Below are 1,153,433 nucleotides of genomic sequence, written 5' to 3'. Positions count from 1 at the left end.
TCGCTTGCTGTGCACAGTTTATCGGGTAGATCACACAGCATTAGCCCTTTCAAACTGGCATATGTTTTCATTCTACCTACTGGATTCCCTGAACAAGATTGGGTCCAAACACGATGGCGCTGCAATCCCCATCAACTTCTGGCCTGCTGTTTAACAGGGTCCTCTCCCTGTTATGAACATATAATTTCCTTTCATTTTTCCCAAATATGAAAGCAAATAGGGTTTGTGGTTGGAATTATATTCATTGATTTTGATCCTCTCCAGAGGATCACTAATATTTGGGTGTGGATTATTTTGCACATCATCTTGGAAGTCGGTTCCTTGCTGCTTAAGGATCGTCAACACTATGGAGGACACTTTCTTCAGATACAACCTAGCAGGTGAGATGCAACAGGACATAATAGGCTTATGCCAACTTGTTTAGAGAGCGGATGCCATAAATAATAGATGACAAAAAAGGGAGAATGGTACCAAGGAAAACAGGTCAAATTTTTTGGTCAAATAATACAGAGAGAAAGTTGTCAAAGAAGACAATTTAGGCACAGTGTATTAGAGGAGATAAAAATAAGAACTACTTGGCGTGAGTGCTGGAGTATAACACAAACACGACCAGAGCCAAAAGTGAACCAATGCAACATGATACATTACTGAAGTTGTAGCAGGCATATCTCCATACACTGATGTGATGAAATGAATAGTTGTATTCTCCATGTGAAATCGGCTCAGTGCTGAAGGTAAGCTATGTCTTTACACTTGAAGATGCAGATAATCTAATTATAGGCAAGATAATGATGAGACCTTTCCCGTCCACTTGTGGCTCATAATGAATGGCTTTATAGTCAGGGTCTGTGAAATGAACCATGGGGGCAGCTGTGTTAAAACTGCTGAGATAAGCTGCTTTTCAGAACTCCAATTCATCCAATTACCTGGGTATCAGTTACAGGAAGCTCCCATCATCAAAGCCCCCAGGATTTATGCACTTTTCAGTTAACTAAACTCCCTGGCTCAGACCACACTAATTACTGACAATCTGCATTGTCTGATTACTGATTCCGACTGGGGAAGCTCAGTGCTCTGGCAGCATAACCGTGCAGTGCAGCACTGGAATCACCCTATAGATCAAAGATACTTGTTGTTATCAGAAACCATCAGGCTCCTGAACCAGCGTGGATGACTTCACTCACCTGAATGCTGGACTGATCCCACTTTCAAGGACTCTAAAACATATGCTGTCAGTATTATTTATTTACTATTTTCATTATTTGCACAAATTGTCTTCTCTTGCATGTTGACAATCATTGCTTATGTATAGTTTTTCATATTAATTAAATTAAAGTCTGTCACAAGTTTTTCATATTTTCTATTGTATTTCTTTATTTTCTTGTAAACGTCTGCAGGAAAATGAATCTCAAGATAGTACGTGGTGACGTGTACGTGCCTTGATAATAAATTTACTTTTGAACTTTGAATTCTATTAATATAATATGAGCTCTTAATTATCCTTTTATTGCATACAATTATGTTATATGACAAGATGAAGCACATAGAGTTGAAATTAATGTGGAACATCTCTGTCCAAAAGGCCAATTCCTCTGCTGCAAGTTTGTCGTCACCAATAATAAAATAAAATAATTGGATCCAGAACCCACGCACTCTTATGACTCAACCACACTCTATTTTATTTGTGCACAAGGAGAACAATGTGGTCCCTGTCTGATGTCTGAACAGAATAATATTGTTTTTATACAGAATTGGCTTATCAATTATGGATATTGGCCTTTTGGTAAAATGTGTACGTTTGAATTGCTTATTTGCAAGATTGATTGCCATTTGCAATAGAAGGATCAAAAGTCAATCGAAACTTCAAGCTGACAACCAATGACACTTTGAAGTTAGTAAAGCAATTGTCCTTTAGTTGTTAGATGTGCTTCATATCCTTCCATTATTCCTATCTCGTCTGATTCTGGCACCCCCTATTGTGGAAAAGGAGGCTATGTTCTATGAAGATCTTTCTAGAAAAGGCTCACTTCAAACGCCTCACTCGGCTAGCTTGAGTACAACCCCCCCCCCCCCACCCCCGGCCTATCTCATCTGTAGTAAGCAAGTGTATCTCTGGCAGTCTCATCTCAAAGGTCTCCCTTGTCACCTGCCGTCATCCTCACCTGGACGTTGTCGTTAAACCTTGCCTTACCACAACTCCCACAGGTTCTCTGCAATTGTGTGTATCTATTGCTACTGATCCCTGTCTCCCTTTCTCATTTTGTCCAAGGGAGGGCCTTGTTTTCAGACCTCTGTCACAAGATTAGTAAAGAGAAATAATCATGATTCCAGATCACCAAAGTGTATTTGTAGAATTATTCACAGTATTCCCAGCATTATGCATGGAAACAGGCCCTTCGGTCCAACTTGTCCATGCTAGCCAATATGCCTTTCTGAGTTAATCCCATTTACCACCATTGGGCGCATGTCCTTCTAAACCTTTTCTATCCATGAACCTGTGTAAATGATAACTGTACCCAACTCTATCACATCCTCATTTCCTATATTCACCACCCGCTCTGTGAAAAACCTGTGAATAATGGTTCTCGCTTGTTCTGCTGCTTCCTTGCAAACTCCAAACTCATTGTTCAAATGTCCACGGATCAGTAAGATCAATTCCTGTAATTCCTGTAACTCACAGAAATTACTGCCGGAGTGGATGGAGGAGCTTTGAAGAAATTTTCAGCTGATTATTTTGTGATTCTTTCCTTTGAAGTGGCTAATGTATGCCTTTACTGTTAAAATATGATGACTGAAGGATATTCACAATTTGCAGTCAGGAAATAGTGTGTTGGTATAGAAATAGATGCTATGAATCATAATTAGTTGTGTGGATGATAGCCCACTGGAAAAACAATAAAAAAGATAAAGAGTAAAAATTATCTTTGTATGTCGCATGCACATTGAAACATGGAGTGAAATGTGTTGTTTGCATCTGATCAAATCGGTGAGGATTGTGCTGGGCAGTCCACAGGTGTCACCATGCCGCTGGTGCCAGTATAGCATGCCCACAACTCACTAATCCTGACACTAACCTTATGCCTTAGGAATGTGGGAGGAAACAGGGGTACCCAGAGGAAACCCACACGATCATGGGGATCAAACAGGTAGCAAAGGGAATTGAACCTCGACTGGTGATCGCTGTCCGGCGCTGTAAAGCGATGTGCTAACCACTACGCCACTATGCTGCCTGCATGCCCACAGGATTTAAAGCCCTCCCTTTCTAGCTGCTCATTGAGATCACTTGACAGTAGTCAGTGACATAAACAAACTTTGACTTGTTGTCTCTTGTTTTTTTTTAGCCTGTCCCCAAGGTACCTACGGGATGGACTGCAATAACATCTGCAAGTGCCAGAATGGAGGATCATGTGATGCAGTCACAGGGACATGTCGTTGCCCGCCTGGAATTGGAGGAGAGTTTTGTGAAAATGGTTGGTATCCTTCTTGCTTTAATAATATGTTTAACTTGGACAGAGCCTTTACAATATAATGTATCTCATTTCCAGTGTCTCCTATACTGCCAATTCATGGATCTTATTCTTTACTTTTATTTACTTATGTCTCTGGGATATAGTTTTCTTAATATGTACATACTGTATTCCCAGAATGCAGTGCATGTAGGCAAATTGGACAGAAAGGAGGAAGCTCACTTGAATTGCTCTATGTCGTTTGCAAAGCCCAAGTGATCAAATGTAATCGAGGTCAATACTGGAAAAGCTACCCTTCAGCAATACATCTTTATTCCCTTCTCCCAATTCATTCTGTTCCTATCCTTGTTCCAGCTCGGAATGTGTTTTGTATCCCTCTCTCTGTCCAGGACAATATTCCCTTCTAAGTCTTATTGCACTATTTCTTTAGAGGAAGTTAGCACCAATCAGATCATATGAGGCAGACTACTCACTATGTCCTGCCTTAAAATAAAAGACCAATATTTTCCTTATTATTCTAATAATTGTGGCTTTGCGTTTCATAGTGGTATATGTAGTATACTAGTAGTATGTATGTAGTATACATAGTAGTATATGTAGTTTCATAGTAGTAATTTCTGAAAAGAAACATTGTATTAATGAAAATCAGGGCATCTTGCTTGAAGAGTAAATCAATGACTTTATTTCCACATATATGATGCCCTAACACAAGCAGGTACCATTTCATCCAATGCCTACTTGGATGCCATTTCTATCAGAGGTTACAGCAGGCCATTGATAGGATGCAAAACTGGGCTGAGAAGTGGCAGATGGAGATCAACCCAGATAAGTATGAAGTGGTTCATTTTGGTAGGTCAAATATGATGGCAGAATACGGTATTAATGGTAAGATTCTTGGCAGTGTGGAGGATCGGAGGGATCTTGGGGTCCGAGTCTATAGGGCGCTCAAAACAGCTGCGCAGGTTGACTTTGTGGTTAAGAAGGCATACGGTGTATTGGCCTTCATCAATTGTGGAATTGAATTTAGGAGCCGAGAGGTAATGTTGCAGCTATATAGGACCCTGGTCAGACCCCACTTGGAGTACTGTGCTCAGTTCTGGTTGCCTCACTACAGGAAGGACGTGGAAACCATAGAAAGGGTGCAGAGGAGATTTACAAAGATGTTACCTGGATTGGGGAGCATGCCTTATGAGAGTAGGTTGAGTGAACTTGGCCTTTTCTCCTTGGAGTGACAGAGGATGAACGCTGACCTGATAGAGGTGTATAAGATGATGAAAGGCCATTGATCTTGTGGATAATCAAAGGCTTTTTCCCAGGGCTGAAATGGTTGCCACAAGAGGACACAGGTTTAAAGTGCTGGGGAGTAGGTATAGAGTAGATGTCAGGGGTAAGTTTTGTACTCAGAGAGTGGTGAGTGCATGAAATGGGCTGCCGACGACAGTGGTGGAGGTGGATACGATAGGGTCTTTTAAGAAACTTTTGGATAGGTACATGGAGCTTATAAAATAGAGGGCTATGGATAAGCCTAGTAACTTCTAAGGTAGGGACATATTCAGCTCAACTTTGTGGGCCAAAGGGCCTGTATTGTACTGTAGCTTTTCTATAACATTTGACAGGTCCAACAATGCCTGCTTCATTGATTAATAGAGACCTTCCGGGTGTAGGAACCTTCTTCAAATAGGCTCCCTTCAACTTTTAACTTTTCTTAATTTATGTGGTTACCCATCCAGACCCTGTTTATCCCAAGAACCACCACAATGTTAACATTCTCATTGGATTGGATTGGGAAAAGCTATGGTTCCAGCACGGATGTAACAAATCCATTTTGAGAGTTTAAATTGGACACCTTGAAACTCCATGTTATTGGAATCAGGTTGAATGAACGGGTGTATGTAGCATCATCAGTGCCATACACTGGGGAAACTCTTTGTGATTCTCTTTGTTTTCAGGCTGTCCAAAAGGATTCTTTGGAAAAAACTGCAACAGGCGGTGTAACTGTGCTGGCAATGGCTATTGTCACCGTTCCTACGGAGCTTGTTTGTGTGACCCTGGCCTGTATGGACGTTTCTGCCATTTACGTATGTATACATTAATTTACGTATAGGACTGTCACTGCTCATGAACGGTAGTTGCTTGGATTTCGTCACAATTGCTTAGCGTGTTTTATTGTTGGGGAGAGGTGTTCAGACAAGGAAGTGTCAGCACGGAGCAATTAGAGTTTAAGTGCAGCATACACAAGATCTAAAAGCCATTGTCTTTGCCCTCCTTGTTTGATCAGAATTTCCTCCAGATTTCTGCACTCCTCACATTGATGGATTGGAATTCCATGCTATGGACCTTTGCTTCTTTTAACAGGCAATAGACAAAAGTCTCATACTTGTGTAGGGTAGCACTTCTATTGCCTCTTTAAGCATTCTATCCTTGTGCCATTCTGACCAAAGTCGTAAGTATTTCAGAGGCATTGGAGAGCTGAACAGCCAGTTCTGCTGCACTTAATGAAGGGTCTTAGCTCAAAACTTGACTCTTTATCTCCTTCCATAGATACTCCCCGACATGTTGAATTTTTCCAGCATTTTGTGTGTGTTGCTTGATATTTTACTTCCCCTGCTTTCAAGGGCAGAGTGCAGTACTTCTTGCACCCACCAGATGGAGGAGCACCTTCACCTCTAAGTTCAAAGTAAATTTATTGTCAAAGTACATGTATGTCACCATCTACAACCCTGAGATTCATTTTCTTGCAGGCATACTCAGGAAATCTAAGAAACATAATAGAATCATTGAAAGACTCCAACCAACAGGAAAAACAACCAATGTGCAAAAGACAGCAAACTACAATACAAAAGATAAATAAATAAATAAATAAATAAAATGAGCAATAAGTATCCAATATAGTAATCTTGCCCTTAGGTCTTCAGTTTTGCTCTCCAGCGACTCTACATTTGCTAACAAGATGCTGAGTAGAGGGAGTCTCATCCCTCTACATTTCAGCTTGGTTTGGGCTCCTCCCCTCCACTCTCTCTTGTGGTAATGGTGATGTATCTTCCTCCACTTAGAGCTGCCATACCTGCATGCTTGAGAGTTAAATCCGCCAAGTCCTTCAGAAGATTGTGAAATCACTATTTCATTAAGATGGTTTCGAAGTATATTGCTTAAAAGGAATTTCCAGGGCTGCAGATTGCAGTGAGAGTAATTCAAAAGAGGTATATTTAGAAGTTCTGTAAGCAGCCTGCAGCACGTCACCATGGTTTGCTGGCACCACTTTACTATCTCTTCTTTGTCCAACAAGAAAGGGAATTCAAATGACAGACTCTTCCTCCAGGTTTTATTTATTTATCTATTTGTTTATTGAGGTAGAACACAGAACAGGCCTTCCCAGCCCGTCATGCTTCGTCACCCCGCAACCCTCGATTTAACCCGTGGCTAATCACAGGACAATTTACAATGACCAATTAACCTACCAACCGGTACATCTTTGGACTGTGGGAGGAAACCAAAGTACCCGAAGGAAACCCACCCAGTCACAGGGAGAATGTGCAAACTCCTTACAGACAGCAGTGGGAATTGGAACCATGTCGCTGGTACTGTAAAGCATTGTGCAAACCACTATGTGACTGTGCCACCCTGTTAGCTGTGACCCTTCGGGGGCATCTCATGTGCCTTTCCTGGATGAGTTTCCTGCTTTATAAAGAAGGTTCACCTCGGATCAAGGTGACTAAGAATTGTTGGAACACCCTGAAAACTGGCAAGCCACTGTAAGTGACCTCTTAGCCAGCAATTCCTTACCGTTGCTTCACTCTATGAATAAATCAGCCTTAACTACGGGCTCTTAATTCCCTTTTTATCATCACTATCCCAAGCTTCTCAACAGCTGAGCCCCACAATACTGCAGAATTCACAGTACTGTGCTCTCTGCAGTGCTCTTTCCCTTTCGTCAGTGTGCCTTCATACTCCCCAGATTCAGAATCACGTTTGTTATCACTGACATCGGTCATGAAATTGCAGCAGTAGAGTTCAATATGTAAACTATTACTATAAATAAATAAATAAGTTATGTAAAAAGAGTGCAAAATAGTGAAGTAGCGTTCATGGACTATTCAGTAATCTAATGGTGGAGGGGACAAAGCTGTTAATAAAACATTGAGTGTGCATCTTCAGGCTCCTGTACCTCCTCCCTGATGCTGGTAATGAAAAGAGGGATGGTGAGGAACCTTCATGATGGATGCAGCCTCTTGAGATGTCATCATATGGAAAGATGTCCTCAATGCTCGGGAGGCTAGTGCCCGTGATGGAGCTGGCTGAACCTGCAACCCTTGGTAGTTTTATTTTTATCCGATGCATTGGAGCCTCCTTGTCAAGCAGTGAATGCTCTCCACATTGCATCTGTAGAAATCTGCTAGTGTCTTGTATGAATCTCCTCAAACTCATAATGAAATGTAACTGCAGCATGCCTTTTTCATGATTGCATCAATATTTTGGTCATGGGATAGATCCTCTAGGATATTGATGCCCAGGAAGTTGAAGCTGCTCGCCCTTTCAACTGCTGACCCCTTGATGAATATTGGGGTGCTTCCTTTCAGCTTCCCCTTCCTGAAGTTCACAATCAATTCCTTGGTCTCACTGATGTTGAGTGCAAGTTTATTGTTGTGACACCACTCAAAAAGACCATTTATCTTACACCTCCTCATCACCCTCTGGAATTCTGTCAACAATAGTTGTGTTATCAGCGATTTGTAAATTGCATTTGAAGTCAAAGACCCAGCTGTAGACGGAGGGAGAGAAGCCCATGTTTTGAATGGTATTGCAGAAGCATTTCTGGAACAAGTGGAAGTGCTTGCCAGTTGGAAGTGAAGCAGCGCTGAAACCCTCTTAACGGCACAGCATTTTTTGCATCAGTCCTGTCAAACACTTGTACCTGCTGAGGAGTTAAGACACTTTTGATTCAGCCCATTAGCTTTGTGCAGGTGATGACTGATATATGTAGAGCAGTCCCATTCATATGAATGGGGTCAACAGTCTGGAGGCAATGAAAACTGGTTGGTTTCTTTAATATTAATATTTTCAATTAACTTAAATCAGTAATCATGCTTTTTTTTAAATAGTTTCTACAAATCTTTCTGACCTGCTTTAAAATATCCAATTATCACATGTATTTAGAAATAGTACACAAAGCCACCTGTAGCCATCAGAGTAATACAAAGAGGCCTCGAGATCTGCTGCCTGAGACCTAATTATAGCTTGCAAATTGCATCAGTTTAAGGGGTATCCATAGCAACCTGGCCTTTGGCTCAATCAAACTCATAGGACCTCCAAAGCTTAGTGCAACTGTGGAGATCTCAGTGCAGAAGGATTGGTTTAAAGTGTGACTTCTGATACTTTCATTTCATTCCCTTACTACAGTGGTGTCCTCATGAATGACATTCATACTTACCTCTTTCTGCTTTCAAACAACAGAGGATAGGATAAGTGGTGGCCTGACAGGACACTGCCAATCACCGCAATAGGTCAGCAGCAGACACAATTTCAATAGCACTTCACACAGCCTTAGGCCACCTGGACAGTACAAACACCTCTGTCAGGATGCTTCAACTATAGCTCAGCATTTTAACACCATCATTTCCCCAATCCTGATTCAGAAGTTACAGAACCTGGGCCTCTGTACCTCTCTCTGCAATTGGATCCTCGACCTCCTAACAGGAAGGCCACAATATGTGCGAACTGGTGACGATATCTCCTCCTCGCTAATGATCAACACTGGTGCACCTCAGGGTGTGTGCTGAGTCCACTACTCTACTCTCTCTGTACCCATGACTGTGTGGTTAGGCATAGCTCAAATACCATCTATAAATTTGCTGATGATACAACCATTGTTGGTAGAACTTTAGATGGAGACAATAGGGCGTACAGGAGCGAGATACTGTATGTCAACTAGTGGAGTGGTGTCGTAGCAACAACCTGGCACTCAACGTCAATAAGACAAAAGAGCTGATTGCGGACTTCAGGAAGAGTAAGACGAAGGAACACACACCAATCCTCATAGAGCAATCAGAAATAGAATGAGAACTTCAAATTCCTGGATGTCAAGATCTCTGAGGATCTAACCTGGTCCCAACATATCGACGCAGTTATAAAGAAGGCAAGACAGTGACTACACTTCATTAGGAGTTTGAAGAGATTTGGTATGTCAACAAAAACATTCAAAAACTTCTGTAGATGTACCGTAGAGAGCATTCTGACAGGTTGCATCATTATCTGGTATGGGGAGGGGGGAGGGGGTCTACCACACAGGACCGTAAAGCACTGCAGAGGGTCATAAATTTAGTCAGCTCTGTATTTTGGTATTAACCTACAAAAGTACCCAGGATGTCTTCCAGGAACAGTGTCTCAGAAAGGCAGTGTCCATTAGTAAGGATCCCCAGCACCCAGGGCATGCCCTTTTCTCCCTATTTACATCAGGTAGGAGGTACAGAAGCCCGAAGGCACACACTCAACGATTCAGGAACAGCTTCTTCCCCTCTGCCATCCGATTCCCAAGTGGACATTGAACCCGTGAGCACTACCTCACTTTTTTAATATATATTATCTTGGTTTATTATATTGATTTTTTAATTGATTCAATATATGTATACTATAATTGATTGACTAATCTATCTATTTATTTATTTATTTATTTATTTATTTATCGTTCATTCAGTCTTCTATATTATGTATTGCATTGAGCAGCTGCTGCTGTTAACAAATTCCACAACACGACAGTGTTAATAAACCTGATTCTGATTTTGATTCTGTTATAATTATTTTTTCTCAATGTTGCTAAGAAGTTGACAAGTAATATGCATTTCTGTTTGTTCACAGCGTGTCCCAAATGGGCATTTGGACTGGGCTGTTCCATGGAATGTCAATGTGTGCAGGCACATGCAACTGGCTGTGACCCCAAAAATGGCGCCTGTATTTGCAAACCAGGTTTCCAGGGTCTTGGATGTGCAGAAGGTATGTCAGAGTTAAAGTCACGTTTATTGTCACATGCATGGAAAAGCACAGTGAAAGTCTTACTTGTAGCAGCATCATCGGCACAGAACATCAGATAAGCAGCAGTCACAAGAAAAACATAAAATAAGCATGAATTATGCACAATTTTTACAAGAAAGTACAAAACTTGAACTAAAAAAAGCATCATAGTGCAAAGTGATCATGGTGTTGAACTAGTGGGTCAGTGAATAGAGTTGTGCAGGTTGGTTCAAAAACCAAATGTTTGGAAGGCAGTACAGTAGCTGTTTTGGAACCTGTTGGTGTGGAACCTCAAGCTTCTGTGTCTTCTGTCCAGTTGAAACTGTGAGATGCCATGGCCCAGTTAGTGGGGAACTTGGATGATAGATGTTACCGTCTTGAAGCAGCACCTCATAGAAACATAGAAAACCTGCAGCACAATACAGGCCCTTCGGCCCACAATGTTGTGCCGAACATGTACTTACTTTAGAAATTACCTATGGTTACACATAGCCCTCTATTTTTCTGAGCTCCATGTACCTGTCCAGGAGTCTCTTTAAAGACCCTATTGTATTCACCTCCACCACCATCGCTGGCAGCCCATTCCACGCACTCACCATTCTCTGTGTAAAAAACTTACCCCTGGCATCTCCTCTGTACCTACTTCCAAGTGCCTTAAAACTGTGCCCTCTTATGTTAGCCATTTTGGCCCTGGGAAAAAGCCTCTGACTATCCACACGATCAATGCCTCTCATCATCTTATACACCTCCGTCAGGTCACCTCTCATCCTCCTTCACTCCAAGGAGAAAAGGCCAAGTTCACTCAACTTATTCTTATAAGGCATACTCCCCAATCCAGGCAATATCCTTGTAAATCTCCTCTGCACTCTTTCTATAGTTTCCATATTCTTCCTGTAGTGAGGTGACCAGAACTGAGTACAATACTCCAAGTAGGGTCTGTCCAGGGTCCTATATAGCTGTAACATTACCTCTCAGCTCTTGAACTCAATCTCACAGTTATGCCTTCTTAACCACAGTCAACCTACATAGCAGCTTTGAGTGTCTTATGGACTCGGACCCCAAGATTCCTCTGATCCTCCACACTGCCAAGAGTCTTACCATTAATACTATATTCTGCCATCATATTTGACATACCAAAATGAACCACTTCACACTTATCTGGGTTGAACTCCATCTACCACTTCTCAGCCCAGTTTTGCATCTTATCAATGTCCTGCTGTAACCTCCAACAGCCCTCCACACTATCCACAACACTCCCAACCTTTGTGTCATCAGGAAATTTACTAACCCATCCCTCCACTTCCCTATCTAGGTCATTTATAAAAATCATAAAGAGAAGGGGTCCCAGAACAGATCCCTGAGGCACACCACTGGTCACCAGCCTCCATGCAGAATATGCCCCATCTACAACCACTCTTTGCCTTCTGGGGGGCAAGTCAATTCTGGATCCACAAAGCAATGTCCCCTTGGATCCCATGCCTCCTTACTTTCTCAATAAGCCTTGCATGGGGTACCTTATCAAATGCCTTGCTGAAATCCATATACACTACATCTACTGCTCTACCTTCATCAATGTGAGTCACATCCTCATGTAGCTGACCATGTGAGTGTGATGAGCAGCTCTTGACCACACAGGATGTGAAAGGAAACTGCAGGACCCAGCAGAAACCTACACAAGTTCACATAGGAATGTGCAAAACTCTAGTAAGAACAGCCAAGGTCAGGATTGAAGCTGGCTGTCTGATTGTTCCAGTTATTTATTTAGAGATACAGAGTGGTAACAGGCCCTTCCAGCCCAACAAGCCCACACTGCTCAATTACACCATGTGTGCAATTAACCTACCAACCCTTAGTGGAATGTAGGAGGAAACTGGAACACTCCAAGTGAATCCATATTGTCATGGGGAGAATGTATAATCTCCTTACGGACACTGGTGTAATTGGACTTGGGTCGCTGGTGCTTTTACAGTGTTACACTAACTACTACATTACCGTGCCATCGTCTGCTTATTTTTCAATGCTTCACAATATCTCCCATCAGTGATACCAATGTGCCACACTCTGCCTATTAATCAGTGCTTCACAATGTCAATGCATCTGGAATTACCTTTCTCCAGCTATTATTACGAGTTGAATGCATCTTCAGCAGAGACACTGCATTGCCCCCTCTGCAGCCCTTCCCTGTGTGTCTAACTCTGCTCCGTACATCTCCTAGCATAGAGTCCACAGCAGGATATAGGCCCATTGATCCAACAAGTCCATGTCAACCGTGTTGTCCATCTAGCTAGCCCCAATGTCCTGCATTTGGCTCGCATCCCTCCAGGCTCCTCCCCGTCACGTACCTATGCAAGTGCTTCTTAAAATACACCATTGTACCTGCCTCAGCCATCTCTTCTGGCAGCTCATTTCAGATACTCATAGAAGCATTAGCCCATACAGAGATCAAACCGGCATCTTTAATCACACTTTAACCAAATGAACTAAGTTGTCCCACTAGCAGAGACTACAAAGTAAGTCACTTAAATATCATCTCATTCTGCTGGAATGTTACATGGGGAGAAGGGAAAAGTGACATTTGAGAAAATCAATTTATTTTTAGTAACAATTACTTGTGTTTAATATTGATCACAGTAAGCAGATTGTTTGGAGACATTTTTGCCTTATTTTTATTAGCAGCAATTAGATATTGTTGCTTTGATTTCAAAACTTTTCACTGAAGTAATGTATAAGCCAGTGTAAGTTCAAGCACCATGGCACATGGGTTTACTGTGTTGTAACTCTGTGCTCTTGATATAGAGGAAGCACATTGAGGTTGTATCATCCCGGAGTCACACATTCCCTAAGTGCCATGGCCTAAGCTCAAGCTGAATGACCATGTAAAAGACACAAATATTAAATGTGAAGCAAGAAAGGAAATTCCAGCCTCTATTGCCCATATGATTCAGGAATTGGAATAATGGTATGGATTGAAAATCAGAAAACATTACTCTGTTTTTGAAAACATTTATTCCTGTTTCTTCCAGATTGTGACTCTGGTTTCTATGGTGCTGGTTGTAAATTCCAGTGTGACTGTACAGTTGGTGTGCCATGTGACAAAGAGACTGGCAAGTGTCAACACCAGTGTCCACCAGGGTTCCAAGGAGAAGGATGTCTGTTGAGTAGGTATTTGAGTTCATGAAGTATAACAAAGACATACAATTTGCCAAGACTTCCAAATTATTATTCCATTGGCCATTCAGCCCATTTAGTCAGTGCAGGCTTCTTGTAGAGCCATTCCCCACTCCCCCACCTTATCACCCTGATATTGCATTTTCTCTCTCTCTCACTTTCTCTCTCTATCTCTCTTTCTCTCTATCTCTCTTGATCTCTTGCTCTCTATCTCTTTATCTCTGTCTCTCTATCTCTCTCACTCTCTCTCGTGCTCTCTTGCTCTCTTGTACTCTATCTCTCTCGCTCTCTGTTGTGCTCTCTCACTATCTCTCTCTCTTGCTCTCTCTCTGTCTCTATCTCTCTTGCTCGCTCATGCTCGTGATCTCTCACACTCCCTCTATCTCTCTTGCTCTCACAGTATCTCTCTATCTCTCTCTCTATCTATTCCACTCTCTCTTGCGCTCTATCTCTCTTGCTTTCTCGCTCTCACTCTCTCTCACTCTATCTCACTCTCCCACGCCCTCTATTTCACTCTCTCTCTCATAATCTCGCTTCGTTCAATCTCACTCTTTCACACTCTCTCTTTCACTCTTGCATTTCTCACGGACCCATAAATCTCTTGGATATTGAAATTGGTTTATTATTTTCATGTGTGCTGTGATACACTGTTCATTGAGATCAGATCATTATCAGACAGAGTAAGGGTAAGCAGTGATACTGACAGGAAAGAGATGCCGAAGAGGAGAGGAAGTGGAGGAGTAAAATAATGCTTAACTTTTAAATTTAAGTTATCTTGCTTTGTCATAGATTTATTCAGCACAGAAACCGATCTTCTGCCACCATATCTAATGTGAACCTTTTGCCTATCTATCTATCTATCTATCTATCTATCTAACTAACTATCTATCTATCTATCTATCTATCTAACTATCTATCTGCATACAGTCTGTGTCCTTCAATGGTTTGCTTGTACAAGTGTCTTTCTAAATGTTTCTTAAATGATGTGAGTGGCCACTGTCACTAGCATTTCCAAATGTCAGCCACCCTGTGCTTTTGAAAGTAGATCTTTTCCCTCAAATCTGCTTTAAAACTTCTTCACCTCAACTTAAACTACACCCTCATATTTTTGAGAAGTATTCTGACTACTCACACTACTTAATTTATAAAAATTATCCCCCAGTCTCCTTTGCCCCAGTGAAAGCAAATCCGGTCTATCTAATCCCTCTCCATAATTAAAAGTGCTCTAATGCAGGCAAAGTCCTGGTGAATCTCCTCTGCACTCTCTCCAGTGCAACCAAATTCTTCTTACAGTGTGGCAACTAGAATTTAACACAATAGGTACCTCAACTGTACCCTAATCTGGGGTTTATAAAGTTGCATAGGTACCATATTTTGTATTCTGTGCTCTAACCTACGAAAGCAAGCATGCTATGTGCACAATAACATTTCAAAAGCAAAATACTGCAGATGCTGGAGATCTGAGATTTAAATCAGAAAATGCTGGAATACTCAGTAGTTGATGCAGCAGCAGCAGAGAAAGAAATAGTCGAAGTCACAGCTTAAAGTCAGGTTGAAATTTCATTCTATTTCTTTCACATATCTACTCCATTTTTTACCAATGCACCCTCTTTGAAGGAGATGAATCCAAAAGGTTTATTTGTGGCTAACCTTATCTCCATACAGAGTGCTTGGGAATTATTTTTGATTTGTTATTGAAAAACTCTATATTCTTGTTTACTCTTTTTGTTACCAGCTTGTGACTCTGGAAGATTTGGGAATAATTGCAGAGAGAATTGTGACTGTGGAGGGGCCCCTTGCAACTCAAGAACTGGGCAGTGCATCTGCCCTGCTGGTAAAATGGGACTGAGGTGTGAAACAGGTAAGGCTATTCAAAGTCATGACCGGTTACTTTAGTGCAGAGTTCCCAAAGTGTGCTATGTAAAGTATCTCTGAGAGATATTGTGTTGAGCGAGTTGGTCAGGGTCAGCATGCTTGGGGGGAGGGGGAGAGGGAAGGGGGGATGCGGCGGAAGGATAAAAATGGTTGTGGAGAAGATTGGGAGGGTGGCTAGGGAAAGAGTACCAGTGGGAAAATCAGAGAAAAAAGTATTTTAAAGATTAGCTTTTATTTATCACATGTGCAATAAAACATCAAGTCATACAGTGAAATGTGTCATTATTGAGTCATGGACCAACACAGTCCCAGGATTATGCCAGGGCAGTCCACAAGTGTCACCACACTTCCAGTACCAATATAGCCCACAACTCACTTGCTCTAACCTGTACATCTTTGGAGTGTGCGAGGCAACAGGAGCACCCAGAGAAAATCCACAATGTCATGGGGAGAACGTACAAACTTCTTCCAGACAGTGGTGGGCACTAAGTCCATTAGGTGATTGCCTGCACTCCTGAGGCATGCTGTGGAAAATAAAGCTGAAAAAATGCTGGAGAAATGGATGGTGTTTTGAACCAAACTGTAACTGTTCGACAGTTTCTGCCTGACTGATTACCTTGCCCATCATTTTCTATTTTCATTTCAAAGTAACGGCGGGGATTGGGCAGATGATTGAGGAAGGAAGTGGGGTTCATGATTCCTCACACATAGTTATGATTAACCCAGTCATTGGATATAATGAAGCAATGCACTTCCTTCACTGATGATAAAGAAAAGGATTTAGACCTGTTTTAGGGATCACTTGACAAGGGGAATAAGAAGGATTCATAACTGGCATTTAAGGCATTAAAATTCCCCCAGGCTGTAAGACTAATGAACTCCCTGCCACAACCTAGGTCTCATCATGATTGAAGTGCCGGTAGCATTATACTGTTTGCTTTTTAACCTGTATTTGCACGTTATTATTCACTAATTTACTTGTGGTGATATTACTTTATGTGTTATGTGTGTGAGTTATATGTACTGTGTTTTGCATCTTGCTCGGGAATAACGTTGGCTTGTTTGGAGATAAACAGGTGAATGACAATAAACTTGAACTTGAACTTAAGGCAATCAAACATAATTCTGGAGTTGTTCCTGGCTCTGAATTTATGCTCCCCCAACCTTATATAATTCTAATTGGTCAACACAGATTCTGAGTTTCTCACATGGGGAAAATCCTGTCTGGACACACATCAATACAATCATAAAGGAAGCACATCAGTCTCTTTACTTTCTTAGGAGCTTAGGGATATTCAGCTTATCCAACAAACTTCTACTGGTTGCATTATGGTCTGGCAACCCAATTCGAATGCACAGGACTGTAAGAAGCTGCAGAGAGTACTGGACACTTCCCAATACATCATGGGCACAACTACTGCAGTTTAGCAATAGTATGAAAACTTTGACCACTTTGGACTACAATAAGCTTTTTAAAACTCTAATTGTATACTTCCTTGTAAAAATTGTGTATGATTCATGTTACATTTATGCTTTTGTTGTGAATGCTGCTTATATGAGCCTATGTGCCTGTAATGCTGCTGTAAATAAGTTTTTTAATGCTGTTAACACCTAGCCTTTCATGTACCTGTGCATATCACAATAAACTCAAGGTTGACTTTGTTGTTGGTTCTGTCCCATCTACCTCAATGTAATTATCTGTGTGGTCAATCTTTTGCTTTATGTGTTTCTTTGAGGCTTATTAAATAGCGACTTTATTTGGAGTGTGGGAGGTAAGTATGCAGTTTTCAGATAAGCCATGCGTTGTGTGGACTTTTTTGGAATAATTGTAAACAGTAAAAATGAGAAGATAATTCCTAGTTTTTGATGAAACGTTAATTACTTCTGTTCCCTGTGCACTGTAGCCTCAGTTTCTCCAATTTCAATGTCTGGATCAAGCCAAAACAAGACTATGTCTCGTCAGTCTGCTGGAGGAACTCAGCCAGTCCAGAGAAGATGTGGTTCAGGTTCTAATGCAGGATCTAGACCTGAAATGCCATCTCTTCCCTTCTCTCCACAGATGCCGCCTGCTGTGCTGAGTTCCTCCTGTGGATTGCTTGTTGCTCTAGGGTCCAGCTTCTGTTGTCCCTTGTGTTTTTGATGTAGCATTTGTGTGAGGCACTGCACTGCCAGATCCAGCTCAAATCATATCGTTAGGTTCGCTGATGATCCAACAGTGGCTGGCTTCATCAGCAACAATGATGAGTTTGCATACAGAGAGAAGTTAGGTAGGCTTGTCAAAGAGTGTGAGAATAACAGCTTGAGTCTCAGCATGGACATGGACCAGCAGGAAGGAGCTTAAGAAAGAAATTAGGAGAGCCAGAAGGAGCCTTGTGAATGGCTTGGTGGACAGGATTAAGGAAAACCCCAAGGCATTCTACAAGTATGTGAAGAGCAAGAGGATAAGACGTGAGAGAATAGGACCAATCAAGTGTGAGAATGGAAAAGTGTGTATGGAACCGGAGGAGATAACAGAGGTACTTAATGGGTACATTGCTTCAGTATTCACTGCGGAAAAGGATCTTGGCAATTGTAGGGATGACCTACAGCGGACTGAAAAGCTTGAGCATAGAGACATTAAGAAAGAGGATGTACTGGAGCTTTTGGAAAGCATCAAGTTGGATGTCACCGGGACTGGATGAAATGTACCCCAGGCTACTATGGGAGGCAAGGGAGGAGATTGCTGACCCTTTGGAGATGATCTTTGCATCATCAATGGGGACGGGAGAGGTTCCGGAGGATTGGAGGGTTGCGAATGTTTAACCCCTTATTCAAGAAAGGGAGTAGAGATAGCCCAGGAAATTATAGACCAGTGAGTCTTACTTCAGTGGTTGGTAAGTTGTTGGAGAAGATCCTGAGAGGCAGGATTTATGAACATTTGGAGAGGCATAATATGATTAGGAATAGTCAGCATGGCTTTGTGAAAGGCAGGTCATGCCTTCTGAGACTGATTGAATTTTTTGAGGATATGACTAAACACATTGATGAAGGTAGAGCCGTAGATGTAGTGTATATGGATTTCAGCAAAGCATTTGACAAGTTACCCCATGCAAGGCTTATTGAGAAAGTAAGGAGGCGGGGGATCCAGTGGTGTGCTTCAGGGACCTGTTTTGGGGCCTCTTCTCTTCGTGATATTTATAAATGACCTGGATGAGGACGTGGAGGGATGGGTTAGTAAATTTGCTGATGACACAAAGGTTGGGAGTGTTATGGATAGTGTGGAGGGCTGTCAGAGGTTACAACGGGACATTGATAGAATGCAAAATTGGGCTGAGAAGTGACAGATGGGGTTCAACCCAGGTGAGTGTGAGGTGGTTCATTTTGGTAGGTTAAATATGATGGCAGAATATAGTATTAATGGTAAGACTCTTGGCAGTGTGGAGGATCAGAGGGATCTTGGGGTCCGAGTCCATCGGACACTCAAAGCTGCTGTGCAAGTTGACTGTGTGGTTAAGAAAGCATACAGTGCATTGGCCTTCATCCATCGTGAGATTGAGTTTAGGAGCTGAGAAGTAATGTTTCAGCTATATAGGACCCTGGTCAGACCCCACTTGGAGTACTGTGTTCAGTTCTGGTCGCCTCACTACAGGAAGGACATGGAAATCATAGAAAGGGTGCAGAGGAGATTTACAAGGATGTGGCCTGGATTGGGGAGCATGCCTTATGAAAACAGGTTGAATGAACTTGACCTTTTATCCTTGGAGTGACGGAGGATGAGAGGTGACCTGATTGAAGTGTATAAGATGATGAGAGGCATTGATCATGTGGATAGTCAGAGGCTTTTTCCCAGGGCTGAAATGGCTAACACAAGAGAGCACAGTTTTAAAGTGCTTGGAAGTAGGTACAGAGGAGATGTCAGGGGTAAGTTTTTTACACAGAGAGTGGTGAATGCATGGAATGGGCTGCCGGCAACGGTGGTGGAGGTGGATATGATGGGGTCTTTTAAGAGACTTTTGGGCAGGTACATGGAGCTCAGGAAAATAGAGGGCTATGGATAACCCTAGGTAATTTCTAAGGTAAAGACATGTTTGGTACAACTTTGTGGGCCAAAGGGCCTGTATTGTGCTGTAGGTTTTCTATGTTTCTAAATGATTGTGAACTTCAGGAAGGCACAGGTCAACTGCTCTCCATGCAGATCAATGGCTCTGCTGTGGAGAGAGTGAAGAACACAAAGTTTGTAGGTGTGTTCATGATAGTCGATCTAACCTGCATCCACAACACCACCTCATTAGTCATGATGGCACCCGTAGCGCCTACACTTTCTGAGGATTTTGAGGCATGCAATGCTCCCAGTCGTAACAACTTTCTACAGGAGCACTCTCGAGAATGCCCTGTCCGGCTGCATCATTATGTGCTACAGAAGCTGCAAGGCATCGGACCGCAAGACCCTACAGAGGATAGTGAAAACGACAGAGAGGGTCACTGGGGTCTTGCTCTCCCCATTGGTGACACTTACTGGGAGCATCGTACACAAAGGGTCTGAAGCTTTGTTGAGGATCCCTACCAGCCATTGGATCGATCACCATCAGGAAGGAGTTCCAGGAGTGTCAGATCTCGGATTGCCAGATTGGGTATCAATTTCTTCCCTCAGGCTGTGAGACTCATGAATACCCTGCCACCACCGAGGTCTCATCACCAGGACAGTGAGTTGTTTACCTGTGCTGTGCCCTACGTCCACTTTGAATTATACCCTACTAACTTATTTGTGGTAATGTCTTGTTTTATGTGCTGGGTGTGTGATATTTGTGGGTGCATCATGGTCTGGAAGAACTAGGTTGTATGTACGTACAGTCAGATGACAATAAACTTGAACTTAACCTTGAAATGAAATGCTGTTAGGAAGGTGTACAAGGTTCATTTAAACTATGATTAACATTCCTCCTCTAACGTATTCTTAGGGAATATTGCAACATCCATGAACCCAGCATACCTGCCACAAGCACAAAACACAATAATGCAACATATGCATCACTCACTTCTGTACATTGGGTATATAAAGCATGTCTAGTGGAAGGTAACTTTTTCAACTTGCAACCCTCTCCTTCTCTGGCAAATATCAACGGAAAAACTGACAATTTCCAGTTCAAAGTAAATTTATTAGTTAATTACATATACAGTGGTCACCATATATGACCTTGAGATTTGTTTACTTGCAGGCATTTACAGGAAAAAGAAATAGAATAGTTTATGACAAACTATACTTAACAATGACTAACAAAACTTCGATGTAGAAAAGAGAACAAATCATGACAATAATAAATAAAATTTTAAATAAATAATATTGAGAACATGAGTCGCAGAGTCATTGAAGTCAATAGTTTGTGGAACCAGTTTAGTGTTGAGGTGAGTGAAGGCATCCTTGCTGGTTCAGGAGCCTGATGGTTGAAGGGTAATAATAATTCCTGAACCTAGTGATGTGGGATCTCAGGCTGCTCTACCTCCTGTCCGATGGTAGTACCATGTAACCAATTTTTCCATTGGTTTTTGTCCCTCCCTGGAGAGCTACCATGGTGCGACTGAATACTAAGCATATCAGATACAAGTTATTATAATGAACGCCTTGACAATATTTATAGCATGAATATAAAATATGCTTTTACTTTTGATTACCTCAGAATGCCCAACTGGCTACTGGGGCCTGAACTGCCAGTTCCCCTGTCAAGTCTGTGAAAATGGAGGTGTTTGCAACAAGGAGTCGGGGACCTGTGACTGTCCAGCGGGATTCACTGGAGCAATGTGCCAGGATGGTGGGTGTCAGCATACGGTATCTCTGCGATTTGTTTGTTCAGTTGAGATGCTTTGGTTCATTAATACTGTTTTTAAACCAGTAATCTGTGTAACATGGACACATCTAGTTGTACTCCCCATTTTTTTTGAATTAATATTGGCCTTTCCATTGAGCAGTTCTCTCTAACTTAAAATAGTCAACAATGAACTCTGTTAAGCTGGCTTGAAATTTTGATGGTGCCAGGTGAATGGGTTTTTTGGGTAATTGGCTGTTACTCCCATAAATAAATCAAAACATTTTAAATTCACTTTTTTCAGATGTTACACAGTAGAACGGTAAAGTTTCCACTGAATCCAGTGAAGTTTAAAGGGAGTGAGAGAAACAAGGTCCCTGTTACTTTTAAAATGGGCCAAGGTTAATAGAAAGGAGTATCAGGGAATGGTCAGAGACAGAACTGGTGTGTGAAAGTGACCTTGGATCTGCGAACCCAGAATGTGCATGTGTGTATGAGCATAGTAGCCGTATGTGTCAGGGAGTGTGGGATTTGGGGCCTGTATGTGTGTGTATTTTTGTCAGGGAGTGTGGGATTTGGGGTCTTGGTGTGTGTGTGTTGTCAGGGAGTGTGGGATTTAGTGCCTTGGTGTTTGTGTATGTATGAGGAAGTGTAGGATTTGGGGCCTCAGAGTGTGTGTGTGCATTTGTGTGTGTGTGTGTGTGTGTGTGTGTGTGCGTGAGTCTGGTAGGGGTTGGGGGTGGGGTTTACGGCCTTGGTGTGTGTGTGAGAGTGAATGTGGGATTTGGGACCTTGGTGTGTGTCTGTGAGAGGGAGTGTGGGATTTGTGGCCTCGGGGTGTGTGTGTGTGTGTGTGTGTGTGTGTGTGTGTCTATGTGTGAGGGGGTGTAATTTTGGGGCATTGCGGTGTGTGTGTGAGAGGGAGTGTGGGATTTGAAGGCTCTGGGTGTGTGTGTGTGTGTGTGTGTGTGTGTGTGTGTGTGTCTATGTGTGAGGGGGTGTAATTTTGGGGCTTCGCAGTGTGTGTGTGAGAGGGAGTGTGGGATTTGAAGGCTCTGGGTGTGTGTGTGTGTATGTGTGTGAGAGAGAGAGGGAGTGTGTGATTTGGGGCTTTGGTGTGCATGTGAGAGAGAATATGAGATTTGGGGCCTCAGTGTGTGCATCAGGGAGAGCACAGGAATCAGCATCCAGTGAGCCAATTGTCAAACTATCTGAATTCCTGAACAATCATAGTCTTCCTTTTCATTCTGCAATATTGGTTCATGGGTTCTCGCAGCTTTTTGTTGACTCAGATGGTGAGATTTGCTTCACAAATTCCCTTAAGGCAACCATCACATTTGAGGTGCAGTTGAAACTCCTCAGCCAGCCATGGTCATCCCCCTTATAGCTGGAAGTGTGCAGGGACAGGCACTGATTTGGTTTCACTTCTTCCCTGACCCAAAGAGGCTGAAGTCAAATCTCATGCACCAACTATTGGTGCAACTGCAACTAGCCAGCTCATTCCAATTCTGCTGCTATCTGTGGCTGGGTACTTCAGCTACTCATCGGCTGTTATCCACCTTTGCATCCAAAATGGGTTAATTAGCTCTCTCAGATCAGCGGGAGTACTCCTTTTACTGAGTTGGGAGAATATGGGTTCAGATATTCTTCCAGAAAGTTAAACAGCATAAACTAACCCAGCACTGGTAGCATAGTGGTTAGCACAACATCTTACAGTACCAGCGAAATGGATTCAATTCCCACCACTGTCTGTAAGGAGCTTGTACATTCTCCACATGGCTACATGGGTTTTCTCCGGGTGCTCCAGTTCCGTCCCACAGATGTACCAGTTGGTAGGCTAATTGGTTGTTGTAAATTGTCCTGCGATTAGGCACGGGTTAAATCGGGGGCTGCTGGGCAGTGCGGCTCGAAGGGCTGGAAAGGCCAATTTTGTACTTTATCTCAATAAATAAAAACCTGGAGGGAATGCTGCAGTCTCCTTCTGATAGGATCTTAAACCCAGGACCTGCCTGCACTCTCAAGCAGACACCAAAGAAGGACCATTCAAAGAAGAAGAAAAGATTAGCTTTATCCATCACATGTACAGTATATCGGAACATTGAAACATGCAGTGCAATTTGATTTTGCGAGTCAATGACCAACACGGTCCAAGGATTGTGCTGGGAGCAGCCCTCAACCGTCGCAATGCTTCCAGTGTCAGTGTAGCATGTCCACAACTTCCATCCTTAACTGCACATCTGTAGAATATGGAGGAAATCGAAAAATGCTGAGAAAACCCACGCAGTCATGAGGAGAACGTACAAACTCCTCACAAGCAGCACTGGGAATCAAACTCCAATTGGTGATCACTGGTGCTAAAATACATTATGTTACATGCCACATTACGCCCTGGAATAATCCCAAAATCCCAGGCAATCTGCATCCATGAACACACTTCCCACTTTACAACATTGACTAGTTAACAGGGAGCTTAGGATTGTGAAAGATGATGTATTTTTGCCACATTGCTTAAAATCATAAGAGACAAGAATTAACTTAACCTTGCGAAATAATGGATATCATTAGAACTCTGGAAATAGCACACTACTGGCATAAAACAATGAATGTGTGAATGTGCTACAGCCGATGGGTTTCCCAGAAGTTCTCAAATTTTACAATCTAGTCTTGTCTTGGTTTACTCCCAGCTTGCTCTTCTGGTTATTATGGACCGGCCTGCCAGTATCACTGCCACTGTGAAAATGGCGTCCTGTGTAACAGTGTAACTGGCGACTGTATCTGTGGTCCTGGGTGGATGGGGCCTGACTGCAAAGCAGGTATGTTACACTTCTGAAGTTACCGACTCCACTCTCCAACAGATAATGTAAAAGCCTGTTTGAAGCCTGTTAAGGGAGCTAGGGCTTTACTCTTTGGAGAGAAGGAGGATGAGAGGAGACATGATAGGAGTATACAAGATATTAAGAGGAATAGATAGAGTGTATAGCCAGTGCCTCTTCCCCAGGGCACCACTGCTCAATACAAGAGGACATGGCTTTAAGGTAAGGGGTGGGAAGTTCAAGGGGGATACAAGAGGAAGGTTTTTTACTCAGAGAGTGGTTGGTGTGTGGAATGCACTGCCTGAGTCAGTGGTGGAGGCAGATACACTCGTGAAGTTTAAGAGACTACTAGACAGGTATATGGAGGAATTTAAGGTGGGGGGTTATATGGGAGGCCTAGGGTTTGAGGGTCGCCACAACATTGTGGGCTGAAGGGCCTGTGATGTGCTATACTATTCTATGTTCCATGTTTAAGTCTCACCTGCATGAGTGTCATTATGGAGCTGAAATTAACGTTCGTTAGGAGGGATAAATTGACAGCGGCTGTTCGTGGGACTGTTACACATATGGAAACTATATAATTGGGTGCACAATCTCTTTACTTTGTTATATAGTGGCTGACGTTTCATTTCATCCTTTGGAAGAATGAATGCTGCATGAAATGCATCATTAGATTTTAGGAAGGCCCATTAGATGTCACTTGTATTTGTGCCAAACGCTGAATTCAGAGGCTCATAACAGAAACACATTAGATTTTTCAAAAAGATGAAAATCTCCTCAGGGCTTTCTTGTGTCCCTGCTGATGTGGGCTGTGGGTGTTAACTGTGAAATAATGATATCAGATATTGAAGTTGTTATTACTGGAAGAGCCTTGGATATTTGATGAGGCCCCTATTCCAAGCTGCAATTTGCTGACTGGCAATTTTAAACAGTGTGAGCCCAGTACTCTCCGTAAGGATAACACGAGGGCTGGGGAGGGGGCTGTCTGTGTGCATGTGCGTGCACACATGTATTTTTAATGTGTGTTTGAATTAGCCAAGGGGGGGGAAGGGTAAGGAGCAATGTTCTAAAATATCTGCTGTAAAATATTTCCTTCAGGCTACGACAACATGCTTCATTCTAACTGATTGTCCTTGTGTATTATGGCTAATACAAAGGGACATGATCTTAAGGTGCTTGGAGGAAAGTATAGTGGGGACGTCAGGGGTAAGTCTTTTACACAGGGAGTGGTAGGTTCATGGAACGTATTGCCGAAGTGGTGGTAGAGATAGATACATTAAGGATCTCTTAGATAGGCAATAGCTGAAAGGAAAATGGGGGGCAATGTGGGAGGGAAGGGTTAGATTGATCTCGGATTAGGTTAAAGGGTTAGTACAACAATTCCACGTATATAGGAGATTATATAAAAATAAAAGCAAGCATGGGAAAGTTAAACTACAACAAAATAACAATTTTACACCCTAATACAACCGACTCCAAACCTCGAATGAACAGACTCTTAAACACCTTCTGAAGTGGCCTAGCAAGCCAGTCAGCTCATAGACAATTGGGATTGGACCAGTGCTTGTTGCCTTGCCAGTGATGAGCAGATCTCCAAAATAAAAGAATGAAAGTGATCAAAAGCTTATAAAAGACTAATAGGGTCAAGTTTGAATCATGGGGAGCCTGGATTTTCCTTTGGCAATGCCCTCCCTAGAACACTGGATGACGAATGTGCATGTCACTATGCTGGGGCCTGAGGCTGCCTTCTGACAGCCAGTGCAATGCTGCTGGGCCCTCTGTCATACATGGCCACTTTTTCACCATAAATTCTTTCTCCTCCACAGCTTGTGACGTGGGCCGATGGGGCCAAGACTGCAAGAATCTGTGTGACTGTAACAGCACTGATGGGAGCTGTAATCCTGTGACTGGCCACTGTCTGTGTGAGGCAGGTTATAAAGGGGACCGCTGTGAATACAGTAAGCTTCAGGTGTTTGTGTGGACCTCAATCTCGGCTGTCTCTGAGAAACTACAAGTCACCAGAGCACAAATCCAGAAAATACATTCAGAATGCTCATTTTAATATGTATAAGACAAAATATTTATTAATCCAGTGTATTTTAGTAGTCGATGATTAAAGGGTAAGGACAGATCCTTTCCCTGGCATTATGCTGAGGACCAATGGTGGTTGGATGAAATTAGCCTTGAAGGAAATGGCGTATCAAAGCCTCCCATGTGTTCAGTGTGCCTTGGTATTGGTGTTAGTTTATTATTGTCACATGTACCAAGAAAAAGTGAAAAGCTTGTCTCACATACTGTTCATACAGATCAAATCATTACTAGGTGACAGGGGGCTTGACCCAAATGCAAAGCAGCAGAGATGATTTAGTGGTGAGTGATAAGTTTAATAATAAACGGCAAAATAACAAGCCACGAGGAGTTATAAGCAAGAGAAAACGGATACTTAACATGACGAGGCAACAAAGTAACTGAAGGCTGGGAGCAACTGGGTCACATACTGTGGATCAGAGATGGGTTTAAATAGGCTGCAGGTGATGAGTTGGAAACGAGTGGAGGTGACTCCTAAACAACAGGAATTCTGCAGATGCTGGAAATTTAAGCAACACACATAAAAGTTGCTGGTGAACGCAGCAGGCGAGGCAGCATCTCTAGGAAGAGGTGCAGTTGACATTTCAGGCCGAGACCCTTCGTCAGGAGGTGACTCCTGTTAGTTGGAGGAGCCTTGCAGTTGGGTGCAGGACTCCTTGTTCCGGGCACACACCTCACATTTCTGTACGTACTGCTGAATCTCTTTCATCATAAACTCGAGGGTCCTAGCGATCCCTGGGTGAATGGTCATTCTTGACAAATGTCTCCATTGGAGTGCCTGGAACTGGACAGAACTTAGGATGAACAGCTGACCTGAAGGACCGTTCTTAGGAATCTCCCCTTGAACTTGGGACTTGCGGACAAGAGCATTGGTTCCCCGACAAATTGGTGCTACCCTTGGCTTGGGGCAAAATGGTGGCAGGCTGCTCCTCTCATATGGATTCATCAAACTTTTGGGACAAAGGGTTTGGTTTCTGTTTTTTATTGTCACTGGTCAGTAGGTCAGGATGAAGTTAAAGCAGGTAAAGAACAAAGACCACCTGGCCACTCTGGAATTCAATCTCTTGTCCTTCTGAATATAAGCCAGGTACTTGTAGTCTGTCCAAATGATAAAAGGGTTCTTGGCTCCCTGTAGCCAGTGACGCCAATCTTCCAAAGCTAGCTTAACCACAAGAAGCTCTCAGTTCTCGATGTCGTAGTTTTTCCCTGCCGGGGATAGCCGCCTGGAGAAGAATGCACACGGGTACAGTTTACTGTCGAAAGGGGATCGTTGAGACAACACTGCACCCATTCCGATGTTCGAGGCATCCACCTCCAAGATGAAGGGAAGGTCAGGGTTAGGTGAAGCCAAGATGGGAGCTGATGTGAACCACTGTTTAAACTCTGAAAAAGCAGTCGCCACTTTGGTAGTCCAGATAAAAGGGCCCGTGGATTTCTTAGTTAGCACTTTCAGTGGAGCTGCCACCGAGCTGAAGTTCCTGGTGAACTTCTAGTAAAAGCTTACAAACCACAGGAATCATTGGACTTGTTTGACATTGGATGGTTGTGGCTAGTCTCTGACTGCCTGGGCCTTGATAGGGTCCATTTTGAGTTTGCCATCAGAGATGATGAAACCCAAAAATGAAATGGTCATCATATGAAATTCAGACTTCTCCAGCTTGACATAAATTCCATGGTCTAGAAGCCTCTTCAAAATGTCCCTGACGTGAATGACGTACTCCTCCGAGAGGATTAGGCTATTAACTAAGTAGACAAAAGCATGCTTATGGAGAGTATCCCAGAGAACGTCATTTATTAAGGCCTGAAAAACTGCTGGAGCGTTCACAAGACCGAAGAGCATAACCAGGTACTCATAGTGCTCCATTGGTGTATTGAATGTGGTCTTCCACTTATTGCCTTTCCTTATACGGACCAGATTGTATGCACTCTGCAGGTCCAGCTTTGTGAATGGCCTTGCCTGTTCAAGCATCTCGAAAGCCGTATTCATGAGTGGAAAGGGAAAACAACTCTTGGCCATTATGTGCTTAAACCCCCTATAATCAATGTATGGCCGCAGGCTCCCATCTTTCTTTTTTATGAAGAAGACGGCACCAGCTGGTGAGGTGAAGAACCAAATGAAGCCCATGGCAAGAGCCTCCTCTATATAACCCTCCATTGTGCTTCTTTCTGGGCCTGCGAGTGTGTACAATTGACCCTGCAGGGTACAAGTACCAGGCAGCAAGTCTGTAGCACAGTCGTAGAGATGGTGCAGTGAAAGTCGAGGTCTCTCCCTTGCTGAAGACCACTTCCAAGTCCTTGTAGATGGAAGGGATTTCGACTGGTTTGATTGTTGGAATCTCCTCCGGACCTTTCTTTGAGGACAACTCCTTAGGTTTCTTAGGTGGCTGGGGTGATTGGCAAGCCTCAGGGTCCCTTCCCTAGATTCACAAAACTCATTCATAGAAACGGTAGCCAACTCAGAATCCATATCCCCGTCTGTATCCTCAGGAGTAACAGATGGTCCTTGCCCCCCCCCCAACCCCCGGAATAGGCTTTGAGAATCGGCGTAAATGCTGGAGTATCCAAGACTAGGATTGAGACACGGAATAAAACTGGATTGAGGACTGAGCACAAAACAAAACGCCAGGTGATATCTCTGGTTGGGCTTACGACTGAGCACTGAAGCTCCGTCCAGATGTTCTTCAAACACTCAATTCTTGGTGGCCAAAAACATGATTGCTTATTAGCGTGATGGTCCTGAACTCTTAAAGGGGTCACACCAGCTATCCATATTCCAGAGAGTTAGGGCGTCTTAACCCCGGAGGCTGGCGTGGTTGGGTGCATCTGGTAACACTGACACTTGGATTGAGTGCTGCGTATATTTGAGACCCTGTGTTGCTCCTCTCCAAGGGGTCTGATATAGGTAGGAAGCGAATGTGAGGCAACTGAAAATATGTTAAACATCAACAGCTTGTCAGTGATAGGCATAGTCATGCTTAAAGTATCTTAAATCCCAGCAGAGGTGAGTGATGATGCTGAAATTAGTCAGGTCTTTGGGGATTTCCTGTTGTTATTGGACTAATGCCCTGCTCAGCTGCTTTACAATTTCAATTCAGTCCTCTTCCAGCTCAGTCAGCCCTCACCGTGCTGTCTCTGCCAGCTCACGACGGTTTGTGTTGTTAGAAGCAACCGCCTGCACGGTGTGATGTAGATGCTGTTGAAAGCAAGGTAACAGATTGTCATAGGTTAGAGAAATTGCTGAGGGCATTAACCCTTGGCTAACAACCAGCTGTAAATGTGTGACATTGATTGACCTTTACACCAACTTCACACGTTCTGCTCCACAATCTCTTTTACCAAGCAGGCTCAAGGAAAGACCATCATTCCCATGTTGTCCATTATACCGGACTTGGAAATACATGACTTGTCCTATATTATTGTTGGATCCAACTCGCAGGACTCCCCAACCAGTTGTGCTCTGGGAGTTTCTTCATTAGAAGGACTATAGCAGTTTAATAAGTTCGTTTGCCACTACCTTCTCAAAGACATTTTAGCTATGGGCAGTAAAGACTGGCATTTCCAATGATGCCCAGGCAGTGGAAAATGGAAAAAAAGGAAATGTTTATGTACAATGGGTTGCCAGAGGTAGATTTTTTTTAACACAGAGAATGGTAAGTGCATGGAACACCCTGTCGGGATAGTGGTAGAGGTGGATATATTAACAGCGTTAGAGACATGGACAAAAGAAAAATGGAGGGTTATGGGATGGAAAGATTAAATTGATCTTGGACTAGGTTAATATTTTGGCATATCATCTATGGCCGGCAGGTCTCTATTGTGCTGCACTTGTCTCAGAGTCATAGAATGCATGAAAAAGTCTCCTTGGCCCATCTAGTCCATGCTGAACTATTAATCTGCCTCGTGTCACCACCTGCACCCAGACTATTGCCCTCCATACCCCTTCCATCCATGTACCTATGCCAATTTCTCTTAAATGTTGAAATTGACCCTGCTTCTTCCACACTCTCACTACCCTCTGAGTGAAGAAGTTCCCCCTCACGTTCCTCTTAAGCATTTTACCTTTCACCCTTAACCCATGACCTATAGTTCTAGACTCACCCAACTCAGTGAAAAAAGCTTGCTTATATTTACCCTGTCTGTTCTACTCATAGTTTTGTACACTGCTATCAAATCTCCCCTCAATCTTCTATGCTCTAGGGAATGAAGTCGTAACCTGTTCAACCTTTCCCTGTAACTCATGTCCTCATGTCCCAGCAACATCCACATAAATTTTCTCTGCACTCGTTCATCTGATTTACATCTTTTCTACAGGTAGGTGACCAAAATTGTGCACAATACTCCAAATTAGGCCTCACCAACAATTCAACAATTTCAACATAACACCCCATCTTCTGTACTCAGTACAATGATTTATGAAGGCCAATGTGCCAAGAGCTTTCTTCATGATTCTATTTATTTGTGATGTCACTTTCAAGGAATTATGGATCTATATTCCCAGATCCCTTTGTTCTACTACACTCCTACCCTGGCTGGTCCTACCAATTTTCAACACCTTGCACTCGTCTACATTAAATTCCATCTGCCGTTTTTCAGCCCATTTCACCAGCTGGTTCCAAATTCCACTGCAGGCTTTGATAATCTTCTTCACTGCCCATACACCCCCAGTCTTGGTGTCATTCGCACATTTACTATATTAACACGCACAACACGCTGGAGGAACTCAGCAGGTCGGGCAACATCCTTGGAAATGAACAGTCAACGGTTTTTTGTCAGCTATAGTTGACTATAAAAAAAACCCTCCAAAAAACATTGACTGTTCGTTTCCACGGATGCTGCCCGACCTGCTGAGTTCCTCTAGTATGTTGTGCATGTTGCTTTGACCCCAGCATCTGCAGAGTATTTTGAGCTTACTATATTATCATCCAGATGGCTGATATAGATGACACAGAACAATATAAACCCAGCACTGATCCTTGTGACACACTACTAGCCACAGGCCTCCAGACAGAAAGGCAACCATCTGCAACCTCTGACAACCACTGCCTATGTTCTAAAATACAATTAAGAGACGCAATAGACCACCAATGCTCGAGTCTGGAGCAAAATACAGAGTGCTTGTAATGAGCTCTTTGTGCCTGTGTGGAGAGCCGGACAGCATTGGGCTCCAAGGTTTTTAAGCGCACTAGGTTAATTGTTCTTTCATGAGAATGTTACGTGCTTAGAGTTCCTTGTGTTTTTTCTTGAGCGATTCGCTCTTTGTAAAGCAGTCTCCTCCTGCTTTGTGTTTAAGCTTTTAAGTTTATTTTGATAGGCTCAGGGATTCTGTATTACTTGTATTGTTTAAGTGTTCGCCCGATTATCGTTAAGCGTGGGCACCTAGTTTTGAGAGTGTTATGTCCCACAGTGTCGCTTGGCTGTGTCACCGAAGTGCTGTTGGAATCCTTGTGAATAAACTGGTCACCGTCTCTACATCGGAGTCTGTCTTTCCTTCACATTTGGGTTCTGACATTGCCAGCGCATATTGTGACAGCGCTGGATGAACTCTGTAGGTCAGGCAGCATCTGTGGAAGGAAAACTTGCTTTGTCCCTTCTCGTTCCCTTTTATACTGTCTATCACCCTTATCCCTTTCAGTCCCGATGAAGAGTCTCATTCCAAAAAATTGACTGCCTGACCTGCTGAGTCCTTCCAGCATTTTGCTCATTGCTTCAATCAAAAGTCTGTGAAATTGAATGTTTTGAGGTGACTATAGCTGACAGCAGAGAAAAAGAGATTCTCCCCACCCCTACCTCCCCCAATGCCATGGAGCTTTCCAAAGAGTTGGTGAACTTGTCACGAACGCTTTTGGGGACATTAAATGGACTATTGCGGGAATATTAATTGAGAGTTTGCTGAAAGATGTTTATGTGGGTGGAGTTCAGTGACTGATTGTGGTAGAGCAGCTCATTGGTCTGTGTAACAGCAGTAGAATCGGTCCTCATGCTCTTGTCCCTGTGTGCAGAGTGCCCTGTTGGAAGCTACGGTCCACAATGTGGATCCATCTGCCGGTGTGAAAATGGAGCAACTTGCGATCACATCAGCGGGGCATGCACCTGCACAGCTGGTTGGATGGGAACCTTCTGTGAAAGACGTAAGCTGTGACTTTTTACTTTTCACTTTCTTTTTACTTAAGTGTCCCTGTTGTACTGCGAATGATGTGGGAATTAACACCCCCCTTAAGGCAGTGAGGAACAAGGATGGAGAGCAGTGGAGCCCCTGCTCAGACCTACAACTGTTACCTCCATTGTTGACGCTAATGACAGTACTTCTTTGATTGGAATTTGGCCCAGACTTGGCTGAGTGGATATCCCATTAGTTCCCCTTCTACCCCGTTCACATCCTAAGTCTGAACTTCCTGCTGGAGGGAATCCCAGACCTGAATGTTCACAACATACAAAAGCATTCAAGACCATTAAAAATGAATAAAAGAACAAAAAAGATCAAGATGATTTACAAACAATTGAAAAGAGTCTTGAAAACATATAAGCAATTAAAAACACTACAGCAAGTTCAGACGGATCAGAATTAGGTTTATTGTAACAAAGATAATCCGAAATTTGTTGTTTTGTGTCAGCAGTGCAGTGCAATACATTAAAAATTACTATATTACAATAAGAAATATATAAAAAATAAATCATCATCCTCATTATGTGCCGTGTCATATGATGTAGGTGATCATGGTCTTTCACCATGATTGTCCTTGGCAACTTTTTCTAAGAAGTGATTTGCTATTGCCTTATCTGAGCAGAGTCTTCACAAGATGGGTGACCCCACCTGTTGTCAGTGTCCTTCAGAGACTGTCTGCCTGGCGTCAGTGGTGGCATAACCAGGACTTGTGATCTGCACCGAGTGCCCACTCGACCATCCACCACCCGCTGCCACGGCTTCACGTGACCCTGGTCGGGTGGGGGGAGGGGTTGCTGAGCAGGTATTACACCTTGTCCAAGGATGACCTGCAGGCCAGCCGAGCGAAGGAGTGCCTTACACCTCCTTTGGTAGAGACATATCTCCAACCACCAGGTGTAAAATAAACAGGTAGTGCAAAAAGAAAGTAAAATAGTGAGGTAGTGTTCATCGACTGTTCTGAAATCTGACGGCGGAGTGGAAGAAGCTGGTCTAAGACGTAGAGTGCATGTCTTCAGACCTTTGTACCCACCTCCCTGATGGTGGCAATGAGAAGAGGGCATGTCCTGGGTGGGGGGTGTCCATAATGACGGGCACTGCCTACCTGAGGCATCTCCTTTAGAAGATGCCCTTGATGCTGGGGAGGCTAGTGCCCGTAACGGAGCTGGCCGAGTTCACAACCCTCTGTAGCCTTCATTGATCCTGTGTGTTGGTGCTTTCATATCAGACGGTGATCTGACAAGTTAGAATCCTCTCCATGGTACACCTGTAGAAATTTGCAAGGATTCTTTGGTGACATGCCAAGTCTCCTCAAACGCCTAATGAAATATAGCTATTGGTGTGCCTAACATTGCATTTGCCTTCCTCACCACCGACTCAATCTGCAAGTTAACCTTTAGGGTGTTCTGCACAAGGACTTCCAAGTCCCTTTGCATCTCAGATTTTTGGATTTTTTCCCCATTTAGAAAATAGTCTGCACATCTATTTCTACTACCACAGTGCATGACCATGCATTTTCCAACATTATATCTCATTTGCCACTTCCTTGCGCTTTCTCCTAATCTGTCTAAGTCCTTCTGCAGCCTACTTGTTTCTTCAACACTACCTGTCCCTCCACCGATCTTCGTATCATCGGCAAACTTGACAATAAAGCCATCTATTTCATCATCTAAATCATCTATATACAGCACAAAAAGAAGTGGTCCCAAAACCGACCCCTGCGGAACACCACTAGTCACTGGCAACCAGCCAGACAAGGATCCTTTTATTCCCATTCACTGCCTTCTTCCAATCAGCCAGTACGCTAACCATGTTAGTAACTTACCTGTAATACTGTAGGCTCTTAACTTGTTAAGTAGCCTCATGTGTCACACTTCATCAAAGGCCTTCTGAAAGTCCAAATATACAACATCCACTATATCCCCTTTATCTATCCTACTTGTAATCTCCTCAAAGAATTCCAACAGATTTGGCAGGCAGGATTTTCTCTTAAGGAAACCATGCTGACTTGTCCTGTGTCACCAAGTACTCCATCACCTGGTCCTTAACAATTGACTCCAACATCTTCCCAACTACTGAGGTCAGGCTAACAGGTCCATAATTTCCCTTCTGTTGCCTTCCCCCTTTCTTAAAGAGTGGAGTGACATTTGCAATTTTCCAGTCCTCTGGCACCATGTTAGTGTGCATTGACTTTTGAAAGATCATTTCTAATGCTGCCACAATCTCTAACGCTACCTCTTTCAGAACCCTAGGGTGCAGTTCATCTGGTCCGGGTGACTTGTACTTTTATTTCTTTCAGCTTTTTGAGCACCTTCTCTCTTGTAACAGTAACTGCACCCACTTCTCTTCCTTCACACACTACAATATCAGGCATAATGCTAGTGTCTCCCATAGTGAAGACTGACGCAAAATATTGATGTAGTTCATCTGCCATCTCCTTGTCCCCATTATCCACTCTCATCTCTCTTTTATTTTTACATAATTGAAAAAACTTTTACTATCCACTTTGATATTATTTTCTAGCTTGCTTACATATTTCATCTTTTCCCATCTAATGATTCTTCTAGTTGCTCTCTGTAGGTTTTTAAAAACTTCCCAATCCTCTATCTTCCCACTAATTTTTGCTTTGTTGTATGCCCCCTCTTTTGTTTTTACATTAGCTTTGACTTCCCTTGTCAACCACAGTTGTACTATTTTTCCATTTGAGTATTTCTTCATTTTTGGAATACACGTGTCCTGCACCTTCTACATTTTTCCCAGAAACATATGCCATTGCTCCTCTGCTGACATCCCTGCCAGCAGCTCCTTCCAATTTACTTCGGTCAACTCCTCTCTCATATCACTGTGATTTCCCTTACTGCACTGAAATACTCCTACATCAGACTTAATTTCTTCCTATCAAATTTCAAGTTGAACTCAATCATATTGTGATCACTGGTTCCTGAGGTTTCTTTTACCTTAAGCTCCACAATAACTTCCGGTTCATTACATAACACAGTATAGCTGATCCCCTAGTAGGCTCATTGACAAACTGCTCTAAAAAGCTATCTCTTAGATATTCAACAAACTCACTCTGTTGAGATCCATTACCAACCTAATTTTCCCAATCGCATGTCAAAATCTCCCATGACTATCATAATATTCCCCTTTTGACTGCCTTTTCCATTTCCTGTTGTAACCTGTGGTCCACCTCCCAGCCACTGTTGGGAAGCCTGTATGTAACTGCCATCAACGTCCTTTTACACTTGCAGTTTCTTAACTCATCCCACAGGGATTCAACATCTTATGATTCTATGTCACATCTTTCTACTGATTTGATGCCATTCTTTACCAGTAGAGCCACGACTCCCTCTCTGCTTAACTTCCTATCCCTCTGATACAACATGTAACCTTGGACATTCAGCTCCCGACTACAACCAGCCACGGCTCGGTGATTCACCATGGTACTGCTGGCATTTCCCACCGAGTCTCAGGCTTTGGCCCATTTTGTCTTCAGGCTCCTACAGAAGGCCAGGAAGGTACTGAGTATTGGAGGTAAAAGGCTGGGTTTAACTAGAAGTTTACAACAAGGAATTCACTCAAACAAGAGAAGTGCTGCAGAATCAGAGGAGCTGTGATTTGGGAAAGTGGTTGTGGCATTAGACAATACTTTACAGCTGGGAAGTAATGGTGAGGGATATACTATTTGCACTCATTTATCTGGGTGCCATTCAGCCAGCCTTGTATATGGCACTTGAAGGGGAAGTGGGGTATCCTCTGATCTTAAAATCTCAGTCCATCAGTTGGCTAATTTGCCTGACCCTGATGTAGACCACACTTTAGAGTTCCTTCTGTAGGATAGATCCTGTTTCAGGGGCATTATTATCTAGTGGATAGCACCATCACTGCCTCACAACTCCAGTGATCCACGTCAACCATGACCTCTGCTTCTGTCTGTGTGGAGTTTGCCCCTTCTCCCTGTAACACACACAAAAGTTGCAGGTGAATGCAGCATCTCTAGGATGAGGTACGGTCGACGTTTCGGGCCGAGACCCTTCGTCAGGACTAACTGAAAGAAGAGCTAGTAAGAGATCGAAGGGTCTCGGCCTGAAACGTCGACCGTACCTCTTCCTAGAGATGCTACCTGGCCTGCTGCGTTCACCAGCAACTTTGATGTGTGTTGCTTGAATTTCCAGCATCTGTAGATTTCCTCATGTTTGCGAGCAAAAATAGTGAGATAGTTCATGGATACAAGAGAGTCAACACTGTCCTTTGTAGTTGTTCCTGGTTAGCTTGATGTAAAAGAATAGTAAAGTTGCCTATAAAGTACCTGTTAGTAACTAATTATGAACAGCTTACCCTGCTGAATTTGACTGCCTGCAAAGTAACCTGAACTTGGATAAAATCTCCTAGTTTGGCCGGTTTTCATCTTGCTGCTCACCTGGGTAGAGTCTGCAATCTGCTTATGATTTAGTCCTTTGCCTCATCTGGAGTCTCTCGAGAGAGATCCATTTCCATGATACAGATCTACCCTTCCAGGTTCATGTTGACTTGTCAATTGTCAACACGTGTTCAGGAATGCTGGGGAATGTGTTTGTCTCGGTTACAGGTTACAGTTACAGCTCTGCTGTAGAATTGCCCGTCTGTAATATTCCCCAGTTCAATGTTGCAACATTCCACACCTCGAGATCAGGGTGAGTTGGAGTTGTGACGCAGGGCTTTGAATCTTCTGCTGGTGCATTGTAAACTGAAATTCCGCAGTACTATTGACAAGTGCTGTGTTCTTAGAGCTGCAATCTTTGGGATGAAATGGAAGACTATGACTATATCTATCCTCCTATGCAGATGTAAAATGTGCCACAACCCTATACAGTGAAGAGTAGTTTCACTCTTCCTCCACCAGCCTTGCTTACACTTGTATTGTGTGGTTTGTGGTATCTTGCAGTGGGGAAAATATCTGGTTTGCTTTTAACAAGGCAACTGTGATGAAAGTTCAAATTAACTTTATTAACAAAGTACGAATATGTCGCTACATACTACGATGAGATTCATTTGCTTGTGGGCATTTACAGGAAAATAAAGAAATAGAATAGAATTTTATGAAAAACAAAGATTGACAAAACAACCAATGTGCAAAAGAAGACGAATAATAAACAAAAGTAATTAAATAATACTGTCAACGTGAGTTGTAGAGTCCTTGAAAGTCAGTCCATGGGTTGTGGAAATTAGTTCAGTGTTGAGGTGAAAGGTGTTATCCGCACTAATTCAGGAGCCCGATGGCGGTAGTGAGGAGGGAGCATGGGTTGAATGGGGGTCCTTGATGATGGATGCTGCTTTCTTGTAGCAGTGCTTCTTGTAAATGTGCTCAATGGTAATCATGTCTTTGCCTGTGAGAGACTAATAGCTGATGTAATTGACTGTAAAGTGTTTAAGAATATTAGATTAGATTCAGGAGATGAATCACAAGATTCATACTTTGATAATGTACTTTGAACTTTGTTATAACTCCAAGCATATTCTAATAGGTTATAGTGGCTCTAAATTGTCCAGGTTGCTCAAGATATCCATATGAACATAACTGGACCATTTTGAATTGCCCAGTTGCCAGAAGTGAATATGACAATTGTGGATGGAAAACCAGATAGGATTTCTCTGAGCACTGATATATTTCCTCCTGGTTTTAGAGGTGAGAAATAACCCGTGTCGCTGTGATGCTTTGTTTAAGAACAGTGGTAAATAGCGCCCTCCTGTGCTCACTGAGTGCAAGTGTGCAGTATAATGCGCCAAGTTTATGAATACATGGACACAATTGAGGAGTTATCATCTGCCAAATTTGGAACAGAATTTTATATTTGAAATGGAAATTTCATTGAAGATCTGGGAAATACTTAGATGTGTACTCAGTTGAGCTGAGCAGGATGTATTTATTTTCGGAAAATATTTTCAGTATTTCAGGAATTGCATTTATTCACCAGTGATTTTTAACATTTGTTCAGAATCAACTCAGGGGATTTGAGTATCAACCAGCTATAACATGACAGTTTCCTAAAATGGTGTTTCCAAAACACACTTGAGTTCCACAATACACAGAGTCATAGGGCTCCCAAATTTACAAAGTTACAGGTCATACATTAGGCTTTGTATTCAGTTCTGCTGTCCATTTTATCATGTTCTTTCCTTCCTCAAAGAGTTTGTTTCATTCCAATAATATACTTTTATTCCTAACTGGTCCCATTAAACCTTTTATTCTGATAAGTGACAATATACTGTAATTAATTCTCAAGTATCTCATTCCAAAATTCTTAGTCCTACTGACATAAGCTTTGCTTTATCCTAACGATGTACAGTATATATAAACTGTGTATGTGTTAGTTTGTTCCTGTTTCACTGGTTATTACTTTCGAAGTATATGAAATATCACAGTTATCACTTCTCAACCATTAGGCTCCTGAATCAGTGTGATAATTTCACTCACCTCAACACTGAACTTACCCCACAAACTACAGACTCACTTACAAGTACGCTGTTGTATTATTTATTTATTTTTTATTATTTGCATAGTTTTGTCATTTGCACATTTGTTATTTGTCACTTTATTTTTGTGTTGTATTTTATTGATTCTATTGTATTTCTATTTTCTATATACGTACTTTGATAACAAATTTACTTCGAACTTTGAAATGCCCTGGAAAATGTTCTTCTATTACTGAAAAGTGTGAACTATTGTGTTTCCCGTGTCTTTTTAGGTGATTAATATTCCAAATCATATAACAATATACTGAACAAATGTTAAGCAATCATCAAACATGTTTCTGTCATGTTTCTATATGGAGGATATTTCAGAAGGTTGGAAAGTGCTGGATTTTCTTCACGGCCTCCTTGGGGGAAGAGTTGTGCCCTGACTGGCTGGTAACATAAAGCAGAATTAAGGACATTTATGTAGTCCCTTTAACATGGCAAAATGTTCCACAAAAAAAGAGAGGTAGGGTATAGGCCACCTGACTTCCCAAGTTTGCCTGCCATTCAATGTGACCATGCCTAAATTGCCCTGGCTTCACATTCTCTTCCGTTCCCTAAACTGTCAACTCTCCAGTCTTCTAAAACTGGTCTTCCTCCTCTTTCACTACCTCCCATGAGGCAATTGCCACAACACTCTGAGAATTCCAGACATTTACCACAATTTGTGAGGAGAAATTATCATCTGCTTAGGTTTTCAATGACTTTCCCCTCATCTTGTAACTATATCCCTGTTGTCCAAGACTCTCCCAGTCACAGAAGCATCTCAACGTCTATCCTGTCAGCCTCGTCAGGATCCTTTACGTTTCGACGCGATCAAATCTCGATCTTCTAAGCTCCATAAAAAAACAGAGGTATCCTTTTCTAATCATGCATGATAGGACAACTCTCACATCCAAGGAGTTAACTAATGCATCTCTGGAGCATCAACTAATAAACTATGACTTTCAAAAATCAGAGTCAGAATCGGAATCAGGTTTACTATCACCGGCATGTGTCGTGAAATTTGTTAATTTAGCAGCAGCAGTTCAGTGGAATACATAATATAGAAGAAAAAAAACAAAACAAAATAATAATAGTACTAAATAAATAAATCAATTACAGTATACATATATTGAATAGATTAAAAATTGTACAAAAACAGAAATAATATATATTTAAAAAGTGAGGTGTCCAAAGTTTCAATGTTCCATTTAGGAATCGGATGGCAGAGGGGAAGAAGCTGTTCCTGAATCGCTGAGTGTGTGCCTTCAGGCTTCTGTACCTCCTACCTGATGGTAACAGTGGGAAAAGGGCATGCCCTGGGTGCTGGAGATCCTTAATAATGGATGCTGCCTTTCTGAGACACCGCTCCTTGAAGATGTCCTAGGTACACTGTAGGCTAGTACCCAAGGTGGAGCCAACTAAATTTACAATCCTCTACAGCTTCTTTCAGTTCTGTGCAGTAGCCCCTCCATACCAGACAGTGATGCAGCCTGTCAGAATGCTCTCCACGGCACACCTATAGAAGTTTCTGAGTGTATTTGTTGACATACCAAATTTCCTCAAACTCCTAATGAAGTATAGCTACTGCCTTGCCTTCTTTATAACTACGTTATTATGTTGGGGCCAAATTAGATCCTCAGAGAACTTGACACCTAGGAATTTGAAACTGCTCACTCTCTCCACCTGATCCCTCTATGAGGATTGGTATGTGTTCCTTCGTCTTATCCTTCCTGAAGTCCGCAATCAGCTCTTTCATCTTACTGACATTGAGTGCCAGATTGTTGCTGTGACACCACTCCACTAGTTGGCATATCTCACACCTGTATGCCCTCTCGTCACCACCTGAGATTCTACCAACAATGATTGTATCATCAGGAAATTTATAGATGGTATTTGAGCTATGCCTAGCCACACAGTCATGGGTATAGAGAGTAGAGAAGTGGGTTAAGCACACACCCCTGAGGTGCACCAATGTTGATCGTCAGCGAGGAGATGTTATCACCAATCCGCACAGATTCTGGTCTTCCAGTTAGGAAGCTGAGGATCCAATTGCAGAGGGAGATACAGAGGCCCAGGTTCTGCAATTTCTCAATCAGGATTGTGGGAATGATGGTATTAAATACTGAGCTATAGTAAATGAACAGCATCCTGACATAGCTGTTTGTGTTGTCCAGGTGGTCTAAAGTCATGTGAAGAGCCACTGAGATTGCATCTGCTGTTGACCTATTGTGACAATAGACAAATTGCTGTGGGTCCAGGTCCTTGCTGAGGCAGGAGTTCAGTCTAGTTATGAACAACCTCTCAAAGCATTTTATCACTGTCGATATGTGTGCTACTGGGTGATAGTCATTAAGGCATCTCACATTATTCTTCTTAGGCGCTGGTATAATTATTGCCTTTTTGAAGCAAGTGGGAACTTCTACCCGTAGCAGTGAGAGGTTGAAAATGTCCTTGAATACTCCCACCAGCTGGTTGGCACAGGTTTTCAGAGCCTGACCAGGTACTCCATCGGGACCTTCTGCCTTGCAAGGGTTCACTCTCTTTAAAGACAGTCTAACATCGGCCTCTGTGACAGAGATCATTCATGATAGGACAATCCCCTCAACCCAAGAGTTAACTAATGCTTTACTGGAGCATGATCTAATAAACCATGACTTTTTTTAACCATTTATGACAGGACAATCCCTCAACCCAAGAGTTAACTAGTGCTTCACTGGAGCATCAACTAAAAATCCATGACTTGGAGCCACATTGAAGGGGTTGAAGTGGGTGGTCAGAAGCTCAGTGAAATCAGTGGAAAGTGGACATGCATTTAAGTTTAAGGATGCAGGGCCTTTGGGACAAATAATATTATGATGGGTGGCACAGTTGCATAGTGGTTAGCATAATGCTTTACAGTGCTAACTGTATGATTGGGGTTCAATTCTCATCGATGTCTGTAAGGAGTTTGTATGTTCTCCCAGTGACCACATGGTTAACTCCAGGTGCTCTGGTTTCCTCCCACATTCCAAAGATGTAGGAGTTAAGGTTAGTTTATTTGTCATGGGCGTGCTGTGTTGGTGCTGGAAGCAGAGTGACAGCTGTGGGCTGCCTCAGGCACGTCTCGGACTGCATTGGTCATTGACACAAACATACATGTGTCAAGTAAAGCTGAACTTAAAAATTGGGGGTGAGGGAGAGAGACCACAGCTGGAGAAAGCGAGCTCGGCTTTCTTGTATATGAACAAGGCAGGGAAGGTCATAGAAATTCATAATGACAAGATTGTGGATGGGTTTGAAAACAAGGATGAGAATTAGAAGCCTGAGGATTTGTTTCACTGTAGGGCAACATGTACAGATGGCTGGGTGAATGAGATGAGGTGAGAACTAAGAGAGGGTCAGTAGAAGTTTTGAGTGGCATTAACTTAACGGAAAGTGGAAGCAGAAAGGCTGACGAGGAGTGCTTTAAGGCTGGCAGTCTTTGGGTTTATTAGCCTGCGACCCAGCAGCCACAGGAGAGCTGTTATTTTCCAGCGAATTTCTGCAATTGTAAGGTGTCTTGTTCGCCTGTGCACTGCCAGCTAGAATACACATAGAACCAATGCATTCCCAGTCAGCCGCTCTCCTTTCACTTTCCGTTAAGATGATGTCACACCATATTCGACCGTCCATCTCCCAATATGGTACTCACTGGGAGCATTGCATGTTACACAGTACTGCGCCAATCACATCCCCTTCCCAGCGGTGCTGTCAGATTCACAGATCTTTAATTTACCTCTGCTATTGTCACTCTAACACTTCATTGTGCACCTCTCAGTTTACACAACTATACTTCGCACCATTCCATTCGTGCTCTTGGCTGTATTTATCGTCATCATGTACGCTATGAGCTTTACTTTGCAAGGAATGTCATGCCACCCTGGTGTGTATGGATTTAAATCTAAATCTAAAACTGACTGAATAAACCTGTATTTATTTTGTTCTTTTACTTGTTACGTACCCCGTAACTGGGTTGTCAAACCAACAGATATGGAACACTCATTGGAGTCTGTGATTACTAGGAACTAATAAAGTGTTATTAAAGAAATCAGTAATACAGTACACTAATCGTAAGGATATAAATGTGACAGGTTAGCCCAAGCTCTATCGCAGTCTAGGGGTAAAATGTTCAGTCTTAAGGTGAAGCAGAGTTCAGTTCAGTCTAGTGTAGTTCGAAGTAATCGCTGTTGTTGTACCATTGGAGAGTGAGAGATACAGTTGGTTTCAGGCAAACCTTTCAATGCCTTCTGATCCTGCTGTGGTCACTGACTGTGACCCCTCCGTTCCGGATGCGATCGTTCTTCCGTGGTGAACCTGGCACCCAGGCAAGGGCGGACACAGACCAGGTTCCCACCGGTCGTACCTTTACACCCTGTGAGCCTCTGACCGATTCCAGTGAATTGGTCCTCCAAGCTCCCACCAACTTGTGGGGCACAATTCTCTTTCCAGGGTCTCGTGGCGTGTGTCCTGTGCCTTAGCAAACCCGCTATTTTTATCCCCCTGATGGGGTATCACCTGTCCATCAAACTTCACACTTCCTATTGTCTCAGCAGGATTTGTTAGTGAACAGTTCAGGTTCAAAGCAAACTGTCTGTGGCAGACGCCAACATACTGAATTATGTGTGTCTCTCTCGTTAATCTCTCTTTTCTCTCTTATTAGCATTTTGAATGGCTCTCTGTTGTCTCTCGTTATCTCTCTCATTAGCATCATCCGTTCTGCAGCTCTGCTTGGCTTCACACCTGACATACTATACCACCACCTCCTGTTTCTGCAGCAGTCAGGGTTTGTGGCCTACTTTGTACCTTGGGGTATGTTATTGGTGTTTGCCCCCTCCATCCCCTAACATGCATCCCCCTTCTCCTTTGCAGCTTGCCCTGATGGATTTCATGGCCTTGACTGTCAGCGGATGTGTAACTGCAGAAATGGTGCCAGATGTGACCCTGTGACTGGAATGTGCCACTGTCCCCCTGGCTGGCTGGGACCCCAGTGCAAGCAACGTAAGCTTACCTGGATGGGAGGGGGGATTTTGGCAGGGCGATGGGTAAGTGGTGCACGGTGAAGGCAATTCTGGAAACAATTGTTGGCACCCTGTTATGTCGCATATTAAATGCCTACCTTAGGATGCAGTAGAACTTTGAAGCATCTGTGTTAAATTTTATCTCTGTCCTTTTCACTGTTCTACACAAGGCTTCCTTGAGTCTGTTACCATCGTCTTCACTGGTTGATTTATTTCTGAGTGTTAATATTCTGGCAAGCTTTGAAAATGCCTCAGCAGTCACAAAACGATCACCAAATGTCTGACACTCTACTTTGTACAAAAGTAAACGTTTGCTAATTCTGGAAATCAAAGCAACGTACTGGAAATATTCTGCAGGCCGTTCAGCATCTGTGAAGAGAGAAACAGCATTAACATTCTAGGTCAATGACCTTCCCTCTTCATGCGTGAAGTTGCTCATCCCCCACACCATTCTAGTAAATCCCACTGAGATACATTTTTATACATCAGACTGCAATTGTAATACTGAGGTTGGGTGGGATTACAACTAGAGGTCATGGGTTAAGGATGGAAAGTGAAAACTTTAAGGGGAACATGAGGGGAGAGTGTGGAATGAGCTGCCAACACGTGGTGCATACAAGCTCAATTTCAACACTTAAAAGAAGTTTGGATACGTAGATGGAGGGTAGGAGTGTGGAGGGATATGGTCCTGGTGCAGGTTGATGAGAGTAGGCAGTTTAAATGGTTCATCATGGACTAGATGGGCAGAAAGGCCTGCACTTTTCTCTGACTCTATGACTTGACCCTGGCTTCCCTCTAATCTGGAAAACAACAGTTCACTAATACAGTGTTTTGCAACCTAGAATATCGACCTTTTATTTCCACCTGAATCCCTGTCGATTTAACTTCATGGTCTATTATGTGATACATTATTAAAATATCTTTGAAAGTTCACTTTCACTAACCACTGAGCCACCCTGTTTTGAGTATGTTCAGCAGTCTCTTTAATTTCAGATTTCTAGCAAACAGTCGTTTGTCGGCTGTTCATTCTTCACTCCTCTGTCTCACTCATCTCTTTCTATTTATCTATATCTCCTCCACACAGATCAGATGTGATGAACACTTGCTGGGTGCCCTCTCACAACTGATGACAAACCCACATTTAGTCTCTCTGGGGATGTAGCTTCTTGCCGAAATTTCCTCTGCTCCTCCATTCCCTCCTCTCTTCCATTCCCTTGCCTTTCTCTACAACTTAAAGCACGCTTACTGTATATCCTAACATTTCCCAACTACGCTTCAGGTCCAGGACGTAACACTGCTTCCCTGCCTACGGACACTGCTGCTGAGTATTTTCAGCTTTTTTTCTGTTTTTATTTAAGATTTGCAGTGTACTTTTGGTTTTAGTTAACTCACCCATTCTCTCCAGAATATATTCATAGAATTCAGATGGAAATATCTCATACAATGGGATGTTGTTATTATTAAAACATCCATTACAATGGAACTGCCAACCATTTATCAGCAGGATAACCACTTATCAGATTGTTATGTTTTGCATTTGTTTCTGCTGCAAAACAACTTTGTGCTGTTCGGCTGACACTTGGTGCTGAACAACTGAATGCTGCACTGTATTCTGGTCGTCTCTTTCCGCAGCCTGTCCTGACCAGCGATATGGAGAGGGCTGCAGCCAGCACTGTGATTGCTACAATGGTGCGGCATGTGATCATGTGACTGGCCAGTGTCTCTGTGCTCCTGGATGGATAGGAACCATGTGCCAGCAGCGTAAGTAACTATAAACAAGACAGGGTAAGGGGAAGTTGGCTTTTGGACCAATTGACGATATAGAGTGCCCACATTGACCTGATTGTGGGTATTGTGACCAGTATATCAAAGACTAAATGTTTCTGTCTCATTAGCAATCCATAACTACTTTCATAGCAGAAGGCATTCAAAGATTCAAAGGTGTGTCGCTCTGAAAACCATACCCCAACTAACCCTCTACACCTAAAATTAATGCCACACACATAAAAATTGCTGGTGAACGCAGCAGGCCAGGCAGCATCTCTAGGAAGAGGTACAGTCGACGTTTCGGGCTGAGTCCCTGCGATCACCAGCAACTTTGATGTGTGTGGCTTGAATTTCCAGCATCTGCAGAATTCCTCGTGTTTACCTAAAATTAATGTCTGGTGGGTGTGAATGGTTTTGCAATTTGTAGACCGGTAGTGATAAGACCACAAGACCTTAAGACGTAGGAGCAGAATTAGGCCGTTCAGCCCATCGAGTCTGCTCTGCCATCCCATCATGGCTGATCCCAAATCCCACTCATCCCTGCCTTCTCACCATATCCTTTGATGCCCTGACCAATCAGGAATCTATCAACTTCTGCCTTAAATACACCCACGGGCTTGACCTCCACCGCAGTCTGTGACAGAGCATTCCACAGATTCACTGATCTCTGGCTAAAAAATTTCTCCTTACCTCAGTTCTAAAAGGTCACCCCTCAATTTTGAGGCTGTGTCCTCTAGTTCTGGATGCCTGCACCAGAAGAATCATCCTCTCCACTTCCACCCTATCTAGTCCTTTCAGAATTCGGTAGGTTTCAATTAGATCCCCCTGCATTCTTCTAAATTTCAGTGAGTACAGGCCCAAAGCTGCCAAATGCTCCCCTTCATTCCTGGAATCATCCTTGTGAACCTCCTCTGGACTCTCTCCAATGACAACACATCCTTTCTGAGATATGGGGTCCAAAACTGTTGATAATACTCCAAGTGTGGCCTGACTAGTGACTTATAAAACCTTGGCATTATCTCCTTGCTTTTATATTCTATTCCCCTTGAAATAAGTGGCAACATTGCATTTACCTTCTTTACCACAGACTCAACCTGTAAATTAACCGTCTAGGAGTCTTGCACGAGGACTCCTAAGTCCCTCCGTACCTCTGATGTTTGAACCTTCTCCCCATTTGGATAATAGTTCACATGATTGTTCTTTTACCAAAATGCATTATCATACATTTCCCAATACTGTATTCCATCTGCCACTTTTTTGCCCTTTTGTCCAATTTGTCTAAGTCCTGCTGCAATTGCATTGTTTCCTCAGCACTACCTACTCCTCCACATACCTTCGTATTTTCCACAAACTTTGCCACAAAGCCATCAATTCCATTATCTAAATCATTGACAGACAATGTGAAAAGTAGCAGTTCCAATACTGACCCCTGAGGAACACCACTAGTCACTGGCAGCTAACCAGAAAAGGCCCCTTTTACTCCCACTCACTGCCTCCTGCTTGTCAGCCATTCCTCCATCCATGCAGTATCTTTCCTGTAACGCCATAGGATTTTACCTTGTTAAGCAGCCTCATGTGTGGCACCTTATCAAACACCTTCTGAAAATCCAAGTAAATGACATCCACCCTGCATGTTCCTTCCTCGAAGAACTCTAACAGATTAGTCAGGCAAGATTTCCTTTTACAAAAACCATGCTGACTTTGACTTACTTTATCATTAGTCTCAAGTACCCCGAAATCTCATCCTTAATGAAAGACTCCAACACTTTCCCAACCACTGCGGTTAGGCTAACTAGCCTATAATTTCCTGTCTTTTTTGTCATACAGGGGCACTGGGAGCGGATCCAAATGCAAGACACAGACACTGAAGTACTGGGAACTGGACTGGACACTGACTAGGAGCTAGGACAGGAAAACAGACTTGGGTTAGGAAAGCAGGACCAGGACGAGGAACTGGGAACTAGGAGCCTGGGCTTGGACTCCGAGCCAGAGACTGGACAAGGACCACAGAACCTGGGTCTTGATTCGGGCTCGGACCCCGGAACTAGGCGAGGACATGACGAGGCTAGGGTTCTTTGAGGCTCGGCTTGGTTAGGCCCTTGAGTATGGAGCCAGGACTCCTTCTTATAGCACAGGGCCTGGACCGTTTCTAGGATGCAGGGCCGGGATGCTGACTAGGATACAGGACCGGGATGACTGCCGAGGAAACTGTCAGGGATTCAGATGGAGAGGGGCAGGGAACAGTCCAGCCTCAGGGTAATGGCAAAAATGGCCTGGCTTACCCAACAGAGGTGGGGACAGGAAAGGACAGATCGAACCGCAGGGTAATGGCAAGCACAGCCTGACGTACCCCACTGAGGCGAGGACAGGAAGGGAGCTCAAACCAGGGTGGTTCCGAGTCTCGGGGCAGCCAGCAGCCTTGGTTGGCTACGGAAACAGCCAAATCCATATCCAGCTCGGAGTGGCAGACGGCCACTCAGCTGGCCCCAGAAACGGCCGTATCCATACCATGATGACTGCTCCGACTAGAGACAACAAGGCTCCATGAAGCAGTGGTCCTCCAACCAGGCCTAGAGATCAGGAATGGCTGCTGTAGCCTTCCACCGGCGGGTTGCTCCAAGGGGATACTGACGAGACGAACCAGCCCCCACACTCGATCCCAGGGCCACTTATATTCCCAGCCCCAAGATGAGCATCAGGTGCCTATGATTAAGCCCAAGTGAAACAAGGGACAGCTGGAAGACCCGGAGTCCAGAATTCATGGACCGGACCGTGAACTGGAGCGCAGACTTCACGGACCGGATCATGACACTTTTGCCTTCCTCCCTTCTTAAAGAGCGGAGTGACATTTGCAATCTTCCAGTCCTCTGACCATGCCAGAATCAAGTGATTCTTGAAAGATCATGACCAATGCGTCCGTTATTTCTTCAGCAATCTCTCTCAGGTCTCTGGGATGTAGTCTATCTGGTCCAGGTGATTTATCCCTCTTAAGACCATTGAGTTTGCTTATCTTGTCCTTTGTAATAACAAAGGCACTCTCTCCTGCTCCCTGACACTCATGGATCTCTAGCACACTGCTGGTGTCTTCGACAGTGAAGACAGATGCAAAGTACCTGTTACGTTCTTCTGCCAGTTTTTTGTCCCCCATTATTACCTCACCAGCATCATTTTTCAGTGGTCCAATATCAATTCTCACCTCCTTTTACTCTTCATATAACTGAAAAAAAACTTTTAGAATCCTGTTTTATATAATTGGCTAGCTTGCCCTCATATTTCATCTTATAGCATTTTTAGTTGTCTGTTGTTGGATTTTAAAGCTTCCCAATCATCCAACTTCCCACTCACTTTGCTACCTTTTACGCCCTTTCCTTGATGAGGAAGGGGAAATATGACAGTGCTGTTAAGTTGCTTTTCACTTATATTGGTTTTAGTTTATCATTGTCACATATACTAAAATACAGAGAAAAGCTTTTGTCACATTCTGTCCATTCAGATCAAATTATTACATGATGCATTGAGGAAGAACAAGCTAAAACAATAACAATGAAGGAAAAGTGTGTAACCGTTACAGAGAGAGTGCAGTGCAGATAAACAATAAGATGCAGGATCATAATGAGGTAGATTGTAAGGTCAAGACTCCAACTTTTCATACTAGAGAAATGTTTTCAGCATCATTAACAATAAAAAAAGCATCTACTGCTTTTCCAGCATATACTGCCATATTCTTCAGAGTTTGTCATCAAAATATCGGTTATAATCGATACCTGTACCCGACTTGAAGCCCAAGAAGAGTTTATTCATCATAGATAATAGTTTAATAAGCAATTGGAGTTCTGAACAACACCACCTTCAAACTAGATTTATCTTATAAGGCTACCTAAATAGGTCTAATTTCGTTTAAACAATCTGACCTTCTCCAGCCTTGTGGCTCCGTTGTAAAATCAACCATATAAGCAATTGGCAGTTTTGCAGTTTTAATTCATGTTCACTGCACAAAAATCAAGATTGTCTCAGACTCACCTAGATTCAGGCAGCTCCATCATGGGTTTTAGTCACCTCACCAAACGGCAATACCTCAGCAGCGCCAGTGACCCGGGTTCATTTCCCACAGTAATCTGCAAGGAGTTTGTACATTCTCCCCTTGACCACGTGTTTCCTCCCACATTTTAAAGATGTACAGGGCAGTAGGTTAACTAGTAACATGGACGCAATTGGGCAGTGCAGGTTTACTGAACCTGTTACTGTGCTGTATCTCTAACTATTAATAATAATAATAATTAATGTAAGCTATGTCAGTGATTTTGATAACAGCTTAATGGATCTGAGGGGAGTCTTCTTCCTTTTGTTGTACTATATTTGCGTTGTCTCTGCTCCAACATTACCCAGATAATTGATTTAAAAAGAGGAATGTTGCAGAAGATTTCCACCTTACCAAATTTTGTACTTACTCATTTTTCACTGCTGACAGGATGCCCTACTGGGTTCTATGGAAAGAACTGCCTGCAGCCATGTGTCTGCAGGGACTCAGCCCAGTGTGACCCTGTGAGCGGAATATGCACCTGCCCCAAAGGGTGGACCGGAATCGCTTGTGAGCTGGGTGAGTGTGTGATCATAAGTGAACCTGGAGTGAAAGCAATGGAGAAGTATTGTTCGTTGTGAGGGTCTGTGTACCAATCCAGCATTGTGCTTGCTATCCAGAGTGTGAAGAAGGACGGTTTGGTGAAGACTGTCAGCAACAGTGTAGCTGCAGGAACGGGGGAACCTGTGACCGACACTCTGGAAAATGCACTTGCAGACCCGGCTGGATCGGAGAAAAATGTCAAACTCGTAAGTAAAAGTTGTGGTTTCTTATTGTTATACCAGACCAGGGACGAAAGCAAATGCCATCCATCGAGAGATTCATGGTGGATTCCTATCAAGGTTAGTTTGTAACTGGACTTGCTTATTTTTCTTTTAAATTTCTCTTCCTGATCTCCCGCTGGTTTCTGGACTGTTGGTGATTGTGAAAGGACCATGAAGGCATCACCTACTAGTGCAACTATGTGAATTGTTTTTGAATTTATCAGAGGGTTGCATTAAATAAAGAAGCTTTCATTAGTTTTGCTAGCTCTAGAGTGAACTCCTCTGTTGTGTAGATGGTAAAGATTCCAAAGCACTTGCTTGAAGAAGAAAAAAGAGTTTTGCTGATGTACACTCTGCTCACACATAACTGCACGGCCAAACACTCAAGGAATCCCATCATCATGTTTGACAATGACACGACAGTGGAGAGATTCATCACCAACGACAATGAGATGGCGAGGGTAAAGAGCTTGAGGCCTGGTGCCAGGCAAATATCCTCTTCCTTATGTTGACAAGACAAAGGAGGTGGTTATCAACTTCAGGGGAACTCACACTCCTCTTTACATTGATGGCACAGCTATGGAAACTGCAGCAGTTTCAAACCCCTGGGAATCACAGTCAACAAAATGCTGGAGGAACTCAGCAGGCCAGGTAGCATCTATGCAAAATAGTACAGTTGACATTTCGGGCCGAGACCCTTCGCCAGGACTCATCACTTTCAGTGTCCCAGACCACATCCTGTACAGTCAAGAAAATTCTCCAATGCATCTATTTTCTGAGGAGACTGAAGAGAGGTGAGTTTTGCACACCCATACTGATGCCGTGCTACAGGTGCACAGTAGAGCATCCTAACAAGATGCATTGCTGCTTGGTATGGAAGTTGCACTGCGGCGGACAGGAAGACTACAGCAGGCAGTCAAAACTGCCCAGTACATCACTGGCACCAGCTCTCCCTCCATCAAGGAGGATATATATCCTGCAGGGTGCTGGAAAAGAGCCAGTAACATTATGAAGGATCTCACCCACCCTGCTCGTGGACTGTGTGCCCTACTACCACCAGGGAGGTAGCACCCACACCAGGACCACCAGACTCAAAAACAGTTACTTTCCCCAAACAGTGAGGCTGACCAACACCTCCACCCACTAACTCCACCACTACTTTATTATTTCCCGTCAGTCACCTTATATACATCCTAGCCTCACTTTATGGACGCACAGTCAACCTATGCCCATAAGCTATCTCGTGTATTCACATTTATTGTCTGTGTTTTTTGCTGTTATTGTGTTCTTTATCTTTCTTTTTGTGCTGCATCAGATCCAGAGTAACAATTACTTTGTTCTCCTTAAAGCTGTGTACAAGAAGTGATATTAAGCAATCTTGAATCTTGAGCTGGCTGAATTAAAGGCTCAATTGCACAACTGGTAACCAGTAGTGTAATGGACCCATGCAGCTCTCCTTCAAATCCTGCTTCTCTGCAGCTTTGTCACACTAACTGGCAGTTTCCTCAGCAAAATGTCCGACTTCTTATCAAGTTCTCAATAACACCAATTTCAGTCACTCCTAACAATCTCCCTTAAGTTTGTGTACTATGCTGATTCCCTTAATCTAACTCCACACACTCAGAGGTCTTTAACTGAGCAGTTCTTTATTTCTGTGCTCCTAGATCTTTCTGGCGCACACAATACTTGGTAAGTGGTTTATTACTGACACATATATCGGGAGACTGTGAAAAGCTTCTATCTGCTTGCCATCCAGTGGATTATTCCATACATAAGTACCTCGAGGCAGCACAAAAGGAAAAAACAGAATGCAGAATGCACTGATACAGTTACAGAGAAAGTGCGGTGCAGCTCGGCAAATAAAGTACAAGGACCACAAAGGGGTAGACTGAGAGATCAGAAGTTTATCTTTAAGTACATGAGGTTCATTGAAAAGTCTGATAACAATGGTGTCAAGGCAGTGTTTGGGTCTGGTGACTCATGATCCCAGGCTGTTATATCTTCTCTCCGATGGGAGAAGGGGGAAGAAATAATCATTGGGGTGGGAAGGGTTCTTTGATTATGTTAATTACTTTTCCAAGACAGCAGGAAATGTAAAGAGAGTCAATGAAGGAGAGGTTGGTTCCCATCAGTGTCCATTTCCTGTACTAGAGAAACTTGTATTCATCTCACTCACTAACTCTTTGACCACCTGTGATGGGATTAACTCTATGATTGACTCTTCCCCAGCCACCTTGCCCTTTTCATGTGCTGGAAATACTTAGGCCACCCCGACAGACACAATAAAAGCCAGCTGTAGATTTAGGTGTGTCAGCCTGCCTGACAACTGGTGATACTGAGTGATATCAACAAGCAACACACATAGAAGTTGCTGGTGAACGCAGCAGGCCAGGCAGCATCTCTAGGAAGAGGTATAGTCGACGTTTCGGGCCGAGACCCTTCGTCAGGACTAACTGAAGGAAGAGCTAGTAAGAAATTTGAAAGTGGGAGGGGGAGGGGGAGATCCAAAAGGATAGGAGAAGACAGGAGGGGGAGGGATGGAGCCAAGAGCTGGACAGTTGATTGGCAAAAGGGATATGAGAGGATCATGGGACAGGAGGCCCAGGGAGATAGAAAAGGGGGAGGGGAGGAGTGACATCATTGGCAGTTCTGGTTGTGCGTCTGTTTCTAATGGCCCTTTACAACACATGCCAGGCTTCATTCAGTTTAGGGTTCAGTTTTTCCATCAGGCTTCCTCGGGACTTGGACTCTTCATTTCCTTTGATGTTATAGCTCAGCCTAGCAGTCAATAGCAGACTGACACACGTGAATTGAGCAGCTTGTATAAAATTTTACATGGTCCAGGCTACATTCACTTCTCACTGCTGCCACCTGGCAGGAGGTATAAGAGCCTTGGGTCTCATACCACCAGGTTCAAGAGCACTGTATAGGGAGTACGTACTGTGGGTAGTATCACCAGTACAACACGTTGTTCCTGTGCTCAAGATGGAGTTAGTCTCTGGTGTATTGTGGTGCTAATATTGAAACTGCTTTGTCTCCACTGTTCGATGAACCACTGTCTGGCTTGGCCTTCCAGCTTGCCCGGCAGGATATCACGGTGAACTCTGTGAGGAAAGATGCGAGTGTGAAAATGCCATTTCCTGTCATCACGAGACAGCAGTCTGCCAGTGCACCCAAGGGTGGCGGGGGAAGAGATGCGACAAACGTAAGTAACGACCTTGGGTTTTCGCAGAGTGTGAGACCCAGTTACCAAATTACAGGGCAACATTCAAAATAAGGCAATGTTTGTCTAGGCCACAGCGAGTGTGGCTGGATATGCAGTCATATTATGGTGGTTAGAACTACCAGGGTATGGTTTACAACAACTGCTCTTGGTAATATTAGCCTGTTGGTGAAGAAGTACAAAATCAGAACACCAGGATGTTAGTGAACACAATCTAAGATGCTGGCAAATTAGCTGACATTACCATGTCATATGCAGTATAGGGCTGGATTTTATCACTGTGATGCTATTGGCTTTTCCTACCATTGCACAATGGAGCTGGCACCACCTTTGGGATTTTTGTGCCTGCGTAGTTGAATGTGGAAATGTTGAGGTTTCAGTCGATAGTTCAGTGCTTCTCCATGGGCTATCCAATTCCATAACTTTCTCCAAAGCTGACAAGAGAACATAGAACAGTACAGAGCCTTTGGCCATTTTTCTTTCTTTCATGTATCTATCTAAGAGTCTCTTAAATCTCCCTAATATGTCTACCTCTACCACCACGCTAGCAGTGTGCTCCATGCACTTAAACACCTGTCTCTGACGTCCTTACATGCTGTCATCAAACATCTTAAAATTATGCCCGTCATGTATTAGCATTGCTGCATGGAAAAAGGCACTGGTTGTCCACTCTATTTATGCCTCTCATCATCAGGCGATCAGTAAACTGATTGAAGGTTATATGTTCATAAACTATTGTCACTAGATTTCATCCAGAAATGAATTTTTTTTCTGTGTAGTTTAAGTTTCTATTGGACAAGCTAGAATTAACATGTGGCAAATTCTCTGGCCCTGTGTCCATCATAGCTTTGTTAAACAATTATCTTGAAATATAAAGGTGTTTTAAGACACCAGCATATCATTTCAATCATGTTAGTGAAATTTCATGCTTTTATTTTAATCATACCTGTCTGAAGTTGAGTTTATTGTCATATGCACAAGAACATGTATACACAGGTGCAACGAAAAACTTCCTTGCAGCAGCATCACAGTTGGCCAAGATCTGAATGGTTGAAGGGAAATAGTTGTTCTTGAACGTAGTCGTGTGGGAATTCAGATTTCTGTACCTCCTGACTAACGGTAGCTTCAAAAAGATAGTGGGGATTTTTGATAATAGATGTGTTGCCTCCCTGAGTAGTGCTCCTGTATATGATACCCAGGGAGAGAAGTTCCCTTGATCTGTTGGGCAGAGTCACTATTCTTTGCAGCTTCTTACATTCCTGTGCATTCCGTAAGATCATAAGACATAAGAGCAGAATTGGCCCATTGAGTTTGCTCTGCCATTTGACCATGGCTGACTTATTATCCCTCTCAACCCCATTTTCCTGCCTTCTGTCCATAATCTTTGATGCCATTACTAATCAAGAAGCAATCAAATTCTGTTTAAAATGTACCCGGTGACTTGGCATCCATAGCCAATTGTGGAATGAATTCCACAGATTCACCACCCTCTAGTTAAAAGAAATCCTCCTCATCGCTGTTCCAAAGAGACATCCTACAATCCTGAGGCTGTGCCTCTAGTCTTAAACTCTTCCAATACTGGAAACATTCTCTCTATGTCCACTCTGTTTGGGTCTTTCAATATTTGGTAGGTTTCAATGGAAATCCCCCTCACTCTTCTAAGCTCCAGTGAGTACAGGCCCAGGGCTCCTCATATTCAAATTAGCAACCCAGACCATAATGCAGCCAATTGGAATACTTTCAACAGTACATCTGTCGATGTTTGTTAGAGTGTTCAGTGTCAAGCTGAACCTCTGTGACCTCCTCGGAAAGTAAGGACACTGGTGAGTTTTCCTTATGATTACATTTGTGTGCTGGCCCAAGACAGGTCATCTTATCTATTAATACCAGGAATTTAAAGCTGCTGATTTTATCTCTGAGTGAAGACTGCTGCATGCTCGCCTCCTTCCCCTTCCTGAGGTTAACAATCAGCTCTCTAGTTTTGCTGACAATGAGTGAGAAGTTGCAATTGTTTACTGATACTTCATAACATACTGATAATACTAACTAGAACTTGGAATTTTTACTCCCCGTTTTGGTGTCATTTGCTGGAAAGCAGGTATCCTTTCATACTGAGGCCTGGCCACTGACATTAGTGAGGGGGGTAGGGGAGGAACGGGTGTCCATAGTTTTCTGTGGTATGCCCATTTACAATGCAAAAAGAAAAAAATCCAGCAGGGAGTGATTTTTCATGAGGACCCCTGATCTTTAAAGGAAGGTACACTGTATTCCTCATCTATCCGTGCTTTTAAAAGCCTAAAAGTCCTGATGATTAGTGGCTTGAAATGAATTTACTTCATTTTGCAGCTGTCATATCAGTAGCTACAAACCTTTTGAAGTTACTTACTAAAGGACAAAAGTTTCTGATTCAGTAGCGATCCTCTAACACATGTTTTATGTCTCCTGCAGCCTGCTTGCCTGGTTACTATGGAGAGGACTGTGACCAGAGATGTGACTGCCCGTCTGGCATTGCCTGTAACCATGTGACCGGAGAGTGTGGTTGCCCTGTCGGATTCACAGGCAATGGTTGTGAAGAAAGTAAGGATTTAATCCAATCAGCAGAAAGCCGAATTTTTCACTCCTCAGTCCAGATGAGGAAATTGTAAACTTTGTAGAAAATATACGGGAAAAAAAAATCAAAGGCCATTTGGCCCATTTTCTTATGCTAGTTGGAAAAGGAATACCCAATCAAATTCATATTCCATCACGAGTTCTGTAACCCTGCAGATCACAGTACTCATCCAAGTATGTCCAAATGTGATGAGTGATTTAGCCTTTCCCACCCTATGGACCATGAGTTCAAGAGTTTCTAAATAAAAAGGTATTTCCTTATCTCCTCTCTAATCTTTTTAATTAATGTAATTCTGTTTTGCCTATTTTGAATTCCTCTGCAAAGGGAAATAGATCTTCCCTCTTTATTACACGCCACAATCCCTCATAACTTTATACCCCATCGTATTGAATTATATAAGATCACAAGAGGCCAACGTAGTGTAAACTACTAAAACAATCTGAGGTGATCCAATCATTCTCAGTTGAATCCTGGCAATATTTTCATATACCTCCACAACTTCTCCAGTCCAATTACATCTTCCATGTAATGTGGCACTCAGAGCCAACCCAGTACCCAAAGTGTCATAGATAGGGGCATTCCCTGAATTCTATGTCAGTGAAAATGCCTGGATAGAGGCATTTCCTGAATTCTGTGTAAGTGAAAATGCCTTAGACTCTCTCTTCATTCCTCCCCCACTCAACTGGCAGAGTAATTAAACAAATTCACAAATAAATTCCCAGAAATACCGGGGGACAAGGAGTCAAATGAAAAGGAGGATTTGAAGAAAGGAGTATTAAACAAATTGTATTGGAGAAGTTAACTGGTTCTCTGAGTGAGGCATAGGCTCTTTGAGGTTATTTTGAGAAGCTGAGTGACTGAACAAATACTTGGCCAATACAGTGTAATATGGATATCAACGTCAGGCGCAAAAACTGAAAAGCAAAATATTATTTAAACAATGATGGATTGGAAAATGATATTCAATGGTTTGCATGCCCTTGTGTATCCGTCACTGAAAGCACTTATCCAAATGCAGCAAGCAGTTAAAACAGCAGATAGCATGTTGACCTTCATTGCAAAAACTTTCAGTACCGAAGTAAAGATTCCTTACTACAAGTCAAAGTCAAGTTCATTGTCATATTTAACACAGTAACAGGCTCTTCCAGCCCAATGAGCCCATACTGTGGAATTACACCATGTGACCAATTAACTACTAACCGATATGTCTGTTTGGAATGTGGGAAGAAACTAGAGCTCCCAGAGGAAACATGCACAGTCACAGGGAGAATGTACAAATTCCTTACAGAGGAACAAGTATATGTATACACATACAGAGAAAGTGCAGTGCAGGAAGACAATAAGGTGCAAGACTATGATAAGGTAGATTGTGAGGTCCAGAGTCTAACTTATCCTACAAGAGGTCTGTTCAGTAGTCTCATAACAGCAGTCTAGTGGCTGTCATTGAGTTTGGTTATATGTGCTTTCAGGATTTTATATCTTCTGCCCAATGGGAGAGGAGAGGAGAGAGAATGTCTGGTGTGATGGGTGGGAGGAGCAGGGGTTGCTGTTCTTTGATTATGCTGGCTACTTTACTAAGGCAGCGAGAGGTGGAGACAGAGTACACAGAGGGGAGGCTGGTTTCTGTGATGTCCACAACTCTCTTCAGTTTCTTGTGATCTCCCGAGAGCAGCTGCCGTACCAATTCATGATGAATCCAGATAGGATGTTTCCTATGGTGCATCAATAAAAACTGGTGAGGGTCAAATGGGACATCCCAAATGTATTTTTTTCCGCTGAGGAAGTAGAGTCTTGTGTGATGTTCTTATTTACTTGCAAATTAAAGATATACCAGCCCTAGAGGTTCTTCAGACTGATTCCTGGGATGGCTGGATTCTCATTTGAAGAGAAATTAGATCACGAATGAGAGGGAATCTCACTGAAATGTAAAAAAAAATTCTTACGGTGCTAAATAAACAGGATTAGATGTTTTCCCTAGCTGGTGATCTCTAGAATGAGGGGGTCACACCCTGAGGATCTGTATGACAGAAATGAAGAGAAATGTTGTCACTCAGAGGGCGGGGAGCTTGTAGAACTCTTTACCACAGAATGTGGTGGAGTTCAGGTCACTGAACATATTTAAAAAGAAGGGAGATAGGTTGCTAGACACAGAAGACATCAAGGGATAAAGGGAGTGCATGGGAATGGGGTATTGAAATAAAGGATCAGGACTGATCAATTTGAATGGTGGAAGAAGCTTAAAGGGCTTTCTTCCATATATGTACGTTGAACCTTTATCTGTCTCTTCCTAATAGTAAAATCTACACTAATTGTCCCTCTAACATTAGGCAGTAGTTGACATTTTGCCCCGAACTTGCAGTCAATGACTAGCCACCAAAACTGTGGAGCAGTGTAAAATCCACTTAAGACTGTGCAGCTCACCCCCTAATTAGACAATTCTCAACTTATTGCCACATCTGGCTGCAACCTAATGCATTTGGTGAGTAATACTGACCATCATCTACCTCATCTTTCCCATCTGATGTGCACTCAGTTTTCAGAGAATGGTGACTCTGGGTGCTTTCTATTTGGGCACTATGACTCCTTTTTGTTACAAGGACACAAGCTATTGCAGTAGGCTCCCAAGCTCTTCGATCTTACTCTGCCTTTTAATATGATTATGACTGACCCTCTGCTGGCCAATCTCTTACTAATGCTGATGTTTTATAAAGAACGTGGGAACATTTCCAACAGTCCATCACAGGCAAAGCCCTCCACACCATTTGGCACATCTCCAAAGAGCACTGCCACGGAAAGCAGCATCCATTATCACGGACCCCCACTCTCCAGGCCATGCTCTCTTCCTGCTGCTGCCATCAGGAAGGAGGTACAGGAGCCTTAGGTCCCACACCTCCAGGTTCAGGAACAGTTATTACCGTACAACCATCAGGCTCCTGAATCAGAGTGAATAACTTCACGCACCTCAATTCTGCACTGGTTCCACAACCAATGGGCTAGTTCACAAGGACTCTACAATTCCTGTTCTCGGTATTTATTTACTTATTTTTATTATTATTGTTGTTTTTATTTGCACAGTTTGTCTTCTTTTGTGCAATAGTTGTTTTTTGTTTATTTGTAGTTTATTGTTGATTCTATTGTATGTCTTTGTTCTACTGTGAGTGCCTGTGAGGAATGAATCACAGGGTAGAGTTTGGTGACATATATGTACTTTGATAATAAATTTACTTTGAACTTTGAACTCCCTCTGGATTGACTTCCAGGTTGTCCTCCAGGCACCTATGGGCAGGACTGCAACCAGGTGTGCCAGTGCTCAGGAGTGAATGAGGAGTGCCACCCTGTCACTGGCCGCTGCATCTGCCTTCCTGGCTACCATGGGGCCCAGTGTGATCTCCGTATGTACTCAATCTATTTGCAGAATTCATCGCTGCTTTGTGGGAATCTGTCAGTTTCTGCATCCTCTGGTCTTGCTTTAGTTTGTAAACATCAGCTTGCAAAATCATTAAAATGAAGGCACTAAGTGTTCATTCTTATAATAATTCACCCCAAAGAGAATTTTCATTCATATATATTGCTCTAGTATTATATAAATTACATTTTAAGAAAATATTAACTTAAAGTAAACAGACCATTTTAAATAGTTAATATAGTTATTAAGTCTGTGTGTTAACACTCTCATTATTAAATTTGTATTTGTGAAACTCATTTGAACAGACTCCTAATGATTGGCTGTATTACGTCTACCTGTGGCAGGGCAGCATTCATTATAAACCAGTCACTATAGAAGCCTTTCCTTTAATGTCTTTTAGATATTTTTATTGGGTAAAAAGTTCTCAGGCCAATACAAACATTTGAGTATGCGTTAGGGGCAAACTAATTTGTGATATTAATGTGATCAGGTAAAGATCCATAATCTGTACAGCTAATGTATTTGAGCCGTAATTCCACATCCAGTTTGAGATATTAGAGTCATCATTATTGAAGATAAGTTAGTGACTCACAAAATAGCCAGCAGGAGCAGGATTTATTTATTGAAAACACAAGAAATTCTACAGATGCTGGAAATCCATAACAATATACATAAAATGCTGGGAGAACTCAACAGGTCAGGCAGCATCTATGGAAGTGAACAAGTATTCAACATTTTGGGCTGGTGTTCAGCTCACTGGTCATAAGGTTTACTTGCCTCTACGCTGAACTGAGGCGATGGCCTGCACCTAGTAGGCTCCTGGACCGGCTGCGGCAATGTACTGGGTTTGTGGCCATGATCTTCAGTTGTGAATGTTATTTCTCATTATTATTGTTTGTAAAATTTGTTTTTATTTTTCTACGCCTTGGGTGCCTGGCGGTCTTTCTTGACTGGGCTCTATATGGTTTCTTTGCTGCCCATAAGGAAGTGAATCTCAAGGTTGTATCCAGTATACATAATTTGATAATAAATGTACTTTGGACTTTGACCTTTTGAACTTTGAGACCCTTCTTCAGCACCCTCAGTCCGAAATGTCAACTGTTTGTTCATTTCCATGGATGCTGCCTGACCTGCTGCGTTCCTCCAGCATCTTGTGTGTGCTGCATTCATTTATTGAATGTGTCCATGTAAAGGGAAATGAAACCTTTTGCCCTTCAGAATGTCCAGAGGGAACCTATGGCCCATACTGCCGAGAGAGATGCAAATGTCAGAATGAAGGCTGGTGTGACACTGTAACTGGAACCTGCAGCTGCCCCCCTGGACTTATTGGAGCTGATTGCACGATTGGTGAGTTATGCAAGTCCTAAACATCAATGAAAAATCACTTAGGAGAATAACAAGTGGCTGAAATTAAACCAGAACTTCGTTTTTTTTTGGTAAATAATTGTGCTGTAGTGAAAACATTCCACTGATGTATTGATTGAGCCAAGATATGTTTATTTAACATCAAACATTCTGACATCTCATGTCACATATTTTACATAACTTGTGAAGCTGTCTCTGTGCTGATGCCCTTAGGCAGTTCAAATCAAATATAATATTGACTGGACCCAGGGTAAATTTTCCTCTGTGTAATGTCCAGTGAGCTTTTTGGCCAGAGTTCATTGGAAAAGAACACTGGCAGAGATGATGGCAAGTAGCAACAGCTGGAATTTCTGGAAGCAATTTGGAAGGCACAGGACAGATACATCCCAAAGAGGAAGAAATGTTCTAAAGCAAAGATGAAACAATCGTGGATGACAAGGGAAGTCAAAGGCAGAGGCAAAAAATAATAGGAAGTTAAAGGATTGGGAAGCTATTAAAAACTAACAGAAAACAACTAAAAAAGTCATTAAGAAGGCAGAGATGGAATACAAGAGTAAACTAACTAATAATATTAAAGAGGATACCAAAAAGTTTCTTCAAATACATAAAGTGTAAAAGAGAAGTGAAAGTGGATATTGGACCGCTGGAAAATGATGCTGGAGAGTTAGTAATGAAGGACAACAAAATGGTAGAAGAACTGAATAAGTATTTTGCATTAGTTTTCACTGTGGAAGACACTAGCAGTATGATAGAAGTTCCAGTTGTCAGGGGTCATGAGATGTGTGAGGTTACCATGACCAGAAAGAAGGTTCTTGGGAAACTGAAAGATCTGAAGGTAGATGAGTCACCTGGATCAGATAGTGTACACCCCAGGGTTCTGAAAGAGATGGCTGAAGAGATTGTGGAGGCACTAGTAATAACCTTTCAAGAATCACTAGATTCTGAAATGGTTTCAGAAGACTGGAAAATTGCAAATGTCATTCCATTCTTCAAGAAGTGAAAGTTATAGGCCAGTTAGTCTAACTTCAGTGGTTAGGAAGATGTTGCAGTTGATTATTAAGGATGACATCTCAGGGTAATTGGACCACATGATAAAGTAGGCCGTAGTCAGCCTGGTTTCCTCAAGGAAAAATCTTCTCTGACAAATCTGCTGGATTTCTCTGAAGAAATAACAAGCAGGATAATAATGGAGAATTGGTTGATGTTATGTATTTGGATCTTCAGAAGGTCTTTCACAAGGTGCAACACATGAAGCTGCTTAACAAGCTACGAGCCCAGGGTATTATAGGGAAAATTTTAGCATGGATAAAGCAGTGGTTGATTGGCAGGTGACAAAGAGTGGGAATAAAGGGAGCCTTTTCTGATTGGCTGCCAGTGACTAGTAGTGTTCCACGGGGGTCTGTGTTGGGACTAATTCTTTTTATGTCATATGTCAATGATGTGGATGATGGAATTGATGGCTTTGTTGCAAAGTTTGCAGACAATATAAAGATAGGTGAAGGGGCAGGTGGTTTTGAGGAAGTAGAGAGCCTACAGAGGACTTAAGCAGATTAGGAGTATGGGCAACAAGATGGTTGATGGAAAACAGTGCCGGGAAATGATGGTCATGCACTTTGATAAAAGAAATGAAAGGGTTAACTATTTCCTAAATGGAGAGAAAATACGAAAAACTGAGGTTCAAAGGGACTTGGGAGTCCTCGTGCAGAATTTCGTAAAGGTTAATTTGCAGGTTGAGTCTGTGGCGAGGAAGGCAAATGCAATGTTAGCATTCATTTCTAGAGGACTAGAATATATGTATAAGCAAGGATGTAATGTTGAGACTTTATAAAGTACTGGTGAGGCCTCACTTAGAATATTGTGACAGTTTTGGGCCCCTGTCTTAGAAAGGATGTGCTGAAATTGGAGAGGGTTCAAAGGAGATTCACAAAAACATGATTCCAGGATTGAATGGCTTGTCACATGAAGAACGTTTGATAGCTTTCGGCCTGTATTCACTGGAATTCAGAGGAATGAGGTGTGACCTAACTGATACCTATCGAATGGTGAAAGCTCTCGATAGAGTGGATGTGGAGTGGATGTTTCCTATGGTGGGAGAGTCTAAGACCAGAGGACACAGCCTCAGAAAAGAGGGGTGTCCTTTTAGAATGGAGATGAGGAGGAATTTCTTTAGCCAGAGAGTGGTGAATCTGTGGAATTCATTGTCACAGGCAGCTGTGGAGGCCAAGTCTTTATGTATATTTAAGGCAGAGGCTGATAGATTCTTGATTGGCCAGGGCATGAAGGGATACAGGGAGAAGAGCAGGAGATTGGAGCTGTGAGGAAAATAGGATCAGCCATGATGAAATGGTGGAGCAGTCTTGATGGGCCAAATGTTCCTATATCTTATGGTCTTTCATTTCAGAAAGCAGGTCTGATCATAGCAACAGGACATCATTTGAATTGTTTTGTAAAAGATTCAGTGATGTCTTTGTCCACTACCACTTTTTGAGACACGATCATAAGATATAGGAGCAGAATTAGGCCATTTGGTCTGCTCTGCCATTTCATCATGGCTGATCCATTTGCAACTCAGCACTTACCTCCTGCCTTCTCCCCACATCCCTTCATGCCCTGACTAATTAAAGATCTATAAACCTCTGCCTTAAGTATACCCAAAGACTTGCCCTCTACAGCCGCCTGTGGCAATGAATTCCACAGTGTCACCTACTCTATCTAAAGAAATTCCTCCTCATCTCCATCCTAAAAGAACAATCCTCTATTCTGAAGCTGTGCCCTCTGATCTTAGACTCCCCAGAACACAGCAATACTGCAAGTAAAGGAGAGAGGATGAAGAATTATGAGTATATGATTGAATAGGTTGACATGCATTGCATTACTTACGGCATATAGACTTGGGAGCATTGAGACCAAGGAGTAAGAATCTTCTCAGGTGATGATATTAGCTGTACATTAGTCCTCTGGAATATGGTTCTATGAAACACAATAGAACTGATGTACAAAAGCAAAGTTCGATCTTCAGCATTGCTGCATTTTATATTTAGTGCCCGCGACTGCTCACAAAATTCCACCTCCATAGCTCATTCCAGCCTCAAGCAGATATGTGTTCACCACATAGATCAACGTAGACTCTGAGTTCTCTATTTTGGAGTTACTATTTTATGAAGTCTTTCTAAGTTAATGAGATGCAACACTGACTTCCACCTAGAGTGATCTAGAAAACCCAAAACTCAGAAACTTAGCTCTCTTTTCAGCAAAGGCTAGCCACAGCAATAACGTGGGGAATGGGTAGAAGTATGAGAGATGGTTGATGCAGAAGAAGTCACAACTGCTCACCAGTGAAACCATAACCCCTTACCACTCACAACCGTCAAGATTGTCAGCAACTTCGAACAAGTTTGACTTTCAAAACCAATCAGAAACCAATAAAACTTATTTTAAAAAGTGGAAGCTAAAATACATGTACTATAACAACATTTATAGAGTCATAGAACACTATAGCACAGAAACTGTCCCTTCAACTCGTACAGTCCTTGCCAAACTATTAATCTGCCTAGTTCCAATGACCTACATTTGGATCATAACTCTCCATACCTCTCCCATCCATGTACCCATCCAAATTTCTCTACAATGTTGAAATCAAACTCGCATCAACCATCCACCATGAAAATGCTCCAGCAGTTTAAAATACAATGGAATTTAATTCCCACAATACCTGGCTGCTATATCCCTTGCTTAGAGTAAAAGGGATTATCTTCCCTTCTCCAGGTCTAATTCTATATGGCAGTGATGTTGATGGTGAATAGTGGAGAATAACTGTACGTTTGTACTCCTTGTTCAATCTGATCTGGGAATCGTGCTGGGAAAACAGAATGCAGAAGATGACAACAATGTTAGGTTCTTTACATCTGCATAAATATCTGAAAGTTGGTCACAACTATATGAGAAACTCTCCCCAATTATGTGGGGGTATGAAGATATTTCCTTGCAAAATCTGAGTTGATATATTAAATTCATTATTAGATATGATATTCTGTGTCCAAAAATAGTACAGTGTAATAATCTGTCTGCTCAGGGTTATCTGCTAGACTCCTATTAATAAAACCTTTACAGTTATCATGTGTTAGAGAATTCCAATCTAGCATCATGAGGTGAATTCTACCCAGCTGCTGAAGTACCCGTGGCCTGGAGTTAGCATTACATTACTTAACAATTTGCTTAACACTGAGTCAGGGTAAAAGCTGTCTGCAATGGTGAAGTTACTGGAGCATTGATTGTCCCATATTTGGACTTGACTTTGAATTTGGTGCCATCTTCAGGACATTCAGCACAGTAGCAGCATCAAACTGATAGATCAGTCTGTTCACCTGAAAAATAAGTAAACATAAAAGCTGAATTTCTAACAATGATTAAGAATGTGTTCAAATTATGTTGCTGAAAAGAATATAAAGATAGCTGCCTTGTAGGGGTCCCTTGGAGTGCGAATGACTTGCTTCCATTTCCAGTTCTCAGAGTTTGGAGGTGAGAACACAAGACAAAGGAACCGCATTAAGCTATTCAGACCACATAAAGGGTTAAAGTTTATAATTAAATCACTGAATCTGTGTGGATTGCCCCTGGAAAAATTGCAACAGTACATCTTGTAGAGAGCCATGGGTTCACTGAATAGAAGTCTCCGTGTCTGGACATGAGTCTCAAGATGATTTCATCTTCCTTTGGTCCTCTAACTATGTGCTGCCTAAGGTGCCTTTGACCACTTGAATCTCCCGGACAAGATGTAAAATTGTGCCAATGATCTGGTAACAACAGCGGCATGCGATTTGCACATCGAACCATGCAGTAAAATGGTACCTGTGTGCTCCCCACTAAGAGACACACGGGCAGTTCCCAACTACCATGCCGTTGCTGTGTTCGTCACAGGGAAGTGCTTTGGAGATATTGGTACGATCTCCCCAAGGTGGCTACAACATAGCTGCAGAAAAGGTCATCGCGGAATGAGGGAAAATGTGCAGTAGGTGGGAAAGACACTCTGCTCTCTGTCTGACTTTCCACTATGCAGTGGTCTGACCTAGGTGACCTCCTTGTTGCAGGCTGCTTGAGGGGCTGGTTGTTGCAGAAGACACCTCAGAATTGACTTTAAAAAAGGCATTGTAATCAGTAAAGGGAGCACCACTGGAGCATCGTTTATATTTAACCAATTGGACAATGAGTTGGACAACCCACATCAGGGTTGTGTAAAAAGTGCTACTTTTGAATCAGGAAGGTGATCGAGATTTTAAAGGCAGAGTTTCACCGCAGTTACTCTTGGTTGAAGTGAAACCAATCAGCAAGGGGCAGTGTGTGAAAAGAGCAGCCTTTCAGTCAGGTCTGCGCTCAAGATTTAAAAAACAGAGCTTCAAGCCACTTTTCTCAGAGTTGGACATTCCACATCAGGGATGGTAATTGAATTTTTAAAGGCAGAGTTTTGCAGCAGTTTCTCTGAGTTGAGCAGCGACCGATCAGGAAGAGGGATTCATTAGAAAGGGCCAATAAAAATAATTCAAGTGCAAGTGGAGTGGCCATTCTTTAGAGTGGCTTTGGCTCATCAGGTTTAGGTGACATCAGACTTGGGTGAGGTAAGTTGTCTTGGAAGTTACTCATTTTCTGAACCTGTTTGTTCATTCCTCATCAATTAGTAGTTCACTGAGAATGGCTCCAGGAGTACTATTTTGTACTCTGTGTGGGATGTGGGAAGTCTGGGAGATCTCCTGTCTCCCAAATAAACACATCTGCACCAGGTGTACAGAGTTGCAGCTCCTGAGAGAAGATATTAAGGAACTGTAGCTGCAGCTTGATGAATCTCAACTCATATGGGATAGATATGAGCTACTGGGTGGTAGTTACCCCTAGGTTGCAGGAGACAGGTAACTGGGTGACTGTCAGGAGAAGGAGAGGAAATGCACAGCCAGTGCAGAGTACACCTGAGGCTGTTCCCCTCAACAAACAACTTTAGATACAATTGAGGGGAATGACCTAGCAGGGGGAGCCACAGTGACTGGAGCTCTGGCACTGAGTCTGTTGCTGTGGCTCAGAAGAGCAGAGAGATGAAGAGGCCTGCAGTGTCGTTAGGAGATTCCTTATTCAGAGAAACATAGACGAGGTTCTATGGGTGTGATAGAGATACCCTGATGGTATGTTGCCTCCGTGGTTCCAGGATCAGGGATGTCTCGGATCAGATCCATGGCATTCTCAAGGGCGAGGGTGAGCAACCAGAGTCTTGGTGCACATTGACATCAATGACATAGGTAGACAAGGTGAGGAAGTCCTGAATAGAGGTTTTAGGCAGTGAGGTAGAAAGCTGAGAAACAGCACTTCCAGGGTAGTAATCTCTGGATTGCTGCCTGTGCCACTTGCCAGTGAGAGTAAGACCAGGATGATTTCGCAGGTGAATATGTGACTGAGGAACTGGTGCAGGGCGTAGGGTTTCAGACTTATTGATGATGATATCTTCCGGGGAAGGTACGACCTGTACCAGAGGGATGGGTTACACCTGAACCCAAGGGGGACCAATATCCTATGGGCAGGTTGGCTAGAGTTTTTTGGGTGGATTTAAACTAATTTGGCAAGGGGATGGGAACCAGTGATAATGCTGAAGAAGAGGTAGTCGGTTTACAAACAAAGGCGATGTGTAGTGAGACTCCCAGCAAGGTGAGACTGATGGTAGGGCAAAATTGCAGTCAATGGGATGAGTTGCAAGGTAAAAGGTGAATACAAGACTGAAGGTTTTATGGTTGAACGCACACAGTGTTTGGAGTAAGGTCGATGAACTTGTAGCACAGTTACTGATTGGCATGTATGATGTTGGTATGATGTTGTAGGCATTACTGAATTATGGTTGAAAGAAGATTATAGCTGGGAGATTAAAGTCCAAGAATATCAAAAGGAAAGACAGGTAGGCAGAGCGGGTGGTGTGGCTTTGTTGGTAAAAAATGAATTAAATCATTAGAAAGGGGTGACACAGGGTCAGAAGGTATTGAATCATTGTGGGTAGAGCTAAGGTACTGCCAGAGTAAAAAGACCCCGATGGGAGATATATGCAGAACCCCAAACAGTGGTAAGGATGCGGTCTAGAAGTTACAATGGGAGATAGAAAATGTATGCCTAAAGGGCAATGTTACAATAGTCATGGGGGACTTCAATATGCAGGTAGATTGGGAAAATCAGAATTTCTAGACTGTCTACAAGATGGCTTTTTGGACCAGAGGACGCAGCCTCAGAATAGAGAGGTGTCCTTTTAGAATGGGGCTGAGGAGGAATTTCTTTAGCCAGAGTATGGTGAATCTGTGGAATTCATTGCTGCAGGCAGCTGTGGAGGCCAGAAGGTTGGGTGTATTTAAGGCAGAGATTGATAGGTTCTTGATTGGACATGGCATCAAAGGTTACGGGGAGAAGGGCGGGAACTGGGGAAAAAAGGATCAGCCATGATTGAATGGCAGAACAGCCTCGATGGGCAGATGGCCTAATTCTGCTCCTATGTCTTATGGTCTTATATTGAAGGCAGAGGTTGATAGATTCTTGATTGGTCAGGCATGAAAGGATATGGTGGGTGGAGGGAGGGAAGAGATTGGGGCTGAGAGGAAAAATGGATCAGCCATGATGAAATGGCAGAGTAGACACAAAGAGCCAAATGGCCTAATTCAGCTCCTGTACCTTATGGTCTTATGGTCTAATTGAAATTGAGTCCTGTGTGCAAGACTCAGTGTGCATCTTATTGCCATCTTGTTTCTAATCGCTCTGTAATACGCTGCTAGACTTCACAAAGTTTCTATGACTGGAAGGAATCCGTGCTGTGTGACTTAAAATGAATTTCAGTGCATGACTGACACGTGAACACCTGAACCAGTTTCCCTTTCACAAACTCCATCTTTTACAAATGAAACTGCTTTTCTAAGAAAATTACGCACAAATAGGTCAAATTTCTGGAAATGGAGGTTATCAGTTGTATGCAGTTACGGCCGAGAGTTTTGATGGTTTGGCTGTCATTACAACCACAGATTCCTGGCTGTTTCATAACTGAGCAAAACTTCAAGTTAATTTAGAGCAGGACTTCCCAACGTTGTTTTATGCCATGGAGACTTACCATTGACTGACAGGTCCGTGGACCCCAGGTTAGGAACCACTGATCTGGAGTGACACACTTTCACAGCTTCAGTGAACTGGGTTTAGTCCTGACTTCTGATAGTGTCTTTGTGGTGTTTGTGTTTTCCCTGTAACAGTGTGTTTTCCAGGTGCTCAGTTTTCCACATCTGTCTCAAAACCACGAGGGTTCGTAGGTTAATTTGCCTCTATTTGTGAGTGGTAGAGTCTGGAGGGATTTTTTGTGGAGAATAAAATGAGTCTGGGCAGGATTAGTGTAAACGCATGTGCTTGGTGGTCCCTGCTGGCACTAGGCTGATCTATTTCTGCGTTGTAGTGCTTCATAATTCAATGTTTATTCATTAAGTGAAGTGTAAGCTGCAATCCAGAGCAGCATTTCTTTCTCATCCCTCATTTCTCTCTGCCCTTGTGCAGGTGTTGATGAGGTATCTCCTTGAACTGCAACAGTCCTTCCAGTGAATGCTCTTGGGTAGTGTTGTCCAGCATGTATACCCAGTCGTCGTTGTGGCTATCCCTCGAGGTCAAGGATGATGGTCTTCATTCGGTCGATCTAATTATGGGCTCTCAAGTGGCTTCTGAGTCCAATCTTGACTTTGAAAGTTCTTCCGCATTCAGGACAGGTAGTTCCAGATGGCAGATCAGGCTTTGGCTGTTGCTGTTTCTCTTTCCATTTTCTTCACTTTTCATCTAATTCTGCACAGCACATCTGTTGGCTTCGAAAGTTGCTGTTCCTTCTCGGATGATGGCTTGCCAGAGTTTCTTGTCCTTGGCATTGGTTTCCCAATTGTTGATGTTGATGTTACATTTCTTCATGTTGGCTTTTAAGACGTCTTTGAATCTCTTCTGTTGTCCACCTCTTTTATGTTTGCCTTCTTTAAGCTGATGGTTTACCCAGTGATGGTTTATGAATGGTGATGTACAGTATTTTAAAGTTAGGACATTATTGGCCTTGGAGGGGAACCTGCTGGTTGTGGTGTTCCCAAGCACAGGCTGTCCTTGTCCTTTTGAAGTAGGAAAGATCAATTTGTAAATGAAAAATTACTTGTGGATTACTTCAAAACTTTCTGTGGCAACTTTTGTTCAGTTCTGCACAATGGAACAAAATATCCATCAAAGGGCTTTCTTTCTCCCTTTCTCAGCTGCTAATCAATAGTGAGCAGAGCTGTAGTATAGCAAGTACAGTTGCTGTCCCACAAATTTAAGCTCAATCCTCCCACGTGCTGTGTAGAATTTGTATATTGTGCCTGTGACCACATGGATTCCCTTCGGGTGCTCCGGAATCCACCCACAACCCAAACTTTGCTTCCCCGATAAGTTAGCTATTTTTGATAACTACATCCATCTTCTATCTTCCATAAAACATAGGAGCAGAATTAGGCCATTCTGCTGATTGAGTCTGCTCCACCATTCAATCATGGCTGATTTATAATTCCTCTCAACCTACTTTTACAGCTCAGAACATCAGAGTTCAATTCCAACGTTCCTTCGCGTATGTGTGTCAGTTTCCTCTGGGTGCTCCAGTTTATTCCCACAATCCAAAGATGTACTGGTAGTAGGTTAATTGGTCATTGTAAATTGTCCCATGATCAGGCCGAGGATAAATCAGTGGGTTGCTGGGCAACACAGCTTGAAGGGCGAGAAGGGCCTGTTCCACCCTGTATCACCAAATATATACACTTTGACATCCTTACTAATCAAATGGTGCCTTAAATATACCCAATCAATTGGCCTCCATAGCAGTCTGTGGCAATTTGTATTCCACAGATTTGCTACCCTCTGGCTAGAGAAATTTCTCCTCATGTCCATTCTAAAGGGATGTCCTGCTGTTCTGAGGCTATGTCCTCTGGTCTTTGTTTCCTACCATATTGGAACCTCTCTCTCTACATCCACTCTATCTAGACCTTTCAATATTTGATAGGTTTTAATTAGATCCCCTGTGATTCTCCTAAACTCCAGTGAGTACAATCCCAAAGCCATCAATGCTCCTCATATGTTAACCCTTTCATTCTCAAGATCACTCTTGTGAACCTCCTCTGCACCCTCAATAATGCCTGCACATCAATTCCTAGCCCAAAACTGCTCACAATACTGTAAGTGTTGTCTGGCCAATGTCTTATAAAGCCCCAACATTACATCTTTGCTTTTAAATACTAGTCCTCTCAATATGAATGCGTCTCTACTTTCTTAGGAGTTTACAAAGATTCTGCATGTCATCTAAAACATTGACAAACTTCTATAGATGTGCAGTGGCAAGAAAATTAACTGACTGCATCACAACCTGGTAGGGGAACACGATTGCCTTGACTGGAAAAGCCTACAAAAAGTAGTGGATACAGCCCACTAGTATCTACTACTAATAAAGCCCCCCCCCACCCCACAATTGAGCACATTTACATGGAGTGTTGCCACAGGAATACAGCATCCATCATCAAGGACCCCAACCATCCAGGCTATGCTTTCTTCTCATTGCTGCCATCAGGAAGAATGTACAGCAGCCCCAAGATGCAGAGGAACTAGGTTTAGGAACAATTATTACCCTTCAACCATCAGGCTCTTGAACCAGAGAGGTTAACTTAACTCACCCCATCACCGAACTGTTCCCAATACCTATGAACTCACTTTCATAGACTCTTCATTTCATGTTCTCGATATTTATTGCTCATTTATTATTACTATTATTTATTTTTCCTCTTTCCTTTTTTGTATTTGCACAGTTTGTTGGCTTTTGCACATTAGTTGTTTGTCAATCCTGTTGGGTGCAGTCGATCACTGATCCTATTGTGTTTCTTGTATTCATTATGAATGCCCACGAGAGAGTGTACCTCAGAGGTGTATATGATGACATATGTACTTTGAACTTTGAACATTGCATTTGCCTTTCTTACTACCAACTCAACCTGCAAGTTAATCTTTAGGGAACCCTGCACGTAGACTCCCAAGTTTCTTTGCACCTCTTAATTATGAGTTTTCTCCCTGTTTAGAAAATGGTCCACGCCTTTACTCCTTCTATGTGCATGACCATACACTTCCCTACTCGGTGTCTTCCAAAACACCTACTATCATCTCACCTGTTCTCCTTGTCAGTTTTGGCTCAGTTGTAGCATTCTTCATCAGGATGAAAGCTCCCTCAAGAGTTGTGCAGAGATTCTGTCCTGACATCTCACTGGGAGGGTGCCAGACTGTCAGTTAAGTTATTTATTTACTATTTGTTTCCTGCCCTCTCAGCTGGCCATTACAAAGAGTGGGCAGTGAGCTTACTTGTTCTCCTAATCAATATTTACTGCTTAACCAGACTCATTATAACAAATTGTCTGATCATTTATCTCCTTACCATTTGTGAAGCCTGGTTGTATCCAAACTGGATCCTGTCATTGCCCAGATTAAACCATTATTTATGAGATTAAGAGTGCTTCACTGGCGGTGAGACACATTTCTGAGGTGCTAATGAGCTATTTAAAAAAAAGCTGAGAGAACTGAAATAGGTTAATTGGTTGTACAGATTTAAGGAAATATTTTGAAGATTGGCTGCTGGCACCTTGCTGGAAAGTGATGCATCTCATGAATATTCCATTTGTGACCCACCCAGTGACTTTAGTCTGGGAGTAGAGAGAATAGGATCAATCCAGTGTGACAATGGAAAAGTGTGTATGGAACCAGAGGACATAGCAGAGGTACTTAATAAATACTTTGGTTCAGTATTCACTACGGAAAAGGATCTTGGTGATTGTAGGGATGACTTACAGTGGACTGAAAAGCTTGAGCATGTAGATATTAAGGAAGAGGATGTGCTGGAGTTTTTGGAAAGCATCAAGTGGGATAAGTCACTGGGACCGGACGAGATATACTCCAGGCTCTAGTGGGAGGTGAGGGAGGAGATTGCTGAGACTCTGGCAATGATCTCTGCAATGGGGACAAGAGAGGTTCCAGAGGATTAGAGGGTTGCAGATGTTGTTCCCTTATTCAAAACAGGGAGTAGAGATAACCCAGGAAATTATAGACCAGTGTAAAGACAGGAAAGAAAGGAGAGAAGAACAAAGAAAAGAGAAAACAAAGAAAAAGAAGAGTAGGCATCCAGCTCTGAGTCAGTTTAAAATACAAATTAAAGAAACTAGCTTATAATAAGGGATATATTAGTTTAAAAAAAATAAAATAAATAAATTAAACAATCTGGGCATTTAAGTAATCCAAATATGGTTGCCAAATCTCAATGAACATAGTGTATCCATTCCCAAGGGTATAAGTAATCTTCTCAAGGGGTATACAACTTTGCATTTCTTTATTCCGATGATCATTATGTACAAGGGAATCGGATTTCCATGTTACCGCTATGCATTTCCTGGCCACTGACAACACAATTTTAATAAGTTTGGATTTATTCCTGGGGAGGTTAACTTTCAAACCTGCTAAGTTCCCCAGAAGAAACAATTCTGGGTCTAGAGGGAAATCCATCCCCAGAATCTTTCCCAGTACCTCCCCCAGATCTGTCCAAAAAGATCTCAGTTTCGTGCATAGCCAGGTGGAATGCAAAAAGGTACCAACGTCTATGCCACACCTGAAACACTTGTCAGAAATTTCTGGTTTATTTTTATGTATTTTTTTCAGGTGTGAGATACAACTGATGTAAAAAAAATTAAAATGTACCATTCTGTATCTAGAGTTGATAACAGAGGTAACGCTATCCAAACATAGATGTGACCAACATTGATGATCAATTACAATGCCCAAATCCGACTCCCACCTCTCCCTCGATCTGTATATACCAAGCTTTGGGCATTGGTCCTGGAATAAAGAATACATTTTAGAAATAAATTTAGTTGTATTCCCCTTTCGAATTAGAATCTCCATGTCTAAGCACCTTGGCAGGGCCAGTGATGGACCCAAACAGTCCCTCAAAAAAGATCGTAATTGGAGATAGCAGAAGAATGTGTTATTAGATAAATTATATTTATTTTTAAGTGCCTCAAAAGACATAAATTGCTCCTACTGATTGTAACGATCTTCAATGCGCCTGATACAGTGTTGATACCAGGTGACTAGAAATTTATTACCCAGAGTCATGGGTATTAATCTGTTCTGAGATAGAGGTATCCTTGAGGATATTCCTTTTTTAAGACCCATAAATTGTTTAATTTTTTCCCAGATGTAAATTACATGTCTCAGTAGAGGATTGCTTGTTTTCTTTTTAATTAGAGTCCCATTTATATATAAATTCTTCTGCCATCTTTTCTCCTACCATATGTAAGCCAATTGTAACCCAAGAAGCAATTGTTGTCTCATCAAAAAAAAGAAGCAATAAAACATGCTTGTGCAGCTAAATAATATTTTTTAAAATCTGGTAATTTTAACCCTCCCAATTTATAGTCCCAGGCTCGAGGAATTCAGCAGATGCTACAAATTCAAGCAACACACATTAAAGTTGCTGGTGAACGCAGCAGGCCTGGCAGTATCTCTAGGAAGAGGTACAGTCGACGTTTCGGGCCGAGACCCTTCATCAGACCCTTCGTCCTGACGAAGGGTCTCGGCCCCGAAACATCAACTGTACCTCTTCCTAGAGATACTGCCTGGCCTGCTGCATTCACCAGCAACTTTGATGTGTGTTGCTTATAGTTCCAGGTCAATTTTTCCATGGAAATTCTAGATATTTTACCCAACCATAAAAATAAACGAATATGTCCTTTGAGAATCTTAAAAAAATTATTGGGTGATGGGACAGGTAAAGACTGAAAAAAGTACTGAAGTCTTGGCATTATCTTCATTTGTATACAGTTTACCTTGCCCATCAGAGTGATGGGAAGGTTTAACCACCTACGTAGTTCCTCCTCGACATTCCGCAGCAAGGGGAGATAATTAACTTTATAAAGATCATCCAAATTACAATTAAACTTAATCCCCAGGTATTTCATGTTGAATTTAACCCATCTAAACTGAGTGCCATATTGATATTGGGCATAGTCTCCTCTACCTAAAGGTAAAATTTCACTTTTATTGGTTGTTCGTCCATCGTTGACATCGATAAGGACCTCGACACCATTATGATGGTGTCAAGACTAGTGCGTGATTTGGATTTAAGTGAGGGAGAGTTGCGCAGCGTCAGCCTCACTCTCTCTTCCCAATTCCCATCTGGATCCAGTGGCAAAACAGAGTCGAGACGGCTGGAGATGGGACTAGGCGCAGTGGATGACCGGGACGTCTTCTGTGTCTTGTCCTGCTCTACACGTTCCACGACGCTTGCAGAGACCGCCTTCTTGACCGTTGGACCTTCCACTGGTCTCGTCCGCTCAATCCGCCGGAGTCTGTCTTCACATGCTGGGATAGACAACTCCCTATCTCACCGAGGGTTTGAGACCCGTCGGCTACCCTCACCTGGTTTAACCGGCTTGTCGAAGCCGTTGCCCGGGGTGTGGCCGCTGTCGCATGCAAACAGCTACGGGGAGCCACAGATGAGAGCTGAGTGCCAGGTGGGGACCAAAGGTGGACTAACCGCCCTGAAAAGGACGCGACATGTTCCCCACCAGAGGTGCTACCCCTCCCTGACACCCCATACTTTTATTACAATTTATTTTATATCCCAGGACTATACCATAATTGTCCAGCAAGGCCCTAAGTCTTACCAAAGAGCCGGCCAGGTCAGCCAAATACACTAAAATGTCATCAGCAAATAAATTAATTTTATATTCTTCCTGGGCCACTTTAAACCCCTTTATGTCTGGACCCATCTAACAGCCTCAGCCAATGGCTCTATTACCAGAACAAATAGAGCTGGAGATAGTGGGCAACCTTGTCTACTGGATCTATGTAGAGAGAAAACTGGTGAAATCTGCCCGTTCGTAATTATTTTGGCCTTAGACTGATGGTAAAGTGCTTTTATCCAATTTATTAATATTTGGCCTAGACTAAATTTTTCCATTGTTTTAAATAAAAAATCCCATTTCAGTCTATCAAAGGCCTTTTCAGCATCTAACGCCACTGCTACAGTCGGGTCCACCTTTGTCCTAGCTAAATGTAATATAGTCAATAGTCTGCCAATATTATCAGATAATTGTCTATTTTTAATAAATCCTGTTTGATCGGATTTAATCAATTTTGGCAGATATCGAGCTACTCTATTAGCGAGTGCCTTTGCTATAATTTTATAGTCCGCATTTGAAAGTGAGATAGGCCTATAAGATGCTGGTTTTAGCGGATCCTTATCCTTCTTAAGAATTAAGGTAATAATTGCTGTTGAAAGGGAATCCGGTAGAGTATTGGTCTCCTCAGCCTGAGTCATAACCCTCATAAAAAGGGGCATTAGTTGATCCTTAAATTCTCTATAAAATTCAGGAGGAAAACCATCATCTCCCAGCGATTTATTAGCCTGTAATAAGCCTAGGGCTCTTTCAATTTCATCCCTAGAAAAAGGGGCATTCAATTCTTCCTGACCTTGTTGACTCAATTTGGGAAGTTGTAGATTAGAAAAGAAATCATCAATTTTCAGTGAGTCACCCACTGATTCTGATTTATATAGTTCCGAATAGAACTGCTTAAAAGTATCATTTATTTCTTTTGGCTTATAAAAACTTGCCTTCCTCTGTTTGAGTCGCATTTATTGTCCTGGAGGTTTCTTCCACCCTCAATTGCCAAGATAGTACTTTATGGGTTCTCTCTCCTAATTCATAATATTATTTTGATTTTAGTATCATTTTTTCTATTCTATAGGTTTGTTTTGTGTTATACTCTAATTTTTTATTTATTAATTTTTTTATAATTTTCCTCAAATTCTGACAATCTTTTTCTAATTATGTTATTTCTTTCTCCAATTCATTTAATTCTGTTACATATTTATTTTTTATACCCTTAACATATCCAATTATCTGTCCTCTTAAGTATGCTTTTAATGTGTCCCATAATAAGAAATTATTGGCAATAGAGGGTGAGTTCGTCTCACAGAACAATTCTATTTGAACTCTAATAAAACTGCAAAACTCTGGTCTTTTCAACAGCAAAGGATTAAAACACCATCTATATAATGTTTTTTTGTTAATCAGACATTTCAATTGATAAAATTAAAGGTGAATGGTCTGATAGTAGTCTAGCAGCATATTCTGTTTGAATGATCATACTTTCTAATTTAGCTGATATTAAAAATAAGTCAATTCTAGAGTAGGAATCATATTGTTTTGAATAGAAAGAGTAGGTTTTTTTCCCCTTGGATGCTGCCATCTCCAAACATCTGCTGTATTCAAGTACTTCATGAAAGCCAGGGTGGTTTTTGCTGCCTTGACCTTCACAACTTTTTTAACTGATCTATCTAAAATTGGATCCAGACAAAAATTGAAATCCCCTCCAATTAAGATATTTTCATAACCTTGAGCAACTTCCAAAAAAATATTTTGGATAAATTTCTCATCGTCATAATTGGGGGCATATAAATTCACAAGTGTCCAGGATTCTGAATATATTTGACAACTGACCATAACAAATCTCCCGGCCGGATCTACGATAGTTCCCCCACCCCGCTTCACTGGCAAATTCTTCCCTATCAATATTGCCACTCCTCTGGCTTCAGAATTAAAGGAGGACACTATTACTTGACCAACCCATCCTCTCTTTAATTTGTTATGTTCTGTCACTGTAAGATGAGTTTCTTGAAGGAAGGTAATATCAATATGATTTTTTTAAGATATGCCAGGACCTTTTTCCTTTTTATCGGTCTATTTATCCCACTAACATTACGACCTAAAAATTTAATTGCTGTATTCATAAGTTATCAGATTTCATTAGTTGATAAATCCTGCCCACAAAAAAAGTATAAATTAATCCCACTTCTTTGAGTGACTCTGAGATACTTGGTGCCATTCTCAATAGAGTATAGAAAATAGAAAGGAAACCAAAGAGGAAAGAAAGTAAAAGAAAAAAAAAAGTTAATAAGAAAAAGAAAGGGAGAAAAACCCTCCCAACTGGCGCTCCAAGTCCATGGCGCCTTAACCCCTCTTACTGTGGGGTCCGATAAAACATCGCACTAAAGATGGACATTCTTTAGCATATAACATAATTAATCTTTTTTTGAAAAAAAGAGACAAAAAAATTATCCATTCCCCCAATAACTCCTTAATTAAACATCTGTAAAATAAATTATATTCCACACCTGTTATTACTAAATATCTAACATAATCTATAATATTGAAAGTAAATATTAATATAGCAATATATCCGAATAAAGAATAGAATTCAAAGAAACTTACTAAATATAACCCTAAATACTGTAACTTAATACATATCCAACATAATAAAAATTAAATGAATCAAAAGATGACATCTATGTAATCAAAATTATTCATACTAGTTGTAACAAAATTAGATGAACTATATAGTTCCTAAGTAGTAATTCAAAAAGACCATGCATAATCAATATTTTAAATCATAATAGTCTTCATCCATAATCATATAGATTCAAAGTTCAAGATTATAATGTTGTTATAATTAATCTATATTAATAAAGAAAATCAAATAATTTTCTTCATATATTTTGTCCAAGATACATCTTTCTAGGCCTCTTGTTCCAAAAGAATATTCTGAATCACGATGTCTCAGATATTTTTTGAATAAAGTTTATCACCTCCTGGGGGTTAGTAAAACATTTCCTCCCTCCATCCAACGGAATAATTCTCAGCTTTGCTGGATATAATAAAGAATATTGAAGACCTTTTTTCTTTAATAACCTCCTTGTTAAGTCAAAGTTTTTCCTTTTTCTTAAGAAGGCCACACTAATATCTGGAAAGAAGAATATCTTTCCCCCTTCAATCTCTAGTAGGCCATTTCTCTGTCTGGCCTCTATTGCTGCAGCTCGTATTACTTTTTGTTTATCTTAATACTTCAAAAAGTGTATAAATATAGAGCGTGGCCTGTGCTCTGGAGGTGGTCGGGGGATTAAAGTCCTGTGGGCCCTTTCTATAATTAATTCTTTGTCAAAATGCTTTTTCCCCAGGACTTTGGGGATCCATTCTTGAAAGAAAGTTACTGCGTCTCTTCCTTCTAATCCCTCTTTTAAACCCACTATTTTGATATTATTTCTTCTGCTATAGTTTTCAAGGGAGTCCAGTTTGTCCATTATTTTTACTTTCTCAGTCCTCCAGGAATCTTTTGCTTTTTCCAGGCTTTGTAATCTATTCACAACTTCCCTCATACTATTTTCTAAATCCTGAGTTCACAAATTTAAAGATTCCAAAGTCTGCTTCATTTCCTTAGATTCTTGCATGATAAGGTCTAAATGACTCTTGAATTTGTCCATCCTACCGGTTAAAGTCTGGACTGCATTGGCCAACACATGAATCCTGGCGGTGAGGCCGCCGCGCTGCCACTGGCCTTGGACCTTCCGCAGGCTCAGAGGAACCATCCGCCGAGCAGGCCTCCTCACCACTGCTCCCACGTCCCTCAATTCCAGACGCTCCCCGGAGTGCAGGGCCAGCAGTGATAGCGCCAGTAGGGTTTCCACGATTTTTCCTTTTAACCATTGCTTTTATTGAGGTTATATGAGAGCCTGATAAACAGGTTGTGAAGAAGTTTTTGTAGGAGTTATTCAGTGAAGCGCCCGATCAATGGCACAACATCACGTGACCCCCCCCCCACCCACCCCCATGAGAATAGGTTGAGTGAACTTGGCCTTTTCTCCTTGGAGTGACAGAGGATGAGAAGTGACCTGATAGAGGTGTACAAGATGATGAGAGGCATTGATTGTGTGGATAGTCAGAGGCTTTTTCCCAGGGTTGAAATGGCTAACACAAGAGGGCACAGTTTTAAGGTGCTTGGAAGTAGGTACAGAGGTGATGTCAGGGGTAAGTTTTTTACGCAGAGAGTGGTAAGTGTGTGGAATGGGCTGTCGGCGATGTTGTTGGAGGCGGATACGAAAGGGTCTTTTAAGAGACTCCTGGTTAGGTACATGGAGCTTAGAAAAATAGAGAGATATGGGTAACTCTAAGTAATTTCTAAAGTAAGGACATGTTCAGCATAGCATTGTGGGCCAAAGAACCTGTATTGTGCTGTAGGTTTTCTATGTTTCTATGTTTAGAGTCTTCAGCAAAGTTTGATTGGGTTGATCAAAGACATAACACTGATCACTCTGAACTAATATGCTGAATATGCTGACATTATTGCACACATGCATATATTAATGGCTAAATTTCGTAATGTATATTTTCCCTGACAATGTTGTTTTCCCATACAGTTTGTCCAGAAGGTTACTATGGGAAGGACTGTATGAATCTCTGTCAATGTGGTAATGAACGTCGCTGTGACCCTGTGACAGGAAAATGCTTGTGTCAGTCTGGTGCACTGGACCCCACTTGTCACCAAGGTACCATGAGGCTTAAAATAAGTCGTAAATTACTAATGTGCAATATGATTTGAATTTTTGCATCATCTTAATTGGGAAAATGTTTCAAAGCTTAATCTAATATGATACATGAGTAATTTATTTATTTTGACATGATACTTCCTCTAAAAGTAGGCAGCACTCTAATTTTTAAAGGTCTGTCTTATATTGTCGATAGTTAGTTGGTTTCTGTGTGCTTGATTGTTATCCTTGAATTTTTCTGTATACTCGCCCATGAGTTTGTTTAATCAATGAGGTTGCCTTGTATTTGAGCCCATTTAAATGCCTTTAAAATCCAGGAAAACATGAGGGAGATCCTATGCTGAAAAATATAAGGGCGGCTTTACATTGAACACGAAGCTTGATATTCAGATACTTCAAGTGTTCATGACTGAATGCTTCAGAGTTAAAGTAAACAAAATGCTGGAAATCCTCAGCAGGTTAGGTACGGAGATTGGAAAGTTATTCTCTGCATGTGTGGGTGTGTGCTCCCCCACAGTTTCTGTCTGACCAGCTAAGTATTTTCAGCATCTTCCTGTTTATATTTCAAATTTCTGCCCCCTGTGGTGGGTTGTTTTGTAATATTATCTTTGCTATTGACCTTGTGCAGTTTGCCCAAAGGGGCGTTTCGGACAAAGCTGTTTGTATATATGTGCCTGTCAGAATGGCGGAGTCTGTAACCCAGAAGATGGAACATGTTCCTGTGGACTGGGATGGACTGGTACCGATTGTGAAAAAGGTATACTCAGTGATTACAGGAGTTACATAGCATTCCGGATTCATGAATATCATGGGGGGGGAGGGGGCTGATGGAAGAGGCTGGGAGTTGAGAGTGGAACAGGTAAACAGCTGAAGAAGGAGGAATGGACAGTGGACCATGGGAGAAGTGGAAGGAGGTTCACTAGAGGGAGATGATGGGCAGAGGAGAAGGGGTAAGAAGGAAGCCAAAATGGGGAAGGGAAAAAGAGAATGGGGGGGGGGAGGCTAATTATTGGAAATTAAGGAAATCGATGTTCATGCCATCGAGTTGGAATACAACTTGTTGCTTCTCCAACCTGAGTGTGGCTCCATCGTGGGAGCAGAGGAGGCCATGGTTTGATATATCGGAACGGGAATAGGCAGTGGAATTGAAATAGCTGGCCACTAGGAAATCCCACCTCTTGTGGTGATGCTCAACAAAGTGGTCTGTCAATCTCTGTCAAATCTCATCGATGCAGAGGCCACACTGAGTACACCAGATACCACAGATGACCCCCAATAGACTTGAGGGTGAAGTGTCACTTCACCAGTAAGAACTGTTTGAGGCTGTGAATGTTGGTGATCTCTGATTAAACTGGAACCATCTGAACGATTTGAGGGAGAGGGTGTAGGAGCAGGTATATTTAGCACTTGCCCTGCATGCAGCGATAAGTACCAGGAGGGGAATTAGTAGGAAGAAACATGTGGACAAAGGAGTTACTTGGAAACTGATGATCAATGTTCTATTAAAGAATGTTGTGCGAGTTTCAGAGAATAGTACAGTGTGGAGGGAAGAAAAGTGTATCAAGTTCATAGTTTAGGGGTGATGTGTCTGCACTGAAACATGCAAGGTTCATCTGCAGGGTCTGAATTATGTGAGGTATGGAGCATTGATGAAAGGATTTGCACTTTAAAGAGCTTTGCCAAGAATATTATGCCAGGCTGGAAAAGATGGGACCTTTTGGGAATGATGGGCAGTCCTGGGAACATTGAGCGATGTTGAGAAAGAGCAGTTCTGAATAAGTCTGGTGTTCCAAGGATGGTGGGTGATAAAGGAAGCAACCCTGAAAGCATAGCTGGGGCTTTATATGATAGGAGGCAGGGGCTCAACAAAGATATTGAAAGACTGTTTAGTAAAGAATCTTTTTTATGTGTGTGACAGAATGCCCTGCTGGGAAATACGGAGCTAACTGCCAGCTGGAATGTTTGTGCTTGAATAACGGAACCTGTGATAGGTTCACAGGCAGCTGTCGGTGTCTGGAAGGTTTCTATGGTCCTCTGTGTGAACACAGTGAGTAGACTCACCTTTTATATCATTTACACCAGCAGCCAGTGTACATTATGTCAAAAGAGTAGTTTACAAAAGATTCCTTTGACAAAGTGTTCTGATGTACGATAAAGTCTGTCGGAGCCTGCAAGGTGATGTAGAAATGGTTAGCTTATGACCTGTGCCATAAAAATCATAAGAACTTGTTCTTTTAGGTTTCATATCAGAATCATAATGTGAAATGGAATTGGCAGTTAGATGCATTTAAAACTATTTTCTATAATACAGGTTTAGCACTTGTTCATCTTTATAACATTGATCATCAAAGTAAACTTTGTCTGATCCAAACAGCTTGCTGTGATCATGACTTCAATTCAATTGTAAAAAGGAACCTGGCAAGCAATTGCACAATGGTTTGTCCTAAGTTGGACAAACTAGGATTTGTTCGTTATGTGCTGTGTTGATGATGTGTACTGTCAGGTTCTTTCCAGGACCATGACTGTTCTTGGCAAAAATTTCGACAGAAGTGGTTTGCCATTGCCTTCTTTTGGGCAGTGTCTTTACAAGGCAGGTGACCCCAGGCATTATCACTACTCTTCAGAGATTGTCACCTGGCCTCAGTGGTTGCATAACTAGGACTTGTGATATGCATCATGCAACCATCCACTATCTGCTCCCGTGGCTTCACATGACCCTGACCGAGGGGCTAAGCAGGTGTTACACCTTGCCCAAGGGGGACCTGCAGGTTAGCAGAGGGAAGAAGCCCCTTACATCTCCTTTGGTAGAGGCATATCTCCACCCAGCCACCCATGCTAAAATGCTGAGTTTATGAAGCTATTCACATTATTTCTTCATGCATCATAGTAGACTGAGGATGGAAAAAGGTTCAGTAAAGGTCGAGAATAATCTTGAACTTTGCATTCCTTTGGTTTATTTTTTCCTAGGTTGTCCTCTGGGCTTTTATGGCTTGTTCTGTGATCAGACCTGTGACTGTAAAAATGGTGCTCCCTGTGAACCTATCACAGGCCATTGCATCTGCCCCCCTGGTTACCAAGGTGACTTCTGTGAAAAAGGTAATGGCTCTTATGACTCTTCTCTCTCACCATGACAGATCAGATATTGAGATGAACCTCTCATGTCATGGGGAACAGGGTTTAAATAGGGCAATACGTCCAATAATAACATGAGGGAAGGTTAGAGAGAGCAATTTCACCAAGGGATTTGGTTTATTTTTTTCTGCCTTATGATCCCGAGGATACCTGGAGAATGAGATACAGCTTCGTTTTACTATACAATTCTAACAATTGATATTTATGGTTGGTTCTTGTACGATCATAGCAGCATAAGTCATAGGAGCAGAATTTGGCCATCTGGCCCATTGAGTGTGCTTGGCCATTCAATTATAGCTGGTCCTTTATTTTTTCTTCTCCTCAACCCCAGTTTCTGGCCTTCTCCCTGTAACTTTTGATGCCATGTCTAATCAAGAACCTGTCAATTTCTGCCTTAAATACACCCAACGACCCAGACTCCGCAGCTGCATGTGGCAATGAATTCCACAAATACACCACCCTTTGGCTTAAGAAATTTCTCTGCATCTCTGTTTTGAAAGGGAGCCCCTCTATCCTGAGGTTGTACCCTCGTGTCCTAGACTTTCCCACCATGGGAAACATCCTTTCCACATCTGCACTATCCAGGCCTTTCAACATTTGAAAGGTTTCAATGAGATCACCCCTCATCATTCTGAATTCCAGCAAGTACAGACCCAGAGCCATCAAACGTTCCTCATATGATAACCCTTTCGTTCCTGGAATCATCCTTGTGAACCTCCTCTGGAACTTTTCCAATGCTGACACATCTTTTTTAAGATGACAGGCTCAAAACTGTTCACAATACTCAAGGTGAGGCCTCACCAGTGCCTTATAAAGTCTCAGCATCACATCTTGCTCTGGTATTCTAGACCTCTTGAAATGAATGCTAACATGGCATTTGCCTTCCTCACCACCGACTCAACCTGAAAGTTAACCTTCAGGGTGTTCTGCACAAGGTCTCCCAAGTCCCTCTGCATCTCAGATTCCAGGATTTTCTCCCCGTTTGGAAAATAGTCCACACATTTATTTTTAATACCAAAGTGCATGTCCATGAATTTTCCAACATTATATTATCTGTCAGTACCCGAGCAGGGAAGAATAAATATTCCTAATTTATGCATCCATTTTCTCATTCCTTTGATTTCAATGCAAGCTCTGTTAGAGCTGTCCCACAGTCTGACTATGAAGAACAAATTTACCCCTTAACTGGGAGTGGTATATTGGTTTGCAGAATGGATTTGGATGAATTGTAGATTAACAATCTATTTTTAATGATCTTTAGTATCTTTTAAATCATTTATCACTTGCTTACTTCCTTGCTTGTTTCCTTGCTTTGCGTTTGGCACAGAGTTGTAGAGAAGCATAGCACAAAAACAGGTCCTTCGGCCTATCTAATCCATGCTGAATGATTCAAATGGTTTAATTTAATATCAGAGAATGTATACAACCTGAAATTCTTACTCTTTGCAGATTCCACAAAACAAGAAACCCCAAAGAATGAACCATCAGAACCCCAAAGCCCACCTCCTCCCTTCCATGTACAAACATCCACTTGCACCACCAGAAGTACTGACCCTCCCCACCATGCAAACAATAGCAAAATCCCCCCCCCAAATAGACCTTGATCTGGAATCCATCAAAAACTACAGATCATAACCCAGCACTTTGGTATCTCGAACAGGTTCTCTCTCTCCACTGAGGGAAAGCGAGTTCGCTCTCCTGCAACAACGAGAGCGGACCAGCAACTCGCTGCTCCATTGTTACAGTCATCCACATCGCTTCCCCAAGACCCCGATTCGGGGACTGGCAGGCTCTCACCCTTCATCGAGAGAGAGAGAGGGGGATTGCTCGAGTACAGAGGCCTTCTTCCAAAGCAGCATAGCCCGCCTGCTGTCCCGGTGTTTCAGTCTCCGACGACACTTAAGTTGGCAAAATCAATGAGGGATCAGGTCATCTACAGGACCACTCCCTGAAGCTTCATGACTTCCTGGCCGCCCCTGGAGATAATGAAACTCCAGGTTGTACATTGCGGAGAACCACAGTTCGAACTGTCGATCACGGGCTCCAGCAGAGCCCCAACCACAAGAAAAGAAAGACATGAGTTAAGAAGAATAAGCTGTTTCATGGACGAACTGGAAGAAGGATCTCGTGCTTTCCCGGCGTACTGTATATGATGAATAAGCTCTTCTCAGGCTTCCAGCCAGATACAGGTATCAATTTTAACCAATGTTTCAATGACAAACCCTGCCATCTTCATCAGGGATGAAACCGGAGGAGATCCCTGATAAAGATGGCAGAGTTTGTTATCGAAATGTCAGTTAAAATCAATATCTGTACCCGATTGGAAGAAGTTATTAAAATGGAAGAAGTCACCGGTGTCTGCATAAGCCTTTGGCACCATATTTCCTCGCTCCTCCATTTCATGTTTTTACAGATCCCCAATCTCAATCACACCCATCCTCTCTCCTTCTTTCGATATGAACACATACAGACAAAACAATCTCACAAAATACAGAAGACAGCAGCAAAGTCAAAAACAAGCTGGTCTTTGATAGTATTTTATGCTTAGGGCTGTGCTTTTTTAAAGGGAGAAAGTTTCCTTCATGTGCTTTTAAAACTTCAAACAGTATGCCGTTAAATGTCTGATGGGAGAGTGGCGAGGGCAGAGGTGGTTTCATGAACATGCTATGTACTACTGTGTAACCATTACTTTGTTCGTAGTCTGTGACACTGGATACTTTGGGGACAGATGTCAGAGGACCTGTGACTGTGAAGGCATCACATCTTGTCATCCTATAACAGGGAAGTGCTTCTGCCCACCAGGGAGAACTGGAGATCGATGTGATACAGGTGATGTTGATTCTGTTTACTCATTTTTTTCCTGCATTTTATCTAAATAATAGACAAGATTATACCACTCATTTCTCTGTAGTTCACCAGTGTACAGGGAGATTTAGTATTCAACACTTTGGAAGTAGTACAGCATGTTCTTGAAAAGATTTTCAATGGCCCAATGGATGGGAATGAACCCTTTTTCAAAATGCTCATTAGCTTTCATGGTAGATATTTGCTCCTGTGACAGGGAACCTGAACTGCTTTCTGCAGAGACTCAGTGTTGAAATGCTCAAATGTTAGACTGCCCTTCTGGAATGGTCAAGTGGTAGAAGGCAGAAAATTTCAATTAGCAGACAAACAGAAGAAGATTAGTATACATCTATAAGTAAAAAGATTGAATTTTTTTGGAAAATTCCAGCTATTCATATTATCTAATGGGCTATGGCTTAAATCCAAACTGTGTCCACTTGAACTGAACTATATTGGCAATAATCTAATGAGTTGCCATACTGCAAGATCATCATTGAATCTCAGGCTCAATTCAACACTGGGAAGATAAAAGTGTAATTGAATCTCCATGTAGTGTTTTGGCTTCATTTGCATTGCTGTGTGAGTTAGTTTTCTCTTGTTTTTGGCTAGCCACTAATCTGTCAGGAATTGAGGAAAAAAAAATTCCACCCCCTCGCAGCTGGGCTGCCTAAAAGATGAAGGAAGGTAAAAACCATTCTCACATATTAAAGGTACTGGGAAGGAAACTTAAAGTTGTAATATATAGTGTTAATGGATTACAGATGTGAGAGTAACCCAAATATCCATTTTGGGCTAGAATGGACAAAATTATCTGAATAGCTTCCTCCAGGTATTAGGATTTTTGAATCATAAAGCAAGTTTGGAAAGGTTCATTTTGCACTCAAGGAGCACCAGCACTTTTCCACAAAATTATTCTTTGTTATCTGTAACACTGACATGTTGAACAACTTTCTTCTGAATACCATCAGCAGTCTAGTTGTTGAAATGTAAAAGAAATTGGACCTTTTGTATCAATAAATATTTACAAACACTTTTTAAAAGAAATATATATATATATAACGTAGAAAACCTACAGCACAAAACAGGCCCTTCGGCCCACAAAGCTAACGCAAATATGTCCTTACCTTAGAAATTACCTAGGGTTACCCAGAGCCTTCTATTTTTCGAAGCTCCATGTACCTATCCAGGAGTCTCTTAAAAGACCCTATCGTTTCCGCCTCCACCACCGTCGCCGGCAGCCCATTCCATGCACTCAGCACTCTGCGTTTTTTAAAAAAAAAACTTACTCCTGACATCTCCTCTGTACCTACTCCCCAGCACCTGAAAACTATGCCCTCTTGTGCTAGCTACTTCAGCCCTGGGAAAAGGCCTCTGGCTATCCACACGATCAATGCCTCTCATCATCTTGTACACCTCTATCAGGTCACCTCTCATCCTCCGTCACTCTAAGGAGAAAAAGCCAAGTTCACTCAACCTATTCTCATAAGGCATGCTCCCCAATCCAGGCAACATCCTTGTAAATCTCCTCTGATCACTTTCTATCATTTCCACATCCTTCCTGTAGTGAGGCGACCAGAATTAAGCACAGTACCCCAAGTGGGGTCTGACCAGGGTCCTATATAGCTGCAACATTACCTCTCGGCTCTTAAACTCAATCCTACGATTGATGAAGGCCAATCCACCATATGCCTTCTTAACCACAGAGTCAACCTGCACAGCTTGAGTATCCTATGGACTCAGACCCCAAGATCCCTCTGATCCTCCACACTTCCAAGAGCCTTACCATTTATGCTATACTCTGCCATCATATTTGACCAACCAAAATGAACCACCTCACACTTATCTGGGTTGAATTCCATCTGCCACTTCTCAGCCCAGGTTTGCATCCTATTAATGTCCCGCTGTAACCTCCAACAACCCTCCACACCATCCATGACACCCCCAACCTTTATAATATATATTTATTTTGTTTCCTTCCAGAATGTCAAATGAATAGATATGGACCTAACTGCTCCTTGGTGTGCCACTGTGCAAACAAAGCTCACTGTAACTCTCGTAATGGGAATTGTGCATGTCCTTTCCAATGGATGGGGCCAACGTGTGAAGAAGGTACAGTCAAAGTCAGGTGTAATGTGACAGTAGCTTGATCAATCTCAAAGGAAACAGATGGAATCGCTTTCATCTAATCATAACTCATAATTCTGCGCCTACGTCTTCTATCTTACAATGGTTCACAAATACAGTGGATTCTGGCTAATTGAGCCATCAGTTAATTGGGCAGCCACTTATTTGGGACAAACCTTAAAGAACAAAAACTAATTGAGAAACCAGCTTGGATTCCCTTTGTTTATTTGGGACGCTATGCTGCTTAATTGGGTCAGGGGACTGTTGCTGAACAGTCTCTAACTAGCATCACACACATGTATTTGCGTGGCTGTTAGACACTACACTGTGCTTAGAGCAGTGGTCCCCAACCACCGGGCCACGGACCGGTACCGGGCTGTGAGGAAACTATATGATTTGGTGACATGAAACAATATGAGTCAGCTGCACCTTTCCTCATTCCCTGTCACGCACTGTTGAACTTGAAATAGCCTACCAAATCATACCAAATAACACAAAACCTAAAATAACACTAACATATAGTAAAAGCAAGAATGATATGATAAATACACGGCCTATATAAAGTAGAAAATAATGTATGTACAGTGTAGTTTCACTTAACAGAATCAGGAAGATTAAGCCAAAACTGATTTGTAGAAAAAAAATCGGCACGTACACGCATGCGCACGTCATGTATGCACATGTCACACATGCGCACACAGGTGCCCACGCAAGACTTCATGGTCATGGTAGTCTTTCTCGAGGTAAACACAAGTGTCCCGTATTTGACTGCTACTTTAGTCCCTTATTTGGGAGTGAGAAAATTGGCACCCCTACCTGAACACCCCACCCCCGTCGGCCAGTCCGCGAGAATATTGTCAATATTAAATTGGTCCGCGGTGCAAAAAAGGTTGGGGACCCCTGGCTTAGAGTGTACAGTTTTTACAATGGCATCAGATGCATGTGCTTGTACTCAGAAGTAGTGACTTTGGTCACTGATAGTTGGTGAGAAATAAGCAGTAAGACGATTCAGAACTGTTTTTCTCACTGCAGTTTCAAGCATTCAGGCTTGAAGGTGTCAGAAACAACCAGGAGTAAAATCTTCGGAACTGCGAAGAATTTAAAAGTATCAACAATCATCTTGAAAGTCACAATGAAAATGAAAATTTGGAGGATGCAGTCTGTGAAAGCATTATATGAAGGCAGTCCATTATCTGCACTAGATATCTGTGCTGATCTTGCTCATTTATAGTCAATCATAATAACATGCCAGCGTACACTGGAAAAATTCCTTGAATGATAACTATTAGGAACTATTACACAGTTTTAAAGTACTGTAGTAGTATAGGTAGTGTTCTTGTATGTTAAATACATAATTTGTCTCTCAGCTAAATGGTAGTTTGACTTTTTTATACCTTTTTAACTATTTCCATGATACTTCTCCTAATTGAAGCAGCTATTTAGGTGGGCCAAAATGTATTGGTCCTGATGTGTCCCAATTATGCGGGATCCACTGTACATTAGCATTCTTTGAGATAATAATGAGCAGGTTTATAGAGAGGAACCGAAATATAGTTTGAGTTCAACCTGGAAAAATGGGAAGTGATTCACAATGGAAGGTCAAATTTGAAGGCAGAATACTGGGTTAATGGCAGGATCTTAGCAGTGTGGAGGAACAGAGCAATCTCGGACTTCACCCTATCTGTGCAAGTTGATAGGGTTAAGAAGGTGCCTGGTAATATTCCCTTCATTAGTTGGGAGATTGAGTTCAAGAGCCACGAGGTAATGTTGCAGCTCTATAAAGCCCGGGTTAGACCATACCTGGAATATTGTGTTCAGTTATGGGAAGGATGTCGAAACTTTGGAGAGGGTGCAAAGGAGATTTATCACAGCGCTGCCTGGAGTAGAGAGCATATCTTGTGCGGGTAGGTTGAGCAGGTTAGGACTTTATTCCTTGGAGCAAGGGATTGATAGGTAACTTAATAGAGGTGTACTAAATGATAAGAAGGATAGATCAAGTGGATAGTCAGAGACTTTTTCCCAGGGTGGAAATGGCTAATAGAGGGCATAATTTTCAGGTGATCAAAGGAAAGTATAGGTAGTTTTTTTTTTACACAGAGAATGGTGAATGCTTGGAACACCCTGCTAGGGGTGGTGGTAAAGCTACATGCATTAGGGACATTTAAAAGACTCTTAGATAGGCACATGGATGAGAGAAGAGTGGAGATTACTTGGGAGGGAAGGGCTTGATTGATCTTAGAGTAGAGTTAGCACAACATCATGGCCTGAAGGGCCTGTACCGTGCTCTACTGTTCTATGCGATACCAGCCAGATATTAGGAAACCAAGACAAATAAATGTGATTTCTTATGTTGTGATTGAATTTCCAGAAGGTGTTTGATAACATACTGCATAAAGGACATATCCATAAGATAACAATGCATGAAGTTGGTAGGAATATTTTAATATGGATAGAGGATTGGTTAACCAAAGGAAGGCAAAGATTTGAAGTAAATAGGTGTTTCTCCAGCTAACAATAAGTGGTGAACAGAATGCTGCAGGGGTTGGTGCTGGGTTCACAATTGTCCACAAACCTTCACAATTTGGAAGAGAGGACCGAGTGTAGTACATCTAAGTTTGCTGATGAAACAAAATGCATTACCACCAACTCCATACATCAATATTATATGGATAGGTCTTTTATGTGACACGTTATTGAATACAGCCTGGAAATCAAAGTACACACCTTCTCCCTGATCCCCTCTATCTATGTCATATCCTCAAAGAACTCTAGTGATCTGCCCTTCCTGACCCCATGCTATATCTGCTTGACGGAACCATTGCTATTCAGATGTATCATTATTTCTTCCTTAATGATAGCTTCAAGCATTTCCAAACTACAGATGTTAAGCTAACTGGCCTATAGTTGCCTGCCATTTTAAAAACGCAAACAAGAGGAACTCTGCAGATGCTGGAAATTCAAGCAACACACATCAAAGTTGCTGGTGAACGCAGCAGGCCAGGCAGCATCTCTAGGAAGAGGGATCTGGGATAGGGACACCAAATACCTCCTCATGGCGGAGAGGGTCGCCTTCAGAGCTTGACGGGAGAAGCAACCAGAGGCAGAGTCAATAAAATGTGAGTACCTGGGATCCTCAGGTCCAAATTGAGAGGCTCGGAAACGAATCCTCAAGCCAACTGGAGTAACGAAGGGTCTCGGCCTGAAATGTCGACTGTACCTCTTCCTAGAGTTGCTGCCTGGCCTGCTGCATTCACCAGCAACTTTGATGTGTGTTGCCTGCCATTTGCCTGCATTTTCCTTTAAACAGTCGCGTGACATTTGCTGTCTTTCAATCCACTAGGACTTGCCCAGAGTCCAGAGAATTTTGATAAATTATCACAAATTGTTCTGCTATAATTTCCATGTTTTCTGGGATGCATTCCATCGGGATCAGGGGACTTGTTTATCATTTGGCCCAGTAGTTTGCTCAGTACTATCTCTTTAGTGATAATGATTGTATCAAGGACCTCACCTCCCATTGCATCCATAACATCTCTCTTTGCCATGTTAGCCATGTCCTCTACTGTGAAGACCAGCACAAAATGCTTGCTTAAATTTCTGGCCATTTTCCCGTTGCCCAGTATTACTTCACCCAGATGATGAGGCTTTTGTTTCAGGAGATTCAATCAGTCCCAGGAAATTTCGTTCCAACCTTGAGAACTGTTCCTCAGCCAGAAATGGGAAAATAAAGCAGTGTGTGTGAGAGGGTCACAGAGAGTGACAGGAGACAGGAGAGTGAGCAGGTGCAAGAGGAGTGGCTGTAAATTGGCCTCTTGACTCACTGAGTGACCGTTTGAGTCTGCTCAGCACTCTCAGCTCCGCTTGGCTCAACTCAGCCCAGCCCCAGATTGCTACAGCTTGGTGGCAAGGTGGGGGAGGCACGTGTGTGAGTAGAGAAGGCATGTGAAAGTGTTCTGTTCCCACCTGGCAGAAGATGCCTGCAGCCTTGCAGCAGTTGGCATGTTCATCCGCATCCATCCCACTGATCTCTCATCACGGGTTGTCCATAAGTCAGGTGGTAGTGGTGGAGCTGTAGCCACAGATCTGAAATCTAAACCTTTGCTGCCTTTCCAGGTGGTCCTCCTCGGCCAGTGAAATCCTATCAGAGAGTATGGTCACGCGTGCGCCATCTGCAGAGAGGTGTCCGTCGCTCTTAGCTTACTCCAGGATTTTGTCTTCGAACCAGGCTGAATTTAATTATATCAGAAGACTTACTCAAAGCATCAGGAAATGTTATAAACTATGGAGTAACAGACCTGAATTCATCTTCACATCTGTTGAAGAGACTCTCACAGGAGAACCAAAGGGTACTCATGTTGGGTTGTATGATATCTCGCAGTGATTCTGATTGTAATCTGGAGCAACTTGGTCCTGCAAGGAATTCTGTGGGAAGATACTGTACATGTGGAGAGCTGGTTAGCCTCTGGTGCTTTCAAATACCTCTGTAATTAGCTACACTAGAAATAACACGTAAAAAGACATTACAGTGATTAATCATGAGGATTAGATTATCTAGATAATTGGACAAAACAATTCTAAATTAATACAACATATCTAGTTAATTATATGTGCCATTTTTCTGTCCAATCCCTGTACCTCAACCACTTTGCAATCATGGCAAAAATTTGTTTAATCCTGATCTATTAGGTCCTTTTCAGATGTTTTAAGAATTTCACCAAGAATCTTCATGTCTCATCTTGAGTCTTGGTGTCTTGGCCAAATATCCTAAGCCTGTTAATGTCAGCAGACTGGCAAAAGCTGGTGTGTTTTGTGGCTGAGGGCTTGGTCAGGTTATGGAGGGGGGTCACTCAGTTTCAAAGAATAAAAAGGCATAGTTTCACTTTGCAGCAAGTTTTATACTGAGTGATGGAGAGAAGGTATTATTCTGCAATTAAATCCCACCTACCAGTGGGATTTTGTAAATTACCTCAGTTTCATTGTTTGCAACGTTCAAAGTTCAAAATTCAAAATAAATTTATTATCTAAGTACATATACAGTATGTCACCATATACAACCCTGAGATTTATTTTCTTGTGGGTACTCACAGTAAATACAAGAAACACAGTAGAATTAATGAAAGATTGCACCCAACAGGAGGGACAAACAACCAATATGCAAAAGACAACAAGCTGTGCAAATACAAAAAGAAAGAAAGAAAAAATAAATAATAATAATAAACAAATAATAAGTATCGAGAGCATGAGATGAAGAGTCCTTGAAAATGAGTCCATAATTTGTGGGAACAGTTCAGAAGAGGGGTGAGTGAACCTGGTGGTGTGGATCCTGAGGCTCCTGTACCTCCTTTCCAATGGCAGCACCAACGAGAGAGCATCGTCTGCATGGTGGGGTCCTTCATGATGGACTCTGCCATCCTATGACAGTGCTCCATGTAGATGTGCTCAATAGTGGGGCAAGATTTGCCTATAATGGACTGTCTGCAACCACTACTCTCTGTAGGCCTTTCTGTTCAAGGGCATTAATGTTTGCATACGAGGCTTTGATGCAACCAGTCGGTATACTCTTCACCGCACATCTGTAGAAGTTTGTCAAAGATCTCGATGGCATACAGAATCCACGCATACATATAAGAAAGTAGAGGTGCTGACAGGGTTTCTTTATAATGGTATTTGCATGGTGGACCCAGGACAAATCCTCTGTGATTATAGTGCTGAGAAATTTAAAGTTGCTGACCCTCTCTATCTCTGATTTCCACCCCCACCTCTCCCCTGAGGACTGGCACGATGACTTTTGGTTTCTTTGTCCTGAAGTCAATAATACTTGGTCTTGCTGACATTGAGTGAGAGGTTGTTGTTGCTACACCGCTCAGCCAGATTTTCAATCTCCATTCTACATGCTGATTCATCACCACCTTTGATTTGGTCTATGAATGAGGTATCATTAGCAAACTTAAATATGGCATTGGAGCTATGCTTGGACACAGTCACAGGTGTAGAGCAGAGGCTAAGCACACAGCTTTGTGGTGCACCTGTGATGATGGAGATTGTGGAGGAGATGTTTTTGTCAATCTGAACTTACTGAAGTCTGCAACTGAGGAAGTCGAGGATCCAATTGCACAAAGAGGCATTGAGGCTTAGTTCTTGAAGCTTATTGATTAGTTTTGAGAGAATGATAGTATTGAACGTCGAACTGTAGTCAATGAAGAGCATTCTGATGTAGGCATCTTCACTGTCCAGATGTTCCAAGGTCGAATGAAGAGGCAATGAAATGGCATCTACTATTGCCTTCTTGTGACGGTAGGCAAATTGGAGCAGATCCAACTTGCATTTCAGGCTGTTGATAAGTTTCATCACCAGCCAGATGTAAGTGCTACTGGACAATAGTCACCGAGGCAGGTTGCCAATTTCTTTTCATGCTCCAGTATAATTGAAGCTCATGGGTACCTCGTACTGCTGAAGCAAGAGGTTAAAGGTGTTGGTAAACATTCTAGCCAGATAATCAGCACATATTTTTAGTACTTGGCCAGGAACCCTGTCTGGGCTGTCTGCTTTGCGTGGGTTCACACACCTGAAGAATGCTCTCATGTCCACCCCAGAAACTGAAATCACAGGGTTATCGGGAGTGCGAGTTTCTGAAGGTGCCTCTATGATGGTCAATGTAAGCATAAAAGTCATTGAACTCATTTGGGAGTGAAACCTTTCTCCAAGCTATAAAACTTGTTTTCACTTTGTAGAAGGTGATGGCATTCAAGCCCAGCCACAACTGTTGAGCATCCTTCGGTGTTACAAGTTGGGTCCATGAGATGGTTTCCCGAGATTGTACCTAGACCACTTGTATTTTAGTTGCTTGTTAGACCTGAATGCTACTGCTCAGACTCTCAGCAGATTGTGGATCTGATGGTTCATCCAGGGCTCCTGGTTAGGGAAGACTCTGAATTATTCTGTAGAGACACATTCGTCTATGACTCTATTTATAAGGTCCGTGACAACTGTGGTGTATTTGTCAGATCCTCTGATGAGTCCTTAAACACTGCCCAATCCACCGACTTGCAGCAATCCCATAGCTGCCTCTCTGCCTCCTGAGGCCACCCATTTGACGTCCTTACTTCTGGAGCCTGATTTTAAGCCTCTGCCCCTATGCAGGTAGGAGAAGGACAGCCGGATGATCAGATTTCCCAAAATGCAGTCTAGAGATGGAATGGTAGGCATTCTTAATTGCAATATGGCAGTTGCTGAGTGTGTTAGTCATAGTCATACTTTATTGATCCCGGGGGAAATTGGTTTTCATTACAGTTGCACCATAAATAAATATTAATAAAACCATAAATAGTTAAATAGTAATATGTAAATTATGCCAGGAAATAAGTCCAGGACCGGCCTATTGGCTCAGGGTGTCTGACCCTCCAAGGGAGGAGTTGTAAAGTTTGATGGCCACAGGCAGGAATGACTTCCTATGATGCTCTGTGTTGCATCTCGGTGGAATGAGTCTCTGGATGAATGTACTCCTGTGCCCAACCGGTACATTATGTAGTGGATGGGAGACATTGTCCAAGATGGCATGCAACTTGGACAGCATCCTCTTTTCAGACACCACCGTCAGAGAGTCCAGTTCCATCCCCACCACATCACTGGCCTTATGAATGAGTTTGTTGATTCTGTTGGTGTCTGCTACCCTCAGCCTGCTGCCCCAGCACACAACAGCAAACATGATAGCACTGGCCACCACAGACTCGTAGAACATCCTCAGCATTGTCCAGCAGATGTTAAAGGACCTCAGTCTCCTCAGGAAATAGAGACGGCTCTGGCCCTTCTTGTAGACAGCCTCTGTGTTCTTTGACCAGTCCAGTTTATTGTCAATTCGTATCCCCAGGTATTTGTAATCCTCCTTCATGTCCACACTGACCCCCTGGATGGAAACAGGGGTCACCGGTACCTTAGCTCTCCTCAGGTCTACCACCAGCTCCTTAGTCTCTTTCACATTAAGCTGCAGATAATTCTGCTCACACCATGTGACAAAGTTTCCTACCGTAGCCCTGTACTCAGCCTCATCTCCCTTGCTGATGCATCCAACTATGGCAGAGTCATCAGAAGATTTCTGAAGACCCTTCTGTTGAGACCCCTGGTGGTGCAGGTGATACGTTGATGATAATTGGACAGATTATCAAGCCTGACTGAAGTTCCTGACAATGATTTAAATGCATCAGGGTAGGCTATTGTGTTGTTTGCTGATGGTGGCACTCAGTACCATGGAGTAGAACTTTATTGGTCAACAGAACAGTCCGAACTTAATCATTAGATATTCCATGTCAGGGAATGAGATTGAGACAAGACCGCTGCTTCCGAGCAGCACAAAGAGGTTATCATAAAGCACAAACACCCACCTTATGTCTTCTCTGAATCAGCAGTCCAGTCCATCACGTGTATTGAGAAGCCCTCTGGTCTGATCACCAAATCTGTTGTGTCTGGATTGAGCCATGTCTCCATGAAACTCAGAATGTGGCAATTTCTAATTTCTCTCTGACACAGCAATCTTACCCTTAGGGCCTCAGCTTGTCCTCCTGCGCCTGTACATTTGCTAACAAAATACTAGGTAGAGGAAGTTTCATAACCCTTTGTTTTAATCAGGCTTGTCTCACTCCACTCCACTCCGCTTACTCCCCTTCTCCCTCTCTTTCAGCCATGGCAATATACTGTACCTTAAATTCTTAATTTAAGAAGGTTTAACTTCTCCAGGTCACAGAGAATCCACATTCCTCACTGTAATGAAGAATACCATTGGTGAGCTTTTCCTTTTTATCGCTCTTAGAAACACAAAATGATTGTCTCATCTAACAATTATTAAGAAAAACAGGTAAAAACAGGTATTGTCATAAATATTTTGCTTATTTGTTTAATCATTTCTGACATAGGGAAAAATACTTGGGGATACAGATACACATTCTCATTACTAACACTGGGCTTTTAATCTATTCTTTGAATTTCAAGAAGGTATAATATTTTGAGTTGGAGTACGTCAGTCCTATGAGAAGGATTTTCCGTGGAGCATCTCTGGCGATGGCCAATGAGCCGTCACCCTTTCATAAGTGGAGAATGTTATTGGACCTGCTTGTTTCACTGCACTGTGACTAATTAGCACACAATCTATACATCAGAAGTTTAAGAGGATCTAGCAAATATTAGACTTTCTGTAACAGAGCAGGTACAGTTGCAAGTCATTGCCACAGATGACTATGAAGGTCAAGTCATTTGGATATATTTCATGCGGAGGTTGGTAGGTTCTTCGTTAGTAAGGACATTAAAGGTTACAGGGAGAAAACAGGAGAGTGACGTTGAGAGAGAAATAAATCAGCTGTGATCGAATGGAGGAACAGACTCAATGGGCTGAACAGCCTAACTCTGCTCCTGTGCCTTATGACCTTATGGTATGTGTCGGAAGAAAGCAAGGTGAAATCTGCTCCATCAGCCTTTTCCTACTTGTGACTTCTGAATTTTATTAAAGACTGTTCGATGATTTTGAGCCCAATTTATTGTCTGAATGTGGAGACACAAGAGACCGCAGATGCTAGAATCTGGAGTGACAGGCAATCTGCCGGCAGTGTAGGGAGGTAGAGTCAGGAAATACTGGCAGGCTAGTGATGGAAGGAGGCAGACATGATAGATGTTGGGCTGGGCGTCTGGGGGGTAGGACGTTTCACAGAGACAGCGTGATGATTGGAGGTAGTTATGATAACCAGGAATACAAAGAGCTACCAGTGCTGGGCGAGAATCTGATAAGTAAGTGGAGTGAGACAAAAGGTGAACTGAGTGTAGTGGGAGGGTGGGTGGAAGTTGAAGGAAAGGGGACAAAAATGGGAGGACTGGATGGGAATGGGGTTGGAAGGTGAAGGTGAGGGAGGAGGTTCAAGGACAAATGTTGCCTCTCCTACATTTGCAGGGATGGATAGGCAGAGAAGGATGAATGACAAGGGAGTTATGGAGAGAGTGGATCCCATAGAAAGTAGAAAGGGGTGAAGGGGTGACTCAGGAAGCAGAAAGTGGGGATCTTGTTGCAATGGCAAAAAAAAGATGGAGGATGATAAGCTTGAATCAAAGGCTCATAAGGTGAAAGGAAAGGACTAGGGAATATGCTTCTCACGTTTTCCCTTTCATTTTCTGCCTCTGTCTATCATCCACCCAATACTGTCTCCTAACTCCATATCTACTCTTCCTCCCCTATACAGTGAAACCTGCCCATCATCTGACACCCCTTCTCAGTCGACCAATCGCCTCCGAACCCTGTCTCACTGCTCCCCTTCTCTTTATAGTGGCCATCTCACCACTTTGCTCTCAGTACTCATGCAGGGCTTCAACCTGTAACATTAACAATTTCCTTCCTCTCACAGATGCTGCTTGACTTGCAGCAGTTCCTCCAACAGTCTGCTTTTTTGTCTGAATGCATTGCTATCAGGAAATTGAAAGACTATGTGAAGTTCCGGTTCGAAATTTAGAATACATTTCTCAGAATTTCTTTTGTATTTTTGGTTTATTTCTCCCATTTAACCATCAGCATTTGCAAATAACTGCTTCATCAGGAAAGCACAACAGTGCCTCTACTTCCAAGTTAGGAGTTTGTGAAGATTTGGCATGACATCTTAAACTTTGACAAACTTCTATAGATGTGTGGTTGAGAATATATTGACTGGCTGCATCACTACCTGGTATGGAAACACCAATGCCCTCGAATGGAAAATCCTACGAAAAGTAATAGTTACAGCCCAGTCTATCTGCATGAAACTTTGTTGCAGGAAAGCTGCATCCATCATCATGGATCTCTACCACCCAGGACTCTTCATCTCATGTTCTCAATATTTATTGCTTATTTGTTTATTATTATTATTTCTTTCTTTTTGTACTAACACAGTTTGTTGTCTTTTGTACACCGATTGAATGCCCAAGTTGTTGCTCTCTTTCATTGATTCTGTTATGGTTATTATTCTATAGATTTATTGAGCATGTCAACAGGAAAATGAATCTCAGTGTTAGATATGGTGACATATATCTACTTTGAACCCCTGTGGGATAGCTGGCTGCTTTCAAATGGAGAGTTTACCCAAACCTTGCTATCTTTACTACTTTTAAATCCATCTTTTTCAGAAAGCTAAGTTTGCTAATATTCACTGTCTGCATCCGAGGTAAGCGTACCAAGCAATGTTGATTGTTGGTGTTACTTTTACAACAGTGTTATCAGAGAAGCAGGAAATGAAATGAAATTGACAAAATGCTGTCTCTGTTGATGAAGGAAAGTGGTATCTGAAATCCTGATAAGTACATTGAGAGCAGACATTAACATGCTCAGCTCATGTTTATAGTGTGCTGCTACAGGGCTCGACATTTAAAACAATATGTGAGTTGATGTTCTGCATAAGGTGTCTTTAGTAGGATCTTGTAAATGTTACACCTTTTACTTATTTTGGTAGTGACATTTTCACCAATATTACATTAATTTTCGTCGATATAATAGCAACAGAAATCATGAAAAATGAGCAGTGGGAGGCGAGAAAGGAGTGTGTGCGGTTACAAATGCAAATATGGAGTTTGATTGGAACGGCTACTGGAATCTTAACTAAGATGCAATGTTACACCATCTTAGGACACCAAACTTTAGCCTTCCTGATCAGTTCTACTGTCCACTAAGTTTACTGCAGTTGCTGTGGTTGTACCACAAACCAAACCCTGGATAAATCAGTGTGGCTTGTAACAGCACGGATGTACAAATTTTACCAAAGCCCAGGTTATAATAATGTTTATAAAGTGGGATACTGACTCTGACCTGTGCAGCAGTGAATGTTGACCCTTTACATCATAAGCAAAAGTTGAGTTGAGGAAGTAATGGTGGCTTTGCAAATCTCCGATTCTAACTGGGGCTCCTTACAAGGTTTGGAGAAACCTGGGTATCAAATGGATGCAGTCGGACTCTGTTTCCCATTAGGTCTGCAGTCTGATGTATAAAGGAGGTTCATGCTCCTCTACTGGTATTGGACATTATTTCCACATTATTTCTGACCTATCATGACCTGTCTTTTGAAATGAATTTTGCTTTTTACTGTCAGGTATAATTTGTACTGAACTTGGTGCTATTTTTTATAAACTATAAATAAAATGATGACATGTTTACAAAAAGATAAATATGCTTAACTTTGTTTAACTGAAACAAATCTCCCCTCCCCCAACTTCTTCTATTCCCCACTCTGGCCTCTCACTCTTCTCACCTGCCCATCACCTTTCCTCTGGTGCCATGCCTTCTCTTTCTCCTAAGGTCCACTCCCACCTCCTATCAGATTCTTTTCTCTTCAGCCCTTTATCTTTGCTAACCACCTGGCTTCACCTATCCCCTTCTAGCTATCCACCTTCCCTTCTCCCCCACCCCCCCCACCCCCAGCTATTTATTCTGGTGTCTTCACTCTTCCATTCCAGTCCTTAAGAGGAGTCTCAGCTTAAAACGTTGACTGTTTATTCATTTCCATGGATGCTGCCTAGCCTGCTGAGTTCCTCTAGCATTTTGTGTGTATTGCTTTGGATTTCCAGCATCTACAGAATTTCTTTTGAATATGTTAAACTCTGTGTTTCTCCAAAATAGAAGATACCAAATACATATTGCCTTCGCAACGTATTAAATGTGATTTAAAAGAAGGTTTGCATTTATACTATTCTATTCATAAGATTAAGATTTGCTTTAGTTGTCATCAAGACATGGAGTCAAAAGTGTTGTTTGCATCAATGGCTAACACAGTCTAAGGATTGTGTTGGGGAAGTGTTGCAGTGCTTCTGGTGCCAACATAACTGACCCATATGTCTTTGGAATGAGTGAGGAAACCAGGTCACTTGGAGGAAACCAACATGGTCATGGGGTGAAGCGTGACAATTGAACAGGGCCGCACATTTGCACCGCACAAGCTCCTTCAGAAAGAAGTGGGACGAATGAGTTGTTTTGCCCAATGTTAGCGATGTGATTGTGTACCACTGGGTTGAGGATGCCTTGCTTTGTGGATTCTGAGGTGATCAATGAGGGTTCGTGTAGGTAACCACGATCAGAGGTGGGGGAGAAGGCAGCTGATGGGACGGGGTGGGTAGTTTGTGGGACGATGCACTCCTCCCAACCACTGGAGGAACTCGGCAGACTGCTCAGCGTCAGCGGGGGTGGGCAACCAGGAGAAGAGAAACTATTGACAATCTGAATCGAGGTCCTTCATCATCTCAGGGCTTCGATTTGCTCCTGCTATTTTGATTCAGTTCTGAAAACCATCACAATGCTCCTTACTTCAAGCTGTCATGGTTCCCTGTTTCTCTAAAGTCAATGAGACTGAATCTTTCCCTCTGTCCATCTGATAATACCTTCCTTCAGCACTGAGTGTTTTGGGAGACTGTACTGGGCACCTGAAAGACGTGGACTGGACAACTTAGCTAAGTCCCTACCATTGAGGACATCTTCAAGAGGTGATACCTCAAGAAGGCAGCATCCACTATCAAGGACCCTCACCATCTGAGACATGCTCTCTTCTCATTACTACCATCAGGGAAGAGGTACCAGAGTCTGAGGACCTAGCGCAAAGCTTTAGAAAGTTTCTTCCCCTCTGCGGTCTTCTTATTGAGCCACCCATGAACTACTCATGAACAGATACCTCTTTTATTTAGTTATTTTATTTTTGATTGTGACTTAAAGTAGTTTTAAAATATCTGCAAACAACAGGAATTCTGCAGATGCTGGAAATTCAAGCAACATACATCAAAGTTGCTGGTGAACGCAGCAGGCCAGGCAGCATCTATAGGAAGAGGCGCAGTCGACGTTTCAGGCCGAGACCCTTCGTCAGGACTAACTGAAGGAAGAGTGAGTAAGGGATTTGAAAGCTGGAGGGGGAGGGGGAGATGCAAAATGATAGGAGAAGACAGGAGGGGGAGGGATGGAGCCGAGAGCTGGACAGGTGATAGGCAGAAGGGGATACGAGAGGATCATGGGACAGGAGGTCCGGGAAGAAAGACGGGGCCGCAGGGATTGCTCCCTACACAACTCCCTTGTCCATTCGTCCCCCCCATCCCTCCCCACTGATCTCCCTCCTGTCACTTATCCGTGTAAGTGGAACAAGTGCTACACATGCCCTTACACTTCCTCCCTTACCACCATTCAGGGCCCCAAACAGTCCTTCCAAGTGAGGCATCACTTCACCTGTGAGTCGACTGGGGTGATATACTGCGTCCGGTGCTCCCGATGTGGCCTTTTATATATTGGTGAGACCCGACGCAGACTGGGAGACTGCTTTGCTGAACATCTACGCTCTGTCCGCCAGAGAAAGCAGGATCTCCCAGTGGCCACACATTTTAATTCCACATCCCATTCCCATTCTGACATGTCTATGCACGGCCTCCTCTACTGTAAAGATGAAGCCACACTCAGGTTGGAGGAACAACACCTTATATTCCGTATGGGTAGCCTCCAACCTGATGGCATGAACATTGACTTCTCTAACTTCCGCTAGGCCCCACCTCCCCCTCGTACCCCATCTGTTACTCTTTTTAATGCACACATTCTTTCTCTCACTCTCCTTTTTCTCCCTCTGTCCCTCTGAATATACCTCTTGCCCATCCTCTGGGTCACCCCCCCCCCGTCTTTCTTCCCGGACCTCCTGTCCCATGATCCTCTCGTATCCCCTTCTGCCTATCACCTGTCCAGCTCTCGGCTCTATCCCTCCCCCTCCTGTCTTCTCCTATCATTTTGCATCTCCCCCTCCCCCTCCAGCTTTCAAATCCCTTACTCACTCTTCCTTCAGTTAGTCCTGACGAAGGGTCTCGGCCTGAAACGTCGACTGCGCCTCTTCCTACAGATGCTGCCTGGCCTGCTGCGTTCACCAGCAACTTTAAAATATCTGCACAGTATTGCTGCCGTAAACCAGCAAATTTCATGACATAGGTCAGTGATAATAAATCTGATTCAGATTCTGAACTGAGTGTAGTGTCTCAATAGTGGGGGCATTATTGGATTCCTTATCCCTCTGCTGAAGTGGTTAATACTTTCAGACTAGCGGTCAAAAACTGTGGAGAAACACTGTATGTTTGCAATGCAGGATGTACTGTGTTAGTCAGACAGCAGCGTAAGTACAATTTGAAAATAATATTTACAAATCCCTATTTATTCCTGCAACAAACAGCACATCAACCATAAATGAGGAGTTGAATTACCATAAGACCATAAGATATAGACCCAATGTGTCTGCTCTGCCATTTCATCATGGCTGATCCAATTTTCCTCTCAGCCCCAGTCTCTCCTGTCTTCTCCCCATATCCCTTTATGCCCTGACCAGTCAAGAATTTATCAACCTCTGCCTTAAATATACATGGAGACTTGGCTTCCACAGCTGATGGCGGTAAAGAATTCCACAGATACACTGTCCTCTGGCTGAAGTAATTCCTCTTCATCTCTGTCTTATAAGGATACCCCTCTATTCTGAAGCTGTGTCCTCTGGTCTTGGACTCTCGCACCAGAGAAAACATCCTCTCCACATCCACTCTGTCAAGGCCTTTCACCATTTAATAGGTTTCAATGAGGTCACCCCTCATTTTTCTGAATTTGAGTGAATACAAACCCAGAGCCATCAAACACTCTTCATATGACAAGCCATTCAATACTGGAATCATCTTCATGAACCTCCTTTGAACCCTCTCCAGTTTCAGCACATCCTTTCCAAGATAAGGGGCCCCAACCTGTTCACAATACTCCAAGTGAGGCCTTACCAGTGCTTTATAAATTTTCAACATTACATCCTTGCATTTATATTCTAGTCCTCTTGAAATGAATGCTAACATTGCGTTTGCCTCCTACACCACAAACTCACCATCTGCAAATTAACCTTTACAGAATCCTACTCAAGGACTCCCGTCCCTTAGCACCCCCAATTTTTGTATTTTCTCTCCATTTAGAAAATAATCATGCCTTTCATTTATTCTACTAAAATTGCATGACTGTACACTTCCCAACATTGTATTCCATCTGCCATTTATTTGCCTATTCTCCTAACCTGTCTAACTCATTTTGTAGTCTGTCTACTTCCTCAATACTACTTGCCCCTCTACCTATCTTCATATCGTCTGCAAACTTTGTTACAAGGCCATCAATTCCATCATCCAAATCATTGACCTATAATGTAAAGAGAATCAGACCCAACTCAGACCCCTGTGGAACACCACTAGTTACCAGCAGCCAGCCAGAAAAGGCTCCCTTCATTCCCACCCTTCCCCTCCCGTCAATCAGCCACTGCTTTATCCATGCTAAGTCTTCCTGTAATACCAAGTACTCATAGCTTGTTAAGCAGCCTCATGTGTGACAACTTGTCAAAGGCCTTCTGAAAATCCAAGTATACAACTTCAAACAATTCTCCTTTGTCTATCCTTGCTATTTCTTCGAAGAATTTCAAGAGATTTGTCAGACAAGGTTTTCCCTTGAGGAAACCATGTTGACTACAGCTTATTTTATCATGTGCCTCCAAGTGTTCTGAAAACTCATCCTTAATAACTGACTCCAATGTCTTCCCAACCTCTGAGGTCAGACGAACCAGCCTATAGTTTCCTTTCTTCTGCCCCTCTCCCTTCTTGAAGAGTGGAGTGACATTTGCAACTTTCTAGTCTCCCAGAATCATTGCAGGTTCTTGTGATTTTTGAAAATTCATTATTAATGCCTCCACAATCTCTTCAGCCACCCTTTTCAGAACCCTGGGTTGTACACCATCTGGTCCAGGTGATTTATCTACCGTCAGACCTGTCAGTTCCCCAAGCACCTTCTCAGCAGCAACAACCTGGCACTCAACGTCAGTAAGACTAAAGAGCTGATTGTGGACTTCAGGAAGGGTAAGACGAAGGAACACATACCAATCCTCATAGAGGGATCAGAAGTGGAGAGAGTGAGCAGCTTCAAGTTCCTGGCTGTCAAGATCTCTGAGGAGCTAACCTGGTCCCAGCATATCGATGTAGTCATAACGAAGGCAAGACAGCGACTATTCTTTATTAGAAGTTTGTAGAGATTTGGCATGTCAACAAATACACTCAACAACTTCTATAGTTGTACTGTGGAGACCATTCTGACAGGCTGCATCACTGTCTGGTGTGGAGGGGCTACTGTACAGGACCGAAAGAAGTTGCAGAAGGTTATAAGTCTAGTCAGCTCCATCTTGGGCATTAGCCTACAATGTACCCAGGACATCTTTAGGGAGCGGTGTTTCAGAAAGGCAGCGTCCATTATTAAGGACCTCCAGCACCCAGGGCATGCCCTTTCCTCACTGCTACCATCAGGTAGGAGATACAGAAGCCTGAAGGCACAGATTCAGGAACAGCTTCTTCCCCTCTGCCATCCGATTCCTAAATGAACATTGAAGTTTTGGACACTACCTCACTTTTTAAAATATACAGTATTTCTGTTTTTGCACATTTTTTAACTCTATTCAATATATGCAATTTGATTTACTTGTTTGTTTGTTATTATGTTTTATTTTATTTATTTATTTTTTCTCTCTCTGCTTGATTATGTATTGCATTGAACTGCTGCTAAGTTAACAAATTTTACATCACATGCCGGTGATAATAAACCTGATTCAGATTTTGATTCTAGTTATGGCAACTTCGCAGGCCTCATGGTCCTTAGACCTGGAACCTGCACCATATTGCTCGTGTCTTCCACAGTGAAGATTGATGCAAAAATGGTTCACAGTGTCAACCGAGGCCCTCAGTTTGTCACAGTTGATCATTGATATTGCATCCCAGCTGTCTACACAATTCGCAAGGCCCGAACAGTACAATATGGAGAGCAAGCTGTTGATCATGCAGCATTCTTCCCCTCTCCATGTAACTGATAAATCCAAAGGAAGTGCAGAAACCAATACAGCTTGGCACCAGCGGCATGTAGAAGTTGCCAGTCAGCGTTGAGCTCAACGTAGGACTGCCTTAGGGACAGCAGCATCAGATTTTTCTTCTCAAGGTTTATTCCTGAAGCCTTCCCCACGAGTGGCTATAGCAGCAAGTCAGCAGAGGTTTGAGACCAGTTTTTCTCCTAGATGACTTGCCAACCACAAATGACAAGCCCCATCTACCTGAAGCAACTGGTTTACTAAGGCAAGTGTAACTCGCATTTGCCCCTTCTCCTGTGGTTCTGCTGGGCCTTGTAACTAAGCTCCATGTGAAGGCCAGGAGCTGCACTTCATCAGAGGCTATTTGAGACACACACCATTGTGAGCATTTAGTAGGCAGTGTGAGCTTATCCCCACTATCACTCCCACCCTGTCTATAACCATCTTAAGGAACCAAGCGGCATTTATTCAAAACTCGTGGGTTGCAGATTTCCCGAGACAGCAATGACAACGGTGCGAGAGAGAGAGCTCACATCCTAAACAGTAGCAATACAGAGGATTTATTTTATGCCAGTGATTCACACTGACACAGTAACTTGCTATCGATCTTTAAACACAAGAATGATACGAGTTGCCCTGATACTTTGACAATATTTTGCCACAGCCTTGTATTCTACATCAAGACTTGTTATGAGAATATGGAAATGGAGGAAAAAATAAAACACAGAGAATGCAAAACGAAAACTGGATGACATTTCACAGCCAAGCAGAAACACGACCAAGTCTGAACAACAGGAATTCTGCAGATGCTGGAAATTCAAGCAACATACATCAAAGTTGCTGGTGAATGCAGCAGGCCAGGCAGCATCTATAGGAAGAGGCGCAGTCGACGTTTCAGGCCGAGACCCTTCGTCAGGACTAACTGAAGGAAGAGTGAGTAAGGGATTTGAAAGCTGGAGGGGGAGGGGGAGATGCAAAATGATAGGAGAAGACAGGAGGGGGAGGGATGGAGCCGAGAGCTGGACAGGTGATAGGCAGAAGGGGATACGAGAGGATCATGGGACAGGAGGTCCGGGAAGAAAGACGGGGGGGGGGTGACCCAGAGGATGGGCAAGAGGTATATTCAGAGGGACAGAGGGAGAAAAAGGAGAGTGAGAGAAAGAATGTGTGCATAAAAAAGAGTAACAGATGGGGTACGAGGGGGAGGTGGGGCCTAGCGGAAGTTAGAGAAGTCAATGTTCATGCCATCAGGTTGGAGGCTACCCATACGGAATATAAGGTGTTGTTCCTCCAACCTGAGTGTGGCTTCATCTTTACAGTAGAGGAGGCCGTGGATAGACATGTCAGAATGGGAATGGGATGTGGAATTAAAATGTGTGGCCACTGGGAGATCCTGCTTTCTCTGGCGGACAGAGCGTAGATGTTCAGCAAAGCGGTCTCCCAGTCTGCGTCGGGTCTCACCAATATATAAAAGGCCACATCGGGAGCACCGGACGCAGTATATCACCCCAGTCGACTCACAGGTGAAGTGTTGCCTCACCTGGAAGGACTGTTTGGGGCCCTGAATGGTGGTAAGGGAGGAAGTGTAAGGGCATGTGTAGCACTTGTTCCACTTACACGGATAAGTGCCAGGAGGGAGATCAGTGGGGAGGGATGGGGGGGACGAATGGACAAGGGAGTTGTGTAGGGAGCGATCCCTGCGGAATGCAGAGAGAGGGGGGGAGGGAAAGATATGCTTAGTGGTGGGATCCCGTTGGAGGTGGCGGAAGTTACGGAGAATAATATGTTGGACCCGGAGGCTGGTGGGGTGCTAGGTGAGGACCAGGGGAACCCTATTCCTAGTGGGGTGGTGGGAGGATGGAGTGAGAGCAGATGTACGTGAAATGGGGGAGATGCGTTTAAGAGCAGAGTTGATAGTGGAGGAAGGGAAGCCCCTTTCTTTAAAAATTGAAGACATCTCCCTCGTCCTAGAATGAAAAGCCTCATCCTGAGAGCAGATGCGGCGGAGACGGAGGAATTGCGAGAAGGGGATGGCGTTTTTGCAAGAGACAGAGTGAGAAGAGGAATAGTCCAGATAGCTGTGAGAGTCAGTAGGCTTATAGTAGACATCAGTGGATAAACTGTCTCCAGAGACAGAGACAGAAAGATCTAGAAAGGGGAGGGAGGTGTCGGAAATGGACCAGGTAAACTTGAGGGCAGGGTGAAAGTTGGAGGCAAAGTTAATAAAGTCAACGAGTTCTGCATGCGTGCAGGAAGCAGCGCCAATGCAGTCGTCGATGTAGCGAAGGAAAAGTGGGGGACAGATACCAGAATAGGCACGGAACATAGATTGTTCCACAAACCCAACAAAAAGGCAGGCATAGCTAGGACCCATACGGGTGCCCATAGCTACACCTTTAGTTTGGAGGAAATGGGAGGAGCAAAAGGAGAAATTATTAAGAGTAAGGACTAATTCTGCTAGACGGAGCAGAGTGGTGGTAGAGGGGAACTGATTAGGTCTGGAATCCAAAAAGAAGCGTAGAGCTTTGAGACCTTCCTGATGGGGGATGGAAGTATATAGGGACTGGACATCCAAGGTGAAAATAAAGCGGTGGGGGCCAGGGAACTTAAAATCATCGAAAAGTTTAAGAGCGTGAGAAGTGTCACGAACATAGGTCGGAAGGGATTGAACAAGGGGTGATAAAACGGTGTCGAGGTATGCAGAAACGAGTTCGGTGGGGCAGGAGCAAGCTGAGACAATAGGTCGGCCAGGACAGGCAGGTTTGTGGATCTTGGGTAGGAGGTAGAAACGGGAAGTGCGGGGTGTGGGAACTATAAGGTTGGTAGCAGTGGATGGGAGATCCCCTGAGCGGATAAAGTCGTTGATAGTGTGGGAGACAATGGCCTGGTGCTCCTTAGTGGGGTCACGATCGAGGGGTAAATAAGAGGAGGTATCCGCGAGTTGTCGCTGTGCCTCGGCAAGGTAGAGGTCAGTACGCCAGACTACAACAGCACCCCCTTTATCAGCGGGTTTAATAATAATGTTAGGATTAGTGCGGAGGGAGTGGAGAGCAGAGCGTTCCGAAGGAGTGAGCTTGGAATGGGGACAAGGTGCGGTGAAGTCTGAACAAAATATTTGGATAATGTCTCCACCTTGTGAGCATCCATGGAACTGCAACCACAACTGTCCTTTTCCCTCACGCTCACACGCAGCCAGTTAAATAGTTAGAATTGTACAGCGTGGCTAGAGACCATTCAGTACAAGCTGACCAGAGGGCACCGTGTTGTATTATCTCCATGGTCCAGCACTTGATCTATGGTCCTCTATGTATAGGCAATTCAAGTGCTCAGCGAGATATTTCTTAATGCAGTCAGTGATCCTGCTTCTACCACTCTGTCAGGCAATATATTCTGGGTTCTTGTGACTTCCTTGGTGAAGAAGTTTCCCTCATATCCAGCCTAAATCTTTTCCCCCTTACCCTAAATCTATGTCCTCTAGTTTTAATTACCTCTGAAAGGTTTCCTGCCTATAAGTATAGGCAGTCTATCCAACCATACCCCTATATAATTTTATACACCTCAGTCATGTCTCCTCTTAACTACCTCTGTCCAAGCAGAACAGACCTAACTCTTCCAATCTTTCCTCCTAACTGAACAGCTCCATCCAAGGCAACATCCTGGTGTATCTCCCCCGCACTCTCTTCAGCGCTATCACATCCTTCCGATGGTATGTTGACCAGAACTGCTTTCAGGACTGCAGATGAGACCTGACTAAGTTCTTGGAAAATTGGAGCATAGTTTCCTTACTTCTGAATTAGATTTTATGGCTAATAATACCAGTATCCCTCATGCTTTTCAAATGCTCATGCTTGCCACTTGTACACCACAACCGCTCTGTTTCTCAGTATTCACTAAGACCCTACCATTCATGGCTTATGATTAATCTCAGTAGTGCTCCCACAGCACATCACCTGACATTTGTCTGGATTAGATTCCATCTGCCAGCTTTCAGCCTATTCGAACAACACATCAACCCCCTCCACAGCCCGACTGCTTTCCACGCTGTCAACAACTCCGCCAATTTTCACGACATCAGCAAATGAGGATGCCTCCCACAGCCATGTCCAAGGCGTTCATGTATGTTACTAACAGCAACGATGTCACCCCTGATCTCTGTGTGATGTCACTAATCACAGGCATCCATTCACAAAAAAAAAGAACTTCTACCATAACTCTCTGTCCTTTCTCTCCCTTTCGTCAACTGGTAACTCATCTGTGCCCACCAAAGTTCTAACAATCTCAGCCAAAGCCCTCACAGTTGTTCCCCTTCCCTCCCATAAAAGCCGAGGATAAATCCCCTTCTGGAACTGTGGATTTATGCACTTAAGGCATCAAGAAACTCCTCTTTATTGATGGAAACCTGTGCTAGACCTTCACCTATTTCCTTAGTTGTCATTTTCTCTTTGATATACTTAGAGAATGCTATCAGATTTAACCTCAAATCTGTCTGCCAGTGATTTTTCATGACCCTTTGTAGCCTTCCTAACTTCCTCTCTCAGCATTTTACAGGGCAATTCCTTCCCTACACCTGTCACATGTTTCCTCTCTTTTCCCTATTTATCTAACTTTCAATATGAATGTTTCCCATCGTGCCGATGTAGACTCATCCTCAAGTAAGTACTCCCACTTTACCTTGCCCTGGTCATGTTTAATATTGATGAAATTGGCTTTCCCAGTGTGAAACCTTTATTACTCGTCCACACCTCTCCTTTTCCATAACAACCTTACAAATATACAAAGCTATCGTCACCATCTCCTAAGTGATCCCCACTCACACTCCCTCCCTTTGACTAGCTTGAATTCCTCAGATAAGGTCCTTTCATTAATGGTCTACCTACATTGGGTGGCGGAGTGGAGATACGTCTCTACCAAAGGAGGTGTAAGGCCCCCCGTTCCTCTGCTAACAGCCGGTCACCTTTGGGCAAGGTGTAGCACCTGCTTAGACACCCCCCGCCCCCCACCGTTCAGAGTCACGTGAAGCCATGGGAGCATGTGGCGGATGGTCATATGAGCAGCTGGTGCATAATCACAAGTCCTGGATATGTGACAATTGACACCATGCAGACAATCTCTGAAGAGTATTGATAACTGCTGGGGTCACCCATCTTTTGCAGACACTGCCCAGAAGAAGACAATGGCAAACCACTTCTGTAGAAAAATTTGCCAAGAACAATCATGGTCCTCGAAAGTCTGTGATCACCCACGTCATATGACACGGCACATAACAAATTAATGACATACTGTGTCAAAGACAATTCTGGTTAATATTTGGGAAATTGAACCCCTCCCCCAGTCCTATATCCCTATTTTTCTTTCATTTCTTTGATATCTGTTCTTCCTTCTCATGTTGAGTGTTGGTGGAGGGGAAGTGGGGGTATCTGTAGTACACCCTCAGGAAAGTGACAACACCTTTTTGTGCCTTATGTCAACCCATATGTCCTCATTTGAGGAAGCAGCTAGGATATCCCCCACTTCAGTACTGAAGTAATGCGTCCTTTGACGAAAGTGCAATACCTCCTCCACTTTAAGTGCCCCCCCAGCTGAAATTTCCATATCCTGAGCTGCAGTTCTGCCTGTCTTTTAATCATGGCTCAGTGGTGGCAGCAATATTGTTGTCCCCCAAATCAAATAATCCTTTCTGTTCAGCTGCCTTACCAGTCATAGACATTACATTAAAATAGATGCAATTTTCTCTCAAAGTTCAAAGTACCTTTATTATAAAAGTATGCATTCTATATAGAGCCTTGAGATTCATCTTCTTACAGGCAGCTAAAAAAACAAAGAAACCCAATAATACTCATTAAAGGAAAACTATTAAATATCCAATGTGCAGGGGGATAAAAAATAAATTGTACAAACAATAAGAGTAAGTAAGTAACATTCAGAACTGAAGTTCACAGAAGTCAGTCCACAGCCAGGAAACCAGTCACAGCCGATCCAGAAGCCCGTTCGTTGCAGGCCACAGCCTCAGTTCAGCACAGAGACGAGTAAACTTCACTGAGCAGTGAGCTGAACACTGGCCCATCCCTTGCCTCCGACCCCCACACCCTGACCTTTTCAATCTGGCCTGGTGCTTAAATCAGCTGAACTCTCTCAGACCTGAGCCCTGCTGTTTTGATACACTCTTGGGCCTGGCACTCGCTGCCTGGATTCAGTCCATACCTGACCTTTCCAATTCGGCTCAGCGCTTAAATAGGTCAGACCTCGGCTTGTTCCTGCTGTCTTGACCCTGCCTCGCCTCAGTTCTGCAGCTTCAAATCACTTCCAAGTCTGCTCCAGCAGCCAAACTAAATTCCCTCCATGTGCAGTTGTTTGTACTGACCAACTATTTCAGTCATAGAGAACTTATTTCATGTAACTGAATCAGTTATTGCAACGATCTACAATATATGATTGACAGAGATGGCCTTGGTAGATAACCAAACTGACAGTTTATCAAATGGGGGCTACAAGTCTGCACTGCTCTTCAGTAAGATTATGGTCGGAATGATAGAACTGCACTGATCTTGGAAGTCCGGGTCAGTGATATGATGGATGGTACTGCAGTTATGATGCATGAAATCTCCATGGTCCCCTGAATCTTAACTGCAGTGCTCATCTGAATACTACCAAACTGCCCACTTTCACCATCCTCTCCAGCACTATCCCTATGGTCTGGAAGAAAAAAAGTCTTCCTCCAAATCATTCACGCTAAACCTGTACCTTTCTCTTATATTTCTTGAAAGCTTATTATTTTCTTCATCCTTATCAGTCTTCGACCATCCAGTGTTTTTTTTATAACATTTTCCCAATTAATTAGCCCGCTATTCTCTTTGACAGCATTCTTAAGCCCTTTTAAAGAAATAGTAAGTGCCAAAGTGAAGTTATGCTACTGGATTAGAATTCCTGAAAGCTGGCCTACTGATCTGATGCCTAGGGAATAGTTTATTGTAGTTAATAACCTGGAATAAAAATCTGGAATTAAGGCTATAAGAAGCTACTGATTGGCATAGACCATAAGACATAGGAGCAGAATTAGGCCATCTGGCCCATCGAGTCTGCTCGGCCATTCAATCATGGCTGATCCTGTTTTTCTATCTCCTCCTCAACCCTAGTTCCCGGCCTTCTTCCCTTAACCTTTGATGCCATGTCCGATCAAGAACCTATCAATCTCTGCCTTAAATACACCCAACGACCTGGTTTCCACAGCTGCATGTGGCAACAAATTCCACAAATTCACCACCCTTTGGCTAAAGAAATTCCTCTGCATCTCTGTTTTGAAAGGGCGCCCCTCTATCCCAAGGCTGAGCCCTCTTGTCCTAGGCTCTCCCACCATGGGAAACATCCTTTCCACATCTACTCTGTGTAGGCCTTTCAACATTCGAAAGGTTTCAATGAGATCCCCTCTCATCCTTCTGAATTCCAGCAAGTACAGACCCAGAGCCATCAAAGGTTCCTCGTATGGTAACACTTTCATTCCTGGAATCATCCTTGTGAACCTCCTCTGGACCCTCTCCGATGCCAGCACATCTTTTCTAAGATGAGAGGCCCAAAACTGTTCACAATATTCAAGGTGAGTCCTCACCAGTGCCTTATAAAGCCTCACACCACATGCTTGCTCTTGTATTCTAGACCTCTTGAAAGAATGCTTACATGGTTTTTGTCTTCCTCACCACTAACTCAATCTGCAAGCTTACCTTCAGAGTGTTCTGCACAAGGTCTCCCAAGTCCCTCTGCATCTCAGATTCCTGGATTTTCTCACCATTTAGAAAATGGTCCATACATTTATTTCTACTACCAAAGTGCAAGACCATGCATTTTTCAACATTGTAATTCATTTGCCAGTTTCTTGCCCATTTTCCTAATCTGTTTAAGTTCTTCTGCATCCTACCTGTTTCCTCATCGCTACCTACCACTCCACCAATCTTCATATCAAGTGCAAACTTGGCAACAAAGCTATCTATTCCATCATCTAAATCATTGATATACATCATAAAAAGAAGCGGTCCCAACACTGACCCCTGCGGAACACCACTAGTCACTGGCAGCTAACCAGAAAAGGATCCCTTTATTCCCACTTGCTGCCTCCTACCAATCAGCCAGTGCTCTAAACATGTTAGTAACTTTCCTGTAATACCATGGGGTCTTAACTTGGTAGGCAGTCTCATGTGTGGCACCTTGTCAAAGGCCTGCTGAAAGTCCAAATGTACAACATCCACTACATCTCCTTTATCTATCCTACTTGTAATCTCCTCAATGAATTCCAACAAGTTCATCAGCCAGGATTTACTCTGAAGGAAACCATGCTGACTTTTTACTATCTTGTTCTGTGTCACCAAATACTCCATCACCTCATCCTTAACAATTGACTCCAACATCTTACCAACCACTGAAGTCAGACTAACTGGTTTAATTTCCTTTCTGCTGCCTTCCTCTAGCAATTCCTCTTGCAATTTTCCAGTCATCTAGCACCATGCCAGAATCCAATGATTTTTGGAAGATTGTTTCTAATGCCGCCACAATCTCTAACGCTACCTCTTTCAGAATCCAAGGGTGCAGTTCCTCTGGTCCAAGTGACTTATGTATCTTTAGGTCTTTCAGCTTTTTGAGCACCTTCTCTTCTGTAACAGTAACTGCACCCACTTCTCTTCCTTCACACACTACAATATCAGGCACACTGCTAGTGTCTTCTACAGTGAAGACTGACATAAAATACTCATTTAGTTCATCAGCCATTTCCTTGTCCCCTGTTATTATTTCTCCTGCCTCATTTTCTAGTGGTCCTATAACCACTCTCATTTCTCTTTTATTTTTAACATACTTGAAAAAAATTTTACTATCCACTTTGATATTATTTGCTAGCTCGCTTTCATGTTTCATCTTTTCCCTTCTAATGATTTTTAGTAGGTTTTTTAAAACTTCCCAATCCTCTATCTTCCCACTAATATTTGCTTTGTTGTATGCCCTTTCTTTTGCCTTTACAATAGCTTTGATTTCCCTTGTCAGCCATGGTTGTACTATTTTACCGTTTGAGTACTTCTTCATTTTTGGAATACAGACGTCCTGCACCTTCCTCATTTTTCCCAGAAATACACCCCATCACTGCTCTGCTGACATCCCTGCCAGCAGCTCCTTCCAATTTACTTTGGCCAACTCCTCTCTCACACCACTGTAACTTCCCTCACTCCACTGAAATACTGCTACATCAGACTTTACTTTCTCCCTATCAAATTTCAAGTTGAACACAATCATATTGTGATCACTGGTTCCTAAGAGTTCTTTTGCCTTAAGCTCCCTAATCACCTCCAGTTCATTACATAACACCCAATCCAGTATAGTTGATCCCCTAGTAGGCTCAATGACAAACTGCTCTAAAAAGCTACCTCTTAGGCGTTCAACAAATTCACTCTCTTGAGGTCCATTTCCAACCTGATTTTCCTAGTTGCATGTTACAATCTCCCATGACTACCATAATATTATCCTTTTGACTCACCTTTTCTATTTCCTGTTGTAACCTGTGGTCCACCTCCCAGCCAGTGTTGGGAGCCTGTAAATAACTGCCATCAACGTCCTTTTACCCTTGCAGTTTCTGAACTCAACCCACAAGGACTCAACATCTTCTAATCCTATGTCACATCTTTCTACTGCTTTGATGCCATTCTTTACCAGTAGAACCACACCACTCCCTCTGCCTACCTTCCTATCCCTCCGATATAACGTGTAACCTTGGAATTCAGCTCCCAACTACAACCATCCTTCAGCCACAATTCAGTGATGGCCACAATATCATACCAGGCAATCTCTAATATTGCAACAAGATCATCCACCTTATTTCTTATACTATGCACATTTAGATACAACACCCTCAGTACCATATTTGCTATCCTTTCCAACTCTGCATCCCTAAAGATTTGATATTCAGCCTGTTGGCTGCAACTATGTCCCATCACCTGCCTGCCCTTCCTGACAACTTGAGTGCATGCTATTGTTACGTTTTTACCATCCATCCTTTCCTGAGTCCTTTCACTCCGGTTCCCACACCCCTGCCAAATTAGTTTAAACTCTCCACAACAGCTCTAGCAAACCCGCCAGCAAAAATATTGGTCCCCTTTGCGTTCAGGTGCAAACCTTCACTTTTGTACAGGTCATAACTCCCCCAGAAGAGATCCCGATTATTCAAGAACCTGAAGCCCTGCCCCCTGCACCAGCTTCTCAGCCACATAGTTATCTGCCAGATTATGCTGTTTTTGCCCTCACTAGTGCGTGGCAGAGGCAGCAATCCAGAAATTACTACCCTGGAGGTCCTGCTTCTCAGCTTTCTACCTAGCTCTCTAAGTTCTCTTTTCAGGACCTCATTGCTTTTCCTTCCTATTCATTGGTCCCAATATGTACCAAGACATCTGGCTGCTCCCCATCCCTCTCCAAAATGTTGTGGATGCGATCCAAGATAGCCCTGACCCTGGCACTGGGAGGTAACATACCATCCGGGTGTCCGGTTCACGTCCACGGAATCTCCTGTCTGTTTCCCTCACTGTTGAGTCTCCTATCACTACAGCTCCGTTCTTCTCTCTCTTTCCCTTCTACACCACGGACCCATGCTCAGTGCCTGTTACCCGGTCGCCATGGCTTTCTCCCGGGAGGTCATCCCCCACAAAAGTATCCAAAGCAGTATACTTATTTTTGAGGGAAATGGCCACAGGGGTGCTCAGCTCTAACTGCCTATTTCCATTTCTCCTGACAGTCACCCAGCTACTCGCCTCCTACAACTTCGGGGTGACTACTTCCCTGTAACTCTGATCAATTATCTCCTCGCTCTCCCGTACAAGCCAAATGTCATCCAGTTATTGCTCCAGATCCCTAACACGGTCTTCAAGGAGCTGCAGCCAGATGCACTTCACACAGATGTAGTTCCCCGGGAGACTCTTGATCTCCCAGGACTTCAACATCCGGTATGAAGAGTACACCACAGCTATTTATATGGTATAGTAAGAGAGGACAAACAAAACAAACAGAAAACCTTAACAGACGCTTTACACAGAGCTGGTGCCTCTTCCTAGCTGAAGCCTCCTTTGAGCCAAAGCCTGTCGCTTCTACTCTCACTGCTGGCCTACTCCCAACAATGGCCACTCTGCTTATCTCTTCTGTACTTTTGTTTAGTTCGTAGAGCTCTGTTGACACCACTGATAGGCCACGTACAATGGACAAACACTCTCGAAGCTCCCTTTTTAAATAACTGCCGCCGACTTGCAAGAAATCCCTCTTGGTAGAGTCCTGTTAACTCCATGATAGGCCCTGTACAATGGACAAACACTCTCAAAGCTCCCTTTTTAAATAACTGCTGCTGACCTGCGAGAAATCCCTCTTGGTAGAGTCCTGTTGATACCACTGATAGGCTGCATACAAAACATGAGTGATTCGGCACATGCTGGAAATCCTGAATAACATGCAGAAAATGCCGGAGGAACTCAACAAGTCAGGCAGCATCTCTGGAGGGGAATAAACAGCCGATGCTTCAGACCATGACCCATCGTCAGAGATTGACATATAACTCATTTGATTTAGTCATATTGTTCAGGATAGGAAACCTGCCATCCTCTTCAAGTCCAGTCTATATATTATTCTAGATCCAAAACAGCTGACTATTAAGTGCTGACTCTGAACAGTACTCTCTCTTCATGGACAATTAACAACAGACAGTAAGTGCTTTTCTTGCCAGTGAACATATGTGCTTGTGAATGAATAAAATATTTTGCCATTCAGTCACGTTCCCTTTGGAGTTTTTATTCCTCACGGTATGTACATTTGTTGATAATTGGGACTTTGTTCCTTTAGAATTTCACCACTGCTTATCTATTGGAAGTATCCATCAGTGTGGGTGCATCTCACGCTTCCCAATTTACAGCCTAATACGCATTGACTGTTACAAACAAGCACTCACATAAAAGAGTTGGAAATGTCTTCTGAGCTGCCACAACCTCTGACTGGACAAATGGAATCCATTAACTGACAAACAGAGGCTGCCACAGTTGTCAGGAGTGCCAAATGAGAGTGAAAGTGTAGGCTAACTGTTCATGCAGTTAAAAAAAAAACACGACCGGGCCACAGCTCTATTGCTTTCTCTCCAGGCTTTCAAACTTGCAATTCAGGTACTGACACGAGGCGAGAAGAACACAAGGTTATGGCTGTCTGCATCTGTTAATGATGCTTGTCAGCAGCTATCTGGACTCTGCATTCCATCAATCTGTCAAAGCAGGCCACAGACCTGCAGCCTGCTGATCTCCCACTCCTTGCAAAACATTGACTTTTTCAGTGCTCTCTACAGATAAATCATGTGTGACTTGAATGAGTGGGCACAGCCAACTGTGGCACAAAGAAGTTTGCTGATTTTTTTTTATTCAAAATATTAAAAAATGCCCTGTACAGAGAAAGGAAGATTTAAAACAACACAGAGACAGACTAAAGCAAATTCTATGTTTGACAATAAGAATCTCAGTAGAGGTGCATTGATTTAATTAAACATTGCTTAGAATAACACAGAGACACAAGGCTATCTAAGTAACTCTGAGCACTTTTTAAAGAACTGAACTAACACTCTGGTCTGCCCTCTGTTTCACTAAGACAAGACAGGAGCGGTCCGTAGTCCTTGTCCGTCTGACATCATTGCACACAAGCTGATGGACATTTCCCTGCACCAAATCTATCCTCCAGAGAGAAGGGTGAAAGAGGTACTGCAAGTTTTCGCAAGGGGAAGTCCTGCTGCTATCTTTTTGGGAGGAGTTAAGTACACAACCATTTGAAAAGTACAGCATGTTTCTCATTACAGCACAGCCGTAAAGTTCAATAACGCTTGAAAAATTCACTGAAAGTTTTTGATTGAGTGTCCATAGTGAGGCTTTTCTAATTCCACAACTGTAAAACTGGGATGCTTTCATCCCCCAGCAGGTTAGTGGTCTCCGAAAAATATAAATCAGAAATAATTGCATTATCCAGGTATGTGGAGCAACCAATCTGAATGTTAGCAAGGATGTTGAAGCCCTTTGAACTTTGAAGTACAGAATGTCTAATCCACACTTTTAAAGGAGATGACACTCATCTCTGTTATGACTATAATTAACTTATACTAGTACAGCACAGGAACAGGCCATTCATCCCATGATGTTGTACTGAATAAAGCTAATAGCACCTAATTAAACTAACTCTTTCTGCCTGTGCATGGCCTATATCACTCCATTCTCTGCATATTCATGTGCCCATCAAGAAGCTTCTTAAACACCTCTCACATGTCTACCTCAACAATCACTCCTAGTAGCACATTCTGGGCCCTCACTGTATAAAAGCCTTGTCCCACACACCTCCTTTGGACTTACCCTCTTTCATCTTGAATACATGCCCTCTAGCGTTAGAGATTTTGACTCTGGGAGAAAGATACTGGCTCTCTATCCCTCTCTTCATTTCCTATCAGGTCTCCCCTCAGTCTCCATCACTCTGGAGAAAACAGTGCTAGCTCTTCCAGCCTCTCTTTATATCACATGCCTCTAATCTAGACAGTATCCTTTTAAACTTCTTCTCCAAAACCCCCACCTTCTGTCTACAATGTGGTGACCAGAACTGAATGCAACAGATGAAGCCTAAACAGCATTTTATAAAGCTGCAACATAACTTCCCAACTCTTGAACTCAGTGCCTCAACTAATAAGGGCAAGTGTGACACGTTCCCTCCTTACCATCCAGTCAACTTGTCAGCTATATTCAGGGAGCTGTGGACTTGCAGCACAAGATCTTTCTGTAGATTAAGTGGAAGAGAAGCCTTTGATGTTTTAAGAATTCTGATTTCTCCCACTAGTGGCATGTTGAATGCCAGGGTATTATTGCACAGTGAATGGTTTCCCATCCAGTTTTAGGATAGAGCCAATGTGCAAATAAAAGAGGGAATAGTGCTTACACAATTCCATGAGTGCCACTTCTGCGTTGTTCAAAGCTTTGAAGGGTGGATTTTTCCAAAAATGTAGTGTCCGGGAAGAGTAAGACTTTCAGGTTGTATACGGTATACATGATATTAAATTAAACCACTGATGGTCCATTGGATCAACGAAGAGAACTGGGGAAGACAGGAAAATGGATGCTTGGACAATGCTTCTCGCCCTGTGCATGCCACCTTGGCTGAACAGAGGAGCACATTTAGTAATAGACTAAGCCAACTGTGCTGCTCCAAAGAGCACTATATGAGGTCATTCTTAACCTTGGCCATTAAATGAGTCAAACTATAGCCAGGGAAGTGATGACCCCTTCCTATTAGACTGTTTAAGCTGATTTAATTTTTATTCTTTCTTACTTCTCTTCTTCAGGCGGGAGGAGAAGATGGCAGCGCGATGCAGTGCGCGTAGCCTCTCCGGTGAAATGATATTGTATCTGTTAAATAGGGGCCATGCACAATTCTGATTTGATGGAGACAGACGTGAGGGCACAGAGGAACATCTGGAGAAACTTCTGAAATGCCCGGTTCGCTGCTACTGCTACTGTGCGATCAAGAATCTCCAGAGGAAAGGCCCCAAATCCTCGGCTTTGCCTGCTGCTGGGGTCGAAGCGTTCAGTGGAGATGGTGCTCGGTGCTCAGTGTCGGAGGGCTGGTCGGAGCTCAAAGTTTTCGGACGACTCAGAGTCGGACTGTGGTCGGGTATGGCAGGGAGAGTTTTCTTCCTTCTCCCGTCTGCGTGAGATGTGGGACTTTCGAGAAACTTTGAACTTTTTACTGTGCTCATGGCCTGTTCTTCATTAAGTTACGGTATTGCTTGCACTGTTGTAACTATATGTTATAATTATGTGGTTTTTGTCAGTTTTTCAGTCTTGGTCTGTCCTGTGTTTCTGTGATATCACACCGGAAGAATATTGTATCATTTCTTAATGCATGCATTACTAAATGACAATAAAAGTGGACTGCGTGTCCTCATAATCTAATCTAATCTAATCTAATATTTGTATATCTGCACTTGCAATGCCATTGTGGAACTGAATTTTCCTGTGGGATCAATGGAGCATCTATCTATCTATCTCTATCTATTTATTCAAAGTCAAAGTCAGCATTAAGTTTATTGTCATATTCACAAGTGCGTGTGTACAAGATGTACTTGTAGCTGCATCACAGGCATGTGGCATCATATATGCAGCATCCACAAAACCAATGTAAACATCAATCATACACAAATGTTAAAGAGAAAACAGAGCTAAAATGAAAAAGGAAGTTGTGCCAGTGGTTGAAGAAACAAATGATTGGTAATTATGACAGTATTAGAGTGAATATTTGATGATTATCTTAAAAAATGATAGGAAGTGTGTATAGAGCACTATGATACAGAGGAAGCGGAAAGTGGATATTTTTGACTTACAGAGAAATTGGTTAAGGGGAACTCTTATATAACCAGGGAACTACCTTCAGAAGATGAATACAGCTCCAACAACACTGAAGAATTTCCACATCTTGCAGGACAAGGAGTCCTGCTTGACTTGCATGTAATCCACCAATTGAACATTTGCTCTTTCACTGACGCACAGCACTACCCAGAAGATTCATTGGAGTAATAACCACCCTCCCACCCTGACATGACTTGGTCATTCTTCCAGACCCATTTCTATGAGTCACACACACCCAGCCTTGGAAATATTTCATCACTTTTTTCATTAGCTCAGGGTCAAAAAGGAACTTTTTATTTTCCCATCAACATGATGGGAGTACTTTCAACTGATGAATTGCAGCAACTTACCCCTGTCATTTCAGTGGAAAATGGGAACGGGAAAATAAATGGGAACACAGCCATACTTCATTAGGAGTTTGAAGAGATTTGGCATGTCAACAAATACACTCAAAAACCTCTATAGTTGTGCCATGGAGAGCATTCTGACAGGCTGCATCACTCTCTGGTATGGGCGGGAGGCTACTGCATTGGACCGAAAGAACCTGCAGAGGGTTGTAAATCTAGTCAGCTCCATCCTGGGTACTAGCCTACAAAGTGCCCAGAACATCTTCAAGGAGCGATGTCTCAGAAAGGCTGTGTCCGTTATTAAGGACCTCCAGCACCCAGGGCATGCCTTTTTCTCACTGTTACCATCAAGTAGGGGGTACACACTCAGCGATTCAGGAACAGCTTCCTCCCTTCTGCCATCCAATTCCTAAATGGACATTGAATCCTTGGACACTACCTCACTTTTTTAATATACAGTATTTCTGTTTTTGCACATTTTTTAGAAATCTATGCAATATAAGTATACTGTAATTAACACTTTATTTATTATTATTATTTTTATTTTACCTCTAATTATTTTTTTCTCTTCTAAATTATGTATTGCATTGAACCGCTGCTGCTAAGTTAACAAATTTCATGTCACATGCCGGTGATAATAAACCTGATTCTGATTCTGATCCTGAAATGCTGGCTTTGCCAGTAACAGCCTCATCTAATGAATGGATTAAAACACTGCATGTCCAAGGTATGGACTTAAGAGGCTATTATCCACTGAGTGTAGCCTGTCATGGGTGAATAATAAAAAATATATATATTTGTTTACAGACAACAGGAATTCTGCAGATGCTGGAAATTCAAGCAACACACATCAAAGTTGCTGGTGAACGCAGCAGGCCAGGCAGCATCTCTAGGAAGAGGTACAGTCGACGTTTCAGGCCGAGACCCTTCGTCAGGACTAACTGAAGGTAGTTAGTAAGAGATTTGAAAGAGACTTTAAGAGACTTTCAAATCTCTTACGAACCTCCTTCAGTTAGTCCTGACGAAGGGTCTCGGCCTGAAACGTCGACTGTACCTCTTCCTAGAGATGCTGCCTGGCCTGCTGCATTCACCAGCAATTTTGATGTGTATTGCCTATATATTTCTTTGAAACTTCTCTTCCTGCTCTGACAAGTGAATGTGCAAGGCCATGGGAGACTATGACAGTGTTGCTTAAGATTAAAGAATAAATTACCTTTCTTACTTTCATAATCCTTCATGTTCCTAACGTGCAAACTGCTATTTAATATTATTATTATATTAACTTATTTGTGGTAATATTTTGTTTTATGTGCTGTGTGTGATATATGTTTTGCGGGTGCACCATGGTTCAGAGGAATGTTATTTTGTTTAATTGTATATATGTACAGTCCGATGACCATAAACTTGAACTTGATATTCATTTGCAACAGCAAGTTCAGGTGTCACTATTGTGACACTGGCTGGGAGCAATTGTTGTGACACACCATGCTTTTTCAGATGTGAGAACTGTATTTACTGCAGGAAGGTTGTGCAGTGTGGGTTATAAGATCTAAGAGCGTAATTGGGCCATTTGAACCATCAAGTTTGCTCCACCGTTTCATCTTGGCTGATTTATTGTCTCTCTCAACCCAATTCTCCTGCATACTCCCCATAACCTTTGACAACCTTACTAATCAAGAAGCTATCAACCTCCTCTTTAAATATACCCAATGACTTAGCCTTCACAGTTGTCTGTGGCAATGAATTCCACATATTTGCCACCCCCTTGCTAAAGAAGTTCCTTATTTAAACACATCCAATGGATACTTGCTACCTTTAAATCTTATTTACGTGCATGTAATTCCACTATGCATCCAGCATCTCTCTTTGACTTGATTTTTTACGATCCAACCTCATATGAAGCTCTAGCAACAATTAGCAACAGCCATTTCCAGGCAGGCAAGGCATGAAGCTCAGAGTTAAAGCGGAAACAGAACTGAACTACTTGGATTCTGCGAGGCGGATAGTCATTAAACAAAATGTTAGAAAAAAAGTTATACCTTAGTTCATTTCAACATTCATAAACAATTGTTGAAAATTTATAATGTAAGATAGAATATTGAGTGCTGTAATGTCAAGGTTTCATTTCATAAGTGTACAGTAGTAAATTTCTAGAGGTGCAGCCAACTCTCTAAATTAGGGTTGAGTGTGAGTGGTTACAGGAAATGGATTATGCTTTGCAGCATGTCCGTTCTGCTCAATAAGCTTTCAATAGACAATGAAGTTAAATCTTCAATAAATACAAAAGTTCTTGGCAATTAGCTGTCCTGTCGTCAGAGGCATGGATTTGGAAACAGAACGATTATTATCACTCCATTCTCCCACGTAGATTTTTTTTAGGTTTATTTGTACAGTATTTTGCTGGGATCACTATCATTGTCTTCAGTGATTGTGGAGTCTTTTTTTAATTTACTACACCACTACAATTTTGTTCCTAAACAGAGATCCAAATTTAAGATAGTGCTACCAGAAGGGAAGCAGTTGAACTGATTCAGCACAGTTACACTGAAAAAAGCTTCCTAGAACAATCAGATTTCCCACTTGCCTAGGTAACCAAAGTATCTGGACTGTGAATGGGTGTTTGTGCACACGGTTCCAATCTGTGTCAAAATTCAAAGTAAATTTATTATCAAAGTGCATACACGTCACCACGTACTATCCTGAGATTCATTTTCTTGCAGGCATTCATAGTAGAACAAAGAAGTACAATAGAATCAATGAAAAACTGCACACAGACTGACAAACAACCAGTGTGCAAAAGCAGACAAGCTGTGCAAATACAAAAAAAATACGAACAATAACTCATAAATAAATAAATAATACTGAGAGCATGAGCTGTAGAGCAGCTGAAAATGAGTGCTTAGGTTTTGGGATCAGTTCAGTATTGAGGTGAGTGAAATTATCCATGACGATTCATGAGCCTGATGATTAAAGGGTAATAACTGTTCCTGAATCTGATGGTGTGGGATCTAAAGCTTCTGCACCTCCTTCCTGATGACAGTAGTGAGAAGAGACTATGACTCTATTTATTGCTTTGTATAGTAGTGTGGGACCTGAAGCTCCTGCATCTCCTGTCTGATGGTATTAACAAGATGGGAGCATGGCCAAGTTGATGTGGGTCCTTGATGGATGCTGCTTTCTTGTAGCAGTGATCCTTGTACATATGCTCAACATATGACACTCTTGCCCTAACCATTTGTTTTAAAAGGGGTTACAGGAACACTCCTCATTTGTAAGACTATAAGACCATAAGACAAAGGAGCAGAATTCGGCCGTTCGGCCCATCGAGTCTGCTCCACCATTTTATCATGAGCTGATCCATTCTTCCATTTAGTCCCACTCCCCCGCCTTCTCACTATAACCTTTGATGCCCTGGCTAATCAGATACCTATCAATCTCTGCCTTAAATACACCCAATGACTTGACCTCCACTGCCGCCCGTGGCAACAAATTCCACAGATTCACCACCCTCTGGCAAAAAAAATTTCTTTGCATCTCTGTTCTGAATGGGTGCCCTTCAATCCTTAAGTCATGCCCTCTCGTACTAGACTTTTCCCACCATGGGAAACAACTTTGCCACATCCACTCTGTCCATAACTTTCAACACTCGAAATGTTTCTATAAGGTCCCCCCTCATTCTTCTAAACTCCAAGGAGTAGAGTACAGTCCAAGAGCAGTCAAACATTCCTCATATGTTAACCCTCTCATTCTCAGAATCATACTAGTGAATCTTCTCTGAACCCTCTCCAACGTCAGCACATCCTTTCTTAAATAAGGAGCCCAAAACTGCACACAGTACTCCAAGTGTGGTCTTACCAGTGCCTTATAGAGCCTCAACATCACATCTCTGCTCCTATACTCTATTCCTATAGAAATGAATGCCAACTTTGCATTCAACTTCTTCACCACCGACTCAACCTGGAGGTTAACCTTAAGGGTATCCTGCACGAGGACTCCCAAGTCCCATTGCATCTCAGAACTTTGAATTCTGTCCCCATTTAAATAATAGTCTGCCCGTTTATTTCTTCTACTAAAATGCATAACCATACACTTTCCAACATTGTATTTCATTTGCCACTTTGCCCATTCTCCCAATCTATCCAAGTCTCTCTGCAGACTCTCTGTTTCCTCAGCACTACTGACCCCTCCACCTATCCTTATATCATCAGCACACTTAGTCACAAAGCCACCTATTCCATAATCCAAATCATTGATGTACAAATTAAAAAGATGCGGCCCCAACACGGACCCCTGTGGAACACCACTGGTAACCGGCAGCCAACCAGAATAGGATCCCTTTATTTCCACTCTCTATTTCCTGCCAATCAGCCAACTCTCTATCCACGTATGTAACTTTCCTGTAATTCCATGGGCTCTTATCTTGTTTAGCAGCCTCATGTGTGGCACCTTGTCAAAGGCCTTCTGAAAATCCAAATATACAACATCCACTACATCTCCCTTGTCTAGCCTACTTGTAATTTCCTCAAAAAATTGCAATAGGTTTGTCAGGCAGGATTTTCCTTTAAGGAAACCATGCTGACTTCTGCCTATCTTGTCATATGCCTCCAGGTACTCCGTAACCTCATCCTTGACAATCGACTCCAACAACTTCCCAACCACCGATGTCAAGCTAACAGGTCTATAATTTCCTTTTTGCTTCTTTGCCCCCTTCTTAAATAGCAGAGTGACATTTGCAATCTTCCAGTCCTCCAGAACCATGTCAGAATCTATTGACTTTTGATCTATTGATCCGCAATCTCCACAGCTACTTCCTTCAGAACACAAGGGTGCGTTCCATCTGGTCCGGGAGATTTATCTACCCTTAGACTATTCAGATTCCTGAGTACTTTCTCTGCCGTAATTGTAACCTGAATCATTTCTGAGGTGGTTTTAGTGGAACAGCTCTACAGTCACAGCCCTTAGCTGGGCCTTCTCTTCCTTCAATCCCGGCCTTAGTGTTAGCTTATCCAAGCTTGTCTTCATGAAACATGCTTCCTGTCAGCACTCATATTGTAAACCTTTTTCATGTTGCACTTGATAAATCACAAACCAGGTCAGAAAATATAAATAGTCCAGGACAGGGCAGATAAATTAATTGCGTGTATTATATCTGCTCAGTTTCACAGTTTACTAGCATACTCTGATCTATGTGCTACTGTATTCAATCTGGGTAATATAGTCGATTGTTGTGGGTATTCAAGACTTTGCCTGGGCATGTCTGTGCTCTCTGATCATGGTTTAAGACTGGCATTAAATGGGCAATCTTATTAATCTGTAACCTGAAGTTTATATAAAACACAAATGCTTTTAATCCATTTTAAAGCAAGTTAATAAAATAGCAACTCTTGCCTACTGTTTTTAGTAAAGCTGTCCAGAGCATATTTCCCTTCAATACTGATAATGCCAGACTTACACAGTGTCGAACTGGCTAGCTTCAAATCCACTGATTTTTTTTTATTAGTTCAAGGGTTTTTTAGGAAAAGGTATTTCCAAATTACATAAATATATTTCTGAAACTATTGACTAGTGTTTGAATTTTTCAGTCAATTCAAACTAGGTTGAAGGATCAACCTGCACCTATATTGCTGGTGCCTATAATTTGACATGGGTAGCTTGGCATAGCAACTTCCAAGCTGATGGAAATCACCTGTATTTGAACAGTCCCTAAACAGGAAAGGTTCTGTTAATGTGAAACAAGTTAATACTAGGCACAGTGATGATATGTGTGAAAATGCGCTCCCCCCCCCCCCCCCGCCCCAGCAGATAAAACAGAGCATGTTTCTAGATCTATATTAACTGTTCAAGCTGTGGAGAGATTCTCCCCCTCCCCAGCTCATTTTCCATTCCTCATTCTGGCTCCGTCTTACCCCTTCTCATCTCCTCGTTTGCCTATTATGTCCCTTTGTTCCCTTCCACCTTCCCTTTCTCCCATGGTCCGCTCTCCTCTCCCGTCAGATTCCTTCCTCTTCAGCCCATTCACCTATCACCTTCATGCTTCTCATTTTGTCCTCCCTCCTTGGCTCACCTACCCCCCCCATCTGCCTTCACCTGTCACCTTCCAGCATATCCGCCCCCCCCACCCCACCCAGCGTTCTTATTCTGGATTCTTCCCCCTCCCTTTCCAGTCCTGATAAGGGGTCTCAGCCTGAAGTGTTGACTCTTTATTCCTCTACATAGATGCTTCCTGACCTGCTGAGCTCCTCCAGCATTTTGTGTGTGTTACTGTGAATTGTTTGTATCAGCGAGTCTTTCTCAGCCACCCAGGGATACTCAAAACCACCAAAACTAATTGTAACAGCATTGAATAGGAGAGTACCTGATAGTATTGATGGTAGCTTTGATGACAGAAGAGACCTTAACAAACTTTTTCCAACACGCAGTGTGTTTCATTCACTGTTTTTATGCAGGTGTGGTTAAATTTCCCTGTGTTTTATGGAGCCTCTTGTCACCTTAGTTATGGAGTTAAACATCCCGGACGTCTACATCTGCGCCAAGTGCATCGAGATGCAGCTCCTAAGGGACCGCATTACGGAACTGGAGTTGCAGCTCGATGACCTTCATCTGGTCAGGGAGAGTGAGGAGGTGATAGAGAGGAGTTGCAGGCAGGTGGTCACACCGGGGCCACGGGAGGCAGACAAGTGGGTCACGGTTAGGAGGGGGAAGGGTAAGTCAGGTAATAGGGAGTACCCCGGTGGCTGTGCCCCTTAACAACAGGTACTCCTGTTTGAGTACTGTTGGGGGGGACAGCTTACCTGGGGGAAGCGACAGTGGCCGTGCCTCCGGCACAGAGTCTGGCCCTGTAGCTCAGAAGGGTAGGGCAAGGAAGACGAGGGCAGTTGTGATAGGGGACTCGATAGTAAGGGGGTCAGATAGGTGATTCTGTGGACGCAGTCCAGAGACCCGGATGGTAGTTTGCCTCCCTGGTGCCAGGGTCCGGGATATTTCTGATCGTGTCCAAGATATCCTGAAGTGGGAGGGTGAGGAGCCAGAGGTCGTGGTACATATAGGTACCAATGACATAGGTAGGAAAAGGGATGAGGTCCTGAAAGGAGAATATAGGGAGCTAGGAAGGGAGTTGAGAAAAAGGACCGCAAAGGTAGTAATCTCGGGATTACTGCCTGTGCCATGCGACAGTGAGAGTAGGAATGCGATGAGGTGGAGGATAAATGCGTGGCTGAGGGATTGGAGCAGGGGGCAGGGATTCAAGTTTTTGGATCATTGGGACCTCTTTTGGCGCAGGCGTGACCTGTACAAAAAGGACGGGTTACACTTGAATCCTAGGGGGACCAATATCCTGGCAGGGAGATTAGCGGGAGCTACTGAGGTGACTTTAAACTAGAATGGTTGGGGGGGTGGGAATCAAATTAAAGAGGCTAGGCGTGAGGAGGTTAGTTCACAACAGGGGGTTGGGAACTAGTGCAGAGAGACAGAGGGGTGTAAAATGAGGGTAGAAGCAAAAAGTACTAAGGAGAAAAGTAAAAGTGGCAGGCCGACAAATCCAGGGCAAACATTAAAAAGGGCCACTTTTCAGCATAATTGTATAAGGGCTAAGAGAGTTGTAAAAGAGCGCCTGAAGGCTTTGTGTGTCAATGCAAGGAGCATTCGTAATAAGGTGGATGAATTGAAAGTGCAGATTGTTATTAATGATTATGATATAGTTGGGATCACAGAGACATGGCTCCAGGGTGACCAGGGATGGGAGCTCAACGTTCAGGGATAGAAACATAGAAAACATAGAAAATAGGTGCAGGAGTAGGCCATTCGGCCCTTCGAGCCTGCACCGCCATTTATTATGATCATGGCTGATCATCCAACTCAGAACCCAGCCTTCCCTCCATACCCCCTGACCCCTGTAGCCACAAGGGCCATATCTAACTTCCTTTTAAACATAGCTAATGAACTGGCCTCAACAGTTTGCTGTGGCAGAGAATTCCACAGATTCACCACTCTCTGTGTGAAGAAGTTTTTCCTAACCTCGGTCCTAAAAGGCTTCCCCTCTATCCTCAAACTGTGACCCCTCGTTCTAGACCTCCCCAACATCGGGAACAATCTTCCCGCATCTAGCCTGTCCAATCCCTTTAGGATCTTATACGTTTCAATCAGATCCCCCCTCAATCTTCTAAATTCCAACGAGTACAAGCCCAGTTCATCCAGTCTTTCTTCATATGAAAGACCTGCCATCCCAGGAATCAATCTGGTGAACCTTCTTTGTACTCCCTCTATGGCAAAGATGTCTTTCCTCAGATTAGGGGACCAAAACTGCACACAATACTCCAGGTGTGGTCTCACCAAGGCCTTGTACAACTGCAGTAGTACCTCCCTGCTCCTGTACTCGAATCCTCTCGCTATAAATGCCAGCATACCGTTCGCCTTTTTCACCGCCTGCTGTACCTGCATGCCCACTTTCAATGACTGGTGTATAATGACACCTAGGTCTCGTTGCACCTCCCCTTTTCCTAATTGGCCACCATTCAGATAATAATCTGTTTTCCTATTTTTGCCACCAAAGTGGATAACTTCACATTTATCCACATTAAATTGCATCTGCCATGAGTTTGCCCACTCACCCAACCTATCCAAGTCACCCTGCATCCTCTTAGCATCCTCCTCACTGCTAACACTGCCACCCAGCTTCGTGTCATCCGCAAACTTGGAGATGCTGCATTTAATTCCCTCATCCAAGTCATTAATATATATTGTAAACAACTGGGGTCCCAGCACTGAGCCTTGCGGTACCCCACTAGTCACCGCCTGCCATTCTGAAAAGGTCCCGTTTATTCCCACTCTTTGCTTCCTGTCTGCTAACCAATTCTCCACCCACACCAATACCTTACCCCCAATACCGTGTGCTTTAAGTTTGCACACTAATCTCCTATGTGGGACCTTGTCAAAAGCCTTTTGAAAATCCAAATATACCACATCCACTGGTTCTCCCCTATCCACTCTACTAGTTACATCCTCAAAAAATTCTATGAGATTCGTCAGACATGATTTTCCTTTCACAAATCCATGCTGACTTTGTCCGATCATTTCACTCCTTTCCAAATGTGCTGTTATCACATCCTTGATAACTGACTCCAGCAGTTTCCCCACCACCGACGTTAGGCTAACCGGCCTATAATTTCCCGGTTTCTCTCTCCCTCCTTTTTTAAAAAGTGGGGTTACATTAGCCACCCTCCAATCCTCAGGAACTAGTCCAGAATCTAACGAGTTTTGAAAAATTATCACTAATGCATCCACTATTTCTTGGGCCACTTCCTTAAGCACTCTAGGATGCAGACCATCTGGCCCTGGGGATTTATCTGCCTTCAATCCCTTCAATTTACCTAACACCACTTCCCTACTAACATGTATTTCGCTCAGTTCCTCCATCTCACTGGACCCTCTGTCCCTTACTATTTCTGGAAGATTATTTATGTCCTCCTTAGTGAAGACAGAACCAAAGTAATTATTCAATTGGTCTGCCATGTCCTTGCTCCCCATAATCAATTCACCTGTTTCTGTTTGCAGGGGACCTACATTTGTCTTTATCAGTCTTTTCCTTTTTACATATCTATAAAAGCTTTTACAGTCCGTTTTTATGTTCTCTGCCAGTTTTCTCTCATAATCTTTTTTCCCCTTCCTAATTAAGCCCTTTGTCCTCCTCTGCTGAACTCTGAATTTCTCCCAGTCCTCAGGTGAGCCACTTTCTCTGGCTAATTTGTATGCTACTTCTTTGGAATTGATACTATCCCTAATTTCTCTTGTCAGCCACGGGTGCACTACCTTCCTTGATTTATTCTTTTGCCAAACTGGGATGAACAATTGTTGTAGTTCATCCATGCAACCTTTAAATGCCTGCCATTGCATATCCACCGTCAATCCTTGAAGTGTCATTTGCCAGTCTATCTTAGCTAATTCATGTCTCATACCTTCAAAGTTACCCCTCTTTAAGTTCAGAACCTTTGTTTCTGAATTAACTACGTCACTCTCCATGTTAATGAAGAATTCCACCATATTATGGTCACTCTTACCCAAGGGGCCTCTCACGACAAGATCGCTAATTAACCCTTCCTCATTGCTCAAAACCCAGTCCAGAATAGCCTGCTCTCTCGTCGGTTCCTCGACATGTTGGTTCAAAAAACCATCCCGCATACATTCCAAGAAATCCTCTTCCTCAGCACCTTTACCAATTTGGTTCACCCAGTCTACATGTAGATTGAAGTCACCCATTATAACTGCTGTTCCTTTATTGCACACATTTCTAATTTCCTGTTTAATACCATCTCCGACCTCACTACTACTGTTAGGTGGCCTGTACACAACTCCCACCAGCGTCTTCTGCCCCTTAGTGTTACGCAGCTCTACCCATATCGATTCCACATCTTCCCGGCTTATGTCCTTCCTTTCTATTGCGTTAATCTCTTTTTTAACCAGCAACGCCACCCCACCTCCCCTTCCTTCGTGTCTATCCCTCCTGAATATTGAATATCCCTGAACGTTGAGCTCCCATCCCTGGTCACCCTGGAGCCATGTCTCTGTGATCCCAACTATATCATAATCATTAATAACAATCTGCACTTTCAATTCATCCACCTTATTACGAATGCTCCTTGCATTGACACATAAAGCCTTCAGGCGCTCTTTTACAACTCTCTTAGCCCTTTTTAATGCTTGCCCTGGATTTGTCGGCCTGCCACTTTTACTTTTCCCCTTTGTACTTTTTGCTTCTACGCTCACTTTACACCCCTCTGTCTCTCTGCACTGGTTCCCATCCCTCTGTTGTGAACTAACCTCCTCACACCTAGCCGCTTTAATTTGATTCCCACCCCCCAACCATTCTAGTTTAAAGTCACCTCAGTAGCCCCCGCTAATCTCCCTGCCAGGATATTGGTCCCCCTAGGATTTAAGTGTAACCCGTCCTTTTTGTACAGGTCACACTGCGGGATATTCAATATTCAGGAGGGATAGACATGAAGGAAGGGGAGGTGGGGTGGCGTTGCTGGTTAAAGGAGAGATTAACGCAATAGAAAGGAAGGACATAAGCCGGGAAGATGTGGAATCGATATGGGTAGAGCTGTGTAACACTAAGGGGCAGAAGACGCTGGTGGGAGTTGTGTACAGGCCACCTAACAGTAGTAGTGAGGTCGAAGATGGTATTAAACAGGAAATTAGAAATGTGTGCAATAAAGGAACAGCAGTTATAATGGGTGACTTCAATCTACATGTAGATTGGGTGAACCAAATTGGTAAAGGTGCTGAGGAAGAGGATTTCTTGGAATGTATGCGGGATGGTTTTTTGAACCAACATGTCAAGGAACCAACTAGAGAGCAGGCTATTCTGGACTGGGTTTTGAGCAATGAGGAAGGGTTAATTAGCGATCTTGTCGTGAGAGGCCCCTTGGGTAAGAGTGACCATAATATGGTGGAATTCTTCATTAACATGGAGAGTGACGTAGTTAATTCAGAAACAAAGGTTCTGAACTTAAAGAGGGGTAACTTTGAAGGTATGAGACATGAATTAGCTAAGATAGACTGGCAAATGACACTTCAAGGATTGACGGTGGATATGCAATGGCAGGCATTTAAAGGTTGCATGGATGAACTACAACAATTGTTCATCCCAGTTTGGCAAAAGAATAAATCAAGGAAGGTAGTGCACCCGTGGCTGACAAGAGAAATTAGGGATAGTATCAATTCCAAAGAAGAAACATACAAATTAGCCAGAGAAAGTGGCTCACCTGAGGACTGGGAGAAATTCAGAGTTCAGCAGAGGAGGACAAAGGGCTTAATTAGGAAGGGGAAAAAAGATTATGAGAGAAAACTGGCAGGGAACATAAAAACGGACTGTAAAAGCTTTTATAGATATGTAAAAAGGAAAAGACTGGTAAAGGCAAATGTAGGTCCCCTGCAGACAGAAACAGGTGAATTGATTATGGGGAGCAAGGACATGGCAGACCAATTGAATAATTACTTTGGTTCTGTCTTCACTAAGGAGGACATAAATAATCTTCCAGAAATAGTAGGGGACAGAGGGTCCAGTGGGATGGAGGAACTGAGCGAAATACATGTTAGTAGGGAAGTGGTGTTAGATAAATTGAAGGGATTGAAGGCAGATAAACCCCCAGGGCCAGATGGTCTGCATCCTAGAGTGCTTAAGGAAGTGGCCCAAGAAATAGTGGATGCATTAGTGATAATTTTTCAAAACTCATTAGATTCTGGACTAGTTCCTGAGAATTGGAGGGTGGCTAATGTAACTCCACTTTTTAAAAAAGGAGGGAGAGAGAAACCGGGGAAATTATAGACCGGTTAGCCTAACGTCGGTGGTGGGGAAACTGCTGGAGTCAGTTATCAAGGATGTGATAACAGCACATTTGGAAAGCGGTAAAATCATCGGACAAAGTCAGCATGGATTTGTGAAAGGAAAATCATGTCTGACGAATCTCATAGAATTTTTTGAGGATGTAACTAGTAGAGTGGATAGGGGAGAACCAGTGGATGTGGTATATTTGGATTTTCAAAAGGCTTTTGACAAGGTCCCACACAGGAGATTAGTGTGCAAACTTAAAGCACACGGTATTGGGGGTAAGGTATTGGTGTGGGTGGAGAATTGGTTAGCAGACAGGAAGCAAAGAGTGGGAATAAACAGGACCTTTACAGAATGGCAGGCAGTGACTAGTGGGGTACCGCAAGGCTCAGTGCTGGGACCCCAGTTGTTTACAATATATATTAATGACTTGGATGAGGGAATTAAATGCAGCATCTCCAAGTTTGCGGATGACACGAAGCTGGGTGGCAGTGTTAGCTGTGAGGAGGATGCTAAGAGGATGCAGGGTGACTTGGATAGGTTTGGTGAGTGGGCAAATTCATGGCAGATGCAATTTAATGTGGATAAATGTGAAGTTATCCACTTTGGTGGCAAAAATAGGAAAACAGATTATTATCTGAATGGTGGCCGATTAGGAAAAGGGGAGGTGCAACGAGACCTGGGTGACATTATACACCAGTCATTGAAAGTGGGCATGCAGGTATAGCAGGCAGTGAAAAAGGCGAACGGTATGCTGGCATTTATAGCGGGAGTATTCGAGTACAGGAGCAGGGAGGTACTACTGCAGTTGTACAAGGCCTTGGTGAGACCATACCTGGAGTATTGTGTGCAGTTTTGGTCCCCTAATCTGAGGAAAGACATCCTTGCCATAGCGGGAGTACAAAGAAGGTTCACCAGATTGATTCCTGGGATGGCAGGACTTTCATATGAAGAAAGACTGGATGAACTGGGCTTGTACTCGCCGGAATTTAGAAGATTGAGGGGGGATCTGATTGAAACGTATAAGATCCTAAAGGGATTGGACAGGCTAGATGCAGGAAGATTGTTCCCGATGTTGGGGAAGTCCAGAACGAGGGGTCACAGTTTGAGGATAAAGGGGAAGCCTTTTAGGACCGAGATTAGGAAAAACTTCTTCACACAGAGAGTGGTGAATCTGTGGAATTCTCTGCCACAGGAAACAGTTGAGGCCAGTTCATTGGCTATATTTAAGAGGGAATTAGATATGGCCCTTGTGGCTACGGGGGTCAGGGGGTATGGAGGGAAGGCTGGGGCGGAGTTCTGAGTTGGAGGATCAGCCATGATCATAATAAATGGCAGTGCAGGCTCGAAGGGCCAAATGGCCTACTCCTGCACCTATTTTCTATGTTTCTATGTTTCTAAACATTTAAAGAAACTTAATGTTTATAAATTGTTACATGTTTCTGCATGAGTTACATGTTTCTTCTCAGATTTACTCTGGGTGGAATAGAAGAAGAAATTATATGTAGCAGTCCAATGATTTGCATTTATCAATCCCTTGTGAGGTTCATCTCAGTGAGGAATAAAGTATTCTGTGCCATTATTTTCCAGTGTACTGCATGACAAACCACTTATTTCTTTTCAAAAGCATACATTGTGTTTTTCTGTGAAATTGGGTGGCATTCAAAAAGTGCTGTTTCTGATCATTTATTAATTCATTGTGAAATAGCTCAAAGTGTACAAAATGTTTACATATTTTCAGCTAATGCCAAAATAAATTGAGCAGGACATTCAAGTGCTAAACATGGGAGTGAAATATGTTATATTGTATGCAAAGCAATGATTTTTCTTTCAAAAGCTGCATAATAAGACCGTAAGACATAGGAGCAGAATTAGGCCATTTGGCCCATTCATCATAGCTGATCATTTTCCCCTCCTCAGCTCTACTCCTCGGCCTTCTTTTGATGATGTGTCCAGTCAAGAACCTATCAATCTCTGCCTTAAATACACCCAATGACCTGACTTCCACATCAGCCTGTGGTAACAAATTCCACAAATTCACCACCCTCTGGCTGAAGAAGTTTCTCTGCCCTCTTGTCCTAGACTCCCCCTCCATGGGAAATATGCTTTCCACATCTACTCTGTCTAGGCCTTTTAAAATCCAAAAAGTGTCAATGAGATTCCCCCCCCCCCCCCGCCCCATCCATCTATATTCCAGTGAGTACAGACCCAGAGCCATCAAATGTTCCTCATATGATAACCATTTCATTCCTGGAATCATCCTTGTAAACCTCCTCTGAACCCTTTCCAATGCCAGCTCATCTTTTCTTAGAAGAGGAATCAATTTATTTTTGCATTAGCTAAAATTATGTATGCATTTTGTACCCTTTGAGGCATTTCAAAATGAATTAATAAATGTTCAAAAATAGCATGAATGGCAACGATGCTTCACTACCAGATGAACTCAACACCTTCTATGCACGCTTTGAAAGGGAGAACACAACTACGGCTGTGAAGATCCCTGCTGCACCTGATGACCCAGTGATCTCTGTCTCAGAGGCCAATGTTAGGCTGTCTTTAAAGAGAGTGAATCCTCGCAAGGCGGATGGTCCCGATGGAGTACCTGGTAAGGTTCTGAAAACCTGTGCCAACCAACTAGTGGGAGTATTCAAGGACATTTTCAACCTCTCACTGCTACGGGTGGAAGTTCCCACTTGCTTCAAAAAGGCAACAATTATTCCAGTGGCTAAGAAGAATAATGTGGGCTGCCTTAATGGCTATCACCCAGAGGCACTCACATCGACAGTGATGAAATGCTTTGAGAGATTAGTCATGACTAGACTGATCTCCTGCTCATCAAGGACCTGGACCCATTGCAATTTGCCTCTCCCCACAATAGGTCAATGACAGATGCAGTCTGAATGGCTCTCCACACGGCTTTAGACCACCTGAACAACACAAACACCTATGTCAGGATGCTGTTCATCAACTACAGCTCAGCATTTAATACCATCATTCCCACAATTCTGATTGAGAAGTTGCAGAGCCTGGGCCTCTGTACCTCCCTCTGCAATTAGATCCGCAACTTCCTAACCTGAAGACGATAATCTGTGCGGATTGGTGCCTACATATCCTCCTCACTGTCGATCAACAGTGGTGCACCTCGGGGTGTGTGCTTAGCCCATTGCTCTACTCTCTGTATATCCATGACTGTGTGACTAGGCATAGCTCAAATACCATCTATAAATTTGCTAATGACGTAATCATTGTTTGTTGAATCGCAAGTGGTGATGAAAGGGCATACATGAGTGAGATATGCCAGCTAGTGGAATGGAGCCGCAGCAACAACCTGGCACTCAATGTCAGTAAGATGAAAGAGCTGATTGTGGACTTCAGGAAAAGTAAGATGAAGGAACACATACCAATCCTCATAGATGGATCACAAGTAGAGAGAGTGAGCAGTTTCAAGCTCTTGGGTGTCAAGATCTCTGAGGATCTAACCTGGTCCCAACGTACTGATGTAGTTATAAAGAAGGCAAGACAGCGGCTAAACTTTATTAGGAGTTTGAAGCCACTTGGCATGTCAACAAATACACTCAAGAACTTCTGTAGTTGTATCGTGGAGAGCATTCTGAGAGGCTGCATCACTGTCTGGTATGGAGGGGCTACTGCGCAGGACTGAAAGAAGCTGCAGAAGGTTGTAAATCTAGTCAGCTCTATCTTGGGTACTAGCCTACAAAGTACCCAGGATATCTTCAGGGAGCGGTGTCTCAGAAAGGCAGCCTCCAGCACCCAGGGCATGCCCTTTTCTCACTGTTAACGTCAGACAGGAGGTACAGAAGCCTGAAGGCACTCACTCAGAGATTCAGGGACAGCTTCTTCCCCTCTGACATCTGATTCCTAAATGGACAATAATTCTTTGGACACTACCTCACTTTTTAAAAAATATACAGTATTCCTGTTTTTGCACATTTTTAAAATCTATTCAATATATGTAACTGATTTACTTGTTTATTTATTATTATTTTTATTTTTTTTTTCTCTGCTAGATTATGTATTGCATTGAACTGCTGCTGCTAAGTTAACAAATCGTACGGCATATGCCGGTGGTAATAAACCTGATTCTGATTCTGATTCTGAAAAGGAGCCCAAAACTGTTCATAATACTCAAAGTGAGGTCTCACCAATGCCTTATAAAGGCTGATTTATACTTGTGCGTCACATGTATGCCGTACGTACCACGTACCCTACGCCGTAGGGTGACGTGCACCTCCCCAAAAATGTAACTCACGTGTTGCGGTGACGCAGACCGCAACAACTGTAATTGGTCCGCTTGGTAGCGTTGCATTTCCTTATAGGCATTTCCAGTTGCTTTTCTCCGTCATGCCAAGTACACTGATGGAACATAACTGGTTGGAGACAATGAACCAAATCGTCAAATCTACCTATTGACATCCGAAGATATTGGAAATGCATTTCCTCATCTATGTCTCTCACGAAGAAACTTAACACAGTGGCATCGAAACCTCACCGCCAACTAGCGTTTTGGCGGTGAATTGCAGAGCGACACAGACACAACTACGCATGCTCACTACAGCATAGGGCTACGCAAAAGTATAAATCCGGCCTACGGCGTAGCCCGTACGCACAAGTATAAATCAGCCTTAAGGCCTCGGGATCACATCCCTGCTCTTGTATTCAAGACCTCTTGAAATGAATGCTAACATTGCAATTGCCTTCCTCACCTCCGACTCAAACCTGCAAGTTAACCGTTAAAGTGTTCTGCACAAGGACTCCGAAGTCCCTTTGCATCTCAGATTTCTGGATTTTCTCCCCTTTAGAAAATTGTCTGCACATTTATTTCTACTAATAAAGTGAATAACCATGCATTGTCCAACATTGTGTTTCATTTGCCACTTTCATTTGCCAGATTTTCTAATCTGTCTAAGTCTTTCTGCAGCCTTCCTGTTTCCTCAACACTACCTGCCCCTTCATCTGCAAACTTGGCAACAAGACCATCTATTCCATCATCTAATTTATTGCTATACAGCATAAAATGAAGAGGTCCTATCACCAAACCCTGAGAAACACCACTAGTCACTGGCGGCCAACCAGAAAAGGATCCTTGTATTTCCACTCACCGCCCCCTATCGATTAGCCAATGTTCTAACCATGCCAGTAACTTTCCTGTAATACAATGGGTGTTTAACTTGGTAATCAGCCTCATGTGTCTCACCTTGTCAAAGGCCTTCTGAAAGTCTGAATATACAACATCCACTACATCCCCTTTATCTGTTCTACTTGTAATCTCCTCAAAGAATTCCAACAGGTTCGTCAGGCAGGATTTTCCCTTAAGGGAACCATGCTGGCTTTGTCCAATCTTGTTCTGTGTCACTAAGTACTCCATAACCTCATCCTTAAAAATTAACTCCAACATTTTCCCAGACACTGAGGTCAGGCTAACTGGTCTATAATTTCATTTCTTCTGCCTTCCTCCTTTTTTAAAGGGTGGAGTGACATTTGCAATCTTACAGTCCTCTGGCACCATGCCAGAGTGCAATGATTTTTGAAAGATCATTACTAATGTCTCCACAATCTCCTACCACTACTTCTTTCTGAAACTCAGGGTGCAGTTCACCTGGTCCAGGTGACTTATGTACCCTGAACTCTTTCAGCTTTTTGAGCACCTTCTCTCTTGTAATAGTAACTGCACTCACTTCTGTTTCCTCACACCCTTCAACATCTGGCAGACTGCTAGTGTCTTCCACAGAGAAGACTGATGCAAAATACCCTTTTAGTTTATCTGGCATCTCCTTGACCCCATTATTATTTCTCCGGCCTCATTTTCTATCGGTCCTATATCCACTCTTGTCTCTCTTTAATTTTTTACATACTTGAACAAGCTTTTATGGTCCACTTCGTTAATGTTTGCGAGATTGCTTTCATGTTTCATCTTTTCCCTCCTAATGATTCTTTTAGTTACTCTCTGTAGGTTTTTAAATGCTTCCCAATCCTCTCTCTTCCAGCTAACTTTTGCTTTGTTGTATGCCCTCTTTTTCGCTTTTACATTAGCTTTGACAACCTTGTCAGCCACGGTTGTGCTATTTTGTTATTTGAGTATTTCTTCATTTTTAGAATACATCTATCCCGTACCTTCCTCACTTTTCTCAGAAACTTACACCATTGCTGCTCTGCTGTCATCCCTGCCAGTATCTCCCTGCGATTTACTTTGGCCAACTCCTCTCTCATACCACTGTAATTTCCTTTTCTCCGCTGAAATACTGCTACGTCAGACTTTATTTTCTCCCTATCAAGTTTCAAGTTGAACTCAATCATATTGTGATCACTGCCTCCTGAGGGGTCTTTTACCTTAAGGGTGGGTTATGAGGCCGATACAAATAGTTCCTTAGAATTAAGCTTTCTAATCCAATAAAATACTACAACTCCGCCAGAAGATACTTCAATGAAATGAAATGACATTCATTCAGCATTAAAGATGTGATCACAAGATATGGATAACACTGTAAATGCCAGCGTTTCATCTCCAGCCCCAATGCCTGTTGAATTTTCTAGGTTCATAGGCAATTTCAGAGAATGAGTAAGAATTAAATGAATCACAATCAAAGTAAGTGCAACATATTTTCTTCCCTGAAAAATACTAATAAACCAGTTGGACTTTTAGAACAATTCAGTAACTTTATGGCATCACCATCATTCATAGTAATATATTCCAGAATATTTTTTCTAAATTACTAGAATTAAGTTGCTCCTGCTTTGGTGGGATTTGAACAAATGCTGCTGGATGTACAATCTAGGCTCCTGATTACTGATCCAGTCACTTAACACCTGTGCTGCAATATTCCTGCATGACATGGGATTTTCTATCCATCAGAATGCTAATGTAGTCCTGTTGCCCTGGCCTCCATGCACATCCGAGTCATTAATGATGTTTATTCTCAATGCAAGAAGTAAATAAAAGCAGAGCTACATGGTTCAAGAGTAGACAACTCTCCCTCAGGGCCATCCTTACCTAGCTCTGAAACAGTGTCTGTGAACAATTGACTCCGTAACTTTCATTCCTTACTCTCTACGGGGATGTCTGCACAGGACAGGTGATGGCACATGACAAAACAACTTTGTAAACCAGATTTCTCCAGTGCAAACTGTAGTGTCAATATTTTTGTGGCAACATTGTATGGACTAGTACCAGTACAGCAAAGTAGGATCACATTATTCACATTTCATTCCTGCCATTCTCTCCCACATCTGATAAAGAGCACAGATAGGAAAGCAAAAAGTCAATGGCACAGCACAGTGCGTGCTCTCCCAAACACAATGCATTTCCCAATGTAGGGATATTTCAATCAAATAATGCCAGGAACTCTACAGAGAGGAGGAAATTTTGATATGGGGCAGGACTTGGGCATGAGTACTGAAGGGCCTTGTCTATTAGGCTATTATAAGGAAGAAAAAGCTTCTAATTTAGTAGTTCACCACTTTTGCCAACAGAGGTACACTGGAAAAGCACAAAAATAAGAACCAACACACATAAAAGTTGCTGGTGAACGCAGCAGGCCAGGCAGCATCTCTAGGAAGTGGTACAGTCGACGTTTCAGGCCGAGACCCTTCGTCAGGACTAATTGAAGGAAGAGTGAGTAAGGGATTTGGAGGAGGAGGCGGAGATCCAAAATGATAGGAGAAGACAGGAGGGGGAGGGATGGAGCCAAGAGCTGGACAGGTGATTGGCAAAGGAGATACGAGAGGATCATGGGACAGGAGGTCCGGGAAGAAAGACAAGGGGGGGGGGGACCCAGAGGATGGGCAAGGGGTATATTCAGAGGACAGAGGGAGAAAAAGGAGAGAGAGAGAGAAAGAATGTGTGTATAAAAATAAGTGACAGATGGGGTATGAGGGGAAGGTGGGGCATTAGCGGAAGTTAGAGAAGTCGATGTTCATGCCATCAGGTTGGAGGCTACCCAGACGGAATATAAGGTGTTGTTCCTCCAACCTGAGTGTGGCTCTTCCCGGACCTCCTGTCCCATGATCCTCTCATATCCCTTTTGCCTATCACCTGTCCAGCTCTTGGCTCCATCCCTCCCCCTCCTGTCTTCTCCTATCATTTTGGATCTCCCCCTCCCCCTCCAACTTTCAAATCCCTTACTCACTCTCCCTTCAGTTAGTCCTGACGAAGGGTCTCGGCCTGAAACGTCGACTGTACCTCTTCCTAGAGATGCTGCCCGGCCTGCTGCGTTCACCAGCAACTTTTATGTGTGTTGCTTGAATTTCCAGCATCTGCAGAATTCCTGTTGTTTGCGAAAATAAGAACCACATGCCTTTATATTCCAGTAAATCAAAGAGAAGCAGCCAGAATAGATCCTGTGGTAATTAGTGCCCTTTAGCTCTCCTCACCCTCCAGTAAAACCTCCAATATACTTCCAACTGCTGGAAACCCTAGGCTGTAATATCTTAGATCATCCATTGTGTAGATGCTAAAAGGATACAGGTATTCATGATACAATAGGTAGGTAAGTTTTTCTATTGTATCTGTACCTCATCGTACCTGTGCACATGACATTAAACTTGATTTGGACTTCATCCTGACAGTGGGTATTGGGAAGGAGTTCACGGTTATTGGATCATCACCTCCTACCTAGCACATAAGTGTTTGTTTGGCAGAGTAAATGGCTGGTTTTTGATCATGTTTGATTTGCATCAGATACCAATGGTTGTCATCTTGGCCTGCTTCTGTGTTCAATGACATTTTAACCAATTACTCTTGTCATACATTTGATGGGTTTAATTTCAGTGCAGCTGAGTTTAGTGAGCTGTTGGCTACAACATATCAGAGATTCAACTCACTCTGTACAATTTACCCTGCTGTTGAAAGCGGTTTTTCATTTGCTTGCCTCACCGCCTCTTGACCAACACACACAAAGTGCTGAACAAACTCAACATGTCAGGCAACATTATGGAGGGAATAAACAGTTGTCGTTTCAGACTGAGGCCCTTCAGCCAGAATGGAAAGGAAGGGGAGAGAAGCCGGAACCCATTTGCTCTCTCCCAAAAGAAGCTGCAGAGGTATGTAAATTTAATCGGTTCCATCTTAGGTCCTAGTCAGGACATCTTTAAGGAGCGGTGTCTCAGAACGGCAGTGTCCATTATTAAGGACCTCCAGCTCCCAGGCCATGCCCTTTTCTCACTGCTACCATCAGGCAGGAGGTACAGAAGCCTGAAGGCACACACTCATCAATGCAGGAACAGATTCTTCCCCTCTGCCATCTGATTCCTAAATGGACATTGAAACCATGAGCACTACCTCACTTTTTAATTATATATATTATTTCTGGTTTTGCATGATTTTTAATTTTTTTCTTCTTCTACATTATGTATTGCATTGAACTGCTGCTGCTAAGTTAACAAATGTCATGAAACATGCCAGTGATAATAAACCTGATTTGATTCTGATTCTCGTTCTCATTCTGCTTATGGTTTGCCTCTTGACTACTTCATTACCCTATTCAGAAGACCATTCCAGTAACCTGTCTCTTTCAGTTTAGGAGTACTTGCTGCACTTCCAAGTTGGTCTTCATTGATAAGCTTAATATAAATGTGCTTGTAAAGGTTAATTCTATCTCAAAGTTCAAAGTAAATTTATTATCAAAGTATGTATATGTCACCATATGCTAGCCTGAGATTCATTTCCTTACCGACATTCACACTAGGACAAAGAAATGCAATAGAATCAGTGAAAAAGACTGCATACAAAGACTGACAAACAACCAATGTACAAAAAAAAGACAAACTGTGTAAATACAAAACACAATAAATAAATAAACAAACAAACAAACAAGCAGGCAAATAAACAAATAAATAAATACTGAGATCATGAGTTGTGAGTCCTTGAAAATGAGTTCATAGATTGTGAAGTCAATTCAGTGTTGAGATGAGTAAAGTTATCCGCACTGGTTGAGGAGCCTGATGGTTGAAGAGTAATAACTGTTGCTGAACCTGGTGGTGTGGGACCTAAAGCTCCTGTACCTCCTTCCTGATGGCAACAGCAAGTAGAGAGCATGGCTCTATTCATTGCTTTGTATGATTCATTTTTATTTTCCCCTTCAAGATTAAGTAATTTACACTCAATGTAGCAAATAAACCTTACGAGTCTTCTTTGATCTTGTACCTTCAAGGTTTTGAAAGTTCTATTTTAGCATTATACAACCATAACTCTACAATGCTTGTCAACTGGCTTTTGGTTTTTTCAATGTTAGGTCATTTCTGGATGTACTTCAGTCATTTTTCTAGTTAGTTCAACAGTCCTTATTTTAAAAGAACAGCCTGTCTTTCCTTCCAATGTGCTAAAACTCAGATGGATTTCATCAGTCAAGGTTCATCCTATGTATATGATTTCTGGGAGTTTTGTTTGTGCTTTCGTCCATGAAGACTGATAGAAAATGCATGTGTAATTTCTCTGCCATTTTATCATTCCCCAATAGAATGTCTAACTTGGATTTATTTATTACATCTACATCAAAACATACCATGTAATGTGTTGTTTGTTTTAACAATGAACACACCTATGGATATCCTGTGTGCAGCCTGCAAGTGTCCACACATTCTGGGGCAAAAATAGCATGTCCACAATGTTCAACAGAACTACGCAAGCAGCAATAACAACAACCTCTGCCTCATTCTGTAAGCAAGCCACATTAACTTTAGCTAATCTATTTTTATATAACTTTTAAAGTTTTTACAATTTTTGCTAGACTTCTCTTGTGTACATAGTAACACAGTAGTCCTTCTCGGCTGAATCCCAAAATGTGCAGGCCTACTGTGATCGCTTGACAGCTTAATAAACTACTGACTTAATCACTGAATCGCTGATTTAACTTCTCCAAATAGCAGTAGCCAAACATTGGTTAGATTTTTTTTGCCTTAAAAAGGATATATTATAAATAATGTAGGTATAAATTCTGTAACTGTTAACCTTGGCTTGTTTAATGCTGTGTTTTAGTCATTTTCAAAGCCATCGCAGCTAACTGATGCTCCATGATATTATGGTTTGCTTTAGTCAGTAAGGGACCCAAAATTACCAGATCATCTGTTAACTTCTTCTTGTTGTTCCGTATTAGATCTACAAAAGCCTGTTCCCTCATTACTTCCTCAACATACTGACCTAGTAAATCATTCCTCTTACACTCTTTGAATTCACCCTGGTGGGTGGTTGGGGTAGGGAATGCGGACATTTGAAGGTTAAAAACAACCATCCCAGAATGGGAGAGTAAGCAGTGCTTTCAGTCTGATGATGGTCTCTGAGAACATCAAGAAAAAATAAGCAAAGAGATTGATGACAATTTAATTGATGGATTGAATTTCCAGAAATGATAAATCATAGGATGAACTAGTGCAGCATGAGATAACAGACAATACAATTCAAGTTTAATTGTCATTCAACCATACATGAATATAGCCAAATGAAACATGTACCTCCAGGGCTAAGTTGCAAACACGTTACCAACAGCACACAGCACACTGCATATAGCACAAATAGCACATATGATTATGATTTCAGAAAAACATAGTCACAAGGCACAAAAAAGTATCATAACCCACGACTGACTGACATGGCATGGAGGGGTGTCCTGGTCCAGCTTATTCTTCCACTGAGCAAACACTGGCGTGAAGTACTGACAGGAGAATCTAGTCCCTAACCAGAATGGATTCCAGAATGTGCACAGAGGCCTCTCCCACATCGACTTGACGTCTCTTCCCCTGGCAGACTGCTACAGGTGACCCCATGGCCTAGGCCTAGTCCTGGCCAAAACCAAGGCTACGCGAGTCCCTGTCATTGGTCTCGCCAATGACCAGTGAACTGGACTAAGTAACGCTCCCTTATGTTCACTGAACAGCAGCAATGAATTGGGAAGTTAGCTCGCCTTACCTATTCTTAAGGTCTAACACACCAAATTAATGGGGAAGTAGCTATGTTTTTGTAGTGACAAAAGAAACAATGTGTTCGCTCTTAAGACCAATCTAAATGCACTGAAAGGCTCAAAGGCACTCAGAAAAGCAAACCGTTATGATGGTAATAAGAGCTACCTGGTGGCCTAGGTTAAGACAGTGAAATACATGAGGTGAGGCTTGGCTATGGGACACGTTGGGAGTGAATTCCTTCTACAAGTTGACAGGCGCAATCAATTCCACGCTCTTCTGTACCAGATTGGCTCTATATCAATAACTAGAATGCTACACAATTGAAGTGGAAAATGGAAATGATAACACAGCAATCTGCAGTCCAGCTGCTGCATCATCAGGAGTTGTGTGGATGAATGTATGCCTTCAAGAGTATACTGGGCATGTCCAAACTAAAACCTATGGGTGATGCAGGAGATTCATAGTCTGCCGAGGATCAGATCTGTGCCATTCAAGATTGATGATCCAGAATTATATAAGAAATCCAGGTAAGACATAAGGAAGGCATTTTTAAGAATGAAAAAAATAATTCTGATTGAAGTTAGATGTGGAACCGGATGCACGTTAGCTCTGGCAATGCTTTGCAGGCCATTATTTCCTACAAGGTAAAACCTAACATCATGAATGTTTGTGATGCTTCACTCACGGGTGAGATCAGTGCCTTCCATGTACGTAGAATAAAACTACACCCATATGAATCCCGGCAACATCCGGTGACCATGATCTTTGTCTCAGAGGACCGACGTCAGAACACTTTTCAAGAGGATGAATCCTCGTAAGGTGTCAGACATTGATGGTGTACCTGGTAGGGCACTGAAAACCTGTGCCAACCAACTGCCGGGAGTGTTCAAGGACATCTTCAATCTCTCACTGCTACAGTTGGAGTTTCCCAGGGCAACAATCATACCAGACCTCAAGAAGAGCAGTGAGAGCTGCTTCAAACACTGTTGCCCAGTTGCACTCACATCTATTGTGATTTTTTTTAAGTGTGTCGTACCGGACATTCAGCCATTCTTGTCTGGCACGTGGTGTCAGGATTAACTGGGTCACGACTCGACCCTTGTATTTTTTACGAGGCCAAGTGGCTAGCTCGACACTCAACCCAGCATGGATGGAAAGTGTGCTCGGGGGTGGCCCGACCTGGATCCGAACTTGGGAACCTTCACTCTGGAGTCCGGCGCTGATCGCACTGCGCCACCAGCTGGCCATCTATTGTGATGAAGTGCTTTGAGAGCTTGGTCATGGCCAGAATCAACACTTGCCTAAGCAAGGACCAGGACAAGCTGCAATTTGCCCTTTGCCACAATAGGTCTCCAGCGGATACAACCTCACTGGCTCTGCATCCGGGCTTAGATCACCTGGATAAAAACAATACCTATGTCAGGCTGCTGCTTATTGATGCTCTGGTAGGGTTTGTGTTCTATGGGGGATGCTCAGCATTCAACACAATCATACTCTCTGTTACAATCAACAAGCTCCAGAACATGGGCCTCTGTACCTCCCTCTGCAACTGGATCCTTGACTTTCTCATTGGGAGACACAGTCAGTGCGGATTGGAAGTAACATCTCCTCCTCACTGACAATCAATACTGGTGCACCTCAAGGATGTATGCTTAGTCCACCGTTCTACTCTTTGTGCACCCATGAGTGTGTGGCTAGGCACAGCTCAAATGCCATCTATAAATTTGCCAACAACATAAATAATGTTACCAGAATTTTAGATTGTGCGAGGAGTACAGGAGCAAGGTAGGTCAGCTGGTTGAGTGCTGTTGCAACAACAACCTTGGGCTCAATGTTAGTAAGACCAAGGTGGACTTCAGAAAGCAAGAATTGAGGGAGCACACATCAGCCTCATTGAGGGATCAACAGTGGAAAGGGTGAGCAGTTTCAAATTCCTGGGTGTCAACATCTCTGAAGATCTTTCTGGGGCTCAACATTTTGATGCAATTACAAAGAAGGCACAACAGCAGCTATATTTCATTAGGATTCTGAGGAGATTTGGTATGTTACCAAAGACTCGCAAATTTCTACAAGGCGTTGCCTCAAAAAGCTAGCATCCATCATTGAGGACCCCATCACCCTGGACATGTCTTCTTCTCATTGCTACTATCAAGGAGGAGGTACAGGACCCTGAAGACACACACTCCACATTTCAAGAACAGCTTCTTCCCCTCCGCCTTCAGATTTCTGAATAGACAATGAACCCAAAAATCTATTTTTTTTGCTCTCTTTTTGCATTACTTATTTAATTTAATTTATATGTATATTTCTTCTTGTAATCTATAGTTTAAAAAATATTATTATGTATTGCAATGTACTGCTGCCGCCAAACAAAAAAAACTCATGACACACAGTACAGTGCAAAAGTCATAGGAACATATACAGTTGGCCCTCCGTATCCCGGGGGTGTGGTTCCGGGACTCCCTGCGGATACCAAATTCCACGGATGCTCAAATCCCATATATAAAATGGCGTAGTATTTGCATATAACCTACACACATCCTCCTGTATACTTTAAATCATCTCTAGATTACTTATAATACCTAATACAATGTAAATGCTATGTAAGTAGTTGTTATACTGTGTTGTTTAGGGAATAATGACGAAAAAAAGTCTGTACATGTTCAGTACAGACGCAACCATCGTAGCTCTTCTGGGAACGCTAATGCTGCCTCGGCATCAGCCGATGCTGATTCTCCCGTGATCTTTAAGTTCTTGAGGCTGTAGCACTTTACATAGCCAGCCAGCCATCCCTTACTAGCCTTAAACTCCTTCCTCTCACTCACAACACAATTAGCGAACGAACGAGACGTGAGGCAAACAATGCTCAAACAATGAGTGCTGGAGATAAAACTTCCGGGGGGCTTTTTCAATCCCGATCTGCAAAATCCGCAGATACGGAGGGCCAACTGTATGTATAGCTAGGGTGCCTAAGACTTTTGCACACTACAGTATATTGGTTAAAGTAGGAGGGTGGCTGGGGAACAGAAATAAGAGTTAGCTTTGTAGTAGCTCAGTGGTATGAAGTGTTATTTGGTAACTGGGAAGATATACTATACAGTACTGTGCAAAAGTCTTAGGTGCTCCAGCTATATATATATGTGTCTAAGATGTTTGCATAGTACTGTATTCCAATGATATTAAACTTAATTCTGATTCTGATTCTGGCAAGTCAAAGCTCCAAAACCTATGCCTTTGTACCTCCCTCTGCAACTGGATGCTTGCCTTCCTCACCGAATACCACAGTCTGTGCAGATCGAAACTAACATCTCCACCTTGCTGATAATCAACACTGGCGCGCGTCAAGGATATTTGCTTGGTCCACTGTTCTACCCTTTCTACACCCATGACCGTGTGGCTCGGCACAGCTCAAATGCCATCTATAAATTTGCTGATGATGCAACTAATGTTGGCAGAGTTTCAGATGATGACGAGGAGATATACAGGAATGAGATATATCAGATAGTTGAGTGATGTTGCAGCAACAAACTTACACTCAAGGTCAGTAAGATTAAAGAACTGATTGTGGACTTCAGAAAGGGTGAGGTGAAGGAAAACACACCAGTCCTCATAGAGGGATGAGGGATCAGAAGTGGAAAGGGTGAGCTATTTCAAGCTCCTGGGTGTGAACGTCTTTGAGGATCTATGCTGTACCCAACATATCGACGCAGTTACTAAGAAGGCACCACAGCAGCAATATTTCATTAGGAGTTTGAGGAGATTTGGTATGTCATCAAAGAGACTCACTGATTTCTACAGATGTACTGTGGAGAGCATCCTGACTGGTGATATCTCCATCTGGTATGGTGGGGGATGGGAGCTGCTACTGCACAGGATCGAAAGAAACTGCAGAAGGTTGTGAACTTAGATCCATCATGGACAATTGCCTCTGTAGCATCCAGGACATCTTCAAAGAGTCATGCCTCAAAAAGGCAGTGTCCATAATTATGGACCCCCATCAAACAGGACATACCCTCTTCTCATTGCTACCATCAGGAAGGAGGTACAGGAGCCTGGAGACATACACTCACCATTTCAGGAACGGCTCCTTTCCCTCTGCCATCAGATTTCTGAATGGATATTGAATCCATGAACACTACCTCACTACTTACTTAATTTAACTATTTTATGTAATTCACAATTTTTATTATTCTGTATTGCATTGTACTGCTGCCACAAAAATAACACATTTCATGACATATGGCAATGATATTAAAAATGATTCTCATTCTGATTCTGAAATGAGTCAAATTTGGATTGGCTTTTTGATGTGTTACCATCCCATTTCTGAAGAACAGAAGGAATTGGATTTAACTTCTACCCCTAGAACAGCGTGAGTACATAGGATTAGAGAGACTCTAGGACCAATAGTGGCAAATGACCTAAGTCTGGAACTCGGAGAATAAAGAAAAGCCACAAGTCTGATAAATCTTAGCACCTCAGGTCTTGACTGTACACATTGTGAGTGCTTGTATTTTGCCTTTGCAATTAACAGTTTGGATAATTTTTCACCAGTTATCAGGGGTATGACTCTAACAATCTTTCACTGATGATTTGGCTTGACCACTTACATGTAAATTAAATGCTGATTATTCTCTTACCTAATAATTCGTGTTCTTGGTATTATTATCTTTTACTGCTCAGTTTGTCTTCTTTTGCACTTTGGTTCTTTGTTAGTCTTTGTGTGCAGTTTCTCAGTTACATTTCTTTGTTCAACTGTGAATGCCTGCAAGAAAATGAATCCCATATGGTGGCATATATGTACTTTGATAAGAAGTTTACTTTAAACTTTGGACAGTAGAACACCTCTGATTTCCTAATTAATATTATCCCCTCCATTACCACACCTATGTACAACTCACACCAATGCTTCCTTCCTCTTGCTGGTTCCTTGATCCTCCTAAATGGACTTTAACTCTGGATCTTCTCTGTTCAGATTCTTCCTCCCTACTGCCTTTGACTCATCCTTTAAAATCTAACTCTATTTCTAGTGGCAAAGCAAATCTACACTGTCTCCTTTCCTGTTGCTTCATGTCCTGCAGTATTTAATTCCTAACCTTGGTCAGGAAAGCAGCATCCATCCTCAAGGATCCCCATCACCCAGGCTATGCTCTCTTCTTGCCGCTGCCATCAGGAAGAAGCTACTGGAGCCTAAGGACTTGCACCATCAGGTTCAGGAACATTTACTACTCCTCAATCATCAGGCTCTTAAACCAAGGGGGATATCTTCACTCAACTTCACTTCCTCCGTCATCGAGGTGTTCGCTCAACCAATGGACTCACTTTCAATGACTCTTCATCATATCTTCCTGACACTTATTGCCTATTTATTATTATTATTATTATTATTATTATTATTATTATTATTTCTTTCTTTTTTACTTTTACAGTTTGTTGTCTTTTGCACATTGGTTGAATGCTCAAGTTTGTGCAGTCTTTCATTGATTCCATTATGATTATTATTCGGTAGATTTATTGAGTATGTCCACTAGAAATTGAATCTCAGCGTTGTATATGGTGACATGTATCTACTTAGATAATAAAATTACTTTGAACTTTGGACTTGTAACCTTTTAACTTGTAATAGATTGTATATGTGTGCCATTAATTTGCACTTCTCCATTATGAATGTTGCATGTATTCAGATAAAGAACCTTTAATTTGAGTTTCTTTCTCTGCTGACTATCATTGGACATATATGTTTTGTATGTACTATCCTTTCTAGTTATTACCACCCATATCTTGCACAATCACCCTATCTTTTCTCTTTCACTCTGAATTTCTCTTAACCAGAACTCTTTCAGCCCTCTGACTCTCCAGTCTGAGCAGGTGCACTGGGGTTGTTCAGGTGATCCACATCCATCTTAAGTTTCCTCCTTTCCTCCCTCGCTTTTCCCAGCAGGAAGTGCATTGGCAGTTCTTACTCTCCCCACGGCACAACTGTAATCTGGAATTAATGAGAGGGGACTAGCAGGGGCTGGCTGGTTTCCGACCTCGCCTGTGACATGTTCCATGATGTGTTGCACTGTCAGACTGCAACTTAAATCGATTTCAGAAGAATGTCGCTTTGGCAAGGGTCACTAACAGCAACCTCATGACAAAAACTAAGTTGCTTAACAGTCATGGAGGACAACTTGCCCTTGCAAACACCCATCCCTCTCGCATTCACTGATTTAATTACCAGTTGGACCTTGGCTACAAAGGCTTTATCAACTGAGGTTTTGAAGAGGAAGGCTGCGTCTTTCTGTCTGAAAGGATTTCTTTCATCACCTAAGTTGCTGTAAGTGTTCTGCAGAGCTCTAATGTTCTCCAGCTACTTCGAGGTGGTGAGAGGCTGAGTTAATATTGTGATGAAAGACTAATCTCCTTATAAGGACTGAAGCTGCACATTTTAACTCTCGTTTGAAACCGATGACCATATGGCAATACAGGAAGGCTTCCGTTTACGCGAAGTATTCCCTGCATTTCAACAGTTTTTCTTAGTGTTAAGTGTGTCACTGGAGTGTGCTTGTTACATGACTCCTGGTTTGCCTTGGGCATTCATCAGCTGTCGAGCAAAACTCAATCACCATGTTATGTAATACATTAATCTCCATTAATGCCCTTTAATTGCATTCTGAGATTTTTGACTTAATCCTTTGACTGACAGGTAAAGGGATTTGATCCATCTCACAGGGTGTTAGAGTGGAAATTAGTCTCTAGTTTGGCCTCAGACTCCAAGGAATGCAATTAAAAAGCACAAGAGGGGTTTCTCATCACCAAGCAATGGAAATAAAGAGGAAAAATACCAAAAAAAATAAACTCAATTTATATCAGATCAGATTCAATTCTTGGAAAAGTAGCTGCACGCTTTCAGATTCCATTTTAAATCTTGGGTTTTAGCATTCTTAAAGCTCCTTATTACATTGCCAAACATAAAACTTGGCTGAGCAAATGTCATTGGAGCATATTTTAACTCTTATTAAGTTGAATGGTTTAAACTAGCATCAGAACATAGGTAGAGTACTACACCTATAATGGTTGCTCTAAGATTTCTTAAACAGAACTGAGTGCAAAAAGAAAACCTGGGACATGGTGGCTGAAGTAAATGGGAAAGCAATGCAAGGAGGCTGCACTCTCAGCTGTCATTTTGTTAGGTATGGAGGTGGAACTTCTGCTGTTGCCCATTCCCTTCAAGGTTTAAGGTGTTATGCATTCGGAGATGCTCTTCTGCACACCACTGTTGTAACGTGTGATTATTTGAGTTACTGTCACCTTCCTATTGGCTTAAAACAGTTTGGTCATTCTCCTCTGATCTCGCTCATGTTTTCACCCACAGAACACTGAATGTTTTTATGTTTTCAGAAGTTCAAAGTAAATTTATTATCAAAGTACACAGATCCATTTTCTTGCAGGCATGCTTAATAACTCCATAGCAGAATAATAATCACAATAAAAATAAAGGAAAAACCACACCATATTGTGTGTTCAACCAGAGAGCAAAATACAACAAATTGCAAATACAAAGAGAAATAAATAAATAATAAATATTGAGAACATGAGATGAAGAGTCTTTGAAAGTGAGTCCAGAGGCTGTGGGAACATTTCAATGGTGGGGCAAATGAAGTTGAGTGGTTTTCCCCTTTGATTCAAGAGCCTGATGGTTGAGGAATTCATGAACCTGGTGGTGTGAGACCTGAGTTTCCAGTACCTTCTTCCCGATGGCAGCAGTCAGAAGAACACATGTCCTGGGTGGCAGGAGTCCCTGACAATGGATCCCACTTTCCTATGCCAATGCTTTGTGTAGATGTTCTCAGTGGTGAGGAGGGCTTTACCTGTGATGGGCTGGGCCATATCCATAACTTTTTGTAGAATTTTCTGTTCAAGGGCATTTCTGATTCCATACCAGGCTGTGATGTATCTAGTCAATATACTCTCCACTGTGCATCTAAAGAAATTTGTCAAAGATTTAGATGTCATGCCAAATCTTCATAAACGCGTAAGGAAGTAGAGGCACTGCCATGCATTCTGCATAATTGTCTTTACATACTGGGCCCAGGACAGATCCTCTGAAGTGATAACATCAAGGAATTTAGAGCTCCTGACCTTCTCCACCTCTGATCCTCTGATGAGGTTTGGCTCATGGTTTCCTCCCCCCAAAGTCAATAATCACACCGTTCTTTGTTAGCTCTAGAGACTGTTGTGCATGAAAATCGAAGGAGATCTGTAGTTTTCGTGATACTCAAACAACCCTGCCTGGCACCAACAATCATTCCACGGTCAAAGTCAGTTAGATCACATTTGTTCTCCATTCTGACGTTTGGTCTGAGCAACAACTGAACCTCTTGACCGTGTCTGCATGCTGTTTAATACATTGAATTGCTGCCACATGATTGGCTGATTAGGTACTTGCATTAGCGTGCAGGTGGTACACCTGTACCTAATAAAGTGGCGTCTCTCTCCCTGGCACTCTAAACAACTTTTATGCATGCTCTGAGGCATGCAGCACAATGCTGGCCATGAAAGCTACCCTCCTCCCAGGTGAGCAGCCACTATCTGTAACAGCAGGAGACAGGAGAAGGACTCAGCAGAGAGTTTATCCTCATAAAGGCAGCTGGGCCAGACATCATCCCAGGCTGAGTACTTAGGGAGTTTGCACTGATGACTTCACAGATATCTTCAACACTTTATTCATCCAGACTGCTGTCCCCACATGCCTCAAATCAGCCACCATCATCCCTGTACCAAAGAACTCTGAACCCTCAGAACTAAATGACTATAGTCTGATGGCCAATCATCATGAAGTGCTTTGAACGGCTGGTAATGGTATACATCGAAAACTCCATTGGACACTCACCGATATGCTTACAGAACCACCGGGTGATGTCATAGGATCTGTCATGCACCTGGCTCTGATACACCTAGAAAACAAGGGCACTTATGTCAGATTGCTGTTTCTGGATTTCATTTTGGCATTCAATACTGTTGTCCCACAGATCTTGATGAACAAACTCCTACTCCTCGATCTAAATACACCAGAGTGCAACTAGGTGTTGGACTTCCTATCTGACAGGCCTCAGATAGTCAGGACACACAAATACTCCTCTCTCCCCCTCATCCTCAACACAGATGCCCCACAGGGCTGTGTGCTGAGCCCACTGCTGTACACTGTGTTTCTTCCTTCAGTTAGTCCTGACGAAGGGTCTCGGCCTGAAACGTCGACTGTACCTCTTCCTAGAGATGCTGCCTGGCCTGCTGCGTTCACCAGCAACTTTGATGTGTGTTGCTTGAATTTCCAGCAGCTGCAGAATTCCTGTTGTTTCCACTGCTGTACATTTTGCTTGCACATGACTACACGGCCAAACACCAGAGTAATCACATTGTCAAGATTGTTGATGACAGAGATGGGGCTCATCACCAACAACGATGAGATGGCCTACAGAGAGAAGGTGGAAGAGCTTGAATTCATCGGGTACATAATCTTTTCCTCAATGTCAACCATTCAAAGGAGATGATTATCGATTTCACAAGAACTTGGACCACTCACACTCCGCTTTACATTGGCGCAACAGCAGTGGAAACCGTGAGCAGTTTCAAACTCCTGGGAGTGCACATCTTGCACAAACTCTCCTGGTCCCAGAACACATCTTACACAATCAGGAAAGCTCACCAATGCGTCTCGTTTCCGAGGAGGATGAAGAGAGCTGGACTACGCACATCAATACTCACATCATCTTACAGACATGCAGTCGAGAGCATCCTAACAAGCTGTATGATGTGGAAACTGCACTGTGGCAAACAGGAAAGAAGACTCCATAACAGGTGGTCAAAACTGCCCAATGCATCACTGGCACTAGATTAATCACTATCAAAGACATACCGTATATAGAGAAAGGTGCTGGAATAACGTCATGAAGGGTCCCACTCATCCTGTTCATGGACTGATAGTCCCACTCCCATCAGGGAGGAGGCTACATAGTATCCACACCAGCACCACCCAGGCTTAAAAACAATTAATTTCCTCAAGCAGTAAGGCTGATCAACAGTTCCACTCACTAACCCACTCCTCCACACACCAACCACTACTACTTTGTCATTTCCTGTCAGTTAATTTATTTACTGACATCTCTGTGCCAAGCGTCACTTTATGGACATACAATCAACCTATGTGTATAAGCTATCTTATGTATTTATACTTATTGTGTTTTTTATTATTGTGTTCTTTGTCTTACTCTGTTTTTTTGGTGCTGCATTGGATTCCGAGGAGTAATTATTTCATTCTCCTTTACACTCGGGTACTGGAAATGATATTAAACAATCTTGAATCTTAAAACCTATAACTTTTGTCATAATGAACTGTGGCAATTGTAGTCTACATATATTAAAGATTGAACACGCATTTCACTACCTCATTGAATGGATTCATTGCTTCCTCCTGTAAGCCTCTGCTCATGCTCAGTCTCTACAGGTTTCTTAAAAGGGAAATATGCTCTTTGTTCTCAAAAAGGATAAATTAACAGCATAACATGCCACATTTAGTTGCTCTGGTATCCTAATATCTGGCTGATATTCTTGTGCACAAAGGCGGACCCATCTTCGTTTAAAAGATGTTTGCAAGAGAGACATGAAATCACTGAAAATGAACGTTAAGAGGTGGGAGGACGTCGCAAGTGATCGCTCTCACTGGAGGCTGGAACTACGCAGAGGTCTAAAAAGAGAAGAGAAGCTGAGGCTTGCTGCTGAAGAAAAGCGCACTTGTCGGAAAAACAGCACCAAGACAACACTGGAGGACAGCGCCTTCAAGAGCAGTCACTACAGCCGAGACTGTCACTCCCGTGTGGGACTCTACAGCCACAACAGACGCTGCTGTAACACAGACTGAAGCAAGACTTTCCAGGCGCAGATCCATGGACTTGCGAGACTAACGGGTGCACCACCACCACCATTCTTGTGAAATGCTATGGGTGCTATATATATAGAAACATAGAAACATAGAAAATAGGTGCAGGAGTAGGCCATTCGGCCCTTCGAGCCTGCACCGCCGTTTATTATGATCATGGCTGATCATCCAACTCAGAACCCCGCCCCAGCCTTCCCTCCATACCCCCCGACCCCCGTAGCCACAAGGGCCATCCATTTTCTAAAATGTAAATATTTTTGCAAAGTCTTTTCATAATATAACTCAGTTTGTAGGTTTAATGGAATCATAGAGGAAAAGACCCTTAAACCCAATTTGTCCACACCAACCAAGAAACCCTCATTTGATGCACATCCCTCTGAAGCTTTCCTATCCACATACTTGTCCAAAAGTTTTTAAAAATGTTATTTTCCCTGCCTCAGCCACTTCCTCTGGTAGCTCATTCGACATACATACCAACCTCTGTGTGGAAAAAGTTGCCCATAGGGTCCGTATTTAATCTTTTCCCTCTCATCCTTAACCTATGCTCTCTAATTCTTGATTCCCAACCTTGGGGAAAAAAAGACTGTGTGTGTTCTCTCTATTTCTGCCTTTTCTGATAATAATAACTAGCTCCATAACAAACATGATAAGAAGCCTTCCTGGACAGTGCTTCTGGGAACTGATGAGGAATGGTGCTCAGGAATCCTACCCATTGGGGGATTGCTGAGCGGTGTGGTCAAATGGCTGGAAGGGCCTATTCTGCACTGTGAACATAGGTCGGTAGGTGAGTAAGCAACTATTCAGCAGCCCTTACTGAAATGTGTGCTTTAATTGCTCTACAGGCAATGATCGACATGGTGTTTAGCAGCTGCTTTTCTTCAACCACATAAGTCGTTCTGCTCCTCTCTCACTTTAACTCCTTTATTTAGTTATTCAGATGGTTCCAGTGCAAGCAGGCCAAATGATCTGTTCAAACACCAATGGACCCTGCTGCCACATTCACAATTATATATTTCCTTGGAGGATACAAACTTGCAGATAGACATTCCTTAAGGTAATATTCTGATATGATGTAAAATGTATGAACAACTTTAGAGCTGTCTGCCTAACTTACACTTTTTCTATTTCATATAACTACTTCCTTTATGATCCTAGGGAATATAGTGTAATTTTAACTAAATATTACACACTGCTTTCCTTTATCTGTTTATCTCTAAAAGAAAGTTCAAAGCAATTATGCATCCAAATTATGCAATCAAGAGAAGGCAATGCATTATCAGTGCCAACGTGTTTCTAATTTACTCCAAGAGTGTGAAATTGAAGAGATTAAATTAGTTTTCTTTTGTTTATAAATATCTCCAGCAAAATATTTGGTATAATCAATATACTATGCATATTTAATTTGACTTAGATATAGAACTTCTATTTATCATTTCCCTCCAAATGGAAATGGTAAAACAATCTTCCACAATTTCCTGCTCTTACATTTTTTTCCCTGTTGATTACATTTATATGTATGTTATATACATATGTATGTTTGTTGATGTGACTATGCTTTTTCCTTGTTATTTTGAATGTGCTGTGTATTTTTTTAATTTAATTTTTTATTTTACTGAAAAACAGTACAGAATAGGCCCTTCTGGCCCTTTGATCTGTGCCACCCAGCAATCCCCTGATGTAATCTGAGCCTAATCACAGGTCAATTTACAACTAGCAATTAACCTACCGGCGGTACGTCTTTGAACCACGGAAGGAAACCAGATCACCCAGAGAAGACCCACACAGTCAAGCGGAGAATGTACAAACTCTTTACAGGCAGTGTCAGGAATTGAACTGGGGTCGCTGGTACAGTAAAGTTGCATCTTTGCCCCAGAGGGATGATGTTTTGTTTGGCTGTATTTGCGTACGGCTGGATGATAATTAAGCTTGAATTTGATTTGATTTGATTTGATTTGATTGATTTGTGATTTTACATGTCTTCTGATATGCAGTATGTGGCAGGAAACGTAGGATTTCAGCCCACTTAACAAGACCAGATGGTACTTTGGAAGATGAACTGATATTTTCTGGCAAGCCTGTACTCCAAGGCACCACTCTCCCACCAATTCTGAGAATAAACAAGCTAATTTAAGAATTACAACAAAATGCATAGATTGAATAGGTTCTGCGCCAAAGAATACCACTGCTCCTTCATTGTATTAAGTTAAACTTTTGAGGGGAAAACGGATACATATTTCTCTTAAAAATGATTAAATAAACAACAGCAAATTGTTCAAAAAGTTTCATTATGCATTTCATTTCCCCTTTATGGGGTGAGTGTAGAAAAGGAAAACCACCTGGCAGTTTCTGTTTATCTCCCTCTTTTCCACCAATGTGAATGTTAATTTTCACCATTGTTGCTCTAAACAACGCTGCAAATATCTAGAATGGATAATATACAATTAAGATTACAAATATTTCTCAGCAAAAAAAAATAGAGTTTTGTTTAAGAATGGAAGGAAATCCTGATATTGTAAGAGAATGAATGAGTGGGAGATGGGGGTGGGGGATTGGGGGGTTGGTGGGAATTGGAGGGACCTAAGCTTTGATAAACCTTCTATAAAAACGCTTCTCTGTAAGTAAAAGCTCGTTTGTGAAATATTTTTCCACCTTCATTACCCAAAAATTCAATGTAAGTTGTAACAAAAATGTTGTATGACTGATCACTCAACCCAAGGTGTTAATATATCAACAGGCCTGCATCCAAAAAACGAGTTACTTAGCCATTACAATTTACATCACAAAGTTCTACTGGGTAGGGTAATGGTTCATTGTAAATTTCCCCGTGATTAGGTGAGGGTTAAGTCGGGGTTGTCAGGGGTTGCTGTGCAGTGCGGCTCAAAGAGCCAATTTCGTGCTGTATCTCTAAATAAATAAACTAAATTAAATCAGGTGAATTTATTCTTAAAGGGAAATACCTCTCCTTGAATAAAATAGATCTTTTCCCCAAAGTTTTTTTTTGTAAATTAATCAGAACCAGCAGGTGACGTACATTCTCTGATGCACACCAGTCTTTCTGCCACTGGCCTATGGAATATGTGAAGCCTCACCTGGGGGTCCTAACTAGAACAGTAGACAGATGAGAGGAATCTCACTATGTATAGCAGGGAAAGCACAGTTGACATTGGCAGCTGCTGTGCTGGGAATCACTGAGGAAAAGTCCACCCTTCGTTGAAACCATTTGGTTCAATGAAACAAAATTGATTCTTCTATTTCTCTCCTCTGTCACCTGCACTGCCCTCCCTCAACCACCGTGATGTGTTAGAATTCAAACAAGAAAATTAAAGTTTTGAGTCCCAAAGAAATCAATGGCTTGAAATACGAAACAGAGCATATTAGCAGGAGTAGGACACTGGAAGAACTCGATAATAAGACAGCAACAGTGGAGGGAAAAGATGTAAGTTGATGTTTTGACCCGAAGCCTTGCATTAGGACCAAGGTGTTAAAATGAACTTTGCGTTGAAATGTAGGTATCTCCATCAACAACTACCTCCATCAATCCACTCCTTCTCTGGAGGTGGTGCAGTGCAGGGTAAGGAGCAGGATTCCACAGGTGTTCCACCCTCTGAGTGAAGAAAGAGCTGGTCATTGTCTTCAGAAAGTGGGGTGGAGCACGTGCCTCTGTATGTACCAATGGTGCTTTGGAAGACATAGTTGAGAACTTTAAGTTCCTAGCTATGAGAATCACTAATAGCTTGTCTTGGCCCAACCATGTAGATGCTATGGCCAAGAAAGCACACCAGTGCTTCTGTTTCCTAAGGAAAGTAGCTAAGGATATTTGGCATGTTCTCATTAACCCTTGCCAAGTTTTACAGCTGCACAATAGAAAGCCCACTTGGGGTACTGTGATTAGTTCTGATCACTTCACTGCAGGAAGGATGTGGAAACTTTAGAAAGGGTGCAGAGAAGATTTACAAGGATGTTGCCTGGATTGGGGAGTATGCCTTGTGAGAATAGATTGAGTGAACTTGGCCTTTTCTCCTTGGAGTGACAGAGGATGCGAGGTGACCTGATAGAGGTGTATAAGATGATGAGAGGCATTGGTCATGTAGATAGTCAGAGGCTTTTTCCCAGGGCTGAAATGGCTAACATGAAAGGGCACAGCTTTAAGGTGCTTGGAACTAAGTACAGAGGAGTTTTGTAGGGTAAGTGTTTTGCGCAGAGAGTGGTGAGTGCGTGGAATGGGTTGCTGGCAACGGTGGTGGAGGCAGATAGAATAGAGTCTTTTAAGAGACTCATGGATAGGTACACGGAGCTTAGAAAAATAGAGGGCTATGGGTAACCTGAGGTAATTTCTAAAGTAAGTGCAAGTTCAGCACAGCATTGTGGGCCGAAGGGCCTGTATGGTGCTGAAGGTTTTCTATGTTTCTAAAGCATCCTATCTGGATGCAATTGCTCTGTCCAAGACCGCAAGAAATTGCAGAGTTCTGGACACAACTAAGTCCAACACAAAACCTGTCACCCCTCCATAGACTCCATCTACACTTCTTTCTGCCTCAGGAAAGCAGCCAGCATAATTGAAAACCTCTATCCCCATTCCAGACATCCTCTCTGTTCCTCTTTTCCATCAGGCAAAAAGATGAAAGGTTTTTCCTTGTGTTTCAGTAAGAGTGATAATAATAAACCAATTCCCAGCTCCTTTATTTTATTCCCAGTATCTTGACCTTGTGGCCTTCATTCTGAACCGACCCCCACCCAACCACCACTCAGGCAGGGGAATTATTCTCCCCACATCCAGTCTCACTGGACTATTTGAATATTGTCTCTTTCAATAAGGTCCCCTTCGATTCTCTTCGAATGTAGCTATCGCAGGCCTAGTTGATGAAATTATTCCTCATACAACAGTCACAAGCATCAATCTAGGAAACCTTTGCAACACATTATCCTTCCTTTGATGAACAAATGTATTTAAGAGTTGTAACCTCTCATGTTTTTGTTAGTAGTAGGCTTGCACATCAGAAATAGCTATAAGCCCATTTACCTTTCTTGAAAATGAGTCATTTACTTAACTGCGGTGAATGAAGGAATTAATGACAAGGAAACATTTACAGAAACAAAGTATTATGGCCCCCACTAGATGGCACCACATGTGCCTAGCTCCCCAACTGAAATGCTGGTCACCACTTAATCCCAGGGATGCACATTCCCTGAACTGTATCAGACTCCAGAGGTCAATTTTCCCAAGCCGTAGTCCTCACCAACTGCCTATTTTTTCATCTTGTCTAACTAGTGCTTTAACTTAAAGAACTCATTCTACTTGAAGTACAAAGCTCCTAACTTCCTACACTCAATAGCAATATCAATGATTCTGCTGCCCCAAGATTGACATGATTCACACAAAGAAATCTGCACGACTGAAAATTTGGTCAGAGAGGAATATTTCAAGGAACATCTTTGGGGAGAGATATTGAGGCCCTGGATAAGAAGAACAAAGAGGTGTATTACAGGTATTGGCAGGAAGGAACAAATAGGGGAATTAAGGACTATAAGAAATATAAGGTATTCAATATTTGAGTCATCTTATATATATATATATATTGCTTAATTAATCATTCTTAGTCATTTAAGTAATTCATTACGGGTTATATGTATAAATACATGAATTGCATACATCAACATGCTACCAAGTGATACATGCATGCCTCGCTTGAAGTAAACACTGTTAGCAAAATTTCAAACTCCCCAGTCTGCCTTTTAATTAATTTAACATTTTGAAGTTACAAAACATAACACTGGCAACGAAGTCCTGATGAAGGGTCTCGGCCTGAAACGTCGACTGCGCCTCTTCCTATAGATGCTGCTTGGCCTGCTGCGTTCACCAGCAACTTTGATGTATGTTGTTACACTGGCAACGAGGTGTTTTTAAAACAAGCCAGAGACAACTATCAACCTGTTGAACTGCAGTGAGACATACAAAAAAATGCAGCAAGGAACAGTGAGTGAAAAATGCAGCCCAGCATGTGCAGAGCCCATTGAGTAAACAAAAGGCAGAAAACAGAATAGTTCACAGCATCATAAAGAGTGAGTATCGGGTGATAATAATAATATTAAAAAGAGCAGATATGGCAGGTTACATTGGAAAGATAGACAAGTTTGATCATACAACAGATAACTGGATTTTATATACTGATCAAATTGAACTGTATTTTGAAGCAAATGTAATAACTAATGAGAAACAAGTACCAATTTTTCTGAGTGCATTGAGTTAAAAGGCATACAGTTTATTTTGAAGTTTAACTGGTCCAACAAAATCAGCATAAATTAGCTTTGCTGGTATTGTCAAAATAATTCAGGAACATTTAGAGTTGAAGAAATTATTGATTGCAGACCACTTTAGGTTTCATATTGGAATCAAAACAAAGGGACATCCATTTCAGCATAGGTGGGTGAATTGAAGAGATTGTCTGAGCATTGTCATATTGGTAATGGGCTTAATGATGCACTGAGAGATCATTTAGTTTTTGGAATCTTACAAGAGCATTCAAAAATGGCTCCAAACTGAAACACAACATACATTTAAAAAAGCAGTTGAAATCACAGTTTTAATGGAAACCACAACTGGAGATGTAATTGAGTTGCAGTCAGGAATGAAAGTGAGTATGAACAAAATTGCTGTGTCTTAACAGAAACCAGCCTGGCCGAACAAATTGTGTTACCATTGTGGCAGGGGCTCACATACACCAGACCAATGCAGGTTTAGAGGTGAAACTTCTAGAAAATGTAATGAAGTAGGACACATACAAAAAACATGTAGGGCAGACAAAATTGAATGGAATGCACAGGGAAGAGAAAAAGCTAAAAAGTCAAGTTCCAGTTTCAAAAAGAACACTAATTTGCATGCTGTTGATGGAAAATCTTTTTACGCACTCGTATCTGTAAATGTCCCGAATAGTGGGAAGTTCACATCCACTAAAGTGCTGGGCTGTCCACACCACTCTCTGCAGAGTCCTGAGATTGAGGGAAGTACAGTTCCCATACCAGGCAGTGATGCAGCCAGTCAGGATGATCTCAATTGTGCCCTTGTAGAAAGTCCTTAGGATTTGGAGACTCATGCCAAATTTCTTCAACATCTGAGGTGAAAGAGGTGCTGATGTGCTTTTTTCACCACAGAGCCAGTATGTACAGAGCAAATGAGATCCTCGGTGATGTGTATGCCAAGGAACTTAAATCTGTATACCCCCTCAACCCCAGATCCATTGACGTCAATAGAAGTTAGGCGTCTCCATTCCTCCTGTAGTCCACAACCAGCTCCTTTGTTTTTGCAACATTAAAGGAGAGGTTGTTCTCTTGACACCACTAAGTCAGGATGGTGACTTCCTCTCTGTAGGCTGCCTCGTTATTATTTGAGATAAGGCCAATCAATGTAGTATTGTCAGCAAATTTAATTAGCAGATTGGATCTGTGGGTTCTGACACAGTCATGGGTATACAGAGAGTAAAGGAGGGGGCTTAGAACACAGCCCTGAGGGGCTCCTTTGTTGAGGGTCAGAGGGGTAGAGGTGAGGGAGCCCACTCTTACCATCTGCTAGCGATCTGACCGGAACTCCAGGATCCAACTGCACAAGGCAGGGTGAATTCTGAGGTCTCTGAGTTTCTTGTCAAGCCTGGAGGGAATTATGGTGTTGAATGCTGAACTGTAGTCCAAGTATAGCATTCTCACATAACCATCCTTCTTCTCCAGATGTAAGGAGGGTGTGTAGAACTGTGGCTATTGCGTCATCTGTTGATCGGTTGTGTCAGTAGGCGAATTGTAGGGGATCCAGTGTGGGTGATAGCAAGCTGCAGGTGTAGTCCTTGACCAGCCTCTCAAAGCGTTTGCTTATTATTGAAGTGATTGCGACAGGACACCAATCTTTCAGACATGTTACCTTGATCTTTTTAGGTACAGGAACAACGGTGGATGTTTTGAAGAGGCGGGCACTCTACACTGGGAGAGGGAGAGATAAGAGTGTAAAAAAGATTTAGCTCATCTGGGGGAGAGGCAGGGATCTTTATAGTACCACTGCGCTTAGGTTTGAAGTCTGCAATGGTGTGCAGACCTTGCCATAAGCTGCACATGTTGTTCGTAGAGAGTTGTGCCTGGATCTTGTCCCCGTGTTGTCGTTTTGCTGCCTTGATGACTTTGCGTAGATCCTTTACAATAAAGTCAACAGAAAATGAATTAAGAAAAGTACCGGATGATGCACTGACTGTCTCCCTATAAAACACTATGAACTGTTGCCTAATGGAGATGACATTGCCAACCTCTGTCTCTCTGGTTGGAAAGCATTTTGGACCAAGGAAGGACCATGCTGCTCAGAGGAAGCATGAAGGTGACAAAAGCAGTGACTACAGCAGATTTTGTTGGCAACATATTGGAGAAAACTTCTGATATGCTAACCAGGCAGTTACTTGTGAAATGTGGCTGAGTTTTAAGCTGGAAGAGACTTCAAGGAGCTGTAGGAAAAGTTGCAAGCATTCAGCTTTTGTGAGTATAAAGAATCAGAACCTACTCTGTGTTTATTAAGGTTATTGCACGAACTTCAAATGGGAGACAAAAAGCTGCTTGTAAAAGTAGATGGAAAAGACCAAAGCCCAGCTAGATGAATGGGAGGGCAAAAAGAGAGGAGTCAATGGAGATACAAAAACAGGATTTATCAGATGATGTTGTGGGTGAGGAAACCAAGAGGAAAGATCAGATCGTAAAGGGAGCAATAGAAGGATTGATAAGAAAATACTCTAGTGAACTAAATGCACCTTCCCAAGATCAAGATGCATGAACTAGAAGAAGAAAAAGAAAGGAGAAGAAAGATCTCCAGAGCTGTCAGAACCACTTCCTTCAGTCTCAGAGTCAACTCCTACAACCACCACAGAGGAAGCCCTACAGCCTGAAATTGTTTTCACAGCCGGAAGTCTCACCTGCCGAGCAGAGTGATCTTCCTTGTCAGGAAAGTCATCACCCCACAAGAGTAAGAGATCTTGCACAATAAATAAATCTTTAGAGCTGAATGGAACAATTTAAAACTTACAACGTTGCGGATGTCTGTATACAGTAGTTGTATTATATAATATTCTGTGTATATGGTTGAGATGTATTCTCTATTGAGGAAGTTTATAGCAAAGCTGTTGTGTATTTAATATTGCAATAATATTTGAGTAAGCTTGTATATGTACTATTTCATTAAGCATTCTTGTTCACTTTAATAATTCATTATGGGTTATATGTATAAATATGTTAATTGCATGCACCATCACGGTACCACATGAAATATTTGCACCTCACTAAAAGTAAACACGAAGTTAGACTCAAAATTTTGGACTACCCTGTCTTCCTTGCAATTAGATTAATGTTTTGAAGTTACAAAGCATAACAAATAGAACACTTAAGAAGGAGTCGGAGGACATAAAAGGTATGAGGTTACTTGAGCTGATAAAGTGAAGGTTTCCAGCGATACAGTGGTATGCAAAAGTTTGGGCGCCCCTGGTCAAAACTTCTGTTACTGTGAATAGTTAAGTGAATAGAAGATAAACTGATTTCCAAAAGTCATAAAGTTAAAGATGAATCATTCTTTTCCACATTTTAAGCAAGATTAGTGTATTATTTTTGTTTTGTACAATTTTAGAGTGAAAAAAAAGGAAAGGAGCACCATACAAAAGTTTGGGCACCCCAAGGGATTTGAGCTCTCAGATAACTTTTACCAAGGTCTCAGACCTTAATTAGCCTGTTAGGGCTTTGGCTTGGTCACAGTCATTGTTAGAAAAAGGCCAGGTGATGCAAATTTCAAAGCTTTATAAATACCCTGACTCCTCAAACCTTGTCCCAACAATCAGCAGCCATGGGCTCCTCTAAACAGCTGCCTAGCACTCTGAAAATTAAAATAAATGATGCACACAAAGCAGGAAAAGGCTATAAGAAGATAGCAAAGTGTTTTCAGGTAGCCATTTCCTCAGTTCATAATGTAATTAAGAAATGGCAGTTAACAGGAATGGTGAAAGTCAAGTTGAGGTCTGGAAGACCAAGAAAACTTTCTGAGAGAACTGCTGATAGGATTGCTAGAAAGATAAACCAAAACCCCCGTTTGACTACAAAAGACCTTCAGGAAGATTTAGCAGACTCTGGAGTAGTGGTGGACTGTTCTACTGTGCAGCGACACCTGCACAAATATGACCTTCATGGAAGAGTCGTCAGAAGAAAACCTTTCCTGCATCCTCACCACAAAATTCAGCGTCAGACGTTTGCAAAGGAACATCTAAACAAACCTGATGCGTTTTGTTAACAAGTCCTGTGGACTGATGAAGTTAAAATAGAACTTTTTGGCTGCAATGAGCAAAGTTATGTTTGGAGAAAAAAGGGTGCAGAATTGCATGAAAAGAACACCTCTTCAACTGTTAAGCACAGGGGTGGATCGATCATGCTTTGGGCTTGAATTGCAGCCAGTGGCATGGGGAACATTTCACTGAGTAGAGGGAAGAATGAATTCAATTAAATACCAGCAAAGTCTGGAAGCAAACATCACACCGTCTGTAAAAAAGCTGAAGATGAAGAGAGGATGGCTTCTACAACAGGATAATGATCCTAAACATACCTCAAAATCCACAATGGACTACCTCAAGAGATGCAAGCTGAAGGTTTTGCCATGGCCCTCACAGTCCCCTGACCTAAACATCATTGAAAATCTGTGGATAGACCTCAAAAGAGCAGTACATGCAAGACGGCCCAAGAATCTCACAGAACTAGAAGCCTTTTGCAAGGAAGAATGGGTGAAAATCCCCCAAACAAGTATTGAAAGACTCTTAGCTGGCTACAGAAAACGCTTATAAGCTGTGATACTTTCCAAAGGGGGTGTTACTAAGTACTGACCATGCAGGATGCCCAAACTTTTGCTTCTGGCCCTTTTCTTTTTTTGTTATTTTGAAACTGTAAAATATGGAAATAAAAAAGTAATCTTGCTTAAAATATTAAAGAAATGTGTAATCTTTAACTTTATGCCTTTTGGAAATCAGGCCATCTTTTACTCGCCTAGTTATTCACAGTAACAGAAATTTTGACCAAACTTTTGCATGCCACTGTATATTGAAAGTGAAAAGATAGCAAGGGACAAATCTTGAAGATCAGCATGATGATCTATGCATGGAGTTCAAAGAGATGAGGGAGATCCTAAGTGGATTTCTTGCATTTGTATTTATTTGGGAGGTAGACACAGAGTCTATAGAAATGGGGCAAAGCAGCTGTGAGGTCCTGGACCATATGCAGTTTACAAGGAAGGAGGGACTTGCTATCAAGGCCAATTAAAGTGGATAAGTCCGCAGGACCTGACAAGGTGTTCCCTTGGACCTTGTGGGAGGCTCGTGCAGAAACTGGACGGGCCCAAGAAGAGGTTTTTTAAGTGTTCCTTGCCATGGGTGAGGTGCCAGATGAGAGCTAAGATGTTTCTGCTGTTTAAGAAAGGCTCTAAGAAGAAGCTGGGAGATTATAGACTGGTTAGCCTGATGTGACTAGTGGGTAAGTTATTGGAAGGTATTCTAAAGGACTGGCTATGTAAGTATTTAGAATGAGAAGGACTGATTAGAGGACATCAACATGGCTTTGTGTGTGGTAGGTTGTGTCCAGCCAACCTTATAGAGTTTTTCAAGGAAATCATTAGAAAGTTTGATGAAGGAAAGGCAGTGGATATTGTCTACATGGATTTAAGCATGGAATTTAAGGCAGACAAATGTGATGTCTTGCACTTTCAAAGAACAAATCAGGGTAGGGCTTATACAATGAGTGGTAGGGCCCTGAGCAACGCGGTAGCTCAGAGGCATTTGGGAATATAGATTCCATAAGACCATAAGATACAGGAGCAAAATTAGGCCATTTGGCCCATCAAGTCTACTCCACCATTCAATCACGGCTGATCCATTTTTTCCTTCTCCTCAACCTCATTTCCCGGCCTTCTCCCCACAACCTTTGATGCCATGTCCAATCAAGAACCTATCAATCTCTGCCTTAAATATACCCAACGACCTGGCCTCCATAGCTGCATGTGGCAACAAATTGCACAGATTCACCACCCTCTGGCTAAAAAAATTTCTCTGCATCTCTGTTTTGAATGGACGCCTCTCTATCCTGAGGCTATGTCCTCTTGTCCTAGACTCTCCCACCATGCAAAACATCCTTTCCGCATCTACTATGTCTAGTCCTTTGAACATTTGAAAGGTTTCAATGAGATCCCCCCTCATCTTTCTAAATTTCATTGAGTACAGACCCAGAGCCATCAAAAGTTCCTTGTATGATAACCCTTTCAATCCTGGAATCCTCTTTGTGAACTTCCTCTGGACCTCTCCAATGCCAGCACATCTCTGCTAAGAAGAGGAGCCCAAAACTGTACATGATACTCAAGGTGAGGCCTCACCAGTGCCTTATAAAGCCTCAGCATCATATCCCTTCTTTTGTACTCTAGACCTCTTGAAATGAATGCTAACATTGCATTTGCCTTCCTCACCACTGACTCCACCTGCAAGTTAACTTTGAGGGTGTTCTGCACGAGGACTCTCAAGTCCCTTTGCATCTCAGATTTTTGGATTTTCTCCTGTTTAGAAATTGCCTGCACATTTATTTCTACTACCAAAGTGCATGACCATGCATTTTCCAAGCCATCCCATGGATGAAATTCTGGAATAAACTTGAATCAACGAAGGATGCTTATGAAGTTAAATGCAGAAACATGGGTGACAACAGGACTTCACTTCCTGATGAACTCAATGCCTTCAATGCTCATTTTGACCATCAAAACATGGAGGAACCATCATGAACACCGACCGTCCTCAATGTTTTGAGAGGCTGGTGATGAATCATATCCTGCCACAGAGGTGAATTGGATATGCTCCAATTTGCTTACAGGAAGAACAGGTTTACATCAGATGCCATCTCATTGGCTTTTCACTCAACCCTGGAACATCTAGACAGCAAAGATACACACAACAGGATGCACCTTATCTACTACTGCTCAGCGTTCAATACCATTATCCCTTCAAAACTAATCAATAAGATTCAAGACCTTGGCTTCAGTAACTCCTTGTGCAATTGGATCCTCGATTTCCGCAGTTGCAGACAACAGTCAGCATGTTCTCAGCAGACTCCATCAGTACAGGTGCACCACAAGGCTGTGTGCTTGGCCCCCTGCTCTACTCACTTTACACTTACGACTGTGTGACAAAGCACAGCTCCAATGCCATATTCAAGTTTGCTGATGACACCACTATTGTAGGCTGAATCAAACATGGTGACAAATCAATAGGGGTGGGGCGATTGAAAATCTGGCTGAGTGTTGCCATAACAATAACCTCTTACCCAATGTCAGCAATACCAAGGAGCTGATTATTGACTTCAGGAGGAGGAAACCAGAGGTCCTTAAGCCTCATTGTAGGATCAGAGGTGGAGAAGGTCAGCAACTTTAAATTCCTTGGTGTTATTATTTTAGAGGATCTGTCCTGGGCCAGCATTTAAGTTCAATTGCGAGGAAAGCACGGCAGTGTCTCTACTTCTGTAGGAGTTTGCGAAGATTCAACATGACATCTAAAACTTTGACAGACTTTGGTTGGTGTGTAGTGCAGTGTTTATTGAATGGCTGCGTCACAGCCTGGCATGGAAACACCAATGCCCTTCAATGGAAAGCCCTATGAAATGTAGTGGATACAGCCCAGTCCATCATGGGTAAAGCCCTCTCATTACTGAGCACATCTACATGACCGTTTTCACAGGAAAGCAGCATCAAGCATCAGGGACACACACCATCCAGGACATGCTCTCTTCTCACTGCAGCTGTCAGGAAGAAAGTACAGAAGCTTCAGGACTCACACCGATAGGTTCAGAAGCAGTAATTACCATCAGGCTCTTGAACCAAAGGTGATAACCACTCCTCTACATTTGCCCCATCATTGAGATGTTCACACAACCTATGAAATTATTTTCAGGAACTCTTCTTCTCATGTTCTTGATATTTATTGCTTAATTATTGATTACAATTATTATTGCTTTCTTTTTGCATTTGCACAGTTTTTTGTCTTTTGCACACTGGTTGAACACCCAACTTAGTGTGGTCTTCCATTGATTCTATTATGGTTATTAGTTTATTTTGGATTTATTGAGTGTGCCTGCAAGAAAATGATTTTCAGGGTTGTACAGTGATGCTAAAAAGTTTGTGAACCCTGTAGAATGTTCTTTATTTCTGATTAAATATGATCTAAAATGAAATCAGATCTTCACTTAAGTCCTAAAACTAGATAGAGAGAACCCAATTAAATAAATAACACAAAAAGCAATATACTTGTTCATTTATTTATTGAGAAAAATGATCCAATATTACATGTAGTTGTTGGAAAAAGCATGTGAACCTTTGCTTTCAGTAAATGATGTGACCACCTTGTATAGCAATAACATCAACCAAACATTTCCGGTAACCGTTGATCAGTCCTGCTCATCGACTTGGAAGAATTTTAGGCCATTCCTCCTTACAAAACTGCTTCAACTCTGGGATGTTGGTCAGCTTACTTCACGTCCTTCCACTACATTTTTATAGGATTAAGTTCAAGATTTTGACTCGGCCATTCAAAAACACAAATTTTCTTCTTTTTAAACCATTCAGTTGTTGAATTACTCTTGTCTTTTGGATCATTGTCTTGTTGCATTATCCAACTTCTATTAAACTTCCTGTAACAGACTGCTACCCTGATACTCTCCTGTAAAATGTCTTGATACAATTTTGAATTCACTGTTCCCTCAACGATTTCAAGCTGTCCAGGCCTTGAGGCAGCAAAGCAGCCCCAAACCATAATGCTCCTTCCACCATGCTTCACAGATTGGATGAGGTTCTAGTATTGGTGTACAGTGTCCTTTTTTTCTCCAAACATAGCATCATGCATTCCTGCCAAAAAGTTAAACTTTCGTCTCATCTATCCTCAGAACATTGTTTCAGTAGTGTTGGAGAACATCCAGGTTGTCTTTTGCAAACTTGAGACGTGTAGCAATGATTTTTGTTCTGGAGAGCAGTGGTTTCTTCTGTGGTGTCCTTCCATGAACACAATTCTTGTTCAGTGTTTTTCTTACAGTGGACATATGCACAGAGACTTTAGCAAGTTCTAGAGAATTCTTCAGATCTTTTGCTTTTACCCTTGGATTCTTTTTCACCTCCTTCAGCACTGCATGTTATGCTTTAGGTGTGATCTTTGCACAATGCCTATCGCTTGAGAGAGTAGCAACAGTACTGAGTTTCCTCCATTTGTAGACAACTTCTCTTACTCTGGACTGATCAACACTCAGGTCTTTAGAAATGCTTTTGTAGCTTTGTCCAGCTTCATGTATCTCTACAATTCTTTTCTAAGGTCCTCTGAAAGTTGTTTTGATTGGGATACGGTGTACGTAAATAGATCTTTCTTGGGAAGAGCAGGTTCTGTCAGTAACCTGACTTTGTGTGCCTTTTTCATAGGGCAGGGCACCTCTACAACCCACACTTCCAACTTCATCTCATTGATTGGAACACCTGACTCTAAATAGCTTTTGTAGAAGGCATTGCCCCAGAGGTACACATGTTTTTTCCAATGAATACATGTTATATTGGATAATGATTTTTCAATAAATGAATGAACAAGAATAATTAATCCTGCTTGCCATGGCCTTCTCATGGCCCCTTCTAGCATTCCTAATTTCATTCTTGAGCTCCTTCCTGACACCCTTGTAATTTTGTAGAGCTCTAGCAGTACCTAGTCTCCTGAACCTTTCGTAAGCTTTTCTTTCCTCCTTAACTAGATTTTCTACATTCTTTGTATACCATGGTTCTTTTACCCTACCATCCTTTCCCTGCCTCAATGGAACATACCTATGCAGAACTTCATGCAAATGTTCCCTGAACATTTGCCACATTTCCAGTATGCATTCCCTGAGAATATCTGCTCCCAGTTTATGTTCCCAATTTCATGCTTAATAGCATCTTATTTGCTCCTACACCAATTAAATGTTTTCCCAAATTCTCTGCTCCTATTCTTCTCCAGCACTATGGTAAAGGAGATAGAGTTGTGATCATTACCTCCAAAACGCTCTCCCACCAAGAAATCTGACACTTGACCAGGTTCATTTCCCAATACCAGATCAAGTACAGCCTCTCCTGTAGTTGGCTTATCTACATATTGCATCAAGAAATCTTCCTGAACACACTTAGTAAACCCCACCCCATCTAAACCCCTTGCTCTAAGGAGATGCCAGTCAATATTAGGAAAGTTAAAACCTCCCATTACAACAGCCCTGTTATTATTGCACCGTTCCAGAATCTGCCTCCCTATCTGCTCCTAGATGTCCCTGTTAATATTGGGGTTCTATAAAAACACTCAGTAGAGTTCTTGACCCCTTCCTGTTTCTGACTTCCACCCACAATGACTCAATAGACAATCCCTCCATGGCTTCCTCCTTTTCTGCAGCTGTGACACCATCCCCAATTAGAAGTAGCACTGCCCCACCTCTTTTGCTTCCCTCCCCGTCCTTTTTGAAACATCTAAAGCCCAGCACACTCAGCAGCCATTCCTGCCCCTGAGACATCCAAGTCTCTGCAATGGCCACAACATCATACTTCCATGTATTGATCCGTGCTCTAGGTTCATCTACCTTGCTCATGTTTCTCCTTGCATTAAAATAGGACACATCTCAAACCACTGGCTATAGACGAGTGAGCCTTACTGCAGAGGTGGGCAGGTTGTTGGAGAAGATCTCGAGAGACAGGATTTATGAGCATCTGGAGAGACATAATCTGATTAGGGGTAATCAGCATGGCTTTTTCAAGGGCAGGTCATGCCTTATGAACATGGTTGAATACTTTAAGGATGTAACAAAACACATTGATGAAGGTAGAGCAGTGGATGTAATGTGCATGAATTTCAGTAAGGAATTTGATAAGGCTCCCCATGTGAGGCTCCTTCAGAAAGGAATGGGGCATGGGATCCAAGGCTTGACCAGAACTGGCTTAACCACAGAAGGCAAAGAGTGGTTGGAGATGATTCATAGTGTGCATGGAAAACAGTGACCAGTGGTGTTCCGCAGTGATCTGTTCTGGGACCCCTCCTCTTTGTGACTTTTATAAATGACCTGGATGAGGAAGTAGAAGGGTGGGTTAGAAAGTTTGCTGATGGCACAAAAGTTGGAGGTGTTGTGGATAGTCTGGAGGGTTGTCAAAGGTTACAGCGGGACGGCGATAGGATGCAGAACTGGGCTAAGAAGTGGCAGATGGAGTTCAACCCAGATAAGTGTGAAGTGGTTCATTTCAGTAGGTCAAATTTGAAGACAAAATATAATATTAATTCTAAGACTCTTGGCAGTGTGGATGATCAGCAAGATCTTGGGGTCCATGTCCATAGGACACTCAAAGCAGGTTGACAGTGTTGCTAAGAAAATATATGGTGCGTTGGGCTTCATCAACCGTGAGATAGAGTTCAAGAGCCATGAGGTAATGTTGCAGTTGTATAAGACCTTAGTTAGACCCTACTTGGAGTACCATGTTTATTTCTGGTCACCTCATTATGCGAAGGATGTAAATTCAAAACTGATTGTCCCTGAGGCAGTGTGTACCTTTCATTGCAATGAAATCATTTTTTCATCCTTTACAATCTAGTGTTCCAGCAAGTCAGGAGGCCAAAGCTAGTCCAATGAGGAATGCAGAAGAGATTGCCACCACCATTAAATATGAGAGCACAAATCTATAAAGTAATTTGCTTTAAGACTTAACAGTGCAGTGTTTTAATATTCCATCTCTCATAGGCTTTTGCTTCTTTTTACTCTCCATTTTCTTAGCAATCCACTTTGGGTTGGTCGACTATAACCTATGTCAAATTGACTAGATTGCTACAGTTGATCTGTTTGCTAGCAAATTAATTATAGAAACAAATGCGGCTGGTATCTGATGAACCAGATGAACTGTTTGTAATGCAGGGTGCTGGGATGTTAATGTAACAGGGGTGGCCAGTGGACATTACACTGGTTCCATAGGCACTGGCATTTGCCATTTCACAGTGAATAAAACTGGTTCAGCTGACAGAGGTGATCCTGTAAACTAGATAACTAAGCACAATTAATCTGGTTAAGACTGAAGTACCAGCAATTAACCAAATATAGGCTGTATGAGAAAATAGTCAAGAGAAGGCTAAAATTCAGATCTGCGTCAGATCAAAGTCAGGAACTGGAAGCCTGGATTCCACCTTGTTTATTATCAATAAAGTCTACACTATCCCATGACAAGAGGGTGTCTCAGGTAAGTTCCTTAATTCCTTTCGAATACCTCAAATGAATTCACTTTGGCTAACGTCACCAGCTTAATTGCACTTTAAAATATCTGAGCATAATACTTGACTTGACAATCGCAAGATTAAGAAATGGAAGAATCAGCTCAAGGAAAAGTTGCTTTAAAAGTCTTGTGATTGCATAAGACCAATAAACATTTCATTAGATGTATTACAGCCAGATATTACAGGCTACACTGCAGTAAATAGTTGATGATGATTAATGTCAAGCAGTCATCAATGCATCAAGCTAATTGACAGATTACGAGAAGTGATATGCCCAGGTCGACAAACCCTTTAATGTTTTCTTGTGAAAGTAATTATCAGTTTATGTATGGTCATGCTGGCAGAATTGAAATACACCATATACCACATTCATTACTCATGATGATTATGAAGGATTATCCCTTTTGAATATAATAATGGTGATTAAGCTGTAAAGGTATAACTAGATGTTATCGAGTATATAGGGCAAATTAATATTGATAAAGCTCTGTCAAAAGAATTTGGGCTAGGATGCAAAAGCCAGTGAACAGCAGTAGATGGTATTTAACATATCAGTAAAGTAAGTGTCAACATATTTATTATCGATAGTCCATTGTTTTAATAAATGTTGATTTATATAAACTGATCAATTATTTTAATGATCTTAAAGAAACAATAAAGTCTGTCCTTTCAAATGGATATCCAGATCACTGGTAGCAGCCAGTTCGAGATGCCTCATAATATTTCTGTCAATGAATAACAAAATAATATAAGTGCCGGTTGGTTACTAATATGTAAGTACCTCATTTATTAGAGGAGAAGAACAAGATGAATTTTCATCATTACAAATTTATTGAATAGTAAAGACTTTATAGAATAGTCACACCTCCTAACTCCCTGAAGACTTTTCATCATCAACAAGACACAATTATGGGCTATTGAATACTCCTCACTTGTCTGGATGATCACAGCTGCAACAATAATCAAGAAGTTTGGCATTATCCATGAAAACGACACTCTGCTTAACTGGAATTCAATCCACTAAAGTTCATTCTGGTCAGTACTGGCTCACCAGCACTGCAGTTTGTATCATTCATCAAATATACCAGGAGCTCTGTAACTTAGGGGTTAGAGCTTGTAAACCAGGAATTATGAATTGATGTCTCTTTGGGGCCTGAGCTTCCCACTGCTATCTGTAAGGAGTTTGTACGATTTCCCCGTGACCGCATGGGTTTCGTCTGGGTGCTCCAGTTTCCTCCCACAGTCCATTCACAGTCCAACCCAACATTGTCCTAATTGCATATGGACCATTATCAACACCGCAAATCGCCTGCAATGGTTCCAGTTCATTGGGCACATTCATCCCTGTCAGCAGCTCAAGTTCAGAATCAATCTCTGGCAAATGGACATATTTCAGGTGAGTCCATCCCTGGAAATCCCTCTGTCGTGGAATGCTCCCCCTGTTGGCAGGCATACTTTCCTGTGTATAGACATTAAGTAGTTCAGAATAATTTTCATCACCTAAGCCAACCACTTCCAATCCTGAAATAATATAGCTATAGCTATTCACAGCTTCTCTTGACTCACAGTGAATAAGAGAATGTGTGTCCTATTTCCTGTGAGGTTGAGAGCTTGTTCATTAGGCCCGCTGTGCAGGACACTGCTGTACTCCTTTTTCTAAGAAAGCTGAATAACTATTGCCTTGTTACCCTTCTTAGACTTCACTTGAACTGGAGCCATGAGAAATTTACAATCATGATCGCCAGCCCTTGTGAGGCTATTACAGAGAAGGGAACTACTCACTGCTGTGTCTGATCTTTCATGGCTTGTTCTGACTCTGCTTCCCTCTGAGTAGATATGAAGAATGCTGGGATGCTTAACACTACATACCTTGCATGAAAAACACTTCCTACAATCTTTGCTGATGTGTCCTCTACACAAAGAGCTAAAGCAGACACCATTTTCCTTTAGGAAAACAATCTTCTCAAGATGAACCCTTTAAACCAGCTGAGGTCACAAATCCAATGTGTGTGTCTATGCTCAAAGAACAGACAAACCCTTTTGGCTGATAAGACCATTTCCCTTCCTTTAGTTCCAGGTTCAGTTTTAGCTTTACTTCCCACAGTGATTCCCAGTAGTGGCAAAGCTGCTGCCTTTAGATATAGAATGAAGCTGTGACTTAGCTATGTTTGCACCTTTGCTCATAGTCGGTGATGGAACATCCTGTATATTCCCAGTCACCGGGTCTGTTGCAATCTTTACTTGTCTTTTAATAAAATTGGCAATGTCAATGAAAGTAGCCCTATGGTTGTGCCTTTCTTGCAGTGTATGTACCACCATTCTCCATCTATCCTAATGCTTAGAGGGCAGTTTCTTTATAATAGTCAACAGATTGGCAGCATATCTGTCTCGCACAGGTACTGAACTTCTTCCATGGCATTGCAACAGCCTCTAAGAAAAAGAATGTAATCTTGAAGAACTTTCACATCCTCAGATTTGATGGATACTCATGAAAGGGCCTTTTCCATGTAGGCATTTGCAATTTTCTGTTCCATACCAAAATGTTCCTGTAGTAAAGCCTTAGCCTTGCCAAATCCTCTCTTAGGATCATCTTCTAACAAATTTCCTAGGGTGACCCCTAGTGTTCTGTTCAAGAAAATGGAGGCAGTCACTATAGCTGTCAGTCATGCTTTCAACACTATTTTCAAAAGCCTTCATGAATGCATGATACTGCAATGGATCACCATTGAAGGTTTGGATCTCTTTTCTCGGCAAAGGTGAAAGACGTTGTGCCGATAAGGTTATTATTTCATTTTGCTTCCTCATAATATCATAAAGACAGTCTGGATCTCTATCATCTGAAACAAGAGTGTTTCCGTACTCTAAGTGAATGTCCTCATGGGCACCTTGTTGCATGTGACATTGGTTCAGATTATGTCAATAGTACAGGCTGAGAATAAGAACCCTGAACTAACTCTTGGGAGGTTTTGTTCATATTTCACAGACACAAGGAATGAATAAATCGGCATTGACATCGGATGTTTTTGTTTTTCTTTGTGCCATTCCAATTTCGGAATTGGACTGCCCTGCTGGAGCACTTTTAGCACTCAACAACCTTGACGCCCTAAGCACACTAACTTCAGCTACACGTGCGGCAACTTCTTCCTCCAACTTAAGCTGTTCCCTCCTTTTCTTGTAGCTGTTACTCTTGCTCTTCCAGCATGTGTTTGTCCTTCAATAATCATTAATGTGCCATTAATGCAGCTAAATCAGCCTCTTTTAATGTGTAGAGAGGAGGCAGTTGATACAGAAGTTTCTTTTCCTGCTGCAGAACGCGATAAGCTCCTCCATCTGCTTTTAGCATTTGACACACTTTCACTTGGTTTTACATCATTATGTAGGTCATCTGTTACATCTAGAGTCATAACGTGCACTGGAACTTGAGAAACATTATCTTTTGGAAGTTGAGGCATGTTTTTTTGTTGACAAAATGTAGTGAATACTTGAAAACAAGTTAAAAGTCGCCAAGAGGATAAGTGAGGGACTATTGCACTGTATGACATTGAAGGGTAATGTAATAGGTGGAAACATACACTGTGCATAATTCTTAACCATTGACATTGAGTTGGGATTCACTTTAAGAGGTTGGTCTGACATGAGGACATACTTTATACTTTATACTTTATTGTCGCCAAACAATTGATACTAGAACGTACAATCATCACAGCGATATTTGATTCTGCGCTTTGCGCTCCCTGGAGTACAAATCGATAGTAAACACTAAAAATTTAAATTATAAATCATAAATAGAAGATGGAAAGTAAGGTAGTGCAAAAAAAACAAGAGGCAGGTCCAGATATTTGGAGGGTACGACCCAGATCCGGGTCAGGATAAGTACATGAAGTGTTTTTACTGCGCTTTATGTTCTGTGTTTGGAGGACAATACGGGAATTGCTCTCTTAAACTTAAAATGCCTCTGCCATTTTATTTATGAGAATTGATGAACCTGATGGACAAGGAAGATTCCAGAGGTATTCAACATGTCAGCCATTGCAATCTCTTTGAAACCGCTAGAGTTTTGGGAACAAAATGCTTTTGCTTAGTTTGTACAAGCCAAGGCCTAATTTGCGCTGCAAGGAATCTCAGCAGATGACACCAGATATTACCATGTAGTAGTTCCATGGCAGTGAGAGTGATGAGTCTGCTTGAACATCTGCTTGAATACAATAAATATTGATGCTGAAAACTCATTTTTACGGTCTTTTGGACTATCAGAATCTGAGCACGTCAAACAGTTGCTGTCCTTGCCTAGCCAGGGGGATGCTAGGCCATCAGAGCTAATGGACCACATCCTGTCTCTCCTGGAAAATCACCATTCTTGTTTTATTTTTAAAGAACCCTTCATGCAGCAAATGCCTGATCAAGTTTGCATAGCCCCCGTTAATGCTCCTGTAATGGGCTATAGGGAGCTTGCTAAAATGAGTGTGTTGCCAGCATCACCTATTGATCAGAAGACAAAGAGCAATGAAACATCGCTGGAGGCTGCCAATGGCAGCAAGATCCAGACTAACGGGACATGATGGGTGATCCTCTGGTTCAGTGGGCGACGTTAGACATAGGACTTTGTCCTGGCTAAAGTGGCAGAACCTCTGCTTGGCACAAATTTTCTGTGTTCCCAAGGACTGTTAGTTGATCTTAAGAACTGTCGGCTTGTGGATATTAAGGATGGTGTGTTGTTACCCTATTCTTCCAGTAAGTTCCCCATGACAACTCTGTCAAGGGCACGCACTACAGCATGTGATGGGTAAATTCCCAAAAGCTGGGCAAATTCCCAAACCTCACCAAGCCCACATTCTCAACTACAGTCACAAAACATGGGGACAAACACCACATTGCCACTGCTGGCCCGCCGGTCCATGCCCTGAAAAGCTGGCAACCGTAAAGGCGGAGTTTGCCAACGTGGAAAGGCTTGGCATTGTACGCAGTTTGAATATCCCCTGAGCTTCACCCCTCTCTATGTCCGATGGTGGTTGCCACCCATGTGATGATTACTGATGCTTTAATGAGCTCACCACCTCCGATATTTTACCCTGTCCCACACATCCAAGACTTTTTGGCATGTTTAGCAGGAAGGTTAGTTTTTTTCTAAAGTTAATTTAGCTAAGGGCTATCATCAAGTGCCTGCATGCTCAGAGGACATTCCCAAAATGGCTGTGATAACCCAGATTGGACTCTCTGAGTTTCTGCGCATGCCACTTTGGCTGAAAAATGCAGCACAGACTTTCCAGTGGCTGATAGGCTCTGTATTAAAAGTCTTAGATTTTCTTTTTGTTTACATGGATGACATACTTGTTGCCACTGCACCCAAATCTCAACACTTATCTCATTTCTGCACTCGTTTCGAGTGCTTAAGCCAACATGCGTTGACTATAAATGATGCTAAGTGCCAGTCTGGGTTGTCAACCATTAACTTTCTCATCTATCACATCTTTGTAGAAGGTGTGAAACCCCTCCCATCAAAAGTAGTCACTATTATGGATACTAAAAAACTACAGGAGTTTTTAGACATGGTGAATTTCTATCACCACTTCATTCTGTGAGCTGCTGAACTTACACTCCCCCTATATGATGCTCTTAAAGGCAATACCCCTAATCACGTGCTTGACTGATCAGCAGACATGGTCAGACATTTGATGACACCAAACTAGCTCTTTCCAATGCAACTCTACCAGAGCACCTGCTCCCCAATTAATACCGATGCTTCAGACTACACTGTGGGTGCTGTGCACGAACAGTTGGCCGGAGGCGTATGGCAGCCACTCACCTTCTTCACCTGGCAACTCTGTGCCCCCAAAAGGAAGTACAGCACATTTGACTGTGAGCTTCTCGGTCTCCTTCTGGTTGTCCGCCAGTTTTGATTTCTTCTAGAGAGTCGCCATGTCACGGCATTCGTTGACCACAAACCGCTTATGCACACGATGGACAAAATATCAAACCCTTGGTCTGTATGGCAGCAATGTCATCTGGCCTACATATCAGGCTTCATGACTGACATACAACGCATCGAGGGGAAAATAAATGCCATGGGGCTGATTGCCTCTCATGGCCAGCCATTGAGGCCATACACAGAGGGGTTGACTATGCTGGCATGGCAGCAACCAAGTTACTAGACCAAAGGTCCGGGCTTACTGAACAGCAGTCATGGGCCTGCGGTTGGCTGACATTAAGTTAGGGGAAGCTGGGGTTTCTCTCCTGTACCATGTCTCAAGCATTGCCAGAAGTCATCCCTCTAGCATTGATGGTGGTGACAGACGTGGCTTGGGGGTTCATCAGCACCTGGGTTGCTCTGTTTAGCACTTCATCTGATATTTCCTCTGACCCCGGTCCCAAATTCCTTTCAGACCTCTAGGCTGCAATGGCCCAGGGTCTTGGCATTAGGTTACATCACAACACACCGTATGACCCGCAGTCCACTGGCCAATCCAAGTGGCTTCACCAATCCTTAAAGGCTGCTCTGAGAGCTTCCCTAGTGGATGGGTGTTGGCATGATCGACTCCTGTGAGTCCCGCTGGAGCTCAGAACACCTCCACAAGTGAACCTGCAGTCGTTTGTGGCTGAGTTGGTATACGGACAGCTTTTACGAGTGTTCGGCCTCTCAACAGCATTCCACCCTCCTCAGTAAATTCATCTCCTTTGCACATATTTCTATCTCCGACCATGACGTACAGCATTGGTTTCCTGTTGTCTTACATTCCGCCTCGTTTATTTTTGTCCACCATAATGCACATCAATGTCCCCTTAGGTCCCCTTACAATGGGCCGTTCCGTGTTTTGGAATGGAGAGGAAAGACTTTTATCATAGATGGGGAGGGTAAACCTGAATTTATTTTGATAGATTGCTTTAAACCGGCTGACGAAAATTTGGAGCTTTTCAACGTGTCAACACATCGCTGGACGAACTGGAGTCCCCTGCTGTTACTCCACCCATGGAACATAGGACCCGAGCTGGGCTGCTTACCTGAGCTCCGGGCAGACTCATGATGCCGGTGTTAGTGAATTTTGGGGGAGGCATGGGGAGGCGGTCAGTGTAGGGAGATGCAGTGGGTGGAAACAAGCAGAATTCACAACCACTGACATTGAGTTAGGGTTCGCGTTAAGAGGCTGGTCTGACGAGGACGTAATGTTGTGAAGTTGTTTTTATTGCTCCTTATTTTCTGTGTGGGGTTGACCATAAAGGAATTGTTACGGTTTCCCATAAACTTAAAACATCTCTGCCATTTTATTTTTGAAAACCTATAGCACGGTTCCAACTAACCGAATTTCAAGCCAAAAAATGTGTTTAATTCTTTATTACAAACCAACATTAAATTGTCTGACTCTTCCATAATTCATGTAAAACAAAGACAAGCGAGACAAGTGTGATGACCATAATTAGATGAACCTTAAACGAGAATAAGCAGTCAACAAAAGATATGCACTCCCTACTCGTTTCCTCTCTATACCTACTTGGAGGTGAAGAGGCGACTATATTTGTTTATTTTAACCACCACCCATACCGTGCGCTGCTCGCTAACCACCACCTAAACCCACGTGAAAAACTCCCTTAACTCAGAGTGAGGATGTGAAACAGAAATACAATACAGGCAGACAGTACATGGAACTGGCCCCAACTGCTTTATTTTCACCATGGATGTCCAGTCCCTATATACTTCTATCCCCCATCAGGAAGGTCTCAAAGTTCTCCGCTTCTCTTTAGATTCCAGACCTAACCAGTTCCCCTCTACCACCACTCTGCTCTGTCTAGCGGAATTAGTCCTTACTCTTAATAATTTCTCCTTTGGCTCCTTCCACTTCCCCCCAAACTAAAGGTGTAGCTATGAGCACCCGTATGGGTCCTAGCTATGCCTGCCTTTTTGTTGGCTTTGTGGAACAATCTATGTTCCAAACCTATTCTGGTATCTGTCCCCCACTTTTCCTTCGCTACATTGATGACTGCATTGGCGCTGCTTCCTACACGCATGCTGAACTCGTTGACCTCACTAACTTTGCCTCCAACTTTCACCCTGCCCTCAAGTTTACCTGGTCCATTTCCGACACCTCCCTCCCCTTTCTAGATCTTTCTGTCTCTATCTCTGGAGACAGCATATCTACTGATGTCTCCTATAATCCTACTGACTCTCACAGCTATCTGGACTATTCCTCTTCTCACCCTGTCTCTTGCAAAAATGCCATCCCCTTCTCGCAATTCCTCCGTCTCCGCTGCATCTGCTCTCAGGATGAGGCTTTTCATTCCAGGACGAAGGAGATGTCCTTTTTTAAAGAAAGGAGCTTCTCTTCCTCCACTATCAACTCTGCTTTCAAACGCAACTCCCCCATTTCACGCACATCTGCAGTCACTCCATCCTCCCACCACCCCACTAGGAATAGGGTTCCCCTTGTCCTCACCTACCACCCCACCAGTCTCCGAGTTCAACATGTAATTCTCCATAACTTCCGCCACCTCCAACGGGATCCCCCCACTAAGCACATCTTTCCCTCCCCCTCTCTCTCTCTCTGCTTTCTGCAGGGATCGCTCCCTATGCAACACCCTTGTCCATTCGTCCCCCCGCCATCCCTCCCCACTGATCTCCCTCCTGGCACTTATCCTTGTAAGCGGAACTAGTGCTACATATGCCCTTACACTTCCTCCCTCACTACCATTCAGGGCCCCAGAGAGTCCTTCCAGGTGAGGTGACACTTCACCTGTCAGTCAGCTGGGGTGATATACTGCGTCCGGTTCTCCCGATGTGGCCTTCTATATATTGGCGAGACCCGACGCAGACTGGGAGATCATTTCGCTGAACACCTACGCTCTGTCCGCCAGAGAAATCAGGATCTTCCAGTGGCCACACATTTTAATTCCACGTCCCATTCCCATTCTGATATGTCTATCCATGGCCTCCTCTATTGTAAAGATGAAGCAACACTCAGGTTGGAGGAACAACACCTTATATTCCGTCTGGGTAGCCTCCAACCTGATGGCATGAACATCAATTTCTCAAACTTCCGCTAATGCCACACCTCCCCCTCGTACCCCATCCGTTATTTATTTATATACATACATTCGTTTCTCTCTCTCCTTTTTCTCCCTCTGTCCCCCTCACTATACCCCTTGCCCATCCTCTGGTTTCTCCCCCTCCCCCTTTCTCCCGAGGCCTCCTGTCCCATGATCCTCTCATATCCCTTTTGCCAATCACCTGTCCAGCTCTTGGCTCCATCCCTCCCCCTCCTGTCTTCTCCTATCATTTTGGATCTCCCCCTCCCCCTCCCACTTTCAAATCTCTTACTCACTCTTCCTTCAGTTAGTCCTGACGAAGGGTCTTGGCCTGAAACGTCGACTGTACCTCTTCCTAGAGATGCTGCCTGGCCTGCTGCATTCACCAGTAACTTTTATGTGTGTTGCTTGATTAGTCAGGGTGTCAAAAGCTATTGTTGAAAGGCAGAAGAATGGGGTTGAGAGGGAAAATGGATCAGCCATGGTGAAATGGCAGAGAAGACTCAATTGGCCGAATGGCCTAACTCCGCTCCTGTCTCTAATGGTCTTTTGGTCTTATAAAACGTTAGATAATACTGATGACATGGGTGTATAATCCTTGAGAGTAAGTCTATAAGTTGTGGAAGCAATGTTGGGTGAGTGAAGTTATCCACTCTGGTTCAAGAGCTTGATGGTTGAAGGGTAATAGCTGTAGCTGAAGCTGGTGATGTGGGACCTAATGTTCCTGTACTGCCTGAGTGAAGGCAGCAGCATGAAGAGAGAATAGCTTAGTTCATGGGGGTCCTTGGTGATGGATGCTGCTTTCTTTTGGCAGCGCTTTTTACATTCCTGGGCACTGGTGTTTCCATACCAGGACCGTGATACAACCAGTCAGGATCATCTCCACTATGCATCTATAGAAGAATTATCCGAAATTTGGACAGCTCAAAATAGGCTTGCCTTGATGGCAACGATAGGAAGGAGGACTGGAGAGCCCAGCGACTCCGCATTTTCCAACACAACCGTTTAGCGTTTAGCTCCTTGTTGTTTTGTCATTCACAGTTGGATTACTGGGGAATGCATCCTCTGCCTCCTAGCACCCTCAAAGGAAAATTCAAAATGCCACCGCGATTTCTGTAAATTACTAGATTGAACGTTAACGAGGAGGTGAATTGGAAGTCATTTTGTTTTTGTGTTCTATATCAATTTTCATGCTTGTTGCAAAAGTTCAGTTTTACGGGAGTGAATAGGAAGTTGTTTGCGTTCTTGAAACTCAAGGCTTAATTAGAACATATTCACAGTCAGCTGTTAAAATTCTGAATTAAAGTACTTGAAATTTTGACCTAAAGCTTTTAGCAAAATCCATGCTGGACAGCTTCTGCTTTAACTTCTGTGTGGTCCCCTAGATTGTTCTGTTTTATGTGTTTGATATTAAACAGAATATCACATTGTGACATGGCCTGTTGTTCATCAGTGTCCTTTATTCCCTGTCACAATCAAGCTTCTGTCCTGCTATTATGAGAAGCCCAGGTTTAACAGGATAACACAGTTTATCTCATTCCAAAATACCCAAACCACAAATGAACTGATTGGTGTTGGAGAGTGACCTGGGAGATATCATATTCCCTGTGCGTTCATAACAGCTGCCTTTTGTTTCCAGCCCTTTGTGATCTGATCCTGTAGCTGTCATGAGTAGAATGGATAGATTTCAGCAGGACCTGGTCACTGTCATTGTAGAGTGACATGAAACACTGTTAGGCATCGACTCTGTTGCCATAACAACTTGCAAAATTCTACGATAGGGCTAATATTTTTAGGGTTTAATTCTATTTTGTTTCTTGACCTGCCATTAAAGTAAATGAAAGTATTTGCACCAGACACACATTTTATCAGGTCAGAAGTAAATCAGCACGTTACTATTGGCAGGCTAGAGGTTTACATGAAAAACAATTTGGAAGACTCAATTTACACTGACCAAGAGTGTTTCTGTATGCTTGTGGTCTTGGGCCACAGCAGCCCATTCACTTTGAGGTTCAGAGATGCTCTTCTGCACACTACTGTTGTAACATGTGGTTATTTAAGTTGCTGTCGCCTTCCTGTTGGCTTGAACCAGTCTGACCATTCTCCTTTGACCATACTCATTAGCAAGGCATTTTTGCCCACAGAACTGCTGCTCACTGGACTGGACGTTTTTTGGTTTTCACACCATTCACTATAAACTGTAAGTGCTGGGTGTGAAAATTGCAGGAGATCAGCAGTTTCTGAGATACTCAAATCACTCTGTCTGGCACCAACAATCAATACATGGTCAAAGTCATTTAGATCAAATTTCTTCCCCATTTTGTTGTTTAATCTGAAGAACAACTGAGCCTTGTGACCATGCCCGCATGCTTTTATGGATTGAGTTGATAGCACAAGATAAGATGATTAGGTATTTGCATTAACAAACAGGTGTACCTAATAAAGTGGCCACTGGGTGTAGTTTCCTTAAGCAAGAACATGCAACTTCTTTCAGAATAAAAAAAGAAGAATATGTCTTGTATTATTAGCTCCAATCTCAGTGTCTCCTTCCCGATGTAATTTCACTTTGCCATGTGCATGCTGCAAGTTTCTGAACTTAATAGCAGTGAGGGACCTAATGGGTTAAATTATCTTCCCTCATTAGTCTACCTGGTACATCCTTGAACTTAAAGATCTCCCAAGCTCCAATAGTACTTTAAATAGCTATTCCTAGTTGTGTTAGTACAGTAAATGGATCTACATCAAACAGTGCACCCACAGCCTTATCCAAAATGGTAAGAGTCATGGTGCTTTGGGGGCTTAATTTAAGCTACTGTTGTGTTCTTCAGCAGACCACATTTTGCTTCTTCTCTGAGGGCTGCTCTTGTTGACATGAGAACTCAGCATGCTTGAAGAACATAGATACACCCACCAAAGGAAGAAATACAGCCTTCGACTATTTATGTATGTCTTGCTTCAGTAGTCAAAGGTACCCTCCTGTTTCAAGTACGCTTCAATTATAACCAGTGCCTAAGAAGAACTTGGTAATCTGCCTCAATGACTATTGTTCAGTAGCACTTGCAATCACAGTGATGAAATGTTTTGAGAGGGTGATAATGGAACATATCAACTCCCGCCTGAGAAGCAACTTGGATCTGCTCCACTTTGCCTATGAGAGCAACAGAACCACAGCAAAAACCTTCTCATTGGCTCTTCACTCAACCATGGAACATCTGGACAGTAAAGGTGCATATGTAACAATACTCTTTATCAACTACAGCTCAGCATTCTATACGATCATCCCCTCAAATCTAATCAATAAGCTTCAAGACCTTCACCCCAATACCTCCTCGTTCAGTTAGATACTCGATTTCCTCACTTGCAGAACCTAATCATCTCCTCCAATCACCATCAGCACAGTTGCACCACAAGGTAGCGTGCTTAGCCCCCTGCTCTACTCGTTTTACACATACAACTGTGTGGCTAAGCACAGCTTAAGTGGTACGTTCAAGTTTGCTGACAATGCCACAGTTGCCAGCAGAAGCAAAGGTGGTGAGGGAGACTGAAAATCTGTCTGAGTGGTGCCATAACAACCACCTCTTACTCAGTGTCAGCATGACCAAGAGGAACATCGAGGGGACCAAGGAGAAGGAAACCCGAGGTCCACGAGCCAGTCCTCATTGGAGAATCAGAGTTAGAGTGGGGTCAGCAATTCCAAATTCCTCAGTGTTTCGAAGGACCTGTTCTGGGCTCAGTGCGTAAGTGCAATTACGAAGAAAGAACAGCAGTGCCTCTACTTTCTTAGAGATTTGTGAAGATTTGGCATGACATCTAAAGTTTTGACAAACTACTAAAGATTGAGAGTATATTAACTGGCTGCATCACTACCTGGTATAGAAACACCAATGCCCTTGAGTTATGGGTGGTGGGGTGGAGATACAACACTACCAAAGGAGCTTAAAGGGGCTCCTTGTCTCTGCTTGCCTGCAGTTCACCCTTGGCTAAGGATTGATAGAATAGGCCCACAAAAGATGAATCTCAGGTTTGTGTCTCAGGTGATATATATGTACTTTGATAATAAATCTACTTTGTCTTTGACTTTGTTACTATGATATTTTGTAATGACAGACATTATTTCCAAAAATATGTAGGGCTAAGGAGAAGCTGGTTTTTTTTCTCAAATAAATACATTTTCGAATAAACTCTTCTTGGGCTTCCAGCAGGTTGCAAGTATTGATTATAACACACATTTCAATAACAAGCTCTGTCATCTTCTTCAGGAATGGTGCATGGGTATGTCTAGACCAGTGGTATTTATACCCCCATAGTCCGATCCTCCTGATTGGTTAGTCCTCATCCAATCAGGTTTTCACTCTCCCATCTTGTTTACAATTAAATTCCAGTTCTTACTTAGAGCAAGACCATCGTCTTTGTTAAAATTCTTTTCTTTCAGTTTCAATAAAAAAATACAATTAAAATTTTAAAAAATTAAAATCGGCAGAGTGAAGGAAAATCTGTCAGCTATCTCATTTAATAAAGAAAATAATGAGGAAAGGGAAGTGGACACAACATTAGAGTCAATAACAACATTTAATGGATCAACACTGCAATATACCGTCATGGAGTCAAACAGCACAGAACATGGCCTTTCGGCCCACTGAGTCCATGCCGACCATTTACATTAACCTTTCATTGGTTCCAATTAATTGTCCTCAGCTTCCCCCTCACCCCAACTCATCTACACAGACAGGGCAATCTATAGGTGATGTGGAAGCAAACTTATGCACTCTCCACGAGCAGCTGTGGTCAGGTTCGAACCCAGGCTGCTGCAGCTGTGATGCAGCAACTCTACTGGTTGCACTACTGTACAACCATAAAAAGAATAACAAATAATAAACATTGCTGCAAATGGCATTGACAATGAAAGTGAACAGAGGACTGCTCTAATTAATGTGGAGACTGCCCCTACATATGGTTTAGTAGAAAAGCTGCTGGGCCCAGAGAAAGGCAGTAATAAAAATAAACTGAAGAATTGTTGGATTTGTTGCAGGATCACTTTAACCTAAAGCCAAGTGAGATGGCGAAATGCTTTAGATGTGATTCATGTTTAAGGAAACATAGAGTTTGAGATTGTAGCTGAATAGAGAAAGTTATCACAAGAATATAATTATGCCAGCATGCTCCCACAGGTGCTAAGATGCAGGTTAGTGTGTGGAATCAAGGATTTTCAGATTCAGAGGTGAACTTGACCTTTGAGAACACACTGAAAATTGCTCAGCCTACAGAATTGGCAAGGAAAAACATGCAAGACTAGCAAGTGAAACCAGCTGTTTCATGTAATATTGAGACTGGTGGAGAAGAGGGAAACCATATAATTCAAAGCAAACGGAACAGTATTTTTAAAAAGTCAACAAAGGCTGTTACCACTATCGAGGGAAATAGAGAAATACATGTGTCTCAATAATGGTTGAGGTGTGAAAACTGCCTATATGATTTAAAAAGCCACATCACAAGACCGTGTAAGACTAAACACAAAATAAGGTTGAATGAACTATACAAAATTAAGAACTTAAAAGTAGATTTGTCCACTATTTTACCCACATAAGGAAAGCAAATGAAGAGGGAGTGCTCGTGATGCCTAATGAAAAATGGGCTGGCTTAACACAAGTAGAACCTCTGTTCGTTGTCATGAATATGAATGACAGAGTTATGATGTTTTAATTTGACATTAGGTGCTATATTTCTCTGATGAATCACATTGAATATTCAATTGGTTAGGAAACTCTTAAAATAACACAGCAAATTCTGAAAGCTTATGAAGGTAAAAGCATTGAAGTAGTTGCACCAAAGATGTGTTAAAAGCTTAACACTAGCCTTTATTGAAGGATCTGAACTAAACCTGCTGGGAAGATATTTACTAAACAAAATTCTCCTGGATTTAGAGGAAAATTCATCACATTGTGATGAGTAGGACTGGAATACACCAGTCCTGACTGTAATGGAGAGCTGAAAAGGCCTTCAGAAATCATCCAGGCATGTTGTAAAGCAGCCAAGCCAAAATTCACGTTGATCCTAAATCTGCACTCTAGTTCTTCGAGACAAGGTCAGTACCTTATGCAAGAAACGAACATTTGAGGAGAAGAATGACAGGAGTTTATAGAGAAAATAACTAAATCTATTAAGTACTCTGAATGGACAGCACCAATTGACATAAATTTCGTCACTGGATCAGTAACCTGTTCCTAAAATAGAAGAACCATATCCATTTGTTTGGAAGTTGAAATACAATAAATTGGATATGAGAAAATGTTAGAGAAACAATCTAATAAGTTATTGATGATCAATGAGGTCTTGTTCATTATTTCATTAGGAGTTTGAGGAGATTTGGTGTGTCACCCAAAACACACACAATTTCTACACATATACCGTGGAGAACATTATAACTGGCTGCATCACCATCTAGTATTGTGGGGGAGGCTACTGCACAGGATTAAAGAATGCTGCAGAGAATTATAAAACTAGTTGGCACCATCATGTGCACTAGCCTCCATAGCATCCAGAACACCTTCAAGGAGCGATGCTTCAAAAAGGCGGCATTCAATATTAAGGACCCCCATCACCTGGATCATGCCTTGTTCTCATTGCTACCATCAAGTAGGAGGTACAGAAGTGCGAAGACACACACTCAGTGATTCAGGAACAGATTCTTCCCCTCTGCCATCTGATTTCTGAATGGACATTGAACCCATGAACACTATCTCACTACTTTTTTACTTCTATTTTTGCATTATTTATTTAATTTAACTATTTTTATATATATATATATATATATACACACACACTCATACTGTAATTTAGATTTTTCACTTATGTATTATGTAACTGTAGCATAGTAGTTAGCGCAACATATTGATGTGCATTGTACTGCTACTGCAAACTTAACAAATTTCACGACATATGTCAATTATTTTAAACCTGATCCCAATGTCACAGTCCCGACCGTTAATTCCCCATTTTCTCCCAATTCCCTTTGAATGCGGCACACCTGGTTTTCATCAAGATCTGCAGCATAAGGAGCCTGGTTTTACACCCACTAGTTGCCAGATCGTTGGTTTTGCCAGTGTGGTAGTTAATGCTTCCTGGCCGCTTAGGGTTGTGCGTCCTAAGTTTTGCTCTAGTACCAAGATTTATCTGTGAAACTCAGTCTGTCCTCAGTCTGTCCGTGTCAAGATCAGTTTTCTAAGTTCTACCCCAGTTCCGAGGTTGACCTGTGAAACCCACTCTCCGTGTCAAGATAAATTCTGCCTGTCTCCTGCCTTCCTGCTCTCCCTCCTGTTTGCCATTCAATGCTCACACCCGCGTCTACATCCTAACTAAATCTCTGTGCCTGTGTCCTGCGCTTGGGTTCACCTCATTCGTTGCAACACCTGATTCTTATTCTGATATACAGTATAACTGCAGTTCAGTGAAATTTCAGCTCCATCTGCTGCCTTGTAGACACCATGGAAGGGTACTGCATGGCATTCCCAGGGCTGCTATTCACTGTGATAATATCTTGATTAAGGAAGCCCTAGGAGACAAATACCTACAGAATCTGGCAGAAACATTGAGCGAACTAGGAAAAAAAGGCCAACATAAAGAAAAGTAAATGTGCGTTTTTGACAAAAGAAGTGCAGTTCTTCTAGCATGGTTTGGATGCTACACATACAGTTCAGGAAGGTAAAAGTTATTACCAATGTTCCTCTTTCAAATCACAGAACATAGAACCCAGGTAGAAGAGTGCATACAATACAGTGCAGTCTCTTCGGACCATGATGATATGCCAATCTTTAACCTATTCCAAAATCTATCTAACCTTCCTCACCCACGCAGCCTATATTTAGCTTTCATCTATGTACCTATTTTAGAGTCTCATAAATGTCTCTAATGTATCCGCTTCTACCACTACCCCTGGCAGCTCATTCCAGAGACACACCACTTGCTGTATTTTTTAAAAAACACTACTTCTGGCAACCCTCCTATACTTTCCTCCAATAATTTTAAAACTATGCCCTCTCATTTCGGCCATTTCCATCCTCAGAAAAAGGTGCTTGCTGTCCACTCTATCTATGCCCCTTATCATCTTATACACCACTATCAAGTCGCCACTCATCCCCCTTCACTCCAAAGCAGGAAAGTCGTAGCTCACTCAACCTTCTCTCATAAGACATGCTTTCTAATCCAGGCAGCAAATTGGCAAATCTCCACTGTACCCATTCTAAAGCTTCTACCTTTTTCCCATAATAAGGCAATCAGAACTGAACAGAATTCTTAATGTAAATGTAGCACAGTGCATTGTAGTACCAGTGACCCTGGTTCAATTCCAGCTGCTGTCTGTAAGGATTTTGTATGTTCTCCCCGTGACTGTGCGGGTTCCATCCCACAGTCCAAAGACATACCAGTTGGTAGGTTAATTGGTCATTGTAAATTGTCCCAGGATTTGGCTAGGATGAAATTGGGAGATTGCTGGGCAGCATGGCTCGGAAAAGGTGGAAGGGCCTATTCCACACTATATGTCAATAAGAAAATTTATAAAACTCAGCTGAAGACATGTATGGGATTGATGATGTTTTACAATAAATTCTTGCTATATTTAGCTCTTAGCTTTATTTGCACCAATTGCTACAAGTATGTGAACTGTAGGTGTATGAAGTTCTAAAACTGTTTTGTACATTTCAAAGAATTGCTATGGAGTGCTGATATGTTAGTCCACTAAATAGAGAGAGAGTTAGGCTCATCTACTATTACATCTTCATATTGTGTTGGTGGTGTGTTGACCCATTAGATAGGAGAAAGTTTGAAAGGCTGATAGGATCTTATGCTCAAAGGACTGACAGCCGCACTCACACACACAAACTAGTCTCAAATGGATAAAGAAGATTTAGCCATCATGTTTGAGTACAGTGATTCTATAAGCACATTTATGGATAGTGTTTATTCAAATTGCAAACCCCTGATTTCCTGTTTTCATAAACTGAAGCCAGTGTCTCAAATAGTTTCCCTATGAGTTCAAAGATGGGCTGTAATCATGACAGCACATGAATGTACTATATTTTCCAAGCCAGAAATAGCAAGAAAATGCAATGTTTTCAGACATATTCCAGTGTCAGATTCAATTATTAATGATAGATTATCTAGACACTATGCCTATGAGTTGTGCACAAAAGATTGTGTACTGTCCCAAATGTCGATCGAAAGCTTTCTGGCCTGTTCGAAAGATTTTTGTGAAATGTTGAAATACCTTAATGGTGAGGGGTGAGAGTGAAATATAGTAAAATGTATAATTTAATATATATAGTTGATAGTTGTTCTCCTTTAAGCCAGCAAAGTTCATGATGCTTTAGGGTTTATCATGTATCGTTGTGTTGACATTTGGAAGACACAATTTCTAATTCTTCCCTTTAAAGGGTGTGTATGCAGAGATAGTCATGGAATCAAAGAGTTACATAGCATGACACCAGGCCTTTGGCACAAATGTTTGATGCTAACCAAGTAGCATAATTGAGCTACCCTCATTTGCCTGTGCTTGGTTCATATGCCTTTAAACCTTCCTTATCCATGACTGTACCTATCCAAATGCCTTTTAAACATTGTAATCATACCTGACTCTACCACTTCTGCCAGCAGCTTGATCCACCTACCCTCCTCCTCCTGTGTGAAAAGGTTGCCTCACAGGTTCCCTTTAAAGTTTCCCCTCTCACTTTAAACCTAGGCCCTCAACTTTCAGACCCCTAGCCTAGGAAGAAGATTCTGATTTTTTGCCTTATCTATGTTAATCATCTCTTATCCTCCTGTGCTCTGGGGAAAGAAAAGCCCTGGTTACTCAAGTCAGTCCTTATAACTGAAGCTTTCCAGTCCCAGTAACGTCCATGTGAATCTTTTTGGCTTAATTACATTTTACTTGCGTGCTTTCAGACTTGAATAACATGTATAACTTGCTAAAAGACAAAACGTAGCCTTTATCTTTTTTTTTGTTTTTATTTGCTTCTCAATTAAACATTGTTGATTGTGGTTAAATTAAGCTTTTTGGGCCTCGAAGTATCGTCTTGTGATGGTTTGGGCTGGTGATTGCAATAGGATATATCGCATTCAACAGACATATGCTTTACATAAATGTTAATAAACAAGAATTCAGCAATTAGGAGTATTCTTTAATTGTCACAATTAATTTGGCCATAAGTTACATGAAGATGTATGGTAATATTCCTATTTTTATCTGGAAGAACATGATGTGAAGGCATTGAGGTAATGTGGTACTCACATGAGCAATAGTTAGAATATTGTACACAGTATTGCTGTCCCATTATGAAAATTATAATAGAAAGTGTGCAAGTGAAGGATTAAAGATGAAGTGTAAGTGTCTAAGGTGATGAGTTAAAGTTACATAAAAAATTCAGAAGTTTGCACTTAGACCACTAAAGTTCAGAAGACTAATGAGACTCAATAGATGTTCAATATAAAGACAGATTATGAGAAGGAAAATATTTTTGTAGTAGTGATGCAGAGATATTGAGAGAGACCATACCTGCTAGTTAGATAATATTATGAAGGTAGGAAAGTTAGGCAAAGTCAAAATTGAGCTTATTGTCAAATTCACAAGTTCATGTATGCACAGGCGCAATGAAAAACTTATCTGCAGCAACATCACAAAGCAGCAAATAAGTAGCGTCTACAAGAAGAACAAATCTGGAGGAAAAGGAAAGTAATGATCATGTACAGCTGCTGGAATGAGATATGCAGGAATACACCATACTACCAGTGATGAATTCTGATAAATAAAGGAAGAGAGAATGGGAACCATTAAGGGAGAGATGAACAACAGTTGAAACCAGATTGGGGCAGGAGTGGGGAAAGCTTGAAATAGGAACCAGGAGGGGTAGTGGATGAAGATGGCAGAAGCGGGGCTGTGGTGAGTGGGATTGGGGAACAAAAATGCAAAGACCAGAGGATCAGAAGGTGGAGGGGAAGGGGTTGGCTAAAAAACTAAAAAACTCAGTCGTCATGCTATTGGGGTGTAGACTACCTAGGTGGAATGTAAGGTGCTGTTCTTCCTGGATAGACTGGGTGTGTGCAGTATTTCTACTGTGCATCTGGAGCTAGGGGACAGGGCTTAAAATTAAAGCCAGGTCCTTCCTGTAAAGCACCTGTGAACAAAAGCAAGTTGAAGTTTTGAATGTTTTTCCACAAGAAATGATGTCGATCAGTTGTGGTTGATAATTTTTATTGTCCAATGATACTAAAAACTATGGAAGAAAATTAATATTTCAGTTCGAGATTGGTAATGATCTCAGTGAGTGGAGAGGCAGACTTGATTAGTTAAAGGTCTGCTCCTGTTCTTGTTTTTTTTATGATTCTGGTTCACTGGAACACTCTGAGCGTAAATGTGTTACAGTAGACATTTGCATTTCAACTGATTAACAATGGCCACATCTCCATATGGGTACAAGCTACCAATCCAGCAGTCTGATAAATCATGAAATTGCATAAGGCTTTACTATTTAGCTGGTGCTCTCTTAGGAGCTCTAGGAAAATGAATGAACCTGCTTGTCTCCAGAACACAACATCAATCATACTTTGACTGTCGGTGGACATTGCCTTCTGACTCATGCCAATTGAATTGCCCCTGGTGCCATAACAAAGACATTTACAGCTGTTATCAATTTAACAGCTATAGACAAGAGCAGATGGAATCACTGAGGACCCCTCATTCTGCTCAGATCAGATCTGATCTTGCTGATTTCTTTAGATCCTGCTTTTCTAACAGATGTTCGATAATTTATCTTGGTCTGTGAACCCTTTCCCAAGGTAAGCTGTGAGTAGAAACTTTCCTCTTGTTAGCAGAGTACCATATCATTCACCTTGCAGATCCCCCATTTCATTCATCTTACTCAATTTACTAAGCATCGGTAACGTGAGAGGTGTTAGTTTTATTTTCAATAACAGAATATAGACTAGGATATAAATTGATAGGATCTCCTTTATAATTGGCTTCACTTGTGGTTTTGACCCACTAATGAAAACCAGAAACCATCCATCACCAAATTGAACCCTTGTTAATTGTAACATATGTTATCATTCTATATTAACTCTAGAAGTAGGCCAATTGATTTGCACCATTTCACTCCACTTCTAATGATGTCTTAAAGGATATGCAGATCCAAAAAAGGAACGTGAGCAACCCCCTGCCCCACTTCCCCAGCTGAAAAAGATGAGCGATAAGAAAAAAATATTGAGCAATATGTGTGAAAATTCAAGAGTACAGAATTGAAGTCTTTCAAGCATTAGATGCCGACAAGTACAATAAATCAGAAAGTGGATAACTGGTAAACAGCTCATGTGATCTTAGTTGTTATAAAAATAGGTGCAATGCAATCAAGAATTATAGATCGATTCATCCAAGATAGCAGAGGAATAAAAGTCTTCTCAAGTATAATTAAGAAGGTGCTTATAGATGTTTCAAAAATATATACACCACTGTGCAAAAGCTTTAAGCACACACAACTAGGGTGTCTAAAACGTTTTCACAGTACTGTGTTTTTCAATGTGGAGCAAGTTTGTAAATCTAGTGGGAGCAAAGGATGTTAGGAATGGCGAGGGGTGTAGGACAGGTTGTAGAGAGGGAGTACCAGAGGTGGGAGGTGGAGCAGGTGCAGACACACCCAACCCCTGGAATACCAGGCAGGGTAATTTGATTCCAAACGATTGGTTTATTGATCATTACAAAATGCATCTCTGGTGCTTCCCACTCCCTTCCCCTTTTCCCAACCATGATTCCCCTTTTCTTCCCCCCTTCCCACTCTCAGTAGAAAAGAGTGATCCATATCAGAAACAGGTTTATCATCACTTACATATGTCATGATTTTTTTTTTGCAGCAGAGCAGTGCAATACATAAAACCAATACAGTACTGTGCAAAAGACTTAGGCACCCTAGCTACATATACGTACCTCCGACCTTCGTACAGTAATGCCGTGGCAGAGTGTGAAAGGTATACATCATATCCAGTGGAATTATTTAAATGAAACCTACTGAATGTTGAAAGGGCTAGGTAGGGTGGATGTGGAGAGGATGTTTCCTATGGTGCGGATACCCAGAACTAGAAGGCACAGCCTCAAAGTTGAGGGGAGCAGCGACTCATTTGAGGTAAGAATGTTTTTTTCAGTCAGGGAGTAGTAAATCTGCGGAATGCTCTGCCACAGGCTGTGGTGGAGGCCAAGTCCGTGGGCATATTTAAGGCGGAAGTTGATAGTTTCTTGATCGGTCAGGGCGTTCAACGATATGGTGAGAAGGCAAGTGTATGGGATTGAGTGGCATCCGGGATCAACCATGATAGAATGGCGGAGCAGACTCGACGGGCTGAATGGCCAAATGCAGCACCTATCTCTCATGGTCTTATAGTCTTATAATGTGATTACTAATGGATAATCAGCAGATAAAATAAGCATGTGATAAAGATTCAAAGTTTGAGACTATTGGTTAAGATATATGTGTATGGAATTAATGAAAAATTAGCCAGCTGGATTGAAAATTGGTCAGGTAATGAAAAGCAGAAAACAGTGATAAATAGATGTGAATCTGACTGGAGGGCAGTGATTGGCGGAGTTTTCCCAGGAGTGCGTTTTGGTCCCTCTCCTATTTGTTCTATTCATAAATGATGTGGAAAGGGCATAGGGAACAATATCAACTATGATGATAACACTGAGCTGTGTGACCAGGTAATGCATAGGAAAAGATGGATAACATTTAGGGCATCAAGATAAATTATGAAACTGGATTAAGTACTGGCAGATGGGAAATGAAATAGACGCATTTCTATAATGCATGCTAATGTAGCAAATATAAAACATATGTCCACAGTTGCTGGACATTTTGTTTGCAAAGATAAAATAAGAAAAAAATACTTTGTAGTCATTATTGTCTATTTACTTAAATTGTCCAGTAAGTCTGAGGCCATTTGTAAGAAAGATAATCAAAACCTGGGAAGCATCATGAGGGCTTGCAAACGTAGATCAAAACAATTGGAATACCGAGTGAAAATAGGCCAGTCTAATTTTGAAATTCAATGAAGAACAATGAGGTGTAGCTGCATTAAAAGTATTGCAATGTGTATCTAATTGTGCAGTAATTATAAGGCAAAGCTGAAAAGGAGTAATTGGTATTGTAGAAAACTGATAATGTTATGTAATTCTCCTCCTCTTCAAAGACCACTGTAGTTTAATGATAAGGCCCATGTGAGAAGCTATAAATTGTGAGGTGATGCACTATTTTTGCCACCTACCTGGGACGTCTGCGATTTGTTCTTCTTCTTCTGACTTCAAATGCCAGGTGGCAGTCCAACTCAAAAGTGCCCTTGAGATTTTCACTACTATCCTGAATATTTACCCTCTACTTTATTTGGCTATGGGTTGGAGTTTTCCAACAATCAGAGGGAAGTTGCACTTTTTTCAACCAAGTTCTGAGCACATCCTTGAAGCGTTTTCTCCCCATGGTAACCTCCCCCCTACCACAAATATCATGTTTCAAGCGCCTGGTTTTGAGCATGCAAACAACGTAGTCGCCCCAACAAATTGACTGAGATTAGCTAGGGATTAAATGCTTGAGAAGGATGCTGACAGTGGTTTGTTTTGCATTCCAGTGAATTTGAAGCATTTTACAGACAACGTATTGGTGGTATTTTCCAAATCTTCAGATTCCTCTGGGGCTGTGTGAAGTCCATGTCTCAAATCATATGGAAGGCATGATAGATATTAAAGCTTCTGCAGGCCTGAGGTCTTGACATTTAAATACTCTTTTCCTCAATCAATCATAGACACTACTGGTGTACTGAAAGTGACAGTGAATTTCATCACTGGTGTCTGTCTTTAATGTGAGGTGGTTCCAGAGATATGGGATACTGTAAATGTTGTACCAAGTCTTTTTAAGAACTTTAATTGTTGGTGGACAGTATGGCACTGTGGGCACAGGCCGGTTAGGGTTTGGTCTACACTTTGGTCTTGTGGATGTTGAATGTAACACTCACCTTCTCATAAGCTTCAGTGAATGAGTTAACAATATCTTAAAGCTTAGCCCCTGAGCAAGCCAAAAACATTGGTGTCATCTGTATTTGGTAGCCTGACAACTGAGATATGGACTATATTGTATCTATAGTGCAACTGGTCATTTGTAAGATATCTTAGATTGAACTGTGCCCTGTCAGTTCTGAAATTAGCTCCAATCCCACAGGAAATGTGTTGAAGTGAGGATGCAATATTGCACATCTAATGTGGAACAAAGAGCCTTGTTTAATAATGATTTTCTTTGAGATTGGTTCTGCTGTAGACCTGTTCGTTACTATTATGGCTTGCAACCCTTGTGGAGCAAGATTACAATGGGTCCGGACGACGCTCACAAGAATGAACCTGAAACTGAAAGGGATAACATATAAGGAGTGGTTGATTGCTCAGGGCCTATACTTTCCAGAGTTTAGAAAAATTTGGGTCGAGAGAAAAACCTCATTGAAATCAAACAAATATTGAATGGCCTAGATAAGGTGATGGAGTGCACGTGGACAGGGTGTTTCCCCATAGGATCAGAGGGCACAGCCTCAGAATTTCAGGATGTCCCTTTAGAACAGAGATGAGGAGGAATTTCTTTAGTCAGGTCAAGTCACTTTTTATTGTCATTTTGACCATAACTGCTGGTACAGTACACAGTAAAAATGAGACAACTTTTTTCAGGACTATGGTGCTACATGATTCTGGCGCTACAATAGCCAGTGGCTGGTGGCTCTGTGGCATGCATTGCTACAGATGGCTGTGGAGGCCAAGTCATTTGAGTATATTTAAAGTAGAGTTTGCTAGGTTCATAATAAGAAGGGTGTCAAAGGGGAGAAGCAGGATAATGGGGTTGATGGGTAAATAAATCAGCTATGATGGGATACCAAGGCAGCATCAATGGGCCAAATGGCCCTTATATCTGATGGTCTTATGGAAATGAATACTAAGGTCAACCAAAGTTGAGAAGGCTATCTCACAATGCCTTCTGATTTGTGTAGTGAGAAGTTTTAGTGAGGTTGAACAAGGCCATGCAGGTGCTGCTCCCTGCATTTCACTCAGATGTAACCTGGTGGAGATTATAATACGTAAGTAATGAATTGTGATCTATTCATCCTTCTGGCCTATCCTCAAGAGAATTAGGCTGAAGAAGTGAAAATAGCCTTTTCTGTCTCATCCATATTTCACTCTCAACCTGCATCTACTGAGGGGGTGGCGCAATGGCATCAGCGCCAGACTCCGGAATGAAGGCTCCCGAGTTCAAATCCAAGTTGGGCCACCCCCCCCAGCACACTTTCCATCTGTGCTGGGTTGAGCGTCGAGCTAGCCACTCGGCCTCGTTTTAAAAAAAAGGGTTGAGTCAGGAACGTTCATAACTTGACCCAGTTAATCCAAAAGGAGACCAATCCTGACACCACTCGCCAGACAAGAATGGCTGACTGTCTGGTGTGACACGCTAAAAAAAATCTATTGATACTATCAATATGAATGTATAATACAATAATCTCTCCGAAGTTTATGGGTAAACTGACCTCGTTGGGTGTCTACACCTCTCTCTGTAACTAGACTTTGGACTTCTTGACAGGGAGGTCATACACAGTCATTCCGTGTTGGCAGCCCCATCATGCCAAGTACCAACACCCCCCAGTGCTACATGTAAAGCACTAACGCATGACTGTGCGGCTGGATCCAACTCAAACTGGATCAAGTTCACTGATGACACAACAGTCATTGGCCTCATCAACAACGACGGCGTGACACCGTACAGAGAGGAGGTAGGGCGGCTTGTATAATAGAGCGAGAACAACTTGAATCTCAATGTGGACCGAACTAGAGGGATGATTGTGGACTTTGGGAAGGTGCAGGCTGACCACTCCACATTGCACATAAATGGCTTTTTCATGGAGCGAGTTAGAAGCCCATAGTTTCCAGGAGTACACATAATGGACAATCTCTACTGCTCCCTCAACGCCACCTCTTCAGTTAAGAAAGCACAGCAGTCTCCATTTCCTGAGGGGATTGAGGTGAGTGAGGCTCCAACCCCAAACCATCCCCCCACTCTTCCATCTAACCAATTGAGCACCATTGAAAGTGCCCTAACCAGTTGCATCACTGTCTGCAAGGCATCTGACTGCAAGACCCTAGAACGGATTGCAAGGACTGCTAAGAGGATCATCATGGTCTCCCTTCCACCCATCTGAGATATTTACCACGAGTGATTTGCATTGTCAAGGATCCCTCCCATTCGTCCCACAATCTCTTTGATTCCCCTACTATCAGGAAGGAGGTACCGTAGCATTAGAATAACGTCTGTTAGGATGGGAAACATTTTCTTACCCAGGCCATGAGACTTCTGAACTCCCTGCCACCACCCGTGTATGAAGTGTCAATAGCATTATAATGTTTAATTTTTAACTTGCGTGTAAAAGCACCTTATGCTAAATGTCAATCTTCTGGAATATATTTTACTCTTTGTTAATTTATTTGTGGTAATTGTGCAACTTGTTCCGGGGAACAATGTTTTGTCTGAAATAAACCTGAACATGAACTTGAGGCAAGGACATCTATTCCCTTTTAATATTCACACCATGAAGCATGAGGAAGAAGGGCATTTTTATGCACATCTTTGAGATTTATTTTGTAGCAATTGGATTCATGTACAGTGGGTGGTGGTGATTGCTCTAACTAAATCATGCAATTTCAACCAGCAGATATGTTTCAGTCCTAGAGTTAAAGTTGTGAGATCATTAAATGAGGAGTATAACAGTTACTGATTTTTCTCTTGGCTAAAATCGTAGGAATTTCTGAATGGCCTGAAGGGGTCCTTGCTCTAGACTCACAAAAGGATGAGATTGGAAAAGAGAATATGAATTTAAACGGATTCCGTCATCTATTGGGGCAATCCCATAGGTTGAGTGAACTCGGACTTTTCTCCTCGGAGCGACGGAGGATGAGAGGTGACCTGATAGAGGTGTACAAGATAATAAGAGGAATTGATCATATGAATAGTCAGAGGCTTTTTCCCAGGGCTGAAATGGCTAGCACGAGAGATCATAGTTTTAAGGTGCTTGGAAGCAGGTACAGAGGAGATGTCAGGGGTATGTTTTTTACGCAGAGAGTAATGAGTGCGTGGAATGGGCTGCCGGTGGCGGTGGTGGAGGTGGAAACAATAGGATCTTTTAAGAGACTCCTGGATGGATATATGGAGCTTAGAAAAATAGGGGGCTATGGGTAAGCCAAGGTAGTTCTAAGGTAAGGACATGTTCGGCACAACTTTGTGGGCCGAAGGGCCTGCATTGTGCTATAAGTTTTCTATGTTTCTAATCCCAGAAAAAAAAATAGCAGAGAAGATTGCAAATGTTGAAATATATGTAATAGAAATTCATAAGCTACATAGGTCAAAACAGTACCTATCACAAACCCAAGGTTAGCCTGGTGTATTTGAAGCCAGTTTGAATTCTGATGCTTAGAAAAGTGAAGTTGTGTCTGCAAGGGGTCAGTACTAGACTCTTGCCCCATTCTGGACCCTTACTCTGAACATGTATCCAATCACTTAATCCATTACTTTAGCATCTATTTGCTAGAGCATTCCACAAGCAAACCTACCACTCTTCCTTCAACACTATTTTTCACTTCTGTATTTGCACTTTTTTTAGAACATAGAAAAGTAGAAAAGCTACAGGACAATACAGCCCCTGTGGCCCACAATGCTGTGCCGAACATGTACTTACTTTAGAAATTACCTCAGGTTACCCATAGCCCTCTATTTTTCTAAGCTCCTTATACCTATCCAGGAGCCTCTTAAAAGACCCTATTGTATCCACCTCCACCACCATTGCCAGCAGCCCATTCCACGCACTCACCACTCCCTGTGTAAAAATACTTACCCCTGACATTTCCTCTGCACCTGCTTCCAACCACCTTAAAATTGTGTCCTCTCGTGTTAGCCATTTCAGCCCTGGGAAAAAGCCTCCGACTATCCACACAATCAATACCTCTCATCATCTTATACACTTCTTATTTGATTTTATTTGATTTGATCTTATTTGATTTCTATTTTCTGTTAAAATTACAATAACATCTGCTGTATACTTTATTGTCACCAAACAATTGATACCGGAATGTACAATCATCACAGCGATATTGGATTCTGCGCTTCACGCTGTAGTTATCCAGGCCATGACATCTCATACTCTGGCATTCCTTGCTTAAAGAAATTCCTCATAACTTTTCATAGAACACGGAACATAGATTATTACATCATAATATAGGCCCTTCAGCCCACGATGTTGTGCCGACCTTTTAACCTACTCTAAGATCAATCTAACCCTTCCCTCTTACGAAACCTCTTCTATTAGCCATTTCTGCCCTCGGAAAAATTCTCTGGCTATCCACTTTGTCTATGCCTCTTAACGTCTTGTCCACCTCTATCAAATCACCTCTCATCCTTCTTCACTCCAAAGAGAGAAGTCCTAGCTTGCTAAACCTATATCAATTTATCAATAAGACATCCTGGTAAGCCTCCTCTGTACATCCTTCCTGTAATGAGGTGAATAAAACTGAACAGAATTTTTCAAGTGTGGTCTAAACAGAGGTTTACTGATCTGTAACATTGCCATGTGGCCTCTCAAACTCAATCCCCCAACAAATAAAGGCCAACACATCATACACATTCTATAAACTTGCATGGCAACTTTGAAGGTTCTATGAACATGGACCTCAAAATCGCTCTGTTCCTCAACATTACTAAGAACCTGTATTCTATCTTCAAATTTGACCTTCTAAAATGAATCACTTCATACTTTTCCAGTTGACCTTCATCTGCCACTTCTTAGCCCAGCTTTGCATCCTGTCAATGCCCTATTGTAATCAACAACAACCTTCCACACTATCCACAACCCCACCAACATTTAGGTCATCTATAAACTTACTAACCCACCCTTCCTCTTCATCATCTAAGTCACTTATATAAAAAAAGCACAAAGATCAGGGGTTCCAGAAGAGATCCCTGTGGAACACCAGAGGGTACGGACCTCCAGGCAGAATACTCTTCATCTACTATCACCCTTTGCCTTCTATAGGCAAGCCAGTTCTCTATCCATACAGCCAACTTTCCCTGGATCCCATGTCTGTTGACTTTCTGAATAAATTTCTATGACTTTCTTTGAGTTTCGTCACAGAAGATGATTCCCCCAGTGGGTTGATCTAAAGTTAGAGGACATAATTTCAGATATTGGTGTTTCCCATTTAAGAGAGATATGAGGATGATTTCTGCCTCTCAAAGGGTTGTAAATCTTTATATTTTCCACCCAAGAGAATTGTAGAGATAGAACATAGAACACAGAAAGGTACAGCACTATGCAGTTGCTTCCGCCCATTATGTTGTGCTGAATGATTAGCCTACTCTAAGAACAATCTAAACTTCCCTCCCACATAGCCCTCCATTTTTCCTTCATTCCTTCATCCATGTGCCTATCTAAGAGTTCTTAAATGTCCCTATTGTATCTGCCTCTACCACCTTACCTGGTAGCGCATTTCATACACCTACCACTCTATTGTAAAAAAAACCTACCTCTGACATCCTTTTAGTCAAAGGTTCAAATTTTCAAAGGTTCATTTATTATCAAAGCATGTATGCATATACAAGTCTAAAATTCATCTTCTCCAGATAGCCACAAAACAAAGAAGGAACATGAAAGCCTTTCAGAGAGAAACACCAAACCTACCTCCCCCTGCACAAAAACAAACGGCATCCTGATCATCAACCCCCAGAAACCCACCTCCCCTGCACAAAACGGAACGAGAACATTGACCCTAAAAACAACTTGTCCCCCCCCACACAAAAAAAGCTCACAATGCAACAGAACGTCAACCCCCAAATATCACCTGTTACACAACAGAACAGTAAAGGAACTGGTGATTATAAAAACCATAAGTCTGAGAAAAGTCCACAGTCCATAAACGCATTAACCACAATACCACCTTATGATATCACGGATAGTCAACAAAAGAGAGGGATACCACATGAGGCAGAGAGGCCTACCCACCTGCCACAGCAATAGGCCATCCACAAGTTCCTTCTCTGGCAACGATCAAAAGGAAAGCAGTCAGTGCTGAACTCTCACCCACCGTTCACATTCGTCTTGATGTCTCAATGTCTTTCCTCCAATCACCTTAAGTCTCTGGCTGTCCACTTTATCTATGATTCTGATTCTGATCTTGAGCACCTCTATCAAGTCACCAATCATCCTCCTTTACTCCAGAAAAAAAAGCTCTAGCTCACTCAACCTATCCTCATAAGATGTGTTCTCTAATCCAGGCGGTATCCAGGCGTAACCCTCAGGCTTGTCCAGCTCGTGTTCATCTAGGGGAAACAGCCTTTGGCCCCGCCAAACTGGGAAATCAGATTTGTGTGGATGCTGTGTAATGTACCGCCCAATTACAAACCCACAATGCAAAATATCAGACAATGATTGAACTTTATGAATCTTAATCTGAATATAGGGTTACTAATGAAAATTAAAAAGGGCCAAATTCAAGGAAAAGTCAAAAGTTCACGTTGGAGCTCACTCAGTAGTCATTCTTCCTCCATTGGTCTCCTCTGAGTGTTGCCGACCTTCGAACCCTCAGATCACAGTCCACTCTGTCCAGTGGTCTACCAGCTCTCTCCACACGCATCTTCCCTCTTCATCTCTCCTCGACAAAAGACCGCAAAAAAAAATCCTTCCTGATACACAAGGCAGGGCAACAATCTCTAATTGGCTAACATGCATACTACAGTCCTGTTATCTCCAGCCATAACCCAAACATTGCTGCTACAGAGAAACTGTTACCTCAGCAGTGAACATTACAAAGAAGCCATTACATTAGCAGTGAATCCTTACAGCACGTTAATCTTCTTTGCAATATCCATGTTGCCATATTTTCTCTTATTTGTCTTTTTTTTTCTGACAACCATTATGAGAAATGTTATCAAGTGCCTTCTGAAACTCCCAGAGCATAACATCTACTGCATTTGTTTTATCTTTCCAACAACTTATTAGTTCAACATTATTGAATCTCCATTTCATTACTCTTCTCTGCAAATAAAGAATGCAGCATGCCCCTTGGTTACACAATTTATATGTTCCATTTACATAGGAACAGCTGCTAAAGAGCTTAGGATACAGCAAGAAATTACACATTACAGTTTGCCAGGTGCATTGTTCAAATATGCCTGGCACCCAGCATTTCTTACTAACCTGTTCCATATTTATTTTCAGCTCATTTCACTTCCATAAATGTCAAAGGATTTTATCGCTTACTTTTGTAATGGATACATAAAACCATTGTCTCTTTGTGATTTACAGTAAAATATTGATCCCCATACCTAGGATGTCTCCTGTCAATGATTCTACTTCAATGTGGTGGCATTGGGCAGTCTTTGATCCTTATTTACATTGGAAATTAGGTTTAAATCTCTTCAACCAAGTATTGTATTAGAACTCATTTTACTCTGTTGTCTTGTTTTGGACTTCGTCTTTTCATTGATTTCATTTAGACATATTTCTTTCTTTCTGTTTTGTTTCTTTTTGTTCCTCCTCACAAGATCAATCAATTTTTGTCTTCTAGCTCTCAATTTCTTTAATTCTTCTCAACACAATTTTGGAATTTTTTTTCCCAGATGTTCTTCCAGTTTTCCATGCAAACGCCTTTCCATTTTACTACTTCTATAATCTGATCTTGTTTAGTAAAGGTGTCAAAGATTACAGTGAGAAGGGGTTGGTCAGGGTTGAGAGAGGAAATAAATCAGCCTTGATGGAATCGAGGGAGCAGACTCGATGGGTCAAATAGCTTAATTCTGCTCCTATGGCTTGTGGTCTTATGGTCTTTTACCATTTTTCTGATGACACTATGCCTCATTTTCTCCATGGTAACCACTTGCACATTCCCTGTCATATTCTGTATTCCTTCTTGAGGTTCTTCAGTGTCACTTTGTATGACAATGCTGGATAAGCACCCTTCAGTTCTTCTGATACTTGCCTGACGCACACATCAAGTGAGATGATTTATTTCATATTAGCCTATTGATTTGTCACTTGGGTGCTACATTGCTAAACTAGTTTCAAAGGCTGGGTTGTGTAAAAAGTCTTAACTTTTCCCATTTCAGTTCTTCTGCTCATAATATTGTCCTGGAAACTCTTCAGGCAAAATTTTGCAGTGAATTAGGAAACAATGTGAGACTAACTTAAGTTTTATGTAAACATTAATGTGCTATTAAGGATGGATGTTAATGTGTTTGTAGCAGTTCAGAGAAAGTTTATTAACTAATGGGAATCAGAGTGATAAGTCAGAAAATGGGGCAGTTGGCCTACAGTAGATTCAACGTACAGGGAGATTATGAGGAAGAATCTATAGTTGATGGGGCAAAATTGCAGCCAGTGGGATAGATTGAAGTGTGTCTTTTTAATGCAATAAGTATCAGAAACAAGGGTGATAAACTTTGAGCAACATGGAACTATGTCATTGTGGCCATTAGTGAGACTTGGCTGTCACAAGGGCAGGAATGGCTGCTGGGGTTTAGATGTTTCAAAGGGGACAGGGAAGGAGATAAAAGAGGTGGGGGAGTAGCATTGCTAATCAGGGATCGAATCACAGCTGAAGAAATAGAAGTTTTCATGGAGGGGTTGTCTATGGAAGTCAGAAACTGGGAGGGGAGCAAACACTCCATTGGGAGTATTCTATAGAAACCTCCAGTAACAATAGAGACGCCAAGGGATAGATCGTGAGGCAGGTTTTGGAAAGGTCCAAAAGTAACAGGGTTGTCGTCATGGGTGACTTCAACTTCACTAATAATGATTGATATTTCCTTAGTATGGAAGGGTTTAGATGGGGCAATATTTGTTAGGTGAATCCAGAATGGATTCCTGACACAATATGTAGGCAGGCTCACTAGAGGAGTGGCCATACTGGATATGGTGTTAGGCAATGAACCAGGTCAGGTGTCAGATCACTCGATGGGTGAGCATTTCGGAGAGAATAACCACAACTTCCTGACCTTTACCAAAGCCTTGGAGAAGGATAAGAGTATAGGAGCTGATGGTATGGGAAAGTATTTAATTGGAGAAGGGAGAGATTATGATGCTATTAGGGAGGAACTTCTGAGTATATATAGTGGATTTTGGTTAATTGGGATACATCAGCACTACACATTTTGGCCCAGTTAGCTGAAGTTTTATGAAAATAATTTTAAAAGTGTAAAAAAAAGACAAACTACCATTTAAAAGAGTGACAAATTATGTAGTTAAATGAAATACAGAACAATTTAAACACTATCAATGCTACTAATAGGGACCATAAAACTGTGTATTAGTTCCTAATAGTTATCGACTGAGGATTTCATCCAGTGTATATGTTCTTTAGATTGACCGTAAATGAACAAAATCAGCACAGACAACTGGTGTAGATAATGGATTGTTATTACAACACAACTGACAATTACATCCTTCAAATCTTCATTATCAATACAATGTCAGTACAATGCTATTGACAATTGCATCCTTCAAATCTTCATTTTCATTGTAACATTCAAGATGTTTGTCGATACCTTCAAATTCTTCATATTTCCTAACTCGTTGAAGCAGTGAAATTATTTCATTTTCACTCCTGACCATTTTTGGCAGCTCCAAGCCTGTATGCTTGAAACCATAGAGAGCAAATTAGTTCCGATTTGCCTTGCTGCCTATTTTTCTCCAACTATCGGTGACAAAGATCACAGCCTTTTGAACAAAAGTGCATGTCTCTGTCACTATTTAAGAATTGTTCGCTCTAAACAGATGTAGTGTCTAAAAGCCACACACATCTGACACTTGTTAGAAACTGTTCAAAAGCAGTCTCCTGTCACAATTAAGGGACATAGTGTCCCAAATAAACAAAGGGAATCACAGCTATTTATTTGACGAATTTTAGTTCTTCAAGACTTGTCACAAACAAGTGGCTGGCCAATTAACCAATGGACCAATCCACTAGATTTAGAATGGATGTACTCAGGCAAATGCACAGTGTAAATGTGGAGGCAAACAACAGGAATTCTGCAGATGCTGGAAATTCAAGCATCATACATCAAAGTTGCTGGTGAACGCAGCAGGCCAAGCAGCATCTATAGTCTTGGTCTCGGCCTGAAACGTCGACTGCGCCTCTTCCTATAGATGCTGCTTGGCCTGCTGCGTTCACCAGCAACTTTGATGTATGTTGTGTAAATGTGGAGGTTGTTTAGGGTATTCTTGATGGGGATTCTGGATATGTATGTCCCAATGAGGCAGTGAAAGGATGCTAGGGTAAAGGAACCATGAGTGACAAGAGATGTGGAACATCTAGTCAGGAGGAAGAAGGAAACTTACTTAAAGTTTAGGAAACAATGATCAGAGAAGGTTCTAGAGAATAACAGGGATTTAGCTGAAGAATAGACTTAGGTGAGCTAGAAAATGGTTGAATTTAATAACAGAGAATGTATACAGTATACAACCTGAAATTCTTCTTCTTTGCAGACATCCACAAAACAAGAAACCCCATAGAATGAATGATAGAAACATCAGCACTCTGAAGCCCCATTTCTCTCTCCCATCACACAAGCAGCAGCAGAAGCATTAACTCTCCCCCCACTTGCACCAGCAGAAACACCAGCCGCCCCCCCCCCAACCCGCCCACCATGCAAATGGTAGCCATAGCCCTCAGAGACCTTGATCTAGAGTCCATCAAAAGCTGCAATCCATAACTCAGCACATCATTATCTCAGGCAGGCTCTCTCTGCATTGGAGGAAAGTGAGGTCACTCTCCTGCAACAATGAGAGTGGAGACCCGCAACTCGCTGTTCCAATGTTACAATCATCCACGTCACTTCTCCAAGGACTGATAGGCTCTCTCCATCAAAAGAGAGAGAAAAACATGGCTCGAGAACAGAAACCTTCTTCCAATGCAACACACGCCGCCTACTGTCTCGATGTTTCAGACTCCCATGACACTTCAGTCAGTGAAATCTGTGAAGAGCTGGGTTGTCTATGGGGCTGCTCCCCAAAGGCCTGGAGATAGCGTAGTACCAGGTCGTACAGCTGGTCCAAAAACCCACCGCTTGTGAAGAACTATAGTTTACAGACTCCCATAGAACATAGAATAGGAGGCAGGAGAATGTCTTGGTGATCAGGATTAAGGCATTCGACACATCAGTGAAGAGCAGGAGGATGACCTGACTGACAGTAGGAACAATCAGGGATAGAAGAAAAAACCATTGGAAGAGTTAGGTTATGTCCTTAAAGAATATTTTGCTTCAGTATTAACCAGTGAGAAGAAACGTAACCTTTGTGAGCACACAATAAAGCAGGCTGACATGTCGATGTTAAGAAATGAGATGTGCTGGAACTTTTGAAAAAGAATGCGATAGATAATGCCTTGTGGCCAGATGGGATATGTACCAGGTTATTATGGGAAGCGAGGGAAAAAATTGTTTTGCCTTTGGTGATGATCTTTGCATCCCATTGGCTATGAAAGTAATACTAGATGATTGGAACATGGTGAATGTTATTCCTCCGTTCAAGAAAGGGATAATAAGTAATGTTTTTCAGGTATATAAAGTGTAAGAGAGAGATGAGAGTGGATATCGATCGCTGGAAAATGATGCTGGAGAGGTAGCAATGGGGGACAAGGAAATGGCGGATGAACTGAATAAGTATTTTGCAGCAGTCTTCACTGTTGAAGACACTAGCAGTGTGGCAGAAGTTTTGGGTGTCAGGGTCATGAAGTGTGTGTGAAGTTCCCATAACTAGAGAGAAGGTTCTTGGGAAAATGAAAGGTCTGAAGGTAGATAAGTCACCTGGGTCAGATGATGTACACGCTAGAGTTCTGAAAGGGGTGGCTGAAGAGATTGTGGAAGCATTAGTAATGACCTTACAAGAATCACTAGATTCTGCAATGATTCTGGAAGACTGTAAAGTTGCAAATGTGATTCCACTATTCAAAAAGGGAGAGAAGTAGTTGAAAGGAAACTATAGGCCAGTTAGTCTGACCTCAGTGGTTGGAAAGATGTTGGAGTTGATTATTAAGGATGAGGCCTCAGTGTGCTTGGATGCACATAATAAAATAGGCCATAGTTGGCATGGGTTCTTCAAGGGAAAATCTTGCCTGACAAATCTTTTGGAATTATTTGAAGAAATAACAAACAGTGTAGACAAAGGAGAATTAGTTGATATTGTGAACTTGGATTTTCAGAAGACCTTTGACAAGGTGCCACATATGAGGCTGCTTAACAAGTTACAAGCCTATGGTATTACTGGAAAGATCCTAATATGGATACAGCAGTGGCAGATTGCCAGGGGGGAAAGAATGGGAATAAAGGGAGCTTTTCTGGCTGGTTCCTGGTGACTAGTGGTGTTCCACAGGGGTCTGTGTTGGGACTGATTTTTTTTTATGTAATATGTCAATGGTTTGATGATGAAATTGATGGTTTTGTCATAAAGTTTGTGGATACTATGAAAATAGGTGGAGGGGCAGGTAGTTTAGAGGAAAGAGAGACTGATTAGGAGAATGGGCAAGTAAGTGGCAGCTGAAATATAGTGTTGGGAAGTGTATAGCCATGCACTTTGTTAAAAGAAATGAAAAGGTAGACTGTTTTCTAAATGAAGAGAAAATACAAAAAAAACTGATGTCCAAAGGGACTTGGGAGTCCTTGTGCAGGATTCCCTACAGGTTAGTTTGCAGGTAAAGTCAGTGGTGAGGAAGGCAAATGCAATATTAGCATTCATTTCATGAGGACTAGAATATAAAAGCAACGGTGTAATGTTGAGACTTTATAAAGCACTGGTGAGGCCTCACTTGGAGTATTGTAAGCAGTTAGGGCCACTTATTTTGGAAAGGATTTGCTGAAACTGGAGAGGGTTCAAAGGACATTCACAAAAATGGTTCCAGGATTGAATGGCTTGCCATATGAAGAGTATTTGATAGCTCTGGGTCTATATTTACTAGAATTCAGAAGAATGAGTGGTGACATAATTGAAACCTGTCAAATAGTGAAAGGCCTTGTTAGAGTGGATGTGGGGAGGATGTTTTATATGGTGGGAGAGTCTGAGACCAGAGGACATAGCCTCAGAATAAAGGGGCGTCCTTTTACAACAGAGATGAGGAGGAATTTCTTTAACCAGAGAGTGTTGAATTTGTGGAATTCTTTGCATCAGGCTGCTGTGGAGTCCAAGTCTTTATGTATACTGTACTTGATAGATTCTTGATTGGTCAGAGCATGAAGGGATATGACGAGAAGGCAGGAGATTGGGGCTGAGAGAAAAATTGGATCAGCTCTGATGAAAATGGTGGAGCAGACTCGATTGTCCAAATGGCCTTATTCTGCTTCTATATCTTATGGTCTTCTGAGGCCTCACCAATGCCTTATAAACCCTCAGCATTACATGCTTGCTTTAAATTCTAGTCCTCTCAACATGATTGCTAACACTGCATTTGCCTTCCTCACCACCAATTCAACGTGCAAGTTAACCTATAGGGAATCCGACGTGTGGACCCAAGTCCTTTTACAACTTGGATTTTTGAGTTTTCTATCTGTTTCAAAAATAGTCCGTGCTTTTGTTCCTTCTACCAAATTGCATGACCATAGACTTCCTGACACTGTATTCCATCTGCCATTTCTTGCCCATTTTCCTAATCATTCTAAGCCCTTCTGCAGCTTCCCTGCTTCCTCAACATTATCTGTCCCTCCACCTATCCTCGTATGGTCCGCAAACTTAATATCAAAGCCATCAAGTAGAGGATCCAAATTAATGACATATAACGTAAAAGTAAGTGGTCGCAGCACTGACCCCTGCAGAACACTGCCAGTCATCGGCAGCCAACAAGAAAATGCTCCATTTATTCTCACTCTTTGCCTCCTGCCAATTAGCTAATTCTCTTTCCATGCCAGTATCTTTCCTGCAATACCATGGACTCCTATCTTGTTAAACAACCTCATGTCATAGGCCTTCTGAAAATTCATGTGCCAGAGACTGGTTTAACTCACCACTATGAACTCCCTGTAAAATGATCAATGTTTTAAGGACTCCACAAAGCTGGCCGTTCTGAGGCAATTCCTTGCAAACAACCTGTCAAATGCCACAGTGATAGTGTCCTTACCAGACTGAGAATCAGCCCCTGTCACAATGAGCCTGCCTTCCTCTTACTCAGTGGCACACAGACCCTTCCAAACAAAGAACTATTGATTCTCCTTAACAACAGGAACAACACCTTATATTCCCTCTGGATGGATGAACAACACCTTATATTCTGTCTGGGTAGCCTCCAACCTGATGGCATGAACATTGACTTCTCTAACTTCCGCTAATGCCCCACTCCCCCTCGTACCCCATCCGTTGTTTATTTATATACACACATTCTTTCTCTCTCTCTCCTTTTTCTCCCTCTGTCCCTCTGACTATACCCCTTGCCCATTCTCTGGGTTTCCTCCCCTCCCCCTTTTCCTTCTCCCCGGACCTCCTGTCCCATGATCCTCTCAAATCCCCTTTGCCAATCACCTGTCCAGCTCTTGGCTCCATCCCTCCCCCTCCTGTCTTCTCCTATCATTTCGGATCTCCCCCTCCCCCTCCCACTTTCAAATCTCTTACTCACTCTTCCTTCAGTTAGTCCTGATGAAGGGTCTCGGCCCGAAACGTCGACTGTACCTCTTCCTAGAGATGCTGTGTTCACCAGCAACTTTGATGTGTGTTTATTGATTCCCCTTAGTCTGTTGTGCCTGCATTTCAGACTGAGCCTTCATTTGAAGACAACGGTATTAAAAATGTAACGTTGTTTTTGCAGTGAAATTTTGATTTGAGCAATTCTGGCTGGAGTAAATCTCATTCATCCATTAAAACTCATAAACACTGGGAAGTGTTTGTTTAAGAAGGGAATTGTAATACTTAATGGAGGTCTTTCCAATAAAATTGTCAACTACAATACTAAAGAACGAATAATTTGCACAGCTAAGAATTGATTACAGCTAATTTCAAGACAGCTTTTTTAAAATTAATTAATTAAATGTATCAATCGCAAACATAATTAGCCAAACAATTTCCCCAGTTTTATGGACAAGGGCAGGAGATTCATACAAATGCTGGAAGAAATGCTGAGAAGTATTTGTAAATTATTAGATTAGTACGAAGTGATTATAAAACAATGAATCTAACATGAACGAGCCGAGGGGTGAGATGGAACTGGAAGCCTTACTTTAAAACTCTGATTTATTTGTGATAGGATGACTGCACTCAGGAACAGAGTGCATGTGTTGTGAAGATTCCCTCTGGCACTATGTCTCACATAAGTAATTAAAGGCACACTTTCCAATTGTTATGGCCAGTGGCAAAGGAGGGGAACAAGGGTGTTTGGAAAACTTGGCTCTGCCTGGGAGAGACAGATCTGCATTTTGTTGCCAAGCACAACGTTCCAGCAGGCTTCTTGAACCAAGCTTATAGGGTTTTCTGCAAAATGGATGCCATGCTTCGCTTAGAGGTTACAATGGACTTAAATAAAAACAGCCATCAGCGCCAATATCCAGAAAAGGCTGGTAATCAGTGGAGAGCTTTGAAGATTCAAAGCCCTTAACCTTTTACAATATATTTCTGCAAGGAACTTTTGTTTATTCTTTTCAATACAAGAATCAAGAATTATATTTTTATGTTTTTCTTCTTATGATAATACAAAGAACAGGAGCAGGCTTGTTGGCATGTAACGAGATCATGGCTAATTTAACTGTAAGCTCAAATCTGCATACTTGTCTACCCACAGCTACCTTATAGCCCTTGCTTTCTAAGTATCCATTTACCTCTGTTTTTTAAAAAAAAACTTTAAAGACTCTGCCTCCATTGATTTTAGGTGTTCCCTCATAGTTCTCTCAAAGTTATTCTTATATTATCTAAAAGGATAATCCCTTTCTTTTTAAGCAGTAACCCTTGACACTAATTTTTTCATGAGAGGAAGCATTCTCTCCAAAACTCTTGTCAAACTCCTGTCAAAACTTTTCAGATTTCAGTCAACACACACAAAATACTGGAGGAACTCAGCAGGCCAGGCAGCATCTATAGAAAAGAATACAGTTAACATTTCGGACAGACACCCTTCATCAGGACTCTCCTCCATAGATGCTTCCTGGCCTGCTGAGTTCCTCCAGCATTTTGTGTGTGTGTTGCTGGGATTGCCAGCATCTGCAGATTTTCTCTCGTTTCAGATTTCAGTCAAGTCACTTCTCATTCTTCTTAACTTCACCCAGTGTTCCACAAGTCTGTGTCTTCAGTTGTCTTCTCTGCTCCTTACGCACTCACGACTATGTGGCCAGATTAACTCCATCGACAAGTTTGTAGATGATACTGCCATTGATAGGCCACGTCTCGAATAAGGATGAGTCGGAGTACAGGAAGGAGTAGAGAGCTTAGTAAAAAGGTGTCATGAAAACAACCTTTTGATCAATGACAGTAAAACAAAAAAGATGGTTTGTGGCTTCAGGACGGGGAGAGAAATGCACGTTCTGCTGCCTACACAAAAGATATTGAAGTTGAGAGATTGAAGAGAACTTCAGAATGCTTGGAGTGGACATCACTAATAGTCTGATCTGGTTCAAGCAGGTAGATGCCACAGCCAAGGAAACACACTAATACCTCTAAACACAAAATACTCTGCAGATGCTGGGGTCAAAGCAACACGCTGGAGGAACTCAGCAGGTGGGCCAGCATCCGTGGAAACGAACGGTCAATGTTTCAGTCCTGACGAAGGGTCTCAGCCCGAAACGTTGACTGTTCGTTTCTACGGATACTGCCCGACCTGCTGAGTTCCTCCAGCATGTTGTGCGTGTTACACCAATACCTCTAATTCCTTGGGAGGCTATAGAAATTTGGCACAACATCCTCAACCCTTACCAATGTTTATTGATACACCATAGAAACCATCCTATCCAGATGCATCATGGCTTGGTATGGTAACTGGTCTGCCTGAGATTAAAAGCAACTACAGACAGTTGTGGACACAGCTCAACACATCACAGGATCCAACCTCCCCTCTATGGACTCTGTCTATAATTTTCATTGCCTCAGTAAAGCAGCAAACATAATCAAAGACCACAAGCACCCCCAATATTCTCTCTTCTCCCCACTTCCATTGAGCAGAAGACTAAAATAAAGCCTGAAAGCACGATTCACCAGGCAAAAGGATAGCTTCTACCTGGCTGTTCTATAACTGCAGAATGGTTCTAATGATAAGGTAGACTCTTGACCTCACAATCTTCCTTGTTATGATCTTGCACCTTATTGTCTACCTGCATTGCACTTTCTCTGTAGTTGTTGCACTTATTCTCCATTCTGTTTTTGTTTTACCTTGTTTTTTGCTCAATGCTTTTCACTGTATCTCAGTACATGTGACAATAATCAACCAATTCCAGATACAGGTCCTAGTCTGTCCTTGTATGTGTTACCACGTAGAACAGAGAGCATAAGACACCAATGCAGGTATTATGTAAAGGGACATAGAATACTACAGCACAATACAGGCCAATCAGCACAAAATCATTGGGCTGAACTTTTAACATACTCTCAGATCAATCTTACCCATCCCTCCTACATATCCCTCTGTCTTCCTATCATCCACATGCCTATCGAAGAGTTTCTTAAATGTCCCTAATGTGTCTGTCCTTACCACCACCTCTGGCAGGGCATTCAACACACCCCCACACTCACTGTAAAATATCTCATCCACCCTATACTTTCCTCCAACCAGCTTAAAATTATGCCTCCTCACATTAGTATTTCCACACAGGGAAAAGTCTCTGGCTATCAACTTGGTCTATGCCTCTCACGATCTTGTATACCTCAATCAAGTGGCTTCTCGTCTTGTTTCATTCCAAAGTGAAAAACCCGAGCTCACATAATCTATCCTCATAAGACATACGCTTCAATTTGAGTATAGGCAATGTTACGATAGTCAAGGAGGATTTCAATATGCAAGTAGATCAGGAAAATCAGGTTGGTGCTGGATTCCAAAAAAGAGAATTTATAAAATGTCTATTGGATGACTTTTTAGAGCAGCCTGTGGTTCAGCCCACGAAGGGATAGGCTATTCTGGATTGGGTGAACCAAATTTGATTAAGGAGCTTAAGGTAAAGGAATCCTTGGGAATCAGTGATGATAATAAGATGGATTTCACCCGGCAATTTGAGAGGGAAAAGCTAAAGTCAGGTGTATCAGTATTACAGTGGGAGTAAACAGGGACACGCAGGGGAAAACCCACCTGGTCTCAAAGGGAACGTACAAACAGCACCAGAGGTTTGAATTGAACCCAGATCAGTGGAGCTGTGAGGCAGCAGCTCTACCATTACCTTGGATTATTTTACCTTCATCCACAATTGTAACAATTCATTTGTAAAATGGCACATCCTATAGCATAGTAACAGTACAGTGCTAAAATTTCATTATGTTTTGGAAGAGTGGTTTGAACACATCATCCTTTGACTCAGATACACATTGGTCAAATTTTCCATTATCTTCTTTGTAAGATTAGTGGTAACATATAGAAGTTGGCAGCATATGCTGAGCTTTCACATCAGCAGTGATTAGAATGCCATATTCATGCTTGCAATGTCGCCCTCTGCTCTTTGGGTCAAAGGACTATCAGCTGCCTTTCCTGGTGGGGCATCTGTGTATTCTATGCCACTTCATGAACCCATGCCTCTTATCTTTGGTGTTTGTTCTAATTATTCTTGTGTTCCATTGGTCTGGAAATCCCAATGAGTTGACAACGGAGCAAGGCTCTCAAAATACTGATATGTGCAACCAGATCGAACCAGAAATGAAGAAATAAAAGTGGAAATAAATCTGAGTTAACTGAGATTTAGAAGTGCAATTAGTAGTATATACAGTGGCATGCAAAAGTTTGGGCACCCCTGGTCAAAATTTCTGGTACTGTAAATAGCTAAGCGAGTAAAAGGTGAACTGATTTCCAAGAGGCATAAAGTTAAAGATGACACGTTTCTTTAATATTTTAAGCAAGAAAATTTTTTTAAATTAAAAACGCAAACATGAGGAAATCTGCGGATGCTGGAAATTCAAGCAACACACACAAAAAATGCTGGTGATCTTTTACTCAAAAGAGCAGTGCATGCAAGGCGGCCCAAGAATCTCACAGAACTAGAAGCCTTTTGCAAGGAAGAAAGGGCGAAAATCCCCCAAACAAGAATTGAAAGACTCTTAGCTGGCTACAAGAAGCATTTACAAGCTGTGATAATTGCCAAAGGGGGTGTTACTAAGTACTGCAATGCAGGGTGCCCAAACTTTTGCTTTGGGCCCTTTTCCTTTTTTGTGATTTTGAAACTGTAAAAGATGGAAATAAAAAAGTTTTCCTGTTTAAAATATTAAAGAAGTATGTCATCTTTAACTTCATGCCTTTTGGAAATCAGTTCATCTTTTACTCGTTTAGCTATTCACATTAACAGAAATTTTGACCAGGAGTGCCCAAACTTTTGCATGCTACTACACAGTGTTTCTGAACCACAATTTAGATCCATCTGCTCTAAATCATCATCACTTGTGGCCCCAGAGAGTTTATGGCTTAGTGACATTGGATCATAAAATGATTTTTGAAGGAAAACACATCTTAGGAACCAGCACATAAATTCAGATTGGTGAAATCGATTGAGTTGACTTTCTTCCAGAGTGCCATTGACAGGAAGCAGAACTGTGGAAAAAGACAGGCCACAAAGATGACTGTGCCTCAGCCTGGATACTTGCTTCAGCAAGCAACACTGCTGCTGCTGGTGTCTCAATTCCATAGCCACTGCAGGAAAATCTTCGAGGTGGAGTGAAGGCTTGCTGATCTTGTTATCATCAATGATGTCGCAGCTGCTCAAGCTGGTCAGAAGCAGGGTTGCAGTACGTCTGAGACAGCAGCGAATAACCAGATGATGCCCATTTTGGAGGGAAAGTAACCAGTTATTGGTCACCTCTCCTTGCTCTGAGAATTAAAAACCTTAGTTGTGCTTTAACTCAGTTGAAGATCTAAATGACTTTCCAATTCAGGTGTCATGGACCTGTTTAAGCAGGTTACGATTTTAAATATTGAGCGCATGTGTATATGTGCTTGTACTACATTTGTCTCTGTGTGTCTATGCTCTTCATCTGCCTATGTGCGTATAAATGTATTGTATATTTACCTTTTTGTGTATGTGTGTTACATTTTCCTCTGCAGGTGTGTACATTCCATATCTGCCTGCTCTTCAGTAGCGTGGTGCAGGATAGGTGGCAGCTGAGCATTCACCATGCCAGTCAGGAAATCATTAAATGAAATCCTTATTCTCTTTAGCTACCTCTATGGAAAACAACTTATTTTTAAAATGCCCATTATCCCAGTCATATCAGCTTTATTACATTCACATAAAAAATGCCACTCAATCTTGGCCTGGTACTCCTGGCAGCAGTTACATAGAAACACAGAAAACCTACAGCACAATACAGGCCCTTCGGCCCACAAAGCTGTGCCGAACATGTCCCTACCTTAGACCTACCTAGGCTTTACCCATAGCTCTCTATTTTTCTAAGCTCCATGTAGCCATCCAGGAGTCTCTTAAAAGACCCTATCGTTTCCGCCTCCATCACCGCTGCCGGCAGCTCATTCCACACACTTGCCAGTCTCTGCATAAAAGACTTACCCCTGACATCTCCTCTGTACCTGCCTCCAAGCACCTTAAAACTATGCCCTCTCCTGCTAGTCATTTCAGCCCTGGGGAAAAGCCTCTGACTATCCACACGATCAATGCCTCTCATTATCTTGTACACCTCTATCAGGTCACCTCTCATCCTCCGTCACTCCAAGGAGAAAAGGCCAAGTTCACTCAACCTATTCTCATAAGGCATGCTCCTCAATCCAGGCAATATCCTTGTAGATCTCCTCTGCACCCTTTCTATAGTTCCACGTCCTTCCTGTAGTGAGGTGACCAGAATTGAGCACAGTATTCCAAGTGGGGTCTGACCAGGGTCCTACATAACTGCAACATTACCTCTTGGCTGTTTAACTCAATCCCACGATTGATGAAGGCCAATACACCCGTATGCCTTCTTAATCACAGAGTCAACTGCTCAGCAGCTTTGAGTGTCCTATGGACTCAGACCCAAGATCCCTTTGATCCTCCACACTGCCAAGAGTCTTACCATTAATACTATATTCTGCCATCATATTTGACCTACTAAAATGAACCACCTCACACTTACCTGGGTTGAACTCCATCTGCCACCTCTCAGCCCAGTTTTGCATCCTATCAATGTCCCGTTGTAACCTCTGACAGCACTCCACAACACCCCCAACCTTTGTGTCATCAGCAAATTTACTAACCCTAGTTGTATTTTGTATTTTGCCATCCCCATCTTTGGCTCAGGAAATGGCTGAGCATCCACAGTTGGCAGACTGGGAAAGCTGGGCTGATGCTTTGCTCACATTGCATACTTTCCCCCATTTCCAGCACTGCTAAACCCAGAGCAACAAATGCAAAATGCTCCACGACTCAACGGGTCAGGCAGCATCGACAGAGGGGATTAAACAGTCAATGTTTCGGGCCAAGACCCTTCATCAGGACTGGAAAGGAGGGGGGATAGAAGCCAGCCTATTGGGGGAGGGGAAGGAGTACAAGCTGGCAAATGACAGGTGAAAGAAGGTCAGGGTTGGAAGGTGGGTGGGGGAGGGAGGAATGAAGTAAGAAACTGGGAGGTGATAGGTAGAAGAGGTAACGGGCTGAAGAAGAGGGAATCTGATAGGAGAGGAGGGTGGGCCATGGGAGAAAGGGAAGGAGGATGGGTGGCAGAAGGAGGTGATGGGCGGGTGAGAGGAAGAGAAATGGTAAGTGGGGGGGCCAAAAGGGGGAATAGAATGAAGGAAGAAGATGGAGAGACAGAGACCACTCATTCAAGATCTTGGTGTCTGAACATATATGCACAAGCAGACCTTGGGTTTGCTTTTATTTTTATTAGCTGTTCCTCTCATTATATTTTTATTTAAATGCATAACAGATACATTGTACAAAGCATTTAGAGAAAGTACCTCAGTTTGCTGGCTATTCAAAATCAGATATAAACAAAAAAAAGACGAATCTGCTCGCCATGAACGGCGAAATATAAGAAATACAATCTGTTTTTTTGTTTTTTTTTCAAACATAAGTTTGGCACATTTATACCTTAACTGCTGCCACTGAATAGGATTACTGGAACAAAACACCACACAAGCAGACAAATAGCTTAAAATATCAGGTACAGGTCTAATTAGGAGAATCATGCTGTAATGAAGGAGTCATAACTGTTCATACAATCGAATCAGCTCATTGTATTAAACAAAACAAACTAAGTAAAGTCTATTCATTAGGCAGATTCATTAAAACGCATAAGATTGATTTTTTTTGTGTTTTTTTTTCCCCCAACACTATTTGGCACTCATGTATATCCGCTGCCTTATCCCTCCCCTCCCTATCCCCACCCTCACCCTCCCTGCCCCAGACTTGGGATCAAAGATCTCCCCCTGTGATACGAAGCAGCTGTCAGTATGTGTGTATGCTTGTGTGTGGACTGAACAGTGTGATATTGCTAAGTAACCAAATAAATAGCACAGTGCCACACACACATCGTTAACAAAAATTACACAAATGATTGTCTAAAATTAAAGTTAATTTGGAAATTTTCCAGGGGGCGGGGGAAGAAACTTTTTTTTTGAATGCAGATTGGAGATCTTCAGTGTTGTCTTTGTTTTATGAAACAGAGCTTGATTACACAACAATAAAAGTCATCTTGATTTGTGCTTAAAAGAACTGAAAAATAATGCAAATAATAGTTTTGTACAGGAAGAGACAATGTTGCCCAAACTCCCCATTAAAATGAATTTTATACAAATGATTTAGTTTTCAATAAACCGAGTTCTCAGATACATTGAAAATGGTCAAACCCTCTCCCAGTGAGTACAATGGAAGACGCTCTCCTGGGCCACTGAGATGTGAGCACCCAGTTCCTAGTTGAACTACTTTGAGTTGCATTGATCCTCACAACGCAGCTACCTTCGCTGTGCAAAACAAAATACTAGGAGAATAAATACAATTCATTTTTTTTAAAACTGTCAGTTTAAGGTCACAAAATTCCGATTGGGGTGACCCAGCAGATTTCTAAGGCTTTCTGCTCAGGAGTCTCTCTCTATAAATAGACACGAAAGGAAAGGGTAAAAATAAAAGAATCAAAAATTCCAAAGGTCATGCTATGTACGACGCTGGACTTGGTCCCATCTGGTTATTGCGAAGTGTCATACATGGCTAATGGATTGCAGGGTGCTGGGCTCCGTTGCAGCTCTCGGCAGACTGTGCCACATGTTGGGGCCACTGTGCGATGTGGAGTGGATGGGTTCCTTGTCGGACAGAGAGAGCATCATGGCATATGCCTAGCAAGGAAAGCAAGAGAAGGGTTAAGACACAAGAAGAAAAATTACATTATGTGCTCCAGCAGGCTTTTAATTTTGCTATTATTCCCGTCCAATCAGCAAGCATCTTCCTTCCGATCAAGGGTGCACGGTAGTGTAGTGGTCAGCACCGCACTTTATAGTACCAGCGACATGGATTCAATTCCCGCCGCTGTCTGCAAAGAGTTTGTATGTTCTCCCCATGACCACATAGGTTTCCTCCAGGTGCTCCGGTTTCCTCCCCCAGTCCAAAGATGTACCAGTTGTTAAGATAATTGGTCATTGTAAATTGTCCCTTGATTAAATCAGTTAAATCAAGAACTGCTGGGCAATGCGGCTGGAAGGCCTGGATAGCACTATTCCACTCTGTATCTCAATAAATAAACAGGTCTCTGCTGATTCAAGAGCTAGAGCATCCTCCTATCGGCCAGGTTGTGTGTACACAACAATAAAAAAAAATGGGCTTATGGAAAACAAAGTGGGAAACATCCCAAGCCATGTCATAGAACCAACAGCTACAAATCTAAGTAATATATCTATAAGAAGTTGCATTGTTGGACAAAGAGATTAGATCTCAGAAAACCATATTGGAAACCCTCTTTCTAAATCTAATTAACATGACACTTTGGAAGGAACCTTATGGTACAGGCTTCTTGTGGGTTGCCGAATGGGAAATACTAACTCAGCTGGAAAATTAGCTTCCCCAGGGACCCGCTGTTTGTTATTTTTTATTTATTTGTACTTTGTGGGTGTTGTCAGGAGAGGCCATTCCTAATCATTCTTGAGAAGAACATTACACCCTCTGCCTTAAATCACTGCAATCCGTGTGCTCAGGGCACTTCCATACTGTTATGGCAGGGTTGTCCAGGATCTTGATCCACTGATACATTACACAAAGAAGGATTGTTGGAGACGATGACCACTCACACCCCCCTGTAGATAACCAAATGTGATACCAGGCTGGTAGCTGAATAGATCGAACTTAGTCTATTTTTTTTGTGTGTGGATAGGATATTCTATCAATTTTCCACAATGTCAGGTAAATGCCAATGTTTCAGCTATACTTGGTTGGAAACGTTGGTTGCTGGAGCCCTACAAACAGGATTTTGTTAGAATCTATATCAAAGAACAGCTAAGCACACTTGATATCATGAAGAAAGGATCATTATCGGCTGGAAAATGTTTTTTTTTTGTGTGATGGATGAGACCTCTGGTGGAGGCCATAATGGATTATTCACTTGGCATTGGTACAAATGATTCATCTTCTTATTTGGCATTTAGTTTCCCCATTGTTGGTGCTGGAGTTGTTTGTGCAACCTTTATTGCTTGTTTGTTACTTAGTACCTTACCATCATTTACAATTGGATGCTGTAGCGCTGCCAAGATTTCATCTAACCTACCGGATACAAAATTGCCAAGTTCTGCTTATGGGACAGTTCCTTCAGCTATTTAGCATGATATCATCTAAAAATGACTTTGGCAAAGCGATATTTCATCTTGTGTGTGTGTACCTCAATGTACCTGTGTTATCCAGTATCCTGCAGATTCTAATAGATGAGTATAGGACTTATGCTGAAAGGTACTGATCTGGTGAGTATGCCTGAACTGTGAGACAGCCCTCCTAATTCAGGTGCAAGTCCAAGATGTTAATGTGCAAGACTGTGAGGCTGATTAGTTTGGATGTGCCTTTGCAGAATCTGATAGCAAAGTTGATAGTGGGTTTGATTTTAATCTACATATTTTCCATAATAACTTGGGAGAACTTTGCCTTTTCATCAGGCTAAGGGTTAAGTGGTAACTACATTACAGATTGCTGGAAATCACATGAAGACCAAAGTGATAAGAGCAGAATTCTTTCCTGAAAGGGCAGTAATGACGAGGTGGATATCATCATTACTAATACCAGCTTTTTTTGCATTACACATATATGTATTCTAAAACAGAATTTAAATTTCCCAGCTGTTTAACAGGAATTTAAACTAATGTCTCTGGATTAATAATCCATATTTCCGTGGAATATTATTTCAGTGAATATGACTACTAAACTCTGTTACCCATATCATTTGGTGACGAACTACATCACACATAACCCATTCACAAACAAGAGAAAATCTGCAGATGCTGGAAATCCAGGCAACACACACAAAATGCTAGAGGAGCTCAGCAAAATTTCAGGCCAAAACATCAACTGCACTTTCTTCTATAGATGCTACCTGGCCTGTTGAGTTCCACCGTCATTTTGTGGATGTCATACATGACCGATGATCTTCTCCAACGTAACTTGGAGGGTGTGATGAGGTGATGCTGAGATGGTTGGTGGTCAGGGACATTGTTATTTGCTTACCTTGGTGAGCACGTGAGTGCGGTCAGCTCAAGTTGCTCTGCTAATTGCCAAACCATAATTCTTACTGAAATTGCCTCATGCGGGACGGCAGTTGATGGCACCATCATCCTTGCCATGGGATATTTATTGTGGTTGAACACCAAGCCAAGACTCTCCTACTCTGGAGACATGTTGTTTGTACAGCTCCTCAGTACAGGGAAGGAGGATATTTTCCAGTTTGGTTTTGGACACAAAGACACAAACTGGTGAAAAAGCTCCAAGGGCTAATTCCGGTTCATTTCATTGTTAGTGTTCTTTCCAGTATACCTGGTCGGCACCAGACTTGATTAATTCCGTTGCCTGATAAGCTTGCTGTGGGAACACTATGACTGTAGGGCAGTGTGGGTGATGCAGGTGAAGCCACTGCCTCACAATGCCAGAGACAAAGGTTCAGTCCTGTGGATTTTGCACATTCTCCCTGTTACTACGTGAGCTTTCCCTACACCCCAAAGACATGCAGGTCTTTAGGTTAATCAGCAAGTGGACCTTGCTGTATAGGAGAGTGATATAAACTGGTTTTGAAGGCTGGGAGAATGGGATTAATATTAGATTAGCGTAAATTGATGATTAATTTCAGACTTGGTGGGCCAAAGTGTGTGTTCCCATGCTGTATCTCTATGACTCAATGATGCACGTCAATAGACAGGATGAACACTATACTGCTCTTTACCTAGTTCACCTCGTGTCATAAAGTGAACACCATCCTCTCACATGTCTCACCTGTGACTTTGATTTCCTGTATAAGGGCTGCTTCAGATCCTCTGACAGATGGGTAGTGCTGTATGTGTTCAGATCGGCCTCAACGAATTGGCTGTTCTCAGCTTTCCTTGCGTTGAGGCTGTCTGTGAAGTGCCGGATATGTTCTAGGGCGGAAAGACTGCTCTTGTTTTCAAGTCTCACATCATCTGCTTTATAACTTCAAAGAAGAACAGATTGTTTGTACGATGTGTATATGCAAACAATAGCAAGCATCTCTGGCACAATCATTGCAGTCCATATTTTCTCCAGAACGAAACAAACTGAGTTGTTTGTTAGACATTATATTAAAGCCCGATGTTTCCAAGGAAAACTGCAAACTGCTTAATGGGATGTGGAGTGAGGGGGCTCCTTCCAAGCCACAGGATAGAGAACAAAGTCTACATGACCTGTTCATAGCCTCCAGTCTATGGACACAAATCAGAATGGACTGGAATTTCTTTGAGTTTACACTTTGCCCACCCTCATGTTCAACTAACGTCAATGGGGAATGAAATCACTCTAGCTGGGTGTAAAGTCAGATAGACAGTAAGGGATGTAGATTAAAATCCATCCAATCTCTTCATAATATTTCTATATATAACATGATTACTTGGTTTACAAGATTCAAAAATTAAATTTGTTATGTGTTTCTGAAGCTGACACCTCTCCACGCATTCTGGAGCCAATGCATTAAGTTAGTGCACTCTCTAAGTAGCTGTATGAATGGGGACTAAAGATCAACAGCCAAGTATGATATTTAATTACAAGAGCTTTAAACTACAGTTTATTTTTCTTCTGTATCTAAGTATGGGCCTGTTTGTCCTTACCTAGTTTTCAACTAATAGATGCCAAGGAACTACTTAAACTTTACTCCCTGTATGCCCATGACTGTGTCGCCACCCACAGCTCCCATCTGCTAATTAAATTTGCCGATGACACTACATTGATTGGCCTTATCTCAAACAATAACGAGGTGGCCTACAGGGAAGAAGTCATCTCTCTGACACAGTGGTGTCAAGAAAACAACCTCTCCCTCAATGTCACAGAAACAAAGGAGCTGGTTGTGGATTACGGGAGGAATGGAGATGGGCTAACTCCTATTGACATCAATGGATCTGGGGTTGAGAGGGTGAACAGCTTCAAGTTCCTCGGCATCATCATCACTGAGGACCTCATGTGGTCTGTACACACCAGCTGTGTGGTGAAAAAGGCAGAATAGCACCTCTTTCACCTCAGATGGTTAAGGAAGTTTCCAAATCCTAAGAACTGACTGGCTGCATCACAGCCTGGTATGGGAACTGTACCTCCCTTAATCGCAGGACTCTTGCAGAGAGTGGTGCGATGGTTGTGAACTTTCCATGATTTAGGACACTTACAAGGACAGGTGTGTAAAGAAGGCCTGCAGGATCATTGGGGACCCAAGCCATCCCAACTACAATCTATTTAAGCTGCTACCATCCAGGAAGCGGTATCACAGCATCAAAACCAGGACCAACAAGCTCCAGGACAGCTTCTTCCACCAGGCCATCAGACTGATGAACTCAGACTGAGTGTATTCTATATTACATTGACTGTTCTATTTATTTTAAATTATTGTAAATTACTATGATTGCACAATGCACATTTAGATTTTTACTCATGTATGTGAAGGATTTAAGAAATAAAATCAATTCAATTCAATATCGAGACTTAATGTATGTATGCAGGACTTTAAAGGTGATTGTGCTAGTTGTTATTATACTCTTAATGCTACTTGTGGTATAGACCAACCTGCTAGGAGATTCCTTGCAGTCTTGCTCTGTCTCCCTTGCCTCAAATTCAGAACTATCTTGATTTCCTCCATCCATCTTACAAACGACTGGATCATTGGTTAGTTTTCTTATTGGGTTACACACTCCTTCCTCTTCCTCCAGCTCCACATCATCTTCTCCATCATCGTCGTCATCGTCCAGTTCACGAATCTTCTGACTGGTCACAAGACTTTTCTCCTCATAATGACTCCCATTGATTCTAAAGAGTGAGAACAGCAATAGGTGAGAGGCCTCGTTCTGAACTTCGAGGATTGGTAACAATTAATACAGGCAACCATGCCCAAGGACTGATGGTGAGAGTTCTGTGAACTGAAGGGGTTACTTTTAACAAACATTGTGTGCTTCTTTTTTGATTTTGATCATTAGAACATCTCACTGAGGATATTAGTCAATGGGAAGGTATACAAAAATATAGAAGCCATTGATAAAATACAAAAATAGAAATGTCTTACAATGATTAAGATGCATGAGAATGGAAAGAGGAGTAGTTACTGGAGAGGAAGTCGAGAGTAAGAGCAAAAAATGCACTACTTGGGCAAATGTCAGAAGGTGGTACATCCCAGGACTCAGTTTTGGGATCTGCTTTGTCCATTGAGGTAACTGATTTGAGGATAGAGACAGAACAACTAGGAGTTGCCAGTGTTACCAAGTTAAAGATCATGGTAAATGAGGTGGCATGAAAATATATTTGATATTAATGGTTTATGGGAATGGGTAGGTGTGTTGAAAATTCAGAGAAATATAGGGGAAAATATATAGAGAGATCTTTCATAGTGAGATTGTCAGTAGATTAAAAGTTCAGCAGTTGGGATACTTGTTTTATATGTAATAGTCTTTAAAATGTACTGTAGTGTTGACTCTGATCAAGACATTTTAGGTCATATTGCATGATTAAAACAGTGTGTTTTATAGTTCTTGCTAAACAAAATATTGGTGTTCATGAAAAAGATAGGTTTCCTGGAAATTATATCATGGGTTGTGATGAGAGAGTTGGAAAGAATAACATCATATTACTTGTGAATAAATGTGCAAAAGCATTTTTAAAATGATCAAAAAATGAAAGACCATGTCTATTGGACAATTAATTAGTAAAAAGGATTGAGGAGTAAAATATTAAAAAAAGGAAACTGTGCTAAATATTTTTATGTAAAAACTAAAAGGACGATTAAATCCACCACCACAATTGATTCCTGAAATCATCAATGTAGTACAAATGATTTCTTGAAGAACAGAATTTTGAAAAATGATTAAGCCTAGAGTGCGTAGTCAGACAGTGAGATAAGAGCAACACTGATATGCGGTGGTGAATCATCTGAGGCATCTAAGTCAGCCTCAGTCTACTTCCCTGGTGGCTTAGCAGGTTGAAAAGCAAAAATTGCAATGCTGGAAAAGTAAAAACAAAAATTGCTAAGAACGCCCAGCAGGTCAGGCAGCCTGTACAGAGAGAGAAACAATTAATATTTCAGGTCTGAAACCCTGATTAGTTCACTGTTTCTCTTTTCAGATATGCTGCCTTAGCTGCTGATTCTTTCCAGTGTTTTGCATAGCATATCAGGTGGGCTGGAGCATACACTTCCATTCCATAGAAGATAATATTATGGTCAACTAACTAATAAAGTTACGATAGCACCAAAGCTATGAATTGAAACTTCAGCTCATGTCTCTATAATGTTCTCTTTACGTGGCAAATACACAATGTATATGTGTCCTTTCTTAATAGTAAGCCAAATATTTCTTCTGTTGAAGGTAAATGAGATGACCACATTTCGGTTTCACATTTCTGCCCATTTGAAGCCAGGTGATAACCTATGTTCCTGTTCTTAAGAAACAGAATGGGAAATAAAATATCCAGCCCATCACACCTGCTCTGCCATTCAGTAGTATCACGAATAATCTTTTACCTTACAGCCACTTTCCTGAACTCAGCCCATATGCTTTAGTTCCCATAATATTCCGATAATCTATTAAATTCTGATTTGAATATATTTGGTGTCAAAACCTTCACAGAAATCTTTAATCTAGTGGTTTATCACATGCCTTTGATTCAATTCATCCCTTGCACTTGTTCCTGCTGAAAACTGGCATCAACAGTTAAAAAAGCTTAATTGCAAAAGTTGATATTTCTTCAAGCCTTATTGTGATCCTACTAGTTAACAATCAGCTATTTAAATGTCACTAGCTATGCTAAACAACTATCATTAGGTGAGCGTTTTCAGCAATTGGTTGGTTAAAACAGAATGAAAATATTTTTGTTTATTACCTCAGGGAAATTGTGTTAATCAAATCAAAATAAAATCGCAAGATATATTCCAATAATCCTTTTAAGTTTACACATTGATTTTCACATTGTTCCAATTTTTTAGAGCCTATACCTTCGCTGGTGGCGTAGTGGCATGAGCGCCGGACTCCCGAGTTCAAACCCAGCCGGCTCCCCAGGCACGCTTTCCATCCGTGCTGGGTTGAGCATTGAGCTAGCAACTCGACCTCGTAAAAAAGAAATTGCCCGCTACAGAAACATCAACAGCAAAAAGTTGATGGCCTATGCTCTCTCGTGAGTTTAAAAGGTAATTTCCTTTTCCTTCTTATACCTTAAATATTGATTTCCCTTTTTTGGCTTCCTAAAGTTGACATTTCTGCTGTTTTGTTTAATAACTCTAATCTTTCTGAAGAACTTCCAATCCACCAGACCGATTGAGCAATGTGATTTACGAAAGTGTTATGTGACTAATTTAGATAGGCATCTTGGTCAGCATGGATGACTTGGACCAAAAAAACTGTGTGTTGTACAACTCTTATTACTCTAATAAATATCTGCCTGGTGCCCTTTGAGGGATGCTTTTGGGCTGCATTATTTTGCAATGGGAAATATGAGGAGCAATTACTGAGATGAGTGAATGAATGGACCAGTGACATGTTGTAAAAAGGAACACAGAATCGTAGAATTGTTTAATCCACGAAGATGGTCAATTTGTCACCTTGTGTCTTTCTGAAAGCACTGATTGATTCTATTTCTATCTCATCTACAGACAGTGAATTCCAAATTTAAATTACTCTCTGAGTAAACAAAAGTTTTTTTTCCTTGTGTTTCCCTTGCAGTATTTGTACAATTTTTTAAAACTGTTGTCACTTGATCCTTGAATCAGCTTGCAATGGAACAGCTTTACTCTGATTACTCCGTCTAAACCAGTCATGGTCTTCCATTAAATTTCCTCTCAACATTTTGTGCTCTATGAACAACACCGGCTTTTCCAGCCCACCTTTATAATTAAAACACTCATCCTTTTCATAGAAAAGGTGCAAATTAAATTACTTTTCATATATATTTATTATAAATAACTGCAGATATTATATTGATAAGACATCGTGTTCGGGTATCTGTGTGGTTTTCTGCAGGTTGAAACTGCAGTACCTGTGCAGTGAGCCTTTGTAAAATTGTAATTTGAAGTCATGTGACGTCCCAGTTTCATGTGCTTCTGTCCCTTGACTCCTCCGTTCCTTTCTGATAGCTATTGTATTCTTTCAACTATATAAATGTAAGTTCCTGCCACATTTATTTACCAGCTGAAGTATCTATCAAGGTACTAACTCCATGATTTGTTATTCATTTACCAGCTATCATTCTGTAGCTGGGTTTACAAAAAAAAATCACAAATAGATAAAACAGTTTCAATATGATTGCAGGCACATGTTTGGATCTTACTCAAGAAATCATTACACCAACTCTCATTTAAGAGAATACAAAGGATCCAATATACTTAAGAGAATTTATGCTCCAGCTGAGTGTTCCGAGGATTCATTAAAATCACACTAACTGTTACCAGGTGCAGGTACAATAATAGAGAATGAGACAAACGTTCTCACTTTCACTTGCACAGGCATCCACACACAAAACCAAAGCATGCATTGTACATAAACAAAAGCATGCATTCACAATTGCACAGATATTGCAATTTAAAACTGCAGTTCACCTTTAGGGCAAACACATGTTCATGGGCAGCAATACCTTCCAATTTACATTCTTCAGCCAATATAATTGCTGCAGTAAATTATTTTAAAATGTATGAAATATAAATAGATCAGATTTATACCTCTACATATATCTAAACAAGTCATTCTGTCACTTAGCAAAGGTTGATATTTGCTTTAAATAACACAGATGTTAATTCAGAGTACATATACATACTCAGATGTATACAAAAGCAGATATGATATAATTAACATATTTGCACATAACAGTGTACAGGCAGAAAATCATGTTAAGCTTTGAAGATGCACAATGCATTAATTTTTTTAGCATTATATTCAAATGTAATTATGAGAACTAGTAACATTTAGGTATACATACAAACTACGAAAATGTTCTCAACTACCTTGGGACCTCTGGAGTTTAATCATTCACATGCAATTGAACAGCAGACCTATATACAAGCCTCAAATGCAGGAATTACTAAGTGATAGATGTCACTGATGAGATCCCAGTAACTGAGTAAATGGGCCTCCCGCATTACGATGGGTCCTAGCTCCAAACCTAACCCTATAATAGGTTTAGAAAAATATTGATTTTAACAAGGTTTTTCAGCCTATGGAAGAGATTTTTAATGGCCTTTTTAATGCTGGTGATTCCTAGGTATTGTAATATGCTCTTAATGAATGCCAAGGCATTTTAAACCTCTGAAAAGACTCAGAGCTTTAACAGGAGACAAAGCTCTACCAGCAGTTTTGGTTCCTGTTAAAGCCAGTCAGGAACGATCTGGGGATGAAGCCTTGGGAACCGACATCAGAAGGGGCTAATGTTCCAATCTTCAGCCTGGGTTCAGAGAGCAGGGGAAATGCTCTTTGCTTCCAGCTGAAGTGAATGGGGCTGTGAGCTGTGTATTGGGTCTAGGAAGATATAGCCCTCAGTAGGTTATGCAAATCCACACACACGCACAATTAACCAGTTGATTCACATTGTGATTTATTGGGCACCTACATCTCCCAGTTTGGGTGGAATTCCAGAATCTGTTGAGTAAACAAAGAGCTGATTATTAATCCAGAAACTGATTAGCATTCAGGACAGTCGGCCACATGGAATACTATAACCCATTTTAGTTGCAATAATGTTAATTCTTTTTATATTAAGTTTACCTATTCATAAAGCATGGCTTGTTAGACAACAATCTCAGTGGTAATTCTGTTTCCCTGGTGGACTGCTGTGATTCCATGGATCCCAATACTGGCTAAAGACAAATGTCAGGGCAAACATCTTAATTCATGGTGATATCATAAAAATCAACTGTTTAAAATATGTCTGTACAATAGTGCAGAACAGATTGCTTGCACTCAACTTCAGGGATCCTAGGCCAATTTTTCTACAGCATAGGTGGCAGGAAAGGAAATTGTGGTTAGTAGAAACTCAGCAGAATGGTAATAATTAAGGAGAAACAAAAAGCCATTTCTTTTCTGCTTAATATATGTTGTGATGCAATGTTCAGGCTTCGATTTAGACATGGGCCTCCCGTAAGAACAACGGCAGTTTGCAAAATAAATCATTTGAGTATGACTCCCCTGGGACCTTAACAGTAACATAAAAGCTCCTTATTACGGCTTTTAGAGAATCAAGTTATTTGCAATAGCCTTAAATAGGCTTCTTAGTTCCACTGTGAACACCGGGATTATGCCCCTGCCAAGAGATCATGCCTTTGCTTATTTTCTGGTCAGTAGATTCATCCCTTCTGACCTGAATTCCGTGCAATGTCGAGTGCAGTAATCAGCATCTATTTTCTTGACTCTCCCTACCACGATCGGATTACTTACATACTGGTGTTGTCAAATCAGAAAGCATGGGTTGCTAATTAACAATCACTCTGATGATTCTGTTATAAGAGTACAAAGGTGTACTCCTACAACAGAATGGGAAAATGGAGGATTCTTGATGAAATGTATACATCATACATACCTTGCTGGCTTGTATGTATTGGGAACATTGTAAAATAACATGATAAGAACAGCACTGGGACTCTCTGACACCTTCTCAGATCTCACTATCACTGTGCCATTGAACTTCGGGCCTTTCTATCCCTGATCTCGTTTCCTCTGGAGACTTTTCCTCCAGATTTTCAACTATGATTTATCCATTCCTAGCCCCTCCCCAAAATCTGCAAATAGGATTGTTCTAGTGAACCCATCATTTCAACCTGTCCTTGTCCCACAGTATGTATTTCTTCTACCCTGACTGTATTCTTTCTTCCTTGGTCCAATCTCTTTCCATGTATGCCTGTGAACCTCTCTACCATTTTGACAGTGTCGTTTTTTCTGGGTGCAAGTGGTTCTCTTTCACTGGGAATCTTCACTCCCTCTATACTTACACCCCACACCAGAATCTTCTATGCTCAATTCTTCCTTGAACAGAAATTCAACTAGCCCCTTCTACTACCTCCCTCCCTTCCCTGGCTGAATTCATTTTTACATTGAAGAACTTCCCTTTCAGCTCTTCTTGATATTTTCCAGATTGTAGCTATTGAAAGTTATATGAGCCCCAGCTAATCCAGTCTCTTGGTGGGACACATGAAGCTGTACTTGTTTGAGTTCAAGTCAGGACCCAAGATCTTCTCTTCCTTTGATATATCCATGACTGCGGTGTTGGTTCATTCTCTCAACAGACTTGGAAGGTACATCAGCTTTGCTTCAGATTTTTATCCAGCCCTTTGTCTATTTCTGCTCAACTTCTCTACCTTCTTCCCAGAGAACAAAGTAGTTACCAATATCCAGTATAAGCCCACAGACTCTCATGGCTATCCCAGCACTTCTTTCCATCTCAAGACCAGAAGACCATAAGATGTAAAAGCAGAATTAGACCAGTTGGCCCATCAAGTCTGCTCCAGCATTTCATCATGGCTGATCCATTTTCCTTCTCAGTCCCAGACTCCTGCCTTCTCCCCGTATCCCTTCATGTACTGACTGATCAAGAACCTATACATAAAGACTTGGTCTCCACAGCTGCCTGTGGCAACAAATTCCACAGATTCACCACTCTCTGGTTAAAGAAACTCCTCACCAGCTCCATTCTAAATGGATGTCCATCTATTCTGGGGTGGAGTCCTGTGGTCTTAGACTCCCTTGCTACAGGAAACATGAATCTTGTTTCAAATTTTGGTTCCATTTCATTTGTTAGTTTCCCAAGCTTCATCCTATGTGTTCAGTTGAAGTCACGGTCAATTTATAAGATGTATTTGTTTTTCTTAATTGAAGCTTTCACTCCATCACCATGAAATGAGCAGTCACCTGAATTTATTTCCCACAGTTCTGCCCTCAACCCCACATCTCTCACTTACAGTAACGTCAGAATTCACCTTGTCCTCATCTTCCACCCTCCCGGCCTTCGCTGTCAATAAGTCATTCTTTATAATGTCTGCCTACCTTCAACATAATTCAACAACCCCCTTCCCTTCCCCTTTCAACATTTGGTCTCCGTCTGCAGAAATGCCCAACTCCTGTTCTCACAGCATTTTCCCATGCAACTGCAGAAGGTGCCATACCTGCGTTTTTACCTCTTCCTTTCCCACTAGCTGGAGTCCCAAACTCCTTCCAGGTGAGGCAGAGATTCACGTGTAATTCTTCCAATTTCTGGAATTGTATTCAGTACTCATGAGGTGGTCTCCTCTCCACTAGGAAAACCAAATGCAGATTGGGTGACGACTATGCACAACACCTCTGCTCAGCCCACAAATGTGATTCTGAGCTTCCAGTTTCCTGTTATTCTCGATTCAAATCCTACTATGACTTCTTCTTCAGCCCTTTACATTGTCCCAAAGAAGCATGACATAGACTCAAGGAACTTCCATCTCATCTTCCAGTTGGACACATTACAGTCCCATAGCCTCAGCACTGAATTCAAGAATTTCAGAAAACAAGTTTGTGTCAGGGCTGACCATGACTGATGAAAGGTCATCAATCTGCATTCTTAAATCAGTTTTTTTTTCTCTCTTCACTGAAGCTGACTGACCTACTAGGCATTCTCTTTTATTTCAGATTTTCAATAAATATAGCGATTTGCCTTATTTTGAGCCATCTCCTATCTATAGGTCCCAGATATTCAGCATTATGCCCAAGATGCTAAATCATTGAATACTTTTGAGGCTGGTCAAATTAAGGGCAGTCAAATGTTGTGGGGAATATGGCAGGAAAACAGAGTTGAGCCCACAACCTTGTGGGGACAGGTTTGAAGGACTATATAGCCTATTTCTGTCTTATATTCTTATTCAACTTGAACAATCAGGTTTAATATCATTGGCATATGCAGTGAAATTTGTTGTTATTGGGCAGCTGAACATTGAAATACATGATAATAAAAACTATAAATTACAATAAGTATATATAACAAAATTAAATTAAGTAAGTCGTGCAAAAAGAGAGGGGAAAAATACTGAGGTAGTATTCATGGGTTCTTTGTCCATTCAGAAATCTGATACCAGAGGAGAAGAAGCTGTTGCTGAAATGTTGAAAGTATGCCTTCAGGTTCTTGCACCCCTTCCTTGATGGCAGCAAGTAGAAGAGGGCATCGCTTTTGAAGACGTTCTGGATGCTGAGGAGCCCAATGCCCATGATGGAGCTGGCTGAGTTACAACTTCCTGCGGCTTTTTCTCGATGCTGTGTAGCGGCTCCTCCTTACCAGATGATGATGCAACCAGGTAGAATGCTCTTTATGCTACATTTGTAGAAATAACTATTCAGGATACTGAAAAAAGATTTAAAAGGGTATAGAATTGTGAAAGCATACTTTGGAATAATGGCTGAGGTTTGTCATGTGGTCAGTATGTACTGATGGTCAGAGGTGAACAGCTGGGTTGTAGTGGAGTTCTGAAATCCTATTTCTATTGCATTTGAGACATTATAGTGACAGTTCATCACCAGTTGTAATACACTTTGAAAATATCCAAGACTAAAAATGGAATGTTATAAATATTTTCTTTCACCCCATATTTCCTATTTTGTGTTGAATGAACTGCAGCCATAAAGAGGATGTTGGTCCATTCTTCCCAGAAAGGATATTGGAAGACAACCATCTTATGAAAAATGACATAACTGTAGTGCCAGGAAGTTGCTTGCATGTCCGAATGGGAGAAGGCTTCATTTTGTTCGGAAGCACAAAGTTAAAGAGGGAACAAGAACATTTAGCTTGCTTAAATAGCCTTTTTAATTTCTAAAAACCCTTACATCCTTACAAAGAAAGCAAGCAGGCTGAAACTAACAAAGTCAAGATCTTGCAATGCACAAGCAAATATCTGGAATACCTTCATTTTTATAATAGAAAGGCGAATGCTGGGAAGCAATGGGGAAATTCCATTGACCATTTATAGTCAGATATAAATACATTTTCTGGTGAGATCTAACCTAAATAGCCCAGGGCAACAGGCCAGCAGAATGTGGTGTAGCTTGCAGAAATCACAATGACATCAGCCGTTATCAGTTCTGCAGGAAAAGCATTATTTGGTAAATCGTCTGAAACCGTAAGGACAAATGATTCACTGATTGCAATCCAAGACGTGTTTTATGTCAGTCTTGTAACACCAGTTGAGCCCTGAATCTCCATAACATCAGTCTTTCTCTCCCAACCACAGAAACAATTACAATAATTGGTTTACAGATTAGGCCTGGTACAAAAGACAGGAAATGATCTTTTTGCAAAAATAATAAAAATAAATGATTTATCCAACAATTTGTGAAGGCAAAATTAAAGTAATGCAGTAGAATGGAGAAGATTAATTACTGGAGTCAGCCTGTGTGAATATGGAGACCAGGCATTTGGCCTAATGCCTGTCTGTTATGATACAAGCCGTGTGCAACATGTGTACTCTGTATGATAAAGCTCGGGATAATTGTTGACTTTATGCACAGGTTAGAATTGTTTCCAGCAGCAATTCTAATATTGACAAGATCATCCAATTCATGATAATTAATCTCACGGGTTCATTGTTTAAATATTCTCCAAGAACTGAAGGATTTGTTTTATTTTGTTTTACATACAGATTATATTCTACAGATTTTTTTTTCTCCAAATTTCTACAGATTCTGGAAATTTCTACAGATGTGCCTTGGAGAGCATTCTAACTGGTTGCATCAACATCTGGTATGGAGGGGCCTCAGCACAGGAAATAAACCCTGTAAACTCAGTCAGCTCCATCATGTGCAATAACCTCCTCTGCATCAAGGACATCTTAACAAACGGATGCCTCAAACAGTGGCATCCATCATTAAAGACCTCCACCACACAGGGTATAACCTCTTCTCGTTGCTTTCAGGGAGGAGATACAGGAGCCTGAAGACACACTACACTTAGTGTTTTTGAAACAACTTCTTCCCATCTACCATCAGGTTTCTAAATGGACAATGAACCCATGAACACTACCTCACTAATTTTCTTCGCTTTTTGCACTACTGATATCATTTAATATACTGTATATAAATGTACGTGTGTGTATGTGTATATTACTGCAAACAACAAATTACATGACGTATGTTAGTGATATTAATTCTAATTCTGACTCTGACATTCATTCACTGAGGATGATCAACAAGCTTAAAAACAGAGATGCATTTTATTTGTAATATTGGTGATTTATTCCAAAATGCTTCTTCATTCATTGTTTTACTGGAAGAAGGAAAGGATTGTTTTCGTTCTGGAGAGAATTTTTGTATTTTACAAGGTGGAAAAGTTTGTAATGAAGGTACACTTAGATTATCTTAGCATTTAGCAGTATGAGCCAAAATTTAATGTAAGTTATTGAACAAATTAAGAGCAAGCTGCATTGTGTTCAAGTTAAACTAATAACCTTGTCAATGAGCTGCCCTTCTGAAATGGGACAAGAGGGTCAGTTACTGTGGATTTCTAAACCTAAAATATTTGATGTTGTATGAAAGATAGGCAAAAGAAGCCAAACTCACTGCTTAGTTTGAGAATTATATACCGCCATTGGAAATGTCACCCTAACTCTTCCAAAGAAGACTAATTATAAATATGATTGGTTCCTGGCAAAGAACTAGCAAGGAAGCCATCTTGACTAATTTACATATGGAAACATATCACTGGTGATAGAGCTGGAGATGAGTCTCTTGTTCCCCAATAATTTTTGTAATTAAGTTATGCTGCTCTTCTGCGAGTCCTCACCCTAACTCAATATTGATTTCGCTAATTATACTCAGACAGCCAATATAATTGAGGGAGCTCTACTCTCTTCTAATGGAGAAAGGTTCTCCATATTATTTCTTTTCTGCAAACGAGTTGCACAATTATACTGAAATCAATCTGACTTGTAAGACCTTAACGATAAGAAACTGTGTGCTACTGCAATAATCCTTAAAAGGTCTTAACATTTGATAATAATGTCGGAGCAGATTATGGAAATGGGAAATTGTGAATAAACTGGCAATTTTGAGGATGTCACTGTAAAAGAAGAATTTTTAGGTTCAGTAGCAGTACCATTCTCTTACACTCAAGAAAATACTTCATATATGGAATATTTTGTTTGTATGAGCTTCACTTGCTTGTTGTTGTTGAGTGCTGTCAAGTCGTCGTCAACACATGGCGACCCTATGGATAGTATAGATGTCCACAGGGTTTTCGTGGCAAGATACAGAAGTAGATTGCCAAGCTTTTCTTCCACACAGATACAGCTGCTGCCCAGACTGGGACCTGGCCAGATTCGAACTCAGGACCATTTACCTTGAAGTCTAGTGCTGATGCCACTACACCACCATACACTCGCTATGGGGTACATTTTCTGTTACCATATATATGTTCAAACTTGCACCCTGCCTTCATATCTACATGTTCTCAAGGTTAAAACCTACAATTTCCAAAGATTATTCACTATGTACTCTCCATATTATTCATTTTTCCTTGCTTATCTTTCTCATTATTGCCTTTGTTTCACTTTATGTAACTGCTCTCTATTGTATTTCCTGTCTGTTCAGTATCTCCTTCAATAATCAGGCTGCAACGATATCAAATGGAAGTCAGTGAGGCAGTAACTTTAACAAGAATAGGAAAGTGGGGAAAGAAAAATTCCTTGTTATTTATTTTTGCATTAGATCTGCTGAGAAAATAATGCTGTATTTAGTCTCTCCTTATCAATGTATGACAATAATGAGAATTGGACAGACATGAAGGGGGTGAGATTGAGCACAGTTCAAGCTGCCAGCTTGCAGGTCTGTCATAAACGATGTAGAACTGGCTCTAAACCAAAAGTATAAGGCTAGATGATTAAGAAAACAAAATCACTAATTACACTTTCAAATGCAGCAATTTGCAGAGGATAAAATATCCATCAAAAGCAGCTGAAAGTGCAGGAGTTGGAAAGGAAACATTATATGACCTTCTGACCTTAACTTTCTTTACCAACTTCCTGCATTGTTACATGTTGAGGCCAGATGTTGACAAAAAAAAGCTTGATCACCAAGAAGTCTTAATGTGCATTTAATGTTAATTTAATCAAATTTCATCTTGCATATTTCAGCTTTGATATTTCTATCATTCCTGTTACCATTACAAAGAGGGGGAAAGGCTGAAGTGACCTGGGAAGATTTTTATCTCTGTAATCTCTGTGATGTTTAAAAATGTTATGCAAAATTAACAAAAACAAAAAATAAATGTGTACCTAATCTTAGATTTAAACATTGCTCTGGAGGTTAATGAAACTGAGTTAAAAAAAACTAAAAAAAAAATTCCTTTCAAGAAAAGTAATGGAAAACAATTTAAGAGGAACAAAAAGGTTCAGTATCAAATCTTAAGACCATGGAGTAATCCATCATCAAACTGTATGGTTCAATAACGTGTTACTTGACATAGCTGAAGAACTTAGTCTGCAAATTGCTAAGCATCTTGGTGAATGCAATTCTGGTTGGGCAGAGCACCCAACATGTGCCAGCACAAGTCTCCATTGTATCCAAGACATCTTCAAAGAGCAATGCCTCAGAAAGGCAGTATCCGTCATTAAGGAACCCCGCCACTCTGTATACACCATGTTCTTATTGTTACCACCGGGGAACAAGGCATGAAGGCAAACTCAGTAACAGTCTCTTCCCCTCTGCCATCTGATTTCTGAATGGACATTAAACCTTTGAACACCACCTCAGTAGTTTTTTATTTCCTATTTTTTTGCACTACTTATTTAATTTAACTATTTGATATGTATACTTACTATAATTTACAGTTTTTTCTATATTTATCATGTACTGCATTGTACTGCTACCACAAAGTCAACAAATTTCACAGCATATGCTGGTGATGTTAAACCTGATTCTGACCTTAGTTGGGAGAGTTCACTCTGAATTTCCATTATTAAATCTGATTTTTGTTTGAAATCAATATTCAGAACAGAACATTAGCAGATATATTCACACACTGCCTTTTACTTGCAGTGATGGGAGCCTCAAGTATCATAAACAATGATTTGAAATGGTACACCTAGGAAGCCTTCCCACCTCTGAATCAGAGCTTGTGGGTCGAAGCCCAAAGAATTTAAGTAGCATTGTCGAAAGTAACACTTCATTGCCGTACTGAGGAAGCACTGGATAATTCAAAGACAAATTCCAGATGAGATATCAAATCCAGGCCTATTTTGCATGTTCAGATGGACTTTAAAAAAAAAGAAACCTATTCATATTATGTGAAGAGTGTTGACCAAGTGCTTGTAACTGGAATTAGTACTTGATGGATGGCATGCTGGGCGAGGGGTCTATGGTGTAGGACTCTGTGAAGAACATGGCTTTCTGCTACTCTGTTGAACAATAGTGGCCTGTAATGTATAAAAATGCATCAATTCTGCATTTACTTTATTTCTCCTCATGGGACTTCATCAGCTTCAAACTGAAACCCATGTATTTACAAATGTTTTCACTTCAAAAGTAAAAGTTACTTATGTCCCAAAGAATTATACAGCCAATACGTCAAGGTGAAAGGTGCCATACAAATGAAATGTTGCTCTTTCACTTCAAGTGAACCATAAACTTGATTAGGGTCTGAATACCACAAGAGAAGTGAACATAAATGCCATGACATCAGTGAGTGAATACACTTTTTCCACATACAGAGTATACAAAATTATGAGGGGTATAGACAGGGTTAATGTAAGCAGGCTTTTATTCCACTGAGGTTGGGTGAGACTAGAACTAGAGGTCATAAGTTCAGGGTGAAAGGTGAAAGTTTTAAGTGGAACCTGAGGAAGAACATCTTCACTCAGAGGGTAGTGCACCTGTGGAACAAGATGCCAGTGGATATAGATTTGATTGCGACACTTAAAGGAAGTTTAGATCTATACATAAATGGGAAGGGTAGAGAGGGCTATGGCTCAGATGCAGGTCAATAGAACTAAACAGGGATTATACTGCAGAACCACACAACCCCCATAGCCACTGAGACATTGAGAAATAAATATTTGGGCAGATTTGGGAAAGGTGTAAAATCAATAAGTTTGTTGTTGCGGGTGACTTAAATTTCCCTAACATAAACTGGGATCTCTTTAGTGCAAGAGGTTTAGATGGGGCAGAATTTCTTAGATGCATCCAGCAGAGTTTCTTAAATCAATATGTGGATAGTCCAACGAGCATTTCAGGATGTATATTGTACACATTTCTCTGGCATTAAATGTACCTTTGAAACCTTGAAATCTTTGAAAGAGGAGAGACCATACTGGATCTGGTGTTAGGCAGTGAGCCTGGCCAGGTTGCTGACCTTTCAGAGGGAAGAATAATTAGCGAGAAGTGATCATAACTCCCTAAATTTTAAGATTGCTATAGATAAAGGATAAGTAAGATCTTGCAGATGAGTATTAAATTGGAGCAGGGAAAATTATGAGATTATTAAGCAGGAACTATGGAGAGTTAACTGGAAATTGCTGTGTTTGGGCAAGTCATCTGACATTTGAAGGTTGTTTAACGCGCACATATACAAAGTTCAGGACATGTGGGTTCCAGTAAGAATGAAGGACCTGGAATCCTGGATATCAAGAGAGGTGGTGAATTGAGTCAGGAAGTAAAGGAAAATTACATAAGGCTTAGAAAGCTGAAGTCAAACCGTGCCCTTGAGGATTATAAAGAAATCAGAAATGAACTCAAGAAAGGAATTATGAAAGCCAGGAGGGGCCTTGAAAAATACTTGGCAAGTAGGGTAAAGAGAATCCCTAGGCATTGCACTCCTACGTCAAGAGCAAGAGGATAGCTGGGTAGGACACTCCAAGATAAATGAGGAAATATGCTTGAAAGTGGGGAATGTGGATGAGGTTCTAAGTGAGTACTTTGCATCATTATTTATCAAAGAAAAGGGTGTAGAGTATAGGGAGATCAGTGTGGAGTATACTAATATGTTGGGAGATCTCAAGTTGGTTCCCCACATGATGTAAGTTTAATGCCGAATCCCTTGAGGTCCAGAATAATGTCTAGGTCGTGAACAGCACTGGAATTATAACTTTCAAAAGGTAAAGTTGTTAGAAATTTTACAATATTTTTTTCAAAAATAATGAAGAGCACAATCGAAAGAGAAGAAATTAACAAGTTTGCAGTTCTGTTCATAATCTCAGCAACCTCCAGTCCTTTCTTTGTCATACTGATCCTCATGACCTTATTCAATAACCCGACCACTGCTGAGAAAAGTGTATAATTCTTCACTAAAATAAATAACAAAGGACTAATTACTTTGAATGCCAATACAGCTATCTGTTTGTGTAACAGTCTTGTATTCATTTGCTATCTTTGCACCTGTACGGTTTTGTCTGTGTTTAAAACTACTTAACCTATCATCGCTTACATTATTTTCAATGAAAACCAATTTCCAATTGTTCACTTTTGGTAACGTCTGATGACAGTCATACGCGATTGATGTCACAGACTTTTCTTTTTAAGGAGTAAAGGTTGTCCTGGCACTTGCCCGAGAATGCTCAGTCACATAACTAGGATAGCTAACTGCTATCTATATTGACTTTGCTTTACTTTCCACTTAACATTATGTTAATATTATTAAAACTCCCTTGCAATCTTTGACACTTCAGGCTGGAAATTACTGATCTAAATTATTAATACCATTCAATAATTTAAAATTGAACTAAGATCTCAATGAATCAATTACTTCTGTCTAAAAATAAACTCTAACCCTGTAATATTCTGTTCACAGTTCAGAGCTTTAAATAAATTTCTGAACACTCTCAGGTGTGTGTGTGTGTGTGTGTGTGTGTGTGTGTGTGTGTCCGCGTCCTTTGAAGGATAGAAAGTTATAGGGGGCTTCAGTGAGTGGAAGAATATAGATTTAAAGGGGAAGATCAAACCTGTTGTGAAGGATGGAATTGCTTAGAAATTTCTCGCTGGTCAGAAATGTCTCCCTTATATTGGCAGTGCATTGAACTCTTTCTCTGCCTTTCAACAGACACCAGCAGAACAAATCTGAAAGGCGCAGTAAAAGTGCTATTGCCTCTATTTTGTGAACTGCCAGTTAGGGAAGAGTTTCTGCACCGCAGAGCATAATGCTAATAAAGCAACCTTGAACAAAATCAAAGCCAAAAGTGATAAAATTAAAGGAATTATATCTAAATGTGCACAATATTCAAAATAATCAGGAAGAGTTAATGTCACTTGGAGCTAAAGAGATTTGATTCAAAATTCATCAGAGATTTCTACAGATGTACTGTGAAGAGCATTCTAACTGGTTGCATCACCGTCTGGTATTTTATATATATCTTGTAATTCACAGTTTTTAAAAAATATTATGTACTGTAATGAAGTGCTGCTGCCACGAAGCAACAAATTTCATGGGACGGGGCAAGGGGTGGTGCTGCTGTGGACACTTACTGCTGCCTCTGTGCCCAGATGTGGAAGGGTGGGTAGGATCAGTGGGCGATATTAAATCTGATATATTCTGATTCAATATATTTCAAATATCAAGAGTTGTAGAATGTATATTTTAAAGGATTTATGAGATATTATCGTAGAGCTTCTGCAGCAACTTCATAAATGTGAATGTGGGTGGAGCTGGTGACAAGGTGAAAGCAGGGGGAGTGGTCAAACCTTCCACTGATTGGTGGGCATGGTGGGTAGTCTAAACCCAAAGACACTCTCCTTCTTGTACTGCATCTCTGTGGGAAGGCAGTTTCATGCCTAGTGTGGCAAGCTCCATGCCCAGAATACCTATTCTGGACTGGAAAGGATCAAGGACAGTGCAGACTTTAAATTAAAATCAATTGATCATATTTAACCTGGCTCAGCAGGTAGATTTCCAAATACTAAGTGTAGGAAAATCTGAGGAAATGTTAATCATTGGACACCCCTGAAGTACTCTGAGACCTGTATTTGGCTGAGTGGACTTCAGCAAATGTTTGTGAATCCCAAGCTTTGCCAATACAGGTTAGTAAAAATCTGATAGTCTACTGCTCTAAATGAAGGATTAGGGTAAATACATTTTGATGACATGTCCTGAGGAATTTTGCTATTTTGTTTTAGTCAAAGTCATCTATGTGTAGCTTTAACTCATTTTGTATTTATACTTATGGAAGTGATAAGATCTGTAAATATGAAGCACCCAGAAACACGAACCAGCCTTGTGCCTAATTTCTTTACTTGCTTCCACAAAGCATGTTACAACATTACTTGGTTCTTTCCAAGAATCCCTATGGTCTTTTAATTCTTGCAATTCTTCTTAACATGCTTCACCAATATGTAAAACAGATGTATATTTCTGGGACAACTTGGCCAGAAATGAAACCTATGAAAAATGATATGAAGCTTGCAGCCCAACACCATTACCATTACAGTCTTCTAGACGACGATTTTGGAAAAACTCAAATGATATTGGGCTTTGCTGATCATAAAATGATCCAAAAAGATTCAATGTATCCACTGATCTGTGAACAACTGCAGTACAATCAGTTTTTGTATGGTAGCAATATGTGGCCTTGGAGTCCTACACAGATAGTGCATGGAAAAGACCCTGAGTTGACACTAACAACTGACTACCCTTTTAAATAGTCTTATATTAATCCAATGGTTATACAAATCATGGAATCATAGAGTCACATAAATGGGCCCATTACCTATCATGTCCATGTGAACCTTTACGCACCTACAATACAAACTTTCTTGCTATCAACAGTACACTAACGTTTGTAGCCCTACCACCTACTTCACTGAGTATGTAAACTTTTTAATCATTGCTTGCTTGGTATTTTTGTTAATATGTAGTATCTGTAACTTAATAAAATTAATGGTTGAAATTACATTATTCACCATTTACGTTGTGCCACTTAAGAATTGTAAGTTTGCGTACTCTTGGGTAGATTTAGAATCATAATATGGATGTACTTAGTTCTCATTGGAAACTGTTTTCAAAAACGAAAAACTAAAAAGCTAAGTTAACCTTCTTAATGACATTTAAGCACACATTACATACAAGTGACTATAGATTTGATTCTCTTACATGTTGCATCGTGGAAGCCAATAAATTAAAATAACAAAGATTTTGTTGTTACAATGGTGCCAAAATTATTCTTTTGATTTTGGTTTTCTTAATGAGTTACAGGTGTAGATGATTAAAAAGGGAGTATCCTTTTCAGTGCCTGTTCTCAGTTCTGTAACTCAATAGCCAGACAGCACGTCACATCTGCAAAACAGAGGCCAGGCCACAGATTTATTAAAATTGCTGTTTGACTGCTGCAAGCTAATTGTGTGTTGAGTGACTAAGGACTGAAGTAATCCCCACAGGAAAAGGGCAAATCTTTTTGCTGGATGAACTTTGTAGCAAAGCCAAGGTGACCTACAGAGAATGCACAGGGTCCAAATTTTGTTCAAATATAGGTATTATTTTCTCTCCAAAGGATTGCAGGCTACCTTTACCCAATTTTCCTTCTTGTCCCCTCATCTTTGTGAGCACCAGAATACACATTTCCTTTATTCAGAACAATGCAGGACTGTTTTGCTTTTTGGATATTGCTTGCAAGTAAGTCCAGCCCAATTTTTGGCAGATGCGCAGTTTCAGTTCAAACTCTGCACTATTCCAAATAAACTTGACTGAACCTTGCTGGCAAATGCTGGCTGTTCTGCAGTGAACTGCTCGCATTTATTGCAAGAATGGGACTTCAGTGCTTCTGAGGAAGTCATCAGCTTGTGGATCTGTTCCACTTGGTGAATTGGTCAGTATGCTCTGCTGCTTGGCGCTGCTTGGAAGTCCAAAGACAGAGCACAAACTAGGGAAAGTTCCCCAGTACTTACAATGGCAGTTCTGCTCACTGACCCAGAATTCACAAGACCTTTTAACTTTATAGCTGTGAGGGATGGTAATTTTCTTTGCTTTTCATTACCTGCATGCAGTACCCTTATTCTTTTCAAAAGTGGATTTATTTTGATTTTTATGAAAACTCCTATTAAACTCTTGTTTGTTTTGTTTTTATATCGATTTTGCATATTTGAAAATATCAGAAGCAGTACAACACATTGGTAAGTTTGACTGATGCTAGACATTGCTGTTGGTGAAAAGGATTTCTCAGCAGTATTATGGGTGGGTTTATTCTATCCCACCAATATAACCCGATTACTAATGTGGTGGCGTTTGTTGCCAGCTTATTGCTCATTGGGTGAAGGGGCGGTCTTGACCAGAAAATTATAGTCTAAACTGGGTAAGTAAGGACAGTAGGAAATCCAGATGGCAAACATTACTCAGGCCAATGCATCTACTGCACCTTGAGATTCACAATGCTTTTATTTTCCAAAATTAATTACATTCACAGATCTCAGTCTCCTAAGGCATCAGAAACCCTTCAAAAGTCCTTAGAATCATAGGATTGTTAAAGACAGCATGAAGCCCACTATGTGTACTTTGGCTTCCAGTACAGTAATACCATCAAGTCCCAATCTCCAGCTTTCAAGTACCTATCCAATTCTCCTCTGCAGGTACTGACTAATATTGTTTCCACCACTCATAGATGCAATGAATTCCACATCCCAACTACTCTCCAAGTGAAAAAGGATCTCCTTACATTCACATTCTGTCTTTTTGTCCTGGTTTTTGGATATGGGAACAGTCCTGTTCATCCATTCTAAAGAAGTCATTATCTTATACACATCTAACAAATCTCCTCTCAACCTTCTTTGGTTGAAGCATAATAATTAATTCATTTTGTCACTTTGGTATTTTAACTGACTTGAAGTGATGGCAAAATTTATACAAAAAAATCAATAAAACTTTTACTTCTTTATCAAGAAGAAGACATGCATGGCGCATCACTCACCTCTCCTCTATGTGCCCTGGGGAACATTCAGTGTGGTTACTGTTTCCAATGAAATTCCGAATTTCAGTAAAGTAGGCATCTTCCTTGTCATCCAGAATGGCACTGCTACTGTCTATTTCTGAATGAGGTGAAGATGTTGCAGTTCCTGGAAAAAATAATTGGTAACATACAGTGTTATGACTAAAGGCTGGGGAACTGGACAAAAGAAATGTGAAAAACGTGCATTCGGTTACTTCTTGGGGATCAGCCAGAATCCATGCCCATTCATAATTGACTTTTTGAGGTGGTTGTAGCAGAAACAGTTTGATTTCTTGGCAAATTATTCTTTTTATTTATTGATTTTTCAGGGATGTAGGCATTCCTGGCAAAACTAACGTTTATTGCCCAATCCTTCTTGCCTATGAGAAAGGTGGCGATCTACCATCTTAAAACAATGCAGTTATTCAATGTTGATGCACTCCCATAATGTTGCTTGGAAGAGTATTCCATGATTTGAACCTAGCTTTGATGAACGACTGCCAAATGATGTGTCATTGGATGGTGTTGTTCGCATGCATTTGCTGTCTTTGCTCGTTGAGGTCAGACATTTGGGAGATGATGTCGAAGTAGCCTGGGCGAGTCCCTAAAATATATTTGTACATACTGTAATCACAATGTGCCAGTGATGCAAGGAACGAACATCCAGTATGATTGTGGGACTGCCTATCAAGTGAGGGAGTTTCTGAATTTCTCACAAAAAGAAACGGTTGGTAGATTTACCATCTCAATTAAATTATCAAATCAAATATTTGATGCTGTTAAAATCTGGAAATTAATTTTGGCAAGTTATGTCTATCATTTACAACATTACTAAAACAAGGAGATAAAGGCAAAATAAGGTCATCACCTCAGGTCAAGGGTTCTTTCATTTTTGTTGGAGAAATGTCTTGATGGTTATGAGCTTTTAGTGCTCTGGATCCTCGGTGGCCTCATATGTGGATGGAAAGATTTTTGGACACTATGGCGATAATGAAACATGGTGATTGTGCAGGGAAGTGTGTTTTAGGGATGGGATCAGAGAATGAGCTACAGTGGGGTAGTCAACTCAAAGCTGCTACAGACAGGTAGCTGGGTGACTGTCAGGAAAGGAAAGGGGTGTAGGCAGTCAGTGCAGAGTACCCCTGTAGCCATTCCCCTCAATAATAACTATACCACTTTAGATATTCTTGGGAGGGAACAACCTAGCAGGAGAAGTGCAAAGACCAGGTCTTCGGGGCTGAATTTGCCTCTGTGGATCAGGAGGGGAGAGGAGGAGTGCAGTTGAAATATGGGATTCCAAAGTTAGAGGATTTTGAATGAAACTTTTGTTGTTATGTTCCTAAAACAAGATTTCAGATTATGTTTGCATGTATGAAACATAATAGACATATGAAACCCACGTTAGAATGAAGCCTGACCTTATAATATATAACCATATAACAATTACAGCACAGAAACAGGCCATCTCGACCCCTCTAGTCTGTGCCGAACTCTTACTCTCACCTAGTCCCACTGACCTGCACTCAGCCCATAACCCTCCATTTCTTTCCTGTCCATATATCTATCCAATTTAACTTTAAATGACAACATCGAACCTGCCTCAACCACTTCTGCTGGAAGCTCATTCCACACAGCTACCACTCTGTAAGTAAAGTTCCTCCTCATGTTACCCCTAAACTTTTGCCCTTTAACTCTCAACTCATGTCCTCTTGTTTGAATCTCCTCCATTCTCAATGGAAAAAGCCTATCCATGTCAACTCTATCAATCCCCCTCATAATTTTAAACACCTCTATCAAGTCCCCCCTCAACCTTCTACGCTCGAAAGAATGAAGACCCAACTTGTTCAACCTTTCTCTGTAACTTAGGAGATGAAACCCAGACAACATTTTAGTAAACCTCTTCTGTACTCTCTCAATCTTATTGACATCTTTCCTAAAATTCAGTGACCAGAACTGTACACAATACTTGAAATTTGGCCTTACCAATGCCTTTTACAATTTCAACATTACATCCCAACTCCTATACTTAATGCTCTGATTAATTAGGCCAGCATACCAAAAGCTTTCTTCAGCACCCTATCCACATGAGATTCCACCTTCAGGGAACTATGCACCATTATTCCTAGATCCCTCTGTTCTACAGCATTCTTCAGTGCCCTACCATTTACCATGTATGTCCTGTTTTGATTAGTCCTACCAAAATGTAGCACCTCACATTTTTCAGCATTAAACTCCATCTGCCATCTTGCAGCCCACTCTTCTAACTGGCCTAAATCTCTCTGCAAGCTTTGAAAACCTACTTCATTATCCACAACGCCACCTATCTTAGTGTCATCTGCATACTTACTCATCCAATTTACCACCCCATCATCCAGATCATTAATATATATGACAAACAACATTGGAGCCAGTACAGATCCCTGAGGCACACCGCTACACACCGTCCTCCAATCTGACACACAGTTATCCACCACTACTCTCTGGCGTCTCCCATCCAGCCACTGTTGAATCCATTTTACTACTTCGATATTAATGCCTAACGATTGAACCTTCCTAACTAACCTTCTGTGTGGAAAAGTATGATCCAATGTGTTGCTTTTAACAAGAAAACACTTCAAAAAAGGAATAAAGCATTTTTATGTGTCATGTGCTCATAAAAACGAGGCAAAATACCAATGATGCTGAAATATAAGAGTTCTGAAGTCAGAAAGAGGGGCCTGATTCTTAACCATAATCACTCAAAATAAGACTCTCCATTATTTTTGGAAAGAGGCATAAATTTATATATTGTAAGTGAGGTAACATCTTGGGTGACATAATGTGCTTGGATGAGAATAACACCTATACCCTCAGGACATTGAGTCTACTAATTGCTAATTACAAATTAAAACATAGACTCCAAAGTTCTGTTAAAACAGGAACTCAGTTCTGTGCTTACAGGCAGCGTACTGTACAGTGGTTCAATCAGGTATGCTATTAAATCTCAGCAAATTAAAATTATAGCTAAAAATTAAGCTGAAGAAAATACATTAGAACAAAAAAAATTGCGATAACTTGAAGCCTCTAATTACACTTTTGGATGAGACAGTTCTTGTCTGTTCCAAGAATAGAATATGCCTCAAATCTTTGATATGGTAACAACAAGTCCTCTAGGACTTCATCAGCATTAAACCACAGCCTTGTCAGAGTCCAATTTACTGTTCATTTCCCTGGTAGTTGGACTTTCATCATAAGTATTGCTTCACTGACAAGTATTTCCCTTGTTTATCATTATTAAGAGCCAGAAAGGACAGGAAAAAAAAAATCACAACTAAAAACACTAGCTGATAGTTTACTTGTACAACACCTAGTTAACTAAACCAGATTGTCTGAGGTCCAGCTATCCCTCTTGTGAAATACATTGCTTTCAGAAAATGTGGTCTGTAAAGACATTCCGCCAAAATAAACTGCAAAGGTCTTCTTTATTCTTGGTTCAACAGGCCTTGTTCACACACACACACACAAGGAACACTCCTCTTGCTGTATCTTGAAAACAAAAGCTGCGTTTTGATCTGCCATTTACTGGTGTGTGATGATGTGGCCATAATTGTTATGTGCCAAGTCTTTGATATTTTTCAGTAAAACGCCAAGCCAACTTGACAGTCACATTGCGCTACGCTGACTTGTTCTGCTGAGTCCACAAATCAAGGATTTAGAAATATTGAGAGGAAAGGATCTGGAGTTTGAACAAAGGGTAGCAAGACCTGAAGACCATTTGGCCTCCCTGTCTCATTCTGTAGCAGTACGATGATCACCACCATAACTACTCACTGCATTTAGTGGCTGATGTTGCCACTTAATATAGGCAGGAAGCACCTCAATGTATCCTAATCCAGAGTGATACCGAATGGATCTTAACTCGAAATAAATCCTTTATGTGCCAGGCAATGACACTTTAGGAACCCTTGGAGGTCTAAGGTGCAGTCATTGGCAAGTGCATGGGGTGAGGAGTGACTCTCTGTAAAAAATGTCGTTAGTCCTACATTCCTGGTAACTCTCATTCCCTTCCACAAAACCTTTCTGGAGCTTCCAATGCACAGATGAGTGGGCCATCTGATCTGCAAAGGGCCACAGGTTCTGTAAGTCCACATTATCAGCTCGGCCACGCTCAACTGTGAATATTTTAATGCACACTGAGCCACCTTCCATTAATGTACGCATCTCCAATTGCTGGTCCACTTGTTGACCACCCACAGACCTCAACTTCCAAATGTAAGATTCTTTTCCCAATGTTTAATTGCCTGACACAGGACCTCACTCAAGAACTCCTTTAGTCATAAATCCTTATTTGGACCTTCTCTAATACTGTTCTATATCAGAACATTTTCCCAATTTTCAAAACACCTTTTCAAATTTCTCAAAGCAAAGGATTAAAAGATTGCACCTCAGTGATTTTCATTGCAACATATTCCACGTGATGGAATCATTATGACACTTGAGAAAGTTATTTTGTCATCTCATAGGCAAGCAACCTAACCAGTCGCAACACTCAACAATTTCCCCACAACCTTATAAATTATTCTCTATCAAGAGCTCAAGCAATTCCCTTTTGAAAGCACTGATTGACTTTTTCCCATATACAGTGAGTTTCAGGTTTAATGACTCTGAACCTCCTAATATCCAATGTTCAAAATTTTGAAATGATCATTCCCAGTCCATGGATATTCCACCAAATAGAGCAGATTTCCTACAGCTAACTCACCTAAATCCAGTCACGATGACATACATCTCCATCAAATTCCTTTGAAACCTTCTTTGCTCCAAGAAGAACAACCTTATTTCTTCCAATCTAACCTTGTAGCTGCAATCACTTCCACTACGTATCCAAATAAGTGTTTCTATTGTTATTGAAAGCAATTGTTTTCCCTTTTTTGGAATGTCCAATAGCAACATACAACTTCTTCATTAAAAAGGACAGGGATGTTCTGTCAATCAGTTTCCATGTTCCAGCTTGAGCTACTCAACCTGGAAGTAAAGGGTAACTTGTGCCTTACTTTTCCATTTCCTGGCTTGTGTGGAAAATGATCAGCTTCATATTGGGATTTCTTGATTAATGTGGAAGCAGGAGTTTAATCTATAAAGCTATCTTAAGACAGAGCAGGAATGTTACTGTCTAAAAGTTCAAAGTCATATCTTAACCCCAGCCGGGCTGCTTACCTGACATGTTTCCATTCTCATGCTTCTTCAGATGTCTGTCCAGATTGGTTTGCTGACCAAAGCACCTGTCACAGAGGTGGCACTTGAATGGTTTTTCCTTGTTGTGAATGTTGCGTACATGCCGTTGCAAATTGGAGGAGATACTGAATGAGCGGTCACAGTATTTACACCTTTTGGGGGGAAACATAGATATCAAAGATTATACTTTTCCTGCTTTTAAACCCTTGGTACATATTCTATTTTGACTTTTAAAGAAGTATATTGTGTTCTCTTTTTGCACTTATTTAATTTATATATATATATATCTTATTGTAATTAACAGTATAATTTATGTATTGCATTGTACTACTGCCGCAAAACATATTTCACAACGTAGAGTACATCTGTAATATTAAACCTGATTCTGATTCTGAAATATCAGAGGTGACTCACTGGTATTATTTTTGAGAAGTTAAATGTGCTTAAAGTATGTTAAAGGAAATCGTTTTAATTATTGGATTAATGATCTGACCCATATACTGTATAACAAAAGAATTTCCAACGAAACAAGTGTATTTTTATCCTTCTCTCAAATGCACCTGGTCTTTCTTAAACTTTTGATAATTATGTCTCTAATGATTTGAACACAAATTGTGGGAAAGCTGTTTATTTATTTTCCAACATTCCTTCCACTTCTGGGAGGGGTGCCTTGCTGAGCACATGAGTAGTTCCCAACTATGACATGCTGTACCTACATGAAGAATCAACATGATTTTGTTACTACCTCTGGGTGATTTTTTCATTCTGGGCGGCCTGCAAATAATGAACACTGAACTGAATGGAATTGAAATATGGCTTTTGATCTTAGGTTTTATATTCTGTGTTTTCATTCATTTTTTCTGTTGAAGTTTGCATTTTTTTTTGTCCATGGGGAGGAGTGGGGTTTGATGTTGATGTTATTTTTGAATGGGTTGGTTCTTATTTGTTTTGTGACTGCTTGTTGGAAGGACAAATTTCAGGGTTACATACTCTATACATACTTTGATAATAAATGTACTTTAAATCTTTTGAATCCCTCCCTTTTTCACTGTAATCCAAGAGAAGGAACAAGATGATGAAATAGTCAAGTCAAGGTTATTGTTATTTAACTATATATATATATATATATATATATATGTGTGTGTGTGTGTGTGTGTGTGTGTGTGTGTGCGTGTGTGTGTATATGTATGTGTGTGTGTATATATATATATATAAAACCTATAGAAATGAGACAATGTTTCTCTGAACCAGGGTGAAGAACACAGTAGTACACAAAACACACGACAACTTATGAAGGTAAGAATAAAATCTACAGATGAATCACACATAAATAACAAACTAACATGCATTAATATTAAATATTGTAAGGTACAGGTGAGATATTGTAAGGCACAGTGATACTTTGAATACAATGTGGCAGAGAATTCAGAAGCCTAATGGCCCGGGGGAAGAAGCTGTTTCTTATCCTAATGATTTTTGTTTTTATACATCGTAGTTTCCTGCCTGATGGTAGAAAATCAAAGAGGATGCTGGATAGATAGGTGGGATCCTTAATAATACTAGGGGCCCTGCATAGGCAGCACTCCTGATAAGTGTCCTCTATGGATGGCAGGGAGACCCCTGTGATCCTCTCAGCTGTTCTCACAGTTTTTTGTAAGGACTTCTGGTCCGATGCTAGACTGCTTCCATACACGATGGAAATGCAACTTGTCAGGACGTTCTCAATGGTGCTCCTGTAAAATGCAGTTAAGATGGGAGAGTCTTGCTTGCCTCAATCTTCTTAGGAAGTAGAAGCGCTGCTGTGACTTCTTGTTCAGGTCGGTGATATTAAGGGACCAGATGTGGTCACCTGTGATGTGAACTCCCAGTAATGTGGTCCACTTAACTCTCTCTACAGAGGAGCCATCAATTCACAGAGGGGGAAGGTTCACATGCACCTTCCCGAAATCCACAAGCCTTCTCCACATTCAGGCTTAGGTTGCTCTTCTCCACCAGTCACTCCACTTCCTCTCTGTACTCTTTCTTGTCGTCGTTCTTGATAAGGCCAACCACTGTCGTGTCATCCACAAACTTGACACAATAGCTGATTTGTGTTGGGTTTTGCCAGTGGTTTCAAACAGAACCATCATGGAACAGCCCTCAGTGTCATACCTCCACCTAAGTGCTGAGAAATGCAGATGTCAGAACTCAGCAAATAATTCAGAGGGCAAATCTGTTAGTTTGATCAATACTGCACTCCACATGGAACCCAGTCCTGGTGAGGGGATCCTCGATCCCACTTATTTCAACAGAGATTGTAATCATGTGGAGTAAGAAGCAAAGGCAATATAACTTTAAAATATTTAAAGAAAAATAATTTACGTAATCATTTATGTGTTTAGTTACTTCAATTTTAATAGTTCTTAATTCCTTCTGAATGGCAGAGTTGCTTAGTGCTGGACCTGAAATCACAGACCTTGAGCAATGGACCCAGTCAGGTCATAGCTCAAAACAAAGGGGCTTTGTAAGATTATCTTAGATGAAGTAGAGTTTAAGTGGATCATAAACACTGGTATTGACCAGATGGACCAAATGGCCATATATTGTGCTGAGTATTCTATGGCACTTTGTGATTAAAGCCTCTGAACAAGGCACTGAGTCCTACAGTTGTACCCTATCCTGACATGTAACTTGCTCCATTTTCTGCAGCATGGAAGTTATGCAGATTGGGACAATTGGCCCACATCTACATATTCCTTCTCTTTTACACGTTTGCATACGTAGGCCGTCTATGGTTCAATGCCTTTGGCAACGAGACACACGTATTAAGTTCTTTGCTTGCTCTATCCCATGTGTTGCAGCTTCTAAAGAATGACAAACTTGGCCAAGATTTTTCATGCAAAATTATGTCCAGTGATTACATCTTTTCTTCTTCCACGATTAGCCTACTCAATTGCCAGTCCCAAAGGAAGCTCTGTTATCTTCCAAGAAAGATTACAATAAACAAAGCAAATGTTTAATACTGTGCCAATGTGAGCAGTTTAGTCTATCAAGCTGGTAGGACAGGCATCAGCTTTCATACCCTGTAGTCATTTAAAATCCCTTGGGCCTTGGTTGTATTTCTCCATACACGGTTTTACAGACATAAAATAATTATTCTGACTGCTGTTTATGGCAAATGATGATAGTCTTCATCACCCTTATTTTTTTATCTTGCTTCCCTTCAATGACTTCAGAAAACATACATCTGTCACATAATGATGTTTGGCAATTTTTCAATGTGAAAATTATTTAATATGATACTAATTGTTTCAGTCTCTTAAAGCAGTAGAAACCATACAATCTGCATTATGCTTACAGTGACATATAAATCATGGATGCTACAGTCTAGCCACACACACTCAGGAACAGCAGGGGCTTGGGGGAATGCCATGTAGAATGTCCCAAATTATTTTGCCCTGTCTTTATCACTGACAATCTTTTGTTTGCTGATTGCACAGCCTATAATTTGGATTGCACCCTATTTTAGCGTCTTTCTACTGTTACAAAAATCTCTACAGTCATTACCCTTGGGCTGTCCTTGGCTGGACTTCTCATAAGCAATCTTCACTATTACATTACATGTACAGATATGGGTACCGCCAAACCCTGCTGTACTTTCGAAGACTGGGTGAGGATATGGAAGTTTGAAGCAGAAAACGATTAGAGATCTATGTGTTCTGCACTGGTTAAATATTTCATACACTGAGAAATAAGTGGCAGATTTTCAGCTATAAACCAACATTGCAGATTTTACAGATGATTTCCATCGAAATCAGAGGAATTGAAAACCAGGCTGTTTCTGTTTTATTTGCTGATGTACAAATGGTAGTGTGATGCCGGGGGTCATGTTGAAACCATACCTCAATTTGTTTGTTGCATTTACACTTGTGTTCCTGGTTATGCTGTTCACTGAAACGTATAGGATTAAACTTCTTTTGGGAAGATAAGTGGGTTAACAGATAACACCTGGTCTATGTAGTCTGCTGGTCTGGTTTTGCTCAGCTGAAGGGATCAGACAGAGATATCTGGGAATATTTTTGCCTCCTTGTTCAGAGTCGCTCTGGATTTTTATGTCTTTCGAGGTATTAAATAGTAGTTTTGAAGTGGCAGGTGGAGAACGCTGACAGTGTTAAGAAGTGTCTGTTCTTGGAGTAACATGCCCTAGCTACAGAGACTGATCTTTTGCTGTCCATCGACTTCAAATGTATCTAAAACACTGCACATCTTTGAAGATTACATTCAATATGTATTGTAACTATGTGGTATTATACTTGGTTTTGGACTAAGAACTGGGAAGTGTGCTTAGACTAAATATGCACTTTTTGACCAAGATAGATCTGATGAGCTGAACATGCTCATTTCATGGAATAAGAAGCTTTGCTTCTTTTTATATAATCTAGGCGTTTCTAAGGACATGAGGGAAAAAATTACTGAACAAAATGCAGTTAAATTAGTTGAGATTATTCTCTGGATTGCAAACTCCAATTTATTGCATTTATGAAAAGAACAGAGCTGTGTTCTGCGACACACCTATCAATAAGCTGAGTTACCGGCTTCATGTGTAAAAGTTGGGCTGTTCGCATTTCAACACTTGGTGCTCCATTTATTGGAATGAGAGATTGTTTTCTGAGAGCCACAGGTTTGCTTTAAGCACCTTTGAGAGTATTTGGGTTCTGGTCCAATTAGTGGTGATCATTGCAGAGTGCTTCAAAGAGGTGAAAACCATCCACACAACTTGTCAGAAAGTGCAAAACCAAATGGTCCTGACCACCAGATATGATTTAGGGAAGCATTCCTAAATTCCATTTGGGGCATGAGGACCCAATAAGAAAGAGAGTTGTGATCTACAAGTAAAGGCATAAGGTAACCTTCAGACAGTGAGTACGTTTTATAACATTTTTGCGTACAAAATTACTTTACAACATCGGATTTCATACTGCCTTTTAAAATGTGTATTTATGATGGGATTAATAATTGAGAAGCTCTATTTTTTATTAAATATACCAAGGTATAAAATCTCCTTGAAAGCTTAACATGTAAACAATCCACCTACTTCTGAGTATGTTCTGCGAAATAGACTATAAAAATCAGATGTATTTACATAGACTTTACTTTTCAGGGGGTGAGTTCCTTTCAAGTGAAACATTTTGCCAGAGCAGCAACTTCAACACAGGTATGACTTATGGGCAGGGTATTTTCCATTAATACGGCTTTCTCTAACCTGTAAGGTTGCTCTCCAGTGTGTGTCCGAAGGTGCCGGGTCAGGTTTGCAGATCTTGGAAAAATCTTGCCGCAGTATCTATTGAGAGAAGAGAAACAAGGTCAGATGGATTGCTACAAGGAGCAGTCATGGAACTCATACTGAAATGCTTCGTTTTGGTGCACAGGGAATAGGAAAAGATTTTTTTAATGGCATTTGTTATAAATAATGATTCGAATGGTTAATTTCATCTTGAAAGGAAACCTCTTTTTCTAATTAAAGCAATCTGAACATTACACAGGAAACAGAAAAGAGCCTTTCCTGGCAGCTATGTAGTTTGGCTGTCATCTTCTGAAATCAGGAGCAAAAGGGATTTTTTTTTTAGCAGTGCCAAGGCTCCTTGTTTATTAGGAGCACATAGTGGTCACCTTCAACTGTTAAAGTTTTCTGCTGAAATATCTCTTTATCTCAGGCTGCTTAGTTTGAACTCTCTGGCCTTCTTGGCCACCTTCCATCCGTATCATCTCTGGATTAAATGGTGATCTTCTCCAGATCTCTAATTGTTCCCTTGTATATTTAAGAATGATCTGGGTGTTCCTCTGTTTGATTTTCCCTTCCTCTCTTTGGAGAGACATTGGGTTCAGCTCAGCACTTTGTCTTGACTGCAAAGCGGAGAGTGGTAACTTGCTGTATACACAACTCATTTTATCACTGTGACAGAGCTGTCAGTTCTCTGATGCCTTTGTGCTCCCCTTGTGAATCACATATGGAGAATATTTGTGTTCCAAAATGATATAATCAACTATAGACACAACAAACCCAAAATTACTTTTGATTTTTATCCAAGTACACAGTACGCAAATGATAAAATTAGCCATGAACAAATAAGCCAGACCGAATAGTTTCCCAACATTCACTGGCTATAGTACCAGACAAGCAGAGTGAATACTGGCCAGGTTGGAAAATCTCCAATTGTAAACTATTGGTCAGACTTGAGAGCCTCTATCCAGTGCTGGATTTTCTTGATCAGAGTATTTTCATTAAGCACAGAACCAGTCAGACTGAGATCTCCACTGAGTACAGCACTACCCAGAATGGAGTATCTCCAATGATACAGCGTTACTCAGAATGGATTACACTGACAACAAAGATATTGCTTCCTGAACAACCTGGATTTTGGGCTGCTGGTCATGAAAATCACCATGAAAATTCCCCATCATGCACTATTTTTTTGAAATCACCTCTATTTATTATTTCAATTCATAATTCATCAGTATAACTGATGCCAAGATTAAGGAAGGCATTTTGGTTGGTCCACAAATCCAATAAGTCATCGATTACAGGCAATTTGAATAATTTTTAGTGGGACTGCAGAAAATTGTATGGAAGGCATTCAAAGATATTGTTGAAAATTTTCTTGGCAACGACAGAGCAACAAACTACGCGCAAATAGTTCGCAACATGCTTCAAGCATACAAAACCATGAAATGCAACATGTTACTAAAGATTCATTTTCCATTTAGAATTCTTCTCTGAACATCTTGGCACTGTCAGTGATGAGCATGGTGAAAGGTTTCACCAGAACATTGTGGTCAAGGAGAAACAGTAACAGGGCAATTGGAATCCATTAATACTGGCAGATTATTGTTGGACACTTAAGCGAGAAGCCTCAGGCACTGAGTACAAATGAAAATCATCAACAAAACATTTTTAACTTAGTTGAACTATTGCAAAACAGCCACATTATTACGCAATTAAATGCATTATATTCAATAAAAGTTAATTTCTTGTTTCTCCAAGTTCCTAATGGATATAAGAATGAAATTATATTTGTGTTCAGCTTCAAATGGTCTATCATAAACAACGAAAAATGCTGAGGAAGTGACACTTTTGAAAAAATGTGCTGTCCAGTGTTCTCTTCAGTTTCACTACTAGCGAGACTGGAGTGCCACCTAGAATAGATTATGTCCATGGTTCAGTACTACACGGAATGGGTTGTCTCCAATAGTTCAGTATCTGTCAGATTGAAGTATCTTTCCAGAGAGTTGTATGGTCAAGTCAGATAATTTCATCAAGTATTGGAGTTTTTGGTTTGGATTACATCCATTGAGTACAGTCTTGACCATATTGAAACATCTCAATGCCAAGTTGGAGCATCTCTATTATGTATGTATTCCAAAGATTAGAATATCTCCATTGTGTTTAGGTCTTCAAGTATCTCCACTGAGTATAGCAACAGTCAGATTGACTACCTTAATTAGTGTTGGCCAGGTGGAATATCTCTGTAGCAGCTAGACTGAAGCTTCTCCAGTAGCAGTTTGATTGGTTTATCTCCAATTATTATTAGTCAGATCAAAGTATCTCCATTGGTACCTACTGCACATTATGAAAGGTACCGATCATATTGGTGTGTCACTGCTAGTACTGACATGGCTGGAGTAGGTGCAGTAGGTGCCACACTGGAATATCTCCAATGATACAGTATGCTTAAGTGGAAAGACTTCAACGATTCCAATGTTCAGTAGAACACAGTAATGTAAGCAACTTATAACTTGTATTTACATCCTGAAACTTACTGTAGTAGTCTGATTAGAAGTATCTGAAGACTGAAGATTTTATTAAAGTAAGTGAAATAGCTCATTGAGGTTGAGGCCAGTTTGAAGTTGGGGTCGGCAGAGATACTCCTCTCTGCTTCTAGCATCAATCTTATCATTATCACCATACTGCTAGGCTGTCCAACCAACCTCAAATCCGAAGAAGCTATAATCTTTTGCAACTAGACGCTGAAAAGACCACAGCAGTATTCCCACCATTAAACGGGGACCTTCCCCTAAGTTCCATCTCATTGCTTGGATCTCTGTTTAAGTTTACCCTGGCTGTCCACAGATTCAAGCCCCACTTGACTCTCAGATGAATTTTGAGGTCCTTAATCAGTTCATCGCCATGGCTGCCTTCTTTGAATTCCAAAACAGTTTGCCTCTGAAATATTAACTCTCACTTGCTCTTTTTTATTCTGCATAACCCAATCATACAGATTACAGTGATATAGGGTTTTGAACCAAAATGTTGCTTGTACTTTTATTCACGTACAATCTCATGAAAGGTCTTGGCCTGAGACATCAACTGTTTATTTCCTTCCAAAATACCTCCTGCATTGTTGAGTTCCTCCAGCATTTTGTGTGTGTGTGTTGCCTTTAATCCCAGAGATGCTGCTTCAATGTTCAATTGTTCCAATAGTCCACTCCCTTTGACCCTTACATCTCTTTCCAACTCTAGTTCTCTGCAAAATCTTCTTCTTGAGAATACACCCCATTTTATTAACTATTAAAAGTGGTGCAAATAATGATCAATGTAATCTGCTCCAAAGTTATTGCCCAAGTGAAAAATCATATACCCACTCAAACCAAAGAATTGCAATTTGTCTAATACATAAGCAAACCATAGATTGCACAAGGAAACTATTCTATTTTAGTTCAAATCATGGATCATTATGGTGAAATAATAGACTAATTAGCCAATAAGTTCAACAGCTGAACAATCCTACCAGTACCATTCATTCTCCAAGTCAAGATGAAGATAGGGTTGTATTAGATGATAAGTGTTAAAATGAGTAATACAGATTCCCGATTGATATCTGGAATCAAAATAACTCCCATTAAGCCATTAGAACAAGCTCATTTACTAGATAGTAGCTACTGTAAACAGGCATACGGCAAATGGCTGCCATGCAGTGAAGCTGGTGGAATCAGGCTTGATCTGAGAGTAAACAACAGGAATTCTGCAGATGCTGGAAATTCAAGCAACATACATCAAAGTTGCTGGTGAACGCAGCAGGCCAAGCAGCATCTATAGGAAGAGGCGCAGTCGACGTTTCAGGCCGAGACCCTTCATCAGGACTAACTGAAGGAAGAGTGAGTAAGGGATTTGAAAGCTGGAGGGGGAGGGGGAGATGCAAAATGATAGGAGAAGACAGGAGGGGGAGGAATAGAGCCGAGAGCTGGACAGGTGATAGGCAAAAGGGGATACGAGAGGATCATGGGACAGGAGGTCCGGGAAGAAAGACAAGGGCGGGGGGGGTGACCCAGAGGATGGGCAAGAGGTATATTCAGAGGGACAGAGGGAGAAAAAGGAGAGTGAGAGAAAGAATGTGTGCATAAAAATGAGTAACAGATGGGGTACGAGGGGGAGGTGGGGCCTTAGCGGAAGTTAGAGAAGTCAGTGTTCATGCCATCAGGTTGGAGGCTACCCAGACGGAATATAAGGTGTTGTTCCTCCAACCTGAGTGTGGCTTCATCCACGGAGGCCGTGGATAGACATGTCAGAATGGGAATGGGATGTGGAATTAAAATGTGTGGCCACTGGGAGATCCTGCTTTCTCTGGCGGACAGAGCGTAGATGTTCAGCAAAGCGGTCTCCCAGTCTGCGTCGGGTCTCACCAATATATAAAAGGCCACATCGGGAGCACCGGACGCAGTATATCACCCCAGCCGACTCTCAGGTGAAGTGATGCCTCACCTGGAAGGACTGTTTGGGGCCCTGAATGGTGGTAAGGGAGGAAGTGTAAGATCTGAGAGTAGAAGCATTCTCCTTAAATGGGGCACGAGAGAAGTCAGGAAGTTTTCCACAAAAAAAGTAACCAACTGTCAATCAAATCTAGCAGATAAGACTCAAGCTCCAGTTCATTGTTGAGTGATCCAATTTGGTTTCCTATAATTCAACATAATTTTAGCGAGAGTTTACTGAGGTCTGGCTTCGAATAGCTGAGAATCATTCTGAATCTCAATTGTATTATATTTTCCCGAGGTATGAGGAAAAATGGCTGCCATTCTCTTTATTTCATAATGGCAATTTGCAGAAGTAAATGCAGTGAAAATCTAGCATGATTCTCGATTTGAGGGAAATGTAATTACCTGCAGGTGTACCGCTCCTTGCCCTTTCGCAGCAGGCTTTCTGGAATGACGGACGGGGGTGCCCTAAAATCAAACATTGAGGGGACAGACCGGAGGAGGTCATTGGCTTCTGGCTTCAATGAACTGAAACCTTCCAGCTTCTCTGCCATGTTCTCAATCGCTGACATCTGACGTGCAGGGAAAGAAATGGAGGGGAGAGAGAAAAGAAATTACATTTCATCATGAGTTACACCTAAGTGGAATACACAAGTATTTGCTCTCACATCTTGGTTAATTATATTGAGGCTTGCAAAACAAAATACATACTGACAAAATACAATCTTCGAAATATTTAAACATAAAAAGTAACTTTATTGTTCGTAAGTAAACCTCAACAGCTTTGTCTATTCTTTCACTGCACGTGGGGAAGTTGTCTTCTTTGTTGGGGATTTATCAGTGATGTTTCTTTTAAATTCTGCTCCACTTTCTGTCAGGGAGTAGCTGATCTAGTTATTCTCCCCCCAATTAATTGTTTGCATTTAAAGTAAATACCGTTATTCTATAACCTGCCAACTGATCCAGCCGCCCACTCTCTTCTTTCACACTATATGTCTCGGCCCTAGCTACAAATTGCATTGTACAAGGCACCTCTGCCAATTTGCAAAATGTCTTTCATCAAACATTTGAAAATCTCTAAGGAAAGTCTAGATGCATTTACTTGTCACACAGCAAATATGAAAGCACTGGAAGGCACTGGGGTCTGCCTGTGCTCAAGCTTTATTCATAATCATTCATAGCTGCTAAAACATTCCCTGCACAATGCAACTGGACAGCACATTTGTCAATATGAATGATACTGACATCACAGATCAAAGGGCAGACATAGGTAATAATGATGCTGCTGTGTGCTACAAGGGAATTCTTCCCACCACCAGCCAATCTTTTATCAATCTGTACAGATACATACACAGTATAAGCAAATATATATATTTGTGCTGTGTGTAATTTTAAATAAAATATTGCTCTCTAGGTTCTGTGCAAACCATGTTTTAACAAAAATACACTTCCACTAAAATCAAGATGACTGATTAGAGATTAAGAAATGAGATGAAGCTTTTAAGTTATGATACCTAGTTATGGGAGAAAGGTGGAAAGGTCTTACACTTACTAGTTAAGTGAAAGGATAATGAATACACAGGAAGTTATTTTATTATTAATTCATCATCAGAAGCAGCTTCAGGAAAATGGTTTTGAAATAAATGATACTAAGAACCAGAACAGTTTTTTTTCACCTAAATAAGATAGGTTGTTACTATGCCTACCCATTTTAGCAGGGTAATATCCATCGACCGAGAAGGGGATTTAACTTTAATACAATTGCTTGGGTTCAGGAGAAGGTTGATGGGAGGCAGATATTTAGGCAGCAGGTATTACATCATGTGAGAAACTGGGATCTGTTCGATAAGCCTTGTTGGAAATGTCTGTGAAGTCTCTTAATTTAACCAATATTCTGCAGTTATTACTACTTTAAAAGTGCTTTAAATTTGATGCAGTATTTCTATCATCATTTGTTCCATAAATTAAAAATCAACCGATTGCTATTATAGTCAAAACCAATCAAAGTAATAGAAGAAATAATTTAGTAACTACTGCGAGGTCCAAATAGAATTAGAAAACACTGTTACACTTCAAAAAGATAAAGTATTTGGGCAAAATTACATTTAATATTTACCATCTGTGTGTGCCTGCAGTTCTCACTGCAGCTTTATGTGCTATGGTTACTATTTGGAAAATTAGTGATAATAATTTTAAAGGTGATCATAACAAATGTTCACCCCAAAATAATGTGACCATTTTTTAACTATCAGGTATTGCAGGAGGAAGGAATATTCTGGTCACTCAGTATGGCAAAACTTGTAAACACATTCTTTCTGCTTTGTGTATAGAATAAACATAATAACACTACCATTCAATCAATAGTCCATGAGTAGAAAGAATGTTTTACGCTTTAGCAGGGGGAAGATAAGCTCAAACAGTTCTGGAAAAGGATAAGGACTATTCTCGGTATCTGGGTGAAGCTGGACTGACCTAACTGCTATACTTCCAAGATCATTCATCTCATTACAGGACCTTGGATTATTTCACTGACCAGCACAAAACTGGAAAATGAAGCATTCCCACCAGCCTTGTCTCATCTAGATCACTGCAGATGAAGAATAATCTAGGACCCTTTGTATTTGTAAATATAAAGTGATTGATTATATCAATCAATATGATATGATCAGGCTTTAATTGCTTATCAAATTCCTAAAATAAATGTATTTACATTAGAAGAAAATATTATCTTTCTAAAGTATTAATTTGATAAAAACAACTGGTACAAAAAAGCTTAATTTTCTTTTAAAGGGAACAAACTCTCAGCAGTTACAAAGCTATATAGATGTAAGACATACTTAATATCAGTAAATGGCAGTATTACTTAGCAGCTAAATAATTTGTGATTTACTTTCTCACAATCACTGATCTTATCTCCAGCCAGATGTCTGAATAAGGAAATAATGCCACTCCCTCCTAATCCCATTGAGGCTGGTAACCTTGTACTGATGCAATCCAGTATTTAACTCTATTCCCAGCACAAATCAAGTATGCAGACGACGCCATTATTGGACAAAAGCAAATATTTATAAACTTTTTTGTGAAAGCAAAGATATGATCAACAATAGACTAAGCAATTATCACAGACTCTGCTATTCACTGGCTCTAATCTATAGGTGACAGAAATAAATACAAGTGGGTTTTGAGAGGTCCTGATATCAGTTCAGTTACCAGATGGAGTGATTTAGAACTCAGTCTACTGTGTGAATTACTTAAATACTGCTTGTGATTATGGTAATGCAATCTGATCCTGAAGTAAAATGGCAAGCATTTACACTTTTATTTAGAGGAGGGGAAGGAAGAGAAGGGAGTGTGGGAGATTTTAAATCATCCTGAGTTATGCACCAATTAATAAACCTTTCATTTTGATCCTTATGAATTATGGTTTGGAATTATAAGCAGAGGAACTTACCCAAATTCTTTGATCTGGCAAGCGGAACTAGGGAGTAGGACCAAAATACAAAAATAAATTACAATCCACAAATTGTGACTCTTTCAGCTGCCATAATTGTTTACAAATGACAAATGATATTGTTTGCATTGGCCTCTGATGAGACTTTCTTTCCCCAAAAGCATAAATACCAGTTATTAAGTGGTCTCAAATCAATTCTTTACAATGTGCTCTAGATTTTAGATTAGGAGTCCAAGTTTGTACCTTTCCTCCCAACATGAGCCGAGGTGCAATGTCAAATAAATAACGTTCAGGATAGCTAGATTCTGAAGCATCACCATTTCTGTTTAGTTTGGTGATCTGAGCCCCCTTGCTCTGATGGCTTAACTGGAATCCAGATATCAGTCAGGAATCTGTATTACTCTTTTTTTAATATTTATCCTCTAACATAACCCTATACTGTTGATGCTTGAAATATTAACTAACCTTATCAGACTTATCTACTGTATATTTTTGAAGTCACTGTTGCTAATATTTACTGAACTTACTGAGTAAGGCTCAGGTATCGTTCCAAACAGAAAATATAAACACGGTGGTGCAGCTAGCAGAGCTACTGTCTCACAACTGCAGTGACCCTGGCTTGATCCTGGCCTCTGGTGTTATTGGTGTTGACTTTGCACATTCTCCCTGTGACCCTGCAGGTTTTCTCCAGATGTGTCTGTTTCCTCCCACATCCCAAAGACTTGCTGGTTGCTAGGCTACATGACATCTGCCCCAAGTAAGGTCTGGGAGGGGGAGAAACTGATGAAAATGTTCAGAGAATAAAATGGGGTTAGTATAATGTTAATGTAAGTATTTGCATGATGATTAGCAGGGGCTGTTTCCTTACTGTGTAACTTTAGTGCACTACGCTTCTATGAACATTGAAATTTTTCCACACAGTGGATTAAGAACAGAAAATATTGTGTTTAACATGCCCATCAGCATCTGTGAAAAGAGAAACAATTCAAGTTTCAGTACTGAGACCTTTCAATTGACAAATGTTCTCAGACCTGAAACTTTACCTAATCTGCTTAGTACTTCCAGCATTTTCCATTTTGTTTTTATTTCCGAGATCTAGTGACCGCATTTTTTTTAATTTTCATTGACTCTGTAGATCCCCTCCCATTATCAAACTTCTGGATTATCAATACTTAGAGCTCCTGAGAGTTATAAGGTAACCAGGAAGGTTCTTAAGAAGGGACTTAAGAAAGTTAGAATGGGAGATCAGAAGACCTGCTGAGTAGGATTCCCACAAACCTCAAGTGTTCTACATTTCTGTGAAGAACAGGAGGATGACTAGAGTGAGTGATAAAGGGGTAATACGTTTGGAGGCAGGGGAGGTATGGGAGTCTTTAAAAAAATACTTTTCTTTGTTGTTTACCAAGGAGAGGGATTTTGACGAATGTGAAGTCAGCTTAGTACAGGCTAATATGATGGGGCTTGTCAACATTATGAAAGAGGATACGGTGAACTTTTGAAAAACATTTAGATAGATAAGTCCCCAGGACCATATGGGATATTTCCAGGTTACAACGGGAAGTGAGAGAAGAAAATGCTGCATTTTGGGTGATGATCTTTGCATCCTCACTAGAAGTAGTAGCAGATGATTGGATGGCAGCAAATGTTATTCCTTTGTTCAAGAAAGGTATAGGGAATTATAGACCAGTAGGTCATACATCAGTGGTGGGCAAAGTCATGGACAGGATTCTTAGGGATAGGATTTATGAGCATTTGGAGAAGCATAGTCATATTAGGAATAGTGAGCATGGCTTTGTGAAGCACAGGGTGTGCTCCGTGACCCTGACTGAATTTCTGGAGGAGGGGTCAAAACAAATTGATGAAGGTAGACCAGTGGATGTTACATATGTGGATTTTGGTAAGTGTTTGACAAGCTTCCCCATGATAGGCTTTTTCAGGAAGTCATGAAGCTTGGGGTCTGGAGAAGCTTGGCCGCATGGATTTAGAATATGTTTGCCCACAGAAGTGGGGGGTGGGGGGGAGTAGATGGAGCATATTCTGCCTGGAGGTCAATGCTAGTGACTAGTGATGTTCCACAGGAAACTGTTCTGTGACCTCCAATCTTAGTGATTTTTATAAATGACTTGGATGAGGAGTTGGAAGAGTGGATTAGTAAATCTGCAGATGATATGTAGGTTGTTAGTGTTGTGGATAATGAAGAAAATTGTCATAGATTACTACAGGACAGAGATAGGATACAGAGCTGGGCAGAGAAGTGGCAGATAAAGTTCAATCTGGAAAAGTATACAGTGATACACTTTGGAAAATTAAACTTGAAGGTAGAGTAGAAGGCAGGATTCTTAGCAGTGTGGAGGAACAGAGAGATCTTAGGTTCCAAGTACATAGATCCCTCAAAGTTACTGTACAAGTTGATAGGATGGTTAAGAAGGCATATGTCATAAACACAAAATAATCTGCAGATGCTGGGGTCAAAGCAACACTCACAACACACTGGAGGAACTCAGCAGGTCGGGCAGCATCCGTGGAAAAGATCGGTTCTGGCCCGAAACGTCGAGCGATCTTTTCCACGGATGCTGCCCGATCTGCTGAGTTCCTCCAGCGTGTTGTGAGTAAGGCATATGTCGTGTTGGCCCTCATTAACTGTGTGATTGAATTCAAGAGCTGTGAGATAATGTTGCAGCATCAGAAATCTCTAATTTGACCACGCTTGGAGTATTGTGTTCAGTTCTGGTTGCCTCATTGTGGAGTAAAAATGTGGAAGCTTTGGAGAGGGTGCAGAAGAGATTGGAGTAGAGGGCATGTCCTGTGAAGATAGGCGGAGTGAATTAGGGCTTTCCCTTTGGAGTGATGGAGAATGAGAGTTGATTTGATAGAGGCATAGACAGAGTGGTCTGCAACCATCTTTTACTCAGGGAAGCAAAGGCCAATACCAGAGGACATCCATTTAAGGTGAACGGTGGAAAGTTTAGGGGAGTAGGGGAGTTGTCAGAGTAGGATTTTTTTTTTACACAGAAAGGGGTGGGTGCTTGGAATGTACTCATGAGGGTGGCAATAGAATCTGATGCAATATGGAAATTTAGGGCATCCTTTGATAGGCACATGAATGTGAGAAAAAAGGAGGGTTCTGGGCTATGGAGGGAAGGACTAGATTAATCTTGGATGAGGTTTATATTGGTTGGCACACCATTGTGAGCCAAAAGGCATGTACTGTGTAGTTGTGTTCTATATTCTATGTTTAAATTACTAATAATAGATCCCTTGTTAAGGTATCCAATATCATTAAGCTGTATAAATGAAGAACAGTGACAGCAATAAACATGAATATTTTGATTTTAAAATTAAATCATAAATTAATTTAACCTTGAAAATTCTGACATGAGAAGTATTAACTTTGTGAAGGCTTAATTAGAATTAAAGCGACAGCATAAATCCAAGTTTTCCTATTTTACAACATTTGCTCTCCCTTTCAATGAACTGCCCAGCCTAATTCATGAGTTTAATGAATGTTAAATATACAGTTACAACATCAGAGCAGGAGTCAAGTTAAATTTTATAACTGTCGGGTTGGGCTCAATATTTCAGATAATGTATCATTTCTTAATGCATGCATTACTAAATGACAATAAAAGAGGACTACGTGTCTTCATAATCATAATTAAAAGTTATCAATTAGATATGGATTGTTTAGAATATGTCTTCTTTTGTCAAGTAATAAAGTGGCAAAATTTGCTTTCTTAAATTTATTTTAAAATGCATTAGAAACTTATGGGTCCAATATAAGTGACCTGGAATAAGAAATTTTTAATACTGAGTGTTTTTTAAATGGTATCTTGCTATTAATTAGTATTCTTGTAAAAGTAGCAAGAATTGATGATTAAAGAAAAAACTTGGTTCTATAAACAACCAAGAAAACTGATGAATTAGTGGAACAAGTATCATCCTGAAAGGTGATGTAAGTGATATCTCATCAAAATGCTGCAGGAAAATCTATTGATCTTCTCTTTCTTTTACTGTGTTTAAAGAAGAGGGGAGGTAATGAACAACTCTGCTGAAGCTGAGACCCCACTCGTAAAGATGAGGCTACATAAATCCAGCCCAGTTTCAGTGGTGCTGATTCATAGAGGAGCTAGCAATGTAATTTCTACCAGCCAACTACATTACTTACAGGTGAGTGTTAAAGCATAATTAATGCCATATAAAACATGCGATTGACACTGACAATGGGATTTCGAGGAAGTAAATCTAACAATTGTGATTTTTACCTTATTCCACAAAACTGATAAGAACCCAGTATATCTTTAATCATTATAGATTAGTGTCTGTACCAAATAAAACTGTGTATTAGGCTAATGTTCAACAAAAAGTTCCAATGATTCTAAAATAGTACATAAAGAAATTTAATAACAATGTATGCAGCAAAACTGACTGGGCATCTGGACATTTAACTAAGGTGGAACTTATCAGCCTTTACCAAACAATGACATAGCATTTGTCTATTTTCATTTATGGCAGCTTAAACCCTGCATCATTATATATAAAAAGAAGTTTCCATAGCTCTTATATTCACATTCTAATTATGGTTAGCAATTTGATTAATAATGATTATATCCATGTTAAATATCACAATTTTTGCCAGTGACCTTTAATCTTAAACACATGATCAGTGAAACATGTTAGTCAAAACTGAACGAGCTGTCACACCAGATGTTTTAGGAACCTAAATAACAATATTACTTTGGCTCTAAATTATTCCACATAAATCAGAAAGAATTTCAATACCCATTCTTTCAATTCACAGAAGTGTCTAAAGAACGACAAGGCTGCAATCCAGTGGTCATTTTGCAATCAATAGAAAGCACCACTTCATTTATTCCCACTCCATTTATGTTGAGCTGTGAAAAGGAATTAACATGAAATTTACCCAGCTCAAAATTCCTCCACAGCTCTAGCAATTCTTTTTGCCAGCTGGTGATCAATCTGTTTGGACAAATGTGCAGTGGTAAAATACCATGAACATTTCAAGTGTCGGGGCTGCAGTAGGATTAACTATTTCAGACTCAGGAACCTGGATCTGCATGCTGAAACTGGGGGGGGGGGGGGAGATCAATGACAGAGAGCGAATGTATTCAATAAGTAAATGTAATCTAACCTGCCTTGCTGTGAATTTGGGCCATTTACTGGGCCTGAACTGTTAGTTAATTGTCTAAATTGCAAAATATGAAAGACGTGACTGGTCTTGGCACTGATCAGCTGGAATAGGCATTTTTTTGACCTCCCAACAAATGGGGATGGATGAATGCAAAAGGGCTAGTTTTATTTAGACCACACAGTTACAGGCAAACTCATAATAATATCAAACCAGAAAAGATGTCTGCTTCAAGTCAACACAGCTCCATATTCCATTTTACATTAAAGTGTGGGAAATCTTGTTGTATGTCACTGCTTTAGAAGGACGATAGTTGCTTCTGGTTGTAACTTAGGCTCATTTTCTGGTGACCCCATTGGCAGCACAGAATGAAGGGGCTACAAATATTCCCAGCTCCTATCCAATACATTAGAGGGAAAAAGAAGGATCAGAAATTGGAGGGTATAGTTGAACTTTAATGCAGCAAGTTCATTTACTGTCTATGAATTCAGGCAAATGAAGGTTTATCTAATTTCTTTTAGCATTTTGTACTTGAAATAAAATGGGGATATATGTAGAAAAACCCAGTGTTGGTTTACATCATAAATGAACCCCAGTAATAAACCCTGAATTGGATAACTGGATATTGTGCAGTATGGATATGTGTTCAAACATAAGATATTCAGCCAATTTTGGGAGTGACCAGTGTTGGTTACACACAAAATGCAATCTAAATCCTGCCTAAGTGTGAAAATAAAAGGAAAGTGAGGGGTGAAGTCTAATGATTCAAAATTCTAGAAGTATCGAGAGAGAAATAGATGCAATTAGATGGGGTGATTTCATTTGGAAGGCTGGAACAAACATGGTCTCAATTGCTCTGGTCTCAATTCCTTCTTTAATTTAAGAAGGAATTGTGTTTCTTAATTGTCAGTGGTCTGAGTAGCTGAAACAGTCATTGCAAACCGTATTAAGGCAGCAAAGTGGTTTCCTCGATCACTGACCCTCACCACTGGTTGAGGAAGGCACTACTACCAGTTAAATAGCTGTGAACAGTGATTTCAAAACAATTGGATCTGCACAGGCTTATGCATTACAGATGTCTTAAAGTGGAACCAGTTGTCATGGAACTTGTCCTGGAACATACTGTAAATATTACAGGTCCTACTGCACTGGGGCTGGAAAGCAATACTGAAGCAACTTGCAGGAAGCAGACCGGCAGCATTGCAGTATAAATGCATGACTTGGAATTATATGGTTTATTAGATATCACCAGTTCAAATTCTCCTAAATGACTGAATGCAAAGAACTTTTATTTCAAACGTGATCTAAACACCAGGGATTTAATCCTTTCCTATCATTAGTAGTTTCTCTCTCCATTTAATGTCTGCAAGTAACTATTTCTCATCTGTTTCTTATTGCTATAGTTAGAATACTCTTACACTGTAATGTGAACAAATGCATTTACCATGGTATATTTTGTTTCTAGTTAGGGTCTTTGAGTAAGTGATATCAAAGCAGGCTACCCTAATGAAATGGTCAACATCTGAGGAACAGAAATAGTATCATTATAGTCTTGCATTCTTATACATGAGATAGGGGAATCGTGAATCTCCGTTTTGACATTTCTTACCCTCAAAACACTTTTTAAAAAGACATTTAAAACTTGATTTTATTACCATTTCTGTTTCTTCCTCTACTGCTAGGAGAAAGCATGAAAATGCCTTTCCTGGATTGCCTGCAGACACTCATTATCTGGTTAGCTAACAGGTCTAATGGCTGGTCCAGTGAAAACAGCCAAATAGTGAGCAAAATGAACTAGATTTGTTGGAACATAGGTTCATGGGACCAAAGATCAATATTTTACTTTTGTTTCAGATGTTTTTTTCTGAGCATCAGTCTTGACAAAGTAGGCATTATTGAAATGGCTGACATGGGCATCTCATTCTAAGTCATCCTGACAAGAGGTGTCTTCTTAATCAGCAGAAGTGTGTATTGTGCTCCCAAATATCTTGAGATATTTTATCACATCAAAAGCACAATATGAATATAAATTGCTCTTCTTCCTTGATAATATAGTAAAATTCTACTTTATGGCTTGAAGGAAATAATTGAGAGAGGAAACCATAGATAGGGGACATACTCATATCTGGAAGACCTTCCTACGTGGCACACTAGATGGAGAACTATCATGCAGCATAATGTTCTTCAAGAACTGAGCTTCAACAGAAGTGAACAAGAGTTGTTCAATCATGCTGTAGAGATGGGTTCAGGTGGGAAGAGGGTTTGGGCAGGATGGTGATACAGCCAATCGTGCTGATGCCTCACAGCTGTTTTGATCTATGTTCAGTCCTGACCTTTGGAGCTGATGCAGGGATTTCACATGTTCTCCCTGTGACCACATGGGCTTTCTCTGAATGTTCCAGTTTACTCCCACTTCCCAATCACGTGGAAGTTGGTAGACTAATTGTCCCTCGTGCATTGGTGAACAGAAGAACCTGAGTAGAGTTGAAGGAAATGTGGAGAGAATAAGGTGGGATAGATGTGGGTAGGTGCTTTATGATTGGAGTGGACGATAGACTTGTTTCCATACCTTATATTAATACTGTAATTATGTGGAAGAGAGCCTTTTTAGTTAAATACAGCTAAAGCCATTCAGTTCTGTCCAATTGGCAAAAAAAAACATGGTTGTCAAGTCAGGAAAAAGCAAGATTCTGTGCCTATTTAAAAGGATTATAGGAATAAAATGTACCATAATATGAGAGGATTACAAGTTGTAAATTTGTAATGGAAATGGAATTGTGGCCACTTTTGTGTAGAAGGTTGATCAAAAATATATCATTTTGGAAATTTGCCCTATTTTTCTGCACACCAATTCCCTGATTTTGAGGAAGTAACTGCCCATAAGAGATACAAATTTCAGCTGAAACTGGCTGTAATTGTAGTTAAGACTTCATGATTACTGGTCCAGTGACATATGGTACTGCACCATGACAATTGAATTCAGATCAGTTCAATTCAGTTGTTATGACAGCTGTGCAAATTCAAAATGCTATGGCAGACATTTACAATTTGGCTTCTAGGATAATTAAATTAGTATTATTCTATCAGAGGAGTATTGGTGCAGAGTGGGCACGTCACTGGCTGTATAATATCAAATTATCATGAAAGCTTACATGGATCAGAAGTATCCTTCAAGGAAGGAAATTTTCTGCCTTTACCGTGTCTGACTTAGATGTGACTCCCAACTCGGATTCTCTTAACCCCTTACAGAATGGAAACAGGCCCTTCTGCCCAACTTTTCCATGACAGCCAGAAATACCCATCCAAGGTAATCCCATTTGACGGTGCATGGTCCATATCCTTCTAAACCTTTCCCATCCATGGATCTGCCCCACTGTCTTTCAAAAGTTTTATTGCTCCTGTCTCAAGCACCTCCTCTGGCCCCTCATTCCACATACATTCTACCCTCTGGGTTAAAAAGCTACCCTTTGAAAGGATCTAATAAACTACTTCATTGTCAGATGCTTCCCAGGTCAGAAACATCCTTGGAGGAAGGTAAAAGTGCTGCCCTAAAAGTGTTGTCAAAGATCTACCTCAATACTTTTAGTCAGGATAATAAACTAAAATTATATCCAGCACCACTCTAATAACCTTAAAAATTATGGGAACGTCATGAGCTTCCTTCCCAACTTGATGCCAACTGAGTAAACAGTAAAGCCACACGTGGATTAAACCGAGAGACAAGTTTGAATGTTACTAATGATCCACAACATGAGCGTGATACAGTTGCTAGTGTCAGAATTTGGGGGGGGGGGGTAGTGATGGTGGGGATATCCAACTACATAATTACATTGTTATGCAAAGCACCTAATTCTTGACTGATACCTGTTTCCAACAGAACAAAGTGAAGGGAGAACCTACTTCATACTTTAAGCTGCCATTGTCAATGATGCAGTTTAATATACAGGCATGGAAATATAATATCTGTTTATGATAGTTTAGGTATGGTAAATTCTAATGGATCATGCTAATGGATCTAGTAAATAATATACTGTTGGAAATATTATGCCTACATGGAATAGACAATGTGCTGTTCTAATGGTTCCAATAAAAACATACAGGTCTAATGTGCTCGATACTCCTGTATGAAAAAGACAGTAAATTGAAGCGTAGCTTGTTATAAACCATGTGTATTTAATTAGAAATGCACTCATTACAGGTTTCATATTTCTACAATTAAAATTAATTAGCTCATGGAGTTTAAAATTTATATATAAAACACAGTAATCCAAATGACCTACCTGGTTTGAGTTCCTATGTAATTGTACAAAAGCTACACTGTGCAACTGGAACACAGTATTTCAGGCGCATAATAAATAAAACAACTTGGTCTGATCCCAATACGAATAACAAACATATTGTGCTGCTGAGGATATAGCACTGTTATGTGAATTAATGACACACTGTATTACTTAACATTTTTACATGCTGCAAATGAAAATACACTGTTACTTCAATCTGATAAAACACTATTAACATTTCTGAAATGATGCCAATGAACAGGGAAATCGAGTTACCTGTGGATGGAATAGGAAATTTGGAGTAGGCTTCATATACTTTTCCTTCAGTCCTTCAACTGGGTCAGAAAGTTTCCTCTTTTCCACTCTACTTTGACAAAATATGAACAAAATTGACAATATTAATCTTGGTTGGAATAAAGTAATGAGGAAACTAAATAGAGGATGGATTTCAATTTATGGCCTGAACTAACTAGTTAGTATCAGACAAAATGAAGCTTTATTCCTCCTGGGATCACTCCTGGGTCTGTAATTTTCTGTCAGTCTTGGCTTCAGATACAGTTAGTTGGAACAAGTGATAAATCTGTCATTGTGAGAGCATAAGGAGAAAGATTACAGCGGGTGAAATTTTGCTATGATCCAATTGGTTAATTCAGAGTTGTATTGGCAGAAGCAGGTAACAAGTTGCTTGTCCTTCTCTGCGATAAACTATTATCAACGTAAGTATGTAAGTATGGGAAAGACCACTATTTTGAAATAGGGAAGAAAAAGAAATTAAAATAAAGCTACTCAGTCATAAACCAGCATATCTTTAAAGATGCTTTTGGCAAGAGGAAGGCAAGATGACTGGATAGCTTAACAATGTAACTGTGAGAGGAGAAATTAACATGTACTATTACTTTAAATGATGGCAATAACATAATTTATCAAGTCCTGCTACATCCTATTGCCGTTTACAGCACTTATTAAAGGATAACATGGCAAGGAACTGTTTCACTGGGATAATTTTGTAAACAAGGAATAAGCATGAACAACTTGTATGTATCCAGGACAAAGAAGTGGACAGGGGTAAAAAAAAACATTGCAGACACGACCCACCCAGGAAACTGCCTTTTCCAAAAGCTCTCTTCCAGAAAGCATTATAGGGCTATGAAAACCAAAACTCCATGCCATTCTAATAGTTTCTTCCTCCAAGCAGTTCTGATCAACCATTCTAGTTAGGCTCCCCTCCACCCTCCACTGTGTATTACCACATTCACTGCAAACACTTTAAATCATATTTTATAATGCTGTTTGCAAGGTTAATACATGCTGGTACCTATGTGTTTATACACATTTTATTCCTATCTATACATTAAACTCTAAGTTTGTTATTATAAAGTTCTTTATTCTTTATAATTGTTGAATATTTTTGCTTTTTGTTGCACGTCCAACACACCACAGTGAAAATAAAACCATTTTGCTACTTCAACAAGTTGGGAATATAAAGAATTTGAAAATATTGACAATTATAATGAAAATGAAGATTTGAAGGATGCATTCATTGTCAGCACTGTATGAAGGCAGCTCATTATCTACACTAGGTGTCTGCACTGGTTTTGCTCATTTACAGTCAATCAAAAGAATGCGCCAGCCTACACTGGATGAATTCCTCCGGTGATAACTATAAGGAACAGATACACATTTTTATATTCCATTTTAGTAGTATTTGTAGTGTTCTAATTTGTTCTGTTATTTATTTAAATGCATAAGTTGTTACTCAATTAAATTGTAGTTTATCTTTTGTGTACCATTTTAACTATTTCCATGAAATTTCAGCAAATAGGGGCAACTGCTTAATTGGGCCAAAATGTACTGGTGACAATGTGTCTCGATTATCCAGAATCCACTGTACATGTAAGTGTATTTGGTGAATAAAGTTGATCCTTGAAAAGGTGTGAATACTGTCAAGTTGGGTAGCGTGTAGTTTCGAAGAACACATTACATTACGGAAACATATTCTGAGGTCCGTTGCAAGAATCATGTGTACACGTGCCCTTAGCTCTAGATAAAATGCCAAGACAGAAGCAACATGTTGTCTTACCTGTATATTGGATCCATGAAGAAAGGTGTTGGTTTGGCATGCTGCAGAGAATGATCTGAGCTTTTGGCTTGTTCAATACTGGAGAGCCTCCGCTCCCCAAACACGTGATTCTTTCGGGGCTCTACCACAGTGCTTGCATTGGCCCGACTCCTGCTGCTCATGCTCAGGTCCAGAGGCTGCTCTTCACTTGCATAATGAGGACTCAGTGGCTTTAAGGTCACGGGTGGAATTGGCTTCTCCTCCTTGCGTTTGGTGGTGAGATCAAAGGGTGATTCGGAATTTGCATTCCTCAGCTTCTTCAGCTCACTGGGTGACTGGGGTTCTATTTTTAAGGGTACACCGCTTAAGTCTCTTTCTGGAAATGGATACATTGGTTGAGAAAAGGCAGGGAAAAATTGGAAAGGGAACATGGAAGGGTATGGCAGGGGCCCTACTTTTTTGTCTTGCATGCCTACAAGTCCAGTAGAACCAAAGTACTTCTCAGCGATAGAAGCAATAGCCTTAATAGAGTCATTAACAGCTCCTGTCACTGCAATCTGTTCATCCAGTGGAGGAGATAAAAGTGAGTGGTTGGAAAATTCTCTCTTATTGTTGTTTGTGGGGATTGCTTTCTGAGGGCTATTTGCACTCTCTGCTGTAGTTTTGCCATTTTCTTTGTTTTTCTCTTTGTCACTTTCAATGTCACTTTCCAGATCAGATCCAGAGGTCGTCTCTAAGTCACTGCCACTGGGTGTACTGACATCATCGAGGTCACTGCTTTCTGATTGGTCACTGGTTTTACCCCGTGGCTTCTCCTGAGAAGTCTTCTCAGATGGGACCCCCAGGGGTCGAACTTCATCTGAAGGAGACTGCCGACTTGCTGCTTTCAAAGCGTCCGGTGTGTTAGGCAGCATCTGGGATGATGGCAACAACTGGCTTTGGTGTTTGGTGTTGTGCTCATTGCTTGACAGCCCTTTTACTGGTGAGCTTGCAGGTATCAACTGAGGCCTGTGGTAAAGCCCTGAGGGAAACAGACCAGGAAAGCTAAATGGAAAGCCAGGGGCTGCTGGGAAAGTTAGTCCAGCCGGGTGCCTATTTGCACCAAAATAGTCAGCAAGGCCAGGATTGCTATGATTTAAGTTCACCAAACTGGACTTCTCCAAATTTGGAGCATTTGCAAGGGTAATGCCTTGACCAAATAAGCCCCCTGTGGTGAAATGGTTCTTCCCCTCACAAAATCGTCTATGCTTGTTTAATGACGAGGTCGTGCTGAACATCTGACCACAGTCCTTGCACTTGATCTGTGTTCTGCAATCCGCATGCATTCTTTTATGGCGGCACAGGTTAGAGAACTGTGTGTATGATTTGTGACAAACTTCACCTGCAGATGAAAAAAAAATGGAAACATGTTAATCACCACACAACTCTACAGCTGTAGCAGTGAGAACATTGAAATGTTTAGAGCATCCCCTCCACAAAGATTATCTGCTACAGATGTGAGCAATTCAGTGAAATATACATAGTGGTATCCCAACAACTTTACTTGCTAGCCTGATGGTCCACCATATCCTATACATCCTGAAAAATTCCTGATAAAATATCACATTTATAACTTAAACATGTTGTTTCATTGTAACTAGGAAACCCAAGATTTGCTCCTTTTGTAAACCCTGATAAAAATACTGTTCCATTTTAATATTGGATGGGTGATGGATTTAGGTAGAATAACCAAGATAAATATAGCATTAATGACTGAATTCTATGAGAAGTTGTAAGTGGAAAATGAAACACTTTAATTTCAAATTCACTGCCGGCATCAAATGGCAGAGTCAAATGCAGAGTACACTTCCTCAGCAATCCACTTGACATTTAATGGCTTCTAAAAAGCATGAGTATTTAAATTTAGATTGATTCATGTTAAAGCTGGTTTTCATGCTCTCCATTCCCACTGGGAACTGAACCAAAATGACAAGTTTATTTTAGGTATAATTGAGAGAACCTCCAAGAAGACTACAACCTTGTCATTGGGTTTGAAGGCTTGTGTGCATCAATGACCCGGAGAGTGGTGTTGGCTGGAGTCAGGGCTTTATGTTTTGGCTGTTGGTAGGGTCACCCATGCCAAACAGATCAAAGGGTAGAGGACAGATTAAGAGTGTTCCACCACTCCTCCAGGTTTGGGGGTTCAGCTCAAGGCTAACAAACCTGACTGATAAAACAAAATTGTAACGGTAACAGCAATGAAGAATCCTTCTACTCTGAGTGTGAAGGTATTCCTGAATCTCCACCCTGAACCTGCATGACTGATAGTGGTAAAAACCGAGAGGAAGCTACTGACATGATGAAGGAAGCCCTGAATACCGCCAGACACGGAGGACCTTCATTGCTGCCCTAAACACCAGCGCCATTACAGGCAGTGAGTAAGTAACTGAGAGGAATCAAAAATATCTAGTACCACTGGGTTTAAAAAAAATCAACACTTGCACTTTGTTAAACAGCCTCAGATCAACCCAGAGCACCTTACAGCTGATACGGTTTTTTTGATGAGTAGACAGTATGGTAATATAGAAATTCAGCAGCTACTTTGAACTGAGCAGATTCAAATCAGAAGAAGTGTGATATTGTCTATGTAATCTTCTGTGAAGGTAATGCCAGAGATATATACATTGGCTAAGAAACCAGGGACAACTCTCTTTCTCTTCAATGCTTCAATACTTTTCACATCATTCTCAGATAGGGGTTCCAATGCAGGGTCCACAGATCCCACGATTAATGGTAGGGGTCATAGAACATAGAATAGTACAGCACAGTACAGGCCCCTCAGCCCACAATGTTGTGCCGACCCTCAAACCCTGCCTCCCATATAAGCCCCCACCTTAAATTCCTCCATATACCTGTCTAGTAGTCTCTTAAACTTCACTAGTGTATCTGCCTCCACCACTGACTCAGGCAGTGCATTCCACACACCAACCACTCTCTGAGTAAAAAACCTTCCTCTAATATCCCCCTTGAACTTCCCACCCTTTACCTTAAAGCCATGTCCTCTTGTATTGAGCAGTGGTGCCCTGGGGAAGAGGCGCTGGCTATCCACTCTATCTATTCCTCTTATTATCTTGTACACCTCTATCGTGTCTCCTCTCATCCTCCTTCTCTCCAAAGAGTAAAGCCCTAGCTCCCTTAATCTCACTTATTCCATGGAATAAAAACGGTTGGGAACCTCTGGTCCAAGAGGACAAACAGAACAATGGCTTGATACTTCACCTAAAGTATAATGCCATGGCTGCAATGTACCGTATTGGACCCAAGTCCCTGAGTTGGTAGATTTCATCCAGTTCACCACCCAATTCCTAGCAGCTCTAAACGTGAGATTTTAACCCATTTCTGGTATGCATTTTTAAAAGTCATTTTCTCTATTTGGGTGGAATGAAACTCCCATTCTACTCAGTATATGCCTGTATCCGTATATACCAGCAGTTACTGTAGTGGTGAATTACATGGTTTAGCCTGTTTGAATCATTTGATGGTGTTCTTGTGCAGGCTTTGTTTGATTTGAGCAGATCAGCTTGGAGGTCATTAAGTCTAATTGTATGGCCAAGATTTCAACTAATGCTGTTGCCTAAGGAAAGTTATATATAAGGCAATGACTTTTCCCTTCTATGCATGTGAAACTGGCTAATTGGAACAGTTACAGCAGTACTTTGCTCTGAATTCCCATTATGCAGTAAAGTACAGTTTTTGAATGGAACCAGATGTTATTCTTCTAAGAACACTGGAGCCTCAGATGGTATCTTGGGATCTGCACTTGTTAATAATGAATTGTTGCTGTAGTCATACTCATCCTTTGCACATCAAAGCAGGAAAACAATGGGTATTGAGTGCTCTGAATGACTTGTCAACAACTTTTTTTAACATTTGTAAAAGACTGACAAAGTATCACAATGCAATGATCCCATCGCTATTTTAAGCAGAAAAGAAGGAAGCTCAATTGAATGTATCCCATCCTGCACTCCAAGTTCCCATGGTCCTACAATCACGTCCTCTACTTCCCCTCTTACTGTTCCTGATGGTAGCCTTCCTGCATTTGAATGTTTCTCTAACCTTAGCCATTCACATTAAACATTACAAGATAAATAGAAAGCACTGAAGTGTTTCAATAATGCCAATGATACACTGAAGTGGGTTGCGAAATGTTATGTACCTTCCATTAAAGCATTACTTCCTATCTTCTGATGACCATTACAGAGCAAACTATTAATAAACTTCACAGTTACATAACATTGCTTCCCTTTGCCTGATTGTTCAAGCTAAATATCTGCACTTTGCAAAAGATTGTCAACAACATGAAAGTTAAGTTATTAATCAATGATACTGAACTAAGTTGATTCATGTAACTGCTGGTATATATGGAAACAGCCATATACTGGGTGGAATTGGAGTTTGAACTCAACCATTATTGACAGATTGACCTTTGATAACAGACTTCTGAAATGAGTTAAAATATTGTGTAAGATGATAAAAGCCTGGAACACGTGGCTTGTAATGTGTGAAAGCAACCCACTGGGTGCATACTGAGTCTCCGTATAATAAGTGTAGATACCTTTCCTGGTTTTAATAGTTCCTGCATAAAAGCCAAAAACATTTCATCACAATGCTATTGAAACAATTTTTAAAGTAATGGAGCATAACCCAAACACATAATGATTCTGTTCTATAGTGTATAGTACTGGTGCAATTTTGGAACAAATTTTACTCCTCATTTCCTTTCCATATGCAAGGAGTGCATGTAAAGCTGGTTAGCATCTGGACTGGGAACATCCTACTTAACTTGAGTGTGAAGAAAGGAGTTTAGACATTACATTTACCATTTAAATTTTAATGGTTAATATTAAATGTGGTGGAAATTGCAAAAGGTGACCAATTAAATGCAGAGGCTGGTGGAACAGAAGATGTTTAATGGACAGTAAACTGATACTTCTCTCACAGTAAAATGTGAAATTACCTGGTTGACTCTGGCCTCACGCTATAAGAGATACTCCCTTTATCCTATCTATCACTCTCCACCCTCTATTACAACTTATAGCTAACTTGTTTTCTCTTCCAGATCTGAGAAAGGATCTGATATTTCACTGTATCTTTCCACAAATGCTGCCCAAATTGCTAAATGGTTCTAGTGGCTTCTATGATTAGAACCATAGAACATTACAGCACAGAAACAGGCCTTTTGGCCCTTCTTGGCTGTGCTGAACCATTTTTCTGCTTAGTCTCACTGACTTGCACACCGACCATATCCCTCCATACACCTATCATCCATGTTCCTGTCCAAGTTTTTCTTAAATGTTAAAAGTGAGCCCACATTTACCACTTCATCTGGCAGCACATTCTTCACTCCCACCACTCTCTGTGTGAAGAAGCCCCCCCAATGTTCCCTTTAAACTTTTCCCCCTTCACCCTTAACCCATGTCCTCTGGTTTTTTTCTCCCCTTGCCTCAGTGAAAAAAGCCTGCTTGCATTCACTCTATCTATACCCATCATAATTTTATGTACCTCTATCAAATCTCCCCTCATTCTTCTACGCTCCAGGGAATAAGGTCCTAACCTATTCAAACTTTCTCTGTAACTCAGTTTCTCAAGTTCCAGCAACATCCTTGTAAACCTTCTCTGCACTCTTTCAACTTTATTAATATCCTTCCTGTAATTTGGTGACCAAAACTGTACACAGCACTCCAAATTCGACCTCACCAATGCCTTATACAACCTCACCATAAATTCCAACTCTTATACTCAATACTTTGATTTATAAAGGCCAATGTACTAAAAGCTCTTTACGACCCTATCTACCTGTAACGCCACTTTTAGGGAACTTTGTATCTGTATTCTCAGATCCCTCTGTTCTACTGCACTCCTCAGTGCCCTACCATTTACCTTGTATGTTCTACCTTGGTTTGTCCTTCCAAAGTGCAATACCTCATACTTGTCTGTATTAAACTCCATCTGCCATTTTTATTATTAATATTAATATTATTCTTTCTTGATTCCAAATTGATACTCTGAAATTTAGGAAACAGAGGTAATGCTTGTGAAATACACAACATTAACCATTGATCATTAACTTAAAATTCTAAAGTTCAATACTGTAAAACAAAAGCTCTTGATTAATTAAATTAATTGGCATTAAAATGAAAGCTTGGCCAGAGAAAACTTATGTCTTTTCCCAATGTACTTGCCTATTTTCTTATACATCCAGTCACAGAGATTTTAAAAATAAAGACTACAATTAAAAAGTGAATATATTCCTGTTTTAGACATGTTTTAGTCCTTTAGGAAAAGTGTCATTAGTCTAGTAACTATGAAAACATAAGAAACAGCAGGGTAGATCAGTTGGTCTCTCATCTTACTCCACCATTCTACAAGACTTTTTAAATCCAGTGTTACATTTCTGTATTGACTCCATCTTGATATGCTGAAATCTACTGCTCTCTTTCCTCAATAAAACCAGCAACTGGGCCTTCATAGCCCTTTTTGGTTCCAAAGATTCTCTACTCTCTGGGAAAAGAAATATCTTCTCATTTCAATCATGTTCTGAATACCTCATCCAAGGGAATTATCACGATTATATCTGCTGAACTAATTATCCAACCTCTACCATCGCTTGCTAAGTGTCAGCTGTTTAGCACCTTCATCCTTACTTTTGCTTCTGAAGATCATGAATTGAATCTCTATGCTATACACCTGAGGTAGTACTGCACCATCTGAGGTGCCAAATTTTTGGAGGAGATCCTACACTTAAGGTTCTTCTACTATTGCTGTCAAACAGAAAGGATGTAGTGGCACTGTTTGATCATCAGCACCAAAAAATGATTGATTACAGCTGGTGGATTTGTAGAAGCTGAAGGCCATGTTTGTCTCAAAAGCAATTATGTTTACATTTTGGATACATTGCAAAGTGGTTTGAGATACTCTGGTAACATGCAAGTTATAAACCTGTTAGGAAGAAAGGTCTGCCTCAGCAATCTGGCCTCAGTGAATGAACCTACAATGAATATAAGGCAGGAAGTCACTGTAAATGTCGTAGTTTCAGTGAACAGGTGGTCGACAGTTAATATCCACTGAATCTTTACAGGATGTGAACAAAAGAAATATAATGATTAAAAGTGCAATAAAATTGAATGCATGCAAGATTCCAAACACTATCTCTGAACTAGATTCACCAATGAAAGGTTACTTGCCCTTTGATCACATGGTAACCATTCGTCTTTTACAACCAGAAACAAGGCCAACCGCATGAGTAGATGGGCCAAATGGCCTGTTCCTGTTTCGTAATTCTCCAACACTTACTTATACAGAGGGATCAATACTTGTGGGTGGCTTTCATTCATGGCAAACCACTTTCTATGTTAAGGGAGATGCTCGATCAGAAACATTGCATGCAGTAATCAATTTAAAATATAACTTAACTAACATAAAAGAAAAACCTACGTTTGTAGGGAAATTTTTATAACCTCAGGATGCCACTTAATATCTTTCAACCATGTAACACTGTTTCATTTGGCTGTACTCACGTATAGTTGAATGACAAGTAAACTTGAACTTGAACTTGATGGTCATTTATTTGTCTGATCACTGTCATAAACTAGGCAAATAATGCAAATAGTCCACACACAGTTACTGTAGATTCCGCAAACAGGCTCCTGATAATTTATTTCAGCAGTGTTATTTACGAAATGTTCATGGCTCAGGATGTGAAGGAAATCCCCAAACCTTTCAAACAGTGCCAGGGGACGTCACACACCCATGTGAAGAGCCAAAAATCTCATCCAAATGATGGAAATATTTACGAGATATGAAAATGCCCTACAATTATTATAATTTTATGAATCTTGACCTTCCTAAATGAATAGCAGCAAACTGGGGTAAGCAATATATGGGTTCGGTGTTCAGAACCAGATCAGGGTGGGAGAATCTCTAGAATTCTTTAACCCAGGTAATTGTAGAGGGTAGATCATCGGAAGTATTGAAGATTAGGTCAATACACTTGAAACATCAAAAGGGAATTTAGAGCTTTATTGGAGTTAAGGCTTGTGGTAGATCAGCTACGGTCAAATTGAATGGGAGGGCAGGCTTAAAGATCCAGCTGATCTGCTGCTCCTCCTATTTTCTTGATTTTTTGTGAGAACGCAAGACATTAAACTAGCTGAAGTTAACCTCCATGGGCTTCTGCACTCCCCGATTCTATTAATCACGTGGAGTAGGACTGGATTCACATACTGTGCAGATTGGGTAAGGGTGGTGCAGGGCTTCAGTGAACCATTGGGTTTTCACCAGTCTATCTCCTCTTGACAGTCACAAAATAAGCAGATATAGTCAATACAGTTCCACAACTTGCCACCTCTCTCTTCTGTCAAGCCAACACCATAGGAACTATAATTCCGCAAGCTTACCTTGCAATAAAGTAATAAGCATTTTGGTCAAATATATAAGAATTGATTGCACTGATACAAGTGAGCCCAACTTTCTACTTGGATCAGTAATAATTTGTCAAGGTTCTTGAAGAACGAAGTCTTCAGGCAATGTGTAGCACAAACAGAATCAGCCAAGATTGTATTGTATGGTAGAGCGATCCAATACCATGTGACCTGCTCCTACGTATACATCCTGTGTTCTTTTGTCCCTTCACAGTGGTGTCACTATTACAATCACTGCTTCACAGTGACAGAGACTTGGGTTCCTTCCACATCCCAAAGAATCTATGCATCGGTAGGTTAATTTGCCATTGCAATTTACCACTACTGTGGAGCTTAATGATGGAATATGGGGGGGGGGGAAATAAACTGGGCCTGATAAAAATATAGGGAGAATTAAAAAATGGGATTATTGTATAATTAATTTAAATGGTTAGTTAATGATCAGTGTGGACAATGGGCTGAAAGGCATGTTTCTGTGCTGTATGTTTTCATGACTATATCCTAGCACAATAAGAGCAAGTATTCCATTAACTCCTGAATATAAATAGGTATATATGGTTTGTCATTAGTAATTGGAATTAAAATATAGTAACGTAGCCAGGAATGATCATTCTAATGCTCTAATAGATTATATCAAAAACCCCTTCTGCTTCAATACCTTTTGTCAGTATTGGCAAGCTAGGAATTTGGTACGACCACAGTAGGTATTCATACATACAATAACGTCAACAGAAGTTAACTCCTTTCTTATCTCTCCTGCATTAGAAGTATGACGCTTTAATAAAATTCCTTTGTTTATCAAATGATGCATCTAAAACGTTCAGCACAATTAATTAAAATAAATCATTGCAAGGTTAATGTGCTGATCAACACTTAATGGAAAATGTTTGTACAGCAGTGATTTACCTCATTTACATTAACTCAAGAGTTCAAATGTAATTTTATAACCCAGAACTGGAATTCCAGACCTTTCAACTTCTCTGCCCATTATGTATGTACCTAGACAATTAAAGCTTGAATGGTTATGCAGGTCTATTTCTTTTTAAATACTATTATAAATTTCTGTTTCTCAAAATTGATGGCAAAAACATCACTATGATTCGGGCTAAAAACTATTAAAATGGGCAAATTAAAGGCGGCACGGTAGTGCAGTGGTTAGCACAAAGCCTTATAGTACCAGCGATCTGGGTTCAATTCCCACAGCTGTATGTTCTTCCTGTGACTGCATCGTTTCCTCCGGGTGCTCTGCTTTCCTCCCACAGTCCAAGGATGTACTGGTTGGTACATTAATTGGTCCTGTGATTAGGCTAAGATTAAACTGGGGGATTGCTGGGTGGCGTAGCTCGAAGGGCCAGAAGGCCTACTCCGTGCTGTCAATAAATAATAATTAATAAATAACTGAAAAATATACACTCAGTAGCCTCCAAAACCTAAGAAAGTAGCCACTGATTGTGGGTTCATGGACATCTGCTGCTGTAGGCCCACCCACTTCAAAGTCCAGCATGCTGTGCATTCCGAGATGCTCCTCTGTACACCACTGTTGTGATGTGTGGTTATTTGAGTTACTGTCACCTTCCTGTCAGCTAAAACCAGTATGGCCATCTTCATCTGAGGTCTTTCACTAACAAGGCATTTTTGCCCACAGAACTTCCGCTCACTGGATTTTTTTGTGTTTTTTACACCATTCTCTGTGAATGCTAGAGACAGTTGTATGAATAAGCAGTTTCTGAGATACTCAAACTACTCAGTCTAGTACTGACAATCATTCCACAGTCAAAGTCACTTAAATCCCATTTATTCACCATTCTTATGTTTGGTATGAACAGCAAAGGAACCTCTTGACATACTTCCACATACTTTTATGCATTAAGTTGCTGTCACGTGTTTGGCTGATTGGATATTTTCATTATCAAGCAGGTGTACCAAATAAAGTGGCTACTGAGTGTATTGCTCAGAGTAGTTATGAACGTCGGTTATCAGCCAGATACACCACAGAGTAATCATTTAAAAGTAGTATTTGGACAGACTCTGGGGTACAAAACAAAGTGGTTACAATCAACACCCAATCTTTATTATTCCTGTATTACTCCTCACCTGCATGAATGTCGTTAATATAAAGCTCACCTGCATCTCTCAATTTCTGCCCCCACTATCCCCAGGAGATACAATGGGCAAAGAGGCATAATGACACTACTTAAAGGATAGTATTCATACACACCCACAATGTGGAAATACTCTGTGCCCAAATTGGCTGTTGAATTTCTTACATTTACAACAATGTCTGCATTTCAGATTCCTTAAGTTTGTTATAGCCAGATATGATAGTGGGGATAAACTCTCATGACCTAGTAAATGTTTCCAATGGCATGCGTCTTAAATAGCCTCTGACAACCAAGAACAGCTCCAGCCCCTGTGTGGCTTAGCTACTAAGCCCAGTGGAACCATTTCTACTGACAGGAAAACTGTGAGAGATAGGTTTCTGGCACCTTAAAACCAGCTGCTTCGGGCAGATGGGGACTCACCGGCTGTAGTTGGCAGCTCATCTAGAAGGAAAACTCTGATCTCAAACCTCCGCTGCCTTGCAGCTCTACCCACTCATGGGAGTAAACCCTGAGGAAAAATCCAGAGCTGTGGTCACTAAGGAAGTTCAATGCTGACTGGTGATGCTGGTGGTGCCAAACTGTATCAGTCTCTGCCATTCCTTTGCATTCATCAGCTGCGTGGAGAGGGGAAGCCTGCTACGTGGGCAGCAGCTTGCTCTCCTTATCATACTGCCCTGGCCTGGATATCACTTGGGCAGCTGGGAGGCAACATCCATGGTGAGACCTGACCAACGGAGGGCCTCAGATTTCAGCACTGCTCCTTTGGCTGGGAAATGCTTTTGGGCGTTCTGAGTCCATGAGTTTATTTCTTTCCCAAAAGTCCTTAATAAGCCAATATTAATTTCAAATAAAGGAGAAATTTTGAGAGTGCAGAGTTTGTTTGTTCCTGTCAGGATTAAAGGCAAATTGAATAGGAATAAGGAACCTTGGTTCTCAAGGGATATTGCAACTCTGATAAAGAAGAAGAGGGAGTTGTATGAAATGTATAGGAAACAGGGGGTAAATCAGGTGCTTGAGGAGTATGAGAAGTGCAAGAAAATACTTAAGAAAGAAATCAGGAGGGCAAAAAGAAGACATGAGGTTGCCTTGGCAGTCAAAGTGAAAGATAATCCAAAGAGCTTTTACAAGTATATTAAAAGCAAAAGGATTGTAAGGGATAAAATTGGTCCTCTTGAAGATCAGAGTGGTCGGCTTTGTGCGGAACCAAAGGAAATGGGGGAGATCTTAAATAGGTTTTTTGCGTCTGTATTTACTAAGGAAGCTGGCATGAAATCTATGGAATTGAGGGAATCAAGTAGTGAGGCCATGGAAACTGTACAGATTGAAAAGGAGGAGGTGCTTGCTGTCTTGAAGAAAATTAAAGTGGATAAATCCCCGGGACCTGGCAGAGTGTTCCCTCGGACCTTGAAGGAGACTAGTGTTGAAATTGCGGGGGCCCTAACAGAAATATTTAAAATGTCACTGTCTACGGGTGAAGTGCCGAAGGATTGGAGAGTGGCTCATGTTGTTCCGTTGTTTAAAAAAGGATCGAAAAGTAATCTGGGAAATTATAGGCCGGTGAGTTTAACATCAGTAGTAGGTAAGTTATTGGAGGGAGTACTAAGAGACAGAATCTACAAGCATTTGGATAGACAGGGGCTTATTAGGGAGAGTCAACATGGCTTTGTGCGTGGTAGGTCATGTTTGACCAACCTGTTGGTGTTTTTCGAGGAGGTTACCAGGAAAGTGGATGAAGGGAAGGCAGTGGATATTGTCTACATGGACTTCAGTAAGGCCTTTGATAAGGTCCCGCATGGGAGGTTAGTTAGGAAAATTCAGTCACTAGGTATACATGGAGAGGTGGTAAATTGGATTAGACATTGGCTCGATGGAAGAAGCCAGAGAGTGGTGGTAGAGAATTGCTTCTCTGAGTGGAGGCCTGTGACTAGTGGTGTGCCACAGGGATCAGTGCTGGGTCCATTGTTATTTGTCATCTATATCAATGATCTGGATGATAATGTGGTAAATTGGATCAGCAAGTATGCTGATGATACAAAGATTGGAGGTGTAGTAGACAGTGAGGAAGGTTTTCAGAGCCTGCGGAGGGACTTGGACCAGCTGGAAAAAGGGGCTGAAAAATGGCAGATGGAGTTTAATACTGACAAGTGTGAGGTATTGCACGTTGGAAGGACAAACTAACATAGAACATACAGGGTTAATGGTAAGGCACTGAGGAGTGCAGTGGAACAGAGGGATCTGGGAATACAAATACAAAGTTCCCTAAAAGTGTCGTCACAGGTAGATAGGGTCGTAAAGAGAGCTTTTGGTACATTGGCCTTTATTAATCGAAGTATTGAGTATAAGAGCTGGAATGTTATGATGAGGTTGTATAAGGCATTGGTGAGGCCGAATCTGGAGTATTGTGTTCAGTTTTGGTCACCAAATTACAGGAAGGATATAAATAAGGTTGAAAGAGTGCAGAGAAGGTTTACAAGGATGTTGCCGGGACTTGAGAAACTCAGTTACAGAGAAAGGTTGAATAGGTTAGGACTTGATTCCCTGGAGCGTAGAAGAATGAGGGGAGATTTGATAGAGGTATATAAAATTATGATGGGTATAGATAGAATGAATGCAAGCAGGCTTTTTCCACTGAGGCAAGGGGAGAAAAAAACCAGAGGACATGGGTTAAGGGTGAGGGGGGAAAAGTTTAAAGGGAACATTAGTGGGGGGGCTTCTTCACATAGAGAGTAGTGGGAGTATGGAATGAGCTGCCAGATGAGGTGGTAAATGCGGGTTCTTTTTTAACATTTAAGAATAAATTGGACAGATACATGAGTGGGAGGTATATGGAGGGATATGGTCCGTGTGCAGGTCAGTGGGACTAGGCAGAAAATGGTTCGGCACAGCCAAGAAGGGCCAAAGGGCCTGTTTCTGTGCTGTAGTTTCTATGGTTCTATGGTTCTATTAATAGGAACCTTGCTAAAATAATAGGTTTCAAAGATTTTTTTTCTCTCTGGAGTGAAGCTTAAGCATTGTGAAGGGTCGGCGTTCTGAAACCGACATCTGTTTTTCTTTCTGCAGATGCTGACTGCCCGACTGAGAGCCTCCAGCAATTTCTGTTTTTATTTCTAACTCAGCACTCCCGAGAGGCAGAGTGGCACAGCAAGTGGAGCTGCAGCCTCACAATTCCAGTGACCTGGGTTCATTTCTGACTTCAGGTACTGACCAGGTGGAGTTTGCACATTTGCCCTGTGAGACATGAGTTTCATCCGGCTAATGTGGTTTACTAATTGGCTACCATTGATTGGTGAGATAAACATAGTGCCTAGGCAGAGAAAATAAAATGGATGAGGGTAGGCTTAGTGTATATCGATGACTGATAGTCTGCACAGAATTAGTGGGCTGGAGAGCCAATATCTGTGCAGCATCTCCCCATGACTCTACGTTAATCGAACTGATAGTGACACCAGTATCATCCATTTAATTATGTGAGGGTCAATTGGAAGATGGCAGCACAGAAAAAGGGCAGCTTACAGTTTACGAGCAGTAAAGCTTGCCTGCTTTATTTAATGGAGTCCTATTAATTATCATATAGTCAATAATAAACATCTCTATAAAAAATTAGGAACTCATATCAATTCTAAAAACAATTTTCCTTTCTTCTGATTTAGCAATTCAGATATTTAAGAGTCTGTCAAATTCCCCAGTGTTCAGGCAATGTGTGGTTTGCCAGAGTCACATGTGGGGATAATATGAGAAAGCTCACAGCACTCAGCTCTGTGTAGTCTTTCAGTTTCACACTTCACTGTTTCAGTCAAACTGCTCCCCATTTACACCCCCCCTAATTTCTAAATGTTCCAGGCATTACCACCTGACAAGCTTTTCATCACTTTCAAATGCTGTGAGCATACCGCAAACCACAAACCACTTTGTAGTATCAGGTCCATCTGATGCCAGTGTGCTTTGTGAAGTAATTTTCTGAGAACATAGTAATTAGGCAGTACTCAGGGGCTGCATATTTGTTGCTTATTAAAACAAATTAAGTTCTATTTTGAATTCGTTTGGCCTATACATCCATGTGGTTTCCATTCAGTGGCTTGACTTTTTTTTGAACAAGCTAATAATTACTTTTTTTGTTTTATTATAGTTAAGGATTTTTTTCTGTTTAGCTAAGGCAGGATGCAGTAATAAGAGACAGTTGCTGAAAACAGGCCTAGCAGGAGGATAAACTGAGTGTGCGTGTGTGGGCCTTTTAAACAAATGACTATGGATGAAGTCGAGGAGAGCAGGTAATACAATACAATGCATGAACAATATAGCTCCACTCGGTACAGCTGGATTACCAAACAATTTGTAAGATCATTACCTGGCAGTGAACAAAGAAAAATCAATTGCAATATCATTTGATAGCTTTACGATGCAAAAAGAAAAGAGATTAACACAGGTTTAATCTCTCAAAAGTGCAGAAAAAGGATCAAATATTGTAAAAGGTGTAATAATTTGTTGACAACATTCCTATTTCTGTATTTAGCAAACTCAAATAATTAATCGGCAATAAGATCGGAGAGTGAATGGTGCTCAAGCTTGCTTAGTATCCATTTCTGAGCCCTTAAGCTGGGATCGCCCAAGCCTTGTTGCAGATCATTAGAAAAACTTTTTAGCTAGATTAGCTGATTTTAACCGAGAGATTAACAAAAAAAATACTACATCGGCTATCACTGAATCTTTGTTATCGAGGGGAGAGGGAAAAAAGTTCAAAATTATACTGGAAGGCACATATGCAGATATCAGGTGAAGGTAGGACCTGATTATGGCATTCTCCACAATCAAAAAGCCTTGTAACACTCACAAGATGGCCTCAAGCATGACTAGTTACTTAGGTAGGGACAGTAAAAAATTATGCCTAAGTATGAGCCCATAGTCCAGAGGAGAAAGGTTGCATATTGCAGAGAAGATTATATATAAAATAAAAACTGTTCAACTTGCACAAGTTTCACTAAGAGAAATCCCCATGAGACTGATTTGGTCTACCAGCTGCTGAGTTGGTTCATCTTGATCTCCACATTATTCCTTGATATGAAACCACCAATCTGATTACAATTGCTTCAATCTACTATCCAGGTTCACACAGTCCTCTCCATCTATCCTGTGGCTAGATATAGGCGTACAGTAAAAAGGTTCTCTTTAATTCATAGGATGTTGTGCCGGGTTTGAGCAATCCAGTGTGCACACTGCGTTCCACAGGCACCTGACCATAATTCTGCCTCATGTGGTTCTACCAGTAACTTGATCACATAACCCGTGCCCAGTAGGCATTCTGATGACCTTGTTGATGACATTGTTGTTATGTCATAAGTTGTACTGACAACAGAAGCATGGGTTTGCACGTGTGCATTGACAATTCATAAGTCTTAGTGAGGGGACATGTGATTGTTTGTTTTTCCAGACCTCTGCCACAGCAGGAGCACTGGGAACTGCTCACATTTGTAACTGCCTTCGACACAAGAAGAACTTCCTGCACTACTTCACAGGGACCTATGGGAAGAATGCAGGTTAGGAGCAGTGGCCAAATGCTTGGTCATAGAGCATGCCTTTAAAAAGAACGTGAAGGAGCAGAGACAGAAGGAAAAGCAAAAATATTTGGAGAAATTCCACTGTTGCTGTAGACATGGGCACTAACAGTGGAAAAGATTGGGGAGGGGAAGAGGAGAGGTGCAAACACGGGTTTCTAGGGCCGGAGGAAGAGTTAGAAAAGGATTCAAATGGATTGGGAATATTGTGGAAATGAAGGCTATGGAAAGCATAAAATTAGTAAAGGTACTGGTAGGTCAACAAGAACTAGCATGAGGGAAGGTATTATTATGTCTGGAACAGGAAACAGAGTTTTTGCAAAGTAATGTTAATGGCAAGTGCAATGTAGAATGCCAGCTAGAATGTCTTGGAATAATTGAGAGCCTAATACTGGATGATATATAAATGGCTGATGTTATAGATCTGATATTATAGAACAGTCTTCCAGAGGCTAGCTGAGGACAAATAGAAACACAGAAAACCTGCAGCACAATACCGCCCTTCTGCCCACAAAGTAGTGCTGAACATGTCCCTACCTTAGAAATTACCAGGCTTACCCATAGCCCTCTATTTTTCTAGGCTCTATGTACCTATCCAAAAGTCTAAAAGACCCTATTGTATCTGCCTCCACCACCATTGCCGGCAGCCCATTCCACGCACTCACCACTCTCTGCATAAAAAACTTACCACTGACATCTCCTCTGTACCTACTCCCCAGCACCTTAAGCCTGAGTCCTCTTGTGTCAATCATTTCAGCCCTGGGAAAAAGCCTCTGACTATCCACAGGATCAATGTCTCTCAACATTTTATACACCAAATGTTTAGTTCTCAGTAAAAAAAGACGTGGTGAATCAGTTTTGTTCAGCCCCAGACTATGGCTAAGCAAAGGGACTTAACTGATAGTTATGAAAATCTGCGGTGGAGCCTTAGACAGAATGCAAGCAGCAGTAACAGGGGCAAGTCCTACAGCCCTTGTAACGTGCACTAACATGTGACAAGATCAAGCCTGAACTTCGTCCTCACGATCTCCTCCGTCCACACCCCTCACTTCCACTGTATTCCAAAGATTTACCTCAGCATTAAATATATGCAACAGCCTTCTTAGGTAGAGAATCCCAAAGATTTACTATTTTCTGAATGGAGAACGTTCTACCTGACCTCAGTGTTGTACATCTGACATCATATTCTGATACTGTACCCCCTCCACTGGATTCCACCAAAAACAATCTCAACATCTCCAACATCTTATATTTCAGTGAGATATACCTCATTCTTCAAAACCTCAGATCATATGGGCTTATTCTACCTAATATTTCCCTCTATGTTAGTCCTCTTTTCCCAGGAACCCATTCAATAAACCATAACTGTACTGTGTCCATGGCAAATACTTCATTTTTTTCATACATAGAGACGAATATGGCACATATTACCCCAGGTGTAGTGTCCCCAATACTTATACAACTGCAGCGAGGCTTTGTATACTTGAAGCTTCTGGCTTATTAACATCTAATGGAGGATCTCAAATGGTTCATCCCAGAGAAGTGGAGGGTGGATTAAAACAGGGTATAGCAGCATTTACTCTCTCAGAGAGCACCCTTAGTCTTCTCCTGAGAAGTTTCTTTTAGATCCATGTGCACAAAAGAATACTAAATCTTAGCCGCGTCTAAAACTTCAGAACTCAAAGAACCTCCATTGTTGACTTCATTGCCGTCAACCCCGGCTACCACAGATGGAAGAAGCACTGTAAATGAGACGCCTTTGCTGACCCACCGAGCTGTTGGGTTTTCAGAGTATTAGCAGCAACATTTCAGCCAAATGAACAAAAGAACACGAACAGGTCCACGTGCATCCTCCTGTCCGTCCTCTCTGTGGTGAAGGTCACAGCTACCCTAGCTAAAGGTGAGAGCAAACAGGACGACTCACAGATGAAAGGCTTGACACTGCTGTGGATGTGCTTGTGTTGCTTGAGACCTGAGGAAGTGGCGAATGTCTTTCCACATTCCGGACAGGCATGCGCTCGAGCACCGACATGCTGTGAGCGAATGTGTCTCTGAAGATTGCTGGGGTCTGTAAAAACCTGCTGGGAAACAGTAAAGAAATCTGATGCAGGGAGATGAAATACAGAGATCAAGGTACAGTTTTTCAATCACACACAGAAGCTAGTTTCTATAAGGAATGCTTTATTTTACCATTAACTTGACTTAATCTTCAAACTTTATTTAGTTTTCCTGTCTATTGTTTGACCTACTGTATACTATGGCTCCAAGAATGTTTATCTCAGTAACTAATCACAGATGGACAGATCATTTTATATAAGGTTTTATCTAAATAATGCACAAAGGAATTGGGTTCAAAGCATAAAACTTTAAAAATAACTGGATTTTATATACTGTACCATCCAGTCTATCTTCACCTGAGAGTTGATTCCAAACTAACAGCACATAAAGCTACAAGCCCCATCTTTGATTTTCGACGATGCACTAGACACTGCCTCCTACTGGGAGAACAGGATTTTTTTTTGGTGGTCCTCATTGATCCAAAAGCCCCTGCAACTAAGGAAAATGGTATGATCCAGGGAATCTTGTGGTATGAGTCCCAGTTTTCCCGTGTCCAGCCCTTTCTCCATAGCGGCAAAAGTGTACGTGCCACATGGCCTAAATGGCCACCAGCTCAGCTCAGTAGAAATGAAAAGGAATGATGGCATATTCCAAAAGAAAAGAACAATCATTATAGGGATGGAATATAACTGATCAAAGCTAAATTTTATGCCAAATAAAACACACTTAGAAAGATTGGAATTGGTGACTGTGAATCAGCCAGTATGTGACATCTCTGTCTGCCTCTCTCCCTCCCTCCCCCTCTCTCTCCACCTTTCTCCCCCCTTCATCCCCCTCTCTTCAAAGCTCAAAATAAATAATTTTATTTTCAAAGTACACACATATTACCCTATACTACCTTGAGATTTATTTTCTTGCAGGCATTTATAGGAAATTAAAACAATAGAATTTCATGACAAACTACACATAATCAAAGACGGAGAAATAACCAATATGCAAAAGAAGTCAAACTGTGCAAATAAGATATAATACTGAGAACAGGAGTTGTAAAGAGTCCCTGACAGTGAGTCTGTAGGATATAGAATCAGTTCACAGTAGTAGTGATTGAAACCTTATGGTTGTAGGGTAATAACTTCCTGAACCTGGTGGTGTGGCACCAAAGTCTTCTGTACCTTCTATCTGATGGTAATAGTGAGATGCATGCTTGGATTAGGAATTCCCAATGTGGAGTTCACAGACCCCTCAGTTAATGGTAGGGGTCCATGTCATAAAAAGGGTTGGGACCCCCTGTCCAGGACAGTGGAGGTCTTTGAAGATGGATGCTGCTTTCTTGTGGCAGCACTCCATGAAATGTTCGCACTGGTGAGCAGGGCTTTGCCTCTGAAGGACTAAACTCTATCCATCACTTTCTATAACCTTTTCCACTCCTGGTCATTCATTCATGTTTCAAAACAAAGGAGATATAAATTGGGTTGCTGTCTCCCACAAAAACTTACAGTGAGCACCACTACTCTTTTGTTGGCTGGGTGCTAAAATTTGCTCTTCATTTTAGGGTTGAGACAAAGTGTGCTGGAATTGGGAAAATGAAATGATTTTTACTTCCAACTTTTTGAAAATAAATTAACAATTATAAATCGATTCTGAAAAGTCATGTTTTTATAAATCTTCCGGTCCTCCTTTTCTCTGCCCAGTTATGAGGAAATGGAACCCTTCACCATACCTTGGCGCAGTTTTCACATTCATAGTGCTTGCCACTGTCGTGTGACATCTGGTGACGAATGAGATTCGACTTCCAGTTGAAGGCTTTAGGGCACTGGTCGCACTTATATTCTCTCTCCTCCGTATGTGTCAGCAGATGTCTGTCCAGGCTGCTGAGTCAGTAAGAGAGAGCCCATTATTCCCATTCTCTCTAGGACAGCCTGTGCCTTACTTGGACCGATGCTATGAGTTCATTATCATTCCCAGTCTAAAATGGGTAAAGCGCCAACTTTAAAAAAAAAATCAGCTGGGGCTGCAGTGTTCTACAAGTAATATTTTCCTCAATTCCATGCCCTTCTTCAAGATTGTTGGCTTATAATAGGGTTCTGACACCCTGCCAGCTTAAAGCACAATGCCAAAGCACCCTTTCATGGTTCATAAGATCAGTTGTGATGCATGGTGGGAAACTCAGTTGCCAAGTCTGATCTTGTCTAACCCAATTTTGTACCTGGAGATTTCCTGGCAGGAGACACTAATGAAAGTTATGGGTGGATCCTGGCTAATCCAATGCAAGGCCGGTTGTAGCATGTCCCAGTAGTTTTATTTCTGGTCAATGTATGGTAACATCAGGCCACATATTGCTGAACATGCATGCATTCTGCAAATGCACGGACATCTCACAAGGACATGTATATTTCACATCTTCACATAGTCACTATAAGTTTCAATCAAGTATCAATTTGACAGATAGAAAGTTGACCGGGTTGTGGGCTGCCTAAACTAATTGAGTGATAACGTCCCTTCACCAGTTAGACACAGCTTTTCCAAGTGGTTGTATTTATGGCAATCTCAGACAACCTCATGGATTCTCCAATATTCTGTCTTTCCCTGAGAGTTCTCCTCAGAAATCTGAGTGCATCCAACTGGATGCCTGCACAGTGACATGCCAATGAGCCTTTGGCCGCCAACCCTCTTAGAAAACTTTGTCAGTCGTCAGAGTTAGGAGAACAGGAGGGTGCCTCTTATTATTAAAACCACAAGTGTGTTGCCTTCTGAAGTGATAGTCTTTCTGAAAGACAGGATCTGGAGAGTCAGAAACAGTTGAGGCTTGTGTATAGAGGAGCGGGATGGACATCGGAGAATGGAATGCCAGGAGCATGGCGAAGGGGAAGTGGATCAGGAAACTGTCATTTTCATTGGAGTGAAGAGTTTGAGGGGAGTTGTACGGTTAAGCAAGATTTAATTTCATAAGAATCTGGCTTTAGGGTGCACCTTTTCGAATGAGTTCTACTAAATATTAAAGAAAGAAACATATTTCAACCATTCCCAGGGGATGAATTCCAATTAAGGTATTAGCATAAATTAAGAGCTGTCAGTCAACATTGTCACTATGGCCAGGCCCCTCCTGCCTTCCTATCAGTGGAAACTGAGCCTGGTCCATGCCCACACTGTGACTGACAAGTTAAAAGGTGAAACAACTTACTCAACATTCCTGTGGCTCAAAAGCGAGCAGGCAGAACTGAAAATGGATTGCTGTGGCTAAGGGGCAATAGACAAAGGCTCAAAATGAAAATAAGGAAAGGCCGAGTCTGAATTTAATGTTGAGCGGTCGAAAGCACCGGACTTTTTGCAAAATTGGGTGTGACATTACAGATCAGAATATTTCATCCACACATTTTACCAGCGATCAATGATGTGATTGAAAAAAAAGACGGCTTTCAAATTAGTTAACTTATTAGACTAGACTAATAATTAACTTAATAATTAGACTAGAAGCAGTAATGAATCAGACGGAACCTTTACTGTTGATAATTGAGGCTTATAATTTATCTGGTTCATCATTCTATTGTACTTTCATCCTGTTTCACGCACACACACTGTCAGCATATGAAATAATCCTAAAGTACAATGTTTGTTTGAAGGTTGAAAATTCCAAAGCTCTCTTTTCCTGCACATTTTACTATCAACACCTGCAACGAGACAGGACTTAGTGGCTTTTTTTTTTGCCACACATTTTGGAGAGACAATAACATTTGCTGGGGCCACTCAGGGGGCAAAGCTTAATTACAGCAACATTTTCCCTTCAGCTTATTGGCATTAGGAAGTACAGTACGTTACAAAACAGAACCTGCATTGAGTAGGCAGCACCTACCTCTGAGCGTCTGGGTAGACTCCATCACACTCCTTACACTCATGAAGTTCATCTTCACCATTCAGCTTCGGTTTGAAGTCTTCATCTACCATAGAGAATGCAGTGGGAGAACCACTGCAAGTGAACTTCTGGTGGTCCAGCAGCTCTGCTTTGCACTCAAAGAGCTTATTGCACTCATCGCAACGATACTCACGCTCCTCTGCAGCAATGAAACACCACTTCATAATCTTGAAACCAGATTCAACTGAACTTTAAGACTTAATAACTCTAATTATTTATTATCAGCGCTAAATATGTTAAAGTCCATTTTGCTTTTAGGAGAGCTAATAACATCACATGATACAGATTTTATATGTCATTAGTCAATAATCAATTACAGATAGTCTATGAATAATAATGGGTATCAGAATTGCATAGTTCATGGTCTACCCAACCAGTTCTCCCAAGTTCAGGTTATCATCAACAGTATACATGTGACTTTTCCTTTTCACACATTAAAGTGGACAGACATTCATCTTAGAGTTTCTAATACCTGGTCTGGTGCAAAATGAATGAGAAGTATTTATGTCTTCTCCTTTTTTAGGGGAGTTTGTTCTATAATCAAGTTACTCTTTCAGTATGCATCAGCTGGTTCCTTCATATGGTTTAAATGTAACTTTGCCTAAATGAGCAGCAGCAGAAAAACAGCCACAAGGCAGATATGTGCAATTCAAGAAGAAATACAGTACTGAAGTGCTTCAAGGGGCCAGTGTTCTCACGCTTACGTATAGCAAACATAGTCAAAGGCATAGGAAACACTTCAAAATGCCCCAATAGAGTTTGTGAATGCATTAAAACACGCCAGAGGACCAATAACATTACTGAAGGCTTACTGTCTCTCTGCTCAACCTGTTCATGCTCTCCAACCATAAATTGCAGGTAAATTTATCACACACTAAATGTGCTGGACTCTCTCGACAATTCCTGCATCTTCTCCTCAAAAGATGTTAAGCTCAAATTGGAATTTTTACTTTCAGTGACCCTGCTCAATCCACTCATTAAACATCTGCAGGTTTCTTTCTAAACTCCTGGAAGCCACGGAAGGTTCTGCTGGCCAGCTGTATCAGGCAAATTGGATTTCTCCACTGGAAATGGCCGACTCTCTTTACAATTCAAATTTAAGTCTAATGTCAGAGCTTGTTTCTCTTTGATCCTTGCATTCCTAAAAACAAGAGGACATTAAAAAAAACTGAAGGAGTGGACTATATGGACTCTCGAGCCCATTCCATCCTGCAATATAATCATGGCTGATCATTCAGCTGAACACTTTGCCACTCTTTGGTCCTCATTTCCTTCAATTCCTTAAGAGCCCATAAATCTCAGTATCGTACATGCTCAGTTACAGAACATACAGAGCCTTGGATGTAGAAAATTCCTAAGATTTAAAACATCTACGCAAAGGATTTTCTCCTTGTCTCAGTACTAAATGGTCATTCCATTATTCATTATATCTCCCTGGTTCAGATGCAAACATCTCACCAGGGAAGAGAGCCAATTATTCTGAGCAACATCTCAGCAAATTGTGCCACCCATCCATTGACTTACCGAAATAGACTGCTGACATTTTCTTTGTAAAGATGCGATTATAAACAGATTTGGGGGTTGAGGGTATACTATACGTCGTTACAATAAGTGTATTTTCTGCAGAGGTTTTGTTTGTTCCTTCATGGCCAATGTGCTTTTCCTTTCAAAGTCATATTCCAAAGACATTTTCTTACACAATAAGAAGTTAATTTGACCCGCTTCAAAAAAAAGCACATCTAATAAGAAAACATAGACTTCATATGCTAACAATGGGAAGGAAATCAATTTATTATACACAGTGACTTACAAAACAGGCATTCATTACCAGGATCAATGGCTCATGGTCCTTTAATATCTTCAAGAATGTTTCTTATGAAGAAGAGAATAGACCAACTGAGTGCATTGTGTCAGTAATGTGCACAAACTGCCAAATACTTGATAATTAATCGTCTGTTTTCATCCATGGTGCACAAGGTATTTAAAATGCAACTTCAGGCTCAAGAGTAATATTTTAATCCAACCACATGCAACTTCAAAAGGGGCAGGCATTCCTAGCTACTGGGAGAACAAAGAAGGAAAGTAGCTACAACTGGCAGCAGCATTGTGTGCTCTTTCCACACAATCAAGATCATGCTACTGAGGACAAGATGTTCTGCCATAGCTACGACAAGAGCTGAAGTGTTCACACCCTTTTGCGTCAGAGTGGGTGAGTAACTTGATGTCAACTCTGACAGTGTTTCCTCTTCCTTTCGTTAATGCCAACTCTTCCAGACCACTAGAACTTTTCTGCATCTCATAAGATTGCAATAAATTCTGTTATTTTGCTCGCAAGATATTTTTAACCGGTACTGGCACAAAGAAAGCACAAATAAAAGCAGACACGATAGCCAGTTACTCTGGAACTGTACCAAAATCCATTAAAGTAAACAGACAATAACAAAGAAGCATTTAGCTTCAATCTACCTCAAAGTTCCCAAAATTACCAAGGAAGAACTGAAGAAAATCACTCACACAGGGGATAATGCATTAATAAAACTTGGATACAAGAACGGGAGCCGAATATTCCAAATTCATCACAGCCACAATGTTGCTGCAATCAGCAATGTTGTCAAATTTACTGTGTTCTAAAGTCATGAAATTAATATAATTTGTAAACCACTTCTCTGTTTTTTTTAATTGTACAATAATAGTTCCTCTCCATGACCAACATTTCTGACGGGACCAGGGAAGAACACCCAACAAGCCAGGAAACGTTAAACTATAACCACACTGGCAGCAGGTGCAGGAATTCAATTGATGCAATAGTTACTCACCAAGTATCTCTGGAGCCATCGTTTCTTGAGGATAGCCTCCACTCTTCATCAACACCAAGAGCTCCTCTCCTGGGCTAATGTCTCGTATAATTCTGTAAAAAATCTGGAGAACAAAAAAGACAGGTTGCAGTAAGTATGAAGAACAGTATTATGTGGCTGTCTGGAGGAGATAATGATGCCAGTCTGCCGCTGCTCTCCTCTGCTTCTCGTTGTCTTTTACCTAGCCTGGGACACTGATGGTCAGATGCCAAGTACTTTTTGTTGATATGCTGCCTATTATCAAAAACTGATTCCTCACCAGCACCACACCACTCCTGCCCACAGATTGTCAGTTCTGATATCAGGCCCTTATCTTTAGTTGCTTCTAAGGAGGCAGATTTACAATGTCAGATTTGCATCTGAATAGCAGGTTCCACAAAAGTCTATTCCACAATGCCTCATGGCACATCCAAAACAAGAATTCAAATGCAGAATATCGCAATGTAACATCTAGGAGGATGGAGCAGGGATGCTGACCTGGCATTAGAATCAGTGATGGATGAGCTCAGAAAGGTGATTTCTGCTGTGCCGAATCAGCACAATCTTCTCACCAGCACGATAATGGTATAAGGCTGTTTCATGCGATGAGTTCCTTTGGAACTGAAGCATACATTGAACTTAGCATAGCAGGTTAGAGGATGAATCACAAGAGGTCTTAACTCTATGGAAGAATGGGATGAGATAAATGGAAGTTTTATTCATCAGCACAAGATTCCTGTGAAAAATGTTTGTTTATTTATTTAATTATTGGGATACAACCCTTCCAGCCCTTTGAGCCACACTGCCCACCATTCCCCCAATTTAATCCTAACCTAATGGCGGGACAGTTTACAACGGTCAATTAACCTACCAACTGGTACGTCTTTAGACTGTGAGAGGAAACCGGAGCACCCAGAGGAAACCCACGTGATCATGGGGAGAAGGTACAAACTCCTTACAGGCAGCTGAGGGAATTGAACCTGGATCGCCTGAACTGTAAAGTGTTGGGCTAATCACCATGCTACCATGCTGCGAGTGGAATAAACCTCTTCACTTGGAGAATCATGAGGTTCTGGAATCCATTTAAAGGGTTAATGGTTAGACCCGAAACTTTATCACCCTATCGAGATCAGACAGGATAGGTGGATGTAGGAAAATAAGTCGAAGAGAACTGGGAACAGCATGTGTAGATGTGATTAGAAATGTTTGCTCACAATGACATGGTCTGGTTAATTCAAATGGGAAGTTTTCGTGCTGAAATGTATCTGAAATATCATTGAAAGTAAATGCTTATTTGGCAGACACCAGTCTTTTAACATATTATGGACACGCTAGAGTGACGGTTAGCTTTGTTGCTCAGTAAGTGTAGATGCCACACCTACATGCCAGTCCTCTGCCAGCCTAGTAACAGATCATTCAAAGGTCAGAAGGTCATTCCTGAATGGCCCCAAGAACCCAATGGAAAAGCAGATGAATTAGGTTGATTTGTGAGATGAGGGAAGTGTGGGGCTCCCCTAGCTAGAAGTTGCTGCACTCTGGTAGAAGTTATTGACAGGAATGCACATGGATGCTGCCTAAATTTGCTGATATATTAAGATATAATGGTGTCATCTGCTTTTACCAAGTGCAGATGTGAGGAGGGAAGAAAGCAGGCTGTTTTTTTTCCCTAATGTCTTATCATTGTAAGGGTGCCCCAGAATTAGCTGCTACTCCTGGCTGTCCTCCTCATTCAAATGAACTTCCTCTCAGACAATACAACAGACTCGAGTGTCCACTAACTCCCCACACCATCCCTGCAACCACTTTCAAATGCTCCCTCCCACAAACAATGATCTGCAGTGTTGCAAACATCTAATATGAACTGAGCAGTTCATTTCCAGTTATGATAAAAGAACTTATGATATTCACCCAAATCTTGTTTTGGTAAATAGTTTAGCTACAAGTTTCAAATGAAGCCAATTTTACACAAAACTCTATTCTATTACTTTTGCTCCTACATTGTAAAGTGAAGCTGCTTTTATGAAATGTGTTATAAGGAAAAAGGGAAAAAAAATATTTCAGCAATCAAAGCACACAGATCTAGGGCAATCTGAACATTTTGTACTCGAGGATACACTGCAGATCTGATTCACTCTGAAACTGCTGACCAGGAAGAATTTGCATTCTTAAAGGATTATAATCACCGGGGAGTTGCCAGCCGCACACTAATTTATTTTACTGGGTTTAACAAATAAACACATGGACAGAAATAACAGCAGTGATATGATCATATCTTTACTCCATGATGTGTTAATTTCTGTGGAGCAGCAACCAACTCCCCAACACCCTGAGTAACCCCCAACCCAGGATTAATTTGGAAAGTTTGAAATAAAATTGAGAAGTGGCATTACAGCGGTACCAAATAGAGTGTCCATTGTAAATCTGTGTCATGAGAGAGAGGGAAGCTTTGGAGCAGCACTTGTTCAAAGATTATTAAACAGAAACAGTCTGACTTTTGCCCCATTTGAATGGGAACTTTATAGATAGCTTCCTCCAGTCATGGTGGGAATGAAAAAGTGAAGTTAGTGTATTTTACCACCAGGTGGCTCCTGATACCCAGGGATCACTCAGCATCCACTGAGTGGCTGCTGATTTAAACCAAGAGCTACAAAACTTTTAATAGGCTCCTTTCCTTATCGTAAGACAGATGCAGATTTGATTTAGCTACTTTATCTGAGAACAGCTAAGAAAACACCCTTTCTTTCCCCATCTACATCTCTATGGAAAACTATTTCTAATAGGGTTGAGAAAGCTGCACTTCCATTTAATAGGAGCTCAATGGACTCCTTTGTCTAGTTCGAACACTCGGTAAATCTAGTCTCTTTTTCAGACACAGATTTTCCTCTCCAGTGTTGTGTTAATGCTTAAACTGAAATATGTAATAAATCTGCACTGACATGGAAATGAAATTAGGACTGGAGTTGTGCAAACAAAGTCACATCTCAAAAGGTAAAGCTCCTGAGGAAGGATCAAAAAAAATTCTCTTGTGCAATTTCCCAAGTTATTCTACTGATAAAGAAATGGACAATAATTTGATTTCCCTTTTGACAGAACTCCTTTAGTTTACTTTCCTCTACCTCGATCCCACAATCATTTAGCCAGAGAGCGGTGAATCTGTGGAATTCATTGCCACAGATAGTTATGGAGGCCAAGTCAGTGGGTATACTTAAAGCAGACATTGTTTGATTCTTCATTAGTAAGGGTGTCAAAGGTTACAGGGAGAAGGCAGGAGAATGGGCTTGAGAGAGTTAATAAATTAGCCATGATGGAATAGCGGAGCAGACTTGATGGGCCAAATGGCCTAATTCTACTCATATGTCTTATCATCATTTTCTCATCAATTTCTCTTTCCTCTCAGTATTATAAATACAGCAACTGGGGCTTTCAAAAGGTTAAAATGTTACATATTGTTTAACGACACATAGACTCATGCAGCACGGAAAATGGCCTGTCAGTTCAGTCTATGGCAAATATCAAGCACCCAATTACACTAATCTCACTTCATTCTCTCCACATCCTCATCAACCCCCTCTAGCTTCTACCACTCACTAGGGTCAATTAACCAACCAACCCAAACAATGTTTGGAATGTGGGAAGAAACCACAGCAGGTTGAGGAAACCCACAAGGTCCCAGAGAGCATGTATAAAGTCCACACAGACAGCACCAGCGGTCAGAATTGAACCAGTTTCACCGGAACTGTGAAGTAGCTGCTCTACTGACTGCCCATCTGTGCTGCTACACTGCCTCATACAAATTTGCCCATTTTGCCATCACTACATATGAAATGAGAGTCATTTGCAGACAGAGTAGAAACTAGGATTAGCAATGGAATATGATGTGTGCTATATTTGATCAATGCCCATGGTGGGACTGTTGAGCACTGTTAAGAATCTACATGAAGGTCTTTTTTCCACAGTTCACTGTGCTATTTTCTCTGCATCTCCTGTCGAAGCTCTGAATGTCTTTGTTTTGTGCAGTGGACAGGTGACGTTGGACTGTGCAATGCAGTGCGACAAGAGGAGCAAAACAAAAATAATGTTCTTCTTAATGAGGCACTAAACCCTGAAAATGGAAAGCATCTCTCAGTGCTCTGAAAGCTTTTAAATGAATTAATACAACAATGTAATTTCAGTGTTACTAGAACTGCAAGACAAAGGTTTGGAGTAATAATCCAGAAATCAAGAGTTCAACTCCCATCTTGCTGGCTTGAAAATTTGAATATAGTTTGATAAAACCTAGAAATTAAAAGCTGGTATCATTCAAAGTAGTAATAAAGTTACTAAATTATAATAAAACCATTGGCTTCAAAGGAAGGAACTTGCTATCCTGACCTGATCAAGCCTTTATGCAACTCCAATCATTGGTCGTGGATCTGCCTTTCACACGCCCTTCAAGCGGCCATGTTACAGGGATGGGATACAAATGTTGGGATTGGACATGACGTAGTTATCCTGATGATGAGCTTTTAATAGTTTCCCCACACCCAGAATTAACTAGATAATTTTTATCTAATATATGATTTCTGTGTTTGGAAATGTCAGTGACCAGCTCTACAAATCAATGTGGCTGAGCTCATGTGCTGACATATGTAATGAAAAACTGCAGACCTTTCAACTTTCCAGGAAGTTAGCTGGGATAATACGAACGGAACCCGAGATCTATTGTTCCTAATGATTACTAATCGGGTCACTTCACTCACAGAGTCCTGAAGCTTTACTCAGCTGTTGCCTTGCTGAGGGCACCAAACATCTTCTTTTTCACATGGGTGACACCAGTGACCCGACTGCTTACATCCCTTCCACTTCTCGTACCCATCTCACATCTGCCCAGGACACCTAACAAACATGATGATACTCAACTCTTCATTAAAGCACCTGTTTCCTTGCCTAAACATTGTTCCAAATCCAAAAAAAAAATCCCCTTAGACTTGTCCAATATGAAATTTCTTTCATCTTTGTATCCCAAGTGAAATGAAAGATGGGATGTAACACAATATTTGGCCTCTTGTTCAATCAGAATCTGCTTCATTAAGTGACACAATATATTCAGTGGTCTATGGATTTCATTAGAGGCATTCACTGGAATGAGGAGTGTATCTGATGCTGCACTGGGTTTTGAGTGGTTACTCAATGCTGGAAAGCCAGGCTTGAGTTTATTCTATAAATAAACTCAAGTTTGACCTTGTGGTTTGCTCTCTTGCAGACTCTCAATAGCTTGTCTGGCTGTGGAATCAAATATATAAATATGAATAGGAGTAGATGACATTGTTCCCCATGTTTGTAATCCCAATCAATAAGAAAGTAGCTGACCTTCTTCAACTCCATGTAACGTCTCCCATATCCACTATCCCCAAACTCCCATACACTGCCCGCAACTCAAATGATCTCCATCTTCAATTGCTCAGAGATGGAGCAGACATGACAGCAATAGAGCTTTTTAACAATTTAAAGTGTGGATGTTTATTATACAATTGTACTTGTTGCAACTTCCATCACTGGTGATGACCAAATTCGAGGGGTGATTGATAAGTCTGTGGCCTAAGGTAGAAGGAGTCAAACCTAGCACATTTATTTTTCAACATAGTCCCCTCCTACATTTACATACTTTGTCCAGCGGTCGTGGAGCATATGGATCTTGGACCTCCAGGAAATATCCACAGCAGGGGTAAATGATATGCTTGTGGCCTAAGGTTATACAGCCCTTGTTACATGCACATGTAGGGCAACTCTTTGAGTGACTATGCAGAAAGTTTGTTAATAACTCATCTCCTTCTACCTTAGGCCACAAACTTATCAATCACCCCTGCTGAGGACACTTACTGGGGGTCTAAGATCCGTATTCTCCATGACCGCTGGACTAAGTGTGTAAATGCAGGAGGGGACTATGTTGAAAAATAAATGTGCTAGGTTTGACTCCTTCTACCTTAGGCCACGAACTTAATAATCACCCCTTGTATATGCTCTTCCCACTTACACAAATAAACAACAACAACAGTCTCCTTGGGAGGTGTTGGGCGCTCAGAAAACCAAGAGCAATTGTAATTCTAGAGGCAGGAAGTGCCTTTACAGCAGCTGCAGATACTAGGTAGTTTATTATTTTCCAATATACAATGTCATCCTTAAGCCATAAAAATGTAGTCAGAGGGTGTGAGAAGACAAACATTGTACTGTGTCGTACATTGGAAAAAACTCTGTACACCTAGCAGAGGGCCACAGGATACTATTCAATGTATAATAAGAACAGAAATTCATGCGGAGTAGCTTGAAGAATGGAGAAGTTTCTGAAAATGTAGAGCAACACACCCAAAATTCTGGAGGAACTCAGCAGGTCAAGCAGCATCTATGGAGGGAAATGAGCAATAAACATTTAAGGCCCTTCTTCAGGACTCAGGATTGTTGAAGGGCAGTCCTGATGAAGGGTCCCATCCCAAAATATTGACTGTTTATTCCTCTCTGTACATACAGCTTGACCTGCTGAGTTCCTCCAGCATTATGTGTGTTGCTTGTTCCAGCATCTTCATATTTTCTCTTATTTGTGGGCCTATTGCCATGCTATACCTCTAATCAGAAAAATAAATAAAACCCACTTTGTACATGAGGAACCATACACCATTCCTCCAACTATTCTCACAGAGACTCTGCATCAGAAACACCCAACACAATAAAAGTTTCTTACAAACTTCAAAGTCATTGGCAATGTAGAGAGACAAATATCTCCATCACTTCAATTAGTGAAGTTTACGAAAGCCTGAATACATTGATATGTGCATGGAGTAATTAAGGTTTTCTAAAATTGACTCCTTCTACCTTAGGTCATGAACTTGTCAATCACCCCTCGTACTTGGTCATCACCAGTGACAGAAGTTGCAACAAGTAGAATTCTATAATAAACATCATTCTATAATTACAAAAGCCTGAATATATTGATATGTGCATGGAGTTGTTAAGGCAGACTTAGGTATCTAGCTGTAGGTGCAGAAATTTACAGACTTAAACATCTGAGTAAATCACAAATCATTACAGCCTCCAATTTAAAGTCACAAGACAGGTTTGCAGACGGGTGGCCTGACTGCTTAAATAACAAGCAACTTTGACACATATTGTGTTACGCGGCCAGTTTGCCAATTGTGAAACCGTGGCAACAAGCCAGTGGGCAACTGTTGCATTTAATTCAATGAGCACGATTACCACTCAAAACTAGTGAAACAAAATGTCTCTCAGGTGTTATGGTTAGCTGGCAATAGTGCAAATAAATAGCCAAGCTAATCATATTGTAAACGTGCCAACAAGTCTTCGTCAGAAATGGCAGCATTTTGATTAGTGCCAGCAGTTTAGGAGTCCAAAGCTCACCTCCTCCAGTGGACATTGCCATGTAAAATCAGAGACTGGCCTGAGTCAGCGATTGGTCAGAGCAATGTAATAATGTTAATTTCCTACTTTCCCTGTCTTAAATACTGAAAATAAACTGGGAACGGGGAGATGGTGAGAAGCACAAGACATTGCTGACTTTGTGGGCTGTGCAGAACTCTAGGATCGTTTGCTTCTGGAACAGCTCTTTAATTACAAAGTCTCGGACACTATTTGGGATAACATGATCGTTGGAGGGCTGGGAATGAAGAAAGCATGGCAGTGCCTCTTCTTTTTAAGAAGATTGAGGAGATGAGTCATGTCATCTGAAACTTTGATAAGTTTCCATAGATGTGTGGTGGAGAGTATATTGAATGGTTGTATCATGGCGTGGTATGGAAACACCAATGGCATTTGAAGGAAAATCCTACAGAAACTAGTGGATATGGCCCATTCCATTACAGGTAAAGCCCTCCCTACCTTTCAGCATATCTACATGGAGTGTTGTCGCAGGAAAGCAGCATCCATCATCAAGGACTCCCACCACCCAGCCATGCTCATTTCTCACTGTTGCCATCAGGAAGAAGGTACTGGAGCTTCAAGACCCACACCAGCAGGTTCAGGAACAATTATTACTTCTCAACCATCAAGTTCTTGAACCAGTGAGGATAACTTCACTCAACTTCACTTGTCCCATCACTGACCTGTTCTCACAACCTATGTACTCACTTTCAATAACTCTTCATCTCATGTTCTCAATATTTATTGCTTACTTATTTATGTTTTTTATTGTCTTTTGTAATTACACAGTCTGTTGGCTTTTACACATTGGTTGCTATCTGTCCTGTTGGGCGCGGTCTTTTGTTAATTCTAATGTGTTATTTGCATTTACTGTGTATACCTGCAAGAAAATGAATCTCAGGGTTGTACATGGTGACATATACAGTATATACTTTGATAATAAATTAACATTGAATCTCATAGTTCAGCACAAGATACACTGTATCTGAATCAGACATCATGTGACTTGGGTCAAGCCCATGGTATGGAGTGTTGGTGCAGAGGCATTAAGACCAGTGAGGCAGGCAATATTCTCGCCCCAGTAATCTACAAAAAGCAGAGGCAGATATGAACACTGGCCTAGTAAATGAGATTTTATACACAAGTGACAAAAGGCATGAAATTCCTGATGAGAATCTTGCTAAAGGTTTTCAAATATGGAAGTGAACAACTCTGCATGGGATTCATCTCACTTACAGAGAGATCACAATGTAAACCCTCAATGCAAATGCACATATGATAATCTACATACATTCTGTATAAAAGCATGTTCACATACACGTATTTGTGAGAAGGCATGCATGTGTCTTAGGGACAAGGAACAGGTTGTAGGAAGAGGTGGCGTCCATGGAAAAGGACAGGAGGGAAAGGAATTACAGTGTAAGACAGTGTTCTTCAGAACTAGTATTTGCATATGGTTCAGTTGGTAGTTCAACCAAGGTCAGATAATGTCTGCTTACAGCAGTTAACAGCCCATATTTGAGTTGGCCACAAAAGCATTGACAGATAAAAAGGCTAGTAGTACACTGCACATATGTGATCAAAGCTATAGAAAAAGTTTTGAAGTCCAGTGTAAGGACTTCCTCATATTCCAATAAGGAAGTCCTATATTGGGTGGACGTGCAATATCCACACAATATGCCAACAAAGAAAAAAATCTGTATCAAAGTGCAATATATAATTTGCAAATTCAATTGTATGAAATAGATATATACATAAAATGGACAGTATATTCAGTAAACTACAGTACAAAATAAAAAATACAATGTAAAGTAAGCATACATGAACAAACACATTAAATAGACAAGAGCATAAAATACAGTGCAATCATAGTTGATATACACACAAATAATTTGCACACTCAAAGGATATGCACCAATGTCCAGACACATATTCACTACGAAAATAATTTTATCCTAGGTTGCCTAGCAGATAAAATTCAGCAGGATTGCAAAAAAATACATTGTGCACAATTCTACTAGTTTCTCAGGACACAAACTAGGTAAAAGCTGACTCCAATGTTCTCCAGACCCAGCCTAAATATGCTAACGTTAAAACAAAAAAATCGGAAAATGTAAATATCTCATTTTAAAGGGAAATGCCTTTTAATGTGTATACCCAATTATCAAAACTAAAATCGGTAGTTGTTGATTGACTGAAGTGAACAAGGCTTTGTACAGAATCTCAATGTCACTTATTTCTACGCTGGAATCCGTTTTCCAATATTGTTGTGTCGTGAATGAATATTTATTGAATTTTTAATGACGTTCATCCTTTGGGCCTGTATTCATTCGAATTAAGAAGAATGAGGGGTGACCTCATTGAAACCTATCGAACGGTGAAAGGCCTTGATAGAGCGGATGTGGAGAGGATGTTTCCTATGGTGGGACAGTCTAAGACCAAAGGACACAGCCTCACAATAGATGAGTGTCCTTTTAGAAAAGAACTGAGGAGGAATTTCTTTAGTCAGAAAGTGGTGAATCTGTGGAATTCATTGCCACAAGCAGTTGTGGAGGCCAAGTCTTTATGGATATTTAAGGCAGAGGTTGATAGATTCTTGATTGGTCAGGGCATGAAGGGATATGGAGAGAAGGCAAGAGGTTGGGGCTGAGAGGAAAACTGGATCAGCCATGATGAAATGGCAGAGCAGACCCGATGGGCCAAATGGCCCAATTCTGCTCCTATATCTTATGGTCTTATGGTCTTAATAATCACACTTAGTCTAGGAATAATGCTCCTTCACAGGAAGATCTTCTGATTTCATTTTCAGTTTGCTTTACATTGAATGAAACTAAAATGAGGCACATTTTAGGTTTTTCACTAGAAATCTAATCTCAATGCTTAACTGGACTTTTGGCCTTATGCCTGGATTCCAATAATAGAAATCATGTGGAGCCCACTTACTCAGTATGATATAGTTATGTACAATTGTTGAGCATATTATATGTCTGAATTGGTCTTTGCATAAAAAACTGTTTATTAAAGATGCATCCCTACAGAGTAGATTAACTTCTAACATGCATCTTTTTGCTAATTATATAGGTATAATATTATCAAATGTTATTACAGAGGCAATTGTTAAAAATCTGACTTCATTGCCCTGCTAGCAACAGGACGTATTTTGAGCAGGGTTATGTGCAGACAACATGGATAACAATCACAGCACTGTATGTGTAAGATATAGGACACATGTTGCTTGTGATCTGCTTGTACTGGAATGTTACCAGATTTTCAGCATTAGTCTCCGCCAGGTAAACTCAGGACTACTCCATCACAGAATCAGTCCTCTACTCAGCTTCAAGTGCTCAGGCTCAGTGCCCAGTCCATTGCAAAATATGTTTGCTGCTGTCGGATTTTCCTCTCAGCTCTCTACCTGAACATCAGCAATATGAAATACTGCATACAGCTAGTTAGAGTCTGAATGATCAACCCAAATTGTGTTCCCAAAACCAGGCACTGGAGAGATTAAGTTTGGTATTGATGAAATTTAAAAAAAAAGAGATTGACAACTTTGAAAAGGTGGTGTTCAGATTTTGCAATGAAATGTTTTGCTTGGATTCAGAATTCCATACAATGGGAGTGTATGGGATGTGGTTTGCTCCACTGGAATTTTATACTTGGATACAATTATCCTTGAATCAGCTATAGGTTTATCTTAAGTCAGCTAGATCCTAAAAACAGACTGGGCTTTTGCTTATAGTGGCTGTGAGGGGAGATTCTCAACATTGTTTCTATGAATAATCAGTGTTTATAATTACCATATCATAAAATGGGAAAAGGGCTGTGGGATTATCATGCATTCATTATTATTTGATGAATTGCGTATTGTTTGATCATGACATCCTTAATCGGAGTGCTTTTCCTAGAGCGAGAGACAATGTAACAATTGTCATAAAACTGTCAGCAGGCCAAACAATTGCTTCCCAAAGGAAGGAGACAGAAATGTGAAAGGTCTGATTCAGACCAGGTGGCAATGGAGACACCAAAACCAAAGGAGGCATTTTGAAACCTATAGAAAATGGTTTCTTAAAAAAAACATTAGAAGTTATGGAAGTCTCTATTGTAAACAGGACTATGTCACATCACAATAGTGATTAATGCGGGCAGTGGTCAGTGTGCTTGCCATTTAGTGGGACATTTCAATAGTTACAGACTCCAGCCAGCAGAACAATGCAGTGACTGCAGATTCCGGTCAATAGAACTATTCAGTGACTGCAAGTTCAGGGATGTGAAACAATGAGTGACAGGGAAGTCACCGCTTCCAACCACCATCTCAGGTTAGACTATAGAATGGGTCCCAATTATAGCACTGACTCTAATTCTCACAGTTAAGGACTACGCTGTAAGCATGCCTGGTGCTGGAAAGTGCCATCAGTCAGACTGCGAATCGCGACATTTAACTTACACATCCCTCCCCCCACAACCCATCCCCAATTTGGTCGGGGTAGGGGAGATTTAAAAATTGAACTTCTGCTGCAGGGGAAAAATTCTAAATGGCCATTTTAACATCAGCAATGCTGAAAAGGGAAAATATTGGATTGGCTACCTCTTCTATATTTCTCCAAAATATAACTCTCCATTAACTACATAGTTACTAACAAGGAACATTATATGCTGTCAAATTAGAACTGTATTAACATGGCAACCACTGTATCCCAGCATGTGACATTAAAGCTATGCAAGAACTACCATTAAACAAAGCTGCAGCTATTGCTTTGTAATCATGGAAAAAGTAGTTAATGACACCACAATTGATATGGTGTTGTACAGTAGATGATTGCCCGAATTTTGGATTATGTTCTTGTTTCTGCAGGGGAAAAATTCCTTACACTTGCTGCCTGACACGCTGAGCATTTTCTGCCTTTATTTCTTGTTTCCATAGCTGTACTTCTGTTATATTGCTGAGATAATTGCAACCAAAAAGATAACAAAAATCATAACTGAATTGATTTTAATTTAAAGAATCTGAAAGTGTTCACCAAATGCAAACAAAATACCAAGCAATTTTCACGGAAAAGAAAAAAAGACAGCACTGTTTGCATTGAATGAAGGTTGCTAGGCTTCCAGTCAGAACTAAAACTTCTTTGATTCTATTTTTCTTTAAAACTGGAGGTGTGAAAGGTAAGTAAGGGGACCAGTGTTTATTCTGGAATACAAAAGGGTCCTATTCTGGCTTTGTCCTACATTCATAAGAAAGATTTTTTTCTCCTGGATCAGGGAGAGATTGCTCCTTTTCAAAAGCAAGACATAGGTGACTAAGATCAGATTGAAAGCTAACGTCCAATCCGAGCCTCACACAAGGTGCCATCGCTTGCTTTTATCACCTCACAGCTGCAAAGAAATAATACAGCTCTACACTATCCTCAGATAACTATCAAATATTTCCAAGCGTTATCTGAAGACCTCCTACTTGCAGCTGTCTGTGTGTGTGAGTGCATACTCCTGGCCTTCATCCAGCAGGATACAGTACTTGGTAACATAAATCTATGCTAGGCTCAACCTTACCAAGAGTCCTCACAAGCAGCCGCACCCCTCTACTTTAAGACACGAATGCATGGTGTTGAATTTAACAGGCGAGCTCATGTAATTATAATTAAAAGCTAACAATCACCACTGATCGAGTGTCTCTGTTTCGGTCTTGATACTGAAAGACTGCCCTCACACAAAGGAGTCGTTCAGTGGGTAACGAGTGGTGCTCATTCATTTCTTTGCCATTTCTTTGCCCCAGATGGAAGAGGCAGAGAAAAGGAAACTGCCAGGGGCACTTGAGTCAGTTCCTCGGCAGTGGGCACTTCAGAAAACTCCCTCCAGTCAAAAACGATCAGTGTTCACTCTGCTATAGTCAACTATTAAATATTCCATTCCTGGCTTTCTTTCAGCATTCCTCCTGTATCTCTTGGCATCAGACATTATAATTACTCTGCAACTCTCACATATAGTTCATTATTCTGCCCGAGTTCATGTTTCCCACAGTGTTTACAGCTTTGGTATCACCTGTACATCAACAATAAAGAGACACAATTCTACAACCCTTTCCTCAGAGATCCACAATTCTCCTACAACTGTGATCTTTTACACAAGAAATACAAGGAAATAAACTTTTAAGGGCAAATGACAGTTGAGAGAGCAGAGGGTTGAGCATTATAAAAATCAGTGCAGTTTGCCCACTCTATCACACAAGCCCAAATCAACAAGGGGCCATTCATATTTTAGCAACTCACCCCAGAAGCACCTATTCTGTGATTTGGATCAGGTCTGTGGACCTGATGGGCAACACAAATTAGATGAGATTTTCATCTGAATTGGTTTGACATCTTATATGATCATTGTACCGCAAAACTATTTTACAAATGAGCTGTCAAGTTTCCTAATCCTCCCACAAAGTTCACTGTGAGGGACACTTCCTCTTAGCACTGCACCCTGAAATAAACAAAGATCATAGAAGTGAAGCACAGCATTCAGGATGATTCCTTAATACTGTCGCACAGTGGTTATAATGGAGATAAGTTGGCAATTTTCCACACTGGAATGCCTGATATTAGTACTATTGATTAGCTCTCAATTACTCTAATTTTTCTTCGATAAATATTTGAAATAAGTAATGACACCAAAGAGAACCTCCATTAAATAAAAAGGAAATGTGTCCAAGGGCTCCATTCAGACATAGACATGTAATTACGACACGGTATGGTGTCTTACATGATGCATCCAAGAAGGTATGCCCCTTTCTCCTTTCCACCATCAGGGAAGAGATACCAGAGCCTGAAGACCCACACTGAATGATTCAGAAACAACTTCTTCCACTCTGCCATCAGAATTCTGAATGGTCCATGAATCCATGAACGACTTTGCTATTTCTTTTGATTGTGCAATTTATGTATTTTGTGATTAATCATATTTTATGAATTTGCATTGTACTGTTGCTGCTAAACAACACATTTCATATCATCCAGTTTAGTGACAATAAATCTGATTCCGATTCTGATATTAGCTAATTTACTTCCATGCTATAAACTGTTCCCTCTTCAAATATACTTTTCTAACTTTATGAAGTAATGAAAATATTTTTTAAATTTCAGCAGCAGATACCTTCCTTTCAGCACTCTCTCGTGGATCGATTAAATGCCCTGAGTGAGTTCATTCATAACATCACTGCTATACTGAGACCAATCAGAATTTGGCAATGCACAATTTTAAGCACTGGGCATCCCAGTTGAAATATGCTTTTAAATGAACTAGTTATCAATTAGTGTGGGTTGGTCTTCATTCATAGTTTTTAAAAGCAAATATAATCAGTTCAGATTTTTCACTAAGACCAGCTTGTTTATAGAATCTTCGTCTTTTGCCACCAGTTTTTACGTTCCCTTCAACTAACAAACAATCCTGATTTAGAAATGCATCTCAAGCCCTTCAGTATTGCTAGGTATAAATCCTGAAACTGTCCACCATCAAGATGAGCCCTAAAGCAGGCGTCGCATACACGAGAAAGTCTGCAGTTGCTGGAAATCCAAAGCAACACAGACAACACGCTGGAGGAACTCAGGAGGTCAGGCAGCATCAGGAATGGCGGAGGGACTTGTCCCGAAATGTCAACTGGTTACTCTTTTCTATGTATTCTGCCTGGCCTGCTGAGTTTCTCCAGCATTTTGTGTGTGTTGCTAAAGCAGACATATCAAATTGGGTTGAGTGATTGTTTCTATGTCCATGTCAAATGTAATTCTCTGAATACTTGGCTCTATCTATTATCAACACACCATCTCTGAAGCTGCTGACAGAGGAATTCAGTGTGTAAAACAGACTAGCCAACTCATGTCCATAAACTATACTATAACTGCTTAAAACAGACACATTTAAATGTAAAATAATAGTCAAAACTTTATTTGTCTTTAGCCTGCATAATCTTCAAAGGCGCTGTAAGAATCTTATGGTGCGGATGTTTCCAATGTTTATTTTAATTACTGTAGATGTCCCAATAATCAATATTGTACAAAGCTGCATACTTTAACATGGAATTAAAATGGTCTGGCAATTGCTGATCAAGATAATTAACAGGACTAGATTACATTCATTTCCCTGCTCCAGTGTTCAATGTGTGCATTATTAATCATTTATAACGAGGATGTTATTTATTAAGTTCTCTTGTTTTGTTCTGGAATGCAAAAGTGATGAAAATTATTCTGACTTGACTATGTATTGCTGTGAATGTCAATACTGTCCAGCAATGCAGACTGATATAATGCATCCCAAACCAGACTCTCTATTGCAACCTAAGTCACAGAAGACACAGCATTCAGCCAACAGTAAGTTAACAAAGTTAACAAATCTCCTCTTTTAGTAGTAAGGTTTTTCCTTAAGTGCATGGCTTGTCATGCCATTTGGAAGATACTTTTGTTATTTTATAATATCTTACACATCAACAAGTGCAGAAAATAAATACAAAACATAATTAAAGGAATAAGGATACTGAGAGAAATGAAGGTTTGTTTCAATTTCAACCAAAATTAGGTGATCTAATAGTAAAATTCAATATGATAGAATGTCTTGTTATGATAAATCAACCAATCAAATGTTATAAATTTAATATCACCACTGAAAAACTGAAGGAACATGCTAAGTTTTTGTAAATATCCTTTGGGCTGTTAGGATATGACAAACTGGATGAGGTGTGTAAAAAAACACATCTGCTTTTATTGCATATACTGTAGATCATGCAGTAAAATAATGTTACACGTAACTTTGGTTGTTCTGATTTCTGGTGCAATTCCTGTCTACTGGACTAGATCACAAACTTCTAGTTGTGACTCATGACCAAGGGTGCTACTTCTCCACCATATATCATACACAATCTTGACCTATGTACAGAAACTGCATCAAACATTCATGACCTCTGACCGATGTGGTTCACTCACAGTAAATTTTGGAATATATCACACAAAATAAACGAATGGTGGGACGGTGGTTTGTATTTTTGCTGGCTCACCCACATTGACAGTAGGTGTATTCTGTGGCACCAACGATAACTGTGACTAGGGCTCGGATGCAGTGCAGTATCCACATTACCTCAAACTGTCTTGTTTATCTCTAACCAGCCTCCATTTCTTTCCACCACTCTTTATTCTCTACCCTCTCTCACTGCGGTGATCGCATTTTCCCTTTTCATCATGGCTATCTGGGTGGGTGCTCTTTAACATTACTGAACGCTCACCTTAACTTGAAATTTTTTTCAAAAGTGCCAAAAAAAAAATTTCTTAAAGGGACAACATTGAACTTCACTTCTTTTTAATGTTAGTCACACCATTTATCACACAGAAAATGGATTATGTTTCATTGCTGGCAACGGTGGCAGAAGGAAAATTCATAATAAATGTTAAAAAGAGAAGTGGATGAGTGCTTGAAAAATTAAGATTAGCTTTAGCTTTGTCACATGTACATCGAAACATACAGTGAAATACAAACTCTACTGTCAAGATGAAGCCACACTCAGGTTGGAGGAACAACACCTTATATTCCATCTGGGTATTTATTTATTTATTTTTATTTCCCCTTTTTTTCACTTTTTCCTCCCTCTGTCCCTCTCACTATAACTCCTTGCCCATCCTCTGGGCTTCTCCCCCCTCACCCCTCCCCCTTTCTTTCTCCCTAGGCCTCCCATCCCATGATCCTCTCCCTTCTCCAGCCTCGTATCCCTTTTGCCAATCAACTTTCCAGCTCTTAGCTCCATCCCTCCCCCTCCTGTCTTCTCCTATCATTTCAGATCTCCCCCTCCCCCTCCCACTTTCAAATCTCTTACTATCTGTTCTCTCAGTTAGTCCTGACGAAGGGTCTCAGCCCGAAACGTCAACTGTACCTCTTCCTATAGATGCTGCCTGGCCTGCTGTGTTCACCAGCATTTTCTATGTGTGATACAGTGAAATGCGTGGTTTTGCATCAAATCAAATCAGTGAGGATTGTGCTGGGGGCAGTGAACAATCATTGCCACATTTCCAGTGCCAGCAGAGTTTGCCCACAGTTAACTAACCCATATGCCTTTGGAAGGTGGGAGGAGATTGGAGTACTTGAAGGAAACCCATGAGGTCCCGGGGAGAGAGGACTGACTCCTTACACACAGTAGCAGTGAGAATTGAACCCTGATCAGTGATTACAACTGCTGTAAAAGTGATTGAACTAACTGCTGCTTTACTGTGGTGCCCATTTTACTTTAATTAGAACTTCAGATTCCCCTGCTGCAGGTAAACAAAAATAAATTGAATGGGATTAAGGTGATGGCTCTAATTATCAATGCAAGAAGAGTTACTGTTTGGCTGCTATAAATCAACCAACACAACCTAAGAGTGTACTGGAGGTGGCCACAGTGTAGCCACGCATTCCAGCGCCAAAATAGCATGCCTACCCAGTTCGCTTAACAACACAAGCATTAAAGTATGCTCTGAAATACATTACGATTTTGTCACTGAAGCACTGAAACAAGCCCAATAAAAAATTGACATTTTTATTTAAATAAACGAAACAAATTTTAAGTCAGGTGAAAGAAATCTATTTGGAACCTTGAGGAGATCATTTCTGGTGTGAATATTCTTACAGAAATTTAACCTAAGATACATGCAAACAAATAGTTTTACTAGAGCTACCACTTTAGCATCCTGATAACCATGTCCAAAAATTGTAGTCAGATCTATTATGTTAATAGCCTGTCCAACCAAAGACATTAATAACATGGTGTACTTTGTAGATAAACCTTTTGACAACTAATGCTCATATGTCCAGAGATATTATCTAGTTCAATGTTACAATATTTGATTTGTGTCATGAGTCATGTAGCAATGTGACAGAACAGCCAAAGGTTTCCTAACTCCACCCCTCCCCACCAACCTCTCCACCATGCCAAACTGCATTGTAAAGTAAAATTATCCTGTGTTGGTGTTGTGAAGTGCCACCCACTATTATAAACATTGTGGGCAGACTATCCCAGCTGAGCTAATCAATTATCTTCATAGTTGAGTTTTTACTTATTAATTTAACTAACTGTTTGAATGCTAAGCGACAACCAATCACAGTATTACTTGAAGAGTTAGGAGAAGTTGCACAGCTTAAAATTTGAAGGGTAAATTACACCTGGTGTCCCAAAACAATACTTGGGTGTGAAAACAAGGATATTAAACACTTTAGACTAGCATCTAGTAATCTGCCAAGATATATGTATAACATTTTGACAAGACAATGATTTTATTTTGATTCACTGGGCATACTTTTAGAAAAATGAGGTTTACCTTGCCTACTTTCTGACCATGTCTTGGTGATAAAATCAACAATTTTCGTATTCAGATTTATTTCAAAGTTCAAAGTAAATTTATTATCAAAGTACATATATGTCACCATATACAACCCTGAGATTCATTTCCTGTGGGCATAGTCAATAACTTCAATAACCTTAATAGAATCAATGAAAGACAGCACCCAACAGTGCAGACAAACAGTGTGCAAATACAACAAACTGTGCAAACACAAAAGAAAAATAAATAAATAAATAAACAATAAATATCAAGAACATGATACGAGCAGTCCTTGAAAGTGAGTCCATAGGTTGTGAGAACAGTTCAGTGATAGGGCAAGTGAAGTTGAATGAAGTTATCCACTCTGGCTCAAGAGCCTGATCGTTGAGGGGTAATAAATGTTCCTGAATCTGGTGGTGTGAGTCCTCAGGCTCTTGTACCTTCTTCCTGATGGGAGCAGCAAGAAGAGTGCATGACCTGGGTGGTGGTGGGGCCCTGACGATAGATGCTGCTTTCCCACGACAATGCTCCATGTCGATCTACTCAAAGGTGGGGAGGGCTTTATCCATAATGACTGGACCGTATCCGCTACGTTTTGTAGGATTTTCCTTTCAAGGCCATTGGTGTTTCCATACCAGGCTGTGATGCAACCAGTCAATATACAGCACCATCCACAACACATCAATAGCAATTTATCAAAGTTTATCACATGTACATCAAAACATACAGTGAAATGTGCTGTTTGCATTTAACAACCAACACAATCTAAATGTGTGCTAAGGGCAAGCCGACAAGTGTCACCACACACTGCAGCACCAACAGAGCATGTCCAGCATGTCCACAGGACAACAGCAACAAAACAACAACGGCAAAACAAGCCCCGGTGCTCCCTCCCAACACAGACATGCAGTCAGCAAGATAGTCCTCACACTGTATTCTTCATGCTAAAGCATAACAGACATTTTTTTTAAATCGGAAGCGACTTCGATACAGGAAAGAGGTAAAGGAATTTGGAGGAGAACAAGATTGGAAGGGTGATTGAAGTCAATATCTTAAATGATATGCAGAAATGTGAAGGTGTTGTGAAAGCGCATTTGAGTGAAGGTGTTTCAAGGGTAACCTTTGACTGTTGAGAACAGTGGACCAAAAACAAGCCTCCCTTAAGACACGAAGAAAAAGAATTTAGAATCCCCCACCCCACCGCCACACTGTAAGTGAAATTGAGATAGGAGTTTGAAAATGTGGACCCCAAGGTCTAAAAGAGATTGATTGGCTAAGTACAATAAAAATATAGTCGAATAAACACATGCACAATTAATGTGCTTAGTTGTGGGCAAGGGGAATCAGTTCAAGGATTCTGGATTGTCTCAATGGTGCTGGCGGTCAGGATGATATAGAAAGGAGATCACAATTCACTGGGACAAGGCAAAGGAATGGTGGAAGCATAAGTGAGCAATTGTTCACATATTCAAAGGGCAAATTTTAAAATTGACTCATTGTTGAAATCCAACCTTGGGACTAAAAGGAAAAACAAAGTTATAGGTTAGTAATTAGTCCAGAAGTAGCAGGACATCTGAAGGCACATTCCCAATTGGGAAACTGCATTTGTTGATATTTTACCTTACTAAGTACAGTAGCCGGTGCGTAGGTCTTTGACTCATCTGGGACATGATCAGTCAGGTCTAACTTCAAAAATAGTTACGGGTGGAAACAGTTGAGTCAAACAAAGTATGACCCACCATCATTATTCCAGCCAATACAATGATTATATTTCACTTTACCATCCAAAAAGATTGGACAAACAACATTTGAAGAATAAGAAATTTATATTGTCTTTGACTAGTAGTGTGAACTAATGTAAAATTAAACTAGGGGTTTTGGCTACTTTGTGCTTTTCCAATGATGAAGCAGTGAAAGATGACTACTTGGACATCACCAGAGTCATTTTATCATGCCAGTAATTCACTGGAATATTTCATTAGCAGAATGTCAGAGGTGTGAATAAGCATTGCTGTCTAGAGGATAGTCTGGTTCGATTCAGTGGTGTGTTTGTGTCAATTAAAACAATAGTCCACAAGTGTGTGCAATTGGCACCATTCAAAGATCAGTTTATAAAGTATGAAAATAGTTATGAATAAACTCTTCTCAGGCTTCCAGCTGGGTAAAGGTATTGATTATAACTGACACTTAGATAACAAACTCTGCCATCTTCACCAGGGAAGATCCTGGGTATGTCTAGTCCGGTGGTATTTATACCCCAGTAGTCCGTCCATTCTGATTGGTTAGTCCTTATCCAATCAGGTTTCCATTCTCCCACCTTGTTTACAATCGAATTCCAGTTCTCACTTAGAGCGACACCTTCGTCTTTGGTAAATACAGGAGAGCCGGACGGCGGGGGGGGTGGGGTATAAATACCACCAGAGTAGACATACCCAGGCATCATCTCCAAAGAGGATGGCAGAGGTTATCATTAAAATACCAGTTATAATTACTATCTTATCCTAGCTGGAAGCCCGAGAAGAGTTTATTCATCATATATGCTGGGAAAGCACTAGATCCTTTTTTTAGATGAAAATAGTTGTCTGACTGAGTGACAATCAACTATAAATAGTGAGGAGCAGAAAAAGGGGACATTCCTATTTGGGAAAGTGGTAAAAACTATCACTTTATGGGTGACTCTAAAAATTCATAACTCTTCAACTTCTCCTTTCTAGGATGCATTAAGGAAATATAAAAAGACAAAATTGTTGGATATACATGTGGACATTTATAGTGTATTTATGCAATGCCCCTCATAGGATTATTTAACACACTATTTCAATCTTTGACTCTTTGTATCAAAGATTTTAACCTCTACTCAAAAAGTGAATAAAGAATGTAAGTGAACTAACTTCTTTCATAACCAATTATGAACAAACTCGGTGATGAAGTGAGCTAGATTCATGATGATTCATAGTGATTGGTTATTTCTTCCATATTCTTCAGGTTATGGAGTTTCTGCAACTGGCGTTTTTATCTACAAGAAGTGTTGCTGCAGGAAAGCACAATCCATCATCAACAACCCTTGCCATTCAGATCAAGCTTTCTTCTTGCTGCTGGTATAGGAGTCTATGGATCCACACCATCAGACTCAGGAACAGATATTACCCCTCAACTGTCAGGCTCTTGAACCAGAGGGGATAACTTCATCACTGAACTATTCCTACAACCTATGAAGTCATCTTCAAGGACTCTTCATCTCATGTTCTCACTACGTATTGCTTATATATTATTATTATTTTGGGTCTTTTTTGGTATTTGCACTGCTTGTTGTCTTTTGCACATTGGGTGATTGTCTGTCTTGCGGTGTGCAATTTTTAATTGATTCTATTGTGTTTCCTTATATTTATTGTGAATGCCCTAACAACATGAATCTCAGGGTAGTACAAGGTATATTTTGATAAATTTGCTTTGAACTTTGATGGTCCCAGAAATATCTGCATTCATGATCAAGCTAAGTTTGGATTCATTTTCCCTCAAAGTTCCAGAAAGTAATTTACATATCGCTAAATATTATATCAATGAAGAACCAGGATAATTCACCAATAATATACTTTTAGATGATTTTGCTTAAAGTGAATTCTTCACATATTTATGATTTTGATTAATTTTCCTGAAAATAGGTTCAACAAAAACAAGGAAATGTTTTTAAATGAGATTGTCTCTTTCACTGTCTGCAAGTAACCTGGTTTCAAGTAACTGAAAAGATCATAAAACCTACACATTTGCTGGTTATAGTGGCCCATTTCTTGGTAAATTATAGGTAAATTATGTGTTCAAAAGCTCTCAAAACATGCTTTTTTATTGTCCTTACCCCCACAAAAGAAGCTTCATTTTAAGATCGTTCTGGAAGAGCCACGAATAGGCACAAGTAGCATCTACTTGCTGTGATGAATAACCTGGTTCAATAATTTGCCCACTTTTATAGGCAGAGCCACATTCCACCATGGTCTTTACTTTGAAATTGGGATAGATTATTGCAGAAACTGGATTTGAACTAAAAAAAATGTGCTTAAAATTGTGCAATCTTTTGCAATACAGTGACTTATTTTAATGCTTCGAGAACACATTCAACCTACTGGAAACCCTGGAAAGCCCTGGGCCTAAGCATGTGTTTTGTGCTTGTATGTGTGCGAGATCTCTGGCCTTGAAATACATTGTGCAAATATTAGCATAAGAATGCTTAAGGGATTCATATGAAATTCCCTTGACTGCTATTTAGATAACCCACTTAGAATTAATAGATTAACATTTTCATTAGAATATGAAACAGTAAAATACAATACCAACAAATTAACTATTCTTATGCTACTATTTATACATGGTAATTTCAAAGCCTCTGTTTATTAATAAACTTTTGAAGATAAAGACTCGTTGTGAGGATTAATCGGAATCATTGCAAAATTTCATCTTTTAAAAGAGACCTGATGTCGAGACTCCCTCTTTAAAGGGTGAAACCATACTGTGCTATATTAACATACAAATGCATGAGGACTTTTGAATGAAATTCCTTTGTCCACTCCCTTAATGTAATAGCTTGCCTCTGCAATAATCATATGATGCAATCTCACCCCTTACCTAATTCACATACATTGAATGTGGTAACCATATTCCACTACTTAACAAAACAAATGTTAAAAAAAAAGTCCGATTGATAAAAGAAATTTATTATCCACATCCGAAAAAAAAACATAATTAGCAAATCCACGCTGAGCCTTGCAGCATTATTAATGCCTACCCTCAGATCCTGCCCCTTTCTCTAGTGATCAATTTCAGGTCACTTTCATTCATTCATCTATCAGGACAACCATCACTCTGTCCTTAGCCTGATTTACCAACAAAGCCATCAGTAATTACATTACTGCAATAAAATAGAATCAACATTTTTGAACGAAAACTAATCAGAACAAGAATAAGCAGATCTCATGATGAATAAATATACATTTTAAGGGGGTGGGGGGAAGATTTCTGATCCCAGTTTTCAATGTCATTCCCACCTAGTGTACAATATAAAAGATTCTAATAGATCTATGGCTTCCTGGACATGGTCTTGACAATGATTAAATATTTGAAGCTGAAATGCAGCCACTTATTTGCCATACCTACAAAATGCATTGTTTATTTTGCCCGCAGCATTTTGTATTATTCATTATTTTGTTATTTTCTTCCAGTTGTACCATTCCTGATCTTCTTCACAACCTGCTAGAGCATCTAGTTTGCCTATCTTCTATGACATATGGACCTCTTCAACCCTACCTTAATTACAGGATCAATCGATTACACTCAAATCTGCACCCACTTAATTGCCAGCCCAATTTTGCTGCCAGGTCCTCTCCTTAAGTAATAATTCTGAATGTTGCAGCAAGTCAGGCCACATCAGAAGTAGGAGTTTCTGATTTTACCTTAGATTTCCAGTGTCTACAGCAGCAGTATATCTTGGACTCAGGAAGTGGTCCTTTCTCTTAGCTACAATCTCTTTTCAAAGGTATCTTTATGGTAATGCTGACTGGAGGATGTCCCTTTAAGGGACGTTGTGATTATTTTGTTAACTGTTTCTGTTGGCTGAATAACACAACCAAACTGACCTTACACATCGTGAAATCTGATGAACTGTGATTATCTATAATCAATCTTTGTAGACAATGAACAGCGTTGTTATGACAACCATTATCACATTTTTCTTCCAAATTCCAATCTCCACCCATCTCCCCCAGCAAAACTGAAATGTCGACTCTGTTTCTCTCTGCACAGATGCTGCCTGAATGGACAAGTATTTCTAGAGTGTTCTTCTTTTGCTTCAGGATTTTGGTCTGCAATATTTTAGTTTCCTATTATATCAGACTGTTTTCCTTCGTACATCCAAATCTGTCTTCCCAAAACAATGACGATCAGATTTTTAAACCACAAGAAGGTGGGGAAAAATCTCAGATGATGTTTTATGGACCTAGGACTAAGGTGCCTTATTTCACTTGGGAGGGACCTGTCTCAATTGCTTTGACTTTTACCATCAGTTACACACAGATTCACTGTACTGGTAACTTTATTTCCCACCTCTGTGCTATTCCTAGGTTTTTGACTTCCACTCCTCTATCCAACCTATGTGCATCCCTTTGGAGTCACCATTACAAGAAAAGGAGATCTGTTTGAATATGAGAGCAGCTCAAACTCTATTTAACATTGGCCTCTCAATCGTTTCACTGGTCTATGCACTCAGGTTGATTTCCCTCAATTCTAGCATTTCCTCCAGTTAAGTCTTATCTTCACCAACTGCATCCCTATCACTACCTCAAGCGGAAACAAACTGTCACTATTTCAGTTACAATTACCTCACAAGCTTTTGTACCCATATCCACGCTCACAAATGCCACCCAATTCCACATCCAAGTCCACCCATAACTTAGTCACTTGGCACTTAAATTCTCACTCATGAACTTGAAACCTCTTGACTCAAATACAGCAACACTTTCCACCCATTCATCCTTTCTGAAATGCAATTCATTCAAGATTTCAGTACATCTGCCTTCAAAGTTCAAAGTAAGTTTATTATCAAATTACGTATATGACACCAAATACTATTCTGGATTCATTTTCTTGTGGGCATTCACAGTAGAACAAAGAAACGCAATAGAATCAATGAAAAACTGCACACAAACCAGTATTCACAAGCAACCGGTGCAAAAGAAGACAAACTCCCAAATATAAAAAAAACAAGTAAGTAAATAATATTGAAAACATGAGGTACAGACTCCTTGTAAGTGAGTCTGTCGGTTGTGAAATCAGTTCAGTGTTGAGGTGAGTGAAGTTATCCACACTGGTTTAGGAGCCTGATGGTTGTAGGGTAATAACTATTCCTGAACCTGGAGGTGTGGGACCCAAGTCTCCTGTACCTCCTTTCTGATGGCAGCAGTGGAAAGGACGCATGGCCTGGATAATGAGGGTACTTGATGATAGACGCTGCTTTGCTGCGATGACACTCCACGTAGATGTGCTCAATGGTGGAGAGGCTTTTCCTTGTGCTGGATTGGGCTCTATTCACTACTGTGTCTCACTCTCTCATCACTCCTATTGTTGCTAACAGTCATTGAATCCTAATCTGTCACTTACACAGATTCAAAAAAAAATATTGTCTTTCAAAGATCTGTGTACAAATTCCTTGCAGTGACTTTACACATTGAGAAGAAACTTCAGTCCTGGTGCCACTGGGTGTGAACTTCACAAAGTCACCTTTTGATAACAAGTAACTGATTAACATATCTAAACATAAAATATGTGAACTCTACGATTACTCAGTAGCAAGAAGTGATCTATTCTCCTTTATTTGCAGATGAGAAAGGCAATTAAAATCAATAAAAATTCCTTACGATGCAGTCTTTATATTTATCCCATTTTCTACTGGTACTATATTCTATCTGCATCACCAACGTAACTATACTCATGTAGCTTAAATAATTGGACAGTGTATAAAGCATATTTTTAAAGCTATGTCATTTTAGCTCCAATTAAAAGGTGAGGTTCTGTTACTTAGCGTTGGCAACTGAGTTCTTTGCTAATATCTTTTGTTTCCTTCCACTAGCAATGTACATGTGATTGGGTCTGAACAGTTTCTGTGGAAGGGAGGCAGTCAAAATGGTTTGTATGTTTTCATAAAAATCATAAAAGAACAAACAGACAGGAGATGACAACACTGGACAACAACAACAAAAATAATTGCCAGTCTGTGCGAAGAAACGCATGTAATCTGTGCTTCCCATCTGCCTTATGGCACTTAACACAAGAGCAAACAGGACATGAGGATCTACAGTAGCTTTGCTATCAGTTTCTAATCCTATGCTCTCCTCAAAGCTTTGCAATAGCCTTTGAAACCCCAAGTGATAAAGCCAAACAAGTATTTTCAACATACCTGATCATTTATCTGGCATGCAACTAGGTTGTGATCATAGCTTCGTCCAAACCTGATGTACTTGAGCCAGCTCCCTATATCAGGCTGACTGGCATCGATGCAGAACTTCACATTGCCTAACTCATCCAAAACCTGAAAGAAAAATGTTGAGATAAGATCAGTATAGATTGAGTCACAATGGAATCTAGAAATAAACTATGTGCCTCACACATCGTTACTTCAATAAGTGGCTCTCTCATACATGTGCACATAAAGGCATACATGTTGTTACAGTAAGCATACTTAACAGGGAACATAACATTAATCCCTTTAACCGAATATTGTTTTGGAGTTAAGGCAGCATTTTCTACACATTTCCTGATTAGAGGGGAGTGGAAAAGGAATCATAATTCACCTCTTTCCCTTAGGGTGGAATATAACCCTGACTTTTACTCTCTAAAGGTTAGGACCTCACTCCCCTTCATTTCCCCCCAAGAAGTCAATGTCTATGATGCAGAGGTTTCATCTCTATGCAACAACCATTTATAACTACTATGTCATTGTTGTTATGATTTTTAAAAATACTTTCAGCAAAAGATTAACTTCGGCACTAATTTCACATGAACAGATGTTTGATTGCCTGAACATCCACTGAAAAATATGCTGTTCATTGAAAACACAGTGATAATAGTGGGTTTGCACAAACAATTTATTGCTATGTCTATCCGTAGATTTACATAAGAGGTTGCTGTTGTGCCAACAGCTTCCATCACCATGATTACATTAATTAGATTAAGTAACAATGAACAAATCTATTGTTTATGGGGTTAAAGCAGAAACACAAACCAATAATAAAACATTAAAAGAAAGAAGAGTTTTTTTCTTGTATTTGACAATAATTGCATATGGGAAGAACTGAACTTGATACTAACAGTAATGTAATGACACTTGTTTGTCATTTACACATTCGATCTTTGTGCATACATTAGTCACTGGGCACCGAAGCACACCTACAGATTTACTGTCGCTCTTCTCAGTATAAAAAAAGTACAAAATTTATACCTACATGTGTAAATATACACAGTTGCACTTCCACCCACCCAGTGAGCAACATTTTATTATATACCGCTCACAGCTACTCCTTACACATTCAACGGAAACAGCTATTGAACAAAATCGCTTTATAATGTGTAACCTTCAAAACTTTCACTATCTAACTATGAATCAGGCTTGAGATTCTGTAAATATCAAGAGGTGGGTAAGCACAAACAATGAACGTTGTGTGTCTGAATTATGAAAATTATTCTTTATCATGAAAACACCCACACATTTTAATAAAAACTGGGAAGAACGGAATGACAAATGCCAAAGTAATTGTCAAGTAAGTTTAATGGGTTGACAGACAATAACCCCAACTATCATATTTTCATTGAAATTTGGAAGACTACGACAACAAAGTACAGTTTCAAACTACAAATTAGAAGACACTTGAGGAGGAGGAGTAATTATTAAAACTGAGAATAGAGACAACTGAAAATGAAAGTATCCTGCGCCCATCAATGATTAAGCGATCCAATTAGTTGAGATAATTACTTTATTTAAAATATCTCCTTCCCCAGAAATATTATTTTCATAAAATCTATTTGCATTTCGTTGGAGGTACTGGCTTTATCTAGTAACGACTGAAGGTTAAGAGGCTAGTCTCTGTTTACATAACCTTCAAGTACTATAACTAGCAAATCAGACAGCCTCTACGGGAGCTGCTCCAGGTCATTAACTTGCAATAACTTTCAGGGACGCACTACTGTACTGTAAGGTGCTGTTAGATTCATCTTAGCGGGGTAAACGGCCTCCTCTTTTCTCAATTGCGCCCAGTTACTTCACCGTTAATGAAATTATATACAACGAGGGCAAATGTAGAAGACCAGAAACTGCAGCCGTTCAGTCAGTTTGTAGATAAAATAATCGCGGCCTGTAGCACTCTCGGCGTGCGGAGGAGCTGAGTGAGCTCACCTTACTTTCCCGATATACAGATGGTAGGGAAAGCTGTCGCCGACCGCAGGGGTTTTGAGTCGCGCCTTTTCCAAATATTTAAATATATATTAATTTTAAGCATGTATATTTCAAACCATATATAAAAATTATACACCCTCTGTGTTTCTAAAACATTATAAATTTCTGATGATCACGCATGGAAGGAAAACAAACAATATTTTGTTTAACCTACATCTCATGGTCATTTTCGGTAAACAGCTGAAGTGAGAATCGGCACATCTGTACCGGCTCGCAGCTCGGTACAGTAATTAGGAAGAAGGAATGAAAATACAAAGGTTTTGTCCTGCTGACGATCGTGCTTATACACTCTTGTCAAGAATTAGATATAATTAGCAAAGAGAAAGAAGTAGAAACCGGCTACCCAAATGCACTCCGACTGGGCCAGCCGGTGCCATTCAAAACTTCCTCTGTCACCATTTCTGGGGAGCACTCTCAGTCAAAGTGCGGCACGTTCTGCAGGTGCCGTTTTAAGACCAATTACTGGAAGGACCTCGATTAGAAAGCCATTTAAAATAAAGTATATGCCTATTCCGGCGGCATATCTGCGTCTGGTTTCATAAAGAGCGAAATCCCATTACAGGTCCGGTGCCCCGTTTTCAGGGCGAGTGGAGAAAGGCAGCCAAATGTTCCGGTAAAGATGCAAGAACTCGCGGGAATTATGCATTGATGCACTTTATTTCTGCATTGATGCGATGAACGTTTTGTTTGAAGGGGAGCAGGGTGGTGGTTGCTGTTACAGGGGTCCCAGGCTTCAGGGAGTTTGCGGTGTTTGAAGGCTTCAGGTCGCCGATTGCGAGTGCCCCGTACTGCCGGAATCTTTTCCACGGCCTGGGCCACGGTGATACCGGGAGGAGTGTGTGTGTGTGTGTGTGTGTGTGTGTGTGTGTGTGTCTTTAGTGAGAGAGCGTGGTGTTATAACACTGGATAGGCGACGATACTTAAAGTTTGAGCAGTAAACTTAAAGGAAGAGCAACTTTCTCCGAGTTCATCGGCTGGTTAACAGTGAACGAGACGGGTAACCCAGTCATTTACCTGCAAGGGGCACAGAGAGGGAGAGAGAGAGAGAAGGGGAGTGAGAGAAAGGGGTTGAAGGGAGCCAGCAGTGGAGCGAGGGCAGAGGCTGCAGCCCACAGCCAGCCGGGCGTGGGGGGAACTCGCTTACCTTCAGGACGGGACGGGACGGGACAGGACGGTCACCCGCTGCAAACAGCCACCACCCTGCTTCAACTGCCGTTAAAAACAAATCCAAATCCAGTTGGTGCGGCCGGCCGGGGGCTTTACTCCCGGCTGATCTCTCCCCCCAACCCTCAGCAGGCCCTCACTCCTAGTTACAGGGGCAGAGCCCAGTCTCTCTGTCTCTCTGTCTGTCTGTCTGTCTCTCTCTCTCTCTCTCTCTCTCTCTCTCTCTCTCTCTCTCTCTCTCTCTCTCTCTCTCGTTCTCTCTCTCTAACACTCCGGGTTAGTTTATTTGCCCAGCTCGGTCAAGGCCATCAAGTTGTGAAGAATCACAGGGGGAGGGTAGCAACTCCTGTGGGGGTGGTCGATCCCCTTACTGACCCGCTCGGGTGGGGTAAGGGGGGTGGTGGTTGAAATGTTGGGGGGGGCAGGGCGGCGAGTACAGAACCGCTGCTCAGCCTCTAGGACCTGCTCCCGGGTGAGTAAAGGAACCGATCCACGCAAACACGCGGCTTTCCCTGGACCTAAAGCGCCCTTTCCCTTTCCCTTCCCTGTCTCTCTGTCTGTCTCTTCCTTTCTTCTCCCTCTGATGAAGTGTCAGATGCGTCCTCGATCGCCGAGGTCAGCGAAAGGTCGTTATTGGAGAGAGATCTCCTGGAGAGCTCATTAAAAAGACAGTAACCCGGTGACCGGCTAACATGGGCTGGATTTAAAGAGACAGCGTCCTCTCTCTCTCTCTCTCTCTCTCTCTCTCTCTCTCTCTCTCTCTCTCTCTCTCTCTCTCTCTCTCTCTCTCTCTCTTTCCCTCTCTCTCTCTCTTTCTCTCTCTTTTTCTCTTTCACAATCTCTCGCTCGCTCTCTCGCTCGCTTGCATTCCCCCTCTCTCGCTTGCTCGTACTCCCCCCCTCGCACTTTCACTCTCTCTCTCTCTCTCTCTCTCTCGATTGCAATACCTTCGGCTAGAAGTAAGTATGTAGTGAAAGCTCCGATTTAATAACGCGCCCATCAGTAACCAACATTAGCTCGGACTGGCGAACTCGACGCTGCTGTCGCCACACTCTACCGGTGAAGCATTATTGAGTTAACTACTCGGAACCTTCTGTTAACACAATGAAGATCAATAACTAATCAGAAAAAAAATACAGGCCCAATTTGAACAATTTACTAGCCTATTTACAATACAGAACGGTTACACTTGGGATTAAAGTTTGCTTTAAAACGAAAGTACACACTAAAATTTCTTTTAAAACGTTTATATTTAATAGCGACAGTCAGATACACATTTTATAAGCCAAATATTCGTGTGGTGGCGTCGACAATAATTTCGCGGAGATGTACTATAATTTGTTTTACGATTATTTTCTCCCGCTCCCGAAACCAGCTCTACAAGACTCGTGTTTACATAAATCACTTGCTGAAATCGGATCTATGCCCACACAGGGCCATCTCGATTCCCACTTTTACTTAAAGATCTCATCATGTGAAGAGGTCTTTCTCCGGGAGATAACAATTCAGTTGCCCGAAGGTGGATTGCACTGAATATTAATCGGCAGTGCTGCCATTACCCCCTCTGCACATTTCGACGCGTTTTTATTCAGTAATAAATGGGATCCGTTCCCACTGATGTAACTTTGACGCTGTCTTGGAAAACTCCCGAACGAAAGCTGCCAGAGCGAATAGGATAGGACAGGCTGGGGGCCATTTTCCTTTTGCCCCCGGGAACACATCACCAGCACATAGACGCAAAATACTTTTGTAAACTTTTCGCTATAAGAGTGCCAAGCGATTGAGACAGATAATTTTCGGTTGAAAATATTCTAATTGTTAAAAAGCGACAAATACGTGTACAGTAATTGAACATGACGTGATCTGTTCTAAAAAATTGATTACAGTTGCACTGAATATTATTTATCCATACATATTAAATATTATATGTACATACCCTTGAACGAGGATTGTTAAATTAACTTCAACGAGCACTCACAAAATACAAACATTCGGGTACAGATCGATGCATGCACTCGAGAGAGTTACATACAGAGCCACACACTCAGTGATTCACAGATGCAAGCTCGTATAAAGGTTTCTCCTCAGAAAATAAACTAATTTCAGGACGAGCAGGAAGAATAGATCAGAGATCGCAAATAGGAAAAAGGATTTCCCATGATCAGTCGGTGTCTGCGGCATTCCTGTCCGCCCTCACCCCGTTTATCCGCACTGAAGATATTCCAATGTCTTCAATATGATAGCCCCGGGGGAGAGAGCCCAACTATCTACTAATTGAGTTGCTCAACATTTAACAAGGCTTTGCCCTTCCCTGTTCTCTCCAATCCAAACTCCCTCCATCACTCTGCTGCCTCAAGTCCTCAGATCATCTTTCTGATGCAGACTCCCGGGAGGCATTTACAAAATTGCCTTCATGTCATTTAGTAAAATAAAAGATTCCTTTTTTTATTGCTATTGTTTAAAAGGGTTCTTTCCGCAGTGGCTACAACGAGTTTCCAAACCTTTTTCGGATTCATGTTAAACACTTAATGAGAGATAGTCTGTTGGTGATGCCATAAAGAGAGTTCTGGGCACTTTCCAAAACACTCTCAAAATCTCAAAGACACAATTACGGACTTATTTTACGTTCATTCATAATGTGAATGTAGGAGATGCTTCCAGCATCTACTACTGCTGCTGCACCTTGTGTGGTGGTACTAATTACCTCAAGCTTAGTAAGTTTTCTGCCGAGAGAATCCTCATACCAGGACAATATAAACCGTGCCAAAATAACCCAAAGAACCCCGCCGAATTACTTTTATTTACTTTTATTAATTTAACGAAGTCGCTGCCTCTGACAGGGCGAAAGATGCAGCGAGCGTCTGCTGTGCATACGGAAAACTGTACTTTATGATATTTTCATGTTGTGTTTTGTTGTGTGTGAATATTACTGACGTGCGGCTTGTACTGCGACGCCAGGTACCACCGGATAAACTCCGGGACTCCTTTGTAAATAGCACCAAAACCTGGCTGGAGATTCCCATAGTCTCGCAGCTCTGAGAACCTTCACTAAACCCCGGTTGCTGACCGCCAGTTTCCTGTCGTTCCTCAAGATGTCCATTGTTGGAGCTTTTTAATTTAGCAATAAATTGGGCAAGCTGGGCCTATGAGCTGTTCTATTTTCTTCCTGTCAGGATGAGGGATTTGTTTTATGATGCATTGTGTGTTAAATAGAAGCAGCAGTGAGCTGGGAAACTGATTACTATTCTGTGGAGTTGTTCTGCTTTTCTGATATAGAGCTGTTTTTTTTAAAGAGCGCAGTTCTCTGAAAAGCAGGAAATGTTTCTGAGTAAACAAAAGCGTCGAGTATCAGGAGCACGTCCTGGGCAAATTAGCTTTATATTGATAAGGCTGAGACTGGGAGCTGGACTGGGTTTCATGGCGGGTCAATGTCAGAAACCAACCAGCAGATGGCAATCGCAATCGGTAGTAAAATGACATTAGTTTTCGTTTCAGCCAATATATGGTTTGTTTCGCACATAGCCAATCTGCTCATCCCGCATAACTCTAAATTGTTGTCGCTTTAACTGCTGACGTTGGGGAAAATATCTTAGCTTTCGGACACTTCTCATTTAAATTCCTGGGTCTGGAGTCCGCTTTTCAATGCTGTTATCCAGAAATCGGTTCTACTCAATTGAACCCAAAAATAGTCATAACAATACCAGCGTTACTTGACGTTAAAGGCTAGTAGTCATGGGGTTACTGGACAAGCGACTGTAACATCATGCACTTAGCGGAAAAGTCAGAGGAAACCAGGAAATGACTTATACCATGCAGTAATATTAATGAAAATATCTCGGTCTGGCGGTAACTTTTAAAGGGAAAGTGGTCTGGAAGATTTAAATGGACAATGATTAATCACAAATGAAGGTTTCGTCCCGAAGGATAATTGTCGGTGTTACATTATTACATTTGCACTTCGCCAAAAAGGCGCACACGCATTTATATAAAGTAATTTACACAAACACACACGCGCTCAGATGCGTGGACATATTCGGCTGGAGAGAAACACGCCCACAAACATGTAGAGGAAAACTCATACACAGACTGAGAAAGTAATACAATCCCAAAGGAGACATCCGTTCGCTTTCTGTGGCAATGGCCTACTGGATGAGGACGTTGCCCTGTATAGCAATGTGCCCTATTCTCAAATTCGGCACCACATTTTACCTCGCGGTCTCTAACTTGGGGATGGAGAGTTCCGAAGCCTTGTTATTACTTAGTGGTATCTCTTAATGGAAAGTATGCTTGTGCCAAAACTGGGCAAGGAAGTTTGATGCATAGCGTGGCGATCTCTGCAGTAAGCAGGCGGTTGACACCTATTCTCGAAGCTCGTATGACTAGGTGGAGTAAATTAGTGAAACTGCACTCTTTAGGATTCAAGGGTGGGATGAGCACGACAGTGGGAATCAGTATTACTTGTACGGCAGAGAACTGGCAGTCAAGTTTACACTTGATTTAATTTTCTTTTCCACTTCTTTCTATTGAACAGGAATGAATTTGCTGAAACAGACTACCAATTTCCTGTGGCAATGCTGCCTTACTGCCCAAGTCCTTTTTCGACTCCCTGCGGATTTAGGAAACAGTGAAGAAAAACTACTGAACCGGGGAGAAATACAGACACAAACAGAAACATACAAACACAGACGTTTTCATAATGACAAGGGCACTTTATTACACTCATCTGGAACAGTTGCGCTGGCTCGGGGGCAGTTAATACAGTACACTGCAGGATATACCACCTCAATGATTGTACCCAGCTATTGACTCAGTACTGGATACCTTTAAATAGCAGCCACACACACAAAAAAAAAATTTCTAGGATTCAAACGCACAAAACTAAATTGGCAACGCGTACCAATATCCATAGGGCCTATTTGAGATGTTCTTTATATCAATCAATTTGTGTATCTCATATCACCTCGTGCCTCTTAAACTGCCGACTGCACTTAAACGTCTGAAATAGCTTCACAGTAAGGGACAGAACAAGGGTGTAGAAGAATACTTAGACACGTACAGTACAAACACATAAGAAACAAAATATATAACGATAAATACAATTCACTGAGTAGTCGTTCTCTCTCGTGCTTAGACATGCACAGCGTAAGTACACAGGTATTCACTCTTACTGAAGTAAACTCCAAAATGCTCCCAGACACAAGCAACGCATAAAATATACCAAACACCCTCCAAAACAGACAAGTATGTAAATTCCAACACATAAGTAATTAGTATTTAAACCTTGCGCACAGACTGGCAATAATAGATGTTTGTAGAGATATGCAGTACATATTCAAAATATAATGAAATGCACGCTTAAAAATGACTGCTTTGGCCTTTTGATCCCGCTATGCAAATAATATAAATAATTTTTAAGTAATCTCTTTTGTACAAAATGTCATATTGACACGTGTGCTCTCCCGTTTAAAAATTTACTAGGACTTTTTTTAAATAAGAGCTTTCCTTTTTAAACAACCCCTTGGCAGACATTGCCTGAAAATATGCAAGAATACCAGAGAAATTTGGAACAGGAAAAGGCCAGTAGTCCTGAATACCATTTTTTGTTGTTGGAGAGTGATAATCATAAATATAGTAGTTTTAAGGTAGACAATGTCCCGAGAGACTTGACGGGGCTGAAATAAATAAATCGATATTGAGCCACAGGTCAATGGGGAATTGATGGGCACGTTACAAAGGCGCGGCGAAATGGTGAAAGCGGCAATAGGACGCAAGGATGGTTCACCTTGGTGCTGGCATGAGCCAGATGGGCCAAATCGCCACCTTCTGTGTTTCATTGTATGGTATACTAAAAGTTGAAAGGGGCGATTAGGACGAGCAACAGAAGGCATGGCTTAAAGATGATTTTTTTTAGAAAATTCTAAAAGATATAGTGAATGGTCAAGAGGGGCTGTCCCGGGGGAACTGCGCTGAAGCAGTTGATGAAGTCTACAACAAATGGTAAGTTAATTATCTGACTAAGAGGAATTACTGGCATGAGAGGAGATGTAAAGTTGAAGAAGGGGCTATTATTATGTGGGAGGAGAGGGGTGGAAGTAACAACGGTGACTATCACCTTCTCTCCATTGGTCAATTATTTCCTTATCCTCTTTTCATTCTCCGCATCACTGCTCTTCCTTAATAACATTCCTTGAATCTATTATGCCTTGGGTAAAAATGCCCAATTTCTCAGCTTCCTTCGCCATTCCTAATTTTGCTCATTTGAGCCCATCTTTCTGTGAGATTTTCCTTGCCGCTGTCTTCAATTTGGGTCGTTGGAATTCTTTTTTCAAACACCTTCACCTGCTCCATCGCCCCTCTTTAATTAAATCGCCATTCAGGCACAAACATTGCTGGAGACACATAAAAGTGACAGATTTCCTTCCTTGAATTGGTGGCAGTACTATATATATATATATATATATATATATATATATATACACACACACCAATCCGACAATGGTCACCACGAATAATACGGAATACGGAATTTCTTGAACTGTGGTTTTACTTGGCTACTAAAACGCGGATCTCGTGCGGGTAGATGGATGACTGCCGCCATTGGTAAAACGGTCGGCATGGAAGCGACGGGCCGAAGGGCCCGTTTCCATGCTGTACAACTCCATGGCTCTGCGACTAAACTTGAATTTCAGTTTCCAAGCTGTCATGGTGGGATTCCAACGTATGGGGTAGGCGAATGGTCTGAGAATCTGGACCATTTCGAAGATCTGGCACCTTCCATTTTTACTCCCAATCTCGTTACAGTCCTGTTCGATGAATGCTATTCTCTGAATCTTTATTAAGCATCTTGACTTATATTCGTTGGAACTGTATTCCCAGATGTAATTCTAACACTCCTCTGGTATTCCCATTCTTTACATCGGTGCAGATTTTACTTGACAATTATTTTTCTCCATAATCTTCACGACCACAAAAATGCACTCATCTCTTCTCATCGACAATACACCAAAGCCTACAATAAACCCTCTCCTCACACCCTAGGGGAAAAGGTCCTGAAAAAAATAATTTTAATCCGAATAGTTGTCAGATCCTGTATCAGGGACCGTCTGATTTCTGGGAAACAGGGTTCTGAGTTGGTCTCCCTTTTGCTCAACCCCATTAACTCCACCTGTTCTTTTCCATTTCCCGTGCATCACCCACAGTAAATACCAGGAGGTAACTGATGGGTGCCGGCTCACCAGAATCGGACTAAATGAGTACCAGTAGAATAATAAACCTTTCTGTTCTCTCAAAGGTAACAATATCCTTCCAATAACCAGTCTCCCAGAGCCACACAGCGCAGTGAAAGTGAAACGCTGGAGAGGTGAAGTGATTTTAAATGGCCACGGCAGAAAACCTGCGTTCATTTCCTTTCGACTTAAAAAACAGACGTCGTCAACAAACTACACATTCTGAACCATAACCAACCGGCCAGCAGTGTAGCAGAGGGACTGGGACTGCCGCTACAGCAATGTGCATCTTGCTAAAGACATAGTATTTGATCAGATTCATTTATTCACTCATTAAATTAAAACAATTATGTAAATTACAATTCACGTTGGGTTTCGAACTGTTTAGTGATCTGTTGTCTATCTTGAAGCATGGCTTTCTGCAATTATAGCCTGTGATTTATATAGCTCCACGCCACATGTCCACACTTCAGTAGTAGTGTATATACCTGCCTACATTCTTTGAGTTTTTGAGTCCAACTTTGTATGTATCTGTCGTGTATCTTTGAATAACGCTTAGATGTGCTTACGATATGGACGCTAGGACGTTGACCTTTCACTTGTAGTTTGAAGCATTACATTCTGAATTCCAGCCCCGTCATTTCGACTTTGATATTTGCGCCGGATTTGATAAACTCTGACACCAGCACTCACCTGAGGCATGGACCAGGATGAGTGGGTCTAGCGATTCAGACATGTAATAAGACACAACGATGACCTCGAGAGGCCGATCTTGTCTCCTCATCGCCACTTTCAGCAAACGGAGTTTCCATATTCGTTTCATGCTTCTCCAAACGGCTATTTGTAGAAGATGAATGATTTGCCACGATCCCATTCTACCATTTCTTCATACAACTTCGCCGCAAGAGGACATTTTTTTCATTCCCTATGCAAGGAGGTAATTTGTTAATCAGAGTCGGGGAAGGCAAGCAACAACCTGCTGAGAACCGTCCAGTGCCAACTGACCAGACCGGGCATTTTATTACACTCGCTGACTCGGTGCCTTAGAAACGTGCCTATGAAAAAAAAGCTTCTTGAAATTATATAAACAAACCTGCCGTTCCTTACAATGCAAGGTTTTACAAGAAGATAACAGTGATAATGGATGAACGTAAATGTTGATTCAGGACTGCTGGCCACTGGGCATTCATTCAGACTGCCGCCTCCAGTCTGAAGTTGATGGTATTCTCTGGCCATAGTCATTACATCCAATGAAGTTGGTTGATGACATAGATGAAAAATCTTGAGAGGTCAATAATATTCGCTTAACGTGAAAGCATCCATCAATAAATTAAAGTTGAAATATGATTAATTTTTTTTCATTAATGAACTTAAAGATAAAATAATATTTACTTTGTCAGGGTTAGAATAAGGCCGATATTTGAATCGTTCTCCTTTTTAAATGAAATTATTAATAATAAATAATATGCATGTGGATTTTGTGAGGCTGCAGACACCGAAATGCTGACATTACATAGAAGAACATATGCGTCATTATATCAGCATATGTGTAAATAATGTGGACTCTATTATATGATGACCGTTTTAAAAATTCTAATCCAGCTGGACACGGACGGGAGGTCCATAGTGCTCATCGGGGAATCAAAGGTGGAGAGGGTCAGCGACTTTAAATTCCTCGGTGTTATCATTTCAGCGGTCTGCCCTGGTTCCAGCAAGTGAGTGCTATTATGAAGAGAGCACGGCAGTGCCTCTACTTCCTTAGAAGTTTGCGAATATTCGACATGACATCTAAAACATTGCCAAACTTCTGTGGATGTGTGGCGGAGGGTGTATTGACTGGCTGTATCACGGCCTGGTATGGAAATAACATTGCCCTTGTACGGAAAATCCTACATAAAATAATGGATACGGCCCAGTCCATCACGGGTGAAGCCCTCCCCATCATTGAGCACATCTCCACAGTGCGCTGTCGTAGGAAAGCAGCATCTGCCACCAAGGCCGCGCTCTCTTCTCGCTGCTGCCATCAGGAAGAAGGCACGGGAGCCTTAAGACCCACACCACGAGGTTCATGAACAGTTATTGACCCTCAGACATCAGGGACTTGAACCAGAGGGGATAACTTCACTCAAGGTCACTCGCCCCATTGTTGAACTGTTCCTACAACCTCTGCGCTCACTTTCAAGGACCTTTATCTCATGTTCTCGATATGTATTGCTTATTTATTATTATTATTATTATTATTTTCTTTTGTATTTGCACAATCTTTTTAAACTTTCGCACATCGATTGTTTGTCTTGTTGGGCGCGGCCTTCCATTGAATCTATTGCGTTTCTTTAATTTACTGTGTATGCCCGCAAGAAAATGAATCTCAGGTTTACGTATAGTGACAGATATGTACTTTGGTGCCAGGCGTACAACAGTCGCTGGGAATTTGCTGCTTTGGATGATAAACTTACTGTACGGAGAGTTTTCCTGAATCCAAAAGCGTACTGCCGGGAGAGTTACGTTTTCTTTCTATCTAGTTGATTTAATTTATCAAACATGTTGAATCTCACTCGAATCCCGGAGCTCCAGTTACGAGGAAGCGAACACCAATTCGCGAGGGCTGCTGGAGGGAATTCCAAGCGCAGGATCTACTTTTAATTGCTCACTCGCGTGTTCCATGGTGAATAATGCGAGTTTATTGTGTGAGAAATAAATTTGAATAGAACTATGAATCTCTCTCTCAAAATATTAATCAAATTATTCACAGAGGAAAAGATTGTTAATTAGATTGTAGCTTTGAATAATTACCTCTAAGATAAACAACTTCGCAAAGTTAACTGCCTACATCTCTCTAAATTCTCTTCGCTTCCACTGAACGGCTTGTTTATCCAATTGGATAAGAATGTGGATACAAGGGGGGAAATTCTTAACAGGGTTACACATTCTCTCCTTTGCATTCGCAGCGTTTCGATTTGTGGTTGTTTAAAAACTAGGTTATATTAAATCAATTAAATGCAGAAAGTGCTCCATTTGTCTGGATCCATGTTTACATGCTGTCAATATTGTGACATTATTCCTTCAGTTACTGCGGCAGCTTCTTCAGTGTTTGCTTGTCCCCCACCCCCCCGCGATTCTTTTCCAAGATATTTGTTGGCCTCGCTTGTTGTGTCGGTGTGATTTGATTGCCATTAATCATTCTCACGATTACCAGAGCTCTCCACCGTTATACTTCATCAACTTTCTTCGTTCGCTTCATTAAAACGACACCTTCTCCGATTAAGCAGGAAGCACCGATCCTAGGAACTGGGAACGATCGTTGTGTTCAATGGGAAACCAAATGGAAAACCGAACAAGTCTTTTCCGGGACCTTTATTCAAGCATTTCACTCATTATTTAAATCTAGATTTTTAAAAAAAATTTTAAAGGCTTTCTTTCCCTTTTTTTCTCTTTGTTGACCCCTAATCCCTGCCGTGATTTCGGTTTTACTTCCCCCGAAGTGTCAAACGCACAGAGGGACAAATTTCGCTAATCGCTTGTTCTGACTTCAAAAGGGTTGTGGACTTGAAGGAGGCCGTCGAGAGGTTGGTATCAGTGATATGTTTATTGCTCTAGGCGGGGAATCCTTTTATATAGAGAGATATTATATATTGCTAATCATCGTCAAACACTCGTTGCGGGTTTCACTCCCTGATTCAGTATTTTACTTGTTCAGACATTTAGTTGGTTCGGATATCGATTTAAATTCACCGATGAAGTCCGGGAACTTCTCATTCGGCGCTTTTGGATTGGATGAAAGACTGGCTTCGACAAATCCAACGTTCCAATGCACATTTTGCGACGGGGGCGGTTATAACAAGTTAAATCATTGAGATATTATATAATTATCATTAAAGAAACTGTAAAGTGCTGGATCACTTTGCTGTTTTATCTCTGAGCTGAAAAAATAATAAAAAGCCAGTTTTAAGCCAAATTACAATTCAAGGCCATGAGAGATTTAAAACGAAAACTGCTGTTTAACCGTGGCCAATGGGAAATACATGGGGAGAGATAGCCAGACTTCACTGTAAATTTCCAAAATGATGTGTGCGACATCAGTTTTTTACGCCAGTTTTCTCCATTGATACCCTTTACCAACTGGACTCAATCAACATACAACGCATAACAAAGGACAACTGCCACTTCGAGTAAACGACGTTACTTTGTGTATCGTGTTCCTAGAAAATATTAAAGAGGAAACAACATTTTCCTTTTCAAAGTTATTCAGAGAGTGACGACCAGATGTTAAAAAAAGGGATGTTCAACATTAAGGGAAGATTGGATACGTTGAAGTTTTTCCTTGAAACAAGACCTAATGTAGTCTAATTATTTAAATTAGATGTAACTGAGATTTGCTATTGCAAATGATGTTGTTAGGTATCCGTCGTATTATGTATTAATTGAATGGTTTCTGCAAAAACGCCCGCCTAATCTAAAATCTGTCCCTGGGATTAACAACAACCCTAATTGTGATATCCAGGTGCTGCATCACATCCTTTCTAATGGAAATCGTTATACACAATCCTGCGATGTGATGGTTTAAAAACTATAATCAAATTTCTTTACAGAAATGGGTTTTAAAACTTTCACACTCGTCAAATTGACTGCTCAATTTAATTACAGTGATTGGTTTCTAGAGACCGAAATAATCGGATGTAAACGCTGCAGTTCGCTTTAGTTCGCCTGTCTCCTAGAACAAAAACTGGCTAACCCTCCATCACACGATGATTACGAAAATATATTTCATAAAGTTAAGGCATTACACTTCGATTTCAGCTGTTGAATGTATAATTTAACTTAAACATTTGATTCTAATTGTGCTGGACTATTTTTATTTGCGACAATTTAGCCCAAGTACAACCAAAGGTATTCCATTTCTGGGCTCTGCCTCTTAAAGCTTCATCGTTTCGGGTGGAGATTACGCTTTCAGTAGTTGACATCTTTTTTTCTCTTTCAAGAAACCCTTCCTTCCGATTATCTTCAAGATGCAGCAAGAATAGCGAATCAGTGTCTTATATCTTCTGATTTCCCATCCCTTCGCCTGCTTTGCGTTGAATAGATGAATTTTAACGATTAATACTATTTGACATTACAAGAAGATATTAATTATCCGGACAGTCCACAGTATCAATTCTGCAGATCAGTTAAAAAATTTAGACACCCCCCAACAGAGAAACCGCATTTGTGTCCAACGTTACACAACATGAAGTTCATATAAACAATCGCTGGTTCTGAATTGAATGATTGGGACCAATTTACAAAGCCCCAGCCTGTTAACACCTGCAAAACGCGGGATCTGGTATTTACACTTCGCACATTAGACGAACTAGTTAAAACGATTTTCCCCCCATCAAAAAAAGCCTTGCAGGCCGTTCAGAATTGGAAACAGTGGCTGCATTTTAACCATTGTATTCAAGAACACTACTTGTTTGATATTGAAATAGCAACATTTCAGGACGTGTGACAGATTCAATCCCAGGGTTTTACCCAAAGGCTTTTAAGGTAAATAATAATTTCTCGTTCAAACTGTAACTTAAGTTGCAGTTAAGAAAAACACAAGATCCCTCCTCCTTTCCCTATTCCCCAGCCTCGAACACAGTTCTACAACAGCCCCGCTAAAATATATTAAAATACAGACACACGCTACCACCCACCTCCCCAAGAAATAAACTGGAAATAAAAATATTCATAAATTTAGAAGGAGTTGTTATATTGGTAATGGAAGCTGGATGTGATGTGATAGCTGACTGTTCTGGACAACGGAAACACAAATCAGCATGTGTGCCGACTTTTACAACAGTCCATCCAAGGACGCGTCTTACACAGCGATTTAACAGAAAGCGTCAGCAGTGTTTCCTCAACATCGTGTTCTTCAGCTCGTAACTTTTTGACTGCAGCCAAATGAAAGATGTGTTTATCTTCTTTTTTTTTAAAAAAAAAGGCCAATCTTGTACTCGAGTATGACGGAGTTAGTATTATGGTAAGATAGATATTCCCTCAAGGATGTAAATGGACACCTTTTTAAGGGTTACTTTCACAGTCTAACCAGGAGTAAAACAGAAGGTCTTGTGGTGGTCAAAATCCTCTCACATGTGCTGTGCTAATGGCTTCCCCGTGCCCAGGGTGCATTCCAACACATCATTAAGAACTTGTTTTATTTCGTATATATTATCAGTCGTGATTCACCGCGGCATACATTCTGCAGTGATCCAGGGGTTCCTCTGGAAGGGGCGATTGACTGGAATTCATCAACCGCTTACAACTACTGTGCTGAACGGACAGTTGCCCTTTCATCTAATAAACAATATACATGTTTCTCTTGTAGTAGGACTATCACTTCACAGCCTGTTTTATTTGATTTAGTTACTCTACACAGGTTCCTACGTGCTTTGTATTACCGCCAATTTGCCTCATCGTGAAAATAATAGAACACTTCAGGGAGGAGTTTCGAAACTCTGGTCCAAATCGTCGGCTAGTTGAAACACAATCAATTATTTCTCTAAAAAAAACCGTTTCAAGTGGTAATTAGTCAAATATTGCCAAAATCCATTTTCTCTCATTTAGATTTCCTTTAATATTAATTTCTACGCGAGGAGTCACAAGAGCCAATGAAATAAATCCGGAATGTGATGGGAAGAGACAAACTCCCACTGCACTACGGTAGCAAGTTGAAACGAATTAATAGTTTTAGAGATGTCTGCCAGGCATTCTAAACGAATTAGGTTTGAAAGGACTATTGAATAATATTGCTAGTTAAGAGATTGATTTTGTAGGAAATATCATTTCACGAGCACGTGCTTGGAAGGCTTAAACCCTTTTGTTAGAAGATGATATGGATATGTCAGTCCACTTCCGAGTGATATTTAAATTGCTTTTAATATTTCCCTTGTCGAAGTAGTCCATTTACTCCCCCCCCCCGCCCCAAAATTACATTGCAGCTTGCCAGGTAGAGTTATATAGAATGGCTCGCAGCTCTTTCCTGGATACAGGCACATAACTGAGAGACTGCTACATTCCGCCACAGTAAAACAGTTTTCTTGAAAAAGACAGAAGCCTTGCCGCAATGCCCTGCACTTCATAAATCACATCTTTATATGGACAAGGTCAGGGCACCTAACAGCTCAGACATAGGTCTTTGCAGAGTTTCTGCACACTAAGGCATGTTTATTCTCCAGCACAGATCTCTGAGGAGCAGTCCAGCACGCCTCTAATTACTTTTGATTATTTTCATTTGTTGGGGGTCAGCTCTGCTTGCCAATGTTGCTGCAGGGCTGATTTACTACAAATTCCATGCCTTTGAGGGACTGAATGGTGTGTTTTTTAGAATTAGCACCGATTATTCTGCCTCCTTCTTGTGGTATACTGTAAACAGGAAACCAGGACGGGAGACTGTCCTTTAGCAGACGCATAGTAGTCCCTCTCTTCTCCTTTAATGAAGCAGAAAGCTTTATTATTTTACACCGGAGACGCACTAATAGAATATTGTGTTGTGCAGCGAGAGAGATCACTTAAAAACTCCAGAGAACAACCCCTCCAGTGTCAGCACACTAGAGCCTGACAGATTTTTAATGTCATTAGCAACGGTTAGATTGTCAGGTCATCTTATTTATATTTGATGTGGGTTTGCACATTAACTTCCTTTCCCCTCCCGTTTCGTTAACTAATGAATATTTTACATTTGTCATTAGATTGTTCAAGGCAAGCACTTGAACAAGGGATGGAAGGACTGAGGGCCGAACACACAAACCATACTCTATTTTACTTTCTCCATCTACAGCTTGGTGATTTAATGAGCCGTTGGCGATTCATACACTTTTAATTCTAGGGACGAGCACACGTTCTGAAAACAATACTGCAAGTAAACCAATCATTCGGAGATATTATTCTCCCGCGGTCGGCTGGACTCATGTTGTTACTCACTCGTTTATCTTTTTTTTCCAAAATTAATTCATTGGAAGCCTCACTTTTATGTAAAAAAAACCCACCTGAGACGTCTCCCAGCATTGTTTTCGGTCTATGTCACGTGAAGAAAATAATCTGGAGAAGGTTGCCTCCCGCACAGCCCCGCGGGTGGTGCCTTTATACTTGGGTAATTTGGTTCGATATTTGCAACCCGCTGCGGGGTTAGAATAGGGTTCAACCCAGCCCAGACTGGGAGAACCCGGTCTCCCCGCTCAGAGTTACTCCTGGAACGTAGTCACATACCGGCATTGTTGCATCAACAAGCTGAAACCCTAAGTCTGAAGCTCAAAGGTGTTGAGGTCCATTTTAAAGATTGAATAGAATTACACAGACCACAGAGCAGCACGGTACTTTGGCCTACAATGTTTTGCCGAATTTATAAACTATTCTAAGATTCATCTAATCCTTCCCTGCAACATAGCCTTTCATTTTTTCTATTATCCATGTGCCTATCTAAGAGCTTCTAATGTCTTTAATGTTTCTACCTCTACCTCCACTCCTGGCAAGGTGTTCCATGCCCCCATCACTCTGTGTTAAAAACTAACATCAGACATCTTCCCAAACTTTTAATCAATTACTTTAAAATTATACCCTTTCCATTTCCACCCTCAGAAAATGTCTCTGGCTATCCACTCAGTCTATGCCTCTTATCATCTTGTACCCCCCTATCAAGTCATCTCTCATTCTTCTTCGTTCCAAAGAGAAAGCCCTAGCTCACTCAACCTTTTTTCATAACTCAATGCTCTTTAATCCAGGTGAATCTCCTCAGCAGCCTCTCTAAAGTGCCCGCATCCTTCCTCTAATGAACCAACCAGAAATGAATATTCTGAGTGTGCGCCTGCATTTCAAAAGAGGCCATTCATGCAATTACTGTCAAGAGAAAATCTTCAGATGCTGGAAATCCGAGCAACACACACAGCTCAGGCTGAAGGGGTTCGGCCCGAAAGGTCGACTGTACTCTTCTCCTAAATGCTGCCTGGCTAGCTGAGTTCCTCCAGCATTTTGTGTGTGTTGCATGCAATTACTGTCCCTTCCAGTTTAGGTGTGGGGGTGAGATGGGAAAAAGAATTTTAAGATGTATATTGTATACATTTCTCTGACATTAAATATACCTATTGAAATTTTCCTACTTTATTTTACTTCCCAATTTATATCACACTCACTGCTATTGAACTCCAGATGTCCATATATTCAGGGTGAAATATCTGTGTCTGTGCAGCAGTTATGGCCACATAGTCACATATTTCACAAGACCATTGTCTCCCACCCGCCATTTTCAGCCCATTGATTCTGAGAAAGATTATTAGTTTTTACCAGCATCCCAACCTTCACTCTCCTTCAATAGAAGACCCACACAAATTGGTACTGAGCTCATTCATTGTAATTCCCTACCATATACTGTTGGCCATACAGCTTTAAAATCCATCCCAGTATCCCACTTAGCATCTGCCTCCTACCATAACTGCAGAAGCCCCCATCTGTGTCCCTGAACATAGAAAATGAAGAATCATATTAGGTTCTCTGAAAATCCATATAATACCAGTCTCCCAATATGGCTTTGTTAACTATTCTTTGACTTGTTTAATGTGTTAACCACAAGAATGTGATAACGAAGCCCCTGAGGGGCTCATTTTTTCCATAATGAATCGTGTCAATAAAAGATTTGTCAAATCAATTGATTCTGATCAGTAATTCATATTATATCGGGTCAAAGAACATCTCTTGTCTTCCTCAGCAAAGATTATTTTGGCTAAAGAGGCCCTGATGAACTGGGATCTTTGCAATAAGCACTTGAACAAGTAAGAGAGTGATGTATTCTAAAACACAATCTTTACCTTAGTAATTCTGGTATATATCAAATTAATTTGGCATCAAGAAGGACATTATGGTTGGCAAGCAATATTGAAATATTTAACCAAGTATTTTCCATAGTGGGATTCAGTTTATACATTCATCGTTAACATGAAAATTTTAACTATTCTATTGACAATGTAAAGAGAGGTTTGGTCGGGAATTAGCATTTGCTTTGATAAGTAGAATTGGGGAGGTGAGATACCTTCATTCCCTCTTGCTAGGTGGCCAGATCCCATTATTTTGCCTTCACTACGGTATATTTCTGGCTTGATTAGCTGGGCATTTCTTAAGCTTACTTTTTCAGCATCTCAAGACGAACCACCAATGTAGCTGAGCATAACACATGCACAGACCTCCATGTGGGTGGCCTTCCTAGAATTCACAGTTGGCAGTGTAATTCAAGTCAGTACTGCACATAATAAATTTGGGTAATATTATAATTTATTTGCTTGTACCCTATTGTGTATTAGCTAATACTACTGAAAATACACAGTTCCTTTCTTTAGAGAAGGCATTCCATTTTTACCTTCCAAACATCAAATCTAAGTATAATATTCATTTATAATATCAGTTGTGGTATATGATTAATAGACTTTAATTTTGTTGCTAAGGAATTTTCCACAGCAAACTGAATATCAAATTGTTAAAGGTGATATGATTTTATAAACTTTGAACATCTAAAAATCAACTACAGAAATGCACCTATCAGAAAAGTGATCCCCTTCACTATCCTCATTATGTTAGTACTGTATGCACAGACAAGCAAACAATACCTGACATATATTAATAACCAAACAACAAAATGCTCATGCAGCACACACAAAATGCTGGAGGAACTCAGCAGGTCTGGCAGCAACCATGGAAATTAATAAACAGCCAACATTTCGGGCCAAGACCCTTCATCAGGACTGGAAAGGAAGGGGAAAGATGCCAGAATAAAAAGGTTGGGGGAGGAGATGGAGGATAGCGAGAAGGTGATAGGTGGCTAGAAAAAGTAAAGGGCTGGAGAGGAAGGAATCTGATAGGAGAGGGGAGTGGACCATTGGAGCACTAAAAGAAAATTAGGCACCATGGGGAGGTGGTAGGCAGGTGAGAACGGACAGTAGGAGAAGATGGGAGGGGGAGTACTTTTTTTGACAGGAAGGAGAAATCAATATTCACGCCATCAGTTTGGTGGCTACCCAGACGGAATATACGGTGCTGCTCCTCCATGCTGAGGATGACCACATCACGCCACAAGGGGAGGCCATGAACTAACATGTCGGAACGGGAATGGGAATTGGAATTCAAATATTGGGCCATCAGGAATTTCTATTTTAGACCGGTGGAGTGGAGGTGCTCGACGAAGCAATCCCTCAATTTATGACGTGTCTCACTGTTGTAGGGGAGACCACATCGGGTGCACCGGATACAATAGATGACCTCAGCAGATTTGCAGGTGAAGTATTTGTTAATGCAGTCTTGAAAGAACAATGTAAATGTTCCAGTTCAAATAAGGCACTGATGATGAGGATAACAAAGTGAGTCCCAGTTGCATTATTAACATGGAAAATGTGCAGGTTTTGCTGTGAGTGTTAAGTATTGTCCTGGATTTTGTAGTACCAGGAAATAATTTTGCCATTAACTATTCATACCATGGGCATGTTTAGTTTAAGTGTTTTTGTGAGGCAAAGTTTTGAAAATGCTATCTGACCATGATACAATGAGGAAAACTGTGCGTCTGAGATTCACCAGAAGAACAGGCAACTGTGTCTGCCATTAACCTCTTGCCTGAAGGATTGTGAATTTAACAGTGCAAGGACAGAGAAGGAAATTTAAAGTAGACTGAACAGTTTCATGTCTGAATCAGGTGCAGAAAGACAAATAAAGGGAATGCAATAAAACTATTTAATGAGAGAAAGAGAGAGAAAAAAAGGCAAAAGTAGATTTTAAGTGTCAAAAAAATAAAATTAACTTTTTTTTAAATCTCCAGAAACAAGTAAAACCTAAAGGGATAATATGCACCAGTTGTAATAACTAATCTTTGGCATTGCTATTTGGGAACAATAAACACCTTGCAGGCCATTGAAAGGATGCACAAGTGAAAATAAAAAAGAGTTAATTTCCTGTGTTAAGTTTGGTTTATGCTTACATTGGAAACACCACAATATCATACCATTCGATGTGGAATACAGCAAGGAGTAGACAGTAGGATAGCATTCTGATGAAATTGGTGGTGGAGTGGTTCAGGAGAACTATTTTAATTCCACTGCCATTCCCATTCCAACATGTTTGGTCCATGGCCCCCTGAACTGCCATGATGAGGCTACTTTCAGATTGGAGGAGGAACACCTCATATTCTGTCTGGGTAGCATCCATTTCTTGAACTTCTGGTAACTTCTTTCCCCTCCCCATCCACACTTTTTCCATTTACCACTATGGCTCCCCTCTTACCCCTTATCTTCTCACCTGCCTATCACCCCCCCCCCCTGATACACTCACTACACACTGGAGGAACTCAGCAGGTTGGGCAGCATCCGTGGAAACGATGAGTCGATATTTCAGGCCGGAACCCTCTGTCAGGACAAAGTGAGTCTTTGGGTTCCAGCCCGAAACGTCGACTCATCGTTTCCACAGATGCTGCCCGACCTGCTGAGTTCCTCCAGCATGTTGTGAGTGTTGCTTTGACCCCAGCATCTGCAGATTATTTTGTGTCTACCCCACTCTGATAGCCCTCCTCCTTCCATTTCTCCCACAGTCCACTCTCCTCTCTTATCAGATTCCTTCTTCCTCAGCCTTTTCCATGTAGCGCATCGCAGCTTCTCACTTCATCCCCCTCCCCACCCACCCACTTTCCCCCTCAACTGATTTCACCTATTATCTTCTAGTTTGTATTCTTTCCCCTCCCCACACCTTCTCCTTGTGACTTCTTCCACCTTCCTTTCCAGTCCTGATGGAGGGTCCCAGTCCAAAGTTTACAATCAAAGGGCATGCATGTTAGCATATATTAACTTGAGATTCATTTTCTTGCTGACATTTACAGAGAAAACAGAAATGCAATGGAAGTTTGTGAAAGACTAGACATAAACAAAGACTGACAATCAATCAATGTGCAAAAGGAGACAAACTGTCCAAATAAAAATCATACTGAGAACTAGTTCAGTTTAGCTGTGCATCTGCTCCTGGTGTAATGCTGTGTTATATTAATTGACAACAATTACCAACAGGCTTCACCAATACTTGATAAAAAGCATTGGCTCACTATTTCCTTTACAGTGCATTTGAATTCTCTATATTAAAAAAACACACATTTTGTACACATAAACCCTTTAACTCTATAATATTACACCAGGACATCCTTTAGCACAACAATTCACGTAAATGAACCTATACACTATGGGTAAAAGTGAAAATCTAGAGTGATAGAATAGAACTACCTATGAATACAGCAAAACACCAAATACATAAACAAATTCTATGTAGAGAAGAAAAGGGCAGCATTGTAGAAACTGCTGAATATCATTGTTCCAAGAAAAGGTTAATTTATACCTGTACACACACATACACACACACACACACACACACACACACACACACACACACACACACACACACATATTTTATCCATTATATTCCAGTTAATTAGTCCATTGGTTAAACAAGGCAGCCACTCATTTAGGACAATTTAGGACAACTCTTGAAGAACAAAAGCTAATGGAGAAAATAGCCAGGATTCCCTCCTTCATTTTTCTAGGACACCATGCGACTTAATTGCAACAGGAGACTGTCGCTGAACAGTTTCGAACAAGTGTCAGTCATGTGCACTTGTGTGACTGTGCTTAGGCTGAACAATTTAAAAATAGCATCAACTACATATATTTGTTCTAAAAGCAGTGATTTTTGTCAATGATAGTTGGTGAGAAGTAAGCAGTAAGATGATTTAGAATTGTCTGGCTCTCTGCGGTTTCAAGTATTCAAGCTTAGATATGCCAGAAACAGACGGGAGTGAAAATGAAATGACTTTACTCTCCAACAAGTTGAATTTGAGGTATTAACAATTAACTTGAATGTTATAATGAAAATGAAGATTTGGAGAATGCAATTATTGAAAGCATTGTATGAAGGCAGTCCATTATTTTCACTAGATGTCTGCACTAATTTTGTTCATTTACAGTAGTTAATCAAAAGGACATGGCAGCATGTTGGTTATCCGTTGTGTCTGTCAATGACATTAATACTTGTGTGGGACTGTTGTTAAAGTGGAATGACCATCACACTGGGACAGCTCCACTCTCTTGACCTTGGAAATCCAGGTCCAGTGGGATGAGTAGTCATCGCAAACTGGTGTCTTCCTTGGTTGCAGTGGGTGACCATGACTTCTTCTGTGCCTTGTCATGCCCTTTGCTCTCCCCGAAATGTTGCAGAACTGCCTTCTTGACCGTTGAATCTCTCTGTTGATCTCATATGCCCAGTCCACTGGAGATGATTTCATATGCTAGGACAAAAAATGTCCCTGTCTCACTGGGGCATGAGGCCCACCGGCTACCTGGTCTAGCCTGCCTGTCAAAGCAGTGTAATGGGGGGTGGTTGCTGTGGCAGGCAAACAGCTACTTGGAGCAGCAGGTGAGAGCTGAGTGTCCAGTGGGGACAAAAGTTGTGTGAGCTGCTCAGAATGGACTCAACAAGCCCCTTCAGCAGAGGTGCTTCCCCTACCTGGACACCCCATACACAGCAGCATACACTAGGTAAATTCATCTGTCAATACTGTAGTAACATACGTTGTGTTCTAATTTGTTCTGCATTTAATTTAAATTCATCATTTGTTATTCAGTTAAATGGTAGTTTGTCCATTTTATACCTTTTTAACTATTTCTCCCACCCTGTAAGAATCCCAGAGCTACAGAAATGCCAACAGATGCTCCAAAGAGCTCATCGCTGGAAGAGGAAGGATATTCAAAGACGGGTTACACCTGGGGACAACTTGAAAGACTGGTTCAGGACAGGGTACTCTGGCAAGATGCTGTTGGGAGCCTAAGCCCCAGTAGGGCAGAAGGGCTTAAGCTAAGCCACTGTAGAGTTATATAAATTATATATATACATATATCTACAGTATGCATGTGTTTATGTGTGTGTGTTGCCGAATTTTATTAGTTATATATAATTTTGTATTATGTTATACAATTACAAATATTTCTTATATAAATTCATGTACACACACATATATATATGTCCCTACTAAAACTGCTGATGCAAGTTATAGATGCAAGGAAGGAAATCAGTCAGTATATTCAGTCTGGCCCGATGAATGAATCTCAGTCTAACTTCCCCTGAACTGATGGTCAATCCGTCAGATCAGGGGCAGTTGGGGATTCACAATAACTTTTGTCATTTTCAGTGATATCCATTTCCCATAAACAAATTGAAACATATTTTTAAAAATCCACTTTCATCCTCCAAACTTCACTCAGGTGGCTGTTTTTCCTATGAGTGCTGAGTGTATGAGTGTCAGCAGAAATTTTCAGTTTTAAGTATATAATATATAGAAGATAAAAGAGAGATGAGAGTGAAGACAGGACTGCAAGAAAATGAGGCCAGAGAAATAATAATAGGGGACAAGGAGATGGCAGATGAACTAAATGAGTATTTTGCATCAGTCTTCACTGTGAAAGAAACTAGCAATGTGTCAGATGTTGAAGGGCGTGAGGGAAGAGAAGTGAGTGCAGATACTATCACAAGGGAAAAGGTGCTCAAAAAGCTGAAAGACCTAAGGGTACATAAATCACCCAGACAAGATGAACTGCACTCTAGGGTTCTGAAAGAGGTAGAGGTAGAGATTGCAGAGGCATTAGTAATGATCTTTGAAGAATCATTGGACTCTGGCATGGTTCTGGAGGACTGGAAAATTCCAAATGTCACTCCACTCTTTAAGAACGGAGGGAGGCAGCAGAAACAAAATTATAGACCAGTTAGCCTGACCTCGGGCAGGTCGTGTTGAGGAAACAGGAAGGCTGCTGAAGGACTTAGACAGATTAGGAGAATGGGCAAGAAAATGGCAAATAAAATACCATGTTCGAAAATGCACTTTGGTAGAAGAAATAAATGTGCAGACTATTTTCTAAACAGGGATAAAAACCAAAAATATGAGACGCAAAGGAACTTGGGAGTCCTTGTGCAGAACATCCTGAAGGTTAACTTGCAGGTTGAGTCGGTGGTGAGGAAGGCAAATGCCACGTCAGCATTCATTTCAAGAGGTCCAGAATACGGGGATGTGATACTGATCCTCATTGAATACTGAGTAAAATTCAATGAGGAAGATCAATGGCCAGACTTCAGCCAGATCTCTCTCCAAATTACTTTGTTACCTAAGGATGCCAATCAATCACAGATAGATCTTTATAATAAGAATGTAACCTGAGGTGTACCTCTACCTCTCTGATTAGATGTTATGACTACAGCAGTTAGCAATGGTAATGTAAACTCAAAGACAACTTAAGACTTCAAAGGAGAAGATTCAAAACAATGAGTGATAGACCTTTATGGCATTGGAAGCCATTTGTGTTTGTGCCCATAATCGGTCTTGTGGACCAACCTTACTGTCTTGCTATTGATCACCAATGCCTCCCTTTACCATAGATCTCCAGCACCAACTCCCTACCTCACATCAGCCCCCACTTCACAATTATCCATTTTCATCTATTTCAATAAATTATCTTACTTGTAAATTATATATCCAAAAGCATTTGAGATTCACATTTTAAAGGGGACCACAAGATCCACTATTCTGTAAATACATTACACCTTTATAAATTACAATTGTGAGTAAACTGGAGAATTTTACTCAGTTTATACATTAGAAACAATGTTAATACTTTAGATTTACCGGAATGGCAGCAAGACTGAGGGATTCCAGTGATGTGGAAAGAGTATAGATGTTGGGATATTTCTCCAAGACACAGCAGGTAAGGGATATTTAGTGGAGCTATTCAAAATTCAGGAATTTTATAGGGTAAATAGGGAGAACATTTCTGCCATCACCTTAAATTTGTATCCCTTGGTTACTCATTACCCTGTCAATCTATAAGGTGATTCTAAACTAAACAGGAGATGAAAAGAAATGAACTGGGAGGTTTTATGACCTGGAATCCATTGCTTGAAAATACTGGTGAAACTATTTTCATAAGGGAATTGAATAAGTTCTGGGAGGGGGTGGGGGTGAAAGGCTCTGGGATAGAGCAGGGGAGTGGGGGAATAACTGGGTTGGGTGTAGAAATTATTATTTAAATTGGGTTCTACGCAGCTTGAGGGTAGAGTTAGAGAAATAAATGTTTAAGCATGTGTTTAAGCTTGCAGTAGATTTTTAATGATGTCCATAAAATTCACCCATGTTTTTGGAACACATCGGAGATTGAATTTTACTTGGAGGCAACTATGCAAATAACCTACTGAATTTTACTCTTTGATTCTGCTTGCTGGAGCTGTTCTTGGAAGAATCTCTAAGAAGCGAATAAGAAACTTTACAGATATCTACTATCAATCATGTCTACATATCCAGAATTGAAATGGAAAAATTGGATATAAGATATTTAACCAAAAAATCTTTAAAATTAATGTGAAATGTGATTGCGTATAATAAGAATCTTAATCTATAAACATTGCACGTACATCTCCTTTAGTATATACTGTAGATACAGTGAAGCTAATGGTATACATTCTCATTTTAGACAATTTCTGTATTCATTATTTAGTGATACTTTTATACAAGCAACTAGAAGAGGAAATCTTCATTACTTGTGGAATTCTTCTAATGTAATTGTTTATTCCAATTAAATTTTATTTACATCTCAGTTCAAATAATTGTTTTATTCCAGCATTAACTCATCTCTGCTCTTCCCTTTCTGCCATGTTCAGCTTCTTGTCCAAGACATTTAATAGGTGACTTCTGCCACACCAGACTTATTGTGATAAAATGGCAACATGGCCAACCAGCTTGTCCAAAACCAATCATGTACTGAAGAGGTGAAGCATATTATACTGAGTTTCATCTACTTTTTTTCAGTTATATACTCCTGAACAGCATTTTAATATGAGTTGTAGACACAGATTAGTACAGCACAGAAGCCATCCTCCCATCCATGTACTCCATCTATATTTTTCAGTACATCAGTTAGCAGCCAATATAATCAAAGACACCACCCCCACCCCCCACCATCCACCCTGGGCATTCTCTCTTTTCCCTTTCCGTTGGGCAGAATATACAAAACCTGAAAGCACCTACCAGCAAACTCAAGCACAGCTTCTACCCCACTGTTATCAAGCTATAAAGGGTTTCCTAGTATAAGATTAACTCTTGACCTCACAATCTATCCCTTTATGATCTTGCACTTTATTGTTTACCTGCACTGCACCTTCTCTGCAAATGCTACACTTTATTCTGCACTCTGCTATTGTTTTAACTTTTACTACCTCAATGCACAGTGTAATGATTTGATCTGTATGAACAGCATACAAAGCAAGCTTTTATAATAAAGCAATTCCAACACCAATTTTACAGCATTTATGAAATTAGAAAATACAGTGGATTTTTTTTTGTCTTTGGAATTGAAGTGATAAGAACAAGGTATTTCCTTTCCTTGTGCTCACCATTACCTCACCACCTGACTCTCCACTGATTCCAAATAGATTTTCAACTTTATGATATTTGTAACTGCAGACGAAGAAGTGTATTATCTTCATGTTCTTTCTTATCTTTACATGCTTACCCTGCAAGTATTTTCTCATTCTGTGGGTAGAGTAGCGGTACTTAGCCATTAAAAAACTCCAAGCACTACTCAGTGCAGACTTATTCACAACTTGTACTTTCTCACATAGTTATTTGTGGTATTAGAAAATGCTCAATAAATTTCAACACACAAATGCAACTTACAAACTTGAAACCATTTACAAGATTTCATGCACTGATTGCCTAAAATATATATAATGATTTATAATTCTAGCAGCTATTACAATATTTGTGTTGAGGAAATCATTACTTTGAATTGTTAGTAGGAAGTATTTTATGTTATTCTTTAAGTAAGTCAGATTTTAACCTTAAATTTAGAAAACACTAGACATTTAGCAAGTCAGTCGCAGATGAGTGCTAAAATTCCTCCAAAGCAACATACAGGACTGATCAATGGTTACTGGAATTGTTTGGTTGAAGTTATTTCTGTACAAGGGGGTTACACCAGTTACTGAAAGCAAAGGTTCATATACTGGTTCCAACAAATACTTGTAATATTGGATCATTTTTCTCAATAAATAAATTAAAAAGTATAATTTTTTTGTGTTATTTATTGAATTGGGTTCTCTTTATCTAGTTTTAGGACAGATAAAGATCTGATCATATTTTAGGTTATATTTATGCAGAAATAGAGAAAATGCTAAAGGGTTCATAATCTTTCTAGCAACACTGTAAAACTTTGATAAACTTCTATAGATGTACAGTGGATAGCATACTGACTGGTTGCATCAAGGCCTGGTATGGAAACACCAATGCCCTTGAACTGAAAAGCTTACAAAAAGTGGTAGATGCAGTCCAGTCCATGACAGATAAGGCCCTCCCACTATTGAACATAGTTGCAGGAAATCAGCATCTATTATCAAGGGCCTCCACTGTCCAGGCCATGCTTTCTTCTCACCGCTGCCATCATGAAGGAGGTAGAGGAGCCTCAGAACTGATACCACCAAGTTCAAGATCAGTTATTACCCGTCAACAATGAGGCTCTTGAACCAGAGGGGATAACTTGGCTCAGCTTCACTCACCTTGATGCTGAATTGCTTCCATAACCAATGGATTCACTTTCAAGGACTCTTCATCTCATGTTTTTGATAGTTATTTTTTATCTATCTGTCTATCTATCTATTTATTTATTATTATTTCTTTTTTTTTCTTTTTGTATTTGTACATTATTGTCTTTTTGTCACTGGTTGTTTGTCTGGCGGGTGCAGCATTTCATAGATTCTATGTTGTTTCTTTGTATTTACTGAGAATGCCTCCAAGAAAATGAATCTCAGGGTTGTATATGGTGACGATAAATTTACTTTGAACTTTGACTATTTGTTTCTCACCTACCGACTGTACACATATTTTATATTTGCCCTGCCATCTTGGCTCATTTCTTTTTGTACTTCTCAATAATTTTGCATGAATTAACCACATGTGTAGTAAATTTCAATACTGATGACACTGTCTTTAGTCACTGTAGCAAACTTGGTTCTAGAGCCACCTCCACCTCCCTACCTGGCTTCTGTCTGATTGAACCTACTCTACATTGGTATCATACTTAACTCTAAGACAAACTTAGGACTATGTGCTTGCACCATCATTAAGGCCGTACCTTTGCAGTTTTGTGAAAATACTTGACTCTACGCCCATTAAGTGAATCTCCTGTTCAAGATCTCACCTCTGCCAAAATTACTTCCGAGCGTAACTATACCAACACACTTCTAACCATCCTCTCTCATTTTGCTGTCTATAAACTTGAAATGGTTTCATCTTTGAATATAATGACTCATTCTGTACAGAATCCTAGTTAGAGATTCCCATATTTCACGAATCTCTGATGAAAGAAATTCCTTTTCATATTGATCTCAATAAGACATATTTTTTTAATCCTCAAACTCTGTCAAGTTCCTGCAAGATTTTAAACATCCTTCAGAAAGATCGCTTTCTAAACTTTGAAGTGTACAAACCCAGTCTGCCTAATCTTGAATCATTAGGTAATACCTTCCTACCTGAGATCAATTTTGTGAATCTTCTCTTCACTTTCCATAAGGGAAGCATGACCTTCTTTAAATAAGGGGACCAAGACCTTGCAACACATTCCAAGTGAGGTCTGACTCATGAAACATAAATTTGCAGTCAAACGTCCTTACTTATATACCACATTCCCCTTGAAATAAAGGTAAGAACAGTTAAATCACTTTCAACGTAAAATAAAGCTAAAATTAGTGGAAACAGATGTACAATTTTCAGCTGCTTATGATAACATTGCTGCAACCAGTTGGAGTGGAGATGATTGGATGGTTCCCCTGTCAATTATTGCTGTAAGTGACTGAGATTGATTTAATAAGCATAATTTATGTTACGGTCTTTTCATTGTCTTTCCCTGTGTAAGTCACTTTACTTGTATGAGAAAAAATGTATTGCAATTTCTATTACATTTCACCCCACCCCTGCTTTAAAAATACAGTGTTGAATATTGGCAATATAGCCTATATTTGTTAATATAGACTATAGACAGTCTACAGTCTATATTGGCAAACTATAGACTGTTTGCTGTGAATCACAAGCCCACCCACATCCAACTCATTGATTGATTCAAAGTATGCGGAATATGCGCAGCACTGCAAACTTTTAGTTAGGCTTAGACTAGATGACAAGAAATAATTATTTTTGTACACTGCCAAGATATGTGGGAAAAAAATGGACAAGTTTCGAAGAGAAGATGGCATTTCTGCATTGAGGGGAATCAGCTGGTTATAAACTTAGATCGCAATTGATGGTAAGCTACTAGACGTTGCTTAGCTTCTTCCAGATGCCAGAGAGAAGTTTATGAAAGAGTTCCTGAAACTGTTTTAATTTTGTTTTTTGCTATACTCAGAAGATGGTCTTGCCTGTGTGCAAGGTTAGTTTTGACTGGGGTAGAATGGCCTTACTGCATTTAATTTAATTTTTTGTGGTGGTGTGTTTGAATATAGTAATGGATTTTTTTTTCTTATTTTCTTAGGTAACTTTCAAAGAAGGAAGAAGAACTTATTTAAAAATCCTTAAATAGCAACAGGCAACAAGTAAAACAGGCATTAATGCAGCTGAGGGGAAAATTGCTGAGTGAAAAGGAATGTAGTGGATAGAAATATGTCTTTAATGGGTAGTGCTAAATGGGTGCACAGGATGCCTGTTGCACATCCCTCCAGATACTAACATCAATAGAAATGAATAGGCTGAAACTTGCTGGCTGTGGCCAGCAGTTCTGGCATTCAGCCATTCAAACTGAAGTACATCCCAGACTTAGACACTTGCACTGTTAGTTTTGATCTTGTTGACAGATTTGGAATGCTGGGAAATTGCTGGGGAATTGTCTCTTGGATCCTTTGCCAGATCAGAGCTGGCCTGGGATCAGAAACTCCACTGATTTCAGTAGGGATTCTAATCTTCCAGGTTAGAAGAAATTAAAGAGTACAATGACTTTTAAATTATGTTTTGTAATTATCTCGTTACTTATTATTTAATTTTTTGTCTTTTGTGATTTTAATTAACTTCATTTTTTAAATTTAAATCTTAAATAATTTTTCTTTGTGTACAATTTTAGTAGCTTCTAACTGTCACAGAATATTGGAAATATTTTTAAAAATTGTTAACAGACTTGACAGAACCAAAACTCTTCCTTTAGCTTTACCTTTTGTTTAGGGTGCTTGAGAAGAGAGTTTACACCCACTGCTGGCTATCACCCACACTTCACCTCTGGACTCCAGAATGCAGCAGGCCTCTGAGTCAGACCCTCTATGACCAACAGGTAAATGTGGGCAGACTTATTCCAGCATACTCTGGTTTATTATTGGCAATGGATTATAATGTGTTTAAAGCTGTGGGCCAAAGATACATTTCGTAACTCTTTATTTAAATAACCATTCAAAATACTTACAGCAGCCAAACTTTAAAGAAATATCCCATGATGAATTAGTGTTGTTTTTGAGCCCTGAATATAAATCACGACAAGGAATGTACCAGGAATGCATACCAGTGAAAGGAAATTTTTTCAAAGGGTAATCAAGGGAGTGGCAGATGTTATACACCATACAAAGAGCTTAGGTAGCACTATGGGGTTCACATATATGTGCATATATATATATATAATTCTGACTGGCTGCATCACTGTCTAGTGGGGAGGAGTGAGCTACAGTACAGGATCGAATTTGCCGAAGGTTGTAAAATTAGTCGGTGTCTCAGACGGACTCCCATCGCCCAGGACATACCCTCTTCTCTTTGTTACAATCAGGAAGGAGGTACTGGAGTCTGAAAGCACACACAGGGATTCTGGAACAGCTTCTTCCCCTCTGCCATTAGTTCTCTAAATGGAGATTGAACCCATGAACACTACCACGGAACTTTTTTTAAATTTCTGTTTTTGCACAACTTATTTCAACGTAACTATTTAAAATATATATATATGTATATATAATTAATGTAATTCAGTTTAAAAAAATATTTATAATGTATTGCATTGCACTGCTGCCGCAAAGTTAATACATCTCACAACATCTGCTGGTGATATTAAACCTGATTCTGATATATAATATGGACCCAATGTATCACACACAGAGATGATGGTTCAAGAGCTGCATTGAACAAGGGAGGTCAAATGAAAACAAATCAGGGGCATCATGAAATTGAATACTTATGTGAAGGACATACGTTTGGTTCTCCAGTTATTACAATGGGAAAACAGCTGGGACAGCTAACCTGAACTCTAGATACCAATGAGGTGCCCTTGATATCCCCACCCTCTGCATTCTATGAGAAAGATCTAAAGCACTCATTCAGAAAGTAATTATCAACATTTTGTGGACCATGTTCACAACGGTACTGACAAAATGTATTTGGTCAGCTAACAAAGGGCATTTCGTTCTGGTGGGGGGGCACACAATACAAATCCATGGAGAGGATAAACTGCTTTACAGATGGATGTAAGTATCACCTTGAAGAGAACATGCTATAATTAATGAGGTCGTACGGTTATGGTTTGTAAGGATAGGGTTCACAATCATTATATTCATTGAATTTGACTAATAATTAACTTGTGGCAAACTGCAGCAATGTGTGACGAGGCTCAGGATTTTTCAAAAGCGTAAAACATCAGAGCTGGCCTTTATACTTTGGAGACTAGAACATAACAAAAAACGACTTTTCAATTCTTAAGTATCAAGTATAAAAGTCTGACTTCTAATTGAATGTTTGAGACAATAGATAGCTGCACTGGATTATAAATAGATTTGTCAAATTCTGAACATAAGTGTTGTTGAAAATGCAATGCTCTGACACCATGTAAGTTTCTGCTTTTACCAATGGAACATCACTGATACCCTTCCTTGACTGGGAGTGAAGTGGGTCAAACGTGCGTTTCCAAACTCTGGCACATGTAGAGTGAATTATTTTTCATGGATCAGCGTGTTCAGTCATAAAAATAAAGCACAAATCAATCTGGTCTTCTTCTGCTTAATTTGAACTTTGTGAATGTGGGGCAAGCAGTGGGCATATTGGGCCTGAATGTAAGAATGAGGCTAACAACAGAAATTTAACTGTAATTACCAGGTTAGTGTGTATTCAATCTTAAGTATGACAATCTGGAAGGTGTTATTTTTTGCTACTCCACTTACAAAAATATTGAAATAATCATACTAAAATGATTTCAACATTTAAGAGAAGTTTGGATAGGTACATGAATGGGAGGGGTATGGGGGGTTATGGACCAGGAGCAGGTAGATGGGTGATGGTAGTTTAAATGAACTAGATAGACAGAGTGGCTCATTTCTGTGCTGTACTTTTCTATGACTGCAAAAATATCATATTATCATTTGGATCAAAATTCAATTGACTGAATGACACAAAAATCTGAAAATGACATTGCAAGCATAATGTAAACTTGCCACAGAGGTAGTGTCTATCAATTCCAGTCTAATACATTCTTAGCAGAGTTCCTCATCAAAATTTCTGTCAAATGATATATGTCAATAAAAGCTAAAATTTTCTTACAGATTGGGAATATTTAGAAAGATTTAGTTTTAAAAAATATTTTTGCATTTATCTCTTTCTTATCCAAAATGTTCTTTCCCTCTCTGTACCATATTTGACATAGATTTAATTCTTCTTGGTTTGGACTCAGTGCTGCTCCTTAATGATTCTGCAGTCTAATTGGTTGCAGAGATACACAAGTCCTGTCACCCTGTATCGGATGCTGCGTGGTTTTGATTGCTGGGTCAAACCCCTGAGTAAGTTGCGCTTCTTCTAAAGACAAAAAGTTGTGCTGAGGTGAACTAGTTTTAAAATGGTTGAAAAAAAATATTCTTTAATGTACTGAAGCCCTTGGTCTTCCATAAAATCATGGTGTTGTTTATAACAAGTGATTTGCAATACTGGTCAGGTCTGTTAAAGGGTTTGTAACGCACTGAGGTTTTTCAAGTTATGAAAATGTGACCGATGATACGTCCTGCATTCAAACATTGAAATAAACTGTAGCCCAAAGCATTTCATAAATTATACATTTTCTTGAAGTGTGCATTAAATCTGGTTAAGTTAGTGCATTTATACATAAAACATAGCAGCACCTCTGCTTCCTTAGGAGTTTGCAAAGATTCAGCGTGACAATCTTCTATAGATGTGTGGTGGAGAGTATATTGACTGGTTACTTCACAGCTTGGCATGGAAACACCAATGCCCTTGAATGGAAAATCCTACAAAAAGTAATGGATATGGCCCAGTCCATCATCGGTAAAGCCCTCCCCCACCACTGAGCACATTTGCACGTAGTGCTGTCACAAGAAAGCATCATCCATCATCAAGGACGCCCACCATCTGGTCCATGCTCTCTCCTTACTGCCGCCATCGCCTCAGGACTAACATCACCAGGCTCAGGAACAGTTATTACCCCTCAACTGTCAGGATCAGTTTCAAGGACAGTTCATCTCAACTTCATGATACTTATTGCTTATTTATTTATTATTAGTATTTCTAGTTTTATTTTGTGTTTGCACAGTTTGCTTATATTTTGCACAGTTTGTCCACCCTGTTGGGTGCGGTCCTCCATTAATTTTATTATGATTCTTGGATTTACTGAGTATGCCTGCAAGAAAACAAATCTTAGGGTGTACATGGTGACATATATATATACTTCGATAAGAAATCCATTTGAACTTTGCATGTAAAACCCCTTTGCACATGAAGGAATCTCACAGCCAATAAGGAGTTATTTCTGATTGTTTTGGAGATTTCTTGCGTCACCTGAAGCAGTCGGCACCATGTACACAAGTGAAACTTGAGCTCACAGCTTTACTGAAGGGGTTAGCAATATACATGCTTGAGTTGTTACATCAAAGTTCCATTTTTAACATATTATCATTTTCTGTCCTTTCCCACTTCTTTCTGTTTTTTTTTCCTTCCTTTCATGTTCTGCAACTTCCTCAGAGCATGTTTGTGAATTTTATCAGTGAGACGGAACTGAAATATATTACCGCCAAATCAAAGATGTTAAATTAATTTTTTGGAGATTTTTCAAAAGAAAAAAAAAGTCACCATTCTTCTTTCTGTTAATAAATTGGGAATATGCATGAAGGGCTAGATCCAGGAGCTGTCTCACCAGCCAACTATTTCATGTTCAGTTGAGCAGTTGTTTCTCACTACAAGGTCTTGGCTCTCAAGAAATTGCACTTTACTCAGCAATGTGGAAGGCTGACATTTCATTTCCCAGATTGTATACAACTTCCTTTTATAAAGAATTATTGGAAACATTTCTCAGTAAATAGTTTACTGAAAGAAAAGCTGTTATACCCTGGAGTAGGAGCTATCTGACCTACTTATTATCCTGTATTTACAACAAAGAGAACTGTATAGATCAAAGGTTTTATTCACTCTAAAGGCATGGAAATTACTTGCTCGACTTTAGTAGAGATAATTTACCTCAAATAAATAAATACATTGATCAGTTCATTTGAATTTTCTATACAGACTTATAATAATTGAACATATCAGAAGTGACCAAAGATACATTAAACCTTCAATAAAAGTTAGAAATATGGAAATAAAGGAAGATGTGCAAAGTAACACCTGACTTTGAAACATCTCTATTTACTGAAGATGCTTTGTCATATTTGAGGTGGATCCTGAGTGAGTAGTTGGTACAAAGAATGTACAACTATCCTGGTCATTCACCAAAAGCTCTCCTTTGTCCTTTAGTTATGGGATGAACATCAAACAAAGCAATCACTTTTAGATCTTCGAACTGCTTCTGCATCCTTTCGTGTTACCAGTTTCATGACTTTGTGAGCATAGTTTATATCCATTGCAATATGATGCAGACTGGGATGCTGCAATATAGTGTACTCCGGGCTACAACTCCCCACTCTATGTCTAATTAGCTGACCAATATCAAAACACAATCAAGAAATTACTATTTATTGTATTGCCTTGTTTTAATGGTTTGAGAAAACAAAAGCATCCAAAGCTCATGCAGGTAGAGTGCAGGAGCATAATGATTAGTGCAATGCTTTAATGCATCAACAATCTCCAATCTGGGTTCAATTCCTGCTGTTATCTGAAATGAGTTTGTATGTTCACCCTGTGACCATGTGGGTTTCCTCTGGGTGCTCTGGTTTGCTCCCATATTCCAAAGAAGTATGGTTAGGGTTAGAGCTAGTGAATTGAGGGTGTGCAATGTTGCTGTCAGGAGGGTAGCAGCAAAATCCTCAGGCTGTGTGTTGGTTATTGATGCAAGCAATGGGATCAACATGCATGAAACAGCGCACCCTAACGCCTTCACCATCGTTTTGGAAGATTTTAACAAGGCCAGTCTGAAAAAATCACTAAGCAATTATCATCAACAGATCACTCGCAATACCAGAGGAAACAACACACTGGACCATTGCTACACCACCATCAAGAATGCCTACCATACTATTCCACGCCCTCACTTTGGGAAGTCTGATCATCTAGCTGTACTTCTACTCCCTGAGTATAAGCAGAGACTGAAGACCGTAGCACCAGCAGTGAGGACCAAGAAGGTTTGGACAAGCAAAGTACAGGAGCGCCTACAGGACTGCTTTGAATCAGTGGACAGGACTGTATTCGTAGATTCATATTTGAATCTGGATGAGTATGCTGCATTTGTTACCAACTTCATTAAAACCCGTGTGGACGAGTGTGTGCCTACGAAGCCTTACTGTACATTCCCAAACCAAAAGCCGTGGATGAACCAGGAGATACATAGAACGTAGAATATTATAGCACAGTAGAGGCCCTTCGGCCCACAATGTTGTGCCGACCCTCAAATCCTGCCTCCCATATAAGCCCCCACCTTAGATTCCTCCATATACCTGCCTAGTAGTCTCTTAAACTTCACTAATGTATCTGCCTCCACCACTGACTCAGGCAGTGCATTCCACGCACCAACCACTCTCTGAGTAAAAAACCTTCCTCTAGTATCCCCCTTGAACTTCCCACCCCTTACCTTAAAGCCATATCCTCTTGTACGTCTTCTGCTGAAGGCTAGATCTATGGTATTCAAATCTGGCAACCCAGGCCTGTACCAGAAAAACAGGTATGATTTGCGGTGGACTATTTCAAGGGTGAAAAGACAATTTTGAACGAGTTTGGAGGTAATATCAGATGCACGGCAACTCTGGCAGGGTCTGCAACATTACTTCGTACAAAGTGAGACCCAATAGCATGTATGGCAGCTTCACTACTAGATAAACTCATCGCCTTCTATGCACGCTTTAAAAGGGAGAACACAACTACAGCTGTGCTCCTGCTGTATCTGATGACCCTGTGATCTCTGTCTCAGAGGCCGATGTTAGACTGTCTTTAAAGAGAGTGAACCCTTGCAAGGCAGAAGGTCCCGATGGAGTACCTGGTAAGGCTCTGAAAACCTGTGGTGACCAACTAGTGGGAGTATTCAAGGACATTTTCAACCTCTCACTGCTATGGGCAGATTCCCACTTGCTTTAAAAAGGCAGCAATTATACCAGTGCCTAAGAATAATGTCAACTGCCTTAATGACTAGCGCCCAGTAGCACTCACATCAACAGTGATGAAATGCTTTGAGAGGTTGGTTATGACTAGACTGAACTCCTGCCTCAGCAAGGACCTGGACCCATTGCAATTTGCCTATCGCCACAATAGGTCAAAGGCAGATGTAATCTCAATGGCTCTCCACACGGCTTTAGACAACCTAGACAACGCAAACACCTACATCAGGATGCTGTTCATTGACTATAGCTCAGCATTTAATACCATCATTCCCACAATCCTGATTGAGAAGTTGCAGAACCCGGGCCTCTGTACCTCCCTCTGCAATTGGATCCTGAACTTCCTAACCAGAAGATCACATTCTGTGTGGATTGGTGATAACATATCCTCCTCACTGTTTATCAACACTGGCGCACCTCAGGGGTGTGTGCTTAGCCCACTACTCTACTCTCTGTATACATATGACTGTGTGGCTAGACATAGCTCAAATACCATCTACAAATTTGCTGACAATACAACCATTGTTGTTAGTATCTCAGATGGTGATGAGAGGGCATACAGGAGTGAGATATGCCAACTAGTGGAATGGTGCCACAGCAACAACCTGGCACCCAATGTCAGTAAGATGAAAGAGCTGGTTGTGGACTTCAGGAAGGGTGAGACGAAGGAACACATACCAATCCTCATAGAGGGATCAGAAGTGGAGAGAGTGAGCAGTTCCAAGATCCTCGGTGTCAAGATCTATGAGGATCTAACCTGGTCCCAACATACTGATGTAGTTATAAAGAAGGCAAGTCAGTGGCTATACTTTATTTGGAGTTTGAAGAGGTTTGGCATGTCAACAAATACACTCAAAAGCTTCTATAGTTGTACTGTGGAGAGCATTCTGACAGGCTGCATCATTGTCTGGTGTGGAGAGGCTACTGGACAGGACCGAAAGAAGCTGCAGAAGGTTGTAAATCTAGTCAGCTCCATCTTGGGCACTAGCTTACAAAGTACCCAGGACATCTTTAGGGAGCGGTGTCTCAGAAAGGCAGCGTCCATTATTAAGGACCTCCAGCACCCAGGGCATGCCCTTTTCTCACTGTTACCATCAGGTAGGAGATACAGAAGCTTGAAGGCACACACTCAGCGATTCAGGAACAGCTTCTTCCCCTCTGCTATCTGATTCCTAAATGGATATTGAAGCTTTGGACACTAGCTCACTTTTTTCAATATACAGTATTTTTGTTCTTGCACATTTAAAAAAAATCAATTCAATATATGTAATTGATTTACTTGTTTATTTACTATTTTTTATTTTATTTATTATTTTCTCTCTCTCTCTCTCTCTCTCTCTCTCTCTCTGCTAGATTATGTATTGCATTGAACTGCTGTTGCTAAGTTAACAAATTTCACGTCACATGCCGGTGATAATAAACCTGATTCTGATTCTGATGTGCATGTGAACAATAAAGCTAATCACCTGAGAGATTTTGGACATACCCTACTGCAACTAACTGGATCTATTTTCACACAAAGAACATAGAAATCTACAGCACAGTACAGGCCCTTCAGCCCACAATGTTGTGCCGACCATGTAACCTACTCCAGAACCTGCTTAGAATTACTCTACCGCATGGCTTTCTATTTTTCTAAGCTTCATGTACCTATCTAAGAGTTTGTCTATCTAAGAGTCCAAGAGTCTTTTAAAAGAAAATTAGTGGAATCATACAAACTATAGCTGGACATCACCATTGGCCTTCAAGAGAGAACGGAATAAGATGAAGGAAGATTTATCTTATTGCAGCTTATAGTAACATTTATTAAGGTGTGTATTTGAAAACAACATGGTTTTAATGCTAAGATAACAGAATAGTGCTTTCATAAAATAAGCCAAACTCATGGTTGAAGCCATCATTGTGATGTAATTGCTGAAGACCTTTGGTAGAGCTTACCTTTACTAAATTTGTGATCAAAATTATGAAAACTGAGTGGAGGAATATTTTCACAGAGGCAAATCAGAACCAATAAGGGAGTATTCACTGATTATGGCTGATGAAATAGAACAATTGTAATGACTGACCAAAAGATTAATTAAACATTTAGTTAAGAATTCAATATTTTCTACAGCAAGTTGAGGTATGTGGTGACATATTTGTTATTACAAATTTATACTTGGAACACCTGCTTGTATCACTTGCAAATGGTAAAGGAATATTAAACTGGAGCATATAACTTAAATTATTAACACTGAATTTGTGAATGACAGATCATTAATTTGAAACACTAACTGAGTTTCCTTCCCCACAGACGCTATTGACCAATACAGTATTTCCAGCATTTTCTGATTTAGTTTCTGAGGAGACAACTATCAGGAGACAAGAAGGATGGTGTTGTGAAGTTTTACATAAAAAGTAAATTTTACAAGGATCTAATTAAGAGTATAGATCTGTAAGCTGGTGAATAAATCTAATGTTATTATGTTACAACTGCAGGAAAAACAAACCAGCGTTCCAGTTAACTCAGCCATTTTAAACTTAGGCAGAGGGAGCTGGAATTGTGTTTGGCTTTCTTCTCACCGATCTACTTTCAAGTCCAGCAAGACTATGCTAATATAGTTTTCTCCCTTTTGTCATTCAGGCACTTAAAGAGGAAGGAATTTTGGAAAATTTCTTTCCTAGTCCTCTGTTAAGCGAATGTATTGCACAAGCTGAGTTTAACTTGACCCTGAATTGCATTTTATTCACAGATAATAAGGAAGCATTTGAAATGAATACATCATATTTGAAGGTGAATTTCTTAAGCCCTGAGTTAACTATGCTTAGGGGCAGTTAACTGAGAGTTTTACTCTATAGATTCAATCAACAAAATATATCTGCTCGGTTCCAAGTTGAATCAAAATGAAGAAACCCTCTAGCAGCAGTACCCTTACCTTTGTGAGCAAATTAAATTTTTAATAAAAAACATTAACTTTAGTTTAAAATATGAACAAAATTTAGATTTACACATCTAAAATAAGATTAGGAAATATGAATTTAAATGCATTCTTTTTTGTTTAGCATGAGGGGTAGTAATGCATCCTTAATTGACTATGTTAAGCAGTGAGTATATGTTAAAATCTACATCAGAATTTTGGATTGCTTTAACTAATAAGCAAAACTGTATTTCTAAAACAGAGAAAATTGCTTGTGTGTTACTTTATCACATGGCTGGCAAGTAATCAAGAAAAAAATTACCTCTATGTATTGAATCTAACTTCAATTGGATTAATTGCAGAAAGGTATAACTTTACAAATTAAACTATTGTCCCTTTGGATCATTGACGTAAACCTGTTATGTTCAGATGGTTTTTGGATCTGCTACATTTCCAGAGATTTCTGAACAGCTGAGAAACGGTAGGAATGATTCAATTTCTGTGTAATCACGAATGGGAAATTTATAATTTATTCTTGTTTCTTTTGGATAGAATTAATAAAGAAAATATCCACAGCACTCAGGCATGTCTTATATTAGGAATGTTAGGCCCAACTTTTTTCAAACATGCCAAGTACTTGCCAGCATCATATGGGAGGTCCCTTCCTCTCCGGCATTCCCCTGTTTGATGTAATCAGAGAGTATTGGACAAGATGCAGCCACTCTGTCACTGCCTTCAGGACAGTTTCATCTGAGACAGAAGACAAGATAAGCCCAGACTTGTTCCTGGACTAGACCCAGACTAGAACTCACTGGAACCCCTTGCAATTATAAAAAGACATATTGGACGGTCAGAGAAGGTTCATTTATGGAGGCAAACAGCTCACAATATGTTGTAGTGAGCATTACAGAGCTCTCTGCCCCTCTCCTCCATCTTCCTACTGAAAATAATCATGGGATATCAGATTTAAAGAACCTCCATCTTCTGCCAAAGCCTTGTGGGAAGGTAGGCAGATTTTCTATGGACAAATCTTGAAATGGAAAAATGGAACAGGGATACCTTACGCCAATTTGGCCTATGTCATTTCATCAGCTCAAGTGACTCTGTGGTGTCAATGTAAATGTGCAAAGCTGAGGTGGTAAATTGCAGTGTTGCCTTGTGGAACACCTATATTCAGATTGCAAGGGTGATGCAGAATTTCTAATACCTCATTACTTTAATTTTCCTTACCTCTCCACTTTGATCAATGTCTTTGATTTCCTACTCTGATCTTCCTTAGTACAAGCTCAAGAAAAAGCACCTCACCTTTGTTCTGAGCAACTTTGAGGTCTTGAGACTTAATATGGAATTAAACAATTACAGGGAATTGCGGGATTACAGGTCAAACAATATATGTTGCTAAATACTTTTCATTTCAATGCATTCTTTTCTCTTTCATACACCTAATAGCTATCTTTACAACATTAGTCTGTATTCTATCACAATTTTTCCCTTTTCTACAACTTAAAGTTCATTTGCTTTCTCACTTTGAGTTCTGATGGAGGTCTCTTGATCTGAAAGACCGACCATTTCCTTTCCATGGATACAATCTGACCTACTGACAGCTTCTGCATTTTCTGTATTTATTTTTTTCTGTTGCAAATGAGGAACAGTTTGACTTAAAAAGTCACACTAGAAAAAGCACTTATTTTTTAAAATTCTCTTACTATCACACATCTAAGCATTTGGTTAGGCAGCAGCAATCCTGAGAAGATTGAGGTGCATGAGGCTCCCTGCCTTTCATTTTAACCAATTCTTACAGGAGCATCAATTGTATCCTGGGCAGCTGCATCTCTAGGACAGAATTTTTTTTTAGATTATGAAGACACACAGTCCTCTTTTATTGTCATTTAGTAATGCATACATTAAGAAATGATACAATATTTTCTCCGGTGTGATATCACAAAACACAGGACAGACCACAACTGAAAAAACTGACAAAACCACATAATTATAACGTATAGTTACAACAGTGCAACAATACCATAACTTGATGAAGAACAGTCCATGAGTACAGTAAAAAGTTCAAAGTCTCTTAAATGTCCCACATCTCACGCAGACAGGAGAAGGAAGAAAAACTCTCCCTGCCATGCCCGACCACAGTCCGACTCTGAGTCATCTGAAAACTTCAAGCCTCCGATCAGCTCTCCAACACCGAGTACCAAGCACAATTTCTGTCCGAGCGATTCAACCTCAATCTCGGTCACCAACAGCAGGCAAAGCTGGGGATTTTGAGGCCTTCCCTCCGGAAGATTCACGATCGCGCAGTAACGACAGCAGCGAACGGGCGTTTCAGAAATTTCTCCAGATGTTGCTTTGTGCTTTCACGTCTGTCTCCATCAAATCAGAATTGTCCACGGCCCCTATTTAATGGACACGATATCATTTTTCACCCGAGGGTTGCGCACGCGCGGTGCGTTGCACTCTCTCCTCCCGCCGATTGCAAGGCATCTGACCACAAGTCCTTACAAAGGATTGCGAGGTCTGCTGAGAAGAACATCAGGGTCTCACCTCCTCCTATTAGTGATATTTGTCAGGAGCTTTGCATACACAGGGCCCTTAGCATTGTCAATGATCCTTCACATCTGTCAAACAATCTCTTTGACTCCCTACCATCGGGCAGGAGGTATCGTAGCATTAGGACAAGAACTGTTAGAATGGGAAACAGCTTCTTACCCAGGTTGAAAGACTACTGAACTTCCTGCCACCATCCAGGTCTCATCATGTATGAAGCGCCAGTAGCATTATACAATTTACTTTTTAACGTGTCATAAAGGCACCTTATTATTTGTTAATTTATTTCTGGTAATATTACTTTATGTGTTCTGTGTGTGAACTATATGTACTGTGTTGTGCACCTTGGTCTAGAGGAGTGTTGTTTCATTTGGTGATATACGAGTGTATGGTTGAATGACCCTAAACTGAACTTGAACTTGTTTGCTCATACTGCCTTAGTAAATGGATATTCTGCCTTAGTATATTCTATCACCTTTGTATCTGGATTTTGTTTTGTTTTGCTTAAATACCAGACCATTTACTATGTCTTGTGACATGCATACAATCTCACAACATGGTTTCATTGCCTCCAGGAAGACTTCCCAAATCAAACAACAAAAGTCAAAATATCTTGAAGGCATAGATAAAGGAGGAGGCTTTGTCAATTCAGGAAGGCGTTACAGGCTTTTTAAAAAAATCATTACTGTGACCACTTATTGGAAATTATCTCCCATGTGTCCAAGTTTGCCTATTCCCAAAAATTAATTAAGGTACAAGCACCTTACCATCCTGACAGACACAGACAGACAGACAGACAGACAGACACACACACACACACACACACACACACACACACACACACATACACACCCACCCACCCACACCCTAAGGAGAATAGATTTGCAATTTAGAATTAAAGGATGCTTTTTATAGATTTTACGTTGTGATTATTGCTATATTCCAGAAGTCTCGGGTAGTTTATCAAAATCAGAATCAGGTTTAGTATCACTGGCATGTGTCATGAAATTTATTAATTTAGCAGCAGCAGTTCAATGCAATACATAATATAGACGAAAAAAATAAAAAAGATTGATAATAATAAATAAATTACAGTATATGTTTAATGAATAAATTAAAAACTGTGCAAAACAGAAATCATATTATTTTTTAAAGTGAGGTAGTGTTCATGGGATCAATGTCCATTTAGGAATCAGATGGCAGAGGGGAAGAAGAGGGTCCTGAATCGCTGAGAGTGTGCCTTCAAGCTTCCACTTTCACCTCCACGCACCACGCAAGCTTATTTTTTTTAAGTTACTCATCCATTTCAGGTCTTTCCCATGCCTCAGAATGGATATTATTGTCAAGGAAACGATGACAACATCACACTGCATATTCCAGGTTCTGCAACAAGTCACATTGGGGGTTCTTCACCTAACAAGGAAGAAGCTTGACAACCCATTAGGTAAAGCTGATAAAGAGCAATTGACCCATATGTGAGAATCTAACTACAGAAATTATAATATTCCCCACTGCAGTAACATAGTGCATTTTGTAAAATATACATTCATAGTTTTAAACCAATATCATTGCTAACTTAAACCTAAAAATGAAATCGCTAAACACGTGGTAAGAGGCTACAAAAAATAGGGCCTTCAGTCACAGACCTTGATTACAAAGTGCTTCTTCCCCATTGGCTTCCTCCTACCCTCCTACCCAGTACAGGTGATAAAAGGACAATTATCATCAGGAATGGTTCAGTACAAAATCCGTACCTTGATGGTAAGATTGACTTTACTTTATGGACTTCCAAATCACTTATAGCAACAAGTTCAACTGTACGTTTGAACACACAAAATAGTATTGGTCTGTGTGTCAAAAGTCATAACATACATTCACAGGCCACTTTATTGGGTACATCTGTACTCCTACCTGTTAATGTCAATATATAACCAGCCAATCATGTGGCAGCAACTCGATGCATAAAAGCATGCAGACACGGTCAAGAGGTTCAGCTTTTACTCAGATCAAACATCAGAATGGGGAAGAAATATGATCAAAGTGGCTTTGACCTTGGAATGATTGCTGGTGCTAGATGGGGTGATTCAAGTATCATAGAAACTGCTGATTTCCTGGGATTTTGATGCACTACAGCCTCTAGAGATTATAGGGAATGGTGTGGAAACAAAAAAAAAATTCCAGTGAGCAGCAGTTCTGTGGGTGATAACACCTTGTCAATGAGGAGGTCAGAGGAGAATGGACAGACTGGTTCAAACTGACAGGAAAGGAACAGTAACTCAAATAACCACACAATACAACAGATGCAGAAGAGACCTCTGAAGGCACAACACCTCAAACCATGAAGCGGATATGGGACAGCAGAAGACCATGAACATAAACTCAGTAGCCACTTTATTAGGTTCAGGAAGTACTGAATAAAGAGGCCACTGTGTGTATAGTACTCATGTTATTATCCTCAGAACTTACTTGGCATTGTAGCTTAAAATGTACCATTGGAAGTTTGTCTATAAATAGCAAAAATCTTCAAGCAGAACATGATAATTTAATTAGCCAGGTGGTATTAATTCCAAATCAGTTTCTATTACATATTCTCCACTCGCATTCTTGTTATCCCACTCTACTTATCACAGCCCACATTCTGCAGTCTGCTTTCTATATTTCAACAATATGGATATAGTTTCCAATTCAATTGGCTGATAGTTTTGTTGACATTTTATTTCATTAAGTTATAGCTTGGGATAGGTCTTTCTGTCCCTTTGAACCGCACCACCCAGCAAACCCCGATTTAACACTCGTCTATCCACGGGACAATTTACGAAGACCAATTAACCTACTAATCGTACATCTTTGCCTCTTAGTAAATTTGACAATGGCAGCATTTCAGGTATTTAACTTTAGATAGCAACATGCAAGTTGTTACTTGACAAGCGCATCAAAGTGAGGGGACAATGGAAGCGACAGTCCTTACTAATTTTGTAATTATTCACTTTTGTGGGCAATAATTCACTATGACCTCAGATATGTTATGGCCAGGTGTGCCATTTGGCTCCCATTGACAAATACCCAGTATCTCCAACAGACAACCGTCTACCTCCCAGCCCACACACGAACTACAATTGAAGACTGAGAAGTCCCTATCAAGTGGAGCATTTAAAAAAGCCATATGAACAAAACAGAATCGGCAGTGACCTCTAGAGTCAGCCTGTGATATATCTTTACTGTAAATCTGAATTCTGCAGGACCAAGGCAAGTTAATAAACATGAGCAGAATAACAGGGAGGCGCTGTGTTAGAGTCACACCGTCAGATACCTGACTTGACACGTGCATCCGGTGAAGAGAATACTCAAAAATTAGCTGGAAACTTGGTCTCAAGTTATAATATTTCTAAAATTAAGTGTATAGTAAATACTTACATTGTTCAAGTGCATACAAAGTCTAAGAACAGTCAATGCATGACTCCGAAAAACTAATTTCATTAACACTGAACACAAACCTATAGCAATCTGAACAAGTTCATGCGATCGCATGTGATTTCAGAGACATCATATTCAGGTAAAATGAGATTAATTAAGGTTGTTTAATCTGTTTCCCAATTCAAAAGAACATAATCATATCATCATACTTCCTTTTGTTAAAAACACTTGACAAATACATCAAAGTGAAGGGACGACAGCGAGGCAAAGCAGGCATACTGCCATTATAGAGGTGAGTGCAACTGAGATTGAGCATAGGATTCAAATCCAGAAACACACAGATCAGGGGACTGGATTTTGGGGAACTCTGGAGTTGTATCACCCGTTGTGCCAATGGTAGAACAGGAAGCCTAGGAATATTCGGTAAAATTACTTGATTCGAATAATAGAGCCCAAAGCACAGGTCATCTGTTGTGCCATGGAAGGCTGCTTTAAATGATCATCCAAAAGGTATTGGTTGGTCTCCTATAATAATAAATTAACAAGAAAACATTATCCTGGGGATAAATAAGTCCTCGACTGCAGGCACTAAAGAAAAGTGATGCGGAAATCACCATATGTCAATTCCGTTTCTCAAATTTAAAGAAAATGGAATCAAATTTTGGAAGTAAAATTAACCCTCTAGCATTGCAAAGGTTCCTTGTATCTGGGTGAAGAGATTTCTTCTCATCATATTACTAAAACACCAGATTCAGAATCATTCATTCATTTATCACATCCATGTTTGTCCATCATCGTTGTTGATAAAGACCTTGACACCATTGATGGTGTCAAGACTAGCGCATGATTTGGATTTAAGTGAGGGAGAGTTGCGCAGCGTCAGCCTCACTCTCTCTTCCCAATTCCCATCTGGATCCAGTGGCAAGACAGAGACGAGACGGCTGGCGATGGGACTAGGCGCACATATATTGTACATTAAGGCATAACTACATCCCTTATTCCTTTGTTTTGGGGTGGTACGACTTACTGCAAACAGTTCAGCCAGGGGAAACACCATAGCTGTGTGTACTCCATCAATCTCCGGAAGAATCAAATAGATATCAATGAGATCACTTCTGAATTTTCCAAACTCACTTGAGTATAGCCCCAGTCTCCTTAACCAGTCCTCACAGAAGTCAATCTGCTGAAACCTTTGCAATTGCCATTTATCCTTCCTTAGGCAGGGATAAACAGGAAGCCAACATTGGAGAGGCACAGAGATCTTGGAAGTGAAGAAGAGTTCACAGAAGCTGGATGGACAAACTGGATTGAAAATTTGAAAAATCGACTGAGAATTTTAAAACAGATCAGCTATGACCTTACTGAATGGTGTAGCAGGCTTGAAGGACCAATTGGCCTAATCTTGCTCTTGTTTCTTATGTTCTTATAAAGGTGTTGAATAAAAGGGAGGCAATATTGGTCAGTAAATACAAGGGAGATGATGAGGAAGAACCAATGCATGTTCATGCCCAGGCAGAAGAACTAGATAATCTCGAGTTTATTAACAGTTTTTTAATGAGAGTTTGAGCAGGAGATATCATTGAAAGTCTTAGAGATGAGCATTAATACAAAACTGCAAATGATGTTCCAAATAGACCTAAAGTTTTTCTCAGGGGCAAGTATGACATCAATGCCAAGCTTGGTTCATTTTTAGGACAAATGCCAGGCAGGGGATGGAGTCAGTGGCTCTGAAACTAAGTTTGTGATAAGGACTAAATATAATGGCTTCTTGTCCACTGGGAATTTAACGGGAAGACATTTTCGCTCATCGAAGATTGGATGGTAGTCCAGCAGTGTGGGGGAATGCGGGCCAGTTGGAATTGAGCATTTTGAGTGTATGTGTTGATGAAAGGGATTTTAGAAAAATCAAATGTGAGAAAAGCCTGACTGAAAGCAGAGGCACAAGCAGGTGTAAACTAATCTTCCCTCACAATTCCTTATGAGTGAATAGCTTTTCCAATTCTGGAGGCTGGATCAAATTGAAGTTGAGGAAAGGAAGGTTCAAAACCTCCCCCTAGCTCAGGATTATGTCCTCATATCTCTTTCGCTCTTTTTATTGCAACTCAGTCATTCCATTTCACATGAACATTAGTTGGATTGCTGAAGTGTACACACTGATTTAAACTTCCTTTGTCTGCTGAAAATTCAATGTGCATTTTTTATTATAATCAAATTGATAGACTTATCCCTGATACTCCAACCTATTACATTTTCCCCCATTACTGCCTGAGGCATTGGTCGGACTTGATTTTAAAATACATGTTAAATTGGTGAAGCACAGACATGAGTGTCATTGATGCACTGGGACCCTCTTGCCTCACTGCTGCCAGTTAAGTAGCCTATTCAGTAAAATCACCATTGGTAGGTTTATGCTCAAGAGATTTCATTGGTTAAGAAGCAGGGAACAGAAGGCAACAGAAAATTGTTCCTGTTTAGGGACTGGGTTGCATCACAAAAATAATAAAAACTTCATTGCAGGCATGTGTACTGACCTGTTGAGCAGTCCCATTTCTAGGCCTCCCATTGTATTTCCTGAATGATCACCTGCACATACCGCTGGATGTCTTTTCAAATGGTAACAATCACACTGATTGGCCCTCTTTTTCCCATGTGACCATACAAGCAGCCTCACTGATATGTTTTTTTCCTGAAAGTTCTCATTCTATAAACTTTGCACCCTATCGTAGACCACAAGACCAAAAGAAATAGGAGCAGAAGTAGGCCATTTGTCCCACCGAGTTTTCTTTGCCATTTCATCATGGCTGATACACTATCCCTCTCAACCCCATTCTCCTGTCTTCTCCCTGTAACCTTTGATGCCCTTACTAATCAAGAACCTATCAGCCTCCACTTTAAATATACCCAGTAACGTAGCCTCCACAACTGTCTGTAGCAATGAGTTCCAAAGAGTCACCATCCTCTGGTGAAGGATATTTCTCCTCATCTCTATTCTAAAGGGACAGTCTGGTATTCTGAGACTATGCCCTCCAGTCCTAGACTCTCCCACTTTGGGAAACACCCTCTCCACATCCACTCCATCTAGGCCTTTCAATATTGAATTGAATTGAACATTCTTCTAAACTCCAGTGAGAATTTGCTTACCCCAGTACTGATACAGAACAAAGAATATCTCTGTCCCATCAGTCAATCGGTAACCATTACCCCGCAGAAATGTGCCTTCTCTGTAGAAGCAGAAATAGGGCCAAATAGAATTATACACTTTGGACTGTAGCTAGCTGAGTGATTGTAACAAAATCTCTCGTACAATACTGTATATACATTGTACTTTAATAATTCAACTAATTATTTCCATTGAAACTTCTGTTTCAGCCTTTAATATTCAGATTACAATCATTGATTGGACATGGCAAGGCAAAATGGAATGGTCAAAGGAGATATAATAGCAGAACCACTATTAGCAGTTACTGTCTGAAAATTAAAAAAAAAGAGGGCAGTGGTAATGGCCTGAAACCATTGAGCTCACTGTTTGGGCAAGAGCTGCTCTTTAGGTTTTCAAGAGCTTCATTAGGAGACTGGGGACAGAGAGATCAGAGTGGTATTGGGGTGATTAATTCAAAGCCACAGAGAGTAGTCGTGAGCTCAACCCGGTATATCCTGGGCACATCCCTTCCCACCATAGAAAGTATCCACAAGAGACACTGCCTCAAGAAGGCAATATCTATCATAAAAAATTGCCACCATCCAAGCCATGCCATCTTCTTGCAACTACCATTGGGCAGGAGGTACAGAAGCCTGATGTCCCACAGTACCAGGTTTAAGAACAACCACTTCCTTTCAACCATTCGCTTCTTGAATCAACTTGCACAACCCTAATAGCAACACTTTGATCACTTTTGCACTACAATGGACTTTTCCGTTCTAATTAAGTTTTTCATAATTTAAGTAAATGTATATTTTTCATGTGAGCGCTATGTCTCTGTTGCCGTGTGTCTGAGTTGCTGTTTCAGGTAGGTTTTTCATTGTTCCTGTACTTACATACACTTGTGCATATGACAATAAATTTGACTTTGACTTTGATCAAAAAGCTAATTTGCACTTTTGTCTGCCCTCTTAGTTGAATGAAAGAGAGCCTATACACAAGAGCTTAGTACAAAGAAAAGTGAGTGAGTTCCTTTAATATTCTGGCCAACAACTCCAAAAGAACCTTATTGTTATCTACTGCCACTTATGAGATGTTAACACATACAAATTGACTGCAGCATTTTTCTGTAATTAATTGACCTAGACAGATTTTTATAGGTTTTGTAGGGAAAGGCTATATACTAATGCAAGTCGTTCTTAACCTAAGAAATAAAAACAGAAGCTACATGCTCATTATCTACAGGATAAGATGTAAATAAGGTTCTGATATTAACCCTTAAAAACGCTGATTTTTTTAAAAACGCATAACACTTAATTGTCAACTGAATCTTCTGACTCTGACTTTACCCTCAAGTTTTATTATACCTAGCAGATTGGTACACTGATTTGAACATTTCAAATGAAAAGAAATCTCGTTTTCTATTAACTGAAACCACAACCAGTTATTCTAATTGGCCTAACAACTACAGTATGGGCCTCAGGGGGAACCATTCCACAAATGTCGTCTCCCATTAGTGTCAACAGTTGCACCAATCTGATTACATTCACATCAAGGAGGAGCAATTCTCATTTTTCTCTAATGATTACTTACCTCATTTAATCATTGGTAAAAATAAACAATTTAAATGTCGAAGTTAAACACTGGAGAAGATTCTAATCAACAAGATATTCACAAAGACTTCTTTGTCGCTATTTTCAATCCCATGAGTTTCAAATAAAAAGTGCAGAATTTGACTGAAAATTATTTTAAACCAGAGAGCTTAAAGCTTTTACTTCAACAATTTTTTTTACAAATGAGTGCAATGTCAAAACTGTAGCTAAGTTTTATTCACTTACATCCTGATGAACCAGCTGTGCCTTTATAGCATTTTCTACATTTTTACATTTTCTTATATAATTTAAATTTAACAGCATCTGGCAATAGCAAGCAGGAGAACAATTATTAATCCACTTCCAAGGTGATAACTTTAAAGATTGGACATGATCCAGTCAGATATCTAAGCCAAACTAATTAAACTTCTTGGGTGTTTGCTTCAATATCAATTAATCTAAACACAGTAATAACCACTTACCAAAATATGTGGAGTGATTCTATGATCAAACTTTACAGATTTTAAGCAATTCCATACCAAACAGATCAAAACACATCACCTTCATGTTTTGAAAGGCATCTCAACACAAAATAACTCCAAAGTCACCAACAGTTTAACATTAAAGGTTTCTGAACACGCCAGCTTCTCTTGCATCTAACATATTTATATCGCACTATTATAAATTCACCAACTATTTCTCATTAAAGAAATCCAAAGACAGCATTAATTAATTATGCATATATCCACTCAGACTTGGTGATAATTCATGTTAAACACCACCGAGCACAACGTCCAAATAAGAACTACTGTGGAAAGATATAGAATCTTTGTTCTAAAACATTTCACAGGCAATTAATCTTGAAGAGTAGTCACTGTTAATAGGCAGATATTTGCACACAGCAAGTTCCTACATACAATAAAATGAAAATCCTGTTCTTGTGGGTTTTTTTTATGTGGGTTGAGAGGCGAATTCAGAACTGACAGAGAGTTTGTAATCATTTAACATGGAAAAGAGAATGGATTTTGTCAAGGAAATATGAAATTAGCAGAAAGTTTGAAGTTACTGTCTTTATGATTCTAAAATGATAAGACAACAATTCTAAATTGAACTATCAATTCAAAGCACTCCAAAAATGATTTACAAGTCCACATTTCATCATCCTCGATAAAAAAAATGCCAAAACCATTTACACTGGTGTATTAATTCCATACTCAACTATAAGTAAATCAGCACAATAAGCTCAACAATCCATTTCAATTATACACCACTTATTCCATAGTTATGATGAATTGCACAACATAAGATTCTAAAACGCACATTCAGTTCTGAGTTAATTCAACATCCAAAAATAACACCTATTATCCCAGGTGAATGAATGCACTTCCACATCATGTGATTTCAAATCAAAAATGAAATCAAATTCTAATTCAGATAAATATGGAAATAATTATTTCAAATTTATTGTTTATTCTTGCCTTTGGTAAATATTAAATTACATCCAATTTGTTGATATTTCCATTTTTTTTATTCGTCCAGATCAAACCATTGAAATTTGTCTGTGCGTTATATTTTACTGATAATTCCAAATGATTCTAAAATACAGGGCAGATAATGAATAAACTAATAACATTTACAAAGAATTGTGTCTCATACCTGACTTGCTTAACATTTCCAAATAGAACAATTGCTGTTTATCTAATTGGTCAGACAATTCAGCTTTAAATTGCTATAACTGATATTCAGGTAATATATTGAATTTTATCAATTTATTTTTAATTACTTCTGTATTTAACATGGTAAACAATTGTGCTTAAGGCTCTCCCAACTTTCTAAGATATTTCATTGTTAATAATTCCACATCCCATATCTAACAGAATAAGCTCCTGTTAGATTATTCTCAACTCTTTCCTTTCAACTTATTTTGAAATAATAAATAAATAATAATAAAGTTTCAGTTGAATTTATTAGTAAATCATTCTGGTGTAAATTTATTAACAGGTTCTAAGATTTCTGGAACCTAAAGGGAAGATATTTTGGAACAGGATTATTAATACAGATATATTCAAATATCCATTGAATTAAAATATATTCTGATTTACTTTCATGTATAGCAAATAATTCCATGTTCAAATAGATACAACTAATTTACTAATTTTGAACATCGGTTCTAAACAAATTACATTTGCTTTTAATCCTTTGAAACAATTTCAGTCAAATCATGTTAGATTATATATATTAGATCATCCTAAATACTCTGCATTAATCCATTTGAAATCTTTGCACTGGTCTAACAATTCCTTTGTAATCTCTTAAGACTATTTCTTCAAAAATTATTTTGAATGTTTCCTCTTTAAGAAAACACTAACAAACTTATGAAAAACTCTTTATAATGTGTTGGATTATCATCTAATCTAAGTAAAGGAATATCAAATTATTCTAACTTATTTCCTATCAAAGAATTCTAAAATACACAATTAATTAAATTACCCAACCACTCCAAACTAGTTCAAATATTTGTGGAGCATATAATTCCCTAGGAATGTACCTAATCATATTAAATTATACCAAATTGACAAAGAAAATTGAGCAAATGCATAACATAATTTGTTCATTGAACAACTCTAAACAAACTCAGATCTTAGCAAACAACAACACCACCCTCCCATCAATATTCTATTTCTCGGCTGCCTATTACACAGTCCTATATCTGATAATTTATCTTCCAAACAAATCTTTGCAAAATATTCCACATAAGCACCAAAGGAACCAACTCATCAGCTTGTAGAATAATTATCTGTAAAAGATCTAAACAATTATCTAGAAATATAATTTCATGTGAAATTATTCAACATCAAATGTTTTGAATGGATCTATTCTGGCATATTAAACAGCTTTTTGTAATTGTTTACAAACGATTCCCAATTAAACAATTTCACATCAACCTTATTTCAGCAGTTCCCAATTCAAACATTTCCTCATCAAACTATTCTATAATTAACAATCAAACACTGAAATAATCCCCTATTAAAGAATTCTTTGGCAATTTCTTCTCATGTAATTCTCTGCGCAATAACTCCAGATCAACAATTTTAACTGTTCCACTGCAGACACAGTGTTTGAATAATTCCCTTCAGAAAATAATTCTCCAACAAACATTTCATGATGAAGCATTCAGATAAATTAGATTTAAAAAAAACAATATAATTCCCACTGAGCAAATTTCAAGTAATTTGCCATTTCTTATTAAAATAGTTCCTTGTAAACAACTCCCTACTTTAGAATAATTTAATTACAAAACAATTTATTGTCAAAAATATATATTTAGGACATCTGTGAGAGTTTCTGATCAAGTAATTTCTTATTAATTCATTCCATATTTAATTTCTAAATCATTGAAAAGAATACCTGCTGACATTTTCCAGACTTTCCAATAATTTAGTGTATGTTTCTATCAAGTACTTCTTATAACAATAATGAAAGAGTTCAAATAAATCTTATACAAATACTTCAATTATTTTCTAAGAAACTTTTCTACTGATGTGAACTTTTCTACTGATTAAACAATAATTCTGAACCTGAACTATAATTTAATCCAGCTATTCTGTAACAAGATTCAATCAATTAGCAGCAGAACATTTGCTGTCAAAGTAAGCCATATAAAACTATTTCAAATCAAATAATCTCATATTTTCTGCAGAATAAAGTATTACTCAATCAGCTCTCCATGAAACCATACAATGAATTATATATATATTTAAAATACTTGTATCAGTATATTCAAACAAATACATAAAAGGTATTAAATTCCCTATCAGTATTTTCCCATTTCCAAACTACTTGAAACAATTCCCAGATATACTAAATAATTCCATATGAAACTACTCCGCATCAGAACATTGCATGTATTAATTTTCAGTGATTGTCCTGTAAACTTACGAGTAGTTTCCTACTTGCTTCCAAGTTATTAAACTATTCTACAACAATTGCAGATTGTTACTGCAAATAATTACTCTGTTACTGCACATAAATTATTATTAAAGTTATTCTAAACTTTATTAAACTAATATACAGTATATTAATTGGAATATTTTATCAGCCCATCTTAACCACTTCCTCATTATACATCCTAAATAATATATCTCCAGCAGTTCCTTATTACATTGTACTAAATACCTCTGACCTGATTGTCAACTTAAAACCTCACCAGCAGAATTCTAACAATTTGGTTGTAAATATTGAGACCGTTTAATTGTAAATTGTTTACATGTTGATAGACAGCGATTTCATCCATGATGTATTTAATATAATGACACAGACAAAAGTTTGCCAATTTTTCATAATTCACTAATACAAATCTTTTGACAATCTGTGTCAAATTACAGGAAAAAGAAACAAAACAGTACCACTGTATATGAGTTGAAATTCAATTACTAGTTCGAGCTTCTAAGTTACAGGGAGCTGGTGTAAATCAGAGTTATTTATGTGACTCAGTTAATGACAAAGTTGGATAAGCACAAGTTGAAACATTTGGCTGTGGAGTATAAAATGTATTGTGAGATAAGATACTTCCTTGACATAGGAGAATCATCACATTCTTTACCATTCCTGGCCATTCCTAATTTCTCAGGAAATTCTGTCTCAGAATGCCACAACAGAAGTCTTTTTCCAGGGTCCAGACTCAGGAGAATTACAGATACAGGAAACAATATTTAGTATTAGCAGAAAACAACTGAACTTGAAGAAGAAAAATACTGCACAATTTAGGAAGCTAATACAAAACTTGGGACAGTACTGAACCGCATGTTTTTGGTACAAAACTTGGGTCAGTACCGAATGAATGACCACTGTCTCTGCTTCGATCTTTTGCCTGTGCTGGCTTAGCTAACCACAGCTGGAGCCAGGGCTTGGCTGTGGATTGCTAACAGTAGCCTCAGCTTCCCTGAGTGGGGAAGCGAAAAAGGAAGAAATGCTGTTGAAGGTTATGCATTTGATCTAATCCATTCCAAGCCCATTGTTTATGTAAAAGTTTTGTCCTCAATGTTCCTTAACTTAATAACAAAATGTGACATGTCAGGAAAAGGAGTTTTCAGTTTAATGCTGATACTTTGCTACAATCTCAGATATAATATTAACTGGTCCTATTGTCCCCTACTGAACCACTGGGAGACTTATAGACCCTAGAAAGTTTCACAAGGTGATAGAATAGATGATTACTAATCTCAAGTGTGATATCAAAACAAAATATCAATTTTTTCATGTATTAGAATTAAGACTGTTATTTTAAGACATTTTCTAATCAATGGTAAAGATAGCTCTTGTGTTAACATTTCTCTTTAGAAATAATGCAATAAAACTAACAAAAGACAATTCCTATCAAGTTCCTTGGTCAAACTATCTCCTTTATCATAGTCTCAGATAGGCATTTCTACAGAGCAGATGGTAATTCTCTTCCATTTGGGTAATTGTGTTGGGACACACAGATTACAAGTTCCACCATGTTACTACAAGCAAACAAAAAAGTAAAGGAGAGGAGTGGAACAGCAATGTTCAATGTTGTAAATTGCTAATGAAATGTAAACAGATAAGGACAGGGAAAGGGTGGGATTGCAGTTAAAATTCTGATATTTTCAGCTGACAATGAAAAATTATTCAATGTCCTAAAGTGCATTGTTCCTATAACAAAAGAGACCAACTCAAGCTTTTGTGGCCCAGCATAGGTTTGAGAGACTTCCAAAAGCTGTACTATCCAGTGTGAAGCTAAGGACATGGCAATCCCATCTCTCACACTGAGTTCTCTCTGGCACAGAGTGAGATATTATATTGCACAGGCCTTTAAAGCATTCTGTTGAATGTGATGTGGGCACCTTTGGTAACCATCAATGCAATGTAAAAAGAATCTAATTTGGGATGTTTTTAAAGCAGGGTTAGTCTTTTAAAATCTGAGTTCCATCATGCTAACAGAAACAACTATTGGTAAATGGACCTTCTGCTATCACACTGAAACTGATAGAAGTGTTCTAAAGAGCTTTGTCTTTGCAGGGAAGTTAGCAAGTTAGTATTTGGTAATTGTTCATATTGGAGTTCATCATCAGTAAGTGACTTTTTTATATGAAGCGAGTATGATTTTGTTGAAGCTTACTATTAATATATTACAATTTTGCAGGGCAAGGATGAAAACCAAATAATATCATTATTGTCCTCTGATTAGACTTATGTTCCAAGGAAGAGTGTAACAGTGAAACTTTGCATAGGTTTGAGATAAATATAACTGGATTAAAGTTTACTTTTATAAAAATTTGTACGATATCTGGTAATAACAAAATATTTGACCAAAATAATGATGTCTTGCGTAGATTCAAATTGATTATCCAAAATAAGTGATTTTTGTAACTCATTATCAACAGGACAAATTATTCTGCCTTACAGAGAAAGGAACCCCAAAGGGGACAACAACCATATCGTGGTTTGGAGGCTTGCATTCCTCAATGACCTAGAGAGCTATGCTGGTTGGAGTCAGGGCTTTTTGCTTTGACTCTTGTTAGGGTCACCAATGCCAAACAGGTCAAAGGATAAAGGTCAGAGTGGTCTACAGGTCCTCCAGGTTCAGGGGTTTTGCTCAGAGCTAACAACCCTGACTTGGAAAACAAAATTGTTAAGGAAACAGCAATGAAGAATCCTCTACAACTGAATTTGATGGTATTACTGAGTCTCTACCCAAGACTTACATGACTGACAGCAGTGAAATCCAAGAGGAAGCTACTGACACGATGAAGGAAGCCATGAACACTTGCCAGGGATGGAGGACCTTCATTGCTGCCCTAAATGCCAGTGGCATAATGGGCAGTAAGGACAGAAAAAGGAACAAACCACTTAGCCCATGCTCGCTCCACCACTCACTTAGGCCAGCCATGAGTGATCTATGACCTATATTTTTATTTAGCTCAGTGTCCTTTATTACCTTGAATTACCAAAAGGCTAATTGATTTCAGATAAAATAAATCAGCCATTTTCAAATGGTGATTGCAAAAACCAGTCCTAAGCTTCCACCGCCCTCTGTCTGCAGAAATATTTCTTTGCCTCGCTTCTCAAGGGCTTGGATTGAACAGGATCCCAGACACTCCAATCAGCAGAAATAGTGTGTTTCTGTGTATCCTATCCATTTGTCTTAGTACTTCTGAAACTGCAATTAATTCATCCTCATGCTTTTACATTCTGGAAAATACAAACCTTGAAGTATAATTGTATAATTTAACCCTTGAAGTCTCTTTGTTAACCCATAAAATATATCCTGCATGCCCTGAAAGAGCACTGTGTTTTCCTAACGTGTGATGTTTTCAAATGCTCAGTCTATTCAGGGATGTGATGCTGCAGAATTACAATACCCCGTATCCTCTCATCCTCTGAATTTCAGTTTTCATTCCACTGGCCTTCCAGATTATCTTCTGTACCTCTGGGCAACACTTCAATAGTACAAACGTAATTAGTACATGGATCCCCAAACCACCCATGCCACAGTTCTTCCTGATTCTTCAATATTTAGAAAGCCCATGGTTTCAGTTCTTTTTCTCCAAAGTGGATGACCTTACCTTTGTCTACAGTAAAATTCTCTTATTATAGTTCTGTTAGGACAATCAGCAGTTGTCCATTTGTCTACTCATCTAGTCCTTTAGTGTATTTTATGAGCTTGATGTCAAGTTTGACCTTGAGAAGTACTTTGCACCACATACCCTTCTGTTTACATGTTAGGATGTAAGACTGTAAGATATAGGAACAGAATTAAACCATTTTGCACATTGAGACTGCCTTGCCATTTAATCATGGCTGATTTATTTTCCCTCTCAATCCCTTTTTCCTGCCTTCTCCCCATAGCATTTGATGCCCTTACCAATTAAGTATCTATCAACCTCCACTTTAACTATGCTGTAACATAGTCTCACCTCAGCTCATCCTTGCCCTTCCTTCCTCTAGGCATAACTTTTCCAAAACACACTGGATTGGCCTCCTCTTTTCTAGAGTTTCTGTAAAATGCCATCTACTGAATCTCTATTTTCTTTCTCTTATGTCACAACCATTTCTCCATCTTTGCATCAAGGGTTGTTTGATAACATTCCTGAGACTTGTCTAGGGACATGAAATCATCTGTGTAAGAGAGCACAGACACCAGAGATACTGCAGATGCTGGAAATCTAGATCAATGCACACAATGTGCTGGAGGAGCTCAGCTAGTCAGGCAGCATCAATAGGTGGGAATTAACAGTTGACAGTTCGGGCTGGGACCCTTCATCAGGCCCAATATGTCGACTGTTTATTCGCAAATATAAAAGCTGACTAAACAGCTGAACTCCTCTAACACATTGTCTGTAAATAAGTATTGTTGTTGGACAGAGCAATGCAGAACTAGGTGGGAGATAAGTATCCTTAATACTGCAGCTTATCATGATCTGGGCGCATTGCCTGGTTGGATGATGAAAATAGTCAGTATTGAATTTTCTGAGGAGAATTGGATACTTATATCAAAAATAATATTTTGAAGAGTTGTTGGGAAAGAAGGATATTGGACAAATAGTAATGCTCTTTGAAGAATCTAAAATGAACACAACTATCTGAATGGTATCCTTCCACACACACCCATCCAGAATAACATAAAATTTAGCTTTATAAATTTTATGCTATTTAATGCTAAATTCAGAATGTCACTTTGTAAAATGTACTCCAGAATTTACACCCATAATTCAGTCTCCCTTAATTTAATACTTCAAAACAAAATAAATGAAAGATTCTCACATTGTTAGAAATAACATTTTTTCAGAAAATTTTCTTCCAGTGATGTCAAAATATTCTACTGCACTGCTCAGATAAAGCAGGGGTCATCTCCTTATGTTGGACAATATGTATCCTTCAAATTACCCAACAGCAAAATCTGGTCAACTGGACATTTATTTCTTTGCTGTTTGTGTGACCTTGTGCGAACATACATCAAGAAGAATTCTTCTCTGTCTTTCACTTTGGGATGTAAAAGGTGCATGCAAATACACTTTTTGCTCTTTTGTCTGATTTTCTAAACACCTTAATAAGAATGGAAATAACTGGTATGATACTCATAGAGCAAAAGATTTTCTTCTGAGACTGAAGGAGAATACCTCAGGCAAATGGAGCAGCAGCAGTTTTATCCTATTTGGAATCATGCTACATTTTCCTGAGAAAACATCAGGATGTCATCTGGCCTCTAAAATGGAAGCTCTTCCTTCCCCAAGTTCCATCTCTGGCATGAAGAGTTCAAAAGAATCCACACAAAAGAAATCTTTCGTTTGCTTTTTTCATCAGTCATTCCTGTCAGTTTTGTTTTAAGGAAACACTGCTGCTGGGGTGGTGAATTATTCTCGATTTGTCTCGTAAAGAACAAACATTTCAGTGCACTGGCTAACCAGCTGCACACTGGTCTATTGGACAGGGAGAGAATTGATTGTAAAATTCTATGGACAGGAAAGTTTCTTGGACTAGGAGAAATTTCATCAAAGATAATTTAAATTTTAACTAGCTGGTTTGTGGGATAAATTGCACCATAATTTGCACATACCTGGTGATTTTTTTCAAAAAACTTCATATTATTTTTGAATTTTATTGTTTGTGGTCTCAGGTATGTTTTTGTCTGGTATGGGGTGATTGCAATAAGCTACAGAAAGTTGTAAAGTTAGCCTTCATAGTATCCAAGATACCTTTAAGGAGTGTTGCTTCAGAAAGGCAGAGTCCATTTACTAAGGACCCTCATCATCCAGTGCATGACCTCTTTTCATTTTTACCATCAGGATGGAGGTAAGGAAACCTGTAGGGACACTCTTAGCAATTCAGGAACAGTTTCTTCCCCTCTGCCATCCAGTTTCTAAATGGGCATTGAACCCATGAATACTACCTCACATTTTTATTCAACTATTTGATATACGTACATATACTTACTGTAATTTGATTAATTTTTTTTATCTATTTATCATGTATTGCATTATACTGCTAGTGCTAAGTTAACAAATTTCATGATATATGCCGATGATTTTATACCTGATTTTGATTCTCTATCTTGAATGACAACAGATTTCAAATCAATCCTTCCCATTTAAACTTAGTGCAACCTTCCAGTTCTCACTATATAATTTAAAATGATCTGCACTATAAACTGAGAAACATCAGGCTCTCAGATGGTGCTGAAAAGTAGAAAAGGCTACAGGCTAGCTATTGTGAGTGCTCATCTCTACACAAGATAGCTCAATTTACTCGCAAGACTGAACGACATCCAGTCAACACAACAGTATTGCAGAGGGCTCTTTCAAAGCAGGTGCTGCTGATTAGGGGCTTATTTGAACAGGCAGCTAAACTGTTACGCAGCACTCTGATGGGAAACCAGTCTGAGCCACTTTCTTACTCCTGCTAATTCATCTCTTGCCCTATATCTGCATTTGTGGGCCAAAGTTTCAATCACATTAAACAACATCACTCAGGAGTTGTCAAACAACAACCAAATATGCAAATTCCACCCCCCCCCCCAGTTCGATGTTTTGAAATTTGTTCCTCAGAAAATGTTTTTAAAATTTTTTAATCAATTTCTGAATCGCGCTGGCTGTCTTACTTCCTTTCGAAAGCCTTTTGGTCTACACTGTTGCACAGGAGTCCACTTAGCGGAGTGCACATTGGGCATAGCAAATTGTACTTCAGGATGCTGGCGCACTGTAAATCAAGTGAAGGAGAATGTGTGGGGTGGGCACATGAAAAGAGAGAACGCGAGAGGGAAAGCAACATTCAAAGAGGCAAAGCAAAGCAGGAAGACAGAGGAGAGGAAAAGAAGAGCATGAGGAGGAAGAAGGTATTTGAAGGGCTAGAGAAAAGGAAGAGGGAGGGAAGCCAAATTTGAAATAGGAGAGACAGATAAAAAGGAGGGAGGTGAGGACTTGAAAGAAGAGATATGAATGTGAGATAAAGAGGCATCATTTGACATTGAACGTGAATGAAGAAAGGGGATAGCTGTCTAAAATAGGTTTTACACTGAGCAGTGACCATTAGTAGTATTGAACTAGTTTTTGGTGTAGGGCCTCTATTAAAGATTTCTGGTGGATTACTGTTGCTAAATGGCAACTCCTAGTCCTAGCTTCGTGCACATTGCTGGGACTAGGAATATGCTCACTCACATCCACCGATGACATGACAGGCATGTTTGGGGGATAGGAGGCAGGCAATCAACAGGGTCTTCAAAAAAGAGCCTAAAGGTCTGTATCATTCTCGTGTCATTTGAGCCAATGAAAATAAAATGTAAATATTTCCATGACTGCGCGTAAGCTGCCTCCCCCTGTGTTCTTGATGGCCTGTTATAACCTGTTCATTTCCTAAGTCAAAGAACTTGGGCATACGAGTTACATACTCCATCTGCTCAGACCTGGATTTGTAGTTCAGCCTCTTATAATAATTGGGGGAAGTATATTTTCCTACTGAAACTGCTTTATATCTGGTTCAGCTGAAGGGAAGAGCACTCATTCACCCATTCTGCCTGGTCATTCCATTTTTAGCAATGCGTGGCTATCATTATGGTTTGTAACTCTAAAACATTAACCTAATTTAAAGGAAAAGATGGAGAGTTCGAAATATGAGTCTAGCTTCAGTTTTTACTATAAGCGAGGCGCGCGCGTATCACATAGTAGTGTCATGAATATGCAATTTACATATTTTTACATATAACCATAATGAATTATATAAACAATAAAGAATGCTGTAATCAAACAATATATTTAGACAATTACTTAAATATTGCTGAAATATTAAATACACAACAGCTTTGAGATGAAGTTCCCTTCTGTATATTTTTGACTTCTTGTGGATATAATGTTAAGCCTTGGAACTAAATCTCCAACCAAACGTTCACTCTGTTTATGGACCACTGATTATTGGGTTCATGAGAAGACATTATATAAATGTAGTTTGTTGTTGGTGCTGCTCTCTGAGGCCAAACAATGTCCTCACTTAAAACATTCCTCACTGGCAAGAAACCTGCATGATGGTTTAAGCCTGAAAATTCAATTTTTTTCCCTCCCTTCACAGCTTAGCCTTTCCTTAAAGGGATGAATCTGCAAGTAATTTCACCATTCACATCAGATTGTTTATAGAGAGTGAAGCCTCTCAAACTTCATGCCTCAAGAGTGTGTACATAAAATGGACAGTCTGATAGAGCAGATTGTATTAGATTTCAAATTGTTTGACAGGAATCCTCTGCCTCTTTCAGTCATACAGGAAGCAGTCAATTTATTAATGCATAGGTTAAGACCTAGCTGATGTTACTGCCCATGCTCTTAAGAGCTGAGGTAAAAATGCATATAAACGAATTGGCTAACTTGGGCATTTGTGTAACTTTACTATTCATAACAAATCTTGAGTTGAGACAGTAAGTACGAAATAAAATAAATCAAGGATAAGAACACGCAGAGTGCTCTGTTAAATAAGAACAAATTTGTCAGCTAAGTGGTGGAATTCTCTGAGTGCAACACTCATACATCTTAGGCTCAGTTTCATGCTCTAAGACGCAAACTTTTTAATTTTGAAGTACTCATTAACCCTGTTAGGTGTACGTCACATCAACATGTGGATCGTAACACTTAAGGGAGCACCATCACTGAATGCACCATTTTTGGTACTAATTACTTGACAGTTATGTATTTGCAACGGCAAAATTCTTTTTGTATCTGATGTTCCAAAGAAATGATGTTAGAAAATGTTACTGTTAGGTGAAACGTTGTCAGTCACTGTAATAAAGGTATAATCCTAGAACTTAGACTTGGAGTCAGTGAAAGGACAGTGGTATATTTTCAAGTTCGGATGATGTGCCTTAGAATATCTGTTACTTGTTATATGCTGAGCTGTTTAGTGATTGCATATTCCATGTGGTTCAGTAGTGACACGGCAAAGGAGCGGTTAGCACAGTGCTTTGCGGTACCGGCAACCCAGGTTCAATTCCCACCGCTGCCTGTAAGGAGTTTGTATGTTCTCCCTGTGAGTGCTCGGATTTCCTCTGGGTGCTGCAGTTTCCTCTCACAGTCCAAAGACATGCCGGTTGATAGGTTAATTGGTCATTGTAAATTGTCTCGTGACTAGGCAGAGTTTAAATTGGGAGGACTGCTGGGCTGTGTGGCTCGAAGGGCCAGAAGGGCCTATTCTGCACTGTATCTCAATAAATAAATTAATTAATTGTAATGATTTTTATTAAATAAGAAGAAAAAAAATTACAATAATATGCATACAGTGACTGCAAAGAGTGGAGATGATTGGCTAACTCCCCTGAAAATCAAGCTTAGAATCCACACTGCTGTATGTGACTGAGAGAGATTTCTTTGCATTTAACTTACTATCTTTGAAAAAATAACTTGCATTTATTGGGAGAACGTGTTTTAGTTACTATTTCCTCCAATTCTTTTAATAGACACTGAATTGGAATAGATAGATTCTGGCCCACTCCTTGCAGTGGCCACTCAGAATCATAGAAGTCACCTTGTCCGTGTCATACCCATCTACACTAATTCAGTTTGGAAGCAGGTGCTCCGAAGTCTAGGCAACCCATTCTTGACTGGAATGACTGGGGCTGATCTTGATGGGTCAGCTAAGGCTGCCACCATGCTAAGACATCAGGTATGAAGTCCACCTGGTCACATAGCTCAGTAAACTATGGAACAACCTCCACTCAGGAATGAGTTGAAGGTCAGAACAGGAGGTAAGACCATTCAGTGCAGTCCTTCCTTCTTTGCTGCAGTGGAAGTCAAGAATACATTACCGTGTATTTTGCAGCAAGTATCAGTGCTTTCAAACCCTTTGATTCCAAGTCTATTGGCTTTGTTTGCTTTATGAAAGGTTGTTTGTGGTGCCCCTCCTCCAACTCACTGGTAGACAGTGTGATGTCAATAAAAGTTACTGTACAAAATTCAAGCTATTGATACCATCCATATCCATAACTTGTTACAGACATTCTTGATCAGAGACCTTCATATTGAAATCAAATAGAAAGTTCTAGTATTTTGGATGAAGGTACATGGTCTTCAGTACAGGATATGGTGCCATGATTGTCCACACGTTTATTCCCTGACTTTTGCCGGGGGCCGTTCAGAGAAATGCTGAACCAAACTAGAATGGTGCCTCCTCTACAGGGGGTGAGGGGGAATTCGAGTCAGCATCTGACAAGATATGGTTAACAAGCTAACAATGGGTTGCAGAGAACTGCGAGCGTGATGAGGTGCCTGTGTGTGGTGCAGGGAGAGGGGCAATTTAAAAAGAAGAGGAAATGAAAATTGGAAGAGATGTCCTGCTGGCTTCTAAGTATACAGAAAAGTAACAGGCCTGTCACAGGCTGAGCACAGCCAGGTGTGAGTGAGCACATCTTACAGAGAAACTCAATGACAAGTCTTCAAATCAACTTTCTGTGATCTCTGGGCACATATTCACTCTTATCTTGGTCTGCACATCCTCAATTATATGGGAAAAAAGCAGTGACATACTTTTAGTGATAATATAATAATCAATATCCCAGCTTTGTGGCAAATATCTGATAAAGGATGTAGGAAATGTCAAACAGGATTTACTCATTCTAGGATTACAGACCAGATCATTCTGAGTAGAACAAAGAGTTTGGTAAACATCTTGGATATATTTACCTAAGTGAATAATTTGTGCCTGTGTATACACCACTTTCATCAGCACTTGTGCTATGTGGTTCTGCTAAACTGTATACATTACAATGTATATGAACTCTTAAGTGTATGAACTTTGCCTTTACACTGTATTAAGCTTTGGTTATTGCAGCATATAGATCATCAGTAATGCATTGTCATTCAAACTCATTCCATCCTTCTGCAGAGTAAGAAACACTCTGAAAAATGATCTATGCTCTCAAAATAGTTTTCTTTTGAGTGTAACAGCTTTAGTTGACTTTATATGTCCTCTGCAGCTTATGACTGCCCAACTTATTGATAGCCTGTACATATGAACGATCATTTGGAAGACTGATAAGAGGGATCTGCTGGCTACTGCAGGGCTTCAGGCATCTTTCTTGCCAGAATTCAGTTTGTGGCCACATTTCCTACCTGTAAAGTGTTCAGGCTTGCATAACCTGAGGAGGACCCATATAGGTGCAAAGTCCAAAATGCAGAAGCAATGAATAATAAATTTAAAAAAAACATTCTGAGACTAAATGTTTAAAATACATTTCCATCTGCAGAGCTACAATTTGTACAAATGCATTTATTTATTTTTGTGGACGTACCACCCAGAAACATGTACATTTGTTTGCTACTGTTCTCAAAGCATGTGGCTGTAGGATACATAATAGCCATGTTGGTTGCAGTGCCTCATGATTTTCTTTCCTTTCCCCACTGGCTTCTTTCTCCCATTCACACAGACACAGAGACCTCTGCGTGTGATCAAGGTAGAACCCTAAGCAAAAATCCACACTTCCATTTGTTTCTTGGTGGACTCACTAGACAGCCAGGTCTATAGTATAATCTCCTGTTAAGAATATATTAATTTGATGACAGGTATTAATGCTTTGTTTATGCATACACTTAAGAGGTTATCACTGAAGAGTAATATCCTACACAGGCATCATGTCTCAGTGTTTTTAAAGGCTTTCAAGCTCTTGATGGTACTTTTTTTTTGCTGACCCTTAAGGTGTTTGGAGGCAAAGTTAAAGAGAAGCATTTCAGCCTAAGGGATGATTGAATAGAAAGAAAATGGGGGAGGGGGGCATAGTCCTCTTGATAGACCAATTTCCCAGTGCTACATCGGCAGTAAGATTGATTGATGAATCTCTGCTCTGTCGTGAGCTGCCCCTTCAGAGCTGATCACATAAATACTCATTCAGCTCAAATTTTGCTTCACAAGACTCAGACAGCTTTGTTCTGTCACAGATATCATTGGAGAGAAAATGCTCCATTACTCACCCTTAATTAACTTTACCAGGCTCTGCTGGAACCAATATGGGCCGAGACTAAATCCCTGGATTTAACTAGGATTCCCCGCTTGGAAAAAAACAAGCTGAACTTAGTGGGCTTTCTTACTTCCTGCTCACCCAATTGTCTTAAATCAGATTTGTCTTCACATTTTATATTTTTCTGATAGAAGCAAATCAGAAATAAGTCACCTTTCTTTCTCTCCCAATCTCTCTCTGTTTATTCATTTGAATGTCTCTCTCTTCCCCTCTCCTCACCTCCCTCCACCCACCCCCACTAAAGCCACAATATTTTTTACTGAAAGAATAAATTTTACATTTTAAGGAAAACAATCATTGAAAGGACACACAAATTTCAATCAGAATATAGTTAAAGGCCATTTCTCCTGAGGTTGAACTGCTACCCTGAGGCCAATCAAATCAGTGAACTCTTTGCTTTGCCGTGATTGTGGAGCAGTACACACCACAAGTTCTGCTCAAAAGTAAGATTTAAAAAAGAATATTCCTTTTGATGAAGGATGAGGGCAAAGGGACTTCACAACATTGCCCTTGAATCGCTTGATGTGATAGCCTTGTTAGAATTACGCTTTGTGGAGAGAGAGCAGAGTGAAAAAGGGCTCACTTAGGCATCAGCCCACTCTACAGCAGACGTTTGTTATTTTTCCCTGGTAGAAGTCTCTCTTTGTTATGTTTTACACAGGCCTTGGACTCTGGCCTGCTTAATCAACACTACTGTTGACTGCTGAGCTGGTAAGATGGAAATAGAAGTGACCACTTCAAGCTGTTCACCATTAGGAGACAGCTGGTCCATTTCAGAGACTCTGGCACATTGACATCTTAACAAATCCTTCCTGTAAATCCTGCGATATGGGATTCATTAAGATGCTGCTTAGGGTTATCTGGGAAAGGTGTAATAAGCTTTCAGGCCAGCGACAAATACTCTTAACCCTATAAATGCCAAACTCTTCTGCAGCAATCAACCACCATTGACACAGATCAGAATATTGGCTGTGAAAAAAAGCTATTTTAAAATTTGGAACCATTTCCAGATAAAGAAGATATTAGATATCACAAGAAAAGATGTGTTATGTCAGCCGTTGACCACATTACAGTGTAACTTAAGAGAAACAGTTCACGGGAAATCTAAAGATATGTTTGACCTGGCATCACATTTCATATATCCAAAGCTGTTTCCAACTACCTAAATCTCTTGGATTAAATAGATAATCTAATTTTGACGAGATTAATTATATTGGAATTAAAAAAAAGTAACTGAGTTAAGCCATTTTCATGGTTGCGTACATATGGGCTCCATATTAACCAATGTCAGCTTGCTCCCAGGGCAACTGAACTCCAGTCAGGATGTAACACGGGCTTTACTGATTCGAAGAGTCAATCAAACTTCAGCTTCAGGTTAACTCGCAAAATGAATGCATTATGCTAGTGCATTCTTCTATTTCTGTTACTAACTTAGCCAAAGTTCAAAAACAATCCTTGCAACAACGAGAGAGGAATGTCTCTTGATAAATGCTCCAGCTATAAAGCCATCAATTAGTGACTCACTTTCATAAGGAATCATTAGATCAAGCATGATCGACATCTGATATTGATTAAATATAAGCCTTCACATCTGCCAAATGGTTACTCTGTGTCCCCATTTTTGAAGTGGTATGGTGACTCTGTGGCCTAGGGTTTGAGGTTAAGGCTATTAGCCTTCAGCAATATTAAGGAGTAAATTAAACATCACCTTTCAATGTCCTCACACGGAGTTAAACATGGAAACCACTAAGTCATTTTCCAAATTGACTTATTGTATACAGATTTTGTTACACTAGTATCTCACTGAGATTTGTGGAATTCAGTCAATTGAAACACTGGAGAAGATTGGCCAGTTAAAAAAAACGTAGCCTGTATGATTAGCAACCTATCCACCAACTGAAATGTTCATTCCTCCACAGGCAGTGGCTGGGGTGTTTACCATCAATAAAAAGCACTACACCTACTCTCCAAGGCAACCCCCATCAGCACCTTCTAAATCCACAACCTCCAAGGACATCAGAATCACCGGCATGTGTCATGAAATTTGTTAACGTAACAGCTGCAGTTCAATGCAATACATAATATAGAAAAAAACAAAATAAAATAATAATAATAATAATAAAGTAAATCAATTACAGTATGTGTATATTGAATAGATTAAAAATTGTGCAGAAACAGAAATACTATATATTAAAAAAGTGAGGTAGTGTCCAAAGGTTCAATGTTCCATTTAGGAATTGGATGGCAGAGGGGAAGAAGCTGTTCCTGAATCACTGAGTGGGTGCCTTCAGGCTTCTGTACCTCCTACCTGATGGTAACAGTGAGAAAAGGGCATGCTCTGGGTGCTGGAGGTCCTTAATAATGGACGCTGCCTTTCTGAGACACCGCTGCTTGAAGATGTCCTGGGTACTTTGTAGGCTAGTACCCAAGATGGATCTGACTAGATTTACAACCTTCTGCAGCTTCTTTCAGTCCTGTGCAGTAGCCCCACCACCACCCCACACCCATACCAGACAATGATGCAGCCTGTCAGAATGCTCTCCATAGTACATCTATAGAAGTTTTCGAGTGTTTTTATTGCCATATCAAATCTTTTCAAACTCCTAACGAGGTATAACCGCTGTCATGCCTTCTTTATAACTGTATCGACCACGTTAGATCCTCAGAGGTCTTGTTGGGACCAGGTTAGATCCTCAGAGATCTTGACACCCAGGAACTTGAAACTGCTCACTCTCTCCACTTCTGATCCGTCTATGAGGATTAGCATGTGTTCCTTCGTCTTACCCTTCCTGAAGTCCACAATCAGCTCTTTCGTCTCACTGACGTGGAGTGCCAGGTTGTTGCTGCGGCACCACTCCACTAGTTGGCGTATCTCACTCCTGTACGCCTGTTCATGAGGATGCCATCTCCAGCCCCTCCATATCATGTACAATCCTCAAACTCCTTACTCAATCAGCAGTCCAAGAAGCTGTTTCGTCACCATCTTCTCATGAATAATTTGGGACGGACAAGGAACAACGGCTTTTCCTGGAAAGCCCACATCCTGAAAAATAAACGAAGGGCAACACTGTGGCCCAGCTACTGGAGCCACAGCTTCACAGGGCCAGAAACCCAGGTTCAGTCCTGATCTTGGGTGCTGTGTGCGTGGAGTTTGCACATTCTCCCTAGGTCAGCGTGGGTTTCACATGATTTAGTGAGTGATATAGTGCAGAGTAGGCCCTTTGGGCCCTTTGAGCCATGCCGCCCTGGCAACCCCTGACAACCCCAATTAACCATAACTAATCACGGGACAATTTACAAATACCAATAACCTACCCTGTACATCTTTGGACTGTGGGGGGAAACCGTAGCACCTGGGGAAAACCCACATTTTCCATGGGGAGGATGTACAGTGACTCCCTATAGACGGCGCTGGAAATGAACTCTGAACTCCGACACCCTGAGCTGTAGTGGTGTCATACTATCCATGTGTCTGAATCGGTTGGTTAATGACCACACATTGGTTCAGCTTGTAGAGCAGCTGCATTATCGTGCACTATGATCTTGGGTATTTCCCACGTGGAGTTTGCACATTCTTCACGTGATTGTGTGGAATATCTCCAGGAGCTTTGGTATCCTTCCACACCGAAAATGTTAGATTAATTGACGACTGTAAATTGCTGAGCGGTAGGAGTTGGGTTTAGTTGTTGAGAATGTGGGAGAATTTAGGAAAAGGGTGAAGGTAGGATTAGTTTAACTGAATGGTAGATGATTGATATTGACTTACTGGTCTGATGGACCGGTTTCTGTGCTGCATCTCTCTGTGACTCAATAAAGGCATAAAGTTGAGGTCATTACCACAGGGCACATTGGAAGTCCTAGAGCTTCAACATTCAAGTGTAAATGATTTTTTAAATAATGTGACACATACAACTTATTCCCAATTAGCTACTGCAACACTGGAATTTTAATTTTTCATGTGCAGAGTTGCACACTTCTTAACTGTAGTCCTTGGAGATGTTTCATCTCCCTTCTTAATCCCAATTATTTGTCAACCCTCTGTGTATGTGATTGATATTGAATTGACCATGGTGATCTTTATTTCCTGGCTTAGACTCTGCAACAAGGCTTCTTCAATCAATTGGATGAGAAGCCATGTTGCTAGTGCCTTGATCACAAAGATTCATGAGCCCTCAAAGTGGATATCACACTGGAACCAGTGTTAAAGCTACACCAAAGGTTTCTGGGCAAATGCAAGTTTAGAGGCATTTGTTTGCTGTGAACCTTTTTTTATGCCATGGACCAACAGCATTAAGCAAAGGGTCCATGGACCCTGGGTTGGGAACCTCTGGCTGTGGACTATACTGATGATTATGAAATTTTACAGACACTGCACACCCAGAAAACTGCCCCTTCCAAAATTTCCCTTCTGGAAAGCACTAAAGGGTGATTTTTAAAAAATCTTCACGTCATCTTGCAAGTCTTCCCCCCAGGCAGTTAATCTGATCAACCACTCTAGTTAGCTTCCCCACCCCTCTATCTATTCCCCACCATCACTACACTGTATTGCAAACACTTTAAACCACTTTTTATAATGCATTTACATTGTAAGTACATGCTGGCATTTATGTATTTATGCACATTTGATTCCATATCTGTACTTAGATCTTTAAGTCTGTATTTTGTATAATTCTCTATTCTTCATAATTGTTGAATGTTGCTGTTTTTTTGTTGCATGTTGTGTCAACATTCAAGCAAATTCCCAGTACATGTAAATGTATACTGCAAATAGAATTGATCCTTGATTTGTTTGGTAAGGCATACAGTAAGATGAAGGAGTGAGGAAGGTACAACTTTGACATGAGATGGGAAGGATTTCAGTGTCAAGAAGAAACTGCAGATTTACTGCTTTTTTATTGGAATTTGTTAAAAATTAGGCAACAAGTTATCTCGCTCATAGTGAAATATGATCCCTTAGACATAACACGCGATACTTAACTCCACTGCATCAAATCACTGCAAAGTTCAAGTTTGCAGTCTTTGTTCTGACTTCAGATACTTTGACCGAATCTGAAGAATGGGCAGAGTGGAATTAGAGAATCGCTGTTGAAGTTTCAGAATTATGGTAGCAACATAATGTGTTGGTATTTGGGGGCAATGCGTGATGAAGTGTTAATTGGAGCAAGGGTTAATTGCCAATCTCAACCAAATCTCTATGCAAAGGTGTTAAATGAGATCCAGGTGCTTCCCCAGAAACAAGGGAACAAACTTTGTAAATCCACCAGCTAGAATGCCACTGAAAAACACCCTCATCCCTGCCTATTGCCTCCTTTCCTGTAATTGTTCCCAGGAAAATGAAATAAATTTGAAGGCTATTACATTTAATAAATATAAGATTTATTACAAATATTATACTATATGAATACTTGGTACAGTTCTTCCAATTCCTCTTCACCCTATATTAGCAGAGGTTACTTAAAAAAAGGTGTCTGATGTTTTATTTCAATAGCAGAGAGAAATGTGGCATGTTGTTAAAAGTTATGTAGATTGGTTGGTGAATTGACAACTGCAAATTGCTCCCCCCACCCCCACCCTTCCTTTCTAATTCTGATGAAGAGTCTCAGCCTGGAAAATCAACTGTTTATTCCTTTTCATAGGTGGGGCTTGACCTGATTTCTTCCAGCATTTTGTATGTGTTGCCTTAAATTATTTCTAGCACTTAGGCAAGTTGTGGAAATGGGGAAATTGATGGGAAAGTGGGGAGAATAAAATGGGGATCAATGTAGGATTAATATAAAAGGATGCTGAATATTCAGTGTGATCTCAGTGGGTTGAATAGCCTGCTGCTGAACAGACACACAATATGCTGGAGGAACTCAGCAGGTCGTTCCAGGCGAGGGGGATTTAGGGTGGAGAAGTGGTATGAAGTAAGCAGCTGGGAGGTGATAGGTGGAAGTGGTAAATGGCGGAAGAAGGAGGAATCAAATAGGAGAAGACAGTGAACCATAGGAGAAAGGGAGGGGGGAGGGGGACCAGTACGAGGAGATGACTGTGTGAGAAGAAGAGAAGGGAAGAGAGGGTAACCTTAATGGGGAATGGGAAAGGAGAGAAGGGGGAAGTGGGGAGTGATTACCGGAAGTTGGAGAAATTGTTTTTCGTGCCTTTACATTGGAGGCTACCCACACAGAATATGAGGAATGGCTCCTCCATCCTGAGATTAGCAGCAGAGGTGGCCATGGGCAGACATATTAGAATGGGAAGTTGAATTGAAATGGGTAGCTACTGGGAGATCTTGCCTTTTACAGTGAACAGAATGACAAAGTTGTCCCCCAGTCTGTGTTGGGTCTCACCTATGTCGAGGAGCTGCACTAGATACAGTAAATAACCCCAGAAGACTTGCATATGAAGTGTCTGTTTGAGACTGTAAATGGTGGTGGTGTAGGGGCATGCGTAGCACTAGTTCTGCTTGCAGGGTGAAGTGTCAGGATGGAGATTAGTAAGAAGGGACAAGTGGACAAGGAAGTCTTGTAGAGTGATTTCCATGGAAAGTGGAGGTAGGGCGGAGGGAAAGATGTGCTTGGTGGTAGGATCTTGCTTGAGCTGGTAGAAGCTATGGAGAATGATATACTCGATCTGGAGGCTCACGGATGGCAGGTAACGACGAGGGGAACACTATCCCTATTATGATATCAGGAGAAAGGATGAGAACAGAAGAGCAGGAAGAGATACCAGGCCAAGAAAGAGATACCAGGATGAAGTGTTGCCTCTCAGGTGGTAGAGTCCAGGATGTCTCGGAGCGGCTGCAGAATAATCTCTAGGAGGAGGGTGAGCATCCAGGGGGCGTAGTGCACACTGGCACTAATGACATAGGTAGAAAGAGGGGAGAGGTCCTGTGCAGTGAGTATAGTGAGTTAGGAAAGAGGCTGAAGAACAGGACCTCCAAGGTAATAACCTCTGGATTACTCCTGGTGCCACATGCTGGTCATGACAGGAACAAGATAATAGTAAGGGTGAATGAATGGTTGAGGAACTGCTTCAAGATTCAAGATGGTTTAATGTTATTTCCAATACACAGTGTAAAGGAGAACAAATTAATTGTTACTCCAGAGCTGATGCAGCAGAGAAAAGAAAACACAAAAATCTAAAGAACACAGTTATAAAAAAACACAATAAATATAAATACATAAGATACTGCAGCTTATATACATAAGCTGATTTGTGATTCCATAAAGTGACACTAGGCACAAGAGCGTCTGTAATCAGGCGACTGACAGGAAATAATAACGTACTGGTGGTCGGGGGACTGGAGGTGTTAATCAGCCTTATTGCTTGGGGAAAGTAACTGTTTTTGAGCCTGGTGGTCCAGTCATGGATGCTACGTAGCCTCCTCCCTGATGGGAGTTGGACACACCATCCATGAGCATGGTAGGTGGGTTCCTTCATGATGTCACTGGCCCTTTTCTGGCACCGTTCTGTGTCTATGTCCTTGGTGCCGATGATTTGCATTGGGCAGTTTTGAGCCTTCCTGTCTGCTGCAGTGCAGTTTCTGTAACATGCAGAGACTCAGCTTGTTAAGATTCTCTCTACTGTACATCTATAGGATGGTGTGAGTACAGATGTGCATAGTCCAGCTCTCTTCAGCCTTCTCAGAAAGCAGAGGCATTGGTGAGCTTTCCTGATTGTGTCCGATGTGTTCTGGGACTATGAGAGGTTGTGTGAGATGTGCACTCCCAGGAATTTGAAATTCCTCACAATTTCCACTGCTCTGCCACCAGTATAAATAGGGGTGTGAGTGGTGTGAGTTCACCTGAGGCCGATAACCATCTACTTTGCCTTGTTGACATTGAGGAAGAGGTTAGTTGCCTGGCACCAGGCTTCAAGCTCTTCCAACTCCTCTCTGTAGGCCGTCTCATCATTGTTGGTGATGAGTCCCACCACTCTCGTGAACTTGACAATGTGATTACTTGGGCTCAGCACACAGCCCGGGGATGGGGGTGGGGGGGGGGCGGGCGAGGGTGATGGGAAGGGAGGACCATTTGTGTGTCCTGACTATTTGATATCTGTTGGCTAGAAGACCCAACACCCAGTTGCACAGTGGTGTATTTATACTGAGGGGTAGGTGTTCACCAAAGTTTGTGGGACAGTAGTGCTGAATGCCGAACTGTAATCCAGAAAGAGATTCTGAGATAAGTATCTTTGTTTTCTAGGTGTGTCAGGGGTGGGTGCATGACATCTGTCCGAGAGTGTTTCTGTCGGTTAGCATATTGGAGAGTGTCCAGTGTTGCAGGAATGGAGTTTTTGATATGTGTCATTACCAGCTGTTCAAGGTGTTTCATGATGATTGGCATCAGTGCCAATGGGCAGTAGTCATTTAGCTCGGAGGGTGTAGAGTTCTTTGGTACAGGGAATTTGGTGCTAATTAGTAGCCTGTGGGGAGAGCAAGCTGAACGAGTGAAGTGTTGAAGATGTCCATGAAGATGTCAGTGAGCAGGGGGCAGGGTTTCAGGTTCTTGGATCATTGGGACCTCTTCTGGGGCAGGGTGACTTGTATGAGGGGTACAGGTTGAACCTAAACTGGAGGGGAACCAATAGTTTGCTAGTGCTACTCAGGAGTGTTTAAACTAGATTAGCAGGGGGATAGCAACCAGAGGAACAAGTCAGAAAGTGGAGGGATAGAGAGGAAGTTCAATGTCAGGGCTAGTAAAAAAAGAATGAAGCAAAGTAATAGGTATGACGGGATGGATAGTTTGAAGTGTGTGTATTTAATGCTAGGGGTATTATGGGTAAAGATGTTGAATTTGGACTACGTGGATCAGTACATGGAACTATGATGTTCTGGTCATTACAGAAACTTGGTTGAGAGAGGGATAGGAACGGATGCTTAATGTCCCAGGATTTTGATATTTTAGAAAAAAAATAGAGAGGAAGGTAAAAGAGTTGGTGGGGGTGGGGGAAGAGTTACACCACTAAGGAGAAACAATATCAGCTGCACTCAGAGGGAACATAATGGAAGGATTATCCACTGAGTCCATATGGGTAGAGTTCAAACATAGGAAGGGTTCAGTCATTCTTATGGGATTGTATTACAAACCCCCCAGTAGATATCAGGACATTGAGGAACAGATATGCAGGCAAATGTGTAAAAACAACAGGGTTGTGATAATGGGGGGGACTTCAGCTTCCCTTATATAAACTGGGACCTTTGTAGTGAAAGCAGTTTAGATGGTTCAGAATTTGTTAGGTGCATCTAGGAGGGCTTCTTAAATCAATATGTGGATAGCCCAACAAAAGGAAGGGCTGTACTTGATCTGGCATTGGGTAATGAGCTGGTCAGGTGACCGGCCTTTCAGTGGATGAGCAATTAGGGAACAGTGGCCACAATTCCCTAAGTGTTAAGATAGCTATAGATAAGGGTAAGTATGGGCCTTGCGGGAGAGTATTAAATGCCTGCAGGGCAAATTAGGAGTGCATTGGGCAGGAATGAGATAGAGAGATAAAAATATAAATAATTGGGAACATCCAAAATGTGGAAGGCGTTTAAAGACCAACTGCACAGAGTACAGGACAGAATGGAGAAGCTGCCCAAAATCAGGTTGGAGGAACAACCTCTTGCATTCTTCTTACTTTTTCATCTCCCACTCACCCACCCACATTTCCCCCCCCCCCCACCACCTGTCATCTGGGAGCTTCCCCTCCTTCCACCTTCTTATTCTGGCTTCTACTCCCTTACTTTCAAGTCTTGATAATCATACTTGGCCCAAAATGGGAATTGTTTATTTCCCTGCATGGGTGCTGCCTGATTTGTTGAGTTCTTCCAGCATTTTGTGTGTGTGTTGCTCAAGCATTCCAACATCCACAGAATCTCATATTTATGAAGCGCCTGTATCTGTGTTGTATGACCCTGCGACTAAAAGTTCAAAGTAAATCTATTGTCAAAATGCATATAACCCTGAGATTCATCTTTTGCGGGCATTTACAGGGAAAAAGAAATAGAATAGAATTTACAAACAACTATACATAATCAGACAAAGACAGACAATCAATGTGCAAAGGAAGACAAAATGTGCAATTAAAAAAACACTGAGAATGTATAGAGTCCTTGAAGGTAAGTCTGCAGAATTATGCAGTTATTGGTCTGTGTGATGTGAAGCTTCTAAGCACATAGTTTGAGTCATAGTATGTTAAATGATGTCAACCATTACTTTGACTTACAAGTGGACATTCATGCCTCATGTAAATTCTGCTTTCTGTTAAATCTTTATCAGTCACACGTTACAAGGCAGATAATTTCACTGTATTCATGGGGATTTTACAGCATTAATAGAGTGTGTTAGCATAGAACCAGGCCCTTCAGCCCACCTAGTCTGTGCAGAACTGCTATTCTGCCTAGTTTTATTGACTTGTACCTGAACCGTTGCCCTCCATACCCCTTTCTTCCATGTACTTATCCAAACCTCCCTTGCTTGTTGCACTTAAACTCTTATTCACCTCTCCCGCTGGCAGCTCACTCCACAAACTCACAACCCCCTGAGTGAAGAGGTTTCTCCTCAGGTTCCCCTTAAATATTTCAACTTTCACCCTTAACCTCTGACCTCTAGTTCTAGTCTTATCCCAACCTCTAGTCTTAACCAAGCTGCTTACGTTTACCCTATCTATACATCTCATAATTTTGAATACCAAATCTCCCCTCATTCTCCTACGCTCCAGGGAATAAAGTCCAACCCTGTTCAGTCTTTCCCTACAAACGCAGGTCCTCAAGTCCCAGCAACATCCTTGTAAATTTTCTCCGTATTCTTCCAATCTTATTATTACTTTTCCTGTAGGTAGGTGACCAGAATTGAGCACAATGTGAATTGACTATCATGCATTACAACAAAGACTTAATTTTAAAGGATCATTGTTGTGTGTGAAGTGCTTTTGGATGTCTCCTAAGTGATGAAAAGTAATGGATTACTGGTTAATTTCTTGCTTGTGGTGTGGGTTTACACACTGCACACCTAGATATCAAGGTCTGCATCCTGACCCAGTCCTTTGATTTGTATTGGCTTAGCTGATGTAAGTACTGCTGAGGCAATGGCTGTTGAAGGTAAAAAACAACCAAGATTCAAGACCTGATTGCTAATTCATGACTGCTGCTGCACTCAGTGTGCACTTGTAATTATGTTTGCCAGCATAATGTACTGAGTATGCACACGTAATTGAAAAAACTATTTACTGTACTTAAGTACTTGTAATTGCGAGGGCTACTTAGCTGCCATGCCTAACGTGCACTTGTAATTAGCAGTGTTAATTATGCACCATGTATTTAGGTTGTGATTGACCAATGTGGGGGATTAATCTCATTTAAAATCATATTGTTTCTAATGCCAGGACAGGAACAAATTCTTGTGACACCCATTTGCAATGAAGGTGTAGTGTCTCAGTATTTACTGACTAGTTCATGTGCAAAAAATTACACCTGGAACAGATCCTGGAACATGTACAGCACTGGTGGGTTTCAACTGAGCATCAGCAATTGCCAGTTTAAAAAGAAAAGGAACAACTAGATCTGGCAGCAACTGTGGAGAAACCAAAGATGGTCAGGCCAATGCTTCAGACCCTTCTTTGGTGTTGGGTATTTGAATTGAAATATTGACCAATTGACTTGTATTTCTCCATGGACGCTGGCTGACCAACTGAGTATTGCTAGTATTTTTTCCGTACTGTTTTATTTTTGACACAGACATTTTGTCTCAGTACAGCAACCCATAGAAGTAGTAAAAGTTTCAGCAGCAACAACAACAACCATGTTTATGATCATAGATTAGACAACAAGTTTGATTCAATGTATGTGATTTACATAGTCACAACCTCTTGTCAGTAGTAAGGTGGACCACCTGTCTGAACAAGCACACTGAACTTTCACCTTATAAAATTTCATCGCTAATCCACTCAAAAAAGCATTCTATAAAGCAAACTAACTACTATAACACAACAAAAGCAACAAGCATTTGTCTAAGGTAGATTTCCTTCATTCACAATGGCCAATTATTTATATAGTGTGTACACCGGCTGCCAAATGCGAGTAGAAAGGAAAGCATGCTATGAAAGCAGCCTAACTAATTACAAGTGTATGATACAATTTGCGAGAATCTTTATTGATTACTGGAACATAAATGCAATGTGTAATCAATCACATGAAGTACAAGTGTGCAGCTTGCAAAGAATGAATTTGGATTAAAAAAATGAAAGCATGCATGTCAAAATCATCTCAATTAAAAGTCCTAAAACTGCATGAGAGTCATGCTTTGGAATGTTTATCCATTGAAAGTAGAGATGGAGGCAACTGCAAATGTGCAGTCAATTATGTAGAAAGTATAAACAAGTGCATTCATCTGAGCTATTAGTATTAAATCCTGTTAATTACAGGAATGTGATCCTTAAAATTGATAGTATTATCAACTTTGCTTATGGCAAGTAGATGATAACGATCTCATCAATTCAATTACTCTGAAAATAGCAACTTGTGTTAGTTGTATGTATAATGAATTATGATCATTATAAGCAAAAAAAATAAACTGTCAATTAAAATGTTATAACAAGATGCATTATACCAAGAATGTATTTACTAATTACTGTCCATTACAAATCATCAATCAAAACAAGTCATTATGATGTCTATCAATTACAAGAACAAAATCAGGCAACTGCTGTCAGTGACAACTACGAGGGGTGATTGATAAGTTTGTGGCCTAAGGTAGAAGGAGTCAAGTTTAGAAAACCTAGCACATTTATTTTTCAACATAGTCCCCTCCTACATGTACACACTTAGTCCAGCGGTCGTGGAGCATACGGATCCCTTCTTTGTAGAAGTGGTCCACAGCAGGGATGATTGATAAGTTTGTGGCCTAAGGTAGAAAGAGATGAGTTATTAACTTCAAACTTTCTGCATTATCACTCAAAGAGTTGAACTGCACGTGCATGTATCGAGAGCGTCTTGGACCTCCAGGTGGTCCATAGCAGGGGCGATTGATAAGTTTGTGGCCTGAGGTAGAAGGAGATGAGTTATACCACTCTCATTATATGGACGTGCAGTTCAACTCTGAGTGAAAATGCAGGAAGTTTGAAGTTAATAACTTATCTCTTTCTACCTTGGGCCATGAACTCATCAATCACCCCTGCTGTGGACCACTTTCTGGAGGTCCAAGATGCCAACCTTTACAAAGAGGTGATCCTTATGCTCCATGGTCACTGGACTAAGTGTGTAAATGTAGGAACAATAAATATGCTAGGTTTTCTAAAATTGACTCCGTCTACCTTAGGACACGAACTTATCAATCACCCCTCGTACAGAGTAATGGGGGTGGCCAACTTCAAGCACTTAATGTCTATTGAATATTACATGAAACAAGTCTTCCAAACCATAAGTATAGTGTCAGTTACATGCACCAAGTTATGAGAACTCTAAAGTAAATATGAAAAAGCAACAAACTTTGTCAATATTATATGGATGGGAAGTAAAATATTCAGTCAGATACAAGTACACAATGACAAACCTTTCCATTACAATTATGTAGGATCCATTGAGTCTCTCACTCAAAGCATGTAATGGGCTTTGTCAATTATATTGGTATAACAGGTAACTCAAATGGCTCAAAACTATGAAGCCCAATGAAATTCACAACTAATTTAAGAAATTCACTCAGTACTTACAAATGCTCACATTGTTTGAAACTTCTGTATTTTGAAATATTTAGTCCATAATGTAATCTCACTTACAACTGTAATCGCTACATATACAATCACTACTTACAACATAGTGTTTGGTTCCATCAATTTATGATGCAGAATAAATAACATATCTGTTAATTGCATATGAAAAACAATTTCTGAGCCCAACCAAACTTAAGCACGTAGTCCATCTATCAATTATATATCGCTCTAGGGATGATAGTAACCAGTGTACCACTCAGAAAATGGTCAAGCAACTAACCAGGGTTGCCTTTGCATTCCTGATGATTTTTAACTTTAAAATTCCTTTTCTTAGTCAGGATGCCACCAAGACTAAACTGCTTTGTATGCACTGGAATGGCTACAGAAAGAGGTACTGGAAGTAGTGGCATTTGGAGTGAGAGCTGTGGTTTTTCACTTGCTTGGGCTTCTTGAAATGGAGCCCAAAATTAACTTTTCAAGCTTGGATGGAGACACACCACAACTGTTACTCTGTCTGTCTACAATTCCTAGCTGTGTAGGCCCTATTCATGAGATTTGCCTGAATTGGAACTCCTCATTCAAAGGTGAGAGTGCGCCCACCAAATCAAACATTGACTCTAGGCATTGATCAAAACACAATCAATAGTTAGCTACAGCAGGGTAAACACATATACCTCGAAGAGACCTCGCAGTGGAGCAGCAGATCAGCTCTTTCCAGTCCTGATATAGAATCTTGGCCCAAAAAGTTGACCCTCCATGAATGCTATCTGATTTGCAGAGTTCCTCCACTGTGTGTTGTTGAAGATTTCCAACATCTGTGAAACCTCTTATGACTTACTGCTCCACTGTGCAGTCTCATCAAGACATGCTAACCCTGAAGAAGTATGAATCTGCTCTTCAATGGGAGTTCACTGAGAACTATCTTCCCTCACTGCTCCTCCTCTGATCTCTGTTGCTCTCTGGTTTTCTATCCTCCCCAGGTTTCCAGTAGCTTCGCCCACCCCCCAGATTCAACCACTTTCACTAGGAGAAAGTTATAGTGGCCAATCCATGTGATCTGGGTGTGGAAGGGAACTGGAGCACCTGGAGAAAATCTCTCAAAATCACAAGAGGAACTTACAAAGTCAGCACCTGAAGACAGGAAAACAACCTGTATTCCTGGCACTGTTCTTTTGTACAGACATATTCTTAATTTATTTATTATGTCAATTGCAAATACTCAGTGATGACATAAATCTGTTACTTCAAAGTTAAGTACAACCACAAGTAAGAAATGCATTTAAAGCATTGTTAATTGATCATATCTCTCAATCTTGACCTTGATGAAGTGTGTATACCATTCATTCATTATGTGCTGTGTCGTATGACATGGGCAGTTACGGTCTTTCCATGACCATGACAGTTCTTGGCAAAATTTTCTGTGGAAGTGGTTTGCCATTGCCTTTTTCAGGGCTGTGTCTTTACAAGACGGGTGACTCCAGCTATTATCAATAATTTTCGGAGATTGTCTGCCTGGCATCAGCGGTCGCATAACCAGGATGTGTGATTATGCACCAGCTGCTCATACGACCATCCACCACCTGCTCCCATGGCTTCACGTGACCCTGATCGAGGGGGCTAAGCAGGCACTGCATATTGCCCAAGGGAGACCAGCAGGCTAGCGGAGGGAAAAAGGGCCTTACACCTCCTATGGCAGAATCGTATCTCCACCCTGCCACTCAGTAGGTATACCGTGCTATTCTTATTGAATGTCTTTGTCTTGTTCCATAGCTACAGTTGCGTAGCACATAAGAAGTTGCATAATTATCTTACAAGTTGAATAATATTATCTTATTTAACATATACACATCAAGTGATATTTTGATTGCATGCACTGAATAATTGAATAGGCCGGTCAGCTGTACCGTTACAGTATGTAATGATTCCCTGTATGGGGAGTGGTGCAGTCACTGGAGGCGCTGGTTCACAACAGCAAATACCTAGGCTCAGGCTTGACCTCGGGTGCCGTCTATGCAAGTTTCCATGTTCTTTTTGTTATTGCATAGGTTTCCTCCAGTTTCCTTCCTCGTCCCAGCCATGATGAGATTGGAGGAATAACTAGTCTCAGTAAAGTGTTCCAGGTGTATAGGTGAAGGCCAAGTGGGGAGATTGAGCAAGGAGTTAATGAGAATGTGGAGAGAATCAAAATGGGATTTGGGTGAGGTAAGTGTACATGGTCATGATCAGCAGAGACTCTGTTTCTGCGTTGCATTTCTCTGTGACCCTCTATCAGAACGAAGATGAGAAGGAATTTCTTTAGCCAAAGGGAGTGAATCTGGGGAACTCATTGCCATAGACAGATGTGGAGGCCAAGTCATTGGGTATATCTAAAGCAGGTGTTGATAGGTTATTCATTAACAAGGGCATTAAAGGGAGAAGGCAGCAGAAAGGGTTGAGGGAGAAAATAAATCAGCCATAACTGAATGTAGCACTGACTCGATGGGGTGAATGGCCTTATCCTGCTCCTATGTCTTATGGTCTATTTCTTTCTCATTTCAGTCAAACAGACCCACGCATAATCCATACAGTCATTTACTAGATAATAATGAAAAAAACTTGGTGTTAGAAATCTGTAATAAAAACACAAACTACTGGAAGCACGTAGCTGGTCAGGAGCTTCTGTGGAAAAATAAGCTGATAGAATTTCAGGTCATTGGGTATATCTAAAGCAGGTGTTGATAGGTTATTCATTAACAAGGGCATTAACAAGGGCAAGTGGTTGGGAGACCACTTCACCGATCACCTTCACTCCATCCGCCACAAAAAGCAGGATCTCCTGCTGGCCACCGATTTCAGTTCTACTTCCCATCCCCATTCCGACATGTCAGCCCGTGGCCTCCTCCACAGCCACGATGAGGCCACACTCAGGTTGGAGGATCAACAACTTGTATTCTGAATAGCCTCCAAACTGATGGCATGAACATTGATTTCTTGAACTTCTGGTAATTGCCAACTCCTCCAACCCCTCCCCCTTCTCCTTCTCCTTCAACGTTTCCCATTCCTGTTTCCCTCAGTCACCTTATCGCCTTACTTGCCATCACCTCCCTCTCGTGCTCCTCCCCTTTCCCTTTCTTCCATAGTCTTCTATCCTCCCCAATCAGATCCCTCCTTTTCTCCAGCCCTTTATCTCTTTCATCAATCAACTTCCTGGATCTTTACTTCACCCCCTCCTCCCCTCCTGGTTTCACCTATCACCTGCCACCCTGTACTTCTTCCTCCCCTCCCCCCACCATCTTGGTCTGACTTCTCCTCTTCCATTCCAGTCCTGAAGAAGAGTCTTGGCCCGAAATGTTGAGATTGTTTACTCTTTCTATAGATGCTCCTTGACCTACTGAGTTCCTCCAGCATTTTGCGTGTGTTTCTTGGATTTCCAGCATCTGCAGATTTTCTCTTGTTTGTCAGAAGCAAGGGCAAGAATGGCAAAGTAAGGGATTGTTAGTGTACTTGGGTGGGTTGTTAAATTTGCAGATGATACGAATGTTGGTGGCGTTGTAGATAGCGTAAAAAACTGGCAAAGAATGCAGAGGCATATAGATCATTTGCAGATATGGGTAGAGAAATGGCAGATGGAGTTTAACCCAGACAAGTGTGAACTTTTGTGTCTTGGTAGGTCAAATGTAAAAAGAAAGTACACTGTTAAGGGCAAGATTATGAGCAGTGGGATCTTGGGGTCTAAGTTCATAGCTCCCTGAAAGTGACTGCACAGATTGGCAGGGTGGTTAAGAAGGTATATGGTATGTTTGTCCTTTTTAATTGAGGGATTAAATTCAAAAGTTAGGAAGTTGAATTGCAGCTTTATAAAACTCTGGTTAGGCTGCATCTGGAGTATTACATACAGTTCTGGTCACACCATTATAGAAAAGATGGCAAGGCTTTGGGGAGGGTGCAGAAGAGGATTACCAGGATGCTGTCTGGGTGATGAGGCATGTGCTATAATTAGAAGTTGGACAAATCTGGGTTGTTTTCTCTGAACTGGTGGAGGCTGAGGGAAGATCTGATAGAGGTTCTTAAGAGTGCGAGAAGCATTGTATAGATAGAGTAGACAGACAGTATCTTTTTCCCAGAGTTGAAATGTCCTAATACCAGAACATATACATTTAAGGTGAGAGGGGGTAATTATAAAGGAGATGTGAGAGGCAAGTTTTTTTTTACACAGAGATTGGTGATTACCTGTAATATGCTGCCTGGTATGGTTGCAGATGAAGGAGGGCAACATCGGCTCAGACCATGAGAGGCCTGCGTCGGGCATTTTCCTGCCTTACAAGGCACAGATTGGAAGTTTGTGTGGGGCACCACTCCTCGCACAGACACTAGAGCAATGTGTGGTTAAGTGCCTTACTCAAGGACACAAACACACTGCCACAGCTGAGGCTCGAACTAGCGACCTTCAGATCACCGGACAAACGCCTTAACCACTTGGCCACATGCCCAACAGATGAAGGTTTATTAAAAGCTTTTAAGAGACACTGAGATAGATACTTAAATTTAGGAAAATGCAAGGATAGGGGTATTATGTAGGCAGAGGGGTTCAATTAGTTTGCTGATTCAATTACTAATTTAGATGAAGCAGCACAACTTTGTGAGCCAAAGGGCCTGTTCCTGTGCTGTTCTGTTCTATGTTCTAATGAAGCAAATGTGACAGACAGAGAAGTGGTCAATAGAATGGAGCTCTTCTGTTAATATATCATGCACCTTAATCTATTATCTTCAGCCCTTTAACATTTCATGCTGACACAGATCCTTTAGGGGACAAGCTGTCCTTTCGGGCCTGGGTGTCAACTCAAGAATGCACTCGTGCACAAAAATTAAAACTTTAATATTACAGGAATAGAGCTAAGATTGGTGGACTGTTATTCAAACCTTTTAAAGGTAGGACAAAAGATTAAAATAGGAGCTTACATACAAAAATAGAACAGTTTAATACTGCAAATATCACCTTCCACTCTTGCTAATTTTCTCTTTCATATAGATAAGAATATAATGTTTGTTTTTTTAATCATTTTATTATCAAGCCCTGAAAGAACAACTACCTTAATTCTTCCTCCTCCTCCTGGATACAATCTCCCATCTTTGGTGATTCAAAGAAGTTTTGAAGTAGCTGAGCTCTCATTGCCTTTCTTTTAGCCTTGAGGTGAAATTTAGATTGATGTTCTGATGTCTAGTCTTTAAAGCCTAAAATCCATGAAACCTGAAGAGGTTCCAGTTACAGAGAGCCCTAGAGCCTGCTTAATGCACCAACAAGGATCAAGAGTAAAAAATGGACTACATCTTTTTGGGCTCAGCTCAGAGTAAGCAAATCTCCTTGTGCAGTCTAACAGCATTACCTATGTGAATAATAGCATGCTGCACCAAGGAATGAAGGAAGCACATTTATGGCCATGATTTCCTTCAGGTCAAATTTCCATCTGCAGCTGGCCCTTCTCAAATTGGGGAGTTTGCCGCTTAGCATAGGTGAGGAAAAGTAAACAACTGAACTGGGGAAAGAGAAGAAATTTGAACTTGGGAAGACAACAGGTTCCAAGGTTCAACAGCTGACATTTATTCTAACATTTAATATCTTGCACTTAAATGTTTAATGTTAATTGGAGACCATTACTGAGCTCGGGCATAATGAAGGCTTGTGCAACTTTTGGTTTCCCCCTATAATTATACTGTAAAAGTCAAAATCATATACTGTACTTTCACATTTTTGCCAGCTAGGCCACGAGATTTAAAAACGCATGCATTAAAGTCTGATAATGACAGAATCCTACTAAAAGCAGCTGTCTTACTTTGTCAGGAGTAAAACTATGTCAGATCTGAGATAAATCTTTGCAGCTAAGTCTGCCCATCACATCTGGTGTAGTATAAATGTCCATTCCACACAAGCAGGACTTGTTTCTCAAATACTAATTTCCTTTTTTCCCTTCTTCACTTGCTTAGATGGAAGTAAACACAAAATGTGTTTTTTTTTGCTTCTGCCTGGGAAACACATCATCTCAGGTAAAAGGACTGGCACATTCTCTTCCTGAAAGGCTGGTTTTTATCATCCACATGTGGCTTAAAAAGGATTGATGATTTGTGGAACAGTTTTTAGGTGACAGGTCATTCTGTTTGCAACCCAGTATCACATTATCATTTGTCTCATAGAGTTTAATAAGTGTGCAGAGGTTAGCTTTCTGTCAAAAATAAATGGACATATCCTGATGGATGTTCACTCATCATCTGTATTATTGGAATACAAGGACTGGATTCTATCTGTTCATTAATTTAAAGGTTTATTTTCTATTTCTTTTCATGAAACATTAGGCAATTCAAAGGAAATTTCAGTTAGTTCTCTCTGCTACGTTAGTCATTTAACATTGCAAAGCCCTTCACTCACGTTATTTATTTTTTTCCTTTTTGTCACACACAAAAAGAAATTCCAAATTGCAAAGCCGTCACTTACTGAATCATTCCTGGCATATTCCAGAGCTAAATAGGATTGATAGATCGAATTCTCTATTTTTTTAAATGTAGAAAACTACTCCTAGGAATACTAACTAAGTTCAGAATATAATTGTGAGCAATTATTCTGCTAAATATTATGACCCCAGCACTAACACTATGCAATTGACCAACACATGGGGTATTGCATGTGATCAATATATTGTTTAATCTAGCAATGCAATTAAGAGTACACAAAACAAACTTTAAATCCACCACCATCCCTTGTCTCTCAATAGTTCCATCCATCTGTCTTGTTATCTGTTTGAACTGAGGAGGGAAAGGTTTATTTACACACAGGACTTGTTGTAGGGGCTCCCTGCAGGCTGTTTGTCCAGTGACATGTGGACACTCAGCACTTTTATTGTCTGATATGGGGAGAGGGATAGGAGCTCTGCTTTTATGTAGCTTAATTGTTTATTGACAATTAAGGGATAATTGGTGTTTTAACTGCCTCGCTACTTCCACTAATTTATTTTGCCACCAACTTTCCCTCATTAAATGGCAATACACATTAGTGACTGGATGCCCTTGGGTACAGAGATAAGGCAGAGGAGAGTGAATGTAATGTAAAGAGCATTCATAGCCTTTTCGGCTAAACTTCCATGATCTGACAGATCTTGTTATTCTTAGACTCTGCTTGCAACTGCAAGAGTTTTCATAGTTTGTCAGCCCTTTTGCCCAACTGATCCATGGTGATCAAGATTCCCATCTATGCTGGTCTCATTTGCTTATATTTGGCCCATATCTCTCATGGCCTTTCCTATCCACGTACCAGTCCTAGTACTTTGCATATGTTATTAATGTACCCGTCTCAACCACACTGGCAACTTTGTCGCATAAATTAGAGTGGCTGAAAAATTCACAGACAAGAGAACATCTGTAGATGCTGGAAATCCAAGCAACACACACAAAATGCTGGAGGGACTCGGCAGGCCAGGCAGCATCTGTGGAAAAAAGTACAGTCAACGTTTTGGGTCGAAACCCGTTGGCAGGAGTGGAGAAAAAAGCTGAGGAGTAGATTTGAAAGATGGGGGGGGCGGGGGGAGAGAGAAGCACCAGGAGATGGGTGAAACTTGGAGGGGGGAGGGATGAAGCAAAGAGCAAGAAGTTGGTGAGTGAAAGAGACAGAAGGCCATGGAAGAAAGAAGAAAAGGGGTGGGAGGGGCACCAGAGAGAGGCAATGGGAGGAAAAGGAGATTACCCCTCCACTGTCGGGATAGGTCGGAGGAGCAACACTTTATATCCCGTTTGGGTAGCCTCCAATCTGATGGCATCAGCACTGATTTCTCAAACTTCTAGTAATGCCTCCACCCACCCTCCCTTCACCATTTCCCATCCCTTTTCCCTCTCTCGTTATCTCCTTGCCCACCCATCATCTCCCTCTGGTGTCCTCCTCACCACCCCCACCCCTTTTCTTCTTTCTTCCATGGCTTTCTGTCTCTTTCACCAATCAACCGCCTCGGTCTTTGTTTCATCCCTCCCCCCTCCAAGTTTCACCTATCACCTGGCGTTTCTCTCTCCCTTCCCCCCACCTTTCAAATCCACTCCTCCAGTTTTTTTTCTCCAGTCCTGCTGAAGAGTTTCAGCCCGAAATGTCGACTATACTTTTTTCCGTAGACGCTGCTTGGTCTGAGAGCTCCTCCAACGTTTTGTGTGTTGGCTGAAAAATTCCATGGTTTGTCCCACTTCTTTGGATAATGAGAATCAGGTTTATAATCATTGTCTTATATGAAGTGAAATTTGTTGTTTTACAGTGGCAGTACAGTGCAAAGACATAATTTTGCTATAAATTACAAAATAAATAAATAGTGCAATATAGGACTACATAGGAGAATATCAAAGTGTCTAATCCTCTGAATGAGATGAAAATTAGCACAAAGGTCTCATTACACAATTAAAACCAGGGCATCTAGGCTGACTCAGGGAAACCACAGGGAGCACTGAGTGGTCTAAAGTTGGGTGAGGTAGAGAACAAGGGTGATATTGACTTGGCCTGCAGTGTAATGGACACCAGGGACCTGGCAGCTATTATCTGGCAGACAGGATTATGCTGAGAGACAGGATTAATGATCACTTGGAATGACAGCGTCTAATCAGAGACAGGCAGCATGTCTTTGTCAGGGGCAGATCCTGTCTGACCATTCTGACTGAATTTTATTTTGAAGAGGTAATGAATGGTATGGTAGAGCCAAAATATGGTTTACATGGACCTCAGTAAGGCTTTTGATAAGTCCAAAAGGTTAGAACCCATGGGATCCAGAACAACTAAATCCAAATTGTCTCACAATAGGACACAAAAGGTAATGTTAGAGGGTTATTTTAGTGATTGGATGATTTTACTAGTGATTGGTTTTGATGCAAGGACTTCTGCTGTTTGTAAATCACACAATTGATTTCAAAGTGGATGTAAAAACCATAATCAATAAATTTGCAGTTGATGTGAAGGTTGGTAGAGCCATGGATGGTGTGCAGTATAGTCTTAGGCTACAAAGTGTTCTTGATGAGTTGGTGAAAGGGGCTAAAATGACTGCTAGAATTCATCCAGATAAAAGTGAGGTGATGCATTTTGGGAGTACTGCTGAGGCCTGGACATACACCGTGAATGGTAGCATCATGGAGAGTAGAAGTGAACAGAAGGACCGTGAAAGATCAGTACAGAGATCCCTGAAGGCAGCGGTACAAATAGCTAACCTGGTTAGGAAGGCAAATGGGATTCCGGCCTTCATTAAATGAGGCATTGAATACAAAAGCAGGGAGATTATGCTCCAATTTTGTAAAACTTTGGTTAGGTCTCTACTCGAGCACTGGCTCTATGTGCCACACTACAGGAAGAAGGAGATGGTGCTGGAGAGACTACAGAGCTGTTGCCTGGGATAGAACATTGGAGTTATGAGGAGTGACTGGAGAAACAAAGTCTGTTCTCCCTGGAGCAGTGACTGTCAAGAAGGGCCATGATTGAGGACTATAAAATTCTGAAGGTTATAGATGCGGTGTACTGTAGGGATCTTTGACTCCATATTCAATGTAGATAACGTGAAAAGAGCGAGACAGAGAATCTGATGGGACATGAGGGGAGCTTTTTATCTGAAGTGTGGTGAGTACCTGGAATGAGCTGTCTTTGAGAGTGGATGAATGTGGATGACTGGCATCATTTAAGAAGTTGCTGGATGAGCACTTAAATTGATTTAGCCAAATATTGAGAGGCCACTGGTCAGCATGGACATGTTGGGCCAAATGGTCTGTTTCCATGAATATTTCTTTGAAGCACCGTCCAACATTCTCTTCCATTAAAGAAACAAAACACTTGCATTAGGACATTAGCACATTTCAAAATGTTGCAATGTAGGAAAGACTCTGAAGGCAAACCAGGCAAAATATAAAAGGCTTTCAATAATATTGTGCCCCTGTCCACTGTGATTTTTAACCCTAAGTTTAATCAAACTGGTGCTGATTATTTCCTCATTAATGCCATGCAATTATAAAGCATTAATTATTTCTCTTCATTTTCTTATTATGGCGTTACATCAAATCAACAGAAGTTGAGAAAAGCATTGATCAGCTAGTACAAATGTTCTTGTCGCTATGTGGTGACCTTCTGCTTGTATAATTTTCCCATATAAATGAAAACATAAGTTAGCTTAGCTGTGATGCCAAATGTAATTGACTAACTGCTAACACTCACTGGTCAGGAACACTTATGAACAGTGCAGGTTTGGGTGAGGTATTGGAAATCAATTTGGCAGCTTCATAATAGGACTTTTCCACTTAAGATGGAGCCGGTCTGTTTCTAGATGAGATAGTCCACAGTACATCCATTGCTTATGGAAAGATGGAGCAGTTTAACAGCTCAATCAGTAAATTCCTTCTGTCTTCCTTCAAAGGCTGTCTAACCACAAGAATTTAACTTTTGTTTTAGTAGTTAACAATAGTGCTTAAGTTCACAACAAAACAAGTGAAGCGAAAATGTATGCTGAGCATTTTAAGGAGAAGAGCAAGAGGAGGTCAATATCCACACCTCTGGAAATCTGCTACTTTTTTCCTGCGGTTATTAGGACACTAATGCCATAAGTCGTTCACTGCATTTTAACATTACCTTTTCCACTGTTCGATAAGGTACCAGTAACCCTCGTGGTTCTTTTTTCTTAAAGTACATATTTCCATTATTGAACTCAGCAGATTGCATCTAAGGAAACTTATGAATTGCTAACAGTATATATACCTTGTTTATAGTGGAACTTCGAGGTGTAATAGAGAAGTAATTTTTAAATTCATCAAAACCACAAGATTGGAGATTGTAGTTCATATTGATGGATGGATGCAGAAAATACCTGTATATGTTTAGTAGGTAGAACTATTTCTTACATATTGATAAATGAATATTGTTTTGTGGTCATATTACGAATAAGAATTCCTGAATAGGAAGAAAAACAATGCCATGATACCCTTTATCGTCGGTAGATAATCTCTATATAAATAATAGACTAACCAAAGTTCTTGCATTTATATTTTGCCTTTCATAACCATAGGATGATTTAAATTGCTGTACAGCCAATTGATTTTTTTCTTAAGGTGTGGTTACTCATGCAACATAGCAAAGTGTTGGTAGGTAATCTCAATGAATTGGTTTAATTTCCCTCTTGCTGCATTGAGTTATTCGGGCTCAGCAAGGGCAAGCTGGAGGACAATCAGGATGGCAATACACGCTACTGGACTAGATATCCGTATGAGTAAGAATGGCATCTTTCGGTGTTTCCTGAGTGTTGAGTCTGGAGTGCCCATTATGTTACCCCTGATCCATTTGGCATTGCTGTTGTGTCTGCTGTTTGAAAACTTGTACGTTGGACTTAGAGGTACCTTTTATTTAGGCTGGGTGGCAACAGTGGCGTGTAACCAGACTGTAGAATTAAATTTATTAGCTTTCGATCCTAGCAATGTTTGATGTTTTATACTATAGGTTCCAGTGTCAAATCTGGATATTTTTGGTTAATCAAGCAACACACATCAAAGTTGCTGGTGAACGCAGCAGGCCAGGCAGCATCTCTAGGAAGAGGTACAGTCGACGTTTCAGGCCGAGACCCTTCGTCAGGACTAACTGAAGGAAGAGTTAGTAAGAGATTTGAAAATGGGAGGGGGAGAGGGAGATCCAAAATGATAGGAGAAGACAGGAGGGGGAGGGATGGAGCCAAGAACTGGACAGGTGATTGGCAAAAGGGATATGAGAGGATCATGGGACAGGAGGCCCAGGGAGAAAGACAAAGGGTGGGGAGAACCCAGAGGATGGGCAAGGGGTATAGTTAGAGGGACAGGGAGAGAAAAAGGAGAGAGAGAGAAAGAATGTGTGTATATAAATAAATAACGGATGGGGTACGAGGGGAAGGTGGGAGTAGAAGTTAGAGAAGTCAATGTTCATATCATCAGGTTGGAGGTTACCCAGACAGAATATAAGGTGTTGTTCCTCCAACCTGAGTGTGGCTTCATCTTTACAGTAGAGGAGACCATGGATAGACATGTCAGAATGGGAAAGGGATGTGGAATTAAAATGTGTGGCCACTGGGAGATCCTGCTTTCTCTGGCGGACAGAGCGTAGGTGTTCAGCAAAACGATCTCCCAGTCTGCGTCGGGTCTCGCCAATATATAAGGCCACACCGGGAGCACCGGACACAGTATATCACCCCAGCCGACTCGCAGGTGAAGTGTCGCCTCACCTGGAAGGACTGTCTGGGGCCCTGAATGGTGGTGAGGGAGGAAGTGTAAGGGCATGTGTAGCACTTGTTCTGCTTACAAGGATAAGTGCCAGGAGGGAGATCAGTGGGGAGGGATGGCGGGGACGAATGGACAAGGGAGTCACGTAGGGAGTGATCCCTGCGGATAGCAGAGAGAGTGGGGGAGGGAAAGATGTGCTTAGTGGTGGGATCCCGTTGGAGGTGGCGGAAGTTACGGAGAATAATAACTTTGATGTGTGTTGCTTGAATTGCCAGCATCTGCAGAATTCCTCGTGTTTGCATTTTTGGTTAATATACAGTTTTAAAGTTTGACCCAATTTTTTGTGTTCTCATGAACCATATCATCCCATAAATAAAGGCAAACAAAACTACCAAAATATAAAGGACAATATGATATATAAAAATCAATCTCATCTAATGGAGAATTAATAATGCCCTCTAAAAGACCTTTTGTACCACAGAAAAACCTGTAAAACCTGTAAAACCAAAAACCTGTACCGCAGTAAAACCTAATTTATTAATTGGATGAAATTATGCAGAAAGTAGTATCATAACACGGAAAAAAATGGATATCAGAGCAACATTATACACCTAGAAACAAGAATGTAAAATACAATAGTCTGGACTAGCTAGCAGGCCATGTCATTGATTCAGAGATGTGCGTTCGAAACCCACCATCATAATAGAGGAATGAATCTGGATTTTCTTTTACAAAGCTGTTCACACCAATGATGACCATGAAAAGGCTTACATGATAGATTAATGTCCAGCTGAAAAGTAAATCTGTAAAGCTTATCAAGTCTAATTTGGATGTGACTTCAGACTCATCAGTGGCTTTCACATCTACAAAATGAATAAATTAAAAACAATACCATTTGGTCAGAGTGGCTTTACCAACCCTAAGAACAGGCCATCATCACGCCAGTGCTCCCCAAGAGGATCACCCCAATAGTAATGCAGACTCAAGCAGCCCTCACACAATATGAATACACCCCATTACGAAATACTGATGATTAGGACAGACTGCGAAATGGCAATGTAGTATTTCCTATACAATCTAATAAGAATAAAAATACTCAGCTCTTACTCTCTCTAAGAGGGTTCAGACAACCCCAGAGAATAAGCTGCTTAAAGCAATCCTGCAGAAAAGTGACAAATCTCATTCACAATATATCACCTATTTCTGTAAGAACATAAGTTTATGGAATCTCAGACATTATTCCTCTACCTCACAATACTCTCAGTGCTATATTTTACCTTTTAGTCACTCAGAAGTAGCATTTGTACGGATATCCCAGTGATCGAAAAGCAAAAGAAAAACAGTGAAGATGCTGGAAATGTGAAATGAAAGGAGAACATACTGGAGATAACCTGCAAGTCAGGCAGCATCAATGGAGAGAGAAGCATATTAATGCTTCTGGTTGATGAACTGTCATCTATGAAGTTAGAAATTGCACATGTTTTAGTTTGCAGAGAACACCAGATAAATGGAGAAAACTGGGTTCGTATCTGTGACAGGCTGGAGGGACTAAAGGACACAAAAGGTGACAATGCAGGTTGACAGAAGGTGGACAAGATGATACGTTAGATGTAATTGTTTGGAAGAGATCTAAATAGAAGTAGATGGCTGAGAAAAAGAGAGAGTAAAAATCAGGAGCCATGACTTACAGAACACTGCAGTTAATGGAAACCTGGAATAAAATGGAAGGCCAGAACAACTGGAATAATTCAATATGTCAAATAGTACCTGCGGAGATAGAAAAAAACTGAGTTGGTGTTGTGGGTCTATGGCCTTTTGCAAGACTGGTTAGTTCTGATTTAAATTGGCCACAAGCCCTCACAGTTACTGTGACGCACTCCCTCAGTCACAGAATTCTTATTCATCTTATTGTCTACACTCAACAGTGAAATAGGCCTCCAATTCCTGATGTCCTCCCATTTCCCCTTGACGAGGGTAATGAAAGCCTTCCTCATGGAGTCTGTCATGCTGGCAGCCAGAAGCATAATATTATACATTTCCATCAGGTCAGGGTGCATCCAGTCCCACAGAGCTGAGTGCTACTCTGTTGGAAGCCATAACTTCCAGGAATGGATGGAGCCAGTCTAACTGGCAAATGCACAGGGATCACTGAATACCACAGTGTTGTCCAATTGCCTGACTGAGCAATGGGAACTCTGATGGAAGTAGGTTCAATTTAAGATAAGTAATTACACAGTTCTCCTCCCATTCCTCTCCCACTTTTCATTAAATTGTGCAGGTTCCTTACAGTACTTTGCTTTTTAAATAACAGCCATTGAGCGATATCAAATGAGAGCACAGGAGGAATTGTGCATATGATGTGATATGGAATATGTTTCAATGCATGATGTGATGACAGATACTGTCTATTATGTGACCTGTATTCCAATTTGGCCAATTTCAAATTAGAATTAAGTTAAATTTAATCTAAATATTCTGCAATCCATTACAGAAGAACGACACTCTGCAATTCAGTTTAAGTAGCCATCCAATCTGGCGCACAGAAAAATATTTTCATATTAAGTCTGATGTGAAGACGGGTAAATCCTGCTACATCTGTTCAATTTGAGAAGTAGAAATGTTTCAATCTCACATCACTTCACACAAGGTAAGGAGCATGGCCATTGGGTTGAGGCTCCCTTTCATCAATAGGGAAATAAAATTGGAATAATGAACAATCTTGGTTCCTTATCATCTTCAATGTGTACACACACACTCACACACAAACATGCTCAGAGCCCTGGGAGCTTCCTGACAGTCGGTTCAGCAGTGAGAAAGAAAGTTATGAGGGAGTCACTCATCCATCTTCTGAACAAGACACTAGACAAGCAGACATTATTGTGTGTAATCCTTGGGGATCATGGGGGAGGAACTTTGAGCTCAACATACTGGAATGAGGAAAAAAAACTTAGTGAGAGATAGCATGTCATTTGTTTTAAAAGATGTCTGTTTCAATGAAAGAAATTGACCAATTTTTGCTGTCCAAATGCAGGAGGCCTAATGATATTCACCATTATGTTTGTCCAAATATTGTAGATACCTTAGGTGAGATGGAGAATTTTCCTAACTCAACTAAGAAAATTGTGCTATTTCATCACTGATTTTGAGCAAATGATAGTTTGTAATTTGTGTCACCACTGAATGGCATTGAACAGTGACGATTGCTGTCTGTTTGCTGTAAACTGAACTATCATAAATATTTAGGGTGAGTAATTATACATTTTAAGTATCTTAATCAAAATATTAACTGGTATAACTATGGAGTCTTGTATATTCACACCAGAAATCGCTATGGAAAATTTTAAAAGGGGTATCAGTTTTCTCCTTAGCTATGTTATCTTCTGTCTCTTTCCATAAGACCAGCAGAATCAGACCATTTGACCCATCTACTCTGCTCTGTCACTTGATCATGGCTGATTTACTTTCTCTCTCAACCCATTCTCCTGCCTTTTCCCTGTAACCTTTCTCCTCTTTTGTAAAGCCAGATATACTTAATTTGGTCTTTCTTTCTGCTTCTCCACCCGATTTAACATTGAGTTGACTTTTTAATTCTCCTTTCTTTTCCAGTTTCTCTGCAGTTCTCTTTCCAGTTCATAAATGGCCTTGGTTAAGGAGATATCCTGTTGGATTCCCCATTAGCTTTGGTCTAGGATGCTGAATCTCTTGCCGTGCATGTTCAGCAACTATGCATTCTAATTTTTTTTTTGTTGAGCAGTAAGGTACAGGAGCAAGTCTAACTGACACCAAACACAATTGGATGCCATTCTGCGCAATTAAACTTGGCTCCAGTTTCCTTCTAAATTCGCACTTGGATTCACTTGCGCACACATTTTTAATTACAAACTGCATCAAGGAATTGATTTTCAAAGTCTGATTGGACCGATTGTTATTTCTGATTACGTAGTGCCCACTGGCTTCTCTGTTTCCATGGCCTGGCATCATTAGTGCCATCAGTTGTGTAGCAATCATTTCGGTGTGGATAACCATGCAATCTAGACCTTGGTTTATCAGTTATCAAAAAACAGCATCAAACCCCCCAGTAGATTGACAAAGAGATATGAACTTAAAGATCACCAAAGTGACATTGATATTTATCTTGGAATCTGTTGGACTAATTTTTTATTACACAGTACAGACACCAAAAAATCTCTGTGTGTTTCCGTGATGATAACAACCTTTCTATTGCACCTGCACAAGATATTACAATGTCTTTTGAGCTCATCAGCAAGGACCAACAGGATTTTGTCATTTACCTATGACAGAGAAGGATGCCATTTCAAAGTTCAAGGTATAGTTATTATCAAAGTGCCTATATGTCACCATATACAATCCTGAGAGCCATTTGGGCCAATCAAATCATATCTCAGGATAAAACCTTTCCTCCCACTTAGTTCTCTGTAATCTATTCTCTCGCATGTACCCATTAATTCCACCCCCCCAGTTCTTTCACCAGCTGCTTGTTTTTGAGGTGTGGGAAGAAATTGAGGCACCCGGGCAATATCCATGCAGTCTCAGTGAGAATGTGCAAGAAACACAGAGTGCCAGAAGTCAGAACTGAACCCAGGTTTCCAGAGCTGTGATACGGTTGCACTCCCCACGCCATCACTCCATTGGGCTGCGCGAGCTTTACCCAGACACTAGAGATTGTTTGCTGCCCTTACCGCATTTTCCCTTACCTCCATGCCAGGCCATTTCTTGAGTTTTTCAGTGACCACCACAGAGTTCGGTTTTATAAAGGCTGACATCCGAGTGGCCAACGCTGCAAAATTACTACACCTGTGAGCTCTGACTGCAATCGCCTTGGTAAATTTTAAAGACAGGAATTTGGGTGAATATCATGTCTTTTTATTTGTAATGTGCTGAATTTCACCAAAATCACTTTTTTTTTGTAGGTCACCTGGCTGCTCTTTAGCACTTTCTGCACATGAATCAGAATCGGTGTTATTATCACTGATTCTAAAATGTTTTGTTTCGCTGCAGCAGTACAGTGCAACAGATAAAAAATAATACAAATTGCTATAAGAAATATATAAAAAATAACTAATTTGTGCACAAAAAGAACACAAGGGGAAGTAATATTCATGGTCTGCAAAGAGATCTGACAGTGGAGGGGAAGAAGTTGTTCTTAAAATGTTAAGCGTGTGTCTTTAGCCTTCTGTATTTTCTCCCTGATGGTAGCAACGAGAAGGGAGCATGCCCTGAGTGGTGGGTGTCCTTAATGATGGATACTGCTTTCTCAAGGAATTACCTATTGAAGGTGCCTCCCCACCACCGAGGACTATTGCCCATGATGGAGAGGGCTGAGTACAACTCTCTGCAGCTTTTTCTGATCCTGTGCAGTGGCCTCTCCATACCAGATGGTGATACAACCAGTCAAAATGCTCTCCACATCACACCTACAGACATTTGCTAGAGCTTTGGAGACAAACCAGATCTGTTCAAATTGCCTTTATGTTGTTTGCATTCAGCAAACAGCTCAAATTTAGTTTCTAATTTTAAAATCTGATTTCTAGTCACATATTTTCACCTTGACGCTGATGGATCCTTTGTTGTTTATTATGGGCACAGTAGGATATGCCTTTCCTCCTTGACAGCCATAAACACAATCCGTCCTGCCTGCTAACCACAGGATGCGCAGGTGCTGCTGAAGACAGACAGCACGTAATAGTTTCCATCTCAAATGTTGAGATAATCTTTTCCTTTTTATAATAAAGGCCATGATTCTATGGTAAACAATAAACAATGAAAAATGTACGGAAAAGTGGGTCAAAAATAAAATACAGATGTCTTCTGCAGCCTATAAATATGGCATGATCGTCACTTTGGTATGTTCACTGAATCCATGCTTTCCAATTCTGCAGCTGGAAGGGAACTAGCTCTCAATTTAGACCCATGTAAGGAGTTTCTTCCAACATCTCTGGTTGATCCTTCCTGGTCTGAACAATAGCCTCAATACCATCTGCTCATCTGCAACTGACACACATTCTATCGGGATTACTCAGTCGACAGTATAATTGTCTGCGTGTGGAACACAAGACGCTCTATCACCATTGTTTCCGGTAATCAGGAGCAGAATATTTTGGGATTCCCTGCCCAAAATAGAGAGCTTTGTTATGATTTGTTTTCCCATGTGAATGATGATTGCACCTTCTGATTTCAAAGCTGATTTGTTAACCAGTTCTTTTAAAATTAAAATTTGAAGCAGGTACTGTATGTCAACCACTGGATTGAAAGAAGCTGGGTGAATGCTTTTCCTTTATCTTAAATAGTTTAACAATTAAAAGCAGGACAAAACGCACCACTGACCAAGCCTGTTCCTGAATTCAAGAAGATGCTCCAGCTCAGGTCAATTTTAACACCCAAAAGAATTTCAAATTTTCAATTTTGTGTGTGAAGAACTTTCTTATCATGTTAATCTTAGATGGCTCACATTTTTATCTGATGTTCTAAGCCCTATCCTTTACAGCTTCTTACATGCAACATGCACAAAATGCTGGAGGAACTCAGCAGGTCAGGCAGCATCAATGGAAATGAATAAAGAGTCGATATTTTGGGCTGAGACCCTTCATCAGGACTGGAAAGGAGGGGGGAAGGTGCCAAAATAAGGGGTGGGGAAGGAAAATGGCTAGGTGGGTAGGAAAAGTGAATGGCTGGAGAGGAAGGAATCTGGTGGGAGAGGAGGGTGGAACCATAGTTGAAAGTGGAGGAAGAGGGGACCCAGGTAGAGGTGTTAGGCAGGTGAAAAGAGGTAAGAGGCCAGCATGGGGAATAGAGGGAGAGGGAATTTATTTTTTACTGGATTGAGAAATTGATATTCATGCCATTAGGTTGGAGGCTACCCAGAGGGAATATAAAACGTTGCCCTTCCACCCTGCGGGTGGCCTCATCGTGGCACAAGAAGAGGTCATGGACCAACATGTCGGAATGGGAGTCGGATTTAAAATGATTGGCCTCTGGGAAGTTCCACTTTTGGCAGATGGAGCGGAGAAGCTCGATGAAGAGGCCCCTCAATTTACGATGGTCCCACCAATGTAGAGGAGGCTACATTGGGAGCACCAGACAAAATAGATGATCCAGCCGATTTGCAGGTGAAGTGTTGCTTCACCTGGAAGGACTGTTTTGGTCCCTGAATGGAGGTGAGGGAGGGGGTGAAAGGGTCGGTGTAGTACTTTGGCCGCTTAAAAGGATAAGTGCTGGGATGGAGATTTGTGGGGAGAGATGAAAGGACAAGGGAATCATGGAGGGAGCGATCCCTATTGAAGGTGGACAGAGGGGGCGGTAAAGATATGTTTGGTGGTAGGATCCCTTTGGAGGTGGCAGAACTTGCAGAGAATCATGTGTTGGATGTGGTGGCTAATGTGGTGATAGGTAAGGACAAGAGGAACTCTATCACTGTTAAGGCAGCAGGAAGGTGGGGTGAGAGCGGATGTTAGGGAAATAGAGGAGATGTGGGTGAAGGCAGCATCAATGGTGGTGGAAGAGCAATCCCTCCCTTTGAAAAAGGAGGACGTCTCTAATGTCCTGTAAAGGAAATGGGCATCCTAGGAACATTCTTAAATTCTATCCTGCTAATTGCTCTCAGAATATTATATGTCTCAATTATATGTGATCGCTTTCTATTCTTCCACATGCCACTGGGTATCATAGAAACATAGAAAACCTACAGCACAATACAGGCCCTTCGGCCCACAAAGCTGTGCCAAACATGTCCTTGATTTAGAAATTACCTAGGGTTACCCATAGCCCTCTATTTTTCTAAGCTCCATGTACCTATCCAGGAGTTTCTTAAAAGACCCTGTCGTATCCGCCTCCACCACCGTCTCCAGCAATGTCACCAATTTCTCCCCAAATCACAGCCTAGTACAGGCAGTACAGAGACCATGCAGGAGCAACTCTGTAGATTAAGCAGAATCTGGGGTGTGGGGGAGGGGTGAAGGAATTATTGACATCTCAGGTCAAAACCCTGCACCAGTCCAGCCCTGATGTTAACAATTCCTTTCCCTCCACACATACTGCTCAAGCACTGAGTTCTTCCAGCAGGTTGTTTTACCACTCACGTTCCAGCATCTGCAGTGTCTCCATGAATCAGTGATATTTTTCCAATCAACTATGTGCCCTTACTAACTGTTGAAAGCCTCTTGACTTGTGGTAAATAGTAATCCCTTAATCCCTTGATATGGTGGAAGTCATACTTGAGAATATAGTTTGCAAATTAAAAACCGGGTGCAATACTGTGAAACTGATTCAAAAATGAGAAATAAATTGGCTAAGAACATTCAGGTTAAGATTATTTTAAGATATATTGATCTGCCCACTTCAGTCCCATCTCTTCTGAAATTGATCAGATCAATCTTCCAGGCCATTTGGACTCCTTCTGTGTCACCCAATCATCCCTTCCTCCTTCAGGGGGAAAACACCCACTTAGAAAGAGTTACTGCTCCGTTACTTTTGGAACGCAAGCAATAAGATCAAGTTGAGCTAATTTAGAAGGCAGAGAACTGTCAGCAGGGTGACATTAGCCACGCCACAGCCACATCTCAGGTTGCAATTGTGGTTAAGTCTGTTGATGCCAATGTATTGGTACCACAAGCCACAAGAATGTTATGAATCAGAAAACAGTAAATGTACTAAAGGAATCAAAAAATTTCGCTTTACTGGAGCCAATTCAAAATAATTTACCGCAGACCTCACCCCGCTCAAAGGAATCCTGCAATTAGTTTTGAAATGTTATTGTGCACTTCCATGAAGCTGCTAGCCAATCAAACAAGCGTTTGATTTTTAAAGCTCCATTTTAGTCAAGGTTTTCAATCGTGTCCCATTCCTTAACGTCTGATCTTCTGCCCTGCCACATGATATTTTATATCTGCACACTGGCACTAAAATAGCCTGTTAGATTTACAGCACCATTAACCTTCCCTGAAGTTTAGCATGTTGTGACAGAAGCCTGTGAATGCTGTTGAGTTGCAGAGTTTTGGGGGTAACCTGTATGTCAAAGCAGGATGACAGGGGTCAGTGTGGTGTAATCCTTCATTCTGCCCCGCAGCTGTCAGCTTCTCTTGAACGTCTCACACATTGATATACATTTCCATTATTCAGTGCAAAAAGGAGAGAGGAAGCCAAGTACATAGCTTGCCAATCAAATTTCACATGGTGCGTGGTTAATGTTTGTGAAGTATTTGAGAGGAGAACATGAAATTCTTTTTATGAGTTTTGTAATGGGCCTTTATCATCTCAATGTGTTCAAAGTGGATACAGTATGGAATAAACTATGTAATACTGATTAGCCGGTAAATAAATTGTGTTAAAATGGAAAAGGAATGTGGGGAAAGGACAAGAGACAGGAGCGATGTAGAGGAGTTTCAGAAACTGGATACTGTAGTGTGTATAAATAACTCTGAGGAAAACTGGCATTGTGCATGCAGTCTAGAGGAATGCATTCTGCAAGCTGCCTGGACATTTTTCTATTAGGAAATCAAACCTGGTATGAAGTGCGGAACTTGATAACAGCAGCAAACTCCTGTTTTCCTTGTCCTTCAGCTAAAATACTGGAGGGAAGGACACTTGGAGCTAAGAGACCATGGCTCCTGAGGACTACTGGCTCAGCTACTTAACGCTCGTTTCAACTGCAAATTGGGGGAAAAAAAGTATAATTGGGATCCATCGGTCAGTGGAACACTATGGTTTCCATGTTTAAACAACCTCCTTCCAGCTACCACCTTGATGTACGTGTATACTGTATGGAATGATCTGTTTGGATGACATACAAACAGTTTTTTCAATGCATATCAGTAAATGTAACAATAATAAACCAATTACTAAATACCATTCTGCACTACCCTGCCCAGGATGATTGGCTAATGTCAATGGCTTGGGAACCAGCTCCCTACTCCTGCACCACAGCCTCTCATCTTGTCTTGTCCATATTGCACCAACCGCCGCCGCTGGGCTATAAACGTGCAGGAGCAATGTGTGGTTAAGTGCCTTGCTCAAGGACACAACACGCTGCCTCGGCTGAGGCTTGAACTCGCGACCTTCAGATCACTAGTCCAATGCCTTAACCACTTGGCCACATGCCATTTCCTGTCACATGAACTTTCATTGCTGCTGGCCCAGCTTTCAGATGGAAAGCCACCAACTAGTTCCCTGTACTTGCGAAGGAATAGCGGGAGGGGGTGGGTGGGCAGGAGAGTCAATTATTAGGAGACTGACCATGATTCACCCACAATGGCTCAAGCAAGGAACTCTGAGTTTAATTTGAATGCTGAACAGGAGGAAGAGCAAGATATCTGGCAGCTCCTAGGTGGAGCAGAGCTGGGAGTGAGTTTTTGAGAGATCATTGGGGGAGGGAGTGGAATCCTGGGGTGTTTGGCTACAGTAGCTCACTGTCTCTGTGAGGCAAGGATGTTTCTCTTCTCACCTCGAGCCAAACATCACAGCTTTTCTGAATGGCCTTTGCAAACAGTCCTTTTGGCTTGGCTGCTTTGCCTTCCAGTTCTGCTGGATGCATTGAGCATACAGCTGCAGTGAGTAAGGATCCCATCTGATGAGCTAGGCATATTTGCTGCTCATTTTGAGGATTGCTTGGACATCTTTGGACAACTGTTGGAAGAACGTTGGCAGTAAGTCCTTTTAATTTTTTTAAAAGTTAAATATTTTCCTCTACCATTCTGCTTCAAAAGACTGAGGTAACTATATTTGATTGATTCTGTTACACTTAAGATATCTATCACCCTAACAATTCCTGGAAATCCACTATTTTTTGATGAGTATCCAATAGATTATCACTTATGTAGTGTGAAGATTATCACCTTTTGCTGTACCACAGCCCTTGACAATCGTATACAGACTAACCTCGATATAGAAATTGAAGCCCTTGTTGTGAATTATTCTTGGGTCAGGAATCATTGTACATCAATTTGTCTTGATTTCAGAAGTATAAGAACTTAGATATTGATTTTAAGTTTATATAATGGCTGAACTTGTAGGGCCAAGAGGACAGAAACTAATCCAAATTTCATTCAAAGAGATGGAATTGATATGATGGATCAAACGGTTTCTTTTCCCCCATTCAATGCTACAATGATTACTTATACTCTTACTGCCACTTTAGTTTCAAGCATTGAAGGCTGTTGCAGCTGAGACAGATGAAATAGGATGAGGAAGATATTCAGAAGCCCTTGTAGAAATAAGGTAGTGCTCTACACAGGAGGTCTCAACATTTCTTGAAGGCTTGTTTTTCTTGATATCACAAAGCATCCAGGATCAGTGAAAGCCTCTCTATGACCCTTTGGACCCCAAGTATACTCGCTACTAGATTATTAGGCCACCAGGATATCTAACAAATGCCTCCTGTTAAAATTGCATTTTTGACAAGAGTCCTTCTTGGCTGGTTAGAAAATTGGAACTATTGGGGATTCATGTAGCTAGATCTTTAACTCACTTTAATCATCTACTGACCAGTTTCCCACAGGAATTTCTGTTGTGTGTATATATGTTAAAATAATGAATATCAGTCTGGGATTTTCACATACCATTCTTCTGAAGACCCTCACAAATTTTACTCTCACCTCTCATGATGCCCTTTTAGCTTTTAGATAAGATTATTATGTTCTTCTCTAGAAATACTCCATATATTTTCCATTTTACTGTGAATTTGATTTATTGTTTCTATCTATGTAACACAAAGAGCCTCTGTTATTTGGACGTATAAACCAAAAACAGTGTTACTCCTATAATTAAAATTTAAAAGGAATGGAATCATATGCAGTTATACTTCACACTATGGAGAATTAAGATTTTCCTCTTGAATCTCTTATCAGTGCCTTAGCGTGGCTAGTATCAAATAAAGTCAATACATTCCTTTCAATATGTGAATGAAACTGCCTTCAAAGCTTTGTAGCTAAAGGAAAAGTTGATTTTTGTTGGTTTAGTACTGGGAGGCGCAGGTGTGTAAATCACTGAATCTTTTTTCAGTCAACCACCCTTTCCCTGTTAATTGGATCTTACTTTGGTGAGGAATTTGTTTGGTGCAAGGTTTAATTCATTGTGTGAAACAAAATATAATGATCTGTGCAGGCCTGTGTTGTATTTTAGCACATGCATGGATGCTAGCACTGAATGGACATGAATAAGGCTAATCATGAGCACAAAAGTCAGTGCCAAACACACGCCAAAGGATGAGCCCATTATCTCCATACCATCTCTACCATGTCCACATCACAGATGTCCAGCTTTCATCATTCTTTCCCTGCTTGCTGCTCAACAGAGAGAGAATAAATCTTCCAGTTGTTATCTTGAAATGAATCATGATTATTTGGACTTTGAACAAAATAGTCTTTTTGCTTTTGGTGTTTTGAAGGTTTCTAAGGAATAATGATAACAAAAGGACGTGTTGAAATTACACTTATCCAGCTTTGAATGATGTGCAGCCAAAATATGGGAAATGCTTCCAGCTGTGTCCTGTATGCATTCAACATAACTTCTCGTTATAGTGCTTCCCTCAATGTCACAAGACTTCTTTTTCTCTCAATCTCTTCACATCTGTCTCTCTATTTTCTAAGATGAAATGCTTGAATAGATCACAGAGAGTCTGAATAAGATCTTTGGTATGATCAGTTCAATTGCTCACAGTTATTATATTTATTCCCATCCCAATGCCATTCTATTGGCTTCATCAGACTTTTGAAGTAAAAGGTATTTCTGACACCACAGCAACATGACGCTATTGAAAAGCAGTTTATCTCAGATATTTAAGGGATGATGTAAAATCTTCTCGAGTTTTGCTTGAATTACTTTCTAGCTAGTGGATTGTGAATTTATCATTGGGGTGATGGAAATGCCAAATTGCAATTTCTGAAATTATTTGCAGCATTATAAAAACATATGAATACAGATTTATGTGAGGTTAATTTCAACGGAAAGGTAATATGTGGAGAGTGGAGGCAGCCTCTGAGGATTGTGTTTATCAGATCTATTCAATGCTGTCAGTTAGTTACATTCATTTCAATGGGTGGGGCTGCTGAAAAGCACTCTGATGTTGACATCAATCACACCCCAGCTCCTGTTTATTTCAGCTTTTCTTTTGTGAAGGTTAGGCTCTAGACACAGGCTCTGTACACTCAAGTGGCCCTACTGAAAACCAACCCTCAGATTTTGTAAAGTACATGGAGTCATACACAGAAACAGGTCCTTTGGCCCATCTAGTCTGTGCTAAACTGTTAATCTGCCTAGTCCCATCAACCTGCACCCGAACCATAGCCTCCATATCCTTCCAATCCATGTACTTATCCAATTTTCTCTTAAATGTTGAAATCAAAGCTGCATCCACCACTTGCTCTGGCAGCTCATTCCACACTCTCAACAGCCTCTGCGTGAAGAAGTTCCCCTCATGTTCCCCCTTAAGCATTTCACCTTTCACCCTAAACCCATGACCTTTAGTTCTAGTTTAATCTAACCTCAGTGGAAAAAGCCTGCTTGCACTTACCCTGTCTATACCCCTTATTATTTTGTATACCTCCACCAAATCTCCCCTCATTTTCCTATGTTCCAGAGAATAAAGTCTAATCTATCCAACTTCCCACTATAACTCAGGTCCTCAAGTCCCAGCAATACTCTTGTAAATTTTCTCTGCATTCTTTCAATCTTATTGATATCAAGTGACCATGCCTGCAAACAGTACTCCAAATTTGGCCTCACAACTTCAAGATAACATCCCAACTATCCACATAGTTGCTCTCCACATGGTGCAATAAAGGCTGAAACAGTGCTTCCTTACTCTTACTTATGATCTACCGATGTGTCTACTGGGAAGACTCGAGATACTGCAGATGCTGGAACCTTGAGGAACAAACAACCTGCTGGAGGAACTCAGCAGATCGATCAGCAACTATGGAAGGAATGGAAATGTCAACATTTCAAGTCAAAACTCTGTATCAGGACTTGCCTCTGCACTTTCAGTCCTGATGTCCGGTTCCAACCTGAAACATCAATAATTCATTTCCTTCCACAGGTGCTGCTGGACCTGCTGGGTTCCTCCATTAGATTGTATGTTATGTCAACTGGAAAATTCATTCAAATAACCCATTCAGTTTTGAAATTAATTGGAAACTATCACACCTGTTTTACTTAATTCTCGATTCTCAGTTTAGTTGCTTGAGAAATGATGCTTCAATGTTGGAATTTGCCAGCCGAAATTCCCAGAGGATCCAGAACTTGAAAGGCTTTGATAGTTTAATGCAAGGGTTCCCAACCTTTTTTGTGTCATGCATCCCTACCATTAACTGAAGAGTAGACATTGGGTTAGGAACCCTTGGCCCAATGGATAACTTCTGCCTCTCTTTGAAAGTCCAGATAGTTTCCCTGAATTTTTTGGGGATTTTTAGTTCTGTTTCATGGTCCATATTTCCATAAGAACTCAAAGGACACTTTATCCCATTGGATATGTGGACAACAACCCTATTCCCCTATCTATTTTTTCACTACTTATTCTCTTCAATTTCCCAACAACTTCCCCTTCCTTCAAGGTTCTAGCATTCACCTATCCTTGGCAATTTAGAGTGGCTAATTAACCTACCAGCCTGCTTGCCTTTTGGATATGGGAGAATAATGGAGCATCAGATCAACTCATATAGTCACAGGGAGAAGGAGCAAACTCCCCACATTCAACACTCACAACATGCTGGAGGAACTCAGCAGGTTGGGCAGCATCCGTGGAAACGATCAGTCGACGTTTCGGGCTGGAACCCTTCATCACATTCAACATTGGAGGTCAGGACCGAACCTGGGTCACTGGAGTTATTTACTTATTGTAAACTCTACTCACAAAAAAGTGTTTTCAAAATATGAAAAATGATGAAGCTGTGAAAATATACTGGAAACATTTAGGATCCAGGAATTAAATTTAATCAGTAGATCTGCATAAGGTAGTCTTCCTGCATTTTAGCAGTGAGAGTTGATGACTTTCAAATGTTGAAAGCCCTAGATAGAGTAGATGTGGAAAGGATATTTTCCATTGTGGAGGAGTCTAGGACAAGAGGGCACTACCTCAGGATTGAGGGCCGTCTATTTAAAACAGACGTGGAGAAATTTCTTTAGCCAGAAGGTGGTGTATTTGTTATCACAAGTGGCTGTGGAGGCCAGGTCGTTGGGTGTATTTAAGGCAGAAATTGATAGGTTCTTGATTGACCTTGGCATCAAAGGTTATGGGGAAAAGCCAGGGAGCGGGGCTGAGGATGGGTGATAAAATAAAGGATCAGCCATGATTGAATGGCAGAGCAGACTCGTTGGACCAGATGGCCTAAATCTGCTCCTGTGTCTTATGATCTTATCATTATCAACAGGTTCTGTCCCAGCAACTACCTTTCCAAAGTAACAAAATAAATGCTAATTTTTTTTCTTTCCTAAGATGCTATGAGGAATTTGATGAATCAGGTCATCCACAATTCACACCTTATCTTGTATCTACCTCCTGTGTGATCACTGTATTCCCACTAGGGTTTTGAAGCCAAATGTCCTCAATAAACCAGCTATTCTGCAAGGTGGAGTGAACCATCAGTGCCAAACAGTCTTCAGGTGATGCAAACTGGAATTCTGCCCACAGGCATTCTGATAGCCCATAGACAACCAGGATTTTCTCCTGTTTGTCATACAGTGAAATGCATCATTCTGTGTCAATGGCTAACACAGTCCGACTATGTGCCCTCAAGTGTTGCCAACATAGAATACCCACAATTTACTAATCCTAACCTGTGTGTCTGTGGAGTATGGGGTGAAACTGGAGAACTCGGAGGAAACCTATGTGGTCACAGGGAGAACGTACAAATTGCTTACAAATAGTGGTAGGAACTAAACCCCAGTCTTTTAGCTGGTTAACTGCAACACTACCATGCCATGTATTCCACAGTGTTCCAAGTAACATCAGTCTAAGTGGCTGATCCTTTGTCTTAAAATGCCACTCTTTTTTTTCTGGATTCCTCCACCAGGAGACACAATCAGAAGCAGATTTAATATCCCTTGCACATGTTGTGAAATTAGTGGTTTAGTTGCAGAAGTATAATGCAATAAATAACAGAAAATGAAGAATAACAATAAGAAAATATATACAATGGATTCTGGTTAATTGGGCCATTGGTTAATCGAGGCAGCCACTTACTTGGGACAACTCTTAAAGAACAAAAACACATTGAGAAAATAGCCGGGATTCCCTTCTTTTATTTGGGATATTATGCAGCTTAATTGGGCAGGATACTGTTGCCGAACAGTCTCTATCTACGTCAGACATGCACTTGGGTGGCTGTTGTACACTGTGCTGTACTTAGAGTGAACAGTTTTTAAATAATGTCAGTTGCATGTGCTTGTGTTCAAAAGCAGTTATTTTTATCACTGATAGTTGACAAGAAATAAGCAGTAAGACAGTTCATAGCTGTTTTTCTCCCTGTAGTTTCAAGCAATCAGGCGTGGAGATGCCAGAAACAGCCGGGAGTGAAATTGAAATGATTTCACTACTTCAAGTTAGGAACTACAAAGGATTTGAAGGTCTCAACAACCATCTTGAATGTTACAATAAAAGTGAAGATTTGGAGGAGGTAATCATTGATAGCACTGTATGAAGGCAGTTCATTATCTATTCTAGGTGTCAGCACCAATTTGTTCATTTACAGTCAATCAAATGTTCAAGGCAGGATACAATCAATGAATTCCTCCATTGGTAACTATTAGGAACCAATACACTGTTTATAGTACTGCAGTAGTATTGGTAATCTTTTAATTTCATTTGAGTACCTAACTTGTTACTCAATTAAACAGTAGTTAATCTTTTTATACCTTTTAATTATTTCCATGAAACTTTGGCTAATTGGGGCAACCTTTTCAATGGACCAAAATGTACTGGTCCAGACCTGTCCCAATTAACCAGAATCCATGGTATACATGGGTTCATTGTCCATTCAGAAATTGGATGGCAGAGGGAAAAAAGCTGTTCCTAAAATGTTGACTGTGTCTTCAGGCTCCTGTATCTCCTCTTTGATGGTAGCAATGAGAAAAGGGCATGGCCTAGGTGATGGGGGTCCTTAATGATTGTTTCAGCTTTTTAGAGGCATTGCCTTCTGAAGATGCCTTCAATGCTGGGGAGGCTAGTGCCCATGATAGAACTGGCTGTCTTTGCAACTATCTGCAGCTTTTTCCGAACCTGTGCAGTGGCCCCTCTGTACCAGACGGTGATGCAACCTTGTTTCCTACCAAACCCTTTCAAAACTAGTCTGCTTACATTCAGCCTGGCCCTAGTAATCAATTAACTTGGAGCACAGTCTTTTAAGCTCACAGAATTTGATGTATGTTCTGCAACATTATCCAATAACTTTACTAATTCATTGCTATTACTCACACCTTAGGGAAAGAAGGTAGTGAGAGCAGTACCAACTCCATAACTTAGAGTGACACCTTAGTACAATAGGGAGAAGGAGAGAGTGCAGTAATATTGAATGTGCTTCTTTTCTCATGATTGAGATAATAGAGTATCTATCTGTTTTATTGATGTCTATAAGTCTTTCTAAATCTCTCAGTGAAATTTATTAACTATTCTAACATTAAAACAATAAATATCAAAATAAACTCAAAAATATATAAATTAACTGTGTCAATTAAAATAGAACAACAAACAACTGGCTTCACTAAGGAAGGAAACTGAAAAAGAAATTTTTGAATTCAGAAAGAAATGTGGTATGTCCACATCTACCCTTACCAAATATTTATTGATGCATTGTAGAAAGCATCCCTGCTGGTTCCATCAGGGGTTGGTGTGGTAACTGCTCTGCCCGTGACTGAAAGAAGCTGCAGAGTTATGGACACAGCTTAGCATGTCATGGAAACCGACCTCTGCTCCAAGAGCCCTGTCTATACCTCTCACTTCCACAGTAAAGCAGCCAATATAATCAGACTCCACCCATTCCCTCTTCTATGCTCTCCTATCGGGCAGAAGATACCGAAGCCTCATAGCACATATCACCAGACTCAAAACAGCTTCTACCCCGCTGTTATAAAACTATTGGATGTTCCCTAGTATGATAAAGTGTATTCTTGACCTCACCATCTATCTTGTTATGATCTTGCGCCTTACTCTTGACTTGCATTGTACTTTCTGTGTAGACATTACACTTTATTCTGCTTTATGTTATTGCTTTACCTCGTTCGACCTCAATGCACTGTGTAATGATTTGATCTGTGCCAACAGTGTGCAAGACAAGCTTTTCACTGTACAGTATCTGGGTTCATGCGACTATAGTAAACCAATCCCAATTCCTTACCTTTTTCTGAAAAGGTCATCAACTCAATTGGATCAAGTGGAGTTGCTCTTCGACACAGGAATCTGACCTCTTGTATGTTCCATTCTTCCCCACAGCAGACTGCACTTACGTGGACTCTGCATTTGGCTGACGATTCCCTACAGAATCACTGGCCAGCCAACAATGTGATCCACTTCTATATTACACTGGAGGAGCCATTAGAGAAAACAGAACGGAGTTACACAGCGATACAGCTGGTAGAGCTTCTGCCTCACAGTGCCAGAGACCCAGGTTCAGTCCTGGCCTTGGGTGCTGTCTGTTGAAAATTCTGCAATAATTATGAGTAACTTTAACTTGTACTTAGATTATACAAGTCAAATTGGCAAAGGTAGATTTGAGGATGAATGATATTTTCATCCTGACAACTGAATAACAAAAAAAGGAGAAAGTCTGAGGAGTTCCCTAGACCTGATGGCCCATGTCCTGCTATTTTAAAAACAGTGGTTACAAAGATAATGGATGCAGTTCTTAAACTCTACAATGGTCATAAAATGGGAAAACTACTAATATAAACAACTCTACTCAAGAAAAGATGGAGGCAGAGAGCCATTGTGATGTCTGATATTGGAAAAATGTTGGAATCTTTCATCCAGGACAAGGTAGTAAAACATAAAAAAAACATCAGGAGGGGAGCTAAATCAGAGTTATCATGGTTTAAATGAAAAGACTGTAACATTTAACAATTGTAAAGGTTCATGGAGATTATAATAGTGAACACAGAGGAAGGATCTGAAAGATATAGCATTTTTGTATTTCCTTACTAAATTTAATAAGGAGATACATGATAAAGGCAATGACAATGCAAGAACTCGTGGTTCTGGGTGTAAGTAATGGATGCTTCTCAAGTTGGCAAGCTGTGGCTAGTGGGATATCACAAAAACTGATGCTTGAGTGCCAGTTATTAACAATCTGTATTAATGGTTTTACTAAATAAAGTAAGTGTCATATTGAAATGTTGATGATGATATACTAATTTACATATATAATTTACATTTAAAAAGTAGTGTAAAGAGAACAAAAGATAGTGAGTTAGTATTCATGGATTAACTGTCAAATCAGAAATCTACTCTAAAAATATGTTTTTTTTAAATAACAAGGGGTTGGGTAGTATTGATATTCAAAAGAATCTAAATCTGCTGATATGAGTTATTGAAAGCTAACAGATACAACAGCTGATTAGGAAGACTAATGTTATTTAGCCTTTATTGCAAAAGGAATTAAATGGAGAAGTAAGAAAGTTTTACTATAATCTTTTGGTGTCTCAGTGCCTGGAGTACTGTACAGTTTTAGACTGCTTGTCAAAGAGGAAGTGCAACAAAGATTCACTAAACTGATTCCAGAGACGGAGTTCTGAAGTGCGGGAGAGATTGAGTGGACTAGATCTATATTCCCTAGAGTTTAAAATAAGGAGATTTCTTTTAAAATTATAACATTCTTAAATACTTTCTGATTGCAGGGGGAGAAGTCCTTTCCAGGACAGAGTCTAGAATCAAAGGTCAGCGTCACAGAATTGAAGTGAGCAAAAATTTCTTCGCTTGGAATGTGATAAATCCATGGAATTCTTTTTACTGCAGAGGACATTGGAGGCTCGGTCACTGAGTTCAATCAAACATTGATTCATGGATTTCTGGACTTCAGGTGAATGGGGATAGTAGAGGAATGTGGCATCAAAGTAGCAGATCAACTATAATCTTAGTGAATAGTGGAACAGGCTCCAGGGCTGCAGGGCTGTCAGCTGCTTCTGTTTCTTATGTTCAAGTGCCTTTGTATTTGATAGAGATGGAAGATTGTTTAAATAAAATAATAGAGTCATTCTTCGGTTGGCAAGTTGTAAGCTTTTTTTCCTCAAAGGGGAATCTAGAACTGTGGGTGGGGTAAAGCGCAGAAAAAAAGGATTATTCATTTAAGATGGAGATGAGAAGAACCTTTCTCTGAGAGTAATGGATCTTTGGGATCTCCTTCGCCAGGCAGCTGAATCATTGAATGTTTTCAAGACAGGTGAGAATTTTTAGGCCACTGGAGAATCACGGGCTATGGGTAAGAAACGGGCAATTAGAGATGAGTCCAAGATCAGCTGAGCCGAGATCTAACAGAATAGACTTGAGGATCTGTAGGCCCCCTCTTGCTTCATTTTCACTGGTTGTTACTGGAATCGCAGTAGTAAAAGATTGGGTGACAACAGTAAAGATATATGTCCAAACTCTAGGTGATACCAAGTTTAATTTAATTTTATAACACAGAGAAAAGGATGAAAATTTAAGTATATATTTTGGGGTTTACAGTGGCACACACAAACTTTAAGGGCAGAATGTAATTGTTTTATGAACAACCTTGAAGTGACAATATTATTTGGTAATTTTTCTACTTGTAAATATTGAGAATACTTGAAAACCAAACATTGCTAAGTAAGCTATTGCTTACAAATGTTTGGCAGCTGATATCCTGAGGACTGAACTACTGCTTGTGACAAAGACCTTTGGGCATATTGGATCATGGGACATAATGGTCCAGTCACACAAGGACAGCTTTTTCTGCTGACTTGCAGGAGATTGCGATGACACTGCTTCACAGCAATTCTGCACTACCACTTAATCAAACAGACAGTGGCTCTAATTAATTGCAACCTTTCAAAATAAATCTTAAAATTTGCTCCAAATCACCAGACGTCCAAGAAAAAAAAACACCCACACATTGTATTCCCAAATTACTTCCTTAATACATTTATCAAGCTTGTGATATCACTGTTACTACACCCAAGAGCAAGGCCATGATGCCATTCCTTTCTCACTATTGTGTTTGAACAAATCCTGTCATATTTTTAGCAAATCAGCTCTTTTGTTACAATGGACCTGCACGCATAGTGTTTCTCTTCCAGCCCCCCACTGAACACAGACAAAGACGAAGACAGACACAACATACATAAACAAGGGTCAATTTTAAACCAACACATTTGTTATAAATTAATGGGATAGGGTGCAGAGCAGTGGATCACCCCACCTGATTTGGCCCTCCTTTGATGTCAAGAGTATTAGCATGGTCTAGCTTTAGTCCTGTGGAGTTAGATACCTTCTGAGGGGAAATAGAACGAAATGCAATTGCGTATACATAGTCTGCTCAGGACGTGCATCCAGGAAACTGTGAAAATAAACAACACTGGATTTTTTAGTTCCATTTTGTAAGAGATGACAGAAGCTGTGTGCCTCCATCTTTCCATCCATCACCACCTTGTCAGAATAATCTGTGGTAGATAAGATTCTTAAATAACTAATGATTGATATGTCCACTATCTTCATTTGCACAATTAAAACCATTTTGGGGCAATTTGTTTCTTTTGCTTCCGTCTTTCAGCTGGACCTTTCCAAATTAAATGCAGGAGACGCAGGATTCTGAAACGCAATTAGGAACAATCACAAGTTCTGTAAATGGGTCAGCTTGAAACAATGGGATTTGATAATTCTCCTTTTAACATGAATAGAAGTTGTAAAGTTTAAAAAAAACAAAAATAAATGGCTCTCAGTCAACCCAGGTGTCTGCATATACTGGAGCATTCTGGGTCAGATTGCACTTTGCCAAAAAAAGAAGGCCTTTGTTCTCGCTACGATGTTATCTACATGTACTTTTTTTATGGAGTTGTGTGCTATTTTCATATCAATCAGCACTCCATGAAGAAGTTTTAAAAAATGATTAAATACAAGCCTATAAAACAAGCTCGGGCAGTATTTTCTTTCAATGTGCTTCTGAATCTCATTAGATAATATTAAATTTATAACATTGCAAGGCTTCCAGCACATTGGATATTCACAAAAAAATGACTCTGAAAGCCAGAAAATAACCAGATGCTAAATTCCTAATGAAGTATTTTGGCAGCTGGCCTAAAGAGCCATATTATTATAATGAGCCAGATTGTGCTAGAGCAAGGATTCTCGTGATGTGCCTTGTTAGGCTTGATTGTGCATTTTTAACTATTTTGCCCATAAAATTGCTGATCGTGCTTGATGGATAATGTTGAGGGAGAAATTTGGGAGTTTGGAACATTGGTGTTCACTGGGGTAAGAGTTGTACATCTTCTTAATCAGTGAAATGAACAGACCAACCGTAAACAGAAGAAGGACTGAGAAAGTGAATTAGAGTAGGCACAGAAGGAGAAATAAAATGATGATATGAAAGTTTGGACTAAGAAGGAGAACAAAAAGAAACCCTATGAAAAACCTTTAAAAACAGACATTCGAAAAACCTTTAAAAATAATATGCAGCTTGAAGGAATGAGAATCCCTAATTTAAAATTATTCACATAATTCTAAAGAAGTTGATTGGCAGCCATTAGAAAGTGCCAAAAATAAGTTGTAATATAATTATTTACTGGAATTGAATTTCTCTGGTGAGTTTAATAGGAGGTAATATGTAAACCTGGCAACTTTATGGAAATTATCCTGAAACTAAGGATGATTTATCATTTCCATGAATCTAACAGATGAGCACCAGTAATTGGCTCCCAGCTTTTGGTTATTTGCAATTTGTAGGGATAACTATTCCAAAACGTAATTTGTGTCCAGTCTCTTATTTGTACATGGGTTTGGTTCATATTTCTGGATATTCTGGTCCATTAACACTTTTACTGTTTGCATAAGAGATGTCCAATTCTATGTTCAATGATCAAATGTTAAGATCCAAACATTTAAAGAATTCAGAGGAATTCCTGAATTCCTGCTGCTTATTTTAGAGAAGCTCAGATCACAATGCCAGGCACAGTATTATATTTGGTGGAAGAAAAATCACACTGTACTGGAAATACACTAACATTTCAGATCTTAAAGTTTAATGAACTAGATTGATAATAATATCATTGTTTCCCTCCAACCATGATGTTGGAGTAATAAAGTATTGCTAATTTTCAAAGCCATTGCCATGATGGAAGGGAGACAGAGGAGATCATTTAGCCACAGTGAAATTTACTAGAAGGTTCTCTATTTAATTATAGAAGCTGAGAGTTCTGCATACTGTTCAGCTAGCTGCTTTCAGTCTATACTCTCAGACTTTCTCTTTAATTTTCAAAGGTCAGTTGTGATACTTAGCTGTAGAACTTTTGAAGGTGCAACAAGATGTTTCTTAAATGAGTTTGAGCATCAAGAGGGCATGCTTGTATGTTAAATATTGGTTTCTGATTCTAGTTTTACAATTGAGAATTGCACATAAATTACCTCTGCACTGCAAGTTCCCACTCAGGAGGAGACCAAGTATAGCAATGAGGGATCTGTCTGTTTATTATTGCACTACTCAAACATGGATCAAATCAGATGCTGTGTAGTGCTCATGATGTATATGTCCTTCATTCACTCTGCTTTATCTAGGTTGAGAACAACAGTGTAGATAGATAGTGGACAATGTTAAAGAAATAAATAGAATTTGTTTAAAACAAAGCCAACAGAAGAACTTGATGACTTTAAGATTCAAACTTCCTGACCCTGAATACAAATCTTTTCTTAATAAAGCAAGTGTCAGGCTTGGCATGAAGATAAATCATTTGATGTGTAGGAAAGCAGAATCCTCAGAGTTAAATTGTCCAGAAGCTTCTTTGAATTTTGCTTGTTCAGTGATTCCTTGAAATTATAGATTTATAAATCTCAGCTTTGTGTTTAAAAGCTTTGTTCCTTTCAGATGGTCCACAGGACCAAGTTTTAAATATAAATGATCAGGCTCCAATACAGCAGTAGATGGATGAAAGGAGTTTGTATATTGGGGGAAATAGACTAAGCATTTGGAACCTCCAGTTTAGGATATTTTTTCTAAAATCTTTTTCCAAATCATTTGAGGAATCAGCAATTAAAAATAAAAGCATTTTTGTCCTTCTGACTAAGTATTAATTAATGCAAAATAGCAGGTAGTTCACTGCTTATTTTTGTGTATATTGCCTGTCTTATATCTCCATCAGTTGACTGATCTCCCCATAACAGTCATATAATGCTGAAATGTACTGCTGGTCTAATTTTACACTGCTCTATAAAGAGGAGGTTTTCAGAGGAAGTTCACGAGAATGATTTGGGAATGAAAGGGTAATGAATGAGGAGCATTAAATGGCCCTGTGCCTACACTCACAAGGGTGCTGAAGACCGAAGGGGGATCTCATTGAAAGCTATCGAATATTGAATGTAGTAAATAGTGGATATGGAGAGGATGTTTCCTATAGTGGGGGAGCCTAGGACCAGAGGGAACAGCCTCAATAGTGGGACACCTCTTTATAACATAGGTGAGAACAAAATTCTTTAGCCTGAAGGTGGTGAATATATGGAATTTATTGCTGCAGGTGACTGTGAAGCCTAAGTCATTGGGTATATTTAAAGCAGAGGTTGATAGGATCTTGATTAGTAAGGGTGACACAGGTTACAGGAAGGAGGTAGGAGAATGGGGATGAGAGGGTTAATAAATCAGCCATGATGGAAGGGCAGAGCAGACTCGATAGGTCAAATGGCCTAATTCTGCTCCTCTGTCTCATGATCTTATAGTCTCTGAGATATATGGCCATGCACTCAACCATTCAGAATCTTTAATACATTTCTGTTGGATTTTCAACATTTTCACTAGCCATCATTGCTGATCATCCACCTATAAGAGAAACAGCCCAACGTGGTCAATCTGCAACACCAGTTTTTATTCAGGCAGCAAATTGAAATTTTACCCCTATTACCAACCAGTTCCAGACAATCTCGGTAATCATGTCATGCCAGACCATGCCAGCACCCAGAGGAGCAATGGCATCTGTCCGATTCCCAATCTCCTCAATTCTTCGCACCCTGTAAATTATCCTTTCCGCCACATGCTAGGAAACTCCTCATGATTCTTTTTTGCCATTAATCCAAACTAAGAGATAGACTAAAAACAATCAGGCTGTTGAACCAATGGAGATAACTTCACTCAACTTCACTTGCCCCATCACTGAAATATTCCCACGACCTATGGACTCGCTCTTAAGGATTCTTCATCTCATCTCTTGATACTTATTGCTTATTTATTATTATTATTATTTGTTTCTTTTTGTACTTGCACAGTTGTTGTCTTTTCGGGGATGAACGCCCAAGTTGTGGTCTTTCATTGATTCTATTATTGTTATTATTATTAAGGATTTATTGAGTATGCCCAGAAGAAAATGAATCTCAGTGTTGTATATGGTGACATATATGTACTTTGATAATAAATTTGCTTCAAACTTTGAATATACAGTAGGCAATAACCCTACGAGCACATCTAAGGAATGTGAGATGGACTGTAGTGTGCAGGGGAACATGCAAACTCTACACATCTGAGTATAGGACTGAACACTTGTTGCAGGGACAGTATTTGGAAATTCCTGCAACAATTCACCTAATAGACTCCCACTAGGTGGGTGCTTGCAATGACAAGAACAAAATGACCCACAAAGGTAAAGGCCAAAAAAGAGTTGTAGAATAAAGCAAGTTTTAATCTGTTCAGATCTAAGCTCAGCACCATGGAACACATTCCTTTACATGTTTCAAGAAAAGATAATTGTAAATATTTGCTGAACTAAATAGAGCTACAAACAAAAGGCAATTTATGGTATATGTGGAAGAACATTAATCTTGTTTCCATTCTAAATAGGTAAACTAGTTCATTATTGTCATGTGCTGAAGTACAAAGAAAACTTGTCTTGCATACCATTCATATAGGTCAAATCATTACAAGGTGGAACAATAAGAGTGCAGAATAAAGTGTTACAGCTGGAAAGAAAGTGCAGTGCAGGTAAACACTTTATTGTGTAGATTGTGAGGTCAAGAGTCCATCTTATCATACCAGGGAACCATTCAGTAGTCAAGCTTTTTATCTTCTACCCGATGGGAGGGAGGAGAAAAACTGTCCAGGGTGGGTGGGATCTTGAATTATGCTGGCTGATTTACTGAGGAAGGAAGAAGTGTAGACAGAGCCTATGAAGGAGAGGCTGCTTTCTGTGGTACACTGAAATATGTCCACCACTGTGTAGTTTCTATGGTCTCAGGCAGAGCAGTTGCCATGCCAAGCTGTGATGCCTCTGGATAGGATGCTTTTTATGGTGCATTGATAAAAATGGTGAGGATCAAAGGGGACATCATACATTCCTTTAGTCTCCTGAGGAAGAAGAGGCATCCTGGTGGACTTTCTTGGTTGTTTATGGAACTGTGAGGCTGTAGTGTCATTGCACCACCCTTGAGCAAAAAGTATTGGGTCTTGATAGTGGGATGTAAGAAGAGGCAGGAGGTGGGGTTCAGGTTAATCGGAAGTTCATGTTTCAAGTGCTGAGAATTATTCTCCCAAGAACAAGTGCAATACATTGAAAATTGAATTCAACGCTGTATTAACTTTAAACAGGATGTTTTAAATAGAGTATTTCTAAAGAGGCAAACCTTAAAAAAAAAACTTGGCTGTTACATGTAAAATGAGCTGCCAAGGAACAGTATTTTATGATTTAGAAATATTAATCACTTTCACAGTAAGTACATATGGGGACAAGGAGGTGAGATATCATATTGTGGAGATTCTTCCTCCTGGGAAGTATCAGTGGGCAAGAAAACTCTGCAATCAGTTGGCCACCTTCCTGAAGCTTATCGCAGGGACTGTATTTGGAAACGCCTGAAACAATTTGCCCACTAGACTCTCAGCTAGGTGGTGTGGGCAATGACAGGAACAAAATAACCCACAAAGAAAAAAGGCCAAAAACAATCGTAGAACAAAGCAGGAACAAATTTGTTCAAATCTAAACTCAGCACCATGCTTAAACGAACATATTCCTTTGCAGTTCTTTCAAGAAGACCTACTTGTAAATATTTGCTAACATTAAATAGAGTTGCAAATAAAAAGTAATTCATGGGGTATATGGAAGAACATTAATCTTGTTTCCATTGTCAACCATCTTGTTCATTGTCATTGTATGCCTCCGAAAATCTGCCTGACCCTTTGGCTTGACCTTGCTTGGCCCAGAGTGATGAAAGGCTGATGGGAGTGTGACTTCAGGCTCTCGATCACCTCAGAGCTCTCAGCTGTTCAGTCCTGCAACAGGCTGACCACAGCCCCTGGCAGTCGGAAACATTCTCGATTTCCGCGCATCATTTATCAGTCTGACTACTGCAGGCCAAGGCCATTTTCATTCAAAAGTTCTTTCATGCATCACTCAGTGGAGCCTTTTTCCATCCCCATGCCTCTGGGAACAGGGGACAATACAGAAGTGAGGAGACAGACACTAGAGGCAAGCACCACCAGAGCTTTCTGATTCCATTAGCCAGTTTATTTGAATGATACCCCTATGTGTTGTGCAGGACTATTTGCCCAAATGTCTTCAATGCATCTTCAGGCACATATCACAAAGTAAATGCATGGGGGTGAGTGCAGTACAATAGCTCCAAAATAGTTTTGAGGAAAGCGATGTGAAATTAGACCCCTCCACTCTATTGTTCGCATTGCACGCCTGTCAGCTTTATGCTGCTCATTACAAGGGTAACACACTCAAAACGCTAGAGGAGCTCAGCAGGATCTATGAAAATGAATGAACAACTCCCCCGACCCTGACACCACTCTCTCCTTTTTATTCTGGCATCCTTCCCCTTCCTTTCCAGTCCCGATGAAGGGTCTCGGCCTGAAACTGAAACGTCAACTGTATACTCATTTTAATAGATGTTGCCTGACCTGCTGAGTTCCTCTAGCATTTTATGTGTGCTAATCTGGATTTCCGCCATCTGCAGAAGTGCCTGTGTTTATCACTACAGGGGTTTCTGTAGGAAGCCAACATGCACTACACTGTGAGCTGGTGGTATACCTCATTAGGGATCCAGTGTTATAAATGGGGAAGCACCAATTAAATTAAACCTGCACTTCTTAAGCAGGAGACAAAGGAGACTGCAGATGGTGGAATCTGGAGCTCAATAAAAAAACTGCTGATTGTGAACTGATTGTGGACTTCAGGAAGGGGGAGTCATGAGAACACATACCAGTCCTCATCGAGGGATTGGCCATGCCAAGGGTGAGCAGTTTGAAGTTCCAGGGTGTCAACATCTCTGAAGTTCTACCTTGGGCCCAACATATTGATGCAATTACTAAGATGGCATGTCTGCAGCTACATTTCATTAGGAGTTTGAGGAGATTTGGTTTGTCACCAAAGACTTTAACAAGTTTCTACAGATGTATCATGGAGAGCATTCTAACCGGATGCATCGCCATCTGGTATGGAGGAGCCACTGCCTGGGATCAGAAAAAGCTGCAGAGGGTTGAAAGCGAGCCAGTTCCATCATGGGCTCTATCCTTCCCCAGTAATGAGGACATAGAACATATAAAAGTACAGAACAGGCACGGGCCTATTGTGCTGAACCAATAAAATTAGTAATCAAATGGCCAATGAAACTAACCCCTTATGTTTACATAATGTCCATATCCCTCCTTGCCTGAGTTCACGTAGTAGTAGTAGTATATCCCTCCATTTCCCTCTCATTTATTTGTCTATGTAAATGTCTTTTTAAAAAGTCCCTAATTTACACTACCTGCCTCTACCATCACCCCTGGCAGTGCCACCCCTTTATATATATATAAAAAAACTTACCCCTCACATCTCATTTGAAATTACCCTCTCTCACCTTAAATGCAAACCCTCTGGTAGTAAACATTTCAATCACGTGAAAAAGATACAATCCGCCTACTCTATCTGTAATCATAATTTTATAATCTTACCAACTATATCAGATCTCTCCTCAGCCACTCTGAAGAAAACAAGCCAAGTTTGTCCAGACTGTCATTATAGTATATGCCCTCTAATCCAGGAAGCATCCTGTAAACCTCTTCTGCATCCTCTTCAAATCCTTGACATCCTTTCTACAATGGAGTGACTAGTTTGGTACGCAATATTTCAGATGCAGCCTAACTAGTTTTATAAAACTGCAACATAACTTTCTGACCTTTGAAATCAGTGCCTCAACTAATAAAGGCAAGCATACAATTTGCCTTCTAAACCATTCTATCACTGGTGTAGCCACATTAAAGGAGCTATGAACTTGGATCCCTGCCATGTACATACATCTATTGATGCTTCTGGACACATCTTCAGTGATGTTCCTGGAATCATCGGGTGTTTCGGGTCTTTCAACATCATACAACCTCCTCCAGGTGATCCAGCCGGGGCTGATCAGACCCCAGCTTGTGTTCAGATGGCTAGCTACTTATGACTCCATGGCTCCCCTCTTTTGAGCCACAGCCATCTTGAGGCCCTCTCTGCCGCATCGGTGGTACTGTGGATGGCTCTCCTCTTCCTCTTTCCCTCGATGCCCAAAATGCTGAAGGCTCTAACTAAAGAACGGGCTACGAATCCCCGACAACCAACCTCCACTGGGAGACACCTCGCTCTCCATGCAGCCTGCTGACAGTTGCTGACCAGTCCTGCGTACTTGGAGAGCTTCTTTTGAAAGGCCTCTTCCAAGCTATCTTCCCATGGGACTGTCAGCTCCAGCAGCCCCACTTGCTTAGTAGACCAAGATCCCCCTGTTCCTCAGTGCTGTTAAGGGTCTTGAATTTAACAGTGTAGTCTCTTTACATTTGAACTATGAAGATGCACATTTAACATTTGGCTGGGTTAAACTCATAGTCATAGTCATACTTTATTGATCCCGGGGGAAATCGGTTTTCGTTACAGTTGCATCATAAATAATAAATAGTAATAAAACCATGAATAGTTAAATAGTAATATGTAAATTATGCCAGGAAATAAATCCAGGACCAGCCTATTGGCTCAGGGTGTCTGACCCTCCAAGGGAGGAGTTCTAAAGTTTGATGACCACAGGCAGGAATGACTTCCTATGATGCTCTGTGTTGCATCTCGGTGGAATGAGTCTCTGGCTGAATGTACTCCTGTGCCCAACCAGTACATTATGTAGTGGATGGGAGACATTGTCCAAGATGGCATGCAACTTGGACAGCATCCTCTTTTCAGACACCACCGTCAGAGAGTCCAGTTCCATCCCCACAACATCATTGGCCTTACGAATGAGTTTGTTGATTCTGTTGGTGTCTGCTACCCTCAGCTTGCTGACCCAGCACACAACAGCAAACATGATAGCACTGGCCACCACAGACTCGTAGAACATTTCTCTGCCCATATCTGCAACTGATCTATATCCCTCTGCATTCTTTGTCAGTGTACTACACCAGCCACAACACCAATAATATTCATATCATCTGCAGATTTACTAACTCGTCCATCTACATTTTCATCCAGGTCATTGATGTACATCACAACCAGCAGAGGACCCTGTACAGATCCCTGTGGAGCACTGCTAATCACAGACCTCCAGCTAGAATGAGTGCATTCGACCGTTAGTTTTCTGTGGGCAAGGCTGTTCTGAATCCAAATGGGCAATTCACCATGGATCCCATGCACCTTAATAGTCCTGGCATTAAAAATACATATACTTCAAACTACCCGTCCCATTATATCTATCACTGTGTTCCTGTCTGTTTTCACTGGCCCTGATATCTAACATCCTCTCCATCCCACCACTTTCTGACTTGCAGTACTAGTTCCCATCCCCTTGCCAAACTAGTTTAAGTCTTCCTGAGTAGCACGAACAAATCTCTCAGCCAATTAAGCGGTCCCCTCCAATATAGGTGCAATCCATCCCTCTTGTACAGGTCACCCCCCCCCCCCACCCCAGAAGAGAATCTGGAGCACCTCTTGAAGATATATTCAAAAGATGATGCCTCAAAAAGGTGACATCCATAATTGAGGACCCCTATCACCCAGAATGTGCCCTCTTCTCATTGCTACCATCAGGGAGAAGGCACAGGAGCTCAAAGACACACGTTCAATGCTTTAGAAACTGCACCTTCCTCCTTGCCATCAGACCTCAATGGGCAATGAACCAACTCATGAACACAATCTCACTATTTTTTGTTTGCTCTCTTTTACAATAAGAAATATATTCAGTATATATTTGTAATTTATAGCTTTTTAACGTTTTGCACTGTTCTGCTGCTGCAAAACAACACATTTCATGACAAACAGCCTGTCAGTGATAATAAACCTGGAGAATTTATGGAAAATGGAAAAATTCAAAGCGTCAAACAGCATCCATAGAGGATAAGCAATGTTGGATATACTTTGGTTGGGATCCTGAATGAGGACAGAGAGTGAAGAGAGAATATAATCAATATAAAGAAGTGAGAGGCAGAGGCTGGAATTTGATATATATATACTACCACATGAGTGGTGTGATGATGGGCAGGACAGAGCCATTTGGGGGAATGGAGGAAGAGGGGGAGTGTTGAGACAGAGGCTGCTGGCTAAAAGTGTCAGGTGGAACCAGGATACAGGAGGGATGACGGGCAGATGGATCCAGGTGGGAAAGAGTAATTCATCTTGGTAATGGAGCAGGAAGATTGATGGAAAAGCTGAACAAGGTGAAAGAGAAGCTAGGTAAACTGGTAGGAGTGGGAAAGGAATATGGTAGTGTGGGACAGCAAGAAACTGGATTTTTTTTGTGTTCATACCATTGCGTTGTAGGCTACCCAAACAAAACGTGAAGTGTTGTTGTTCTTCTAGTTTGTGCCTTAGCAGGAGATATTTTGTGGTTGGTCAGTACATGTGTGTGTGTGGGGGCGGGGGCGTGGAGGGGGAGAATCCACCCTCACGGACAACACAACATGGGAGAGAGCTGGATCCAAGGCATTCAAGATTCTGGTGGAGGAGTTGGTGTAAAATACAGCAATGGTCTGCATTCAGAGTGTGCCATGATGCCCTTGCAGACATTTGTGCTGAAGGTCATGGAAGGTGATAAGCATAGAGTCAAGACTCAGGAACCTGGATGGAGTGTTAGTATGGGTATGAATTGGGTGCAGGTACCAATGCGGAAGAGAAAGAGTGCTCAGTTCTCCAACAGAGTATGACAATTGCCAAAGCGTCACCTTGGGGAGAATATCCACTGAGCCTGAACTTGTTTGGTTATAATATTTTCACCAATACAATGTCTTTTGTGAATTATGCACACACAGAGTTGAGTGGAATTTCTTACATAGTGGCATCAGTAATGCCCAACCACATGCACATTTGATTCATACACTTTTCACACCTCACTCGATATAATTTGAGATACCACATGTATAGGGAATAGATTTGTTGCATTTAAAAATGACTGATGTCAGAAATGGATTGACTTATCCACTTTTGTACCACCTGTAGCTTATTTTCATTTTTCATTTTCCCCCTTCTCCCAAAAATATTACTTAGTTTGAATGGATCATTAAAAGTATGTTGCCCAAGGAGTAATGTTTCGTAAAACTTTGAATGTTGAGTTATTCTGTAGCAGATTTGTAGGCAGGTGAAGATACTTAACATTTATTTGGAAATCTTAGGTGTAGGCTTGGAAGGAGCATTACTAGACTGATAGTACAAATGAGGGCTTTAGTTCAGCAGACAAAATTGGGAATCTTTCTCAAAATGTTAACCTGTTCAAAGAAACTTTTCTACCTTAGCAAAACAGGCTCAGTTTTTCCATTCTTTGTTGGAAAATTGTGAGAGGCTAGGCAAGGAGACATTATTTTTCCTGACTGGGGGGTTGATAAAGAGATTGCATAGTTTAATAGCAATAAATGTGAGATTTTTTTTTAAACAAGAGAAAATCTGCAGACGCTGGAATTCCAAGTAACACATACCAAATGCTGGAGGAACTCAGCAGGCCAGGCAGTATCTGTAGAAAAGAGTACAGTCGACATTTCAAGACGAGACCCTTCAGCAGGACTGGAGAAAAAAGGATAAGGAGTCAGAGTTAGAAGGTGGGGGGAGGGGAGGAAGAAACACAAAGTGATAGGTGAAACTGAGAGCGGGTGGGGAGCGGAGGGGAGTAGTGAAGTAAGTGCTGGGAAGTTGATCGGTAAAAGAGATATAAGGCTGGAAAAGGGGGAATCTGATAGAAGAAGACAGTAGGCCATGGAAGAAAGATAAGGAGGAGGAGCTCCAAAGGGAGGTGAGGGGCAGATAAGGAGATAAGGTGAGAGAGGGCAAAGGGAATGGGGAGTAGTAAAAAGGGGTGGGGGCCTGACTGGAAGTTCAAAAAATTGATGTTCTTGCATCCAGGCTGGAGGCTACCCAGATGAAGGATACAGTGTAGATCTTTTTTAATGTAGAAACTTATTGTGTTCATGTGTTGCTTGAAGGGATGATAGCAACAAATTCAATAGGAACTTTTATAAATGGCAGGCAATGGGGAAATAAAGATCTTGGATAATTCTTCTGGATGGCCCCCAAAATGATGAGTGGCCAAATATTTTGCTTCTGGGTTATTACAACATCTTGTTATCAAAGGGTGAAGTGAATGAATACAAGAACACAACGTTACTCTTTCAATTATTTTGTTTCACTTCATAAACCTAATGTGTGATGAAATATACGATATGATACAGAAGTCAAACAAGATCCAAAAGTTGAAAAGAATGCTGAAATTATTTTGGGAATTTCAATTTTTGATGCCTAGTTTACACTTTCAATGCCAGGTAATCTTGGGGAGAACAATGAATTTCCTAGTAACTTTGAATTAATAAATGGGGCAGTGGGGAGAGGAGAAATGCTGAAATAGAAAAAATCTGGAGGTAAGGAATTGACCTCTTAGAAAGCAATTTTTTTCTTAAATTCCATTGAATAAATTACACCGTGTTAGATTAATTTTCTCACAGATAGAACCAGGTCAAAACCCATCTCTTACATTACTTTAATATTTATTGTGAGGAAGGGAAATCCGGGTGTAAAAGATGTAACCTTTACAGTAGCTTGGTATGTTAGGAGATGTGGGAGTCCTATATGAGGTCATAGAACATTAAGAAAAGTTGAAAATGACTTTTGATGAAGAAATACTTAAGGTGGAATTATCAAATGAGGCAATATTTCTTGGTTTTATTCAGAGCTATGTACAAGGAAGTGGCATGGTTTGACAGTGGGATTGGCCCAGTAGCAGTAATTGTAATGCATGCTAATAACTTGTATCCGTACAAAGGATGCTTTGTCTGTCCCACTGAAAGTAGTCAAATTAAATTCTCTGCGTGCTTCTGGACTGATGAAGATCTTCAAAGGAATGAAATCAAGAACCTGACTGCTATTTGAATAGCGAAGGTAAACTGTAGATATGCTAGCCACCTTGCTCACTGTAGCATGTAATCTAAACAGAACTAGTCAACTAGCAGAATCATTAGTAATAGAGAATGAAGAGGTTGAATGAATAGTGGAGGAAGAGATACAGAAACATAATTAGAGAGGGTGAGAAACCACCCAGTTACAGTGGATAAAGCATGCACTCAGAAGTGCTGGTTGAGAAGAATTCTGCCAGTGATGTTCCCACAGGCAGACTATAAGGAGATCCTCTGGAGTTACTGGAATCAAACTTTTCTCCTTCTTGAAGAGGAAAGATGGATACTATAAGTGGAGTTCTCAAAGTACCTTGGCATATTCTCCTTTGTCAAGATTTGCGAGATTACACTGTGCTCTTTGATTGAACTTCCTTTTCACCAATTCTAGGACTTCAGTGGGGAGACTGAACATAGCGCCTCGTTCTTTTACAAATGTAGTATTTTGTTTTTTTTTCAGTCTGGAGTGGAAGAGACACTTTATCAGATAATCAGCTGTGGAAATGAGGACACTTGCAGCAGAAAGAGTTTTTATTAAGCAGTTCTGAAACATACTCATTTCAGTGGGCACTGATAGCCTTTCTCTGTTGTTTTGGATTGCAGATCTTTATATTTTTGAGATGTGGATCACCTTGACAGCGCTGAAGGATCCACATGATACCGGACTTCCTCTGAACTTCCCACCCTCTGCACCCCTTCATTAGGTCAGTGCATTTTTGTTGGACCTCGGCCTTCAGGTGCTGCAGAGCTATTTTTCTCCATTGAAGCATGGAGTTTCTGACCTACAATGTCTCGATTTGTAATTAATTAGGTTCAGGATCTTCTGTTCCCGCTCACAAAAACGCTCTGTAATACGTTTCTACACAGGTGCTAATTAAGATGGACTTCCAGGGGGTCTAGACGCTGTTGATAACTGCTTGCTCTTATTGGTTGAAAGTCATCAGGTTGTCTCTGACAAGGAAGATCAATCCATGAGACTTCCAACATTGAATTTCTTGTGGCAACTTTAATTGCCTCTATTATTTCTGTTCCAAGCTAACGGAATGACAAGAGAGCATATGGACTCTCTTGTAAGGAATCTACAACTCATGTTCTCACTGTCATTTATCTATCTATCTATTTATTTAGCTATCAACATATTTTTATCTGTCATTTTATTTTTTTATTTATCCACCTATTTATTTATTTATTAAGGTTGTTTTCTGTTTTTTGCGCCGTTCGATGTATTTTGCACATCGGTTGTTTGTCTGTCCCTGTCTGCAGTTTTTCATTGATTTTATTGCTTTTCTTTGTCTTTACTGTGATTCCTCAAGAAAGTGAATTTCAAGGTAATAATTGGTGACATACTGTATATGTACTTCGATAATAAATTTAATTTGAAACTTTGATGCACAGAATATACATTTTCTATTGGCTTTGATCTCACTCTGACAACAAGGAAAGAGGCCTTTTCATCGTGGTCAGATATAATTCTGGGTTTGATAGGAATAAAAACTGCATTTTGCATAATCTTGTATCAACTTAACTAATTTTCCAGGTAGGGCTTCTTTAGGAGAAGTAGATTATATGAACAAATACATGGAAGTATTGGAAATGTATAAAATAAATTTACTTTGAAGATTGAACAATGAAAATAGCTGTCCATTTTAGGTTCATCAAAATTATATGCCTATTGATAACAATTAAGTGCTCAATTGCATTGCTCCATCACCATCACAATTACACTCAGTGGCCACTTCATTACACCTGCTCAGTAATGCAAATATTTAATCAGCTAATCATGCGGCAGCAACAATATACGAAAGCATGCAGATATGGTCAAGGTGTCAATTATTTTTCAGACTGAACTCAGAAAGGAGAAGGAATGTGATCTAAGTGATTTGACTGTGGAATGATTGTTGGTGCAAGAGGTGGTGGTTTGAGTATTTCAGAAACTGCTGATCTCCTGAGATTTTCATGCACAACTGTCTCTAAAGTTTACAAAGAATGGTGCAAAAAGCAAAAAAAAAATCCAGTGAGCGGCAGATCTGTGAGGAAAAATGTCTTATCATAAGAAAGGTAAGAAGAGAATGGCAAGACTGTTTCAAGCAGACAGTTAGGTGACAGTAACTCAAATAACCTTGGGTTACAACAGCAGTGTGCTGAAGAATGCACAAGACATTGAAGTTGAAGTGGATGGGTTACAACAGCTGAAGACCTCAAGTATACACTCATTGAGTGTATAAAATGGACAAAAAGTACTCTGGAGATTTATACAGTGTCTATAAAAATATTCATCCCCATTGGAAGTTTTCATGTCTTATTGTTTTACAACATTGAATCATTGTAGATTTAATTTAGCTTTTTTGACACTGATCAATAAAAAAACTCTTTCACGTCAAAGTAAAAACAGATCTCTACAAAGAGATCTAAATTAATTACAAATATAAAACACAAAATATTTGATTGCATAAGTATTTACCCCACTTAATATGACACACCAAATCATCACTGGTACTGCCAATTGGTTCTAGAGTCATATAATTAATTAAATGGAGATCACCATGTGCAGTCAAGGTGTTTCAATTGATTGTAGTAAAAATACAACTGTATCTGGAAGGTACAACTGCTGGTGAGTCAGTACCCTGGCAAAAACTACACCATGGAGACAAAAGGACACTACAAGCAACTCCACAAAAAGATTATTGGAAAGCACAAGTCAGGAGATGTACAGTTGGAGTAGAGTTAAGTCAATCATCAAGAAATGGAAAGAATATGGCACAGCTGTAAATCTGCCTAGAGCAGGCCATCTTCAAAAACTGAGTAACCATGCAAGAAGGGGACTAGTGAGGGAGGCCACCAAGAGACCTATGATAACTCTGAAGGAGTTACAAGCTTCAGTGGCTGAGGTGGGACAGACTGCACATACAACAACTGTTGCCTGGGTGCTTCATCAGTTACAGCTTTATGGGAGAGAGGCAAAGAGAAAACTACTGTTGAAAAAAGCTCACATGAAATCTCAGCTAGAGTTTATCAGTAGGCATGTGAGAGACTCCGAAGTCAACTGGAAGTTAACAGGTTCTATGGTCTGATGAATCCAAAATTGAGCTTTTTGACCATCAGACCAATCACTATGTTTGGCATAAACCAAACACTGCACATCACCAAAAACACACCATCCCTACCATGAAGCATGGTGGTGGCTTCACTGTAGCATGCCCTGGAAGGCTTGTGAAGGTGGAGAGTAAAATGAATGCAGCAAGATACAGGGAAATCGTGGAGGAAAATCTGATGCAATCTCCAAGAGAACTGCGGCTTGGGAGATAACTTATTTTCCAGCAAGACAATGACCCCAAGCATAAAGCCAAAGCTACACAGGAATGGCTTAAAAACAACAAAGTTAATATCCTGAAGTGGCCAAGTCAGAGCCCAGACCTCAATCCAATTGAGAATTTGTGGCTGGACTGAAAAAGGGGTGTTCACTTATGATGCCTGTGCAATCTGACAGAGCTTGAGCAGTTTTATAAAGAAGAATGGGGAAAAATTACAGTGTCCAGATACGCAAAGCTGACAGAGACCTATCCACATGTACTCAAGGCTATAATTGCGGCCAAAGGTGCATCTACTAAATGCTGACTTGAAGGGGGTGAGCAATTAATCAATCAATTTTCTTGTGTTTAATAATCATAATAAATTTCGATAAATTTGTAGAAACTTGTTTCCACTTTGACACAAAATAGTCTTTTCTGTTGATCAGTGTCAAAAATGCCAAATTAAGTAATTCAATCCACTGTGATTGAATGCTATAAAACAACAAAACATAAAAATTTCTTGGGAGGGGGGTGAATACTTTTTATAGGCACTGTATGTACAGAAATGCACATTGATGTTTTTTTCATTTTCTATAAGAGCTTGATTCAAAATAGTGGAAGGAGCAGAGTTATTTTGTAAAAGGTGAACTTTACACTTTTTCTGGTCATTGTCCTTTCTGATCGGGGTGTGTATCTGTATCCTTACAATAAGTCTATCAAATAGAAATGCTCCATCCTTGCAATGTCTCAGTTTAATAGGCACATAAGTACACAAAAAGTAGATAAGCAACTAATACTTCACATTGGGTAGTTTTAGATAACATTATGCATGTAACCTGCAAATAAATAGCTAAGTTTCACTTTGACACTCAATTCTATTGCTCACAGCTTTCTTATCTCAGGTGGGAACCTGGACAGGATGGTGTGGTGGCGTTTTTATCTTTGCTGAATAACCCGCAGTATGTGGCAAACAGCTTCAGTCCAAGGAGCTTGTAATTCATAAGATTGTGGAGAATGTGTAACTTCAACCTGTAAGACATAACGTACAGTAGGTGGACACTAAAAATACCTGAGCTAATCAAGCTTGCAATCAAAATAAATTGTACAATTACTGAAAAGTAGATAGTAGGAATAATTTCAAGATTGTTCTTGCACCTGCTGGTCAGACGACATTTGCAAAGCACCACAGCTTCTATTTTGAGTCTTACAAAGTTCCAAAAACTCATGATCCTCTGATAGAAACATTTCGTTTCATCTGTCTTTTTCTTTCAGTGAACTCTTGTTTTTAAACAATGTCCTTAGTTGTAGATTTTCCCACTAGAGGAAAGATTTTCTCCACATCCACCCTGTCAATTGGTAATTAGTAGCTACTTTATTATTGTCACATGTACTGAGACACAACACTTAAAATGCCAGAGGAACGCAGCAGGTGGGGCGGCATCTATGGAAAGGAATAAAGAATTGATGTTTTGGGCTGAGACCTTTCATATTCCTTTTCATAGATGCTGACTGAACTGCTGAGTTCCTCCAGCATTTTGTGTACGTTACTCTAGAATTCCAACATCTGCAGAATCTCTTGTAGAGAGCTGAGGTGAGAAACCTTGTTTGCTATCCAGGTAGATCATCCATAAATAGCTATATTGAGTAGTACGAAAGGGAAAAAAAACTAACAGAATGCAGAAACAAGAGAAAATCTGCAGATGCTGGAAATCTGAGCAACACACACAAAATGCTGGAGGAACTCAACAGGTAAAACACCATTTTGTGTGTGTTTAACAGAATGCAGAATTTAGTGCTACAGTTACAGAAAAAGTGCAGTGTAGATGATCAAGTGGGTTGCAATGACTATGACAAGGTAGAGTGTGAGATCAAGAGTTCTTGACCACAGTCCATTTAAAAGTCTTTTAACAACAGGATGGAAGCTGTCCTTGAGCCTAATGACACACATTCTCAAGATCTTGTATCTGCTATCAAATGGAAGAAAGCAGGGTAGGAGGTTACATAGAAGAGAAAATGACTGGGGTGGGAAGGGTCGTTTATTATGTTGGCTGCTTTCTCATGGCAACAGAAAAAAATAGACAGAATCAGTGTAGGGAAGACTGATTTTCTTGACAGGCTGAGCTGTGTCCACAACTTTCAGCAATTTCTTGTAGTCCTGGGCAATTGCTATACCACGCTGCGGTGCTCCGGATAGGATGGTCTTTATGGACCAAAACACCTCAGGATGTTATTTTTTCTATCAGTTTATTCTCCGCACTCCTCAGAATTGCTACAGATACAAACCATCTTTCCTCTTGTGGCAACCTGACTATTCCAGGTAAACCTTCTTTGAAATAATTCTAATGCATTTGCAGCCTTCCTTAATTAAAGAGCCCAATACTATTCACAGTACTCCATACGTGGTCTCACCATGTCCTGTATAACTGTCCTACTTTTCCAGATTCAAGATTGTTTAATGTCATTTCCAGTACACAAGTGTAAAGGACAATGAAATAATTGTTACTCTGGGTCTGATTCAGCACAATAAGATAAAGAACACACTAATAATAAAAGAAAGACAATAAATATAAGTATATAAGATAGCTTATATACAGTACTGTGCAAAAGTCTTAGGTACATATATATAGTTAGGTTGCCTAAAACTTTTGAACAGTACTGTATTTGTCAACATGGAGCAGAGAGCCACACTACTGTTGTGTCATTGGTGAACTTGACAATATGATAACTTGGGTGTTTGACTGTGTAGTCATGTGTGAGCAGAGTGTACAGCAATGGACTCAGTACACAGCCCTGTTGGATACTTGTATTGAGGCTGATGGGGAGAGAAGAACAGTTGTGTATCCTGACGATCTGAGGGCTGTTGGTTTGGAAGTCCAACACGCGGTAGAATAGTGATGAATTTTGTATTCAACACCCTAGGTAATAAACGATAACATTTTGTTAGTTATATAACAGTATAACACAGCAACAAGCACTTTGGACAATGTTCTGAACCAAATAAATGAGGAATCAAATGGTCTTAAGCTAATTCATTCTGCCTACACAACCTCCATATCCCTCCATTTCCTTCACATTCATGTGCCAATGTTGACATCTCCTGAAAGTCTCCAATGTATCTGCTTCTACCACCACCAAAGACAGTACGTTCCAGATTGCCATCACTCTCTGTTTAAAAAAACTTGCTCCTCACATCTCCGTTGAAGTTCTCACCTTAAATGCGTGTCCTCTGGTTTTAGACATTTCAACCCTGAGAAAAAAATACTGTCTGTCTACTCTATCTATGTCACTCATCATTTTATAAACTCTATCAGATCTCCCCCCAGACTCCGCCGCTCCAAAGTAAACAACTCAAGTTTGACCATCCTCTTGTTATAGTGTACAGCCTCTAATCCAAGCAGCATCCTGGTAAACCTCTTCTGCATCCTCTCGAAAGCCTCAGCATCCTTCCTATAATGGGACAACAGCTGAACTAGAGGTTTAGAAAACTATAGCATAACTTGCTGACTTTTGAATTCAATGCCACAACGAATAAAGGCAGGCATGCCATATGCCTTTATAACTACCCTATCAACCTGTGCAGTCACTTTCAGGGAGCTCAAGTCAATAAGATGAAAGAGCTGATTGTGGACTTCAGGAAGGGTTAAGACGAAGGAACACATACCAATCTTTATATATAGCTCAGAACTGGAGAGAGTGAGCAGCTTCAAGTTCCTGGGTGTCAAGATCTCTGAGGATCTAACCTGGTCCTAACATAGCGATGTAGTTATAAAGAAGGCAAGACAGCAGCTATACTTTATTAGGAGTCTGAAGAGATTTGTTATGTCAACAAACACACTCAAAAACTTCTATAGTTGTACCGTGGAGAGCATTCTGACAGGCTGCATCACTGTCTGGTATGGAGGGACTACTGCACAGGACTGAAAGAAGTTGCAGAAGGTTGTAAATCTAGTCAGCTCCATCTTGGGCACTAGCCTACAAAGTACCTAGGACATCTTTAGGGAGCTGTGTCTCAGAAAGGCAGCATCCATTATTAAGGGCCTCCAGCACCTGGGGATGCCCTTTTCTCACTGTTAACATCAGGCACACACTCAGTGATTCAGGAACAGCTTCTTCCCCTCTGCCATCCGATTCCTAAATGGACATTGAATCTTTGGACACTACCTCACTTTTTTTTTAATATACAGTATTTCTGCTTTTGCATGTTTTTAAATCTATTCAATATATGTAATTGATTTACTTGTTTATTTATTATTATTATGTTTTATTTCATTTATTATTATTACTATTATTATATGCATTGCACGGAACTGCTGCTGTTAAGTTAACAAATTTCACGTCACAAGCTGGTGATAATAAACCTGATTCTGATTCTGATTCTGATTCTATGAACTTGGATCCCAAAATCTTCCGGTCCTCAACACACTTAAGGGTCTTGCCCTGAGCAGTGTACTGTCTCTTTATGTTTGACCTATCAAGGCATAACACTTCACATTTGAAAAGGTTAAACTCCGTCTGCCATTTCTCTGCTCATATCTGCAACTGATCTATATCCTGCTGTATACAGTATTTTACCAGTCATCTGCACTATCTACAACACCACCAATCTTTGTATCATCTGAAAACACTAACCCACTCATCTACATTTTCATCCAGATCATTTATATACATCACAAATAGAAGAGATCCCAGTTCAGATCCCTGCAGAACTTCACTAATCACAGACCTCCAGCTAGAAAGATCCTTTCAATCACTACCCTCTGTCTTCTACAGCAAACCATTTCTGAATCCAAGCAGTCAATTCACCATTGAACACATGTATCTTAATCTTTTGGATGAGCCTCCACTGATGGACCTTGTCAAATGCCCTACCAAAATATATGTAGACAAAATCCGTAGCTCTACCTTCATTAATCACCCTTGTTACCGCATCCTAAAACTCAATCAATTTAGTAATACAAGACTTGCTTGGCACAAAGCCATGCAGGCTCTCCCTCACTAGGCCATGGTTTACCAAATGCTCATAAATCCTATCCCTCTGAAATTTCTCCAATAACTTTTCTACCAGTGATGTGATATCACCGGTCTATTATCCCAGGTTCCCTTCTTGAACAATGGAACAATATTAGCTACTTGCCATTCCTCCATGACCTTGCCTGTGGCTAGAGAGGACACAAAGTTATTGGTAAGGCCTCAGCAAACTCTTTACTTGCATCTCTCAATAACCTGGGGTATACCCCATCAGGTCCTGGTGATGTATTCATCTTAGCGCCCTTTAAGAGACCCAACACTAATCTCTCTTTTACTTTGAAATGCCTTAGCATATAAACTCTCAGCACTGATCTCCCTATCCTCCATGTCCTTCTCCTTGGTAAAGTACTCATTAAGCGCTTCACCCCCATCCTCTGCATCCAAGCAAATGTCCCCTCCCTCTTTTATCCTTGAGTGGTCCTACCCAATCATTCACTGTGCCTGAATACTAGTTTTTGCAAATCTTGCACTAGGAAAACCAGATCTCTCTACTCCTCAGAGCTCCACAACCTTTCACTACTTAAATAATGCCACGTAAAACAATCCCTCCAAAATAGGCCATTTCACTTGTCACCCCTGATTCTTCATTTGCCATATCTTTGTCCAATCACTTAACCTAGCTACGTATATCCCTTTGTTACCTCCTTATGTACCCTTCCTGCTTACTTTCCTACCTATTTTAGTATCTTCACTAATTTAGTAACCAGGCCTTTGTTGCCTTTAAGCAAGTCATTTATATCAATTGTAAAGAGTACTGTACCATTCTATGTTCTATGTAAAAATATTAGGCCTCAGCACTAATTCCTGTGGCTCTCTCTCAGTACATCTTGCCAATAAAAATTAGACCTACTTTAGAAGCAGCAACACACATAAAATGCTGGAGGAGCTCAGCTGGTCAAGCTGCATCTATGGAAATTAACAAACATTTGATGTTTCATGCCCTTCATCGGGACTGGAAAGGAAGGTGGAAGAGGCCAGAATAAGAAGGTGGGGGAGGGGAAGGCATACGAGCTCAAAGGTGTTAGGTGAAGCTAGATGAGTCAACCTATTTCTGTTTACTCTTGGATTTCTGTCAATCAGCCAATCTTTTATCTACACCATTACACTGCTTCCCACACCATGAGGTTTTCTGCAACAACAGGAAGACGTGGCACCTTATCAAATGCCTTCTGGAAATCTAGGTGCAATATATCCACCTGCTCCTCCTTACCCACAGCACATTTAATTTCCTCAAAGAACTTTAATAAATTTGTCAACATGGTTTCCCCTTAACAAAATCTTCACTCAATTACCATCAATATTTTTAGTTTTGCAATGCTGTCTCATAATAACTTCCAACATTGCCAACAGACCTACAATTTTCCAATTTCAGGTTTACTTTATGCATAAAGAAGTTATTTTGCTATGTTCCAGTTAAATGAAACTTCCCTGTACCAAGGGATTCTGAAAAATTAAAAAATAATGGATATCTACTATTTCACTAAATAAGACCTAAGACCTGAGGGTGGAGTCCATCAAGATCCTGGGTTGTTAGCCGGTATGTTCTACAATTGCTCAGTACCACAACCTCTGTGATTGCCATTTCCCCGAGATGTCACATCCTTTGTATAAGGTATCTGCTGGAATATGTCAACTTGGCTCAGTTGGAAGCAGATTTCCCTATGATTCATAACCAACTCTCATTGCCAAGTACAAGATATACCTTTCTTTCCAATGTACTAGCAAAAGAGACCTGCAGTTAAAAAATTGGAACAGAAAGTCCTGAATGATCCTTAGGGTTGGGTGTTCTAGATGTGTATTGACCAACATTCCTCCCTAGAGCACTAATTCATCACCGTGCTATTGTGTGGTTTGTTTTGTAAAAATCAATTGCTTACCAGCATAATGTTGACAGGACTTCTAAGTTACTAGTTACTATATATGAAGTGCTTGTAATAGAGGATCAAATCAGCAGAATTCATCCCTTAATTGTAGCCTGCAATTTACAGTACTGTACAAAAGTTTATGTACATATATATATAACTTGGGGTGCACAGTACCATAGTAATTTTATATTTTGGACTGTACTACTGCTGCAAAAAAGCTAATTTCATGACATTTGTGAATAAAGTAAGATAAGATAAAACTTTATTTATCCCGAGGTAATTATTGTTGCAAGTTTGTTCAGTCAGAAATATATTCTTTAAAATACAAAATGTAAACTTTGAGGTATGAAGAAGAATACAAACTGTGTATTAAAAAATAATAGTGCAAAATACAGATGTGCAATGGACCCATATACTGATATAGTAAAGGAGGAGAAGTTGTAGAGTCATATAGCCACAGGGAGAGAGGATCTCCTGTGGGGTTCAGTGGTGCACCTTGGTGGAATCAATCTGTTATGAAAGTTGCTCCTCTTTTTCTCCAGTATGTCATGGAGGGGATGGGAGGGATTGTTCTTAATGCTCGGCAGCTTCTGCAGCATCCTCCTCTCAGAAACAACCACCAGGGAATCCAGTTCCACCCCCCCAGAACAGAACCAACCTTTCTGACAAACTAATCGATCTTTTTGGCGTCAGCTGTTCTCACTCTACTGCCCCAGCAGACTACAGTGCAGAATGGAACGCTGGCCACCACCACTGAGTTGTAGAACATCTGAAGATAAACCCGATTGTGATATAGGTGCCTATTGTGGACTGAGAGTGGGAAGGGGACAGGGAGAGGGGAGTCATGGTTGGGAAAGGGGGAACAGAGTGGAGATGGAGCAGTAACACCAGAGAGATATTCTGTAATGATCAATAAGCCAATTGTTTGGAATCAAATGACCTTGCCTGGTGTCTGCACTCACACCAACCCACCCCGCCCCTGCCCTTGGCACTCCTTCTCTGCCACTTGTCCCACACCCCTCCCATTCCTATCACCCTTTCCTTCCTCCAGGTTTACAAACTCGCTCTCTGCTCCACATTGACAAATACAGTACTGTGTAAAAGTCTTAGGCACCCTGGCTATATATATGTGCTGAAGACTTTGCTAAGGCCAAATGGTTCACCTGGTCTTTCTTCCTTGCTTGCCTTCGCCCACTCTACTCAGTTTAGCCGATCGTCATACAACTATGCGCAGTAGAATTAGTCAACAGCTTTCTGTTATTCTCTAATTTTTCAGAATAGGATTACTTGGACTGTGTTCTTAGTCTTTCTTCTATAGAAATACACTCTTCTTTTCCACCACCTGACTGAGCTGCTGAAAGAGGATGTTTACTTATGTTTAAGTACTTCACCAAGGTTACCTAATGAATTGCAGGTCCACCTATTTTGCAATAGGGCTCAGATACTGTATGTGCATGTGGGATAGTGAGTAATTACATTTTTTTCTGTGTTCATGTTCTTGAATGTAAAGAGCTGTTGTCTACTGACTGTCTGTTGTAAGGAAACATCGACAACAGCACAGGATGTTCTGACCACTTCGTAAGCTTTTTACCGGTTACCTAGTTACCCTGGAGTTCTGAGTGCAAATAACGGCAGCCATTTCTGAGTCAGCTAACATGGATGTGAGGCATATTACAGCTTAAGATTCAAAAGCTGTTTGGAATTAGCACTAAAAAGGGTAAAGCAACGCTTCCCTCCTGTGCCTATATCTGAATGCTTTTATTGCAGTCAATGAATCACTGGTTTCAGTGTAACAAGATGCCATTTGTCTCAAATCAGTCTGGACTACTGTTACTTGTTAACGTTGTTGCCTCTGTAAGGCTATGGGGTGATTTAACTATTTATGGCCACCATGGCTTTGACAATGAACTGAAGGATATTCAGGCTCCTGATTTTAGTCAGAGAGAAAACAACAGGACTAATCATTTCAAAGCAACACACACAACATGCTAGAAGAACTCAGCAGGTCAGGCAGCATCTATGGAGATGAATAAACAGAGTCCTACTGAAGGGTTTTGGCTCAAAACGTCGACGGTACTTTTTTCCATAGTTGCTCCCTGGCCTGCCGAGTTTCTCCAGCATTTTGTGTGTGTTGCTTGGATTTCCAGCATCTGCAGATTTTCTCTTGTGTGACATTTCAAAGGCAGGTTAAAAGGCAGGTATTGGGCAAGATCAAGGAGACAGCGACCGGGCTGGTGGCGTAGTGGCATCAGTGCCGGACTTCAGGACGAAAGGTCCTGAGTTTGAATCCAGCTTGCTCCCCTGCACGCTTTCCATCGTTGCTGGGTTACGAGCTGGTGATCTCTTTGGAAACTCACCCGGCAGAAGGCAATGGCAAACCACTGCTGTAACTTGCGTCATATGCGGTTCCCCACTACGTCAGAGAGGCGTGGAGGGAAATCGTCCGCTGACCGGAGAAACTCCGGATGCAATGTACCTTTCCTTTTTCAAGGTGACAGCAAGAAAGTCCACATGGAAAGTGTTGACTCATTTTTTTGATACTATATCTGCTCAGCTAAACATAAATGTCCAAGATAACCTGAAGATCAAATGCCAGCACATTGAACCTTTAGTTCATAATAGTTCCTCTTGTGCTGGAGAGAGACTGGACACACTTTGTACCTGGTCCCTTTGCTTTATGCCAAGGATGAAAGGCATTCATTTGAAAGAAGTTGCCACCTCAATGAAAACATATACTGTACATGTAAGAAATTTTCAATATTTTAAAAATAATTTGTATTATATGGAGCTTTTAGGCTCAAAGGGCTGGAAGGGCCAATCCTACGCTTTATCATAATAAATAAACAAAAGCTACATGTGTGTTTGGCTCTTAGTGTCTATGCCTTGATGATTTAGTCTTTTAAATACAAATACGTATGTCTATTTAAATAGCTATTAAATGTGCTTGCTATCACAGACATATTCAAAGAATTCAATTGACTGACAAGCTAGGGGGGCATCGCCAATAACTGCCAGGGTGGGTCCTCACTGGGGCACTGCCTGTAGCCTCATCGCTGCTTTGAGCCTACCCTGCCTCACTGCATGCTTCCTGGGTTTGCAGTTCGAATTACTTTGTTCAGTCTTCCCCCTCTGGAATGAGTAAGTGTGAGCAGTTGGGCACCATAGGCATCAGGCCAAGTCCTGGTCAGTCTGTCCCATATAAACATTTGTATGGCAGGAGTACTGCCCTTCCACCATAAAATAAGAAGCATCCTCTTGATGGGGTGTGAATTGCACAAAGCCAGGAAAGAATTCCAGTTGCAGCGTTGTTCCAGTTCCAATTTTGACTTTGCTGTGCCTTAATTCTATAATTGTGATATATATGTGATAATTCTAGCCGGATATTGTTCAGGCAAAAATGGAAAAATTCTTTATATTTGACAAAACAATTTTTCACTGATTTTCAAAACTAGTAATACTGCAAAAATTCCTTTCATTTACTGACAACAACCAGAACTTTTAGACAATTGCAAACAAACTGATGAGATACAGGCTGAACAGAGAAAGCTATAATTTGTTGGTCTATAAATATTTTGAATTTATTCCACACAGAGAATTCAATAGGCACCCAAAATCCTTGTTATATATGGAGTTACAGTATCAATTCACCAAACAATTGCAAGATTAGGATTTATCAGGTTAGGTAAAATGAGTAGACAGTGTTTGGAGGTAGGGTGGGGGGGTTGATGTGGTAAAGTTGGATTTGGAAGTGGATCTAGCTTGTATGTACTGTATGCGCACCTTGGTTGGCATGGACGTGTGAGGCCAAAGGAATTATTTCTGTGCTGTTTCATACTATGAGTCTGTTGAGGGGAAAGAAGGGTTAGGAATATATATGGGAGATTAATGGGCAATAAACTCCACGATGGATGGCCCCAAGCTCAGCTGAGAATGAAGGAAGATTAGGAATGGGGCTAGCAACCCCATTCTGTAAAAATCCAGTGCTCCAGAAATGCCAACAGGAGCTCCAAAGACCTCTTCCCTGGAAGAGTATGGAGAAGATGGGCTACTCCTGGGATAACTTGAAAATCTGGGCCCGGGCAGAGAACTCTGGCAAGCTGCTGTTGGTGGCTTATGCCCCAGTAGGGGTGACGGGCTTGTAAGTAAGTAATGTTCAATAAAATCTGGAAGGCTTTTGCACTGAACCACTCACACTAGAAAAACACACTTAATAGAGTAGCTCATAGAACTTTGTTAAAGGGAGTAAAAGTTCCTTTAAAAACTCCTTTAGTGAAGCTAGCAAGGATGGCTTTCAATGATCAAGAAACTGGATTTGAGTTTGCATTATTCTGACAATGGTTCTGGATGAGTCCATGTATTCACATTTGACTTGTTCTTGGTCTAGCTTGTATTATCTTTAAATGAAAAGCAAAACGGTGACCATTTGTCATTTTTGTTGGTATTGTGTGGTGCCCCTGTTTCTTCTCCAATTTCCAAGCCCTTGCTGCACTTCAAAGTTTTGCAGGTGTGTGTTTCTTTAATGACAGCCTTTAAAAGGGTTGGAATATTAACAGTGCAACTGCTGTGTCTTGCCGCCAGTCTGTTTTGCATTAACAACCCAACAAATCGAATTCCTCTCCACCAGCACCCAAGGCTGGATCTCAGCTATCATGCAGCAATAATTATGTGCTGGGCGGGAATCCATTCAAAAAATTACAAGACACACTGTGTGACAAGCATGTAACTGAATAAGCTTTCACTCTTTTTTTTTGCAGGAGGGAGTCACTTGGTTTCTATTTAGGACGAAAGGGAAACTATGGGTTATTAAGGTTGCAAGGGCGAGTAGCTGTGCGAAATGGAGAGCCCCCTAGGTAGAACACAGGGCACGATAACAAGAAACAGATCAGGGAGTAGGCCTAGGAACTGAATGGGATGGATTTTGAGCTGTATCTACTGTATGGCAAAATGCACTTCAGCTACTTACTCTGATTGGACCCAGTAACACGTTAACTTTTATTTCCCCCGACTGCTGTAACAAAATATTAAAACGGTGACTGCCATATTTAGAATAAAATGATTCTGAAGTGAACTTTCTTTTGGCTGTACTCGAGTTCCTTCTGGCACACAGGCATAAATCCAGTGTCGTATCAGGTGTTGTTTTGGGTAGGGGGGGGAATAAGTGGGGGTCCAAAGCAGTTACCGCTAGACGTGCATGTGTGGAACATTCTGAAGGAAAAGCAAAGGCTGTCAGTGTGGGATACACCAGATAATTTTGGGTACATTTTAAGAAGCACATTTTATTTTCAGGAGGTGGGTGGTGTTCTTTTAAAAGAGTTTACTGCATTTTGACAGTTTAAGGTTTTTGAAAGAATTGATAACAACTTACATCCTTGAAACTAAAACATTTATTTGTTTAGCTTTTAGATTTAGAAAAAAAGCATTCTTGCTGCAAAGTGAAATAGGATAATACATCTGGTGAGGAAGTAACTTGCTGACAAGTAGCAAGATTAGGGATCCCTCATTATTTTGAGGAACTTTGCGCCTGTCCTGGGACAGGAACATGGATTATGAGCAGTGGTGATTAGTGGATGCTGTTCAGGAAATTCCAACAGTCCAATGGGCTGTTAGCACACAGCCTACTGATTCATATGTCATCTGCTAGCTATAAACTCCAAATTTGCTGTAAACCCATTATTTAAACACACTTGAAATAAGACATTGAACAAGTTAATTAGCTGGGTAATTAGAAACCAACCACACTATTAGGAACACATTCCATTTGTGATACTGGTGCATGCACGTTGGAGAAACAAAAAAAAAATGCATTTCAGCATTTAAGAAAGAGTTGGAAATGCTGGCAAACCACAACCGCTTTCTGCATCAGTTTGTGAATAGGTTACCTTTCAACACACTTAAAACAAGGATGATTTAATAGATTGCTTTGTCCTTAATGAAAAATGCCCCAGCCTCAACCCAAACAAAGTATCTAATGTGCGGTTGGCTTTTTTTTCCTTCGGCAAGGCAGCTCTGTACTGATAAGACCATTGCCTGCTATTCTCCAAGGACTGAAGCTGCTGGAGGACTGCAGCGGACCCCATCCCCTGTTACTTCTGATGCGGGTGATCTTCCGACTCCACGGCGCCAACCACTACATGTTACCCACCGTGAGAGAGCAGGACGCAGGCACTGGTAGTCAGGAGTTATCGTCTATCATACTGATTGACGAAACCAAGAGTGAGTAGAAAAAATAAACATGAACAGAGACTGCAGTGTTTAGGGTAGTCAGCTGGGAGTTTCAGTATTTGGCCTTAGTGATCCCAGTCTCATGGTGGGTTATCTTTCCCTTCTGCTATCATTTATCATAACTCTAAGGCCAGTGAGAAACAAAACTCGGAGCATCCTATTGGTTGCATTCATTATGCTTTCTCCTTCCTCTAACACGTCTTCCTTTTAATAAACCCCATCACTTTCCTCCCCCACCCCCTCATGCTCTATCCCTTCGCATCCCAATCCCTGAGGCACAATGAAATCCAACACTGAGGCAAGATCCTATTTAAGTAATTAATCTATGTTATTTTATTGATTCAGAAGTTTACGCACATTCATGCCAGCACAGGCGAAATGGGTTAAATATTTAACCAACGCACAGGCTGAACAGTATTAAAATAAATTGCTTTCTGATAGCTCACTGCTTCTTCCCCTGTTCTTATCACACTTTACCAGAGATATTGATTGCAGAATTTATTTAAAATTTAGAAGATTCAAAGTTCAGTTCCAGTCATGATGATAGTGTCTAATTACTTTAAATCAAGCTGATATTAAATAAAGTTCATATCGGGCCCTTGTGCACTCAGGTATGGCTCATTCTTTTTTAAAGTTGTTTCTATTCAGGTGCTCCAACTTCCTTCAGCCACTTGTGCACACAGGGTCCAGATTATTGATTGATTACCTGCGTTGCCTGCACCAAAAGGGTATTCAGTGCAGCTCATTCACTCAGCCGCATACCCGGAAGATGCTTAGATATGGCTGACTTCACTTCAATAAGTTTTACCTAGTCCGTTCTCAGATAAGGCTCACTCAGTTCAACTACAAGCAGCCAGCAGGAACTCAAAACCAACTCGTTGCCATCTCCGGAATTTCAAGGGGAGCCAAGGATGTTTTACCTGCTTCAGGCATGGATGCAGGGAGATCCTAATGCTCTCTGTTTCAGTCGCTCATTGTCAAGAATAAGCCCACATTCGTTGCCTAAATTAACTGTTTTGATTGTGATTGAAGTCACTGGAGAGTCACTGAATATGGGGATATAGAAGTCTTTATTCACCACAATAAGCAGGCATCATTCTGGAGACACTCTTGGTAGAGGCTCACAAACCCAAAGGTGCATCACACTTTTATACCCTTAAGGCCAAAGTTAACAAAAGGTGATTCAATACAATTTCAATAGTCACAATGACATTGTTTACTTCAATACTTTGGGTTGACAATGGTTCCTTTAAGGTACATATTTACATTGAAAGTACATTGTAATTCATAAAACACCTCAAAATGTTCAAGTGCCTTTGTTCGGAGAAAATATTTAGAACAGATATTCTCAAAACTTCTGCAACAGCGAGCTAGACTCACAAAATTAATGTTGTCAGGGCTGTCCCTGAGTACAAAAATATCCTGAGTACACAAAAATCTATTGATTGCCTATACCCGTGACCACGTTTGATATGCTAAGTGACAACATCTGTTTGATCTGCCAGTTTGAACTCAAGTTACAATGGTGAAAATAATTTAGGCACGTTGCCTGGTTTGATGCAAGCCAATTAGCATAACCCTGAGTGTTTTAGCATTTGACTCATGCATATGCAAATATCTCAAGGTTGCCATTTTGAAAATCATATATCTTAGTATGTGGGCTTTTAACTGCTTGCAATTTATAATTAAAAAATGGAAGATTAATTGCAAGCTTCCTTAGCTACCACTAAGAACTGAAGACTGGTTCTTGTTGGAATTCAAGCCTCCTATATTTGCATGACACCAGAATTCTCCCAAACGTACTCTACTCTTGGCCACTGGACAGAAATCTGTCCCAGGATGCTCAAACTTTAAGGAGGATCTAATTAAGTATGACAGCAAAAATGCCCGTCACTTCAGATCCCTTCTCCAATTAATAACCTACCATGTCCTTAAGTATCTGCAGCTACACTATCTGTCATCTCTAAGTGGCTATCTACAAGACTAAGCAGAGATGGCAATAAAAAGTTCCAGAAATTTGATCATATCCTCTTCTTGGATACTTTGTCTTCTCAATTTCAACAGTTTTTAAAATGCAGCTTTGTCATTCGTGCTTGTTGTCTCCTTTCCTGCTGGCCAATTGCACTTTAATCAGATCTTCATTTTCGCCCCTAACAGAAGCCATCAGACATTGCTGTCAGTAGTTACTCTGTGGGCAGGGGGCACCAGCAAAGTAACCTTGTTTCAACTTCACAGGCAACAGTTCACACTCCATCATAACTGAAGACTATCAGAATAATCTAACAACAAGCCTCCCAGTCCCTTTGATCGACCTACAAGAGGGTTTGGGGTGGTCTCTACTTGAATAACTGCAAGGACCTCACCCTGATGGCACCCTCTCCTGGCCCAGTCAATGAAAGGGCCCAGCTCATTTGTGTTCCCTCCCCATTCAGGCTGCGTGAATGCCTTCAGATGCTGTGTGCAATTCCTTTTTCTCAGTCTGCCTTGCTATCGAGGTTGCAGAATGAACGTGGGTGGAATCTGATGTCTCTGCCATAGCTCGGACACATCCCACCTATTTTCCCACCTATATTCTGATCTATACAACCGATCATCTGCTGTACCTCCCAGCACTAGCCTTCATTAGAAAGTTCAGTTACCATTATTCTTTAACATGCTTTCACGTGGCTTCTGCATTCACATCAGAAACATCGAAACATAGAAAACCTACAGCACAATACAGGCCCTTCGGCCCACAAAGTTGTGCCAAACATGCCCCTACCTTAGAAATTACTAGGCTTACCTATAGCCCTCTATTTTACTAAGCTCCATGTACCTATCCAAAAGTCTCTTAAAAGACCCAATCGTATCCGCCTCCACCAAAGTTGCCGGCAGCCCATTCCACCACTCTCTGAGTAAAAAACTTACCCCTGACATCTCCTCTGTACCTACTCCCCAGCACCTTAAACCTGTGTCCTCTTGAGGATACCATGTCAGCCCTGGGAAAAAGCCTCTGACTATCCACATGATCAATGCCTCTCATCATCTTATACACCTCTAACAGGTCACCTCTCATCCTCTGTTGCTCCAAGGAGAAAAGGCCGAGTTCACTCAACCTATTCTCATAAGGCATGCTCCCCAATCCAGGCAACATCATTGTAAATCTCCTCTGCACCCTTTCTATGGCTTCCACATCCTTCCTGTGGTGAGGCGACCAGAACTGAGCACAGTACTCCATGTGGGGTCTGTCCAGGGTCCTATATAGCTGCAACATTACCTCTCAGCTCCTAATTTCAATTCCATGATTGATGAAGGCCAATACACCGTATGCCATCTTAACCACAGAATCAACCTGCGCAGCTTCTTTGAGCGTCCTAGAGACTTGGACCACAAGATCCCTCTGATCCTCCACACTGCCAAAAGCCTTACCATTAATACTATATTCTGCCATCATATTCGACCTACCAAAATGAACCACTTCACACTTATCTGGGTTGAACTCCATCTGCCACTTCTCAGCCCAGTTTTGCATCCTATCAATGTCCCACTGTAACCTCTAACAGCCCTCCACACTACCCACAACACCTCCAACTTTTGTGTCATCATCAAACTTACTAACCCATCCCTCCACTTCCTCATCCAGGTCATTTATGAAAATCACGAAGAGTAAGGGTCCCAGAACAGATCCCTGAGGCACACCACTGGTGACCGACCTCCTTGCAGTATATGACCCGCCTACAACCACTCTTTACCTTCTGTGGGCAAGCCAGTTCTGGACCCACAAAGCAATGTTCCCTTGGATCCTATGCCTCCTTACTTTCTCAAAAAAGCCTTGCATGGGGTACCTTATCAAATGCCTTGCTGAAATCCATATACACTGCATCTACCGCTCTTCCTTCATCAATGTGTTTCGTCACATCCTCGAAAAAATCAATCAGGTTCGTAAGGCATGACATGCCCTTGACAAAGCCATGCTGACTATTCCTAATCATATTATACCTCTGTGTTGGCACGTGGCCAAGTGGTTAAGGCGTTCGTCTAGTGATTTGAAGGTTGCTAGTTCGAGCCTTGGCTGAGGCAGTGTGTGTATCCTTGAGCAAGGCACTTAACCACACATTGCTCTGCGACGACACCAGTGCCAAGCTGTATTGGTCTTAATGCCCTTCTCTTGGGCAACATCGGTGGTGTGGAGAGGAGAGACTTGCAGCATGGGCAACTGCTGGTCTTCCATATAACCTTGCCCAGGCCTGCGTCCTGGAAACCTTCCAAGGCACAAATCCATGGTCTCATGAGACTAACGGATGCCTGTTTGGATTATACCTCTCCAAATGTTCATAAATCCTGCCTCTCAGGATCTTCTCCATCAACTTACCAACCACTGAGGTAAGACTCACTGATCTATAATTTCCTGGGCTATATCTACTCCCTTTCTTGAATAAAGGAACAACACCCGCAACCCTCCAATCCTCCGGACCCTCTCCCGTCCCCATGGATGATGCAAAGATCATCGCCAGAGGCTCAGCAGTCTCCCCCCTCACCTCCCACAGTAGCCTGGGGTACATCTCATCTGGTCCCGGCGACTTATCTAACATGATGCTTTCCAAAAGCTCCAGCACATCCTCTTCCTTAATATCTATATGCTCAAGCTTTCCAGTCTGCTGCAAATCATCACTACAATCACCAAGATCCTTTTCCACAGTGAATACTGAAGCAAGGTATTCATTAAGTACCTCTGCTACTTCCTCTGGTTCCATACACACTTTCCGACTATCATACTTGATATTCTTATTCTTTCACGTCTTATCCTCTTGCTCTTCACATACTTGTAGAATGCCTTGGGGCTTTCCTTAATCCTGCCCGCCAAGGCCTTCTCATGGCCCCTTCTGGCTCTCCTAATTTCCTTCTTAAACTCCTTCCTATTAGCCTTATAATCTTATAGATTTCTAACATTACCTATCTCTCTGAATGTTTTGTAAGCTTTTCTTTTCTTCTTGACTAGATTTATTACAGCCTTTGTACACCACGGTTCCTGTATCCTACCATAACTTCCTTGTCTCACTGGAACGTACCTATGCAGAACTCCACACAAATATCCCCTAAACATTTGCCACATTTCTTCTGTACTTTTCCTTGAGAACATCTGTTTCCAATTTAAGGTTCCAATTTCTTGCCTGATAGCCTCATAATTACCCTTACTCCAATTAAACACTTTTCTAACTTGTCTGCTCCTATCTCTCTTCAACGCTATTGTAAAGGAGATAGAATTATGATCACTATCTCCAAAATGCTCTCCCACTAAGAGATCTGACATCTGACCAGGTTCACTTCCCGATACCAAATCAAATATCGCCGCTCCTCTTGTAGGCTTATCTGCATATTGTGTCAAGAAACCTTCCTGAAGACACCTAACAAACTCCACCCCATCTAAACCCCTTGTTCTAGGGAGATGCCAATTAATATTTGGGGAATTTAAAATCTCCCATCACGACAACTCTGTTATTATTACCCCTTTCCAGGATCTGTTTCCCTATCTGCTCCTTGATATCCCTGTTACTATTGAGCGGACTATACAAAACACCCAGTAAAGTTATTGACTCCTTCCTGACCGAACCTCCACCCACAGCGACTCCGTAGACAATCCCTCCATGTTGTCCACCTTTCCTGCAGCCGTGACACTATCTCTGATCAACAGTGCCATGCCCCCACCTCTTTTGCCTCCCTCCCTCCCTGTTCTTTCTGAAACACCTAAAACCCAGCTCTTGAAGTAACCATTTCTGTCCCTGAGCCATCTAAGTCTCTGTAATGACCACCACTTCATATCTCCAAGTACTGATCCACGCTCTAAGCTCATGCCCTTTGTTCACAACACTCCTTGCGTTAAAATAGACACATTTCAAACCGTCCATCTGAGAACATCCCTTCTCTATCACCTGCCTATCCTCCCTCTCACACTGTCTACAAGCTTTCTTTATTTGTGAGCCAACCTCCTCTTCCCCAGTCTCTTCAGTTTGGTTCCCACCCCCCCAACAGTTCTAGTTTAAACTCTTCGCAGTAGCCTTAGCAAACTTCCCCTCCAGGATGTTGGTCCCCCTGGGATTCAAGTGCGACCTGTCCTTTTTGTACAGGTCACACCTGCCCCAAAAGAGGTCCCAATGATCCAGAAATCTGAATTCCCACCCCCTGCTCCAATCCCTCAGCCACGCATTTATCCTCCACCTCATTCTATTGCTATTCTCACTGTCGCGTAGCACAGGCAGTAATCCCGAGATTACTACCTTTGCGGTCTTGCCTCTCAACTTCCTTCCTAACTCCCTGTACTCTTTTTTCAGGACCTCTTCCCTTTTCCTACCTATGTCATTGGTACCAATATGTACCACAACCTCTGGCTGTTCTTCCTCCCACTACAAGGTATCTTGGATGCAAAATTAAACATCCTGGACCCTGGCACCTGGGAGGCAAACTACCATCCGAGTTTCTTTCCTGCGTCCACAGAATCACCTGTCTGATGCCCTAAATATGGAGTCCCCTATCACTACTGATTTCCTCTTCCTTTCCCTACCCTTCTGAGCCACAGGGTCAGGCACTGTGCCAGAGGCACGGCCACTGTCGCTTCCCCCAGGTAGGCTGTCCCCGCCCCCCCAACAGTACTCAAACAGGAGTACTTATTGTTAAGGGGGACAGCCACAGGGGTACTCTCTAGTATCTGACTCTTCCCCTTCTCCGTCCTGACTGTTACCCACTTGTCTGTCTCCCGTGGCCCCAGTGTGACCACCTGCCTATAACTCCCTTCTATCATCTCCTCGCTCTCCCTGACCAGGTGAAGGTCATCAAGCTGCAGCTCCAGTTCCCTAACTCAGTCCTTTAGGAGCTGCAGCTCGACACACCTGGTGCAGGTATGGCCGCCCGGGAGGCTGGGAGACTCCAGGACCTCCCACATTTGACACCGAGCACAGAAAACTGGCCTCACGCACATACGTCCTCCTTTCCGCAAATTACACATGTAAACCTACCTCGCCTCGTCCCGCTACTGCCTAAGCCCGTTGAGCCAAAGCCCTATCACTCTGCTGCCTGCTGGATATGGTGGCATTCTCATTACTTTCATCCACAGATCTGCTTCCATCAGGAGTGGCCCAATGTGATACTGCAGGCCGGAGTTTATCACTCAAATTCTCTGTACTGACACTGTCATTGGGTAGACATGGTCCCAGGTACTGCCTGTGAGGGTGACAACAAGTTGAGTCATACAGTTTGGCCTGAGTCCAGCATTTCCACTGGCTGCCTCATCGGGTCTGCACACAAACACAGGTGTCATTTGTTCAGAGTACCACCTGTGGTCCTATTCACCTGGGAGTGAACCTTGCCTTTTCAGGTGGCTTCCTGGACATGACGTGGTCAACTGGCTGTGGGAGTACTGTCTTCTCTCCTTCAGGCTCTTTCTGGTCAGTAATTTGTTGATGCAGTTTTGCTCGGCTCCTCAACACCTTAAGCTGGTTACAATGGTCCTTTGTATCTCCATCTAATCTTACTAAATTGTCATTTGCAGTTTCTTTCGCTACATGTTCAATTTTTGTCATCTCTGTTGCTCTCTTTGCCCCTTGATGTGCACACTCATTCCCTTTTTACTCATTACTCTCCCACTTTCTGGTTTGTTTTTTACTTCAACTGCTGCTACCTCTACGGGCAGCTACACTGCTCCTACACTTGTTGTCTATGTTTGGCCCCTACCCTTGGAACTTCCTGACACAATTCTCACACATAGTCCAGTCTCCTGTCCCCTGCCTGGGGCTGCTGTCTCTCTGTGGGCCATGTTGTCTGCTCTGGGGATCACACATGTTTGCTGTCCCTGTCTTGTCCATGTTACTTCTCCCTTTCTTGAGTCTATGATAGCACCTGGCTTACTTAGTGTGTCTGTCTCCAGGACAGTTCCCTCATTGTTTGGGCGCACCCAGGAATCTACAGGAAGCTGCACTGTCTCAATCCCAATTACCTGATGCTGACCTCTCACCCCCAGCACTGGCAATGTAAATCGCCTCTCCAGCCATAGGCAAAGGCAGACCAGTTATTGATACAGTACTGACAACCCTGTGTCCACTAACATATCATATTGCTGTCTCCCTAATAAACAACTTGTATAGATCCATCTGTAACCACTACTGGCAATGGATGCTGCCATCAGCTGTTTGTCTAACCTGGATGCTGCCTTCTCCACCTCTACACTTTGGTCAGCTGTCAGATTGGACAGAGAGGGCAGTGCTCTGTTTCTATCTGTTTTGGTGAGTGGTTCAGAATCAGAATCAGGTTTATTATCACTGGCATGTGACGTGAAATTTCTCACACCTTCCTCCCTTATTAGGAGATTGCCTCCAACTATGGCCTGATAGACCACAGCAGCAACAAATCATCTCCTTTCTACTTCCATTATCCTTGCTAAGTGCCCTGTTTACTGGCACACACAGTAAGTCATCTGTGTCTTCATAGCAGCTACATTCACTACAGATGCTCTGTAACTTCTCTTCCACCTTCTCTAGTCTGTCTCCCCAGCACATGATACTATCACTGGGTAGGTTGATCCCACTGCAATCCCATGTCCAAAGCTTCCTGGTGAGCTGAGCTCAGGCCTTTGTTTAGCATTTTCAGGAAGACTGGATTATCCCTCCCTGGATTGTCCAACCTTAAATATTCCTCATATGCTTGATACTTATGCTCTGCAGGGTCCATGGCTGGTTCAACAACTCTCTGAACCACTGACATTATCATTCCGCAGTTATTCTCACCTCCTCCAGTCTCTTCTTCACTTCCCCCTTAAAGAAGCAATATCTCTCCTCATTACCAGTGTTGCTGGAAGTTGCCCCTGTACCATTCCGCACTCCCTGAGCCGTACAGTCCAACATATTCCCTAGCCATTTCAGTTTAACCAACATGTGTATATCTTTTCATGAATTTCAATCATTTTTTCAAGCTTACGCCAGAATTCTGAACCCCACAAGTGAATTTAATTGAGGGCAGCTCTGAGAAAGTGCTCTGCTTTTCCCCGGGTCTGAAGACAGCAATCAGAGCCAAGAGCTGGCTTGGATCTTCAGGATTCTCGATTTGCAGATGTCTGACTTTGATATGTGCCATCCCAACCATCCCAACTAATATACCTGGACATAATTTCACTTTCAAATATCACCTAACTAATTCCCATAACATGCAAAATACAAGGGATGGGTAAAAATTAAACAATACATTTTTAAAACCACAAGAGTATGTACTCTGCAATCATTCAATTCCGTGCTGCTTGCTGAACTCATGATGCCTGTTGTATCCCTTTCTTTTAAAACTCTTCTATCAAAGTTTGAAACACTATTCGTAAAACACACAAACACACTCACAAACAAGTAGGCTACTATACAGTTCCCCAAACGAGTCAACATGCACCTCTCTGGCAACCCAAATGTAACCACCATTTGCAACTGGTGATGCTGTCTCACCAAACTACCCAAAAAAATGCCTGGTCCTTTACACACACATACACACACACACGCACACACACGCACACACACACACACACACACACACACACACACCCTTGATCTGAACAGATTTAAGCTCCCTTCAATTTACTCATCCCCTTAATCTGCTTAAATTGCTGACCGCACAGTGAGTCACAAATATATCACAGACAAGCCCCCCGCCCACCCCACTGAATAAAGTCACTGGACAAACAGTGTAACTGGAGATACAGAAGCTGTTATTCATCACAATACTCTAATAGGGGCTCACAAACTCAAAAATTCATCGCATTTTTATGCCCATAAGATCAAAGTGTTGGCACGTGGCCAAGTGGTTAAGGCGTTCGTCTAGTGATTTGAATGTCGCTAGTTCAAGCCTTGGCTGAGGCAGCGTGTGTGTCCTTGAGCAAGGCACTTAACCACACATTGCTCTGCGACGACACCGGTGCCAAGCTGTATGGGTCCTAATGCCCTTCCCTTGGACAACATCGGTGGCATGGAGAGGGGAGACTTGCAGCATGGGCAACTGCTGGTCTTCCATACAACCTTGCCCAGGCCTGCGCCCTGGAAACCTACCAAGGTGCAAATCCATGGTCTCATGAGTCTAACGGATGCCTATATATATATAAGATCAAAGTTAACAGTAGGTGATTCAATTCAAATTTAATAGTTACAATGAAACTGTTTACTTCAATACTTTGGGTTGGCAGATGGTTCATCGAAGTACATATTTATAGTGGAAGTACACTGTAATTGATAAGACCCCTCTGAAGGTTCAAACGCCTTTGTTGGGAGAAAATAGTTAGCACAGGTATTCTAAAAACTTCTGACGACAGAGAGTCAGACTCCAAAATGAATGTTGTCGGGGCAGTCTCTGAGTATACAAGAACTATTGATTGCCTAAACCCGTGACCATGTTTGATATGCTAAGTGACAACACCTGTCTGGACTGCCAGCTTGAATTCAAGTCACAATAGTGCAAATAACTTATAATGTTGCCTGATTTGATGCAGGCCAATTCACACAATCCCATTGTTTTAGCATTTGACTCATGCATATGTAAACATCTTATGGTCATAATTCTGCAAACCATATCTGTTAGTCTGTAGTCTGTGGGCTTTCAACTTCAGTTTACTCTTTGAAATTCACAATAAAAACTGAAGGCTGATTTGCAAGCTTCCAGAACATATAGTGGCATGCAGATGTTTGGGCACCCCGGTCAAAATTTCTGTTACTGTGAATAAATAAGCAAGTAAAAGAAGACAACAGGAATTCTGCAGATGCTGGAAATTCAAGCAAGGGTCTCGGCCTGAAACGTCGACTGCACCTCTTCCTACAGATGCTGCCTGGCCTGCTGCGTTCACCAGCAACTTTCATGTAAGTAAAAGAAGACGTGATTTTCAAAAGTCATAAAGTTAAAGATGACACATATTTTTCATATTTTGAGCAAGATTACTTTTTTTATTTTCATCTTTTACAGTTTCAAAATTACAAAAAAGGAAAAGGGCCCAAAGCAAAAGTTTGTGCGCCCTGCATGATCAGTACTTAGCTTGTAAACGCTTTCTATAGCCAACTAAGAGTCCTTCAATTTTTGTTTGGGGGATTTTCGCTCATTCTTCCTTGAAAAAAGGCTTCTAGTTCTGTGAGATTCTTGGGCCATCTTGCATGCACTGCTCTTTTGAGGTCTATCCACAGATTTTCGATGATGTTTAGGTCAGGGGACTGTGAGGGTTATGGCAAACCTTCAGCTTACGCCTCTTGAGGTAGTCCATTGTGGATTTTGAGTTGTGTTTAGGATCATTATCCTGTTGTAGAAGCCATCCTCTTTTCATCTTCAGCTTTTTTACAGACAGTGTGATGTTTGCTTCCAGAATTTGCTGATATTTAATTGAATTCATTCTTCCCTCTACCAGTGAAATGTTCCCCGTGCCACTGGCCCAAAGCATGATCGATCCACCCCCAAGCTTAACAGTTGGAGAGGTGTTCTTTTCATGCAATTCTGCACCCTTTTTTCTCCAAACATACCTTTGCTCATCGCAGCCAAAAAATTCCATTTTAACTTTATCAGTCCACAGGACTTGTTTCCAAAATGCATCAGGCTTGATTAGATAGCAAACATGAGGAAATCTGCAGATGCTGGAAATTCAAGCAACACACCCAAAATGCGGGTGGAATGCAGCAGGCCAGGCAGCATCCATTGGAAGAGGTACAGTCGACGTTTCAGGCTGAGACCCTTCGTCAGGACTAACTGAAAGAAGAGATAGTAAGAGATTTTTTTCTTACTAAATCTCTTACTATTTCTTCTTTCAGTTAGTCCTGACGAAGGGTCTGTGCCTGAAGCTTCAAATGTACCTCTTCTGATAGATCTGCCTGGCCTGCTGCATTCCACCAGTATTTTTGGGTGTGAGGCTTGTTTAGATGTTCCTTTGCAAACTTCTGACGCTGAATTTTGTGGTGAGGATGCAGGAAAGGTTTTCTTCTGATGATTCTTCCATGAAGGTCATATTTGTGCAGGTGTTGCTGCACAGTAGAACAGTGCACCACCACTCCAGAAATCTTCCTGAACGTCTTTTGCAGTCGAACGGGGGTTTTGATTTGCCTTTCTAGCAATCCTACCAGCAGTTCTCTAGGAAAGTTTTCTTGGTCTTCCAGACCTCAGCTTGACTTCCACCCTTCCTGTTAAATGTCATTTCTTAATTACATTATGAACTGAGGAAACTGCTACCTGAAAACACTTTGCTATGTTCTTATAGCCTTCTCCTGCTTTGTGGGCATCATTTATTTTAATTTTCAGGGTTCTAGGCAGCTGCTTAGAGGAGCCCATGGCTGCTGATTGTTGGGACGAGGTTTGAGGAGTCAGGGTATTTATAAAGCTTTGAAATTTGCATCACCTGGCCTTTCCTAATGACGACTGTGAACAAGCCATAGCCCTAACAGACTAATTAAGGTCTGAGACCTTGGTAAAAGTTACCTGAGAGCTCAAGTCTCTTGGAGTGCCCAAACTGTTGCATGGTGCTCCGTTCCTTTTTTTCACTTTAAAGTTGTACAAAAAAAAAATAATACACTAACCTTGCTTAAAATGTTGAAAAGAATGTTTCATCTTTGACTTCATGACTTCTAGAGATCAGTTCATCTTTTACTCACTTAACTATTCACAGTAATAGAAATTTTGACCAGGGGTGCCCAAACTTTTGCATGCCACTGTATTTACAATTATAATAAACATTGAAGTCTGGTTCTTGCTTGAATTTAGATCTGCTATATTCACATAACTCCAGAATATGCCCTAACATTAATGCTATCCTGATGTATGCTCTCTCCTTCATATGGGCTTTTGAAGGAATGGCATTAAATACAGCTTATTGATTTACCACTGGGTATGGGAATCCTTGCACAATGTAGTTGCTTGTAAATGGAAGTAAGGACTCTGTTCATGCATGATTTTATAGTTCAGTGCACCCATGCCTCTTACACAAGAGAACCTTTACTAAAAGATCAAAGTTTGCTGTATTCAACATTGCTGCACACTTTATCTGCTCATCAGTAAGGAGACATTTGCATCAATTAAATAAAGTGGAAAAAGAGGTATGGCACTGGCTCAGCCTTCATTCCCAGGTAGGTAAAAAAGTGGCCTAATACTGCACCTCTAATGCTAGGCGTAATCAACACTGATTTTGCAGCCTTAACCAGGAGTGAAAGTAACTTCATTTTTTTAAAGTACAGCCATGGTATTTCTTACCAGTATGGTTGTATCTCAAAGCTTGCATTGGCCACTCTCCTAATAGTGCACTTACTTTTGGCTCTTATCACTGAAAACAAATTGTTAAGGCTATTTCCAGGAGTGTTAACAAAAAAAAATGATGCTCGTCCACATGAAGAGGTACCAAGAGAAATAACAAAAGGCTTGATTTCAAGGTGAATATTTAGAGGACTAAGTAGATTACAGGCGGAAGATTTAGAACTATATTCTGGGGACTTGGCAAGTGAAGGAGAGTGACCACTTAACCCAGGGATAGCCCAACACAGTATTGAGGGAGCGCAGGTGGAAAGTAATTGCAGAAACAGAGCTGAAGCCAAGGGAGGAAATGGAAAACAAGGAATAAAAACTCAAGTTAGCAAACAGGGATTTACACAACCAGAGAAAGAAGGAATGACTTCATTTGCACAGTGTCTGTCACAACTGTAAAATGTCCCAAACTGTTTTACAGCTCATAGAATATTTTTTTCTGTTTGATATCTCTGCAGTGTAACAGACATGTCAGCCAATTTGTTCCCAGCAAGCTCCCTGAAACAAAAACATGATAATGGCCAGATATTCAATGAGGTAATGTTGGTTTCAAGATAAAAGTTCAACAGGTCACTGAAGAGAAGAATACCAGTTCTTCTTCAGAAGAGCTTCGTTTGATCTCTCCTGTCAGCCTGAGAGGGTTAACAGCATTTAACATCTCACTTAAAAGATGGCACCTCAGAGATAAATATGTCATATGGCTGAGATTAAATGTGTACATTAATAGAGTCAATGAACAGCATTTAAAAAGTAAAAGGAAATTAATAACGGCTGTTATTGTGTCTCTAGAGAGCCTCTCTCTTTTGTTATATTACACTATTGGCTCATAACTGGAATATGGAAAGATAAGTCAGCATTCTGGCCTGTATTACAGACACTCATCCCTGCAGAAAGAAGTCCTGCACCTGTGTTTGCATGTCTATTCTCATGGCAGCCATTTATTAACATGAGCAGGACTGCCATGTTCTCAGAGCATTCAAAAGGCTCTGTTGTAACTTTATAGAGCAAGCTGGGGACTGACCATTGGTTGCACATGTTCCCTTTGAATCACAACTTCATACCACTGTCAATACACACCAAACAAATTGGTTTCCTTGAGGACATCTCTAATTGTTTCTTTTAAAATGAGTAAATATCAAAGAATTTTTTTTGATAGGCATTGACAATTAAGAAATGTCTCTGTGGTGTTGGAAAGGAGATGTAACTCTGCTAGAAAGAGACCCTAATAGTGACTAATGGTGGTCTGTTGGGTCTGTATTTTTCACATTATGTGTTGATGATCTGGATGATAGATGGCTTGGTGGATGATGCAAAGATCAATAGAGGGGCAGTTACTGTTGAGGAAGCAGAAATTTGCAGAAGAACTTATAAGGATCGATTTGGTGAACGGACAAAGAAATGGCAGATAGAATACAGCACAGGGAAGTGCACTTTGGTTGAAGGAATAAGGGAGTAGACTACTTTCTAAATGAGAAATGAATTCAGAAATTGGAGGTACAATGGGACATTGGAATCCCAATACAGGATTCCCTGAAGGTTAACTTACAGGTTGAGTCAGTGTTGTGTTACAAGGGGAGATTAAGAACAGTACTTGGCTCATTTCAATAATGATAAGTGCCTGGATCAAGAATGGAATCTCCCAATATTCTGTGTTTTGCACAATGATGGCAAATGATTTTACTTTGGAAAGGAAGCAATATCTAAATATTTAAAAATTATATCAGAAACTTAGAAAGTTACAGTCCTCGTGAGGCCTGCCACTCAAAATGCAACTAGTGATGTCTTAATTGGTTTAGCAGCTCATCTCTGAGGGCAAGGGCTTGAAGAAAAAACATGTGATTGCTCAGGGTTGAAGACAGGAGACAAGTGATTGTTGTCCTTTACATGCTTCCATTCTGGCAAGATTCACTTCTAAAATCTTTATCCATAGTTCCAATTAACCACTGTAGTAACAAGTAACCTGTGGAGGAACTCAGCAGGTTGAGCAGCATTTGTGGTAGGAAGGGAAATGTTGATGTTCCAGGTCAAATCCTGAATCAGGATGCTTCAAGGAATTATAAAAAAATGTTAGGACACAGGCAGACGTTATGTGGACCTTTGAGTTATTCTTGCTTCTAGAAGAGTAATCTAGTCAATCATATGCACCCCCACTCCTGCCCCCCCCCAAAGCCTTGTAAACTATTTTCAATCAGAAGCCTATCTAAAGAGCTTCTGAAAGCCTTGATTGATTCAATTTTGCACCATCCCTGCAGAGTCCGAGTTCCAGATTATATTTGCTCTTCACGTAAGATTCAATATTCCTCAAATCTTTCCTCAAGATATTCAATCTGCCTGCCCCCTTGGAGACCTGAATCATTCATGAAGAGAAACAGCTCCTCTCTAATTTTCCTATCTGAACTAATAATAGATTATATACATCTTACAAATTTCCTCTCATCCATTTTTGCTTGAAGAAGAAAAATCCTTTTTACTGCTTGAATTCAAATTCCCCAATTGCTGTGGTGGGATTAGAATTCAAAATTCTTATTCAATATTCCAGGCTTCTTGATGCTAAGCCAGTAACTTAACCACCAGGCTACCAACCCCCAGATGTCTATTCCCTGATTTTTTCCTGATTTGCATCACTCCACCATAGGCAGACACAACTTTCCACTGCCTTAAATAAAGTTAGAAATTCCCTCACTTAAGCCCCTCATCTCCACTAGTCTCTCCTCCTTTAAGATGCTCTTTGAAACCAACATGATTGAATAAGCTTTTTGGTTACCTCTTTTAATACCTTCAGTTTCAATGCCTGTTAAGTATTTGGGATATTTTATTACATTAAAGACTCTATGTAAATGTTGGTTGTTATTGCTATTGATGCTAATTAAATTGCATAAAGTTAAATTTAATAAGGCTGCCAATCCTCCACGAAAATATAATAAATCTAGCACATTATAAAAATATTCTCATGAGATTATCAGTAACCCTAAAAGATTTATTATTTTGCATTTACTGCCTTCTGTCATGCCAACCCCATTTCTTTACTTTTAAGGTGTAATTGTAAGGGGCTTCCTTAATTTATAGGAAGGTTGGAAATCCCAGCCAATCAGAAGTCAAGAAAGTTATTTCGATGTAATCATGCCATAATTCATGCCCACTGCCTACAGCAGAATATTGATACATTACCCTCTCAAATAACAATACTGTCTCCCACAGCAGAGCTGCATGCAGAGACAGACACGGGAGAAAGAAGGTGATTGACTTTTGCAGACAGAAAACGTGTTATATATTAGCCTTGTCAGCCATCATAAAGTATTCCCCTAAGTATGGGTAAATGTGCAATCTGTGCAGTTCCTTGCACAGTCCCCCATCCTCCCAGCAGCACTGCCATTCTAACGCAACAGCATCCAGCGCTTAACAGCTGCTTAAAGCTGATACAAGCACTTCTATCTCTCAGCAGGCAATTCTTACATAACCATTTATTTTTCCAGATTTTTTTAAAAAAGCCTGCAGGATTTAATTATGTATACAGACACTCCTATAAACTCTATTCTGAGAGCTTTATTGACTTTTCACTGTGCCTGCATATTCCTACAATTAAACCAAATAAAACTTTCCATTTCTGCCAAGCCCCTACTCAGGTTTTTGTTTGCTGTAATAACACTACCCACCGCAAATAGATAATAGTTATCAGGAACAGCTGGACTTTTACTGCACCTTAATCTTACAGGTAATCAATTGGACCCTCCGTCTCAGAACCGAGGAAGAATTCTGCCTAGTTTCTTGGACCTTTAAAGTGACAGGGGCAGTGACAAAGGGTAAAGGGAAATGACCCGCCTCATTGCTGTAGTGAAAGGCCGTGCAAGGTGTGATTGGTCTGCATTTTCAGATGGCTCCTGTCTAAGCTGGACCAGGTCAGTGCCATGCTTTCACTTTCCTGTTCAATAACAGTTACCAAGCATTAGCAAAGGCTGTCCGGCTGACTGATGACCAGTTATGCCGGGTTTTCCGAGAAGGGGAGCTGGAGGCAGAGAGGGGGAGGGAGAGATAGCTGTTGCCTTTGTCTACTTTCCCCAGTGTGATTCTGTGGTATTTACAAGACTTCTGCTACTCCCCATTCAATACAGCGTGTGACATTTCTTACACAGCGGGCAGTCACAGGCACACCAGGCCCGTCTGTGGAAACCTACCTCTTTTTTTCATCCATCTCCAGCAGAATTATGCACCTCTACTACTCTCTTAAACTATTCTAATTTCCCTTCCCCTCTTTAAGCTGCCCTGTGAGCCATGAGTATGCATTAAAATCTCCCTAAAACAGTTACCCAGAGGCAATGTAATTCCAAAACAAGCACCTAACACTTCACAGCTAAGAAATAATGGATTAATTTGAACCTAATGTCGCCCCAGTTTACTGCTCCAAATGTTCTGCTGCAGACATAGCCCGGAGGCATAGCGCTGTGGCATGAGCAGAACTGCTGGAACCGCAGCTACAGTTGGCTTAACATCTGTGCTTCACATTTACTATGTGCCTCATTATCCTGTGCCCCACTGAGCCTACCTGTCCCAATCAACCTTCTCAGCCACAGGCTATCCAATTTTTTCCCAACTAAGAATCTTTGTTCTCTTTCTCACTTACTAAATTTCTGAGAGACCTCTGCACCCTTAGCAGTAGGGGTTTCTGTCCAGGCATACCTTATGTGTTCTGGAGACTCTGAACATTTCTTTAATAAACAGGGGGGGGGGGGGAGAAAGTGAAACATAAAATGCTCCAACCTGTCACTAAATAAATCTCTGCCTCTTTTTCCGCTGGTTCCAGTACGGGGCCTGAACACATCAGAAAGTTGTTTGTTTGACTTTATAGGCCTGATTTATTTTGAGAGTGTGAAGTGTGAACACTGGGATCAGCAAGCACACATTTCGGAGTCGAGGAAACCAGAGAAATGATTAGTAACTACTTTTCAAATGAAAATATTTTTTCTGAATAGTAAATGTTTTTACTGGGCACCACCTGATTTAACTTGAAGCGCTCGTTTGCAGCGAGGCCGTGAATTTTAAAATATTTGTCACTAAAGCCAATTAAAATATAAAAATGAATTAAAGAGTCACAAATATGCACTAAAGTACCAGTTTTACATGTGTGATATAATAGATACATTGTTGAAGTGTTGTAATTACAGCATGAGGTTTGGGTTCTGGAGGTTAGCTCCACACATGGATCTAGATCCAAGGTTACGCTGTATAATGTTTATACAAGATGTATGGAATTAATCAAGTGACATTAATTTGATGATATCATTATGGCAGGACATTGAATAATTATCCTTACTTGGAAAACTTTAAATAGCATTTCCAGTGCTGATGTTAGAGCATGATAAAAACTTACAAATAATTTTTCTTCTGCATCTATAGTCTTGGCACTCCCAAGATGGTGACCGTTATGACTTCTTTTTTCAGGTGGTTGTAAAAAAAACTAGCCTCCATCTGGTTTACATCAGCAGTGGAGCAAAGGTATTCTCCTGCGTCAGGTTCCGTTTATCACCAACCTACCCTGTGTACCAGGCACACGTATTTCTGTCTCTTTTACGTATTCACTTAACAAAATGATCCTAGCAATTGCTTAAGGCTCTTTCACCTCAAAACCAACTTAAACCCAGTTCATTGAATGGTGTAGGTATTAATCCGTTCATCGTCTTTCTTGTTAGTTCTCCTTCTGTGTATACCCATGGCTCAAACCAACAGAGTGACTTACAGAGGAGACTTTATTAAGGACATTAGCTTGACAGGGTTTGGTGTTATTTTTGTTGAGTAACACACACCAATAAGCAAAATGAACAAGAGGGGCAATTCTTTCTGTGGAAGCCACATGACTCCTGAAAAAAGGGGAATCCCTTTCATTTGATGTAGCTATTGTAAAAAACAACCAACATTTTTACAAAACAGAAACAAGATTAATCTTGCTGCACAACTGAATGTCTCTTCCTCCTGTTTACTAATGAATAGTTTCTCCATGGTTACTTACTTTTATTAGACAGAAGGCTTCTTGCAATCTATTCCTCCAGTTCCATTTTCATCCTTCATCAAGGGTAAAAGTGAAATGACTTCACCCCACTCAACTTTCCATTCAGCTCCTAAAAATTTAATTAAAGGTGGCAGCCTCTTCACATGTGCAACAGTCAAGTTACTCAGTTAACTGAATATTTAAAGAACAGAGGAAATAAACTACATTATCATCTTCTGCCTACTAAAGCAAGGTGATTTCCTTCAGAAAATTGCAGTTAGTGATGGATAGTTACATAGAGATTGTTTAAAACAATTCATGAACCACCACAGCAGTGTGATAATTAAAACTGATTGATAATGGCCTTCTCTAGTCATCGTCACTCTATCACTACGTAAAGTCTATTTAAGAATGAGTTTATTCCTAAATTGTAGGTCAAAGGTATATGAAACAACTGATTCTTTGTGCTAAGATTATTTTTGTTTCTTTAAGTGAAACTCACAAAGTCTGTATTCTTAAATAGGACCTACCATTAAATATAGTAAATATTCTTAATATAGAAAAAGAACAAATACATCTACATGAAACATTGCCATAGAAAAGAGAATCCATCATCAAAGATCCTCACCACCCAAGCCAGGTTCCTTTCTCACTGCTGCCATCAGGTAGAAGATACAACTGCCTCAGGACTTGGTCCAGCAGGTTCAAGAACAGTTACTACCCATCAACTATCAGGCTCTTGAACAAAAGGGGATAAATACACTCATTCAATCTCTGTATTGCCACAACCAATGGTCCCAAGTTAAGGGCTCTTTATCTTGTTACTTCATGCTCATTATTTATTGCTATTTATTTCTATTTGCATTTGCACAGTTTGTTGTTCATTGATCCTGTTTACAGTTACTGTTCTATAGATTTGCTAAGTATGCCCACAGGAAAAAGAATCTCAGGGTTGTATGTGGTGACATGTATGTACTCTGATGATAAATTTTACTTTGAAGTTTGAAATGCAACAATTTTATTCTAAATCTTTTTTCAATTGTATTAGTTCAGAATCAGAATCCAATTTATTGTCATTGATACTTGACTTGAAATTTGTTGTTTCGAGGTAGCAGTAATGCAGGAAATAAAAATGATCACAAATTACAAAAACAGATGAATAGTTTAAATGAAGGAATAACAAGGTAGTATTCTGTGGTTCATCAATTAATACACTGTACAGTATACAGTGTGTGTGGTTTTGACAGAGAATCTGACCAAAGCTTCATTTGACAGTTGTTGTAATTTGATGTGTAACTTGTACAGATCACTAAGTTTTACCAAAGTGAAAAATCTACGCTATTACCTGTGAGTGGAATCTTGTATTGTGCAGTTTGGCTCCATTCCCTCACACAGTTAAAGTGCAATGCAAAGCAGGTATCACTTAAGGGACTAGCAGACCATTCCTGATGGTTGAATAATCCACTATACAGCACTACAACAGTGAATACAATGGGTGGGTAAGAGCTAAAGAAACCTAAACTCTTTTGGTAAAGGAGGCAATAAAGATTTAGAATGCAATAGGTTTTTTTATTTACTAAATTATCTTTAGGGTTGGATAAACTGGGAGGAGATGATAACATTTCTTGCCTGTTCCCAATACTTCCGATGCAGTAAATGGTTGTAATGAATAACATTAGATCAACTTAAAGCAGAAGCAATCGTCTGTTCACCAGGGTAACTGGAATTACTGAGGGGAAGCACATTCTGCTGTCTTCTCCACTATGCTTGAAGAAGAGTTATGAAAATGTCTCCTTGTTGCAGCATAAGCTATTGCTACTTGGAGAAAAAGACTTTGAAACTAGCTCTTTAATGGAGCTCTATCTGTGGGGACTCTACTAACCACCAGAAGTCACTATTTCCTGGTTGTTATATTTACAAAGCATTAGCCACCATCAGAATATTTTTTTAATCAATGACTCAGTCACAAAAAACACACATTACAGCCAATTTATGGAAAACTTCATCTTTCAAAGTATCAAACTCAGACGAGTAGGAAAGGAACAGGAAACATAATTTGCTTGTTTACAAACACAGATTGTATTTGTAGGCTGATCAGTTAACATGATGGTATTGCACAAGTTCATTTTTATTAGAAAACGTTTGAAATGTGATAATTCTGCCAACAGTTGCTTCCTGTAAACATTGTATTCAGTAATTTTGAAAAATTTCGAATACTGCAAGATGCAAGATACACTCCTTCAATTTAATTCGTGTAAAAATCACTGAAAAGATCAGTACCACAACATTGTGAGTGTATATTTTAGTTCACAAATTCATGGGAAGATTGTGAAGCTACAAAACAACAATTTTTCTGAAAATGATTAATCAATTAAAAATGACATTGACTAGTGTTCACACCAGCTCAGTGTGCTTAATGACTGTTGATTGCACATGTCTAATGATCTCACTGCCCAATGACTGCACTCTCAATGAAGTAGTTGATTAATGCTCACATTAAACTTGATGCTTATGCTGACCAGTGATCACACCAGTTCGATTATTTTGGGTAACAAGTGACTAATAATCTCACTGTGACACTTCTTTCCTAATTTGCTGCCATTTCAATTGTCACCTATACATCTGTTACCTCCGAACTTGACTTTCTAATGTACTCCTGGCTGACTTCGCTGGTTTTACTCTCTGGAAATTTGAAGTTACTGTCTATGTTAAACTTAACAGAATCAGAACTAAGTTTGATATCACTGGCATATAGCATCAAATTTGTAGGATTGTGGTAGCAGTACATTGTAATATATATTAATAAAAATTATAAATTACAATAAGTATCTGTGAAAACTAAATTAAATAAATAGTGCAAAAAGAGAGAAAAAAAGAAAATAGTGAGGCAGTGTTCATGAATCCATTGTCCACTCAGAGAATGGATGGTGAAGAGGAGGACATTGTTCCAGAATTGTTCAGTCTGTGTCTGCAGGCTCCTGTACCTCCTCCTTGATGGTAGCAATGAGAAGAGGGTATGTTCTGAGTGATGGGGGTCCTTAATAATGGATGCTGCTTTTTTGAGGCATCACCTTTTGGGGATGTCTGTGATGCTGGGGGGGGGTGGGGGGCTGAAACCCATGATGGGGTAGGCTGAGTTTACATCTTTCTGCAGCTTTTTATGATCCTGTGCAGTGGCCACTCCATATCAGACAGTGATACAACCAGTTAGAATGCTCTCCATGCACAGCTCTGGTGACATACAAATTTCTTCAAACTCCTAATGAAATATAACCGCTGTGGTGCTATAATTGTCGTTCTTTGTAATTGCATCAATATGTTGGGCCCAGGGTAGATCTTCAGAGATAATGCCACCCAGGAACATGAAACGGCTCACCCTTTCCATTTCTGACCCCTCAATGAGTACTGGTGGGTGTTCTCTCAATTTCCTCTTCCTGAAGTTACAGTCAATTGCTTGACCTTACTGACGTTGAGTGCAAAATCGTTGTTTCGGTACAACTCAACCAGCTGATCTGGTTTGCTCTTGCACGGCCCCTCATAACCGACATCAGCTTCTGTTCTATGCGCTGATCTCCACTGACTCCTAGATAAGGATGCTGCTATTTTAAATGTTCACCCTTGTTTACAAATCCCTTCATGATCTCTGTCCTTAAACTTCCTCTGATCCAATAACTCCCAGAAATGATAATAATAATAATAGTAATAATAATTGTTACTTATTTATAAAGCACTTTTCATACAAATTATATAGTTTAAAGTGCTTTATAGGGGATAAATTGCAAGCATGAAAATAAAAGAGAAAATTATGTTAGTTTAAAGCAAGGTTAAGTAAATGGATTTTGAGCTGGAGTTTAGAAGTGTCAGCTGAGTCTGCATCCCTTATAGTTTGAGGTTTTGAGTTCCACAGTTAAGGAGCGTAGTTAAAATAAAAGCTGACCTACCAATTTTCTTTGAAGGAGATCGTTTAAATTTAACAGACTGACAGAAGAAGATCTGAAAGCTCGAGCAGGATTATAAAACCAAAGCAGTTCTATAATATAATACAGTCCCAGACCATTGAGAGCTTTATAAACCAGTAAGAGAACTTTAAAGTCAACTCTGAAAGATACAGAAAACGAATGACAGCATTCTTCCAACTTTAGACTGTTGATTATCCCCAAACTTAAGGGTTCCATCACATTTGTCTCTACTTTCATTGTTCAAGGCCCTCGGTGCTGAAATTCCAACCCTTAAACAACTTGGATGGCATGGCTGAGTTGGGCTGTGCTGTATGATTTGGAATGAATTTCTCAAGAGAAAATATTTTGCTTGCGGTCTTTAAATCATTCATTTCTGGCACAACAACAAATTGAGCTGAGGATGCAGAGAAATATAGATAGATTAAGTGAGTGGACAAGGGTTGGCAGATGGAGTACAATGTTGGTAAGTGTGAGGTCATTCATTTTGGAAGGAAAAATAGAAGATCAGATTCCTATCATGGGGAAAGATTCCAGTATGCTGTTAGGCGGAGGGATGTAGGAGTGCTTGTGCATGTATCGCATAAGGTTGATTTGCAAATACAACGGGCTATTGGGTAGACAAATGGAAAGTTGGTCTTCACTACTATAGGGACTGAATTTAAGAACAGGGAGGTTATGCTGTAACTATACAGGGTACAGGTGAGGCCGCACCTGGAGAACTGTGTGCATTTCCGGTCTCCTTACTTGAAGAATGACATATTGACTTTGGAAGTTGGGCAGTGGAGATTCACCAGGTTGATTCTGGAGATGAGTAGGTTAACCTACGAGAAGCAATTGAATTGTCTGAGACTATACTCACTGGAGTGCAGAAGAATGAAAGGGGATCATATAGAAATATATAAAATTATTAGCGGGATAGATAAGATAGAGGCAGGAAAATTGTTTTCACTGGTAAGTGAGACTAGAACTAGAGAATGTAGCCTCAATATTTGGGGGAATAGATTTAGGACAGAGGTGAGGAGAAACTGCACTTCCAAGAGAGCAGTGAATCTATGGAATTCGCTGTCCAGGGAAACAGTAGAAGCTACCTCATTAAGTATATTTAAGACAGATAGGTATTTGCACGGCAGGGGAAGTTAAAGGTTATGGGGAAAAGGAAGGTAATGTGGACCTGAGTCGAAGGCCAGATCAACCATAATCTTACTGAATAGCTGCATAAGATTGATGGGCCAAATGGCCAACTCCGGCTCCTGTTTCTTATGTTTCTTTTTTGTGCCATTCTATCTCCTTCTCCTTCTTTAAGAAGTTCTTTAAAATAAAATTTCATAGTCTGCTCTAATAGTTCCTTAGCACACAACTGCAGATGCTGGAAAATGAACAAAACCCAACAAAAATCTCAAGATATTTAGTTGGCCAGAGCAATACACACAAGATGCTGGAGGAACTCGGTAGGTCAGGCGGCATCTATGAAAAAGAGTAAATAGTCGACGTTTTGGGCCGAGACCCTTCATCAGGACTCAGCTCAAAACATCGATTGTTTTCTCCTTTCCATAGATGTTGACCTACTGAATTCCTCCAGCCTTTTGTGTGTGTTGCTTTGGATTTCCAGCATCTACAGATTTTCTCATGTTTGTTGGCATGAGTTTAATTGGCCAGGCAGCTTTTTATGGAGAGAGAAATAGAAGTTAACATTTCATGGTGATGGACTTTCATCATCAACATGAATTTTTTAGACAATGACTGATACTATGAGCTTTTGTAAAAGTTTCTGTTTTCATTTTCCACGTATATATTTGGCGTTGTATTAGATAACAGTTGCATGAAGCAACTTGGAACATTCTGCTATGTTAGACATACAAATACAGGTTGTTGTTACTGCAGTATTAATATATTTTAATACACGGAAAGCAAGTTCTGCAGGAACATAGTTTAAAAAATAAAAGAGGAATAAAATTGTCAGTTGGAGGTAAATTCATCTTTGTATTTTTGTTTATTTATGAGGTAAAATGGGCAGTGGAACCCTGAATTATCCTTAAGCAACACACATAAAAGTTGCTGGTGTTTGTGCCCTGAATTATCCTGTCAGTTTGAATCAAAGTACTTACTCAACCAATGTGGCAATACGCAGGATTTGAAGAAGTTGCAGAGGGTTGTAAACTCAGCCAGCTCCATCATAAGGACTAGCCATCCCACCAAGGAGGACATCTTCAAAAGGCAGTGCCTGAAGAAGGCAGCATCCATCATTCAAGATCCTCACGATATATAGAACCTACCCTCTTCTCATTACTACCGTCGTGGAGGGGTCACTGGAACCTGAAGACACTAGCTCAACGTTTTAGCAACAGCTTCTTCCCCTTTGCCATTAAATTTCTTATTTCATACTTATTTATTTGTTTAGTGATATAGCGCATAGCAGGCCCTTTCGCCCCTTCGAGCCACACCACTGCAGCAACCCCCAACAAACCCAATTAACCCTCAGCTAATCACGGGACAATCTTCAATGTCTACTAAACAAGCCGGTATGTTTTTGGACGGTGGGAGGAAACTGAAGCATCAAGGAAACCCGTACGACCCACGGCGAGGACACACAGACTACCTACAGGTAGTGCCAGGCTTGAACTCGAAACTCCAGAATGCTAGGAGATGTAATAGAGTCATGCTAATGGCTGTGCTATTGTAGCACCCCACAGGATAAGTGCAGCTTCACTATTTCGGTCTCTTCTTGAGCAATTCCTAAAATTTTTATATATTTCTTATTGTAACTGATAGTAATATATATTTTAAATTATAATGTATTGTCCTGTACTGCTGCCACAAAACAACAAATTTTACAATGTATGGCAGTGATAATAAACCTGATTCTGATTCTGAATTGCAAAACTGAAAATCATTATTGCAATGGAAGCACTGCGTAGAACTCCCTCAACATAATTAAGACCATGCTGCAGGGATACACAAAAATGTCAGGAAAGAGTCTTCATCATCTATTCAAAGCAAATATTTGCCACTATAATTGCAATACATTCCATAAAACATGCTCTTACCCAGTAGTGTCCTTGGAAGTGACAGTGAGGATTGTTCCCACACATACTCGTTTTATATGCCTGGAAAATTTCACCTTGGAATTCTCTTTCTTTTCCTTACTTATTAAAACCAATGCTCTAATTCAGGAGCAAGGAGTACAGGCCATCCTTTGTTTAGTAGTATGACGGGGAAAGAGAGTATTCAGTCAGCTTCAGCAAGCCGCAATCCCTGCCACCTCCCCATAGACCTGCTAATTCTTCTCCTTTGGATATTTAACAAACTCCCTTCAGAGTTCAGCAATTGAATCTGCCTCCTCTGTTTGTCCTTGGCAGTATATTCCATGCCCTAACTAGCATTTCTATGAGTGGGATAGTTTCGAACATGTGGACAAGTTTTGAAAAAGATAAAGAGAAGTCACTTAAAACAAAGAAATTAATTCTCACAGAACAGTGGCGAATCTCTGGAATTCTCTATCATGGGAGGTTGTGGTAGTTAGATCACTAGAGTTATTTACTGTGGAGATAGATGATGTTTTTGAAAGATCATGGAATTAAGAACTGTTGGGGACTGGCACAGAAGAGATGAGATATACAATATCTGCAAAGAAAAGATGGGTAGATCAGCATGCAAGTGACGAAGTGTATCAGCATGGAAGAGATGTGGCAGATCAGCCATAGTCATGTTGAATGGCAAGGTGACTTATGGGGTCAGGTGGCCCCCTTTTGCTCCTATTTTCCTTTTCATCTTATACTTTAAATTGTTTCCACATAAAAGAATAATCTTTGTGTCATTTTTGGTTCTTTTATCAGTCACTTTGCTGATGGGAAGAACATGAATCTGTCTTCATGAATTTATATATCTTCTATGAGATCATCTATTCCAAGAACAACCTCAACTTCTCAGTCTATAATATCAGTAATGTCCTTCATCCCTAGAACCAATCTGGCAAATTTCTTCTGCACTTTCTCCAAAAGTATGGCATACAGAACTGGACACAATTCTTCAGTTATTGACAAACTTATGTTCAATAAAGGTTCATCATGAAGTAAAAACAAAAAATTCTGCGAACACGCCTCAGGTTAGGCAGCATCTGTGGAAAGAATTAATACATTGTGTCAAAGACCCTTCTTCATCAATATGTTAAATGTTTGGGGCATTTTCTGTTTTTATTTCAGGATATTCAGCAGTTGCAATTTCTTTTCTGCTTTTCATCATGACCTCATTGCTCTTGTAATCCATGTCTCTGGTTATAAAATACAAGGTTCAGTTTGCTTTCTCAACATCTCTTGCACTTTCAATACTGTTGCCTATGCATATATACCTCAGGCCTCCCTGTTCTTGTACAGTTTTTAAAATTGTGCCCTCTTGCTTATGCTGCCAGATATGGTTAAGAATATTGAGTGAAAAGAATAAAGACAATCTTTGTTTAAGCAGAACACAAGTCTATTGAAAAGCAAGCTCTTAACTGCATCCACATTAAATGGACAATAGCTTCAGATACATCACTTGACGTGTCAACTGCTGTTACTTTAAGTTTGTGCTATCAGTTCCCCTTTTGTTGCTGCTAATGCAAACTAAATAGCAGCATTGTCATTGATGTACTTTTTAAAAACAGAACACACTTTACTCTGTGAGTCACTGCAGCATCTTACTCGATGGGAACTCATCAGATATTCTATAAGCGCACTTTCCAGACACTTGTTTCCACTTTTGAGTTTTTCCATTAAATTTCTGTGGTACTTTGTGCAGTACTGTCTAGCTGTTTGAAAGACGTTATGTCACTATAATGTTTATTGGAGTGCTGGCCTTAAGCCTTGCTTCATGCCTGGGCCAGATCTATTCACCACTGGCAGTATGCCTGGGTGATCTTTTGGGTTTTAAACTAGGAATAGATTTAAGGATTTGAACTAAATCCTGCGTGAGACAGAAAGAGCCCACAGTTAGCACGAGGAGGAATGGAGCAGACAGAGGAAGTTAGGCTTTTTAAATTTCACCAGTTTCATTGTCTCCCTGCAAAACTGAGATATAAATTGGTTCATAGAAGTGTGGCATTTTCCATCAACAACAGCCAAACAAAACTGGCCTCAGTGACGGACTGTTCTTGTTTTCTTAGCACTGTTTTTCACGTGAGTGAATATCAGGAAATTATACTGGATCACAGCCCTACCCTTCTCTTGTACCTCAAAATGTATATTTTTGGAAGGTCAATGTGGCCTTTCAGCCTTACGTTGCAAAAGTATAATAATTAAATTCTACTTTTTGCAATTGAAATTCACTTGGTAAAAACACCACAAGTGTTACTGGTGAGAAAAAGTGGCCAACTTTAATTAGCCAGTCACATTCCAGCAAGGTGACATTTATCACCCAATTCCTTCAATGTTCTTTGCTTGGCATTGGTAGTCACTCTGTCAACATTGAAATAAACAAAATAAAACAGGAAGTGCTGGGAATACTTAAAAGCTCATGAAGGGTACATAGAAAGAGAAGGTAATGTTTCAAGGTGATGACCTTCCATTAGACTTGTCAGAATTCAGACAGGAACCAGGATTGAAGATGCAGAGAAAATGGCTAGGATGGGAGGTGGGGAAGAGAGCAGAAGGGAAGGTTTGTGAAGAGGGCCGAAGAGAATAAGTGACTAAAAGGAGTGGTAGTGCATAGTGAAAAAGGATGGTAAAGGGATAAAGGGATTAGCGAAGAACAAACTTTGGACTTGATACGGTGTAAACATATGTGAAGCAGAATAATTATCTGAAACTACCATGAAAGAAACTGAACTTTCACCAGACGCCTTGCCCTCCCTTTCTTTTCCAGCATGTTTGGTTTTATTTAAGAATCCAGAAATTGCAGTTATTGTTTTCTTCAATAACACACAGATAACAGCAATAGATTAAACAATGGATGTGGATAACCGTGGTTTGAACGTTCGACATTCAAAGTTAATTTATTATCAAAGTACAGTGGTATTCAAAGGTTTGGGCACCCCTGGTCAAAATTTCTGTTACTGTGAATAGCTAAGTGAGTAGAAGATGAACTGATCTCCAAAAGTCATAAAGTTAAAGTTGAAACATTCTTTTCAACATTTTAAGCAAGATTAGTGTATTATTTTTGTTTTGTACAATTTTAGAATGAAAAAAAGGAAAGGAGCACCATGCAAAAGTTTGGGCACCCCAAGAGATTTGAGCTCTCAGATAACTTTTACCAAGGTCTCAGACCTTTTAGATTGTTAGGGCTATGGCTTGTTTACAATCATCATTAGGAAAGGCCAGGTGATGAAAATTTCAAAGCTTTATAAATACCCTGACTCCTCAAACCTTGTCCCAACAATCAGCAGCCATGGGCTTCTCTAAGCAGCTGCTGAAAACTCTGAAAATTAAAATAAATGATGCCCACAAAGCAGGAGAAAGCTATAAGAACATAGCAAAGCATTTTCAGGTAGCCGTTTCCTCAGTTCTTAATGTAATTAAGAAATGGCAGTTAACAGGAAAGGTGGAAGTCAAGTTGAGGTCTGGAAGACCAAGAAAACTTTCCAAGAGAACTGCTTGTAGGATTGCTAGAAAGGCAAATCAAAACCCCTGTTTGACTGCAAAAGACCTTCAAGGAAGATTTAGCAGACTCTGGAGTGGTGGTGCACTGTTCTATTGTGCAGTGACACGTGCACAAATATGACCTTCATGGAAGAGTCATCAGAAGAAAACCTTTCCTGCATCCTCACCACAAAAGTCAGCGTCAGGAGTTTGCAAAGGAACATCTAAACAAGCCTGATGCATTTTGGAAACAAGTCCTGTGGACTGTTGAAGTTAAAATAGAACTTTTTGGCCTGAATAAGCAAAGTTATGTTTGGAGAAAAAAGGGTGCAGCATTGCATGAAAAGAACACCTCTCCAACTGTTAAGCACAGGGGTGGATCGATCATGCTTTGGGCTTGTGTTGCAGCCAGTGGCACGGGGAACATTTCACTGAGTAGAGGGAAGAATGAATTCGATTAAGTACCAGCAAATTCTGGAAGCAAACATCACACCGTCTGTAAAAAAGCTGAAGATGAAAAGAGGATGGCTTCTACAACAGGATAATGATCCTAAACACACCTCAAAATCCAAATGGACTACCTCAAGAGGCGCAAGCTGAAGGTTTTGCCATGGCCCTCACAGTCCCCCGACCTAAACATCATCGAAAATCTGTGGATAGACCTCAAAAGAGCAGTACATGCAAGACGGCCCAGGAATCTCACAGAACTAGAAGCCTTTTGCAAGGAAGAATGGGGGGAAATCCCCCACACAAGAATTGAAAGTCTCTTAGCTGGCTACAGAAAGTGTTCACAAGTTGTGATACTTGCCAAAGGGGGTGTTACTAAGTACTGATCATGCAGGGTGCCCAAACATTTGCTTGGGGCCCTTTTCCTTTTTTGTTATTTTGAAACTGTAAAAGATGGAAATAAATAAGTAATTTTGCTCAAAATATGAAAGAAATGTGTCATCTTTAAATTTATGCCTTTGGAAATCAGGTCATCTTTTACTCACTTAGCTATTCACAGTAACAGAAATTTTGACCGGGGTGCCCAAACTTCTGCATGTCACTGTACATATACAACTCCAACATTCATTTTCATGCAGACATACTTAATAGTATAACAACCATAACAGCATCAATGAAAGGCTGCACCAAATGGGCGTTGAAGTTGTGCAAATGCAAAAAGAAAAAAAAAATAAATAATCAATAACTATTGAGAATATGAGATGATTTGATATTCTTCTTTTGGGAGGTTTCTTTTAACAGAATTTTCCAGCTTGAAGTTTTTCAACTACATCAGGATAAATCCATCCCATCAGCTGAAATGGTCCATGTGCATACATAGCTCATGCAGCAATGCCTTACGCCTCCTGGTTAGGTCCGCAACATCAGCGACTGAGTGCACACTTTTTGTTTGTGAAACCAGCATTTTCAGTCTCAAGATGACTAATGAGATGGAGCTAAAGTAATTATTATTTTGGGTATTTTTGCAATGCTGAACTCAGGTTTGCAAAAATATGTCCCTGATGTCCCAACACAGGAGAATGTGAACTGAAATAAAATCATGTGAAGAAACGTGCAAAAACTCATATCTGTGCCACTTGGCATGTTGCATAGGGGTGCTTGCATGTAGGGAACTCTGAGCTGTTTTATACAGGACTGTGCAAATAGGACAGATTGTGTTATCAACAGCACCCAATGCTGAGTTAACAACATACTGCTGATCTTACAGAAATCATTGATTACTGACAGATTTGTTGTCAATTTTTGCTGATTAATCACTGATATTTATAAATGATTGGTTCCTCCAGAACTTCATGATTTCAGGTAGGCATGTGTCTGGAATTCAATTGTTTGTGTAGACTTTGACACTGATTAAGACACAATTATTCCCACACAAGGAATTTTAGTTGCTATTCCTTGTGCAAGAAAGATCGGAAAAGGCACATAAGGGCAAAACAAGAAGAAGGTGGTTGAACAGAAGGTAGGGAAATGGCCACTTCCATCAATGGTCTTCTGGGGGAATTCTCCTCTCTCTATCTCAGTTGGTGACAATGTCTGATGAGCCAGAAGTTCACACTGGAGAAGGTCCACAGAGAAATATGCCATATATTCCAACCACATATGCCAATGGACATCAGGAGCTTGGTGACCATGACCTTCCAAACAGTGATCTCTACCCAAACTGCAGTTGGGGATACCTATGTCATAACCCCTGAGCAAGATTGTACACTACACCAAGAGGTTAATTATTCCAAGAGAGCTGAAAGCATGTAATTCTACCATGCCACTATGGTAATGGATTGAGGCTTTGCCTAGACTGCATCATTTTCAATAATGCAATTGGGTTATTCCAAAAGTTCTTCATGTCATCCTGGAGGTGTATGTGCATGCTCAATATGAAGCTGGTATGTGAACGTACAGTGCATCATGTAGGACAGTACCTGATAACAAGGCAACATTCATGATAAATTCATTGGTGTCATAGACACTTCTTATTCTGCTCAATTCCAATGAGTCACTTTAAGCAGCTATCCATTGTCCCATCAGTCGATGGACCACCTTAACAAGCTAAAGGCATGGCCACGAAGCCACAAGGACTTAAGTGCAAGTCTTCAGACTGTCTGGTGTATCTTTACATTACACTAAATGTGTCATCATTATCCCCAAAAAAAACACTTCAAAGGAAACCAATTAGTTTCTCCCGTGTTCTTTCCCCAGAGCCCTAATATATGGGTTAGGGATAGTAAGGTGTGTGGATGCTATGTTGGCATCAGGAGTATGGCAATACTTGTGGCTGTCTCCAGCACAGCTCGGACTGTGTTGGTTGTTGAAGCAAAACAATGCATTTCACTGTATGTTTCAATGTAGATATAACAAATAAAACCATTCCATCAATCTATCAGTTTTCCTCTTTTAAGATATACACTCAGTGGCCACTTAATTAGGTAGAGCTGTACACCTGCTCGTTAATACAAATATCTAATCAGCCAATCGTGCATCTGCAACTCAAAGCATCAAAGCATGCACACATGGTCAAAAGGTTCAGCTGGTGTTCAGACCAAACATCAGAATGGGGATGAAATGTGATCTCAGTGACTTTGACCATCTAATGACTGTCTGTGCCAGATGGGATGGTTTGAGTATCTCAGAAACTGCTGATCTCCTGGGCTTCCATGCACAAGGATTCTTAGAGGTTAGAGAGAATGGTGCGACAAACAAAAAAACATTCAGTGAGTGGCAGTTCTGTGGGTGAAAATGCTTTATTAATGATAGAGGTCAGAGGAGAATGGCTAGACTGCTTCAAGTTGACAGGAAGGTGACAGTACTCAAATAAGCATGTATTATGATAGTAGTGCGCAGAAAAGCATCACTGAATACACAACTCTTCAGACATGGAACCGGATGGCTTGTCGCAGCAGAAGACCTTCCCTATGCCTAATAAAGTGGCCACTGAATGCATAACCACTTACACACATTTTCATCTCTGTTGCTCCAGTTATGGCTTTCACAAGTTCTATCTCAAAAATAAGGAACAGATGTTTAGTGTGTTGGCATTGGTGCAATTTTGGCTGGCATCATCGGACAGCAGAATTTCAAGTTGGCTTGCTCCACTTGGCCTGGATTTCCAATGCAGCTCTAGTATGAACATGTTCTGGCATTCAGTATAGCATCACATAAGCTAGCTACTCCAAGAATATTACAGCACATTCTGTTGATAACAAGGATGAACCGTCAAGCCAAGTATCCCTCAAGATATTCTGCCTCTAGACATTAAACTTGTAAAACTGATATTGAAAATAAGATGATGGAAAAAATAACAAATTAATTTACTGGAAAGTCCGCCTTTATTTACATTTCTGGTTTAGAGCTGTTAACTCAACTGGCACAACACACAGTTTCACAATCTGCCGATGTACTGAAGCATAACGAAAATGGGAATAAGGAGGTGCCATCTCATCTAGCCTATCCTTTAAACCAGGGGTCCACAGATCCTCAATCAATGGCAGGGGTCCATGGCATAAGAAAGGTTGAGAGTCTCCCTGCTTTAAATTAATATCCAAACATGTATAAGTTTGTTTACCATTTGCCCTGCACCTGCCCACCCTTCCCCACCATCTGTAAGGAAATAAATTCCCATATTGACAAGAGCAGAAGGTAGGAGTAGGTTGGGTGGGATATTGCCACTCAAAACAACCACTGGTTTACTTAACTATGACATTATACTCAAATTTCACTTGCCAAGTGCAGAGTCATATCTAAAGCCCAAATAGTAAATGTGATTGACTTCTCACTGCAGGTGTTGTACCATGCTGTGACACGATGTACAGTATGCTTTATCCTTAACAAGTACAAAATACTTTTGCATGTTCAATGCCGCAGACGTCACAGCTGAAACTTGCCTAAGCTGGAACGGTTTTGAGGTCTGCTTCATCGTTAGGTTAAAGGGCACCAAAGCTCACTATTGTAAAGAGTCTTTAAAGTACCCCTCTTTTTGGTATTATTTGGCTCCCAACCAACATCTCCTCAACCTCTTGCCATTTGTATCCCCAAGGCTTCCATGCATAGCCAGTGGACCACTCTCCCAACTTCCCACCTGAACCCCCTGAGCCCTGGTATTTTCTTTCACCAATGGTGTATACGACAGAGGCTCCAAGATCTCTGGCCCCAATTCTCCCTATCACAGTCTCTACAGAACTTTACCAATGGTTTCATCCACAACCTTGCCCACTCTCCCTTGTGATTTATGAACTACTAGGTATTCTCAGTAACACACATCAAAGTTGCTGGTGAACGTAGCAGGCCAGCCAGCATCTCTAGGAAGAGGTGCAGTCGACGTTTTGGGCCGAGACCCTTCGTCAGGACTAACTGAAGGAAGAGCTAGTAAGAGATTTGAAAGTGGGAGGGGGAGGGGGAGATCCAAAATGATAGGAGAAGACAGGAGAGGGAGGGATGGAGCCATGAGCCGGACAGGTGATTGGCAAAGGGGATATGAGAGGATCATGGGACAGGAGGCCCCGGGAGAAAAACAAGGTGGGGGGAACCAGAGAATGGGCAAGGGGTATAGTCAGAGGGACAGAGGGAGAAAAAGGAGAGTGAGAGAAAGAATGTGTGTATAAAATTGGGAAAGCAGAGGAGGAACTGAATGTGATGAAACAATAAATTAGTCAAAGAGAAGTTCCTCGTCTGGATACTGCTCATCTTACTTGGGCCTCGTACACAATAGGATTTAATTGCCAGGGAGTAGCATGCAAAATTAGTGTAAACCCCTCCACTGGCAAACTCATCATGCTTTCCAGATCACAGATCAACTTTACGATCAAGGTTCAACTTTATTTGCCATATACAGTACATATACATGTATTAAGAAATTGCCGTGGTGTGTTGCAAAATAAACAGCAATATTCACCATTTACACAAAATAAAGAATTATAAATTAAAGTTAGAAGTGCAGAAATATGCATAATTACATATACCAGCATGTATTTACAATGAAAACAACATTATGAAAAGTGGTTTAAAGAGTTTACTGTGACAGAGGTAATAGATAGAGGGGATGGGAGGGGGCTTACTGGAGTGGTTGATCAGCTTAACTATCTGGAGGAAGAAACTTCCAAAAAGACATGAAGTTTTTGTTTTAATAACCCTATAGCGCTTTTCAGAAGTGAGATTTTGGAAAAGCATTTTCCAGAGTAGGTAGTGTCTGCAATCATTTTTTCTGACCATTACTTTGCCCTGGAGACATACAAGTCCTGCAGTGATGGTGGATGGCAGCCAATGACTTTTTCTAGATGCTGCAGAAGACATCTATATTTGTCTACTTTCCTTTCCTTGTTTACACCGTACCACTAATTGTACAGCAAGAAAAGATGATCAGCCCAAACATCTATCAATGTTAACCTGTATGTGTTCACTAGAAAGTTTGAACAGTAGTTTCTGGACAACTATCAGATTTTTTCCAACTACCTTTGGTGAAATTCCAATGAGACTTAATTGCTGCCTAATGGTCAATGCAACAGATCCTGCATACGTGGCAAATGAATTTGATGAAACAATAAATAAGTCGGAGAGAATTTCCTCATCTGGATACTCATCTTATGCATGCTTCAACCAGGGCTCACCAATAAAATCTAGTCTCTCCTGGTCTTGTGTTTGCTGAAAATTCATGAGGGAAATTAACTGTGTATAATATATTTTCCCAATAAATTTATTTCAGTATGTTTCTATATTTGCCTGTGTTAAAAAAAATTGGTAACATACCTCTGTTCACATAAGTCATTAAAATTTATGGAAGAATAGGCAGCAACTCTTGAGAGTTTTGGTAGTCATATTTGTACAAGATGATATCACTGATTTGAATTAAGAGAAAATAAAAACCAGGAGCAAAATAACAGGCTGTCTCTTCAATATAGCCTATTCCATACAATGGCACAGAGAAAATCACCCTTCTGAAATCAGAAGATATTGTGCTAGGCGTTGAGATAAGAGTATTTCTATTTTTAAAGATTCTGTAGTTATGCTTTGTAGTCTCACACAAAAGATTGCTCTAATAAAACCCTGGCATGGTGCCCCAGCTGTTGCTAGTTTGTGCAGCTCAGAACTGTTGTCCTATTTGAAATAAAATGTGCTGACCACTCACACACAGTGACCTTTAAAACTGGACTAGCATATTCCACTTCCATTCAACCAGCTCACTTATGACCTGGGATGAGAGGGAAAATATCCTTTCACAAAGCTAACCTAACTCACAGGAAATTTTGAATAAGTTTGGATTTTTAAACATTTCGTTGATTATTTCACTTTAAAATAGTAAAGGGACTGTGACAAAACTCCACGGCAATTTTCGCCTGAGCTTGAGTATAATACAGTCTCAGTAAGAAAAAGGCCTATCTGTTATCAATCTTCCAAGTGCTGGAGGAAATGGAGGATGCTGACCTGAAGCCCACTCCCTTGGGTCAGTGCATGCTGGGAAGGAAAACAGACCACAGAGCAGACAATTTTCAGCTTGGCTGCATTCACTTTCTCTACTAGGCCCCATGAAAACAAACTGACATAACAAAGGACACAAAATTAATGACCCGTAGTCTTTGTCAATTGACTTCTGGTACCAGCAGCCAATTCACCTTAATTTTTTTTTCACTTTTGTAAACTTTCAACATGTCCTCTGGCATCTGGTTGAGACTCTTGGCATTAAACTCTTCAAAGAGTTCAGTTGTTGCCTCTTTTTGTAATTTGTTAATCTAAGTGTAATTATGCCTCTAAAACAACAAACAAACCAACAGTTTTGGATCAGCGTTAAGCTATTAGCTGAAACATTTAAGATAGGAGTTAATTAAAATCACCTCCCCAGTGTAGTCTTGTATTTCATAGAGAGGACTAATCAATAACAACTGTCAAGATATTCTTTCAGTTTAAAGACTCACATGCAGAATATGTCTCACTACTTCAAGTCACATCAAAGGAAGATTTAATCAAATTCTCAAGTTGAATTGTTCATAGTAAAATAATTTCAAAACTCCAAACCTTAAACCAGTACATGCTCTTTAATTTGTTCTGCCTACAGGAGACGTCATCCTAAATTTCCTGGAATAAACCCACAAGTATCCAATACTCTCTGGTGGAACATAGCAAAAGGAAAGAGAACCCACAATTGAGAAGAATGTGAGTGAGAGAGATAAAAGGAACAACTGTCTAACCTGAATGAGAAATAAATAAGAACGATTAATAAAAAAAAACAATAATAGAATACAGTTCCAGTACTTGGGGAATCAGTGTCAACATTTCGTAAGAAAATGGGATGTTGACAGAAATGGGGTCCTCTGACACTCTGGGTTAAAGCAACAAGACTACATTGCCACAACATTGTCATATTGCTGCTAACTCAATCTGAAATAAGAATTTAATGAACTTGTTGATCCCTGAATTGAGGTTATATACAAATAAGACACTATCTTATTTAGCAGAGGAGCAATATTGAGGGACTAGGGTGCAACCAATTATTTGTCTGTTCATTCATTTATATACAAGTTCTATATTCACTATCAAATAGTCTCAGATTGATATTTACTTGCATGGAGTTGCTGTGGGAAATGGACACTCATTATCTCAGTGAGCTGTGCACCTCTGGTAGAAAAAGTGCAATCTAAAAGCTGTTTGTGGGCACAGCTGTGAAAATATATTGCATTGGACACATGGTAACTCTCCATCACGGATTTTTACTAGGTACAGCAATTTTAAGTAACAGAGAAACAGAATGTATATGTCTCAAAGCATTAATGCTGGGAAATCTGCTCATGGATCCAGTGTCAGGTTAGGCCACTGGAACTTGTAAGGGCACAGAGATGAAAAGAAAGAGAAAACAATACACTCTTCTTTTGAAAAAAATGCATTTTGATTTTAATAACGTAGAAGCGCTTTCAATTACCTTTTAGCATTCCTGATGGCTTCAAAGTCACATTTAGATGTGCCAACCTTTCAAATGAAGATCCTCTGTTTCTAAACTCAGGCAGTACTTCGCCTTGTTTAGAACCTCAGGATTTTACAGTTATGATCTGAAGAGATATTATTCCCATATTTCATAATATTATTTTTAACTTATCGGTGGAATAATTAAGTTACAAGCTGTATGCAAGGAAATGTTAAGATTCTTGTACAAGATAACTAGAACATGTCTGAAAATTTCAAATTAATTCCTACGGAAATATTTCATTTTGAAATAAACAGCTCGTGCCAAATTGAACCTCCTATAACTATTGTGACTATATAGTAGCTTTCAGTTTGTATAGAAATGATCTCATTGTATTGTTATGGATATAACTCATGGATTCAGAATCATTACTGAAAAGTGAATATTTACAAGTAACAACAATGTCACTTAAATGTAAAATAGTTTATGTTTATTTTTATTTTTCATTTTCCTCAGTTACTAAAGCCTCTACAGGAAGCTAATCACCCTTTGATTCTTGGCTACAAGTTCAACTCCTGATTTTGTATCTTCAACTTAATGGCACTGATGACTAAAGTCCCAGTTGCTTATGAAGTCGCCTGCTACATAGCATCGATTTGGCTCAGTTAGCTGCTACTAAGTAATGGGTTCAAAGTTGATCTATAAAACTAAGTTCGTAATCTATGTTGGCACTTAGGTGAAGTGGTGGAGGAACACTATATTGCCAGATCTGCCTTCTTTAGCTGTGGCATTAAGCTGAGATCCATTTATTATTTCAGCTGAAGACTGGAAGTCAAAGGCATACCCTGGAAAGAGCCCTCCTGGTTTCAGAGGACCACAACAATTCAGATTAGATTTAAAGATAAAGGGTAGCTTTATTACTTGTCACACGTATATCGAAACAATACAGTGAAATGTACCAGTCGCATCAAATCAAATCACCGAGGGTTGTTCTGGCCAGTTTGTAGGTGTCACTGCTTTTCTGGTGTCAACATTCCATACCCAAAACTCGCTAACCCTATCAGTACGTCTTTGGAATGTGGGAGGAATTTGGAGCACCCGGAGGAAACCCATGCAGTCATGGAGGAAATATATACATTTCTTACAGGCAGTGGTGGGAATTGAACTTTGCTCAGTGATTGCTTGCGACGTATAGTGATGCACCAAGCATTATGCTACCATGTTGCCCACCACTACTCGTACCAACTTCTCATTGCAGGGTAATGGGAGATGGGCAACAACTATTAGCCTTTGTGGGGCATACAAATTTCAAAAAGCTAATAAAATACCATGCAGGCAGCAGAGAGTTTCAGCCCATAGAGCTGCTACCCCACTATTCCAGAGAATTAAGTTTGATCCTGACCTGCTCCCTGTGTGTGGACAACACGTTCTTCCTTTGACCACAAGGGGGTTTTCCAGTCTCCTCCCACATTCAAAGGTGGTTGTTCATTTACTTGGCTGCTTTAAACTGTATCTAGCTTGTGGGTGAGTGGTAGAATTTGTGGGTCATTAATTAGAATGGGGGAGAATGAAATGAAATTTGCATAAGGTTAGTGTAAATGGATAGTCAGCACAGTTCCAATGGGCTGAAGAGCCTTCTTCTGTGGTGAATCAATCTGTGATCATTCGCTTTAATCCTTGCTGGCCATGTCTTCTATTGTGCGAGCCCCAAGCTATGGAATCCTCTCCCCAAACCAGGCCTTTTTATTCCTCTCTCCTTTGCTTCTTTAAATCCTATGAAGCATTTGGCCATTTCCTATTTTATTTCTGACTGCTTTCCTGTAAAGCTCTTTGAAATGGTTTGCTGTGTTAATATATCTTATTAACTGAGATTCTATTGACTGCATTACTACAGTACTGCAGCCTGTTGAGAACAGGGCTATAGGATCTATATGAATAAAAAAAATTAAAATACAGAGGATTCCGGTTAATAATGACACATTGGGACCTGTAGATCTTGGCCTAGTTAGTGATGTTTCATAGAAATAGTTAAAAAGTTATAAAAAAGAAAACTACCATTTAACTGTGCAACAAATTATATACTTAAATAAAATACAGAGCAAGTTAGAACACTCCAATACTCCTGGTGATTGTCCATCATATCCGATGATGACAGGAAACCAGTGCAAGAGAGTTTTTAAAGTGGAAAAGCAATAGCACGGGGTTAGTTCCATTCTCTCAACCTCGGAAGTCCAGGTCCAGTGTGATAAGTACTGCCACTGTAACCAGGGAACTGGGAATTTCCCTGGTTGTAGTGGATGACACTGGGCCTTGTCATGCCAGTTGCTCTCTGCATACTGCTGCAGAACCGCCTTCCTGGCCATTGGATCTCACTGTAGATCTTATCCAGCCAGTCCGCTGGAGCTGACTTCATATGCTAGGACAGGCATGTTCCTATCTCAACGGGGCATGAGACCTGCTGGCTACCCTGACCTGGGGTTTAGCCCTCCTGTCGAAGTGGTGTACTGGGGTGTGGGCACTGTCACATGCAAACATCTACTTAGGGCCACAGGGGAGAGCTGAGAGTCCGGTGGAGACCAAAAGTAACATTCAAGATTATTTTCGATATCTTCAAATTCTTTGCAGTTCCTAACTTGTTGAAGTAGTGAAATCATTCCATTTTCACTCCTGGCTTGAATTGTCTTACTGTTTCTTTCTTGCCAACTATCAGTGACAAAAATCACTGCTTTTTGAACACAATCACATGCAACTGATGATACTTAAAAACTGTTCGCTTTAAGTGTCAAACGGCCACATGGTGTGCACGTGACTGATGTTAGTTAGAAAATGTCCGGCAGCAGTCTTCTGCCCCAATTAAGCAGCATAGTGTCCCAAATAAATGAAGGGAATCCCAGATATTTTCTCAATTTGTTTTGTTCTTTAAGAGTTGTCCCAAATAAGGGGCTGGCCCCAATTAACTGATGAGCCAATTAACCGGAATCCACAGTACTTATTATACTTAAAGAATATTAGTAAGATATTGGTTACCTGCAAATCTTTAAAAGGCTTCGTGTTAAGAATTCAAGCCAGAGATTTACTTTAACTAGTCTTTCAGATGTCAATGCTTCTCACAACAAATCATACATCTTTATTTCTGTTGGTTTTATTAATTTCACTTGAGCAATGACAAGCTGTTCTTATTGTTCGAGCTAATCCGCTAGAGGAAATATGTTGGCAAGCTGGCAGATATCCTTGGCTCCCCTAAATTGTTTGCAAATAGTTTCATTGTTCGTGTTTAAGTCTGTGGAAACAGCAGCAACTCACTCGAGGCTGCCCAGTGAGCCTGCATCTACCCACATGGTTCAAGCTGCAGTAAGCCCATCTATTATTGTTTCTTGCTATCTTCCACTTATTTTGTGTAAATGCATTGGGACATAAAAGCCATCTACTCTTATCACTAAATTGAGTTTTTCTTCCCCCGTTCCTTTTCCCCCCACCATGATACTCAATTATGTGTAATGAAGTATCACATAGGTTAATCATTATTGCAGATCAATCTGCATCGTACGTAGCACTGCCTCTCGTGATCACATTACATTGCCTTACAATCCAAACAGCACAACCTTTAAGAGGACAACAGAAGGGCGATAAAGAAATAATTACTTATGAACGATGCTTTAGGACTAGTTTATAATTTTTCTTATTGATCTTTGGTTTAGGGCATGACCTTTACAGAAGAAGGCATACTTTCACTTAATATGTTTTATGTTTTGAAAGTGGTTCATAAAAATCAATGATTTATCTTGTTTTCTTTTGGAAGCAGCCAGCTTACAGTTTCCAAATCATATGGACTGCCTCCACTCCAAGAATTTATTCAAAAATAATATATATTTTTAAAATTAGAATTCAGTACACAGAGATTGTTCGGCTCCCTTTTATGACCCCTTTCATGTTGAAATGGGGAAGGCAGGGCTCTTTTCAAGGCAGGTCATTAAATTTCAGTGATCTGGTGATATAATCAATACACCTATATGCAGACTGGGCTTGAGTCTGCTTCCAGTTCACACAGGCAGAATACACCATGACGTGATGCTATAGTGTAAAAGGAAAACAGTTCAAATCTTTTCTGAGATCTTTACTGGTAAATGGAAATAAGAGTCAGGAAAATATATCTTTGTTACTTCACAGTTCCCAGGTTGAGGAATTCAATAGCGTGGCACGTGTTTTTTTTATACAGTACATGCTTTAATGGAGATATAAAATGATAGCAGGATGTAATTTGGGTCCTTTTAAACATGCATGGTTTGACTTTGAACCATGTGCTTATGTGCCTGTCATGGACTTCTGCACGCAAGATACCGGGTAGGAAGCAGTGACATAGCTTGGTAGGCAAAGCACATTCGACTTTGAGACTGAAACGTTGTAGGTTGGAAGCATGAAGGAGCTAAGTGGGCTATGAACGTGAAAGCAAGCCCTACTAGAAGGAAGCACTGCTTGAGTGCCTCTTAAAGAGCAAGCCTTCCTTACATTGCTACAGGGGAATCTGTTGCAGATGATATTTGATGGACCAATGAAGGGACAGATTTCTGAACTATCTTCAAGTGAGAACTACATTCTTTTCTCTAGGGATCCCCTCCCCACCACTCAATTCTCCAACCACCACTCCCTCCCCACCGCCCTCTGGATTCTTCATGTTCCCCAACCCAGACGCTCACGGTCAGGTTTGCCATGGCATTCTTATGATGAGGCCACATCATGTTAGTCCAGTATTTCCAGCGGTAAATTCAATGGAAATCTTCCATTGACAATGGACCAACCATATCTCCACAACACACAGGTTATAATGCAACCAATATACAGCTGCTGAATTTATATGGGATTATTGTCATACAGAAGGTAATGAACGTACAGCACACAAACCTCTTGTCCTGTGATTTTGTATGAGCAGAAATCACTCCACGGTGGCCATACATCAAGATATCATGGGGCTTCCACAGGCCACCATTTTAATTTTTATTTTATGCATTTTGGCCTTCAGTCTATAACCCCAAGAAAATATTCTCTTCTTTCTCTCTGGTCCAGTGAGGATGGGCTTTGCCACATTGAACCCCATCTGCCACTCTTCTGCTGAATTATTAAATCTATGTTCAATAAGACCACAAGACTTAGGAGCAGGATTAGGCCATTCAGTCAATTGACCTTCACAACTTCTTGCATTCATTCATTCTGTGTCTCCAAACTTAGTGCTTATCTGGAAAAGTTGGATATTATAATATAAATTAATGATTATTCATTTTAAATAAATATCTAAGAGTCCACTATAAATCTCAGGAGACCCTGCTCACTACATTCCGGCAACCAAAGGTTGTCTCCTTTATCCCTATCTCCTACCTTCCAATCAATTGTTCACTCACCTCACAAAGTTAGCTTCAACCCCAAGCATTTTCATTTCTTAAATAGAATCTTATCATATGCCTGTTGATAAGCCATTACTCACCCATCAACCGCAGTAAAGACCTCCAGAAAGACTAGACCAGGTCGGTCATTCCTAACTTTGCACGTTTCCATTTAGGTACTTTCAGTCTATTTTTCACTTGCCTGAGCACTTGGTCACTCTGTCTCCAGTTTGCATAACTTCAAAGGTTTTGAGAATGTAGGCACGCTCAGAATATGTTACATTCATTATGAGGGACTGGAGTTCTGCTCCGCGCACAGAATTATAGTTAGGGTCATAAACAAGGCACTTCTGAGCTGGAACTGATTCCGTGGCTACTGGTCTTAACCCAGTAACTACTAAGTAAGCAGTCTTCCAGGGTTCCTTGCTGAGCCATGCTCATGTAGGCAGTGATTCAGAATCACTTTGATGAAAGTGTTAGTTGCACTGTCCATATACTTCTCATGCTCCTGGAACCCATCATCGACAATATCCACACTACCTTCCTTTAAAAATAGACTTATATTGTAGTTGTTTATCTGCTAAACATGTACATTCCCATGTATGCAGGCACACTTTTTGACTGTTGATTATCAGCAGTGAAAACCTACTTGTTTCTTCTTCAGATTCACACACAGCGTTTGATTGGTGTCCACTGTTTTGCAATAAGTATAAAAACAAACAGCAGTCACTGCAAGCAGTTATGTTACTAACTGAAAGGAAAAACTTTTAACATTTCAAAATCTATACAAGGACTAGAGCGAACATTAGGTTTGATTCTTCCTACGACACAAGTTCATCTGGCATGTGCAAATCTGACTCCATCATTAATTGGAGTTAACCCGAAAGGGTTCTGGAAACTGAGGGTCACATTGAAGTCCCTTTGGAAATCTGAACAAACTCCTTTACCTGACTGTAAGAAGGAATATCAGGCATTTATTAATGGCCATGCATGCAATACCAGATACCAGCAGATGGCAGTTGTAGCCAGTTTCCAAATATCTACATAATTGAAACCAGGACTCATTCTCAATGTGATTGCAAACCGAATAAATGTAAACCCCATTATCTCTCAGGCACTAGATATCTAAATCACATTTTCATATCTAGGTGGGAGTTAATGACTTAATCAAAAACAAAGATTTCTGGCATGAAATCATCAGCAAGGTCTTGGCACTAATCGTGAGGACATTTTGATCATGTGCAAGAGAGCTTAGTGTGTATGAGTGTCTATTTTAACTTCTTATATGGATTATGATCGTGCCATGTCAAATTAATATATACTGCTCTATACTTTCAAAAGTGCTGGGATTCAGTGCCAAACTGCAGTTTCAAGGCTGCTCCACATAAGTATGAGAGGTCCTTCAAAAAGAGACATCTCTAGTTCATAATTCAACCTTCTGGCAAGTATCAGGTAAGTTTGGGTGTAACATGCACTCATAAGCACAAAGAACTCTCAACTTGAGACTCCAGAGTCAAATAGAGTTCATTATCTCTGCTTGTTTAATGTTTAACCAACACCAAACTTTTGTAAAGTGTTATCTAGAATACTATTTCTGCATAGGCCAGTATCTTTGTCTTCTTTTGACATAAGATATCTTTTGCTCACAAATACTATTGAATAGCTGTTTGACAAGCCCTCCTGGAGTGACAGAGCAAACAAGTCAAAAGCATTCTTTGCAACTTTTATATCAGGCTTTTAAAAGACGGCAGTCTCCTTCCTTAACGTGCTGGAGGTCAAAAACAAGTGAAAATGACGGGATAAACTAATCATTTCTGTAAGAAAGCCATGATACTCGTACTGAGGAAAAACAAAGAACTAGCCAGAGAGAAGCTAGAAACTAAGGAAAAGCAATGAACAAACCTGTTGCACAAAGCAAACAGATTCTTTTGACTGTTAATTCTAAAACACTTGCTTCAAAGTGAATCAGAGCAGATTTATATACCCAGGGCCAATTTGTCAGCTCCATTTCGGAATAGTTGCTGCCAATTTTAGAACATTACATAGGAATGTCTGTCTCGAGGAAAGCAGTTTTGTGTTTTGCTTTGCTAACCTGGCAGCCATGTTCTTGCTGACACCAGTCAATGTTCTTTACTGATTGATTGGGATATAAAAACGCTGATTAGAATCACCAATCGATTCTCCGGCCAATCTTAATGCTCCAGGATTAAATTGGAGTCTGATGAGCAAGGTTTGTGTTTTTTTTACAAAATATAAATTTAAATTCAGGTTGGTGCTGACAGCTTTCTTGTTAAATTACCACTAAAATATCTTGCAAGTTTCCATTTCAAATGCAGCATTTGAATGGAGAACAGAGCAGCTTACCTAATTAATTTAGTTTGCCATCAATATAAATATTGCGTTTGCTCTCAACCCATCTTGAAACCAGAATTAAAATAATAATAACTATAGCTGAACTGCTGAAGTATAAGGATATGGCTGGGAAAAGCAAAACCATGCCAGACCTGTGAAATAATCTGTCAGTTCCCTGCCTGACCTCTGTGGCAGTAAAGCAACCCCCTAACATTAGGCATCCAATACACTGTCCCACGAACCCAAAGCCATTAGATTTCACCAGACCATGGTGCCAGATGGTTTTGGAGTTATTGAACGCCTGTGGTATCACTCTGAAGGAGGTCATATGGGGGACACTAACATATGAATAAGAACATTTTTATTGGGAAGAACAAACAGATTTTCAGATTGATGAAGTTGTTCTCGGGTGTGTTTAACAAGCTTTCAGTTATTAATTCTATAGGAAAATTGAAATATATTGCCCATTATTTGAATGCCTTTCTGTTATAATAGTAATTTTCTATTCTCTTTACAAATAATTGTTGTTCTGTCGGTGTTCCTGACTCGCATAATATGAGTGACTAAATTTTATTTGTTTTGGCCTACAGGTTATAGAGAAACTAGTGCATGTGAAATGTGCAGCACATACACCTAAGTATCGTGAAAAAGTATCTCTGTCACTGACTAAAGGGAATGATTGCTTTTAATAAATTTCACAGCATATGCTGGTGATATTAAATCTGATCTGATCTGATCTGAATAGGCACTGCACCCTTGTTAAGATATCACACAGCAAAATTCTTGTACCACCTGATCAACATCACCACATCAGTCAAACAGTGCACTGTATCACAAAACTTATCTCCTGTTAGAGAACTGCTTACTTCAAAGATAAATACCAAAATGCGACCAGATTAAAAGTGGAAGCTTTGGACAATGATTAAGTGTAACTGCAGTGTTTAAACAGAAAATTCCCGAAACAGTATTTCCCTTAGAAGAGGAATGCTTTTGGAAAATATTATTCAAATGTTAAAGGGAAACATTTAAAAAGGCTCTCAAAATTCATGTCCAGTCAGAAAGACTTATTGAAGCACTTACATGCTGCACTTCACCTTCAATATTCACTCCATTGCTTTTGGATATTTAAAAGCACTCTGTAGTTGATAACAGACTTCTTGTGGCATTGCACATGGCTAGTCAGACAACATACTGTTTGATCTGACAGAATGTTTCTGACCACGTAGGATGCAGTATAATGATGCCATTGTCGTTCCTTTACAAATAGTACATACTTGAAATTTAGTCTTTATACGGCAGTTGTGGGAGTCAAGTTCATTGAATGTCAATTTTTCTATGAAATCTCTAAATTATTGTCCTCAATTATTATTCTAAAGGTAATACTCTCAAAAATTAACATTCAGCATTTAGCTTTTAATTTGTATGCAGCCAAATATGGCAGTATGATTTTGAAAATCAAGGTATCCATGTCAATATTGACACTCAATGATTTTAGCAGTACAGGTTAGATAACTCATATTCGTATAAACATGAAGGACCGCATGCACAATGGACAATCTCACTTTTCCCTCTTCCATCGGACAAGAGAAGCCATAGCCTGAAAGCAAGTACCACCAAGCTCAAGGACAGCTTCTATCCTTCCATTGAATGGCTCCACAGTACAATAAAATAGACCATGGTTAATACTTCAGATCATACAATTTTTATATGAGCTTTGCTCATACAATCAACCATTTCTAGGGTCGTTATTATTTTACCTTCCTTCCATGATCTTCCAAGATGGACTCGACTTCACAATTTACCTTGTCATGAACTTTCACCTTACTACTAACCGGCACTGCACTTTTACTGTAGCTGTTATACTTTATTCTGCATACTACCTCGATGCAATGTGTAATGATTTGATCTGTATGAATAGTATGCAAGACAAGCTTTTCACTGTGTCTTAGTGCTTTCGACAATAATAAAACAATAATATTCCGAGGAAACTCGTACTCTCTAATAACACTCTCTAAGCTGCTGAATGCCTCCTTGAGAAGAAAATCTGGCTATGGTTCAAACTCCAAAACAACACATCCAACTTGCAGCCTCTTTCATGCTTAATTCCTGCAGGAAGCCTTGAACATTTATGAGTTAAATTGTTTTCCTTGGCTTTATAAAGAGCGGCTGAATTCCTGAATTTGATTAATGTTATGCCAATCTAAAACCACGCATCAGCTATACAAATGATGAGGTTTCAAATGGGAGTAACTTTGTTGACATTGTCTCCTTGAAGTAATAATATTTCTTCACCCAGTAGAGAAGAAGGATACAAGTTCACACCTGAGAGAGATCAACATGTCACACTGTGTACACAGATAAGTCCTTTAACTTTGCAACTCTGCAAAGTCATTATGAACCATAATCAACTATGGAGACAGTGGACTTTAAGATCAATAGATCAAATATTTGTCTGAACTATTAATATATTTAAACTATTATGTTGAATGCTTGCCCTTCTGTGAGCAGATAGGTTCTTCTGACATGAGTTGCCAAGGTTACATTAGGTATGTTCAACACATTGTGTATTTCTGCCATGCAATCAATCATATCTCCTGACAAATAATTTTCTGGAAACAATTTCTTTTCATTTATAATCTATATTAGCAAGGTGAAAGTGCAAATTACCTTAGAAAGTGTGATAGTGAATATCATGAAGAATCATAATGAGAGATCCTGACAAAGCGAGGCTTGAATGTAACATAATAAGCTAGATATAACTGAATGCTCTTAGGAATGCTGGATAATGTTAGGCAAAGGACTATTCTGTGTAATGGATGATGTTATAATGGATGACTTATAATCATGTACATAGTTGAGGTATGTGATCACATCAAGCTGCCAGATTAAAAATGCGTCCCTAAATTTTAGTCAGCTTCTCTTTAAATGCATCTTCTTTATTCTGCATATACTTGTTGCAATTACTTCAGCCTTCTAATCTATGCTCTTGTAAGGAGCATGACAAATAATTATTAGATTCAAGGTTAAAGATTCAAGGTTGTTTAATGTCATTTCCAGTGCACAAGTGAAAAGGAAAATGCAATAACTGTTACTCCAGATCTGATGTAGGACAAAAAAAACTAATGAGATAAGGAACACAAGATTAAAAAAACTCAATAAATATAACCATATAAGATAACATATATATACAGTTTGACTGTATGTACATACGCTAGGTACAGGAGTGCCTGACATAAGGTAACTCTGGCAGGAGATGATAAAGAGTGGGAAACTCTATCAGAAAATATTAATGAAGGTAGTGTATTGTACTGTGTATTAGACTGCTCTGTATTGGTGCTTATATCAGACAATAGTGAAAACAATGTACTGTATATGATCAGGAAGCCACTGCAAAAAGAAATAGGAGTGGTCATAGTAACAGAATATTGTATTGATGATTTGCGGTCAGTTTTGTTCTCTGCAAGTTCCCAAAATGTGCCAACATACTGGTTCATCTCTAGAGAAAAAAAGGATGAAAATATCAGCAGGTAGATTGGGGGATGGCGGACATTAATGGAGAGAAGAAGGCCATTCTGCCCATTTCATTTCTTTGATCCATCTTATCCCGATGCCCCTCCCTTTTTCCATGAAACTTCAGATGTTTCCTTTTCAAGTATTTAATCAATTTTCCTTTGAAAAATTATCATTGATCTTGTTCCACTACCCTTGCTGGCACCACATTTTGGATCTCAATACCTCAATGAGTAAAGAATGTTGATCCTGAATCTTTCACCAATCACTTTACACCAGCGTACTTTAGTTGCCACTTCCTTTGATACAAGAATCCCATCATGGTTATGAATAATTTTATCTTAGATTTCTCAATCTTCTTACTCCAAGGCAAATAGACATTTTCCAGTCTCCACAGAAATTGAATCTATTTATCCCTGGGTGATATTCTAATTAATTTCTTCTCTGTCTACTCTAAGTATTTGATGTACTTCAGAAAGTGTTAAGTGACAGTACTTCAGCTGGGCTTGAGTTTTTGTCTTTTGTCAGTGCACATTTCCACTCTTATACCCATCACTCCCAATAGCCCAGCATGCTCCAGCACAAGAGGGCTGAAACTAGCATTGATTGAACTCATCCTGTAAATCTCCCCTGTATCAGCCTAAATTTGTGAACCCAGACATAATACTCCATCTGAGATGTAATGAGTGTTTTAGAAGTTTTTAGCAGGGTTTCTTTGCTTTTCATTTCAAAGACCCTATCCTGCACCCAGCACATATGTGAAATTAGAAAGAAAGCATGGCAGCCCCTCTACTTCCTTAGAAGTTTGCGAAGATTCAACATGACATCTAAAACTTTGACAAACTTCGATAGATGTGTTGTGTAGAATAAATTGACTAGCTGCATCATAGCGTGGTATGGAAACACCTATGCCCTTCAATGGAAAATCCTGCAAAAAGTAGCGTATGTGGCCCAGTCCATCATGGGCAAGGCCTTCCCCACTATTGAGCACATCTACATAGAGTGCTGTCACAGGAAAGCAGCATCCATCATCAAGGATCCCTACCATCCAGGTCATGCTCTCCTCTCGCTGCTGCCTTGAGGAAGAAGGTATGGGAGACTCAGAACTCACACCAGCAGGTCCAGGAGCAGTTAATACCCCTCAGCCATTGGGCTCTTAGACCACAGGGGATACCTTTACTTGCCCCTTCACTGAACTCCTCTCAACTATGGATTCACTTTCAAGGACTCCATCTCATGTTCTTGATATTTATTGCTTATTTAATATTATAATTATTCTTTCTTCTTTTGCATTTGCACATTTTGTTGTCATTTTCACACTGGTTGTCTGCCCTGTTGGATGTTGTCTTTCATTGATTCTATTCTGGTTATTGGATTTTTTGAGAATGCCCAAAAGAAAACAAACCTCCAGATTGTATATGATGATGTATATGTAGTTTGATAATAAGTTGACTTTGAAATTTGTACTTTTTTGATGTGTACCACTATTAAAAATTACAAATCTTCCAGCTTTGATGATGCATACACATTCACCCATCTCCCTCTATGCCTCTAGAATGTAAATCTGAGGCTTTATGAGGCACAGGACCGACCCCATTTGGAGTATTGTGGGTAGTTTTGGCTCCTTACCTAAGAAAGGATGAGCTGGTACTGTGGAGGTTCCAGAGGAAGTACATGAGAATGATCCTGGGAATAAAAGGGTAAACATATGAGGAGCATTTGATAACTCGCTAAGAGTTTAGAAGAATGAGGGGGATCTCATTGAAACCTATTGAATATTGAAAGGGCTAAATAGAGTGGATGAGGAGAGGATGTTTCCTATAGTGGGGGAGTCTAGGACCAGAGGGCACAGCCTCAGAATAAAAAGACATCTATTTAGAACAGAGGCGAAGAGGAATTTCTTTAGTCTGAGGGTGGTGCATCTGTAGAATTCATTGCAACACATGCAAAATGCTGGAGAAACTCAGCAGGTCAGGCAGCATCAATGGAAATGAGTAAGCAATTGAGGTTTCAGGCCGAGACCCTTCTTCAGGACTGGAAAAGAATGGGGAGGATGCCAGAATGTGGAATTCATTGCCTGTGGAGGCCAAGCCATTGGGTATATTTAAAGCAGAGGTTGACAGGGTCTTGATTAGTCAGGGCATCAAAGGTTACAGGGGATATGTAAAAGAATGGGCTTAAGAGGGATAATAAACCAGCCACAATCAAATGGCGGAGCACTCGATGGGCCAAATAGCCTAATTCTGCTCCTATGTTTTATGGTCTTCATCTCTCATCTCCTCCACCCACTTTATTTTCACAATATTGGGGTGAAGACAAGGAGCGGAAACAGATCATTGACATCATATAGACAAAGAAGCCCTCACAAGGGGCTGGCATGACTGGCTCTCTATAGCCCATCCATTTGATAGCAGCTTTTCATGATCTGCCTCTGCACTGCTCTGCCCTGAGTCCATTGCTGGTTTCTCTCTGAGTGGAAATCTCCAGTTCATAGGAAAATAGGAGTGTCAGCTGCCATTTTTGTTTTGCTGCCTTGAATTTGTGCATTCATTATCAATGGCAATGACAAATTCAACAGAGCAAAACTTGAGAGCTTTTAACGTTCTCACTTGTATCAAGTAGCTGGCAGGAATCCAGGTTCACATTATCACAAAGTATTTAATAGAATTGTTTCAGTCTTTAATGGTCTTAGCAACAGAAATAGGTAGAAGCAGGAGGAAGGAAGAGACTGAATGGAGGTAGCACCATAATGTATTTGTCACTGTCTTATCAGTGCAATTAGATTGCCGAAACATGCAGAGAAAAATCGATTGAGAATTTATAGCACATCAAAGTGTTTTTTGTCCTTAATGTTGACAATTGAATTAATTTGTCATTGTTCAAAGTATCTTAATGTATCAATTTTTCTGGGGGTTGCCAATTCATTTTGATGTTTTTCCCCCAAAAGGCCCACCAAGACCCAGCGGTGTGCAAACTGCAGTCAGTGTTTAATTTACAGGTTTAGCTCATTTACTACCATCCTTACTGATCATTCACAGCAAAGGGTGACTATAATCATCAGGAAAGTCCATGAGAAGAGATAAAATTTGCTGACAAAAGGGACCGATGAACATGATGCAGATGTGTGGCAATGGTACCCATATAGGAATGGGAACACTGGACTGGAGAATTAGAAATCAGCTATTTCAGCATCTTTATAAACAGTGCAAAAGGGCAGCGAATTTGACCTGCAGAAAAGAATGACAGCATTTGATGCTGAATATTCTGTTTTGATCAATTCTACATGCTACCCATTAGTTCCAGGTTTGACCGGCACCGAAAAAATTGTAGTTAACAGTCAGAGAATGTTTTTAAATGTAGAGATGGAACCAAAGAAGATTTATCCCTGGGAAGAAAAGGGAATTGGAATATACACATTGATAGGGTGCTTAAGAAGGCTTATGCTATGCTGGCCTTCATTAGGTGAGAATCAAACATCAAGAGACTCAAGGTAATGTTGTAGCTCTGTAAAACTCTGTAATTAGACCACACATGAAATATTGTATTCATTTCTAGTCACCTCATTACATAGGAAGGATGTGGAAGCTTTAGAGATGGTGGAGAAGAAATTTACTAGGTTGCTGCTTGGATTAGAGAGCATGTCTTATGAGGATAGATTGAGCAAGCTAGGGTTTTGCTCTTCAGAATGAAGGAGGGTTAGAGTTGACTTGATGGAGGTGTACAAGATGATAAGAGGGATAGATCAAGTGGCTAGCCAGAGGCTTTTTCTCAGGATAGAAATGGCTAATATGACATGGCATAATTTTATGATGATTGGTGGAAAGTATGGGGGGTGGGGGTATCTCATAGATAAGTTTTTTTACACAACAGGTGGTGGATGTGTAGAATGCCCTCCCAGGGGTGGTGGTAGAGGCAGAAACATTAGAGACACTTAAGAAACATTTAGGCACATGGATGAGAGAAAAAATGAGGACTATGTGGATGCAAGTTTATTGATTAAGAAAGGGTGCAATACAGGAATGTAAAATTCAAGTTACAATTGGATGATTCATAATCCTATCTACTGGCAGAACTCGCTCGAGGCACTGAGTGATCCCCTCTTGCTCCTGATTCATTTATTTGTATTCTTAGCTGAGACTGGAAACTCAACAAAGCTTAACAATTGATCTGAGATCTTCATAGAGATTGTCACTGTGTTTTATCTCTTCATTTGAACCAACAAGAGAGCTTTTCTATTATTATCCCATTTGTGGCTCTCTTGCGCCATTGCTCAGAAATAAACCACTGAAATTGGTGTCATCGAGAGTTTCTCAGAGTCACAGTAAATTTAGTATCGAAGTATGTAGATTGGTGGTGTTGTGCATAGTACAGATGAATGGCAAAGAATACAGTGGGATATAGACTACTTGCAGACATGGACAGATAATTATTAGATAGAGTATAACTTGGCCAAATGTGAAGTGTTGCACCTTGCTAGATCAAAGGTAAAGAGGTAGTATAGTGTTAAGGGCAAGTCTGTTAACAGTGTTGATGAGCAGAGGGATCTTGGGGTCCAAATTCATTGCTCTCTGAAAGTGGCTATGCATGTTGATAGGGTGGTTAAAAAGACATATGGCATGCTTGCCTTTATCAGTGAAGGCATTATGTTCAAAAGTCAGGAAGTTATGTTGCTGTTTTATAAAACTTCTATTAGGCCATTTTTAGAGTATTGCATACAGCTCTGATCACTCATTAAAGGTAGGCTGTCGAGATTTCAGAGAGGGTGCAGAAGATGTTTACCAGGATGCTGCCTGTTTTAGAGGGTATAAGCCATAATGAGAGGCTGGACAAGCTTGCATTGTTTTCTCTGGAGCGGTGGAGACTGAGTGGAGATCAGACAGAGGTTGATAAGATTATGAAAGGCATAGATAGAGTAGACCAGAGGTCCCTAACCACCGGGCCGCAGACCAGTACCGGGCCACAAAGCATGTGCTACCTGGCCGCGAGGAAATAATATGAGTCAGCTACACCTTTCCTCATTCCCTGTCGCACACTGTTGAACTTGAACAAAGGGTTGCCAACTGTCCCGTATTTGCCGGGACATCCCGTATATTGGGCTAAGTTGGTTTGTCCCATACGCCAGCGGTCCCCAACCACCGGGCCGCGGACCGGTGCCGGGCCACAAAGCATGAGCTACCGGGCCGCGAGGAAACGATATAATTTGGCAATATGCGTCAGCTGCACCTTTCCTCATCCCCTGTCATATGCACTATTGAGCTTGAACGCACGCGAGGTCATTACGCACGCGTCATCCATGTCAGCGCGGGAAGATCAACTCCTCGAGCTTGCAAATGACGGCCGGCTGAGAAGTATGTTTGACATAACATCTCTGCCGGCATTCTGGATCAAAGTCAAGGCTAAATATCCTGAGATAGCCACGAAAGCACTGAAAACATTGCTTTCATTTCCAACATTTTTCTGCGAAGCGGAGTTTTCTGCATTGAATGCAACGAAAACTAAATCGCGGAATAGACTGGACATAAGGAACCCCCGTTCGAGTATCGCTGTCTCCCATCACCCCTCGATAGGGCCGCCTTGTTGCAGGGAAACAAGCCCAGGGCTCCCACTGATTCAGCGATATTGGTGTGTTGCAATGATTTTATATGTTCATATGGAGAAAATATGTGCTGTGTTTAATATCCAAACGTTACTTAAAATGTTATGATTTTATTAACTTACTTATATAACCATATAATAATTACAGCACGGAAACAGGCCATCTCTGCCCTTCTAGTCCGTGCCGAACACGACTCTCACCTGGTCCCACCGACCTGCAGTCAGCCCATAACCCTTCATTCCTTTCCTGTCCATATACCTATCCAATTTTTCTTTAAATGATAATATCGAACCTGCTTGTGCCACTTCTACTGGAAGTTCGTTCAACACTTACTTGAAGCTTCCCTGTCCTGTCCTCCCCTGATAATTGACTTATCACTATATTCATGCGTGGAAAATATGCGCTGTGTGTTTAATATTAAATTCGTTAGATAAACCCTTCTAGAAACGAAATTGAGTGTATTAGCCATTTATCACCTATATTCCGGTCGAGATTAACACCTCCCTCCCGAACAGAATGGCCGAAAACGATTTGTAGAAGGAGGGAGGGAAGGGGGAAAGGGAAAAAAAATAAATCGTTAGGTGACGCATGCGCACTGCTTCCCGCGCAAGGCTTCATGGTTATTGTAGTCTTACTGGGGTAAACTGAACGTATTTGTCTGCTCCTCTTGTCCGTTGGCAACCACACCACCCCCCCCCCCCCCCGCCCGCGGGTCGGCCGGTCCGCAAGAATATTATCAATATTCAACCGGTCCGCAGTGCGAAAAAGGTTGGGGACCCCTGCCATACGGGACCACCCTTGTCCCATATTTCCCCCGCTGAGGTAGAGCGTTCCTATGAAACCTTTCGTGCGGAAGTGGCGTGAAGCGAAGAAGCAATTACCATTAATTTATATGGGAAAAAATTCTGAGCGTTCCCAGACTCGAAAAATAACCTACCAAAGCATACCAAATAACACATAAAACCTAAAATAACACTAACATATAGTAAAAGCAGGAATGATATGATAAATACACAGCCTATATAATGTAGAAGTAATCTATGTACAGTACAGTCAGGAAGATTAAGCCAAAACCAATTTGTGTAAAAGAATCAGCATGTACGCGCATTGGCACGTCACATATGCCTATGTCACTCACGCATGTGCACACAGGTTCCCACGCAAGGCTTCATGGTCATGGTAGTCTTTCCTGAGGTAGACACAAGTGTCCCGGGATTTGACTGCTACTTTTGTCCCTTATTTGGAAGTCAGAAAGTTGGCAACCCTAACTGCAAAAGACATGTTGAGGTGAGTTTAACCCTACTTGAACATTCGCCCCCCCCCTCCCCCAGATCGGCCGGTCCGCAAGAATATTGTCAACAATAGTAAACCGGTCCGCGGTGCAAAAAAGAGTTTGGGGACCCCTGGAGTAGACAGTCAGAATCATCCCCCCCGCCCCACCGCCACCGAATTGAAATGTCTAATGCCACAGGGCATGCATTTAAGATGAGAGGGGTAATTTCAACGAGGTTTTCACACAGAGTGGTGGGTGCCTGGAATGCTCTGCCTGGGGTACTGGTAGAGGTAGACACATTAGAGCCTTTTAAGAGACATTTAGATAGGAAAACGGAAGGATGTAAACATTGTGTAGGAATAAGGGATTAGGTTAGTTGGTCACTTGATCACTAATTTATTTGGTTCAGCACAACATTGTAGGCTGAAGGGCCTGTTTCTGTGCTGTGTTCTATGTAAGTGTCACCACAGAGTATCCTGAGATTTATTTTCTTCCAGGCATTTACAGGAAAATAAATAAATGAGATCGAATATATTAAGAAATATACATAAGCAAAGACTGACAACAACCAATATGCAAAAGAGGACAAACAGCACAAATAAAAATACAAACATAATAATGAGAAAATGAATTATAGAGTCCTTGAGAATGAGTCTGTACTTGTCAAGTCCTTGAAAGTCAGTCTGAATGTGAACCTTCCAATCACTTCTTAAGAGAATTATACCAGACAAGAGCCTGAAGCTTGTGGTAGGTTGTAAGGATCTGCTGCACTCTGTGGCAAAGAATAAGGGCTTAACACCTGATAAACTACTGATGTTAAATATTCTGGATGAGTGCATTTTGAGAGCTGTTGCACAGATTCCACTATGTGTAAATGTCTGTGGTTGCTTCTGCCATTCACACAGCCAGTTCTGATGACTTTTGTTCGGTTTTGCCAGAAAATCAGCTGAAAGCCTAGGACGCATGTAGTTTCTAGATTAGCAACAATGCCAACTTGGCAATCATGCCTTTCCAGTTTGACTGCTGTAATATCAGACTCCACAGTGCATACGCGATATAAACTTGCAATGTGTCTGAGTAAGGATATTTTCAAAAAGATTAGAGCTCCAGCATTTTCAGGGTTAAGATCATCATTTTGACTGCTCTTTGTAAAGGAACAAATGCCAACTGTGTTATAATGACCATCAGTTACATCTCCAAAGCATACACAACCTGAATAATTTAGAGAACAGAAACTGTTTTTATACATGATCATTTCTTCATTCAAAACAGAGGTGGGATGACTGTTAGTGTGACAAAAAAAATTCTTTTACCTTAAGGCTTTAAGTTTTGTTTTGTAAAAATCAATTTTCTTAAATGCTCTTGTTGCCCCAAGTTATGTTAAATATATTCATATTTTCAAAATATGAAAAAATATTTTCAGGGCCAATTAAAGAATAACTATGCATCATCAACTTTGAAACATAACCTTAGCATTATTTTCATTTTCGTTGTTAGCAATGAGTTGAAAGAAATACTGAAGAAAAATTCCTGCTGTATAATTCTGCATGATTCATGGGCCATCTGGTTAAACAATCAGGTTATGCTTAATGTTGCCCTCACCACCCCCCCCCCCGCATCCTCATCCTCCAAGTAAATGAGAGTAAATCTTCACAGCTCTTGTCCACAATTTACACTAAATGTTCAATCTCAACAAATAGGCTCCAGTTTCTATGGGCTGCCTGATGTTGGAAAGTATCACATTTCCCTCCTCCACTTGATCCTTCCAACATCTCTTTCATGCTTGGTTGCTTTTACAAGGCATAGTTTTGCTGTGGCAACAGAGATTACAGAGAATCAAACAGGTAAAGGCCCCAGGCAATGTGGAAACAGAGCAGGTCTAAATTGGAGGCACGGGGTTGTGGCTTTATCCCCATTCACATCCTGAACCTCCAACCACAACAGTTGCAAAAATTGCCTTGTAGTCTATTGCTCTGACAGGCATGGCTATCCTGAGGCCATATGTGATACACACCAAAATAGCGTATTATACATTGAACGATATTAACCTCAGTAATTAAACTGTAAACATGATTGATAACCTTGATTTCATTCCAAATTTTCAAGATATTTATTTTATAATAAAGCAGATGGAGAGAATTTCCTGTGGAAGGTTTGCTTTGAAAATTAAAGAAAAACACTCTATTCTCTGATTTTTTGATTATACAAACAATGCCTGTGCATTCATTATGTACTTTTCAATCTCTAAACATTATCTTGATTCTGACTCACTAATTTCTGCATATTTTAGGTCTATTTGCTTCACTATTCCCTTTATTTTTAAAATAGCTTGATAACTGAGAGGGTGAGTGAAGCACAAACCACTCTGACAACAACTCTCTGTTACTGACAAAACACAATCATCAGGACATGTTGAAAAATCCACTGATTTCCCCACTCCCAAAGCCGAGAAACAATTTTACTTCACCGTTTTCTCAGTCAGAATTCAATCTGGAAACAATACGTCTTTGGGAGACTAATTGGATGCCAGAGCACAAGGACTACTATTAAAGGATAGGACGTACAAGATTCTTATCACGTAACACCTTATGTGACTAAAAATGGACTTACCATCTATAATAACAAACATTTCCATGACATTTAATATCCCTCTGGAAATTCATCAGAGGTGTTTCTGATTATTTCTACACATGACTCAAATCAATTAATGCTGCCCTTGTGAGGCATGTTAAGGAAATTAGACTATGTTGTTCTGGAAGTGTTTATTGTTGAGCATTCATCAGATAAATCCATCTTTGCAGTGTAGCATAAAAACAGGATGCCATTAATGCAAACGTTTTATCTTTCATGCACCAGGCCTCCAGCTACTACTCATTAATCCATTCATTGCCTTTCTCCACATGCCCCCAAGACTTGACCATGCCTCACCTTCTGATTCTTTCACAAAGCCTTGAACCCGAACCTCCTCCCAATTCCTGATGTTTGAAGTAGCTGGCCAATGATCTGAACCATGATTGGTAATCCATGGCCACAGTGATCCAGCACAAGTGGACTAAAAATTATGAGTAATGGCTCACCAAGTTTAAATGATAAAGAATTGTGAAGGCTTGGAAAGAATGAAAGGAAATGTAGGGGCAAAGGATAAGAATGTATAACTGTCCAACTTGCTTGCATGATCAAAACTACAACCGAAATCGAAATTATTGAATGGACAAAGGACAAAGAAATGGATAACTGTCCATCATTCACCTTGTTTGCAGAAGCAGTGTATTGTTCAAATTACTGAGTGGAAATTGTACGACTCTTGCTCCAGTTTTGCAATGGTTTCCCCAAAACATTTTTGGGTAGAGATAGGGACCGATACAGAGTGTGGGGTTTGAATTTCATTGGCACCTTTCACATTCTCAGGGGACCTTGTGGCATCTTACAGCAGCTGAATATTGCACTAAGGGAGAAATTAAAATATCTGGTAGGTCTCTCTGACAAATGTAAAATGTCTCATAGTGCTGTATAAAGAAGAAAAGACATCACCGTAAGTCAATATTTATCCCACCCCAGCATTACATACAACAGGTTATCTTGTCGTTATTCTAATAGAAAAATGCTGTGCACAGAGTGATTAAAAAGACTTCATTAACTGTAAAATCCTTTAGGAAGTTCCAAGAGCATGAGATCCTGAAGGACATTGCATTTAGCACGGCAACACAAGGTGTCCTGATGAAGGGTCTCGCCCTGAAATTACTTAAACCCATCACCCCTACTGGGCACAGGCAGTTGACAGCAGCTCACCAGAGTTCTCTGGACTGGGCCAGTCTTTCAAGTTGTCCGCAGGTGTAGCCCGTCTTCTGGGTGAAGATCCTTCCTATCTCTGTGATTAGGTGTTTGAAATTTTGTTGGCATTTCTGTAGCTCTAGGTTTTTACAGGATTGGGTTGTAAGGCCAATGCCCAAACCTCCTCCTTTCGCAGCCAGGCTTGGAACCATCTGTGTCAGAGTTTTGGTCTGAAATGTTGGCTCTTCATTTTTCTACGTAGATGCTGCCTGACCCGCTGAGTTCCTCCAGAACATTGTTTGTTACTCTGGATTTCCAGCATCTGCAGAATCTCTTGTGTTCAGGAGTATAAAATTAGATGAATCAATTAGCTTTCATTGGCTGGTTATAATCCCAGCATAACTCTTCAAATCTTCCCCAGATAGTTCAGTGGAACTTTGACATTTACATGAAGGAGAAAGCAATCCTGCAGTTTAACCCATGTGCTAAAACTTAGAAACCCTTGGCAATGTGTCACCTCCCTCAATACCTCACTGTGTCAGTTTTGGATTAAGAACTCAAGTGCTTGCAGTGAGCTTGAACCCATGATCTTTTGATTCAAAGCCAAGAGTGCTAGTTGACTCAAATGAAATGAAGAGAAGAGTGAGGAGTGAAGTGTCCTTGTGAAAGTTTAGACATCAGTCTCACAGTAGCTTTTTATCATAAACCTTTGGGATATTTACCACTGGTTGACAAACGAATGGTGTAGCCACAATGGATTATTCAAGGTAAATCTGGTTTCTAAGAATGTTTTTAAGAACAGTCTCTAACTCCTTTCTTTATTGCAGTAAGCCTCATTGAAAACTTATTCAGACAATCCTGGCGTGAAAGACCATGAGTGTTATAAGGCTGGTTTGTTTTTTTATGTACTAATTAATCAATGCTGACACTGAGCCACATCCTGCCTCCTCCTTCATTAGTTTAATTACCTATTTATATGGATGAGGCTCTTTGCTCCATGCATCTCATTATTGTATTAACATGCTTGCATAACAAACAGTTTTGCCATTGTTAATGTTGCACCAGGAGTTTGTATTCAGAAGCTTGTGATGTATGACAGCTTCAATTGTCATCAGTTTGAATTATCCTGTTTCGTCTGTTACATTTACATTTTATTTATCAGAGCCCCAACAACTCCCTAGCTGATGTGAAACTCTGTCTCATACTCCTTTGTAGATGATATAAAGCTAAGTGAGTAGAGAAATGAGGATTATTTTATAACATGGTGTCACTTAAAGTCCACGCAGACTTTTAGATCAGCATATGCTACTGCTTAGATACAAAGTTTCCAACATAAATCTGAAAAGTACGCCATATTAAGATATAAGCATAGAATTACACTTTAAGGAGGTGTTTCATCCAGATGTCAATCTAGGAGAAGATTATGTACTCTATTTTTTGGAAATTGATTCATACAATAAACCACTGTCACATCTTCGAAAATCCTCTCACCTCCATGTATTATCATAGGATATTAGTCTTCAGTTTTGTTTATTTTTTCCTGAGTTTCCTCCCCTGAACAAGATAGTCCAAAAGATACAGTTTGCGCCACAATGTCTCCCTGCTCTTCCTGAGGAGATGCTTTTCCCTATCAACCTGTGGTATAACCGAGGTTAAACTCCTACTGGAAACACAAGATCCGTACTGAGATATTCACCCTGCCCATTCCTCATCACCAGGCGATCTTGTCTGTGTGTTACAACTTTACCCCATTATCAAATTTATCTGTGTCACAGATTTGCCCGGAATGAAAATGGCAACTAATTCACATGTACGTGGTAGATTTCCACTTTCATGCAATTTGGCCCTAACATCAGTTTCCCATTTTAACAGTATTTTTGTTGGATTACAGTTCTCTTGTTAGTTTGTGATTCCCATTTGAATTAAGAAATAAAACATTGTATCTTCCAGAAAACACTCAAGAGGAATCAGTTATTTAGGTTCTTCCTAGTGGAATGAAATCCTGTACTGGTCAAAGATAAAAGTGTAAAGTTAAGTTTCCACAAGGCAGTGAAATTCTGAAGAATATGATATCCAAGTAAAATGACTCAATTACTGAACAGCGGCATGACTAGTAAATCAAACGATATGGCTTTACAATGAAATACAACAGGTGGAGGTTAATCTTAGCCTTTCACTAAGTATATCCCTTCTGATCTGGGATGTAACTTTCTTCCAACCAACTATAAAGAGACTTTAGTTGGTCAATAGGAGATGATAGATCAAAATGAGGAAATTAACAGAAACCCTTGCTATGGCATTTAACCTACAAAACATGACACAGCCCCTATTGTGATTTCTCACAATGTGGAATGTGAAAGAATAAACAGTACGACTACACAGCATGTTTTTGAAGCCCCAGGCAAGCAGTAGCAACAGACAATGCAAACGCTTTTAATGTTTTTACAGAAATTTGAACTCAATTTCCCTCTTCCTGGACAAAAGTAACTAATGACTTTCCTCCCCAAATAATTTAAAAGCTGGACATACTGTAACACCATGGAGCATACTTACACTTGATTACAGACATAATGCACAAGCAACAGTACACACAGTCAAACAACAGGAATTCTGCAGATGCTGGAAATTCAAGCAACACACATCAAAGTTGCTGGTGAACGCAGCAGGCCAGGCAGCATCGGTAGGAAGAGGTGCAGTCGATGTTTTAGGCCGAGACCCTTCGTCAGGACTAACTGAAGGAAGAGTGAGTAAGGGATTTCCAACTTTCAAATCCCTTACTCACTCTTCCTTCAGTTAGTCCTGACGAAGGGTCTCAGCCTGAAACGTTGACTGCACCTCTTCCTACAGATGCTGCCTGGCCTGCTGCGTTCACCAGCAACTTTTATGTGTGGTACACAGAGTCAGTTTAACATCCTAGCTATGTCTGTGCAAATGAAAGGGGCTTACAACAGATCACTTATGGGTTAAGTTAGCCAATTCTATAAATGATCTGAGTCCCTTATCTTCATAGAAATTGAATTTTATTTGTGTTATTATCTGGGAATAGTCCAAAATTCCTTTCTGTATTGGAAAGACCTATTATTACAACATATCTGAAGGTGGAATTAATTAACATGAAGTAAAGCAAAACTTAATACAAGTCATTAGGCAGTTTTATTTCACAGTAAGGTAATCATATTCACTGACAGCTATTATGACCTTCTCTTTCCTATGTCAGTATAAACACTGCAGTCTACAGATTCAATATAAACTACATACTACTCTCCTAAGATCAATAAATCATCTTATTGACTTGTGACCTTCAGCTGGAACTTCTACTCTCCTCAGTTCAGAGATACCCAGTTTTCCCCTTCAGAAGATTTTACTCCAAGCACGTGAACCCCTATTCCTCCTCCTTTCTGTCCTCATAGGAAATTGGGTCACCTCCTCTTCAGTGGACAGGTACATGGGCAGGAAAGATTTAGTGGAATTTGGGACAAATAGCTGCAAAAGGACGGACATCTTGATTGGCATTGACCATTTGGGCTGAAAGACCTGCGTACATGCTGCATGATTCTGCAGTTGCACTGATCAAAGGGGTTTTAGTCTCCATCCCACCAAATACCACTCCTAACTCCAACCCACTCTGAATCAAACTATGTAATATCTAGAAGCTCATGCTTGATTCCTATGGTGTGCATCATTGTTGGGAGCTCCTCATTTAAAACAACATCTCCAATACTCCCAGTTGTATCAATGTATAGACTGAATAAATGTACTGCAATTTTTAACACTTATGGCCTCCCTTTATGTTCCTGAGTTTACACCCACTGTTTAAAACCAAACCATTTTTCTTCAACTCCTTTCTGGAAAAATAGTCAAAAGGATCCTGAACTATACTATCCAGAAACCCTAGTCTTCAACGTCTGCTTTGAGAGGTACAACACTTTCTTGGATTTAATAGTCTCATGATTATGACAGGGGTTATCAATTAGTGCTTCTAGTAAGATCAGCACGAGAGGGTTTGTGAATAAGATGTATTAGCATGTCAAGGCTTGACTAGAGTTCTCAAACCTACTTGCAAGCATGTGGAATGTGGGAATTACAGACATATAGAATACGTGGATTATGTCCAAATTAGCAATGGCTTTGTTGCAAAATAGATAAACAGACTAAATGATTGGTAGTGGAAGTCTCTTTTACAAAAAAAATGGTTAGATAGACCTGACGCAGACTGGGAGACCGCTTTGCTGAACACCTTCGCTTTGTCCGCCAGAGAAAGCAGGATCTCCCAGTAGCCACAAATTTTAATTCCACATCCCATTCCCATTCTGACATGTCTATCCACGGCCTCCTCTACTGTAAAGATGAAGCCACACTCAGGTTGGAGGAACAACACCTTATATTCGTCTGGGTAGCCTCCAACCTGGTGGCATGAACATTGACTTCTCTAACTTCCGCTAATGCCCCACCTCCCCCTCGTACCCCATCCATTATTTATTTTTATACACACATTCTTTCTCTCACTCTCCTTTTTCTCCCTCTGTCCCTCTGACTATACTCCTTGCCCATCCTCTGGGTTCCCCCCCACTTTGTCTTTCTCCCCGGACCTCCTGTCCCATGATCCTCTCATATCCCCTTTGCCAATCAACTGTCCAGCTCTTGGCTTCATCCCTCCCCCTCCTGTCTTCTCCTATCATTTTGGATCTCCCCCTCCCCTTCCCACTTTAAAATCTCTTACTAACTCTTCCTTCAGTTAGTCCTGACGAAGGGTCTCAGCCTGAAATGTCGACTGTACCTCTTCCTAGAGATGCTGCCTGGCCTGCTGCATTCACCAGCAACTTTGATGTGTGTTGCTTGAATTTCCAGCATCTGCAGAATTCCTGTTGTTTGAGCTTGACTAGTGAAGCTTTATGAGTAGAAATGAGACCTAAGAAAGCTATGATGACATTAACCGGATTATATTATGGACCACCCAACAGCATGCAGGATCTAGAGGAGCACATTTTGTAAAGAGATCACAGAAAGTTGCAAGAAACTTAAGGTTGTGAAAGTAGGTAATTTTAACTTTCCACATTTTGATTGGGTCTCCCATACAGTAGAAGGGCTGGATTGGAATGAATATGTCAAAATTATGTACAGGAAAGTTTCCTTAATCAGTACATAGAAGTCCTAACTGGAGAGACTGTGATGCTAGATCTCCTATTAGGGAATGAGACAGGGCAGGTGACAAAAGTTTTGTGTAGGGATAGTCAACATGGTTTTGTGCTTGGTAGCTTATGTCTAACCAATCTTACAGAGTTTTGCGAGGAAGTTACCATAAAAGTGGATGAAGGTAAGGCAGTGAATGTTGTCTCCATGGACTTTATCAAGGCTTTTGACAAGGTCCCATGTGGGAAGTTGGTCAAGGAGGTTCAGTCTCTTGGCATTGAAGATGAGGTAGTTAACTGGATTATACATTGGCTTGGCAGAAAAAACCTGAGGGTGGTTGTAGATGGCTACCTCTCTGATTGGAGGCCTTTGGTTACTGGTGAGCTGTAGGGTCAGATGTTGGATCTGTTGCTGTTTGTTATGTATCTCAACAATCTGCATGATAGTGTGGTCAACTGGATCAGCAAATTTGCAGAAGACACCAAGATTGGAGGTGTAGTGGACAACAAGCAAGACTATCAAAGTTTGCAGCAGAATCTGGACCAGCAAGAGAAATGGGTTGAAAAATGGCAGATAGAATTTAATGCCGACTGGTGTGAGGTGTTGTACTTTGAGGGGATCAACCAGGTTAGTTCTTACACAGTGAGTGGTAGGGCACTGAGGAATGTGGCAAAACAGAGGGATCTGGAAATACAGATCCATAATTCCTTGAAAGTGGTGTCACAGGTAGATAGGTTTGTAAAGAAGGCTTTTGGCACATTGGCCTTCATAAATCAATGTATTGAGTACTGGAATTAGGAGTTCATGTCAAAATTGTATTAGACATTGGTAAAACCTAATTTAGAGTACTGTGTCCAGTTTTGGTCACCTACCTACAGAAAAGATGCAAATAAAATTGAAAGAGTCCAGAGAAAACTTACGTGGATATTACAGGCACTTGAAGACCTGAGTTATACGGAAAGGTTGAATTGGTTTGGACTTTATTCCCTCGAACATGGATGAATGAGGAGAGATTTGATAGAGGTATACAAAATTATGAGGGATATAGACAGGGTAAATGCAAGCAGGCATTTTCCAATGAGGTTGGGTAGGACTAGAGCTAGGGATGATGGGTTAAAGTTGAAAGGGTGCAATGTTTAAGGGGAATGTCTGTACTCAGAGGTTGGTGAGAGTGTGGAACAAGCTGCCAGTGCAAGTGGTGGATGCGGAGTTGATTTCAGCAGTTAAGAGAAATTTGGATAAGTACCTGGATGGGAAGGGTGTGGAGGACTATGGTCCAGGTGCAGGTCGATAGGATTAGGCATATTAATGGTTTGACATGGACTAGGTGGGCCAAATGGCCCGATTCTGTACTGTAGTATACTATGAGTCTGTGTAGGCATTTGCTAACGTGAACGGGAAATCGAAGTAGTGTTATCCTCACTCTCTCCCTTCGCATGTGTCCTGTGTTCTTTCCTTACACTTAAATGAAGTGTTCGACATTTAAAATTCTGTCCTTTGTGTGAAGTGGTAGTAGAGGTAGAGTTCATAACTTGATATAATCTTGAATAGATAATATACCTTAAATATTATCCTAGCAAACCATGAAAACATTATTTGTGTGTTGCAATAAGTGAGTAATACTCATGTGGGTTAACATTATCAGTACATTCTGGTGCAGTGATCTTCGCTTGATTATCAGACTTTAGCTCGCTGGTATAAAGGTGTGTGCAAATGTGAGAAAATTTTAATTTATCGCTCTTTCGTCTGTGAGCTGTAAATTCATCCCACCTTGACAAACATGATGTACATTAAGAAAAGTTTGATTGATATGAAGGAATTAAACCACAGATAATAAAGATCAGAGCGGGTGCAACTCTGTAAAACGTATAAATACAAACAAAAGATTACCTACTGGCACCCAGCCGGAATCTAAATACCATGCTTTATCACTCCTTAATATCCTCCTCTGTGTGACTAGTTTAGTATTGATACTGCTACTGTGATCCCAAGCAGAACGCTGCCTTTGTTATTATTAAGAAAGACCTCGTGATTTTATTCTCGACAATCATTAACTAAGCACAGTGCATACTACATTTACTGATTTGATTAGCTATGATGTCACTTGAAGCCACAGCTATAAAACAATCTTTAGTGACATTTAAATGACTTAGGAGCAGCTCATTCCCTTTGTGGATTGGACAATGAAAGGGCAGAGCAGACAGAGCATGGGGAAATGAGATGATCAGCAAAGCACAGAACCCATTTACTTAACCAGAATTGTTTCCTATCCTTTCAATATTAAACAATCACTAAGTAGCAAATGAATCCCTAAATCAGTTGCAGCTTTTAATCCTGCAACTGGATTCTTCATGCTGAAGCGTAATCATTTCTGATTACAGAATTGTGGGAATGATGGTTTATACTGTTGTGACATCTACTGAGGAACAGACTCTCGCTATACTAAGGAGATTTCTGGTGTTCAAACAAGCAAATGCTGACAGGGTGGCGATTTGATGGCACTGTATGATGCTGGATTAAATCGCAATGGCCCACCGGGCAGCAGAAAGTGTGCTCCCCCGTGTGGTTGGCTCACGAAGTCGAACTGTCTGAGGTGTCTGTACTGTGTCGAAGGAATAATCTCCCTCCCTATCAGTGGATGGTAATGGGTGAGTTTGGAGTGGTGAGATCAGGAGGGCAGTCCTGCACATTTTCTGGAAGCAAGTTCTAAAATGGTGTCAATGAGCGGTAATAATAAGATATTCTTCTAGTTCAGCTGAGACGCAGGGCACCTGCAGAAGAGGAGGTGGGAAGGAAGTATGGCATTTATGAGGTTTCACACTGAGATTTATCAATTTATCAAATCACAACTGAGTTTGTGGATCAGAAATCATGCAATGTTTTCCTCAAGGGTGAGACTACAAGCAACCAGATTCCATCACTTTTTGTGTACTTACAAAGTAAACACTTCTCTTTCCTCCAGTAAGCAACTCCTAAAATGTATTGTAGGAAACTTCAGCATTTGGTGGTTAACACTTTTGTATCTTATTCCTACATCGACCATTTTAACCAAGATATTTAAAATGATCAGGGAAATTTTCCTATCAAAAACACAGACAGGGAATCAGAATTAGAATAACACAATTACAACACATTAAATATTAGTAATGCAGCAAAAATAGCTTCAATGCAAAGAAAACTTTTTTTAAATCATTCCACTGCCTAAATTCCATGGCATGGCAGCATAGTTGAGCGGCGCATTAGTGTGGTGGTTAGCACAACATTTACGGTACCAGTGGCCGGGTTGAATTCCTGCCGCTGCCTGTAGGTTGTTCGTGCGTTTTCGTCATGACCGCGTGGGTTTCCTCTGGGTGCTCCAGTTTCCTCCCACATTCCAACGTTCAGGGATATTCAATATTCAGGAGGGATAGACATGAAGGAAGGGGAGGTAGGGTGGCGTTGCTGGTTAAAGAAGAGATTAACGCAATAGAAAGGAAGGACATAAGCCGGGAAGATGTGGAATCGATATGGGTAGAGCTGCGTAACACTAAGGGGCAGAAGACGCTGGTGGGAGTTGTGTACAGGCCACCTAACAGTAGTAGTGAGGTCGGAGATGGTATTAAACAGGAAATTAGAAATGTGTGCAATAAAGGAACAGCAGTTATAATGGGTGACTTCAATCTACATGTAGATTGGGTGAACCAAATTGGTAAAGGTGCTGAGGAAGAGGATTTCTTGGAATGTATGTGGGATGGTTTTTTGAACCAACATGTGGAGGAACCAACTAGAGAGCAGGCTATTCTGGACTGGGTTTTGAGCAATGAGGAAGGGTTAATTAGCGATCTTGTCGTGAGAGGCCCCTTGGGTAAGAGTGACCATAATATGGTGGAATTCTTCATTAATATGGAGAGTGACATAGTTAATTCAGAAACAAAGGTTCTGGACTTAAAGAGGGGTAACTTTGAAGGTATGAGACGTGAATTAGCTAAGATAGACTGGCAAATGACACTTAAAGGATTGACGGTGGATATGCAATGGCAAGCATTTAAAGGTTGCATGGATGAACTACAACAATTGTTCATCCCAGTTTGGCAAAAGAATAAATCAAGGAAGGTAGTGCACCCGTGGCTGACAAGAGAAATTAGGGATAGTATCAATTCCAAAGAAGTAGCATACAAATTAGCCAGAGAAAATGGCTCACCTGAGGACTGGGAGAAATTCAGAGTTCAGCAGAGGAGGACAAAGGGCTTAATTAGGAAGGGGAAAAAAGATTATGAGAGAAAACTGGTGGGGAACATAAAAACGGACTGTAAAAGCTTTTATAGATATGTAAAAAGGAAAAGACTGGTAAAGACAAATGTAGGTCCCCTGCAGACAGAAACAGGTGAATTGATTATGGGGAGCAAGGACATGGCAGTCCAATTGAATAATTACTTTGGTTCTGTCTTCACTAAGGAGGACATAAATAATCTTCCAGAAATAGTAAGGGACAGAGGGTCCAGTGAGATGGAGGAATTGAGTGAAATACATGTTAGTAGGGAAGTGGTGTTAGGTAAATTGAAGGGATTGAAGGCAGATAAATCCCCAGGGCCAGATGGTCTGCATCCTAGAGTGCTTAAGGAAGTAGCCCAAGAAATAGTGGATGCATTAGTGATAATCTTTCAAAACTCGTTAGATTCTGGACTAGTTCCTGAGGATTGGAGGGTGGCTAATGTAACCCCACTTTTTAAAAAAGGAGGGAGAGAGAAACCGGGGAATTATAGACCGGTTAGCCTAACGTCGGTGGTGGGGAAACTGCTGGAGTCAGTTATCAAGGATGTGATAACAGCACATTTGGAAAGCGGTGAAATGATCGGACAAAGTCAGCATGGATTTGTGAAAGGAAAATCATGTCTGACGAATCTCATAGAATTTTTTGAGGATGTAACTAGTAGAGTGGATAGGGGAGAACCAGTGGATGTGGTATATTTGGATTTTCAAAAGGCTTTTGACAAGGTCCCACACAGGAGATTAGTGTGCAAACTTAAAACACACGGTATTGGGGGTAAGGTATTGGTGTGGGTGGAGAATTGGTTAGCAGACAGGAAGCAACGAGTGGGAATAAACGGGACCTTTTCAGAATGGCAGGCGGTGACTGGTGGGGTACCGCAAGGCTCAGTGCTGGGACCCCAGTTGTTTACAATATATATTAATGACTTGGATGAGGGAATTAAATGCAGCATGTCCAAGTTTGCGGGTGACACGAAGCTGGGCGGCAGTGTTAGCTGTGAGGAGGATGCTAAGAGGATGCAGAGTGACTTGGATAGGTTGGGTGAGTGGGCAAATTCATGGCAGATGCAATTTAATGTGGATAAATGTGAGGTTATCCACTTTGGTGGCAAAAATAGGAAAACAGATTATTATCTGAATGGTGGCCGATTAGGAAAAGGGGAGGTGCAACGAGACCTGGGTGTCATTATACACCAGTCATTGAAAGTGGGCATGCAGGTACAGCAGGCGGTGAAAAAGGTGAATGGTATGCTGGCATTTATAGCGAGAGGATTCGAGTACAGGAGCAGGGAGGTACTACTGCAGTTGTACAAGGCCTTGGTGAGACCACACCTGGAGTATTGTGTGCAGTTTTGGTCCCCTAATCTGAGGAAAGACATCTTTGCCATAGAGGGAGTACAAAGAAGGTTCACCAGATTGATTCCTGGGATGGCAGGACTTTCATATGAAGAAAGACTGGATGAACTGGGCTTGTACTCGTTGGAATTTAGAAGATTGAGGGGGGATCTGATTGAAACGTATAAGATCCTAAAGGGATTGGACAGGCTAGATGTAGGAAGATTGTTCCCGATGTTGGGGAAGTCCAGAACGAGGGGTCACAGTTTGAGGATAGAGGGGAAGCCTTTTAGGACCGAGATTAGGAAAAACTTCTTCACACAGAGAGTGGTGAATCTGTGGAATTCTCTGCCACAGGAAACTGTTGAGGCCAGTTCATTGGCTATGTTTAAGAGGGAGTTAGATATGGCCCTTGTGGCTACAGGGGTCAGGGGGTATGGAGGGAAGGCTGGGGTGGGGTTCTGAGTTGGATGATCAGCCATGATCATAATAAATGGCGGTGCAGGCTCGAAGGGCCGAATGGCCTACTCCTGCACCTATTTTCTATGTTTTCTATGTTTTTTATTCCAAGAACATACCGGTTGGTGGGTTAATGGGTCATTGTAAATTACCCCATAATTAGGCTAGGATTAAATCGGGGGATTGTTGGGCGGCAGGGCTCGAAGTGCCTAATCCATGCTGTATCTCAAATAAGTAAATAAAATAAGTTAAATCACAAAGGGTAAAAATCCTAATATTTAAGAAAATTTATTGCTGCTCTATAGGCACTTTCTCAGTGGTTGATGTACTATCGCGTATATAATGTAAATTTACCTACTTGCAGACACGCATTAAGAAATAAATTATGTTCAAACTAGCTGAATATCCAGATTTAACTTATAGTCATGGGAGGGGCTTGATTAGCCCAACTGGAATGCAGAATCACAGGAAATAAAAACTGGAATGGGTTTTTATTTTAGAATTAATTTAATTTAATATGTCACATTTTGTGATATTTGCTCTTATCTGTATTGTTCTTCCTGGATGTCACAAGAAGAAATACAAGCCTGGGAAACGGGTCTTCAGGAATTGGCAAAACCTGGCAAAACTGTATACAATCGCAACTTCTGAGGGAAAAGTGAACAGATGTTTCAAGCATATAAAGGCACAGAGCTATGATCAGAGTCAATGCATAGTTTCAGACTGTACATGTAAAGGGTCAGAACAAAAACGATTGGATATTGCTGAGGGATATTGTAGGACTGTGAAGGCATTCCATTATCTCAAAGCTGGAATGTTTTTATCTATTAGCCTTCCAATCTCTACTTTTCTCCTCTTTTCTGATGATTCCTTTTCAACTCTGCCCTCTTTTGACTTCTCTATTTCCATTTAAGCTATTAACCAGGGTCCACTGTATGTCCACTGATCTCCACCTTGATTGTATTTCATTTTTGCTTAAGGTTTCCATTCTCTCAGTTTCTCCATCTTTATTACTTCTGCTCCCACAATGCTATTTTCCATGCCAATATTTCTGTTATGTCTTCTTTCCTCTCTGTCAGATATTCTCCTCCATTACAGAGGAGAGGGCTGCCGAGGCTGGATGGGCTCACTCCCAGAATTAGGATAGGGGTCCTTTTGACCATCCAATTTACTGGCCTCCATAATCCATGGATTATTTTTGCTGCTTCTATCATTTCTAATGTATTGCAGTAAACAAACACATATTTCCCTCAGATACAATTATAAAAGATAGACAATAACACCTCCGGTTGACCCTGTAGAAGCTGCTGTGATAGAACGTGCCACCATCTTACCGGAAACCGTAAACTGTATTATGTTTGACTGCAGATTGTTGCAACATTCATAAACACACAGTCTTGGACTATAAACAAGAGAAAATCTTCAGATGCTGGAAATCCAAGCAACACACAAAATGCTGGAGGAACTCAGCAGGCTACGCAACATCTATGGAAAAGAGCACAGTTGACGTTTCGGGCCAGGACCCTTTGGCAGGGCTGGAGAAAAAAGCTGAGGAGTAGATTTAAAAGGTGGGGGTAGGTGAGAGAGAAACACAAGATGATTGGTGAAACCTGAAGGGGGAGTGATGAAGTAAAGAGCTGGGAAGTTGATTGTTTCTCCAGTGTCTCGGCCCGAAACATCGACCGTACTCTCTTCTGTAGAAGCTGCCTGGCCTTATGAGTTCCTCCAGCATTTTGTGTGTCCTGGACTACATCTTTTTTGTCATTTTACTGACATGTTATACGGTATGTGCTTGCTCGCTGATATGTGCCTTGTGCTGTGTGCGACTGTTGGTACTGTGTTTTGCACCTTGGACCCGGAGTAAAGCTGTTTCATTTGGCTGTACTCATGGGTATTCATGTGCTGTTGAATGACAATCAAACTTGAACTTGAACTCAGATTTAGTTTCAATGTTCCAAAGAAATTTAAATTAAGTAGAGTCAACTCTCCCTGAGTCTCTTTTAGCTCTCTTTGTGAATTACTTTCGCTGTCTCCAGCAGCCGAATCAAGATCTCCCATTCTGAGTGCTCATTCTCATGCAGACAGAGAACAGCTAACATCTCTCCCTTTGCTTCCAATAGTACTTGTAAGCTACCCTTTGCTCCAAATATTACGTGCAAGTAAGGCAATAATTCCCTTGCACTTCCTTCAGTTTAGCATGCTGAATTTGTTTCTGTGTTCTCTAAACTGGAAAATATATTATAATCTGAACTTTGAGATTGAGTGATCACTTTCCAGAAAACCCCATCCATTTTGTTTTGAGCACCTTCCGCATGTGTATCTGAATTTTTCTGTCCTTGGCACTCTATGCCTTCCAATGAAGTTCAAATAAGTTAGAAGAACAGCAGCTGACTGGAGACTTTTCAGCTGTTTGAACTCAAAATCATATTAACAATGTTAATATGATCGTATTTTTGGTCTCAATTCTTTAAGATAATAGCTATAGGTAATGACTTTGTCATTCCTAGTTACGCATCTCTTTTACAGTAAATGTTTTCTTCTTTCTTTGCCTCTTTACCATCACCTTTGGCTCCACACCATTATCCGTTTAATCATGTCATTTTTCTGCTTCCCCTTTTGTTGTTCTTTCCTCCTTTCCCACTTTTATTGGCTCTTAAAATCTGTCATATTTTCAATATTTTTCCTGATGGAAGGCTATTAACCCAAAACCCTTAACTGTGCATTACTGCACAAAGCAGCCTGACCTGCTGAGTATATTCAGTATTCACTGTGTGCTCCAGTAATGATTGTGTACATTGGTCACCATTACTGTAATGGCTTTGTACTCCATGTAGTGTCTCGATACTGGAGGGGTATATTACTAGCTTCTTTCACCTAATGGACTTCATTTGATTACCTGCAACATATTAAACCATCCCATGACTAACATTACAACATCAAAATATTGTTTCCAGTATGTTATACACACAAGAGATTCTGCTGATGCTGGGAATCCAGAGTAACAAAAGGCTAAAGGAACTTAGCAGATCAGGCAACATCTATGAAGAGGAGTAAAGAGTCGACGTTTCAGGCCTGATGAAGGGTCTCGGCTTAAAACTTTGAGTCTTTATTCCTCTCCGGAGATGCCACCTGACCTACCGAGTTTCTCCAGCATTTTGTGTGTATTGATTCCAACATTTTTTTTAGCTTTATTTCAAATTTATAGCACCTGCAGTTTTTTGATTTCCAAGAATATCAGTGGGTCTATCACACTCCAGTGCAATTGCACGGGAGAAACAGAGAGACCCAGGGCTAGGAATTCCTCTCCAACCCTTGACAGCAATTAAGCAAGATCGAGGAAACTACGACTAATATTGATAATTACAACCAACTCTTCACAATATGAGATGTCTCTCAGCCACAAAGATACTTCTGCTTGTGTGCACCTGTTTCTATTCACTCCAACTCGTCACATATGAGAGGATTACACTTTATTTCGTAAAGGACAGTCCCCCTGTGAAGACAATCACTACTATCAAAATCTGTTTCCCAACTCAATGTGACTGACTGTCAAAAAGAGAATGCTTCATTGTTGACTGCTGAAATGAAAGAGAGGTGGTATTCCAGCCATGTGGATTAAATACTTAAGATAAGCACAATAACTTTGCTCATAAAGAAAAGGCAAGATTTACAAATTTGGCACTCAAACTTAAAAGTTTCATTTTTTAAAATAGCAAAATGGGAATTGTGAAAATGTTAATTTGAGTCCATTTTCAGCAAAGGCAGTGTCCCTTGACACAAAAGCAAAATAGCCTGGAAAAAAAATGTGTATATTATTCTTGGCTCTGACCCCTGATTAGTCCAGACATTGCAATGGAATCATTGCTATGAAAGGTCCTCTGATAGATGGTCACCTGTACCCCCTGACTGCTCTGCATTGTGGAGAATTTGTTGAGCCTCCACTTGCTGGATGCCACAATCCCACATCTTGTATCTGATTTATGTTTCCTTTTGCGATCCCAAACGGAAGCAGTGTGAGGCTCCCTGGCTGTCATGCAAAGCAGCCAAGAACAAGTAAACTGGTTTTTCTTTGAATGGATCTGGCTAAGAAAAAACCACAGCAGCACAAACATTCAACCCCAGCACTGAATAGTGCTCAGGCAGGAGTTATCAGCCTTAGCAATTCTGCAGACACCAAAACCTTGCCAATAAATTTAAGAAAATATTAGATAAGCAGAACTGGCCATTTACATTAGCAGCTAATTTACATTCTGTTTCCACAACCTACTATTACTTCATCTATCCATTCTACATTTTTAAATTAGATTTCTTCTGCCATAAAGAATAAAAGGTTACATCACTGCTTTACTAGGAATTCCCAAACCTAAGGCAAGGTTTCAAAATTCTTTTGAAAGGCTAAGTGATAGTTGTGTGAAAGAGAGAATATTAATGGATCAAACAGGAGAGTGGATTAGGCCAGGTTATTCATATGTGGACAAACACTAACACGTATTTGATGGGCTAAGTGGTTTGACACAGTACGTTCTGGAATACAGCACAAAAATATTTTCCAGAGTGAAATCAGTGAATTTTTGAAAAAGGATCTAGTGCTTTTTCTAGTAATCTAGGATCTAGTGATGTTTTATCAAACTGTGACGTGTCAGCCTTGGTTCACTGGTGAAAATGTTGTTTCTGGGGCTGTTGATTCAAATACCCCTCCTCCCATGATATGAACAAGTTATCCAGGCTGACATTGGTGCACAGTAAGGAGAGAGTGCTGCTCTGCTGGAGTTGCCCTGTTTTGGATGAACTGAGAAACTTAGACTCTTTCTAATCTCTCTCTGGTGGTTGTAAAGAAAAACTGCAATTTCACTGAAAAGAAGATTGGTGGGGGATGGGAAGGGATTCCTTGCATTATTACTATATTTTTCTATGTGACTGCTCTGCAGGGGCATTGCATTGGCCATGAAGTGCTCCCGACATCCTGAAAATACAAATGGCATCTACAAATGTAAGCTATTTCTTTCTGCCACACGTTGTGGTCAGAATGTAAGTCGCAGCATCATTTCTGTAAGTTTGTTTACACTGAACGCTAGCTTTAGGACTTACACTAAACAAGCAAAATTGTTTGACATGGGAACAAAGATTAATCTGGAATTTAAAAATAACACCTGGCAAATGAAGGTGCTTGCTAACAAACTGAAGCTTTCAGAACAATGCTTAATCTGTCTGAAAGTTAGAAATTCCTCCTTTTTCTAGTACGAACAATTGATTACTAGAGTAAGGAATGTGCATTGAGCTCTTCTTTTGAAATTTGATGCACTGACTTGAACTGCATGCAACAGAGGACAAATTGCTACCTGAGTATGATACAAAAGGAGAATATTTTTAAATGTATTTATTCATGGGCTGCGGCTGTTGTTGGCAAGACTAGCATTTTGTGCCAAGCACTAATTGCCCTTGAACCACGTCAGTTACTTGAAGGTCACTTTAGATGACGTTTAAAGATTCAGCCACATTATGGAGTCCAAACCACTCTTAAAGCTGAGCAGCAGTAAGGGTGGCAGTGTTCCTTCCCTCAAGGGCAGTAGTGAACCACTTGAGCTTTTATGACATTCAAGTAATTCACCTTTACTGCTACTAGCTTCTCAATTCCAGTCCTGGAAATGGAAGTAGAGTGATTAAATTGCAGGACTAGCAAAGATTAAAGATCCAGATATATATATGATCGTATCCTACTGCAGGAGAGGAGGAATCCAAGAGCAATTAATTAAATAACTATGAAATTACAAACGCGAGATGGTCATTGTTATTTTCTTCCCAGTAATTGTTAAGTTCTTTAGCACGTTTACTGCAATTAATTTTATTTTTATTTAGAGATGCAGCATGGTAACAGGCCCTTCCAGTGCAACAACCCCACGGCGCCCAGTTACTGCCATGTGACCAATTAACCTGCTGGCCCGTAAGCCTTTGGAATGTGCAAACAAAACAGAGAACTTGAGGAAACCCACGTGGTCGTGGGGAGAACGTATAAACTCCTTACAGGCAGCAATGGGAATTTACCGGGGTCTCTGACGCTGTGTAGTGTTATGCTAACCACTACGCTACCGTACATTGCCTGACTTCACCACTTATGTAAATGGACAGCAGCAAATCGGGTGTCCATCATACAAGTAAACAGAAGATTAAAGTTGTGCAAGACCGTACGTGCAAAGATCTGCTACCACCAACAATGTATACATGCCAATGGCAAAATGTTCTCCCATTCTGTCTCTGCCCTGCAGGTGAGTGTCTTTTCTCCCCATGCTCCTCATTGCCTCTACAAGAGTGGAACCTCTTCAATTGTTTTCAAGTTCTGAAGTTCTGGTGTATGACCTTATCTGGTAAACATATACGTCTGTAAAATCACCTGCAAAGGCAAACAAAAAAAAAGTGCAGGTACAAAGTGCTGCTTTTCACTATCCTAGCATCTCCCAGAGGATTTTACAGCAAATGAATACTTGAAATTGTGAGATGTAGGAAGTGCATCAAGCAAATGACATTCATCAAGGGCCAACAAGCAATACTGAAATAATGGCCAGGTTGTTTTCTTTCAGTGATGGAAGTCAGAATTGGAGTTTAAAGGAACACACATCAAAGTTGCTAGTGAACGCAGCAGGCCAGGCAGCATCTGTAGGAAGTGGTGCAGTCGACGTTTCAGGCCGAGACCCTTCGTCAGGACTAACTGAAGGAACTCACTCTTCCTTCAGTTAGTCCTGACGAAGGGTCTCGGCCTGAAACGTCGACTGCACCTCTTCCTACAGATGCTGCCTGGCCTGCTGCGTTCACTAGCAACTTTGATGTGTGTTGCTTGAATTTCCAGCATCTGCAGAATTCCTGTTGTTGGAGTTTAAAGGAGACTGGTGGAGATGGGGGAGAAAACCTCTGCTCTACTTCAAGTAAGTGCAGTGGGATTTTTTTCTTAATCCACTTGAGAAGAAACGTGGACCTTTAATTCTTCATCTCTTCTGAAAGATAACGCCACAGAACTTTGTCCTTGTTTTACGTGTCAAGTGCATTCTATGAAAGTGTGAGTGGATGCACTCTGTTTCAGTAAATTAGTGAAAATTGAATTAATGGAACTGATTTTGGAAATGTAGTCATAGAGTCATAGAGCACTTCATCACAGAAGCAAGTTCTTCGGTCCATCTAGTCTATGCTGAATCAACTATTATTCTGCCTCATCCCCCTGACCTGCACCTGCACCTGAACCATACCCCTCCATACCCCTCCCATCCAAACTTCTCTTCAATGATAAAATTGAACGCACAGCCACAGCTTCCGCTTCCAGCACATTCTACACTCTAATTACCCTCTGTGTGAAGATGTTCCGCCCCACCCCATGTTCCCCTTAAAATTTCACGTTTTACCCTTAACCCATGACCTCTGGTTATAGTCCCACCCAAACTCAGTGGAAAAGTCCTATTTGCATTGACCCTATCTATACCCCTTATAATTTTGCATACCTCTATCAAATCTCCCCTCATTCTTCAACAATCCAGGGAATAAACCCCTAACCTATTCAGCCTTTCCTCATACCTTAGGTCCTCAAGTCCCTTGTAAATTTTCTCACAGTACTTTTTCAAAGTACTGCAGCGATTCTTCACTTACCAGATGAACTCAATGCCTTCTATGTCCGCTTTGAACAGGAGAACACAACTACAGCTGCGTTCCTGCTGCACCTGATGACCCTGTGATCCCAGTCTCAGAGGCTGATGTTAGACTTTCTTTAAAGAGAGTGAACCCTCGCAAGGTGTAAAGTCCTGATGGAGTACCTGGTAAGGCTCTGAAAACCTGTGCCAACCAACTACCGGAATTATTCAAGAACATTTTCAACCTCTCACTGCTACGGTGGAAGTTCCCACTTGCTTCATAAAGGCAATAATTATACTAGTGCCTAAGAAGAATAACGTGAGCTGTCTTAATGACAATCGCCAGGTAGCACTCACATTGAATTGAATTGACTTTATTTCTTATATCCTTCACATACATGAGGAGTAAAAATCTTTATGTTATGTCTCCATCTAAATGTGCCATGTGCAATCATAGTAATTTATAATAAATAGAAAAGTCAATAGAATATAGAGGATACTCAAATCAGTATGAGTTCATCAGTCTGATGGCCTGGTGGAAGAAGCTGACCCGGAGCCTGTTCGTCCTGGCTTTTATGCTGCGGTACTGTTTCTCAGATGGTAGCAACTGGAATAGATTGTGGCTGGGATGACTCGGGTCCACAATGATCCTACGGGCCCTCTTTACACACCTGTCCTTGTAAATGTCCTGAATCATGGGAAGTTTACATCTACAGATGTGCTGGGCTGTCCGCACCACTCTCTGCAGAGTCCTGAGATTAAGGGAGATACAGTTCCCATACCAGGCAGCGATGTAGCCAGTCAGGATACTCTCAGTTGTGCCCCTATAGAAAGTTCTTAGGATATGGGGGCCCACACCAAACTTCCTCAACCATCTGAGGTGGAAGAGGCGCTGTTGTGCCTTTTTCACCACACAGCTGGTGTGTACAGACCACGTGACGTCACATCGACAGTGATGAAATGCTTTGAGAGGTTGGTCATGACTAGACTGAACTCCTGCCTCAGCAAGGACCTGGACCCATTGCAATTTGCCTATTGCCACAACAGATCAACCGCAGACGCAATCTCAATGGCTCTCCACACAGCTTTAGACCACCTGGACAACACAAACAACTACGTCAGGATGCTGTTCATCGACTATAGCTCAGCATTTAACACCATCATTCCCACAATCCTGATTGAGAAGTTGCAGAACCTGGGCCTCTGTACTCCCCTCTGCAATTGGATCCTTGACTTCCTATCCAGAAGACCATAATCTGTGCAGATTGATGATAACATGTCCTCCTTGCTGACGATCAACACTGGTGCACCTCAGGGGCGTGTGCTTAGCCCACTGCTCTGCTCTCTATATACACAAGACTGTGTGGCTAGGTGTACCATCTATAAATTTGCTGACGATACAACCATTGTTGATAGAATCTCAGATGGTGACGAGAGAGCGTACAGGAGTGCAGCTTGCTGACTAGTGGAATGGTTGCCGCAGCAACAACCTGAAACTCAACGTCAGTAAGACGAAAGAGCTGATTGTGGACTTCAGGAAGGGTAAGATGGAGGACCACATACCAATCCTTGTAGTGGGATCAAAAGTGGAGAAAGTGAGCAGCTTCAAGTTTCTGCGTGTCAAGATCTCTGAGGAACCAACCTGGTCCCAACATATCGAAGTAGTTATAAAGAAGGCAAAACAGCAGCTATACTTCATTAGGATTTTGAAGAAATTTGGTATGTTAGCAAATACACTCAAAAACTTCTATAGATGTACCATGGAGAGCATTCTGACAGGCTGCATCACTGTCTGTTATGGTGGGGGGCGGGGGGGGCTACTGCGCAGGATCAAAAGAAGCTGCAGAGGATTGTAAATCTAGTCAGCTCCATCTTGGGTACTAGCCTACAGAACACCCAGAAAGGCAGCATCCATTATTCAGGGCCTCCAGAACCCAAGGCATGCCTTTCTCTCACTATTACCATCAGGTAGGAGGTACAGAAGCCTGAAGGCACTCACTCAGCAATTCAGGAACAGCTTCTTCCCCTCTGCTATCTGATTCCTAAAAGGACATTGAACTCTTGGACACTACCTCACTTTTTTTTATTTAGTAATTCTGTTTTTCGCACTTTTTAAAATCTATTCAATATATGTATGCTTTAATTGATCTATTTATTATTATTGTTTGTTCTCTTCTATATTATGTATTGAATTGAACTGCTGCTGCTAAGTTAACAAATTTCATGTCACATGCTGGTGATAATAAACCTGATTCTGATTTTGAACTTATTAATATCTTTCCTGTAGGTAGGTAAGAACCACACACTCAATACCCCAAATTTGCCAACGTCTGAAGCAACTTCAACATCCCAGCTTTTGTACTCAATACTTTGATTTAGGAAGGTCAAAAGGCAGTGCCACTCTAAAAAAGGCTTTCAACCGAGGATGAATCTACTCTGGCATTTCTGCCAGTTTTACAGTTATCTTGCTACTTGCTTTATTATTGTTAACGTGGAGTGTGATGGAAGCGAATTCAGTCCACAGTCTTTTGATTGAAGGTAAAGAGTTTGGAAGTATATTAAATTGCAGATAAACACTAATACACCTCATAAGCGGTACAATTTTTCCTTGGTTGTAGGCAATCATGGGGACTCCAAAAAGTTAAATGGGGTTATTTACAGTAAGAGTTCCCTGCCAAAATGAGGATGAAATTCCCTATCTAAAATGAAAAGGTCCTGACATAGCATTTGTTGTGTGTGGACAGTGAGACACCATAGCTCATATGAACACACAGCACTCCTTGATGGTCATGTTCAAGGTAATCCAGTGCCTTTTTCAGTCAATCACACTGAAGATATTTCAGCACTTTTTTTTTTACTTTGTATTGACATCAGATGAAAATGCTGTGCATATTTGACAATCCTTGTTGTTCGAACTTGTGACAATTTACTTGGCTAGTACTGAAGTTCCCACATACAACATGTCCTTGAAGCACCAATCTACTATGTAAAGAGAGGACAGGGTGGATCAAGCTGGTTTTAATATAGCTAAGGGGTTTCCTCATGTTGTTCTGACTTCAGTATTTTAAATGATGTAATATGGACTGAGATCTGTGGTACAGGATACCAAAAAGTGGAACTTGTGCTAGAATTGGATCATATTATTTTCCCTGTAACATAATCCACATGGGTGAAACAAGAATCCCCAGGCAGCTGCTCTACAGTGAGCTTGAGCATGGCAGTTGCAATCAGGACCGCCCCAAAAAAAGATTCAAAGACAATCTGAAATCATACATCAAATGGGCAGACCTCCAGCCTCGAGAACTTGAGGAGTCCACAGCCGACAGAGCTGTGTGGTGTGCCCTGACCAGAAAGGCTGCGTCTGACTTTGAGGATGACCGAAATCAGCACCTTGCAGCAGCACGAGACCAACGCCACAAAGCTGTGTATGCACCTGTTCGAACAACCGTTATTCCATGTCTAACCTGCAACCACGTGTGCTTTGACCTTCGGCCTCCGAAGCCACATGCGTATCCACAGATGACTGCACAATGTTTAGTCTTCCTGGGACCCCGAGAGACAACCACCACCACCATATTAAAGCATTTATAGAATTGTCAATCATATATTAAACATAATAATAGAACACTGATTGAACGGTCTTCTCATGCTCACAACCTTAGGCATTACCTCCTCAGTTACTGCTTAAAATTCTCAGTATGATACTTAATCTGGAGGAACTCAGCAGACCAGGCAGCATCTATGGATAAGAGTAAACAGTTGATATTTCGGGTTGAGAACCTTAATCAGGACTCCTCTTGTAGATGCAGTAAATTGTGTGCAGTTTTGGTCCCCTCATCTGAGGAAAGACATCCTTGCCATAGAGGGAGTACAAAGAAGGTTCACCAGATTGATTCCTGGGATGGCAGGACTTTCATGTGATGAAAGACTGGATCGACTAGGCTTATACTCATTGGAATTTAGAAGATTGAGGGGGGATCTTATTGAAACATATAAAATCCTAAAGGGATTGGACAGGCTAGATGTAGGAAGATTGTTCCCGATGTTGGGGAAGTCCAGAACGAGGGGTCACAGTTTGAGGATAAAGGGGAAGCCTTTTAGGACTGAGATGAGGAAAAACTTCTTCACACAGAGAGTGGTTAATCTGTGGAATTCTCTGCCACAGGAAACAGTTGAGGCCAGTTCATTGGCTATATTTAAGAGGGAGTTAGATATGGCCCTTGTGGCTACGGGGATCAGGGGGTATGGAGGGAAGGCTGGTACAGGGTTCTGAGTTGGATGATCAGCCATGATCATACTGAATGGCGGTGCAGGGTCGAAGGGCTGAATGGCCTACTCCTGCACCTATTTTCTATGTTTCTATGTAGCTCCGCCTGCTGAGTTCCTCCAGCATTTTGTGTGTGTTGTTTTAGATTTCCAGCATCTGCAGATTTTCTCAGGTTTGTGACACTTAATCTGTCTCAGGTGATATTCTTGACTGAAATCGCAGTCTTTTCATGCAGAGAACTATTCAGTGATCTGGAAATATCAACTTCTGCCATACAACAGACCCACATCCAACTGCACTGTAAAATGTGGACCTAGATTCACAAGTAAGGTGAAACTTTCAAAGGACTTCTCCTTGTGTCAAAAGGCCTGTCATGCACTATATAACATTGTTCTGTCAGATAGATGCCTTATATCATTGCCTGGGGAGGTTAAAATGTTTGTCAGGCAAGTGATGAATGAGTTTTGCATCATGTTACGATGAACCAAAACCACTAATTTGCACAAAGTGCACAGATCAAGGGCTCTTCAATAAAGAAGTCATTAAGATAGTCTGCAAATCTCCATTTACCAAAGCAGGAACAGAATGAACCAGTATTACTGACAGCAACCTGACAGAATGTATCAGGGAGAACGCCATTCTGTTGAGTGCCAGACTTACTTTCCATAATTCTGACATACCTATCTGGCAAGCAGATTTAAGAAAGAACAGTTACACTGTAAATGTCATTTTTAATTACAGGACGTGATCATGAAAATTTTTCCTCAATTACATTCTCAGCTTTTAAAATGATTTATAGCCCATAGGTGATAATTATTTTTTTCTTTAACTGTCGGATTAAAAACAATAATTGTTCAAAAAGGGAGATTTGTAATTCAGGATCCTTAATAATGAAACATAGCATTTCACACATTTGTTTTTTTGTGTGGGTGCCCTATTCATTTCACAAATTCCACTGAACATTTAAGGATAAAACAGAACTGGCATTCTAAAGCATGAACACTGCAGCATGATGTTGGTCCGATCTATTTGTCTTTATTTTCTGAAGTTTTAGGCTGGTGTTTGTCTGTATTGGTGGCAGCTAATGGCTGTAATTGGCATTTGTGTTGGTCCAGGTCTCCAGGCAATTTCACAGCACACAATTAGCTTTTACCATGGTTCTATTAAAGGCAACTTTCATCTTTCAAATATTGATTGATCCATGGTGCACTTCTAACAGCTACTATTTTGAGTTGACAGAGGTATATTTATTTCCCAGCTTCGATGATTTTTGGACTGGCAGCTTGGCTTGCCAACCATCAGTCTTGATGTTCCAAGAATTAAGGATTATTCTCAAAGAAAAATCTTTATGCGATCTACACTTTGTGCGATCTAGGAAATATAAAACAGTTTTTAGATTTCTTTTTGCCTGGTTATGAAAACACCTGAAATGAGACTAAGGTGATTTATAACTGAATCCCCTATTTCAGGGGTTCCCAACCTGGAATCCACTGACACCTCACTTAATGGTAGATGTCCATGTCATAAAAGTAGGATTGGTAACCCCAGCTCTATTCAGTTAAAAAGAGATTCCATTCATTCTTCAATTGGTTGAGAGGTGATAATGGTAAGGACCTGTTCTGTGGCCAACAGTGATTTATAGGGATAGAGACCAGCTGTCATGTGATAATAGTTCTTGGGAAGTACCAGAATTCCAGACTTTTTGTATTATGGGTTTAAGCTTTTGCTCCAGTCGGAAATCCAAAGGCGATGGTCATGGTACAGAACTCACCAAAAATCTGATTCTCTCTGCAACTGATTGAATGCACCATTACTTATAATGATTTGTTCAAACTCTTTGAGATTGCAATTTGAGTATGGGGGGGCGGTGTTTGTTGGGCAGGAGCACAGGAGGGGCCACAGAGCTACAACAACCAAGCATCCCACTGAAGCTTGGACTTCACTCTTTGAGAGTCCAGTTTCCAGTGCTGTAACTACTGGGCAGGCTTGAAAGCTAAGTAAATAATGACGTGTGCAGCATTTGGCAGAGCGCGGAAGAAACCACAGAGCAACATATTGCTTCTGTGAGTTCAATTTGGCCAAATCCCAGTTGCAATTAAACACCAGGTTCACAAGAACTATGTGTGAGAACAATGTACTTTAAATTGGAGGAAAGAAAGATTGTGTATGGTTTGCTTTGTCTTTAAGAGGAATTATAAACCTGTGACCAGTTCAGAGGCGATTTGATCAAGTGCAGACCATTTACACATCTGTTAATGATCACCTTCATCTAATGCAGGTGGTTATATTTAAATGTATGGAACATTGAACTTGTATGAAACGAGGTACAATAGAAGGTTCTGATATTCCCTATATAATTAGCTCATCTGGATTTTTTATTTATTAATCTTTTACCTAATACGTTTTATAATTTCAAAACATACATTATCTGTGCTGTTAGAATTCATATGTGATTACAAATAAAGTAATACAACATAGATAAAGGCCCTTTGGCCCAACGAGTCCATGCTGAACATGTTGCCCACCTAACCAGTCCCAGATTCCTGTCTGGCCCATATCTTTCTGAGCTCCACCCCTCCATGTACCTATCTAAGTGCTTCTTAAATGATACTGTTATACTTGCCTCAATTACTGCTTCTGGCAGCTTGTTCCATATACTCACCACCTTCTGTGTGAAAAAGTTGGCCCTCAGGTCCCTTTAAAATTTTTCCCCTTTTCCCTCATGTAATATCAATATGCCCTGTAGTTTTGGACTCCCCTCTCCTGTGGAAAACACTTGCCATCCACCTTATCTATACTTTTATAATTATAAACACTTCTGTAAAATCACCACTCATTCTCCAACATCCCAAAGAATAAAGATTTAGCTTGGCTAACCTCTCCACATAATCCATGCCTTCTAATCCTGGCAACATTCTCATAAATCTTTCCTGCTTTATTTCCACTTTAACCATGTCTTTCCTTTAACAAGGTGACCAAAACTGTAAACAGTACTCCATGTGTGACCTCACCAATGATTTACACATCTGCAATGCTCAATTCATTACAGTTCATATGTTCGGTGCCCTGAGTGATGAAGGCCAGTATGTTAAACACCTTTTTCATCATCTTGTGATGCTGCTTTCAATGGACCCAATGTCCTTCTGCCACTTGTATCTTAGGTGGCTCTGTTCCATTACACTCCTTAGTGCCCTACCATTCCTAGTACAAATGCTACGTAGGCTTGACTTTGCAAAATGTATCACCTCACACTAAGCTGCATTGAAATCCATTTGCCACCTCTTAGCCCACTTCCCTAACTGACGAAGTAATCAACGATAACCATCTGCACTATCAACAACAGCCCTAACTTCACGACATCCGCAGTCTTGCAATCAAACCTTGTGCATTTTCATCCAAATAATTTATAGAACTAACAAATAACAATGATTCCAACACTGACCCCTGGTGCACACTGGCCTCCATTTTGAGAAACCACCACACTCTCCTTCATATTTCCAAACGAAGTTGAATCCATTCTTCCTGGATTTTATGGGACCTAACCTTCCAGACCAGACTATCATACAGGAGCTTGCCAAAGGCTTTGCTGTAGTCTAAGTAGACAACATAATCTGCCCTACCATCATTGACTTTTTAAATTAACTCTTCAAAAATGTTTAAAAGATTTGACAAACATGACTTCCCACACACAAAACCATGCCGACTTCCTCCTAATCAGACTCTGTAGATCTTGCCCCTCAGAATCCTCTCCAGTAACTTCCCCATTACTGGTGTTACACTGACCAGTTTGTAGTCACCTGGCTTGTCCTTGCTACCCTTTTTAAATAATGGAACAATATTAGCCACCTTCTGGTCTTCATGAACTTCATGATTGGCTAACAATGAAACAAATATCTCTATAAGGATGTCCATAATTTTCTTTCTAACCTCTCACAAAGTCTGAGGATGCACACTGTAAGGCATTGGGGATTTATCTTCTGTAATGCACTGTAAGGCTGCTAATACCTCATTCTCAGTAATCTGAAAGTCCCCTGGAGCAGAAGGCACCGAATCCTCGGCTTTGCTTGTTGCAGTGGCCGGGGCGAGGTCGAAGGTGCTTGGCAGAGGATGGCGCTCGGGAGGCTGTAACGGAGGGGTTGGTCGGAGGCTCGAAGTTTTCGGACAGATGGACTCAGTGACGGCTGTGGTCGGCTGCTTCCAAGGCATCGGCAAGTTGATGGTGCCTGGAGGTTTATGGCAGGGAGTTTCTCCCTTTTGCCACCTGCTATCGGGGACTCGGGAGTCGATCGACTTGGGGACTTTGAGACTTCTTTTTACCATGCCCATGGTTTGTTCTTCATCAAATTATGGTATTGCTTTGCACTGCTGTAACTATATGTTATGTGGTTCTGTCAGTGTTAGTCTTTGGTTTGTCCTGTTTTCTGTGATATCACTCTGGAGAAACATTATATCATTTCTTAATGCATGTATGCATTTCTAAATGACAATAAAAGAGGACTAAGTATTCTCATAATCTAGAAAAAATATATCTCCAGCTGTTTTCTTTGTAACTTGAGCAACCATGAGTTTTCCCCTCAGAAATATGGAGGAAAAATAATCATACCTCCTGTGGCTCAAGACATATGTGTCCCTGTTGATCTCTAAGAGACATAAAGTACACTCTCCCTAGATGCCCTTTTACTCTTAATATAGCTATAGAACCTCCTGGAATTTTCCTTAACCTCATCTGCCAAACTGATCTTATATCCTCTCTTTGACCTCGTGATTTGCCTCTTAAAAATATTCCTAACCTTCTTATAGTCATCAAGGGACTTGCTTGATCCTGACTTCCTGAACCCGGTGTATGCTTTCTTCTTTTTGATGATAACATTTAAGTTTACTGACAATACCTCTGTTGTAGGCTGAATCAAAGGTGTTGATGAATCAGATTTAGGAAGGAGGTTGAAAATCTGGCTGAGTGATTCCTCAACGACACACCTCTCACTCAATGTCAGCAAGACCAAGGAGCTGATTATTGACTTCAGGAAGAGGAATCCAGAAGTCCATGAGCCAGTCTTCATTGGGGGATCAGAGCTGGAGAGGGTTAGCAACTTTAAATTCCTCGGTGTTATCAATTCAGATGGCCTGTCCTGGGTCAGCCATTACAAAGAAAGCGTAACAGTGCCTGTATTTCCTGAATCTTGCGAAGATTCTTATAGATATGTGATGGAGAGTATATTGACTGGTTGCATCACAGACTGGTATGGAAATACCAGTGCCCTTGAATGGAAAAACCTAGAAAAAGTAGTGGATATGGCCCTGTCCATCATGGGTAAAGCCCTCCCCACCAGTGAGCACATCTGCATGGAGTGTTGTTGCAGGAAAGCAGCATCAATCATCAGGGATCCCCTCCACCCTGGCCATGCTCTCTTCTCACTGCTGCCATCAGGATGAAAGTAAGGGAGCCTCAGCACTCATACCACCCGTTTCAGGAACAATTGTTACCCCCAACCATCACACCCTTGAAGCAAAGGGGATAACTTCACTCAGCTTCACTCGCCCCATCACTGAAATGTTTCCACAAACTATGGACTCATTTTCAAGGACTAGTTACCTCATGTTCTCGATATTTATTATTATATTTTTTCTTTCTTATTGTCTTTTGTACACCGGTTATCCAACCTGTTGGTGCAGTCTTTCATTGACTCTATTATGGTTATTGGATTTATAGTATATGCCCGCAAGAAAATGAATTTCAGGGCTGAATATGGCGACATATATGTACTTTGATAATAAATTTACATTGAACTTTGAGCCTCAATAACTCTCATCAGTGAAAGTTCCCTGGACTTGCCAGGTTTACCTTTCACTCTAACAGGAACAGGCTGCTCCTAGACACTTGATATCAGACTCTCAAAAGCCTTTCATTTGCTAATCGTTCCTTTCCCTTCAAATAGGCTCATCCAATAAACGTCTGCCAAATTGTAATTCCCCTGCTGAAGTCTAGAAGCCAAACCTGTGGACTCGACCTTTCCTTTTCCCTCATTATCGTAAAACTAATAGAATTATGGTCACTAGAGTTAATAAAGTAAATCAATAAATAAGCAATAAATTTTGAGAACATGAGATGAAGAATCCTTGAAAGTGAGTCCATAGGTTGCGGTAATAGTTCAGTGACGGGGTAAGTGTAGGAGGTGTAGTTATCCCCTGTGGTTCAATCAAAGTTATATGTGTCATGTCAAATCTTGGTAAACTCCTAAGGAAGTAGAGACGCTGATCTACTTACTTTGTAATTGCAATTACATGCTGGGCCCAGGACAGGATAACACCGGAGAATTTAAAGTTGCTGACCCACTCCACTTCTGATCCCTGATGAGTATTGGCATATGCACCTCTGGTTTACTCCTTCCGAAGTCAATAATCAGCTCCTTGGTCTTGCTGACATTGAGTGAGAGGTTGTTGCTGCTTCACCACTCAGCCAGGTTTTCAATCTTCCTTCTATATGCTGATTCATCACCACCTTTGATTCGGCCTATGGCATTGGTATCATCTGCAAACTTATATATGGATTGGAGCTGGGTAGGGAGCTAACCACACAGACCTGTGGTGCACCTGTGCTATTAGAGATTCTTAAGAAGATGTTTTTGCCAATTCGAACTGACTGGACCAATTCCACAAGGAGACATTGAAACCAAGGTCTTGAAGCTTATTGATTAGTTTTGAGGGAATGATAATATTAAGTGCTGATAAAGAGAAATTGATAAAGAGCATCATGATGTATGCACCTTTGCTGTCCAGATGTTCCAGGGTTGAGTGAAGAGCCAATGAGATGGCAGCTGCTTTGGACCTGTTGCTCTGGTAGGAAAACTGAGGCGGATCCAAGTCACTTCTCAGGAAGGAGTTGATACGTTTCACCATCAGCTTCTCAAAACACTTCATCACTGTGGATGTAAGTGCTACTGGATGATAGTACTCTCTTCAATTACTTGCCTTGCCTCTTTCCCAAGAAAGTGTTCCAGAATTGTACCCCCCGAGTAAGGTGCTCTATATATTGACTCGGGAAACTTTCCTGGACATAGAACCATAGAAACCATAGAAAAACTACAGCACAGAAACAGGCCTTTTGGCCCTTCTTGGCTGTGCCGAACCATTTTCTGCCTAGTCCCACTGACCTGCACATGGACCATATCCCTCCATACACCGCCCATCCATGTATCTGTCCAATTTATTCTTAAATGTTAAAAAAGAACCCGCATTTACCACCTCATCTGGCAGCTCATTCCATACTCCCACCACTCTCTGTGTGAAGAAGCCCCCCCTAATGTTCTCTTTAAACTTTTCCCCCCTCACCCTTAACCCATGTCCTCTGGTTTTTTTCTCCCCTTGCCTCAGTGGAAAAAGCCTGCTTGCATTCACTCTATCTATACCCATCATAATTTTATATACCTCTATCAAATCTCCCCTCATGCTTCTACATTCACAAATTCCACCACCTTCGGGCTCTTAGCACTCTGTATGGCTCATTCAATACCAGCAAAATTAAAATCTCCCACTAATACAACCCGATTATTCTTACAAATCTGCTTCTCAAGTTCACACTATGGGTCTATAATACAACCTCCACTGGAATTACCCTCCTCTTCTGTTTCTAAATTCTACCCGTATGGATGATTACCCCCAAAGCGTCACCTCTAAGTACTGAAGTCCTCGTTATCAAAATGTTATGCCCCTTCCTCACTTACCTGTATTTATGTCATGCCTGCAGCATTTGTATCATGGAATATTGAGCTACCCTTCTCTTCTGGCTATAACATACTGTATAATTCCTCAAAGCTACTCCATGCTCTGAGTTTGTCTACCTGAAATAAATGCAGTTTAAATGAATATTTGTTTCCCTTGCCTTTACTGTCTCTCTAGTTATCCTGATTACTGTACTTGCTCTCACTGGTTACTGCTTTATCCCATGACTTACACCTGCTCAGAGTCCCCACCACCCCACCAGCCTAGTTTAAACCCTCCCACTACCAAATTTCCCTTAAAGGATATAGATCCCATCTAGTTCAAGTACTATCCATCCCTCTTGTACAGGTTGCTTCTACCCCAGAAAGGATCTCAATGGTCCAGGAACCTGAATCCCTGCCTCCTGCACCAGCTCCTCAGTCACAAATTCAGATGGCCTAATCTTCTATTTCTGATCTTGCTAGCACATAGCAGTAGGAATAATCTAGAGATCACTATTCTCCAGGTCCTCCTCCTTCCACAAGGAATACTGCATAAACCTGATAATTTAGTCCTTTAACTGGTACTGTCATTCAATGACATCATACCAAATCTATAACCTACTGCAATTGCCAGATCTTGCCCCATGTGTCTTAACACCTAAAGCAAATAAAGAAATTATCAATAAGGATTTTGAAATTACCAATCGGCCAAGGATCAATTAGTAGAATAGAGTTCAAAATTATAACCATAATAAGCATGCATAGGTATTTCCTATTATCCTGAAAGGCATAGCTCTGATTTGTTAACTATGACCTTTCATCTTAAACTGCAAGTGGAAATTGTTTTTGATCATCCACTCTATCATTTCTACGTAACATTTTTCAAAGTTCAAAGAAGTTATCTCTATCCTCCTACTTTCCAAGAAAGACAACTCTTTTTCATGTAAGATTAATCTGTGCAATTTTGCCCTTCAAATTAAGATGTTATTCTGATACACCTGTGCCTTCTTGAACTCATATTTCCTGAGATGATGTATTTGGAACTGCTTACTTTAGGTGTGGTATAACTACAACAACTTTGTTTGTAAATTCTGTTTGCTTGTTCTTCAGTCCATAGACAGACATTCCATTAGACTTTCTTATTATTCTTTTGTGGCGCCAACAATATTTTAATATACATGGGCTTTCCAAGTTTTTTGTTGCTTCAAGGATTTTACCATTTAAAAACAAATATTCCATTATACACAGCTATATACATAAATATTGTATACAAATACATAAATAGATAAAAATCTCATACCCTGGTGAAATAGGGAAATGCCTGTCCTAACATGAGAAGGAAGCTCAAGGAGACTGGGCAGATGAGATCTACAGTGAGATCTAATGGCTAGGAAGGCAATACTGCAGCACTCCATGGATAGCGATGGGAATAACAAGGCACAAAAGGCGCCATGGTTATCCACTGCAACCAAGGAAGATCCCAGTTTGTGATGCTTGTTCGTACTACTGGACCCGGACTTTTGAAATCAAGAGAGTAGAACTTTCCCAGTGCAAATGGTTTTTCACTTTAAAAACTCTCCTGCACAGGTATCTGGTCAACATTGAACACGACAGACAACCACGATACATAAGTATATTCTATTGATGATTGTTGTTAGAAAATATTTTGGAAGAAAGTAGACAGGATGCATCACATAAAGAGAAATAGAGTATAATATATCATTTGAATGTGTTCCATAAAGAATTATAGATACTTCAATCTTATGAGGAAGGGTAGAACACTCATAGACTGTGAGATCACTAGCTTGTGTAAAGTTTAAGTAATGCATCAATATTTACCATTCAAATTTTATCACTTATCCTTAATATATTACTACTACTACTAATAATAATAATAAATACTTTATGGGATCCCGTGGGAAATTCTTTCGTTACAGCAACATTTAAAAACACACTTAATAGTGTGCACATAATGAATAATAAAGTACAGAATAAGAATATACACAATAATAATTTACCAATGTGCAATAATGTGCAATAATATTTTATGAAATAATTAAGCAGAAACTATTACATTATGATGTGTGTTCTCCTGTCACATACAGATAAACTGTTCTACTAGCTTATTGCATTTGGTAGGAAAGATTTTCTGTAACGACCCTTGTGACCGTGGAGCTGAATGAGTCTGTTCGAAAAGTTGCTCCGCTACTTATTTAGCAGATTGTCCATAATGCATAACAGTTTCTTTAGTGACCTCCTCAGCACCAGTAACTCAAAAGAGTTCAGGTTGCAGCCAAGGACAGATCCAGTCTTTTTGATGAGTTTATTTAGTCCTTTTGCGTCACCAGCACTGATGCTGCTCCCCTAACATGAAGTTGCAAAGAAGACTGCACTCACTGCAACAGACTGGTAAAAGATCTCCAGCACTCTGCTGCACATGTTGAAGGATCTCAGCTTCCTTAGAAAATAGAATCTGCTCATCCCCTGCTTGTAAATAGCCTTGGTGTTGGTTTTCCTGTCAAGACTGTTGTCGACGTGAACACCCAAGTATTTGTACTCCTCCACCACCACAACTTCTTCCCCCAGAATGAATACAGGATTCGTCAGTCCTCTTCCTCATAAAATCCATCACCATATCCCTGGTTTTGGCCACTTTCTGGAGCAGGTGATTCCTCTCACACCACTCCACAAACTTGTCCACCAATCCTCTGTACTCCGACTCCTGCCCATCTCTGATACACCCATCCACCGCAGAGTGGTCAGAGAACTCCTGCAAGTGACAAGACTCTGATTTATATTGAAAGTCTCAGGTGTGCAGTGTGAACCGAAATAGAGACACGGTCCCTTGTGGTGCTCCAGTGCCACTCACCACCATCTCAGATAGAGAACTACTCAGCTGTACAAACTGGGATCTATCTGTCGGGTAGCCAGTAATCCAGGAGATAGTGGATTTGTCTACATCCATCCTTTTCATCTTCTTGCTCAGAAGAAATGGCTGGATAGCAATGCAATCTAAATTGTTACTAGATTTTTGAAGTTATGGAAAACCTATAAACATAAATTATATAGGCACTATATGTCCAAAAATGAAGTGACATGAACTTTTTACTTTTATAGCATTCTGAACTATTAGACATTGTATTTGTTAGAAACTTTTATCAGACCTTGACACCTGTACTGCTAATAATTTTCATTTGCTCGAATATCTGAGATATGGAGTACAAATAAATTGATGGATTGCTTATGAGACTTAAAACTAAATATTATAATACAGAATGTATAATGAGCTTATCAATCATTGCTGAGATTTTCTATTATCATACAGATAGACAATTAAAATCAGAATATACAATTCACCAATGCTGATAGAAACAGCAGTACTGAAACCTAGTGTACAGTTTGGAGGGCTATATGAAATGTCTCTCTGGATGGCCAGAAGTCCTGAATTAATACTTTTTTGTTATTATAGAATAAATGGGAGCGAGAAACTGGGTTGAAATGGAAAAAAAATTGGTGCAAATCAGGATTAATACCATGTCTCAAGCTACTTGAAAGGAAAAATTTTCGTATTTTACCCTTATCACTAACATCTCTTATTGGCCATATTTTCACTTTTTCCATATCCACATGTAGTGCAAAATGAGGTAGGTAACAGCAGGAAACAGATTTCTTACCTTTACTCTCTTTAACCTACTACTAGACTGAAATCTTCAGTTAAAAAAAAACTTTTCATTAATTTGAACATCAAAAAACTTTTGGAGATAGACTAATTGAGGCCTAATTTGTCTCAATTGTAACAATCCTGTGAATGTACTTAATTAAAATTAATTTCCTCAAAGAATTCCAACAGATTTGTCAGGCAATTTTTTTTAAAGGAAACCATGCTAACTTCGGCCTACTTTATCATGTGCTTCCAAGTGCCGTGAAACCTCATACTTAATAATGGACACGAACATCTTCACAACTACTCAAGTCAGGCTAACTGGCCTATTCTCTTCTTAAAGAGTGGAGTGACCTTTGCAACTTTCCTGTCCTTCAGAACCATTCCAGAATCTGGTGATTCTTGGAAGATCATAAGTAATGCCTCCACAATCACTTCACATACCTCTTTCAGAACAATAGGGTGTGGGCCACCAGGTGCAGGTGACTTATCTACCTTCAGAACCTTCAGTTTCCCAATCACCTTCTTCTTAGTTATAGCAACTGTCCCCAACACTCTTGAATTTCTGGCATACTGCTAGTGTCTTCCACAGTGAAGACTGACACAAATTACTTATTAAGTTCATCCACCATTTCTTTCTCCCCCATTACTACTTATCCAGTTTCATTTTCCAGCAGTCCAATATCCACTTGTGCCTCTTTATGTACCTGAAAAAATTTCTGGTATTCTCTTTTATATTATTGGCTAGCTTACTTTCAGATTTCATCTTTTCTCTCCTTATGGCCATTCTGGTTGCCTGCTGACGGCTTTTAAAAGTTTCCGAATCCTCTAATTATTTACCACTATTTTTTTGCTATGTTTTATGCTCTCTCTTTTGCTTTTTATGCTGTCTTTGACTTGCCTTGTCAGCCACAGTTGCATCATCCTTCGAGAATACTTATTCCTCTTTGGGATGTATCTATCCTGCACCTTCCGGATTGCTCCCAGAAATTCCAGCCATTGATGTTCTGCCATCATCCCTGCTAGTGTTCCCTTCCAATCAACTTTTGCCACCTTCTCTCTTATGCCTCTGTAATTCTCTTTATATCACTTTAACACAGATACATATTACTTCAGTTTCTCCCTCTCAAGCTGCAGGATGAATTCTATCTTATTATGATCATTGTCTCTGAAGTGTTCATTTACCTTAAGCTCCCTAATCAAATCTGGTTCATTGCACAATACCCAGTACACAATTGTATTTCTCCTCTAAAAAAGCACATCTTATAGGTATTCTACAAATTCTATTTCTTGGGATCCAGCACCAACCTGATTTACCCATTCAGCTGCATATTGAAATCCCCCATGACTATCGTAACATTGCCCTTTTTACATGCCTTTTCTATCTCCCATTGTAATTTGTACCCCACATACTGACTACTGTTTGGAGGCTTGTATATAACTGCCATCAAGGTCCTTTTAACTTTGCAGTTTCTTAACCCTACCCACAAGGATTTGTTTGCCAAATCATCTTCTTCTTACCCTCACTGGTGTGTGGCACAGGCAAGAATCCAGGGAATACTACCCTTGAAGTCCTGCTTTCCAGCTTTCTACCTTACTCCCTATATTCTCTCTCCAGGACATCCTCCTTTTTCCTACCTATGTTGTTAGTATCAATATATACCACAGCTTCTGGCTGCTCTCTTTCCCCCTTTAAAATGCTGTGCACCTGATCCAAAACACCCAGGTCCTTAGCACTGGGGAGGCAACATACCATCCAGAAGTCTCCTTCACATACACAGAATCTCCTGTCTTTTCCTGTAACTGTGGAATCCCCTATCTCTATCACACTCCTCTGCTCCTCCCTATCTCTCTGAGCCACAGAGCCTGACTCAGAGCCAGACAACTGGCTGCTGTGGCTTTCTCTGGTAGGTCATCCTCCCAGCCCCTAACAGTATCCTAAGTGATATACCTGTTGCAGAGGGGAAGAGCCACAGGTATACACTGCACTGGCTGCTTATCTTCTCTCCTGACCCATCCTAATGGTCACCGAGTTATCTGTGTTTTGCACCTTGAGTGTAGCTGCCTTCCTGTATGTCCTGTCAATCAACCCCTCTGCCTCCTGAATGATCCAAATTCATTTCCAGTTCCAGTTCCAGTTCCTTAACATGGTCTGAAGGAAGCCACAGCTGGATGCACTTCTTGCAGATTTAATTGGCAAGGATGCTGAAGATCTCCCTGCCTTCCTAAATCCCGCAGGAGGAGCATTCCACTGTCCTGCCTGGTATCCCCACTGCTCTAACTGTGCAATAAGAAAAAGAAAATTTAACCAAAAAAAAAAATCTACCTACAGCCTCTGTCTTTTCTTGCCGAAGCCTCTATGAGCCAAAGCCTGAGATAACCCACTCACACGATGGTTGTTCCCACAATGTAACTTCAAAGTAACTTCTTTTTATTGGCCCTTGCCAAGTGCCTAATTATGCACAATTCAACTTCTCCTTGGAAACTGGGGTTCATACCATGTCTCCATGCCCCTGCTTGCTTCCTTTTTGAATTCTCTCTCTTGCTACATGATCAAACATCTCCTCGAAAACTGTGGCGCGCAGCATGTCCCGAATACCCCACGAACTCATCCACCCGCATAGAGGCTGGGATCTAAATATCCTTCCTTTGTTTTTCAGTTGGTAGGATTACCAACATTTCATAGTCAGGATAATGGATCAGATGTGGAAAGGATGAATTTTGGGTGTGACCTGCTGTAGGCAATAATGTCATTTCTCATGACAAACTTGTAGTAAAAGAAACTTTTTTTAAAAAAGCAACAGAAAGAAAAGAAAACAAGCATACTTTGAAAGGAAGAAGCAAAGATGTGTAATATTTTCTTTTAATGTTGGGGGTTTTGGATGATAAACTACACATATTAGGGAATTTATCATATTCACCCTATTCATGGTGAGTGGGTCGACCAAGAATTAAGAATCAGAGCAAAGGAGGCTTTAAACTTACAGGTTCTCCATGGGCAAAGTACTGAGGTTAAGAAAAGGGTGAAACATGACTGATGCATTTATTGGCACTGATGTATGTCAATGTGCGAGGTCATAATCATGATCTTCCATTAAGGCTTCTGGGTGGAGTTGAATTATATTGGAACACTTTGAACTTTGGAATACATGATACTGGTTTTATGGGATCTGCTAATCTTTATAACGGAAGCTAAAACCTCATACGACACCATCCTTGTTGGGCTAATACTGTGGTCTCGGGTTTCTCAGGAGAGAGCGGACTTTTTGAACTGAATTTATTTACAGATGTCCTGACCAGGGAAATTTCAAATTATATCCAGCACAAATTGAGTTAGTGATTTTTTACAGTACTTTAAAAAGCCATTAAACTTCATGACAGCCCAGTCCACAAAATTGGTCATACCTTTACACATAAAAACACACAGCGCCCACAATAAACTACTCACAAATTAAATGATGAAATTGCTCCATATTGACTTTAAAAATTATTTTTAGTTGCTTTACATTGTATTCTCCTATGCTTGTTGATTAGGTGCTCTGTTTGAAGGTGTGTTTTTTGTGATAAACTCCATTTTAGCTATATCAACACATTCTATGCATAATTTGAAAGGGAGAATAATACTAAACCTGTTTGAATCTCCACAGTATTTGTGGACTTCGTGATCTCTGTTTTGAGACTAATGCCAGAACATCCTTCAAGAGGGTGAACTCTTGCAAGACATCAGGCCCTGATTGTGTACCTGGTAGGGCACTGTAAACCTGTGCCAACCAACTGTCAGGAGTGTTCAAGGACATCTTCAATCTCTCACTGTTGCAATCAAAGTTTCCCATTGCTTCTAAAGGATGACAATCTACCTCAACGATCCAATTGCACTCATATCTATTGTGATGAAGTGCTTTGAGAGGTTGGTTGTGGCCAGAATCACCCCCTGCCTAAGCAAGGAACTAGACTCACTGCAGTTTGCAAATTGCCACAATAGGTCTACAGTGGATTCAATCTCACTGGCTCCCCACTCACCTGGACAACATCAGGCTGCTGTTTAATGATTACAGGTCAGTGTTCCAAACTATCGTACCTTCAGTACTAATCAACAATCTCCAAGACTTGGGCCTCTGTACCTTGCTCTGCAACTGGATCCTTGACTTCCTCATCAGGAGACTGCCATCAGTGCAGATCAGAATTACATCTCCTCCTTGCTGACAATCAACACTGGTGCCCCTCAAGGTTGCATGCTGAGCCCACTCTTCTCTCCACACCCTGAACTGCATGGCTAGGCACAGCACAATTGCCATCTATAAATCTGCCAATGACTGATCTATTGTTGGCAGAATTTCAGGTGGTAAAGCAGAGGCATGCAGGACCGAGATAGATCAGCTGGTTTCATGCATCGCAACAACCACCTTCAACTCAGCATCAGCCAGTTCAAGGAATTGATAGTGGACTTCAGGAAAGGAAAGTTTAGGGAAGACATACCAGTCCTCATTAAGGGATCGGCAGTGGAAATAGTGAGCAGTTTCAAGTTCCTGGACATCAACGTCTCCAAGGATGTATCCTGGGCCCAACATATTGATATAATTAAGAAGTAGGCACAACAGTGGTTATGTTTCATTAAGAGTTTGAGGGGACTAGATATGTCACCAAAGACTATAGTGAATTTATAGAGATGGACCGTGGAGAGCATTCTAACTGGTTGTATCACGATCTGGTACGGTGTGGCCACTGCACAGGATTGGAACAAGCTGCAGAAAGTTGCAAACTCAGCCAGCTCCATCATAGGCACTAGCCTCCTCAGCTTCAAGCACATCTTCAAAAGGCAATTCCCCAAAAAGGTTGTATCCATCATTAAGGACCCCCATCACCCAGGGCGTGCCCTCTTGTCATTGCCAACATCATAGGAGGAGGTACATGAGCCTGAAGACACACACACAATGTTTTGGGAACAGATTCTTCCCCTCCAACATCAGATTTCTGAATGGACAATGAACCCATGTACACTACCTCACTATTTTTTTTTTGGTTTTTTGCTCTTTTTGCACTATATGATATTCTTATGTAATCTGTAGGTTTTTTTATTATTATGTATAGCACTATACTGCTGCATCAAAACAACAAATTTCATGACATATACTAGTGACACTAAAGCTGATTAGCACTTACATCTATAAAATATTTCAAGAGGTTGATTATGGCTAGGATTAGCTGCCTGAGCAAGGACCTGGATTCACTGCAATTCACCTACCGCCACAACAAGTCAACATTGGGTACAATATCATTTGCTTAACACTCTGCTTTGGAACGTCAGTGTCAATCACTAAACTTTTAAACCTAAGCCTCTCTGCCTCCCTCTGCATCTGGTCCTCAACTTCCTTATTGGGAGTCCACAATCAGCATAGACTGATGATAACAGTTCTTCCTCGCTGACAGTGAATATTGGTGCACCTCAAGGATGTGCACCTAGCAATGTTCCCACTAATATGTAATGACCAATGTGCACAAAAATCTTGTGCTGTGCAATTTTTTTGCCCAGTGACAACGGCATGTGTGCACTGAATTTTATATATAGAGGTATTCATTTTAACAGCTAGCAAAACAATATCAATAAGAACTTTAATCTCTTCTGAGTTTGATCGTTTTCGCTTTCGTTCATCTGCACTCTCACAAAACATACATAGCAGACCTATAGCCAATAAAGAAGGATTTTCTCCCCGGAGCTTTTGCGCATCGTCCATATGCGATTTGCTTGCTAAATGACACTTTAAAAAGTCAAGTTTCCAAATATCACTCCACTTCTTCCCACTTGCAAATTCTTCAGTAACTTTTGCATCATGATAATGCACACAGGTGAAACCAATTTCTGTAGTGTACATAAACGTAGCTGCACGTTCCTGACCTCATGAGCTTTCAGTGTCGAAGTTTCTACTGTTCCATTAAGCTATTCCACTTTAGGTGAACTAGCAGTTCTCTTGCACATCACACCCTTTGCTTCTTCGGAATTCGACACAGTAAATCAATAATTTCTTCTATTAAAATAGTATAAATAAGCCAGTTCTAAAACCGGCAGACAAATCATCACAAAATCCACATTGTCAACACCGTCTGCATCAGAAACCAGAAAAGGAAATGTGATTAGATCAGATTATGAGGACACTCAGTCCTCCTTTATTGTCATTTAGAAATGCATGCATTAAGAAATGATACAATGTTCCTCCAGTATGATATCACAGAAATACAGGACAGACCAAGACTAAAACTGACATAAATCAAATAATTATAACATATAGTTACAACAGTGCAAAGCAATACCGTAATTTGATAAAGAGCAGACCATGGGCACGGTAAAAAAAAGTCTCAAAGTCCCGATAGCCCATCATCTCACGCAGACGGTAGAAGGGAGAAACTCTCCCTGCTATGAACCTCCAGCGCTGCAAACTTGCCGATGCAGCACCCTGGAAGCACCCGACCACAGCAGACTCTGAGTCCGTCCAACAACTTCGAGCCTTCGACACCGAGCACCGAGCACCATCCCTGCTGAGCGCTTTGACCCCGCCCCGGCCGCCGAGCAACAAGCAAATCCGAGGACTCGGGGCCTTCCACTCCGGAGATTCTGGATCACACAGTAGTAGCAGCAGCAAAACAGGCATTTCAGAAGTTTCAACAGATGTTCCTCCGTGCTCTCACGTCTGCCTCCATCAAATCAGGATTGTGCACGGCACCCTTACTTGACAGGTAACAGATATTCATCACCGGAGTGGCCACTGCGCGCTGCATCGTGCCACCATCTTCTCCTCTGGGTACGATTGTGGAATACACTTAAAGAAGCCATTGAGGTAGAGGGTGACCACCTTTTGGGTGAGGTTTAAACTCTTTTGTGTGCTCGTGGCAAAAGATGTGTGCGTGCACACCTACATGCACCTTAAAGAGAACATTGGTGCCAAGGCCACTGTTCTGTTCTCTCTACACACACGGCTGTGTGGCTAAGCCTAGCTCAGTAGTGCCATCTATTATTTCACAGTTGACACTGCTGTTGTTAGTCTATTTTTATAAGGCGACAAGAAGGCATGCAGGAGTGAGATAGATGGTTGAATGTTCTCAAAGCACCAACCTTACATTCAGTATCAGCAAGACTAAGGAATTAATTGCAGACTTTAGGAATGGAGATCGGAAGGACGTGCACCAATCCTCATTGAAGGGTCAGTGTGGTATGGAAGCACAGTCTGGTATTGAGGCTCCAATGAACGGGATTGGAAGAGACTGTGGAGATTTGTAGATTCAGCCCGCTGCATCATGGGCAAAACCCTTTACGTCATCGAGGGCACCTTCAAGACGGAATGCATCAAGAAGGCAGCATCCATCATGAAGGCCCTCACCATCTGAGCCACGCACTCTTCTCATCACTCTTCTCATCAGTGGCAAGGCAGAGGAGCGGATGATGCACATACGATTCAGAAACAGTTTTCTCCCATCTCCACTGGATTTCTGAATGATCTATGAACCCATGAATACTACCTCTTCCTTGCTTTTGTTCCTTTGTTTTTGCACTTTTGTTTGTAATTTATAGCAATGTTATGTCTTTAAACTGTACTGCTTCTGACAAATTACAAATTTTACGTCATATGTCCGTGATAATAAATCTGATTCTGATATTATTAGTCAAATATCACCAGGCGTACAGGCATGAGATAGGCCAACTAGTGAAGTGGTGTCGCAGCAACAGCCTGGCACTCAATGTCAGTAAGACAAAAGAGCTGATTGTGGACTTCAGGAATGGTAAGACGAAGGAACACATAGAGGGATCAGAAGTGAAGAGAGTGAGCAATTTCAAGTTCCTGGGTGTCAAGATCTCTTGGGATCTAACCTGGTCCCAGCATATCGATGCAGTTATAAAGAAGGCAAGACAGCGACTATACTTCATTAGGAGTTTGAAGAGATTTAGTATGTCAACAAATACACTCAAAACTTTAATAGATGTACCATGGAGAGCATTCTGACAGGCTGCATCACTGTATGGTATGGCGGGGGGGGGGGGGGGCGGGGTCGCTGCTGCACTGGACCAAAAGAAGCCGCAGAAGGTTGTAAATCTAGTCAGCTCCATCTTGTGTACTAGCCTACAAAGCATCCAGGACATCTTCAAGGAGCGGTGTCTCAGAAAGGCAGCATTCATTATTAAGGATCTCCAGCACCCAAGGCATGCCCTTTTCTCACTGTTACCATCAGGTAGGAGGTACAGAAGCCTGAAGGCACACACACAGCGATTCAGGAACAGCTTCTTCCCCTCTGCCATCCGATTCCTAAATGGACATTGAACGCTTGAACACTACATCACTTTTTTAATATATATTATTTCTGTTTTTGCACGATTTAAATCTATTCAATATACATATACTGTAATTGATTTACTTATTTATTATTATTATATTTTTTCTTCTATACAGGTGTCTCCCGCTTTTCGAACGTTCGCTTTACGAAAGCTCACTGTTACGAAAGACCTACATTAGTTCCCTGTTTTCGCGAACAGAACGTGTTTTCACTGTTATGAAAACAGCAGCGTGCAAAAAAAGCAGCGCGTGAGAAAAATCAGTGCGCGATAAAAAAAGGCAGCACGTGCCCCGAGCAGCCGCTATCCCCCGGATTCGGAACGGCATTCTCGCCGGCATTGCTTTAACACATGCCTGTGAGCAGCCATTTACAAGATGAGTTCTAAGGTATCGGAAAAGCCTAAAGGAGCTCGTAAAGGTGTTACACTTAGCGTAAAACTAGACATAATTAAGCATTTTGATCGTGGTGAACGAAGTAAGGACAAAGTGAGTTTGGCTCGTGGAAGTTGACGAAGATGATGTTGAAGAGGTTTTGGCATCCCATGACCAAGAACTGATAGATGAAGAGCTGATGCAATTGGAAGAGGAAAGGATTACAATCGAAACCGAATGAGTAATGATAAAGTACGACTTTAATTTTGAAAGGGTACGTCGGTTTGGGCATATTTGCAAGTTAGTTTTAGTCCTTACAAAGAACTGTATGATAGAAAAGTGCGCGAGGCTAAGAAGTCAAACAAGCCTTCCACATCAGCCACAGCAGACGACGAACCTCAACCTTTGACATCGAGGCAGGCAGAGATAGGAAAAGATGACCTGCCTGCACTGATAGATGATGAGATGACACCCCAGTGTCCCACCACCCCAACCCCCAGGCCACAGACAGATACTGATTCACGGAGAATACAGCGGTAGCCGGGAGGCACACCGCACATCTCTAGAAAAAAGCTGAAATAAACATGCTAATTAATTAGGTGCCACCCGGCACGTAATTAATTAGCATGTTTATTTTGGCTTTTTTCTTAAAGATGTGCTGGATGCGTCCCGGCTACCACTGTAGACCTGCATGCTTCGCGGATCGGTATCGGTTCGCTGCCCGGAGGGTGGGAGCCACTGCACCACCCCAACCTGCGATGACTCAGCCTAACACACCAGCAGTGTGCTCGATGTCTTCCCGATTCCCGTGATACTACACTGTACATACATTATTTCTACTTTATATTGGCTGCGTATTTTTATGTGTTATTTGGTATGATTTGGCAGCTTCATAGCTTAAAGGTTACTGGAGATCGCTTGCGCTGTGTTTTTGCCGATGGCACTTGCATGAGATTTTCGCTATGGAGAACAGTTCAGGCAATGATTGTGGAAAAGTATTTCTACTTTATATAGGCTGCTTTTACTATATGTTACTGTTATTTTAGGTTTTATATGTTATCAGACGGCGGGAGGAGAGAGAGCAGCACGCCGTGCGTTCGCAGCCCTCTGATGAAAAATGATATCGTATCTGTTAAATAGGGGCCGTGGACAATTCTGATTTGATGGAGACGGACATGAAAGCACAGAGGAACATCTGGAAAAATTTCTGAAACGCTCGTTCGCTGCTGTCATTACTGCGCGGTCAGGAATCTTTCAAAGGGAAGGCCTCAAAATCCCCGGCTTTGCCTGCTTTTGGTGACCAAGAAGGAGGTCAATTCGTTCAGATAGTGATGGCGCTCAGTACTCGGTGTGGGAGAGCTGATCAGAGCTCGAAGTTTTCGGGGACACAGAGTCGGACCGTGGTCAGGTATGGCAAGTAGAGTTTTTCTTCCTTCTCTCCGTCTGCATGAGATGTGGGACATTTGAGAGACTTTGAACTTTTACTATGCTCATGGACTTCTTCAGCAAGTTATGGTATTGTTGTACTGTTGTAACTATATGTTATAATTATGTGGTTTTGTTAGTTTTTTTCAGTCTTGGTCTGTCCTGTGTTTTGTGATATCACACCGGAGGAAATATTGTATCATTTCTTAATGCATGCCTTACTAAATGACAATAAAAGAGGACTGCGTGTCTTCAATAATCTAATCTTCATAATCTAATTTGGCATGATTTGGTAGGTTATTTTTGGGTCTGCGAACACTCACAAAATTTTCCCATATAAATAAATGGTAATTGCTTCTTCGCTTTACTACATTCCGGCTTACGAACCGTTTCATAAGAACGCTCTACCTTCGGATGGCGGGGGAAACCTGTATTATGCATTGCATTGAATTGCTGCTGTTAAGTTAACAAATTCCACGTCACATGCCGGTGATAATAAACCTGATTCTGATTCTGATTCTGTAATTACTCCAGATCACTCCCTAGTTGCAAAAATCATTCTAGTATAATTCATTTTTTAAACAAATTGGTCACGCTGCCTCTTTGCACTATTTTAGAGTAAGCTTCACATTCTGTAATATTTAAATGTTGCGAGTGGAAACTTTAGGGAAAAATTGCCTGGAAAGTTGTCCAGATTTGGGCACACTTTATGCTGTGGCTTGGACTTCCGTGATGCTCAAGTCCTGTTGGACTGTACGGGAACGGCAAATTGGAATTACCAATTGCAAGTCTTGTGGAAGAATTCAAATGCACCAAAGCAAGATTGGTCATGACCCTCAATGAATCTGAAGATACAGTTATTCAAACAGTGGCCCCCGTGTGGCAACGGGGAGGAAGTGTCCCCCATCTGAAGCCATTCAGAGTGCTAAGTCTGCTCTTCGCATCAGGGATGTGGTTGGCCAAGTCCAACATGGGAGAGCCGGGCTCAGGCTCATCCCAAAAGCTCCTCAGTGGCACAAGACAACATCAGCGTAGAAGAGACTGCTTTTGGTGGAGGAGTTGAGAAGACAGGAGGAGGCAGAGCGACCACCAAGGCCATCTCAATGGCCAAGCAGGACCAATGGACTAATTGGGAGAGCCTGGAAAAGAGAAAACTTAGCTGGCGTGACATCTGGGAGATGGAGGGATCTCAGCTAAGTTTTGTCATCAGAGCCACTTATGACCTCCTACCCACACCCCAGAACCTGAACCGGTGGTGGGGAGAAGACCTCGCTTGCTCTCTTTGTCAAGCACCTGGATCACTAAGGCACATTTTAACAGGATGCACCACGAGCCTCACCCAGGGGCGGTACATTTGGCGGCATAACCAAGTTCTCAGACAGCTGGCATCAATCTTGGAACAGAAGCGAATCACCACAAATGCTCTCCCGCAAACATCGGCAGGAAATGTCCACGTCACACAGTTTGTACCAGCAGGCCAACCTCCAGAGCACCATATAACATCAAAAGAGGTAAGCATTCTCCAGGTTGCTCGGGATTGGAAAATGGACGTGGACTTGGAAAAAAAGCTTGTATTTCCCCCAGACATTGCGGCTACAACACTCCGGTCAGACATGGTCCTGTGGTCCACAACAGCCTAACTGGCATATGTTGTGGAATTGACAATACCATGGGAAATTGATGTCGAAGAAGCTTATGAGAGGAAAAAGGCCAAGTACTCTGAACTGGCAAATGAAACTGCCCAGAATGGCTGGAAGACCAAGATTTTTCCTGTAGAAGTGGGATGCAGGCATTCATTGCTACGTCTACGACCAGTCTATTGAGGAAGATGGGGGTGGGGGGGGGTCACTCCTTCCAACAAGCAGTCAAGTCTTTGTCAAATGCATCAGAAGAAAGCAGCAATTGGATCTGGATTAGAAGGAAAGACAACAAATGGGCTGCAAGATGAAGACAGGAGGGTATGGAACTGAGTGGGGTGTATCTGGGACGCCAGGTAGCATCGTTGCGCCCTCTGGAGACGGCTTGGGCTTATCAATGAAACGTCAAAGGAGGGTGCCCACCTGATGACCCCGATGACGTACCTACCCTCCCTCCTTGTCACCACTCCAAGCCCACTGCCAACATCGGGAGTGCTGACTTACCATAGTGATTGAAACATCAAGTCCTTGTAGCTCTACTGTGATCATCAAAAGCTGGAAGCTTTCCTGTCATTTATGAGTCAGACATTTACCACGGAGCTGACACTGATACAATTATAATATTGGATGTGAAAGAAAATCATTGGCACAAAAAATGAAGTTTATGCTATTTTATTGGAATGTAATAAACACCAGTAGCACCTACTGCTGTTTCTGAGCTGAGTTGCACTGGACCTTATAATTTATGATCCTTCCAGATATTAATCTGCACATGCAGCATTGTTTTTGAAATTGTTGATGCTTCCTTTTGTGGGATTTCCTTCTTAATTTTTTTCAATCATTTGGAAATTCCTCATCAACTAAAATAACTGTTCTGATATAACATATTTAGAATGGTTATGTTGTTTGTGAAGTGTATCAATGTTGGGGAAACACATTGCCAATTCAGCAGTAATTAATTCTGAATTACAAGCCTTTTGTGCTTCAGATTTCTAAATGCTTATAAAACTTGGCTGAATCTGGCCAACAGCTAACAAAAAATCACTTTCAGCTCATTAGTCTGAAGTGAATTCAACTTAGTTTCAAGTGTTATTCAAGTGTTATAAAGGAAATGTTCCAACTCACTACCACTCTCTAACTGATTTCTCCAAGCAAGACAACCATGAGAATATTCCTTGACAATTGTGCATCATTTGCAAATTTCCTTTTAATTTGGTATGTTATGTAGGAGTAGATGTTAATATCCCTTATTTGCACTCCTGAGACATGCTGCCTAGACTCTGTGGGGCGGCCAAGTGAATGGTGGCATCTTCTGGGTTATCAAGTGGGCGCCCTCTTTCCTCAGTGTTTCGCTGATAGGCTCACAACGCCTCCGGAGGGTTCAGCAGTGAATCCCGGCATCCCGGGCTCGCCCCCAGATGCCTTTCACTCACTTGGGGGCCCAGATGGAATCCTTTCTCTTCATCCTGAGCCACTGACTACCCTTTTCAGCAGCTCTGGAGAAGTCCTTGACTGCTTATTGGTGTGTCTTCCCTTGCACTCCCAATTCCCGGAGTAACCTGGATGTTGATGTGGCTACAAATCCTCTGCAGCCTACTTTGACTGGTCCGACCCTTGCTTTCCAGCCACGTTGCTGTAAGCTCATTGACTGTAAGCTCAGCATACCTCAGCTTCTTGAGCTGGTAGGCTTCCCCCACTGCATCCTCCCAGGGTACTGTAAGCTCGATGATGTAAACGAGATGGAGTGAGGCCGACCATAGCACAAGGTCTGGAGGTTAAATGTTAATAATAGCTTTCCTTGAACTTAATTTGTTGCTTTTATGACACCATCCCATCATCTCACCTTGATATTTCCCAATAAACCATGCTGTTCCATTTATGAAGAAAATCTGGATTCCTTACTCTGTAATTAAAACATAACATGATTTCCATTTGCTCATTCCAGCAATATGACAATAGGATAGCCACTGAGTGAACATTGCTGGCCGTGGTGTAGTGGCACCCACACCGGATTTCAAGGCAAGTGCTCCCGGGTTTGAATCCAGCCAGCTACCTGCACGCTTTGTGGACTGGGCATCGAGCTGCCAACTCGACCTTGTAAAAAACAGACAAGTGCTAGAGAAATGGCACAGTTGCCGCTTGCTACGCCACAAGGCGTGGAAAGGAACAACAACAAGCATGAGCATTACAGATATAAAATCACTATGGTAAATGTGATCCATTTTAAAGTTGCACAAACCTGGAAGTTAACATCATCAAGGACAAATATGTTTAATTGGCACCATATCAACCACCAAAAGTGTTCATTTCTCCCACCATCACACAAAGCCTGCAGAGTACATTACCCATTGAATCAGGGGTTCCCAACCTTTTTATTGCTATGGACACCTACCACTGGAATTCTTGGGCCCCAGGTTGGGAACCCCTGCTATAGAATGTCATTCACCAAGGCTACTCTGATCTACAACTGTTCCCACCAATTCTGACAAGGATAGCAGACCAATACCTGCATGTTCTCCTCCAAGCCACACACCATTTTGATTTGGAAATACATTGCCTGTCATTCATTATCCACAGTTTAACTCACTGCCTTGTTGGACTGTTAACTCAGAGCATTGTGGGAATACTTCCACAAGAAGGATTGCAGTGGTTTGAGAAGGCAGCTCAACATGACCTTCTCAAGGGCCTTTAGCAATGACAAACAAATGCTGATCTTGTTAATAATTCCCAGATCCTGAAAACTGAAAAATAATTTTTGTTTCTATTGCTCGTCTAGTTTAATGTGGTAAGTATTACTGACTACAGTTTGAAATAAACTAGCTCCTCAGTAATGCTAAAGGAGCACTATCAGATGCACACGTCATGTGGAGATGATGGACAAAACATTATTCCTTCAGTGGCATAGGAATACGGCAATGAATTTTAATGGGTATTAAATGGCTGATAGTGCCAAGATAATAAATGACAGGCACAGTATAACCCTGAGGATAATACACAAGTAGCAGCGAGTTACACAGATAATAATAAACAGCCAGTACTGAATTATACTGATGAATGCAGATAACTGCCTTTGAGTTACTTACAGGATAATAGACAGCTGTCAGCGAGTTACCTATAGGATGATAAAGACTGTGTCCAGTGAATTGTGATCAGAGACATTCACTGAGTGCTCTAATGGGTTAGTTAGGAAGAATAAACAGCTTCTGGTGAGCTGGATGTAGATAAATGATGTCAGTTCCAGTGAGTTCAACACAGTCTATACTGTTGCAGTCATCTACATATCCTCTGAATGTCCAGATTCCAAATAATCAAATATCAATTTTTTCTCAGTTTCAAAATTAAGAAGTTTTGAGCTGCAGTGATGGCTCACACCTATAAAAAACCTGGGGTCATTTGGCAGCTCTTCTTTGGGGGAGGGGGTAACATTAATTCCACTCTTTCAAATACATCTTGAAAGATTGCGGTGATTTCACTCTGGCATTGTTTGAAGAGCTTAAAAAAAAGAGTTAGATGGGGTGATTTGGCCTTAGGGTTCCTCTCCCTTCCTCTGGGGAACCCCCACTCCACCACTTTGCCCTCACATTCCAGATTCTTCCATGATTGTCTAATCAGCAGAGGCTCTTTGTTCTGAGGACCTCAGGTGCAAAGGTTCCCCCTTTGCATCTCCATATCAGCTGCACAAACCTAAATATTATTAAAATAAAAGAGAGTGAAAACAGCGCCATCATTATAAACTAAAAAGCTGCATCTGATACGATGTGCCTTGCAGTACCCCTGCATATATAGACGGTGAAGCATCCATCAGTGTGCTCCACACACACATAACTGCACTGTGTGGTGATGGGCACTGTAAATTCAGAACATCCCAGACAAATTTTTGATTTGCAAATTATTCCAAATGCAATGGCTCTGATATTACTCATAAGGCAGAATTCACCCCACGTTTAGAGAGCAACAAGTTTAACTGTCCGGATGTGGCTACTTCTCAGAGGAGGATGAGTCCGAGGCCCACTGAGCATTGTCAATTCTCCATGATGAATGATCACATCACAGGGTGAAAAGTTCAGCCTCCTCCACAACCTATTGCACCCAGACATTTTCCCATGCCACGATCAGAGTAATCAGTGAGAGGGAACAAGAGGTGAATAGAAAAGTAATGAACTCACATGAGATCACCAGTGCATATTATCTCTTTCTGCCGTTCTACCTCTGGACGTCCAACTGTCAAAACGCAAGGCTGCGACCTTCCAGTCCTATCCAAACACAGAACCCACTGAAGCTCAGCCTCTCAGTGTTACAGAGTAAATAGCCCCCAATCTTTCCAAAAGCAGCTGCTAATCACTACAGCAGCAGCATCACTGCATTGGGGTCTGCACATTGACTACTGTGTCAGCTGATGGCATATGAAAGTTGACAAAAAAGTTGTGTGTTACATTGGATGACGTACATTGAAAATGTAGTCACTTTAAAATCTCCATGCGGTAAGCTGCAGTAAACGGTGCGATAATAGGGTAGGTTGGTCTTCAGTCATATGCACACAAAACATGCACGTATGGTGACAAATCTCATCATTCTGGAATTCCATAGTGTCTTCTGTGTGGGTGGAGCACAGGTAAATTTATTTACTTGTTCCACTTAGAAATAGTGTCACAGGACCCCTATGACCTCCAAATAGAGTACAGAGGATCTTAGATTAATGCTCCTTTTCGTAAGATGTCACCTCTGGCTGTGACATACTTCATTGTCGTTATTGAGGGGCACCGGTACAGTTTGTTATGCTCAAGCCTCTGTAGTGGGAGAATATTTCATAATTAAGCCAAGAAGAGAGACGAAAATACAGTCTTCACAGAGGAATTAAAATTGGTTCTTTCTCTCCAGTTCTCAGTCCTGCGGTATGGAGCACACCTTCTGCGTTATCCAGAAATTTGACTGGAATAGCCACAAAAATACTTTGGCTGTGAGTGTGGCCAGAGGCTGGTTACCTTGTGGTGAATGACTCACCCTCTGTCACTCCAGAGCACTTCCACCATCAATATGGCACAAACTAGCAGAGTGACACATCTTGCCCCACTTGCTTGGATGTATGCAGCTCCAGCTGTGCAGAGGAACCTGGAACAAACCAAACTGTTTTAGTGACCCCCCCCCCCCAATCAACCTCTCCAAATATTTGCACTCTCTATTGCTGTCCCAGTAAGGCTGCAGCATGCTGCTCTCACTGGCCCAGACTATACAGACAGCACCTCCCAAGCCCATGATCTCTACCATTAAGAAGGACGAGGTCAGCAGGCGCACTGGAACACTGCCACCTACAGGCTCTTTACCAAATCACTCCTCAGCCTAACTTAAAAATATACCACTGCTGGTCAGCTGAAATTCTATATCTATCTAATAATGTTCTTTTAATATCTTAATACTTTAAGATACTGAAAAATAGTTCATGGTTAACAGACTACCTCTGAAACCCTATGCACATCTTTTGGAAGCACGGAGACATGACACAATCTCTGCTCATTCGTTCACATGACACAATGAATAAAGGGGTGTTAATATTAAAACAACGTTATTATGCACAAAACAATTTTACTTATATCACAAATATTACATTTTTTCTTTCAATATCTTAGGAAAACCAGAAAAGACAAAACATTCAAAAGGTTTCCAGTTTCTGCATGCTTTACTTTGCATAAAGCTATATAGATGTAGGAGTCAATGGATAGTCCTGTCCAACTCTTTATGTTGTATACCTGCTTCTCCCAGAAGCATTCTCCACTAGGTCTTTAGTTCTTTGTGGAGGGGTGTAAGAGTAATGATCTTTGTGTGTGAGATGTGTATATATCTCCAACCCACTTTTCTGAGTCATCTTCCAGAATTGTCAGCACTTTGTTATCTTCAAATTATCACAACACAACTGTATTTTCCTTGATGTCTTTGGCAGCACGCCCACGATTATCCAAGCAGCCACCATTCCACATGCTTGTTGGTCAACGGTCTGAGTAGACCACAGGTCTCATTCAGTTCTTCAGATAGTTAATGAACCCCAGAAAGTATTGTACTCCTGCTGACCCAGGGCTTGGCACCTCCTCCACTTCTTTGATTTGCTGGACCTTGCTTCAGACCACATCCTGCCCACAGGATTTTTAAAATATTTTTGTTCAAGAGATGTGTATGTAGCTGGCAAGGCACTGTTTATTATCCATTCTGGAGTGACTTGCTAGACCAATTCAGGAGACTGTTAAAGCTTAGTTGGTTTTAGGGTTTGTAAAGCAACTCAAGAGCCATACTGGTTAAAGGTGGCAGATATCCTTCCTCGAAGACCATTGATAAACCAAAATTTCCAAGTTCAAAGTAAGTTCATTATCCAATTACAACCTGAGTGATTTGCTTACAGGCATACACAGTAGATCAAAGAAACTCAATAGAATCAATGATAGACCACAGCCAACAGAACAGACAAACAGCCAATGTGCAAAAGACAACAAGCTGTGCAAATACATAGCTTGTGGGAACAATTCCATGATGGAACGAGTGAAGGTGAGGGAAGTTATCCCCTCTGGTTCGAGTCTGATGGTTGAGGGATAATAACTGTTCCTAAACCTGGTGGTGTGGGGCCTGAGGCTCCTGTACCACCTTCCTGATGGCAGCAGTGAGAAGAGAGCATGACCTGTATGGTAGGGGTACTTGATAATGGATGCTGACTTGCTGTGACAGAGCTCCGTGCAGAAGTTCTCAGTGGTGGAGAAGGCTTTACCCAGGATGGACTGGGCCATATCCATTTCTTTTTGTAGGATTTTCTACCACACATCCATAGAAGTTTGTCAAAGTGTTAGATGTCATGCCAAATCTTTGCGAACTTCTAATAAAGTAGAGGATCAGTCATGCTTTCATTGTAATGGCATTTATATGCTGGACCCAGGAGAGATCCAACAAAATAATAACACTAAGGAATTTAAAGTTGCTGACCCTCTCCATCTCTGATCCACTGATAAGGACTGCTTCATGGACCTCCCATTTCCTCCACATGAAGTCAATAATCAGCTCCTTGGTCTTGCTGACATTTAGTGAGAGGTCACTGTCACAGCAGCGCACAGCTAGGTTTTTAATCTCCCTCCTATATTCTGATTTGTCACCAACTTTGATGTGGCAAATGACAGTAGTGTTGAGAGCAAACTTAAATACAGCATTGGAGCTGAACTTTGCTTCACAGTCATAAGTATAAAGCACGTAGAGCAGGGGGCTAAGCACACAGTCTTGTGGTGCACCTATGCTGATGGAGATTGTGGAAGGGATTTTCTTGCAAATCTGAACAGACTGAAGTGAGGAAATCAAAGATACAATAACTCAAAAAGGTATTGAGGCCAAGGTCCTGAAGCTTATCAATTAGTTTTGAGGGGATAATAGTATTGAATGCTGAGCTGCAGTTGATGGTGTGCATCCTGATGTATGCACCTTCATTATCCAGATGTTCCAGGGTTGGGTGAAGAGCCAATGAAATGGCATCTGTTGTGGACTTGTTGCTCTGGTAGGCAAATTGGAATGGATCCAAGTTTCTTCTCAGGCAGGAGTTGATGTTTCATCACCGGCCTCTCAAAGCATTCGTCACAGTGGACTTAAGAGCTACTGGTCAGTTGTCACTGAGGCAGGTTACCACTTTGTTCTTAGGCATGGGTATAATTGAAGCCTTCTTGAAGCAGCTGTGTGCCTCAGACTCCTGCCAGTCAATCAGCACAGGTCTTTGTATACAGCTGAGTAATCCATTCTGGGCCAGATGCTTTCCATGGGTTCACCCTCTTGAATGACGCTCTTAAATCAGCCTCAGAGAATGAGACCATAGGGTCAGCGGGAGCTTTGGGAGTTTGTGATGGTTCCTCAATCCTTTGATGGTGAACGCAAGCATAGATGGCATTGAACACATGTGAGAGTGAAGCCTCGCTGTCACCTATGCTGCTTGCTTTCACTTTGTAAGAGATAATAGCATTCCAGCCCTACCACAGCTGTTGAGCATCCTTTAGTGGTTTAAGTTTGGTCTGGAATTGCCACTTAGCTTTACAGAGATCGTATCCGGACCTCTTGTACCTTATTTGGGTGCCAGACATGAATGGCAATGACCTGGTCGTCAGCAGATTGTAGATCTCATTGTTCATTCAAGGCTTCTGTTAGGGGAAGACTGAATGATTTTGTGGAGACACACTCTTCTACAACTGTTTTTTATAAAGTCCCTGACAACCATGATGTATTTGTTCAGATCCTCTGATAAATCCCTGATCATGGGCCAGTCTATTGACTTGAAGCAATCCTGTAGCTGTTCTTCTGCCTTGTCTAACGACCTTTTTGCTGTCCTTATCTCTGGAGTCTTGTTCTTTAGCCTTTGTCTGTATGTAGGTAGAAGGAAACAGCTAAGTGATCAAATTTCCTGAAATGCAGTCTAGGGACGGAAAAGTAGGCATTCCTAATTGTAGTAAAGCAGTAGTAGTGTGTGTTGGGACCCCTAGTGCTGCAGGTTATATGTTGATGATAATGGTGCAGAGATTTCTTTAAACAAACCAGATTGAAGTCCCTGACAATGATTTGGAAGGCATCAGGGTAGGCTGTTTCTTGTTTGCTGATGGCAGCATTCAATACTTTGAGTGCCTGTTTAGCATCTCTCTTTGATAATATGTAAACTGCCGTCAGGATCACGGAACAGAACTCTTGGTAAGCAAAACAGTTGCAACTTAATCGTTCGATGTTCCAGGTCGGAGGAACAAGAGTGCAACAAGACTGCTGTTTCTATGCATCACAAAGAATTTATCATGAAACACAGACCCCAAACTTTTGCCTTCTCAGTCCAATCCATCCTGTGCTTTGAGAAAGCCCCAAGCCTTAATGACATATACTACATGTCCAGAGTGAGCCACATCTCTGTGAAATGCAGAACACAGCAATTTCTGATTTCCCTTCATGAAGCCCAGAATACAACACTTTTAGAATACTCCATCGCCATTAATGCGAATGATTTTAATTCCAGGTTTTTACCTATGTGAATAAAATTTTTCATTTGTCATGCTGGAATTTGAAACATCTTCAGGGTCCTACAAGCCTCCAAATATAAGACAAATAACTGGATATGGCCCAAGTGCGAAGTGAGAGACACTGAAGCAGGTTGATAGTTCACAAATTTTAGTGTGAACAGTGTCAAAGGGAAAATAAACAATAAATGCTAGGCCTAGTAGGGCCATTAATTAAAACTCTGAAATGGGAAACGAAGCCTACACTGCGGCTGAAAAGAAAATATAAACATTAAACGAATACCGCTAGTCTTCAGAGTCAGTTGACTTGAAAGTCCAATTTCTCAGGGAAGGCTGAAAGCAAACAGGCAGCGAAGTGTTGCTGTGCTCTGTCCAAGTCTCGACAAGCACCACCACGACAAGTATGGAGTTAAATACTATCACAATTAAATAATAATTAGCTGACACATGTAAATTCACAAGCACAATTGCTACATCTACTGTGCTGCCGAATCCGTTCTTGTGACGCAAACTCTCCACATCTACCCTATCTAGGCCTTTCAATAATCGATAGGTTTCAATTAGATCTACCCTCGTTCTTCTAAACTCCAGCAAGTACAGGCCCAGAGATATCAAACGCTCCTCATATGTTAACCCTTTCATTCCCAAAATCATTCTCATGAACCTCCTCTGGACCCTCTCCAATGCCAGCACATCTTTTCTTAGATAAGGGGCTCAAAACTGCTCACAATATTCCATGTGGTCTGACCCATGCCTCATAATGCCTCAGCATTACATACATGTCCCCTTGAAATGAGTGTTAACACTGCATTGGCCTTCTTTACCAAGTACTCAATGCCCAAGTTAACATTGCACCTCTGATTTTTGAATTTTTGCCCTGGTTAGAAAATAGTCTATGCCTTTATTGCTTCTACAAAGTACATGACTAAACACTTCCCGATACTATATTCCATCTGCCACATCTTTGCCCATTCTCCCAATATGTATAAGTCCTTTTGCAGATTTCATACTTCCTCAACGCTACCTGTCCCTAAATCTATCTTTGTATCATCCATAAACTTGGCCACAAAGTCATCAATTCCATTATCCTAATCATAGACATATAACATGAAAAGAAGTGGTCCCAACATCGACCACTGCGGAACTCTGGTCACCAGCAGCCAACCAGAAAAGGTCGGCTTTATTCCCACTCTTTGCCTCCTGCCAGTCAGCCAACCTTGGATCCATGCTAGCATCTTCCCTGTAATATTATGTGCTCATACGTATCTTGCTAAGCAGCCTTATGTGCAGCACCTTGTCAAAGGCCTTCTGAAAATCCAAATAACCAACATCCACTGACTCACCTTTGTCTATCCTGTCTGTTATTTCCTCAAAGAATTCCAACAGATTTATCAGGCAAAATTTCACCTAAAGTGAACTATGTTGATTTCTGCCTATTTTATTATGTGCCTTCAAGTATTCTGAAACCACATCCTTAATAATGGACTCCAACATCTTCCCTACCACAGAAGTCAGGCTAACTAGCCTACAATTTCCTTTCTTCAACCTCCCTCCCTTCTTAGAGAGTGGAGTGACATTTGCAATTTTCCAGTACTCTGGAATTTTGGTTTCAGGCTAGGCCAATTCCCATGGGATAAAATGAATATTTCTCCAAATTCATCATGAAATTATAATGGAATTAATCTTGTAAGAGTCTAAACGTTCAAATCGCACAAAACAGGGTGGGTTCAAATTCAATAAATTAATGAAAAATATTTAAAGCAAGTCTGTATTGTAAGTGCATTATAGAAAAGTCGATGTTCTCAATTTGTGAATCTCTTATCCTGGATTAATGCTTTCTAGCTGTGAATCTAACACAACAGTGCAAGTTTGTATTCTGTGCAGTTCTCATATTCACAGTGAGCTTTGATGTGCTTTATCCATGCTATTTTCCCCAGTTACGCTTCTCTACTTCAGACTTATCCAGGTTTACATACCTCTCTGTATGCCTATCTGTATCCTTTCTCATACCAAGCCAGTTCAGCCATCACCCTGACTTCTCTGATCCACAGTGACTCCCAGTCCAGCTACACCTTTGTTTTAATATTGTCACCCTTGTTTTCAAACCCTCAATGGTCTCATACCTCCTTATCTCTATATCATTGCTAAAACTTTCTTCTTTAAGGAGACATACTTTAAGGAGGCAGATGTTAAAATCTCGAGCCAAACACATAATACTGAAGGAACTTAGTGGATCAGGCAGCACCTATGGAAGAAAATGTACAACTGAGCCTTTAGAAACAAGAGAAATCTGCAGATGCTGGAAATCCAGGCAACACACACAAAATGCTGGAGGCTAGGCAGCATCTGTGGAAATGAATAAACAGTTGACATTTCATGCCAAGACCCTTTAGCAGGACTGGAGAAAAAAAGATGAGGAGTAGTTTGACGCTTCAGGTTGAGATGTTTCAGTCCGCATGAAGGATCTGACCTAAAGCATTGACTGTCCATTTTCCTCCAGAGATGCCATTCCTCCAGCATCTTGTATGTTGTAGCATCTGATTAAAGACCTTCCCATTCAATGGTCACTTGTTTTGCTGTCTACTTCACTCCAGCAGTGATCATCATCCATCTGGCTACCTAGTCCCTATGTCTGGGCATTCCTTTGCAGACCCTTTGACTTGTTACCACTATGTGGTTACTTAAAACCTTTTATTTATGACTAAGTTTTGGTAGTCTCTTCTAATATTTCTCCACATGTGACTGATCATAAAACATTGTCTGACAACAGTCCTGTGAAATGGTTATATTAAAGATGCCATATAAATGCAAGCTGTTAGTTTACGAATTCCATTAAAGAGGTATGTATTAATGCTGTGTGAATCTGTTATCTGAGTTCTCAATGTACAAAGCTGCTACAAGAATTACAGCTCTCAATGTGTGAAGTTCCTGGTGTAAGACTCAGTTTGGAAGCCTATACGTTTGCGTTAGGTATCAGGTTCCTCATTTCACAGAGTTGTTTAAATTGTTATTGATGGGATCGGTTTCACATACACGCCAACACAGGTCAGGTCACAGATGAGAAGGGACAGTTATTGATCCTACTGATACCCTTCCCAGCACCAATGCAATCTAATTTATTTCCACAAGACATTCATGCTGTATATTTTTATATGTATAAATAAGAACTTCTATGAATTGCAGACACAAATCACTGGTTTTCCAAAGGCCAACTTAATTACACAGCTACAGTCAAAGACTGAAGACAAGCAGATATTGTCCAGACCAGCAGATGTGGGCTAACATGGCAGTGTCTCCAGCAACATTTGGCAACTGATTGAGTGAGGCTGGACACTAAATAAAGGATAATTAGGGAATATTTTACACTTAAACCAGGAGTTTGCACTTAATTGTTATGTAAGGATTGGGAATTCTGTACAGAGAGAATGAACAGGAAGTGTCTGCTCCATTGAAATGCTACTCTGGGGGCAAAGCAGTAGTTTTCTGGGTTCTGCCAATTTTGAAAGGAATCATGTTTAAAACAATATTTCAAGTTGTGCCTGTAATACATCAATATTTAAAGTACTAGGTAAAACTTGTTGAAAACACTAGTCTGACACATTAATGGACCAACAAGAGGACTTTCTCATTTTAAACAATTGTTAATTAATTATAAGCCACTTGTTAGAAACATCTGTATTCCCTGAACACTGGAAGATAATGGGATTGAGGAGAAGAGCTGGAAAAAGCTGAGGCAATCAGTGAACTTAATGACATGAGCCTGGGGCCAGGAAGCAACTTTAATGACCCCAGTAGCTGAGCCCCAGTCTGAGGTCAGAGACACGAATCTTTAGATACATCCATCACAAGGCCAGGGCACTTAGCCTCCATTCCCAAGGTCAGCTAGAGTAGGGAAGCTGGAGGTGGGGTCAGGGGGTAAAAGTGAAAGGTCATGCTATACTTCACCCAGATGATGCTGCCTATTTGTTTTGAAAACATTAACATGGAAACTTCTCAAATGCATAAATAAAACAATCTTATGAGCTGGGAGATGATGTTCTAGCCTCATTGAAGACTGCGGCCACGTTTCTTACATTCAGATCTAAAGTGAGACATTTGTTAAATTTAAAGATATTGGCAGTAAATAAGTTTTATTTGTGGCCTCTCTTGTTTTGTTGGGTAACAATTCATATGAAAAGTTGATGGATTCCTCATTGCACTGGGGAATATAGGAAATGCAATTAGCCTGTATGTAACTTCAAACACTGTAATTGTACTCCATGGGTTAATGTGTTAGCAACAGGAAATCAGCTCTAAGTAGAGGTTAAAGCTAGCATGATCTCAGGGGTACTAGAATGGTTGCTTATCTTATTAACAGCATGTTCAGAATGAACATTTTCTATATACACATAATAATGGGTAGTTTAAATACATTTTTAAAACCTAATATTGCAATATTAATGAGGAACACTAAGGAATTTTTGATAGTCGTTAACTCTGGTTTAATAAATTCATGTTACTTCCAAATATTAAAGCCTAAAATAAAGAACATTCTGAAAAAGGTGCTAGTGGGCAAAATGTGCCACTTAAGATCAGAGGTGATCTTCCTCAGTGCAATTTTCTAGAACTATATCTATATTCCTTAATTTCTCTTAAATGCACAAATCTACTGAGTTCAGTTTTAAATGAACCTACTGACTGAATGCACAGCTCTCTGGGCTATAGAACTCCAAAGATTCAGTGAGTGAAGAAACAGAAGAGAAGCTGCAAATGCGGGAAATCTTGAGCAACACACACAGAATGCTGGGGGAACTCGACAAGTCAGGTAACATCGATATAGAGGAACAGTCAACTTTTTGGGCTGGGACCCTTCATTAGACCTGGAAAGGGACAGAAGCTGGAATAAGGTGACAGAGGGGAGGGGAAGGATCACAAGCTGACAGGTGACAGGTGAGAACAAGTGAAGGGGAAGGTGGCTGGCTGAGTCGAAGTGGGAGGGGTTGAAGTTAGAAACCGGGAGGTGATAGGTGGAAAGGTAAAGGTCTGAAGAAGAAGGAATCTAATATGAGATTCCAGTAGAATGAATTTTTGCTTCACTCCCTTAAGAGATTAAGAGACCAAAGCCAAACACAATGCACGGTGTTCAGTCTCACCACGACCCTATACAATTGTAGTCAGACATCTTTTCTATGTTCAACCCTGAATGCAATAAAGGCCAACATTCAGTTCACCTCTCCAACCATTGTTACTCCTATATGTTGGCTGCTGTGGTAGTGTAGCAGTTAGCATGATGCTATTACAGCTCAGGGCATTCTGGAGTTCGGAGTTTAATTCTGGTGTCGTTCTGTGGAATGCCTGGGGTTTTTTCTGGGTCGTCCGGTTTCCTCCACAGTCCAAAGAGATGCCTAGCAGGTTAATTGGTCATTGCAAGTTGTCCTATGATGAGGTTAGGCCTAATCAGGGTTGCGGGGATGCTAGGGCAGCATGGCTTGAAGGACCAGAATTCGATTAGATTATGAGGACACTCAGTCCTCGTTTATTGTCATTTAGAAATGCATGCATGCATTAAGAAATGATACAATGTTCCTCCAGAGTGATATCGCAAAACAAAACAGGACAAACCAAAGACTGACACTGACGAGACCACATAATTATAACATATAGTTACAGCAGTGCAAAGCAATGGCCTACACTGTGCTAAATATGTAAACAAATGCTGGCTTTTAGTGATGCGTATAACAACCTCTGTACAAGTCGTAGTTATGCATTCTACAAAGACCAAGAAGAATACATTCAACTATTCTGAATGTAAGTAACTTCTGGGCCTCTCTTTCCTCACTATAGCCCCTTACTGTGCTTCCTATGCACACACACATTTGTGGCCAAATTCTGCTCTAGCTCCACTAGGGGTTTTCAAATGACACCATTGTTGTGGGCCAGATCTCAAACAATGCCGAGGTGGACAGCGAAGCATAAAGCCTGGTCATTGGCTTCAGGAAGTCCAGTGGTGTGCGTACTCCTGTAAGTGTTAAGTAGTACTGAGGTGGAGATGGTTGATTGAGAGCTTCAAGTTCCTTGGTGTAAATATCACCAACAATTTGTCCTGATCCAGCCACACTGATGCTACAGTCAACAAAGTACACCAGCACCTCTACTTCCTCAAGACTAAGGAAATTCAATGTGTCCTCAATGACTCTTATAATTTGTTTTAACAGATGCGCCATAGGAAACATCCTATTAAAATGTATCATAGTTTGGTATTGCAGACAGTTGTGAACACAGCTCAGTCCATCATGCAAATCAGCTTCCATCTATTGATTTCATGCACACCTCATTTTGCCTTGGGGAAAGCAACCAGCAGAGTTAAGGACCCCTCCCATCTCGCCAATCCCAGTCATTCTCTCTCCTCTCCTCTCCTGTCAGGCAAAAGCTCTGAAAACGCACATCACCAGACTCGAAGGCAGCTTCTACCCTACTGTTATCGGGCTCTTGAATGGACCTTTCATTCACTAACGATGAACTCTTGATCTCCTGATCTACCTTTATTTGTGTACCTGCACTGTGCTTTTTATGTAGATGTAACATTATAGTCTGCATTTCTGTTTTTACTGTTTACTTCCCTCACATTCCTCTGTAGGGCATAACCAGCCTGGATGTCACGCAGACAAAAGCTTTCCACTGTATCCTTTGTACTTGTGCCAATAGTAAACCAATACCAATATTCTGATTACTGCTTAAATGGGAGTTATTCTTTTTATTTATGCATTTGAGCTGGATTCTATGTCATTACCAAGGTTAGTGCTTCAGATCATATGGTTTTTATACAAGCTTTGTCCATGCAATCCATCATTTCTAGAGATGTGATACTTATTTTAACCTGATCTCACAAGTTACTTCATTATGACCTAGCATCTTACTATTTACCTGAACTGCACTTTCTCGGTAACTGTACCACTTTGTAACTTTTCAAGTCTACTGCTCAGCCTTTTTTCTCCAGTCCTGCCAAAGGATTTTGGCCCCGAATGTCGACTGTACTCTTTTCCATAGGTGCTGCCTGGCCTGCTGTTCCTCCAGCATTTTGCGTATATTGCTCAGATTTCCAGCATCTGAAGACTTCCTCGTTTGACACTTTGTATTCTGTTGTTGACTTAACTTGTGTTTCCTCAATGCAATGTTGCAATGAATTGATCTACATCAACAGCAAGCAAGACAAATTGTTTCCCTGCACATCAATACATGTGGCAAGGATAAACCGATTTATCTAGTTTCCAGTTTTCTTGCTTCTGTCTGCCATAAAAGTGTATGAATGCAGGTACAGATCATGCCGCAAAATTTTCACGTGTAAACAGGTGCTTTACATAACCTTAACCATGCCAGTCTGACACTTGTTCCAACCATTATGAATTACCCAAAGGTGAGTGGTTGGGCAAACAACAGGAATTCTGCAGATGCTGGAAATTCAAGCAACACACATAAAAGTTGCTGGTGAACGCAGCAGGCCAGGCAGCATCTCTAGGAAGAGGCGCAGTCGACGTTTCAGGCCGAGACCCTTCGTCAGGACTAACTGAAGGAAGAGTGAGTAAGGGATTTGAAAGTTGGAGGGGGAGGGAGAGAACCAAAATGATAGGAGTCTGAGTCAAAGTGTGGTCGAAAAGTTGAAGAACCGAAGAAATTACAGATGGGGAGCAGTGAGAGATGGCTACACCGAAGAAGTTTAGATCCTCTCTTCGACGGAAGTTCAGTGAAACCATGTCTCACTGCTCCCCATCTGTAATTTCTTCGGCTCTTCAACTTTTCGACCACACTTTGACTCAGACTCCTATCATTTTGGATCTCCCCCTCCCCCTCCAACTTTCAAATCCCTTACTCACTCTTCCTTCAGTTAGTCCTGACGAAGGGTCTCGGCCTGAAACATCGACTGCACCTCTTCCTAGAGATGCCGCCTGGCCTGCTGCATTCACCAGCAACTTTTATGTGAGTGGTTGTGAATGTTTTTAAATTTCAGGAAATACAAGGTGGGTGAATGCTAAGTTGATTGGAAGAAAATTTGTTGGGGTGACTGGAATGGAATTGCTCAAGGGAAGATACATTCAGTGGCCACTTTATTAGGCATTTCCTGAGTATATGTTCATAGTCTTCTGCTGCTGTAGCCCATTCACTTCAAAGTTTAACATATTGCGCATTCAGAGATACTCTTCGATAATAAGACAGGATAGCAGAATTCGATATTTTGCCCATTGAGACTGCTCTACCATTCCATCATGGCTGATATGTTATCCCTCTCAACACTATTCTTCTGCCTTCTCCCCGTAACCTTTGATGCCCTCATTAATTAAGAACCTATCAACCTCCACCTAAAATATACCCAGTGAACTGGCCTCCACAGCTGTTTGTGGCAATGAATTCCACAGATTCACCACCCTCTGGCTAAAGAACTTTTTCCTCATCTCTGTTTTTAAATGGATGCCCCTCTATTCTGAAGCTGTGACCTCTGGTCCCAGACTCACCGACCATAGGAAACATCCTCTCCACATCACCCTATCTAGGCCTTTCCATATTCAATCGTTTTCAATGAGATTCCCCTTCATTCTTCTAAACTCCAGTGAGTACAGGGTCAGAGCCATCAAACTCTCCTCATACATTAACCCTTCCTTTCCTGGGATTATTCTTGTGAAATTCCTCTGGGCCCTCCCCATTGCCAGCACACCTCTTCTTAGATAAGGGGTCCAAAACAGCTCACAATACTCCATTCATGGTCTTACCTATGTCTTATAAACCCTTAACATCACATCCTTGCTTTTGTATTCTAGTCCTCTCAAAATGAATGCTACATCGCATTTGCCTTCCTTACAACTGACTCAGCCTGCAAGTTAACTCTTCAGGACTCCTGCACAAGGACTCCCACGTGCCATTGCGCCTCTGATTTTTGCATTTTCTCACCATTTGGAAAACAGTTCACACCTTAATTCCTTCTGCTAAAGGCAAGACCTTGCATTTCCCCACACTATATTTAATCTCCCACTTCTTTGACCATTCCCCAATCTGTCTAAATCCTTCTGTAGACACCCTGCTTCCCCAACACAACCTGCCCGTCCACCTATTGCATATCAGCCAGAAAGCCATCAGTTCCTTCATCCAAATCATTGAGATATATGAAAAGAAGCGGTCCCAAAACTGATTCCTGCAGCACACCATGGATCTATGGCAGCCAAGCAGAAAAGGCCCCTTTTATTTCCACTCGTTGCCTGCTGCCGGTCAGCCAATCTCCTTCTATGCATACTAGTACCTTTCCTATAATACCTTAGGCTCTTATCTTGTTGAGCAGTCTCAAGTGCGGCGCCTTATCGAAGGCCTTCTGAAAATCCACCTAAACAACATGTATTGACTCTCATTTATCTATCCTGTCTATTGTTTCCTCAAGAATTCCAATAGATTTGTCAGGAAAGAGTTTCCCATGGAAAAAAATAACATGCTGACTTCAGCCTATTTTATCATGTGCCTCCAAATACCTCAAAACCACATGCTTAATCATAGAATCCAACATTTTTCCAACTATTGAAGTCTCGGTGACTGGCCAATAATTTCTTTGCTTCGGCCTCCCTCCATCCTTGAAGAATGGAGTGACATTTGTAATTTCCTAGTCCTCTGGAACCAGTACAGAATCTAGTGATCCTTGAAAGATCATTATTAATTCCTCCCCAATCTCTTCAGCTACCTCTTTCAGAACCCTGGGGTGTAGTCCATCTGGTCCAAATGACTTATTTACCTTCAGACTTTCCAGCTTCACAAGCACCTTCACCTTAGTAATATCAATGACACTCACTTCTGCCCACTGACACTCTTCAATTTCTGGCATACAACTAGAGTCTTCCACAGTGAAGAGCAATGCCAAACACTTATTAGGGTCATCCATCATTTCTTTGTCCCCCATTACTTCCTCTCCATCTTCATTTTCCAGTGGTCTGATATCCACTTTTGCCTCTTTATGTATCTGGCACCAACAATCATTCCACAGTCAAAGTCACTTAGATCACATTTCTTTCCAATTCTGATGTTTGGTTGAAATGACAACTGAACCTCTTGACCACATCTGCATGCTTTTATATATTGAGTTGTTGCCACAATTGGTTGATTAGATACTTGGATTCGCAAGCAGGTGTACAAATGCACCTAATTAACTGACCACCGAGTATCTTCCCTATATATTTCTTCTGTGATGAATGTATATCTAGACGGGTGCTAACAGTCAAACAACAGTGAAAACTTACAAGAGAGCACCAAAGTTGTCATTAAAAATAACACAGGCTAAAAGCAAGGCTTAGGGCATCATTTTCCTATTTTAAAAACAGCAATAATAATAACTATAACAACTTGTATTTGCACAGCATCTTTCTTATTGAAAGATGCCCTGGGGCAGGCACATTACATTCCATTTCACTCCTGTGTTGGTCTTTTGAAGGTCAGGTTAGCGCACACGAGTTGTCCGAATGCACCAATCACATCTATTCACTGTTCTTGAGGTCTTGCTGTGCAAACACTGGCTGTTGTATTTGCCCATGTAATGGCAGCTCCACTTCTAAACTGTTTTCTCTGAAGTGTTTTGAGTTGTTTCCAGTTCAGATTCTTTCAATATCTACCGTTACTATGTTGCCTAAGGGTCAAAGAATAGGTAATGATGGTGAAATCTTTTAAGGTTTACTTGGTGGCATGCCAATTTTTCAACTGTTACACAAACACACACGGCCTTCTTCATGTTGAATGCAACTTTTGCCTCAGTGTTAATATCAGGTTCCCCACAGCTCTCTTTTCTCTTTATATTCCTTATCTCTTTCAGGCATTCTAAGTGTTGAATGCTAGGAAGTTATGACAGTTCCTGCACTTTCAATGACCCCTCTGAACCATGTGAGTCTGGCTGGCTAATACTGCTTCCACTTCACTACATCGTCAAAAGGCTCTAAATCTTTTCCCCAGAATCCTTTTGTTGTCTTGTAGCACTTTCCCAGCCCCACCCCCTGAATTGCACTCTGTTACTGGGGTGATAGTTTTCACCTGTCTCTGTTGACATTGTCTAATGGGCTCAGAATAATCTTTTATTGCTTTTGAACACACCAATTAGCCACATACCACGCTGGCAATCCAGACCAGTAATACAACACCACAGACCTCAGTATTAAAGAACCACACAACTTCTAAACCCTGTAATCAACTGTGGTATCGGAGAAACCACCCACCAGAATTGCCCGAAACCCATCTGAATGGGCAGCGTTCAGACTGCTGCTGCTGACTGTAGAAAATGTCCAATTTCACATTCAGTTTTATGCATATGTCGCACTACTTCAGCATATGTCTTTGGAATTGTGTTTACCTCTGGGTTAATCCCTGCTTTGTTTTTTTTTGCATCTCATCCAGCCTTCATTTATTAATCTCACTTCTTCTAGCCTTAGCCGATAATGTTCACAGTCCCAGGTAAACACACACATATCTAATGTCAGGGCTGACTGGATCGGAGTCAGTTCATGTGACTGTCACAGGGACGTGTGAGGAAAACCTGTTTTTTACACACCAGGCATAGTTAGGGTCTGGGATACACAGCTAGTAAGATTGGAGAAAACAGGGTTTTGTGAAGTGAGTTGGATAGGCACATAAGAGTTCACACTTTGAAGGTCCACTGGGAAAGTGATATGTGCACATACAGCATCAAACTACCCAGAAATACCAAACTCATCTCACTTCTTTTGCGAGATTTTGCTATCCGTGCAGCTTTGTCATGAAAGCTGGCAAAGACTTGATGGCCAAACGATCTCCTCTGTTGCGATCACAATTCCATGATTCTATGAGACGAAAATTTAAGATCACCAGAAAAAAAACAAAAAACATTGGGAAATGCTAATGTATAATACTGATGGGACATGGGAAGGAGACATCACACTCTGTAATACCTTTATTTAAGCATTAAAACAGCCTTTGAAAGTGCAAGATGGCAGCTGGAACATGTGCATTAGACACCACATTGGTGAGGCCATCATAGACACATGTGATTCTCCAAATGCTGGAAATAGCAACTTACCCAAAATGCTGGAGGAACTCACACCTTGTTATTCTGGCTTCTGCACCATTCCTTTCCAGTCCTGATGAAGGCTTTTGGGCAGAACCATCAACTGCTCATTTCCCTGATCTGCTAAGTTCTTTCAGCATTTTGTGTGTGGTGACGCCATCAACTAGTCCACAAGGAAGGTCTACTGAAAGTATGCAGGGCAGACACACCTTGATGGCAATCAGTGTACAATACCATTTGTCATCACCAAAGCCATTTCAGGGCTCAGTGTTACAGGTAGCAGCCTTTTTGTTGCACATAGCTGAAGAGGCACTGTGCTCACTACTTAAGGAAACCATCCCTTGCTTACAAGTTAATTGCTCGTTCATAGGATGTAGTTGCTTTTGGCAAGGGCAGCATTTCTTGCCCACCCCTAATTTTTCCTGAACAAAGTAGTTCTCTGGTACCAGACCATTTTAAAGGCTGGTGAGAGATGGTGTGGGTGGAACTGGAGTTGCATATGGACCAGACCAACAAAAGAAGTTCTCCCTGTGACTGTTATGGATTTCTTTTGGGGGAACCTGCTTCCTCCAAAATGCCAAAGATGTATGAGTTGTTAAATTGGTCACTGTAACTTGCCTCTGGTGTGCAGGTGAATGATAAAATCTGGGGAAGTTAATGAGAATAAAATTGTACTGAAATAGGGTTAACAGGATTGGCAGGGACTTGATGGACCAAAGGGATTGTTTCCTCTATCTGCCCTGTAACTCTGAAAATAACTATTGAAGCATATGGGCATTTCTGACAATGCAGTAGTTTCACCATTACTATTACAGTGTTTAATTCCAGATTCATTGAATTTAAATTCCACAGCTGACACAGTGGCTTGTCATTGTTACAATGCTACAAGCACTGAGTATTTTTGAAAGTCTGTTCTTTTCACAGAAAATTAGCCTATTGTGTTCAAACTGCACAACTGACATATTTTGTCATAAAACTTATAAGTCTGTGCTACATGCTGGACTGTCCTGAGTAGATGGTCCTTGCCAGCAACCATATGGGAAACAGCAGAGGATCATGAGCAGAAGAAAGAGTAAAAGGAATTGGTGGATAAGGAAAGGAAAAAGAGGGTGGAGTGGTAGCATAGTGGTCAGTATAACACTATTAAAGCACCAGCAATCTGGTTTCAATTCCCATCGCTGTCTGGAAGGAGTTTGTCCGTTCTCCCCGTAACTGCGTGGCTTTCCTCCTGGTGCTCTGGTTTCCTCCCACGTTCCAAAGACATGTGGGTCAGTAAGTTAATTGGTCACATGGTATCATTTGGCAGTGTGGACTCATTGGGCTGGAAGTGCTTTCACTGTGCTGTATCTCCAAATTAAATAAATAAGGAGGTAAACTGGGCAGCTCCTTGCTGATTGCCAGTATGAAAGCAGTAAAAGCAGACAATTCATTGCCTTTCCTCTGTATGACATTGTATAGTATTCCAACAAATTAGGGAATGATATTTTGCCAGACTGCACACAAATAATGATCCTTATTCACACCCTCATTCCCTGTCTTCTATGTGCCTTTGCATATATGAATACACCTACACAACTCTTAATGGCTCCAGCAAGTTTAGAGGAAGGTTGCTGGTTTTCAGTGGTGGGGACCGCACCTGAATTTAGAGGATGGCATAGAGGACTACTTGACCTTGAAGGCTTTGTTACAGCTTAGACCATAAGACCTTAAGATAGAGAAGTAGAATTAGGCCATTCAGCCCATTGAGAATGCTCCATCATTCAAACATGACAGACTTTTTTCCCAACCTTATTCTCCTTCCTTCTCCCCATAACTCTTATCCCTGTTAGCAGTCAAGAGCCTATCAATCTCTGCCTTAAATACACCCAATAACTTGTCCTCCACAGCGCACTGTGGCAACAAATTCCATAGATTCAGCATCCTCTGGCTGAAGAAATTGCTTCTCATCTCAGTTAAGGGGAGTCCCTTTACTTTAAGGCTGTGTCATCTGGGCACTGATGAAAGCAGAATGGCTGCTAGCTGAAAGACAAAGCGAGGGCATGGGTGAAGAGGCAAGGAGGAGATTGGAAGGTGAATGCGAACATGTTAAAAGAGGGCAGCAGGTTCTTGTTCCACTTTCTCTCCCTCAGGGAGATGCCTAATCCATTTTTGCACCTTTCTAACCAGCAAGCCCATCTGCATGTTATAATGCATTCGCGTCTGAAAATCCAGAGCAGCACCCAATGGTTGGGTAGCAACTGTCTCTGATGTAATGGAATGTGTCACATTGGGCATAGGCTGCTGCATCATTAATGAGTCCACAACTGTGTGAATGGAGTTGGAGGCCATTTCTACACTGACTGAATGAACTCCAATCTCTGTTCAAAGTCCTGACACAAGCAGTTGCTCGATTCCACCATGTCTGAGTTAATTCTCTGAAAGAGAATTCATTTCACTTGATTCCATTACCTGTTTTTAACCAATCCATTGTTAAAAATTACCTTTTCACTTTTTAAACATATGTGCACCGCTAAATCACAGCCATGTGAGAACAGAAGTAAATTTATAGTGTCTATCTGATAGGGGAGGCACGGTAGCATAGTGGTTAGCACAACGCTTTACAGTACCAGTGACCCGGGTTCAATTCCCGCCACTGTCTGTAAGGAGTTTGTGCGTTCCCTCCATGACTGCGTGGGTTAGTTTCCTCCCACGGTCCAATCACACACAGGTTGGTAGGTTAATTGGTCATTGTAAATTGCCCCATGATTAGGCTAGGGTTATATGGGGTGTCAGGGAGGGGTAGCACCTCTGGTGGGGGAACATGTCACGTCCTTTTCAGGGCGGTTAGTCCACCTTTGGTCCCCACCTGGCACTCAGCTCTCACCTGTGGCTCCCCGTAGCTGTTTGCATGTGACAGCTAGCTGTTTGCATGTGACAGCAGCCACAGAATCTCCTGCCCATCCTCCTAGCTATCGAGTCGCTATCAGCGGCCACACCCCGGGCAACGGCTTCGACAAGCCGGCTAAACCAGGTGAGGGTAGCCGACGGGTCTCAAACCCTCGGTGAGATAGGGGGTTGTCTATCCCAGCATGTGAAGACAGACTCCGGCAGACTGAGCGGACGAGACCAATGGAAGGTCCAACGGTCAAGAAAGCGGTCTCTGCAAGCGTCGTGGAATGTGTAGAGCAGGACAAGACACAGAAGATGTCCTGGTCATCCACTGTGCCTAGTCCCATCTCCAGCCGTCTCGACTCTGTCTTGCCGCTGGATCCAGATGGGAATTGGGAAGAGACAGTAAGGCTGAAGCTGGGCAACTCTCCCTCACTTAAATCCAAATCACGCGCTAGTCTCGACACCATCATTATGGTGTCGAGGTCCTCTTCGACGTCAATGATGGACGAACAACAGGCTAGGGTTAAATTAGGGGTTTCTGGGCAGTGTGGCTCAAAGGGGCGCAAGTGTATCCTTAGTGCTGTATCTAAATAAATAGGTAGATAGATAGATAGATAGTAGCAGGACATTTGGCAAAATCCTACAAGATAGATTGATTAAGAATGTAAAAGCGATGAGGAAAATGGCAAGTTAGGTTCAAAGCTGACTCAGTGGAAGAGATATATATGAGTATAGTGGGTGTGTATTTAAATTAATTAGTAGACAGAGTAGAGGACGACATTTTTCACTCAACAGTTGGTGGGGGTCTGGAATTCTCTACCCAAAGTGGTGGCAGAGATGGTCCATCAGTGCACAGCAGCAGCCGCAAGGCCTTTGGCCCTGTGGCTGGCCGAGGCTCAGCAGGGAAGGGTAAAGTCAGGCAGAGTGATCGTGGTAGGAGACTCGATAGCTAGGAGGATGGACAGGAGATTCTGTGGCAGTGGAAGAGAAGCCAGGGTGGTGTGTTGCCTCCCAGGCGTTAGGGTCCAGGATGTTACAGAGTGACTGTAGAAGATTCTCAAGAGGGAGGGTGAGTAGCCAGACGTCCTGGTGCACGTTGGCACCAATGACATTGGTAGAAAGGGGGAAGAGGTCCTGCACAGTGAGTATACAGAGTCAGGGGAGTGGCTGAAGAATAGGACCTCCAAGGTAGTTCTCTCTGGATTACTTCCAGTGCCACATGCTAGTCAGGGTAGGAATAGGATGGTGTGCAGTTGATTGCGTGACTGAGGAAGAGGTACAAGGGACACGGTTTCAGATTTCTGGATCATTAGAGTCTCTTCTGGGGAAGAATCGACCTGTACTGAAAGGAAGGATTACACCTGAGCTCGTGGGAGACCAATATCCTCATGGGCAGGTTTGCCAGAGCTGTAGGGGAGGGCTGGAGAATGGAATCTGGAGTGATAGGGTTGATGATGGTGCAGTTGGTGTACAGGTAGGTGGAGTGTGCAATGAGACTACGAGGAAGGACAGGCAGATGACAGAGCAAAATTGCAATCAGGGGATGAGTTGAAGTGGAACATTGGAGCAAAATCAAAACAAAAAGTGATGAATACAGGACTACAGGTGCTTTATTTGAATGTATGCAGTATACAGAATAAGGTAAATGGATCCTGTAGTGCAGTTAGAGGTTGGCAAGTATGATGTTGTGAGCATCACTGAGTCCTGGCTGAAAGAAATCATAGCTGGGAGCTTAATACACATTATATCAAAAGGACAGGCAGGTAGACAGGTGCAGTGGGGTGGCTCTGTTGGTAATAAATGAAGTCAAATCCTTAGAAAGAGGTGACATCAATTAGGAAGATGTAGAATCCCTGTGGGTAGAGTTATAAACTGCATGGGTAAAAAGACCCTGATGGGAATTATATACAGGCCCCTGAACTGTAGCAGGATGTTGGATATAAATTTCAACAGGAATAGAAAAGACACATTATAAGGGCAATGTCATGATAGTCATGAGGCATTTCAATATGCAGGTCGATTGGGATAACTAGGTTTGTGCCGTATCCCAGGAGATGGAATTTGTAGAATACTTAGTAGATGGCTTTGGAGAGCAGCTTGTGGTCGAGCCCACTACGGGAAAAGCAATTCTGGATTTTGTGTTGTGAAATGAACTAGATTTCATTAAGGAGCTTAAGGTAAAGGACCCATTAGGAGTCAGTGATCATCATATCATAGAATTCACCCTGTCATTTGAGAGGAAGAAGATAAAGTCAAATGTACCAGTTTTACAATGGAGTGAAGAGCTGTCCAAAGTTGATTGGAAGGGGACTCTGGCAAGAATGATGGTAGAATAGCAATGGCTGGAAAATCTGGAGGCAATTCAGAAGGCACGGGATAGAAACATCCCAAAGATTAAGTAGTATTCTAAAGGCAGGATGAGGCAACCATGGGTGACAAAGGAAGTCAAAGACAGCATAAAAGCAAAAGAGGGAGTATATAATGGAGCAAAAATTAATGGGAAGTCAGGACTGGGAAGATTTTAAAAGCCAACAGAGGCAACTAAAAATACCATAAGGAGAGAAAAGATGAAATATGTAGATAAGCTAGCCAAAAATTTTGAAGAGGATACTAAAAGCTTTTTTTCAGACATATAAAGAGTAAAACAGAGGTGAGACTGGATATAGGACTGTTGGTAAATGATGCTGGAGAGATAGAAATGGGGAACAATGAAATGGCAGATGAACTTAATAAGTATTTTGCATTAATCTTCATAGAGGAAGACACCAGCAGTATACCAGAAATCTGAGTGCAGGGGGCAGAAGTGAGTGCAGTTGCTATTACTAAGGAGAAAATGGTTGGGAAGCTGAAAGGTCTGAAGGTAGATACGTCACCTGGACAAGACAGACTACACCCCAGGGTTCTGAAAGTGGTAGCTGAAGAGGTTCTAGAGGCATTACAGATTCTTGATCTTTCAAGAATCACTATATTCTGTAATGGTTCCTGAGGACTGGAAAATTGCAAGTGCCACTCCACTCTTTAAGGGAGTGAGGAAGAAGAAAGGAAATGAAAGAACAGTTACCCTGACTTCAGAAATTGGGAAAATCGAGTCCATTGTTAAGGATGAGGTTTTTGGATACTTGGAGGTGCATCTCAGAAAGGCACAATCTCAGAACAGTGGGATGTGCATTTAGAACAGTTACGAGAAGGAATTTCCTTAGCCTGATGAACCTGTGGAATTTATTGCCATGGGCAGCTGTGAATGCCAAGTCGTTTAGTATATTTAAAGCAGAGGTTAATAGGTTCTTGGTTAGGCTGGGTGTCAAAGGTTATGGGGAGAAGGCAGGAAAATGGGATTGAGGGGGATCATGGATCAGCCATGATGGAATGGGAGAGCAGACTCGATGGGCCAGGTGACCTAATTTTGCTCCTATGTCATATAGTCCTGTGGCTCAACAATTCTGCCATGCTTTCTGATTCCGTGCTGGAAATCTATTCAGGACTGAAACTTTCAAGGCAGTGCTGTTTTTGTTCAGTCAAGAGATCTCAATCAAAGCTGTTCAAGTATGGAAAGAAAATAACCATCAGATCCAAGGGAAAGTGGCTAATTTGATTGGCTTAGTGTGACATGATTGATAGATATGGGCTATGAATTTGGGTTAATTAATACAGGAAACAGAGGGAAGTGGAGGAAAACACCTTTTATTCAGAATAGTAAGAGTCTGGAAATTACTGCTCAATGGGATGGTGAAAACAGAAACCTTCATCCCAATTAATATGTACCTGTTTGAGCATTGCGGATCTGTAACCTACAAGATTACAGACCAGGAGAGGAGAGGTGGAAGATAGCTCCATTTGTAACAGCTATGTATGCCATCTGTTTCTAGAATTGTATGTTTTTGCCAAGATCATTACATGGTAGAATGGGCTTAAGGAGTTAATGGGCTGCTGATGTCTACCGGGTTTCAATGTTTCTTCATCCGATTCTAACAAGGAAATTAAACTGAAAATTCAGAATGTCATGAACAGCTTTCCAACCAGTGAATTACTTTGAGCTAAAAAGGCAGTCAATTAGTACACAGCAAATTCCAACTTCCAGCAACAAGGCAAAGGGTCAATCTCTTGCTGCTTTTTGGGAGACAGTGGTCGATGAACTAATGTTGGCTAGAACACCAACACCTGATCTTTCCTCAAAAATGTACCATGTTCTCTGAAAAATGCAGAGGGTTTGGCATGGATTGTGCAATTAATTTTGTGATTCAATTGTTTTGAATCTTTTAAAAGGTCTGCACAACATTGTGGGTCCAAAGGCCGATACCAGGGGTTCCTCAGTTAATGGTAGGGGTCCATGGCATAAATATGGCTGGGAATCCCTGACCTGTACTGAGCTGTAATGTTCAGTGCTTATGCTAATTCACCATCATCATAAACAGTGAGAAGTTTGTAACCATAGCTTGAACACGTCAAAAGCAATGTTGCTGCCATTTTCCTGAGTCGTCCCTTCAGCTTAGAAATAATTGGACTGATGACCTGCCGGTAGCATGATTCAGGATTTAAGGGGCCCGCCAGTATTCACACAAATCCACACACAACTGCTCTAATTGTTTTCCAATATGCAGTCACCTTCAATGTTTATATAAATATAAATAGATGATCTTTAAGTTTATATTGTTGACTTAAAATTATCAATTTAGGAAGATTTAACGGATAAAGCAAGTTTGCAAACAAAAAGTGTATGTTCAGTGTTATACAAGGCAAAATTAGCGAAAGTAAGGATTTGGTACCACTGGGAAAAAATGACTGAAGCTTTTGGTTTTATATGAGAGTCATAATTAAACTGCCTGTTTGAGTCTTCTTCTGTGGATTACCAAATGGACAACCTCTTAACATTCACATCTATTCGAAAATGAAATATTTCGTCAGATGCATCACCATTAATGATCAAAACAATGGTTTTAACTTTGGTAGAGAAATGAACCACCACTAATGCATACAACAGGAATTCTGCAGATGCTGGAAATTCAAGCAACACACATCAAAGTTGCTGGTGAACGGAATACTGCATTCGGTGCTCCCGATGTGGCCTTCTATATATTGGCGAGACCCGACGCAGACTGGGAGACCGCTTTGCTGAACACCTACGCTCTGTCCGCCAGAGAAAGCAGGATCTCCCAGTGGCCACACATTTTAATTCCACATCCCATTCCCATTCTGACATGTCTATCCACGGCCTCCTCTACTGTAAAGATGAAGCCACACTCAGATTGGAGGAACAACACCTTATATTCCATCTGGGTAGCCTCCAACCTGATGGCATGAACATTGACTTCTCTAACTTCCGCTAATGCCCCATCTCCCCCTTGTACCCCATCCGTTATTTATTTTTATACACGCATTCTTTCTCTCACTCTCCTTTTTCTCCCTCTGTCCCTCTGACTATACCCCTTGCCCATCTCTGGCTCCCCTCCCCCTTGTCTTTCTCCCCGGGCCTCCTGTCCCATGATCCTCTCATATCCCCTTTGCCAATCACCTGTCCAGCTCTTGGCTCCATCCCTCCCCCTCCTGTCTTCTCCTATCATTTTGGATATCCCCCTCCCCCTCCCACTTTCAAATCTCTTACTAGCTCTTCTTTCAGTTAGTCCTGACGAAGGGTCTCGGCCTGAAACGTTGACTGTACCTCTTCCTAGAGATGCTGCCTGACCTGCTGCGTTCACCAGCAACTTTGATGTGTGTTGCACCACTAATGCATAACAGGACTTTCACTGCATTCAGCTGCATTCTTTTGCCCCCTGTATGATGCTCCTTTAAAACTACACCTTTCACTAACCACAAATATCACCTTGTATGGATTGGTGTCAAATTTTGTTTGATGATGTTTCTGTGAATTGGGATGGGACATCTAACAATGATAAAGGGTTTATATAAGCACCCTGTCTTTGTTTTGGCAGGACAATATTGACAGCATCATTTCTCAGCTTGTATTTTTTGGGGTTGAATTAATCTGTTTTTTCTGCCCTTGGGAAGCTTGTAGGATTGGAATTAGTCTCAATGTTTCTATTTCACATTGCATGATTGAAAAAAATATATAACGGCAAGACAATACCACCATCTCTCTGTCCATGCTGAGGCAAATTTTATTGATTGGAACATGCAAACACAGGACAAAGAGAAAGTCCCAGAACATCAAAAGACAAAGACAATAGCAATAAAAACAGATGCTTGCAGACTAATCTGCAGTTAGATTCACTTTGTTAAAATAACGCAATAAACAGACATCTGTGCTTCAGCCATTAAGAATTCAAAGGTGTTTTCAGGAAAAAGAAATATTCCAACAAAAATTCCATTTTTATTCATTTCATATCCTCCTTGGAAAACTATTTGATTTTAAAAAAGGGCTTGCTTGTAATTGGTCTTTATCCTTAAACAGTGGCACACACCAACTTGGGGTTCACACAGATAATTAATCAACTTCTGCCACCATCTGTGGGAATCATTCTTGCTACTGACAGAGTCTTGTTGCTGCAGCCGTTTGGGGATCACATATTCAATGTACAGCACCCACTGTGTGAGCAGTTGCCCCAAGCTGCAGGCATGCACACCACCTGAGCATCTTCAGGTTCAAGCAATCATCTCAGTGAAACTATAGGCCACCAGCTAAGACTCCATTCATGATCCATGTCAACATTAAGTTAATAGGAGCAGAAACATTCATTCAGCCTGTCTTCATAATCCACTACAAAATAATAAATCAGCAGTGATAGATGGGTAGAATACAGATTTATTGTTGCTGTTTCCAACTGAAAAGAGGTTTCATTGGACCCGAGTGATTCTAGAATATGCGCTCCGAGTAGGAGAGGGAATGGAGGAAGATGGGGCAACAAGAAGATTGCTTTGATCTACTCTTAAGTTCCATTTGGCCTGCTACCTAAGCGACTCTGCAAACCAGTGGTCCTATTTGAGAGATATAGGGCAATAATGAAGGTATAGATAGGATAATGCAAGCAGGCCTTTCCCACTGAGTCCCCAGCAATAGAGGCCACAGGTTAAGGGTGAAAGGTGAAATATTTAAGGGGACTTCTTCATTCAGAGGGTGTTGCGAGTCTGGAGCAAGCAGAAGTGGTGGATGTGGGTTTGAGTGCAATACATGGGTGGGAGGAGAATGGAGTGCAATGGTCCATGTGCTGGTTGATGGGACTAAGCAGAATAACAGTTCGGTGTGGACTGAAAGGGCCTGTTTCTGTGTGGAGTGTTCTATGACTATGTTTCAGATCTGGGATTTCTTTTTCATTGAGTAGTTACAATAGAGCAGCAGATGTTGTTTTGTAGAACAACACTGCAAACACACTCAACACTGCTGTGTCACCATCCAGAAAATAGGAAAAGAAAATTTTCTAAACATAATGATTAATTATCACTTTGGGTGTCCTAAGTGTGTGGTTTGAAGTTGCGCAAGACAGCAATTAAAGGTTGAATACTCAGTATAAAGAATACCTCTCCATTGAGTAATGATACGATCTGTTCTAGCTTTGTTTTGGATTATAATCATGGTGACAAATAGTGTTTGTTCATCTAACATCTTAAGCCTTGATAATGTAGTATAATTTTACAAAACATTTATATAATTTTTTGATTTCTCCAACAACCTTTATTAAAAGAAAATAAATCCTGCACGAACATCTCATTGGGAGTTGGGTATCTGTAGTATCTGGTTACTTTGCCAATGTTGATACAGGAAAACATTAGCAGTATTGAGGGTCACAAGGTACCAGTATACCACAAATCCAATTCCATAGCAAACAATCGTTGTTATCACCTGTAGGATGTAGACATTTTTAGTAAGGGCAGAAATAAATGCTTGTGCTTAAACACCTTGACGAGGTGATAGTGAGCCACCTTTTTGAACTTCAGAGCAGTTTGAAATAACTTAGCTGATTGTTCAGCAATTTCAAATGGTAACTAGGGTACACCCACCCATGGATCTGGGGTCACATTTAGATGGCAGATTTCTCTCTGCAAAGGACACTAATGGATCAACTCTTTTACTGCAATGCGGTAATTTAATAGTTATCATTACAGATGTGTGTTTAATCCCAGGTTTATTTAAGTAGCTGAAATTACATTCCTTAGCTGACATTGTGGGATTTAGTTCAAGTCTTCAGATTACAAGTTCAAGTCTCTGGGCTATTAGCCCAAGTCAGTGATGCTTGGTGATAGTGACAGAGTTTATTCTGCAATGTTCAAAATAATAGTTTTTTAAAAATTGATTTCAGATCTTAGGAAGAACTGGAGTCTCATGTTGGCTAAAACCATTGCATATAAGCTTACTTTAACTGTCCATTCCCCTCCATCGATGCCTGACCTGCTGACTTCCTCCAGCTTTATGTGTGTTGCTCCAGATTCCAGCATCTCAAACATGATCATAGCATGGGTCTCCCTGAATCAAGTTCCTTCGCATGTGAAATTAAATACAGTACAACGTTGCAGTATATAACATTCCCAGCACATGTCACAAAAATGATCAATATCAGCAAAGGAAATTCTGATGAACAGTCAGACAAATGAAATATTAATTCTGCTTCTCTCTCCACAGATGCTACCTTATCATTTGAATATCGCCACACTTCTTGATTTTATTTATAGTGGAATTTCCTCTGTGGTCCAGTGGGAAGTTATCTTCAGAAAGTCATAAATAAGTCACATAATGGAGACAGTCCAGGGAGAACTTTAGTCTGCATTTAATCTTCCTGTGAAGTATTTCCTTCTCACACAATTGGAAAATATATCTCTATATCAGCTTAAATGACTTTCCTCTCAATTAACACAATAAAGGATCCTGACAGAAGAAGCAGATTTATATTAAAAGTTTCGCTGATAGAGTAAGATTTAATTTTTCTATTTTGAGATTGGAACAGTTGCAAGGTGTGAAAGTGCCAAAGTAAAATGTGAGAAAACCTTGAATTTTCTGGTAAAATTGAAGTGCCTCTTGACTGGGCAGTAGCCACTTTGTTCTGTAGTGAGTCCAGTGGACATAGTCTGATCTACATGAAATCCCAAGTACGCGGACAGTACAAATCTCAAGTGTGAATGATTGATAGAAGTTCATCTGTAGCAACTATTTACATTTCAGTTGGAGTCATCTTCCTGCCATTGCTTGTTTTTTGCCTCCCCCTTTGTCATGGCATCCTTCACTTTGTGGTTTACTCACCAACCCAAGATCATGGATCTTCTACAGCCTTCTAAAATCCATTCTCCCTTTGTGTGAAAATGTCAAATTCTAGTTTCTTCCAGTAGTATGTGCAAAGTTATTGACAGGAACCAATAACTCAATGGGGCCAAGATTGTCTTTGGAGGTTGGGAGATTGTCATAATCACCTCTTACCACTGACCTCACTGGAGACATACTGTACATGGTGAGTATGTAGAAGTGAACAATTTTCTCACATTTGTTTAGTGCCTTTGACAAAAGACAAACTTCTTCACCAGAATCCCCCTCCAAAGAAGCTACCTGATCATCAGAACATTCCTGCCATTTTCCATTTTATCTTTTGACTGTTTGCTCTTTCCCAGTAGCACTCTGCATTCTGTATTAAAACAAAGTGCCTTTGTGTTATTATGTAGGTTTAGTTTAAGTAGCAGTCAGCAATGAGTGGTCCTCTCTAAAAGCTCGTCTTCAGTATTGGTTGTCATGGAAAGCTTCATTTGGAGCAGTCCATCTCTTACAGAACAAAAATTCTGTGGTACTTAAAATAAATGATCTCTTTCATCGCCATGGAATCTTGGCCTAAAATAGTAAACTGGTGACAACAAGCACAATCTGACAATCTGGAATGTATCAACATCAGCATTGCCTAATCATGTAATGGCTCTTTCCTCTTGTTTACCAACCTGCTGAACTTTATTGGAAGATGTTCTGTCAGAAGAGAGCATTCCTTTAGCTGTGATGATGCAGTTGGGGATTGTCCTGGAGCCATGCAGGAAGTCCAGTGCTACAGGAAATACATTGTTTCATGGACAGGTGTGTGTCCTCTTATTGTTTCCAATAGAGAAATGGGAATCACATGTGTTATGTTGAGAAATCAATGATAAATATTTGTACGAATATAGTCATCACCAAAGTTGCTCAAGGAAAATAGTTGTTGGATTAACTATTAAAGTAACTGTAGATATTTGATTCAGGAAACTGACTGAATATCTTTCATGTATTGCAGTGTATTCATTAATTCCATTAAGTTGTAGAGCGATTGAGGTGGGGGTCACATGGGTACCACCTAACTCTAGACTAATATAAAAGCAGAATCTCCAGCAGTAAACGGTCCAAGTGAACAGCGATATTACAGAAACTGCAGAACCCAGAAATGAAGCCTCAAGTACAATGGTTGTGACTGAGTCATCCGTGTCAAGGTCAAGTTCTGTGGTATTCACTGTCTTGCATACCACTGGCCCAGCTCGCCAAATAAAAAGGAGGGACAAAGAAAGAGGGAGATAGCAAGAGAGTGAGAGAGAGAGAGAGAGAGAGACAGAGCAAGAGAGTGAGAGAGGGGTAGCAAGGGAGTGAACGAGAGAGATATAGTGTGTAAGAGAGAGAGAAAGAGTGAAAGAAAGAGATGTAGAGAGATAGCAGGGTGGTGAAAGAGAGAAATATAGAGAGAGAGAGGGATAGCAAGAGAGAGAGATAGTGAGAGAGATAACATGAGAGAGGGATGCAAGGAGAGGGATAGTGAGAGAGAAAGATAGCAAGAAAGAGAGATAGCAAGAGAGGGAGAGAGGACAGCAAGATAGATAGAGAGAGAGAGCTCTCATAAGAGGGAGTGATAGCTAAAAAGTGGGAGAGAGAGGTAGTGAGATAAAGAGTGAAAGAGACAGAGAGCTAGTGAAGGAGGGAGAAAGAAATTTTGAGAGGGGAGAGAAAGATAGCGAGATAGAGAGAGAAAGATACAGACAGCTAGCAAGAGGGGGAGAGAGAAATAGCAAGAGAGGGAGAGAGATAGAGATACTGAGATATTGAGAGAGGGGGAGATTATGATGGAGGACAGCTGCTAAAACATGAAGGAGAAAGGCATGCGGGGGTCAGCATATGCAGGCCATGAATTAGTGCTCAGGGATCAGTGACCATCAGAGAATGGGAAATAGGGTGACAGTGATGTTTCAGAGAGTCGATTAAGGTGCTTGAGGTGCAGTCAGTAAGTAGCTTCAGGGACTGGATGCCACCAAATGATGTATCTTCACTTTCCCCAGTCAAAGTAAGTTAGAGAGTGATGCACCTGCAAGCACCCACCCTGGGAGCATGATAGTTGATGACTGAGTAACAATATTAGTAGGTTTTCAACAGGAGCTACAAGACAATGCTAATATTAGCAGGTATGAAATATTATATATAAGTATTTCTGCTGTTCAAACTGTCATTCATAAATTTTGTAGGTACTGCTATTTATAAAATGTCAATTATTTGTGTCAAATATTACTTTTCAATGGTAGATTTTTTTCTGAAATGCATCTCACAACTTGTGATAGTCCCCTGTCTGAAGTCACATCTTTTGGGTTGAAAGAAAATACTTTGAACCTCAAAACCAAAACCTGCAGCCATTCCAAAAGTGACACATCTCTCAAAACAATAATTTCTCCTCTCCAACGATGTCGTTAATTTCAAAATCCTCATTCAGTGAAAAATTTTTTCTTTCATTTAGACTAACATTAACCTAACCCAACAGAATTATGCTCTGGTTGCTTAGAATTAGCTTTCAGTAAGGACTGGCAATTCTTAAAGAGCATGGAACAAGCTGCTTGCAGAATTGATAGATGCTGGTTCAATTTCAATTTAAGAGAAGTTTGGATAAGCATATGGATGGGATGGGTACAGAGGACTATGATCCAGGTGCAGGTTGATAGGACTAAGTAGAATAAAAGTTTGGCATGGACTAGATGGGCTGAAGGGCCTGTTTCAGTGCTGTAGTACCATATAACTCTAAACTGTAACTATAAATGAGACACTCAGACCATTAATCCTTTAAAGTAAAAGACATTATTATTTGGGTATCAGCACTAACACGCAGGGAACATATCTCCCTTGTTGAAGATAAATTATTCTAATGTTGTGAGCTTATTATGGACCTTCCAAAAATCCTTATTTTGGGTAATTCCTTTTTAATTTAAATTGGAGTTCAAGTTGATCTTTATTTCCTTGTTTCATTGCTTCCTTCATTTTTAATGCACATGCCACGCACAACATTTTCAAAAAATGTTGTTCCTCACAGAAAGGGTGGTGAAAGTAAAACTGAATTCCAGAACAGCCAGCAGCCAGGACAAGTAGTTGCTGGTTTCATGTGCTGTGGCTATTCTGCTCCTGCCACTGACTTAGCAGTTAGTGTTTCTGTAATAAGACTGCGACATTAAAAGCAAACATATTGAAAAACGTGGTTCTCAAACTTTTGATGCCATCAAAATAAATCTACTTAGCCCATTTATCGTTATAATATTCTCCACACATGCAGTTGTTAATGCTGATATATTTTGCCTCAGCCCTTTCAGAATATGTGTTTTGGAGACAAAGGCATCAGTTTATACTGGCAGCCTCAGAGAGGGTTAATTACTATGGTTCTGTATCTTCTGATTTGAAGTTTAGGTATAACTCTTACCAACTTATTATGGAGTAATATATCAATCCAGTTGCAATAAATTTTCTATACAACCTTGTTCTTGAGAAATAGTGCTACTGAAATGTATAATATCGACAGCAGGTAGGTTATGGAAGGACATCAGGCTGAGCACATTACAGTATTTTATGAATGAAACGGTGCTCTGAGTGTCAAGGTGTGAAACAAATCTGTGTGCAAAAAAGCCAATGAATTATTTTTCTCAATAAAGCATGATAGCTTTAGCAGTATGCCCAGGAATTTCTCAGTGGAAACACACATGTCTAAGTTAAAAGGTCTGAGGGTTCAAGTCCTACCAAAAGAGCTGATCTCAGGTTTGGGCTGACATCGTATACCATAAAAGGAGACAGGCAATCTTGTGAGTGAACAACAGGAATTCTGCAGATGTTGGAAATTCAAGCAACACACATCAAAGTCGCTGGTGAACGCAGCATCTCTAGGAAGAGGTACAGTCGACGTTTCAGGCCGAGACCCTTCGTCAGGACTAACTGAAGGAAGAGTTAGTAAGAGATTTGAAAGTGGGAGGGGGAGGGGGAGATCCAAAATGGTAGGAGAAGACAGGAGGGGGAGGGATGGAGCCAAGAGCTGGACAGGTGATTGGCAAAGGGGATATGAGAGGATCATGGGACAGGAGGTCCGGGGAGAAAGACAAGTTGGGGGGGGGGGAAGAAAAACCAGAGGATGGGCAAGGGGTATAGTCAGAGGGACAGAGGGAGAAAAAGGAGAGTGAGAGAAAGAATGTGTGTATAAAAATAAATAACGGATGGGGTACGAGGGGGAGGTGAGGCATTAGCAGAAGTCAGAGAGGTCAATGTTCATGCCATCAGGTTGGAGGCTACCCAGACGGAATATAAGGTGTTGTTCCTCCAACCTGAGCGTGGCTTCATCTTTACAGTAGAGGAGGCCGTGGATAGACATGTCAGAATGGGAATGGGATGTGGAATTAAAATGTGTGGCCACTGGGAGATCCTGCTTTCTCTGGCGGACAGAGCGTAGGTGTTCAACGAAACGGTCTCCCAGTCTGCGTCAGGTCTCGCCAATATATAGAAGGCCACATCGGGAGCACCGGACGCAGTATATCACCCCAGCCGACTTGCAGGTGAAGTGTCGCCTCACCTGTAAGGACTGTTTGGGGCCCTGAGTGGTGGTAAGGGAGGAAGTGTAAGGGCATGTGTAGCACTTGTTCCGCTTACAAGGATAAGTGCCAGGAGGGAGATCAGTGGGGAGGGTTGGGGGGGACGAATGGACTAGAGAGTCGCGTAAGGAGCGATCCCTGCGGAAAGCGGGGGGGGGGGGAGGGAAAGATGTGCTTAGTGGTGGGATCCCGTTGGAGGTGGCGGAAGTTACGGAGAATAATATGTTGGACCCGGAGACTGGTGGGGTGGTAGGTGAGGACCAGGGGAACCCTATTCCTGGTGGGGTGGTGGGAGGATGGAGTGAGAGCAGATGTACGTGAAATGGGGGAGATGCATTTTTTTTCCCTCTGGTTCCCCCCACCCCTGCTTGTCTTTCTCCCCGGACCTCCTGTCCCATGATCCTCTCATATCCCCTTTGCCAATCACCTGTCCAGCTCTCGGCTCTATCCCTCCCCCTCCTGTCTTCTCCTATCATTTTGGATCTCCCCCTCCCCCTCCCACTTTCAAATCTCTTACTAGCTCTTCCTTCAGTTAGTCCTGACGAAGGGTCTCGGCCTGAAACATCGACTGTACCTCTTCCTAGTGATACTGCCTGGCCTGCTGCGTTCACCACCAACTTTGATGTGTGAATCTTGTGAGTGATATTTCTATTCTCACCTGCATTTGGAATTATTACTTGGTCATGATTAATAGGATAAACCTAATTAGATTTACAGCACAGAGGGCCACTTTTGCAGAATGGCTAACTCATCACCAACACCATCAACAAAATTCTCATCGCTGTTCTGGGAGATAGGTTGCAAACGGGGTAAACCTGATCGAAGTTAGAATATAGCAGACTCCATTTTCAGAGTACTTCATTGGTTCTAAGTTGTTCTGAACTGCCCAATGATTGAAGAAGGTGTTATACAAATTCAAGTCTTTCAGATATTTTGGGCACGCTGCAGTTTTTTGCAGACTGTTTTTTGTCCATGTAGTCTGAGCCATGGTGTTAACTGCTCACTGGAATGACACGTAGAAGTACAGATATTGGCTGAGGTGTTTTGTGCTCTTTAGTATAACAGTGGCTGCCAAAATTGCATTTCTTATATACTAATTAGACAAGTCTTGACCAAATGTTATCCAGTCCTCCCTGCTTCAAACATTACCGGTTTCTATAAAAAGAAATAAATGTAGTTGTTTTTGGAAGAGCACTTTAGCTAAAGAGCTAATGATACAAAATTTTATTATCTGATTCAGGAAGAAAAGGAGCTCCTGGAATAAGTTAAAGACTGTAAGAATGTTGATTAGCCGGCATCATTTGGCAAACCTATCACTCAGATATCTGAGCAGTGGGCACTGCAGATTTTTTTAACAACTAATTGCCTTTAGGTGGTGTCCACCCAATGCTCTATGAATGTGTTATGAAGCCACATCTATTATGAAATCTCCTCCGTCCATGCTCACCTTCTACTCCCTACCACTGCTGATTATTTCTTTAACTGCTGAATACATCATAATCATAAATGAATCAAGCTGTCTGAGAGAGAAGACTTTGGCTGCAATACTGTCAGTATCTAATCATAAATAACAATGACATCATAGATGAAGGCCTATCTGCAGGTTGCTGCTCCTGATCGATAGCATCACTCCAGTAGTGTAAATAGCTTCTAATTCCCCATCTTCCTCCTTCAAATAGGTTCTCATTATTTATTATGGCCGTTAGGTTACAAGGCTGAGGTACTAGTTGGATTTATTTCTTCTTGCTGCTGAGAGTTCCAAGCTGGATCAGATGTTGCTCCGTGGAAACACTGCCCGGTGTTTCAGGCTGTGGATAACCATGAGAGAACCTGTCGAGCTTCCCTTTCATTGCAAATGATGCACAATGTGGTGTACATGGCTAATTATAAAGCTCAAACAATTCTCTGATTCATCGTACTTTAAAGTGGTAATACTACACCATTTTAATTAACCGATATGTTTACATTTCAATTTGTCTGCTTCTTGGGTGACAGGGGTACACTCTCATTCTCAGATAAAAGCCTCTTTGCTCTTGAAAGCAACAATTAGTATTTGGAATACATGGGAGCAGGGAATGCTACTTAGCCTGTCAAACATATTCTATTATTAATAAGACGACGGTTTTCCTGACTACATTATTCTCCATATCATTAATACTTTGGATTAACCAATATCTGCCGACTTCAGACTGACCTGATTTCAACTGAGGTTTGTAGAGGTGAATCCCAAATTTCTATTGGTGTCCACCTGTAGAGCTGCTCACTGTGTTCACTCCTAAATAGTCTAGAAATCCTCATTCAGCCATGCTCCTTAAGAATCCTGAGTGTACACAGACATGGCTAATAAGGTGTCAACTTAGCTCAAGAGCTAGTCACAGGTTTAAACCTTCTTTCTGGTTCTGAGCTCCTAATCTATGCTGACATTTCATTACAGGACTGACAGTGTAGCAAAGTAAAAGAGGATGTTCCTTTGATGAGATATTAAAGCATGTGTCTGTTCTGACAGTTATTATAGACTGAACACATATAGAACGACAGATGACTGCAATGCTAGTGCCTACCGGGGCACAGAAAAGAGAAAAATCACAAACATGAGAAAGTCCACATATGCTGGAAATCCAAAGCAACACAAACAAAATGCTGGGAGAACTCAGCAGGTCAGACAGCATCTACGGAAAAGGGTAAATTATCGACATTTCAGGTCGACACCCTTCTTCAGGACTGAAATGGAAGGGGGAAGGTGGCAGAATAAAAAGGTGGGGGAGGGGAAGGAGGCTAGCTAGAAGGTGAAAGGTGAAGCCAGCTGGGTGGGAAAGGTCAAGGAATGGAGAAGGAAGAATCTGATAGGAGTGGAGAGGGAGCCATAGGAGAAAGGGAAGGAGGAGGGGACTCGGAGGGAAGTTATAGGCAGGTGAGAAGAAGAGAAAGGTCAGAGTGAGGAACAGAGGAAAAGAGGAAGGGAAATTTGTTCACCGAAAGAAGAAATCGCTATCCATGCCATCAGATTGGAGGGTACCTGGACAGAATATAAGGAGATATCACTGGAATATCATCAAAAACGAAGGAGTTGATTGTGGATTACAGGAGGAATGGAGACAGGATAGTCCCGATTGACATTAATAGGCTGTAGTTGAGAAGGTGAGTAGTTTCAAGTTCCTCGGTATACACATCACTGAGAATCTCACCTGGACTGTGTGGTGAAAGAAACACAACAGCGCCTCTTTCACCTCAGACGGCTGAAGAAGTTTGGCATGAGTCTCCAAATCTTCAGGACTTTCTACAGGGGCACCATCAAAAGCATCCTGGCTGGCTGTGTCATCGCCTGGTACGGGAACTGTACTACCTTCAATCACAGGGCACTGCAGAGAGTGGTGTGGACAGCCCAGCACATCTGTGGATGTGAGCTGCCCTCTGTCAGGACATTTACAGCAGCAGGTGTGTAAAAAGGGCCCAGAGGGTCAACAGGGACTCCAATCATCCCAACCAAAAACTGTTTCAGCCGTTTCCATCTGCCAAATGATACCACAGCATTAAGGCCAGGACCAATAGGCTCTGGACAGCTTCTTTCACCAGGCCATCAGATTGATCAATACACATTGATCTGATTGCATATCTGACTGTACATACATGTATACAAAACAATTATGTATTCAATCTTACTGTTCGGGCAGTATCGTCCCACATTTCCCTTCCTTACTGCTTATACATTGCGATGGAGACGCAACATATAGATTTTTACTCCCTCATGTTGTGAAATGGATGTAAGAAATAAAATTCTAATTCTAATTCATTTATATTATCTTATCTCAGTTGTTCCTGTTTCCCCCACATTTGTCATTTTCAATGCCTATCTCACTATTTTCGGAACTTTTCCATTCAACAAATGTAAAACAAAATGAAGGTTGGGTTGTGGACACTTCTGTCACTTTTTTAGGTCTTTCCCAGTAGTGTTGGGAAGGTGCTGTTGCTGATTAGAGGCTCACTAGAACATATCAAAGGAGGTTTGAATAAACTGGAGCGATAAACCAGGAAAGGATGGCAGATTCTTTCCCTTTGTAGGGTTTTGAGAATTACCTGACAGCTTCACATAAGGGAACACTAGCTGAATGCAGGAAATAGGAGCCTCCAGGCCCTTCAAGTCTGCCTCATCATTCAAAGTGAACATAGTCGATCTCGGTCACTTTTAATAGACTCTTTTATATTTTCACATTTTGCTTTAATTAACTTGAAGTTCTCAATTTGCTGCAGTGTAATTGTAATGACATTATGAATACAGGGCCACTAAATTACTGATCCTTTAATGGACCCGCCTCTCCTCTCTCACCTTCATTAAGCATACTGCTTAATAATGTTTAGCTTTTTAACACAAGAACACTTACCCTGCAGCAAGACAAGTGCCACACCTGCCCCTATTCTCCTCTCTCACTACCATTCAGGGCCCCAAACCGTCCATCCAGATGAGATGACACTTACCCTGTGAGTCTGTTGGGATCATCAGCTATGTCTGGTGCAGCCTGTGAAGCCTTCTCTACGTCGGTGACACCGACTGCATTTGGAGCGACTGATTTGTTGAGCACCTTCACTCTATCAGCCACAAAAGGTGGGACTTCCCAGTGGCCACCTATTTCAATTCACCTTTCCATTCCCATTCTGACCTGTCAGTTCATGGCCTCCTCCACTGCCTTGATGAGGCCTCTCTTAGGTCAAAGGATCAACACCTCATATTCCGTCTGGGCAGCCTCCAGTCTGAAGGCACGTATATCGATTTCTCTAATTGCTCCTCAGTCCTCCTCCTCTCTTTTCCCATTCCCAATTCTGGTTACCCTCTCATCCCTTTTCTCCTCCTCACCTGCAAATCACCTCCTTCTGGTTTCCCTTCTTCTTCCCTTTCTTCCATGGTCCACCCTCCCCTCATATCAGATAAATTCTTCTCCAGCCCTTTATATTTTCCATCTATCACATCCCAGCTCTTTACTTCACCTTCACCACCCCACCCCACCCCACCTAATTGGCTTCAACTATCACCCTCTAGCTTGTACTCCTTCCCCTCTCCTTACCTTTTTATTCTGGCATCTTCCCCCATCTTTTCCAGTCCTGATGAAGTGTCTCGGCCCGAAACATTGACCGTTTATTCCTCTCTATAGATGCTGCCTGGCCTGCTGGGTTCCTCCAGCATTTTGTGTGTGTTGGTCAACTGTTAAGATATTACTTGGGCCACAACTAGGCACTGTTTACAGTTTTTTCACCACGCTACAGGAAGGATGTGTTAGCACTAGAAAGGGTCAAGAGGAGATTCATGAGGATGTTCCCAGGCTGGAGAATTTTAGCTATGTGGCCATTCACGCTGGATTATTTTCTTTGGAACAAATAAAGCTGAAAGGAGATTTAGCTGAGGAGATATAACTAGTGCATGATCTTGACAAGGTTTACGGCAAGGCCAGATTTTATTTCTGTTCCTATTCACATCAATACACTTATTTCCTACCATCTTGGCAAACAAAATACTCATTATTCAATGTGCCAATAACACTAAATACTGTATTAATTGCTATTTAATACAAAATATTTCAACAAATCAGAAGTATGCCTGGAGGATATTGAACCAAAAATGTTGCAACTACTGTACCTTTAAATCAGGGGGTTCCAACCTAGTGTCCATGGACCCCTCAGTTAATGGTAGGGGTCCATGGCATAATATCAGTTGTGAACCCCTCCTTTAAAGGAACTAATATCCACTGAGGAAGTGCCAGGTTTATGCAAACTATTCTATATAACATTTACGACAGTGGACAATTTGGGAACTCAAGCTATAATGGTCCAAGAAAATACAGCAAATAACATGATTCTCTGTGGTTTCAACATCTTTCTCCTTGGTCTACATGATGACTCAGACTTTCATCAACCACTATTCCAGAGGTAGAAGTAAAAGAATATGAAGGTGGCAACTTTACTATTCACTGGATCTGAAAGTACTGATTGAGACTCAAACCTATCTTTAAAAGAATTCACTGTGGAATGCAGACCTCCAATTATCCTTTAATGAAGCAGAGTGGAAAGACATAGAAGCTCCCTGATGGGACAATTCAATTTAACACACAACAATGATTCATGTTTAAAGCTAAATTGTGGTCAGGGAGTCATGAGCTCACAGTCATAAATTCATACAGCACTAAAAAAGGCCATTCAGCCCACATATTCATGCTGATCATCAAAGAATCGTCTATATTAATGCCGTTTACCAGCAGTTGGTCTGTAGCTTTCCTTGCCTTGATAATTCAAGTACTTGTTTCAATGCTCGTTAAATATTATGAGAGTCTCCAACACCCACCAGATCCCTATCTTCACTCTTCACCCACTTTTATGCAATGTGTTCCAGATTCCATCTACCACCTGGGTATAAAGTTTCCCTCTAAATGTCTTATCTCTCACCCTAAAGCTATGTCCTCTAGACCTGGCTTTGAATTGTTTCTGAGAGGTAAGGTTAAGGCTTTATTTTTTCTTTGCTGTCTATTTCTATGATTTCTACATCTTCTGTTGCAATTTCTACATAAAACATATTCCAATCTATTATATACATGGAGCGGACTGCAAGTTTGTAAATCTGGCAGGAGCGAAGGAAGTTGGGAATGGCGAGGGTGGAGCGCCATGGGAGGGGTGGTAGAGAAGAAGTGCCAGGGGTGGGGGGGGGGGTGTGGGTGCAGACACACCTAACCCTGAGACACCAAGCAAGGTCATTTGATTCCAAGCAATTGGTTTATTGATCATTACAGAATGTCTCTCTGATGATTCCCACTCCTTCCCCTCTCCCTTCCCCTCTTCCCAACCATGATTCCCCTCTCCCTGTCCCCTTCCTACTCTCAGTCCACAATAGAGACCCATATCAGAATCAGGTTTATCATCACTCACATATGTCATGAAATTTGTTTTTTTCACAGCAGCAGTACGGTGCAGTACATAAAATTACTACAGTACTGTGCAAAATTCTTAGATGCCCTGGCTATATATATATATATATGTGCCCAAGACTTTTACACAATACTGTATATTATATCTATATATAGATTTAAGTATAGATATATTGATATACTGTATAAGATATATACTGGAAACGGTCTATCAGGCAGTGGAAATCTATATATACACCAGAAATTTCTTTTTCACTTTTGAGAATGCAGAGTTATTACTAAACCACATTAATCTGCTCCTTGTTTATTCACAAACACCTCTCTTGAAAGACAACACTTAATAGCAATTTCTTTCATTGGCACAGTCTCATGTGGAAGGACTAGGGACATTTAGTCAAATGGCATCACTTGCTGATGAAAATAGTACTATTGATCTCTTAAACATTTAGTGTCCTCATACAGAAAATGGGAAGCATGCACTTTGAGAACATGCGTCAACTCTGACAGGCTGCATCACGGTCGGTTATGTGGGGGGGGGGGCTGGGGAAGCTACTGCACAGGATCAAAAGAAGCTACAGAAAGTTGTACAATTAGTCCGCTCCATCTTGGGTACTAGCCTCTGTAGTATCCAAGACTTCTTCAAGGAACAGTGCTTCAGATAGACAGTGCCCATCATTAAGGACCCACACCACCCAGGACATGCCCTCTTCTCATTGTTACCATCAGGAAGGAGTATAGAAGCCTTAAGGCACACACTCAGTGGTTCAGGAACAGTTTCTTCCCCTCTGCCATCCAATTCCTAAATGAACATTGAACCCATGAACACTTCACTTTTAATATTTCTGTTTTTGCACTATTTTTTAATGTCACACACACACACACACACACACACACCCCATAATTCACTTACTTATTTTTTTCCCATATTATCATGCATTGCATTGTACTGCTGCTGCTAAGTTAACGAATTTCACGACATATGCTGACGGTATTAAATCTGATTCTGATTCTAAAAAGGAAAATTAATGTGAGTTTAGTATAAACTTTAAAGGAGAATTGTAACTTGGTAATTTGTAGGATAATCAGTATACAACACTGCAATTCCTGCTTATAGAATTTGAACTGGATTTATTTTGCAGTAATAAAATCACATTTATCAAAATTGGTATAAATTATACCTATGTATTTTCCCCTCTTCCCTTCTTGCAGCTGAATTATATTTGATGGCTCTCTTTAAAATTCAGCTGAAGTATAGTGAGCTTGTGTTGATTGAGAACCCCGTATACTTGTGCTCTGCTGTTCCATTTCTCTCAGCTCCTGGTTTGCATGCGTTTCTTAAGTGTAAGGTAAGTGATTGTAGGGAGTCCGACCTCAGCAATGCTTTGTGGGGTATTAGCCGATGCACTACGAGGAAGACAATTAACTCTGAAAAGGTGCTGACAAACATCTTCAATAAAAGAAGCTTTTATTTCTGAGATATGCAGGGACATAATGGAATTTCCACAAAGTAACCTATATTTAAAATAAATCATGCTAAAAGGCAATATTGCTGCTTGAGTGTATCCTTCAACGTTATTCTCATTTTTAAACCCTTGCTGCAATTAAGATCAGGGATCCATCAAGGTGGACAAACAAATACTCTCCGGACTTAAGTGGTTCACTAGTTGTATCCAAGCATTGTCTCCCTGCCACTTTCAGTAAACATTTTCACTGTCACTTCAACCTTAATTACTTACTAACCTTCCATGACACATTGTGCATTCTTTCAGCATCGAACGCTTTTGCAATCTTGCACTTCAATAGACCACAAACAAGTGGGGCTGCCATGCATCTGTTCACAAACCTTGATAGAATATAGAACATTTCAGCACAGTACAAGCCCTTCAGCCCACAATGTTGTGCCCATCTTTTCAAAGTTCAATGTACATTTAGTATTGAAGTATGTAAATTATATACAACATTGAAATTTGTCTTCTTACAGGCAGCCACAAAGACAAAGAAACCCAATGGAACCTATTAAAAAAGACCGTCAAACGGCCATTGTGTGAAGAAACAAACAAATTGAGCAAACAATAAAAAGTAAATAAATAACACTCAGAACTAAAGTTCACAAATATGAGTCTACAACCACTAACCTACTCCAAGTCCAATTTATCCCTTCCCTCCTACACAAGCCTCCATTTTTCTATCATCTGTGCGTCCATGTGCCAGGTCATTCCATGCACCCACCATTCTCTGTGTGAAGAACTTACCTCTGACAACGGCCCCCCCCCATACTACCTCCAATCACCTTATAATTATGCCAAATGGTACGTAATCAAGGCAAGTATGGAATACAGTGAGGGAATAGCACTTATAGCAATCATGTTTATACAAACTGTTCATGTTAGGACCAACAGGGTATTGTGCAATGTGTATTCAAATGAACTTATGGAGGTCTGACTACTGACCAGATACAGAGCCGTTGAGAACGGCCAAGGTGAAATAAACTGCCCGAGTTCTACTTCATTTTAAAGTTCAGAGTTTTAAGAAGTTTGGTCTGCATCATCTGCGGAATATATCATGCTGATGTAATAATGCCACAAGTCCTGAGGGCAGGGAAGTTATTTTTCACTGTGGACACAAAGTGCTGATGCAGCTAAAGAGAACACTGTGCAAAATATAGAAATGCAAACTGATAGTGTTAAGACAACTGATTGGAGCTATACAAGGGTTGTTGGTTCCTCTTATGGAAGAATGCATCTCCCTGCTTCTGCCCTTCACTCTAACAACCTGCTACCCTCACTTCATCCCCCTTCTGTATTTCAACAACATCAAGAATGCAGCATTTAGGTTTTAGAAGAACCACTGCATCAATGGGTGATTTGAGAGTGAAATATAAATGCCGAATTGTTTTGCAGATTTGTTTGAAAAGAGAAAACTGGACATTTACAGAAAAGGGACGTGTTTAAAGGCAGGGGAGGAAGAAGATTGCCAAGTATATCATCCATGCCTTTCCATACAAAAGCACAGTAACTTTGTTTTTTAGAATGTGATGAAGAGCTGCTAAATCCTGACTGTGAATCTGTCATGATTGTTGACCTTATATGCTTCAAAGAGCCGGTCCTTCATCAACAGTATCAATTGCGGTCCTGACCAGGGCAATGACTGTGGCTGGACTCTAGCTAGCATCTTGCTTTTTCACTCTTCCCCACCTCTTGATTTGCGTGAAGGAAAAAAGAAAGCAGGAGCCACTAACTGACAGTTCAGCGCCAGAAATTGAGGCTGTTGTAAACCCATCTGAGCATCAATAGGTCTTCATTTGTCAAAAGCTAGCTTCAAAGTAAACTGTTAATGAACCAGTCCTTCAGAACTATTAATTATCATTTGATGAGTAAATCATATTACTTTCAGAACAGTACAATTAGGCAGTGCAGGAGGCCAATCAGCCCATCAGTTTTTGTCAGAGCTTTCTAATCACGTCCATTTTCTTTTGGCAATGCGTTTACCTTCAATAGCCTACTTAAAAGTTACAATTGAATCCGGCTTCATCTTTCTTTCAGGCAGGATCTGCCAGGTGGCAACATGTTGTGAACAATAAAACCCTCCCAGATTATATTTTCGTTCTTTTTCAGGTCCCTTATATCTGTGTCCACTGGTTATCATAATTTAGAGTCATAGAGTTAAAAGCATGGAAGCAGGCCTCTTAGCCCAACTTGATCATGCCATGTTGCTCAGTCAGCTGGTCCCATCTGTCCTCATTTGACCCATAGCTCTCCGTACCTCTCCTGTCCATGTTCTTATCTGAACAGCTTTTAAACTTCCCAATTTTTCCTGCCTCAACCACTACTTATGCTATCTTATTCCAAATATGCAACACATTTCAAATGATGAAACTGTCCTTTATGACCGGTGCCTCCCTCCGACCTTAGACATGTCCTCCTGTTTTTAGCACATCCTCCCTGAGAAAAAGAGTATGCGATATTTTATACCTCTATCGGATCACCTCTTAGTCTTCTGTGTTTCAGTCAATAATGTCCCAGTCTACCCAACCTCTCCTTGTAACATTGGTCCCAAAGTCCAGGTAACATCCTGGTAAATCTTTTCTGCCAATGGAACCAAGGATGGCACGGTAGCTTAGCAGGGAGGGACGGTAGCAGAGCTGTTAGCTAAATGCTACTATAGCGCCAGCAGCCAGGTTCAGTTCTGCCTCTGTCTGTGAGGAGTTTGTTACGTTCTCAGCATGACTGTGTGGGCTTCCTCAAGGTGCTTCAGTTTTCTCCCACGTTCCAAAGTTGTACAGATTACTAGGTTAATTCATCACATGGGTGTGATTGTGTGGCATGGGCTCATTGGCCCTGTTATCATGTTGTATCTTTAAAAAAAACCTCCACATCTTCTCCATAAAAAAAAACCTGAGTATGAACACCTCCATCAAATTTCTTCTGAACATTGAGGGACACACTCTACAGAAACTGGAAGTTTGAATTAAAACTGGTTATACTTGAATTCCCAGAAGAAGGTATAAATGGTGTTCTGAGATCGGGCCTGATTCTGATCCATAGACATTTAGAAAGGGCCTATATAGTGTTTCATAAAGGTTCGGCAACGCTGCCTTCCTTTTCTGTTCTGAGTCTTCATCATTCAAGTCTTTGTTTTTTTATATGTAAATCAAAAGTGTTCCTATTTCCTTCAAATGTTTGCCTCTCTGTTCTGACATCTGCTTTAAAAACTGTCAAATGTAGTTTATACTGTTCTGTTTTTACCATGTTTATTTTTGTGATACACTGACAATTTAGAATTTCCTGAACTTCACCAAAGGAGAGCTGAGGCAGATTAGTGTCAGAGGTCTGAATTCTGGAAACAGTTCTGTGTTTTGATGCTTCTATGTGGCACAACTGCAGGTGATTTTCTCTGCGAGTTTTGTTATTTATCAGTACCAATAATTAGGGGTTTTGCATGGAATTCTGAAAAGGGGGTAGAATTTTTTTCAAAAAACCTTATTTAATGTTTTGACAGTGCACTCCCTGAGTGACAGGGGCAACTTCATCCCATTCGTTTTGCTGTATTGATCGGTGTTTACACTTTCCAGTGGGATTCGGGCGATAACCATTTTTATCTCATTTGCATCCATCATATCCTCAGTGTGCAATGTATCAATGTCATCACATATGGGAGAACACATACTGTTGTAAATAATAGATACATTTTTATTTTAAGCAGTGTAATATTATTTACTCTCTTATTACCGTTGAGTACTTGGTTTATATTCCTTGTATTCTCAAATGAGGCCAGGGTTCGCCAAATTCCATTTGACTATTGGATAGACTGGTTGAGGTTACTCCGTAGGACAGTGACTGATTCTGTTAGTGTACAGGCTTCCACTAGAATCTGTGTAATCAAATTTTCTATCTGGCTTGGATCACCTATATGTCAGGATACGTGGCTACATGTCTCATGGCCACCCATGTCTAGGCTGTGCACAGGATGGTTAGTGCACTCAACTGCACAGTTGTAAGCCCCTTGCCAAAAATTTCAATAGTGCCCAGGATTGTTGTTTTTGTCCAAGGTCAAGTGGGGGGTGGTGGTGGGATTGGATTCAGATGTGTGTGTGTGTGTGTGTGTGTGTGTGTGTGTGTGAGAGAGAGAGAGAGAGAGAGAGAGAGAGAGAGAGAGAGAGAGAGAGAATGTGTGAGAATATGAGTGTGTGAGTGTGAGCGTGAAGGGGAGAGAGAGGGGGAGGTGGAGAGGGGGGGAAGAAGACGGAAGGAGGAGAGAGGGCGAGAGGAGGAGGGGAGGGAGTGAGAGAGATAGGGATAGATATATATATATATATAGAGAGAGAGAGCGAGAGAGAGAGAGAGACAGAGAGAGACAGAGAGAGAGACAGAAGCCAGTGGCAGTGGAACTGGGCTGGGAGTGCATTTGTGGATCAGCTTGTGGTTGTGGAGTGGCACTTGCAAGAAGAAATTACTTAAAGGGGCTAGCATCTGACTAAAAGAAGAGTTAGACCTGGAGTCAGTTGAAATGTTCAAGAAAGGCCACACACTGAGAAAGAACCCGAGAGAAGGAGAGACCACCTGGTCACGTTCTCTATCCAGTGACAGTCCCAGCAATATGTTAGTGATCTAGAACTGAACCAACAGTTTGAGCCTGTCTGTCTCTGAAGATTGCCAGAGACAAGTCTATTGAAGTTTGCTGTCAGTAAGTCTTATTGGATGTTATTCTTATGTTATGTTTACAATTTTGATGAAGTTCAAAATAGACATAAAACAGACATAAAGTGTGTGTGCGCGCACATGAGCACGCATTCATGTGTGACAGGAGCAGGTTGTTTGGACTCTTTTTGCCATTCTGTCAATCAACCTTAATTACTGCCAATCAAAACAAAGATTGTAACATAAAATGGGCTATTATAATTACAAATTGGCTGCTTTAGCTGTTACTTTGTTTAGTATGCTATTTTGCAGAATCCTCAGGATTAATACATCTAATAGATGCCTTCACAGAAAAAGTCATCAGCTGTCAGTGAGAGAAGAGGACATCTGGACTAGATTTATTTATTTATTTGTTTTATTTAGTGATAGAGCACAGAGTAGGCCCTTCTGTCCCTTTGAGCCATGCTGCCCCGGCAACCCATGACAACCCCAATTTAACTCTTACCTAATCACGGGAAAATTTACAATGTCCAGTTAACATTGTACATCGTTGGACTGTGGGAGGAAACTGGAAACTCACACATTCCACAGGGAGGGCATACAGAGGCTCCTTACAGAGGATACTGGAACTGAAGTCGGAACTCCCAAGCCCCAAGCTAACTGCTATACTACTGCGTAGTACCGTTTTACTCAAATAAACCATTGACACAGCATAATCAGAGTGAATGGGGCACTTCTGCTGATGACTACACACCCATAGAGACATCAGGTTGTGTAGCACCGAAATGACCCTTCAGCCCATCACATCCATACTGACCTTTCTGCCCATCCACCCTAATCCCATCTCCACATTATGTCCATGTGTGTCTACGTTTCACCTACTTAAGTGCCTGTCTAAACGGCTCTTAAACAGAACAGTTTTTTCTGATTCTACCAACTCCTCTGCCAGTGAATTGCAGATATTAACCACTCTCTGTGTCAAAACATAACTATCAACTCCCTTTTAAAATGACTTCCTCTCACTGTGGCCTCTTGCTTTTCATCTCCCCACCATGGCAAAATATTCTGACTATCTAACTTATCTATGCTTCTTATAAGTCACCCCCTAGACTCCTTCACTTCAGGGAAAACAAGCCCAAACTACTCAATCCCACCACAGATCTAGAGTCCTCCAATCCAGGCAATACCCCAGTGAATCTCCTATGCACCCTCTTTAGCACAGCAGCGTGCCTCATATACTATTATGACCAGAACTGCACATAGTAATAAAAGGTCGATCAAATCAGTGTGTTGTAAGGTTGCAATGTTACGCTTCAGTTTTATATTTGTGCCCAATATACGAAAGCATTGGATCGGGTTGGAAGTTTGTTATTTTTTTCTTGTGGCTTAAATTTCTTATGCTTGTTTGTATGTATATATAATCACCTGTATACATGTGAATATTTCTTTTCCTGCTCTTCCCTTTGTCTGTTTTCTCCCTCTTTTTTCTCTGCCTCTCACCATTCTACTTCTGTTCTAGTCTTCGGTCTTGTAACACTTAATAAACAATCGTGAACAACAGGCTCCATGACTCATTCTTAACTTCCGAAGAACCATCGGATCACAAAAACCTCAGGATCCAACAAAGGTAAGCATGCCATGTGCTGTATTCATCATCTTTATCTACCCCAGTTACCACTTTCAGGGATGCAGAGGGGGATCACAAAGCCGAGGAAAGAGGACCGGGTCGAGACAACAGAGACTTATGGAGAAGAGGAGTTCGGTGGGTAATACGGTTCCGGCTGACCGGAAGTGCACTGAGAGTGGTAAGTGTAAAGGAGTTGGGTGTTTACTGTTCTGGCTAACAATGGATTGTGCAATCCGGGGCATATTACGATCGAGGAATGTGTTTGCAGACTGGATATTGAACTTTTTACTGTTGGACTTCGGCCACATTCCACCATGATACAACACTGGGCGGCACGGGAGGTTATTCCTGCCTGTGGCCATCGAACGTGCAGCTCCTCCCGTGGAGAGTCAGACACCCTGAGCCAAATAGACTGGTCCTGGACTTATTTTCCATCTGGCATAGTTTGCATTTTGTTGTTTGATTGTTGGGGGTTTTTTGTATTGCTATATTTACGCTCTATTCTTGGTTGGTGCGGCTGTAATGAAACCAAATTTCCCTCGGGATTAATAAAGTATATCTATCTTTCTATCTTATGGACTCGAAACCCAAGATCTCTGTTCACCAACATCCATAAACACTCTCCCACTTATGGTATATGTTACCCAATTTGACTTTCCAAAATGCATGACGTAATCAGGATTAAATTCCATCCGTAAATGCTCTTCCTAACATTCCATCTGAGCTACATCTTGCTTTAGCCTTCGATAATCTTCCTTGCTATCCACAATACCACTAACCTTAAAATAAAGGATGCAAATTGATGCCAAGATCCATATTTTTTTGTATAGCTGGAGCAAGAATAGATTTCTCTTTCCTTTGTTTACAGGATGTGGACAAGGCAGGCATTTATTGCACATTCTCAGTATTTCTGAGCTGATGACATTTCTACTGTGTGGAGTCACGTATGGTTCAGTCTAATTAAGGATGGCAATTTTCATTCCCTAAACAACATGAGTGAACCCAATGTCATCTTACAGCAATCTGTTTGCGTCATTGTCAGGACCGCTGATACTAACTGTTTTATTCTTGCTTGCTTTCAAATTTAATTTCCCTGGCTGCCACGTGGCATGGGGGCAGAGGAGGTAGTACTGCTGTTGCACAGATCTAGCAAACGAGACTCGTACCTAAACTCAGATGTTGTCGGAGTTCATTCCCCGGTTTTTCCCATATTTCAAATATGTGTTGGTGAGTTACATAGCTGCTGCAAGTTGCCCATAGTGAGTGAGAGTTTTAGGAGAATCAGAAAAGAGACTGAGAGAAAATTGTTTACAGGAAAAATAATGGGAGGGATGTGGATGGGACTGATGGGAATGATTGGAGGGGGGGCACTGCTGATGGCCAAAATGGCCTCCTTCTGTGCCATAAAATAATACAAATACGCTGGGATTCAAACTCATTTTCCTGGGTCATGAATTCAAGCCTCTGGATACTAGACCAGTAACTTAAGCTCCATGCTAACATATACATTATCCAGCTAGAATAAACTGATATTTACAATTGGGAGTCATTTATTTTTACGCTCGACCTAATTTTGCATATCCCTGAGTGTTGTTTCAAAGTATAAAAAATGCGTCCAAGCGTTTACAGAGACCGAGATGGCATTTTAACATGACTCCTGCTGCATAGAAAATGGTGTGAACCTCAGACATCTGAATAGAAATCGAACTACCTAAATCTCAGGGCTATCAATTAATTTCCATCAGATTTAAATGCAGTTTTCTACGTGAAAGTACTCCATCTGGCACAGTGCAAAATGATGAAAGACATTTCAAAAGGACGCAGCCAGATTCTTGCTCCCAAACAACAAGAATGAATGCTTTTAGAAAGTTTGCATTGATTTGTTCCACATTTATAATGTAGAAAAATCTAATGATAATATTAAATTGCTTTTAGAAGAAGATAATGGACATCAATACAGGTGATGTCTAGCAGAAGTCTGTGTTTTAATCCAAACTGTGTTCACAAGCAATTTATATGGAGAAATGGACAAAAAGAAATTGTTTCTAAGTACTCATTCTGCATTACACTATATTAGAAAATACAGCAGATTTTATCAGATGCGATTTTCTTACAAATCAAATAAGCCATCATATTCATTAACTGTATCCGTGTTTGGCATTTCGTTTGCATGTTTGGAATTTCATGGTGGGATTATTTTCACTGGGAAATACTATATTTTTGATGCCATGTTCTATTTATGTGCTGTGGATATTCTGTGAAACTGAGTGTGAATCCAGTGAAATCTCCCCCTTCACACATTATTACTTCACGTGAAAATGTGTCTCACTTGAGCCTCACAATTCCCTTTTAATATTTGCAACTTCTCATTTACATGCATTCTTGGCACACGCTCTCTCTTTTCTCTCAATCCCAGGGTCTTTTATTCGCTTCCCTCTCCCACTGCTCTTATACCAGACTATTATCTCTCACAAGCCACCTTCCTTTCTTGTCCCCTGGTTTGATTACTTTTTGATCTCTATCATCTCATCCCTTCCCAACCCCTTGGACACTTAAACCATAAAGAGGCTGCCCGGTCCTGACAATGCCTGTTTTGTCATGCACACAAACGCAGACGATGGTAGCCACTCAGGAAGTAGGGATCAGCCACGGCCAGCTGATGCCAGGGGGGGATGATTTATTGCTTAGTGTCCTCTGTGGCACTTGGACTCCTTCCCGCTGTCACTCACTGGCTGCAAAGATTCTGTCCTAAATCAGGAGGTTCCCCTCCGTCCTTTAGCGATTACAATGCCTGTCATAAAGTGTCTTTGAGCGAAGGGAAATGGGTATGAGAACAGAGGAAGAAAGGGAACAATCAGAAGAGGGGAGAAGATGGATGTTCTGTAACCTTTTCTCAGAGACCCGTTTCTTGCACTTTTTCTCCTGTCTTTAGTAGGTTTTTGTTTTGACTGATGATAATGTAATAGCCTGATAAATTGATTTTGCGAGTTCCTTTCTCATCTCTTGAGAAGACGCTAAGTTGTTAGGACTTCAGAGGGCTCCGGGAGGCAGGAGACAACAATTAGTTTGTTCGACATGTCAGAAAGGAGGCGCAAAGTTTTTGCCAGGAGAAATCCTTTCTGACAGATTGGTGCTGACAAGGTTGGCAGCTGCTTTTGGAGAACTGAGCCTTGCTACTCCCTCAGAATCTTGAGAATACAGAGCCAGCTACATTAACTCTTAAAATATGTACAGTGGAGCAGCTCAGAATCAGAAAGTATCCTCTGCCCCAATAAAAAACAGAGACTGCCTAAGGAGCTGATTAGACTATTTGAAAATGTCTCAAAAATATAAATAATTGTACTGCTGCACCTACAACACAGTATGACCCAAATAGAAAAGGAAATATATTTAACCCTTTCATTTTAAATGCTGCAAGAACTATTACTATCCAGGCTTATAGAACGCTGTGAGACTGAGAATAAGCTTTCTCAGGATTATGTGTTGAAAGCATGTTTCATGATCTGTGAAAAAGAGATGTCAGACTGAATGTCCTTTCCAATGTGTCATGTGAAACTACTGTTCATTTTATGTGATAAAACTCCTTTGATGCAGAAAGCAGAGCATTTCTAACAACACATGGCTCCAAATAAAGCTACACTTAGAAACTGCTGGTGCCTACAAAATCAATGATGTGTGCCTTTTTTCCATTCACTAAATGAGCACCTACAGTATGTTTCTGATATAGTCAACAGGAAGCACTTGTTCAGAGTCTTATATTGGTATTGACAAAAATGGGAGGGTGAAAATGGGACCCAGTTGTTCACTTTAAGGTTCAAAGCGACACCTGTGACTCGCATGCATATCATGGACACAAGCCACTTAAAACATCATGATGGTTAGAGTATTACTGTATGTACTATGATAGACCTCTCTGGTTTGATATCAACACTGTTATTTGAAGCTGAACGCTCCAGCTAAAAACCCCCTTTCTTAAACAAACACATCTAAACAGTAACTAATAGAAGCTACCACTAGATTATCCAATGACCTTTCGGCTCTTAGGTTAGATTGGAGTAGCTGGGGTTGTTCTCCTTCACACAAAGAAAGCTGAAAGGAGATTTTAAATTTTAGCCAAAAGATACAAGAGTGATAAGAAGAATTTTTAATGTTAGAACTGTTAATGATCTATCATTTAGACCACACGACTATAAGACACAGGATCAGAATTACACCGTTTAGCCCGTTGAGTCTTTTCCACCATTCGATCATGACTAATTCATTATTCCTCTCAACTCCACCCTCCTGCATTCTCCCTATAATCCTTGACACCTGGACAAATCAAGAACCCTTACTATTAACCTTCCCTTTAAATATACCCAACAACTTGGTGACCAGGACTGTTTACTGCCTGTTGTGGTGATAAAAGTAGAATCAATGTTTTGCTGGAAATTGGAATAGGATAGGTTTAATGGAGGATAAATTAAATGGCTCAAGGCAAAGAATGTGCAAATAGCAGTGATGAGGTTCTCTAACTAAGAGATGGTGTGGAGTCGATGGGCTGAATGGCCTCCTGTGCCAGAACATTTCTATGGTTGACTGAATTCCTCCCACAGTTGCTGCGAGTCCGGGGCTCTTAAAGATGGTCCAAACTGCATAATTTTACTGACAGTGTATGGCAGATGCCAAGATTCTTACTTCTACCTTACTTCTCTTACTTCTGCAAAAGCCAGTTATTCTCAGACCTGCAAACAGGAGAAAATCTGCGGATGCTGGAAATTCAAGCAACATACACAAATTGCTGGTGAACGCAGCAGGCCAGGCAGCATCTCTAGGAAGAAGTACAGTCGACGTTTCGGGCCGAGACCCTTCGTCAGGACTAACGGAAAAAAGAGATAGTAAGAGATTTGAAAGTGGGTGGGGGAGGGGAGAGGGGAGACCCGAAATGATAGGAGAAGACAGGAGGGGGAGGGATGAAGCCAAGAGCTGGGAAATTGATTGGCAAAAGGGATACAAGGCTAGAGAAGGGGGAGTATCATGGGACAGAAGGCCTTGCAAGAAAAAAGGAGGGGGGAGCACCGGAGGAAGATGAAGAATAGGCAAGGAGTAATTGTGAGAGGGAAAGAGAAAGAATAAATAAATAGATAAACAGATAAACAAACAAACAAACAAGCAAACAAATAAATAAAGGATGGGGTACGAGGGGGAGGTGGGGCATTAACAGAAGTTAGAGAAATCAATGTTCATGCCATCAGGTTGGAGGCTACCCAGACGGAATATAAGGTGTTGTTCCTCTAACCTGAGTGTGGCTTCATCTCGACAGCAGAGGAGGCTATGGATTGACATATCAGAATAGGAATGGGACATGGAATTAAAATGTGTGGCCACTGGGAGATCCTGCTTTCTCTGGCGGACAGAGCGTAGGTGTTCAGCAAAGCGGTCTCCCAGTCTGCGTCGGGTCTCGCCAATATATAGAAGGCCACATCGGGAGCACCGGATGCAGTATATCACCCCAGCCGACTCACAGGTGAAGTGTCGCCTCACCTGGAAGGACTGCCTGGGGCCTTGAATGGCGGTGAGGGAGGAAGTATAAGGGCATGTGTAGCACTTGTTCCGCTTACAAGGATAAGTGCCAGGAGGGGGATCGGTGGGAAGGGATGGTGGGGACGAATGGACAAGGGAGTCGTGTAGGGAGCGATCCCTGCGGAAAGCAGAGGGGGGGGAGGGAAAGATGGGCTTGGTGGTGGGATCCCGTTGGAGGTGGTGGAAGTTATGGAGAGTTATATGTTGGACACGGAGGCTGGTGGGGTGGTAGGTGAGGACAAGAGGAACCCTATCCCTAGTGGGGTGGTGGGAGGATGGGGTGAGAGCAGATGTGTGTGAAATCGGAGAGATACGTTTGAGGGCAGAGTTGATGGTGGAGGAAGGGAAGCCCCTTTCTTTAAAAAAGAAGATATCTCCTTCCTCCTGGAATGAAAAGCCTCATTCTGACAGCAGATGCGGCGAAGACAGAGGAATTGAGAGAATGAGCTCGTTGACTTCCTCAACTTTGCCTCCAACTTCCACCCTCCCCTCAAATTTACCTGGTCCATTTCCGACACCTCCCTCCCCTTCCTTGATTTCTTGGCCTCTATCTCTGCAGACAGCTTATCTACTGATGTCTACTATAAGTCCACGGACTCTCACAGCTACCTGGACTATTCCTCTTCCCACTCTGTTACTTGTAAAAATGCCATCCCCTTCTCTCAATTTTACTCCTTGCCTGTTCTCCAACTTCCTCTGGTGCTCCCCTCCCCCTTTCTTTTTTCCAAGGCCTTCCATCCCATGACACTCCCCCTTCTCCAGCCTTGTATCCCTTTTGCCAATCAACTTCCCAGCTCTTGGCTTCATCGCTCCCCCTCCTGTCTTCTCCTATCATTTCGGGTCTCCCCCCTACCACCCCCCCTCCCACTTTCAAATGTCTTACTATATGTTTTTTTCTGTTAGTCCTGACGAAGGGTCTCGGCCTGAAACGTCAACTGTACTTCTTCCTATAGATGCTGCCTGACCTGCTGCGTTCACCAGCAATTTTGTGTGTGTTGCTATTCTCAGACATGGTACAGTTATGGGCCTCCATTGCAGTATGATACAGCTGGGAGATCAAGCAGACTCAGATGAATTTATTTATTACATGTACACCTAAGCATACAGTGAAATATGTTGTTTGCTTTAACAACCAGCACAACCTAAGGATGTTGGGGGGGGGGGGGGAGGAGGCAGCCTGCAAGGGTTGCCACACATTCCAATGCCAACAAAGCCTTGCCACCACTTTCACACAACAACACAAGTAACAAAACTGAAGACACACAGAGAGCATTGGACGGCTGCTAGACAAGCAGGAAGGTTCTCAGAAGGGGCCTTCAGTAGCCCATAATGTTCATGGAGGATCTCTAAACCTGAATTTCAGTGAGGAACAACATGCGAGGTGTTTCTGTCACTTGTCACAACCGCAAAAGCAAGCTCAGAGCAGGGCAAGTACTGAACTGCCTTTAGCTATGAAGGTGACTGGAAAATGTTTGTTTAAATAGTTTCTTCCAGGTGGGTGCTGGAGATATTTCCCAACATCTCTAAGCTTGACATCAACTACAGATTAAGAGGGCATAGAAACTCTGACATCTTCTATTCTATAGGCAAAGAAGGCTTATCTTTGTAAGTAATGCCTCCCTTTCTGAAAGGCTGAATGCCTCCTACGCACGATGCGATGCATTGAATGATGTGACGTTGAGGAAAGCCCCCTCTCCACCTGAGGAAGAAGGACCCTGTCTGGCTGCAGCAGAGGTGAGGGGGGATCCTAGCAGGGTAAAAGAAACAAAGCTGAGGGCCTGGACAACATAACTGGTTAGGTGCTGAGAGACTGTGGTAACAGCCAACAGAGGCCTTATCAGGAATCTTTAACTCTTTGAAGCAGTCCACTGTACCTGTAGGCTTCAAGGCAGCCACTATCATTCTGGTGCCCAGGAAAGCAACGGTGACTGGCCTAAACAATTGCCACCCGGTGGCACTGACTTCAGCAATCATGAAGTGCTTTAGCAGTTGGCGATGCATCATATAAAATGCCATCTTCTAGCTACACTGGACCCATTCCCGTTTGCCTACCACTCAGACTGGTGCATTGATGATGCCATACCATCGGCCCTCCACTCTGTCCTGTCCCACCTAGAAAATGTTGCCTCATATACCAGGACGTTGTTCATCGACTTCAGCTCGGCATTTGACATGATCATCCCTCAGAGGCAGGGTGAACTGTCCTTGTTGCAACTGAGCACCGCTCCCCTGTAGCTGGATCTTGAACTTCTTAACAGAAAGACTCCTGTTGGCCCGAGCAGGCAGCAACAACTCAAGCCCCACCGCGCTGAGCACCGCACTGCTCCCGCCGCCACCACCCAGGGCTGTGTGCTCAGCCCGCTGCAGTTCACACCGCTGACTCACGAACGCACTGCCAGATTCACCTCAAACCACACCATCGTTTAGTGATGACGCAACAGTACTTGGCCTCATCAGCAACAATGATGAGTCAGCATGCAGACAGAGGGTAGAGAGGCTTGTCAAATAGTGTAAGAATAACAACTTGAGTCTTAAACATGAACAAAACAGAAGAGGTGTTTGTGGACTTCAGGAATGTGCAGGTTGCCCACTCTCCATTGTATATCAATGGCTTTCCTGTGGAGAGAGTAAGGAGCACAAAGTTCCGTGGTGTGTACATATTGGACAACCTAACCTGGACCCACAGTGCTTCCTCACTCGTAATGAAGGCACAGCAGCGAATACACTTTCTGAGCAGATTGAGGTATGCTAGGCTCTCTATCCCCATTCAAACGACTTTCTACAGGAGCAACACTGAGAATGTCCTGTCTGGTTACATCATTGTGTAGTACGGATTCTGCAAGACATCTGGCCGCAAGACCCCACAGAGGATACTTAATACTGCCGAGAGGATTGCCAGGGTCTTCCTCCTGTTCCTTCCTATTTGTGGCATTTACCAGGAGCGTTGCAGATGAAGGGCCCAAATCATTGTTGAGGATCCCCACCTCCCATCCCACTATCAGGAAGCAGATGCAGAAGCATCAGGACTAGCGCTGCCAGACTGTGTAACAGCTTCTTCCCTCAGGCTGTGAGACTAATGAATGCCCTGCCACCACCGAGGTCTTGTCAGCGGGACAGTGAGCTGTTTACTGTATACTCTATTGTTTACTGTTTACCTGTGCTGCATGCATTTTGAGTTATATTTTATTAATATATTTATACTAATATTTTGGCTTATGTGCTGTGTGTGTTACATGTTTTGTGGGTGCACCTTGTTTTGGGGGAACATTGTTTCGTTTGTTTATATATGTACAGACAGATGATAATAAACTTGAAATTGATTGCAGGTTTCTAAGTGCTGCAGGTACCAAATCATCTTGAAGTTGCTACTTGCTACTCTTTGAATGGCCACATGCTGTGTGACCAAAAGCAGCAGACTATGCTTTTTAGGTTTCCAACATATTGGCTATAACTAACTTCATTCTGCAGTAATCTACTTAGTCAGACACATGTGCACATCCACAGAGGACCAAAGGCTGACCTGTGAGTGACATGCACTATTTGCTCAGGCCTGACCACAATGCACTTAAGAATGGAATTTCATTGAGAAAGCCTCTTCTCTCTGGGCAGTTCCTGAAAACTAGGGATACCACTGGCTTACTTTTCATTCTTTCCATCAGACTATTTGTAGATTTCCAGAAGGCACTTACTCCAGCCACAATATGGCTCCCCTCTAACCCCATGCAGGCTGGCTTTAAATGCTGCTAGTGATTCATTACCCTGACCTCCTGCTAGACTGACCAGCCATCTAACAGTTAATGCTGGCTGGATTCCACATGCTCTAGTTCACAGCCAGCATGGAGTCTTATGTATTATCTGGAATTCCTTGAACAATATGGGTTAATTGTATATTGCAATTCCAGCACCTATTTGAGAACTATTAATTTGATCTCCTTAGTTTTCACGTCCTAAACTGGAAGCAAGCATTAGGAATTTACATATGCAAGTGTAAAGGCTGATTTATACTTGTGTGTACTAGCTTACGCCGTAGTCTACGCAAGTGGGCTACGCTGTTGTAAGCATTTATACTTGTGCGTTGGTGTGTCCGTGTCTCTCTGCAATTCACCACCAAAACGCTAGTTGGCGGTGGGGTTTCTATGCCACTGTGATGAGTTTCTTTGTGTTGAAACTCAACTCGAAGAAACTCAAACTTCAAACAAAGAGGGTGAATTTTCTGTGCTTGTCCGGCCACTGAGAGACATAGACGAGGAAATGCATTTCAAATATTTTTGGATGTCGGCAGGTAGACTTGACGATTTGGTTCGTCGTCTCCAACCATTTATTTTGCATCAGGGTACGCACAGTATACTCAGAGACTGGCAATCACGATTTGAGTTTTAGCTTCGGGTGGAAGTCAACAGGCTGTAGCAGCTAGCTACAAACTGGCATCAAGCATAGGGTCCTCCATAATTTCGGAGGTCTGTAAAGCTTTACGGAAAGCATTGCAGCCAGAGTTCCTTCCCTGCCCTTCAGTCGCCCAATGGGGAGCTATTGCAGCGTAGGAGGAAATGCGATGCTACCAAGCAGACCATTCACAGTTGTTCGGTCTGCATCGCCGTGACGCGTAGTTACATTTTGGGAGAGGTGCGCGTAGGGTTCGGAGTAGAGTACAGCGTAGGATATGTGGCTACGCCGTACGTTTGATGCACAAGTATAAATCAGCCTTAAGCCTTCACATCTGTTTGAGGCCTTCTTTGCAGCAGTATCCCACCTTGAATGCAGACTTTTTGTTGCAAACCAGAGAATTACATTTGGTGAATGTATAATGTTCCCTCAAAGAAAGGTGGTTTCTCCTCCTTGCTGACAATCAATACTGGCAAACCTGAAGGATGCGTACTTAGCACACTGCTCTACTCTCTTTACACCCGTGATTGTGTGGCTAGGCACAGTTCGAACATCATCTATAAACTTGCCAATGACACAACTATCGATGGCAGAATTTCAGATGGTGATGAGGAGGTATACAGCAGCTGAGAGGCATCAGCTGCTTGAGTAGTGTCACACCAATAACCTTGCACTCAACATCAGCCAGACCAAGGAATTGATTGTGGACTTCATGAAGTGGAATTCAAGGGAGCACACACCAGTCCTTATTGAGGGATCAGCAGTGAAAAGGGTGAGCAGTTTCACCTCCTTGGGTATCAAGATCTCTGAGGATCTATCCTGGGCCCAATGTGTTGATGCAATTACAAAGAAGGCATGGCAGTGGCTATATTTCATTAGGAATTTGAGGAGAGTTGGTATGTCACTAAAGACACTTGCAAATTTCTAGACATGTATCGTGAAGTGCTTTCTAACTGGTTGCATCACCATCTGGTATGGAGGGGCCACTGCACAAGATTGAAAAAAGCTGCAGAAAGTCGTAAACTCAGCCAGCTCCATCATGAGCACTCACCTCCCCAGCATCAAGGGACCTTCAAAACGTAATGCCTCAGAAAGGCGGCATCCATCATTCAGGACACCCATCACCCAGGACGTGTCAGTACAGGAGCCCGGAGACACATACTCAATGTTTCAGAAACAGCTTCTTCCCTTTCCTCATCAGATTTTTGAATGGACAATGAATCCATGATCACTACCTCACTTTTTTATCTTCCTCGCTTTTTGCACTACTCATTTAATTTAACTATATTATATATATATTTCTTATTGTAATGTATATGTGTGTGTGTATATATATATATATATATATATATATATATATATATCTTATTGTAATGTGTAGTTTTTATTATGTATTGCACTGTACTGCTGTCACGTAACAACAATTTTCTCAACATATGCCAGGATATTAAACCTGATACTGATTTTTACCCTTGTAAAAAAAAAAGCATTTTCATTTGATTATTCTGTGATAGAATTTGATTTATTGCTAATCCACAAGCAAGCATTCCACAAGACTTTCACTTCATGGATTTTATTATCTGTCTGTCATTTAATATACTTATGTTTTACATTTGTGTGGAGTTTTGAGAGGCGGAGAAGTGATCAAATATTGTCATGTACAGGGGCTGCCAAGTGTTGCTAACTCAGAGGCCCAAGAATTCCTCATGTGACCCCGCATTGAAGGTTCACTTCACTTAGTCCGATGTCAAAGGTCACAGGAGCCAGCCACAATGTGTAACCTCCATTGTTTAAATATGAAATGAAAGGTAAAAGGAACACTGCAGCTTTAGCTCCGAAAAGTTGTGCAGTAATACCACGAATGACAAATTAGACTATGAACAATAAGAGAGGGGGAAAAAAAGGGATTACTTCAAGTTCACTTCTGTAAGCTCTTCATCTTAATATTCTTGTTGTCATAGGCTGATGCTTCTCACACGGAATCCATGCAAGTAGGAAAGCTGATGGGAATTTTTCATAATGGTTGATCAGCATCAGCAGAACAGCTTCAGTTATGCTAATTGCCATCCATTTTAAGTGACACAGTTTAGTAGGGTGCTGCAAAAGGTGAGGGTTTCATTTAAATGTTAGATTGAGGATGTGACTGACTGGGAGGGTTACTCTGTAGGGTGTACTCGCTTTAGAGATGGCCGCAGAATGGACACAGGTATATGTTTTAGATTCTGCTGGCCACAGGATTCCATGAGTCTTCGCGTCAATCTCTTCCAATACTAGCATTGTTAACAGGAATTTTCCAACACGAGATGTCTTGCCGGTCAAGAGGGTACGTCAGGCAGATGAGTTGAATTCCATGTTCAAAATGTGTGTGGTCACAGGGCAACTTTGACAAATGATTAATGTACTTTGGAGTTCTTCTTCCCAATGGGCAATAATGCAACAGACTTACTGGCACAACACTGGCATTTGGTCTTGGAAGCACTTCTGTCATGTGCGTTCAGTGTCTCTAAATTAAATCGCATGCCTGGGTGATGAACAACAATCAAGTCTTGATTGACTACACCAGCCAAAAAGCCATGGCATAGGGCTTGCCAACAATCTATCTGCCAATAAGCATAATGAACCTACTTCACACGAAGAACTGGACTCAGAGCTTACAGTCTGCTTTCAAGTATACTTGCTGTTGGCACATCCGATCACAGGGTTCCAAGTCACTTCTAGTTGCTTTGCTAGCCTCGTGGGACTGGTATTATGAAGCGACAGTGAGAGAAACTTCCTAAGTAACTGTCCCATTGCTTGATCACTTCAGTATCATAAATAATCAGTTAAGTACAAGGCTGCTTGATACTCAACACCTGACCCTCTGGTCCCCTTTCCCCTGTCCTGATTTAGTCCCCTTCTTCTTCAGCCTAATAGTTCAGGTTTCTTCTGAGTCATTCAAATATTTTAAAAAAGCACACCAATGCTTCTTAATTTGCTCATTCCTATAAATTTCACTTTGAACATTTTTTTGCTCCTTAATAGCTACAAGTTTGGAATTTGAAACTGTGGAAAAAAAGAATTGAAATTTTCACTTAGTTTAGGTGGAATTGGACAGAATTTGGAAAATTGGATGCATCCAGGAAACTTCCCTTTGTGTCAGACTACCACATTTCAGAGAAAATTGCCCCAAATCAGAAAATGCCTTTAATTTAAAATAAAATGAAGGTATGTCAGAGTGATCCACTGACATTGTGGTAATGTCTCTCATGAGCTCCAGAGCAGGCATTTTCTCCCCATTACCTCCCTCTTCAACAGATAATATGATTTTGCTAGTACTGGTTGAGGAATGAAAGTCAGCCAAGCCATTTCTGCTATTGCTCTTCAAATTGTGTTCTTTCAAATCCTGCGAAGAACTCTGTTGATGTGTCCATAACATCTCATTCAAAAGGAATACTGCTAGTATTGCAGCAATAAAACATTAGTTAATATATTAGGAAAAGGGAAATTTGTGGATGAAACATGAGTTATTAAGGTTTCCCTTTTATAATTTTGCCTCGACTGTATGAAAGATAACTTCATATTAAGGTATGCAAAGTGATAAACCCCAAAACACTATTCCCTCTCACACACGTTTACTTTCCTACCTTTTATTTCAGTAAATGAAATATGGTCGTACACTTCTTATGTCCTCTTCTGGACGTGCAAATCATTCCATAAAAATGATTTATGGTCATGCACTTTGGTCGTAGAAATAAATGTGCAGACTATTTTCTAAACGGGGAGAAAATCCAAAAATCTGAGGTGCAAAAGGACTTGGGAGTCCTTGGGCGGAACACCCTAAAAGTTAACTTGCAGGTTGAGTCAGTGGAGAGGAGACAAATGCCATGTTAGCATTCATTTCAAGAGATCTAGAATACAAGAGTGGGGATGTGATGTTGAGGATTTATAAGGCACTAGTGAGGCCTCTCCTTGAATAGTGTGAACAGTTTGGAGCCCCTCATCTTAGAAAGATGTGCTGTCATTGGAGAGGGACCAGAGGAGGTTCACAAGGATGATTCCAGGAATGAAAGGGTTATCATGCGAGGAACATTTGATGGCTCTGTGTCTGTACTCACTGGCGTTCAGAAGGATGAGAGGGGATCTCATTGAAACCTTTCAAATGTTGAAAAGCCTAGACAGAGTAGATGTGGAAAGGATGTTTCCCATAGTGGGAGAATCTAGGACAAGAAGGCAGAGCCTCAGGATAGATGGGCACCCTTTCTAAACAGAGATGTGGAGACATGTGGTAAATTTGTGGAATTTGTTGTCATATGCAGCTGTGGAGGCCAGGTCATTGAGTGCATTTAAGGCAGAGATTGATAGGTGCTTGATTGGACATGGCACCAAAGGTTACGGGCAGAAGAAGGAGATAGAAAAAAAGGATCAGCCATGATTGAATGGCGGAGCAGACTCGATGGGCCAGATGGCCTAATTCAGCTCCTATGTCTTATGGTCTTATGGTCTAAACATTACAGTTAAATCCTATGTGACTTCATGCGATGATCCAGCACAGGGCATTTGGTATGAGATTATCTGAACTGAATTGTCTTGGAAAAATACAATTAGTAGAGAAGACAAACTTTTATTTATTGGATTTAAACATTTTAATTAGGGATTGTAGGATAGTATTCTCAATAATTTCTTTATTGGTCTTTTGATCTTTTGTTTGTTTGTGGCCATAGAACACATGAGAAAATGATAGGCTGTATATTCTGTTAATACCCATCTTGGATTTTAGTCTTGAATCCAATATAGGCCAATGGAATTAATGTCTACCCTCAAATCTAATGAATAGAAAAGATGAGAATATTCACACGCTATCCTTTCTCACCTGGAGTCTGAATTTGAATCCAGAAGGCCTCATCTCTCTGATGGCTGCAAGTGTTGAAAGTGAAATGTATTCGATCAAGCACCAAATGGGCCTTCTCACAAACAGTGGAGCTGCCCAGAAACTGGCACTAAAGATAGACTGACACAGTCAGCAGGGTGTTACAGGGAACTAACACACCAAGCTGCTGAGATGATGTAATAGCCCACGAGAACAAAGCTCGAACATTTTATCAATGTCATCTCAACCTCAAGATCTGCTGCTGACTTCTGGCACATTCCAGATGTATATAAACCTAATGATCATTTGCTCATATTTTTATAAATACAGTAGCCAATGGGCCTATCATGCCGACAGCAGATGCTATCACATACAAATCTTGATAATCACGGGTTTCACAATTCATTCAAAATAACAGCATAGAAGGTCATATTTTGCATATTTAGCTTGGTGAAAGTCAGGTAAAGGTACAATGCTGATGAAATTTCTGAGTTAGTCTCAAAAGCCATTTGGGATCAATGCTTTAGCAATCTGTTGCTTATTACCTTCATGCAAAGTTCCTCAGCACATTATTTAGATAAAACCCATAAGAGTGCATATTTAATTTCTACTCATAAAAGCAGACTTTTTTGCAGTAAAGTACTAATGAACTGTATTACTCATCAGGATCATCTGTGTTTGACGTCAGACTACCTTGATGCTGACACAATGACAGAAGAGATGGAAAAACAGTGTATTTTTCATCACTGATAGATCTTATTTTGATCAGCACAAAATAGGCCCTTTTTGGCAGAAAGCATATATTAGAATACAACTGAGGGGCAAATAATCATAGATAAACGTGCAAGAAAGCTTTACTGATGAACAATGGGAACATGATTAAACAGAGAAAATACACAAGTCCTCAGGCAGTATGACATTCACATCTTCTCAAGGAGAGAAGCCACCTCTGAGATTAAATGACCTGAAAAATAAACTGTACTGTTCCAAACGTCATCACCCTTCACTGAACCCTAAAAACAGAAAATAATTCTGAACCACTTGCTTGTTTGAATCATCCATCTGTTCTATGAGGTGAATGCATGTCAATTCTTTAATTCAGCAGGATGGATAAGGATCAAAGCATGCTCAGCTTTACTGATCAAGACTTACACTTCAATGACTGCACACGAAGATGTGTTTCACAAAAAAAAACCCCAAAAAACAGAAATTCACACATGGAGTTACAACCCTATGGTAGCTGGTAGTTCAGCTCACTTGCATTGGGAATTCTTCTGCCAGTTTTTTTTGAATTAGTAAATATGCTGAAAAGTCTTACACACAACTGTTGCAGATTCCTCAAGTTTGAGGAGATTGTGGAGGTATCAGCAGTGCTGGCATCCTGGAAAACTCTCTGTAAAACAGCAGGGCTCCATCTTGGTGCTTTTGGACCTCACTGATAGCCCAGCACCAGACATCATGATGTGCATGCTTTGATATACCTGCTTAGGAATAGGTGGACTGATTAGGATGATTTGCTCATTACAGTGCCATAAAAGTGGTACAGGGATGCACCAGTAGCTTTAGTAGGCATAGTGGGCAACAATGAAATTCATAAATCAATAGTAATGATGCTACAGAATGCAAGCGTACATGCTCAGAACCTGCTGATTCCATGTGCTACATTATGGTTTATAATTCAACATTCCTTTTCTAGCTTTTGAGCGTATGTCTTCTTCAGTGTTAGAGCAGTAAGTACACATGTTTCCCATATATGCATTTATGATAAAATTGTAGGGACAAACATGTAAATGAAGCCAAGACAGAATTCTGAATCAAAGCTGGAACGACTATTGTCATTGCACGTTGGCACACCTGGTCTTACTGGGCACACTTATCTTCCAGACGGTATTCACTGTAATAATATTATTCATATGTAGTCCTTTTGAAAAGTAATGATGCCCATATGGTTAACCCATATCAAGCCTTTTGTTAAGTTTAAATTTCTTTATTTTATATATAATCATGTTACTGTGCTAGAAAGGATGCTTACACCTTCTCACAAACTGCATTACTATTAAAATATAATGGAAGTTTCTTGATCTGAAATGTAACTCTTACACTCAACATACAATGTTTGACCTTATAAATTTTTCAAGCATTTTCGGCTTTTATTACCCGCATTACCAAAGTTGATAATTACTAAAAGGGGATTTGATCATAGCTTTGGTGGTTTAAATTAATTTCTTAGGAATAAAAAAGGAAAGGTATGTTTCATCCGGATAGTCAATTAAAATCCAGTTTACCATCAGGTTAAATTATCAAATTATGTTCAACCCAACTGAAGAAAGCGGTGGGACGATTGTCTGCAGGAAACATACCATAAGAGAGTAATTTATACTAACCACAGAATGAGTCAATTATTTTATCAGCTGTTATCTGACATAATGATTATGATATAGTTGGGATCACAGAGACATGGCTCCAGGGTGACCAAGGATGGGAGCTCAACGTTCAGGGATATTCAATATTCAGGAGGGATAGACATGAAAGAAAAGGAGGTGGGGTGGCGTTGCTGGTTAAAGATGAGATTAATGCAATAGAAAGGAAGGACAGAAGCCGAGAAGATGTGGAATCGATATGGGTAGAGCTGCGTAACACTAAGGGGCAGAAAACACTGGTGGGAGTTGTGTACAGGCCACCTAACAGTAGTAGTGAGGTCGGAGATGGTATTAAACAGGAAATTAGAAATGTGTGCGATAAAGGAACAGCAGTTATAATGGGTGACTTCAATCTACATGTAGATTGGGTGAACCAAATTGGTAACGGTGCTGAGGAAGAGGATTTCTTGGAATGTATGCGGGATAGTTTTTTGAACCAACATGTCGAGGAACCAACTAGAGAGCAGGCTATTCTAGACTGAGTTTTGAGCAATGAGGAAGGGTTAATTAGCAATCTTGTCGTGAGAGGCCCCTTGGGTAAGAGTGACCATAATATGGTGGAATTCTTCATTATGATGGAGAGTGACATAGTTAATTCAGAAACAAAGGTTCTGAACTTAAAGAGGGGTAACTTTGAAGGTATGAGACGTGAATTAGCTAAGATAGACTGGCAAATGACACTTAAAGGATTGACGGTGGATATGCAATGGCAAGCATTTAAGGATTGCATGGATGAACTACAACAATTGTTCATCCCAGTTTGGCAAAAGAATAAATCAAGGAAGGTAGTGCACCCGTGGCTGACAAGAGAAATTAGGGATAGTATCAATTCCAAAGAAGAAGCATACAAATTAGCCAGAAAAAGTGGCTCACCTGAGGACTGGGAGAAATTCAGAGTTCAGCAGAGGAGGGTAAAGGGCTTAATTAGGAAGGGGAAAAGAGATTATGAGAGAAAACTGGCATGGAACATAAAAACTGACTGTAAAGGCTTTTATTGATATGTAAAAAGGAAAAGACTGGTAAAGACAAATGTAGGTCCCCTACAGACAGAAACAGGTGAATTGATTATGGGGAGCAAGGACATGGCAGACCAATTGAATAATTACTTTGGTTCTGTCTTCACTAAGGAGGACATAAATAATCTTCCAGAAATAGTAGGGGACAGAGGGTCCAGTGAGATGGAGGAACTGAGCGAAATACATGTTAGTAGGGAAGTGGTGTTGGGTAAATTGAAGGGATTAAAGGCAGATAAATCCCCAGGGCCAGATGGTCTGCATCCCAGAGTGCTTAAGGAAGTAGCCCAAGAAATAGTGGATGCATTAGTGATAATTTTTCAAAACTCGTTAGATTCTGGACTAGTTCCTGAGGATTGGAGGGTGGGTAATGTAACCCCACTTTTTAAAAAAGGAGGGAGAGAGAAACCGGGGAATTATAGACCGGTTAGCCTAACGTCGGTGGTGGGGAAACTGCTGGAGTCAGTTATCAAAGATGTGATAACAGCACATTTGGAAAGCGGTGAAATCATCGGACAAAGTCAGCATGGATTCGTGAAAGGAAAATCATGTCTGACGAATCTCATAGAATTTTTTGAGGATGCAACTAGTAGAGTGGATAGGGGAGAACCAGTGGATGTGGTATATTTGGATTTTCAAAAGGCTTTTGACAAGGTCCCACACAGGAGATTAGTGTGCAAACTTAAAGCACACGGTATTGGGGGTAAGGTATTGATGTGGATAGAGAATTGGTTAGCAGACAGGAAGCAAAGAGTGGGAGTAAACGGGACCTTTTCAGAATGGCAGGCAGTGACTAGTGGGGTACCGCAATGCTCAGTGCTGGGACCCCAGTTGTTTACAATATATATTAATGACTTGGATGAGGGAATTAAATGCAGCATCTCCAAGTTTGCGGATGACACGAAGCTGGGCGGCAGTGTTAGCTGTGAGGAGGATGCTAAGAGGATGCAGGGTGACTTGGATAGGTTGGGTGAGTGGGCAAATTCATGGCAGATGCAATTTAATGTGGATAAATGTGAGGTCATCCTCTTTGGTGGCAAAAATAGGAAAACAGATTATTATCTGAATGGTGGCCGATTAGGAAAAGGGGAGGTGCAACGAGACCTGGGTGTCATTATACACCAGTCATTGAAAGTGGGCATGCAGGTACAGCAGACGGTGAAAAAGGCGAATGGTATGCTGGCATTTATAGCGAGAGGATTCGAGTACAGGAGCGGGGAAGTACTACTGCAGTTGTACAAGGCCTTGGTGAGACCACACCTGGAGCATTGTGTGCAGTTTTGGTCCCCTAATCTGAGGAAAGACATCCTTGCCTTAGAGGGAGTACAAAGAAGGTTCACCAGATTGATTCCTGGGATGGCAGAACTTTCATATGAAGAAAGACTGGATGAATTGGGCTTGTACTCGTTGGAATTTAGAAGATTGAGGGGAGATCTGATTGAAACGTATAAAATCCTAAAGGGATTGGACAGGCTAGATGCAGGAAGATTGTTCCCGATGTTGGGGAAGTCCAGAACGAGGGGTCACAGTTTGAGGATAAAGGGGAAGCCTTTTAGGACCGAGATTAGGAAAAACTTCTTCATACAGAGAGTGGTGAATCTGTGGAATTCTTTGCCACACGAAACAGTTGAGGCCAGTTCATTGGCTATATTTAAGAGGGAGTTAGATATGGCCCTTGTGGCTACAGGGATCAGGGGGTATGGAGGGAAGGCTGGTGCAGGGTTCTGAGTTGGATGATCAGCCATGATCATAATAAATGGCGGTGCAGGCTTGAAGGGCCGAATGGCCTACTCCTGCACCTATTTTCTATATTTCTATGTTTCTATTCATTGTTCGAGAGAAAAGTTTCTCTGTGATTGAAAAGGTGTGATGAAGTTGTGAAGTAAATTAAAAATTTAATTCAGTTTTTCAATTGTTTAAAAATGAATGAAGAATTGCATTGATATACTACCTATCACAACATGAGATTACTCCAAAGTACTTTTCCATCCAATGGAACATTTTACAAAGTGTTAATATTATCTGTGATTGCTAATTTTTTTATCCAGTATTAAACAACGACCAGTTATACTGTGTTCTGTTTTAACAAGGTTTTTGGATGGATGGACATTTTCCAAGTTACGAGGAATAACTCTCCTATTGTGCTTCAAAATAGTGCCATGGGATCATGAGTGGTTACCTAAGAGAGCAGTTATCAATCATTGTTTAACACCTCAATTGAAAAAGAATTATTGATTAATTGGAATTACTACAGAAATGAAATGATCATTTGGTCCATCCACATTTTCACTGCTGTTTGTACAGCTGACTATTCAGATCCATTGTTTTGCCTTTCTCCCCATAGTCCTGCAATTATTTCCCCTTGTACATGCCCATTTATGTTTTAATGCACCTTATTTCCCCTGCTTGAACCACCACTTTCTCAGCAAGGAAATGTTTCCTCAAATTCCCCGTATCTTTGCTGTTGAGTTTAATCTATCTTCCCTGGTCCTTGAACTATCCATTATAGGAAACAAATTTCTTCACATTTCCCTTTATATAATGCACTGAAGAAGTCCATTTAGGTCATCAGATCTGTGTTGGATAGTGATTCACATAAAACTATCACAGTGCCAGCAACCAGGTTCAATTCCTCCTTGTTTTTACCTTCTCCTGTGACCATGTTAGGTTTCCTCTAGGTGCTTTAGTTTTCTCCCACATTCCAAAGATGTACGGGCGAGTGGGTTAATTGGTCACATAGGTATAATTGGGCAGCGTGAGCTCAATCAGCTAGAAGGAGCTGTTATCATTCTGTATCTCTACATAGGTGGATAGATAGATTGATAGATAAAATAGTCATTTTCATTCTTCAAGGAGCGATGCCATAAAAAGGTGGTGTCCATCAATATATATACTTACTGTTATCCACAGTTTTTTCCTCTATTATTATGTTTTGCATTGTACTGCTGCTGCGAAGTAAACAAATTTCACATATTAAACCTGATATTAAACCTGATTCTGATTTCTGCTCTTTCCCATTAACTTGTCATGATCAAAGTTCAAAGTAAAAATATATTATCAGAATACGTAAATGTCACCACATACAACTCTGAGATTCTTTTTCTGTGGGCACACTTAACAAATCTATAGAACAGTAGCTGCAAACAGGATCAATGGACAACAGACTGTGCAAATGCAGATATAATTAATTGGCAATAAATAATAAGCATAACAAGATAAAGAGTCCTTAAATAAGTGTAGTAATCCCCTATTGTTCAAGAGCCTGATGTTTGAGGGTAGTAACTGTTTTGAACCTGGTGGTACGAGTCCTGAGACACCGGTAACCCCTACCTGCTGGCAGCAGCAAGAAAAGAGCATTGCCTGGGGGGGGGCAGGGGTGGTGAGGATCTTTGATGATGGATGCTGCTTTTCTATTGCAATGTTTCATGTAAATGTACTCAATGGTTGGGAGTGTTTTACCCATGATGCACTGGTCCGAATCCACTACCTTTTGTAGGATTTTCCGCTCAAAGGCTTTGGTATTCCCATACCAGGCAGCCCACTTTCTACCATACATCTCTCGACGTTTGCCAAGGTTTTCGATGACATGCCAAACCTCTGCAGATTCCTGAGGAAGTAGGGGCATTGGCGTGCTTTCTTCACAGTAATCTTTATATGATGGGTCCAGGACAGGTCCCCTCAGATAGTGACACCCAGGAATTTAAGGTTACTGACTCTCTCCATCTCTGGTCCTCTGATGAGTACTGGCTCATGGAGTACTAGTTTCTACAATCAGTTCCTTGGTCTTATTGACATCAAGTGAGAGTTTGTTGTTATTACACCACTCAGCCAAATTTTCAGTCTCCCTTCTGCATGCTGATTCATCAACACCTTTGATACAGCCATAACAGTGATGTCTTCAGCAAACTTGTTTATGGTGTTGGAGCTGTATTTAGCCACACAATCATAGGTGAAAAGCGAGAAGAGCAGGGGGCCAAAGACACATCCCTGCGGTGCTCTTGTGCTGTTGGAGTTTGTGGAGGAGATGCTTTTGCCAATACAAACTGACTGGGGTTCTTAAGTGAGGAAATCCAGGATCCAATTGCACAAGGGAGTACTGAGGCCCAGGTCTTGGAGTTTACTGATTAGTTCTGAGAAGATAATGGTGCGAAACATGAGCTGTAATCAATCTGTAATCATGATGAGAACATTAAGATGGGCTAGAAATGATTTCAGGTGTAAGGGGAATGTGTCCATTATTAAGGACCTCCAGCACCCAGGGCATGCCCTTTTCTCACTGCTACCATCAGCTAGGAAATACAGAAGCCTGAAGGCACACACTCAGCCATTCAGGAACAGCTTCTTCCCCTCTGCCATCGGATTCCTAAATAGATATTGAACCCTTGAACACTACCTCACTTTTTTGATATCTATTTTTCTGCTTTTTGAATGATTTTTAATCTATTCAATATTTGTATACTGTAATTGATTTATATATTTATTATTATTGTTTTCTTCTGTATTATGTATTGCATTGAACTGCTGCTGCTAAGTCAACAAGTTTCACGACACATGCCGATGATCATAAACCTGATTCTAATTCTGACTTAAAGGGGATCTGAAAAGTATGCTTCTCCCACAGAACAGGGTGGATTGGTGGAATATTCTGCAGCTAAAATCCTTTATCCTTGAAATCATTCCAGTATTTTTTATCTGCACCCTCTCTCAGACCTTCTAATACACCCTAAAGTGTGATGACCTGAACTGGATGTTTTCTGAAGATCCAATATGTCTCCCGGTTTTGCATTTCATTCCCTCCAGCAATACATCACTTTCTTATTGCAGTCCCACCAAATTTTGCACTCACACATTTCCAGTGGGTGTTAATCCCGCAGCCTCAAGAATTAGAAAGAAGAGAATATGAAATAATTCATGGTTGGCAATAAAAGAAGGAAAAACATACACAAAATATGGATTAAACTCACATCTGAGCTTGGGTGATTTTCTGTTGGAAAGCACTAAAAAGTTTGGGTATGGCAGCTGAGAACAGTGTAAAGAAGGGCAAATGACGCCGAGCAGAAAATCAAATTCCTAAGTAAATGTTGTAATTGACTCTAAGAGAAGTATATTGAGCAGATGCTTGCTGCTAGCTCAGAGGAGAAATATACCGATAAGGTGGGTTACTTGTAAAAGTCCCCTGGAGATGAAGTTGAGGTCCTCCCTTTGATCAAAAATGCTACATTGGATCTGCCCATTCCTGGTCTGTTTTCTGAGACAAGGACCATTCTAATTGTATGCAAGGTTCTGACTAGAATTGTACTGGCTTAGAAAAGAACCTACCCAGATGAGATTAGTCAATGCTGACAGTTCTGCAGCACTGGAGCTGGTGGTGAGGGGCTTTATAATGCTTCAGAAATGTTAGTAGTCAAGTTATAACAGACCTTCTGGGGCACCAATTTTAGAACTTGGCTACAAGTTCATTCCTTTATTTTGGAGCTCCCAGAGCCTTTACTGTATGCTTCTTGCCCTTCCAGAAGTGTGACTACAATGTGGCGGCCAGGAGGATACACCTGAACTCTCTCCCTTGATGTTGCACAAAGAAAGGAGGAAGAGGCACTTACAGTGCTTATGCTGCCATTTTGGAATACACTAGCACTATAAACCTCATCTACTTGGGCATCATATCCGTAAAAACTTGTAACCTAGTCTTTGAATTCCTCTTATCTACTGGCTGGTACTTACACAGTTCCGTACTTCTCTAGTCACATGTACAGCTCCAAACTCGTTGCTATGTCAAATAAATATTATCATGTTTGCATAGTTGAGTTCTGACAGTCATTGACATGAAATGTTAACTCCGTTCTTTCTCCACATATTTTCCCTGTTCAGGATTTCCAGCATTTCATCATTTTATTTAAAGCACTGCAATCTTTGCTCTATACTGCTGTTTTATGTTCATCCTATTTATTGTTGATTACCAATGTATACAGTCTACCCTGTGAGATTTCTGCAACAAATTATTTCATTGCACCCGAGAGTATATGGCAATAAACTAATGCAAATCTAAATACAAACTGCCATTTGTACATTTTTTTTATTTTAGTTGATACAAATTGGAGTAGTTAACCTTTAGGATTTATGCAGGGAAAATTATATTCAGCTGAGGAACTATTGTGGACAAGAAAAAAACAAAAAAAAAATGAATGTAACTAGGTAACAAGCAGCAATCAAAGACACCAGCGCAGCAATCAAAGAGTTAATTAGCGGTCTTGGTTAGATCACGTCAGTGTTGCACTTCATAACTGAAGAGTTCAATAGAATGCTAACAGAAGCTCCTTCACACTACAGGAGACTTTTACAATCCAAGTACTTGCAGTCTTACAAGCACCCCTGAGAGCCACAAATTGAGAGAGATTAATTCTGTGTCCCTGCACCCCTCATTATCACTGGAGCTGAAGTAGGTCAAATGTGAATTAATCTCTTAAATTCCATTTGGATGTCAGTTCATACTCAGCAAACAGCAGCTCGTTCACAATGCAATTTAAAAGTAATATATAGTATTATGAGAAAAATACATATATTGGGAGTGGAGATAAATGAGTAAAGATTCTGAGTCATTTCATGTTATTTGTCTTTGCTAACCACAAATAGTTGCAGTGGTTTTGTATGATAATCTTAAAGTTATAACATTAGACAATGTCCATACTTAAATTTACTGGCCAAGTAATGAAATGCGACTCAGTATTAACCACTTAAGTGACTTTGTTAGCAAAATAAAGGCTGAGTAACAATTCCCACATCATCTCAAGCCAATCGAATCATGTGTGCTAAAGAATGTTTCAATTTTCAAACCTACATTTGGTAACAATCAAGCACTTATTTACAAGGAGTCCAGAGATAAGGTATTTGCAAATCACACACTTGGATAATTGATCACATTTGTTTCCTGAATATGCTTCAAGCTTTTTTTTTTGTAGGCATTTTCCCCTATGTTAGCATGTTTCTGATTACACTGAACCTTGTTAGCCTAGAGAAATGTTTACTGTGGTGAACGAAAATGGAGCAGGGCTGGGAGACAGACCATGTCTGAACCAAGCTGGCAGCCATTCTTCCCAGAAGAGCTTTATCATTCTCTCTGAATAACTGAGGATGTTTCATCTCTTCTGGCCTTGCTCAGGATTTGAACTCACTGCAATTAGCAGAATGGATACAATTTCTGCAGTATGCAGTGAAATAAAAGCTGATAATACTGCATCAAAACAGTATAAAATGTCACAATGAAATGCAGCATAGAAACATATGAAAGCACAAAATGTTGGAGAAACTCAGCAGGTCAGGCAGTTATCTATGGAAATGAATGAACAGTCACTGATTTGGCCCAAGACCCTTCATCACCTGATGAGAATGTTATAGATGGCTTCACAGGAAAAGAGGAACAATATTAGTACTTACATCCTCCTCAATTCCATTTAATCAATGAATTAGATCATCGTTCATTTTGTTTTTACTTAGTTTTCTTGCTTTTATTCTTTACGCCATAACAATTCATGCCCTAACAAAAATCTATCAGTCCTAGTCTTGAAGGCTTCAACTGACTCAGCAGGCACAGAAGTGAGAGGTCAGAACACGAGGAATAAGGGCATAGCCTTTGATTCCTCTGGATCCTATAAATCTATTGGTCTCTGTTTTGAACGCATTAAATGACTGAGTATTCACAGCTTTCAGTTGGAGAGAATTCGAAAGTTATACAGTCTCCTGAGCGAAGGAATGCCTTCTGATGTCTGATCCCTTGTCCTAAGACCTTACCCTTAGCCCTAGACTTTCCAGTCAAGGAACACAACTTCTCCATAAGTGCTTTTTCAAGCACCTGCTCCATCCTATCAATTTTAATGAAATCTGCACTAATTCATCTGATCTTTAGGAAATATAGATCTGTTCCATATTGGTGAATGAAAAGACCCTCTCATCCCAGGGTCGATATCATGAACTGCAGATTGTACTGCATCACAGCTTCAATGACATGAGCTGTCTGTGTGGAGTTTGCACATTCTCTGACTATGCATGTTTCCTCTGCTTGCTCCGGTTTCTTCCCACATCCCAAGAACATGCAGGTAGGTTAATTGGCAACTGAAGGTGGGATTGCTTTGCTGGGAGTCAGCATGGACACAAACAGGCTGAATTTTTTTCTTCTACAGTTGCAAGAAAAAATGTGTGAACCCTTTGCAATTACCTGGTTTTCCGCATTAATTGCTCATAAAATATAGTCTACTCTTCATCTAAGTCACCATAATAGACAAACACAATCTACCTAAACTAATAACAAAAGAAACAATTGATCTTCTCGTCAATATGTAGTACACCATTTAAGCAATCGCAGTCCAGGTTCAAAAGAGTATGTGAACCTCATGGGTAATGCCTTTTACAAAGCTATTTGGAATCAGGTGTTCCAATCAATGAGATGAGAATGAAGGTGTGGGTTATAGAGGTGTCCTGCCCTTTAAAAAAAAGACACTAAAGTCAGTTTACTGACAGGGACTGCACTTCTCAAGAAAGATCTGTTTATGCGCACCATTCCTTGATCAAAACAACTTTCAGAGGACCTTAGAAGAAGCATTATAGAGATGCATGAAGCTGGAAAGAGCTACAAAAGCATTTCCAAATACCTGAGTGTTCATTAGACCACAGTAAGAGAAATTGTCTCCAAATGGAGAAAAGTCAGTACTGTTGCTACTCTCCCTAAGAGTGCGTGTCCTGAAAAGATCACACCAACAGCACAACATGTATTGCTGAAGGAGGTGACAAAGAACCCAGGGGTAGCACCAAAAGACCTGCAGAAATCTCTAGAACTTGCTAAAGTCTCTGTTCATGTTTCCACTATAAGAAAAGCACTGGACAAGATAGGTGTTCATGGAAGGACATCATGGAGGAAACCAGTGCTCTCCAAAAAAAAACATTGCTGCATGTCTAAAATTTGAAAAGACTACCCGGATGTTCCACACTGCTTCTGGGTCAAAGTTCTGTGGACAAATGAGACAAAAATTGAACTTTTTGGCAGAAATGCACACTGCTATGTTTGGAGGGAAAAGGGCACCGCACACCAACACTAAAACCTCATAACAACTATAAAGCATGGTGGAAGGAGCATCATGGTTTTGGGGTGATTTGCTGCCTCAGGACCTGGACAGCTTGCAATTGTTGAGGGAACAATGAATTCAAAATTGTAACAAGACATTTTACAGGAGAATATCAGGGTAGTGGTTAGTCACCTGAAGCTTAATAGGAGCTCGATGATGCAGCAAGACAGCAATCCAAAACACAAGAGTAAATCAACAACAGAATGGTTTAAATAAAATAATTTGTGTTTTGAAATGGCCAAGTCAAGAGTCCTGACCTTAACCCAATTGAGATGCAGTGGCATCATCTGAAGGTATCCTAGAAATATTGATGAATTGAAACAGTTTTGTATGGAGGAATGGTCTAAAATTCCTCCAGGCTGATGTGCAGGACAATTACTGGAAACATTTAGTTGAAGTTATTGCTGTATAATGGGGTCACACCAGCTACCGAAAGCAAAGGTTCACATATTTTTTCCAACAAATACATGTAATATTGGATCATTTTTCTCAATAGATAAATAAGAAGTATAATGTTTTTGTATTATTCATTTAATTGGGGTCTCTTTATCTAGTTTTAGGATACGTGAAGATCTGATCACATTTTAGTTCATATTTATGCAGAAATAGAGAAAATCTAAAGGTTTCTCAAGCTTTTTAGCACCATTGTATTTTGTAATTAGTGAATACGTATATTGTCTCTGGGTTGAGACTGATCCTTGCCAACCAAGATTTCTAATTAAACTAGTCCCACTTGTCTATGTTTGGCCCATATCCCTTTAAAGCTTTCCTATCAAAGTACCTGTTGCAGTACCTTGTATACGCAGTTAATGTACCTGCTTCAATCACTTATTTAGTCAACTCATCCCATATATTGACCATCCTCTGGGTGAAAAAGTTGCCCCTCAGCTTCCTATTAAATCTCCTCCTTCTCATTTTAAACCTATGCCCTCTGGCTCTTAATTCTCCAAAAATCAGATTACAAGGAACATATCTACGGCCTTCAAGTTTTTATACACCTTTATAAAATCACCCACATTTCCTATGCTGCACTTTTGCACACTTTACAGCTGAATGATAACCTTCCTACTGCACAGTGACCAAATGTGAACATAATATTCCAAATAACAGCAACACATACAAAATGCTGGAGGAACCTAGCAGGACAGGCAGCATCCATGGAAAAAAGTACAGTCGACGTTTCGGCCCGCCGAGTTCCTCCAGCATTTTGTGTGTGTTGCTTGGATTTCTAGCATCTGCAGATTTTCTCTTGATTGTGATAATATTCCAAAAGCAGCCTCAGCAATATCTTGTACAGCTGTAACATGACATCCCAACTTCCGTACTTAATGTCCTGACTGATGAAGACCAGCCTTTTGTCCGTGACTTGACTCATTCATATCCTTTCACAGCTTCTTTGCATTCTCCTTATAGCTTATTGGTTATTAAGTTGTAGATTTGAAAGAGAGGGAATTGGCCCATTTGTTATTACTCTCTTCCTCCTTTCTTAAATAATATTGCTATTCCACCCACCGTAACTGTATTAGACTCGTGACAATAATTGCTTTTAGTCACTCTTTTAGAGTCTAAGATGTAAGCCTCCAATCTAGCTACTTTGTCTGTTTCTAGGGACATTGATCATTACTGATACATTCTCCATATAATTGGTCTCACCAGGAACGATGTACCTGAAGCCTAAAATTGGCATTCATAGCAATGAGAAAAGGCAGTTGCCTTTGTCTTCAATGCATATATAAGATGGGTTCAGTGTACCAACTCATATGGAACAATCAATCCATGCTTCCCAGATTCATGGCACTGATAATGATTTCTTTCACTTCTAATGCTGCACACTCTGGATGGAATTTTAGCTTTTCCATTTCATCAACAGCTCCAGTTTGCTAAGGAGACTAGAATGTTGGATCTGCAATATACTACTTTCTGAATTGTGTTATGGGCAAATCCACAAAGGTCTTGGCCCAAAGTGTCAACTAGTTATTCCCCTCCACTGATGCTGCCTGACTTGCTGAGTTCCTCAAGCAGTCTGTGTATGTTGCTCACAATTTCCAGCATTTGCAGAATCACCTGTATTTATGATTGTGAAGTTGTTTGTGTTTCTACTTGATTTCCTCCACTTTTATCAGAGAGCAATGTACTAAAATGCAGAAATCCGAAGGATCAAAACCATAGTTTCCCTGGAAGAACTCTTGTTCCAGACCTCTTCACTTCACAAAAAGTGAACCTCATCTTAAAATGTCAGCATAAAATGTTGCCTCCACTGATGCTGATTGACCCTCAGGTGCACCCATGGAGGTCAAATTACAGATAAGGGAAAGTCCTCGGTTGCTTGGTAACTATTAGCTGAGATCGCCATTGCTTTGACAACACCCAATAAACCAATCGTTTTTCCTATACAGATGTAAACCCTATGAACGGCAACTACGATAGATAAAGTGATACACATTGGCTGCTGTGCCACATGTTCTCCCCATGACTACATGGGTTTCCTCTGGGTGCTCGTTTCTTCCCGCAGTCCAAAGATGTACCAGTTGGTAGGTTAATTGGTAATTGTAAATCGTGCTCTGATTGGGCTAGGATTAAATCAGGGGATTGATGGGTGGCACCCCTCAGAGGGCCAGAAGGGCCTACTCAGCACTGTATCTCAATAAATAAATAAATACAAATTATCATCATGTCACACGACCTTACTGGTATCAGGAAAACTAAAGGGAATTGGGTGCTGTATTGTCTTGCTCTCAACAGTTTTCTGTCCATACCCTACTACCCTGGCTTGTGCACTGCCTTGCTTATCACGTAGATGGCTAGGATGTAATACCCATGATCAACTTCGACCAATGGAGGGCCTCATATAGTCTTGCAAGTTCCTAAGTCAATGACACATCTAATCATTCAGCTTTGTCTTAATTAGCATTTCCCTTTGTGCCTCAATAGTCATCACATACATTTAATACTCCAGTATATTTTGCTTCTCAATACAATCTGAGGATGTTCCATTAGGAATCTAATTTCCTTTTGTTTTGCTCACTGCATTCTCTCCAGACTTGCTTTTGTCTCCCTCCCAAAGCAGATTTATTGGCTGTTGACAGCCTCGTTAAACTTGAGCCCTGAGAATCTATTATATCTTGCAATTATCTCTGAGTACTTTGGTAGTCATTCAACATTTTAAAAATCTTGGCCTTTTAAAAAAAAATATCCAGCACATTCAGATTGACATCTTCCTGTAGAGTTTCAGCATGATCTGTCTGTTATTTTGGCTTGAGGAATCTTTTTGATGGAAGACGGGGCACTTGAGCTGGGAACTGTTCATCAGTTATCAAGGTTAAAAATTGAATTAATGAAAAGTCAGCACAGAAATGACTCCGCCTGAAACATCAACTGTTTATTCCTCTCCATCATCGCTGCCTAACCTGCTGAGTTCCTCCAGCATTTTGTGTGCACAGAAATGAAAAGTGACTTTGGAAATGTGCAGGCTGGGTATTATTAAAGAAACATGGGCACAAATCATCCAAATAGTTTTTACGGGTAAATGCCACCAATTTAACATTTTGTGGATCCACTAAATGCAACACCCATTTTTGCAGAGGTAAAAGTACATGAAATGTAATTTCTAGGCACATGGTCCTAACCAGCAGCCATCAAGTGACAAAGCTGCTGTCACTCAAGATAGTTCACTCAAGATGAACGAAAGATGAAAAAGCATTGATGAACCACATAAAAAAGTAGAAACCACATTAAAAACATATAAAAAAGCAAAAACATTAGATTTTTAAAAATCAGATCATTTGGATGAGATTTGCTCTGCTTTCTTGGACAACAATTGTCTCTAAACCCACGTCATCAATGATGATCAACTAGTCATTGCCTCCATTACCCTACCTTACTATTGTTTTGTGGAGCCTTGCTGTGTTCAAATTAGTCACATCTGTCAGCGAGACAGTACACAAAAATAAAACAATTAATTGGCAAGAAAACACTTTAAGAATTGAATGTCAAGATAAAGACCCAATACTTTTTCCTTCTGTGTTTGATCTCATTGGCCTGTGATTAGCTGGAGACATGTTTATCCCAAGCTTTTCCTATTGATGATAATTAAGTGACTACCGTGAGGATAAATATCACTCCCATCCAAGTCATCCTTCCATATAAAAGTTCTCTCTTAGCAACATCAACCAATTCATGAGCCACACACACAAAATTCTGGAGGAATTTAGCAGGTCAGGCAGCATCTATGGCATGGAGAGAAATAAGCAGAGACCCTTCACCGGGACTGAAAAAGGTGGCAGATGCCAGAATAAGAAAGTGAGGGGCAAGGGAAGAGATAACGAAGGGCTAATTCATTGTCCCTTCCAGATGAGTGGAAATGCCTATCATCACCTCATAATTACTGATATTGCAAAGACATACAAAAGTTAAAGGAGGACTTCAAGATCAACAGGGTCTTCCTTTGTTTCCACCAGAATATTTTAGTTATGAGTCATTATGTGAACTGTCGGATAGAGATTGCAAATTGGCTGTTATTTTAATTCTAAATTTAAAGAATTTCTTATTCAAGCACAAATTATTTTGGTAAGCTAATTATCAACAGAAGTAGAATATTTCATTAATGCAGCTCTTATCTTGCACTTCCTGTCCATGAGAGCTAGCATGAAGCTGAGATTGTTATTTTTATTAAATTTACAACAGTCACTTTGGCCATTTCAGACTTTGGCTCAAGCTACCACAATGACTGTTAAATAAAATCTTAACTGATCTGGAGTAAATAGTCAACCTCCATGTTACCAGACACATAAACCTGCCTTAGAGGTCTTCCTTCCGATTCTGGTCTATTGTGTAAATTATTTGATAATCTCCTTGCACCATGTCAAGTGGTGATAACATTGAAATATAAGTATTAACTAACCTCAAGGTAATTCCCGTTCTAGAAAAAAAGTGACAGGATTGGCCACTTGGGAAGGTATGGATGGTCTAAAATATCGGGATGCAGAACATATTGTAAAATGATAATGATAACCTAAATATCTTTCTGATATCCAGAACATTACTTCAAGATAAGTGTGAATTTCTATTAAAGTGTTAAAATTTAATTAATTTATTTTCTGGTTCAAAACTAAATCAAGGAAACTCCAATCTAGATTTTAGTTACATCTTCCTCCTTCTGAGTGGTTGTACATTGAAATATGATTGAATAACAGCAGTAAGATATTTAAAATCAAATTTTCTCAGATTAAAACATCCTAATAGCCATTTCCTGCAAGTTTCTCATCACTGGGCATTTCTGGGTCTTCATCCAGTGTTATAATTTCATAACAGTTTCACACAGGATAATTTCATTCTCTGTCCAGTCCCTCATTGGAGCAGTGCAGGGGAAAGGCGATCACCATCATCCAGGGAGTAATAGCCATTAGCTCCACTCAAAGTCACGCACCATTTTAACTGGGAAATGGATTCCATGATCACTAAATCTTGGACCTCTTCAGCTTCACCAGAAAGACTCTGTTCAAGGAGATAACTCACGTTGTCAAGGGGCAATTAGCAATATGCTCCCAGATATCACTCCCAACCCTTTGAAACATAGGCTGAATGACAAAGGCCTAATCCTCTCCTACTCTCCACATGCCCCTAACTACCCTTCCCAGTCATTGTCCGGACTATGAACCCATTCTTGATCATTAGCAGATAACCCACCTCTCGGATTATGATTAATCCCAATCTTCTGGTTTTGTTTGATGATCAATCCCAAACGGACACACCTTCACCACTTACATTCCAGGTCCTGCTTCTGGGCACTTCACAGCCACCACAACCTACAATAATCCCCCAGTCATCCCATCATGCTTTCAATCCCTCCACACCCACTCCATCCCACTGCCTACCTACACTTACAGATTTCTGATGGCCTTAAAGCTAGTTTGGTTTAATAATGAAAAGACGTAGTGTTCTTGATGTATTTATCTAAAGCCATTTGGATGGACTGGAATTTCTGGATCATTTTCTTATTTCATATAGGAATTTCAAAGGCAATATTGTTTTGCATAAGATCACTCCTAAATTACATAAATTACTGCATTTAATCTGTATTTCAGGGATTATTTTGATAGGGCAGAGGCTTCAATAATTCCCAGCATCTACAGAATCTTATTTAGAAGTTCGGCAAGGAATAGGGTCTTCTGGCTGTTCGAGCCGCACTGCCAACAACCCCACGATTTAACCCAAGCCTAATCACAGAACAATTAACAAAGACCAATTAACCTACTAACTAGTACGTCTTTTGATAGTGGGAGGAAACAGGAGTGCCTGGAGAAAACTCACACATTCCATGGGGAGGACGTACAAACTCCGTACAGAGGAGTCCAGGTTTGAACTCCAAACTCCAGTGCCCCGAGATTTAATAGAGTTGTGCTAAGCACACTGCTCTGCCTTGGTACCCACAAGAACACAAACACAACTATCTCTCGTGTTTATGACTTCAATGTAAAGCATGCCTCTGTATTCTCTAAATGGTACAGTAATATTCAGTCTTTAAGATCATGAATCTTCTAAAATCAGCAAAATAATCTGAAATCCTGCATTTTTTTCCCAAGATACACAATTATTGGCTTTCAGTAGATACCCCCTGCGAGGATCCACCTGTATCTAGGCACTAAGGGCACCCCAGCTTACTCGGTCAGTTCCCTAAGCTGATTAAACTAATTGTAAAGAACTCTGTTTTATTGACACAAAAAAGAGAGGACAGCCAGGGACATAGAATGAGAAAATCATCTCTATGCTGACAAGCTAAAGGAGAGGAGAGTCCCTTGCAGCTCTTCCATTCAGCTAGACAGTCTGATTCATCCACCACACCCCTGAACTTGTGACAAGACAAACAAAAGTCAGGCAGTTGCCCTATACTCAGCCAATTACATCAAGGTTTTCAGACTGATGCCGAATTACTACCTAAGGAGACTTAAATACTTGACTGCAGCTTGAGATTTCTTTCTTTCTTATCTCACTGCTCGTTCTAATGTCTCTTTCTTTGCCTTTCTTACTATCTGAATTATTCTCTTTGTGGTGGAAATGATTGTTGTTGATAGTCATGGGGTTGCTTAACATTTTTATCATAGTCTGCTTATCTTTCCAAAGATGTGAATTGCAGAAGTTCACAACATTCGGACAAGAAAATGGATATGGACATGCAAACATGTTGGTCAGTAATTTCTTTTGGATTAATCCTGATTTTCTGTTGTAATTTTTCTGGGAACCTATCTCCTCCCTCCAATATACAATAATGGGATTTACTTTACATCTCTTGCATGAACCTGTATTAACTCCAAGTAATCTTTAAGTCCCTAGCAATTGATCTTCACTAACATCAAAGTAACTCTTACTCGTTCCCTCCCTACATGCTGTTTTATCAAAGCAACTTACAGGATGTGCTGCAAGTACTCAGCAGTACAGGCATCAGTATATGCATATGCACAAATTAGGATCAGGAAGAAGCTGCATAGTCCCTCAAGATTGCTTTGCTATTTAAATTCTGCTTCTAAAAAAAACAGATGCTGGAAATCTAAAATAGAAGTCAAAAATGCTCAAAACAATCAACAGGTCAGACAGCATTTGTAGAAAGAGAAACAGTTAACGTGACTGACCTGCTGAGTGTTTTCTCTGTGATCTCATTATGATCTCACTGGAAACACCCAAGAGTTTTGCCAAGAGTCTCTCTGTCACTTTATCATTTCCTGTCAGAGTCACCTTATGTTCAATTACTCCTGCATCGAGTGTCACATATGTACTTAGAATCAGTCTATGTACTGTATATAAGCTAATCTTATGTACATACGGCCTCACTCAATAGTTACTTGTGTTTTATAGGATTATTTTTATATTTATTATGTTTTTCATGCTTATTGAGAATCATTTCATTCTCCTTTACACTCATGTATTGAAGAATAAATTTAAACGAAATTGAATATCTGGTGTAACATATTAGCTCCATGAAAGAAAGTAACACAGATCAATACCCCAAAGTGTTAATTATTTTCTCCTCTCCACAGATGCTGCCTGACCTGGTGAGTTATATTTTATAGTAGCAATTTTGTTTTCTACTTGTATTTTGTTTTTCTCACTTTCTTTCTCGCCCCTTATCCCCCTTACTTCAAGTGTTCCAAACATTGTTTCCATCCATTATATATTCATGTCTTCTTATTGAAGAATACTACTCTCTAAAGACACTTTAGCTGACAATGAAAGTCACACTTCTCTCTCCGCAAATGTCACTTCACTGTTTAAGAATGGACTGAGGCAGAAAAAAGGAAATTATAGGCCAGTTAGCCTGACTTCAGTGGTTGTGAAAATGTTGGAGTCCATTATTAAGGATGGGATTTCAGGGTACTTTAAGGCACAATAAAATAAGCTAAAGTCAGCATGATTTCCTCAAGGGGAAATCATGCTTGACAAATCTGTTGGAACTCTTTGAGGAAATACCAGGCAGGATAGACAAACGAGAGTCAGTGGATGCTGCTTATTTAGCTTTTCAGAAGGCATTTGACAAGGTGCTGCACATGAGGCTGCTTCACAAGATAGGAGCCCATGGTATTATGGGAAATATTCTAGCATCGATAGAAGATTGGTTGGCTGGCAGGAGGCAAAAAGTTGGAATAAAAGTGGCCTTTTCTGATTGGCTGCCAGTGACAAGAGTTGTTCCAAAGGGGTTGGTGTTGGGCAGCTTCTTTTCAAGTTATATAAGGAAGTAATGGCTTTGTGGATGATACAAAGATTGGTGGAGAGGCTGGTAGTGTTGAGAAAACAGGGAGTCTACAGAAGGACATAGATTGATTAGAAGAATGGGCAAGAAGTGGCAGATGGAATATAGTGTATGGATGTGTAAGATCATACACTTTGGCAAAAGGAATAAAGGTAACTATTTTCTAAATGTGGAAAAAATACAAAAATCAGAAGCGCAAACGGACTTGGGAGTCCTTGTGCAGGATTCCCTAAAGGTTAACTTGCAGGTTGAGTCAGTGGTAAGGAAGGCAAATGCAATGTTAATGTTCATTTTGAGAAGACTGGAATATAAAATCAAGATGTAATGCTGAGGCTTCATAAGGCACTGGTCAGACTACATTTAGAGAATTGCAAACAGTTTTGGGCCTCTAATCTAAGAAAAGACGTGTAGGTATTAGAGAGGATCCAGTGGGAATGAGAGGTTAATGTATGAGAGTTTGATATTTCTCGGCCTGTACTTGCTAGAGTTTTAGAAGAATGAGGGGGATCTCATGGAAAACGATCAAATATTGAAAGGTTGAATACTGAGTACTGAGTCCTCAGTTAACTTATCTTATTCCTATTCCTAATTAGTACTGAAGTATGTTGCAGATCTGAAGATAAACATGACTGCAGATGATGGAATCTAGAACAAAAAACAGACTGCAGGAAGAGTTCATTTGGGCCAAGCAGCATCTGTGGAGGCAGCGGGTGTAAACTGCCATTTCAGGTTAAGACCCTGCATCAAGACACATTGATCTACACCTCTTGCTTCCAAGAATGTGGCTTCAATCATTGAATTCGTCCAGCATTTTGTTGTTCTTTTATGTTGCAGGCACCTCAGCAAATGTCTTAACTTTGTCATGTGTTAGTGAAAATTTACAATAATAAACAATATTCACAACAAAAACAATAACAACATTCATAATTATAACTACTATAGAGTATCCTCTCAAATAGAAGTGCATTGAAACTGTCTAAGCTCAGTTAGCACAGGAGCCTTGCAACCAGAAGACAGAACAGACTTGTATCTCATCTTCCTCAAGGCCAGATAGCAGCCATGACCCAGGAGTCAAAGGCTCATCATATTTCCAGGGCCTTGTACTTACATAATGTGTCTCAGACTTAGAGATTTACAAGGATGTTGCCTGGATAGGGGAGCATGCCTTATGAGAATAGGTTGAGTGAACTCAGTCTTTTTTCCTTGGTGTGACGGAGAATGAGAGGTGACCTGATAGAGGTGTATAAGATGATGAGAGGTATTGACTGTGTAAATCGTCAGAGGCTTTTTCCCAGGGCTGAAATGGCTAGCACGAGAGGACACAGTTTTAAGGTGCTTGGACGTAGGTACAGAGGAGATGCCAGGTGTAAGTATTTTATGCAGAGAGTGGTGAGTGCATGGAATGGGCTCCCAGCAATGGTGGTGGAGGCAGATATGATAGGGTCTTTGAAGAGATTCCTGGACAGGTACATAGAGCTCAGAAAAACAAAGGGCTATGGGTACCCCTAGGTAATTTCTAAGGTAAGGACATGTTCGGCACAGCTTTGTGGGCCAAAGGGCCGGTAATGTGCTGTAGGTTTTCTATGTTTCTAGACTGTTTCATAGTTGACACACATAAGTTTCTTGTCATATTTAAAGTAAGCTAAGATTAATTGCGAATTTGAAGATTAAGGAGTGATTTTAATTTTGAAAGGCTTTGATGGAGTTCATTGGGAACAACAGCTTGCACAGATGGAAGTGACCGCTACTAGGTGGCACAACTTTTAGTTGAGTGTCAAAAGAACTACAGGTGAGGTAAGGAGGGACGTCTTCAAGCAGCAAATTGTTATGACGTGGAGTGAATTGCCCTAAATAATGGTGGAAGCAGATTCAATAGGGATATGGATGAGTACTTAAGAAGGAATAATACATTTGGAAAAACAATAGAGGAATGGCATTAGTTGGATTGACCTTATAAAAAGGTCTATACTGTATAGGCATTATGAGCAAAGTGACAATCTTTTATACTGCATAAGGCCATGAACTTGTTGATATTTTTTTTAACATAAGCACATTTTGTGTGCCCACAGAGTTCTGGTTCGTGGCTGTGATGTGGATTGCAGGTTGAACTGAATAAATATACCTTACCAAAGCAACTGCCTAGATTCAGCCCTTCAATTCCTTTGAAGAGGAGACCAACTTCTTTGAAGAACACTTGGCTTCTTCTCAACAAGCCATAATTATAATGTTTCAATTAGCAGAATAATTTGAGACTGGGATGGTAGTCCAGCTTTGCCTGCAGTGTTGTTTACTGGATCTGCTCGAATAAATGACCTTTGCAGTTTCCATCTGGCAGTAGACCCTATTCAAAACTGTGAGAATCATCATTACAAACAAGCACTATTTCTTCTTTAGGTACTGAGATTATCACGGACGTATCTCAATAATGAGAAATTTGCTAATATTAGCTTTACCTGATAGAAATACACCACTGTGTCACTAATTGACGTGGAGCACCCTCTTTTGTATCTCAAAGTTTACCACAAGCAACATTTCTATTTTTTCCACATAAAATCAGTTGGTTTGAGGCAAACAATACTCCCTCTCCAGCAGTTGGCATTACTTAATTTTGCACCAGTCAACAATTTTGCACATGAAGCTTTAATACTCCTGATTTTTCTGAGGTGAAGTTGAGGAGTATCAGGTATCAGAATCTCACTGAAATAAGCTGAGCCTAAGTTTAGTAGATCCATTTGCATCCTCCAGAAGTTTGGAGAGAAGGAAGAATCCAAAGACTTTGAGGATGGAGATGGAGATTCTCAAGAACAGTAAAAATAATTTTAATTAGCGATGAATAGGTAAATTATAAGATCTGTATAATACTTTCAATGAAATTTGAAAGTAAAGAGAACCAATTTCCAGGAGTTATTTAATGTAATTTTGTACATAAACTTGGACTATTTTACCCTAGTTTTGATTCCTTATTTTTTCTTTACTCAGAGGGTCATGAGAGTGTGAAACGAGCTGTCAGTGCAAGTGATGGATGTGATTTTGATTTCAATGTGTAAGAGAAGTTTGGATAGGTACATGGATGGGAGGGATATGGAGGGCTATGGACTGAGTGCAGGTGGTTGGGACTAGGCAGTTAAATGGTTCGTCATAGAATGGATGGGCCATTGAGCCTGTTTCTGTCTTGTGGTTTTCTATGATTCTATTTCTGAAAAAAAAAGGAACTAGAAATTTGTCTTTTTTAACATAAGCATAAAATGTGCTTATGTTAAAAAAAAATCAATGTTGCTGATGAGATAAGTGTTATGACATCAGTTGCATAGTCTCCACAGTGCTTGGATGATTCGCCCATAGTGGGCCATATCTCAAATAATGATCAGTTAGAGTACAGGAAGGAAATAGAGATTCTAATGATATGGTGTCATGATAATGTTTCCATTAATATCAGCAAATCAAAAGACTTTGGTCATTGACTTTAGCAGTGGGTCGGTGCCCATGCTCCTGTCTATGTCAACTGTGTTGAGAGCTTCATGTTCCTAGTTATGAACATCGCCAATAACCTGGCCTGGTCAAACCTTTCTTCACCTGCAAGGAAACTCACCGGCACCTTTACATCCTGAGGAGTTCAAAGAGATTTGTCATGCTTCCTTTGGAATTCACCATTTTTTATCAAAGCGCCACAGAAAACACCCTATCTGGATACATCACAGACCGGTATGGCCCACGACCACAAGAAATCACAGGGAATTATGAACACAGTGGAAACCAGCCTCCTCTCCATGGATTCTGCCTATACTTCATGCTGCCTTGCAAAGCACCTAGCCGAATCAAGATCAGATCTATTATCACTAAAAATTTGTTATTTTGAAGCAGCAGTGCCCTATAGAGAATGAAAAATAAATATATAATTCAGGAAAATAAATAAAATAACAAAACAATTAAATATTGCAAAAAAGAAGGAATATGGGATAGTATTCATGGGTTCATTGACTGTTCAGAAATCTGATGGTGAAGGAGAGAAGTTGTTCCCGAATCTTTGAGTGTGGGTCTTCAGGCTCCTCTGCCTCCTCTTGATAGTAGTTATGAGAAGGACATGCCCTGGGTGGTGAATGGGTGCTGCCTTCCTGAGGCCCTGCTTCTTGAAGATGCCCTCAATGGTAGGGAGGCTTGTGCTCACAATGGAGCTGGTTGTGTCTACAGCCCTCTGCACCCTCTGATATTAAACCTGATTCTGATTCTGACAGTCTCCTGTGATCTTATGCATTGGAGTCTTTCTACCAAGGGTATGATGTAGCTAGTTATAATGATTTCCATCTGTAGAAGTCTGTAAGAGTCTTTGGTGATATGTCTTATCTTCTCAAACGCCTAACAAAGTGGAGCTTCAAGCATGCCTTTTTTGTGATTGGATCAATCTATTGGACCTTGGACAGATCCTCCGAGGTGCTGACACCCAGGAACTTGTAGCTGCTCCCCCTTTCTACTGTTGACCCAGTAATAAGGATTGTTGAGTGTTTTCTTGAATTTCCCTCCCTGAGGTCCACAATCAATTCCTTAGCCTTGATGATATTGAGTGTGAATTTGTTGTTGTGGCATCTCTCACCATCTATCTCACACTTGTATGTCTCCTGATTGCCATTTGAGATTCTGACTGCAGTGGTGTCATGTGTGTATTTACAGATGGCGTTTGACCCGTGATTAGCCACACAGGTATAAGTACGTAGAGAGTAGAGCTGTAGCTAAGAATACATCCTTTTGTGCTGATTGTCAGTGAGAAGGAGATGTTATATCAATCCACACCAACTGTGGTCTCCTGATGAGGAAGTTGGGGATCCAGTTGCAGAGGAAATACAGGGGCCCAGTTTCAGAAGTTCTGTAATTAATACTGAAGCAACGGCTGTATTGAGCACCAAACTGTGATCAACAAACAGTAAATCTAACTCCACCAACCCTGAACATTTTCTTTCTCCCACCCACCCCTCAGCAGGTAGAATATACAAAAGCCTGAGAGTATATACCTTCATGCTCAATGCAAGTTTTTATCCCACTGTTATAAGACTAAAAAAAAGAGTTTCTTAATATGATGAGAGGGGCTCTTGTCTTCATAACCTACCTTCTTTTGACCTTGCATCTTATTGTCTACCTTTCTTTGAACTGTAGCACCTTATTCAACACTGTTATTGTTTTACCCTGAACAACTTCAATGTGCTGTTGTAATGGATTGATGTGTATGAATGGTATGCATGTACCTCAGTGCCTGACAATAATAAACCAATTTATCAATTTACCAAGAAGTCCTACACATAACTGATTCTTTGATTCCCAGACTCTTGGTTTTCATCCACTGAAACCCCTTTTGCAACCGACAAATGACAAAGAGCAAACATCACATCAGCAGGTAGACATAGAGTCTTACAGCACAGAACCTGGTCAATTAGGCCACTAGGACCCTGGAGATCGTCAGCCCATTTACATAAATCCTAAATTAATCCCATTTTGATCCTTCCGACATCCCCAAGCTCTACAACTAACTCACAATCAAAAGGAAATTTACAGCGGAAATAAACTTTCAACCCACTCCCAAAGATCTGAGATGAAACTTGAGCACTCCTGGGGTGCAAAGGAGAACATACAAACCGCACACGGATAGCGTTAGAGGAGAGATTTGAACCCGGCGCCCTGGTGCTGTGAGGAACCAGCCTCACTGGGCTGTCAGAAGTAATATCACAGGGACTTCATTGTAGTAGTTTCTGAGCCACCTTGCAATATGCTCTGTGTGCCAACTAAATACATAGCTTCAGTTGAAGTAGTGCGAAGAGCGCACATAAACAGCTCTCTAAAGCTTACACCTATTGGGTATCTTGGCCTCAAATCTGTAGGTGGTTCGGTTTGGACCGAAACTATGCTAAATACAAATCTTTAAATGCGGTGCCTTAATTTCATAGCAACCCATTAACGGTTGGTTTCAACATTTGGCCAAAATTACTTCTATAATCCTTTTACTTGTTAAAAGCAACAAACTTTCAACAGCACAAATCAGTAACTTCTACATATTTCACTGAAGTACTGTAAGCACACTAAATCTACTATTTGCTTGCAATTGTCTTCTTCCTTGACAAGTGAAACGAGAAATATGGGGGGAAATATGAGTTCAGTTACTTCAAAAACAGACTTGAATCAATATGTATCTATATCTATATACATACAGTAAATACAGGTTGCGGGGCAGAGATATGTACCTACCAGAGGTGATGTAAGGTACTCCTTCCCTCTGCTAGCCTGCAGGCAACCCTTGGGAAAGGTGTTGTGCCTCCTTAGTCCCCAATCAGAATCATGTGAAGTCATGAGATAAGGTGGTGGATGATCGTAAGATCAGCTGGTGTATATCAGAAGTCCTGCTTACGCGACCACCGACGCCAGGCAGACAATCTCTGAAGAGTTTGATAATGGTTGGGGTCGCCCAGCTTGTAAAGACACTGCCTAGAAGAAGGCAATGACAAACCACTTCTCTGGAAACATTTGCCAAGAACAATCACGGTGATGGAAAGACCATGATCGCCCACGTCGTATGACGTGGCACATAATAAACTAATGATTCAGTAAATACAATTGTGACTTGCATTCTCACCATTCCCTGTACAAGCAATCAATGCATTCTCTTCTGATACATCAGAGCCACTCACTTGACCTTAAAAATTGATCCTGTGCAGCAATTGAAAGGTTGTTATTCAGTGTAAGTAGAAGAGGAGCTTGCAATATGCAATCAAACAATGCAATTGGATGAAAGTTATGCACTCTGTCGCCTGCCCTTTCACATGGTAGGAATGTCCGACCATCATTGGCTGCATTATTCGTTGGTCCGGTGCATCATAATCATGAGTACAAGTTGCAGTTCAAGACTGCTTCCAAAAGGGGAGGTGTGTTGTCGTAGAATCACAGAAATCTATGCAGATTTGCAGGCCATTTACCCTGCTGTATCCTTGCCAGCTCAAAATGGAGTTGCCTGCATTACTCTCACTCCTTAGTTCTTGGTCTAAAGCCCTACAGGTTCTAACTCAAAATAACACACAAAATTCTGGAGCAGCTTAGCAGGTCAGGCAGAATCTATGGAGGGGAATACACAATTGATGTTTTGAGACAAGCCCCTTCATCAGGACTATAAAAAGGAAAGCGGTAAAAGCCAAGTTTTAGGTCATAGTACTCATCCATACTCTCAGTATATATGTGAGTTTATACAACTTGTAAATGCATTTGGATTTTCTGTCCCCACCAGCACCTCAGGCAAAGCATTCCAGAATCCCAACATTCCTTTCTTCGACTCTAACCCTTTTGAAAATAAACTTAAATCTATGTCTTTTTACCTCTCTACCAAGGGAAAGAGATCCTTCTTCTTGGATTTGAAAGCCAAGTACTGGGTTAATGGCAGGTTTCCTACCAGTGTGGGAGAACAGAGGGTAACTTGGGGCCACATCCATAGATCCTTCAAAACTGCCACACAAGTCAATAGGGTGATGAAGAAGGCATATGATGTGTTGGCCTTCTTTAGTCAGGTATTGGGTTAAATGGCCACGAGGTAATTTTGCAGCACTATAAAACCGTGGTTAGATCACACTTGGAGAGCTGTTTTCCATTCTGATCACCTCATTATAAGAAGAATATGGAAGCTTTAAAGAGGGTGCAGAGGAGATTTGGCAAGATGTTGCCTGGATCAGAGAGTAAGTTTTATGAGGAAAGATTGAGTGTGCCAGGACCTTTTTCTCTGGAGAGAAGGAGGATGAGAGGAGACTTCAAAGAGGTGTATAAAATGATAAGAGGTATTGACAGAGTGGCTAGCCAATACCCTTTTCCCAACACAGAAATGGCTAACATGAGAGATCATCATTTTCAAAGTAAATGAGGGAAAGTATAGGGGTGGATGTCAAAAGTAGCTTATTGACGCAGAGTGGTGGGTGTGTGGAACATTACCGGGGTGGTGGTAGAGTCAGATACACATTAGAAATATTTAAGGGGCTCTTATATAGGCACACAATGAAAGAAAAATGGAGGGCTATGTAGAAGGGATGCTCAGATTAATCTGAGTCTGTTAAAAGGTTAGCACAACATCATGGGCCGAAAGGCCTGTACTGCGCTCTACAAGATTTATGTTGCGTGCGTGTGTGTGTGTGTGTGTGTGTGTGTGTGTGTGTGTTAATAAATTATGTGCATATCATACATTTCCTTTACATATGTTTTATTAACCAAGTTATTGCTTACTATTATATTCTTAAAAATCAAGTTGAAGAGTTATCTAATATTCAGGTTTCAATGACAAGGTCTTCCTAGGTTAGTTGGGATTACCACAGAAAACAGGCACTATCTGTCTCCAAACTGTGCATTGAAGAAATGAGTTGCACGGATTGGGTTTCCGAGGGATTAAAGAGATGGACAGTACGGGTTGATTTACTGAAAGATTTTACTTGGGAAATCAACATGGGACCCACAGCACAATAAAACTGCTGGGATAGTCTTTCACCAAATCAGTGCAGTGTCACATTGCTGAAAGCTGGTCACAGTTCAGCTACTCTGCATCCGAGACGACGCTGGGAGCCGTGTCTGCATTTACTCCCAACTGGCAGGTTCTGAAATACATATCCGAGGACAGCAAAACAGTTCATGCAAGGCAGTCAAAAGGAGACAACAGCAAGATAAACAAATATCAGTAGGGTCCACAAAGGCCTCTATTATATTCAGAGAGAAAATGCTTTAACTGGTTATAATCAACAGGAAGCTCCAAAGCCAAGTACTTATATAGCTATACACCAATGCAGGGAGCATAGAAACCATGAATTAGCTTTCTGTAATTTTTAATTTAAATGCAGGATGGGTAAAGGAGGTGAAAGTGTTGCCCCTTTGGGGTGAGTGTGTGCAATTTGACTCACCTTCTTCTCAGGCACCTCCATGTGAACAGTCACATAAGGATTCTATAAGAGCTACAGATTGCTTTTTCAATCTGCTCCAAAGAGAGCTTTGTGGAATGGTAGCTGTAGAGAAGTGTGGGGGTGGGAAGTAAAAGAGAAAGATAATTTTTCAAAGGATTCACATAATTGTTTTAAACTTTTGAAGCTCCTGGATGCATTAATTCTCACTTCGAGCTACTAGGTGAAGGACAAAAAAATTAAAACAGCAATGTAGAGAGTCTGGCTTTTGTTGTTTAATCCGTGGGCCTTCATTCATGTTCACTGTTAATCTCTTAAGACATTATAGAAGGATCTGACAAAGAAACATGAATACCTCTACTAGTGCCTTGAATAGGAGATGTTTGGGGGAAATTTGGTACAGGCTAAACCTTTTCATTGCAAAGTGACCACTGAAGCCAATTGTATTGGCTCACAGCTGCTTATGAGCACACTAGCCAGTCAACTAACAGCATGTGCCATATCTGTTTGTATATCACTGTACCATGGAGAACGATGGGATCCATCTCACTTGCAGCTATGGACCCTATTAGTGACATTGACCTTTCATTTGACGATTAGTTCTAAACCCTGTGTGACAGTATAGGAGTGAGGAATTTTTGTTTTCGTCTTAATCCTCTTTAGCTTTCATCAGAGTAAGAGCCTCCTTCTGATTTGTTAATCTATGTTAGCTCCAGGGATGACTTCTGATTTTCTTCCTGCTATTCTACAGGTGATTGTCTGCACCTCAGCTGTGAATTATAGATGATTTCGAACTCTGTCGCATCCCAATAGGTGGGGGGCTGTGGGGGCCGCGGGGTGGGGGGTGGTGGTTTGTAGGGAACAACTGACTGATGTTCATCTGTGCTGCTTTAACCTTCCATTAACTTCCACCAATGTTTTCTAAACGTGAAACCCATAATCTTTCAATTAACACAAGGGGGTGGGGGGAAGGCTGCCCGTGAACAGCTTTCAAGTGTTATACACATCATCCCTCCTTGCAACTTCCTCCAGTTATCAATATGTTCAGAACTGCTCCTTGAAGGCTAGGCTTAGAAAATGCCTGCTCTGAGATATTATCTTATCAACGGCTATTCCTTCATAGCCGATACCAGATTGCAAAAACCCTTACTAGACAATAAGCGATTGTCTGTTATTCCTCAACAGTTCATCCTCAAGAATGGTATTTGAATAGGAGAATATTGAAAGGCCGAGATGAAGCAGACATAGAGAGGATGTTTTCTCAATGGGAAGTGCCTAGGATCAGAAGGCAAAGCATCTGAATAAAAGAATGTTGCTTTAGAACAGAGATGAAGAGGAATTTCTTGAGCCAGAGAGTGGTGAATCTGTAGAAGTCATTGCCATGTATGGCTGTGGAGGTCAAGCCATTGGGTATCTTTGGTATATTGAAAGTGGCAGTTGATAGGTTCTTGATTAGTAGGAATGTCAATGGTTATGGGGAAAAGGTAGGAGAATGGAGTTTAAGGGGATAATAAATCAGCCATGATGGAATGGCAGAGCAGACTCAATGGGCCAAATGGCCTAATTCAGCTCCTATATCTCGTGGTCTTATGATCTAATTAGAGAGACCTACCAAATAGGAGTGGAAATAGGTCATCAAGCCATTGAAACTCTCTACTATTCATTAAAATCATGGCTGATCTTCAACCACAGCACCATTTTTCAGTTCTGTCTCCGTATTCCATGGTTTCTTAACAATCTAGAAATCTTTTGATTTCCAAGTAGTATGAACAGGGAAGACCTATTTCTTTTTGCAGCTATGTTTAGGCTTCAGATAAATATGTTGAAAGATTATGATCAAATTCAAAAGATTCTTTTAGCTTATATGTAGCAAGGACTTAAAGCCGATCGGCATTAGAGGTAGAAATCATCACCATATTAAAATAAAATACCTGGCTGAGCATATAAAAAGTGATAACTCACAAGATAACTGCTACATGGGAATACTTTAACTTGGCCCATTTTTTGCCCAGCAAAATTTTATGAATTGAATGACTTCTTCTGTGTCAGATATTCTAGGATTCTATTGTGTGCAATTGAAAGTACTTATCCTTCTCAGACAGATGAAACAAAAACTCTGAAGATACTCAACAAGTCAAACAGCAGCTTTGGGAGCAAGTCATAGTCAAAAAGAATTGATGAACTTTCATCAAGACAAGGAAAAGGTAGAAATCATTACTTTGAGACAGAGAGACGGAGAGAGAGAGAGAGAGACAGAGATAGAGAGAGGGTGAAAATGAGAATTAGAGATAGATAGATAAATATATAGAGAGAAGAAATGCTGGTATTGTGAGACAAAGAACACTTGCTGCAAATCAGAATTTTAAAAAATGTTTGGAAATACCAACTGGTCCAGCAACATATGTGGAGAGTGAAGCATTGAGTTAATAGTACGTGCTGAAGTTTTGTAAACCAGTTTAGGGCACTGCACTCATTGTTGACAATATAATCTCTTAGTGTGATGACCACTGGTATGAGGAAGAGTGGTGAACATACCAGACATTTTCAACCTCAAGAAGATCTACATTAAATGTGATGCAGCTGTTTTTCCATCATGACTTCCACATCCTTGTGAATTTTCAAATCAAAGCTGAAATGTTAGGCATCAGAATGAATCAGTGCCCATATGTATAACAACAAATCTATTGTAAATAACTTTCAAAGAGGTCTGATATGATTGAAGACACTATTCCTGAATCAGTTCCAAACTTCTCTCCCCAAGCGATCAGTTTCTTTGTAAAGTTGTTTCACAGAAGCCTATTGCTGGCCAAAAGGTAAGATGAATAACTGAGAGGATTGCTGCTCTTACTTATAATTCAACTGCATTTGTCTTCTCGGAAACTACAGGGATTTCATTCAGCATATTTTACAGGACATCCTTTTGGCTAATTAGATAAAAGAAACAATTTTCACTGTCAAACATTGTTTAATCTGAATGATCTTGTCTGATTCTGGATAAGTAATGTATTTCTGCTCATTCTTGATAGTTCTGGGAATGAAAGGGTTAATGTGTCAGGAATAGTTGATGACTCTTGGCCTGCACTCACTTGAGATTTGAAGAATGAGGGTAGATCTCATTGAAACTTATCCAATATTGAAAGGCCTAGACAGAGTGGATGTAGAGAGGATGTTTCCGACAGTGGGGGAGTCTAGCACCAAAGCGCACTGCCTCAAAGTAGAGGGCTATCCATTTTGAACAGAGGTGAGGGGGAATTTCTTTTTTCAAAGGGTAGTGAATCTGTAGAATTCATTGCCACAGATGGTTGTGGAGGCCAAGTCATTGGGTATATTTAAAACAGAGGTAGATACATTCTTGATTAGTTAGGGCTTCAAATGTTATGGGAAGAAAGCAGGAGAATCAGTCACAATGGAATGGTGAAGCAGACTCAATGGGCCAAATGCCCTAATTCAACTCCTATATTTAACGGTCTTATGGTCTAAATCTATTCAGTCAGAACTTAGAAACTCAAAAATAAACTGGACTACCTTTATTTACTCCGGAACTCAGAACTTAATATACTGTTAAAGTTTCCTTAAATAACTTGCTGACTACAATGCAAGCTAGCCTCTTAAAGGATTCTTTGCGTTTAGCTGTGACATGCTTTTCCTACAGTGTACAGTCTTCCCTCATACTGCTTGCTCAGTCATTAAGCCACACCTTTGTCTTCTTCACCAATCTGTAGCTACAGTTTTGACCTTTGACTCCTCAAACTAGTCTTTGGCTTCCTGAAGCTTTTTTTCCTGCTGGTTAATAGACTGCTGAATCCCTTTTCACTAAGAACAGAGGCATAGGAGAGACAGTTAATTGAAAAGCCTGACACAGCTGTGTGTTGAAAGACAGGAATCTGAATCGAAACGCAGTGGAGTTTATCCAGGAAGGCCCTACTGTTTGTCGAGCTCTTACTTTGGTTCATGAGTGTTTGCGGCCCCTCCCTTTAGTAGACTGAAAGATGGCCCCAATCCACCACTTTCCCAGAAGAGAAGAAAAAAGAAATTATTCTGTAGCTAATTCTATGCCGTGATTTGAAAGTTATCTTATCTACTATTTCCCTTTCTCTTGAGATCTGTTAATGGGTTAGTAATGCTTCCAGATTATGAAGTGCAGGCACTATGAAATATCTTACACAAATTAATTTCAGCACCCATTGAGTTCATATCTGCTTTTGGAATGACTTATTATTACAAGGCTGCTCTTTTTTTTTCAGAATTTCGTGGTGGGCTCACTATTGTTTTATAAAAAAAAAGCCTGATCAGTTTATCATGAATCATGATCTTAATTTCCTGAAATAATCAACATGCAATGGAATTTGGCACAAACCGAGATCAAGAATGTCATTAAGTAAGCCGGTTGCATTCCAAATTCTGCTTTGATGATTCTCTTTGTATTAATTGTTACCAAATAATTAAGTTTGCAGTTTTGTTTTATTGGCAGATAGAACATAACATTATAGTATCAGTCTGATTGAAGTTACAGTCTGTTGCACAGAGAACTGGAAGATACAAATCACCAGAGAAAGTAACACTAATGTAACTCATAAAAAGAAAGAGAGAGATCTTTAAATAGGCTTTTTTGTTTAAAAATATATCTTACAGGAATCAATTTGCAATATTTATTGTTGGCTTCAATGTCAATTTTGCAAAGTAGCAGCTACATTTGATAATAAATATTTTTAAATTCAGTTTTCATGAGGACAATATCACAGAGTCATAAAGATTAGAAATGGACCCTTTGGCCAAACTGGTACATGCCAATCAAGATTCCTATCTAATTTAAACCCATTTCCCTATGTTTTGCACATATCCTTCTCAGCTTTTCTCATCCACATTATTATCCAAATGTCATTTGACATAAGTGCCTTTTAACATAACAAGGTTTTGCTTCCAGATGAGCTCAATGCCTTTAACACTCATCCTGACCAACAGAACATGGAGACACTTTCATGAACTCCCACAGCCCCCAACCACCCTGAATCCAACAGGAGAACATCCTTCAGGAGGGTGAATCCATGGAAAACAACTGGCTCAAACAGTGTACTTGTGCTAATAAACTAGCTGGAGTACTTACAGACATCTGCATTCTCCTGCTTCAGCAGTCTGTGTTAAGCAGGCTTCAATCATACTGGTGCCTAAGAAGAACATGGTGACTTGCCTTTATCATCTAGTAGCACATACATCTACTGTGATGTTGGTCATGAAGCATTTCAACTCCCGCCTGAGGACTGGTCTGGATCCACTCCAATTTGCCTATCATTCCAACAGATCAACAGCAGATGCCATTTCATTGACCCTTCACTCAGCTCTGGAATATCTGAACAATGAAGATGCATATGTCAGTTGTTCTTCATTGATTACAGCTCAGCATTCAACGCTATCAACCCCTCAAAAAATCATCTCCAAGCTTCCAGATCTGGACTTGATACCTCTCTGGGCAACTGGATACTCAGTTTCCTCACTTGCACATCCCAGTCAGCTCGGATTGGCAACAACATCTCCTCTACAATCACCATCAGCCAAGGTGCTCCACCAGGCACTGTGCTTCACCCTGTTAACTTATTTTATACTAATGATTGATTGGCTAACCACAGCTCCAATGTAGTATTTAATTTTGCTGATGTTGTTGTTGTTGGATGTATCAGCGTATAGGAGGGAGATTACTGATTAGTATAAGGGAAGTTTTTTTGAGTAGATGTTTAAAACATAGTTTATAAATAAATGAATGAAACAGAAATGAACCCATTCATTTCAGCTGCTGTTGTTTGGTCCATGAAGTTCGTAAGCACTATGACGATAACATATCACAGAAATTTAAAAAATTGCAACTTTATTGGTGAAAAGAAAGAGGAAATGCACATTGTGCATTAGCTCCATACTAGTTTTGAACAAGCGTCCCACTGAGTGGAAACAAACTATCGGCATTAGGAAGAATCTACTAACCCTTAGCTTACAACTGTGAGGAAAACTGTATTTTAGGGCAGCGGTCCCCAACCACCGGGCCACAAAGCATGTGTTACCGGGCCACAAGGAAACGATATGATTTGGCGATATGAAACGATATGAGTCAGCTGCACCTTTCCTCATTCCCTGTCATGCTCACTGTTGAACTTTAATGCACATGAGGTCATTACGCAATGCGAGGTCATCAGTGACCCAATACATGCAAAGGACTGGGTCTGTGACCCATTTGTGAATATCCCCGGTGAATCATCCATGTCAGCGCGGGAAGAAGATCAACTCCTCAAGCATGCAAATGACGATGGGCTGAAATGTATGTGTGACATAACATCTCTGCCGGCATTCTGGATCAAAGTAAAGGCTGAATATCCTGAGAAAGTACGAAAGCACTGAAAATGTTCCTTCCATTTCCAACATCATATCACTGTGAAGCAGAGTTTTCTGCAACAAATGCAATGAAAACTAAATTGCGGAATAGACTGGACATAAGGAACCCCCTTCGAGTATCGCTGTCTCCCATCACCCCTCAGTGGCACCGTCTTGTTGCAGGAAAACAAGCCCAGGGCTCCCACTGATTCAGCGATACTGGTGTGTTGCAATGATTTTATATGTTCATATGAGGAAAATATGCACTGTGTGTTTAATATCCAAACATTACTTAAAATGTTATGATGGTATTGACTAATAAGTGACTTATAATTCGGTGGTCCCCAACCTCTGGGCCGTGAAGACTGCAGAGGTGCAGCGGTGGCCGGAACTCACCCAGCATATCTCTAAGAAAAAAGCTGAAATAAACAAGCTAATTGATTAGGTGCTCCCTGGCACGTAATGGTCGGCCCAGATCAGAGGCAACACAATCGGCAATCGCCTCTGATCTGGGCCGACATTTACGTGCCGGGGTGCACCTAATCAATTAGCTTGCTTATTTCGGCTCTTTTCTTGAAGATGTGCTGGGTACGCTCCGGTTACCGGTGTACCACTGCCTTCTTCGTGGCCTGGAGGTTTGGGACCACTGTTATAATTGACTTATCACTATATTCATGCGAGGAAAATATGCGCTGTGTGTTTAATGTTAAATTTGTTAGATAAACCCCTTTAGAAACGAAATTGAGTGTATTAACCACTTATAAGTGACTTAGCGTTGACTTATCACCTATATTCTGGTTGTGCTTAACACCACGCCACCCCCCACTGGTCGGCCGGTCCACAAGAATATTGTCAATATTAAACCGGTCCACGGTGCAAAAAAGGTTGGGGACCCCTGTTTTAGGGAACATATGTGTCTTCAGACAGCATCTGAAATATCATTATCAAAACCAGAAAATGCTGTATTTCTGCAAGGGTTTTGAACGCAACTTTACTGAGAGCTTGACCTAGTATAATGTATTTGCTCAGCTCAATGGCTGTCTTCTCACTGTTGGGTCAGGATGTTGAAGGTTCAACTCCATAACAATATCAGAGCATGCAGTCCAGGCTGTCACCTCTACACACTGCTTAGCTAAAGTGTGTAAATCACTCACACCTCAGCAGCACCTACCTTAATGAACGAAAATAATGAACAGGTTGTGAAGAGTTGTGGAAACCACTTTACATACACATGCTCTTCCTTCATCATTAACTCAGCACATCAGCCCAATTAATATTTTCCCCATTGCATCCACATTATTGAAGGGCTCCTAGCTTCATGCAAATTTTATCTTCAAAATGAAGATTTATTTGTTGAATGTTCACTGCTTTGAAACAGAAATATTTTCAGAATGTCTCAAATCATTTCACAATAAATGAAATGATTTGGTTATTGTTTTAATGAGAGAAGCATGGCAGTCATTTTTATAAATTGGTGAACAGGTTTATTATTGCCACGTGTACCAAGGTACATGAAAATCTTGCTTATCATACTGTTCATATGGGTCAAAGTATATTATCAAAGTGTGCATATTATATACACCCTTGAGAATTGTCTACTTACAGGAAGCCACAAAACAAAGAAACCCAACAGGACCCAGTAAAAAAAGAAGACAACTGTCAAACATCCAATGTGCAGGAAAAAAAAAAGACAAATCGTGCCAACAATAAAAGTAAGCCAAGTAAGCATCATTGCAACAGTGCATTGAGACAGGGCAATGTCAAACAATAACAAAGTGTTACAGAGAAGCTGAAGTGCAGGTAGACAATAAGGTGCAGGATCATAACGAGGTTGATTATGAGGTCAAGAATCCATCTTATCATACTAGGGAACTGTTCAATATTTCAATAACAGTGAGAATACAGCTGTCCTTGAGCCTTGTGGTTGGAGCTTTCATGTTTTCCTGTCTTCTGCCTCATTGGTGAAAGGGGAGGGGCTTTGATTGTGCTGGCTACTTCACCGAAGTACAAGAATTGCAGACAGAGTGCAATGAGATAACAACAACTAGATAGACTGACTTAACAAATGTAGACTGAGGCATAAATACTGACCAGGATACCATTGATTGGCTCTCTTGATTTTCTCTGAAATAACATTCAACAGAACAAGTATGAGCTCGGTACACTGTCTCATTCAAAAGATGCCACCTTCAGTAGTATAGCAATCAGTGTGTTCTTCACTGGAGTATTAGCTGTTCTTTGGAATGTTTTTCGATCAAGTCTGGTTATCTTTATTTCTCACCTTTGAGATGCAATTATTTTTCTTTTTCTCTTGCATCTCTGAATTGGCTCAGAAAAGTTACTTACATCTTCAGACCATATGCAATACACACTTTATGGTTACTGATATTGGTGTTGATGAATAACATGATGGTAGAACAACGCCTGGAGGGCGATAGTTCCATTAAGAATGTTGCATGAGGATACAGGCATAGCAGGCATCGGGTGGAGAAGGGAAAGGGAACTGTAAAGACTAAGGCATTATTCAAAATTGGCAGTGCTCCTCTGAAAGGTGACATGTTATACAAACACACAATGAAATCTTCATTATATCAACAAATGATCCAATCAGCCCTTTCTGACTTCTGGCCACATTAACTACAATATCATTCTGAGCTCTCAACCATTTTTGACTTTCTGCCCATGGCTGCAGTCCATTTTGTGAGCTGAGACTGGATAGAACTGCAATTACACAAATGAATGTCAATATATTTATTTTTCCCCTATTCGGCGGGGGTTGGGGTAGAGATGGTTTACTCAGAAAGTACATATTGTACTTTGTGAAATATGTTGACAATTCTGAATGATCTGTTATTATTGTGTTTTATTAAAATAAACCCTGCCAGGATAAATGCCTCAGCAGCTGAAACACAGATTATTTATATTGGCAATCAGGGTAATAACTCACCATTTCTATATTATTAAAGTAGAGAAATTTATCAAGACATTATTGAAAAGTTATTAATGCTGGTATCCCTTGTGGCCTGCAGCACAGTACCACCATGTACCCCCAACTCTGCAGCCATCTATCACCCAGTCTTCCAGATGGCCTATCATCTTTATCACTCCCAGGTTGGTGACATCACCTGTTCTCCCATCTGAAATTGATGATGAAAGCCAACAGATCTATCTTGCTTACATTTACGAAATCAATTTAATTTTACAGGTCCAGAGTTGGTGGCATACTGACAGTTTGTGTTAATGGAACCTACTGTGTTTAGTGCCTGGAAGAAGAGCCTTCTTTGAATATTAACCTTGCATAATGCGGCATTTCATAATAAATTTTTTTACAACATATTTACTTAATGGAAGGAATTATGGCTCCCTGTCAGAGCAGCAATTAAACATTTCGAGGACTTTTGGAGTTCTTATCTTTCTTCCTCCTCCTTTAGTCTAAAATATATTTATCTCTTCTCTTCCTCCCATGGGACCAGTGTCTCATAACTGCTCTAAGTGCATTGAAGTAAAGTTACCATAAATTAATGCATCTATAAAATTTTTTTAAAGTCATTTTCATCCCTAGGACAATAAGTTATAAACAAAGTAATGGGATTACAGCTGACTACTAAACACGTTGAGATAACTAGAAATGAAAGGGCAGGGTCAACACACTGGTGTGTACATACAGCATCGATGCACTTGGATTTAAAATTATACTAGGGTAGGAATTGTTTTTGGCAAATAATTATTTCATTGAAATCCCAATAGATTTCCTGCTATGCTGAATGAGAAAATTAAAAGAATTAGGATTTCACAATCATAGAAGAATTAAACTATAAAATATTCACTTTAATCAGGAGTACATTTTGAAATACCATTTCAAATTTGGATTGAAGCAACTTCCCCATTGTTTCACCTTCCTCATCTCTGTCTCCTATACACTCCACCCTTTAAAAAAGATGCTTAGAAAAACATCTTTTGGTTAAACTATTCCATCCTAACTGTAATATCCCATTGAACCTTTCCCCAGACCTTCCCCATCTAACTCTTATCAACATTACTGATCTCTTCTCCCTCATTTGGTTATCTAAGCTCATTTTAATGTACCTGAAATATTTGCTTTTAACAATCCCAGCAGTGATGAAGTCCAGATTTCTAGCACTTTGAGTGAAGAAGTTATATTCCAACATTTTTCAGTGGAACCACATTCTCCAGTCAAATGTGTGTTTCAGTATGCTGCATTAACATACTGTATCGGGTGAGAAGAGAATACACTACCAGGTCATGCAGCTGTGGGGAAGAAGGAAGCTCTGATAATGCTTCATAAGAATAAGTTTTCACCAGAACTGAAAACTGTTCTGAAATGTTAACTCTATTTCTCTTGCCACAGGTACTGCCTGATATGCAATGTGTTTCCAGGATTCCGATTTATATTTCATAACATCTGCAGCATTTTAGTTTTGCACATATATTAAAGACATTCTGGATGTCAAAAATAGAAGGCTGTTAACATCTGTGGGCTTTTTACCTGGAACTTCCACTTTGCATTTGTCTTTATGTTCTCTTTCTCCTAGACTTTTTTCCTGTAAAGCAATCACTTAGGCACAACTTTTCTGTCAAAATGGACCTCAATGTTGGTTCATTGATTAATACTACTTCAAAAGTACAAACACTTTAGGACAAAAATCCAACTTAAGAAATACTGGTTAACTTTTTATATATACTGTTTGATATAAAATTCCATTGACTTGACACACTCTCTGTAACAGCCAACCATGAAACCACTTACTTACTTATTGGGTACATTTTAAATGTAAATTTAAATCCACTTATTGGGTCATCAGAAGTTTGTTTGTTGCTCCATTTTCCAGCATCTGCAGTATCTTGTCTCCTCACTTTTTTTAATAACAATAATAATAATAATAATAACAACAACAATAGCATTAACCAAATAGGGCTACACAGCAATACTTATGTAAATCTCTAGAAAGCCACAAGACTAAACACTACTAGAATAGTCTAGAAATTCATAGCAATTGGGAAATTAGTGTACTTGGCAATGCTCATTCCCTAGGTTTTACCAGCCTGAGCTGAGAAAAAAAATACTGCAATAATAGCAATGAAAATAGATCATAGTGAGATAAAGGGAAAACTTTTGACAGAATTTACTTCAAGGCTTAAGAAAATCTGCCAAACAGAGCTCAGACATAAAAATATACAAAGGCAATAAACACTCTTGCTATACCCATATTAACACATTATTTTGGCATGATATCTTGGTCTGACACTGATCTGAAAAATTTACAAAGAAAATTGAGAAATGAAGTGAGAAATTTTAGAAAACAGTATGCACACTCAAACACGCTTAGATTAACTCTATCTCAGACAGAAGGAGGAAGAGAAATAACAGACATAATAAAATTCACACAACAGTCAAACAAAACTTCTAAGGATATATTTTCATCAATGAAAACATCATTCAGCACTTCACACGAGCATATGCAATTCTGAAAAGAAGTACATATCAGTAAACTTAAGTGAAAGCTCAGAAACAAAGGGTTTCCTTGTGGCAATAGAGGACCAGGTGGTTAACACACGCAAAAAAAAAATCAAAAATACATAATAAAAGGCCAACAAGTTCAAGACAATAAATACAGAAAATGCCAAGAGAGACCAGAAACAATCCAACACATTATAGGATCCTTAAGCAGTTTAACTCAATCTGATTGCTTTCACAGGCACAATAAAGTGACAAAAATCATTCATCAAAATCTTGCTTTAAAATACAAACTCATAAAAGAAACCATATCTGACTTTAAATACAATCCTGATCCAGTTTTAGAGTCAGAGTCCCACAGATTACATTATGACCAATCCATTATTACAGATAGGACGATCCATATTAACCATCAAGATAAACAAGCAAGAACAACTTACTTAATAGATATAGCCATTCCGAGCACACATAATGTACAGCAAATTATAAGTGAAAAATACCGGAAATATGCTGAATTAAAAGAAGAAATTGAAAGATTATGGAACATGAACAGTAATAGTTCCATTAGTAATATCTACAACTGGCATCATCCCTAAGTCAATACACAGTAGCATTGAACAATTAGGCCTATACAGCAGTATATGTGTAAACCTCCAGAAAATCACAATACTAAATACCACACAAATAGTCTGAAAGTTCCTAGCAATTGAGAAATGAATGTGTTTGTGTGCTTGGCTATACCCGTACCTTAGGTTTTACCAGCTTGAGCTGAGAAAAAACAAAAATACAATAATAATAAATTATAATGTTGATACTCTGGTTCCTGACCTGATGATGAAACAGGCTTACATCTACAAATGACCCAGAGCTCCTGTCCAGAACACCGTTTGCATAGCAATATTGTATGACTTAATCCCAACCTAATATACACTCAGTGGCCTCTTTTTTAGGTACCGGAGTTTACCTAATAAAGTGGCCACAGGAATGGAAGATGGTGCAGTCTTCCGCTACTGTAACCCATCCAGTTCAAAGTTCAATGTGTTGTGCATTCAAAGATGCCCTTCTGCACCCTTTAGTTGTGCAGAGTGGTTATTTGAATTACAGTTGCCTTCCTGTCAATCTGAACCATTCTGGCAATTCTCTTCTGACCTATCTTGTTCACAAGTCATATTCGTCCACAGAACTGCCACTAACTGGAGGTCTTTCTTCGCCTTTCACACCATTCTCTGTAAACTCCAGAGACTGTTGTACATGAAAGTCCCAGGAGATCAAAAGTTTTTGAGATACCCAAACAACACCATTGGGCACCAACAATGCAATGCCAAAGTCATTCAAATCAAATTTCCTCCTCAATCTGATGCTTGGTCTGAATAACAACTGAATGTCTTGATCATGTCAATATACTTTTATGTAGTAAGTCACTGCTACATGATTGGATTAGATATTTGCATTAATAAGTAGGTGTACAAGATGCTGGTGACATTCTACAGAGGATGTATCGAGAGCATCCTGAGCAGCTGCATCACTGCCTGGTTCGGGAATTGCACCGTCTCGGATCACAAGACCCTGCAGCAGATAGTGAGGTCAGCTGAGAAGATCATCAGGGTCTCTCTTCCCGCCATTACAGACATTCACACCACATGCTAGTCTGACATCTACATCATTTATTATTAAATTGTAATTTGTCCTCTACCGTGCCTATTGTCTTGTTCATTATTTATTGTACTGCCCTACACTGTTTTGTGCACTTTACGTAGTCCTGTGTAGGTCTGTAGTCTAGTGTATTTTGTGTTGTTTTACATAGTCTAGTGTAGCCTTGTGTTGTCTCACTTAGTCTAGTGTAGTTTTGTGTTGTTTCATGTAGCACCATGGTCCTGGAGGAACGTTGTTTCGTTTTTACTGTGTACTGTACCAGCAGTTTATGGTCGAAATGACAATAAAAAGTGACTTGACTTGACTTGACTTGAAACACAGTGAAGTTTTGCGGGTAGCTTACAAACCTTATAAATTTACTTCTTCTGAACTACTCTCATTGCATTCAGCAGCCTGTAATTTCCTTTTAAGTAATGCACTTTTGAACTGTCTTAATGAACTAGTGTTTTCACGATCTTCTGAAGGAGCTGGCAGACCTAATTCTCAGGAAGGCAGGGACAGCATATTTAAGTGGCCAAAGGTACATCACCATGTGACTAAAACGGCAAAGTGTGAAACTTCCTCTACCCAGTATCTTGTTAGCAAATGTAGTCTCTGGAAAACAAGACTGAGAACCTAAGGACAAGATTGCTGCATGGAGGGAAATGAAGGACTGCTGTATTCTGTATTTCATGGAGACATGGCTCACCTTAGACACGCTTGATACGTCAGTAAGACCTGAGAGCTTCTCAATTCTCCAGATGAACTAGACTGCTGACTTGAAAAGGACAAAAGGTGGGGGCCTGTGTTTCATGGTAAACTCTTTGTGGTGCTCGGAAATAGTAGCCTTGTCATACTCTTATTCCCCTGACCTGGAACATTAAATGAGTAAGTGCTGACCATTCAACTTACCAAAAGAGTTCTCCTCCATGATCTTGACTGCAATGTACATACTGCCAAAGGCCAATGTTAAGTAAACACTCGAGGTATTGAGTGCAGTGATTAGCAAACAAGAAACAGCCTAGCCCAGCAACTTTCAAATCATTGTTGGGGATTACCATCAGGCTTGTTTGAAGAAATCTCTGCCCAACTGTACCTCCCTTAATCTCAGGACTCTACAGAGAGTGGTGCGGATGGTCCAGCGCATCTTTAGTTGTGAGCTTCCCATGGTTCAGGACATTTACGAAGACAGGTGTGAGCAAAGGGCCGGAAGGATCATTGGGGACCCGAGTCACCCCACCACAATCTATTCCAGCTGCTACCATCCAGGAAGCGGTACCACAGCATAAAAGCCAGGACCAAAAGGCTCCGGGACAGCTTCTTCCACCAGGCCATCAGACTGGTTAACTCATGCTGATTTGAGAGTATTCTATGTTACATTGACTGTTCTATTTATTATAAGTTATTATAAATTACTATGATTGCACATTTAGATGGCGACATAACACAAAGATTTTTACTCATGTATGTGAAGGATGTAAGAAATAAAGTCAATTCAATTCAATTAAATTCAATTATGATCAATATATCACTTGTGGCATAAGGGGTTTGAACACACCTGAGCACTGTTATCCTACGATTAGGAATGTCTACTGTTCCATCCCGAGACTACACGTCAGGAAATCTGATCATCTAGCTGTCCTCCTTCTATTTGTATACAGGCAGAGGCTAAAGATCAAGATTCCAGAGATAAGGACAACAAAGAGATGGTTATGGGAGGCAGAGAAACAGCTGTAAGATTGCTTCTAGTCAGTAGACTGGGCTGCGCTCAAGGTCTCATCGGAGGACCTGAATGAATATGGCACGGTTGTCAGGGACTTTATAAAAACATTTGTAGATGAACGTATCCCACAAAATCATTCAGAGTATTCCCCAACCAGAAACCATACATGAACCAAGAGATCCACAATTTTCCAGATCAGTGACCAAGAGCTATACAAGATGCCCATGTAGGGTATGACCTCAGGAAGCCATCAAGACCAAATCTGAATCTCTGAAAATACAGGGTTTGAATGTTATAACCTACAAAGTGAAAACAACTGACATAGGTGACAGCAAGGTTTTGCTTCCAGATGAGCTTGATGCCTTTTATACTTGCTATGATCATTAAAATATGTGGGAGAGATATTGTTGCCAGTCTGAACTGACTGGGCACCATAGGGCTGTGTACTTAACCCCTGGGCTACTCGCTTTATTCTCATGACCGTGAGGCTAAGCACAGCTACAATGCCATATTTAAGCTTCTGAAGGCACCCGTGTCATTGGCTGCATCAAAGATAGCGATGAATCAGCATATAGGAGAGGAATTTAAAATGTAATTGCTGTAGTGCCACAACAACAATCTCTCACTCAGTGTCTGCTAGAGCAAGGAACTGATTATTGACTACAGGGAGAGGAAACCAGTGATCTATGAGCCAGTCCTCATCGGGGATCAGAGGTGGAGAGAGTCAACAACTTTAAACTCCTTGGTGTTATCATTTCAGAGGATCTGTTCTGGGTCCAGCATGTAATACCATAACAAAGAAAGGACAGCAGTGTCATTACTTTCCTAGAAGTGTACAAAGATTCAGCATGACCTCTAAAACTTTGACAACTTCTTTTGATGTACGGTAGAGAGTGTTTTGACTGGTTGCATCACAGCCTGTTATGGAAACACCAATGCTCTTGAACAGAAAGATTCCCAAAGTGTAGTGGACACAGTCCAGTGCATCATGGGTTAAGCCCTCCTGATCAATGAAAACTTCTGTATGGAATGCAATTGCAGGAAAGCAGCATCTATCAACAAGGACCTCCACTATCCAGACCATGCTCTCTTCTCACTGCTATCATCAGGAAGGAGCCTCAGGACCCACTCCACCAGCTTCAGGAACAGTTGTTACCCTTCAGCTGGAACCTGTGGATATAACTTCACTCACCCCAACACTGAACTTTTCCCGTAACCCATGGACTCACTTTCAAGAAAGCTTCATCTTATGTTCCCAATATTTATTGTTGATTTATTTATTATTGTTATTTGATTTTTGTTTCTTTGCATTTACTGTGAATAATCACAAGAAATGAATCTCAGGGTTGCATATGGTGATATATACATATGTGCTTTGTTAATAAGCTTACTTTGAAATTTGAACTTTGAGATACAGTGTATGTAATAATTTGGCCATTGAGTGTATGTGTGTGGCTGAAAGGCCTGTTTCTATGTTGCATAAATCAATGACAGTATGAATCTAATTATTGAATTGAACATACTATAAGTATTTTCAAAGATATGCAGCTCATCCTGATGCAACTTGTGAAGACATGAAATTTACATATGCATTGCTATCATAACCTCACCTTCCTCCTGACATTTATTCCACTGATATGAGCTTTGAGTGAACCTGGCTGCCCTGCCCCTCTGCTCAGCTAATATATGATAGCTAATATGTGTCAGGCTACCAAGAGGACTGTGGCTTTAAGGGCTGAATCATTTCTTGCATTATCGGCCAGCAAACTGTTAGAGGCTGTGGTCAATTGGCCTGGTCCCATCAAGGACCAAACCAGTCCCCACTTAGTGCAGGGTTTCCTACATCAAAATTTGGAAAGAAGGAAAACAATATAAACAGTTCACATTTCAGATTAGGGACACTAGAACTGTAACTGATGAAGTGTTTGTGATCTGAAATGTAAACTGTTTCTGTTTCCTCAGATGCTGCTACACTGCTGAAGGCCTCCACCATTCTGTGTTTCTATTTCAGATCTCCAGCATCTGCATGTTATTATTTTATTTGTGAGAGAAAAAAACAAGTTAATTTTTAGTAAAAATGAAGGTTTGAAAGAGAAGGGTAGAATAAAGGGAAGACCAAGACACTTGGAGTAGCGACTGTAAATCCGTTATACTTTTTTTTAGTGTTGTCTGCTAATATCAAATTGTAGGACATGTCCAGCAAATGACTCTAAACAAATAGAAACAGAAAAGACTGAGCCAAGATGGTGATAGGCAGAAATGACTAGTTCTGATAAAGAAAGGAAGAAAGCAGGAAGATCTAGGCCCTGAAACATTTACTGTTTCTCCTTCCTCAGCTGCTGCCTAAGATGTTGGAAGGTTCTAACAATACATGCTTTTATTTAAAATTTCCACTCTTTGATTATCTTTGATTAATCCATGCTTTTCGGAATGAATTTCTATTCTGTCCCTCCGAGTTTTCTCCTGTGACTTTCATGCTGCTTCCTTAAAGTGCCACCATGGAACTTTTTACATCAACACAAGAGAGCAGCAGTTCTTTGTTTATGTCCCATCTGAAAGATGAAACACCTTTGACGGAATGATTCTGCCTCAGTCCTCAAGAGTCACGCACCATTTTTTTTGTTCAAGTCAAAAGAGCAGAAGCTGAAACAAGAACAGCCTGACCCTGTGGCGTAGGAGAGAGACACAGCTGACACTACAAAGCAAAGTCATGGTACAGAAGACATTTGATTCAAGTGGAGGCTTTCCACAAATTCAGAAGCACGTGCTGACCACAAAATCCACAGCCTTTGAGGTTAAAATAATAGACAGGCAGGTAATTAGCACCAGTTTGAAGTAATGTCAAATCACCATTCAGATAGTCATATGTAGCTTACCGGAAATAACTTAAGTTGCAAATTTATATTCTTTCAAAAATGTTAAAAAGTTCATGTCCAGAGCAAATTTCTGCCATGGGTATACAGTATATTGCTTTACTCAGTCGTCTCCCCTGACCAGGCAAAACTACAACAGAGCTAAGCTTGAATCAGGAATTAGATACAAGGCACAAGAGGTACTGCAGGTACTGGAAATCTAAAGCAGTCGGCACAATGTACTGGAGGAGCTCAGCAGGTCAGGCTGGAAGGGAATAAACAGTCGACATTTCGGGCTGAGACCCTTCATATATGCTGCCTAACATGCTGAGCTCTCCAGCGCGTTGTGCGTATTGGATTAAGTACAAGGCAAGAACTGCTACTTCCCTTTAACCATTTGGTTCTTGAAGCAACTAGCAAAACTCGAAGCACTACAGTTTAGCAACAATATAACCACTTCGATCACTTTGTATTCAGATAGATTTTTGTTTTCTGATTGTTCCTTTCTTGTAAAAAATGTGCATAACATGCCTTTTTTGTGAATGCTCCTCTATGAAGCTATGTGCATGTGATACTGCTGCAAGTAAGGCTATCATTGTAGCTGGGCATACACGTACTTGTGCATTTTTAATTGCACCAGAACTGATCAGCAAATTGATCATTTCAGAGGGTAATTAAGAGCTTACCAGTCTGGATTCCCAAGTAAGCTAAACTGAATAAAGATGGCAGATTTCCTTCCCTTAATGATGTTATTGAACTTGAAGGTTTTATATGAAAATCCATTAGTTTTGTTGACATTGCTGACACTGATACTTTTCTTTTAAATTTCAGATTTATTTAAGTACTTGAACCTAATTTTTGAAGAAACTGATCTTGTATTTGAATACATTAGTCTAGATCAATAGCCCAAGACTTACTTAGCCCACCGACACTTCATTAATATTTGTAATATATATTGTTTTAATAAATTGTTTTTTTTGTTATATCCCATTTGATATTCCTTTCAAAACAAAATCGTTTAAGATGGTGCAGTCAGCACATTTGCCTGGGCCTCTGCGTCACCATTTTCCAAACAAAACAGATAATGTGGAGGATTCGAAATGATTGCTTGGATACTTATGATTATACACTCACATTCAATGAATCTGTGTACTAACACTGTTAACCAAGCAACATTAATCCATTGCTTCAATGTTTAAAAGCCCTAAACTTGGCAAATGTTGGGATCAGTTAATACAAGCTGAGATAAGCCAGGAGGGATACAGATATAATGAATATCATCAACCTGTTGCAAGGCTCCATAATGTAATACTAGATGTTCTGTCATCATGGTCATTCAGTCCTTTCTTCCCCTCTTGCTGGTTGTTCTAGTCAATTTCTTTCTTCAGTCAGTGGGAATACACAGTGTATCTGTACTCAGACCTCAACATATCCACATTTACCAACAACCCCCCCCCCCCGCCATCCACCCCACACCCTATGGCAAACTGAAAAATGTCTTGACCTCTTTGCTCTTGTCCTGCGACCCCACCAAGACCTTCTTGTTCAATTTGTACTTCAACGAACAAATACCTGATTAGATAATGCTTCATGCTGGTCTTAAAAATGGGGTGAAAGGTTAAATTTATGACTGCAAGGCCAGAATAAGGCAAGTGCACTCTAATCACATTCAACCGATTCCCTGTTGGCTCATGCCTCCCATTTTCATTTCCAAATTTCACCACCTTTACACTGCTCATCCCAGCAGCTATGCTGTCAGGGTTTCATTTCTGGCTCAAACAAGTTATTAGATAATATTATTGAGCAACCAGCTATTGTAAACAATGTAGCCTGCCTTCCAGTCGGGTTCACTGCAGACTGCTGTGGATTCAGAAGATGATGTACAATGATAATTGGACAAGGTTGTGCACTTTGAGATTGCGACATAGAAATTGCCCTCCCTCGGCACATAAGCAGACTTGGTTTTGCTTTGCCTTTCCTGATGTGCAGTGCTGTTTCTCTCTAGATGGAATAGATTAAATAAAAACAGTTTGTTTTTAAAAGGAAAGCCCATATGTAATAAATTTGTCTGTTATTAAAAATATATCCAGGTCATTTGATTGCAGATTGTTCCTTGATACTGGAATGTGACTTCCATTTGTAATTACTTTACCCATACAAATCACATATTAAATTCACAGATGAATTAAATGATCCAAAATCCCACTGTGATTGCTGAAGTGATTTCATCCTAATAGTAATTATTTAAAGAGGGAATAGCAACAGTGAAGGCTATTGATGCATCCTACTTTGCCAATATCTCTGCCAATATACTGTGCAATGACCTGCATCACATCAACATCATGTAATTGGAGGACGTCACAATGGGGAAATGGCACTATTTTGCTTTGTAAACTATGATGCCCTTGCTACAAGAAATGATGCATGTCATCTTTATCCTACTTGCTCTTTGAAGATGTCAAACCGACCCTCTAGTAGGGGTGACCACCTTTTTGATCCCATGGGTCAGTACCATTCCCAGGTTAGGGACCCCTGCTCTAAAGACTGAATTATTTTATTGCAATTCGGGCACCATGGTAACGGAGCAGTTATCATGGTGCTTTTATAGTTCAGGGTGTTCCAGAATTTAGTGTTCGATTCTGACACCATCAGTAAGGAGTTTGTACGTTCTCCGCTTGAACAGCATGGGACTCATCCGGCGCTCCAGCTTCATTCCACAGTCCAAGGACCTACCGTTTAGTAGGTTAGTTAGTCATTGTAAATTGTCCTGTGATTAGGCTAGTGTTAAATAGGTGGGTTGCTGATTGGCGCTGTTCAATGGGCTGGAAGAACCTGTTCTGGGCTATATCCTTAAATAAATAAATAAAATGTGGTTAGCAAAGCTTTGTCAATTTGATTTTAAAGTCTAAGGGTGCAAGGCATAATGAGATCATATACATCCAATACTAGTGCCATTTTCTTTCAGAGAAAGGAGGTGGGCACTGTCATGACAGGATGGCGCCTGCCTCTGTCCCCTCAAGGAAAATGGCACCCATATTGGATGCATATTGTAATTGGATGAGGACATATCTGGTAAGATCCTTCCTACTCAGTTCACTGTTATGTTTCTCTTTTTGTTTCTTCTTTAATTTCTGAGGGTTCATTTGTCTGCAGAGTTCCTCCATGTTCAGTTCACAAGAGATGAATGCAGTTGTTGAAGATACCATTGTTTTTCTTATTGTGATGTTTCCTTCTTCAGCTAGGCACTTGCTGAGAACGCACTATGGTGAACCAATATGTCCTCAGTTAGGCTGGAATGCTTACTTAAAATAAGATGTCCTTTCTCTTTCTGGCTTTATTAACTTCAAAAAAAATTCATCTGGAATCTTCATGTTACATATTTATACAATAATTATCTCACTGATGAACGACATTAGACTGATGCTAGTTGGACAGCAGAAGGGCAACACATTACAATTCTGGCAACACACTCTCTAACGCATATAGCTGTACATCCATGTTCCTGTATGGCACTTAAATGCACAAAAAATTAATGTCTCAAATTCTTCAGTATCTTGGAATCTTCAATACAGGTTGCATTTTGTTAAGAAAACTGAGAAGAACATTGAAGTGGATTTATGCAAAAGTATTTTTGCATAATTCCATATAATCTTGAGAAGGATATTCAGATGGTTGTGAGTCTTCAATTCAAGGTATATTAAAGTATGTATACTTTATGCAACCTTGAGATTTGCCTCCTTAGAACAAAGAAACCCAATAGAACCCATTAAAACAAAAGAAGGCCGCCCAACAACTGATGTGCAGAGAGAAAATAAACAAATCATGTAAACAATAAAAGTCAGCAAATAGCATTCAGAAGTGAAGATCATGGATGTGATTCCACACCAATTTAGAAGCCCGTTAGTTGAAGGCCACAGCCTCAGCTCAGTGCAGAGACGAGTAAACCTTGCAGAGCAGCGAGCTGAATCAACACGTCCCTGATCTTTTCAATCTGGCCTGGCACTTAAATCATCCAGACCTCGGGTCATTCCTTGCTCTCGGACCCTGCTGCTTCAATACGCTCTTGGTTCCGAGCCTTGCTGCTCTGATTCAGCCTCTATATTTTAACACTTCACCCTCTTAACCATCCAAGATAGTTATGCCTCTCTAATTCCAGTATCCTGATCTCCTCCCATGTACTGCTCCCTCAGTGGTGGGCTGTTCCTTCAGCTACCTTGCATTAAATACTGGAAGCAACACACATAGAAGTTGCTGGTGAACGCAGCAGGCCAGGCAGCATCTCTAGGAAGAGGTACAGTCGACGTTTCGGGCCGAGACCCTTCGTCAGAACTAACTGAAAGAAGAACTAGTAAGAGATTTGAAAGTGGGAGGGGGAGGGGGAGATCCGAAATGATAGGAGAAGACAGGAGGAGGAGGGATGGTGCCAAGAGCTGGACAGGTGATAGGCAAAGGGGATATGAGAGGATCATGGGACAGGAGTCCTAGGGAGAAAGAAAAGGGGGAGGGGGGAAGCCCAGAGGATGGGCAAGGGGTAGAGTGCAAGGACAGAGGGAGAAAAAGCAGAGAGAGAAAAAGAATGTGTGTATATAAATAAATAAATAACGGATGGGGTATGAGGGGGAGGTCGGTCATTAGTGGAAGTTTGAGAAGTCAATGTTCATAGCATCAGGTTGGAGGCTACCCAATCGGAATATAAGGTGTTGTTCCTCCAACCTGAGTGGGGCTTCATCTTTATGGTAGAGGAGGCCATGGATAGACATATCAGCATGGGAATAGGATGTGGAATTAAAATATGTGGCCACTGGGAGATCCCGCTTTCTCTGGCGGACAGAGCGTAGGTTTTCAGCGAAACAATCTCCCAGTCTGCGTCGGGTCTCGCCAATATATAGAAGGCCACATCGGGAGCACCGGATGCAGTATATCACCCCAGCTCACTCACAGGTGAAGTGTCGCCTCACCTGGAAGGACTGTCTGAGGCCCTGAATGGTAGTGAGGGAGGAAGTGTAAGGGCATGTGCAGCATTTGTTCCGCTGACAAGGTTAAGTGCCAGGAGGGAGATCAGTGGGGAGGGATGGGGGGGACGAATGGCAAGGGAGTTGCATAGGGAGCGATCCCTGCGGAAAGCAGAGAGAGGGGGCGAGGGAAAGATGTGCTTAGCGGTGGGATCCCGTTGGAGGTGGCAGAAGTTACGGAGAATAATATGTTGGACCCAGAGGCTGGTGGGCTGGTAGGTGAAGACAAGGGGAACCCTATTCCTAGTGGGGTGGCGGGAGGATGGAGTGAGAGCAGATGTGCATGAAATGGGGGAGATGCATTTGAGAGCAGAGTTGATGGTGGAGGAAGGGAAGCCCCTTTCTTTAAAAAAGGAGAACATCTCCTTCGTCCTGGAATGAAAAGCCTCATCCTGGGAGCAGATGCGGCGGAGACAGAGGAATTGCAAGAAGGGGATGATATTTTTGCAAGAGACAGGATAAAAGAGGAATAGCCCAGATAGCTGTGAGAGTCCGTGGGCTTATAGTAGACATCAGTAGATAAGCTGTCTCCAGAGATAGAGACAGAAAGATCTAGAAAGGGGAGGGAGGTGCTGGAAATGGACCAGGTAAACTTGACGGCAGGGTGAAAGTTGGAGGCAAAGTTTACAAAGTCAATGAGCTCAGCATGCATGCAGGAAGCAGCGCCAATGCAGTCGTCAATGTAGCGAAGGAAAAGTGGGGACAGATACCAGAATAGGTTTGGAACATAATTGTTTCACAAAGCCAACGAAAAGGCAGGCATAGCTGGGACACATACGGGTGCCCATGGCTACACCTTTAGTTTGGAAGAAGTGGGAGGAGCCAAAGGAGAAATTATTAAGAGTAAGGACTAATTCCGCTAGACGGAGCAGTGTGGTGGTAGAGGGCAACTGGTTAGGTCTGGAATCCAAAAAGAAGCGGAGAGCTTTGAGACCTTCCTGATGGGGGATGGAATACTCGACTAATCTTTGTAACCCTCTTAGTCTACCTACTTTTCACCATTAAATTGTTCCTGAAAATGTACATTCCTCTTTAAGTAAATGTTCATTTTTGTTTCATTGTACACTTACAAAGTACTTTGGGACATTTTGCATTGATTATAGATACTATATAAATACAGGTATAAGATCATAAGATATAGGAACAGAAGTAGGCCATTCGGCCCATCATGTCTGCTCTGCCAATCTATCATGGGCTGATCCAATTCTTCCAGTCAGCCCCACTCCCCTGCCTTCTCTCCATACCCTTTGATGCCCTGTCTAATCAAGAACCTATCTATCTCTGCCTTAAATGCACCCAATGACTTGGCCTCCACAGCCACTTGTGGTAACAAATTCCACAGATTTACCACCCTCTGACTGAAGTAATTTCTCTCTATTTATGTTCTAAATGGACGTCCTTCAATCCTGAAGTCGTGCCCTCTTGTCCTAGACTCCCCTACCATGGGAAATAACTTTGCCATATCTAATCTGTTCAGGCCTTTTAACATTCGGATTGTTTCTATGAGATCCCCCATCATTCTCCTGAACTCCAGGGAATACAGACCAAGAGCTACCAGACGTTCCTCATACGGTAACCCTTTCATTCCTGGAATCATTCTCGTGAATCTTCTCTGAACCCTCTCTAAGGTCAGTATATCCTTTCTCAAATAAGGAGCCCAAAACTGCACATAATACTCCAAGTGTGGTCTCATGACTGCCTTATAGAGCCTCAACAATACATCCCTGTTCTTATATTCTATACCTCTAGAAATGAATGCGAACATTACATTCACCTTCTTCACCACCGACTCAACCTGGAGGTTAACCTTTAGGGTATCCTGCACAAGGACTCCCAAGTCCCTTTGCATCTCTGCATTTTGAATTCTCTCCCCATCTAAATAATAGTCTGTCCATTTATTTCTTCCACCAAAGTGCCTTGTCTTTCATTTGCCATTTCTTTGCACATTCCCCTAAACTATCTCTCTGCAGGCTCTCTGTTTCCTCAACACTACCTGCTTCTCCACCTATCTTTTGTATCATCAGCAAATTTACCCACAAATCCATTAATCCCATAGTCCAAATCATTGACATACATTGTAAAAAGCAGTGGTCCCAAAACCGACCCCTGTGGAGCTGCACTGGTAACCAACAGCCAGCCAGAATAGGATCTCTTTATTCCCACTCTCTGTTTTCTGCCAATCAACCAATGCTCCACCCATGCTAGTAACTTCCCGGTAATTCCATGGGCTCTTATCTTGCTAAGCAGCCTCATGTGCGGCTTTAAATATAAAAGCTGTTATTGTTACCACTGTTTGCACCTTTGAGTATTTCTTATTTTTTGTCTATTTATACATATCGCCAGTATTATAATAGCATACTGTTTTAATAGCATACAACCTTTTAAATAAATATTAATAACTTAAGTTGTAGCGTTAATGTATGAAATATAAAATCAGTTTTCTGCATTACAGGAGAATTATAAGGCTGTTAGAAGTTCTGCATTTGTAAATTTTATCATAGCAAAACAAACATAGTAGGATATGACTGCAGAGCATAAAAGCTGTTATTGACCCTGCATGTAAACAATGGTCAATCTGACTTTAACACAGAGCAGCTTGTGTCAGGTTGTAAAGGCTGTGATGCCTCATCTTCAAATCTACATCCTATATGCTGTTCCATTTAAATTCCTTATAAAAAAGATTTCTAATATTGCAAGAAATAATGGGCAGTTTTGTGGCATAACTTGTGTTCACACCACCCCTCCCCCATATAAATCTCCTTGGCTGTGATAACCTTCTATAGCTCCATGGAACAAATTGATCTTCAGGCTTCACAGGCAGAACATTTTTACCAAGTATAGTGGTCAACAAGCAGCGACTAAGGCTCAGTAAGAGATCTGAGGTTCCATCCCAAGACTACCCTCATAACCTTTTGACAATTTGTGAATTCAAAGGCCTTTTCTATTAATCAATGCTGATAGCAATTTCAAATAAGATGCCATCATTTAAAGAACACATGAAATTAATATAATGTCATCAATATTAATTAAATTAACACTTCATTTACCTACACTTACCTTTCCAGTATAGTTTATTGATGCCATTGAAGTGAATGAGGCTACAATGCCCTTGCTGGCATGAAACAGAGGGCTAGATAATGACTACATTCAGACCCTCACTCAGCAGGACTGAGCACTGTCCCAGGAATCAGTACTGAGCTCTACACTGGAACTTGAGATCAGTGATACTGATCTCTGCCCTACAATGAGGCATGCAAGAAGGTAAGCACTGACCCATGGAGGATTGTTAGCCTATGGTCCTCTCCCGAACCATCAGCTGTAGAGCAATACCACCCGAGCCAATAAGGGTGATAAATCCATATTCTGTGTTGATGTGTTGATAACATATGATAATCTGGAAAATTTGCAAAGAGGCTGCATTTCAAATTGGAAAGTATAACATGTATATGAAAATAAAAATTCTTGCATTTGGCATGCAATATGTTATTTCTACCTCCAAACCTCATTATGATTTCTCAGATTATTTAACTAGCCACTGTGGAATAATGTACCAACAGATCCACTGCCACAATACTATCAATTACACAACTATAAAACTTCTTTCAGGAAATGATCTTTGTACATCAGCAAATTTGCACCAAATCCACCCAATAGTTTTTAGGATTCTCACCAGTTAATCGACATTGCTGATCGTGGAGGAACTAAATATGAAGTGAAATAGGGGAAAAGAGTGGAATTAAATCAAGTTGTGCCTCGAGATTTGTAGTTATTTAGTGAAATGCCTCCTCACCATCATTTCCAAAGGGATTCTGAAGGAGGACTTTTATTAATGGATTCCCTTCAAGAATTATTTGCATCAGGAGTCTCTTACCCTGTGCATTAAAGGACTCAATACACCAGAAGTTAGAAGAACTAAGTTTTCATCTTGCCATATAACTGTTGTTACAGTATCAGTTGATCACAATCTCCAGCATCAATGAAATCCTTTGTATGGTCATGCAAGGTGAGACAATGGATATAAATGTTTCTGATTTTTCTTTTCTATATGATTTGACTGATTTCCATAGAGCAGAGACACAAAACGCTGATGGGGACAATATGGGCAGATACTATAAGGGGAGTCAACTTGCAAATTTAGTTGTACATTTGCATGAACTGTTCATAATCAACTCTCTGTCAGACAGACATGCTTACACACAAAGTACTAACTTCAAGTTTTCTGCTTTGTTTGTATTGAGAGATAACTAACTGTTCAGTACACCAAGAGAATGACAACACTTAAAACGTAATCACTGCTTGAATATTTTTGTTACTCACATCAGAAACATACATTCATATTCCAAACCAGAAGCTTCTCCAAATAACAAATGCCTTTTGACAGTAGACACTTGAAACTGATATAGATTATGCACTTACTTCCCAGCCCTGAAAGGGATTCTTCAAGCTTGACAGCTCTTCTCCAACATAAGGACCAAGCTTTTCACCCACTTCCATCTTTCTCTTAGTCCATATTCCTAATCCAGCACCTGGAATGCTTGACTCGCGGAGTTCAAATTCTAGTGGAATGGGAATGTCATCAGGAATGTAGATGGGAGCTTTGTAAGGGGATCCATCCTTTGGTGTAAAATCTTCATTGGATGTGGCAGGTGAGGGCAGATCATGGGCACTGATGGACAGATGCCCTGTCTCTTCATCAGCATTCGGCTCCTCTTCCGCTGCTGTTGCTGAATACTCATCATACAGGCTGTCATCACCTAATGATTTAGAAATAGAGAATTAGAAAGAGGTAGTGACACCAATCCAAGGACTATGGTACAACTTATGACTGATATTTGATTTAATCCAATCTGTCACGAAATAAAGATTTCATAAGCAATCTAGAAAATTGTGAGTATCACTGTCAACATTGGAGAATTGTCATTCACAGTGTCAAACAAAATCTGGGCCTGAAGTGAAAAATTGGGATCGTTAAGAGTAATGGAAGAAGCATGGGACAAAAAGAGAGAATCAAAATCACTTTGAATATATGGGCATCAACACTGAAACATGATTGAGCCACTTAATGGATCTAAACTGGGGAATCTGTAGATGGAAACTTAACGTGACATTGGCTATAGTGACTGGAAATAGTAGAAAAAAGGAGGAAAATATCTTGCTTGTCATCTTTTAGATTAATAATTCATAAAATATTAATAAACTCCATACTCTAGCATTCTAAGCTTCACTATATATGTTATAAAATCATGTATTATGTATCAGCAAAATAAGTGATTCTCACAGTGGCAGTACCAGTGTTGTGTGATAACATCTCCTGATAATTGACTGAATAAAAGTCTCAAATATTTCCTCCTTAATTGAACCATTTTGTAAGGTATAACAGGCTGACTAATCCAGGAAAGACCTTATTAAATCACAACTTGGGTAAGTATGTCAGGCGTAATCATCATTCTTATTCTCTGATTGCTTTCTCATTATCCTTTCACAGCAAAAGCTCATCAGCTCTCAAAGTATCGTAAAGCATGAGAATATTCACAGTCCAAACATTCAGAATGTATGGGCTTATAAAAAAAACTACTCTCCGTATTATTCTGCTGGTTAATGTTATTAAACAGCAATCAGAGCCTATTAAGTTCTATACAAAGGTAAAGGATACCTTGCCAGCATTTCCACGTCAATGTGAAATTTGAATCTGAGGCAATGTCATATTATTTCTTTGTCTGAGATAGCCACTGTTTTGCTTTGGTAAAGGAGCAGTTTCTCTGCCAGTTGAATTTCCTGAAGAGGTGATGTTTTCATATTCTCCCCCACTTTCATATCTGAGCACAGAAGATATAAATCTTTTCTATTAGACACCCTATTGGTCCATTTCCCATCAGTGAAGTTACAGAAATCAGTGTCAGTCATCATCATTGGTATCATCAATGACCCCCATGACCCACAAGTGCTATCAGCTGCTGCTTCCAATGTATAATTTAATAGTCTAAATTCACAATTCTATTCCCAGGACGAAAGTCATCCATACTATTTTCTCCTTTACGTGACAGTGAAGCTAAGTTTCAATTATCCCAATATTCCCCTGAAACTCTTTTTTTAAGCCATTCAGAAGATTTGTTTTTGTGCTGTTAAAAGATTCTCAGTTAAAATTATTTCCATTGAACACCAGCTGCGGTAATGCTCAAAGCCCAATTAATGCACCAAGAATGCTTTTCACTCTGGTCATGCTTTAAAATAATTCTCCTAACCATACTTAAAGTTCCATTTAAGCTCCATATTTTTTTAACCTACTTAATTTAGAATTGGTGAGAATTAATCCTTCCAAATGTTCTGTGATGATTTTAAGAGATAAAGATTAGCTTGATTTGTCACATGTACATTGAAAGATCAAAACTTACAGTGAAGTGTGTCATTTGCACGACAGGTTCATATATGTGCTGGAGGCAGCCCACAAGTGACACTATACTTCTGCAGCTTACATGTCATTGCTGCAACTTACTCATCCTAACCCATATGTCTGTGGAATGTGGGAGAAAACCAAAGCAGTCGGAGGAAACCTATGCGGTCATGAGGAGAACGTACAAACTCGATCAAAGTTCAAAATAAGTCTTAAATCAAAGTACATGTATGATACCATATACAACTCTGAGATTCATTTTCTTGTGGGCATTCACAGCAAGTACAAGAAACACAATAGAATCAATGAAAGACCATGCCCCACAGGATGGACAAACAACCAAAGTGTGATAGACAGCAAACTGTGCAGTACAAAATGAAAGGAAAAAACTTATTAATAATAATAAATAAACAATAAATATCGAGAACGTGAGATGTAGAGTCCTTGGAAGTGAGTCCCTATTTTGTGGGAACAGTTCAGTGATGGAATGAGTGGAGTGAAGTTATCTCACTGATTCAGGGACCTGATGGTGAGGGAGAATAACTGCTATGGGTCCTGAGGCTCCCGTACCTCCTTCCTGATGCCGATAGTGAGAAGGGACCGTGGGCTGGATGGTGGGGGTCATTGGCGATGGATGCTGTTTTCCTTCAACAGTGCTCCAAGCAGATGAGCTCGATGTTGGGGAGGGCCGTAACTCTGGTGGACTGGGATGTATGTAATACTTTTTGTAGGCTTATCCTTTCAAGGGCACTGGTGTTTCCGTGCCAGGCCGTAATGCATCCAGTCTATATACTCTCCACTGCAAATCAGATGGATGTCATGCTGAATGCTTGCAATCTTCTAAGAAAGCAGAAGCACTAGTGCTTTCTTTAAAATGACCCTTAAGTTCCAGACCCAGGACAGATCCTCTGAAATGATAACACCAAGGAACTTAAAGTTGCTGATCCACTCCATCTCTGACCCCTGATGAGGATTGGCTATTGGAGCTCCAGTTACCTGTTCCTGAAGTCAATAATCAGCTCCTTGGTCTTGCAAACATTACATAAGAAATTGTCGGTGTGACAGCATTCAGCCAGGTTTTCAAATTACCTCCTATACTCTGATCTGCTGCTACCTTTGATTTGGCAAAAGACAATGGTGTCAGCAAACTTAAATATTGCAGTGGAATTGTGCTTAGCCACACAGTCATAAGTAGAAAGTAAGCTGAGCAGGGGGATGAGGACACAATTTTGTGGTGCACCTGTGTTGATGGTGATTGTGGAAGAGATTTTGTTGCCAATCCAAACTGACTGAAATCTGCAAGTCAGGAAATCAAGGATCCAGTTGCACAAGGAGTATTGAGGCCAAGGTCTTGAAGATGATTGATTAGTCTTGAGGGGATGACGTTATTTAATGTGGAGCTGTAGTTAATGAATAACATCCTCTTGTACAGTATGCATCTTCATTGTCCAGATGTTCCAGGGTTTTGTGAAGAACCAATGAAATGGCGTCTGTGTTGACTTGTCATGATGGTAGCCAAATTGGATCAGGTCCAAGTCACTTCTCAGGCATGAGTTGATATACTTCATCACCAACGTCTCAAAACACTTTATCACTATGGATGTAAGTGCTTTTGGATGATAGATAGTCTTTAAGGCAGGTTACCACATTCTTAGGCACCAGTATAACTGAAGCCTGCTTGAAGCAGGTTGGTGTCTCAGATTGCCGAAGTGAGAGGTTAAAGGTATCAGTGAACACTCACACCAGTTCAGACAGACGGTGGGGGGAATTGAATCCTGATCGCCGATCGCCGGGATTGTAACAGCATTACGTTAGCCGCTGCGGTACCATGTCACCCTCATCATATCAATTTTATCATAGTACTTATGAAAGAGTTCACATTTTTATAGCTTTCTTGTTTATGATTTCATTCCCTGCATAGTTCATTTCAGGTTAAAGTGCCAGGATCAATACAGGCAGGGTGGTGACAGCATCATTATGACATTTTCACCATCTGCAGGCGTTCAGTAGTGTGTGATTGCTTTCTTTCACTGCTTTTCCGTCTTCCCTATAATTACAAGTTCAACTTCAAAAGAATGCTCAGTCCAGCGTTTTGGTAAAGAATCTTTCAGCGCAGACAGATGCAGATGGCAGGCTGGATCTTTGCCTGACTTCTGCTGAACCAACTACCAGCCAATCAACCAGTTGTGCAGCAGCTTTGATCTTTAGATACAAGCAATTCGTCAGCATCTACTGTGATAAACTGATTGGAGGCCAAGCTTACATGGCAGATTGTTACAGGAGTGTTTAAATAACATCAACAATATTAGGAAATATTTAGCAGATCTAAGTTTCCAAAACAGATTTCCTCTCTTCTTCTGAATGTTTAAATGATCACATCTGTCATTAAATAAATACATTTTTCTCCTGTGTTGGGTAGCTATAAGGAGATAGTGGCTCGGACTGAAAATATTTGGCTCCTATTGTTTTGACAGAAAGGCCATGTCACGCACAAATGATGTGGTGAAGTACTTTGTCAAAACTCACACCATCAGGTCCTGTGGTTTAAATAAGTGAGCAAAGAGGTCTCAAATACTTTTTCATGGGCTTGTTTCAGTTTCACTGATGTAACAGTCCAAAAGTAAGAATTAGTGTCTGCTTTGCATCGTTGACCAATGGGGTCTGATTCATTCATCCAGCCAGTGTCCTCTATTACCAGGAATACTCATTGGAAATTTGGAGGGAGAAATGTGCATGATTATTCAATCATTTACTTTGATGCTTGGAATGTTATGGCAGCCACTCCCAGTTTCCCAATGTGCAGTCATGAAACAGGACCTGCAACATGAAATTTAAATACTCTTACTGTTGTGTATTTAATATCTCAGGAATATATGAGAAATTTTGTATATGTATTGTTTGATTAAGCATTCTTGTTTATTTAAATAATTTATTATGGGTTCTAAGTAAAAATACATGAATTGCTTATGTCATCACGCCACCGTGCGATACATGTACAGCTAACATGAAATTAGACTAACATTTCAGACTCCCTAGTCTTCCTTTAAATTAGTTTCATGTTTTGAAGTTACAAAACATAATACACACTCTGACCTTCATGATTAAAATTCACTAAGGCTGCCAAAGTGATTCCTAATTAGTAATTTCTGAGACACTCTTATTAACTTTATTTCTTGTGTAGCCTCTTTTCTGCTTTTATTGCTCCCGTCCTCTGAAGTGATCACGTTGGTCACAACAAAAAATTCAATCCAAGCTTCACATCATATACCTGTTTGAATTTCCAGGGACATTGATTCAGTTCCTTACAGATTTATAGTTAAGTTTCTCCAAGTGGTGCAAAACATGTACAACCATTTATCAAGGTTTTCTGCTCCTGCGGTTTCTCTTGGGCATCTCATTCTTCTTGAGATGAGAGACTAGAATGATATTATCAAGCATTGAACACAGCACTGGAATCTAATCATTTCATTACTCTTCAATTGGATATTTTACCATGGAGGGCATCACAAACAAGCCTGATCCCAACCTTACTTGCTTCTTCAGCAGGGATTTTGGAGTTCAATTACATTGTAAATTTTTTCCCTTTCTTGGCAGGGGGAAAATGCCAACACATCCTGGAACCTCCGGCTTAGCAATTTGTTTACCCACCTAAGCTCCTAAATCTTTTACAAACTAATATAATATCATTCAGATGTGTCATTATAAAATGCTCTATTCAGAGTCAGCTGTAAAATAAAATAGAATTTATCACATCCAAACATCCAGTGTTACAGGAAATTGCTATGATTGCAGTGAAAGATTTATGTTGAGAAAAGTAGAGAGAGAGAGAGAGAGAGAGAGAGTGTGTGTGTGTGTGTGTGTGTGCCTGCGCCTGTGTGTATATGAATTACACATGTCTGTATGTGCGTCTGTGCATACTTCCGCGTGAGAGTTGCTATTGCTTTCTTTTCACAATCAAGAGAAGCCTCTTGCTACATGTGATTAAGTTAGGTATCTGATATACTGTGAAATAATATTATCTTTTGGCAATATGCAATGGAAGTAGATGTCTCAGGGTGAAGAGTTTCTAAACGCGCCTTCCGTCAATGTAGCAGTATTAAGTTCACCAGCTTACTTTCCTGGTAAGATAAAAACTCCTTCAATTATCTGTTCAAAAAATGATTACCTGATACGCTGTGAGTGGTATTGTTACTGACAAGTCTTGGACAACACTAACAAGTAAAGAGAAAACAGATAGTAACCTTTTCAACCATCATTAATGCAGTACCTGGAGATCAGGAGCCTTTCAGCATTAAGGATTTTTTTTTTCTGCTGATGAGCGATTAACAAGCCTAACGTGCTTTTAACCCCACTCGCCATGCAACAACAACTTGCCTTAATATACAGCTTTCCTAGTGAAGTTTAAAACTTCTCAGTGGGAATTTCCTCCAGATGGCAGGAGGGACACAGCTTTAAGACGCAGCATGAACATGTGAGTGTGGGCAAGGGCTGCCTTTTGAGGGGTAATTAGTCCAGCAGAGGATGGGTGCTGGTGGTGGACTTCAGGAACTCATCCTCAGCAGGTGATGTCTGGCAACATCCACTTCAGTCGCCATCACAACAGGAGCCCAAAAGCTTCCAACAGACCAGAATGATGTTATCAAGCTGCAGAGCTCAGGACTGTAGATCAGAGAATACAAATCATTAATCCTTCCTGACATTGGCATCCTGGACAAGCCCTTGGAGAGGTTTATGACTTGGAGTTCTGGCTGATTTCCACAGAATAATTGTACCAACACTACATGAGACACAAAGTGTTTTCTCCAATACAATATGGCACTTATGAGGGTTAATGCAGCACCAATTTTGTTCCCCAGAGCCACAAATAACCATATCTGCGCGTTTTAAATATGATAATATCTGGAAAAGTCTGCCTGATATTAAATAGTTGAAAGGAAGTTAAATGTGAAGACGATAATCAGGGTAATTGCCAAGTGCTGCAATGTGAAAGAAAGAAAAAAAGGAAAGAAACCAATGGCATGAACGTCGAAAAAAGGGTAGAACAACTGGAAAAATGATAGTAATAGAAAATATAAAGAAAGAGAAATATTTGAATGCTGGAAATAATATTTACTGTAAGTTTGATGCAATATAAGTTCTGATGTGCTAAAATGTTTTGTGTTTAGCATTGCCTTATTTCAAACAATATGAGTCATTGTACTGTGGTTTTAGGATTCAGGATAATGTTTCAAATATCAAATTAATGCAAACCAATAAAAGCAATTGACATGTTTTATATTTTTTACTATTTTCAGATGATTAACTCCGGACATAGTCTAAACATTCTTTCCTTTCACTACCAGTGTATTGTGGCTGTAGTATATCTCTAGAAAGCATTGCATTTACTGACCAAGGCTACGCAAGTCCACTACACTTCTAAGGTGGTATAGGTTCAAGGGAACTCGATCATTTGCAGGGAATTTCCTTAAAGTCTTGCGCTATCTTGATTTGGAAATGTGTACCATTCCTTCATCATCATTGGATTTAAATGCTAGAATTGGGGCACCACAATAGTGTAGCGGTTTGCGTGACCGCTATTATGGTTTGAGGTGTTGGAGTTTGGAGTTCAATTTTGGTGCCACCTGTGAGGAATTTGTACATTCTTCCCATGACTGTGTGGGTTGACTGTGGGTGCTCCAGTTTCCTCCCACAGTGCAAAGACATACCGGTTAGTAGGTTAATTGTTCAATGTAAATTGTCCTGTGATTGGGCTGATGTTGAATAGGTTGGATGCTGAGCATCTCATTGGGACAGAAGGGGCTGTTCCATGCTATATCTCTAAATAATTTCTCTACCCAACAGCAGAGGGTTTGAAGAGATTCAAGAAGTTTGCTCAGCCCTGCGTTCTGAAGGATCATTAATGATGGACAATGAATGCTGGCTAAGCAACAATATCCAAATCTTGAAAAATAAATGACTAATGAAAACTGTGGCCTGGTGACACCCTTAAAGCCTACATATCAGCACTGATCTGCATAAAAAAATAAAATTGCATATTAATGTGAGTATGACAGTGAATGTGACATGTCCAATACAATCGTATTTTGGATTAATTCCCTGTTCAGATATTTATAAATTTCATCTTTGACGCAAGTGGTTAGATAGTTTAATTCTTGTTCACCAGCTTACTTTCCTGGCAAGATAAAAACTGCTTTAACATTGTTCTAACATTCTCAATGCCGTGTATCTATTGAGTCGTATGTTATGATTCTATTATTTAGTTCATATCAGTGGCACCCATACTCCATTAAATATTTATTGACTGAATAATCATTACCTAATAGCTTATGCTCTCCTGCTGCCAGTTTCTTGTCCAGAGAATGTGCTTGTGTTTAACTCTCCAGGGATCAGGTCAAAGTAAGGGTAGCATACTTCAGTGACATGAAGAATTCTAAAATAAGGGCCTTATTAGCAATATTGTGCTGTTCGTGGGCTCTGAGTTTCAATCTTCCAACAAACCTTGTTCCTGCAAAAAAACCTTCTAGCCCAACCTTTTATTTGATAGATTCATGAGGTCAGAACCTAAGATCATTTTGTCTCTGACAGAGGTACACAATAAACTGGTGTGGATTTACACTATAGGTTTAGTAGCATTAAATGTACACAGTAAATAAAGTGTCATGCAACAAACAAAGTGAAACTTTCAACATTTAGGTCCTCTTCACCCCAGGGTTAAATTCCTCTGATTTCAGATTCAAGAAATTACTTTGGTACGGTTTTAATTTAAATATATGCTTAGACAGCAATTTAATATTCAAAACGTACAAAAAGTGAATGCAACTTTGGGCTTATAAAATGTGGAGAACACTATTGACAAAGAATGAAGCAATTTACCTTTGATGTAGAGAATCACAAATTAATCGGGACAGATACAGAAAATACAACATCACAGTGCTGTAGAAGCCCGTCAGTTCAAGTGTTGTGGCGCAATCTAGCTATTAACTCCTATCATCCATGTATTTCTATCATCCATATGCCTATCAAGGAGTTTCTTAAATACCACTTTTATATCTGCCTCTACCACCACCCCTGGTAGGGCATTCCACATACCCACAACTCTCTGTGTAAATAAAATACTTTCCTATGATGTTTCTCCCCCTCCCCAATACTTTCCTCTAATCACCTTAAAGTATGTCCTCTCATATTAGCAAATATAGTCTACGATTCTTCAGAGCCGTTGAAGCCCTTTCTATTTTATTCCAATGACCAGCCATTCACAGGAAAGCATACCTAGTACTTCCCTTGACATTTCATTTCCTGCAATAGCTGTTCTTTGGGAGGGGGAGGGAAAAGGTAGGTGGGAGATGGTCCCTGTCACAATTTGTTGTAAAATTATAAACTGGTGCATAAAGAATGCATTTCGATTTCACAACAAGTGGTGAACAGATTGGCATCCCTGAAAAGAACAGCCGAGTCAGTCAGTCTGTTTTGGTGTCAGGGTGAAATCACACTCACTGAAAGCCAGACTGAGATAAGGCAAACCGTTTTGCAATTGAGATTCTCACAGACTCCAGAGAAACTTCTATTCCACTGGCCTGAGACAGATTAGAATTAACTTCCAAATGAAAATCATTAGAAGATGACATTGAGGCTTCCATTAGTTATTTCTGTTGATACCATTTTATCACAATGCAAGTACAAGGCCACCACTCCAGTTACCAACACAGGAAATTATTATGCTCCTGATTGCCTGCATTCCAATCGACACCAAAAGGTGAAAGGAGAGTGGTTTAAATTGCTCCCTGCCTGATTCTGCATACCTTTGTTTGCTTGAAATCATCCCTTGTTAATACAATCAGAAGAAAAATGTCCAAACATACGTGCAATGACTCTGAGAAGGTCTGAGATCCTGAGATGATTCTGAAATCACTTGCATTGATGTTTACAGTGGCAGAATTTATGGGTTTTGCCTTATACTAGGGATTGGGATATCTGCAGTCCAGAGGGCACATCTGTGGTGCTCATCAGATTAGTTTATTTGGAAAATTAACTTCTTTGCTTTACTAGAAATGGGTACAGAATGCTTCCTGTGGAGAGGCTGAGTGTACTATTTCTGCTTCTAATTCCAATATATCCTTTCTTAAGTGAGTCACTTCCCTCCTTTCTCCTCCCATAATTGACTTTGAAATGGCACATCTTCTCTATTTTGATCTATCATTCTTGACATCCTTTCCTAACTGTGGAATTAGAAATTCCCAGCATCAGCGGATCTCATCCAAGGAGCAGAAGAGGATTCCAAATGATACAATGTCAAATTATTCCTTTTGGAATCACTATAAATCTGACCTTTTCTGTGCATTCTAGTAAAACTGAGAATTCTGCACAATCTTCATGTATTTTCAAGGAATGTTTCTTGGAAAATTGCCCACAATCTTCCACGAAAGGAAAATTGTGAATCATGCACCTACAATTTTCCTAACTGACTCCTGGTGATCATCATTTCCCATAAGAACAACTGGATCATGATCAACACATTTATCTCAGATTTGATGATTCAACATAACAGAATGAAACCAAAAAGGTTTAAAATTGAACCACTGCCTAACTGACAGCTAATGTAGGCCAGCAAGAATAATGAGGATGAATGAATGGGACTTTTGATGCAAGTTAGGACATGAAGTGTAGAGGATTGGATGATCTGGGTATAGACACAGGAAATCCAAAGGAACTTTCAAGTTTTTTAGTAACAAAGTCAAGGATAATATTTCAGTATCGGATAAGAAAAGGGTGGCTGGAGTGATTTTGCAGAAATCTGAAGTGTTAGTAGATTATTGAACATAGATTGTAGAAGACAACAGCACAATACAGACCCTTCAGTCCACGATGCAGTGCCAACATTTTAAGCTACTCTAAGATCAATCTAATCATTTCCTCCTGCCAAGCCCTCCATTTTTCTATTATTCATGTCCCTATCTAAGAGGCTCATAAATGCCCCTAATCCATCTGCCTGTACCACCAACCATGGCAGGCGGTTCCACACACTCACCACTCACTGTGCAAAAAACATGCTTCTGACATTTCCCCATACTTTACTCCAATCACCTTAATGGCCTCTCGTATTGGCCATTTCCACCCTGGGGAAAAGACGGTGGCTGTCCAGTCAACCTATGCATCTTATCGTCTTGTACACCTTGATCAATTAACCTCTCATCCTCCTTTGCTTCAAAGAGAAGAGCTGTAGTTCACTCAACCTATCCTCGTAAGACATCCTCTCTAATGCAGGCAGCATCCTGGTAAATTTCTTCTGCCCTCACTAAAGCTTCCATGTCCTTCCTATAATGAGGTAACCAGAAGTGAACACAATATTCCAAGTATGGTTTTTGTGTACATGAGGATTTTTGGTCTCAGGTTCTTCTCCTAATTAAATATGAAATTGTGCTGTGAACTTTCATTCGGTTTCAGGATAGATAGAATCAGTCATAGGGAATGAAACTGGTATCAAGGACCAGTGATGATGGCTTCAGTCTTCTAGATACCTAACTGGAGGAAGTTTATCTTCATCCAACAATGGATATTGCACAAGCTGATTGACAATTTGGAAAAGTGGAGGCATCAAGGGAATCGCTGCTGGGGTAGAGATGGACCAACGGAAAGGGAATTTTTTTTCCAGATTATTTGGTCTGGAGGCTGTGTATCAATGAGAAACATAAGTGAATCTAGATGGATTCTTGATGAGTTCTAGAGATAATGGTAGAGCCATGGGAAGAGATGCCAATGTTGTTGGTTGTTTGACAATCACTGAATAGAATCAAGAGAGTATGGTTCACTGTGGCAAAGTCGACCAAAATCATCTTTATTACTTAGGATACTATCAGTCTTGAGGTCTTGTTGCAGGGCTGAAACCTGACTGGATTAATTTAACAGGTAAATAAGGAAAGAGGAAATTGTGTTGATGGTGTCATTTTGCTGGACGCTGAAATGGAACTAATCGAATCAATGGCCTCCTTCTGTACCGGAGTAAGTAAATTCCAAGTAAGCTAGGGATGGGTTTGTAAAGGAATAAAGAAAGTATGAGCTAGAGAATACCTTAAAAGGTTGAAAGGATCAAGGTTGAGTTTTACAGGGAAATTTGGATAACAGTTGGCTTGAAGCAAGTCTTCGCAAGGTAAACTAATGTGGGATCCAGGTAGGGAGGTATAGTGGTCAGCAATTTAGTCAGAATGGAGTCAATGAAACAGGAACAAAGAGATCTTTTCACTGGTTGCTAGGAATGAAGGACGGCAAGGTATGGAAAATAGAAATTGTAGTTTCTCTTTGCCTTTCTTCATGACCTAAAAATGGTAGGTAATGTTAGCAGATGAGATCAAAGCTCCAGCCAAACCAGAGTGCAAATGGCCTGTTATATCCATGCATTGCTGTGTCACTTGGAAGAAAGCAGAATGAGGTGTGGCAGTAAAGTTGAAAAATTACAAATTAAAGGATACTTTTTTTCTTTATTTTGAGTTATTGTACAGAGTTAAGATATTTGGTCTATCTCTGCAGGATGGATAGGAACAAACGAATTGTAAATAAACCATAGCCGTAGTTTTAGCCTGTGGCCAATAGTGTGTAGCAGGGATTGATGCTGGGTCCACTGGTTGTCATATATATTAATGGTTTGAATGAGTATCTAGGTGGCATGATAAGTAAATTTGTAGATGACAACAAAACAGTGAAGATAGTCTAAGGTTACTGAAGGATATTGATCAAATGGGAAAATGAACAAAAGAATTGAGTATGGAATTTAACTCAGACTGTGAACTGTTGACTCAAGTGTAAACTGATTCATTTTGGGAAGTTAAACCAGGGAAGGAGATACACAACGTAATACAAGACCCTGGAAAGTATTGCCGAAAAAAGAGACAGAGTGCAAGTACATATTTCCCTAAATAAAGCAAAATGGTTATACAGGGTAATGAAGAGGCACATGGTGCACTTTCCTTCCTTAAATACAGCACTGAATACAAAAGTCGGGATGTCATATTGTAACTGTACAAACCACTGGCTAGGCTGCACTTGGAGGATTGTGGATAGCTCCAGTCGCCACACAGCAGCAAAGATGTGATAAAACTAGAGAAAGTGCCGACAAGATTCAGAATGATGTTAGCTGGATTGGAGGTCTTGTGTTGGAAGGAGAGATGTGTCAGGTTCCAGTTTAAGTTTTTTGTCATTCAGCTATATACACGTACACCACCAAATGAAACAATGCTCCTGTGGACCAAGGAGCACAACACAGTACATATAACTCACACACAACCCATAAAGTAATGTTACCACAAATACATTAGCAAAATATTCCATTGGCTGGGTCTGCTTTCCCCGCAGCAAAGGAAGATGAGAAGTGACAGAAAGAGTAGTTGGTATCTGGAACATGCTGCCAGAGGAGGTGGTGGACACAGGAACCATAATGACACCCAAAAGACTACTGAATCAGAATCAGAATCGGGTTTATTATCACCAGCATGTGTCGTGAAATTTGTTAACTTAGCAGAGGCAGTACAATGCTCTGCATGATAATATAGAAAGAAGAAATAAATAAATATATAACCAACTAAATCAGTTACAATAAGTATATGTATGTATATTGAATAGATTGAAAATTGTTCAAAACAGAAATACTGTATATTAAAAAAAAGGTGAGGTAGTGTCCAAGGTTTCAATGTCCATTTAGGAATCATATGGCAGAGGGGAAGAAGCTGTTCCTGAATCACTGAGTGTGTGCCTTCAGGCTTCTGTACCTCCTTCCTGATGGTAACAATGAGAAGAAGGCATTTCCTGGGTGATGGGCGTCCTTAATAATGGACGTTGCCTTTCTGAGGCACTACACCTTGAAGGCTTCTTGGATACTATAGAGGCTAGTGCCCAAACTGGAGCTAACTAATCTTACAATTTTCTGTTGCTTCTTTTGGTCCTCTACCATAGCCCTCCGCACAGCCCCTCCCATACCAGGCTGTGATGCAGCCAGTCAGAATGCTCTCCATGATACAGCTATAGATGTTTTTGAGTATTTTTAGGTGACAAACCAAATCTCTTCAATTTCTAATGAAATATAGCTGCTGTCTTGCCTTCTTTATAGCTGCAACAATATCTTAGGACCAGGTTAGATCCTCAGGGATCTGATCTTGATACCCAGGGACTTGAAATTGCTCACTCCCTCCATTTCTGATCCTTCTAAAAGGATTGGTTCACATTCCCTCGTCTTACCCTTCTTGAAGTCCACAATCAACTCTTTGGACTTACTGACATTGAATGTAAGGCTGTTCCTGGGACACCACTCAACTAGCTGGTGTATCTTGCTCCTGTACACACTCTCATCTCCATCTGAGATTCTACCAACAATGGTTGTATTATCAGCAAATTTATAGAAGGTATTTGAGCTATACCTAGCCACACAGTCATGGGTGTAGAGAGAGTGGAGCAGTGGGCCTAGCACACACTCCTGAGGTGCACCGGTATAGAATGTCAATGAGGAGGAGATCGTCAGCAAGGAGTATGGGACAGATGCGTGAATTAACAAGGCATATGGACCAATACAGGCGGTTGGATTAGTATATGTAAGCAAGATGGTGGGCATAGACATAGCTGGCCAAACAGCCTGTCTCAATACTGCACAGGCTGACTCTGACTCTGACTTTACAACTCACCTCCAATAAATATCCTAGGAGCCTGAACCTAATCTTAAAAACTGATGGAAAACTGCTCGACCAACAGCAAGTGTATTCCTGAACTGAGGTCACCTATTTGAGTTTTAGCGTGCGGATAATACTTGAGTTTTCACATGCTCGGAGGCTGAGCCACAAACCATTGTGGAATTGCTGACCGAAGCATACGAAAGAATAGGCTTCACAATCAACATGATATGATATCCTGTCCCACTGCATCATCTATTCTCCCACTATACATGTTTTCAGCAAGATCTGAATAAACTTAGACCATTTCCTATATTTTAAGGGCAAGCTGTCAGGAAAGGCAGACATCGATGATAGAATTCTCCATTACCTTCAATACACCATCACAGCTTCTGGTTGAGGGAAAGGGTATTTGAAAAACAAGATTTCAGACAAAACTCATGGTCCACTGAGCAGCAGTGATCTCTGCCCTCCCATATGCTTCTGAGACCTGGACTACATACAGCAGGGACTTCAACATACTGTAAAAATATCACCTGTGCTGTCTTTGCAAAATCCTCTAAATCCTCGGGAAGGATGAATGAAACAACATCAGTGTACACTTCCAGGTCACAATCATTGACTATTTTTGGCTGGGAACCTCTTTCGCAGAACACCAGCCTCCCAAAACAGATGCTCTGTTTTGAGATCTATTTTGTAAGTGGATTACCAGGTGAATAAAGAGAAAAAAGACACAAGGGTGTGTTCAAAGCCTCTTTGAAGAAACAAAGCCTCCCACTGACTCGAAGGAATCTGACTCATCAGTGCTCAAAGTAGAGAAGGACTATTTGGGATAGTGTTGGAACTTTGACCATGCACAGAAAGTGCACAGAAGCCTGTGTAAGTGGCTGAGAGAGCATATATTTCAGAAACCGCACAAACCTACTCAGCCCATCAGCTGTTTCTTGCCCAATGTATGAAGGAGTCTATAGCATTCCTGCCATATTCGTCTCATTACTTACCTCAGAACATTATCACTTTAAATGAAGCGTCCAAAATCCCTAGGAAGATTATCTCGGGCTGAATTACAAGAGTAAGAAAATTATACTTCAGTTTATATATCACCTGGCCCTGACCTCACATAAAACAATGTACTTTGTCAGAATAGTACATCGAACCTAGAACGTGGTAGTGTAACAGTTAGTGCAACAAGATTACAGCTCATGACATTCCTGAGTTTAATTCCAGTGCTATTCAGTAAGGAGTCTCTGTATGCCCTCCTCATGGAATGCCCGAGTTTTCCTGGGTGTTCACAGTCCAAAGACGTACTGGGTATGCTACTTGGTCATTGTAAATTGTCCCATGATTAGGTTAGTGTTAATCAGGGATGTGGGATTGTTGAGGTGGTGTAGCTTGAAGGACCAGAAGGGTCTGCTCCATGCTGTATCATTAAATAAATAAAAAATAAACATTACAGCACAGTATAGGCCTTTTGGCTCACAGTGTTGTGCCAATCTTTTAACCAACTAACTGTAAGATCAATCTAAGTCTTCCCACCTATACATCCCTCTATTTCTCTATCATCCATGTTCCTATGTAAGAGTTTCTTAAATGCTCCTAATGTATCTGCCTCTATCACCAACCTTAGCAGGAAGTTCCATCCTTGTATAAAACCTACCTTTGACATCCCCACATACTTTCCTCCAATCATGTTAAAATTAAGCCTCCCTCATATTAACCATTTCTGCCCTGGGGAAAAAAGTCTCTCGCGATCCTCTCGATCCACGCCTCTTATCATCCTGAACAGCTCTATCAAGTCACAGCACATCTTCGTTCACTGCAGCGAGAAAATCCCCCCAGGTCACTCAAACTGTCCTCATAAGACATACTCTCCAATACAAGAACTAGGTCTTTAAAGAGATCCGTTGATGTTCTGAAAGTAATATTGGAATTCAAGAAGACAGGGAGAAAATACTCCTCTGACAGGGGAATGTAGTGGGCAAGGTCCTGCCAGGACTGTTTGTAGAAAAGGTAGCATAGACCTGAGGCTCATGGCCACAAAAGGGAAGAATGTTAATGATGGTTATTGAGGCTGAAATGGATACTTTTAGTCAGAGAGGGTTATCAAGGAATTATGCCACACAGGGAAGAAATAAGTCAACCATAGTAAACCATACGTTAATTGATTGGTGAATAGGTCATCAGGAGCTGAAAAACTTGCCCCCAGTCTTTTAATGCTTTAGTGAATTGCTTCTAATTAGAGTTTCTTTCACTGTGGTGGCAGTAATGTTTTGTTATATTAGACTTGTAAACACAATTCATGAAAATCAGCTTGAAGTGGTAGTACTTCCACTACTAAAGCTCCCCAAATAGACACTGCTTAAAAATCAGACCTGGCCATACCACTCCTTACTGCTTGTGGGACCTTCACATTTCTGGTGCTTTGTTTTTCACAATCCAAAAGACACACTCTTCCAAAGCCCTGAATAAGTTGGGAAATATATTGGGATGTCCTAATATTATGAAAACAATTCCTTAAGTGCAAGCATTTTCTTAACAAGGTTTGACTATGTCTTGAGAGGCTTCAAGTACTCAGGGATTCAGAATACAAATGGACTACAGAGTTTAGTGAATTCATGTGGAAAATATTGATTTATTTGAAGTCTTTCTCTTCATAATCTGAATCAATGCTCACCACTGATTTCAAAGCATGTTAAAATTCCTAAAAGCTGGGGCAGGGATAGTAAATATTCCTGCATATGATCTTGCAACTCCAGGATATCTAAGAAACAGATTAGCTAACACCTGTTATCATCTCAAATGCTTTGACATGTAGTTGTACGCTTATGCTGGGGTGAGTTAGTTTGAAAGGATGTTTGCTAACTTACACTATGGTGCATATTTACCTGCATTGGCAGCCCTAGCCTATCCGTCAATTCAAGGCAACTTAGCAAAGGGTTTGGATGATTCTGTTTTGATATGGCAAATATAAATAAGGGTATGATTAGTTTCACAACAAATATTTTCCTGTACAATTTTTAGCAAAAAGCATTTGGTAGTTTGCTAATGCCATTATTTCCTAGTGAAAGAGGAAACACATGGTCAAAGCTTGAGATATCAACATAAACTCTGATTACCCTTATGTTCTGCCAGGTATTAACACTGATATTCTTCCCTGGCCATTGGATCACCCTAAACATTATATTATTGCTATTTGATTGCAATATATTAGCCATGTTCTTTCCTTAATTTCCTAGACGGATTAAAATCAGTATGTTTTTGTTGTATTGCTTTGAATTATTCACAAACATTTCTTTTATCTGTCTGATGTATGTGTGCGTGTGTTATTAAAAAGATTATTTTGATTCACATTATAACTAAACACATTCTGAAGGTGTATGTGTCTTTACAATCGCTGTTTCTTGAGTTCACCCTAATTAATGGTCTTGTCACTGCATGCAAAAGGTCAGCTAAAGTGTGAAAACTTCTGTTCCTTAGCAACACAACCCTTGCCAGAATGCCAGGATGCCAAAGCAAAGTTGTGACAATGCCAAAACTTGCGTACAGCGACTAGACAAGGTTGCCCCAATGCTTAGCTCTGCATTGCTTTATGTATTTTTTTTCTGTTTATGTGGCTGGGCCAAGAGCTGCTGGTGCTGCAGTGTCATGTAGGAAAAATAGTCAAATTGATTTTGCAATTGTCTGCAATATAACAAGAAGTTTACTTTTTCTGTCACAATGTTAATAACATATTAATGAAAATGATTTTAGGCAAAGTGTAGTCTCAACATTAATTCTTTTCATAAATATAGAAATTATTTATATGCAAAAGCTTGGTTGTTCTCCCACTTCATAACATAGAAAAGTATCTCAAGATGTTTACTGGGCAAGTTGTGCCTGACAACTATGATTGAGTTTTCTGGAGAAGTTGACAAAGTTGCTTGGTGAGTGCAAGGCAGGGAGACATAATCTATATGGACTTAAGGCCACTTGTGGTAGGTTGACTTAGAAGCTAAAAATACACGGGATCAAGGGTGAATTGCAACTATGGATCTGGAACAGCTTGCCCATTGAAGACAAAGAGTAAAGGTAGAAGACTACAAAGGCTGGAGGCTTGTTACCAGTGGTGTCCTTGAAAAAAAATGGTGCTGGGACCTCTGTTGTTTGTGATATATATTGATAACCTGAATAAAATGCAGATGGATGGATAGTTTGTGGATGATATTAGTGGAGTTGTGGACAGAGTAAAGGACTATCAAAGAATACAGTGGGATATAGATCAGCTATCGATGTGGGTAGAGAAGTGGCAGATGAAGTTTAATCCAAGCAAGTTTGAGGTTTTGCATTTTAGGAGGCCAAATGAAAGAGAAAGTATATAGTTAATTGTAGGCCTCATAATAGAATTGAGGTATAAAGGGATCTTTGGGTGCAGGTTCATAGTTCATTGGTAGGGGCATTGAGTATAAGAGGAGGGATGTAATACTGAGCTATATAAAACTATATTCAGACCCCACTTGCAGTATTGTATGCAGTTATAGTCACTCCATTATAAAAACAAAGGATATGGAGACAATCAAAGAGTGCAGAAGAAGTTTGCCAGAATGCTGCCGGGGTTATAGGGTATGAGCTGTAAGGAAAGAATGGACAAACTTGGTTATTCTCCTGAGTGTTGGAAGCTGAGGGAAGACCTGATAAAGGCATAGATAGGGTAGTCAGTTAGATCTTTTTTTTCCCCAGGGTGGACCTTTCAAACACCAAAGAACATGATTTTAAGGTTAAACAGGAGAAGTACCAATATGACGTGGCAGGTAACTTTTTCTAGTGGTGCTGAAATTTGTTACTGGGGTAATAGTGAAAGCAGGCAGATTGATGGAGTTTAAAAGGCTTTTAGATAGATACATGAATGTGAAGCATGGATGACAAATTTCCCTTCATCTTTGTGGATCAACCACTTATGGGATAAATTGCTCTTATCATTGGCCATTTTCCCTTTCAGTCCCACATCTTGAATGTTCTCAGTTATGCCTTTCTCCTACTGTTGCATTCTGAACAACCTAATTGTATTCAACATAATTGGCAACTCAGTTGCATCAGTTATAATCAACATCTCAGACTCTATCCCCTCTTGTTACCATCGACCAGTGATCAATGTCCATCTGATGAAATTCACCTATAGTAATCAGAAATCCCAGCCTTACCTGCTGTGACCGGCACTGAAATCAATTACCATCTCAGCTTGAATAATGGATGATTATTCAAGTTTCCTAATGGCTGGTGTGAAAATTGAACTGTAATTGAGCCTTAGTCCCCATATGTTTGATATGTCATACCTTTATTTCCTCTCTCTCTCTATTGCACCCAATTCACGCTTCTTGAGTACTCTGACTTAACAAGATGTTCTTTTGAGCATTTCAGGAAAATATGCCTTCTTTCAAGAACACAAGAAGGATCACCAGGAGAGGATCACCAGGACTGACAGGCCTAGTCAGTCATATGATCATTGTATTTTGTATACTGAGATACAGCACGGAGTAGACCCTTTTGGCTCTCTGAGTCCAATATATCTATATAGGACCCTGGTCAGATCCCACTTGGAGTACTGTGCTCAATTCTGGTCACCTCACTACAGGAAGGACATGGAAACCATAGAAAGGGTGCAGAGGAGATTTACTGGGATGTCGCCTGGATTGGGGAGCATGCCTTACGAGAATAGGTTGAATGAGCTCGGCCTTTTCTCCTTGGAGCGACGGAGGATAAGAGGTGACCTGATAGAGGTGTGCGAGATAATGAGAGGCATTTATTGTGTGGATAGTCAGAGGCTTTTCCTTGGGGCTGAAATGGCTAGCACGAGGGTTCATAGTTTTAAGGTGCTTGGAAACCAGTACAGAGGAGATGTCGGGGTAAGTTTTTTTTACGCAAAGAGTGGTGAGTGCGTAGAATGGGCTGCCCGTGGCGGTGGTGGATGCGGAAACGACAGGGTCTTTTAAGAGACTCCTGGATGGCTACATGGAGCTTAGAAAAATAGAGGGCTATGGGTAAAACCTAGGTAGTTCTAAGCTAGGGACATGTTCAGCACAGCTTTGTGCTGTATGTTTTCTATGTTTCTATGCTTCTAATGCCCAGTTTAACCCAAGCCTAATTGCGGGACAATTTATAGTGACCAATTAACCTACCAACCAGTATGTTTTTGGACGGTGGGAGAAACCCGGAGCACCCAGAGGAAGCCCACACGATCACGGGGAGAACGTGCAAACTCCTGACAGACAGTGGCAGGAACTGAACCTGGGTTGTTGGTACTGAAAAGCATTGTGCTCATCACTATGATACTGTGCTGCTCAGCATCGATTATGGCTCATCAATGTTGGGCTCTTCTTTGCCACTTACCTACAACCTTCAGTTTCCCAATCTTTCAAATATTTATGTTTCTACAGTTTAAATATTTCTAATGATCTAACCTTCGCCACACTTGTTGCAGAGAATTTCAGAGATATACCATACCCTGAGAGATGAAATTTCTATGCACCTCAGTCTGAAATAGAAACATAGAAAATAGGTACAGGAGTAGGCCATTCGGCCCTTCGAGCCTGCACCGCCATTTATTATGATCATGGCTGATCATCCAACTCAGAATCCTGTACCAGCCTTCCCTCCATACCCCGTGATCCCCGTAGCCACAAGGGCCATATCTAACTCCCTCTTAAATATAGCCAATGAACTGGCCTCAACTGTTTCCTGTGGCAGAGAATTCCACAGATTCACCACTCTCTGTGTGAAGAAGTTTTTCTTAATCTCAGTCCTAAAAGGCTTCCCCTTTATCCTCAAACTGTGACCCCTCATTCTGGACTTCCCTAACATTGGGAACAATCTTCCTGCATCTAGCCTGTCCAATCCCTTTAGGATTTTATACGTTTCAATCAGATCCCCCCTCAATCTTCTAAATTCCAACGAGTACAAGCCCAGTTCATCCAGTCTTTCTTCATGTGAAAGTTCTGCCATCCCAAGAATCAATCTGGTGAACATTCTTTGTACTCCCTCTATGGCAAGGATGTCTTTCCTCAGATTAAGGGACCAAAACTGCACACAATACTCCAGGTGTGGTCTCACCAAGGCCTTGTACAACTGCAGTAGTACCTCCCTGCTCCTGTACTCGAATCCTCTCGCTATAAATGCCAGCATACCATTCGCCTTTTTCACCGCCTGCGGTACCTGCATGCCCACTTTCAATGACTGGTGTATAATGACACCCAGGTCTCGTTGCACCTCCCCTTTTCCTAATCGGCCACCATTCAGATAATAATCTGTTTTCCTATTTTTGCCACCAAAGTGGATAACTTCACATTTATCCACATTAAATTGCATCTGCCATGAACTTGCCCACTCACCCAACCTATCCAAGTCACCCTGCATCCTCTTAGCATCCTCCTCACAGCTAACACTGCCGCCCAGCTTCGGTTCATCCGCAAACTTGGAGATGTTGCATTTAATTCCCTCATCCAAGTCATTAATATATATTGTAAACAACTGGGGTCCCAGCACTGAGCATTGCGGTACCTCACTAGTCACTGCCTGCCATTCTGAAAAGGTCCTGTTTATTCCCACTCTTTGCTTCCTGTCTGCTAACCAATTCTCTATCCACATCAATACCTTACCCCCAATACCGTGTGCTTTAAGTTTGCACACTAATCTCCTGTGTGGGACCTTGTCAAAAGCCTTTTGAAAATCCAAATATACCACATCCACTGGTTCTCCCCTATCCACTCTACTAGTTACAGCCTCAAAAAATTCTATGAGATTCGTCAGACATGATTTTCCTTTCACAAATCCATGCTGACTTTGTCCGATGATTTCACCACTTTTCAAATGTGCTGTTATCACATCTTTGATAACTGACTCCAGCAGTTTCCCCACCACCGACGTTAGGCTAACCGATCTATAATTCCCCGGTTTCTCTCTCCCTCCTTTTTTAAAAAGTGGGGTTATATTAGCCACCCTCCAATCCTCAGGAACTAGTCCAGAATCTAATGACTTTTGAAAAATTATCACTAATGCATTCATTATTTCTTGGGCTACTTCCTTAAGCACTCTGGGATGCAGACCATCTGGCCCTGGGGATTTATCTGCCTTTAATCCCTTCAATTTACCCAACACCACTTCCCTACTAACATGTATTTCGCTCAGTTCCTCCATCTCACTGGACCCTCTGTCCCCTACTATTTCTGAAAGATTATTTATGTCCTCCTTAGTGAAGACAGAACCAAAGTAATTATTCAGTTGGTCTGCCATGCCCTTGCTCCCCATAATCAATTCACCTGTTTCTGTCTGTAGGGGACCTACATTTGTCTTTACCAGTCTTTTACTTTTTACATATCTATAAAAGCTTTTACAGTCAGTTTTTATGTTCCCTGCCAGTTTTCTCTCATAATCTTTTTTCCCCTTCCTAATTAAGCCCTTTGCCCTCCTCTGCTGAACTCTGAATTTCTCCCAGTCCTCAGGTGAGCCACTTTTTCTGGCTAATTTGTATGCTTCTTCTTTGGAATTGATACTATCCCTAATTTCTCTTGTCAGCCACGGGTGCACTACCTTCCTTGATTTATTCTTTTGCCAAACTGGGATGAACAATTGTTGTAGTTCATCCATACAATCCTTAAATGCTTGCCATTGCATATCCACCGTCAATCCTTTAAGTGTCATTTGCCAGTCTATCTTAGCTAATTCATGTCTCATACCTTCAAAGTGACCCCTCTTTAAGTTCAGAACCTTTGTTTCTGAATTAACTATGTCACTCTCCATCTTAATGAAGAATTCCACCATATTATGGTCACTCTTACCCAAGGGGCCTCTCATGACAAGATTGCTAATTAACCCTTCCTCATTGCTCAAAACCCAGTCTAGAATAGCCTGCTCTCTAGTTGGTTCCTCAACATGTTGGTTCAAAAAACCATCCTGCATACATTCCAAGAAATCCTCTTCCTCAGCACCTTTACCAATTTGGTTCACCCAATCTACATGTAGATTGAAGTCACCCATTATAGCTGCTGTTCCTTTATTGCACACATTTCTAATTTCCTGTTTAATACCATCTCTGACCTCACTACTACTGTTAGATGGCCTGTACACAACTCCCACCAGTGTTTTCTGCCCCTTAGTGTTACGCAGCTCTACCCATATCGATTTCACATCTTCCTGGCTTCTGTCCTTCCTTTCTATTGCGTTAATCTCATCTTTAACCAGCAACGCCACCCCACCTTCTTTTCTTTCATGTCCATCCCTCCTGAATATTGAATATGCCTGAACGTTGAGCTCCCATCCTTGGTCACCCTGGAGCCATGTCTCTGTGATCCCAACTATATCATAATCATTAATAACAATCTGCACTTTCAATTCATCCACCTTGTTACAAATGCTCCTTGCATTGACACACAAAGCCTTCAGGCGCTCTTTTACAACTCTCTTAGCCCTTATACAATTATGTTGAAAAGTGGCCCTTTTTGATGCTTGCCCTGGATTTGTCGTCCTGCCACTTTTACTTTTCTCCTTACTACTTTTTGCTTCTAACCTCACATTACACCCCTCTGTCTCTCTGCACTGGTTCCCATCCCCCTGTTGTGAACTAACCTCCTCTCGCCTAGCCTCTTTAATTTGATTCCCACCCCCCAACCATTCTAGTTTAAAGTCACCTCAGTAGCCCCCGCTAATCTCCCTGCCAGGATATTGGTCCCCCTAGGATTCAAGTGTAACCCGTCCTTTTTGTACAGGTCACGCCTGCGCCGAAAGAGGTCCCAATGATCCAAAAACTTGAATCCCTGCCTCCTGCTCCAATCCCTCAGCCACGCATTTATCTTCCGTCTCATCGCACTCCTACTCTCACTGTCGCGTGGCACAGGCAGTAATGACAGGCTTCTTATTTTGTTGCAATGTTCTTTTGTTTGATTCCCTAATTTGTGAAAACATTTCAAAATCTATCCTGTCAAGGGTGTTAGATGTTTGAATAAAGGAACACAGATTCAAACTACCTAGCCTCTCTTGATAGGACAACTTTCTCAGTCCAGGAATTAGCCTGGTGTACCTCCTTTGGGCTGCCTCCAAAACAACAAAATTTCTGTTTTGGTTCTGTACACATTACTCCTGGTGTGGTCTCTTCAGCTCCCTCATTGAAACCTATCAAATATTTTAAGTCTTAGGTAGAGTGGACATGAACAGAATGTTTCCTATAAGTGTGTGAGTCTAGGACCTAAGGGCACAGACTCAGAGTAGAAGGATATCCCTTTAGGACAGAGGTGAGGAGGAATTTCTTTAGTCAGAGGGTGGTGAATATGTGAAATTCCTTGCCACAGATGGCTGTGGAAACCAAGTCTTTGGGTATATTTAAAGCAAAAGTTGATAGGTTCTTGATTAGCAAGTGCGTGAAAGGTTACAGGGAGAAGGCAAGAGAATAGGTTTAGAGAGTAAGTTAGTCGTGATGGAGTGACAGAGCAGACTCAATGGGCTGAATGGCCTAATTCTGTTTGTACGCCTTATGGTATTTACTGCAGCAAAAATCTACATTCTTTCCATCCTTCCCCCAATACCTGGCATCTTCACCCATTTCAGATATGTCTCATACAGGGAAGATGCTTAACTTATGCACTACACTCTAATGTTGTACCTTGGCCACACTTGGGGAATGAGTTTCTTCTCTTCCTCATTCAGCGTTTCCTCCTGCTCCCCCTGTATGACCCCTGTCTGAAATGGGTGAAGATGTGAAATGGGGATGAGAGACAACTGTGGCTTGGATTGAGTATGTGCTTCTCCTTGATGAAAGGCTGACCATGAGCTTTGGATCTTATGAGAGCAGTGCAGAGTAATTCATTATCTCAAAACTTATTATTAGCTGATAGCTTGCAGAACAATGAAATTATGTGTGGAAATATCAAAACTAGGATGTAAGACAAATCATGTATACCAGTCAGGTTTAATAATTTGAATTAAATGCATCTCATTTTCATTAGCACAATTTATTTTTTTAAATTATGGTAGGAAAGGGTTAATTTCATTTTCTTTCCCCATGAATTATTTTTTCAGAACTCTAAAACTAATATTTAGAAATTACAATTCAGTTCAAAATAATCGTCAATAGTCACCTCTTTCCAGAAAAAAAAGTTCCCGTGTAAAAACAAAAAGAAATCTCATAATTCTCAGACTCACACACTTCACTGTAACTGAAGTACTTCATTACAAGGAAAGTGAGCCATGTTTTGCGCCAGATGTGATGACTATGTCAAACAGCAGGCCAAGCTTGGCTTATAAAGGAATTATTGCTGGAATGAATATCAAAATAATGAAAAAAGTCCTCTCTCACACTAACTAACTCTACCAAAATATGTCCCCAAAACAAAAAAAAAAGCCTCAGGTCCAAAATGAATAGAATCAATCTCTTGTTAATCAATTTGCTAGTTGGTTACCACTTGCACATACATCACAGTAAACCTGAGATTCTATTTTACTTCCAGAGGAAAAAAAATGGGGGTCAAACTATCCCATTCTCTCTTCCTTCGCTTTCTATCTCTTTCGTACGTCTTCGACAATTCGCAGGACTCCATTTTCAGTTACAAGAGTTTGCAACTCTATTTGTTTTATATAGTGTGACTGTCCAAGATTGACCATTTGCTTCCAAATACTCTCGATCGATTTTCGTTTCCCTTTGGTTCTTTTGTTGCAGAGAACAGAGCAGACTGAAAGATTTATAACAAATGTCTAACACCAATCATGTGATAACAGGTCCTCTTACTGAAAGTGATTGAAGGAGACCAATTCTCAGTGGCCGGTTTGAGGAACATAAATAATTCCGATGCAAATAACATTATTTATTTCTTCCTGAAATATGTCTTTCAGTAGATAAGGACTGATGGAAGGTGACTTCACAATGCAGAAAAACTAATTTTTAAAAATCTGTGGATAAAGATGGGAGATTAAAGTGTTCAACAGCATAGCTGAAAAGCAGAAAATCTTTAGAACTAACTTCAAACGTGTTTTGAGCTTAATCTTTCTGAAGTAACATTTTACTGATATAATTATTATTTAGATTTAGTGGTTGGAGGTTGCATACACAATAAAACATGAACATAGATTCTTGCAACACACACAAAAAATGCTGGTGAACGCAGCGGGCCAGGCAGCATCTATAGGAAGAGGTACAGTCGACGTTTCGGGATTTCCAGCATCTGCAGATTTCCTCATGTCTGCAACATAGATTCTTTATATTTTCTTTCAGGTCTGAATTTTTGGAGGGTTTTTTCCTTGGAGGACAAAGTTAAAATATTGAAAAAAAGAAAACAAGGAAGAACATGAAAGATGCCATAGGTATGTCTGATGTTTTTTTGTGGAATTTCTTTGGTAATAATGTCATGTTGGAAACTCACTTCCTTGCTTTTCTGCTAGTGAGTAACATGGAGGAGGTTATTGTGGCTAAGATTAATGTGGTTATCATGGATTGCCCCCCCCATTTAGAAATAAGGATTACCTATTCTCATACTCATATTAAAAATATGAGACAACAGTGAGGGGATTCACAGCAGCACACCATCCTCTCATGTTTTAATGGTTTCCTACATTGCCATGATCATGATTTCATTATGCCAGGATTCCAGCCATGGATTCCAAAAGGATGGCACAATAATTTTCAAGTAAAGACAGATGTCTCATCACTTTTGCCAGCAATATGTTTGAGGTTCAGAATTTCCCCATTCCCACATTCTCTTCCATATCCAAGGCTACTTCTTTCCGAGGTACATCTTGAACCTATTTCACCATTTATTGAGATTATACCTGATCTTGTGACAACTCCATTTATTCACCTTTGAGGCATATCCCTTAATAAATCTGACAAACAAAAATCTAGGTGTCAAATATAAAATGGATAAACTGGCATCAAACGTTGTTGCTGAAAAGATGTCCAAACTTTGACCATTTTGAAAAGTGTCTGAAAAGCCTGGATTTAGCTTGTGGACTCTGCCCACCAGTCATCAATATACCCACAAGTGGTAATATTTTCCATGCTTTTTCCATACCTCCCTCTTTAATGTTTTGAAAACCATGATCAAATCTTCACTTAGCATTTCAAGTTCCAGTGAATGTAGTTTGCTCAATTTCTCTCATAAATTTAACCATTGGAGGCCAGGTATCAGTCTGGCCAACTTTTGTTGCCCTTCTCCAAAACCTAAAAGTTGGTGTCTACAATGAAACACAATATCCTGCTGTAGTCTAACTAGGTCTTTGTTTGTATGTGGAATAGTTCTCAACCTTTTGGTTTAAAGCTCCTTGATATTTTAATGACCTTGCACAGGTCACTGCATTTTTTTGGATCTCCGATGCGTCAGGGTATTCTCCCATATTATAATATACTCTTTCCCATGCCATTTAAGTGCAAAGTGGCTAACCTCACAGTTAACTGCACTAAAATCCATTTACTAACATTTTGATTAATTGCTCTATCTATTAATCTCTTTTTACATTCAAAGCTTCCATGAATTGTGTTCACAATGTGGCCTATTTTTCTGTCATTGGCAAACTTAGATATGTGGCTTTGCATCATTTCATTTCAGTTGCTTTTAAATACCGTGGAATGTTATGGTCCTAACACAATTCCTTGCAGGACCACAAGTCACATCCCACCAACTTGAGTAATTGCTCATTAATCCAACTCTGTGGCTTAACCAGTTTCCTTAAACAGGTTAATAATTTGCCTTGCTTTCCACAAGCTTCAACTATAGATCACAATCTGTGAGAAAGGACTTCATCAAAAGCTTTTGGGGAGTCCATATGAGTAAGATTATTATTACACTCCAATAGTTAACTTTAAAAATGGGTTTAACAAGCATGTTTCAAATCAGCGCTCATATTCTTGGATCAGGTGAAACTTTTCAATCTCACTCTGCACTGCAGTCATTTGTCAACAACAGATATCGAGTTGATTAGCCCAAAATTCATCTGTTTTCCTTCTCTAACCTTCCAGAAGGACCAGGGCAGAGTTACCAGTATTACTTTGAGAAATGTGCGCAATGAAGATTACAGACTGAAGATGAAATAATCAGAAGGCACAGACCAAGTTCAATGTAATCCTGCCTATTATGGTAACTTCAATATCCTTTCCATGCTCCCTTCTTGTGAATTTTACTGTTTGTCACCTTCTCCTGCTGGCTGTATCTCGTCCCTTCAGTAGAAATGAGGATAGGTCTCATTCTGGTCTACAGCTTCCACTTAAACTTTACATGAGCCTTAACACTACATACAGTTAACATATTTCACATTGAATAAACTTTTGATCTCATCTGCATCATTAGGCTATTTACATTAGTTCACCAGAAACATGGTTTATATTATTCACAAATAATAATTTTCGGCAGAACTTGCAGGTTAATTTAAATCACTCCCCTTCCCTCATTCAGAATCACTGAAGACCAAGTGCAACACTCTGGTCAATGATTTTTACTCTGTGGTCTACACTGCCATTGATAAAATATGAGGGGCATGATGCTACCATTATGTTTGCATTTCTCAGCATAATTCACATGAAATCAACCAAACGTGCTCAAGGAATCTTGGAATCCAAAGGCAAACCATAAATAAAAACAGAACTCTTTCCTGATTCAGATTAATGGTCTCAGATCTAAAAGTTTAACCATTTCTCTTTATTCTGTTTTCACAATTTCTGCTTGACCTTCTGATTGTTTTCAGCATTTTCTAGGATCATGTCAGATTTTCAATATTCACAGTTTATTTCATATTTCATATTTTTTTAGATTTTCAAGTGCAATTTTTGTCCAGCAGAGAGTGAGAGTCTGCGTCAGTCTAAAACATATTGAACAAATAGCTAGTTCCACCCACCATACTAATCTTTCTCCAATTGCATCCCTTTGCACAATTTTTGAGTTGTGTACTTATTGCTTTGATTTATTGATGGGCTTGCAGGTACCAGTGGTGAGGCCAGCGTTAACAGCCCCCCACTAAAAGCCCTTGAAAAAGTGGTGGACAGACATCTCCTGAACAATTGAAGTCCTTCTGGTAAAAGTATATTTTTGTATATTTCTAAAGAAGGATGTTGCACAACATGAATGTGGAAGTGTTCCGATGTATTTTTGAATATAACTTAAAAATACCCAGGAGATACTTGCTGCAAATCATATTTTTAATCTGTTTTTTATTTACTGATAGTTTATTCACAGGTGACTGATAAGACATCATGAATGAAGAGATTTGATTTTGTGGCAGTCTTATCAATTAAAATGAGCAACATTATGGTAAAAATATTTTTTAAATTATCTTCCAAAGTTTTGTCTGTTTGCATCGATCAATGTCAGATCTTGCATCTAATGCTAAGTCAATTTAAGTGAAACACTCCTGAAAACTAGAGCAATTTTGGGATTTATTTGCATTGATTGCATCGAAAGCAGAAACTACAAACATGTCTGTTTACATGATTGCATTTTTAGAGAGACTGCAATTTAACCTTTTCCCAATACAATCTGCAGCAATAAATTCCCAGCATGGCCATCTAATCAGTCATTTACTTAATGTCTTCTTAGGGGTGGCCCCTTGGGGTCATAGTTGACTGTTTTCCTTATGGTTCTGAGGGTTTTGAGGTGCCTAATGAGATCAATATGGAATCTTCAGACTCCGTCACATGTGGGTTAGAGTGAGGATGAAGAGTCACAGAGACAGAATAATACAGCACAGGTATAAACCCTTCAGCCCAACTCATTCATTCTTATTATGGTGCCCGCCGAACTAGTCCAATTGCCATGTTTGGCCCATATCCCTCTGAAAGTTTCTTATCCCCACACTATCCAAATGAGATCGAAATGCCGTTATTGTATCTGCCGCGGTCACTCTCCCTGGTAAGCTCATTTTATAGACACCCTCTGTGTGAAGAAGTTGCCCTTCTAGTCCCTTTTAAATCATCACCTCCCAACTGATGAAGCTCAGCGTGCCAAACGTGACCTTCACCTTTCTGTCTACCTGTGACTTCACTTTCAATTAAGCATATACTTGTACGCCAAGATCCCTCTGTTCTACAACACTCTCTAGGGCTCGCCTGTTCACTTCAGAAGTGTTACCCTGGTTTGGCTTCCGAAAATGCAACACCTCAAGCAGATCCAATTTTAAAACCATTTGCTATTCTTCAGCCCCCCCTTACCAAGATTCTCCTGTTAATTTTTGATTCATGATTTTCCATTGTGCGTTGTCCGCTTTCTCACTGTCTTTGACAGCACTTGCAAACTTATGACCCCACCTTGTACATTTTTATCCTAATTGTTTACTCAGACAATGAACAGCAAAGGTCCCAGCACCAACCCCTGAGTCTCACCATTATTCAAAGGCCTCCAGAATGAGAAACAACCTTTGACCATCACCCTCTGCTTCCTGCCAACAAGCCATCATGCAACAGTACAGCACAGGAAAAGGTTTTTCAGCCCATGATGTTGTGCTGAACTAATTAAACGCTTAGCAATACACATGAAATGTTGGAGGAACTCAGCAGGCCAGGCAGCATTTATGAAAAAAAGCACAGTTGACGTTTCTGGCCGAACTGGAGAAAAAATGCTGAGGAGTAAAGGGAAGGAGCACCAGAGGGAGGTGATGCGTAGGCAAAGAAATAACACGAGAGAGGAAAAAAGAGATGGAAAACGCTGAAGAGGAGTTGGGGGGAGGGGAGTCATTACTGGAGGTTTGAGAAATCAAAGTTCATGCCATCAGGTTGGAGGCTAGCCAAACGGAATATAAGGTGTTGTTCCTTCAACCTAAGTGTGGCCTTATCATGGCAGTGGAGGAGGCCATGGATGGACATATCGGAATGGGAATGGGAAGTGGAATTAAAATGGGTGGCCACTGGGAGATCCCGTTTGGTCTAGCGGACAGAGTGTAGTTGTTCAGTTGGAGGAACTCCTCCACTGTTGTTATAAGGCCACACTTAGGTTGGAGGAATAACATCTTGTATTCTGTTTGGGTAGCCTCCAACTTGATGGCATGAACATCGATTTCTCAAACTTCCAGTAATGTCTCCCCCTTCACCATTTCCCATCCCCTTCCCCTCTCTATATTATCTCCTTGTCCGCCCATTGCCTCCCTCTGGCGTTTTGTGTGTATTGCTCAGATTTCCAGCATCTGCAGATTTTCTCTTGTTTGTAATTAAATGCCTAACTATGTTATTCTCTTCTGTCCATATACCTCCATTCCCTGTACATTTGTCTGCCTATCCAGGAGCCTTCCAAACTCATCCATCATATCTGCCTCCACTACCACCCCTGGGAGCATATTCCAGGCACCCACTATTCTTTGTGTAAAATGTATTTGTCCCACACATCTCCTTAGAGCTTATTCCCTTTCACTCCAAATGTATGGTCTCTACTATTCGTCATCCCAACCCTGGGAATATGATCAAACAACAGGAATTCTGCAGATGCTGGAAATTCAAACAACACACATCAAAGTTGCTGGTGAATGCAGCAGGCCAGGCAGCATATCTAGGAAGAGGTGCAGTCGACGTTTCAGGCTGAGACCCTTCGTTAGGACCGTCCTGACGAAGGGTCTCGGCCTGAAACGTCGACTGCACCTCTTCCTAGAGATGCTGCCTGGCCTGCTGCGTTCACCAGCAACTTTTATGTGTGTTCTGGGAATATGATGGCTGTCTCCATGCATGACTCCTGTTATCTCACAAACCCCTATCAGGTCTCTGTCACCCCAGAGAAAACAACTTCAGCCTGTCCAACCTCTCCTCAAGGAACACACCCTCCGATCCAGGCGGCATCCTGGCAAATCTCCTCCGCACAGTTGCCAAAGCCCCCCCACCAAAATCTCTCCCTCAATGGGGCGACGAGAATTGAATACGGCACTCCAGCTGTGGCCCAGACGGAGCTCCACTTAACAGGTGGGCAGACGGGTGGTTTGGGAAATGCTGCATTGCTGGTGCTGCTTTTGTTGTGTTTCTTTGTGCGCCCAGCCAAGAGACACAAGCTTTCGTCCACAATTGATGCTACTTTTCCATTTTGAGACAGACATTCCCAGGAGCCAGAAATTTTTCGAAGTGGCTTTGGGAACATCCTTAAATAAAGTTCTTTGTATCATTGCTAATCTCTTGCCTTCTCTGACAGTCTGATGGAGAGATACAAATAACATGACCTATCCAATGGAGCCATCTGGGTGTAATTAGTGAATATAACTATCTTGGTACACACGTACATCCAGTGGATTTGATGGACTTTGTAGAGACAGTACCCCTGTCTTCTCTGCAATTGGAATGGTGGGGGGGGGGGGGCGGAGTACTGTCATCAAACTTCTCTTTTCAGCTAGGGTGGAATGCCAACACCAGTGAGAGTTTCCCACTATATCACATATACCCAACAATATACCACTACAGAGCATTTTCAGGAGGCTGAAATTGACTGGAGCAAGGCCAGAAAAGACTTTGCATTCCAAAAGAAACTCCCATGGTACTCTTGTCACTTTCTGCAAGCAAAGCTTACATGTTTAATCACATGAATGTGGCTGTTGATGTCATATTCACCTTGCTTTCCCATGAGCCTTTTTTCCCATGACAATCCAATGGCTATTTAAAAGGTGCCCTTCCACATGGGTGCAGCAATGATGGTTAAGGTGCTGGTAGTGGTGGGAGTCCATTACAGGAACAGGACAAAATAGGCTTGAGGAGCTGAATGGTCTTTTCCTCTCATGGACGAAGTTCTTCATGCATGAGAGGTGCCTGCAAATGCAATTTTTTTTTTTGAAGGACTTTCCAAAGGAATTTCAGAAACAGTTATGAATTCCCTGAAACACTCCAGATCTCATCAATTGTTCAACTAAATTTACTTGTGGATGAGAGACGCATCACTCCATTTCACAGCCTTAATGGCACATATTTAGATTATACTAATTAATATGGAATGCAGGAGTGACTTAAATTTTATTTCCGCGAAATGCTTTCATATCATGTATGCAGTAACTTTCAGTGAATATTTTAAAATCAATTTGGGAGGTGAGCTCGGCACTTTGTATTTTATACCTCTCCAAGAAAATAATACCAATCTCAGCTTTCTATTGTTTCAACAATAAGCCCTTCTGTCTCTTATCATTGCCACTCTCAATAAAGCATATTTCTAAGGACCCAGCGATATGAACCTGCAGCATAAGCAAAGAAGGTGAACCTGTAAATGCCACCAGGCTCTAAAGGGCCAATCTCTGCTCTATCGTCAGTTACTGACTCTCTCACTCGCCTCCTGAGAAATATTCATTAATTTTTATTAACAGCGAAAACATTTGTTCCCGTGACAATATTTGCATCGTTGAAATGATTTTCACCTCTGCCATAAGGTGTACTATCAGCTCATACATCACCCGATTACTTGGAGAGCAGAAAGACCCTCAGTCATTAGTGAGTGAATTAGGGATGATCTAAAGCACTATTAATCACAGTGACAAAAGCCTTAATGTTTCTGTGACCCCAGCAGAGTCTAGGGACCTGAGTGGAGGCGGAGGGAGAAAATGGAAACATATGTTTTTTACCGAAATAGTCCACCTCAGGAATAGAGCTGGGAGAATTCCCTTAAATATATTATTTAGTATTTCAATGCGGTTCCAGCAATGTCTGTGAAATTGCCCTTCCAGCAATTAATGTCACTGTTTGTTTCTCCTGTCCTAAAATATCTGTTTATTTTATATCCATAACGTACATGCATATAAAATTTATTTTTATTGAGCAATAAATATTGATTTTTTTTTTACTAAGAGACTGCTTTTATGAGAAAAGAGCAATTGTGTTCAATTAATAACCCTTCTGAGTCCAGACTTTTAATTATTATAATTTTTTAAAAATTCTATGGAATTTCCTATGCCTTTTCATTTATTTAATTCACAAATGGCACAGTGTTTGATTCACTGAGCTGAGGCAAGATTAAGTGCATGGAATTAAATATGTTCATTTAAAGGAGCAATGTTTCACCAACTTCTTACATAAAACAGTGGATTAAATTTGAATAGCTTGCCAATATATTTTTTATCATTTGTAATATGCTTCATATCTTAGTGTTCCTTTTTATTTTGTATTATTAAGCATTCCATACAAGATATTGCTTTCACCTGTTTTATGAAGGCCTGTTTATTGATTGAAGCTGGTTGCTTGCTAAACATTAATCACACTTGCTCAGAGTTCTACCTTAGAGTCATAAGCCTTAAGGTCCTGAATGAACCAGACATTTTGTATGATAAATCTCTCCGAAATATCTCAACCATAACACAGGTCCTCATTAACTGCTCATTTACCCAAGATGCACTCTGGTGCGCAAACGTTGACAAATGTGCGGGAAAGCCAGGGTTATTTCTTACACTGACTTCTGGGCCCCTCACCTCAGATTATTCATTTATTAAAGCAATCACAAAGGTCTCGATGCTTAATATTGCTCTCACCAAATATGAAAATGATCTACTTGCCTATTCCATGGTTCCTCTTAGGGCAAGCAATTCATCATCAACTGAGGATAAATGGGCTACTTCATTAGAACCATAATTTATGAGATGTAAGTAAGCTCCACACAGCAGCCACGCCTTGATGCGAACACTAATCCTGAAACCACTGAGATCCGTTACAATCATTGGCATTTAGAGACTAAACTTAAACACACCACCCCCCCACCTTCAAAACAAAAATCTCAGTGCAGCCCAAGATCCACGCGAGCCCTATACTAATTAAATCCTGAAGCTACACTCCAGCTTGCTGATTCTAAAGCGGTATTTATACCGTTGTTTCCTGTCTCTCGCCATTCATCTTCTTGTTGAATGGGATCTGTCAGGATCTAGTTATGGTGATTTCATTTTCAACAATGATAGCTGGAGATTTGCATCTGGAATGTGCAGCCAATAGCCCTCTCACTAATCCCCTGTGTCACTGGCTGCGGGCATATTAATAGGGAAGGGCTGAGGGTTTCCAACAAGGTGAGTGTTAAGAGTCTGAAGTCATTTTTTTTTGTCAGTATATGCAATTCGTTCACTCCACTCGATGGAGATTGTTTTCTGTTACATGGCACTCTGCCATCATCAATTCAGTAAGGAATCATTAGCACCGAGGCAAGTTTGCTACAATGAGATTCAAGCTTTATCTGGGCACCCCCTGCTTGTGCTTAAAATGGATCGACAAATTGGTTGTTATGATCCTCATCTAATCTCACACATTCCACACCATTTAATGAGACCGGTCACTAACTCATAACTGAGACACACTGATGGCTGAGTGATGCTGTTGACTTATTTTTATTATATTTTATCTTATTTTTATTTTAGAGATACTGCACGATTAGAAGACCTTCTGTTTCAGCAAGCCGGCGTCATCCAATTACACCTGTGAGATTAAACTTGGAAATCTCCGCAGATGTAACATGAAGAGCATTCTAACTGGCTGCATCACTGTCTGGTGTGGAGGAGAGGGAGCTACTGCACAGGCTCAAAATAAGCTGCGAACAGTTGAGAACACAGTCAGCTCCATTATGGGGGCTAGGCTCCATAGTATCTAAGACATCTTCAAAGAGCAAGCACACCCCCCTCCTCCCTGCTCATCACCCAGGACAAGCCCTGTTCTCATTGCTACATTCAGGGAGGAGGTACAGAGCCTGAAGGCACACCCTCAATGATTCAGGAACAGGTTCTTCCCCTCTGTCATCCATGTTCTGAATGGACATTGATCCCATGAAGACTACCTCACCACTTACTTATCTGTCTCTTTATCTTTCTAGATATATATCTACTCATTCATTGAATTCATTTATTTATTTGAAATTTTTGCACTAATTATTTAATATATTAATTTTATTTACTGTAATTCACTGTTTTTTCTCCATTATTATGTATTGCATGGTATTGCTACCTCAAAGACAACGAATTTCACAACATATCCCGCCGACATTAAACCTGATTCTGATATGATTCCCACCAAGTAACCTACAAACCCATATGTCTTTGGTACGTCTTTAATGGAATTTTTTTGTGGTTATCAGTTAAGCGAGGAATAGGAGGCCTAAGCATTGAAATATTTTTACTGTTTTTGGTTTTATGTATCAGTCAAGAATATTTCATGAACGTAAGTTGTAATGTGGATAAGGAGAGATAATACCCGACAATGTACCCCCACCCAAAGATCATGCAGCTACCCATTTTATCCTTCTCCTCCCTCTTGAGCTATCATAATTGCAGCAAGGTGCATGGTTCCATTTCCTTTATATGATGCCCGAGTGAGGCTGAACACAGAATGCCAATGTCCACCAAGCCATGACTACTTATCTGCACACATTCCACGTCTTTCAACTCACATTTGGATTCGAAACTTGATCCCAGAAGTGCAAGAACCCACAGTGTCACTAGTGTGCTTCTGTGTAATCCCAATTTAAACCTAAGGACCTCAACAAAGGTCTCTCTGCCCTAATCCATATGCACTTCGTCATAAAGGATTGGGCTCCCTGCACTTCAATGTTAATCACGTATTGACTTTGAGGTGTAGGCTTGTTGGACCAAATGGTTTGCTGCTGTCTTCTAAATCTGACACCATAATATGTAATAAAACTTCCTTGTCACAAACCATGAAGAATTGTATTACAATGAAGCATGTGTGCGTGTGCGCGCGTGTGCACACACACACACACTCTCTCTCTCTTTCTCAGACAGAGGGGACAACTATGAGACTGCACCTGTTTCTACAGAAAGTAAAGTATATTAATCTTCAATGCTATTTAAGATCCAATGATAATAATATTTTAATAGCCTTATTGCATCAGTGAACATTTTTAAATGCTATATTTTTATCAATGAAAGTAAGTAGCTTTTCATTAGAGCCTAGCAGGCAAAGCTCTGCCTCGAGCATAATTTGCAATTTAATGTAAAGGTCACCAAGAGATTAAAGCAAGGGGAATGCACATCACATATACTGTGATGTTCTAGCACTCAATAAAATATGGATATCATTTACATATTTAAATATATATTCATTTGCTTGCAGACTACTCTGACTGATCCCACCTTCCCCCATTTCATTCTCTTTTTAAATACATCATTGAAATGGCATTGCTCTATAAGTAATAACGGATGTACAATGAATTGGATTTACAATTGAGCTAAACTATTAAAATGACATTGGAGTTATTGCAACTTTCTTTGATGGTCTCGAGTATAAGAGTGAAGGTTACAGAGCATTTTTAGTATCCAAGGTTTTGATCCTCAAAATAAATGAAATGAGCACACGAGCAAAAGAGATGTCAGGAGTCACAGGTGCAGTTTTTGGATTCCTAAAACCCTTGGTCCTATTGCTGGAGCCATATAGCCTGCAGGTGAGATAAATGGTCCCCTGCTGCTGTTACATGCCATGAATGATACCTCCAGCAAGGCCCTGTGACTAGAAACTAGTCAGCCTTGAAATTAACATCCTGAGGAAAACCTCTTTCTCCCCTCCAGACAACAGCAGCTTAAGATAAAAACAACAGATGACAAAGGAGGTTGAGGCAGACAGCGGGGAAGTTGCATTCTGCGTTGGAGGAAGTGTTTGTTTTTCTATCACACATTTATGGCACTGTGCTACTAGAAGTAGATAATGACTCTGGCCAATGGGGGCGATCCCATTGCTTCCTGTAACACATGCACAGTTGAAAGTACAATAAAGGATGGCGACCTTTGACACTTCGAAGAGCCTTTATTTCAGAGCACTGGGTGTAATTAAATGTGATGATTATTCACCTTAATGCAACAAAGTCTGTAGGTAAATCTGATAAGGGAAGAATGACCTTGCACTCCCTACGGCAGGAGGAAAATCACTGCTTTCACAGAATCTTTTTTTGATTTTAAAAGAAATAGCTATAGCACCTCCCATGTTATGCAACTAAAATATTCATAATGGGCTCCAGTCCAAAACAGTAGCTAGTCTCTCACATAAATCAGGCTGGAATTAGTTTAGTAGGGAGCTGCAGCTCATTATTCTCAGGTTTCCATACTTGATAAGATAGGGATATCAAATTGATTGGCTACATTTGCAGAAACTTAAGTTTTGCTGGTTTACTATTCAATGGTGTGTAGAGAATACAAAAAGGCTTGGCTTTTCTATCATTGCACCCAAGCACAGCAGAGGTTATTGTCTGACTTGAGGAATTGCTTTACTTCACCAATCTTAAGACATATGTTAAAGGATTTTACCAAAGCTTTTTATCAAATATAAAGATCCACCTTGTATTTTTCCTACAGACTACTGCCCTTAATTCCAAAGTGCAGCTACTTTGTAAGAAACAATAAGTATTAATGATAACGGTATTTAAATGTCAGAAAAACCTTTGTAAATGTGATATTAACGCTTAAAATGGATGTCAGATTTATAACACAGCTATAGGAAATAAAAATAGAAAATGTGCAGTACTTTAGTCATTTTCTATGTAGTGATAATACAGGTCATGACACTTTAGGTGAACTTTATATTTTTACATGCACTAGGGTGCCATGTATGAGTAGACGTGTCCCATAATTGCCATGTTGTAAAAACTAAACTGCTCATCCAATTTGCCTTTTACCTTTCAACATGTTTAATTATTATTACAGAAGAGGAGAATTTATTTATCACCTTTCATGGTTTAAGGTTGGTCTAGAACAATTCAAGGTCAGCAGAATACTGTTGTCACCATATTGTGCATAGAAGCTTCCAGAAATAGTGACAAAACAGAGAAGAGCCATTTGGCCTGTACTTTTAAAATGACATGGCTTGCCGTTGTCCTTCTTCAAAGTAATGTTGTGGGGTCTTTTATGTCACATGAAAGGCAATGACATTTGGTTTAATCTGACATCTCTGACAGTAGAGTATTTCTGTAATACTGGATTGAGCTGTCAACCGAGTTTATGAGCTTAAGCTTCAAGTGGGGCTTGAACCCTCAGCCGTCTAACACAGAAGCCAAAGCTGTACCTAATGAACATACTCCAATGCAAAGGAAGTCTTTTTTCCCAAATTTCAAATCATCCTAATCATTATCCTTCTACTTAACTGCTTTAATCTGACTTTCATTCAAATAGTTGAATCCGCTCATTCAGTGAGTGGACCTTTTCCAATAGGGCACTCTTGGGCCACTCCAGAAGCTAGGCATAAATGCCCGCATTGGAGAGCTTGAGTTATAAGGAGAGTTTGGATAGTCTGTGTCTGTTTTCTATGGAGCGAAAGAGGCTAAGTTGTATTACAGAGACATATACATTAAATAATGAGAAGCATATTGTAGATACAGAAGATGATCAGACTCTGTTTCCCATGACAGGGGTCTAAAACTAGAAGGCATTGGTTCAAAGTGAGAAGGAGGAAATTCACATGGGACGAGGGGTAAAAATCTTCCAGAGAAAGCGTAGATGGTATCTGGGATGAGTTTCCAAAGGAGGTGTTGGATGCAGGAGCCGTAACAAGATTTAAGAGGCACTAGTCAGATATTTGATGAACGAGGCAAAGAGAGATATAAAATGAATGCATCAAGTGGGATTGGGACAGAGAGGTATGATGGTTAGCATTGGTGTGGTGGGCCGAAGGGCCTGTACCAAATCTACCACATGAAATTTCTCCTTCAGCTTTGACGGTATGCTAAGCAGAGCCCAACTAAGTGTATTTGCCTCTTCAGCACTTTGGTTGAATAAAGGGGTGTTTGCTCCAATGTAAATTGAGAAGCTTTCTGGAATCTGAATGGAAACTCCCCAATCCTGAGGACTTGATATGATGCAAGTCGGCAAACTGACCTTCACAAATTTGTAAAATATAAGGTGCAACGGTAGCGCAGGGGTTAGTGTGATGCTATTATAGCTTGGGAGTTCCGAGTTCAGTTCTGTCGCCGTCTGTAAGGAGTTTGTATGCTCTCTTCGTGACCGTGTGGGTTTCTCCAGGTGCTCTAGTTTCCTCCCACAGTCCAAAGACATACCGGCTGGTAGGTTAGTTAGTCATTGTAAATTGTCTTTTGATTAGACTAGTGCTAAAGAAGTGGGTTGCTGGACAGCATGGCTAGTTGGGCTGGAAGGGCCTGGACCATGCTGTAGCTCTAATAATAAAAAAATAAAATTGGTTGTATGTACGCAAAACATAGGAAATGGTATCATGGAACTTGTCACCATTACATTAAATTTTATGCATCGTGATTAGTTTAGTATAGGATTGTGAGGGAAGAAGACTGAAAAGAAAGTGATCGCTCTTGTTTATAGTGTTGTCAGTGTCAGGAGAGACCATGCATGAACTGAAATGGATTTTTAGGTTGATAGACATGTTGAATTCTCCCATGACAAGAGCCTGGAGGACCATAATGCTAATGCCGTCCTAAAATGCTCTGCTACTGGAGTTTATAGACTGAAATCAACCTTTGCTGAAGTAAATTATGGAATTTGGTCTTCATTAATATGTAGGATCCAAAGGGATTCTTATCAATAACAAACAAATTTTACTGAAAAATCTAATCTCCTCAAAGGTATCCAATATAGCCTTTAGGCATTAGTAAATGCAAATCTCACAGCAATTCAATTGTGTTTTTTTTTTGTTTCTGGTGAGGCATATGTCCATTTTGCAAAAAGAAAAGGAGTACATTGTTGTTGGATGACTGAGAAGAAATACACCATTGAGATCTGTAAAATGCTGAACAGAGAGGGTAATCAGGATGTAAGCAAATCATTTAATTTAAACTGTAATTACAGAACGAGAGGGCATAAGAACAAATTGCCCAGTCTCAAGTGGCCCTAGAAATTAGAAGAGATTTTTTTTTTACCATGTTTTAACCATCAAAAGCAGTTAATACCCCACTAATTAACTCAATTAAACCGATGTGACTATTTATCTAATTTGGATGGGGGTGTTGTTTTAAGCTTAACTATGGACATAAATGATCGATTAATCATTACGAAAAATGAAAGGCCCTCGATAGTGAAGGCAGCAATCTTAATGAACAGATCTGGTTAGCAATTTTTCTCTGACATAATTGCAGAGTCTATTAAAGGCTTACTTGTGAATATCTGGGCAAGTTGTTACAGGGCAAATAATATCACCATTATTTGTACCTCAACAAAATGAAATGCAACATTATTCCAAATGCAGCTTTTGGGTCATTTTTTCACCCTACATGATACTCGTTCTTATTGGCCAAATCTTTTGATTTCCCGAAGTGTCTCAAACACTGACAATGCACAAGTCAGGAGTGTGATGTAATGCACAGGCCGGATGGGGAAAGTTGTAATAAGGTTGAGGAGTGGGCCGCTCAGCCTCTTAAAGCGCACTCAATCATTTAATAAGGTCAAGGCTGATCTGATTGTAAGCTCATCCCATATTCCTGTCTTCCTGCTGTAACCTTCTCTCCACCGCCACACCTCCCTACCCTACTTCTCACAAATCCTTCTAGAGTCATAGTCATAGAGAAGTACAGCACATAAACAGGCCCTTCGGCCCTTCTAGTCCATCCTAAAACCACTTAAACAGCCTATTCCCATCGACCTGCTCTGGGACCATAGGCCTTCAAATCCCTGCCATCTATTTACCTATCCAAACTTCTCTTAAGCTTTGAAATTGAGCTTGCATGGGCTTCTTCCACTGGCTGCTCATTCCACAATCTCATGACCCACTGAGTGAAGAGGTTTCCCCTCATGTTCCTGTTAAACTTTTCACCTTTCACTCTTAACCCATGACCTCTGGTTGTTGCTTACTACTGTCTTGAAAACATTTTCTATTTCCAGTACTTTCTGAAGCACTGACTCGTGACCTTCTTAATAAAAATAATTTGTCTCAGATCTGCTGTAAATGCACATGCCCTTATTTACAACCAGTGGCCCCAGTTATAGGCTCCACAGGAAGAAACACCCTCGCCACTTATACCCTGTTAAAACCCAATGGAATCTAATATTTTTCTGATCTGTCGCCATATGACAACCTGCGCATTTCAGGAAATGGTCCAGTGAATGTTCACCAAACTGTTGTAAACACAATTTCCGCCTCATGATAGGAGACAATACTCCACAGAGTCCTCAAGAAGTGGTTTCTCCAATGCCCTGTTTTAATGAAGCATAATTTCCACATTTTCATATTCAGTTCCTTTAGCAATAAATGATAATATTCTGTTACCTTTCCTAATTACTTGTTTATAATAATTAGGAAACTTGCATACTAGTCTTTTTTTTCAGGATTATAACCACATTCCACAAATCCCTCTGTATCTCAGAACTCCACGATCTCACATAATTTAGTTCAGATGAACTTTTTACATTTTTCCTGTCAAAATGGACAATTTCACATTCTCCCACATCATAGTGTTATGAGTAACTTGACTTGTGGAAATCCAACTTTACAGGCATTCTCCTATATATTTTAAAGCATTTTTCAAGCCAATAATAATAACAAGTTTCTTGGCATTCATTAATAATGGATGCAGTTATATTCTGTTGGTTTAATTGTGGGTAGAGTCAGAGTAAATATTCAATGAAATCAAAGAAGCATGTGTAAAGTGATACAATATCGCTAGGTGTACAAAATTGATTTTCTGCTGACAGAGAAGTAGGCTTACGGAGAGTCCTGGAAGTGAAACCCTTGCATAACTCCAGGGACCACCCATACTCCATTTATCAGACCTCGGCCCACTGACTTAACCCACCTATATCCCTCTATAACCACCTTTTGCCCCCTTCACAGCTTGCTTTTCCACTTCCTTTTATACGATTAGCAACTTTAGAAACCATACCCTTGATCCCTTCATCCAGGATATTTATAGCTGAGGTCCTTGTGTCACACCTTTATTTTTTTCAGTTGGCCAACCAGAAAAGGCACACTTAGAGTATGTCTACACTTCGTTTCCTGTTTGCTAACCAGTCTTCTATACATGCCAATTTATTATTTCCTAATGCACGACCTTTCCACAATAGCCTTTCATAATAATGCACTTAATCAGATGATTTATAGAATCTCAACATCATCTCCAAATTTAAAATCCACCAAAGGCATTACATATGTGCTACACGCATAACACTGCAACTTGCTCAGGCTTCCTTTTGCAGGACGTTCCAAATCTGTGACTATCAACATCTAGGACAAATGCAATACTGGTACACTACCAGTTACAACATCATGATTTGACATTCATCATTTTTTCCTTATAGACACTGAGTCAGCACTTCACCAAAAGGATCGCAATCATTCAAAGGGGAGGAAAATATCTCCTAGAGCAGAAACTCCTTTGGCTGGAAGTCCAAAACAAAAACAGAGAATGTTAGAACTGCTCAACATGTCAAGCAGCATCCATGGGAAAGAGACAAAGTTGAACATTCAAGTCAAGGGCACTAAATCAGAACCAGAAAAGTGAGAAAATAAACATGTTTCTGACAAAAGTTCCTGATGGAACATAAAGTCATTTTCCACAAGTGCTATCTGACCTGCTGAGCCTTTCCAGTTTTTAAAATATTTTTATTCAGCATGTTTTAAATTGCACAGAGCAGGAGGTGTGGAGCAATAGAGGTAGAGTGTGTCATGGGGTATCCATCAAAGTTGTCAAAATTACAATTATTTTAAACGAACAGTTACAGACAGAACAGAAAATAAGAAACACATTGAAACAGAAATACTTAGTCATAGTAGATGAGAGGTCGATGGGTCCAGGCTGAGTAATAGTTTGCCATGGAATAGATGGGCCAAAGGTTCTGATTATGTGATGATATTGCTCTATGATTGTATGACTCTATACTTTCGAGGAAGATAAGCAGTGTCACCACAATTAATAAACTAAAGCATAAAAGTAATTAATGGCTCAGTGCACTCACATTCCCACTTAAGTAAAATCCAAACCAGAAACAAATCTTTATTCAAAGGAATGTGATAGGAACCACAGCTGTTTAGAATAGGTTTGTCCTACTATAAATATATTTTAAAAAGTTGACTGCATGTAATATCCCATGAATAAATAACAGTGAAATAAAATATTCAAGAAGGAGTAGGTCAATAAAAGAAAACAAAATAATAAAGGTTTCAGTTCTTCAGATTTTCTGGCAGTTTACATAAAAGCAGATTCTGTGAACCTTATGACAGGATTGATTGATAAAGGACCTATTTTTTGTAAAGGATTATGATTTCTCAATGTAGTCTGTGAGTTATTTTTCTTCATAAATTAAATGCACAACTCCATTTACGACTTACTTTACAACAGTGAGTTTGCTGGCCACAAGGGAAATTAATGTTCTTTTTAATCAAAGATGGTGGAATCCAGAAATGTTATCCATTTATAAAATGATTATAAACCTTGTGACAAGACATAGGGGCAAGCCTTGGATCTGGATCTCTTGCCCTTCTGAGTCCTCTCCCGCGCAGATTATCCAGTGCTCTGTTACTTCCATCTCCCAAGCCTTCAAAACTCTTCAAAAATCAATGATTCAATAACTCTCCAAGTCCCTTTACAACAAACTCACGGTAATGTAGTCAAAGATGCTCTTTTGTGTAATGTGCTATGCAATCCAAAGGAAGCCAGGTTGGATAGAGCATGAAAACAAGTATGGGAATCACAGAACATGATTGACCCAGGCACAACAGTTCAGAAGCAAGAAATTTTGTTCTGTGTGCTAATGGTTGGTGTATTCAATCATTACTAACTGTATTAACAAATGGTTGCACAACTCAATGTGAAGCTGATGCTGTCTGTCACTTCCAGCAGCAAAAATGGGCAATCTCAGGATATTCTGAGGTTCAACCATTCTCAGGCGTTGAAATCCAACTGCAAGCTTCATTCTCACAACCCCCAGCTACCACACTCAGCTCGCTCTTCCACAATGACAGCAACATCATCAGAACATCAGAGAGGTTGCCATTCGCTTACACATAGAGGAGACTATGCTCAACGTCACTGAAGCAGCATCAGCCAAGGCTGTGGTCAGTGTCCAAGCTAATGGTGCCCTCATGCTTAATTTGTCTTTAAGATCCCACATCTTCCTCAGCCAGCAGCCACTGACTTATTGGACACAGACAGAGGAAGCATAGATACCACCCATCATCGGCATCATCCTCCTTTCTAATTTCCTCTTTCCATGAAGCCAAAACCTGCAATGTGACCAGATGATCATGAAAAAAAGACAACAGTTGGAAGAAAAGACACCAGTGAAGATGTATAAACATGTCATCATTTGATTGGATACTCTCAGAATCAGGTTTAATATCACCGGCATATGTCGTAAAATGTCTTAACTTTGCGGCAGCAGTACAAAGCAATACACAATAATTGAGAAAAAAAACTGTGAATTACAGTATGAATACTTATAAAAAAACAATTAAATAAGTAGTGGAAAAAAAAGAAATCTTAAAAAGTCGTGAGGTAGTGTTCATGGGTTCAATGTCCATTCAGAAATCACATGGCAGAGGGGAAGAAGCTGTTCCTGAACTGTTGAGTGTGTGCCTTCAGGCTTCAGACATTTGCTTAAATACCAAGATAAGTATCTAGTGTTTGGTATCTATATCTGGATCTGTATGAACAGTATGCAAACCTAACTTTTCACATTACATCTGACAATGATAAACAAGTGTATTAATTTACCAGATGAGGTACAAGAGCTTCCTGTGGAGGACAAATTTCTGCAGCCCATGTGCGTGTGTGTGGAGGTTCCACACCAGAGTCATGCCCTATGTTATCACCCAGCAACACCTCTATGATTCACGAGGATGACTCAAGTTCAGATTTCACATTGGATTGCTCCAAAATAAAGGTAGAATAACTTGCTCCAGTACACCGAGTATTGGTCTGATTAATTCACCTCCCGTGGACAGGACTAGATTCTGAGAATGTCCATTAGGAGTTAAGAAATATTTACTCACAAAATGTTAAGTGCAGTATGGAACTTCCTGCAAATTAATAGATGCCAGATAGTTCAAGTAATAAACTGAAATCCGAGATTGAGAGATTTTTACTAGTTAAACATATTAAAGAAAACAGAAAGAATCTTGGCATTTTGTTCTGAATGGAAGATACTCCAGGGCTTGAAAACCGAGCATTTCCCTGAATTCATACGTAAACTAGTAAGGCTGTCTAACAGGGACAACAGGAGTAGTTGGAAGAAAGATGTCTGAATTTGATAGTACTGCCTACTTGTCACAGGAGTTAGCTTACAAACGTTGTGCCAACTTACTCATTAGCCACAATCTCAACAATCAAATTTGTGAGATCTGTCGTTATTAGAGTTAGGTCCAGTTATATCCTTTTTCTAATGCGTCAATGAACAAAATTAATCCTGAACTTTTTTTTAACCTATATCCATATACTCCTAAAACATCTTAGATACCTCAATCACGTCTTCCCCAATCTCCCCTGTTCCATCAACGACAATCCCAGTTTCTCCAGCCCATCCACATAAACTGTTGCTCTGTACTCTGGAATTATTTGGGCAAATCTCTTTTGTACCTTCTCCAAAGATTTCACATTTTTTTCTAAAATTTGCTTTCAAAAGTCAAGAAGTCATGTGCGATATGCTGCCTGTGGCTAAAATAGTCATTATTATGGTACATGATATCCTTGGTCTTGTACTTTATTTATAAAGCTATACCTTTATTTATGAAGCCTAGGACCCCAATTGTCTTCATAACCACATTTAGAAAACCCTCTGATTTATATTACCTTTTATCGTTCTTCCTTCCAAATTGTAACAGTTCATATTTCCCAGCTTTAAATTTCATCTGTCACCAGCCTTCCCATTCCATGTCTTATCTATGTTTCCTTGAAATCCAGATTATCTGTAGATTCGGAATGTATGTCCTATACACCCAAATCCATCAGAACAATGGTATATACTTTTATTCAGTGCTAGGGAGTCCACTTTACACTTCCCTTCTCTGTTTCTCATTACTTGGAAATATTTTAATATTCTCTTCACAGTCGCAACTTTGATGACAAATCTTTCCAAATATAATGGAAACTAATATAAACCACATCACTTGCAGTTTCCTCACAGACATTTTCTCTTTCTTTGTCAAAAAGAAGCTATGTAGTTAGATATGATTTGTTTTGAAAAAATTCACGCTGGATTTCATGAATCAATCCACTTTAATTCCATTTCTAATCATGGCTTTGAGAAGTTTTCCAACCTCCAAGGCTAAATGTAAATCCTTCCTGTAAATGTAAACCTCCTGCAAATGCCTGCAAGAAAATGAACCTTAAAGTGGTATATGGTAACGTACTATATACATTACTTTGATAATACATTTCTCTTTAACTTTGACCTTGACTTTAAAGGCCCAATACTGTTAATGAATTCATTCTTACATTCTCTTTTAAACACATTTGCTATTTTACAGTCCCTAGGCAACCTTTCACCCTATAATTGTTTGGAATAGAATCGTCAGGGTCTCTACAATTTCCTCCTTCACTTCCTTCAGTATCCAAGGATGCATCCCACCAATGCCAGGTGAATTATCTAAAAGAGCTGTTTGCTTTACTAGTATCTTCACATAATTAACAATTAGCCCACTGAGAATCTGAATTTCATCTTCCATTTATCAGAGTCAAGTAGATCTCATTGGTTGGGGAAGGCTGATGCAAATCATGCACAATATGCTGCTTATGGTTAAAATAATATTTATTAATGTACATGACTTCCTTGGTCTTGAACTCCATATCTAAACTAAGCCTTGCCATTTCCCTCCAAGAGTAATCTTTTTTTTCATCCTCCTGTTCACATGTCATAGAACACTACAGCAGAGAACAGGCCCTTTAGCGTGTGTCAAAGGAGTAAACTGCCTAGTACCAGCGACCTGTACCATGCCCATTGCCCTCCATATGCCTCCCATCCAGGTAGCTATCCAAATTTCTCTTAAACATTGAAATTGAACCCACATCCACCATTACCACTGGCAGCTCATTCCACACTCTTACCACCCTCTGAATGAAGAAGTTCCCCCTCGTGTTCCCCTTAAACATTTCACCTTTCACCCTTAACCCATAATCTCTGGTCTCACCTAACGTCAATAGAAAAAGCCTGCTTGCATTTATCATATCTGTACCACTCATAATTTTGTAGACCTCTATCAAATCTCCACTCAGTTTTTCTATGCTCTAGGGGGTAAATTCCTCTCCCATTCCATCTTTATTTGATAACTCAGGTCCACAGGTCCTAGCAACATCCTTGTAAACTTTCTCTGTGCTCTTTCTATCTCATTGATGTCTTTCTTGTAGGTAGGTGAGCAAAACTATACACAACACTCCAGATTATGCCTCACCAACATTTTATACAGCTTTACCATAAAGTCCCAACTCTTGCACTCAGTACTTTGATTTATGAAGCCCAGTGTGCCAAAAGCTTTCTTTATGACTCTATCGACCTGTGACACCACTTTCAAGGAATTATGATCTGTATTCCCAGATCCTTCTATTCTGCCACACACCTCAGTGCCCTTCCACTCAGTTTGTAAGTGTTACTCTGATTTGCCCTCCTGAAGTGCAACACCTCACACTTATCTACATTAAATTCCATCTGCTATTCCTCAGGCTGTCCAGTCCAGACCCTCACTGTCTCCTACATCCCCTCAATCTTGGTATTGCTGCAAATTCGCTAATCCAATTTACCACACTATCGTCCAGATCATTGACATAGATGTCTATAGAATACTTTTACTTTCCTTTTATCTTGGCTTATGCTCTTTTCACGTGTTGCCTCTTTTCCTTCTTTTTTTGCCATCTTTACTTTCCCTTTGAGCTTCCCGTTATTAGTCTGGTTCTCACTCATGTCAAAACGTTTCTGCTTATTTTGGGGTGCCTGATGGTGTCCAATTTTCCTTAATTTGAGTCATTGGTAAAAGCTATTAATGATGCACAAAATGTAGACCTTTGTGTAGATGCAGAAAGCCTCCGAATCAGGGTGGTTTATGAAACAAAGACAGAAATGAGGCAGTTTTCCAAAATGTGATTTCAACTCTACAGGCATCCCGCATGTTACAGAAAAGAACAGTTTGTATGGCTATTTTCCATAATGCAAGGACATATCTACAAATGCATCAAGAAATGCGAGTCAAAGAAAAAACAATTGTGTTGATTTATTTCTTTTCACATGAATCAAATGAGAAAAAAATTTATTCCATGGCTCAAATAATTGGGTGTTGTTTTGTGACTTCTGTAAGGGTAAATTTCTGTAACCTGAGGCCTACCTGTATTTTGAATTTATAGCATTTACAGTGTTTCAGATGCAGACATTTGAAAAAAAGAATGAGGGTGTCATAAACACAGAATAAATGATAAATTATTGTCTTTCCACTTCCATCACTACCTCTCAGCTTCGCTTGTGCATCATATCTGACTGCTATTCCAATCTCCTTCCGTCAAAAAAGGGTCAGTCCACAGTAAACTGGTGGACTCTCCCTAGCAGTTGGTTAAAATGCAAAGAAACACACAGCTCCGGATCCTTGCAGTAAGTTAATTAACAGTAGTTGTGATTAATAATCAGTCTCGTTTATTAGTAAATTTCTGCCTGCGATGGCTGCGTGACAGAACAAAAGCCTTCAGAGAGAAGGCAGCTATATTTATCCTGATTGTGTTTTGGGAATTTTAACATGTTTTGTGCGGGTCTGACAAATGGGCTATTAATTATCTAATGCTGTCTGACAAGAGGCAGTTGATAAAGATGTATGTTGTTGAATCAGAGGATGAAAACTGTAGGAGAGGAACCCCACAGGGAAAGATCTATCCAAGTCTGGGATGCTGGCCACAAAGACATCAGCAACCAGTCTGTTTTGGCTTGTGTCACCGGCTCTGGTAATGAAATATGGTGTGACATTGAGGACATATTTTGAAAATTTGTTCTGTAAATTCTGATTAGCAAAAAGTAAAGTAGGCCTTCAGTAAATTGGGGTTAAGCCATAATCAATAACACACATGGAGCATCTGGCTTGCTTTGCATAGCTGTGGGTGAAAATGGCAGTTCATTATCATTAATGATTCTCTAAGCAGGGGAAGCAAATGCCAAAACACTTTCACTTTCCCATTTCTTTATTTGCGAGTTTACCTTGCAGCTACAGGGTAGAGCCACCAATCTCCCTTCTTCTTTCTGGAAGTATTATCCTGAGCTGCATCCGAACAATTCAAGCTAAGTTTACATCAGTGCTATTTCTGCAGCAAGTGAAATTCAACAGTCATTTGCAAATGTACCTACTTTTCATTTAATACTTATTAAAATGTCCAAATCTTTATGACCGTGAGTGCTGTAAATTTCTAAAATGATTTATTTCAACATATAAGCAACATGATCAATGAGTTCAATATGAAGAATTGATTTTAACATATATTTTCATGGCTTTATTGATACATTCCTGTTCTTTCAACCTAAGCTTGTTTGATGCTCATAGGATGCTGAGCACCAGTGTGCTGTTTCTTTGAGTATTAGAGCACCAAACAAACAACCAAAGAAAATTGTCCTCTAGCAACACAGACAAAACACTGAAGGAACATAGCAGGTCAGAACCTATAGAGGGAAATAACCAGTTGGCGTTTGGGTCGAGGCCGTTCATCAGGACTGGAAAGGAAAGAGGCAGCAGCCAGAATAAGAAGTAATGGGGAAAAGGGTGGAGCACAAGCTGGCTGGTGATAGGTAAAACCAGGTGAGTGTGAAGGTGAAGAATGTGGGAGGAGGAGAGAGGATGTGAGGCTGGGAGGTGATAAGTAGAGGAGGTACAGTTGGCATGTAAAAAAAGATGATAACACTTAGGAATTAGTCACCTGTAATCTGATTTGATCCATCTGATGTTGGGATGAGATTTTCATCAGTAAAGGCTTTAGTGTTGATGGATTACCGGGCTTTTGAATGGGATAGCAAATTGACCTAGCAGGAAGAGATTCAGAAACTTCTACTTTTCCACAAATTCTTTAGTGTACCGAATGTTTGTTCCAGTAGAGGCCATGTATTTCATTGTGTACAACCAATGAAATACAAGTGCAGTGTAACCATATATGTGGTGACCTCTGGAAATAATGTTTTCATGCAACCACTTTATAAATTTTAAGTAAACAAAGTAAATATACAGTAAATCAAAACAAGAATAATAATGTGGTTTCAAACTTCTGTCCAGATAATCCTGTAAGTTATCGCCATCACATCTTTTAGTACAAACCTGCCCAATGACTTCTTTTCATTCATACTCATTCAATTAATTGCTGCTTTAATAGTGATATTCCTCCATCCTGCTTTGCCACATGGCACAGTGACTGTGGCTTACAGAGTGCTCTGTATTATACAGATCAATTAATAAGCAAAGGGTCACTTCAACCTTTCAAGCCACTATTGGAATGCATAGCTGATTCCAGACAAACCATTTGTTGTGCCCGTTAAAGTTTCCCTAACTCCTTCATTTTACAGAAGTGAATTTCTAACCATTTTGCAACTGTTAGCAATAGCAAGCAGTTGTCAGGAGTTACCATTCGTCTATTGTCTCTAGAATTAGATTTCTTGCATTGACTAGATTAGCTTTATTTGTCACGTGTACACCAAAACAGTTGTTTGCATCGAGGATGTGTCGGGAGCAGCCCGCAAGTGTTGCCACACTTCTGGCACCATCGCCTGCCCACAACTTTCTAGCCCTAACTCGTAAGTCTTTGGAAGGAAATCAGAAGTTCTCCCTACATGATTTCAAATTCCTTTGGTGGATCAGCATATGGAGTCACATATGATCACCTAAATCATAGACAATGCAAATGCTGGAAATCTTGAGCAACACACAACAATTCTGGAGGAACTCTCCATATCAAGCAGCATCTATGGAAAGGAGTAAACGGTCGACTATTTATTTCTCTTCACAGATGCTGCTTGACCTGCTGAGTTTCTCCAGCATTCTTCAGTGCTGCTCAACTATCTCATGTTGTATATTTTCTGCTTTTGTTTTAACTTCACAATTTTGTCTGATTCAATTGAAATTAACTTTACTGTGTGCAATTCTGAATTACTGCAAAGAAAGTTCTCCTCTCAGCCCAATGAGTCTGTGCAAATATAAAAGATTCTGGAAAGTATCAAAGATAAATCATTACTGAGAAAATAACTATTATTTTTAGTAACTAACGTTCTTGGCACTCCTCCTCTTGTAAGGGTAGTATTTGGTAATAGGAATGCTCTCATGGCCAAACAGGCACGATCCATACTTGAACGTGAGTATCCTCAGGAGAGGAGCAGAACAAGTGGAGGGGATTACTGGGAATGGGGAATGCACTGCAGACAAACTTCAGTGCTATTTTCATTTGAAGCTCTTCAGAGCAGGAAAATAGCAACTGAATTGTTTGAGAAGACGGAGTAAAACCAGAAAGTTGTTGAGGTTTAAAAAAGAGCCAGGAGTGATAGTTTGAAACTGAAGTCCATTTTACTGCCAAGGACCCCAGATCAGATAACACACATAGCTCAACAGATCACTGTAAAAAAATGTAGCGTGCTCTTGGGGGAGTGAATTGTCTGTCTGTTTGGCTGAAAACTCCACTTGAGCTGGTAAAAATAAGGATTAATGTTCCCAGTACCATCATGGCATCAATCCAAGCTAAAAAGATCTTTCTTTCAATATTTGAAATACTATTAATAACTATATCTGTCGCCGTCAGTAGCAAGATCTGACGAGTACGTCAACCAATAAGTTCTAGTCAGGTCTAATGACTAGGAGTATTTATCATTACCCCAACAAAAGCCATGACATCTTTCTATTTTTACCACACACTTAAAATATTATTTTATAAAATAGATGCAATTTAGCTAACGTAAGCAATTTAGCAGAAATAAATGCCTATGTCTTCAACAGATGCCAGGGCACTTGTATAGAAAACAATGTGTTTATATAAAAGCACTCATTTGATAATAAAAGAAAATCTACATATAAAGAAACTCAACTGTTTCCAATTTAATCAAACTTCCATTAAAAAGAAAAAAATAAATAAACCCATTGTTTATTTATTATAATCTTTAGCTGATCAGCCTTTGGATTCATTAATGAACATCTTTTCATTAATCTAAGCTCTAACAGCTTGAGTTCCACTACCTCACCATAATTATTTCCTCCTTAACTTTGTAATTATAGAGTGCATGCTAAAGATTTTGATCACTAGATGAATAACAAGGGTTATAGTTTTGTTATGGGATTTTGGTTATTTGGTTATGGGATTGTTGATGCAAATTTCAATAAGACTTGAGACCAAGTGGTTAAATTTCTCCAAAGAGGTGACTGGTCCAAGGTTAAGGCCCTGAGATGAGGAGGCAGATAGGACTTGGAGGAAGAGGGGGCCAGCTGTGTCGACTCAAGAGGGCCTTAGGAGGAAGTCAGTGAGCAAGGTAGATTGTTGGCTAGAATGAGTCTGACAGAAGAATTAGATCCCAAGTGCCTTGACCTCAAAACTATTGATGAAGTACACAGGGAGAGGCCAGATATTTGAAGAATTAGAGCGTAAGACATAGGAACAGAATTAATCCATTCGGTCCATTGAGTCTACTCTGCCATTCCACCATGACTAATTTATTACCATTCTCAACCCACTTCCCCTGCTTTCTCCCTGTAACCTTTGATCTCTTTACTAATCAAGAAATCATTAACCTCTGCTTTAAATATACAGTCCACAGCTGTCTATTAGAATTCAGAATCAGAATCAGGTTTATTATCACCGGCATGTGATGTGAAATTTGTTAACTTAACAGCAGTTCAATTCAATACATAATCAAGCAGAAAGAAAAAATAATAATAAATAAAATTAAAATAATAATAATAAATAAACAAGTAAATCAATTACGTATATTGAATAGACTTAAAAAGCATGCAAAAGCAGAAATACTGTATATTAAAAAGGAGTGAGGTAGTGTCCAAAGATTCAATGTCCATTTAGGAATCAGATAGCGGAGGGGAAGAGGCTGTTCCTGAATCGCTCAGTGTGTGCCTTCAGGCTTCTGTACCTCCTACCTGATGGTAACAGTGAGAAAAGGGCATGGCCTGGGTGCTGGAGGTCCTTAATAATGGACGCTGCCTTTCTGAGACACTGCTCCCTGAAGATGTCCTGGGTACTTTGTAGGCTAGTACCCAAGATGGAGCTGACAAGATTTACAACCTTCTGCAGCTTCTTTCAGTCCTGTGCAGTAGCCCCTCCATACCAGACAGTGATGCAGCCCATCAGAATGCTCTCCATGGCACAACTATAGAAGTTTTTGAGTGTATTTGTTGACATGCCAAATCGCTTCAGACTCCTAATGAAGTATAGCTGCTGTCTTGCCTTCTTTATAACTACATCAATATGTTGGGACCAGGTTAGATCCTCAGAGATCTTGACACCCAGGAACTTGAAGCTGTTCACTCTCTCCACTTCTGATCCCTCGATGAGGATTGGTATGTGTTCCTTCATCTTATCCCTCCTGAAGTCCACAATCAGCTTTTATGTCTTACTGACATTGAGTCCCAGGTTGTGGCTGCAGCATCACTCCACTGGTTGGCGTATCTTGCCCCTGTACGCCCTCTCATCACCATCTGAGATTCTACCAACAATAGTTGTATCATCAGCAAACTTGTAGATGGTATTTGAGCTATGTCTAGCCACACAGTCATGTGTATATAGAGAGTAGAGCAGTGGGCTAAGCACACACCCTTGAGGTGCGCCACTGTTGATCGTCAGTAAGGAGGATGTGTTATCACCAATCTGCCCAGATTATGGTCTTCCGGTTAGGAAGTCAAGGATCCAATTGCAGAGGGAGGTACAGATGCCCAGGTTCTGCAACTTCTTAATCAGGATTGTGGGAATGATGGTATTAAACGCCGAGCTATAGTCAATGAACAGCATCCTGACATAGGTGTTTGTGTTGTCCAGGTGGTCTAAAGCCGTGTGGACAGCCATTGAGATTGAGTCTGCCATTGACCTATTGTGGCAATAGGAAACTGCAATGTGTCCAGGTTCTGGCTGAGGCAGGAGATCAGTCTAGTCATGACCAACCTCTCAAAGCATTTCATCACTGTCGATGTGAGTGCTACTGGGCGATGGTCATTAAGGCAGCCCACATTATTCTTCTTAGGTACTGGTATAATTGTTGCCTTTTTGAAGTAAGTGAGAATTTTGAGATTAGCGCTTGGACTCATGTGATTGGGGAGAAGATCCTGAATGACCAAATGTGAGTAAAGATCTAATGTGTCAGGGTTTCCAATACAGTGATGCATGACTAAATCTTTCTTGTATGAGGAGCACTAATGGCAAATAATCGCAGGAAAACCTGATCAAATTTACCAGCACTAAAGGGGAATGATGTCATCCAACGTAGAACTGATGTTGAACCAGCACCAGGTGAGTGCAGGCAAAGCATTTTAGGGAGTGATCAATCAAATTTCTGGATTAGTGTAAAACTACTCTAAATGATTGCTACCACATTTCCCTCATGCTCAACTTGGAATCATATAACATTGGAAAAATAATGTTATGAAATTGCACTTCTAGATCCATACGTATGTTTAGTGTCTATTTCCTATTTTGTTTCCTTATTCTCTAAAGGTCTATGAGAGCATTCTTTGTCAAATAGTCTATACAAAGAACAGCTACTGTCTTTGTCCAGACCATGCAAATAATTCCTTACAAAGACCAAATGTATCTTATGTGCTCTGTATGAAAAGAAATATTTTCCTCATAAACACAAAAGATTTGAAGATGCTAGAAATCCAAAAAAAAATTCTGGAGATCAGACAGCATCTAGGGAGAAGAATAAACAGTCAGACAGCATCTATGGAAAGGAATAAACAATTTTGGGCTGAGACCCTTTATCAGGACTCAACCAATTTTCAACTGTTTTCGAGATAAGCTGTGCAATCTACTATAAAATCCCTATGATTAAACAAATTGCATGGATGAAGGCTTTCAGAACAGAATTTTCTGAAAGGGTTCACATTCTTGGTGAAAATTCAAGATACTATACCTGATATTATCACTGTTTTGTGTTCCACACGTAGAAGTAGAACCCAAAATGGAGGTTTTGGGTGAACTAGTAATTGCAGCTGGCCATAATTGTTTTGAATCCAGTGTGAGGCAAGTGCCATTGCCTTTTAGAGACCAGCTGATTCCACAACAAACCATATCTAATCTTCTCCTCTAATAACCAGCTGAAATCAATTTTGCAAACTCTACCCCTCAGTTGAATTGTTATGGTATTAAACAACCTTATTGACAACATAAATCAAGTTATATTTGTGTGAATAAAGACTTTCACAGCCAAATAGTCTTGCCTTCCAGATTCTAGCATCCCATCAAACCATCTGTGACACAGCCCATAAAGACAATAGAATAATCGGAACTACCCGAGGAAAGCTTTAAGGCATTTTCTTCCCAGCAATAATATTGATAGAGCTATGTGTTTAATTCTAATTGATTTATTAGCTGCTTAAGCAAGTCCGAGGAATCGCAATGGCAGACTTAGACTTAAAGCAAATGATTTACAAGATAATGTTTGACTCCTGTACAGGGTAATCAGATCCAGACAATGGATGATAGGGTAATTGAGAAGAAATAGAAGAGGATAAATTGCAGGCTGCTAATGAGTTTACAGGACCTAATGGGGAGGACATCAGTTTTAACAGTGGGGTTACTAGCTAGGGCTAGGGGTTTTTGTTTCCTGAATGCAGTGTTGGTGAAAATGAAGATTTATAACAATACCATTTAAATACATCTTCATTTTCTTCATACCTGCAGTATATTCCAGTAGCTAATGTGAGTTTTTTCTGAGCTCCTTCTTTAAAAAAAAACACTCCCACATTAGGAATTCTGCATGTCATTCCTCTCAGTATTAGAAGAATGTTTCTGAAGTTACTCAATACTTGCTAAGTGGGACATTTTTCAAACTCACCTAAATTAACTTTTCACTGGTCAAAAACAGCCACTTGAACTTTAACCAAAAGAAATCAATTCTGAAAAGGAATATAAAGTGCAGCATTATTATAGTGAAGGAGCTTATCACTGCAATAACCTGAAGCTTCAGCAAGATACAAAGGATTAGCTGCAATGGAAAATATAAAGAAACGATGAATGATAGAAGTAATTGCAAGCTATTGACCTGCTTTATTTTTCCACTTCACCTGGAACTTATCTTTCCCAGTGCCTGAGGTTCTGATATACAGTGCTTTCAGGAAACTCTGTGTATACACGTTGTAACATCACTTATCAAATTCTCCAATCACGAAAATCTATGCTTGCCCTTCTAGTTAACAGCATAACTGCCCGACAAGCACTAAGATAGGCTTAAAATACGTTCATTTTTACCTAGTTGGTCTTAAAGAAAAAGAAGCCTAATTTTCCCCCTTCCATTGCCTCTGGATGTTCTCCTCTTTTATAAGCAATTAAATAATTCTTGAATGTAGTCGGAATTACAGCAGCCAATTTGCACAGACCAGGCTACTACGAAAACAAATGTTAATAATTTGACAATGTTTTAGTGACACTACTTGAGAGAATGATATCTGGACTCACAGGGGCAGGCTACAAAAATACTTGCATTTGTTTGAAGCTGTCAAGTTATGTAAAATTGATAGGAAGGGAAGAGATTATTTATGCTTATTGGAGCTTTGGAGAGTTCATGATGATGGTGGGGCTGGTCTAATAACAGTGGAATATATTGCTTAAAAATTACAGCCAGGCCTCTCAGGACTGAACTTAGGAAACATATGTACATGCAGTAGGTGCAAGGCATCCAGAATACTAATTAACAAATGGCAACTGGTACTCGATAAACTTGAGATGGACAGATTATTGAGAATCAAAGTTAAAATTAACTGGAGAAAAGGCAAAATATGGAGTTAGGTCAGAGATTAGGCACGGTCATTTTGAATGTTTGAACAGGTGTAAGTGTCTAAACAGCTTGATCCTGTTCCTCTGCTACTATATTTGTGTGGTCCCATCAGTATTGGCAATTGGTAAGATCGAAGTTAGTCTTTAAGAAGGACCTGAGTCCATTAACACTCTCCTGGGAAATCTTTAGTGGAGGATGGCACCTTCAGAAGTGTAACATTGGGTAAATTGTGCAAGGTGTGACCAAGATTTTGTATTCAAGCAATACTTTGGATTGGGGGTTGAAATCTGAAGGGAGAAAAGAATCCTACCACCCAAACCACACAGAATACACCGATTTTATGACTAAACAGATTTACACATTCATGGAGAATGGACTGCTATTTAATATTGGTTGCACATTGTGATCTGCTCTGAAAATTAATATCCACTACAGTCACCTATTATTGTATTCTGTATTCGATATATGTGACCAACCACAAATGTCTACCAGAACTATTGTCATAGTTTTTAGTATAACTCCAGTGTCTATGGCTGCAATTCACATTCAACAATTACAGATCCTGGGAAGGCAGTGGAGTATAAACACAAGTCAAATGACACCTTAACTAATGGGCATTATAAGAGGTAAACTTAATTCAGTCCTCACATAGAAGTGGCATTAACCTTGCTAAGGTTATTACCAAGACTTTGAATCCTTGCACACAATACAATATTAATACCAGCAAACTATTTTCTATTTAAAAGGCTTGCTTATTTATTATGACAGTACATGCACAGGATGACCCAGTAGTATAAACATTAACTTGTAAGGTACCTAATAAATATGCAGAGACCATGTCTAGAATAAATTCAAGGCACTGCCCTGTAACAGCAAAGATAATAAAAATGCAAAGCCTCGTGTTACACAGCTGTAAATGCTTTATTCTTCAGACTTATCGTTATGCACACCATGTAACTCGGTCTTTCAACTCTGCAACCATATGAGAGTAGAACCATGGTGAGGTTGCAATCTGGATGGCATATCCTTCTAAGCCGTCTGCCAAGCAAATTTAAAGATAGACAATGAGGTATTTTGCTTCCTTTTCACACAGTGTCAAGAATTTACCTGTCAGATATATCATGACTTTGATAATAGATTTTTTCTTATATTTTATCTTATTCCAACTTTGGCAAACCATTCCTATTGCAGTCTTTACCATTCAGTCACAGTCCTTCACAGTCTTCGTTAAATTATACCATGCTATACTGTGGACTTATTAGCATAATGGACTAAAGTTGCCAAAAATTATTTTATTTGGGACTCTAATATGAGCTTCCATTCATAGAATATTAAATAGTAAGATGCTTCACAGCAGCCACATAAGGAGATATTTGGAAACATAATGAAAAGCTGGTCAGAGAGAGTGTTTTTAAAGCAGACTTTAAAAGAGAGGTTGTGTGGAGGACAGGTTCATGTAGAAAAATCTATAGTTTGAGATTTTAGCCATCAGTAATGGAAGGATTTTTTTTTAAAGATAGTCAGGAGGTCAGAAGCATAGGCCTCAGATTTCTTAAATGTAGGCCAAAATTATGGAGATAGGAAAAAGTGCAACATGATGGTTTTGAAAACATGTCCTGGAGTTGTAAAGGTGAGGCACTGCTTAACAGGAATTCAATGTAAGTCACTTCTGGTAAGGAAGATGGGTGAATGGTATATAAGACAGCAGAATTTATAATGGGTAGATAAAAGGAGGCCAATTAGTAATGTGGTGAAATAGTTAAGCTAACAGTCTTCAAATCAATTCTTTAGCTCTTTTGAGACAGGTTTGCTAACTGACGTGAAAGGAGACGAAGATTGTACAATGCAGTTTATCCATTTTCCAGCTAGTGAGTGTCCAAGTACTTTTGAGGTCTTTGTCTACTCATCTGTGCGCACACAACGTCATCATTGTTCCTATGATAATTACAGCATTATTATCTATTGATTTTAATGATAATATATTGTTGGAAATTACTGTAAAACAATGATCACCTAAGTATGTATAGAAGTGGGGCAAATTTCCACTTTCAACCTCATATTCTGATTATTTGTAATCTAAAGATTTCAAACAAAACATATTCAAAAAATGAAAATAAACTATTTTGGTCATAGTTTATCAATTAAATTTTAAATTAAACATTTTTGTCCATCTTCACACCACCCCCCCCATGCATGTGTACATGCAAACACAATGAATAATACTATATTTTCTTGTTCTTAAGTTTATTCCCTCAAAGTCTGCCTAACACCCTTTGATCTTTCTCCCAGTGTTTAAACATCACAGGTGCCATTGACCCTCCAATGAAACTTGTATGGCCTTGCTTGACTGCTTTTTCTATCTTAGTGCCAACAGCAAGATAAATGAAACACTGCTTTATTTGAGTGATGCTGTTTTGGGGGCTATTGATTTTTGGTCCTTTCTGTTTAAAACTGAGATCTAAAAAGTTGACAGTGGGTCATTAATTTCATCATATACTCGTTGTCCCATCCATAACCAATCACAACCAGGAGTTTGCTTGTCAGTCTACGTTTGAAGTTTATTTGTTTGCTTTTGTGTGGCCTTTTTTTCACAAAGCTCCTACAGTTATTTTGTTTTATTTTCAACCTCCAGCTCTTTTAACTCCTCAGATCTCCTTACTACTATACCCCGATCATAAATAATGCCTTTACTGGTCATTTACATTTTAAAAAGCCATGAGATCCCTGAACTGACCTCTATATTAAATATGAAATATTAATGATGTGGTAACAACAAGGCAGTGTCTGATTTTTGACCTGTTGCTCGAAACCTGTCTCTGGATATAAATCCGTATCTTCAAATTGCAAACTACATTTACTAGCGGGGGAACCTTTATCAATTCAGCATTTAATCTCATAGCTGCTTGACTACAGAAAACACAATAGTATTAATTCCCAACAGTGTTCATTTAACATAGCACAGTACAGGCACAGCACTTTCTCCCCTCGCTTCCCGTCGTTTGTTAGGTTAGAGCAAACCATAAGAAGATCAATATGTTTAAATGAACAATATCATAAATTGTAAAAAGGCCCACTAAATTTCAGCAACTCAGTGGTTAACTCTGTATCACGTTTCCCAAAAAAAATTAGTTGGTAAAAAGTAAAAGCAATTATTAATGTCAGAAGACGATCCCTCTGATATTCAGCAACTGATGACACCTGTCTTATGGAATTGATTGAGGTAATCAAAATTGAATATAGAAGGTGATCTGCAAAGAGGAGGAAGCAGTAATCTGATCCTGTACAGGTATTCATGAAGTAATTAAGTCCAAGAAAAACAGAAGAAGGCTGGTAATTGGGAACTCCTTGTGTGGTTGAAATCACTCCATTAATTTGACTGACACAATTTAGCCCAAACTATCGTCATTAATACTTTGAGGATCAATTGAAGTCTGAGCTTGGAGGACAACCCCCATAAAAGAGATGTCCCAATTAACCACAGTACAGTGAGCCAATTCCAACACCACACATACACAAAACCCACTATTTTGGTCGAGTCCCTTAAGATGCAATGAGTTCAATAGTTCTGCCCAGCCAACGGGTTGCTAAATTAAAGAATTCAGGCTCATTCACAGCTCCAGCCTGGACTACAGCTAAAGTGGAGATGTGGCTTTGTGCCATTTTTTTTTTCCTTTTCAACCTCCTTTCCCTAATCTAATTATGCCTTGAAGTTGTCTGCATTTGAGAAATTAATACTTCAATGAAATATCTTGCTGATTCCATAAGTAGCACAGGGAGTGTAGGGAAACATATTTATAATATTAACTCTGCCAGTCTCTAAGCTCTGCGGAACCTCCTGGGCACATTGGCAGACCACTAATAAAATGAAATGATAGCATATGTGCTTTGTTTAATTTTGATGTCTTCATAATGTATTACACAATTAGATTGATTTGACAATTTCCATTATGTTTGATAAAATATTTATTGAGCCCCTACGATGATAACTCTTATCTAACCACCATTTGTTCTAGAGATGTGACATATTTAATATATAAGTAACATCACTCAGATCTATGTTCCAGTTAGCCCATTAGATTTTATTTGCAGAGTACAGTGTAAAGTCATCAATAACAGTTTGATAGATCCCTGTCTGCTGGGTGTCTGACAGTTGCAGAGAGCGCTTGCTCACATTTACCAGCGCTGTCACATCAATCATGGGGAAGAAATTTACTGTGTGAAATTGGCCTCATCTGTCTCAATGTTTGATGCAGATAGAGTTTGTTCTCCTGATAGAGGGATCGTTAGTCACCTTGGCCCACACCTCCCCTGGTGCTAATGCCCCATCTAGGCATTGTCTGCTGTAAGACAAGGAGCTGAAGAGAAGTTTCGGGGCTGATTAAAATGGCGGTGGAAGATGCATTTGGCACAGTGCAGCTTGCCTGCACAGACAATTACGGGAGCCTGCGAATGACACATCCCCCCTTGCAGACATAATTAAGGTGTATTATTTGTCAAGGGGGTCAACGGTGAACAAATGTCCTAGTAAAGTGAGGCTGAAGGAAAGGGAAGGGGGAGATAATGAAATTCATGGATGACAAATGGCTTTCAGCCTGACATTGTGGCATCTGACTCCGAGAGAGAGAGAGAGAGTGAGAGAGAGAGAGAAAGAGACATTCACAGTGGCTGTAACTTGAGGACACTCTGTTTAAGGGTGTTTGGCATGTTTCTCTTTGGAATCCTTTAATTTGAGAGTTATGCAATACCAGCTGCCACTTCCAAAAACAAATCTCAGCTATTGGCTTTACAGGAACTAAAATTATGATGTTAATTTCTGATATTTGGAGAATCAAGTATGCCATATCTCAGCAAATATGATATTTGCATCTGCGATTCTTCTTTTTCCTTTAATAGCACAGTGCTTCAAGTGGGAAAAAAAACTTGCTCTTTTGTCAAAATTGCAGACTAATTTGCTCCTGGTTTTTATAGACATGATCAATGTCAATGCTCAATTCAGTGGCTGATAAGTTTCCCTAGGCATATAGAGAAAACTCAGTTTTCTCTCTCTCCCTTACAGTTTCCCCTTGACTTGGCATTGATGCCAGCAAATCACTTCCTCTTAGGTTGATAGAAGCTCATGTAAGTATTTAACACTGGTTTGAATCCCATGCTTCAATTTAACTATCTGGTTAACCATGTTTTGGAGAAAAACAAAAGAACAGGGTAAACATTGACTGCTTCCTTGGAAGAGCTCAAAATATGCAGTATCACATCTGGGACCAGTAATACTCAGACCAATATTGATTTCAATAGAAAAGACTATTGAACAGGACACATAATGGGCAACAGATGCAATACTGCCATAATGTGATGCCGTCCAAGATGAAGTTTTTACCCTTATTTCCACTTAATTATTTTTGATGGGGTTTACCCAGAATCTTCTCTTCCCTAACTACATGCCAATAGATAAATTTTCTTGAGGCTAATTAGGATAAATGGGGTTAATTTGCCAACCCAAAATTAACCCATACAGCCATCTTTACAGGCAAATTAAGACCAATTGCATAAACGGTTAATTCACAATAACTTAATGAAGCCATTTAAAAATACATGAAATCTGTTTGTTTGTGTGTCAATAATCACCAACAGTACATGTGCACAGCACATGGATCTTTGTTATTTCGTTACTATTTCTTTCTCTGTTGCCATGTTGGATTTTACCAACTTAAGTACTGTACTTTCTATCTTAAATCAGACGTTGTTGTTCAGACCAACAATACCCTCCAATTTTACGGAACAGCAAAATATCTCCTATAGCCTCCTCCTTCCCTCTCGGAATCCAAGTCATCGGAGAAGCTGCCAAAAATATCTGTTAGCCGACTCGCTGGAACTAAGAAGGAAAGCGTTCCTGCACGTCTGCTCCTTAGCAAACTCTCCTTGCCAAATAAAAAATGAATTGGATGCCTCCCTTACCCCCAAATCACCAGGATATGCGGTATTCAGAAACCATTATTTGGAATGCAGAAGAATTAATTTTTGAAGAGAGAATTAACAGACAACGGTTTTACTTTTAGGAATCCCTCAGCGTTATAAGAATATGTGTGACTTATTGTGTTGAATAACGGAAAAATAAAAATGCAAAATTGAGTGATTTTTAATGAATATTAATGTGTGGTTATCATAAACATTTCAATATGTCTTTGGCTGGGAGAAGGGACAGAATACTGATTAACATGTGAGATACATCTGAATGCTATCATCTGCTCAAGTTCTACTACTCCAGTATAAACTTTGCTGGAACATCAGTGGCATGTGACCAATGATAACAAAAACTTTTTTAAAACAAACTTCAAGTTTAAGTACCAACTTCTATCCATTTCTTCACGATAAGTAACCTTGAGAACAAAGAAGATCAGATATCCAGCAGTGTTGCTGAAGAATATATAGTGCAAAATATAAATTATCAATTAGAAATTGTACAAAACAGGACCGGAGAGATGTAACATCAACAAAGACAGATGCTGAAATTGTGAAGTCATAATAGGCTCATTGGGAATAAAGGCTTTTGGCTCAGCTAACTCCCATTAACAATGAACAATCATATCTAAGTATCTCTAAATACTTGCACAATTGGTTCAAATTTGCAGTTCTGTAAATGTTATTTTTTATGTATGTAATATGAGGAAAGAGGGAAGCTTATTAGTTTTTAGTAGTAACATAAAATGGCAGACAATAGACCAACAGACTGGCGTAAACCTCTTCCGATTTTCAGCCTATCCAAAGGTGCCCATCTTACGTCCCTGCAGAGATTTACAATCACCTCCATGGACTTCAAAACTTGATTGCACTAGTACAGTCAAAGGGCGAGAGTACAGAGAGTAGAATGTTTGTTTTCATTGACCCAACTCTCAACCCAACCACCAAATGTGTACTGCCCCTGTCCAAGTGTCAGAGGGTATGCAGCTTTTTCCTCCCAATTTGAATGACCACAAGGCACCAACACAGTAATATTCTCTGGTGGAATCTAACACTGGCACAGGTGGCAGGAAAAGCTTTAACATAGCTGCAGGTACCTCATCTTCCCATACTCTGAGATCAGAGCTGATAGACAGAAGGCACTGGATCTAATCTAATCTAATCTAATATGCCTATGTAATCTCACTTTAAACTAAGATAACATAGACATATCCCGTGTGCCTCATTACATCTGCCTATCTGCCTATCCCTATTTCCATATGTGAATGAGTGGTGGCATCCGTCAGTCTCGCGAGACCATGGATCTGCGCCTGGAAAGTTTGGATGTATGGAAGGTTGTATGGAAGACCGGCAGTTGCCCATACAGCAAGTCTCCCCTCTCCATGCCACCAATGTTGTCCAAGGGAAGCCCAAGGGCCGATATAGCTTGGCACCAGTGTCATCGCAGGAGTTGCCAGAATGAGGTTGAAGGCAACATCGGACTGCCTTAGGGACTCCAGCTCTGGATTTGTCCTCAGGGTTTACTCCTGAAACCTTTCCCATGAGTGGGTATGGCCGCAAGGCAGCAGAAGTTTGAAATCAGAGTTTTCCCTCTCTTAGACAGACTGCCTTCCCAGGCTGACGAGATCCATCCACGCGAAATGTGAATGAGTAAAACATAATGATTAGTAGAGGAATGTTACTTTTGACTTTCTGTTGGAAAAATCTGCATTCTACACTACTTCACCCTACAATTAGTAATTAATATTGAATTCTAATTTCCATTTCCAATGGATTGTATACACATTTGACATAAATACAAATAAAGGTAAAGGCTTTAATGGTGTGCAAGTTAAATTTGAACTGCAAAGATTTTATTCCATGAGTCTACTTGAATATACATTTCAGGTCAGTTTGGTATGATTATTAAAACCAGTATAGTCTAGCAATTGTAAAAGGATTGATGAAGCACATTTTTGATGAGGACCAAAAATTGTTGTTCAAGGATCTGCTACTAGGAATGAGAATGAGTATCTCCAGCATGAGATAGCCAAGATTGGGAATAGTGTCAAGAATTCAGAGGTAAAAGGGTTGGGTGTGATCGGTAAAGTGGATAGGTGGGGAGGGTACTAACACTGGCTGGGTGAAACTGAATGGTTATGAGGAGCTGGGTCAGCATGTTGGTGGAGATGAAGGTGTTGGATGGAATGCTGTTGGTATGGGTGAGTGTGAGAGTAGGTGAGGTAGTGGGAACCCCAAGGAAGAACTGGAAATATCATTGTGACTTTCTTGAGCTTGATTTCTAGCGGTGGACTCTACAAGTTGAAGCAGGTCCCCTTTAAATAACGCTGAAGCAGGCCACTGGGATAGCCCACTTCCACACAACCTGTGGGCCTCACGTGCATGAAAAAATAAACAAAGTGCTACTGGTGTGTGCATTGCATGCTGTTGGATGTTATTTCACATATCTGGTGAACTCATTGCTTTGGCGTTAAACACTTCCGAACACTGAGGTGATTGCCTAACTTGCAACAAGTCTGTGGGTTTCAATTACATTTACAATATATTGCATTGAAATTGAATGATGTCCTGCACAAAGGCAGGCCAGACCCATTCATTTCCTGTACTTTGCCTTTCTTTCCCAATACTGCCTCCTGATCTCTTGTACGGGATAGAAATTCGCAGTATAATATTGATGACCAAACCCTGAAAACCATTATCAAATGCTTATATCAACTGATTAGTTTATTAATCTGAGATTAGGCTTCTCAATCAATTGCCTCATGTCATTATAAAAAAGATATACCCATGGACCTCAGATCAAGCAACTTTTGCCAAATAAAATCAAATTGGTGGACTTTTATCATTAAAATGTACAATGAGACAATATACATGTGTGGTAATAAATATCCAATCAAGTCCATCATCACAAATAATTGTTGAGAAAGATCTTACAGTATCTACATCAAACATGAGCCACGGGCTACTCCTTGCTTTGGATCAGGCTTGATATTCCCATTAATGACCATGCTAGATTATCTGAAGGGCTTTCACTTTCCTTCCAGGAAAGCAATCAGCAACAGACAAAGCGATTCAGACCTTAACTCACATGAGCCTTGGTCACATCCTCAGCTCGACCTGAACTGGGATCACTAATTCAGAGGGAGAAAAGGAAAATGCCATCCTGTGGACCAGACCCCTCTTTATACAGTATCGTGCAAATATAGTTGTAGAAATCTAAAAAAAAATAAATTCTTTTTTATAATGAAGTGAAGGATTCCTGCTTCAGAAAGAATGATTGTTGGAGGAGAAAGAGAACATTCAAAGGGTGTAATTTTCACTAGCTGGCAAGTTACTAATATGGTGGATGAAGTGTGGATCATTTTTCTTTACTGCTTGTATATCATTGTGCTTTCTTGTTGGCAGATAAGTAGGACTTGGTGTCCCTGCAACATTCATAATTGTGGACCATCTTGTATGGATTGCAGGTAAGTGAGAGCAACGACATCCACAATGAATATACATGAGAAATATGCAGACAGGCTCGCCCAGATGCCATGCAGGGCACAGCCTGGATGTTGAGGGGCGCCGTGATGGATGACATCTTCTTGAGGTACTACCTTTTGATGATGTCCTTGCTGCTGGAAAGGTTAGTACCCATGATGGAAATGGCTGAGCCTCTGAGCCTGGACTTGGCAATGTAACATTGAAACTAGCCATTTCCATTAAATGATTTATTCAGCAATTTAAAACAAGAGTCAACTATTAAGCTGCAACCTATGTATGTATTGTACAATTATATAATGAGCTTGTGGTTCTTTTCTTAAATATGCAACAATGGGAGAACCAAAAAATAACTCACTATTTTCACGGTTACAATGACATCCAATAATGCCATTAATAGAAAAGTTTGTCATGGGGATAATTTCTGCAGAGATGTATCAGTCATTAACAACAATATAAATTATCACAGAATGTCTCTCTTTGGCTTGAACTTTGTGTTCCTACTTGTGATCAAGTAACCACAACGAAGACGGCACCTGGGATTTGAGCTGGTGCCCTGAGCCTCAGATTACTTAGCCTGCACACTCAGCAGCAACGCTATGCAGAGGACAACTATCTCTTGCAAAACATAGCTCTTGATTTAATGTTGCACTAACAGGGGCATGGAGGAGGTTGTTTGCCAAGCAGGACAAGGGTGCAAGGTAATTTAATGATTCTTTCAACACTTCCTGAATCAAAAAGAAAGATGAAACTTATTGGAATCTGAATTCCAGCCCTTCTTTATTGTACTTGATTCACAAGTAAACACGTTTCAGCTATGGTATATGATTGTTGATATAAGACCATAAGACAAAGGAGCAGAATTAACCGAATCAAGTCTGCTCTGCTATTCAATCATGGCTGATCCTTTATTCCTCTCCTCAGCCCCACTCCCCGGCCTTCTCCCCATAACATTTGATGCCATGTCCAATCAAAAACCTATCAAGCTCTGCCTCAAATACACCCAATGACCTGGCCTCCACAGTTACCTGTGGTAACAAATTCCACAAATTCACTACCATCTGGCCAACAAAATTTCTCCGCATCTCTGTTTTAGTATAGAGTGCCCCTCTATTCTGACGCTGCGCCCCCCTGTCCTAGACTCCCCCATCATGGGGAACATTCTTTCCACATCTACTCTGTCTATACCTTTCAACATTCAAAAGGTTTCACTGAGATCCCCCCTCATTCTTCTAAATTCCAGTGAGTACAGACCCAGAGCCATCAAACATTCCTCGTATGATATGTTAGGGAAAGCTGTGATGTACTGAACCTGTTGCTTTCAGAACCAAAGGGAAAGGCTAATGATGTGAAATAAATGAAATACTGTATGCATTCAGAATCAGAATCAGGGTTATTATCACAGACATAGGTCATGAAGTTTGTTGTTTGTGGCAGTATTATAGTGCAAGACACAGAAGAATTAGTATAAGTTACAATAAAAAATAATTAGATAAATAGTGCCAAGGAGGAATAATGAGGTAACATTCATGAGTTAATTGACCATTCAGAAATCTGATGGCAGAAGGGAAGAATCTGTTCCTAAAATATTGAGTGTGCATTTTAGGCCCCTGTTGCTCCTTGCTGATGGTAGTACCAAGATGAGGGAATATTCATTCAGATACAAAGATGAATCCTTAACTGTCGTTCAATCCACTGACCCTGCACTGAATTACTTCATTCTCACCATGAATGATCATCTCATGAAAATGAAGGTATCACTTGTCCCATTTCATATTCTATTGCGAATCACAGTAAATTTCAGAACTTGCTAGGGCCCATGAGTTTACAAGTAAAAGCAAGGAAACAAGTTACAGAAGTCCTGAATATAAAGCATGTGCCTTAGAAATCAGCAGCAAAGTCAGCTGGTTTAATGGCATCACAGATTCTGAGAGGAAAGCTGGTTTAACAGATTTTGAGAGGGAATTTACAAAAAAAAGCCCAATATTTATGACAGAATGAATGAATTCACAAATATCAAGGGTGGCTGCCAGCATGGTTATACCTTGGAAAGAAACTGTACATATACACAATGCAGTAATATGGCAAAATCTTAAAGGAGCGTTGTGTGCACCGCAGAGACATGAGAGAGAATGAAGCATTTTCCATTAGTGCATAATTTAGGGACAAGGAGTACAAATGGAAAGCTTTGGGCTAGAAATTCAAGAGGAATCTGAGAAAAAAAACTATGTTTAATCATAGAGTCATAGAGCATTGCAGCAGAAAAACAGGCCATTTACTGTCAGGATGGAGGTACGGAAGCCTGAAGGCACACACTCAGCAATTCAGGAACAGCTTCTTGCCCTCTGTCATCTGATTCCTAAATGGACATTGAACGCATGAACGTTACCTCACTTTTACTATTTCTGTGTTTGCACTGTTTAATTTAACTATTTATATATAATTTCTGTGATTTCGTTATTTTTTTCTATATTATCATGCATTGCATTGAACTGCTGCCACTAAGTTAACAAATTTCACAACACATGCCGGTGATATTAAACCTAGTTCTCATTCTAGTCCATGCCAAACTATTATTCTGCTTCATTCTATTGATCTGCACCTAGAACATAGCCCTTCATATCATTCCCATCCATGTACTTATCGAAATGTCTCTTAGCTGCTGAAAGCAAACTCACATCCACCACTTTGGCAGGCAGCTCGTTCTACACTCTCTCCACCCTCTGAGTGAAGATGTTCCCCCTAAGCATTTCACCCATGACCTCTAGTTCTAACAGCAGTGGAAAAAGCCTGTATTTACCCTATCTATATCCCTTATAGTACCGCTACCTCTCTTATAGCCCTACAAAAAACAAAATTCACTGCCTGCAAAAGTGGTTGAAACAGATCTTTGGACTTTTTAGAGGTTGGAAATTAACTTGCAGAATGAGGAAAACTGAGAAGATTGTTCTCTTTTAAACCAGCACAGAGTCGTTGGGTTGAATGGCCTCTTCTATACCAAAATGATACTATTAATGTTGATTTACCCTCAGAGGGAGACCATCAGCACAGTTGTCCGAATGAATAGCCGCATGCTAATGTCCTTGATAGGTGCATAATCAAAGTTTTAAATGCCTGGTACACAGGATGTTTGAAAATGTGACAATATCCTGGAGACCAAACTAGTAGAATTGACAGATAAGATAAAATTCCAAAAATAGTTCATATTAAATATTTGCATTGGAATACATTAACTCTTGCTGATGAGGATCGTTTCAAGATTAAATCCTGGATAGTGGGCATGAAAACGAGGAAGACAGTGAGCGAAGAAATATGTGTTAGCGTAATGGATTTAATTTTTTTCTCTGATAATGTTATTCATTGCATGGTTTACTTCACATTGAATTAGAAAGCCGCATAGAAGATGTTGAACTTTTAGTTGCCATTTTACAGTGTATCTTTACTTCAGTGAGAATAAGATTACCGGTTTAAGTTAAAGCTGCATTTATTTCCACAAAACTGCAGTATACAATGTACTGTCACTGAGTAAAAGCCATTTATTGGAAATGGGTAATAATTAGTTTTAGTATTGCAGCACAGGAGTGTTCAAGTCTATCCCTGAAAAAGAAGCGAAGTTTGATGAATTGAGGTGGGTTGGGAAGGACAGAGAGTGGTGGTGCAGCAATCGTGCACAGGCGTGTTCTTTAGATAACGACATCCGAGGGAATCCTCCTGACTATGTGTGTGATGGAAATAAGGTGTGAAAGGGTTAGAATAATGGTGAGGTAGATTGTAAAATACTTTGAACAGAAGATGAATGAGCACAACATGACAGTGCCGTGGCTGAATTGTAAATGAGGGTGAGAAACAAGATAACAGCACCTGAAGTCAATGCTGAAGTGATATGATATTGTAGGTTTAAAAGTGACTTTCAGCATCTCTGTGATCCTTTCCTAATGGAACAAAACAAATGATAAAGCCTAAGAGGACCACAAGCAAGAAATGCTGGGAAAGCATATACAAGGCTACCAGGTAAGATTAGTCATCACACTGTTTACACTTATCCCGTATCACCAGCCATGCACATTACAGGGATATTTTATAACAAAAATGTCACATTTTGGTTCAGAATGTCGTTCACTTCAAATGTTTGCATGATTTATGTTTTTTGTTTTTCTCTTGATGGCTTTTTATTTTTATTTTTATTCTTTTATTATTTTTCTCTTTAATTGGGTTCTTTCAGGTTCCTTGCTTTGCAAGTAAACAAATCTCAAAGCTGTATAATTTATACAATCTTTGATAATAAAAGTACTTTGAAATTTCAAATAAGTGAGCAGAACAGCTGCTGTGGTTTTTACACTGGTCTCAGGGAGCTGGTTAATCCAATTAGAGCATGTTGACATATACTTTCCAGCACCCCGAAAAGCAATGAGGATGGCGATAGATTGCCGGCTGGTAGAGTGGGCAGAAACATGGCAGATGATGGTTAATGGATAGAAATGTGAGGTGAAGCCCTTGGTAAGGAAAATGAAGCAAGGCAATGTGAAGGATAAAAGGTTGGCAGAGTAGTGTAGTGGTTAGAACAATGCTTTACAGTACAGATGACCCCACCGCTGCCTGGAAGGTCTCTGTCTGTTCTCCCCGTGACAGTGTGGGTTTCCTCTGAGTGGTCTGGCTTCCTCCCACAGTCCCACAGCATGCTGTTTGGTAGGTCAATTGTTTACTGTAAATTGTCCCATGATTAGGCTCAGATTAAATTAGAGCAGATTGACTTGAAAAGCCAGAAGGGTCTATTCTGCACTGTATCTCAACTAATAGGTAAATAAGATCAGAGAGAACTATAGTTACGTGTGTAAAAGTCAATGAATGTGCTGGTGTAGGATGAATAAGTGATTAATAAGGCATTTACAACTATGGGCTTCATTAGTAGAGGCACAGAGTGTAAAAGCAGTTAAGTTATATAAAATTGTCTTGAAATACAATTGGCGTGGATGGGTTAGCCTATCAGAGTCCATTTCTATAAACTATATTCAATCCTTAACTAGAGTATTATTTTTTAATTCTGCTCACCAATCTTATGAAGGAATTAGAGAGGGTCCAGAAAGGTTGGCATACACTTTACAACACTAGTGATTGAAGTTCAATTCCCACTGCTGTCTGAAAAGAGTTTGTGCCTTCTTCCCTATGACCACGTGGGTTTACTCTGGGTGCTCTGCTTTCCTCCCACATACAAAAGATGTTCAACCCAGAGAAGTGTGAGGTGGTACACTTTGGAAGGACAAACTCCAAGGCAGAGTAGAAAGTAAATGGCAGGATACTTGGTAGTGTGGAGGAGCAGAGGGATCTGGGGGTACATGTCCACAGATCCCTGAAAGTTGCCTCACAGGTGGATAGGGTAGTTAAGAAAGCTTATGGGGTGTTAGCTTTCATAAGTCAAGGGATAGAGTTTAAGAATCGCGATGTAATGATGCAGCTCTATAAAACTCTGGTTAGGCCACACTTGGAGTACTGTGTCCAGTTCTGGTCACCTCACTATAGGAAGGATGTGGAAGCATTGGAAAGGGTACAGAGGAGATTTACCAGGATGCTGCCTGGTTTAGAAAGTATGCATTATGATCAGAGATTAAGGGAGCTAGGGTTTTACTCTCTGGAGAGAAGGAGGATGAGAGGAGACATGATAGAGGTGTACAAGATAATAAGAGGAATAGATAGAGTGGATAGCCAGTGCCTCCTCCACAGGGCACCACTGCTCAATACAAGAGGACATGGCTTTAAGGTAAGGGGTAGGAAGTTCAAGGGGGATATTAGAGGAAGGTTTTTAACTCAGAGAGTGGTTGGTGCGTGGAATGCACTGCCTGAGTCAGTGGTGGAGGCAGATACACTAGTGAAGTTTAAGAGACTACTAGACAGGTATATGGAGGAATCTAAGGTGGGGGCTTATATGGGAGGCAGGGTTTGAGGGTCGGCACAACATTGTGGGCCGAAGGGCCTGTACTGTGCTGTACTATTCTATGTATGGGTTAGGGTTAATAAGCTGTGGGCATGCTATGATGGTGCTGGAAGCATGGCAAAACTGCCAGCTGCCCCAGCACGTCCCCAAACTATGTTGGTCGCAATGGCTAGCAGATTACTTCTCTCCTATTGATGTTCGTTGGATGGTATGCACAAATTGTGGTCATTAGGTTTAGTTTACATTCAGTAATCATTAATAATGGGCCAGACGGTGGTGTAGTGGCAGCAGTACCGGACTTCGAGATGAATAGCCCTGAGTTTGAATCCGGCCCAGTCCCAACCTGGGCAACAGCAGTATTTGCCATGAAAATGATGACTCAATGACACACCACACAATTGTTAACGAAGGTGATAGTCATAGTCATAGTCATACTTTATTGATCCCAGGGGGAAATTGGTTAAATTCCAACAATGAGTATGCTACTGGTCAACCCATGTCACATGGGTTGCAGGTTCATTTCTCACTCCAACATAAGGACCAAATTTAGGTCAACAGATGTGGACAGTATTGAGGGCATACTGCTCTGACAAAGCTGCCGTCTTTCAGGTAGGATATTTAACCAATGCCCTGCCTGCCTCTTAAACGGGGATGTGAAATTTTAACTGGCTCTGTTCTGTAAAAGGGAAAAAGGATTCTGCCCCCTTAACTCCACAACCAGCATCTTTTGTAACGACTTTCTTACCTTGTTGTATATGGGGCTTTGTGATGTCCAAGGAAGGCACTGCATTTATTACATTACAATAATAATTCTACTTCAGAGTACATCACTGGCAGCAAAACATAAAAGCTACTGTATAAATCCAAGTTTTTTGAGGCTGTCAGATGTGTTATATATATATTCGTTCTGGATTGCAAAATGCCTTGGTGAAAGTTTGGCTGCAGCCCTACCATGTTCTTCCTTGATCCACAAAATAACCTAATACACAATGGGAGGAAGGAACATTTTTTAAAAAGGAGTAAAATATTGGGGATTAAGCAGAGACAGTGCAAGAGAAGGGTGACAATTCATTGTGATTCTATTCCTCCTTGGTGACGTTCCTTCTTTGTCGATTATGATGTGAGCTGAAAGCAGGGATAAGGGGAAATGCAAATTCATAACCCAGTGATATCTTTGTTCTGTGCCACAGTATGATATTTAATGAGCACTCAGGGTGGAGTAAGGGTGTCCACTGTCAAGCTTACCAAAGAACTTTTCCTTACTGGCTTTTGCTCTTCCTAACTATGCTGGGGACAAGCTCTTCAGCCCTTATGCCAGGGATCATTCCTCTCTTGTCAACTTTGACATTATTATGTCACTGAATTCAAATACAAATTAATATTAAAAGAAGCGTCGCTTCCCTTCGCTAACTTCACAACTTGTGGATGCACAGCCTGCATGGAGACTCCCACCTGCCCCTATAAAATCTTGACGATTAAATCAATATAGTGCCTCAAATTCATAATCGCTGAATTACTAATGGTAGTCTTAGGGTCAAAGGAATTCCAAACGGAGAAACTTCACTCTTCATTATAGTTGGGGAGAAAGGTGGCTTTAAATGATAGGGTTAGGAACATGTCACAATGGAGCTCTTTACATGAAAAACATGTGATGCTTCTCCTTTTCAATAATTTCAAAATACCAGTTTGTATTATTAAATTACTTTGAAATAGAACGTTAGCTGTTTAAGAGGATCATTATATTCTAGCTCCTGGAAGGCAAAGGTTAGGTACTTTGGGAATGGAGACTAACAGTTGAAGCTACAGCTGAGTCTTGACTGATGAAACTTCAAATTGGGTGAAACAATTCAGCAGAGAAATTAATTATTGAGTTAAGCCTTCGCCAGACAGGAAACAAATTGAAAGTTCTGAACTGGTTATAAAACTATAGCTATCTGCTTCTTGGATGCTAGTTATTCATTTTAATAAAGGATAGAAGGGTTTTGCATCTATGATCAGCAGCCCTCCTCTAGGTTCTAACTGTTAGTCAATTAAATCATTGTTGGGCGAATGAAACGAGTGTTTCCCTGATTACCTACTGTGCTTAATGCTACTCAGAGCCCCCTCTGTTCCAAGAAATGTTCATCAAATGAGTCTGCAGCTTTACTCTTAAAATGTTAATAAAATGTTGGCAAATAAAAAGGAGTGCTTCATGAAAACACAACAAAATAAGCAGGTACTGGAAATCCCAAGCAACACGTACAAAATGTTGGAGGAACTCCGCAGGCCAGGCAGTGTTTATGGAAAAGAGTAAACAGTTGACTTTTTGGGCTGAGACCCTTCATCAGGACTCAGTCCGAAATGTCGACTGTTTACTCTTTTTCTCAGACACTGCCTGGCCTGCTGAGTTCCTCCAGCATGTTGTGTGTGTTGCGTTGGAAAATGGCTGCCTGACATAACCTGGTAAAACTCAGCTGGATACACCAGACATTGATAGAATATACAAACAACTGCTGAAAGAACAGAGAAAGCAGAGAACAGAGGGCCCGCCCAATGTTTTACCAGGTGTTGAATAGCTATGCTGTGTTGTGTAGTCACAGAGAGGCCAGGTGTGGTGCCTTTATTTAAAAAATAGAAAGAAGGAGAAATGGTTTAACTGTGCTACACAAAGTGATGGAGGAACTCAGCAGACCAGGCAGCATCTATGGAAAAGAGTACAGTCAATGTTTCGGATCGAGATCCTTCAGCAGGATTTCCAGCATCTGCAAATTTTCTCTTGTTTGTAATGGTTTAACTGTGAATCATTTAGCCTAGGTTCTGCCATGGAAAACTCTCAGAACTGTTAGTTCAAAATCAAAACAAATTGCTTATAGCCAATCAAGGACATCCAAAATGGATTTGATAAAGGCAAGATACATTTGACAAATTTAGTAGAAATCTTTTGAAGAAACAATTAATGGTTAAAAGGAAACAGTAATATTTATTTAATATGGATGAAGAGTTCAAATCCCAGTACAGTAAGTTAGTTCAATATGTTTGGTATTTTGAATACAGTCACAAGCCAGAAGGATGTTGGATCGTTGAAAACAAAATCACCACTTTCTTTCTTTAGCAAGTGACCTAATAATGGGATTTGGCCTGGTGTATCTTAGGTTGATAATATCCCAAGAACAATGAATATAGCTTTGCCAATGACATTCATGTCTTAAGAACATATGAAATGATGAATGCCTGGTGTTGAAAGTGTTGTATACACACACACACGATGTTGGTTTCATATATAATTGACCAGGGGGAATAAATTCCAATGATTAATAGTGGCAAAAGCATTGGAAAACAGGCAAACTTGAAGAAAGACCATTAAACACTTTTGGAAAATTCTGGAATGTTGGCAGATCCAATTTAACGTGGAGAGCGCTGAACTGAATAAAAGATCTAGAGATTCACAAACATGATAAATTGTCTCTCAACAGGAAATACATCTAAAAAGCTATTAAATCATCTCAGCCCTGGTTTAGAAACATGAAGCTTTAAGTTTGATTTTCCTTTCACAGATGTTGCTTGACCTGCTTCTTGCTTCCAGCATTTTCAGTTCCTGATGTGCAACTTCCACGGTATTTTGCTTTTTTATTCATGCATGTTTTAATTTGTCTCATGGTGTAGTTGAGAAAATGATCCTTTAAAGGGAAACACTATAAATATTTGAGAATAATGCAGGGGAACGGGCAGGGCAATGGATTAAATGTGGACGGCTCCAACAAGAATTAGCACAGACACAGCTGCGTCAATGGCGTTATAACGTATGGTTAATACACAGGTCAGATAAAATTCCTAAAAAGATCAAAACGGATTATAGTAAGATAGAGACAGAACATGAATTATTTGTCTCGTCTTGTGTTTTAGCTGCTCCCTTAGATAATCTTGATCTCCAGCAAACAGCACCTTGCATAAAAGAGGGAGGCATGATGTACTTTTTGTAGTGCTTGTGAATTCTGTCTTTGAAATGTGAACAAATCCTTTTTCATGATGTACAATAGTTCCATTCACTTTGACATGGGTTTCCACATGATAACAGACCTCAATCAAATTCTTAAAGGATGCATCAGATATGATGGATTGGAGAGATGCATCAGTTGTATATCACACAACTTTCAGAAAGCCTTTGACAAAGCAGCAGATGAGGGACTATTGTAAAAGGCTAAGTGTTATGTAGTTAGGGGTGGGAAAGAAAATTGAATTAAAAGCTGATTATAGGTGAAGAAAGAGAAAGTAAGAGGCTGAATAAATCAATCTGAAAATCAAGAAAAGCTCAAGGCAACATTGATAAGAATAGTGGAATGGACAAAAGTAAGTGGAAGATGAAATTCAATGTCAAAAAATGTGAAGTGCTACATTTTGGTAAAGAGAGAGGAAATAATAATCATAACCTGAATGGAAAAAAGCTGACTGATGTGGAAGATTAGAGAGATTTAGGGGTTTAGGTCCACGAGACATTGAAAACAGCAACTCAACGTACATAAAGCCATAAAAAATCTAATGGAATTCTGGATTTTATGACATGGGGTATGGAATGTAAAACTCAAAATGTAATGGTGAATCTGTATAAAATCTTAGTATGATCACAGTTGGAATGCTGTGAACAATTTATGTCTCCTCACCAGAAGGAGATTGAGTGCAAGTAAAGGTAGAGTTTGTAATCACTAGGAGACCACCTGTTTTATAATGTTAGTTGGCCAGAGTAACATGATATAAATGCAAATAAGTATCTGGACATTGTTGATTGTAGTTTGAATTTGTTTCAAACCACAAAAGAAGTGAATAGCTAATTTGAATAACTGAAGTCTCCAGAACAAGAACACACACATACATGAGTAAATATGAGATTTAGAGCAGGAAAGGTATTTTTATTCACAGAATTGTAAAGCTTTTGACTGTATCAACAAAGTTAGTGAATGAACCAGAGACCATGTCAAGATTTAAGAATGTTAGGTAATGAAAGGAAGAGTAACCCTACACCTGGGCATATCTCCACGGTATCCGGCAACCTTGTGATCTCTGTCTTGGAGACCAACGTCTGAACATCTTTTAAGAGGCTGAACCCTCACAAGGCATCAGGCCTGACAATGCATCTGGCCAGGTACAGTAAACTGGCTGAACTGTTCCAGGATATCTGCTATGCTCTGAAGTTCCCACCTGTTTCAAAAAGTTAGCTATTATTCCACTGCCAAGAAGAGCAAGGTGAGTTTCCCATATTACTATCTCCCAGCAGCACTGCACCCTCTGTAATTAACTGCTTCAAGAAGTTGGTTGGTTGGTTATGGCTGGAATTGACTCCTGCCTGAAAAAGGACCTGGACATGCTAAAATTCACCTACCAACAGGTTGACAGTGGACACGATCTCACCCAGCTCTCCACTACTCTTTGGAACACATAGACAACTGCAAGAAGTATGTCAGTCTACCGTTCACTAATTATGGCTCAGTGGCCAACAACGTCATTCTCTCAATGCTAATCGTGTTATTATGTTAATAAAGAAATTCATTTCCCAGTGGGCAATTCAAGGGTTCACCTGGAACCGGAAGCTACAATGGTGCGCTGGTCATATGTGCTCAGTATTGAGCAGCAGTTCAGTAATAACATGTTCTGACATAAACCCCTGACAAGTGTGCTTTTATTCAATGTGAACGTAACACTTATAACCAAGTTTCAAAGCCTGGATTCACAACTCCCTTATTGGGAGACCTCAGTCTGCAGATTAGTAATAATGTTATTACTAATAATGCAGATTAGTAATCTTCACTGTCAATCAACACATACACATGTATAGCCCACTGCTCTGTTCTCATGACTATGTAGCCAAGCACATATCGAACACCCTCTATAAAGTCACCGTTGGCATCACTGTTGTTGGTAGAATCTGAAATGGTGACAAAAGAGACTTACAGGAACAAGATAACTCAACTCGTTAAATGGTGTCAGAACAATAAACTCACATTCAACACCAGCAAGACCAAAAACTGATTGTGGACCAGGAAGGGGAGGTTCTGCGAACACACTGCAATTCTCATTGAAGGGTCAGCAGTGGAAGGAGACGTCAGAGAGTCTATTCTAGGAACACATCAATGCAATCACACAGAAGGCATGCCAGCAGCTCTACTTTGTTAGGAAATTTGGTTTGTCACCAAAGACTCTTTCAAATTTCTATCGGTGACAGTGGAGAGAATTCTAACCAGTTGCATCTCTGCCTGGCATGGAGCCTCTGACACAATCGATCACAAGAGGCATCAGTGGCCTATAGAGTCGGGCAGCTCCATCATGGGCACAAACATCTCCACCATTGAGGATGTCTCCGAGAGGCAGTGCCTGAAGAAGATGGCATCCTAATTAAGGACATTCACCGTATGGCACACGCCTTTGTCTCATTAGTAGTATCAAGAACGAGACACAGGAGCCTGAAGTTTCATACTCAGGGGGGCAACTTCTTTTCCTCCACCATCAGACCTCATGGATCCATGAACACTACCTCGTTATTGTTTTATTCTTGCACTGTTTATTTTATTTTTGTAATTTATATATTTTTGCATGTCTTTGCACTGTATTCATTATCATTATTGTGCTATGCTGTATGACGTAGGCAATCATGGTCCCATGCCCATGATATTCTTGGCAAATTTTTCTACAGAAGAGCCTTCTTCTGGGCAACGTCTTTACAAGACGGGTGACCCCAGCCGTTATCAATACCAGCTACCTACCACCAGCTCCCACGGATTCACATGACCCTGATCAGGGGTGGGGTGGGGGGGGGGTGGTATGGTGTAGCTCCTGCTTAACCCAAGGGTGACCTGTAGGCTAGCGGAGGGAAGGAGGTGCATCTCCATCCCCCTACCCACAGTATTGCTGCTGCAAAACAACAAATTTCATGTCATATGTCAGTGATAATAAATCGGGTTCGGATGAATTAATGGAAGGTAGGGTGACGGAACTTTGGAGCTGAGTTGGCCGAAGGGATTAGGTCAATTGTTCCAGGAGAAAACAAATACCAATATAGGCTGTTTAGGACATTTGGCTTGTTGGTGTATTGTAATTTCTATTTATCTCTCTGTGCAATTTATACATCACTGACAACTCTAAATTATATCAGAGTAAATGGAAATCTTTTTCCTCCCTGCACCATTATCAACAGTCCTTTTGTATACTGAACATGACAGATGCAAGGATCTGCTCAATTCATTGATACTTTTTCTATCAATGACCTGAAGCCATTGAGAGCCAGTGACAGCATCCTTGCCCCACAGAAGACAGGGGGTTCAAGCCCTATCCTGAGCAAAAAAATATCCAGGCTGGTAGTTCAGTGTGGGACTTTCTAATAGGAATCGGTAATCAATTATCCTTAACTGGAAAAGTCTGCAGATGTTGGAAATCCAAAGCAACACACACACACAATTCCGGAGGAACTCAGCAAGCCAGGTAGCATCTTTGAAAATGAATAAACAAGTGATGTTTTAGGCCGAGACCTAAAACATTTTGGGCTGAGACCCTTCATCAGGACTGAAGAAGTGTCTCGGCCCGAAACGTCAACTATTTATTCATTTCCATAGATGCTGCCTGGCCTGATGAGTTCCTTCAGCAATGGAAGATTACTTTGGTGAACAGGACAAAAATGGAGACAGCAAGGGGAAGAAGGGGAAGGTGGAGAAGGATGCAGAGGAGGCAGTCCTTTCCTCCCCCCCCCACCCACTTCCCTTACAATCCTCCACCACAATCCTTCAATGCTTCATCCCCAAATTTGCTGGGCTCCACTTTAGTTAGCAGAATAGCAGGTTCTTAGAATAACATTCACTCTCCTGGCTAGATACTATATGCTGCATACTTGTGATTGTCATGAAACAGTTAAATACTTACTCTAGAATCTTAAACCTAAAGTGCCATCATTGTAAGATGAAGTTATTAGCCACCTGTAATTTTAACTTAAACAGAGGAAACACTGCTTTGTAGAATTGAAATGAGCTACTTCCAACTGTAACAGAGGATTGAGTGGGAGTAAGGACAGGGGAGGAGTGGGAGAAATAAAAGAAATGATGTACTTGGATACTTACGAGATTTGCTCTATATTTTGATCATGAGATGATGCCATGCTTGGAATATAAAGACTGACAGAGGTTACTCTGATTATATGTACAGAGAACAACTAAGTGATGGATAGATTTTCACTGTTACCATCTCAGTACTAACTACTGGAACACAATTTATCTCCACTAATGTTTAAATAAATTACTGAAGCCCATTCATAAAATTTTATGGCAAGGAGTTGGCTGGCTTACATTTCCATTATGCCTTACTGTCAAAATGTGTCTTTTGGACACGCGAAAAGAAAACAAGAGACGTTAGAAATCTGAAATAAACACAGTCAGTTTATCAACATTTGCAAAAAGACTAGCTACTAGAGAAGGGGAAAAAATAGAGATTTTGAATATATGCAACACCTCATTTAATTCTGAGTAAAGGTAACAGAGAGAATTTCTTGTATAAATTAATGATTGTAGTGTTGTTTGGATGATGCTTGTGTATTGTCAATTCAATAGTGTTTTGGGCACTCACTTGGATCGAACAGTGGAATTAATACCATAAACAGAATGAGGGGACTTCATGAGCAGCCTTGTAGGAGAGTAAAAGAGTGGCTGGATGTGATCCTCATTCCAATTTTACCCAATGAATTGCGGAAATGCCTAGTTTTTGCTGAATTGCTTCATTTTGCTCTCTAACAAATATTATTATATGACATGCTATGCAAGAAATGCAGACAGATGCAATCATAAGATTAAATGATACCATGGATCTGTCAAAGAAAAACACACACCAAATGACTGCAGTCTCGATATCAACTGGAGTTCAAGCAGAATTAAGCTCCGTACCAATTTCCATACAAACCATTCTGTTCTTTTTTCTTACAAGACTCCACTTGAACAGACAAACAAGGTTGCAGCCTCAACAATGTTATCACATTTCTTGCAATGCTATGCTACCCATACAGAATGCTAACACTGATGAATATATTCACAGGCTCAGGGAATATGCCATTTCTGTTTAGATTGGTAAAAAAAAGCTCAGATGGAAATAAATATACCTCGATGGATCATAATATTGGCCAGGAATCTGTGCATCAGAAATACAAGGATAACTCAATGCAACATTTATTAAAGACACAGCAGTACTGTGGCAGTTGTCAAAATATAATTACTTTCTCAATGTCAGCCGCTATGCTTTTTTGTAGGTCTAAACTAAATGAGATGTCTGAAGCACTGATCCTCCATTTCAAAAGCTGCCAATGGAATACATTATTGTATCCTAATCCCATCACTTATTTGTGATAGATTATCCGCGTTTTCCAAACCTGTTGTTGGACTGTCTAATGTGCTGTTAAAAGGCAGATATTTTCTTGCATATTTATGTTTGTAGAATTCCAAATGTATATGACCATGATATTACCATCTATCATGTCAGCTTAGATCAATACATAGCACTCCAGCCCCTGAATCGAATGATTTGTTTCACTTCCCATCCCAGAAGTTCAAACCCCAGTGCAGTACTGAGGGAATGCCACACTAATTATTACAGTATATATTAAAAGAATCCCATATATTGTATTTTTAAACGATCCCATGCTTTGGAATATATTTGTTCCTCATTCAGTGGACCAAATGTGATGGATTCAACCTATTGCCTGCACTTGGATCCCACACTTAATCACTTGGCTACACCTATCCACTGGATGGTTTGTGATGGAGGTTTCTACTGCTTGACCCTTCCATGAGGCAAAGTGGGCCACAACTGGTCAACAGGCCTGAGGTGGTGAAACTGGAGACCGAGACCCCAAGATGCCTGATGGTGTTTTTCAGCTTGTTCCTTCTTCCTACATTACACTTGAAATATTTCACAGCCATGTTGTCGCTATAAAGCACTTTGGAATAACTTGAAAGTATTCCTTTCTGTATTTTTGGGCATGTTGGCAATACTAGCATGTATTGTCCATCACTAAGGTGGCATGCTAGCGTAGAAGGTGGCACGTTTGCTTAGCGATCAGAGCTATCACTTTACAGTGCCAACAATCACCGATCGGTGTTCGATTCCCACTGTTGTCTTTACAGTTTAATCTAGCTAATGTTCATCTTTATAAATTGCATTGAGGAGGGAGTAAATACTGGCTTTGGACTTGCATATTTCCAGATCAGGAAGGGTGGAAAAATTTTGAATGCTTTCCCCGTGACTGTGTGAGTTTCCTCTTGCTGCTCTGGTTGCCTCTCATATTACAAAGACGTTTATAGTTGGTGAGTCGTGGGCATGCTATGTTAGTGTGGACGCTTGATGACATTGTGGGCTGCCCCCGTACAATTCTTGGACTGCCTTGGTCATTGATGCATTTCACATTTTGTTGCATGTTTTCATGTATGTGTGATAAATAATGCTAATCTTTATCTTTATAAATTGAACTGAGGAAGAAGTTAAGTCTCCACCACAGTGGTAGCTTTGGACTTGCATACAATCCAGATCAGCAGGCTGCTAAATTTCCTTCCTAGAAAGACATCAGTGTAACATGTTACTCTTAAACTATAATATCTCTCAAATGCTTGAGCTTTAGTATCCTGTTAAGAACAGGGGACATACATTTAATACAGAGCAATATTTTATAATAATTGGACTATGTTGGGAATGTTAGATTTAGCCAGAGTGAGTCTTCATTGCTTTTCAGGGCTAGTGATATTTATTACTTTCCACTCCTCCAGTCAGCATCCCAGTGAGGCTATGCAGTGCCAAGGTAGGTAGTCATTACCCACTTGTACACAGTGAGTTTCTATTCTGAAAAAGTAGATTAGGAGAATGCACAGAATATCTCAAACCGATCAGAAATGGATCAGCCATCCACAAACGGAGTCAGTGGTTATACTGCAGGCAGCTTTACTGCCCTGTTGAAATCTGCCTGGGCTTGGGAAGATGGGGAGGAATGTGATTATGCAAAAGGACAGAAATGATAACATTAACCACTCCGATGAAAACCATGGTAATAAAGGAGAGATTAAAAAAAACACAGATAAAGTGCTGCTGTTGACATAGTCGACTTGTGACAGATGGTACCATCAGAGAATGACAGTCTAACATCATCCCCTGTCACTTGTTAACAGTCATGCCCTATTAACCACAATTAGACACATGTGTCAGTGTTTTATCAATCAGCTTTCAAATTCATTACAGCTTAAATTCCATTAAAAATATTCTGACTTTTCAGATCCTCAAGCATTTACATTACACAAGACAGGCGGGGAAAATGGAGCAGAGAGTATCCACCTCAATTAGGCAGGAATTTCATTAATATAATCAAAAAAGCTATGAACATTTCACACGTGATTTATGAATGTATGGTGCTCAATTATGTTTATGCCCACAAATAATGGACATCCAGACTTACTAGGAAATCACTTGCGAATATTACTTAAAATGCAAAGTAAATTGATTCGAAATTTTAAGAATAATTTCCTGGCAATTTTTCTGCATTTTTTTCCACTGCCAAGTGGGTACTCATGAGTCTTTTTTGCTAATTGTTCTGATCTATATGTACTTTGTCCAACGCAACACTGCACTCACGGGCATCCTCTGCACACACAGTCACCGAGGAAAAGGACCCAACAGAGCTAGGTTCGGCTGTTCTGTGCTGATCTTCCAGCATTACACACAATTACAGTCAGGGGTGGCCCTGTTTCCTTTGGGCAGATATGTTTGGATACCTCTGTTAAGTAAGAAAGCTAAGGTAGTTGCACAAAGAAGAGTTTTGATGGTTTTACTTCATGGAAGAACAAGTAGAAATTTATGGAAGAATGCCCCACCAGAGTGATTGACAACTAGTGTAGTCTGATTGACTGAATTCACATCATCCTGCCAGATGACCATGTTAAGATTAGTCTGGGTAGAACTGGGTTGGTGCAAATCAAATCCTGTTCACCCTGGGAATTGTGCTGACTGAAGCAAACAGCAAAGTTTGTGATCAGTCCCATTAACCAAAACCTAACTATAAGTATAAATCAGTGTGGAATCTTATTGTGCAAAAAAAATGCCAAAACTTAGCAATGTTACTTTTTGGTCGCAATTGATCAGTGAAAATGAAAGTCTGCAGCCACCAAACTTTCATGTATCTACAATAAACTTCATGAGCTCAGAATAATATAAATGAAGATCTTTCATCAGCTTCTTGCTGCATATAATTTTGTGGAAAGCCAGCACCTAAATTATAGAAAATACAGTGTAAATTCCATTATGGAATTATTTGAAGGAAATCAAAATAATAATTAACATAAATGCAGGTGGACAATGAGAATGTACTGAGGATTTGAAAGACAAAAAAAATTGGTGGGAAAACTTATGTTAATGTGAGACAGCAGATCTCTGAAACCTCTACTAAACATCAAGGAAACACAGTAGCACTTAACATCAGTGTAAAATAAGATTTGCCCATGTTTCCTAATCCACTATATTTTAAGTTACAAAGAAACTTTGGCCAATATGCTTTACTTATGCCTTTCTGAGTATCGACTGTATATCTATATATATAATATTTACATACATATTTATGTACTTCTACCAGATGATATCAATACACTCTCATTGGTCTGACATCCACAAGGAATGAGGAGTACCAGTTGCATAGGAATTGCTCAAAAAATCTTGTATTTCACAGATTTGATGCATAAACCTTTAAATAATTCGCCAGACCTTATGTCATCTCCATATCCTTTTAAGTAACTATATTTCACACAGCAACTCTATATTTTAAGGCTAATCAGTTCAATGTAAAATACAACTAAGATAACTCAAATGAATGACTGAATTCACTATCACATGAATTGCCAGATCCTCAAAGAGGATATGTTAATATGCTAATCAGCCTTTTTATGTAAAAGGTAAATAAATAAAGAAGTCATTTTGCTTAACATTTGAAATAAAATTCACAGTTTCAGCTTATTTTCATAAAAACAAATTTTTTCTGGTTGTTTGAAAAATCCAAATGTATGAATAATGGATAATTGAGAATTCACTATATAACTGAACCATAATATATTCACATATAAACAGAGCTGCAAAATGTGTGAATATTTTTTCTTGTCAAATTTTTACATATAACCTTAGGCTATCTTTTTAAAAGAATGATAAATTACGAAAGTTGTCAGAATGTGTTTGTGCATTGTAAATTTTATTGCTGAGCATTCATTTTGATGAGTGCATGGTGAAATCCAGATAGAGGTTCTACCATACACATCGGATACTCAGGGCCAGGGGGTTGTCAGCCTGAGATTCACGGACCCTTTGGTTAATGGTAGGGGCCCATGACATAAAAAAGGTTGGGAACCCCTGCTCTATTCTATGAAGACTTGGACTCCTCTTTCTCTGAGAGAATGATTTGGTGCCACGTTAACAATGTTATGTGAAATAGAGAATAACTTCAAAATGGGTTTGTTCACTTGGCAACAAAGTTTCTCCAGTTTTTTTTTGGTAGACAGCCTCTAATGATAGAGTCCATATGCTTGTCCAACCTCTTTTTAAAGATTGATTCACTTCTTCTTTGTGGTCTTTTCATGGATTTTTGCCATATCTTGTCTAAGTTTTAGGCTGATACAAAAACATCCTTCCTATAGTTTATGTAAATAAGTGTGGCATCACTAAATACTATATTTAATAATGGGGATGTGTCCGTACATATGTGTATAAACACATACAAAAATAAGATTGAGAAGCAAAAACAGGTCACTCGAGTGCCATTCAATAAGAACATCAATGGCACATTCCCACATCCCTTGAGTTCCTTGATATCTAAATATCTACTGGCATTTGGAATTGGTTTATTATTATCATTGACAAACATAACAAGGTACAGTGCAAAGCATGCTATTCATACAGATCAATTTAATTACTTTATTACATAGACCATTGAGGTAGCTCAAGGTGAAACAATAATAGAATGCAAAATAAAGTGTAACAGCTACAGAGAAAGAACAGAGCATGCAGACCATAACGTGCAAGATTATCGTAAGGTTGATCGTGAGATCAGGAATCCATCTTTGTACTGAAGAACTATTTGTGTTGAACGCAAACAGTGACTGACTCTCCATGGCCCTCTTGGATAGGGTAGAAAATTTCAAAGATTGACTCTCCTCAGGGGGAAGAAATTTAAGCCCCTAATACTTTGAGACTGAACCCATGGGTTTAGATTCATCTGACAGGGGATACGATATCCCTGCATCTACCTTTTCAAGACCCAGAAGAATTTCTGTAAGATCACTTCTCATTCTTCTAAACTGAGGAAAGATAGACCCAGTCCACTTGATCTCTTCTCATACAACATACTCAGCAGTCCAAAATCAATCTACTGAACACTCACTGCATCCCTCTATCACAACTATATCCCTCCTCAAGTAGTGAGGGCAGAGCTATCCATAATATTTCTAATCAGCCACACGACACAATTGGGACAACATGTGTCTAATCTTGAAGTGACATCCTCTTGTAGTAAAAACTAGCATATCTTGTTTTTTTTTGTTGGTAGCTGTACCAACTGTGAACATTCAGTGATTTGTGTTCAAGGAACCCTCTGAACACCAATAGTGAAAGATTGAAAAGTATTGGTGTCCAAGAATGCCCCTGAATACCAATAAACTTCAGTCAATCGCTATGCAAAACATACTCTCTATTTTTCTATCTAAGTGAATGATCATATGCTGAATACACTGCAGACGGGGTAAATACAAGCAGGCTTTTTCCTCCGAGAGTGGGTGAGACTAGAACTAGAGGTCATAGGTTTAGGGTGAAAGGTGATCAAGGGGAATCTGAGGGGGAACCACTCAGAGGGTGGCGAGAGTATAGAATGAGCTGCCAGTGGAAGAGCTGGATCTGGGTCAAATAGCAATATTTAAGAGAAGTTTGGATAGATACATGAATGAGAGAAGTATGGGAGGATATGGCCAGATGCACTGGGCAGAAAAACAAGTGAGAATGGACTAGTTGGGTCAAAGGGTCCGTTTATGTGCTGTAGTGCTCTTATAGGCTGATTGGTAGAAGGCAAAGTGTGGGAATAAAGGGGACCTTTTCTGGTTGGCTGTGGGGTTAGTTCATTGCTTTTCATGTTACATCTCAATGCTCTGGATGACAGATTTGATGGCTTTGTGGCCAAATTTGTGGATGATGCAAAGATAGGTGAAAGGCAAGTTTTGAGGAAGTAGGGAATCCTCAGAAGGATTTGGTCAGGACAGGAGAATGGAAAAGAAATAGCAGGTGGAATACAGCATAGGGAGATGTATGGTCATGCACTTTGGTAGAGGAAATAAAAGCATAGATTATTTTCTGAACAGGAAGAAAATTCATAAATTGGAGGTGCAAAGCAACTTGAGAGTCCTCATGCGGGATTCTGTCACGATTAACTTACAGGTTGAGATGGTAGTAAAGAAGAGTAATGTTACTATTCATTTCAAGAAGACTAGAATATAAAAAGCAAGAATGTAATGCTGAGGCACTGGTCAGACCACATTTGGAATATTGTGATCAATTTTCACCCTCATATCCAAGTAAGGATGTGCTGGCATTAAAGAGGGTCCAGAGGAGGTTTATAAGAATGATCCCAGGAATGAAAAGGTTAACATACAACGAGTGTTTGATGGCTCTAAGCATGTACTCCCTGGAGTTTAGAAGAATGAGGAGGTACTTCATTGAAACCAATTGAATATTGAAAGGCCTAGATAGAATGGACATAGAGGTAATGTTTCCAATAGTGGAAGAGTTGAGGATCACAGATCACAGCCTCAGAATAGAAGAACAGAGATGAAGAATAATTTATTTAGCCAGAGGGTGGTGAAGCTGTGGAATTCATTGCCAAAGATGACTATGGAGGCCAAGTCAATGGATATATTTAAAGTGGATGTTAATAGGTTCTTAATTAGTAAGGGGATCAAAGATTATGAGCAGAAAGAAGGAGGATGGAGCTGAGAGGGAAAATATATCAGCCTTGATCAAATGGCAGAGCAGAACCGGTGGGCTTGAATGGCCTTGCTCAGCTCCTGTGGTCTCATGGACTCGATGACTCTATCCCACTTAGAATAATAACAGTTGCAATAGAAGATGACAGAGGCAGACACAGTTATGATGCGTAAAAAGCATTTGGATAAGTAGTTGGATAGGAAAAGAATAGGGGGATATAGGCCTAATGCAGGCAGATGGGATAGGCATAGATTGGCATCACTATCAGCATAGGCATGTTGGGCTGAAGGGCCTATTTCTAGGTAGCATGGCTCTATGACATCACTGTACTATGCTGTATGACATCACTGTATTATACTCTATGACATCACTGTGCTATGCTGTATGGGAATATCTGCAGATGCTGGAAATCTGAGCCACACACACAAAATGCTGAAGGAACTCAGCAGGCCAGGTGCTGGCTGGGCTGTTGAGTGCCTCCAGCACATTGTGGGTGTTGCCTGTATATTTCCAAGTTATTTTCTCCCAGGCACAGCTTTGCCCATTCAACTATTTGTCTAGATCACACACAGCTTTGTATCATCTTGCAGTTTGAGCAAACTCTAAGAAACCAGACACATCTTTAAAACTCTCTATATTTCCTGTACATTCGCCAAACACATTTTATTTGTTATTTTACCATCGACTGGGAGTCAACAGGGCTGTGTATTATACTTTCAGTGATGTTCATTATGTAAAGTGAAATATCTAATACGACCAAAACTAAAAAAACATAGAGGAGTGTTTCAAAGCACTATGCTGCACTAAATTAACCATAATTGAAAGACAGAGCAGAAACAACGGGCCGAGTGGCCTACTTCTTCTCCTATGTCTTACGGTCTAATAATATTTACTATTACCTGTTAGATTTACTGCTTTTATCACCTTACTATATGTAAAACGCAGTGATACCTCTGGATCAGTTATTTCCATTCTTGCCTCTTTATCAAAAGGTTCCATTTCCAGGCCATTACGGAAAAAATTAGGCTGATATTTCAGTTCACAACTTCAGGCTGACTGCACTGTGGAAAGTGTTAAAGGTTATGGAGCGAAGGCAGGAGAAGGGAGTTGAGAAGGAAGTAGCGCAGCCATGATCAAATGATCGAGCAATCTCAATGGGTTGAAAGGCCTAATTCTGCTCCTTTGTCTTTGGTCTTCTTCAGATGACTCTTTAAACAGGGCACTCTCAAATGCCTGATGCACCCAATTTAAGTAAGAGCTAGGCAATTATCATATCATCCCCCACTCAACAGATAATCGGTATATTAAGATATTACTGCAAAAGGGATCTTCTGTCTACTCTTGCAGGTCAGTTGCTGTGTTTCCATTGCTAGAACAGTGACTAAATTTCAGAAGTATCTTAAAAGGCTGGGACTGTTCTGCAGTATGTGGAAAGTGCTATATTAAGGGAAATAGTTAAATATTTCTTTAAATCCTGAAATTCTATTTCATGTCCTACTGGAAGTTCCAACACCTGCTGTTGGTTTCTCAGCAAGATGCATATGAAAATCAGTTATTTCCAGAGTCAATGTAGAGGTGATCATTTCCAGGTTGAATCACACTACTGTGGAAAAACAACTGGACACTACTGTTCGCAGACATCATTTGTGCCAAGTGCATGATTTCTGCATCAGACACACACAGAATGATGGAATTACCAGAACGATGCCTTCTTAGAGCATGGCCTGAGAAAATAGGCCCTGTTCCAAACACTGCCTGTTGTTCAATACTGTAACAACAACCAGGTTATAATGGCATGGATTCTTGAGTTGGTCCACATCTATAGCCACAGCACTTCTCATTGAGGGCTTTCTTAATTAACTCCTGTCCTTTGTTACCTATCCATCAATCTTACTCTTTGACTGCCCTCTACTGATTTGCAGTGCCTTGGCTCCCCAGTCAATCTGCTGCTCTCTCTATTTCACCCCAGGTTCTGGCCTCGAGCCATCTGACTTGCCCTTGACTCTAGGACACCCTGAGGTTATTATTACCATCAAGCTGCAAGATCACACTGACCAAGTGCTGGCAAATAAAGGCCAGGGGACATAGGAACAGAATTAGCTTACTTGACGTGTCGAGTCAGAACCATCATTCTGATTTTTTTCCCCTCTCTCCTGCTTCTCCCCATAACGTTTGACGCCCTTACTAATCAAGAACCTGTCTACCACCACTTTAAATATACTCAGTGACTTGGTCTCCACAGTTGACTACACTAATGAGATTATCATAGATGGTACTTGATGGACTAAATGCATGGAATGGACCGAGGGGCCTGATTCTGGGCTCTATGACCTATGACATTCTCAGGTCTGGCCCCAACTCTCAAGCGTACTCCTGACCTCATGCCCCAAGCTAGAACACCAACACTCTTGTCTCTCGGACTGCTTCCCATTTGACCACCCTGGATTGATACTAGGCTGGGCCTTTCCTGATATTTCCACTGCAAGCTCCAAAATGGGAAAGGGGATTACCTAGGAGCCAATCAGCCTGAGGCATCATGTGTTGCTGAATTTAGCTGTGGCAAAAGTATCTTTGACATACAGCACAGTTACCATTTGCTATCTCCTTCGGTAAAAAAATACATTCATGGTCCTTGCTCTTAGGTTATACCAGCGACTACTCTTGTCTTTTCCTTTACTTGCTTTAACATCCAGAATATTTAACTATGACCATACTGTTTTCAATACACATAATGGCCATTCATTCACTGCAAACCCCTGCATGAGCACAACTTTGCAAAGGGAAGTAAATCAATATTAATTAAAATGGCATGACTGAGACAAGCAGCAGCAGAAAGGGACGTTGATCTCAGTGGCGGCAGGCTGGTCATTTAGTAAATATGATAAGAAGTGAAAAAAATATTAAGATTATGGCTTCTACTTAAAAACGAGGGTGTCCCTCGGGAAGCGTGTGGAGGGAGCTTTAAAGCCCCTTTTACTTCTGTCGAGCATTACACGCATCAAAGTGGAGCGACATGAGGTATCAGCCACTACGTGGTATTGCAGCATTTTAGGCAACTGTTTTAAAACATTGCTAAATTAAACTCTTAAGGTTTCAATTTATTAATCAATTATTAGCATAGAGGATGGTCGTTTCATGGAGTGTAACAGTCTGCATATTAAGGCCTTTGTGAGTCTCATGTTCATTAACATGAAGGTGGAATTTGCATTTCTTGATCGACTGTTACAGTTTTAATATCCTTTTTTCTTGTTTTACATCAATCATTGAAACCAGTGCCACCACAGGCCATCATTAACCTTCCAAATCTCCCACTAAACAAATACTACAAGAACTCACTAATTTGTAGATCAAACAACCACTTGCCCATTATATAATTGAAATGAAAGGCAGAATGTTACAGTTCTGAAGAGTAAAGTAATTACTAGCTGTTAATTGCTCACTTGAGGTGGCTCCCTTTTAATTAAAAGGAACAGCTAGTTGCATGCCGATAAGCTGCAGCCATAGACTATGGGTTTTAATCAACAAATCAGTGGGGAAAACAAACATTTCTTTTGGCCGTGGTGAGCATCTGAACCAAAATCCTCAAATGCCCCACTCAGATTAAGCAAGAGTCTGGCTGGTCTAGGCAGGTTTTATTTTAACTTAGAGAATGTCTATTTGAGTGTCCCTCCACTATCCCTGCTGGTGCTGAGGGGACTAATCACATTCTGATGGTTGTGATCACTCAAGTAAAGAAATTTAGCTACTTTCCTCTTGACTTCATCATTCCGGGTAATTGGCCTGTCTCAGATAAGCAGTCCTTTCTTAACAGCTCTTTAAAGTCTGGAAGGCCCACAGACTGTGAGCTTAATGACTGGCCATATTTCACAGCACTAAGGAGAAATTCAAGGCAGAAAGAGTTTCACCCACCCTCCAACTTGTCCTTAATTCTATTGTTGAAGACCATTCAACTCCCTCCATTCAAATGCACCTGCTAACTCATTTGAATGATAAACAAATTATATAATTATTCACATATTAATCCTGATGCGTGGTGTTTTGTGGAGATCGTCTTTTGCGTTTTTCTAGGAATAAAATCCAGGATATTTGGTTCAGAATGATTAAGTTTGCTATATTTAAATCTCTCTATATCACAGCAGACCAGATTTTGAATGACACACGCTGGCCAATTCAGGTAAGTACAGTTTTATTCTCTTTAAAATAAAGTAACATTCATATGTTAATGTCTGTAAAAGACAAGAATTAGCATGGAATAAGAGTAAGTAATGATATTGAGGAGTTTCAATTTATAAAACAGGGTAGAGGTGGACTGGGACCAAATGTCACTTTCTCTAGTGTATCATGGAGGGAGGACTGATGTTAGAAGTTGAAAACAAATGTAATATAATGCACTAGATGCAAAAGTAACCTTGGCAAATTCAAATCTCAGTTTCATTAGCAATACTGCCTCAGCAAATGAGTTGGAGATAGGTTGAGGTATATGATTTATGGTCAACAGACTATTGTTTTCTAAAGGAAGTCAGATTACTCAAAAATCAATGCAAAGGAAATAGAATCAATAGCAATTTTTACCAATAAAAGTAGAGTTATAAATACAGGAATATGCAATGAGTGGGGGATAGCTGTACATAAACTATGTTCAAAGATCACTCCCAGACACTTCCCACAGTGTAATCACCAAGCTTGATTGACAAAGTAATTATAGCCATGTCTAGTCTGACTGGTACAAGCATTTTCACCACATGCAGCTTTAAAAAGGGCTTTGCTTATATCTATTGGAACCATCCAGAACAGGGATAGGGGCCAAGGTTAGGAAATGAAGGGGTAGAAGGGAAAGGAGGAAAGAGATGGTGGAGAAGAGTTGTAATGGTTTACAATGGTCAGAAATGGGTGCAAATGAACCAAAAGATTTGAAGGTCAAAGGTTCAGGTTTTCAGATATAAAGTTTAGAAAGATCACTGCATGCTGCTTATTCCAGGGCAATATACCTAAAGTCTCATGTAGCTTTGAGTTTTCCAGCTGAATTTTGTATTAATGATAAATTCCTTGATTGCAAATAGATATTGCTCTCTCAGTGTTTCACAATTACAAGAAAGGGGCATAACCATGCATCAAAATGTGATAAACTGATGATATCAGTAGGAAGTCAATATAGATCTGTGCCATCTAGGCTAGGACACTGATAATCAATACAATCAATGACAATAACAGACATAATCACTCATCAAGGTCTTATTGCTATCTCATCCTTATCATCACTATATATGACAAAAATGAGCATGCACCGGATTTCAATGAAGTTAAATATTCTGGCCTTCAAAGTTCAGAATAAATTTATTATCAAAGAATGTGTATGTCACCTGAGATGCACTTTCTTGTCAGCATTCACAGAACAAAGAAATAGAATAGAATTAATGAAAAATATACACACACTCGCACACAAACTGATATAAAAAACAAAGTTCAAAACAGAAAGTGCAAATACTAAAAAGTAAGTAGATAGACAGACACACAAATAACTAAATAAATAATACTGAGAACATGAGTAGTAAAGTCTTTGAAAGTGTTTATGTAGTTTGTTCACTTGATCTACCAATGCATCTGCTTTAGAACTTCAAGATAATAACACAATTCAGTAAATTAAAGTGATGCTGTTTGGGTTCCATATCTGGGCTTTACACTCTGGTGATTATGAAAGTGTTAAGACTTGGGCTAGATAAAAGTACCCAAGGTCCTCTGGAACTTGCCTTCTTGTTTGCTTCATCCAACAAATAACTGGGCATTGTAGATTGCCTTAAGCACAGCATGACTGAAAGCAGATATTTATTGATGTCATGTTAGTGATCAGCTAGATTATGACGAACTGGCCTTGAGGTTTAAAATCTCTGGAAACGTATTAATGTCTCCATAAAAATGTAAACCTTTTTGAGTCTACCTCCATAACAAAAGTGTACAGTGGTCTGATTGTACTCCTAATGTGCCCATAAGGAAACTACATAGTCCTGCAATAAAGTGCATTGGTTTTCAGTATAGTTACCGCTGTCCTAGTAACCATTTGGAATTAACCATTTGCCTGAAAGTTCAAGGCTGTGGTAACATTGACAACACTTGGAAGTGCTGTTCCCTTGGTGGAATTTGGCTGGGGCTTGATCCTCGACACACCCCACCCCCTTTGTAAAGCGGACACATCTGACAATCTGTGGACAGTTTTCCCCTGCATCAGCATTGACTAAGGAATACAACTATGGTAGTGACCCATTGGAAAATCCTTCAAGAATATAATAGTAATAGCTGAAAAATGTATTAAATCAAAATTAATATGGACAATAACATACATAAACATGAAAATCTGGAGATGCTGGAAATCCAAAGCAACACACACAAAATTCTCTCTGCTGTCTTTAAGGAGTTTTACTCTCTCCCCGTGATGCGTGGGCTTCCTCCAGGTGCTCCAGTTTCCTTCCACAGTCCAAAGACGTACAGGGTGGTAAACTAATTGAACATTGTAAATTGTCCTGTGTTTAGGCTTAGATTAAATTTGGGCAACACACATAAAAGTTGCTGGTGAACGCAGCAGTGTATTGCTTGAATTTCCAGCATCTGCAGAATTCCTGTTGTTTGCGATTAAATTTGGGGATTGTTTGGCGGTGAGGCTTGAAGGACCAGAGGGGTCTACTCCACAGTGTATCTCAATAAATAAATAAAATGCTGAAGTAACTCAGCAGACCTGGCAGCATCTATGGAAAAGAGTAAACAGTCAATGTGTTGGGCAGGGACGGAGAATAATATTTCCACTTTCAAGTACTCACTCTCAAAACACAGCCCCATATCGTCAGCCCAGATCACATTGATCATTGTCTGTTTTCTGCCATTGAGCTTGTCCAAAGGAAGGATTAATTGACCAATGTTCATGCCCTTTCCAAGTCCAACATTCCCAGTAGCGAGGCCCTAGTCACATTCGGTTGGGCAGGGCACATCATTTACATGCCTGACATCAGGCTCCTGAAATGGATACCCTATTCCAAGCTCTGCCATGCAAAGTGTTTGCCAGGCAAACAGAGGGGGAAAAAAAATCAAGGATGTGCTTAAAGCCTTCTTGGCATTCTCACTGACTCCTGGGAATCTGTGACCCATGATTGCTCAAAATAGAGGAAAAACATTTGGAATGGTATTGAAAACTGAGTGCATATTTAGGAAGTACACAGGACACAGGTGGCAGAAGGAGCAAACTACCTCACTATCTATCTATACACCAGCCACATTAGCCACCGTCTGTGGAAAAGTCTGCCACGTGAGAGCCTGATAGTAGAGAGCTGTTTCTCAGAATGGAGGCCTGTGAGCAGTGGTGTGCTACTAGGATTGCTGCTGAGTTCTCTGTTGTTCATGATATGTAATAATGATTTGGATGAGAATGTTGACGGCATGATTAGAAATGTTGCTGTCAGCACTAAAGCTGGTGCTACGCTGTACGGTGAAGAGGATATTGATCAATTGGAAAATGGGTAATAGAATGGCAGATGGAATTTAACCCAGACAAGTACAAGGGGTCGCATTTTGGAAAGTTGAACCAAAGCAAGATTCAGTACACACAAAGAATGCAGGACCCTGGTAAGTGTTGTGGAAGAGGAACCGAGGGATACAAGTGCATGGTTTTCTGAAAGTGGCACCGCAGGTAGACAGTGGGGTGAAGGCAGCACAAGTCACAACCATTGATCGGTGAAGGCGCTGAGTATTCAGAGTTGGGCTGTTACGTTGCAGTTGTACAAAGCATAGGCTAGGCTGCCTGGATAAGTGGGTGCTGTTCTGGTTTCGACTCTACTGGAAAGATGTGAGTAAACTTAATAGGGGTGCAGAAAATATTCATAAGGATTCATCAGTCCTGCCAAAGAGTTTTGGCCCGAAACATCAACTGTACTTTTTTCCAAAGATGCTGCCTGGCCTACTAAGTTCCTCCAGTATTTTATGTTCCTTGGATTTCCAGCATCTGCAGATTTTCTCTTGTTTGTCTAGGAAGAGGTACAGTTGACATTTCGGGCCGAGACCCTTCGTCAGGACTAAGGGTCTCGGCCCGAAACGTCGACTGTACCTCTTCCTAGAGATGCTGCCTGGCCTGCTGCGTTCACCAGCAACTTTGATGTGCATTGCTTGAATTTCCAGCATCTGCAGAATTCCTCGTGTTTATGTTCTCTTGTTTGTGATTTGATTACTACTATGCGAAGTCTCTTCCAGGGATGCCTACCCTGAAGAAGTATAAACTCAACAAGAGTTCTGTGAAACCCTCTCTCACTGCTCCCCCTTTGTGATCCCTGCTGCTCTCCAGTCTTGCCGAAGGGTTTCGGCCTGAAACATTGACAGTACTTTTTTTCCATAGATGCTGCCTGGCCTGCTGAGTTCCTCCAGCATTTTGTGTGTGTTGCTCAGATTTCCAGCATCTGCAGAGTTTCTCTTGTTCATAGGATGTTGCCTGGATTGGAGGGCTTGAGTTATAGGGTGCAACTGGATCAGCTGGGCCTGCTTTCCATGGAGTAAAGGAAGTTGAGAGGAAACATGAGAGAGAGGTTTTAAAACATGGATTTTCAAAAGTCTTTCTGAGGGAATAAGGGTCAACATGCAAAGTTAGTTTCTCAGGGACAAAAAAGTTGTTTAGAAATGGTTTAATTGTTCAGTTACATTCACACAATTTTTGTTATCAGTAAGGTTCAGTATTTTCAGTGGTATTGTAGATAGGGCATAAGTGCTTGAAATTCATGTTGATTCACTTGTGTAACATTGATTGGATTTGTAGATACTGAAACTGTACAGAGGAGCAAGGTAACTCTGAATTCCAAGTTTTCACTTCATTTGTGTGCTCAAATCAAGTTGTCAAGTTGTCCTTAATTTTACAAGGCAGCAAGATTGCGATATCATTATTTGACTGTAAGGTATAGGAGCAGAATTAGACAATTCAGCCCATCGAGCTTTGCTATCAAGCTTTGCAGTGTACCTATACCACACCATACAGTGCAGAGGACAATAAACTTAACTTGAATATTATGACCATAAATTCTGTGTTACTACCTTGGTCCAAACGTAAATTGAAGGACACGCATCAAGATCAACTTTTGCTCAATATTCCTACCACTCTCAGATGCTAAATATACCCTGCTATACCTTGGCATTTGTGGGAAGACAGGAAATCAACCCGAGCAGTTAGAAGCCCATCTGATTATTGACCATGGGAGTCCCAAACTCTAGTTTCATCTAATGACTTTCAAATTTTCTGGGGCTGCGAGATCAATTTATTCTCCACATTCCATATGCATCTGTGAAGGGTGTAAGACTCTCCACTAACCCTATTGTGGAAAAAGGAGAATAGCACTAGCCGTTGAATATTTCTTCACCTCCACGTGCCCCCCCCCCCCAAATCTATGGTGAGATAAAGATGTTACAGTCAATTATTAAGGATGAGGTCTCAGGGTACTTCAAGGCACCTGGTAAAATAGGCTGCAGTCAGCATGGTTTCCTCAAGGGAGAATCTTGCCTGACAAATCTGTTGGAATTCTTTGAAGAAATAACAAGCAGTATAGACGAAGGAGAATCAGTTCACAAGATCACAAGACAAAGGAGCAGAAGTAGGCCATTCGGCCCATCGAGTCTGCTCCACAGCTCCCCCATGAGCTAAACTATTCACCCATCTAGTTCCAATGTTGTTGTTGTGTACTTGGATTTTCAGAAGGTCTTTGACAAGGTGCCACACATGAGGCTGCTTAACAAGTTACGAGCTCATGGTATTAAAGGAAAGATTCTAGCATGGATAAAGCAGTGGTTGATTGGCAGGAAACAAAGAGTGGGAATAAAGGAAGTCTATTCTGTCTGGCTCCCGGTGACTAGTGGTGTTCCACAGGTGTCTGTGTTGGCACCAATTCTTTTTATGTTGTACATCAATGATTTTAGATGATAGAATTGAGGCTTTGGTTCAAAGTTTGCAGACAATACGAAGAGAGGTGGAGAGGAAGGTAATTTTTAGGAAGTAGAGAGGCTACAGAAGGACTTAGATAGATTATGAGAATGAGGAAGAAATGGCAGGTGGAATACAGTGTTGGGAAGTTTATGGCCATGCACTTTGGTAGAAGAAATGAGAGGGTTGACTGGAAGTCTTTGTACAGGATTCCCTAAAGGTTAATTTGCAGATTGAGACTGTGGTGAGGAAGACAAATGCAATGTTAGCATTCATTTCAAGAAGACTAGAATATAAAAACAAGGATGAAATGTTGAAACTTTATAAAGCACTGGTGAGGCTTCACGGAGTATTTTGAGCAGTTTTGTGCCTCTTCATGTTCAAAATAAGTGCAAGAAAATTGAATGGCTTGTCATATGAAGAGCATTTTATGGCTCTGGGCCTGTATTCCATAGAATTCAGAAGAATGAGGGTTGATTTCATTGAAACCTATTGAATGGTGAAAGGCCTTGGTAGAGTGGATGTGGAGAGAATGTTTCCTATGGTGGGAAAGTCTAAGACCAGAGGACACAACCTCAGGATAGAAGGGCATCCTTTTAGAACAGAGATGAGGAGGTATTTCTTTAGCCAGAAAGTGGTGAATCTGTGGAATTCTTTGCCACAGGCAGCTGTGGAGGCCAAGTCTTTATGTATATTTAAGGCAGAGGTTGGTGGGTTCTTGACTGGTCAGGGCATGAAAGGATATTGGGAGAAGGCAGGAGACTGGGACTGAGAATAAACATCAGAATGGGGAAGAAATATGATGTACGTGACGTTGACAAAAATAATTGTTAGTGCAGGATAGGGTAGTTTCAGTATCTCAGAAACTGCTGATCTTCTGGGATTTTTACACTCAACTGTCTCTAAAGTTTACAGAGAAAGGTGTAAAAATGGTGTGAGCAGCTGTTCTATGGGTGAAAAGCCCTGTTAATGAGAGAGGTCAAAGGAGAACGCTCAGGGTTTCGGCCCAAAACATTGACTGTACTCTTCTCCGAGATGCTGCCTGGCCTGCTGAGTTCCTCCAGCATTGCGTGTGTGTTGCCCAGATCTCCAGCATCTGCAGATTTTCTCTTGCTTGTGAATGCCAGACTGGTTCAAGCTAACAGGAAGGCAACAGTAACTCAAATAACCATGTGTTACAACAGTGGTGTGCAGAAGAGCATTTCTGAAAACAGAGCACATCAAACCTTGAAGTGGATGGGCTACAGCATCAGAAGATGATACCTAATAACAGTCATCATCATCATGGCTTGGCTTCGCGAGCGAGGATTTAGGAAGGGGGCTGCCCACGTCTTCTGCAAGCTCTCTGGTGGCCGACGAGGATGGTCGTAGACGTGGACGTGTCCTTCGGGCTGCGCAATGGTATTTTAGGTGAAGTGCGGTGTGCGTGGTACTGGCCCTACCCTTTACACCTGGGGTTCGTCTGCCATAGCCTAGCAAGCTGGGACGGTGACAGCGAGATTCTCGGGTTGTAGGAGTTACGTCGGAGTGTCCTTGTCCGAGGTGGATGGCCTGACAAGGCTAACGAGCCCTACCTGCCTGGGTTTGGATTCAGAGTTGTCCTTCTCTTAGCCTGGCTGCCAACCAAGGCTAACGAGCCCAGCCTACCCATCCAGTTATACCGCCGCACACTCAGTTGAGCCATGACGTAGCAAGCTCGGTGGAAAAGTGGGGGCACCGACGAGAAGGTGTTGCTATGGACGCAGAAATGTAGGAGAGGCCATTTGCAGTGGCCTCCTACCTAGCAGGCCAGACAGTGACCATGCGGCAATCACTACACCGGGAAAGGAGAGGAGATGAATTGCATGTTCACTAACAGTTCTAGTAACAGTAGATACCTAATAAAGTAGCCACTGAAAGTATAGCTTCATTCTGCTCAAGCCCAAACTGGGGAAGGTTGAGGAAACTGCACTTAAGGTAGTGGAGTGTTTAATAATTGCACAGCTATTTTGGGGTCAAAGGGGCAGTTTCTATACCATATGACTCTATGGACCAAACATGTTCAAAGGTTCACTTATTATCAAAGTAGGTATGCCGTATACAACTCTGAGATTTATCTTCTCCAGGTAGTCACAAAACAAAGAAAACCATGGAGTTGTTCAAAGAAAAGCATCAACCCTCCCCACACACAAAAAAAAACTTACAAATCTCTTCAAATTAAATCCTGCAACGGCAACAAGAGCATCAACCTACCAACCACCCCCCATGCATAAAAACAAAACAGGAGAACTGTGAGAACATCAAACCCCCCTCTCCCACTATTGGTCAACCACTCTAATGTCTCAGCCCTTATTGCAAAATGCTTTTTACGTCATTGCTCCTGAGAGATTCACAGAGGTACATTTTTTTTGTGCTAAGGGTGCAATTATCATTAGTTGTTATTGTAATACTCATCTTTATATCCACATCTTTGGTGGATACTAGAAGTCTAAATCTGGTCAGCTACAACTGGCATCAATGAGGATTTATTGCACCCAACACCACACAGTGCTAATTGGTATTGAGAACCATTTAAAATCCATTAATTTACATTAATAATCTTCGGGCATTAAAATGACACCAAGATATTAGTGCTAATAAATGGTGGTTCTCAGAGAATGTAATATGCAAAATAATATTAAAATTGCCAGCTGAGCCTACCAACACTTTTAACATGTTTCTCCACTCCTGTGCCCCATATGTAAATAGTTTATTGTGGTAAGAAAATTCAACATTCTTCATTTTGATATGATATGTCTAATCAGGTGTCCTATGCAATGAAACTCTCTGCTTATTAATATACATCTTATAATGAACAAAATCCTAAATCAGTGTGACATATACAAGAATCTCAACAGCAGGGAAAAGAGCAGAAGAACCCTGTTTTTCTTTTACAAAAATACTTTTCATTTGAAGTCAGCAGATTAAGAAAATGCTTTGGATGACACGGTAACATAGCAGTTAGTGTGTCACTTTACAGCGCCAGTATTTGGGGTTCAATTCCCACTGCTGTCTGTAAGGAGTTTGTACAATCTCCCTATGACCATGTGGGCTTCCTCTAAATGCTCTGGTTTCCTCCCACATTCCAAAGATGTACGAGTTAGCAGGTTAATTGGTCACCTGGGTGTAACTGGGTGGCATGGACTCGTTTAGGCCGATGGGGCCTGTGAGCGTGCTGAGTCTCTAAATAAAAAATAAATAACATTTTAAAAAAACCTGGCAAAAACATTATTATAAACTAAAATGTCAGTTTAAAGAAATATATTTTTCTTGAAGTTACATTTTCTGGTTAGAAATACCATTTATGGAGCACCCTGCTCAAAACAACATTGTCCTGATTTTCTTAAAACAAACAAAACCTCTTTGCTCAGCCAAACTATTTAGTTATTTATCTACCATCCATGTTATTGATAAGCATTTTTCTCTGGAAATTATTCTTCCTGAGCATCCTGTTCCTGATTGTCAGTCAACACCTGTTACTTCACTCTGGACATTTGCGGTTTTTGATTGGAATGCTTCGCCTTCTTTCCAACATTCTTTTCCCCCCCAAAAGTTTATCAGAGGAAACACTTGCATTCACAAGGATGGTTTCCACACAGTGACAGATTAATCCACACTGAGTGCACTTCCTTCAGAGAGAGGACACTAATTATTAAGAAGGCACTTAGGACACAATGTGAGCTGACATCTGACAGACTACTCTCTGCCAGCTTTGCATTGTCTTACTGTCAGACACTGTCAGTTCCCAGGCTTAATTACATCCTGTTTACAAACACTCGGCCTGGCTTCAGATGAGGCCTATATGAAGGTTGTCAAAGGTCAGGGTCGTGTCACAAGGATGATGTTATCTGTCTGTAGCAACTAGTCCAAAAAATTGGGTAATGGTATTTGACCTATTTCCTTGAATCTCCTTATCTAACCAATCCCGATCAGGATTGAGATAGCATTAATGGCCTATAATCAATAAAAACAGTACAATTCCCAGCATAATTGATAATCAGCTTATGTTATTATACTGAGTTGTTGTTTCTAACAATTGTTCTTAATTTAAGGTTAAATGTATTTTATAATGTATTTACACTTCAGGAAATAAACAGAAACTGAACTGCACCCATTTTTGATGTGCTAAAACCTGGTGTGCTTTAGCACTAACATCCAGTTGGGTACTCACCCTAAAAAAATTACAGAACTGTTCAAAATCCAGATTTACATGCAGAAGGAAGTACTAATTGAAATATGCAATTTCTCACCCAATTTCATGGATCGCCTGACAATTAAAGTTCAAAGCTCAAAGTATATAATGCCACCATATATAACCAGAGATTTATTTTATTGCAGGAATACTCAATAAATCCAATAGCCATAATAGAATCAATGAAAGACCACTCCAGTAGGGTGAACAACCAGTGTACAAAAGACACCAAACAATGCAAATACAAAAAGAAAGACAAAAAAGAATTAATAATGGTAATAAAAAAACATCAAATAAATATCGAGAACATGAGATGAAGAGTCCTTGAAAGTGAGTCCATAGGTTGTGGGAACAGTTCAGTGATGGCGTGAGTGAAGTTGAGTGGAATCATCTCCTCTGGTTCAGGAGCCTGTGGTTGAGGGATAATAACTGTGCTAGAACCTAGTGGTGAGAGTCCTGAGGTTCCTGTACCTTCTTCCTAATGGCAGCAGCAATTCTACTTGGCTGGTGGGGGTCCCTGTTGATGCTTACTTAATTACCACTCATAACATAGCTGGTGTTTAGGACAGCAATGAAGTCCTGAATGATGACTGCTGTTTTTCTGTGACACCACTCCATGCAGATGTGATCAATGGTGCTGAGGGCTTTACCCATGATGGACTGGGACACACCCACTACTTTTTGTAGGATTTTCCATTCAAGAGCATTGGTGTTTCCATACCAAGCTATGATGCAGCCCGTCAATATAGCACACATCCATAGAAGCTTGTCAAAGTTTTCGATGTAATGCCGAACCTTCTCAAACGTCCTAAGTAGAGGTGCTGCCGTGCTTTCTTCGTAATTGTACTTACAGGACAGGACCTCTGAAATGATAACCAATTTAAAGTTGCTGGCCCTCTCCAGCTCTGATTTCCCCCGATGAGGACGGAATCATGGACCTCCGCTTTCCTTCCCCTGAAGTCAATAAATCAGCTGACATTGAGTAAGAGGTTCTTGTTTTGTCACCACTCAGCCAGACTTTCAACCTCCCTCCTATATGCTGATTCATCACCACCTTTGATTCCGCCTGTGACAGTGGTATTGTCAGCCAGCTTAAATGTGACAATGGAGCTGTGCTTAGCTTCACAGTCATAAGTGTAAAGTGAGTGGAGGTGGCAGCTAAGCACACAGCTTTGTGGTGCACCCAGGCTGATGGAGATTGTGGAGCAGATTTTCTTGCAAACCGCTCCAGTTAGAACGGGTGGGCGGTTATGAGGGGAGAGCATCAGACTCTAAGACACACAGCATCTGACAGCCACACTGTACCAACAGACCTCGGATGCCAGGAAGAAGACAAAGGCTGCAGAAGAAAGGCATATAGTACTCACAATAACTCCAACAGTCATGCAAGTGCTAATCAAGTGGCCAGGACACTGATGACATTACTACAGGAAGAACCTTTCAGGAAGTCTCCCCTTGGAGAGGCCTCACAACGGAAAATGTCTGAGAAAAATAATTATAATCTGACAGGATACATCAATACGATGAGCATGCTACTCTTTACATCTACATTGTGGGAATCATTAAATATTTTCATAACAAAAATCAGAGTTCTTTAAGTGAGGTGACACTCATCAGGCTGTAGAAAGATATTATAGCAAATGCATGATATGGAAACTGCACCGCGACTGACAGGAAGGCTCAGCAATGGGTAGTCAAAAATGCCCAATGCATCACAGGCACCTGACTACCCATCATCAACGACATATATACAGAAAGATGCCAGAAAGAACTAGTAACATCAAGGATCCTCCCCACCATGCTCATGAACTGTTTGTTTTACTCCCATTAAGGAGGCTATGTAACATCTACACCAGGATGACCAAACTCAAAATCAGTTCCTTTCCCCAAGCAGTAAGGCTGATCAATACCTCTACCTATTAACACACCCCACCACAACTGATTTTTCACTTCCTGTCAGATTCACCTTACGTACAGACACTCCAGTGCCTAGTGTCACTTTATGGACATATAATCTATGTATATAAGCTATCTTATGTATTTGTATTTATTGTGTTTTTTATTATTGTGTTTTTTTATCTTATTGTTCTGTATTTTGTGCTGCATCAGATCCAAAGTGATAATTATTTTGTTCTCCTTTACACTTGTGTACTGGAAATGACATTAAACAATCTTGAATTGTTAAAGTAATAGGAACTTGGATTAATTCAGTGATGTTTTATATTCTGGTGAACCTGTACAGCAGAATGTGGAAATTTATACATTTTCTGCCCTTCTCTTGAATATTTGGTGTACAGTTTTAGTGTTAAGGAGGACTAGTAGGTAAAGGGGTCAGTTGATATTCACTGGAGAGTTTTATTTTGCTGACTAATCATGAAAAGCATTGCTGTATTACAATCCTTTATTTTCCATACTGATAATGGCTGCCTGCTCTGCTCATCAGGGAGATGTTTCTGAAGATGTTGAGCAGAGAATCTGTCAATGGTTTGTATCTTAAGAAATGGTGCTGAGCTGAGTGAATGAGAAGTTTTCAGCTATCCTCCAGAGAAACAATCTTTCGACATGCCAACAAACTTATTTATATTTAGGTCCAAGAAACCAGATATCTTATTTTTCCAATAGACATGCACAGGAAAATGCATTGTTAAAAGTCAGAGAACTTTATATCTCTGAAGGAGGCAATTTGCCCTGGAATGCATAGACCAACTCTTAACTATTTAATCCCAGCCCCTTCCCTTTCACAAGACCACAGATTCATTTGCTCCCCCTTTAAAAACTGTTTTGGGTGCTGTTCCCACCATTGTTTCTGAGGAGCAACGTGCATCTTGAGTGTAAAAGAACTCCTAATCATTCTTTCTGTGTATGCTTAAATTTATATCCTCTAGTCAGCAACTATCTCTTTGTTATTCTCATCACTTTGTTTTGCTTCCTTGCTATTTTCTACTACCCACATTATTTTATTTAATATTAATACAAGATTACACATAGCTCAAAGTCTCTTTCACTTGATTTTTTTTACAATTTCTCAGAGGAACTGTGTTTGCATTACTCGTCTGTTTCTGTTGGAACTATGTCTGGTTCCTACTCTTGTCTGAACATTTCTTACTGTTGGGCCACTGTTGTATTTGCCAAGTTTTCCTTCTGACTAATATGAGCTTGCTCCTTTTGCTCTGTATCGAAACTTGTATTTCAAATCAAAGCCATTGGCATTTTATTGCTTCAACATGTTTAAAATTATTGGTAACATTTATGCCACTAAATGATTGCACTGAATGCATACTTTTTGCAGTGATCCTCCAGTAAACTGCAGCATCAATGAGACGTAAGTATTCCCCATAGTGACACTATGAGATCATGAAATAAATCCCCAGCCTATAGCAACAGATAAAGGTTCTCTGAAGAGAGCAGTCTCAGGAAAGCAGCCTTATGTTAGGCTCTGTTATCAGAGCAGGGCTTGACTTCGAATTGACACTGGAGTTTTGTACCATCAACAAAATTATGTTATAACTTTAATAATACTACTGTAATTTAAATTTAGCCATGCTAAATGTCCTTTTAATTCACTGGAGTGATTTGAACCACAAGCTCAAAGTTCAAAGTAAATTTATTGTTGAAGTACATACATATCACTATATACTTCCTCATTTTCTTGCAGGCATTCACAGTAGAACTAAGAAGTGCAATAGAATCAACAAAAAAAAACTACACACAAGACTGACAAATAGTCCATTTGCAAATGATAAATAGCAAATACAAAAATAATTAATTAAACAAGATAACACTGAGAACACGATTTGTAGAGTCCTTGAAAGTGAGTCCATGGTTTGAGGAACTAGTTCAGAGTTGAAGTTAGTGAAGCTATCCACACTTCACTTTTTTGACCCCCAACAGAGAAAGAATTACTTGATAAAATTAATAATTCCAAAAATGTAAGTTATTGTGGGAGTCACTATTAGCTTAATTTAAAATTACATAATCAAAATCAGAGTCACACAAAATGAAACTCACATAGTCATTCATGCCAGTGAAATAAATTGCTGGGTTGAACAATCTCTGAGCAGTGTTTGATCCTGGACACTTCATTTATCCAGTAATTTTGAAGGAAATATATATAGTCCAGCCTTGTTGCAGACAGACCCGTTAACTCTGACACAACCCTCACAACAAGGTCCCAATTAAGTGTTCTTATCTAACATTCCAAACACAAGTCTTAGACAATGACCTCAAGCTGAGCATGGGCAAAGAATTTAAATAAAATATTTGTCTTTTACAAAAAGACATGGCAATGGGAGTCTCATGATAATTGCTTGCTATGATGTTTGGTAACTTAATGTGAAAGAAAGAGATTTAATGATTCAGAACAACATTATACTGACAGAAACAGAGTAAGATAGTTTCCACATGCAGTAAAGGTTTAGAGCATGCCACTTTCCCCTGTATTTTCATGTTTGTAAATAGTTGTTAATTAATTGTTTGGCGTCCCTTTGTTAGTTGCCGGAGGTGAACTGGCCTAAATTGCCTGCTTAGCTCTCCTTTAAATTGTTCTAAGCTGCCATGCTCTCTGTTGAGCAAAGCTTTGATTATTTTCCATTTGGTACTTGGTTTATTGGTGATCCTTTCTACTTACCTAGCACTCTTTATCTACTCTACCTTCCTACTGAATCAGAATCTGTTTATTATCTCTGAAATTATTTGTCATGAAATGTGTTCTTTTGTAGCAGCAATAATGTGCAAGACATAAAATTGCTATAAATTACTAAATTGATAAATAAATCAGTAAACCAACTGTGCAAGGAAAGTAAGTATAAAGTAGCATTTATGAGTTCATAAACCTGATGGTGGGGGGAAGCTGTTCCTAAATCATTGAGTGTGAGTTTTCAGTCTCTTGTATCTCCTCTCCAATGTAGAAACAAGGAGGGGGCATATCCTGGCTGGTGAGGGCTCTTAATTATGGATGGCACTTTCTTGAAGCTCGACCTCGTGAAGATGTCCTGATGGTCAGGAGGGTTGTGCATGTGATAACTCTCTGCAGACTCTTGTGACCCTTTTCACTGGGTTGCGATGCAGCCAGTCAGAATGTTCTACTCGGCCCATCTACAGAAATTTTCTAGAGTCTTTGGTGACATTCAAACTCGCCTCAAACTCTTGAAGAAGTAAATCTGCTAGCATGCCTTCTTTATGATTACACCAGTGTGCTGGGCCCCAGAATAAATCCTCTGTAATGTTGACACACAGGAACTTGAAGCTGCCCATCCTTTCTGCTGCTGACCACTCGATGAAGACTGGTGTGTGTTCTTCTGACTTTCCTTTCCTGAAGTCCACAATCAATTGCTTGGTCTTACTGGCATTGAGTGGGAGGTTGCTGCAATAGAACTCAATCAGTCAAACTATCTCACTCCTACACCTCCTCATCACCATTGGAGACTTTGCAATTCCCAGCAATATCATCTGCAAATTTATAGATGGTGTTTGGAATTATTATTTTTACAGAAGGTGGGCATCTCTGGAAAGTCTAGATTTTATTGTCCAACCCTAAGTGGCCTTGGGAAAATAGCAGTGAGCTGCCTTCTTGAACAGATTGTGGTCAACATATGTCAGCAGTGCTGCTGGGTTGGGAGTTTCAGTATTTGGAACTGGAAATCTGGAGGAAAACACACAGAGGATGCAGAGGGGGATCACAAAGTCGAGGAAAGAGGACCGGGTCGAGACAACGGAGACTTATGGAGAAGAGGAGTTCAGTGGGTAATAAAATGGACGAGTTCACGGCGCTAGCCAGGCGTCAGAGAACATTTTGGGAGTGCAGTGTTATGTGTTTCACTGGAACGGGGCTGCACGAGGACATACCCGATCAAAACTCTTCCATGGATGGCTTCCAGACCGTTCGGGCTGACCGGAAGTGCACAGAGAGCGGTAAGCATAAAGGAGTTGGGTGCTTACTGTTCTGGTTAACAACAGATGGTGCAATCTGGGTCATATTACGATCGAGGAACGTGTTTGTAGACCAGATATTGAACTTTTTACTGTTGGACTTCGGCCACATTCCACCGAGATTCAACACTGGGCGGCACGGGAGGTCGTTCCTGCCTGTGGCCATCGAACCTGCAGCTCCTCCCGTGGAGGGTCAGACACCCTGAGCCAATAGACTGGTCCTGGACTTATTTTCCATCTGGCATAGTTTGCATTTTGTTGTTTGATTGTTTGTGGTTTTTGTATTGCTATATTTACGCTCTATTCTTGGTTGGTGTGGCTGTAACGAAACCCAATTTCCCTCGGGATTAATAAAGTATATCTATCTATCTATCTAAGAGCTGAAGAAAAGTTGAGTACATTTCCAAACTGAAGAAGGTCTGATGAGGGGAATAGAGAAAGCTGCAAATGGTATTCCCAGCTACTTTTATTCTTCCAGGGAATAAAGGTTGCAAGTTTGGGAAGAGCGATCAAACAAATGTTAGGAATGAGAGCAACTGGCCAGTGATTCTCTCTTGTTTTCCTAAGAGTATGATGAAAGAAAACTCTTCTTTACCCATTCCCTCATCTGTTGGTTTAATGCACGTCCATTCTGTAATCTGTCAAGCTGCATCGTGACTAGCACTGTGCTACGAAAAGAAATCAAATTTAAATAAAATTCCATTTTAGAATCTCATAAATGAAAGCATTTCTTGATTTTGTCTATAACTCTTTATTATGGTTATCCAGCTCTTAGGGCAAGTCAACAGTGATTAGATTTACAAATTAGCCCAGATAAAGGCCACTTCTGGTTGAAGTGTTGATTAAATCAAATTAACAGTACAGACACTTTATAGCTAAGCACAGTTATAACTCATATTTAAAATAATATTGGTTGTCAGGTCATCTGCTCACTGTTTGACTGATTGCCATTTTGTTGGCATCTTTCATAAGGAGCAAAGGAACCTGGGCTTCACTTAATGTCCTAAACCAATGTTTAGAACTCAGAACTTTGGTTCCCTAGGTAACAGTAAACTGCATTGTCTAAAAACAGACAAAATGTGTTATAACTGAGATGGACACCATTGAAGTCCGGAAAACTGTAAGAAGCTGGCGTGTGGTTAGTAGCAATTATTTGAGTGATTTTGTATATAGGGTCATGCTGTGCCAATTACTCTTCATGCGTCTCTCTGATTGTCATTTTCAAGTGCATACTACAACTGCTTGGTTTCATGTTGCATTGTGCAAAAATCCCTGAGAGACAACTTCAATGATTACGAACATACTTCAAGCCAGCAGATGTACAAATATGACATTCTGTCTCGTGGTTTTAATCTTGAAAGGAAAGACATTGTCCTGGCATAATAAAGCTATATCAAGGTACCAATGATAGGGTTGTCTCACAAGCATTGCCCAGAATGAGGCTAAACTATAAGGATTCAGGACTATTGTGACGTCCCCAGCAGCTGATAGATTAATAGTCCTGATGCTCATTACACAGTGGTAGTGTCAGCCTTATCATGGCCTCCCAAGCCACCACTTCTCAGTTACTGCCAAGTAGCTCTGGCTTATCCGGAAGCGACCTGACTGTCTTTAGTGATTTGGTTTATTTTGTTGTTAATTTTTCTCCAAGACCAGGTGTTGTGCTGGTGTACCTTGAGACCCTATCCTATATTTGATAGAAGAGTCTGTTTTTCCTCTTGTCTCTTGCTAATTAGGTCTGATTATCCCAATGCAGCCTGCAATATCAAGAGCACGGTGAATTTTAAGCAACAGTTCATATCATCTTAAAATTCCAAACAACTCTAGCAAATCCAGCAGTGATGTAACTCCAAACAATCATGTTTGGGGAATTTTAAAGTGCAACGAAACCAAGCAAAGTGTATGGGGTGCAGAATGCTGGCAATTTGCTTTTGATGCACATCTGCAAAAGGCAGTACCTCGGTATCCACGGCATCCATCCATAATTGAGGACCTTCAGCATCCTGAATATGCTCTCATTACTACCATTAGGGAGGAGGTACAGGAGTCTGGAGACCCACTCTCAACATTTTAGGAACAGCATTTACTCCTGTACAATCAGATTTCTGAATCGTCCATGAACACTACCTCACTATCCCTCTTTTGCACTATTTATTTATTTGCAACTTGTGGTAACTTTTTTAGGACTTGCACTGTACTGCTGCCACAAAACAACACATTTCGCAATATATATCTATGATAATAAACCTGATTCTGATTCATCAACAACCATGGCATTAATAGAAGCACTAGTGGTAAAGTTGTAGGCAGATGCAATAAATACTGTGATGAGCAGCATTCAGATCAAACTATAATGAATAGCTGTTAAGTGTTTCTCACTATCAGAGACATTTAACAGCAACTTGAAAGCCATCGACCACTATGTTCTGGGAAAGGAGCCTTCATGATAAAGGCCTAGCTGTGTCGTGGAGCCTGTTCCATTTTCCTTCTTTTATTGGTGGTGGTTCTTAAAGGTTGACATGGCCAAGGACGGTGGTGGGGATGCTATCCCACTACCTATTAAATGTTCCCAATGGTGTACATCTCAAATAGCTTCTGACAACCAAGTTCAGCTCCTGGCCTTCACATGTGGCTTAGCTACTAAGCCCAGTGGAAATGTTTCTGCTGACAGGAGAAAGGGTAAAAGTCGGTTACTAGCACCTTAAGACCAATCACTTTGGACAGGTTGGGCTTGTCAGCCATGGTTGGCAGCTCATGTAGGAGAAGAAAAGTTCTGATCTCAGAGCTGTTGCCCATGTAGCCTGCTACATGGGCAACAGCTTGCTCTCCATATCCTACTGCCTTGGCTTGCGTATCATGTAGGCAGTTGAGATGCAACATCCATCCAGCAAACAGAAGGCCCGATTGGTGGTAAGTTGGTACCACATAAAACTGAATGGCAATATCCTCAGGAAAGGGTGCTTTAGCCCACGAGTGATAGCAGAATGACAACTAATTAGGATCACCCAATACTTCCATCCAAAACTAACAAAAAGCGTGCATCATGAGAAAGGAAAGTCCAGATCCTCGTTTCAAAGAATAACACAAGACTGTTTGTTCAGGAATAATGATAATCATGGTGTTTTTGTAGACAGATTGGTGAAACATTCAGTTCATACTGCTCTAATCATCCCAGCCAGTAATGTTTTCAAAAATGCACCAAGTCTTTTCAAATTTCTAAGATTTTTTTTCAGCTTTAAATAAACTGGAACATTAAAGAAGGATTGTCCAGTAACAATATTATGCTACCAGATGTTGGTAAACATGAAATCTTGCTTGTGTTTAAAAAAGAAAGCAAAAGTTTACTGACAAAATCAAATGCAGTTGTTCTTATTTTCCTCAAGCCACAAGCCAAGCTAGCTGTGGCCAGTATAATGATTTGAAACAAGATCTTTTACAACAAAGCATTCCCAGTTGTTTCAATGAGCTTGGCCTGGAAATTCTCTGACACAATGTCAACAGCCGTTTTGAAATGTGCGCAGTTACAATATGATGGAGTGTGGGCCAGACTCTGTCCTGGTAACCCTACTCTAGATATTTTAGCAGCAGGATCAGCATGATGGACTACAAAATGATTTGAAACCGTAAAAGGAGAAAAATAATCTGTGTGGGGAAAAGGGCTGGTGAGTCACTGGCTGTTTCATTACAATTTTCTCCCTGTATAAACACAGAAGAAACATATTCTAAGATATATGTTATCTTGACATTCCTCCTGGAGGAATGTTTCATTCTAGACTTGCTCTTTTTTTTCGAAGACTGCCATTGCCTCCACTTCTTCTGTAATTTTCTTTATCTTGCTCAATTCTCAGAAAGTATTCACCAGTGAAATCATCCTCCTTCCATTAATGACGTTGTCCCTTCCCCCACCACCTCGTAGACTGACTGGTATGAGCCAATGTTCCATGATGGGTCACGTTGGACTCGTCCTATCAGCTGAGTTGACCATTCACAGCACTTATTTACTGGCCCTTAGCTTTGATAGTGGCAGAGAACTGCAGATGTTGACTCTCTGCACCTAAAAGGTGTTGTACAACTGAAGATCCTTCCCAGAATATTGCTGTCTTTTGAATTGTTTCTAAACATCTCTGATAGTAAGAAACATTGCACAACTGTTCAATTAGATCATCGTCATCATGTGCTGTATTGTATGAAGAAGGCAATCATGGTTTTCATGACCATGATTGTTCATGGCAAATTTTTCTACAGAAGAGATTGGCCATTACCTTCTTCTGGGTATTGGCTTTACAAGACAGGAGACCCTAGCCACTATCAATACTCTTCAGAGACTGTCTGCCTGGTGTCAGTGAGTGCATAACTAGGACTTGTGATATGCACCAGCTGCGTATACGACCGTCCATCACCTGCTGCCATTGCTTCACATGATCCTTGTCAGCGGGCTAAGCAGGTACTACACCTGTCCCAAGGTTGACCTGCAGGCTAGAGGAGGGAAGGAGTGCCTTACACCTCCTTAATTAGATATATTTAAAATTCTATCTTGAAAACAAAAGTACTAAGAAATAATTTAGAAAGTAAAGTGAAATGAATGAAATAGATTACAGACATTACTTGTGCATATTTTTTCGACAGGGTTGGTGACCTCATACATATAAATAGTTGCAGTTAATTTAAAGGTGAGAGACGTCCCAAGTAATTATAACAGACTTGTGCATTTTGAACATCATTCACAACCCCCGGCCCTGGAATAAAGCTAAGGGACTGAAGGTAATGTGTATCAAATCCCATTTTCTAACACTGACACAAGAGATCCTGCAGGTACTGGAAATCTTGAGCAACCCACACAAAATGCTGAAGGGATTTATCATTTCATGCAGCATTAATAGAGGGAAATAAACTGACGATATTTTGTTCTGAGAACTTTCATCAGGCCCTGGTGAAAGTTCTCAGCCTCAAAATATCAACTGTTAATTTGCTCCATAGACGCTGCATGAATTGATAAATTCATCTAGCTTTTTATGTGTACTGTTCTCTAACACAAGTTCCATGGCGAATCCAAAGGTGGAGCACAAGGACAGAATCACTGGCATCTGAGTTCAAATTCATTTTCCTAAACAGACATGCCTGCCAGTCATATTGATTCAGTCCATTATTTCTCTTCCCTTCCACCCCATCACCAGTTTTCCCTTCCATTCTGCCTACCCATTTCTCTGCATCATATATCATGTCTTGTGGGCATGTGGCCAAGTGGTTAAGGCATTGGACTAGCGACCTGAAGGTCGTGAGTTCGAGCCCCAGCCGAGAGAACGTGTTGTGTCCTTGAGCAAGGTACTTAATCACACATTGCTTTGCGACGACACTGGTGCCAAGTAGTATGGGTCCTAATGCCCTTCCCTTGGACAACATTGGTCTTGTGGAGAGGGGAGGCTTGCAGCATGGGCAACTGCTGGTCTTCCATACAACCTTGCCCAGGCCTGCGCCCTGGAGAGTGAAGACCTTCCAGGCGCAGATCCATGGTCTCGCAAGGCTAACGGATGCCTTTTATTTTTATTTGTATCATGTCTTATATCTTGCAATAGTCAGTCCTGAAACATTAATTGTTTCTCTCTCTACAGAAGCCGCCTGAAATCCTGAGTATTTCCTCAATCCAATTTCCACCATCAGTAGAAGCAACAGTCATCTCTTAAGATTATATGCTCCAAAAAAAAGTTACATGTTGAAGAAATTGTTCTGGCATAAAATAGTGTCGAAACCAATATCAAATAAGCCCTCCACAGACTCTATCAAAAGCAACGATATTCATCATTGGCTATCTGCCATAAATATTCTCTCTATTATCTCTTCACTTTATAAATGTGGACCATGGTTATAATCTAATCACCTGTGGTTCGGTAAAATGTATGGGCAGATAATATCTCTCAGTGATTTACTCTGTAATTAATTTTTATCAACAATCAACCACTAGACAAAAATACCACCTGATTAATTATTCTTTATAAGGATAACTATGATTAGTTGAATTGGAAAAAAATTACATCTGGCGAAGGACTACAGTTCTATGAAGAGTCTCTCATCCTTGGTTGGTAGGTTAATTGGTCATTGTAAATTGTCCAGTGATTTTGCTAGGATTAAGTTGGGGGATTGCTGGGTGGTGCAGCTTCAAGCCTTTTCTGTGCTGTATCTCAACAAATAAATAAATAAATATGATCAATTTTTCCCCTCCACCTTTTCCAATCTGCCTGCCCCACTGATATTCTTATACTTGAGCACAGTTTAAGAGTACGGGTTATGACTAATGTATGTACTATTGTACTGCAACAGTCCTGTAATATCAAGGTTCAGTTATTACTTGCTTAGTTTGTGATGCCTTTTATTTGGTGTTAAGTGCTGCCACTTTGCAGCCCCTGTGTCTTTCACAATGTACAGATGACTTCTGCATTTCTACTGACAGATAAGTTGTTGTTCAAGGGCCTGAAACGGTGACAGATTTATGATGCGTCATGCACAGTCCTTGTACTCACATGAGGTGCTAAAACATGAATAACCCTCACAGCTCATGTGATTGCATCCACATAAAGCATTCAATTGGTCATTGTACAACTCCTCCTCAGAACATTCAAAGCAAGAAATAACCTTCTGTACTGCACTCAGGCTAAAAGAAATTCCTCTTGTCACTTTTGGGTCTCCCTGTCCAACACATTTCAAAACCATTTAAATGTGCATTTAATGCCTTGTTCCCACCATCCATCCCTGCTAGTCTATTCCAACACTCCCTTTTCTACTCACTGGAAAAAAGGGCCATGATACTAAGTGTTTACAAGAGATAGAAAGTATTTTATGAAGCTAATGTGAAGGTTTTTTCAATGATTAGGATACCTCATCTTCACTTTCATACATGCAAATAAACAAGTGTCATACTAGCTTCACACAAAACCGACACAGTGAATGCAATCAGACTAACAGAAGATAAAATAAGTGAAATAGGGAAAAGGTGTTTTGCATTCAAGGTCAAAGTTGCAGCAGCCTAACCCAATAAGAGCACTTCTTCTGAATATTGGTATTTCCATTACAAATAGTGGTTGATTGGAGAATTTGTCAATATATAAACCTGAGCAAGTTCGGTTGCTCAATGTGTTATGATACTTGGGGAAAGACAGTTTAAAAACTTCTCACCGACCAATAATAAACAAATATATTCACTTTTTCAAACCAGATATTTAATTTCAGGACCTAAATTTCACTGCAGTATGTATGGAAACGATCTGTTTCACTGCAATATGTATGGAAAAATATCTGTTGAATTAAATGATCTGTGAGGGAAAGACTTACAAGGTTAGTTGATATGTTAGTTGATATGACTGGACTGTAGCAATAGGAAAGCCATGGTGTTAGGGATGGAATGAAAAGGTTTTTCAATGATTGTCATAGACAGCAGTCAGGGGAGAACAGACTGTTAACCCTGATTCAACTATGGAACAACAGTTTTATTTTAATTAGACTATGAATCTGTTCATCAAAATCAAGAGACAAACTGGGAAGACAGACTTTAAGATCTGCCTAAATTTTACCTGATTTAATTACTTTGGCACAGTAATTTTTATCCTTCAACTTAAAAATTGATGTTTAATAGACTGAATTCCATTCGTGTCAAAATGACCTGCAAAACCAAAACTTTGGAAAACTTCAACTGATTAATTTATATTTGATCAATGCTTATCTTTTTGAAGCAATTTATTTCTTTGTGCTCCCTACAGTTCAATCCTATTAATTCAGTTATTCTTTTGTCTTCTAAATAGCACAGTAATTTGAATTAAGCAATTGGATTAAAGACTGTATAGTTTTTCAAGCAGACTATGAATATAATTTAACTGAAGTAATTTTGAATGAGCAGGAGGATAATGTGTAATAAGTCCTATCCCATCTCCCTTGAGGGATGCTGTTATTTTATTACATAACCTCATTTCTGAATCTAGTGTCCCTTAATGATACTGCAGTCAACCTGCTGTCAGATGTGAATGAGGAACAGATATGCAGGCAAATTCGGGAAAGGTGTAAAAACAAGAAGATTGTTAACAGTTTTAACTTCATCTTCCTTAATGTAGACTCCTTGATGAAAGAGGTTTAGAATGGGCAGAGTTCGATTGGTACATCCAAGAGGATTTCTGACATCAATCTGAAGTGATCCATAGGGAAGATGTGCCTTGCTGGTGATGCCGTGGCACCCGCACCAGACCTTGGGGCGAGTGGTCCAGGGTTCAACTCCGGCCGGCTCCTTGTATATTTTCCATCTAACACACACAAAATGCTGGAGGAACTCAGTAGGCCATTTGGCATCTGTGGAAATGAGTACAGTCGATGTTTCGGGCTGAAACCTTTTGGCAGGACTGGAGAAAAAAAGCTGAGGAGTAAATTTAAAAGGTGGGGGGAGGGGTGAGGGAAACACCAGGTGATAGGTGAAACCAGGAGGGGAGGGATGAAGTAAACAGCTGGGAAATTGGTTGTTAAAAGAGACAGAGGGCCATGGAAGAAAGAAAAGGGAGGAGGAGCACCAGAGGAAGGCGATGGACGGACAAGGAGATAAGCTGAGAGAGGGAAAAGGGGCTGGAAAATGGGGAAGGGGGTGGGGGGCTTTACTGGAAGTTTGAGAAATGGATTTTCATACCATTAGGTTGGAGGCTACTCAAAAGGAATATAAGGTGTTGTTTCCTCCAACCTAAGTGTTGCCTCATCACAACAGTGGAAGAGACCGTGGATAGACATATTGGAATGGGAATGGGAAGTGGAATTAAAATGGGTAGCCGCTGGGTGATCCCACGTTTTCTGCCGCTGGAACCCTCATCTCCCCTTCCCACCACTCCACAATCCCGTGTCTCTCAGGTCCCCCTCCACCAGCTCTTGGGCCCTCGGAGACCCCATCTTCCTCTCAACCCACCATCCTTGAACAACCCAAACCTCCTTTCTCCTCAGACACATCCAACCCTCTTCCCCCTCCAATCCCAACTCTCATCTATGCTGGATCTTCACCATTCCCTTTGACCTTCCCCTCCTTGAGGCAGAATGTCCTGTCCTCAGCAAGGGCCTCATCTTTATCACCCAGCACCCACACCTCTGTGAGTTCTGTGCCTCCATCTCCTAGCCAATTTCTTTGGCATGGATTCTTCACCCCGCATCGATGACCCCTTGTCCTGTCTACAACCCTCCTCCTCATCCTGGGCACCCCGCCCTAGTCTTTTGCCTGCTCTGGACCTTCTCATTCCCAACTGCCGATGGGATATCAACCATCTAGACTTCAACACTCCTCACTCTTACTCCTACTCCAACCTCACTCCTTCCGAATGCTTGGCTCTCTACTCCCTCCGCACCAATCCTAACCTCACCATCAAACCCACAGATAAGGGGGTGCTGTAGTAGTCTGGTGTACTGACCTCTACCTTGCTGAGGCTCAGCGACAACCCTCAGACACCTCCTCTTACTTATCCCTCGAACAAGACCCCACTAATGAACACCAGGCCATTGTCTCCCACACCATCACCAACCTTATTGACTCTGGGGATCTTCCATCTACTGCCACCAACCTCATAGTTCCTGCACCCCACACCCCCGTTTCTACCTTCTACACAAGATCCACAAACCTGCTCATCCAGGCAGACCCATTGTTTCCGTCCTTTCCTACCTACATCCGTGATGCTTCACACGCTCTGGATCTTTTCAATGATTTGAAAAGACCCATCATATTATTTTTACTATGGATGTCCAGTCCCTCTAACACCACCATCCCTCACCAGCAAGGCCTCAAAGCTCTTTGTATTTTTCTGGACACCAGACCTAACCAGTTCCCTTCCATCACCACTCTCCTCTGTCTAGCGAAACTTGCCTCACTCTTAATAAGTTCTTCTTTAGCTCCTCCCACTTCCTTCAAACAAGAGGTGTAGCCATGGACACTTACATGTGTCCCAGCTATGCCTGTCTGTTTGTTGGCTACGTGGAACAGTCTATGTTCCAAGCCTACACTGGTGACCATCCTGCACTTTTCCTATGTTACATCAACGACTACATTGATGCTGCTTCCTGCACCCAGGCTGAACTCATCGACTTCAACTACTTTGCCTCCAACTCCTACCCAGCCCTCAAATTTATCTGGTCCATTTCCGACACCTTCCTCCCCTTTCTCGATCTCACTGTCTCCATCTCCAGACAGCTTATCCACTGATGTCTATTATAAACCTACAGACTCTCACAGCTACCTGAACTATACCTCTTCCCACCTTGTTACTTGTAAAAACATCATCCCCTTCTCTCAATTCCTCCGTCTCCGCACAACTGCTCTCAAGATGAGGTTTTTCATTCTAGAACAAAGGAGATGTCTTCCTTTCTCAAAGAAAGGGGCTTTCTTTCCTCCTCCATCAATGCTACCCTCAACTGCATCTCTTCCATTTCACGCACATCTCCTCTTACCCCATCCTCCCACCACTCTAACACAGATAGGGTTCCTCTTGTCCTCACCTACCACCCCACCAGCCTCCGCGTCCAGCACATAGTTCTCCAAAACTTCGTCCATCTCCAACGGGATCCCACCACCAAGCACATTTTTCCCTCCCGCCCACTTTCTTTTTCCACAGGGATTGCTCCCTACGCAACTCCCTTGTCCATTTGTCCCTGCCCACTGATCTACCTCCTGGCACTTACCTTGCAAGCCGAACAGGTGCTACACCTGCCCCTATACCTCCTCCCGCACTACCATTCAGGGCCCTAAACAGTCCTTCCAGGTGAGGCGACACTTCACTTTTGAGTCTGTTGGGGTCATATACTGTGTCCGGTGCTCATGGTGTGACCTCCTGTATATCGGTGAGACTGGGAGACCGCTTCATTGAGCACCTATGCACCGGCCACCAGAAAAAACAGGATCTCCCAGTGGCCACCCATTTTAATTCCACTTCCTGTTCCCATTCTGATATATCTATCCATGACCTCCTCCATGGTCATGATGAGGCCACACTCAGATTGGAGGAAAAACACCTTATATTCCATTTGGGTAATCTCCAACCCGATAGCATGAACATCGATTTCTCCATCTTCCAGTAATGCACCCAAACCCCTTCTCCTTCACCATTTCCCATCCACTTTTCCCTCTCTCAACTTATCTCCTTCCCCACCCATCACCTCCTTCTGGTGCTCCTCCCCCCACTTTACTTTCTTCCATGGCCTTCTGTCTCTTTCAACAATCAACTTCCCAGCTCTTTACTTCATCCCTTTCCTTCCAGGTTTCACCTATCACCTTGTGTTTCTCTCTCCTCTCCCCCAACCTTTTAAATCTACTCCTCAGCTTTTTTTCTCCAGTCCTGCCAAAACATCGACTGTACTCATTTCTACAGATGCTGCCTCCTGCATTTTATATGTGTTGCTCGGATTTCCAGCATCGGCATGTTTTCTCTTGTTTGTGATTGGATGCTTTCCACCCATGCTGGTTTGAGCGTCGGGCTAGCAACTTGGATCTAAAGAAATGGCAAAGTTTCCACCCAATGCACACAAGGCGCGGAAAGGAACAACACGGGGAAGAGTGATCACAACTGCTAAGATTGGTGAAAGTAAGGATAAATATGGCTTCTAAGAGAGTATTAAACTGGAGAAGGGCAAATTACAAGAGTCTCTGGCAGGAACCAGGGAGAGTTAATTGGCGACCTTTGTTTTCGACCATGTCCACATCAGCTCCTAAATGGACAAAGTGGCCCATTTGATTACCATTGCTATCGAACTTTTTGAACATTTACTCACTCCACTAATTGTTCCTTAACTGTATTGTGCACTGTCTGAAAGACACCAGCTTCTCAATTCCAGGTACTTCCATTACTCATCCATTTATGGTGTTTTGGAAACCATGCCGAACAGTCACAGATTCACTTTGCCTCCCCCTGACATATCGCAGCTGGCACTAAATTAGATATTCAGCAGACACGAGGAAATCTGCAGATTCTGGAAATTTAAGCAACACACACAAAAAATGCTGGTGGAACGCAGCAGGCCTGGCAGCATCTATAGGAAGAAGTACAGTCGAGGTTTCGGGCCGGGACCCTTCGTCAGGACTAACTGAAAGAAGAGATAGTAAGAGATTTGAAAGTAGGAGGGGGAGGAGGAGATCCCAAATGATAGGAGAAGACAGGAGGGGAGGGGTGGATCTCAGAACTGGAAAAATCATGGGACGGGAAGCCTGGGGAGAGAGAGAAGAGGGGAAGGGAGCCCGGTGGGTGGAGAGCAGGCAAGGAGTTACAGTGAGAGGGACAGAGGGAGAAAAAAAGAGAGAGAAAAAAAGGAGGGGAAAAATAAAAATATATTAAATAAATAATTAATGGATGGGGTGTGAAGGGGAGGAAGGGCATTAACGGAAGTTAGAGAAGTTAATATTCATGCCATCAGGTTGGAGGCTACCCAGACGGAATATAAGGTGTTGTTCCTCCAACCTGAGTGTGGCTTCATCTTGACAGTAGAGGAGGCCGTGGATAGACATATCAGAATGGGAATGGGACGTGGAATTAAAATGTGTGGCCACTGGGAGATCTTGCTTTCTCTGGCAGACAGAGCATAGGTGTTCAACGAAACGGTCTCCCAGCTTGCGTCGGGTCTCGCCAATATATAGACGGCCGCACCGGGAGCACCGGCTGCAGTATATCACCCCAGCCGACTCACAGATGAAGTGTCGCCTCACCAGGAAGGACGGTCTGGGGCCCTGAATGGTGTCCCTCTCACTATAACTCCTTGCTTGCTCTCCACCCTCCAGGCTCCCCTCCCCCTTTCTCTCTCTCCCCAGTTTTCCCGTCCCATGATCTTTCTAGCTTTTAGATCCACCCCTCCCCTCCTGTCTTCTCCTATCATTTCGGATCTCCCCCTCCTACTTTCAAATTTCTTACTATCTCTTCTTTCAGTTAGTCCTGACGAAGGGTCCTGGCCCGAAACGTCGACTGTACCTCTTCCTGGAGATGCTGCCAGGCCCGCTGTGTTCCACCAGCAATTTTTGTGTGTGTTGCTAGATATTCAGCAGACTGATTATGTTAACAGCCATCCTTTCTCTTGCTGGGCAAGGCAACACAGAAGCAGTTACCCATCAGAGTGCTGGAGTGGTCACGTGATATGCAGAGAGGATTGTACCGGCCACAACTGGAGCTGTCAGTACTGAAGCGAGGAATGAATTTGGTGCTGAAAAGAAAGCTGATATTCATTTTCCCATACCTCCTTTTCTGAATTACAAACTGCAGGTGATACACTGAATACATATACACTTGTTCAGCCCCTGCTCTTTGTACCACAATCTTACTCATTGGCATTTTTTTTCAAGAAGTAAGATCTGAAACACAGACGGTGATAGAAACGATAAAGAAATATCATCACTTAATATGGCACTCCCAGCCGGTAGCTGGATACTGGCACCACATAAGTTAGTGGTTAGCACATAGATAGGGGATATCCTCATGTGCATGAGTGGCCTGGTAGAGCAGTGGGAAAGTGCTGAGGAGCTGCCAAGACCCCGTAGGGAGAGGTGACATGCGAATCCTTGTGCATGGGACTCTGATAAGAACATTGAAGTGTTAGTCGATGAGTATACTCAGTGACACACATAAAAGTTGCTGGTGAACGCAGCAGGCCAGGCAGCATCTCTAGGAAGAGGTACAGTCGATGTTTCGGGCCGAGACCCTTTGTCAGGACTAACTGAAAGAAGAGCTAGTAAGAGGTTTGAAAGATTTGCCAAAGAGATTTCAAATCTCTTATTTGCTCTTCTTTCGGTTAGTCCTGACGAAGGGTCTCGGCCCAAAACGTCGACTGCACCTCTTCCTAGAGATACAGTCTCTGCCTGGCCTGCTGCGTTCACCAGCAATTTTTATGTGTGTTGCTTGAAATTCCAGCATCTGCAGATTTCTTCGTGTTTGAGTATACTCAGTGAAATACTTGGCTTGCTGGGAGGGAACTGTAAAAAATGAAATTAGACAAAATGTATCCCTCTTTAAAAGTGAAATCTCTTAAGGACAGTAAGAGACCTACATCCTCTGTGTTAAATTTACTGTTTGGTCACTGTATTCTCATAAGAAACAGATTAATTATCCAGCCTCTCTCACCAAAGTGATGGTGTGCAGCCAGGTTTTGTAGAGAGCTGGTTTTCATGTTAGCAGGCAACCACTCTTCTTGACAATAACATTCTAATGGAAGTATAATCAGTGCGAAACAATACCCATGGGCACTTTCTGGCTTCGAATGGAGCTTGTATAGGCCAGTGTGATGCTTTGTTTACTTCCATCATTTTAATTTGGCTCCATGTGCATTGGGGAGTGTTAGGTTTAAAGAGCTCAGATCATAATGAAGTCTTTAACTAGGCCTTTCCCTCAGAGTCAGTCGATAGAAAGAGCTAAATGTTGATGCATGAGCTTAATTGTTGTGATTAATCCTTTCCAGTTTGTCACAAAGAGGCTAGATTTAATTCTTGAAGTGTAAAGATTCTTTATGACAACGAGTGCTGTCAAAACAGTTGAACAATGGACTCTTAATCCTAGTGATCAGTGGAACTAACAACTCCCTGACAGACGCACTGTTGTAGAATGGGCCAGCTTTGACAATCTTGCACTCTCACACATCCAGTGTCTCAGGAACATGTCATCTGCTTTCATCGTTAGTGGGCTAGAATTGTAGCTGGAGCGTGTTTTGGAAAACTGATTCAACGCCAATCAAAATACAAATCGTGAAATGTGCAATTGTGTAATTATATTCTTTGCCGGTTTGAGGTGAAAGATTAACTGGGTGTACTAAAAGCAATGTGCAAGTATTGTGGGTGGTTGAAGAGGAGGAATAATTAACTTCAATATCAGTTACCCAGCAGCTTTTTATGATCATTATAAATCACCATGTTTTCAACTAATCTGATTTTCAATTCATAACAAAGTATAGTACAGCTATTGATTGAAGCAAAGTAATTCTCTAGTATGATGTGGGAATGGCTGTTTATGAAACCTCAGCTCTATCCTTCATCTAACCTAATTAATCACAATCTGACTGTCATATCTGAGCCGACATATTGCGGTCAGAACTACCTACCTCCATCTGCAGCACCTTGCCTGGGTTTCTCCCTGTCTCAGGTCAGCAAGAGCTGAAACCCTTATCCTCTGGACTTCACAGTGCCAGAGTTTTCCTGGGCTCTTCTTACTTTCTCTGCAAATTTTCATCCGAAACTCTGCCATCTGTATCCTGAGACAACCCAATGCCACTCATCGACTGTTTCTAGTGACAACTCAAATTTTTCAATTTTAAAATTCTAAGCATTATTTTAAAGTTGCCCAATAGCTCGGCCATTCTTCATTTCCATAATCTCCTCCAGCCACACTACCCTCCAAGATCTCTGTTCCAATTCTGGTCCATTAGCACTCAGCTCTCCAGTATTGGCAGTTACTCTTTTAAACTGTCTAGCCTCTCTTCCCCCTTAAGATGCTTCTTAAAACTTACCTCTTCCACCAGGATTTTGGTCACCATTTCCTGAAGTGATGCAATGTCTAATTCTATTTGATAATACTTCTGAGAAACATCTGGGATGTTTTACCACATTAATGGAGATATGCCAATGCAAATTGGTGTTTTTATTGAAATAACAGTCTTTACTTTTCTTATTTCAGAAGTTAAACTATATTTCTGGCTGAGAAAATACTCTAGTATGCCTGTTTGTTTTATAACTTTGAGCCCAAAATGTGTGAATTTTATTGCATAAAATGAAGGCCTTGATATCACAGTCAAAATAACAGAAGAAAGAATTTTATATAAATGCCTTAAACATTAAATGGTAAAATTAGTGACAATCTTTTTCAGATCCATGGTTTTCTGCTCTTCTTGCTTGCCAAGAATCTGACAATGATTTTATTATGTTGATAAAATTGTAACTCTAAGTGCTTCTCTGCTATAGTACTATTGTGCATTAAAATATCAGCAGTCAGGTCTCATCTTGTCCCCACTACTTACCAGCTTAGTTGTTTGTTACTGCTTTAGAGTGGTTTTGGAATTACTGATGCAGTGAAGCAACTTCATCCCAAAATGGGAGAGTGACAGATTTACTGCAGAATTTGGTCACTACTAATCACTAAAGCGTGGGGAAGTCAAAAGCTGTCGTACAAGAACTGGAATGTGAGCATTTCCTTAATTCAATGTAAATAAGAGTTCTGCCTGTAAGCAAGTTATTACATTTTCCCTTTAATGAATGAATTAGAGTTGTGTTGTAACAGAAGACGGGTATGGCCAGATCTGTGAGTTACTCTTTCATTTGGTTTTCCCTTTTAGTTCACACACATTTTGACTAGAAGTTCTCAATTATCTCCATATGTTTTCAATGTTTGCTCTCACCCACCACCACCCTCAGCTCCAAAAAAGCTTCAAGACAAAAATAGATACTTCTGCATGGATGTATATGAAGATGCCAGTGTAAATATAGACACAACTTAACTGCAAGAATAATTCCAAGATTTGGCATGGTTCAGCTGTAGCTGTTTGCCAGTTTGAGTGTCAGCATTTCTCCTTTACAGTACATCATTATCTGTGCCAAAGCTGACAATCCTGACCTTTGATCCTTGAAGTCCCTGTGTTCAAGAACTGGAGATGTGATTCAAGCAGATTCCCCAGACAGTAAGTCATCAAACGGAAAAGGTATCATTTCCACTCCCACTTCCCATCTAATTCTGTTTTTGGCCATTGCTTTTGTAGCAGATGATGCTCTGGGCTGCTTTTATTTTCAGTGCTTTATTGACTTTAATGGTAGTGCTTTAAAAAGGCACTGGGTCTAAGTAACAGCACAAGCACATGTTCAGAGACCTATACATCTTAAGGCAACTAGCACTCAATTAAGGCAATTGAACCAAATATTACAACTTGAAAAGGAATTGGTTATATTGATGCACACATCAGCCCCAGTCAAACTGATTTTTTATGGCCTTGAAAGAGAGAGACCACAAGACCATAAGACATAGGAGAAGAATTAGGCCATTCAGCCCATCAAGTCTGCTCCACCATTCCATCATGGCTGATCCCGGATCCCGCTCAACCCTACATACCTGCCGTATTGCAGGTGCCCTGACCAATCAGGAAATGATCAACTTCCACCTTAAATATACGCACAGATTTGGCCTCCACCACTGTCTATGGCAGAGCATTCCACAGATTCACTACTCACTGGCTAAAAAAAATCTTCCTTACCTCTGTTTTAAAGGGTTGCCCCTCAGTTTTGAGGCTGTGCCCTCTAGTTCTGGATACCCCCACCACAGAAAACATCCTCTCCACATCCACCCTATCTGGTCCTTTCAACATTTGGAGAGAAGAGCCCTATGACACGACAACAGGATTGGATCAGAAATGACACACTTTGGTGCTAGTCTGTGGGAGCAATGGCCTTAAGCGGTCTAAGAGAGCAATGGTCCAGAGCTGTGCAAGGGAAACGTCAACAGGAACAGGAGCAGTCCATATTGCCCTTTGAGCTTGTGCTGCCATCGAATAAAATTTTGGCTGCTTTGTTCTTGGCTTGAACTCAATCTCCTTGCTGGGTGCCCACAATCTTTATAGACCAAACATCTGTCAACCACAGCCTTGAATTTAATTAATGAGACATCTTCTAGATCCCTGGTGGATAGAGAATTCCAATGATTTTCTGCTCCTTGGGAGAAGAAATGAAGCACCCGGAATCCTACGCATTTTAAGATCATCATTCCTTGTTGCAAACTCCAGTGAGTGTTGGCTATACCTGCTTCATATGATGATCTTGCTTTTCTCTCCATAAGTACCATCAAGCAGACTCAAGCCTGTCAAGTCCTTGAATGAGAGGCTACCTAGACATACCAGCTGCTGCAGTTTTGCTCCCTAGGGAAATACAAAACTTAAGTAGCAAATAAATGTATTTTGTTTGGTGTACATTGAAAAGAAAGTGCAGTCATCACATCACTGTGTTTCTTTGACACCAAGAGTAAGGCTTGGTTCCATAAAGGCATTTGTACTTGGAAACGTCAAGGAAACTGGCTGTCACTCCATCCTTCTGTAGTCTAAGAAAAATCCATGAAATGAGAGCTCTTAGACTGCCAGATCCAACGTCAAATGCACAAACTCTTCCACGTTAGTGATTAATTGTGTGTCAGAAAGCAGTTCAAATTGAAATATTCCAGCTAGTCACTCTGTTCATACAATCCAAACAATCTCCTAATAGCTTGAAACATTTAGACAAGTAATTTGAAAAGACAATTATTGCAAAAATAAACTTACGGCGCATGGAGTATTAGTGACTTAACTATCATTACCCAACAAAATCAATGGCAGATGTTTGCCTTCATACTGACCAGTGCAACATGAAAATTTCTGATCTCATTTTCAGAAAAAAAGCATTAAACAAACATTTTTGTTTCGATTGCTGGAAAACTAAATGGAGACTGGATTACACTGTTTGAGAGCAAAGCCTAAAACAAGGATCATTTCTGAAATTTAGATGTTCGCATGTGTCAATCATATCACTCATTTAACACAAAATGGATCTATGCATTTTGAGTTAAAAGGAGAAGTGACAATCAGTACAGGGGGAATTGGGCATTCTTTAGTTCTTACTGCATCATCATTTTCCTTTGCCTTCTCCCATTAATTACTCCTTCAGATCAGAAGAAAAGGCAACAAATAGAGGAACAAGAAACTCCCTGGCTTCTTTTCACATCCAAGCAAGGGAAAAGAATGGGCATCCTATCAGAGTGAGGGTCGAATGGCTTCCTAATTATTACATCATTGTGCACTCAGTGGGAACTTTATTACTGTAGGTACCTCCTGTACCTAATAAAGTGGCCACTGAGTACATGTTCATAGTGTATTGCTGCTGCAGCCAATCCGCTTCAAGGTTTGACGTGCTGTGCGTTCAGAGATGCTCTTCTTCACACCGTTGTTGTAACTTGTGGTTACTTGAGTTATTGTCACCTTCCTGTCAACTTGAACCAGTCTGGCCATTCTCCTCTATCCTCTCTCAATAACAAGGTGTTTTTGCCTGCAGAACTGCTGCTCACTGGTGTTCTTTTGTTTCTTTTTTGCACCATTCTCTGTAAACTCTAGACACTGTTATACGTGAAAATCCCAGGGATCAGCAGTTTTTGAGGTATTCAAGTCACCTTGTCAGGCACTAGCAATCATTCCACAGTCTAAGTCGCTTACATCATATTTCTTCCCCATTCTGACGTTGGGTCTGAGCAAGAACTGAACCTCTTGACCATGTCTGCATGCTTTTATGTACTGAGTTGCTGCCATTGATTGGCTGATTAGATATTTGCATTAACGAGCAGGTGTACAGGTGTACCTAATAAAGTAAGTATATACCTCTATCTCTAAAATGACTCTGTTTATTGCTTTTGAAGAATGATATGCCAGATTATCTCCAAACTACTGGATTGAGGATTCACATTCTGTTCCTGTTGATGTAACCCACAGAAGTGTTGGTTGTGCCCTGGAGTGCCTCTGTTGTCACTAAATCACTTGTAATCCATGTACCCTAGATTTACCATATAAATGTCATTGGAACCTTTTTGTCTCAGTTCCTTCTAGGATTAAACAGTTACTTCCCCAGTCCATCAGGCTGATCAACACCTCCGCCCATTTTGTTTATATGCTGCGTTGGATCCAGAGTAACACTCATTTTGTTTTCCTTTAATTTAGGAATTGAGGAACGACACAGATCAATCTTGAATTGATTTGAATTGTATTGAATCAATTCAAGTGCCACCCTTTCATAACCCGCCTCCCATTAAACCAAAGTAAATGCCAAAATTAAACCAAATTGATGCGAAATTAAGCCAAACCTATTTGTCTACAAATGATCCATATCCTCATTCCCTGCACGCTCATAAGGCTAAGTGCCTTTTAAATGCCACTAGTGTGTCTGCTTCCACCATCACCCCTGGCAACATGGTACCAGCTATTGACTGTGTAAAAACCTGCCGTTGCACATCTGCAATATGCTAGAGGAAGTCAGCAAGCCAGGCAGCAACTATGAAAAGGAGTGAAGAGTCGACGTTTTGGGCCGAGACAGTATCCTGCGCTTGCAGAGCCACAGGAGCAAGGGGAACAGTCTGGGTCATGTCCCTGCACAAAATCCACAGCCTCATCTCCCAGCTGAGTGAATGATGCAGGCATTGCTTACACAGGCTTCAAGAGACTGGAATCTTAAGACATAGGAGCTGAATTAGGCTATTCGACTCGTCAAGTCTTCTCCACCATTCCATCATGGCTGATATATTTTCCCTCTCAACACCATCCTCTTGTCTTCTCCCGATAAACCATGACACCCTCACTAATCAAGAGCATATCAAATTCCACTTTAAGTATATCCAATGACCTGGCCTCCACAGCCATCTGTGGCAATAATTTCCCACAGATTCACCACCCTCTGGCTCAAGAAATTCCTCCTTATCTCTGTTCTAAAGGGACAATCTTGTCTTCTGAGTCTGTGCTGTCTGGTCTTAGGCTCTTGCACTATTGGAAACATCCACTCCACGTCCACTCCATCTGGAATCATAGAGTTGTACATACATAAAGGCAGGCCCTTTGGCTCGGTGAGTCTGCACCAACTATCAAAATCCATTTACTGCATTCCTACACTAATCCCATTTTATTCTTCCAACATTTCCGTGAACCCCCACCTCCCAGATACCATCACTGACCTACACAATAGGACAATTGGCAGTGGGCAGTGGCACCAACCTGCATGTCTCTGGAATAGGGAAGGAAACGGATGCACACCGGAAGTCATTCATAGAGTTATTGAAGAACTCTACATAGCTAGCATTGGAAGTTAACACTGAACCTGAGCTACTGGATCCCTGAGCATCTGTGCCACTGTGCTGTCCTGAGTCTTTGATAGAGAAAGGTTTCTTTTAAGGAGCTCTCAATATCATAGTCCCTAATGCGAGACAAGTGGCCAACTCTACATATTTTTTTCTTTTTAAATATTTTTATTGGATTAGTACACACAAGGTAAAACATATAGCAACCAATACATTGTTACGATATAGATATACAAGAAATATTAATACAAAAAAACAATGAAAACAACATAGGTTAGTTATAAAATAACAAGGTAATATAATTGCACACTAGTTTTCCATATATAATGGTAAGGAGAGAAACAAAACCCCGAAATCGCCCCCCAAAAGAAAACTACCGTGCCACTAAGCTGCAAAGCAAAGCAATAGACTAGCTAGGTAAACAGTAGACTGAAACAGATTAAACAATCACGTCCTCAAACCCAACCTCCACTAATAGCAGATAAAATCCACGAAGGGAGTATATATATGATCAGAGAGAAAAAAATAGTTACATTAAATGAAAATATTGAATAAAAGATCTCCAGGTCCGTTCAAATTTAAATTAAATATCATAAAGATTATTTCCGATTTTTTCCAAATTTAGACACAGAATCATTTGAGAGAACCAGAAAAACGTAGTGGGGGCGTTAATCTCCTTCCAATACATATTTCATTGGTCATCAATAGCATAGCTCACCGATATCCAGGCAAGGAACTGAGATGACACAGTAATCCTTCGGTTACTGTTTCATAGGTCCCCCTTCACTGATAATAAGCCATCAAGACTTGACCATCTGATCCAATTATTGACATGGTTTGATGCAATTCTCCTCAGTGGTCTGATGTTCACCCAACCATCTTTCGTTAAAAAAAAGTAAAAACCATTGTGTGAGGATTGTTTCATCTCAACTGGGTCTAAACCTCTGACCCACGCCGCATTCTCCCTCCGAGAGAATGCAGCTTTCCATTCCTCCATGGCAGCCATTGCCTGTGTTGTTGCTGCCTTGTTACCATAGGGACTGAGCTTTTAACGTCAGTTCCCCCTCTCGGATCAGTGTGCAAACGATATCTGTGGTATTGTAGCAACAGCAATATCACAGAGGTTTTACACTCATAAAGGAATAAGTTCAGGAACTTTAGCTTTAGTGGTAAAAGTGGCACCTCGGCACTGGGATTTACCAACATTGCTAGCTCCAGCAAGTCTGGGCAGATCATTTGATTGTGGCCCTGCACTGGTATAGTGCAATTTTCCAGACAAATATCAACATAATGCTTTCACAAATATCTTTTCAATTAATTTCATGGACCCCAAATCTGCATTAGTGCAAAAAAAAATGTGAAACTAAACTTTCGTAAGATGTTCTATACAACAACAGCCTGGTCAAAACAAAAGCATGCAGGGCCAGAGGGTTAAATTATTCCTAATGAATGGTGGAACCTAGTGGAGTTGTTGAGAATGTAGGAAGAGTACCAGTGGGATTAGTGATTGATTGTCGGTGATGACTTTGTAGACTGAAAGGTTTATTTCCATGTTGTATCTATTAATCTATGAGACTCACAAATATCAAATTCAATCCTCTACCTTCCATTATTTTAATAACAAATGATGTATTAGCAAACAAAATTCAGATTATGTCACTTGATGCTGCTCTCGAGCTGTAGAAATGCTGTCGCATCTTCAAGGGATGAGGTAGTAAATTGTGTTGCTTATTCTTCATCGGCACTTTAAACAATGAATTTGTTCTTAGTCAGAGCCAAGCAAATAGACTGTGGTCTTAACCATCTCAATAGTATTGAACAGAATATCTCCTGATAGTTAAAAAAAAGACTTCTTAAAGGGAATTAGAGAGAGCAGTAAGAGATTTATAAACTTAGTCATCGAGAGGAATAGAACAATAATAGGCCCTATGGCTCATCTTGTCCATGCCAACTATGATGCCTATCTACACTGATCCCATCTGCCCACATTAGGCCATAGCTCTCTACTCCATTCCTATCAAGCTACCTGACCAAATGCTGTAGTTCTATTATTCCTCCCTACACCACCCTATGTATGAAAATTTACCCCTCAGGTCACCTTTAAATTTCTCTCCTCTCACCTTAAACTTATGCACCTGAGGTTTAGACCTGGGAAGAAGACTCAATCCTATCTGCGTCTGCCAAAATCATACTGGCGTCTATAAAGTCATCCATCAGCCTCCTAAGTTCGAGTGAGAATAGATTCAGACTATGAATCTCTCCTTATACATGAGCCCTCCATTTCAGGCAACATCTTGGTGAATCTTTTCTGCACTCTTTCTAATGCTAGCACATTCTACCGGTGGTGTCCAAAACTGTATGCAATATACCAAGTACGGCTTAACCAATGTTTGATACAACATGACATCCCAACTCAGTGCCTCAGCCTATGAAGGCAACCATATCAAATGAGTCACAGAGTCATAGACTAATTCCTCATTACATTCCTCATTACTTTATCTCATTTTCCAGGGAACTATGAGGTTGTAGCCTAAGGCCCCTGTCATTTGCTGGATATATACTGGCAGTCCTTGACAGAATGCATTACCTCACATTTGTCTGGATTAAGTTCCATCTGTTATAGTTCAGCCAAACTTTCCATCAGATCTACAGTATGCTCCTCTAGATCCTTAGATAAGCTTCTTCACTATGTTCAGCTCCAGGGATTTTCATTCCATCGGCAAACTTACTAATTAGACCATCTACATTCTTATTTAATGTATGACAAACAACAAAGGACACAGCACCGAATCCTGCTCTACACCAACTCTAAAAATCTCGCACCACTGACCTCTGCCTCTTATTACACAGCCAATTTTGAATCCTATTTGCGAACACACCTCAGGTCCTAAGTGATTTGATCTTCTGCACCAAAGTGTAGGATCTTGTCAATATCCTTGCAAGGTCTATGTATGCTATGTCTATCAATCTGCCTTCATCTGTTATCTTAGCTACCTCCTCTGAAAACTCAAGCAGATTTGTAAGGCAGGATTTCCCCTGCACAGAACTACGCTGAGTTCCTCTAATCATTCTCTGCTTTTTCAAATAAACACAAATCCTATCCCTTAGAATATTTTTTTTCCAATAGTTATCCTACTACTGATGTGAGGTTCACTGGCCTGTAGATTCCCAGTTTAACCCTACTGCACTTTTGAATAGGGAACAACATTTTCTGTCTTTCAGTAATTTTGTACATCAGCCAAAGCTAATGAAGATGCAAAAACCTCTGTCAGAGCTCCAGCAGTCTCCTCCCTTGCTTCCATGACATCCTGGAAAAGCTCCCATTGGGCCCCAGGGATTTATCCACATTATTGTGCACCAAAACCTTAACACTTCCACCTTCCTGAAAGAGACATTTTATACCCCTCCCCAGCTCTCCAACCTCCACATCCATTTAAATTGAAAATGTGAAGAAATATTTTTGATCTGTATTAAATCAAGGAAATCTGAATGCTAATGCAATCATGAATCAAATTGTTCCAATATAACGTTTACGTGCAAATCAGAACAGGGTTGCTTCAATGTGGCTGTTCTGCCATCATATGCAGAAAAAGAAGTTCTGGAAGCAGACAAACATGAAGGTCTATTTTTTACTGTTCATAAATAAAAGAGAATTTGCAGATGCTAGAATTCAGAGCAACACACACAAAATGCTGGAGGAACTCAACAGCTCAGTCAGCACCTGTGGAATTGGGTGGCGTGGTAGCATTGTGGTTAGCACAACACTTTACAGTACAGGTGACCCAGGTACAATTCCACTGCTGTCTGTAAGGAGTCTGTACGTTCTCTCCTTGACCACATGGGTTTCCCCTGGGGGTTCTTGTTTCCTCCCACACTCCAAAGATGTACTGGTTGGTAGGTTAGTTGGTCATTGTCAATTGTCCCGTGATTAGGGTATGTTAAGTTGGAGGATTGTTGGGCGACATAGCTTGAAGGGCCCGAAGGGCCTATTCTGCTCTGTATCTCAATAAATAAATAAATAATCAAGCAGTCGATATTTTGGGCCAAGATCTTTCATCAGGACTGAAATACGAGGCTAATAGGATAGAGTCTTCTTCCCCAACACAGTGGAGTCTAAAACTATTTATTACTAGTTAGAAAACCCATCAAATTTTTCCCATCTGAACATCAAAAAATATCAGATAACAAGGATTTTGATATACTTTCAGTTTTAGGCAAATAACCAACTTGTATTCCAGCTGACCTGTGATTTCTTTACACTGACCAAGTGTAGCCTCATTGGAAATTATTCAGTTCCCTACTCTGGCATCACTCACTTTGCTGAGTATCTAAACAGTCAAATTAAGCTTTAGATCGAGTTATTTTTAAATGCTCAACATATGAAGCTTAAATTCTCCCCCAAACTGAGAGAAAAAAATGGAATTTGAATTTACCAAGCATGTCTATTTGCAAACAATTTGTCTTTGTTGTTCATTGGTGGTTACCAATGCAAAATGCAGCACGCATTCTTAGAATCCGAATCAGGTTTAATATAACTGGCATATGTGGTGAAATTTGTTAACTTAGCAGCACCAGTACATGATAAATATAGGAAAAAAAGCCATTTCACATTCATTTAGCGATACTATTAATATTACAAAAAACACTTAAAAAGCTATTGCATAGCCTTCTGATCTGGTACAATTGAGGTTTATACACTGAGGAAAACTATAGTCTGCACCTGGGCGCAGAGCGAGAAAGCTTCACTGTCAAGGCTGTCATTTTGAAAAATTTGTGTTGATCAAGTTGTTAGTATCAAACCCACTAGAGAAAATGCAACTTCAACCTTAGACTGTGCTGCCCTACCAAACTTGGCAGCTTTTTGTTTATCTTAAGGTTGACTAAGCAGAACTCAAACATACTTATTTTAGTGGCTTCTTGTCAATGCATGCAAACAATCATTTTATTTGGAAAGCTCCACAAGAGCTTGCTCCCCAGTTTCTTTAATTTGAGGACATTATGCCTCACTGCACAATACATTGCTAATTTGCAATTCCTTCACAGGCATTTATTCAATTAAATTTTGATAAAGATGAATTGCTTGCAATCTTTATGCCGTCTTTTCATATGGGATAGGAGGCCACTATAGATTGGAGGAACGTTATATTTTCTACAGATAGTTTATGGAGTGTTCTCGTGAGGTGCAGCTGGTCCGAAAGATCATCCAAAAATTAACATTGCCATTTCAAAAATACTGTTAGACTATTTTTGGATACTGATTTTCTTCTCAACTAATGCAATATGTATACACTTAGAATCTATCGGGCGGCTTCTGAGTACTCCCTATCATGATTGATGGTAAAGTAACAGCCTGTTATGTCTCTCAGTATATTATCTCATTTCCTTACAGACTATATTAATATTCTGTTGATATTATTGTTTGATTATTCCATACCATTGTTATTTTAAGAGAAGCATTGTCTAAGTGAAATAAGTAGAACAATTTCTATTTTAAAATAGCATAACAATGTTTCACCAGCACCTTGAACAGTCATTCGCAAATAATGGCAGTCATGCTAACTTAAAGTTTCCAAAGCTACAAAGAGGTATAAGAAATTCAAAAAGATACAGTCTGCATCGGTTTGAGTAGCTGAGCCAACAGGTAGCTGATATAGTTCAAAGTGGAGAAGTGAAAATTTAATTCATGCAACACTGGAGACTCAAAGGAAACATGAATCAGTCCTGTGTGAATACATTCATGGAGTCATTTGGAAAATATTTATCTGCAGGAAAACAAAAGGACAAATTGGAATGTTGGAAAATCAGTAGGAAGACGCACTGACCAATAAATGTTGCATTGTTGCAAAATAAGGCATTGCCTACGCACTATAATTAGGGTATTTATGGATAGTTTGAATCAGCTAATTACAAGAGGAATGTTGCAGCCCTGAGCAGGTAAAAAGGAAGGACATGCCTAATGTTAAATGTTAGGAAATTAATGATGGCAACCTACTGTGTTATGACAGTATAATTATAATATTACTGCACTAGTAATCTAAAGATCTAAAGCTTAACACCAGGAATTTCCTTTTTTTTTTACAGTCAGTTGTTATAAATTCCATGTAATCCTTATATTCCACAAAGCCTTGAGTTTCTGCTGGAATTGAAATGCATGAATGACTCAACATGAAATTGAACTCAACTAATCAGATAAAGTCAGATAAGACTATGGAAACTACAGACTGGTATAAGCCTCAGTTTGTTTGAGAAGGGATGTGCCATCCTTGCTAATTTTGAGCTCCATTTACTTTCACTATACTTTACGTTGTTGACTTACTCTTCCCTTTGAGAAATACAAGTAAGGTTTTCAGTTGTAAACTGAACTACTAAAGATTCAAGATGATGCACCAACACCATCCCAAGACAAGTGGGGCTGGGCAGGAAGTGTGGCTGCAGCAACACCAACAGCATCTTGAGAACATTTTTAAACATTTGTTTTTTTTTTAAACGAAGAGACTGTAGTTACCTGACTGATGATATCAAGGTTAGAAAGGTTAGCATCAAAGTTCAAACATCAGCAAATCCAAAGCAAACACAGAAAATGTGGAGGAACTCAGCAGGCCAGGCAGCATCTGTGGAAAAGAGTAAACAGTTGACATTCTGGGCCAAGACTATTCATCAGGACCCTGATGGTTCTTGGCTTGAAACGTGGACTATTTACTCTTTTCCCTAGATGCTGCCTGGTCTGCTGATTTCCTCCATTATCAACATTGTTCTTTTGTAAGGATCTTTGATTTCAGACTGACCCAATGGCCATTCCCTCACTGTAATGCAACAGTTCTCCTCAACCACATTCCAATTATCACCATCCTCCATCCACGCTTGTTCACTGAAGTGTTCTATAAATACACAGCCTCGTGTTTTTCTTTAAAGAGTGGCTGATTTATGGGTCGGACAAAAATCAAATAAAGGTGACAGCATTACTATGAAAAAAATCAAGAGGAGGGTAATGGAAACTGATGGAATGGTTGGTCTGATACTGGCTGATGGATCTTTCACTTCGCAGGTGCAGGTTATGTGTCCATGCCAAATTATAATCTGCATTAGAGAAAATATCAAAGAACTGGTGTTGACATATCTGAATTCTCACTGTTAAATCAACAAGCAGATGTGGGTGTAGTGAGTGTCTGAATTACAGTGGAACTGATCCATAAGGCACCATGAGCTGGAATGACTCAAAAGCAGACAACAGTAGACTCGAAAGGTGATTCAAACTTTTTATAATCACCATGCTCATAACTGGAATGAGAATAGTGCTGCCAAAAATTAATATTCACTTAAGCTATCAAATCATATTACAGTGCGAAACTCAAGAAGTTTAACATCAGATTTAGCCTTGAGACGATCACAAAATCATCTGTCACATGCCAGCCTTACCGGGAAATACATTTTTTTCCTTGCACCCTATATCATACACATATCACGAATTATTAAGTTTAATTGGTTAAATGCATGCAGCGTTAAGAACCTGAAGCTAAACTTCCTATATGCTCTCCTAACCTTGTTACTTCTGCCTGGCTCCTGAACCATTTGATGAAATACAGCTGAAATCTCATAGGAAACTACAAAAGCCCAATTGAAATCCTATTACAAAAAAAAACCATCAGCTCCCTACTAATATCTCACCCTCCCTTTGCTATTAATCATAGATTGCAGATGCTTATTGGGAATGTGGTGACATGATGGTCTAATAACAGAATTAATAACCCAAAGGCATGGATAAGTTTCACATGTCAGATGTGAAATTTAAATCCAGTTAATAATCAGGGAATTCATAAAAAATCAAATTTAGGTAATAATGACCACAATATTACCAGATCACTGTAAAAGCTTCCAGTTCAGATATGTCTCTCAGATGAGTAAATCTACTGCTTTTACCCGATTAGGCATCTATATGACTCCAAACCATAATGTAGTAAACTAAGAAATGTCAACTGAAAAAGTCCAGCAATACACTCAGTTCAAGAGCAATACCATAGTCCCAAAAGATAGATTAATTAAACTCCTCTCAAACCTGTGACATCCTTCCCTTGTCTGGCCTCCTGCGCAACTCTTTGTTTTGCTAACAGCAATCTCTTCCCATGCAGTCCTAGGTTTACACAATAGACTTTCCATTATCGTAACTTGACAGTTCACCACAGCCATAGTCCAATTATCCCCACCGTCTTCCACAGTTGGCAGGTGGAGTGCTCTGTCAATAACTACATGGCCTGGTGTTTTTCTTTAAAGGGTGGCTGACATATTGGTTGCAAGGGAATGTCAATAAAGAAAATTCAAAAAAGAATGGTCTATGTGAATAGGAGACCCAAATTAGTACAATTACTTTACACCAGTCAGGGTTCGATTCCTGTTGCTTCCTGTAAGGAGTTTGCACGTTCACCCCCTGATCAAGTCGGTTTGCTCCAGGTGCTCTAGTTTCCTCCTGTATTCCAAATGCATCCAGGTTAGGGTTACTAAATAGTGGCATGCTATGTTGATGTCGGAAGCATAGCATCCTTTGTGGACTGCCCCAGTAGATCCTCAGATCGTTTTAGTCACTGATGCAAAATGACACATTTCACTGTATGTTTTGATATACCTGTGACAGATAAAGTTAATCTTTGAAAAGAAGCAACCACTGCCAATGATCTTGACAGAAACAATTGGAATGTAGAAGACAGATTAAGAAGTTTTGTAATTCTCTGACTCCCCCCTCCAGGCCAGTGTGATGGAAGACGAATCAACATTAACAAAACTTAACATAGAACATAGAAATCTACAGCACATTATGGGCCCTTTGGCCCACAATGTTGTGCCCACCATGTAACCAACTCTAGCAACTACCTAGATTTACCCTACCACATAGCCCTCTATTTTCCTAAGCTCCATATACCTATCTAAGAGTCTCTTAAAAGACGCAATTTAATCTGCCTCCACCACCGTAAGTGCATTCCACCTACCAACTGTGTGAAAAACTTATTCCTGACATCCCCTCTGGACCTACTTCCAAGCACCTTAAAACTATGCCCCCTCATGTTAGCCATTTCAGCCCTGGTAAATAGCCTCTGGAAATCCAGATGATCAATGCCTCTCATCATCATATACACCTCTATTAGATCACCTCTCATTCTCCACCGCTCCAAGGAGAAAAGGCCGAGTTCACTCAACCTATTCTCATAAGGCATGCTCTCCAAACCAGACAGCATCCTTGTAAATCTTCTTTCCACTCTTTCTATAGTATCCACATCCTTCCTGTAGGTGAGATGACCAGAACTGAGCACAATACTCCAAGTGGAGTCTGACTAAGGTCTTATATAGCTGTAACGTTATCTCACGGCTCTTGAACTCAATCGCATGGTTGATGATTGAGCAACAGCTTTGAGTGTCCTATGGACACAGACCCTAAGATCTCTCTGATCTTCCACAATGCCAAGGGTCTTACCAATAGTACTATATTGTGTCTTCAATACTGAAATATCCGAAAACTACCTCCAGCACATCTGAAGATCTTTAACAGAAAAGAACCAAAATAAACTTTCGAACAAGAAGGTATAGATTTCATTTTAAGGAAGGCAAATACAATGTGTGCATTAATTTCCAGACAACTAGAATATAAAAGCCAGAGTGTAATGCTGAAGCTTAATACGGCACTGGTCAGACTGCACTTGGAGTGTTGTGAGCAATTTTGGTCCCCTTATCTAAGAGGGGATGTGCTGGCATTGGAGAGGGTCTAGAGGAGATTCATGTGAATGATCCTGGAAATGAAATGGTTAATGTATGAGGAGCATTTGATGGCCCTAAGCCTGTATCTGATTGAATTTAGAAGAATGAGGGGGATTTCATTGAAAGCTGCTGAACACTGAAGGGCCTAGATAGATTGGGTGTGGAAAGGATGTTTCCAATCAAGAGAGAGAGTGTCTCAGACCAGAGGGCACAGACTCAGAACAGAAGGGTGTCCATTTAGAACAGATGAGGAGGAACTTCTTCAGTCATAGGCTGGTGAATCTGGGGAATTCAAAGGGCTATGGAGGCCCAGTTTTTTTTGCATGTTTAAAGCAGAAGTTGATAGGTTGTTGATTAGAAGGGGTGTCAAAAGTTACTGGGGAGTGGGGTCAGAGGGCAGGAGAATAGGTTTGAGAGGAAAAGTAAATCAGCCATGATCAAATGTCAGAGCAGACTCAACAGGCCAAATGACCTAATTCTGCTTCTATATCTTATCATTGTATTGTCAAACAATTGGAAAAAAGGGTACAGGATTTTGATTCAGTAATAATGAAAACATGTGTGTTATAGTTTCAAGTCAGGGTGAAAAGAGTGACATGGAAAGAGACAATCCATTTCTGGATGTGCTCGGCCAATAGAACAAATGGAAATAAAAATTCAAAATGCTGGAAATATTCCATAGACCGGGCAGCGTCTGTGCAGAGAAAAAATAACGATATTTTGAACTTGATGACATATCAGCAGTCCTGCGTCATCAATCTGAAATACTATTATTGTTTCTCTCTATGCACATGCCGCTGAATCTCAAACATAGACCAGCACAGACAGAAAGGGGCTCTTTGGCCCATGATATTGTTCTGAACTAATTAAAATAGTAACTAAAAGCTTATTAAATTAATCCCTTCTGTCTATACAAGTCCATATCCCCCAATTCTCTGCAAACTCAAGTGCCTATCTGAGAATCTTTTGAGGGCTTCTACCATATTTGTCTCCACCACCAGCTCTGGCACCACATACTAAGCACCCACCATTCACTATGTAAAAACTTGCCCTACACATTTCCTTTGAACTTACACCCTTTCACCTTATATGCATGCCCTCTAGTATCAGACATGTTGACCGTGGGAAAAAGATACTGGCTGTCTATCTATGCCCCTCATAAATATTGTAAATTTCTATCAGCCCTTCCCTCAGCCTCCACCTCTACGGAAAATCACAATCTAAGTTTGCCCAACTTCTCATAGCACATGCCCTCTAATCCAGGCAGCATCTTGGTAAGCCTCCTCTGCACCCTCTCAAAAACCTCTACATTTTGTCCTTTAATGAAGTGACCAGAATTAAAGGCAATACTCCAGGTGCAGTCTAATCAGAGTTTTGTAAAACTGCAATATACCTTTGAGACCCTTGACCTCAGTGCTTTGACCAATAAAGGCAGGCATGTCATGTGCCTTCTTTATACCCAATCAAATTTTGCCATCATTTTCAGAGAGGAAACCCCTTTAAAGACCTATGGAGTATTTCCAGCATACTCAGAATATTCAGAATTCTAGCATCAACATTACTTAAAATTTTAATTATTAATAACTAATTAAAAAGTGAAATACTGTTGATACTGGATTTTAATTAGGTCACTGTTATAATGCAGGAAACATGCAGACAATTTACATACCGCAAGCATCCACAAGCAAATACAAACGTTTGTACAATGTTAACTAGACACTAAGGATAAATCCCTTGATCTTTCTTCAAAATAACTTGAGATTTCTCACATTTCACACAAGGAGAAAGCAAAATGCCACAGGCCTCATTTGTTCAACCTCTCCTAATGCACTTTTCCTCTTCCCAGCGAAGACTTGTTGCAGAACATATGAGCAGATGATATCCTTCCTTAGATAAGGAGATCAAACTGTATGAACTATTCTAGATGTGATCTCTACAATATAATTGCAGCAAGATTCCAAAACTGCATTATTCTCTAATTTTCTTCGCACCATCCAAAAACACACAAGACAGATGTGCTTGTGTAACATTTGATATTGTTTGCCCGTCTTAGGATTTTTCATTGATTCTATTGTGTTTCTTTGAATCTAATGTGAATGCCTGGAAGAAAATGAATCTCAGGGTAGTTTATGCACTTTGATAATAAATTTACTTTGAACTTTGATGTTGGTTTAAGTACTAGTGATTTAACACTCTGATATTCAGAACACACTAACGTCGACCCCTGCTCTCCAGGAAGGTATGAAAAAAATAACAGTAAGCTGAGTAATACTGAGATCATATGTGATGAGGAGAATCAGAGTCACAGAAAAGCCAAAACAATGAACTTTGGTCGGTTAAATGCTCACCCAAGTAATCTGGCTGCGGGAAATGTTTTGCAAGAGCTTTGCACACAGCGTTAAGTAGGTATGAATGAGCAATATGGTTCTCTACTGCCCCTAGATATCACAAGAGAACTGAGCAGCAGTATATTTCGCAGCATGGAGGAAATCAGGCAATTAAAGGACAGGAAAAGCAGGCATCAACTTCATGGGAAATCATGACCCTCCATCCCAAGAAAGAAAGAAATACATTGATATTTTAACTGAGCTGAATTATAATTCTTTCCGTTAATTCACGTGAGAAATGTCTGTCACACCAACTATAGAGCAGACTTTCAGAGTTGTTAGACAAGATGCAACTAGTAAGTTATCTAGCTACTCTCTTTCTAACACTCTTGATTTTGTTTAATACTGTGGTACTCCTTTAAGAAGATCAACTCTTTCAAGACGAAAAGACATGAATTGAGCTTTTATTCTCAAAACGTGAGGGATAAAGTTCAGGTTACATGTAGGATGACTAAATGAATGCCCAATTCACAGAATATTTATATACTGGCATTCATGCATTACGTATATAAATATAAAACACTTCAATCTGTTTGTTTTAGAATTTTTAAAAGAAATTATGGTTGGTTAACAATATAGTAATTGTGATTGGGTGCTACGTAAAGCCAATAAAATGGCCTAGTGACCTAGACATTGAAAGGTTCAAATAAAACTACCAGTGTGTTGGGGGGTTTGGGTTGGTGGTAGTGGGGAAAGGGAAGAGAAGAAAAAGTGAGCCAATAACACTTAAAATGCAATCCCAAAGTTTAAGCTGAATTTACTCTGCAAAATGCACCCCAAAACTAAATGGCGTCAAATATTATTGATTGGGACATTTTGAGGGGAATGAACAATGAGTGATCCTTCTCAGGGCCAGTAACTGGAAACTCTTAACAATGCACAGATATTTTGCCTTTGGGGTAGTGCTTGAATTAGTTCTGAAACACTGCACACTGATGACCGGTGAGGGATAATTCAACAAGGTCGTTTACAGTGTTCCTTTTTTCAGTGAGTTATCACTTGTCTGGCCAGTGCAAAGCGCCTCCACACCCAATTCATAAATTAGGTTTGCTCCACTACATTTCGTACAGTTTGACAATTTTCACCCTAAATGTCATTAAGCGTTTAAAGTTTGGTTTAAATTATTGGTCCTCTACCTGACTGTAGTTCAAATCAAAAGAAAGAGCAACAACAATGAGAGGGCAAACCTGCCACTCATGCGCAAATAGCATGGAATAGTTGGGTCGAGATTCTAGATTGTGCCGCTAACTTCCATTTGTATCACTGGCCAAGAAGTTCTCTCTTGAGAACTTCTTCAAGAGAGAACTTCTTGGCCAGTGATACAAATGGAAGTTAGCGGCACAATCTAGAATCTCGACCCAACTATTCCATGCTATTTGCGCATGAGTGGCAGGTTTGCCCTCTCATTGTTGTTGCTCTTTCTTTTGATTTGAACTACAGTCAGGTAGAGGACCAATAATTTAAACCAAACTTTAAACGCTTAATGACATTTAGGGTGAAAATTGTCAAACTATACGAAATGTAGTGGAGCAATTTATGAATTGGGTGTGGAGGCTCCTATTTGTACAAATCCATCTAGTACTATTAACTTCAAATAGAATGAGTCCTTTCCATGTAACTGGCTATGTTTATCAAGAAAGGACAGATATTCAGCAGAATCAGTTACCTCTGAGAATAGAAAGCACTTGCTGTTTGACCGTGGAGTATTGCATTAGTTATCTGGCCTGCCACTTTGCAACAGATGAACAAGGAAATGTACTGGATTTCCTCTACTAAAAGCATTGCCCTCTAGCCTCCAGGTTATGGGAACACTCTCACTATCATAGGCCACTGCCTTTCACTTTGATCTTTTCAGGTCTCTGTCAAGTCTACCTCAAAGGGAAATCCTGCACTTAGGTTTGATGACATTTAACTATTAGTGTGCATTTCATAACAGTTGTATCATTTTGTAAAAGGTGACACAATAAAGAGCAATCCTTTCCATATTAAACCAAGCCAATGCAACTGAGTCACCATGTTGAACACAGACTGTTGGCAATTTAGTTCATATCATTGAGATACTTCTGCTTTTGAAACAGAAACCTAATGTTACTCTAAGTATTATTTATGTTCATCTAATATCTCCATGCATTGCCAACTGGATAAATTTGATTTTGAAAACATTTAAGAATTGAATTAACTCCAGAATATGAATCATCATCTCTGGAGTTAGCCACAAACTCAAAAGAGAACCATCATACCTTACTGACCCTGTGGTTGTGGAGGGCGAGAAAGAAAACCATTCCCTTTTAAGGATGTTCTCCTTTACTGGGAGCAGATCACGCTTCAAATATTGGTGACTCCAATCTCAAACTTGAAGAAATTTTCACAGCTGTCCTGGCTATATCCAGTGAAGGCTCCTGTCTATTTTATGATTAATACTGAATATTTCTGCATCATGAGGAAAACAGCCAGGCAAGCACTCACAAGATATATTGTAAGTCTTCTTGTTGTGCAGTATTCTTGGTCAAATACTGTATCCGAATCTCCTTTGCCTCTTAAAATCAATCAAGTTATTGATTGAATAGGCACCAAGGATTCCAACAGAGAAAGTGAAGTTTAAAGTCCTGGAATACCCTAAGTACATCTGTTTACTAGTTGTATTTTCTTTTACAAGATTGCACATGGTTTTCCATATAACTTCATGGATTTCCATACCATTGAACATTGGAATAAGGAATAAATACATAGGTTTCTTTGTGAATCACCCTTCCCTCTGATATCATTTTGAATGCAATCTAATGCAGCTCTGAGATTAGGATTTTCTCTTCTGAATTTATTGTGGGCACATCTACTTTTCTTCAATCATTCTTTATGGTGCTTTTTCTTGGATGAGAAAAGTACTATGACAAACATTATTCACCCAGATCTGAACGTCTCATCATTGCGAACCACTCCTGTATCTGAAAAATTTGTTCATCTTCCTAACTTCTTATTTCAGTCCGGGGTTTACCAGATTTGTACCACTGCAAGCGTGCCATACTCAATATTCTCAATCTTACAAAAGACTTCTAGTTGAAAAGGCCACACTCTGTCTCTGCACCTTTGCAGATTACTACGTCATCTTTTGGAGAGATTTTTAGAGATGCTTTTGTCTCATGTGACTTTACTCAATATGATGGTTGACTACCTTCCCTTTCTGTTGGACCTGCGCTATACAGTATAACTCCTTTTTCCAATGTAGCAGGTACATTTTCAACGTCTCTCTTTCATAACCTCCAGTTATCCTAGCCAACCACAAAAGTCCATTCTTGGTTTTCTATACTACAACATATGAATTTAACCACTCAGCGTTAGAAACCACTAGCACAATGTCAGTTTCCACAGGTACACAGGCAAGGCAGGAGAAGAGAACTCCGACAGCACCGCAGTTGATATTCCCGCTCCACAACTCCAGTGATCCTGACTTCAGACTCTTTGAAGAGGTTTCACGTTCTCCCTGTGACTATATTGGGTCCACTATACACCCCGCTTCTTCCCACATCCCAAAAACATGCTGGTTGGCTAATACGTGATTGTAAGTTGCTCCTCATGTAGGTGGGTGGCAAGAAAACTGGAAGGAATTGATGGACATGTAAGACAAGGGGAAATAATTTGGGGAAAGAGACTGGCAAGATTATTCTAAGAGCTGGCATAGGTTTGATGGGCTATGAATTCTTATGTTGTAAAATATGAAATATGTAAAATGTCTTTCCAATAACTCCATGGTTGTTGTTGTATTACCTGAGTATTTATTAGACAGCAAGTTAAGACCACATGCAAGGGTTGACCCTGAATTAATAGTCACAGTCATGGCCGCTCACTGAAATTTGCATCAGGATGCTTGCATGCCATCTTTGCTGAGATATGCCACAAATGATGATTTGCTACACACCAGTAATTTGCAGGAGTCAGCAAGTGATCTACTGGCAAAGTGGGGCCTTCACATTTTAATAAATACAACATTTGCATTCAGAACTGGGAGTTCAGTTGGCTGCCTTGTGGGGTTCCCAAATATATAAGCATTCACAAAAGGCACTCACAGAAACATCGCTGGCAACCTCCTTCCATGAATGTCACATAGAAGGAAACTGCCTCTGTATGCACTGTTGTTCAGAGGCCTTTACTCCCAGAGTGGCAGAGGACTCCCTCCACTCCTCCCGTCAGCATAACACCTACTCATTCTGTGCCAAAAGTTCTGTTTCTTTACGTTGTGACCTTTTGCTTTCTCAAGTAAATGAATATTGCCAGCAATGTTGGAAATGTTACCCTTACTTCCCTTTCTTCCTAAAACAATATGTTTTTTCAGTAAAGAACCCCTTTCATGCTGCTTTGAAAGATGCACCAAAGATTTTTAAGAACTTTTTAAAACAGCATCAGGGAGGTTGTTTATGATGTTTTAATGCCAGAGAAAGTGTAGACAAACATCTAGGTCCAGAGCATCAACACTCATATCATTGCATTAATATCAAAAATTGGACATTGAAAATGTCATGTGGCAATAAAGCACATTTTCTACAGGTCTCCACTCTGTATCTCTGCACAGAGGAAATGGAAGATAAATGCAGTCAGGGCAGTGGGATCAGTGAAAGGAATATATGTTCATTACACCTTATCTGGCTAATCTAGTTTCCATAGTCAAGAGTGGCACCCGCACTCAATTGTTTATCTGTTCTATTATTTGTAAAGTACCCTTCATGGTTTGGTCACCGGCTGCTCGACCATGGTTTTTGGTCGGGCGCTGGACACTCGGAGAGATTCGATGGGGGGTGGGCGCCCAGCGCTCGGTCGGGGCCGTGGTCGAGTGGTCGACGACTTGGACTGGCTCCCCTGCTGGACTTAGTCTGGTGAGGAGGGTGTGAGGACACCCAGCAGGACTAAAAAAACAAGACCTGACAAAGGGCGGATGATCTCCTTGTGAGCCAACAGCCATCTCCGTGGAAGAGATTAAAGCCTCACCACGTATCTACGAATCGTGTGCTACGCACCTAGTTAGAAGAGACATGGTGAACTTGGGCGCTGCACCGTGTGCCTGGACCTGCCCAAGGCCTCCGCCTGAGGAAGGGCCGAGCTCGAAGAAGTGGCCCTGGCTGGAGGCCGACACGGCCTCGGGCTCGAGTTTGGCAGGGTGGCGGTGGGCAGTGCCAAGGCAGGCCATGAGAGCAAACTGGAAGAGAGGCTGTACTCGGTGCTGTCACAGAATCGAAGCAGATGGAGGTGCATAGCCACCAACCCCAGATTCGGGACGGCACCCACTGACTGACCCTTCATGGAGCATTCTCATCCGTGATTAACTATAGGGATAGAAATTACGAGCAACAAGTGAGAAATTCTGCAGGGTCTTAGCAATCAGGCTGCATCTATGGAGGGGAATAAATAGTCAATGTTTTGGGCTGAGACCATTACACTTATTCTGGCTTCTGTCCTCTTCCTCTCCATCCCAATGAAGAGTCTCAGCCTGAAACATTGACTAATTATTGTCCTCCATAGATGCTGCCTGGCTTTCTGAATTCCTCCAGCATTTTGTGTGTTGCTCAATATTTCCAGCATCTGCAGAATCTCTTGTATTTAGGAACAGAAATTATGTTTGCATCCTAAATACTTTTGCAAAAAAATTTATATAGAACCTTATGATACTTCTTGGTAATATCCTGGACTACTTCATGGATTAGAAAGTGCTTTGGCAATTGTATCAGGAATGATCACATCAGTAAATATGCCCAAAGCAAAACCTCAACTCTACAGATTATTGTTGGGTGATACTTGTCATGAGGAATACTAGTCAGAATATTGCGAGAACTTTCTGAACTTCAACCAAGGTTGTCACAGGGTCTTCAATGCTGACCTGAAGCACAAGAAACATCTTAGCAACTCCTCTAAAGGCTAAACCACAGAGCAATTTGCCTATCGCCACAATAGGTCAATGGCAGACGCAATCTCAATGGTTCTCCACACAGCTTTAGACCACCTGGACAACACAAACACCTACATCAGGATGCTGTTCATCGACTATAGCTCAGCATTTAATATCATCATTTCCACAATCCTGATTGAGAATTTGCAGAACATGGGCCTCTGTACCTCCCTCGGCAATTGGATCCTTGACTTCCTAACTGGAAGACCACAATCTCTATGGATTGGTGATAATATATCCTCCTTGCTGACGATCAATACTGGCGCACCTCAAGGGTGTGTGCTTAGCCCACTGCTCTACTCTCTATATACACATGACTGTGTGGCTAGGCACAGCTCAAATACCATCTATAAATTTGCTGACGATACAACCATTGTTAGTAGAATCTCAGGTGGTGACGAGAGGGTGTACAGGAGTGAGATATGCCAACTAGTGGAGTGGTGCCATAGCAATAACCTGGCACTCAACGTCAGTAAGACAAAAGAGCTGATTGTGGACTTCAGGAAGAGTAAGATGAAGGAACACATAACAATTCTCATAGAGGGATCAGAAGCGGAGAGAGTGAGCAGTTTCAAGTTTCTGGGTGTCAAGATCTCTGAGGATCTAACCTGGTCTCATCATATCAATGTAGTTATAAAGAAGGCAAGGCAGTGGCTATACTTCATTAGGAGTTTGAAGGGATTTGGCATGTCAACAAATACACTCAAAAACTTCTATAGTTGTACTATGGAGAGCATTCTGACAGGCTGCATCACTGTCTGGTATGGAGGGGTTGCTGCACAGGACTGAAAAAAGCTGCAGAAGGTTGTAAATCTAGTCAGCTTCATCTTGAGTACCAGCCTACAAAGTACCCAGGACATCTTTAGGGAGCTGTGTCTCAGAAAGGCAGCGTCCAATATTAAGGACCTCCAGCACCCAGGGCATGCCCTTTTCTCACTGTTACCAACAGGTAGGAGATACAGAAGCCTGAAGGCACACACTCAGCGATTCAGGAACAGCTTCTTCCCCTCTGTCATCAGATTCCTGAATGGACATTGAATCTTTGGACACCCCGTCACTCTTTTTTTAATATACAGTATTTCTGTTTTTACAAGTTTTTAAAAATCTATTCAATATATGTAATTGATTTACTTGTTTATTTATTATTATTTTTAAATTTTTATTTATTTATTTTTTCTCTGTTAGATTATGTATTGCATTGAACTGCTGCTGCTAAGTTAACAAATTTCACGTCACATGCTGGTGATAACAAACCTGATTCTGATTTCAGCCCTTCCATGTGTACTAGAGTAGCAGTCTAGCTTTATGTGTTTTTGAACCGATACATTCTGACTCAAGGAGAAAGAGGTCATCTAAGCATTCGAAGCTCAGAAACATCACTGGAAGGCTGAACTAGGTAAAGTTACAGTTGGATGTAATGCCAGGTTAGTTGTTCAGTACAGGACTTCTGGCATTTTCCACTGAAGCTGAAAACTAAGATTGGGAGAATCCATTTAGACAGAGTATTGTGAGCAGTTTTGGTTCCCATATGTGCTGGCATTGCAGAAGGTCCAGAGGAGACTCACAAAATAGATCCCGGGAATGAAAGGGCTAACATATAAGTAGAATTTGATGGCCCTGTGCCTGAATACATTGGAGTTTAGAAGAATAAGGGCGAATCTCATTGAAACCTACTGAATATTGAAAGGCATACGTACAGTGGACGTACAGGGGATGTTTCCAATAATGAGAGAGTCTGGGACCAGGATAGAAAGGTGTCCTTAGAACAGAGATGAGGAGAAATTTCTTTAGCCAGAGGGTGGTGGGTCTGTGGAATTCAGTACCACAGATGCTTGTGGAGGCTAAGTTATTTGGAATATTTAAAACAGATTTTTAGGTACTTAATTAGAAAGGGTGTCAATAGTTATGGGGAGAGGGTAGGAGACAGACCATCAGGGTCTTGAACCAAAGGGGATAATTTCGTTCAACTTCACTCACCCCAGCACTGGACTGTTCCCGTAGCCTATGAACTCACTTTCGAGGATTCTTCATATCATGTTCTCGATATTTATTGCTTATTTATTAATATTATTTCTTTTTCATTGTATTTGCACAGTTTCTTGTCTTTTTCACATTGGTTGTTTGTCCATCTTATTGTGTGCAGTCTTTCAGTGATTCTATTATGCATCTTGTATCTACTGCAATGCCCACACAAAAAAAAACAAATCTCAGGATTGTAGATGGTGGCATCTAAGTAATTTGATAATAAATTTACTTGAACTTTGAACATTGAAATGATTGCATGGCAGAGCAGATTCAATGAGCCCTATGTCTTACAGTCTAACCCCCGAGTAAATTCCAATCTGTAACAGACTGGAAAATGATAGCCAGGATTTTCTGCTTCTAATCTTGTCAACACATGATTTCACCATAAATAAATTCAATTGGAAAAGCAAACCCTGATTGGAAAATCCCGGCTATAAATTATAGTTTCTATGCCAAGTATATCAGAGTTATAATAATTTATGGTATTTCAATGCCATTTTCACGGATGAAGTTGGGAATCTACATTGCAGCCAGATCTACATCTGGTCCTATCCTATCTTGTATCCTTGGAGGCTCACTTCTCTTTAGCTAAGCACCTCAGTGGAACAGAGTTATGATTTTAACACCTGAGTTCTAGGAATTACATACATAAGGAATTCTGAGGATGGGAAATCACATCCACCTTCAGAAACCATAGGGGTTTCTCCAATGAAATAGAAGTTCTGATCCCAAACCATAATCTTCCTGCAGAATTCCCTCCTTTGGTGGTACAGGTGAATCCAAAATGGGTTAGTATTATGTTTATACTGTTCTAACAACAATATTCTACTTGTATCTTTGTGTTACTCTGGATTTCTAACATCAGCAGAATCTCCGTGTTTATTCTATTTATATACCTGCTTTAATGAAGCAAAGCCTCCAAAGAATTATTTTATTTTTGCTTCAAGCTGCAGCTTGGTAACAGGCCATTCTGGCCCAATGAGCCTCCTAATTACACCCATGCCTCCAGTTAACTATACGCCTTTAGAATGCGGGAGGAAACGAGAGCACTCGGGAGAAACCCACACAGCCATGGGGAGAATGTACGTACGTCTTACAGGCAGTGCGGGGGAAATGGAATCCAGGTCACCAGTGCAGTAAAGCGTAACGCTAACTGCTACGCCCAATTAGGTGAGCCATCCTTATAGAATAAACTCTAGAACCTGAATAGAATCCTTAAAAGTAAGAACACTCGTTAAATATTTCCTCTGTAAACATTTCTTCAATAGGATAACTAAAGATTTCCCACATAATAGTTCTACATTTCACTTATCCACTTATAACCTCATTGGTTCGGCCTTTGTTAGTTTGGAATGCAATCTTTTTTCAAATAGTAAATGCTAAAGTTCTGTGACCAGAGTAAGAGGATGTGACAGCTCATTCCACTTCCCACCTTTTAATAACAGGCTGTTACAACATTCGGAGGCTGTGGACGAGTGACTGCTGCTCATTAATAGTGAGTAATGGGGCAGGAAATGGAGAACCAGGGTGCAAAGGTCAGCTGAATCTACTGGAGTGAGGTAAGCGGCAGTGAAATGGCTAAAAATCCAAATCATGATGAGAGGTGAAACAGCTGGCTCTTATTACCAAGTTAGTACCACAGGAAGAACCGGAAGACCAGTCTGCACACACCATTTGTCTTGCCACTGCAACACAGTGGCACAACCATAGTGTATTTTGTGTTGGATCATTTTAAAGCGCTGGTAGTGTTTTCAATCAATATTGTTCTTCTGAACTTCAGCTATGGTGCACGAGTTTTACAGATAAAATAGGCTAGAAGAAGTACTTCTACCAAAATAAACCCACCTGTTTTTAATGATCAGAGTGTTCCCAATTACAACAGGTAAAGTACCATATAATCAGTGATATGAGCCAAATAGGGTAGAGTGGAGAGCAGTAATTCACGGTTGATGACAAAGGTGATCTGTGTTGGTCTATGGAGTTTGTTACAGTTAAGTTATGGGCTTTGCAGTGAACTATACACCGAGTTCTTGAATTCCAAAATCAGACTCCGGTTTCTATACGTTTCCCTGAAGTATTAATGTCTAGAAGATTTTTAAAACTTTATTACTAATTTGCAGGATTGACTTCAGGGTGATGGACATGGGTGATTTCAAGTTGCTGCAGATAGTTGTTCTCTAAGTTCTGTCATTCTGTGCTATGGGCGTGAAGGGAATTGTGCTGTTGTGTGATATTTCAGAATAGAACTTTACATCGTCTTTCTTTGAAAATTGATCATCTGCATGAGGTATACATGTCTTGTGTGCAGCCTGGCTAGTAATCCATGAAGGGCTGTCACAGGCTTCCAACAAAGAGGTACATTCAAAAATGTACTCAAAATCAATAAGGCTCTGACCAAAGCAAATAAAGAGAAAGTATTCAATCGAGACAAAGAGCCAGTGGAAATGCAAAGAAACCCATGGAACACAAGCAATGTGCTGTCATCAACAGGAACCTGCTGACTCAAATGACAACAGAGGTAGGGCATCACAGTAGACAAGTGGTTAGCACAGTGCTTTACAGTACCATCGATCCAAGTTCACTTCTCATTGCTGCCTGTAAGGAGTTTGTATGTTCACCCTGAGATTGCGACTCCTTGTCCTCCGGTTCCCTCCCACAGTCCAGAGATGTACCAATTGGTAGGTTAGTTGGTCATTGTAAATTATCTTGTGATGAGGCTTGGATTAAATCAGGGGATATTAAGTCGGGTGATCACTGAGCAGCGCAGCTCGAAGAGACAGAAGGGTCGATTCCATGCTGTATCTCAATAAAATGAATCTGATGGTCACAAGGGGATGACGAGATGGTCTACAGGGATGAGGTCCAGCATCTGGCCATGTGGTGCGCTGACAACAACCTGGCCCTTAACACCCAGAAGACCAAGGATGTCATTGTGGACTTCAGGTATGCTAGGAGCCACACTCAAGTCCCCATCTACATCAACGGAGCTGTAATGGAGCATGTATCAAGCTTCAAGTTCCTTGGTGTCCACATTTCCGAGGATCTCGCCTGGTCCCTGAACTCCTCCATCCTGGTCAAAAAGGTGCAACAGCGCCTTTATTTCCTGCAGAGCATCAAGAAAGCTCACCTCTGTCCCAGGATACTGACAGACTTTTACCGCTGTACCATTGAGATCATACTCACCAACTGCATCTCAGTGTGGTATGGCAATTGTTCCATTTCAGACCACAAAGCACTTCAGCGTGTGGTGAAAACTGCCCAGCGGATTATCGGCACCTAATTGCCCACCATTGAGAACATCTACCATAAACGCTGCCTGGGCAGGGCAAAAAGCATTATCAAGGATGCATCTCACTCTAACCATGGACTTTTTACTCTCCTCCCATCCAGTAGGTGCTACAGGAGCCTCCGCTCCCACACCAGCAGGCACAGGAAGAGCTTTTTCCCTGAGGCTGTGACCCTGCTGAACCTCACATCACAGTGCTAAGCAGTATTGCACCCATATTGTACTGTCTCAGTACTTTTATATTTGTGTGCTGTAGCACTTACTTTTTATTCGCAGTTATTTTGTAAATAACACTATTCTTTGCATTTCTGGTCAAATGCTAACTGCATTTCATTGGCTTTGTATCTGTACTCAGCACAATGACAATAAAGTTGAATCTAATCTAATCTAATCTAAATAGGTGTTTAAGAAGAAAAAATATACAAGGGTATGAAGACCAGGAAATACGTCTGATTGCATTACTATTGCAAATGGCCTGCATAGATTTGATAGACAAAATAGCCTACATACATTTTGTAATAACTCTGTATTTCTATGTGAAGCCTTTCTACTTGCACCTCCTCTGTTCTTTCTCCAGGCATTTGATCACCCCTTTTTCTTCTGGCCAACCTTCCAACCAAAAAGGCACAACAACACCACTTTCACCTCAGCTGAGGAAGTTTGGTATGGGCCTCCAGATCCTAAGAACTTTCTACAGGGGCACAATTGAGAGCATCCTGACTGTCTGCATCACTGCCTGGTAAGGGAACTGTACTTCCCTCAATCACAGGATTCTGCAGAGAGTGGTGCGGATAGCCCAGCGCATCTATAGTTGTGAACTTCCTATGATTCAGGGCTTTTACAAAGACAGGTGTGAGAAAAGGGCCCGTAGGATCATTGGGGATCTAAATCACCCCAACCTCAATCTATTCCAGCTGCTACCATCCGGGAAACGGTACCGCAATATAAAAGCCAGGACTAAAATTCTCCGGGACAGCTTCTTCCACCAGGCCATCAGACTGATTAACTCACGCTGATATGAGTGTATTTCTATGTTACGTTGACTGTTCTATTTATTATAAATTATTATAAATTACTATCATTGCAAAATACACATTTAGATAGAGATGTAATGTAAAAAATTTTACTCCTCATATATGAGTAGGATGTAAGAAATAAAGTCAATTCAATTCAGTTCACTTCTAAATCCCATGATCTAGTAGATCTCAGCCTGTCTCCCAGGATGTCTCTGGAGGTAGCAGTCAAACCTGGTAGCCTGAAGCCAACAGCAGAGCTTTTGATGAGTGGTGCACTGGTCTCAAATGAATGAGGCCAGACTTCCAAGGCTAGGTAGCCTCAGGCAACTACGATGGTTATCAGAAACCAGCCTACGTCAACAGAGCAGAATGAAACAATTCCCTGGCCAGAGACTCCCGACAAATTCCCAGAGGAAGAAATCTTGTTTGGGAGTTAGAGTGAAAACAACCTGTTTGAATCCTTTGCAATTCTGAATCGGTTTTGAGATTTACAGATTGAAGCGTTTATTCTCCAGTCATAGTAAGGGCCAAGCAGCAACTCCAACCTACACTTCACTAATTTTAATGCTATTACCTTATTATGCTGTCATTCTTGTGATATTAGGCAAAGATGTATTTAACAGGACATACACTCAGTGATCACTTTATTAAGTACACCTGTACACCTGCTTATTGATGAAAATATCGAATTAGTCAATCGTGTGTCAGTCAACTCAATTCATAAAAGCATGCAGACATGGACAAGAGGTTCAGTTGTTTTTCAGACCAGATCAGAATGGGGAGGAAATGTGCTCTAAGTGACTTTGACCATGGAGTGATTGTTGGTGCCAGTGGAGGTGGTTTGACTACCTCTTGACCTCCTGTGATTTTCATGCACAGAAAATGGGGCGATAGACAAAAATAACATCCAGTGTGAGTGGCAGTTCTGAGGGCAAAAATGCCTTGTTAATGCAAGAGGGCAGAAGAGAATGGCCAGACTGGTTCAAGTTGACAGGGATGTGACGGTATCTTAGATATCCACGTGTTACAACAGTGATGTACAGAAGACTATCTCTGAATGCTCTTCTGCACACCGACCACTTAGAATCTTGAACTGGATGGGCTAAATCAGCAGAGCACATGAAAATACACTCAGTGGCCATTTATTAGGTACAGGAAGTTGCTAATAAAGTGGCTGAAAAGTGTATTTTCCAAGTTCTTTTTACTCAGAGCCTGCCAAACCTACAATAGTGTATGAGGACGAAACACCTGAGATCAGACAAATACAAAATTTGTACAATTATTTTACAAGAAATCCTTGAGTATTCATCTTACCTGCAGGAAGCTCTGTAGCCCCCTGGTGGAAAACAATCTTAAAAGGTGCATGAGCTGGTTAAACACGAGTTGAACCACAAGTTACAATCCACCTGTGGCACTTTAAAACTGCAGTAAAATATCCCATCGGCATGCCGGAAATAACCACTTACCTTTTAATTCTCTAACCCTGTCCTCACTAGACTGTTCACTCAGTTTCATCAATCACTTGAGTGCACACCCACACATTCCTGCATTTTTCTTACATGTACAAAGTCTATGAGACAGTTGTAATTTCTTCTTGGATCTTCTGCAAATTCTTCAAAACCAGGAATTTATGTCAACAAATACCTTAATGTCTCAAAGTGAGCCTGAACTTTTATATCCCCGAATTTTTTCTGCTTTAGGGTATTGAAACTGAAAGGCCATGCTACCAAGTTCAGAAACAGGTATTACCCTTCAACCATAGGTCCCTGAAACATCATGGATAACTTCACTCATCTCAATAATAAACTGATACCATAGCCTATGAACTCACTTTGAAGGACTGTTGAACCAAAGTTCTCATATTATTTATTTACTTTATGATTATTTTATTTATTATTCATTGATTTTTTTTGTATTTGCACAGTTTGTCTCCTTTTGCACTTTAGTTGTTTGTTAGTCTTTGTGTAATTTCTCATTGGTTCTATTATATTTCTTTGTCTTACTGAGAATTCCCACGAGAAAATGAATCTCAGGGTACTATACTTTGAATTTTTGAAAGTTGAACTTTGAAAGGCTGATCGCAACATTATTTGTTCATACATACCGTCAGACCATAAGACATAGGAGCAGAATTAGAGCATTCAACCCATCGAGTCTGCTCCACCTTTCCATCATGGCTGATTTATGATCCCTCTCAACTCCATTGTCTTACTTTCTCCCTGTCACCTTTTACACCTTGACTAATCCAGGATCTGTCACTCTCCATTTTAAATATACCCAATGTCTTTGCCTCCAGAGCCACCCATGGCAATGAATTACACAGATTCACTACTCTCTGGCTAAAATGAAATCCTCCTCATCTCTGTTCTAAATGGACACCCCTCTATTCTGCGGCTGTGTCTACTGGTCCTAGACTCACTCACTATAGGAAACATCCTCTCCACATGCACTCTATCTAAGCCTTTCAATGTTAGATAGGTTTCAATGAGATTCCCCCCTCCTTCTTCTAAACTTCTGCAAGTACAGGCCCAGAGCCATCAAACTCTCCTCATATGTTAAACCTTTCATTATGAACCTCCACTGGACCCTCTTCAGTGCCAGCATTTCTTTTCTGGATGAGAGGCCCAAAATTGCTCACCATACTCCAAGTGCATATAAAGCCTTTGCATTACGTCCGTGCTCTTACATTTTAGTCCTCTCGGAGTGAATGCTAACATTACATTTGCCTCCTTTGCAACTGACTCATCCTGAAAATTGACCTTTTGGGAATCCTGTACAAGGACCTCCAAGTCCCCTTACACCTCTGATTTTTGAATTTTCTCCCCGTTTAGAAAATTGCCTATGCCTTTATTGCTTCTACCAAAGAGCATAACAATACACTTCTCTACACTATATTTCATCTGCCATTTCTTTATTCATTCTCCCAATCTAAGTCCTTCTGCAGGCTCCCCATTTCCTCAGAACTATCTGCTCCAATAGTTCCTCAAAATATTCATGGTGTTTCTGTGTCTGACCAACATGTTATTGCATTTGTTACATTGATAGCTAGGAGGGCCATTTTGTTGAAGTGGAAGGATACTTCAGCTCCCACTTTGTCACAATGGTTCTCTCAAGTGATGCTATGTCTTAGTCTGGAGAAAATTAGAAGTCGAATCTTTGAACCTTTATTTGATTTTGAGAAAAGATGGGGCTCATTTGCTCATTATTATCATTTGAGTTAATTGACATAATTTTTCCACGATTTAATTGTAAATTTTTTTAGCATATTTTCTTTTCTTGCTGGCGGTTTGATGTTTATTTTTAGAAGTTTTTTGTTTGACGCATGATTCCGGGGTTGTACACCTAATGAGTTCTTTTTTTTTCCTCACTTTTCTGCTTAGTAGGTTTTATTTTGTTATCACGAAATCTTTTTTCAATCTTTAAGGTAATTTTTTTGTTGAGGCATTGTAAGTGTTGTTACTTCGATGTACTCATGTTATTTTTCCTGTATATAACAATAAAAAGATTTGAAAAGAAGAAAGAACTACCTGCTCCTCCACCTACCTTCATATCGCCCGCAAACTTGGCCACAAAGCCATTAATTCCATCTTCCAAATCATTAACATATAACATGAACAGAAGCGTTCCCAACAACAAACTATGCAGAACACCACTAGTGCCCAGCAGCCAACCTCTTTTATCCATGCTGGTATCTTTCCTATAATACCATCCACCAATCCTACCTTCAGCTCTTGGATTAGAGAGACATTCAACGAGTGGATTGGGAAGTAGTTAGAACTATTATTCATGAATCAAGTAATAAAGATATTACATCAAATTACATGCAGTTTTTGAACCACATATGCATTTCCTAGTAAGGTGCAGACATAGAGATTGTTATTTTCCAAATTGCCAAAATGTATAGTTTTCCAGCAATTATAATACTAATTATATTTTATACATGCTTTTATAACATCCTGTTTCCTTGATGTCAGATAGATTTTTATTATACTATGTAGCTAATACTGCTACACGTGAATCATTGAAGACAATTTTTTTCTACAGCAAGCTATAGACTCACCTTTAAGGACTCCTTATCCCATGCTTTCGATATTTATTGCTTATTTTTTTCTTCCCTTTCTTTTTCTATTTCAAAGTTCAAATTCAAAGTAGATTTATTATCAAAGTACATATATGTCACAGTTTGTTGGGGTTTTTTTTGCATATTTGTTGTGGTCCGCCCTGTTGGGTGTGGTCTTACTGTGATTGCCCGCAAGAAAATTAATCTCAAGGTTGTATATGGTGACATATGTATTCTTTGATAATAGATTTACTTTGAACGTTGAACTTTGAATATTCTACAGCTGGAATAAATGCCAAGTGAGTCTGTTGTTGACAGTTTGCTGAGTGTAGAGAGGTATCTGTGTGTTGGTGAAATGGTAGATGACTGCAACTCAGACAACTGTGAGGTAGGTGGTACATTTGGGAATATATACAAGGTTAGGACATATACCATGAATAGTGGGTCTTAAGAAACAGGAGTAACCTGGAGTACAATTCCATAGATCCTCGGAAGTGGCAACTCAGAGAGATAACAGAGTTAGGAGGGCACATGCGATGTTCACCTTCATTAATTGGAGTCATGAGTACAGAATGCTCCACTTTATAAAGCCTCTTTCAGACCTCTAATACAGCTCTGATTGTTATGTCATAGTTGAAATGTAACTTGTTCCTTAAGGTTATTATAGCCAGGGGTTGTAACGGGGACAAGCTCGCACTACCTATTAAGTACTCCCAATGGCGTGTATCTCAAATAGCCTCTGAAAACTGAGTCCAGCTCCTGGTCTTAGCTACTAAGCCCAGCGGAACTATTTCTACTGACGGCAGAAGGGGCAAAGGCGGGTTACTAGTGCCTTAAAACCTGACGAAGGGTCTCGGCCTGAAACGTCGACTGTACCTCTTCCTAGAGATGCTGCGTGGCCTGCTGCGTTCACCAGCAATTTTGATGTGTGTTGCCTTAAAACCAGTTGCTTTGGACAGATGGGGCTCATCAGCTATGGTTGGCAGCTCATCTAGGAGAAGGAAAACTCTGATCTCAAAGCTCCGCTGCCTTGCGGCTATACCCACTCATGGGGAAGGCATCGGGAGTAAACGCCGAGGAAGAAATCTGGAGCTGGAGTCCCTAAGGCAGTCCTACATTGAGTTCAATGCTGACTGTCAGCTCCTGTGACACTCCTGGTACCAAACTCTATCGGCCTCTGCCATTTCTTCGTGTTCATCAGATGTGTGGAGAGGGGTAGCTTGCAGCACGGGCAACAGCTCTCCATATCATACTGCCTAGGCTTGAGTATCGAGACAGCTGGATGCAACATCCATGGTCAACTCTGACTGATGGAGAGCCTCCCTCACTCAGTTGGAATGTAACAACACTGGAGATGGTAAAGAGGAGATTCTCCACCACATTGCCGGAGATAGAGCAGCTCAATTATGAGGAGAGACTAGAAAATCAAGGTTTATGCTCATTGGTACAGAGGAGGTTGAGAGAGGAGATGACTGAGATGTATAAAATTTGGATGGGTAGAGAGAGGGATGGGAAATGTTTCCTCATACCAGAAGTCGATAAAACTAGATGACATAGATTAGAATAAGAGGAAGAAATTTAGAGAGGATATAAAGGGGTATTTCTTCACCCAAAGAGGATGAAATTTCCTAGCATGCTCTAACTTAGAAAGTGGATAAAGCTGGGTCAGTGGCCATATTTAAGAAATGTCAAGATTGTGCTTGAATCATCTAACAATAGAAAGCAATAGAACAAGTGCTGGAAGCTGGGATTAATATATTTTGGTGCCCACTGGCTGGTGTGGACAAATTGGGCCAAAGGCTTGTTTCCATGCTGTACAATTCCACAATTTCATGTTGTACTTCGAGATTAAACATGACTATCAAGAAGACTCTTCTGCGCTTCAGCTAACATGTTTCAGCTGGAACTTTTGGCTGATAAAGGTGGAATGTTTTGACTATTCTATTAAAGTTGGAAGACAGTAATAATTGTTAAAAGATGCTGAGCCAGTTGGATCCACAGCATACTGGGAGATATCTGAGAGCACAGACAATTCCATGGAAGTCGTTATAATATTATTACTGATTGACTCATCAGATAAACAACTCCTAAATTGTCAGTTACAGACCCTGAGTCAATTTTCTTTGATTGCAATTCAGATTTGCGTAATATACTAACTCATATAGCCACATGGCAAAATGGATACTTTTAGAAATAGATCTTTTTGGATTTGTAAGTTGTTTTAATCACTCTAACACTGTCAGCCATGCCTTCGATTGCCAAGGTCTAAAGCACAAACTCCCCTTCCTAAACTTTCCTGCCTCTGTCCCTTACACGTCTGCACTCAATTGTTCTGAAACAGAAACACGGCTTCCAGCTAAGACAGGCTGACTCTGCTCAACACGATTAAGAGCTATATAAAGGCAATTCTTTTATGTTATCAAAAGATGTTGAAGGAAGGTTTAATGTCACAATAAATGATGTCCATTCTTGTTAACTTTCAAACCAAACCAGATGTGTACATAAGGCAAAGAACAATGACATCTCTAAGTAAAGCAACGTGATTGCTGTAAATCAGAAATATGTACTGGGAACAATGGAAATACCCAGCAAGTCAGTCAGCATCTGCAGTGAGGGAAATGGAGTGAATGTTCAAAGTGCTGATTTACAGTACATCAGCACAGAACTGTTATATTGGGCAATATCATATGAGCTTAGTTTACATTACCTTCATGAAACAAGAGTACATTATGTAGAAAACTTACCACAATCTAACACAACAGTGGGCTTACCCTTCATCTACTTCGCAAATTTAATAAAATATCAGTGCCATTTTGCATTAATGATAGTGATGCTCCTCGATAAATATCTCAGGCTTGAGCAACACACAAAATGCTGGAGGAACTCAGCAGGCTAGGCGGCATCTACGGAAAAGAGTACAAGTGATGTATTGGGCCGAGACCCTTCAGCAGGTTTGATTTTTTTTACCCCTTATATTCACCACTTGATTGCATGATCACATAAAAGTGGTTCAATCCCTTCTTTCTCCCCACAATCTCAGCATTTTATGTACATTCAGCACACCTATTTCAGAGTAAAACTGTAAATATTTTAATAATATTTTATTACTCCTTTTGTGAATTGTTAGCCAGTTAATTATATACAGTACTTTTTTTTGGCTTTCTGTGTAAAATGTGGACCTATAACTTTTGGTTTGTTCTCCACACTCCACCACCTGTTAGCTATGAAGCACCGTCATTTAGGAAGATCAAGCTGTTCTTTAATAGTGGCTAAAGTAGCAAATTAGCATAACATAATTTCATATCTCATTTGGTGTTTTAAGTTGCCTTGGTGCTGTACTTATCATCCAGGAATTAGGCAATATCACTCATTACGGTTTAATAAATATGGATTGTTTGCACACACTTACCAGCAAAAGTGCCTCACAAGCTTTTTCCCCACATAGATATAAAAGTATTAAAGATAGAGCAATGTAATTACAACAGGGATCTTGCCATATTAATCCTGGGTGTTTACTTCTGCTGTCCTCTACTTTTCTGACAGTATTCCCTTTTAAAAATATCCTGTTCAGCAGTGGCAAAGTTGCTTATTTAATATTTAATTCAGCGGAGAAGCTCACTGCATAACCGTAGGCCAACAACCATGAAAAGCAAAATGTGGATCTACTTATTTCAGTCTGGTAACTGAAATGTTGCTTATTTCATTTTGGAAAGTTATCAAAACTAAGCAGCAAGTTTCGCCCTATGGTTTACACAAAAAATTTAGCGGTTTTATGAAAGCATCTTCTAACAATATTCTTGGAAGCATTTTTTAAGAATCCGTTTTTTCTGAATCTAATTTAGTTTCAGCATTGGAAGGCAATAGGTTTGCAAATATATCTTCCTGTTTATTCTGTAAAAAATTGAGGATAATTTAATCAATTGTAGCAATTATTTTGATTAAATTAACCTGCCTTAACATAAAGGCAAAGCAAGCTGCTGGAGATGTTCCTAAAGTGCAGAAACCATGTTACCTTAAGCACGATTATGAGGTTATGTAGTTTGACAAGGTACGCACTGTTCGAGAGCCAGAATTCTGAACACCAGCCCTTTTATACAAGTTTGGCGAAGACAGTTACATAATTCTTGTAATCGTAATAGCACTAATATGTTACAATGAGTATCTGCTGAAGTAGGTTTAACTCAGTGGGGGTGAAGAATAAAAACAAAATCATCTGGGAAATATTCTGGTGAATTCCAACAGAATGAAATTGGTTAAGAATCTAATTAGAGAAATTATGCAGAATTAGAGAAGTTGGAATCATAAATGTTGATGAATTTTTTACTGATGTGAAAATTATTAGAAAAATAAGATGAATGCGAATAGACAAAAAGATTAACATATTCTAAAAATAGATTCTATTTAATTTGGTTAACGAGAAAACAGTTGGTGCAAATATGAACAATATACTAAATGTGAATGGAATAGAGGAGCAGCTCTGAAACCTGATCCCTATAAAGTTGGAGGATCTCATTACTGAGTGCAGTCCTTATGGAACCAACAGTTAAGATACATGAACAGAATATCACGAATATTGACTAAATCTGATGATGAAACATTATTTCATGTTGTTTTGTTTTATTCCTTTCTCTCGTCCCTCTAGTGGTCTTGCATGATGCAAAACTACACGAGCATGCGCCCTGCGAGGTCGAAGCATAGCTATTTGGTTAATCAATGGGGTGAAGGGGTACAATGCAGCTTAGAGCAGGCAGTGGGAAATCTCTTCACTTTATACCCATCAATTGTTGCCGGAGGTTCCCAATCCTTTTTATGTTATGGACCCCTCCCATTAATCAAGGGGTCTGTGGACCCCAGCTGGAGAACCCCTGATTTTTGCAATAGACTAGCCATGTTTCCATGTCTCCATCATTGATAAATCTCACATTGCCTGCAAGGAGACAAGGTTCGACATTGAAATCCACAGTACCTTTACTTATTTTTTATTTAAAAATTTCTTTCTATCATAATAGCACTAATAGCACCTGGCGGTGCAGTCTCGAAGGGCCGAATGGTCTACTTCTGCACCTATTGTCTATAACCGGAATTATTTTCCTAATTTAAAAATTTTGAATCCCAAACTTCAATTTATCTGATTGTTGCCATTCCTCAATGCAAGCAAACTGCGTCAGTTAATAGCATTTAAAAAAGATTTTTGGACATGTTCGTGGATAGGAAAGGTCTTTAAGGATATGGACCAAATGCAGACAGATGGAACCAGGAGAGGACCTGGACAAATTGGGGTGTAGGGTCTCTTTCTGTGCTGTACAGCTCTATGACTCAATTCTTGTCCTGGACTCAAGACACTTTAGTTTCAATTACAACTGAGTCCTTCAGGCATTTCAATGAAATACTGAGAAGCTGCAGCATTATTTATGGCGTTAGTTTTGGATTCAAATATTAAATTGTCCTGTTGGTAATAAGAAATCCAAAGGCAGTATTTAAAAATGCAAATAAAGTCAATTCCAGTTAATTGGGACATCAGTTAATCAGAGCAGCCATTTATTTGGGACAACATTTAGAGAACAAAAACTAATTGAGAAAATAGCAGGGATTCCCTTCATTTACTTGCTGCAATACGCTGCTTAATTAGAAAAGGACACTGTTGCTGACAGATTCTAACTAGTGTCAGTCATGTGAACTTGTATGACTGTTAGACACTACACCATGCTTAGACTGGACAGTTTTTAAGTAGTGTCAGTTGTGTGTGTTTGTGTTCAAAAGCAGTGATTTTGTCACTGACAGTTGAGAAATAAGCATTGAGACAATTCAGAACTGTTTTGCTCACTGCGGTTTGAAGCATTCAGGCTTGAAGATGCCAGAAATGGTAGGGACTGAAAATTAAATTATTTCACTACTTCATCAAGTTGGGAACTACAAAAAATTTGAAAGTATCGACAATCATCTTGCATGTTACAGTGAAAGTGAAGATTTGGAGGATGCAATTACCCAAAGCACTGTATGAAAGCAGTCCATTATCTGCAGTTGCTGCCTTAGCTCAGAAGGTGTCTTATCTTTCCCTTCTACCTACTGTCAGTGAGATCTGCCTGCATGTGTCATGCCCCTTAAACAAGATGCTTCTAACCAGGGCTGCAGTTTTGGTCATTATTACAATCAATGGTCCTTATTGTTGTTATGCTGTTACTTACAGGTATTGCAAACACATACTATTTTAAATCATGTTCCTGAACAAATTGCTCTGTTCTAAGCTCTGGGACAGTGCACACAATCCATTGTTTATTGTACACCCGTCTCCACTCATTTGGAATAGATCAAGCATCAAGCAGCCATCAATTATAAACTAAGGCCAACCAGTTGACATTAGCTCTCAGATGGCTGCCAGAGAGAAATCCTGTATATACATATTTGTGTGTTATTCTCCATGTTTCCCACAAAGTTCAGTAAGTTCACGTGAGCTAAGACTTGCTTTGAAATAAGCCAAAATTTTGAGATGGCCCAATTTTTTTTAACTTGTTGAGGCAAAAATGAAATTTTATGTCGTGAAAGATTAAGACTTGGACTAAAGTTCAACTGTGTAAATATATTGAGTATAGTTTATTCAACAGGGTAAGAGTTATATATTGCATAACCACATGCTTTTCAGAAATAAATATTTGAATTGAACCCCGCCCTATTATAAGTCATTTTGATTCATTGCTGTTTATATATTTCATAGAGCATTTAGACAGAAGGTTTCTTCTTGAAGATTTCATCATTTCAAGGTGAGAAGCTGAATGGACTGTAACTGAAGATACTATGAATTTCCACCAGACTTAAACACTGGAAAGATCTCACAAGAAGAGCAAGAGGACTTTCAATCCCTTGAGCCTCCTCCATCATTCAATTAGATCTTGGCTGATCTATATCTTAACAAATTATAACCAGCTTAGTGCCCTGACTCTTAACAAAAAAAAATATTCACCTCAGTTTTTAAGTTTCCAGTCTTTCTAGCCTCATGACCTTTTTTTCTTTGGTGACAGTGCCAAATTTCCACTTCCTATTGAATGAGGAAATTATATTTGAACAGCTTCGCCTGTAACCTTATGCGTTTATCCCTTTGTTCTGGACTAGCACCATCAGAGGAAATAGTTTTCCTCCCTCCACTCTATCATAACCTTTAATCAAACTTTCCCCAACAACCAGTGCAATACAGTGGATGCTGGAATTATTCACTCCTGCATGTAGGTTATTTGTTCAGATTTCTGTACCTGATAAGGTCACAGCAGAGCCTACTACACTCAGACATGTACTGAGAGCTCTGAGTGTGAGAGGGGGCCAATCCACTTCCTGGTTCTACTCAATTCACAGCTGTAGTTTTAAGGCAAACAGACAAATGGCTATCACCAGAAATATCTTATCATTTTATTTTTTGAATAATAAACTATCATACTTCCTGTATAATTATTTGAGAAGTTCTTTAATTGGCTTTTACATTTATTAAAGCAGGCCAGCTTTAATAATGCTCTGTCTACCTCTTCACTATACGATATATTTTGAGATGAGCTTAATAAGTTTTGTGTCAATGAGAAATAATTGAAAACCATATTATCATATCTGGAACTTATTTGTCCATCCATAGACCAACCAGTACCACAGTGGATTAAATTATTCAGTTCCTGACTGTGAAATGTCATCTGGAAAATAAAGAGAAGCCCTCATAGTCAATCTACCACCCTTTACTTTTAAATGATACATTAATTTTTGCTGTATATAATGAAATACCTTCCCCATACAATGTCATTCATTATCTTGTGATGGTATTTGGTTCACTGTTCCCTAAACTCAAAAGATTTTAATCCCTAGCAGATCTAGGTATCTATGGGTACCCTCACTATGGGAGGTTATAATGTAGTAACCTACTCTTCAAGGTCCATCTTACTTCACTGCTTAGTCTCTGCAGCAAAGTCTGGCTGCCAATACCCTCTGTTTGAGTGGTGGGTCCCCCCTCCTTACCAAGGAGGAGATATGTCCAGCTATTGAAGGAGCCATCCACACAGAAACCAAAGATTGAGGAAAAAATTCTAGTTCTTCTTTCTGTTGTCCCATCTTTCTGTCACTCTCTTTGTCATTTCTAACAATCCCCAATGCTTTCTAATACTTATACTGTTTCGATACTTGTAGACATTATCGGCATTTGGTTTTTTTCAGATACCTTTGCTGAGATAAAGTAATTTTCACAAATTTTCTAAAAGCTTCTTGGAACACAGCTCCCCAATACCCCAAATTAATGCTGCCTGAGTGCACAAATATCCCAACGATGGATTGACCAGTTACACCTGTGACCATGTTTGATGTGCTAAGTGACAAAATCAGTCTTATTTGCAAGCTTTTGTGAATCCAGTCACAATGGATTAAACAGCTTAGCCAGTGTTGTCTGGTTTTATGCAGGCCAATTAACATATCCCCATTGTCTTACATTGATTAAACATGGGGCTGCAGGACTTCACTGTTTATTAGCTTACAACAGGAAGCTGAGCAAAGAATATTGGTTAGAAAGTTAACTTTGTCAAAAACAGCTATGACCCTTTGGAAAGGTCATGCTTCTCTGCTAGAAAGCTAAGCTTCTCGGACCCTGGAAAATGAGTATCCATCACAACCTCACAAACATCTTATTGGTAGGACACTTACAGAGGAATGATTGTGAGATAAATAGAATACCAATTCAAGTTGTCTTTCATGATTGAGATAGGTAGACAGATACTTTATTGATTCCAAAGGAAATTACAGTGTCATTGTAGCATTACAAGTGCACAGATATACAAATATTAGAAGAAAAGTAAGAAAAAATTTAAAAAATATGTAACCTTAAAAAAAGATGTACAAGACTTTCAAATCAAAGAATACAAAATTTACAAGATTTCCAAATTCACACTTATAAGATGTTAGTGCAAGAAATCAAGAAATACCATAATATTATGCAGTAATGGGTGCACATTCACACCGTCCAGATAAGAAGTAATGGTAGTATTGCACAATATTGCACAGGGTGTCCACGATTGCAGGGTATTGTAAACAGAAGTTAATAACAGTCTAACAGAAGGGGGTCATCACTTCCCCAGCTATAGGTTAACTCATTATAGAGCCTAATGACTGAGGGTAAGAATGACCCTCTTTGGAGCAGCACAGTTGTCTTAGTCTATTACTAAAAGCGCTCCTCTGTTCAGCCAAGGTGGCATACAGAGGGTGAGAAACATTATCCAGAATTGCAGAATTCTTCAAGCTTCCAATAACAGTGGCATGTCATTCAGTTCCTAAATGTTATTAAGGAAGATCTCAGAGGCAACTGGAATGGAATTCAAGCACCCTCACTGTATCTTGATTTCTGATGCACGAGGTGAACACCTAAACAAATATTTATCTCCTTCTGGAGTTATGTATTACAGAGAGAGAGGGAAGTGAAAAGAGATTGATGCCGGAATGATCTCATGTCACGCAGCATCCACTCGCACAGATGTAGCTATTCCTTCTTCATGTAACTTACTAAGAAGAGGGAGGGGGCGTTGCAGCTAAATCTGTGTTGCTGTAGAATTATTGGCTCCCTTTGGCTTATTGTGCCTTGTTGCTGGAAGTAGTGCTCTTGACTAATGGTGGTCTTAGAAGAAATAATAGATGTTTCGAAAACCAGGTTTAGGAAGAAAGAAGTGAAAGCTTCATCTCACCTCTTCAATCGGGCAATGTTGCAAAAGACATCACTCTCATCAGCATGAAAGAGACCAAGTCTTTGTGATGTAGATTTAAGAAAAGATTTCAATCAAAACTTTCCACATGATGCATAAGAAGTGACAGTAAAGATTGGGAGGAGTGGGCTTACTTCTAACTCCAGTTCTTGTTATTTTTGGAGAACTTCTACATTTAAAAAACACAGTTGCCAGTAACATTAAAACATTACCACAGTTAGTCCCTTAAATATCTGTCAACCTCAAAGAGATGATATCCTAGATTTCTTGGTCAAACAGCTGGCAGAGTTTAAGTCCATCAGCACTTCAGGCAAAAGAGAAAAGCCTCCATGAAAAAGATCTTTCAGGATGAAATGCTTCTTTGTGAGTCCTGAGGATTATACATTTTGGATCATAAGATTTTCAGACCAAATTTGTTGGTATTTTGGGAAAACTTCCAATTCCTTTTAACTCAATTTTACTTTGAAATAATTTAACTTTGTGTCCAAATTTCAAGGTTTTGTTCCCCAATTTTACATTTTCTCTCCCTTTCTCCATCAATAGCTTTAACTTGTTTCTGTAAAATGGCAATTTTATTCCTTCTCAATGCACAAAATATCTTGGGCCATCATTAGTGTTATTAGTTATATAAATACAAGGTGTTAATATTGTTAGTGTTGTTTGGAGGCCATGTCACTGCTCCCTTGCTGTTATGTTAAAATACCTTTGTGCAAAGTGCTGATTAGCAAAGAGTAAGCTGGTGGGAGCCAGCCTGTACTTATGGGTAAAATACACGCTGCCTCTGTTCTCCAATGCATCAATCAGTCACCTTGGCTGACATTAGAAACCTATTTCTGTCAAATTTGTATGCTACCTCATTACACAAAAGAAAACTAAATTCCACTGCCTTGTTTAAAAATAACTCCGCTTACTTAAAATCACTTAATTGGTTCAAGCAACGTCCTACAGTGAAAATATTTCAACATACAGTATGTTTCCACAGCTGAAACAGATATTCCATTTCTGCAATCATTACTGGCCCTAATCACTGTCTTCCACTGTCATTCCAATGACTATCGAAAGATGAGAAAATGCATATTGTAGGAGGTTTGAAAATCTGGTGGTCCATCTACACCATGAAAGGGCATCTTCAATGTGCCTGATCAAGGAAAAGCCCGGCGGGCCCACCTTCTGCATCTTTTATAGGAATCACTGGTGATAAGCAGAACCATTACTCACTGTGATTTTCCAAGATGTAACTTCTGCAGTGTTTGAAATTTATGAAAGGTTACTGATAACATATTTCAAATCCCAGTACAATATCAACCAGCATTATTCTCACAGCAAGGCAATTATCTATTTAAACACAGCATATTATGCATTTGAAATTTTGTTGCAAGTATTGTTATTGACATTGTAATTGTTTCAGGGATTACTATCACTAACAGGAGGTGTTGTGTGGTGCCAAATGACATCAGTATAGTGCCAAGTCACAACCTTTGTGGCCTTATTATTGTAGAATTGCCAAGGAGATGGTTAAATTGCGTTTGGTCTGTTGTGTACAATCAGTTCACTGATGCTCAGCCGAGAGAAGTTTGCCTCAAACCGAGCTGCATTTCAATGTGCGACAAGTAATAATAAAGGACAGTTTTTCTTTACAAATCTGATAATGAAAGCAAAAACTAGCATAAGTTGAACAAAATGTCATCTCGTTGCCAGTCTCATTCAGTATCAGTTACTTTTGTTCTGCAGCTCAGCAACTTCGGTATTAAATTTACAATTTCCAAATTCTTAATTCCCCCAGCCAACATATAATAAAGTCTAAAGCCCGTTGAAGGAACAAAAACATTCAATTGTTTTAGTAAAAGATTTATCTTATTTTCAAAATAAATCAGAATAAAAAAAAATCAGGCTGATGTGAAGCTTCTTCGCCTCCAAATCTTCCCTATGCATTTCACATTCTATTGAGAAATAAGACAAGTGAGATGTGTTATCGTATCACCCATCCGCCTGGATTTGGGAAATTTAGCTGATGCAAAACAAGGCATTAATTTGGAGAGGCCCTAGCTACTTACAATGCTTAGTATTCTGACAATGATGAATGGCATCATTCGAAGCAAATGGTAATTTCACTTTTTTGTGACAGTACTTTAGAGTAAAACCGACTCTCACTGCACAAAGCATTTGCAATCCCATTGAAATAAAGCTGTACCTGAATATCAGAAATCCTTCATTGTTAACTATCATCTGATATTCTTGATTGGCTTTGCACTAAAGTTTTGGAGATGAATTAAGAGGAACGGAGGTTAAGTCCTAACCTTGAAAGATTTAACATCTATTGAAATACTGTCTTAAGTCCCTCCTTGTTTTGCATTTGCCAAACTTTCAAATTCAATGAGGGAGGGCTAAACACAAAACATGTCACATTCATCAAGTGAATCTGCTGAGAAGACAGCTAAAGGAAAATGTATTAAAAAAAAAGAGAGGTGGAAGAAAGCATAATCTATTGCTGTGTCTGTGGGGGTAGCTGCAGAGTGGGTGACATTGGGGGAATGTTAGCACCAAGCATTTCAGGAAGGAATAATGACACCCTGCAGAGCAGACTAAGGAACTGATGAGAATATTGTGCTTCAGGCAAGCCTTGATCGCTGGGTTAGCAAAGAGATGAGACTTCCCTTTATACTTCCACTCAGACCAATTGCACAAACATTTAGACATTCTTGTGAAAGAACGAATATCTTCTTCTGTGGTAAGGAGAGAATATAAACTGTATTCTCAGCTGTATATTATCCTACATCAAGGCATAATTCCATCACCATTTGTTTGTCTTTAACCGCCCACCTTCACCAGTCTAATCTATATTAATAAACATGGCTGCCACCAAGACAGCTGACTGAAGTGCCCTTGCTTCCTTTCCAATGCCAGATGAAGCTACGTCACCTTTGCTCAGATTGCAGTAGTGAAAAGGGGAAAAAAATAAGTTGTTCAGCAGTTTGTGTTTCAAAACAAACAGAGACCTGTATGGTGTTAAGAATCATACAGACATGATTATTTAAAACATCTTTCCTTACCAATTTTTGCTGCAGAGTTAATCGATTTATTTTACCAAGCCAATTTGTCTCTGCTAAAATGGCAGGCAGAGGAGTTTTTGATGGTCACATTTAAGTGTTCTGACACTTTAATATCAATCTGAAATGTCAATGCCTTTCTTCATAGAACCATAGAACCATAGAAACTACAGCACAGAAACAGGCCTTTTGGCCCTTCTTGGCTGTGCCGAACCATTTTCTGCCTAGTCCCACTGACCTGCACACAGACCATATCCCTCCACACACCTCCCATCCATGTATCTGCCCAATTTATTCTTAAATGTTAAAAAAGAACCCGCATTTACTACCTCGTCTGGCAGCTCATTCCATACTCCCACCACTCTCTGTGTGAAGAAGCCCCTCCTAATGTTCCCTTTAAACTTTTCCCCCCTCACCCTTAACCCATGTCCTTTGGTTTTTTTCTCCCCTTGCCTCAGTGGAAAAAGACTGCTTGCATTCACTCTATCTATACCCATCATAATTTTATATACCTCTATCAAATCTCCCCTCATTCTTCTACGCTCCAGGGAATAAAGTCCTAACCTATTCAACCTTTCTCTGTAACTGAGTTTCTCAAGTCCCGGCAACATCCTTGTAAACCTTCTCTGCACTCTTTCAACCTTATTTATATCCTTCCTGTAATTTGGTGACCAAAACTGAACACAATACTCCAGATTCGGCCTCACCAATGCCTTATACAACCTCATAACATTACAGCTCTTGTACTCAATACTTCAATTAATAAAGGCCAATGTACCAAAAGCTCTCTTTACGACCCTATCTACCTGTGACGACACTTTTAGGAAATTTTGTATCTGTATTCCCAGATCTCTCTGTTCCACTGCACTCCTCAGTGCCTTACCATTAATCCTGTATGTTCTAAGTTGGTTTGTCCTTCCAACGTGCAATACCTCACACTTGTCAGTATTAAACTCCATCTGCCATTTTTCAGCCCATTTTCCCAGATGGTCCAAGTCCCTCTGCAGGCTCTGAAAACCTTCCTCACTGTCTACTACACCTCCAATCTTTGTATCATCAGCAAACTTGCTGATCCAATTTACCACATTATCATCCAGATCATTGATATAGATGACAAATAACAATGGACCCAGCACTGATCCCTGTGGCACACCACTAGTCACAGGCCTCCACTCAGAGAAGCAATTCTCTACCACCACTCTCTGGCTTCTTCCATCGAGCCAATGTCTAATCCAATTTACCACCTCTCCATGTATACCTAGCGACTGAATTTTCCTAACTAACTTCCCATGCGGGACCTTGTCAAAGGCCGTATTGAAGTCCATGTAGACAATATCCACTGCCTTCCCTTCATCCACTTTCCTGGTAACCTCCTCGAAAAACTCCAACAGATTGGTCAAACATGACCTACCACGCACAAAGCCATGTTGACTCTCCCTAATAAGCCCCTGTCTATCCAAATGCTTGTAGATTCTGTCTCTTAGTACTCCCTCCAATAACTTACCTACTACTGACGTTAAACTCACTGGCCTATAATTTCCCGGATTACTTTTCGATCCTTTTTTAAACAACATGAGCCACTCTCCAATCCTCCGGCACTTCACCCGTAGACAGCGACATTTTAAATATTTCTGTCAGGGCCCCCACAATTTCAACACTAGTCTCCTTCAAGGTCCGAGGGAACACTCTGTCAGGTCCCAAAGATTTATCCATTTTAATTTTCCTCTAGACAGCAAGCACCTCCTCCTTTTCAATCTGTACAGTTTCCATGGTCTCACTACTTGATTCCCTCAATTCCATAGATTTCATGCCAGCTTCCTTAGTAAATACAGACGCAAAATACCTATTTAAGATCTCCCCCATTTCCTTTGGTTCCGCACAAAGCCGACCACTCTGATCTTCAAGAGGACCAATTTTATCCCTTACAATCCTTTTGCTCTTAATATACTTGTAAAAGCTCTTTGGATTATCCTTCACTTTGACTGCCAAGGCAACCTCATGTCTTCTTTTAGCCCTCCTGATTTCATTTCTTAAGTATTTTCTTGCCCTTCTTATACTCCTCAAGCACCTGATTTACCCCCTGTTTCCTATACATTTCATACAACTCCCTCTTCTTCTTTATCAGAGTTGCAATATCCCTTGAGAACCAAGGTTCCTTATTCCTATTCAATTTGCCTTTAATCCTGACAGGAACATACAAACTCTGCACTCTCAAAATTTCCCCTTTGAAGGCTTCCCACCTACCAATCACATCTTTGCCAGAGAACAACCTGTCCCAATCCACGCTTTTTAGATCCTTTCTCATTTGTTCGAATTTGGCCTTCTTCCAGTTCAGAACCTCAACCCTAGGAACAGATCTATCCTTGTCCATGATCAAATTGAAACTAATGGTGTTATGATCACTGGAACCAAAGTGCTCCCCTGCACAGACTTCTGTCACTTGCCCTAATTCATTACCTAACAGGAGATCCAATATTGCATCCCCTCTAGTTGGTCCCTCTACATATTGATTTAGAAAACTTTCCTGAACACATTTTACAAACTCTAAACCATCTAGACACCTAACAGTATGGGAGTCCCAATCAATGTACAGAAAATTAAAATCCCCTACCACCACAACTTTATGTTTCCTGCAGTTGCCTGCTATCTCTCTGCAGATTTGCTCTTCCAAGTCTCGTTGACTATTGGGTGGTCTGTAATACAATCCTACTAATGTGGCCATACCTTTCCTGTTTCTCAGCTCCACCCATAAGGACTCAGTACACAAGCCCTCTAATCTGTCCTGCCTGAGCACTGCTGTAATATTTTCCCTAACAAGCAATGCTACTCCCCCACCTTTCATTCCTCTGCCTCGATCACATCTGAAACATCGGAACCCTGGAATATTAAGCTGCCAGTCCTGCCCCTCCTGTAGCCAAGTTTCACTAATTGGTACAACATCATAATTCCACATGTCAATCCACGCCCTCAACTCATCTGCCTTCCCCGCAATACTCCTAGCATTGAAATATATACACCTCAGAAGATTTTTACCACCACTCACAACCTTTCTATCAGCGGATTTGCTTAAACTTTCAACATCATTTATTTTCACCCCAGCCACACTGTCAGCTCTGGCACTCTGGTTCCCATCCCCCTGCAAATCTAGTTTAAAGCCTCCCCAATAGCACTAACAAACCTCCCTGAAAGGATATTGGTCCCCCTGTGGTTCAAGTGTAACCCGTCTCTCTTGTACAGGTCCCACCTGCCCCAGAAGAGGTCCCAATGATCCTGAAATCTGAAACCCTGCCCCCTACACCAGTTCCTCAGCCACTTGTTCCTCCTCCAGAGCACCCTATTCCTACCCTCACTGGCACCTAGCACAGGTAGCAATCCTGAGATTACCACCCTTCAGGTCCTGCTTTTCAACTTCCTACCAAGCTCTCTATACTCACTGTCCAGGACCTCCTCACTCTTCCTTGCTATGTCATTGGTACCGATGTGCACCACGACATCTGGCTGATCACCCTCCCACTTCAGAATGTCATGCAATCGATCAGAGACATCCTTGACCCTGGTACCCGGGAGGCAACAAACCATCCTGGATTCTCTGTCACGACCACAGAACCTTCTATCTGCACCTCTAACTATCAAGGTAAAACCAGCCCTGCTGTCAAAAGCCCGAGGGTGGAAACCATCAACTTTGGTGGTGCAGGACTGCCTCCGCTTTCCAGTACACTAGAGATATTATATTACCTGTTCACTGCCAACTACAGCAGTACTGTCAACGGCAAACTGGTAGAGTAAATGGAGGTAACTAGATACTTATCCAGCTGGAGAGGTGAAACTTTGGCTTTGGCAGAAAATACTCCTTAAACTTCCATGACTGTTGCTCTGCATATTCTATTCTTTCAAGCTGCTATGTGTACAGCACAGGATCTTAAAATCATTGACACTGAAGCAGCAGTCCACAAGATGAAAAAAGACATTTCTTAGAAATAAGTGAGAATTCAGCGCATTGTTGCAAAGAGAGTCCAATTGCATTTAGAATAAAGTGATTTGTTTCTGTATTAGAATTTGCATGTGTCAAAATACAGATTGCCATTGGATTGGACAATACTGGAATAAGCACCCTAACATTCACTTTTGTTACTCTGTACCCAAAATTGCATTGAGAAAAACCTTCTACTTCTTGTCCCAAACCAGACACTGAATGTGAAAGCAGAATAAACTATATTGAGTAGATTTAATGACATATTAAGAAATTAATAAACCATCTGTGTCTGATATGGGGGATAGTAAAGAATGGTAAACTATGTGAGAGTGAAATCTTCAGAGATTTAGTATCTGGAAATCTGGACGTGACATTAGTCATGGTAATGTGAAGAATATGAACTTCAGTGTTACAAGGTAAAGATGAATCAATGTCTTCTTAAGTCTACAAGGTAGGCATTAAGTCAGAAAGGTGAATGAATTTTCATTTCTACACCGCCTTCCACCATGCTTTCTAGGGTGTCCTGAAGTGCTTTTTAGTCAATCAAGTTCATGTTGAAGTGTGGCCATTGTGGCAATGTAAGGAATGTCCCGCAAACAGCAATGTGCTGACAAGTGGAATCCGGGATGTAAAATATGTCATATGAAGTGAACATGCCACACAGCATTATACATATTGAACTTTGTTGCTACAGTTCAGCTGCTTGGAAGCTTTATTACAAAATCACACTTGTAGGTTATAAAAACAAATACTTCTTAGTTGATATGGTTTTGGGAGTAAATTTTGACCTTGGGAACTAATATTCCTTTACTTCATACTTCTCTTCAGTTAGAGCCATGGGATCTTTCATATCCACCTGAGAATACTGACAAAGCCTTAGGTTTAATTTCTAATCTAAACAGTGACACATTTGACTGTGCACCATTCTCTTGGTACTGCATTGGGAGCATCTGCTCAGGTTTCTAAGGCGGGGCCTAAACACTTAACCTTTGAACTTAAAACAAAAATGAACTAAGAGAGAAGGGCCTAAAATAAACAGGAATTTCATTGTCATTTATAGAATAAATTGCACTCCTAATCCATTCGATTTTCTTTTCCTCTTAAGAAAATATATTTACATCTGTTGCCAAAATTTGTTTACAAGATCATTCCAAGATGTTATTGGTACACCCACTAAGTAGCATCCAAAACTCTGCCTCCAAAATACAATTTATTGACTTCAAATGAGTGAATTTCAGAGGCAGAAAACAACCCACTAATATGATCATGAAGTGTGCTTAGAAACATGGAAAACCTACAGCACAATACAGGCCCTTCAGCCCACAAAACTGTACTGAACATGTCCTTACCTTAGAAATTACCTAGGGTTACCCATAGCCCTCTATTTTTCTAAACTCCATGTACCTATCCAGGAGCCTCTTAAAAGACCCTATCGTTTCCACCTCCACCGCTGTCACCGGCAGCCCATTCCACACACTCACCACTGTCTGCGTAAAAAACTTACCCCTCTGTACCTTAGAGATACTGACAATGATATCTTAAATATGGAACACAAAGGTTACTACATGTGTCACTCCTTTTGGATGTAGAGCTTGTCTTATTTCTTAACAGACTCCCAGGAACCCAAAGTAGGTCATACATGATAGCAAGGATTATAAAACCATAAGACATGGGAGACTACTCTGCTATTCCACCATGGTTGATATATTTTCCCTCTCAATCTCATTCTCCTGCCCTCTCCCCATAACATTGGATGCTTTCACTAATCAAGAACTTATCAAACTCCACTTTGAATGTACCCACTGACATGGCCGCTGCAGCGATCTGTGGACATTAATTTCACAGATTAACCATCCTCTGGCTAAAGAAATTCTTCCTCATCTCTATTCAAAAGAGACATCCTCCTATTCTGAGTCTGTGCCCTCTTGTCCCAGACTCTCCCGGTCTCTGCAGGCCTTTCAATTTTTGCCAGATTTTAATAAGGTTCCCCCCATTCTTCTAAACTCCAGCGAGTACAGGCCCGGAGCCATCAAACACTCCTCGTACAAACACACATTGATAAAAGGTAGACAACATACGATATTCACACCCGTTCATGCTCCCAGTCAATTGCTTCTGTAGCTTATACTCATCATGCTGCTCGTGGGCACCATACGTCAGCAATCTGGGTCCTAATATTGTAACTTGCTAATGTTACGCCAAGTTATATTTTCGTGGGCAGATGCTTGCAGTGGCGGGTGAAGTGTGTCTGACCTGGGAAACAATAAAGAAAGGCGAGCCATGGAAGAGTGTAAGCTTCAGGGATGTAGTACCGGACAGCACATGGAGGACAGGTATCCTGTACCTGTAGACACACAATCTGTTTTCACAGGTCAGCCCTGAGTGTTTCACAAAAAAGCAAATGATTACAAGTGAGTAGTACAGGTCTCCCAATGAATTTCCAACCGCTATAGTTGTTAGGATGTTGCCCGGAAATGAGGACCTGAATTAGAGGGAAATGTTGAATAGATTAGGACATTTTTTCCCCTGGAGTATAGGAGAATCAGTAGAGATTTGATAGAGGTATCCAAAATTATCCTCAGGGAAAATACAAGCAGGCTCTTTCCACTGAGGCTGGGTGAAACAAGAACTAGAGGTCACAGGTTCTGTGTTACAGGTGAAATATTTAAGGGGAACCTGAGGGGGAAATTCTTCATTCAGAGGGTGGAGTAAGTGTGGAACAGGCTGCCAGCGGTAGTGGTGGATGCAGGTTCGATTTCAACATTTAAGAGAAGTTTGGGTACATACATGGATGGGAGGGGTACGGAGGGTTATTGTGGTCAGATGCTGGTCAATGGGACTAGACTGAGTAACAGTTCAGCCGGACTAGATAGGTCGAAAGGTGTGTTTCTGTGCTGTGTTATGACTCGATGTCCCAGTGCCTCTTGTCCAAGTACTGTGGAGCCACATCACTCATCTACTTGAGACATACCCAACACTGGTGTGCTTCCCTTCTGTGGCACAACCAGGACTGTTCATCTCCATCTGCACACATTGTCAGCTGATCAACTACAGCAACCATTTCACCCAAAGAATTTTTACTGGTGTATGAGCCACTCCATTGCAAAAAAAAATGGAAGAGTCAAGACCAGGCATAGAGTGAATGGTATGGCTACTGCTCACCAAATCACCAAAGAGTGAGTGGTCAGGCCACTACTGGGTCAACAAAGCCCAGGCTAAGGATATGGCCAGTGACAGGGCTGAAGCTATCCTGATATCCTCTCATTTCACCTTAACCTCATTTTGTCGTCAGTTCTGATTTGCTGCTGCAAATGATGTTAGCATAGATTTTTTTTTCCCGCTCCTTTACCAATGTTTGCAAGTCTATGTCCGCTGGAGGCTAGACACCTAACCTGGGGTTAGTGGTCCGTGTATGTGTGTGGGTGGGAGGGAGAAACGGGGCTGGGTTTTTCTGTCATTGTTTTGTTGCTTGTTGTATTCTGTGTTGTTCTACCAAGTATTGTGTGCAAGCTCTGTTGATACTGGAACATTTGAGGGCTGACCCCTGCACACCCTTAAGTGTACTGGTTGATAACACAAATGACTCATTTCACTATACGTTTTGACGGTACGTATGATAAATAAATTTGAATCCTGAAACCTTGACCCATGTGTCTTTGTCATTTCAGAAACCTGGCAGTGATGTAACAGGAAGAGGAGGATGAAGGCATAGACTCACCAGTTCAGCTAGTAGCATGGCATATCACTTCAAGGAGAGGCGAGCTACTCAGACCAAGCCAATGGGCTTGAGTTCAGAGACTGGGGACATAGCCTGTGGTCGGTTCATAGAGCAGAAATATTTCAAGGCCGACTTATTTGAGGGCAAGAACGCACATTCAGTTGGCCACTTCATTAGTTATTTCCTGTACCAAATAAAGTTTCCACTGGATGTATATTCATGTCCTTCTGCTGGTGTAGCCCATTCACTTCAAGGTTCAACATGTTTTGCATTCAGAGATGTTCTTTTACTCACCACTGTTGTAATGCATGATTATTTGAATTACTATCATATTCTTGTCAGCTTTAACCAGTCTGGCCTCTCTCATTAACAAGGCATTTTCACCCATAGAATTGCTGGTCACTGGATGATTCTTTTGTTGTTTTTCACACCATTCTCTGTAAGTTCTAGAGACTGCTATGCATGAAAATCCCAAAGAGATCAGCACTTTCTGAGATATTCAAACCATTTCCACTGGCATCAATGATCATTGCATGGTCGAAATTACTTGGTTCACAATTCTTCTCCATTCTGATGTTTGGTCTGAACAACAGCTGAAACTTTTGATTGTCTGCGTGCTTTTATGCACTGAGTTGCTGCCATTGATTGGCTGATTAGATATTTGCATCAACAAGCAGGTGTACCTAATAAAGTGGGCACCAAATTTACAAGTTCCACAGTGGACAGCTCTAATGAAATCTTTGATGGGACTACAGACAAAAAACTCAGATGGGTGTGTAGGGTAAAATGCTTGGCATATTGGGAGGTCTAAGGATTCATCTGTATTCAATGCCACAGTGCATGGAGGACTTCAGCAGCAACTTGTGTCCAGTGTCTCACCACATGCAACCTAGAGTCCTGCCTCACTGGCACAGAAGTGATAAACAACTCTTCACACTTGACAGACCAGCAGTGGCACAGTGTCTGATCTTCCAGCTTTCAATGTTGTTCCAGAACCAGCCGTGCACAAATGGAAACTCAGACTGGTGTCCTGAAGAATCATTCAGCTCTGTGTTAGCTCAGAGTGTGGCCACCATGGCTGCACATCTCTGTGGTCAAACGGAGCTTCTAATTCAAGCCTCCAATAGATTACAGGGTTTGCTGAAAGTGAACTGCACTGGGTCTCTCCTGGAATGACAGAATTCGTTTTGGACTACCACTGCCCTTAATGTTGTTGGTCAGCCGACTGTACTAAATCACTTTTGTCCCATACCAGCTCAAGGTGTGTCTTTAACGCCATCTGTAATCTCATCTACTGAAGGTGAACAGCTTTCCACAAGCCAGGATGCTTCCTGTGGGGGCTACAGTTCTAGGGGCAATAATGAGTACATGGTCTAGGAAGAAAAGGCATAAAGGGGGATCAATAAAGAGGAATCATAAATGTGACTTTACAGTGTTTCAGTTGTGGTTGCTTTTACTTCTTCGTGATACCTTCTTCTGATGTTTGGTGACAGAGGAAAGGTAAGGTGTTGAACCATAGAAGATAAAGAAAAGAAAGCTGTATTTCATCCTGATAAGAAGTTCATGGATGGTAATCAGGTGCACAGGCTGCCTCCTCTCTTCCTCTTCGATCTGGTGCCACTTCTGTCTATTCCTGATGGTGTGCTGCCCCTTTGGAGCTAGCAATGATGTAGAACAGATCACCATCTATCTCATCACCAATTCCTCCAAGTGCAGCCTGTCCAGAAGCTTTGTTTGAACAGCCTCTAGTCTGTTCTATCACAGCTCATAAGGCAGCATTTTTCTCACGGCCTGCACATACCTGTGCGTACTGATATTATCATTCAAGTTGATTTGGTACAGATTTGGCATTGCAAGTTAGACAAATTGCAGCATACGAATTTCAATGCGTGCAAAGGGGTGTGATACATCAGTACCTTTCATTTACCCATGCTGCCTGACAGGTGTGAGCTCTCCACTCTGCAGACTGGTATTTATTTAAAGGAGTAGAGGCATAGAGGTTTCTTCAACATTGTGTGGTCTGCTTTGGGGTCAGGCTCTCCACCTTGAAAGCCACCAAATCCCTGCACTCTTTCAGAGCAGCAAATAACCTGTAAATAGTTAGTGAGCACTTTAAACCACACCAAGTAGGAGATGGGGTGACAGTTGTGTTGTTTTGTTTATATACTGTATATCCATTGAAGGGATGTGGGTTTCACAGGCTGAGCCTGCATTTAGTTGCACATCCCATTTTCCCCTTGAGAAAGTGGTGTTGCACTGCCCATAAGAGTTGTTGCAGTCCTTGAGCCATGAGTATACCCACGATGCTGTTAGAAAGAATAGAAATTAGTTTTATAAAGGTTAGCTTCACTTGCTCATTTGAAACATATGGAGAAATGCATCATTTGTGTCGAGGATGTGCTGGAGGCAACCTGCAAATGAATTGCGTTCCCACAAATTACTAACCCTAATCCGTACGTCATTGGAATGTGGGAGGAAACTCTGTCGATCACAGGGAGAACTTACAGGCTCCTTACAGCAAGTGGCAGGAACTGAACCTCAATCTTACAGCTGGCACTGCAAAACGTTGTGCTGTCCGCTGTTCTACTGTGCTGCCCGCGTTGTGCCATTGGCAATGATCTTGGGTGGAACTTGAAGTTGGCATGAATCATTGCAGTCAGGATTTTGACCAGTGATGGTGAAAGAACAGCAAGTAAGGGTGGTGTGTTGGTGTTCCTGAACGGAAAATTAGGTCCTCAAATGCCAGCAATGAGGCTGGATGGTGATGTGGATGCAGGAGTCCAAAGACAATGGCAGGGTTGCAACCAAAATGGTGAGATAGATGTTATTGGAATGAAGACACATGGCATGATGATACATTAATAACTCTTTACATGTTATTCCTTCTCCAGGTGACGCAACACTGGATTGGGAGAACTCAAAAAGATTTTGCTATTATGTATGTTTTTTCCCAACTTTCACGGCTGCAATTTTTTAGCAGAGTTGATAGATCAAAAAATGGTTTACTGGACCAAATGAGTCTTCCTAATAACAGCTGGTGTTGGCTTCCAATTTAGAACAGTCAATATTGAAACCCTACTGCATCACAGTTGGATATCAGACTGAAACTATAGAAGGAATAAGGTCAGGGGTGCTGAAAGAAGGTTGTACAGTGAGGTAGACTTTCAAGACATTCAAAGAAAATGTAAAATTTTAAAACAACACAAAAAATACTTCATTGAAAGCATTGTCGTCAGCTACTGCCTTTTCATTTCCTAGAACACCCTCCTTAACTGATCCTGTGACTTCAGATGAGGTCAACAATATTTCCAGTGAGTGTGCCAACATTCTTCCTGGTCCTAGTCAACAGTCCCTATCTCCACAATGCTATATTGGGAATCATATAGGACAAATTATTACCCACGGTGGAGAAGCACAAAGGCAGGTCTCTCCCATCCTGTTAGATTATTGGGCTACTTATGACAGTAATGCAAATAGGAGAAAAATTCATTAAAGAAAAAGGGAAATACATTCCAGAGGTTTACAGGGATGAAGCAATGAAGAGCTATGAAGGATACTAATGCACTGAGAGATATAGGAAAGTCTCCAAGAATGAGGAAGATAAGTAAGTAGGAGTCCCCACTGGATTAGATACAGATTCCAGACAAATATAAGTTCATGCAAGGAATGCAGCTCAAATAATGTAATTAAAGCCCGGTCAGGATACGTAATAGTTTCTCTGGCAGACTTCCAGAATGGATGCCATTTTTGCATGGGCAAGAAGTACTCCAGCATGAGAGAAGATGAATTTATTAACGTAACTCTCCTATAAAGCTGTCCCTTGACTTTTTCGTTCATAATGTGCCATGTTGTATGATGTAGACAATCATAGTCTTTCCATAACCACGATTGTTCTTGGCAAATTTTTCTACAGAGGAGGTCTACCATTGTCTTCTTCTATGCAGTGTCTTTACAAGATGGGTGACTCCAGCCATTATCAATACTCTTCAGAGGCTGTCTGCCTGGTGTCCATGGTCACATAACCGGGACTTGTGATATGCACCAGCTGCTCAAACAACCATCCACCACTTGCTCCCGTGGTTTTACGTGATTCTGATCAGTGGGGATAATCAAGTGCTACACCTTGCCCGAGGGTGACCGACAGCTGAGCGGAGGGAAGGAGCACCTTACACCTCCTTTGGTAGAGACGGATCTCCACCCCGACAAACCTCTTGACTTTATAATGCTTTTAAATGGGAGGGAACCAGCAATCGACTTCAAGTTGGAGATGCTAGTAATACAAAAGCAAAATAATTGAGGTGCTGGAAGTCTGAAATGAAAACAGAAAATGAAAATGCTCAGTAGGTCAGATAACATCTGTGAAGTTAACAAGTTCTGCTTTCTAAACTGACATTGCCTCACCTGCTGAGTATTTCCAGTATTCTCAGTTTTCATTTTGGTGATGACAGCAGTAATTGTGAGAAAGTAGTGAAACCCATGTTGAACTGTTTGGCAGCACAGGAAATAAACTGATGGATTTACATTACGTTACCTTGCAGCTCGAGTACAGCATGGTACAGGACCTTCAGCGCATGATGTTGTTCTTTATTTATTCATTTACTGAGATACAGTGCAGAATAGGCCCTTCGAGCTGTACTACCCAGCTACCCCCAGTTTATCCCTAATCTAATCACAGGACAATTTACAATGACCAGTTAACCTACCAACCAGTACGTCTTTGGGATATGGAAGGAAACCGGAGCACCTGGAGGAAACCCACGCATTCACGGGAAGAACATACAAATCATGGGGAGAACATACAAATTCATTACAGACAGCGGTGGGAAATGAATCCGGGTCGCTAGTACTTTAAAGCACTTTACCTATATAAACCTACTCAGCAGTCAACATAACCCTTCCCTCTTACACAGTTCATAACTCTGCATTTTTCTTCTATCTGTGTGCATTTACCGGAACATTTCTCCTGTACATATACTGTATGCCTTGGTTGAATTTGATGACTCAAAACATATTGATTCATATTTGTCTGGGTGAAATTATATCTGCCACCAATCTGCTCAACTTTCAAACTTTATTCACTGTCAACTATTCCATTAATTTTGCACTCTCTTGTGACCTCTTAGCTCCAGACTTCATCACAGCCCTTGGTCTAAAATGGACCAAAGAGCTGAATGCCACAGGCGAACATGATTGGCTTTGACATCAAGGCAGCATATGATAGAGTGCAGCAACAAAGTTCCCATATCTTATTCTAAAGAAACACAAAAGACTGTAGATTGCAGAATCTGGAAGAACAGTGTTTCATGTTCTACCTGAGCAGATACAACCCAATAGGATGAAAATTGAATTTTTCATTTTCTAGAGCACAATATGTTTCCTCTCCACCACCCCCTTCATCCCTTTTTAACCACCCGGGTTTCTTAATTCCCTCTTTTTCAAACTTCCTCGTTCCAGTACCCCATTACGTAGTTTCTTTCTCATCTCCCATCTGGCTCGACACACCAGGCCTCCTACCCACTTCCCCACTAGTTCCATCTGTCCATCATCCCTCCCTTATCTGGTCCCACTTATCACCTTTCCTACTTACCCGATTCTAGGATCTGCAGACCTTTGTTGTTTCCATGTTTTATCTTTCATGTTTCACTCCATCCCTCCCTCCCACTCCACATGGCGCCATCTCCCATCATCCTCTTCCTCACATGCAATGCCTGCCAGCTCCTGCCTTAAGTCCTTTCCCCTTCCTCCATGCGGACACCCCTCTCTGGCTTTCTGCCTGTTCTGGATCTTTTCATCTCTAACTGACAATGGAACACTTCACTCATTCAACATTGCCCTCGCGTATCCAGCCCCAGCCGCTCTGAATGCACTGCCGTCCACTCTCTCCACACCAATCCCAATCTCAGCGTCAAACCCACAGACGAGGGTGCTGCTCTTGAAGTCTGGTGAATGACCTCTGCTTTGTTGAGGCCAGGCGGCAGTTCTGAGATATCAGGAAACTACTGAAAAGTCACTGCTCCCGCACCATCACCGACCTCATCGGCGCCAGAGATCTCCCCTCTACAGCCTCCAGTCTCATTGTTTCCCATCTCTGCTCTGTCCATTTCTACCTTCTGCCCAAGATTTACAAACCCAACTGCCCCATGGGCCTATTGTTTCTGCCTGCTCCTGTCCCACTGAACGTGTCCTTATACCCCAATTCTATTTTGTCCACTCTGGCTCAGTCCCCTCCCACCTACATTTGTGATGCTTTGCATGCCCTCCATCATTTCAACAACTTTCAGTTCCCTAGTCCTGCCCACCTTATTTTTTCACTATGAATGTCTAGTCCCTGTACACATCCATCCCCACCTGGAAGGGCCCAAGGCTCACTGCTTCCTTCTTGATAACAGGCCCAACCAGATTCGCCTCCGACACCACCCTGTTCCACTTGGTAGAACTGGCCTTCAACCTGAACAATTCTTTTGGCTCCTTCCAATTTCTCTAAACCCAAGGTACACTTGTATTGGTCTTAGCTATGCCTGCCTTTTCATCAGCTATGTGGAGCTATCAATATTCCAAACCTACACTGGCAACACTTCTTAACTCTTTTCCTATTATATTGATGCTGCTTCCTGCACCCATGAAAAATCAACTTTGCCACCAACTTTCACTCGCTCTTAAATACACTTGGCCCATTTCCATTTCTCCCCTTTTTCAATCTCTCTGTCAACACCTCCAGAGTCAGATTATCTACCAAACCCACTGACTCCCACAACTTTTCCAGGCCTGTCACTTTCAAGGATCCTTTTCCTTTCTCTCAGTTCTTCGGACTCATCTGCATCTGTTCTCATGATGAGGCTTTCTATTCCAGGATGTCTGAGATGTCCTCTTTTTTTCAGAAAGTGGGTTTTCCCCTTCACTGTTATCATTCTATCTACTTACCTGTATCTCTTCCACTTCCCACATATCTGCCCTCACCACGTCCCCCCAAGATAAAACAGGGATAAGATTCCCCTTGTCCCCACTCACCTCCGTTGAGCTTCTGCATTCAACATCGCCCCAGCATCATGTTTAACAGGATCCCACTACTAGGTACATCTTCCCTTCTTGTCACCTCTCCACTTTTCACAGCGATTACTTTCTCCACGGCTCACCTGTCCACTCTCTCCTCCCCACCATTCCCTCTAGGTATGTGTTCCTACAAATGTTGCACCTGCCACTGCATTTCCTCCATCACCCACCATTCAGGGCTCTAAATAGTGTTCCAGGTGAGTCATCACTTCACATGTGAATCCATTGGTGTCATTTATTGCATCTAGTACACCCAGTGTGGTCTCCTCTACATTGGTGAGAGCCGACTCATACTGGGAGATCACTTCATTGAGCATCTTCATCCATCCACTGTAACAGCCAGGATCTCCTGGTGGCTATCTCCCATTCCCATACTGACATGTCTGTCATGGCCTCCTCTACTGGCAAGTTGAGGCTACATGCAGATTAAAGTAATAGCACCTCATATTGTGTTGTTGTATTCATGAACCGGATGGCATCAACATCTATTTTTCTATTCCCCTTCTCTTTCTCCTCCCCCATCCTCATGACCTGCCTTCCATCCTCCCTGTTGTTCCCCACCTCCTTCCCTTTATTCCACAGTCCACTGTTCTTTCCTTCAGATTCCATCTCATTAAGCCCTTCACCTCTTCCAGCTTCCCAGCTTCTCACATCAACTCAACTCACCCTTCCCACATTTACCTAACTTCTCTCTCTCACCTGGAGTCACCTGCCAGATTATACACCTCCCCATCCTTTTTCATTCTGGATTCTGCCCTCTTTATTTCCAATCCTGATGACCTAGGCCAAAAACATTGACTGTTCATTTCCCTTCCTTGATGCTTCCTGACCTGTCACATTCCTCCGGCACATTGTGTGTCACACAGCTCTAAATATGCATTTTAAAGTCTTAGTTGCTGAAGTTGTACAGTACCAGTCACATGCTTTATGACTTAGGAAAAATGAAATCTATCTTTTGACGGGAAAGAGGAGGAACAGTTAGCTGAAATATTTTCTTTCTCCAGATTCTATCAATAAGCTTGAAAATCAGTGATAGAGAGACATGTTAGAGATTATTCTTCCATGACGGTAAAACAAGAAAGATCAAAAAATAATAACAATTTAATTATAAATCTCAATTTCCCAGTGTTGCTAAATTAATTTCTTGTTGGCAAGTGTTTTTTTAACAGTGTATCACAGAGATAGGGTGGAGTGGTGAACATGTGTCTCTACCAAAGGAGATGTAAGGCACTCCTTCCCTCTGCTAGTTACAGGTCACCCTTGGGAACGGTGTAGCATCTGCTTAGTCCCTGCAAATCAGGGTAACGTGAGGCCATGGGAGCACGTGGTGGATGGTCATATGAGAGTTCGGGCACATCACAAGTCCTGGTTATGCGTCCACTGAGGCTCTTCAGAGAACGGTAATAGATGGCTCACCCATCTTGTAAAGACCACGACCAAGAAGACTACCACAGCAAACTACTTCTGTAGAAAAATTTGCCAAGAACAGTCCTAGCCATGGAAAGACATATGACATCTTACGACATGGCACATAATGAACAAACAAATCACGGAGATGGATCGGTTCCACGTTCTCTCCAAGGAATTTAACGGGGGAAATCATTGTTGAGCAATTGTGTAATATGGACAATGCCTGAGTTGTCTTCATTAAACTAGAGCATTATTAAGCTGAAACATCGTTGTTGTCATTTTTGGCTGGATTAATGAAATATTGTCCTACTAATTACCAATTAATCTTTTATGTCAGGGGTAACATCATGTTCATGGTGAGCATGCCTCTCAGTTTAGCTTCGGAGAAACAATATCTTTGCCAGGAATACCTCCTGAAACAGTATATCTGCCCACTACTTTGCTTTGAACAGCGTTAATATGGAATTAAAGACTTCGGCCTCTGACGATCTTGCGTTATAACATTAGCTTGCCAAAGCTTGCCATAAAGCATTGAGTAGCCAGTGGTAATTTAAGTGCTACAGATCGACAATAAAGGTACACATGCATGGAATTTGGAAATCTGGTAGCTCATATTATAAATGACAGACAATATGAACAAAAAAAATGCAAAGAAAAGGTTCTTACGCTTCTCCTATTCCAGGGTGAAGATGTACGGTGTAGGTGTCCTGTAACTAGCAGAGATTCCTTGCACAACATTCCTGAAGTTATCATTGGACTTAATTGGTAAAACATGGGGTCAGCAAAGTACTTCAAAATCAGAAACATGCTTATTACTACTGACATATATCACAATATTTGTTGTTTCTTGCCAGCAGTACAGTGCAATACGTAAAAATACTACAAACTGCAATAAGAAATGTATATAAAAAATAAGTTAAATAAGTAGTTCAAAAAAAGGGCAAAAATAGTGAGGTAGTATTTATAGGTACGTTGTCCATGAGGGAATCCAAAAGAGGAGGGGAAGAATCTGTTCCAAAAATGTTGAGTGTGTGCCTTCAGGTTTGCAATCTTATCGTGTCTCTGTTATAACACTAGCTCAACCAGATACACAGAAACTGATACGCATACATCGACCTCTTTCCTGCACATGCGTGTGAGCACACAGAGAAAAAAATGACTGTTTCTCTCCCATGTTTGCACAAGTGTGCACACACACTCACAGACATACACACAGATCCTCCATTACCTCCTGCGTGCACAACAAGCACTTGTGCTCACTTTCACAATCAACTCATTCCCTGTCATTAACAAACAAGTGTGATTCCACACTCACATACAAAGTGGTGCAGATGGGCCGATATGAACTTTTGTTGCTAGATGCCCTTTTGTTGATTTTGCTTCTCAATTTTTTTTTCCAAGATAGATCGTTCTTTCAAGAGTCTGCAAAGATCCCCTGTAACAACAGCTGCACAGGTCTTTACACCCACGCAACCCATACACCACCCCCCCACAACCAAACTTCTTTTCAGCAGGTCTCTCACTTTAGAAAACACGCTTCATTACATCGCCTCTTACTTGAGCTGCAAGGGCCCATTCAAGGAAGATAAGCCTCTTAGAAATGAAGTAGCGTTGAGTTTAGGTTGTGACTGACAGCAGGAAGGTTTATCCATTGAGTGGACAATACTGCATTCTCTACATTAATCTAGGAGGCGGACAATGATCTGCTTCTGGGCCACATCGCATCTCTTTCCCACAGCAGAAGGTGATTAGAGTTAAGAAACAGGGACTGAGAAAGAAAGCAGCACACTATCTCTTCAGTCCTCCTGCTTCCTCCGTGTATATTAAGGAAGTTCTAGGCCAAATACATCAATCACAGATGCACATTCAGGATGTGCTGGTTCAGCAGTTAGTGAGTGACAGCCTGGCAGGTGAGTGAAGGAATTACGTGACAAAAGGTTTTGCCGAATCATTGTTTGTCCTGAAAACTAACAATCATAGACTGATATGTAATTACTTGGAAATGTTTAAACAGCAGGAAGCAAATTGAAAGTTTTATGGTGATTAACACATAAGCCAAAAAAGCAAAAACAAATGCAAGTTAAATGATTAAATGAAGGACATTTATGCGAAGCAGTTCTGCTCCTTTTGCAACACATCCTAATCAGTAAATATCCACATTCCATCAATATAAGTTCTATCAGATTCCATTATTGAAGATATCATTTCCATTACTATTGTTGCATTAATAAGATAGATTAAATTGTGAAAGAGGCATGATGTTAGATCACTTCAATAAAATGTGTAATAGAATTTCAATGAAAACTCAACCAAATTAAAGAATGTAATGAAAATATACAACCAGCTGCTGATTAATTGTTGCAACGCCAGAGGTTAACAGTTTTCCTGGGCAATCATAAGGAATATTTTACCATATCCTGTCTTTGGAGAAGTGCACCAACACTCCATGAATCACCTAGCTTCCCAGTATGGCTCTGGCTCAGTATCAGCAATGCCAAATGTAGCCCTTATCCAAAAAAAAAGAGATTTGCATCCAGTATACACTACATGTTGTTACATTGAACAATAATACAGGATTTGTTGTTCTGAAAGCTAAAGTGGCTTTTATTTATTTCTTTGTTTGTTTGGTTGGTTATTTATTTAGAGATGCAGTGGCCCTTCCAGCACAACGAGCTACACCGCCTAGCAACCCACCTATTTAACCACTAGGATGATTTACAGTGACCAATTACCCAGTAATCGGAATGCCTTTGGACCGTGGGGGGAGACTGGAGCACACTGGAGGAAACCTATGCGGTTCATGGGGAGAATGGGCAGTCTGTTCACTCCTTATGGGTGGTGCTGGAAATGAACCCTGAACTCCAGATCACCCTGAGCTGTAATAGTGTACTAATGCTACGCTGCCATAGCACCCTCTAATTGTTGTTTCCAAAATAGCAACAATATCAATACGTGCTGATACTTGGCAAATAATTGACTCAAACCTTGACATTTTTCTTATGTAACATTATTGGTGATGGGTTTAATTTATATGGTGAGCAAATTAATATGCAGTAATAAAATTACCTATAGAAGGCCTGGTTAGTGTTGACTCCTGCATAACAAAGCTGACTTTTCTGCCCTCACCCCTCCCAGAAAATTTATAAATGGCAGAACAAACAGCCACAGTCAGACATCATAGAGACAATGGCAACTTCTCACTAAATTCATCCACAATGGTCTTACGACTGTAACCGTAACCGTGGCAGACTGCAGATCAACCAGAGTTTGCTGCCCTTTCAAACCAAACACTGGCCACTCACTAGGGCACTTATTTGCACTGGCACTACCTCGGTTTTTACATCATAAGACCGTAAGACCATAAGATGTCGGAGCAGAATCAGGCCATTCAGCCCATCGAGTCTGCTCCCCCATTCCATCATGACTGAACCCGGATCCCACTCAAACCCATATACCTGCCTTTTCACCATATTCTTTGATGCCCTGACTAAACAGGAAATGATCACCGTAAATCGTTCCTAATGTGTAGATGAGTGGTAGAATATGGTACAAAACCAATGGGCATGTGAGGAGAATAAAATGGTATTGCTGTAAATGGGTGCCTAGTGGTCAGTGTGGACTTGATGGGCCAAATGGCCCATTCCCACACTGCATGACTTTCACCGAGATTTTGCTTTGTTCCTGACTTCAAGTACTGCTTCACCAATTAGGTTCCCCCAGGTGCTCTGGTTATCTCCCATATCTCAAAAACGGGCAGTACATTAATTAGTTGCTCTAAACGTCTCTGTTCATGGAGGCAATTGGCAAAATAACCAGAGAGAAGTTACTGGATGTGTGTGGGAGAGAAGGAGCCACATGGATCATAAGGGGAGTTACAATAAATAAGAATATACTGTATGTCTACATGTTGTGGTCAGAACTCCTGCTGGAAATCTGAACAAAAACACGGAGAATGCCAAAAATTTTCAGCATATCCCAGGCAGCACCTGTGGAGAAGGAACCAAACTCAATGCCTTTGGGATGATGGACTTAAAGATTTAAGCTATTTCCTCATCACTGCTTAATCTAGTTTATGCCTCAGAAAACTGAAGAAAACTGGGAACAGCGAGAACTACATTTTAAGATATGAAATAAAAGAATAAATATGCAGAAAATGGCATAGTTTTAGGAACCTAGCTTGAAGAAGCTCTTCAGCATCTTAGTGTAAAGCCGTCATCTGTTTTGTGATGTGCTCTGGATATTTTACAGATCAGATCCTCGCCCACTAGGACAACAAGCAACATACAGAACTGGAAATCTGGGATCTCAGTTTTATTATCCAGTCACCTGCTTTGGAATGGTTGGGGAAGACCTCCTCGAAGAAAGTTGAGCAGATGACGAAAAGACAGACAGTGGCACCTCTTAGGCTCAGTTTTATTTCCACATTGGAGACAGGGCTTTCTCCGGGGATAAAAGTGAGAAATCCTTCCTCAGGTGGGTATTGGTCAGTCCGGAGGAGAGCAGCACTTCATATATATTAGAGTAACACTGCCAATTGCCAAACTGCTGTCAGCAACAGATCAGCAGCTTTACGGAGACGTGAGCAGAGGCAGAATTAATGTTATGTGTGAAGTTTCACCCCTGGCCCTGAATCATATGTGGTGTCTTTATGGCTGCTGGATCCTGGCATTCATGCGGAAGCTGGACGTAAGCAATATCACAGTACCACTGCAGTTGTAATTCTATGGAATGCCATCAGCCTGAACACGTCTGTTTAGTGGATTTTGGCAAGGAGTGGGCCACAGTCAATATCTAGTGGTCTGCTTGGTTTAGGGTTATGCCACATTGATTCCAGCAGCACAAGGTGGTTTTTCTCTGCGTCCTGTTCCAATATCTCATCCCTGGACATCTAGAGTTTTATAGAGTAATGGGTTTGACTCAAAGATGTAAAAACAAAACTTCCTTAGATTTCCCCCAGCTTTCCAATTCATCTCTTAATCAAAAACTGAGGTAATGATGCAATAAATGAAGATAATAGACAGAAGAATAACTTGCATTTTAATAACCCCTTTCATATTCTTTTCAGCCAAAGGAGAATATTCGCTATTGTAATGTAGCTAACAATATAGCCAGTACCAAAATAACAAAAAATCTGCAGTAGGAATACTGATTGAAGGATAATTATTTGATAGGACTTGTGGTTTGTTTTAAAAACAAAATGCCATGGGATCTTTCACATTCATTTGCGAGATCAGCCAGGGTCCTTATTTAACATACCAGTGGCACAAATGCCATTATAGACTGATTGGGCTGAATGGCCTTTTTGTCCAATTATAATTCAAAAGTTACTGCTTCTGACATGCAGCATTCCCTCTTCTGAGTGTCAGGTGAGAGCTTTATGCACAGATCTCTTTATTGTGATTTAAAACAGAGACAAGCGTGTTATTAACAGTCAAAGGTAGCTGACTATGTGGAGCATTTAGGGAGAATATGTCACAGCCACCCACTCTCAACAGCTTCTGATTTCCTAAGAACTAAACATTTCCTGATTTCTTCACTTTCTATCCAATCTGTTACATCTACCTCAAGTAACTCATAGTATGGTGGCCTATAGAAGGCAAAAGGGCATCATCAGTTCTGATTAGTGATCTGTCAGTAGTAATGAGAAACACAATAGTGCTTATCATACTTCTCTGGCAGGGGGTGGGGGTGTGAGATGGTGGGACCTTTTTAAATTCTAATAAGAATCGCACCAGGAGCCAGTCAATTATTGCATGTAGTTTACTGACTATCCCTTGAAATAACTATTCGTCTTAATGCTAATATCCGTTTCCTCAGAATGTCAGGTAGTTTTAAAATGATATTTGCTCTAGAAGGGAGTAACACAAGCTATAAAATAATCTGCAAAAGGCTTTGGTTAGCTCTCACACTTGAATGTGCTTTGAACTCTGCTCAGGAATCTCAATTCATGCCACTCCCTAAATTGCTGGAAGTTGAAACAAGGCACAGGAAGGAGATGTTGCTAATTGACAGGCTTCAATCTTATTATTAGAGCAGCTGGTCAGAGGATCACAAAAATAGTTGGAGACAGCTAATTATGATATTCAATTTTTCACCAGATGAGGGAAAAAGAAGCTAAAATCCCTCAAAACTCTGGAACAGTGTTACAAAAGCCACAGCCGCGCTCTCTCAGCCATTGCAGGCAACTATGCTCAGACAGCACGTGCACTAGTTGTCTAATAGTGCATTAGAGAGAGAGGCTAAATAACTGCAGTTGACCCACACCTAACTTAATGCACCTATGCCGGGCTTGACATACATTCATCCTGCATTTCCATGGCCTCCTTCCGACTCTTATCTCCGCACGTTTCAAATTCCCACAAACATGCTGTCACAGCATAGCTTATGAGCGATTCCCAGACAAGTGCTGCTGTGTGGTAACTTTCCTCTCTTCTGCAAACACTGACCTCCCAGGTGGTCAGGAAGTGGCTGACTGAGCCAATGCTCTACATTTAACTCCTCCTGGGCAAGAGTGTAAGGAAACTGAATAAAACCTAGCTAACTTTAATACAACTTTTTTTTCATTTTTTGACTAATACGCGCATTTATCTCTACTGCATCACACACAAGACAGTTTTCAAATTTGGTTTTGTTACTTTGCACTGGCTAGGACAGACTAGCCAGTATCCTCTCCTCTTGATCTTGTTTGTCTGTCTGGGAGGTGGCCTGCTTATTTGACTGTTCAAGTATGAAGGATGAGGCATGGGGGCTGGGGTCAGTGTGCAGATTAGCCTGCGAGCTCTACCATAGACACTCCAGGTTTTCATTTCAGCTCTTTAATGAGGCTGAACTCTGACCCAGACTGATGAGTTCCATACCTGTCCTGGTGTGCTTTCTTCTAAAAACCATCTGACACCAGTTCTCTGTCTGACATGGATGTGACTAATGAATTCTCAGAATAAAGTAATGGCTTAGAATTAGTTACTTGCAAGAATTTAAACTTCTTAATAGATTTGTATTCTCTCATTGATGGGTAAAGTATGAACAACACAAATCACGTAAGTTGAAAAGAACGAAGAAGATTCTGTTTACATTTTCCAGATAATGTTACTGAATCTATATAATTCTAAGTTCCAGAGTGGAAGGCTGGGTTTATATGTGACTACATTTCTTGAATATCTGTGCAGAAATATTAAATAATTTGGTTCTAATGATTAGAATCAAAATCCACTGTAAATACTGAATATCTAAATAGAAGAACATTTTATAAATTCACAGAAACCTCATGAGTATCATAGAGGTAGCTTAAAGTTTCAACCCTTCAGCAGCTCAACTCATTTTTCCTAAAAAAAAGCTGCATAATTCAGAAAAACATTTCTAATGTTATAGTTCTTTTGCACCTTATGATAACCTAATACAGTATATTGTTTTTAATGTACTGCTGCTTTACCCACTATTAAATAATAAATGAGCACATTGGCTCAAAGTGACCTAAAGGTGTCAAGTTGTTTGAGAAAACCCCTTTTTGATACTTTCTTTTTGAGAACTATTTCTGGTCTTCCCCTCACAGTTCAATAACGAGAGGGATGATAGCACTGAGCAGCTCTTGTTATAGGAAATTGGTTGACTTATAAGTGCCTTCACATGAGGTTCAGGGTTCTGAAAGGCAGTCTCATTGGAATGAACATCACTGGCACAAGACAACAGATTGTGGCGAACAGCCAGCACTTATATATGCATATGTAAGGAGGGAGTCCTGAGTTTACTCCCAGATTCTTGACAGTAAACCTTGGTGCCAGATCGTTTGCTGAAGAATCTGCTCAGTGACATAAATCAGCTTTGACTTGGACCAGTACTCATGAGCCCAGAAGGAAAGGTAATGCTATTTCTAATTATTTGTTTTTCCTGTAATATATTTAATTATTCAGGTGTTTTTATTTGTTTTAGATATTTATTTTTCATATTTTAATCATGTAAAGTATCATTTAATTTTAATGTTTTTGTATGTATCTATCAGAGACACACTGAAGCGTTCCAAAGATTTGACATCTTTGTTAGCGAGCAAAGCTGGTTCTGGAATCTTGCTCTAGGGTTAAAGGTTTCCAGTGCAGTTTTGCAGGTAAGGTTTTCTCTGACTAACCCACACATCCATATCTTGCAGAATGAGACTCGGATGCTGTGAAAGAACATGTGTTGGGTTCAGAATACTCTTGGACGAATGGATCTGAATGAAGTAAGTGCAAGGGAATGGGGAATCTGATGATGGTGGCCAATAGCAGACGTCAGGTTAACAATACTCCCATGAGGTGAAGCTGAATGTCAATCTAGTTTAGTTTATACATGGCAAATGAGTGCACAGCCTAATGCTTATATTAAATCTGATTTAATTTCACATTATTTCAGTCAGCCTAACGGTAACTTTACTTTTCATTCTTGAGCATACAAGACTTAATGTTGTAATAGAGAAACACCAGTAAAGAAATTATTTCTAGATGTGAGAAAGTCTAAGAGAAGGGAGCTTAACTCTGTCAAATAAGGAACCAAGGAAAAATTTCTTCATACAAAGAGCAGTGAAAACCTAGAATTTGTTACCACATAGAGTATTTGAAATAGATTACTGAAGATTGCAGAGAGACATTGATAAGATGCAGAAGTGGGCTGAGAAGTGGCAGATGGAGTTCAACCCGGAGAAGTGTGAGGTAGTACATTTTGGAAGGACAAACTCCAAGGCAGAGTACAATGTAAATGGCAGGATACATGGTAGTGTGGAGGAGCAGAGGGATCTGGGGTTACCTGTCCACAGATCCCTGAAAGTTGCCTCACAGGTAGATAGGGTAGTTAAGAAAGCTTATGGGGTGTTAGCTTTCATAAGTTGAGGGATAGAGTTTAAGAGTGGTGAGGTAATGATGCAGCTCTATAAAACTCTGGTTAGGCCACACTTGGAGTACTGTGTCCAGTTCTGGTCGCCTCACTATAGGAAGGACGTGGAAGCATTGGAAAGGGTACAGAGGAGATTTACCAGGATGCTGCCTGGTTTAGAGAGTATGCATTATGATCAAGGGCTTTACTCTTTGGAGAGAAGGAGGATGAGAGGAGACATGATAGAGGTATACAAGATATTAAGAGGAATAGATACAGTGGATAGCCAGCGCCTCTTCCCCAGGGCACCACTGCTCAATACAAGGGGACATGGCTTTAAGGTAAGGGGTGGGAAGTTCAAGGGGGATATTAGAGGGAGGTTTTTCACTCAGAGAGTGGTTGGTGCATGGAAACACTGCCTGAGTCAGTGGTGGAGACAGATACACTAGTGAAATTTAAGAGACTACTAGACAGGTATATGGAGGAATTTAAGTTGGGGGGTTATATGGGAGGCAGGGTTTAAGGGTCGGCACAACATTGTGGGCCAAAGGGCCTGTACTGTGCTGTACTATTCTATGTTCTATGCTCTATAACACTGAGACAATAATGCTTGGCCCATAACTTAGGAAAATAAAATCAAACCAGAAAACTACCTAAAACTAGATGGGTTATCATGAACTTCGGATGAAAGGGTGGAAATAAATCTCTACCAACGGAGGTGTAAGGTTCTCCTTTCCTCCGCTAGCCTGCAGGTCACTCTTGGACAAGGTGTAGCACCTGCTTAGCCCCCCATCAGGTTCGCATGAAGCTATGGGAGCAGGTGGTGGATGCTTGTATGAGCCGCTGGTGCATATCACAAGTTCTGGTTATGCGACCGCTGATGCCAGGCAGACGATTTCTGAATGGTATTGATAATGGGTGAGGTCACCCATCTTGTAAAGATACTGTTCAGAAGAAGACAAAGGCAAACCACTCCTGCGGAAAAATAGCATAGGACAATTATGGTTATGAGACCATGATCACTCACATCACTTGACATGATACAGAATGATGATGATGATCACAAACTTGTCAAATGTGATGTTGGGGTTCAGCCAAACAAATATAGAATACTCAATATTTGACTCTTGCTCTGTATCATGTGAAATATTTTCCAATGTTCAGTGTCAGGGTACAAGAATTAGCCTCAGTATATGTATAGACTGGCTCAGTGAATTCTTCAAGAAAAAATGGACATTTGTGGATATCAGACTAAGGGAGGCTTCACGTTTTCTACCGAGGCCATTTGCCGTTGATACATTCTGTCAGAGTTTCTATTGAATTGCAAACTTTGGGGTGAGATGACATTAATGCCCATAGAACACTGACCTAATACAAATCAGTGACTTCAGAATAACTTGGATTATACACCGTGTTCATCAGTTCCATGCCATCCTCAGGTTATTTGTGGAATGTTTAACATCATAATGATTACTTTCTTTTACAATACTTTCATCTTGCTATTTCATTTCAATTGTTTTCTGTCATGAGTTCTTCAGGCCTGTACAGGGTGCCAGAGAGCAGTAGGCTCTGAGGTTTTAAAGCACATGATTGGTTAACTGTTGTTTATTGAGAGTCATTAATTGTTTAGGGTTCTTTGTGTTTTTCTCGAGGACTCGCTCTGTGTAACGTGGTCTCTTGGTGATTTCTGTTTAGACCTGTTAAACTTACTTTTATAGGCTCAGGGATTCCAACTAACTTGTATTATTTATGCAGACACCCAATTAGCACTAATCGGGGGACCAAGTTTTGAGAATGTTATGTCTCGAGGTGTCACTCAGCCGGTCCACCGACGTTCTGTTGGAATTTATATGAATAAACTTTGGTCACTATCTCTACATTGGAGTCTATCTTTCCTCTGCACTTGGGTTCCAACATTGCCAGCACACAGCATGAAAGTTCTCATAGAAACTGTCTAAACTTCAACTCCATAAAATTAGCAGAAGAATAGCTGGAGATTTTGATAGTGAATAAGAAATCTTTGATGCCAGCCTTACCCCAAAATATTAAAATCAAAAATTAAAAAATTGAAAAGTCTGTCTATTGAATATGGAAGTGCTGTTGGTATTTAAAGAACACTTTGGAGCTGAGGTAATCACTCAAAGCCACATATAGAATCTCTGTGATACTAGAAGAGCAGTCAGATTCAAACTTTATTACTAATACACTAGAAATTGTCAATAAATAATGTGGCATAAACTAAAGGGGATTTTTTAAAAAGCTGAAAGAAACTACAGAAATTTGTAAACTGCATTCTCACATTATATTACTCTAGAATCCCTGGAATTCAAGTGGTAGTCAATGGTTTTAATAACACAAAGCCACATGCTGAGATTCAGACAAAATATTCAACTCAAGAATGATATTCTTATCTAATCAATGAATGAAACTTAGAAAAAAATAAATGTCAATCCTTTTTTTGGCTCAGTTCATATGCAATGTTATTTTATATACTCAAGAAGGTCTAGGAGCTGCTAATGGGCAGTTAATTTACCATGATGCATTAAGTCTATGCTTCATCAATCATAATTAAGGCCGTTTGTTATTTCATTACACCATCAAGAAATGCCCTTTCAAAGTTAAATGACCCCCCCCACACACAAATAATTATATAAAGCTTTGGTTTCTTTACATCTCCCGATAGTATTGTTTACAGCATCACAAGACTGCAATCTTATTATTGGAGCAATGTTTACGGCCCAGAGTGAAGAATGCCCCAGTGGAATGAAAGCTGTTGTGTTTTACTTCATACAATAAAATTTAACACTCCCAATGAAGGCTAAATTGTTTAAACATTTACAGCAGTTGTCATAAATGTTTACTTCTTCTACCTCCATCTGATGGATCCATTTCAAGATATTTCTGCACAGTTATTTAATTACAAATTTCTATGAATGCCCAAACCAGGAAAATTAAATAATTACAAGTTGGATTAGTTTGAAACAGGTTATATGTCTGACTGCACAATATTACATTACTGAATAGACAGAAAGAACTGTCAGTAAACGGCAGGGGAGGGGGTGGCGGAAAGGGAGCAGCAAATCTCGTTCCTAAAGATTACAACTATAGAAACACAAGGTAGGGCTCTAAATTCAGTGTTTATTTTAATGTTTCATGTGGAATGTCCATTTTAAAAACTCACAGTTCTATATCAATATATATATATAACTGAGAAATGCAAGGTAATAGGGGAATGTTGTCAATGAGCATAGTTCCTTTTCCTGTGAAGTTACGGTATTGAGAGCTCATGAAACAGCCAAAGTTGAATTCTGTTCATAAGGATATCTATATTTAAGGCAAAATTTACTCAGACACTAGTGTACAATAATGCTTTCTATTCTGCAATTGATTTATTGTTCAACCATCAGCTTATATAAAGATCCACCTTTGAAGGTTGAACTTGATAATCACTCTGATGAATAAGATAGAACAGTTTCCATCGACAACAGAGCCCAATTCTAGACTCCTTTCATCCAGAAAGTAAATAGACCAGAGGAGTGAGCCTTAACCCTGCAGGTATGCTCATTATTATCCTCTCTATTCTTGCACAAGCTTTCAAATAAAATATCATGCAAATAAAAACATCTAGTCTTAGCTACTCTGTGCACTCCTAAAAACAAACTGTCTCACATATAACAGATATTAAGGTAGATCTGCCAAGAAATTTAATGCCACTGTTATTCGGAAGGAATGATGTGGAGGTTTTGGAGAGGGAATAAAAGAGGTTCACCAAGATGTTGTCTGGATTAGGGAGCATAAGCTAAAAGGAGAATTGATAATTCCCTTCTCCCTCTCAGTCCACAATAGAGACCCATATCAAGAATCAGGTTTATCATCACTCATGAAATATATGTCATGAAATTTGTTCTTTTTGCAGCAGCAGCACAGTGTAGTTCATAAAATACTACAGTACTGTGCAAAAGTCTTAGGCACCCAAACTATACATATATCTAAGACTTTTTCACAGTACTGAATATTTAATGAGTGAGGGGAAAATTTGGTAGGAGATCTATGGGCCAAGTTGTTTTTCACACTGAGAGTGGGTGGTGCCAGTAGAAATGGTGGAAGCAGACATGAAATCAACATTTAAAACACATATAAACAGGCAAGAGATGAAGGATATGGACCATATACAGGCAGATGGAATCACTTTAAATTGACATCATGGTTGGCATCACATTATGGGCTGAAAGGCCTGCTTCTGTAATGTAATGTTTTATGTTCTATTGACTGGAAGATCATCCTTCCTGGGCTCTGATGTTATAATAATAATTTTAAGTGTAGAACTCATTTATGTCTCTACCTAAAAGGCAGAAACTTGGTGAGCAACCAAATAGTTACAAACTTCCAATTTGCCCACTTCTCTGTATTGAGAATACTGAAACAACTAGTCAAGTCAAGTCACCTTCTATTGTCATTTCAACCATAACTGCTGGTACAGAACGTACTGAAATTGAGACAATGATTTCCAGGACCATGGTGCTACATGAAACAATACAAAAACTACACTAGACTGCAGACCTATCCAGGACTGCATAAAGTCCACAAAACAGTGCAGGCACTACAATAAATAATAATAAATAATACACAAGACAGTAGGCACAGTAGAGGGTATAGTAGGTTGGTGTCAAGTCAGGCTCTGGGTATTGAGAAGTCTGATGGGTTGGGGGAAAAAACTGTTACATAGTCTGGTCGTGAGAACCTGAATACTTCGGTACCTTTTGCCAGATGGCAGGAGGGAGAAGAGTTTATATGAGGGGTGCGTGGGGTCCTTCATAATGCTGTTTGCTTTACGGATGCAGCGTGTGGTGTAAATGTCTGTAATGGTGGGAAGAGAGACCCCGATGATCTTCTCAGCTGACCTCACTATCCGCTACAGGGTCTTGCGATCCTAGATGGTGCAATTTCCGAACCAGACAGTGATGCAGCTGCTCAGGATGCTCTCAATACAACCTCTGTAGAATGTGGTGAGGATGGCGGGTGGGGGGGAGATGGACTTTTCTCAGCCTTCGCGGAAAGTAAAGACACTGCTGGGCTTTCTTTGCTATGGAGCTGGTGTTGAGGGACCAGGTGAGATTCTCTACCAGGTGAACACCAAGAAATTTGGTGCTGTTAACGATCTCTATGGAGGAGTCGTCGATATTCAGCAGAGAGTGGTCGCTCCATGTCCTCCTGAAGTCAACAACCATCTCTTTTGTTTTGTTCACATTCAGAGACAGGTTGTTGGCTCTGCACCAGTCTGTTAGCTGCTGCACCTCCTCTCTGTATGCTGACTCATCATTCTTGCTGACGAGACCCACCACGGTCGTGTCGTCGGCAAACTTGATGACGTGGTTCGAGTTGTGTGTTGCATAAGTTACTTTGACAAACTAATTAGTACCAAAAGGTTTCAAGGGAGCATTAACAAAAAAAAAACTGACACTGATAATCAGAATCAGGTTTATTATCACCGGCATGTGACGTGAACTTTGTTAACTTAGCAGCAGCAGTTCAATGCAATACATAATCTAGCAAAGAGAGAAAAAAAATAATAAATAAAAAATAAAACATAATAATAAATAAATAAACAAGTAAATCAATTAGGTATATTAAATAGATTTTTTAATGTGCAAAAACAGAAATAGTGTATATTAAAAAAAAAGTGAGGCAGTGTCCAAAGCTTCAATGTCCATTTAAGAATCGGATGGCAGAGGGGGATAAGCTGATCCTGAATCGCTGAGTGTGTGCCTTCAGGCCTCTGTACCTCCTCCCTGATGGTAACAGTGAGAAAAGGGCCTTCCCTGGGTGCTGGAGGTCTTTAATAATGGACGTTGCCTTTCTGAGACACCGCTCCCTAAGGATGTCCTGAGTACTTTGTAGGCTAGTGCCCAAGATGGAGCTGATTAGATTTACAACCTTCTGCAGCTTCCTTCGGTCATGTGCAGTAGCCGCTCCATACCAGACAGTGATACAGCCTGTCAGAATGCTCTTCACGGTACAACTAGAGAAGTTTTTGAGTGTATTTGTTGACATCCCAAATCTCTTCAAACTCCAAATAAAGTATAGCCACAGTCTTGCCTTCTTTACAACTACATCGATATGTTGGCACCAGGTTATATCCTCAGAGATCTTGACACTGAGGAATTTGAAGCCACTCACTCTTTCCACTTCTAATCCCTCTGTGAGGATCGGTATGTTCTCCTTCGTCTTACCCTTCATCTCTTTCCACAATCATCTCTTTCGTCTTCGTGATGTTGAGTGCCAGATTGCTGCTGTGGCACCACTCCACTAGTTGGCATATTTCACTCCTGTACGCTCTCTTGTCACCACCTGAGATTCTACTAACAAAGGTTGCATCGTCAGCAAATTTGTAAATGGTATTTGAGCTATACATAGCCACACAATCATGTGTATATAGAGAGTAGAGCAGTGGGCTAAGCACACACCCCTGAAGTGCACCAGTGTTGACGGAGAGTGAGGAGGATATGTTATCACCAATCCTCACAGACTGTGCTCTTCTGGTTAGGAAGTCAAGGATCCAATTGCAGAGGGAGGTACAGAGGCCCAGGTTCTGCAACTTCTCAATCAGGACTCTGGGAATGATGGTATTAAATGCTGAGCTATAGTCGATGAACAGCATCCTGACGTAGGTGTTTGTATTGTCTAGGTGGGCTAAAGCCGTGTGGAGAGCCATTGAGATTGCGTCTGCCATTGATCCATTGTGGCGATAGGCAAATTGCAATGGGTCCAAGTCCTTGCTGAGGCAAGAGTTCAGTCTAGTCATGACCAACCTCTCATAGCATTTCATCACTGTCGATGTGAGTGCCTCTGGGCAATAGTCATTAAGGCAGCCCACATTATTCTTCTTAGGCACTGGTATAATTGTTGCCTTTTTGAAGCAAGTGGGAACTTCTGCCCGTAGCAGTGAGAGGTTTAAAATGTCCTTGAATACTCCTGCAAGCACAGGTTTTCAGAACCTCACCAGGTACAAACATTGGGAAAAATTGGGGAGATGATGAGTCAAAGAGGTAGATCACAAAGGCAGGTTAGGAATATGAGAAAGGGAAAGGCAAAGCGGCTTAGAGGATAAATGTCACAGCTCAGTTCCTCAGCAGCTGAAAGCATAGAAGTGAATCTAGGTGTCCTTGTTCATCAGTCACTGAAAGCAAGCATGCAAGTACAGCAGGCAGTGAAGAAGGCTAATGGCATGCTGGCCGTCATAACAAGGGGAATTGAGTATAGGAGCAAAGAGGTCCTTCTGCAGTTGTACAGGGCCCTGGTGAGACCACACCTGGAGTATTGTGTGCAGTTTTGGTCTCCAAATTTGAGGAAGGATATTCTAGCTATTGAGGGAGTGCAGCGTAGGTTCACAAGGTTAAATCCTGGGATGGAGGGACTGTCATAAGTTGAAAGATTGGTGCGACTGGGGTTGTATACACTGGAATTTAGAAGGATGAGAGGGGATCTGATTGAAACATATAAGATTATTAAGGGATTGGACACGCTAGAGGCAGGAAACATGTTCCCGATGTTGGGGGAGTCCAGAACCAGAGGCCACAGTTTAAGAATAAGGGTTATACAATTTAGAACGGAGTTGAGGAAAAACTTTTTCACACAGAGGGTTGTGGTTCTGTGGAATGCTCTGCCTCAGAAGGCAGTGGAGGCCAATTCTCTGTATTCTTTCAAAAAAGAGTTAGATAGAGCTCTTAAAGATAGCGGAATGAAGGGATATGGGGAGAAGGCAGGAAAAGGGTACTGATTGTGGATGATCAGCCATGATCACAGTAAATGGTGGTGTTGGGTTGAAGGGCTGAATGGCCTACTCCTGCACCTATTGTCTATTGTCTATTGTTTATTGAATGGTAGCGTAATCACAGAGATAGTCTGAGTTGCAGGGAGGAGTGAAGTAATGGAACAACAAGGGGAAAAATTATCTCTTTAAAATTGGAGCTTTGTTTACCACCATCCACTTGAGCACCATATTGATGGGCTTGGAGGTTGGCGGGGGGGATAAGACTTGGTGCAATTGGAATAAATGAGCTGTAGTCTTAAATTCATGGAGGTTGATAGTGGAGAGGCCAGTTGGGATTGCATTCAAATGGTCAAATCTAAATGTAACAAAAATGAGACTGATAAGTTGTAGAAGGAGTGAATGGAAACTGGCAGTCTTAATGAGAGTAAGGGTATACACTCAAAATGCACCTCAGGGAAAAATATATCAAGTGCAGCCTGAGATAAGTTGCAGAGAGAGTGATAGATCCAAAGGCTAGCAAAGTGAGTCAGTTACAGTGACCATGCACAGAACGATAGCTGGGAATTTGCAGCTGTTGACCCTCACTATTATACTGGAGATGACCTTACACTTTTCTCTCAAGTAACAATATGTAGTGATTAACTTGAAAGTCCAGAAGCTGTTGCCAGTGATTACCAACTTCTGTATGAGTTGGATGGTTGCACCTCCTTCAGAAATTTGTGAATGGATATTTCCGATCATTCATAATGGAAACTACCCCAAAGATATTACCATTGATTGTTTTAGGTGTAACGGAGGTTTAATGTTATAATTATTATAACAATCTCTCTTAACTCTAGAACTGAATTTCGTGTGTGTGGGTATTTAATTTAAAATCCCATTTGTTTTAAAGTTCATGTCATTATCTGTACATGATCCAATCTTTATTTTATGCTCCCTAAAAGGGTTAGGTTTAGGCTGTGATTATGAGGACAGTGGGAAAATTATCCCTCGTGCTTCTTGATCTCATTACTAGAGATTCAGTGTTACCGACCCTGGCACTTTAATCTGGTCCATCCCTTCATTAATCTGGTCCAACACTTGCCTTTATTGGGAACTTCCTCCTCTTTACATAAATTTTTAGGTTTGTGGTTATGAATATGCTAAGGTAGTGGGGTTATTACTTATGGTTGATGTGGGGCTAACTGATGTCGGATTGTAAGGAATGAGTGTTCTGTGTGTGTGTGTAGGCAAGGATTGGTGTGGTGTGTAAACAAGTGTTGGGATGTGAGGGCAAACGTTGGTGGGGTGTGTAGACAAGTGTTGGTGGGGGTGTGAGGGCAAATGTTGGTGGGGTGTGTAGACAAGGGTTGGTGGGGTGTGTAGACAAGGGTTAGTGGGGGTGTGAGGGCAAATGTTGGTGGGGGTGTGAGGGCAAATGTTGGTGGGAGTGTGTAGACAAGGGTTGGTGGGGGTGTGAGGGCAAATGTTGGTGGGGGTGTGAGGGCAAAAGTTGGTGGGAGTATGTAGACAAGGGTTGGTGGGAGGTGTAGACAAGGGTTGGTGGGGGTGTGAGGACAAGGGTTGGTTGAGGTGTGTAGACAAGGGTTGGTGGGGGTGTGAGGACAAGGGTTGGTGGGGGTATGTAGATGAGGGTTGGTGGGGTGTGTAGACAAGTATTGGTGGGGGTGTGAGGACAAGGATTGGTGGGGGTGTGTAGACAAGAGTTGGTGGGGGTGTGTAGACAAGGGTTGGTGGTGGGTAGACAAGGGTTGGTGGGGGTGTGTAGACAATGGTTGGTGGTGGGTAGACAAGGGTTGGTGGGGGTGTGTAGAGAAGTGTTGGTGGGGGTGTGTAGACAAGGGTTAGTGGAGTGTGGAGACAAGGGTTGGTGGGGTGTGAGGACAAGGGTTGGTGGGGGTGTGTAGACAAGGGTTGGTAAGAGTGTGTGGACAAGGGTTGGTGAAGTGTGAGAGGTTTGCTTAGTTTTAAGGTTGGGGTAGGGTTAGGGTTAGGGTTAGTGTTAAGTTAGGTTTAGGGCTCGGATTGATGTGATAAAAAATTTGATTTCAACATCTTTGAATTGCTGTACGTCAGAACTCTTCAATGTGATTTCTAAGAGTATTTATCTTCAATGAGGTTTTCAATTTGCTTATTGACATCACTGTTGCTGGGTGCAGGGTGTCATTTGACCTGACACCTGAAAATGACTGATGTGGGGAAAGATAAAATACATTTCAGTTCAGTCTTTTTGTGTCACTTCCTTTCAGATCACAATAAGCATTGTTGTTTCGCAGGCAACTACAAAACCTGAACCAGGAACTAATACATGTCTTTCCCAGATTCATTTGGTGGAAGATTGTACTCCTGCTTTGCAGGGTATTGGTGTTAGATATGCAATTAATTACTTAGAGACAGTGAGAACGTTGAGTAAGTTCATGTGAGTTGAGCTGGAATGAAACTTTCAGAGGCTGGCACTGCAGAAAGCTGTATTACTCTGAAGTAGGAGCTGGTCAAGGATTTATGTAAATGTGGGTATTAATGCACCACATTTAATTAGAACATGGGTCTGTAAGAGAAGTTCTATTGGCTTTCTTGCCAGGTCAATACAAGTCAGCATCTATTGGGACAATCGAGGAGGTCTAGGTGTGTTCTTTCCACGTCAGATGTTGGTGTTCTTGTCACAGAATCTAGCCACCCTCTGTTGATAAGCTCTCCTGAAAACTCTTCACTGTTGTTTACTTAGTAAATGTTGGATATGGCAGCTTTAAAAATATCTGTTCCAATGTCAAAAGTGTTTCAGTTGTATTGAAAAGTGGTGTGTGAATTAATTGGCTTTATACAGTTAGGTAAAAATTTAACTTGCTGGAGTTTCTAGTGTATTGAGAAGAAGTTAAGGTGAAATAAATTATATGCTATATTGCTATATTTTCTTTGGATTTCATTTGAAGACTAGCTGAAACTGGGATAACTAGAGGGTATATAATGTCTTTGAATATATATACCATTCTATACATACCACAGCAAAATGCCATGCAATATATAACTCTGTTCAGTGTAGGTTGCATGCAATATTTGGGACATCATGCAGTATAACTGCTGACAATCATATTCTGTGAGGAACTCCATATTGAATACGCCATAAGAATCTCTATCCAATATATACTAGGGGCTATGTTCCATATATACTGTTGGTGACTCCACCCAGTATACACCACTGGGGACCCTATGCACCATACTGCTGGGAACAGCAGCCAGTACAAAACACAATGGAACCATAAACCCAGTCGCTTTGGACGTGTGGGACTCATCAGCCATGACTGACAGCTCAGCAAGTAGAGGGAAACTCTGATCTCAAACCTCTGCTGCCTTGTGGTTACAGCCATTCATGGGGAAGGGTTTCGGGGGTAGACCCCGAGGAAAAATCGGAAGTTGGTCTCCCTAAGGCAATCCTATGTTGAGCTCAACATTGGCAACTCCTGAAAAGCTGCTGATGCCAAACTGCATTGGTCTCTGCAATTCCTTTGAATTCATCAGCTTCGTAGAGAGAGGGAGCTTGCTACATGGGCAACAGCTTGTCCTCCATATTGCACTGCCCTCACTTACATGCTATAATGGCTTGCATATAACATAGATGGCTAGGGCACAATATCCATTGGTCTCTCCTGACCAATGGAGGGCCTCATAAAACACAGGGGATCAGTGGTATACTGTATATGGAACAATTCCATATATACCAGAGGTGGTTCAGTCCAAGCTATACCACAGCAGACCACCGAGTATAGACTGCTGGAGATTCCATTCAGTTCATACTATTGGAAACTGTTCAAATATTATCAAAACAACACTGTTCTGCAAATAATACTCTGTGTCTCGATATGTCCAGCAATTACAACACTTCTACAGTTCTTCCTCACATGTGTTTAAGCATAGCACATCTCGTGAAATTTATTATGTGATCACTGTTTGGTAACATTTAAAATATTGAAAGGCAGAATTCAAAATTATCCATTTTCTTCTCTGAACAAATTTGCACAACAGCTGTTTCTGGCAAAGGGGGCATAAAGATTGAAAATAATGAAAATGTTGCCAAACAGAAAGGAATTTTCATGACATTTCTTCACAAGGATTAGATTTATTTTGAGGCAGCATGCCAGAATGAAAGAGATGTGTTTGTGGAGGTGTTAGGCAATATTTTTTCAACTGTCAAAATTATTTTAATTTACTCCTTCATATCGGGTGTTACTTGGGAAAAGGGGAAGGCTTTATAAACTGAAAGACTGAGAACAAGGTGTGCAATTATCAAACAATATGTTAGCGTGCAAGGCACAGACTGGAAAGACACAGTTCCAGGACCCTTCCTCAAAATACTTGGATTTTGGGGCAAGTCCAGAATGCCTTGACAACAGTGTCTTTGTGCAGAATGACACCAGGGAAAACGAGGGAGAGTCCAGGAAACCCGCTGAAAACAAGCCAACCCTTGTATGCCTTTTGGAGAAGTTTGAATCATCAGCTATAGTCGGGACTGGGAACAGTTTGCGAAATTAAAGACCACCAGATATGTGTTATATCAGACTATCACAATCCTAGCTCAAGCATTCTTCTGCGTTTGCTTTTCCATTCAGAGTTTCCTTTGCCTTTCCTATTAATCTCTTCTAAATAAATTCAGCATGCATTATTATTAAACTACCATGCCTTGTCTACGTTTAAACCATGGAAAGAAAATTTACAAATATTGCATGAAACATTTGCTGGATGATTGATTGGTGAAGTTTTAGCAAATGACACGGAGCAAGACAGGAACTTCCTGTTCAAGGCGCACCATTTTTTTAATGACTTTCTTTGGCATGAAGGCCTTCTCTCTTCAAAAGTGCAAGTAGCTGCTCAAAATGGAGAGACCTGATTTGTCAAACACCCACTCTGTACTTCTGACAGTGTGTGAAATTAAATTATATTCATTGGATCTTGGTAAAAAGTAACAAATTACCTTCTTCCTCTTCTGCACTTTCTGCAGTTACATTAGCGGCAGGAAGGCAAGTAATTGCATTGCTTCAAGACTGGAAGCTTGCAGGAAGATGATTAATATCATCTTGGGTGGCAGGATAGCATAGCATTACAGCACCAGTGACTGGGGTCCAACTCATGATACTGTCTGTAAGGAGTTTATATGTTCTCACCATAACCGCATAGGTTTCCTTTGGGTGCTCTGTTTCCTCATGCATTCCAACAATGTAGATGTTAGTAGGTTAATTGGTCATCTTTGCGTAATTGGTGGTGTGAGGACGTTGGGCCAGAAAGGCCTGTCATCATGCTGAATCTCTAAATGAATAAATAAATTCATCATAGCCATCCACTTCTATTTTACTAGCACTTTGTGTGCCTACATGAGGCTGGGCAGCCCATACTAAACTAATACATTTCAACTTTAACAGCATCTTGAAGATCGCTATGAAATAACTTTGGCCAGCATTTTAACCACTTACTCATCTCTTTGGGCTGTCCACTCCTGACACTCGGGCAGCACAGTGATGCAGCCGGCAGAGCTGCCGCCTCAAAATGCCAGCAACTTGGGCTCAATTCTGATCTTGGATTCTATCTGTGTCGAGTATACTTGTTCACGCTGTGACTGGATGCTGTTAGTATTGATATTGACTTGTTATTGTTGTGTGTACTAAGATACTGTGAAAAGTTTTTCTTGCAGACTGTTCATACAGATTGAATCGTTGCACAGTGGATTGAGAGAGAAAAAGGTAAAATACCAACAATACAGAATAAAGTGTACAGGCTGCAGAGAAAGTGCAGTGCAGGTAAACAATAAGGAGCACAATCATAATGAGATAGATTGTGAGGTCAAGATTCTATCTTACTGTACAAGAGATGGAGCCAGCAAATAACAGTGATGTTCTGCAGACAGATCACAAAGCTACTACTTTTACTTCCTTTTTCAAGCATGATTTCACTACTAAGCTGCATAAGAAACATTCCGAATGTTAAAAGGCCTGAAAAGATTAGATATGGCAAAGTTATTTCCCATTGTAGGGAACTCTAGGACAAGAGGGCATGACTTCAGGATTGAAGGACGTCCATTTAGAACAGAGATGTGGAGAAATTACTTTAGTCAGAGGGTGGTAAATCTGTGGAATTTGTTGCCACGAGCGGCTGTGGAGGCCAAGTCATTGGGTGCATTTAAGGAAGAGAAAGATGGGTTCTTGATTAGCCAGGGCTTCAAAGGGTATGGGGAGAAGGCAGGGGAGTGGTGATGACTGGAAGAATTGGATCAGCCCATGATTGAATGACAGAGAAGACTTGATGGGCCAAATGGCCGACTTCTGCTCCTATATCTTATAGTCTTATGGTCTTATACTAAGCTGTGTGCGATTGGAAGCTGTGATTTACATTTTGATGGTGTGTCTTTGGGCTGATTGATCGATCTAGCACTTTGCTATCTCTGAGGGAGTTCAGTGAGGTTGGGAATGAAGTGTGTGGCCTAGTGGCGTGGAAGCCTAGAGGCAGGGTCGACCCCTTAATTGTCTCCATTGCTTCTCCCGGACTGAGACTTCAAGAAGTTGATGAGGACAAGAGCAGAGTGTGGGCTGGTGTTCAGTGATGTCTGCCTGTGTTCAACCAATCTTCCTCTCTCTCTCTCACTAGCTGCAGTCGGAGGAAAGTGCAGAAGTCTTGGGATCCATGTTATAAGGATTGATCAATGAGACTCATGTCTGGGGACTTTGAGGTTCATGTTGCACGTGTTCCTCAATTCTGGTTACTTTTATCTTTGCTGTTTTTGAGCAGTTTGATCAGGGCGATCGATGCGGAACGGGGTGCTTCAATGAATACTGGCTCTGCGGTCTGTAGTGGGCTAGCAGCGCAGAGCTGAATTGAACTAAACTGAATACTCCTGGACTCCTGGTTTGATGTTGATATCCCAGGTGTTCGCTTGCTTTTTGACGTTTGCACAATTTGTTCCTTTACTCGTGCGTTGGGTGTTTGATGTTTTTCTTTGAATGAGTTCCATGGTGTTTCTTTGTTTTGGGACGGCCTTTGGGAGGATGAATCTCGGCGTGGTATCCTGTATACAGATTTTGATAAAAAAAATGTACTTTGAATCTTTGAAGAGGTCTATTCAAGAGTCTGATAATAGTGGGGCAAAATCTGCCCTTGAACCTGGTGGTTCATGCTTTCAGACTTTTGCATCTTCTGCCTGTGATGGAGAGTGGGGAAGATGAGAACAGAATGGCTATGGTGGGTGTGGTCTTCGATTAAGCTGGCTGCTTTCCTGAGGCAGCAAAACATAGCATTCATAGAGAGGTGGCTCATTTCTGTGACGTGCTGACCTGTGTCTGCACCTCCCAAAAATTAGCATGTTGCTAGGGTAGCTGGCCATTGTAAATTGTGCTCCTGTGGATGGGTAGTCGAGTTTGGTAAGAATAGATTAGTGTAAGGCTGGTTTAAATTGGTGTTTCGTGATTGGCTTGGTCACCATGATTCTATCACGTGGAGACAAACTTCTGGCCTCAAAGCTCAAATTGTCCAAATTACACCATTCTCTACATCTCCAGCCATATAATGTTTGCAAGGAGCTCATCAAATCTGTAGATGTGCCACCTATAGAATAGACTTCCTAACAATGGAGCAGGCAATTTGTTGCTAGAGAGCGCTCTGCCTCCAGTCCGACAGTTGTCCCAGCCTGGAGTGACCTTCCGTATCTCAAGCTGTCTCTTGGAGTGAAGCTGGCTGTAGCTGAGCTGTTTGAGCTTGGACGTCTGAGTAAATGTGAGTGATCTGATATCTGCATGCTATTCAATGGAATACCCAAGGTCTTATAAATTTTGTCCACCTACCTGAGCTGACTGGCTGTCTGGCCAACATCCCTCCAACGCGTGCATGAGCTGAGACTTACATCGAACTGACAAGTGACGACCTTTGACAGTACTTGCTGGGATGATGTCTGTACCTTGGTTGTCGAGGTAAGGTTGAGGGGATACATCTGTCTGTTACACCCACTCATTATACTGATGGGCACTACTATTCATTTTTGCTATTAGGCCTTAGTTTAGTCTTCAGGGACCCATCAACTCAGGTCCAGAATTCTAGCACAAGCTTTTAAAGGAGAGGTGAAATATTTTGATGGTGTGTTTTTTATTTGCAGAATTGGTATCAAAAGCCCAGTGGATTCCTAGGTCTGCATGTGGTGCAACACGGTTGATCATAATGCACGTCAGTGGCAGGTCCTCTTCTTCATTGACAGCATCCAGACAAATTGTGGAACCATGTTAGAATGAGGTGGCTGACTATATAACTGAGGACCTACTACCAATGCAGGAGACTGTAGACTTAAGGAAGAGTATTGTTGAAACAGTTTAAGGATGTAATCCTCCTTGAAGAGGTATAACCAATCCACACTGGCTCCAGGGAACCTCAGGCACACAAACATTCAGAAAGGGGTAGCATTCGGGATAATATTGAGGACAATGACGTCCTGCATAAAGAGCACACAGAGACCTTGTGTAAGCAATGAAAAGAGTGCACCAATTCTCAATCTATCCTCCTGCCTTCCCCAACGGGCATTATTGCCCCATCTATGGAAAAGTCTCCAGTCAGCCAGTAGCCTCATCAACCACATCAGAAGCTACAAGAACTTAATGGAAGCAAGTCATCCTGCATCCCAAGGGGATGCCCAAGAAAACATTGGGCATTACTCAAACCGAATTGGTCTCCTGGTGGCCAACCCTACCTCCCATTCTAACATGTCAGTCCATGGCCTCTTCTTTTTCTAAAATGAGGCCACTGTCAGGTGGGAGGAGCAAGACCTCATATTCCATCTGGGGGTACCATCCAATCTGATGGCACGAGCATCAATTTTTCAAACTCACAGTAATTTTTCCCTCTCCCCCTTCTCTCTTCTTCAATTCCACACTCTGCACCCCCCCCCCGAACCTCTTCTCTTCTCCTCATCTGCCAATCATCTTCCCTGGTGCTCCTCCTCTTTCCCTTTCTCCCATGGTTCACTTTCCTTTCCTGTTGTATTCCTTCTTCTCCAGGTCTTTACCTTTCCTACCTATCATCTCCTAGCTTCTAACTTCATGCCCATCCCCCACTGACTTAATCTGGCTTCCTCTCCCTTCTTTTCCTGTCCTGATGAAGGGTCTCAGCCCAAATTGTCGACTCTTTATTCATTTCCATAAATGCTGCCTGACCTACTGAGTTCCTCCAGCATCTTGTGTGTTGCATTGACCGGTGATTTGAGTGAAGCCTCATGTTGTCTTAAGTTGTCAGGATGAGCAAACTACGCCTTTTATCTTTGCAGCAGAGGAGGATGAGAAGTGACTAGATAGGTGTGTACAAGATGATAAGAGGCATAAATTGAGTGCATAGCCAGGGACATTTAAGAAACTCTCAGATAAGCATATGGATGATATAAAATTAGATGGCTATCTAGGAGAGAAGAGTTAGATTGATTTTAGAACAGGCTAAAAGGTCAGCACAACATTGTGGGCCAAACAGACTGTACTGCGTTGTACTAGTCTATGTTCTAAGAAGACCAACCTAATGCCACTCCCTTACGTTCAGAGCAGGACCACTTGATTAACATAACACCCCTCCCTCCTCCACCCTCCAATTTCTGCTGCTTACTCTTTCCACTGCACACTAATTTTCACTAGTCACCATCTTTCTAGACCTTCAAAGCTTTCAAGTCAAGCTGGAGCAGATGGTGAAGAGGGGGTCCCTACTGAAGATGCACCTCTCTTGTTTTCACCTTTAGAGTACCAGTTCAGAAACTACCAACCTATCTTGAGTTGGAGAAATCTGACTACCAAATTATTTATTACATGCACAGGAACAAGGTAGAAAAAGGCTTAGGCAAGAGAACATTGAACAAGCCATTGAGAGGAGCACCACTACACAGTCCATACATTAAACAGATGAAGATCCGTTGTGAAATCAGCACTTCAGAATTATTTGTAATGCTTTTGCAAAGAGCCAGGATGGGCACAATGGATCAAACCACTGTAAACTTTCTTGCTTATAACTCTATTAAACATAGTATTGTAACCGTATATTAAAGAAAAATTATTTAAAAATGCATGAGATTACGTTAATGAAATGGTTGTTACAAATTATGGCCCAAATAAGTGCATACTAGATACAGACAGAGGTAGACATTTGTCTTTGGTTGCTAATACTAAAAAGGCACTTGTGTATTGACTGCTAATATATTTTCCTCTCAAAATTTGGTACAATTTGCCTGAAGTTAATTTAAACCCCATCATGCTTCAATATGCTGTATAACTTGCATAAAAAAGACATCCTAAAAATTCAAATTGTATACATTATATGAAGGCATGTAATATATTAAATTAGATATATATTATACAAGAAGTGCATAATATGCAAATGAAGGCTTCTAGGAGTTCAGTTTTAAACAAAATATCAAATGTAAAGAAAAGGATTGGCTTCATTTTTAGCTAGATGAAATCAAAATATTAGGGTTATTATAGATGAGATGTCACTGTAAGTGTGCACACTTGTATAATACGAATATTATTCATTTTCTGTGAAAGTCAGAACATGATTAATGTTACACACTAAATAAAGTAATTCCATCCTGTACAATAATAATTTCAAATATAAGGGCTTCAGATTATTGACGTCTTGCTACAATTTGGAACCTTAGAGACAATTTCCATGCAAAAGCCTTCCCTACCTAGCTGAGGGAGGTGTCTTAATGTCAGGCTAACTGAGGCTAAGTAAAACAAATAGCAGTGTTTTGTGTAATGTTTCTAAACTGTGATGGAGTTTTGCAGGCATGTGTACATAGCTCAAATTACGAGCTGTGCAATGGAGTGCAAAAAAAGATTGTAGAAAGTTGTTGTAGTGATTGATGAATCCCAAAAGAGGTGGTAAATTATTCAAATAAATGTAAGTCCTTATTCACTGGAAGATTCCGTGACCTTGTGGTAAGATGTGAGCTGATGTATTTTGGAAGTACTAATGAGGCCAGGGCATATACCATGAGTGGTAAGGCCCTAGAGAGTACTGAGAAACAGAGGGACCTTGGTGTGCAAGTCTAAAGATCCTTGAAAGTGGCAGCACAGGTCAAGAAGACAAGTGAGTTGCTGGCCTTTATTAGCCAGGCTACTAAATACTATATGTGCTCCAACTTTATAACAAAATTGTTCAGACTTCAGCTGGAGTAGCACACGCAGGAATCACCACACTACAGGAAAATGTGATAGCAATGGAAAAAATTGTAGAGGAGATTCACCAGATGAGGCCTGGAATGGAGCGTTTTAGTTATGAGGAGAGACAGGAGAGAATTGGACTGTTTTTTTCCAGGGGTAGTGAAAGTAAAAGGGGGCATGATTGAGCTATTTAAGATTATGAGTGGTAAATATAGAGAAGGTTGCAGGATTCTCTTCTCCTTAATTGTGCAGAATAAAACTAGAAGATAATGATTTAGGCAAGGGTTAAGAGACTTAAAGGGTATCTGAGGGGGCTTTTCTCATCCAGAGAAGAATGACTACTTAGGATGCACTACTGAATGGAGTGTTGGCTTGGTAGCATAGTGGCTAGCGCAAAACTTTACAGTCGGTGATCGGGGTTCAATTCCTGCTCTTGTCTATACGGAGTCTGTATGTCTCCTCATTGGTTTCCTCTGGGTGCTTCAGTATCCACCCACGTTCCAGAGACAGACGGGCAAGTGAGTGTTCATAAGTTGTGAGCATGCTACGTTTTCTCCTGAAGCATGGCGAGACTTGTCAGCTGACACCAGCACATCCTGGGACCGATGTACACAATGCGTTTCATTGTATGTTTTAAAGTTTCAACGTACATCCTGTGTGATGTGGGACTTCAGGATGCAGCTATAAAGAAGACAAGACTGTGGCTATATTTCATTAGGAGTTTGGAGAGATTTGGTTTGTCAACTAAAATGCTCAAAAAATACTAGAAATGTATGGTGGAGAGAATTCTGACAGGCTGCATCACTGTCTGGAATTGGGAGGGGGGCTACTGCATAGGACCAAAAGAAGCTACAGTAAGTACGGTAAACTAGAGCTCCATCTTGGGTACTAGCCTCCGTAGTATCAAAGACATCTTCAAGGAGCAGTGCATCAGAAAGGCACTATCCATCATTAAGGACCACCATCTCATTGGACATGCCCTGTTCTCATTGTTACCATCAGGAAGGAAGTACAGAAGCCTGAAGGCACACACTCAGTGATTCAGGAATAGTTTCTTCCCCTCTGCCATCTGATTTCTAAATGGACATTGAACCCGTGAGCACCACCTCACATTTTTTATATTATTTCTGTTTTGCACTTACTGTAGTTGAGTTACTTAGTTATTTGTTTTCATTTTATATAATCCTATATTTCATTGTACTGCTACTGCTAAGTTAACCTGATTTTGATAACCGTCTCCCTGATGACTACATCTGCAGGAAATGCACCAAACTGTCAAGGTCAAGGATCTGGAACTGGAGCTGAATGCACTCAGGACCATCTGCGAGGCTGAAAACTTGATAGATGAGACTTTTACTGAGGTGGTCAAACCCAGAGAGTAGGCTTTGGAGAGTAGTTAAGTGACCACCAGGAGAAGTAAGGGAAGTAAGCAGTCAGTGCAAGGTTCCCCCTGTGCAGATTCTGCTCAGCCACAAGAATACCTCTTTGGATACTGCTGGGGGGGGTGATCTATCAGACCACAGCAGCGGCAGCAGCCAGGCCAGTGGAACTGTTACCGGCTCTGAAGGTCAGCAGGGAAGAGTAAAGCTAGGCAAAGTGAGAGTGAGAGGAGACTCCATAGTTAGGGGAATGAACAGTAGATTCTGTTTTCAGTGAAAGAGACACTGGGATGGGGCTTTGCCTCCCAAGTGCTAGGGTCCAGGATGTCTTTCAGAGTGGCTGTAGAAAACTCAGAAGAGGGAAGGTGAGCAGCCAAAGGCAGCTGTGCACATTGGCATCAATCGTATAAGTAGAAAGGGGGAAGCAGTCCCACACAGCCAGAAAAGTTAGTTAGGCAAAAGGCTGAAGAACAAGCTGTCCAAGGTAGTAATCTCTGGATTACTCCCAGTACCACATGGTAGTCAGGGCAGGAATAGGATGATAGTACAGATGAATGGGTGGCTGTGGAAGTGGTGCAGAGGGCAGGGTTTCAGATTTCTGTATCATTGGGATCCTTCTGGGGATTGTATGGCATGTATAAAAAGGACCAATTACACCTGAACCCAAGTGGCACCAATAAATGGAATAAGGCAGATGACCTTGCAGTGCAATTAGAGGTTGGCAGGTATGGGCTAGTGGGCATCACTGAGTCGTGGCTGGAAGAAGATCATAGTTGGGAGCTTAACATCCAAGGATACAAATTGTATCAAAAGGACAGGCAGGTAGACATATAGGTAGGGTGTCTCTGTAAAAATTGAAATTAAATCTTTAGAAAGAGGTAACGTCCATAGAAAGAGGTAGAATCCTTGTGGGTTGAGATAGGAAACTGGACGGGTAAAAAGACCCTGATGGGGGTTATATACAGCCTCCTGAACAGTAACCAGGATGTCTGTCTGTCTGTCTAGGTACCATATCCGATGCGGACGTTGGTGACCATGGTTTTCCATATAGATCTATCTCTCGTTCTTTGGATGACTTCCATTTCCTCGATGTGTAGCCACCTGGCTATGCTTTTGATGTACATAAGCTGAGGTCTTCCTCTAAGTTTGCTCCCCTCAATCTTTCCAGAGAGTATGAGTTTTTCTAGTTCATCTTTCCGCATGATGTGTCCTAGGAATCTGAGTTGTCATTCTCGTATTGTTGGTATGAGTGATCTAACCCAGCGGTCCCCAACCACCAGGCCGCGGACCGGTATCCGGCTGCAAAGCATGTGCTACCGGTCCGCGAGGAAACGATATGAGTCAGCTGCACCTTTCCTCATTCCCTGTCACGCACTGTTGAACTTGTACATAGGGTTGCCTACTGTCCCGTATTTGCCAGGACATCCCGTATATCGGGCTAAATTGGTTTGTCCCATACAGCACTGCACTTGTCCCGTATTTCCCCTGCTAAGGTAGAGCGTTCCTATGAAACCTTTCGTGCCAAAATGGCATAAAGTGAAGAAGCAATTACCATTAATTTATATGAGAAAAAGTTTTGAGCATTCCCAGACCCAAAAATAACCTACCAAATCATACCAAATAACACTTAAAACCGAAAATAACACTAACATACAGTAAAAGCAGGAATTATATGATGTACACAGCCTATACAAAGAAGAAATAATGTATGTACAGTATAGTCGGGAAGATTAAGCCAAAACCGATCTGTGGGAAAAAAATTGGTACGTGCACATGTGCGCACGTCACACATCAGCACACAGGTCCCGCACAAGGTTTCATGGTCATGGGAGTCTTTCCTGGGGTAAACACAAGTGTCCCGGGATTTGACTGCTATTTTTGTCCCTTATTTGGGAGTGAGAAAGTTGGCAAACCTAACTGTAAAAGACATGTTGAGGTGAGTTTAATCCTACTTGAACACCACCCCTCCGCCCATTCGGCCGGTCCGCAAGGATATTGTCAATATTAAACCAGTCCATGGTGTGACAAAGGTTGGGGACCCCCTGCTTGGGCTCTTCTGAGAACGTCTTCATCTGGTGTGTGTGTGGTCCATGATATTTTTAACATGCTCCTGTAGAACCATAATTCAGCTGCTTCTAGTCTCTTTTCCATTGCTGAAGAAATGGTCCAGCATTCACTTCCATAATTCAGCATATCTGATATTATTTATATTATGGCATCAAAGACATTAAAGGATTCATAGTTGGAGGCCATAATATAAATAACATCAGATATGCTGATGACATCGTACTAATAGCTGACTCAGAAACAAAACTTCAAGACCTACTCACTATAGTGGCAGCAGGAAGTAATCACAGAGGCCTCTCAATCAACACCAAGAAGACAGAAAGCATGGTCATCTCCAGAAAGACAAACATCCCACAATGTGTGATCAAGATCAGAAATACAAACATCAAACCAGGATATGGGATATAAATTTCAATGGGAAATAGAAAAGGTATGTAGTGAGGGCAATGTTACAATAGTCATGGGGATTTCAATATGTAGATAGATTGGAAAAATCAGTTGGTACTGAATCCCAAGAGGGAATTTGTGGAATGTCTTGTGGTTGACCCCACTAGAGGAAAGGCATTTCTGGATTGGGCATTGTGTAATGAACCAGATTTGATGAGGAAGCTTATAGTAAAAGAACCCTTAGGAGACAGTGATCATATTATAATAGAATTCACCCTGCAGTTTGAGAGTGAGAAAACAAAGTCAGATGTATCAGTATTACTTTGGAGTAAGGGAAACTACAGAAGCATGAGAGGGGTGCTGGCCAAAGTTGATTGGAAGGGATCACCAGCAAGGCTGGTGGCAGAACGGTGATGGAGCTTCTGGTGGCAATTTGGAAGATGCAGGATAGATATATCCCAAAGATAAAGGAGTATTCTAAAGAGAGGATGAGACAACCGTTGCTGACAAGAGAAGTCAAAGACAGCATAAAAGCAAAAGAAAGGACATATAATATAGCAAAAAATAGTGGGAAGTTAGAGGACTCAGAAGCTTTAAAAACCAACAGAAGGCAACTAAAATCGTAAAGAGAAAAGATGAAATATGAAGGGGAGCCAGCCAATAATATCAAAGATGATTCTGAAAGTTCTCAGCTATAGGAAATAACAGGCAGGGTAGACAAAGGAGAGACAATGGATGTTTTTAACTTTGATTTTCAGAAGACCTTTGACAAGATGCTGTACATGACTGTTTAGCAGGATAAGAACCTATGGTATTAAGGGAAAGACACTGGTGTGGATAGAAGATTGGCTGACCAGCAGGAAGCAAAGGGTGGGAATAAAGGCAGCCTTTTCTGGTTGGCTGTCGGTGATTAGTGGTGCTCCGCAGGGGCTGGTATTGGGACCACTTCCTTTCATGTTATATATCAACAATTTGGATGACAGAATTGGTGGCTTTGTAGCCAGGTTTGTTGTTTATACAAAGATAGGTGGTGGAGCAGATAGTGTTGAGAAAGCAGAGAATCTGCAGAAGGATTTTAACAGATTGGGAGAATGTGCAAAGAAGTGGCAGATCGAATATAGTGTAGGAAAATGCATAGTCAGACACTTCAGTAGAAGGAAGAAAGGTGTAGGCCATTTTCTAAATGGGGAGAAAATTCAAAGTTCTGATGTGCAAATGGACATGAGAATCCTTGTACAAGAATTCATAGAGGTTAATTTGTAGGTTGAGTCTGTGGTAAAGAAAGCAAATGCAATGTTAGCATTCATTTCAAGACGATTTGAAAATAAGAGCAAGTATGTGATGCTGAGGCTTTATAAGGCATTGAAAGAGCTGGACTTAAAGTATCCTGAGCAGTTTTGGGCCCCTTCTCCAATGAAAAAATTTGCTGGAATTGCAGAGCATCCAGAGGAGGTTCACTGAAACGATTCCGGGAAAAGGATGAACATATGAGGAGCTTTTGATAGCTCTGGGCCTATACTCACTGGATTATAGAATGAGGAGGGTTCTCATTTAAACCTATTGAATATTGAAAGGCCCAGATAGAGTGGATGTGAGAGGACATTTTCTACAGAAAGTGAGTCTAGAAACTGTCGGCCAGCCGCAGAATAGAGGATTGTCAATTTAGAGCAGAGATGAGAAGGAATATCTTGAGCTAGAGGGTGGAATTCCTTGCCGTGGATGGTTATGGAGGCCAAGTCATTAAGTATATTTAAAGCCAAAGTTTATAGGTTTCTTTGTTAATAAGGGTGTCAAAGGTTACAAGGAGAAAAGAGAAAGCAGGAGAATGGCATTGAGAGGGATAATAAATCACCCATGATAGAACGGCAGAGCTGATTCAATGGGCCGAGTAGTCTAATTCTGTTTCTAAGTCTTATGGTTTTATATATGACAAACAAAGCTAATCAAAATAATTAACAGCTTTTAACATGTGCCTGGAGAAGCTCATGTGGCCCATATCATTCATGTCAACCATGACACACTTCTATGCTAATCCCATTTGCATTTGTTATACCCGCATTCCTCTACTCCTTTCCTTTCCAAGTAACTCTCTGAATGCCTCTGAAACATTGTAATAGTACTTGCCTCCCTTGCTTCCTCTGTCAGCTCACTCTGAATATTCACCACCTGGATTCGTCAGATCTCCTTTGAACTTCTCCCCTCACCTTAACCCTCTGTAAACCTCAGTCTCCCATGTTCCACTGAAAATTAATCCAGCCCTTCCAATCAGAAGCAAAATCAGGCTTAATATCACTGGAACATGTTGTGAAATTTGTTGTTTTGAGGCAGCAGTACATTGCAATACATAATAATATATTAAAAATCTATAAATGATAGTAAGAAGTATATATACAGTGTGTGTGTGTATGTGTGTGTGTGTATGTATATATATATATATGTATTTAAATTAAGTAATGCAAAAAGGGGGCAAAAATATTGAGGTAGTGTACATGGGTTCATTGTCCGTTCAACTAATTTCTCCTTTTAACTCCGCCCCTGCATTCCAAGCAACATACCAGTGAATCTGCTCTCTGTTCTCCTTACTGTTACCAATACTTCCTGTTGTGTGTGACCAGAACTGTACACACTACTCTAAGTGTGCTCTACCCAGTGTTTTGTACAACACAACATGACATTCCATCCCTTATACTCAATACCTCAGCTTCTGAAGGCAAAAATACAAAATGTTCTTTACATTTCCCTATCCACCTATCTTGCTACTTTCAGGGAGCTCTGGGCTTGTGCTCCAAACGTCTCTCTGTGCATTAATGTCATAAGGTCCTTGCTGTTTACTTTGCCCTACCAGAATTTGATCTCCAAAAGTATATTACATCACACTTGTTTGGATTAAGTATCTTCTGCCACCTTTCCATTGAATTCTTTGGCTGATCTATGATCCACTACATCTTACTTACAAACTTACTGATTCTCATCTAAATAGTTTCTACATTTTATAAACACAAAGGTCTCATCACGAACCCCTGTACATTCATTATGGACTTGCAGTCAGAAAAACACTGAACTAACATCTCCCTCTCACCTAACCAATGTTGTATCAAGTTCCACTACATTCCCTGGATCTCTTATGCCTTAACCTTTAGAACCAACCAACCATATGGGACCTTGTCAAAAGACTTACTCTAGCCCATCTAGATACACTGCCTAACATCCATGAATCGCTTTGGTTACTTCCTCAAAAACTCAATCAGATATGTCAGATATGATCTTCCCACAAAACCATATTGAATCCTTTGAATCAGTCCCTGCCTTTCCAAGTGAGCATGAATCCTGTTTCTCAGAAGCTACTCCAAAAGCTTCTCTGATGTAAGGGTCACCGACCTGTAGTTTCCAGGCATAGCCCTGCTGCTCTTTTTGAACAAGTGGACAACATTAGCTGTTATACAGTCTTCTGGAGCCTCCCCTATGGATAATAAAGATGTAAAAGTCTCTGTCAGGACCCCTGTAATCTCCCCACCCCTTCGCTTTCTTTACCATCCTGGGACAAATCCCATCAAACCTTGGAGATTTATCCAGCTTATTGTGCTCCAAAATTTCTGTCACCTCCTTCCTAGTACAATATGGAATCCCTTCCCTTAACTCCCCAGATGTTCTTCTCCCTGGGGAATACTCATGAGAAGTATCCAGTTACTATCTCACACATATCTGCAGGTTTCACATGTTAAAGGACATTGGACCAGTATTGAAAGGCCAGATGAATATACATGTGCGCTCACTGGTCAGCATGGATATAGCGGTCCAACTGGCCTGCTTCCATGCTCTATGAGTTATGTCTCTATAACATGCAAGACAAGAAGTTTTTCCGTTTTATTTATCCTGACAAGCCGTGGGGAATCAGTGCACCTTTCATTATCATGTCAAGTCAACCACAGAAGAGCAACACTATGATATGAAGTCTGATGGACAGGAAACAAAGGGTTACAATCAATGGGTACATGGCACCCTAGGGACTTACACTGGCGATCACGACCTCAGTTTGTATAGGACACAACAGCAAAAAATTTGGCAAAGAACAAAAGACGCTGTAACAAATCAGGAGCACAGATAATTAGTGAATTGTGAAGATGATGTTTAATGTAGAGAAATTTGAGGCAATATATTTTTTGTTTAAAATCTGGGAATGGAAACAGCCAATCAGTTACAAAAATGTTGAAAGGTGTTCATGAGTTTGAGTGAAATAAATGCCACATAATGTCAGCATGGGCAGCTGAGCTGTCAAGGCAACCTCACACCTGGTGGTGATAAAAAATCTACCATGTCATCTTTGCCTTGTTTGCTACAATATGATATGAATTCAGTATTTTGAAACTAAATAGAGTAATTTATTAAATGCTCATTATCTTTATAGCGAAGATATAGTTTAGTTAAATATATTGAAGAAAACTAAGAAATACAGGGAGTCATTGTAATGCAAGTGTTGAGCCCTATTCATATTGTTGGGTTGCACAACACTTTTCAAGATAATCAACAACGGAAAACTGCATCCTTATTTAAAAAAATAAATAAATCCTTGATCCATCTAAGGAGCTGGCCAATTGAATTGTTAAACATTGCAATAGATAGAGTAAGAGCAAGAAATTATTGAATATAGGAGCGAAAATCACATTGATATACCAAAAAAAGTAAGTTCCTTTGCTTTTCCCCATGGGCTAATGAGTTTTTTTCAAAAGTTTATAGCAGTGATGAGATCCATGTTGAGGTATAGAACTTGCAGGTCAGGGATCGTCCTCTTCAGCCATCCCAAGACCACAGGTGACTAGATCAACCACCAGGAAAAAAATCATACTTGACTACGGGTGATCACTGATGATGATGTTGAGATGAACTCCATCATCTGTTCATCTGCAAAAATGTAAGCTTAAACTCACACATGTGGATTCAGAAAAGATCATGAATGAGAAGAGAGAAAACTAAAGAACTCCAACAAAACATGTTGTTACAGGGTCCTCTACATGCAAAAACTTCGAAGGCTCAAGTTTTACAAAGGCATCATCACACAAAATTTAACAACAACATGGATTATAGATTAATTGGGAAGAATCATGTCCTCAGGACTAAGTTGTTATGGATTTCATAATTAGGAAATCAAGAATTATCCCAAAGAAGCCACCTCTCAATTTTTTTTACGAAGATGAATGAATGAGAAACTGGTCCTGCAGGGATCTGGTATGAAATGACACAACTTCACTCTGAAGTCCTAAGATTTGTCTTCCCACAGACAGCCACGAAACAAAGAAACACCATAGAACCCGTTCAAAGAAAACATCATACATCCAATGGGCAAAGAAAAAGAAATCATGCAAACAACAAAACGAATAAGAAACACAGAATATGAAACATCAAACCACAGAGCCATTGAAACAGTATAGGAATGTTCAGCTTAGTTCAGTTCAATTCCACCTAGTGCTGTGTTGTTCATTGACTTCAGGTCACAGACCATCACACAAAATACCAATAAAAATGGAGTCACCAAAGACCAGAGACATACGCAGTGATGCTAGAAAGTTTGCGAGCCCTGTAGAATTTTCTCTATGTCTGCATAAATATGGCCTAAAATGTGATCAGATCTTCATGTAAGTCCTAAAACTAGATAAAGAGAAACCAATTAAATAAATAACTCAAGAAAAAAAATTATACTTGATCATCTATTTATTGAGAAAAATGATCCAATAGTACATGTATTTTTTGGAAAAATTATGTGAACTTCTGGGGTAATGTCTTCAATATCAAAAGCTATTCGGAGTGAGGTGTTCCAATCAATGAGATGAGATTGGAGGTGTGGGTTGTAGAGGTGCCCTGCCCTATAAAAAAGACAAAAAGTCAGGTTACTGACAGAGCCTGCTCTTCTCAAGAAAGATCGGTTTATGTGCACTAAGCCTCAATCAAAACAACTTTTTGATGACCTCAGAAGAAGAATTGTAGAGATGCATGAAGCTGGAAAAGGCTACAAAAGCATTTCTAAAGACCTGAGTGTTCATCAGTCCACAGTAAGAGAAATTGTCTACAAATGAAGGAAACTCAGTACTGTTGCTACTCTCCCTAGGAGTGGGTATCCTGCAAAGATCGCCCCAAGAGCACGAATTGCAATGCTGAAGGAGTTGAAGAAGAATCCAAGGGTAACGGCAAAAGACCTGCAGAAATCTCTAGAACTTACTCTGTTCATGTGTTCACTATGAGAAAAACAACGAACAATATTGGTGTTCATGGAAGGACACCACTGAGGAAACCACTGCTCTCCAAAAAAACATTGCTGCACTTCTCAAGTCAGCAAAAGACCACCTGTATGTTCTACAAAACTCCTAGGACGAAGTTCTGTGGTCAGATGAGACACAAGTTGAACTTTATGGTAGAAATGCACACTGCTATGTTTGGAGGAAAAGGGGCACTGCACACCAGCTCCAAAGCCTCATCCCAACTGTGAAGCATGGTTGAAGGAGCATTGTGGTTTGGGGCTGGGCAGCTTGCAATCGTTGAGAGAACAGTGAATTCAAAATTGTAGCAAGTCCTTTTACAGGAGAATGTTAGGGTAGCAGTCCGTAATCTGAAGCTTAATAGAAGCTAAAAAATGCAACAAGACAATGATCTGAAAGACAAGAGTAAATCAACAACAGAATAGTTTAAAAGGAAGAAAATACGTGTTTTGGAATGGTGGAGTCAAAGTCCTAGACTTAAACTTATAGGAATGTTGTGGAAGGATCTGAAGCAAGCAGTTCATGCAAAGAAACTCACCAACATCCCAGAGTTGAAGTAGTTTTGTAAGGAGAAATGGCCTAAAATTCCTCCAAGCAAAAGTGCAGGGCTGATCAACAGTTACCGGAAACATTTGGTTAAAGTTATTACTGTACAAGGGGGTCACACCAGTTACTGAAAGCAAAGGCTCACGTACTTTTTCCAACAAAACATGTAATACTGGATCATTTTTCTCAATAAATAAGTGAACAAGTATAATGTTTTTGTGTTATTTATTTAATTAGGTTCTCTTTATCTAGTCTTAGGACTTATGTGAAGATCTGATCACATTTTAGATCAGAAATATGCAGAAATAGAGAAAATTCTATTGGGTGCACAAACTTCCTAGCAGCACTGTGTAATGTCATCTGCAGAGTCCAATCCCCAAACCGATTAAGCTTTGCGTAAGACCCAAGACTCTGGCTTCATCCTCTGGCAGCATCAAGTGCGAGGGAGAGAGACCAGTCAGATGCAACTGTTCTTTTGCATCAGTTTATTATCATGTATTATTTCTCGCTAAACTAAACATTGACGGAAAGGACCAACAATTTCTTCAAAATTTATATTGGAATCAAACGGCAACAGAAAAAATTGATTAATATAAGCAGTTGGACTAAAATTCAAAGAGGAGTTAGACAAGGATATGTTGCCTCACCAGAATTATTTAATATCTGTAGTGAAATGATTCTCAGAGAAATAGAAGACCAAAATGGGATAAAAATTGGAGGTGTTAACATCAACAATATAAGATATGCAGACGATACCACCCTAAATGACAAGTGCTGCAGAAGACCTACAAATCCTCCCAGACGAAGTAGTACAAACAAGTGCAGATTTTGGTCTAACCATCAACTGTAAAAAAAACCAAATCTACGGTAATATCAAAACAGCAGGATACTCCCAACTGCCAATTGTACATCGGTAACCGAGAGATTGAACAAAAGACCAGCTTTAATTACCTTGGTAGCTTTATATCACAATATGCTAGATGTAAAGTAAAAATAAAAAGAATTGCCATTGCCAAAACCAACTTCCAAAAAATGAAACCCATTTTTACTAACAGACACATTTCTATGACAATAAGGCTTAGGCTACTAAAATGTTATCTTTGGTCAATCTTGCTGAATGCTTCCAAAACATGGACTATAACACCAGAACTCCAAAGAAACTTAGAAGCAACAGAGACGTGGTTTCTTCGAAGAATGCTGAAAATATCATATAGAGATAGGGTAACTAATGAGACAGCACTCCAACGTGCCCATACAAGAAGATCTTTAATGAGAACATTAAATGAGAGGAAACTTAAATTCCTGGGCCATGTCATCAGAAAGGGAGAAATAGAATGCCTTACATTACAAGGCTGTATGCCTGGGAAACACGGAAGAGGAAAGCAAAGAAGAAAGTATATGGACACTGTGAAAGAACAAACAGATCTAAGTGTGCGAGATATCATTGACGCTGCGAGGGATCATTCGATGTGGAGAGCCATGATCGCCACAGCGTGTAACGTGCAAGGCACATGAAGAAGAAGAATTATTTCCACAGTAGTCTTCAATTTCTTGTGAACTAAATGTTTCTAAAAATCTAATAGATTACCAAATATTACCTTTTAAATTGTTGTGGTCATTACCAGCTCTCGGATACAACCATGGCATTCATGGGAATTCAGGAACACAGTAGTATTTCATAAGCAATAGGAAACAGCCAGTATAAATTCCCCTGTCACCCACAGATCACACGGCTGCCACTGCTTTTCTCTTCATCCCCGAAGGACTGACGAACATTGGAACAGTGTTCTATAGATTTCTGAAACTCTTGAGTATAGTCATAGAGATATAGAAACGTACAGTACAGAAACAGGCCCTCCGCCCATCCAGTCCATGCCAAAACCATTTAAATTCCCAACTGCCAATGACCTGCACCGGGGCCATAGCCCTCCATATTCCTACTATCCATTTTCCTATCCCTACCAAATCCAAATGAATTTCTTTTTTACTGAATACTGCAGCTCATAACTAGGAGGCTCTTCTTAAGTGCCTGCAACATCTTTTGAAGAAGATATTACAATTGTCTTTAAGCCTGCTATTTACACCATTTTCAAAAATGTTCTTTCTTCTTCAAATATTTTGTAAATATCTAACTTACTCTTGAAAACCACATGAATCAATATTCATCATTCTAATCCCTAACCACTAAACTAGCTTCTCTGAAACTCCATTTAACTTTGTGTGTGTTGCTTAAGGTTTTCAGCATCTGCAAAATCCCTTGTGTACTTCTAGCATATTCTGTTTTTACCTCAGAATACCAGCAATTGTTTTTATTTGCTATTTCCTTTCAGGTTAGGCATGTTGAAGAGGATATATAATCTACTTTGGGGTAAATCATCAGCCTGCTGCTTGGAAAATAAATAAAAGAGAATGAAATTTCATCACAAAGAGTTTGAAATACCAATGTTATACCCAGGTGGCAAGTTAACTCTGCTATCCTGTATTCAATTTGGTTTCTGTGCAATTTTATGCCAAAATTCTATCTCCTCCAATTCCAGTAAAGCAAAGAAGGCTAGGCATGGACATTAATTTGTTGCAAGCTCACACAAAAATTCCTTCAAAGTAACCTGTAAGAGTACACTCATAAAATATATAATCAGAACTTCATGCTTCACTAACATCAAATCCCTCCAGGTGTACTTCAAGGCTACTTCGATGACTAAACGGCAATTTATGATGATAGCTAATAACCCAGAGTCCTGCATGACCAATGCTTGGAATGTCCCATCTTACTGAGAGAGATCAATAAGACGTCGGTGGTACCATAGAACATAGTCAAATAGGCTTGAGACTCTAAGTCCCCTATATTCACTCTTAATCACATGAAGGCTCATGGCACCTGGTCAAACACAGACACAGAAAAATCATACTGACAATCAACTGCCACTCTCCCTGAAAAGGTGACCTGCATCCCTGCATGTTATACACTACTTGGAAGAAGCATAATATTTGGCCTGGCATAGGACTTCAAGCAACATACATCAAAGTTGCTGGTGAACGCAGCAGGCCAAGCAGCATCTATAGGAAGAGGTGCAGTCGACGTTTCAGGCCGAGACCCTTCGTCAGGACTAACTGAAGGAAGAGTGAGTAAGGGATTTGAAAGTTGGAGGGGGAGGGGGAGATCCAAAATGATAGGAGAAGACAGGAGGGGGAGGGATAGAGCCGAGAGCTGGACAGGTGATAGGCAAAAGGGGATACGAGAGGATCATGGGACAGGAGGTCCGGGAAGAAAGACGGGGGGGGGGGGTGACCCAGAGGATGGGCAAGAGGTATATTCAGAGGGACAGAGGGAGAAAAAGGAGAGTGAGAGAAAGAATGTGTGTATAAAAATAAGTAACAGATGGGGTACAAGGGGGAGGTGGGGCATTAGCGGAAGTTAGAGAAGTCGATGTTCATGCCATCAGGTTGGAGGCTACCCAGACGGAATATAAGGTGTTGTTCCTCCAACCTGAGTGTGGCTTCATCTTTACAGTAGAGGAGGCCGTGGATAGACATGTCAGAATGGGAATGGGATGTGGAATTAAAATGTGTGGCCACTGGGAGATCATGTTTTCTCTGGCGGACAGAGCGTAGATGTTCAGCAAAGCGGTCTCCCAGTCTGCGTCGGGTCTCACTAATATATAAAAGGCCACATCGGGAGCACCGGACGCAGTATATCACCCCAGTCGACTCACAGGTGAAGTGATGCCTCACCTGGAAGGACTGTTTGGGGCCCTGAATGGTGGTTTGGGAGGAAGTGTAAGGGCATGTGTAGCACTTGTTCCACTTACACGGATAAGTGCCAGGAGGGAGATCAGTGGGGAGGGATGGGGGGGACGAATGGACAAGGGAGTTGTGTAGGGCGTGATCCCTGTGGAATGCAGAGAGAGGGGGGAGGGAAAGATGTGCTTAGTGGTGGGATCCCGTTGGAGGTGGCGGAAGTTACGGAGAATAATATGTTGGACCCGGAGGCTGGTGGGGTGGTAGGTGAGGACCAGGGGAACCCTATCCCTAGTGGGGTGGTGGGAGGATGGAGTGAGAGCAGATGTACGTGAAATGGGGGAGATGCGTTTAAGAGCAGAGTTGATAGTGGAGGAAGGGAAGCCCCTTTCTTTAGGACTTCAACTATAGCTTAGCTGTACCTCCCTTGACTGCATCAGCCGGGCTAGAAAGAAAGATATGAACCTACATCAAATGATGAATTCAAAGTAAGTTTGTTATTAAAATACATATATGTCACCATATACAACTTTGATTCAATACCTTGCGGGCATACTCAATAAATCTATAGAATAATAACCATAATAGTATCAATGAAAAACTGCCCAACTTGGGCATTCAACCAGTGTAAAGAAGACAACAAACTGTGCAAATATAAAAACAAAAAATAATAATAATAAATAAACAAGCAATAAATATCGAGGACATGAGATGCAAGTTCCTGTGAGTGGTTGTGGGAACATTTTAGTGATGGGGAAGTGAAGTTGAGTGAAGTTATCCCCTTTGGTTCAAGAGCTCAATGGTTGAGGGGTAGCAGCTGTTGAGGAATGGTGAATGAGGGAAGATCTTCCCTTTATGCCTTTGCACTATACTGCTGCCACAAAACAACAAATTTCATGTCATTTGCAGTGATGATAAATCTGATACTAATTTTGATTCTGAAGTTGATAGAAATCAGGAGGAAAATTCTCCTCTGGAGTTCACCTGGAGGCAAATTGTTGTACCTCAATTATTTTAGTTCCAGAAAATCATTGCAGCTGCTTTGCTTAGAAGAGTCCAATGTCAACCTTCTTCGTCTAATCTTCAGTAATAAATGCCCTCCATTATAAGCAGAAACAGATGTTTACCTCAGCTAGTGGAAGCACATGTCCACATACAGCAAGGTCAGACTGGATAAGTAGCAGATAACATCTACACCACACAAATGCTGCCAATAATATGTTCAATAAATAGAAATATGGCCAACTACTGCCATGTTGAATGGTATTACCATTATCAAATCTCTCACCAATGGTATCCAAAGGGTTATCATTGTCAAGATGCTTAACTGGCTGTTACAACAGTAGATCAAAACTTAAGAATCTTCTAACAAATGATTCACATATTAACTTACCTGCTAACTTACAAGGCACAAAATTTGAATGTGGTGGAATACTCACCATTTACACCATAAGACATTAAGACATAGGAGCACAACAAGTCTTCTCCACCACTTATCATGGCTTTTTTCCCTTTCAACCCCAATCTGCTGATTTCTCCCCATTAAGTTATTGCCCTGATTAATGAAGAACCGCCATCTTAAATATACTCAATGACCTGACCTCTACAGCCGCCTGTGGCAATGAATTTCACAGATTCATCACCTGTGAAATGAAATTCTTCTTCATCTCGGTTCTAAATGGACATCCCTTTATTCTGAGTCTCCTTTCTCTGGTCCTAGACTCCCACACTACAGAAAACATCCTCTCTATCTAGGCCTTTCAACATTCAATAGTTTTCAATGAGCTATCCCCCTTATTCTTCTAACTACCAGTGAGCACAGACCTAGAACCATCAAATGCTCCTCTTTCGTTAACTCTTTCGTTCCCGGCATCATTCGCATGAACCTCCTTTGAACCCTCTTCAATGTCAGCACATCCTCTCTGAGATAAAGAGCCCAAAACTGCCCACAATACTCAGTGCTTTATAAAGTCTCAGCACTACATCCTTACTGTTATATTCTAGTCCTCTCAAAATGAATGCTAACACTGCACGCCTTCTTCACCACCAACTCAGCCTGCAAATTAACCTTTAGGGAATCCTGCATGAGCACTCCCAATTTCCTTTGCACCTCAGATTTTTTAATTTTCTCCCCATTTAGAAAATAGTCTGTGCTTTCATTCCTTCTACCAAAGCGCATGACCATACAATTCTCGACACTCTATTCCATCTGCCACTTATTTGCCCATTCTTCTAATCTGTCTGAATCCTTCTGTAGCCTCCCTACTTCCTTAACACTACCCGTCCCTCCAGCTACGATCACTTTCTCCACAAATCTGGCCACAACGCCATCAATTACATCATCCAAGTTATTGACATACAAAGTAAAAGGATGTGGTCCCAACACAGATCCTTGTGGAACACCACTCAAGAGGACATGGCCTCAAGGTTCAGGGGAGACCATTTAGGACAGAGGTGAAGAGAAACTGCTTTTCCCAGAGGGTGGTGAATCTGTGGAATTCTCTGCCCAATGAAGCAGTGGAGGCTACCTCAGTAAGTATATTTAAGACAAAGTTGAATAGATTTTTGCATAGTAGAGGAATTAAGGGTTATGGGGAAAAGACAGGTAAGTGGAAATGAGTCCATAGCCAGATCAGTCATGATCTTATTGAATGGCGGAGCAGGCTTGATGGGCCAGATTGCTCACTGTAGCTCCTATTTCTTACGTTTTTATGTTCACTTGTCACTGGCAGCTAACCAGAAAAGGCTCCCTTTATTCCCACTCTTCGCATCTGCCAATCAGCCAATGCTCTATCCATGCTAGTATCTTTCCTGTAATACCATGGGCTCTTATCTCGTTAAGCAGCCTCATGTGCAGCATCTTGTCAAAGGCCTTCTGAAAATCTAGGTTCACAACATCCACCAACTTTCCTTTGTCTATCCTGGCTGTTGCTCGACAAAATCACACAGCTCCAAAAACATACAGGAAGTCTGACAAAAATCCTGGTCATTCATGCAATTGATTGGGATCACATGCATCATCTTAAACATTTACTCCCTTTGCTGCAATGTATTGTGGATTCAGTAAATATCAATAAATTTCTAACTATCTGAAACATCCACCACATCAAATGATAAGAGAGACAAAGGATCACCTCAATTCCTTTCTCCAAATCAAATGTTCTGCTGGTTTGGAAGAAAAAAATTTCCATTCTTTTGTTACTGTGGGTATTAAATGCTAGAATTCCCAATTTACCTCCTCGGTGGGAGTACCTTCAACAAATTGTAGACATTCAAAAAGGCGGTCTATTGCAGCTTTGTTAATGATAATTAGAAACGAGAGTAATTTATGCCCACATCCTATAAAAGGATAATGAGAAAAAACAAAATATCCTAAGACTTCTTCACAGCCAGTCTAGAGATGAAGAAAGGTACGATAAGAGTTATGGCATTCAACTCGTGTATGCATTAGCTAACAGGGTGATTTTACAACTGGAAGTAACAGTCTCACAATTGTTCTTGCATTAAGGAAATCAATTCATGTGATTCTATATCAATAAAAACATATTGATCATCTGTGAGGGGTAAATAGAAAGTTATTTTGAGATAGTTAAGACATTGATGGCTTTGTGCTATTCCTTGGACAATTTAACAGTAGGTATACTGTAGCGGTGAGGGAATACGATTTCTTCTCCACTTTCAGGTTATTACTAGATTGAAAGAAGTAAGGAACAACATTTATCAGTGTTACCTGTCCATAGTTTTCAATTATTTCAAGCTCTTTTGATGAGATAAGTCATCATAATTATATAGAATTTAGTCTGTGGACAATTAAAAATAATTAATTGAGATTAATTATGCAATTTAAAAAATAATCAGAATTTAATTGCAGCTTTAATTACACCACTAAACAATAATACAGTACTAAATATTTATACTTTATGAATTAGGTTAGTTTTTTTATTGTTGAAGTTTTATGTGTTCAAATTTAATAACATTTCAAAAAATCTTAATGATTTAATTACATTTTCATAAATAGTGAATACCTTTTGGTGTATCTGAGTACACTTCATCTTTGTACTTGCCTTTAGGGAGAGACTTGCTCAGGGTAGGGACAACATTTGGGACAATTTTGGAAAATGTGTTCCTGTTAGGGTGATCTACACAATATATTTGTGGATATACTTTTTCGCTACTGTCCAGAGAGTTTGAGCTATATTTTATTGATTGTTCATAATTTGCTTTGAAAGGCATATCTTACAATTGCATTCATTGGAAGCCAAGACAAAGTATAAGTTATTCATACATGCTTTGTACTATCTCATGTGTTATGAAATAATGAAATCAGATCAAAGAAGATCTAAGGTTATGGGAAAAGCTGTGTGAGGAAGTGGTTGAAGCTGATACATTTACTACATTTAAATAACATCTGGACAGGTATATCATAGGAAAGGCGTAGAGAGATATAAACCAAAAGCAGGAAAATGGTACAAAATCAGGAAGTCGCATTAGTCCGCAAGAATGAATTGGGCCAAATGATCTATTTCCATATTATATAACTCTGTGACTCAGTAGGGATGACGATTAAATTCCTAACTTGAGCATTGGTGAACAGCTTATTGATCGGTGATTGGAACTTTAGCAATGTTGATTGCTAATCAGTTACTTAGCGGATGATTAAGCAGGAATTAGATGGTTTGGATTTTTGTTGCTTTCCTCTTCTGAGCAGGTAATACTAGGACTATATTCCACTTCATTAGACCAGTACTACTGTTGTAAATGTGGTTGAAAATTTTGACTAAAAGGCTTGTCGTTATACATGAGCAGAGGCAGTGTTTGCCACTTGATTGTTCAACAATAGGAAGGTAGCCTCTCCAAGCCTTGTGCTTCCGCATTTGGAATTCATGTAGTTATATTTCAGCAGATGCAGGTTTGCATTGCACTGAGAAGCAAGTGATTCAGTTGATTCATTGCTCCCTAGGACAATGAGGCAAAATTATTTCCTTGTCTTACTATTTCAGCTGAACAAAATCACCGATTAAACTTAGCTCAGAAGCTCACCATTGTGGAGCTCCTCCATTTATTTCCAATTATATTATTTGCAGTGTCTGCCATCAATAAATATTTATCATCTTTTTAAATTATCCACCAGGCATTAATAGTTTTGTAGTCGAAGAGCATACCCAAATGCTTCGCTGTGAATAGATGGTGTGGATTTATAGTAGAAGACTCTATAGTAAAACTCCATTCCTTCAGCAGTGACAGACTGTTTGTCAGCTAAACTCCCCTGTCATGTATCCCTACCACTGCCATCTCATGCATGGAGACCTTCACTTTTAGTGCTACCACTTGCACCCTTATGCAACCTTTGTCATTGATCGCTGATCCAATCCAGTGCCCGCGTGTTCTCCAAGTGTCTACACAAGTAATGAGGTGCTTGGGCTGTAAAATTAAACTGTCAACTGTCAGCGATTGATAACCACAAGGAGAGCTGACCTAAAACACCTGCACTAGTGGCCAAGACAGGTGGGACGCGTTTGATCGCTGGGGCCTACTAGTCAGATTGACCTCACGGTGTCCCTCTGTGTATTCTGTATGTGACAAGAGACATCAGCACCTTGCAGTGCGCGCCTGCGTAGAAGTATGATTTGTAATAAATCCTGGATATATGTTTGTAAATCAATATCCAGAATTTATTTGTAGTTAGAGTTATCTACTTTTTGTTAACCTTTATCCATTCAATTTGATTTGGATGTTAACCACATTTTTTTTTTGCCAGGCGATCAATTGCACTATTCGTATGACATTTATTGAATGCTTGTGTTCAGCGACAATCAAAGAAAGGACTTTTAAGTGTGTTAATTTTTCTTTTTGCACGTTAACCCTGCCTGTATCTTTGAATATAACAAATTTGGATTTGCATAGTCATATTCCCTACGTCATCATCTTGCAGAGGTGTTCCCTTTATCACATCATCACTCTGATTAATACAGAATTTTGACAGGGATTGATAACCTTTGTGCTGAGAGGCTTCATCTTCAGCTGTAGAAGCTGATATGATGGGGCACAGTCTCAGATGAAGGGTAGTTAAAGACTAGGATGAGGAGAAATTCATTTCCAGAAAGGAATATAAATGTTTGGAGTCCTCTACCCCAGGGGATTTTGGTTGTTCAGAGATAAGTATATTCAAAGCTGAGACTGAGAGGTATTTGGATACCAAGGAAAGCAGACAATATGGGGATGAAGCAAGAAAGTGGATGAGGCCAGGGATCTCAAATAGCAGGCAGGCTCAGCTGATAGTATTGTTCCCACCCTTCGTGTTCATGTGAGGTTTTAGTGATAAAGGGGATAGGATGAAGAAACTAAATCAAAATATATTGTCTCCCTGTTGAATTGGTTCACGTCTCACAGTGGTATAGAAATAGAGTACAGGGCCCTTACCTGAACCTTACCTTCAAAACGTGTGTCAAGTGAGAGGGGAAAGAGGCTACAGAAAATTAACCATGACTAATGTAACTAATGTATCTAATGCGACTAATGTAACTAAGAAGATGTCTGTAAAAAGTGAAATAAGTATTCTAAATGGGTATCTTTCATTTCCACATAGCCAGCATTGGTTGTTGAGTGCACATAATATGCCAATGAATTAAGAAGTAATGAAATCTAGGTCTTAAATTAAGAATCACAAAACTGCATATGATCAGATTCCCCCCTCCCCCATATTTTCTACACATTGGATTTAGTGAGGTAGCCTATTATTTTGTGGTCTTAGTTCTCATTGTAGTAATATTATAGTAATATTGTAAATATATTGTTTGATTAAGCACTCTGTTGTTTATATAATTCATTATGGATATACGTACAAAGTACGTGAATGGCGAATGTCACATAAGTGCTTGTCTCGCTAAAAGAAAAAATGAAACTAATGTACATGCATTCCAGACTCCCATGTTTTTTTATTTAGATTAGTTTTTATGTTTTGGATTTACAAAACATAACAGTGGCAATGTGTAAGTTTTAAGACGAACCTGAGATGGCTACCTGCCTGTTGAAGTGCAGTGAGTCGTTTTTTCTAAAAAGCACAGTGAAACATGAGAGTTAAAAAAATTTTCAGCATGTGTTCTTTGAAAGGGAAGAATTGGTTGAGTTAAAAAAGGGAGAAAAAGGACAAATTCACAGTTTCTGGTCTGAAAGCCAGCTATAATTTGCAGAGGACTATTTCAAGTGCGAAGAGACAATTTCAAATGAGGTCGGAGGCAACCCTGGATGTACGACAACTCTGGCAGGGTTTGCAAGATGTTACTTCCGACAAAGCAAAACCCAATAGCATGAATGGCAGCAATGCTTCACTAACAAATGAATCCAACACCTCCTATGCCTGCTTTGAAAAGGAGAATATAACTACACCTATGAAACATAGAAACATAGAAACATAGAAAATAGGTGCAGGAGTAGGCCCTTCGGCCCTTCGAGCCTGCACCGCCATTTATTATGATCATGGCTGTTCATCCAACTCAGAACCCTGCCCCAGCCTTCCCTCCATACCCCGTGATCCCCGTAGCCACAAGGGCCATATCTAACTCCCTCTTAAATATAGCCAATGAACTGGCCTCAACTGTTTCCTGTGGCAGAGAATTCCACAGATTCACCACTCTCTGTGTGAAGAAGTTTTTCCTAATCTCGGTCCTAATAGGCTTCCCCTTTATACTCAAACTGTGACCCCTCGTTCTGGACTTCCCCAACATCGGGAACAATCTTCCTGCATCTAGACTGTCCAATCCCTTTAGGATTTTATATGTTTCAATCAGATCCCCCCTCAATCTTCTAAATTCCAACGAGTACAAGCCCAATTCATCCAGTCTTTCTTCATATGAAAGTCCTGCCATCCCAGGAATCAATCTGGTGAACCTTCTTTGTACTCCCTCTATGGCAAGGATGTCTTTCCTCAGATTAGGGGACCAAAACTGCACACAATACTCCAGGTGTGGTCTCACCAAGGCCTTGTACAACTGCAGTAGTACCTCCCTGCTCCTGTACTCAAATCCTCTTGCTATAACTGGGGCATACCATTCGCCTTTTTCACCGCCTGCTGTACCTGCATGCCCACTTTCAATGACTGGTGTATAATGACACCCAGGTCTCGTTGCACCTCCCCTTTTCCTAATCGGCCACCATTCAGATAATAATCTGTTTTCCTATTTTTGCCATCAAAGTGGATAACTTCACACTTATCCACATTAAATTGCATCTGCCATAAATTTGCCCACTCACCCAACCTATCCAAGTCACTCTGCATCCTCTTAGCATCCTCCTCACAGCTAACACTGCCACCCAGCTTTGTGTCATCCGCAAACTTGGAGATGCTGCATTTAATTCCCTCATTCAAGTCATTAATATATTGTAAACAACTGGGGTCCCAGCACTGAGCCTTGCGGTACCCCACTAGTCACCGCCTGCCATTCTGAAAAGGTCCTGTTTATTCCCACTCTTTGCTTCCTGTCTGCTAACCAATTCTCTATCCACATCAATACCTTACCCCCAATACCGTGTGCTTTAAGTTTGCACACTAATCTCCTGTGTGGGACCTTGTCAAAAGCCTTTTGAAAATCCAAATATACCACATCCACTGGTTCTCCCCTATCCACTCTACTAGTTACATCCTCAAAAAATTCTATGAGATTTGTCAGACATGATTTTCCTTTCACAAATCCATGCTGAATTTGTCCGATGATTTCACCGCTTTCCAAATGTGCTGTTATCACATCTTTGATAACTGACTCCAACAGTTTCCCCAGCACCAATGTTAGGCTAACCGGTCTATAATTCCCCAGTTTCTCTCTCCCCCTCCTTTTTTAAAAAGTGGGGTTACATTAGCCACCCTCCAATCCTCAGGAACTAGTCCAGAATCTAACGAGTTTTGAAAAATTATCACTAATGCATCCACTATTTCTTGGGCTACTTCCTTAAGCACTCTGGGATGCAGACCATCTGGCCCTGGGGATTTATCTGCCTTCAATCCCTTCAATTTACCTAACACCACTTCCCTACTAACATGTATTTCGCTCAGTTCCTCCATCTCACTGGACCCCCTGTCCCCTACTATTTCTGGAAGATTATTTATGTCCTCCTTAGTGAAGACAGAACCAAAGTAATTATTCAATTGGTCTGCCATGTCCTTGCTCCCCATAATCAATTCACCTGTTTCTGTCTGTAGGGGACCTACATTTGTCTTTACCAGTCTTTTCCTTTTTACATATCTATAAAAGCTTTTACAGTCAGTTTTTATGTTCCCTGCCAGTTTTCTCTCATAATCTTTTTTCCCCTTCCTAACTAAGCCCTTTGTCCTCCTCTGCTGAACTCTGAATTTCTCCCAGTTCTCAGGTGAGCCACTTTTTCTAGCTAATTTGTATGCTTCTTCTTTGGAATTGATACTATCCCTAATTTCTCTTGTCAGCCACGGGTGCACTACCTTCCTTGATTTATTCTTTTGCCAAACTAGGATGAACAATTGTTGTAGTTCATCCATGCAACCTTTAAATGCTTGCCATTGCATATCCACCGTCAATCCTTTAAGTGTCATTTGCCAGTCTATCTTAGCTAATTCACGTCTCATACCTTCAAAGTTACCCCTCTTTAAGTTCAGAACCTTTGTTTCTGAATTAACTATGTCACTCTCCATCTTAATGAAGAATTCCACCATATTATGGTCACTCTTACCCAAGGGGCCTCTCACGACAAGATTGCTAATTAACCCTTCCTCATTGCTCAAAACCCAGTCCAGAATAGCCTGCTCTCTAGTTGGTTCCTCGACATGTTGGTTCAAAAAACCCTGCTGTACCTGATGCCCCTGTGATTTGTCACAGAGGCTGATGTTAGACTGTCTTTAAAGAGGGTGAACCCTCAAAAGGTGGAAGGTCGCAATGGAGTACCTGGTAAGGCTCTGAAAACCTGTGCCAACCAACTGGCGGCAGTATTCAAGGACATTTTCAACCTCTCACTGCTACGGGCGGAAGTTCCCACTTGCTTCAAAAAGGCAACAATTATACCACTGTCTAAGAAGAATAATGTGAGTTGCCTTAATTACTATTGCCTGGTAGCACACACATCAACAGTGATGAAATGCTTTGAGAGGTTGGTCATGACGAGACTGAACTCCTGCCTCAGCGAGGACCTGGACCCACTGCAATTTGCTTATCGCACAATAGGTCAACAGCAGATGCAATCTCAATGGCTGTTTACATAGCCTTAGACCACCTGGACAACACAAATAACTATGTCAGGATGCTGTTCATTGACTATAGCTCAGCATTTAATACCATCATTCCCACAATCCTAATTGAAAAGTTACAGAACCTGGGCCTCTGTACCACCCCCTGCAATTGGATTCTCGACTTCCTAACTGGAAGATCACAATCTGTGCAGATTGGTGACAACATCTCCTCCTCGCTGATGATCAACACTGGTGTACCTTAGGGGTGTGTCCTTAGCCCATTGCTCTACTCTCTATATACACATGACTGTGTTGCTAGGAATAGCTCAAATACCATCTAGAAATATGCTGGTGATACAACCATTGTTGGTAGAATCTCAGATGGATACGAGAGGGCATACAGGAGCGAGAAATGTCTACTAATATAGTGGTGTCGCAACAACAACCTTGCACTCAATGTCAGTAAGACAAAAGAGCTGATTGTTGAATTCAAGAAGGGTAAAAGGAAGGAACACATACCAATCCTCATAGGGGGATCAGAAGTGGAGAGAGTGAGCAGTTTCAAGTTCCTGGGTGTCAAGAACTCTAAGGGCCTAACCTGGTCCCAACATGTCGATGCAGTTATAAAGAAAGCAAGACAGCAACAATACTTCATTAGGAGTTTGAAGAGATTTGGTATGTCAACAAACACACTAAAAACTTCTATAGATACACCGTGGAGAGCATTCTGACAGGTTGCATCACTGTCTGGTATGGAGGGGCTACTGCACAGGACTGAAAGAAGCTGCAGGGGGTTGTAAATTTAGTCAGCTCCATCTTGGGCACTAGCCTACGAAGTACCCAGGACATCTTCAAGGAGCGGTGTTTCAGAAAGGCAGTGTCCAATATTAAGAACCTCCAGCACCCAGGGCATGCCCTTTTCTCACTGTTACAATCAGGTAGGAGGTACAGAAGCCTGAAGGCACTCACTCAGCGATTCAGGAACAGCTTCTTCCCCTCTGCCATCCGATTCCTAAATGGACATTGACCCGTGAACACTACCTCACTTTTTTAATATATATTATTTCTGTTTTTTAGACAATTTTTAATCTATCCTGATGATGATGATGATGATGATGATGATCACCATCATCATTGAATCTATCCAGTATAGGTATACTGTAATTGATTTACATATTTAATTATTATTGTTATTTTATTATTATTTTCTTTTCTTCTTCTTTCTAACTTCTAAGTTAGCAAATTTCTTGACACATGCCAGTGATAATAAACCTGATTCTGATTCTAATTCATAAACAGTGAGTACTAGGCGATAACAATCATAAATAAAAAAGTAGCAATGTATGGCCGTCTCAGAAAGATAGACACATTCAATTACACAACAGATAACTGGATATTGTATATGGAGTGAATTAAGCAGTATTTTAAAGCAAATGGAATAGCCAATGAGAAGTTAGTACCAGTTCAACTAGTTATAATAGGTGGGAAGTAGTATGAATAGTTTGACTGTTCCAACCAAACCAGCCAAAAGGAGCTTTGCTATTATCATGAAAGTAATGCTGAAACAATTATAACTGAAGCCATCCTTGACTACAGAATGCTTTAGGTTTCATAAGCAGAATCAAAAGGATAGGGAGTTCATTTCACATATAAAGCTGAATTGAAAATGCATTTTCATTTTTGTAATGGGCTTAATGATGGACTGAGAGGTCATTTAGTTTGTAGAATCTCATAAGAGAACATTTAAAATTGGCTCCTAACTGAAGCACAACTTATACATATTTAAAAGAACAGTTGAAATAGCTGCTTCAATGGAAACAGCAGATACAGATGCAATTGAGTTGCAGTCAACAATGAAAGTAAGCGTGAACAAAATTGCAGTCTAAACAGAAACCAGTCTGACTGAACAAATTGTGTTATCACTGTGGCAGGGACTCACCCCACCAATGCAGGTTTAAAGGTGAAACTTGTAGAAAATTCAATAAAGTAGCTCACGCACAAATGGCATGTCGGGCAGATAAAAATAAATAGACTGCACAGAGAAGAGAAAAAGATAAAAACTAAAGTTGCAGTTTCAAAAAAAAAGCACTAATCTGTATGCCATTAATTAAAAATCTGATAATGATGAGAATGACACAGGACTGAGTAGCCTTATGATTCATAATGTTAAAACTAACCAGAGACAAGCAATATGGCTTATTCGAGAAGTGAATGGCAAATTAATTAAAATAGAATTGTACACTGGTTCATCTGTTTCAGTCAGTCCACAAAATGAGTTTGAATGCCATTTCAAAAATATTAAACTAAAGCCTGCAGATATCCAATTAAGAACTTATACTGGAGAAAAGATAACTCTGGTAGGAATGACATTTGTAGCAGTGAAATACAACAACCAACAAGAAACATTGGGCTTGAATGTGGTAAAAACAGGAGGGCCAGCATTGTGGGAACATGAGTGGCTGGGACAACTAAAACTTGATTTATGATCCATCCTCCATTTGCCTGCCACATCCCCTGTAACAGAATCAACCAAAAGTGAATTAAGAAAGATACTGGATGATGCCACAACAGTGTTCAAGGATGGCATTGGAAAACCCAAACATATCAAAGGTTAGATAGTGTTAAATGAAAATGTAACATTTAATTTTTACAAGACCCACCCGGTTCCTTTTACTGCCCATGATAAATTAGCCAGTGAGCTAGATCGCATGGAGGCTGAAGGAATTCTTTGTAAGGTTGAGTAGAACCCTTGGGCAATGCCAGTGGTCCCAGTAGCCAGGATCCAGGGCAATTTTAAGCTCAGCATCAACCTTGTACTGAAAGTATATCAATACCCTTTACCCAGACTAGAGGATATCTTTGCAAATCTTTCTGGGGGAAAACACTTCAGCAAAGTGGATTTAGCTGAGACCTACATACAGATGGAAGAAGAGTCCAAATTGTTTCTCACCATAAGCAATCTGAAAGGGCTTTATTGCTATAATATACATATTTTTGGGATAGCATTGGCAGCTGCACTCTGGCAGAAAGCTGTGGGCCAGGTGCTGCAAGGCTGCCCAGGCACTCGATGTTGCCTGGATGGCATCATTGTTACTGGAAAAGATGGGAGGAACAACAAGTATGAAGTCTTTAAACTAAGCATCATTTACTGTGGTCATACGCATAAGGATTGCACAAGTGGCTGAGAAAATTCAAGCAATGCTGGATACCACAAGGCCAAAGGACATGTCACAGTTGCAGTCTGTTTTAGCATTTGTCAATTACTATAATAACTTCCTGCCAGACCTGGCTACTGTGCTTCACCCCTTGAGCTCATGACTATAGATGGGGGGGGAAATGGCAGTGGACAAAGCAGTGAAAGGTGGCTTTCAAAAAGGCAAAGAAACTGGTGATGTCAGACACTGTATTACCTCATTATGATCCAGCTTGTACAGTGAAGCTTGCCTGTGATGTCTTGTCTTATGGTGTAGGTGCAGTCCTGTCATATGTTACGAGTGATGGAAGTAAACAACCCATAGCCTTTGCATCATGTCCTCTTACCATTAGAGAGAGAAAATACACACAGTTTGACAGAAAGGCCTTGAGTCTGCTTTGAGGTGTAAAATATTTTAACCAATACTCTTTTTTAATAAAATATTTTAAAATATTTTAACCAATAACAAGAGTATTTACTCCTGTTACTGATCATCAACCACTAGTGCCCATTTTCAACTCATAGAAGGATTTTTTTCCAAACCGCGGCAGCAGAAGTGCAGAGATGAGCTCTGGGAGGACACAATTACAGGAGCAAATTCAAGAGGATGACTAATCATGAAAATGCTGATGGATCGTCCTGTTTACCCTCAGAAAAGGAAATTCCTGAATAATTTACAAAAGAGGACACTCCTCTTGATGCAAATCGGAAGTCTCTCTGTAACAGCAGAGATGATCCAAAGGGAAACAAGAAAAGACCCCATACTGTCCCAGGTCTACATAGCCACCCAAAAATGGCTGGAATGTGTGGCATTATGCACTGATCCTCCACTTTTACCAGTGCCAGGATGAACTTGCCCTTGGCAGGGGTTGCCTTACATGGGATTAAGAACTGTACCATCCCTGCTGAGAGCTAAAGTGTTGGAGAAGTTACATGCCAGTCATCCAGGCATGCTCAAAATGAAAGCATTGGCTCTAAGTTTTGTCTGGTGGCCTGGGACAGATCAACAGATCAAGTAGCTTGACATGTACTGTTTGGAGTGCCAACCTGTTCAGAAGATGCCAAGAACAGCAACTCTCCATCCCTGGGAATCATGGTTCTGGCAGAGGATTCATGTAGATTTTGCCGAACCATTCATGGGCAGAAATTTCTTGTTAGTGGTGGATGCAGCTACAAAGTGGCCAGAAAATTTCCCAAAAGCACTAAAGCCATGCATATTGTTGATGTGATTAAATTTTTTAGGCCTAAATGAGACTTATATATGTATTTCAGTTGAGATGCATTCTATATTGTTTTGGAGTTTATAGCTCAGCAGAGAGGAGTATTGTATATTTAGTATTTCAATAATATCTGAGTAATGTTGTAAATATATTGTTTGATTAAGCTTTGCTGTTGTTTTCGTAACTTATTATGGTTTTATGTATATATATAAAGTACGTGAATGGCACACATCACCTCTCCACCGTGTCTTAAGTGTGTATCTCACTAAATGTACAAATGAAAATAATGTACATGCATTCCGGACTCCCTTGTTTTTATTTCGATTACTTTTATGTTTTGACATTAAAAAACATAACAAGCTCAATTAAACTACACACATAATTATTTTCCTGGTCTCTCCCCAGCTTCTAAGGACACCAAGTGGTCCAGTGTGCCAACGATAGCTGCTGATATTCTGAAAGACAAGATTAACTGGTGAGCAAACCTAACTGGGACAGTCATCTTCTACTGAGTCCCACCATCCACAATCCACATGTTTGATTGTACTGCAAAGAGGAGGTACAGGAGCCTAGGTTCCCACACCATCAGGATCAAAAATAGTTACTACCCTTCAACAATCAGGCTCCTGAATGGGTATGGATAAGTTCATTCACGTCAACACTGAACTGATTCCACAAGCTATAAACTCAATTTCAAAGGCTCTAAACCTCTTTGTGATTTTTATAAATGACCTGGATAAAGAAGGAGAAGGGTGGGTTAGTACGTTTGCTGATGACACAGAGGTTGGGGGTGTTGTGGATAGTCTGGAGAGTTGTCAGAGGTTACAGCAGGACATTGATAGGATGCAGAACTGGGCTGAGAAGTGGCAGCTGACTTCAACCCAGATAAGTGTGATGTGGTTCATTTTGGTAGCTCCAATTGAAGACAGAATATAATATAAATGGTAAGACTCTTGGCAATATGGAGGATCTGCGAGATCTTGGGGTCCATGTCGATACGACACTCAAAGCTGCTGCGAAGGTTGTCAGTGTTGTTAAGAAGCCGTATACTGTGTTGGCACGCATCAACTATGGGATTGAGTTCAAGAGCCATGAGGTAATGTTACAGCTATATAAAACCCTGGTCAGACCCCACTTGGAGTACTGTGTTCAGTTCTGATCACCTCACTACAGGAAGGATGTGGATACTACAGAGAGAGTGCAAAGGAGACTTACAAGGGTGGTGCCTGGATTGAAGGATGTACCTTATGAGAATTGGTTGGTGAACTTGCCCTTTCCTCCTTGGAGCGACGGAGGATGAGAGGTGACCTGATAGAGGTGTATAAGATGATGAGAGGCATTGATCATGTGGATAGCCAGAGGCTTTTCCCCAGGGCTGAAATGGATAACATGAGGGGGTACAGTTTTAAGGTGCTTGGAAGTAGGTACAGACGGGATGGCAGGGGTACGTTTTTCACACAGAGAGTGGTGGGTGCGTGGAATGCACTCACGGTGACTGCGGTGGAGGCGGATACAACAGGGTCTCTTAGGAGACTCGTAGATAGGTACATGGAGCTTAGAGAAATAAGGTGCTATGCAGTAGGGTAATTCTAGACAGTTTCTAGAGTAGGTTACATGGTCAGCACAACACTGAGGGCCCTGTAATGTGCTGTAGATTTCTATGTTCTATGTTCTAACTCCTGTTCTCTGTATTATTTATTTGCTTTCTTTGTTATAATTTTTTTATTTGCACATTGATTGTTAGTCTTCTTGTGTGTATTTTCATTGATTCTGTTGGATTCCTTAGTTCTATTGTGAATGCCCGCAAAAGAATGAGTCTCAGGGTAGTATATGGTGACATCTGTGTACTTTGATAATACATTTACTTTGAACTTTGAACTTAGAACAAATAGACAATGCTGACAGTGATAGTTTGTATTGACCTATCATAAAGGAAAAAAAGAAGTTCTTGCGATTCTGTGGATTGGATTCAGTTATTCTGGGATAAATAAATTCAAAGCAATTGGGAGACAGATAAATACTTTTAATAAGAGATATATTCAAACAAATGAAGAACAAGTAATGCAAAAATTGCATTGCTGTTCAAATACACTTCCATGCATTCGAAGTAAATTACTCCAGAAATCTGCAGCAGATGATGATTTATAAATAGATTTCAAAAGAAAGTGAATGAATAAAAGCATAAAAAAGGTCCCTGTACATTTTGTATGGAACATAAGGAAATGTTTCGTTGTAAATAAAAAAATCAAAATGTAGACACCTACAAACGGGTGAAATGATCAGAACAGCAAAAGAACTGGAACAAAGCAGACCAGCTCCTTTGGTATTGTTACAATTGTACAGCAGTGACAAAAAAAGATCAAAATGCTAAAATGCGCCAGGGACATAAAGTGAAAGAAGAACACCAATGTAATAATTATAAGAAAAGACATGGGAAATGTACCCTCCCCAGGAATAAACAAACTGTACTGTCAAAAGTGACTCAGTTGAGGGTAATCTGAGTCAGAAGTGCATGCGTTCAGGTCCACTCACAAGAATGAGAACAAAAACCAAAAATGTCCTGACTATATCTCCAATGCATCACTGAACAAACGCCATGCTGTCAGAGATACCGTCTTTCCTATGAAACATTCAATCTGCCATCAGGTACAAGTGAGCAACCCGATGAAGGGTCTCGACCCGAAATGTCCACTGTTTATTCTTTTCCATAGACCTGATGAAGGGTCTCGGCCTGAAATATCGACAGTTTACTCTTTTCCATAGATGCTGCCCGGCCCACTGAGTTCCTTCAGCATTTTGTGTATGTTGTTTGGATTTCCAGCATCTGCAGATTTTCCCTTCTTTGTGATTGTACATTACGAGCAATTTGTTGACTTAAAAGGACACTTCACTATATTGTTAAAGGTATGTCATAAGTGCAATAATTTCCTTTTTCAACAAATGAGATTGGCATTCATAAGTCTTCAGCTAAAATGAATAGTCCCGGGATTTAATTTACACCAAAACTTGGAAACAATTAAGACTGAGAAAAGAGAAAGATTTACAATCTGTGTATATAATCATAGCAGCACTTAACATATTTGCCTGAAATTTCTCCATCATCTCTATAATGTTTAAATATGTAAACATGTATATGGAGATCTAATATGCTACTCAGTCTCTTTGGCTTATTTTGTCACTCATTGAGTTTATATCTAATCAATATGTTAAATCCATTTATGTGCCATATCACATGTACACTTGAATGGCAAAAATCTATCAAAACTATCAAATCACACTTCTCATTAAATAACAAAGAAGACAAATTTCAAATCAATGTATTAATTACCAGCTTTGCATAATTACGGGGGCTTTGTCTTAATACAAACTTAGGGAAAACCAACAAGGTCTTTCTCCACAGGTCTTATGTCAGTCTGGATCCTCTACACTGACTAAAATAGTAGCTTAGCAGGGAAAATGTTTGTGGAGAAACAAAATCACACCATAGATGTCACCAGTTGGAATTGGTATGCAAACTGTTGTTTCACGAAGCATTGCTTTAAACTTAACGAAAGTGAAGAATTGAAATACCAAGGGAATACTCATCTAGATTATAAAATCAGATCTAAAAGTATAAGCAGCCTCACTCTGTGAAATAAGTTAAACTTCCAGTCCGTTAGCATTGTACATTAAATTACGTTCTGTGGCACAATCTATTGCTGCATAACAATATACTATAACTTTAGTGCATTAAAGAACTGTGTTGAGAGATATCATGTCAGTTTAACACAATGTTGCCGAATTAACCCAAGAAAATTAATGCAAAAATACTAAACATTTGGACCTGGAATATAATCTCCACTTTTAAGATCTGCTGTGCCCAATTTTAGGATTACTAAATTGTCATACTGCATTCCAGCTTAGACACTTGAAGTTCAGTAAGGGTGGGTGGTACTTCTAGCTGGTCTCTATTTAAGTCATTTAATCTATCCCAGATTCCAAAGGTTGGTGCACTTAAATATTCAAAGCAAGGGGCAGCCACCGGGGGAGCCCTTCACAATTCGTTAGCAGCATTCTGTCTCCCTGGGGTGAGTCAAAGGCCAAATAAGAAATCTGAAGGGAAACATTTTTTGGGACTGATTACCTTAGATCTTCTTTCAGGCCATGGGAAGATACAGTAATGAACCAGCCAATCTATCTCACTCCTTTTTCCCTCAATGTCATCATCTGAGATTCTGCTGACAACAGTTGTGTTATTAGCAGATTTATAGATGGTGTTGCAGCTGCGGTATAGCAGCGGGCTAAACATGCATCCTTGAGGTGCACCTGTGTTAAATATTGGTGAGAAGGAAAGTTATTTCCAATCTGCACTGATTATGGTCTCCTGACGAGGAAGTCAAGGATCCAGTTGGAGAGGGAAGTACAGAGCCCCAGGTTTTGAAGTTTGTTGATTAAACAGGCTGTATAAATGCAGGTCTTTATTTACTTACTCTCCCACTTCTTCAATGACCCCAGAAATTAAATATGGATGTAAATTATGTACAGTGAATATTGTCCTCAGAAACAGTTATGTTATGCCATACGTAAAGGGACATTATGAATGGTACAGTACATTGCATAAGAAATGTAAAGTTATGATCAATTCCATAAACTCTACTTCAAAAAATGCAAGAACCTTATCAACCACACAATAACTTCTATTGGAACTCTTGGTCCTTTAATGAAAATATGACGTTCAATAGTATCAAAACCTAATTTTATTCCATAATTACAGGAAGCAGAGCAACATAAGTTCAGTTCAAAGCATTTCCATTCTCATTTGAGGCACCATATATCCAGTGGGAGAATGGCCACAGATACTAAAATACCTTGCACCATTAAGCGCATTCAATCAATAATCACTTCTTCTAAGTGTATCATGTAAATAGAACCAGATAAAAGCCAATGGAATTGCCCTGTATCCTGCTAGTGAATCATGTGATAAAGACTTCACAATACCTTTCCTATTTACCTAAAAAGAAAGATTGCAATTTTAGTACAATTGCAAGGATCAGGACATGCCTAGTTAGTGATGAAAACAACATTGTTTGGTTTTAAATCTGTTGTGTGCTTCTGAATTCCCTGATTTCTAATGTTTTTTACCTGAGACCAAAACTCCAGGTGCAGTGTCACCAAGGATTGGAATAATTGTACCAACATTCCTTCCATATTCAGATCCTAGCATAATAACCATATAACCATATAACAATTACAGCACAGAAACAGGCCATCTCGGCCCTTCTAGTCTGGCCGAATTCTTACCCTATCCTAGTCCCACCAACCTGCACTCAGCCCATAACCCTCCATTCCTTTCCTGTCCATATATCTATCCAATTTAACTTTAAACGACAACATAGAACCTGCCTCAACCACTTCTGCTGGAAGCTCGTTCCACACAGCTACCACTCTCTGAGTAAAGAAGTTCCCCCTCATGTTACCCCTTAACTTTTGTCCTCTAACTCTCAACCCATGTCCTCTTGTTTGAATCTTCCCCACTCTCAATGGAAGAAGTCTAACCACTTCAACTCTATCAATCCCCCTCATAGTTTTAAACACCTCTATCAAGTCTCCCCTCAACCTTCTATGCTCCAAAGAATAAAGACCTAACAACTTGTTCAACCTTTCTCTGTAACTTAGGAGATAAAACCCAGGCAACATTTTAGTAAACCTCCTCTGTACTCTCTCAATTTTATTGACATCTTTCCTACAAGTTGGTGACCAGAACTGTACACAATACTCCAGATTTGGCCTTACCAATGCCTTATACAAATTCAACATTACATCCCAACTCCTATATTCTATGCACTGATTTATCAAGGCCAGCAAACCAAAAGCTTTCTTCACCACCCTATCCACATGAGATTCCAACTTCAGAGAACTATGCACCATTATTTCTAGATCCCTCTGTTCTACAATATTCTTTAATGCCCTACCATTTACCATTTATGTCCTATTTTGATTAGTTCTACCAAAATTAGTTCTACCAGCACCTCACATTTTTCAGCATTAAATTCCATCTGCCATCTTGCAGCCCACTCTTCTAACTGTCCTAAATCTGTCTGCAAGTTTTGAAAATCCACCTCATCATCCACAACTCCACCTATCTTAGTATCATCTTAGTATCTGCATATTTACTAATCCAATTTACCACCCCATCATCCAGATCATTAATATATATTACAAACAACATTGGACCCAGTACAGATCCCTGAGGCACACTGCTACACACCGTCCTGACACAATCTGACACACAGTTATCCACCACTACTCTCTGGGGTCTCCCATCTCGCCACTGCTGAATCCATTTTACTACTTCCATATTAATGCCTAACAATTGAACCCTCCTAACTAACCTTCCGTGTGGAACCTTGTCAAAGGCCTTACTGAAGTCCATATAGACAACATCCACCGTTTTACCCTCGTCAACTTTCTTAGTAACCTCATCAAAAAATTCAATAAGATTTGAATAGACCTTTCAATAATAAAGGCTAACATGCCATTTGTCTTCATAAGTATTTTCTGCATCTCCATGCTGGCTTTCAGTAATGTGTAAAAGACACTTTGATCCCTTTGAACATCACCTTTCCCTGTTATTCACCATTTGATAACTGATTTGCTTTACTGTTGACAACTTTACAATGTTCTGCATTATATTTTATCTGGCCACTCACTCAGCTTGCCAATAATCACCTGAAGCCTCTTCAGACCCTCCTGAGTCCTCCTAATTGGACCTGCTTTTGTTTCCTCGACAGATTTGGAAATATAGCACACAAAATGCCGGGGCACTCAGCAGATCAGGGAGCATCTCTGGAAGGGAATAAACAGTCAACAGTTGAGACCCATCATATTCCTGATGAAGGGTCTCAAGCCAAAACAAGGATTGTTTATTTCCCCCCCCATAGATGCTGCCTAACCTAATGAGTTCCAGCATTTTGTGTGCCGCTCTAGATTACCAGCACCTGCAAAATCCCTTGTGTATGGAATATAACATTTGGTTCCCTCAGTCAGATCACTGATATGAAGCTGAGGCCCAAGATCTGATCCCATGGATATCCCAAAAATCATTGCTTGCAAAACTGAGAAAGATCTGTTTGTTCACACATTTTACATTCTGTCCAACAGACAATTCTCAATCTGTATTCAACTCTATTAACCTCAGTTCTGTGTACTTTAACTCTGTTGAGTAAAAGAACAAGTGCTTAACTCCACTTAACTTTTCCATGCAGGGATGGGAATCCCTTTTGTTTATAAAAAGGATTATTAAAGTAAGCTATTTATGGCTGACATATAGCAGAGGAGTCAGTAACAAAACGTTACCGGCTCCTCACCTCAACATGACTAAACTCTACCTTTGAACAGCCCTCTGCTCCATAACAGTGTGGGAGATCAGACATGCCAGCGTCCAAGCTCCAATGTATTCTGTACATTTGCAGTACAGTGTTCTGCCATGAATTTCAGAAATGCTGTAACCCTAGTAATACTGTTAGCCAGCAGTTCTCTCCAGAATAATTTGAAAAGATGGACCTTACACTCAACGTGTGCAAGACAAACATTCTTGCCAACCAGTGCAAGAGATTATCCGCTGCAAATAAAGGGTTAGAGTGAAATACTAGAACGCTTCCCATATGTCATGAGCCAACTCTCAGCAAAAGAAGACATTAATGATGAAATTCACCACTGCCTTCAATGCACAGCACAATCTTGGCTAGCAGAGGAAAAGGATATTTGAAGGTAAAGAACCCAGACCCAGAGTAAAACCTGTGGTCTATCAACCAGCTATAACCCCTAACCTCCCATTTTTCACTGTGACTTGGACTACTTATAGCAGGGAGTGGGTAAGTATCACCAAGGCCATCTCGATAAGGTCCTCCAGATTCACTGAAGATTCAGCAAGCTATTGTCTCATGCTAACACCATCAGCAATGATGACCTAGTAACATTCAGTTGCTTGCGTCAGGGAGGCTACATTGCTCACATGCCCAGACTCTGAAGAAAGGCAAACTGTCATGGGAAGAAATAGCCAGAAAGTTAAGGAAAAGATTCAAAGATGTACTCAAAATCCCAATAATTTCCATTGACATCTGGGAATCTCTGGCCCTTGATTGCTTAACGTGGGGAAGGAGTATTCATGACTTATTGTCGAACTTTTTCCATGCTTTGGGAGTACACAGTTCTTCTATAAGTGACAGTAGGATGCAGCATATTGCAAACATGTGACCAGCCATCCTTTCATACGTGCCTTGTCCTGTCTATGGAAGTAACTGCATTTCCCACGTTTTCATCATTGTCCATCTTAGAACCCACAAATTTACAGTGGAAGCACATATTCTTTATCCCAGATGGCTGAGTTACAAGAAGAAGGCTGCATGCATAAAGAATTTTTCCATGTTAACAGTTTACCTTGACAAGAGGCAAAACAGTGATTAAAAAATCATATGTCAAAATTACGTTCTCGTCCAATGTTGATGCTCAGGCTTTGAGAATGAATCAGTCTTAAAATCAGAGCATGATTCAAATGCAGTACACACTGTTAGCATACATTGAAATGTGCAACAGAACAACAGAAGGTTGACCCATTGACCTCATTTGAATTTATGCATAGAATTTGAATCAATAATAATCATCCATAGATGAAGCTTTGCTTACATGGGAGGTACACCGAGGAACTTCTTGTGATTAAGTATTTCGACAGTAATGGTCTAAGTATGGTTATGGAGAATGATCCATCAATAACAGTCTCACACTCCCTATATTTCTTATTCACATTTAATTTATAATTTATTATATCTTGTGTGGAGAGTCAAAGTAGTTGCTGCGTTCTTTTATGATTTTGATGATGGAGAATTATAAGAAGAAGGGCAGAGCAGGCAAAGCAATGAAGAACTGAAAAGATTCCGCAGTAAGAGAGTTTATGTGGCATGGTAGTGTAGTGGTTAGCAGTATAGGTGACCTGGGTTCAATTCTCGGTGCTGCTTGCAGGAAGTTTGTACGTTCTTCCCATGACCGTGTGGGTTTCCTCCAGGTGCTCCAGATTCATCCCACAGTCCAAAAACCTGCCGAGACATACCGGTAGGTAAGTTAATTGATCATTGTAAATTGGCCTGTTATTAGGGCATAAGTCGGGGGGATTGCTGGGCGACATGGTTCGAAGTGCCAAAAGGGCCTAATCCATGCTGTATCTCAATCTATCAGTAAATAGCAATTAATTTTCTTCAGTGACACATTGAAATAGAACTTGAAAAAAAACTTGAGACTGAGAATGACTTGCTTCCACTCTGGTTTCATAAAGTTCTTTGGTGCAGAATAGGGCAATTGCAATAGAATGGAAAATGTCAGAAGTGATTTGCTTTTATCAATTAGATGTAAAATAAAAGTTTCAATAGAAAGAAAAATTAGTAGAGATGCATGTTTGGATGCTAAAGTGATATTATTATTTATCTTGTTACCAAAGGTTAAAATTCTCCTCATTATATTTTCATGTTTCTCCTAATAGAAGAAGTGGGATGTTTATTTCTTTCTGGCAGCCATTTTTGAACTCTTGTCCTTAAAGTCATAATCTATCTTGCGTTGCAAACTTCCTTTTAAGTATCTAAACAGCCATGAAACTCCTAAGTGAAGTACAAAGATCCTGTATCCTCAAATTTGGTAGTTTAACTCACGTGGCTTATGAAATGGGTGTGTAGTCCTTTAAGAAGCAAGTAATCAAGTCTTCTCTATGTTGTTAGTACGTTGGAACAAAAGTAAGAAACTTACACAAGTGTAGCACGTTGGGTAGGTTCCATCACTTTATTATTAACAACTCATTACAAACCATAAAGCTCAATGCATTGGTCACCACTGCCATTCAGCCATTTTGACTCATTTTTTGTCAGGCATTTATTTTGTTCTGCACATCACTAACCCACATTCTCTCCTGCTGAAAATATGTCTCTGAAGGTTATCAGTCATCCAGGTCATCGTATACCAAGCAGAAGTAAATCAGGGTAACTGGACATGTTATGTTGTCTAGAAGATGTTTCACCACTCATCTGAGAGGCTTCTTCAGTTTTAATCCATTGTGGGTAGTCTGGACAGAAGGGAATGGGGTGCGACACCACCTATCAGTTACTTACAACGAAGTCCTAACACCTCAATCTTGGCATCTCCATAACAGTTCACACCTCTATTCATGCAAAGATAAGAATAGTGACCCTCTCATTACCTCTATGACTTAACAACCCTAATGTGATTGCTATACCTTTGAACAACTCACAGATTTTATATACCGGAAATCTATCCACCATGGATTAGAACTGAAGAAGTCTCTCAGATGAGTGCAAAATGTCTTCTAGACAACACAGCAAGTCCAGTTGCCATGATTTACTACTGCTCCCACTGAGAACGAACTTTGCATCTCTCTCTTTTCTGTCACACGCAGATCCAAAATTTTGACTCTTCCACTTTCCACAGATACTGCCTGACCTGCTACATGTTTATAACATTTTCTGTGTTTGTTTGATGGAATATGAGATATGAGGAAGATGCAAAGGTTTAGATAAATAGGGTGAATGGGCAGATTTTATACTGTTTTATAGAGATAAATGTAATATTTTCTACTTTGGTTCATAAAACAGAATGACAATTCATTGTCTGAATGGTAATAGATGAGGAAAGAGAAGATACAATGAAACCTGGATGATCTTCTACACTATTCCTCAAGTAGATGATCTAAAACTTTACATCCAATTACAGAAAGTCTGCTGGACTCAGAGGTGCAGAGAAGTGCAGGGAAGCAACTGCAAATCATCAGGAGACAGATACACTAGTAGAACAAAGGTATCAAATTCTTACCACCACAATGGATTCGAGAAATAATGAAGCTGAAGCCCACATTCCATATGCCAGAAGACACTACACTGAGATTATACAAAGTCATAGAGAGGTGAGTCTCCCATATCAGGATCAGAACTCCATCTCAGAAAGGCCACTGGAGAGGTTGGCTTGATGTTGATGGTAGCGAAGATAGATATTTTAGAGGATGAATCACAGATATTGTAGAGCCAGAACATCACAACCTCAGAACTGAGTCAGACCAGGAAATGACTACACTACCCAAAGAATATATATAATGGGTAAATACTACTTGGTTCAATGAGTCCTCTCTTGAATAAAATGCCTTGTTTGTTAGGTTAAATAACCAGCAATCCTCTAGTATCTTGAAGAATAAATGAGAGAAGATACTAAGCTTCAAAGTGTATCAGAGAGGTTTTATGATTCAAAGTCTATTTGCAACAAGTTTTTAAAGAGCGGCTTGATTTGAACATTGATTGGATAAATGGAAAAGACACTCTCACCCCCAGAATGCACCTTGACTTATTCCAAAGGCATTCTCTCATGATTCATGGGCTCTTGAAATATTGCTTAAAGCAGAAAAGCAAACCACGTTGCAAAGCTGAATGCACAAAGGTAAAGCAGAGGCTGGAGCACAAAGGAATTCCATCTGATACCATGGCTTGGTCACTGGAAATCCATTTTTGTGTTTTTTTTCCCAGTCACAGGTCAGAAGGCTCTGCCTGTTCCAATCTCTAAATTAAATTATTGCATTTAAAACAAAAGCTTCAACATAGTGACTTTGATTTTAAATTAGAATACGATCTGTCAACAACTGAAGCCAGATGCAACCTGAAAAACAATGCATAGCTCATGGCTCACAATTGATGTATGTGACAGACAACATTTCTTCTACACTCCAGTTTTCAAAGTCTATGTCTTTGGTCTTATGGTGCTGGCAAATGACTTATGGCCTTGGTTTGAACTCAATGTATAAAATATCTTCTGCTATTTCTCCCAGATTTCAATTCAAAACTCCGCTTCAAAGTCAAAAAAATTGGTACTAACCCAAGGAGAACTCAGCAGCAATATTGATCCCCAGTGCTGGGCCCAATTCACTGCACACCTCAATTCAGAGGTATTTGTCAACATTCTTTCACTCCTGGAAGTACAGTAAAGAACAAAAATAACTTTTGTTTCACTTTAGACCAATGATGGGTTTCATTATACAAGTTTGATAGAAATATGAAGTGCTGTCTACGACCCAGAATTATGGAACCCCATAGCACATGGGATGACAGTGTTATTTTGACAAAGGCAAGCAAGGAAGAGAATTATTAACATTGATTCCAACCTCCAGCTCTTGCTCCATACGTTGTAGGTTACAGCACATCAACTCAATCAGGTCCCATCTTAAATATCAGCAGAATTTATACCTACGTCATTCTTAGACGGTGAATTACAGAGACCACCCTTTTAGCTTGTATTCTGATTCTCTACGTTCTCCTCCAGCTTAAATCAATTTAATTCCTAAAGAGCAAGATCAAACCCCTATGGTTTGACCTTGCTCTTGAGGAAGATGGGATCTTTCTACGAGGGGTGATTGATATGTTCGTGGCCTAAGGTAGAAGGGGTCAATTTTAGAAAACCTAGCACATTTATTTTTCAACATAGTCCCCTCCTACATTTACACACTTAGTCCAGCAGTCATGGAGCATATGGATCTTTGACCACCAGAAAGTGCCCACAACAGGGGTAATTGATAAGTTCGTGACCTAAGGTAGAAGGAGATGAGTTATACAGCTCTTGTTACATGCACATGCAGTTCAACTCTTTGAGTGATTATGCAGAAAGTTTGGAGTTAATTACTCATCAGGGGTGATTGATAAGTTTGTGACCTATTGTAGAATGAGATGAGTTATTAACTTCAAACATTCTGCAGGTTTTCCTTTTTTAAAGAAAGGGGCTTCCCTTCCTCCACTATCAACTCTGCTCTTAAATGCATCTCCCCCATTTCATGTACATCTGCTCTCACTCCATCCTCCCGCCACCCCACTAGGAATAGGGTTCCCCTGGTCCTCACCTACCATCCCACCAGCCTCCGGGTCCAACATATTATTATCCGTAACTTCCGCCACCTCCAACGGGATCCCACCACTAAGCACATCTTTCCCTCCCCCCCTCTCTCTGCTTTCCGCAGGGGTCGCTCCCTACACAACTCCCTTGTCCATTCGTCCCCCCCCCATCCCTCCCCACTGATCTCCCTCCTGGCACTTATCCATGTAAGCGGAACAAATGCTACACATGCCCTTACACTTTCTCCATACCACCATTCAGGGCCCCAAATAGTCCTTCCAGGTGAGGCGACACTTCACCTGTGAGTCGGCTGGGGTGATATACTGCGTCCGGTGCTCCCGATGTGGCCTTTTATATATCGGCGAGACCCGACGCAGACTGGGAGAGCGCTTTGCTGAACACCTACGCTCTGTCCGCCAGAGAAAGCAGGATCTCCCAGTGGCCACACATTTTAACTCCACATCCCATTCCCATTCTGACATGTCTATCCACGGCCTCCTCTACTGTAAAGATGAAGCCACACTCAGGTTGGAGGAACAACACCTTATATTCCATCTGGGTAGCCTCCAACCTGATGGCATGAACATCGACTTCTCTAACTTCCGCTAATGCCCCATCTCCCCCTTGTACCCCATCTGTTACTTATTTTTATACACACATTCTTTCTCTCACTCTCCTTTTTCTCCCTCTGTCCCTCTGAATACACCCCTTGCCCATCCTCTGGGATCCCCCCCCCCGTCTTTCTTCCCGGACCTCCTGTCCCATGATCCCCTCGTATCCCTTTTGCCAATCACCTGTCCAGCGTTTGGCAACATCCCTCCCCCTCCTGTCTTCTCCTATCATTTTGGATCTCCCCCTCCCCCTCCAACTTTCAAATCTCTTACTCACTCTTCCTTCAGTTAGTCCTGACGAAGGGTCTCGGCCTGAAACGTCGACTGCACCTCTTCCTAGAGATGCTGCCTGGCCTGCTGCGTTCACCAGCAACTTTGATGTGTGTTGCTTGAATTTCCAGCATCTGCAGAATTCCTGTTGTTTGTCCCCCTTTATTCCCACTCTTTTTCTCCTGCCAGTCAGCCAATCTTTTATCCATGTTAGTATTTTTCCTGTAATACCATGGGCTCTTATCTCGGTAAACAGCCTCATGTGCAGCACTTCGTCAAGAGAATTTTGAAAATTGATGTAAACAACATTCATTGACTCTCATTTGTCTGTCCTGACTGTTATTTCCTCAAGGAATTCCAACAGATTTGTCAAGTACAATTTCCCTTTAACGCAACCATGCTGAATTTGGCCTGTTTCATCCTGTGCCTCAAGTATCCTGAAACATCATCCTTAATCATGGACTTCAACACTTTTCCAACCACTGAGGTCAGAGTAACTGACCTATTATTTCCTTTCTTCTGCCTCCCTCCCTTCTTAAAGAGTGGAGGGACATTTGCAAATTTTCAGTTCTCTGGAACCGTTCCAGATTCCTGAAAGATCATTACAAAATGCCTCCACACTCTCCTCAGCTACCTCTTTCATAATACTGGGTTGTAGTCCATCTGGTCCAGGTGACTTACCTACCTTCAAACCTTTCAGCTTGCCAAGTATCTTTTCCTTAGTAAACGCAATTATATTCACTTCTGCCACATGACACTCTCGAATTTTTGGCATACTGCTAGTCTTCCACAGTAAAGTCTGATACTAAATATTTGTTGGGTTCATCTGCCATTACTTTTTCCTGCATTACTACCTCTCCAGCTTCATTTTGCAGGTCCAATAGCCACCCTTGCCTCTCTTTTATTCTTTATTTATCTGCAGAATCTTTTATGTTGTTGGCTAGCTTACCTTAATATTTCATCTTTGCTCTCCTTATGGCTTTTTAGTCACCTTCTGTTGATTTTTAAATGCATCCAAATCCTCTAACTTCCTACTAGTTTTTTCTATATTATATGCCCTGTCTTTGCTTTTATGTTGTCTTTGATTTCCTTTGTCAGCCATGATTGCCTCACCCTCCCTTTAGAATACTTCTCCATCTTTGAGAACTATCTATCCTGCCTTACATATTGCCCCACAAAGCTCCAGCTACTGCTGTTTTGTCGTCATCCTCTCTCACACCTCTGTAATTCCCTTTACTCTACTGTAATACTGATATATCTGACTTTTGACTCTTCCAAACTGCAGGGTGAATTCTATCTTATTATGATCACAGTTCCCTAAGGGTTCCTTTACCTTAAGCTCCCTAATCAGATCCAGTCGTTGCACAACACCCAACCTAGAATTGTCTTTCCCCTGGTAGGCTCAACCACAATCTGTTCTAAAAAGCCTTCTCATGGACATTGTATGAATTCTCTCTTTGGGATCCCACACAAATCTGATTTTTCCAATTTACTGCATGTTGAAATCCTCCATGACTATTGTAACATTGCCCTTATTACCTGCCTTTTCTCTTTCCGGTTGCAATTTATATCCCATATTCTGATACTGTTGCTGGTTTGTATATAACTCCCATCAGGGTCTTTTTACCCTTACCGTTTCTTAACTCTACCTACAAGTATTCTACATTTTCTAGTCCTATGGCACTTCTTTCTAAGGATTTGGTTTCATTTTTTTTTTAACCATAGAGCCATCCTATTTCTTCTGCCTACCTATCTGTACTTTTAATGCAATGGTGTACCCTTGGATGTTAAACTCCCAACTATGATTTTCTTCTGGCCATGACTCAGTGGTGCCCAGAACATCATACCAGCACATCTTAACTGTGCTGCAAGATCATCTACCATATTCTGTATACTGTGTGCATAAATATATAACACCTTCAGTCCTGTATTCTTCACACTTTTCAATTTTGCCTCAATGTTACACTTCAAATCATCACATTGACTGCAACTTTGCCCTATTATCTGCCAGTCCTTCCTCACAATCTCACTACACTCTACATCTAGTTGTATAGCAACTGTTCCATCCTCACCCCTGTCACTCCAGCTCTCGTTCCCCCGTCAAATTAGTTTAATCTCTCTCCAGCAGCTCTAGCAAGCCTGCCCACAAGGATGTTGGGCCCCTCGGGTTCAGGTGTAAACTATCCTTTTTATACAGGTCATACCTTTTCCAGAGAGATCCCAATAATCCAGAAATCTGAAATCATGCCCCCTGCACCAATTCCTCAGCTATGCATTCATCTGCCAAATCCAGAGATTACTAAGCAGAAGGTCCTGCTTTTCAACTTTCTACCTAATTCCCTATATCCTCTCTGCAGGAATTCCTCCCTTTTCCTACCTATGTCATTGGTACCAATTTGTACCATGACTTATGGCTGCTCACACTCTGCTGTTCAGAGTATTGCAGACCAGATCCAAGACACCCATTGCCCTGGCACCTGGAAGGCAAAGTACCACCTGGGAGTCTCTTTCACGCACATAGAATAGCCTGGTCTTCTAATTATGGAATCCCCTATCACTACTGCATTCCTCATTTCCCTCCTTTCCTTCAGAGTCACAGAACCAGAGACCCGATCACTGGGGCTTCCCCCAGTAGGTCATCCCCCCAACAGTTTCCAAAGCGGTATACATATTATTGAGGGGAATAGCCACTGGCCATTCTATACTGGCTGCCTATTCACTTGACCTCTCCTGACAGTCATTCAGGTACCTGCCTCCTGTAAATTAGAGGTGACTACCTCCTTGTAGCTCCTATCTTTCTCCTTCTCATTCCCTTATATGACCTGAAGATTGTCAAGCTGCAGCTCCAGTTCCTTAACACAGTCTCTAAAGAGCTGCAGCTCAATGCACCTCATGCAGATGTAGTTACCAGGGAGACCGGAGGTCTCCCATGTTCCTACATCTCATATAGAGAACATGCCACTAACTCTGGATAAATTCTCAGCACACTAGCTACGCACTAAAAGGAAAACAAACTTATTAGAAACTTATATAGAACATCCACCCGTGCTTGTCCAAGCCTGTTCTCGGTGGAGCCTTTTGAGCCAAAGCCTCCCACTCTAACACTGGCCCACTCCAGCAATGGCCACACTGCTTACACCTCCCATCTTGTTATTGCCTCAAAAAAACTCACTCCTGATGAAACTTGTTCTTTTCAAATGGCATCCACCCTGTGATGATATCTCTCTCTGACTCACTACTTCAAAGCCCTGCATTTGTGTAAGTTTATTAAAATGAGAGGAGCTCTTGTTGATTTGTGCAAAGTTCTGACAAGGACAGGTAGACTGGTGGTGTGGGTGCTGTTTCCCTTATCTTGGGCGAGATAGGGGAGGAGTGGGAGAGAAGTGGAATCGTGGGGCCACAGTCTCCTCTGGATGTGGGGTAAGAGATATAGCATTAAGATGAGTAGATTTTTTTTTCACTCAGAGGCTGAGAGTGGTGAATCTAACTGAATTATTCTCTACAGAATACAGTGGAAGCCAAGTTGCTGAATATAACTTAGAAAACAGAAAAATATCTAAATACAAAAGGCATCAAGGTGTATAGGAAGAGAGCAGGAATATGGTATTAAGATAAATGATAATTCACAATTGCATTCAAAAGCGGAACAGTCCACAGGGGTAAAATTGCCTAAGTCTGCTGCTCTCTTCCCGCATGTCTAAGTTTCTATTTTACTCCTGTGCTGAAATCCTACAACTTCAACTTATTTTGCTTACAGCACCTCCAACTTAAATTTAAGCCTCACTCTGGTGGCCTGCAATATGCAAATTCAGTCAGAGCCTAGAAACCACAGTGATTACTTTTGTGTCTGTTTCATGTTGGACTAAAGATGATGGTTTCAACTCCCTCAATGGTCTATTAAAATTCTCCATGCAATTGTATATTCAGGAAAGAGAATAGAGAAAAATAGCAAGGTCACAGTATTTGAAAATCAGAAAATAAACCATAGATGCCAAAAATGCAGAAACAAAAACAGAAAATTCATGAAACACTCAACAGTTCAGACAGTATTGGTAGAAGGAGAATAGTGTTAATGTTACAGGTCAACATTTTTCATCAGAAACGACCTGCTAAATGTTTCCAGCATTTTCTGTTATTGTTTGAAATAGGAAAATAATAATCTGTGATAAACCATTTGATATCATTTCTTGTGGGGAAAATAAATCGTATGCCTGGAAGTGAGTCATTGAAAGGAAAGCACAGGATTGAATTGTAAGGCGTGTAAGTGTGCAAAGTTTAAGACCAAATTTCCAGTGCTTTATATGAGTAAAAATATATTGGACTTTTCTGCAGAGAGCAAAACAAATCTTTTGTTCCAGCTTAATGCCAATCTATTGGCTGGAGTATTAAAACATTAATGGACTGATTTGACAACACTATGAAAATTCTTTAAAGATTCAGCATTTAATACAGATGCCTGAAGTCCAAGTGTGTTACCCAAAGCAAACATGTTGATCTTACAGAGTAAAATTGTATACTATGTTCACACCTCCGTTTTTCTATTTTACACCTTATTTGTTAAGCAAGAAGCCGTTGTTTTTAAGTATAGTGCTTCCCTTAAAACACTAGCTGAGCTGAGCGCTACTCATTTTGTGCAGCATGCACAAAGTAGTAATCCCAAAATTAAGACAATGAGTTGCTTTCATTGCTCTGACATGTTAACGTTTCCTTGATTTGAGTCCACTGGGTGATTTAAGATGCGTTACAACATCAGATGAAATTGAATGGATGTGAATATTGCTGACACTATTGTCCATCCATAGACACCCAACAGCTAAGGAGCCACTTAACAGTCAACAAAGTTGGTGGGTCAGGCTTGTTTAGGTAAAAGTGGCAAATAAAAATTTAAAAAAAGAAATCACAGTTGTAGGAAGAATTGCAGATTTCATACCCTGAAGGATATTAGTGAGCCAGATGGATTTTTACTACAATCTAGTAGTTCTATGATTGCTGTAGATGAGTCTGGCTCCTTTTAAAATTCCACTTTTTTATTTAGTTGCCTGAATTTAAATTCCCCAGCTGCCACATTAGCATTGAAGCTCATGCCTCTGGAACAGTGGTCCAGAACTCTGGCTGTTAATCATGTAACATGACCACTCTAATCCCAACCGGGGCCCAACTCCGCCTTCTGGAAAAGTATATATTTGGCTCTTGAGCAATGACGGGATGAGTTTTGGCTCTGATGTCCCTCTGAATTAATAGCCTATTAATGCTGAGTTGTGAGGCTCAGATGACAAATAGTGGCTGTTCAATAAACTACGAGAAATTTGGCAGTATCCGTCGATTTGGACACCAGCACGGAATCCAAGCCTTCGAGGGATGAGGAGGGGAGAAAGCAAGTTGAGAAAACAGTGGGCAAGTCTTGAGGTTAAGCACTAAACTCGCAGCAGCTCAGGGCTCTTGAACTCAAGCTGCCTTGCTGTAGCTAACTGCGAGTTCAAAGGCATCATGCATTCATTCATATTGCCTGGCTCTCAGGCTGAGAATGCTATCGATTGAACGCTTACAAGTACAGCAGCCCTATTGTAATTGGTAGAAATGATTGCTTATGTTATACTATGGTATTTTTATATAAGGACATTAGAATGTAAGCAAAAGAAGCAGGCATAAGCACCTTTGTCGCCTTGTTCAAGTTCATGTTCATTGACATTCTACTGTACACATGTATACCACCAAATGAAACAATGTTCCTCTGCACCAAGGAGCAGAACACAGTACATATAACTCACACACATAACACATAAAGTAATATTACTACAAATACATCAACAAAAAATAAAATGTATTCCAAGTGATTGACATTTAGCACTAGGTGCATTTACAACACAAATTAAAAAGTACACAATATAATGCTACTGGTGCTTCATACATGATGAGATCTACTTAGTGGCAAGGAGTTCAATCGTCTCATGGCCTGGGGGAAGAAGCTGTTTCCCCTCCAAACAGTCTTTGTCCTAATACTACAGTACCTCCTGCCTGATAGTAGGGAGTCAAAGAGATTGCGGGATCAATGAGAGGGATCATTGACAATGCTAAGGGACCTGCATACACCGCACTCCTGATAAATATCTCGGATGGATGGCAGACCGACCCCAACGAACTTCCCAGCAGTTCTCACAATCTTTTTGTGGGGACTTGCAGTCAGATGCCTTGCAATTCCTGTACCAAACAGCGACGCAGCTAGTCAAGGCACTCAATAGTGCTCCTGTAAAAATTGGTTGGAATGGTAGGGGCTTGGGAGGGGGTAGCCTCACTCATTTCAATCTCCTCAGGAAGTGGAGATGCTGCTCTGCTTTCTTGACCAAAGATGTGGTGTTGAGGGATCAAGTGGGACCGTCCATTATGTGCACTCTCAGAAATTTGGTGCCGCTAAATCTCTCCACATTGGTGCCATTTACCTGCATTGAGGAGTGGTCAGACTGCACCTTCCTGAAGTCCACAATCATCTCTCTGGTCTTGTCCACATTGAAACTCAATTTATCCACCAACTTTCTGTAGCACAGCTTGTAGAATGGTACGAGAACAACAACTTGCCAGCCAATAAGATAGGGACTGATCTTTTACCTCTTGCTGTACTAAGCACATATCCCTTTATTTTCTTAATATCCAAAACATCGTTGATCTATCTTGAATGTACATTGCAACTGAGTCCCTACAGCCCTCTTATTGCAAAGAATTTCTAACATCCAGCTGAAGATCTCTCAATTTGGAATAGCTGATCTCCTCCCTATCCTTTATTCTGAGGGTATAGCCCTTGTTTTAGACACTGGATCTAGGCACTGATTATGTCTTCATCAAATCTGCCAAGTCTTATAGGAAATCTGTATGATTCAATGGGATCATCCAACATTCTTTTAGAGAGTGTGTAGTCCAAGTCTGCTTAATTTCTGTCCTTCAGACCCAGCCGTGATGCAGTGTTTCAATCTGAAATATCAACAATTGCTTTCCACCATAGAAGCTGCTCGACCCACTGAAAATCCTCTGACAGATGTTTGATGCTTAATTTCTCATCATGTAATAAGCCCACCATTTCAGGAATCAACCTGTGAACTTCCACAGCACTCCCTCCATCTTGTGCATTCTAGATTGGACAGAGCTGTACACAATATTCCAGATAATATTCCAATATTCCAATATTCCAATCTTTGCCATAGAGGCAGTACAAAGAAGGTTCACCAGATTGATTCCTGGGATGGCAGGACTTTCATATGAAGAAAGACTGGATGAACTGGGTTTGTACTCATTGGAATTTAGAAGATTGAGGGGGGATCTGATTGAAACGTATAAGATCCTAAAGGGATTGGACAGGCTAGATGCAGGAAGATTGTTCCCGATGTTGGGGAAGTCCAGAACGAGGGGTCACAGTTTGAGGATAGAGGGGAAGCCTTTTAGGACCGAGATTAGGAAAAACTTCTTCACACAGAGAGTGGTGAATCTGTGGAATTCTCTGCCACAGCAAACTGTTGCGGCCAGTTCATTGGCTATGTTTAAGAGGGAGTTAGATATGGCCCTTGTGGCTACAGGGGTCAGGGGTTATGGAGGGAAGGCTGGGGCGGGGTTCTGAGTTGGATGATCAGCCATGATCATAATAAATGGCGGTGCAGGCTCGAAGGGCCGAATGGCCTACTCCTGCACCTATTTTCTATGTTTCTATGTTTCTATAATGCCACAGAGCCCTATAAGATTTTCTAAAGATTTTTGCAATAAAGGGCTATCATGTTCATAAAGTCATTAAATTCCACAAGCCGGAAATAGACCTTTTTGCCCAATGCATCCATTGTAACCAAAATGTATTTCTGATCTTGTCCCATTTACCCACATCCTATCAAAGAACCTGTCCAAATGCTTTTTTTTAAATTTGTAATTGTACCTGCCTCTACCACTTCCTCTAGCAGCTCATTCCATGTACCCATTACCCTGTATGTGAAAAACATTGCCTCTCAGGTCCCCTTTAAAAATTTCCCTCTCACCTTTAACCTTTGGCCCATGCCCTCTAGCTTCTGGCTTCATGATCCTGGGAAAAATTCTGTGACCATCCGCCTTAACTGTGTTCCTCACCGTTTTGTAAACTTTTAGGCTTCCTTTGCTCCGGGGAAACTGTCCCAGTCTTTTTACACCAGTTCCTGTAGCATCAGTATGAATGTTTTCTGCATCCTCTCCAATATAATCATATCCTTTCTATAGTACGGTGGCCAGAAATGCACACAATATTCCAGTAACCCATGCAAAATGCTGGAGGAGCTCAGCAGGTCAGGCAGCATCTATGGAGATAAACCGTTGACCTTTCGAGACAAGAACCCTCCTCAGGGCTGAAACGTTGTCCGTTTATTTCCCTCTGTAGATGCTGCATGATCTATTGCCTTCCTCCAGCATTTTCTGCATGTTGTACAAGATTTTCATCATTTGCAGAATAACCAAATAACCATATAACAATTACAGCACGGAAACAGGCTCTCCTATGCTACGATATTCTAGGTCTAGAATTCCCACACTGACACGTCTGTCCTCAGCCTCCTCTACTGCCAGGGTGAGGCTAAACATAAAATAAAGAAACAGCACCTAATATTATGCCTGGATAGTCCACAACCTGATGGCGTGAAGATTGAATTTCCAGCTTAGTGTAAATTGCTTCCCTTTTGTCCCTACACCTACCTCAGCCCCCCTCACCCAATTCTTTCCACCTCCTTAGCCCACTCCATCTGTCCAGAAATTTGGAATAAGTACATGGACGGGAGGGGTAATAGGAGTATGGAGCGCCATAGTCTAGGGGCAGATCAATGGGGCTAGGCAGAATAACAGTTTAGCAGGGACTAGATGGCTGAAGGGCTGTAGTGCTCTTTGACTCTGTACTCGCGCATTTTTTTCAGGTGTTAGTCTATCTGCTACTTTATTCCTTATTCACACAATGTACCCATTTCCCTTTGAAATCTGTGCACATCCTCCATCGCTATTCACTATCCCACTTTGTTTTATGGAATCAACAAACTAGAAAAATGTTGAACTCAAATAGGTTCCTAAGTAACTCATCCTTCAATATATGCACAGACAAACTGGAGATTTCACTAGCACTCATTTAAGCACTGAAAAGCTGTTCATTACTGACCCTGTGCATCATAAGTCATTTTAATATTTATAGCTAAAGTGCTTTTGATTTGCAGAATGACTCAATCAGCTTTAGCTCTACCAAATGACACTACACACACAGAAAAGGAATGAGATCCAGAGAATCATTTATTAACTTAATATTGCTTACACCAAGATGTGGAAAATGATTCTTCCTTTAATAAAAACATTTTTTTAAATTTAAGACTTATTGATTTGCCTAGCATAAACCAAAGTCTTTGGCAATTCCCATAGTGTCTCACAATATTTCAATTATTCTCTTTTATTACACTGCTCAATCAATGAAGATTTAAATTCACGCTGATGAAGAGGAGAACGGTCTTTCATTCATTCTTCTAAGCTCTTTTAGAATTATAATAATATTGTTCTTAGCAACAGAGGATGTTGCTGAGCTCAGATGTTAACGTTGTCAGTGGACAGGATTCTCATAATATCCTCAGGATGATGTCTCCTAAAAATACTTAGATCTTTTGCCTCGAGGTATTACCGATGATACTTGGACTGTGCTCCAGTCGGTATTTCTTTTACTAAAAGGTCACAAAATCAGGAAACAGGAGATCGCTCATCAAAGGCCACGGCTGCTTTCTGGGTCAGATTCTCTCATCATCAGGACATGGAGTTTGTGCCGAGGACCTGGGAGGAAATGCATCTCTGCTCTGCCATTGTTGTGCGTTTCCGTTTGTCTTTAAGCTTGTTAGGGCCAAGTCATAGAATAGCACTGCATAATTCACCAACACACATTGCAAAATCATCTTTAATCTCCACACAACAACCCTGGATCATGATAGCAGATAAAGGTCAGGGTACTCATCCAGAACAGACAGCCGTTTTGGCTCAGTGTTATAGTTTGTGGTTATGTAGGAGCTATCAAATGAAATCCATGTAGTAATAGAATGGATAAAAATAGTACAGAATGTCTGATTTTGCCTTGAGTTGTTCCTATAACTGATTAATGTAAAAACATTTGCTGAGAAGTGTTAGAATGCTGCAGTACACCCAGTGCAGGTGGCTTGCAATCCAGCTATGATGGGACCAGTAAGCACTCCAGCAGTAAGTTTATTTGTTATGGATTAAACCACCATAGCACAAAAGGTCGGTGGTACCGTAGGGTCAGACAGATTCACAGCAATTGGTCTGCAGTACAGTGTAGCCAGACAACTGCAAAGCAACAGGGCACGCAACAAAAAAAAAAACTTTTTGCCTAATATGGTAAAGTACGCAAAGTCGCATGTCAAGAGCGTTTACAAAAAAAAAATTGGCACCTACCTCCATATAGTCAAAGTGTTGAACACTGAGGTAAGTTTGCAAACTTTCTTAGAAGAAAGAATTTGAGAGGCAGGAAGTCTAAGGAAGTTTGGACCTAGACGAAAGTATGGCCAACATTGGTGAAATGGTTCAAATGGTGGGTGCGTGTGGACAAGCCAGAAATGAGGAGACGTAAATGTCATAGGCACAGGCACGTTTGCCGTAATAAGGAGAACAAGACTGAGGCCAGAAGATGCAAAACGATAAGTTTGCATTATTGTGGACATATGGTTAGAGTTAGGAAGTTGTGAACATGTTATGTTGGCACCAGAAGCACAGCGACACTTGTGGTTTGCCCAGCACAATGCTCACTGATTTGATCTGATGAAAATCACACATTTCATTGTATATTTAGATATCCATATGACAAATAAAGCTAATCTGGCTGTCTGTCGTAAATTTACATTCCTGCATGTTGCACTTTCTGTCAGCATAGATTAATGTCTTTCAACTAATCATATTGCTGTGTTACCTATGAATGAAAATATCCAGGTATGTACTTGAGAATAACGACCTTGAAACCTATTAACCTTATTTCACTCTCTAGGCTCATTACATCAAAATACTTCAGTGAGTTGTGATTTGTATTGATTGAAATATAAAATGAAGCTTAGTTTTGTCTCTGTGACATATTGATGTGGTGAGACTGCAATCAGAATAAATTTCTGAGGAATAACTCACACTTTTTTTTACAAATACTTGTAAAGGCCATTCCATGTAATACTCTCATTTACAGACCCCCTTAACCTTGTCACTGTTCCAGCCCCAGTAAAGTAGGGCTTCTGGGCTGGTGCCAAGTTCCAATCAATGTTGAGATATCATTCCACTGTGCCTTTTTGTTCTTTCCTGAGAATGGATTTAATTGTTTAAGTTTATTTCTCAAGCTTCCTTTACACATTTCTTTTCCACCACTATACATATCTGAGAAATGTTATTGTATGCAGAATGGTAAACTTGTGTAACTCAAAAACTGCAAATGCAAACCAGGATTAGTACTAATCAGGACAACATTACTCCAGATATGGGCACAGGGCTCGGAGTGGCTGATATTCCAAATGAAGAATTGCAGGAGAAAAAAATGGCGAAAAGCTCATGTAAAGATCTCAGCGAGAGGGAGATTTCTTTACCTCTCCTCCCAGAATAAAGAAATGTTGCATCAGAGCTCAACTTACTGCTTAAATCTTATTAACAATCTTGTGATAGTGTTACTTCTTTAAAGCAATTAAAAAGAAATATTATGTGAGATTCTGAAAAATGTTACCAGACATTTTCTTTGAGATACTCGCAATCAATTGACCAACTTTGCCTGAAAAGAGAGGGAACCCAAGGGTAATTTTAGTGAACTCATCCATGATTCGTTGTACAATTTTATGCACCACTACACTGGGCAAGTGTAAAACTCACGTTCCACCCTAATCTAACTTATTAGTTGCCAACGGTACCCCTATTGGTTATGCAGATAAATGGGGATTCTGCCTCATTCATTGCAAAGTTAGAGAGGGGCTATTGAGTCAACTTCTGTCCCACAGATGTCATCACAGATTATAGCTCACTTAAAATATCGTTCATTCAATAAATGAACTCAAATGTTTGTGTATATAAAACAAATACAGCCAAATAATTTCTATCCCTGAGCCAGATGACAATGTAGCCAGGGACAAGTAGATCAGTGTTAGCCCACAAATAACTAAACTCACTCTTTCAATGCTCATTACTCTGGCCAATTAAAGGCGCAAGCCTCAGAATTTACCACATCAATTGCACTAAATATCCTACACAGCAGCTTCAGTGCATCATATCCCTATCTGAAATTCATTCTATTATAATATGCTAATGAGAATCATAAATACATAGAGTCATAACCCATGCCATACTTAATTGGCCAATAATTTCCTATCATATAATGTGGTTATTCATTTATTAATGAGTTCTTGCTCAGCATTAACTGGCAGCTGCTTTTAGGCTATATCACCCTGATCCCAGTTTTACCTTTGTGGTCACTGCCCACACTGAAATTTTGCCACTATGTGGCTTCAATCACGCTGCTGGCATCACTGTGGCAACCCTTCTGTGAGCCACTATAGGCTACAAATTATGAATGGATGCAGACTGTGGCAACTAGTGCCCTACCCAAGGATCATTGCGATGGCCTTTTGCGAACAAAAATTTGAAACAAATATAAAGCTGGTAAAAACACACGAATAAGCAACCCATGCCAGTCTTGTAGCTGAAGGCTGGTGAGCTCATTCGAATGAATTGGCTGTGCTGGTGTGTGGCTGAACCACCAAGCATGAAGTGCATCCAGCTGTTCTGCTCTGGAACATACTTCATGCTTCTAGACTCAGTTGTTAAACCATAGCACAGTGAGGGGTTAGATAAAAGTGCCACTGACACCCCCCCCCCAAAATATATTTCAGCAATTTGCATTTCTCCATGGAAGCACAAGCTGGTTGCCAGCATGTTCTGCCTATTCTAGCTACACACAGGCACCCCTCTGAAGAACAAACTCCTTTCTGCAAATTGTTTCTGTTTTCCTCTCTGTTACAATAATAAATTTCTCTAACATTTCCAATCCACTGAATCCAACATTATTCTGTTTCTCCCTATACATTTGTTACGGTCTCTTAACCAGAGTCGTGCATCTTCAATATTCCATTTTTCATCGGACCCCATCCAGATCTCATTATGCATCACACCAAAAATGTATTTGAACTACCCACAACAAAGAACAGCTGAATAATCTCATTTTATCATTCTTTTTGGCACAGTGATCTTGCCAAACTACTGGTTACATAGCAACAGTGATTATCTACACAGAAAACCATTACACATCAATAATATTCACTTGTTCTGAAAGTGAGCTCGAAACAATAATTGCCTCTTTACATCAGAAGATAACCATTCTATCTGAAGTGTTATACCAAACTGTGCCTGCATGCACAGTATGCAGTTCTAATGGTTACAAGCCTCACATGTTACACTGAACAAAAATAAATGTTATACTTTAGAAACAGATTAATTGCAGCAATAATTGCAACTGGTTTAGGTTTTACCTTCATTAATAGATTAGAAGACATGCCAATAGTTTCCTCCTACTCCAAGAAATCCTTTGTAGTAGGACAAGATTATCTGAAGGTTTGGAGAGCAATTGTTCCACGTCCCTCTCTGTGGCATTCATCCAAACTTTCTTTCTTATTTTCTTGTTTTTTTTAAAGATCTATACAAGCAGTGCTTAAAATATTTCACAACAGTAGCTGAGAAAAGCACAAGACATCACTCAGTAGGTCACCATATAATGACCGCGTTGGATAAGAATAGACTATTCAGATAAACATTAAAGGTGCTGGCCTGGCCTTGCTAATACACAACATACCAATATAAATGGTCGAAGTCATAAATGTGTGTACTCAGATATACTCATGTCGCAAGATGCAAATATCTGCACCTAAATTGTTGTACACAAAGAGCTGGGGAAATGGCAAGGAAGTAAATTATTTTCAAGTTTAATTATAATAACAATCAATGGCAGACCTTGATCAAGAGGTGTTACAGTGTATTACTACTTGTATTTTTATTTTTTTATGTTCGCGTTTCGCATGAAATTACATGAACACGATACTTGGACATTTAAACACATGCACACACAAACTTCCAAATATGCAAAAACTTATCCAATAATTTCAACTTTACCTCTTCTGTCCGATCACACTGCTCGGCATTTATCGAATCTTCTAATTCTAATTGAAAGTGTTCTGAGCAAAGAACAAAGGCAGCAAGGGTTTCCTCTGAAGTTGGAAAGGGATTTATAATCGGTGGTTAAAATAAAAAGGTACCACCTAGTTGGAAAGGCCAATAGCACTGCTATGGATTACAACAAAAGGGGCCTTGCAGTAAAGGCTATTTTACATGTCTGCTATGGTACTTGGGAGGCTGTCTTCCCGTAATCTACTCCAAGAGGTGCACAGCCAGTTCCATCGGCCAGCTGTATAATGTCTTCAGAGCAAGGCACAGCGTGGCAGTGGGAAGCGCTCCATAAACATCATGTAACCGTAATGTTGTCAGTCTGTTACATTACGGTTGTGACAAGAGATCATGTTGCCGCTGGTACAATTGGAGCAGCAATAGGTAATAATGCTAGAAATAGGAAAAGAACCTAGCCCTTGTGGTTGTGCCTTCTGCTTGTTTCCAGCTGCTGAAACCCTGCTCCTTGGAGTGTCACCAACTTTAGGGACTGCCTTGGAAAACAGTCTCCCAGACAAGGCTGCAAAACCAAAGAAAAAATCTCAAAGGTAATTAAATTGCTTTCTTGTTACCCTCAAATACTTCTGTTTGCTAGTAACTAAACCATTGGAGAGAGAGGACAGGGGAAGCACAGAGAATTTAATTGGTGGATGCTGAAAGGCAATGAAATACTCAGGAAAATGTCAAATAAAGTTCGTGAATCCGACAGAAGTAGAAACGGAAGACCAAAGATTGATATAAAAGCAATATCTCCAAGAGTGCTATACCTAAACAATTTCTCTGAACTGTTCTCTGAAGTGTAAGCCATACAATGGCAAATGGAACGAACTTGAATTGGCATCTTGGTCGGCATGGATCAATTGGTCAAAAGGTCCTGTGTCTGTGCTGTATAACCCTCTGACTTTATGTTACCTTGGCCAATATTGGTACATTGATTGAAGGACAATACTGTATTCAATATCTTAAAAGGCAATAGGTCCATAAAAACAAATGTGTTTTGCAAGCCCATTTGATCTTTATTTGTATTGTTTAATATGAATTACCTCAGAATCTATCAACATAACAGAAGGTTTGGAATATGACAATGAAAGAGTCAATAAGCAGATTTTCAATGTGTTAGCTTTTACCCGGCCTTGATTTTATCATAAATAAGCCCAGAGAAGCAGGAGCCATTCTCTGCTCAATGCAATTACTGATGTTAGCATCAGAACTGCTAAGAGCAATCTGGTGTAACATGAAGAAATATATATTCTATTCCATGGTGTATTACAATTTGCAGATCCTTCTGGCAACTTTCAACACCACCGTCACCAGTTATTACCTTCGGGCTTCAAGGGACATCCAGCAATGAAAGATTTGAAAGCAATGGTGTATTTTAATTTAGCATACATTTGTCTTTCTTCATTTTTATTTCCCTTATTAGTCTAAGTCTTAAATTTTGTTTTGTTCTAGCTTGCTCTCATTCGTCTACTTTTTATATCAGTTTCTTCCGCCCTTCAAACCCCAAGAATGTGATTGCCTAGCAACTGGAATGTATGGCGACCATCTTTGAGACCTCCCTTGATCCGTTATTGGTTTTGGCCAGAGTTGATGTTGCTGGAGATCTGGGTGAAGTTAGACTAGAGATTATAACGTGAGACGGCTGAAATTTTCACAGGTGGAGCACAAACAAAATTATCGCAGTACACATTCCCAGTCAATCTGACGTAAATTAAAGCAGAAAGCTCTACATTGCTAGTATTATTTAGTTGCTTTTCTTCAACTATTTAAGCGGAAATCATTCAGATGATGCTTAAAGTCCCTGTTGAGTAAACCCACCTGCACAGAAAATGACAAATTAATGAAGGAATCTCACTCCAAATAATTTGATGAACAGTCAATACTTTTTTTCCTTGATGAAATTCACCTCACTTAGAGAAATAAAATGTTTATATAAGATATGTTTTCATTGAGAATCTTTGCTCTGCAGTTGTAACTAGATTGAGTTAGGGCCATAACATTTCTTCCAGGATTGCTGTATTGTGCAGGGATGCTTTACTCCTGGGGAGACCACTGCAGTCACCTCTTACTTAGCACTTCTTATGGCCTGTCTGCTGAGTCACCTGCCCCAGCCCTCTCCTATTCCCCAGAACCTTCCTTCTACCATGGAGCTCTTTGGGTGGGGCTTGCACGTCACATTGTGAGATACTGGGAACAATCTACCATTCTTCTGAAGGAGCCTCGTCTGCTATTATAAATGTGTGTTGCTGCTATGTACCTTTAAGGGCAGATGTTATGCAGCAAAGTCAGTGAAGATGGATAAGATCCCATTAGGAATCACCTAGATCCCATTCTATAGCTTGTTTCTGTAGCATCATAATACTACTCCAAACTGATTTTGGCCATTTTTTTTTGCCAGGAAATCTTCATGGACACTAGTAATTAATAGAGCCATGTTACAGCATACCAAAATGAGTTCAACTGAACTTCTGCTCTCAAATTCTGACCAATTCAGCATTACAGTTTATTTTTACCCTTCTATTAGTGGGCTTGCTTTTTCTTTACCCCGAGCCCTGAAATTCTCTCCTTGATCTGTTTATTTCATTTCCACCTAACATTAGCCTCCAAGCCTCATGGTTTGGAGTCTTGCATGTCTCGGTGACGCAGAGAGCTATGTTAGCTGGAGTCAGGGCCTAATGCTTTGGCTCTTGGTGTGGTCACCCATGCCAAACAGGTCAGACTAAGAGTGGTTCAACAGACCTCTGAGGTCCGGTGTTCAGCTCAGGGCTGAAAACTCTGACTGTCAAACAAATTTGTTAGGGAAACGCAATGAAGAATCCTTCTACATCTGAGTGCGACGGTATTCCTGAGTCTCCATCCAGGAGCTGCACGACTGACAGCAGTGAAAGCTTCTGACATGATGAAGGAAGCACTGAACACCTGGACCTCTACTGCTGCCCTAAACACCAGCAGCATAACAGGCAGCAGGTAAGTACATAACATTAAGAGGACCTTTCTCTTAGGAAAGCAAATAAGAAATCAGGAATGGAGATCAACTGATTTTTCAGGGGTAATATTTGTCTCATAACATTCGTCCGAAGTGTTTGGGAGGTATTGCCACATTAATGGAGCTCTGTGAATGGAAGCCACTGCAATGCTTGACCCTGACTATCATGCAGGTGTATTCAAGCTTCGCAATCAGGGAGGAGTACATCCTTGAATCCCCCTTCCTTTCAGGAATTGTCTGGTCACTGCTTGATATGTTAAACCTTGAAAACAGGAAGTGGTGACAGCGGAACAAAATCTGATGTGGTGCAGCTGGTAGAGCCACACTGAGTTCAGTCCTGATTTCCAACACTGCCTCTCAGTTTGTCCATTCTACCTGAGAGTGTGTGCGATTCCCCTGGCATGCCAACAAGAAGGCAAAATGATATTGACTGCTATAAATTACCTGCAGTGTGTAGGTGAGTGGTCGAGTTTGAAAGAAGCGATTGAGCATCTGGGGAGAATGCAATGGGATTAGTGTAACTGGTTGCTCGCAGTTTGGTGCAGACTTGATGGGTCAAAGGAACTCTCCCCCTCTCTCTGACTCGATAGTACGCCCACGCACAACCATGTTTACATGTAACAAAATCTTATCACTTCCATATATCTAAAACCAATTGTTAAAATTAGAAGCTTTCCATCCCATTGAGAAACAGAATCTGTACCCTACAGAACATTTCTATGAAAAAAAATGAAAGAATTATTTGGGGGAAATTCTCACAGCCTGTGACACAAGGGGTACAATGTTCTCACTTAGTCCTCATATGCTGGTATTAAAAATGTTTCCAACTGGTTATAGTATTATGGGAGTGGGAAGAATTCTTCTACTGCATGCACACCTCACTAAACCCAATGAACACTATCCAAGCAAATGTGTCATCTGTTCTGTTTTGTTTCTTTGATGAATGCACTGGAGATCACTTTCCTGGCAAACCAGTTGGTGGCACACTGCGTTTCAGGTAGGAGTCCACATTGATAGAATGGGGGTCAGCTGTAACAGCCTCAGCAAAACAGAAAAGATGCACTCTGTAATCATCAAGTCACAGAGTCATAGGAAAGCACAGCACAGAAACAGACCCTTCAGCCCATTTAGTCCATCCTAAAACCATTTAAACAGCCTATTTCCATCGACTTGCACAGGGACTATAGCCTTCCATATCCCTACCAGCAATGTACTTATTCAATCTCCGATTAAACATTGAAATTGAGCTTGTTCTTGCCGCTCACTCCACACTCTCATGACCCTCATAGTTATTCTACAGCGAAATGAATGTAATTTAGCTGGGGACACATACATTTAGAATTTTTGTTTTCACTTAATGTCACAGGGAGATTAAAAACACATGTTTGCTGATCTGGGTAACTAATGCACAAGATTTATTAGCCTAAGGAATGATATCTAGGCCTCAGAGTTTTTGTAACAACTGATTTATGTGTTTGTGTTGTTGACCCCTCTCATTAGCAGTAGCCTGGGCTTAGTCAAGAAGTGAAGAGTCCAAGCCCTGGTCCATCACGTTTGTTCGGCTGGCAGTACTAAATAAGTGCTGCACAGACATGGGATTTGTCTCTCAGATATGATATTAAACTGAAGTCCTTTCTTCCTATTCTCGTGGATTAAGTGGTTGGTATCAGGCCTGCACAGACAGGTGCCTCCCAGTCTCATCCCAGCTAACAGGACTCACCTGCCATTCATTTCCAATGCATCACCAGTAGCCTATTTAAAACCAACTCTTATCCACCGTCCTAGTTTACCCATCGAACCCCCAGCGTCAGCCATTTGCTACTAGCCTTCAGTTACCTTGTCATGTTAAGAATCTGTTCTCTCTCGTTTTGTGACCCCCCCCCCCTTGTGGCTTGTTATTTTGCAGTTTGTTGGTAAAGTATTGCTTACTGCTAAATAGTCTCCACTGCACCATTTTTGGGTCAAGCCTCCACTGCATTTCCTGACGATTGGAAGTCACAACCTGGAAGAAATGCTGTCTTGCGCAGGAACATTTTATCCTTAACTTACACCATCAACAACTGAGCAACTTTTCTTTTATCTGTTTGGCTCAGTACGTGTAGCTTCTCTCCGTGCACAAACCAGCAGCGGTATTTTCCTACATAATTACATATGTGATCTATTCCAGAAATAAAAATATTTTATTATAGCAAGTACGTAGAACAATTCGTCCGCAAGAAGACCTGATGGTAAATGAGAAGAAATCTTTTGACATAGGAATTGGTGTTGCAGATAACTTTAACTTCCAAAAAGAAGGAATTGGAATTGAAAAGGAAATTTTGCAGTTTTTTTTAGGTCTCTGAGTACCAACCTTGGAATACATAACTAACTGGATTGCCAAGCATCAGTTCTCCTCTGCCTTGAAGGGACAGGGGAGAGTAAACTCAAATCAATACCTCAGATGCTGTAATATGTAAGCTTTATCGATAATTCTCAGACAACATGATCTGCGGAGACTCAATAGACTGTGGATGCTGGAATCTACTGAAAAAAATGAATATGATGAAGGAACTCAGTGGCGAAAAGATCTGCAGGTGCTGGAAATCCAAGCTACACACACAAAATGTGGAGGAACTCAGCCAGTCAGGCAGCATCTGTGGATGGAAATGGACAATCAACATTTCAGATTGAGACTGTTCATCTGGAAGAGAGCAAAAGCATCTGCTGAAATAATCCTGACTTTTTGCTTTATGTTCTGCTACAGCAAGTTGAATACAGGAGCATAAGAAGCTGCAAAGTAATGGACTCAGGCCAATACATCATAAACCCATTCCTCACCATCATCGGTATCATCTACATGACTGCCTCAGGAAGGGAACATCTATCATCCAAGATCTCCACCATATGTACCATGCCATCTTCTTACAATTGCCATGGGGCAGGAGGTACAGAAGCCTAAAGATCCACTTCACTAGGTTCAAGAACAACTACTTCCCTTCAACCATTTGTTTCTTGAACCAGCTTAAGACCATAAGACAGAGGAACAGAATTAGGCCATCTGGCCCATCAAGTCTGCTCCACCATTCAATCATGGCCAATCCTTTTTTTTTATCTCCTCCTCAATCCCAGTTCCCGGCCTTCTCCCCGTAACCTTTGATGCCATGTCCAATCAAGAACCTATCAATCTCTGCCTTAAATACACCAAGCAACCTGGCCTCCGCAGCTGCATGTGGCAACAAATTCCACAAATTAACCACCCTTTGGTTAAAGAAATTTCTCCATATCTTTGTTTTGAAAGGGCGCCCCCCGGGCCAGCTGGTGGCGCAATGATGGTTCCCGGGTTTGAATCCAGTCGGGTCCGCTCCCGAGTAAGCTTTCCATCCATGCCAGGTTGAGTGTCGAGATTGCAACTCGACCTCATAAAATAAATGAAAAAAATACTGTGAAAATGTCTGTGTGAGGGGTGGTGTGCTACACAGTCTCTATCTCGCTCTGCATCTTGTACATGCATGAAAAGAACATCATCACACACACGCACGCACACATGCATATGCAGACGCACACGCACGCAGGCACACGCCAAAAAAAAAGAAAGAGCGCCCCTCTAACCTGAGGCTGTGTCCTCTTGTCCTACACTCTCCCACCATGAGAAATATCCTTTCCACATCTACTCTGTCTAGGTCTTTCAACATTCGAAAGGTTTCAATGAGATCCCCCCTCATCCTTCTGAATTCCAGTGAGTACAGACCCAGAGCCATGAAAGGTTCCTCGTATGATAACCCTTTCATTCCTGGAATCATCCTTGTGAACACGAGGAATTCTGCAGAAGCCGGAAATTCAAGCAACACAGTTCAAAGTTGCTGGTGAACGCAGCAGGTCAGGCAGCATCTCTAGGAAGAGATACAGTCGACGTTTCAGGCTGAGGGTCTTGGCCTGAAACGTCGACTGTACCTCTTCCTAGAGATCATCCTTGTGAACCTCCTCTGGACCCTCCCCAATGCCAGCACATCTTTTCTAAGATGAGGAGCAAAAAACTGTTCACAATACTCAAGGTGAGGCCTCACCAGTGCCTTATAAATCCTCATTATCACATCCTTGCTCTTGTATTCTAGTCCTCTTGAAATGAATGCTAATATGGCATTTGCCTTCCTCACCAACGACTCAACCTACAAGCTAACCTTCAGTGTGTTCTGAACAAGGACTCCCAAGTCCCTCTGCATCCTACCTGTTTCCTCAACACTACCTGCCCCTCCACCAATCTTTGTATCATCTGCAAACTTGGCAACAAGGCCATCTATTCTATCATCTAAATCATTTGTATACAGCATAAAAAGAAGTGGTCCCAACACCGACCCCTGCAGAACACCACTAGTCTCTGGCAGCCAACCAGAATAGGATCCTCTTATTTCCATTTGCTGCCTCCTACCAATCAGCCAATGCTCTAACCATGTTAGTAACTTTCCTGCAAAACCATGGGCTCTTAACTTGGTAAGCAGTCTCATGTGTGACACCTTGTCAAAGGCCTTCTGAAAGTCCAAATATACAACATTCACTGCATCCTCTTTATCCATCCTACTTGTAATCCACTCAAAGAATTCCAACAGGTTTGTCAGGCAGGATTTTCCCTGAAAGAAACCATGCTGACTTTGTCTTATCTTGTCCTGTGTCGCTAAGCTTGCAAAATGCTAATCATTTCCTTAGTGTGGTACACTATGACCACTTTATCTGCCTTGCACTACAATAGACTAAGCTCTTTTCTTCCATTGTAATTGTGTTCTTTCTTGTGTAACCCTTGTATAACTTACGCTTTGCTTGTAAATATTGTTTTCTGATGTTATGTGCCTGTGATGCTGCTGCAGATGTGGTTTTCGTTGCACCTGTGTACACGTACCTGCATAGATGACAATGAACTCAACTTTGAAAGGTCAAATGAAAGTTGAAAATGTCAACTGTCCATTTTTTGCGACAAATACTGCCTGATCCACTGGGCTCTTCCAGCAGTTAGTTTCTTAAACATGTTCTCCAGTATCCTTCTCCTCCGCTAAAGTTAATTGCATTTCCTTCTCCTTTGTTGTCCTTAATCCAAGTCCTGATTATGTTTCTGCCTGTTTAGCTTCTGCAAGCAGTCAGGATCAGCCATTTCCAGACTAGTACCAATGGGCCAGAGTAAGTAACTAGGGTGAAACCACTTGCATACCTATGCCATCTTTCACATCCTCAGGATGTTCCAAAATTCTCCACAGTAAATAAGTTATCTTTGGAAATGCATTCACTTGTTTTAGTAGCCAAGTGTGGCAGCCAATTTGAGATGAGAGTTCTGTTAATGTTGATGAAACAAGTACCATTGGAAACTTCAGATCTGGAATTCAAGGTCGGTTGAACTCCTTCAGGGTGAATTATTCTACTTTTGAGCCTCCAATTTTTTTTTTGTTTTTTTTACAATTATTTGTAACAATGACCTCAAACCCAGCACAAAAGAATTCCAGGATCTCCTCTTATCTCTCTGGTCCTCAGCAGTAATTGCATCTCATTAATGCTATCGTGAACACTTTCAAACTTTCCCACATTCTTGCTTTGCAAAGGTTAGTTCACCATCAGTATCAGTTCAAAGCATTTTAGTAAATATCCTAATTGCTGCTTTAGACACAACTCATTTTATAAAGTTAGAAAGCTTGGCAGGATCAAGATTCGGTCCATTAAAAAAAATGCCAAGTCCTTTCACAGTTCAGAAAGAGTTCAGTCCTGTGAAAGGCCCATTTATGGATTTAAGAACACGTAAATAATTGTATAATTTTAATAATAATTTAATTTTGCTGCCATGTAATCAAGGCAGCATTTAGTGTAACATCCTGCATGAAATTTCTAACCAATGAGCCTGAATGAGTGTATTTTGTGCAAAGCAGCAGAAAGCTGCAAATTATATTGACTTTTCCTTCCTCCCTTCTTTAAAGATCACTTTGTTATCTTTTTAACTTTCAACAGGTTTATTTCCACTCTAATACTCAGGCGTCCTACACTCAGCGGTCTGCTACTTGGCACAAGATCCAAGTTGACTTTGCTATCACTGGGTACAGCAAAACTCTGGTTGCTGCTGAGTTCCTTCGTAGCAAATTCACAAGATTCCTCTTTTATTGAAGTGGTTTGTACAAAGCAGGGCCTGAAAAATCTCTTGCCAAAGCGTCCAGTTAACTTTCCAAACATCCTGTTTTTACTACATTAGGTTCATTATTATGTAGCTTTCAAGCTTATTTATCACAAGGTTAGTTAGTGCCGAGGGAATCCCTCAAAGAATTTGCATGGTTAACTGACAATATACTTGTGTGTGTACTTCTGTTTTCTTAAGAAATGCAATGAATGGTTGGGTCTCAAAAGAATCTGCTCCCCTTTGCTGAACGCCACATTAAGAAGCAGAGTCTGTTTGGAGATAAGGATTCATTTACTTACTCTGCCTGTACTTCAGAAATTATAAGCACACAGAGGAGACCTCCTTAATATAAAGGAATATTTCTCTTCCTATTTTCAGAATTAAAATTTTCTTAATAATCCAGAAAGGGTCAGCTTCATCTTCAGATTTGTTAAATCTCACAGGTATCCTTATCCTTTATGATTATAAGCACTTTCATGCTTGGATTAAAGGGCTATGCACAATTATAGAATCAAAGAATTGTTTTAGTCCTTACATAGCCATTTTTCCCAGCAATCCATGCAAGAGAAGGTAGTTTTACAGACTGCAGAAACTTGGGATGATGTCAAGGGTAAAAAAGCTGAACTGTTTTGATTTGAGTACGAAAGGTGATAAAGCTTGTTGCCATTTGAAAATGCAACGACTTTCAAAATGCAGCAGCAATCTACTGGAGGAACTCAGCCGGCTGAGAAGCATCTGGTCCTGATGCAGGGCTGTGAATCAGAACGTCGATAATTCTTTTCCCTTCACAGTTGCTGCTCGACCTACAGAGTTCCTCCATCAGACTGCTTGCTGCTACAGGTCCCAGTATCTGCAGTCATTCAAAATGAAAATGCCTACAACACTGATCCACAATTGTGTGAGTGCTTGGAGACAAAAGAATATTTCCTCATGTTTGGCAAGTGTTATTTAGATTAGGTTAGATTATGAGGACACGCAGTCCTCTTTTATTGTCATTTAGTAATGCGTGCATTAAGAAATGATACAATATTCCTCCGGTGTGATATCACAGAAACACAGGACAGACCAAGACTGAAAAACCGACAAAAACCACATAATTATAACATACAGTTATAATTATGTGGTGCAGGCAATACCGTAACTTGATGAAGAACTGGCCATGGGCAGGGTAAAAAAAGTTCAAAGTCTCTCGGAAGTCCCACATCTCACGCAGACAGGAGAAGGAAGAAAATTCTCCCTGCCACGTCCAACTCTGAGTCGCCCGAAAACTTTGAGCCTCCGACCAGCCCTCCGACACCGAACGCCATCTCTGCCGAGAGCTTCGACCCCAACCCCGGCCGCCAGCAGCAGGCAAAGCCGAGGATTTGGGGCCTTCCCCTCCGGAGATTCCCGATCGCACAGCAGCAGCGGCAGCGAACCAGGCATTTCAGAAGTTTCTCCAGATGTTCCTCTGTGCTTCTCATGGCTGTCTCCATCAAATCAGAATTTTGCACGGTACCCTATTTAACAAATACGATATCATTTCACCGGAAAGGCCGCACACGCTGCGTCACACCGCCATCTTCTCCTCCCTTTAGATTTTTGATCTAAATGCCATTATTTATTGGACCTATCACATATTTATAATCTTCCACCTCCCTCCTTAATAGAAAGTAGCATTCATGGAGTTACTCAGTCTGGAAATAAACCCTACATATCACTAAATCTCATCAAACACACCCTTGCACTAATACTTCCCACATTCTAATCAACAGAATTCAACCCCCCCCACCCACCAGATTTTGCAATCTCAATATCCAAGGAGCAATTTGTTTTCAGATTCTTGAATGTACCTCTTGTATGATAAAAATGAACTCTTAATTTCACAAATCTACCTTGATGTGGCACTTGCAGTTTATTAAGCCTGCCCATCTTTTGGGATGTGGAGGAAACCAGAACACCCGGAGGAAACATTCACGAAGAAAGCGCGAACTCTGCGCCAAGGCTGGGATTGAACCCACACTGTTGGAGCCATGAGGCAACAGCTCTACTTGCCGCACCTCTTTGGCACTCCAGGCCTAGAACAATAAAGTTTTACTCAAAAGCTCCACTCCACTTAACGTCTTAACTGAAGAAATAGTTTCCACAGCAACAATTCAAAATAAGTTTTCAGGGCTATCTGACAACTTAGTTCTTAAAAGGAAGGTGAACTTCAACCATGCAGCTCAGCCTAGTTCCAACTTGCGTCCAAAATTTATTGATGAGTTAGTTATAAGAGTCACAGAGTCATAGGGCACCACAGCTCAGAAGTAGGCCCTTCAGACTATCTAGTCTGTGCCAAACTATTAATCTGCCTAGTTCCATCAACCCACACCTGGACTGTAGTCTTCTATATCCTTCCCCTTGATGTATTCATCCAGACTTCTTTTAAATGGTGCAATTGCTGGCAGCTTGTTACACACTCACACCATCCTTTGAGTGAAGAAGCTTCCCCGCAGGTTCCCTTAATATTTCACCTTACACCCTTAACCTATGACCTTTGGTTCTAGTCTCACCCAACCTCAGTGGGAAAAGCCTGTTAGATTGACCATATCCACACCCCTCATAATTTTGTATACCTCTATTAAGTAACCCCCCACCCCCATTCTTCTATGCTCCAGGGATTAAAGTGCTAACCTATCCAACCTTTCTCTGTAATTCAGGTCCTCTAGCCCCAGCAACACCATTGTAAATTTGCTCTGTACTCTTTCAATCTTATTGATATCTTTCACCAAGGTAGATAGGTGACCAGAACTGCTTGCAGTACTCCAAATTTGGCCTTGTCAAAATCTTATCTTAGTTGATTTCAGTTTTAGTATACCTACGTGTGTTCCAGTTCGTCTCAGAATATATTGTGAACTGGAGCAGAAAAAAATGAGTTTTGTGCATAGTCCAGTGATCCCTGTTGAAAATCATGTTGAGAAAAAGACCAGCTATGGCTACCATATCCTGACATACATTTTTTAAAAAATGACCTAAAGCTTTCTGTGAAATCATTTCACTGGAAGATTCCAGCGATGGAGAAAAGAGAAGGAGAGAGAGGAAGCCGATCCTTAGATTTCTGCTCTTGGCTCCAGAGAGTTGGACCCAGTTGAGAAATCTAATAATTTTTCTTCTGGATTCAGCTTTCGTACTGCCAGTACAACAACCAGAGCAGGAAAAACCTGAAATTCCAAAGGTGAGCTGAAGGCCAGGACTGAAATCCAATAGCATTTCTATGTACTGACTTAAAGGGTGGAGGAAGCTGATTTAACTGAAGCTGTCAAAGAGAACTGGATAATTTGTTGAGGGGAGACCAGGGAAGGTTGGAAATGGAACTAACTGGATAACTCTTTCAAAAAGCTCGCCACAGAAATGACAGGATGAATGGTCTCTTTCTCTGCCTTTAGGACAGGAGATATTTGTTTGTGGTTATATGCAGAGCATTGTTTGGTGATTATGCTCTCCTGATGATAGTTGACTCCATGAAAGCAATGCAACCACATTGGTGAGAGGGCTGGGGAGCAGAAGAGAAGAATGAGGTTTGAGGAAGTCCATCCAGTACTTGATATTCCTGAAGGCATTTCACACAACAAAGCAATGGTAAATTGATTCATAAGACCATAAAATATAGAAACATAGAAACATAGAAAATAGGTGCAGGAGAAGGCCATTCGGCCCTTCGAGCCTGCACCGCCATTTATTATGATCATGGCTGATCATCCAACTCAGAACCCCGCCCCAGCCTTCCCTCCATACCCCCTGATCCCCGTAGCCACAAGGGCCATATCTAACTCCCTCTTAAATATAGCCAATGAACTGGCCTCAACTGTTTCCTGTGGCAGAGAATTCCACAGATTCACCACTCTCTGTGTGAAGAAGTTTTTCCTAATCTCGGTCCTAAAAGGCTTCCCTTTTATCCTCAAACTGTGATCCCTTGTTCTGGACTTCCCCAACATCGGGAACAATCTTCCTGCATCTAGCCTGTCCAATCCCTTTAGGATTTTATACGTTTCAATCAGATCCCCCCTCAATCTTCTAATATAGGAACAGAAGTAGGCCATTCAGCCCATCGAGTCTGCCCCGACATTCTTCCATTCTGATTTCTTATCCCTCTCAATCCCATTCTCCTGTCTTCTCTCCATAACCTCTGATGCCCTTACTAATCAAGCACCTATCAAACTCTGTTTTAAATATACACAGGACCCGGCCTCCACAGTCCTCTGTGGCAATGGATTCCACAGCTTCGTCGTTCTCTGGCTAAAGAAACTCCTCATTATCTTTGTTCTAATGGGATCCTGATTCATTTCTATATCCAGTAACCTGGCCACCACATCCAGACTTGCTGTTTATGCCAGCAGTGCTTCCAAACATAAGAATCCAAAGGACAGCATCACAAACCCAGTGATTGACTTGTCCATTTTGTAGATTTGCAATCTGCCAGCTACTGTGCATTCAGAAAAGCTCAGACATAGCACCACAGATGATTGCATTAAGTTAAGCAGCAAACTTTAAAAAGAAAAATACAGATGAAATAACAACATACAGAAACGGTATATTTTTACAGACTTCAGCATAAACATGTGACGGATGAGTGAAGGAGATGCTGCAGTTAACGCAACTGGAAGCCAACCCACATTAAAAACAAATCTCAAGATGTACAACACTGCTAACCTGGAGCTGTAGGCAAGGCTTTATACCTAGACCCGATTGAAAAAACATGTTTAAATAATTAAAGCTGCTTTTCAGTGGAATTAAACCATAATTGTGAGCTATTAAGCTGGAAGACAGCCAAATTTCCTTGATCAGCAAGTGTTTCAGCGAAATGTATCAAACATCTTTATTATCCTACCATTACTGTGATCCCCATGCCAGGAGGAAGACTGAGAGTGTACCTGTTACTTTAAGCACTGGGGATCCATGAGGTCTTGTCAACCATCAATAGCAGCAATACCCCATCACAATATGTAACCTCATGGCCTAATGTATCCTTCACATGAGTCAGGGAATCAATTCTCTTTAGGAGGAGCACAGAGGCACCGATGGGCATCTGTAAAAATGAGGAGCCAAACTGAGAAAGCTGCCTGTATGCTAAGCACCAACAATTTGTATGTAATGGACAGGGATTAGCAATTCCAACTTTCTTAAGTTCAGCGGTCTTGCGATGCAAAGATAACTAGCATAGAAAACAGGCTTTCCAGCCCAGCTCATCCCTGCTAATCGAACTGCTCCCATTGCCACACTTGGCCCATTATCTCTCTAAACCTTTCTTGACCGTGTACTTGTGCAAATGTCTTTTAAGCAATCTAGTTATACCCAACTCTATTATTTCCTCCGGCAGCTCATTCTATAAACTCCCCATCCTCTGTTCCCATTTAAATCTTTCCCCTCTCAATGTTCTCTAGTTTTATACTCTCCTGCCCTGAGGAAAAGACTGTGGCTATTCAACTTATAGATTTCCCTCATGATTTTATAAATCTCTATGAGGTCACCCCATTCAGTTATGAAAAGTGACACACTTGTTCTATGCTCCTTATCACTTATCCCTCATCCTCCTTCACTCCAAACAAAAGAGACTAGCTCGCTCATCCTTTCCTCATAAGACATGCTCTCTAGTCCAGGCTGCATCCTGGTGCATCTCCTCTGCACCTTCTCTTAAGCCTTCACAACCTTCCTATAATGATGGGGCAACCAGACCTGGACACAATTATTCAAGTGTGGTCTAACCAGAGTTTTATAATGCTGCAACATTAACTTGCAGCTCTTGAAGTCAATCTCCCAACTAATGAAATCCAGCACACCATACGCCTTCTCAATGACCTGAACAACTTGCATGGCAGCTCTGAACATTCTATGGATGTGAATGGGATACTCTCTGCTGACTGCACAAAATTCAATTCCATTTACAGCTCCTCAGAAAATGAAGCTGTCCGAGCCAGCATGCAGTAAGACCAAGGTAGTGCTCTGCTCAAAAGCCCAGAAAACACCATCTCTGACTATACCGAGTCTTCAGATCTACTTTTAATATATTCAGTGACCTTGATGCCATAAATTTCCATGTTGACTAGAATCTAAATGGATCCCGACACATAAATGTTGTGGTTATAAGAGCAGATTAAAAGCGAACAGCCCTACAGAGTGTTTCCCCTCCTCGTGGTCCTGAGGCATTCTATCAAGAATGTAATGGAATACTTTCTAATTATCAGAATGAATGTAACTCCAACAACACTCAAGAAGCTCACCACATCACATGAAGCAAAGCAGGCCACTTGATTGGTATCCAATCCATGACTATAAATGCTAATTTGCTCCAGCATTGGCTCACTATGGCTGCTGTGGATGTAATTCACATAAATGCATAGCAGTTATTCACTTCGAATACTCTTCAGCACTTCCCAAATTTTCAGACCCTAGCTTCAAGAGGAACAACACAGCAAGTGGCTGGAATTCCCACCAACAGGAGGTTTTTCTCCAAGTCGCAGAGTATGCCAACTTGGAAATACTGTGCCTGCTTTCGATATCACTGGGTCTAAATCCTGGAAATCCCTGTGCAAAAGAAACAAAGGAGGGCCTTTGGGCACCAAGCAGGCAGTTCACTATCATTTTCCCAGTGGAAATGAGGGATGGCCAATAAATGCGCACATTGCTACTGACATCAGCATCCTAGAAAATTAATAAATAAAGCAGAAATCTTATAAGCCATTATTCATAACTATCCTAAATATTGGAGAATAGTCATTATAGTTCTTTAAAAGTCAATTTTAATTTTGGAGTGTATATTAGCTGCATAAATGTGTAAATTGGTTTCTATATTTCCTACAGTCCACGAATGATTTTCCTTTAAATCACCTAACTTCCTGAATGGGATGGGGATGGTGATATATAAATGCAAGTTTTTTTTTATTATTTTCTCTTCAGTTATTTTACCCTGTTGCTGCTTTGTCCATAGCACAGAATTCTGGCCAAAGTCTGGAAAGAATCCTCAAGCACCACCCCTCCTCGTTTTCCCCGGGCAATCCACAACATTCAACATTGAAGAACCTATCCATTCTCTTCTATCTGCCTTCTCACACCTTTGGGTCTTTCACAATGAATGCTCCAAGTAATCAGATTGTTAGATTTCAAAGATAAGGTTCCCCACCATCTTCTCAAGGACAATTAGACAAGGGCAATAACTGCTGGCCTCGTTAATGAAAATGAAAACGCAAACTCGTTATGCAAGGCATAATTTGGAGCACACATACAATGCACAAAGAGCATTATATGGATAACAGCTGTATGATAACATATTTCAAGTTCCTTCCTCACTTATTTTATAAGCATTTCACCCAAGTGTATCCTACGCTACATCTGGCACGGTTAACACACCCACACATTACAATATAAAAATAGCAAAACAAATTTTATTTTTTAAATAAATGTCAGACTCTACGTAATAAAGAGCAGCAGATGCCTGTTGCTGGGTTTAAGACTGTACTATTTCAATCCCAGGGGCTCTGCTTGATGCCCATAAACCACTTAATGACATCATCTGACTGTTCGACCACAATTCATTCTCATTTTTAAGTTTATGCTCAATTGACCATTGCAAAGTGGTCAGGCGACTGTTCCGAGGGATTCTTGGCCCTCTTTTCCCTGTCATCTCCCCCTTACCGCAGCACATCACCTCACATTGTGATTCTATGGCCACAAAGATGGCAAGTCAGCCTGTATATAAACCTTTTCCACTGCTGCTGTGAACTGGCTGGCTTTTGTAAAATATATAATTTCAGCAGAAAAAAAAAGCAGGGGCCTTTCCTAGCGCAGGAAACCTGGTTTTCATTAATAAATTGTTGCAAAACGCAACAGCAAACAGATAGACATCCAGTGTCAGGCAGCACACTTGTATGAATTGCCTGGCTGTCTTTGACATGCTGTCAGATTAGACAGTGTTTCTTTTATATCACTTAGCATAATAAATATCTTGTGGGGAAACAAAAACTAATACAGGTATAGGGTATACTCGTCTGCGCACAAACAGAAAGTGCCTGCACATAGGCCGTTATTCATGTGAAAGGCAAAATATGGTTAAAATTACCAGAATGACTGGGAAGTCAATCTTACTCCCCATTAAAAAAGAGTAGAGGAGCCATTATATTTGTGTTTCAAGAAAAGAGGAACATCACCATCTCGTTTACGACCATCTTCAAAAATGGAGGTGTGGGAAGAGGTTATTCAACAAATTTTATCCTCAGTGTAAGTTGCCAGGCACCACATGGGTGGGAATTACTAGACAACCGAAGGAATAATGTGATGCAAGAGAAAATATTAAAATGAAATAGAATCAATCTGTGTTATTGATTGTCATGAAAACTGCATTAAATACTCAAGCAGAATTATATTTAATAATGCTATGCAATTTATAAGGTGGAAATATTAATGACTCTGGCAGTTCTGAAGAAAAAGGCTGACACAACAAAGTGATTTGTCCATTTGTAGGAGTAAATATTCACCTCCTTTAATATTAATGGATTTTTGCTTTGGTGCTATTCTCACAGTCAGTGCTTTCATTTTTTTTTCCTGGGATGTGTACCAAGTCTAATGTGCTTCCAGATCCAGATGACTCAATTTGCAACTCTGACAGAATGCAGCAAGGAGGGCAGAAAATAGGACCAAGGAGCATTAAAATATCTGCGCAGGAATGTGAGAGAGACTGGAGAAATTGTTTAGATTAATATAGAGAAATAGGGAGAATGGGAAGAAGAGAATGATCTTTTTTTTCACCTTGAGCCTAATTCTGACACGTGCATTTTGCTTCACTCTTCTAGAAACTGCTGTGTCAAACTCTGTACTTCCCTGATCAACTAAATTCTAGATTCCTTTAATTTCCATTATATCTCCATCAGTCTTTACCTTTCACTCTTCCCTGACCTCTCCATCCCATTTTCCCACTCTCTTGTTCCCTCCATCTTCTCTTTTTTTTTGTCCCCTCTGTGTGTCTGCCCCAGTCTGCAGAGACTGAACCATCCGTAGATTCTGCCCCAGGCATGTTGGACAAGAATGTGTAAAAAAAAAGTTAACTATTCCTAACAGATGCTTCAATAGTTATTAACAAGCTACACACACAGCTGCCAATACTTAAAAATATTTTATGGGCAAAATTTTATTGTAAAAAGCGCCAGCTCTGTCTTGCAGGTAAGTAAATAAAATGTATTTATTGAATTATTTTGAAATCTCGACAGATCAAATATTCTCCTTATCAATTTTTAATGTTGTGGCTGGTTTATAGCATATTTAACCCCTGAAGTGCTGAGAACTTCCAGCTTTTAAAATATAATTTTCTCCAGTAAAATAGGACTATTAAGACTACCCAAATATATCAACTAGTTACCCCAAGAAATGTCGGCATTGAAAAAGGTATTGCAAAGGAGTGATTGTGGAGACTGGTGCAAGCAAGGCTGCATTGTGACTGAAAGTATCTGGCTCTACAAACTCTAATCACACAACCTATCCTCATTTTGTCAGACCAGTGTGCTGAAAGTCATTAATACAACAACGCCAAGACAATCTTTGCAAATTACATGGCTCAATTATTTCACTATTAAAAATTACACCAACTAGTTCCATTGAGGGACTTGAAGACACGATGATTTAAAATTCTGATCCTTCACCTTTGATACCTGTGCTTAAATCAAGTCCACATTAATGGGATGAAGGGCGCCTCTTTGACAGGAGGATGTGTGGCACAATAACTTAGAAGATTTTTTTCTCACCTTTGGGATCTGAGTTCAATAAAAAGCCTCCTCTATCTCACCGTGGAAATAGCATTTCGTGAAATGATAATTTCCCAATAGGCAAGAGCATGGAACTGCATACAGCAAAAATGTCAAAATCCAGCTCGCCATATCTAATCTTACTCAGAGAGGCAAAATAGAAATAGAAAAGACCTGTTGTAATATGGAAAAAAAACTTTGGGATTAATATAGGCCAGCATGTAAGGAGGGCAATTCAATACATCATCTTACTCAAACCTTGAACGTGATCAATATTGTCACCCAGCAAAAGTAGATAAATATGTAATTTTGCCAGTGCTGTGACTTCTAATCTCAAAAATCTATCAGAAAGAGTTACAGAGGACTAGCACACAATAAACAATTCACGCCTCTGCATGAAGCTGTTGGAGAGAAAAAGAAATTAATGCAGAACCATTACAATGAAAAATTCTGGTTTCTGAGTTCCAAGAAGGAAGATGATGAGATAAACTGTACTGAGAAAAAATCAGAGACAATGTTTAGTTAAACGAGTCAAACTAATCACTTAATAAATCCCATAGGCAAAAGCATAAAATTTGTCCACAACAAAAAAATTCTTTGAATTCCAAGATATTTGCATAATTTAACTCAAGGAGGCCTTTCATCTATTTGTTGAAGAACACTGAGGACTGCCTACAACATTAATTAGAGCACAGTTTATGTACTGCATACATCACTGGTCACCATATTACAAGACAGATGCAATTTCACAGGACAGAGTGAGGAAGGAATTTATGAGAATGTTGACAGGACTGGAAAACTACAGTCTGCCAAGGAAAGATAGGATAAATTTGGATGGAAAATCAAAAACACTGCAGATGTTGGTATTCTGGTTTAAAACACAGCTCTGACAAAAGGCCCAGGACCTGAAATGTTAACTGTTTCTCTTTGCATGGATTCTGCCTGGCCTGCAGTATGTTCACAATGTTTTTAGCTTTTTTTTAGGATAAATTAGGGTCATTTTCTTTGAAACAGAGAAAGCTGAGGGGAGATTTAAATGAGGAGTCTAAAACAAAGATTTTTATCAGGTTTCTTTTAGATGCATAGGGGTGGTTTTGGGGAGGGAGAAGGGAGTTAGGATAGGCTCAGTATTTCTGCCTGCTACTTCTCCACTGAACTTGTGTCTGCAAGTCTCAACTCCATTTTATCCCTCTTGGTTCAGTACCTACCAATCTATACCCGCAACACTTCACATGCTCTCTACCTCCTCAACAGCTTGCAATTGCCTGGCCCTGATTGCTTCCTTTCCACCATGGATGTCCAGTCCCTATACACTTTTCTCTCACATCAAAAAAGCCTTAAAGCTCTCCGCTTCTTTCTGACTAGTTCCCTTTTACCACCAGTCTCCTCCGTCAAGTGGTACTGGTCCCCACACTTAATTTATTTCTCGGCTCTTCCCACTCTCTCCAAGCTCAAGGTGTAACCATGGGCACTTTCATGGGCCCCAGATATGCCTGCATTTTTGTTGGTTATGTGAACCAGTCCATGTTCCAAGACTTTCCCTGGTTATGCTCCCCAACTCGTTTTGCTTCATGCACCAATGCTGAATTTGGTCAATTTCATTATTTTGCCTTCAATTTCCATCCTGCTCTTAAATTCACCTGGTCCATTTCTGACACCTCTCTCCCCTTTCTTGATCTCTCTGTCTCCATCTCTGGAGACAAACTGTCTACTGATATCTTTATACCAGAAAACCCCCGACTGACTCCCATGGCTATCATGACAATGGGTCTTTCCACGCTGTCCCCTGTAAAAATGCCATTCCTTTTTCTCAGTTCCTTCTTCTCTTCTGCATCTGTTCCCAGGATGCGACTTTCCTTTTCGGAACATCGGAGATGACCTCCTTCTTCAAAGAACAGTGTTTCCCTTCCTCCACCATTGACACTACCCTCACCCACATTTCCTCCATTTTCCGAACATCTGCCCTCATGCCATCTTCCCACTGCCTTAACAGTGATAGAGTTCCTCTCATCCTCACCTACCAGCCCACGAGCCTTTGCATTTAGCGTGTCATTCTCTGCAACGTTCACCATCTTCAATGGGATCCTACCACTAAACTCACCTTTATGTCTCCCCACTCTCCGCTTTCTACAGGGATCGCTCTTTCCATGAGTCCCTTCTCCATTCATCTCTCCCCACTGATCTCCCTCCTATCACGTATCCCTGCAAGTGTAAGAAATGCCACACCTGCCCATTCATCTCCTCCCTCACCGCCACTCAGGGTCCCAAACAGTCGTTCCCAGTGAGTCAAAACCACCCGCAAATCTGTTGGAGTTGGTTACTATATCTGGTGCTCTTGACACGACCTCCTCTTCATTGGTGAGACTTGATGTACGGTGGGGGACCCCTTTGACGAACACCTCCATCCACAAGAAGTGGCCAACAATTTTAAATTCCATTCTTCATTTCCATTCCTACATGTTGGTCCATGGCCTCCTCCAGAGGCATTATGAGGCCACTCTCAGGTTAGAGGAGCAACACCTCATTTTCTGTCTGGGTAGCCTCCAACCTGATGGCATGTACATCGATTTCTCCAACTTCTGGTAATTTTTACCACTTCCCCTTCCCTCTTCTTCAATTCCCCACTCTGCACTCTCTCTTACCCACCTCTTCTCCTCACCTGCCTATCCCTCACCCAGTGCTCTTCCTTCTTCTCTTTCTCACATGGTCTACTGTCCTCTCCTATTGGATTCCTTCTTCTCCAGCCCTTTACATTTTCCATCTATCACCTCCCAGATTCTTAGTTCATCCCTTCTCCTCCACCCACCTGGCTTTGCCTATCACCTTCAAGCTTGTACTCCTTTTCCTCCTGCTACCTTCTTATTCTGACTTCTTCCCCCTTCCTCTCTAATTATGATGAAGGGTCTCAGCCCAAACCGTTGACTGTTTGTTCATGTCGATAGATGCTGCTTGACCTGCTGAGTTTCGCCAGGATTTTGTATCTGTTGAGGAGAGTTAAGTGCCAGGTTAGGCTTTAGGGAAAAGGATGTGGGGACACTGGCACACAGGCCAGGTTCTAAGACTAAGCTTCCGCTCCACATTTAAAGGACAGCAAGATGAGCTGACCGGAGTTCGAGGCCTAGTTATCGGCTCCCATCACGGACAAGTCTGGCATTTGAGGCCTGAGTTTAGGCCCTCATCTAGGGTCACCATTCATCATCATCTGTGACTCCTCAGTGAATATCGAAGATTAATGCCCGAAGATCGATTGGAAGTCAGGATCGAAGCCCAAAGGTCAATCGGAGGTCCAGATCAAAGCCCAAAGGTCGATTGAAGGTCCAGATAGCAGCCCAAAGATTGATCACAGGCCTGGCTTGAAGCTGGAAGGCCAATTTGAAGTCCCTTCAAGGGTCGATGGACAGCGCCTGAACCTCCGAATATCTGCAGGTCCACTCAAGGCTGCAGAAGATGGCCTGGGGTTAGAAGTCTATGTATGTGCGTGAGGGGGTGGGTGAGTGTCAGGGAGGAATGGGACTTGTTTTGCTGTTGCTGCTTTGTAGTTTGTAAGCTTTTGTTTTGTTGTGTTCTGCGTTGCTCTGCTGAACATGGTGGGCCTGCTATATTGTCACCAGAGTGTGTAGTGATACTCACTGGCTGCCCACCACCACCACCACCGCCACTTACACCCCAGCACATCCTTGGGTGTGTCTGTTGTTAATGCAAATGAGGCATTTCACTCTACGTTTCAATATACATGTGATAAATAAATCTGATTCTGAGGGCGATAGATAGAATACATAAGAAGAGCCTATTATCCTTAGTAGGTGTGTCATAAATTAATGTTTAAAAGTGTTTGGTTTACGAGAGTGGTACTGGTCTGGAAATCACTGTCAGAAAGAATGATAGGGTGAGAACTGCTCACCATATGTGAGAGGGAAAAGGATAGGTCTTTGTAAAGTCACTAGCTGGAACCAAGTACTGAATGCTCAGAGATACACTGAGACTGGTTTGCTTGTCTTTTCACTAGAACAAAAACAACAAGCTAAATCCTCCTTTCAATCTACAACAAGGGCAGTGAAAGAATTCTTGCTAGCGGTGAAGTATTGAACCACAGTCAGGGGAATTCAGAGTGTGCATGGGGACATGCAGCTGGAGCAGATCACCGAGGTGGGATGACATGAACTTGGAGAGCTTCTGGCACATTGGCCTTCATAAATCAGGGCACTGAGTACAGGAGTTGGGATGTTATGTTGAAGTTGCATAAGCCTTGGTGGGGCTAAATTTGAAGTACGATGTGTAGTTCTGGTCACTTCCTACAGGAAAGCGATTAATAAGCTTGAAAACACCACACATAAAACGCAGGAAGCCAAAATGTTTGCTGTACTTTTTTCCAAAGATGCTGCCTGGCCTGCTGAGCTCCTCCAGCATTTTGTGTTCGTTGCTCGGATTTCCAGCATCTGCAGATTTTCTCTTGTTTGTTCTTTGGGGGGTGGGGGGGTGGTTAGAATGAAGAGTCTACATTTCGGGACAAGATCCTTTATCAAGCTTGAAAGAATACAGAGAAAATTTACGGGGATGTTGCCCGGACTCGAGGACCTGAGTTATGGGGAAAGACTGAGTAAGGTTAGCACTTTATTCACTGGAGAGCAGGAGAATGTGGGGAGATCATTTAGGCGTAAAAAATAATGAGGGGTGAAAATATAGTGAATGCGTGCAGGCTTTTTCCCTCTCAGGTTGGGTGAGACATATGTTAAGGGGTGAAAGATGAATCATGTAAGTGGAATCTGAGACAGAGCTTCCTCACTCAGAGGGTGGTGCGCATGTGGAAAGAGAAGACAGTGGAAGTGATAGATGCAGGATCAAGTGAAACATTTGAAAAAACATCGAATAAGTACACGAAGGAGAGAGCTATGTAGGGATATGATCCAGGTACTGATAGATGGGAGAAAGCAGAAGACTATACTAGCACTGACTGGATGGGCCAAAGGGCCTGTTTCTGTGCTGTAGTGCTCTATGACTCTATTCATTGGTGAGGATATTGGAATGGGAAGCCATCAAGCCTTGCTAAAAACAGCAACGATGGACTTGAGGATTTTCATGAGGATGTGGCCAATGTTTTTTTTCTCATTTGCTTGTAATCTGTGAATAATTCTGCAGAAAGGGTATCAAGGAAACCCAGTTTGAGACATTAAAACTGTGGATTAGGAAACTGGCAGCAGCCAGAAAGAAATTAGTTTCAACGGTGAAAGAAAGCAGCCTTGGTAATGGAGTGGAATTGTGAAGGAAATCATACTTGGGGTTGAGCTTTATGCCAAGGTTCTGCATGTCTGAACTTAGGCTGAAGTGGCAGCCAGGGAGTTTAGATTCAAGGCCAAAAGTACCTACGTACCAGCATTAACATGTCAGTCTGAGTGCTTTAGTTTCCAATAGGAGAAATAAAACGAATGTAGGAGCATTCTTTGGGGAACAATGAAATGGAGAATGCAGGACAAAGATATCTAACTTCTTTCCCCTTTGTAAAATGATGAAAGTTTAGTACAAAGAACAAATTCTCAACACCCCAATGCATCTTCCAGCCAATGATATGCTTTTGAGTGATAATCACTTAACATAATCAATTAGAACACATAATCTATGTGGTAATGATCTGATATTGTCTCAGTGGGGTATATATTTCCCTGGGCAGCAATGAGGATCCACCTGTTCCTTGTGTGTAGATCATTCACTGCCAACTTAGCTTGCATACAGCATCCTGATTTAACGTTCCAACTGAAAGCTGGATCCTCTGTCAATGCATTTCTGCAAAATTAACGTTTTTTTCAAAATACTCACTCAAATAAATGAGAGCGACTGAAGGAAGCCAAATGTACTTGTGATTAGCTTGTCCAGAGAACCCTAGCCCATCTACTTCCCATTGTATGCAAACTCTTAAGTACCTGTATCTCAAAGAGAATCAGAATCCAAATCAGTTAGGCATTAGAACCAAAAACGCATAATCTGCAGAGGCACAAGAAACATTTTCCAAGTATTTATGGCATCTTTTCAATAATGTCCAACTTAAAATAGCTCTGCTGATTTCCTACGTAGAAATAAGCCATGATCTTAGCCCACTCTCTCAAACTGCAGTGGCAAATATTGATAGCTAATTTCTAATGAGGCACATCAGTCCCGTGCTTGTTTAAAGATCCGAGACATACACGATCACCCCTCACTCTCTACTCAGCTGAAATATAGCAATAATCTGTTTACTCCTACAATTTACAGCCGGGTCATGCACAATACTTTGAAACTTCCATACAATCCAATACATTGAAGTGAGAAGTTAAGAAACGGATGGCAACGATTTGACAAATCTTGGAAAATTACACTAGTCAAGTTCACAAAAATGTCAAAGTGCTGTGCCACTTGCAAATCAATTCATGTCACAGAGACCAGCTGGAACTCTTGGATATTGTCAGGGTACTTTGAAACAACAGTCAAAAAGACGTTTACTTTTGGCTGGCATGTCAGCACGCTTGTTAAGTCAGTGAAGAAGTAGACTCAATGAAGCATGCAAAGTCTTGAAATGTGTTTCTTCGACCTTACTAGAACAACTGCTAGCAAACCTGGTACTGAGTAGAGGATCCAAAAACTGGTACAGCATGTGACAACATTGTTAAATGTTTGTACTTTACGTCATAATTCATAAGCAACATAGCTAGCAGTGAATTCAAGGTCATAGGGACACTTTTGATAACAATGTTATCACTCCCTGCACTGTACAAGATCCTTGCTTTATTTGAGAGTGAATAATATCATGGAGTTTACTTGCAATTTCGGGTGTTGGGTACAACTTGGTATCTTATCCAAATGTGAAGCTCAACGTTGTAAACTTGACTACTGCACCAATCCAAACCAGTTTGCCATCACTGGGTTCCAGCTAATTGATTCGTGGGAGATCAGTGTGAGTATCATCATTCACAAAATCCCCCTTGATGCTGAACTTTAAGCCCCAGGAGTATATAATTAGAGTAAATGTGCCAGTCAACTAAACTTGTATTTTAACTAGAGCAGGTAGTCAGTTACAAAAGCAGAACTGTGTCCAAACTTGCACTGCACTGCAGTTACTATTCGCTGTGATAGGTCGTGGTGCTGATGGAATTGTAACAACAACGACATTGTCAAAGTACATGAAATTTGTCCTAAGATACAAAAGCACCTAGTAACACAGACAAATACAGAGAAGGCCATACATCCCCTTGACACCAGGTTGACTTTCTGCAAAAGTGGCCCATTTAGTCTCATTCCCCACTTCTTTCTCTGGAGCCTTAAGATAATTTTTCCTCTCTTGCTCAAGTGTTTACCCAATTGCTTTTCAAAAGCAAAAATTGAATCAGCTTCCACTACCTTTGTGGATTTTGGATCATAGCTGCTTGCGGTATGAAGATGCCTATCCACTATTCACCTTTGTTTCTTCCATTAATTGCATTCAATCTGGGTCTGAACTTTTCAGCATTGAAATAATTTCTACATTTCATGGTTTTTTTTAACAATTCTATCAACCCACTTTTCAAATTTCTCAGCTGTGAGGAAAACATCCTTTGTAGAATGTGCCCAGATTTAGACTCAGTACTGTAGTTGTGGTCAAACCAAACTTTTATAGATGTTCAAAATGACTCAATTCATTTCATGGCTTATAGCTCCACTTATAAAGCCTGGGATCCAAAACGCCTTTTAAAATCACATTCCCAATCACTTTCAGATACTATACTTTCAGATACTACACATACTTCCAGGGCTTTCTCTTTCTGAAACTCACTTAGATCTGTGTTTCATTTTCTTCCTACTGTATTATTAGATTTCTTCACATACTGTAAAGTGCCATCAGCTTATGTCTTTATATTATGTTTCCAAACCTAAATTTGGAACTCCCTACCCCAACAACATTGTGGGAATATCTTTATCAGATAGACTGCCCTAATTTAACCAACATCCTTTCGAGGGTGATTGCAGGCAGGTAACAATCACAAAATTGATAGTAACACCTACATCTGATAAATGAACAGAAGAAAGTCTGTCCTCACATAGGTCTATGTTTTCTTTGAACTTCTAGTTCTTCAGCAATACCCTGTATACCAATTCCAAATCAAGATGTCTTTCAACACTTTCCCTTGGGTCTTCCTACATTCAGTCAACCTCTACACTGTTCTCACCCTTTACTGTTTAATCTTACAGTACTGTCGATCTTTCGTCATCCAAGAAGCTCTGGCTTTTGTCACTCTATCTTTCCCCCTTGTGGGAACATAGCTAAACTACCCACACCAACACTTTTTCAAAGACAGTCCATTGTTTAGCCTGCCAATTTTTAATTCCAATTTACCTTGGCCAGATCCTTTCTCAGCCCACTGAAATTGGCCATCCTTCAATTAATATTTTACATAACTAATCTAAACCTTAGGATACAATGACTGCTGTTCTTCAGTGTTCCCCCACTGACATCTGATCTACTTGACTCACCTTTTTCCCCAGCATCAGAACCCACAAAGGCTTTTTCCTCACTGGAGAGGATATGCTCTGCTCAGTAAAGTTCTCCTGTGCACACATCAGAAAGTCATTGCATCTTTGTTCTTCATGCTATCATTACTGCAGTCTGTATTAAGATGGTTACGCTTGCCAATAATCACAAGAGTGCAGTTCTTACATTTCACATTGTCTCCACTATATCCTCCTCATTAGTTGGTAGAGTGCAAAATGGTAACTCTATTTTTTTGAGTTAGCTCTAACCAGATAGATTCCTTTCCAGCATTACAATATTATAATCTGGTTACAAGGTCTTACATCAACAGTAAGGAAATTACTGAAAAAAGATTCTTGGGGATAGAAAAGCATAGACTTATTCATGATAGTCAGCATATTCTTGTGTAGGAAATGTCATGTCATGCAGAGTTGAGCTTTCTGAGGAGGTGACAATGATGAGAGAAAGCCAATGGATGTTGTCGCCATAGACTTCAGTTATACATTCAATTAAGTCCCTCAGGGTATGATAATTCTGAAGATTAAGACATATAGGATCTACAGAGCCTTGGAAGACTGGATTCAAAATCAGATTGGCTATAGAAAAGAGGGGGTAATGGTGGAGTGGTGTTATTCTGGACGCTTGTTGTGGACAATGAGGAGATCTGTCGAAAATACAGCAGGATACAGATCAGCTGGAAATATGGGTGGAGTTTAGTCCATATAAGTGTGAGGTGCGCCAAAAGGTAACAACTCACATTTATCCAAATTAAAACCCATCTGTTCTTTCTCGGTCCACATTTCCAACTCGAATGGCCACTCCTAAAATATGACCCTCAGCTTTGTGGATCCAATCCAGTAAAGTCTGTTACTGCTCAAGGTCCAGAGTCCAGAGCTCAAGCCTTTCCAGCTGACAACACTTCCACCATCTGAAAGGGTATTTATCGGTTCTATCAATAAGCTGAAGGTACTCTCTTGGTCTATGAAGCAGCAGCTGACTGTGTACTCAGTACAATGTACTATGACATAAATAGCTGCCTGGAAACGCCACAGAAGTACACTAACAAGAGTTTTACACACTTCCGGGGGAACTGGTTGTTTGTGACCATTATCCAGTTTCCCTGTGTTTTCTTTTGCCCACTTTCTGATCTTCTCCTTCCTCCTCATCCAGCCAAGCTGATTTGAGTAGGTTAGCTCTCCAGTCCTTATATAAGAAAATATGAACTGAAACAGACCACTAAACCCCTCAAGCTTGTCCAGCTATTCAATCCCATCATAGCCGATCATCTGCTGCTGGTCTCATCTCCGTAACGCAGTAACACTCTCCTCGCCTCCTATATGGCCGTGGAAGAAGATTCTATTTGAAGTGACAAATGATATGATCTTTAAAGAAGATTATAGAGAACAGAAAAGGTAAGATTGAACAAGAGCAGAACAGTGTTCAGAGATTAACTTTTGGGGAGACATATTTAGGAAAGAACACATAAAATAGATCACAAGGAACATCAACATTACTGCACCATTTTGAAGAACATTAAGACAGTTTTTGAACTGACAGTTCAGAAAGAGACAGTTCCTAGGTAACAACGTGGTTTGTGAAAAAAACTATAGAAAGGGTAGAATCAGGTCAAATTAGTAACATTAATAAGAAAATATTTTGTCCTAGTCTAACTGAAGTTTAGCTTTGGCTTATCATTTAAAAGAGCACTACTGAATTTCCAATGTATTTTGCTTTTAATTCAGATTCAACAATTAAATCTGACCTCTTGCGCAAACATTTCATTATATTCCCCTGGTATGAGAAAGCAAGTGCTTTCACAGTTAGCTCTACTGGTCCTTCCCATTATATGTCCTGTAGGTTTGTAGTTACACAAATGATAAAAAAAAAGAAGTGATTGTGTTTACTTTGGGGAATTATGAATATGACAATTTTTAAATTTCCTATACAGCATGATGTATGCAGAAAGCCTGGGCAATGGAAACCTAAGGACACTCAGGGTTTCCCATGCAAATACTTTAGCGCTAATGTTGTCAATCTGTACACAATGGCAGCCTTCTACACCACTGGTACAGAAGAGCAGTTTCTCGTTGTCTGTGCAAATCTTCATGGAGCAAATGATTCATGGTAGTCATACCCTTCCTCTGGCTCTGAACTTTATTCCCAACACCTTACAAATGTAGACATCCACGCTGCTGTGGACAAACAGTTAACCAAGTGACTTGTATTCATCATACACCCTCTGCTTGCCTCACACAGGGTGATGATCAAAGTTCAAAGTTTAAGGTAACTCTATTATCAAAGTACGTATACTGTGTGAAACCATATGCTACCCTGAGATTTATTTTCTTGCAGATATTCACAGTAGAACAAAGAAATACAATAGAATGAAAAACTACACTCAAACAAAAACTAACAAATAACCAATGTGCAAAAGAAAACAAACTGTGTAAATATAAAAAGGCATATTAATAATAGTAAATAAATAAATAAGAGGTGTAGTGTTCTTGGCAGTGAGTCCATAGGTTTGGAATCAGTTCAGTGTTGAGTTGAGTGAAGTTATCTATGTTGGTTCAGGAGGCTGGTTGTAGGGCAATAACTGTTCCTGAACCTGGTGGTGTGGGACCCAAGACTCCCGTAGCTCCTTCCCAATGGCAGCAGTGTGAAGAGAGTATGGCCAGGATGGTGCGGGGTCCTTGATGATGGATGCTGCTTTCTTATGGCACCAAGAACTCAGCATCCATAGTAGTGGTAGTTGCTCCAGGATATACAGAGTCTTCCCAGCTCCACTCAATTTTATTATCACTAATGTAAAACCTCTAAATTATATTCTTCTGCTAATATAAGATCACTGAAGGCAAGGGAGACAGCAGATCCTAGAATGTAGAAAGCATGCCCTTTTCTCACTGTTACCATCAGGTAAGAGGTACAGAAGCCTGAAGGTACACACTCAGCGATTTAAGAACAGCTTCTTTCCCTCTACCATCCGATTCCTAAATGGACATTGAATCTTTGGACACTACCTCACTTTTTTTTAATATACAGTATTTCTGTTTTTGCACGATTTTTTTCATCTATTCAATATACATAATTTATTTACTTTAGTTATTGTTATTATTTTTATTTTATTTATTGTTATTGTTTGTTTTCTCTCTGCTAGGTTGTGTATTGCATTGAACTGTTGCTGCTAAGTTAACAAATTTCACGTCACATGCTGGTGATAATCAACCTGATTCTGATTCTGGAACAGAAGACAGAATAGTGGGTCAAATAGCATCAGTGATAGAAAACCTGCAAGCTGAAATTTCAGGTTGATACCCTATATCAGGACAGAGAAGGAAGAGGAGGAACGGCCATTATGTAACAACACAAGGAAGGCAAAGGACACAGACTGGTAGGTAATCGATGGAACCAGGTGGGGAATGGTGAGTAGGGAAGGAATAGGATGGGAAAGAAGAACAAAAGATGAAACTATTTGAAATTCAAACTTTCAATATTCAAACTTTGGCTCTTTCAAACTTGTGAATACTAAATGTTCTGATTTCAGGCAACCCATGCTCCATGGTGTTCTTCTCCCACAAACCCGTCCACCTAGTTTTGTTCTCTCTTTCTTTACCTTTCCTACAATCTCCCTCCTCCACATAGTTCCATTTGCCTATCATCCTCCCTCCATTCACTTCAGAGGTTCCCAGCCTTTTTAATACCAGGGACCCTTACCATTAATCGAGGGGTCTGTGGACCCCAGGTTGGGAACCCCTGATATAGTTCCACCTATTACCTACTAGTCCTTGTCCCACCCCCACCCCCTTCACACTGCTGTACACAGTCATTATTTCCTCATCCCGCTCAGTCCTGATGCAGGCTTTCGATGCAAGATGTCAACTTACACCTATTGCTTCCATTGATGCTGCTTGACAGTGCTGCATCTTTCCAGCATTCTGCTTTTAAATATGAGATCAATGCTTGCTCTGTATTTTCACCTTCTCTTTTCACTCAGTGATATTATGCATCTCTTTCTCACAACCAGTCTAAGAGAAAAAAAAATCAAGTTTTGCTTTTTTTTCCTAAATTTCTTTAAGGTGGGTGCTGACCAATTTCTCAGGGACATCCACTGATATTTCCTCACTTGTTCTGAGCCTCTGCAGTTCCCTAATATTAGTAATCAGAAGGAACCATAGCTGTCTACATCTGTTAACAGAAATGACTTTCAACATTAGTTCATTTATGTAAAGATTATTTTTAGAAAAATATTCTATTGTGAAATAAATTGCAAGAACATTATTAGCAGTAAAATACCTGTCACAAATGAATACAGAATTGCAGCTTTTTGTATTTTTCAGATAGACAGAAACACTGCTGCACATTAAGGAATAGTTTTATGTGCAAGGACACACATGTACGTACTCATCCAGTGTATGTACACAAGTGGCAATAATGAACCCCTAAGACTTTAGCTACTCACCGTTAAGGTTTTAAAATATTTAGCCCTGGTCATTGTTATTTATACATAGCATTTCCCTAGTGATAAACAAGACACTATTTTCCCATGCCTTACTCAGGGACACTCCCAAGATAGCCAGACTTCATGTCTAGACTAGAGCATTTTCTTGACTTACCATGTGGGCAGCTGGTCTGGCCAGATTATTCCATCATTCAGTTTTATTAACTGAGTTTATCTGTTTTTATTAGATAATAGATCAAGTGGGTGTTTTGGGAAATTGAAATTGTTTGTGCTATCTAACCAATCTGGAACTCCTTTTTTTCTCCCCTTAAAACAAGTTTCAGGCAATAATAGGAGTAATGTGGGTTTCCAAAACAAAAATTCAATACAAATTGAGTCATGTTGCATATTAGCTAAAGAAGGGTGGGATGAAGTCCTTGTAGAGCATAATGACTATCATGGACCCATTAGACCAAGAAGTTATTTTGACATTATATTTTATGCACCGTTCATTGTGAACACTTCATGTGAATGTTTGAGCCCTGCCCTGACATTATGTTATGCAGTGCAAATTTCCAACTCCTTATGTTCACTCAACTTCCAACAATTCACTTGCAATCCCGAACTAATGGCAAGAGAACTTCAAGGTGAGGAAAGCGATATCAGAAAAAAAAAACAATTGCATGTGGCTATGATCAAAGTAAGCTTCATTTAAAAGACCCTGAAGAAAGAAAACAAGAAAAATTCGGGGAAAGTAGAAATTTACCAGCACCACTCTGAGCAATCAAGCTCCAGACCTGTTTACATTGCCCTGCAGCAATTGCGCCTCATCTCCCACGATTTACAATAGTTAATGCACCATGCACCCATGCATTCATTTCCACCTCAATTAGCTCCATACACTTAATATTAGACTCTCCAGTAAACCCTCTTCCTGTCACCTTGAGGTTAGGAACTAAACTGTTTCACTCTAGGTATCACTTTGATATTAAGCTTGCATTCTTGAGTAACCACATTTTAAAACAATGTTAGTACCCAAAGCCTATTTCTTTCACATGCAGTTTTCGTGTTAGACATTGATTGATACATTAAAGTGAATCACGTAGAGTATAATGTACATATTCTGCTAAGTGGCAGATTAATTGCATTCAATGTAAGAATGCAATGAAGTCCTTGGACTCTTTCATAAACTGGCATCAGAAACAGTGTGAATTATTATCAGCTGCAGCATTTATGCTGCCAGCTGTATCAAGTTCTACCAGATGAGGAGGCAGTGTGCAAATCTATGACCAGGTAAAATAGTTGCACAGATAAAATGAGTTTTCATTATAATGTTACATAACCTAGTTATAACCTTTCCCCAGAAATCTTAACTATAATGCTTACTTTATTATTTATTAAGGTACAAAAGCAACCAGTAAATTATGACACCTGAGAGTTGTTACCCATTGTTCTTCAGATTCACTGAGTGCATGTTTTCTGTGCTAAGAGCTGAGCACCTTTGCATATTTCTCCCATTCCGAATAATGTCTGCACATGCAATGAAAAACAAGTATGGATTGTATCCGACTTGGCTCCGTCTAATATCCTGAATGGAGAATTAAATCAAGGGCTTGTATTCCAATTCTGAATGTCTGAAGCAGGACCCACAACTTTGGTGTTAACCATTTGTCTTTCCACAGATGCTGCCTGCCCAGCTGAGTATTTCCAGCATTTTCAGCTGTCACGGCAGGAAGTCACATTTCTCACAAACTATAAGAGATTTCATTAGTAATTCACTATAAGTATTAGATAGATATCTGTAATGTATTAATAATGTTTCTTCGTGTTCCAGAAGCTCATAGTGAGTAATTTTCAATTGACTTTCCAGGTTCATAAGATGAGCCTCCTATTACTTAGAGACAAAAGAGACATTCAGCAAGAAGAATTTACGGATTATGAGATCTCGGACATTGAAGTGTGGTGAACATTGGGTAGGGAAATTCCAGGTATGGCAATTTCTGTCTCCAAACCAGAAAGCTGTAATCATCCCAAAGGTATGAACAGAGAATCAACTGTGCCATCTAAAGCAATATGGTAGTGCTGCTCTGCCAGAGATGCCAGCCTTCAAATGACACACTAAAGTTAAGATCTGTCTTCCATCTCAGATGACAGTACAAGTTTGAAAAGCAATATTTAAACAAAAGTAGCCCTCCCTGACATCTAAGTTAACATTTTTCTCAATCAACTCCAGTAAAGAAATTCCAATCAGCACCATTTGGATGTGGAAACTCTGCTGCCAAATTTCTTGTATTACAACAGCAATTACATCTGAAGGTTCAAGATTGTTTATTGTCATTCTTCAGTACACACATGTAAAAGAGGACAAATACGAAAGTATATGTTGTTGGCTGCAAAATCCTTTAAGATGTTCTGAGGTTGTAATGGTGTTGTATAAATGTGAGTCTTTATTTTAAAATGGTAAACACTGAGCAACTGAAAGAACCTCACCTTCATGTTGAAGGCTGAACATACTTTTTCCAAGATGGTTCTCAACATGTATATTTTTACTGGCTTCTCTAATCATCGACTGGCTTCTCTAATTATCGGTTTAAAATCTGTCACCTATTACATTGGTTGACCAATCTAACATGATAGATTGCATGGAATAATCCTGTATCTCAAGGAATGATTATTCTTTTGCTATAGGAAGCATTAACAGGGGATTGTGATACAAATTTGCTACCTTGGTAGAGGTTTCAGGAAATGACCTATCCCTTCCAAAATCCATGAGCAGACATTACTGACCACCACAGACCACATTCATGTCAAGCATTTTTATAACTAACATAGAAATGTTCACAGTCTATTTTAAACAATCAAATTTGTACTCTTATGTATGCGTTAAATGCAATGATGTAATGATCCATGAAATCCACTTCTGAAATTCATTTTGATTGACATACTTGAACTGAATTGCAGAAGCATGTAAATGATGAAGCAGTACAAACAGCATTGTGGAAAAATTCTACACATTTACTTAAAATGCTCTTTGGACTTTTCTCCATTGTATATCGCAGTTTCCAAAAGATTATAATTCTAAGAGAATACAGAACAATCATGGATGGTTGGCAAATACTACAGTATAAACCTGGCATGTCTCTAAACATTACAAGGAAATGAGTATTTTATACACTTCACAGTCCTTGGATACGTACAGCATAAGTTATCTGAAATGAGAGTGGTTTTCCGAGATGATAAGACATAAGTGCAGAATCCCATCATTCCATCATGAGTGATTTCTTATACCTCTCAACTCCATTCTCCTGCCTTCTCCCCATAACTTTGACACCTTCACTAATCAAGAATCTATCAGCCTCCACTTCAAATATACCCAGTGACTTGACCTCCACCGCCGTCTGTTGAAGTAAATTCCACAGATTCACCATCCTCTGGCTAAAGAAATTCCTCTTCATCTCTGTTCTAAAGGGATGTCCTTCTATTCTGAGGCTGTGCCCTCTGGTTCTCAACTCACCCACTATAGGAAACATCCACTCCGCATCCACTCTGTCTAGCTCTTTCAATATTTGATAGGTTTCAACGAGATCCCCCTTCATTCTTCTAACTCCAGCGAGTACAGACCATCAAATGCTCCTCTTATGTCTTTATTCCCTGGTGCCTCTTTTTCCATCTATCTTGTATTTTTCTATAAAAGGGAATTTGCAGGGGTGTTTCTTCTTCCTATTTACGTTGCATAAGTATGCTTTTATAAACTCTGGTTGTTTAGTTCATCACTATTATTAGGACATAGACAGTAACCCAATTGTTTAATTGCAGCTAATGGGAATCCGATTTGTTTCATCTGTTTGAACAAGGCTAAGCTATCAAAATATTTTAAACATGGATATTGTTTACTTAATCTGACCACAGGATATTCTCTACCTAAAAAAAAATCTATTCAGTTCCATTTTATCTTCACAGTATTCTACATAATAAAAATAACTCCAACTAAAAAAAATGTTAAATTTATTTGTGATTAAATCTTAATGCTGATTTAATTCTAATTGAATTCTTTATTCAGCTGAGGTTTTCCTTAACAGTTTGCAGAAAACATTTGAAATAGCATGAGAATCAAGGTACAGGCAATATAGGAACAGGAGCGTATCAATGACAGGCGTGAATTGACTGCAGGGTGATCCAGTCCATTGGTATACCAATGTCCATGACACGGTTTGGAATGAAACACATTTATTTCTGTGACTCACTGCTCAGGAGCCTTTAATAACTTTATTTGTTTTGTTGCGGTTGAGGGAAGAAGCTTCTAAGCAGTGGCTGACCACTTCCCTGTTGGGTAGGTTAATAATTCCATGTCATCCCAGAACTTTCTCCTGCAACTCATAGTAGTTTACTTTGGGGAATGGTATTTATTTCTTGGTGGAAGTGGTAAAGATATTGTTCTCCATTTTGAAAGGTAAACCTTGAAAGCTTCCAGGCAGGACTATTGGGGTTTGCAATATTTTCCTTTCTTTCACTGGCACCTTGCTTAACTGTGACTGTGAAAGCGATTTGAAGTCAGCTGCTTGTATCAGTTTTAGACATTCAGTTCTACTTTTTGAGTAGGCATAAGACAAATACATCAAAGTTTCTTTTCTGTATTTAATTGTGTGGCTGTAACAGGGAGAATTTTGAAATTCTGTTAGAAGTGTCAGTGCAAACAACAAGGAACCCTGGATGCCACAGGTTAGTTACTGGGATACGTTGCATGCCCCACATAACATTGTCTACTTCAGAAAACCATTCTTTCCAGATTATGACAGTGGTTATAAACTAGGACACAAATTCAACAAACAGCTGAAGGAAACTGTACCAGTGGTAACTGCATATACAGGGACAGGAAAATTTACTATTTACTTGAAATGGTAAAACAGAAAATATTCTGTTCCTGGGGTAATATTCAATACAAAGTTGACTCCTCAAACATGGTCTCTGTTTCTGAAAAGTCTGCATGCCACCTATTCGCTTTATATCTCTTTAACCCTGGGCCAACTGACCTTCTGTTACAAAGCAGTCAAAATATAATTCCAAGCTTCCATTGAATCTATTCCATAATAATGAGAAACGCAGAGCTGTATTTCCATTGTGTTAGCTGATTGGCCATTGATAGGGGTTAAATCTGCATTCTCCTACATTAATGCAGGATCCAAGCAAACACATCCAATTACTATTCTGGTGAAGAGTCTCAGCCCGAAACATCAACTGTTTATTCATTTCCATACATGCGGCCTGACCTACTGAGTTCCTCCAGCATTTTGTATGTGTTACATCCAATAAGGAGCCCCTTGTAATGCTGGTTATTGACAGAACCAGCTGAATCTAGTGATTGGTTGTAAACATTATGAAGAGTTAGACAGCAATGGGTACCTACACACATCAATATCCTGCAATGAAGATGCATATTACCTATATCCAGCCTGAAGTATTCAGCATTAATACTAGATGATCAGTGACATGCAATATTATTGAACATGCTGTTTTGTTGTTTAGCTTATTGTACTCTCAAAAAGACAATAATATTGTTCTCCTGATTCTGTTGCTTTAACTAGTTACTGTCTTCTCGAGTGGGCCAGACTGATAGCTCTTTTTTCACTGTTCAGTACTAACACCCACAAATGTGAGACAGACCAAGCACAGCCTTATTTAGGAATTTATTAAATTTGGACAAAATATCTTCTCTTGGAGTTTTATAGAATGACTTTATTTTCTTTTGTTCTGTACTTTTACTAAATGATTTGAAAGCTCTTTAGTCCAATTAACACCAAAATAAAGCATCTTTCCACACCATGCATTGTCCTGAAACTTTACTGCCTATTTGTGTTATGTCTATGCATGAAAAACTGTTTGCTTACAACATCATCATCCTAGATATCCTTATATTCAAAAAAAACATCAAATGAGCATAACAGTATTCTTCAAACATGAGCTGTTTTCTTATTAATTTGCAACTTCCCTCTTTCTAACTCATTCATCCAAACAAAAGCACATGTTTAACTCATATTTTAGAACTTCTTTAGCTATTAATCTTTGTAACATTTGTTCAAAGGTTTTACAAAAAATGCCAAGTTTGCATTATCAGCTCATTATCCATCTTTTCAGCCAGTCAGGAATTTCTTCCACAAAAGTACACCAGAAAATTAGTTAAATATGGACTTAAAATGTGTTTTCCAGTGCTTGCCCACCAGATCCGTCAAAGACTTTCCCTGTAACTAAGGTTAAAGTTATCCGTCTATTATTTCCAGGTGTGTCTCTTGACACTATTTTACAATATAATCAGGCTAGGCACTTTTCAAAACATCAGAGAATTGCTCCTGAATTTAGCCAACCCACAAATGACCATTGATTGGAAAACATAAGGGCTGTATTTACAGGTTAGGATTGGTGATGACTGTTCTTTATTCACAATAGGAAGTTTGCTAACAGTGAAATGACTTATTCAAGAAGGGAGAACTATGTCAATGATTGTTCCCGATAGGAGTTGATGCTATCCAATACATCATCATAACTTAAAGATGTTCTATAGTCATGAAATTTCCTTTAATTTTGTTTCCATTTTTACTCATTGAATTGATCATTGCTGCATGCCCCTTAAACCAAATATCTTGATAAATTATTTTAGAGTTAGTTACCTTGCTGTGGGTCAAAAACCACATTTATTCCTAACTGGGTAAGGACAGTTGGATTTCCTTCCCTACACAACATTCCCTATGTTTCTTTAGCCAGAGGGTGGTGAATCTATGGAATTTGCTGCTACAGGTGGCTGTGGAGACCAAGTCTTTATGTATATTTAAGACAGAGGTTGATAGATTCTTGCTTGGTCAGGGCGTAAAGGGATACAGAGAGAAGGCAGGAGATTGGGGCTGAGAGGGAAAATGGATTAGCCATGATGAAATGGTGGAGCAGATTCAATGGGCCAAATGGTCGAATTCTGCTCCTATATCTTATGGTCTTATGGTCTTATGACATTAATGAATCAGATGGGATTTACACAATCTGATTTATGCAATTACTGATAATAATCATTTTATTTCAGGATTATCTAATTAACAACTGTCAGAGTGGGATTGAAATTAATACCTTCGGATAATTTCTTTGGGTCTCTGGATTACTAATCTGGTTATTTAACCACTAACCCACTGCCCCCATAATATGTTTGTAATAATAGTGCCTCCCAAAAAGTACCTATCATAGTTAGACTTGTCTTTGGTTTAGTGACACCAAGGCAGCCTGTTATCACTTGATGGATTTCCAAATAGAAGGGCCAATGAGCAATGTAGTTGGACTTTGAGATGGTTCCTTTACTAGTTGTGCACTTTGCTTATGGTTCAATGGAGAACCTGGATTATGTGATTGCCATCACTTATTTTGGAAATGCCTCAATAACCTGAAAGCAGGCTGAATGAGATAATAATTTAAACAGACTCTGCGGCATGAAAAATTGTTAGGTATAGAGTGGGAGGAGCAGAAAACTATGATTGGAGGGGGAAACGGAATACAGATGTTCAGCTGGAAAAAAACTATTTTTAAAATAGGAAAAACATGAAATTTTGTCCAAACCCATGAAGCTCCAGGGTGCTGCAGGGTATTAGAAAAATATATCAAAAGATTTGAAGACTATAGCTTGTCATCGTCAGGTGGGTTCCAGTAAAAATATTTGGCTACTCTACATTTTCCCATCTGGTTTCATTGGTGTGCCATTTTTAATAAAATGTTCAAATCTGAACATTTTTAGAAATTCTTTAGTACAGCTACTGCCTTAGCTTATAACATTTATCACGGGTGGTACTCACTCAACAACCCATTCTGAAGTGTATCATTGCCATCAGTTTAAATGTTGTGTCAAAATAATCTCTGATTTAAAGTTGAGGTGATTTTAAACTAGTTCCAGTCACTCCAAGGTCTGATTTTAAGCAAAAAACTAGGAGATGTTGAATTAACATTATAAAAGGAACCTGAACACGAATTTATTACTCGTATGATTTTCATTGCAAGCACTTATAGAATAGAGAAGGATCCCCAGACTGCATGAAATTACCACAAGGGGGAACTGAGTGATGGGAAATGTATTCCATGCATAAGTTATACATTTCTTCCCTGTCACTCTATGAATGACTGCAAAGTGCAGAGATTAAGTATTGTTACACAACAGGTGTGTGTAGACACACTAGGCAGCATAGGTTTGACATTAGACATGCAATGTAATACACCCCATATTGCACAATTTAATCAGTTTTAATGGTTTATTGGGGAGGACTCATGCTGGGTAAACGAGACAGTCAGTGGGGCACCTACAAAACACTGAACATATGTAGTCCGCAGCATTAATTGAACAAGCTTTTCATCAAATGATTTAAAATTCAATAGGGGTTAAATTGGTCAATGGCTGTAAAGCAAAACCAGCGAATAGTAAACTCGTGGTCCTCTTACACCACGCTCAACTTCCTATTCCAATAATTAATCCAATAACAGGCCCTAATAACTCACTATTAATCAAACTGCCTTCTCCGCTGCTGAAGACCAATTTAACTGTCAATCTTTTTCAAAGCAAAAATATGTTCCTGTTATACAATAATTTGAGAATCTTTGAAATTCATTGTTTAAATGCTTCTTTAATTCCCACTTACCCTCTACTTGTCAAAATCATCACAATATACTGCCACCATTTTGAAACACCCTGGCTTCTCATTAATGCTGGTGCAGTCATTTAACTTAACTCCTCGTGTTCAGTAACATGGTAACTGTGTAAACATAAGCAAGGGTTATCCTATCAGATTCCTCCCCAAAACATAATTTTAACATTTTCCCATTGCAGCATCTTGTTTTTTTTTTAAATCCTGATGAATTCTGGAAAAATCCGTTGGCTCTGGTAGTCTTTAAACTTTAAGGATCCCATTCAGGCCCTTGAATAAACTTATCCTTAAATTCTTTCCAAGTAACAGGGCCACCCTGGGTGAGTGAATTTCAGATGTGGCACGCTCTCAATTATCAGTCGGCACTGAGAAGAAGCAAACGGCTACGGTCACCACCATTACAAGGATTGTTGCCAAAACTAATTGCCCCACTCCTGTTGCCCTCTCTTGTCAGACCTAAGCGGTCAAAGGGGCATATTTCATTGGAACAGGCAAGCTGTCTGTGGTGACACAACAGGCCGCAGCAACTCACCAAAGCCCTTGAAGTAAGAGCCAAGGTCCAATTTTGGCCAGCCTCGGGTCTCTGAGTCGGGGCATGTGCCACCTGTGTGGTTCCTACTTCAGGCCAGGAAAAAAGACTCGGGCAACTTTCAGCTCCGAAGTTTCTCAACAGCCCTTGCTCTATAGTTCAGTCCTGTGCTGCACTTCTCTGAACTGGCTCCAGTACTCGAAAGTCTGAACAAAGCACTATACAGTTTTAGTGCAATCACTTCCAACTGGTAACTAAGCTTTCTGTACAAGCTAACATTCTGTTTGCTTTGTTGACTTATGTTTGGCAGCAAATAGACATGTTATTAACGCCCTGACATCTCTGAACCACCTCCGAAGCTGTTCCAACACTATTTATAAAAATATTTTTATCACCTTTTTCTTTAAAATGCATTTACTCATTGGATTTCACTTGCCTACAGCCCACCCACTGGTACATTAACTCATTTTGTAAATCTGCACTTCTCCAGCCTCTGCTGGATTCACCTACAAACAGGACCATTTTTTTTTTCTTAGCCAATGTTCAAAACTCCAGCCTGCTGCCTTGTTGTCGTCAAATGGCCCACACTGGACTCTGTTCAAGAACAAGAACATCTGATGTGAACTTCCAACTGCCCATCATTTTTCATTTCTCTTTGATCTGGGCACGTTTTCGTTTTCAAATCAAAACCTGGCTTTATATTAAAAATCCAACCATAGTTTCTGAAAACAGCTCAAACCATGCAAAACCCTTAACCCTAACCATAAAAAATCTCTCGAAGTCCAACTGAAAAATTCCATTCATTGTTTAAAACACTTAAATCACCTTTCTCTTTCCAGCAATGACTGATTGGGGTAACTTTGACTCTTGAATGCAAAGTAAAATGCAAGGCCAACAAATAAACAAATGCAAACTAAAGAAATGAGAGAGTTTTTAATGGTTGATAGTTGAATATTTTGCCCCATGGCTCAATGTTGTTGTTCTTTCTTAGCCTCCCTGCCCCAAAAAATGCTGTTCCAGTTTTAACTGCTGTTGTTGGTTGGCATCCCTTTTCCAAGCTGATAAATTCAAGAGTAGGACATTCACTGGTAATTGAATTTCATAATGCTTTCAACACACTATATGTAAAGGTACACACTGTGATGAGATCAATATCACAATGTCAACACATTAGCAGTTGCAGCTCATGTGAATTAAAAAAGTGTTGCAAAGTTTAAACTACAAAACATATAATGTGCCGTTTATTTCCAACAAAGCAGCATTAAATAAAATATTAAGGGGTCTTTAAATCTACTTAATTTGAACTGTATCACGGGTCTTTTCCTGTACAGTATACTATTTCCAAGATAATGGGCTTTCTATTTTGGCACACAAAAACATACTAGCTATATAACAGTGCTGGATATATATCAAAGTAATGGCCATTCACCTTGTTGTCTGAATTTAAGTAATGAGTACAAACAGGACTATGAGGAGATAAGAAAACTGAAGGCTTTAGGAAGGACAACAATGTTATAGAATTCATCCTTCAAGTTGTCACAGTTAGACTTGTATTCTCATTTTCCTCTTCAATAGAACTACCATTTTATTCAGAAAATACATTACAATATATGGAAGTATCACTGAAAATATGTTAGTAAGTTAATACTGTGCAGGGATAAAATTGCTTCCCTCAAATACTGACAGATATTTTTTCAATGCTAGCATCAATGCTGCTATTCCCACCTCATACAGTGATATGTGCGTCTAGGTATGCCACTGTTTACACAACTTTCAAGCAGTATTAATATGGCCCTTGCTTTTCCCCACCTTTCAAAAATCATGATCCATTATCCTTTTAAACGTATTATTCATGATCAGCAGCAGATAAGCATATAATATGTAATCCCTTAAACAAATTAAAGACTGATCAAATGAGTTACTTTGCATCAGTTCAATATGGCGGAAAGATGCAAGAGCAAGAGACTAATAAGTCTGCATCTCATTTGACAGGAAAACATATATTAGGGAATTAAATATTTACTGTCATTAACCCAGGTATGAATAAAGCCAATTGTTTCACATTGTTCTGATGACTCTGACCCATAATAAAGTATCATCATTATTAGAAGCTAGTGAAAGAAAATCCTCAATATTTGCTTGTAATTTCAAACATGCAATTTGTTTCTGTATATGCATCGACTACAAGCCAAATTTTTCCCTATGAAATTGCCCACCCGAAAATCTCTGACTCTCTTGACATCACAGGTGAACCAAAATACAGTCCTAGGCCTTTGACTGAGAAGGGCAGAGGTATTAAGCCTCACAAGGTATTTTTAGCATATATTGCACATTAACACTTCATTAAGGGAGGTAATGTCTTTGGGTCTTTAGCACAGATCATCACCGTTCAGTTTATTTGAAGAAAACCAGAGTTCTTCTAGTGTCCTGGCAAATATTTATTCTTCATCAAGCATTAACATCATTTTACATTTACACCATTGATTACTCTTTGCAGAGCATTGCAGTCTGAAAAATCACTTGCTGATTTTTTTCTTGATTGCATCAAGTTCTTCGCTTTCAGTCTTAAGGCTGATTTATACTTGTGCGTCACACATCAAAGTTGCTGGTGAACGCAGCAGGCCAGACAGCATCTGTAGGAAGAGGTGCAGTCAACGTTTCAGGCTGAGACCCTTCGTCAGGACAAACTGAAGGAACTCGCTCTTCCTTCAGTTAGTCCTGACGAAGGGTCTCGGCCTGAAACGTCGACTGCACCTCTTCCTAGAGATGCTGCCTGGCCTGCTGTGTTCACCAGCAACTTTGATGTGTGTTGCTTGAATTTCCAGCATCTGCAGAATTCCTGTTGTTTATACATGTGCGTACTAGCTTACGCCATAGCCTACACAAGTGGGCTACGCTGTTGTGGGCATTTATACTTGTACGTTGATGTGTCTGCGTCACTCTGCAATTCACCACCAAAACACTAGTTGGCGGTGGGGTTTCTATGCCACTGTGTTGAGTTTCTTTGTGTTGAAACTCAAACAATGGCGACTGAAACTGAAGGAGGATGAATTTCCTGTGCTTGTCCGGCCACTGAGAGAAATGGACAAGGACATGCATTTCAAATATTTTCAGATGTCAGCAAGTAGATTTGACGATTTGGTTCATCGTCTCCAACCATTTATTTCGCATCAGTTACGCACAGTATACTCAGAGACTGGCAATCACCATTTGAATTTTAGCTTTGGGTGGAAGTCAACAGGCTGTAGCAGCTAGCTACAAACTGGCGTCAAGCACAGGGTCCTCCATAATTTCGGAGGTCTGTAAAGCTTTATGGAAAGCATTGCAGCCAGAGTTCCTTCCCTGCCCTTCAGTCGCCCAATGGGAAGCTATTGCAGCGTAGGAGGAAATGCGATGCTACCAAGTGGACCAATCACAGTCGTTGCGGTTTGCGTTGCCATGACGCGCAGTTACATTTTGGGAGAGGTGTGCGTTAGGCTACGGCGTAGGGTTTGCATAAGTGCAGCATAGGGTGTGCCGCTATGCCGTACCTACGGCGAACATTTGACGCACAAGTATAAATCAGCCTTTACACATCAGAGGTTCTGTGGTCATGAAAGTTGTGATATATATATATATATATATATATATATATCCAAGCCCTTTCCTTTTCCAAATTCATTCCTCCTCTTACAGCCATGGTGCTGGACCTTTCTGTAAACCTGTCAGATCCTTTACCATCTGTACAACTGTTGTTCAATTCATAATGAAGATAGCAGGGACAAGTTTTGCAGTTTCACCAGGCCTAAATATGAGTCACTGGATGCTTATTACAAGCAAGACAAAATCAACAGTGAGAAATACCTTCAAAACATACAACAGCAAGAGATTTTTAATACATAGTTTCATCACTAATTACTTAACATGTGCATAAACGTTTACAGAAAATTCACAAGGCAAGCAGCATCTGTGAAGAAAGAAGTTTCATGCTGATGGTGGTCCATCAATGGAAAGTGATCTCTTTCTCTGTCTCTCTCTCTCTCTCTGTCTCTCTCTCTCTCCCCCTCCCTCCCTCTCCCTCTCCCTCTCCCTCTGTTCCTCTGTCCCTCTCTCCCTTTCTCCCTCTTTCCTGCATTCACTGATTTCACTTCAGATTTCTGGCATCTGCTGTGTTTGTTTTTGGCTCATATCAAAGGAAAAAAATCATTTTCAAGTGAACAGCCAAAAGGAAAATAGGAAATAAGGTCTGAGAAGATTCATTCATGCCCCCAATCATTGATCTAATTGTCCAGAATTGAAGGATTAAGAGAAAAGATCATAATAAAAGAGTCATTGACAAATTTGTGCCCCTTTCTGATTCATCTCCAACCTCAAAATGAAAGGAATCTCAAAGACCAACATTTGCCAAGCTAGTGATGATGCCATTTTCTCAACAGAAGTAAGATGAAACAGTCACATCACAACTGCGTCTTAAGCCACTTGCAGCCTATACGAACGTTTTGGAAGGTGTGACCCAGAAATCAGCTTTGCCTTCTGGCAGTCTACAAATGTATCCATTCTGGCAAGGAATACACCCAGGCAAACCTGAATCTGGCACCCAAATGTAATAAAAATTCAGTTTTGGAAATGCTCACACCCCGCCCCCCCCCCCCCCCCCCCCCCATACTGTATTTGCAAACATTCTCTACCAATTGGCCATCCTGGCCACCTTGCTTCAAAGTTTGCTTCCAGTGCAATCCAGCTCTGGAAAGATTTGCAGTCATCCTGGCATATTCCTTCCAAGACTGGTTTGGTAATTCCCTGGGGGTGTTGGGGAGGGGTAGTGCACCAAATACACAAGACTGTTGCTTGGAGACTGAGCACATGCAATGCCTTGTAGGTAAATCACGATTATCTCTGCCAGTGTTCAGGCTGTACACTCCGCATCTGGATGAATGAACTTTGGCTTTTCTGACCATTAAGTGGTTCATTAACTCTTTAAAAAGCATTAAAGGGTCATTATCTTTGATGCATCATCATAGGCTGCTATCTTTCTATTACTGCTAATGAAATCCACTTCCTTAGGAGGTCTACATTTCAACATGTGCATTCCACTGTTTCACTAATGATTCATTATTATTGGAAGTGCCATCATCATTTCTCCCTTCTTTAGCAAAATATGTTCATGCTTACTGATCCACTTAGTTTTCCTATAAAAATCAGTTTTGCTTTATTGTCAAATGTGCGCTGTCAAAATTTGTTGTATTTTCATTTCCAAAGACTATCAATTTTAGCTGACAGTTAATTAGTTTTAGGTGGAGTAAAAGCACCAGCAGAGATTTGTTGGGCTAAATGGCCTGCTTCTCTGTCACATATTTTATGTGGTTCTGTGCTAGAGTACACTGCATACCCTGCAGATAATATAACAGTGCATGAGAGAAAAGATGTAATATGAAGGTAAGCTAGCCAATAATATCAGAGAGGATACCAAAGTTTTCTTCAGATATATATAGAGTAAAATAAAGGCAAGAGTAGATATCAGACCACAGGAAAATAACACTGAAGTGGTAGTAACAGGGACAAGGAAACGGCAGACACACTGAATAAGCATTTCACAACATCCATACAAATCACAGAACTATTCATTTTTGTGCTAGCTAGATTTATAATTTACCTTTTAGATACCACATAACTGATACACAGAACAGTCAGCAGAATTTGCCTGAAGTAATACAAACCAACTGAAACTCCAACAGTTATGTTCAAATATCCAGCCATCAGTCAACTTCCTCACAACCCCGTGTAAAGTTTACATTAAAAATATTGGCCTAACTTTTGTAGTGGTAGTGACAGTGAAAACGTTGCTGTCACCATCATTACTCCATGAAGCTGACTGGAAATTTGGGATTTCTACCCTCATGTAGTTAAGCACACAGATCCCAAAATTACTTTCGGAAATTCAACCCCCCTTCATTGGCTGTGTTGTTTGCAATGTTTTGCAATCAAATGATGTGAATCGCTTGAATTGGCACGATTCCATTACTTTTCAAGTATTTTGTTAATGACCTGGATGATGGAATTGATAGCTTTATGGCCAAGTTTGCCAATGATACAAAGCTAGGTGGAGGGGCAGGTAATGTTGAGGAAATAGGGAATCTGCAGAAGAACTTGGGCAGATGAGAAGAATGGACAAAGAAGTGGCCAATGGAATATAGTGTAGGAAAGTGTATGGTCATGCACTCTAGTATAAGGAATAAAGGTATAGACTATTTTTGAAATACGGAGTGAATTCAGAAATTGGAGGTGCAAAAGCTCTCGTGCAGGATTCCCTGAAGGTTAACTTAAAGGTTGACTATGTAAAATGGAAGACAAATGCAATGCTAGCCGTAATTTCAAGAGGACCAGGATATGAAAGCAAGGATACAATGATGTATAAGGGATAGGTCAGACTACATTTGGAGTATTGCAAGCATTTTGAGTTCAATATCTAAGAAAAGATGTGCGGGCATTGAAGAGGGTCCAAAGGAGGTTCACAAGAATGATTTAGGGAATGAAAGGGTTAATGTATGAGATGCATATGTTTGCTTTGGGCCATATTCATGGGTGCTTTGAAGAACTGGAGATCTCATTGAAACCTATCTCGTATTGAAAGGTTGAGGCAGAGTTGACATGGGCAGATGTTTCCAATAGTGGCAGAGTCTAGGACCAAAGGATGTAGTCTCAGTATAGAAGAATGTCACTTTAGAACATAGATGAGAAGAATTTTTTTAAACAAGAGGGCGGTGAATCTGGAATTCATTGCCACAGTGAAGGCCAAATCATTGGGTATATTTAAAGTAATGGTCAATAGGTTCTTGCTTAGTAAAGATGTCAAAGGTTTTGGGAAGAAGGCAGGAGAATGGAGTTGAGAGGGAAATTAAATCAGTGTTGATCAAATGATGAAGCAGACTTGATGGGCCAAATCGCCTAATTCAGCTGCTATGACTTATGGTGTTGCAGTCGATTTCCAAACCAGTCTTGCTGAAATACCCTGGAAGTCTTATACTTGTTTGCATGAAGTTTCAATGTTATACAAAGCCATAATTACTGATTATGAACTCCTTGGAACTGACTCATATAAATGATCCAAAATTAATATATTTTGTTTCAGAATTTTTTAAATGTGAATTCTGCTTTACATCATATTTATTTTCAATTATTTGCTTACTATTGTGTAGGGGTGTTTAGAACAAAAAACACAGATCCCACCTTAGTCCTAAAAATAGGAAAGCTGATCATTTTTCCCAACCCTATCTTGAGTGACACAAAAGTGACTTAACCCATCCTTGCATTTAACTAATAACTTCACACTTCCTTGATGATGTAAGTACTTTAGCCGAGTTTAAAAGACTGTCTAGAATAGTAGATTCACCACGTTGACACAAACTTATTCCTATAGAACTGAGGCAAATTTTCAGTCTCTCATTGCCTGTTCAAAGGCATCAGTCTAAGAGAAAGGAAATCAACTATAATGATCCATTAGGTACTGGTTACCTGTCTCCTGCTCAAATGGTGTTAACTGTCACTTCTCTGTATTATCCCTTGAAGAACCTAAAATCTAAATGTATCTGGATTACCATAGTCTGATTTCAGTACTGCCACATGTTCCACATTACAAAACTTCTATGCTAAAATTAGCATGTCCTATGGTCCTATCAATCCACTATTGAATACACTGTATGTTCAAAAGTAATTGTATTTCAAAAGCTGAGCTGATATCCTGTATTAAATTTGACTGTCTTAGATCAGAATCTATATTATCTTTGCACTTAATCTCTGATGACTGAAAACAGGTGACTGGCCATTGTGACAAAACGGGAGCTCCGGAATTTGCAGTAGCGTTGGTTTTGCGTTTATTACAAAATTCCCATTTATCACAAGACTGGGTGTTGCACGCGATTTCATTCTGCTAAATAGAACTTCCCAGTTGGCACTCTTTTCCCGCCATCTATTTCAGGTATTGTGTTACAGAGTCAACTGCGTTCGGTTAATAGTTCCAATTGTTGGTGACACCAAGCTTGTCACCTTTATCCTAATACAGAACATTCTTATTTACGTCTATTGAGGCACGGTAATGACAAATAATATGATGATCATCAAAAAATGCAGGTGCTGGAGTGCTAAAATAAAAACAGAATTTATTGGAAGTACAGATCAGAACAGGATTCATCTGTGGGAACAGAAATTGTGTTGATGTTTCCGGGTGATAGCCCTTCATCAAAAAGAGTTAAGTTTTTTTTAAAGAATGAAACTTCTTCGTTCGCTAATTTAGATATAAAAGTTCCGGAGGTTGTCCTGCACAGTGAGAGTAAAGCATTTGTACGAAATAAACTCACTTGGATTGACTAATAATTTGTGTATAAAATTACACAAATGATTAACCATTTAGCGATCTCGTTAGAAAAAATGTCAGTACCGTCTAAGGAGCTTTATTGGTGCTTCATTGGCTAGAAACGTGTGAAGAGCTAAGGTGTATGGATGAGAGGTTAAGTCCACGATTGCTTGTTCACGTAGATGTAAACACTCCCATGGTACTGCTCGGAGGGAGAACAGGAGAGTTGACTCCAGTGTCAAGGCCGATATATCCACCCATCTCAAGAAAAAAATGACTACTGCTTGATGTGTTCCAACTGATTGCTGCCTTTCCTGTATTCCAGCAGTGATTATACAGCAAGGGAGCGACGGGAGGCACCTATGGAAAGTTAAAGACTTATGTAGCTCACGAAGGTCTCATTTTAAAATATGTTGAAAGACTCCGGTTTCTTTTTGCACAAAACAGACAAATAACGGCAGATAGGTGAAGGAAACCATCATATCGCAAGCCATCATTAACTTCGGACGACTTTTTTCGGGTTTCTAGTTCAGTCGATTTTTAAAAAGTTGAAGTATCAACCCTACACCCTGCTGCAATACTGTAGTTTCTGGGTCAAAGGTTGAGAGAAGCAATGATGGATATAAATTTTAAAAGTAAACACACAGGTAATGGGTGCACTGTCAAAGTATTGACTCATTTCTACTTAACATCGTTAGCGTTTCTTCGAAGGCTGTTCATCTGGTAAATGGAGTCATCCCTTCTAAGGACCCACATTACTTTCAACCTTGCGCGGGTTATTTTTTGTAGCAAGGTGAATCACATTGCAAGGAATACAATTTACCGCTAAATCACATGGGCAATGCCAAAATGAACGATGCGACCCAATAACTGGCGAATTCCTGAACGGTAAAGTGTTAACTGTTAGTGTTTCTGATCTTTAGTAAACCGCACTTGCCAACACGTTTAGATTTCCATTGTAAGGCTTGGAAAAAGTATGTCTTTTGAGGAATTCGACGGATAAGAATGAGGAACTAAGGAATGTGGTACGTGGAAACCATAGGCACCGAGCGTTATTCACACCTTTCACCTCAAGCGCATGTATGGCTACAACTGAAATAGGGTTGTCTGACTTCGCAATCTTGGCGTGTAATGGGGGCTTGATGGTTAATGTTTTAGTTTGCACGCCTGGAGTCGCCTTTGATGATGGAAGGTGATTCTAATGATGTAAAGTCGGGTTTATATTGGCCGGGCATGGTGCGCTTTCAGAACCATATAGAGCAGAGATCTGTGAGGCGCCCCTCTCCCTGAGGGTCACATCGCCGCAGTGATTTACACTCAACTCGCTTGTTTTAGTTTCGTGTTACCAAATTATGATTGGTTATCATTGCACAAGCCTGCACTCATAAGGGTCCAGATTGTGTTCATGTTCCGCAGCTCCCCCCTCCTCCTCCCACCCCCCTACCAACCTTGCCTGGAGGTGTACAGCTGTACAATATGCCCGCCGCTGTGATGTATAGCTGCGAGGGTCGCCGCCTTTGAGGTAATCATAATGAGATGCTGTAGCTTATGAAGGAGGTGAAATAATTTTAACACAGACACACAATGAGTTTATTTATTTAGAACGCAGTTAAAAGTAGTCTGGGGATTGGAATATTCAGTGTTGACATTGTACAGAACTGGCTCCACGCCAGGTTAGCTCTCAAAGGGAAAAAAAACAAAACAGTGGACAAGCAATTCAGACCCTTCTCCTTCCAGGGGCCTAAAATCAATAAGAAATGTTAACGGGAGGATGATTTTGGATGAATCGTGATGGTTCGTTACACCGTAAACCCTTCGAACTGGACGACGAAGCCCGTTAACAGTCAGTTTACCGGAGTGGAAAACAGACATCCCCGATCCCGAGGGATTGTCTGGGGAAGAAGTATTATTGGGTCGGGTTCTGACAGATGTGATCCAGTAAACTGTAAACTGAAGCTGGACCGATTATTTAAAATTGAGGTCCGGATATGGGGACTGTTTGGGACAATTCCTATTTCTCTCTCTTTCTATCAAGGATTTCAGTTAGGGAACGGATTCGTCCGTCATGCCCTTTTCAAAAACAAAGTCGAGCTAGTTCTTAGTCTCTGCGGAGCTACCAATACGCCAAATAACTCTGTTCCAGAGCACCTTCTGAATAGGTCTAAATATTCCCCAATTTAACTCCGCTCTGTATCCATCCACGGTTTTAAATTCAAAACCCTATCGCCTTTAAATTACTGGTTTCCACCTATCAAATACCCCAAATCTGCATCACCCCCGATCCCTATGATCGTGGAAGCATTGTTGTTGAGGAAGGATATCGCTCTGTCCTTGGAGGTTAATTTCTTAACCTTCACGGCATTAAATAATAATTTGCAAAACACCTTCGTCCCTTCGTCGGATGCTGTAGATGCAGAAATAGCAAAGTCCATGTGCAGAATGTTATGGCAAGGTGAAGTGACAACTTAACCGCGCTCTCTCTCTGTGTGGGAAAATAAGGTGGAAAGTTGAATTTGAAATCAACTCATCGCCTGAAGCACTATGACTGAAAGTGACCCAACACTGAACAGTCAGAGAGAGATAATGAGATACAAGCACGGGGCACGGGGGAAAGAGTTATAAGAAAACCAGCCGGACAGAGAAAAAAAAATCAGAGAGGATCGAACGGACAAAATACGAAAAAAAATATGCAGGTATCTATCTCATAAAAATACAATTTCTCCAACTCGTCTGTATATTGGTGGATAAAATAAAGTGCGAACACTTGCCAGATCATCTTCGCAGGTTTTTCTATAACGTTATCGTCAACCTAGTACTGTTCATCATTCTGAGACTTGATTTTTACCCCCTCCCCCCCCCCCGCGGTACTTCAAATGGAGAGGGTATCCTGAACAAACCTTAGTTGAAGAAGTTGTGGGAAACTAAGGGAGAATTACCCACAGATATGTCAGGAGCTAGTGTATCATGTTAACTGCGACTATATTTTAGGTTATATTTCGAAAAGCACGGATATTAGAAATGAAATCAGCCTGTGTGTTTATCTGTGTGTAGCATGTTCGGTAAATACAATGAAAATCGCCAACTGCGAAAAAGAAACTTTCAACCTGTTTTGTGCTAATTCGTCTGAAATTTTCATTAGTGTTTTACAATGCCTCACTCGTTGCTCTCCCCCCGCTCTCTCTCTGTTTTACAACTAGGCTCACAAACAGCACTCGCAAACTGGGAGGCCTTTCAGAAATACGTTGCTTTAAAAACAGATGAAATAAAATACAGTATGACATATTGACTGCAAAGACGTTTAAGCCCTGCATCTTTGCCATGGTCACAACGTAGCCAGCGTCCTGTGCCGAGAACTTTCGCTGAAAGCAAAACACGACAGGGCTGGTGTATAATTGAACTTCAGGCCTGCGTTAAAATGATCCTTAAAACATCAACATTAAAATAGAGGCCATCTGATTAACATGCGCAGACTGGCTAGGGGTAAAACAAAATGTTGCAGAATAAAACGCGTGTGGTACCCGTCCAGTGCTGAGTTCAAAGCGGATGAAGGCCGATAGTCGGGTTGTGCGTCTTTGTATGGGGATATACCTCTCTGGGACAAATATCTGTACAACCAGATTTTAGAGACAGTCATGCTGCTGTTATCAGAGATAAGTTCATCTTACGATGGTGTTAACAACAACATTAAAATATATTTTACACTACTTTCTCTGGCACCAATGATTACAATCAAACGCTCGCCTCACATCTACTAACCCAAAATTGAATTTACAAAAATAATTGTTGAAAGCAAAGAAAGGTTTTTACAAAAATCCAAAATAATAAAGTGCAAGCGTCCTCCACCTAACACCCCCCCCCCCACCCCCGGCCTCTATGTTAGTTTAAGACCGCTGCTGTTTTTTTATTTTATTTTCCTACGTTAGAAGCCGTCCAACGTTGGACTAATCCCTGTCTTTAGCTCCCCCATAGGCAAGTGCCCCAGACTCTTTTAAAACAATTATTTAAAACACATTGTACCATTGAGAAGTTTTGCAAACGTTTCATTGCGATAAAATAAATTAAATCTTTTAAAATAAGATGCTTACGCTTGCTGCAGCCTGGCTTAAGAAAACACATTACAACACGTTTAAATTCTTTGAAATTGAGCTTGCACCATTAGAAAGTCTAAGTTGTACTTGGTGATTTTGTGTACGTTCTGACCACTACTGCACATTTCTCACCCCACGCGCCCCACCCCACACACATTCTGTTCTAATCAGTGATTACTGATAGAAAGACAATAAATAATGTCTGCATTTATATATATACTCAATGCCGCTGACACGATGATCCATTTATGAATCCTAAACGATCTTCAGTAACGGTTTGTGAGATTGTGTGCCTTCTTTATGAGAAATTTATCGACACAGTTGGAGACCCAAAACATTCTGTCACTTTGCCCGACTTGCTAAGAATTCGCCAATTAAGAAAGCAGAAACAATCTTCTGTGTTTTAAGGCTTTCATGGTGTTACTGTACGTGGATGACTAATTCTCCCACTTTTCCCCGCAGAAAGAGGAAAATTCTGAAATAACGACACTTGAAATGTGGCAACCAGGAACTGCAGGCAATAGTCCCAGTAATATTAACTGAAATGATAAAGGCATTTTTTCAAATATCTAGATAAGGGAGAGCTGTTCATCAAAGGCGTGAAGAGAGGGGAAAACGCCGGTGGGTGAAAAGAGATGATACCGGGAAATAATATAGCCTGATTCCTTCACAGTACTTTAAAGTCTCACAGTCAGAACTCATTATTAAATCACTTGCAGTGCGAAGTTTTGTATAACAGGAGGTAATAAATTATTAATGCAGTCACTGCGATTGCTACTTTCGGTTATTAGTTTACTGGGAAGTAGGATTGTTGTCTTTCAGTGGGTCAGTAGGCTGAAAAGATGGGTTGTAGTGGGTTTCGGAATCGCGCAACAACCTATTCGTGTAGTAATTAGACTATCTTGACAATCACTCTGATAGGATCTTATTAGATATTTATTTATTTGTGTTTGTGTGTGTGTGTGTGTGTGTGTGTGTGTGTGTGTGTGTGTGTGTGTGTGTGGCTATCACTATGTTTACATCCTGCATATTATTGTCACTAAATAAAAGAGACCTTCCACTTGTCCCGAAAAGTAGTAACGACTTCGGGGTGTGTCTCTAGCTTTCTGGTTTCGAACTACCGTGTCTCTGTCTGAGTTAGAAACACAAATTATGGTTTTATTAGCGTAAAGTCTAAACGTAAAACGGTGATGAAATTGGCTTTTATTTGCTAAGGGTAAAGTCTCACAGAGAGATACGGCCCTCGATCGACTTTTTTAATTCCGCTCTATCCAGTTTTCAGCTCTATCTCAAACTTCTAATGCTTCAACTTATAAATGAAACATTTTAATAAGAGAGAATAACATTCTCTCTGTAGAATTTAAAGCATAAACATATATAATTGAAAGTATGATTTGAAACGAGCGATGACATAGAAGAGTCAGGTGGATCATTGATACAGTGCTATCCCTTCCATCTTTGCCGACCCAGTAATGCCAAGAGTCACAGCGGAAAAGCAAAAGGTCAAGGCACGATATCATGGCGGATTTGTGGTGGGAGGCGACGTTAAAGCATGGGTTCGGTTTCAGTACGTGAGGATTAACGCAGAGGGGCGGGGGGGGGGCGAGCGTTACAAGTTGTCGCCGTCCACTTCTGCTCGGGAGCTACCTGGATGACAGAGGGCCGGAGTTCTACCTGACATATTCACCTGCTTTTCACGTTACAAACCCCAGATCCCCAGATCTGCTCCAGACATGATCTGAAGTTTGGGAAGGTGCCTCGCAGATGGGCAACAGCGCCACTGTTTGCAAGTAAAGAAACACAACACTGTACACCAAAAGACTCCGCTTTCAAAGTTCCATCTCTCTCTCTCTCTCTCTCTCGTTCTCTCTCTCTTTCTCGCTCCTTCTCAGCGTGCCTCGCCTTTAACTTTGCAGAAACTCCAGTGGCAGAATCCGACCAACATTCACCCCCACCCCCTCCACCACCAACACCCCTCTGGTGTCGCTCTGTGAATGCCGGTTGCCAGGAAGCGAGCAAGCCCTCGGATGCTGTGCTGGTGTTGTATCCAGAAGGGGCAAAGAGGGGGATAGAGTGGGAGAGAGAGAAAGAGAGAGAGAGAGAGAGAGAGAGAGTGAGAACGAGCGAGAGAGAGAGAGAGAGAGAGAGGGGGAGCGGGGGGGGGGAGAGAGTGAGTGTGTGAGAGAGAGAGAGAGAGAGAGAGAGGAGTGAGTGAGAGAGAGGGAGCTACCAATCCCATTCCGGTAGCTGATTCGAGATGAGATTCAACAGTCTGTCTTCAGCGCTGGGTCGGAGGGAAAAGGAGCGATCGGTTTAAGCAGCTCTGTCAATGGGACCCCCGACATCGACCAGACACATAAAGTAATACAAAATGGCAGAAAAGGGAAAGTGACAGAGAAATGGGATGTTGCACCTACTTGTGGCCAGTTTGCGAGCCCTCCCTTTGGATCTCATGGTGGCTGTGTCCGATGCTGATGGGATTCTCAAGATTCTCGGATGTCTTTCTCTCTCTTTCACTCCCTCTCTCTCTCACACTCCCTCTCTCTGTCTTTCACTCTCTCTCTCCCTTTCTCAATCCGGACTCGCTATCTCTCCCGCATTGTCAGTTTAGACACCTTCGCACATGCGCACTGCCTTGCTGCCGCGTTGCCAAAAAGTTTGGAGCGATTGATCACTTGAAGCGAGATTGTGTCAGAATGTGTCAAAAAAAAAGTGGATTGTAACCTCCGGCACCCGACACTTTCGGCGTCGCAGGGATTGCTCACAGACCGCGACCGTGCCGCTGACAAACCACAGCAATTATATTTATAATTATTCGATTATTAGACCCACCAGAACTGTCTTTTGGCAGACTTTATAAAATACCATCCGGTAATAGGACTGTTCATATTGAGCCGTGTTGCTGTTATGCAACTATTATGTCTGCTAATTTAGCAGCCTGGCTGCTGTGTACCGCCTGGATTTGACTGTGCGCTAGGCTCTGTATTTAATATTGACAAGTTGAATGCATCAATGGAATTTAATAACTCCATAAATAAGTCAAATAGTGGGAAGAAACGAGGCACAATGATGACTCTGTGAGGGTTCATGAAATTTCATTTTCTAACCGCTGGGTTATTTTGTCATTCCAGCCACATGTAACTAACTGTGTGCACCACATCCAAGTGAGTTTCTCCTGCTCTGGGTGTATGCTGATGTATAAACATCGTAACAGTGTACAGATATTCGACCGGAATATCCGCACATTACATTTGCTTCTAGGTAGAAGCTTCATTCAAAGATAGGATGTTGAATAGACTTCAAATAAATGTGACTATTTCAATCTCTGGTATGACTCTGGAACCAATTTCTCCCCATCGCTTTGATTTATTGTTATTGGTGGCTGTAATGGACGGGGTTATCGCCTCGCAGCCAGTGACCAGTCTGAACACACGGGCTATATTCTACACCGCACACAGCCCCTTGATGAGGACAATCACAGGCACTTCGGCCTCTGCTGTAAAAAGTTATTTTTAAATTCCTTTACTTTGTTCTTCCGGTGAATTAGGTAATCCGATTTCGCTGGGATGTTGCTGTGAGTTATGCCCCCTGACCACTGTTGATATTTATAATATTGATAATATGATAAATATTTTGAAACAAAGAAATCGAAACTTTCAATTAGCTTGAAACCTTCATGTTCCCAGTACATTAATCTTACCACTCTATCACGCTCACTACGGAAATGTGGAATTTCTGCTATTTCGTTAACAGAGGACTTCAATCAATCTTCGATTTGTTTATTTTACACCGAGAACAAAGTTTGCTGTCAACCTAATACGGTTTAATGTAATATTACCATCGCTTTCCATGTCCCATGTACACAAATACCCGAGGCGAACTGCGATCACAAAAAAAAATAAAAGATCAGTTGCGGCCAGGTAATCCCTGGTTTATAGAGGAGTTCCGTTGCAAAGTGCGACTTTCTCCTGATGATCCAGATTGCTCCGTGTGAGGGAGATTGTATCACTAGGAGGAGGTATTGCAAGGAAACAGACTTCCCTTGAAACAAAAGCTCAGAACATCACTATGTCAATATGTTAAGGCAGTCTTTGGTATAAAGATTGCAACAAAAATCTCGTCACAGCGTCTCCATCCTTCGAATTACACGGAAAGACAGGAACATGCACACAAATACCTAAACACACACACACACACACACACACACACACGCACACTCACACACACACGCACACACACACACACACGCACACACACCACGAAAGAGATCATTCAAAGCGCGATCAATACTGTTGAAGAAAGATATAACTCAATTCTCTTTTTGTTAACATTTATCAATACGATTTATAGATACCGCCCCAGCTCTAGTTCCTATTGGAGGTGACCGCGTCAATCCATGAATTTGGAGCAGTCTCTCGCTGTACTTGTGGTCAGCCTGAGAAATACAATCACATTTTATTCACAACAGTTAAAACGGCAAAAAGGAAAGACGAATCCAAGTGTGGTTAATTTAAATCCCAGCATCACGACTGCGAATCACAGACCATATTTCGTTCATTAGGATGGAATTTGCAACAAAATTATTGTCGTACCCAAGCGGTTTTTTTCACATAATTGATTACTGATATCAGTAGTAATAGACATTATTCAGTACGTATAACGAGGTTATTCATAAAAAAAAGTCATTTTTAAATAATTCATTGGAAAGTTATAGGATTTCGAATGGTTAACAAACAAAAAAAAAGATGTGAACGTGTTCCTAAAATCCAAAATTTGGTACACTATTAAATGCAACTCATATCGTTACGGACGCAGAATGTTAGAGGGAACTGCTCTGTCCAACACACTAACCGATTCCGCGTATCGAATTATTAGTACTATATTGCTCAGTCTGTACTAACAACAGGAACCTCTATGCCCGGTGTTTAGTGAGAATCAATCGCGCACTGGCGGACTAGGCTGATTATAATATTCTTGATTGCTATTAGTGGATCTGTTTTCTTAAGATTATTCTGTTTTCTTCCGAAATAAATCATGTATTCGCCAAGTCAAGCGGCTTCCTAATGAACGTGCCGTCGATTTTATACTAAAATTGTGATTTTTCAACACGGTCATTTTCCATTATAATTGCCTCGCTCTAGCCAAGGCGAAGTTTGTAACACATGTTTTGGTTCCCTTCCCGTAACTTTCTTCACCTTTGGGGAGATCGCCCTATGGGCCCGACCCGTTGGTGTCTATGCAAATTACACTGACATGAAATTCCTACATATATGGAATGCGATTTCCACTCCGTAACCTGTTCCCCTAATTGTGTACATTACTCGCGCCGAAAAGAACCGGCAAAGCAGCGAAAGTGTCCGCTCGCCGCTACAGAAATACTTTTCATGTGGTTCAAAATATAGAAATCTCTTTTTTAACAACTTCATGTTTTTTTTCGTTTCCACATATTGTCAAACAATTACATGTTTACTGGGCGAGTTATGCGTGGTAACTCTCTGCCATTGTCCCTGTTCACTGAACTTTACATCATGCTATTGAATTCCAGCAGAACGGCCACAATAGAAAAATCAAGATTCCCTTAACTACCAGTAGATTTATTTAATCACTGCAATGCAATTATATACTGTTAATTCAAGGACTGATTTAAAGCAAGCTGTTTAAAAATTAAACTAGTGTCTGACCAGAGCCAGCGAATAGATTAACCAACTCTTCTCATTTAGGCGTATGGGCCGAAGCAGAGAACCCGGGCTCAATTAGTCTAAATGGAAACTGTTTTCCTTCCATTGCCATAATTCACTGTTCTTAATAACACTTTAAAAAATACACTTATTATACGCCGACCTCGGTGGCATTAAGTGGCAGAACCAGAAAGTAGCAGAGAGATATGTAGAGCCCCTTGGGCGGTAATCATTAGAAATTAATTGGGTTCAGGGCCTTGGGTAGTCGGGCTAAATTAATAGCTTGTCCAGCGGTTCAAATCCAAATCCTGTCCAAGGGAGAACAGGCAGTCTGAGACCCTGGAGACGCTGGGGTTGTAGGCAGCCGGCTGTTCCACTCTGCACCTTTTTAAAGCTGCAAGTCCGGATCGAACTAGGATTGGAGAGACTTCTGCAGGAGTGACCCGCGGAAACTAAATGTCCGCTTTCTGAGGGGGCATTTTTAATTTTTTTTTAAAATTTGGACGTTTCCTGGGTTGCAAAAGAGAGAGAGCGAGAGTGAGAAAGGGAGGGAGAGGAGAGAGAGAAAGAGATAGAGTGAGAGAGACTGAGAGCGATAGAGAGATAGAGAAAGAGAGAGACAGAGAGCGAGAGACAGAGAGACAGAGAGAGAGAGAGAGAAGAGAGAGAGAGAGAGAGAAGGAAGGGGTGTCTTGAACACGCCGAGCTGTGGTAGATGGAGTAAAAGTGAAAAGGAAGCCTCGGGCGAAAGGAAATTACTGCAAGCCCGCGTGACCTTTGAAAGAGGTAATCAATCAAGTGATCAAGAGGGATATTTATCATTGTTCTGTAGGGTGAGTGTGCGAATGCACGCAAGGCGACTCCGCCAAAATAGCACAAGTTCGGGAGCGGCATACGCAAGGATTACCCTGCGAAAATCAACCAAATCTGTATTTGACAAATTCGCATCACATACCGTGACTGTGCGAAAAGAGGGGAGAGATTGAGAACGAAGTGAGAGACATGCGGGAGATGGAGAGACTGAATGGGAGATGGGGGTGTGAGTGGGTGACAGGGGGAATGTTGTTGGAGGAGATGGGGGTGGTGCCGCCTCTCCGTGCTCCGAGATAAGCACTTTCTTCACCCGACCCACTACTAAGTATACACCCAAATATTACCAATTTCTAGGAAGCAAAGGGCCAGCTCAATGAAAAAAAACTATGATGAAATAAATAGTCATTCAATGGGCATTGAGAGTCGGAAAAGGCGAACGTAGGTGGGGAGAATCACATAACTTAAAATGAAGTACAAAACCTAAGGTTTTCTTTGGGATTCATTGCTCTAAATCAGTTGGAGGTTCGAGTCTATCGATACCTTGAAACCATAATCGTTTAGCTTATTTATTCACTTAAGGGCTGTCTGGCATTTTCTATATTTCATGCGCTGCCCCAATCGTTCCAGAGGATGGTACTGTTTTTTTTCTAAAAATAAACTTTATTCATAATTTTAAAAATATACAATTACAACAAAAACAATGCGTTGTTCTTTACGTTCATAGTATGGAAATTTACTTTCACTGAGCGCTGCAGATCATTCAATGAAGGTAATTCCAGTGTAGTGTTGGGCAAGGAGGGCCAAAGTTTTGGTCCAAGTATAACATTTTCTTTCTAAGTCAGGACGGGTGTACAATATTAACGGGAACCTGGTTGTGACGTTGCTCCCAAACGACTATCCTTTCTGGAAGACTTGTTGAATGGAGAAATGGCAGAAATTAACACAGGCAAGTGTGGGGTGTTGTAATTGGAGAGGTCAAATGCAAGAGGAAAACAATAGAGTAAATTGTAGAACCTGGAGGAGAACTTATGCACAGGGGGATCTTGGGGTGCAAGTCAATACTACCCTGAAAGTGGCTCTCTATATTCAGAAGCAGGGAAACATTTGCGGAGCCAAGAGATAATCAGAAAGTCACAAATCTGGTAATTACATGACTGATCAAGACAAATATCTGGGCAGTTAGTAGCCCTCTACTTTTTTGATGGTTTAGTGGCTGTAACATCATTGACAAAGTTGAATTTTCTATTTTGGATCTTGTCTGACACTTGTGTGGCTACCTGGTTATTTGTTAACATACCTTGCTGTTGCCCAATCCTTGTTGAATTACTGCCAACGGCAACATCATTTTCCAGAGAGAAGCAAAGGAAATTGAAATCCTCAGATTAATAACATTTAGAAATCAACCCAAACCTAACAAAAAATGTGCATCACATAGAAAGCCTAATAGACACAAATCCTGTGTCTAACCTTATACTCATCCCAGTTCTGATTTTCATTCACTTTCTCTTATTAACCCAATTGGTTGCATAGGTAGCCTCAAGCTTCTATAGACTGAGAGTGTGTAATGAAGACAGAACTCAGCAGCTGTTGACAACAGTGCTGAAATTCCTACACATGAAGACAAGAGAAATGTCAGCTGGAGATTGTGGGGATCGGAGTGTGTAAATCAGACAGTGATAAATGAGTCTTGGTAACTTTGGTTCTCAAAGGTCCAGACATGAAGGAAGGATTGAAGCTGTCACAGAATTTGAATGTTTGGACATTCCTGGAAAGAAATACACAGGTGTTCAGTGCTATGAGATCTCATACTGCAGAGAGGATGTAAGGAAAACCAATAATTGAAAGGATAGCATAATTGTAAGGTTTGAAGCAGGTAGGAAGGAATAATAATTGTAGACAGAGCCTGGTGCATTATATAACATGGAAAAATGAAATGGAATCAAACTGTTAACCCAACGTGGATGGAATAATTAGTAAGCCATGAATTTTATCTTGTCCATGGGAATAAAAAACTGCTGGGAGTGCAGTGTTTCAGTTTGGATACACCTGAATGTTGTGGGTAATTTTTTGTTGAGATCATTGGAATAAAAGATGGAAAGGGTTTTACTGTGAAGGGATGGGAGGACAACTTGAAACAGAAGGAGACACAAACATCAACAGATTGAAACCAAATGGTAAGGCTCTTTGGCTAGGTGTGAAAAATATATATATTTGATGAATTGGGAGAAATACAGTACAATTGTCATTGTCCGCAGAATAAAGAAAGTAATGCCATACTGCAGTGAACATAAGACCTTACATTTACAAATGCATTCATAACTCCAGGACAAAGCAAGGTGTTCCATAGGTGATGAAAAGATGTTTGACATCTTATATCAGCTGTAATGTTGTGAAACCTAATTTAACCTTAGCACTGGAAATAATGTATTGTGGATACAGTACACTAATCTGAATTGAATATATGAAATGTCAGGAATAAAGTACTATTAAAAACATAAAAAGAAGTCCTGGTATGAAAATACAAGGCAGAATAAAGAAAGCTGGGCTGGGTAGGAAGCAATGGCTGAAGTGCAGAGCGGAAGGGCACAGAGTAACCACACATATAGTTTGATAAAGTGATGGAACAGTGATAATCATTCAGAGATGTAAGATACCAGATTGTGAAGCCTGTGAGATGATGACCAATGAAGCAAAGATGGCTTCAGCAAGGACCGTGTATGGACAAGCATGTCAGGCTTCTCAACAGTGGGGAAAAAAAACCACAATAGCAAAGTCAGAATACTAGGAAATTAGATTCTACTATTAACTCTGCCACTGTTGTCCATGTGACCTTTTTAGAATACGTTGACTTCTACTGGGTGACTGAATCCATAACAGCAAAAATTAGCCCAGTCTGCAGTTCAGATCGCTACCCTCTATAGGTGGGGGACTCCACTGCAGAACTAACAGCTAAATTGATCACTAGGCATAGCTTCTATTTTCTCCAGTTGGTGACAGGGTGTGGGGAGGCTGAACGGTACAGCCCTCTGTTAGTTAGGAGAACGACTTTCATTCACAAATCCAATTCTGAAATAAGGGGTGTAGCCTCTGGTCTGCTTGAACCCAATCCAGCTTCTGTTTCCAGAGAAAACTTTAAACAGTGATTAAGAAAGAAAATCAGTAAAATCGTGAGCCTAAGGTGCAGAGAAATACTGAGGAGACTCCGCCCCTTCCCATTTCTCATTATTGTGTACTAACTTAGTCGATGTTGATAACTGAAAATATATATTTATAGAGCAACTAATAAAGGACCATCCATAATAGCATAACTCTGACTTAGGGATACAGTATCTCTCTCTTCCAACTTGGCTAACGAATCTCCACCATAGTCAACAACACTGTGGGTTTAACGAAACTTCAGCAGTCAAGGCCGTCTTCTCGATAGCAATCATACATAGGTAATAAAAGAGAATACTGTAAGAATATAACATTATTGTCATTGCTCAAGACAACAAAATTGCAGTGCTACTCCAGTCTGTGCAAAACAGCTATTTACAATGCATGTGGTATGGCTTAATTTTTTTAAAATCTCATATTTACATGCAACAAGTGACCTCGATAGTTCACAACATTAAAAGGCCATTGGCAAGCCGGGGTGTAGATTATTCAGCTGCATAACAGCCCTCTGGAAACCATTTTTCAGTCTTACTATCTTGGCTAAGATGTTTCTTTATCTCCTACCAGATGACAAAAGATTGAACAGACTATGTCCGGGATGGGATGGGTCTATAATGATGTTACGAGCATGCCTTGGGCATCAAGAGTTGTAGATAGTCTCCAGGTCCGGTAGCTGAGACCCACTGATGTCCTAATTACCCGCTGAAGTGCTTTGTGATCTGTTTTGCTGCAGCTAGAGTACCACACGGTCATTCCATATGCTCTCTATCGCACATTGATTAAAGTTGGCCAGCCATTTTTGTGGCAGATTAACTTTCCTTAATCACTTCCGGTGGTATAGTCGCTGTTGTGCCTTCCCTGCTATCGAGGTTGTCTTGAGGGACCAAGAAAGCTCATATGAATTTCCAGCTTCTGCAGATTTTTTCATGTTTGTGGAGCTCCTTGGCGATGTTCATCCCCCCAAGAAAACTTGAAACTGGAGGCCCTTTCTACTATCTCACCATTTATGAATAGTGCAGCTTACTTGGACCTCTTGACTTAACCACTTTCTCTGATATCTCTCCCACCTATAAAGTAAGTAAGAACTGATCAGTTGACTAGTGACATTATGGAGTACCCGCTTTTACAATTAGAATTAGGTTGAGTATGGGGGAGGGGGGACTGCAGATGTTGGGAAATCTGAAACAAAACAGAAACACTCAACGGGCCAGGCAGCATCTGTGGAGACAGAAGGAGAGTTAACTGGTTTAGAATGTGAATCAGGTGATTGTTTATGAAACTTGCAGAAAAACAAACAAACACTAACGGTAACCACAACTATTGCTAACAAAGAAGAGTCAATCTTTCTAATCTAATCGTAAATCATCCCTCCTCCCCCCGAAATGTAATTTCAAAGTCTTTCAACATTTGTAATAAAGACTAAGAGCAATATCCTGCCATTATCGATCTGCCGCTGTGCGTCCCCACCCACGCGCCCCTCTTCTGAGTAACTTCGGACATTCTCACCAACTTGCCAAAAGTCAGGAAGCAGGTCGCCCACCCCCCCCCCATTCTAAGAATTGCATCACATTATTTCCCCCTGAAATCGTTACGTAATGAATGTTGTTTCAGCGGTTATGCTTTCAACAATTACTAATTTTCCACGCGCGCTCCACCTGTAAAATCATGAATCATAATTCATGTGCGCGGGGGACAATGCCGGAGATACCGTCGCCAGAGATCTCCATTCACGACCATCAAAATGGCTTTATATTTGAATCTGAATTTCAGAGTAAAACGTTCCAGGTACTCTTTATTATCGTCTTTCCTCCTCATACAGAAAAGATGTAAAACAGGATAGGTACAAACGTTTTCCCCTCAGTTCTTCACCTATAATATTATTCCCTGTTGCTGATCTTACACAGGCTACTTACACTGGTCAGAATGCAAGCTAACGCGACTGAATGAAAAGTAACAAGTTTTCATATTTGTGCAATTTGGGGAGATGCCAACGTGTTAAGGTATTCCAGCGAGGAGGAACTTGGACGGAGAGCCAGTCTGCAGCGCCTCCCGCTGGTGAATCATCTGCTTACAGGACCCTGTTCATTTGTCTCAAACCTGAGGTCGGATATTCAAGGCCTCTGTTCTTTTGTTACTGGAGTTCAGATGAATGTTCGCCCACGTATATCTAAAGAACAACTTCATATATGTAAACTAAATTAATCCATCAGTTTAAGACTACGAACGGAACTTTCGAAGGCATTCTTCACTCGGACAAAACATCCAGGTTGCATCCTGATGAAGAGTCTCGGCCCGAAACGTCGACTGCGCTCTATTCCATAGAAGCTGCCTGGCCTGCTGAGTTCCTCCAGCATTTTGTGTGTCTGTTGCTTGGATTTCCAGCATCCGCAGATCTCCTCGGTTTGCATTTTGTTCCTCTACCCTGGCAGCTGAAAAAGTTGGAAGTTTACGCACATATGGCCAACCTGGAGTAGTTTCCATTAAGGAGAACACTTAACGACAGAAGAAAAGCTCCAGTATAAATACAGACTATTTTTATTTTAAAAAAGGCCAGGTTAGAGAGAACGTTAGAACACCCGCATTTCTTTAAACGTTAAACCACAAATCCTACGGCATTTTCAAGTCTCCAAAAGGAGAAAATCCTAACATTTTCTTAAACAATGGACTAATTCAACTTTTATGACCTAATAACTCCCTGAAGGAAGACCTAATCGCGCACTTAAAGCTCTTATCCTCTACAGCCCCAGTTAAGCAGAGATTGTTGGATTTATGATGTCAGTTCTGTAATTACAGCGCGCTTCATTTACAACGCATTTAAAAAAAAATGTCCGCTGGCTAGAAAGGCAACCGCATTGCTAAAATACAGTACATTGTAAGGCATTGTAAAAATAAATCTACTCTGAGAAAATTGTTCAGGGCTCGTGCCTCCTATCATACTGTGGAAGAACCTTATATTTTAGTTTTGGATCACTTGGTTTGAAAATGAATACCTAGTTCCAGGACGGGGTTTTTCCACCTAGGAATCACAGAAACCAAACTAACTGCAGATTAAAATGCACCGTTGCCGGAAATAGTAATTATAACTGCTTATGATTTGAGGACAAACCTGATTACTGAACAAATATAGTCTCCGCACAGTTCAGAGAAGCTGTGATCGCAGGGCGGCTCTTTGGTGCCACCTAGCGATAGTGATAAGAAGTCACGGTCAGGCGACTTGAGGCTGATTTCCCGCTCCTTAAGATCGTTACTCGCGATTCAATGAATAATTACGACACGGGAAGAGGCCATTCCGTCGCTCGGGTCCGTGGCGGCTCTATGCAAGGCCATTTAAGCTATTCCCCTGCACTAATCTTCCAAATACTTTCAAATAACTCCCAAATCTGCCTCCACCACAGTCTCTCCCACTCCTCTCACTTCGGGATTTCTTCTTGCCAATCACCTTCCTACTATTTTCCTAACTTCTTTATCAGTGGGGGCACTTGTTCTCTTCTGGGGCCCATCCCAACCTCTACATCAAGAAATAAAATAGGGATATTGTAAATGGCCGTTTGGCAGCCAGCGTGGACATCGATGGGCCGGAGAACCTGTTTCCAGACTCTCTGACTCCACAACACCTCCAGTCTCACCAGTCTACAGAATAAAAGTCCTTCATCCCGAGGGTCTTCGTGTTAAATTTCCTCTGCACCCTGGACAAAGCCTTCAAAGCCTGCCTGAAGTGTGAGTCTTCAGACAGGTTGCGACCCAGCCAATGTTTTCTTAAGGTTCACCTTGCACGTGAACTTCATGCCTCTTTTTATAAAGGCCATGATCCCATATGCTGCATTCAATGAAAAAAACCCACATGTAAACATTCCCTTTTATTTGGGGTGAGGCGGTTGTGGGAGGAGGAGGAGGAATATGTTTATGGAAATCATTTCATTAAGAGAAATACTGAAAATTTAAAAGACTACTCGAAAGGCGTCCATCGTGTATTATGCTGCATGGAGAATGAGATAACATTTCTCACACCAAAGAATAATTTCATAATCTGCTCCAAAACATTGAGAGTATCATGAAAATTCCTAAATCAAACATTCACAGTTCAAGAAATACTGATATATCCCCTCTCTTCTGTAAACTTTTAAAAATGCCATCATTGATTTGCATTGCTTTTTCTCATTACATTTCATTGACTAATTATGTTCATTTAGCTCTCCAGTCAGACTAGCTATCCTTGTTGTCTATTACCATCCTCACACTTCACCAGGATTTGTGTCTTCCGTAATGTTTGAATTTGTTTCCAGGCCACCCATCCAAATTATCCCTATACGCTAAGTAAAGCTGTGGTCCTAATACTCCACTGAACACTTTTCTGGAGTCTGAGAAACATCTTATCAGATGTCTTTTAAATTCCATATATATTATATCAAGCACATTTCTCTCATTGGTCCTCTATTACTTTATCAGAAAACACCATGAAATGATGTAACAAATCTGTTCTATCTTTCACTCCATCTGTCCAAATCTCCCTTTTGTTGTTACTATATATTTATCCACCCTATCAATATTTTAGTGGCTGGTCAGCAGTTATTGGGTTTATCTCTACAATTTTTGAATAAAGGTGTGACGTTTGCAATTACCTTAGACACAATCAGTGAATCTATAGCTGTCAGTAAGGTGTGGCGAAAGCCTTTGTAATTTCTTCCCCTACTCCCCTCAGCAACCTAGAAAGTTTCCCAAAAAGATTTAGCCACACCCAAGTATAACAGGCCTTTCTAAAGACTCTTCAGCAAACTTTATCCCATCCAAAATCTCAGTTGCATCCTCATTTAGTACCTCAAGCACACCTCTGCCTCCAGGAGTAATTTTACATTTTGGATGCTGTTCACAAGCCCACAACACAAACATGTAGTAAGGGTAATGACTCAATTGTAACGGGGGACTTCAATATGCAAGGAGATTGGGAAAATCAGGTTGGAGTCGGATCACAAGAGGGAATTTGTTGAATGCCTACAAGATGGTGTGTCACAGCAGCTTCTGCTTGAGCCTACTCAGGGAAAGGCTACCTTAGATTGTGTGTTGTGCAATAATGCAGATCTTATTAGGGAGCTCAATGCAAAGGAACCCTCAGGAGACAGTGATCATAATATGATTGAATTCATACTGAAATTTGAGAGAGAGAAGCGTAAGTCACATGTATCAGTATCAAAATGGAATAAAGGGAGTTACAGAGGGATGAGAGAGGAGCTTGCCCAGGTGGATTGGAGGAGGATACTGGCGGGGATGACAGCAGAGCAGAGGTGGCTGAAGTTTCTGGGAGTAGTTCACAAGGCGCAGGATAGATATGTCCCACAGAGGAAGGAGTTCTCCAATGGCAGGGGTAGGCAACTGTGGCTGACAAGGGAAGTTAAGGACTGCATAAAATCCAAGGAAAGGGCATATAAGGCAGCAAATGTGAGTGGGGAGTTAGATAATTGGGAAACTTTTAAAATCTATCAAAAGGCAACTAAAACAGCTATAAGAAGGGAAGAGATTAAACATGAGGACAGACTAGCCAATAATATAAAGCAGGGTACCAGAAGATTTTTCAGTTATATAAAGAGTAAAAGGGAGCTGCGAGTTGATATTGGATCACTGGAAAATTATGTTGATGAGGTAGTAATGGGGGACAAAGAAATGGCAGATTTCTGGCAGCATTGGGTACTTTGCATCTTTCTTCACTGTGGAAAACACTACCAGTGTGCCAGAATCCATGAGTATCAGGGAGCAGGAACAAGTGCCTTCGCTATTAGAAAGGAAAATGTGCAAGGCAAACTCAAAGGTTTTAAGGTGGATAAGTCACCTGGACTGGATGGACTATGTCCCAGAGTCCTGAGAGAGTTTACTGAAGAGATAAGGGATGCATTGGTCATGATATTTCAAGAATCACTTGATTCTGGCATGGTCTCAGAAGACTGGAAGATTGCAAATGTCACTCCACTATTTAAGAAGGGAAGAAGGCAAAAGACAGGAAATTATAGGCTAGTTAGCCTAACCTCAGTGGTTGAGTAAGTGTTGGAGTCTATTATTAAAGATGAAATTTCAAGATACTTGGAGACTAATGATAAAATAAGTCAAAGTCTGCTTGGTTTCATTCAAGGGAGATCTTGCCTGACAAATCTGTTAGAGTTCTTTGAGGAAGTTACAAGCAGGGTGGACAAGGAAGATGCAGTGGATGTCATTTACTGGGATTTTCAGAAGGCATTTGATAAGGTGCCTTACATGAGGCTGCTTAACAAGATAAAATCCTATGGCGTTACAGGAAATATACTGACATGGATAGTGGAATGGCTGTCAGGCAGGAGGCAGCACGTTGGAATAAAAGGGGCCTTTTCTGGTTAGCTGCCAGATTGACTAGTGGTGTTCCTTAGGGGTCAGTATTGGGATCGCAGCTTTTCACATTGTTTGTCAATGATTTAGATAATGGAATTGATGGCTTTGTGGCAAAGTTTGTAGATTATACAAAGATAAGTGGAGGGGTAGGTAGTGCTGAGGAAGCAATGCAATTGCAGCAGGGCTTAGACAAACTGGCAGAATGGACAAAAAAGTGGCAGATGGAATACAGTGTCAGGAAATGCATGATAATGCGTTTTGATAAAAGGATCAATAGTGCGGTCTATTATCCAAAGGTTCAAGCATCAGAGGTGCAGAGTAACTTGGGAGACCTTGTGCAAGACTCCCAGAAGGTTAATTTACAGATTGAGTCTGTGTTAAAGAAGGCAAATGCAATGTTGCCATTTATTTCAAGGGGAATATAATATAAAAGCAAGGAGATAACGCCAAGCCTTTATAAGACACTAGTCAGGCCGCACTTGGAGTATTGTCAACAGTTTTGGGCCCCATGTATCAGAAAGGATGTATTGTCATTGGAGAGAGTGCAGAGGAGGTTCAGAAGGATGATTCTGAGAATGAAGGGGTTAACATATGAGGAGCATTTGGCAGCTTTGGGCCTGTAGACACTGGAATTTAGAAGATTGTGGGGTAATCTCATTGAAAACTACTGAATGTTGAAAAGACTAGATAGGGTGGATGTGGTGTGGATGTTTCCTATGGTGGGGGTATCCAGAACTAGAGGTGACAACCTTAAAATTGAGGGATGACCATTTAGAACAGAGGTAAGGAGGAATTTTTTAATCCAAAGAATAGTAAATCCATGGAATGTTCTGCCACCGATTGAAGTGGAGGCCAAGGCCATGCATATATTTAAGGCGGAAGTTGATCATTTCCTGATAGGTCAAGGCATCAAAGGATATAGAAAGAAGCCAGGTGTATGGGGTTGAGTGCGATCTGGGATCAGCCATGATGGAATGACAGAGCAGACTTGATGGGCTGAATGGCCTAATTCTGCTTCTATGTCTTATGGTCTAAACCCCAAACCCCTTGCAACCCTACTGATGTTCAGATGCAAATCGAATGCTTTTGCATTTCTTGCCGTTTTCTGATGGTTTCTCTTATTTCCTTCGTTGACTTTCCCCATTGAGCTTTCTGTAGTCTGCCTGGTTCTCACTTGTGCTAACAAACTGACATTGATCACAAGGCCTTTTTTGTTGCTCCGTCTTACTCTTTTTGGTCATTCAATGGATCCTACCTTTAACTTCTCTCATGGAACCATATCTAAGCTGCAGGTCAAATGTCTCCACCATAAAGGCCTTTCCTTGTTCAGCTTCATCCTTGCTTTCCAAGCTTTGCTTCGAGTTTACCCAGGCCATTTCTATTTTCTGAAATGGGCCTTGATGCTTCATTCCTAGATGAGCTCAACACATTTTATGCACCCTCTGCAAGGGAGAATAAAACTACAGCTATGAGGACCCCTGCAGCATCTGGGTGACCCTGTGATCTCTGTCTCAGGCGCCGATGTCAGAACATCTTTCAAAAGAGTGAACCCTCACAAGGCGACACACCCCGACAGAGTGCCTGGTAGGGCTCTGAAAACGTGTGCCAACAAACTGGCAGATGTGTCCAAAGACATTCTGAGTCACTCATTGCTACGGTCGGAAGTTACCAGCTGCCTCAAAGGTGCAAAAATCATTCTAATCCCCAAGAAGTGCAGGGTGAGCTGCCTTAACTATTATCCAGTAGCACTCACATCTACCGTGATGTAATGCTTTAAGAGGCCTGCTGTTGTTGACCACAGCTCTGCGTTTAACACAACCATTCCTACAGTTCTGACCAGCAAGCTCCAAAACCTGGGTTTAATCTTCCTCCCTCTGCAATTCGATCCTCAACTTCCTCACCAGAAGACCACAGTCTGTGCTGATGAGGAATAACATCCTCCGCCTTGCTGAAGATCAACTCTGGTGCACCTCAAGGATGTGTGCTTAGCCCACCGCTACAACCCATGACTGTGTGGCTCGGCATAGCTCAAATGCCACCTATAAATTTGTTGACAACAGAACTATTGTTGGTAGAATTTCAGATGATGATGAGAAGGTGTAGAGGAGCAAGGTAGATCAGCTAGTTAGGTGGTGTCACAGCAAAAGCCTTGCACTCAATGTCAGTAAGACCAACAAACTGATTGTGAAAATCGGAAAGGGTAAGACAAGGGAACACACTCTAGTCCTCATTGAGGGACCAGAAGTGGAAAGATTGAGCAATTTCAAGTTCTTGGGTGTCAACACCTCTCAGGATTATCCTGGGCTGAAAATATCGATGCAGTTACAAAGAAGGCACACGAGTGGCTATACTTCATTAAGAGTTTGCGGGGATTGGGTATGTCACCAAATACACTCACAAATTTGTACAGTTGTACCATGGAGAACATTGACTTTTGGATATAATAACACTGGACAGAAAAGATTTTGCTTCCTGAACACATTTGGGTGTATCTAATGGATTTTGGACTGCTGATCATGAAAATCACCATGAAATTTCACCATTCTTTTGAAATCACTTATATATGTTATTTCAATTCATAATTCAAGTTAATGAAAATGGTGCCCATAATGTAAGCAGAGAAGTTTTCAGGTAAGCCTGGGTATGCTTAAACAGGGTGGATGCTGCTTGGCAGGGCAGATTTTAGAAAGACCATAAATTTCCATGAGGGGTTTTAATATGTGAGATGGAGGTTTCCCAGAACAAATTATGCCACAATTAAGGAAGACACTTCGGCTGGTCTACAAATCGAACAAGACATCAATTCAAATGACAGGTAATTCAAGGAACTTCTGGTGGGACCGCAGAAAATTGCATGGAAGGCATTCAATGATGTTGTTGGAAATCTTCTTGGTAACTACGGAGTGCCAAACTACGTGCCGCTAGTTGACAACATGGTTCAAGCATCCAAAATTATGAAGTGTAACATGTCACTGAAGATTCATTTTCTGCATTCCCATTTCGACTTCTTCCTGTAAATACTGGCGCTGTCAGTGACGGGCATGGTGAAAGGTTTCACCAGGACATTGTGATCATTGATTTTGTGTGTTGTGTGTGTGTAGAATGGCTACAACTATGAATTAAGTTGTTCTTGCTTGTTTCTCAAGTGATATTATATCCAGACAGTTATTATGGAGTCTCCTACATTGGATTGGTTGCAATATAATTTGTAGGACTCTGACTCTAAATCTGATCAGACTTTTTATTTATTTTATTTGTATTACAGATAATTCTACTTGCCTGTCAATGTTCCTAACTTCACCTACACAATGAACATGCATGGGATTTTGTCTTCTGGCTACACTAGAAATTGCTACATAGAGTGTGCTATGCCAATGTGCCCATTTGTATTCTTTATACACAATATATGCACCTCAGGATAGTAATAGAGTCCCAAAGAAGCATAATTCGAAACATCTTCCTCATGTAAAGAATAATTGCACTTTCTGGAGTCTGGCCCAGTCTCAGTGTATTTGTTAACGTATCTCCACCTGGTTGGTGGAGTGCCATTTAAATCTCAGGCAGGGAATATATCAGTTTAGCACATGCATACTCCAAATGCCGCAGAGATCTTGTGGCAGCCAGGCTCCATCAATAACTGTAAGTTTAACAACACAAATCTCCATGATTTGATGTCATTACTCATTGAAGATGGCCTGTCCTGGGGTTGGAGGACTGTGTGTGCGTGGGTGGGTGGGTGTTTGGGAGGAAGGAACAGGCCTCGTCCTGCTGTAGCTGTTGTGTTGTTGATGTTGTTGTTTCTGTTGCTCTGTGAACATGGTGTTGGTGCCTGAATAGATGGTGACACTTGAAGGCTGCCCCTTAGGTTGTGTTGGTAGTTAACCAACTTTGCATTTCACTGTGTCTTTTGATGTACATGTGATATACCAATTAATCCAAAAAAATACATCAATGAATCTGAATCCGAATCGTTGGTTAGCATCACCATCTGTGAAGCAAGCTTCTGGGTTGAAATCTGATTTGAGTTAGCGCTATAGCATGAAGTCAGTTCAGCAAGAGCAAGGACATGCTCCTCGGCAACTGCCCCAACCAATCCACCGTCCCTGTCAAGTGAGTAAAAAGAATTGTGTGGAGTAAACAGGAGATGTCAAACAAAAATTACCTCATTAGCAGAACCTATCAACACTCACCAAGACCTTAATTGGTCTTGGTGGTAAGAGGGGCTCTTCTGGTCAGAAACTTCATGTACTGTGGAAATGCACTCTGCACTTGGAATGGTTGCATAGGAAGGAGATGTCATCAACCGCTTGGCCGACTATGGATTGGCGAAGGTCTGGAGAGGTGGACACAAAAGCCTTTGTCTCGATCCATCCCAAGCAATTATGTAACAGACGTGGCTTCATTGAGCGCCTGCCCTTCAACCGCCATTTCCAGTGGCAACCCTTTATAATTCTACTTCCCGTTCCCATTACAACAGGTCAGTCCGTGGCCTTTTTCACTGCCACAGTAAGGCCACTCTCAGACTGGAGGAGCAACACCTCATATTTCATAGAAACCATAGAAACAACAGCACAGAAACAGGCCCCTTGGCCCTTCTTGGCTGTGCCGAACCATTTTCTGCCTAGTCCCACTGACCTGCACACGGACCATATCCCTCCATACACCTCCCATCCATGTATCTGTCCAATTTATTCTTAAATGTTAAAAAAGAACCCGCATTTACCACCTCGTCTGGCAGCTCATTCCATACTCCCACCACTCTGTGTGTGAAGAAGCCCCCCCTAATGTCCCCTTTAAACTTTTCCCCCCTCACCCTTAACCCATGTCCTCTGGTTTTTTTCTCCCCTTGCCTCAGTGGAAAAAGCCTGCTTGCATTCACTCTATCTATACCCATCATAATTTTATATACCTCTATCAAATCTCCCCTCATTCTTCTACGCTCCAGGGAATAAAGTCCTAACCTATTCAACCTTTCTCTGTAACTGAGTTTCTCAAGTCCCGGCAACATCCTTGTAAACCTTCTCTGCACTCTTTCAACCTTATTTATATCCTTCCTGTAATTTGGTGACCAAAACTGAACACAATACTCCAGATTCGGTCTCACCAATGCCTTATACAACCTCATCATAACATTCCAGCTCTTATACTCAATACTTCATCTGCATAGCCTCCAACCTGATGGTATGAACACTGGTTTCTCAAACTTCTGGTAATTTCTGCCACCCCTCCCCTTCTTCACTTTTTCCATTCCCCATTCTGACTCCCCCTTACCCTTTCCCTTATCCTCATCTGCCCACACCTCCATCTGCTGCTCCTCCTCCTTCCCTCTTGCATAGTCCGCTCTCTTCTCCTATCAGATTCCGTCTTCCTCAGCCCTTTACTTTCTCCACCTATTACCTCCAAGTTTCTCAATTCATCACCCCGCTGCCACCATCCACATTCCCCTCACCTAGTTTCACCTATCACCTGCCAGTCTGCACTCCTTCCACTGCCCCTCCTCCCCATCTTCTTATTCCCGCTTCTTTGCCCTTCCTTTCCAGCCCTGATGAAGGGTCTCAGTCCGAAATGTCAACTGTTTATTCATTTCGATCAATGGTGCCTGACTTGTTGAGTTCCCATAGCATTATGTGTGCGTTGCACAGTAGTGGCTACTACGAAGGAAGGGTCGTTCATACGCGCGTACACGTACACACACACTCGCGTGTGTGCAAAGCGGCCATCAAGTGCTGCTGGAGTATCATCACCTGGTTGACAGGCAGACAGCCTTTAGTCTGCGTGAAGCTTGTTTTTCTTCCAGCACAGCCAGATGTCTGTAAGGCACGGCTGTTGACTAGCACATTCCAGACTGTATCAGTACATACTGAGGAACAGGTGATATAGAGGTTCTGTAGGGAAGGATCACAGGCTAGGGCTCTTTCAGTATTGGACACAGAGGGGCCGAGGCTGGTGGCGTAGCCTCTTAAACAAGGAAAGGATGTATCTCCCCAGGAGTCACATGATTGGCAGTTGCTATATAGAACATGTTAACACTACTGAATATATTGGCCAAATGACATCAGGAACATAGAATTCATTTTATGTACTGCTTATTCCACTGATATGAATGAAGTTTAATTTTGATATATAAAAATGAATCTGATCATCTCTCTGCACAGTACAAAGTGACTAATGTACTGTCAGATTCGCATTGTCTTGGGAACTTAGGCTTTGTCAGCTTCCACAAATGACCACAAAAGATACAAGTCTGATTGAATTCTTTGAGGAGGTAACGAAACACATTGATGAAGCTAAAGCAGTGGATGTAGCGTATATGGATTTCAGTAAGGCATTTGATAAGATTCTCCATGCACGGCTCCTTGAGAAAGTAAGGAGGCATAGGCTCCAAGGAGACATTGCATTGTGGATCCAGAATTGCTTGCCCACAGAAGGTAAAGGGTAGTTGTAGATAGTTCATATTCTGCATGGAAATCAGTGACCAGTGGTGTTCCACAAGGATTTAGAGTCATAGAAAACCCACAGCACAATACAGGCCCTTCGGCCCACAAAGCTGTGACAAACATGTCCTTACCTTAGAAATTACCTAGGGTTACCCATAGCCCTCTATTTTTCTAAGCTCCATGTACCTATCCAGGAGTCTCTTAAAAGACCCTATTGTATCTGCCTCCACCACTGTCACCGGCAACCCATTCCATGCACTCATCACTCTCTGCGTAAAAAAACTTACCCCTGATATCTCCTCTGTACCTAATTTCAAGTACCTTAAAGCTGTGCCCTCTCATGCTAGCCATTTCAGCCCTGGGAAAAAGCCTCTGACTATCCAAACGATCAATGCCTCTCATCACCTTGTACACCTCTATCAGGTCACCTCTCATCCTCTGTCGCTCCAAGGAGAAAAGGTCGAGTTCACTCAACCTATTCTCATAAGGCATGCTCCCCAATCCAGACAACATCCTTGTAAATCCCCTCTGCACCTTTTCTGAGTACAATACTCCAAGTGAGGTCTGACCAGTGTCCTATATAGCTGCAACATTACCCCCCGGCTCTTAAACTCAGTCTCATTGTTGATGAAGGCCAATGCAACGTATGCTTTCTTAACCAAAGAGTCAACATCGGCAGCAGCTTTGAGTCTCCTATGGACTCGGACCCCAAGATCCCTCTGATCCTCCACACTGCCAAGAGTCTTACCATTAGTACTATATTCTGCCACTTCTTAGCCCAGTTCTGCATCCTATCAATGTCCCGTTGTAACCGCTGACAGCCCTCCACACTATCCACAACATCCGCAACCTTTGTGTCATCAGCAAATTTACTAACCCATCCCGCCACTTCTTCATCCAGGTCATTTATAAAAATCACTAAGAGTAGGGATCCCAGAACAGATCCCTGAGGCACACCACTGGTCACCAACCTCCATGCAGAATATGACCCATCTACAACCACTCTTTGCCTTCTGTGGGCAAGCCAGTTCTGGATTCACAAAGCAATGTCCCCTCGGATCCCATGCCTCCTTACTTTCTCAATAAGCCTTGCATGGGGTACCTTATCAAATGCCTTACTGAAATCCATATACACTACATCTACTGCTCTACTTTCATCAACGTGTTTTGTCACATCCTCAAAAAATTCAATCAGGCTCATAAGGCACGACCTGCCTTTGGCAAAGACATGCTGACTAGTCCTAATCATATTATGCTTCTCCAAATGTTCATATAAATCCTGCCTCTCAGGATCTTCTCCATCAACTTACCAACCACTGAAGTAAGACTCACTAGTCTATAATTTCCCGGGCTATCCCTACTCCCTTTCTTGAATAAGGGAACAACTGCAACTCTTCAATCCTCCAGAACCTATCCCAGCCCCATTGATGATGCAAAGATCATTGCTAGGGGCTCAGAAATCTCACCCCTCACCTGGGATACATCTGGTCCGGTCCCGGTGACTTGATGGCTTTCAAAATCTCCAGCACATCTGCTAGAAACTGCTAGAGTCAGTTATCAAAGATGTGATAACAGCACATTTGGAAAGCGGTGAAATCATCGGACAAAGTCAGCATGGATTTGTGAAAAGAAAATCATGTCTGACGAATCTCATAGAATTTTTTGAGGATGTAAATAGTAGAGTGGATAGGGGAGAACCAGTGGATGTGGTGTATTTGGATTTTCAAAAGGCTTTTGACAAGGTCCCACACAGGAGATTAGTGTGCAAACTTAAAGCACAGGGTATTGGGGGTAAGGTATTGATGTGGATAGAGAATTGGTTAGCTGACAGGAAGCAAAGAGTGGGAATAAACGGGACCTTTTCAGAATGGCAGGCAGTGACTAGTGGGGTACCGCAAGGCTCAGTGCTGGGAGCCCAGTTGTTTACAATATATATTAATGACTTGGATGAGGGAATTAAATGCAGCATCTCCAAGTTTGCGGATGACACGAAGCTGGGCGGCAGTGTTAGCTGTGAGGAGGATGCTAAGAGGATGCAGGGTGACTTGGATAGGTTAGGTGAGTGGGCAAATTCATGGCAGATGCAATTTAATGTGGATAAATGTGAAGTTATCCACTTTGGCGGCAAAAACAGGAAAACAGATTATTATCTGAATGGTGGCCGATTAGGAAAAGGGGAGGTGCAACGAGACCTGGGTGTCATTATACACCAGTCATTGAAAGTGGGCATGCAGGTACAGCAACACACATAAAAGTTGCTGGCGAACGCAGCAAGCCAGGCAGCATCTGTAGGAAGAGGTGCAGTCAACGTTTCAGGCCGAGACCCTTCGTCAGGACTAGCAACTTTTATGTGTGTTGCTTGAATTTCCAGTATCTGCAGAATTCCTGTTGTATGCAGGTATAGCAGGCGATGAAAAAGGCGAATGGTATGCTGGCATTTATAGCGAGAGGATTTGAGTACAGGAGCAGGGAGGTACTACTGCAGTTGTTCAAGGCCTTGATGAGACCACACCTGGAGTATTGTGTGCAGTTTTGGTCCCCTAATTTGAGGAGAGACATTCTTGCCATAGAGGGAGTACAAAGAAGGTTTACCAGATTGATTCCTGGGATGGCAGGACTTTCATATGATGAAAGACTGGATGAACTGGGCTTGTACTCGTTGGAATTTAGAAGATTGAGGGGGGATCTGATTGAAACATATAAAATCCTAAAGGGATTGGACAGGCTAGATGCAGGAAGATTGTTCCCGATGTTGGGGAAGTCCAGAACGAGGGGTCACAGTTTGAAGATAAAGGGGAAGCCTTTTAGGACTGAGATTAGGAAAAACTTCTTCACACAGAGAGTGGTGAATCTGTGGAATTCTCTGCCACAGGAAACAGTTGAGGCCAGTTCATTGGCTATATTTAAGAGGGAGTTAGATATGGCCCTTGTGGCTAAAGGGATCAGGGGGTATGGAGGGAAGGCTGGTGCAGGGTTCTGAGTTGGATGATCAGCCATGATCATACTGAATGGCGGTGCAGGCTCAAAGGGCCGAATGGCCTACTCCTGCACCTATTTTCTATGTTTCTATGTTTCTATGTTTCTTTCTTAATATCTACATGCTCAAGCTTTTCAGTCTGCTATAAGTCATCCCTGCAATTGCCAAGATCCTTTTCTGCAATGAATACAGAAGCAAAGTACTCATTAAGTACCTCTGCTATCTCCTCTGGTTCCATACACACTTTTCCACTGTCACACTTGATTGCTCCTATTCTCTCACGTCTTATCCTCTTGCTCTTCACGTGTGAGGGGTGGTTAATAAGTTCGTGGCCTAAGGTAGAAGGAGTCAATTTTAGAAAACCTAGCACATTTATTTTTCAACATAGTCCCCTCCTACATTTACACACTTAGTCCAGCGGTCATGGAGTATATGGATCTTGGACCTCCAGAAAGTGCCCACAGCAGGGGTGATGGATAAGTTTGTGGCCTAAGGTAGAAGGAGATGAGTTATACAGCTCTCGTTACACGCACGTGCAGTTCAACTCTTTGAGTAATTATGCAGAAAGTTAGAGGTTAATAACTCATCAAGGGTGATTAATAAGTTTGTGGCTTAAGGTAGAAGGAGAACAATAGAAGATACTTAGCCTACAAAGTTCAAAGCAAATTTATTATTTAAGTATGTATACATCACTATATAGTACTTTGAGATTCATTTTCTTGCAGGCATTCATAGTAGAACAAAGAAATACAATAGAATAGACAAACTGCAAATGCAAAAAAAAATAATAATCTATACATAACTAAAATTCTCATTCTGTTTATCTGTTTATCTATTTGTGCCCTCAAATTAGCCCACACGGTGCATTAAAGCGGCACTTTTTTTTTGACTAAATAGACTTAAAATGCGCTAACTTACAGAATGCATGCAAAGGTCAGGGTTATATTCGTATAAAATTGCTCACTTGTCAATAGGCCCCGCTTTCCACACCCGATTCCAGCTTTCATGGAAACCGTGACGCGACACCACGACGCATGCGCACGGCCAGCCTCAGCAGTACCTCACAATGCTCACGGCAGCGACACCAACTACAGCAAAAGGGCAGGGCAGCCTATTTTGTGCGGTCACGTTCTGCCAATCATCATCAACATGTGCAGGATTGGGACAGATCAAACTGCAACTCATCAATAAGAGATATTTAAATCTTATTGTAATGAAATACTTCGAAACACCCTATTCCCAGATTCTACACTTGGACTAATAAGAGATGGGAAAGAAGGAGAATGGGGAAAAGAGTGGAGGAGTACTCCGGCATTTCTGAAGCAAATGTTCTGAGTCAGGTGTATACCGTTTCTCCACGAAGTGGTGTCCCCTATTTGAGACTTCTTCTTCATCACATAAAGGGGCCAGTGTCTTTCGAATCATTGAAAACGCATGATAGAGATATCCTTCCATCATTCAAACACGTCTGCAGAGAAAGAGGATTGTTGCAAGCTGATGATCATTGGCAGCAAACTATGGAAGAAGCAGAGAGAACAAGAATGCCCAGAGCAATGAGAGGTTTCTTTGTCGTCTTGCTAACAAACACTGAAATCAACAATCCACAGAAATTATGGAACCGGTTCAAGAACGCAATGTCTGAAGATTTCTTACCAATGGAGAGGAGAACTATTAATGATCCTAATATCATGATCGATGAGAGGCATCACGGACAAGCTCTTCTGTATTTCCAAGAGAAGCTTGAGAACTTGGACAAAAAACTTGAAGAATATAACTTGCCGACACCAAGAAACGGTACAGTTACTCAAAGTGCTGGCAATCTGGATCTTTCGTGTGAACTGCAATGCAACACAGACAAACAGCAGGAATTTGTTTCACAGAAGGAGCCCCTATTGAATAATGAGAAAAGAGAAGTTTATGAATATGTATACGATTGCTTGGAAAGGAATCTCTCTTCAATGATTTTCATTGATGCACCAGGAGGAATGGGCAAGACATTTATTGTCAACTTGATCCTCGCTAAAGTTACGGGAGGTGGAGGTGTTGCTATTGCTGTAGCATCATCTGGTATTGCAGCAACATTGATGCCTGGTGGTAGGACAGCGCATTCAAGATTCAAGATACCCCTCAAAGTCAATGAAGATGCCCTTTCTAACATCGATAAAAATACCAATACTGCAAATTTACTCTGAAATGGGAGGCTTATTGTCTGGGATGAGTGCCCCATGATTAGGAGGGAGAGCTTCGAAGCCATGGACCGGACTCTTCGTGATGTATGCGGCAAGAATGAGGCCTTTGGGGGTATTTTAACCATTTGCTGTGGCAATTTCCGTCAGTTTCTAGCACTTGTGAAACGAGGAAATGATGCTGATATGGAGAATTCAACCATAATAAAATCCTACTTATGGAGAAGCTTCGTCAAGTTTCAATTGAAGAGAAACATGTGATTGAATGAGGGAGAAGGACGATACTCTGAGTTCTCATTGGATGTTGGAGAAGACAAGATTGAGAAAAATGAAAACGATGAAATCGAATTACCCGAAGATATGATTCTGCCAGCAAAAACTGTGGAAGAATGTATTGATTTCATCTACCCGACATTCGACAATCCTGCAGAACTGTTCTCGAGGAATTCTATCTTGGATCCTCTCAATGAAATGATGCGAAAAATAAACTTCGCATGCATTAGACGCTTCCCTGGAATCATGAAAGAATACTGTTCCTTCAATGCCGTAAGTGAGGGAGCTAACACCACTCATTTTCCAACAGAATTCCTCCATTCGGTCGAACCCTCTGGATTGCCACCACAAAAACTGGAATTGAAGAGGGGATCTCCCATCATTTCAATGAGGAATTTGGATCCACCAGGGCTTTGCAACGGAATGCAAAAGATGGTAGAAGAACCGCACGACAATCTCATCGTAACAAAGATAAACATTGGTGCGTTCAAAAATGACATTGTCATGATCCTAAGAATTACTCTCAGTTTATCAGAAGGGGAGGAAGGGGAAGATGTCCCTCTTCAGCGGAGCCGGTTCCCAATACTTTGCTATGACTACACATAAGGCACAAGGCCAAACCATGGAGAGTGTGTTGACTTATCTGGAGAAACCGGTATTCCAGCATGGTCAGCTGTATGTGGCTTTAAGCCGGGGAAGAAGAAATGAAAACGTTAAAGTATTCTTGAAATAATGTATGAGATCATGAAAAGGCAACGTAACTTCATTGGACATGTGATTAGGAAAGAGGAGTTAGAATGCACGGTAACTATGGGAAAGATTGAAGGGAAGAAAGCAAGAGGAAGACAGAGACAAATGATGATGGAGACAGCAGCCAGAGAACTGGAAATGAATACCAATGAATTGATCCACTTGACCTGAAACAGGAGTGTGTGGGCCATGGCAGTCAAAGCTCAGTCTGGCATGACACCTGATGATGATGATGAGAGTATTCTTAAAAGGTGGTAGATCAACCAGAAATGTTGTCATCGAAGGTGTCCTTTGTTAAATGAGGAGGAGCTATATTTGTCTTGCTACGTGTCTTTCTTCTTTAATAAACTGAGTTTTTCTTCTTTAATTTCCAAAGCAAAGCGATAGCAATAGCATTCAGGGAAATTTAATGTTCATTCTGGTCACATCAGACTGAACTACTTTCTCTCAAAGGTGCCCCAACAGGTCACCCCGTTGTCTAGTAAATGTTAAAAAAACGGAGTAAATAAATACATGATCATAGAGTTTTGACAAACATTGACATGAGACAGTAACCACATCTTGAAGCAGAGCTGTCCTTCAGCAATACTTTATCCTGATTTTCAGTTTATTCCTGATGTGCTTTCATTCGAATATGTTGAATGTTATATCTCTAGTCTGATAGCCAATGAGCCCACAACCTCTTTCTTCAAATATGTCATTCTATGGGGATCTACAGTTATCAAGAATCTTGTGGAGCATGGTTTTAAAAGTTAATGTACTCAAAAGGCAAATTATCAAAACTAAAATCACAAGGCTATTAAACAGCTTCCTTCCACAGGCAGTCCGACTGCTAAATAGCTGCTCTACCTGACTCTGCTTTGGACCCTTTTAACTTGCACTGGACACTTATAACTTGATTTTAACTGACATGTGGCTGTTGTGTTTTACTATTTATTGTTATGTTTATTATTTAGTGTTGCGTTTTGTTATGTTATGATTGCACTGCTCCTGGGAAACGCTGTCTCATTCTGCCCTGCAGAGCTGATGTACGGTTAGAATGACAATAAAGTTTTTTGAATCTTGAATCTTGAATTAAGAGTGAGGAAAACATTGTTATCTCGGCTATTGACAATCTTGGGGTATTTTACTGCGTAGAAGTAGCAGTCTTAATGTAGGAAAATAGCTATCTAGCCATTCTTAAATGTTAGAATCCCATTTTTAAATGTGTCTTATTTCTCTCAATATTTTGGTTCTGCATTTTTATATTCTAACACTTCCTGCTCTTCACCCGCCAAAATCTTTAGTTAGATTAATCGAATAGGTCACTGTTGCTAGTCTGAATTTCATGAACTAGATCTCAGACTGAGAAGATCAGAAAAATCCATGTGATTCTGAAGGAAACAGTGGAATGATCCAAAATTCTTTTAGTGACAGCTAAAAAGCAAAGAGCAACAGCAAACCAGAAATTAATATACATCAAAAAGCTGAATGGTAACAGACTAGCTAGGCAAGTGCTAGATGCTTTTTTGCCAAATATATCAATAGTATAGACTTAAACTACAGCATGTGGCTGATAGCAAAGAAAGCTATTTATTGATTATAGAAAGATATCATTTAAGCTGAACAAAGCAGCAAAGTAAAAGGTGTTGGCTAGAGAGGCTTCAGCAAGTAGGCAAAGGTGAGTCGCAGGTAAGAACAGGTAAGTTTTTTTAATATCGTACTTAACTAAAAAGATAGTAAATTACCACAACTTATGTAAAGTAGGGATGCAGGATCAGATAATATGTTGTAGCTGCATGTTATGAATGCTGGTGGGACTCCAGTAAAATTCCCGATGACCTCATCTGGAGCAAGTGTTGCTTGCTCAAGAAATTCAGGCTCTAAGTTGATGACCTGGAATCTGAGCTTCAATACTGTGATTCTTCAGGGAAGGGTGAAGTTACCTGGACACCGTTTCAGGTAGCAGTCACACGAATTAGACCATAAGGCCATCAGACCGTAATTACCATAATTAGATTAAATACTTCAAATTCTGTCCGTGAGCACGGACAAGAGGGTGTGACTGTGACTGAGGCTGATAGTGTGAATTAAGAGGTAGTGCTAGGGGAGCCTCAGCCCTTGACATTGCCAAACAGGTCTGAGATTGTTGCTACTTGTGAGGATGAGAATAGAGACTGACAGAAGGATGAGCAACCAAACTTTGGCACCATGGCTTTAAAAGAGGGGAGAGAAGAGAAATGTAGTTGTAATAGGGATAGTGTAGTCAGGCAGTTCTCTGTTGCAAGGATCAAGAAACCTGATAGCTGTGTTGTGTCTGGTTTGGGACATCTCATCTGACCTGCTCAAAAGTTGGAAGTGGGAGGGGAAAAATCCAGTTGTTGTGGTCCATGTGGTGCCAATAACGTAGGAAGAACAAGGAAAGAGGTTCTGCTGAGGAAATGCTAGCAGCACCAAAAAGATAATAGTCTCTGGATTAAACACAAGAGATTCTGCAAATGCTGGAAGTTCAGAGCAACTCACACACGCAATGCCGGAGGAACTCAACAGGTCAGGCAGCATCTGTGGAAATGAACGAACAGCTGATGTTTCAAGCTGAGATCCTTCATCAGGACTGGAAAGGAAGAGGGAAAATACCAGAATAAGAGTGTGGGGGAAGGGGAAAGAAGAGAAGCTAGAAGGTGATAGGTGAAGTCACGTGAGTGGGGGAGGGGCTATGAAGTAAGAGGTTGTGAAGTTGATAGTTAAAAGGACAAAGGGCTGGAGAAGAGCGAATCTGACAGGAGAGGAGAGTGGACCATGGGAGAAAAAAAAGAGGAGGGGCCTCAGGAGTAGGTGTTAGGTGGGTGAGAAGAAGAGGTAAGAAGACTGAAGGGGGAGGAGATAAAAGAAATTACCAGAAGTTGGAGAAATTGATGATCATGCCATCAGATTGGAGGCTACCTAGACAAAATATAAGCTGTTGCTCCTCAGACCGGAGAATGGCCTCAACGTGGCTGAAGAGGAGGCCGTGGAATGACATGCTGGAATGGGAATGGGGATAGGAGTTAAAATGGTTGGATATAGGAAAATTCTGCTTTTGTGGATTGAGCAGAGGTGCTGGACAAAGCAGTCCCCCAATTTACGTCAGGTCTCACCAGTGTAGAGAAGGCCGCATTGTGATCTCCAGATACAGGAGGCAACCCCAAAAGATTCAAAGGTGAAATGTTGCCTCACTTGGAAGGACTGTTTGGGGCCCCTGAATGGAAGTGAGTGGCAGGTGTAGTTATTCTGTCACTTGCAGGGATATGTGCTAGGAGGGACAATATCCCTAGATTCTTGCGTGAGACACTTGCAAATTGGCATAGGGCTAATAAAATCAGAAAACTATATGTGTGGCTTAAAGATTGGTGTGGGGAAGTGGGTTTGAATTCATGGACATTGCCACCATATTGGGGAAGGAGGAAGGACAAGCAGGTGTGTGGAAGGGGCCTCTGTTGATTAAAAAAAAAATGAAATTAAATCCTTAGAAAAGAACTGGCATAGGAGAAGGAGATCTAAAATCATCATAGGTAGAGTTGAGAAAATGCAAAGGTAATAAAAAACCCTGATGTGATTTATATTAAAGTCAAACATAGCCAACATATGGGGTACAAATTAAAATGGGCAATAGAAAAGGTATGTAAAATGGGCAATTTTGCAATTGTCATGGGGGATTTCAATATGCAGGTAGATTGGAAAAATCAGATCCAAGAGAAGGAATTTGTAGAATGACTGAGATGCTTTTTTTTTAAAAAAAGAGAAGCTTGTGGTTAAACTAACTAGGGAAAAGACAATACTGGAATGGGTGTACTGAAATGAACTGGATTTGATTAGGGAGCTTAAGATAAAGGAAACATTAGGAGACAGTGATTATAATATGATGGGATTCACCCTGCACTTTGAGGGTAAACTTAAATTGGATGTATTGGTATTACAGTCAGGGTAAAGGGAACTGCAGAGGCATGAGAGAGGAGCTGGCCAAAGTTGATTCGAAGGGGTCACTAGCAGAGATGATGGCAGAGCAGCAACAGCTGGATTTTCTGAGAGTAACTCAGAAGATACTAGATTGGTTCGTCTAAAAGCAGTATTCTAAAGGAAAGATGTTGCAACCATGGCTAGTGAGGGAAGTCAAAGATAGCATAAAAGCAAAAGGGAAGGCATATAATATTGCATAAATTAGTGGGAAGCGACAAGATTGTGAAGTTTTGAAAACCCATCAGAAGGCAACAAGGAAGCAATAAAGAGAAAAAAAAAAGAAATATGAAAGTAAGCTAGCCAATAATATATTAGAGGATGCAAAAAGATTTTTTTTCCAGATATAAAGCGTAAAAGAGAGACAAGAGTGTATATCGGACCGCTGAAAACTGTCGCTGAATGTACTAATGAGGAACAAAGAAATGGTGGATGACCTGAATAAGTATTTTACATCACTCTTCACTGTAGAAGACACCGGCAGCATGCTGATTAGAAGGTGATTGGGAAGCTAAAAGGTCTGAAGGTAGATTCATCACCTCTAGCAGATGGACCACACCCCAGAGTGCTGTAGTTAAGAGATTGTGCAGGTGTTAGTAATGTCAAGAATCACTATATTCCGCAATGGTTCTGGAGGACTGGAAAATTGCAAATATCATTTCACTCTCCAAGAATGGAGGGAGGCAAAAGATAGGAACTTATGGGCCAGTTAGCTTGACTTCAATAGTTGGGATAATGTTGGAGTCCATTATTAAGGGTGAGATTTCGGGGTACTTTGAGGCACGATAAAATTGGACAAAGTCAGCATTATTTCCTTAAGGGGAAATCTTGTCTGACAAATCTGTTGGAATTCTTCGAGGAAACAACAAGCAACATAGACAAAGGAGAGTCAGTGGATGATAAAAGCCAATGGTATTACAGGGAAGATACTAGCATAGTAGAAGATTGGCTAACTCGCAGAATACAAACAATGGGATTAAAAGGGGCTTTTTCCAGTTGGCAGCCAAGGACTAATGGTGTCCCACGTGGGTCAGTGTTGGGACTGCTGCTTTTCACATCATATGTTAATGATCTGGAAGATGGAATTGGCAGCTTTGTGATTAACTTTATGGACAATAGGCGGAGGGGCAGGTAGTGTTGAGGAAGCAGGGAGTCTGCAGAAGGAGTTTGACAGATGATGAAAGTGGGCAAAGTGGCAGATGGAATACAATCCAGGGAAATGTATGATCATGCATGTTGGCAGAAGGAATAAAGGCGAAATCTATTTTCTAAATGGAACAAATGCAGACCCCAGAGGTGCAAAGGGACTTGAGAACCCTAATGCAGGATTGCCAGAAAGTTAGCTTGCAGGTAGTAAGGAAGGTAAATGCAGTATTAGCATTTGTTTCAAGAGGACTAGAATATAAAAGCAAGGATGTAATTCTGATGCTTTACAAGGCACTGGTCAAACCACATCTGGAGTATTTTGAGCAGTTTTGGGCCCCGTATCTAAGATTTAATATACAACCATTGGAGATAGTCCAGAGATTTATAAGAATGCCAGGAATGAAAGGATTAAATTAAGAGATGCTTTTGATGGCTCTGGGCCTGTACTCACTGAAATCTAGAAGAAGGTGGGTGGGGGGGGGGGGAGATATCTTATTGAAACCCACAAAATATTGAAAAGCCTGCACAGGGTGGACATGGAGAAGATGTTACCAGTAGTGAGACAGCCTGGGACCAGAGGGCACAGCCTCAGAATACAAGGACATCCCTTTAGAACAGAGGAGCAGGAATTTCTTTAGCTAGAGCATGATGAATCAGAGGAATTCATTGCCATTGATGGCTATGGCAGCCAAATCTTTGGGTATATTAAATGGAGATTGATAATTTCTCCATTAGTAAAGGTGTCAAAGCTTACACAGGAAAGGCATAGAATGGGATTGAAAGGGGAAATAGATCAGACATGATCAAATGGCAGCACAACCAATTTCCCCTGGGATCAATAAAGTATGACTATGACTAGACTCAATGGGGAAGTAGCCTAATTCTGCTCCCTTGTATTGGTCTCTCCACCATCAAGGACGTCTTCAAAAAGCTGTCCCTCAAGACTGCATCCATCATTAAGGAAGCTCACAACCCAGGACATGCCATTTTCTCATTACCATCATCAAGGGAGGAGCCTGAGGACTGACACTCTAATATTTTCGGAATAGTTTCTTACCTCTGCCATTCTGAACAGCTTATGATACTCATATTGTTATTCAAACTTTGCACCTTCATATTTATTATAACCTATAGCAATATTTTTTGTCTTGCACTGTACTGCTGTCACAAAACAAAACATTTCACAATGTGAAATAAATATGATTCCGATTCATTTGCGTCCTAGATATTCATGTAGGTTTGTGACATGCAGAAGGTAGGAATGAACTTCAGCCACTTCCTATTGATTGCAATTCCTCAGCTAAAATGACCAAACCTTAGCTCCAGGATAAGGTCAGATATAATTAAGATTCTGTATTTGTAATCCTCTTAACATATGGATGGTTCGAGTGTAATGTCAGATTTAAAGTTCACATCTTACTTTCAAATCCCACCATGTTCAACTTCTTTAACTACTCCACCATTGTCGGCCCTCAGTACCAAATTATCTGAGCTTAGAACATTACATTACAGTACAGTCCCTTCAGCCCAATACTGTGCAGACCCTTCAACCTACCCTAAAATCAATCTAAACCTTTCCTCCCACACAGCCCTTAATGTTTCTGCATCCATGCACCCATCTAAGAATCTCTTAATGTCCCTAATGTATCTTCCTTTATCACTCCCCCAGCAAGCACCTTCCATACACCCACCACTGTAACAAAAAAAAACTCACCTCTGGTACCCCCTAAACTTTCCCCCAATCACTTTAAAATTATGCCCTTTGTATTAACAATTTCCACCCTGGAAAAGGTGCTGGCTGTCCACTTGACCTATGCCTTTCATCTTGTATACCTCTATCAAGTCATCTTATTCTTTAAGAGAAAAGCCTTAGCTCACTCTACCTACGTTCATAAGGCATGCTCTCCAATCCAGGCAACACCCTGGTAAATCTCCTCTGCTTCTAAAGCTTCTACATCCCTCCAAAAACAAGGCAACCAGAAATGAACACAGTATTCCAAGTGTGCCCCAAGGTTTTATGAAGTCCCAAGATCCTCCTGACTACTAAAAATCTTACATTCTGCCTTTAAATTAGCATCTCCAAAGTGAATCACTTCACATTTTTCCAGGTTGGCTCATCTGGTTCTTCTCCTGTGGCCAGTGAGGATGCAGAGATAATCATCAAAAGCACAGTAATCTCTTCTTTCATTTCTTGTAGTAACCTGGGATACATCCCATCTGTCCATGGGACTTGCTAATGGTAACAAATTCTCTCTTCACATCAAGATGTTCTAGTTTTTCCAGCCTGTTTTACACTGTCCTCATAAATATTAAAGCCCCTCTCACTAGTGAACACTGAAACAAAGTATGATCAGTCTTACCCTCACTCGTTATCTTGTTCTTCACATTAGTTTTCCTTAATCCTCCTCACCAAGGCCTTCTCATGCAACACACATAAAAGTTGCTGGTGAACGCAGCAGGCTAGGCAGCATCTCTAGGAAGAGGTGCAGTCGACGTTACAGGCCGAGACCCTTCATCAGGCCTTCTCATGTCTACTTCTAGCTTTCCCAAGTCCTTTCTTAAGCTCCTTCTGAGCTCTCCAGAGTCCCGTTTGATCCTTGCTTCATAAATCTTTCTTCCTTACGGCTAGACATTCCACATCTCGTCAACTATAGTTTCTTCATTTTTTCCCTGCCTCAATAGCACTAACACTTGTGAACCACAGTAGCATATGCAGTTAGCGCAACACTATTGGGGCATTCCAAAGTTCAATTCTGATACCATCCTGTAATGTCTCTGTACGTCCTGCCATGGAATGCGTGGATTTTCTGTAAGCCCTCTGGTTTCCTCCCACAATCCAATGACATAGCAGGTAGGTTAATTGCTTGTTGTAAACTGGCCTTTGATTAGATTAGGGCTAGTCAAGCTCAAAGGGCCTACTCCATGCCATACTATAGAAGTAAGCCTACCCAGAATCCAATGGCAGCACTCTCTGAACAAACTCCACATTTCTGCTGTGAATTTCCAAGTAAATTTGCTTCCAATGTGTGCTCCCAAATTCCCCTTCTACAATTAAATACTTTGTCCCTCCTCCCTTCACTCTCCAAAACTATGTTAAAGGTCCAGAAGTTAGTCATTATCTCCAAAATGCTCACCTAAGAGACCCAATGCCTGACCATATTCATTGCCTAGTAGCAGATCCAGTATGGCTTATCAGCCACTGTACATATTGAATCAGGAATCCTTCAACACCTAATAAATTCCACTCCATCCAAACCTTTTGCAGATGTGCCAATCAATATTAGAAATTTTAATTACCCAAAACAACCCAGTTATGTTTGCACATTTCCAAAATATGTTCCTCCATCTTCTACTACTGAAATGTCTATAGAATAGAGCCAATAAAGTGCATGCTCCCTTCCTTTTTCTGACTTTCACCCACAGACTCAAGGCAATCCCACCAAAGCATTTGTTCTTTCTACAGCTGTGTTACTATCCCTGGTTACACATCTCATCTGAGTTGAGGACACCATAGCTAAAATCTTCATGCCTCAAAACACAAGTCATCACTATTCTGCTCAGTTGCACCTCAGTAATGTTGTTATTTAGGACATGGCTCACAAAAGTCATTGATTTATTGTCATATACTATTATGAAAAACTGCTTTGCATGCCATCTAGCTGCATCAATCTGAAATCTAGGTAGTTGTAAGGAAAAATGACATTCAGTAGACAGATGTAACTGAGACCTAAAAGTAGGTTGCAGAGTGTTACTATGCTTGTGTCATCTTGGTATGTAAAACTAAGCAATTATTGATTTTTCTTCCAATTGTGGCTGCTTGTTATTACTGATTAACATCAAGATATTACTGATGCAAGTGAATGCTGAAGTTATGACAAATACCTTAAAATTAATGAAATTGAAGGCACAAGGTTTAACAATTTTATTACAGCGACAATCTTACATTTGAGGACCAACTGGAACTTTAAACTGAAAGCTTACAATTCCAAATTCTAAATTCATTAGCCCAACCAACTAAATACGCTGTGTTTAGCTTCAAGATTTTCAAATATCAACCAACCTGTATTTGAGAAATACAATCAGCCCTTTCAAGTACTTGAAGATGAGATTCAGTCATTGCAAAAACACTAAAAATGTCAAAATTTGATGATTAATCACTTTCAAATAACCACTCAATTTGCTATGGTAGGAAACAAGAAACATTGCTGGCAATCTATATGTATAGCAATAAACTGCCATTATATCAAGAATCCAAGCCTCTATTTGGATTATTTAGTACTGTAATGCTAATGCAGACTCCCCCCACCCTTGCCCAAAATATTAATTTTAGTACTAAATCAAAGCAAGATAGATTGTGCATTCACCTCTCCCATGGAAAGAATCAAAACTAGAGGGGAGGGAAAACATTTAAGAGACCAACATGACACTGCATATGGGTTATACGATACAGATTCAACAGCCAGAGGTGGTTAAAACAAGATATTAGGACAGATACATGGAGGAAAGGACTGGGTCTGTATGGGGCTAACTTAAGATAGGTATCTACAAAGCCTTGTTCCATGCTCTATTGTATTGCTCCAATTTTACCTCAACTACAATTAAGTCCAAGCTTCTCATTCTATTAAGTCTTTGGATATCAACTCCATAAAGTTACTGTCCAGGACTTCAATTCACAAAACTGGACATCAGATTTCTTGGAAAGTGCAAGTGATAGTGGAAATTAAAATATTACTGTCATTTTATCCTATGGGCAAAATCTCCAATGAAGTAGGATTACAATTTAAAAAGCAGCCACTTGACCATTATTCATCATTTATAGATGAGAAAACCCACAATTCTGATTTGCAACAACTCCCTTCTCCAATCCCCTTATAATGCAACATCTACTCATTTACCTCCTCAGCACCAGGACTCAGGAAACACTCCCAAGTGAAGACAGGTCACTATTTTACTGTTCTATATTCATGCAATGTCTACTGCTTTGGAGTGTAGATTGAATAGTACTTTTGCAGAAAAACTCCCTTTAATTCACACATCCCTAAAATTCAGTTCAAACTAGTTTTGCAAAAGAATTCAGGTTTTGCTTCACAAAATCTTGTTGTACTGTTTTGTCTTGCCACCAATCCAAAGCCAAATGCAAGTTCAATGATCTACACTCTTTTTTACAACTCACCTCAGTACAGCTATTTCTGATGAAAGATCAACCCATGATTCTACTTTGCTCTCCAAGTGCCAGCTGACCCAATTTCCTACTACAACTACATTTAAAAGCTCCACTGTTCTAGCATTTTATCCAGCTAGTAAGTACCAACCAGATCCTGTCCTGCCAAAAAGGTCTCATCCCAAAATGTCAAATGTTCACCACAAAATTCAAGTTTGGTCTTGCCCTACTCTTGCCATCCTTCTAGCTTGATTTCTACTCTTCCTTTCTAGTGTTTCTAAATTTTAAAATTAATTTCCTTCCTCAACTGCTGTTCACCTACTACCTTTACAGAACTTTCAGATTTTTTACCTACAGTTTAAGCTTTGAAATATCTCAATTAGCAAGCCATTAAAACTCAATTTTACAAGTGTATACTAAGCCTCTTACGCAAATCACATCCATCCACAGGACATTGCTAATTTTAAAGTTAATTGTTTATCTCTAAAGCTGGTTTCAACCTACAGGACCATTATTAAAATAATGCAATAGTGGAGATCTCATGTCAGACCAATCAGGGATAATGAAACATGGAAGACTTCCCAAAATCCCTCTCCCAAATATCCTTGCACAACCACAGGACAGGCTCTTCAGCCCATAATGGTGTGTCAAACCAATTAAATTAGTAATCAAATGGCCAATTAAGCCCTACCTATAAAATTGCCATACCATTTCCCTCACATTCATACACCCATCTAAATGCTTCTTAAAAGTCCTTAACATATCTGTCTACCATCACAGGAAGCACATTCTAGACACTAACCACTTTGAAAATCCTTCGCGTCTTTTGAACTTACCCCTCACTTTAAACACATACCCTGCTTTTAGGCATTTTAACCCAAGGGAAAAGATACCGTGTCTACACTACACTTCAATCTTTATATCTATCAGATCTCCCTCCTAAGCCTGTACTACTCCAGGTAGAACAATCAATGCCCTTATCAAGTACCACGTAATCCCGAAAGATTTAAATAATTTAAAAAATAACTATGCAAATTTTACGACAGGTCAAAGGGAAAGAGGCGAACTCCAAAGTTAAAGGCACATAAAGTATTCCACAAAGGTTATGAAGTTGTATCTTTAATAATCTAAACGATTAAGATATAAAGGCTGAGTTAACCAAGCAGATGGAGTCTGCTGCCATCTCAGTTCTCGCCGTTGAGCGGTGGCCCGAGCCGCCCAGGCCCCGCAATAAAATGTATGACCAGCGCAGATTTGCAAGTCCCACAGCTCTGGGAGATGCAGTACAGGTTATAGCGTCTGGTCAAGCTATTTAATCTCCCTGCCCACCGTACCCCGACCCTGCGTAGCACCCCCTGCCAGGCTGACAGAGACGAACTCTTCGCGACAGCATCAAGCCCCACACTGGCGTGGAAGCCGGCGCTGACCGCGGCCTACACGGCTGGGCATGCGAGCAAAGGGGGGCCGAGGCCACCATTTCGCACGTTGCAACAGGGGGTCCTGGGCCGCCGGGGAGGAGGCCGCGGCTGAAACTTTTTTCTCTCTGCCCACCAACAATAAATCACGCTTCCCAACCTTTGCTAGGCCCTTTCACCATCGCTGAAAGTTAGCCAAGAAAACAGCGAGGGCTCCCGCTTCGCGCGACAACGGGACTTTAAACAAAGGGCCCGCATTGCCCTCACATTAGGGTTAGTGCACGACACTTTCTCCCCGCAGCTGGACACGGCGCTGTCGGGAACCTGCGCTGATATAGGCTGCGTGACGTCATTACCCCGGCCCGCAATTTCCATTGGTCCACAATAAATGGCGGCAGTTTGCTTGGCCTCTGTATGCCTTGCCGATTGGCCCGGCTCGCTTTATTACGTCAAATATGCCGGCCCACCGTAACCAATCACTTTGACTCATAAACCACGCATTTAACTTGTACTGGAAGTAATGAGCACGTTTTTCATCGGAATTATTAGTTTAATGCTAGATTTATTTTTCTTACGCATGCGCTCGTTACGTTCGCTATAGTGCACCGAGTAAAACTGAGGATGTGCCGAGTGTGGGGACTTGGTGTCCTTGCATTCAATATATGCAGTGATTCTTGCAATCTTGTAGCAACAAGTTCTTGAAATCTTTTGTTTCTGTTTTAGAATTCACTCCATCTTTGCATGTTAAAGTAAACTTACGGGCTCCACAAATATAATTGATAAAGACGGAATTTTACAAGGTTTTGTATGAGCTCCCGAGCATCAAGTCTGTCCCAAGAAAACAAGTCCGTATTAATCTGAGCACTGAATCCCTCTTAATTCACTCGCTTGAACTGGAGTGCACTTCGGGAAGCCCTGAGGAGAGATTTAACTGATACACAAAAGTTATGAAGGTCGTTTATAAGTAGCCAGAAGGAACCATTTCCCATAGCAGAGAGGAGACACAAAATGCTGGAATATCTGGGGGGGGGGGGACTGGAAGAACTTGGCGGTCAAGCAGCATCTGTACAGGCAAAGCGAAGGTTAATGTTTTGGGCTGATGTCCTGCATCACGATTGAGAGTGAGAGTGAGCAAAGAATCTGACAAATATTTCAAGTAATCGGTGGGGCAATTGGAAGATGAGAAGAGGAAACACTACAACACGTTTAAAAATTATGGAAGAAGCTGTCCAGTCGGTTGGCTGACCTTCTGATGTTATGTCCTCTGGTTCTTGGCTGTCCTATCTAGCATACCTGCTGGAATTAAACCTCTTAATCCTCATTTGGATCTCATCTACTTAAATAGATAACCTATTCTTCGGGACATGAGAGAATGCAAAGCTAATCTTCAACATATTTTGTTTAAGAAACAGAAAATGGGATGAGGAATAGATGATTTTTCTTTTGAGTCTGCCTCAGCTGATGATCCAAATTCTCTGTTCCTGCTTTCTCTCAATTGTCTTTGATCTTTTCAATCATTAGTATCATATCTAACTGCATCTTGAATATGATTAATAATTTGAACACATTTACCTTCTGTAGCAGAGAATTCCATAGGACTGAGTGAACAAATATCTCCTCATTGCAGTTCTAAATGTCACATTCTGTAATCTTAGGCTACAACCCCAGATTCTGGATTTCCAGCTAGCCCTCTCCTGCCAAAAAACTAGCAAATCTTTGTTGAGCTCTCTCTAAGTATATTTTAATATGATGAAGATGAAAAAAATTGTACACAGAAGCTCAGATGTCACAGCATCCCAGTAGCTTACCAGATCTCCTGTTCTACCTTCATGCAAGTATTCCGTTAATCATGCACAAGGCCATCCAAAGTATTCTGAACACAGCAGAGAGGCAGATGACAACAGCAAGGGGAAGAAGAAGTGAAATGGGGAAACAAAACCTTTCTTAGGTAAATGCAAATTCATGTTGCTCTAATATACCACTATATTTTCACAAGTACAATGGCAAACAACAATTAAAATGCTAAATCAAGCTGCAGTTGTGAAGAATGAAGTGCTGATGTTTCTAAGATCAAAGTTCAAAGCACATTTAGTACCAAAGTATGTACACTGCATACAACATTGGGATTCATCTTCTTGCAGGCAGCCACAAGACAAAGAAAGACAATAGAGCCCATTAACCCCCATATTATTATCTTTAATATCTCTATTTTTCCCTTTCAGGGTTCTTTGGAAGACCCTGACCTGCAGTTACACGCTGACTACGGTTCTTTGTGGGAATGGGACCCGCTCTCGGGGTTCCGTAATTGGCTGTTGGTCAGCACGCCAAAGGCTCGGCCTAAGAGTCCAGCTTGAATTCAGAAGCCTGAGATCCCCGGACTCTGGAGAAGAGCGAATCAAGGATCAGTGTCACGACAGGAGACCAGTGTGTCATCGGGGGAGTCGAGATATCTGCTGAGTGCCTGGAGACCTGGGACCTTTGCGCTCTTCAGGTACAGAGCTCGAAAAAAGCGACATAACGGACTTTTAACATTGTAAACCAGCGAATTGTTTGTTATGTCTCCTCGCTCGCTCGAAAAATGGAGACAGCTCTTTCTCTCTTATTAGGGAGGGAGAGAGCCTGTGGTATGTCGGATACCGGGTGAAACGCGAAGTCTTTGAGGTAACTGCAAGTCTGCATCTTTGTTATTGCTTTGCTCACACTTGAGTGCTTGGTGGCAGATGCTCTTTTTTTGCCGGTGGAGGGAGGGGGGATTGTTGCTCGCCGCTGCTCACGCATGGGAAGGAGGAGCTGGGGGGTGGGTACTTCTTCATTCTTTGGGGCACTCCTCTGTTTTTGTAGATGGTTGTGAAGAAAAAGCATTTCAGGATGTATATTGTGTACATTTCTCTGACATTTAAGTTTTACCTTTGAACCTTTGAACCATATAACAAAGACTGTCCAAGTTCCATTGTGGATAAAAAAGCAAATTGTGCAAACAGTAAAAAACACACAACATTAATGGCAGAGTCCACAGCTGCAGAGCTGGTTCAGCACTGCGGTGAGTACTGATGGTTGCCGGCTACAGCTGCAGAGTCAGTCCAGTTCTGCAGTGAGCACACCTCACTGCGCAGAGGGCTGAACACCGCTTCGTCCTTCGTCAATCGCGCAAAGAGTAAAAATAAAGTACACAAAAACATGTGGAACATGAACTGCAGAGAGTCTGTCTTCAGAGCTAGCAGAAAGCAAGACCAAAGGAGCAAAGTGAGGCAGAGAGCAGAGGGCAGTGAGTAAAAGAGAAAACGTTTTAACAATACGACAGAAAGGGAAAAAGTGACAAAACAGGCAAATTAAAGAAGTAAAAGGCATAAATGGGGTCCAGAGAATAATAAACATTTTGTTAGGTAGTTGAGGTTCAACATAAATGTCTGGCATGATAGAGCTCAAATAGCAATAGTTTGTCTTTTGCATGTTGGTTGTTTGTCAGTCCTTGTTTATATGCAGTTTTTCATTTGTTCTATTGAATTTCTTCTACTCCAAGGAAATAAATCTCGGGGTAGGATATGGTGACATACTGTTTAAGTACTTCGGAAATAAATTTATTTTGCTCTTTGAGCTTTGAACAAATGGTCAACCATCTGGTATGTAAAAAATGCATGTTAACACGAGATCTGCAGGCCACTAACCTCACAATGGGAATCCTGATACCAAACTGTCTGTACGATGTCATCATGTCTTTCAAAAAATGTACTTTGATTTTTTTTTTTGCCAAACTCTGACTCTCCAAGGATGGTGGCAATAAGATGCCAGTGTCTCTGGATTAAAGAACTATAAGAACTGATCGACTTTTTAAAATTTATGTATATCACAAGAATGTACTGATTCTTGATGTAGTTCTCAACTTTTCCTGAAAAGTATTGGGAAGTACAAGTCTGGTCTAACCACAGGGTTCTAAAAACTCAGCAAAATCCAGTTCCAATTCACTTTTCTGCTTATAACATCCAAGATTCAATATGCTGCACTGTCTTAGCACTGAAAATGTTTGCTCAGAAGTGGCTCCCATGTCATTCTTAGTGCTTACGTCATTCATCGTCATGCGCAAAATATATTTTTTATATAATTGCTGCTACTGAGTTTCATTTGTTATTTATCTGCACGCTTGCACAACCAATCTAAATGTTTGTTTGCTGGAAAACCTGAATCATCAAATGATTTAAATTAAACTACAGAACTAACATGGCACTTGAGAGCGCAGTGCTTTGAGTGAAGAAGTTTTAACTATAAGTAACCGTGAGGAGAATTTTAAGTTGATATCCAAAGTAATTTAGTGAATAACTCTGCCACAAAGTTACTTGAGGAGCTAAGAGGCTGGAAAGGTATAGTATATGCATGAATACAGAGTCACTGAAAAATGTTCTATTTGACAAAGAAATCTGTCCATACGCAGTTAGGGGAAGATGAGGTGCACTTGCCACCAGGCAATATTTCTCATTTAGGTAATACTGAAAAGAAACAGTGTCATTGTGACATTTTGTTTTTGTTTTGAACAAAGAGGTATATTTAGTAAAGAAAGGGCTGATATTTTGTACTGAGCTGTCCTCTTCCTGGTATTGATACTAAAGACTAGCATTGGACAATGCAGTATTGTGCATTAGGATGCCGTATAATGTTATCTGTGTTTACAGCATTCAGTGTTCCGTATGAAGGGTTGAGAATTTCCTGCATGCTTATATCAAGCCTTATCTTTGGTTGGCAGTATCTTCTTTTGGCATTCACCCAGCTTAATTCTGAAAACATTTTGAACCCACGTTCATACAAAATGAGGGTTTGTTCTTAATAAGATCATCAAACAAATCTGATTGAAATCTACTCTTGTGTACTGTGATTGAGCTACTTAAAAAGATCTAGATTCAGAAGTTGTAAAGTATAAAAAAATGTGATATGAGACCGCAGAGCAATTTGAGGCTGAGGATAATGCACTTTGGTGCCAATGTGGGGATCGTGAGTTAGTGTAATGCCATGCAGAATGAATAGATAGATCATGATAATAAATTGGAAATAATGTAAATTTATTTTTTTTATGTATTGAGGTACAGTGCAGAATAGGCCCTTCGAGCTGTGCTACCTAATAATCCCCCGATTTAATCCTAGCCTAATCACGGGGCAATTTACAATAACCAATTAACCTACCAATCCATACATTTTTGGATGGTGGGAAAATATTAGAGCACTTTGAGGAAACCCACACTGTCATGGGGAGAACGTACAAACTCCTTTCAGGCAGGGGCACAAAATGATCCTGGGTCACTGTTACTGTAAAACATTGTGCTAACCACCATGCTACCATTCTGGACCTGTTGGAGCACTTGTGGGATAACCTTAATGAAGCTGATGAAGGTAGTGAAGGTGGTGGCACCATTGGCATCATCCTACCCACCATCAAGGGCATATATGCTGAAAGGTGCTGGAGAAAGGCCAGCGACATCTTGAAGGATCCCACTCATCCTGCTCATGGATTGTTTGTCCAACTCTCATCAGGGAGGAGGCTATGTAGCATCTACGCAAGGACCCCCAGACTCAAACAGTTATTTCCCACAAGCAAACAACAGGAATTCTGCAAATGCTGGAAATTCAAGCAACACACATCAAAGTTGCTGGTGAACGCAGCAGGCCAGGCAGCATCTATAGGAAGAGGCGCAGTCGACGTTCAGGCTGATTAACATCTCTACCCACTAACCCACCTGTCACTTCCTGTTAGAGTCACCTTATGTACAGACACCCCAGTATCTAGCATCACTTTATGAACATATAGTACCATGAATATAAAGTATCTTATGATTTACATTTATTGTGTTTTTCTTGTATTATTGTGTTCTTCATCTTAGTTTGTTTATTTTGTCCTGTGTTGGAGATGGAGTAACAACTATTTCATTCTTTTTTACACTTAAGTACAGGAAATGATATTAAACAATTTTAAATCTTGAACATACTTTAGAAAATATCAAATTTCATACAATAAAAATGTGTTCTGCATTGAATTTATTTTTTTAATATTCAGCACATTTTAGCTGTAGACACTCTACTTTTTCCCTTCAAACCAAAATATCTAATTTTATTTAAACTCTTCCCAAGTGATTTCCGTTAAACCTATATTATCTCTCTTTTGAGACTTGGGGGAAAATATGCAGCTTTCAGTGGTCTTCGACTAATTCTTTGACTTGGAGAGAACATTTTTGGAAAAATATTATAAGATACTTCAAGACCCCATATCAGGAAAAATATAAAGACACAAATGTGACGTGTTGGAGAAGGTGCGGCTCCAAGGAGGCAAATCATTTCCATATTTTCTGGGTTTGCCCTAAATTAAGTTTATATTGGAAGGGCATTCATAGAACATTAGTTAAGGTACTTAAGACCCAGATACCTCTGAACTTTGAGACGCTCTATTTGGGGCATGTATTGTTTCTTGAACAGAAGAAAGATATAAAGTTGCTGCAGGCCCTTTTAGCGGCAAGTAAGAAATCAATCACTAGAAAGTGGCTAAATCCAATACCACCTACATTAGAAGATTGGCATGAAACTATCTTGGTAATATTTAAAATGGAAAAGATGACTTACTCCCTGAGAATTCAAAAAGAAAAATTTTATCAAATTTGGAATAAATGGATTGAATATATAACCCCAAAGCGAGCAGACTTTAGATGACTCTCCTAATGATTTATACTGCTCTTCTCATCAACACAGTAATATTGCTAACGTAAGCACCCCGGTCTAAATGTTTACTGTTTTTGTTTTTTTTTGGAAAATGGAGAATTAACGCAAGTAAAGGAAAATATTTGGGAAAGGGATAAAAAATGATAAAATTAAGTAAATAAGTACATAGGGATTGGATAATTATGTTTGGGGGCAGGAGCAAACATAAACAAGTTAGGATATAAACACCTACAATGGTTGTTACATAGGCTTACATACAACATTTTGGACCAGAAAGAAATGGTCCAGAAGAGATATATGGAAATTATTATGAATCCACTATTATTACTATTTTTCTTAACAACTAATATCATTACTTAGCTTAAGAGAGTAGAATTTCAACTGCACATAATTATCTATTTAAGTGTCTGATTTTTTTTATATCATCTTAATGTGTACTTAGGAATGTACAAATAATTATAGTTTTATACATATATATAAAAAAATGGAAAAGGTTATACATGTGAAAAAAGTTCGTGATACTTGTGAATTCCTTATCCAAATAAAAATAAAAAATTTAAAAAAATATTATCTCTCTTTTACAATTGTCTTTAATCTACCTAGACCCATTCTTTTTCATTTATAATTAGTTAACCCAAGATTACACTGTCTCTCTCAAAGAGTTGGGCTATTGCTTTATGAGCCAATAACCAGAAATAAAGAAAATGTTTCTGGTTTAGAATTTTCTAATATAACTGTGATATTCTTTTACTGTAGCATTCTAAACCTGCGCGTTTTGAAACTCAGAATTAATTCAATAGTAGAAAATGTTAAGTGTGTAAACGGTGTTAAATTTAAGTGTTGGACTCATGTTGGTGTGTTATGGATGAGTTGGTGCACGTGGAACTCAATAGAACTGTTTAGGTCTTGAAATGTTCACAGCTTGATGTGTCTGGAGTAATCAGACAGGGTGCAACACCCTTGAGTACATATTAACTAGCGGTGGGAAATGGGTTTTGGAAAATAAAGAAAGTTATTCTCCAAACCACGATTAAGATACCTTCCTTCCTTCAGTACTTCCTGACATAATTCACAGTTGCAAAGAAATTCCTACAAATTTGCATCATAACACTGGTAGGAGACCCCATCCTCCTTCTCACAGGCTCACCCCTTCAGAAAATGGCAAGCTGATGTATTTTGCTTGCATTAGGCTTCTGTTCTGTCAGTATCAGGAGGGTCAGGGGGGTAGCTGGGAGTATGTTGTGTAGTGTGAGTAGGATTTACAAAGGGATACCAGGAGAATGATCTTGGAAATATAGAGCTTGCATCTCCTCCTTCAGTCTAAATATTATTCTGTGTTTTGGCACTTCAACTGGTCTCTTTACCAGTCAGATGAGCTGTTAGTTGGATTGGGAAATTGTTAAACATGTGTATGATTTCCTGCCAGCTCCTCATGGATTACTAAAGGGCTTTTTTTCAGAATTGAAAGCATTGAGCTCTCCCTTTTTTTTTGCAAGCGGACAAGATATATATCATTTCACTGTTACCCTTCAATGAAATATATCACCCTGTCGTTAGTACAGGTTGAGCACCCCTTATTGGAAAATCTAAAATGCTAAAATCTCCAAAATCCATTTTTTTCTGTCAAAAATGGAAAATTCCACAAGGCACTGGGAAGGTTCTCAGAAGATGCACAGTTCTCTGCACACCACAAAACGCTGTGAGAAATGACCTCACATATGTAATGAACAGAAGTTAATGAAAAATAGAAAAGACCCCTGCATAAGGCAAAAAAAGATTTCAACCATGTATTGAAGGAGTGGATTAATCAGTGTCAGAGTAAACATATACCGCTTAACGGTATGCTGATCATGGAACAAGCAGAGATCTATCATGACAAACTGAAAATTGAAGGTAATTGTGAAATATTTTCAGCAGGCTGCTTGCAGAGATTTAAGAAAATGCACGGCATTAAATTTTTAAAGCATCGGCTGATCATGAAGCAGCAGAGAGATTCACTGATGAGTTTGCTAAGATCGTCACTGGTAAAAATCTAACACGGGAACAAGTCTACAATGCAGATTGTCTTTATACCTTACATAAAACCTAAAAAAAGGTAAAATGTCAATACAGTGTACTGTCACCTTTTAATCAGAACACAGCATTGTAGGTAGAAACTGAAAGCCTGCCGTTGTTTGTTGTTGTTCAACAGCTGATTCAAGTATTCTCCAGATGTTGCCATGCTCCTTTGTTGATCCTGCACACATTGTATTTTCATTATATTAATGGTATGTAATAATTTTTACCATTAAGTACATCCAGCATGTTTACAGGACAAAGACTGCTAACCTATAGCACATAAATTAATAGTCAGAAATGATGGCGATCCCAAGTTATTTCATTATATATTCCAAAATCTGAAATCTGAAATACATCTGGCCCCAAGCATTTTGCATAAGGGCTACTCAACCTGTAGTACATTTTTCTCAGATTTTAGCGATACAGCATGTTAACAGCCCTTCTGACCCAATGAACCCCCATTGCCCAAATACACCCATGTGAGCAATTCGTCTGCTAACCTGTATGTCTTTGGAATATGGAAGCGAGCTGGAGCACCCGGAGGAAGCCCACACATTGTGACAGGGAGAATGTACAAACTGCTTACTGACACAGGCGGAACTGTAGCTGGGTCGCCGGTGTTGGTTTACAGCTACACTAATCACTACATCACAGTGCTGCCCACTTGGGGAAGAGCTGAAGTAAAATTGGGCATTTTCCTATGAAGGGAAAAAGTACAGTGCTATATAACTATTTTCCCAGTACCACAGTGTTTGGACAAACCAAACTATTCAATCTCTATAAAGACTGTAACTAATATTCACATCCAATAGGTTAGCATTTGAACATAACAATACCTATTTTTTCTCACAGGTAATCCAATCCCCATTTAGATAAAACTGTAAGTCATTACACAATGGATGAAACCGATGAACTCTCAATATTATTCTCAGCAGATGTGCTGTCCAGTTGTTCAGAAAATATCTTTTTCTTCACTGCTTCTGGGCTGACGTTTAAATGGTCCAAGCACCGGGTAGTTCCTCGCTCTGGGGCACAGACCCTGGTGCTGTGACACACCGGGGATGCACAGCCCAGAGCTGTTGATGATCAAATCAGCTCAAACCTCACACCCGGGTTAGGTGGATGGGCATCAAAACTCCTCCATATCACTCCTCTCCAAACTGTTCACTCCAAAAGCAACAGCAGTAACAACTCCGTCTGTGAGCCCATCTTGAACACACAGCGTTTCGGCTTTGCAATACACCAGCACGACTCATCCTGCGCATCAGCTTTGCCTCCGCTTGCTTCTTCATTGTTTACAGTGATAGTTGACCACAATTTACTTCAGAAAAGGTGTTATTTGAAATGTTTTTAGTCCTATTTTTTGCCTTCTGAACCACCAGTAAGCTGTTACACAACTTCAGTAGCTCCATCTTAAACCGGAAGCTTTAAGGAAACCTGAGCCCCATGTGGTCTCCTCTGCATTGGTGAGACACATCATAAATTAGGGGACCACTTTGTTGAGCACCTCCACTCCATCTTCCATAAGCGGGACTTCCCCGTGGCCAAACATTTTAATTCCAATTCCCATTCCCATTCTGACGTGTTGGTCCATGGCATTCTCTTGTGCCAAGATGAGGTCACTCTCAGGGTGCAGGAGCAACACTTTATATTCCATCTGGGTAGCCTCCAACCTGATGAAATGAATATTGATTTCTCCTTGCAGTAAACAAAATCCCCATTCCCTTCCTCTATTCCCCACTCTGACCTTTTACTTTTTCTCATCTGCCTATTACTTTTCCCTGGGTCCTCTCCTCCTTCCCTTTCTCCTATGGTCCACTTTCTTCTTCTCTCAGATTCCTTTACTTCCAGCCCTTGACCTTCCCCACCCATCTGGCTTCACCTATCACCTTCCAGCTAGCTTTCTTCACCTCCCCAACTTTTTTATTCTGTCGTCTTCCCCCTTCCTTCTCAGTCCTGAAGCAGGGTCTTGGCCTGAAATGTTGACTATCTAATCATTTCCATGGATGCTGCCTGCCCGATCTGCTGAGCTCCTGTTGTGTGTCCTGTAGCATTTTGTATGTGTTACTTTGGATTTTCAGGATCTGCAGACTTTCTCGTGTTTATGAATAACTACACTCACTTCTACTCCCGACACTCAAATTAATGGCATACTGCTTGTTTCTTTCACAGTGATGACTGACGCAAAATACTTATTTAGTTCATCCACCATTTCTTTGTCCATCACTACTACCTCTCCAGCATTATTTTCCAATAGTCCAATATCTACTCTTGTCTCTCTTTTACTCTTTATACATCTGAAAAAAGCTTTTAGTTTTATCTTTTATATTCTTGGCTCCATTTCCTTTGTATTTCATCTTTTCTATCCCTATCATTTTCTTATTTACCTTCTCTAGGTTTTTAAAAGTTTTCCAATCCTCTAATATTTCCACTAATTTTTGCTCTATTATATGCCTTTACTTTTACTTTTACGCTGTCTTTGACTTTTCTTGTCAGTCATGGTTGCCTCATCCTCCCTTTAGAATACTTCTTCATCTTTAGGATGTACTGTAACTATCCTCCACCTTCCAAATTGCTTCAGCTATTGTTTTTCTGCCATCATCCCTGCTAGTGTCCCCTTCCAATGAACTTTGGCTAAATCCCCTCTCATGCCTCTGTAATTCCCCTTACTCCACTGTAATACTGATACATCTGACTGAATCTTCTCCTCCTCAAACTGAGGGATGAATTCTATCATATTATTATCACTGCCTGCTGAGGTTTTCTTTACCTTAAGGGCGCTAATCAAATCTGGTTCATTGCATAACACCCATTGCAGAATTGCCTTTCCTTAAGTGGCCTCAACCACAAGCTGTTCTAAAAAGCCATCTCTGGATCCAGCACCAATCTGATTTTATGATTATTATGATTGTGATTATGAGGACATGCAGTCCCCTTTTATTGTCATTTAGTTATGCATGCATTAAGAAATGATACAATGTTTTTCCAGAATGATATCACAAAAACACATGACAAACCGACTTAAAAACGAACAAAAACCACATAATTATAACATATAGTTACAACAGTGCAAAGCAATACCGTAATTTGATAAGAACAGACCATGGCACAGTAAAAGTCTCAAAGTCCCTCGAAAGTCCCATCATCTTACGCAGACGGTAAACCTCCAGCACCGCCAACTTGCCAATGCAGCATCCTGGAAGCATCCGACCACAGTCCGACTCCGACTCCGACTCCGTCCGAAAACTCCAAGCCTCCGACCACCTCTTCGATATCGAGCACCGAGCACCATCTCTGCCGAACGCTTCGACCCCGGCCCTGGCAACAGGCAATAAGCAAAGCCGAGGATTTGGGGCCTTCCCCTCCGGAGATTCTCGATCGCACAGTAGCAGCGGCAGCGAAGCAGGGATTTTAGAAGTTACTCCAGATGTTCCTCTGCGCTTCTCATGGCTGTCTCCATCAAATCCAGATTGTGCACGGCCCCCTAGTTACACATAATCGATATTCATTCGGAACGGCCGCGCGTACTGCGTCGCACTGCCATCTTCTCTTCCATCATTTTTCCCAGTCTACCTGCATATTGAAATCCTCCATGACTATTGTAGGATTGCCCTTATTACATGCGGTTCTAGCTCCCATTATAATTTGTATTCCACATCCTGTTTACTATTTGGATATGTACTGTATACAACTCCTATTAGCATCTTTTTACCTTTGCATTTTCTTAACTCTACCTACCAGGATTCTACACCTTCTGATTCTATGTCACCTCTTTCTAAGGATTTGATTTCATTTTTTACCAACAGTCCCACCCCACTCCTTCTGCCTACCTGCCTGTCCATAAGACTATAAGACATAGGAGCTGAATTAGGCCATTCAGCCCATCAGTCTGCTCTGCTATTCCATCATGGCTGATCCTGGATCACACTCAAACCCATACAACTGCCTTCTTGCCATATCCTTTGACGCCTTGATTGATCAGGAAATGATCAACTTCCGCCTTAGATATAATCATGGACGGTCTCTACCACAGTCATCCAACTTCCCACTTACTTTTGCTACCTTATATACTCTTTCCTTAGCTTTTATGCAGTCCTTAACTACCTTTGTCAGCCACCATTGCCTACCCTTGTCATTTGAGAACAACTTCTTCTGTCGGATATATCTATTCTGAGTCTTGTGAACTATTCCCAGAAACTTCAGCCTTCTGTCCTTTCAATATAATGTGTATCCTTGAATGTTAAGCTCCTACCTGTGATCTTCTTTCAGCCACAGCTCAGTGGTGCCCAGAATGTCACATCTACCAATCTCTAACTGTGTAACACAATAATCTACCTCATTCCATATACTGCGTGTTTTCAAATATAAAACACTTTCAGTCCCGTATTCATTGCCCTTTTTGATTTTGCCTCCAAGTTACGTTTTAACTCATTCCACTGACTGCAATTTTGCCCTATCATCTGCCTGTCCTTACTCACATTCTTACTACAGGATTCTGGACTCGTAAACCAACAGCACCATCCTCAGCTCTATCACTCCAATTCCCAATCCCCAGCCAAGTTAGTTTAAACACTCCCCAACGGATCTAGTAAACCTTCCCAGAAGGACATTGATCCCCCTCAGGTTCAGGTGTAGCCCGTCCTTTTTGTACACATCATACCTTCACTGGAAGAGATTCCAACGATCCAGAAATCTGAAAGACTACCCCTGCACCACTTGCTCAACCACTCATTCATCTGTACTACCATCCTATTCCTGCCCTGAATAGCATGTAGTATTGGTGTAATCCAGAGATTACTACCTCAGAAAACCTGGTTTTCAGTCACTTCCCTAACTCCCTATATCCACTGCGCAGGACCTCTCCCCACTTTCTACCTGTCACTGGTGCCTATGTGCACTACAACCTCTGGCTGCTCGCCCTCCCTTTTGAAAATCGTCTGCATCTGCTCCGAGACATCCTGGACCCCAGCTCCTGGGAGGCAGCACACCATCCTGGCTTCTCTTTCATGGCCACAGAATGTGCTGCCCAATCCCCCTAACTACCGAGTCTTCTATCACTATCACTCTGCCTGACATTACCCTTCCCTGCTGATCCTGAGAACCAGACACAGAACCACTGGCCTAGCTGCTGCTGCTGTGCCCTGATATACCATTCCCCAAGCAGTATCCAAAACCGTATACTTGTTGCTGAGAGGAATGACCACAGGGAAACACTGTACTGACTGCTTATTTCTCCTGGTGGTTACCGATGTACAGTATATCTGAAGCCTATAGTGCGGATGTGATCACGTCAGTACATGTCTCATCTATGTGGTTTTCAGCCTCCAGAATAGCTCTGTGTACATCCAGCTCCAGTTACTTGACTTTGTTTGTCAGGTGCTGAAGTCGGGTGCATTTCCTGCAGATGTAACAATCAGGAAGACTGTGAGGTACCCTGAAATCCCAATCTCACAGGAGGAGCATTCCACTGCCTAAACCACCATCCTGCTTTCAGCCTGTAACTTCTCAAGCTTAGGTTCTAGCCTGTGCCTGTTCTCACCTAAGACTGTTGCGGCAATGCCTGATAACTCTAACACTGGCCCACTCACACAATGGCCACTCTGCTTAAACCTCTCTTCTTTTTATTAGCCTCTGCTGAATACCTAAAAGATCGTGATGATTGCACCCCACTGAAAAGTTCTGAACAGCCTTGAGCTCTTTTTAAACCTTCATTGATAAGTCATCATTAGATCTAGGATAATAACTCAGATTTTTAATATTTTCAAAATTTTCAATTACTGCCATGTTTATTTGATAGATTGAGGTGTATTTTTCCCCCAGCAAGGATGGAATAAAGAATTGGTTTACAATACTGGTAGATGGTTGAATGACCCCAGTATCTTCCAACCCTAGGGAGTGGTTGGCTCTTTTTTGTCCTTTGAAATATCAAACTTAGTATTAAATGTCTGGATATTGTATCAAAGACAAAATCTGACAGACCACTTCACACTGCCCTGGCATTATTGGGAATAACCAATATGTAAAATCTTCAAGAGATGAAGATTAGTGTCAAAAATTTGATAAGGGTGCCTCTAATTAGACATCAAATTGAAATTACAATCAGCAACACCTATCAGCTAGTGCCCTATGAAATTCACTACTATCCAGAGGTATATCGTGTCTTATTGGCACATCAGACTGCCAGAGGTGCACAATAGAGGAGAGATGGCCCTGGATTTGAGTTGCTTCTATATTGCTTCAGTATGATCTCTGATTAAACACAGGCACAGGGTGCTCCTTCTCATTACAACCTATTGATTACATCATCTGATAGGGGAAATCATGGTTGAAATTCGGAATTCTCCAATTTGAACTGTACTTTGAGAAATGATCATGCATTGCATGAGTCCAGAATGCATTCTGGACAGGGAATTCCAACCAATACCAACAATGGATGTATCTGCTAGTGTACATTTGCAGCAAATGGTGAGAGCTGAATAACCTAGTTAACTTTGTCCTTGCCAAATTTACCAGTAAAAGGTATGGGTACCTTTGGGTCGGATTTTAATGCCACCTTTCATGGTACCACCACTGTGTGAGGTTTGTTAGATTAATAACAGATCCAGCTGCTCAGAGATAACTACTGACACAACATTCATCTTCTAAATGATGCCCATTGGATGTGACTTCAATTTTAAATGAGTGAGTGGCATTTGAGAACATGACTGACATGACTGTCTTACCCTGATTGTTGCCCAAGGCCCAATTTTGGGTAGCAAGGATCTTCTGTCTGATTATATGTTTACAATGATTTTAATATTTCCATTCCAAACCCCAAGTATGACTCTAGCCTTGACTAGAGTGTCTCAGAAAACAAACTTGCCCTGTCATTTTAACCTTCAAATTTACCTTCAACAATATTTCAATGTTCAGATTGTACAAATATTAACAAACCAAATAGTATTGTTACAAAATGTGTCTTGTGTAAACCCTGACGACTCCCTTTCTTATACTTAGGGAAATAGTGGTTAAAGAAACTGCAATGCAGTCCAGACATCAATAGCTGAATTTAGTTCTCATGCACAAATTCAAGTGGGATTATAAAGAGTTTTTGCTTTATTATGTCTTCATTTATTATGCCCGTTTTCTAATATTTTCCAAGATTCTGATAGAGAAACTTGCTTCTGAAATATGGTCAGACACAGAACATGATTTTCCTATTCTTTAAACCATTTTCTCAGAAAAAAATCATACAATGCACACCCAGACACAGTTTTGGCAAGGGAGATTCCCATTGGCGATGATAGAAAATTATCTTAAATGAGGAAAGCTCTCTCAAAAATATAATCATCTGGCCCTGTTGTTTGCAGTCTCAGAACCTCTCAAAAAATTCTGCATTTAACAAATGTTTTTTGAAGAGCAGTCATGACTATAGCGAAGGCAAACTTCACCCATTTACATTTGCCAAAATCAGTTGAATTGGCAACAATAATAAGACCATAAGATATAGGAGCAGAATTAGGCCATTTGGCCTTTTGAGTCTGCTCTGCCATTTCAACATGGCTGATCCAATTTTCCTCTCAGCCACAATCTTCTGCCATCCCCCCGTATTGCTTCATGCCCTGACCAATCAAGAATCTATCAACCTCTGCCTTAAATATACATAAAACTTGGCCTCCACAGCTGCCTGTGGCGAAGAATTCCACAGAGTCATCACTTTCTGGCTAAAGAAATTCCTCCTCATCTCCGTTCTAAAAGGATGCCCCTCTGAGTCTGAGTCTGTGTCCTCTGGCCTGAGACTCTCTCACCACAGGAAACATCCTTTCCATATCCACTCTATCAAGGCCTTTCACTATTCAATAGGTTTCAATAAGGTCACCTCTCTTTCTTCTGAACTCCAGTGAATACAGGCCCAGAGCCAACAAACACTCTTCATATGACAAGCCATTCAATCCTAGAATCATTTTCATGAACCTCTTTTGAACCCTCTCCAGTTTCAGCACATCCTTTCTAAGGTAAGGGGCCCAAAACTGCTCACAATACTTCAAGTAAGGCCTTGGTGCTTTATAAAGTCTCAACATTACATCTTTGCTTTTATATTCGAGTCCTCTTAAAATGAGTACCAACATTATGTTTCCCTTCCTCACCACAGACTCAATCAGTAAATTAACCTTTAGGGAATTCTGCACAATAATGGCAAATGCTGGAAATGTGTAACAAGCGAGACATTGCTTGAAGAAAGAGAAACCGAGTCAACAACTCAGCTCATTGTACTTTCTTCAGAACTCCCTGAATTTCCAGTTAGTGTCGCCTTGATGCTGTAGATTCTGTAAAAAATCTCAGCCATGGGATTTTTCTATCAATTATTGCAATTGTCACAGCAGTTCATGAATTTACAAACATACGACTAAAAGGAGGCATTTGGCACCAAGTCTATTCAGTGGAACCAAGGCTCATCAGTAATATAATTTTATATGGTTACCTGTCCCCTACATTCCAAAAACATCAGTGTTGCTTTATGTTGATAAGTAGCATAGTAACGGAAGAAAGATGAGTTTGGCAGCATTCTGTTGGCAATCAAAATAGAGAAGAATAAGAAAGCCTGCAGGTGCTTTCCCTATGTAAATGGAACCTGATATTTAGTCCCTTAATGAGTGTTAAATACAGCATGACACACTGGAGGAAGTACTGGCCTCAATCCGACCGTGGGTGCTGTCTGTGTGCAGCTTGCACGTTCTTCCTGCGATTCTGTTTTACTTTTCCTGAATGCCCCAGTTTCCTCTCACATCCAAAGATAGAAATAGCTGGCGGAGTTTAATTCAGATAAATGTGAGGTGATGCATTTCGGAAGCTATGACATGCATTATGAATGGTTGGGAATATTGTGGAATAGATGGATTTTGGGGTACAAGTCCGTAGATTCTTGAAGGTGGCAACACAGGTAGATATCATTCTTTGTAGGGCATAGGCCTTCAATGGTAAGGGCATTGACAACAGATGTAGAGAGATCATTCTCCAACTTTATATAACCTTTGCTAGATGTCAGCTGTATGCAGTTCTGGTCACTAAGGTATTAGAAGGATGTGATAGCACTGGAGAGGGTGCAAAGGTGATTCACCAGGATGTTGTATTGGATTGAGCAGTTCAATTATGAGGAAAGACTAGAGAAGCCAGATCTTTACTCCCTGGACCAGAGGAGATAAGAATGCATAAAGATACAACAGATATTGATATGGTAGACTGCAGAATATCCCTTTACAAATTATAGGCCGGTGAGCCTGACATCAGTGGTTAGTAAGTTATTAGAAGGTTTTCTAAGGAACTGGATTATATTAGTATTTGGATAGAGAATAATTAGGGATAGTCAACATGACTTTGTGCATGGTTGGTCATATCTGACCAATCTTACGGAATTTTTCTAGGAAGTTACCATGAATATTGATGAAGGCAAGGTAGTAGATGTTGTTTATATGGATTTTGACAAGGTCCTACATGGGGGTGTAATTCAAGGGGGTTCAGACATTTGGCATTCAAGTAGAGGTAGTAAAGTCGATTATATATTGGCTTCACAGGAGAAGCCAGGAAGTGTTAGTACAAGGTTAGTCTTTGATTGGAGGCTTGTGATAAGCAGTGTGCCACAGGGATCGGTGCTCGGTCTGTTGTTAACCTACAGATTCTGGAACACTTAGCAGGTAATAAATATAACTCCCCTGCTTAAGAAGGGAGGAAGAGGGAAAGTGAACCATAAACAAGTCACCTGAAATCAGTAGCAAGGAGGTTGTTGGAATCTGTTACTAAGGGAGTGGTAACAAGCTACTTAGAAATCAGAAATCAGTGCCAACATGGCTAACCTGAAACGTCGACTGCACCTCTTCCTAGAGATGCTGCCTGGCCTGCTGCGTTCACCAGCAACTTTTATGTGTGTTGCCAACATGGTCTTTTGTTAAGGGTCCTCTATTTCTATATTCTTAGTCCCAATGAACAAATATAATTAGCACATACCTCAACAGATGTTTCATTCATACTGAGGTCATGGTCAAATGATATGTTTTAAACTAACCCAAATGATCTGAAAAGCGAGGTTGTGCTAAAAATCGTTCTACTTAGAATTACACAATGATTTGCACCTGCAACATTGAATTTAGTCAGACTTCAGTTAAAAAAAAAGGATAATGAGTGGAAGGATAAAAGAAAGGATAAATTTACTGTTACCTGAATTTTAAACAAGACAATTAAGGTGAAGGCAGAAATTGTGAGCTTCCTTTTTTGTGCCACAATAGAATCTTGAATTAAAAATGTAGAGTTGAGCAACCCTAATAATGGAAATCAGTCCTAGTTGCCTAAGGATAATACTTTGATAATGGGTTACTAAGGTTCTGTGCAACAGTAAAACAAATTGTCTTCACAAGCATTTGCAGACATTAAGGTAGCAACTACGTCGGAGTTGAGATTTCAAGGTGATTGAATTAAGTATGAAATAAATGCAATGCCTTTACAAAACTGAAAAGAGTTCAATCATTTTAAAGAAAATAAGACATGTTTGATGTTTTTTCAGAGAACTCCTCGATTAATTTTTAACTTGCTAATTTGTCCCATTGAACTGCACAAAATTAAGCTGAATTTCTTTTTGTTGTTTGCTTTGCAGCTGTTGTTAAATGTAATTTGTAACTTTTTCTCTCAAGGCTGTACAAATACTTTAGATAGCAAATCTTCCTGGCAGTAATGTGACGAGCAAGCACAGAGAGATGCAAGACTCGGTATCTCCTAGTCAATATTTAAAATTGCATTTTGAGCAAGTTTTTGTTTATTATAGTGATCTACTGCTGAAAGTGAGTATATTCTTATATACTACTTCATAACAATTAGATTTGGATGCTGAATAACATCTGTACGTTTGAATAGGGGCAATAGACATTTGGCAGAGCCAGTGACTAAGTGAGATGATCTGAAGAATACCTACTCTGGAATCAGTAAGATGGACTATCTCTTTCAATCATTTACACGCGAAAGCTTCCATGAATGGTATGGGCTCCGGTGCTAACTAACCTTAAACGGAAAAGTTGTGTAGATAAAATGTTTTAACAAACTGAGTTGTTTGGGCATACGGCAAAGAAGAGAGTGGGATGTTGTAATATTTAATAGTGTGAGGATTGTGGGGGTGGGGTTGTGAGTGTGAGTAAGCAGAGAAATTAGAACCAGAGTGGTTTATAACAAATAGTTACTCGGGAGGAATCTATAGGAGTGTTCAGGAAGGATGAATATGAGACGTTACTGGATAGTAAAGATTTTGGCAGGCATAAATACAATGGGGCAAAAGATCTTCTGCTGGTGTTGCTTGTTTAGGAGTTTCAAATAAGTCTTAGACAAATGTACATTTGCTGACAAAATTAACCAGTATACTACAACTTCCGAAAGTCATGACAATAATTCAAGTGAACTTTGAATTTTTAAAAATTGTATTCCTAAGAGTTTTCTTAATCTATTCCAATAAACATAAAATTAGTGAGTTTTACTTTGTGCTAAAAACCTATGCTGAAATATTCTGCAGACTTTCCGAAGATTTCTCCACATCTTCATAGATACAGGTACACAAACTCAAGACACATGAAATTGATAATAATCCAGATTTTAAAAACGTAAGCACGAGGAATTCTGCAGATACTGGAAATTCAAGCAACACACATCAAAGTTGCTGGTGAACGCAGCAGGCCAGGCAGCATCTCTAGGAAGAGGTACAGTCAACGTTTCAGGCCGAGACCCTTTGTCAGGACTAACTGAAGGAAGAGCTAATAAGAGATTTGAAAGTGGGAGGGGGAGGGGGAGACCCAAAATGATAGGAGAAGACAGGAGGGGGAGGGATGGAGCCAAGAGCTGGACAGGTGATTGGCAAAAGGGATATGAGAGGATCATGGGACAGGAGGCCCAGGGAGAAGGAAAGTGGGGAGGGCGGCAGAAAACAACCCAGATGATGGGCAAGGGGTATAGTCAGAGGGACAGAGGGAGAAAAAGGAGAGTGAGAGAAAGAATGTGTGTATATAAATAAATAACGGATGGGGTACGAGGGGGAGGTGGGGCATTAGTGGAAGTTAGAGAAGTCAATGTTCATGCCATCAGGTTGGAGGATTTGATGTTTGGAAGGAATCCGTACAGAGCTCAGAAGGGATCCACCAGAGATCAAGGCAAGCTAATTGCAGATACAAAAGGAAAATGGAACTGAAAGTCACGCTGATCCAGCAGATAGCTACATTTTGGAGAGGAACTGTGAGTTTTGTGGACATCAGCTATGGATCAGCCAGAGGACTGATTCCATGCGCTCATCTTCTAGTTTTATATGGGATGCTGTAAGTATAATAATCTGCTTTCAGACGTATAAGGAAGAAAATTCTAGATCAGTAAGTATGTGACCTATACTGCACGTTTTTAAAAACAATACATTTTTGAAGAATGATACAGAATCGTATCCCATTTACAGTAATTACTCAAAAGCACTGTATCACACAGAGCTGTACTGAGGATTACAGGGAAATGCTTATGGTTTAGGGTTGTCAAATGCATTTGTCTTATTGAAGAATCCAGCGCAGTAAAGCTTGTTGAAATTCTTGGTTTAGATCTGGTTTCATTGTTCAAAGTTGGCACTGTTCCTCTGCAGGCAGCCCACACTCAACTTGTTCTGACCTTTCTATTCTCTGCTTACTGTACCCTGAACGTGTATCAAAGGTTGAGGAAGAAAAAAGTATCTGAGTGAAGTACTTGAGTGCTACAGTCTATAACCCCATAGATCATGGGAAAAATGAATGATTTAAAAAGCCAAGCACTGAACATGAAGCAAACATTGGGTTCTTCTCCACCGAACAGAATGGAAAGCTATTGATTGAACAGTATAGAAAATAATAAAAGTTGTTGAATCTGATCATTAATACTAATTCAATGTTTACTTTCAATGTTCACGCTCTTTCATTAAGTCTTCATCTGGACATTATATTCTATCATACTTTGAAAGTATGCCAGTGCCAGTATATTTTTGTATAAATTTCTTATTGCAATTTATAGTTTTTTAAAAATGTATTACACAGTACTGCTGCAGCAAAGCAATAGATTTCACAATGTATGTCAGTAGTAGAGCTACTAGGACTTGATGTTTCAATCCCTATGGTAAGTTGGCACTCTCGATGTTGGCAGTGGGTTTGGAGTGGTGACAAGGAGGGAGGGTAGGTATGTTATTGGGGTCATCAGGTGGGCACCCTCCTTCTTTGACGTTTCGTTGATAAGCCCACGACGTCTCCAGAGGGCTCAACGGTGCTATCTGGCGTCCCAGATACACCCCCCTCAGTTCCATACCCTCCTGTCTTCACCTTGCAGCCCAGTTGTTGTCTTTCCTTTTCATCCAAATCCAATTGATGCTTTCTTCTGCTGCATTTGACAAGGACTTGATTGCTTGTTGGAGGGAGTGACCCCTCACCCCCATCTTCTTCAATAGACTGGTCGTAGATGTAGCAATGAGTCCCCTGCATTCCACTTCTACAGGGAAAATCTTGGTCTTCCAGCCATTCTGGGCAGCTTCAATTGCCAGTTCAGAGTACTTGGTCTTTTTCCTCTCATAAGCTTCTTCGACACCATCTTCCCATGGTGCTGTCAATTCCACCAACATATGCCAGCTTGGCTGTTGGATATTAAACCTGATTCTGAATTGTTGTGGTAAAAGATGGTTCAACTATAGTTATTTTGAGCTGTAGTGATCTTGAATTTACTTCTGCTTGTTGAACCTTAATATTTCAGCTTTTTGGCCATTGATTTCCAAGATTCAGACATGGATTCAGTAGGGATTTAGGTGCAGGTTTATTTTGAATACTGAATTTAATTCTGTATTTGGATTTGTGACTCAGAAGCAGCATATGGAAAGAACATAGTAGTAATAACAAGTAGTAATTAAAGATAAATATTTTCATTTAATGTGATCTGGATCATGCCTAGTTGAACTGTGTGAGAATTTGGAGTTGAAGTTGCGTTAGATCAGTCATGATTTTACTGAATGGCTAAGTAGGTTTGAAGAGCTGAGTGGCTTATATATATAATATAGATGTTTATTTATTTGTAGGGTCTTGTCATATCCATTATTGATAATGCTCTGTGATTTGAATTGGCTGAAGTCCAGATTCTGAGTGGGTCGTGCACACAGCCAGAGCTGAGATCTGGCACTTCAGGCTGAATATAGTTGTGAATGTTTTGGCCTTGACTTTATCATTCACATGCTGGGCCCTTCCATTATTGAGCATGCGATTGATTGGAATTTCCTCTTCCAATCTGAATGCGCATTCCCTTTAGCTCTGGATGCGGCACTCTGTAAAGCTTTAATTTCATCTGTTGGCTGGGAGATCTCAATGTTTATTCTAATGTGATTTTGCTGTTTAAGTGGAATTATATCGTTTTTCCTCAACCTTTGGTGATTCACTGCCAACTGTTACAATGATCAGTGGTTATATTGTGAATTAAATCTGTTTTGTTAATTGTTAGTTCTCAGACAGATTATTACAGACAACAGTCCTTAGCATGCTTCATAAATTTACGGCCTTTCACATGTAAGCTGGCCTGTTTATCCATAAGAACATTTTTATATAAAAACCAACTTGCCTTTCCTGTGTGGTGACTAATTTCTGATTCTGCACCCTGCCCCTTCGCATCTGCTGGCAAGAAGCTTTTGCAAAAATTCCTGTCTTAAATTCTTCTCAACTCCTTATCATTGCATCAAATCCCCATTATCAGTTTACCTGCCTCTCAAAAACTGTTTCATAATTGACATAATTTCTTTGATAGAAATAAGGGATTTGGTATGAGAGTACAGAGTAAATTTCTACAAAATGTCTTATCGGGAGGTGTGGTAACTTGTATTGCAATCTACTGTATGTTGATCTCAATAGAGAGGGTGGCAAGATGCACAGAATTGCAAATGGAGTTTAATACAGCAAGATTATACAGTTTTGCAAAAAAGATGAGAAGGAGAAATGGAAATTTAATTATAACATTCTAAAGAGCGAGTAGGTTGAGAGTGAGTGGCGGAGGGGCAATTATGTAGATCTTTGAAAGTAGCCAGATATATTGAAATCAAGTTTAATTGTCATATCCACAAATATCTTGGGCAAGGTGTAGCAGCTGCTAGACGCCCTGATCAGGATCACGTAAAGCCAACGGAGCAGCTGGTGCACATCACAAGTTCTGGTTATGCAACCAATGATGCCAGGCAGACAATCTCTGAAGGGTATCATTAATAGCTGGGATCACCCATTTTGTAAAGACACTGCCCAGCAAAAGACAATGGCAAACCAATTCTGTAAAAATACTTGGCACGAAGAATCATGATCATAGAAAGACCATGAACGTCCACATCATATGACACGGCACGTAACAATTGAACGAACAAGTAAATGTATGTACAGGTGTCATGAAAATTGAGAGAGTAATTAGTAAATCATGTGGGGCATCGGAGTAAATAAAGTTATGCTTTATCTTTAGACACTGTAACTAGAATACTATACTTAGATTGGTTTACCACAGCTTTAGAAGGTGCTGAGGAGAATTACCAGAATAGTTGCATGGTTAAGTTGGCAAATCTTGTGCTGTTCTCCTTAGATTTAAAAAAAAAGAAGTTTGAGGGAAATTTGGTGAAGTGTACATGATTATCAAATGAGATAGTAGAAATACCTGATCACATGTACTGGGGTACAGAAACAAGGGAATATAGATTTAAACTACTGGGCAAGAAATAGATGAAGGGAATGTGGAAGAATCTCTTTATGTATTAGATGATAATAATTTGGATTTGTTGCCTACTTGGTATAAGAACTGGAGACAATTGGTGATTTTAAAAATAAATTGGACAGGAACTTCAGGGTAATAAATTTGCAGAGCAATAGGGGAATGAGATTGACTGGGTTGCTCTGAATAGAGTCAGCTCAGACTCTAGGGTCAAATATTCTCTTCTGCCACAGTGACTATACATGACAATATACTTCATAATCGCCAGAGATACTCTTCTTCCGTAACTTTCTGTAAAAGCTGTAACCTGATATATTTAGCTGCAAGTCTTGACCTCCTTCCAGCCATGTCATAGTAATGGCCACCAGATGTAACTTCCCAGTTGATCTTGTGGCATGATTCATTTCACTTTGACTTGTGCTTGTGCCTTTTTTTGAAAAACGTTTGTGGGCTACGCACTCTAACCAATCTTTCTGTTGTAATGTTTATCTTGTACATTTCCCATTCCTCTTTTGTTTTGATTATATTGCAGCTTTTAGTTTTTCCTGTAGTTTGAGTTCATAAGACGCCATTTCTGACTTGGTTTAACTTACCGTCCTTTCATTTATTTTAGCAGTGTTGTGAGTACTCTGTAGCCCCCAGATTCCCTTTCTTCATTTTACTGAAAGCTCTTGAGACAGTAGCAAAAGCCATTATTCTAACCAATGCATTGTATTTTAAGGAGGTTATTTTTTAATTCATTATGCAAGTTGGAAGTCACTAACAAAGCCTCTGTTTCGGGTCCATCCCTATTATCCCTGAGCCAAGTTCCTAATGGTGGGTGAGTCTAAGACGAGAGGACACAGCCTCATAACAGGAGGCAGGATTTCTTTTGCCAGAGAATGGTGAATCTGTGAATTTCTTTGCCAAAGGCTGCTATGGAGGCCAAGTCATTGGGTAACCACAACTTATGGATTCACATTCAAAGATTCTACAAATTATATTCTCAGTATTATTTGTTGACTTATTTATTATTATGATTGCTTGTTTTTAGTATTTACACTTTGTTTTTTTTATGCATTGGCTGTCAGTCATTGTGTGTAGCTTTTCATTGATTCTATTGTATTTCTTGTTCTACTGTGAATGCCTGCAAGAAAATAAATTTCAGGGTGGTATGTTTATTTAGGTATTGAGGTACAGTGTGGAATAGGCCCTTTTGGCCCTTCAAGCCACGGCACCCAAAAACCCCCAATTTAACCCTAGCCTAATCACAGGACAATTTACAATGACCAGTTAACTTATCAACTGGTATGTCTTTGGTGCGCGTGAAGAAACCGGAGCACCCGGACGAAACCCACTCGGTCACGGGGAGAATGTACGAGATCTTTACAGGCAGTGGCGGGAATTGAACCTGGGTTTCTGGGACTATAAAGTGTGGTAACCACACTGCTACACTGCCGACCTGGTAATTTGCTGCCGGTGTTAATTGCCACCAGTAAATTTATTATCACATTTCCTACATAGATATGGTGATATGTAAGTATGTACTTCGATAGTAAATTTACTTTGTTACTTTGTACTTTGTACTTTTTGTACTCATATAATAATGATGAGCTACCATGTTACATATTTCACATGCTACATTTTTGTTTGCACGCTGGTCCTGTATTGCATCAAATCAACACAAATGAAGTAGTTCTAACATTGTTATATTTTTCAGGGTCTTGCTCTTTGTCAGTATTTTGAAAAGCAGAGAATAATCCTTTCTGGCATGAAGGTGATTGAACTGGGTGCTGGCAGTGGAATAGTGGGACTCTTGGCAGTCCTACTGGGTAAGTTTAAGGAATTTAAAGGTCTGATTTCCTTTTACTCTAATTAGATAAAAATTAAGCCTTCTTGAGAACAAATTGTGATCATTTTAATTTTATTAACATGAGAAATAGAAGCCTGTTTAAAATTTTGCATCCCTATTCAAGCATGATCTTAACCAGCACACCATTAACTTACAAAATCCTCTGGTAGTTTTCTGAGCACATAATTTAATGAGACGCTGCACCTGTTTATTTCATTGATAAAGCATTCATCCCATTCACTTGTCTTGTATATTCATAGAGTTTTAAAACCACTCAACATGAAATCAGGCTCCTCAACCCTCTGAGTCCCAGTGACCAAAGAGCATCCATTTACATAATCCCATGTTATTTCCCTCACATTCCCATCAGCTCCCACTCACCTGCACACAACGGACAATTTTCCATGCCAGTTCACCAATCAACCTGCCCGTTGTTGCAAGCCAAAGAACAGGAGGAGCCCCTTACAGTCCCATGGAGAGCAGATTGAATCCAAGGAGCATTGACAGTGGTCAGTACTTTGAGCCTTTGGGAAGCTAAATCCTCAGAGAGCATGGGTCAACTTGTGATAGTTTTGGTGGAAGATGCTTTTCTTGGAGGTGGGTAGGCATTAAAGTGTAATAAAGCCTAGAGTCATTTATCAAAGGGTATGAGTCCACTTGCATTCAGCAACAATTTCATCAAGAAAAAATGTCATTGGATCACCAGCTAAATGTGATTCTGAACTTCACATCATTGGCAGTCCCCTGCAGAAAAGCCAACCACTTATATAGTGACCTCAGCATCTCTGGATCGACAAGCATTGCTTGTTCACCGGGACTATTGTGGTTTTTAACCTGCACAAATACAAATAGCTGACATCAAACTGAGCAGAAATTATTGCTGAGTTAGACAGAGTCCAGAGACCACTGGACATCTGTTAGAATAAGGTGAGAGGGAGTAGGTTCAAATGGGATGTGGGTAAGTTTTTTACTCAGAGAGTGGTGGATGTCTGGAATGTGCTACCTCGTATGTTGTTAGAGGCAAATGTAGATATTTTAAAGATAGGCACATGGATATGAGGAAGATGGAGGGATATGAACATTGTGTAGTTAGGAGGGATTAGTGTTTGGGTGTTTTTGACTTGCTTTTTAACTGGTTCGGCAAAACATTGTGGGCCAAAGGCCCTCTTCCTGTATTGAATTGAAATGAATTGAATTAACTTTATTTCTTACATTCTTCACGTACATGAGGAGTATAAATCTTTACGTTACATATCCATCTAAATGTGCAATGTGCAATCATAGTAATTTATAATAATTTATGATAAATAGAACAGTCAATGTAATACAGAGTACACTCAAATCAGTGTGAGTTCATCAGTCTGATGGCCTGGTGGAAGAAGCTGTCCCGGAGCCTGTTGGTCCTGGCTTTTGTGCTGCGGTACCACTTCCTGGATGGTAGCAGCTGGAATGGATTGTGGTTGAGATGACTTGGGTCCCCAATGATCCTGTCATTGTACAAACGTTTGCAAATATTTTATGCACCTGTCCTTGTAAATGTCCTGAATCATGGGAAGTTCACAACTACACCACTCTCTGCACCATTCTCTGCAGAGTCCTGTGATTAAGGGAGGTACAGTTCCCATACCAGGCAGTGATGCAGCCAGTCAGGATGCTCTCAATTGTGCCCCTGTAGAAAATTCTTAAGATTTGGGGGCCCATACCAAACTTCCTCAACCATCTGAGGTGAAAGAGGTGCTGTTGTGCCTTTTTCACCACACAGCCGGTGTGTACAGACCACGTGAGGTCCTCGGTGATGTGGATGCCGAGGAACTTGAAGCTGTTTACCCTCTCAACTCCAGATCCATTGATATCAATAGGAGTTAGCCTGTCTCCATTCTTCCTGTAATCCACAACCAGCTCCTGTACTGTTCTCTTCTATGTTCTAAGCAAGACCTGGGGAATAATAGAGGTAGCATGTGCTTTTCCAAGCTGTAGGTGGCATCATTTCTACCCTTGGCTGAGCAGCCTAAGGTTCCAGATCAAATGGACTTCCTTTAGGAATGACAATCTTTCATCAGTGTACCTGATTAGAAGCTCAATCAATTACCAAACTCGTTCAAAATTAGCACGCAAACACGAGGAAATCTGCAGATGCTGGAATTTCAAGCAACACACATAAAAGTTGCTGGTGAATGCAGCAGGCCAGGCAGCATCTCTAGGAAGAGGTACAGTCGACGTTTCGGGCCGAGACCCTTCGTCAGGACTCACTGAAAGAACAGCTAGTAAGAGATTTGAAAGTTGGAGGGGGAGGGGGAGATCCAAAATGACAGGAGAAGACAGGAGGGGGAGGGATGGAGCCAAGAGCTGGACAGTTGATTGGCAAAGGGATATGAGAGGATCATGGGACGGGAGGCCTAGGGAGAAAGAAAGGGGGAGGGGGAAGCCCAGAGGATGGGCAAGGAGTATAGTGAGAGGGACAGAGAGGGACAGGGAGAGGGAGAGAAAAAGAATATATATATATATAAATAATGGATAAGGTACGAGGGGGAGCATGGGCAAGGTGTATAGTCAGAGGGACAGAGGGAGAAAAAGGAGAGTGAGAGAAAGAATGTGTGTATAAAAATAAATAACAGATGGGGTACAAGGGGGAGGTGGGGCATTAACGGAAGTTAGAGAAGTCAATGTTCATGTCATCAGGTTGGAGGCTACCCAGACGGAATATAAGGTGTTGTTCCTCCAACCTGAGTGTGGCTTCATCTTTACAGTAGAGGAGGCCGTGGATAGACATATCAGAATGTGAATGGGCATGGAATTAAAATATGTGGGCAGAGAAAGCAGGATCTCCCAGTGGCCACACATTTTAATTCCACGTCCCATTCCCATTCTGATATGTCAATCCATGGCCTCCTCTACTGTAAAGATGAAACCACACTGAGGTTGGAGGAACAACACCTTATAGGTAGCCTCCATCCTGATGGCATGAACATTGACTTCGCTAACTTCCGTTAATGCCCCACTTCCCCCCTCGTACCCCATCTGTTATTTATTTATTTATTTTATATATATATATATATATATATATATATATATTCTTTTTCTCTCTCTCCTTTTTCTCCCCTGTACATCTCACTATACTCCTTGCCCATCCTCTGGGCTTCCCCCCTCCCCCTTTCTTTCTCCCTAGGCCTCCTGTCCCATGATCCTCTCGTATCCCTTTTGCCAATCAACTGTCCAGCTCTTGGCTCCATCCCTCCCCCTCCTGTCTTCTCCTATCATTTTGGATCTCCCTCTCCCCCTCCCACTTTCAAATCTCTTACTAGCTCTTCTTTCAGTTAGTCCTGACAAAAGGTCTCGGCCCGAAACATCGGCTGTACCTCTTCCTAGAGATGCTGCCTGGCCTGCTGCGTTCACCAGCAACTTTTATGTGTGTTGGTTCAAAATTAGAGTGTTTTTTAAAAAATGTTGTTTGGTGATTGCTTAGTAAAATAAATACACATACATCTAGAGAACTGAATTTGTTCATCATTCATTTTCAACTTGTGGTCTTGGCATAATGAAAATGTAGTATCAACCCTTTCGTTTCATGGACATGGGAAGGGAAGGGAAAGTGCAGGTGTGGATGGTCTATGGTCCCACTTAGTGTAGCAGCCTCTCAGTAAAAGAAATTCCAACATTATTTTTAAGAGTGGAGTTATCCCGGAGTCTGGCAAATAATCCTTATTCCAGATCATTGCCCTGTTGCTGTTTGTTCAACTTTGAACATAGAACATAAAACATAGAAATCTACAGGCCCTTCAGCCCACAATGTTGTTGATAACTCTAGAATTACCCTACCGCATAGCCTTCTATTTTGCTAAGCTTCATGTACCTATTGAAGAGTGTCTTAAAAGACCCTATTGTATCCGGCTTCACCACTGTTGTCGGCAGCCTATTCCACGCACCCGTCACCCTCTGTGTGAAAAACTTACCCCTGACATCCCCCCTGTACCTACTTCCAGGCACCTTAAAACAGTGCCCCCTCGTGTTAGCCATTTCAGCCCTGAGAAAAAGCCTCTGCTATCCACATGATCAATGCCTCTCATCAGCTTATATACAGTTTGCTGTGTGTAAAATGGCTAATCATCAGAAGTAGTTAATTGGCTGCACATGCATCTGATGTTCCAAATTGTGGAGGGTGTTGTATAAGGAAATACCTGCTTTTAAAATCCTCACATAGAAATCAGTTCTGCTTCATGCAGTATACTCCTTCTGGATGAGGCTGGGAAATGTACCAATAAAATGCATAACAGACTGAGGCTTGATTTTCAGAATTCTCTCACACTTGTTTCTCTGGCAACTTAACCTCTGTGTACACCCACACAGGCTGTCCAATATACGGCAGTCGTGCTCCAGAAATGCCTGCTGAGGTATTCCCTGGGAGAGGGCTCTGTGAATGGACATCAGCCAACAGCTAAATAAATACCCTCTGGTTTATTAGTGTCAAGTGAAAAACTTTGTTTTGCATGCCATCTAAAGAGATCATTTCATCACAACAGCACAAGTGAGAACAATAACAGAATGGAGAATACAGAGAAAGTGCACTGAAGACTGACAATATGTGCAAGGTCATAATGAGGAAGATTGTTAGGTCATGAGCCCATCTTATCCTATTTGGGCTCCAGTCAATATTTTTATTACAATGGGACAGAATATTTCTTTTTATAACCAAGGTTCAGGATTGGATTGTTGTGTTGCTGAGGTGTGTCATTATTTTTTTTCAGGAGGAGATGTAACAATCACAGACCGACCAAATGTGTTGAAGCAAATAGAACATAATGTTGCTGCCAGCATTCCTGCTTCCTCCAGAAATCGGGTAAATATCCGTACATTATCATGGGGTCTAGATCACACTCAGTTTCCTCCTGACTATGATTTCATTCTTGGTGGGGAAATCGTCTACTTTGCAAAGACCTATCCTTTATTATTAAAGATCCTACAGCATCTCAGTAGTGAAAGGACTACCATTTACCTCTCTTCCAAAATGTGGCAGGACTTTCAAGTCAACACTTTCTATGAGGAAATTCTTCCAAAGCATTTTGATTGCCAACTAGTTAACAGAAATGAAGAAGATGACATCAATGTGTACAAAGTAACCAAAAAGATTACAAGTTCTAGGGATCAGCCAGGAACATAGAACAAAAGGTCTATGTATCACATTATAAGACTCTGGAAGTTCCCAAGGATTTTTGAAATAATATCATCTACAGAAAAAGTCAGCTTGAAGAAATATTTTTGACTTATTTTGTTTAATCTGATTTTCTCTGGAACTCAGAATTTTCTCCACTCTGTCTCCTGAAGATATGAGGGTAACAGGTGAGTGGAACTGCTCAGTATGTGACACAAGGCCCATTTTTCATGTCTGAATCCAAGGTGTGGCATTTAACCATGAGATAAATTTTGTTACAGCATGATTTTACAATCTGATCTCACCTCAGTTATGCCAGTTCAAGAGTACAATTGGCAGTCACTAGTGAGTATTTTTGGGAATGCTCCTGATTTTATTTCCCTCCAGCAACTTTGAAACTCTCCGAAATCAGAATCAGAATCAAATTTAAAATCACTGGCATATGTCATGAAATTTGTTGTTATTCACCAGCAGTACCTTGCAGTACCTAATAATAAAAACTGTAAATTATAGTACGAAGTTTGTATATTTAAAAAAGAGAAATTAAATATGAGAAAAATAAACAGAGAAAAAAAGTAGTGAGGGAATGTTCTTGGGTTCAATGTCCATTCAGAAATCTGTTGGCACAGCGGAAGAAGCTATTCCTGAATCGTGAAGTGTGTGCCTTCAGGCTCCTGTACCTCCTCCCTGATGTAGCAGTGAGAAGAGGTCATGTCCGGGGTTGATGGGGGTTCTTAATGATGGATGCCGACTTTTTGAGGCATCACTCCTTGAAGATGTCCTTCATGTTCGGGAGGCTAGTGTTCATGATGAAGCTGACTAAGTTTACAACTGCACAATTTGCGAAATGGTGCAATGAGATGTCTAGTTAGCTGTCCAATTAGTGCTCATTCATTGAATTTGAGGCTTTATATGCGGAAGCAGTTTTCAGCACCAGGGTAATCAATGAAGCCAGTAGACTGCTGAGGTTATGGATGCCGTATTTTAAAAAGGGGCATAGAGGCAGAGGTGTGATTTAAATTCGGGAATGATACAAGATGATCTGAAGTAGGGCCGTGGCCTGAAACATTGACTGTATACTCATTTCCATCAATGCTGTCTGACCTGCTGAGTTCCTCCAGCATTTTGTGTGTGCTTTTTGGATTTTCACCATCTGCAGAATTTCTTGTGTTTATGATACAAGAATTGCAGGGAGTCACACCTGCAGCCCTCTGATGCCTCCATGTATCACCATTCGGCTCATCACTACTTCCACTCTTTCCTCTTCTATCTGTTTATCATCCCTCATCACCTATCTCCTGCCAACTCCTACCCTGCCCATTCCTTCCAACTCTTATATTGGATATCTCCTCTCTACCTTTCAGTCCAAATGAAAGGCATTGACCCGATACACCAGCTGTTCATTTCATTCCACAAATGCTGCCTGACCTGCTGATCAGGGAAGCTTGATCAGACTGATGCTCTTTTCTCTCAAAAAGAAAAACAACAATTGAGAGGTGGCCTGATATGGGTCTTTAACAATATGAGAGTTTGACAGGGTAGACTTAAGGAAGAAGAGGTCATGGATAAGATAGTGGAAGATAATTCAATAGGAATTCTAGAGAAATTTCTTCACATAGAGAAGGGTTAGCATGCGGAACATGCTGCCACATGGAGTGGTGTGATCACTTGCCTTATTGCATTTGGGGAACAGGTAACTAAACATGGGATAGAATGAAGACGTGTGGGAGGCAGCTTGGGTGGAGCTTGAAGATTAACCTGGAACTCCCAGGCCAAGTGGCAAGTTTTGCTGCAGTAAATATTATGTAGTGAAATATAAACTTCTGTTGGAAAAATGTGGGTGGCTTTTGTCCTTGTGCTGCAGAACAATATATATTTGGAATTGACGTTAACAGTAAGTAGCGGCAAAAATGACTGTAAGTGTACAGTGAATGTTTTTTGAGCAATGACAGGGATTTGAGGTTTATACAACGCTGCTTACTGAAGGACTTCAACAAAGTGCACAATAGAATGAATTGTTTGGATAAAAAGCAGAAGCAAAACTGTGCTATTATGAAGATTTGGTTTTATTTGTCACATGTGCCTCAAAGCGTGGAAACAAACAGTAAGAGGTGTCATTTGCTTCAATGATCAACACAGTCCAAGGATGTGCTGGGGACAGCTCACAAGTGTTGTCATGCTTCTGGCGCCAACATAGCTTACTAATTTACTAACCCATACATCTTTGGAATGAGGGAGGAAAGTGGAGTTCCCAGAGGAAACCCACGTTGTCACGGAGAGAACGTACAAACTCTTTGCGGACAGTGGTGGGGTTTGAACCCCAATTGCTGGTGCCATAAGGCGTTATACTACCCATTGCATTATTACGCCATTTCTTGTTAAGCAGAAGGCAAAGTGAAAACTGTCAAAAAAAAAATGTAGAAAAGAGATCAGGAAAACTACATCTCCAAAACGTCTGGGATAATTCCCCCATGAAATGAAATCAAAGACTCAGAATTGTTGACGAATGTGTTCTTGTACAAAGCAGATGAGACATGAATTACAAATAAACTTTTCTCATGTACCACAGGACAATGGCCTTCTTCTTACTGAGTTCATGGGAAATTTTACACAATGTTAATCAAATCTGAGAACTGAGTTTCTTTGAAATTTGCAACTTTTCCATTTTTTTCTGCTGAAAACTCTGATTATAAGGACTATTCTAAGAAAAATGCCAATGATATGTTCATGACGACATGGCCTTTTCTTGCTCAAACAAAGGTATTCATCAGAAAATTGTGTGGATCTGTGATTAAATGAATGTGTGGAAACTATTGTAGCTACTCAACCAAGTTGCGAACGTTTCCTCCATACCAGTTAAGACCAGGAACTGCGAATGATTTTATTTAACTTTAAATCTTAATTTATTTAATCAAAGAGATTTTATCACTTATACTGCAAAATTCAGCTAATGTAGCTCTCAGCTAATAATAAAATCAGGGTTCTCCAAGCATCCACATTGCCAAATAGGGTGGTTTATTGTCTTCTGCGATATTTCTTGTAATCTTTCTATCTTGTTTGCAAAGCACCTTTCTATTTCTCATTTTGGCTGTCTCATATCAGTGACATATCAGTGAACCAAATGATGTATTATAATCATCCCTATGATTTCCATGTGATTTACTTTCATGTTAATGATAACTATTCAAAAAAATTGTGGGTTATTATGTTTTGTACATAAAGATCCAACAGTTTAGTTTTCAAGAGTAAATTAAAATCATGTATTGACTTCTTGAAAATATCTTTGTAAATGTTCTGAAGCTTGCTCAATCCAATAAAGAACAATAAAAATAATGTGATTTGGCAACCCAATCATTAAAAACCACAGTTCTATTTGATTTGTATATAGCCATTTGTATTAGTAAAGTTTAAACAATTTTCTCACTTCATATTTAGCTTTGGGATCACATATTTTTTCATATATTTTCACCTGAAGAATTGAGCCAAAAATGGTGTTTTATTGAATTACATCCATATGACTGTGAACTGATTAACTGGAGAGACACTGAAACTGATTGATTGATTGATATATTTATTCCTCACCACAAGCAGATATTCTTATGAAGACCATCTTAGTAAAGGCTCCTGAATTTAAAGTATATTGAGCAGATAATTCAATATGGAGACAAAAGGAATCCTGCAGTGCTGGAAATCTTGACCAACACCCAAAAAATAGTGGTATCCCGATGAAGGATCTTCACCCAAAATGTCAACTGTTCATTCCCTTCCATAGCTGCTGCATTTTTGTGTGTTGTTCCATGTAATTCAATGCAATAGCTACAATATCATTGCTTATTTCAACATTCTGAGTCTGACAAATGTTTCTATTGATTTACATATTTATGATTGGAGCATACAGTGATTGACAAGATACCTTTGAGTGCTCAAATACATTTATCAGGAGTGCAGCATACGCAGGGCTCTTAGTATTATTAAGGATCCTACCCATCCATCCAGCATCCTTGTTGACTTTCTACCATCAGCAGGAGACTCTGATGCACGAAAACATGACTAATCAGGATGGGAAACAGTTTCTTCCCTCAGGCCATTAGTCTCAATACATTCAAATATGGCCCAAGTGCAGATACAGAGAGACACTGAAGTAGGTGGATAGTTCACAGACTTTAGTGCAAACTGTATGTTAAGGGAAAATAATACCATAAATGCTAGGCCAAACAGGGCCATTAACCAAAACTCTCAAATGGAAAACTAGATGTCAACACCGCGGCTGAAAGGAATTAGCTAAATATAAAACAAATGTCGCTAGTCTTCAGCATCAGTTGACTCAATAGTTCACTTCCTCGGGCAAGGAGTGAAATACCGCTGTGCCATGCTCAAGTCTTGACAATGCTACAACAAAAAGAAGGGAGTTAATCTGCCATAACGAAATAGTAATTAGCTGACGTGCATATTCTTGAGAGTAATTACCGAATCTGCTATGCAACCCACCTACGGGAGCATGTAGACCCTGCAGCAAAGTCTGTGGTTGTGACAGGACCCCCTTCCCTAGATGCAACTTCTGAAGCACCAAAGACCCATGCCTGCTGGAAGTCCTTGATGAGTGACATGTCCAAGATGTCCTTCGCTGGGATTCAAGAACAAACTTCAAGACAATACCCTTCCCAACCCACAAGGTACTGGAACTTACCATGTATCCAGTGAGATTGCGGGAGGTGCCACACAGTATAGACCAGGGAACCATCTACCAAGTGGGGAAGACACGGAGGTAGGGGTGACAAGGGCCAGGGGAGAGGCAGTAACATGGCCTGACCTGGGAAACATGAAACGCAATCTATATGAAACCTTGTTGGCAGCCTTTTCCACTACAAATGGTCCCACATAGCATGGAGAAAATTTGTGGTTCTCGACTTTCAGAGGAAAATACCTTGATTAGATTAGATTCAACTTTATTGTCATTGTGCCGAGTACAGATACAAAGCCAATGAAATGCAGTTAGCATCTAATCAGAAATGCAAAGAATAGCATTATTTACAAAATAACTGCAAATAAAAAGTAAATGCTACAGCACACAAATATAAAAGTACTGAGACAGTACAATATGGGTGCAATACTGCTTAGCACTGTGATGAGAGGTTCAGCAGTGTCACAGACTCAGGGAAGAAGCTCTTCCTGTGCCTGCTGGTGCGGGAGCGGAGGCTCCTGTAGCGCCTTCTGGATGGGAGGAGAGTAAAAAGTCCATGGTTAGGGTGAGATGCATCCTTGATAATGCTTTTTGCCCTGCCCAGGCAGCATTTATGGTAGATGTTCTCAATGGTGGGCAATTGAGTGCCGATAATCTGCTGGGCAGTTTTCACCACACGCTGGAGTGCTTTGCGGTCCATTACGGGACAATTGCCACACCACACTGAGATGCAGTTGATGAGTATGCGCTCAATCGTACAGCGGTAAAAGTCCATCAGTATCCTGGGACAGAGGTGAGCTTTCTCGATGCTCCACAGGAAATAAAGGCACTGTTGCGCCTTTTTGATCAGGATGGAGAAGTTCAGGGACCAGGTGAGATCCTCGAAAATGTGGACACCAAGGAATTTGAAGCTTGATTACACGCTCCACTGCAGCTCTGTTGATGTAGATGGGGACGTGAATGTGGCTCCTAGCAGGTCCACAATGATCTCCTTGGTCTTCTGGGTGTTAAGGACCAGGTTGCTGTCGGCACACCACATGGCCAGGTGCTGGACTTCATCCCTGTAGGCCAACCTGACCTCCTCTCCTGGCTTGAAAGGTCTCTCCGGTCTGCAGAGCCGATCAGCTGCTGAGCACATTGTTTCTGGGCTTGCATTAGAAGAAGCTCTGGATCATCTCCAGATGTGCTTGCAGTGCTGGATCAGCTGTTCAGCAGCAGGAACTTCTACATCAATCTCCTGGTCAGGGAAGAGCAGTGACTGGAATCCTTTCTGGCATTCAAAGGGGGCATACAGTGGAGGACGACTGGAGGTTATTGTGAGTGATTTCTGCCCAAACCAATTGGGATCTCCAGGACGTGGGGTTGGAAAAGGCAAGGCAGTGCAGGGTTGTCTCCAACTCCTGATTCACTCTCTCAGTCTGGCCATTGGATTGGGGGTGGAAACCAGATGAGAGACTGGCCATGGCACCTACAAGTGTACATAAAGCTTTCCAACAGCGAGAAGTGAACTGTGGTCCACGATCAGACACTGTGTCCTGAGGGAAGCCATGGATCCTGAATATTTGTTGAACCATGAGTGTGGCTGTCTCACAAGCCAAGGGGAGCTTAGAGAGGGCAATGAAGCGGGCAGCTTTGGAGAATCGATCCACAACGACCAAACGGGGGCAGCCCAGTGATGAAATCCACCGAGAGGAGGGATCAGGGGTGGTGGGGCACAGGCAGTGGATGTAGCAGACCTGCAGAACACTGGTGTGACATCTTGTTCTGAGCGCAGGTGGTACAGGCAGATACAAAGCCATGGACATCCTGGGACATAGATGGCCACCAAAATTGTCTCTTAATAAACTCTTGGGTCTGTTGAACTCCCGGATGTCGAGCCATACAGGATGTGTGACTCCATTCCAACCCTTTGGAGCACACCGCAGCAAGGACAAACAGCCGGTTGGGAGGTCCCTCACCCGAGCCCGGGTCCGACTGTTGGGTGGCCCTCAACTCTGCCTCTATTCCCCAGATCACTGGAGCAGCAAAACATGAGTGAGGAAGAATGAGTTCTGGATTGGCATTGTCCTCAGATCTGTCGAACTGCTGGGAGAGAACATTAGCCTTGCTATTCTAGCTGACGGGACAATAGATGAGGATGAAATTACACCGGGTGAAGAAGGGAGCCCCCGGTCTTGACAGGAGTTGACTCTCTTCGCATCCTGAATGTAGGAGAGGTTCTTGTGATCCACACAAACCATGAAAGGATGCTCTGCCCCCTCCAGCCAGTGTCAGCATTCCTCCAGGGCCTCCTTGACAGCCAGAAGTTCCTGCTCCCCAACATCATAATTACTCACGGCCAGAGTCAAGCAATGGAAAAGAAAGACACAAGGGTGCAGCCAGCTATCCGTAGAAGAGTGCTGAGAGAGGAGAGCTCCAACACCGACATCGGATGCATCCACTTCGACTATGAATGATCATGATTGGTCTGGCTGATGCAGCAGTGGGGCAGCAGAGAAACGTTGCTTTAACTCCAAAGATACTTGGTCGGCAGCATCTGTCCAACGGAATCCTGCAGAGGTCTTCCTGGTCAGTGCGCTTATCGCAGTTGTGATAGAGCCAAAATTCCGGATAAAGCGGTGATAGAAGTTCACAAACTGCATGAAGCACCATACCTGTTTGACTGTAGGTGGTTTGAACCACCCTGTAGCTGTCTGAATTTTACTAAGCAAACACGAGGAAATCTGCAGATCTGTAATCTTACCAGTTCTTCCTTCAGTTAGTCCTGATGAAGGGTCTCGGCTCGAAACGTCGACTGTACCTCTTCCTAGAGATGCTGCCTGGCCTGCTGCGTTCACCAGCAACTTTTACGTGTGTTGCTTGAATTTCACTAGGGTCTGTCTGAACGCTCGTTGGGGTAAGTATATAGCCCAAAAACAACACCTGGTCTTTATGGAACTCACATTTCTCAGGCTTAGTGTACTGGTTATTTTCGAGGAGCTGTCTGAGAACCCTCTGGACATGCTGGATGTGTTCCTGGTGAGAGCGGGAATAGATAGGAATGTTGTCTAAATGCACAAAAACAAACTGGTTCAACATGTCCCTGAGCACATCATTAACCAAGGACTGGAAAACAGCGGGAGCATTGGCGAGACCAAAGGGTATAGTTGTGGGGTCACATGGTACTCATATTTGCCGTTGGAGTTGTGGAGAACCATCGTCCACTCATCCCCTTCTCTCATATGAACCAGACTCTAAGGACTGCGCAGATCAATTTTGGAAAATATGGGTGCTCCCTGGAGATGTTCGAATGCAGATGCCAACAGGGGAAGAGGGAAGTGGTTTTTCACAGTGATATTGTTAAGGGACTGTTAATTGATGCAGGGACAGAGCTTTCCATCTTTCTTGCTCACAAAAAAGAAGCCTGCTTCTGCTGGCGAGGTTGACAGATAGATAAACCCCATGGCCAATGCCTCCTTGATGTATTCTTCCCTGGCCACCATTCCAGGATGAGAGAGGTAAAAGAGCCAGCCTTGGGAAGGACTGGTGCCAGGCAGGTGGTCTATGGCCTGTGTGGCGGCGGGGTGGTGGTCTTCCTTTTACTGAAGGCTGCAAGGAGATCAGCATATTCAGCCGGAATCCCAGACAGGTCCCAATCCTTAGCTGACACATGGAACGGAGCTTGAGCTGGACCTAGGCAGGTAGACAGGCATGCCGGTCCCCACTCTTAGAGTGCTTCCAGAGACCAATCGATCCATGGAGTATGTTGGGATAACTAACAGAGACCAAGTACCAGTGGCAGTTCAGGTGAATCAACCAGATAGAGGGAGAGTTCTTCACTATGGTTGCTTTCGAGCACAAGTTGGAGGGGTTTGGTGGAAAGGTGGATCTGGCTGGTGCCCCGAGGTTGACCATCCAGGGCCTTGACATTGATCTTTTCTTTCAATTCCTGAGTCGGAACTCTCCATCTTTGAGCTAGAGAGGTGTCCACGAAATTCCCGGCTGCACTAGAGTTGAAAAATACTTTATATTCATGGGTCCGAGACTCCCATGACAAGAAAGCTGCAAGCATAACACAGTTAGGGGAAGCTGATTCCAGAGAGAACTGTCCCATTAGGAATTCCCTCGCTGCTGACAGGTATCCTCTTTTGCTGGACGTTTGGAACATACTGCCCAGAAATGTCCTGGATCACCACAATAGAAGCAGGAACCTGTTCTCCGGCGCCACTCTCATTCCTCCTGAGATAGGTCCACGTGCCCCACTTGCATAGACTCCTCCGTGGACTGGGTGCTGGGTGATGAGGAAGAGGGGAAGGTGGAGGAAAGACAGTGATTAGGCACCGCATAGGAAGCTTGAGACATTCTTTCCCTGTGCCACTCAATTACCCCAGTTGCCAACTCAAGTAGCCAAAATAATCAGATCATCCAGATTGTCCTGTTTGTCACAGACAGAGATTTCATGCCAGACTCCTGCACTCAGTCCACACTGGAAGGTAGTGATCCCTCATTCCATCGGGTCTCTATTGCAAGCATGTGGAACTTGACTGCCTAGGCCCTCACTATCCCTCGGCCTTGGCCCAAGTCCAGGAGTCAGTGGGCAGCCTCCTGAGCCCAGACTGGAAGGTCAAAAACCCATCTTAACTCTGCAAATAAAATGTCAAAACGACTGGGCTGTGGGGTATCCTTGCTTCCACAAGGCTTTGAAGAGGCTGGGTGGAGGTCCATTGCGGAGATTTACTATGTACACCAGTTTATACGTATCATCAACTGACCAGGTTGGGCTTGGAATGTCAGCTCACATTGGGAAATAAAATTCCTGCAGCCATTGGGATCACCAGAGTATCTAACCGGTGGTGGAACTCAGTTCTTGTATGGACGTGGGAGTTTGTGATGGTCCGAAAGCAGGAGTCAGTTCTGGACTGGGCCCAGGATTGGGAGCAGTAGTGGCAGAGGTCGTCAGGGCAACAGAAAAGGAGGACCTATGAGTCACTGGGAGAGGGACTGACGTGGCCAGGGTCTGTTGAATTGCATTGGCAAGGACATAATTGTTGTCAGCTGGTGCTGGCTGTCCACAGTGAGATCTTGGATGGCGGCCATGAAAGTGAATGGAAATCGCAGACACCCGATTCTGATTATCTGTGGTGAGCTGTTCAACTGTTTCGGCTAGGGATGATACCTGTTCCTCCAGATGAGACTGGGCTCGTCGGAATCTCCCTCATAGCTTCAGTAACTTTACCCCGAACAGATTCCATTGCCTGTAGCTTGTCCCCTACCTGACCAAATGAATCTCAAGGCCAAGGTCAATTGCTCGCTCTCTGCTGGGTCCATTTTTGTGTGTTCAAGACTTGCTGTCAGTACGTTCAGATATGGCCCAAGTGCTGAGAAACACAGAAGTGGTTTGATCATTCACTGACTTTAATATGAACCATATGTTAAGGGAAAAGAAACAATAACCTCCAGGTCAAACAGAGCCATTAACCAAAACTCTCAAATGCAAAACTAGATGCCAACACTGCGGCTGAAAGGAATATCTAAATATAAAACAAATGCTTCTAGTCTTTAGCATCAGTTGACTCGATAGTCCAATTTCTCAGCCTAGGCTGAATGCAAGCAGGCAGCGTAACGTTGCTGCACTTTGCTCAAGTCTCAATAGGTGCTACTACGAAAAGAAGGGAGTTCAATACGCCAAAACAGAAAAGTAATTAGCAGACACATGCATATTCATGAGCGTAATCACCGAATCTGCTGTGCAACCTGTCTGCAGTGTCGCATAGAGCATGCAGTGGAGTCCATGGTTGTTACACTTAGACATCTGGATTCCCTGCCGTATCATATTCGAAGGGCCATTGTTTAATCTGATCCATACCTTACAGTATTTAATTTATGTTTGTAATTCAATTTGTTATTTATGCGCGATTTATCTGTAGATTTTATCCTTACCTTCATAAGTTATTGTGTGTTATGTGTGTTATGTGTACTACTGTGCTTTCCAGCCTGGTTTGGAGATACGTGTCATTTCTATGTACATGACATGATTATGTACTTTATATACATGTATAAAATTAAATGACATGCTGGCACAAAGTCTAAAAGCTTCTGTTGATGGAGAATCCATACACCTAAGAATAATGTTGTGAGGGCTAACTTTCTGTCTACATAATTATTCTGATTATTGATATAGCAGATCTGCCTTTAGCAATGTTCGATATACTGGTCTGGAAATTTCTTTGATCTCTATCAAAACACAGCATAAAAACTTAGCTTAAGATGCCTGATGCCTGGTTTGTTGCAGACCAATTAACACAACCCCATAGCTTTATCTGTAGCTGCATAAGGTTGTGAGCCCTGGTTGTAAACCCCCAAACAAAGAAAACAGCTTCCTTGCATTCAGCCTGTCAGATCCTCTCAAAATGTTGTGCTTTGCAATTAGCTCAACTCTTATTCCTCTAAAGTCTGCTGTGTATTGATTTAGGTGACCAATCCCTCTTCAAGAATTTGGTTTTTTGAAACTTCATTGAATCATAGAGCACCTCAGCACAGGAACAGGCCCTTTGCCCATCCACTCTGTGCCAAACTATTATTCTACCTAGTGCCATTGACCTGCATCTGGTCTATAGCCCTTCGTACCCTTCCCATCCAGGTATTTATCCAAACTATCCTTAAATGTTGAAATCGAACCCACATCCACCACTTCCTCTGGCAGCTCGTACCTTATTCGCATTACCCTGTGAATGATGAAGTTCAAAGTTCAAGTAAATATGTAATCAAAGTGTCCAATCTTTCTACAGTGACCAAAACTACACATAATACTTCCTGCATGACCTCACCAAGGCTCTGTATAGCAGTAGTAAGACAGATTGTGTCAGTATTCAAACCCCCTTGCAATAAGGCTGAAGTGCGCTTAACAATTGCTTGTTGGACAAGAACACTCAGACTTTTTAGTACTCCGATATTTCCAAATCTATTGCTATTTAAGTAATACTCTTACTTACTTCCCACTATTATGCCACTGGTGTTTAGGGCAGCAATGAAGCTTCTCCATCTCTGGTGGGGTTCAGAGCTTCCTTCATCATGTTAGTAGCTTCCGCTCAGCTTTCATTACTGTCAGTCATGCAAGTCCTGGGTGGAGACTTGGGGAATACCATCACCCTCAGAGGAAGAAGCATTCTTCATTGCTGTTTCCATAACAGTTTTGTTTTACCAGTCAGAGTTGTTAGTCCTAAATTGAACTCCTGAACCTGGAGGACTGGTGGACCACTCTTAGTCTGGCCTCTACCCTTCAACCTATTTGCCAGGGGTGACCCTACCAAGAGCCAAAGCACAAAGCCCTGACACCAGCCAGCATATCTCTCTGGGTCATTGAGGCATGCAAGTCTCCAAACCCAATGACAGGGTTGTGGTCCTCTTGGAGAAAATAACACTCTACCTCTTTGCTTTTCCTAGAAAAACAGATAGGTTTGCATTTATCCACTTTAACTACATCTTCCACTTGCTCACTCACTCAACTTGCTAAATTGTCTTGAAGCCCCTTTGTTTCAACTCACTATCACAGTCAGTTTTATGCCATTGACAAACTTAGAATTATTACATATATTTTTACCATCCAAGAAACATCAACCCATGAACTGTAGATGTTCCAACCCAAAACATTGATAACTCTAACCCCCATCCCACCAGATAAAGCTCAACCCTCAAGGTTCCTTCAGCAGATAGTTTACTGGTTCAAATACTTTACTGTGAACAGCTGTTGTTCTCTGATTCACGTGACACCCCACTAGTCACTGCCTGTCACCCAGAAAGAGTTCCATTTATTCCTACCTTGTGTGTTAAGCAACTCTCAATCCATGCCTACATGATACTCAAAATATCTTGTGCTTTAATCCTGTGCCTTATCAGATGCATCAGATTAGTCATCTATTCCTTGGCAGTGTTTCTTTACTAATATAGTAATTCTGATTTCTTTCGGATCCTCCCTCTCTTTGGACCCTGAAATACCTGGAAGATTACTTGTATCCTTTTATGTGAAGATTCAGTACTTTAATCATTCTGCCATGTGTTTGTTCCCAATTATAATGTCAACCCCTCCTACTGATGACCTACATTTGTCTTCATTGCCTTTCTCCTGATCAGTTAACTATCCTGGGCTACATCTGCCCATTCACTTCCTCCCTCATCTCCATTCAGGATTCCAAGCACTCCTTCTAGGTGAGGTTGGGGGGTCATCTCCTGTGAATCTGCTGGAGTCGTCTATTGTGTCTGGTGCTTCCGATGTGGCCTCCCCTACATTGGTGGGACCCATTGTAATTTGGGGTATTGCTTCATAGAGTATCTCTGCACCATCCACCAAAAACAGAGCTTCCCGGTGGCCAAACGTTTTAATTATGATTTCCAATCCCATTCCAACATGTCAATCCATGGCCACCAACCTGTAGGCATGTATATCAACTTCTCCTTCTGGTAAAAAAACATTTACCTTTCTCCTCCCCTCTCCTTCTATTCCCCACTCTTGCCTCATAACTCTTCTTACTTGCCTATCACATCCCTCTCCTCCTTCACTTTCTCCTATGGTCCACTCTCCTCTCCTGTCAAATTCCTTCTCTCCAGCCCTTGACCATTCTCACCCACCTTGCTTCACCTATTAACTTTGCGCATCTACCCCTTTCCTTTCCAGAATAGAAGAACTGTCTCAGCTTGAATTGTCAACTGTTTATGTATTTCCATAGATGCTGGCTGACCTGCAGCTTCCTCCAGCATTGTGTGTGTGATCCTGTAACTGATTATCAGATTCAGATCAGTTTATTTATCATATGTACATTGAAATGTACAGTGAAATGCATCATTTACATTAAGGACCAACACAACGTAAGGAAGTGCTGGGGATAACCCGCTGACATAATGCTTGGTCATGGCCCAAGTACAGAGGGAGAGGTACATCAGCAGAATGAAGAGTTCGCTGAGTTTTTATAAGAACTGCACAGAACCAACGGAAAATAATAAACGTTTGGCCAACAGGGCCGCTAATGAAAATGTTCGAACTAAAATCTAATGCCGTCACTGTGGCTTGGAAGCAGTAACTTAAATCTAATAAGTACCACTCCTTTGCAGTGGCAAACTAAATTGTAATCTTCCTTTCTGTAACGTGGACTAAGAGACAGGGAGCATTATCATCACTATGCTTTAGTCAAGTCTCAACAAGACTGAAACAGAAGGATGGGAGTTAAATACAACCACAAATAAACCCTGAATGGTTGAAGTGTGCATTCTCATGAGCTTTATTGCCAATCCCATTCTGCAACCCACCTCCAAGGCAGAGTCCGTGGCTGTAACAGGGTTCCCTGGTAGGCAGCTCCTGAGGTGCCGGGGGTCTGTGCCTGCTGGAAGTCCTGGATGAGAGACTTAACCAGGATCTCTCGAGTCAGAACCCTAGAAAATTCCTCAGGGCTCTCAGTCCACGAGGTACCAGACCCTGTGCTGCACACAACAAGAAGCCAGGAGGTGCTGCACAGCGTAGAGTAGGGACCCATCCACCAAGCAGGGAGTTCAATACAATCATAAATAAACCCCAATTGGGTGGAATGTGCATTCTAATGATTGCCAAGTCCTTTCAGCTGCCTGCCTTTGAGGGCGCCCAGACTCCACATCAGAGTCCATGGTTGTGACACCCACAACTATCGCCATACACACCTTACCAACGTAGCATGTCCACGACGTTCGTCAGGACAACAGCAGCAAAAAAGCCCCTTTCCCACATACCCACCCACACATACAGTCAATGCAAGCAGAGCTATTGGTCAAGGAAGTTCAATTTAAAAGTAGTTCAATTGAATACTGTTTCATGACATCTTGAGACTGTGAAAAGCAATAATAAAACTCTGTGGCTTCACTGGCTGCACATGACCATTTAAATTCCAGTTGTGTCTTCTTGTAGATTTAACCATGTGATCAAATTCTTTTCCCAATATAGGGCTGAAATCCCCAAAATGCAAAACACATTCTCCGCAATTTTCCAGAACTCAGTTCAGTTAGTCTTCTCACACAAGATGAATTGATCACAACAGTAGTGACATCACAGCAAACTTCATAAGGCCACATCCAGACTGACTGTAGTAGACTAGCCTTTCTGTTTTTAACCATGCCTGTGCATTTATAGTATATTGACCTGGCTGTTGTATCTTCAGATTTTCAGAAATTCTCACTCCAGTACTTATAATCCGGAGTACTTGTCTAATCAACATTGTGATCCATGGCTGGTACCTGAGAATCATGCTTCCATATATCAGCCCTGAAACATCGCATATTCCACAATATGACATCTCTCTTTATGAAAAGCATTCTATGAAAACAGGCACAGCTTGCAGACTAAGTGCTGATTTATTAAAATAAGGTACATAAATAAGCAGTAAGAACATAATTCCGCTACAATCACTCTTCATGTAAATATATAAACCGCAGCTGCTACTTCCACAGAAAGTACTCTGCCATCTAGTTAAAACATTCAAAGCAAAGCAAGTTTCAGGTCTTTTTAATATGGAGGTGGTTTCATTGGTGTTTCTGAAAAACCCATGCCAGGAAAAGAAGTGGAGAAGGACCAGCACTTGGAATTTCGTTTAATCCAATACAGAGATAAAAATGATAAACACGAAACATTCTGCACGTGGAGAAGCACAGCAGGTCAGGCAGCATTTAAGGAGAGGAATTAGCAGTAGACATTTTGGACTGAGACTATTCATCATGAAATGTCAACTGCTAATTCCTCTTAGATGCTGCCTGACCTGCTGAGTTCCTGCAGCGCTTTCTGTGAATTACAGAGATATAGGGGTGGTACAGTAGCATAGTGGTTCGCACAAACTTTACAGTACAGGTGACCAGGGTTCAATTCCCCAGCAGCCTGCAAAGAATTTGTACGTTCTCCCTGTGACCACATGGGTTTCCTTTGGCTGGCCCGGTTTCCTTCAACAGTCCAAAGGTGAACTATTTGGTAGATTAATTGGTCATTGTAGGTTGTCCCATGATTAGGCAAGGGTTAAATCAAGAGATTGCAGGGCAGTAGTGTGCAAACTTAAAGCACAAGTATTGGGGGTAAGGTATTGGTGTGGGTGGAGAATTGGTTAGCAGACAGGAAGCAAAGAGTGGGAATAAACGGGACCTTTTCAGAATGGCAGGCGGTAACTAGTGGGGTACCGCAAGGCTCAGTGCTGGGACCCCAGTTGTTTACAATATATATTAATGACTTGGATGAGGGAATTAAATGCAGCATCTCCAAGTTTGCGGATGACACGAAGCTGGGTGGCAGTGTTAGCAGTGAGGAGGATGCTAAGAGGATGCAGGGTGACTTGGATAGGTTGGGTGAGTGGGCAAAATCATGGCAGCTGCAATTTAATGTGGATAAATGTGAAGTTATCCACTTTGGTGGCAAAAATAGGAAAACAGATTATTATCTGAATGGTGGCCGATTAGGAAAAGGGGAGGTGCAACGAGACCTGGGTGTCATTATACACCAGTCATTGAAAGTGGGCATGCAGGTACAGCAGGCGGTGAAAAAGGCGAATGGTATGCTGGCATTTATAGCGAGAGGATTCGAGTACAGGAGCAGGGAGGTACTACTGCAGTTGTACAAGGCCTTGGTGAGACCACACCTGGAGTATTGTGTGCAGTTTTGGTCCCCTAATCTGAGGAAAGACATCTTTGCCATAGAGGGAGTACAAAGAAGGTTCACCAGATTGATTCCTGGGATGGCAGGTCTTTCATATGAAGAAAGACTGGATGAACTGGGCTTGTACTCATTGGAATTTAGAAGATTGAGGGGGAATCTGATTGAAACGTATAAGATCCTAAAGGGATTGGACAGGCTAGATGCGGGAAGATTGTTCCCGATGTTGGGGAGGTCCAGAACGAGGGGTCACAGTTTGAGGATAGAGGGGAAGCCTTTTAGGACCGAGATTAGGAAAAACTTCTTCACACAGAGAGTGGTGAATCTGTGGAATTCTCTGCCACAGCAAACTGTTGAGGCCAGTTCATTGGCTATGTTTAAGAGGGAGTTAGATATGGCCCTTGTGGCTACAGGGGTCAGGGGGTATGGAGGGAAGGCTGGGGTGGGGTTCTGAGTTGGATGATCAGCCATGATCATAATAAATGGCGGTGCAGGCTCAAAGGGCCGAATGGCCTACTCCTGCACCTATTTTCTATGTTCCTATGTTTCTATCTCAATAAATAAATCTTCATTTATACCCTGTGATAATAATATGATTAAGAATAATTGATTATGGAAAAAAATAATGCAACTGTTTCAGTAGAGTGCTTTAAGGCTATTCCATTTTGTTAAAACCTATAGTTTCAAAATATTGTTGGTATGTTATTTGATTGGGTCACGGTAAATCATTCCACAATTATGACAATTATGCCATTTATGTATTGAACTGCTTGTATAGCACTTCTGGAGGCACAAATATCAAAATAAATTATAAACTTGTTTCGGACAGAATAGGTATAAGAGCAAAATTACTAAGCAATAGGGTTGTTTATGAGAATGTATAAGTTCAATTAAGTGAACAACAAAAAATCTCCGGTAGGAAATTTTCTTAGCAAGTTGCTGTGACCTGGAATTGTCCAAAAGAGTGATAGAAGGGATTCCATGAAGAATTCCCCACCGCACAAAGAAAGAAATATGGATATATCTTGTATATAAAAGGAAAAAAAAATACATTGAAAAAGATGTTTCAAAGAGCTATTACAGACTCAATGGACTGAATGGCCTCTGTTGCATAATCCTATGCAACCAGCTTGCCCTGTGAATGTTATACCATTGAATGCTTGGTTCAGCAAGCTGAGCGTTCCAATGCATGGGGAGAAATACAAACAAAAATGCTTTGATAAGTGTTATTCAGAGAGGTCCTGGACACAATTACGACCCTATAATGTTAAAGTACAAGATACTGGAAACACTCGGCAGGTCCGACCGTATCTATGATCTATGTCCGAACAGCGGTTCCATCTCTTACAAGGCCTTTTCGGAAATTTGAGCAAGGTTGTTTACACAAATAGGTTTCTTTTAAACATTTTTTTTGTATTATAAAATAACTGAGCTCTGCAAAAATTACAAAGCCGTCGGTTTCTCGCTTCAATTTGGCACTTTTATTTTGTCAGTTCGTTTATTTTTTTTTAAATACAGTTGTCTTTTTTTTAAAACAGGATTTTAGAAACACTTTCTGTGCACAATGTTAGCCCCAACTTCCTTGTACTCGCAGCTTGTGATCCACATCTGTTGGAAAGCCGACAGGGAGGAAAGGATGGAGCCTCCGATCCACACCGAGTTTTTCCTCTCGGCCGGAGCGCACACTTTGACTGGGGTGCCGGTGGGGACCATTTTGGTCAATTCCTTCAGCATCCTTTCGTCAATGCCCGGGAACAAGCTGGAACCTCCGGCGAGGATCACGTTGGCGTAGAGGTCCCTCCTCAGGTCGATGTCACACTTCATGATGGTGTTGAAGCAGAGTTTATCGATGCCCGGAGCTTCGATGCCAATGTTGGCCGGGATGAAGAGGGTCTCGGGGCAGCGGAACCTTTGGTTCTGGATCTTGATGACCTGACCATCCGGCAGCTTGTAATCTTTCTCCACTTCGCAAGGTTTCCTGCACATTTCTGCCTGCAGATCCAGAGCCACGTAACACAGCCTCTCCTTGATGTCCCTCACTATCTCCTTCTCAGCTGAGCTGACGAACGAGATCCCACCCTCGGTGAGGATCCTCACCAGATACTCGGTGAGGTCCCTTCCTCCCAGCTCCAGCCTCAGAACGGCGTGGGGCAAGCAGTAGCCCTCGTAAATAGGCACCGTGTGGGTCACTCCATCACCACTGTCCATCACACATCCCGTGGTTCTACCGGAGGCATAGAGGGCCAGAACTGCTTGGATGGCGACGTACATGGCCGGCACCTCGAAACCTTCGAAGAGGATCTGACACATCCTCTCCCTGTTGCCCAGGGGATTCAGAGGAGCCTCGGTCACCAGAGCCGGTCTCTCGTTCGGTTTAATTTTCAAATCGTTGTCATACATGTACCTCCAGATCTTGTCCATGTCATCCCAGGAGGTGACTATGCCGTGTTCCACGGGGTACTTGATGGACAGCACCCCTCTCTTGACTTGGGCTTCTTCGCCAATGTAGAAGTCCTTCTGCCCGGCTCCTATGATGAGCGATTTCTGCCGCGGCTTGCCGATCATATTGAAGAAGATGGAGCGAGGATCCTTTTCTCCCGAGACGCCAGATTTGATCAGACCAGACCCATTGTCGATGACTATGGCGGGTTGGAAGTCCATCATCCTTGCCAAGGCGCCGTGAGTAGCCAACACAACGCCCACCTCACACCAATAAGACTGCACCAAAGATGTGCTTTTCAACGTTGCTTAAAAAGCAATGAACTGACCCGTGTGAAGCCCTTGATGTAACATTTCTGTGAGGTTTCACCCATCCAATTGTGACAGCTTGGAAGAATTATGAGGAAATAATCATTGGTGGTCAGTGTCGCGTCATCTAGCAACCCCTGGACAACCACTCAGCGCGGTTACTTCAAAACCAATCTGCAGCAACTTTACTTTTATTTGTGGATAACAATGAAACACGCATCTAAAGTGAAGGCAGCAATCCAACCACACGGCAACACTATTGATTATACAACGATAAATTTAATGAGTGGATAGTTCTAACACATATTCCCCCTTTGGACTTAATCTGAAATCAAACACATCGTAAATAATGGTTAGTTAATGTTAATATTGTTCTCTGTAGATCAGATTAATTCATTTTAATAACTAAGGTAATTATATAATTTTATATGCTGAGTTTACAGTGGCATGCAAAAGTTTGGGCACCCCCATCAAAATTTCTGTTACTGTGAATAGCTAAGCGAGGGATTAGCTATTTCCAAAAGGCATAAAGTTAAAGATGACACATTTCTTTAATATTTTAAGCAAGATTACTTTTTTATTTCCATCTTTTACAGTTTCAAAATAACAAAAAAGGAAAAGGGCCTTAAGCAAAAGTTTGGGCACCCTGCATGGTCAGTACTTAGTAATACCCCCTTTGAAAAAGTATCACAGCTTGTAAACACTTTCTGTAGCCAGCGAAGAGTCTTTCAATTCTTGTTTGGGGGATTTTTGCCCATTCTTCCTTGCAAAAGGCTTCTAGTTCTGTGAGATTCCTGGGCCGTCTTGCATGTACTGCTCTTTTGGGGTCTATACACAGATTTTCGATGATGTTTAGGTCGGGGGACTGTGAGGGCCATGGCAAAACCTTCAGCTTGTGCCTCTTGAGGTAGTCCATCGTGGATTCTGAGGTGTGTTTAGGATCATTATCCTGTTGTAGAAGCCATCCTCTTTTCATCTTCAGCTTTTTTTTAAAAAACAGACGGTGTGATGTTTTCTTCCAGAATTTGCTGGTATTTAATTGAATTCATTCGTCCCTCCACCAGTAAAATGTTCCCTGTGCCACTGGCTGCAACACAAGCCCAAAGCATGATTGATCCACCCCCTGTGCTTAACAGTTGGAGAGGTGTTTTTTCCATGAAATTCTGCACCCTTTTTTCACCAAACATACCTTTGTTCACTGTGGCCAAAAAGTTCTATTTTAACTTCATTAGTCCACAGGACTTGTTTCCAGAATGCATCAGGCTTGTTTAGATGTTCTTTTGCAAACTTCTGACGCTGAATTTTGTGATGAGGATGCAGAAAAGGTTTTCTTCTGATGACTCTTCCATGAAAGTCATATTTGTGCAGATGTCGCTGCACAGTAGAACAGTGCACCACCACTCCAGAGTCAGCAAAATCTTCCTGAAGGTTTTTTGCATTTTAATGGAGGTTTTGATTTGCCTTTCTAGCAATCCTACAAGCAGTTCTCTTGGAAAGTTTTCTAGGTCTTCCAGACCTCAACTTGACCTCCACCTGTTATCTGCCATTTCTTAATTACGAACTGAGGAAATGGCTACCTGAAAACGCTTTGCTATCTTCTTATAGCCTTCTCCTGCTTTGTGAGCATCATTTATTTTAATTTTCAGAGTGCTAGGTAGCTGCTTCGAGGAACCAATGACTGCTGATTGTTGGGACAAGGTTTGAGGAGTCAGGGTATTTATAAAGCTTTGAAATTTGCATCACCTGGCCTTTGCTAATGATAACTGTGAACAAGTCATAGCCCTAACAAGCTAATTAAGGTCTGAGACCTTGGTAAAAGTTATCTGAGAGCTCAAATCTCTTGGGGTGCCCAAACTTTTGCATGGTGCTCCTTTCCTTTTTTTCACTCTAAAATTGTACAAAACAAAAATAATACACTAATCTTGCTTAAAATGTTGAAAAGAAAGTTTCACCTTTAACTTTATGACTTTTGGAGATCAGTTCATCTTCTACTCACTTAACTATTCACAGTAACAGAAATTTTGACCGGGGTGCCCAAACTTTTGCATACCACAGTATTTTGCAATCATTGCTGAACTAAGGAAGTTTTGGACATCAAACATTTGGCAAGGAAAATTGTTATCTACTGTGTTTAGATTTGCATTTCTGATCTGAGGAGCGCTCTGTCACAAACTCAGTTACACTGCAACAGAACTTGTCTGACACCTTTGCTGGAGACAATTCCCAATTTCCTCTGCTCCAACTACTTGTCAAAATAGTTTGCAAAGAAATCCAAGAAAATGTTCTTTTTATTAAATGATAGTGCCTTTACATCATTATATCCTCATTTGGCTTAGTGCAAATTCCAATTTTTTTGCAGTAGCACATGAAAGCAACATTGCCAGCTGTATATAGGGAGACATGGAAATAGACAGCTTGATCAAAGGGATAGGATTTAAGGAAGAGGGATAGAGAGGCAGAGAAGGGAATTCTAGGGGATAGGAGCTTGTCTGTGGAAGCTGCAATTCTGCCACGGGCTGTAAAGAGTTTGTACATTCTCCCCATGACCACGTGGGATTCCTATGAGTGCTCCGGTGTCCTTCACTGTCCAAATACTTAGGTTAATAGGTTAACTGGGTGGCACAGGCTCATTAGACTGGGAGTGCCTGTTACTGTGCTCCATTGTTAAATACAATTCAAAATAAAAATAGATTGAAATGTCATCTAATGTATGACACAACATAAAATAAAACCAACTGTTATGAACTTTCTCAGCCAACATTATACCAAACCGAGGAGAAGGATGAAGTCAGTGCAGGTAAAGTTTCTGGCAGGGATAATGGATTCAGTCTTTCCAGATGTTAGATGGAGGAAACTTCTGATCATCTGGTATTGGAAGCAAGACAGTGGGACAATCAGGACCTTTGGACAGATCAAGAGGGCTGAGGGTAAAGTGCAGATAAGGATCATCACTCTAGGTACAGAACTTGTTTTGTATTTTCCGGTTGCAAGATGTCAAAATGATAGGAAAAATCTAGTGGCCCTCAAACACTAGCATTTGATTCCCTTCTGCTGATGTCTCCTTTACCTTCTTAAAATATAATAATTCTACTTAACGTGAAGACATTTCAGCAGGGATGTCTGCAGAGCAATGCTGCCACGGAGTAGGCTTGTTTGCAATATTGAAGTTTATACAAACTCGGCAATGAAGTTCAAAGGGTCAGGCGGCCAAGTACTGCTTTGAATTGATGAGTACCATTCCAATCATATAAATGTAATTTCAACGAAAGCACGACAGTGCATCCACTTCCTTAAGAGTCTATGGAGATTCGGCATGACATTAAAAACTTTGACATACTTATATAGATTTGTAGTGGAAAGTACATTGATGGCTGTATTATGAACTGGTATTGGAACACCAATGCCTTTGAATGGAAAATCCTACAAGTGGATTTGGCTCAGTACATCATGGGTAAAGCCATCCCGACCATTGAGCACATCTACATGAAACGTTGCCATAGGAAAGCAGCATCCATCATCAAAGATCATCACCACAAAGGCCATGCTTTTTCCCCCATTGCTGCCATCAGGTAGAAAGTACAAGTGCCTCTGGACTCACGCCACCAGGTTCAAGAACAGTTACTACCCCTCAACCATCAGGCACTTGAACAAAGGTGAATAACTATACTCATCGATTGAGGTGTTCCCACAACAAATGATCTCACTTGTCTTGTTTATCTTGTTATTTTATGCTCTTGTTATTTATTGCTATTTACTTATTTTTACATTTGCACAGTCTGTTGTCTTCTATGCTCTACTTGGTCTGTCATTGATCCTGATTATGGTTACTATTCTATAGATTTGCTGAGTATGCCCACAGGAAAAAGAATCCCAGGGTGGTGCATGGTGACATAAATGCACTCTGATAATAAAATTTACTTTGAATTTTGAATATTAACCACAGTGAATCTGGGATGGATGGAGCTGTTCTTATGGGGTTTTTGGATTGGCTCCCTTCAGGGAACTCCATGTGCCTCCATTAATGGCCACTGCTATCCCTGACCTTCCACCTGCATAGTCCAGCTCCCATACCTCCAATTCCTCTCCTCCTCCTCCTCCTCCTCCATCTGCTGTTATTGATGACCTGGTAGGTGAGGAGGTCTGGCCCTCGTGAGGCCAGAGTAAGGGAGCATTTAATAGGCAGCTACATATCGGGTTTGGTACCCCTGCTCTGTTGCTGCAACCAGCTTCCTGAATGAATAAGGGTGAAATCTGACTAAGAGGACACTTGTCTCCAAGGTACCAGCCTGCAATTTGTTGCAGTAAAGGTTGGACATAGAACTGGCACAGGAGGAATACATAACTGCTGTTTGAAACTTCAGCACAAACTTTTACAATCCAGTGTATGCAGTAAATGGTAAAGGAATGCTATTAACTTCTATTGACTGTGACAAGAAATAGACAGGACAATGTGGATGCAGTCTATGGTACATTGAGAGCCTTTACTGCAGGTACTTTCCAGTGCTGTTGCCTCTGCCCGGGAGGAAAGATATAAGTGTTCTTCATGACACATGGAATCTCAAGCCATCTCCTTCTGATAATGGCTGATTGCAGATTGTGCTGGAGCTGGGCGAAGTGCTGCTTTAATGTTTCTTAATTACCAAAATGTATCAATTTCTATAAATTATGGTATTACTTCATTTAATGAAAGAGATGAAGTGTCAAGCTATGGCTTCAACAGGTAATGCAGCTTGAACATAAATTCCCTTGTGAAGCAAAGGCATCAAGTCAAACAGCATTGTTCAATAAAGCTGTTCTTTCACACACATGTGGCTAAAGTAGATCTGTTCATAATGATGATAAAAATAATGCAAGAGTTAAAGCCCTCGTTCTGACCATTAATATAAAGAAAGAGTGAACTCTGATTCATCCATGGTATATGCTAAAATAACATGGAAGTTTGTGAAACAAAATGGAGTTAGCTTAGAAGTGGGAATGTTTTAAGAAAGTAAAAGGAGGACAATTCTACAGTTTTGAGAGGAGGTAATAATGAGTACATGGTTGTCTAAGGAAGGTGAAATCTTTGTCCACGTGCAGATACAAAATGGTGTCTTAACTTGAGAAAGTATTAATATGAGGTGTTTTGAAAGGTATAAAAGGGACAATTTCTTTATGCAAGGGGGAATCTCCTCTTAGATTGGTTGACAACTAGTGCTGACATTAAGAATTGGAGATAGAATCAAGGACATCAAGAGAGAAAAAAATCAGAGAGAGAGAGAGAGAGAGAGAGAGAGGGAGGGAGGGAGAGGGAGAGGGACAGGAAGGGGAGAGAGAGAGAAAAAAAGAGGGAAAGAGCGGTAGAAGGAGAGGGAGAGGGAGGATGCGTGCAAGTTTGTTGGATCTGAGGTTCCTTCAGCATTCGGAAGCTTAGTTAGTTTAGTGGATGATAAGTATTAGTTTGTTTTCCATATACTGTACTTCTTCATTAACCATTTGTTTCTCTTTCTGTATTGTTATATAACATTAATAAAGTGATTTTATGTGATGTAACACGTGTATAGTGCCTCTTTTGTTTGTGAATACATTTGCAAATATCTCTTGCCAAATTAGAAACAAACATGGAGTGAATTTTAAAATAATTTTCATTATGATTAGGTAATCAAACCATTTGGCAACAAGCAGTATTGGATAACAAGCTCTAACAAATGTGTACATGCTGGATGCACCATTGAAATGAGGTGCAGAAATTCTTCATACCTACTGGTGCTGTGTGTTGTGAGCTGAGATTATCCTACAATTTGCTTAGAATAGAGAAGACCACATTGTTAAAGATACGATATCAAGCAAATTTGTCTTATTTTATATTCTATTTTTCATTTATTACACAATAGATTTTTTTTTGTTAGGATAATGCATTTATTCACTTAGGCTTCCATGGTAATATAACATATTTATTAAACAGTTTATTTTAAATACATTGGGAGTTGATCAGAATAACGGCCAATTATTTAATATGTTATCCCATGCAATAATAAAGTACAAAGGAAATTAAATACATTTGTTTATATCTGAACTTGTAAACGAAATGCTGACAAATAGAAAACTAACTCCATGTTCTGACCTTTACCATTAGATGGAGCTCTTTATCTTTCCTGGTGAGGATGAGGACCAGCAATATGCATTAAGACCATAAAACCATTAGACCACAAGACATAGGAGCAGAATTAGGCCATTCAACCTTTTGACTGTTCTCTTCTATTCCATCATGACTGATTTATTAACCTTTTCAACCCCATTCATCCGCCTTCCCCCCATAACCTCTGATGTCCTCACTAATCAAGAACCTATCAACCTCCGCTTTAAATGCATCTAATGACTTGGCCTCCAAGCCAACGATGGCAATGAATTCCACAGTTTCACTACTTTCTGGCTAAATAAATTCCTCCTCATGTCTTTTCAAAAGCGATGTCCTTCTATCCCGAGGCTGTGCATTCTGGTCCTAGTCTCTTCCACTATTAGAAACATCCTGTGCATGTCCACTCTATCTATGCCTTACAGTATTCAGTAGATTTCAATTGTATACGAGGAAAACCCCATTCCAATGCTGTTCTCAATCACATCACCTCCAGCTCTTAGACATTCTTACCCTCGGCCATTAGTCAACCTATAGCCGGGGAGGTGATGACCCCTTCCTGTTAGACTGCTTGTGGTAACTTATTTTTTATTCTTTCCTCTTCTTTTCAAATGTTTATATCTGTGCACCCGTAATGCTACTGTGATACTGTAATTTCCATTGGGATCAATAAAGTATCTATCTATCCATCTACCCTCACCTCTAAGCAGGGATAGACTTCCTAACACCCCATGAGCCTCCACATCCAACTCATCATTCTCCATAAATGGGATCATACTACTAAACACCTTTCTCTTCCCCACAAAATCTTCACCTTCCACTCTCCATGAATCCCTTATCCACCTGTCTCTCCCCACTGATCTTCCTCCTTACACTTATCCCGAGATGGCTAACCATAGCTCAATTGCCACCTATAGATTTGCCAATCACACATCTATTGCTGGCAGAATTTCAGATGGTGACAGAGGCATGTAGGAGTGAGCTAGATCACGAGTGAGCTAGAGTGAGCATGGGATTGCAACAAAAACCTTGCTCTCGACCTCAGTAAGACCAAGAGATTGATTGCAGACTTCAGGAAGAGGAAGTTGAGGGAACACATATTAGTCCTCATTGTGGGATCAGCAGTGAAAAGGGTGAGTAGTTTAAAGTTCCTGTTATCATTTCTGAGGGTCTATCCTGTGCCCAACATATTGATGCAGCTATAAAGAAAGCACAACAGTGTCTATATTTCATTCGGAGTTTGAGGAGATTTGGTATGTCACCAAAGCCACTTGCAAATTTCTACTGGTGTACCATGGAGAGCCTTTTAACTGGTTGCATCACTGTCTCGTATGGAGGGGCCGCTGCACAGGATCAGAAAAAAACTGCAGAGGGTTGAAAACTCAGCCAGCTCCATCAGGGGCACTCACCTCCCCAGCATTGAGGACATCTTCAAAAGACGATACTGTACCTCAAAAATCCGGCATCCATCATTAAGGCTCCCATTGCTCACATCAAACAGGAAGTATGGGAGAAATTAAATAAGTCTTGCAAAAAATAAATAAATACTGTGTATAATGTATATATTGTTGTTGTTCCTTTCCAATCGTTGTGTCTCACTGGGTGGCACCTTGCTGTTTCTTTAGCATTTTTGTCTGTTTTTTATGAGGCCGAGTTGCTAGGTCGATGCTCAACCCAGCTCGGATGGAAAGCGTGCAAGGAGCCGGCAGGATACTTATTTCTTATTGTAACTTATATTGTGTTTTATTATGCACTGCACTGCTCTGCTGCTGCAGCACAAAAACTTGTACGACATTTACCAGTGACGTTAAACCTGATTCTGATTCAGCAAGTGTAAGGGTAAGGTGGCAGTGGAGCTTCATTAAAACTGTATTATCGAAGTAGTTGTATATCAAAAAGGTGACATTGAATTATTGAGGACACCTGTCGCCCAGGAAATGCTTTCTTCTCTCTTCTTCTTACTACCTTCTCTCTTCTTACTACTGCCTTCTCTCTTCTTACTACTGCCATACTGCCATCAGCCTGAGGCCCCATACTAAAAGTTTTACAACCAGTCCCTACCCCTCTGCCCTCAGGTTTCTGAACAGAAAATGAATCAAGCCATGAACATTACCTTACTATTTACGCTTTCTTTTAAAACTACTTATTTAAAACAAATATATATATGTATTCAAGGATTCAAAGCAGATTTACTATGAAAGAGAGTATAAGTTATACATTTTTTAATTTGTCTGCTTACAGGCAAGAAGCCTGAATAAACCAATAAAACAAGACCACAAATCAACAAGCAGAGAAAGAGAGAGAGGAAAAAACACACACACATCATGCAAACAACAGAAACAAGCCAACAGCATCCCGAACCAGACTGAGTCCCAGATCTGCTCCCGGAGCAGCTGGAACAGGCCCAAGACTCGGCCTCCAAATCATCGCACCAGCGGGGCAGAAACACACAAAAACCAGATCAGTTCATATCCTTGGTGCCATAGAGAAAGGAATAAACATTTGCAGGAGAGCAGGAAAAATTCACCCAGCCCTTGCCTCTATTCCCGATACTCAGGCTTCCAGTTTGTCCGGGCTGACGTTTAAAGTGTACAAGCACCGGGTAGTACCACACTCTAAGATCCAGGCCCCAACACAGTGACACACCTGGGCTGCCAGCCCACAGCCATTCTCAATCTCACCATCTTGGCTTGGCACTTGGAACGATCCAACCTTGCACCAGGGTTAGGTGGACAGGATTGAAAATCTTCTGCATCGATTCCTCTCCAAATCGCTCACCTCATCTCCAACAGCGATACAAACTCTGTCTGTGACCCCGGCTCGAACACGTTGTGCCTTGCAATGGCCCAGCATGGCTCATCCCCTGAACCAGCCTCACCTCCACCTAGCTTCTCACTCTCTGCAGTGATAGTTCTCCACAATTTGCTTCAAAAAAGATGTTATAAGTAATGTTTTAGTCGATTCTCTTGCCTTATGATTTACTAGTAAGATGTCACACATCTTTGGTAGCACCGTCTTAAACCAGAAACTGGTTAGGTTTGGGTTTGTATTATATATATGTATAATTTTATGTATGCAGTATTATATAGATGAATAGATATTCTTTCTGCTGGATATGCAGGATTGCTATGTGGTCCTGATGCTTGACCCCCTAGGTTCTCAATATCATTCTGAATGTTGTTCCCCCTACTTTGGTTTTGGCCTTGGAATTCCTTGGAGACAGCGCTGATGTTGCAGAATTTGAGTACATCCATGAACTTCATTCCTCTGACCACCTGGGGGCAAAGTAACAGCACAGATGGAAGACCTGCCACCTCATAGCTCCAGTAAACTCGGTAAACGAGGTTCTGTCCTGATATCTGCTCCTATCTGAACGTTCTCCTTGCGAGCATGTGGGTTTTGTCTGGTCTCCTCCCACATCCCACAATGCATGGAGTAGTAAATTAATTGGCTTCTGTAAATTGCCTCTAGTGTAGATGGCTGGTAGAATCTCAGGGAAGAGTTAAGGGGTATGTGGGAGGAATTAAATGGAATATGGTAAGAATACTGTACAAAAAATGTGGTGGATGGGTTGCATGGAATGTGGGTGAAGTGGCTAGTTCCTATGTTCTAGTTCAAAGGGCATAAGGAGAAACCATCTTACTCAGAATGTTGTTGTGTCTTGGACTTCACTGGCTACCCGATCACAAGTTGCCCAGACTGGATTACGTGGATCAGAGCAAAGGTTGGGTAAGGTTGAGGGGGGAGAAAAAAGTACTTGGGTTTGGATTGTAGTAGACTTCCAATCAGTGCCCTCAAATGAGAACTGGATGGACCCTTGTGGAACAATGATGTGCAGGGCTGTGCAGAGAGAATAGAGGAGTGAGTCTACTGGAGCAACAAGCAATCTGCTGGAGGAACTCACTGTGTTAAACAGTATCTGTGGAAGGGGGAATGAACTGTTGATGAATCCCTGAATTAAGACTGATCCAGTTCCACCTTCCAGAATATCTGCAGTCTCCTGAATATCCAATAGAACTATGTGGAACTTGGGAGGACTAAATGAACCAAAGGACCATATTTTGTGCTGTAACAATCTCACAATGCAATGAAATGTTTTCCCAATATCTTTAGGAGAAACTGGCATGGAAGTTTCTATTGCTCTCCTGGGAAGGCACTATAATGATTTTAGGATCTTGTTGATATGGCTCACTCCACCTGAGCTTAAGCTGCACCAAGGATAAATCAGCCTCCCACGCCATCCTGCACACATCAGAACTGTTTGCACGAATAATACATATTTTCTGGGTTTATTTGACAACAAAAACATGATGGAGCATTGCCAAGTCTACAGGCCGGGAGAGAAGGAAGCTTTAAAGGCAGAGACGAACTCAGGGGCCAACAGTAGTGGTATTAATTGTCATCCTCCTCAGGAATCTAACAATTCCTCCGCTAAGCAGAAAATTAAATGGAAGCAATTTTTGTTATGCAGCCAACACGCAGACGTGATGATTACGGCGGGTTACCCAATCATTTAATTAGACTTTTTACGTGGAGCGGATGAACTGGGAGAACAAATTTTAGTGTTACTTCTGCGTGCTTTAAATTTGTGTTTTGTTGTTAAGGTATCATTTCAGATGCTCTATTTGTTGGAAACATGTGGGATGTACCTTAGGTTCCACACCATTAGGTTCAGGAACAGTTATTACCCTACAACCATCAGGCTCTGGAACTGGTGGGGATAAGTTCTTTCAGCACAGTTCCGAACTGATTCTATTGACAATCTACAGATTTATTTTCAAGGATTCTACAACTAATGTTCTCAGTATTTTTTTTCACTTCAAATGCACAACTCGTCTTCTTTTACACATTGTTTGTTATGTCAGTCTTTTGTTTATGTATAGTTTTTCACAAATGCTGTTGTATTTCTTTAATATTGTGTAAATGCCTGCAAGAAAATGAAACTCAAGGTAGTACATGATAGCACATACATTAAAACAGACACAAAATGCTGGAGGAACTCAACAGGCCAGGCAGCATCTATGGAAAAAGGTAAACAATCGACATTTTGGGCTGAAACCCTGATCGCTACTGGAAAGAGAGACGAGACGTCAGAGTAAGAAGGTGGGGGAGGGGAGGAAGAAATACAAAGTAGTAGGTTATAGGTGAAACTGGGAAGGGGGGAGTTGAAGTAAAAAGCTAGGAAGTCAATGGTGAAAGAGATAAAGGGCTGAAGAAGGGAGAATCTGATAGTAAAGGACATAAGACCATGGAAGAAAGGGAAGGGGGAGGAGCACCAGAGGGAGGTGATGGGCAGGTAAGAAGATAAGATGAGAGAGCGAAATGGGAATGGGGAATGGTGAAGGAGAGGAGGGGGGGTAATTACTGGAAGTTCGAAAAATTGATGTTCATGCCATCAGGTTGGAGGCTTCCCAGACAGAACATAAGGTGTTGCTCCTCCAACCTGAGTGTGGCCTCACTGCAGCATAGAGGATGCCATGAATTGATATGTCAGAATGGGAATGGGAAATAGAATTGAAATAGGTGGCTACTGGGAGATCCCACTTTTTCTGGTGAAGCAGGCTCCCAGTTTGCACCAGGTCTCACCGACATACAGGAGGCCACACCAGGAGCAGCAGATACAGTAGATGACCCCAACAGACTCACAGGTGAAATGTCACCTCACCTGGAAGGACTGTTTGGGACCCTGAATGGTAGTGAGGCAGGAGGTGGTGTGGCACTTGTTCCGCTTGCAAGGATAAGTGCCAGAAGGGAGATCAGTGGGGAGGGACGAATGGAGTCGGGAGTGATCCCTGCAGAAAAGAAAGCATAAAGTGGTGGGGGGGGTAAAGTTGTGCTTGGTGATGGGATCCCATTAGAGATGACTTTCCATTGTTTCACCCCTCTATCAATAAACTGCTTATTGATGGTATGCATTTTTTAAAACGGGATATTCTGTGGCCCAGGATTTTGTTAGTGCTACATGGTTGTATCATAAATATTTGGTTTATGGAATCTCCACTGGTTGCAGCTCTTTACTTCACCTCTCCCTCTCCCAGTTTCAAATTATCACCTACTACCTTGTACTCCTTCCTCCCCTCCCCTCACCTTCTTACTCTGACCTCTCATCTTTTTTTCCAGTCCTGAAGAGGGCCTTCAGCCCAAAACATCAACTGTTTACTCTTTTCCATAGGTACTGCCTGGCCTGTTGAGTTCACCCAGTATTTTGTTTGCATTACTTTGATTTCCTGTAGCTGCAGGTTTTCTCTTGTTTGTGGTAACATGTACATACTTAACTTTGGGATAATGAATTGTACCTTACAGTAAAAGGGAATCATGGAAAATTAAAATAATGCAGATGGGATTATTGTTACCCTGATTAGCTCTGAGAAACAATCTATGGGAACTACAAAGTGAAGTTGACCATGCCCATTGCTAGCACCACTAGTGGCACTCTGACTTCATGCTGCCTTCTTTCTCCAGTAATGCTTAAAACAGCGTATACAGTATGCAGAATTTTGTTAGAGCTATATGGTTGTATCAAAGGCTTGGTTTATGGAATCTCCGCTAGTAATAGCTCTGATGTCCTATAAGGCATTTTCTTCCTGCACTCTGTTAGTGAAGAGCATGCAAAGAAAACCTGGGTTGGAGTGGGGCTTATGGAATTAACTGTTGCATACATGTCTGAGCAAGGTTTGCCTGCTGTAAGTCAGTGTCTGTAATGAAGGTACAAGTATCAGTTTGAGGAGGTGCTTGAAATGGAAGATGGTGAATATCTGCAAGGGATTAGTCGGGGCACCAGGGGGCCATTGCCATTAGAAGGAGGCAATGTTCCTTCTTGACTATCTGCCTTAAGGACTTCTACCCAATGGCACTCACATCTACAGTGATGAAGTGCTTTGAGAGGTCGGTCATGAATAGACTGAACTCCTGCCTCAGCAAGGACCTGGACCTACTGCAATTTGCCAGTCCCCACAATAGGTCAATGGCAGACATAATGTCAGTGGCTCTTCCCACTGCCTTAGACCATCCAGACAATAGAAACACCTATGTCAGGATGCTGTTCATCGACTATAGCTCAGCATTTAACACCATCATTTCCATAACCCTGATTGAGAAGTTAATAGACAATAGACAATAGATAGTCTATTGTCTATTGTCTATTGTCTATTGATTGAGAAGTTATAGAACTGGGCCTCTGTACCTCCCTCTGCAATTGGATCCTCAATTTCCTAACTGGAAGATCACAATCTGTGTGGATTGGTGATAATATCTCCTCCTCGCTGACGATCAATACCGGTGCGCCTCAGGGGTGTGTGCTTAGCCCACTGCTCTACTCTCTCTATACCCATGAGTGTGTGGCTAGGCATAGCTCAAATACCATCTATAAATTAGCTAACGATACACCCATGGTTGGTAGAATCTCAGATGGCGATGAAAGGGTGTACAGGAGCGAGATATACCAACTAGTGGAATGGTTGCCGCAGCAACAACCTGGCACTCAACATCCGTAAGATGAAAGAGCTGATTGCGGACTCCATGAAGGGTAAGATGAAGGAACACATAGAGGGATTAGAAGTGGAGGGAGTGAGCAGTTTCAAGTTCCTGGGTGTCAAGATCTCTGAGGATCTAACCTGGACCCAACATATCGATGCAGCTACAAAGAAGGCAAGACAGTGGCTATACCTCATTAGGAGTTTGAAGAGATTTGTTATGTCAACAAAAACACTCAAAAACTTCTATAGTTGTACTGTGAAGAGTATTCTGACAGGCTGCATCACTGTCTGGTATGGAGGGGCTACTGCACAGGACCGAAAGAAGCTGCAGAGGGTCGTAAATTTAGTCGGCTCCATCTTGGGTACTAGCCTAAAAAGTACCCAGGAGATCTTCAAGGAGCGGTGTCTCAGAAAGGCAGTGTTCATTATTAAGGACCTCCAGCCCCCAGGGTATGCCCTTTTCTTGCTGTTACCATCAGGTAGGAGGTACAGAAGCCTATAAGTGCACACACTCAGCGATTCAGGAACAGCTTCTTCCCCTCTGCTATCCGACTCCTAAATGGACAATGATCCCATGAAAACTTCCTCACCTTTTTAATATATATTATTTCTGTTTTTGCATGATTTTTAATATATTCATTATACATATACTGTAATTAATTTACTTATTACTTTCTTTTTTTTCTTCTATGTTATAGAAACATAGAAACATAGAAAATAGGTGCAGGAGTTGGCCGTTCGGCCCTTCGAGCCTGCACCGCCATTTATTATGATCATGGCTGATCATCCAACTCAGAACCCCGCCCCAGCCTTCCCTCCATACCCCCTGACCCCCGTAGCCACAAGGGCCATATCTAACTCCCTCTTAAATATAGCCAATGAACTAGCCTCAATAGTTTGCTGTGGCAGAGAATTCCACAGATTCACCACTCTCTGTGTGAAGAAGTTTTTCCTAATCTCGGTCCTAAAAGGCTTCCCCTCTATCCTCAAACAGTGACCCCTCGTTCTGGACTTCCCCAACATCGGGAACAATCTTCCTGCATCTAGCCTGTCAAATCCCTTTAGGATCTTATATGTTTCAATCAGATCCCCCCTCAATCTTCTAAATTCCAACGAGTACAAGCCCAATTCATCCAGTCTTTCTTCATATGAAAGTCCTGCCATCCCAGGAATCAATCTGGTGAACCTTCTTTGTACTCCCTCTATGGCAAATATGTCTTTCCTCAGATTAGGGGACCAAAACTGCACACAATACTCCAGGTGTGGTCTCACCAAGGCCTTGTACAACTGCAGTAGTACCTCCCTGCTCCTGTACTCGAATCCTCTCGCTATAAATGCCAGCATACCATTCGCCTTTTTCACCGCCTGCTGTACCTGCATGCCCACTTTCAATGACTGGTGTATAATGACACCCAGGTCTCGTTGCACCTCCCCTTTTCCTAATTGGCTACCATTCAGATAATAATCTGTTTTCCTATTTTTGCCACCAAAGTGGATAACTTCACATTTATCCACATTAAATTGCATCTGCCATGAGTTTGCCCACTCACCCAACCTATCCAAGTCACCCTGCATCCTCTTAGCATCCTCCTCACTGCTAACACTGCCACCCAGCTTCGTGTCATCCGCAAACTTGGAGATGCTGCATTTAATTCCCTCATCCAAGTCATTAATATATATTGTAAACAACTGGGGTCCCAGCACTGAGCCTTGCGGTACCCCACTAGTCACCGCCTGCCATTCTGAAAAGGTCCCGTTTATTCCCACTCTTTGCTTCCTGTCTGCTAACCAATTCTCCACCCACACCAATACCTTACCCCCAATACCGTGTGTTTTAAGTTTGCACACTAATCTCCTGTGTGGGACCTTGTCAAAAGCCTTTTGAAAATCCAAATATACCACATCCACTGGTTCTCCCCTATCCACTCTACTAGTTACATCCTCAAAAAATTCTATGAGATTCGTCAGACATGATTTTCCTTTCACAAATCCATGCTGACTTTGTCCAATCATTTCACCGCTTTCCAAATGTGCTGTTATCACATCCTTGATAACTGACTCCAGCAGTTTCCCCACCACCGACGTTAGGCTAACCGGTCTATAATTCCCCGGTTTCTCTCTCCCTCCTTTTTTAAGAAGTGGGGTTACATTAGCCACCCTCCAATCCTCAGGAGCTAGTCCAGAATCTAACGAGTTTTGAAAAATTATCACTAATGCATCCACTATTTCTTGGGCTACTTCCGTAAGCACTCTAGGATGCAGACCGTCTGGCCCTGGGGATTTATCTGCCTTCAGTCCCTTCAATTTACCTAACACCACTTCCCTACTAACATGTATTTCACTCAGTTCCTCCACCTCACTGGACCCTCTGTCCCTTACTATTTCTGGAAGATTATTTATGTCCTCCTTAGTGAAGACAGAACCGAAGTAATTATTCAATTGGTCTGCCATGTCCTTGCTCCCCATAATCAATTCACCTGTTTCTGTCTGCAGGGGACCTACATTTGTCTTTACCAGTCTTTTCCTTTTTACATATCTATAAAAGCTTTTACAGTCCGTTTTTATGTTCCCTGCCAGTTTTCTCTCATAATCTTTTTTCCCCTTCCTAATTAAGCCCTTTGTCCTCCTCTGCTGAGCTCTGAATTTCTCCCAGTCCTCAGGTGAGGCACTTTCTCTGGCTAATTTGTATGTACAGCATTGAACTGCTGCTGCTAAGTTAACAAATTTCATGACACATGCCGGTGATAATAAATCTAATTCTGATTCCAGTCATTTATTGTGATAGGTGTTGGTAGTCGGAAGTGATAGTGGTGTTGGGTTGAGTAAGGTTGGAAGTGTGGTGGGGGTGGAGCATTGTGAGCAGTTTTGGGCCCCATATCTTAGAAGGGATGTGCTGAAACTGGAGAGGGTTCAAAGGAGGTTCACAAAAGCTATTGCAGGATTGAACAGCTTGTCATATAAAGAGTGTTTAATGGCTCTGGAACTGTATTAACTAGAATTCAGAAGAATGAGGGGTGACCACATTGAAATTTATTGAATGGTGAAAGCCTTTGATAGAATGGATGTGGAGAGTATGTTTCCTATGGTGGTAGAGTCTAAGACCACAAGGAATAGCTTCAGAATAGAGGGGTGTCCTTTTAGAATGAAGATGAGGAGAAATTTCTTTAGCCAGAGAGTGGCAAATCTGTGGAGGCCAGGTCTCTATGTATATTTAAAGCAGAGGTTGATAGATGCTTGATTTGTCAGGGCATGAAGGGATATGGGGAGAAGGAAGGAGATTGGGGTTGAGAGGAAAATTGGATCAGCCATAATGAAATGGTGGAACAGACTTGATGGGCCAAATAGCCTAATTCTGTTCCTATATCTTACAGTCTTATGGTCTTATAAAGTACTTTCCACAAATGGCCAGTGGCTCACAAAGGTCACGCGTAGACAAATGAAAATCCTGAATATGACATCCAGACGTGTATTGCATCTTGTTGGCTTTCAGTGCACAGATGTAGCATTCTCCCTCCTCCATAAGTCAGGCACGTGGAAGATTCCTAAATGAAAATTGTGGACTTCCAATATCTTTTTGCATGAAATCATGCTCCTTTGCATTCTGATTTCTTAGAGACTGTGGCTGGAGGAGGCGTCGGCAACTGTGATCTGGAACGCATCGAAACGTGTTACAATGGAAGAGTGTGGATGCCCAAGTTTTCTGACACAAGAGGAAGAAGTGGAGAGTAGAGGAGAAATCCTCTATCTGTAGGAAACTTGGGCATCCACACTCTTCCGTTGTAACACTCTTCACTGTGTTCCAGATCACAGTTCCTTCCAACACCAGAGACATAGAGAGCGGAGAAGGGCTGGCATGAGGAAGACAGTACTGGCAGGTACCAGCAGGGGAGTCCTTGACCTTGTGATCAGCAGAGAGGTGAGGCCATTGACACTGTTGGCAAACTCAAACAACACGCATCAAAGTTGCTGGTGAACGCAGCAGGCCAGGCAGCATCGCTAGGAATTTCCGGCATCCGCAAAATTCCTCGTGTTTACGGCAAACTCAAAGCTGATTCAGTTTCTCACATCCCTTTAGCATTACAGATTGGAGGGGGTCACGTAGCTGCTAGATAAGTGCAGTGCAAGAACATGGGTGACTTCTGCTGCAAAGGATTTGAATGAGATTTCCGAAGGGGCTGCTGCCAGAGGAATGAATGGAAGTGTAGAGAAAAACAATTTTATGCATTTGGAGATCATGTTGAGAGCACGTTCTTACACTGAGGACATGCTTACTGAAGCACAGATGCATCACCAAAGAGTACAGACATTCCTGCAGTCCCCTGGTTGACTCCTGTTGCTCATGGTTGTGCGCCACGTTGTCCTGCAGAGCATAAGAAAGCCTCACACTGAGGTTTGTCTGAGGGTCTGCTTCCTGAGCAATCTGGGCATACACAGCCCCTTGTTAAGAGGCCCTCTTCCCTCCCTCCTCTGATCTTTCTCTGGCTACAGCAACGATACCTGACAGTTATGTCTGGCAGCAACGAAATGTAATCAAAAGCCTTATGTTCAATAAAAAAATAGCATACTCAGCAACATATTTTACAGAACTGTGCAAATATGAACCAGTAACCAGCGTCTAAGTTGTCGATTATCCCTTTTAGTGGTGCTCCTTCCCGTTATTTAAAGCAACTTGGATCACATTAGCTTATTGACCTTCACAAGGCTTTGCTGTAACATACGGATTAACTTCAGGAGGTGCCTGACTCTGCCATACTAATGGTGAATGTTAGACGTGGATCTGTAGTTTTTTTCACTAATGTGCCACCTATCATAACTCACATTATGATGAGTGGTACATTCATGATGTGAATTATAAGACCATAAGACACAGGAGCAGAATTAGGCTATTTGGCCCATCAACTCTGCTCTGCATTCACTCATGGCTGATTTACTATCCCCCTCAAATCCATTCTCTTGCCTTCTCCCTGCAAACTTTGACATTCTTACCAATCAACAATGCTTTAAATATATCCAATGACTTGGCATCCACAGCTGCCTGTGGCAATACATTCCACAGATTCACCACTAGCTATCCAATGATGGTTGGCACATTATAAATAAAGGATTGTCTAAATAAAGGAGATTCTGGGAGGAAATCTGGAGTATCACACAAAAAATGCTGGAGGAACTCTGCAGGTCAGGTAGCATATATAAAAGGGAATAAACAGTCAATGTTTCAGCCAAGTCCCTTCATCAGGAACCTAAATGAAGGATGTTGGGTATTTCAGTCTTGTTTCTCTGCTCATTTGTATTTCACCAAAACACATTCAATTCAAATTTACTTGTCATTCGCCCATAATGAATATTCATGAATACAGCCAAAGGAGGCAGCGTTACTACGGGGTCAAGGTCCTAAAGCACATTATCAACAGTCACACGCAAGAACATATTCGCAGAATAAAAGATCCTGAGTCCTGACGCCCCCTCCCCCGTGATACCACAGTTTGATCCCCAGTCCTTGCACTTGCTAGTCAGAAACCCATATAAAATATCAGTAAAATATAATGACGCAGATTATGCGTGTATATAGTTCAGACCCCCCAGCCCTCCGAAATCACCTGACGTCTGCCGGGCAACTCTGTGACTTTTAGACCCAGTCCTCGCAGATACAAGCACATATACCATAGAATATTAGAGAAAATACAATGATCCAGTATACGCATGGATATAATCCAGACCTCCCAGCCCACTGAGATCATCTCTCGACCGGCCCAGACACCTGCTAGGTGATACCGTGGCTTCGAGGCCCAGTCTTCACAGATACAGGCACATATAAAACACAACCAGAGAAGTATATGTGTATATAGTCCAGCCCCGTCAGTCCAATTGAAAGCTTCAGCCGACCATAAATGCACCGTGCCATCCTTGGTAGAGGATGACTACTCAGACACCTCTCCCCCGGCAGCTGAAATGCAAGCAACCCTGCAGCCTGAGGCCCGAGTCGATTGAGCGCTGCCAAGAAGTCTGCAGTCAACCACAACAGAGCTTGTCTTCTGCCGAGTGAAACCCTGGGAGGGCAGCACTGACTCCATTCTGAATGTTGTGCCACTCCTCCCCGGTGAAGCACAACAGCTTCGTCTCCTCTCTCCGGCAGCTGCAAACAGGCGACTCCGTGGCTTCAGGCCTAGTCCTTGCTGAGAGTTAGGCCAGGGAGCTCCACCGCCATCCACCCCTGCTCTCATCCAATAAATCAGTGAACTGAACCTGTGGCGTCCAAAAGGGTCTTGTGATCACAAGAAAAGCGGCCACTCGCTATTTGACTGCACGCCTCCATCGACTCAGGCAGCAGCACCTGCAGTACTTTAAGCTGTTAATGCACAGCAGGATCTTGCAGTCATGACAAGTACGTCTAGGTAGAACGGTAGCTCCTTTGTTGACCCTGTAGAAGCCGCTATGACCAATCTGGCCAGTGGGTTGGAGACGGAGAAGCTAACTGGCAGGTTGAAGAAGGAATTGGCTGGCGGATTCGAGAAGGAGGAGCCGGCTGGAGGGTTGGAGGAGCTGACATGGTTACAGACCGTGTTGCTGCCTGCTACTTAATGGCATTGAAGCTGGTGCACGAAAGTAAAACTGTGAGTGACTGTCTTGGACATTTCTCTTGCAATCGCAGGCCCCTGTTGGACATTAATAATGTGAGATACCGCAGGCCTGCTTCCCTTGTTTGGTGACGTGACAGAAAGCAGAGCAGCAGCGTGGCCTCAATTGTTGAGAGGACTAGGCCTCAAGCTGCAGGCTTGCCTGCTGCTGCAGTCCAGGTGAGGAGATGCTGGAGACGGTGTAGTGTGGTGACCGTGCTCAGCTGGGAGCTGGCCTCTCTGCTGGTGCTGCCCTCCAGTGTTTGATGAGTGGAATGATAGGCTGGGTGGCTGGGAACTGTACCATCAATTTGCGAGGCATGTTGTTCAGAATCTTGGACTGTATATTCGTCCTCTTGCGTGACTATGTTTTTTTCTCGCTATTTTGTACGTGCTGTGCATGGTTGCACCTTGGCTCCAGAGGAACACTATCTTGTTCAGCTGTATCCATATATGCTTGAATAACAATTAAACTTGATTTGATTTGATACACCAAGGTTTTTACTTCATAAAAAGAGTCACAGACATGTGTGTCCTCACAAAATTGTTCAGTCTTCCCCACCAGAAGTCCTGGATGAACCATGATATCAACGATCTGCTGAGGCTAGATCAGAGGCATTCTGACCTGGCGACCAAGTAAAATACAAGAGGGCTAGGTACAATCTCCAGAAAGCCATCTCACAAGCAAAGTGAAAATTCCAGACCAAACTTGAATCACTGATGGATGCTTGACAACTGTGACAGGGCTTGAATGCTATGACCTCCTACAAAGTGAAACCAAGCGACATGCAGTAGGTGACAAGAAGGCCTCATTTCCAGATGAGCTCAATGCATTTTATGCTTGCTTGATCGTCAAAACACAGAGGAACCTTCACAAGCTCCCACACCCTCTGATGACCCTGTGACTTCAGTCTCGGAGGCCAGCATGACAGCATCCCTGATATCTTTAACATCTCACTTCAGCTGTGTGAGGTACCCACCTGTCTACAGCAGACTACAATTACACTAACGCTTAAAAATAAAGCAATAACTTGCCTCAATGCTTTGAGAGACTGGTGATAAAGAATATCAACTATTGCTTAAGAAGTGACTTGAATCCACCCCATTTTGCCTACTGTCACAACAAGTCAACAGCAGATGCAATTTCATTGGCTCCTCACTCATCCCTGGAACATCTGACACTGAAGATGCATATATCAGGATGCTCTTTATTGACTATAGCTCAGAATTCAATACTTAGGTTTGTTGATGACACCACCGTCGAAGCCGGAATCAAAGGTAGAGAAGAATCAGCATATAGGAGGGAGATTGAAAATCTGGCTAAGTAGTTTCACAACAGCAACCTCTCACTCAATGTCAGCAACACCAAGGAGCTGATTATTGACTTCAGGAGGAGGAAACCAGAGGTAAATAAAATAAAGTCCTCATCGGGGATCAGATGTGGTGAGGGTCAGTAACTTCAAATTCCATGATGTTATCATTTCAGCAGATCTGTCCCGGGTCCTGCATGTAATTGCCATAATGAAGAAAGCACAGCAGCACCTCTACTTTTTCAGAACTTTGCGAAGACCTGACATGTTATCAAAAACGTTGACAAACTTCCATAGATGTGTGGTGGAGAGTGTAGTGACTGGTTGCATCACGGCCTGGTATGGAAACACAATTCCCTTGAATGGAAGAGCCTGCAAAAAGTAGTGGGTAGAGCCCAGTCCATCACAGATAAAGCCATCCTACCAGTGAGCAGATCTATACAAAAGCGCTGTCGTAGGAAAGCAGCATCCATCATCAAGGACCCCCACCATCCAGGCCTTGCTTCCATCTCACTGCTGCTATGAGGAAGTTGGTACGGGAGTCTCAGGAGCCACACCACTAGGTTCAGGAATAGTTGTTATCCCTCAACCATCAGATGCTTGAAGCAGCAGGAATAACTTCAATCACACTATCACTGAATTGTTTCCACAACCTATGGACTGACTATCAAGGACTCTTCATCTCACTTTCTCAATATTTATGTGTTGTATTTGTACAGTTTATTGTATTTTGCACTTTGCTTGTCCATCTTGTTGGGGTGGTCTTTGATTCTATTGTGTTTTTGTATTTACCATGAATGCCCTTAAGAAAATAAACATCAGGATTGTTTATAGTGGAGACATATGTACTTTGATGGTAAATTCACTTTGAACTTTGAAAGCATTCTGACTGGTTCAATCATGACCTGGTGTAGAAACTCCAATGTATAGGACACAAGAGTGTTGTGGACTCAGTCAGTTCCATCACTAGTACAGCTCTGCTCATTGTCAAGGGCAGCTACATAAGGCAATATTTCAGAAAGGCAACATCGATTGTCAGGAGCCCTCACCATCTGGGCCATGCCCTCATTTCAATACTGATATGAGGCAAGAGGTACAGGAGTCTGAAGACCCACAATTTAAGGTTCAGAAACAGCCCTTTCTCCCTGCTATTAAGTTCTTGAACTAATCTAAAAAACATTAACGTTATCTCAGACTAACTCTCACTCAACTTGCACTAATGTTATGTTTACTTTATTGTGTATGTTATGTATAACTTATGTTAATTTATATTTATGTTAACTAATTATTGTCATGTTTATAATACACCACTGCTGTCATGAAAAGCTAATTTTCATGGAATTTATACCCTGTACTTGCATGCCTGTGCCAATAAACTTGAACCTTTGAACTGTTGTGAACACGATACCTCTGGGCAGTGTTTCAAGTTGGCAGCTAGGTGCCAGTATTGTAATAGTACATCAGCTGAGCTAATGTCCTGCAATGTCTTCAATACTATAGTCAGACGTTTTCTGGGCTCACAACCTTTCTTGTTTTTAGCAACTCCAATTTTACCATTCTGATTGATTTGAGGAGATAATTATTTGACAGTAAATATGATTTATAAGCACTTCAGTAAAGCCTTTGACATGGTTCCACATGGGAGATTAGTTCAACCAGTTAGGGTACCTAGCATCCAAGCTGACATGCTGGGTCCAAAATTGGCTTACACATAGGAGACAGAGGATGATGGTAGAGTGGTGGGTTTTTTTTTTGATAAGATACTTGTGACTAGTGGAATCCAGCAAGGATTGGTTCTGGGACCATATATGTAATATATTTGAATGACGTAGATGTGGGTGTGGGAGGCAAAATCAGCAATTTATGGGTGTTAAGAAGTTTTGTTGACAGTGTGGAGGTTAGTCGGGCTGAAGAAAAATCCTTTATTTTTGGTGAAAGGGCCTTCTAAATGGCAAATGAAATTTAATTAAGAAAATATGAGGTGATATGTATTGGTAGCACTAATAAAGCTAAGACAAGCTCCATGAAAGTTAGGGTCTCGGAGAATATTAAAGAATAGAGGGATCCTGCTTGAGTCAATACAAGTGGACAAATTGATTGAGAAAGCTTACAGATGCAGGACTTCATTAATTAGCAAGTTTATGCTCCAACATTTTAAAACCTTGATCACACTTCAGCTGGAGTAGTGCATGGATTTTTCTACTCTACAATACATGTGATCATGGCGGAGAGGGTGCAGGTGAGATCCCTGGCTTGGAACTGCTCAGTTATGAAGACAGACTGGAGAAACAAGGTCTTTTCTCTCTGGAGAAAAGAGGGTACATGACTAAGTTACATAAAATTGCAGGGGATATAAACAGAGTAGATTGTAGCAAACTTTTCCCTGTATCAGTATTAGATAAAAGTAGAGGACAAAGGTTTATAGTTATAGTAATGACCATAAAACATAGGAGCTGAATTAGGCCTTTGGATCAGCACCATCATTCCATCATGGATGATTTATTATCCCTCTAAACCCTATTCTCCTGCCTGCTCCATGTAACCCCTGACACACTTACTAATCAAGAACGTATCAACCTCTGCTTTAAATATACCCAATGACTTGGCCTCCACAGCCATCTGTGGTAAAAAAATTCCACGGATTCACCACCTTCTAGCTAAAGATATTCCCCCTCATCTCTGTTCTAAAGGGACATGTTTCTATCCAGAGGCTGTGCCCTCTGCTCCTAGACGTCCCTGCTACAGGAAACATCCTGTTCATGTCCACTCAACCTAGGCCTTTAAATATTCAACAGGTTTCAGTGTGATCACCCCCTCATTCTTCTAAGGAAGGGCATGGGCAGCAGGATCACAGAATAATACCTCGTGGAGTCACACACATTCTGACTTGTAAATATGTTATCAGTCCCTTCATCACCTGGTCCAATATCTTACCCCACAGTGCTGTGGGAGAACCTTCGGCAGAATGACTGCTACAGGTGATGAGGCAGCACATCAGCACCTTCTAAAGGCAATTGGAGATGGGCAATAAATTCTGGCCTCGCCCACAGTGCCAAGGTCCAACACCCACCGCCAACCCCTGCCAAAATGAATAAATAAGTATATCTCTGCACCATCAACAAAGCCTTCCAAAACGTGGTGTTTGCATGCCCGCTTGTTCAGGTTGAGGCTCAGCCCATGATTTATCTTGGTAGGTAGGAATTTCTGTGATAAGTGCTTCCAGTCTCTTGAGCTATGGGAAGACCAGAGTGTTTTCAGTGATGTATGAACTGGAAAAGCTTCCACAAAATTTTCCACACTAGTCAGTAATAGAAAATTGATTATTTTCTTTCCATTTTGCCTGGAGCAGAGTCTGATTCCATTCAGAAAAAGAGCAATTTTTGAAGAATTATTTATTTTTTTTAAACAAAGAATTTAGGTCATTGGTGAGACCTAAGTGATATATAAAGCTGTTTATTTGCATGTTGCATGACAGATGACTGATAGTTATTACATGCAAAATGAAGTGGTATTGCAAAGATAGCTAACAGTCTGGTCACAGCTGCCATGCTGATATCTAATGCATGGACTGAATCTGTCAGACAGTATTAATGTAATTAGTTTGCAAAGCTTACTCAACTCTGACCAGCCGCTTCCAAGTAGTGCTGTTGCCCATTTACACACTTTTATGATATGGCAACAGTTGCAAATGTTTCTGTATTCACAGTTCAGCAATAGGTGGAAGCTTATGAAGCTTGGTCTCTCATAAATATACATCAAAACGTATGCATTAACTGTCAAATGAACTATATTTTGTCGCTGGAAACAAGGCCCCTGACAAGAAGCATTAGAGAAAGCTGTCACTTCATGTTTGACATGCTACAAATTCCAATTTTAACCCATACACAGTGGTGGTAAATTTGTTGAGTGCGTAGCTATTTTTTCCTGCTTCAATTCCACATTTGGTTTCAGTAGGCATTGTGTCCCTGATGTTAACTCCTCCCTTCCCTGCCAATCTTTGACACTCTGTAGAAGTCTCAGATATAACAAGCGTAGCCATGACCTTGCTCCCTTCTGGCTGCATTCTAATGTTACGAAGTTCGTTTAAACAAGCGATGACTACATTGGCAGAACATTGTTGGAATGTAATTACAAACTACTGTTAAATTTGGAGGGCTGGATAAGGACTCCATCCTTTCCATCAGGAGCGAGCCAGGCTGGGAAGCTTTAAAAATTAATCTGCAAGATCCTTGCAAGGTAAATGTGCTGCTTTGGATTCCATAAAGAAAGGCTGGGTTTCCCTTTCAAGGCCCAGTTTGTACCCTTTTGTTGTCTGAATGTTGGCTTCCCAGCAAGAGAACAACTAACCTTATGTTAGGAAGTAAAAGCCTGGCCTTTAAGATGGACCAGCCCTCCCACGTCCACCCCCTTCACACTAAACATAAGACCTATGAGGCATGGGTGTCCTAATCTTAGTAAGTTTGTTTAAAAATGCCATCTCTCCCTTAATGGCAAGGATGGAGTCTTTATCCAGCTTTCCAAATTTAACAGAAGTTCAAGTCCTAGTTTGCAATTACATTCCAACTATACTCTGCCAATGTGGTCATCGCTTGTTCAAATGAACTTAGTAATATTAGGACATAATGTTCTAAAGAAACCTAGCCCCTCATTAGGGGCATGGGTGAAACTTTCTAATTTCAAATAAAATATACCAATAATAGGAAATTAAGGATTGACATTAAACTAGGAGCCTGGATATTTAATACATTTTATCTTTTTCAGAACCACAATTATTTTGCCCAAGGGTATTTTGTTTTATACTAGTTTCTCCACACTTTGCTTTGCCTAACCCCATTGGTACCTCATATCCATTAAAGTCAGGGGCTGGTAAATACTGCCCTGGGTTGGCTACTGAGGGAGAAGGATCTGTGAATTACGTCTGCCACATCTGTTACTCACTCTATCAGAATTACACTTCAGGAAAGAAGGACACTATATCCAAGCAACTGTGCACCCCGATCCCTCACGCAAATATCTGTTGGCCCTGTATACACAACGGCATGAGCCTGTGGTCTGCGTAGCAACATTTGAACAATAATGTATAACAAAAATGGGAGAATGAGTAAGCTCCCTGAAGTTTCATGCCTTCGCCACCTTTCATGAAAATTGCCTCCCTCAAACCATTTTATTGCAATGTCCCTATATTCTTTGCTTCCGTCCGTGTGAAACCTAGACACAGAAGTATGGCAGAGTAGAATGAATATTTGCAAGACTTAATAAATGTTGTTGTTCATTATTTTTTTCTAATAGTCCTTTAAAATTAATATTTGGCCCCTCCGTAACTATCTTACAATTTTGTGTAAAAGTTGTGATTTAGTTAGGAGTGCAATTTTAAAAGTTTGGGTATGAGGCCCTTCACTTCAATCACTCAAATGTTTCTTACAGACAGTGTATGAGCTACTGGCTACTTCATAACCAAGCATAATTTGAATCTCAGAATCAAGGCACATCTGTGGGAACAAAGAGAGATTTCGTGCCTCAGGTTGAAGATCCTTTGCCTCAGTGGCTAATTCACAACTCAATTTAACAATCCCTGAGGAGTTTAATAAGGATGTTGCCAGGACCTGTGGATCTGAGTTATGGAGAGAGGTTAAGCAGGTTGGGACTTCATTCACTGCAGCATAGGAGAATAAAAGCTGACCACATAGAGGCAAATGAAATTACAGAGGCAGAGATCGAGTCACCACTTACAGTCTTTTCCCCAGAGTTGGGGAATCAAGGACTAGTGGACATAAGTTTAGTGTGAGGAGGGAGAGTTTTAGTAGGAACCTTAGTGAACATGTTTTCCTAGGAAGAGGTACAGTCGATATTTCGGGCCGAGACCCTTCTGGGACCCTAGTCCTGACGAAGGGTCTCAGCCCGAAATGTCGACTGTACCTCTTCCTAGAGATGCTGCCTGGCCTGCTGCGCTCACCAGCAACTTTGGTATGTGTTGTTTGAAATTCCAGCATCTGCAGAATTCCTCGGGTTTGTGACCATGTTTTCACCCAGTTGAGGCAGATATGTTTGCAACATTGAAAAGGCATGTATGCAGTTACAAGTATAAGAAAAGTTTAGAGGATATGGACTGAACACAGGCAAATGGGACAAGTTTTGGGGAGAATCATTGTTGGTATAGACCATTTGGGCTGAAGCCCCTGTTTCCATGCTCCATGACACAATAATGCTATGGTCTTAATTGACAAAAGATACCATTACACAAGTAAAGTGTATCTCCAGTACTTTCTGTTTTTAGTTTAGTTTTTTTTATTCTCATAATCACAACACACAGTACAAAATTATACTATCCAGGAGACATCACCAGATGATGGTGAGTGAAGGTAACCGTGTTGCTTCAAAGGCTGCTCATCGATCTCCCTTTGCCTCCTCCCCATGAGAGCAGCAGCTGCCAGAGGGTTACAGAGGAAGCTTCTGAGGTTTTGCACCTTGGTCTGAAAAAACGTTGCTTTGTTCGGTGGTGTATATGTATATGGTTAAATGACAATAAAATTGAACTTGAAAATATCCCTTTCAGTTTCTACATTTCATTTTGAAAAGCAACCCTCGACGAATTCCAATGGCCAAAGGACACAGGCCAGACAAATTGCTTCAACCCACCCATGTCACACCCACACGTGGGATTGACACAGAACAAGTGCCTTTCTGACTGAACATGGTTCAATTATCCACGAGGGTAAGCTGACAAAAGAGAATAAATCCACTTGAAAAAGAAATTATGGCCAGGAAAGTATCTACAATCCGCTGATAAGATATCATAGAAAAGGACTCAGAGAAAATTGGGAATAATTTGCAACTTATCGCCCTTGGCTCAGAGATTTGTGAGACAGGGCTATGTTATTGTCAATGTAGCATGGAAGTCTACATGCTCGATTTGTGTACTCACATTCCTGGTACACAATGCCTCCACCTGAAGAAATGTACAGGAATGCTAAATCATTTCATTCATTCTGCCATAACCCCTTCTTACCATGAATAGCTGTAGAAAAGAAAGCTTCTCATTTGTATATATAGCATGCTCCACAATATCTCTTAGCATTTCACAGCTACTTAAGTACTTTTGGCAGTGCAGTTACTGTTGTCGTGCAGAAGGTACAGCCACCACATCCAGACAGCAATAGTAATAGCCAGATGTGTGGAGTGAAGTGTAAATATTGGACAACCAGGAATCACTTCCTTCCTTGTCTACAACAGCTGAGAAAGACGGCTTAAAATCTCAACAGAAAAACTGCACCTTTGTCAGTGTAATGGACCCTCTGTGCTACATTGAATTGGTCATCTGGTGGGATTTGAAATTTAAATCCCTAGTGGGATCTGAACTCACAATCTTTTGAACTGGAGCGGACAAACTTCGTGAATGAAAGGAGCTCTCCTCCAATTAATATTTTTCACTATGACAGCTCATTACACTTCCCATTGCAGTTTTTTTTTGCTTTCTTCAAGCTGCCAAAATTTTAGCTTTTCACAATACTACCACCGAAAATGAGAAATATGTACGGGTGATTCTGCAAAGGCTCATGATTTTCAGCCACCAATCTGCAGATGCTGGAAATCCAAGCAAAACACACAAAACGCTGGAGGAACTCTGCAGGCCAGGCAACATCTATGGAAAAGAGTACAATCGATGTTTCAGGCCAAGACCCTTCAGTAGGACTGGAGAAGAAAAAGATGAGGAGTAGATTTAAAACGTGGGGGTGGGGAGGGGAGGAAGAAACGCAAGGTGATAGATGAAACCAGGAAGAGGAGAGATGATATAAAGAACTTGCAAGTTGATTGGTGAAAGAGCTACAGGGCTGGAGAAGGGGGAATCTAATAGGAGAGGACAGAAGGCCATGGAAGAAAGAAAAGGGGGGAGGAGCACCAGAGGGAGATGTTGGAGTGGCAAGGAGATAAGGTAAGAGAGGGAAAAGGGGATGGGAAATGGTAAAGGGGGAGGGTTGGGGGCATTACCAGATGTTCAAGAAATTGATGTTCATGCCATCAGGTTGGAGGTTACCCAGACAGAATATATGGTGTTATTCCTTCAACCTGAGTGTGGCCTAATCATGACAGTAGAGGCCATGGAATAATATATCGGAATGGGAATGGGAAGTGGAATTAATTTGGTTGGCCACTGGGAGATCCTGCTTCTTCTGGCGGACGGGCATAGGTGCTCAGCGACGCTGTATCCCAATCTACGTTGGGTCTCACCAATACACAGGAGGCCACACTGGGAGCACCAGACACAGTATATAACCCCAACAGAGTCACATGTGAAATGTCGCTTCACCTGGAAGGACTGTTTGGGACCCTGAATGGTAGTGAGGGAGGAGGTGCAGAGGCAGGTGTAGTGCTTGTTCTGCTTGCAAGGATAAGTGCCAGGAGGGAGATCAGTGGGGAGGGGCAAATGGGCAAAGGAATTACATAAAATATCAATCCCTGTGGAAAGCAGAAACTGGAGATGGTGGAAGTTACAGAGAATTATGTGCTAGACATGGAGGCTGGTGGGGTGGTGGGTGAGGATGAGGAACCCTATCCCTGCTTAAAATATGGTCCCCATTGTCCCTATTATTGATTGGTTGAATCAATGCTATTAAGATGATTATTTTACCTAAATCTCTGTATCTATTTCAGGCGGTATCAATCTTCATCTCTAAATCCTTTTTTGATATTATTGATTCTAAAATTTCTTCATATATATG

At 40.8% G+C, this 1,153,433-nt stretch overlaps 3 protein-coding genes across 14 annotated transcripts in view; 1 reads left to right on the top strand and 2 right to left on the bottom strand.

The window, feature by feature from the left end:
- The window catches only part of LOC134345081 (multiple epidermal growth factor-like domains protein 6), a 372,539-nt gene extending 278,886 nt beyond the window's left edge, over positions 1-93,653 (top strand). Inside the window, exons 15-38 of the mRNA XM_063045213.1 lie at positions 3,342-3,470; positions 5,417-5,545; positions 10,320-10,454; positions 13,496-13,630; positions 15,376-15,501; positions 21,170-21,301; positions 23,980-24,108; positions 25,935-26,066; positions 32,196-32,324; positions 43,724-43,852; positions 45,505-45,633; positions 50,108-50,236; positions 50,338-50,466; positions 53,558-53,686; positions 56,153-56,281; positions 59,576-59,707; positions 60,940-61,068; positions 80,420-80,548; positions 81,177-81,305; positions 82,467-82,595; positions 83,516-83,644; positions 86,381-86,509; positions 88,505-88,633; positions 92,762-93,653. Of these exons, the coding sequence (XP_062901283.1) occupies positions 3,342-3,470; positions 5,417-5,545; positions 10,320-10,454; positions 13,496-13,630; positions 15,376-15,501; positions 21,170-21,301; positions 23,980-24,108; positions 25,935-26,066; positions 32,196-32,324; positions 43,724-43,852; positions 45,505-45,633; positions 50,108-50,236; positions 50,338-50,466; positions 53,558-53,686; positions 56,153-56,281; positions 59,576-59,707; positions 60,940-61,068; positions 80,420-80,548; positions 81,177-81,305; positions 82,467-82,595; positions 83,516-83,644; positions 86,381-86,509; positions 88,505-88,633; positions 92,762-92,844 (3,068 nt within the window). The 3' untranslated portion in view covers positions 92,845-93,653. The remainder of the gene's footprint in view (positions 1-3,341; positions 3,471-5,416; positions 5,546-10,319; positions 10,455-13,495; positions 13,631-15,375; positions 15,502-21,169; positions 21,302-23,979; positions 24,109-25,934; positions 26,067-32,195; positions 32,325-43,723; positions 43,853-45,504; positions 45,634-50,107; positions 50,237-50,337; positions 50,467-53,557; positions 53,687-56,152; positions 56,282-59,575; positions 59,708-60,939; positions 61,069-80,419; positions 80,549-81,176; positions 81,306-82,466; positions 82,596-83,515; positions 83,645-86,380; positions 86,510-88,504; positions 88,634-92,761) is intronic.
- A 128,665-nt stretch (positions 93,654-222,318) lies between these two features.
- Positions 222,319-1,035,012, bottom strand: mecom (MDS1 and EVI1 complex locus). 11 transcript variants are annotated; one of them, XM_063045502.1, is made up of 17 exons: positions 1,034,793-1,035,012; positions 706,314-706,651; positions 329,921-330,052; positions 303,248-303,350; positions 300,372-300,570; positions 298,242-298,392; positions 296,388-296,544; positions 278,375-279,734; positions 276,571-276,661; positions 266,869-266,895; positions 263,823-263,989; positions 258,934-259,011; positions 253,674-253,843; positions 248,460-248,604; positions 228,176-228,415; positions 226,388-226,583; positions 222,319-223,266 (listed from the first exon to the last, which is right to left on the bottom strand). In XM_063045502.1, the coding sequence occupies exons 1-17, from the start codon at positions 1,034,827-1,034,829 to the stop codon at positions 223,132-223,134; spliced, it is 3,726 nt and encodes a 1,241-aa protein (XP_062901572.1). In that variant the 5' UTR covers positions 1,034,830-1,035,012; the 3' UTR covers positions 222,319-223,131. The 11 variants fall into 11 exon arrangements, with proteins under 11 accessions (XP_062901572.1, XP_062901575.1, XP_062901577.1 ...); XM_063045505.1 differs by having other exon boundaries at positions 296,388-296,541; XM_063045507.1 differs by having other exon boundaries at positions 296,388-296,541; positions 298,242-298,389.
- Positions 1,035,013-1,121,999: 86,987 nt separating this feature from the next.
- LOC134345213 (actin, clone 302-like) lies at positions 1,122,000-1,130,251 on the bottom strand. Of its 2 annotated transcripts, none has more exons than XM_063045500.1 (2): positions 1,130,233-1,130,251; positions 1,122,000-1,123,105 (listed from the first exon to the last, which is right to left on the bottom strand). In XM_063045500.1, exons 1-2 carry the CDS (start codon positions 1,130,249-1,130,251, stop codon positions 1,122,000-1,122,002), a joined length of 1,125 nt encoding a protein of 374 aa, XP_062901570.1. The 2 variants fall into 2 exon arrangements, with proteins under 2 accessions (XP_062901570.1, XP_062901569.1); XM_063045499.1 differs by lacking the exon at positions 1,130,233-1,130,251 and adding an exon at positions 1,127,284-1,127,311.
- Between the last annotated feature and the right edge of the window lie 23,182 nt (positions 1,130,252-1,153,433).

Source organism: Mobula hypostoma, chromosome 4, assembly GCF_963921235.1.
Source record: "Mobula hypostoma chromosome 4, sMobHyp1.1, whole genome shotgun sequence".
NCBI lineage: Eukaryota > Metazoa > Chordata > Chondrichthyes > Myliobatiformes > Myliobatidae > Mobula > Mobula hypostoma.
This window is presented reverse-complemented; position numbering and strand designations above follow the sequence as displayed.

Excerpts from the sequence above, each read along its gene's own strand:
- LOC134345213 (XM_063045499.1), bottom strand. The coding sequence starts at position 1,127,311 with ATGGAGGAGGAGGAGGAGGAGGAGAGGA. Across the intron at positions 1,123,106-1,127,283 it reads GGAGGAGGAGGAGGAGAGGA|CCGCCATAGTCATCGACAAT; the intron begins ATTGGAGGTATG and ends TGGACTTCCAAC.
- mecom (XM_063045502.1), bottom strand. The coding sequence starts at position 1,034,829 with ATGAGATCCAAAGGGAGGGCTCGCAAACTGGCCACAA. Across the intron at positions 263,990-266,868 it reads TGCCAGATCAAAGAATTTGG|ATGTCAGCGATTGAGAACAT; the intron begins GTAAGTTCCTCT and ends CCTGCACGTCAG. Across the intron at positions 248,605-253,673 it reads TGAGAATGGAAACATGTCAG|GAACTGCAACATCTTCACCT; the intron begins GTAAGCAGCCCG and ends TATTTTTTCCAG.